Source organism: Jaculus jaculus, chromosome 6 (genome assembly GCF_020740685.1).
Source record: "Jaculus jaculus isolate mJacJac1 chromosome 6, mJacJac1.mat.Y.cur, whole genome shotgun sequence".
NCBI classification, from domain to species: Eukaryota; Metazoa; Chordata; class Mammalia; order Rodentia; family Dipodidae; genus Jaculus; species Jaculus jaculus.
In genome coordinates this window covers 109,510,879-110,664,311 of record NC_059107.1, presented here as the reverse complement: position 1 = coordinate 110,664,311, position 1,153,433 = coordinate 109,510,879, and the positions used below count along the sequence as shown (strand labels likewise).

Genomic DNA, 1,153,433 nt, shown 5'->3' with positions numbered 1-1,153,433 from the left:
ATAAATGAACTCCAGATGCATGTGTCACCTTGTTGACACTATTTTTAAAATTTTTATTTATTTATTTATTTGCGAGGGAGAGACACAGGGAGAAGGACTTAGATTGATACAGAGAGAATGGGTGCACCAGGGCCTCTAGCCACTGCAAACTAACTCAGACGCATGCACCACCTTGTGCATCTGGCTTACATAGGTACTGGAGAATTGAACCTGTGTCTTAGGCTTTGCAGGCAAGCCCCTTAACCTCTAAGCCATCTCTCCAGCCCTTGACACTATTTCATGATTTAAAATTTTCTTTTAAATTACTTTGGAATTAAATTATTCACAGCAGGTTTTAAAGTGATTTCTTGCAAGAATTCCATAAATTTGAGCCATATTAGACAGAAGCTGTGTGAGTTATGTAACTTAACCTCACTAGTTTTCAGTTTTCTCTACTGCAAATTAGAAATAATAATGCCTCCCTCAGAGAATTAACCTAACAGTTAGAAGTACAATGCTTTCTCTCTCCATCTATCTCTCAAACAAATAAATAATGTATTTTTTAAAAAATCCCTTTGGGCTAGAGAGATGGCTTAGTGGTTAAGGCATTTGCCTGCAAAGCCAAAGAAGCCTGGTTCAATTCCTTAGGACTCATGTAAGCCATATGCACAAGGAGGCACATGCTTCTGGAGTTTGTTTTCAGTGGCTGGAGGTCCGGGTGCACCATTTTTTTCTGTCTCTCTCAAATAAATAAATAATATTTAAAAGTACAATGTAGTAAAATCATTTTTGCTATAGTGGATGCAAATAAATACAAACACACAGGAGGTAAAACCATTTACTCACTCTCTGTCTGATGGCTATAAATTGAGATTATTATTATTATTTTAGAGGTAGGGTTTCCCTCTAGCTCAGTCTGACCTGGAATTCACTATGTATTCTCAGGATGGCCTCGAACTCAACAGTGATTCTCCTACCTCTGCCTCCCAAATGCTGAGTTCCAGGAGCAGGGCATCTATTTCCCTAAAGAATTGTATTGAGGGTTGGAGAGATGGCTTAGTGGTTAAAGTGCTTGCTTGCAAAGCCAAAGGACCCAGCTTTGATTCCTCAGGAGCCACATAAGCAAGAAATCATAAGGGGCACATGCATCCGGACGTTGTTTGCATTGGCTAGAGGCCCTGGCATGCCCATTCTCTCTAAGTCTGTCTCTTTTCTCTCTCTGCTTGCAAATAAATGGATAAAATAAATAAAATAAAATTGAAAAGGAATTGTATTGAGTGAAAAATAGCACTGATAGCTGTTAGTTTTTTATTTGTTTGGTATTGGCTCTTGTATTGTCTGGCATCTAATTGTAGAATTTTGTTTTTGATGATCTTTTTGGGTCTGGATTTTACCATGAAGCATGATGGCTTGTTCTTATTGCCATTGACATTTTGTAATTTAGATATCATGCCAACAACATCCTTAACCAAACTTTTATTAAAGAAATTTTTATTAAAGAGGATAAAACATTTGCATACTCCTGGAGAATTCTCTGTACCTTGGCATGCATTCACTAATCAACACTTTGGGAAAAGTCATTAATCAAACACTCTTATTACAAATCCACATGGTTGCACTTCATGATACTTCTTAATCTGAGCATCATCCCTCATAAATCATCCACAGGGAACACAGTCTGTCAGAGCACTTTCTAAAATAAAGATAGATATAATAATCTTGTCTAGAAATATGAGTCTACGTGGAAGGATTTTGTTCTCAGTAAACCTACACTGTCTCCTCCAGATCTGGTTTCCCATTCCATGGCTGACTCACTCCTTCACCCTCAGGGCAGTCATTTAAGCTCTCAGTTCTGTCAAGACTGTGCAACTCATTTTTTCTCTTTAAAAAAAAATTATTTTATTTTATTCATTTGAGAGAGAGAGAAAGGGGCAGAGAAATAAAGAGAGAGAGAAAAAAAAAATAGGCAAGCCAGGGCCTTCAACCACTGTAAACAAACTCCAGACACATGAACCACTTTGTGCATCTGGCTTACGTGTGTACTGGGGAACAGGTGCTCGGTTCTTTGGCTTCACAGGCAAATGCCTTAACTGCTAAGCCATCTCTCCAGCCCTCATCTCATTTTTTCCAATTGAAGGGTTTATTTTCCTAATTCTACATTTGAAACACATCTTCAGTTCTTTCTAAATTCCCAAAGATCATCAATTGCCATTTAGTTATAACTAATGGCTCTTGATAGATGGAGATCCTGGCATTGTTTCAATATTTTGGGACACTGTGCATCCAAACTTTGAGATAAATTAGAGAAGGCAGATATATCTTTACTATTTTACTCCCTTGATTTCCCATTTCTTCTTCTTAATATTTATTTTACTCTTTCTAGTGGGCCTTAAACCTCCACAGAAAAGACAAACACACACTTAGAAAGTAAGCTGAGTTAAAGAGAAGTCAGCAACTCAGTTTCTTCTACTTAATAGTATAATGTCGTCCAACCCAAGTGGTAGCCTTATATGCTATTCTTGTTTCTTTTTAAAAATATTTTTTGGGCTGGAGAGATGGCTTAGTGTTTAAGGCCTGTGAAGCTTAAGGACCCAGGTTTGATTCTTCAGTTCCCATGTAAGCCAGATGCATAAGGTGGCACATGCATCTGGAATTCACTTGCAGTGGCTAGAGGCCCTGGCACACCCATTCTTTCTCCCTATCTGCCTCTCTTTCTCTCTCCCCCTCTCTCCAATAAATAAATAAAATATTAAACAATATTTTTACAGGGCTGGAGAGATTGCTTAGTGGTTAAGGTACTTGTCTTTGAACCCTAAGGACTCATTTAAGCCAGACATGCAGTGCCGTGAGAGCAAGTTTGCACATGCACACAAGGGGGCACACATTTCTGGAGTTTGATTGTAGTGGCTAGAGGTCCTGGCACACCAATTCTCTCTCTCACTCTTGCATAAAAAAGGCAGTCTGTTGGGCTTGCCTCTAAAATATAATATACATATTTATATAAAAATAAAATAAAAAATTATATATATATATATATCTCACTCTAGCCTAGGCTGACCTTGAATTTACTATGTGATGTCAGGGTAGCCTCAAGCTCACAGTGATCTTCCTACTTCTGCCTCCCAAGTTCCACCATGCCCAGCAAAAAAAGTTGTATTTTTTTAAAAAGTTTTTTGAGATAGGGTCTCACTCTAGCCCAGGCTGACCTGGAATTTACTATGTAGTCTCAGAGTGGCCTTGAACTCATGGCAATCCTTCCTACCTCTGCCTCCTGAGTGCTGGGATTAAAGGTGTTCACCACCACGCCTGGCAAAAAAATGTATTTTTATAGTGAGGAGAGAAAAGGTGGGGAATGAGGGAGTGACTATGAGTGTGTCAGGGCCTCTTGCCACTGTAAATGAAATCCAGACGCATGCACCACTTTGTATGTCTAGCTTCATTTTACATGGGTATAGAGGAAATCAAACCCAAGCTGACAGGCCTAGCAAGCAAGCGCCTTTAACCGCTGAACCATCTCCTTATTTCTTTGACTCACAGAAACAAACAAACAAAAAACCCTCTCTTATTGCTACTAATGATTTTTCCAACCCCTGGTAAGCTTTAGCATCATTGGCTTATGTAATTTCCACATATTTTTCAAATTATTTCACATTAATATTATTACTGTATCATTATTTATAAGCCTTCACTGTATATTTGTTTCCAGTTTCTTCAAGACTCTTAAATATGAGATCACTAGAGAATTTCTCATGTATTTATGTCCATGACTCTTCTCTCCTCTTTCTTGCTCATCACTGCAGATCCAGAGGTTAACCAATGCTTTTTGCAAACAGCGTAAATGGTTAGGCTTGTAGCTGTACCGTCTCTGTTGTAAGTGCTCATCTCTCCTTGCAACACAAACACAGTCACTCAAAATACTTGAACAAAGGCTGGAGAGATGGCTTAGTGGTTAAGCGCTTGCCTGTGAAGCCTAAGGACCCCGGTTCGAGGCTCGGTTCCCCAGGTCCCACGTTAGCCAGATGCACAAGGGGGCACACGCGTCTGGAGTTCGTTTGCAGAGGCTGGAAGCCCTGGAGCGCCCATTCTCTCTCTCTCCCTCTATCTGTCTTTCTCTCTGTGTCTGTCGCTCTCAAATAAATAAATTTAAAAAGAAAAAAAAATACTTGAACAAGTGTGACCATGTTCTAATAAAATGACATTTATAGATGTTAAGTTTCACATGTCACACATTATAAAACATAATTCTTATGATTAAAAATTTAAAATGTAAAATTATTCTTTGCTAGTGGGCCTTACAAAAACAGTTACCTGGGTGGAATTCCCATGTGGCTTATAGTCTGCTGATACTGCCACGTAGAAGTGAAAATGTACAATATATAAGGTAACCAGTAAAAATTGTTTTTTCACCTTGATGAGAAAATTGGAATTTTAAGCCAGTATGAGACTTCAAAGGGTATACTTGCTATTTTAGCATAAGAAAGTTGACTACAGGAAATTATAAGAAGTCCTCAAGGGCTGCCCTGGATAGCACTCACTGCTCATCTCATGACAGTGTCTGTCACAAGGGCCATTCTCTTTCAGGCTGTCCTCCAAAGCCAGACTCATCTTCCAGTCGGTGACTGCTTCTTTTGTTTCTAAGCATCTGCTAATAACCTCCCCATTCTCTCTGCCACCTTTCCCCAGGATGTGTATAATGTCATCTTCATAATTTTTCCTGGGAGGCTTCAAACAGGATTTCTGATGGCCAACTCCCACATCTCAGAGTTCTTGAAAGAAATTCTATAAAGCCTTAAATTAATTTTCAGCAATTAGTCTGTAGGTTTTGTTTTTTACTTTTTTATTTTAGAGAGACAGAGGCAGAGAGACAAAAAGGCAGAGAGAGAGAGAGAGAGAGAGAGAAAGAGAAAAAGATGGGTGCACTAGGGCCTTTCAGCAGCTATGAATGAACTCCAGGGGTGTATACCCCTTTGTGTACATGTGCAACATTGCATGCTTTTGTCATTGTGTGTCTGGCTACATGGGACCTGAAGATTTGAACATGTGTTCTTAGCCTCAAGCCATCTCTCCAGCCCTAGTCTGTATTTTTAATGTGCATCATTAACCATTTATTGTGAATTGGGAAAAGTCAATAATAAAAATTTTAGATGAAGATTGTAAAATGAGCACATTCTTGTAGCAATGAATTTGTTTTTAATAGACTTTTCCCTTAAATAATATTCTCTTGCCTTCTAGTATTTTACATTAGAATGACATATTGCTGCAATTCATTGGGTTCCTTTCTAAATTCGTTTCTTTAAAAGATTAAAATGCATTTAAAGAATGTGGTGGTTTGAATACCAAATATTCCCATAGTGTCATTGAGTTTGTGATTAATCCTTATCCATACACCCCAGCTAGTGGTGCCTGTGGGAGGTAGACCCTTGCTGGAGGGGGGCATTGCTGGGGACAGGCCTTGTGGAGTAATGTCCAGCCTTGCTCACTCCACTGAGTTCATTCTCCTTGCTGATGTGATGTGACACTTGGCTGTCTGGTCCTACCATGATGAAAACATCCCTTTGGCACTTTAAGATGGAAATAAACTTTCCTTCCAGAACTTGCTTCTAGTTAGGTATTTTGTTCCAATAATAAATGAGGAAATAACTGCTACAAAGAATAATAAATTCTAAAAGCCATGAAAATGAGCTGTTACATTTAATACTAATATATGTATATTCAGAGTAACTGTTTTGCATCTATACATTCAAGTTAAAAAGCATTTGAGATCACTCATTTTTCAGCAATGTTATGTTATATGCAATAATACTTTATTAGTCCTTTAGGGATCTAAATGCCTTGATGCCTGTCTCATCAGTATAATTCATAAGCTTGAAGAGGGCTATGATCTTTGATGTCAAGTAGATTTGTGCTCTTAAAGGTGATCTTGGACAGAGCTGTTATTATTATTTAAGATAATGGTAAAAATATCACACATATGTAATATATGTATATATATTTGCATATTACACCTGTGCAAACCAAAGGGAAGGGAATAATTGTGAGGATGGAGTTCAAAAAACTTGGTAAAGTAATGGAACTAGGAAAGATTTTTAAAGGGGGGAAAGATTGTTTAGTGGTTAAAGTTGCTTATTTGCAATGTACAAAGTGGCTCATGCATCTGGACTTCATTTACAGTGGCAGGGGGCCCTGACGCCCACCTTTCTCTCTTCCTCTTTCCCTCTGTCCTAAATAAATAAATTAATTAGTTAAAAAGTAAAGACCTTGAGGGCTGGAGAGATGGTATAGTGGTTAAGTGCTTGTCTGTGAAGCCTAAGGACCCCGGTTCGAGGCTCGATTCCCCAGGACCCATGTTAGCCAGATGCACAAGGGGGCGCACGCGTCTGGAGTTCGTTTGCAGTGGCCGGAGGCCCTGGGTGCCCATTCCCTCTCTCGAGCTCTATCTGCCTCTTTCTCTCTCTGTCACTCTCAAATAAATCAATAAAAATCTTAAAAAAAAAAAAAAAGTAAAGACCTTGAAAAGATGTGTGGGAGGGGCTGAGGAGATTAGCAGTTAAAGACATTTGATTGCCAAATACCCCTGCAAAGCCAGGCATAAAAAGTGACACATACATCCGGAATTCATCCTGGACTACCCATAAACACACACAACATGTTCAAAAGATGATTTTTAAATTTTTTTTAAATTTTAGTTAATTTATTTATTTGAGAGTGACAGACACAGAGAGAAAGACAGATAGAGGGAGAGAGAGAGAGAATGGGCGTGCCAGGGCTTTCAGCCTCTACAAACGAACTCCAGAAGCGTGCGCCCCCTTGTGCATCTGGCTAACATGGGACCTGGGGAACTGAGCCTCAAACCGGGGTTCTTAGGCTTCATAGGCAAGCGCTTAACCGCTAAGCCATCTCTCCAGCCCCCCAAAAGATGATTTTTAAAATTTACTTTTATTTTTATTATTTATTTGACAGCGACAGACAGAGAGAGGAAGAGACAGATAGAGAGAGATAGAGAATGGGCGCACCAGGGCCTCCAGCCACTGCAAAGGAACTCCAGAGGCGTGCGCCCCCTTGTGCATCTGGCTAATGTGGGTCCTGGGGAATGGAGCCTCGAACCAGTGTCCTTAGGCTTCACAGGCAAGCGCTTACTGCTAAGCTATCTCTCCGGCCCCAAAAGATGTCTGGGGGAAAAAATATTGCATGACATAGATAAAACATGACAAATTTAAAGGTGTTTATACCATATTATTTGCCTTATTCAATTAACACAATTGTTATTCTTATGGCATTGTGTAAATGTCCATCTTGTTGTTTATGTCTCATACAATAGTCAGGTGAAAATACTTTGAAAATGCTATGTTGTGATAATTGTCCAACATGTACATTTTACCTCATTGTCCTATGTAGTTAACAAAAATTGATTTTAAAGCAAATAATCAAGGATTTCTACACATTAGATTTACTTTTATTCAATAAAAGCTTAACTTTTTTCCACTAAATTTCTATTCAATTCTTGCAAGAGCCTTAAATCTATTTTATTGCTTTCTGTCAAACTGGGTTTAATTTCATTTCACAGTTTGACAAATAGCTTAGATGCCAGGGAAACTCGTGTTCACCAATGAATACAATGTCTCCAAAAGTGCTATTCCTGGGAAAACATGGCAATTTGCTCAAATGTTCCTTGATTTTGTTTCTAAAAGTTAAATACTTTCTCATAGGCCCATTTCTAGTTCCTGCGGAAGATAGGGAGGAAGACTGAATCAAAACGATGTTTATGAAAATGCCATAGGAAAATCTGTTACTTTGTAGGCTTATTTACCAATGCAAGTAATTAACTCCACGAAGATGCTTGCTGCCGTGGGTTGGACGAGGGTCCTCTTCAGGACCACATGGAAAAGCTCGGTCAGGCGGTGTTGGGAGACGGGGCCAGCATCAGCCAGTCGGGCTTGCCTCATTCTGTGCAGGCGCTCCAAGCAAGGCACGTTTGTGAGAACGCTGCCGCACGCAGTCCTGCCCCGGAGCATCGCTCCCTTTGGGTCTTGTGCTCTGGGCGTCATGCCAGAGGTGATTAGGAAGCTGGGGTAATCCAAGCCCACAGTGTCGTGTAACACAGCTTCTCCCGGAGAATAGATGCACACACAAGGCAGATTTGGAGTTTTATTTTGCTTTGTTAGTACGGGTGTTTGTAAAAGCGCTCCCTACCCTTCAGACCTGATTCTTGGAGGGATCATTGAACTGTCTAGGTGTCTCACTTTGGGATTAACAGTGGCAAGTAATTGAGAGCATCCTCATTATGCAACTAGTGTCCTGCTCTATGAAATAATTTTGATCTCAGTGCAAACAGGATGGGCGATAGTACTTTCATCTGCTAGAAGTGAGAAACTTACACCCCTCTGCCCTCACCAGAGGAAAAACAAGATGGAGGATGTCCCACCCAAGGGAATGAAAGAAAGATATTTTGACTGTATTTTTTTTTCCTGAGTAAACTGGAATCTTAAAAAGCTGTTTTTAGCCAAACCTTTCTTAAGTTAAACATGACTTTGATGATATATCTTTGCAATCTCCATTACAGTAAAGGTGACTGTGGTGATTTGATTCAGGTGTCCCACATAAACTTAGGTGTTCTGAATGTTAGGTTCCCCAGCTGATGAAAATTGGAAATTAAAGCCTCCTGGAGTCAGTGTATTGTTGGGGGCATGCTTATGGGTGTTATAGCCAGTTTCCCTATGCCAGTGTTTGGCACACTCTCCTGTTTCTATTGTCCACTCTCTGCTCATGCCATCGTTTTCCCTGCCATCATGGAGCTTTTCTTTAAGTCTGTAAGCCAAAATAAACCTTTTTTTTTTTTCCCAAAAGCTGCTCTTGGGTGGGTGATTTCTGCCAGCAATGTGAACCTGACTGCAACAGTGACTAAATGCTATATTTTCCCAGGTGAAGGATTCCTCTTCCTCCTCCTTTTTCTTCCTCCCCCACCTTTTCTTTTTGGAGGTAGAATTTTACTCTAACTCAAGCTGACCTGGAGCTTGCTGTGTAGTACCAGGCTGGCCTTGAATTCACAGTGATCCTCCTACCTCTGCTTGCTGAGTGGTAGGATTAAAGGCGTGCACCACCATGTATGGCCGAGTGAAGGATTTTGTATGGAAAAGGGATTACCATTCTGATTCTGACCCTTTTGCTGTTATTTAAAAAAATTAAATCAGTGCTTGTGATTAGTAAGAAGTTTATTATTCTGGTTGACTAGAAAGTAAAACAACATGGTGTCAGCATGTGGAAAGAGCTAAGAGCTGTTCCAAAACATCATGGAGAAACAGAAAAGGAGATGGTCACATGCAGAAGTCAAGCACCCAGGGTGACCATGCTTGACAACATCCTGCTCCAGAGACAACTAATTCAGTCACAGGAGCCCTACCCCACTCCTGGGAGATTGGCATTGATTCCTTATGAAGGTAGTGCTCCCATGACCTAATCACCTACTGCTGGATCCTCCCTCTTAAAGGTTCCACCTCCTCTCAGCACAGTCACCCTGGAGACGACCAAGCTTCTGACACATGACCCTCTGAGAGATAAAACACATTCAAACCAGATGACTTTACTTATCCAACTTTCACACTCTAGAAATAGAATAGCAGGAACCTAAACAGTGTCCCCGCTTTTAGAACCACCTGGTATTTGGAGGTTATTATTTTTTGGTTTATTTTAATTTATTTATTTGAGAGTGACAGACTGAGAGAGAAAGAGGCAGACATAGAGAGAGAATGGGTGCCCCAGGGCCTCCAGCCACTGCAAACGTATTCCAGATGCATGCGCCCCCTTGTGCATCTGGCTAACGTGAGTCCTGGGCAATGGAGCCTCAAACTGGAGTCCTTAGGCTTCACAGGCAAGCGCTTAATCACTAAGCCATCTCTCCAGCCCTGGAGATTACTTTTACAAAATACTTAAGTTGGTGTCATGCTCTTATCTACCTCTTTTTCTAAGAATATGATGGCATCAAAGCATTTTGGTTACTTTGGGGACTCTAGTCAACCGGGGAGGACAAACGTATTTATTCTGGTTCTACTTTATACACTCTTTTGAGTGACTAGTGCCTTAAAAACAAATCTCATGGGAAGTAACTATTTAACCAAATGAAATGTTTAATATTCTTTCTGATTCTGTTTTCTAAAATTTTCTCTGGAAACATAGTTCTGAGGACTGAGTCTACTTCTCATATTCTTTTTTTCTTAATTCAAAGTATACATCATGTGTTGGTAGCATCATTTCCCTCCTTCCTGCCCTTCACAAGAAAGGAATTTTTTAACAAGGCAGTGGACCCCACAATCACAGTGTTTTGAAATCCTAGGTATAAAGGAAACTAATTTTCCTCTTGGTTTCCAGTTTCTTCCACCATGTGCTGTCAGCTCTGTTTTCCATGAGGAGCCCACTTGCCAAATCCATGTAATCCTGGAGGTGAAGGGTTCATCATCCTGCCTCCTCACACGGTGCTCACACAGCGCCTGTTGCCATTGGCCCTCAGCAGTGGTTGCCGTGACACTTGCTTCCAGTCTTCTCAGAAAGAATTGCGTGTTCCTTAAGGGTGAGCTCTAAAGATGTAATTTGTGTATTGGTTATGACACTGAGAGTTGACTGTCAGGAGTCATTCCTAAAAATATTTCTTAAATAAGCCAGGACTCAGCCTGAATAAATCACTTAGTGGCATTTTTCTCAAGAGGGCCACAAATATGATAAGAATAAGTATTTTGAGCCATAATATAAAAATTGCATGTGATATGTACAGCATGTAAATAACTATGTATAAAAGTAAAAACCTACACATGAAAATTTCATGATTATTAGACACAAATATTATCTTGCTTTTAGGTTGTATTTTTCTTTTTTATAAAAGGATCATTATTTTATTTATTTATTCAAGAGAGAGGTGTCAGTGGGAGGTAATAGGTGCGCCAGGGCCTCCAGCCACTGTCAACAAACTCCAGACACATGCACAGCCTTGTGCATCTGGCTTTACGTGGGTACAGGGAAACCTGGTCCTTCAGCTTTGCTGGAAAGCACCTTAAGCACTAAGCCATCTTTCCAGCCCTAAGTTTGTTTTTAAAAGAAGAAATGGAAGCTTGCATGTACAGTACTTCACACTACAGCAGACACACATTGCTAAGTCTTTTGTTGGAGGGAGCTATTAGCCATGAGGCTGTGCTAGACCATGAGCAATCTTACAACAGGATTGCATGCTCTTTTCCAGGAGTCAGAAAGAGATGTCAAGGAATCAGCAATACAGTATTTTGAGACAGGTAACCTTTCCTCTAAATGCTTACTCTCTTCTCAATAGCAATGTTCAACTTTAGAGTTCAGGAATGGAACCAATATTAATTCATCTTTCAGTAGCAGTGTTCAGCCTCATGATTCAGAAATGGACCCAACTATTCTCAGAAGCTAAATGGTTTCATTGGCTTCATTATCATGGAACTGAAAAGAAATAAGAACATGGAATCTCAAAGGAGTAGAAATTATGCTAATCATAAGTAATTAATTATGTTAGAATCAGTCATGAAATTCAGCTCTCCCTGTTGTTAAGTATCTTTCTCTCTGATATGTGTGTGTGTGTGTGTGGCATTGGGGGAGTATGTTTGCCACGGCTCATGTGTTGAGGTCCAGTGAAAATGTGAGTGTTGGTACTCACCTTGCATCCTGTTTGAAACAGGGTATATGAATGCCACAAAGACTGGCATTCCTGTCTCTACCCCTTATTTTTGGGAACATAGAAGCTGCCCACTGCTTCTGTGAATTAAAACTCAGGTATTCACACTTGTGTGTCAAGAACTTCACCTTCTGAGCCATACCCCCAATCCTCTCACTGCTTTTCAATTTCTATCTGCATCTATCTAGGATTCAACCAGGCAATTGCTTATTCTGACATGACTCAGTGAAATTACAAATATGCCAAGACAATTTATGTTCACAAATAGACTTTATTCTCATCTACCTCTACCTAATTATTTCACATATTTTCATACATAATGTGCACCAATGTTTTTTTTTTTTGCATTTGGAGCAAAACATTCAATTTATCAAACTTTAATTTACATATAACCTATTAAGGCAGTTTTGCTGCTGGATACTCCTGAGCCTGTTGGATTATTTGTTTTAATAATGTCAGAGGTCTTTTTCTCATATATCCAAGAGAGATCACCATCTAGATAATAAGGCAATTATGTCACAAAGAGAAATAATATGAGGTGAAGTAACTTTATAGTTTCCTGTTTTATTAAAGGCAATGGCAAAACAGAAAACAATGAAGTAAGAGGAGCTGCAATGGCAGAGAAAGTGTGCTTAGAAGACATGATGGACTTTCACATGGAGTGTTCTGCCATGCCTTGTTTAAGTTGCCTTTGGAGCAGATCCATTCCTGGGTTTTGCTTAGTGTTATCACAGAGTTGACTGGCACCTGCTTGTCAGCTGGTTCTCCATTTGCTCTGAGCCCCTATTAAGTTACGGACTCAGATTCGGTAACCTCTCTGTGTGTGAAAAGGGGTAACTGTCATACCAATTGCATTAATATTGATTTGTTTTCCATTTGCACTACCAAAAAGAAACAATACATAAATACATACCTTTAACTTGAGTCTTACACATTTTAGAGAAAAGCCAGTCAACTAAATCGGAATTTTTCTGACATATCCTTACCATATTGTATATTAAGAAAAATATAGCACAACCCAGCATATGTGTGCATATGCATTCATGTACATGATATGAAAGAAAGATGTCATGACACAGTACTTAAGGGCCATGTTTACTCATTTCTAATCTATTTTATTTCATATTTTTCCTAAATAGTAGAAATGTCTTACTATATTTGTGAACCAGAGTCTGAGGACTCCTTTCTCTAAAGTGTTTAGAACTTGCTTCTTTTGCTGAAAATCCATTGATTTTTACTATCATGAGCAGGCTCACACCATGTTATTTATGAGAAAGAGAAGCCACGTTTTGTTACTGCCAAGTGTTAGATTCTGTTAAGTGCCTGATACAACTTACACAAAAGACATGTTTGTTTTGGTACACAGACTGGGAGGCTTCAGTCTATGACCAGCTAAGTAGTTGCTTTTAGGCTGGTCATGAGGCCACATATCATGGCAGTCAGGGTGGAAGTGCATGCTGGTGCATACCCTTTCATCTCATGGTTAGAATCAGAAGAGATGAGGGTTCTACAGTCCCCTTGGAGGGAGGGCACAACTCTCATAACCTACAAACATGTCACTAGGCTCCACCTCCAAGCTTCTACCCCCTCCCAATAGTGCCACGCTGAGGATCAAGCTTCTAACATGGCTTTGGTCTACATTCTAGATCCAAAGTATAACAGTACACAGTGACAAATCTATACAAAGATTAGAGAGCCCTTTAACTGTATTCAAATCATCAGTACTCCATTACTGTATTCTATCAGACAATTTAAACACGCTTTGAAATGAAGGGGGAGAGAACATTCAAAATACTTTAAAAATAAAAAAAACATTATTTTATCCTTGAATCTTCTAAAATATCACCTGTAAATATTATACTGAGGGCAAAACACTGTGGCTTTCTTATATGAAGTAGGTTAAACACAGCAATGAGAGGTTCACATGTTCTTTCTTGTCCTATAATTTGTTAGGACTTTTTAAAAAAACTATATGCTTGTGTTGTAAATTTGAAATTTATGTGCAGTCCATAGTTGAAAATAGACTTTAAAAAATTATTGACAATTTCCATAATTATAGACAATAAATCATGATAGTCCCCTCCCCCCCTCAACTTTTCCATTCACAAATCCATTCTCCATCATATCCCCTCCCCCTCTCAATTAGTATCTCTTATTTTGATGTCATTACCTTTTCCTCCTATTATGATGGTCTTGTGTAAGTAGTACCAGGCACTGCAAAGTCATGGCTATCCAGGCCATTTTGTGTCCGGGAGATTGCATTGTAAGTAGTCCTGACCTTCCTTTGGCTCTTATGTTCTTTCCGCCACCTTTTCCACAATGGACCCTGAGCTTTGGACAGTGTGACAGAGATGTTTCAGGGATGAATACTTCTCTGTCACTTCTTCTCAGCACTATGTTGCCTTTTGAGTCATCCCAGTGGTCACTGCCATCTGAAAAGAGAGGCTTCTAACCAGGGGTGAGAGTAGCATTAATATATGTGTATAAATGTTAAGAAAAATGTTTACAGGGAAGTTTGGTGGGCATAACATATATATTTAGCCAGACAGCAATAGGTGTTACACCCCCAGGGATCATGACCTCCCCTGCCATAGGTTTTTGATTAGGTTTTCAGTATCAGACATGTATTCCCTCCATTGAGTGGGCTTCCAGTCCAATTAGAGAGTGTTTGGTTCTCCCCATAACAGACATGCCACTATTGAATCCATTGCATCATTTGGTCTGAAGATGGGGTTTTTATTTAGCTGTACATGCAGCTGGTAGCCAAAATTTCAGAGTTCTGCCTGCTACAGCAGAAACATGGAGAGGCAGATGTGGCATGCCTGATGAAGACTGGACTAAGAAAACATGGTTTTGCCTATTCCATTCTTCTGAGTTATAGTGACTTAGGGGCAAGAAAAAGCATTTTGCTGCCCCAGGCTGTCAATGGACTCCCAGGCAAAAGGCCAAGAAGATACCCATGACTGAAATATGTTATACCTTATTGCATCACTTTCCCTGGAAAATACATGAACACACATAAGTATCCCAGACAGGGTACTGATAACAGACTGAAGACATGATTCTACCCAGATCTAGCATGGTGAAGCAGTGAGTTTGAGTAGGGTTGCTTAAAGAACATGAGTGATGAGTAACTTAAAGGAAAGAGCATGGTCAGTTTACATATAGTTACCCTCAAACACGAGTATCCCTCAATCCTTCTATATGGGAATGGTAGTGGACCCAATCCTGTGAGGGTCTTGCGTAGGTAGTCACAGCTGCTCCAGTCCCAGGATGGCATGCCTGGAGGATGGGGCTCCATGCTACACCCCTGAAATGGAGATGATGACTGTTCTCACAGTATTATTCACAGGATGAAAAGAGAGAATAGGTAGCACATTATTTTATCTGTTTTAGAATTATTTCTTTATATTAGAATTATTATTTTCTATTTGAACCTCTCTCATGAAATACAACATACCTTTAGGGCAATACAAAAACAAATATACTCAACTAAGTGAATTATTAAAAAATAAACATGGACTGGGCATGGTGGCACACACCTTTAATCCCAGCACTCAGGAGGCAGAGGTAGGAGGATTGCCATGAGTTCAAGCCCACCCTGATACTACATAGTGAATTCCGGGCCAGCCTGAGCTAGAGGGAGACTCTACCTAAAAAAAAAAAAGAAAAGAAAAGAGAAAAAAAAAACATATGTAAGTGTAAGATATCCAGGCAGATAGACAGAGATAAATTATAGATAGCTCCATCATCCAGGAATTTCCAGGCAGTGAAAACTCCCTCCCTCTAGAGTAGCCACTTGTATAGTTACCATTTTGTTGTATAGATTCACATTAATATGCATCTTGAACATTATGGTGTCATTTAGCCCAATTTGAATTTTAATCTATTACAAGCTGCCCTCTTTTATTCACTGCTTTCTTAACTTATATTGCTGTATGATATTCACTTGAATAATATAAAACTTTTTTCCTCTATTGTTGACAGACACTTGGCTTGTTTCCACTGTCTGCCTATCACAGATAATACCACTATGAACATTCTTGTACATGTATTCTGTTACCAGTTAGTCTACGTTCTTACAGAGTTTACACACTTAGCAGAATCACTGGGTTGTATAGCACCTTTGTCTTCATACGCACTAGACAATATTTCTTTTCTAAAATGGTTGTGCTAATTTAAGTTCTAATCAGCAGTGAATAATATTTGCTTTTACACCACTTTCCTTTCTTATTGACAAATAAAGCACTGCATATTTACCATGCACAATATGTTGTTCTGAAATACTCATACATATGGAATGGCTAAATCAAGCTAATTAACATTACCTTACAGCTATTTCATTTTTGTAATGAAAAAATAAAATACTCTCTTAAGTTTCTAAAATATATTATTAACTGTAGTCACCATGTTGTTCAATTGATCTCCTGAATTTATTCCTGCTATATAACTTCAGTTTTATTACCTTTGACCAATATCAGTGCTGCTTCTGGCACCTTATTAATTTTTATCTCCTTGTTTAGTCAGTTACTAAAGTATGAATGTTAAAATTTCTCAGTATTGTAATGATTTGCCCATTTCATTATGTACCCTATATCAATTTTTGTTTCATATATTTTCAAACTATTACCAAATACCTAAAATTTTACATTTGTTTCTGTGTTCCTTATGTGCTGAACTTCTTATCATAATGGGATGTCTTTTATTTCTATTAAGCACAATATTCAATATTAATATTAATCACATTATATATTTTGTTATTCATGTGGTGAGACCACCAATGATTACATTATTTGGCTTATCATTGTATATTCTTTTGCCATTGTATATACCATGTCCACATTTATTACATGTGTGGAGGTAGTTTTTCTATATTTATTTGATGAGGGAGGAGAGGAGAACAGGCACACCAGGTCCTCGTGCCACTGCAAATGAGCTCATATGCCACATGTGGGATTGGGGAATCAAAACTGGGTCCTTAGGCTTTGCAGGCAAATTCCTTAAATGCTAAGCCATCTCTCCAGCCTGAAAGTAGTTCTTTTGTTTGTTTGTTTGTTTGTTTTTGTTTCTCGAGGTAGGGTCTCACTCTAGCTCCAGCTGACCTGGAATTCACTATGTAGTCTCAGGGTGGCCTTGAACTCACGGTGATCCTTCTACCTCTGCCTCCCGAGTGTTGGGATTAAAGGCATGAGCCATCATCCCCGGCTCCCTTACACACTCTTCTGCTACTGTTTTCTACCTGATGTTGGCCAGGAGGTGATGTCGAGTCCTGCTTGTGCCACATTTTCCCCTGCTGTTATGGAGTTTCCCCTGGAGTCTGTATGCCAAAATAAACCCTTTCCTTTCATAAGCTGCTTTGGATTGGGTGCTTTGTGCTAGCAATGTGAAAGTAACAGCAACATATACTTTAAAACGTGTGTTTTAGAGACTTATTTGTATCAAACATAGTAGAGTTGAAAATAATGTATTTATACTGGGAATTTTAAAATAACCACATAACCACAAAGTTGGCCAAACATTATTCTTATATATTGTTTAGTTTCTAGAACTAAGTTGAATTTAAAATACTCAATAGTTGAGTATTATTGATGGTTTACACTTGGGATCATACTTTTCCTTGGTTGTCAAATGTTGAAAATAAATATTAATCCCCCCTTATGGTAGCTTATGTTAATTCATATTACATCTACTTATAAACATCATTCTTTGAAAAATATTTTTATTTATTTATTTATTTGAGAGAGAGAGCAAATGGGTGTGGCAGGGCTTTTAGCCACTGCACATGAACTCCAGATGCATGTGCCACCTTGTGCATCTGGCTTACCTGGATCCTGGGAAATAGAACCTGGGTTCTTTGGCTTTGCAGGCAAGTACCTTAACCACGAAGCTATCTTCCCAGCCCCCATAAGTATCATTCTTAAACACATCCCAATTGTTAATTTCATGTTGTCTTTTTTTTTTTTTTTTGCATTTACTCTCCATGAGCCTAAGAAAGTAAGCTTTCTTTTTAAATTTTTTTTTGTATAATTACAGATTGTAAACTATTGACTCTGGACTACGTTACTTTTTAAATAATTTTTTAAACTTTTATTTTTTATTTATTTGAAAGACAGAGAAAGAAGCAGAGAGAGGGGGAGAGAGAAAATGGGTGTGCCAAGGCCTCCAGCCACTGCAAACGAACTCCAGATGCATGTACCACCTTGTGCATCTGGCTTATGTGGGTCCTGGGGAATGGAATCTGGGTCCTTTGGCTTTTCAGGCAGGTGCCTTAAGTGCTAATCCATCTCTTCAGCTCCATTTTTTTTAAAAAAAATTTTGTTCATTTTTATTTATTTATTTGAGAGTGAAAGAGAGAAAAAGAGGCAGAGAGAGAGAGAGAGAGAGAGAGATTGGGAAAGAATGGGTGTGCCAGGGCTTCCAGCCACTGCAAATGAACTCCAGATGCATGCACCCCCTTGTGCATCTGACTAACGTGGGTCCTGGGGAATGGAGCCTTGAACTGGGGTCCTTAGGTTTCACAGGCAAGCACTTAACTGCTAAGCCATCTCTCCAGCCCAAGGTCCAATTTTTTAATTTATATTTGAGAGAGAGAGAGAGAGAGAGAGAACAGGCACAACAGGCCTTCAGTGACTGCAAACAAACTCCAGAAACATGTACCACGTTGTGCATCTGGCTTATGTTGGTCCTGGGGAATTGAACCTGGGTCCTTTAGCTTTGTAGGCTAGCACCTTAAGCACTAAGCCATCCCTCCAGCTTCTGTGTCACTTTTGACCACTCCTTTCTCTATGCTATTTCTAGTGCTGAACTTTTCACCTTGCATTATAATTTCTCCAGAATTTGCATTACTAGGATATAAGCCCCTTAAGAAGGAGTCTATGTATCTGTTATGTGTGTTCCACAATGTTCCAGCAAGTGGCAGAACCAAAATTTAAAGCTTGTCTGTCTCTCACCTCTATCTGTGTTCAATAAAGTCCAGGAATGTGTCATGCCAACAGGAGCTGCTATTAGCTTGTTGCTCAGAGTAGAATCCTCTGTTTAGTGTGGGGTCAGTAGTACAAAGTAAGGAAGAGTCTTATATAACACCACCTATGTGCCAAGTGCTTTGTATATATCAATTCCATTAATCTAATAAAATCTGTACATACTTATCACATCACAGGGGAGGACACTGAAGCCTAGGGAATTTCAGTGCAACTTTTCGGGAGACATAGTGGCAGAGACAGAATTTAAACCCAGTTACTCAAGTTTTTGACTAGTAATATGTTCAGTGCTCAGAATCTTTTCAAAAGACAAGAAAAATAATATAACAAGTATTCATATATCATGTAATATAAGACATTAGAGACATTGCCATTTTTGTCTCTCCACCCCATCTTCAGAGGTGACCATGCTTCTACGTTTGGTGGTGATTTCTCTGCAGTCTTCTGGATCTCCACATATATACACAAACCTATGAAATATGCATATGTTTCTAAATAAATGCTTTTCTCCAGGTAGCTTTATAAGTGACATTCCTCAGCAAATATTTGAGTATCTGCTGTGTGCCAACTACTCTCTTAAATGCAGAGAAAACAGCAGTAATGAGACCAAGCCCCTACTCTCCTGAAATTCAATTTCTGAATTGGAAAGGTAGGCAATAAAAAATAAATAAACCATATGTAGATCACATTATAAAAGGTAAAAACAAACTGATGTGTAGTAAAGGATAAAGAAGGTGAGGTCTGTGAAGAATGATGAGAACTTGTTTCAAGAGATATCCAGGGCTGGGGGCTGGAGAGATGGCTTAGTGGTTAAGCGTTTGCCTATGACACCTAAGGAGAGAGAATGCTTAGCAGTTAAGCATTTGCCTGTGAAGCCTAAGGACCCCAGTTCAAGGCTTGATTTCCCAGAATCCACGTTAGCCAGATGCACAAGGGGGCACGTGTATCTGGAGTTTGTTTGTAGTGGCTGGAGGCCCTGGCATGCCCATTTTCTTTCTCTGTCTCTCTCTCTCTCTCTCTGCCTCTTTCTCTGTCACTTTCAAATAAATGAATAAAAATAAACAATTTTTTTTAAAAGAGATATCCTGGGCTGGAAAGATGGCTTAGCAGTTAAGGTGCTTGCCTGCAAAGCCAAAGGACTTAGGTTCAATTCCCCAGGATCCACATAAGCCAGATGCATAAGGCAGCACATGCATCTAGAGTTCTTTTGCAGAGGCTAGAGGCCCTGGTGCACCTATTCTCTCTCTCTTTCTCAAATAAATAAATAAAATTAAAATTAGAAAGGAGGGATAAATGGATAAATGCATTATCAGTTAAGGTGCTTGCCTGAGAAGCCAAAGGACCCAGGTTCAATTCCCCAGGACCCACATGTGGTGGTTTGGTTCAGGTATTCCTCATAAATTTTGGTATTCTGAAAGCTAGGTTCCCAGCTGATGAAGGTTTGGGAATTAATGCCTCCTGGAGAAAGTGTATTGTTGGGGGTAGGCTTATGGATATTATAGCCAGTTTCCCCTTGCTATTGGCACACTCTTCTGTTCCTATTGTTATGGTCCACCTTATGCTGGCCAGGGGGTGATGTCCATCCTCTGCTCATGCCATCGTTTTCCCTGCCATCATGGAGCTTCCTCTCGAGCTTGTAAACCAAAATAAACCTCTTTTTTTCCCACAAGCTGCTCTTGATTGGGTGATTTCTACCAGCCATGCAAACCTGCAACACCAGGTAAGCCAGATGCACAACGGGGCACATGCGTCTGGAGTTCCTTTGCAGTAGCTAGAGGCCCTAGAGGGTCCATTCTCTCTCTCTCTCTCTCTCTCTCTCTCTCTCTCTCTCTCTCTCTCTCTCTCTGTTTGCAGAGAAATAATTTTTTTTGAAAAAAGGGGGAAAAATTTAAAAAGAGATATCCAGATAGAGAGTTAAGCCTTCCTTATGTATTAAAAGCTGCTATTCTTGCCACGAAGCAGAATGGATAACAGAACCAAGAGTGGATCCAGAGAGATATTTGGCAATACATCTAAATTTAAGATAATGATATCTTGGTCATTTAAGGAGAAGGTGATAAGTGATCAGATGCTGCTTATATTTGGAATATAGGATTTGTATTTATAAGAAAAATGGTCTATAGTTTCCCTTTCTTATATAAACTGCATGTTTTTTGAAATTAAGATTTCATTGGCCTCATAAAGTAGCCTGACAAGCTTTTATTTCACCTTTTAGACAACTGGTATCAGTTAAGAACCACCTCCTATGGTATGTTGGTGCAACTCTTTGAAGGGCCACTTGGACTTGGAATTATTTGGTGTGGGATGGAAGAGGGTTCAAGCCTTTTTTTTTTTTTTATAGGTAAGGTCTCACTCTACTTCAGGCTGACCTGGAATTCTATGTAGTCCCAGGCTGGTCTTGAACTCACAGCAATCCTCCTACCTTTGCCTCTGCCTACTGAGTACTGGGATTAAAGGCATATGCCACCATGCCTGAGTCAAGTTCTTTAATTCTTTCTTCTTTTATTTTATTTTATTTTTTTTTTTTTGAGCTAGGTTGTAGTTCTAGTCCAGGCTGACCTGGAATTCACTATGTAGTCTCAGGGTGGCCTTGAACTCATGGCTATCCTCCTATCTCTGCCTCAAAAGTGCTGGGATTAAAGGCGTGCCCCACCACGCCCAGGTCAAATTATAAACTTTTAATCATCACATCTTATTTTTATTTGTATTTCTCACTTTTCAAATTTTCAAATATTTTTGGTCTATTTATATATATTTCAGAATACTGTGTCTGTCTTTTTATCCTTTTTCTCATTCTTCTCTCTCTCTCTCTCCATATATATATGTACCACTTTGCATCTGGCTTTACTTGGGTGCTGAGGAATTGGACCCTGGGCTGGCAAACTTTGTAAAAAAAGCACCTTTAACTGCTGAGCTGTCTCCTCAGTCCCTATTAAATCTTTTGAAGAACAAGTCTGGATTAAAAAAAAAAAATGTAACATTTATTGTCGTTGTTAGTTTTGTCTATTTCATGGTTCCTCTCCTGCCAGAAGAGAAGTTGTGTTTACTTCTTATTTTTCTCTCACCTCTATTTTCTTAAGTTGAATGCTCTGCTAGTACTTTCAAAAGCCAAAGGTTTGTTTTCCACTGGGAACACGACTTGCTTCCCATCTATTCACTTGCTAGTCACAGAGACATTTACTACTTTCACATGCGTGCTTCCAGACTTCCCTCATGTGATACTGATAGATGGTCTCATTTCCCCCAGGTGTTTTTTGTAAAAGCTTGAACATCATTAAAGTTCATCTGCATCTCTCTTTGGTACCCAACAGAACATCTGTAGATTTTTTTTTTATAACAGCATAGAAAATGTTTTATTAGAGTTTCACAGAAGCACATCTTATATGTATTTTACTCAATCACTCACCTTTTATAGCCTTTGGTTTGCTTCACATCCTTTATTATGTGTATCTTGTTTGTAGCAGATCTGATTTGTATCTTTTCAGGCTCATCAAGTCCCTCTTTTTTTGTTTTTCTCATAGTAGGGCCTCACTCTAGCCCAGGCTGGCCTGGAATTCATTATGTACTCTCAGGGTGGCCTCAAACTCACAGTGATCCTCCTACCTCTGCCTCCTAAGTGCTGGGATTAAAGGCATGTGCCATCACACTGGGCTAAGTCCCTCTTTTTATATCTCCCCCATTCCTACCATCACTGTGGTGACCACCAGAATGGGCTAGTTCATTTTAATGAGACAGGGCCTGTCATTTGTTCAAGATCTGTGACTTTCACTTTTTGCCTTAAGGCATCCATGTTGTTACTGAGGCATGAGATGTCCTAAGACACACTCAGGGCCAACAAGAATTTCAGAAAGTAAACCTTAGAGAATGACCTAGACTGTACCTTAGAAATGAGATGATGAGAACCAACAGGAAAATACCTCTCTTCCTTCTGCCTTCAGTTACCCAGGCTATCTTGAAACTCAGTAGTCACAGGATCTCAATATCTTGCTAGATCAATTAACGAACTATGCGTGGCACCAGGCTGTGGTCTGCTTGGCAATATGCCTTGTGTTAGCTTTCTCTACTCCCTGCCCATGGCATTTTGAGTATCTGTCCCCCAGTAGACTCAGGCATTTTATTCAAACTTGGATTTTTTGGCTGCCTGGCTGGAAGAGGTGTGTTTGGGGATGGATCTGATTTCTAGCCCTGAGGTATGCAGAGCAGTCGGGTTCTCCTGGGTTCCCTGCTGTTTGCTGCGTGTTTGTGGTTATTTGAGGTGCTGGCTGTTTGGTTGTGTTTCTCTGCATGGATTTATGAATGGGAGCCAGTTTCTGCTGCCATTGATGGAACTTCCCCTCGGATCTGTGAGCTTGAAATAAATCCCTTCCTCCCACAAACTGTCCGTATGGAAATTCATCCCAGCAATGTGGAGCTGACTGCAATACTGCCTTTCTCTCGCCTTTGTTCTCTACTGCTTTCCTGCATTTTTGGTAGCTACATGTAAGAGTGCCTGTCCTTGCTGTGCTCGCTGAAGAACTCAGACCGAGGAAGATGGAATCAGAACCAGCCCTTGAATTCAGAAACCTCAGGAGCAGAGTTTAGAGTTGTTTCCCCTTCTCCTCTGAGTTCAATGGAAATTCTATTGTTTTTTGGCTTGTTGGAGTGGCAATCACTTGTACTTAGAGAAGCATCAGGATGTTCTTGGAGTAATTGGTGTGAAGTTCAGCAGGGAAGTGAGACACTGCCCATCTCACTCCTCAGGGCCTATGGAGACAAGTATGAGCATAAGGGCTCTGGGGGAGACCAGCCTGTTGATGGCAATGGGCATTGAGACAATTGCCACCATGGTGGTTGGAGGGTCACCACACTGGTTACTCAGCTGTTTATTCTCTGTTCCAGGCTCACTTTCTGTCTTGTTCCACAGCCACGTTTCTGTTTAGGCTCTACTGCGCCAAAGGGAGACTGACAGTATGGAAAAGGAGAAGCAACCACCTCCCCTGGTTTATATTTTGTTCCCTGAGGTGTGAGAAGGCCAGTGTCTCACTTCCCTGATGATGCTTCTCTAAGTACCTTTCCCTCTCCACCCCCCACCCAGTCAGAGGTGGTAACTTCCGGTATCCTTCCACAAAGGCCGGTGCAGCTCTGGTGCTGCTCTCTCTCTAACGTGGTTCTCTAAGCTTTAGGTATGAATAAATTACAGTTCTTTTCTTTCACCCTTTGTCATCATGGTGTTATATCTCTTGTGTCTCAATATTTTATATTTACTGTAACAAAATGGGTACCCTTTCCAAAGACTAGAATGTGTTCTCTTGCACAGTGGAAATACTTCTAATAGTGTGTAGTTAGTTGAAAGAACTTGAGTTCATTAGTGGCCTGCATGGAGAGAGGGAGAGAGAGAGAGAGAGAATGAACTTCCCCCACCTAATTCAGAGGAATGAAGTTATAAGTGTCAGAATGGATTATCATAAGTGAAATATACTCCCCGCTAGCCTATTCTTTATGTATCACCGTGGGTTCCTCAGCAGACACTTTCTTCACTAGGGAATTTAGCAATACATTGGTAGGGAGGGTCACTAGTATTCTAGAAACCTCTGTGCTTGTTGTCCTTGGTAGGCCGGGCAGGATGGCACCATGTGCTGTCAGTGCAATGGGCCTCCTCATTTCAGTCATGATGGTAAGATCCTAGCACAGCAGAGCCAAAAACAATGCTTACCTGCCAAAAATAAAGAAGACTTTAATAAGTGTCAGGGATGAGGGTTAATCAGAATGTTTTATCACCACAGGCAAAAATGAAATAGACACTCTATAAAATGTTACCTGATCCTTATAACAGGAATTTAAAGTATCCAGTGCTCATTTCCAGGATACTGGCTTGAATCATAACAACAGAGAAGTAAACTCTCTCTTCTAGCTTGTAGCTCTCAGACAGTTAACAAATTCAAATCTCCTGAATTAAAGAGTGGATCCTTTGAGAAAATATTGGCCATAAGAATATATGACAATTTTTCTTTCAGGCTTTCCTCAAGGATAGTCTACCGTCATTTGCTGTGGTTCTGCAAGCTTCTGTCCTAGCTTATAGGAAGAGGCTCAGCTCCTGTACTATAAGACAGACTGGGCTGAAGACCAGACACTGCATCTCATTGGCAAAGCTGCAATGCAGCAGTGAGAAATAACTGCACAGAACTGACAGATTCCCTGTGCTAAAGACAGGACCTTGATAGACAAATAATGGAGCCCTGAGGTCTGAAACTGAGGTACTCAGGCAGGTGACCCTGAGAGTTTGTAGGGTATCAGTTCTTTTAAATTATCTGGTCAGCTGTATACTTACAGGGAGAAAGACCTTCCTGGACCAGGGTGAAATGCAATACAGTGATCTCAACTGTAGCATATGTTTTTAAACAACAGTGCCTATTGTTACCCCCGACCCACCCCACCTTTCATTACCCCAGCTGAAAAAGTAGGGTCAGATTTCAGCACAAACTGAACGAAGTATCCTGAGTCATGAAGAATAGCTTGCCTGGCAAGGGAGGGAAATCATGTGGATCATATGTAGTGGTGTAAACCAGAGAAATAGACATGGGATTAGATGGATCTTTAAGGCACTGGCGAGAGCAGAGTGTGAAACACAAGGATAGCCAGTCTTCATAGTCCCTGGTGATAGATCTTTAAATTTTTGATAGTGCAATAGCTTTAGTAAATGAAGATACAGGAATTCCTTGCCATGTGATTGGAACAGCATTTGGAAAGTTCGCCAATATATGGCAATGTTAAGAGAGATTTACTGGGTAATAGCTGACAAGCCCCATCAAACAACAAGTCACAAGGGGACCACATTTAACAAAGAATATACCTGCAGAGGAGTATCTGACATTTTCAAGAAGTTTCATGCTGGCTGTTTTGTGTATGCCAGAGCCAGTGAAGTGTGTGATCCCTCGGATTCATGAGGAATGAAAAGACTGAACCATTGGTAGAAGCCAGGTGGCAGCACTGAGTCATCAGTGGCAAGCTACACTAATGACCATAATAATAAGGTCCACATATGGCACAGTTTGTTCTGGGAAGCTTCTGTCTCTTGTCCCGGCATTATTATTATTATTATTATTTTGTTTTTTCAAGGTTGGGTCTCAGTCTACCCCGGGCTGACCTAGAATTCACTATGTAGTCTCAGGGTAGCCTCAAACTCATGGTGATCCTCCTACTTTTGCCTCCTGAGTGCTAGGATTAAAGGAGTGTGCCACTATGCCTGGCTCTGGCATAATTATTAATAATAGTGTAAGCTTTTGCTGTCAAAAAATACCCAGGGAATAACAAATAGTTCTTGTTTATCTTAGTAATAAGAACAGTAAAATAACAGTCAGATTATTTTGAACCATTAGGGATGTAGGGTGATGGCTATTAGATCTAGGGTCAAAGTAGAAAGTGCTACCTGATTTGTATATCAATGACAACAGTATTTTAAAATAAGAGCTGCTGAGCAGAGACTGATGTCAGCCATGATAGTAAGATACTGCAGTGTCTCACTAAATTGATCTACAAATCCAATATAGTTACAGTAAAACTGCAGTGGGGCTGGAGAGATGGCTTAGCAGTTAAGGCACTTGTCTGCGAATCCTGAGGACCTGTGTCTGACTTTCTAGGTCCTACATAAGCCAGATGCACAAAGTGACGCAAGTGTGCAAGGTTGTGCAGGTGCACACATCTGGAGTTCAACTACAGTGGCTAGAGACCATGGCGTGCCCATTCTCTCCCTCTTTCTGTCTCTCTCTCTTGCTCATGCTCTCACATAAAATAAAAGGCCAGTCTGTTGGACTTGCCTCAAAAATAAAAAAAAAAAAAAACTTCAATGATATTCTTCACAGAACTAGAAAAACATCCTATTGGTGGAAAGCTACAAAATAACCCAGGACAGGCAAAGGAGTACTGAGGAAAAGGAGCAAAGCAAAGGACATTATATACCTGACACTGTCCAACAAAGATGCAGTCATAAAGCTATGTGATACAAAATTCACGTTCACCAGTAGAACATCATAGAGAGGCTTGAGGTAAGCTCGTATATCTACATTCAACTCACGAGGAAAACTCAGTAGGAAAATGGCAGGCTTTTCAGTAAGTGGCAACATTATATGTCCACACACAGAAGAATGAAATGTAAAACCCCATCTCTCATCAGTTAAAAAACATGACCTAAAATGAACGAAAGCTTTCAATGTAAGACTGAAAGTATGAATCTACTCATACAAAACAGGAGAGATACTTTAGGTCATCAAAACAAGCAAGAACTTTTTAGACAACAGCAAAAAAAAAAAAAAAAAAAAAAAAATCTCATAAGTAAATGGGATTATTTCCAACTAAAAAGAAACAAATTTCAGAAATTCAGAAAAAGAAACCATCAACAGAAAAAACAGAAAACAACAGAATAAGAGAAAATACTTATAATAAGACAGTATTTATGAATAATAAATAAGGAAAACAAATGGTAAACATCTAATTTGATTTTAGAGCAGATTAAAACCTACATAGGCACTTCTCAAGACAGTGATCAGTTTATGAAGAAAATGCTCAAAATCAAGTAACTGGGGAAGTATAGGTTATAGCAATGGTGAGGTGCCACTTCACTCCATTAAAAATGGCTGTTATAAAAACAAAGACAAGAAATAGCAACTATTGGCGAGAATGTGGACTAAATGGAACCCTTGGTGATGGAAAAGTGAATTATTACAGTCATTATGGAAAACAAGATGGTTGTTCCTTAAAAAAAAATTAGAAATCAGGGGCCAGATGCAGGGCTTGCTATGCAAGCATGAGGACCAGAGTTTGGACCCATGGCACCCCCATGAATGTCAGGTGGGTGCAGCTGTCACCCCAGCACTCAGGAGGTGGAGATAGGTGATCCCAGGGCAAGTGGAGGACCAGACTACTTGGCAAGCTCTGGTTTCAAGTGAGAGACCATGCCCAATAAATATGGTGGAACATCATTGAGGAGGACACTTGATGTCAGCTTCTGGTCTCCTCATATGTGTGGGCCCACTCACATGTGACCATCACACATACTGGCCCACTTCACACATGCACATGCAAAAATATAAATTAAATGGTTCAGGAATCCCACTACTGAGTACTTATTCAAGGATATAAAATAAGAATTTTCAAGAGCTGGGCAGATAGATGGCTTAGCACTTAAAGTGCTTGTCTGCAAAGCCAAAGGACCCAGGTTCAATTACCCAGTATTCAAATAAAGCCAGATGCACAAGGTGGCACATGTGTCTGGAATTCATTTGCAGTGACTTGAGGTCCTAATGTGCCCATTCTCTCTCTCGTTCTCTCTCTGCTCCTCTCTCTTTCTCCATCTCTTAAATAAATAATTAATAAAACATTTTTTAAAAGAATGCTCAAGACAACTGCATTCTCATGTCCACTGTGGTACTGTTCACTCTAGCTAAGAAAAGGATGAAGGCTCAACAGAGGAAAAGTGGTATATCTACATAACAAAATCCTATTAGGCTATAAAAAGAATGAAATCTGAGAATTCACAATATAGAAGGAGTTGAGGATTATGGATAAGTAAAGATATCCAGGGAGAAAGACAAGTTTCATGGATCTCAGTCATATGGAATGTAAAGCTGTTATTCCCCTAGAAGTAGCAAGGGAATGGTGGTTGTCAGAGACTGGGTAAAGCACAAGGGAAGTAAGGATGGAGAACAGCTTCTCCTAGGTCTACCTGACAATTAGGTAGGGAAAAGCAGTTCTGATATGCTGTTGCATCATCACGTGATTACAGATACTCACCATGTACTGTATTTTTTCAAAAGGATTGAAGAAAGGATTTTGAGTCTTGAGTGTTTGGGGAGATGACTAAATGAACAAAGTGATTTCCTGACAAGGGTGAGTACCAGGGTTTGTATCTCCAGAACCCATGTAAAGTTGGACACTGTAGTGCCAACATTCAAGTTCCAGTGTGCCTACAGAAAGAAGGGAGGTGGAGGCAGGAGAATCTCCTAGAAGCCCAGTGAGACTGGCAAATGCAATGATGAACCGTAAAGAACCCTGCTGCTAACAAAGTTGGAAGGTGAGGAGTGACACCAGAAGTTGTACTCTGACCTCCACACATATACTGTGACACGTATGTACCCACACTAACATACCTGAACACACACACACACACACACACACACACACACACACACACACACATACACACACACAATAATAAATTACCCAGGCATGGTGGCATGCACCTTTAATCCCAGCACTGGGGAGGCAGAGGTAGGAGGATCGCTATGAGTTGGAGGCCACCCTGAGACTACATAGTAAATTTCAGGTCAGCCTGGGCTAGAGGGAGATTCTACCTTGAAAAACCAAAATAAATAAATAAATGTTTGAGGAAGTAGCTATGTTTTTTTTTTAATTTTTTTGTTCATTTTTATTTATTGAGAGTGACAGAGAGAGAGAGGGAGAGAGGTAGATAGGTAGAGAGAGAGAGATTGGGCACGCTAGGGCTTCCAGCCACTAAAAATGAACTCCAGATGCGTGTGCCCTCTTGTGCATCTGGCTAACATGGGTCCTGGGGAATCAAGCCTCGAACCGGGGTCCTTAGGCTTCACAGGCCAGCGCTTAACCGCTAAGCCATCTCTCCAGCCCAGAAGTAGCTATGTTTAACCTGACTTAAACATCATTCAGTACACACACACACACACACACACACACACACACACACATACACACACACACACACACACACACACACACACACACATATAGTTTCAAAACATTATAAATAACACCATAAATACATTCTTTTTTTGTGTGTGGTTTTTCAAGGTAGGGTCTACCTCTAGCCCAGGCTGACTTGAAATTCACCATAGAGTCTCAGGGTAGCCTTGAACTCATGGCAATCCTCCTACCTCTGTTCCCGAGTGCTGGGATTAAAGGTGTGCACCACCATGCCTGACAATTTTTTTACATTTAATAAACACTTTTAGTTAAGAAGTGGAATTCAAAATCAACATACAAAATCATAGCTTTTTTTTTTTTTTTTTTTTTTGGTTTTTCGAGGTAGGGTCTCACTCTAGTCCAGGGTGACCTGGAATTCACTATGGAGTCTCAGGGTGGCCTCAAACTCATGGCAATCCTCCTACCTCTGCCTCCCAAGGGCTGGGACTAAAGACATGCTCCACCAACACCCTGCCACAAAATCATAGCTTTTTGATATACCAATAGTGATCTTGCTGACAAAGAATGAAAAAAGTCCCATTCAAAACAGTTTCAAAAATACCTATACATAAATCTAACCAGGGAAGTGAAAAGTCTACAATGAAATCTTTCAAACAAGCTGTCTTTTGTGACAATTATAATAACTTTAATTTTAAATTAAAAGAGAATAAAAGCAAAAGCAAACTCACTTTACTGGAGGTTGGTGACTCATTGTCATTTTGATTTATGTTTCTTGTTGTCATTTTGATTTTATGTTTCTTTGGCAATTAGTGATGTTTCAGTTGTAGTCATATGTTTATAAATAAAGCAAACTAGAAACCTGTGGGTTGGGAAATGGGTTTATAAGCATCTGAGGATGGAGGGAAGGGTCCTAAGGGGATTGGATATACCAGGTTCATTTCTGATGCCTAATTAGCATATGGGGACATTCATTCCAGCATGTAGGCAATGGTGGGGGGGGGGGTTCAGCTGATTTAGGGTCTCAGGGGGATGGGCTGTGTGAAGGTTGATAAGGAGTTTCCTAGGCAACTGGCCAGAGGTTACAGGGCTATGGGCTCTGTCTAAATTCAGGTGTGCTGGGCTTGGAGAGGGAGTGGCCTCCTGTAGCCTGAGGGTCCTTAGCCGTGCCTGGCAGTTCAGGCCCCTCTCCTGAAAGCTCCAGCCTGTGCCTGGCAATGCTCGAAGGAAATCCAATCATCCAAAAAAAAAAAAAAAAAAAAAGCAAGCATCCACTGTTATTCATAACATATTTTTGTTAGGTTATTTTTGTGTGTTCATAACTCAAGTACTGTTCTCCCACTCAGTCTGATAATTTTTATCCTTTAAAAATTTTTTAGTATATTTATTTATTTGCAATCAGAAAGAGAGAGAGAGAAAGAAAACAAGCATGGGCATGTCAGGGCCTTTAGCCACTGCAAAAACTCTAGATATGTATCCCATTTTGTACATCTAGCTTATGTGGTTATTGAACCCAGGCCATTAGACTTTGCAGGCAAGCGCCTTAACCACTGAACAATCTTTGCAGCCCAATTTCTACCTTTTATGTAGGTTTTATAATTGTTATACTTTGAACAATGAGATTTCCCCCATAGGCATATATGTGTTGGTCTCTAGCTGATGGTACTATTTGGGGGAGGTTCCAGAAACTTTAGGAAGCAGTACTTAAGTTGATGAACACATGGCTTTGCAGAACTGGTCTTCAGTTCTTTCCTCACTCTGATTCCTGTCTGCCATAAGGTGAAGAATCAACTGCTTTTGCCACATACTCCTACCACTATGATGCTCCACGTCTCCACAGGCCCCAAATAATGAAGCCAGGCATCATAGACTGAAATATCTAAAACTGTGAGCAAAAGTAAATAATTCTTCCCTTTCAAGAGTTGTTCTCTTAGGAATTTTAGTCACAGCTGAAAAGTAAACACACACAGAAAATGATTACCAGAGAAGGAATAGTTGTTATGAATAAACATGACTATGTGGATCTTCAGTCTTTGGAAAGTGTCTGTGAAAGGAATTTGGAAGAGTTGGGAGAGATGGGCTAAAAATGCTTAACATGTTGTAGGTAGAGCTTCATGGAAGATTCCAGTGAAGAAGACCAGGCCACCAACAGGAACGGGGCATTGGAGGCTTATGGGGCTTCAGAAGGGAATGTGTGGTCTTCAATGGGAATTGTACTGGAAGGTGTATGTACTATGTGGTTGTAATGTTTTTCTACAATTTGCAGATGCTCTAAGACACCATGGGAACCTGAGTTCAAAGGCAGAAGACTAAATAGGCAGAGGGAATTTCAAGACACCCTAACATTCAGGCTATCTCACAGTTATTGCTGGCTGGCGTTTGCCAGGTTTACAGTGATATTCAAAGGCAAAAAGCAGAGCAGAAAGATTTGAGTGAGAACTGTTCCTTTTGGCTAGAATAGTAGTGTGCTTCAAGTTGCAGACTAGAAAATGTGGCTGTTAAAGAAATTAGAACCACTAGAAAAGAAATTGAATACTTTGCCCTTAGAGGATATCTAAGGAATAGCCCAGATTCTATCCATGGTGAGGTAGTGTATGAAAGAGTAAATGCATTTGAAAGACTTTCCCTTAAGAAGAGAATGCCTCCAGGGAAGCCATATGTAACAAGACTATCTATGATGCTGTTTCCCAGGGAACTCTTATTTATCAGGACCATCTAGGAAGTTGCTTTTCCTAGATTCAAATCACCATTGTATCAGTAACTTTCTTCTTTTTTTTTAAAATTAATTAATTAATTTATTTATTTGAGAGCGACAGACACAGAGAGAAAGACAGATAGAGGGAGAGAGAGAGAATGGGCGCGCCAGGGCTTCCAGCCTCTGCAAACGAACTCCAGATGCGTGCGCCCCCTTGTGCATCTGGCTAACGTGGGACCTGGGGAACTGAGCCTCGAACTGGGGTCCTTAGGCTTCACAGGCAAGCACTTAACTGCTAAGCCATCTCTCCAACCCAGTAACTTTCTTCTTGTTGTGAACAAATATGGGACCAGAAGCAACTTGGGGTAGGAAATGATTTATCTGGCTTATAGATTTGAGAAGTTTTTTCATGGTGCGAAGGCAAGGCAAGAGCAGGAAGTCTATTGGTACATTGCCTTAGCCATCAGGAAGCAGAGAGAGAACAGGAATGGTGGTGGTGGGGGGGGGGCATTAGGTACAAAACCTTAATTCCCCTGTGATCTGGTTCCTCCAGCAAGGATCCACCTTCTAAAAGTTCTATAACTTCCCCAAGAAACACTACCAGCAGGTACCAGTATGTGAAATGATGCACTATGGGGAGAATTTTACATTTTAACCACAATACTCATGCCTGGCCACCCAGACACTCAGAGACTACTGAAGCTATGATCCAAGGAGCCTCACCAATGCTCGAACTGGCAGCAGATTTTAGTATTATCCATGTGATCCTGGTTTTGAAGGTGTGCAGAATGCAAAAGTTACAGGGTCAGGAGCGCCTCTATCCATATGTCACTTAGAGGCCCTGCAATGTGTAACCTACAGACAACTCCTGAAAGGGCAATGTATGAAGCTGTAAGGGTGAGACTTGAGCTTCAGTGGGGCCCCTTAGGGTGTTGGAAACACCAAGAATTTGGAACATCTGCTTAGAAAGGTTACAGGCAATGAGTGGAGCCAGTGCAGAGAGGATGCAAAAGCTAAAACTGGCAAGGGTATAGAGGCTGGTTGGACTGAACCTATTATAACTCATGCTCTTTTTTTTTTTGATGTCCAGTGACCTCTGACCTTTTATTGCCCGCCTGATCCCCAATGTTGCCCTGCTTCTTGGCCTCAGTGCCTCAGAACCTTGGTGTCATTGGTCTCAGACACCACTTTGCCATCCACGATCCTGTGGGTGGTGGTCTTCTGGATGGTTTGCATGGAGTTACTGCTGTCCGGAGCGTCATTGAGATTGAAGTCTTCCCCATCTTTTAGCAGGCGGTGGTAAGTGGCAATCTCAGCCTCCAGCTTGACCTTAATGTTTAGGAGGGCCTCCTACTCCTGGGCCTGGGACTGTCCCTCTGCCCAGGTCTGTGCCAGCTCTGACTCCAGGTGCAGCAGGACTCCGTTGAGTTGGTACATCTGTGTGGCATAGCGGGTCTCTACTTCCCTCAGGCTGTTCTTTAAGCTGGTCTTCAAATTTCTCATGGAACCCAATTCCCTCTCCAAGGAACTGAAGGTACGTCTCAGCTCAGTGAGCATGGCCTCAGCATTTCCAATCTCAGCAGACTTCGTAGTGACCATGGTGGTGCTTTCCTGGATCTGTTGGGACCAGGATTTGTTCAGCTCATCATACTGGGCTCGGATGTTGGCCATGATCTTGCTGAGGTCCTGAGATTTGGGAGCATCCACTTCCATGGTCAAGTCAGAACTGGCAACCTGGGCTTGCAGGCCCTTGACTTCCTCCTCGTGGTTCTTCTTCATGAACAGCAGCTCCTCCTTAAGAGCTTCCATTTCTGTCTCCAGCTGCAGCCTTGTGATATTGGTGTCATCAATGACCTTGCTGAGTCCATGGATGTCAGCCTCTGCAGTCTGGCGCCTGGCCAGTTCTGTCTCATACTTCACTCTGATGTCATCAGCAGCAAGATGGGCACTGTCGATCTGAAGGACGATGCGGCCATTGTCCACAGAATTTGCAAAGATCTGAGCCCTCAGGTCCTCCATGGTCTTGAAGTAGTGTCCCCAGTCTCTGTCCTCTGGCCCCTTCTTCTCCAAATGTTCACGGATTTTGCTCTCTGGCCTCCTGTTCTCAATCTCCAGGCTCCTCACTCTGTCCAGTTAGGAGGCCAGGTGGTTGTTCAGGTCTTGCATGGTCTCCTTCTCGCTCTGGATGCCACCCATTCCGACCAGGTTTCCATAACCCCGGTGGTCGCTGGTGGAGTGGGACACGGAGACCCAGAAACCTGAGCCCACCACGCCCCATACATGCTGGCCGCGCTGCTGGGGGGCCGCAGCCGCTGGCTGGGAGAGCGGACGGAGCCTAGGGACCGGTAGTTGTTGGAGAAGGTGGTGAAGCTCATGGTGACTTGGAGGGAGGAGGAGAGACCAGGACTGAGGTTCCCTTATATGCTCTTGATGCTGGACATGAAGCTACACGATTGAATATTGTCCTGATAGGTGTTCATATTTCCTTGGTATCATTCTTTCTATGTCCCCTTTGGAGTGTTAATTAATGTTTACTTTCTGTCCTTGATCTTGGAAATATATAACTTTCTTTTTGATTTTATAGGCGCTCACAACTAAGGGTTTTCTCTATTCTCAGAAAAGACTTTGAATTTAGATATCTGAACAAAGTTAGGACTGTTAAAACTGTGGAAATGCTTGGAGATGGCCCAAATGTATTTTGAGACTATCATGAGTCTTTGGGGGGCTAGGTTGAATTGTTACAGTTTGAATAATGTAATGTTCCTCTACAATCTCATTTTTAGTCCCAGCTGGTGGTACTATTTTAGAAGGTTCTGGAAATAGTATGAGGTAGAGCCTAGCTGAAGTATGTAGGCTACAGGAGTGTGATGCTGAAGGCTATACCTGGTGTGCAGCTCCTTCCTCGCTCTCTGTTTCTCAAGCTTCATGAGGGCAAGAATCTTCTTTATCACACATTCTTCCCACCATTGTGTTCTGCTTCATGGATGGGCACCAAATCAATAGCTCATGGACAGTGGAATGAAAAATCTGAATCTGTGAACTAAAATAATTCTTCTACTTTAAGTTGTTTTGTTAATGTGAAAATAACACAAAAACAATCAATTTAAATTTAACAAAGCAGCATATAAATAGTTTATATGTGGATAAATATGGAGTGTATAAAGTAAGATACACAGCTAGATGAGACAGTTCTAATTCTTCCTTGAATATAGGTGCATACATTTAACCAAGTATGGCTTACATTAAGTTTCTAACAGTAATGTGCTTGACTTCTGGTATTCTCCTCAGTTTCTTTCCTTCTTCCAGCTGCTTTCTGAAATGTGTGCAGAAGAATGAAAGATCTTGTAGTCATTGTAGCCCATGGGGAAAATGTAGATACCTTTGAATCAGAAAACTCTAAATGGCCTAGTTCTTAATGATTCTCACCTTAATAACCTGAGCTTAAAATCATTTGTGTAAGTTTGTTCCTTTTTAAAGCCATTGTCATTTAGAAGTTTTCAGTATATGCTCTGAATATATATATATAAGTTAGGGTCTCACTCTAGCCCAGGCTGATCTGGATCTCATTCTGTAGTCCCAGGCTGGCCTCGAACTCTCAGCAATCCTCCAACTTCTGTCTCCCACGTGCTAGGATTAAAGGTGTGCACAGCCACACCTGGCTGAATAATTATTTGTTAGGATTTTATTTAACTTATCATGTTTTTTAAAATTTATTTTTATTACTTATGGACATACTTAGTATGTTAAAAACACATGTTGGTATCATCCTTTCCCTCATCCCCGCTCCTTTTCCAAAGGGGCCCTCCTCATTGGGGATGCATGTTATTCCCATGGGGATTATGAGATCCACAGGTTCCTAAGAGCCCATCACTAAATAGACTTAAGTCTTTCTTAAGGCAGGTTCTCACTTTTGCCCAGGCTAACCTGTAGCTGAGATTGATCTAAAATTCATGATCCTACTATCTCAGTTTCCCAGCTGCCACTACACACAGCATGCAATTTTATTTCAGACATCTAGTTTGTCAAACTGTCAGAAAACTAAACTAACCTCTAGTGATAAAATGTGTCACAAAGAAAATTTTGAGGTGGAGAAACTTGCTTGTGGTGAGGAAGACTTTCCCATTTGGTGTCTCCCAACCCCAGCACACTGCCATTTCATACCTACTGAGCCTTCCTAGTCTTTCTTTGATCAAGACACTTTTCAGAAATAACCCTAAACTCATGAATGAGAGCTATTTTCATGTTAACAATGTTGGTGCTTTCACCTAAAAAATTAAATAGCCTGGGGAAAGCTCAGATGCTAAAGTTTATTTCTCAAGCATGAGGATCTGAGTTTGATCCCCGATACTCATGAAAAAAATGCTGGGTGCTGTGTTATGCACCTGCAATCCCAGTGCTAAGGAGGTGGAGACAGGAGCATCTCTGGGACTCCTGTGTCAGCCAGTGTGGCCTAATTGGTGATCTCCAGGCCAATAAGAAATCCTTTCTCAAAAAGCGGGAATGTATTCCCAAGGATGACATGTAAGTTGTGCTCTGGCCTCCAAATGCACACATACATACATACATCAACACACATATGTGCATCTGAATACACAGAAACATTCACACACATGAAAATATTAAAATAATTGCTTTTAGTAAACAGAGAGACTATTATTATCATAAGATTTTTTTTTTCTTTTTTGGTTTTTTGGTTTTTCAAGGTAGGGTCTCACTCTGGCTCAGGCTGACCTGGAATTCACTATGTGGCCTCGAACTCATGGCGATCCTCCTACCTCTGCCTCCCAAGTGCTGGGATTAAAGGCGTGCGCCACCATGCCTGTCTTATCATAAGAATTTTTAAGGTTCTCTAAAATTTTATTTGTACAGGAGTTGCTTTTGTTGATTGAATAATTTTTAATGTTTATTATTATTAACAAGATGTTTCTTATAGATACATGTGTTGGTACCCCCTTTTCCCTCATCCCTGCCCCTATTATGCTGGGGACATTCCTCAGTGGGGTTGCAGGTATTCACCATGCATTATGGGAGCAGTAGTCAGTTATTTTTGGCAGCGGGGGGGAAATACCTCTGGACATGATGTCTCAACCTGTCACTCTTAACAATCTTTCTGCCCCCTCTTCTGCAAAATTCCCTGAGCCATGGTGGGTGTGTTTTAAGTCTATTTCAGTGATGAGCTCTGCTTTGGTAGGTGTTGAGTATCCTCAGAGTCTGTCTCCTACACCCTGGAGCTGATTATCAGGAACAGCATAGAAGCAGCACTCCTGCTTGTCTCCCTAATTCCTCTGTGGAGTCAGCTGTGGCTTGGTTGAAGTGCGAGGGGTAGTTTATCTCCTCTGGTTTCACTACTTTCTGAGAAAGAAGAACAGATTTGGGACCAGGGAACTGGGAGCTGAATAATTTTTTATTATGTACTTTTGACAGGCAACAGGCAAAAAGGTTGCTCATCACCCTGTTTCCATCTTGAATTCAGGTCCAAAGAGTAATGTCTGAAGGAAATCTTATTACTTATCTCTGATTTCCATTAAACTTGTCTCTAAAACTATCATATATAATTTTGGCATATATCATGGCCAAGTTTTCTATTTTTAATTCCATCTCTACAGATGGTCCTTGGCTTACAATTATTCAATTTGACAAAAGCAAAGCTCATCCAGTAAAAATTATACTTTAGATTCAAATTTAGGTCTTTTCTCTGGCTAACATGGTAGGTTAGGTATATTAAATGCATGTTGACACAATGTCTTCACTTTATGATGAGTTTGTTAGATGGCACTCAAGTTGTCTTCCGGCCTCCCCATGGATGTGCACACATGGGCATACACAGCAGCACACACATGTGTACCTGCACGCACACAAATATACACATACACAGCATAAATCGAGGAGCATTTGCAATATGTTCAGAGAAGCTGGTATGATGCAGTGAATAGGCTTTGTTAGGCAGCTACCCATGTCCCGTTGGTTCATTTCTGTGTGATCAATCACATGTAGACACTGGTGCTGTCTCCTCTTGAAAGCTCCTTAATTATTTATCCCATTTCTAAGTATCACCTCAACATTTCACTTTGAGGAGTGTTTTCTGAGCATCAGAGCAAATGTGAATATTACTTTTATCCATTTTCTTTAGAATTTGTAGCTGCAGCAGCAATTGTTTACTATTATATGCTAGAGAAAAAGTACAGAGATGATAAAATAATTTCTTCCCCTTCCTTGGGTATTTCACACAAGAAAATAATTTTGTGGAGCTGGCAGAGAATTTATGAGAATTTCTTAGTCCTGGGGGATATATGGAATTTTTGGACACAATAAACAATCATTCATTCTACACATACACAAATACATATATACTACACACACACACATATTCATACATACACATTACAGGCACACACACATATATAATTTAATAGGCCATCCAAACAATGCTTATCTGATTATGAATTTATGTGGTCAAATGACAGGTAGATAACACACTTTATTTTTGTAAAAATATTTTATTTATTTGAGAGTGAGATAGAAGGGGGGAGAGTGAGCAAGAGAGAGAGAATAGGCATTCCAGGGTCTCTAGCCTGAAAACGAACTCAAATGCATGTGCCACCTTGTGCATTTGGCTGGGGAATTGAACCTGGGTCCTTAGACTTCACAAGCAAGTGCCTTAGCCACTAAGCCATCTCTCCAGCCCATAACACAATTTCTTTCAGGATTAAAACAAGCTGAGAATCTTGTATTTTCACATGCTTGGTAAGTGCAGGTAAGCATGTAAAAGCGGAATGCCAGAAAAGTTTCGTGCAGATTACAAAGTAGTCATTGAAATATTACTAATTAGTGAATACCATTAATTAATTCCCTTAAAACACACAGAGTCATTGCTATGCTTTGAAACTAGAATACTCTTTTCCAGCGCTTTCTCATGTCTAAGTTGATTCTCTCTCTTCCATTGCCAGTGTGAGAGACCACCGGCTTAGAAAGACCCTCGCGGGATATCCAACTAAAGTTGTCTTATTCTTCTACTCTCACCTGGTTTCACTAGATTCACCACAGTCAGTTTTTTTAGACTTTTATTTATTTAATGTCTGTCTTACTAGGAATAGTTGAGTTGAGAGGTAATGGAATTTTTAAAAATCTTATTCATCTTTGAGATCTAGGGCCTAACAGAGGGTTGGTTAGCCTGGAGAGCCTCAGTGAAGGGGCGGCGGGGAACAGGATGATCATTATAGCCAGGCATCACCTAGATAATTATTCTCGGTTTATTCAAAGTCCTGCAACTCAACAGGTTTGAAAATCGAGAATAAGGCTGAATGTGGTGGCACATGCCCATAATCCCAGCATTCCAGAAGCAGACCCTTAAGAATCACAAATTCAAGGCCAGTCTAGGTTATACAGCAAGACTTTGTCTCAAAAAGAAAGAAAGAAAGTGAGAGAGAGAAAGAAAGGAAGGAAGGAAGGAAGAGAGAGAAACAAAGAAAGAGAGAGAGAGAGAAAGAAAAGAAGGAAGAAAGATAGAAAGGAAGAAAGAAAGGAAGGAATAAAGAAAGAAAGAGAGAAAGAAAGGAACTAAGTCTTGATGAAGTACATCCAGAGAGATTACCTACCTCACCTCAGTCTTTCTGTTTCTCAATGTCCTTCAGTTCCGTTTTTCAACCCTTTGTCACGCAGCTGACTCGTGCCTTGTATTAGCTGCACCTACAGCCTCTGTACACTAGATGGCGTAACTCTTCTCCCCACAATGCGACAACTAAAAATGTCTGAACATTGCCATCTATGATCCTGGATTAAATACCACGGACCTAACTCAGTCCGTAATAAGACTTTGAAGCAAACTGAAATTTATTTTTTGATTATTTGCTCATAATATAAACTCTGTAAATATAAAACAAAATAAAAATTTCATAATCCTACATGACTACCAATTGGGATCACCATTGTATTTATATATTAAGACTTTTTCCCCTTCAACCTGTTTAGCTCTATGTTTTACCATTTCTAAAGAAGAGATAATTTATGTATTCATTGTAATAGAATCGTAGTCTAAACTATTTATTTTAACATAAAGTTTGTAAGTTATTAAAAGAATAAGTATCTCATAATATGATTGCATCATCATTAATACAACTCATCCTTTCATAGTAGATGCTTAGGTGAGTCCACTCCTCAGAAAGTTTGTACCCTGCTACTATCTGTGGTATATGAAATTTTAGATTTTGATATAATATTATCAATGTGATTAAAAAAGTTAAAATGTTTTCTAATTTAATGTATGAAGGTGTTTGTTTTCATTCATATTTGCATATTACTAATGAAATCAGCCCTTTTGCATGAATTTGTTTGCTCTGTGTATTAATGTCTGTCCACTTAAGCAAAGGAAACTTTGTGCTTAATCTATTTCTATTTAAGTTTTTCATATGCTAAAAATAATCACATGAAATAATATATTGCAGATTCTTTTCAAATTTTATTATTATTTAATTTGATTTATGGTATGTTTAAAATATAGATTCCACCTTTAATATGAACATGTTTTGATCTTGTTTATGATTCCTTCCATTGATTTTAAACTTAAAAGACCTCTTGATACAGAGAGTTAGAGAAATACTTATCTAAACATTCTTATCTCTCACTCTCTCTCTCTCTCTTTTTTTTTTTTTTTTTTTTTTTTTGAGGTAGGGTCTCATTCTAGCCCAGGCTGACCTGGAATTCACTATGTAGGCTCAGGTTGGCCTCCAATTCACAGCGATCCTCCTACCTCTGCCTCCCGAGTGCTGGGACTAAAGGTGTGTGCCACCTGGCTAGACATTCTTCTCTTTAAGAGAGTTAAACTATATATATATATATGTACATATACATATACATACATACATATATATGTGTGTATGTGTGTGTGTGTATATATACACTTAATTTTGATAATCTTGGAATTTATTTTGGAGCATAGAGTTAGATCAGTTTGAACCTCTTCTAAAATATATTTTACTTATGAGAGAGACAGAAAGAATATGGGTGTGTCAGGGCCTCCAGCCATCATAAATAAACTCCAGAAGCATGCACCACATGTGCATCTAGCTTACATGGGTTCTAGGGAATTGAACCTGGATTGTTAGGCTTTGCAGGCAAGCATCAGCTGGGAACCTAGCATTCAGAACACCTAAGTTTATGGGAACACCTGAATCAAACCACCACAACAGCTGAATCATCTCTCCAGCTTGTTGCCTATTTTATAAGTCCTTTTAAAATTACCAGTACTATGATGAGAGAATTAATGTGGTGTTAGGCTATATGTTTACTTTTAATTAATTTTACTATGTTATAACTTACATACACTTTTTAAACGCATCTATCAAAAAATTTTGACACATGTATATACCTAGGTAACCAAATGTAACTTCCATCAAAATAAACATTCTGTCATTCTAAGACTACCTTATGCCCTTTCCCAGGCAATCCTCAGACCACATACCGGCTCTGTTTTCTGTTTTTGCAGATTAGATTTACCATTTCTAGGGTTTCATGTAAATGGGACAGTAGTTTTGTTCCTAGCTTCGTCCAGTAGATTTTTCTACATTATTGTTGTGATGTACTCTGCTGTAGAAAACAGTATATTATATGATTTCATGGCAAAATGCCTACCCATTTACCCATTGGTTAACAGTGGGTTGTATTCACTATGGAGCTATCATTAATATCGCCATAATCATTCATGAGCATATTTTGTAAACAACCATACTTATTTTGGAAATATATTAATGTGGATGTGTAGTATCATATGATTAAATGTAAGCTTAGTTTTATAAGCAACTGGCAAATATTTTTCCACTCCCCCAAGTTCTTCTACATCCATGCCAATGCTTATTACAGTCTATCTTCCCCATTACAGCTATTACATTGCTATTTTAATTTATAGGTTATCTCATTTACATTTTTGTATATTTTTGTTTGTGTTAATTTTTAACTTATATATTTGCAAGCTGAGAGAAATAGAGAGTGTGTGTGTGTGTGTGAGGGAGGGAGGCAGGGAGGGAGTGAGTATGGGCATACCAGGGCCTCTAGCCACTGCAAATGACTCCAGATGCATGCACCACTTTGTGCATCTGACTTACATGGGTAATGGAAAATCAAACCCAGGTCATTAGGCTTTGCAGGCAAGCACCTTAACCACTGAGCAGTCTCTCCAGCCTCCTCATTTTTTGATTCTGTTTTTCACTGAGTTATTCTCCTCTCAATATTAGAAGTTTTTAATTTTTTAATGTATGTATAGTATTGTGGTGGCGGCGGTGGTGGTGGTGGTGTGTGTGTGTGGTGCATGCACATGTGTATATAGAGATGTGTCTTACGTTCAATGTGCAGAGGCCAGAGGAGAATGTCAAGAGTCCTTGCCTGTCATTCTTCTGTGTTATTTCCTTGAGATGGAGTCTCTTTATTGAACCTGAAACTGCCATATGTATCCTGTGAGACTGCGGGCCCAGAGAGCCCCAGTAATTCTGTCTCTACCTATCCACAGGATTGGGGTTATAGCATATGCATCTATACCCAGTTTGTTCTTTACTCTTTTAAATTATTTTTAAAAAATTATTTATTAGAGATAGAAAGAGAGATGGAGAGAGGGGGGAGAGAGAGAGAGAGAGAGAGAGAGAGAGAGAGAGAGAGAGAGAGACGGTGGCATGCCAGGGTCTGTAGCCACTGCAAACGAACTCCACATGCATGCACCACTATGTGCATCTGGGTTACATGGGACCTGGAGAATTAAACCTGGGTCCTTAGGCTTTGCAAGCAAACATCTTAACCACTAACCACTCTCTGCAGCACTGTTTTTTTTTGTTTTGTTTTTTTTTTTTTAAAAAAAAACATGGGAGCTGGCAATCAAATTCAGGCTCTCTTAGATTCTCAAGCTGGGTCAGCATGTCCTCTTACCTTCTGAGCCATCTCCCAGCCCCAAGAAGTTTTTAATTTTTTTTAAATATATTTTTTTAATTTATTTGAGAGTGACAGACACAGAGAGAAAGACAGATAGAGGGAGAGAGAGAGAATGGGCGTGCCAGGGCTTCCAGCCTCTGCAAACGAACTCCAGACGCGTGCGCCCCCTTGTGCATCTGGCTAACGTGGGACCTGGGGAACCGAGCCTCGAACCGGGGTCCTTAGGCTTCACAGGCAAGCGCTTAACCGCTAAGCCATCTCTCCAGCCCAAGAAGTTTTTAATTTTTATGAAGTGCAGTTTTTCTTGTCTAATATATCTTTTTTTGCCAATATCATGTTTCCTTCTATTATTCATCGAGTTAGCTATTTACTGTGATTTGATGAAAAGCCAGTCTATCTTTTCAATAACTTTTTACTGACCTCACATCTGCAAATATAGTGACGCTCACTCACTATTCCAGGTTGTCTGTCCATTCTATGGGGTTACCAGCATTTGTGACTCTGGGCTGTGAATCACTATCCTTCTTCCTTCCCAATGTCTGACTTCCTTTTTCCCTGTCTTGCCTGTGGCACAGAGTGAGAACTCTAGACTTGCGTGTCAGTGTGTAAGAGAATTGTGAAAGTGGGTGTTCTTGCGTTGTGCTACTGGCTCAGTGGCTTATGATGACAGTAATAATAAAGCAATGCATATGTTTAAACTGTTATTTAACTTTTATCATGTGTATAGACCATTCTTTTTTTGTATATCAGTTAATTATTCCATGTATCTCTTTATACATCCTAAGAATTACTGTTTTACAAATAAAGCATGCAGGCTGCCAAGAAACAAACTAGTTTGCTCCAGATTGCACAGCTCGTTAGTGGAGGTGTCATAATTTAAAAATGAAGGATGCCGAGCTAACTCCAGAACTGGTGTCTGTCGCAGCATTTCAGAACCGCAGAGCAATGGAGACGAAGCCACGCACTTGGTGAGAAAGGACGTGGGTGGGAACTCTGTCTCCGCATTGGTGCTTCAGCTCCTTCACCTCACAAGGGGACTTGCCCATGCTTCGGCCACAGCATTCTGAGAGTGGGAGTTAAGTTGCACACAAGAATGTATGCGGCATGTCAGAAATGCTAACCTTCTCTTTCTTTACTATATCTTGTCTCTTTTAAGCTAGGTAGTTTTCCTCTGGTGGCTTAAAAATGCACTGTTTCTTATTCATGCCCTTGTAATGCTCTTATCTTTCCTGCTTTTTCTCTGTCTTCAACTTTTTGGCCTCTTCCCCACCTGAAGTAATATTACTTAACACCAATTGCACAAAAAGCACACTCAGCAGAACAAAGCAGCCGAGAAGGGCACAGTCATCAGTTTTGTGATGTCCATCAGAGCTGCCGGGTAATTTAAGTGTTTTGTCCAAGTTTTGTACAAGACACTTGCAAAGCAATTTCATTAACTGAGCAAAGATTCAGTGAAATACTGACGATTATTTTTGGTAATACAAGGTACAGTGAATGAAAGAGATGCCAAGTGTCAAGTGGTTACGATGGTGGGCTCTAGAGGTAAAGCATCTACGTCCAGGTTCTTCCCCTACTCTACTTGTTACATAGAGAAATTTGTGCAAGATGTTCAGTTTTTCTCTGGCTTGGTTTCACCATCAATACATGGAAGCATCAATAGCTCTGATCCCTTTGGATCTGGATGAGGCTTAGCTGTGGTATGTGAGTACTCAGTAAGAAGTTGCTCTGATGGACTGGGGACGTATCTTAGTTGGGAGGAGAGCTTGCTTAGCACATAGTGCAAGGTCCTGATTTTCTATCACTGCATAAAGTGGGGATGGTGACACACACCTGTTTTATCTCTGCACTTGGAAGGTGGAATCAAGAGGACCAAAGGTCAAAGTAGTGGGTCTGAGGTCAGCCTCAATACATAAGACCCCATCTAAAAAAGAAAAACTTGTTCTGGTGTTTTATTATACACTCATGAATTGAGATAATGATATGTTTTTATTTTAGTTAACATTGTTGTACTGTATCTTTCAATATAACTATAGAAGAGGTTTTTGGATGCATTTGTCATACAGAAATGATAAGAGCATGGTATACTAGATACAGTAACTATTTTTAATTCTCCAACATAAAAAGTACATGTGTCAAAGCATCAAATTGTATCCAGTCATGTGCATGATTATAAAGTGCTGAATAAAAAGTTGTTGTTTAACATTATAATATTCCTACTGGGACAAGTATTATTATTCTCATCTAATAGTATATTCCCTGATGGCTTCCCCCCAAACAGTCCCCAGTTTTGCTTAATTCTGTGCTTTTCTTCAGGCCTCTATAACCTTCAAACTATAAGGAAAATCAGGAAATTTACCTGTATGTTACATGAGAAATGAAAGTAAGGCTTGAGAGTGCATAGAAATGTTTATGCACTGGAAAGCAAGGGGACACCAACTGGGTTGACTACTCAAGTCAGCAATGCAGAGTGGAAATTCACATTCATCTCACAAAGCTACAAATCAAGCAATTTTAATGGTGTTCCTTAGAACAAATGGTGTTACAGGATTGGTATAATCCACACTCCACATCCCAAACACAAAGATAGTTATTAATTTAACTGTTATATTTTCCCTTTCTCCTTTAAAGTTTCCTTGCCCATTTTACATTTCTCTTTAACATGTAAACATTAGTGGGTCTATGTGCTATTTGGCTTTTCTTAATTGTGTCACTAAAGAATATGAAAGCAAACATCTTTTAATTCTCTGATAGCACAGCAAATTATTTTTAGAAAACAAATTGATGATTGATAAAAGAAAGAGGACAGTATATTTGTTACAAAACCTCTAGGTAACAGGAAAGCAAAGAGCGGCTTCAATATTAGCATCCACCTGGATGTTCTTGATAAATAATTCATTTATAATTCGCCTGTTTGAAAGATTAAAAATGAATCTGAAGGGCTATTTTCACTCAGCCTGCTGGTGTTGATCTAAGCGGTAAAGACAATAGTGAAAATCTCTCAAGAGATTACACTCCATAGGAGGAATTTGGGGAGCTGGCATGAGGCCAGGTTTTGTCCTGTATTATAAAAGCATTTATTTCTAAAACCGAGTGATAGAGAGTTGCAACTGTTCCCAATTTCTCTCTTGATGCATTTGGTATAAAATTGCTCTCTGTACTTTCAGCCAAAAGATGTGTACATCTGCCTCCCAGAGATTAAACCATGTCTGTTGACAAGAAATGGGCATTGGGGAAGCGTGTTTGATGTTAAAAGGCCTTGTGTTTTCTTTTCATAAGGTGTTAAGGGAATGACATTAAATTAGCATTCTTTTGCTCTGTGCTAAGCTATAGAGAAAATTTGTTGCTCAACGTTATTCTCAAGGGGTTGGATGCCTTGATCAATAGAGAAGGGCATGTGACCTAGAGAAAAACTGGCCTGGACCCATCACTTACCTTCTATAAAGCTTATATTTGATCCCAAACCATGGACTGACTTCAAATAATCATTAACTTCTTAATATAGATAATCCCTTGATGGAAGTTTTCTTTGCCTTCCCAATTGAAATGCTGCATAATCTCTATCAAAGAAGACAAATAATATAGCAATTAATTAATGAAGCATTTCAGCCAATTATTCATGTGTTACATGGACTTTTGAACTATTTAAATTATATAAACATTTTAATTTCCCCTGACTTTTGAGTTTTCAACTACTTTCTAACAAGATATAGCCTTGCCTTTTCCTGTATTCTAATTGTAGGAGAGAAGATAAATACTCGGAAATGATCACAAATGTTTTATATTTTTAAGAATTGAGAAATAAATGCTAATTACATGTAAACATTCATAAACAACATTTAATTATGTCAATGAAACCCTGATTAAAGTTGACTCTAAGGTCTTCACACTGGGGGAAAGGAACAAAAGAACAAACAACAAGTGATAGTTACAAATAAAAATAGCAATACTTTTGTTGTTATTTTTCTTTCTTATGTTTTGTGTTTTGTTTTTTTTGAGGTAGGGTCTCACTAGTCCAGGCTGACCTGGAACTCAATATGTAGTTTCAGGGTGACTTCAAACTCATGGTAATTCTCCTACCTCTGTCTCCTGAGTGCTGGGACTACAGGTGTGCACTATCAGGCCTGGCTCATAGAAATACTTTTGCACACATTCACTGAAATAGTTTAAATGCTTAAATTTCCTAATTGGATAGTTAAGAACATTTCTACAATTTTATTATAATATCCATATCTCACCGAGGTGATTATATTTCTCAAATGTATGCTCTGTGGAGAATGCTATCAATGTGAGATTTCAGGTAGGACATGTTCTGTTTAATTTCATTGAAAAGTATAAGCAAATTATTAAAAATTGAGCTTATATATTTTAACTATCACCATTAAAAATAAAATGCTACTATTCTCAAAATGCTGCTTAAAATTGAATAGCAAATCTTGTAGGTCTTTCTGATCAAAAGCTCATTGTTGATTATAGCCAAATGCTGGTACTGGGAGTTACAGGTCAGTGCCCACTAAGAAAAGGAGGAAAAAGATAACTAACATACAAGAGCTAGAGAGAAGAAAGGGGGGGGGGAGAGGGAGAGAGAGAGAGAGAGAGAGAGAGAGAAGCTATAGAAGATTAAGGTTAGTCTTCATCATACCTGCTCCAGTGTTTTGTGGTTTGGGTGTTCCCTCTAAGGGCCTGGTGACAGATTTCTGTCAGAGTACTTGATGACCTACCAAAGGTTAGTGGTAAGACCCTACTGCCGAAGACACCTTATGTGGTTGACATGTAAAATGGAATGCCATGGCTGGAAGTTGGAAGAGAGTCAATCCCCACACAGTCAGCATGTCTAGTACCGGAAGGTGCTACATGGGTAACTGGGGTAAAATGACCAATATCTGTCCAAGCAACTCATAGTCTAACCTACTTAGCAGCAAATAACCAGTTGTGATGCCCACACAAGTGCAATAGTGGCACACAGCCATGGTGGGGAACCAACTGCTCTTGATTTGGCTAACTGATCCTCTCAGTGGTACCGGACCCATAGCTGGAGCTGTGAAACAAGTCAGAACCATATCCAAACATAAGCCCACTGCCCATTATCAAGCTACCATCAATCATGGGCTACAAGAGGGCCTATACCTATTAAAGTCTCTATAAAAAAGTAATGGTTATCTCATTTGTCCTGGTGCTAACTTACTCTCCATTGGAGAATCTGCTTCTCTTTTTCAGATAGATGCAGATCCTAAGGAGAGAGCCACCCCATCATACCTCAAAAGGGCCCCGGCTGAAACTAAGAAAAATTGGCGAAACAAGCAAGGATGCTGTTTTCCTGCTGAACTGGATAATAGCACAAGGGGGAAGGAGATCAACACAGAGAAAAATCAACTCCTACCAAATCAGAGAGCCAGAGACCCAGAGGCCCCCAACACCTCATCAATGAAGCAGACCAAAAATGAACCCAACATGGCTCAGGGAAATTTTGTGGAAGAGGGGGCGGAAAGAATGTCAGAGCCACATGTTGGGTCATGATATGCAGAGACATTTATTTTACCCTTAACTGTGGGCTAACTGTACAATGCACGACCCATATACCTCAACAAGGAGGGGCCAACGGGGAGGGGGTAGGTCACAGAGGAGCCTAATAATGGTACCAAACTGACTGTATTTGCTGAATACAAAACTAATTAATAAAAAAATTTAAATTTGAGTAGCAAAGATCTAACAAATTAGGGACTTGGGAGATAGCTCAGTTGGTAAAGTTGTTGCCTCATAAGCATGAGGACTTGAGTTCAGATTCCCAGCACTCATATGAAATGCTGGGCATGTGTACACTTGTAACCCCAGTGCTGGGGAGGTGGGAAGAGGAGGGTCCATCCTGCAGGCTTATTGGCCAGCTGGTCCAGCCCGATGGTGAGCTTTGGGCCAGTGACAGACCTTGTCTCATAAAAAGGTGAACAATGTTCCTCAGGATGATACAGAGGTTGTCTTCTGGCCTCCACACAGACATGCATACAGGCACATGCACACCTGTGCAAATACATATGCACATGCATACATCATAGGAAAAATTTGGGACCCCAGGGTGGATAGATGGAGAATATGTTTTGGAACTTTTATTGCCATATTGTGAAGTGCTACTTTCACTAGCATTTTTTTTTTTTTTTGGGACTCAATGTTGTTCACCAAGGGATTCTATTTTAGTGGTTTGAATATTGCTCTATAAGTTAATATTTGTAAAAGTATCATATTAATTTTAATCCATTTTACTCATTTCTGGGTAATTCTGGGCATAGCTCATGGGTGATTTTTTTTTAATCAAGTAAGAATCTCTGTCTTTTTAGGAAATAACTTTGATGCTTTAAGCTTTTTGATTACTGATACATTTTTGTGTTTGTATAATATTTTGTGGTTTTAACATATTTTTCCTTACTTTTTCTTCATTTTTTTTCAACTGATTAATAATTTGGTTCTTCTTAGCTAGCTGAGGAGATGGCTTAGCATTTGGGGCACTTGTATGTGAAGCCTAAAGACCCAGGTTTGAATCCACAAGACCCGTGGAAGCCAGATGCACATGGTGGCACATACATCTAGAGTTCATTTGCAGTATCTGGAGGATCTGGTGTGCCTGTTCTCTCTCTCCATCTGTCTCTTTCTCTCTCAAATAGATAAATAATAAATAATATATTCTTTATAGTTTTTACTGCTGATCTTGAAATTTCCTAATACATTTATATTTTCTTAACAGGGTACAACATTAATCAATATCTCTCTCTTTTCTAATAATGCAACAACCTTAACACACCAGTTTTTTTTAAATCTTTCTCCAACTCCTATATAAGGCTTGCCAAGAATTTTAGACCAATTTTATTATTAAGCATAAAAATATCATTTTGTTTTGTTTACAAACAACGTTCATTAGCATTTTCCAGGATAATTTTCTGACTCTGCTCATTTTTCACTTCTGTGCATCACTAGTTTTTCTATTCTACAAAATTAATTATTTAGTTCAGAGAAGATTTTAATATTTTTAATTTTAACTCTTTTTATTTTGGAGGTGTGGGGGATTGAATCCAGGGCCTGTCATAGGCTAGGTCAAAAAAAAGAAAAATAGCACAAAGCTATAATTCCCAGCCCATGACCTTTATTTTGAAGTGCATGTGTGCCTCAAAATACCTTCATAAATGATAGCTTGACTGGTTGTTGAATTATAACTTTGTTGCCTTTCCTTCAGAACTTTACAGATACCAGTTGATTTCCACAGGCTTTTATTTTTGCTGATAAAAGTCTATAGTTAATATACTCTATGTATCTAAGATAGATTTTATTATGTATGTGTATAAACTTTGTGTGTACGTGTGTGTGAGTACAGGTTTGCACATGCTACATGTGTGGAGGTCAGAGAAAAACTTCCCATGTCGGTCTTTGCTTTCCATCTTGTTTGAGGCAGTGGGTCTTGATATTGTTCACTGCTGTGTTCATATGAGCTGAGCTGTGAGCTTTAAGGAAGACCTCCTGCCTCCCTTCTTGCTATAGGCACACTGGCACAGGCTTTGGCATGGGTTCTTGGCATCCACAGTCAGGTACTCACAGTTGTGTCCCAGTGTTTTATCCACTGAGCCATCTCCCTACACATAGTTTTTTTTTTTTAAATACTACTTATGTATTTATTTGAAAGACAGAAAGAGAATGGGCGTATCAGGGCCTCTAGCTACTACAAACTCCAGATGAATGTGTCACCTTGTGAATCTGGCTTACATGGATACTGGGGAATTGAACCTGGGTCCTTAGGCTTTGTAGGCAAGTTCCTTAAGTGCTAAGCCATTTCTCCAGCACTAGATTTTTTTTTTTTTCTTGGTATTTCAAGGTAAGGTTTCACTGTAGCCCAGGCTGACCTGGAATTCACTATGTAGTCTCAGGGTGGCCTCAAACTCACAGTGATCTTCCTACCTCTGCCTCTCCAGTTCTGGGATTAAAGGCATGCACCACTATGCCCAGCTAGCCCTTGATTTTAAGAATATACTTATGAGTGGCATTTATTAGTCTAAGTACTGTATTCTTTGGTATTGAAAATTCTAAGCATTAACACTTGTAGGATTGCCTTACACCAATTTTCTCTTTCTCATCTTGGAGCTTCTGTTGGATTATTTTAGACCCTTAACATCTGCTGCTTGCAGATACTCCTATTTCTATCTAATTTTGAGTTTTGTGAAAATCATTTTGAGGGCAATATGTTACACTCTGGAATATGCATATCCCCTTTTGTTTTTGAGAGTGCCCATTGATTTTCAATTCATAAAGTACTTATTAACTATATTTTATGCACGTATTTGTGAAGAAAATGGGAGTTTAGCATTAGCTCAACTCACTGTCTTGACCTGGAAGCCACCAGTACTTATTAAAGAGAGAAAACAAAAAAGAAATAGTATAAATAGATACATAAAAAAGCTAAGCTCATATAAATAGTACTCAATCTATAGTAAATAGTACTAAATCCATAGTCATTTCTTTTTTGCCTAAAAATGGGAAGAATGAATTTTAGTCCTCATCCTTGGAATTCCTTGAGGATAATGTTGTAGGCTTGTATTACCTACTTCTAAGTGCCAGAAAACAGAACTTCTACTCTTTGTTAGATGAAAGTACTTTCCATGACTTAAAACCATTTCATAGCCCTTTTTAGATCTGCCATGGAAGCTAAAAAGTGTTGTGCTACACTATTGGCAAATGGAACTATGTGACTCCAAGGAAGGAAACACAAAGTAGGAAATGGTCTTTGATGGAACAGAGAGTAGAAAGTGGGCAAAGTAAATATTCACTACTTCAGAAGCCATGGCCAGGAGACATACTTTTAAATTGTTATGTTACTTTTGGATACTTCCAGGTAAACTGGTAATAGCAGTTACCATTGTCATGGCAACCTATAGCCCACTTTAGAGTTGTTCAAATCAAGGCATGCTTACATTGTCAACAATAAAACTTGAAGGAAGAAACTTTCAGTTTATTTCTTATTTTAAAATTTTTAACATTTTTTTCCAGATATTCTCTCTTGGACATTGTTCTTCCAATGATTTTGATATGCATTTGCCTCAGTCTAGAGATAAAATCTTTTTTTTTTTTTTTTTTTTTTTTTTTTTTTGGTTTTTCGAGGTAGGGTCTCACTCTAGCCCAGGCTGACCTGAAATTCACTATGGTGTCTCAGGGTGGCCTCGAACTCACAGCAATCCTCCTACCTCTGCCTCCCAAGTGCTGGGATTAAAGGCGTGCGCCACCACGCCCAGTTTAGAGATAAAATCTTGAATAAGTAATTAACTCCAAGATACAAACAAAAATGTTGGTATAAGTCTACTTCCGTGATGAGCTCTTAGGAGCCTCTGGATCTATGCTTTGGTAGGTGTTGAGTATCCTCAGGGTCTGTCTCCTCCACCATGGCACAGATTATCAGGTTCAGCAGATGATGAATGCATATGATAATAATAATTCTTTTTTTATTTTTTATTTTTTTAATTTTTATTAACATTTTCCATGATTATAAAATATATCCCATGGTAATTCCCTCCCTCCCCACCCCCACACTTTCCCATTTGAAATTCCATTCTCCATCATATTACCTCCCCATTACAATCATTGTAATTATATATATATACAATATCAACCTATTAAGTATCCTCCTCCCTTCCTTTCTCTACCCTTTATGTCTCCTTTTTACCTTACTGGCCTCTGCTACTAAGTATTTTCATTCTCACGCAGAAGCCTAATCATCTGTAGCTAGCATCCACATATGAGAGAGAACATGTGGTGCTTGACTTTCTGGGCCTGGGTTACCTCACTTAGTATAATCCTTTCCAGGTCCATCCATTTTTCTGCAAATTTCATAACTTCATTTTTCTTTACCGCTGAGTAGAACTCCATTGTATAAATGTACCATATCTTCATTATCCACTCATCTGTTGAGGGACATCTAGGCTGGTTCCATTTCCCAGCTATTATAAATTGAGCAGCAATAAACATGGTTGAGCACGTACTTCTAAGGAAATGAGATGAGTCCTTTGGATATATGCCTAGGAGTGCTATAGCTGGGTCATATGGTAGATCAATCTTTAGCTGTTTTAGGAACCTCCACACTGATTTCCACAATGGCTGGACCAGATTGCATTCCCACCTGCAGTGTAGAAGTGTTCCTTTTGTTCCACATCCCCGCCAACATTTATGATCATTTGTTTTCAGGATGGTGGCCAATCTGACAGGAGTGAGATGGAATCTCAATGTAGTTTTAATCAGCATTTCCCTGATGACTAGTGACGTAGAACATTTTTTTAGATGTTTATATGCCATTCGTATTTCTTCCTTTGAGAACTCTCTATTTAGCTCCATAGCCCATTTTTTGATTGGCTTGTTTGATTCCTTATTATTTAACTTTTTGAGTTCTTTGTATATCCTAGATATTAATCCTCTATCAGATATATAGCTGGCGAAGATTTTTTCCCATTCTGTAGGTTGCCTCTGCTTTTTTCACTGTGTCCTTTGCAGTGCAAAATCTTTGTAATTTCATGAGGTCCGATAATAATAATTCTTAAAAAAAATTTTTTTTGCTCATTTTTATTTACTTATTTGAGAGTCACAGAGAGAGAAAGAGGCAAAGAGAGAGAGAAAGAGGCAAAGAGAGAGAGAGAGAGAGAGAGAGAGAGAGAGAATGGGTGCACCAGGGCCTCTACCCACTGCAAACAAACTCCAGATGTCTGCGTCCCCTTGTGAATCTGGCTAACGTGGGTCCTGGGGAATTGAGCCTTGAACCAGGTTCCTTAGGCTTCACAAGCAAGCGCTTAACCACTAAGCCATCTCCCCAGCCTGATAATAATAATTATTAATAATAATTTCTTAATAAGGAAAATATTAGTATATAAAGAAATTAGGTGATCTATCCATGGAAGAGGAGCAAGAGTTCTTAAGGAAGGGTGCAAGAGGGATAAACAAATGAGAAAGGAATGGAATACATGTGCCATGGAAGTAGAACAAGGACTACTGGGGAAGAAAGGTCCACACAAGGGAGAGTGGGAGGAGGAGGAACAAAAACGGAGTCTGTCTGATATCAATTATTTTGCATGTTAATTTTTTTGTACACTAATTTGAAACAATAAATAAGTAATATGGATGTTTTGTGCATGTATGTGAGTGTGGTGAGTATGCATGTGTGTATGCATATTTGTATTTGTATTGGTGCATTTTACATACCTGTGTGGAGGCCAGAATTTTATGGAGAGTATCTTACTCTACTGTTCTCCACCTTACTCTTTGAGACAGGGTCCCTCACTGAACCTAGAGCTCATAGGTTCATCTAGAATACCTAACCAGTAAGCCCCAGGCGTTCTCAAGTCTCCACCTCCCCAGTTCTGTAATTCTAGGCATATACCAACACACCTAATTCTTAGGTAACAGCCAGGAATGGTGGCATGTGTCTGTCATCTCAGAGTTTCAGAAGATAGGTAAGATTCCTGTGGCTTACTGGCTAGCTTGTCTAAACAAATCATTGAGCTCCAGGTTCAGAGAGAGACTCTCTTTCAAAGGATAAGATAGACATTAATTGATAAAGTCATCTGATGTTGATTTTTAGCCTCCATATGCACATAACCATGCATGCATACCCACACTCACACACATGCAACCATACTCAGGGCCTCATACTCACTCAGCAAATACCTTACCAACTGAACCACCTTCCTAGCCCAGGACATATGAATAAATAAATAAATGCTTGAAATAAAAGAAAACAATTTACAGCTCTCAAAAAAAAAAAAAATCTGGGGGCTGGAGAGATGGCTTAGTAGTTAAGGCATTACCTCTCTATCAAATAAATAAAAATATTTAAAAAATAAATAAAAATGTTTGGTAGCTGACTTGACTCCAAAAGGAAGTCAGTCACAATTCCTAGATGAGCCTTATAACACTTAGACCATCTCTATCCCAGCCCTGCGATGCGCTAGTCTTAATATAAGACTGATATGTCATTTGAGGCAATGCCTCCCACACCCAGTGCTGGGATTGAATTCAGATCCTCACACATGCTAGGCAAGTTCTCTACCACTGAGCTATGCTCCAAGTACTAGCTGAGTGCACTTATTACAGAGAGGAGGAGAGAGTAGAAGAGAAAGAGAGAGAGAGAATTGTCACACCAGGGTCTCAGCCACTGAAAGCAAACTCCAGATGCATGTGTCACATAGAGCACATGTGTGACTTTGTGCTTGCATCACCTTTGTACGTCTGACTTATGTGCTATCTGGAGAGAGATTGAACATGGGTCTTTAGACTTTGCAAGCAAGTACCTTATCTACTAAGCCATCTCTCCAGCCCTGCACAATTTTTTCCTTTTTTAACCTCTTTTTTTTTTTACATTTTTATTTATTTTTATTTATTTATTTTGAAGGAAGAGAGACAAACTAAGAGAGAATGGATGCACAATGGCCTCCAGCCACTGAAAACTAATTCCAGATGCATGCACCATTTTGTGCATCTGACTTTACATGGGTACTGGAGAATTGAACCTGGGTCGTCAACTTTTGCAAGTAAGCACCTTCACCACTATGCCATCTCTCCAGCCCACCAATTGCACTTTTACTAGTTACTTCTGGAATTATGAAATCAAACCTCTGGAAGTAGACTCATTCTTGGCAGATGAAAGACAATACGGCTTGTTATTTTATCTTTATTCACATTATATTTTTCAAGTATTAACTGAACTAAACTACTATCATAGTCTATATGGAGCCATATATTTAAAAATATATTTAAAATCCTAGAAGCACTTAGCAACAAATAACTGGTTGTGATGCCCACACAAGTGCAATAGTGGCACACAGCCATGGTGGGGAACCAATTGCTCTTGATTTGGCTAACTGATCTCCTCAGTGGTATGGGACCCATAGCTGGAGCTGAGAAACAAGTCAGAATCATATCCAAACATAAACCCTCTCTCCAATAACAAGTTACCATCAATCATGGGCTACAAGAGGGTCTATACCTATTAAACTCTCTATAAAAAAAGTAAGGGTTATTTCATTTGTCCTGGAACTAACTTACTCTCTATTGGAGAATCTGCTTCTCTTTTTCAAATAGATGCAGATCCTAAGGAGAGAGCCACCCCATACCTCAAAAGGGCCCTTGCTGAATCTAAGGAAAATTAGCAAAACAAGCAATAGTGCTGTTTTCCTGATGAACCAGATACCAGCACAAGGGGGAAGGAGATCAACACAGAGAAAAATCAACTCCTACCAAATCAGAGAGCCAGAGACCCAGAGGCCCCCAACACTTCATCACTGAAGCAGACCAAAAATGAACCCAACATGGCTCAGGGAAATTTTGCGGAAGAGGGGGCGGAAAGAATGTCAGAGCCACATGTTGGGTCATGATATGCAGAGACATTTATCTTGCCCTTAACTGTGGGCTAACTCCACAATGCACGACCCATATACCTCAACAAGGAGGGACCAATGGGGAGGGGGTAGGTCATGGATGAGCCTAATAATGGTACCAAACTGCCTGTATTTGCTGAATAGAAAACTTATTTAAAAAAATCCTAGAAGCATATCCTGGAGAGATAATTCTTGGAAGGATAAGAATAGTCACATTATAGAATGTAAAACCCAAGATATTATTCTACTTTAACATCTACCAAGATTAGAAATTAAAGATCAGAGACTTTAAAAGATTTATCCAAGGTCACACAATTTGTGGCACAGCCAACAACTGAAAACATTTCTTAACTCACAGAGCAAGACTCCTTCTAAAATAGCCTACTGAATACTTTCATTTCCCATCCTAAATGCAAGGTGCAGAGCTTGGTGGATTGCCCGGTGAGTAGTTTTCTCTGGTGATCATCCTCTTCCTGTGACGGTCCTATGTGGAACAGAAAGTCACAGTGCTGTTATGTTGAAAATAGCACAGTAAAATTGATTTTCCATTAACATGTTGCTCATACCTGTTTGCTTTGTGGCAGGTGATTTCACTATCACAAAATTTACAATTAGGAAAGTTGGGAATTGACTATTGGAGTCAATTTGAACACTGTTTCTGACAAAGCAAAGTGAGAAAAAAATCTATGATTACAGCCAAAATTCCTCTCCATGACCTTGAGTGGTAGCAGAGCAATCCACCCCACTGGGAAATGCTTGTTGGCATCATAAGCCCAGGCTTGTTTAAGTCTGTGGTTTATCTTGGCTCCTGCCGATGTCCTCTTGTGGCTAATATTTCATCATTTCTTAAGGAGGTAAAAACACACACACTCTGCACCAGAGCCATTCATCATTTTAGCTTCTACTGTTTTTTAACCATTGCTCATTTCAGTAAACATTTTAAAGAAACAAATTCAGTTTTGTGTTCCACTGCGATCACCTGATGAGTCACTGCATACTGAGAAAGGAAAGATGTCAAGAATGTTTAATCAGCGGTGATTTAAACAAGGGACAGATTTGAAGGAATTAACAAAATCAGCATGCTCATTGCTCCAGGCTGATTTTTCTTGCTGGTAGGACTAAATGAAAATCAGGAAGCCAAAGCTGCAGAAGTCTTTCAGGTCCAATTCATGCTGCCAGTGTTAACAGACTGCCAGGATGGAAGGCTGAATCACTCCCTGTGCCAGCTACAGCTGTGTTTTTCATATTTATGATAAAAGTCTTGATTCCAGTGTTAAAAATTACTCATCTTTGGGAGCTTTATTCTTATCTCCTGTCCTCCATCTCTTCTCTTCCTTCCACCCCCACTTCGAGACTAGGGATTGATTGCAAAGCTGTTAGGGCATTTGTACCACATCAGCCCAGAATGTCCTAATGTAACCTGACGTAAGTGTCCTGAGGTAAAGCATTCTGAAGAGGACTCAGTCAATGAGCAGGATTCTTCTGCTTCATGAAACCACCAAACACAAGTGAGCTGAGAAAAGTGCTTAAAACTATTAAGACAAAATAAATTTGAGAAAATCTATAACATTGAAACAGCTTTAGGAGAGTTGATTCAGCTATTATTCATAGAAAGAAAAACAGGTATGCTGCAAATGGAGGCTTCATCATCAGAGCAAGGTGTCCATGGCTAAGCAAGGAAACTATTTAATTATTCCTTATAGCAAGCAGATATCTGGACTATCACCTCAATTTCTGACAGCCATATATTCCTGTAACTAATGTCTCTGGTTAGGATTCCTGCTGATTTTATGTGGTATTTAATTTTCATGCTACAAGCCTATACCCTCAAAATTCTCTTTGTAGAACCTGTAGCATTCATGTGGACAATGTCAGGTCACCCAGGAAGAGAGCTAGCAGCAGAAGAACGAGCCTATGAAAATCCAGCCGCTGGTCACAAATGTGCAGCTGCTGCACAACCAATGAGATCTTCAGGTGATGTTAAGTGTGATTCTGATAGAAGTGGACTCAATTTTGAATATCTTTCTTAGACTTTTAGATATGACTTCAGATATTGTGGATGCAAAAATGGATGTTGTTCACTCATTGATTGTGATAGAAATCAAATGGGAACATCAAACAGATATCACAGGCAGAGAATCTACTGACTAGAAAGATGATTTCCTTTTTCACATGTGGGGGACCCCGTGGTGACTGTATCTTGTTAAATTATTTGTTACATCCTAATTTTTGTCAACACCACTATGCCAAAAAGTGCTATATGTGCTGCTGGCAAAGAAGTCATCAACGACATTACCTAGTGGTGAATCCTGTACTCCGTAATACAGTACAGCGCACTACAATACAATACAGGCAAGATGTACCCTCAGGTGAAATAGTGACATGATTGTTATGATTAGATTTGAGACCTGCTCCATAAGAGTAAATTCATCTCTGGTACTGAAAACCAATAGCTGTGGAGAATATAGGCCTTAGGGAAGAACTTACTATTGTTGAGTGCTATACCAATGCGGTGTCAAACTGCCTCCAAAGTATTTATCATATATCCACAAATCAGTTCTGATTTCAGTACCAGACAGTTTTTTTGTCAGTGTGAGAGAGTTAATACAGAGAAACAAGTCAAGTGCTAAAAATAAGTGTTTGATGAGTGTGTGGCCCTACATGGACCCTTCAGGTATTATTCCCTTCAGGTATCTGGGAACACCACAGAGGAAGGGTAAGAAAGAGTGTAAGAGCTGGAGAATGGGGAGGAGTGCTGTGATAGTGTGTCATCTGGTTAAGACAAGGCCATTGCATTTATGAACTCACAGCATCTGTGGTTACTGGCACAAGACTTGCACATGATAGCGCCAGTCGACTTTCTGTTACAGATAGGGGAGGGGCTTGGGAGGCCAGTCCCTGCCCTGAGGAACCAATGTGGTTAATGATTATCGGGGGAGAGGGAGTCATTCTCTTCTGCGGCTTAATCACTGGTAAGTCACGAGAAGACAGAGTACAGTGGCACGAAGGGGAGTGAGGGATAGTAATCTGGGCTACACACGATTAAAATGCAATAGATACGTGTGCAAATGTCAAAAGACAAATAAAAATATTACAATATTTTAAATAAAACAAAAGATACTGAACTTAACTTGAAGTTGTTGCTTGGAAGACATTTAAACAACCACATTTTTAGCTGGCTTATATGGTCAAGCAGGCTTAGTTAGAAAAAGAAGAAAGTAAAGAAAAATATCCAAGTCCTCAAGTTCAACATAGTGAAGATTTTCTTCCTGAAGCAAGATCTACTGTGGTAAGGAAATTTAGTGAGGAGATTAAATAGCTGGACTCTGGGGTATGATTGGCCTGTGATGAAGCCTTACTCTATTTATGATTAATTGTGTGCACAAATGACCACATCTCAATTCTCTTACCTGTCAAATGGTAATAATAATTTCATCTATTTCCTAGGATGTCTGAGGACTGAAATACTAATTTATATAAGGTACCTGATTAACAGTAAACACAATATGTGCTTGTCAAATAAAAGTAGATGTGTCTACATCCCAAAGCAGGGATTTAAGCAGCTTGAAGCCTTCTCTTGAGATAAATTGTAGCAATGTTTTCATGAATACACTGGAAGGAAAATTAGTTGGTAGGATCTTTTCTGTAAAAATTGCCAATCATTGAACTAATGGATGACCAAGATGTGATTTATCCACATCATGGAATTCTACTTAGCAGTAAGAAAAAGAGACAATGAAATTTGTAGAAAAATAGTCAAGCTTGGAACAGATCATACTGAGAGAACTCATCCAATCACAAAAAGACAATCTTTGCATGGTCTCACTCATCTGCAGCTCCTAACCTGAATCAGCCTGAGATACTGACGTACCTAATAGGCATCTTGAGAACTGGACAATAGGGAGGGTAGGGCTTGAGGGGAGGATAAGGGTGGTGGTTGTGGGGGAACACAAAACTGAACCCAAATGGAACTAATACCATAAAATTCTATATCTTGGAAGACAGACTAAAAGGTTGAACCCTAATCAGGACTTCAGAGGAAACAGCTGAATCGAAAGGTTGTGGAGAGGGTGAGATGAAGCCTAACCTTAATTTTCTCTGTTTCTTTTTTTTTTCCTTTATTTACTTATTTAAAAAAATTTTTTTTTAATTTATTTGGGAGTGACAGGCACAGAGAGAAAGACAGATAGAAGGAGAGAGAGAGAATGGGCGCACCAGGGCCTCCAGCCTCTGCAAACGAACTCCAGACGCGTGCGCCCCCTTGTGCATCTGGCTAACGTGGGACCTGGGGAACCGAGCCTCGAACCGGGGTCCTTAGGCTTCACAGGCAAGCGCTTAACCGCTAAGCCATCTCTCCAGCCCTATTTACTTATTTTTTATTTTTTTTGTTTTGAAAACTCCCATAATTGTAAGCAATATCCCATAATTCCCTCCCTCCCCCACTTTCCCCTTTGAAACTCCAACTCTCCATCATATCCCCTCCCCCTCTCAATAACTCTGTGTTTTATTTTGATGTCATCATCTTTTCTTCCTATTATGATGGTCTTGTTTAGGTAGTGTCAGGCACTGTGAGGTCATGGGTATCCAGGCCATTTTGTGTCTGGAGGAGCACATTGTAAAGAGTCTTCCTACCCCTCCTTTGGCTCTTACATTCTTTCCACCTCCTCTTCCACAATGGAACCTGAGCCTTGGAAGGTATGATAAAGAAATTGCAGTGCTGAGCACTCCTCTGTCACGTCTTCTTAGTACCATGATGCCTTCTGAGTCATCCCAAGGTCTCTGCCAATTGAAAGGAGAAGCTTCTCTAACAAAAAGTGAGCGTAGCATTAATATATAGGTATGAACATTAAGAGAAGTGCTTACTGGGAAGTTTGATGAGCATACTATATACATTTAGCCAGACAACAGCAGACATTACACCCCTCAGGCTCATGACTACCCCTGTTGTTGGTTTTCAGTAGCATGCATGTTATTCCCTCCAATGGAGTGAGCCTCCAGTCAAATTAAAGAGCAGTTGGCTTTCCCCATTACTGATGTGCCACTATTGCACCCATTGGTTCATTGGCCTGATTGGCCAAATATAAGGCTTGCAGTGTCCACTGTTGAGTATCTTCACTGGTGATTCCTCTCTCTCCCATTGAGCAGCATGCAGCGTGGCTTTTTCCAGCTTTCTGTCAGCTGGTCTACATAGAGGAGGTTTTCCGCTCAGCTCCAGCAGGATTTCTCAGTGACCTTGCAGCCCAAGCATATGGAGTCTTCAGCAGTTAGGGTCTTACCACCTATTCCTGGTGGGAAACCAAAGGCCTTGGTGATGGCCTGTAATGTTTTGGGGGCATCAGGGACCTCCCTGGCCAACAACTCACTGGAAGGTATCCCATTCCTGGCACTGAATCTATCATTCCTGTTTGCTAAATTGTCCAAAACAGTAGCTTTCCATGTGATTTATTTATATCATCTTAGATTTTGATTACTCCTCCCTCCTCTTCCTCACAAGGTGCTCCTCCATGGATCCCTGCCATCCTCCCTTCATGTTTCTTGAGTTTGCGAGCAGCTTGGGTGTGAGTGGAGAATCCCCTCACTTGGCTTTTCCTGTGGCTCAGACCGAGACTTGCAGCAGTGGCCACATGGTTCAGAGTCTTCTAAGAGCTCATCACTGAAGTAAACCTAAAAGGAACCCCACATGGCTCAGGGAATTTTGTGGAAGAGGGGACAGAAAGATTGTTAGAGCCACAAGTTGGGACATTATTCACAGAGACATTGCTTCTTCCCTATAACTGATGTTTACCTCCACAATACATGACCCACAATCCCCATGGGGATAAAAGGCATCCCCAACATGGAAGCTCCCTTTGGGAGGCAGGGATGAGGGTAAGGATAGTACCAATAAGGGCTGTTTATATGATGAGTGTATCCATTACTAATAAAGTAATAATAATAAAGAATGTTTTTCTTGTTCTCTCTCTGACTAGGGCTTCAAGTTTCTTACAATTTACATGAGATTAGAAGGGAAATGGGCATAACAAGTACATGGGAAAATAGAATAGAAGTGTATGAGCATGTAATTTATGCTGTGGTCATGTGCGCATATAAGAATTAAAGTGGTCTGGGCCACATTCTCATTTTGTGTAATTAATGTAAGAAAGCTTGAAAGAGAATTTAAGCAGATTATACTGGAAAAGAGGGAAATTTGGCTTGGCAGAAGATGGTCTCATAATAAAAAAGGAAAACTGACTGTCTGTAAAGTTTTGTGGGATTATTCTGGGTTGTCTTCTCAAATTTCTTAAACTCCAGGCATTTTTCAAGACTGTGGCTATTTTGCACTAGTGATATATCATGCCTGTGACAGTTCTGATTCATTAACATATAGTATGCAAGAGTTTCCTATCTATGGTCATTATCATTTTGTATATTGTATTAGGCTTAAAAAGGTATTTAATTTTTTTTATATTCATGAGTAGTGAAGGAAGATTATGGAGTTAGGCAACATAATCTCACTATACCCTTGTAAGAAAGACTTTATTGTTCCCATTTTGCATATGAAGAAATTGAGGCATAATAAGGTTATATAACTTGCCTAAGGTCATCAGCAGGCCCTATCTTTTCTGACCCAGGTTACTCTCAGTGTCTCTTTGTCATTCTTTGTAGTTCACAAAATTGACACTAAAGTACTGGCAAGATTCCCATGGTGTTTCCCTAACATATTTCTGATATTTCTTCTTCAAGCATTATCCTATATCTTTAGATTAAATATTTTTGCACATAGTGCTTCTCTGAAAGAAAATGAACTGCAGTGTTTTTTACCTGATGAAGCTGCAATTAATTAGGACAATTATTGTTTATACCACTATCATCACAGTTAATATCACCTGTCAAGTTTACTTAGACACCTATAAAACAAAGAGAAGAACTCTTAACGAATGACTTTTATAAATGACCTTTTAAGAAGTATGTCTATGTGCTATAATCTCCATGGTCCAAGAAGGCATATGTTTATTCCTCAAATATCATCCTATGTCACATTTATTTACTGATGTTTAAAATTCCATGAACAGAAAGTGAGGTCTTTCACAAGAAAGATGAGGCTTAAAGGACAGACACCTTTTGAAAAAGGAGAATTTAATGAATAAAATGAACTCCAAGATGTAAATTACTGTTCTAATTCAATTTGGATCAAAGACATTAGGTAGCAAACAGAAATTAATTTAAGTGTGAAGAATTATCAGGTAGAGGACCTCATATTGTAGGTGACCAACATTTTTAGACTCATGATTTTGTTTAAAAATGTCCCTTAGAAGAGCTAATAATATGATTATAACTTCTCCTAATACTTTCCAAAAGGGAAGGTAGCATTTCTCTTTAATTCTGAAATGATAGGGTTTGCCTTTTTTTTTTATTTAGAAGCTTATCTCTGTCCTCAACCTCAAGATTTATTATTCAGTTCCTTGCTTGTTGACATGTGCTACAGCATGTTTATTTTTACTGATGGTTTTAAATTATAAATGTCTTGAGGCCAAGATCCAACTACCTTGCTTACTATAGCAGAATGCAATTGGTGCATGTCTGCTAAACAAATAATAAATATCATCTAACGTGGCATGTGAAAATTGTTAAGTATTTATCCCTTCATTATACCCTGAATATGTCTCAAAATTGATACTCTTAAGCTGCCATTTAAATCACCTTGTGAAATAAGAGTATTATTTATATAAACCTGAGGAAAAAGAAAGAAGTTAAGAACAATCCCAGATGGTTGATACAAATGTTTTGGTGACCTCAATTCCTTCTAATTAGGAGACATAAGTTGTTTTTTTTTTTAAGTATTTTAGTCTCTTGAACTGAAAACATAGGGACTTTGTCTATATAATGAGTATTCTGGGGTGGAGAGATGACTCAGTGGTTAGATGCATTTTCTGAACAAGCATGAGAGCTCAAATGAGGTTGAGTCTTCAGAACTCACATAACCACCTGGATATGGCCACATGGGCCTGTAGCCTCAGTCCTGCATAGGGGAAGGGAGAGACAGGGAATGTGCTGACTCAACATTAAACATCAAGCTCTCAGATCAGTAAGAGACTCTGCTCAAAACAAGAAATGGAAGTTAAATGGGCTGACACCCAATATTCTGCTCTGGCCTCTGCAGGTAAGCACCCATCCCCTTGTGCCCCAGGGTACAAATTGGCTAAGTCACTTTTTTTTGGAAGTAGTTCCAAAAGTGCCCATAAGTGAATTTCACATTAACAGTGTTGACCATAACAAAGTCCACATAGTGGCCTGTTTCAAAGCATGCTGAAAATATCCTTCTCTGTTGCCATTTCTCCCCACTCTTTCTGTGATTTTTTTTTTCCTGGCGCATGTCTTTTCTTAAAGTTGTAATAAACAATTATTGAAAACAGTACTAACCTTTGATGCAGAATCAAGTAAACAAGCTGTTGCAGTAAGCTTTGCATTACTGGTAGAAATCACCTGACCAAGAGATAGCTTGTGGGAAAAACAAGGTTTATTTTGGATTATAGGCTTGAGGGGGAGGCTCCATGATGGCAGGGAAAATGATAGTATGAGCAGAAGGTGGACATCACCCCCTGGCCAACATAAGCTGGACCATAGTAACAGGAGAGTGTGCCAAACACTGGCATGGAGAAACTGGCTGTCATACCCATAAACCTATCCCCAACAATACACTTCCTCCAGGAGGCATTAATTCCCAAATATCCATCAGCTGGGAACCTAGCATGTGGAACACCTATATTTATGGGGACATCTGAATAAAACCACTGCATGAGCAGTTTAATATCATTTAGGTGTGATATGAAAATACCAAAATCCAGGAGGAATTTTAACTCAATATATTTTTGTTTGCTACATTTTGGAGAAAAGGTTAGCATAATGGTCTTTAGTTCATCACTTTATTGTCAGTATAGCTTATTTTATTAAATGGAGATGGGAAGTTTGTCCTTATGAATTCAGATGAAGTACAATAATTGATTCCTTCTCAGTTTAAACCTTATTTTTAAATGAGAAATTAACTTGTAGACTGTTTCATGAACCAAGATTATAATTTAACCTGTAAAAAGGGTTTAATAAAAGAATGAGAGCTTACATAAGTTAATAGAATACCAATTAGCATCACAGAATTTGGAACAGAGTGGGGAGATCAAATTATATGGTGAACCCTAAATATAGACATAAGATAACTGACCTGAGACAAGAAGAATAATTTGTTAGAGCTACATGTATTTTTGATCAAGTACCAAGAGAAAAAGTTGATGAGAGAATATAAAATGCAGGTCATTTGGATCATCTAAAGAATAAAATTCTCCTTCAAAGAAACTTTCTATTAAGAGACTGAGAAAATAAATTTATGAGTCAGACAGCTGTGATTTATTTCCAAAACATTCCATGGAGAATTTTAGTATGCATCACATCCAAAAGCTCAGGATTTAACAACACAAAATTATTAAAAAATAAAGAGCTTATGTTTTTACTTTTTCTTTTAATAAGAGAGAAAAACAAACACCTAAACTTCATACATGTCTTTCACACTATGAGCAGGGGCACATTTTGTCTTATATTCATGTGCTGTGTCCCAGCACCAAGCTCTACTTTCAAGGAGTAGAAACACATGATAGGAATATAAATTAAGATATGATGATAACCTCCAATCACCAGCTCTACACCATATCATAATTGACAAATTTTTTAATGTTTTCACTTGCAAGCAGAGAGAGAGGGAGAGCATAAGTAAGTAACAGGGCCTCTCGCCACTGCAACTGAACTGCAGATGCATTTACCACTTTGTTCATCTGACTCTTTGTGGGCACTGGGGGAATCGAACCCAGGTCATTAGGCTTGGCAGGCAAGTGCCCTAACCCCTGAGCTATCTCTCCAGCCCTGACAAAATATTTTTTTAGTAGCCCTCAAGCTTCAATCAGGCTAGGATCCATACCTTCTACCATGGAATAACCTTTAATTAATCTTTTAAGGTGAGAATAATTCTTTTAAAAATTTTTTTTGTTTATTTTATTTATTTATTTGAGAGCTACAAACAGAGAAAGAGGCGGGGGGCGGGGGAGAATGGGCGTGCCAGGGCTTCCAGCCACTGAAAATGAACTCCAGACGCATGTGCCCTCTTGTGCATCTGGCTAACGTGGGTCCTGGGGAATCGAGCCTCGAACCAGGGTCCTTAGGCTTCACAGGCAAGCGCTTAACCGCCAAACCATCTCTCCAGCCCAAGGATAATTCTTTATTATCTGTTCTTCAATAAAGGAAAGAACATAAAATATCAAACCTAATGCATTAAACCTTCACAGTTCAGTAAGAAATAGGCTACGAGTGAGGTGGCTCATACACTACAGAAAGTTATCAAGTGAGGAGATACAAAAGTATATCACAGCATGTGGAGCTGTCCACGGTTCTGACTTTCTTCAACTCCATCTCTGATACTGTCTGCTTCCCATGACTCCCTTTAAACAGGGTGGGGTGGCACATGCCTTTAATCCCAGCTCCCAGGAGGCAGAGGTAGGAGGAATGTTGTGAGTTTGAGGCCACCTTGAGACTACATAGTGAATTCCAAGTCAGTCTGGGCTAGAGGGAGACCCTACCTTGTAAAAAACAAAACAAAACAAACAAACAAACAAACAAAAAATAGTAACATTTTAACCTTTAGAGTTCTGTCAGAAATGCTAGCAACTCTTCCCTGCTGCTTCATAACACATACATACCTTCCTAGAGAACTTGACTGTAGGAAATCCTCATAGGTCCTCATAGGTAGAGTTTTTTCTTTCCTGACTCAACCTGTTATCTAGGTGGAAATCTAGAATCCACTGTGACTTAAGAGCAAGGATGTCACCTTGAAAGAGACTTACAAGATAAATCATTTTTTAAGTATAAAGTAACTTATTTATATTTTAAACTTATTTGTCAAATTCAGCTTCTTGGCCATAAAACATTTTCATCATTTAATATTATTGGACCACAGTGATTCCTAGCTTGACTGGTTATTTCAACATGAGGCAGGACAACACACCTGTAACTCTCAGTACATAAATCAGTTGCAACCCACAATAAGCTGTTGGCTGGAGAGAACTACAAGGTCCCCAAAACAAGACATGTTTCTGCCAAAGAACTTGATTACCTGCCTGAGATGAAAAGTAAGACCCTATTGCTGAAGACATCATATACTGCTGACACAGAGTATGGAGAGACCTGGCTGGAATCAGGAAGAGAGTCAGTCCCCAGAAAGCCTGTATAGTGCTGGAAAGCATTACATGAGCTACTACAACGGTCTGAACAACCAAAGGTCTAAGCTACTCAGAAGCAAACACCCTGACATGGTGTAAATGCCGGTGCAATAGTGGCACACAGCCTCAGTGGGTAACCAACAGCTTTCTGATTGGCTAAGAGATATGCTCAGTGGAAAGGATCCCATATCTGGAATGGGGAACCAGATCAGAATCCTATGGAAACAAAGGTTATGTTCTCCAATGTCAAGCTATCACTAGTTTTTGGCTAAAAGAGGGCCTACATACATCAAATTCTCCCTAAATTAATAATGCTTCTTCCATTTAAACGATGCTGTCTTCACTATCTATTGGAGAATCTTTTCTTTTTCAGAAAGTAGCTAGACCTGAGGAGATACACTACCTCTCACACTTCAGCCAAGCTGCGGCTGAAACCACAGAGGAATTGTGGTGACTCAAGAGAGCTGCTTCCATGTTGAACCTAATAATCAGTGCCATGGTGAAGGAGACAGACCTTGAGGATACTCAACACGTATCAAAGAAGAAATCCAGAGGCTCCTAAGAGCTTACCACTGAAGTAGACATAAAACTCATTCACCACAGCTCAGGCAATTTTGCGGAAGAGGGGTCAGAAAGATTGAAAGAGCCACAGGTTGAGGCATCATGCCCAGAGGCATTCCCTTCCCTCCACAATGACTGCTGCTCCCACAATGCATAACCTAAGACCCCATAGGGAAAGGACACGTATCAAAGAAGAAATCCAGAGGCTCCTAAGAGCTTACCACTGAAGTAGACATAAAACTCATTCACCACAGCTCAGGCAATTTTGCGGAAGAGGGGTCAGAAAGATTGAAAGAGCCACAGGTTGAGGCATCATGCCCAGAGGCATTCCCTTCCCTCCACAATGACTGCTGCTCCCACAATGCATAACCTAAGACCCCATAGGGAAAGGGAATACCTGAAACTCCACTGAGTAGGGGCATCTTTGGAACGGGGTCAGGGACAAGGGAATAGAGTGTACCAACACATGATGTGTCCATACAAAATATGTTGTTAATAATAACAATAAAAGAATAAAAAACATTTTGAAAAAATATTTTATTTATTTCAGAGAGAGAAGGAGGCAGAGAGAGAGAGAGAGAGAGAGAGAGAATGGGTGTGCCAGGGCCCTCTGCCACTGCAAATAAACTCCACATACATGTGCACCTTGTGGATCTGGCTTACATGGGTCCTAGGAAATCGAACCTGGGTGTTTGGTATTGCAGGCAAGCACCTTAAGCACTAAGCAAACTCTCTAGACCAATATACTTTATATTTAAAGCAAAGTATAGAAGAAACTCAAGAAAATGACCTATCAAATTAAAATACCCAATTATTTGATGAAAATTAGTATCTATCACTTATAAATTTATAAGTCTCTTTCTCTCTCCCTCCCTTTTTATCTCTTCTCTCAAAACAGTGTCTCAGGTAGGCACTATGTATCTGCAGTGACCCTGAACTCCTGATTCTTCTGCCTCAGCCTCCCAAGTGCTTGGATTGTAGGCATGTGCCACAATTCTCCACTGTATAAGTCTTTCTTTTGAGAGAGAAATGCTCAAACCTTCCCAGATTCATGTAACAACTAGGATGGGTTGTAATCATAGTTGTTATTTTTTTTTTTAATTCTGGAGATTTAGCCCATTATTAAAAATAATGCAAATTCATGTGGCTAATTTTTCGAAAGTTTTTTTTTCCAGTTAATCTTAAATAATGCAACTTCTGACCTGCTTAGTATTCAAAACCAAAAACTGAAACTCTGCCACCCTCTTTGCAGTCTATTGATTTGAGAACTACAGCTGCTGAAATTAAACTTTATTGTTAGCACAGAGCTTTCAGCTGAGGAAGCAATTTCAGATTGGTTTCTTTTCTAGCCCAGCTTAATATTAAGTAAATATGTGCCTATAAGTGTCTCTGGCAGATTATTACCTAAAGTGTTGCATGCAACTTTGCAGGTGCAGCTCTGAGGAACTTTGGTGAGGAATCTTCTTACCCACTGAGCAACCAGAATGCACAGTTATCCCAGAGATCCAAGAATGCTTTCAAGTGAGGTTGCCTTGTTGTTGTTTCTAAGACACATGTTTGGTGCTCTAAATTACAGTCCTATAGCAATGAAATGGTCACAAACATCCTTAAAAAGCACCTGATTCAAGTAGAACACAAAAGCAGCCATTACAGTGTGACATGAAAATGAACAAGATTATTTACATGGTATATGATAGAAAGGGCTCCCCAATTTACATGTGGTCTATTTTTAGGGTTAGGGGAAGCCATCCAGAGGAAATCAAATAGAAAACGATGAGAATAAGGTCTTTACCTTTTTTTTTTAAATAGAAAGTTCAATTTCCTGGTTCAAGAAACATCTTCTATTCTCTAAAAATAATAACATAATGTTTCTCCTGCTGTCATAAACACTAACTGAAGTAGCGGAAATAATAACCCAGCATTTTACAGACATTCAGAAAGACAAGGGGAAAGTGATGAATAGAAGAATAATTGGAAGAGCTGTGAAGTTTGCATAGCAAGATCAGTAAAGATATTGCTTATTTTGATTTAAGATCTATAAGCAGTGAAATTTTAGAAGGCCTGGGTAAGAAAAACAATGGCTTTTCATGAATACCCTATCTTTTGTAGAACATTATGCTTTTTTAACATTATTCCTTCTTGAAGGCATGGAGGAAACACACAGAAATGTGTCTCAGAAATCAATGAGATCTGACACAGCTTGCTATTGTGCCGATTTAAGCTATCATCTAAATTCTATCAGACTTCTCTTTTCCTCGTAGAGAAAGCCATGGAAGTTATTCTAAGCAGAGATAAATCTCTACCCCCCTAAAAACAGAAGGTATGAATTTACCTACTGTAATGCATTTTTGTCAGAAACAGATGAAGTCGAGGGTTTTGAGTGGCTCAATTTGTAACAACTATTTCTAATCAATTGACTGTGAAGAATGAGAAAAACCCAGTACAAGATATGTGGTATATCTATCTAACACAAAGTGACAATTTGTGTGACTTTACCATATGATTCACAGAAAGAAAAAAAGAAAAACTCATCTGAAGCAAACCTACCACTCATGAATCAGCCAAAGAGAGGAACGTCACTTTGCTGCTTCTAAACCAGAAAGAAATGTGTGAAGAATGATGAAGCTTTGGTACAACTTCATCTCCTAACCAGAAAGCACAGGCCAAGCCATTGCATGTGCACTATTTATATACAGTGTAATCGTCACCACCGCCTTAGCAATTAATACTTACTCTACATTTACCAAGTGTCAGGCTTTATTCTAGATGATATGCTTTCATTATTTCATGACACCCCTGCAGTAACATCACCTTGGGCTAGAGCGCCTTATTTTATAGATTCTAAGACGCTACTGATTATGAGATATGCCATTATTTTATGTGTAATTAGGAAACCAGCAGCACAAACTATGATTTGCTTTTCATTCTAAGGTACACATAGATTTTAAAGTTAAAGTGTGAAATAATGTGCTTTGGGGATTGAATTAAATTAAAAATAATTGCCTTTTTATTTATTTATTGTTTACCAAGAAGCAAGTTGGGTGGTGGGAGGGGATTCTCATAACTTTTCCAAGGTCATGGGCAGGCAACGAAAGAAAGCAGAGGAGCCAGAATGTAACTATGGGTGCATCAAACACATGAAGGTCAGGCACCCTAGCCAGATCCGCTCTACTTTTGTGATCCGGAAGAACGAGCCCTCCTTGTGCTTCACATTCTTCACCTTTTGAAGTGTGATTTTAAGTTCTGAATTAGATTATTTCTAAGATTCCTTTCAACTTCACATTTTCAGACCCTTTATCTGTGCAAACAGGCAGTGGCTTGGATTTTAATGAGGAAAAAAAATCATGATAATATGCAGTATAATTTTATGACCATGGAATGAGAACAGGCCCTGAAAAAGAAATCACACGTGGTGGTATGGCAGCCATGATATGGACAGTGGAAACTGGAATGTTTTCCAGTCAGAAAGATGTGATTCTTATACCACTGGAAATTTTTCTTTAGCTCTTTTACCTTTGGTAAGATGTTCAACTTTTTTGAAGTTGCTTTATCTAAAAAACAAAACAAAAAACAAATCATGCCCATTTAAAGGAGCTATTATGAAAGTGAATTATTATAGTGGGACTGAATCCCTTAGCATGGGAAAGATACTCCATGAAGGCTAGCTATCCATTCCCTCCCCTCTCCCCCAAATTTATGTGACTGGATTTTGGGAGCTATATGTATTTTCTTCTAATAGACATCATATGTCAACAGTTCTGGAAAACTGAAGAGAGTGAGGTAATTGTGTAGTGTATTACTAAAGAGATCTTGGAGGGTAAGAGTCATAAGCTCTTTGCCACTTTCCAACGCATCCATTATCCATTCCCCCTCCTGGTTCAATCCTATGTCTTTGAGTGAACTTCATTGAACATATAGCTCCATGGCAGGGCATTGAACAAGCCTTGCAATCAAATATTTCATCAGATCTGAAGAGCTCCAGTTTGGGAGGTTTGGATTTGACCTTGAGATGAGGCATATGCTCTCACCCACTGGGCTTGCACCTCAAAACTTGAAGCTACCAATACCTGCCTTGGTAGCCATGAGAGTGAAGGAAATCACATCGGTTGAGGACAGAGCTGAGAGATGGAGAGGAATAGCCTCCTGACAATATCCCTGCAGTACACATCAGACCTATGAGCTCTTTTCTTCCTTTTCTCTGTGTGTGTTCTGTTCTGTTTTCTGTATGTGGGTTAATAATTCCTTTCTTGCTTTAAGCTTGCTTGGGTTATTTTGTTTCTTGCAACCTAAAATTATCCAAAGTAATTCCAAACTACTTGCTAGAAGGAATTTTTGACTATTGGGAACAGAAATTACAATTAGTCTTTTCACTTAATTCTCTTCAGGAAGCTGAGCAGAATCAGGACCATCAACATCATTTCAAGCTGCTTCAGTTTTATGGTTCAATGGCAATAAACCAGATACAGTTGCAAAGGACCACAGGACCTCTCCTGACTCCCAGTGTGTGCACAATCTGTATCACCATCACCCTTCGTTACCATCAGCTTATCTTCATAGATAGAGTCATTTGGTGACCAAAGGCCATACCCTAGAGGATGCATGCAGATCTTTCTCTCTCAACTATTGGGTATAACTAGTAGAACTCAACTCACAAAGTAGGTAGATATCAGGTTCATCTTCTTTTCCTTTGTAAGTTTACTGATGAAGGGATCAATGCAAAAGAAGTAAAGAAAGATCTGGGGCCAGAACCAGCTCACTCGAGATCAGAGGAAGAATTCCAGGGTAGGGAAATCAGGTTGCACAGAACACAGTTTACATAGACTTGGAGCTAGTCCTTTTAAATCAGGCCTTTCATTAACTCCGACTAAATATTTTATGTGTGAATCCATGTGTAAATTCAATATCCATTCCTTAGTCTGGCATTTGAGGTTTTCTATCATCTGATGCCAAGTATTCTAGCTTCTCCCATTCCTTCTTTCCTTCAATACTCACCAGTTGTTTGTTTCAGTCAGATCCTTGCCCTATCATCTCTTGAGTATGCCCAATGGTCTTCCAGCACAGTGGCTTTCATTTAGCCATTTCCCCTCCCAAAGAAGCCTTCAATTTCCTTTCAACTTCCTGAAGTCTGCAGGAAGCCTAGCCATTATTTCTTCTTCAAGAAGTTTTCCCTGAGCCCCTCTCAACACAGACATCTGTCATCTGTTCCTCGTTGGATCTACACTGACCCAATGTCTTCACTCTTAGTTGCCAATTAATATGTGGTGTGTGCATTTCATTTTCCCCAAACTAAAAGAATGCTACTATTTAGTACCCACCATGATTATAACTATGATTCACAACAAGTTCAGGAGTGAGCCCTGTTTTCAAAAATAATCTGTAGCTTGAAGATGGAGACAAGACAACATGCTGCCCTGTACATGTGTTTTGTTCACAATTGCTCTTGAGAATGGAATTAGTAACTGAATGTCTGGTTTGGAAGAGGCAAAAATGCAGATGTTTGGGAAGAAATGGTGAGTGAATGAATGTTCATATTGTACTTACCTTCTTATTGCTTGGACAAAGCCTGGCTGAAAGCAGCTGATGGGAGGGAAGTTTTCATTTTGGCTTACAGTCTTGAGGGGAAGCTACATGGTGGCAGAGGAAAAATGGTGGAGCAGAGGATGGTCATAACCTCTGCCACAGCAGGTGGAAAGAGCATCAAGAGCGTGAGCTGAAATTGCGCTGGCAAGAGGGAGCAGGCTATAACAGCCCTAAGCACCCCCTCTTCCCAGTGACATACTTTGGCCAGCAAGGCTCCACCTCCCAAATTGCCACCAAGGACCAAGCATTCAGAACACATGGGTTTATGGGTGACATCTGATCACACAACCACAGTTAAATTTGAGAGATGAGGAAAGACATCAATCCGGTCGGTAGAGCTGCAATGAAACACATACAGTAGCAAGCATGAAGGCAATGGAGAAGCTTCAGCTTGCAAACATCCGTAAGCTGTGCCTACTGAAACATTCACTCAGCAAGACTTGCCTCACGCTATGTACATGAGATAGTGTTTAGTACAAATTTTCAGTCCTCTTAATGGAGAGTATTAGAGAAGCATCTTCTGGCCTCTCTGAAGTGACAGCAAAATTCTGAGAGAGGAATAAAAGGACATGTAAAACCAGCATCAGAGACACACAGAATCCCAGACATGCTCACTCTATAGAATTATAGGACGAGCCGAGCTGAGGACCAGTCATGTGACAGGGTAGCTTGCAGGGTGCTGGGGAGGCTGTCCTCTCAGTAGGATGGTGGTGAAATTCTTCCGATGGACTCTAGCCAACATATATTCTCACCCCTTACTTAATGACAGAAACTCTGCATTGGGAGAGCTATAATATGCTCAGCTAAAAATACATTTTTCATCCTTCCTCACAGAAAGACATGGGAATCACAGTTTAGGAAGCGCAGGGAGGAGACATGTCCTTCTGCATTGCCATCTTCTTTCTTCCTCCTCCCACTGGAAACACAGATGTGGTGGTTGGAGCTGCAGTGGCTATTCTGCCACCACAAGGCAAGCACATGTCTAATAAACAGGGAGAGAAAAGAAATTCGGCTATTGGGTGGCTGCATAGCAAGCTTGAGACTAACTGCCTTTGAGCCGTTTTTAATGTGAAAATAAAATTTAAAAAATACTTCTCTTGTTTAACCAAGTGTTTCTCTTGTTTCTTTTACCACTAGCCCAAAACCACTGCTACCTCATGGAATTGTTATATGACTTAAATATTTATAGAGTCCAAGTACGTGCCAATATCCTCCCCTTACACCATCCATAAAAGGCTTAACGGTGGAGTAAACAAAAGCAATGTTTGGCACTTCAGTTTAGCTGGAAACACTCATGGGAGTTTGTTTGTGTGGCCCCAGGAGGAGATGACACATATTTTTAACTCAATCATTTTAGTCTGAATGTGCACGTGATGAGTCACTGCAAGCTGGCTTCTCGTCCTGCTTCCTCACTGGCTGTGGGTCAGCCCAGTCTGTCTGTGCACTCACCCCACCCGTTGGGCCTGTGTTTCCCTGGGATGTTCCACACAGCAAGTCCTCAGCTGACTCTTGTTTGCCCCAGTCCATTCTTTCTTCAGCGTTCATTTGATTTCCTCCATCTGTTGCAACCTCTCACATTCTGCTGTTCCACCCATGATTGCCCACTTGAACCCCTGTGTCAATCAATCATCCACCCCTCTCTTTGGCACTGAATAGTAGCCTTTTATCTTGTCTTTCGTTGTTTGATACATGGAAGTTTTAATCTTTGTACTCAGCCATTACTTTTTCTAAGTGGCAGATTACTTAAGGGGTGTCCAAATGAGTTCAATGATCAGATGCAACACAACTCAGGGTCCCTTCTCCTGGACTCTAATCTCCACATGTTTGCCCAGAACAAGGCACAAAAAAGATACCTAGTAAATTTATGTTTCACAGAATTAAAAACTCTTTCGCTTTAAGTCATCATGCTAGAAAATGAAAAGCATTTAACTGATGTGTAATCAAAAGTTCTCATCTGAAATTCCAAGTGCCTGCCCAATGAACCTGAGATACTGGGGCAAACAAGTCCAATCTAAAAGAACACATAGTCAGTCAGGGTATAATGGAAAACTACCAGGCTGGTCAAGAATCATTCCTAAGTTCTCTGTCCCTTTCACTGACCAAAGTATATATTTACACTCACCCGAGAAACACTTCGGCTGAACACCCATGTGCTTCTGTCTACCTGTGGAAGCACAGGCTTACCATGGCATCTTAGAAACTTAAACGTGCATATTTCACATTTTTTCTTAGAATGTCTGGCACAGAGCAATAATTTTCCATGCATTATTTGTCTAGAGGGACAATTTTCATGGTAAGATAGAGATTAAGCATAACATTTAGTCTTGAGTTTTCCATTTCTTGTAATGTAAAACAGTGCTTACTTTTATTAATGTATAAATTTAAGCTGGAGATGTAACTCTGTGGTAGAATTTTGTTTTCTTTTAAGTGTTTTAATTTTGTTTATGAAATAAGCTCCCACCTCCACTTAAGCTTGTTTCAAATAATTACTGTGACTTGAACTAAGAGTCTAGTGAGTATATTTAAGAAAGCAAAACCCAAAAACCCAAGTTTGTTTACTTGCACTTTTAACCATTATCCTTGATTTGCCACAATGCTTTGCATACAGTGCACACTTTTATTTTTCCTTAAATTCTTTTGATTTGCACTTACTTTTTAGTCCTGGTATTCTTTCCCACGTGTATGTGATATAGTTAGCAGCTCTTTTCACTGTTTTTGTTTAAATTTTAGAAACAAATAGAGAGAGAGAGAGAGACAGAGAGAGAGAGAGAGAGAGAGAGAGCAAGTGAGCGAGTGTGAGCGAAATTTCCCACACCAGGGCCTCAGTCTCTGCAATTGAACTCCAGACTCTTGCACCACCTAGTGGTCGTGTGTGACCTTGTGCTTGCCTCATATTTCAAGTCTGGCTTATGTGGGATCTGGAGAGTAGAACATGGGTCCTTAGGTTTCTCAGATAAGCACCTTAACCACTAAGTCATCTCTCCAGCCCTGTTTTTTTTGTTTTGTTTTGAAATAATCTTATGTACTACTAAGCCCAGTTGTTGGTAGCATTTCTTGTTTTTTTAATGTTAAATTTTATTTTATATTAATCACAACAGGTTATTTTCTTTTATCCCCTTGCCCCAGCTCCTATTACCATGTGTGGTTATAGTTTTTGCTGTGGGGTTGTGAAGGCCTCAGTCAACCCCTGTGGAGTAGTTGGGGACTGTGCCTCAGGGTATTCCTACCCACTCTGTAGCTCTTTCTTTCTGTCCCTTCTTCTGCAGTGATCCCTGAGCCATGTCAGGCCTATTGGCAGTCTGACTTCCTATTGAGTTCTCTGTAGCCTCTAGATTTCTGTTTTGATAGGTTTTGATTGATCACCATGTTTGTCATCATCGACCTGGGGTTGGCTGTCAGGCTAGTAGTAAGAGCAGTGTTCATGTTGCCACTTCCCTTGCAGCTTCTCCTGGGCCCTGGCAGATGTGGTAGAAGTGGTGCATCTCATGGTGGGCAGGTCGGCTAACTTCTCATTTTACTGATGAATCTTGGTCCTCCTCCATTTTCTCTGCCATCTATGAAATAAAGCAGATTCTCCAAACAAGACAGTAGGTTGAGTTACAGAGAAGTATGCAAATTTGAGAGAGTATTTTTATAAAACCTTTTTTTTTCGGGAGTGTGCAAGTCTATTCTTCTCCAGAGAGCAGTAGGGACTGCTTTTTGAAGTCTATGAGTTTCCTAACCATGGCAATCTGACTTGGTTACCAGGGCCAGATATGAATACTCTCCCACTAAGCAGGCCTCAAGTCCAATCAGAGAACAGTTGGTTACCTGCAGAGGCTGTGTGTCACTATTGCACACGTGTGTGCTCCTGAGTGGCTGGTTGATTCTGTAGTCTGTAGGGTCTCTTGTTTGTCCATGCTATAGATGATCGTTTTCCTCCAGTGGCTCCCACTGGGCTTTCAAGCACTATGAGGGGTATCCAGGTGGGAGCTAGTTTCCCTTTCAGTTCCAGCATGATATTCCAATGTCCTGTGACTGCAGCCAGTGGTGTCTTTAGCAATATGGTCTTATGTTTTAGTTCTGGCAGGTAACCAAGTGTTTTGGAAATGGCCTACATTGTTTTGAGGACCTCATGGGTTTCCCTGGCCAATACGTCAATAATTTTTTGTTTTGTTTTGTTTTTCAGGGGAGGGTATCACTTTAGCCCAGGCTGACCTAGAATTCACTATGCAGTCTCAAGCTGATGTTGAATTCATAGTGATCATTTTGCCTCTGCCTCCTGAGTGCTAGGAGTTAAAGTCATGCACCACCATGTCCAGCTCAGTGGTAGAATTTTTGCCTAAGCATGCCCCAGGTCCCTGAACTCAATATGTACCATTGTAAGAAAAAAAATATATATATGGGTTGAAAGTTACAACAAAATGTGTTGGCAAAATTGGAAATCCAAGCATATACAAAATAAATCAAATCCATAAAAAGATTCAAAGTAGAAAATGCATTCCCATATTTGAATATTAGAGCAAATTGCTAACAAGTTAAAGTATAATTGTGAATACATCAATGAATATTTTAAAGGGGACAAACAATTGCCTTCTAATAAAAGTAGAACACCCAAAGTAACATTTCTTAAAATATTTATTATACAATTAATGTGTGTTCATTATATAAAATATGCATGAGGAAAGAAAAAATATTTTAAAATCACCCTAGAATCTACTATCTTTTAAATCCACAATGTTCATACATGTACATAATGTATTTCTTTTTTTTTTTTTTAAGAGAGACCAAAAGTGAGAGAGAGAATGGGCACACCAGGGCCTCAGCCACTACAATAGAACTCCATATGTTTGTGCCACCTAGTGCTTGAGTCACCTTTGTGCGTCTGGCTTACGTGGGATCCAGGGAGAGATCAAACATGGGTCCTTTGGTTTCACAGGTAAGCACCTTAACTGCTAAACCACCTCTCCAGCCCCACATAATGTATTTTGGTCATATTTCCCTCCCATTACATTCTTTTGTCTCCCCTCCTCCGTATCCTTTCCAAATAAATCCTTCATCTCTTCCAAGTAGTTCTACTTTGATATTTTAAAAGTTTATTTTTTTGGCTTCATTCTTCATCCACAATGACATGTCAATGGACCCAATACTGTGCAAGTAACACCAGCCATGACGAGGTCATTGATCTGACAGCCACTTCATATCCAGAAGATGGGGTTCTAAAGCAGCCCTCCCCATCCTAAGGCCTTTACATTTCTTCTGCTGTTCCCTGAGCCTTGGCGGGTGTCTTATTAGGTGATAAGCTGACGAACAGTGGGAGCAGCACTGATCTGTGAACATTAGCACAAATGCTTAGAGGGCAGATTGATGAGCACAGCATATCCTTTTAGCCAAACAACAGTAGTACCTTCCCCCTAAGGCCTGTGACCTTCACAACCATCAGCTTTTGAGTAGGTTTTCAGTATGTGGCACAGAATCTCTTCTGTGGAAGGGGCCTCAAATCCAATCAGATAGCAATTGTTTACCCCAGTCACAAGCCAAGTGACCATTGTACCACTGGGCACATCTTGCCTGGAAGGCTGGTTGTGTAGCTTTCAGGGTCGACTTCTTCCCAGCAGGGAGGAGGCTTGCATCTTGGTTTCTCAGTAACCTGCAGCTGATGCACACATGTGTTATCTTCAGCAATAGGGTCTAGCCTGCTATTTCCAATAAGCAACCAAGAGCCTTGGCATGGTCTATTTTATTTTGGTGTCTCATGGGCCTCCCTGGCCAACAGTTCCCTGGGAGGTATCCCACCTCTGGCACTGGAATTTTCCATGGCTTTTGACATTAGCAATCTCCATTTCTGCAAGTTACTTCTGCCCAAATTCTCTCTTTTCTATTTTTTTTTTGGGTGGGGGGGTTCAAGGTAGGGTCTCTTTCTAACCCAAACTGACATGGAATTCACTATGTAGTCTCAGGATGTCCTCAAACTCATGGCAATCCTCCTACCTCTGCCTTTCAAGTTCTGGGATTAAAGACATGCACTACCATGCTGGGATCCTTTCCCTAAAATTATATTTTAATTATATAATAAAGAAGTAGGTTTCTATAAGGCTTCTTAATATTGCCTTTAGCTCTGGTTAACTCTACTTCCATCTCTTTCCCTTTTCAATCCCACTCTTCTGACCCCTTTTGGACTTTTCTACTCTCAGTTTTCTGTCCTTCATTTACATATCTACATATCTCTTGTTTCCTCACTTTAAGTGCCCTCCCTTTTCCTCCATTTTTTTTTATTTTTGGTTTTTCAAGGTAGGGTCTCACTCTAGTTCAGGCTGACCTGGAATTGACTGTGTAGTCTCAGGGTGGCCTCAAACTCACAGTGAAGATTAAATGTGTGCTCCACAAGCTTAGCTTTTTTTGTCTTCTTCCCTTTATTTATTTTATTTATTTATTTATTTATTTTTTACTGTTATCCAATTTACTTACAAACCTACAAATTCAGTGCTAGGATCTATATATGAGAGAGAACATGCAATATCTGTCTTTCTGAAGCTGAGTTACCTCAGTATAATATTTTCAAGATTGATTCATATTCTTGAAAAATTCATAGTTTCATTTTTCCTCACAACTGAATGAAATTCCATGGTACATTCACATCATATCTTCATTATCCTTTATGTTGATGGAAAGAAAGTATACCATCTTAAAGAGGGGAGCAATTATTGCCATTTAGGGTATAGCCATTAAAATATGCACATAATTCACACAGTGGTGAGTTGCATTCTATAGACCAGTTGAGGATTAAAGGTGCTGATTCTTACATACTTGGCTCCAGCCTCTGGGCAGCCCTTTTCCTGAAGTACAAGGGCAGCATCCAGCACCAACATTCCCACTCTCCCTGATGCCTGGTTGGAGGAGATGCAGAATGAAAAATGGGAAGGTGTCCATCTCAGGAACATGCCACTTGTTTCCTTCCTCTGCAGAGGAGGATGCCTTCTCCACTCTGAATCCCAAGGAGGAAACTCCAATAGAATCATGCACATCCACCTGAGATACCTTAGATATGATGCCACTGGTACCTTGTTCTCAGCTGGATGCCAGCTCAAGGACAGAGCCTACATGTGCAGAGCTTGCTGATTGTAAGTGAGCTCTTTGGAAGAAATATGTGGAGCTGAGAATCTAGGATTCTGCTCATGAGACTTTCAACATTTCTTTGCCTCTGGAATGCTTACTTTTTCCACAGGCTCCTTGAGGTTTGGAATTGCACTTCCTCTGGAGGTCTCTGAGTGAACACTCTTGAAAGCCATACCAGAAATGCTTGGTGGAAGGTACTCAAGAAAAAGGTCATTCAACTCCTACCTCTCACTTGTTTCTAGATGTCTTTCAGGCACACCACCAAACCCTGAATATTCTCCCAAGTGCCCAAAGGATCATGGACATTAACAGCCAGGTGCCTTGAAGCTACCCACATAGACACTTTGACGGTTAAGTGATGACATTTCCAACTTGAAGAGGTCATTGAGAGATGGTCCCAGTGGGGACACTTCTGCTCTCCTGAGGAAGCTATAAAACAATGTCAAGAGTAAGAGTAAAGTCATCAACACATCAGATAAGCCACATCCTTGGTCTGGATGACAATACCCTGTCAGTAGAACATCCCCAAGCACCTCTACATAGAATTGAACTAGATTGACCCAGGACAAATATTTTTGCTAGAATGTGGGTGACAAGCCCTGAACATGGTCAACCCTGGAGAAGCTAGAGCCTACGGAAGGAAAAGAAGGAGATATCATAGAACCTAGTCACACTTCCATGAGAGATGGAGTGAAGCCATGCTTAAGTAAAGTACTAAGGATCATATCCTAAGTGCAAAAATCAGACTTTTAGAAAACGATTACAAAGTTGTGGGATGTAGCAGATACATACACTCATATTCTACTGTTATGAAATTTTTGTGTATATGTGTGATCTGTGTATGTGTGTGTACACACACGTCTGGTAATATGTCACACTTGGATCTTCATATCAATTTTCCCATTGGAGAAAACTGGAACTGCTATACAAATTTATTTACAGAATACCTTATCAGTTTCTGTAATCAAACATATGTAGGTAAGACCTTAAATATTTAATATATGGCGTTACCCCTGTACAAATGGGAAAAAAAAAGGTTAACATTTCTAGACCAATGTGGCCATTAATTTCTGTACAATGCCAGCTTAACATGATAAACTGGATTTTTTTCCCCAAAGTTGACAACATGGATAAAGTTTCCAAGCATTCAAATTATATATGTATTCATACTTGTATTTCTATAAAATACCAATAATAGTAGCATGTTCAGCACCAATAACAGCAACAGCTTTTCTAGGTTCTTCACACATCTGAACAAAATTGCAGAGAGGTCCAGGATGCTCATTAAAAAAAACTTAAGTCCTTTTGGATCTTTAATTTCTGAACAGAATAATGTCATGGACCATTTTACCCTGATCACCACTAGCATTATTTAACTTCATTTCCTCCATCCTTCCCTTCCCTCAATGCCAGAGCATGTAGTAACTAATAAGACATAGCTATTATGTTAAAATTTAAGTATAAGAAGCAACTCTGAATATAAAGAAAAAAACACCACCTTTTATTTCAAGGACATTTTTTTAAAGTTTTTTGAGGTAGGGTCTCACTGTAGCCCAGGCTGACCTGGAATTCACTATGTAATCTCAGGATGGACTTGAACTCATGGCGATCCTCCTATGTCTGCCTCCCTAGTGCTGGAATTAAAGGCATGCACCACTATGCCTGGCTCAAGGACATATTCTTAAGCACAAAAGTAGCTATAGCTTTCACTGCCTGCCTAGTTCAGGGAAGCATCTGGAACATGCAGAATCTGTCCATCTCTCTATAGAACTGGTATTACAAGAAGATTCCTACTTACTGTAAAGATAAGTTAGAAAAGTTTTTCATAAAACCATGTCCATAATGTTTAAAGAAATAATACAAAACCCAAGAACATCTGTAAAAGACTAATTATCCATTGTGGAAGAGGTGGCAGAAAGAATGTAAGAGCCAAAGGAAGGATAGGACTCCTTACAATGTGTTCCTCCAGACACAAAATAGCCTGGATATCCATAACCTCACAGTGCCTGATACTACCTACACAAGATCATCAGAGTAGGAGGAAAAAAAGATGACATCAAAATAAAAGAGAGACTGATTGAGAGGGGGAGGGGATATTATGGAGAGTGGAGTTTCAAAGGGGAAAGTGTGTGTGTGGAGGGGAGAGGGGATTACCATGGATTATTGTCTACAATTATGGAAGTCAATTTAAAAAATTGAAAAGGGGCCTGGAGAGATGGCTTAGGGGTTAAGCGCTTGCCTGTGAAGCCTAAGGACCCCAGTTCAAGGCTCGATTTCCCATGACCTATGTTAGCTAGATGCCCAAGGGGGCACACGTGTCTGGAGTTCATTTGCGGTGGCTGGGGGCCCTGGCATTCTCTCTCTCTCTCTCTCTCTTTTTCTCTGTCTGTTGCTCTCATAAAACTAAACAAAAAAAAAAATGAAAAGAAAGATTTTTGTTTTTGAGAAAAATCAGCTGTGTTTAATAGGAGATCAGACACAACTGGGGAGGGAATTACTGGACTAGAATACGGGTGAGGAAAAGCTCTCCAAAACGTACAGCAGAACAAGAACGGAAGATGGAAAATACAGAAGAGAGGTTGTGATGGTTAAGTTTTGTTGTCAACTTGATCTCTTTAGGAATCCATAGACATTCCTCTTGAGTGGGTCTCTGAGGTTTCTTCTAGGAAGGAGTAACTGAAGGAGGAAGTCCTTCCCCTGTCCTGAGCCTTCCCCCAGAGTGGGTGGCCCTTCTGGAAGGAGGGCTTTACTTAAGAAAGCTCTGGAAGAAAAGAATCTCTTCCTCCCACCTGGCTGCCAGTGCCAGACAATAGGTCTGTCAGACATGAAAAAGCAAAGAGCAAAGAAACTTTTAAACGTGGGGTACATCTAGATACTGAGTGACTGATATAAACAACAGCAATAATGTGCAAGGGAAGAATACAAAGTCAGTGTTAAAATTCATGAAAATGAGAACCTAAACTCATATGGGGGCTAAGTCAAGTTGAAGTATTTTAATATCAGTGACAAAAGGGAAGGCATTTATTCACTTTGTATTTTTATACCGGTACAAATCGAGAGTACCAACCCAGTGAATAGAAATAAAGAAGATAGATTTACAAAAGTGTAGGAGAAAAATCAAGTGTAAACAAGACAGTGCAGAGAGCAGAATATTTAATAATGAAGTAAACTAGGGATGGTGGCTTGTGCCTGGAATTCCAGCACTTAGGAGGTAGAGGCATAAGAATTGCCTTGAGGTCATGACCAGCCTGGACTACAGAGTAAAGCTAGGTCCCCCAAAATAAGTAGAATAAGTTATATATAAAACTAAGTCAGTAAATGCTCTAAACAGAGGACAAATATGGTCTAAAAATTTCCAGCTACAGAAAGGATAAATATAAGAGAATTAGTAAAAGACATCCCACTAAATATTAAATACTATAACTACTTTTGCCCTCTCCCCCAGGTGCCATAATGAACTAATATTATGCACAATGAATTCACACACACACAGACACAAAACTACTCTGCTTTGACATAATGATGCAATAGAGAACAGAGCTATTTCAGCTTTGTATAAAATATATGAGAGGTGTCAAAATTTTCATCAAAACTGATCTATCTATACATCAGAAAAAAATAAATAAAACTTGTGGTGAAAACTTTGTATCAGTCTTCTTTCAGAATTTTATTCAGGAGAGAAACAAGAATTCAGCACAGAAAAAATTTGAATAATGCTACTAACTTGACCTCTTGGACAGTTATGTTTAGGACATGGCATCAGCATCTGGCAAAAACATGCCAGGAAAGCTTATGAAATTGATGACTGGCCATCCAGGTTTTGAGTAATTCAGATCACACAGTATATATTTTTTAAGTCAGCTTTAAATGAAGACCAGAAAAAAGAAATAGAAATGCCCCATATACTAGCAAAGTTTTTTTTTTTTTTTAATTATTTTATTTTTGAAAGAGAGAAAGAGGGAGAGAGAGAGAGCGCGCGAGCGAGCATGCCAGGGCTTTTCAGCCACTATGAATGAACTACGATGTGTGCGCCCCCTTGTGCACACGTGCGACACTGCAGCTTGCATCACTGCCTCTTGCTACTTGCTTGGGATCTGGAGATTCTAACATGTGTTCTTAGGCTTCCAAGGCAAGTGTCTTACACGCTAAGCCTTTTCTCCAGCCACCCCCCCCCTTTTTTTTTGTTTTTCGAGGTAGGGTCTCACTCTGGCTCAGGCTGACCTGGAATTCACTATGTAGTCTCAAGGGTGGCCTCGAACTCTCGGAGATCCTCCTACCTCTGCCTCCCGAGTGCTGGGATTAAAGGCGTGCGCCACAACGCCCGGCTCCAGCCCTTTTAAAAATCATTTTATTTATTTATTTGTCTATTTAGGTTTTTCAAGGTAGAGTTTCACTCTAGCCCAGACTGATCTGGAATTCACTCACTATATAGTCTCAGGGTGGGCTTGAACCCACAGCAATCCTCCCACCTTTGCCTCGTGAGTGCTGGGATTAAAGGCGTGTGCCACCACATCCAGCTTTTATTTTATTTTTAGAGAGAGACAGAGATAGAGAGGAAAGTTTTTTTAAAGTTTCTGAAACAATCACACTGATTCAAACGGAACAATCACACGGATTCAAATGGAAATCATAATGAAAATTTGAGAATATGTTGACCGCAGTAAAAATAAAAACTGTTAATATCTACAATCGCTAAGTTATAGCCATAGCAGGTTCAAAGAGACCTTTCTGCTCTTAGATGCAAATTAGTAAAAGGGCATCTAGTGAGCTAAGTATTTGAATAAATTTTTTAAAAATATTTTATTCATTTATTTGAGAGAGAGGGGGCAGATAGATATTGAGAGATAGAGAATGGGCACATCAAGGCCTCTAGCCACTGCAAACAAACTCCAGACACATGCACCATCACTTGCATTTGGCTTAAGTGGGTACTGGGAAATTGAACCTTGATCTTTAGACTTCAAAGGCATTTTAACTGCTAAGCTATTTCTCCAGCCCATAAATTTTATTTTTAAAAGATTAAAATACAACTTGAAAAAAGAAAGTAGGAATTGGAGGAGCAGAACTGTATGAGACTACTTCATAAATACAGTGTAACAACAAAGGTAACATTGTTTTCTGAAAAGAATAACTAGATTATAAAACCATGGTGAAAACCATCAAGAAATTAAGAGAAAATGCTATTAATGAGAGATGACTGTTATAGGTTTCTAAGGCATCTAAAACAACAAATTGGATATAATATGCAACTTTATAGCAAACTTGATAAACTCTGAGATTACAAAACCCCCAAACAGGGCTGGAGGGATGGCTTAGCAGTTAAGGTGCTTGCCTGCAAAGCCAAAGGACCCAGGTTTGGTTCCCCAGGACCCACATTAGCCAGATGCACAAGGGGGCTCATGTGTCTGGAGTTCATTTGCAGAGGCTAGAGGCCCTGATGTGCCCATTCTTTCTCTCTTTCTTCCTCTTTCTCTGTCAAATAAATAAATAACTAAATAATTAAAAATAAATATTAAACAAACCCAAACAGACCCCATTAACACAACAGAAGTTCTAATTCTATAATTATCAAATAAATTGAATGTATAGTAAAAATTTTCCACAAAATAATATATTCCAGGACAACATGATTTTATTAATGAGTTCTCACAAATATTTAAGAAAAAGAAATTCTATCTTCAGGAAACTAACAGAGAATAGAGCAAAAAGGAACTGTTTTCAGTTCATTTATTAAGCAAATAAATCCTTAATACCAGAATATACTAAGCTAAGAAAATAGTTACCAATTTAATTCATGAACACATAGCAGAATGTCTAAACAAAACATTTGCAAAACAAGTCCAATACTATGTAAAAGTATTATCCATTATACCATCATCATGGCAAAGGTTACAAAAGCACATTTAATACAATTTATCATCTCTTCATGATAAAATTTCTTAGGAATCTAAAAATAAATGATTGAGAGATGGCTCACTTTCTGTGGAAACAAGAGGATCTGAGTTGGATCCCCAGAAGCCATATAAAGGCATGGTGGTGCACACCCACCTCTTATTCCAGCACTGGGGAGGTGTAGATAGGATGACCCCTGAGGTTTACTGGTCAGACAGTCTATCTTACTGGGTGAGTTCCAGGGCCATGAGAGACCCTGTCACAATAAAAGTGGACGGTGTTCTGAGGAATAACACTTGGGTTTGTCTTCTGGCCTCCACATGTGCATGTACGTACACATAGTAACACACACACAAATTAAAATTAAAATTATAGTGTCTTAAGCAATTGAAAATTATCTACAAAAGTACCTATGGCACACACACTGAAAGTTCTGCTTTGATATTAGGATCAAGCAGGGAGACTGGTGATCACTCCTTCCCAGAAACACTGTGGTAAAGATTTTCATCATCACAATTATGAAAGACAATTAGATAAATTATGAAAATTTTAGAAAAGAAAATACTGAATAATTTTCAAAGATGACATATCTGTGGAAATAGATACTAAATAATCTACCTATAAATTATTGGGATCAATAATAAAGTTTAATAAGTTTCCTATGATAACAACATAAAAAAGTAAATTATGGTTCTGTATATAATCATTAACACATGAGATTGCCATAAAAACAAACAGTAAAAATTTCAAGGTTTTCAAGTACACAGTAGAAACCCCCAGAGAAGAGTTGCAATACTTCTAAGTGGTAAATTATAAACTTTGAATGAGGGCCATTAAAGAAGCACTAAATAAAATAAGTATGTATGATCATACCCTCAAATAATTCAACTTGGTTAAAATTTCTGTCTCCTTTAAATTGATTTATCAATTCAATGCAATCCTAATAAGACCCCAATATGTATTTGCATATGTGTGCAGATGGGAGAGTTTATAAGCTGGTGTCAGTATCATATGACATGCAAAAAGCGACAGCTGTCATGAGCTCAAAGAAAAATTCAGAGGAAGAGTACTTGTTATTGGCTACTAAGATTATACACAAGGGTGGATACTTAGCCTAAGGGAGCAAAACAGAATCCCAAATCAGCTTCAAGTATGTATAGATGCTCTTGTCCAGCAAGTGACTCTGCCAATTAGTGGGCAGAGTGGGGGGCTCTTCCACAGTCAGTGTTGAAACAACTTCTCAGCCATGTATGCTAACATTCTAAGCAACAGTGCAAGAGAACATCTTCATGTCGGTAGACTATTTGTATTTACATGCAGGGAGCAAAACCTTCAAAGGGGAATGATTTAGATGCAACTATATGAAAATGAAGAAATTCTAAAGAAAAAAGAAATTCTATTAAAGAAAACACCACAGAAATGGTAAAATATGGGTGGAGCATAGGCAAATAAAACCACAGCCCATCTAATTGAGAAAAGGAATAGGCATAGGTATAGTATTGAAATAAATAACTTTTTCAAACATTTAAATCAGACATCTACTATGTGCCGGACAGTAAGATAGGCACTGGGAGTACCTAGCAAGGACAGAGACAATCAAATAAATGGAGGTAAAATATGTGTGCCACGGTAGAGTGCTCAGTGCCTAGGAGGAAAACAACAGCAGCAGAGCCATACTCAAAGGTCTCTCATTCACACACGAGTGATCTGAGCCTGGGGCAAGTCTGTCCATCCTCAAGATTTCCATAAGCTTTACCACACAACCCCATGCATCTACTATGTTTAAGTTTTACTATGCCCTTTGTAGTTATAGAAAAGCTTTTACTTTTAAAATGCAAGGACATTTAGAAGTAACACTGCATTGAATTTACATTCAGTTTTAAAGTCCTCATCATAGACTTTCTTCCTGAGAACAAATGGAAAGAGACAGGCAAGACCTGACTTCTGGGGTTGCCGTCGGCAGTGGAGGCTGATGAATAAGGGATCTGCAGAAAGCAAATATTCATGCAACTTATCTTCCAGCTGCTAGACACTCCACAAATGAACAGTTGTCTCCGCTGAAATGTGCGGTGTACTTGCTAGGGCTGGAGAGAGTTAGAATCAGAGGAAGGTATTCAAGCGTACTGGGAGATAATCTGAAATGAGGGCATGAAAAGGAGCACTGAAGATGAAGTTGAAGAGAGATCTTAATCCATTCAATCTGCTATAACAAAATACCATAGATTTATAAATCATATATATTTAACTATTTTGATTTATGCATTTGCAAGGAGAGAGAGAGAGAGAGAGAGAGAGAGAGAGAGAGAGAGAGAGAGAGAGAGAGGAGAGACAGAATTGGCATACCAGGGTCTCTAGTCACTAAAAAGCTCTAGATGCATGTGTCACTTTGTGCATCTTGCTCAACATGGGTGTTGGGAAATTGAACCTGGGTCATTAGGCTTTGCAGGCAAGTGCATTAGCCACTGAACCATTTCTCCAGCTCCCTATGCTTATTATTATTATTATTTACATTTTTGGAGATTGGAAGTCCAAGGTCAAGAAGTCTGTGGTTTGGTGCCGGGGACTGTCCTCTTCTGTGTTCTCACATGGAGTCAAAGTTGAGGATCTTTTGAGAATCTCTTTTAAGGGGAGTCGTCACTGACATGAGGGAGTCACTCTACTCTCATGATCTAATCACCTTCCAAAGGCCCCTTCTTTATACCATCACTGTGAAAGTCAGAATTTAAGTACATGAATTATGAGCTGGTGCAAATATCCAGTCTACCACAGAGGGCTTCTCTTAGCTTTGGCTGTGAGCTCATAGAGCCCAATGTGACCATTCAGGACAAAGACAGTCACCCTCTCAGTAATGAGGCATCCATAGTCCAGAGGAAACACAGTTTGCCTTGAGATTGGTGAATGTCGGAAACAAGACTTGGGGTGATTCTTTCATTTTTTCATGCCTTTGTTCAATGTTTTGAACAAAACAAAAAACAAAAATGTTTTGAATAAAACATTGTTTTTTATAAATGAAAGAGACTAATGTTTTTATGTTTTCCTCCCATTTCATTGCAAATCAGGATGTATAGTTTGATAACAAAGGGAAGAATTTTCAAGGACCAAATACTGTTGGATCCAAGACAAGTAGATATTGAGACTAGAAAATATTCTGTAGAGCAAGACTACATTTTTTAAAATATTTTTTGTTCATTTTTTATTTATTTATTTGAGAGCGACAGACACAGAGAGAAAGACACATAGAGGGAGAGAGAGAGAGTGGGCGCGCCAGAGTTTCCAGCCTCTGCAAATGAACTCCAGACGCGTGCACCCCCTTGTGCATCTGGCTAACGTGGGACCTGGGGAACCGAGCCTCGAACCGGGGTCCTTAGGCTCCACAGGCAAGCGCTTAACCGCTAAGCCATCTCTCCAGCCCCTACATTTTAATTTGAACTTGAACTTTGCCAACCATACATTTTCCCTTGGTACTGGCAATATTCTCCACTTTTCTGGCTTATTCTCTCTTTCCTTTCCACAGCCTTCTCCAAACATCTTCAGCTTGTGACTACAAAAGGAAGGTAAATATATGAAACTGGCTGCGTGAAAAGTTGAAAGAATTAGGAGACTATATTTTCTTTCATTGTTCCCCAATGCATATGTCATATTTCACTAATGGACTAGATAAAGGTTACTAAGATAGCTGTTAGTGCCATTTTGCAGAATATTTTAGATTGGGATTTTTTTTAATAGTAACCCCACTCTTTCCCTGAAGCCAGGAAGCATGAGAAATACCAGCCATAATTCTGATTCTGATTTCTATTTAGGTCTGAAAATTCAAAAGGTTTGAAAACTTGTTGCACCCCCTTCTTCCATTAGCATAAATACACTCTGATTACTGAAAACCTAGCCCAGCCAATTCCTATCTACTCTTGGTACCACTGAGCTGCATCTGATTTGTCTTCATGAGTCTTGGAGCTCATTACTACCCTGCTGTATAATTGAGTTGCTTCATATTAGCATCAGGCCTTCTCAAATTGAATTCACCAACAGAGAGTGGACATTAAGCAATAGCAACTATTTGTGTACACATCTCTTTAGTAGCATTTCCAGGAGTGTCATATCATCTTGATGGCTTGTATTAAATTCAGTCTCTTATTATTCATTCATCTTAGGTATCAAGAATAAAAAGCCAATTTTTGGAGTGGATGGGCTAGCATATGGCCATCTTTCTCTGTGTGATTATCCCAAATCTTTGATCTCTGTAGTCCTTTCATTTGGGATTTTTATATAGAACTATCATTGACCTTGGAAGTGCCAGCTGTCCTCTTGAAATATGAGTGTGGTAATGATGATGTACAACACTGATAATAACAAATGGTAGTTTACATTTCAGCTGAGTTGGGCTTTTATGGTCTGCTTTTAGACTTTTTAGACTGCTTTTAGATTCAGTACAAATAGAAAATATTAAAATGTAATTCAACTAGCTGATATCTTTCTTATATTCTTGCTATTTTTTTTTCTTGCAACCAAGCAAGATATCTGGAATTGAAACCTGTATCAAGTCTGCTCACGAATCAGACCTGTGCTGGCATTGGGGTTAAGCCACCCAGAAGATTCGATGTTCTTATTTGGGGAGATTAGATTTTTATCTAGGATAGGAAAAGTTTACTATGACTCTCATCCCTGTCATAGACTGTGAGGTAAACACAATAAACTAAATTCTTTTATAGTTTAGCATAGAAATCAAGACTTTGGAGATGATAAATCAGCAAATTACATAGAAGAAGTAAAAATTTAAGTGAAGTTATTTTCTACTCTGAAATAACAAGATTTCCCCCTCTATTTTGAATGACTGACCTTTGGCCAGCTTTTTGCTTGTGTAAGCACATCCTTCTGTAAGCCTCTCCTGAGGACAACGGGAGTTGATGGTCCGAGGGTACCAATACCTCAGAATCTCACTTTGTCATGATGAATACAGTTTTCTTTTGGGGACTGATTACACAGTGTGGTGAATATGCTTAATTATGGTGTGTTGTACATTTCAAACTTAGTAAGAGATTAAATTTCAAATGTTCCCACTAAAAAACATGATGAGTATTTGAGGTGACAGATATAGTAACTAGATTTAATTAGTCCACATTATCTATTAATAAATCATAGCATCCCTTTGTGTCCCACTAATGTACACAACTATGAATTACCAATGTATAATTTAAAATTACAAAGAATTATTTACATTGTCTCAAAAAACATTTGGTGTATAACATGAGAAACAAACTACAGATATTTAGGTTTTCTTTTCTTCATTTCAAAGAGAGACTTTTTAAAGACCCTACTAATATGTACAATTTTTACATTTGTATATATTAATTCAAAAATTATTTTAGGATCCTTGATTTGCAAATTTGCAGGAAGCTCACAGCCAGTTTTAGACCAGAACTCTGTTTCTCAACCACTATGACAATGATGTCACTGTCTGGAGCCCTTGGGGTGGGAGTCATCAGACTGCATATGCAATGAAAGCTGTTCCACAAGCTGCAGCTAGAGCTGGCCTGAAATACAAATCAAGCCCCACAGCTTTGGTTGCATTGAGGGAGCAGAGTCAGGTCTTTTAGCTCACCAGAAAAAAAGTTCCCCATGTTAACCACCATATGGGGATCTCCACCATGGGGCTTACTGCTGATGCTAGGTTATTGTTTAATTTTACATACCAAGACTGGAGTCTACATTTGTATTTGATAGACCACTTCTTGTGCCTCATCTTGGATCTCTAATTGGAAACAAGACCTAGATCCCAACACAATAGTATGGCCGGAGACCATATGGTACCAGGCTGAATATTGCTGGCTATGATCATATGGACTCTTACATTTTCCAAACCTGTCCATCTGTCAACTATTTTTGACTACAGAGCTACATCCAGCAGAGCCCACTCTCAATCAGCCTGTACTTATTTGGACAGACATATGTCTGAGTTGATGGAGTGCAATTTAAATGTACTGGTTTTACATGTCAGCAGAGCAAGACCTAAGTACAAAGAATGCTTCAGCTAGAACTGTTGATAGAGTCTTGGAGTGTAGGATTGGTGGTGAGGATGATGATGATGACGATGGGTCTCCACTCCTGAAAGGTCTTGAGAAAAAGACTGTAGAGGAAGGCATGATCCGTAGAACATGCTCATGAACACGCAGAAAGGCTGAAGAACCCATGGAGAATGATGTGATACAGCAGTTTACATGACTGTTATAAAATATATAATATAGGAATATATTCTGATGACAATAATTTATACCTTACCCTGAAAGTGTACTGTGGTAGGATGTTGTGCTCTAAGAATTAGTTCAGATGTGATTTTTTTCCAACTAACCTCATGTAAACCACATGATGGGACATATATATATATATATATATATATATATATATATATATATATATATATATGTCATGGTAATGTCTTTAAATGAGGAAAACAGTATGTTTATAGTTTTAAAGATAATAGTGAAATAAGGTTATATATCCCATCCAAAAATGAGTAAATAATAAATTTAATTAGAATTATGAATTTTTAATTTTAGAAACAAAACCAAAGTTTGATACCTTTCAGAATCAAAGAAAACTCTACCGAGACCAAGACATGACATTTAAATCATCTTGGGGGCCATGGGAGAACTTCAGATCTCTTCCAAAGACAGATGGTAACATTGTCCACACAGCTGTCAGGTGTCTGCTCTTTTAGCAATAGCCCAGCTGTACACAGCTGCCTCACCTCAGGTTACAACCTTTGAAAGACCTTCCTCCATTGGCTGATCAAAATAAGATAAAAAAAAAAAAAGTCTGGCACCTCTAGCCAAATGCAGGATTACAACTGGCCAATCAACTCGAGCATCACAGCTCTTCTCTTTCAGCTCCCAACTTGCCCTTCTTTCTTGCCACAGATATGGATCCCAAGAAGACACTCCTCATAAGTATTTCTCCACAACTCAGTTTCAGAACCTCAGGTGCAACAATGATTAAATGGAGTGGAGGGAGTGATGTTGTCCCTGGACAGATCTGAGAAGAATCTTGGTTAAGGGAAGAGAGAAGTTTCCTCTTTCTCTCCTTTTCTCAGTTCTTGAACTCTTGAACCTGCAAGTCTTTGGACAGGAACTGCATTATTGGCCCTTCTGGTCCTCAAGTCTTTAGCCTTGGAGTATAACTAAGACCCTAAGACCTTGGTTCTGCTGAGGCTTCAGTTTTCTGATGCATCCTAAAGAACTTGAATTACAAACTCTATTCCTATACAAGCTGATTTATTCTAATAAATCATATATCATATACATACTCAGAGATACCCATCCTATTAGTTCTGCTTCTTTGGAAAACCTTCACTTATCCAAGGACAGATAACCATGGAGAACCTTGGAAAATATAGGAGGACAAAGACTCAGAACTGGAAAAGAGAAGAGACAATCCATAGATGCTTGAGCACCCCTGGGATCAGCGGTGGAAAGCCTCATGAAGGAGGACCACACCTATCAACTACTCCTCATTTCTTTGAATAGGCCCCTTTTCTCGCAACATACAGGAAACTTGCCAGATATGTTTCCTGTTACATCCAAAGAGGTCCCTCCATTGTCATCTCAAGTGGAGTATGCTCTGTGTCCTATTTAGCAGACTAAATCTTTCACAAGTTCTTCCTCATCAGAGAAGAGCTCTCAATAGTTGTAGTATGAGAGTGACTTGCCAGTGGGGAGAACCCCCTCTGGTTATGCTAATACACCTGCTTCTTCTTTAAAAATAAGTCACCTCCTTCCCACAGAATCAATGAATCAATCTCTCGAAAGGCTAACTCCAATGTTCTCTCCAGAGCTATGCTAATTCGGAGGAAGGAGCTACATAGCTTTGGTCTAACATAGGAAATAAAACTCTCATAGTGCCTTATGATACACAGAGTAAGGGAAACAGAAAGAAAAATGTTTCTCCACCTCTTGTATTGGTAAGCCTAGTGACTGGAACCAGCATACCTAAATATGAACAAGACAGCGGTCATGGAAATGGTTCAATGAATAGAAATGCTTTACAGGGCAACAGAGAGGAGAGAGGAAATGAACTTTGCTGTCAGAAAGTCCCATTAAGTCCCAAAGTTTGTACTGAAGATATATTAGGTTATGTTACAGTGTCCCTCCTAGAAGAAAATTGTTGCTGAAAAGAAAGAGGAAGCAATAGAAAAGAATTAGAGGGAAATATTTTTCATTTCATCAAGTAAATGAAAGAGAAAGAATTTGCAAAGGGACTTTTTTAGTTCAAAATTCTTACTAGACTTCTTGTTCTCATCATGAATCCTAAATCTGAGCTCAACTGTTGATGAAAAATGATCAACTCATGCCTCAAAACTCGTGTGGTGGTGATGATGACAATAACAACAAACAATTCCATTGCTTTGTGCTAGGCATGAGTCTAACTGAATAAAGGATGTGGCCTTTCTTACATAAGGGTAGTATGCATCTGTTTCAGCTCTAAGCTGAGAACAGAAGTAGATGAAGGAAACTTTTGGTAGTTTTATTCATTTGCAAGGCGGGGGGAGAGATATTGGGCACACGTCTGGGCCTCTTGTCATTGTGAATGAAGTCCAGATGCACGCACCACTTTGTGCATCTAGATTTATTGTGGGTACTGGGGAATTGAACCCAGGCCATTGGCTTTTTAAGTAAGTGTTTTTAACTGCTGAGTCATCTCCCTAACCCTGATTTTCTTTTCTTTTAATTTTTTAAATATGCAAATGAACTCCAGACATATGTGCCATATTGTGCATCTGGCTTATGTGGGCCCTGGGGAATCAAACTGAGGTCCTTTGGCTTTGCAGGCAAATGCCTTAACCACTAAGCCATCTCTCCAGGCACCATTTTTCTTTTTATTCCTATACATCTACCTGAAATTTCACTAACTCCTATTGCATTTGGAATGTGAACTCATGTGTCTCAACACTTAATCCTCAGCTGGCAGGACTCTTTGGGCAGATTGTGGAACTCTTAGGAGTTGGGTCTTAGTTGGAAAAATGGTGGAATATGGATCCCTGCTTTATTCATTCACTCATTTATTTAAATCATCCTGCAAAAGTGGTGAGTTTTATAGGACATTTTCATATTTATTTTGTTTTTGTTGATCTTCCTGCTTCAACTCCTACTTGCTCCCCCTACCTTCTTCCAAAAGGTCTTTTCCTCCCCCAAATAGTTCCCATTTGCTTCCATGTCTCACATGTCTATTACCCTGTTCAGTTCTCCCTCTTTCTCCTTAAGACCTCTTTTTCAGCTTTTATGACCCCTTTCTAGTTTCATGATCTACGCTTATCCAGCCACACATATACACACTTCTATAAAAACTGAAATCTAGGATCTTTATTTGTCTGAGTCAGGCTTCTGTTTCTTGATCTGCAGGGACATACCAGATCACACTGCATGCTCCTGCCACCATGGTTGGAGCCTCAGGTGCTTTGCTTCCCCCACCATGAAACTGTGAGCTAAAATCCTTTCTTCTAGTTAGGGGTGGTGGCTCAGTTCTTTAATCCAGCATTTGAAATGCTGAGGTAGGGGAACTTCCATGAGTTCAAGACCAGCCTGAGCTACATAGTGGGTTCTAACATCAGCCTGGGCTAGTCTGAGACCCTGCCTCAAAAAAAAAAAAAAAAAAAAGAAAAGAAAAGAATGGGCTGGAGGGATGATTTAGAGGTTGACATTTGCTTGCAAGGCCTAAGGGTCCAGATTTGATTCCCTAGTACCCCAGGAAAGCCAAATGCACAAAGTAGTGCATGATCTGCAGTTTGTTGGCAGTGGCTGGAGGCCCTGGCATGCCCATTCTCTCTGTCCGTCTCTCTTCTCTTTCTCTCTCCTTGTAAATAAATAACTAAAAATATTTTTAAAAAATAAAAAGGGAATACATCCTTCTTCCTCCAAGTTGCATCTGTCAAGTATTTTGTTCCAGTGATGAGAAAAGTAACTAATTCAGAGCCTGCAGAGGGAATGCAAGGCAAAATTGCTATAACATTACACCTATCTTTCAAGATACTTGCTAGAGTATGAAAATTAATAATTGCTTAGAGAAGTCTAGTTATTTACGTTTAATTCACTTACATCTTCTTGCAGCCTGATGATTCAGTTTAATTCAACAAGTGATTATTAACAGTGGTACAGAGATACCACGAACAGAAAAAAAGCACAGATGGGTAATACAGGCCTCTATCAAAAGACTCGAGTTGAATGGGGGCCAAACACGCAGACCGAGCAGGAATAGGTCCCAGATAGGGTATCCTTAAATGCCTGCACATTCTAGGCGTTCTGAAAGTGGGGGCGGGATAGATCATCAAGGACTGAAGCAATGAGGAGAGCACAGTGGTGAGACTTGATTGGCACCAAGGGTGACGGAATGGAAGGGGCACTGTATACGTCTTGGCCTTGCAGTGAGCCCTATGCTGTTTGAACCTATAATTTACCCTTCCTGTAGAGACAAAATCACTGCTAGGCATGTTGGTACATGCTCGTAATCCCAGCATTTGGAGGCTGGGGTGGGAGGATAGTGAGTTTGAGGCCAGCCTGGGCTATGATGTAAGGAGTTCAAGGTCTGCTTGTACATCCTGAGACTCTGCCTCACAAATCAAACAACAAATCTTTGAAGGACCCGTTGCTTGGAAGTCTAACTGTTCACAAGCCAGTAAATCAGGTCATGAAAAAACAAACACTGATATAACAACTACTGATAACTCAATATAACTAGAATAACTGTGAGCGATCCCTCAAATTTAAGAGAAAAATATAAATCCACACTAGTATTTTATGTTGGCATAACTCACTAATATTTTTTTTTTTTTGTCAGTGAGGATGTGGAAATGGATTTTGAAGTTATTTGTACTTTCTGCTGTAGCATAACAAATGGCTGAAGAGAACTACAATATACACAGTTGCTACGTTCTTAAGGCATTCATAGCATTTTGCAGTTGTTTTTCTTCATTCTCTGTTGTGCAGTAGAAGTTTATTTGACTTTTAACTGGTGTTCATTTAACCAAGTTGCTAAAACACATGGTGCTCTCCATTCATTCTGGAAAATGAGCAGAAGGTTGCTCGTACTGTAGAACTCTACTAAATGTGCCCTGGGGCAACTTACGCCAGTGCAGCTGTTTGCTTAGCAATAGTCCGGTGGGCTGTCTCCCCAACTCTTTGATGCAACTGTCCTTGATATCACAATCATGTACTTTAAATATTATAGAAACTAATAAAATATAGATGCAAAAGGAGCCGTTTTATTTTCAAAAAGAATGATTTAGAATTACTAATAAAGCAAAGCCTCTAAAAACTGTGGCATCAGATGTGGCACACCTGTATAAAAAAACCAAGCAAAGAAACCAGACAGAATTCTGCCCTCAGATTTATGGTGAGTGCCTTAAATACTTGCTCCTTTTGAAGCAACTTGAAATTGGATGTGATTTATTCTCAAGTGGAGAGTCCATACTTTAATGAGTTTACATCAAAATATGAATAAATTAAAGAATATTCATTAGTTAAATGAAGAAAAGCTAATTATAGTATTTGTGCATCATACCTAGTTTCCAAATTCTAGTGTATTTCACTTCTGTTACTGAGTAACCAGTTCCAATTAAAACTAAGAGAGTCAGTATCTTGTGATTACTGATTTACAAGCTCCTACATATTCTAAAATAAGTGATTGATCCTAGACCCAGAGCCCTGTAGAATGAAGATGAGAATTTCCATAGGCAAAAGAGGACCACAGCAATTAGAGGTCTATAGCTTTGGAATATCTTGAAATAGATAAAATTTTTGTTGTGCTCACTTTGGCAGCAGATATACTAAAAAAAGTGGGGGGCTTGAGAGATGTGTTAGTGGTTAAGTTGCTTGCCTGTGAAGCCTAAGGGCCCATTTTGAACTCTCCAGATCCCATGTAAGCCAGATGCAGGAAGATGAAGCAAGTGCAAGGCCACACATGCCCACTAGGTGGCACAAGGCTCTGGAGTTCCATTTCAGTGGCTGAGGCCCTGGCACACCAATTCTCTGTCTGACTGTCTCTTTCTCTTGAAAATAATATGTCAAGTAAAAGTAATAAACTTACCTATCCTGTGAGATCAGAGATGTTTATTTTAATGTTAGATCCTCAAAAAAAAAAAAATATTCCAGGGAAGATCAGGTAATGGACATTCCATAATGTAGTATCATTCAAATTTTACTATATTGTCCTTATTTTATCATTTTTTTTCCAAAAAACTTTCATTCTAAGATTTTGTTCTTTCAAAGACTAGATTTTTGAACTCCCAAGAGTGATGGGCATTTCAGGCACTGTTTCTGCAACTTGTTATTCACATTTTAGGGGAAAGTCACTCTCCTAGTGGTCCTTCTTCTCCTGTGTTATATTACATTATCTTATTATAATGTAAAGTCAGTATGCACATATTTCATTTGAAATGAAAAAAAAATATGATCACAGCTTCTGTTCAACTAAAAAGCCAAAGCAATTTACAAATTAAATACTAACAGAACTGCAGAAGCATTAAAATTCAAGTTAACAGCATTAATTTAATGTGATGTATGATATTGTTTTACCAGAACTCCATTGCTGACATAGGGTTTAACACATAAGTGTGTAGCCTCAGGTCAGGTTCCATATATAATCCATTTTTATAGTTTGACTTCAACAATACTAATATAAGAAAAAAATGTGCATGCTCCCTAAGTATGAATCTTTCCTAGTTTAGGATGAATAGCTTTCCTATAAAATCAAAGCTCTTTTAGTGAATAATGATTCTAGGAGAATTTCCATGAAGTGTCAACACTGTAAATTTTTTGCTTTAAGTTTAACATCATGACATTTAAAATGTCTGTGTATGGTTATTTAATTCAATTATGAAAGTAATGAAAACTTCAGAGTGTATTTATTGTTAATCAGTTACTCTTGCTTAAAGTCTGAACAGTGCACCCACTGGCAAAACATGCATACAAAATAATACACATTGCTCTCTTTTTTCTGTTTTAATGCTGATGCCTATATCATAGAGTCCCTTCCATGACCCAGGTTTCCCATCCTTTTTATCTATCCTATGAGAGTGATAGATTGGGCACATTCAGGATATAGCTGTAGAGCCCTATGACAATGAAGCCATCACAGTGACACTTAATGCAAACAAGGTAAGTCTGAACACAAACTCAGACATTTGGATTAGGACTAAAAGATAGTGAATTTGAGCTGGAGAGATGGCTTAGCAGCTAAGGTGCTTGTCTGAAAAGCCAAAGGACCCAGGTTCAATTCCCCAGGGCCTACATAAGCCAGATGCATAAGAGGTGCATGCATCTGGAGTTCATATGCAGTGGCTGGAGGCCCTGGAAAGCCCATTCTCTCTCTTTGTCTCTTTCTCTTTTTCTGCCTATTTCTGTATTTCTCTCTCAAATAAATAAAGAATATTTTTAAAAAGAAGATGGTGAATTTGATAAACCAGAATATGCCTACATGAACTTTTTTATTGAGAACTTTAATATATGAACATTAATTTGATTGTGTTCCCATCTTATTGTCCTCTTTTGCCCCTTTTTCCTTCTGCTCCTCACTGCCTTCCTCTTTCAAGGTAGTCCTTCCTCTGTTTTGTTGCCTCATTCCTTTGGTTCCTCCTCCTTCCTCTATGTCAAAACGTTATTGGTCTTGTGGGGATAGCAGTAAACACTATGGGGTCATAAAGGCACCAGTCAGTTCATGTCAGGAGAACCATGTCCCAAAGTATGCCTTCCTACTCTGTGCCTCTTACACACTTCCCACCTTCTGTTCCTCAATATTGCAGGAAAGCAGGAAAGGGCTATGTGATCTGCTAAGAGAGAAAAGTCATCTACAGTCTGAGAAAGCAGTAGATTATAATTTTAATTATAAAATTAGCAGACATGTAAGACATACTCAGGGTGCAATAGTGGCTCATAAGTTATGGGGGTAACCAACTGCTCTGTGATTGGATATGAGGACCTACTCTGTGGGAGGGAATTCATGCATGATACTGAGAACTGAGTCACAAACCTATAGCTGTGGAAGGCCATAGACCCTAGAGAGAAGCTTCCACTATTCTCTGGCTAAACAGAGAAGTTATGCCCATCAAAAGCCTTCTAACTATATATGTGTATGCCTTCTGATTACCACTAGTCTACATTGATTTTGAAATTTTGCAGTAAAAGCAAAATGTAAGTGTCTTTGGCCAAACGCTGAGACTCTGTAGAACACATTTACATAGTTCCAGAGCTCTCCAGACTAGCTTTCCAAACTTTGGTCCAGGACATAGTAAAAGAAAGAATATGAATGAAATTAAAATAGACCTGGACTATTTGAAACTTTTTACAGGTTGGGGAGATAGTTAAGTCGATCAGGTGCCTGCTACATAAGCACAAGGACCTGAGTTTGGGTCCCCAGAACCCATGTAAATACAGGGCACAGCACTGCCTGCCTATGATCTCAGGGCTCAGGAGGCAGAGAAAGAAAATTGAGGAAGTCACCCTCACGTACACATACACATATGTGCACAGGAATTGTCACACATGTGCAATCACATACATACAAATGAGCATACACACATGCATGCACACAATGAACAAACAAACATAGAAACAAGAAACTTTCTAGACTAGAGCACCAATATATGATCACCATGTTTATGTGTGTTTATGTGGGTATGGGTGTGTGCATGAATGTGTACATGCCTGTGGAGGCCAGAGGACAATTTCAAGTGTCTTTCTTCAAGAACATTGTATTCTTTGAGACAGAGTCTCTCACCGGCCTGAAGCTTGTCAAGTAGGCTATCCTGGTTAGCCAGCAAGCCACAGGAGTCTGTCTGTCTCTGCCTTTCCAGTGCTGGGATTACAAGCACATAATAATATGCCCATACTTTTTTACTAGTTCAAACTTATGTCTTCAGTTTTACATGCTAAACACTTTACTAAGCTATCACATCATCCCCTATGATCACTATTTATTTATTTATTTGAGGGGGAAAGATGTAGATTGAGAGAGAGGGCCTCTAGCCCCTTCAAATGAACTCCAGATGCATGCACCACCATGTGCATCTGGCTTTCTTACATGGATACGGGGGAATCAAACCTGGGTGCTTAGGCTTGACAGGCAAGCATCTTAACTGCTTAGCCATCTCTCAAGTCCTATAACTGCCTTTAATTTTAAAAAATGTAGCAAAGTTGAGTATGTAAGAGGAAAAGATGTCAGCATGGAAAATTCACATAGGAAGAAAACATCTTTCCTTGGACAAGGATTATAAAACAAGAGGAAATCAAGAGTCAGAAATGAAGAATGCATTCCAAAGGGAATATCCAATGGATGGGAGACGGTAGCAGATTAGCACATTAGGGTCCAAATGTTTAGGAGCTCAGGGCAAGTGCTGTCAGACAGGCAGGAACAGCACAACTCTCAACTTTTGTGGCCACCTTTAGGTAAGTGTTTCCACACAGGTGCTAAGGTGAAGTGCTGACACCATGCTCATTTTCCTGGGTAGCATGCTGTCTCCTTTTTCTCTGACTCTCTTACCTTGCACAATTGAAGGGACACAGTTTGGGAACATGAATGCAACTAAAGAAGTTTTTTGGACTCCGAAGGAACTTTTTTTGGATAGCATTTTGTGACTTTGAAACTACAGGTTAGGAAGGTAAAGGTTTACCTGACAGCTGTGAAGGTCTTTGTGTTTTAAACATTTTATTGGTGATTTTCATAATGGACATAATGTATTTTGATTATAATCCCCTCCCATTAATTTCTTTCATCCCCCCTTCTCCTTCCTCCCATCCCTTTCACTGAATTCCTTTTTCTTTCCAATTAGTCCATCTTATATTTTGCTGTTTATCTCTCACTCTTTTGCCTTCTTCTATCATCCATGAAGACATGTTTATGGGCCCAGCATCGTGCAGGTCTTGTCCAGAAAAGAACAGCTACTGTGAGATTATATATGTAATGGCCACTTTGTGTCCAGAGGTATTTACTTTTAAATGTAGATCTTTCTAATTGTAGGGACCAAACTTATATATTATCTTTAAATCAGTCAATTTACAAACTGAAGTAGTCTTTTAAAAGCCCACATAAGTGCTAGAGAGATGGTTCAGTGGTTAAGCCACTTGCCTGCAATTTCTAAAGACCTGCATTTGATTCCCCATTACCCATGTAAGGCCAGATGCACAAAGTGGTGCATTCACCTGGAGTTTGTTAGTAGTGGGTAGAGGCCCTGGTACACCCATTCTCATTTTCTCTCTCTCTCTCTGCTTGCAAATAAATTAATAAATAAAACATTTTTTAAAAGTCCACATAACAGGCATTATGGCAGATATGCCTAACTACTATCTGAAATTCTGACTCTTTGTAAAGTAGAGCTCTTGGAAAGTGCTGGCATGGCTGTTGGGACACAAGCTACATGTCTAAGCCTCACCTTGCATATGAGGTCATATCAGAGTGGAATGTCATCCTGTCTGGTGACCAGGGCTGTGGTTCCTCTCCCCCCTCTTTTTCCTATTCTCCAATCCAGATTCACATATCCATGATTAGACTCTGGAGTAACTCTCTGTATTATTTTTTTTTCTATAAAAAGCCATCTAACTAGTTTAAGCATTGTTGATCAAAATAACTCAATTGAAAGCATTCCTATTGTATTGCTTTTCTCATCGTTGTGACCAGGTACTTGACAAAGTGAAGCTTAAGAGAGGAAGGGGTCGCAGCAGTTCACAGTTTAAGGGGGACTATGCTCCGCCGTAGCTGGGAGGAGTGGTGGTGAGAGCAGCTCTAGTTATCATGGCAGAAGCATGAAGCAGGTAGTCATCCGAAGAAAAGAAACAGAGCCATGAAAGCTAGTGCTCAGCTCACTTTCTCCTCTGTTTATTCAGTCTGGGACCCCAGGCATGGAATGCTGCCGCCCACAGTTAGAATGATTCTTCCTGCCTCAATGAGACCTTGCTCAACATACCCTCCTTGACCTGTCCAGAAGAGTGTCTCCTAGGAAATTCTAAATTCAGTTAAGTGGATACTGAGGATTTACCCATCACTTCTACCTGCCATTAGGTAGAATTTAGACAAGAGAAGTGGGGCTGGGGGTGGGGTCCCACAAGACACTTCTCACTCTATTTTTGAAAGTGCAGTTTGCATCTGGCCTGTCTGCGCAGCTTGATAAGAGACTTTGATGGCTCTAGTGCTAAGATGCCCTTCTCCTCACCTCTAGACAGTGGGATGATTTAACTAGCTGGCAGTGATATGACCAAGCACAAAACCTTGAACAAATCTCAATGAAGAGTAAATTTTTTCCAGTTTAAACCAATTCTTAGGAAAGGTACAAGGGATGGAAGTCAATCATATTATAAGCCTGCTAATTAGAGGAGAGATAATGTGGAGTAGAATGGTGTGGAGTAGAATGGTGCATCCTCAGATCCAGATCCTAATTCTATTCCCCTCTCTCTTTTGGACAGTCAGCTTTTGACTCTGTGAGGGTATCTATCTATGTATCTCTGTATGTATGTATGTATGTATGTATGTATGTATGTATGTATGTATCTATCTATCTATCTATCTATCTATCTATCTATCTATCTAAATTTTCTTGTATTTTACTTTTATTTATTTGACAGATACAGAAAGAGAGAGAGAGAGAGAGAGAATAAGTGCACCAGTTCTTCTACCCACTGCAAACAAACTCCAATTGCATGCAATACCTTGTGCATCTGGCTTACATGGGTACTGGGGAATTAAACCTGTGTCCTTTGGCTTTGTAGACAAGCATGTTAACAGCTAAGCCATCTCTCCAGCACTGCTTTTATATTTTAATTCATTTATTTGTATGTTTGTGGGGGAGTGCCAGGATAAATGCAAATGAATGCCAGATGCTTTTTGCCACTTTTTGTGTCTGGCTTTATATGGGTGTTAGGGAATTGAACCTAGGCCAGCAGACTTTATAAGCAACTGCCTCTAACCATTGAGAAATCTCCCCAGCTCTGCTTTTGCTTTTAATAAACATGTGCTTGCTAACAACAAATCTCTCTCTCCCCCTCTGTGGGTGTGTTATTGAATTCTCAATAGAACCAAAATAATTTCCACAATGCTACCATTTTGCAAGCATAGACAAATTAATGGACAGGGCAATGTTTTTGTAAGGTTTTATTTGCAAAACAGCCATGAGGCCAGATGTGGCTCACAGGTTACAGTTGGTCAACCTTTATTGTAGAGCATGACAGAGCTACAAAATTGAAGCAATCTAAATCTCTGTGACCTATAGGGAAGGGAGTTATCTGACAAATAAGAAGCCTACTTCAGACAGTTACTCATGTGAGAAATAAATTTCTATTAAGTTTTAGTTAATATAAGTTCTTCAAAAACAGCTCCTTGTGGTACCTACTGTCAACCTATCCACCAAAACATAGTGAAATGGAATATGACCCTAGCTTGACTGCAAAACCTCACTATATAGTACTGGCTTAGAAGACAGTGGGTAGGCAGCAAGGAAACCTATCTGATGTTAGAATAAAAGACATAATATACAAATCATGACCCAACATGTGACTCTGACATTCTTTCCGCCCCCTCTTCCGCAAAATTTCCCTGAGCCATGTTGGGTTCATTTTTGGTCTGCTTCAGTGCTGAGGTGTTGGGGGCCTGTGAGGCTCTGGCTCTCTGATTTGGTAGGAGTTGATTTTTCTCTGCATACCAATAACTGGGGGCTAACTCCACAATGCACGACCCATTTTCATTAACAAGGAGGGTCTAATGGGAGGGGATTGATCACAGATGAGCCTAAATAATGGTACCAAACTGCCTGTATTTACTGAAAAGAAAACTAATAAATTAAATTAAAAAAAAAGAATAGTTACTAAACCCCCAAAATAAACCAGATAAACCCTTAAAAAAATAAAGAGACATAATATAGCAAAACTACAACTTACAATAGCTTGCAAGGAAAATGGCATGCTTACTGAATTTGTAGCTAAGAAAGGGAGGATTGGAATAAGCTAGAATCTTAATGTGTGCTTCCAACTGCTTGATTGTTGATTTTGTAAGATTTTACAAGGAAGTGATGAGTTTGTACAAAGACTAATTAGACAACAAGAAGAAAGGGGGGATTAGAAAGAGTCCAGAAATGAGATTTCCAGTGTTAACGAATGCATCCAGATCCTAAACCAAGAAAGTAAGATTGAAGTAGGCTTTGAGTGTCCAGAAAGACTCTCAGTCAGATAAAGTTACTCAAGCTTCAGCAAAGCTGTGCGTGAGGGTTCTGCCCTTTCACCTAATGGTAATGCTAAGGGGCCTTGTAATGGTTTGATTCAGGTGTCCCCCACACATTTACATGTTCTGAATTTTAGGTCCTCAGCTGGTGGCAATTTGGGAATTGAAACATCCTGAAGAGAGCATATTGTTGGGGTGGCTTATGGGTGTTATAGCCTGATTCCTCCAGCCAGTGTTTGGTATACTGTCCAGTTGTTGTTGTCCATCTTCTGTTGGCCAGGAGGTGATGTACACCCTCTGCTCATGTCATTGTTTTTCCCTGCCACCATGGAGCTTCCTATCTAATCTGTAAGCCAAAATAAACCTTTTCCTCCCACAAGCTGGTCTTGGTCAGGTGTTTTCTGCCAGCAATGTGAACTGCAACAGTAAAGTTGGTAATGACAATGGCACTATTGCTGCTAGAAACCTGATTCTGTGGCTTAGGTCTTTTGGAACTGCATTGCAGAAGGAATTTGGAAGAATTTGAAATCCTGGCCTAAGGGACACCTTGCAACATTGTAAGTATAGCTTGATGGACCATTCTGGTCAGAGTTTAAAGACCTGAATGAAGTAAGAATTATGGACTATGAGGTTTGGCATATAAGGGTGATAAAGAGCTTTGTCTGAACTGAGCTAGAAGCAGTTTGTGTGAGAGGCTTGCTATTATGCCTGTGTCCTGAGAACTTGTGCAGGGTTGCTTTGCATAGAAATAGACTGATGTGAACAGAGGAGTATGACACAGAAAAAATGAAATCTTTGGGCCAAAACTGCTGACCATTCAGCTGCAAATATATGAGAGATTACAGACCTTGAGATTGGGCCAGCTGACCTATAGTGGAACAACTGAAAGAAAGCAGACTCTTTGGAAGGGGCTTGAATGCTCAAGGAGTGTCCCATTCTTCAAAGCCTGCTTTATACAACCCTGGATTAACAAGGTGGAAGCCCATCTGGTATTATGGAGTATAAGAAATCCAGGAAAGAGAGGGTTATTGAATTTGCAGCAGGCAGTATGAAGCAGGCTTGTTAAACTACCTGTGTGGAGACCCAGTGGAGCCATAAGGATGAACCACGGGTTGCAGTGGAGACCCAATGGAAATGTCAGGACTGTGAGATCACTGACAAGGAGAGCTACCTGCACTGGATGAAGTTTCCTGGGAATGTGTGTAGCCTAGCGGGAGGGGCAGAATTGGAACTCTAGAGACTTGTTGCTGGCTAGAATTGACTGGAAGACTCATCACTGACTGGAGTTGTTGGACCCGGAGCTACTGAGTTTGATGTTTGCCCATGTAAATCTTGTGTTGATTGAAAATTTCTTTGCTATGCATAATGCCATCTTTTGCAATGTGAATGTTTATTTTGCACCATTATGGGTTTTATTTTTTTGGTGTCATGGCTCAGTTAAAAGATCTTGTACTATGGGGGTGTCTGAACATCATTGCAATTGACAAAACTATGGGGACTTTTAAAGTTGGACTGAATACATTGTATTTTACATCATGTATGATTGCCACTTTATGGGGGTCAGGCATGGAATGTGGTGGTTTGATTCAGGTGTTCCCCATAAACTTACATGTTCTGAATTCTAAGTCCTCATCTGGTGGCAATTTAGAAATTAAAGCCTCCTGGATGCAGTGTATTATTGGGGCAAGCCTCTGGGTATTACAGCCAGCTTCCTCTTGCCAATGTTTGGCATACTCTTCTGTTGCTATTGTCCATCTGCTGTTGGCCAGGAGGTGATGTCCACCCTCTGCTCATGCCATCGTTTTCCCCTGCCATCATGGAGTGTCCCCTCAAGTCTCTAAGCCAAAATAAACCCTTTCATCCCACAAAGCTGCTCTTTGTCATGTGTTTTGTGCCAGCAATGTGAACCTGACTGTAACAGGCCTTATGAAACTGAGGAAGACAGAACTATTGAAAGAAAGCAATGAAACACAGTGGGTGTGAGAGCTGTATATAGGAAAGAACTTGGGTGTGGTTACACACGGAACAGACTGGAAGCAAAGAGATGGAACCCACTATGTTTCTGAGGTCCCTGATTTGTGAAAAACAGACTGTTTTATATACTTATCTGCCCACTGCCTTAATACTCTTAGTGACCCCCTGAGGGAGGAATTTGTTTTTCTTTGCCTAATGGAATTTGTGAAATAGTGAATGCCATCCCATCCTCACCTGCACTACATGGCTCTGCTAAGTCCACATAGGAGCTGATCTTTCATACAGCACTTCCAAGTGAAGAAATCATCAAAAAATACCCAAGCAATTTTGGAGCAAAAAATAAACCTTTATTGATATAAGCCCCTGAGATTTGGGTACTCTTTATTATCATAACAAAATCTAATAGCTGACTAATGTAAAGCGATGATATTGCTGATCCCCAAATCTTTCTTTTATGTTAATGGAAAACCTTCAAATTGCATGAATAGGAACAAAGATGTGACCGCTAGACAGGGCCCAAAGATCCCAGTGCCCAAGGGAGATCACAGAAGAATTTGGAAGAGGGAAAGCCAGAAGTAGACAAAGGCAGTCCTCCTGAAAGCAGAACCAGGGTCAAATTAAACAACTTCCACAGTTCTCAAAATATAGGCTCTTGACAATGCCTCATGTGATGGCCAATATTGTTAGCCTTGCAGGTTCTAGAATTACTAGGAGACATACCTCTGTCCAGGCCTGTGAAGAAGTTTCTACATTCAGTAATTGGGGCATGAAGTCCCACCTTAACCATGTGCAACATTACCCCGTGGACTGTGGATCTGTGCTGAATAACAGGGAGAAAGTGTGCCGACCACCAGCATTCATCTCTGCTTCCTGGGGCCAGGATGTGCTCAGCTGCCTCATGCTCCCCACCACGGTGGACCATACGTGTGAACTGTGAGCCAACATAAGCCCTTCCTTCCCTAAGTTGCTTTTGTGACAGCAGCAAGAAAAGTCGCTAACCCACCTCCTCAGTGAGTTTCACAGTGCTGTGGCCCTGTGTCTGCTGTGTGCTTCTCACTTTTTATTTATCCAAATGAGAGCTCTCATTGCACATGCCCCGTCTCTGCTCAGTCATTCTGTTTTCTTTCTCAGTGTCTTGTTTCCAGACCAAATGAACACCTTGCAGTCTTGGTGCATGTGATAACATGGGCTGGTTACGAAACGTAGTTAACACCTAAGGCACATTTTGTTCCCCTCCAGGGAATTACATCTAAGTGTACAAAGAAAGCTAAGCACAGATATTTAGTGCCGGGGGCAGTTCATAGAGACGTAGCTGAACCCTTCCAAAGTTTGGAGATGTTCCCCAAAGAGATGAGGTTTCTTTGACCTCTTCCCACCTCTTGCATCAAGAGAGGCAAAATGAATAGTGCTCACCAAAGGAATGTTTGTGAAAATCACATTTGTAGCTGTTGGACAAGATGGTGGTCTCCACGGGAGTTAAAGTTCCTCATAATTTTCGCTTGTTGGAAGAACTGGAAGAAGGACAAAAAGGAGTAGGTGATGGTATGGTTAGCTGGGGCCTCGAAGATGATGAAGACATGACACTTACAAGGTAGACAGGCCACCAAGGACAAACTATGAAAACAGAATATATAGCCTGAAAGTAGAACGTGGACCTAAATATCCAGAAGCTCCTCCATCAGCAAGATTTGTAACAAAAATTAATATGAATGGAATAAATAATTCCAGTGGAATGGTGGATCCACAGAGCATACCAGTCTTAGCAAAATGGCAAAATTCATATAGCATTAAAGTTGTGCTTCAAGAGTTAAGATGTCTAATGATGTCCAAAGAAAATATGAAGCTTCCACAGCCACCAGAAGGACAGACATACAACAATTAATTCTAGTGGATCTCAAACTTGTCTTAAATTTACAACCTTCTACTCATGTTAATGTCTTGATTAAATATCACAATGCAAAAATACCCACACATTAAGTAAAAGAATTCCAGCTGGTAAACATGACCCGGACATTTGTAAGAATATATTTAATATATGTACACCCATTATGTTTTCAGGTAACAGGAGGAAAAATACAGCACAATTTTTCTTTCTCTTGTTAAGGCACTGTCATTTAAACATGAACCTGGCGTACTCGAAATACCGAATTCAGGTTTACAAGATGAAAGAAAGCATTGCAAGAGGTGTCAGATGGCAGTGAGATCCTGTGTTTCTGAAAAGGAAAATCTCAAGAAGGAAAAACAAATGGCAGCTTTATCCATCTTGCTTAGAGAGATGCAGTTGAAATTGTTTAAAGTAGCAGGTACCATGAATATTTTCACAAATTGTGTTAATCTTTGAAGGGGTGTGGGTGCTGACTACCAGTAGTATCAAAAATAGGTTCAGGATTGTTTTGATGCCTGTATTTATAATAAAAGGATGTTGTGGGAGGGGGTCTGATGCATTTCTGTTAAAAGATGTTCCTGTTTGGTACATGTAACAGACATGATAAATATTTGTTTACAGTCTTTGTTTAATAAAGCATGCGTTTAAGTTTTAAGTGAAGCCAACAAAAGGAAATAGGTGTATGAATATGTGATTTTGAGATTATAGTTAGTCTAAAATGTAAATAAAATGTGGAATGTGTCCTCAGGAAAAAAAATCATATTTGCCATTCCTGGGCTGGACATTAAGAAGTAGACACGCCTTCTTTTATGTTCTGTTCACTAGGTAGAGAACACAAAGATAAGGATGCAGGCACTGTTGGACCCACAGGGAAGAAGAGCGATCAGCTTCTTAATGACCATGCCTTGTACTAATGTATGCACAAAGAAAAAGAAAAAAAAAAACCAACTTTTAGTATGTTTAAGTCTTTTTTTTTTTTTTTCATTTGTGGGGGATTTGAGACAGGGTCTTTCTTTATAGCGTAGAATGGGCTAAAACTCACTATGTAGCCCAGGCTTCTCTGGAACATGTCATCTTCCCATTTCAATGTCCTGAGCACTGTGACAATCATGTGTTCCCATGCCCAGCTATTTTTTAAACTTTATTTTTATAGCAACTGGTGTAACCCTAAATACAAAGATTATAGCATCCCAAGGGTCTATATTACTGGAAGGCTTAAGTGAGCTAGAACATTTCAAACAACTTAGGCATATATTAATGTTCAACAAATGCACAGCCATTCTATTTTTCAGTGCAGAAGCTGGGGAGATGGTTCAGTGGATAAAGAGCTTGCTGTGCAAGCATGAGATTGGCACCTACATAAGGGCCAGGCTTATGCTGAGTGAGAATGGCAGTGGTCCTGTATTCCCAGCATTCTGGAAACAGTGATGAGGGATTCCCAGGGCAACGTGGCTAGCTAGACTGGTTGATTTGGCAAGCCCTGGGTTCAAGTGAGAGAGTCTGATGCCGGAAAATAATGTAGAAGGGAATTGAGGAGTACACTCTGGCCTCCATATGCTTATGCACACTTACATACTTACACACAAGTGAACATGCATACACATACATCACACACACAAATACATACATTTAAAAATATCCCATTTTTTCCAGCTACTGTATTCTGGTGTGTTTATTCCTAGTCTCTGTGTCAGAGACTCTGCTTCATTCCGTCCTTGCCACAGGGATCCTGCCTGCCCAAACGAGAATGCACTAAGAGCTCAAGACCAAGTCTTGGCTCTTTGCTTGTATCTCTGGAATTCACACAGAATGAAAGCCAGAGTGCTCTCTACCATGCATAATTCTTTACTGTCACACATCCCTTTGCTGTGTAACCATTACTGGGCACTTAACATCCACTCCAGATTTTCTCCAATCCTGATTTTCCATGCTGGGTATGCACTGCACATCTTGAACACAGTGACATCTGCCCTCTGTCACCATGCGCCTCCTTTCAGACTCTGACCGACACTCAGGCTCACTCCCATTTTACTCCCTTGGGGAAAGGAGAATTTTGGGTTTTAGTGGATTTGAAATTAGTTCCTTCTACCTCCAAGTAAACAATGAAACATTCAGGGAGATGACTAGATGGTTAAAGGTGCTTGCAAAACCTTTGGCCAGGGCTCAACTCCCCAGAACCCATGTAAAACCAGATGCAAAAAGTGACACATAGCTGGGCGTGGTGGTGCATGCCTTTAATCCCAGCACTGGGGAGGCAGAGGTAGGAGGATCACCGTGAGTTCGAGGCCACCCTGAGACTACATAGTGAATTCCAGGTCAGCCTGGGTCAGAGTGAGACCCTACCTCAAAAAACCAAAAAAAAAAAAAAAAAAAAAGTGGCACATGCATCTGGAATTAATTTTCAGCATCAAGAGGCTTTGGCTTTTCCATCCACTCTCTCTCTCTTTCTCTCAGCTTGCAAATAAAAATATTTTAAAAAATGAATGATACAATCAGGGCCATTATGCAGCTCCATGAATCATGTCGCTTCTCAGGGAATTTGAATGCACACTTGACCCAGTTGCCATCACTGCACACATGAATAATCCCCTTCCATTATGGTGCATGCTGGAAAGCCTGTCAAGAGATCAAGAGACTAATGGAGCCCTTTATTCATTATCCTCAGTCTTTTCCACTTGAAAGTGTTAGCTGTGAGGGCAGGGACGAAGGCTTGTTTGTTCTTAGTTTCTAGTGAAGAATATGGCATGTAAACATTTGTTAAAGAAGTCACCAAAGATTCAAGTGTCCCATATCCTTCTCTTGACTGTGAAATTCTGCCCTTAGCACTGCGCACACCTTCCTTAAAGCTTCATTTCACTCATTGCTGTTCATTAAAGGCTATGTAGTAGTTTTGTAGCTCCTAGGAGGTGAGGGACAGTGAGGAGCTGGTTTGTCTGACTCAGCCCTTGGATTCTAGCAAAGCAAACGTCTTCATTCTCATTGCTCCAAACCAAGGCCTTCTGCAAGTTCAGAGGCATTGATTGAAATGGTCACTGAATCCCTCTACAAAATCCCACAAGCACCTTGGAGTCCTATCAATTACTATGTTCTAACATGACTACTAACATGCTGCTTTATCTCCAGATTTCATAAATCTTTTGCCTTTTGTTTATAATGACCAACAGTTAGAGACAAGTAAATACTCTTATTAATTCCTACTATGGACCATTTCTGTAAGACATAGGCTTAATGAAGTAAGTGAATCTCCAACTTCAGGCAAAGCAAAAAGTGATGGTTATATAAGTGATGGTTTATAGAAGCATCACACCCACTTTAGGTCTTTTTCTAATTTTAATATTTATTATTTATTTGTAAGCAGAGAGAGAGATAGAAGAGAGACAGACAGAATGGGCATGCCAGGACCTCCAGCCACTGCAAACAAACTCCAGGTGCATGCAACATTTTATGCATCTGGATACTGGGGAATCAAATTCTGGAAGTTAGGCATTGCAGGCAAGCGCCTAACCACTGAACCATCTCTTCAGCCCCAGTTTGGGTATTTAATACTGTGTTTACCTGGACCAATGTCTGTCATCTTCTAATGAGTCATAAATGAGCTATTCCATGACTTTCTAAATGAAAAGGTTTTATTATGCATGTGACCTCTGATGAACTCTTAGTTCATAGGTTATTTAGCATAGTGCCACCTCCTGGCAAAATCTGGGAAGTGCGAGCTGAGGATTCAATGACATCAGAGAAAGTGATGACAATTTTACTAGAGCATGTTACAAATTCAAGAGCTCCAAATTATTCCAAACATGTTTGGGTTGCAAGTGATTTCTGAGGTCTTGTAGTCATTTACCTCTCATTTCTCTAACTAGTGGATATCAAAGATATTCCTCAGACCAACATCAGACATTCTGGCGGACAGGCCTACAATTCTGAGTTTAATCAGCCTCCAAGGTAATTTTCTTAGTCCCTATGGACATATAGTTTTGATATGGCATTATTACTCAAATATTTTTGTCTTCTATTAAGTTACTTGCTGTATCAAATAATGCCTTTCCTTTCTAGAGGTTTCTCTACCTGGTTATTCCTTTCTTGATCACTCCACTTTTTCTTATATCAGGGGCTGCAGGATCATAGCTACTTGTGTCATTGTCTCCTAAGTCCTCTCTAATTTTGTCTAAATCTCTCTCTAAAGTAAGCCTGATCCTCAGAATAGAACACAATCATCCAGGACTTCAAAATGCATCGTGTTTTTAAAGATGTGTATGAGGTATTCCAGACAAGTAAAACGTAGGAAGAATATTAAGTTGAAACAGAATATGATCAAGTTCTTGGAACCATCTGTGTAACCTCTTTTCAGTCTCCCTTTCTTCTTCTTTTCCGAAAGCAATCAATGCAAGATGTCACTATTGTCACAACAGAATGACAATCAGTTTGTGATCCCATTGTATTTTTATGCCACTGAAGACTAGTCTTAATTAGTCATTGTACTGTCCATGCTATTTGAAGGTGATGTCTCCCTTCTTCTTATAAATCTTCCATAAGAGTTAAAAATAAGTAAATAGCTCTTCTTAACTGTCATTTATATTTTGATGTTTAACTTATTTCTTGTTATTACCAATTAATACTCTTGAGAGCTGACCACAGCAGAAATAGAAACCACTTGTGCCCCATATTCTGATACAATCATTTCATATTAATTTGAAGTCATGTTTAAAATTTTCTGCACAAATATCTTGTTGCCAGTCTAGGCATGTAGTACAAAATATGATCACGTTGTGTCTGCATTTCAGAAAGCTTGAGCAATGAGACATATTATCACTCCCCAATATCACAGCTGATATCTTTTGGTAGTCTGAGCCTCCCTCTGGAAGATTAAATTTTCCCCTGTATCTCTATAGTCCTAAGAGTTTATTAATAGGTTAATCTCTAAGCTAGATCTGGAAGATATAAATGTGAGTCTTCCTGTGGAGCTGTCTCGAAGCTACTAAGAACAAACCAAGCTGTCCCAATATTTTGGACTGTTGATTCTTCTGGAATATCAAATTATTCAAGGGATCTGATCAATTAAAGTCCGGAGATCATAAACATATCAATATTGCTAAGGTTTAGCATGGTGTCTGCAATATATATGCTTCAGAATATAAATGTTGGAAATAAATGTTCTCAATTTTCTGGTGCTTAAAACAGATCTGTTGATGGATTGATGCTTGCTTTTTGTATTGTTGAAATAGAAATGAAATTCTAAAGGAAATTTTCCCCATATTTTAAATAAAAATAGTTCTAGTCATTTTTACTAAATATAGTTTATCTTCATTAGACAGAAGGCAATGATACATTACTTTTGGCAAGTTATATGAAAATAAATGAATTAGATATAAATTATACCCTTGAAAAAGATTATATCTGAACCATTAATATTAAATATGCTGGAAAGTGTACAGATCTCTGTAGACATCAAAATGGAATACTAATCAAATGAATTATATGGCTCAGTATTAGTAATATCATTGTGCCCTTTATTTGTACAAAGGAAAAGCCTATGAAACACAATAAACATTCCTGGAAATAAATAAATGAATAAGACCTCAAATTCAAATAATTTAATAGTTGGGTCATCATTAGCTTTCCAGTTCCTGGAAAATTACTAAAATATAGAAAATATTACCAAAGTACTATGCATTTGTCACCAAAAAATCAACAAGTGCTGTTAATATTTTGGTATTGTTTCAGTGGTTTTACTAAATTCTACTCTTTCTCAGAAACAACTCTTACATCAGTGGTCATGAATGTGATGTGTACCCATTAGCTCATGTTCCTATTTAGTACATTCATGTGATTTTTTTTTTGATTATAACTACAATGAATACTCTCCAAGATACCCAATTTAGATGTCAACTTGATGAGGTTAATGAATGCCTTGACATCTGGGAAAGCATTGTTTTGGGTATGTCTTTAAGGCTGCTGCCACAGAAGGTTAGCATGTGAGTCTGGATTAGATGGAGAAGACTCACCCTCATGTGGGCAGGCACCACCCAGTTGGCTGGTCCCTGGGGAGAGCAAATAGAGAAGCCCATACCAGAGAGCTGTTGCACGCATGACTCTTGCCTTGGATATCAGACTTCCTTACTTTCTGATTTGGGACTTTAAGACATACCAGCAAGCTTGTTCCTTAGTTCTCAGGTGTTTGGCCTTGGACAAAGTGTTATCCAACAGATTCCCTGATTCTTGACCCTTTGAACTTGGACTGATCCATATGACCTACATTTTAGGGCTTCCAATCTTGGGGTTCCTCAAATGTAGTAATTGAGTTAGTCAATTCCCCAAATTTCTTCTCATATAGCCATAATTACATGTTACTGGTTTTGACTGTACATTACAGGGTACCTATATCTAAGCCTGTGTTTTTGGATAGACTAGCTGTATAGCCTTGGGCAAATCAACTTCTCAGAGATTGTTTCTCCTCAGTGACATGTGGAAATAGCTGCATCTGTCTTACAGTGGTTCTGTTATGATTAATGCAGCAAATGCCTGTGAAGCACTAGCAACTATGTCTGGCACATAGTCAGCAAGCATTAAACATTCCATGTGATAATTTAATACATTCTTTTTTCTGTTAAACTAACTATGGTTGGCTTCTGGAGAAAACTACAGAATCAAGTCTGATCCACCCACATGTTTTTGTTTTTCCTAATTGGAAGGATAAAAATTGATGTGTTATGGATTTTATCGCAATACCCTCAATGAATAAACTAGGAAACTGCAATAATGAATCAAAGCACTTTTTCATTGTTTATAGCTCATTTGAGTGCTGTGTTCTGTAACCCTTGTGACTTTTGCACATTTTTATTGGGTTACTTTTCTTTTGATTGTTGCATTGTGTGCTGTATTTATATATTCTATGTACTAACCCTTTCTTTGCTTTATGTGTTGCAAATATCTTATCCTGGTCGATCACTTGCCTTTAACTTTGTTTATGGTATCTTTTATCATGTTGAAGTTTCAAATTTTGATGTGATTCAATTTATGAGTCTTTTCCTTTATCAGCTAGGTCTTTAGTGCTTCCTGGGATTCTGTCCAGTTCTGAGGTCATAAATATCTTTTCCTATTTTTCCTTAAGAGGTTTTAAAGTATTCTTTTTCAGTTTCCATTGTTTATCTGAGTCACAAGTTTTAAGAATAAATTGACAAAGTTTACAACAATAGTAGCTTTCCATTATTTTCAAACTGATAGATGACTAGCAATGTGTGCAGTGGGCTTGTCTGTTCAAAAATTGCAGAGCCATGTCACTAAGACATAAGAAGCAAGAGACAGGAATTAGGAAGGACTGATACCAAAACTGGTGAGTCTGGCTTTAGGGAACCTGACCACCATATCTAATATACTTATTATGTTGTCTTTGTAAAGCCTTTCCAGTCACATATAAACCCACACAACTTGGGGGCATATCTGTGTAAGGATCAGCAATCGAGGAGGCCATACTTATGCTAAGATTAAGGAGCAGCATCAGAAAATCTCTGGGAGCTCAGACCTGCCAACAGTCTTGCTCCAGCCCTACACACAGTCGGAGTGATGATTTTCCCTGCATCAGTGCAGTCAGCTGGGGCTTGAAATGGATGGTGTCATTTTAAATTGGTCATTTCTAAATTCCCCTCTGTATCTGTTTTGGCCCAGAGTAGATGTCTGGTCTTGCAGGTTTCCCCCCCCCCCCCACCACTCAAATAAAAATGACTGCTTTCATTTGCTTTCTTATCTCTCCCCAGGAGTCTATATAAAGTTGGGTTTTTGTGCAGATATTGTATAAATATTCATTTCCTTAAAACTAGGTTACGTTGGCTTGAAATTGAAACAGGTGGGGGTACTGCAGTGTAATTAGAAAGACATGACTAAGTCACTCAGAGACCTCTGTAATTACTTGGTGTCAAACTGACCTGCATTTGAAGTCTTACCAATAGATATTTAGGATTTGTGCTTGTGGTTTAAGGTTTTGGTTTTCATAACCTCGTGGCTGTAAGAAACAGCTGGGAAGCCAACAATTCTGAGCCTTGTTTTGAGAGATTTTCTTTTAGTGTGTCTGGAGGGAAGCCCAGGCACGTGCATTTTTGTGCACCCTTCCTTAAGAAAATGTCCCATGAATTTTTCTTTGAGAGAATGTTAAGTTATAGATGTTTTTTATAGGAATCTTCTACCTGAATACTCTACATACCCAAGGGCAGGATAACAAATTATACATTGATATGCATCAATGCTCAGGTTTCACTAGTCTTCTAAGGTCCTTGGAGAAGAGGAATATGGATAAAGAGATACTGTGTTGAATTATTGGGAAGAAGTAGATTTAGATAATAAAGACCTGGTGAATCAGTAGGGGGCAAAGAAACTCACATAAACCCCGTGAGCCCTGCACACCGGCGCAGGTATGTCCTTGGGCAGGACTCACTTGCTCATCTAGCCTTTCCGCTCATGCCTCTGAGCAGGGCTTGGGCCTCAACACTCTTCTGCTACCTTCTCTCCCTAGCTGATCATATCTTTTTTTTGTTTTAAGATATGCAATTGTTTATTTGTCTTTTACTAAGGAGGATACATTCTGTGGTTGAAAAAAGGGACAGGGCCATGGGTTCTTCATCTTTGTGAAATTCCAGCACTAAACAAATCAGTTATGTAAGTGCTACCTGCCCAGGAAATTGCATTTTGTTGTCCTGTCTCTTTTCTTTTTTATTAGTTAGTTTTGTACTCAGCGAATACAGTCAATTTGGTACCATTGTTTGGCTCATCCATGTCCTACCCCCTCCCCCTGGACCCTCCTTGTTGAGGTATATGGGTCATGCATTGTGGAGTTAGCCCACAGTTAAGGGTAAGATAAATGTCTCTGCATATCATGACCCAACATGTGGCTCTGACACTCTTGATCATATCTTAAGTGGGTAAATTTAGAGTATTTGAAGTATGGTTTAATAAAGTTAGGTTGCTTTAGGATTTGTCTTTAAAGTGTAGCATGTAGAGCAAAAGACAAAATTAGTGAACTCTCAAAGAAAGGTTGATCTAAAATATTCAAAACAATGCAAAAGGATTTTTAAAAAGTTATTTATTTATTTATTTATTTATTTATTTATTAGTTTTGTACTCAGTGAATACAGTCAAGTTGGTACCATTGTTAGGCTCGTCCATGTCCTCTCCCCTCCCTCCTCCATTTGGCCCCTCCTTGTTGAGGTATATGGGTCATGCATTGTAGAGTTAGCCCACAGTTGTGGGCAGGCAAAATGTCTGTGTATTATGACCCAACATGTGGCTCTGACATTCTTTCTGCTCCCTCTTCCTCAAATTTTCCCTGAGTCCTGTTGGGTTCATTTTAGGTCTGCTTCAGTGATGAAGTGTTGGGACCCTCGGTGTCTCTGGATCTCTGAATTGGTAGGAATTGATTGTTCTCTGTGTTGATCTCCTTCACCCTTGTGCTAGTACCAGGTTCATCAAGAAAACAGCACCCTTGCTTATTTTGCCAATTATTCTTTGTTTCAGCCAGGTCCCTTTTGAGGTATGATGGGGTGGTTCTTTCCTTAGGATCTGCATCTATCTGAAAAAGAGAAGCAGATTCTCCAACAGAGAGTAAAGTTAGCACCAGATAAATGGGATACCCTTATTTTTTTTTATAGAGAATTTAATAGGTATGAGCCCTCTCATAGCCCATTATTAGTGGTAGTTTGGTAGTGGAGAGCGGGCTCATGTTTGGATAAGGTTCTTTCTGACTTGTTTTCCAGCTCCAGATATGGGTCCCATTCCACTGAGGGGATCAGTTAGCCAAATGAAGAGCAGTTGGTTTCCCACCATGGCTATATGCCACTATTGTACTGTGTGAGCATCATGAGAGGTTAGTTGCTGCTAAGTAGGTTAGACCATGAGTTGCTTGGACAGATATTGGTAATAAGGTATGCTTTAATAAAGTTGGGTTGTTTTAGGATTTGTCTTTAGAGCAAAAGACAAAATTAGTGATCTCTCAAAGATAGGCTGATCTAAAATATGCAAAGCAAAGCAAAAGGATTTGTTTTTTAAGGACAATAAAGCTTGAGAGATGACTCAGTGGTTAAGGCACTTGCCTGCAAAGCCTAACAACCCAGGTTTGATTGCCCAGATACACAAGGTAGCACATGCATCTGGAGTTTCTTTGCTTCAGCTAGAGGCCCTATTACATCCATTCTCTCTCTCTCTCTCTGTCTCTCCTTACAAATAAACAGGTAATTTTTTTTTAAGTTAACAAAAGAGTCTAAGAGATATGTGAAGTTTAGCAAGGTGGTACAATTCTTAACACTTTGGAGTCTGGAGCAGGAAAGTTAATGATTTGAGGCTTTTCTGGGCTACACAGAAAATTCCAAGCTAGCCTCAGTAATATGTGAGACCTGGCCAGGTGTAGTGGCACACACCTTTAACTCTAGCACTGGGAAGGCAGAGGTAGGAGGATTGCTGTGAGTTCAAAGGCACCCTGGGATTCCATAGTGAATTCCAGGTCAGCCTGGGCTAGAGCAAAACCCTACCTTGAAACTCCCCCCCCAAAAATAAATAAATAAGTAAAATATGTGAGACCCCATTTTAAGAAAAAGAAAAGTGAGAGGAGAGCAGAAGATCTAAGTTACATGTAATTGTTGAATGACAGGAAAGAAGAGAAGGACTATGGCAGTAGCAGAGTTTGGAGAAATAATGCTGAAATCTCTGAAGTGGGTAAGAGCCAAGAGTCATAGTGAACAGAAAGCATGTATTCATACCTGTTACACATATACAACGATGTATAAGCCTACACCCTGGCACATCATAATCAAGCTGCTAAAAACAAAAGATTAAAAAGTACCTAAAGACGTAGAAATATTGGACTCTTAATATGCTCCTTTGTCCCTTTGCTCCACATTGGACATTGCTTTAAATATATATATTTTTTTAATTATTTATTTATTTGAGAGCGATAGACACAGAGAGAAAGACAGATAGAGGGAGAGAGAGAGAGAATGGGTGTGCCAGGGCTTCCAGCCTCTGCAAACGAACTCCAGACGCCCCCTTGTGCATCTGGCTAACGTGGGACCTGGGGAACCGAGCCTTGAATCAGGGTCCTTAAGCTTCACAGGCAAGCGCTTAACTGCTAAGCCATCTCTCCAGCCCGGACATTGCTTTAGAAACCATGAATGTGAGAAGAGGGTGCTGATAGAGTTTGACACAGTGTTAGCATTCTACTTTGACAGACAGCAGACATAGTATCTACACTACAATAGAGAAATAGGAGCCGGATGTTAGTGAGCTCTCAATGCCAGTGTAGTCCCTGTCCAGATGAACCTGTCACAGCCCAGCCTCAAGAACCTACTCAACATGGGCTCACCCTGAGGGCACTTTGTTAACATTGTTGGAAGTTATGCTTGGGGATTTGAATCAATCACAGGGGCTTCTATTAGGTAAGAAGGCACAAGATAGAGGAGTCAAGAAGGAACTCAAATACTAAAAGTAAGATAGGGATATTATCTTTAAAATAAAGACCTTTCTTGGCAGTGGAACCACACTTACCAGAGTCTGACTTTGTAACACTGACTGGTCACGTGACTCTGGGGCCTTCCAAAATTGGGCTTCTTCATCTAGCCGGCAGATACAATAAACTTATTATATTGGGCTGGAGAGATGGTTAAGAGGTTAAGAGGCTTAGAAGTTAAGTGCTTGCCTGTGAAGCCTAAAGACCCAGGTTAGAGGCTCAATTCCCCAGGACCCACGTTATCCAGATGCACAAGGGGGCGCACGCATCTGGAGTTCATTTGCAGTGGCTGGAAGACCTGGTGCGCCCATTCTCTCTCTCTCTCTCCCCCCTCTTTCTCTGTCACTCTCAAATAAATAAATAAAAATAAACAAAAAATTTAAACTTATTATATTAATGATGCTGTCATCTTGCAAAGTCCTTCAGAAGACTGGAAAAATATAGTATGCATGGTACTATATGTACAGCAGATGAAAATAAGTGCAATCCTGTAATATTCATGCTTGCAACATTGGTTTGCCTTCAATTGGAAACTGACAGGAATTAAGTTTCCCAGTCCCCATTTGCTGTTAACATATTACAAGGACAGGGCTCTCTATTGCATTAGGCCAGAGTTAATAAAAGTCAACACTAGGGCTAGAGAGATGGCTTAGTGGTTAAGTCACTTGCCTGCAAAGTCAAAGGACCCAGGTTTGATTCCCCAGGACCCATGTAAGTTAGTTGCACAAGGGGGCAACGCATCTGGAGTTTGTTTGCAGTGGTTGGAGGCCCTGGAGCACCCATTCTCTTTCACTTTCTCTGCCTCTTTCTCCATCTCACAACTAACTAACTAACTAACTAAATAAATAAATAACTTAGAAAGTCAACATGATTGTAAGCAGGATGTATAGTTAGTATGGAGGTACAACTTCTATCCAGATAATTCAAAGTTGTTAGCTCTATCAATACAGTCTTGCCTAAGAATATTATTTTAAATGACAACTTTATTTTGGGGCCCATCAAACAAAAGAGAGTAAAGGTGCCTTCAGCAATTATTTCTAAGAACCTTTTTGAAAAATCAAAAAGAAAGTAAAATGCTAAAAACATGCAATCAAAAATAGACTCATTGAGTTTCTTTCTTTCTTTCTTTCTTTCTTTCTTTCTTTCTTTCTTTCTTTCTTTCTCTTTCTTGCTTTCTCTCCCTCTTTCTCTCTCTCTCTTTCTTTCTTTCTTTTAATGTAGAGCCTTGCTTTAGCCCAGGCTGACCTGGAATTCTCTATGTAGTAACAGTCTGGCCTCAAACTCACAGCAATCTTCCTACATTAATCTCCCAAGTGCTCGGATTAAAGCTGTCTGCTACTATGCCAGGAGAGAGAGAGAGAGAGAGAGGGGGGAGGGGGGGGGAGAATGAGAATAAATGGTTGTACTAGAGCCTCAAACCACTGCAAAGAACTCCAAACACATGTGCCCCTTTGTGCATTTGGCTTCACATGGCTATTGGGGAATAGAACTTGGGTTTTTAGCCCAGATTCATTGAGTTTTAATAAACATAGATGACCTTGATCATCACTCAATACCCCTTCAGTTGTTGTTGTTGTTGTTGTTTACATAAATACACAGTTATTAGGCTGGAGAGATGGCTCAGCATTTAAGGTACTTGCCTATGAAGCCTAAGGACCCAAGTTCAATTCTCCAGCACCCACATAAAGCCAGATACACAAAGTGACACATGTGTCTGGAGTTCATTTGCAGTGGCTAAAGGCCCTGGCACACCCATTTTCTCTCTTTCTTGCTCCATCTCCTCTTTCTCTTCTTTCTCTCTCAAATAAATAAAATTAATAAATAAAATATTTAAGAAACATATACAATTATCTATGACTTTTACTTATGAATCCAGATTTAAGGACTAATCATATTTTTCTGTTCAGTAGAAATTCAAATTCACTGTTCTTGATAGTTGAATTTTATTTGCTATAAATAATTTTCAGGTGTTTCATTCAGAGTTCTGAATATTTTGGCATACATTTTCCATTTTCTTGCAAGGGAAGTCAAATCTGAATGAGTTTCTCTTAAATCTTATTATAAACATGACTCAAAGATGCGCCAGGTGGAATTATCCCTGTGACATTTTCTGTGTTAGATGCAATCACTCTCTTATGAATATGTTGCTATATTTGGAAATTTATTTCCCATGATGCCAATTTCTTCTTATACATTTTCATTAATAAGGTCATCAAAAGATTAAAATAACATTAGAAGTAAAAAGTATCTCTACTAACTAGGATCTTTTGTGCTTTCTGGATTTAGGAAACTAAATTGAATTTTGAGTCCTATGATACAATTATTTTTCTCAAATGTCCTTGATATGTTTTAGTTAAAAAAAAAAAATCTCTGCTGCATATGGACTGCAATTGGTTGCATTGTTTAATCTATGACAGCATTATCTTCAGTAACTGATATGTTTTAAAATGCAGGTTTTGTTGTGTTGGATGACTTTTTCAATCTTTAATATTTAAGAACAAATGATCACCTTATTCTTTGTGTTTGGTGTAGAAGATTCACACATAATGTGTGAGTCAGCAAGCATAGCAGCCATGACAACATTTACCAGCATACAATACGTTTCTCCCGGGGAAGGCCCCAGCTACTCTATAAAGTTAAGAGACATGATAAACAAACCTCAGCAGTCACAGCATTTCCTCTGGAAATGCTGTCACCCTAGGGTGAAATTGCTACTGCTCCCTAGTGCAGCGTGATATTTCCTGATGTTCAGGGAAAGCTGGCAAGAAAAGAAAAGCCCAGTCACTCTTCCCTGTAGCTGAGTAAGAAAACCATATATATATAGTAGGGTTTTACCTAGGACATGAAAACTGAAATCTCCTTTAATATCTATAATAATCCCCTGGTAGAGTCAGGAACATTATTTTTATCTCCTTTTGGATGAGAGAACTAAAACTTCGAAGTAAGTACGTTAGAGTCTCACTGCTACTGAAGGCCTAGAATTCCAAAGCCCATGTTTCTATTTTCCCTTTCCACTCAGGCTGGGCACTTTTCTCAGGACGGGTAACACAGAGGGAGGAAAGTCCCAAGTTCCCCTCACATAATGATATGACTGAGAACCTGGCTCACTCCACATTTACACACATGATATGTGAGAACTGAACTGTGCTCTCTCTAAGCCTTTGTGGAAGAAAAGAACTCTTCAATTTCTGTTCAAAATACTATGGTAAACAACTGATGCTTTAAAATTTTTTGTTTATTTTTATTTATTTATTTGAGAGCGACAGAGAGAAAGAGGGGGAGAGAGAGAGAGAGAGAGAGACAGAGAGACAGAGAGACAGAGAGCGAGAAAGAGAGAATGGGCATGCCATGGCCTCCAGCCACTGTAAATGAACTCCAGATACGTGCGCCCCCTTGTGCATCTGGCTAACGTGGGTCCTGAGGAATTGAGCCTCAAACCGGAGTCCTTAGGCTTCACAGGCAAGCACTTAACCACTAAGCCACCTCTCCAGCCCAACTAACGCTTTAAAATCCATCATTTTGCTCATAGTCAAGCCACTCTGTTGTAAATAAAATATGACATAAATGAAAATGTAAAAAATCTACATCTTTACAAAATCTTATCAGAAAGATATCATGTTTGATCATTCATGAACTTAAGAAAGGTCTGTGATGGGATGGAGAGATGTTGTAGTGGTGAAGGCACTTTCCTGCAAAGCCAAAGGACCCAAGTTCAATTCCCCAGTATCCAAGTAAAGCTGAACGCACAAGGTGGCTCATGCATCTGAAGTTCATTTGTGCTGGCTGGAGGCCCTGACGTGCCCATTCTCTCTATATATGCCTTTCTCCCCCCCCCCCCCTCTCTCTCTCTCTCTCTCTCTCTCTCAAATATTTAAGTAAATATATAAAATATTTTAAAAAGATAGGGCTTTGAAAGAGGTTGACTGCCTGGGAAGGATCAAACCTTGTGAGGTGTGGTGTTTTCTTGGACTTTGGACTTTGTATGCTTTATGTCCGTTCTAGTTTTGATTGTTTATTTTTCTCTTTTTGTGTGCATGTTGGCTCATCTCATGAGTGTGGAGTATTACATGCAGTATTCTCTATAGTGCTGGAAAGGTGGTCATAAAATTGTAAAGCTGGTTTATATCATAAACGTTTGTCTTTCACTGTGGTAGTTTGTATTTATGTGCCCTAATAGAGTCAGGTATTGTTAAAAATGAGTTTGCAGGTGAGAGAGGTGGCTTAGCAGTTTAGGTGTTTGCCTGCAAAGCCAAAGAACCCAGGTTCAATTCCCTAGGACCTTTGTAAGCCAGATGCACAAGGTGGCACGTGCATCTGGTGTCCATTTGCAGTGGCTGGAGGCCCTAGCATGCCCATTTTTTCCTCTCTCTTCTTTCCCTCTCTCAAATAAATAATAATATTCATTAAAAAAAAAAGAGTTTGCAGCTTCTGCTTCTAGAGGCTGACCCTTCTGGGTGGTAGGGGGACATTTCACTGTGGGTAGATCTGAATTCCAGCCTGAAGGTATGCAGAGCAGAGCAGGGCTGCACACCTTTGGGAGACAGGGCTGAGTGATTTCTCTCCAGGGCAAGATGCCATTCCGGGGTGCCTTCCTGGGAGGGAACAAAACAGGGGAATGTCAGTGGCTAACAGCCTATCAACTTGGATTCCCCACCTCTCATACCCACCTTGCAAGACCCCCATACCCCATGCAATTTTCTGAAGAAGGGCCAAAGCAGAGGCAATAGTGTATCTGCTCCAGCCCCCAGGAGAAGCTTGGAGCTGATCTCATGCCAGAAAGCCAACAGCGGATAAAGCTGAAGGTTAGTACCCAGCTTGTTTTACAGGAAAGCCAGGTCTCCCAAGGTCCTACTCAGATTTTCTGGGAATTGGCAGCACAAAGTAGACCCTCTGAAGGCTTAAGAGCATCCACCCCTAACCAGGGTCTTCAATACAACACCCAACATGATCAATTTAGACCAGGCCACTCAACGCAAGCAATTCAAGACCTTCTGTTGCTGCACCCTAAGTGAGACAACAGACTTCCAGATAGGCAGAGCACAAGGCAAAGCAAATAACGTGTACCACTCAGAAAAGGCTTCCCCACAAAGGTTACCTACTCCCACAATGGAAGCCTCTATCAAAAGCTCAGAGGATCCTCAAGTCACTGAAGCTCACAATGAAATCTCCACAAGCATTTTAATCAAACTTAATGAGACCATGAACAAATGGCTGATTGATTGGGAGAAAACTGGACAAAGAGTAATCAAACAGCAACTCCAAAAATGGCTGGAGGAAATGGAAGAAAATCAGCAAAAAGAATTCATATTACAATTCAAAGCATGGCTTAATGAATTGGAAGAAAGGCAACAAAATGAACTCAAAGGATGGATGAAGGAAATGGAAGATAATCAACAAGAACAAATCAATCAATGGCTACAGGAAACCAAAGAAAATCAGGAAACAGTACTCCATAGATGGCTTAATAAGTCAAAGTCAATCAAAAAGACATCAACAGAAGGCTAAAGGAATTTGAGGAGAATAAAAATAAATAAATGCCCTCATAGGCCACTGGAACACCCTCAGGAAGGACATATCCAAATGCAGGAATGAACTCCAAGAGTCAATGAAAAGGTCAAATCAAGGAATGAAAATGGAACTCAAACAAGAGATGAAAATGCTGAAGAAAAACATAACAGAAAACAGAAATGAAATAACCCTCTTAAAAGGCTCCCATGAAACCCTCGCCAGCAGAGTAGATCACATGCAGGACAGAATTTCAGAACTCAAGGACAAGACAGAAGCTGGCTCCCTTTCACAGGTTCACATAGAGAGAAATACCACCGCAAGCATCACAAGCAAGTACACTCCAAGAACCCCAGACAAAACTCAAACAGTTTTTATACCTTTAGGCTGGAATTCAGACCTTCCCCTAGTGAAATGCCCCCCACCCCACCCTGCTAGGAGTCAGCCTGTTAGAAGCAGAAGCTGCAAACTCATTTGTAATAACACCTGACTCTGTTAGTGGACATAATTTCATTCTACCACAATGAAAGAAAAACCTTTCATGATATAAACCAGCTTTACAATTTCATGCACAGCAAGCCAGCCCTACAGAGAATACTGCATGGAATTCCTCACACTCAGGAAATGAAACAACATGCACACAAAGAGAGAAAAGGAAACCATCAAAACTAGCATGGACATAAAACATATCAAGTCGAAGAAAACACCACACTCCACAAAACCTTCAACATGACAGGGATTAATTCACACCTCACAAGTATAACTCAACATTAATGGGCCCAACTCTCCGATCAGAAGACACAGGTTAACAGGATGGATCAGAAAGCTGGATCCATTGATTTTCTGTCTACAAGAAACCCAACTTACAATTAAAGACAAACACCACCTTAAGGTGACAGGATAGAAAGAGATTTTCCAAACAAATGGAAACACAAAACAAGCAAGAGTAGCTGTATTGATTTTTGACAAACTTGACTTTAAGCACAAAGCAATCAAATAGATAAAGAAGGCAACTTCATATTCATCAAAGGAAAAATTTAACAAAAATATATTACAATCATAAATTTATATGCATGAAATACAGGAGTAACTAATTTTATAAAGTGAAATTTACTAGACAATAAAACAGATATAAATCCCAATAAAATAGTGGTAGGAGACTTGAATACCCCACTGTTATCAATAGACAGATCCTCTAAGCAGAGAAACAATAAAGCTAAACAATGCCATAGTTCAAATTCCCTGCATTATATCTGACCACGGTGCATTAAAACTAGAAATCAACAACAGTAACAACAGAAAACATACCAACTCCTAGAGACTGAACAACTTACCATTAAACAATTCATGGGTTGTGGAAGAAATCATAAAGAAAATCAATAAATTTATCTTACTGAATAACAATGAAACACAACATACCAAAGCTTATGGGACACAATGAAGGTAGTTCTAAGAGGGAAGTTTATAGCACTAGACATCTATATTACAAAAGAAGAAAAAACTCAAGTAAATAACTTAAATATTCATTGAAAGTGCTTAAAAGACAGTAATAGTCCAAGCTCAAACATGTAAGCTGGAGGGGCTGGAGAGATGGCTTAGCAGTTAAGGCACTTGCCTACAAAGCCTAATGACTTAGGTTTGACTCCCCAGGACCCACATAAGCCTGATCCAAAAGGTGGCACATGTGTCCAGAGTTCATTTGCAGTGGCTGGAGGCCCTGGTATAACTATCCTTTCTCTACCTGCCTCTCTCTCTCTGTCAAATAAACAAACAAATAATAGATAAAAGAAAAAGTAAGTTAAATTCTTCCAGTGAAAAAAATGAATTCACCACTGAGTTCTACCAACCTTTGATCAAGAGCAAAATCCACTTCTAATTATTTTGTACAACTGAAAATCTGGGAATGCTCCCAAACTCCATCTATAAAGCCAGCATTACTTTAATACCTAAACCAGACAGAAACATAACAAAAATAGAAGACTATAAGTCAATATTCCTAATGATCTTAGATACAAAAATAATAAAATCCTCACAAACCAAATTCAAGAACATATAAAAGTATCATACATCAGGGATGGTTGAACATGCAGAAATAAATAAATGTAATTCATCACATAAATAAACTTAAACACAATAACACGATTATTTCAATAGATGCAGAAAAGACCTTTAACAAAATATGACATCCCTTCATGATTAAATCCCTGGAAAGGCTATGGATGGAAGGACCATATCTCAACATAATAAAGGCATTTAGAAAGCACCTAAGGCCCAGAGAGTGAAGAGAGAAGGGAGGAAATGACAGATGAAAAATTAAATCCTGCAGCTAACTTGTTGGGAGGATGAAGAAAGCACTAATTTAATAGTAACTAACTGACTAGGAGTGGGTTCTCCACTCTGTCTGGTTCTTATATGTGCCCATACGAGCATCAATTTTGGACAACAATAAAGCCAAACATGATTGTTTACATTTAAGAAGAGAACTGAGTACCTACATGGGAACTTCATTCATTCTTTCATCAAATTTTTATTGAGGTAGGGAATTCTTTTAGTTGAGATCTTCTGATGGGCCAATCCTCTTTCAGAAGTTACATATACAGCAGCAACAAGACTGTGAGGCTTCTAATTCAGAATACACAGAGGGACAAAAAAATAAACATAATTTCAAATGGTGATAAATGATATTATAAAAAGAATAATATATAAGTGTAAAGAGTAGCTGGTATGGTAGTTATATACTGTCGGATGAGTCAATGAGGAAGGCTTCCCTGGGGAGGCAATGGTTACACTGGGACCTCTGGCCAGTGTCCAAAGATCTGGCAGCAGAGATTCTAGGCAAAGGAGTAGCAAATAAATACACGTTTTCCAAATGGCTTTGTTTGTCCAAGGAACATTATTAGGAGGGCCAATGTCATCACCACAGGGCAGTGAATGGTGGCTATTTCTACACATGAAGTCAGAGAGGTGAGCCGGGGATGTGATGCATGCATGAGGAGGAGAGACAAGACTAGGGTGAGCAGAGCAAGTGCCTCTTCCTTCAGAGAGAACCAGGTGTGTTACAAGCGAAGTTAACAGCCCCAGCTATCAGTCTGACTGGGGCAATCATTGATTTATGTTTCTGCCCCCAGAAATCCTAAATCTGGATGGAAATCTGATTCAGTCCAACCACCCTCTTTCCTCCTTCCTTCCTTCCTTCCTTCCTTCCTTCCTTCCTTCCTTCCTTCCTTCCTTTCTCTCTCTCTTCCTTCCTTCCTTCCTTCCTTCCTTCCTTCCTTCCTTCCTTCCTTCCTTCCTTTCTCTCTCTCCCTTCCTTCCTTCCTTCCTTCCTTCCTTCCTTCCTTCCTTCCTTCCTTCCTTCCTTCCTTCCTTCCTTCCTTCCTTCCTTCCTTTCTTCTTTCTTTCTTTCTTTCTTTCTTTCTTTCTTTCTTTCTTTCTTTCTCTCTCTCTCTCTCTCTCTCTCTCTCTCTTTCTTTCTTTCTTTCTTTCTTTCTTGTTCTCACCCTTTTCTGGAAGGAGTGGCAAGAGAGAGAGATGGGGGAGGAGGGAGAGAAATCAGAAAAAAAAAAGAGAGGAGGGTGAAGAGAGAAGGGAGGAAACCAGCATGACAGATGAAAGCTTAAATCCTGCAGCAAACTTGTTGAAAGGATGTAAAAAGCACTTTGCCTGTCTGGATATCTGCTTTGACAACTGAAAAATGAAGGCTTCAACAAGGTAATCTTGGCAGTCTCTCACCTGCTCTAAAGGGATATTGTTTAGTTGTAGCTCTAAAATGGATTTTAAAATAATAATTTTACTTGGTCTGTTAAGCATCTCTATCGTATTTGATAAAAATCACACCTTTTTTTTTTAAAAAAAAAGTATACCACAGCTTATCACCAGGTCTGTACACAAACAATTCATGCTAAATGGTTCATTTCTACTTGCACATGGCCTCATGAAATTTTATTGTTACCCTACAACTCATAATCTGTGCATAGGAAGGTGAGGGCTGAGCCTACTGGGCATGAGCATTTAGGGTCACCACCCTCCCTGATCACGGAGCACCAGCAGCCTTGTAGGTCCTGCTCTACACACTTCAGAGCTCAAAGCAACATTGAGCAAAATGACCCAACACACAGGAGCTCTCCTATTCTGTGAGAGTCCTTAAATATTTAAGTCTAAATCATGGTATTAACACCCAAAAATTCAAAAAAATCCCAGAGGGGTAAACTCACTTGAGAGTAAGATCCCTTACAACTTTATGTCAACGTGGGACTTCAATTCTTGTTAATGTCTAATCTGTGTTTGTGGTTTGGTCATAACTATATTAAGTAGAAAATGTATGATAAAATTAATACATTGGTATTCTTATCCTTAAGCTAAACCTAATAATAATGCTCTTTATTATTTTTATAAGATCCAAATATTCTTGCCCATTTACCTTTCTGGTAATTCTTTGGTCCATGCAATCCTTTACAATGCCTTACATTACATATTGTCCTTTTCATGTATTTTTGCATTACAATGCCATTTGATTTAGGAGGAAGAGGATATTTACTATGTAGTTTATAAATGAAAAATACAAATTTGGACAAAATATGAGAGCACATGGCTCATCTCACTTGTTGTCAAAATAACAACCACTGGAGCAATGCAGAAATAATATTTACTTTTAAAATTAGAAGAGTCCAATAGCTACTTTAGTTAAGCATGAGCACATAGAGATATTGTCCTGTTCTGATGGTAAGAAAGTAAAGTTGAATAATCTTGCTAGAGGATAATGATATATACTTTTGATATCTCTGACCTGCCATACAAGGTGTTTAAGGTGTATGCAAAGTTATGTTTGAAAGTATACTTATCACAGAGCTGTTAATAGTTCAAAAGAAGCCACATGGCCAACATCAAGAATTACAAATTAGATTAAAATCATATGGCATACCTTTCAACACACTGCTATAATTCTGTTAGATTTAAGAGATTGTAAAAAAGTAAAGAAGGAAATCTTCCCAACATGATAAAACACATATTTTTGCAATGTGCTTGTACTATGATCCAATTTTCACAAATATTTTATATTTGTATAAATAGTTGACTTATTTATCCACTTATGACCTTGGACTAGACACTTGAGATAAGTATCAGTCATATCCTTGATAGCAGACAAAATTACTCTGCTTACCTTACAACAATCTTTACCTTTTTTTAAAAAAAAAAAAGACAAAAACCCAATTTAATGCAGCTATCCATTGCTTTTCCACTTAGTTCTGGAGCAAATTTTAAATTTAAATCAACCATGGTGGTCCTCTTCTTGCAGTGTTGGCCAATGTGACTAAAGAAATGATTTCTGCTTTTAGACAATCACCCTGGGAAGGATGGACTCCTTTCCTTGCTCATATTTCATGTCATTTGAATGGGATACAAGAAAACGTTCAGCATTTTTGTCCATAAAGACAATTAACAATTTCCATTATTTTTATTCTTTTACATAAATCCGTGTTTCTGTCTTTCTTTTGCATAAAGTATTATCTTTACCATTTCATATAATGTGGGTCTGGTAGAGATGAGTTTCTTTTTTATATTTTTATTTTTTTATGACAGAGAGAAAGAGAGAGAGAGTGAGGGAAAAAGGGAAGGGCAGAGATTGAGGGAGAGAGAAGAGAGAAGTGAGAAAATGAATGTGCATGCCAGGGCTTCTTGCTGATGCAAATAAACTTCAGATGCATACACCATTTTATATGACTAAAACATCTGCATTTTATTTTCACAATTAAATGATTATGATAATTTTTCTGGGAATCAAATTCTAGGTTGAAAGGTGTTCATTTTTCTTTAAAGACATAGCCATTGCCTTCTGTCATGTTATCTCTAACAAGACATCTGCAGTCATCCTTATCTATGTTCCTTTACACGTAATGTGTCTGTTTTTCAGGATATTATTATCATTATGACTGGTTTTGAGAAAAGTCAGCATGTACCAGGCATGCTTCAGCTAATTTTGTCTTATGGTTATGATTTACTGAGCCTTTTAATCTGTGAGATTTAAAATAAATGGAATTTGAAATATTTTCTATAATTGTTTTCAAGCATTTTCTTCGATTTTTTATCTTTCCCCTCCACTTTGAAGACTCCAAATGGCAGATTTCTTAGGCTGCTTAAGGTTGTCTCATGTCACTGATGCTCCGTTAATTTAAAGAATTATTTTTCATTTTGAATAATTTTCACTACTTTGTCTTTCAAATATCATTAAAATCCTATAATTTTGCACCTGCCATCAATCCCACTGAGTATATTTTCCAACCCAGTCTTTATAGTTTGTGTATATTAAAATTTGAGTTGGATCTTTAAAAAATATTTTTTATGCCTCAATTTAATGTTTTGAATGCATAGTCACTGCATAGTGATAATGCCTTTTAATGTCATTTTTGGTTTGTTTTGCTTTTGTTTTTCAAGGTAGGGTCTCACTCTAGCACAGGCTGACCTGGAATTCACTATGGAGTCTCAGGGTGGCCTTGAACTCACGGCAATCCTCCTACCTCTGCCTCCTGAGTGCTGTGATTAAAGGCGTGCGCCACCACGCCCAGCTTCCTTTTAACGTCTTTATCTCCTAATTCTTACTTCTAAGTTGCTCGCTTTTCTCTTTATTATGGAGTATATTTCTCAACCTGATAATTTTTGCTGGATGCTAGATACATTGATTTGACATTGTTGAGAGCTAGATAGTTTTGTATATCTACAACAATTTTTGAGCCTCGTTATGGTATGCTGCTAATAAACTCAGAAAGAATTGGATCATTTGGTTCTTGTTTCTAAGATGCATATTAGATTGTGCCAGAGCAGCATTCAGCCTAGGGCTAACTGTTCCTCTGGGAGGCAAACCCTTCTGAGTATTAATGCTCTGTGACTTCTAGATGGTTCCTAGTCTAGGATGGAAACTCCCATTCAGGTGGGCATTATTGTTGGTACTCTTTGTGTAAAGGCTCTTTCTTAAGCCTCAAGTGATTATCTGCATGAATGTGTTCCTGTCTGTATCTGCTGAATACAGGAGGAGAACCCTCTATAGACCCCATGAGTTCAACCCCTATGCTGATCTCTCCCCTCAGGTACTCAGTGAACTCTAGCCACCTGAGTTTTCACTAATTATCACCTGTGTTTGCCCATCCCAAACTTGATGTGGATACCATTGAACTGCAGCTTGGAAATTCTTTCACTGTTGTCCCCTGGAGGTAATTGCAGCACTCGGCTCATTGTCTATCATTTGCGAACACTGTCTTTAGTTGCCTTATTATTTATTATTTTTTTAATTGATTTTGCGTATATGTGTGTGTGGTGTGGGGTAGGCAGATGTGTCAGCACAATATAGAGGTTAGAGGATGACTTCAAGGATTCTATGCTCAGCTGTCCTTCAGGTATAGTTGATTGCCACTGAAAATAAACTGCAATACTGCAAAGGAATCTCGGACTAGCTGGCCAGTTAGCTTAGAGTTTTCCCGGTTCCAGCTCCCTCTGTTATAAGCAAATTGGGATCACAGATGCCTGCATCAGTTTTCTTTCAGCTTGATGTGTGTACCTGAGAATTGAACCAGGACTGGCAGGTTTTGAAGTCGATCTTTAACTGATGAGTCATCTTCCAAGACCCCCAATTTCTTTAAACTGCTTTTCCATATAGCTTGTCCATTTGTTAGATTTTTTATTTTTTTTTAGGAAAGAAGACAATTCTAGTCCTTAAATTCCACTCTTTCTTTCATATTTTTTAAATTTCATTTTCAAATTTCAGTTAAATTTCTCCATCATCACACTAGCATTTTTAGAAGTCCTCCACATATCTTCCTTATTTTTAATAAAATATTTTTGCAAATATTCACTCTAACATTTAATATTAATTAATCACAATCTCAGGATCAAACTCCAAAAGTACATTTCCATTATGTTCATGTGTATTTTTACATACCTTTACTCTTCTTTGAGTTTTATTTCTTGACTACATATCCTTGTAGCTGGGCAGTCTTGTAATTACCTATAATGGCTAGGACTGACTGTAACTAGCATGTATTACTTTTGGGTCAAAGCTTTAAAAGAAATAATGAATATTCCATTTATTCTCATTCCTGTTTCAGGGAAGACTGAACACAAGTTGAGGTAAGAGAATCCAGAAATTGTGGATATTTCACTAACCTGAGTCCTCAAATGACTTTCTTACCAAAGTCCATTCAACATGTAGTGAGAAGAGAAATAATATTTTTTGCATAAGCCCCTGAGATCTTAGCATTAACATAATGCAGTGAACCCTGCCTAACATAACTAATACAATCTGAAATAAGTATGTTTTGTAAAAACAAGGTCTATTTTCTTAATACCTAAGTTATAGCAGCAGAATTTGAAACAAATATTAATCACTTAAAAAATGACCTCTCCAAAATAGTCTGGGGCAAAAAACAATATTACATAAAAAAATAACAATGATAGCGCTTCATATAAAACATATGGGATCCTGAAAAATCTGTATGCAAAGGGTTTTTAGTAAGTAGCTGATTGGATTTAAGCTAGAAAATATACCATGACCACATAGAATTTGTTCCAATAACAATTTAATGCTAAGAAATCTATTAACACAAAATATCCACAGCAAGGGCTTGGGGAGATGCCTCAGCCATTAAACATGCTTGCTTCCAAAGCCTGCCAATCTGGTAACAACATAAAACCAGATGCACAAAATGGTCCGTGGATCTAGATTTCATTTGGAATGACATGAGAGCCTTGTGTGTGCCCTTCCTCTCTCTTTCTCTCTCAAATAAATAAATAAAAATAATTTTAAATATCTACATTAAAGGTTAAAGAAGAAAATTTTTCTTCACAGATGCTAAAAAGAGTTTTGATTTGACTGAAGATACAAAAATAAACTCTCGGAGCTGAAAAGATGGCTTAGTTGTTAAGGCACTTGCCTAAGATGCCTAAGGACCCAGGTTTGACTCCCTAGAACCCATGTGTTGCTTTATATTTGATGGGTCAGGTCAAGGTTCTTGAAAAGCATATGGAATAAAAAATACTGGTGTGCCCATTGTTGATAGATAGAATTTGTTACATAATATCACATAATATTAAAGAAAAACTTAGACACTGAAAAAAATTGTATGCACATGTAGCACAGTGATTACAGAGAAGTTTCCATCACAATTCCAATTGTAATACTGCTGTTTCTCACTTACATAATTTATAGTTGCCAGGTGTGGTGGCACACGCCTTTAATCCCAGTACTCGGGAGGCGGATGTAGGAGGATTGCTGTAAGTTTGAGGTTAGCCTGAGACTAGAGAATGAATCCAGGTCAGCCTGGGCTGGAGTGAGACCCTACCTCAAAATAAATAAATAAATAAATAAAATTTACAGTTGCAAATGGCTGGGGCCAGGATACTTCTGGTTGATCCTTGTCTGCATCATTTAAGGCAGGGTTTCTGTCTCTGGATTCTAGCTTTGTTGCACTTACCATGACCTTCCAGGAAATTCTCTCGTCTCTACCTCCCATCTTGCTATTGTCAGCATGCTGGGATTACAGAAGTCTCACACAGCCTCCTGCCTTTTACTGGGGTCCGGGTTTCATATCTTGGTATTCATCTTCAGCTGTGACTAAATTCATCACTGAACCATGTCGCCAGCCTCAGGATTAGTAATTATTAACCATAGAGAGAGAAAAGCACATATAATAATTACCAGTTGAATGTGCCTTAGATGAGAAATCTCCCTCCACCCCTACTTCAACCTTGTTAACGCACAGCTGTGGCTCACTCCAGAGCTACCTCAGTGATCAGCATCCCTGGATCTTGCTTAAAATTTTTATCCTAGGCAGCTGACTGTCAATGCATGGCACAAGTCACACACTGGGAGAAGGCCAAGAAGGCTCACTAGAAGCAGCAAGAAAGGTACTTGTTTCTGACAAGGTCTCTTTAGCTTCTAGAGCCTCAGAAAATGACAAAGGAAAATATCTAAAGACAGCTTCATGTCCCCAAGTACTCAGTGCAGGGTGAACTGAGAAGCAATGAACTAATTACCTTCATGTAATGTGATTTGAATTATTACAATCTGATATATATATATATATATATATATATATATATATATATATATGTATATATATATTGAGGTAGGGTCTCAACACCTCATCACTGAAGCAGACCAAAAATGAACCCAACATGGCTCAGGGAAATTTTGCAGAAGAGGGGCGGAAAGAATGTCAGAGCCACATGTTGTTTCATGATATGCAGAGATACTTATTGTACCAATAACTGTGGACTAACTCCACAATGCATGACCCATATACCTCAACAAAGAGGGGCCATTGGGGAGGGGGTAGGTCACAGATGAGCCTAATAATGGTACCAAACTTCCTGTATTTGCTGAATAGAAAACTAATAAAAAAATTTAAAAATATATATATATATATAATGACCCACATTGGTTTGCCAATATGCAGGCATTTTTTCTTCTGTTAGGAATTTTAATTCAATACTGCATTTAATAGGTGTATTTCCATAATTATTCAAAGTTGTCTGAGGAACAATGTTAATAATGTTATGATAATGGTAAGATGATGGTATTTTAGGTACCATGAGTATGTTAGATGACCAATAACTACTTACCTAATCAAATGGAAGTGAAAGAGATACAAAGTTTTACACTGCATTTCAGTTGTTTTCAATGTCAGGATGCCATGTATTTTGTTGTTTTTGAAAGGAAGTCTTCCTAGAATGTAAAATTTGTGTCTAGGGAATTTGTGGACTCATATCTTTTTAAAACATTTTTGCTGACAATTTTCAAACATGAACATTATGTAATTTGATCATGATTCCTTCTTATTACCTTATTCTATCTCCCCATCTTGATAGCCCCTCTAATGAGCCTCTTCTAATTTCTGATTAGTCCATCTTCTGTTTTGATATTTTTTTTGCCCCTCATTCATCTCAAAATGTTTATGGGCCCAACATTGTGTGACTCTGGTGCAGGTAGTGACAGCTGCTGAAGTGTCATGAAAGTAGTTGTCGCTTCATGGTCAGAAGCCAGTATCCCAAAGCTCTTGTCTGCATCCTTTGGCTCTCACATTCTTTTTTTTTTTTTTTCCAGAGAGAGAGAGAGAGTGAAAGAGAGAGAATTGGTGCACCAGGGCCTCAGCCACTGAAATCAAACTCTAGATGTGTGTGACGCTTAGTGCACAGCTGCAACCTTGCACTTATATCATCTTTGTGCATCTATCTTATGTGGCTTTTATTTTTTGAGAAGCTACCACATTGATTTCCACAATGGCTATACCACTTTACATTCCCATTAATAGTCAATAAGGGTTCCTTTTACCCCATATCCTTAACAGAATTTGTTATCTTTTGATTTTTTTGGGGGGGTAGGGTCTCTTGCTCAGACTGACCTGGAAATCACTACATAGACTCAGAGTGGCTTCAAACTCAACAGAAATCCTCCTACCTCTGCCTCCTGAGTGCTGGGATTAAAGGTGTAAGCCACCATGCCTCACCCTCTTTTGATTTTTTTTTTAATGACAGCTATTCTGAGTGGAGTAAGGTAGAATTTCAAAGCAGTTTTAATTTTCATTTCTCTGGTGACTGAAAATTTTGAATACTTTCTAAAAAATATATTGGCAATTTTTTTCTTCTTTTGAGAAATCTCTGATCAGATCCATAAGCTCATTTTTATTGGGTTATTTAAATATTTTTATTATCTACTGTTTTTTTAGTTCCTTATATATATTCTACATTTTAGTCCACATCAGAGACATAGGTGTTGAAAAATTCTTCCCATTCTCTTGACTAGGTTGGTAGTTATCTTAGTTATACAAATGCTTTTTAGTTTCATGAGGCCTCATTTGTTGATGATTTGCCTCATTTACTGAGCAACAAATGTCCTATTCAGAAAGCCCTTCCCTATGTATAACCTGAAGTGTTCTTCCTAATTTCTCCTCTGGCCACTTCAGTGTTTCACTGAAGTACTTGATCCATTTGGAGTTGATTTTTTGTGCAGTGTGAGAGATGAGAGTATAACTTCATTCTTCTACAAGTTTTCCCAGCAACATTTGTTGGAAGTGTTAGCTTCAGAGAGTGTTTTGGTGGATGCAGTTACATGGACTCATGTATGGGTCTTGTATTCTATTCCATTGATCTATGTGTCTGTTCTTATGCCAGTACTATGCTGTCTTAATAACTATGGCTCCACAGTATAACTTAAAATCAGATATAGAGATTCCTCCAAAAGTATACATTTGCTGGCGATAGTTTTATTTTTCTATCTAGAGTGTTTTGTACTTCTGTATGAATGTTAAGATCATTTTTTATGTTTCTGTGAAGAGCAGTATGATAAATTTGATTAAACAGTTTGATTGAGATGACATTGAATCTGTATCTGCATATTACGTTTAACAGGATGGCCATTTTCCTAAAGTTAATTCATGTAACCCATGAGCATGGGGGATCTTTGGGACTATCTCAACTATTACTAAGTCAGTGTGATTCAGGGCATCCTTGACAAAATCAGTTGGTTACACTTTTCTTTCTTCTTTATTATGAACATTCTTACATTTTCTGCTCATATTTCAAGACTTCCCAGGCCCTTGCTCACTCCCTTGCTGCCCGATTCATACACCTCACCACGAGCAGAGTCCCTGTTCCCATCACCAACCTCCCACATCTGTTGGAGTTAATTCATTATCACATACAGCCCAATATGATGCTGGTTATTTGGAAAGCTTGTTAGGAAGTCCAGATGCATGTAGTCCAGATAGAAGAAAACAAGTTTTCAAGAGCTTGAGATCCTCTTGCGCATTACTCTGTCACATTCACAGGATGCTCTTGACTGTATCATGATCCAGGATGGCTAGTAAGGCTTTGAAACAGACATGTTCCAGGCAACATGTGTCATGGTGACAATGCTGTCTTCTGCTAAGCAGATGTTCTGGGGTTCATTGTGGCTCTTCTTTTTTATTTGTATTAGTTCTTTTTTTCATGCTGTGTTACAAATTATACCACATCTTCCTTGCTTAATACAACAAATATTATTTAACAGTTTCTTGTGGGTCAGAATCCATATGCAATTTGATTAGGCTTGACTCAAGTTCTCTCTCAGAGTGCAATCAGCATTTGTACGGCTTCTAGTCATCCTCGGGCTCACTTGGGAAGACATGTTACTGATATCACTTCCAACACTATTGGCAAGCTTTGGGTTCCCCACTGGCTAAATCCACACAGTTTCTGGCCACTTAGGTCTCTCCATAGAGAAGATCATAATATGGCTTCCCTCCATGTTAAAAAGTAAATAAAAGAGAGAACTCCAAGATGGGAGAGAAAAAAAAAATCTCTCCATAACTGCATCTTGGAATTGAGAGTCCTTCAATGTTGTCCTGTTGTATTCAGTAGAAATGAGTTTAACTAGGTCTAACTCAGGCCCAGGAAGAGGATTTGCCCAAGGAGAAAAACATCAAGAAGGAGAGATCACTGAGAACTGCATATTTCAAAGCCTCATTATACAAAGCATGGCCATGTATACTACAGCAAGTATGGGAAATGTCATTTTTGGTTACCATCACGGTATGCTCAGCTGAAACTCGGCATTCTGCTATGAAATGCAGACAGAGAGTTAAGTACTGGCAGCACTAACACTCTCAGCCATCTCTCTTACTAGCCCTTTGTTGTTCGGTGTGCAATATCCGTTTCCCCTCTCATTCTTATATCCTTTCCAGTAGAGTCTTCATACTGCACCCTGTGTTCAGCAGAGACTTCTATATTCAGCACTGTCCAGTAAGAGCACTGAGCCAAACTGCTGTCTTCTTGACTCAGACTTGATGCTCAGAAATAAGACGTTTCGCTCATTTTACTCCCTTGGTCTCTCTTTTTTTTAATTTTTATTTTTCTTTATTAATTAGTTATGTATTCAGCAGATACAGTCAGTTTGGTACCATTATTAGGCTCATCCATGACTTACCCCCTCCTCCTGGCCCCTCCTTGTTGAGGTATATGGGTCATGCATTGTGGAGTTAGCCCTCAGTTATGGGTAAGATAAATGTCTCTGCATAACATGACCCAATATGTGACTCTGACATTCTTTCTGCCCCCTCTTCCGCAAAATTTCCCTGAGCCATGTTGGGTTCATTTTCGGTCTGCTTCAGTGATGAGGTATTGGGAGCCTCTGGGTCTCTGGATCTCTGATTTGGTAGGAGTTGATTTTTCTCTGTGTTGATCTCCTTCGCCCTTGTGCTGGTACCCAGTTCACCAGGAAAACAGCATACTTGCTTGTTTCACCAATTTTTCTTAGTTTCAGTCGGGGCCCTTTTCCTTGGTCTCTCTTCTAAGTTTAAATTGGCATCAAAACAATAAGGTAGGTTGTTATAAAGTCTTTTAGAACCATTACATTTTTCTTTTCATTTGTTTTTACACAGACCCTCTAGCTATCATACCTGGAGATAATACTTTCCTTGGTCATGCTATCTCCTCCAGGTGAGATGTCCTCTATCTGATACTTCTAAATCACATGTATCTCATCTCATAGGTTTTCAATGACTTTCACATGTCCATTCATTTATTTTTAACAGATATGTATTTTTATGTTTTTCTTTTCTTTTATTTGTTTTTAGTTTAACCCCCCCCCTTTTTTTAAGTTGCCCTACAGAGATTTAGGTATCATTAATCTTGGCATTTTCTTTTTTATTTTTCAATTTTTTCTGTATTATATATTCAGTGTGCAAACAGCCATGTTGGTACCATCACTAGCCTCCTCCCTGCCCTCCCCCCTCTGAAAGGACCCTTCTTGCTGGGGATTGTGGGCCATGCTTTCTTGGTGAACCTGTTATCAGCAGAAGAGTGAAGGATATAGACACAGAGAACACTAGAGATCCATTCTGCCACTTTCAAATAAAATTTGTGTGTGTGTGTGTGTCACATACATGTACATATATGAATGGGTGCACCTGTGTATAAGAATGCACAGGCATATGTGTGTACATGTATGTGGAGGCCAGAGATCAGCACTGAGTGTCTTACTCAGTGGCTCTTGCCTTATTTGTTGAGACCAGATCTCTCACGAAAGCACAGAGCACACAGATTAGGCTAAACGAGCTAGCCCTAGGAATCCCATGTCTCTGCCTCCCCAGTGCTGGGCTTACAGCACCCTTCACCTTTCCAAGTTTTTATGTGCATGCTGAGTATATGAAATCACATCTTAATGCTTAGAAGGCAAGCACTTCACCCCCCAAGCCATCCCCTAGCCCCAGTAAATACAGACTGAGCACTTACAGCCTTTGCTGGATGCTTACAGCGAGGAAGGTGAACCTGACTGACATAGTTCCTGCTCTCAGAGAACTTGAGCTTGATGGGGAAATGACAACTAAAGAAGGTGTGTACATATAGCAACCTTTACTTGTTAAGGAGCTAAGCTTACTAGGAACTCAACCCAGTCTAAGAAGATCAGAGAAACAATACAGAGAAAAAGTTTTTTACTTTTTTCTTTTCCTTTTTTGTATTTTATTTTATTATGTATTTGAGAGAGGGAAAGAGTCAGAGTGAGTGAGATAGAGAAAGAGAAAGAGAGAGAATGGGTGTGCCAGGGCTTCCAGCCACTGCAAATGAACTCCAGTCGCGTGAGCCAACTTGTGCATCTGGCTTACGTGGGTCCTGGGGAATGGAACAGAGGTCCTTCAGCTTTGCAGGCAAGCGCCTTAACCACTAAGCCATCTCTCCAGCTCTCATTTTCCTATTTTCTTTTTGAGACAGTATCTTATGTATCCCAGGTAAGCCTCACATTTTTCATGTTGTCAAGGATGACTTTTGAATGTCTGATCCTCTTGCTTCTATCTCCTGAGTGCTAGGATCACAGATGTGTGCCATTACACCCAGTTTATGCCCTGCAGACAATCAAACCCAGGACTTCTCACATGTTAGGCAAGCACTCTGCCATCTAAACTATATGTCCAACCCAGCTTTTTATTTTTCTCTAAGCCTTCCATGCTCATGTCCCACCCCGCCTCCAGCTTTTTATTTGTGTTTGCTCCTCCTCCTTGTGCATATTGCTTGGCAGAGCGTATGCACTAACTTCTGTGCTGAGTGTGCTCTAGGTTACCACAAATCACTGCTTTTCTGTAGATTAAGAAGCTATGTACACTGGACACCTCTCCCCTTCCTGTTGCTGAGCCATGGATATTTTCAAATAGTATTGCAGACATTTGGAGCTGTCCACAAAGCATGGAGACCATAGTTTTCCAGTCTAGTTTTCTTCCTGGCTTATTTCTTCTAAACTCATTTTAACCTATAATCTAAAGGTTCCTTATCTGATTTCTTGTTCCAGAGTACAATCATTTGTTCCAAGGAAGTTCATCAATGGCTCCCTCAAGGATTCATATCTTTGCAATCCATTGAGATAGGAAAATGTGTGGGAGGCTTTGAAACATATCCCAGTCCTTTGTTGAAATGTCAAGCATAGTTGCATAATATAGATTGAGGCCAACTGTGCCCATTATGTACGTGTGCTACACACCGTTAATGATGGGTGAGAAATTGAACAAGCAATTTCAGCACTACCTTAACAAGCCATTCCACCAGGAAATGATCTCCATCAACTAGTCATGCGCTGTGACACCATTTCAAGTATTTCCACCACTCCTATTTTAGTCAAATGTTTGATATTCTTCCAACAATACGATCCTTTCTGAAAATAGTTTCAAATGAAAATTGACACTTGAAGGATTAGATAGGACAGGAGATGAACTCTCTTTTTAGCTTGCATTCTCTCAGCCATTTGCTGCGTGACCTGTCACAAGTCACCTGTCCACCCACACCTGCGTTCCAATTATGAACTGGAAATTGATAGCTCAAGGGAAGTATGCAGCTAAAAGAATGTCTGTGAAATCTGAGGCATGTCTTGAAGAGGTTGTTATATAATTTAAATTCATTACTACTGATATTAATCAGCTTCTTTTCCTGATACATCATTCATGCCAATTACTAATATAATTAGTAATGCTGAACTATTTTGTTTTTCACAATGAGCAGAGTACATTTTTGTCTTTATTCTTTTCTGTTATTTGCATTTAGTCCTTTTCTTAACAATAATCAACCTACATACTTCACTCATGGGAAAACAGCATATCAGTTATTAACAATAATTCCATAGCTTGATGTAAAAAATTAAGATTTCCTCTAAACAATTTCTACTCTTTACCCTACTTCCATACATTGGTTGTTGATAGTTATTCTTATCATTTCTACCAATAGAAATTAAAAAACTTAAAAGTCAATGTTTGATCACCTTTTCTTATGCCTCATGCAATAATTCAGTGACACTTGGGTTGACCTCATGGATGGACTTAAAATTCCATCGAGCACAAGATTAATGCATAGACAAGATGTGGGCAGTTTCACATTTTGGCTTGGAATTTACATTAAACTGCAGTACCATCACTGTAGCTCAAACTTAGAGAAATCAGGAGCCCACATACAGCAAAGTGCATACGGAAGGCAAAGCCTACTTTGGATGCTGCTCTGTTGCTTCTATTTTTATGATATTCCAGTGTTCGCACTCAGTCTCTCACGGTTCTCAGATTCTCTTCCCCACTGTCTCCTGCTTATCCTTTCCCTTCCCCCATGAAGGTTCATCTATTCCTTTACTACCCTGCATCCTAGAGCCTCAGAACTGGAAGAGAATGTGAACTTTTCTGGTCCTTTTCAATGCTACAAGTCTGCTTAACCATTTTTCAAAGTCGTTTCAGTTTCTACTTGAAATATTCAAAAGTCAGAAATATGTAGGCTTCTTGAAATATGGTATTTCTTTATAAACAATCACATTGTTTGAATTTTTTTCTTTCTTTTTCTTCCTTCCTTTCTTTCATTATTATTATTATTATTACTATTATTATTATTTTTAGGTGAGGTAGGGTCTCACTGTAGCACAGGATGGCCTGGAACTCACTCTGCAGTCCTGGGTTGGCCTGAAACTCATGGCTATCCTCCTACCTCTGCTTGTTGAGTGCTGGGATTAAAGGTGTGTACCATTATGAGTGGCAGCAAATTGTTTTCCAGTAAACCAAAATTTTCTAATTATTTATTTATATTTCTGGCATTTTGTTCATTTGTACAATTATTCATAAGAAAACTAGGAGTAGTAGTTCAGAATAATGTTCAGGGCCTCCAGAGAAAGCAGAAAAACTGATGTGTGATGAGGCACCGAAAGCCTGGCTGTAGCATGTTACCTGGCGTGGATGACTGGCCCCCTCTGCTATACCTTGAAGGCCAAATCCATATGTTAAATAGCCACAGAGGCTGACAGTCTTAGGAAGCGGCACATTTGAGGAGCTGATTAGATCATGGGGGCCTTGCATGTGGGAATCAGTGACCTTACAAAGGAGGCTGTAGGGAGTATTTTGTTCAGTGTGAGGATTTAAGAAAAGGCATCATCTATGAATCAGGAAGTATGCCTTCAGTGTTCACTAGGTCTGCTGGCACCTTGACTTTGTATGTCTCAGTCTTGGGAAAACAGAAATAAATTGCTGTTTTTCCTAAGCCAGCTAAGCTGTGGTGTTCTGTTGTAGAATCCTAATGGGTTACTGCAGCTACATTATCTGCTTCTTTTCTGCCTTGGGGAATTCTTCAACTTTTATCATCTGACCACTTCTGCAAGGCCAACTACTACCAGCTATCATCGTTACTTCCTTCTGGTGTTCATCCCTCTTGTGTTCTTTCTATCATGTCGATTCATTCCCAACATACTCGCTTTCCCTCAGTCCCGCCTAGCTTCAGATTGCTGCCTTCCTCTCCTTTCTGTTATGAATAATATAATGTGTGTAAAGTAGCCAAGGGTCCAAGGTGGCTCATGAACAACTCAGGCCACAATTTCCTGAACTGTGTTTAGAGTGCAGGGCTCCTCTGCAGTAATGTCTTCTGGTTTTGTGTTTTAAGACAGGGCTACTGGGCTGGAGAGATGGCTTAGTGGTTAAGGCATTTGTCTGCAAAGCCAACGGATCCTGGTTTGATTCTCCAGGACCCACATAAGCCAAATGCACAAAGGCATGCATCTGGAGTTCGTTTGCAGTGGCTGGAGACCCTTCTGAGTCCATTGTCTCTCTCTCTCTATTTCTCTCTTAAATAAATAAATAAAAACATATTTTTTAAAAAGGGCTACTTATTCTAGGAATGAAGAACCATAGAGACTGCCAGTACTCCCAATCTCCTCAGTCTCCTGGACAGAAGCTCCTGCACAAGCTCTTTTAAATGCCAGCAATGAAGAAGGCGAGTGACCTTCACATTAGTAACTCCACAGCACCCCCTCCATAGGAATTCCTCCTTCTTCGTGCTTAACCACTTATTTTTGGAAACAACCCTTTCTCTGGTTCTTCATTTCCTGATGCGTTAAATGAACTTACTTTCCAGACATCTGTCCATACATTTCTCAACCCACACAGGCTCCATAAGGAGTTCTTCTAAATCATGGCTTAATGACATCGATATGACTAAATTTCCCATAACTCCATGTTCTGCTCCAACAGTGTTCCTAGTTTCCAACTACTCATCTAAGTATTTTAGAAATTAAATTCTTCCCAAAATGTCCCCCTACCCTAACCTGGATCTCCACTTTTTTTTTTTGTTTTCAATTTTTTTTTTTTTTTTTTTGAGATAGGGTCTCACTCTAGCACAGGCTGACCTGGAATTCACTATGTAGTCTCAGGTCAGCCTTGAATTCACGGTGATTGTCCTACCTCTGCCTCCCAAGTGCTGAGATTAAAAGCGTGCACCACCACTCCCGGCTCTGGTGATACATTTTAGATTAACAAAATATCAGTGAGATGTTTTCAATTCCAATTAACATAAAACCTAAACTCATTTGGCTTGAACAGGAAGCAAAATATATTATTTTACAGAATGAGAACTTTGGAGATCATCCAGTCCTTTGATTAGTTAATTCGGAAGACAAGTGACTTCAAGCAAGATCCCGTTTCATTCTATCTTTACTTCATGTTATTTTCAGGCCAGTGTCTTGCTTCTCAGGCCCCTCATGAGACACAGTGCAGTGCTAGGCAGCACTGATAGACAAGACAGTGCCCCCAGGAAAAAAGCAGGAGGTACTTCAAACTTCCTGCAAAGTAAGCCTTTTTCGGGAGTTGAGATTTCTTCTCCCATTCCATAGGCCAGAACTGTGTCCACACGCACTTTACAAAATCATCTGTATATTTCTCTTATTTTTAAATCTTTCAATGACCTTCATTTTATGTTTTTAAATTTTGACAACTTTTCAAAAGTTAGCAGACAAAGTAATGGGTTTCATTACGGTTTCTTTATTTATACTTTGAGTTCCTGTTGCTCTTCTGTCCTCACCCTCCTGCTTGGTCCTATCTCCCCTCCTGCTAGGCCCTTCCTCCCTTCAGTGCCCGCTCTGCTTTCCTGTCGCATGCATTCTATTCTTCACCTCTTAAGACCTCTTTTCCTCTCCCGCAGGGGGCGGGGGGGTCTCTTCTCCAGTTTCAAGACCAGTAAACATACACACACACAACTAAGATCTAGGATCGGCATATGAGTGGAAACATTTGATATTTCTTTTACTGAATATGACTTATGTCACTTAACATAATGATTTCCAGTTCAGTCCATCTTCCTGCAAATGTTATGCTTTCATTCTTTTTTTGAATAAAATTCCAGTGTGTATATGAACTACTTTTTTTTAATCCATTCATCTGTTGATGGATATATAGGCTGGTTGCATTCCCTAGTTACTGTAAATTGTATCGCAATAAATATGGATCTGCAAGTACCTCTTTGGTATAGCTTAATTAATTGAGAGAACCACTTTTAGTTTTGGTGAGGAATCTGCGTAAGGATTTCTTTGGTGACCGCACCAGTTTATACTCCCATCTGCAGTTATTAAGTTTCCCTCGTTCTCCACGTCCTCGCTGGCATCTCTTTTAAGAAGACTTCTTTAATGTCCTATGATTTTCTACTTTATTGCAAAGAGGAATACTTAATGTCATCCTTGGTCAGGACTTTGTGACCGAGGAAGAAGATCTATTGGGAGGCAACCAACAAGTGTGTGAGACACAGGTTTGTACAGATACAGGAAGCGCCTGCTACCATCACCATGTCCTAAGCCAACCACACCAGAAATCAGTCATCTGAAATCATTTCCTCTTATCAGTTGACATATTCAGCAGTACACTGAGTCCTGTCATGCTCTTTGAAACCCACTGCTCCTGCCTTCAGCCAGGTCTGCTGCATCTGTCTTTACCAGTCCTCTCCATGTCCACACACATCTCACTTCAGTCGTGTCCTCAAACTACCTTCAAGTTCTTTCTCAAATACTGCTCTGCTGTATGGAAGTGACGGCAATAGCACTCAGTTGCTTACAGAATAAAGTTACACTACTCGGTATGCCAATCAAAACTCTGACCTCAACCAAACTCCCACTACCCCCTATGTGTTAGCCAGACCAGGGCAAATCATTTTAGAGTCACCCACATTTGTGATTTTTGTTTTGATAATATTTTACCTTTTTTTGCTACAAATACATCATTTTTCCCTTGCTCCAAAGGCTGTTCAATGCTTTCAGCCAATGAGATTTCATTTTACTTTCCTAAATTGTTTATTATGTGATATGGATGCTTTACTCCAATGGCCTCTCTGTCTGTCATTTACTTCCATGGTCTGCCAATAGTTTCAACCCAAGATCGCCAACTAAAGATAGGCTTCTTATATTATTGTATTGAATCCAAAGAAGCCCAAAGAAATGGCTGACTAAAATGGCTCCCCTAAAAATGTAGGATCTAAGGAAGCTCAAGGCATCTTCAAAGTGATAATGGAAAACTGAAGAAGTAACAAAAACCTGGCAATTAGGAACTGGTGAAAGTCCTCTGTGAGACAGTAAGTACTACTGCAGACCAAGAGGCCCAGTCACCATCACGGAAGTTGGAAGTGCAGAGGTTGAGCTCACATGACTCCACGAATTGAAGACAAGTACAGAAATAGACAGGGCAAGACACAGAAAACACAGTTCCCCAAGTTTATGCAAAAATAGCTCAAATATATGAATGTAGTTAGTGCTTTTTTTTTTCTAGGAATATAGCCTGTGTCTAAGTACAGGCAGAAACAGGTTTAGTTGTTTATTTATTTATTTTTGACACAGGCTTTCATGTAGCTCTGGCTGGTGTTGGACTTGATATGCAGCCAGGGATGATCTTTGACTTCTTGCCTCCCAAGTGCCAGAGTTACACGTGCGCGTCACCATGCCTCACCTGAAAAATCGTTGTTATGGAGCGAGCAAGCTTGTGGGTAATACTCCCTGCTCCCCACTAATGTAGGTCCTTTCTGAGGCTCACAGACTATGACTGGGGAGATATTTTGCAATAATTTAAAAGTGACAGAAAATTGCCAAAGAAGATATGTTAGCATTAGGTAATCCAGAAATCCAATTTGAGCCTTGACAATTTTCCCAATAATGTGCTTTATAGCAAAATGGTACAAAGTAAGGCACTGTAGAGCATTTACTTTTCAGTCTTTTAGATTCATTCCTTCAGACTGGAACGGTTTCTCAGTCCTTTGTTGATGTTCATGATTTCAATCTTTGGAAATTGCAAGCCAGGTATTTTATATAATGTCCATCAGTTTGGATTTACCTGATGTTTCCTCATGATTCGATTCAGCTTACTCGTTATTAGCAGGGTCACAGAAGTAGTGCTGTGCTTGTTACATCCTTTCAGATATACCATTTTCATTGGTATTATAGCTATTTATATTAACTTTGATCATGATTAAGGTCATGTTTTCTGAGTTTCTATAGTATGATATTATTCTCTTTCTATGTTGAATTTAATGTAATTTGTGGGGAGTGTTCACCCACTAGCTTCAACTTTCACTAATGACTTGAATTATTACCTGCATGGTGCCAAGATGACCTTCCTAGTCCCCATTGCGCTTATGTTTTATAGTTGGTATTCTACTGTACATAAAAGATTTTCTCTTTCTCCTTTATTTTTGTATATGTTAACTGATATTAGTCTAAATTCACAAATCTTGTTTTATGTAAGGAATAAGAATCTGTTAATATTTATGCTTTATTTTGATCACAAATTGTCCCATATTTGACCAGTGAAGCCCCTTTCCAGTGACTTCCTTGAATTCTCACATGCCTGCCAACCTTACTGCATGTTTGAATTTTTTTATAATAACAGAATATCAAACTTATAATTTTCCTGCTCCAAACCTGAAATGGTATTAAGAAGCCAAGACCATGGTGCTGTGTATGCCTATTCCTTTCAGGGTGCTGCTTTCTTGAAAACGTAGAGTATGTCCACATACACACTTTGACTTTTATATTTGTTTCTCTTTCTGCACACAAGGTTTACACCAACACCAGTTTCCAAGGCAAACATTCATTTTAGTTTTTTCTTACTCATCAAAATACTGTTTTGTAACAGTGAGAAGCCTGGCTACAAAAACTTTAGTATATCTATTCATTGGGTCAGTTCCTCATTCATGTAATAAATCAATCTTCTTTCGCTCTGCCCCCCACCCACCACATACACACTTCCTCATCCCTGCCTCACTACAACAAAACATGTTTTGGCTCTTCTTCTAACCTTACTTGGACTTTGATAGCCTAGTCTAGGAAACCACTTCTCCATCCCACCTTGCCTCTCGTTCAGATCATCTCTGTCAGTCTTGGACTCAAGCCTCCTGGACAAGCCCCTCATCTTTCTAGGGTTGGACAGTTCACACCCAGTCATTTCCCCTTTGCTCCTTTTCTGGGCTCTATCTTCCCCATGTTGGCCTGCTGATGTTGTTACCCTACTAGATATCAACCTCACTTGTCCCAACTACTGCTTTTGGACTTAATTGTTTAGGAAGTAGGAGAGAGAATGAGAAGGAAGAAGAAAAAAAGGAGGGCAAAAGGAAGGAAACAGAAGGAAGGAAGGATAGAGGGAAATGGTTTATAACTATAAAATCATTTAAGGACATTGTTTCTTCCCACTGCAGCTCCCTTTTTGTACAAGTTGCATTATGTTAAGTGGCAATGTAATGATCATAAACACTTTAAGAATATAGCTAAGAAGTTGAACTGGAGTTATATTTGGTTTGGATAAAGTGAAATATCTATTATATACTTACATTTAACTTTATTTTGCAAAATGAAAAACACTGCTATATTTTTTTAACCAAGTGAGATCAATATGCTGTTATAGCCTGCCAGGTGGTAACAACCAGCTGTTTGAAAGGTGAAGACAAAGATCTCATTATTAAGGTCAATAATAAATTTACCGAATATGTGGCATGTGCAGCCAGTTTCTTAATGTTTCTGGAGGAAAAGCTGACTGCACTATTATTGCGGTTGTTGATTGCTTTGATGTTTTGTAAGAATTGAATTTTTATTGGTTCATCTCCTAGGTAGAATATTCTAACATACATGCAGCTTAAATTTTATTTTGTCTACATATGGAGATCTGATCTGTCTACTTACAGAACGATTCAATTTTTGCACCCAGATGCACAGAACATGCAAAAATACTATTTACAAGTTAGTAAACCTCAAACATCACACCTAAGTATAATTGGGCAATCACTTCTGAATATTTCATTAGACCAAGTGAAAATACAGATTTCTGATCTGAAATACATATGTTCTTTTGTCATCTTTAACTCTGTTTGTTAAAGAAATATAAAATACTCAGATAGAATGAAACATAACAAAGATGGGTAATTAAATGTATATTAATTATTCCAGCACTAAAATGTAATTTATTCATCAGAAGAGATAAATTTTGAATAAAGTTACAAAAGACATTTGGCTGTTGTTTGATAATCTAATTAATAAAGAAGTGTGAAGCAGGTGGGCATATTAAAAAAATCTATAATTTCTTGTTGATTTGGCAAAATAACTGGCATTAAAGAGGATAAAATAAAACTTACAATATACTACCATAATGAAAATATTAATGACAACAGACTAATGATGCCATTAATTCAGGGAGAATTTAAGTTTAACTACTGCCAAAAAATGAAATGTACTCTAAAATCTTAGAGCTTATGCATAAAAGGCACTTGATAGATGTTTCCCCAGATTGGACATAACACTCTTAAGACTTCATATTCCATTGCTAACAAACAGCTGTGAAGCTAGAACATATTCTTCTAAACTGGTAATAATAAAAATAAAAATTTAATCAACTAACCTATTGCTCTATGAGAGGCTATAAAAGAATATATCCCTCAAAAAATTTAGGGGAATGCCCAGAGTTGAGTTGTCTACAACAATGAGGTATTGGCTAGGGAGACCCATGAGGTTCCCAAAACAATGTCGGCCATTGCCAAAACATTTGATTCCCTGCCAGAGCTAAAAGGCAAGACACTACTGCTGAAGACACACAGGCTGCAGTCACAGGACATGGGATTATCATGCTGAAACTGAAAGGGAAACTAGCTCCCTCCTGGCTAGCCCTTACAGTGCTGGAAAGCCCCATGGGAGCCGCTGGAAGACAACAGCCAGCAACAGCATGAATAATCACGGGACCTTGCAAACTATGACATCAACCAGGAAGATAAGCAGTAAACACTTGTGCACTAGGGGCACGTAGCCTTTCCAGGAAACCAACTATCCTCTGATTGGACATGAGGCCTGCTCAGTCAGAGAGAACTCATATCCGATACTGGAAACCAAGATCAGAATCCCATTGCTAGGAAACTCAAACTTCTGAAAGAAGTCCTCACTGCTCCTGAAAAATAGGAATGGGCTCTCTAACAATGTTGCATACCCCTTTTAACTCAAGCTGCTCTCATTCTTGGTTGGAGAGTCTGCTTTATTTAGTAAATAGCAGAGAAGATGGGGGAGAATCAAGATCCATCAATAAGACAAGAAGATAGCCAACTGGCCACCATGAAACATGCCTCCTCTACCACATCTGCCAGGGCCCAAGAGAAATTGCAGAGGAAGTGGAAACATGAATACTGCTGTTACTGCTATCTTGACAACCAGTTCCAGGGTGATGGTGACAGACATGGTGATCAATTGAAACCTACCAAGGCAGAAATCCAGAGGCTACAGAGGGCTCAACACTAAATCAGATGGCTAACAGTCCTGCCATGACTCAGGGAACATTGCAGAAGAGGGGGCAGAAAGATGGTAAGAGTGGGTAGGAATAACCTAAGGCATGAACCCCTTGATACCCCACAGGGACTGACTTAGGCCTCCATGACCCCACAGTGAATTCCATAATCCCACCAAGGAAGTCTCCCCCAGGGTAACAGAAGTAGGGGCAAGGGATAAAAGAGTATAGTCTGTTCTAATATATATAAAATAAATAAAATTAAAAGTGAAAAAAGTAGGGTAAAAAGTATTACAGAATTCTTTTAGATAGCTAATTAATATTTTAAATTGTGATATGATATATATCTATGAATATATGATATGCATATCATATATGTGGTTTATATAATATATAGTCGTGTTCTCTTTGTTTTCCTATATTAAAAAATCTATAAAGGTCGGACAATGCCATGTTGTTAGTAGGATTTAATAAATACAAGGGACTGAATGAATTTATGAATGAGTTGGAATGTTACAGAATGGTATAACATTGTAGGACTCACAGCTGTCAGTAACCAGAGATAATATGGTGCAACCTTTGTTCCCTGTTACTCACATTTCTGAGTCTTTTCCTGAACTCTTTTGTGCCTGTAATTCAACACTCACAGCAGATCTTCTGTTGGTGGAGAAACACTTGTGCTCTCTAAAGCTGTTGTTAAGGTGCTTCTTACAAACAAGGAACATAGGGTGTAGGACGGGAAAGAAAACACTGTCTACCGTGTGCGGGGGGAGCCCAATCTGTCTTTGTACTATGGACAGAGCAATAGAATCCTCTGAAAACGCATTTCCTTTCATTTCCTAATCTATACAACCATCTATTAACTTCCTTTCCTTCATGTACAATGAGCTTTTCTCTGCTTACTTTTCCTTTTCTTCAAAATACATTCCAGTTGCTCTGTGATATTTAGCACATTTGCTATTTGTTGTTGCTTTTATGTTTCAGTTCTTTGGCCCTGCTTTGCCAACAAGCACAAAGTAACTGTAATGCTCCTTGCTTGGTCTGCTTGCCCATGATACTCCTGCTTTCTCATCATTGGTTCCTGACTAGACAGACTTGCACAAAGCCACACCTGCCTTTATTCTGTCTGCTTGCCCATGATACTCCTGCTTTCTCATCATTGGTTCCTGACTAGACAGACTTGCACAAAGCCACACCTGCCTTTATTCTGGCCATGAATGCATATTGTGTCTTAGTATGGATGTGTAGCATGGATACACCTATCACCTTATGCAAAGTCAGCCGGTGCCTCTCTCATATGGAAACAAAGGCCCCCATCACTGACACTGTACATCTGCATGGTATTTGTTGAAATGGAGGCAGCTCTTTGATCACTGAGTGGTTTCATTATTGCCTTATGTTTGCACTTAAAATTCACTCATGCATTTATGGTTCACCAAGCTATAATTGAGCACTTGATTTGAATTAATGACATTAAGGACATTGAGAGTACAAAAATTCATGGTCCTGAGACTATCCATCAAGCACTCTGTGTGTAATTATAGAGTTAGGGAAAACAGTGGGACATTGAGTTTGTGATCTGGCTGCCTATAGCTAACTGGAAAGGTTTAACATGTCTGGCATTTGGTTAATGAAAGAAAAATAATATCCATGTCCCAGAATTGTTGGTGGGTTAAGTTGTATAACTTTCAAAATATCATTAAAGGATATATTGGTGACAAGAGAGTTCAATTATGCAAAAGTTCCAGGTGTTTTCTATTTTAACTGGAAACACACATTTCCCCTTCAAGGAAAGAAAAAGGCTTGAGCAACCCAAGTACCACAGACAAGAGAAATGCTTCAATGTCAGAACCAAGTTCCACTAGGCCAACCTCATGAGAGGGAAGAATCACATCCCTGCTTCTTTGTAACCCAACCCAGCCCAAGCCCAGGTCCAGAGCTGGCCACAGTGATGAACCCTTACTAGTGACCCAGACACTGAAACACTGGAGATAAAAATAAGTGACAGCAGTGTCCAGCCTTAAAACTTTGACAATGCTAAGAGCATCCACAAGGACAATTCTGAAGATATGGTGTGTGTGTGGAGGGGTGCTCAGGTTCCTGACATCTAGGCACTTCTTGCAGCCAACATGACCCTAATATGTCAGCTCTTGCCTGTAGGGGTAAGCCAGTCACCTACCCCTGTGGGTTCAGAAGAAAACAAAAGGATCTAGGATTGGAGTACACCAGGGTAGCTGGGCTCCAGAATGATTATTCTGGGTACAGTCAGGAACTGCTGGTCTTACTGACATCTTATTATTCCTATAACCACACACTACTCTCCCGTTTTTTTTTTTTTTTTAATTTTTTATTTATTTATTTGAGAGCAACAGACATAGAGAGAAAGACAGATAGAGGGAGAGAGAGAGAGAATGGGCGCGCCAGGGCTTCCAGCCTCTGCAAACGAACTCCAGACGCGTGCGCCCCCTTGTGCATCTGGCTAACGTGGGACCTGGGGAACCGAGCCTCGAACTGGGGTCCTTAGGCTTCACAGGCAAGCGCTTAACCACTAAGCCATCTCTCCAGCCCTACTCTCCCGTTTTGCTGTCATAAGGGAGAGGCTGGTGCATGCTCTAATGGTTTGAATAAAATGTCCCTCCTAAGCTAATGTGTTTTGAATACTTGGTACTCTGCTGGTGGTAATTTGGGAGGTGGAGCCTTGCAGAAAGAGGTATGTCACTGCAGGCAAACTTAAGATTTATTAGCCTAGCCCCCTGGCTGTTTGCTAGGCAGCTCCCTTGTGTTGCTTCCTTCTAGCTGCTTTGGCAAGATGTGAGGCTCAGCTTCTGCCCCGCCATGCTTTCTCCACTATGAAGAAACCTCCTCAAAACTATATACTGAAAAAAAAAAAAACACCTTTTCCTCCCATAAGCTACTTTGGGTTGGGTGTTTTGTCCTACCAGCCAGAAGGTAACAGCTACACACGTGCACAACTGCCAGCCTGGTTTTGAGTGTCTCCTTATGCCAGACACCGAGCTGGATTTATATCTATGCCATCTCACACCTCCTCATAGTAAGTGTTGTTACCACCATTTCATAGATGAGGAGCCCAAATTCCAAGAAAAGACCCGCACATTCTGCTTCCAGCTCCCACCTTGTAGGTGCTCAGCTGTTGTGGAATGGATTTTGAGCTGCTCAGAGATCTGTTTCCCTCTTCACAGTACCCAGGGGACTCAAACACAGGCCCTTGCAGTTTTCATAGCTTTTACTTTGTCATCTCCTAGGGAGGGAATGGAATGTGGATTGCACCGTGGGGAATTGCAGGAAGTACTTCTCGGTGACCTTGCCCGCTTCACACAACTCCCTCCTTTATGGTATGTGTGCTCACACATGTGTGAAGGCAGACAGACATATATCTCACTTGCTGCTTGAAGACCATCGCACAGAGGGGACAGAGATTTCCCTGACACAGATAGAAACAGAATAAAATATTCTTCTACAGTGTGTTTATCACTTAATGTCTTCCTGTCTAGAGACCTGTCCGAAATGAAGTCAGTAGGTTGTTTCCTGTAAACACCATGACTGTGTGGAATGCTTTACCTTAACTTGTGCTTGTCTTGTGCGGCTTTCTTCCCTAACCAGCACAAGCACTTCAACAGTGAACGGCATCTTCCAGGGTTCTTGGCATCACTCCTGTGGCGGGCTCATTAAGCATTATCGCTTCTGGAGCTCTGCGTGTGGTGTGGGAGCAGACTGGGGTGAGAAAGCAGTGGAGGAGCTCTGCTTTCTGAATAAAAGGAACTGTCATTCATAGCCTGTATTTCTCAGACTGCACCAGCCTTGGAAGGTTTGGGGATACAACAGGAGCAAAAAGTTCTAACAAAAGAGTATCTGTCTGATTTGACCCTTCCAGATGATTCATGGGAAATTCCAGGCCATTTTCAGGCCTCCTGGAATGGTGGAGGGAATCCTGGAAGGTATTTCTACATGGGCCTAAAAATCCAACTCCAAGTGAGACAGGGGGCTGCTGCCCTCCACTTTTGTGGAAGTGCATGCATTGATGTTATATTGCGATATTTAGAATCGGGTGGTCATGGTCACTCCACTCTCAATCACACAATCTAGGAATCCCAGGTGCCTAACCTGAGGGGCTTTTCTAGAATGTAACTGCTATAGCCAATGCCAGTAGCCTTCAGGCTGCTCTGAGGAACTTAGCCTCGCCACACTCCTGTTGCAGGTCAACAGAGCCACAGGCTCTGCCTGGGTCCTACAACACTTGGGACCAGCTTCTTATCATACACTTCCTCTTGGGCTCTGGTCCTCATCTCTGGATGCAACTAAAGCCAAAGGGAAATATGAGCAATATAAACCTTGTTAACCTCAAAATCTCTCCACATCTCTGACAATCACCCATCGTTCTTGGAGCGTTCTGACACTTCCACTTATTTTACTAAATTTATTCCCAGGTGGTGGTTTGCATCAGACATCCCCCATAAACTCAAGTGCTCTGAATGTCTAATTCCCAACTGGTAGGAATTTGGAAGGTAGAGCCTTGCTAGTGGTGTTGATTCTGGGGGACAGTCTTAGGGGTGTTTATGGCCTTGCCAAACCTCTGTTCACCCTCCTGCTGTGGCAAGGAGGTGACATCCAACCTCTGCTCTACCCTCTTTTCCCTAACATCCTAAGCCTCCCCTCAAAACTGTAAGCCAAGACAAAACCTTTCCTCTTATCAGCTGCATTTGATTGGGTGTTTTGTCACAGGAATGAGAAGGTGACTACAACAAAGTCCCATGGTTCCTCTAGCAGATAATGTCCTGCAAGTCAGAACTGTGCTGCTGGCCCTGTGATATGGTATGGACCATTGGGAGTTTTAGTAGCCTTCCACACCCTAGGTGTTACTCTCAGACCCTTACTGGCCATTTGAAGCAATGAATTCTAATGCACATCTGCCAACACATGTGGCCCACTCAATGTCACCCCCACACCAAATCTGTGTTACAGGTGGGTTGGTAATTTTCACATTATATCATAGGACTTCATTTTAGATAGTTATTTCATTCCTCAGGCTTTATTGAAAAAAAATCTTTAAATTGTTCAATTAATCAATCCTTGCTATTAAAGCCATTAGAGTGGCTTAAGTATTTTACTCTACATGCACATGAAGTGAATGGTTAGGCTAGCTATTCCATTTGTGAAAAAGTGGCTGAAGAATTGCCAACCTGGCCATCAGCCAGGATGGAGCAGTCCATTCAAGCCTCCTCCTTGGCTTTGCAATGAACTCTAGATCACCAATTACTGAACTAAAAGTTTCCTTAAGTTTTACATAAAAGGGCTGGTGGAATTCTCATTGAGGCCAAAGTAAAAGCTTGGGGCGACATAAATATTTTTAAGACTTGTTCTAAAGTCATGTTAGGGAGTCTACAGGGATAAATTTTGATTACGTTTTATACAACCTTGATATCTCAGAAAAGAATTGAGGAAAGGAGGAAAGAAAGTAGAAAAAATAAAGAAACAGAGAGAGAAAAATATATTTAGAATTGTGTTTTATTAATTGAAGTTTGTTTTTTAGTTTGGGAATTTTAAGGAGTCTGCTTAAATCTGTGAAATATGTAAATTAAATAGGTGGAATCTTGAATACATAATCTTAGTTGTTATACTGTGGCTAATCTTGGTTAAGCTAGTAATGTGTTGCCTAGACAAAGACAATTTAATCTTCTTATGTCTTATCCCTAAGGAGAAGATTATGCATATATAATAAGAAAAATCCTTGTTAATGACTAAACCAGGGGTCCTCACATTTCATAATAGTATGAACTTTTCCAAAAGTCATTTATAGTTTCCAGCAGGTCCATTGAACTGGACCTTGTCTCTTAATTTTAGATCTTGAAGTAAGGGTGTCAAAATGAGTTGTAATGTTTTCATAAGCCTTTTAAAGCTCATTTAACTTGTTTTTGTTAACTACGTGGAGATACCCCAGTTATCATCACAGTTACCACAGGGCCTGCATGGTGGAAGCTTTGTAAGGCAGCAGCACACAGGTCACAGGCCACTCAGAGCCAGACCCAGCAAGCCTGAGTGTGCTGGCCAACAGCTATTTGTAAACACAAGCTCCGACATTGCTTGCTAGAGAGTCATTTCATTAAATCACTGTTTTAAATAATTTATGCAACTGAATTGTGCTTGCCTGGATGAGGAATTGATGTTAAAATTGTATTTGACTGCCATTCCTCTTAGTTACCATCTTTCAGGGTGGGACAAGAGACAGGACCTTGCCATGGCCTAAGTCTAGCTGAGTTCCTTGGTCAGCATATTGCCTTCTTTAAACACTCCATTTCTACCCTACATTGAAATCAACTATTTTATCTGCTGCTCAACCAAAGCAACCCAAATCAACGTGGAGCATCAGAAGAGAAGTTGGCTGCTCTCCAATAGCACCTTTCAGAGAAAGTTTAAAGGAGAATTTTCAACCTCTCCCTTTTACTGGAGTGGATTTTAAAGCACCACCTATATGGGTTGAGTCTAAAATGTTCCCCACAGGGTCATGTTGTGAGCTTCTTCTTTTTGCCACCTGGTGGTATTATTGTGAGATATTCTGGAAACTGTAGGAGGTTGGGCCTAAGTGGAAGAAGTAAGTCGTTAGGGGTAGGCTGTTGTGGATATCTTTTTATTTATTTATCTACTTGCAAGCAGAGATACACACAGAGGCAAAGAGAATGGATATGCTTGGGACTTTAGCTTCTGCAAACAAACTCCAGATGCATGTGCTACTTTGTACATCTGGCTTTATGTGGGTACTGAGGATTTGAACCTAGGTTGTTAAGGCTTTACAGACAAGCACCTTGACCAACTGAGCCATTTCAGGCCCTGTTGTGGGTATCTTATAGCTTCTCTCTTAATTTTTCACTCTCTCTGCTTCCTGTCCGCCATAATGTGGTTAGCTTCTGTCTCCTGTTCTCACAACTAGTATGCTTTGTCCAAACCCATGAGTTAAGTAACCATGGACTGAGTACTCTAAAACAGTGAGCTAAAATAAAGCCTTCCTCCCTTGGGTTGTTTCTGCCAAGTTTTTTTTTTTTTTTCAACAACAATGAAAAAAACCAACTAACTCACCCATAAGTTATTTGCTACCTCAATATATAATCCTACCATTTACCTCCATGCTAGGAACTTTGATTGCTAAGAAACAAATATGATTTCTGTTCTCTGTTACATAATTTTTTTAAATGCAAGACTAAATTGGTGGAGAACAGAAAGTATAGAATATAGTTTGCCTCCAGTGCTCTTTTCAGTGGGGCCTTACCAGGGCTCTGTGTACAATATCCATGCACTATGTCCTGTGAGTTGTATTCCCACTCAGTTTTGTCTAGTTGGGGCTAAGTTCCAGCTTCCCTTGTCTGAGGATGTATTGTTTCCTTCACCATGGGACCATTGCATTTAAAGTGGTAGTGTCATTTATCTACACTACCAGTGCCTCTGACCTCATGATCCTTTTTTACTTCTTTTTTTTTAATTAATTAATTTATTTATTTATTTGAGAGCGACAGACACAGAGAGAAGGATAGATAGAGGGAGAGAGAGAGAATGGGCACGCCAGGGCTTCCAGCCTCTGCAAACGAACTCCAGACGCGTGCGCCCCCTTGTGCATCTGGCTAACGTGGGACCTGGGGAACCGAGCCTCGAACCGGGGTTCTTAGGCTTCACAGGCAAGCGCTTAACCGCTAAGCCATCTCTCCAGCCCCTTTTCTACTTCTTCTAATGATATGTTCACCATATCATTCTTTTACTTATAATAATGACCACTTCTTAAAATAATTTTAATACATGACCATACTGTAATTTGAATATATTCTCATCTCATTAATCTCTTTTGTCCCCACCCCTCACCCCTATTCTTCTTTCCAAGTGGTCCTTCTTCTGTTTACATCTCTCATTATTTTTGTCCTGCTCCATCCTCTATGTCAGAGTGTTCATGGGATCAAAGTAGTACAGGTCTTGTGGGTTAACAACAGATAGTGTGAGGTCATGAACATCAGTCAATTCATGTCTAGATGACAGTTCTGCACTCTGTGGCTCTTACATTGTTTCTGCCCCCTCCCTCTTTTCTGCAATGTTCCCTAAGCCTTGGAGAGTATTGCAGAGATGTCTCATTTAGAGTTGAGCCCTCAGCAGCCTCTTTTTTTTTTTTTTTTTTTTTTCAGCTATGTTGAGTTTTGAGTCTCTTCAGTGTGTGTCTACCACCATCTCCATAGTGAAACTTCTCTGGGTAGTAGTGACAACAGCACTATCAAGTGACCAATTTATTCAAACATACCTGGCTTTATAATTACACCTATTTCTTGTTCCCTGATTCCTATGTAAGAATATAAACTGGGGCTGGAGAGGATGGCTTAGTGGTTAAGGCATTTGCCTGCAAAGCCAAAGGACCTAGGTTCAATTCCCCAGGACCCAAGTTAGCCAGATGCGCAAAGGGACTCACATGTCTGGAGTTCATTTGCAGTGGCTAAAGGCCCTGGCACACTCATTCTCTCACTCTCTCTCCCTTTTTCTCTCAAATAAATTAAAAAAAGTAAAATATGTTTTAAAAATAAGGCAAACTGAATATGCTATGGGTCTTTTTCAGTCTGTCAGTGATGTATCTCTAACACTAAGAATGGTGCTTGGCCCACACAGGTGTTTTACACACATTTGCTAAATGAATACCTGAGGCTTCTGCACCTTAATTCCCTGTACAGAAATTAATTGTGGGGTTGCTGCTTGCTTGAAGAGGTCTTATATCTGTGCTAATTCTGTTTTTATCATCATTAAAAAAACAGGCCATGAGTAATTAGTAAAACTTCTAGAAGTTGCTCACCAGATGTTAGACTTACACAAAGAGAGGTATAATATCCAAAACAATTGACCATTTGACAATAGATCAAAGCCCATTACTGTAAATAGATTTGGAACAGAAATTTCTGTGATGAAAATGTCTAAATCTAGCCAGTGGCCTATTTATTTTAAATTAGGTTCTTATTCAGAGAATCCTATTAGAGCAAAGTGATTTAAAATGATTCTTTAGTATTCTCTTAAATGTGACTTAACCTGCATATTGAGAAGATTTCAATTTAACAGTTTAAGAAATATACATTTCTAGACCTCAAATTCATTTAAAACAAATGACACACTTCTTAAACTCTCTGTTATCAACCTCTAAATGATGCCCATCCCTTCTTATAGTGTTTCTAGTAGTGATGTAGGCAAGGCTTAAAATTTCAAGATTTGGGGCCTAGAGAGAAAGCTTAGTGGTAAAGGCACTTGTCTGAGACCAGGTTCAATTCCCCAGTACTGACATAAGACAGATGCACATGGTGGTGCACTGGAGTTTGTTTGCAGTAGCTAGAGACCCCAGCACACCCATTCTCTCTCTCTCTCCCCCTCTTTCTCTCTCAAATAAAAATAAAATAATTTTTTAAACATTTAAAAAATTTCAAAACTTTACTTGAAGTTGCTCTCAAAGGGCAAAAAATACACATTTTTAAAAATTCAAAATGTTATTTGAAACACAAACCTACACTTTCTTTTTTGTTAATATTTTTAAATTATTTTTTGAAAATATGGACTTATTTAGCATGTAAACAACACATGTTGGTACCATCCTTTCCCTTATCCCTGCCCCTTTTCTGAAGAGGCCCTCCTCATTGGGGATGCAGGTCAACCCCATGGGGATTGTGGGTCATGCCTTATGGGGGCAGCAGTCAGTTATGGGGGAGAGGCAATGTCTCTGTGCCTAATGTCCCAACTTGTGGCTCTAACAATCTTTCTCTCCCTTCCTCCACAAAATTCTCTGAGCCATTTTGGGTGCATTTTAAGTCTACTTCAGTTATGGGCTCTTAGGAGCTTCTGGATCTCTGGCTTGGTAGGTACTGGGTATCCTCAGCATCTAATCCCTCACCCTTGTACTGATATCAGTACAAAGAAAGCAACACTCTTGCTCTTTTCCCCAATTTCTCTGTGGCTTTAGCCAGGGTTAAGTATGGTGGGTGGTTTATCTCCTCAGGTCTGGCCCCCATCTGAAAATGAGAAGCAGAATCTCCAACAGAGAGTGAAGTCAACACCATGTAAATGGGATAACCATTATTAATTTAGAGAGAATTTAAAGGGTGTAGACCTTCTTATAGCCAAGATCAGTGGGAGCTTAACATTGGAAAGCAAAATCATTATCTGGATATGTTTCTGACTTGTTTCTCAGCTCCAAATATGGTTTTCCTTTCCTCTGAGTGGGTCCATTAGCCAATCCAAGAGCAGTTGGTTACCCACCATGGCTATGTGCCACTATTATAAGTGTGTGAGCATCACCTCAGGTTGTTTGCTTCTAAGTAGCATAGCCCATGTAGCGCCTTCTAGCACTAGATGTTTTAACTGTCTGGGGACTGGCTCTCTCCTGGATTCCAACCAATCTCTCCATGGCCTGTGCCAACAGTTTATGGTGTCTTCAGCAGTAGGGTCTTACCATTTATCTCTGGTGCGTAATCAAGTGCTCTGAGAAGTCTGTCTTGTTTGTTTGGGGAGACCCTTTAGTTCTCTCCAATCAACAGCTCATTGTGGATGTTAACCGCATCCTGGTACAGGGAATTTCAGGGAAAATTACAGAGAATCAAGGGAAAAGAAAAAGGAATAAGACAGAAAAAAAGAGAAAACAGCAGAAATTTACGGTTAGGCTTTATCTTACCATCTCCATGGCCCTTTGATTCAGGTACTCCTCCTAAGATCCTGTTCAGTGTTTGACCTTTTAGTATAACTTCCAGGATATAAGATTCCATGGTACCAGTTCAATTTGAGTTCAGTTTTGTGTTCCCACACCCTTGCCCCAAGCCCTACCCTCACTATTGTCCAAGCCTTGAGATGCCAGTCAGGTATGTCAGCAACTTGGGCTGATCCAGGTTAGGAACCACAGATGAGTGAAACCATGTGATAAGTGTCTTTCTGTGATTGTGTGAGTTTGCTTAGTATGATCTCTTCCAAGTTTGACCATTTTTCTACAAATTTCATTGTGTCATTGTTCTTTCTTACTGCTGAGTAGCATTCTATCATGTAGATATACCACATCTTGGTTATCCATTCATCTAATGACGGCCACCTGAGTTGACTCCAATTCTTAGCTATTATGAATTGAATATCTATAAACATGGTTGAGCAAATATCTCTGAACTGAAGTGTAGAGCTTTTAGGGTAAATGCCTAGTAAGGGAATAACAGGGCCTGTTGGTAACACTCTATTCATCCTTTTCAGGAGTCTCTATTTTGATTTCCACACTGGTTATACCAGCTTACATTCCCACCAACAGTGAATAAGTGTTCCTATTTCTCCACATCCTCCTCAATGTTTGTTTCTAATGTTTTTATCATTAATGGGGCCAGGTAGAACCTCATAGTTGTTTTAATTTGCATTTCCCTAATGGTTAGGGATGTTGAACATTTTCTTAAGTGTGTGTTAGCCATTTGTAATTTTTCCTCTGAGAACTCCCTATTCAGCTCTTTGCCCCACTCTTGGAGTGGGTTGTTTGATTTTTTTTTTTTTTATTGTTTAGTTTTTTGAGTTCTTTGTAGATTCTAGATGTTAGGCCTCTATAATTGGTATAGCTGGAGAAGATTTTCTCCCATTTAGTGGATAAACTATTGGCTCTGCTTATGATATGTTTTTCTGTACAAAAGCTTTTTAGCTTCATGAAATCCCACTGGTTGAGTGTTTGTTTAATTTTCTGGGCTACTAGGGCTTTGCTCAGGAAGTCTTTTCCCAGTCTTATATCATGGAGCATGCCTCCTATTTTTTTATTCTAGTAGTTGAAGAGTTTCGGGTCTTATATTGAGGTTTTCAATCCATTTGGACTTGATTTTTGTGTATGGAAAAACGAATTGGTCGAATTTCATTTTTCTACATATGGTCATCCAATTTGTACAACACCATTTGTTGAAGATGCTGTATTTTCTCCATTCTACATTCTTGGCACCTTTGTCAAAGATCAAATCACTGTAGTTATTTGACCTAAGGTGTGGGTCTTAAATTATGTTCCATTGGTCTATGTTTCTGTTTTTATTCTAGTGCCATGCTGTTTTTGTTACTATGACTTTGTAATATAGCTTTAGGTCAGGTATAGTGATACCTTCAGAGGTTTCTTTTTTTTTCCTGATGATATATTTGGATATTCAAGGTCTACTGCTATTACATATGAATTTTGAAATCATTTTTTTCAATGTCTGTGAAGAATGGTGCTGGTATTTTTATTGGTATTGCATTAAGTCTGTATGTTGCTTTTGGTAGAATTGCCATTTTTCACAATGTTAATTCTACCTATCCAGGAGCATGGAAGGTCTTTCCATCTTCTCAAGTCCTCCTCAATTTCTTTTTGAATTTTTTTGAATGTTTTTATTATAGAGGTCTTTCACATCCTTGGTTAGTGTCATTCCAAGGTATTTAATTTTTTGTTGGTATTGAAATTTGTACAGCCTCACTGATTTCCTTCTCTGTATATTTGTCCTTTACATATAGGAAAGCTACTGATTTTTGTGCATTGATTTTGTATCCAGCCACTTTACTTAAAGAATTGATCACCTTTAGTAGTTTTGAGATGGAGACATTTGGGTCACTTATGTACAGGATAATGCCATCTGCAAGTAGGGCTTACTTGACTTCTTCCTTTTCAATTTCAATCCCTTTTATTCTTTCTCCTGTCTTATTGCTTGGGCTAGTACTTCTAGTACTAAGTTTAAGAGCAGTGGTAAAAGTGGGAAATCCTATCTTGTTCCCAATTTCAGTGGGAACTCCTTGAGTCTTTCCCCATTAAGTATTGTTTGTGCTTTAGGTGCTTTATATATAGCCTTTATTGTGCTGAGATATAAACCTCCTTGCTCATGCTTTTCAGCATTTGATTATGAAGTGTTGTTGTATTTTGCCAAAGGCCTTCTCTACATCAATTGAGATGATCACATAGGGTTTTTGTTGTTGTTCTTTTTTAAAAAAATATTGTGAACTTTAATATATGAACATACTTCAAATTGGTCATAGTCCCATGAAGTTATCTTCTTTTGTCCCTCCTCTCCATTCCCACTCCAATGAGGGTCCTCCTCAGTGGGAATATTGCTAATCACTGTGGGTTCATAAATGCACTAATAAGTTCTTGTGGGAAGAATAAATCAATACAGTATGCTTTTCTACATGGTGGCTCTTATTTTCTTTGTGTCCCCTCTTCCACGATGTTTCCTGAGCCTTGGAGGTTGTGTTTTAAGTCTCCTTTAGTGCTGAGCTCTCAGTATACTATTTTGGTGAGTTTTGAGTCTCCTCAGTCTCCACTGCCATCTCCCTAGAGAAGGTTCTTTGGGTAGAAATGAGAGAAGCACTCATGCTTAATCTGCCACTTCTTGCATTATGTTTCATTGGCTCTGGTGGGTGTGATAGAAATGGCTTATCCTGAGCCAGACACTAACCCTCCTCTTCTTGTTATTCTGACTGGTCTTGGTTCTCCCTGGTTTTTGCCACCATCTGTAAGAAGCAGATTATCTAACAAAGAATGAGAGCAGCATGTACCAAAGGGAATAAATAAATATATCTAGAAGGCTTATTTTTAAAAAGTACTTTATTTGTTTATGAGAGAGAGAGGGAGGGAGGGAGAGAGAGAGAGAGAGAGGGAGGGAAGGAGGGAGGGAAGAAGGAAGGGAGGGAGGGAAGGAGAGAGAGAGAGAGAGAGAGGGAGCGGGAGGTATATAAACTGTGCCAAGGCCTCTAGTCACCACAAACAAATTCCACTCCATACCTTGTGCATCTGGTTTTATGTGGGTACTGGGGAATTGAATCTAAGCCTTAGTCTTTGCAGGCAAGCAGCTTAACTGCTGAGCCACCTCTCCAGTTCCCTGGAAGGCTTTTTGATGGGAATAGCCTCTCTGTTTAGACAAATGATAGTGGAAGTTTCTCTCTAAGGTCCATGACTTTCCAAACCATAAGCTTCTGCCTTGGTTCTCAATACCAGACATGAATTCTTTCCTACTGAGTGGGTGGGCCTCATATTCAGTCAGAGAGCAGTTGATAGCTCCCATAAATATATGCCACTATTGCACCAATGGGGACATATTATCTGTCTGATTGATTTTGCATCTTGCAGGATCCTTTTTTTTTTTTTAATTATTTATTTATTTATTTATTTGAGAGCAACAGACACAGAGAGAAAGACAGATAGAGGGAGAGAGAGAGAATGGGCACGCCAGGGCTTCCAGCCTCTGCAAACGAACTCCAGATGTGTGCGCCCCCTTGTGCATCTGGCTAACGTGGGACCTGGGGAACCGAGCCTCGAACCGGGGTCCTTAGGCTTCACAGGCAAGCGCTTAACCGCTAAGCCATCTCTCCAGCCCACAGGATCCTTTTTTTAAAAAATTTATCCAGGTCAGGTATGGTGGCACATGCCTTTATTATTATTTTTTGTTCATTTGTATTTATTTATTTGAGAGTGACAGAGAAAGAGGCAGATAGAAAGAGAGAGAGAATGGGCATGACAGGGCTCCCAGCCACTGCCAACAAACTCCAGAAGCATGTGCCCCCCCTTGTGCATCTGGCTAATGTGGGTCCTGGGGAATCGAGCTTCAAAGCAGGGTCCTTAGGCTTCACAGGCAAGCACTTAACCACTAAGGCATGTCTCCAGCCCTCCATTGCTTATTTTCGCTGTTGGTGACTTTTATCCCTTAGCAGCTTTCATAGCACTTTCCATTACTATGACAGCTACCCAGCAGAAAGATGACTTCATTTCAGTTCCAGCTTGATTTGTCAATGTCTCATGACCTCAGCCTGTAGTACTTTCTGCAATAGAGTCTTTCTATCTGGTTATGGTGGATAACCAAGTGCTTTGGCAATGGTCTGCATTGTTTGGGAGACCTCATGGGCCAAAAACTCACTGTGGGGGGTAGTGGCTCAATTCCAGCACCAGGATTTATCAGAAAAAGCCTATAATTTTAGGGAAAGACTTCCTCCACCCCAGTAGGATAATTCCACCAAAGCTCATTGGCTTTCTCTCTCTCTCTCTTTGTCTCTGTCTTTCTTAAAGAGGGTCATATATTTTAATTATCTAACAAAGAAGTAAATTTCTATAGTACTAGTTTATGTAATCTTTAGTTTTGTGTTTCCCTCCCCTTTTTGTCCCTCTATTTTCCCATCTCCCTTCCACTTGCCAGTCTATTATCTCCTCCTCTAATCCCTCCCCACTTCTCTCTTTGGACCTCATTCTAGCTTCCTAACCACTACTACTATTGCCTACTACAACTTATAAATAAATCAGCATATTCCACATTAGGATCTGCATGTGTGAGAGAACATGCCACATTATTTTCTAACAACATTGTTCACTTCACAGGTGAACATGATGAATCTAAGGGAAGTGTACATTAGCATTTCAAAGAAGTGTCATTTCAGCATTGTTGGCACAGTTTTCCTTTTTTTAAAAAAATACATTTTCTTTATTTAAGTGAGAGAGAAAGAGAAGCAGAGAGAAAACAAGAGAGAATGGACATGCCAGGGCCTCCAGCCACTACAAGCTGACTCCAGATGCCTGCACCCCTTTGTGCATCTGGCTTATGTGGGTCCTGGGGAATCAAACCATGGTCCGTTGGCTTTGTAGGCAAATGCCTTAACCACTAAGCAATCTCTCCAGCACATAGTTTTCCTTTTTTTTTTTAATTAAAGACTAGTTTGTCCAAGAATGTTCTTTTTCAGTCATTATAATTCGTAATAAGTTATTTGAACCACAAAGGCATGAAGATTATATTTTTAAGACAAAATCCCAGCAGAATTTGCTAATAGTTCACAAAATCAGACATACATGTATTAAAATCCTGAACTCACTCCTCCCCAATGAGTCTGACTTTAGCTATGTCCTCCAGCTATTGTGAGACTCAGTATCCTCAGCCATGAACAATCCCATTAACACACACCTTGTAGCATCACTAGACTTGCATGTGGAAGCAATAAATCCTACTCCTTGAAGCCTATATATAGTAAAGCATATTGTGCTATTAGTCATAATTATAATCATGATTGTTACTGTTTATATCTGGCCACTTTATTCATTCAAAAATTTCATGGAAGTACAAAGCATAAATCTCTTTTAATTGTGTTTGATCTATTGCTTTTATTGGAAAATAGTATTGGAATCAGTTTCACCTTCCCAAAATCCAGATCACTGAATAGCTGTTATAAGTCCTGAGCCTTGTCTATGATCCTGGAAGTAATCTCAACTTTTCATACCCAAGGACCACCACTTGTCTTTGCTTGACAAAGTGATATGGATGCCTATTCCTAGCTACTATGGTTAAATTCCGTCCCTCAAAAATGTGGTGAAGTTCTAATCCCCAATGTTCATGACTGTGATCTTATTTAGAACTAGCCTTGGTAGATGATCAGGTTAAAGTCCTAATCCAATATGACTGGATCTTTATAAAAGGTGGCAATTTGAACCCACCCATACCCACACATAAGAGAGAGAGAAAGGTGGGGGGGAGAGAATATGCCACATCACATATCTACTTGAAGGAATGACAAAGATTGTGAGAAAATAACCACAATCTAGAAGATAAACATGGGAGAGAATTCCGTCATGGTCTTATGACGAGAAGCAAGCCTACTGTGATATGGAACACCCAGCCTCCAGGACCATGGGCACTGCCTGTCTGTTATTCAAACCACCCAGTTTGTGCTCTTAAGCAGCCCTATCAAAGGAGTGTACCCACCTACCCCACAGTGCTGTGTGGGGGAGGAAGGATACAGACAGTAAGTAGCTTCCAACGTTCTTGCTCGATTGTATGCTCAGGTGCTAGGTCTGTGAAGATACCCATAGTATAAAAATGTACAGTTCATTTGATATATGAAAATTGCCTGGCCACAGAGTAGAGAGATAAGAACCAAGAGGAAGAAGGAGAGAAAGAAGAAGGAATGAACGCAGTGGACAGAGGACAGAGATGGGACCAAGAGTCAGTTTAAAGCCATGAAACAATCTGAAATTAGTTGAGAAGAGGGTGGTCACAAACAGGATTGGAAGTTCTTTGGCTTTCTCTGCTTGGCTCCAAGCATCTTCCCATCACCAAGACAATGATCCTTTTCTTTTTACCAAACGCAAGAAAGCTTTAAGCACACATCCTTCCCATGTGCTATATCACTGAGCCTCTGGAATTTAGTGGCAGTTAAGTGGTTGCTACAGTGAGCCCCTCTGGCTAGCCTTAGCCTGCCAAGCACCAGGGGAGCCAAAGGAGATTCATCATTTCCCACTTGTGCGTCCCAGAGCAGACCCTGTGAGGCCTTTCCATGCTTAACGAGGCCAGCAGAGCCACCAGCTGTTGATATTTATCCTTGAATCAACCCAAGTAGCACTGGGAAGCATCCATCTGCCACACACACAAACATGCACTCTCTCTCTCTCTCTCTCTCTCTCTCTCTCTCTCTCTCTCTCTCTCTCTCACACACACACACACACACACACATATTTTGGATTTTTCTGTTATTTTTCATTGCATGAATGTATGTGTAAAGTATGTGTGATGGTTTACTTACGTTGTGTGATCTGTATGCATGTGTGTGCTGGACATGCAAAAGCCCTGTGTGAGTGCTTGTAGATGCCAAAGGAGAATACTGAGAATCCTCTTTTACCCATCTGCCTCTTTCTTTGAGATAGGGTCTCTTTCCTCAACCTGGAGATGCTGTTCATCAACTAGCCCCAGCCATTCTTCAGCCTCTGTACCCCTGCCCCCCCCCAACAAGGGTTATAGGGGCGTGTGACCACAACCAGCTTTTCATGTTAGTTTTGGATTTGGGGGAGTCAAACTTGATGACATCATCTTTGGACCAAGAGGCCCTCATGCTTAAGCAGCTAGCACTTTTAACTCCTGGACCATTTCCATAGTATCCTTCATTCTTCTTCTTTGATTATGTTGGTTAATATGAAATTGTGTGTGTGTGTGTGTGGTGCTAGGGATTGAACCCAAGGATGTGCACAGGGTAGCAAGTGCTCTATCTCTGAACTACACACACTCCACATACAAAACTGGGATTGCTAAGAAATATAGTTACCAATAGTCATCATATTTTTTTCAGGCAGGCTCAATAGACTGGCCTTTTTTTTTATGAGACAGAGTGAGAGTGACAGCAAGAGAGAGAGAGAGAGAGATAGGATTGGTTTTGCCAGTGCCTCCAGCCTCTGTAATTGAACTCCAGATGCATGTGCTACCTTGTGCACATATGTGACCTTGCACGCTTGCATCACCTTGTGTATCTGGCTTAAGTGGGATCTAGGGAGTCAAACATGGGTCCTTAGGCTTCGCAGGCAAGCACCCTAACTGCTAAGCCATCTCTCCTGCCCAGTCACCACTTGTGAACAGTGTATGTCCAGCACTGTACTAAACCGTCTATATGCTTTATTTAACAAGTATTCATTCAACAACAAATAAGAACCTATTATGTGAAAGTTACTGAGCCAAGTGCTGAGACAGTAAATAAGACATATACAATCCTGGCCAAGGACAGACACTTTCTGCTTACCATCTTTTTGCTCCAATTTGAATGGGGCAAAATCTCACTCAGCATCTTTTGCTGCTTGGAGTTGTAAACTACACACTTGTGGCCAAGACTATAAGAACATTTCCTACTGAAATTACACAAGTATGGTAACCTTCATTCTGTTTTCTTTCTTCCAGCCATAATCTATAGTTAATGGCTAGAGCTACCATTGCTATCTTCAACTCAACAATCAAAGACCAAGTAACATGGCTGAGCTTCTCAGAACTTCCCAGCAGCCATTACTTCTGAACTGTTAAGTGAAAACAGCGAGTCTGTATTGCTATAAACCACTGGCACTGAGGTTCTCTGGTATTCATAGGTAAATACTCTGTCAAACAGATGCAAATGATAAAGAGGATATCTATCTTTCTGGTCATCAGACGTAGCCAATTTATCACACAATATTCATGCAGGTAGAAATGTGACAAGTGCTATTGAAGAACAGGACACTTGGAGCATATGCAATCAGCATGTACAATTCCGAAGTCCATGCCATCTGCAAATAGCCTGGGTGTAATCCATTTTCTTTTTAGAAAGTATTTTTTTTAAATTTTTATTTATTTATTTATTTGAGAGAGACAGACACAGAGAGAAAGACAGATAGAGGGAGAGAGAGAGAATGGGCGCGCCAGGGCTTCCAGCCTCTGCAAACGAACTCTAGACGTGTGTGCCCCCTTGTGCATCTGGCTAACGTGGGACCTGGGGAACCGAGCCTCGAACCGGGGTCCTTAGGCTTCACAGGCAAGCGCTTAACCGCTAAGCCATCTCTCCAGCCCTAGAAAATATTTTTATATATTTATCTGCAAGCAGAAAGAGAAGAGAGACAGACAGAATCTGTGTGCCAGGGCCTCAAACTGCAGCAAACAAACTCCAGATGCATATACCATTGTGAATCTGGCTTTATGTGGGTATTGGGGAATTGAGCTCAGGTCATTGGGCTTTTCAGGCCAGTGCCTTAACCACTGAGCAATCTCTCCCATTCCATATTGTGGCACTTACTGGTTGTATAAGTTTGATCAAGTTACTGAACCTTTCTAAATGTCACTTGCATTGATAACCTGTAATAGGGTATATAATGCTATTTTTCATAGGTTTGTCGTGAGCTTAAAGTGACAACCTATATGTAAGGTGAGTTCCTGGTGTGTAGAGTAATAATCATCCTTTTGTGTAACTATGTTACATATCACACACACACACACACACACACACACACACACACACACACACACACACTAATGGCTCTCAAGCCTTCCCTTTCCCCTTACAAGTCTTGTGTAATCTTTTCCCTTAAGCATGTAGAACTTGTAAATATGGCAGTACATCTCTCCTGCAATTATAGTAACTAGTATGGCACAGTGTGATTATTCATGGTGGGCCTACCATAAACATTTGCATCCTTTAAAAATAGACTATTTTCTCCAGATGTTTGTGAGGAAAGCCTGAGACATGTCACAGATGGCTTGAAAGAGTAAGTAGCAGGGGACTGGAAAGATGGCTTAGCGGTTAAGGTGCTTTCCTGTGAAGTCTAAAAACACATGTTCAAATCTCCAGGTCCCATGTAGCCAGATGTACAGTGATGCAAGCATAAAATGTTGCATATGTGCACAAGGGGCGCATGGGTCTGGAGTTTGTTTGCAGCAGCTGAAGGCCCTGACATGACATGGCCATTCTCTCTCTCTCTCTCTCAAAATAAATCAATAAAAATAAATAAGAAGCAGGCATGGTATGAACTACTTTCAGAGGCCGTATGGCAAGAAACTCAAGACTACCACCACTAAGCATGGCTGCTGACTTAAAGCCAGTAAGAAAATAGGGGCCTCATGCCACTCTTCAGCAGTAAACGCTGTGCCAATAACATGTGAGCTTGGAAACTCATGGACCTTCGATGGGATGTCATCCTGGAGAGCTCTAAGCGTAGAACAACCCACCTGACCTCAGCCTGCAGAACTGTGGAATAACAAACTTGTGTTTTCTCTGTTATAATTTATATGTAAGTACAAAAAAACTGAAACTATATATAACATATTATGTAAAACTATACTGTATAATGGTAGTGAGTCAAATCATACTTATATGCTTTCCTAAAGTGATCAGAAACTGCAAAATATTAGAGAATAATCTGAGGCACAAGAACTTAATTTCCCTCCCACATCTCAGTCTTGAAGTGAGCAGGGTAGGTGCAGAAGTAATTCCAAGTTACATGATTCTTCCATTTTGATTCCCAGGTAAGGACACTGCTTCTCATCTGTATGGCTAAAGATTGGACTCACATACTGCATGCCTTGTATGTGTGGGTGAGGGGGAGCAAGGAGAGAGCAAAAGAGAGTGAGAGAGGGAATTTCATATTAATTTGATGTTCAGTCACTGATTGAAGAGTGATGTTCACCCTTTGTATTCACATTTACTTTTGAGAACTTGGTCTTCTGCCCATGTCTAATCTCAAAGGAGTCGGGGGTTTAGTCCCATCTCAATGATGCTACAAATAGCCAGAAAAAGAAGAAAATGGATTTGTTCAAATTGGTCATTTTTATCTCAAAGGTTATGAAATGATGTGCTGTTCAATTATTCTCTAACTTTTCCTGCTGAACACTGTGTTTTGATTATTTTATGGGAGGCCAAATGTAATTGCAGAGGAGAGACCTACAATTTCGTAATGCTGAGTCACTTATTCATGAGGCAATGCTCACCTCTCCCTGGAATAGAGGTAACCTGAGGACTGTTGTGCTTGCTGTAATGATTGCAATTTATAAATTCATAATCAAATGTGCTTTCCTTAGTGCACAAATATGTTGCCAACCACAGGTTTTCTTTACCTACCTATCTTTACCTGTGATGTGGCACTAGGGTATGGCCACTGATGCAAGAGCAGAATTCTGTGTCCTTCCTAAACACAACCTGCTTGTTCATTCGTTTGCCTTTTCTCATCATAGGACTATAGAAGAAGGTGCTGTTTAGTGTGCAGGCCAATGCTGCTGACAAATGTGCACAGTGGCCAGAATGGCCATGAGGACAGCTTCAAGTTTTCTTTGAGGAGAATGTTGACCAAAATGCCCAGTTTCTGAGACTCCCCCAGAGAAGATGGGTGTTTTGCATGGATACTGGTTATATAAACTTATTTTTAATTGTATAGCTGTTCAATAAATGCTTACTGGAATCAATATTATATCCATATAAGATTGGTCATTTTAAGAGTAAAGGAAATTCTTCTCACAGATTTTCAGAATCCCCGCCACAGCATCATATTGATTGTTGCTTTCCTTGGTGTGGTAGTTACTTTTTCATTACTGGGAGAAAACACTTGACCAGAATGAGATTATGGAAGGAAAGGGCTTATTGCCAGCTTACACTTTCGAGGGGAAATTTCAACGTGGCGAGAGAAGCATGGCATGAGCAGGAGGTTGGTTGACTTTATCATATATCAGCAGGGAGGGAACAGCAAGAATGACCTGGCAGATGGGGCTGGGTTATAAATCCCAAGGCCCATTCCCAGTGACACACCTTCTCCAAAGCTCCACCTGGCAAAAGTTCCACCAGCAGGTAATTCAGTACGTGGCTTAATCACAAACACCTGAAGTGGGGGGAGGGGCATTTTTCTATTCAAAGAACCACACTTGGTTTCAAAGGAGTGTTTTTTTTTAAATTTAATTTATTAGTTTTATTTTCAGCAAATACAGGCAGTTTGGTACCATTGTTTAGGCTCATCCATGACCTACCCCTCCCATTGGACCCTTCTTGTTGATGTAAATGGGTCGTGCATTGTGGAGTTAGCCCACAGTTATTGGTACGATAAATGTCTCTGCATATCATGACCCAACATGTGACTCTGACATTCTTTCCACCCTCTCTTCCGCAAAATTTCCCTGAGCCATGTTGGGTTCATTTTTGGTATGCTTCAGTGCTGAGGTGTTGGGGGCCTCCGAGGCTCTGGCTCTCTGATTTGGTAGGAGTTGACTTTTCTCTGTGTTGGTTTCCTTCCCCTTTGTGCTGGTATCTGGTTCATCAGGAAAACATCACCCTTGCTTGTTTCACCAATTGTCCTTAGTTTCAGTCAGGCCCCTTTTGAGGTATGTTGGGGCAGCTCTCTCCTTAGGATCTGTATCTATGTGAAAAAGAGAAGCAGATTCTCCAACAGAGAGTAAGTTAGCACCCAGAAAATTGAGATAACAATTACTTATTTTATAGAGAATTTGATAGGTGTAGGCCCTCTTGTACCCCATGATTGATAGTAGCTTGATATTGGAGAGTGGGCTTATGTTTGGGTATGGTTCTGACTTGTTTCCCAGCTCCAGCTATGGGTCTTGTACCACTGAGGGGATCAGTTAGCCAAATCAAGAGCAGTTGGTTCCCCACCATGGCTGTGTGCCACTATTGCACTTGTGTGGGCATCACATCAGGTTATTTGTTGCTAAGTAGGTTAGACAATGAGTTGCTTGGACAGATATTGGTCATTTGCCTCAGTAGCCCATGTAGTACCTTCTGGCACTAGACACGCTGACTGTCTGGGGACTGACTCTCTCCTAACTTCCAGCCATGCCATTCCATTTACATGTCAGCTGCGTATGGAGTCTTCAGCAATAGGGTCTTACCACTGGCCTTTGGTGGGTCATCAAGTACTCTGACAGAAGTCATAAAAAAGACAGAAAGATCCCAAATCAATAGCCTAACCATCCACCTAAAGGCATTGGAAAAACAAGAAAAATCCAACCCAAAGAGTTCCAGAAGGAAAGAAATAATTAAAATCAGAGCAGAAATTAATGAATTGGAAACCAAGGAAACAATTAAGGCAATTGACAAAACAAAGAGCTGTTTCTTTGAAAAAATAAACAAGATTGACAAACCTCTGGCCAATTTGATCAAGCAAAAAAAGGAGAGACTCCAAATTAACAAAATTCAAAATGAAAAAGGAGAGATCACAACAGACATAAGTGAAATTTGCAGAATCATCAGGATTTATTTCACAAACCTCTACTCCACAAAACTGGAAAATGTGGAGGAGATGGATAAATTCCTGGACACATATCATCTACCAAAGTTAAACTCAGAGCAGAATAATCACCTCAATGAACCCATCACACTCATGGAGATTGAAAAAATAATAAAAAAAAAACTCCACAAAAAGAAGAGTCCATGACCAGATGGATTCCCAGCCAAATTTTATCAAATCTTCATGGAAGAACTCAAACCAATCTTTCTAAAACTGTGCCACACAATTGAAGAACAGGGAAAGCTACCCAACTCCTTCTATGAAGCTAGTATCACCCTAATCCCCAAACCAGGCAGAGATGCCACAAGAAAAGAAAACTACCGGCCTATTTCCCTAATGAACATAGATGCAAAGATCCTGAACAAAATACTCGCAAACCGAAACCAACAACACATCAAAAGCATTACCTTGACCAAGTGGGATTTATCCCAGGAACACAAGGGTGGTTCAACATACGAAAATCTGTCAATGTAATACATCACATAAACAAGCTTAAACATAAAAACCACATGATCATTTCAATAGATGCAGAAAAGGCCTTTGACAAGATACAACATCACTTCATGATCAAAACATTGGAGAGAATCGGCATGGCTGGTTCATATCTTAACATAATAAAGGCAATATACAAAGCTCCAAAGGCCCAAATAATACTTAATGGAGAGAGACTGGAGGAATTCCCATTGAGATCAGGAACAAGACAAGGATGTCCTCTCTCACCTCTGCTTTTCAATATAGTTCTGGAAGTCCTAGCTCAAGCAATAAGACAGGAGAAGGACATAAAAGGGATACAATTTGGAAAGGAAGAAGTTAAGTTAGTTCTATTCGCTGAAGACATGATTGTATATGTAAGAGACCCGAGAGACTCCATCCCAAAACTCCTGAAGGTGATTAACTCTATAGCAAAGTAGCAGGATACAAAATCAACGCACAAAAATTGGTAGCATTTCTGTATGCAAATGACGAAGATACAGAAAAAAGAAATAAAGGACATAGTCCCATTTTCAATAGCAACAAAAAAAATAAAATACCTTGGAATAACGTTAACCAGCGAAGTAAAATATCTATACAACGAAAATATAAAAACTCTCAGAAAAGAAATTGAGGAGGACTTGAGAAAATGGAAAGACCTCCCATGCTCCTGGATAGGCAGAATTAACATTGTGAAGATGACAATCCTACCAAAGGCAATATATAGATTTAACGCAATTCCAATTAAAATCCCTACAGTGTTCTTCACAGAGATAGAAAAAATGATCTCAAATTTCATATGGAAAAACAGAAGGCCTCACATATCCAAACATATCGTCAGCAAAAGAAATACCTCTGGTGGCATCACCATACCTGATCTAAAGCTATACTACAAAGCCATAGTAATAAAAACAGCATGGTACTGGCATAAAAACAGGAGTATAGACCAATGGAATAGACTTGAGGACCCGGATTTTGGGTCAAGCAACTATAGCTACTTGATATTCTACAAAGGCCCAAACAATATAGGCTGGAAAAAAGATAGCATCTTCAACAAATGGTGCTGGACAAACTGGATAACCACATGCAGGAAACTAAAACTTGATCCACACATTTCACTCACTCAAATCCAAATGGATCAAAGACCTCAACATAAGACCAGAAACTCGAATACTACTGGAAGAAAATTTGGGAAGTACTTTCCATGATATAGGAATGGAAAAAGACTTCCTGAACAAAACCCCAGTGGCTCAAGTTCTTAAATAGTCACTCAACCAATGGGATCATATGAAGCTGAAGAGTTTCTTTACAGACAAGCATATAATAAGCAAAGCCAATAGAATACCCACAGAATGGGAGAAAATATTTGCAGGTTATCCAACTAATAGAGGATTAATCTCTAGAATCTACAAAGAACTCAAAAGTCTAAACAACAAGAAGACAAATACCCCCACTCACAAAATGGGGCACAGAGTTGAACAGGCAATTCACAGAGGAAGATATACAAATGGCAAACACACACTTAAGAAAATGTTCATCATGCCCAATCATCAGAGAAATGAAAATTAAAACAACTATGAGATTCCACCTTACCCCAATAAGGATAGCCAAAATCAAAAAATCAAATGAAAATAAATGCTGGCGAGGATGTGGAGAAGCAGGAACACTCATTCACTGTTGGTGGGAATGTAGCACGGTACAACCACTTTGGAAAGCAATATGGAGACTCCTGAAAAAGCTGACTATAGAGATACCAACAGACCCAGTTATACCCTTACTGGGAATCTACCCTAAAATCTTCAAACCACAGGCCAGAGAGATTTGCTCAACCATGTTTGTAGCAGCTCAATTTGTAATAGCTAAAAGCTGGAATCAACCCAGATGTCCATCATTAGAAGAATGGATAACAAAGATGTGGTATATCTACACAATGGAATTCTATACAGCAGTAAGAAAAAAACGACACAAAGAAATTTGAGGAAAAATGGTTGAACCTGGAACAGATCATTCTCAGTGAACTTATCCAATCACAGAAAAATAATCGACACAGTCTCACTCATCTACAACACTTAACCTGAATCTACCCAAGATACCTTACATACCCAGCAAGCACCTCATGGACTAGACAATAGGATGGATGGGGAGGGCGGGGAGGGCATCGAAGGGTGGAAAACAGTAATCTGGACACAAATGGCAATGATACCATAAAATTCTACTTCCTAAAAGACAGACCAAATGGCTGAACCTTCACTAGACCCTTACAAGAAACACCTGAACCACAAGACACTGGAGACGGTAGGATCAAGACTAACCTAAATCCTCTACATTTTCCCTCCCTCCCTCTTCCCCTCTCCCCTCTCTCTCTCTCCTCTCTAACTCTTGTATATTAGTTATGTTTTTCCTCATTTTCTTAGTGGGCACTGACCTGTAACCCCCACTTCCAGCTTGGGGCTACCATCCACAATGAGCTTTTGATCAGAGAAACCTACAAGGTTTCCCAAAGGAGTGTTTTAAAACACATGTTATTCTAAGTGTATATAACACTGTGTTTCATTTCTTCCATAAATGTTGCTTTTGTCCTAACTCTGGGTTGGTGATACCACCAAGCCTTGGGGGAAAAAATCTGCCTTTTGATAGGATTTCTATGGAGGCCAAAACCATCCTGGATTCTGATAACATCTTTTATAAAGGAACTCAGAGCATCTTCAAAAATGATAAGCTCCTTTTCTTACTCTGTTCTACATATCCACAGCAAGGAACAATGCTTAGTTATCATTTTTTCTTTCAAGAACATCTTTCAAGGAGCAGAATCTATTTCATTTCAAGCTAACCTGCGCAATAAGTGGTCTCATACATCAGAGTTAATCCATCCCAAAGAAAAAGCTGGATTTTGTAACTACGAAGTGGGCATGATTGTGTCACCAGGGGACTGATAAACTTGAATAATTTTTCAGAGGGTGGTGAATTTCCTGGCCAGCAAACCTGAGAGAAATGAAGGATCAGACAGGATAAGAAAAAGCAAATGCTATGAATCCTTGCATTTTTACCTGCTTCTCAGCATTTCTCAATTCCTAGAACAAGGATTGGATCTATATTTCATTAAGAAGTCATTAGTCAGGCCAGAAGCATGACCACCACCATGTCAGGTACATAGAAAAAAAAAAAAGGAAGGAATAACTTTTGAAAACATAAGTTGTAGCAGGAACTAGAGGAACAGAACATGCTAGAAGAGTAGAAACAATAGAATATATATGTGTATATTGTGTGTATACACAGGTGTGGCTATTGCTATTGTCATCACCCATGAGCATCTGAGTCCAGTGTATTTAGCCTTCCAACATAGACTCCCATCAGTATCTCTTCAAGTAGCTAAGAGCCTTCGACCTTGCACTGGGCCTGCATCATTGGGCCCCTTGGTTCTGAAGCTTCCAGTTTTTTAATCTGAACAGATACCATATACCATTTCATAGTCCTCAAGCCTCCTGTGGCTTTTAAAAGAGTGATTTCAGATATCCACTTTCTACAGCTTTAAGAACAATTCATTTAAATCTTGGGACATTGCCCCAAACTCAGATATATGTATATATATGTGTATGTGTGTGTGTGTGTGTGTGTGTGTGTGTGTGTGTGTGTAGTCCTAGTACTACTGCTTAGTCCTAGTACTACTGCTTCCTGATCATTTAAATTCTCTAAAGCCATTGAGTCAATACAATGGTTGGTTTAGCACCTGGCTCTAGAGGCAGATAGATAGTCTAGGATCATAGAAGTGGTTCTATCACTTGCTGATATAGATTAATCTTGCATGGTCAGAGGCTGAGTAGTCTCACAATAACCATCTGTAGGCTGAAGAGCCAGAGAAACCAGTATCTTCTCAGACTAAAAAAACTGGAAGCTTCAGAACCAAGGGGCCCAGTGATGCAGGCCCAGTCCAAGGCCAAAGGCTCTTAGCTACCTGGAGAGTTATTGATGGGAGTCCATGTTGGAAGGCTAATTACCCTGGATTCAGATGTTGACAGGTGATTACAGTAGCAATAGCCACACCTGTTAGGAAGGGATTGAGCTTTCTTGCTCTAGATGGGTGTCTTCCTCCTTCTTCCACCTTTGTTTTCTGCAGTACTCCAGGCCATCAGGTTTCAGGCAGGTCTTTCCCCTCTGTGGCTGTCCTTTAGTTATATGCTGATCAGGGGAAATTTCTCACAAACACACCCAGAAGTGTGCTTTACTAATTTCTTAGCACCTCAACTCTAATGTGCTTCTGAGGTGGGACTACTTCAGTACTAAACAAACTGACTGTATCTTGAGTTTGCATGCCATACCTAACTGTCTTACCCTGTTCACAGCATTTTATCTCAGTTGTTCTCAAGAAGCTCATGGGAGTAAATAATAATAGAAGTCTTGTTATTGAGACTTTAATGTGCACCATGTGAACTTGCTGACTCTTCACAGCAACCCGGAGAACTAACTTCTGTTATAAGCTCCATTTTACAGATGAGGCTCAGAAGGGTTGTGATTCTCAAGTTTACACCACAGCAAGTGATAGAACCACTACCATGATCCTAGATCATCTAGCTGCCTCTAGAGCCAGGTGCTAAAACAACCATTATATTGACTTGAAGGCTTAAGAGAATTTGAGTGATCAGGAAGCTGTAGTACTAGTACTAAGATCTAGTTGTCCCATTCTCTCTTATTTCAACATCCCTAATATTTGGAACTCACAGGATGCATGCTCCAAGCAGTCTTCTATGCCTGGTCCACTGTGCCTATGCTTTCCTCCACTGTAGCTGCTCAGAAATCAACCTTCCTCCAAGGTCATATGCAGGATGTAAAACCTTTAATTTCCTGCAAGTTGACATTTTACCATTTCATAGTCCTCAAGCCTCCTGCGGCTTTTAAAGGAGTGATTTCAGATATCCACTTTCTACAGCTCTAAAAACAATTCATTTCAATCTTGGGACATTGCCCAGAACTCAGGAACACTAGCATGATGCTCTGAGTCTGCCTTTTCATTGTGTTGACAGGCATCAACTCCTAAGTAAGTAAGAAGTGGAAAAACTATTAGTAGTCCAGAATGTGTGTGTGTGTGTGTGTGTGTGTGTGTGTGTGTGTGTGTGTGTGTATTTTTTTTTAACCAGGAATTTTGTCCTGGAAAAACAAAATGTCCACATAACTGATGATTTTCTTTATTCATGTGAATATTTTAGGGTCATGTAAACAGTGGGAAAACATGGCTCATAGGTTTTATCACTGTTTAAATAATGGTAGAGCAAACCCATTCTGTATAACCATAATAAAAATTGTTCAAAAAAATCTAAAATAATCCGATGAATCTAGGAAAAAAGTTTAATTATTTTCACCAGAGAATGCCTTCTGAAGACTAGTGTTTGGAAAAGATCTATACTAGTTTTCTGGGAACCCAAAAAGTATTTATAAATTGATTACCACAAGCAGTGGAAATATCTTCAGCAACTTATCTTGAAATGAACAAAATTACAGCATTTTCTTGAAGATTTGTTTTTGATGACTATTGATCATAGTCTGTCTTTAAAAACTATAAAAGGGGTTACTGAGCTGAACATTTATTGTTCCCTAGCTGCTTAAATTCTGAATCATTATCAATGGAAAATTACCACTAGTCAAAGTTTGGAACTGTCAATAATTAAGCAAGAGGCTTAAAACTAAGTTTAACAATGAAGATGTAGTCTAACAAACACTAGTGAAAATCCTTTTAAAAATACTTATAGAAGTTAGCAGCACAAAGTTACCAACAAGCTTAGAAATTTATTCTGATAAAAAGTAATTTTTATAGTGGCAAAATGGAATATTTTATTTACAAATTAAATTTCTTTAAAACTATCAGTATATTTTCCTGATATCTCTCATATGCTGCTATAAAATGAGGTGTAAGGAAGAAAAGAGCTCTCATTTAGTGAACAATATTTATTAAATTCAGGAATACTATTAAAAAGCAGAAATGTCTTGATAATAGATGCATTAAAATACTTTGTTGTCTTCCAACATTATCTGCCACTATCCACATATGCTAAAGCTCATGCAAGCAGAGCCACCCCTCAAGCTGGGCTGCTCGTTATGGACTACACTGTTGAGAGAAATAAACTCTGGACATATCCCATTGTTCTCAATCCTCTGTAATTTCAGATTCCTGAAAAAGATCCATGAACTCTTCCTGACATGATGTTACAGCTAATTGCTTTAGAATAATATCCTTATCCTAGCCCAAAGGAATCACATTTTTATTAGGTACATGTCCTTAACGCTACTTGCTTCTTGGGAGTCTGACGTCTAATCTCTTGGTAGCATTGAAGTTCAAGGAACAGAGAAACAAACAAGTTATTTGGACAACATAGTCTCCACAGGAAGCTCTCAACCAGCTAGCTGCCTTACTTCCATCATGGTGGGAAGGGGTTACTATCAGGAAGACATTAGGTAAGGTATTGTAATATTTTGACTCATAAAATTTTGCAAAAGCAACTCTTTTGTGATCAAGTTTGGGCAGGCTCATCACATGACATTTTGGTGTATGATATGCCAGTCCTGGCTTCCATTAAAGCCTCCTGAGATCCTGAGATCTGCAGTCCTGGCTTCCATTACAGCCTCCTGAGATCTTGCAATCCTGAGATCTGCAGTTCTGATTTCCACTAAATCCTCCTGAGATCTGCAGTCCTAGCTTCCATTAAATTCTTCTGTGGTCCTGAGATCTGCAGTCCTGGGTTCCATTAAAGCCTCCTGACATCCTGAGATCTGCAGTCCTGGCTTCCATTAAAGCCTCCTGAGATCTTGCAATCCTGAGATCTGCAGTCCTGGGTTCCATTAAAGCCTCCTGAGGTCCTGAGATCTGCATCCTAGCTTCTATCAAAGCCTCCTAAGATCCTGAGTTCTGCACTCATGGCTTCCATTAAAGCCTCCTGAGATCCTGAGATCTGCAGTCCTGGCTTCCATTCAAGCTGCATGAGATCCTGAGATCTGAAATCCTGACTTCCTAGGATCCCAACTGGCAAAACATAATTTAAAATTGGAAAGCTTATTCTAGTTACTTTAATTCCAGTTACTATATTATAGAGTTCCCTTTAACTCTCTTTTCCACAGCAATAATTAAAGACATTTTTATATAGCTGACAAAATAAACACTCCTAAAGGATGGAAAACGTGCTTGATATTAGTGAGCTGGGAAGAAATAAAACCAGAATTTAACTCAGGTTGCCTCCAGAGTCCAGGCTTTCCACCAGTTCTTCCCTCTTCCTCCTTCTGTGTCTTGTTGGTTCTCCTCAACAGCTGCCTGAGCTAGGGGATGGGTGTTTAAGGCATGCTAGGAGAGATGCCAAGGTGAGAATGGCATCAAGCAGACAGATAGACATGTTTGTTAAAGGACCTTCTGAGTACCTGTCAGCTCAGTGAGCTAGGTGACAGAATGTGTGATGGAAAACTGAGACCAGTGTTCAAATTCTATCTCCATATACTTATCTATATGTCTACTGCCTGGATCATGAAAGTCCTAGGAAGCCACATAATCAATGGACCCACAGCCTTTCCACTGAGTATCCGGTACCACTATGCCCTCCTAGCTGTGTTTCCCTGATCCTGGTCTCCATGTTAATTCTATCTCAATGTCAGCCCTCTTATTGTTACTATATTGGATATCAATGAGCTCTGATCCCTCTTGCAGTCCTACTTGACACATCCTACCCAAACCTACATTTTGATCCTTAAACCCTAAGTTAGGATTAGAACTGGACTTGCCTTGTTGTAATCTCCTAATTTGGATTGCAGATTGCTTCCTAGACATCTCCCAGCTCTGTTTTCAGGCCTTTAACCTCACTCTTCTTTAAAATATTATTTATTTTTTTATGAGAGAGAGAGAGAGAGAGAGAGAGAGAGAGAGAGAGAGAGAGAGACTGGGTACACCAGAGCATTTGGCCACTGCAAATGTACTTCATACACATGTGCCACCATGTGAATCTGGCTTCTGGAAAATCAAACCTGAGTCCTTAGGCTTCTCAGGCAACCCCCTTAACCACTAAGGTATCTCCCTAGCCCTACTCACTCTTAAGCAGGAGCTTACTCTAGGCTTCCTGTCCCACTGAGGAAAAACTACTAACAGGTAACACAGCTGTGCTCCCCACATCTTTCCAGAAGTAGCTATGAGCTCCTGCTGGTCTGCTATGTGTATCCCTGTGTTTACTTGGGATGTTCAGATGCCACCAGCCTGCATCACCACATTCTTCTCTAGAGTGAGGAGGACAAAGATAGGCTTTCCAAAGTAGAGACATCTGCCAGTCTTTCTTCCCATTCTTCATTGGCCACCCAATGTCTGCATCTTAACAGATAATACTCTGTATTCCTAAGGTTTCTTTGGCTGGGGTGAGGAGAAAGTGGGTTAAAAGCATTTTTCCAATCAAATAGAACAAATTCCAACAGATAGAATAATTTAGAAAGAAATGTAATCATCAGTGAATTCGCCCAGGCATTTCATTGTGAAAAAAGCTTTTGAGTGAGAGAATGGGCACATCAGGACCTTCATCCTGCTGTGAACTTACTCCAGATGCTTGCTTTCCCTTGTGCTTATGCACAACATTGTGCACTTGCATCACTGTGTGTCTGGCTACATGGCACCTGGAGATTTAAACATGAGTTCTTAGCCTTTGCAGGCAAGTACTTAACCACTAAGCCATATCTCAAGCCCTCATTGTGAAAGATTTTAATCAAATACTGAAGTGCACAGAATAATATAGTAACCTACCGTGTAGCCATTCCTGATTTCCTTAATGGTTCATTCACAGACAGTCACGTCTCACTTTATGCCACCCACATCTTCCATCTTGTAGATTATTTTTATACAAATCCTAGGTTTTATATCACTTTTTCATGATTATTTTATGATATGTGTTTAATGATATGAAGTATTTCTTTTAAATAACCATGATATCATTGGTGTACCTAAGATTAATCATGATTCAATATTATCAGATATTGTCAAATACTCAAACTCCAGATTGTTTCCTAAAATAACATTGTTTATAATTGCTTTGCTCAAATCATGAGCCCACATACATCACACATTAATGTATCTAAAGTCTCTCAACATATATTGCACATTTTTATTTGCTTTTTGTTTGTTCACTAAGGAAGCCAACCCTACAGAATTTTGTCCATTTGGGATTTTCCTTATTGTATTTTTGTGTTGTTTTCTTCCCTTATACTTCCTGTAAGATTCAGTTTTGGTGAGAATATTTCATGGTGCATCACATGATCAAACATTGTCTGTGGCCGCTTACCTTTTGTAATCTTTAACTTCATCCGTGACTTCTGTGTTGCCAGCTGCAGCCACTCTTTATACAGTTTCTCATTGGGATTTCAGCCTACTGTTTACTGAGAGTTATTATCCAGATCACAAAAAAGATCATTAGCGATTATAAAACATTGATATTTGAATTGTATTAACTCTTTCACATTTATGAGCTACAAATCACTTAAATCACATACACACACACACACACACACACACACACACACACACACACACACAGAGAGAGAGAGAGAGAGAGAGAGAGAGAGAGAGAGAGAGAGAGAAAACAACAACAATAACAAAAATATCAACTTTCCCTTTTGAACTCCCAGGTGAATCTGTAAGATATTTCCTCTGGGAAAGTGACCAGAATGTCTGGTCTGCTTCTTTTTGCCACCACTTTCCTGAAGTGAATAATGAGATATTTCTTGTGTTTGTTAGAGGTTTTTTTGTTTGTTTTTCTTTTGAGACAGGGTATTGCTGCTATGCAACCCAGCTGTCCTTGCACTCACTGAAAAATTGATCTTGGACTCATAGAAATCATCCAGCCTAATCCTGCACAGTGTTAGGATTGAAGGTGCACACCACCAAGTCTGGCTTGAACGTCTTTAAATATCATCATAAACATGTGTATTTTTGTGTGTGCACACGTCTAGAGTATGTTCATGTGTATTCACACATGTATGTGGATGCTAGAGGACAACCTCAGATATTTCTTCCTCTGGAGTTGTCCCAAGTAGACTAGACCGGCTGGCCCGGGAGCCCCAAGGGTCTATTCTTGCCTTCTCGGTGATGAAATTACATGGTCCAGCCACCATACTCTGTTTTGCTTTTTGCTTTTGAATTTATTTATTCATTCATTTATTTATTTGGGTATGTATGTGTATGTGCATACACACGTGCACATGTGCCAGGTTCTCTTCTTTCTGCAAACAAATGCCCATCTGGCTTTACACTGGTGGCTAGGGAATTGAACCTGGGCCAGCAGTCTTTGTAAACAAGTACCTTTAACCACCGAGCAAACTCCCCCGGTCCCTTTCTCCAAACCCCTCATTGGGAATCAAACTCAAAACTCAGGTTTTTATTCTGACATGGTAAGCACTTCGCTGATTGAGCTCTTTCTAAGCCCCAAATCATGGTGTATGTTAATACCCCTCTTCAGATAGCACTCTTTAGACTGTAAATATTGATAAGTAAACATTGATTATAGAAAGACAAAGATGGTATGCTAATCAAAACTGGGAAATGTTTAAACTACAAAAAAGACCATTGGCAAAGACCTGATTGAGCTACAATCAACAGGAATTGGGGATGAAGCCCAGTGACCAAGCACAGCTTAGCTGGGGAAGGCGTCAGTCAGCCAATCAATTCTCAGCATCAAACAACATGGTCAACAACAAAACCTGAAAAGAATGAAGCAGAAGAAAATGAATGAAGCAGAAGAGAATGGGCAAACTGGAGCAGCAGGTTGAAAAGAGAGCTGCCCAGGAAGCAGAGGAAGTGGATGAGTCATGGGCATGCAGAACCCCCAGTCAGCACTGGGCATGGGCAGGAACTAAGGAGCCTGAGCAGAGGCCTGGGAGTGACCTAGAGCAAACAGACTGTGAGACAGCAGCCCAGCAGGCAACATGGGACTGAGGTAGGCATTTGCAACAAACTAAGAAAAACTAACTACACATTGACGAGTTGTAAACAGTGTGGATCCTAAGATTAAGATTGCTCTCCTGCCACTCTGCATCCCTCTTAGACATTCACCCTCAGAGATGGTAGCAAAATAGCAAGAAGAAGGGCGAAATGGGGAAGAGGACAGCAAAAGGCCTTGGCTTCAAGAATATCAACTTTGGAGAAGAGATCTTTTTGATCAGCAATTCAAAGGCACTAAGAAATGTCTCTGGAGATTTCGTAGGGTCTCTATTACTCCTTCAGAAAGCAACACCCATATCAATATTGTCACATTCTTTCTTGGGTTGATATAACAATGTGTGCTGCTTAAACAATGATTATAAAGATTTTTTATCATTAATTTTAAGGGCAGGTTTAATAACAAGAGAGGTTACAGAGTGGAAAGGATCTTAAAGGTCTTATAGATATAATTTTAAATGAAAACATGAAGACAAAATTCTCATTCCATTTTTTTTTAAAGTTGTCATTCAGATGAACAAATTCAACAGAAGGCCAAGAAGTTCTCTTTCCTCCTGGGCATAGAAGAAATAATAGCTTTATGAATGAGTTTTAGTAATAAAATGTAACAAAAACAAACAACCATAACCCAACCACTGTAAATTTACTTTGTAAGGTGAATCATTATATCTTATGAAATTGGAGATTACCTACTAAAAGCCCCTTTAAAAATACCTGTTTGTTTCAAACCAACCTATAAAAGATTAATAGTGAGACAAGAACTCAGCATAAATACAGAAGCTTAAAAAAATGGAAAAATAAGTTAGAAAGTCAAACATGAATTTGGGTAAGATTACACTTTCTTGACATTTTCCCTTTTTTATGATTTTAGAAGTAGCTTTTTTTTGCTTTCTTTTATTGGATAGACAACATTAAGACCTCAAAACCCAGAAAGATTATCAAACCTGTATATTTCCACTTAAAATGTGAGCTTGTGTGACATGTATTATGACAACATGTTCATACACCATAATTTCAGCCTAACTTTTCAGCACCCTGTTTCAAACTGCCTTCCAACGTCATATTTAATGGTTAAAAATTCTAAGTTTGCATTTGAAATTACTTTCGCTTTCTTAACAAGGTTAATCTTCACCAGGGATCTCTAGTGTTTTAGGACAAGCTCACACTTGATATGGGACCTCACTCCTTATGAATATTCCTCTCTAGATGTGCCATCCACTGTTCTTGAAGACACATCTTGATGAGATTCAGAAAACAGAAACATCAATCTGAAAATAAACATCTGAACATATTGGGAAAATTACTTTAAAAGTTCCTAGGGAGAAATTAGTTCCTCATATTATGTGTATGTATGTGTGTGTGTGTGTGGGTGTGTGTACATTCCAGGAACTAGAATAACTATAAAAATATCAACTTTTAGAACATTATTTTGAGAACATAAATACAAAATTCCATAATCACTCTTTCAACACTATGTACTTAAGACTTATTTGCCCTTATTATAGTTACAAACTCTAATGATGCACTTCTGCCCAACACTGATGGGCTTACGTTGGATCGGATGGTTGGTCCTTGCATTGTGTGCTGAACGCTAAGACACAAATACTGAGTGTTCTAGTCAAAAAACACTATGCTTCAAATTTTGGATGTCTTATTTTAATTTAAGTACTAGGTTTTTTTGTGGGGAGGGTGATGGTTTTTCAAGATAGGCTCTCAATGTAGCCAAGGCTGGTCTTAAACTTGTTGTATAGCTGAGGATCACCTTGAACTCTTGGTTCTCCTGCCCCCGCTTCCCCAGTGCCTCAGAATAGCCATCTCTTTTAATTGTCCCATGGGAATGGCGTCCTTCCATAGCAACACTTTTGAAGTCATTTTTACTTCTAAATAATATGACTTATATGTATAGGAAATATTTTAAGGTGTGATATACTTAAGGATTTAACTACAAAAACAGTTGCATGAATATCCCTAGCCAAGTTTGCAAATGTATTTTACTATTGCAGCTACAGTTCTGGAAACCAGAGTTACTCTGTAATTATGCACACCCTTTGTGCACTATCCTAGCCAAGGGAGCCAGCATTCTTTTGAAATTGTTTACTCACGGCAAAGATAGTTACATTCTTTATCTAAGAAAAGTGTATGTGGAAAAACTAACCAATCTGACTTAGATAAGAGCTCCTGACTGCTTCAAATGGTCATCCTCTCTTTATCTTTGTAGCATGATAATACACAGAGGGATAGAATAGGGTGATGATGGTTTGGTGGTGTGATGGTGGTGAAGTGTGTGTGTGTCCTGAAACTGTGGCTGTAAACTGGAGATGAGGGAGCAGCCATGCTTCCCTGTGGGTCAGTGCCACAGTTATTTTTGACGTCTCACAGCACAACTGCGATCATTAAAAGAAGTCAAGTTAGACATGCCATTCGCTGCAAAGTCAAATGGACTTTTAGATCACAATCAGAACCAAAGCCCAAGAAACGAACTTTTGAACCATGAAACAAGTAACTCTTAGGTGGTACTTTCTAGAGCTAGCCAATTCCAGCATTCATTGTAGGAAAAACAACTTGTTCCCACAGGAGGAAGCAGATGTTGGTTTTAACTGGAATTAACTTCCTTTCCTCACACCTCAAGGTGTGATATCACAGCGTTCCTAGACAGCAATGATTCCCGGCTGACCTTTTCCCCAGTGTTGTTTTAGTGAATATAGTCACAATCACTTTGTCATAGCACTGAGTGTCATCATGTCACAATGTAGGGTTTGAGGGATGTGCAAAGAAAAGAGGCAGAGACATCATGCTTCCATTTCCTATCTTGAAGTGGTGGAACATGGGCTGTGGCACAGTCACCTTTTCTGACCATAATTGTGGGCCCCTGGCTAGCAATGAACGTTGAGCTAATTCACGAAGCAAGGACATGCATTCATCCCCTCCAGGTTGGATTTGCTACAACATCAGCACAGCTCTTGCAATGAAGAAGGCAAAGTCAGGTAATGCAGAGTGGAATGGGTTCCTATTTTGCTGTCACTTCTCACTTTGTCTCAGCACTCACTATGTGCAATCACTCACTACATATGTCGAAGCTGTGGCAGACTAAGGACTGTGTTGCATGACAGTGATTTCACATCAGTCTATATCAAGACAGAGCTCTTAAGTACTGCATTGTTTCATTTTTTCACCCATATCATTTCATTTTATTGTTTCTTTTCTTTCTTTCCTTGCATGTGAATAGTATGCATTGTGTTGTACACAGTGTGTTTGAAGTGGTGTGGTGGTGATGATGATGATGATGTGTGGGTGTGGTGCATGTATGTATGCATGTTTATGTGGTAACTCTTGCCTCTGGTGCACTGAGGCTCATCTGTAGTAGCCAGAGGAGAATGTCAGGGGTCCTCCTCTATCACTCGTCTGCCTGGTTTTCCTTGAACAACAACAACAAAAATCTTACCATTTGTGATTGCCCGGCTTCTGCTCCTGCTCCTCATAGAACTGGAGTTACAGGGCTGGAGAGGTGGGTTGTGGAGATTTTAACTCAGTGTCTCAGGCCTCCTAAATTTCCTTCAGACACTTCTATTTGTGCAGAAGGACACTTAAATATGGAGCCATCTTTTCAGTCCCTGTATTATTTCATTTCTAATACTGCCCATATTTACCAAGTATTATACATGCAAAACTTAATCTTGCTGCCTAAACTGTGAAAAATCGTGCTTAAGGGAAAAGGCTAGGAAATATGCATACATATATATATATGTATACACACACAGACACACACACACACACACACACACACACACACACACACACACACATGAATGAACCATCTAGGACCTTGAGTTTGCTAGTCAAGTACCCTTCCACTGAGATAAATCCCCAGTCCATATGTTGTGTGTGTGTACATATAATCACAAAGCACAATCCCCCAGCAATAGATACCTTATGGACATGTTTCCTTGATCACAAGTTGTTTAAAATGTGGTGGCTGGAGAGATTGCTTAACGGTTAAGGCACTTGCCTGTGGAATCTGAGAACTCATGTTTGACTCTCCACATCTCATGTAAGCCAGACACGCAAGGTGACACACAGGTGATGCAAGCACACAAGGTCGCACATGTGCACCAGGTGGTGCATGTGTCTGGAGCTCAATTACAGTGGCTGAAGGCCCTGGTGCACCAATTCTCTCTCTCTCTCTCTTACATAAAAAATAGGCTAGCCTGTTGGGCTTGCCTCAAAAAAAAATTTAAGTGATAGGTGTCTCTATAATAATAATGTAATAAATCTTTTATATCACAGAAGAAAATTCTAATAGAAGAATATTTAATCGTAAACCAGTAGTATTGGCTGGTTTATGGAGTACATATTATGTTTCACATATTAGTACAAGCATCACTTTCTCCAAACTAATAACCAGGTTCCAGAACAATGTCAGTTTTTCCACACTGAAAGCAGGTTCAACAAGGTGGTTGGCAAATATTTGCACAGATAGAGACAGAACATAGACTCTAATACAGACCATCTGATTCTGTGCTTTTCATTACTACATTAGCCTTGTTCCCATATTTACTGTGAGTCTTTAGTACTGATGTTTCTATTTCCTGACTCTTAAGTATTTCTAATTAAAATGAGTGGGGCCAGAGAAGGTATTGTGGAGGAGATCTAGTTCAGGGAATAAACGAGGTGGATGTCAGCTGTCTTAGATCCCTTAAATTCATTGGCGTGCCATGAGGTGTGGGGTGTTATTTGTCTTTGGTGCCATCTGTACCTCCAAGGAAAATTAAGTTGACTCATCAGAGGGGCCAAAGTAGACCAAGATAGATCAGGTCGATGTTGTCCTCACCACTATCTACCTGGTTTTTTTTTGTGTGTTTGTTTTTGTTTTTTCAGATAAAGGTGTCAGGGAGTCTACTGTTATCCCTTTCAGAATCAAATCAGACTAAAAAGATACACATACAGTGAAAAATAGAAATGAGAGCTGATAATATTTTCTCCTTTTCATTGCAGACTCTGAGTGAGCATCAGTAGCTTCAGAGGAGCTGTGAGAGGTGGGGTGAGTCTCAGGAGTCTCCTGCCCACTTTGGTTGGAAACTAATGTCTTTTCTGTCCCCTACCTAAAGACCCTCCCATGCCTTCATTATGAGTCATTCTTTTCAAGAACATCTCTGCTTCTTACCATCACCCTAGTTGCCTGGCCACTTTAACTAGCAAGCTACTTGACTAAAATGCAATCACAAAGTCTCTGCCACTAAAGATGTTAGTAAGCAAGTGAGTTAATACCCCAGGCATGCTTGCATGCAAACTTTCTAGAGACCATGATTTGACCCAAACCTTCTCTTTCTAGGATGGAGAAGTGTAATCTCTGTAATAGAATATAGAGCAATACCACAGTGTTCTGTCAGCCTGGAAGCCTAAATTTAGAAGCAAAAAAGAAAATGCTGTTCACAAAGGTCCTTTTGTCAAATGGCTGGGATCAATGAGCAGGTATGGTGGACAAACCGTAATAACACTGAAATCTCCTGATCCCAATCTGTACTTAAGTTAAGTTTTCCCCCTTTTAAAGAATATGTGCCTTTTGAATCTTTTGAAAAGGTTCTTTAATCCCTTTCTTTTGATGTCCCAATAAATCTATAGCTGCAATGTAATTGTGAACAAAAAAATCTTATTCTTGGTTTAGTAGATATAGATTAATAAATTATATTCTTATGAGCAACCACTGAAGCAGTAAAAATTGCTAGTCTTTCATTTCAACTGAAAGCCTTCCTCTGAACAAGTTGTTAGAACATGTTCTGAGATGCCTATCACAGAACATATAATAGGATAAATTGACTGTAGGAGAAGAAGGAGGGAATTAGTCACTCAGAAGTTGGCGGTACAAAGTAAAGGGCTTCACACCAGGCTGTCAGCTATAAGATGAACTGGCATCCTTCCTTGGTTTGAGTGAGCACTTATTTCATAATGAATTCATAGGTTTTCCATAAACTTGGATATAAAGCTGCAAAAAAAGAAGGTTAATACGAAATGTCTTTGATTTTTAAGTTAGATGCCATTTATAATGGAGAATAAAGTTTCTCTATTCATGGTATGTTCCTTTAGGATTGTTAATTCTCCACAAAGAAAAAAAATGTTAGTTGCATAAAATATGAAGCTATATACAAGTAAAAGCTGCACTTGACAGATTTCAAATGTCAACTTTCTGAGTTTGTTCTGCATTGATATGCAGCTCCCCAGTGACCTCAAAAATATTACTATAAGTTCTTTTTAGACAATCATACAACTTGTAGGTATCAGTCTTAACCAAGGTGACAGATTTGTTACCTTTAAGACTATCTTAGTTGCTCAGTGCTTCTGAGATAAGCCTCATGCCAACAAATCTTCCCCTCACGCACATTCTCACTGGTTGGCCTCCACCATATCCCATGATGCCACAGACTAGGGAAAAGGGCAGTGTAAGAAGATAGTGAGCCAGAAGTATTCTAAGCAAAGAAACGATCAGTACAAGGCTAAAGGATTCAGGAAACAGCAGTGAGTATTCAGAAAGGAAAATGCATTTTTTCTATTCGAAGTAGATGTAGCAGAAGAGACTAAATGCAGAAGCGGCTAGCCTTAAAAATCTTCCATTTCATGTTGGCTGAGACTAAATATGGTCAAATTCCCCCAGGATTCTTGATGCTTCTAATCAGAAGAGCACAAAGTCAGAGAGGACATATGGGGAAGATAAAATAAAGCCAAAATTACATGATCTACCAGTTCTTCACTTCCTACTGTTCCTAGTGATATTTAATCGAAGACTTAGATTAGACTCCAAAATCCTGCTGGTGGCATCAGCTGGTACCCAACTCACTGCTTATTATTTGTACAAGGACTGATGATTTCCTCCATTATATATGTAAACCTATTAAGAACACTTTTACCTTGGCCCTTAACATGTTAGCCCAGTTTCCACTTTCTTGTTAAAGGTTGTTTCAAAATATACAACCCTATCTGAATACTTCTGGCATTTAGTATTATGTCTCCAGTATCTTTAAAAAAAAATTTCATTTATTTATTTGTTTGAGAAGAAGAAAGAGAAAGAGAGAGAGAAAAGAAAATGGGCACGCTAGGTCCTCCAGCCACTGCAAATGACAGATGCGTGGGGCCCCTTGTGCATCTGGCTAATGTGGGTCCTGGGGAATCGAGCCTTGAACCAGGGTCCTTAGGCTTCACAGGCAAGTGCTTAACCACTATGCCATCTCTCTAGCCCCCAATATCTTTTTAAGTCTCAGAAAAGCATAGATTCTAATATGCAGTATCTCCACTCTCAGACCTCATTGTTCTGCCCTCACAGTGTGCATCACAATGAAATAACTGACTAAGGAATTTGAATACAAGTAAATACAGAAGCTCTATGTAAATATGCCTGTCAAATCAGAGGAAAGAAAGGAAATACTCTGAGGAATTGTTTATGCTTTCTTTCATTTGAAGTGCCATTTTCTCTGTTCATCAGATAAGATATTGATTTTAGCGTACTTCAATTCTCAATTTTCCATAAACCATAAAAACCTTAATGACTTTCCTAAAGCTCAAGTGAGAGACAATCATTAATTTTCCTAGTAGTTCAACTCTGTCAAAATTAGTGCACTATTCAAATGAATTTTTCAGACCTTTAGTCTCTGCACAATAGTAACTTAATGCCAATAAGGTCTTTCTTTTACCATTGCCAGAAAAGTTAAAATATAGACCAATTAAGAAGAGAGTTCAAATGTTTTAACCTTTAGTATGGGCACAAGAATGCAAGCCACTTGACATGACATTTTTCTGTGCTTTAACCTAATGCTGAGTCCACAGCAGCTCTGGAAAGAATTCTTGCAGAATAATTATAATGGTCACAAGCATTAGGTACCACCTTCCAGACATCTTTCCTATATGTCAGGATTTGAACAACAACTATCCCTCACCCCAGTGGATATGAAAACTCTATAACTCTTAGTGCTAATGCCATCTTGAGGTAGGACATTTGTTAAAAGAGCAAGTAAAAACTTCAAGAAGGGATTAGAGGATAGGAAGTTCACAACCTTTAAATATGGATGGAGTGTACTCTCTCAGGCATTCATGCATCATATTTGCTAACTGTCCTTAGAAAGCAGAGGATACATTTGGGGCAGGTGCAGTTTAGTGATGGAGATGATAAGATGAGAAGATCTGTATTTTAAAGTGATAATGTGGAAGTCTGTGGAGAAAGATAGCCATCAAAAGCAGTAATGGGAAAGAGGGTTGAAAAGCATCAGAATCTGAAAAGGCTATAGTCAGCTTCAAAGCAAAATTATTTTAGGTTATTCTGAGTATGATTAAGGCCAAAACACTGGATAATTCTGATTATGAGCTGTGTGAAAATAGAATACAATCACAGGTAGATAGGTGACATACTCTAAGTTTTCTTAGGTAGAATATATGAAAGCTTCATGACATCTCTAGCTTGATCAACCCAATGTTCCCTGGGGTGAGAGTCCACTGTGATTCTGAGAAGACCTCCAATGGCATTTCACTAAGGACCTGGTAAGGTTTTTCTGTTCTGTTTTTACCTTGTTTTTTAATTTTCTACTGTGTTTTTCTTTTCACTTAGGCTATAATGTAAAAATTAATTAATGACAGTGAATGCAGAGAAATTATACTGAAGCTTCTTTAATTTGTTTATAATTTTCTCTTTTCACAAGACTGGATCTGTTACTTTCCTTTCATAAGGAGGAGTACTTCCTCTCATGTTGAGTCATTTAGACATGAATTTGCTATTTGGCCTGGTTTCCTATAAATTTCAAGGTAGCTGCTGATAATTATGGGTTTTTTTTTGTGCTCATCTAGTGTAGTCTTTCTTACAGTTTTGAATTACTCCATTGTTTGCCTGTTAATCATTTATAATCCTTCATTTCTGCAATACAGGTCTTTTCTGATCTCCCACAGGGATGACTGCAAAAGGCGGTGCTGGACGCTTTCTGAGGCAAGCCCTGAGACAGTTTCACTTACAGAAAGCAGGTTGCTAGTACTTGCTGCAAGCTGGCCTGCCCCATGTTTCTGAGCTTGCTATTGTCATTTTGAACTGGATGTGGTTATTTCTCATGATGCCTTCATTTCCAGCCATATCTGAAGATCAGGTGACAGTGTGGGTGGGAAAATGGAAAGGCTGATTATCATTCAGGACATAAATAAAAATCAGGAGGCAACCGAGTCACCAACTGCACGAAAGAAAAATCACATCATAAATCTTGTAAGTTACTTTCCATTTACATAACTAGTAGCAAATACTACTTGTAGTGCTTAAATAATGTAAATACAAAGTAGAAGTGACTCTATCTGTGGATCTTAATGAAACATCATATATAATAAGCATGGAATAAAAAACCTCATTGAACAGATTTGAAAAAGTCAAAGAGAATATAAACAAATGCTCATATATGCCTAACACATGCATGTCAGGAAGTGGGTGTTCATTGCTGAGTCTGAATTTTGCAGGTTGTAAAAATAAATAAACTTACAAATCCCTGAAGCATTTTTTTTTTTAATAAATCTTTTGGTATATCAGCCAGAGACTGATCTGAGGTTGGTGTTCCTGCGGATTTCAATAGATTGGCTGGTTAGGGCCCCACAGCTAGTGTGGAAATGAACTGAGTTTAGTGATAAGTTAAAGGGAAATAGATTTGTCTTCACAAAATGTTTTGCTCATACACTTTGCAGATACTCTGGGCATTTATGACATAATCTATTTGTTTCATTCCAGATGTTCACTCAATGTTACTTTGAAGCAGCTAACTGAACATTTTGGGGCATTTCTTACACATGAAGATAGGGAAATTCTGGAAAACCACATTATTTGCAAATGGTTAGGTTGGCAGAAGGAAGAATGAAACCTAAAACATCCCTATTTTAATTCTTTAGTCTTCTTATTGCAAAACTGCTAATAGATACACCAATTCCAGAGAAGTTTGAAAACAATCTCATATCATTTGTTTTTACTAGGGTTTTTTGGTAAAAAATTTACTAGATTTTCCTTTAAAATGTAATATAATCATAAGTTACATGACAATATTTCATTAATTATACCTAGCATATAGCACAGTGGTTGAATTGTAAGATTATGAGGGAGTTCATATGTTCCTACCACCTCAACAAACGGTGCTCACTGAAACATGATGGTACAATCAACGTAAACTCATGCTTGTAGTGATGCTGGTACTAACAGACCTATTACGTTACTAATCAAATAAAAGTCTATGGCATATAACTAGGCATAGTTCATAACACTTGATAATGATGATCAGAGACTGTTGCTGATTTATCTTATTGTGCTATGCTTCCTGTTGTTGCCTTTCTTTTGGTACTGTGTATTAAACTCAGGGCCTCTTACATGCTAGACTAGTGCTATACCACTGAGCTGCTTTCATATCCCTTATAGTTATTTTGTTATTTTGGTGTATTCCTTTTAAGTATATAAAGTAAAGCAGTATATTTTGCCAGGTAGACCACAGCATCATATACCTCCAGTTGATGGAGTCTCTTAATTGTATCATTTTCTCCCATGCTTGATTTAACCTTGTGTATTTTTCATCAGAGCTCTAAGAGCTATAGGTTACAACACACACACACACACACACACACACACACACACACACACACACACACACTTATGCAGACACCCACACATCCTAGGTGTTTAGCAGACTATGCTGTCTATGTTTGTGTAAATCCTCTCTATGTTTGCATGACAAAAATCAACTAGTGATGCTTTTCACAAAATGAATCCCCACCATAAAGCAAGACATAACCACATTTTTAAAACAAAAATTGAAATGTCTAAATATATATTAAAAGAAAATAATAAAACAGATCATGGCAATAGCTGGAAAGGACATGTTCTGATATATCTCTTCCTCTTTAAAAATATTTAAGCTTTAGTACATGCACATTTTCTTTCCCAATAAACCATATTGGCAAATACCATTATTATTATTATTATTATTGTTGTTGTTGTTATTTTCTGCTTAAGAGGAAAGAAGTGTGCCAAGTGTGGTGATAGATAACTGTAATCCCAAAACTTGAGAGGCTGAAGAAGGAGGACAGCTTGAACTACTTAAGAGAGTCCTACGCTGGGTCTCACAGTTATGATTACATAGTGAAACCATAAAACAACAAACAAAGAAACAGAAATAAAATAAGCAAATAAATTCTTTACACATAGATTTGATCAAATATCTTGAGTTTCCATAAATAAATACAAGTAAAATTAGTTGGATAAGTATTACTAGAACTTCATTACACTCAAATTTCAACACTTATTCATGGTATGATTCAGACTTTTCCATGGTCGTGATTTTCCATATGGTATCTTCTCTTATCTATGGTACTAGTGACAAAGCATTTCTTGAGTGAAGAGTGACCTGCCATTGTCTCTAGACTTTACCTTTAAGCTGATGTCTGCTATTCTCAATTTTTATTGCACAATTCATTTGGATATTAGTTATGTACATCATTGTATTTTTTTTTTAATTAAGTAGAAACTTTGTAGGCTTATGTCATGTGTTGGTACTATTCCCCTTCCCTGTTCCCATTCCACTGAGGCCCCTCTTCAGTGGGATTACTGCTGTTCTCCATGGGGTTGTGGGTTATGAGTTGTGAGAGCAGCAGTCAGTCATTATGGGGCAGGGGGAGCAATGCCTCTGGATACTTCCTCCCACTTCGTGGCTCTTATAGTCTTTCCACCCTCTCTTCTGCAAATTTCCCTGAGCCGTGACCAGTGTGTTTTAAGCCTACTTTAGTGTTAAGGCCTCAGCAACTTCTGGATTTCTCCTTTGGTATGTTTTGAGTATCCTCAGCATCTAGCATGCTCACCCTGTTGTCAGGCTCACCATAGAAGCAGCACTCTTGCTCATCTTACCAATTCTTCTGTGGTTTCACCTGGACCCCAGCTGATATGCAAGGGGTGGCTCATCTTCTGATAGGAAGTCAGCTATCTTTTCTTGCATTGTTGATAGATTTTTGTTGTCCCTGGTTTTCACTGTCTTTTTTTCTGCAAAAGAAAAAGAGATTCTCCAATGGAGAGTGAGGTCAGCATAGATTAAAGGGTATAAGCATAGTTAATTAGAGATTTTAATGGGTGTGGCCTCTCTTTTGGCCAAAATCTAGTGGAGCTGCTTGTTGGAATCTATGATCCTGGTCTCCATAGGATTCTGATGTGGTTCCCTACAAGCTATGGGGTGCTTTCCACTGAGTGGATCGCTTAGTCAATCAGAGAACCATCAGTTACCCACCTAGGCTGGGTGCACTATTGCACAGGGCTGTACATCTTGCCAGACTGGTTGGTTTCATGTAGCTGTGTCCCCTGCTTGCTCACAACGTTGTTGGATGTTCTCCTTGCCATTTAGCAGCTCATGTCGTTCTTTCCAGCACTACATGGTCTAACCATCTGGGAACTGGCTTCCTTCCAGATTCAGCCAGATCTTTTGATATTCTATGTCAGCAGCATGTTGTGTCTTCAGCAATAGGGTCTTACTTTTCACCTCTGGGGGGTAATCCAGTGCTTTGAGAGAAGCCTGTCTTGTTTTGGGGACCTCACTGGTTTCCTACAGCTCAGTGTGGGCTATAACAGATTTCTGAAACTTGGAGTTATAAGCCCGAAAATTTATTTTGTTTTATTTTTTCAAGGTATGGCCTCACTCTAGCTCAGGCTGATCTGCAATTCACTATGTAGTCTCAGACTGCCCTTGTGGACTCACAGCAATCCTCCTACCTCAGCATCCTGAGTTCTGGGATGAAAGGCATGCACCACCATGCCCTGCTTATTTTATAAGCACAGAAAGTACATTTAAACACTGAATTATCTCTCTCTTTACACACACACACACACACACACACACACACACACACACACACTATAACTTCTTTTACATATTTTAATATATTTTATATACTTAGATATTATAAATATTCAATGTAATTTATGTAAACAATTCCCTTTTATTAGACATTTAGAATCTTTGCATTCTCTTGCCACTGTAAACAAAGACATGATAAACATATTTGAATATAAATTATTTGCTACATCCATAGTTATTTCCTTAGGACAGAGCTACAAAAACAGCTAAGCTTGGTAAGAATGATATGTACTTTGCAGTTCCCATATATTGCTTGCTACTTCCTTTTTCTAGCTAGTAATTTTCACTACTTATAATGTTGTATACAAGGTAGGTTTTGCCTAACCTATCACTCTTTTTTTGTTTCTTACTTTATTTTTATTTATCGCCTGCCATCATGATAAATAATCCTTCCTCTTTTTATTATTTATTCCTTAACTGACCCTATGAGTTTCTCCTGAGAAAGCTCTTAGTCATTGTTTAGCCAATCTATACTAGCTGTAGCCAGCTACCTTAATTTCCCTCTGAAGTCAGTATCCTTAATCACTTCATTGTTCTAATTTTTTAGACACTCAAGAGACTAAACCTAAATCCATTATTAGTAGCTTTTTGCAAGAAGGTAGGGATCACCTATTTAATTTTCTGATGAAATGCTTATTTATGTCTAGTCTTCTGTTCAGTCAGTAGCTGCTGCCTGCTCACCATAATCACCTCCAGAATTCTCATGTTGCAAGTACTGCTCACTCTCTACTTGGGCTGGGAAGGGTTCTTTTAGAAACATTGTCAGGCTTGTCTAAATTTTGAAAATAAATGAAATTTCTCTCACTGGTGCATTTATGGGTCAAAAATTTCTGATTACTGGAGACTTATAAAGAAATTGAACACTCTTTCTTTCACATGTGCATAGTGCATGTGTTGCTGTTACTGGTGATGGTGTATGCATGTACACGTGTTTACTGGTACCCCATGCACGTGTCTGCAGAGATTGTCAGGTGTCTCCTCCATCACTGTTTTTCCTTGAGATCGAGTCTGTTACTAATTCCAGAATTTTCTGTTTTTCTTAAGCCCCAGAGATTCTCTAGTCTTAACCCTGTAGGGTTGGGGTTATAGCATGTGTAACCACATCTAGCTGCTTATGTGGGTGGTGGGAAAACTGAACCCAGGCACTCGTAGGCCCTCAGGCTCGCAGGCCTCATGCTTGCACAGAAAGTATACTTAACCACTGAATTATCTCTTTAGAACATTAAAAACTAATTTTGGCATTCACCATTTTCACCAGCAAGTATTCACTGGGCACACACTTCTTCTAAGGTACAAAAATGTATACCTCGAACAATGCCAATCAGATGAAGGCGCAATTCTGTATCAGTGGTAACTCAGTTAATTCACCCCACAATGCTATGACATTGTTCCTATGATTACAACCCTATTTTATGTATAAGGAAACAAAAGCAGAGAGGAGCCCAAGATCTCCTAGATGGAGAAGTAGGATTTGAATCTTGACCACAAGACTTCAGAATTCAGTTTGCTAGTGTAAATTCCTTATAGCGTGTACAGCTCTGCATGTCTACAATAAAATACCATAAATAAGGAGATCAAGTTCTGTGGTAGCATAGGCATAATGGCAATCATGATCTTAATGAGAGGTACAATAAGTTTGTTGGGTAAAAATGAAACTGGGTAATTCAATGCAGGGTAGAAAGATAATAAGCTTCAGAGCCAACACTCTTTGTCCAGATTTTGACTCCAGCACATACAGTTTAAGGAAATGTCTCTTAGCTGCAGGCACTCAACCTATTTTACATTTAATGGCAACACACAATGTGTTTAGGGAATGGAAGTAGCACAGGGTGGAGGGGTTAAGCAGTTTAATGTACAGTGGAAGGAAGTAAGAAAAGAGGGATGGAAGGAGAAACATAGATATGCATATGTGGGGAGCAACTGTGGCAGAAAACAAATGCAATAGCAATGTGTACTTTGGGGAGGACTAAAAGGCAGCGGAAAGACGGCTTGGTGTTTTACCTCAGGGACAAAATCGAGGTTAGCAGTGGTAGTATTTTTGGTAAGGAAAGATTGAAGAAGTGAGCCTGGTGAAGCTACTGGTATAGTCCAGGTGAAAGACAATAAAGACATAAATCAATGTCATGGAAAAGAAGAAAGATTCCGGAATGATTTCAAAGGTAAATTAAAAAGAACTTGGTAACCAACTGGGGATTTGGGACTGAGTCACAATGCTCCTTATGTTTTTGCCCCATGGGCCTGAAAGGTAGATAATGCTTTCCCTGGGAAGTTGAAGTATGACTCAGAGTTGAAAACTTGGTTGTCAGCAGTATAGATGACTTTGTGAAAAGTCTGAATGTAAAGGGGAAAAAGAGGGTGGAGAGTTCTGGTGTCAGTAATCCAGAGGCTCAAATAGGAAGGTAAAGTTCTTTGGGATTATCTCTCTCCTTTCTTTAGCCAGATTCAAAGTTATTATTTGTGATGGAGACTTCTTTTCATGCTGTTCAGGAACCTTTAATCTCTTTTTGAACTCAGCATTCTTTTGAGAGCTGAGGAAAGCTATGGATTTTATTACTTTATTAGGTGTCTGATCATTAGCACAAGCAAATTTTGTATACAGTTACAGGAACTTGTGTTTTTAAACGCATGGATCTACTCTATACCATTTCTTTTTTTAACCAAGCACTAAATATTTCCCACTCAGTCATAATTAACTACTCATTAGGAACTGTGCTAAGCTTTTGATTTACATATTAGTTTGTTTAATCCTCCCTATAACATGGCCACCTAGGCTTTATATTTCAGATGCAGGAAAACACAGTGCTAGCTAGACTTGTGAAGGCTCACAGAGCTAGAATGTGGTAGAACCAGAATTTGAACATAGACCTCTATGTTAGGGTTCTCCAGTTAAACAGACAAAGAGATTAATTTAGAGGAATTGGCTCATGCCATGCTGGAGGCTGTTGATCTCAAGCTCTGCATGGTGAGGCAGTAACCTCAGACCCAGGAAAGGTGATGATGCATTTCTAGTCCTAAATCCTGAGAACCAGAGAGCCAAGTATATTTCCAGTCTATGGCAAAGGGCCTGGGATCCAGGAAAGGTCTGGATATAGGAAAAAGATATATGGAACCATGTCATAGTAGTCAGGCAGGAGAAAAGTGCTCTCACAGATAGGAGGGCCAGCTTTTTTTTTTTTAAAAAAAATATTTTATTTATTTATTTGAGAGACATAGACAATGGGCACACCAGGGCTTCTAATGAACTCCACATGCATGCACCACCCTGTGCATCTGGCTTACATGAGTTCTGAGGAGTTGAACCTGGGTCCTGAGGCTTTGCAGGCCAGCTTTTAACCCCACTTCCTTGGGTTTCTTTTCTTTTCTCTAATAATCCCCCTGGTACTTTCCTATAATATTAATTTATATTTAGATTTCACAAAGAAGAGAAAAGAAGACATGCAAAACTTTCCTTCTTGAGTCCAGTTTATTTCATTTAACATGATGCTCTCCAGTTTCTGCAAATAATATGATTTCATTCTTCTTTAAATATATCTTATTTATTTATTTGAAAGAGAGAAAGAGAGAGAGGCAGAGAGAGAGAGAGAGAGAGAGAGAGAGAGAGAGAGAGAGAGAGATAAAGAGAAAGAAGAAAGAGAGAGAGAGAGAATGGGTGAATGGGCTAGGGCTTCTGGACACTGTAAATGAACTCCAGATGCATGCACCCCCTTGTGCATCTGGCTTACCTGGGTACTAGAGAATTGAACTGGGATGCTTTAGCTTTGCAGGCAAACACCTTAAACACTAAGCCATTTCTCTAGCCCTGACTGCATTCTTCTTTATGGTCAAATAATTTGAAACTGGATCTGCATACAGCATTGCTTTGATCCATTCATCTGTTGGCAGATGTCGAGACTAATTCCATATCTTGTCTATTGCAGAGATTTCTAAAGTATGTTGCTTTTGATACTTTTGGCTATATACTTAGCTGTGGAATAGCTGGGTCCTAAATTAGTTCTATCTTTAGTTTGTGAGGAACATTTCATACTCAGTTCCCTAGTGGCTGGACTAATAGCTATCAATAAATGGGTACACAGAACTACAAATGATCAAAAATATATGGAAAATATTCAATATCTTTAATAAGCAGGACAATGTAAATTGAAAGTATATTGAGAGGCTATCTTACCCCAGTCAGAATGACTATTGCCAAGAAACAAAAGACAGCAAAAGCTGCTGAGGATGCTGGGGAAAATGAACCTTTGTGTGCTGCTGGTGAGAATGTAATTTATCTAGAATGTGTGAAGTAAGATCTGGGTGCCTGGTGGCCTAGTCAAGTTGGCATTGAATACGGACCAACTTTAAGCTGTTAATTTAAAATACATTGTGATGTTTTTCTTACATGAACATTCTTTTTTGCCTTCTTGTGTGCTTTACTTAAATTATTTACATGGGTGCTTTTCTCCTTTCTTTTGTTACATTCTTCCTGACTCAAGATTTTAGCTATGATCAATTTGTACCCAGTTTAGTTTCCGCTCCTTTTACCTTTGTCTCCCTTTGACCCCCCCCCCCAAGTAGATAAACTATACAAGGACACTTCTGTCTACCATTTGAAATGTTCAAAGAGGATTTTGTAGGTAAATGCAAATTAGCAACATCTGTAAGAATCTCTGGGTATTCACCAGGTGTGTCTCTAAGGTGTCAGAGGAGTTTTCAAGGTCTCCACATGTAATAGAAAGTAAGTGCTGGCTCTGGGAACTGTGGTGGAAACATTCAGGTGCTCACTTAATATGTGGTCAATATGAACATAGAGTCAAGACAAAATGGTATAAAGCACATAGTAGATGTTTTGAGGTCTTAGAGCAAATCTAAAATAACAGCTCAGATTTTCCCCCTCTTGGGGTATTCCTCTAACTCCTGACACTGATTTCCAAGAAACCATAACATGGTTATAGTAAAGGCCCTGTAAGCCCTCCTCCCTGTGAGGAGGCTCAGTTGTCAAAGTATAGAAGAAATGATAGAGGCCAGTTTTTCTTCCCTGTGCCACACACGTTTATACTTCTTTAACAGCATAAGTATATCTATCCACACAGGTTTGAACAAAATGATTAAACTAAGCAGTTTTTGGGGGGGGGGGCAGGGCTGTGGCTAGAGAGAGGCTCAGCTGGTAAAGTGCTTGTTGTACAAGCATGAGGTTCTGAGTTACAACCCCACAACTCATGTAAAATAAAGGTGGATGTGGTGGTGTATGCGTGTGATCCCAGATGATCTGAGGAGGAAGAGATGGGCAGCGATCCTTGGAGCTCTTTGGCCAACCAGTCTAGCCTACCTGGTGAACTCAAGGCCAGTAAGTGACCCTGTCAAAATGATACCTGTGGTTGTCATCTCACCTAAACTTACAGGCAAACATGCCCATGCTCCTGCACACATAAAGATAGGCACACACACATTAAATAAAGCATTTTTTTGATTTATATATATTTTTTCCTACAAGGTGAGGAAGGCATCAGCTTATGTATTAAGAGAACATGCTTTCTTTCCACTTTATTTTGAAAGCTATAGAAAAGGTGATCAAACATGGCCACTTTCAGGAGTATGCTCCACGGCCTGTTCAGCTTTGTCAAACCAATTAAATTTTGGATTCTGTAAACCCAGGCTGTAAAGCCATTCAGTATACCCAAGTTACTTGGAAACATTTATGTTCAAAGAAGTACCACAAATTCCTAATGTGAGGTGGTGTGTAGATACAGTTGTTGCTGTGATAGGTACATTCTTTTTTTTTTTTAATTTTTTCTTGTTCATTATTTATTTATTTATTTGAGAGTGACAGAGAGAGAAGGAGACAGAGAGAGAGAGAGAGAGAGAGAGGTTGAGAACGGGCGCGCCAGGGCTTCCAGCCACTGCAGACGAATTCCAGATGCGTGCACCCCCTTGTGCATCTGGCTAACATGGGTCCTGGGGAACCGAGCCTCGAACCGGGGTCCTTAGGCTTCACAGGCAAGCGCTTAACTGCTAAGCCATCTCTCCAGCCCGATAGGTACATTCTTTAAAAGGCACTGATTTCCAAATTTAATAAAGAATAAGAAGATATCCATGTGGCTGGTGGACATTTTTCTCCTAAGTTCAGATAATTTTACAATTTTCTTGGAGTAGATTTTTTAAATATAGTGCTTTGAATATAAGATGATGTCACACAATGGAACCGAATACATCCCAGTCAACTTTCAGTGATCAACTTATCCCCCCCCCCCCCCGCCCCGGTTTGGCACTTGACTATTAAGTGATCTGAATCATACTGTGAGGATTCATGAAGGTCCTGCAGGAAGTGCTGCAGGAACCCAGATGAGGTCAAAGACATTACCATCAACCCCCATGTACCGGCCTTACTGCTGGAGATTCTGGAGATGCCAAGATGAAAACACTGCTTCAGCCCCACCGAGCTTAGGATACACTTGATAATGCAGCTATCTGTACAAAGACCTTGCAAGACATGATTATTAGTGAAAAATATGTAGACAATGACTACTTTGAGGTGAGAGAAGATATGGATCTATACTGAACAGTTGCTCAGCCACTCTCATTTGTATAGTCCACAAAGTAATATCTGACCCAAATAACCAGGAGAATGTGTCAATTTGATCCACTAAATTATAATTATCTTACTCCTAGACTAACACATTGTAGGAAGTTTGCCTCCCCTACTTAAAAGCAATTAACAGGTATGAGCTTGAATTCTGTCAGCTACAACCTATCACTTGTCTTGATGGGGAAGGCATAACACTGACAGAGCAATGTAACTACAGGAGTGGTGAGTAAGGTTCAGTCCATCCCGGGTATTTATTGGGTAGGTCTTCCAGAATCACACTTGTTATAATGGCCACACACATAAAATATTAAACACAGAGCTATGAAAATGTAGTGAATTCTAATGATGTCAAAAGCAAGGTGTTTGCCTGTAACCATAGCCAGTCTGATTAGGGCTGGATGGCCTTTATCCTTTTTTGGAAATAAAATGACACAAATGCTTTTCTTTACATAAAGTTGACATGATTCGATCTTGAAATAAACTTAGGACAAGACCAAAATTTTCCATGACTCTTGTTTATTTTACGATAGAGGATGGACCATTTAGAGTGACACGTGTGGCATCCATATTTTGTTTCTGGATTTTCCTTTGCAGAGAGTCTGGATAGAAGGCTCGAGCAGCTCAATTGAGATTTTTTCTTTAACAACTATTTTATTTATTTGAGAGAAAGAGATATATAGAGAGAGACAAAGAGAGAGGGAGGGAATGGGCATGGGGCACGCCAGGACCTCTAGCCACTGCAAATGAACTCCAGGCACATGTGCCACCTTGTGCATCTGGCTTTCCTGAGTACTGGGGAATCGAACCTGGATCCTTAGGCTTCACAGGCACGTGCCTTTTAACTGCTATGCCATCTCTCTCCAGGCTATCACTCAACATTTCTACTGATTACCCTGGGATGGCGTGACTCTTCATCGCTTAGCTCTTCAGTTTCTTTACCCTAGAAGCTTCTGGCCCCGAGCCTTTCTTAGGAAAGATAGCCACTGGCTGTTGGCAGCTGGGCAGTTCTGCAATGGCAGCCAGCCAGGCAAGGGGCAATAGCAGGTGCAAACATCACTGGCTGATAAGACGGCTTATGGGGTGGCACAAGAGAGAGATCCTATCTCCCAGCATTGTGTAGTGAAGACATTTCCCTGGCAGTGTTATCTGGCTTCCAAGAGAAGAGAGAGGGAGGGCTGGCAGGAGCCACTGTCCTTAGTTTGGAAGAGGAAACCGCAGTTCCTTCAGAGGCCAAAATAAACTGCAGGGCAGAGAGTCCTCACCGACCGCAAACCAGTAGTTATAGCCGCAGGGGCTCTGAATTCTTTAGTCCATATCAGATAAATGGGGAGGACACAGGTATTCTGTCACCAACCCCCGAGGCTTAAGGCAGATGGATGTCTTCTCCTCCCCCCCCCCCACCCGCTGCCCCTCCGCAGGACAGACAATTGCCAACTTTCCCCCTCCTCGCATCGCATCATTGAAACCACAAAGCAAGAGCCCCCACACCTGGGCAGAATGTTCCAGGCTTTACTGCAAAGGGGCTTCCCTCCCCCTTGTCTTACTCATTTTCCCACTGAATTTCTGCGAGCCCATGACAAGAGGAAGAAACTCATCATAAAACCAGATCATAAAATGCTCCTCATACTTGAAGACAGCGATTAAATATTCACTCAGCCAAGGTCTCCTTGCATCATTCTAAACAAAAGAGTCTCTTCCACTCACGCCGTCCCCACCCTACGGGGACCAGCGCTGACCATCCTGAAAGTTGCAATGTCCCTCAGTTGAGGGGCGAAGTTAGCGAATGGGGAGCTGCGAGTCTCCGCTAGGGCGGGGGGAGGAGGGGGACGAGGGCCGGGGAGGTGGGAGCGGCGCGAAGGAGGGACCAGAGGGAAGGACACTGCCTCCCGTTTCTTCGAGGTCGTCGCCTCGGCTTCCCGAGCGGCAGGCTGGGCTCGGGGCGGAGGCCAGGCCACCCGCGGCGAGGTGCCAGGCTCGGTACCTGGCGGGCTGGGCCGGGCCGGGCAGGCGCGCCTCGGCAGGCCGGGCGGTCGGGGCGCCGGGGGTGTGAGCGCGCGCGCCCCTCTCGGTGCCCGCTCCGCCTCGCGCGCGTCTCGGGGGAGGCTCCGGCGAGCGGCGGCGCCCCGGGGAGCCGCAGCCTCGGTCCCTGCCCGCCCGGAGGAGCTTTGTGCGGCTGCCGCGGCTCCGCGTCGTCCCACCTGCTGGTGGCGGAGGGACGAGGAAGGGAAAGAAGGAGGGAGAGCAGCAGCAGCGGCGGCGGCGGCGGCAGGAGGAGGAGGAGGAGGAGCGGAGAGAGGCGGCGGCGCCTGCCTGGTCCTCCCGCCGGCGCCCACCTCCGGGGGCTCCGCGCTCCTGCACCGGCCTGCACGAGTCTCCCGCCCCCGGCCCTGGCCCGGCCTCTCCGGCCCCAGCGCGCACGCCGCGGCTGCAACCTCTTTCCAGCGCAGCCCGAAGCCCCTCGCGGCCCGGCCCCCGGCACCGCCACCCAGAGTCGGGCGGGTGTGTGTGTGGGGACCCCGGCGAGTTGAAGGCGAGCGCAGGGCGCGCGGCGCCGCCTCGATGTGCCCGGGAACCGCCTCGGAGCCCCAGCCCCGCTGAGCAGCCCCCTCGGCCGGCCGGAGAGCCCGAGCGACGACGCACAGGAGGAGGAGGAGGAGACGCGGCGAGCCCCGGAGCCGGGGAGCAGCGAGCGAGAGAGCGAGAGAGCCAGAGAGCGAGCCCGAGAGGCGGCGCGGGGAGCAGACACCATGCCCGGCTGGAAGAAGAACATCCCCATCTGCTTGCAGGCGGAGGAGCAGGAGCGAGGTGAGTCAGGCGAGCCGGCCGGGGCTGGTGGGCGCTGGGGCCCGGGCCGCCCCGGTGCCCCGGTGCCTCCCGGTCCGCCTAACCCCCCCACCTCTCCCCACTCCTGGGGCTCCCAGCGTCCCGTCCCCCGGCCGACGGGGGAGGGGCGCCGCGCCCTCGGGAGCGGAGCGGGAAGCCAGGTGGCGTCCCGAGAACTCCGCCCGGCGTTTCTTGGGAGACTGGGGGCATGAGAAGGGGCGGAGGCATGGGGTTGCAGGGAGCAACTTTTCGCCTGGGGAAAGAATTCTTTTTTCTCCCCCCTCCCTTTTTTTTTTGTCCTGGCGAGGTCGTTGCGGAGAATCTGCTGCTTCTCCAGGGCCTGCTCGCACACGTGGGGCCTGGGGCTGGCCCCTTGCGCGGTGGGCGTTGGGGGTGAAGGGGGGGGGGATCCTGCGGTGCTCTTAAGTGACTTTTCAAACTTTCCTTCTCCTCCACCTCCCGCGGCCGCCTTCGCGATGTCCCCGCCTCTGGCTGGGCTGCAGCGGTTCTGCCAAGCTCAAAGTTGCTGGAGACTCATGCAGAAAGGGGAAAACGAGGAGAAGAGGAAGAAGGGGGAAGAATGTGGAGGGGAGGGGTACGGGGGGTCCTGCTGCAGGTGTCCAGAGGAGGAGGGACACAGGGGACGACCTTCCCCGGCTGAGGGTCTCGGGCAGGGCGTGACTGGCTAGGACACGAGTTTGCCCCTGCGTCTCCCGGGGGCTCTCTAGTTAATACCGCAGGACTGCGGGCTTTTCATAATTACTGTCTGTTTTCTTTGTAAAAAAAAAAAAAGCGGCTGTCTCTGCCAGGTGGCTTGCAGACCTCTTGTGTTTCTGCTTGACAAAGATATCGGAGGGTTGCTTTTTAAAGTGATTGGAGGAGAGGAGTGTTGAAGGCCTTTTGCACCTTAAATGCTTGGTTGTCATTTCATGATATTTGGGTTGCCGGGAGTAGCCTGGTTGTGATGCACTTGTGTGCTCTCGAATTTCCCATACAGGCCCCTTGGGGTTTGGGGTGCGGGACAGCCAGAGGGATCCTGTCTGTGAAGGTCCGGCAGGGTTTTTAGTCTCCTGCTTCTTCTACCCCACACTGCTCTGGCTTCCAGGAAAATGCTTTATAATCCAGGGATTTTCAGGATGCATGGGTCTGCGCGGGCTGTGGCCAACCGTTGGTGCCCGTGGGTTAAATGGTGCTGCATGGGTGGGCGGGTGAGCCAGGCAGGAAGCCACTCTGATGTGCAGAGATGGAAGAGTTTTCAAGAACGTTTCGTTCTGCAGCTTGAGGACGGTGGCTTGGCTACTGGGCATGCCAAAAACTTTCAGGCTTTTGAAATAATGCTTACTACAGAGGAACCAATGTACAATTTCCAGTTTTTCTCTAGGTGGCACAACCTGTCTTTGGTTTATATCCTGTTTAATGACTCAGGGAATTTATCCCTTTTTAACCACTTCCTTATAAGATTTGTGCATTCAGTTTTCAGCACACTTTCTGGCAGGTGACCACATGTTTATCCTCTCAAAAAGCACCCTTGCTTTAGAAATGCTTTTGCCTCACTCTTCACTAAATCATATATGAAAAGCTGCAAAGAAGATTGCCAATAATTTATAACAAGGGACAAGCACTAAATGAAAGCGTTCTGTCAAGCCCTCCCTCCCCCGAGTATGTGTTATCTGCTAAATGTCACAAGGCCCTTCATGTGTATCACTTTGATTAAAAAAAAGTCACACTGCTGCCAACAAGTTTTATCATAATGCTGGAGTGGGGAGATTTTTGGATTGTGACAAAATGTCCATCTCTTCAGAAATATATGGTAACTTTGAAAGATGATCACCTAATCTGCTTGGTGGAGATAAAATGAAATTCTTCCAGCACATAAATACCTGAGTCAGAACATTGGACTGTCTTGGCTTTTCCAGTAGGAGAAAACAGAGAAGGCTGTCACTTGGTGTCTTTCTACTGAAGGTTTCATACTTTTTGCTTATGATTTGCTTTTCTGACCAATTAGTGCATGCACACACACACATTATACTATATTTGGTTGTGATTTATTTTAGGTTATCACACAAATATGTTTTTGTTTCTTTAAAAATCTCCAGTAAACCTGGCAGTGTGTTTGTGTTTTAATTGTGTGTGTTTTTAAATAACTTGAGATGTCTACATGACCAGACCAGACAGCTGAGGAGGACAGGCCTTGAGCTTGGCTGATTCTTCCTGAAGAGTTTGACTGTAAAGTGTTGAGCAGTATTTTCCATTTGCATTTGAAGTCACCTTTGTGTAGAACTTTTCACTTGGAACTTTAAATTTTAAGTGATCAAATATTGTTGAATTGGTTTTTCTTGAAATATCAATGGAAGGATCAAGCTGTCAAGAAAACAATGAACATGGAACAAACACACTTATAATATTGTTTGGGGGATACAAACAGTCATAAGGTCAACTTCCAGTGCCTTGCTATTCCGATCTAAGGTTAGTTGTGCTCACATAACTGTGACCATTTCTATAGCTCCGCTATCCCTGGTTTACATTTAAACACTCTAAAATTCATTATGTAGACTATTCTAGCATAACATTTTTTCATGTGGATTTTATTTTGTTTAATCTCTTTCTACAATGAACACAAATTAATACAAGATGCTAGCTTCTTCAAGGACCTTATAGATGAATAAGAATATGGCTCAGCACTATTCTTTTAAAAAGGTTAATTTCAGTTTAAAGACCGAGGGGACATGCTATCCTGGTACTAGCACATACCAAAAAAAGTTTAGCTAATATATGTAATTACGTGTCATACCCACATACCATTCATAACTTGGATTCATTGTGAAGGCCTCTGTCAAGATAGTACTGAATGAGCTATTGGTGTTGAATACAGCGGTGAACAGAGCCAAGTGTAACATATGGGTTGTTGTAGTAAATGCAGTCATTTCTAAAATGACATGTTAAGACTCACCCATGTGAGATGACATACTGTTAAAATTCTGAACACATTTCTCTGTCTTCAATACCCCCTACCCCACCCTGACTTTCTACTTGAGCCGCTAAGCCCTATCCATTTAGAAGCTACCAAATAAACTTTTGGGTAAATGTTTTAGGAGACAAATGATTTCAAAACATTCTATCTAATATCCCTTCAAATCAAATTAAATTAAGCAATTTATTGGCTGTTTTACACCTGCTTATTAGCTGATCCTGTGTAATAGGAATGTAGTTGTTGAATCCCAGTACAAAGAAATAGGTGCCACTGTGATTAATAGTGCCTTTCTTTTGCCTTGTAGCTTTCCTCGTTTGTGTGGCTTTTTTTTTTGTTGTTGTTGGTAAATGTTCATTGTGGTTTAATAATGTGTGATTTGGAAATAAAATCAAACATACTGCTAAGGAAGAATATCATCTATTACTGCAAACATACTGCTTTCTATTTTTATTTGGGAGAGATAGGATGTTATTAATTGTTATTTCCTCATATTTCTTGATATTTAGGCTTAGTAGAATATATGAATATTATGGACTTTTAAGCATGTGCTAGGTGCATTTCACATTATTGTATATATACATCAGGACAAAAAGTATTCATTTTTTATAGTTCTCCAATACCTTGACCATTTTTGTTTTTCTTGTAAGTTTGGAAGGGTGACATACTAACTTGAGAATATCTCTTAGCACTTCCATTACAGAAATTATCATAGTTATCATGTATGGGGCTTTTTGCATATATTTTGGAAAATGAGAGATGTGGATGTCTTCAGGTATAATTAGCTTTTATAAAGCACCAGCAAGAAAACTCAGGGGATTAAAAACTGTGCCTTTTCTGCACCCATGATTTGTTTCATTTCCTATATCATGAGGAGGTCTGATGGCACTTGACATTTCAATTTTGACTAGGGAGGGCTATGTGGGAGAAGAGAAGAAATCAAACAAACCCCAATAGATGTTGGACATGCACCATTTGGTACAGTTATTTGGTACCAATATGGCTACAAGATTGATATTATTAGTGTCTTGTCAGATGCAGAAAGTGAGGGTCAGAATTAACAAACTTCAGTTTACAAGGATAACAGTTTTTTAAAGTTATAAACTCAAAACAGAAGTTAAATTTCTTTGGAGAAACTTGTAGTGTTTTATTAACATAACTTCATCATATATTACTTCTTTCCCTTTCAAATAAAATGCCACCATCAAATCTTTCATTATGAATTCATGAGAGGTTTTTAAGTTACTTATGTTGGGAAAGCAGTTATAAAGTATATTTTGAGCTCTTGGCAAACTTGAGTATATTACCTTCAGCAAAAAGATTGAAGTGGGCTGGAGAGATGGCTTAGTGGTTAGGTGCTTGCCTGTGAAGCCTGAGGACCCTGGTTTGAGGCTTGATTCCCCAGGACCCATGTTAGCCAGATGCACAAGGGGGCGCATGCATCTGGGGTTCATTTGCAGTAGCTGGAGACCTGGTGCGCCCATTCTCTCTCTTGCTCTCTGCCCCCCTCTCTCTCTGTCACTCTCAAATAAATAAACAAAAATAAAAAAAAAAAAGGATTGAAGCGTAACACATTTTTACTTATTTTCTGATACAGGGCTTCTCTGTGGAGGCCAGACTGCCCAAAACATGCCGTTTCGTCCAGGCTATACTCGAACTATCATCAGACCTGGGGTTCCAGGTGTGCTGTGCTACTCTTGGCTCATCATGTTTGTATTATTTGACAAACTTAAAGTACCTCATTTAAGTGACTAGCTTTTTCCATCAAGGCTTTGACATGAGTATGTAGTCTTTGTTCTCTCCAATAAGTAGTAGCCACAAAGGCAAGAACTAACGGGGACATGTGCTGTTTCTCTCGTGAGCTGGTAAACAGCCCTAGTTTCATGGCCTTTGCACCTTTGTCTGTCGCCAACATTTTATGTAATTAAAGCCATATATCTAAATGCTTAGCCTGGCTACCAGTGACCAAACAAAGGCACCTTAGATAATGCTTTCTTTTTATAGCAATTTGATTGGTTTCTTTCATAAAGAGAAAATAAATATCAATTTCTATTAGTGAAGGAAATTGAGAATTGAATACCATGGGGATTAATACTGTCTTACTGTTAAGTGCTAAATAATGACAGGCAGTTTAAGGTATTTAAGAGTTAACTTATTTGTTTTTAGTTAGAATGCAATAATAGGAATATCAATTCCCAAAGCAGTAGTAATACAAAGTAACATGTCTAGCATGTCTAACTGTGTGCCATAGAAAGATGAAATAGCAAAATCAGGGTGTGGTGGTTTGAATAGAATAGATGCCCCCCAATATATTTCAGTTTTTTATTTGTTGTAGTTTACATCTGTAGACAACTGGCTGGAGGCAATGTCACTGGGTGGAGCTTAAGTTGTGGTGGTGGGTTTCAGATTTCAATCTAAAGATATGCAAAGTGTGCTTAGCTGGAGTTCCTGAAGTGTGCTGTGGCTTTTGTCTTTTGGCTTGTACTTCTCTCTCTCTCTCTCTCTCTCTCTCTGCTTGGTCCTGTGAAGGCAGGCCAGCTTCTTTTGCCATTATGGAACTTCCCCATATCTGTAGGCTTCAATAAATATCCTTTCCTCCATAACTGTGCCTGGTCTGGAAGTTCATCTCAGCAAACCTGAATCTGTCTGCTACACAGGGTTTTAGTATTTTGTGTTGCTTTTTATTCAAGTTTATTTCTTCTGAAATTCAAAAGTTTTCTAAATCTAAATCTGAGGACACAAATTTTCTTATTGAAGAAGTTGAATGATTTAGGAATGCTAGTGAGTAAGAAGTGCTATCAGATATGGGAAATTATTGTTGTCTAAATATATCTAGCAATTAAAATACTTCTGATTTAATGAATTAATTTCTGATTTAATGAATTAATTTCCATCATCTCAATGGTGTTTAAACCTTAAGCACCAACGAGGAGTGTAGCGAATCCATGGCTTGTACCTTGGAGAGATTCCTTGGCCTTCGTACATACAGTGGTTGAGATCAAGTGAAAAAGCAAAAGGCAGTGAGTTTAAATCCATTCCAGCCCTGACTAGCTGTGTGACCTTTGACTTCCCAAAGCCTCTGTGCTGTCACCTTTCAGATGAGGACAAGCAATATCTTTGTCATGATAGGATTATATGAAATTAACAAAAGTTAAGGAATTTATGATTGTATCTTGCATGTAGTTTAGGGCTCAGTAATGACAACTTGTCATTACTTTTGTGACACCTTGGTAGAAGATCTGTAAACTTAATGCCTTAGGATAGCTTGTTAAAGACATAATTAGTTTTAAAAAAAAAATTCTTTATAAACCTCACAACGTAGTAGGAGAAGAAAGCCTGGTGTTTTGAGAGAAGCTATACTGCAACAGAATGTTCTGAGGCCAGGTTCTTTGATGTAGTCTCATCTGACTCTTTGACAAAGATGAAAACACTCCAGTGGAGAAACAAACGCACTCAAGGCCACATTTCCTTTCTTTCCAAGTGATTATTGGGCACTAGCTTCCATGATAGGTATGGGATGAGACATCATGCTTGTCCTTTTAAAGGCAATTGTTAAGTATAGTTTTAGAGTCATGCATATGACCAGTCACTCTGGGGCCTCTCTGCCCCTGTACAGTGTGATGGGACCCTAAGAGAGGGGCTGACTGTGCTGGGGTGGGGGTGGGAGAGGCTTCTAGGGACAGCAGGCAGAGGGGGTGGAATGGAGGAAGCTTGTAGGCAGAGGATTAGAGAAGGTTTACAGGGTGGATAAGGTACATAATTTAGGCGTGGGGCATGCTGTAATTCACAGTATCATTGAATGAGGCATGCCTGAGACTGCTAAAGATTTCTTATAGAACTGAAATGTACAAAACAAGCATGTTGCTGGCCGTGGTGGCACACGCCTTCAATCCTAGCACCAGCGAGGCTGAGGTAGGAGCTTTCCTGGGAGTTCAAGACCAGCCTGAGACTGCTTCCAGGTCAGCCTGGGCTAGATCAAGACCCTGTCTCAAAAATAATAAATAATAGGGCTGGAGAAATGGCTTAGTGGTTAAGCTCTTGCCTGTGAAGCCTAAGGACCCCGGTTTGAGGCTCGATTCTCCAGGACCCATGTTAGCCAGATATATAAGGGGGCGCATGCATCTGGAGTTTGTTTGCAGTGGCTGGAAGCCCTGGCGCGCCCATTCTCTCCCTCTCTCTCTCTTTCTCAACCTCTCTCTCTCTCTCGCTCCCAAATAAGTAAGTAAAAATAAACAAAAAATTTAAAAAAGGGGCTGGAGAGATGGCTTAGCGGTTAAGCGCTTGCCTGTGAAGCCTAAGGACCCCGGTTCGAGGCTTGGTTCCCCAGGTCCCACGTTAGCCAGATGCACAAGGGGGCGCATGCATCTGGAGTTCGTTTGCAGAGGCTGGAAGCCCTGGTGCGCCCATTCTCTCTCTCCCCCTCTATCTGTCTTTCTCTCTGTGTCTGTCTCTCTCAAATAAATAAAATAAAAAAAATTAAAAAAAATTTTAAAAAAAATTAAAAAAAATAATAATAAAAGGTAATGAGCATGTGTTTGGCATACAGAACGGCGACTCAGTTCTCCCACACGATGGAAAGCAGGATGAGAGTAGAGAGAGTTAGGTGCAGAAGGACTTCACATCAGGATGATGTTCACATTATGTCTAGCAGGGATTGAGGAGTTACGTGAAGGACTTTTAAGAAGTGGCCTGATTTGATTTTCCTCTTAGAAAGATCACTTTGAAAGCATGAGAGGGAAGATCTGACATGGGGGAGGGCATGGACGAGTATGCATTGGAGAACTGGCTGCCTTGTTTCAGCTATGTTGAGATACTCAGGAGAGGAACCTGTTCACCAGATAGACATAGGACATATGGAGGGGTAGCTTTCCACTGGTGAAAGTTACAGAGCCTGGCTGTGGTTCCACAGTGTACATAGTATATTCTGGTACAGTAATGTAACAAGGAAGGACCTCAAGTGGTTGATTACAAGCCCAGGTCATCATTAGTTTACAAGGCACTAACCTGTTATTAATCCTAAAGGAAAAGTAAATAGTATCCTATACATGTGTCCCTTAAAACTAATTTGAATTAAAAAAAAAATTGTTTGAGAGGGAGAGAAAGAGAGGCAGACAGAGCAAGGGCGGGGGGAGGGAGGGGAAGAAAGAAAGAAAGAAAGAAAGAAAGAAAGAAAGAAAGAAAGAAAGAAAGAAAGAAAGAAAGAAGGAAAGAAAGAAAGAAAGAAAGGGAGGGCGGGCATCAGGGCCTCCAGTCACTGCAAACAATCTCCAAATATATGTCCCACCTTGTGCATCTGGCTTATGTGGGTACTGGGGAATTAAACCTGGGTTCTTAGGCTTTGGAGGTAAGTGCCTTAACCTTAACTGCTAAGTCATCTCACCAGCCCTAATTTGAATTTTTAAGTTTTTTTTTTTTTTTGTTACTGAAATAGCAAAATGGTGGTAGTTATTTTACAGAAACATCCTTTATAGTGATAGAATTGGAAAGCTTTTATTATAATTACATTCTGGAAACAACTGTGCTGGACTTAGAGTCTGCAAACCTGGAGTAGGGCCCCTCTCAGCATTGCCCTGGCTTTGGCTCAGGTTGACAGTTGCTGTATCGCTGATCTTTTCCTCTGCAGAGTAAGGGCGATTCTTGGCATGCTTTCCTCCTGGGGTTATGTTAAGAGGTGAAAGCTGTTATTGTTACAGCTGTATTACAAAGGTAAAAAGTTGGCAAAGACGGAGGTTCTTAAAGTTCATTTGCCTGTGAGTGTGCCATGTCTAGATGGAAGTGTGATTTGTATAACTTTTGTTTCATCAAATAAAATGAAAATTTTCATCACAAAATCTTAACTTTTAGTTTTTCAAAGTCATATAAATTATACTTATGTAAATATATATTTTTTCTATGAATATATACTTACATAAAATCATAAAATAGCTCATTTATTATTTTGTGTGTGTGTGGATGCATGTGTGTGCATGCCAGGGGACAACCTTCGGTGCTTTTCCTCGTATGCTGTCCACCTTTTTTGAGTCAGGTTCTTTCACTGGCCTGGAACTCATCAAGTAGGATAGACCGGCTGACCAGTGAGCCTCAGCGATACACTTGCCTCTGCCTCCACAGTACTGGGATTACAAGCCCATGCCATCACATCCAGCATTTTTTTTTTAAAATGGGTTTTGGGGATAGAACTCAGGTTCTCTTGCTTATAAAGCAAGCACTTTGCCCAATCTCCCCAGCCTAGCAACTCATTTATAACAAAATAATGCAAATAATGCATTTAAGTTCCAATGTATATGGTGTTGCCTAGTTACCCCACCTCCTGGCTGTAAGTGGAAGGGTCCAGCTCACCTGCACCTCCAGGCTGAAGGTGGAAGGGTCCAGCTCAAATTTCTTTATTGTTGGTTTTCTGATTCTCTCCAGTCAGGCTTCTGACCTCATTCAACGTAATATCTGAAAGAGCATTATTTTCAAACTGAAGTCATGTTTGTAACCTTTGTAGGGAAGAAAAATATTCTTGTGGATCTCTACTGCCAACTTCATTTATTTTTATGATGCTATTTAAATGCATAATAATATAAATCTAGGTAACACTCCTGATGCTTACAGCATTCATACAAAACCGAGCCTAACAGACTTTACAGATGAACTGCACACTTCCCCCTCAATCAATCACATCCAAATTGACAACATTCCTGTCATGTGTCCTGATGTTTGGCCGAAACTACATTCCTTCTGCTTGTGAAGATGGTCCTTGCTGTTATCTCATCACTTTTTTTTCTAGCTGAACTCCTATGGAAACTTGGTTGAGACAGTGTGATGGTGCCTGCTATGTTTTGGGTGTAAACCCATCATCCACGTGACATGACCTCTGTTGATCCTAAACCATGAAACTCAGAATTAGAAGTGATGGCAGATATAGGGTGCACAATGATCTACATTTGTCCATTTTGAACTATTAGTGGAAAAGGTCTACTTTTAGTCACAGGTTGATATATGGTTCCCAGCCCAGTGCATAGTATGCAAGTTGTCCGCCACAGTTTGCTGCCACTGGCTCTGGTCTTTACATAATTGAATGCAATGAGTCCCCTATTCATAGACTTGTTTGTGGCCATGCCAAATAGCCATAGGAATTTGTAAATGCTGACCCTCCTTTTCACCTACTCATCTACCACAGGTATGCAGTACAGTGTCCTGGCTGGAACAGTCTTCAATTCATTCTTTGAAAAGTGCTGTTTTCGAATGAGTTTTCCCAGCTAGGACTAGAGGAAAGGGCTTAGCAGAAAGTGTGTGTGTGTGTGTGTGTGTGTGTAAAAATTTACACACTACTTTTAAGGTATAAAAATGAAAGATATTTTTATAGTAGCTTTTACCTGGCCTTCAAGTATCATTCCCACAAAAAATGGGAAACATCTAATCTTTTCAGTAAAAACACAGTAGCCCTGTTTAATGACTCCTCTTTCTGTAGGGATCCCTAACTTCTCAAGGACTTTCCCCTCTCTGTTCCAAGATGGCTTTCTTGTGAGAGGAAAGCTTGCTGTCTACGGCACTGGGAGAAGGGCATTTTATTCACTATGTGACCCTCACTGTGTCCACTGCTCTGTACTTGGCATGCTTGGGGACTGGGCGTTGTGCCCTGGTATCCACTGCAGTGAGACTGTTCCTATTTGTTCTTTTGAATGTCACCCTGGCATCTGATTTGGACATTCTGGGCCTTGCCATTGTGTCTGTTTTCATGATTCTTGTAGTCTGTGACCTTCCATCCAGGCCTTCCTAGATACGTGTACTATCAGCATTTCTGCCTCCCTCCTGGGAGCCAGGACATACTTCATTATTCTCCCTTATCAGAGTGGACGGATGGTGGCATCTTTAAGGTGTCTTCAGCCCATCTATCCTAGGCTCCTTGTGTAGATATTATTACTCTGTTAACCCAATGCCATGTTGAACACTGTATGTGCTAAACAGGAGACCTACAGGCCAGGTACTGAGGCTCAGCGATCACAGTGTTCTCCAGAGTCCTCAAACCTGAACAGGAGTTACTTTTATTTAGTTAAGGAGTTTTCAAGCTTTCAGAGTATATTATACCTGTTTTTTTTTTTTCTTTTTTGCCCTTTTCCTCTTTTCCCTTTATCTAATGCTGTAAAGTGGTATAAGTGGCTGGAAAACTTCAGTGGGTGGATGAGGAGAGGCTCAGATGGTAAGAACATTTGTTGCACAAGCATGAAGACTTAAGCTTGATCCCCACCTCCCATGTAAAGAGCTGGCCACGGTTATGTGCCTGAAACCCTAGTGCTGTGGAGGGTGGATAGAGACAGGAAGAGATCTGGGGCACATTGGTCAGACAGTCTAACTGAAAAGTGCAGGCTCTAGGTTCAGTAAGAGATTATCTATGGGAAATACAGCTGAAGAGTGACAGAGGAAGGCACTTGACATCTTCTGCCTACGTGTGTGTAGGACACACACATATACATACATTGTGCATGCACAACACACACACATACCAATCAACTGAACAAATGGCAAGGGACAGGGATCAAAAGATTGAAAGAATGTTTAAGAGGGGAGAACATTCTTGGTCCTAGATAAGATAGACATTTCTCCAAAGGTTCAAATATCAGAAAGAATAAAGAGAGATAAATGGTCAGGCAGCTCAGACATGACATAGCTTGAAGTTGACAACTAATTTTCCCCAAATACTGTCTACTGGTCTCTACCTCGTGCACAAACCTTTATCAGTCATTTTACTAGAAACCCGTTTTCTATGTTTCATCAGCAAATGTGAGAATATAAAAACTGACATACTCCTTCTCACAGCTGGTGGTATAATTGCAGTGTGTGTTTCTCAACAGATACTGATATTTTGCTTTGTTTCAGTTTTTTGAGATAAGTCATGTTATGTAGTCCAAAGTAGCCTCAAACTTATGGCAATCCTCCTGCCTCAGCCTCCCAAGTATGGGGATTACAGGTGCAAGCAACCATGCATCGTTCAAAATTGATGTGTTTTTTAATGCTTAATTTAAATTTTGAGTGAATATTCTTAGAGTAGACCAGCAGATATATTCAAGATGACTTGTGTGAATTTATAATTGAATTTATAATGAATCTTTTGTTCTTTTGACTGTTAAAGGGTCAATGAGCAATATGAAAATCTTGTACACAGTATGACAGCATAAATTGCTAGAATTCATGTCTTTTTTGGTACAGTGTATTACATGATGAAAAGGCAGTGAATGTGGTTTTCACTTGGCACAATTTTAAAACTTACAACAACACAGTAGAAAATGTTGAGGCAAACATTTTACATAATAATATGGTAGATTTCTGTTAGTTTATTCTGCATATAACCTGTGAACAGTTTCCCTCTGTGTTATCATCTGGTGTATAATGTTTATAGCTCTGGTTACTGATATTCACTAATTCCGTTGAGAAAGATCAAGAGGGATGTATTCGTCTCCTTATGAAATCAAAATTAGTCAGTCATCAGGATTTCAACACTGACCTTTGCAGAAGTGTTGGGATTATTGACTAAAAGAGAGTGGCATTTAAAATTAGATTTTTCATATAAATTCAAGTGTTTCCTTTTAAATGTATAATTTTCTAGCATGTGCATAGCACATTTTCATCAAATTGAAACTCTTGATCATGGTAATATAAATTTAGTTCTTTGTTACTCTTTCACTTACCCCCTATAATTTTAGTTATGAGAATGAAAATCTGCCAGGCTAAAATCAGACACCTGTAATGCTGCATCAGGAGCTCATCTGCCTTTGTCAGCAGGATGGAGTGGTGTTGTACATAGGAGAGCCTTACCAGAAGCATATCTGGGTCCTTCAATGTCATCCAACTATCATATGAAATTATCTAGCATAATCTCAGTTCTGTGTTCAATGACTGCACTAACTAAAGCCTTGTACCCTCACAGACCCCTAACAATCAGGCTGGAAAAAGAAGGGCAGTGTATTAGTTTGTTCAGGCTGCTATAACAAAAGGCCATAGAGGTAGAGTAGGTAGGTTAAGCAATAGAAACTTATTCCTTACATTAGAGGTTAGACTTCTTTTTTTTTAATAAAGAGGAAGAGTTGGGGAGGGAGGGAGGGAAAGAAAGAAGGAGAATGACAGAGAACACTAGCCATCTCTGATTAAACCTGAGACCAATTCCAAGCTCCCTAGTGTCTCTTATAAGGACATGAACCCTATTAGATCAATATACGTTCTTAAAACTCCAATTAGCCTTAGTTAATTTCTTAGAGACCTCATCCTCAAATCAAGCCAACACACTAGTGGGTTGTGGCATATATATGAATTTTGGGTGAACACAATTATTCAATCCACAGTGGACAAGAGAGCAAAAGATTATAGATTTCATCCTCCAGTGTCTGAAAATGACTCATTTTGAATGGAAGATGGTAAGTTTGTATTAAAATATTACCTCCCTACATTTTATTGGTGTTTTTTTCATTGAATGCCTGTGTTCCGTCCATTTGGATCTGTGAGGCCTGTGTCTACTTTAATCAGCGTGTTTGAGGTGATGAGTAACTTCACAGGTGTGGGCCCATGAACTGATGTGGCTGTTGGCCAGCTGGAATATCCATGCTTGGACTCTTGAGCCGCCATCAGTCTCTGCCATTTCCACCTAGCCTGGGCCACTCACTACCCTAAGGCCATGATGCTGGGGGTGGGGGTCTGGTTCACACAGACAGGTTGTGTGCACTCTAGGTAACTGTTCTGGATATCTGGTTCTCCTGGCTCAGGCCCAAGCACCAGGCAGGACAATGCATGAACCTTCAGAAGATTTGAATCATCAGTTGTTAACATTTGGGTCTTCATAGTGAGAGCCATTTTATTGGGTCCTGTCTGGATTCCTGACCTCCAGGGTCTATGAGCATTTAAAAAAAAAAAGGCACAGTTAGTAAAGTGTTTGGTATGCAAGCGTGAGTACCTGAGTTTGGATCCACAGAGCCCAGATAAAGCCGAATGCTACACTGCTGATGTCTGTAATTCCAATGTGTCTGTGGCAAGAAGGGAGGTCAAGATGGAAGAATTTTCTAGAAGCTTTTGGCCCCCTAGAATGGCAAGCAGTGACAAACAACATGAACAATGAGAGAGCCTGCTTCAAAAAGATGAACCTGCACACACATGAACATAAACACATATAACATACACAAATGGTTCTTAAAGTACAGTTACGTTTGTTGTGATTTGTTACATAGCAGGAGTACTGGAGTGAATTTTGTATAGTCCCTATAGCAAACAACCTTATGTTGAGCAATTTCAAAACATCAAATATTTATTCTCTATTGTTCTGTAGGTTGTCTTGTAAGTCTAATATTTACTTTTGACCATATTTGAAGTCAGGGGGGACACTTTGTTGCTGTGCCCTCACATGGTAGATGAGGGAAGTCAAAGGTGTCAGGGGAGTTCTCTTGACCCCCCTTTATGAGAGCATGAATCCATTAATAAAGGCAGAATCCTCAAGACTTACCCACTTACCAGAGGCCCACATAGGGTTTTAGTTCCAACAGGTGAATTTGGGAAGGACACATCCATCCCCCTTCCACTGTGCACTCTGGAGCCCAGTCTCTTCTGAGCAAAAGTCTTATATCCTCAGGCTCCTCTGTTAGCTGCCCCTCACCTTCATGCCCTCATTTCGATTCATTCTTTTTTCTTGCTAGTTTCTCAGGTCTGAGGTCATCCTTCCCTTCATTTTTCACATCCACCAGTACATGTGGGCTTCTTACTTCCATGGCCATATTGAAGGCCAGCAGTTCTCAAAGTGACCCGTGGATGCCTTTTAGATGCTCTTAGAGAGTCTCTGAAGTCAAATGTTATATAACAATATCAAGACAGTGCATATTGTGGTTTTTCATAGGCTATATGACTTGTGGTGATCCTTCATTCAGGTAGTTAAAGGAATGCATACTTGTAGATACTTCCATTTCAAATTCTTTTTTTGATTTATAATATGCTCAGTGTAATATCTATAACCAATACTATAAAAATGTGTGCATGTGTGTGTGGGGGGGCTTCTGTACTTAAATATATATATATATATATATATATATATATATATATATATCTTCAGACCAAAGTGCTTGGGAACTGCTGTCTTAGACCATGTCGTTGTCAAAAAGCACCAGTTCTTGGTCTTGATTTTAACTGTTCTGCTCTTGAATTAGTACTTGTCTTTGTTATCCCGACTTGGTCATCTTTCAATCCCACAGGGATTGGAGATCCATTGTCCCACTTTATGATTGAAATTTCACGCCTCTCTTATGCCCCCAGTCTGCTCTTTCCAGTAAACTACTTGGTGGGCCATACTCCCAACCTTTCAGTTAGAACTTTAGTTTCTTAAGCTCTTTCTCTCTCTCATTTTGAAGGACTCACCTAGAAAATCTGGTTAAACTTAACTCTATAACACTTGAGCTAGCATGGCCTGTGCAGTTTAATGTGGCTGGAGAAAACTATCTAGCCAAGCTGTGGGGTTTCACTTTGCTTTCATCGCCACTGGTCTCCATGGGCCATAAGTGCTGCTTAGTTAACAGTCTCCATTCCTTTGGCCAGTTCATTCATGTCTCTTCCTTCTCAGTTGACCTCATACCTTCTCGTCTCTAGTCTTAAACCTCCAAAATTTCCTCCTCCTCTTCATTTCCTCCTCTCAGCTATAGACATGGCTTCTTATTTCACTTAGAAATTAGAAGCATTGGAATATGACTTCTGCTTACATCTGTGCCCACATAGCCTGTCTTCACGTCTGTCACATGGTATACTGTGTGTTCTTATCTAAGGCCAGTCCTCTACTTATGCCCCGGACACCATTCCCTTCTGCACAGAAGAGACTGTAGCTCTCGTTCCCTTTCCTTCAGCTTCGTCGATTTCTCCTTCTGCACTGGAGTGTTCCTGTAGTATACAAGCATGATATTTCATCTACTTTACAGACTAACCCTCTCTGGAGCCATATGTTTTCAGTTACCATTTTACTTTCCTGCTACTCTTAATAACAAAATATTTTTCGAGACAGGCATCTATTTAATCTGTAGTAGTTCTCATTCTTTCTTACCTAGGACAGTTTTGGTGTTTGTGTCCCAGTCTGTCTCCTTCTCCCAGAGTAACCATGACCTCCATATTGGCAAACCTCACGACCAATTTTAGCCAATTTTAACATATCCTTGGTTGGTCAGCAGCATGTGAGATAATTACTCCCTTCAAGGAAATATGTTATTCCCTTGCCCTGTCATTGATCACATCATTCTGCCTTTCCTCCTCCCTCACTGGCCATTCCTTTTTGGGCTCTTTTGGTGTTTCTTCTCCATGTTTCTGATTTCTAAATATTGGCATGCACAAGGGTTTAGTCCTCATACTTATTCTCTCATATTCTCTTCTAGTTACATCGACATGCTGGTACTTTCTGATTTTATAACTCCTAGTCCTTTCCTGAAACTCTCAGCTTCCAATTTCATCCTCTCTGTCTCCATTTCAATGTCTTAACACTGAGGTATCTTACACTGGGTGGGTCCAAAAATCAAGCTCCTGGTTTTCTTCTTCAAACCGTTCCTCTCCAGTGTTCCTCATCTTTGTAAATGCTAATCTGTCTGTCTACCTGTTGAGAGCAGGTCTCCATATCCTCCTCTATTTCCGTCATTTCACATTGAACGTGTCAGTGCCATCAAACCCTGTTGACTTCACCTTTGAAATACATTAGAATTTGATCATTGTCAACCACCTCCACTGCTTCCAGTTCAGTTTGAGCCACCATCTGCTATATTTACCTGGATTGTTCTGGTTAATTCCTGTTTCTTTCAGTTTGTTCCCTTGTCCTCTGTTCCAGCAGCTATTTCTGTAGAACAGCCACAGGGTTCCTTTAAAACCATGTCAGGTTTGTTCAAAACACTTCAATGGCTTCCATCTCTCCCAGAGTACAAGTCAAAGAATAAAGCCCTAATAATAAGGCCCCGTTAACTGCTGTTCTTCTTTCCCATAACTGCCCCCACACTCCACTCTAGACACAGTGACTTTAGAAACACCCAAACTGCTTCTGCTTCCCTTATTTGCCCTTGCTCTGCCCTTTGTTTGTGTAATTTGCCCTTTCACCTCCTCCAAGTGTTTTCATGAGTGTCACTGTCTTGGCCAAGCCTTCTGTCCCACCGTGTTTAATTTATGACCTCTCCAACACTGCTTCTCCCCTCTCAGGCTTTACTGTGCTTCTTGTCACCACGTGACTCCCACAGGGGTTACTCATACACTCAGGTGTTCCCTGTGCATAACTGTGTGTGTTGCTGAAGAAGCAGAGAGCAGGGGTTTTTCTGTTTTGTTACTGTGATGGCTCTGTCATACAGGAGAGTCCTTGGCCCACGGAACATGCTCAGTAAATGGCTTTCTGATGAATTAAGGCTGTCAGGTGGTGTTATTGAGGGAGGAAGAGGAGTAATTTGAAGGTAGTAAATTGAAGGCTGTATTCACATGCTTTTCCATTGCCAAAATTCTTAGTATCTTGATTGCAGTGGAAGTAAAACCAGGAATGAGTTGGTACCATATCATTCTTGGTTTATGAAGGTCTGGAAACCTAAATGAACCTTATCTCAACATTACTTCATGTCAAATGGGAAATGCACATGAGCAAACTACTTGCTCACTAGCACTCCAGAGGCTCTTGAATGTTGCCTTTTGATGTCTGACATTTCAGATACTTTCAAGATGAAATTTACTCCATTGATGACATAGACCTTTGCTGGTGGCACACTTGATGCATGCATGCCTGCCTGCCTTCTTTCCCTTCCTTCCCTCCTTCCTTCCTCCCTCCCTCCCTCCCTCCCTCCCTCCCTCCCTCCCTCCCTCCCTCCCTCCCTCCCTCTCTTCGTTCCTTCCTTCCTTCCTGTTTCATTTATTTTTGAGGTTGTCTCTCACTCTAATCTAGGCTGACCTGGAACTCATTGTAAAGCCCAGGCTGATCTCAAACTCATGACAGTCTCCTTACCTCAACTTCCCAAGTGCTGACATTACAGGTCTGTCTCATCAGACCCAGTCTCCAGTTGATTTTTTAAAGCAAAAACCTCTTGAGGAATGTTTTGCATTGAAAACCTTTCCCTCTACATTTATTCTAAGATAGGGTTGTTTTGTCATCAGTAGTGTCCGTCTTCCTATTTGTGTCTTAACGACCCACGGTGCTGCAACACAGTACAGAGACTTCATCTTTGGAAAAGGAGTAAAGGAGAAGGAAAAGGTTATCGTTATGCAAAATCATGTCTTATCTTCTCCCCTCTAAGTAAACTCAAGAGTACAATACATATACTACCATCTGGAACCAGGACTGCTTGGGTGAAAAAAATTGTTTTAATTTATATTATGTGTGAGGTTTAAAAACAATGCCAAAAAACAAAGTGGTTTTTAAAACAAAGTCAGTTTACTTATTTCCTTGACTATACTGTTCTTGTTTCATCCTTAGTTCTTAGAGATGAGCTGAAGGCCTTCTCTTTCTAATAGCCTCCTTCTGACCTCCAGATTGGTTTTACCAGTATATAATAACATGCCAGTAAAATGAAGATTAGTGAATTTTTCTCTGTTTTTCCAAAGCCAATTCACTATACCCTGTTAGCTCTGGAGTAAAATAGAAATGGCCTTTAATTGAATAATTTATTGTGCCATTTGTTTTTTTCTGAATATTCAACACAGGAAATAAGTACTTAATTCCCCTGCTTGTTATTGAAAACAACAAACAGCACAGTTATAGGAAAACACATTAGGATATATGTATAAAACTATATATATTATATTATAAATAATATTATATATATTTATATAATTTAGAATGTTCACAACACTGCCACTTCATTTTAATTCTGTGTGCCATATGCACTTGGATTCTTAACCACACCAGGTTCTTTAGAGATAGTTGTTTACATGGTGAATAACCCCAAATTCAGCCTAACTATAAATTATATTTAGATTTAGGCAATTGGTTTAATGCAATAATTCCCCTCCCCCAGCACATGTCTTTACAGCTAATTTTCCCAGGCTTCTGGTACATTTGTTGTTGTTTATTAGCACTTACTTATTTATCCTCACAAGTTCTGTATTTTGATTGTTCTCAGTTCCCTACCAGGTTTTTAGTTTATTGTTGGTGGTACAGTGACCCAAGTATTTCTTAGAAGGTAGGTTCTAGGATGTTTGGACATCCTTCTTTCTCTTCAGGAATAAGAGGAAGGAATGCTCCAAAATTACTTTTGCTACAATAAACATTTGGTAACACAGCAACCATTTGTTAAGAAAAATTGAAAAAATAACTATTAATTTATCTAAGCAAATTTGTGTGAGACATAAGGGTCCTAAATCTATAAAATTATATATATAAATAAAAGCATTAATTTTATAGTCATATAATTATCTTTGTGTTTTTTACAATATTTTATTTATTTATTAATTTCCAAGGAGAGAGAAAGAAAATAGATGCGCTAGGGCTTCTAGCCACTGCAGACCGACTTCAGATGCATGCACTACTTTGTGCATCTGGCTTTTGTGGGTACTGGGGAATCAAAATCTGGTTGTTAGGCTTTGCTGGCAAGTGCCTTAACTGCTGATCCATGTCTCCAGCCCATTCTATTTGTTTTGATGCTGATCTGTGGCCCAGCCTGACATTAAGCTCTTGAATAACAGTATTTATTTCTCTCTTGTCAGTGACTTCTTTTGAAGAGTGAAGTGCCACAGAAAGCTTCCAATAAATGTTAAAGGGAGAAAATAAAGATACCAACTAAGCTACTGTCTTTCAGTACTAAAGAACCTTCTCAGTTTTAAAGAACTTTCAAAGAGTTTGGGTTCTGTTTTAACACTTCAATGAATGGTTTACAGATAAAAACAAAACAAGGCAAAAATGAACAAACAGCAAATATAAACCTAGCCAGGCTGTTCCCTAATCTGAGGTTTTGGGGGACTTAACATGGGACTTGAAGAGACTCCTTTTGCTAGTTCACACTTCATTTGACACTGAAACTGCTGTGTTATTTACAGTTATTACCAACACATTCCTTCTTAGATTACTAAGAAGTGACTTTGTGTCTTTGACCCTATTGTGGTCACTGTGTAGCCCAGTTCAGGAGAATCTTTTAGTCCAGAGGCAAATAGGGTTCTTTTCTGGGAGAATTAGATTTGTTATGGAGATCAGCACTGATAACCCAATCCACTTGGCACTCATTGGCAATCACAGTAGAATTAAGGAATATCCTGTTGGTCCTTGTAAATGTTACACATCACTGTAATCAACCAGAATCGTGATACTAGTTAATTAATCCAAGTCTTCATACACAACTCTTTTTACCATTGCACACAGACTTTGCAGTAGATGTTTTAAAACATCCTTCTTCGCAGTGCTTTGGTCATGCCCCTGGTAAACAAGCATTGAATAACAAGGTCACGTAGGATGCAAGTGATTAGCCTCTGTGGGGTTCTTTCATGCTGTGGTCCAGTCTTAGCTCTTGGTGGATGGGATTGGTGTCCAGTTGTTTCATTCGGTCTTCAGACTCTCCGGCTTCCTTTTCTGTTTCTGATCCACAGTTTTCCAATATCTTTTACTTCTTGCCCATGTGAATATATATAGTCCAGGCCCTGCTAGCATCTCTGAAAATCTCCTGCTGTGCCTGTTTCTTTTCTAGACATTAGAATGTGTTCTGTGTCTCATGTGCATACCTTGTCCAGTTCAGTGTCTGTTCTGGATATTAGGATGCCCCTGCCCCTTATCTGTTTGAGCACTCTAGCTAAACTTAGACCTTCACATCCCTTCTACCTTCTATGGAAACCGATACCTGTGGACATTCTCAGAGTGTTTATGTAGAAGTTCCCTGTACTTGGAAAGAGGTGCTTTGCAGAGAAGGTAAAGAAGTGTGCTGTGGCTGCCAAATTTGTTTGACCAACTCCTAGTGCAGTTGGGGCATCTTGTAGAGGGACGTAGCTTAGAAGACACTCAGAGAAATGCTGCCAAATAGAGTGGTCATGATATTGGGGGCTTGAAAAGAAACATAAGAGCAGGTATTGATCTCTCTCACAACAGAACCATAGCAGGATGTTTGATTCTGAATTTTCTTGATGTCTTCTCTGTGATTCTATAGTGCTATTCTAATTAAAGTCTTTCTTCTCAACTCTGATGTTTGGTTAACAAGTTTACCATTTCTGAAAGCTCTTTTCTCCCGTATAGAACAAATTAAGCAATAATTGAGGAAGTACTGTATATACACTATGTGGTGCTACTTGCCAAAACAAATGCCAGATCTGTCCCTGAAAAACAGAGTAAACATTTTATAAAGCTGGCCCTACATCAAACCATTTTATTCATTTTTCCATTTTAGGCCCAAAGCTTATTTAAAAGGAATTTATTCTCTTTTCACTCCAAGTAATGATGGATACCCTAAGGGTAGAGAAGGAATTTCTGAACATGTTAAAATGGGGAGAAAATAGGGTAAGTTGTATGAAAATGTAACAGTTCTATATGTCAAAACTTATCATGAAATAATTAAAAGGCAAATAGTAAACTAGGAAGAACATTTGTACCATAAAAGTAAAAAATTCAATATTCTTAATAAAATGAACATATAAAGAAGTTACATGAATCATTGGCTCAATAAATGAGTAAGAGTGAATGAGTTAGATGAATTAGAATGAATGAATTAGAACCAGTGAAGAAAAAAGCCACACCACTAGGATAAAGGAAAAAGATGTGAACATGTGAACACCCCTCACACTCCACACACATATACACATCCAAACACATACAAAAGCAAAGAAATATAAAAAAAATCAACAAAATAATCATTTCACTTACTAATTTGACAAATACTTTTAATGCCCTTGTTATCACCATTTCTTAATAGCTTATGCTATATAATTTTGTTTAATTTAAACAATTAATCTGAAGTAGATATTGTCACCTTCATTTACTCAAGGAGCACAGGGCTTGAAGAAGCTAGTGGTGGTTTGAATATAAAATGTCCCCATAGCCTCATGTTTTTGTGATTGAGCCTCATACTGAATCCCTCACTGGTGAAGTGCTTGGGAGGTAGAGACTTGCTGGACAAGATATGACAATACCCTCTGCCATTTCTAGGTAGCTCACTCTTGCTGCTTCATTCCAGCTGCTCTGATGCCCAGTTGTATGCTCTGCCATGCTGAAACTTCCCCTTTAACCTGTAAGTTGAAATCAACCTATGCCTTAAGCTTCATACTTAATCTTCCGCTTTTGAAGCTTTTGGAAGGTGGATCTTGCTCGAGGAGGTATGTTACTGGGGACAACTCTTGGGAATTAAAAAGTAACTTATCAATCTCTGCATGCAAGTCTACACACATGCACATGTGTGTTCATGTGTGTGTATGCACATGTGTATGTATGTATAGGTGCATCAGGGCCTCTTGCCAGATTCTACCCCCGCATTTTGCCTCTGGTTTACATGGGTGGCTTAGGAATTGAATCTGGGCTGGAAGTCTTTGCAAGCTAGCACCTTTCACTGTTGAACCATCTTCCCAGTCCTTGGTTTTAGGATTTTATACCCCAGCTCCCTTTCCAGTACTAGCTAGCTCACTGTTGCTTCTTCCTCTCAGCTGATGTGAGATGTGATATTCAGCTGTCTACTCTGCCATAAACTTCCACTCAAAACTCTAAGTTGAAATAAACCCTCTTTTTCCTTAAATCTGCTACTGGTCAGGTATTTTTCTTAGCACTGACAGTGTTACTGCAACAAAGCTAAGCCATAATGTAATTAAGGGGCTGGAAGCAAGATGCATATTCATACTTTCTCAATTCAAAGTCTATACTGTCACCTACTATGATTTTCTGTTTGCATTATAAGTGTCACAGAAGGTATTTAGAGATATGGTAAATATTTATGGAGTAGAGTAAAAAATTATAATAGTATTTACATATGATTCCATGTATGTTTATCAAGCATGGCATATGCATAGAGCACAATCAGAGAGCCAAAAAGTATCTTAGTATATGTTAAGTATGCAGAATGAATGAACAAATTGTTAAGTGACATGGCTATAAATTTCAGAAAATATATCAAATATATTTAGAGAAATAGACAATATTAGTAATTAAAAAGTTAATACCATTATGAAATAGCTGTTTCTTACCTGTATGTGGTTAGGTGAGTTATTTATTTGACTTATTTTTTTACTTGGTGTTTTCAAAAGGTACACCAAAGGTACTGCTTTGGAGGAAGCAATTGAACAGCATATATCAAGAGTCTTACAATTGTTTATACAAATGATAGCCCAGTAATTTACTTCCTGCAATTTGATCCTCCATAAATATATACTGAAAAAACTTCATCCACAAAGATATATAGTATTGCCTGTAATTTTGAAAAATTGAAAGCAACCTAAATGTTCAGTGTTACTATCCTGGGTAATAAACAATGCAATATATCACTTATTGATGAATTAGGCAATAAATATATAGTGAGTGTCTCTACTGTGCAGGATTGCTTTGAGTGCCAAGGAGGCAATAGTGAACAATATAAACAAATGGCTTCCATAATGGTTTGTTTTTTTTTTAAAGGTGATTTAAAAGTAAGACAAAGTGATATTTTAGAAAATATTATATTAAATTACATAAATGTTGATCTCAGTAGTGTGAAAAATAAACAAAAAGGCTTAATATGAAGTACTTGAAAATATTGTTATCTTGTAATTAGATTATAGATGAATTAAAAATATTTTTGGTATGGTCCCAAATTTTGTATAATAAAAGCGTGTGGCTTTTTTAAATTAGAAAAATAAACATAAAACTTAATTGCCATTATGCATTAACTGTTTACACTATTCTCATTGCATAAGAAAATAGGAGCTTATGTCCAAGCTATGATGAGAATTTAATAGATCTAATTTAAAGCACCAGGATTTGTGATTTTATTGAGCTCTTAAAACATCTTTGGTTTTACTGATACATTTAATGCATTTAAGATGCTTCTTTCATTTAAAGGCTCCTGTAGTAAATGGTAATTGTGTATTGAGCAGATAAAAACTTACATACAACAGATCAAAAAGTTCAACACAATGTCAGTTTGATTAGGTAAATGCAGATTTTACAGCCTACTAATTCTTTACACTTCTTATTTTACATGCCATGAAGAGATCAGTAATATAGTTAAAATTCTGAAAATGGCTATTTAGGATAATGGTATTTCTTTTTTTCTGTTCTCTTCTTTGAAAGTAAGATGAGGGAATTTAAATGCCCACTCAAGTATTATGTCCTACAGTGAAGGATCCTGCTACTGTGATTCTAAATAAGCTTTAATTATGTTCCATACTTAAGTGTGAATTTATTTTGTGTAATTGAATTATGTTTTGAAATGTTTGGATAGATTGTCCATTTAAGAATTATTTTCATACATTGTATTTCAAAGTTGATTTGAATTACAATGATGCTGTTTTATTTAATTACTCTTCATTTATTTGTGTGTGTGCACATTCATGTGAGTGCAGGTGTGTGTGCATGTATGTGCACATGTGTGTGAAAGCAAGAACAACCTCAAGTATTTCTCAGGTATTGCTTCTCAAGTGCCACTTACAGTTTTGAGATGGGTCTCTCAAAGGCCTGTAACTCACCAAGTGCTCTAGACTGGCTGGCCAGCTAGCCCCAGGGATCCTCCTGTCTTCCTTAATCTCCCCAGTGCCAAGACTGAAAGTGTGAGCATGATTGCAAGCCAAACACTTTATTGACTGAGCTACTTCCATAGCCTCTAAATGAAGACACTTTAAGCTTAAAATGATAGAGGCTTTATGTAACACCCTAAAATGTTAAGCATAGGTCAGAAAATTCTATTTTGGTTGTAACATGGAGTTATAACTCATATCATGGAGTTATAACAATCTATGTAAACATATTTGAAAATCTTCACTTAAAATTATTACAATTAGGACAGAAAAGATGACCTAGCTGTTAAGGCGCTTGCCAGCAAAGCTAAAGGACCCAGCTTTGATTCCCCAGTACTCACATAAAGCTGGATACACAAAGTGACACATGCATCTTGAGTTCATTGGCAGTGGCTAGAGGCCCTGGCCTGCCCATTTGCCCATTCTCTCTCTCCCTATCTATCTTCCTCTTTCTCTCCCTCTTGCCACAAATAAGTAACTGAATGAATGAATGAATAAATAAATAAAGGCATTACAATTAGTATGAAATTGCCATTTCAGGTTCACTAGTGAAGCCAAAAGTTCAGAATGAGAAGTGAAGGATTGTCACATATCCTATGAAGACCAGACTCTCCTTGAGGCAGGGCTAATATGAATCACTTCTCACATGAGATGCCAAACTGTTTCCTGCAGATACTTTGATTTCGCAAAGTCATATTAGAGATGAAGCACAGAGCTGAGTCCAGAACCCCACAGTTTGCACTGGATTAACCATGCTGGGCTGTGCCCCCCTCAGAAGTGTGAAGAGCTACTGGCTTTGGAGGGAAGTAGTCACCTGAAGAAGGCTCAGGTTGTTTTCTTCACTGATTTATCAAAAAATATAGTGGGCTGCTTGCAGTCTCCTCTCTTCCCTGTGAGATGATCGCAGGATGTTTTAGAAAAGACAATTTCATCTCTGCCGTGTACTTCCAATGTCAGAATGAGTATTCCAGAATCGGGAGATTTGCAGTGTGCATTTCAGATTCATCTTCCCTTTTGTGAATCCCCCTACTCAGGCCCAGCCAGTACCCCTATACCTCATGTACCATTGTTGTGGGTCCAAATACTGTTGTGGAAGGTATACAGGTGCCAACAGCACCATGAGTGCCCTCCATACTTGATTTGTGCTGCTGACCGTAGACAAAGCCCTTGGTGGGTGTGGGGTTTGCCTTGTGCGTCAGCCCAGCTTCCAACAGTGGTCTGCCATGACCCACTGACATCTTTTTTTTTTTTTTTTCTCACTCTCCTTCTTAATGTAGTTGCAGCTGTGAGTTGCTACTTAGACTTGCTTTTTTCCAAGCTCCCAATTCCAGTAGGTCACAATGGCTGAGGCTGTGTGGCCTGTGGGTTTTCCCCTTGCTCAGTGTGCAGAGACCTGCTTTTCCCTCATGGCCTTAGTTGTGGTCCTGTGGGAACCCTGTGTTCTGTAACAGATAGGCTGTGAAAGAAAACTTTCTCAACCTTTGCATTTCCTGTTAGCTTATTTGGAATCACAACAATAGAGCACCAGGGTTTCCTTGCTTCCATAAAATTCAGCTGAAGTCAATGCATGATCTTGTTTGTCTCTCCATCCTGTCTCTACCTCTGCTTCATCCCTACCTCTGCCTTACCCCTAGCCCCATCTTTCTTCCTTGACACAGAATAAACATTTTTCTCACTTATTAATTTAAACAATAACAAATGATAAGAACATACAATGTCCATGTTTCCTGGTGTGAATACCCCATCTTTTTTTTTTTTTTTTTAAATTTTAAGCAACATGATTTTAAGTCCCATCTGTGTGGTGCCAAGTTGCATGTCTCTGAAGTGTGACTAACGCAGGGCTGAGTGCATAGGCTGTAAAGATGACCTGTTCATTCTATTCCTAGCTTTGCCACTTATTAGCTGTGTGACCTCAGGGAAGTCTTTGAATGTTTCTGTTCCATAGTTTGAAATGGGGAAAGTATTCATATCTCTCTCATTCAGTCATTGTGAGCCATAAATGAACTAAACTAGATAAAGGTTGCTGCATAATTATGCCCTCTGTATGATTGACTGTTTTGTGGGGCCAGTTTAGTCTCTATTTCTAGATTAATACATTGGAGAAAGCATTTAAAATCATGTACACAGATATGGTTTTTGTTGTTTGATACTTTGAATCATTCTTCTCCCACCCCCAATGTAGAATAACATGTTGTATAGCTTTGGATTAGAATATTAAAATTCTAAAACAGAAACATTGTGACTGATAGTCAGCACAGGGAATTAAAAGTTGTTGGCATCAGCTTGAGTGCAACAGAATGAGATAAAGAGCAATTGTGACATGTAATTTACCCAGAATCGACAGGAAGTTTTCTGTAATTATGATTATGGTAATAGTTGTATGAGTTTTCCACAGTACCTATTTTATTTCAACAATTTGCAAGAGGATCGTGTAGCCACTAAAAACATCTGTAAGATTTTTTCTTTAATCACTCTACTTTCTATAAAAGGGGAAATCAAGCAAGAAAATGGTTGAGCAGCTTCCCCAGGGAGTTAGACCAGATCAATACATGGCAAATCCAAGAAGCTTACTTCCTGATTTGCTCCATTGTATGTACAAATCCCAGTTCTCTCAGGATGCATAGGAAATTTAAAGGAAAAAATTCTTTAGATTAAGTCCCTTAGGTGAGTGCAGAATACTTTCCTTCCGCAAAGACACTTGCCTGGTAGCGCAGTGCTCCTTCCATGCCCCCCCCCCCCCAGCCCCCAGAAAGGCAGCGATGGACAGTACTTACGGGAGGAACTGCAAGCGCCATCAGCTTTTCTCGGAGCATTCGTGCACTTTCCTAGTTCTTTTAAAGTTGAACATTCAGAATTAGTAGGCAACGTTCTTAAGATTAAAACTCACTGCTCTGTTTATAGGAGGTTCTCTCAGGGTCAGCCTTGCCTGTGGGTGGAGTGGGCACTAAATGAGTCATTTCAATTCAGTGGCTGAGAAATGTCTTTGAATTCCCTCCAAATGGATTCTTTATCTCTCATTGAAATGTCATGGTAGAGATTCTCCTGTTAATTTTTAAATAAACTTCAGGTTTCAAAATATTCTGTGCAAATGCATAAGTATCCCGGGCAGTGACTATAAGTAACAGTGTGTGGCAACAAGAGCAGCGTGCCAGTGCGTATATAAACTGTTTTGTGCATTCTGCGTTTTGTTTGGTCCTTAATAACGCTGAGAAGCAAGAGACCACCATGGTTCTGGGGGTAATGATTGCAGAGTGACGATGGGGGTTATAAAGGACAAGCTGGGTGACTACAAGCCAGATACCACCAGTTGGTGCTTCTGCTCTGGGTACAAGCTTGGTTTCTTTGACTTAGATTAAATGGGGGAAATCAAGTCATTGTATTGTGCTGTTGGGAGGTACTGGTTGCTTTCAAGTGCTGGGATCACCCTCTTGTTCCCCAAGAGGAAGGTCTTTGGGAGCTGAGCAATTAAAGCTTTTGTCAAACTGAGAGGATTTTCTGATTGCTGCCAAGCCCCCATAGAGGAATTTAGGACTTTCCCTCACAGTTTAGCCATTTTTCCAATCACCTGACTCCCAAGCAGAATTCTATGCAATATAGATGAATATTTAATTTGTGTCTCGTGAGAGGGTGCCAGGCAAAGGGAGAGCGTGTGCTCTATTGTTCTGGTGATGGTGATGGTCTTGCGAGGGTCCCTCTCCTCCAGAGCCAGCTTCGGCCACTGCCAGGGCACAGCACACACCTGCCTGCGAGCGTCCACCCACACTGGCCAGGCCATTTAAAGCCCTGACAGCAGGCAGATGGTGCTGCCCTGGGATCCTCTGTCACTCCAAATTGTGCTGTCATGTGGACAAGTCTATTTGTCTCCTGTGAGTTCCTTCCTTCTCTGCCTTCTTCCTTGCAACTCGTATGAGGTATGTTTTCAGATCCTGTCTGTGTGCTTCCTTTGGGCCGGATCATACTTCAAGTCTAATTCTTGTTTTCATTTTTTGCTGGCTCCTACAGTACTGGTGGCATGATGTCTACCTTTGACAGTCACAGGCATGATACACCCCTTCCCTGCCAGGTCAGACCTGTCCCTTCAGTACTTGATTCTAACCTGCTGCTGCCCTAAAAATTGTCAATCGGTCATCACTAAATTGTCCTTTATCTTGCCCCCTTCCCCCAGTCATTTTCAAACTGGCCTCATAGAACTGTCTTTCTGATGATTAAAGAAGTGAAGGTATTTAAAGCCAATTGCCAGATAAGGGTCCAAAAATATAGGACGCATAAGCTTTAAGATATGAACAATCAAAGAAATAAAAATAAATTGCCCGGCAGAGAAATAAAGATATTTATATCCTGTAAGTTGAAGTAGAATAAAATCACTAGGTTTTCAGATCTCCTTGACCTTCTACTAAAGAGACATATGAAAGGAGATTGTGGAAAATTTTATACTTCAAAGATATGAAGCTTCCTTATTTTGATAATGATCTCATACAGAAAGAAGGGATTTCATTTTTAGAATGATTTCATGAGCAATACCTGGTTAGATAAGCACATGTGTGAAAACTCCATTAGGCACTGGCCCTATAGTGTGTACTTATAATTCCAGTTCTTGGAAGGTAGAGGCAAGAAGATAAGGAGTTCAAGGCCAACCTCAGCTACATAGTGAGTTCAAGGCCAACCCAGTCTGCCTGAGAGTCTGTGTCAAAAAACTAAAATGCCTCAACACACTTTCCCCAATTCCTCAAATACCCAAAGTGGGTAATTAATGAGTAATCTCATACCTGCGAGCACTGCTTAGTTTTTCTGGAAAGCTGTAGGCATTTTGTATAACACCATGGAGCTTATATTCTACAGATACACAGCATTAAAACATATAAATCATGCACTTTGTTAGGTGTATTTCTTATTTGTGGCATTTCTTCCTTGATGTTTGTTTGAGGAAGAGAATAATTGAAATAGTCAGATTTGTTCACAAAACCTAGGAATGGGTTGAGACCCTATTTTGGTAATATGTATTTGTACGATAGACGAATGCCTCTGGGGTCCTTGATCTACAGGTCTCATTTTGCTGATGACCAGCTGTTTCTCGTATGGCCAAAGAAGGGTAAGGCACTGATATTTTTTCTTCCTACCAACTTAATAGTACAATGATGATTATGATAATTATTAATAGTGATAATTGAGTGGAGTTTTTCTGGGTAACAGATCAATACGGTGTGTGTGTGTGTGTGCATGCATGTGTGTGTGTGGTGATGAAGTTAGATTGGTGGGAGTACAAAATCAGGTAGGGTTAGAGCAGCAAGCTAGACACTCAAGGAAGAGCTTCAGCATGCTAACAGAAAACTCTCTTGTGTGGGGAAGGTCATTCTTTGCTTTATCAGAACCTTAAAGTGATTAGATCATGCCCATCCTCATTATGAATGCTTTACTCACAGTCCGCCAGTCACAGCCCAAACCAGCTCAGTCCTAGAAACACCTAGAGAAATGCACTGTGGCATGTTGACACAGCACCACTCGTCACAGCAACAGACCTTGACAAAGCATATTCTGGAGTGTCAGGCCCTGTGCTGAGTTCTCTGCAAGCATGATGTCATTCAACCTTTTCAGTAACGTCTCTCCACTGTGAGTCTCCATTCGACAGCCAAGAAAAGTAGGGATGAAGTGTGTCAGTTTCCTGCACAAAGTCACACAGACAGCAAGAGTTAGAGCTGAGCTTTATGCTTAGTACCTCTCCATTGAAACATGAAAATGATAGATGGCTGAGAACTGTTGGTGGTGCCTTGAAGGGATATTTAAGTTGAATTCCAAAGGATTTCCTTTGAGTGAAAATGGTTGTGTATTTACTGAAATTGTTACATCACCATGACAGCAATTGCAATAGGGATTTTATGTAGGCAGGATTCTTGGGCAAAGTTCAGATCCCTTGAAAAGGTTATTGGCAGACTATGAAGCATGTTTAGAAAGATATGTTTTGAGTCTGCACTTGAGACAGTTTCTTTAAGAGTTTTTTCCATTTATAGGAGCAGGGTCTGGCCATGACTACTGGAACCTACTCATTACACCTTGTTAGGGAGATCATTGAAGTACAGAAACTGTAGGTTCTTAGTTATCAACCCCCCACCTATGCAAAACCCAGTCAACTAGCAGAGAGGACATGGAATTTTACCAGGGATGCCATTAGCACTGGTAGAGTGTGACCCAGGCTACATACAGACATAACCCAAGGTTTTAGATGGAGGAAGGTGATGGGCTATGGGTAGAGGGGAGGAAGGAGAGGTTGGACAGTGTAATCTAGCTTGGGAATCGGGGGGTAACAGCTGTTTCACTAGTAATAAAGATAAACCCAAACCTCAAAGGGGTTTATTTAGTAAAACTTAAAGTGACTTTTTACACCAAAGATCATTTGACACAGTCTAGCAATTGTCAGTCATACTGAGCCACTAGGAGCTCACATCATTCTCAGCACTGTGTTTATGAAGATGTAGAGCTATTCTAGAAGGGTTCCTTGGAAAGCAGGTAAGGGATTTTTATGCTTACAGGACAAGCCTCTGCTATAAGTTAAGATATCAGGTCATAATGTTTTGGTAATCACAGATTTTTGGATAGGTGTCTTTGTGAAACATTGGTTGTTGTCATGACCAACTTTTAAGCTTGAGGTAAAGAATGTGGGTGACAGGGCCCTTCTGAACATGAAACTTTAATTGCCCTTTGCCCAGAAGCTATGTGGAATTTTCTTCCACCTTTAGAGCTGAATTCTTACTAGCTGTGTGTCTAACTTGACTGCCTGTTATACTGCTGCAGACAAATTCATTTTAATTTTCTACACATGTATTGAAAGAGATATTATTTAGAATTTTTTTTTTTTAGGTGACTTCTGAATATGTGACCAGTTGCAAAAAATGCAGGCCCGGTTTTCTTTTATCTGTTTAACTGTAATGGGAATCATATGGTATATTTACTAGTTGGGCTTGGGGAAACTTCCCAAATAGTTGAGAATAAAATATTCTACCCGTCCCCATATGATAACTCTTACCTAACTCCTGGCTTTCATAAGACTATAACTTTAAGTTTTCAGGACCTCTGATTTTTTTTTTTTAATTTTAGCTTTCTTTTGGGAATACATGACAATGTCTGTTTGATTTCTGGCTGTTTCTTATAATATACTTGTAGGGATTGGGGGACAAGGTTGGTCTTCTTGTTGTGGTGCATATTAAAGCTTTGCCTAGCTCTTCCGGCTGTGTGTGAGCATTAATCTAGAGAGTACAGAGCCATGTGGCATGAGCGTCAGTGCCGGATCATCAAAGATGAACTGTGTATTAGTTGTAATTGAGCTAATCCCAGAGGGAAGATAGATGCCCTTGTGATTTGCACCCAGTCTGCCCTTGCTGAGACGGAATGGGAAGAGGCCCGAGGAATACATTGCTGCAATTTCCTCCTCTAGCTTTCCCTTCTTAGTCGTTTATTGAGGGCAAATGCTCATTGAGAAAACATGTTGATTAACCTTATACTAACGTGTACATCATGGTTTTTAAACACAAGCTCTATGGAACACTAATGTAAAGACTTAATAGATTTTATGCTCAAAATGTTCTTTCTACTGCAGTACAGAGTTTCAAAACTCCTGTGGGAGTTTGCGGATGACTTTCTATTAACGTGCGTCACAGAACTTAAAAAAGAAGGTGTATTATTTTACTACTTAAAGATCTGTATTCCAAGCCACAGATAACAATTGAAATTAAGCTTCAAAGAGACAGAATTCATTATAATGACTCTGGCAGTCTCCTAAAACACATAGGAGTTGGAGTGGGGCACCAGGGGCGGTGGGCGGGCCAGAATGGCCGGGGAAAGCATCAGGATCCTTTCTGAACATCTGTTCTATCTATTCTGTTTTTCTTGGTATCTGCTCCCTTTCCTCATTGTCAGCTTCTTAATGACCCTCCTTAAAAGTCCTTTTGGTTCATTGACAGTGTAGAAAGCCTCAACAGTCGTTGGTTAGTTCTTGTTGAGCTGAACTCAGGACTCTTTGACAGGCTTCAGTTATAGATGAAAGTGGCCAGTGTAGACTATATCCATGAGTATATTGTCAGCTTAGATATTAACAGTTGAAAAGTGCCTTTTAAAAACTTTTAAAATATCTTATTTATTTGAGAGAGAGATATAGAGAGGAAGGGGGAGGGAGGGAGAGAATGGTCATGCCAGGGCCTCTATCCACTGCACATGAACTCCACATGCATATGCCACCTTGTGCGTCTGGTTTATGTGGGCATTGAAAAATCAAACCTGGGTCCTTAGGCTTCACAAGCAAGCACCCTAACAGCTAAGCCATCTCTCCAACCCCCAAAGTAGCTTTTGACAATCTCAGTGTATTTAGGGGAGTGACTAGTTCAAGTGTTACTTTAATGTTATTTAAATACGAACCTGTCTTAAGTTGTACATGATCTAAGATTTAGCAACATAGGTCAACCAAGCTATAGTCAAGACCCATGCCTTACAGATAGACAGGGAAACCTTAATTTAACTCATGATAAATGTTTCCATTTAACTGTTTTTCCCTGGGAATTAAGCTCACTCATTTTCTTTAATCTGTTTTGTTTCAGTATGATGAACATCATAGTTGTTTTTTTTTTTTCTGTCAAAATGCTATAAAGTTTCATTTAGGCAAAATCCAAGTGCTGAAGTAATCATGGTTTGTTTTTACAGCAGTGTATGTGAAAAAAAAAATCCCCCAAGTCACATACATTCTAAGGAGGAGCTTCTGAACCTCCCAAGGAAGGCTGCAGTGTGCTGGCCTAAGCCCAGCTCAGAGCACTTCATTCATAGCACCTCAGCATGGTGTGACAGCGCGCTGCCATAGTCCTTGACCCAAACTGGTTTAAACACAGCAAAGACTCTGCAGGCTTTTCCTGCTTTCCAAACATAGACACTGCGTTCATTTAGCGGGTCTATATCTTTGGATTGGTATTTTTTCAAGTTGGAAGTACAGAAGCAGGAGGTGGTGGGAAGACTGCTTAGAACCTCTGTGGAAAAGTGAAGCCCAGTAAGTCATACTTGGTTTAGCAGATTTAGTAACTGAAGCTGAAAGAGTGTGTGTGTGTGTGTGGGGGGGGGCTTTAGAGACTAGAAGTAGATAAAAGATGTAATTATGGTACCCCAACTGGTAGAGTTGTGATGGTACAGAAGTGTTGACATTGGTATTCTCTATTATTATGGTCATACTTGTGTAACAGAATGGAAAATAAAAGAACTCTAATGGAGCACAGTATGGTTTCTATCATAGATGTTATGATGAAATGCAAATTTGGTTCCCTCCTTCCCTCCTTCCCTCCCTCCCTCCCTCCCTCCCTCCCTCCCTCCCTCCCTCCCTCCCTCCCTCCCTCCCTTCCTTCCTTCTTTCCTTCTTCTTTCAATTTTTTGAGTCCAGGATAATTAATCACAAACCTTTGACAAAGTCACTTCACTCACTCCAGCCTCTAGTTCCATTGATGATGTGGTTGTGTTGAGATTAATGTCATGTAACTATAAATGATTTTTTAGTGAAAATTTCAGATGGACAGAAGTCATAAAGTCATATTTACATAAGCTATCTTTAGTGTATATTGCAATTCATATATTTCCATCCATTTGTTTAATTAGGAAATAGTTTTTGATAAGCTAGTATCAGAACAGGAACTGGAAACTATTCTGGGGTGAAAGGTGTAGCATTTTCTGTGCTTTCTTGAAGGTTATGGCCTGTGGGGAAGGGGCTCATCATACATACAAGGAAATGAATGTACATGCATATATAACTTACACAAGGTAAAGATGAAGTAATGGAGGAGGAGCTATTTAGACAGGGCATTTTGGGAAGTTAGTTTCCAGTTTCCAAGAAGACTCCAGTTTTTTCACATTCTCTTTTGTTTTTATGACACATTTGATGCTTCTTTGGAAGCCTCACATCATTGCTAACCTCTTTACTCTGTGGGCTTGCATTTTCTAACAAACACACCATGAGCACTTATTTAAATGCCTAATCATTGGCAGAAATGCAGCTGTGTTCATTATTGTCAGTTCTGATTTGTATGATGTTCCCATCTAAACATACCTCAGGGTACATTTGCACATCTAATTACAACATTAAAACTAATAATAGCCTGATAAAGTACCGCTCAGACAAATGTCTAAGCAAACAGCTGGCTGTTTCATTGTGTCCTGAAGGACAGGCAGTTTGAGACTTTGTTCTCTAACTGGAGGGCCTGAATTTCAAACTGCAAACCCTCCTCCATGAACATCTTGTGGAGGGGAGGCTTAGGCAGGATGTGTCTAACTCAAACTGTTTTTCAATTAAACGGCTTCCACAAAACCTGAGCTTTAAGGGGATGGCATGCAGGACAGAAGTGTGTGTGTGTGTCTTTTCAAACAGAAACAAACTGTCTGCATTTAAATTGGATTAAAATGCAGAAGAATATTGGCACAAGGTCTTATTAAAGCACCAACTTTTCTATAGCACCCAGAAAAGTTAACATACAAATTTTTCTATGCATAAAATGCTGAGGAATAGTAATGCCTTTCAGGTATCTGAAGGGCTCATATTATCAATGAAGTGAATGGGAAAATGAAGTCCAGCTCTACTGATGACAGTACTCCTGTCGTGCTTTCTATTGGGAGAGAGAAAATTTGGTAAATTTGGATTATCCTAATATCCATGACAGTAAAAGTATATTATTTAGGAAATAGGCACCAGTCCTTCCTGTGATAAGATTCAATGTGGGTTATAACTTGAACCTAGAAAACTTCCTCAAGGAATGACATGACCCCATGGAGAAGTCCCTTGACCAAGTGGGCTGGCACTGATAGTTAAGCTCTTTGTTGCCTCTCAAAATACTCACTAAAAAAAAGTGTAGATCCGTAGACTAATAGAAAAACTTTTGAATTTTGAGTTGTTTCTTACTGAAATACATTGTTAAGACTGTGGTCTGATCTTTCTTTTCATCTTTTAATGCCAACTAAGTTTCCGCCTGCTGTGATTGGTTACACATCATACTCCTAAGGGTGGTAAGAAGGGACTGAAGTAAATCTCCCAGGTTGCTTCTTCACTCTTTTCATGTTCCGCCCTTTTCAAATTCCGATGAACATTGTTCAAAGATCTTTATATTTAGTATTTGGTTAAGGTAATTCCCACCAAATATTATTATCATTAGATTTAAGGTAAGCAATCTTTGAACAAGTGAGATGACTAGTAGATAGAGACACAGTGGGAGGGTTGAGAGAGGGAGGGAGGGAGAGAGAGAGAGAGAGAGAGAGAGAGAGAGGGAGGGAGGGAGGGAGGGAGGGAGGGAGGGAGGGAGGGGGGAGAGGGAGGGGGAGGGAGAGAGGGAGAGAGGGAGAGAGGGAGAGAGGTGCGGGTGTTGGATCTGGAGTCCAAGAGCTTGGGCTCTAGTTTAATCCAGCAGTGAGTGCTGAAGTCTCAGGGCCATCTCTAGCACTGGTTGGCCTCTCGTTTCTTTATTTGTAGAATGAAGAGGTTGGAAGGAGAAAGGTTGGGATATATTTTTCTCTTGCCTCTATAATGGGTGAACCAGGGGGACAGCAGATGAGATCAATATTTAATGAACAAGGCTTGGTTTCTCTGTACACTGTGAAATTTCTTGTTGCAAGATGTGTAGATGTGCAGGGTACTTGAGGTGGGAAATGCGGGTGTGGAAATCAAGTAAATATTGACGTTTCTGTAGAACCCAATGCTCTACTGTGCTAGTGTAGCAAGGAATTTTTCTTACAGCCCTTACTTGAATTTCCTTCCTCTGTTTTTCTTTTTGGCATTTATGTTTTTATCCTACATCTCTTATGATCTACCTCCTTTGAAGTTTTATGAATTTCTCTGATCTTGAACTTTGCTATATTTGATTATAGCTATGAATAATTAGGGTGCAAGAAGAGAAGGTTTCTTTATTCTTGAAAAATAAGTTATTAGCCTAAGACAGTTTTCTAGATCTGAGCTGTGTAAGCTATAGCCATAGCCACCTGTGGCAAAGAAGTTTTATAGCTGTGAATAATTAGCTATGAATAATTAGGAGCAAGAAGAGAATTTTTTATTATTGAGAACATATTTTGTATGGATATATCATGTGTTTGGTACCAACATTTCCCTCCTCCCTATCCCCATCTGACAGGAGGCTTGCTGTTATTCCCCATGGGGTTGTGGGTTATGCATGTGGGAGCAGCAGTTATTGAGGGGAGGTAGTCGTGACCTCCCAGCCTGTGGCTCTTACCAATCTTTCTACCCCCACTTTTTCAAAATTCCCCGAGCCTTGGTAAGTGTGTTTTTGGTCTACTCTTAGGAGTCTCTGGATTTTTGCCTTGGCATGTGTTGAGTATCTTCAGCATCTGTCTTCTTCACCCGGGCATCGATCGTCTGGGTCACCATGGAAGCAGCACTCTTGCTGGCTCTCTCCTTCTGTGCTTTCACCTGGGCCTTGACTGAGATGCAAGGGGTGGTTTATGTCCTTGGGTCTTGCTACCTTCTGAAAAAGAAAAACAGATTCTCCCACAGAGAGTAAAGTTAGTATAGATTAAATTGGATAAGTGTTATTAATTTAGGGAGAGTTAGATGGGTATAACTCCTCTTAGCCAAAGGCTAGTGGGAGCTTGGCATTGGAGAGCATAATCTTTGTCTCCATAGGATTATGACCTGATTCCAAGTTCCAGATATGGGTTCCTTTCCACTGAGTGGATCTCAGCCAATCAGAAAGCCAATGATTACACATCAAGGCTGTGTGCCACCATTTCACTGGAATGTACATCATGTCAGTTTGGTAGCTTCTGAGTAGCTTAGACTCCTGGTTGCTCACACCATTGTTGGTCAGTTTCCCCCAGTAGCTCATGTAGCACTTTCCAGCACTAGAAGGAGCAACTCTTATTTTTCTAGCAAGGTTTTTCTGTGTTTTGTGCCAGCAGCATATGGTGTCTTCAGCAATAGGGTCTTACCTTTTACCTCTGGTGGGTAATCAATTGCTTTGACGTAAGCCTGTCTTGTCTTGGGGACCTTGTAATTCGCTCTGATCAACAGCTCAATGTGGGTAGTACCCATTTCTGGTACTGCAAGTTATAGATCAGAGCCAAAGTTTTTAAGGTTAGGCTTCATCCCACCCTCTCCAGGGCCCTTGTTTTCAAGTGCTCCTGTTGAGGGTTATATCTTTTAGTCTACCTTCAATAAGAAAGTTTTCTATGGTACCAGTTCGTTTTGGGTTTAGTTTTGTGTTTGTTTACTCCCAATCTTCCCTCCCCCCCATACCCTTCCATCCATCCAGTTGCCCATCCGGCATGGCAGCAACTCAAGGTGATCCAGGCTAGGACTGCCTCTGATGTGTCCCATATGCTTTGGTAAGTTGTATTTTCATTTTCATTTAATTCTATAAATTTTACAATTTCTTACACAACCTGTTCATTGCTTAAAGGTGTGTTGTTTAGGCTCTAGGAGCTGGTAGAATTCCTGATGTGTCTCTTGTTAATTTCTAGCTTTAACACATTGTGATCTGATATGATGCAGGAAGTTACATCAGTTTTCCTGAATTTATGGAGGCGTGTTTTATGGCATATGTCTGTAGTACTGAGGTTGAGAACTCCCACTACTGGCAGTGCAGAACAGGGGATTAGAAATGATCATTGGGTTCAAATAGGAAGTATTTAACAGCAGTACTGAAGGGCAAGAACATGGAAACTGTAGATGGTTAGGGCAGGAGCCTCAAAGCAAAAGATTTTCTTGGTCTTTTCAACAGATCATCACTGAATGACTGCAAATCATTTTGGAACAAGAGGAAGGGAGAACAAATACCTAGATACAAACAAGCACATATAGAATCCTGACTATGTGTGAAATTTCTGCAGGGAAAGCAGAATCAAGTAAGATTCCTGTCTTCACAAAGCCTGCCTGCTAGCAGAAGATGGTATGGGAAGTATCATTGTCTTGCAAAACAGCATATGATGTTGGAAGAGATAGGTAGGAGGCACAGCAAAATCCCTGTGGATTTCAAAAGTCAGGCAATGCCTCATATGGAGGAAGTCTATTTGAAATATATTCCTAAAGATGGAGAAGAATGACTCATGAAGGTAGTGGATGGGTATACACAGTAGAGAGGAATAGCGTGGTTGAAGACACATAGGAAAGAGGATGTGAGAGTACGGACATACTTCACGGGCAAGCTGACTTGTAACTAGTGAGATCCCTGTAGTAAAAAGGTCGACATGAACCTACAAAATGAAAACGCTGAATGAAAGAAAACAAATAAAACAGTTGAGATCATTTGTAACAGATTGGTGAGGCGAATAACAAGAAGAAAGGAGTGAGAGTGATTCCATACAGGTAGAAGAAAGAACTGAAGATACTAGAGCTTTAAGCTTGGGTGTCTGGGGAATTCATAGGGATAGGAAGATGGATTGGTTTGGCAGCGGTGGGAAGATATGGATTGTGGTTGCTTTGTTGCATGTGAACAAATTATCTAGGTGGTAGAGAAGAGGAGGAAGTCCACGGTATCAGATCTGGAGGCAAGAAGAGTCCTAAAGACTGGAGATTTGGGAGTCATTGCAGGTAAAGTGATCTCTGGTAAGGTGATAGAAAACACTCTTAGGGGGAATGTGTTTGGATGCTAAAGGGAGGAAGAAAAGTGAGTGAAGTAACTGAAAGATGTGGACCATGACACAGGAATTAGTTTCCATCAGAATGCCCTAGGATGATGAAGAGGACAGAGTAGAGGGTGAATATGAAAGAATGGAGTCCTTTGGTTTAGAATGGTGTTAGGAAGTTAGTACCTGGAGTGGGAGGCACATGGGGAGGCATGAAGGAGTGGACAAGCTGCTATGACCTGCCGATTCGTATTGACCCCTGAGCCTTTGGTACTAACTTTGGTCAGTTACTAATTAAGGTCTGGTACTAATCTTGTGACATGAATTCTTTTGGGCCTTTTATTTCTTCAATTGACATCTATTGAGCCCAATTTTAACTATCATGAGTTAGGTGTTTACAAAGAAATCTAGGGTTATAAATCTTTTTTTAAAAAAATATTTTTTAATTTATTTGCAAGGAGAAGGAGAAAAAGGGAGGGAGAGAGAGAGAGAGCACAACAGGGTCTCTTGCCACTGCATACAGACTCCATATGCATGGCAATGCCACTTTGTGCGTCTGGCTTTACAAGAGTACTGGCGAATAGAACCCAAAACATCAAGCTTTGCAAGTAAGTACCTTAACCTCTGAGCCACCTCTCCAGCTTGGAGTATAAATCTTTTTCATTCTACCACTGTGGTCAATAAAACAGAGCTAACAGAGTCATTGTTTGCAAAATGGCAGGAAGATCTTTTTGGTAATTAGTCCTCTGACTTAGAATTTGTTGCTGCTTCTTCAAATCTCTAATCATCTTAAAGGCTGACATCCTGAACAAGGGAAGAAAGGTATCTAATTAATTTTACTTTCCATTAGGGAGCTTAGGCTAAGTAGAGTGCTTCTGGCAAGACATATAAAATATAAGTGATGTAAGTTGAAAACTTTATGACATTTTTATAGTTAGAAGCAAAGTAATTTAATTTTTTAAAATTTTATTTGCAGTTTTCTGAAAGTTTGGTGAAACATGATGTTATTGCCTCATTTTAATATTTATTGGCGAGGGAGATCACAAAATAGCTGAACAAATTTTTATAAACTAAAGGGAGAAATTCATATGTTAAAAGTACACTTCCCAGTTGGAAACTTTTTGTCATCGTATTATTAAAAGATGTATTAAACAGTTTTCTTTAGTCTTTATTACACATACCTCAGGGCTCTCGTTAGGGCACCTTCAAGTGATGGGTATTTCCCAGTGTGGGTTCCATGTGAGAGTATTTACATTTTATCTCAAGAAGACCCTGGTGCTAGATGTTACTAGTAATATAAATGGTTACGGCTTCTGTTAGCATGACTTGAACGCATTAGTTACTGCTTTTGAGCAAGTTTTCTTCTAGAGTAGATGGAAAAGTCAAAGCAATGTGATATGGTTGTTCAAGTTTTAGTTTGGTGATGAAAATATGTCAACTTGACTTGTGGATTTGCCAAAGGTTCTCTATGTGGCCTTTGATTACATTTTATGTAAAAACCCTTTAAACTCACTATTTCATGTTTGTAATGAGAATATCAGTGCATCTCCTTATCAACTTAGCTATTGCAATAAATAACAATTACTAAAACCTGAGAAATTCTATGACAAATGGTCTCCATAAATTCTGTTAACTAATTTATTAAGAATTGAGTTTTATAGAACAGGTATGATGAATGGAAAATATATTTTTTCTAGAACTGTGCAATTTTTTATGCCAGGGATTATTCTGCATGCTTCTGCTGTCTGCTTCTGGGATATGGTACTTACTCGATCACTGACATTCAAAGCACCATATGGGAAAAATGGGGGAGGTGTTCACAATGTTTAAAGTTATTAGTAAAAGACATTAAAGTGGTAGAAACTGTTGAGTTACAAAAGTTCTTAAAAAGTATCCATACATGTCAATAACCTATACTTGCTGTGTTCGGCTTTTATAGTAATGGATCTACAGATGTTTCCTTTTCCAGTAATCTTGTCAGAATATCGCAGTGTAGGTTATTGACTTTAATGTCTTTTACTAATAACTTTAAACATTGTGAACACCTCCCCCATTTTTCCCATATGGTGCTTTGAATGTCAGTGATCGAGTAAGTACCATATCCCAGAAGCAGGCAGCGAGGAGTATCGGATGACCCTGGCACATTGTGTTGGGTGGTTCTATAGTATGTGGAGTCAGATGAAGCTTGAGAGTGTGTGTGTGTGTGTGTGTGTAGTCTTCTACAGCTATGGAGAAGTTATTCATGCTGGTGTGAGACCTTTTTTTTCTTTCCCGAGGTAGGGTCTCACTCTAGCTCCAGCTGATCTGGAATTCACAGTGTAGTCTCGAGGTGGACTTGAACTCATGGCGATTCTCCTACCTCTGCCTCCTGAGTGCTGGGATTAAAGGTGTGCACCACTATGCCTGGCTTGGTGAGACTTTCTGGTGATGCAGCTTCACTGCCATACTTCTGTCACTAACCTCTCACCCATGCACCTGCCAAAAAGCCCAATAAACTCATTGGCTCACCAAGCTAGACTTGTTACCTTGGTCTGTCCTTGATGCCCTTCCTGAAGTGAGATGTTTGTTTGTGCCTACCCAGGAAACTTTTATGCAACATCCAGGCATGTTGAAATTGATGTTGCCTCCTGACATGTCTCCAGCAGCTGTCTTTTTGTCTTCCAATTCTCTTGCCACTAAATTCAAAGATCGTCTTAAGAGGCAGAGATCTTGTCATGCGATTCCTTTGCTTAAAGGTTTAATATGTATTTAGAATCAAGGCAACTAGCCACGTCATACCTCAGGCAGAGAGCTTGGGGCATGGACTATTTCTCATGGAACAGCATCCCCACTGGAGGCTCAGAGATGCTCCCTCTGCTGCCTTTGCCTTCTCCTAGGCTGCTTCCCCATGGCTGGTTTACTATCTGTGTAGGCAAGAACGTGACAATAGTCTGCATGGAAATACACCCTAACTTCTTCCGGAGAGCAAAGCTCAACTGCTACTGGGAAATAATTTTATCAGCAAACAAGATATTAAGATAATTCCGTATACTGAAAGGGAAGAGACCACCATTTTCCCAAGGCAACAGAGCAGTTGTTCCTTCTGTAACATTCTATGAGATGATCATAGAAAACACACTGTTCTGCATTCGGCAGTGCTGGAGGAGATGTGGCGTGTGAGCAGCTGCAGCCAGCCTAGCCGAAGGAGGAAGAGGCAGGCTTACACACGCGTTAGAAAACTCAAAAGGCAGCTTCAGTGGAGATGACGTTAACAGTGAGTGTTTCCTGAGCCCTGACTGGATGCCGGGCATTGTTCTGAGGGCCTAGGACATGTTTTAACTCATTTCATCCTAATGATAGCCCCCTGAGGGAAGTACTTTAACCTCATTTAGAACCCTTTGTAGAGAAGTAGTGAAAACGGAAGACTGTGGCTTATCAAAATAGTGAAGGAGAGAACAAACAAGGAACAAATCTCCAAACAAGAGAAAACGAGATGAAAATATAGAACCCAAGAATGCTGAAATAGTTAAAGGCATTTTGAATGGTGTTATCTGTGTGTTGTGAATTGAATTAGGACCTGGATTTTATTTTCTTACTCATACTTGCAAAGATACTTTTAATAGCACAATTAAAAAAAACAACACTGTTCTTTTAACAAACAGCATGGTTTTGACAGGAGAGCACCTAAAGTTTTAATGCATGTTATTAAGTAACCCAATGATAATTCTGTTCCATCAGAGCAATATTAAGGCTGTTGGGCAGGAGTGAGGCCTCCTGGAAGGAAGCAAACTTCCACCTTGGTGAGATGAAGCAGTCAGATGATCCCCTTGCTGGATGTGTGCTGTGCACTCTGACTCTCAGTGCTGGCGAAAAACTAAACAAAACTAAGAAACCCAGGCCAGACCAAACCAAAATCTAAACCAAGTCAGCCAAATAGCTAACCGCCCCCTCCAACCTTAAAAACCCAACTGGGGAGGAAGTGGGAACATTGGCTAACCAAAAGTATTTTGGGAATTCAGATTAAAGTGCTTCGGAAGTAAGTACTATTATGCATGATAATTAAGAGCTAATTCTTACGTTCCATTTGTAATTTTAACAGATGTTCTGTTGTCAATAGAATGTGTATAATTGCTTGGATCATACATGCTTTCATTTCATGTCTGCACCTAAGGTAAACCTGCACCATGACCCCAAGTGCCACCTGGTGGTAGAATTTACAGGTTAAGCCCAGGAGAAGAGTCTAAGGTCAAGGACATTGAGAGTGCTGGCTATGACTTTGTAATGCACAGTTATTTATTCTGTCTTACTTTTATGGAAATAGCAGGTGAAGCCTAAGCAGAGGCAATTTAAAATGGAACAGAATTCACAATTCCTTAGTTTTTAACAGCAGTCTCCTGTTTTGTGGATTGCAGCATTTTTCCCCTCAAGCTATGAAATGTTTTCTTATTCATACAAGAATGTGTTTTACAGTTTGTCATAGTCAGTAGAGATGGCCCAATTTTCAACCACAGGTTTGAGAGGGATCCTGTATAGTAATTAAGTTGAAGAAAAAAAAATGACAATGACCCAAGGCTGTGCAGAGTAGCTAATGGTTGTTGGGAGAGGAGAGTCAGTTTTATCTGTGGTGTAGCCACTTGTAAGTTGCCCATTGCACAGTAAATAACCTTCCATCTTGATCATGAAAGCAACTCTAATTTAACTCAGTGGGTTTAAAGTAAATCATGAATATAACATGAGAATTAAGGGGGAAGAAGAAGGTGGTTAATGAGAGGGAAAGGGGATAAGAGCAGTAATTGGGAGGATAAGGTCAAAGTACATTATATACATGTGTGACAGAATCAAAAATGCAAAAATATTAAAACTGCAAGATTTCTTTAAATTGTAACAATTTTTTGTTCCTTTTTCATGGAAGACCTACTGACCAAGATTAATTATGAACAATCTATTACTACAAATATTGTTGCTTAAAGTACACAGGTATGAATCATTTTATGTCTGTAAATTCTTTTAAGACATTTTCTTTCCCAGAAATACAGATGCGTTCTGAATCATTTGGGCCAATTATGGCTTTAATTTTTTGCATATTATCCATCTCACCAAACATGGAAAATGAAAAAATACATAATATATGGTGGATGATGGAGAAATTAGATGGATACATTGTTAGTTTTGATAGCTTGTAACTATTTGTCAAGAGATGGCTCAAAGGTCCACAAGTTTAGAAAGTTAAAAAAAATAAATAAAATACACCAAAAGCCTCTCCGTTTTTTGCTTGCCTCAGGGACCAGAGTTGGGAAGTAACTGGGAAACATTGAACTCTGGCTGCAAGGTGGTGCTTTTGACAGTGGGCAGGGAAGCAAGTAAGTGATTCTGTAATTCCCTTAGAAGGAAGGACAGAGGAAAGGGTGAGTTGGGGGAGAAAGAAAGCAGAGAAACAGTGAGAAACTTTGACTCATTGGGACTCGTAGAGCAAACATATCTTGCTGGTTTTATCTCTTTCCTCTGGTCCTTTATGACAGAGCCTTGGGAACTGGAATCCACCTCCATCCTGGGACTGGTGAGCAAATGAGTGAGGAACGTGAGGGAGTGGCAATTCTCCACTTTAACCTGAGAATTACAATAATTACAATAAACTTTCTGCTAGAGCTTTTTTTTATTAGAAATCAACTGCTTCCCAAATTCCTATGAAAAATATAGAGACCTTAGAATAGCCTAAACAACTAGAAAAACAAAAAGGAGAAAAGGAAGTAGTAGCTGATGATAGTATTTCTTATAAAATCTGCAATAATACAAGAGGGAATATTATTGGTATTTGGGAAGACACAGATCTATGGATCAGAATAGAGAATCAATATAGTGAACCAACTATTTATGAACACTCCCCCCGCCTTTTTAAAAAAAAACCAAAACCAGAGGTATAAAGATAACTACTTGGAGAGTAGATATGCTTTTTTAGTGATTTGAAACAGTCTGGTATCTCTATATAAAATATGTGCTTCAGTCCATAACATATATCATATTAAAAAAGTCCCAGACCTAAATGTAAAGCTCATAGCTGCCATACCTCTATAAAAAGACAGAGGAAATTTGTTGTGACTGGTTAGATAAAAATTTCTTATCTAAGTCATCAAGAAACACATTCCTAAAATACACAAATTGAGAAAACGGATTTCTTCACCATTAAAACAATGTACTTTTAAAAAATAATATTTTATTTATTTATTTGAGAGAGAAAAAGAGAGCGAGAGATCTAGAGAATGAGAGAGTGAGAGAGCGAGAGAGAGAAGAGAGAATTGGTACACCAGGGCCTCCAGCCATTGAAAACGAACTCTAGATTCACATGTTACCTTTTGCATCTGGCTTACATGGGTACTGGGAATTTGAACCTGGGTTCTTAGGCTTAAGGCCTGGGTCCTAAGGCAAGCACCTTAACTGCTACGCCATCTTTTCAGCCTCAATATACTTTAAAAAAAGACATTGTTAGTTAGTGGAAGAATAGACTATGTTGGAAGGAAATAAGTGTGAAACATATATTCAATCTTGCATACCAAATATATAATGAACTTTTAAAACTCAATAGTAAAACAGTCTAATTTTTAAAAATGGGCAAGAGACTTGAACAGGCATGCAAAGAAGATTTATGGTTGACAACTATATAAAAATGTGCTTAAATTTGTTAGCCACTGGAGAAGTACAAATTAAACCCACAAGAAGATGATTGTATATACCTATTAGAATTGTTAACATGAATGATTAACTATTTTGTTAGCAAGGATGTGGGGACCTGGAACTCTCATATACTGTTTTTAAAAATATTTTATAATTTATTTATTTATTTGACACAGAGCGAGAGCGAGAGAGCAAGAGAGCGAGAGAGGGGGAGGGAGGGAGGGACAGAACGGGGAGGGAGGGAGGGACAGAACTAGGGAGAGTGGGCAAATGAACTACAGATGAGTGTGCTCCCTTTTGCATCTGGCCAGCGTGGGGAACTGAACCCGGGTCCTTTGGCTTTGCAGGCAAACACTTTAGCCACTAAGCCATCCTTCTAGGCCTCTCATATAGTGTTGATTAGAATGCAAGAATATTATACTGTATAAGACAGTTTGGCAATTTCTACACATTTTAAATTTCATTCACTAATTCATGAGGCCATGCCACATCTAGATGTTTATACATGATTAATAAAAGTGGGGTGTATACATATATGTTTCACTAGGTTAATGGATCAATAAATTGATACATCTATAAAACAATTATTATTCAGCAATAAAAAGAAATGAAATATTGATACAAGCTACAACATGGTTGAATCTCAAAAATAATCATGTTGAATAAAGTAAATTACAGCCCCCTCAATGAATGATGCAACTTATTTCGTATAATATTTGTTGTTATTGTAGCAAATCTTTGCTTGCCTAGGGACAGGAGCAGTGCCATGTAGGGTGTGGCTGAATGGAAAAACAAGAAACATAGGAAACCTGGAATGATGCAGCTCATACTTTACATAGGGAAAGCTGATTTTAACTTGATTCTGGAGATGCTGTAATGAGGTGGTGTTTTCGGTTTAGGAAAGTCTTTGAACCCCAAGCCCTATTTTTAACCAAAGAATTGGATAAAACAAGACTGAGAAGGATAATTATTAAGTTACTACATTTATTGAAGGAAGTATAAAACCAAGGGAAGGAAAATGGAAACACCCACATGGTCTGACAGCCCATGGGATGTGCCTGGATGAATTGTCAAAAGGGAAAGAGAGGAAGGAGAAGCACGTTCTCAGCGAGCTCCTCTCATGAGGAGGGCAGGAGGGGGAGACTTACCAGGACCTGGAAGTTTGGGAGAGATGAATGGCAGCAATGACGTTGCCCCCACCCCCCCCCCCCCCCCCGCCCAAGCTTCTTTATATAACTTATTGTGGTGGGTTTCACCTTCAGGCTCAGGTGAGCCAGAATGGGGGCTGATTGGTCTGGGCTGGGGGCTGGCTCAAGAAGATGCCAGTCATGACACCAGGTTTTGGAGCTGAGCTTAACTAACCATAATGCCAGGGTCAGTTTTAAATTCTAGGAAAGGAGAACTCTCTCCCAGGGTGTGGCTCAGGTTTTTCATGAAAAATCTGGTCTAGGGAACTCCTTTAGGCAAGAGATAAGAAGTCAGATTCATCATTCCTTGATCTCTAGCAAAGTGGAGCTACAAGGGCAGGCTCAAGAATATTTTGCCTTTACTTTTGGGGCCCAGTCACCCTAACTATCTCATGACTTTAGAGTTATAAAATTCGAAGTTTACTAATTGTTTATTTTAAGTATTGGTTCATTATACATAGGCAATACTTCATAAAGTTGAAAAAAAAATAACTAGATTAAGTTTAACCCACAAGTCTGGGGTTTTTCTTACTGGTTTAAAATGTGATTTTTCTGATGTTTCCTTATTAGGTCAACATTTTCTGAAAATTTTAAGTTGATTTGCTTAGTGATTGCACTATTTAAGCATTTTAATGCCTCAAATGTTACCCATTGGCTTAAAATAACACAAATATTGACTAAAGTTTTGTGAGCTATATTATGAAATACAGCAAGATTGATTAGGTTGAAACTTGCTCTGCACAGCATTGTAGTAAGCACAATGGCATGTAAGCTTGGTTGTAGCTTCAAAATTGTTTTGTGTTTATTCATTCCTTCTTCAAGTATGTATTCTGTCTGCTTTTGTTGTTGTTATTGCTCTTGATGCATAAAGTGCATAAAACGCAAAAGAAAAGGATGTGTACCAGAGGAGCTCACATTTTGGTTTCAGAGATAGGATTTTTGTATAAAGTGAAGTTAATAACAATTAAATGTCTTTAACTGGCACCCACTATAAGATTGTTGATATTAGTTTTAACTGAGATTCATTTTTTAAAAGAAGTAATTTTTTTAAAATCTGAGATGGTTGGGGGGGGAGGTGGGAGAGAGAGAGAGAGAGGGGGGGGGGGGAGGGAGGGAGGGAGGGAGGGAGAGGATGGGCGCACCAAGTCTCTAGCACTGCAAACAAACTCCAGACACATGCACCACCTTGTGCGTCTGACTTATGTGGGGGTCCTGGGGAATCAGACCTGGGTCCTTTGGCTTCACAGGCAAGTACCTTAACTGCTAAGGTATCTCTCCAGCCCTTAACCGAGTTTCTTAAACAAGTTTTATATTCAGAAAAAAAAAAAGATTTTCTCACTTCAGTTTTCTACATTAATCCTTTGTGTGTACTATCATCATGAACTGTCTTCATTTTAAGAATTACTAGTAAAGACTGTAGAATTTATTTCAATATTCATTCTACATTTGAGCCTGTTTAAATTGCTAATGCTGCTTCCAGCCTAGTCACCCTCACTTGAAATTATAGCAACAACCATATTTACCAGTATAAGCCTTGTGTAGACATTGCTGCTCTGTTCCTTAGATAACTCACGAGAGGTGTAGTGACTGGAGGAATTTGTGCAGAAGCACCTTCTACCCTGCAGCTCTCAGAGTGTCTTTGCTGTGGCTGTTCTTCCATGGTGTCTGTCTTTAACATATTTCCTTCCATCCTTTATCCTTTAGTTTTAATTGTTCTGTGTAAACAATGGCTGTTTCTGTAGCTTCCAGTCCAGCTAGTGGAGAAGGAAGTGTCTGTGTTTACATCTTGTCACCATTCAGACCTCTTTGGATGCACTGTGTAGCTGCTAAGCACATTTTTGGACTGCCCACTTCTCCTGGAGTCCCTGTGAAGTGCCTGCATTTTAAATTTTACCTCTTGAGCTTGGTGTGAAAAGCTTTCTCTCCTTAATGGATTTCAGCAGTGGATTTCCATCTCATTTTAGTCACATCTCCCTTTCTGCTGAAGCTGAAGCTTGGTCCATAAAATTGCTTCTTAAAAAAAGGTCCCAGGGAGATGGCTCAGCAGATAAGGTGCTTGCTTGCAAAGTCTAAGGGCCAGAATTTGATTCCCCAGTACCCATGTGAAGCCAGATGCACAAGGTGGTTTATGAGTCTGGAGTTCGTTTGCAGCATCTGGAGGCCTTGGTGCACCCATTCTCTCCCTCCCTCTCTTCTTCCCTGTTTTCCTCCCTCTCTCTCTGTCTCTGTGCCTCTTTTTCTTTGTCCTTCTCTCTAAAGTAGATAACTAAAATATTTACAAAAAAATCCAGAGGGCAGCAGAGCTGTCAAGATGGCTCTGTGATTGAGAGCTCTTGTTGTTTAAGCATGAGGGCCTCTTGGGCCGGAGACAGCCAAGTTGGATTCCTTGGAACCCAAGTAAAAAGTTGGGCATGGCCATGTACATCTGTAGCATGAAACCAAAGAATCCCCAGGGGCTGGGCTTGCTGATATCAACTGTGGGTTAGGAAGAGAGCCAAAGCAAGGGAAAGAAATACGCAGATCAGAGATAATAGAACACCTGAAGTTCTCTGACGTCTACATGCAAATGCATGGGGCATGCTTATCTGCGCGCGCGCGCACACACACACACACACACACACACACACACCATACCACACCACACACTACATAAATACAGACAGACAGACAGACACACACACACACACACACACACACACACACACTCACATGGAGATGGCCAATTTATGCAAGAATGGATTGTCTAGTGACTCATTCATTCACTATTCCCTTTTCCCTAGGATTGCCTTGGAGGGTCCCCTGTGCACTGCCCAGGGCCATAGTGTAAAATCTAGTTGTATACTTCTGGTTCCCTCTGAAAGGTAGCAATCTGACTCAACAACTCAAATACAAAATCATGGCTTTGAACTCTTCAGAGAGCTGTGGCTGCAGGGAAGCCATTTAGCCTGACATCCAAAGAAAACCAGGCACCTTGAGAGAGATTGAATATGTGCCTTTGCTTATCTGTTGCAGAACTCTCAGAAAGGTAATGATGCTGCAGAAATAAGTGAACTGAATTCCTCTGATAGTGTGAATGGATTGCCGACACTGCGAGTGCAGAATGTACGGGAGTCACAGACGTTGAGCCAGTTTGCACCCACTGGAAGGTATTACCCATTGGCTTCAGTGACGGAGGCCCCGGGAAATCTTTCTGTTGTTGCCATAGGCCTGGAGGAGAGAAGAAAATGGTTCCAGGTGCAGACCTTGGCATGCTTCTGCCAGTGGACAAAATACAATAAGATCAAGATAGCCCAATCCTGACCCATAGGGAGTCCGGGCTTTCCTGAGACTGAGATGGACCAGGAAAATAACAGGCCTCAATTTCCTAGCCACACATCAGCCAAGATTAAGTTTGCATGTTCTGTCAGTTGTATGTTAACAAGCCTTTTGGCATATGGTGTCCTGACATGCAAACAACTCATTGTTGCTCAGAATTCTGCATCCTTTATAGCCTGGGCCCTTCTCCTCTGCATGGCCTCTGTTGGTACTAAGCAAGACAGGACGGCTCCTCCCCCCTTCTTATCATGATGTCTTACTGGGGTTAATTGGGGCAGCTGCCGGCTGGCTTAGGGGTGCTTTCTTCTCCTCTGACTCTGTCCTTCCAAGAGCAGTAGCAGGATTGTCTTAGTCTATTAGTGGCCACAACTTATTAGCACTACATTGTTTCCAAGGCAAGTTGCAGGGCCATCTTGGGTTCAAAGAAAAGAGACCGTGTTTCTTGGTTAGAACAGAACTCACAGATAGTGAAGGGAAGAATCCATGGCAACCAGCTTTGTAGCTTATCTACACGATTTAACTTTGGCTGTCCTGCTCTCCTCTATTAATGGTCTCTTCTGCAATCTTATCCCATTAAAATATACCTCATCCTTCAAGGTCCAGCCTAATGCTGTCTTCATGACAAGGATGATAACATAATTTATCAAACAGATTGGGACATTTGGAGAGTGAGAGGGGGCAGGCATTAAAAGGTCATCACAAACTGTGATGGTTCCTGGAAAACTAGGGCATATAATAATTACTCCTGAGTCTTTCTCTGCTGTTTTCCGTTCACAGGGGATCTTTTCTTTCTGCAGAATTACCTCTAATAGGACATTTTATTCTTCCTGCTATTTTAAGTGCAAGTAACTGTCAGTATTCTCTTAAAATCTGAGTTCTTGGAAAGCAGATGCATTCACTTGTTTGCTTTTCCCAGAGCATTTGGCAAGGACTGCACATATAGTAAACACTGCTGTGAGTTAGGAGAGTGGAAGACAGAAAAACACCAACTCCGAGCCTCTCACGTCATGGCAAATGTCTTCTGGGATTGGATAAAGTAATTCTACTTCCTTTTAGCAGATCTGCAGCAAATTATTCCACATTTAGTGTTTTTTGTTCTATCATCTTAAGGGATGGGGAATGTATATTTGTGATATATACTTTATGAGGATATTGTGAAGCAAAAGGAATATTGCATGAAAAAAACACTTTGAAATATATGTGAAAGTACCTCCATAGGTACAAAGCATAGTATTATTTCAATTTATTTGTTTCTATAAAGGACAACAATAGAGTGGTCAAGATAGCAGCTTCTCCATTAAGTTAAGAGTTCAGATTTTAGTTCTCTTTCCTCACAGCTCATCATTCTGTTCAAGGTAAAATGGAGGAGAGAGGAATCACTAGGTGTGAGCCTCAGCCCAGACATTTTCACTCATTTCTGAGCAAGGGACAAAATTTTTAGCTGCATTTGAGTGTTTCTATGTCTGCTCAGTGAAATTGTACCTGGGTTCTGTCCCAGGAGATGGAAGGATCTTCAGTTAAATGAACTAAGTCAAAATGGTCATGATACTACTTGTTATTTCTACTTTGTATTTGATTATCTTTCTGTCCTTGGGAGTATCATACCTGTTGACACACAAGTGTAGATAGTCTTGCACGTATGAATACTGTTATTTGGGCTGTCAGTTGAAAGTTTTGTATGTCCCAGTGTTTAACTTTCTCAAGTGTTTGGAATTTTTTCTATTTTCTTCACAGAGCTAACTCAAACCTAATTTCTTTTTCTTTTTTAAATTTTTGTTTATTTTTATTTCTTTATTTGAGAGCAATAGACAGAGAGAGAAAGAGGCAGAGAGAGACACAGAGTGAGTGGGAGGGGGAGAGAATGGGCATGCCAGGGCCTCCAGCCACTGCAAACGAACTCCAGACACATGCGCCCCCTTGTGCATCTGGCTAACATGGGTCCTGGGGAATCGAGCCTCGGACCGGGGTCCTTAGGCTTCATAGGCAAGCACTTAACTGCTAAGCCATCTCTCCAGCCCCAAACCTAATTTCTTAACATTTACACAAATACAAGCTATGAAGGAAAATGTTTCCCCTTTCTCTTTCTAAGGACAGTATCAAGCACATTTTTTAAGCATTGTCTCTGAAAATTATATTGTTCTGCTTCAAAATGATTATTGACAGATTAGTAATGCAAACAACTAGAAATATACATAATGGGTGAAGTTGAAATGTGTAGTTTCATCCTCACTTTTTTAGTATTTATGTATGCAAAGAATAATACAGGTAGGAGTACTAATTATGGGACATCACTCTACTTACACCTAAGTCTGTCAGTGTAGCTCTTAGCTAAGCTGCATGTTCATATACATATTTATTACTTTTTTTTTCTTTATTAGTTATGTACGTACTCAGAGTGTAACCAACACATGTTGGTACCATCATTAGCCTCCTCCCTGTCTTCCCCCCTCTGAAGGGACCCTCCTCGTTGGGGAATTTGGGTCGTGCATTGTGGGGGTAGCCATCAGTTATGGGGAAGAGGCAATGTTTCTGTGCATAATGTCCCACTTATGGCTCCAACAATATTTCTGCCCCCTCTTCTGTGAATTTTCTTGAGCCATGTTGGGTTCCTTTTAGGTTTACTTCAGTGATGAGGTCTTGGGAGCCTCTGTGTCTCTGGATCTCTGGTTTGATTGGAGTTGAGTATTCTCTGTGCCTAACTCCTTCACCCTCATGCTGGTACCAGGTTTACCAAGAATGCAGCACTCTTGCTCATTTTCCTAGCTACTCTGTGCTTTCAGCTTGGGCCCTGGTGAGGTGCTATGGGCTGATTTTCTCCTCAGGTTCTGCATCCATCTGAAAAAGAGAAGTAGAATCTCCAGTGGAGAGTGAAGTCAGCACTGTATAAATGGGATAACCATTATTGTTTTACAGAGAATTTAATACGTGTAGGCCCTCTTGTAGCCCAAGATTGGTGGTAGCTTGATATTGGAGAGTGAACTCATTTTTTGGATATGATTCTGACCTGTTTCCAAGTTCCAGCTATGGGTTTCATTACAATGAGTGGAGCCGTTAGCCAATTCATGAGCAGTTGGTTACCCACCATGGCTGTGTGCCACTATTGCACTGTGAGCATCACATCAGGTTGTTAGCTCCTGACTAGCTTTGACCATGAGTTTCTTGGACAGATGTTGGTCATTTTCCTCCAGTCGCTCATGTAGCACCTTGTGGCACTAGACAAACTAACTGTTTGGGGACTGACTCTCTTCCAGATTTCAGCCAGGTCTTTCCATGTCTGTATCAATAGCATATGGGGTCTTTGGCAGTAGGGTCTTACCATTAATCCTTGGTGGGTAATCAAGTGCTCTGACAGAAGTCTCTTCTTTTGGGAAACCTTGTAGGTCTTTCTGATCAACAGCTCATTGTGGATGTTAACCAAATACTGGTACTGGGAGTTACAGAACAGTGCCAAGGGAAAGAAGGAAGGAAAAGATAGATAATATAAAAGAGAGAAAAGAGGGAGGGAAGGAGGGATAGAGGGAGAGAGAGAGAGAGAGAATGAGAGAAACAGGAGATTAAGGTTAGTCTTCACCATACCCTCTCCAGGGCCCTTTGATTCAGGTGTTTCCTCTAAGGACCCGATGAAGGTTGCACCTTTTAGTCTGTCTTTCAGGGTATAGGATTTTATGGTACTAATTCCATTGGGTCCATTTTTGTGTCCCCCCTGCCACCTTTATCCTCCCCTCCCGCCCCATCCTCCCCTTTAAGCAAATACCTAGACAACTCAGTCTCATCCAGTACAAACATCGTCTTCCCTGTAACCCAGAGTCACGTGATGTTAGATGTAAGTGAAGGGATGTTGTATCCCTGCATCCTGGCTCCTGCCATCTCAGCAGCTAGCAGAAACAAATGGCAGGAGCGTTGGTGGCGTTGGTGCAAGCAAACTGTAAACCATGGTCAGAGCTGCTTCCACTTCTGTCCTAGAGTACTGTTGCTGCTGCTCTGGGGGGTGGGGGGGTGGGGAAGGAGCACTGCTTCAGTGGATCAGTGGCATCTTCTCACTGTCACCAGCGTTCTCTTGTCAGCTACTGAGAATGGAGGCTGTATCCTGTACCCCCTCCTGCGCTCTCACCAGTGCGCATGGGAGGAGCCCTTATGCTGGATTGTTTGCACTCTGAATCAATCCTGGCTGCTTCCTGCCTTGTGCAGCTTTGGGCATTTGATGCCTCTGTCAAGCCATGAATTCTCCCTCCCTCCTTTGTCTCTTGATGCCCAACGTGGAATTCCTGTCAAAAGTCCTTTTAGAGTGCTTCTTCAAAGCTCCGAGGGCCTTCTGAATTATAGAATTCACCAGCCCACGTTGTAGTGAAGATGCCAGTCTATTTGCTGTAAACTGGATTTATTTTGGGGCATCTCTGAAGCTTTTTTGTTTTATGCTACTCAGAGTCAAGTGAACTCCCCTTGGGGACAGTGAAATATTCCCTGGCACATTTCTCCTGAGCACATGTTTATATTTCAGCATGAAAGAGTCCCCTTAGCTAGGTAAGAATTTATATAGCGAAGGTTGCGATTTCTCAAGTCTCTTGTAAAGTCATTATGGTTGGTATGACCTGTGGGGTAATGCACATTTTAAGGTAGTCCTATACTTGTGGCCTATACTTGTCTTGATCAGTGCAGAACTCTACTCAGGGGTAATTACTGTTGGGTATGTGTACATCTTTTTAGTTTTTTTTCTCTTCTTGATAATCAGATTTATATCCTTTAAAAGCCACAGCACCAATAAAGGTGCCATTTCCTTACATAGTAGAGGTGCTTCCTGCTATTCATGACAGTAATTTGTCATTAGGAGAAGTGCGTTTTTTAAAAATCTATTTGATTACTTAACATTTAAAATTTTAAATGTTATGGAAATAAATACTTGTAGAATTCATTAAATATTTTTCTCATTTTAAGACAAGGACATAGAGGTCATTTGATAATTGGTGATGGAGTTCTTCATTCCTATTGCAGCTTTTCCCAAGCTGGCATCAGCAGGTTGACCATTGATGGCTTGCTCTTGGATGTCTTTTAGAAAAACAGCTCCTGGTGACCAGCTACATTGGGTAAATATTGAGTGAACCAAAGTAAACAGTTTTCTTTTTTACCTAGGAATCCTCTGAGCCTATGCCATGTTAAGATTTACTTCAAGTAGGGATTGTAAAATGGATGCTTTTCCCTCAAATATAATGTGTGAGAGAATTCCCTGAGTGTTATATTTGTTATAATTTCCAAAGACAGTCTGTAGGGCTTTTTGGAAAGATGTCTCAAGACCATCAGTATATGTGGAGCTGTTTGCTGTTATAGTCTGTGACCTCGGATTCTTGTTACAATTTTGTGTCCTTTAACCATATATTTCTGTACATAGGAATAAATGTTGAATATCTGTCTACTTACCTAACTCCATATTAAGCTGTTTTCATTTTTCACTGTGAATATTTTGGCTACCTCTGACTGCCACAACCTACCTTAACCTCACTTCATTTCTTATATGAAAGCGCATGTAATTTATCATTCAAACCCAACCGCTTTTGGAAGTGAAAGGTAACTTGGTTCACAGTTCTGCTAGGGCAGTATCTATAAACTGTGACTTTCCAAAGCAAAGCAGCATTACTATGGTTAACACAGAATCTTACAAACAAGCCATCTTAACCCATGAAAATATTTTACTGACTGGTAACTGAAAAGCTCAGAGGTTGCCTTGGCTTCTGACATTTGTGTGGCTGTGTGAGCAAGGGTTACCCTTGGGTTGGTCTGTGTTATGGTTTAAAATACTTGTAGTATTTTCAGGTTGCATCTTGTCCCCTAAGTTTCTTAGTTGTCATCAGAAAAGAGAGCAACTTTGCTCAGAATTCTTAGTAGAGATCTTAAGCTGAGCTGATTGGGCAAAGTTCTGACCTAATCCTCAAGGCCTAAGGACTTCTAAGTACTTAGTAGTTTAGATAAATTGCATAATTAGCAATGAAGGAAGGTGGGATCATTATAATATTACCATGGTGGCCTGAGAAGATCCCTGCTTGTGTGCCTCAATTTCACCCAGATGGAATTGACTGCTTGTGTGGAGGCTGTACAGAATGGAAGTGGGAGTCACCCATATTGTTTGATAGATGTCTCTTATCCTTTGTCTCCTCAGCTTTGAAGGAGACTTGGCATCTAGCTTCCCCGGTTTATTAGAATTCCCTGAAACTAGTAAGTGCCAAAAAGGTACTGCTATAATGAGCATGTTTGCATACTGGATTTGTCACATCTGTCTGAGCCAGTGAGAGGTTGTTTTGCTTCCTTCCTAATTCTCAGTTGTGTTCTAGGTCAAGGAAGCCAAATAACTGAGCAGTAGACAGATGGGGCAATTAAGAAGGATTTGGACAATACATTACTGAGAAAATATTAAGGAATATATCTCCAGTCATATCAATTTCAAACATTTTGTTAAGCACATGAAATATGGTCATCATTAAATTAGAAAAGATAGATAAGCAACTAGAAGATAATAAAAAGCATTTGTGATTCCCCAGCTCTGATTTAAAAAAAAAAAAAAACAGAATAATTTTGAATTTCTTCTGCAATAAAAATTGCCTGTTTTTATATAAGAATTTATGTATGGAAATGAAGGCATACTCTGTCTCAGAAAACCAGAAAGAGCAATGTCTATTTGGCACAGCAGCTATTTTCTGCCCCTAATAAATACTGTCGAAATGATATGATTCACTAATTTATAATCTTACCTGACTAATACTTCATCTACCTGAAGTACAAACTGAAAAATAATAGTTTTCTTCACAGGGTGAGAGTAATTCTGTTGGCATAAATTATTTTCTGTTTATAAGGATGTTTTATTTATCAGTGTGTGTCAAAGGAAATTATTTTTTAAAATGACTGTTTCACCAGGCATGTAGCTCAGTTGGTAGAGTGCTTACCTATCTTGGGTTTTATCCTCATTCAGAACTGTGCTATAGTTTCATGACTTGGGAGATGGAGGAGGGGGATGCAAAGTTCAAGGCCAGTGATGACTATAGTGAGTTAGAGGTCAGCCTGGATCATATGAGCCTCTGTATAATAAAACAAGACAACAAAATTTACCACCCTCACCACCACCACAAAACATGACTATCTCAAGACATACAGTTCTTCATTATTCCATGGGAGTCCTATAATGAGTTGATACAAATTACTTTGTTTGGGGCGGTTATCTTTTAACCATAGCCATATAGGTACAGGGAAGGAAAGCCTTCCCTTCTGAGGGTTTGATAATTGAGTCTTTGAAAGAAACTGACAGAAGACAGGTTAACAGGATAAAAGATTTATGAATGCATTATGTGCATAGATGTGTCACATGAAAGAAAAGTGAATACCCCAAACCCAGTGAAGATCTAAAAGTTTATGTACTGTCTTGACAAGGGGAGGTGGATGTAGTCAATTTAGAGGAGAACAGATGAGTTGGAGGACAGGTGATTGACGCCCAGAATAGAAGATAACCCGAGACAAAGCCAGTCTGTGTGTGGTGCTGAGCTCCAGCCTCCTGCCCTTTTCTATGAGCCAATCATCCCTGGCTGATACATGTCCCATGAGGGGACTTAGAACAGTCAAGTTCTTGTTGGAGCCACTGTCTCTGCACAGATAAAGGAAATTAAGTGAGAGACAACTCACCAAGCACCCTCATTGTGAAGTCCAAAGTGACATTTTGGGGTGGCATTTCTGAAACTCCTTCACAGGGACATGTTAGGATTTGCATCTGTACATTTAGGGTTTTGGGCGAGATGCTTGCACAGGGAGGGTTATGGCTGAGGGAGGCGGCATACTTTGTGACAGGAGGACAATCATAGTCCTACTTGGGTCCTGCTCGTTCTGTCCACATATCTTAATGTCTCTGAATCGCAGCCTTATAATCTCTAAAATGAGAATCAAACCAGTGACATTGAGGGGTGTTTCAAGAACTAAATCACTTATGTTATGTAAGGCTCTTTTCATGAGGGAAGGACTGGGTTAATCTGCTGCTACTTTGAATGGATAGATCTCAGTGATGACTTAGAGCCTTGAAGTTGGAAGGCATGTTGCAGGGATTCTGGTCCTCTTGTCAATAAAATAAAGCTATCTTGATGCATTTCTGTGAGATGCTTCTTAAAAGTATCAGTGAATAATGTCAGGGACTCCACTGCCTTAAAAGGTAGCCTGTGCATTCTTTTGGTCAGTTGTAATTCTTAATAGCAGCATACATTTTATTTGTAATTTATGAAATGATTCTATGTCTGTTATCTTAGCTCATCTGCATAGGGCTGGTAAAGGAAGCCCCTTACCTTGAACCCCAGTTTGCTCTTACAGAATGTTTCCTTGTTGGCTTGTAGAACTGCAAGTAACAAATTATATTCTGACAGTCCTTCAGATGACATAAGTTCAGCAACTTGTTTTTGTGGGGCTATGAAATACCAGGTTCATGTCTAAGCAAGAGAGATACAGTATCAAAAAGTCATGTTTTCCAGTGTCTGGACATTACTGTCTAGGATGGGTTCCTGCATCATGCAGACTTTAATTCATGCCCATGACTCTGTGTCCTCTCCCCCCCCCCCCCCGCCCGAGGTAGATTCCACTCTAGTCCGGGCTGACCTGGAATTCACTCTGTAGTCTCAGGGTGGCCTTTAACTCACGGCGATCCTCCTACCTCGCCTCTCAAGTGCTGGGATTAAAGGTGTGCGCCATCACACCCAGATCATGACTCTTTTTGTAAATAATGTTTATTGGACCCTAGCCAAAGTCATTCTTTTGATTTTTGTTGCAGCAGAAAAATTGAGTAGTTGTGACAGAGATTAGCTGCCTTTTAAAGCCTAAAATATTTAGCCATGTATAGAAAAGCTTTGCTGACCCTTGGCCTGGTGGATGAGGTAACTATTAAATTCTTGAATACATGGATAAATTCTTCATTTCAAATTTCTGTAGTGCTATGAGTTAGAATAACAGGGAAAACCTAATTTGGATTGGGCTGTAAGTAAATCTGTCTTGAGAAAGTATTATACAAGCCAGTCCCTGAGGTATAAAGAAGACTGTGAGGATGAGAGAAGCTAATAGCCAGAAGGATAGCTTACATTAAGTCCTCTGGAAACTTAGCACAGTTGCAGAACAGAAAAGAAAAATCCAGTGTAGTGGGAGCCAAATGAAAGTCAAGTGGGTGGTTTAAAGTTCATAGAGAATTATGTAAAGGTCAGGCCACTAGGCCCTTCTCAGAACATTGCCAGAAGTTTTCAGTAGATTTGATTTTAAGTGAATACATAAAGATGGGGAGACGTGTTTGCTTTAACTGTGTGGTGAGTAAAGAGGCCTCTCTGGGTCCTGTTGTAGGCCATGAGGTGAGTGGTGTTGCCATGTATGAAATGGAGAAAACTGGAGGAGAAGCAGGTTTAGTGGGCAATGATGATCGAAGTTTTGAGAAGCTAGGTGTGGTGGTGCACACCTTTAATCCCAGCACTCGGGAGGCAGAGGTAGGAGGACTACTGTGAGCTCAAGGCCACCTGGAGATTACATAGTGAATTCCAGGTCAGCCTGGGCTAGAGTGAGACCCTACCTTGAAAAGCCCCCCCACAAAAAAAGTTTTGGATGTTGAGCTTGAGATATAGTGAAACATCTAAGTAAAATGTCAAGAAGATAACTGGAGGTACGAATGTGTAGCGCAGAGGAAAGACATGGGCGAAGGAGGAATTTGAAGTCTTCCACATTGGCAGTGCTTTGACGCTGCGTTGATAAGTGGCATTGCCTAGGACGATGGGTTGCGGGGGGAGGGCTCTAGGACTCAGAGTCGATGGTGTGATGGGAGAGGCCGGAGAGCCTCCAGGGCACCTGAGAAGGAGCATACAGAGGACAAGGAAGAATCCTGAGGAAGTGGTGTCCCTGTGCTGAGGGCGGGGGGGCATTTCTAGGAAGGCTGGTTAAACACCCCGCCCTCTCCCCCCACTGCTGATGCCATAAGGTGGAGATGCGAGTTCATTAGTGTAGAAACATGAAACAGTGGTAATTTGAACAAGAGCAGGTTCATCAAGTGGTGCTGGCAAATACCAGTCTAGGGTAGGTTGGGTGGCACATAAATAAAAGCAAGCACAAGTAAACATATTTTTCCCCCCAAACATTTAGCTGCGAACCAGCTGGAAAGGAGAAATGAGACATAGGAAAACTGTTTTGCTCTTAACAATTTTAAATGTACATTGGGAAGGGAAGGATAGGACGGGAAGAGTGAAGGTTGCATTGTTGAAGGTCAGTAGATAAAGACCCCGAGAACATGAGAGGGCAGGGTAGTGGTCTTGATCCTACATGGAAAGTAGGATACATTTTCTCTTGTAGAAAGGCAGTCAGAACAGCTGTTGGTATGGGTCTATTTGCTCATATGCTGACAATAAGTTGAGGAAATGGCCATGGGTGGCTTCTCTGTTCTCTGTGAAGTATGAAACAAGGTAGTCTGTGTGGTTGACTTTGGTCCTTGTCTATTTCTTGTTTTAAGCCTAGGACATGGCAATGCTAGCCTAAGGCTAAGCCTTCACTCTCTCACCTACCCTTAGATGCAATTAGGTTGCCTGACTACCCTGCTGGAGAGACTGCATTGGGCCACCATAGACAGGTCCTGTGGAGTGGGAGAACCTCTGAGAGTATATCTAAGAGAGCAAGGGTAAGATAGAAGGGAAGCCGGCTCCTAGCTCAGTCTAGCCCCCACTCTACTACTTGGAGCTGACTACAGCACTATCATAGAGTGTGTGGAGGTATCCAGACTCTGAGGCAGGTTCTTAGGTTGCTCATAGTGCTTCCTTAGAGCAGAGTGGACACTAGGAGATAACACATTCAATTGTGGCCTGGGCAACAGGCCCAGGAGCTCCACCATGAGGCCCTGCATTCCTCATGTATGCACCCAGCTTTTAGGTTAGCACGAGGTAGGCACAAATCACTGGCCTGTTTTTCCAAAGATGTGTCTCCTGACTAATCAGTTTTATCTCCTTCATTTTTGGCTCATATCTGACTTAGAAATTCCTGTGCATTTTTATCACCTCCCCACGTACAGTCCAGCTTGTAGTGACCTTCTTGAATGTGGTACCTAGAACTGAGCTCAACAGTTCCTGGAGTGGTCCAAGCTGTACATAATAGAAAAGCACTATTATATTTTCTTGCCTCAGGCATTTTTTAAAATTCAATTTTAAATTACTTCAGCTTTTTGATAATCTGTAATACTGTTGACTCATATTTAGCTTGAAGGCAACTAAAACACCAATGTCATCTTGTTCTATTTTAATACAGTGTCTTTTCCTTTTTAATGTAGTAGCTGTTAGGTTGGATCCTACATTTGTGTGGTCAGTGTTTTTAAACATAGGAATGGTGAATTAAATTGGATCTGCATATTTTGGCTCATTTATCTTGTCTGCAGTTACATTTTTGAATTGTTTTCTGTTTATGTGTCATGCGCTTGTATTATTGACAAATTCCCTCCCTCTACTTTCATCTCCATCATCTGCATCACTGGTGGATTTTGGAAAGTTTTGGAAAGGAGAACTTGGGGGCAGATCTGTGCTCCATCCATGGAAACCCTGTTTAGTTTAACACCAAGGCATTAAAAGCTGCCTCTGTAATAGTTCCCAGCCTAAAAATACAGTCCTTGCATTCGTGACCTCTCCTTTAAATAAAAGCTTAATGTGGGGATACTAGATGAAAAGCCCAATATAAGTAACCTCGGATTTGTAAGAACTGTTAGATGCTGTTCCTCATTTGTTTCTTACCTGGGGTTTCTTCTGTATGGAATTACCAAGTAGCCTATCTCCAAAAGGATTATATTAGGTTTGTCCATTACCCCCTTTCTTACTAGTTGCTCTTTTGAAATATACAGCCTTCATTGAGTAGCCCTGACTGGACCTTTTAATCGGCCTCTGATGAGAATCGATGTAAGAGGTTCAGGAGCCAGGAAGGATTTTCACAGTATTGGTCAATCGGCCTGCCAGTTTCCTAAATCCCCTCACAGGAATTGATGTAGAGCCAACTAAAATTCAGCTTAGATCATGGGTGTTGTAATTTGTTTTTTTAAACTCTGTATGTCATAGAAGATCATCTGCATGGCAGTGGGTAACGCTATGCTCTTTGTAGAGCATACTCCAATCCTTAGTAACAGGCAGAAGCCTTTTCGCAGCCCCTAGATAAGAGGCATGCTGCCCTCCTGTCAAAGTTAATTGAAAGATAAACATCTCCCTCCATGTTGTTAGTAAAGCAGGTGAAGCCGGCAGCTAATTACTTTCAAAAAGCAAGTGAAATAATCCCCTCTGTCAAAATTTGCAGCAATTAGATACACAATATCAAATAAATTGTATTTGTAGCTTGTATCTTAAGGGAAACAATTCATAGCCAATTCAGTCTGGGAACACAGGAGGATGCAGTTTTTAAAACAAAAATCATGATGGAAGTAGTCAGCTGGGGTTGTTTGTGATCTTAAAGAGTATTTCAGAAGAAAGTCTGATTGTGTGACTACTAAGCCTAACTGCTGTTTTATCAGCTCTAATTTGATGTGTTTTTATTGTGCATTAAATCAAATTCCTTTTTGAGGGTAAGCAGAGAGTAAATAATGATGTATTGAGCAGCCTCTGTTAAAACTGGTTTATGACCTTATTACTGGAAGTCCTCAGATGCATCCTCAGGTGGCGTTCGGGCATGGGCATCAGACACATTTCCTCAAAACACGGTTATTTCTGCAGGTGTCTTTTTCAGTTTTTACTGTACTTTGAGCATTTACAGGGCAATACTTCTTATCCTTCTGTTCCTTACCACACAACAAAAGGTAGAGAGGGTTGTTAGCACCGGGACTGGCGGTAACTTTCAATGAATGTGATGATGTCGAGTCATTTGTCAAAGAGAAAAGTTTAAATACATGCATATTATCCTATGTCATAGAAACCTTTATCATGATTGATTCCTTCTGAAGCAGCACACGATGCAGATGTTTTATTCATGAGTTTTTTCTACAAAAACTGTGGGTTCCTACTTCATGTTCCTCAGCTGAATATGCGATGATTTTTTAAAAAAAATTTATCCTTAGATAGGCAATATTATTTTCGAGATGATTTTTGCATGCTATAGGCCCAGAATACAGATGTTTATAAAATTTAGTCATTGTTGGCTGCAGTTAAATTCTCATGAGTGGGTATCATTGATATCAAAGGTATTGATGGTTCAAAAAAACCTATCTTTGAAAAATATGGCAAGACTGCTGTGTTACCATGTCCCTAATATTTTGTGGTGCCAAGGGGTATTAGTGGGTAAAACATTGGAAATAAATAACATAACTGGCAATAGTAATAAGAGGAACAGGGATATGGAATGAACTCATCTGTCTAACAAACTTCCATGCAGTCCATAGTTACTAAACAATTACATAATGAAGTATAGACACCAACAATGTAATATCCACCACTCTTTTTATTCTGTTTACGACACTCTTCTTTTGACAGGGAATAGAGCCTTGTTGTGATGCTTTCTGCTCAAGTAATACATTCAGTGGATTATGAGAAATCATGGAAGAGGATTTCAAATTTAACAAAAATTAGTATTTACAGTTATAGATTATTTTTAAAAAGTATAAGTTCTATCAACCGGCAACATATTCAGAACATTAATTCTATAAATATATCCAAAATGGATTCTTTTTACCCTCTTCCTCCATTTTAATCCATTTAATTCTGGTTGCCCTAAATTTAGCAGAAATTGTATTGACCTTGTACGGGGACATTTCAAACCCAAATTATAACACTACTTAATCCTTGCCTTTCAAAAACTAAGGAATAGGTCCATAGATATTGTGCATGCAAATCAAAAAGGATGGAGGCTGGGCTGGAGAGATGGCTTAGCGGTTAAGCGCTTGCCTGTGAAGCCTAAGGACCCCGGTTCGAGGCTCGGTTCCCCAGGTCCCACGTTAGCCAGATGCACAAGGGGGCGCACGCATCTGGAGTTCGTTTGCAGAGGCTGGAAGCCCTAGCGCGCCCATTCCCTCTCTCTCCCTCTATCTGTCTTTCTCTCCGTGTCCGTCGCTCTCAAATAAATAAATAAATAAATTAATTAATTAATTAAATAAATAAAAAATTAAAAAAAAGATGGAGGCTTACAGTAGCCATCCATCAACAAACATATTAGACGACTTGTTCAGAGAGTTTTATTTTATTTGCTTTTTTTGTTTGTTTGTTTTGTTTTTGTTTTTTGAGATAGGGTCTCGTTCGAGCCCAGGCTGACTTGGAATTCATTATGTAGTCTCAGAGTGTTGTCAAACTCACGACAGTGCCCCTGTCTCTGCCTCCTGAGTGCTGGGATTAAAGGCATGCACCACCATGACTGGCCAGAAAGTTTTATTAACTGCCTCTTTAGTGACCTGTTTTTACTTTTGGCATTAAAAAAATGTATTATTTATTTATTTAAGAGAAGAAGAGAAACAGAGAGAGAGAGAGAGGAAAGAGAGAGAGGGAGAGGGAGGGAGGGAGAGAGAGAGAATAGGCACCAGGGCCTCCAGCCACTGGAAACCAACTCCAGATGCAAGCGCCACTTTGTGTATCTGGCTTACATGGGTACTGGGGAATCGAGCCTGGGTATTTTAGCTTTGCCTTAACTGCTAAACCATCTATCTCTTCAGCTCCATTTTTTTTTCTAGGTAAGGTCTTGCTGTAGCCCAGGCTGACCTGGAATTCACTATGTAGTCTCAGGCTGGCCTCAAACTCACAGCAATCCTCTTACCTCTGCCTCCCAATTGCTGGGATTAGAGGAGTGCACCACCATACCCAGCAGCATCTTTGTTTGTGTGGGAAAATGCTTATCTACCATTTACTAATAATTTTGACCATGAGCAACTTTATCTTTTTGTGTGGCAGTTTCCTTAGCTGGATCCACTTGTAGCACCTCTCTTTCAGGAGGGTTGTGGACATATGTTCATTTTATGTGCGGGGTGCCACTTGCAGTGCATGGTAGAAATCCTATACATGGTACATGCTTTTACACAGAAGTGATAATGGATGCAATTCAACCACACACTGGGTTTGAGTTTTGTCTCTGTTAATTCTTGTCCTGGCATCTTGACCGTAGGTTGTTGTTGATAATGCACATATTTCAGATCATTATTCATATTTATACCTTATTTTAGATAAATCTTAATCAGAATAGTAACATACGACACATTCACCTAACAAATCCCTTTCCCAACTCTGTAATGTTTATTTTTATTATTGTTCTTAGTCTTACAACAGTTTTTTGTAGCTAGATTTTCTGTATGTGTTACTCAGTGTTTAACAAACAATTATGCCTTTGGTGTCCCAGGAAGGGTATTTTGCCTCCCCTTTCATCCCATCCAACCAGAGTATCATGCACAGACTGCATTTCAACAAACTGTGTTCTCTTTCTTTTACCATGTGTTGGTTTTGTAATGAAATAGGTTTATCCCATTCTTAGGGTACTTTCTAAATTTTCAAGTTCTGAGAAGGATGTTTTTATGCATTGAATAATTTCTTCATGTAATCTGATTGGCTTTGCTATCCTGGTATTGTTTTTCACATTAAGACTCTTGAGTCATTCAGCTACTAAATACAAAGAAAGACTATTAAAACTGGGACCTGTTAGTTGAGAACATGCGTTTTTAATGTTATGTAATTAAAATATAGTTATTTTTTTAAACCAGTCAATGAAAAGGTTTTGCATATAGTTTTGTATTCTTATAATAGGTTGAATAAGGGTCACCCAAATAAGTCAAATATTAATCACTATAACTAATATATGTTACATATTTGGATAAATGGTTTTATACATGTTAATAAATTAAACTTAATTATTATTGTTGTTACAATTAATTACTTTTCACAGTGCTGGACATTGATCACAGGACTTTTCTCATGATAGTGCTATACATTAAGCAATGTCCCCAACCTAAATTTAGGATAATGAGACATGAAAATCACTTGGGATTATTAAGTGAACCTTAAGTGCCAGGATAGATATTTTTATGAGAGAGTCATGTCACACACAAATATACATACACACTCCAGAGGTGGTGATGTGAAGGTCAAGGCTAAGCTAGAAGCTCATAGCCCAGGTGGGCCAGGGCAACTCTTAGGGGCAAGAAGCAAAGGGTTCCCCCTTTGGGCCCTTGCAGGAACTGGAAGTCTGATTTCTAGAATGAAAAATAATGCAAGTCTACATTTTAAAATATTTTATTTATTTATTTGACCAAGAGGGGAGAGAGAGTGAGCAGGTGTGTGCATGAGAGAGAGAGAGAGAGAGGGAGGGGGAAGAGAAAGAGAGAGGTGTAAATAGAGAATGGGTGTGCCAGGACCTCCAGCCACTGCACATGAACTCTAGATGCATGCGCCACATTGTGCATCTGGCTTATGTGGGTACTGGAGAATCGAACCTGGGTCCTTAGGCTTCAAAGGCAAGTTTCTTAACTGCTAAGCTATTTATCCAGCCCCAAGACTGCATTTTTAAAACCTGTCTCATTTATGGTAATATGTTATAGTAGCTTCAAGAAATGCGCACACATCTTTTTCCTCTCTCCAGATAAAAGTAAATGAGGAAGGCTGGAGAGATGGCTTAGCAGGTAAGGCATTTGCCTATGAAGCCTAAGGACTCATGTTTGACTTTTCAGATCCTGTGTAAGCCAGACGCACAAGGTGACACAAGCACTAAAGGTCGCACATGCGCCCAATGTGGTGCCTGTGCCTGGAGCTCAACTACAGAGCCTGGAGGCCCTGACACGCCAATTCTTTTCTCTCTTTCTTCACTTTCACTCTTGCTCTCTCACATAAAAGGGGCCAGTCTGTTTGTTGGGCTTGCCTAAAATAAATAAATAAATAAATAAATAACTATAAATGAGGAAAAGAGGATAAAATGATAAGGAGGTATCATTTCCTAGAGAATTAGTAGAATCAAATTTCATTATCAAGAAGTTAGTTGTGTTAGAACCAATAAAAACAATAACTATGACAATATAGTTGTAGCATGTTAACCCTTACTTTAGCTGTACCCTAACCTATGATCCATGAAATTATTTAAGCTAATTGGTATTTTGGGGTGGGGCAGATGAGGAGGAGGAACTAGAGAAAAAGTGTGAACTGATATAGAAATTACTGGAAGGTGGTATTTGCATTTAGACTTGTACTTTAAAGTGCATATATAGGATTTTTGTATTTAGAGAGAAAGAAGGCAGGCACTCTTCCACACCATCACTGCCATTTTCTCTTAGTGAAGGGTGTGTAGAGGGACCCGATACACCTCAGCCAGTGACAGTAGAAGGCCAACAGTGAGGATAAAGCAAGGTGCTGAGGGGCAGGGCAAGGCACAAGTTCTGATGGCCTCCCATACCCACATGCCCTTCCTATGGCAGAAGGCAAACCATGCTCCAGAGAAGCCTCACAGGGCAAGGGACTTTCCTCTTTGGTGAGAAAGCTCCGATGTTGAATATTGTAAGCAAAGCTTATGGGAGAAAACCAAACTAGTATACAAATAAGCAGAAAAACACCACATTTCCAGTACAGCTCCATGGAATATGGTTGGGTTGTCTTAAACATATCACTAAGTAGAAATGAGCAGAGAAAATAGACACACACACACACACACACACACACACACACACACGCTGAATCATGACTCATGACTCATGAATATGTGGCTTTTGCAATAAGAGGAAATAGTTTTGTTTCTCTAAACAAACTAAGAGTTTTAATTTTCTTTATGGTATGTTGCTTTGCGGAAAAGGCTGGTATTTCCCTCTATGGAGCACCTTGGGTAAGAGAACCATTGCGAGAGGTTGAAGTAGTTGTGAGGTAATGTACTGGCATCCTGTACAGAGCTGAGCATTTTTTTCTACTGGTATAATTTGCAACAGTGTCTCATGTATATCCTTTAATATTTAGGTCAGTGAATCTCAACATGAAGATTTGCTGATTTAAATGCTTTGCTTCAGGTTGAATTCATTTTTTTGACAAATTGTACAATTCACAAAGGCTGTGTTTTGAGCAGGAAAAATAGTTGTGTTACAATTCTTTTGAATAAAGAGAATTGGTTGCATCTATCATTGCTCTAATAACAGGGAAAGTACTGAATTTTTCTCATTGAGTTTGAATCTAATATTGTTCATTTAATATGCAGGACTTCCAGGATTCTAAACCTCACACAGTTCCCTTGATTTATAAGTTGGTACACATTTCCCTGAGGTTATTTTTTTTCTATATCTTTTGTATAAAACTCTGTCTTGTATTGGATTTAGCTTTTCCATCTGGTTGAACATGGCCATGTGACTAGGTAACTAGGGTTGGAAATAGGAATTTGGACCTGGTGGATGTAGCATGTTTGATGGGTCTTAGATCTTAGATCTCTGTAGAGGGAAAGCAGGAACCAGGCTGGCTGGTGGTATAGAGTTGTGTGGATATGTGCAAAGTAAACACTTTCTGTGACAGAAGCACAAGCTCCAAGTCTTCTGGGTACAGTGGGATGCAAGCGAGAGAGTAGCCAGTGTGGAATGCTTGAGGTCTTAGAAGAACACACCTGGAGTCCTTCTTGCAAATAGCTGCTGGGAAGCTTCATCTTCTAATCACCACATAGGAATGCAGTGGTGGAGTAGGCCAGCTCTCAGAGAAAGATCCACACAGAAAGATCTCTGATTATTCCATGTGGGCAATGAGGGTGGGTTTGTGAAGGGGAATGTCGGGGAGGGCATTACCATGGTTTGCTGTCTATAATTATGGAAGTTTTCAATTAAAAATGTTTTAAAAGACCAATAAATAAATGTAGAGACCACAAGGATTATGCTGTGTAGACTAAATAGCACATCTTTTGTTCCTTATCTTATGACCTGGTCAATGCTGATTTTTAGTGTTTTCCAAACTCAGAGTTTCACAAATGATATTCATTGCCCTGAATTTGCTGCCTTCCCCCTTCAGGGACTGCACATCTATATTGATGCCCTACCCCTATTCATTCCTGGAGCTTGGGGGGGAAAAAAAACCAGATAGCTCACAAGCTCTCAGAATTAGTTATGTGGGAAATGCTGTTAAAGACTTGGATCTTGGAAGGCAAGGAGCTGAGCTGAGCTGAGCAAAATTTGAAGAGATAATCAGAAGTCATTACAGAAATGTCCAGAAGGAACAGAGCTGGGATATGCAAGTAGAGAAAGAGAGGAGGAGGCAAGATTAGTCAGGAAGAGTTTTACAAAATCCCTGACGTCAGTACATAGTAACAGTGGGTCCAAGAATGTAGGAAGTCTGATTTCTGTTCTAGACGACAGAGTTGTCAGTTAAAATGCAGGACCCCCCAGTTATGTGTTTATTTCAAGTAATTACTCTTTGAAGGCGTATAAAATATTGTATGGGACCACCCTAGTAAAACGACATTATACATTGTTTACCTAAAATTCAAATTGAAGCAAGAATCCAATGTTGACTAATATAGCAACCACATTCCATGTGCCTGGGCAAAACTCTAGTGTATAAGCCAGAAAACAGAGAACTGTAGCACATTCAATGGTGTTTATGCTGATTGTCTGATTTATAAGTATCCTCATAACCTGGCTGAGCTTATACATGCTCTTCATTGGAAAATGACTAGAAAAGAGGAGGTCCAGGCTAGATGTGTACAGAGGTCAGGGGGAAGTTCATAAGAGAATACATTTGAAGTCTTTGTGATTCGTTAAAGCCTCCCCTTAGGGGACAGGGTATTTTTAAGGATGTTTTGGAGATACACAGAAATGATTGGCTATATACTTTAGCAGACACATAAGAATGGAAAATGATTAGATATTAGTAATAGCTAATGTCGTTGCTACTATTTGGCTAGGAAAAGGTGGAGATTTGGAGAAATATAGTGGACATCTATACATTATATCATAATATCCTTTTATTTTTTATGACACTGTGCTAAATGTTAGGTAATTGATCACATATTGTATTATTTGCACCCTTTATGTTTACCTAACTTATGTATAAAATACTGTGTTAGGTTCAGAAGAGAAGATATATGAAATCATGTTGCTTCGCTAAGGGGTTCCAGCCAAGTTCAAAGTGACAGTAACCATGGGAAACGATAAAGAAAATGCATGATATAAATGTGCTGTCTATTGGATTTGTTCCCTGTCCATTCAAGCAGAGATTCTGAAAGAATGAAAAGAGAACAACTCTGACCTCTCAGAAAGGGTAAAACTGAATGGGAGAGAGGAAGAAAAGTTGACTTTGGAGTGAGAATAGCATGAGAAAACTATGGTTGCAAGAGGCTGTAGGCTACACGTGCGGGAGAGCGGGTGTCCAGTGTTGAAAGTGTGTCATCTGCTGTTATCAAATGTACACCATGCCAAAGATTAACAGGTAGCAGGAGTGCATGGATCCATGGTATGTAATTATATCAAATTCTCTATTTTTCTTTTTAATTCTATTTACTATCATATGAAACCTCTTTTGCATGTTTTTCTTTTGGTCTTCTTTGGCTTTCACATGTGCATTATGCTTTTCAACATCAGTGTTCAGTGTTCTTTGCCTTTTATTTATAATTTTTTAGTTGATTTAAATGCTTATTATTTAATTTTCTCATTTAAAAATTATTTATTAAAGAGAGAGGGGGGAGGGAGGGAGGGAGAGAGATAGATGTGCCAGGGCCTCCAGCCGCTGCAGATGAACTGCAATGCATGTGTCACAAGGTGCATCTAGCTGGATTCTGGGGAATCGAACCTTGGTCCTTAGGCTTCATAGGCAAGCTATCTGTCTCTTTAGCCCTAATCTTTCAGTTTTGAGTAATGATTTCACTTTTGACAGCTTAGATTGCCAGTAAACATAGAAAAAGTAGACTTCAATTTTACTCATACAGGGATAAAGCAACATGCAGTGGGTGAGTGCATGGTCATTGGGGGTGATATTCCTGCTTGGGTTCCTTGCTGGCTTTATTGTCCACAAGTGAGGTGGCCTTCAAGAACATATGTAACCTCTCTGGACCTTAGTGTTATGCACTGTAAAATTAAATAAAGTGTATTCCTACAGGCTTTGGAATGGAGCATGCTTACCCATGGTTGATCAGGGCACGTAGATATAGCTCCTCTTTGTTGTCATCCTGTGTGGGATTCATGGGCATGGTGGCATATGTCTTTAATCCCAATGCTTGAGAGGCAGAGGTCGGAGGATCGCTGTGAATTTGAGACCAGCCTGGGACTACACACAGTGAGTTCCAGAGCTGCCTGGACTAGAGTGATAGCCTACCTTGAAAAAAAAAAAAGAAAAGAAAAGGGTGTGTTCTATTAACAAGACAAAGCCTCCAATGTCTTAGAATTATTTTTTTCTTATTGTCATGAATGTTATGAAGAAAATAACCTGCTATGAAGAAAATCACTTAATGTGGAGAGACTCAGGTGATGTGAAATGTGGGCACCTTTGGGTGGGGTGTCTGTAAAGAGACTATAAACAGCTGAATCATGAATGAGGGTAAAAGTGAAATGTGATCATAACTTAAGGAAACTAAGGCTGTACCTCCTGATTTTGTCTTTGTGTGTGCGCGCGCATGTGCGCGCATGCGTGTAACAAGTACATGTATGGAGGACAGAGGACAACCTTGGGGAGTAGTCCTCCTCGTCAATCTTTTTTTTTTTTTTTCTGGTTTTACAGATGTATGTCACCATACTTGTTCCTTTACTTCATTTCTCACTCTTATCTTCAATCTTGTTTGAGACAGAATCTCTGTTGTTTACTGCTACATCTTCCAGGCTGGCTGTCTACTAGCTTTTTATTTTATTTTAAAAACATTCTTTCTTTATTTATGACAGAGAAGGAAGGAGAGAAAGAGAGAGAGAATGAGAGAATGAGTATGCCAGGGCATCCAGCCATCGCAAATGAACTCCAGCTGCATGTGCCATGTGCTTCTGGCTTACGTGGGTCCTGGGCAATTGAACCTGAGTCCATTGGCTTTGCAGGTACATGCCTTATGCTACGTCATCTCCCTAGTCCCCTACTAGCTTTTGAGTATTCTGTCTTGCTTCTTATCTCAATTGAGGAATGCTGGGATTGCAGGTCCGCACTGCTGCAGCCAGTGTCACATGGCTCTGTACGCACGTCCTCACACCTGCACTGCGTACATTTTGTCCACTGAATCATATTCCCAACCCCAAGCCGCCCCAGTTTTTTTTTTTAAATGTTTTTATTTATTTGACAGAGAAAGGAGGGAGGATGAGAGAGAAAGAGAGAGAGAGAATGGGCGCACCAGGGCATCCAGCGACTGCAAATGAACTCCAGAAGCATGTGCCCCCTTGTGCAGCTGGCTAATGTGGGTCCTGGAGAATAGAACCTGGGTCCTTTGGCTTTGTAAGCAAATGTCTTAACCACTAAGCCATACCTCCAGGCCCAGCTTCCCCAGTTTTTAAGTAATGTATTGGAGCAATGTTTCATGTTGGAGGCCTGCCTTAGAGAGGAAATGTTGATGCTTCTGGGAAGAAGGGATTGAAAGCAGGACCAAGGACTCTGGAATGGTCAGGGAGCCCCCACAAATATGAAGGGCTTGTCCTGTTTTAGAATCTGGGCTGTTCACTTGCTCTATGACAGTGGGTTCCTGGTCTGTCATCTTACTTTCTCTGTGAAGGATGAATTAAGACATATCAGGCAGGGGAGGTGGCCGGTGAGGATGGAGCATGATAGTTTAAAACTTGGAGGAGAGAAATGAATGTGTGAAATGAACTTGTCAGGAATCAGCAGTGGGATTCCAGGCAATTCATAGTACCCAGTTGGGATTTATTGTCATGAATTTAAAATGAGACTAGTCAGGTTGCATGCATAAAAAATACTTTTTTTCCCTCAGAAAGGTACATTGATAGTCTATTTTCTGATATTTATACATAACTAAAAATGTATTCTAGAATTCAAAAAGAAAATCCTGAGTTCCCTATGTAATTACTTAAAAACCTTTACTGAGCCAAATGCAGTGGAGTCTCCACTGAGAAGGCTAAGGCAGGTGTTTGAGTTTGAGGCCACACTGTTCATGAGACCCTGTCTCAAAAATACAGATAAAACCAACCAAATGAAAACAAAAAACAACCCCCCTAATCAAAACAAAACATGGCCACTAAAACAATACCAGCAAAATTCCCCTTTCCCAAAGCAAAGAACTTTTGGTGAAGTCTTTGATGTCAAACTTTTTTAAAAGATTTTTTTTTTTTTCGTGGATAAAAATGTTCTGCATCTGCCTGTCCAACACAGTAGCTAGTAGCTACATGTGGCTTTTGAACTCTTGAAACATGGCTAGTGGTTCTGAGAAATTAAAGCTTTCATTTTACTTGCTTTTCATTACTTAAAACACTGCATATGGCTAGTAGAGATTGCTCTAGATAACACATTACTCTCCTGCCTTGACTTTTATTATTGTGGAGGAGCCAAACCTAATTTGTTTTGTTTTGAGAAAGTTGAAATCTTTATAAATTATGCATAGGGTTTTTAGATTTGTTTTTAAAATGAAACTTTACATGTGACAATAACCAGTCCTTTTTAAGGTTTTGGAAGTTTTCTTTCTGTATATCTTGTGGAAGTTTTCTTTTCGAAGTTCTGTAATTGACAAAAGGCAGCTTTTAGAAGCCATGCAGAGCTGGGTGGATTCTCTTATGCTGCAAATGATAATTATGTTTACCATAACCTTCGGAAAACATATTTTCCAGAATTATGTTCTGCAAGATTTGCAATCAAATCAGAATACAGGATTCATCCCTTTTCTTTCAACTGCTAGATTCATTTTTATTGATTTGTTTTTCAGAAATTTCTGTTATTCATTGGTAGTACAACTGTTCTGAACTTCACAATGTGTGCTATCAGACTTATATTTTCCTGTTTTATTTTTCCTTTTGAGTACTTTTTCAGGTTTGTTGTTCATCTTATTCTGTTTTCTGTGATGTAAAAAATACTTTCACGTTAAATGTTTTGCATTCATTTATTATGTGTGCGTGTGTGGAGGTTAGAGGACAACTTCAGGCATCTGTGCTCCCTCTTTCTTGAGACAGGCTCTCTTACTGTTGCAAATGAACTAGCAGAATGCAAAGGAATGTCAGACTAGTTAGCTTCCAGCTAGGGATTTTTCTGGCTTCGTCCCCCATTGTGTGAGGTGCAGGGATCTCAGATGCATGCCCTACTCTGCATAAGGCAGTTTACATGAGTACAAGGGAACTGAACTCAGGCCACAGGCTTTGGAAACTGGCACCTTTAACTACTGTGCCATCTCCACAGTCCCTAAGGAATGTTTTATATTGCTTCTGGTGTAGATTAATTTTTTCTAAAATGTCCCTGCTACACTTTTATTTTACTATTCACTTTTCCTCTTCTACCTCATTTAATGGAGACAATACGTTCTTGAGTCTTGGCAGGAGCAGCAAACGTGTATAGAGCATACTCCATGCCCTGTTCAAAAGTGCTCAAGTTAAGGATTGAGTCTAGTTCTAGGGAAACGTCTCTTTGTGCTTTGAGGTTGCCTAGGGATCACTTAAAATTCTTAAACAGAGGTAGAATTCACTAAGTCCTGTATTGAAAATGTAAGGATTACTGTTTTCTGTGTCCAGGGATTATCAATGTCCTTTCTTAGGTCTTTAGTGGGAATCTGTGTGGGGAGTTTTTTTTTTTTTTTAACTTTTATTTATTTATTTGAGAGCGACAGACTCAGAGAGAAAGACAGATAGAGGGAGAGAGAGAGAATGGGCGCGCCAGGGCTTCCAGCCTCTACAAACGAACTCTAGATGCATGCGCCCCCTTGTGCATCTGGCTAACATGGGACCTGGGGAACCGAGCCTCGAACCGGGGTCCTTAGGCTTCACAGGCAAGCGCTTACCCGCTAAGCCATCTCTCCAGCCCCTGTGTGGGGAGTTTTTGCCACGGTTCCTAGGATATAAATTAGTGTTTGTTTTTTCTTCTTCCTTTAAATAAGTAGCATCCAGAAAGAAAGATCAAGTTTTTCTTGGGTCTGGAATGAAGCTTTATTTTAGGCAGAATTTCACTTAAAGTGAGGGATACTCCAAGGGAAGTGGCAACAATAGGGATATATAGATGTGTGTGTGTTTGTGTGTGTGTATTATTATTATTTTATTTGGGTGAAGCCTAACCACATAATGCTGTATTTTCCAGGATGTGTACATCTCTATCTACCGGTCACCAGTTCCTCTACGTCCTCTCTCTGTTTTGCTCCTTAACCAGGGAGAGGAAAATTGATGAGTTGTCTCAGTTTTCTATTCTCTCATGTAACAGAACTCTTGATGAGGTAGAGGGCATGGAAGTTTAAAAGGGGTGATATAGCAGCGCTTCCCATGAGACTCCATGGCATCACACACTACATTTGGTTCATTTTATTTTTCATTTTAAAATTTGGGTCTAAGATCATTGATTTGCATTTTAATAAATGACTCATTTAAAATGTGACTTTTGGGTTAGAGGGCTGGCTTAGTGGTTAAGGTATTTTCCTGCAAAGCTAAAGGACCCAGGTTCAATTCCCCAGGACTCACATTAGCTAGATGCACAAGGGGGTGCACGCATCTGGAGTTTGTTTGCAGTGGCTGGAGGCCCTGGTGCACCCATTCTCTCCCTCCCTCCCTCTTTCTCTGTTAAATAAATAAAGATATAAACAATGTAGTTTTTAGTGCATTTTGAATTCTGAACCCTAAACTCATTTTTAAAAATATTTTTCATTTGTTTATTTGCAAGCAGAGAGAGAGAGAGAGAAGAGAGACATAGAGAGAATTGGTGTACCAGAGCCTCCAGCCACTGCAAATGAACTCCAGACACGTGCCACTTTGTACATCTGGCTTTACCAGGGTACTGGGAAATTGATCCTGGGTTGTTAGGCTTTATAGGTAAATTCCTTAACCACTGAGCAATCTCTCCAGTCCTCTAAACTCATTTTTAATGCTCCAAAAGGAGAAACCCAATAAACATTAAGTAGTTCCTTTCCCTCTAACATGTGTTGCCTTTGCAACCATTGATCCACTGTCTTTGTTGATTTACCTATTCTGGCCATTTTATATAAATGAAATTATGTAAGATGATGTATTTTGTGACTGATTTCTTTCTCTTAGTGTAATGCTTTCAAGGTCCATCCATATGGTTACCTGTGTCAGTACATCATTGTTATTGCCGCTGACATCCCTTTGTATAGATAAGACACGTTGTGTTCATGCATTCCTCAGTTGATGAATAATATTTGTGCTGTTTCCTACCTTGCAGCTAGCATGCATAGTGTTGCACTGGCATTTATGTAAAACTTTTTGTTTGGACATGGGTTCATTTCCGTTGGAGGTATACTTAGCTGTAAAATTGCAGTATTTTATAGTAACTCTGTGCTTAACCTTTTGAACAACTGTTAAATTGTTTTGCAAAGCAGCAGTATCATTTTATGTCAATAATAGCACAGTGTGAATCTCTGTATCACGTATAAGTGTCTGTCTGGTTTCCACCATCTTTGTATATATGAATTAGTATCATATTGTGTTTTTGATGTGCTTTTTTGACAGCAAATGATGTTGACTACCTTTTCATGTCATAACTGAACATTTGAGAATATTTTCAAAGCAATTGCAAATGAAACTGTATTTTAATTTAATAACCATATGGAGTATAGTTGATTTTTGTCCATTTATCTTATGTAACACCACCTTGCTGAACTCACTCATTTAATATTTTAAAAATTCAATTTCTTAGGATTTTTATTAAATACATGGAATCATTTCACTTGTAAGTAGAGATAGTTTTACTTTTCTAATTGAGATGCCTTTTATTTCTATATGCTGCCTGTATTTGATAGGACCTTGAAACAATGCTAAAAGGGGTTGAAACGTGGGCACCCTTGTCTTGTCCCTCACCTGTGGGAGAATGCATGCACATCTTGCCATTCTGCATGATGCTGATTATGAGCTTGTCACAGTTGTGCTTCATTTGGCTGTGAATGTTTTTAGTATTCCAATTTTATTTAGCATTTTTTTAATTGCTAAAGTTTCATTTTTGTCAAATACTTTTTCACCAGCTATTGAAAATATCATGTCTCCTAGTCCTTTGCTCTATTCATAGAGTGCTCTGTACCTTGATTTTTTTTTTCAGATACTGAATCAACCCTACGTTCCTGGGATAAATTGCACCTGCTTACTATATGTAATCTTTTTATATATTCCTAGAATGTGTTTATTGTCAGTGTTTAGTTGGATATGTTTTCATATATATTCATAAAGGATATTTTGTTTGATTTTCATATTAGTTTTATACTGGCTTCATAAAATGTATTCCTTCTGTTATTTATTTATTTATTTATTTATTTATTTTTAGGTAGGGTCTCACTCTGGTCCACGGTGACCTGGAATTAACTATGTAGTCTCAGGGTGGTCTTGAACTCTTGGCAGTCCTCCTACCTCTGCCAAACAAGTGCTGGGATTAAAGGCATGAGCCACCACACCTGGCTTATTTTGTTTTTTGATAGGAATATATGAGAAATTGATACTAACTTTTCCTGAAATGTTTAGTAAAATTCACCGGTATAGACATTTAGTCCTGGGCTTCTCTTTGTGGGAATTTTAAAATTCACTAATCTAATCACTTATTATGGGACCATTTGGATTTTCTACTTCTTATTGAATTAGCTTTGATAGTTTGTATCTTTCCAAGAATTTGTCTATGTCATCCAAAGTATCTCATTGAAAATTTTTATTTATTTTTTAATATTTTATTTTTATTTATTTATTTGAGACAGAGAGTGAGAAAGGGAGAGAATGGACATGCTAGGGCCTGAGCCGTTGCAAACAAACTCCAGATGCAAGTGCCGCCACATGCATCTGGCTTATGTGGGCTCTGGGGACTCAAACTTAGGCTTCACAGGCAAGTACCTTAACTGATAAGCTATTGTTCCAGCCCTATTTATTTATATTTATTAGATAGAGAAAGAGAGAGAGGCAGATAGAGAGAATGGGCACACAAGGGACTCTAGCCTCTGCAAACTCCATATGCATGCACCACTTTGTGCATCTGGCTTGCATTAGTACTGGGGAATCAAACTTTGGTCCGTAGGCTTTGCAGACAAGTGCCTTAACCACTAAGCAATCTCTCCAGCCCCAAAGTATCTAATTTTTGATATGAAGTTCTTATATGATTTTTCAATTTTTCACAACTTTTTAAAAATTTTTTATAATTATTTTTATTTATTTTATTTGAGAGCGACAGACACAGAGAGAAAGACAGATAGAGGGAGAGAGAGAGAATGGGCGCGCCAGGGCCTCCAGCCTCTGCAAACGGAACTCCAGACGCGTGCGCCCCCTTCTGCATCTGGCTAACGTGGGACCTGGGGAACCGAGCCTCGAACCGGGGTCCTTAGGCTTCACAGGCAAGCGCTTCACCGCTAAGCCATCTCTCCAGCCCTCATAATTATTTTTATTTCTGGAAGATTATTGGTAGTGTTTTCTCATTCCGTCTGACCTTAATAATTTGAATTTTCTCTTTTTTATTCCCCTTAACCAACCTATTAAAGTTTTAAAATTTTATTGATTTTTTTCAAAGACCTATTTTTTTGTGTTGCTGATTTTGTCTTTTAAAATTTTCTTATTTTATTAACTAATGCTTGGATATTTATTATTTACTTTCTTGTGTTTAGTGTAATTTTGCTTTACCTTTCTTATTTTTCAGTGTCTTCATGACTTCATGACACTTAATGAAAGACTAGTCTGTTGATTTGAGGTATTCGTTTTTTTTTTTTGGCTATAGACATTTCTAGAGATTAACTTTCTCATAAGTAATACTTTTGTTGCTTCCTATAAGTTTTGTCATGTTTTATTTTCAGTTCCATTGTTCCAGTGTTGTTTTTTTTTTATATGCCTGTAATTCCTTCTTTATTTGTTATTTGGAAATGTGTTTTTAAAGCTTCCAGATATTTGTGAAGTTCCAAGAATTCTTTTTAGTAGTGATTTCTAGTTTTATTTCATTCTACTTAGAAAACACACTCTATATAATTTCAGTATTTTCAGATACATTTTTAGTGTGTTTCGTGGCTTGCCATGTGGTCTACACAGAGCATGTTCCATGTGCTCATGGAATGTGTTTCCTACTGTTGTGGGCCCTGTAGGTTTATGTTGGGTCTCACTGAAGAGTGTGTGTCTGATCTTAATCTTTTGTTGCATATGTTCATTAAGGAATTTCGTCTTGGGGCTGATGAAATGGCTCAGTGCATAATGCACTTATAACACAGTCTTGAGTTTGGATCTCCAGAACCCACATATAAGCAAGATGCTGCAGTAGACACCTAACCCCAGTGTGCCAATGGAAAGAAAGAGGTGGAGAAAAAACAATTTTCCAAAATCTTGCAGGCCAGCTGGCCTGGTCAGTGCAGTAGTGAACAACAATGAGAGACACTGCCTCCAACAAGGTAGAAGGCAAAAACTGACACCCAGCATTGCCCCTCTTAGCCACCTCCCCACATATACATACACCAAAAAGAGATATTTAGTCTGGGCTTGTTGATGTTTTCAGATTTCTGTAAAAGCCAGTTGTCTATTTGATGGTACTTGTCAGATTTGACAATGCCTAAAAGCACTGAAGTTAAGTTATATTAAAATTCAAAGCAAAGCCAAGGATTAAAAAAAAAAAAAAAGATCCTTAGCATTATTGTCCTAAGATGCTGATTTTAAACTTCTAGTGTGGATTGTGAGCAAAAATGCAGACTGCTATTTAGTGGTTTCATCCTGAATTGTCTTAAATGGATAGAATTACTGGTTCTTTAGGAATTGTACAGCACAAAGAATAAATTCACAGTATTAGGAGAGATTCACAGAGTCTGAAGGATGTGCATCATGTTCTACGTCCCTGCAGGTATACCGTGATACCCAAGTTAGTGGGTTCCTGCCCTTCATGTGGACAGATTTGAAGTCTCAAGTGAGTGCAGTGTATGTAGGTCTGTAAAAAATATGCAGTATGTTTCTTTACATTTGTAAGTTTGAGGATGGTGAAGAATATTTCAACACTACCCAGAAATTTCTGTCTTTTAAGTCTGTTTCAAGTGGTGTTTGGCTGTGTCTTGTTTGTAAAAGCGTTTTCTCTCCATGAAACTGCTGAAATTGAGGCTAACATCTCCCATTAGTGTTGTTAAACTGGAATCCAAATCGAAATGGTGTCTAGCTGAATGCTCCACAGAGAATTCAACAATTGTTCTGTTTGATAAATAACAGTGTTCTCAGTGACGCAGTTACTGTTGATTTAAGAATGCCTATAATCACTAAGTATATTTTGGGGATAGACTGAATTATTTCTATGTTGTATTTATATAACCACTAAATATGTCACTTGTTTTACTCAACACTATTATCAATAAATCATTTAGCTTTCACAATATGAATCTGTGAATGCATTTTCCATTGTTGAAAAATAGTTGTGTCTAACTTGTCTCCATATGTTCCTATGTTATTTCACTTAGAAATAATGGCTTTTTGGAAAAATGAATAAACTATTTTGATTAATAATTTAATATTTTCCCTTTACCCTTCAAATTGTCATCTCTGGCCACTTAATTTTCCTTTATACAGCTGTTCAGAAGAAATACTCTTTTCTTCCCCTGCCCACTGTATAAATGACTTCTTCCTTACAAAAGAAGTCACGTGTCTAGTCATCCCTAATTGATTGTTTCTGTATAGTCATTTTGTAGACTCCACAAAATGTGAGTTAAGAGCTGATTATTCAGTAGGATAGTTTGCCCTTAAGCAACCCTCTCTCTTGGTCTGGTGTATATTACATACAGATATCTTTGTGCAGTAGAAAGAACACATATAATCACATTATTATGTGGTCTTGAGTCAAGTTAGGTAGTTTTCCTGAACTTAGGTTAGCACTATGCAAAATGGTAATGCAGTCTTCTGTTGTTTGTTGTGTTAAGGGAGCCTCATGATTAGAAAGCACCTCATATGGTGCTTGGTCCAAACACTAATTGATAGGCAACATTATCAGCTTCCTTTTCCTTTCCAGTGGCAGTTACATGTGTAGTATACATGATTGTGTGTGTGTGTGTGTGTGTGTGTGTGTAAGCCAGAGGAGAATGTCAGGTGTCCTCCTCACTGATTCTAAAGCTTGGCATTTTTGTGAGTCACAGGTCTCTGTTTCCGACTGTACTGGGGCTACAGACATGTGTGGCCATGCCTGGCTGTCATGTGGGTCCTGGAGATTTGAACTGGAGCAGTCTCAGGACTCCTCAGGCACTCATGCTTTCACAGAAGTGCTTTTAAACACTCTCCAGCCCTTGGTTTTGCTTTGTTTTCTTTCTCACTGCTAGGAATCCACCACAGGCCTTGCACCTGTGAAGCTAGCACTCTGCACTGCCGAGTCATGTCCCCTTAGATGGGCTTCTCCTTCCACTTTCTTGTATGTGTGTGTGTGGTGTGCGTGTGTGCATGCATGTGTGTGCACATAAGTTGGGATGTGCGTGCACATATGTGTGCATGTGGAGGCCAGAGGTGGATGTCAGGTGTCTTCCACAACCACTTTCTTCTTTCTTTCTCTGTTGAGCCACGGTTCCTCACTTCAGTGCAGTTCATTGGTTCAGCTGGTCCTCCCTTGCCAGCTTGCCCTGCGATTCTTCTCTCCGCCTTCCCTGTGCTAGGACTGCAGGTGGTCTTCATGCCCCCCGAGTGGGTGATGGGGATCCTGTTCTCATGCTTTTGCATCAAGCACTTGACCCACTGAACCTTATCACCATCCCCAAGATGAGCTTCTTCTTCTTCTTTTTTTTTTTTTTTTTTTGGTTTTTTGAGGTAGGGTCTCACTTTAGCTCAGGCTGACCTGGAATTCTCTATATAGTTTCAGGGTGGCCTCGAACACATGGTGATCCTTCTAACTCTGCCTCCTGAGTGCTGGGATTAAAGGTGTGCGCCACCATGCCCGGCAAGCTTCTTGATATTAGTAGGTTTATATGAATTACATGTGCAGTTTTCAAACCTGACAAGCGTCTGGAACATGGTCAGTATGTTGTACTTTACAACTTCCTTTTCCCAGAGAGTCCAAACAAATCCCCACCTTATAAGTATCTAACTTCCTTCATCTTTGTTGTGTCCTTTTTTAATTAATAAGTGATATTTGGCTTGTTCTTAATCAAGAATAGTCATAGTGCAGGGATCCTTAAAGTAACATTAATGCTGTTATTCATTTTATGTCTGTGAAAACTTACAAAGAATACCTAACTGTATTGTATATTTGTCCCTTATTTTTTTCCCTTAGACCTTATGTTTGGTTTTAACTCACTCTCACTTTTCTTCCTAGCCTCCCACATTGCTGCAATCAATACAGCTGGTAGTATTCATTCCTTCAGCTGGAACTCAAATTCCATTAAATGTCTTGGTGCTGTCAGCCTTACCATGTGGGAGCCAGGGATTCCATTTCCCACTAACAAACTAATACTGCCCATTAGTTTCCTCCTATGTAGTGACAGTGTTTATTGCTTTTCCAAAGGCAGTTTGGAGCTTAACTTTAGAAACATTGTATGTTATTCTGAACATACTTGGGCTTCAAGAATGGCCTCTAAGAGTGAGATAAAGGTTTTCTATTTAATGGTGACTAACAACCTATTTGGAAGTTCATCTGAGACATTGAATATGATTTTGCTATCAGGCCACTTGCAAAGGGGCACAAACAGATTGGGTCCAACTCCAAACCTTGGAGGCAGACAGACCAGACGCTCCCTTTAATTGTTTGGAGAAGTAGATTTACACAGCAGTGTCTCCCCGCCAAGGACACACATGGTGGTACTCCCAGATTTGGTATTTTTCAATAAGGCAAAAACCTCACGGCATTCGCCAGTGGCCTCTTCCTGGACTGTGCTGCAGCGGGCTACCCAGGCCAAGAACCAGAGGAGTTTCCGGTGTCCACGTGCGTTAACAGGGAAGCCCCAGTAGCTTCATGCACAGGAGTGTCAGGCTCACACGGAAGCACAGATGGTAGAATGCACTTTGGAAATTGCTTAGGACCCTTGGAAATGACAGCTTTAAAATGCGAATTTGGTGATTCACTGTATCTCCTATAGTTTACAGTCTCTTTTGTAATTTGTTCTATGGGATTAATAATATCTTTCTTAGTGGTCACTTGTCAAGATGGGGCTTTGAAGAGGTCCATAGTAAGTAAGCTCACAAGTGGTAGTTAAGAGGACATTTACTTTCTAGAAATATGTATAGATGATAGCTGTGATAGGCACTTAGCTACCCATCATTGTAGTTCAGAGTGAACAATGTTAGCAAATCTCAAAGCTGGAACACCTTCCATTATAAAGCAAGCAAGACAGGCTTGATCTGTTAAAAGTCCACCAAGAAACACTTAGCTTCTTAGCTACTCCTCTTGAACAACTGGGTAAACCATACAATAATGACCAAACCATATAATCTGTCAGCTTCCACACAAGAACATACAATTCCCCACACAGCAATAAAAAAATCAATCAGCTACTACTCAAAAGTACAAATTTTGGAACATCAGAATTGGTACAGTGCTGCATATATGTGAGTGCTCATGAATATTACTCTAGGCCTAGGACCCTATTAATAAAAGAGCAACATGATCAGGAATTAAAAAGACCAGGCAAGGCTGGGTGGGGCAGCACATGCCTTTAATCCCAGAACTCTGGAGGCAGACGTAGGATGATCGCCAGGAGCTTGAGCCAGCCTGAGACCACTGAGTGAATTTCAGGTCAGCCTGGCCTAGAGTAAGACCCTACCTCAAAAATTAAAAAAAAAAAAAAAAAAAAAGACCAGACAATTGGTTATGCCTTTTTCAAAAGTGGAGGGGGGGGGGGGCTTCAGAGGCACTGATCACGTTGACATGGGTAGCTTGTCACTCAGGAAGTTTTGTTCTAGGAGACGTATCAACAATGTAAGGTGGGGGAAAGGTCAGTGTTCTACCGTGGGTGAGCCTTCTCCAGAGTATAGAGAATGAGGATACTGATGAGAGGGCAGACTCTAACACAGTGTCTGCTATCAGAAGAGTAAAAGCTAGGTCCTCATCTTTGATTGTGTTTTTTTCTTGATGATTCCCATTTATCCATCAATTCATTCACTCATTTATTCATAGCTATTTGCATCTTTGCTCTCAGTCACAAACTGGTGGAGGTATTATAGTAAACAATCTTTGTCTTAAAAGTGCCTTCATTATGGTGGTGGAGGAATTAAATTCTGTTTATCCATTCATTTCTCAGTTGTTCCCTTGCTCCCTTAATATCCATTCTTACTCGCCCCTCTTTCTTAGACACTCCAGGAACTCAGTCACACTGTTACATGTTTCAGCTTCTCTGACCCTTGTTGAGCTTTGTTATAAGCCAGAGGACTAAGTCATTTTATTTACCATGCCAGGACTAACTAGGCGAGGTTCCTGTGTGCTTAGGTTTACATGGAGTCTCTGAGCTTCTTGGAAGTGTCTCCAGATAGTTTTCAGACAAAATCTTTGCCAACACAGCTGTATCAAGTTCTTGGGCTTTGGGCACGTATTCAGAATGAATATATAGAAACCAAGGTTTATGGTTGAGCTAAGCAACACATAAGGTTTAGGTCAGTTAAGAGAAGGGCATTTCAGCAGGAAAGCAATGTCTCAGGGGAAGTGATGATGAAGAGAAAAAGTAAGCAGCCTGTTTTAAAAGAGGACCCTGAATGTCAGACACAAAAGGAACTGAGGACTTGTAATCAGAGCAAAATCAATGACTGTTGCTGACCATTGGCCAGAGGCACATGAATTACTGTGACAGATTTGTTTTCTAGTGTCCTCAGTAAAGGATCTACAAATGACATGCCATCTTGGCAATGTGAAACAAGGTTTTGATTTACAGGGCTTTTTTAGGGCAAGATGAAATGTTTCAGAGGTCGTAGGTGTTTCTGACAATGACATTTTATCTTTAAAAGTCTTGAGTGACAGTGCACATTTTTCTACTTTAACATGATGTAAAAATCCAATCTTTAATGATATCAGCCTTTACTTTCTTAAATACTTCCATTAGAAAGGTGATTTAACCTCACATTTGGTCCCCAGGAGGTTGAAACTGAATCAGACCAAATTACATTGTAAATCAAAATGTCTTGGAATGCTATGATAGAGGGAAATTTATACAGTATAAACTTTATTTTTATATAACTCATGAGGTAATTTTAGTAGAATATTATTGACAAGATTTCATTACCTTGTTTATTATGTCTATTATATTTATATTTTGCACAGTTGTAATTAATGTGTAACATCATATTTTTTAGAGTTGGCTGCTAAAATGGATCCAATACCATGAGCTCTTCTTTCAGCATAGTATTAACATTCTTTCCATCAACCAGTGTGGGCTGTATCTCCTCTCTGAACATAGGCTACCATTATGACTACCTTGACAAAGCTGGAAGTAACACTTGATTTCTGAACCAAAGTTATAATAATGTAATAGGGCTGGAGAGATGGCTTTGCCATTATGGTACTTGCCTACAATGCCTAACAACCTGGGTTTGATTTCCCAGTATCCATGTAATGCCAGATGCACAAAGTGGAACATAAATCTGGAGTTCATTTTCCAGTGGCTAGAGACCCTGGTACACCCACTCATTCTTTTTCTCTCTCCTTCAAAATAAATAAATAAAATGCCATGCACTTCTACCTTATTCTTTTGGGATGTTACACATGGAAACAAGCCAGCATGCTATGAAGAAGTATGTAGGTATACTGGCTGTCTGCCCCAAACCATGTGCTACCTGACAGGCAGCGTCAGCTCATTGCCATGCTCATGTGCTTCCAGCCTTCAGACACAGAGTCACAGAGCACCCCTCAGCCTCCAGCCACCCCAGCAGACAATATGTGGGTCAGAAAGGAACCCTGCATGGATTATAGACTCTTGAGCCACATAAAATTGTCTTGCTTTTAAACTGATCTCACAGCAGAAGGTAAATAGAATAAACTGCTAGCATAATCTGACACAAATAATGCCTTGATAATCAAATTTCTATAGGAGGAACTGCTTGTTTAGTTGGTTCACACAAAAGAACAATATCTTGGCTCCCCTTGACAGAGAGAGAGACAGTGAGTTCTCATCACCTGGATGAGTATTTAGTATCATAGTTAAGCATGAGATTGTCTATACTGCTCTATTACCTATTAGGCAATGGGAAAGTGTACTTATTTTCATCATTCATAAACTGGGGATAGTCCTAAGACATTTGACCCATACAGTTTTGAAGGTTAAGTGATTTAGCACGCATTAAGCTCTTAGAACAATACTTGGCTCACAGAAAGCACTGAGTAAATGTTTGAAATTATTAGTAGCAGTACAGCCTTCATGCTTAATGAAAGGTTTTTACAAATGGTAAGCCGTATAGACCTCAAGCCATACAACGTCTCTTGATAGTAGTCCCGTTTTCCTTAGTACTGTGCTCTGATGAGAGGCTTGACCAGTGAGGTGGTCTACACTCTGTCGTGGTGCTTTTGCAGTTGCGAGGATGTCTGAGTTCTGCTACAGGCTCGTTATAACCATATCTTCCTCTTTGCTTGTGTTGTTGAAATGTCGTTTTTAAGTGGAGAGCAGAAGCTCCATTTATCTGTGGAGTTCTAAGCATGGCTTTGCTGTTGCTGCTGCTGCTGCTTTTCTTCCTTTTCCAGTGGTTGTGTAATGCTGCATCCCTAACCGGAACATCCTCATCTGCGTTGTCTTTGCTGCAGTTGCCGCCTTCTGTGGGCTATGAAGATAGGAGGCAAGCCTTAAATCTTCACTGGAAGATGTGCTTCCTGCCTGGAGTCTGACTTGAAAGTAGTTACACCATTGTGCAAAAGCAGACACTGTGGTACTTTCTGGGCAGCACCACTAAGTACATTATCAAGTGTAGCAGCCAAGGGCAGCCCTGTGAGCCTGGCCTGCATGACTCCTGGAGGTAACACAGCCGCCGCCAGCTGGCTTTGGCAGATATGGAGATATCGCATTCAAACTGCTATGTGGTGCGCTTGAATTCAGATTGCGTGAGCTGTTTTGCAAATGTACACACAAGTCCTTCAGATCCACATATAGCACAGGGGAAATAGTTACAAGATAATATTGGTTTCATTGTTGAGTTTCAGTATATAACGAGCTTTATTATGAAACAGTTATTAAAATGATTGCCTACAAATAGTGTTATTTAGATGTGTGTGTGTGTGTGTGTGTGTGTGTGTGAGAGAGAGAGAGAGAGAGAGAGAGAGAGAGAGAGAGAGAGGGAGAAAGAGGCGCACAGATAGAGAGACAGGGCCTCTAGCTGCTGTACTCAAACCCCAAATGCAAGCCTCACCTTAGGCATGTGGCTTATGTGGGTATTGGGGAATTGAACCTGGGTTCTTAGGCTTCAAAGGCAAGCACCTTAACTGCTAAGCCATCTATCTTTCCTCTTATTTAGTCTTTTAATGCTTTTTTTTGGGGGGCTTAGCACACAAAATAATAGGTTTCATTGTAGCACTTAAAAATATTTTATTTTACTTTTTATTTGAGAGAGTGAAGGGGGAGAGAGAGAGAGAGAGAGAGAGAGAGAGAAAATGGGCATGCCAGGGCCTCCAGCCACTGCAAACTAACTCCAGATGCATGCACTACCTTGTACATCTATCTTACGTGGGTCCTGGGGAATTGGACCGACGCCCTTAGGCTTCACAGGCAAGTGCCTTAACCACTAAGCCATCTCTCCAGCCCCTCATTGTGGAATTTTTATACCTATGTGTCACTTTACTTTGTTTTCATTCACTCCCTTCCTCCACTGCCTTCCCTTGGGTCTCTCCTATGACAAGCTGGTTTCCTTCCTTCCTCTAAAGGCCCCTCCCATTCATTTCACACATATTCCATTACCTCGCTCCCTAAGATTTCTTCCTCCCCTGACAAAACCTTTTTTGAGTTTCATGATACCCCCACTTATAAACAGACATTTATATACATACCCATATGTACAATTCTAAATCACATATGTATGTGTGTATTTGTGGGCATACCTATGTGTGTATATATAATCTACACATAAGAGAAAGAGTGATATTTGCCTCTTTTCTTAGGGAGCTATTTATTAAAAATATTGGAAAGTGTTAATATTATATCACTTTAGCCATGTAATGCCAGTCATATTTTGCCTGGTTTTGTAATCACACATCAGCACGACAAAAGTAGCAATAAGACCTCATATTTATTTTGCATTTGAGAAGAACCAAGCACTTTATCTTGGTCCAAGTAGGAAGGATGTTATTTACCTCCTTCTGTATAGGGAAAACTAGCCCTGCAAACAAAGCTGCAATGGGAATACCTTGGAATTGCATTTGGCTCTGAATCATGGTCTCAAAGGCTTCTTTTTTTGTTTTGTAGCAAAATGTCAAGAGGAATGCAGTGCTGTGCTGTGGTGGCATCACCACGAGGCCATGGGAAACTCAGATTTGGGACACTTTGAGCATAAGGTTTCAAGGCAACACCTTTGACTTCAGTGTCTTCACTCTACAAGACAGAAGGAGGAGACAGAATAGGGCCAAAAGCTCATGAAAACTGATTTTTCCTCTTTTACATCAAGAAGACAGTATGTTTTCTAATTGCCCTTTTCATTGGACTTATGCTCACCTCTAGCAAATCACGTTTCCTATGGATGTTGAGTAATTGTCTTAGTAGTCTGGTGAAGTGTCTCAAATTGTGGTAACTAAAATCCCCAATGAGTGTCTTCAAATTCTTGTGTGTTACTAATCCACTGACAGTTAGTTGGTACCTGTGCCCACCCCTATCTCTTATACATGTGGATCTTGACTTCCACTCCATCCAAACACTTGACCAGTGGATAATCTAAACTCATGTATTTGTTGGATTCAGTTCCTTTTAGATTGTTGGACTATTGATTTCAGCTCTTCATCTTTTGTTTGTTAACACAAGGGTCTCTCCATAAGAAAAGTCCCAACATAGCACATAGCTTTTCTTAGATGGGGGTAAGAGTAAGAGAGGGCAGGACAAAACGGAGAGGGTGTGTAGAGACGTCTCACTCTATAGTTTAAGCTAGCCTTAAATTTACTCTGTAGCCTAGGCTGGGCTTGACTTTACAGCAATCCTTCTGCCTTAGACACCTGAAGGGTGGGATTATAGGTGTGAGAAGCCAGGCAGCTTTAAGTCTAAGTTTGAAAGTGTTATCACAGCATTTTTGCATGATTCTCATACTCAGTGGGAGAAGTTATAGTAGCCATAAACACCCAGAAGTAAGGATCATTGGGAGTTGTCTTAGAGATTTTCTACCACAAGAAGCCTAGGAAGATGTGTAATTTTTAAATTTTGAATTTTTATATGTGTGTGTGTCGGGGTGTGTGTGCACGTGTCTGTGCATGTGTGAGGTGTGCACTGGCATGTGTGGAGACTGAAGGAGAATGCTGGGTATCCTCCTCAATCACTCATTCCTTGATTTTTTGAGATAGAGTCACTGAACCTGGTACTGCAGTTTTTCAGCCAGACTGGCTGACCAGTGTACCCTAGTAGTTCTCTGATCTCTTCTCCTCACAGGATTGGAGTTAGTCAGGAGTGGCCATGATCATTGGTTTCTGTGCCTACTGGGTAATGGATCTCAGGGTGAATCAGGCCCTCATACTTGAGTGGCAAACACTCTTACCTGTTGAGCCATCTACCCACTCTTGGATAAGTAACTTTAGGTGATATGTTACCATCACACAAAATTATGAACAAAAAGAGAATAGCTGATGTGTATGAAGTTAGCCATTGCTGTTACAGAGAACGGATGGAGAGTGCAATATGGAGATGATAGGAATGGAAGTTGACCCCTCACCATGGCACGTACTCAGTGAACTAAGTACCAGTTTTGACCATCTGTCTCCTCAACAAAATCATAAAGTCATCCAATTCAAGTGAGAAGGTGTAGCATGTGAGTGTACTTTGTGAGCTTTCAGTCAGTGGTAGTTCTTCTGCAATAGTATGGTGGAGCTGAAACGAGGATCCAGTTTTCCCAGGTTAAAATCTGACTTTGCTTAACACAGTGTAGTTCTGACATAAGAGTTCTGAGACTGTGAGTCTGGAAACCTAATGCCTAGTCAGTTGGCTTTCTTATTTGTAAATTACTATCTTTTTAAGTAGTCCATCTCACCAATCCTGTAGGCCTGTACACAGCGAGCAAACCTTAGTTTTCTGCATGTGTGCTTTGACGATCTAAGCCAGTGTATCAGCGTGGGCTTCTTTTAGCTTTGGGAAACTATTACTTTTGCTTACCCTTGTAAGTGGAGGCTTTATATTAGAAACCGTCTTTGAGTTACATAAATGTGGGTCAGGGCCTTGCTGAGAAGTTCCGTTTTATATTTTCTGCTTTCCACCCTTAAGTCTAACTTATAGTTTTTGTAAAGTAAGACTTGATTTATTACGTGACATTCCCTTATGTCTCTGAGTGGGTTGAATATTTTATCGCTAAAGTTCAGGTTATTGTACATGTTGAATATTTTATCACTAAAGTTGAGGTTATTGTACAGTAAAGTCTTAATATTGTAGTCATATATTTTTTTCTGTTTTCATTTAACAAATGTGTTTTGAGCACCTGCTTTATGTAAGGCAATGAGGAACTTACTGTAGGGGAGACAGACACAAAACCCAGTTTTGACAGTAAGGAGTTCATAATGCAAAAAGAAAAACAGGCATGTGAGCAGAAAGAATTCCAGAAGAGATTAGTTTCTGATAAGCATCATGAGTGCTATGGGGGATCAGAGAGGGAGGGATCACCTCCAGCTGGTGAATCATGAGGAAGACCACTGCAGAGCATGGGCAGCTCCTGCGAGATTTTGTCCATTAAGCATTTGAGAGAGACATGCTGACATTGTCACCTTCTCTGCTTAAGTGCTGGGTTGACATAAATAGTGTTGTTTACTCTTTATTATTCGATTAGAATAGAAGGCCTTTTAAATCAAAACACTTAACCTCTTTGCCCTTGGAAAAGTAAGAAACAGCACATTTGCTGAAAGGACTCACCCTGCTTTTCATGGGTCTGCTATATCACTTCATAGTCACTTGGCCAATGCCCAAAATGCAGCAAGTCAGGAAGAACAGAAGACAAGAGGCACCAGGTAGAAACAGTGGCATGGGTAAGCTGAAGAGTCAAAGCTTCATTCCTTGCGAGTTGATCATTGACTCTATGAAGTCCGGGCTCTGGAGTGAGAATGGCTGCTGCTGTCAAGCTGCAGGTCTCTTGCTCTCCAATTTGGGCAAAGGAACATCTTCTTGTTTGGGTTTCTCTGTTTATAAAATAAGGACAATAATAATATTTTCTAGCTGCTGCAAGAATGAGATGAGGTAACATGTATGCAGAGGAGCCTGGCGCATTGTAAACATTCACTGTGTGTTAACGATTACAGGTGTTTGAAAAGTGACGAATTCCTAAGATGCCGCTTACCATTTAGATAGGAGTGACGTACAAAGGGCTTTATCACTGGCAAATTGAGTAATTGCTTATAGTATTTCATCTGTTCGTAGATAACCAAGAACTAAAATTATTTAAATGACTTATTAAAATTATTTAAAGGACTTCTGGATCCTAGGAAGGAAGGGACTCCATTGAAGTCTTGCTGGCATGCCATGTGATGGACATCTGTTCCCTAAGGTTGCCACAACAAAGCAGCAAAAACTGGCCGGTGTAAGACAACAGAGCTTACTTCTTTTGTAACTGCAGAGGATGGAACTCCCAGTTCCCGGCGGCAGCAGGCCCTTTCTCTCTGAGAAGCAGGCTGGGACTATCCCTTCCTTTCCCTAGCAGCAGTAGCTGCATCCTCAGCTTGCAGGCCAGTGGCTTTATCACTCTGGCCTTCGTCTCAGTTCATCCAGTGGCATTCTCCATTCATGTCTCAATTCATGGCAGCATTTCCTCTTAGGAGGACACCCAGGCCTTATTGGATTAGAGTCTGTCCTGTGCACTTCATCTGTAAAGATCTTACTTCCAAATAAATGACACATTTTCATTACCGGTGCAACTACTTACCTCCTTTGAGGGAAACAACTCATAACACAGTGTCTCTTAAAACTGAGGCATGGGCCTCTAGGAAGGTCTGGGAGTTGTTTAGATAAGTTCATGGGGGGAAGGTGCAGGACTTTGCATAATCATTCAGTGGTGGCTTGTGTGGATGATTGCCATAGGACTAGCTATTCAGTCACTTTGTTTCTGAGTCTATTCACTGGGATTTTTGTCATAATTTCTAAAATACATGAGTTCATGTAAGAGCAGAAGCTGTTCCAGAATCATCTAGTGGTGATGGTACCTGTGAGAAGACAGGTGGCTCTTTTGTTCTGTTCTGTTGGTGTTAATAGAAATTTTGTGGCTTTGTGGATATTGTGTGAGTCCTCTGAATGTTTTGGATTTATTGCTACGTAGGGAGAATAATCTTAGTCCCATTTAATTCCTCAGCAGGAGCCATACCTGGGGTCCCAGCAAGGCAGTAAATAATGACCTGGGAGGAGTGCGGATGGGGAGAAGCCACTGAGTTTGCTCAGAGCGGAGTTGCTGCTGAAAGCAGAAAGCTTAGCCTTGGCTGCTTCTGTGGGCTTCCGCCGAGCTATGCTATGGTCCACTACTCTGCCATTTGTCCTCATGGATCCTGGAAGCTGAAGATAAAATTTTCAAAGGCTTAGCTGCCTATAATTTAAGAATGAACTTCGTTAGAAGTCAGATCAAGTAAAAGAAAATGAAAATGTCATTGCACAAGAGAAAAATGAACAATCTGGTGGAAATGCAGTATTTTTAAAATGGAATTTTCCCCCTTCTTATGTAATTTTTGTTTGGTGTTGTCTTAGCCTTTGAAACTAATGCATCTTTTTTTTGACTCTGATATAATAACAGTTAATATTTGGGAGATAACAGTTATGCGTCTTTTTTGATTCTGATATAATAACAGCTAATATTTGGGAGATAATATAAAATAGTCTGAAGTGTAAAGGAATGGATGCTGAAGTGTGGTGTACGAAGTACCATTGTTTATATAACAACATTTCCTTCTTTGGAAAAAACAGCTTGAGGAAGACTGGTGCTGAACAGAAATTAAGTTGTTAATTACAAAGACTTTCAATGGAAAGAAAGTTCCAGGGAAGTAGTTATCAATTTTTGTGCAATTATGAACATATAATTTTTTTAAGTTGATGTGGTTAATAATAGCAGGTCAAGTTTTCTCAAAGATACCTCAGTAAGTTTTCACAATTGAAATTTCTTTAGGGTAATTTTTTTTAAACTATGGATGCCCATTAAGTTTGCTAATATACAGCTTTAACTCTTTAAAATGCAGGAGGAGGGCTGGAGAGATGGCTTAGTGGTTAAGTGCTTGCCTGTGAAGCCTAAGGACCCCGGTTCGAGGCTCGGTTCCCCAGGTCCCCCGTTAGCCAGATGCACAAGGGGGTGCACGCGTCTGGAGTTCGTTTGCAGAGGCTGGAAGCCCTGGTGCGCCCATTCTCTCTCTCTCTCCCTCTATCTGTCTTTCTCTCTGTCTCTGTCGCTCTCAAATAAAATAAATAAAAAAAAAACGTTTTAAAATGCAGGAGGAAAGTTTACAAATGATTGATTAAGTATGCAACTTGATGAATTTTCACTAAACAGTCCCATTGAACTCATAAGTCCACAGGTCATAAATTGAATAATATCAGAAGCTAGAAACCCCAAATCATATTTCCTCCAAGTCATTATCTCTCTCCAAAGTACATCACCAGTCTGAGTTTTAGCACTATAGGTTAACTTCTCTCATTCTTAAATTTATATGGATGTGATCATGCAATATAAACTTTTGTATCAGGCTTATCTTATAGTTTGGCTGTTGTGTGTAAAAATATTTTATATAACCATTTTTATAATATATCTGCATTGAATACCTTATTTCTACCACTCTGATTAGTTCTAGAATTGGACTCCCTTTTCTATAAATATTTTAAAAAAAATATTTAATTTATTTTTAGTTGACATACAGAGATTTAGATATCCTTAATCCTAGCATTTTCAAATATAATTTGTTTTTTTTTATTCCCATCCCTCCTCTTATCACCCCTCCCCCCTTATCACATGTGTCCTTATGTCCCACCTCACACCTCTCCAGCTCATCTCTTTATGTTCACTTTTGGTTATAGTCCTTACTTTCTTTCTCTCTCTTTCTTTCTCCTTTGTTTTGAGGCAAGCCAACAGACTGGCTTTTTTTTTTTTTTTTTTATGAGAGAGAGCAAGAGAGCATGCTAGAGTGCATTGGCGTGCCAGCGCCTCCAGTCATTGTCATCAAATCCAGATGCATGTGCCACCTTGTGCACATGCGTTACCTTGTGCATGTGGCCTACATGGTATGTGTGGAGTTGAACATAGGTCTTTGGGCTTCACTGGAAAGCTACTTAACTGCTGAGCTATTGCTCCAGCCCCACTTTTGGTTATAGTTCTATCTTTATAGGTTTTATCCATCGATATTCCTTGTAATTAACAACCCACTTCTGATTCTAAGATTATATTTTTGGGGCCCAATAAGTTTATTTAAAATTAGCGTTTGGGGGGCATAATTACCTCTAATTTAAATTTTATTTCTTTATTTATTTGAGAGGAAAAAAAGGAGAAAAAGTCAGAAAGAGAGACAGAGGGAGTGGGGGAGAGAGAGAATGGGCATGCCAGGGCCTCTAGTCATTGCAAATGAACTCCAGATGCATGTGCCACCATGTGCATTTGGCTTATGTGGGTCCTGGGGAATTGAACCTGGATCTTTTGCCCTTGCAAGCAAACACCTTAACTGCTAAGCCATCTCTATAGCCCTGTAATATATATTGACCTCAGAACATAGACCTTGTTTTTTGAATATTTTATTGTTTTTAGAAGTTCAGAAACTTGGAAGTCTGTGAGTTTTAGAACAAAAGGAAAAGAGAATATTTGCAGAGTGTGAGAAAAGATGAGTGGTGATGGCTGGGAAATACTCAGTTAAAATAAGAAGGAGTGACTCTTTTGGCCAAAATGCGTCATACTTCCATTTAGCTATCTGTGCTGAACTCTGTTCAATCGAATGGACTTAGCTGTTCATACTGTGGAATTAGTGATGGGATTGGTGGAAATGTAAGGAATTTAGATTTTGTTTTAAATATTACTTGTTTAAAACACATTTGCTGTATAAAACAGATGCCATATGTTGTATTTTCTTCCAAGCAGCAACTTGCCCACCAAATTTCCTTCTGAATATTTATGTTTATGCCCCTATATTAGTGCTAGTCTTAGTTTTGGTTAGAGAACTTTGTCTTTTCAGATGGTGGTGACTACTGGGGAGACTCAAAGCTCCTCAAATTGCTGAGAAGTAACAAGTGAGTGTTCAGTACCAAATGAAATAGCTTTATCATATACTCCAAGATGAGGGAGCATTGTGGAAGAGGTGGTGGAAACGGTGTAAGAGCCAAAGCACGGGGAGGAGCACTTGGGAGTATTGTCTTCCAGACTACACAGTAGCCAGTACATTTATACACTTAGTAACCTGCATAAGACTGCATAATATTGGGCCCGTCAACATGTTGTCCTGGATGATAGAGGAGGACAAAAATGAAAGTGACATCAAAATAGAAGAGGAGTGAAGAGAGGGTTCAGTGCAGGGTTAAATGGGGAATGGGACAAGGGAGGGTGGTGGGAGGGGATTATGATCAGGGTATATCGTGTGTATGTATGGTAATAAAAAAAAGGTACAAACTCCATGACCAAAGGCTAGCGGGCCCTAAGCCATGTGCAGCTGAAAGATGGGAAGATACAAAATAATGTATGAAAGTATGTAGTTTGAATAAGAAAAAAGCACACTTTTTAAAGTTGATAAATGCCACAAACATCACAAAATTAATCATGAAGAGGCAAGCTTGTCAGTCTAGCTCCAAGGCAAGACTCTTGACAGCTGTGCTCTGACTCTCTCAGAATGTGCCATTCATACATGTCTCTGACTACTAAAGACTCGAGCTTACTTGCAGCTTCTTGCCATCTCTGCTGCTGGCGTCCCCAATCAAACCGTGGTCACACGTGTTTCTTGGGTAATTGCATTAGTCTAACTGGTGTATATTGTGTTTATTAACATTTTTAGAAACTGACTTCCTATATAGTACTTTCTTTTTTATTAATTTATTTCTTACATTATTTTTGCTGCTGTTTGATTACATTTTCATGTGAAAGTGATTTTGTACTATTGACTACAAAAACAGAAGAGAGATTAGGAAATATGCATCTGTGCTTTTAATTAATAGGATACAAAAGCCTAGAGAATTTATCTGCACCCAGATTTACTGTTTGTAGTGATTCTAATTGCATGGGCCATATTATTAAATGTATTCTGAACAATAGAGCTGTTGATCTTAGCCTAGGCACTGATGAGATATGGATTTTATATTTATAATTCTAGAGAGTTTTTGATTGGGAGAATTTTTTTAATAGCCTAGCTCTGTACCTATCAGATATTGTTTCTCCTTCACTATCCACACGTTTCTGTTGCCAGGCTTGGTGAGAGGCATTCTCATTGTGAAATGACCCTTGTCTCAGCAGGGTGAGTTTGGAATCATGGGCAGTGGAAATGTTCCTGGACATTTTGCATTCTGGAATAGCTATTAACAACTGTGGTTTCAAATGATCTCAAAAACATAAAAGGCACTAGGCCAAATAAAATATAATTCGCAACTCAGTTTGTGCTATCAGATTTCAAAAATGCCCATGGCTACTTCATTATCACTTAATATAGGGGGAAGATTAGTGAAGGAAAATGGGATAAAAAGACCTTACTGTAATTATTAATCTTATTTTTACAAATTTGACAAAAATGAATGGTCACTAAGTACATTTTCAGGAACCTTTTCATGTCCTGGGAGGTTTAAAATGAATTGAAGTTCAGTCTTCATGGGGCATGGATAAAATTGCCTTGTAAGAATTTGTCCCAAGGCAAGTTTGTAGTAAAGCCAGTGATAGCAAACACTTGAATGTTTCTGTGTGCTAGGACTTCAGTTTGATTTTTTATAATGAGCTTTTTGATTACTTTCATAAGAAAACATGCTTCTACTTAGAAACTGTATACCACAGAGAGGCTGTGGAGACAGCTCAGTGGATAAAGCACTTCCTACCAAGTGTGAGGACCTCTGGGGTTCTCCAGCACTCACTTAAATGCTGGACAGGTGTGGCGACCTCCCTGTAATCCAGTGCTCAGGAGTGAGAGACAGGTCATCGCCTGGGTAAATTGGCTAGCTAGCCCTAACCAAGTCAGTGAGCCCTGGGTTCAGGTGAGAAACCCTGCTTCAGTAAGTAAGGTGGAGGGCAACCAAGCAGCCTGATGTCCACCTCTGGCCTCTACCTGCATGCATGCACCCCCCCTCCCACAGACATGCACTCCCGCACATGTGACCACTCGTACATGCACACTACACATGCATGCACACCCTTTTGCAGAAAGCTGGACATGGTGGCACATGTATGTAATCCCAGCATCCAGGAGGCCCAGGCAGGAGGATTGATCATGAGTTCTGGCCCAGCTTGGGCTATGTTGTAATTCCCAACCTTAAAAGGAAAACCCAGTGATTTAAAGAATAATATCAGCATTTAAATGAGAATTATAATTTAGACCACATCAAAATCATAGTCACTTTTTCCTTACATTTTCATTTCTCCTTGTACAAGCACTAGTATTCATTAATTTTATGCACCAGTTGTCCTTGATGTTCAAATCCCCATCTTCTAGAAGCTTACATCCTTTTGGCTGGAGAGACTAGGTAAACAAGTTAAGAAAAAAATAGTGAAGTAAAATCTGTGGTGGGGCTGGAGAGATGGCTTAGCAGTTAAGCACTTGCATGTGAAGCCTATGGACCCCTGTTCGAGGCTCCATTCCCCAGGACCCACCTTAGTGGGGGCGCACACATCTGGAGTTCATTTGCAGTGGCTGGAAGCCCTGGCATGCCCATTCTCTCTCTCTCTCTCTCTCTCTCTCTATCTCTCTCTCTCTCTCTGTCAGTTGCTCTCAACTAAATAAATAAAAATAATAAAAAAATTTAAAAATTAATTTTAAAAATCTGTGGTATTATATTATAATTATAGGCATTACCAAGAAACAATACAAAGGTAAGAAGGTGTGTCTTGGGAGTAGGGCTTTCCCCCTGTGAGACTAGAAGTATTTGAGCTATGTTAAAGATGCTAACTGAGTCATATTAATATTATCTGACATGTTTTAGAACATGTTTTCTTTCTGTTGGATTGAGAACAAAAGAAGCCAGGGAAAGAATGGTGAGATGGTTAGTGGGCATTATAGATGGGTGATGGGAATGTGGGCCAAGGAGGCAGTGGTGTAGGTGTGAGAAGGGACCAGGTTCTTTACTTAGACTTTAATAGTTGCATAGACAGCTGAATATGGAGACTAATATCTGCCTAGAAGACAGCTGGATGGGGATTTTTCAGGCAGGATAGTACTGTTTGGAGAGGCTAGCTCTACTCAGACTGACTCCAGGTTCTACACCATATGGTGGGGTTGATGACTGTAGCATAATGGCATTATTATTTTTTTAAAAATCATTTGGGAACCAGAAGTGTGTGTTTGGAAGTTTTTGTTCCAGAAAGACCTAAGTACAGAGAGGTAGATTGAAAATTTTCATGACATATCATGTACTTACGTATTATTAAAAAGTAATTTTGTAGATTTGGAATAAGTGATTTCAAGTTGGAATATGCATTGTTTAGAGTATTTCATAAGCATTGCAACTGATGTATAAGGCTAAAACAATTAGAAGTAGATGAAACTGGGCAAATAGAAAATGCTACAAAACTCTGAAATCTGCAAAAAAGCTCAGGAGCTGAATAGTCAATATGCAAAGGAACCTTTCATGCAATTTTAAATGCTTGAATTGTTAGGGGTGCTAAGAGAAGCCACTCCCATCAAACAGCTGAAGCACTATTGCTAGATGTGTTCTCTGGGAAAAGGCAATGGAGAGTTCCTGCACAGTTACATCAGTGTTCCATTATACTTAATCTTTTCTCGAATGGAACTGGAATGAATTGCCATTTAGGGTAACAGAATTATCTTTCCTGCAATACTTTAAAAATAGGAAAAACAGTGGCCAAGCTGTGATGTTTTGATTTAGGTCAATGGAGGTCAGATTATCTGGGAACTCATGCATCCTTTGATTTAGTAAGATGAATTCATTCAGAATTCTTTTTAAAATATTCCTTCCTACATGGAGGCAGAAGGATCTGAACCAAGGGAATTACAAACGGCTTTACCAGACTGAAAGAAGTTTTTGAAGTGCATTTCCCCTTTTCTTTTTTCTTCTGAGTTGTCATGTCAAAGGAGGAAAGAATTTAAGGGAAGGGAAAAAAAAACTCCACCTGGGGTTCCTAGGTAGCACACAAAATGACTTTTTTTGTTGTTTTTTTTTTGTGTGTGTGTGGATAATTTTTTTATACACACATATGTAATAATATTCAACCCTGGTAGTACTGGAAAAAACAACTACATGACACACAGAGCATGTACAAATCATGTCACCCTGTTTACAGAAAGAGAACAATGGCTGTGTTTTGGAAGGAAATTGAAGCAACTTCTGTGTGGAAATGCATAGGTGGTATTGAAGCAGAAATGAGATGAGGCGTTAGGGGTGAGGGCTTCTGAAGTCTGCTTTCATCTCAGCCTCTCATTTGTTATGTGATATTTTAGAGCTAACTTTAATGCTACCATTGTGTCCCATTTTCTTTTATCTTCTCCTCTTACCCCCAGCCTCCATTTGGGGGTCAGCAATTCTTTTGAAAATCTGAAGGCAGCCTGAAAGCTTTCCCTTCAAAACTGCATATATGCACAGCAGATTTGCATAAATATTCAGAAGTCACATGGTTCCTGGAATCTGTGTGAGTGAATGAAGATGTGTCAGTAAGAAGACAGGGGCTACAAAGCATGCCGTGTAAACAATGGTTAGAACAGCGTAGTTTATTGATTAGGTAAAGAAGGAAAGCTTGAGGATAGCCAAATAATGACCTGCCACATATTTGACATGCTGTTATGCGGCAGGAATAAGTTGACTCTGGGTTGTTTTAGCACGAGATAGTCCTGTACTATAGCTACTGGCTACATGTGGCTTTAAGTTAAAATTAAATAAAGAATTCAGTTCTCCTGTCATAGAAAAGTTTTCTCAGGTCTGGAGAGATGGCTCATAAGTTAAAGGCACTTGCTTGCAAAGTCTCCTGGTCCAGGTTCAGTTTCTTAGTATCCACATACATAAAGCCAGATGCAAAAAGCGGTATATGTCTGGAGTTCATTTGCAACAGCAAGAGGACTTGGCACACCTGTACTAATTTCCTCATTCTCTCTTATGAATAAATTAAAAATATTCATTTATAAGGAGAGAGAGAGAGAGAGAGAGGGAGAGAGAGAGGGAGGGAGAATACGGGCATGCTTCAGCGTGTGGAACTTGAAACGCATGCACTACTGTGCATCTGGCTTTACCTGGGTTCTGGGGCATCAAATCCTGGTTGTTAGACTTTTGCAAGCAAGAGCCTTAACCATTGAGACATCTCCAGGCCTAAAAAATGTTTTTTTTTTAATATTTTATTTTTATTTATTTATTTTAGAGAGAGAGGGAGACATAGAGAGAGAGAGAGAGACAGACAGACAGACAGACAGACAGACAGAATGGGAGCACCAGGGCTTCCAGCTGCTGCAAATGAACTCCAGGCGCATGCACCCACCTTGTGCATCTGGCTTACGTGGGTCCTGAGAAATCGAACCAAGTTCCTTTACCTTTGCAGGCAAGCTACTTAACTGCTAAGCCAGAAATCTCTCCAGCCCAAAATGTTTTTCTTTTTTAAGAAGGAATTTTCGAATGTTCAATGGACACATGTGGCTAATGGCTACTTAACTAAACAGCAAAAATACAGAATGTTTCTTCATGGTAGAAAGCGCTGTTGGTCAGTCACTCAAAATTGTAGACTTTAAATTGTGAGCATTATGGAAAGGCCGATTTCAGTTCACTATGACCAAAAGCATTGTAACCACTCAATGTCTATTTTGCTGAACTGGCTGGCAGAAAGACAGGAGAGATGTCTGTTCCTTAAAGGACTCCTGCAGAGATGATTCCAACTGACTTCGGATGATGCTTAAAATTCCCCAGAGAACTTTAGCAGTTATGTTGAAAGATGACTCTGCCATCCAAGATCTCTTTTACTCTAGAGAGGACACAGACTCCAAGCTACACACTTGCCCTAGCTCCCAAATCTGGTTAACAGGAATGGCTAGAGGTCCTCCTAAATCCACGTGCCATTCTTCTGCCACTCTACACAGTGATGATTATTTTGACTGCAGGGCCTCAAACGCATTTCTGATTCTGACATTAACCCACTGTGTCACAACCCCATCCCACTACTCTGCAGTGAACGCTCCAAGGACAGCTGAGTTGGCCCTGAGAACACATCATTCTTCCCTTTATCGCCAAGGCTTTAGCATTGCTATGCTCCTTTCAAAGTGGCATTTCTTTACAACCCACCGCCTCTTTCTTACTTTCTAACTTCTACCCAAGTCCCATGATTGATACTCAAAGCCATACAGCTGAACTGCCTTACTATGGGATGCACAGGTGAATGTACTATTTATTGTGATTATATTTGCCTTATCACTATGATGAGTTTCTTTCTTAAAAATATTTTTATTATTTATTTGAGAGAGATGATGAAGAAGGAGGAGGAGGAGGAGGAGCTGAGAGAACATATGGATGTTCTAGGACCTCTTGCCATTGCATACAAACTCCAGATTCATGAACAACTTTGTACACCTGGCTTTACGTGGGTACTGGGGAATTGAACTTGGTCTGTCAGGCTTTGCAAGCAAGTGTCTGACCATTTAGCCATCTCCCAGCTCTGATGAGCTTCATGGCAGAGATTATCTTTTCTCCTTGCATATACATTTTCTGTCTTCACTAGAATATAAGTTCTGGGATACAGTATAATATAAGTAAAATCTTTTACGTTTATTTTTAAAAATATTTTTATTTGTTTATTTGAAAAATAGGCAGGGGGAGAGAGGGAGAGAGAGAGTGATTATGGGCATCTCAGGGCCACTAGCCACTGCAAACGAACTCCAGATGCATGCTCCATCTTGTGCATCTGGCTTTCGTGGGTCCTGTGGCATCAAACCTGGGTCCTTAGGCTTCGCAGGCAAGTGCCTTAATTGCTAAGTGATCCCCTCAGCCCATTTTTTGTTTTTCATTGATTGATCTAATATAAAATGATTAAAGTAATTATAAGAACATAGTAGATGATTATGATATATTAAAATAAATGATGGCAATGTCATAAGAAGTAGAAAAAAGAAATTAGCAATACTCTGTTAGGATACCTGTACTGCATGTGAATTAAGATAGTATTATTTGAAACTGGACTTGAACTAGTTATAAATTATTATAGAGTTATTGTAGAAATTAAGAATGTATACTTGATATGCTTGGTGAGGCTGTAAAATGGTGAATTGTAAATGGTCAAAGCAAGAAAAACCAAATGGACAAAAAACAATGCAATGGATAGAAAGTTTTACCAATGTGATAGATATTAATCTCCTGTTGTAAATAATTACTTTAAATGAAGAATGATTTATTATGCTAGTTGACAACTAAAACATAGTATAAGAGAAGATTTTTAAAATGTGATCCCACTCTTTTTTTTTTTAAAGGTAACTTTTCTTTTTTTTTTTTAAATTATTTATTTATTTATTTGAGAGCGACAGACACAGAGAGAAAGACAGATAGAGGGAGAGAGAGAGAATGGGCGCGCCAGGGCTTCCAGCCTCTGCAGACGAACTCCAGACGCGTGCGCCCCCTTGTGCATCTGGCTAACGTGGGACCTGGGGAACCGAGCCTCGAACCGGGGTCCTTAGGCTTCATAGGCAAGCGCTTAACCGCTAAGCCATCTCTCCAGCCCTGATCCCACTCTTTTATGTAAACACTCAGGTTTAAATGTAAAGGTCTGTGGACTGGAGAGGTAGTAAAGTGTTTGCCTTTGAAAACGTGAGGAATTGCATTTGTTTCCCAGAACCCATGGGAAAAGAGACAGGTGTGATAGCATGTGTACTTGTAGTCCCAACCCTTGTGGAGTCAGAGATGGATAGCAAACCTGTGGGTCTGCTCATCAGCCAGTCCTGCCTCGTTGGCAAGTTCCAGGCCTGTGAGAGACTCCATCTCACAACAGACAACACCTGAAGTGCAGCACCTCCATTGTCCTCTGGCCTCCACATGCACATATGTGCACATGCACTTGCACACATGCTTGCACCCACACACACCAGTACAACACACACATGTATGCTCCCACAGAGAGCAAAGTTTTGGGGATAGAGATCTGCTATATTAGTATAATAAAAGCCAAACTTGTGTTAATTTCAGTGAAAGCAGAGTTCAGTACATGGAAAATTATTAAATAAAGAGGGATATTCAAGAAAGAGAAGCTGTTTCGTCCTCTGGCAGGTGGACACAATCTTGCACTTGGCAAATGTAGATTGTGCAAGGATACTTTGTTGTGAGGAGTATAGTATGCAAAAGAAGCAGATAGTAACTGCACAGTTACTCACAGTAGTCTCCATGGCTACAAACATACCTCAGACAGATGACGAAGGTTGACAGCAGTGACAAGTAGTGACATGTTATGTAAAGTGTGATAACAATGGCTCTTTGTCTAATGGCCTTCTTACCCAAAACAAATAGCCCCCGTCTAATTATACAAAACAATGTCAGACCAATCTCAGTTGAGGGATGTTCTACAAACATGAGTTCTAAAAACCATCAAAAAGAGTAGATTTTTTTTTTTTTAAATGTTGAGACAAGATGAGGTTAAGAAACATTACAGCTAATGAAAATGTGGTGTCTTGGTTGGGGTCTGGCGCAGAAAAGCATTTTGATAAAAATGAAGACAGTTAGCTGGGCGTGGTGGTGCACACCTTTAATCCCAGCACTTGGGAGGTAGAGGTAGGAGGATCTCCATGATCCTCAAGGCCACCCTGCGATTACATAGTGAATTCCAGGTCAGTCTGAGCTAGAGTGAGACCCTACCTCAAAAAAATACCATTTTAATGATAGGGGAAATTTGGGGGTTCTGGATTAAGGCAACCCATTGTACATCTTTTTCATATTTCCTATACAACTAAAACTGTTCTAAAATTCATTTTATTTAAAAATTAATGTAAGTATAATTATACATCTGTTCATTTGTATAACTATTACAACAACCATTTGTTCCAGTTTCAGAAATTTCTGCTGAATAAAACTTTTGGTGTTTGTAATGTACAATTTATTTCTGAAATTCAGCAATTCTTTTATATGCAATGACAGAACATCACATATTCATCAAAATTCTATGTCTTCTAGCATGTTTAATGTGCCCATGCTAGTCATTGTCATTGCTTGCTCTTTAAAGGCAAAATATGTCCGGCAAAAACTGGGAACTGAAGAAGGACCATCTATCTCTTTCACTTACTCATTTTATTATCATGTCATGAACAACCAGTGTGGAGAAGGCATCACTTTGAAAGCAGACTGCTTGGCAGTCTCTAAATTGTATTTTGCAATAGTGTCATCCAAACTTGGGGGGGGGGGTTCTGTTACTGGGAAGCCTCCCTGGTTCATTCAGGCATTAAGAGGATGAGCCTTGCTGCTTTCTCCTCCTGTCAGAGGAGCACGTTGTCATGACAGCTGTTAGGAGATGTGGAGACATTATTTAAGAGCATCCACAATAAAAAGAGACTATAGCTCTTAGGATTCACTGGTAGTATATGGAACAGCATGCACTTGAAAATCTGTTAGTCTCCTGGTAGACATCATACTTCCTATACTGCTGTGGTTTGAATATGCTTCGTGTCTCTTAAGGATCCATTGTGATTGAAGGATTGGTCTGCATGGTGGCATTATTGGAGGGTGGTGTGAAACCTAGGGAGGTGCGCCTCATGGGTGGTCCTTAAGCCTTTAAAATGCGAGGTATTTATCCTGCAACCCTTTTAATATCTTTTGAGAGACAATCATTATGAAAGGACCAAATCTGCCTTTGCTGTTTCATTGTGTTGCTGGTTCAAGATGTAAATGCATACTTGTTGCTCACCCAGGCTGGCAACATAGGTCACCCCCTTCAGGGGAAAACCAATGAGTGCCACTGGATTTGAACCTTCAAAGCTGTGAGCTAAATAAACTTCCTCTTAAAAAATAAGTAGCCCATGCTAGGTGTCCCATTACAGAGATAAAACAGACACACATACACACACGCACATGCACACGCACACGTAGATAAATGACTGATGATGATAGATAGATGAGAAACTGTTCAATTTTCAATAGTCTAAGAAACATGTAGAAAAATTAAACCTCAAATCACCCATAGCTACTTGCTCTTTTATCTTTGGAGTATTGATTGAAGACCTACTACACTGAAGATTTCTATTAAGGGAAAAGTTTTTCAAGGAAAAGGAAATGTTTGTTAAAAGGTCATTGTTCCTTAAATCCAGAAAAAAAAAATTGAGAATAATCAGAACTGAGGATGACTCATCTCTTTTGTTCTATAGTGAAAAGCATATTATCTTTAAAGGGTTTCAAAGATAATTTACTGCCTAAAAGACATGATTTTTTTTTTTTTTTTTTTTTTTTTGTAATTTGGGACTGGAAAATGGTTAGGACTATAAGCAAACAAAGCTTGGCCATGAATATGTTACAGGGTAATGATACGGACTAAGTTGGGTCTTCTTAAAACTCATATGATTAAAACCTGACTCTGGTATATATAATGCCTCAAGATGTACAAAAGGGCCTTTGAAAAGGTGATAAAGTTAAAATAAGACTATTAGGATGGCCTCTAAATCCAATTTGACTTGAAAGAACAACGAACATAGAAAGGACCATTGGGGGCCCTGTGTGGAGGAAACATGTCAGGACAAGGAGATGGTGCTCTTTCCAAGCCAAGGAAGGAAACAAGACCTTTATATCTTATTCTGAGTTCCCAGCCTCCAGAACTATGAGAAAATGTATTTCTGTTGTTGAAACCACCAAGCTTGTGGCATTTTATTTTGACAGCCATAGCCTACTCACACTGTATTATCATGAAGTCAGAGCACATGGACACTTGTAATTAAGTAATAGATAAACAATTATGCAATGGCACCATAGTGCAATAAATGTTATAATAGGGACATGTTCATTGCTTTGGAAGCCTGGTGATGGATAGAAAAAATCAGAACTGGAAAAATGTGAAAAGTCTTGCTGGAAGTATATAGGAGTTAGGTTATGTAGAGTCTATTAGATGAGAACTTTACAGAGATGGAACGGCACAGTTAAAGGTGTGGTTTTGAGACCACAACATATTTAAGAAATTAAAGGTAGTTCGAGAAGGATGAAGCATGGACTATGTGTAAATGAGGGAATAATGAAATTTCATACCAGAACAGTAAGATTTTATCAGCACTGATACACACACAGAAATCATGAAACACACATATGTATATCTTTACTAATATTAGTTAGTCTTTCCCCATCATTCAAATATAAGCTCTGTGATCTTCTTTTGTCTCTTGTTTACTGCTGTATTTTTCATAATCTGGAAAAAAAAGTATTGAAAAATAACACCCAAATTGCTGCATGAATGAATGAACTGATTGAATTGCATTATTGTTAGATTTATTATATAGGAAGGTCACTTTGGCAACACTGGAAAATGTTAGGTTGTGGTCCCCAAGCAGAGATAACAGTACGAAGACTATAGTAATTCGGCCTAGTTGCTTGTTAAAGTGTGGTTAACAATATGACTGGATGGAAGATTTGAGGAGAATGGATCATCTCCAAGTTCATTGCACTGAAAGAAAGGGTCATTTAAGAGGCATTAAACATATAGAGAAATGCATTTGGGGAGCAGTTGGAGATACTGAGATCAGTGAAGGCCATGTTTGTTTTTTAGTAGCATAATGATATGCAAGGTATCTCTACATGGCAGTGATGTAGTAAAGGACCAGTTCTAGGCATATAAATATTCAATTAAAAAAAAAAAAAGAAGTTGGTCCTGGGAAGGTGGCTTACTGATTCATACGGGCATGGGAATGTAAGTTCAATCCCTGGCACTCAGGTAGAAAGCCATTCATGGCTGCCCATATCGGTAACCCCAGTTCCGAGTAGAGGGCAGAGATGGGAGAATTTCTGGAGCTTCCTGTTCAGCCAGTCTAACCACAAAGCAGGTAAAATGAGAGACCCTGACTCAGGAAAGTAAGAAGGAGGAAAAGTAAAGGACACTGATGTCTTCCTCTGGTCTCCACACGTGTACACAGGGCATACACACATGCATACACTGCACATACACCAGTCATTGCACACACACACACACACACACACACACAGTTGAAGCTGTAGACGTGGACCTTATCTGAGGAGAGCATGCAGACAGTTAAGAACAAAGAACACTGGGAGTTATGTGGAAGAGAAAATTGGAAACAGTGAGAAGTCTAGTATCCTTCCCAAATGCTCTGTGAACACCTTACTTTCATTTGCCATTACTTGATGGAAGAATTCATAGTTCAATTTATAGCTCTTCAGCTTTAAATTAGATGATTTCACCTCTCTACAACTTATTTTTCTTCACATGTGAACTGGGTTCAATTATATTACCAGATGAAATGTATACACAGCCTTTAGTAGATAATATGTATTTAATAATATTTACTTCTTGCTACCACTTATAAGTCCAACCTTTAATGATTAAACTTAATTTCAAACTTATTTTCTTAAGTTTCTAGCTGAGAATATTTGTGTATATGGCTTCCAAGATCAACTATGAGTTTTTCTAGGCATGGATTGTGGAAAGAGACCTCACTCTTTTATACTTTGTTTGTGAATAAGTATATTTGTTGTTAATAATTAAAATAGACAGTAAGGTTTATTTAACAAGATTATTAACCTATCTACTAATCGCTAATTGTAAGTTACAAAATAAATGATAAGAAGCTTAAGCAACATTTAATAAAATGGGCATTGCAGAACAAAATTGTATGCTATCAGCTAAATCTTAGTTATTATTGTGTAATCAGTATTGCATTTTTTTTCCAAATGAAAGTCTTTGTCAGTACCTTGAGTGTCTAATAAAAAAAGTCTTGGACCCCTGTGCCCAATAATCATCCTTTGGTATAAATGGCCATATTTAGCTACAAGACAGGCATGCTACAAAGGCCTCATGCTTGAGTACTCTACAAAATGCTCCCCTGTGACTGTCTTTTTCTAATCAGACAAGTCCCCTTCACTTGACCCACTTTTTCTGTCTTAATTCCATTCCCCTTTGAAGTCAAATGTGGAAGTTTCTTTGCATAAAATTGTTTACTATAATACATTAATCCTGTTAGTAGGTTTCTATATATTTCAAAAACTTGCCTCTAGTGAAGATTTCCTTTTTTTATGGAAGGAAATAGGCTGTTTTAATTTTAATTTAAAAAAAGTTAGCTTGGGCTATGCTTGCATCACCACTGCCATAGCTATGACAGACATAGAGAGGCTTTTATGATGTATGAACAAAGAAACATGTATTTGCCAGCCTATAAGTGGAATATCAATATATGTGTGCACAAAAGTATACAAAGGCATGTATACATGCATATACATACATCCATATACATATATGTATGCACATACAAATAGAGGATATATGTGTGTAAACATATGTTTTACACACACACATACACATATTTTCACTTCTATGAGATTAGCCCCAGGGTAACCCTTCAGGACTGCCCTATTTGTGAGTGAAAATTTTGATGATTTTGCACACTACCAGGCTACTTTCATATTTATGTATATGTATACACATCCTGCATCAAATGCACCTTTTGAAGTATATTAGTGTAAGAAAGCATTATCTGAAAAACAGAACTGCATTTGTTCATTTCTTCGTCTCTTATACATTGATCAATTTCTGAGTTTTGGGTGGTAGGCAATAATGGTGGGTTTCTTTGCATTTCAAGTGAACAGAGAAGAATGTGGTTTATTCTGTTATATAACTTAGTGGTTATTGAGGAACCTAGATACTAAACACGTAATTCTGAGCCTACATAAGTATTCAATCAATATTTGGTGGAAAATGATCTATAAGAAAATAGGGATTGGAGGTGGCCTAAGAAAGAGGCACGCACATGCCATCCCGGGACCTGGCAGGCTGAGGAAGAGGATAGCAAGTTCAAGGTCAATCTGGGCAGCATAGTGGAACCTTGTTTAAAAGTAAGACAAAGCAAAGCCAAGCAAAAAAAAAAAAAAAAAAGAAAGAAAGAAAAAAGAAAAAAAATAGGAGAGAAGTCAGCCGAGTTTAAAAGAAAATGTCCTCCTAAGTACCCGAATGTCTGTTCCCTCACAGACTTCTGTAGTGTGAGCTCTCGTTATAATTATAAGCGGTTACAGGTCAATCAGGCTTTGATAGTTTCCTCTAAAGCTCAACTATTTCCCCTAATATTGTCTCCATAATTCTAAACATAATATTCCAAACACTAAATAATCATTCAGAGTGCCTCATTTTATAAGTAGAGCTTGCTTTTCTCCCTGTTAAAATCTTTATCCTATTTCCTGCAATTGGAAACTGCTTGTTCTTTCTTCTTCGATCTGTAGTCACAGTCAGCTCCCCCTTCCTTGAGGTAAGCCCTTCAGAAACTCAGAAGGTGACTAAGGCTGGGGGTTAATGAGAAGTAATGTGCAGTTTTCTCTCTGTTTCTATAAATGGATGCCCATTTTGTGCCCCATGCAAAAGTAACAGAGGTTAGAAAACATTTTCAGGGACAATTTAAAAGATATTTTTAGTTTTGAATTGGTTTGAATTTGAATTGACTCTGGATCAGTCTATCTAATGCATTCGACATTTCTGCGCAGTAGTAGCACAGGGCCTTGCTCCATAAACTGTAAACTCTTAGTGTTGGTGAGCAGGTGCTCTGTGGGTCTGTGGCCAGGCCTCCCCATGTCTGTTCTGGACCCGCTGTTGCTTGCTTTCAGGTAGTTTCTCAGAGCTCTCATTTCTTCATCACCTATGCCATGTTTCTCAGTGCTGGGAGTATTGATATTTTGTTCTAGGGTTTACCTTTGTTGTAGGGACTCTTTGGTAGACCCACCCCACCCCCACTTAGCAAATGTGCCCACTTTCAAATGTACCCGAAGGGCTACATATTAATACCATCTCCCAACTGAGGTCCACTGCTGAATACTTTCTCCCTAAGCAATGACATCCTCAAGTATTCAATTTGACCTACATGTTAATTATGTTTATTATGTTGCCTCTGGTCAGCCCTTGTTTCTGAGCTCTGGTGACATGTCTTCTTGGATATTTCAGAGTTACAAGACCAGAAGTCTGCGTCTGGTGTTCTTACCTCACTCCTGCTCTGAGTGTTTGCTGTTATGTGATGGGGCATGACCTGTCCCCCATCTTCTTTGCTCTTGGTTTCTAGTCAGTCTGTAAGTGTGGATGATTCTGTACTCCAGCTGTACCCAAGACCCACTCCAATACCTCTATATTTATAACCAGTCACTTCAGGACAGGCTGTCACTACTGCCTTATACCATCAATAAACCAGGGGTCTGGCCTTTAGGAACTAGAGGTTCTTTTAAAATATTTATTTGTTGGCAAGCAGAGATGTAGGATGGGTGTACCATGGTCCTGTCATTGCAAAGAACCTCCAGATGCATGCATTGCTTTGTGCATCTGGCTTTATGTGGGTCCTGGAGATTTGAACCTAGGCTGCCAGGCTTTGCAAGCAAGCACCTTCAATTGCTGAGCCATCTTCCCAGTCCCTTAGAGGGTCTTGTGAAGCAATAAATTTGAAAAAATCATTGACATGAGCTTCCATTTGATTTGAGTTAAGGACTCAAATCTGTTACAAGTTTGGGGGGCTATGTAACCTGGATTCCAATGCCTAATCCATTCTGGTTTCTGGAAGGAGGCTTATGTCTTCTCACCCTCTTGTCTCTGCACATGAATAAAATGCTCTCAGTGAGCTTTTCCTTAACCCTACTTCCTAGCTGTTCCTTGCTACTATGTTTTTTTCCTCCTCATTTAACATTCACTGTTATAATGAAGATGGTAACATCACTTTCATTTTTTGGTGTGCACTTGTCTCGGATTCAGGAAATTAAACAAGGCAGAATGAACATCTTTATACATCCTCCTCAAATGAGGAAAATATGCTGCTAGAAATATGAAACTAGAATGAGAAATGAAAAACTAGAGACTGAATTAAAGACACACATGTATACACTCAAACATATTTTAAAATTGTGTTTAAGAATATTTCCTAGTTATCAATTTTTAATGTTCTTTTTAAAGAAAATGTATCAATGTGTTTGGAAAAAATGTTCTGGTAAGAAAATATACCTATGATAAAGATTCAAATGGAAATAATTTGTGGCTACTGAGCCAGAAGTGTGCATGATTCATAAATTAAACCTGACAAACCTGTCATAAAATATAACTTTTAATAGAAGCATAATCTGTGCTCTCATAGCTGTGTCAGAATCAATAATACATCAGTAGCTTCTTTCTAGATTGGCTCACATAATGCAAAAGTATGAAAGTAAACACAGTTTTAGCTCATGAATAAAATTGTGAAATATAAATATGGTTTAGACAAAAACTATATAATTTAGTTTAAATTATAGAATAAAGACTAGAAATTTATTGTTTATAGAAGCAGTTGGCCAGCCTGGAGAGATAGCTGCTTGCTTGCCAAGCCTAGTAGCATGGGTTCAGTTCCTCAGTACCTATGTAATGTGGCACATGCATCTGGAGTTCACTTGCAGTGGTAAGATTCCCTGGTACACCCATTTTTCTCTCTATCTCTCCTCTTGCAAACACATAAATTACATTTTTTAAAAAAGGCAATAGGCTTAAAACCAAATAGAAAACACATGGAAATAGTAAAATGGATAATAATATTTTTTGGTCTTTTTTTTCCCTAAAGGTAGAGTCTTGCTCTAGCCCATGCTGGCCTTGAACTCACAGTGATCCTCCTACCTCTGACTCCTGAGTGCTGGGATTAAAGGCATATGCTACCATGCCTAGCAATAAAATAATGTTAAAAGGGAATGCATGTGGAAAACACATATTTAAAACATTATTCAAGCTAGCTAGGACTCATTAGCAACTTCAAAGAATGCTTTAGCCATTATATAGGAAATTATATTTAAAACTAGCAGTATCAGTAGATACCTGATATTTGAGAGTTTGCAAGGTTATGGGCCTAGAAGTAGGTCTGTAGTTCTCTGTAAGTAGGGTTCTGAAAAGCTCTCCCATAGTATGTGTCAAAAGCACTAAACTCATAATTTTCTCTTTTAGTAATTTATCCTAACGAAGTAGTTTTGACTTTGATGATTTTGTTAAAAATTTTATGCCAGCATTGCTTGTAAAAATACCAAAGCATAGAAACAGGGTCAATGTCCACAAATAGATGATATTGGACTTCAAATTTCTAAAAATGATTCTTTTAAAACTATTCATATGGAGAAAATATTTGTAATTATTTGTCAAATACATAGGAAATACTTAGGGCCCAAGTCTTGGGTCTTAATTATACTATTATTCTTCAATAAAAGAAATCAGCTTGGAGGACCAGCAAGTTCTGGCACTGATACAACCAAGATACAATATGTGTTGCATCTTATAATGACACCAAGTATGGAAATGTTGTAGACAACAGAAGAAACCAACTGGAGAGTTTCCAGTAATAAAATCAAGGACGAGCCGGGCGTGGTGGCGCACGCCTTTAATCCCAGGACTCAGGAGGCAGAGGTAGGAGGATTGCTGTGAGTTTGAGGCCACCCTGAGACTCCATAGTGAATTCCAGGTCAGCCTGAGCCAGAGTGAGACCCTACCTCGAAAAAAAAAAAAAAATCAAGGACAATTTAAGTATCAACAAAAGTAAGGTTATAATCCAGTAAATAAAATAAATATTCTTGAGTATATACTAATAACAATGATGGATAAACAAACAAATAGAAGGGATTCCTATGCAGAAAATTCCTTGTACTTAATATAGCTATTTCATTCAAGCAGATGGTGTTTAACTCTCTACTCTTTGTAATCTGTTCATGACTTCTTTTGATTGCAGGATAGAATGGGGTGCAAATTCAGAGTGAAGAAATCTGACAGACACTACCTTAGCTACGTGATTTGGCCAACCCTGAGAGTGACACATCACCTTGAGAGTGTGTACATGTTGTATGAAACGTTTTCTGGAGAGATGCTGGCAAGCACTTGCTCTCCCCAGGCAGAGAACCTAAGGTAGACTAAAGGCTGATTCTATCCATGTTTAACCTGGCAAACCAGTGAGTTTATTGCGCTTTTTTACAAAGCATGGATGAGGGGTTACTCACCTGAGTGTGGGTAATCCCAAAGCAACTATAGTATCAAAAGTTCTCATCCCAACATGGATGGCACCCTCTCCATAATGGCATATATGGAGTTCCCCATTTCTTAATCTTTTACCCTCTGCATATTCAATCTCCCACTGAGGCCATGAAACCTCATGTGTCATTGCATACACCTGGCCTAGGGGGTACCTGAGATCTCAGGAGAGGGTCTGCCAATCTGCTGTACCTCCTTCCTCATTTTGGGGTATGTCAGCAAGCCCAATGTCAAGACTTTGTAGTGAATGGTCACAGCTGGAATCATTTGCAATTTTTGGAGGACAGCATCACAATACAGGACCCTTGTTATGGTGTGAGGAAAATTGTACCTTAGTCTTCCTCCTCAGAGCCTATAAACCCAATGCTGTGGGAGAAACATCAGACAAATCCCATTCACAGAACATTCCACACAATATCTCATCTGCAGTGCTTAAAGCTGTCAAGGCCATCAATAACAAGGGAAGTTTAAGAAATGGCCATAGCTTGACTGAAAAGATGGCTCAACAGGTATGGTACTTGTCTGCAAAGTCTAATGACCCAGGTTTGATTCCCCAGCACCCACATAAAGCCAGATTCACGAAGTGGCTCATGTGTCTGTAGTTCCTTTGCAGTGGCTGGAGGCCATGGCACACCCATTCTTTATCTCTCTTCTATCTCTCTGTGCTTAAAAATAACCAAATAATAATATTAAATAAAAGAAGAAATTGCCATAGCTAAGAGTAACCCAAAGTCACATGTTGACTAAATCTAATTAGGTAGGATCTGGGGACAGAGAAAGTATATTGGCTAAAACTAAGGAAATTTTAATAAATTATAGATTTTAATTAATGATACATCATTACTAGTTATATAACTTTAATTGCCAGAAGACTGATCTCAAGACAGGGCTGACTCCTGAGGGCCATAATGAAAGAACCAGTTCTAGGCTTCTCATTGCCTTGTAGGTGGCTGGCTATCTTGTGTCTCCCTGTGAATGTATCTGTGTCCACATTTCAGATTCTTAGGACTGTGGTCGTATTGGATTAAGCACCACCCTAATGACCTCATTTCAACTTCTTTAAAGATTCTTTATCAAAAACGGTTACAGTCTGACAAACTAAGGGTTGATTCCAAGATATAAATTTTGTGGAAAACACAATTCAACATACATCAGGTTTCTTATTGCAAAAGCAAAGTGAAAGAACCTACAAATTGGCAACAGGGAAGGCTAGGATGAGTCCTGTGGTGGCAGTTGGAGAATTCATGTTTATTTATTTATTTATTTTTTGTTTTGTTTTTCGAGGTAGGGTCTCACTCTAGCCCAGACTGACCTAGAATTCACTATGGAGTTTCAGGGTGGCCTCGAACTCAGGGTAATCCTCCTACCTCTACGTCCCGAGTGCTGGATTAAAGGCATGCGCCACCATGCCCGGCTTTCATGTTTATTTTATTAAGAACAAAGAGATACAGAATTAAATACAGGCTCATGTGTACATATCCATGTGCATGCACATGAGCTCTGTGGCGTAGCTGTTGCATAGCTCTGTTTATTGTGAGGGCCCAGGCCAGTGACACCCCAGTAGCTCTGAAAGCCTGCCTATGTCAAGATGATTCCAAAGAACATTCTCTAATCGAAGAAGAGATGGCTGATGCAGAACTAAGGCAGGGAAAGGACAGGATTATCCGGGGATAAAATCAAAGGAGAAACAGTATATACTATCCAGAAAATGTCTTTTTTCTTCTCAGTTGGCTATTAATTGCAGTTATGGCTATAAGTCCTTACTTTTTTGCATTCCACCCTCTAAAAGGTCAAGATCAATTCTATTTCCCTTAAGTGTATGCTTAGTAACTTGCTATTTAAAGAAAGAGAAAAACAGGGACTTTATAGTGGAGAAATCTGGCAGGCACCAACTGAATGCAGTGTCCAAGTTTGACATCACCAGCAATCATTTTGTTGATGCCATGTGCTCATTTTGATCGTGGGAAGAGTGCATTACTTCATTATATTCCCAAATCTGTACCGTATTCTGTTAATGAAAAATAACTCAAGAACAAGCAACCAAATTGAGAAGTTTTGTACAAAGTACTTGACCAGTTAGCTTCAAAAGTATCAACATAATCAGGGCTGAGACATGGCTCAGTAGTTGCCACTTAAGCATGAGCGCCTCTCAGCAGGAGTGCACCAAGTTCAACTGCCCACAACTCACATAAGCTGGTTAAGTCCACACACATATGTAACTTCAGCGGGAGTGGGGTGGGGTGAAGAGAACTGCTGGGGCTCACTGCTGGATAGCAGCTATAGGTAAAGGAAGAGACCACCATTTCAGAGAATTCTGTGGCCTCCAAATGCATGTACTTGGGGCACTTTTTTAATTTTTATTTATTTATTTGAGTGAGAGACAGAGAGAGAAAGAGGCAGAGAGAGAGAGAGAGAGAGAGAGAGAGAGGGAGAGAATGGGCGCACCAGGGCCTCCAGCCACTGCAAACAAACTCCAGACGCGTGTGCCCCCTTGTGCATCTGGCTAACATGGGTCCTGGGGAGTCGAGCCTCGAACCAGGGTCCTTAGGCTGCACAGGGAAGCGCTTAACCGCTAAGCCATCTCTCCAGCCCCCAGAATCATTTTTTGAAGATGGTATCTTTTCTCTAGTCTACATTGTTCATTCCTTTGTCAGAGATAAAGTAGCTATAGTTGTTTGAACTAAGGGATAGGTCTTCAGTTCTGTTCCTTTTGGCCTATATGTCTATTTTTTTTTTATGTCAGTTCCATGCTGTTTTTGTTACTATGGCTTTGTAGTATAGCTTTAGCTTGGGTATGGTGATACCTCCAGGGGTGTTTCTTTTTCTGAGGATATTTTTGCTTTATTGCTTAGGCTAGGATTTCTAGTACTGTGTTGAATAGCAGTGGTGAGAGTGCCCACCCTTGTCTTGTTCCAAGTCTTAATGGGAACTCCTTGATCATCCCCATTAAGTATGATTAGGGCTTTAGGTGTTTTGTATGTACCCTTTATTAAGATATAATCCCTCCATGTCTATTCTTTCCATCATTTTGATCATCAGGTGTTGTTGTATTTTGTCAAAGGCCTTCTCTGCATCTATTGAAATGATCATGTGGTACTTGTGTATAAGATTATTTATGTGGTATATTATGTTACTCAATTTCCATATGTTAAACCATCCCTTCATCCCTAAGATGAAGCCTGCTTGATCAAGGTGGATAGTGCTTTTAATGTGTTACTGAATTTGGTTTGCAAGGATTTTATTCAGGAATTTTGCATCTAAGCTCATTAGAGATATAGATCTGTAGTTTTTTATTTTGTTAATAGTTCTGTCTGGTTTTAGCCTTGGGTGACAATAGCTTTGTAAAAGGTGCTGGGGAGCATTCCCTGTTCTCCATTTATGTGAAAAGGCTTGAGAAAAATTGGTTCCAGTTCTTTAATGAAGGTTTGGTAGAATTTAGCTGATAATCCACTAGGTCCTGGACTTTTCCTTTCGGGTAGTTTTTTTGATTATATTTTCAATCTCGGTGGATATAATAGGCTTGTTTAGGAGATTTTTCTGTTCTGAAGATAGTGTTTGCAGGTGGTATGTAACTAGGAATTCATCCATTTCTGCCAGGTTATCCATTTTTTGGAGTAGTTTTTGGAAATATGATGATTCTTCCAATTTCAATGATGTTTGTCATGACCTCTCCCTTTTCATTTCTAACTTTGTTAATTTGAGCCTTATCTTTTTTTATATGATCAAATTAGCCAGAGGTTTACAGTTCTTGTTCATTTTTTACACAGACCCAGCTCTTCATTTCACCATTTTTCTTAATTGTTTTCTTAGTTTCCAATTTATTAACTTTTGCTGTGATCTTGACTATTTCTTCCCATCTGGAACTCTTAGGGTTAGATTGTTCTTGCTTTGCCAGTGCGTTTAGGTAGATGGTTAGGTTATCAACGTGAGATCTTTCTGTCTCTGTTATGAAGGCATCTAATTCTATAGATTTTTCCCTTAGGACTGCCTTCAGTGTATCCCGTAAATATTGGTCTGCTATGTTTTCATTATAATATACTTCTGGTAATTTTACAATTTCCTTTTTGATTTTTTTCCATGACCTATTCATTGTTTGATAGCCCATTGTTCAATCTCCAGGAGCTGGTATAATTTCTGTTGTTTCTCTTGTTAACTTCTGGCTTTAAAGCATTGTGCTCTGATATGATGCAGGAAGTTCTGTCAGTTTTCCTAAATTTATTTTATTAGGTTTTATTCATAATTTAGAAATGTTTTAAATTATTCAAGAGGATGTATACAGGTTATTTACAATGTGGTACTATTTTATATGATAATTAAGCATTTTGGTAATTGCAAGGAGTACTAGAATCAAACCCTCCCCGTAGTAAACAACTGTGATATTTTTACATGTTAAGCATCTTTAATATGAACATCAGAAATCATAAATATGCCAAAATCCTTTGTTTCAAGAAAAAAAATTATATTATTTAGAGTTACCCTGTAGTAAGGTATAAAGCTTATCTGAAACATCAGTTAATTTCATATTAAGTCTTATGTACCATTCCCAAGATATTATGCACATATTTCCAAATAAAAAGAATAAAGAATCCCTGAAATTCCAAATACGTTTGATTGTAAGCATTTTGAATAAACGATACTCAACTTGTAGCATCATCAAGGTTTCTTCCTTGTCTTCTAAAATCCATACTTCATAACATTTAAAGCTGCTAAAATTGGGCTGGAGAGATGGCTTAGCGGTTAAGGCATTTGCCTGCAAAGCCAAAGGATCCCAGTTTGATTCTACAGGACCCACGTTAGCCAGCTGCACAAGGGGCTGCACGTGTATGGAGTTTGTTTGCAGTGGCTGGAGGCCCTGGCACTCCCATTCTCTCTCTCTCAAATAAATAAATAAGTAAAGAAATAAATAAAATATATTAATAAAAGCATGTGCCACCATGTCCAGGTTTGATTTGCTTAAAAAAACTGCTAAAATTATACCTTATTATGCATTTTCAATAGCACTATTTACTAGCATATGACCTGCTCAGTGGCAAGGGTGTTGACTTTTCTTTTTATATTTTTATTTATTTGTTTTTGTTTGAGACAGAGGGAGAGGGAGAAAGAGAACAGGCACACCAGGGCCTCTAGCCACTGCAATCAAACTCCAGACATGTGCACCACCTTGTGCATCTGGCTTATGGGACCTGGAGAATTGAACCTGTGTCCTTAGGTTGCTTAGGCAAATACTTTAACTGCTAAGCATCTCTCAAGCCCCTTCTTTTTTTTTTTAAAAAAATTATTTATTTATTTATATTTGAGACAAGAGAAAGAGAGAGGGAGAGAGAAAGAGGCTTGTCTTTTTTAAAATTATTTTTAGTTATTTTCAAGCAGAGATAGATACATAGGTAAATAGAAAGAAAAAGAAAGAAAGAGGAATTGGGAAACAATTAGAATGGGCATGTCAGGATATTTTTCCACTGCAACCAAATACCAGATGCTTGTGCCACTTTGTGTATCTGGCTTTACATGGGTATTCGACAGTCTGACCCTGGCTATCAGGTTTTGCCAGCTAATACCTGTAACCACTGGGCTATCTCTCCAGCCCATGATGACTTTTCTTGTTCACTACTTTTCTCCCAATGCCTAAATGGTAGCTGTATGAAGAAGATCTACATATGTGGAGGTCACATGGCTCACGTGGCTAGATGGAGGTCAAAGATGCTCAAACATTTGCATGCTCTTCCAGGAGCCAGATTGTGAGCTGACTGAGCTTTAGTGCCAAAATGTTAAAGATGTTTCCTAGAGCCACCTTTGTTAATGCTCTATGGCCAGCCTACAGCATTGTCTGTGAGATGCAGAGGTGAATGCCCCTATTCATCAGCATCCAGGGCTGTTTCTTCAAACATGCGATAAAATTAAATATCAGTATGTTTTCAAACAGTGTGTTTTCAGAGTTTTGGCCATAACCAGGTCATAATAGAGGAAAGGCTCACAGAGATTAAAATGTCAGGAATCAATATTGCTATGTTTTTGTAGTTTGTTGACTTCTGTTCTATTTTCTCATATTCCATTTTATGCCATTCTGTTTTAGTATTAGTTCCATCTAACTCAATTGATTCCACAGTTGAAAATTTCAGGGGGAGGGGAAAGATATAATTTTACTTTTCATTCACTTATTCATTCATCTGCTTATTTTGGGGGCAGTGTCTTACTTTATAGCCCAGGTTTTCCTGAACCTCACTACATTGCCTAGGCTAGCCTCATCATCATGGCAGTCCTACTACCTCAGCATTTTTGCTTGCAGAAAGGAAACTATTTTGGAGGATCTGTAACATTGTCTGGTGTGGAATGATGCTTGGTTCTTGTTTAGCAAGCATTCCAGAATACTATTTGTGAACTATTGATGACTTTGGAATCCTCTTTATATTTTTACCTAAAACCATGAAGTGCAATGTGGACACTAAACTTGACTTAGAGTCCATAAATTAGAAAAGTCAGAGATGTTTTGATAATGACTTACACTCATATAGAAAATGATAAACAAAAAAGTAGGAAAATTGAAAGAAAGTTGAATTTGTATGTAATCAGGTCATGATCTTGGATTTGTAGAGCCAACTTTCAAATGGGTACTTTATTAAGGCTGCTTCTGAATGGCCATGCTCCCAAGAAAAATATTGGATGGCAAAGTGTCAGAAGGTTTTAATACATAAGAAGCACAAATTTTCTTCATAACTCTTTCAAAGTCAACCCATTTGTACTCTAAACTTGGGAATGAACGTATCATCTGATTTTTAGTTGTAAGCATTTCTGCTGCCATGGGAGTGGTTGGTATGTCTAAATGCAGCCTGCCACGCTGATCAAGTGACTTGTGTTGTCTTGCTGTTCTGACAGACAGCCTGGTTCTCCATTCTCCGAGCTTGCTCTGCAGGGAATGCCACACACGAGAGAAGAGGCCAGGAAAGAAGAGTGCAAGAGTTGCTCCCCTTCCAACAACGAAATGTGAAAATAGTCCCCCGGTCTCAGCTGTGAATGTTGCTCACAGAGCCTGTCACTGAATGTGGGGTCATGTCCTAGACTCGATTATTTATGGGGCTGCTAAGTATACAGAATCTTGCCGAAATATCCCGTGTGAGGAGAAATCTGACCCCCAAGAAGATGCTGCTGAACGGAGGCTCAAAGTGTAGCTGTGCTTCTTCTCATTCACAGCACCACGTTGATGGTGCGGTGAAGGCCACCATGTAATCAGAACATCAGTCTTCTCTATGCCAGGAGTCACCCATCTGCCACCTTCTCAGGAGAGCATAAAAATTACTGTCACACTGAAAAGCTAAACATATGAATATGTGTATGCCATGTTATCTGTTTTCATCTCCTCCAAACTTCTCCGTCTTTGCATATTCTGTCTCACCCGCATTCAAGAGCAATCAGCAACAATCACAGTGATTAAGGGGAAAGCATGGGGCTGGAGAAGGAGCATCCTCTTCTCAATAGTTCCACGTTTCTGAAGGAAGGCCTGGGCATATCCTTATAGCTCCTGGAATGACAGGCCTGCAAGGGACGATTAGTATGCAGGCCACAACAGCTCTCACTGCTCAGTAGTCTGACAGAAAATAGAGGCAGGCTCTGGGGGAACAGGATGATGTTAAGGAGGACTGCTGAAAACATTTACTACCTACACCTTCAGCCATTTTGTTAGTAACTTCACTGAGATGCACTTTCTGCCCTCCTCAGAGGTAGGAGATGTGCACTTATGTTAAAGCATTGCTTCTTAAAAGGACATACAACTGGTTACACATGCTGCAATTGCAATTTCCAAAGTACTGCAGCAACAATCCTGGACCAAAGACCCACTGTTCTGCATTTTAATTCTGATGCTAGCCAAGGTTTGAGAATTAGCTGCATCAAAGATAAGAAGAATCAGGGCTGGGAAAAATGGCTCAATGTTTAAGGCACTTGCTTGCAAAGCCTAGTGATTTGGGTTCAGTTCCCCAGTACCCATGTAAAGGCAGATGCAAAAAGTGGTGCATGCATCTGGAGTTAGTTTGTAGAGTCTAGAGGCCCTGGTGTGCCAATTCTCTCCATCCCTCCTTCCATCTCTCTCTTTCTCTTTGCAAATAAGTAAATTACTTTAAAAAACTGAAGAATCATGCACATATCTTGCGGGGAGGAAAGAATAGCTACTGGGTGTTTAGCAGTTATTTAAAATTCAGTAGAAGTGGAAATCAGCAAGAGAACATCAGCCTCCAAAGTTAACTAAAATATTAAGGAAGAGGGTAGATATTTCTGTATGATGCATAAGGGAGGTGGTAGCCTAACTTTTCTGGAATGTAAATGTCAAAGTTGATATTTGAGTTCCATTTTTATTATCATAATTAGCTGAATGCATTTTAGTGAAAGCTGTTACCCTATTAGAGCTAATGGAATTTTCATGTTGAAGCTTACATACGTTGACTTTTAGACTTAGGTTGAGGAAGGGACAAGACGTGTTGCTGATTGAGCCTCTGTCGGCTTTTCTGGGTCCTGCAGTGTGGGAGAGATAGCAGTTACCATTCCCTTTCAGATACTTGTCACTTCTTCCTCTTTCCCCAACTTTCTTCTCTTCCTGTGAGCTCGTCAGAGCACAGGACCTGCTCATATATCACAGAGGACTTTTCACGTAATGTGTTTGTGCCTGTGTGCACAGGTGTGTGTATGTGTGTTTATAGGCCATAGGGTAACCTCAGGCACTGTCTGCCTTTCGTGAAACTGGGTTTGCCATAGTCCTAGGGCTCAACCAGTAGGCTAACCTGGCTGGCTAGCAAGCACCTGGGTCCTCCTCTCTTTGCCACACAAAGCAGTTTTTTTTTTTTTTTTCCTGGGGAATCAAACTCAGATTTTCATGCTTGGAAGGTTGGCACTTTATCAACTGGGCTGTCTCCCTAGCCCACCACAGATTTCAGAGTTCTCTACCTGCCTCCTGACTCTTAAGAACTACAGCCCTGTGTTTCCTTTTATGGTTTGGAGTGACCACACTGCACTGTGTTCATCAAAGGGCCTGTTGAAGACATAAAATACTTGAACTCATACCTCTCAGGACTGCTCTTCATCAACTTGAAGTTCAAGCTGTATGTCACATTTACCTAAAAGATGTAATCTTTTATACTGAAGATAGATTTTATAGTTGCCTCAGGAATAGGCTATTGGTCATGCTGCAGAAGTAAGAAAATCTAGCCATCCACAGTTCCCAGACTGGAGATCAGGTAGGACCTGCAGCATTACAGAGCCCTGTATCTAGCGTATCAGGAGCCTGGGAGGTACAGAAGTTGCCTCAAATGTATTCTCAGATAGCTGAAAAGCTGTATACTGGAAGGCTTCAGAACCCCTTTGTCACTGAAGCTGTCCCTGGAAGAATCCATGACAGGGAAATCCATCCCGCCAACCCTGTGAAGGCTGCAAGTTGCAATAATTGTCTTTGAGTATCAGAGAAAGGTCAGAGATCACAAATTGTTTTAACCTGCATCAAAGTGCCTTTTCAAAATCCTAGACTTAGGAAAATATTTGGCAGGGCTCTGCTTCCTACTTCCAGTGGGTACAAAAGAAACTCTAAAGCTAAGGAGATAGTAAGTCAAAGATATTGAGTCACCCCCCCCCCCAGCGTTTTAGTAGATTTTTAGTTACAGTTTTATAAGCACTGAAAATCCTTTTTTTAATTAAAGAGATAACCCAAAACAAGCAACCTAGAACTTTTTAAATGTTTTATAAAATTTAAAAAAGATTCTAGTGTCTCACAGATGAAATTCCCAAGTAGGAAGACCTAAAGTTGGATTGACTGATGCTACTTCCATTTAAAAAGTTTAGGGGCTGAAGAGATGGCTGAGTGTTAAAGGTACTTGCTCAAAAACCCTGATGGCTTGGGATTAATTTCCCAGTACCCAAATAACACAGATGTGCAAAGTGGTACATGCATCTGCAGTTTGTTTGCAGTGGCATGATACCTTGTCATGCCCATTCCCTCTCTCTCATTCTTATTCTCTCACTCATTCTTTGCACACCTCTCTCTTCTCTCAAATAACTACAAATTTAAGTTTCTTATATTTATTTTTATTTATTTGAGAGGCAGAGAAGAAGAGAGAAAGAGAGAGAGAGAGAGAGAAAATGGGTACCCCAGGAACTCTAGCCACTGCAAGTGAACTCAAGACATATGCACCACCTTGTGCATATGGCTTATTTCCTAGGGAATTGAATATGGGTCCTTTGGCTTTTCAGGCAAGCACCTTAACCTCTAAGCCACTTCTCTAGCCCCTAAATATTAAAAAAAAATTAATTGGAAACTTTTTGCCATTCTTTCCTTTTGCATTTGTTCTAAACTAATCAATTTCCCATCAAAAAGTAAGCTATAATATTGAATCTTCTATGGGTAGTGCCTACCACAGGTTCTAGCAAGGGATAAAGTTTGGTTGTTGGTGTTCAGTAAATACCTGATGTGTGATTGGATTGGCGCTGCCCCTGAATGTAATAAAAGATGAAGAGATTTGATAACTTTGTTGACCCTTACACACATGGATTGTAAATAATCCTCCTTTAATAGTGCTGACTATTTCGGAACAATAAATATTTCAAGAAGATTATGGTTACATTATTGGCTTCCATTTCATTGTATGTCTTTTAAATTTCCATTATAAGTATGTTTTGTTTTGTTTTGATACTCCCGGGGTGGTATGAAATGAAATTCAAAAATTAGGAAGAGATTATGAGAAGAGCATGGGCAAGATCCTCAGACATGGTACTTAGCTGATATTGTGAGGTAAAACCACATGTGAGGATTGTTAGCTCTGAAGTCATGAGAGGGTCAAAGGACTGGTTCTTTTGTAGTAGGGGATTAGATTTATGCGATTGTAGCTCCGGTGTGAAAGATAAAAATAACTGGAGAGAAGATCTAGATTCATTGTAAAGAAGACATTACAGAAATGGCAGCAGTGACCTTATAAAGGAGGTGAGCCATTGGAATTATAAGCAGAGTTAAATAACCTCATGACATAGTGTTATTGACAAGACTCCAGTGTGGCCTAGAGACTGGCAGTGAATAACCACCACGAGGGGTCTCAACAGTAAGAGCTTACATTTTTTTTTTAACTTTTAAAATTAAGTTTTAGTTGGTACATTAAAAACATGAAGATTATATGTACTTATAGGACAGCATGTGATGGGTCAATTCACATGGGTTTTGTAATGTTTAAATAAGGTCAAGCATGATTATCTCCTCAAACATTTGTCATTTTGAGGCTAGAGAGATGGCTTAGCAATTACCATACTTGCCTGCAAAGCCGAAGGACCCAGGTTTGATTCCCCAGGACCCACGTAAGCCAGATTGCCAAGGTGGCACATGGGTCTGGAGTTTATTTGCAACAGGTGGAGACCCTCACATACCTATTCTGTCTCTCTCTCTTCCTCTTTCTGTCTACTCCCTCAAATAAATAAATAAAAATAAATGTTAAAAATTGTCATTTTTATAAGAGCTTTCACAATCTCTCCTTCTAGCTTTTGTAAATGCGTAGCGGATTATCATCAGCTATTGCTACATGTAGAGCAGTGCACCAGGGCCTCGCTCCTCTCTACTTGCCACCTAGTACCATTGAACGACCTTTCCTCACTCCTCCCTTCCTCCTGCTTTTGCCAACCTCTAGTGACTATCAGTCATGGATTAACATTTTTATACTCCACATGTGTTTGGGACCATACTTGTCCTTCTGTTCTTGGCTTATTTCACTTAGCATAGTACTTTCTAGTTCTGTGCTTGTCACAAGTGACAGGATTCCATTGTTTAGGGATTAACAGTGTTCTCTTGTACGTGTGTATCACATTTTCTTTACCCATCCGTCAGTTGAATGATTCTGGAGATCTCAAACTGCAGCTGTTTCCACTTCATGGTAACTGGGAACAGTATGCAATGAATGTGTCGGGGAAGATGACTGCCAGCCATGCAGGGTAATTGGCAATAGTGCTACAATGAATGTGTCAGGGCAGATGTCTCTCAAGCACACAGGATAACTGAGAATGGTGCTACAGTGGGTGTGTCGGTGAAGATGTCTCTCAAACATATGGATTTCATTTCCTTTGGCTGTATACCTCAAGGTGGGATTTCTGAATTGTATGGCAGTTTTATTTTGACTTTTAGGTGTCTCCATTTTGTTTTACCTCTAGGTAATCTTACTAACCATGTGCAGGATTCCCTTTTCTCCACATCTTAATGACTATTGGTCTTCTTTAATATTTGATGATAGCCATTTTTACTAGGTGAGGTGATACTACATTGTGAGTTCAACATTGAGTCTCTAAAGGCAGGAAATGAGCCTGGTAATTGGGGTTCAAGGGCAGGTTCTGTCACATAGGAAGTAAGAGCCTAAGCAAAGAGAGGTGTGGTAGCATACACCTTTAATCCCAGCACTCAGGAGGCAGAGGTAGGAGGAGCACGATGTGTTCGAGGTCACCCTGAGACTACACAGTAAGCTCCAGAGTGAGACTCTATCTCAAAAAACTAAAAACAAAAAATAAGCAAACAAACAAACAAAGAGTCTAAGATCTCTCAGAGCCCCTTAAACCAAAAGTTGCAATAAAAATACAGACCTGGGCTGAGAAGATGATCCAACAGTTAATCCACATGCCTGCAAAGCCAAACAATCTAGGTTTGATTCCTCAGTACTCAAGTAAAGTGAGATCCACTGATGTTTGCACCTGGAGTTCATTTGCAGTAGCTGGAGGCGCTCACACACCATTCTATCGCTCTGTCTCTTCTCTCTGTGCTTACAAATAAATTTAAAAAATCAAAAGATACTATAAAAATACCTATATGAAGTCATGATCTTGCTGACATATACTGGTCAGGAGTATTTGCTCTTACTGGTTACTGTCCTTCCTCCACACTTGTTAGTGACCTCATCACTGGAGATAATACTCTATACTGTCATGTATTTTAATAGGGTTATGCTTTTTATAAAGTTTTTTTCTGATGAAAACATATCCCATAGAAGCCTTAGAACACACTATTCTACTGAAATGTAGATGGTTGGAAGTGGGTGAGCCGTTACCCATGCTGATGAGGACAAGTGTCTCATCAAAACCTTCTGTGATTTGCTTTGTAACTTTGTAGGGACTTAATCAACAATCTGTGATGACACTGATGATTTTCCTGCTTTGCAAGGACTATTCAATTAACTTTGACTGATTCTGCCAGAAAATCCTCAAGCATTTAATTAATAGAAATTAAAAAGATTTTATTCATAAAACCATGTTCTCCAATTTCAATACATAGTATAAGCTTGGCTAGCTTTACTGCTGAGCTGTAACTGTAAGAAATAGCAAGAGTTACCTACGATTTTCATTGATGTCATTCTATTAGGTAGGGATTGGGATCATGACTGTATTGGGTTTTAAAGTAAAGAAAATAGATTTGATAACCCACTTACTGAAATATAACTAATTTTTCCAGGATTGTCAATTTTGGTAATGCTGGGGTATAGATAATATTGTCTCTATTTTCTTGTTGATGAAACCAAAGGTCTAAGAAACGGATTTATGATGCCAAATTCAATGAGCAAGAAAAATGAGACTTGAATCTTAGGACTTCTGTTTCTAACACCTCATGTCTCTTTCTAGCTTGGATTTATTCTAACCAGGAGGAGCCCAAGAGTATTAGTTCTTGGCCTAAACTTTTATGTATGCATACAGACACCACACACACACACACACACACACACACACACACACGTTATCATTGTTAGCTTCTCTTTGGCTGCAGTGCCTCTAAGGAAATGGGAAGAACCTGAAAGATATATAGATGCAGAAATTTTTGTATTAGGCTTTATTATTTCACATTATTCCTTTTAGAAGCTAACTATTTAAAAAAACTCCACTTTAAAAAATAAAGTAACTCAGGGGCTGGAGAGATGGCTAAGTGGTTAAGGTACTTGTCTGAGAAGCCTAAGGACCCAGGTTTGATTTCCCCAGGACCCACATAAGCCAGATGAACAAGGTGGCACATGCATCTGGAGTTGGTTTGCAGTGGTTGGAGCGCTGGCACACCCACACACCCTATCTGCCCCTCTTTTCTAAAATAAATAAACAAATAAAATATATAAAAAACAAACAAAAACCCCATTTGAAAAAAAGGTCAGGAAAATGAGTGGCTTGGTATTCTCTGTTAGAACCAGCTGGTGTCTTAAATATTGTGGAAATAGATAGCTTATACATACTTTGTTTCATATAAAGAAGTCTGAAATAATAACATGGGACATAAGTTTGTTATCTACGTATTTTATCTATCTATTTATCTATCTATCTTCATCATCATCATCATCATCTATCTATCTATCTTTTTTTTTTTTTTTGAGGTAGGGTCTCACTCTAGCCCAGGCTGACCTGGAATTCACTATGGAGTCTCAGGGTGGCCTCGAACTCACAGCAATCCTCCTAGCTCTGCCTCCCCAGTGCTGGGATTAAAGGCATGAGCCACCACGCCGGCTATCTATCTATCTTATTGTGCTGCAGTTTAAACCTAGGATCTGTGCATGCTAAACAGATGTTCTACCACTGAGCTCTATCTCCATAACCTTTGTTACCTTTTTTTTCTTTTTGAGTAATACTTGATCATAATTTAAAAGAGAGATGGTAAAAGATATTTTCGATCATGTTTTTCTTGATTCCTATAAATGAGAGATGCATTTCTTTTTTTATAAATATTTTTGTTCATTTTTTTATTTATTTGAGAGTGACAGACACAGAGAGAAAGAGATACACAGAGAGAGAGCGAATGGGCGTGCCAGGGCCTCCAGCCACTGCAAATGAACTCCAGACATGTGCGCCCCCTTGTGCTAACGTGGGTCCTGGGGAATCGAGCCTCGAATCGGGGTTCTTAGGCTTCACAGGCAACCACTTAACTGCTAAGCCATCTCTCCAGCCCGAGAGATGCATTTCTTAACAGACAAAACTTTTAATGTTTTTAAGTAAGAGTTTGCCTGACCCTTTTTGTAGTTGGAAGTAAAATTGTGCTGAATGGAATTTATCTTCCATCCATGGTGAGATACAGGGTGTAAAGTGTGTGTGTCTCACTCTTAGCTGTGACCTCGGGGCCTAATTTATACTTAATTACAGTATTTGCTAAGACATGTATTGGAATTTATCTACTTTTATATACTTATCTCTTTTACTCAAAGCAATGAGGGCAGAAACTTATACAGTTTTTGATCCCTAGAGCCAGCATACATAAGTGGCTAATAGCTGTTTATTGATTAACTATGTTATAATTGGATTGCTCATTCATCCACCCCCTTCCAAGAATGAATTTTGTCTTAAGTAAATGACTGGCTCTCAATTTACACCAGCCTGGAGTAGTTGAACTGTGCTGTGAACCTCTCCTGTGATGGATCTACTAACCTGTCTCTGAAACCTGAATTGTAACTTTTCCCTAACAACCATTTTTACACCCATCCTTGATGTTGAAACTCTGCTTTCTCCTAGAGATACTCTTCCTCTGCCAACTTCTCTAAGGAGCCAATGTCGTCTTTCAGTCGTTGTATTCTTGAGGATAGATGTCAAATGTACAGAATTCTTTAAATGCCTATTGTATATGCATGAAACTGGACCAGTGTCTCCAAGAGAAATGTGAGGATAGTCCCATATGTCATTTAAATATTCCATTAGCCACACTGAAACAGGGGAAAGTTAAATAGAGTTTTAATTATGTTTTATTTAGCCTAACACAGCACCAAATTATCATTTTAGTGTGTAATTAATATTAAAAATTACTAATGAGCCATGCTAAATTGCATTTATATTAAATTTTGAAATTTGGCATGCTCTTTGTACTTTCACAACACATCTGAACTCAGACTGGCCACATTTCAATGCTCAGTTGTCCTGTCTGGGGTCACTGTATAGGAGAGCTGTACCAAATTGTTGTTGCTTTGCTATCTTTTATATGACATTTTTCTTATAATATTTTCTGTGACCAATGAGATTTCTTTTCACTTTTTTGAATTAGAATAGCGGCACTTGCTGTATAGTCTTTCTTCTAACAATTTCCCTGCTATTGTCATTGAAAATTCTCTCATCTGTAGTCTTATATTTTTCTCATCTTTGTTCACATATCTACTTCACCACTACTCCCATTTTCATTGTTCTATCTTTACTGTTAACATCAAATCACTTAAACTCCATAGCCTTCTTTCTGTGGCTGTATTTCCTAGAGTTCTGCTATCTATCATCCTTACAATTATTCTTTTGGGTTTTTTTTTTTTTTTTAAATTTAATTTATTAGTTTTCTTTTCAGTAAATACAGGCAGTTTGGTACCATTATTTAGGCTCATCTGTGATCTACCCCCTCCCATTAGACCCTCCTTATTATTGATAATGGGTCGTGCATTGTGGAGTTAGCCCCCAGTTATTAGTATGATAAATGTCTCTGAAAATCATGACCCAACATGTAACTCTGACATTCTTTCCGCCCCCTCTTCCGCAAGATTTCCCTGAGCCATGTTGGGTTCATTTTTGGTCTGCTTCAGTGCTGAGGTGTTGGGGGCCTCTGAGGCTCTGGCTCTCTGATTTGGTAGGAGTTGATTTTTCTCTGCGTTGCTCTCCTTCCCCTTTGTTCTGGTATCCAGTTCACAGGAAAACATCACCCTTGCTTATTTCACCAGTTGTCCTTAGTTTCAGTTGGGCCCCTTCTGAGGTATGTTGGGGCAGCTCTCTTCTTAGGATCTGCATCTATCTGGAAAAGAGAAGCAGATTCTCCAACGGAGAGTGAGTTAGCACCCAGAAAATTGAGATAACACTTACTTTTTTGATAGACAGTTTGATAGGTGTAGGCCCTCTTATACCCCGTGATTGATGGTAGCTTGACATTGTAGAGTGGGCTTGTGTTTGGGTATGGTTCTGACTTGTTTCCCAGCTCCAGTTAAGGGTCTAGTACCACTTAGTGGATCAGTTAGCCAAATCAAGAGCAATTGATTCCTCACCATGGCTGTGTACCACAATTGCACTTGTATGGGTATCACATCCGGTTAATTGTTGCTACTTAGGTTAAACAATGTGTTGCTTGGACAGATCTTGGTCACTTCCCCCAGTCGCCTATGTAGCGCCTTCTGGCACTAGACACGCTGACTGTCTGGGGACTGACTCTCTCCTGGCTTCCAGCCATGTCATTCCATTTTACGTGTCAGCTGCGTATGGAGTCTTCAGCAATAGGGTCTTACCACTGGCCTTTGGTGGGTCATCAATTACTCTGACAGAAGTCTGTCATTGTTTTGGGAAACCTTGTAGGTTTCTTTGATCAAAAGCTCATTGTGGATTGTAGGCCCAAGCTGGAAGTGGGGGTTACAGGTCAGTGTCCACTAAGAAATTGAGGAAAAAGATAACTAATATACAAGAGTTAGAGAGAAGAGAGATAGAGGGGAAAGGGGGAGAGGGAGGGAGGGAAGATGTTATTTTCATTTAGGTTTTTTTATTTTTTTGAGGTAGGGTCTCACTCTAGCTGACCTGTAATTCACTATGTAATCTGAGGGTGGCCTCAAACATATGGCAATCCTCCGACCTCTGCCTCCTGAGTGCTGGGATTAAAGGTGTGCACCACCATGCCCAGCTTATTTAGGATTTTGAAGCAATCATTTTTATGGTTTTTTAGGGACAAGGATGCAGATTTATTTAGCTAAGCAAGACAGGCCTACTAGGTATCAAATATTTAGCAAATACCTATTATTTATTGTAGTGGTTTGAAAATGCATGGACCTATAGACTCAGGTATTTTATTAAAATTAAACTTGTTACATGGAGGAGGTGTCACTGGGGGAATGGATCCTGTAATCCAGTCCTAAAGTGTCACTGGGGGAGAATCTCAATCTTAGTCCAAAGGAATGGAGAAGAGTGTGAGTCCTGGGATTTGTGTATGCTGTTGTTGGTTGTTAATTGTTTGCTTTTTGTATCTAAGGCTTTTTTTTTTTTTTTTTTTTTTTTTTTTTGTCTCTGCTTGTATTGTGGAAGGGAGCCAGATTCTTTAACCATTGAGGGAACTCCCTCTCTGGTTCTGTAAGCTGAAATAAACCCATTCCTCCCCTAAACTGTCTAGTTGGATGTTCACCTGAGCAACGTGGAGCTTAGTGCTGCATTTATGTATTTTTTGCTTTTCTAGATGGTGAGGATCAATTAGTAGACAAACAGCCATAGATTAGAGCTGGGGTGGCAATTGAAATTATAGATAATATGACCAGTGAAGATGAATAAAAAATTACATTTTTATACATCTTGGTAAAGGTTAGATAGTGTACAACACCAATACCTGGGGAAAATATATTCCAGGTAGAGGGAATAACAATGGTACTACCTCAATCCTGTCTTGCAGCTATTGCTGCAAAATGAAGCTAGAGGGGAAAATCCTCAACAGAAGAGTGGTCATTGGTTTCTCTGCCGCAGTGAACACAGGTGAAGATGGAGATAACAGAAGCCACTGAGCCCTTTCTCATTTACTTATGAAAAAAATTGACTCCCAGTCATATTCCTTACTAAAAATCTCATGTGTAAAGAGACAGATTTGATTCAAGTCCCACCATGCTTTTATTAATGCTCAGTAAACATGTGGTTACTATGGTATAGCAATGCAATGTTTACAGTGCAGCTCTAATGATAACCATCTCCCAGCATTAGCAGAGATTCCATGGGTTAAGTATAAAAACCCAAACAAGACTACTTCATTTTAGATATAAATTAGGAGTCCTCAGGCTACCTGCATTTCCATTTAATGACTACAAGTTCAGGAATTTCCACACTTCTTGTTTGATATTTCTCCAGAATACCCTACAGAACGCAGGAAAGCACTATGCTTATGATGACATATTTTAACATATTTATTTATTTGACAGAGAAGGAGAGAGGAAGAGGGAGGGAGGAGAGGGAGAAGGGGGGGGAGAGAGAGAGAGAGAGAGAGAGAGAGAGAGAGAGAGAGAGAGAGAGAGAGAGGGAGAGAGAGAGAGAGGAACTCAATATGATTGAGAATTGGCATTGCACAGCTTCCTGCCTATGCATTTTTGCATCTGGTTTTACATAGATGTTGGGGAATCAAATCCAGGCTTTCAGGCTTGACAAGCAAGCACCTTTAATGGCTGAATCATCTCTTTAGCCCCTACATTTTTATTATAAAGGTTGTAAATCAGAAACAGCAAAATGAAGGGATGCATAAGATCAACTGTGGACGGGTCTTGAACACACAGAACCTTCAGTTGTTCGTTTAGAATCAAGCAAGACACTCTTACATGCTGATCACATCATTAATCTCCCTACACAGGAGGCTACCTGGGCCTTGCTGCCCATAGTTTTTGTTAGTGTTTGATTACAGGAATCTATTTTATGGAATCATTGGCTATATCATTGAACTCAGTCTTTACTCCTTCTTCCCTCTTGGGAAGTTGACTGATGTCACCTGGGTCAAAGTCCCCTCTCATCATGTGGATAACCCTTCTAGCACAGCTAGCCACTGGTAAAAGTATCTGTTGTGAATTCTTTCATAAGCAGAAATTCAAATGTGGTCTGAGGGCCTATGTTAATAACAAAGACACTTTTATCCCTTGGGAAATTCCACTGATGAACAAGTTCTATCCTTGAAACATGGGACAAAGACCAGACACAATCTTTATTTATACAACAGACAAATTAAAAAAATTGTCTTGCTTATGAATTTTATTATAAGGCAGCTGGTTCAGAATAGGAAAGCAGCACCTAATTGAGGGAAAAAAAATCCTAGACTATCAAGAGAATTCCCACATTCAGAGTTCAAGTTCATCTCTTTGTTAGAGGAGCAGTTATTAAGACTATAAACGAATAATAAATGAAACGTGTATTTTACTTGTCTTTTCACCCCAGCCTCATCTGGAGGGCATAGCATTGTAGATAGATTTAAATTGCTTGGGATAAAGTTGATGTCACCCACTTCTTGGCTTTAGGGCTTTGGCAATTCCCCTCTCATTACCTCATAGATGAAGGAAGGGCTTTGCTAATGAAGTACTTTCTGAGCCTCCTGGGCAAAGGCTAAGTCTCATAACACATATTTGTTCAGTTGCTTACTGTGTTTCCTCCATCTTCTTCCATGATCCCTGTAGGATTTTTCAAGTTTAAACAAGAACTTACTTGTGTTTGATACCTTGTTAAAAGAAAGAGCTAAACAAATAGACAGCTTGTGTTGAAAAATAAGAAAAAAAAAAAACATTGGACAGAGAGCTAAAAAATATTCTTTGGTTAAAAGAACTTGATAATTTCCTACATTTTTGTCACTTGCCATATTTTTTACTGTTAAAAGTGTATTTAGAGGCTCGAGAGATGGCTTTGTGGTTAAGGTGTTTACCTGTAAAGCCTAAGGACCAAGTTTGATTCCCCAGTCCCCATGCAAGCCAGATGCACGTGGTGGTACTTGCATCTGGGTTTCCTTTGCAGTGGCTAGAAGCCCTGGCATGTCTATTCACTCTCTCCCTCTGTAATAAATTAAAAAAATAAAATAAAATAATTAAATAGAGGTGTACTGAAGTATGTTTTAAATTCAGTCCTTTATTCAGCCAATCTTTTTGAGTAATTATCATATGAAAAGTTTACATATGAGATCCTTCTACCAAATATGACCAAGACTTCCCATCTTTCAAGTCTAGAACAACATGACTGCATAAAGATTCTGTGTGGTAAGTTTAATTGGTGTAGTTCTTTTCTTCTGTATTGTGGAAACACTGAGAAGCTAAATGACCCCCCTGAGAATAGAGGCACAAGGGTCTGGGAAAGTATCTTGGAGGAGATAATATCTAAAGTAAATGTTAAAGGTGAAGAGACATTTGTCTAGAGAGAATATGGCTAAAAACTTCAAAGCAGTGTGTGAAAAACAGAGAGAGAGAGAGAGAGACTCTGGAGAGAGTTCTGTATCATGCTGGGTCTTGGAGACAAAAGCAATTTTGTGCAATATGAAGTGAGTTACTAAAAATGACCTGAAAAAAAAACCAAGAAATAATCAAATCGCATGCCGCATTAGAAAACCTCAGAGGTCTTATACAAGAGATTGAGGGAAGAAGAAAGTAACATTGAAAGCAAGATGCTCTTATGTGAGAACAAAAATTCTGAGAGAATATTTCGTTGTTGTTTTTTTTTGTTGTTGTTGTTCAGTTTGGGAGAATGAGCAATGTTGTTCCAGAAGGTGGTATAAATAAGACTGAATAAAACATCCTCTATGTAGAAGGTAACAAAATTATGCAAAGAATAACAAATTTTGTAGGTAAAAATGATCCACAGATTTTTATGTCAGCCCAAGACTTAGATCTGTGCAGTCATTTCATATTCTGTGGAATGGAATTTGCTTAGTGTCCTGCTTCAATGCCTGACATTATTCAAGCACTTCCAACTGTAGATGGAAATAGATTCTGCTTTGATGTAATAAACATTGTTCCACCATGTATGTAGACAGTGTATTTATGACTATCCATGTACACCTGTGGTGTTCACCCATTGGACTGTAAGCTTCTGGAGACAGAGATGCTGCTTTCTTCATTTCACTATTAGGTCCTCTTAGCCTAGAACAACATAGGGTACAGAGTTGACCCTCAAGTAATTTCTGCTAAATGACTGAATACCAAGAAACTAAAGTATATTCTGGCTAAACTGTTTAGAAAATGAAACTTGGTAATAAAGAAAATGCATTTAGTATGGAAGACAAACTGCAAAATCAACAAAAAGCTGAGCTGATTTTACCCTGAGACCAGAGTTATGTTTGGGGAAAATGACAGCAGTGGTTTCCATATCAGTCAGCATTTATTTTTAGTTTAATTACATAGAAGTGATCTCATCTTTTATTGTGATCTCTCTGGAGAATCAACGTGTTGATGATCTTGAAGCCCTGTGTATCTCCTGTGGGAAGAGGGATGTACTTAGACATGCGTCTACACTGACAGAAGATATGAAGTGTGGTAGTAACTGTACTGTCGTCTGATCATAGTCCAGAAAGTGTTAGGCTACTTTATCAGAAGCTAGTTTGCTTCAGACACTTATGCTCAGCTAATAAATGTGGTACCCAGGAGGAAAACTGGTCCATTGGCTAAAACATCTAGGAAAGATTGCTAATCAAACTAGAAGTGGTCACCTATAAGAATGATGCCATCCTTTGCTAGGTTCATTGTCATTAAGCCACATCCATCATCTTGCTCTCCCTCTGATTTTACTGCTTAGGCCAAATGCCTTGCTCTTGTTTCTTTAGAATATGTAGTCCTCATCCTCTGCTCCAGTCAGTGACTGAGAGTCTCAATGTAGTGTTAATGTGCAATGAGGTGACATGTTTGCTTGTTTCGGAACCATGCTTTTAAAACATTACATGATTGTAACCTTAGTGAAATGGATTACTGAGAATCCATTCTTAGAGTGGTACTGTTTCCAGTTTGTAACTTTTCTCAATAACTAGTGAATGCACGTAACTGGAGACTAATAGATGGTGAGGCCGATATGGAAACACTTGCTGGTTTGGACATGCACTGCTCATGCACAGATGAAATTCTCAGACAGCTTGGAGCTCAGATATGTTAAGTTTTTGGGTCCTACTCCCTTTACCAAATTTGCTGTGGCCATGTACCTTTTATAGCTTACAAATGCTGGATTATACTTATAAGAATAGATCTTTCATGTTCTTAGCTTTTAAGACATAAAAGGAAGCATTTTAGTGACCTTAGCTATAAAAATACATATACACTTAACATTATTGTCAGGAATTTCACTTTTCTTTAAGAATCTTCATATTCATTGAATGTGGTATTAGATTTCCATTGCTGTGGCAAGATACCTAACATAAACACTTAGAGGAAGAAGGGTTTGTTTTGGTTCATAGTTTCGGTTCATGGTCACTGGCCTGTTGTGTTTTGTCTGTGGTGAGACATGGGGGAGAGGAGGCTTTTCACCTCATGGTAGCTTGAAGCAGAGAGCAGAGACCAGGGTCCCAATATCACTGGCAAAGTCCTGCTCCCAATGACCTGACTTCTAATAAGGCTTACCTCCCCAAGATTTCACCACAATCCAATAATTCCCAAGCCTTTAGGATATATGGCTTTTGGAATATTTAAGATTCAAACCATAACAAAAGTGCCAGTGTTTAGCTACCACACCATACGTATCAACTCTTATTTTCTTGTAAGAAGTTTTTAGAATGTGGCATATGACTCTTAGTCAATACAGAGTCCATATAACAATTTAGTAAAATGTCTAGCAGAGGGGCCGGAATGACGCCTTAGCAGTTAAGGTGCTTGCTTACAAATCCTAAGGACTCAGGTTCTATTCTTCAGGACCTACATACGTAAGGCAGATGTACAAGGTGTCACATGCATCTGGAGTTTTTTTGTAGTGGCTGGAGGCCCTGGCATGCCCATTCTCTCTCTGCATCTTTCTGTCAAATAAATAGATAAAATACTTTTTTAAAAATGTCAGAGTCACATGTTGGGTGATGATATGCAGAGACATTTACCGTACAAATAACTGTGGGCTAACTCCACAATGCACGACCCATTTACATCAACAAGGAGGGTCCACTGGGAGGGGGTAGATCATGGATGAGCCTAAACAATGGTACCAAGCTGCCTGTATTTGCTGAACAGAGAACTAATAAATTAAATTAAAAAAAATGTTTAAGGCTGGGTGTGGTGGCGCACACCTTTAATCTTAGCACTTTGGAGGCAGAGGTAGGAGGATCACCATGAGTTTGAGGCCACCCTGAGACTATATTGTGAATTCCAGGTCAGACTGAGCTAGAGTGAGACCCTACTTCAGAAAAACAGAACAAAAAATGTTTAAGAGAAGAGTCTAAATATATCATGGAGATTTAGCTGACCTAAAGGGAAATATCTGGAAAAATGATAGAACCTTGAGGCATGTTTTTTCTCTGGTATTTTATATAACATTCTCAGATTTCTAATTTCTCAAGTTTTAGCTTTTGGCCTCTCATCATGCCTCTTGTGCTCCTGTGTTTCAGATAGGATTTATATAATGATTATACTCACTGTTTTCTCAACCTGAAATAGCTTTCTCAAACTCAAGAAAAGGCAATTATGCCTCCTATTTTTACTTAGAGCTTTAAACAGTGCTTGTAGATCTTAATATGTCTCTTCTTTAACATATGGCTACTAAGTGTTTCATGTTCCCCCCTGTATTTTAATGTCAATCTTCCTCAACAAGCATGCCCTCGTTTCCCTTTCTTCATCATCGGCACATTGCTTCACTTCCTGCCAGTGTAATATTCTGTGTTGTCCTTTTGACAAGTCCAATGACCTCAGGAGCCTCGCCTTCTGCAGTTCGCATTCTTTATCCTTAATCAACCTGTTGGCCTTTATGGCCAACCCCTTGCAGTGAGATTTCAGCCCTCCTCTGCCTCTGGTCATCTTATGAGATAACATGGTCATTATTTAGCTTTCATCTTATTTCTTCTGCTTTCTTCCTACAGTCTATAATGTGGGAAGACTTTTTTTAAAGTGTTTGATTCTTAGCCCCCCTCTTTTCCTTTTATTCTACTTCCTGTAAAAAGTCTTTGATTCTTTTCCTTTGACTTTCAGTGACTGCCCAAAGTCAATAAATAAATGCAGAAAGTTACAATGCAGAGCATAGTAAAGAGGGAGCTGGGGAGAAGTGCATGGAATCATGGAAAAATTACTGTACTTTAAGCAGGTTTCAGTGCCTAGTCACTTACTTTTTTAGGAAATCATTTTCTTGTGGTGGGATTCAAAATTAGGAATGAGCATATACTGTTGAGGAAGTTGAGAGGAGATCCCACATCAGTTCACTTTCATTCCCTTAACTTAGGCTAGACCCCAGGGACTGGGGCATATCTGGTATGCCAATGTTACCTTTGCTTTACATCTAGAATTCATCCTATTTGCTAGTGAAGACTAAGTTGGGTTAACAGTTCTCTGCACCACCTTTTTGGTCGACATACAACTGTACATAGGAATTGTCTCCCTCTAAGATGAAAAGAGAAGAAATCCTAAATTTGTAACCCATAAAAAGAGCTAGGAGGGCTGGAGTGATGGCTTAATGGTTAAGGTGTTTGCCTGAAAAGCCAAAAGTCCTAGGTTTGAGTCCCAGGACCCACATAAGCCAGATATAAAGGGGGCACATGTGTCTGGAGTTCGTTTGCAGTGACTAGAGGCCCTGGCATGCCCATTCTCTATCTGTCTCTCTTCTCTCTCTCTTTCTGCTCGCAAATAAATATATATATATTTTTTAAGTGCAGGGAAAGAAGCATCAAGCTTAGGGATCAGAAGGAAAGGATATTTTAGGACATGTTTTATTATAGAAAATAGCAGGTGATTTTAAGTGACTTTTTTGCATCCTAAATAAGCTCTAGGGAAGCAGAATGTCAATGAAAGAGTAGGAAGGCCAATGGAAAGACTGCATTAATATAGAAAGGAAACCTGGGTGCAAGATTAAAAGATAGCAGAAAAGTTGACCAATAGACCAGGAAGCAGAACCTTGGAGATTTTAAAGAATAGAATTGACATAATTGAAAAATAGCCAGTCACGGTTGTGATACTCTTCAATAACAGATGGTCCTCTAAGACACCAAGAAAATGGACACTGACACGAGACAGACAGACAGGACTTGGAAGAATGACCCACCTACATCAGGATCTGGAAACATAAATGCAGAAGAGATACAAGTTTTAAAGTCCTTGCAAGGTAGTCAGGCACAGAGGCCTTGGGGTGGCTTCTGAAAGACATGAGAAGCCAGTTTCTGGTCCTGTGACAAATGCCTTAGACAATCAACTTTAAAAGAGGAAGGATTATTTTACTTCACAGTTGCAGGGTTCTGGTATATGGGAACTTGGCTCTTTTCTTTGGGACTTTGGTAACAAAAGCGTAGGAGTGTGGGGACCAGAGACTGCGCATAGTGACCAGGAAGTGGAAAGAGGTAAGGAGGAGCCTCAAGGGCATGTTCCCAAGGGCCTAACTTCCCTCCCCTAGACTACTTAAAGGTTCTTTTTGCCTCTGAGTAACATCACAAGTTAGAGACTAACCTTAAGCCATGTGCCTTTGGGGGAAATTTAATATTCAAGCAATAGCCAACAAGTAATACTTGACCAGGCAAAGGTGGAGGAGAAAATACAATAATAGCTTGAACACAGATAGATAGGTGAGATCTATAAAGCATCTTTTTTAAAATTCAGAATACTTAAAATACCTTTTATACTTAAACCTCTAGTTTTGATGTAGGCAACCAACAGACTTAAAAGGTCTGTTTCTTTGTGGAACTTTGTCCTAAAGAGAGAGGGAACCTTCTGAAAAAGAGGAATATCAAGTGCATGGCATTAGAACCAGGCATGTTCAAGAAATGGTCCATTATCGCATATATTTAATGATAGCTATATCTGAATTTCCACTTTGGGTGGATCATATCTACATGCAGGAATTGGAAGAATCATTTGAAAAGAGGACTAGTCTTGGTGATTAGAATGAACTTGATTTGTCCTCAACTCTGTGAATAACTTTCTTCAGAATTTTAGGCAAGTTATTTACCTCCTCTTGCCTTTGGTTCTTAGATCATGAGGGTAATGGTCTGTGATGTATGTTTGCACATGGGTAAACATACCATCTGTCCCTGGGGATACACAGTGGTGTGCCAGAGAGGTCAGCCCAGAGCCACAGTGTAGATAAACAGTATGAACCTCCTGGGCCATTAATTTCATTAAGAGTTTGGGGAATTTATATATAAATATTTTTGCCTTAGAAGGCAAAATTTCTTTGCATTTTTAACATTAGAAAATAAAATGCCAAGATATCTCAAGCTTTTGACAAGCTACTTCAGACATCATCTCCATCCTCATGAAAATGTTCCCCACATGAGTTTCAGAGGAAAACTTTCAAAATAATTTAATAGCAGTCTCTAATACTTTTCCCAGCCATAGTCTGTGAGCCATGGTTCTTCATTCTTGTATTATTTATTGCTAACCATTTTTCTGTATGAATGAGAGAATTATCCAATGTAGATTTTCATGCTTCTTTTAATTCAAAGTAATTCATTTCTAATTCAATGAAAAAACTGTAAAGCAAAATACTTTTAGTGTCCTGTTGGGTATCAAACAACACACTGAAAGGTGTTACCTCTCACAAATATTTGCAGATCCCACAGAGAACTGAGATCTTGAAGTCAAGTAATGCTCAGATCTGTTTCCCTGGGAGTTTAAATCTGTTGGCTTATGTTTGTCAGCATCTTACCCAAATTAGCTTTTACTCTGGTCATAACTGCCACCGACAGCAGTAGCTGTCCTTAATTGTAGTGAAGAAAGTGCTGTTCTCCAACTGTAAACTGAAAGTTCTTTCCTTCAGTTTGGCTAATTCAGGTCATGTACTCTCTCAGAGTCATTAAGACAAAGGCTAATGAGGTGGTCATGGGGGAGGCTATCTGAACTCAGCCCTGGATAAGAGGACAGGCTTGTTCCCCTAAGCATAGGTGGTAAAGATGTGAACTAAATGATGACAACATCAGGAAACAGGAAGAGGGAGAATGGTTACTCAGGCAGTCATCCCCATACCCTAAGTGTTTATAGAAACACTAGAGATGATTAATAGTGTTTTAATTTGTTCTTTACTGCCCTCAACTCAGTTTACATGATTTCTTTATGAAGTAAAAGTGTTATTTTTTCATTTGGAAAATATTTACTTGGTTCCTACTGCATTTTAAAAACTGAAACACAGTAAGTGTCACATTAGTGAATGTTTATAGTAGCTATAGAAATGACAATGAGCATAGAGTTAGGTCTTAGTGATATTATTAATTTTTAACCAAAACTTTCTCAGTTAGGAACTGTGAGACTTGGGGGGGGGGTTCTATTCACTGTTTAAAGTTTCAAAGACATGATCAGACCAATCCATTACCTAAAGCATGCTGAGCACACAAAATAATGTTTCTTGGAGCCAAAGTTATTAATGGTTATTTGAGAGATAATAGAATTATGGAGACATGCATAAGAGTAGTTTTAATACCTGGACAATTCTGTAAGGTAAGACGTCTATGGAGGTAAATCAGTGACTCTCACATGGAGGCTATAAGGCTTGATTTCAGGGAATCTATGAGGCCTTGATATGATTTGGCAGTTTGGAGTGCTGTCTATATCCTAGAAGCCTTTTTCCCCAATAAGAATTTCTAGCACAACACCTAACAGCTAGTATATAGTCAATAAATAATTGATGAATGAATGAATGAATGGGGAGATTTCTAATTAGATTTGAAGAGTATTATGATGAGATTGAATAGTTCATATCCCACTGTGTCTGCATTCATTTATTTTTTATTTGCTTTTAGCATGGTGACATGTGATATTAGTGCTTTTTTATTTTAATGGAAGACTTATATTTCTAAGGAAAATATGTAACATAGTGAAATGTGCCAGACAAAATCCAGCTTCTTGGAGCATACAGACATTTACTTTATCCCTGAACACATTTCCCTCTCAGTTTCTCAAAGGAAATAACTTCAAGGTTTACTAACTACATATACAAACTGATGATTAAACTAACATTGAATTGTTTGATGTAACATTGGATGACTTGAACACATCCATCCCAACATTTTTGTTCTATGAATAGGAGAACATGAGCCCAGAGAAGAAGGGCAGTGCTCAGCTGTCACTGTGCTGGCAAAGCACACAGGCAGAAATGGAACTCAGGACCCTCAAGTTGACTGCATTCCTCATGCATGCGAGGAAGCAAAGGGCAATGGAAAGAAGCAGGCCTTTTTAAAGGTTTGATTGTTAGGCATCAGCTAGCTTTGAGCTATGGGAGTCTTCAAATCTTGAATAGACCTTCATTTCACTAGTGGGTCATTTAGAAGAAGAAAAAAAAAATAAAGTAACAGTCACCATAGGTGGTGGGAACATTATGTGTAAAAACAAAAACAAAAAACTGAAGGTGTTATCATAGGAACTGGTACCATTAACTAAGAAACACTGATGGCATTATATACATGTAAGTAGAAGACTAGATTAACGGGGGTGAAAAGGCCCAAAGTGAGGTCAGGAGAACAGATTGAGTAAAGGAAAGGTAGAGGGAGGGCTGATCAAAAATCTAAGGGGATGCAAATAAATCATATGGAATCCTGTGGTTTCAGATAATGGAACACTCAGGAGCCATAGATTGTTGTTAGAAAATTTTCAGTGCCAGGGATGGAATACCTCCAGTGAGTTGTTGGCCAGGGAGTCCCTGATGCCCCCAAAACATTATAGGCCATTGCCAAGGCCCTTGGTTTCCCACCAGGAATAGATGGTAAGACCCTATTGCTGAAGACTCCACATACTTGGGCTGCAAGGCCACTGAGAAATCCTGCTGGAACTGAGCTGATAACCTCCTCCATGTAGACCAGCTGACAGAAAGCTGGAAGAAGCCATTCTACATGCAGTTTAATGGGAGAAAGAGATACCACCAGTGAAGATACTCAACAGTGGACACTGCAAGCCTTATAATTGGCCAGCCAGCCCAAGTGAGCCAACAGGTACAATAGTGGCACATTCTCATGGTGGAAACCAACTGCCCTCCAATTGGACTGGAGGCCTGTTCTATGGGGGGAAAACACATACCTGATACTGAAAACTTAAAACAGGGGTAGTCATGAGCCCTAGGGGTGTAACATCTGCTGATGTCTGGGAAAATGTATATACCATGTTTATCAAACTGCCCAGTAAGCACTTCTCTTAATATTTATACCCTTATATTAACACTACTCTCACTTTGGGTAGTGAATCTTCACTTTTCAGATGGCAGTGACTTTGGGATGACTTAAAAGGTATCATGGTGCTGGAAGGAAATGACTGGAATACTTAGTAACATCTCGATCACACCTTCCAAGGCTCAGGGTCTAATGCAGAAAAGGTGGTGGAAAGAATGTAAGAGCCAAAGGAAGGTTAGGACTCCTTACAACATGCTCTCTCCAGACATAAAATGGCCTGGATATCCATGACCTCATACTGCCTGACACTACCTACACAAGACCATCATAAGAGGAGGAAATGATCATGACATCAAAATAAAAGAGAGACTGATTGAGATGGGGAGGGGATATGATGGAGAATGGAATTTCAAAGGGGAAAGTGGCGGGGGGAGGGAGGGCATTACCATGGGATATTTTTTATCATCATGGAAAATGTTAGTAAAAATTGAGAAAAAAAGAAACAAAAATAAAGTAAGGAGAATTGGTTAAAAAAAATAGAAACACTGAAAAGGTGTTTTAAAAACTCTTTAGTAATTCCTTCTGAAGTTAACTGAGGGGTATATTAACTTATCTAACATGGAGGGAAGGGGTATGCCTTTGAGAATGTGGCTTTACGTTAGCTGCCTATGCCAAGGCATGTCATCCATTCACTCTTTAGAATGTCTACTCATATTATTCCTATTTAAGCATAGCCAATAACTTAGTCTCCTTATTAATATAACATAATTCCAACTGGCAGCCAGTTTCTCTTTAGTGTTCATTAAACTTCTAAAACTTTTACTATCTTATGGTTGTATCTTATGGATAGCCTATGGGTTCAGAAATTCCTCACAGGCTGTATCCTCTCCCTATGACTTCAGAAACATTCAACCTGTGTGTGGTCACCCATACACATGGGTATATGTTACATGGATGAGGTAAGTTTTATGCTATAACACACATCTCATAGGACACATACTTGAGCATGCATTTTTCTTTTTCTTTTCTCACTGTACATGATTTTCTGGCTTAAGTCACCAAAAGTTTGGAAAGCTTGCAGGCTGCTTTTCAGTTCGCTATCATCCCATGTCATTGATGCTTCCACACTCTTTCCACCTGTAGGCATGAGTGTATATGTATATATGGACCTTTACATAGCTATTAAAAACACTCTGACTTAGGGATAGCAACTTTACAAATCATTTTTTATTATTAAGAATGTTCTTTGTATGAATACATCTTGTGTTGGTACGATCTTACTTTCCTCCCTGTCCCCATTCCACTGGGTTCCTCCTCAGTGGGGTTGCAGGTATTTCCCACGGGATTGTGGTTTATGTGTTGTGAGAGCAACAGTCAGTTATTAGGGGGAGGCAATGCCTCTGGGCATGACAGCCCACCCTGTTGCTCTTACAATCTTTCCACCTCATCTTCTGCAAATCTCCCTGATCCTTGGTAGGTGTGTTTTAGGTCAACTTTAGTGATGAGCTCTTAGGAGCCTCTGAATTGCTGCTTTGGTAGGTGTTGAGTATCCTCAGCATCTGTCTCTTTCACCCTGGCACTGATTGTCAGGCTCCCTATGGATTCTGCACTCTTGCTCATTTCCCCAATTCCTCTGTGGTTTCACTGGCCTTAGCTGAGATGAGAGGGGTGATTTGTCTTCTCAAGTCTTGCTACCTTCTGAAGAAGAAAAACAGATTCTTCACTAGAGAGTAAAGTCAGCATAGGTTAAATTGGATAAACATTTATTAATTTAGGGAGAGTTTGATGGATGTAGCCCCCCTTTTAGCCATAGACTAGTGGGAGCTTGACATTGGAGAGCATAATCTTTGTCTCTATAGGATTTTTGTTTGTTTTTTTTATTTATTTATTTGAGAGTGACAGAGAGAGAAAGAGGCAGAGAGAGAGGGGAGGGGCCCGCCAGGGCCTCGCACCACTGCAAAGGAACTCCAGACGCGTGCACCCCCTTGTGCATCTGGCTAACGTGGGTCCTGGGAAATCGAGCCTCGAACCAGGGTCCTTAGGCTTCATAGGCAAGCACTTAACCGCTAAGCCATCTCTCCAGCCCCTCCATAGGATTTTGACCTGGTTCCCAGTTCCAAATATAGGTTCTTTTCCACTGAGAAGATCTCTTAGCCAATCAGCTAAAAAAGCTATTGGTTACCCACCATGGCTGTGTACCACCATTGTACTGGTGTGTACATCCTGTTAGGGTGTCCACTTCTGCATAGCTTAGACCCCTGGTTGCTCATACCATTGTTGGTCACTTTCCCCCAGTAGCTCATGTTGTGCTTTCCAGCACTAGACGGGCTGTCTGGGGACTGGTTCTCTTTCAGATTCCTGCCTTGTCTCTCCATGTTCTGTGTCATCAGCATATGGTATCTTCAGCAATAGGGTGTTAACTTTTGCCTCAGGCGGGTAATCATGTGCTTTGCCTGTCTTGTTTTGGGGAGCTCATAGGTCTCTCTAATCAACACACCTCAATGTGGGTAGCACCAATTTCTGATATTGGGAGTTAGAGGTCAGAACCACAATTTCTTACGGTTAGGCTTCATCCCATCCTCTCCAGGGCCCTTCTTTTCAGATACACCCCATATGCTACTGTTGAGGAGTATCTTTTAATGTACCTTCAAGGAGAAAGGTTTCTATGGTCCTAGGTCATTTTGGGTTTCGTTTTGTGTTTATTTCCCCCAAAAACCTTCCCCTAAAGCCTTCCATCACTATTGTCTGGGCCTCCAGTTGCCAGCAGCTCCAGCTGATCCAGGTTAGGAAACGCAGATGAGTGAGAACATATGGTGCTTGTCTTTGTGTGATTGTGTGTGTTTGCTGAGTATGATCCGTTCTAAGTCCATGTAGTCATACTACCCCGAAAACTAAGCAGCGTCGAGCCTGGCTACTACTTGGATGGGTGACTTAAAAGTTCTTGAGTCATTGCTTCTTTAATTTACCTATAGAACTTAACATGTTATTCATCTAATATTGACCCTTTCCCTTTTTTTCTAGGTATGTTTTTTCCATGCTCTCCAAATTTGTTTTAAGAACGAGAGTCTTGTCATTACTTATAAAATGACATGTTTACATTTTGAACAAAAGAATTCTTACCTTGTTGTATTCATTTTTTGTTTATTTTTGTGTGTAGTAGCTATAATCTGTTTTGTGAAGGTTCTCAGAATTCTACCAAATAGCCCCTCCAGACAAGATGCTGTTAACAACTACTGTGTGCTTTCTCTACCAAGGCATCAGGAGCCTAGCATTTTATGTTAATGTGACTGGAGAAAACAAAACTAGTCTAGGGAATGTGACTATTTCTTTGAGCTCATGAGGGAATCTTGAAAAGTTATATAGACCCACCTGTATCTCTTCCCAGATTTATAGGCCAATCACATATATATTTATCCACAGGTTATTTTCCCCCAAGATTTTAAGTAGAATTTGGTACATGGTACATGTATTTCACTGAATAAATAATGACCACGGGGGTTGGAGAGATGGCTTAGCTGCTAAGCGCTTGCCTGTGAAGCCTAAGGACCCTGGTTCGAGGCTCGGTTCCCCAGGTCCCACGTTAGCCAGATGCACAAGGGGGCGCACGCGTCTGGAGTTCGTTTGCAGAGGCTGGAAGCCCTGGCGCGCCCATTCTCTCTCTCTCCCTCTATCTGTCTTTCTCTCTGTGTCTGTTGCTCTCAAATAAATAAATAAATAAATAAATAAATAAATAAATAAATAGATAAATAAAAATTAAAAAAAATAATGACCATGGGTCCACCATGTGTGGGCCTTGTTGTACTATGATGGTTAGGACATGTGTATAAAGCTTCATTAGTAAATGAACTAAGATTGTTTCAGTGTTTCCTATGTTAAAATGTACCCTAAACCAATCCCCTCAGAGTCTCTGAAAGTGTAGATACAATTATCATTTCTGTGATATAGATGAAGAAATGAAGCTGAGACAGGGTAAGGAACCTTCTCAAGACTTCTGAGCAAGTGGACATCAAGGCAGGCATTCCAGTGAGGACTTCTGAAGCCAGAATCTGGGCTCTGAAGCCATCCTGAGTCATAAGGACAGGGAGCTTATACCATGGGTCTAGGGAGCTGTGGCATCCTTTATATAATGGTTTCCATTTTTCTTCCATGAACTTAAAGATGAGATCTTTGGCTGAGTTGAATGGGGCATTGAAGGTGATAGAGTTTGGTGCAGAATGAAGAAGCTTTGGCCAAATGTTGGTAGAAGGTGAAGTAATGTAGAGACAGAGAAGTAGTGCCAGACATTTCCAAAGAATCAGCTGAGGGTGTGGACACCAGTAATGTGCGATGCTGCAGGACAAAATTTTTATTGATTGGAATTAGTTCCAATTGCTAGTAGTATGCACTCAAGATATTAGCATCTAGAAATAGTCGTTCATTTTTCTCTTCCACAAAATAAATCTGAGGTAAATAATGATATCTACATAGTCATCACTGACCCATGCTCTTTCTCTTCTTCATCAACACTTTGTAGACCGTACTTTCCAAACTCATAGTAGTACTGGCCATGACGTCCTCAGTCCAGGAGTTAAAAGGAAGAAGAAGTAAAGGCTATCAACAGCTGACTCATCTCTTTCTGAAGGTTTTTTCCAAGAAGTTCATCAGGGACTTTGTTTTTGTCTTTTGGGGTACTGCTTAATGCAAGGTTCTTTAGGGAAATGTAAGTATGTGTGTATGATTTATTTATTTATTTATTTTCTCACTGCCACCTGTCACCCTGCTATTATTGAAAAAAGAAAAGAAAACCAGATAGGAAGTGAGAAACCCATATTAGCAATGCTTTTCTCCTCCCAAATCTTGTGTTGCACATCCAATATTTGCAAACCTTAGGTGCAAATTAGATAGCAACTAGGTACGTTGTGTCTCTTTTTTCTCCCACGTTTGGAATGTAAACAATCATGACTGCTTTCCACTTGGAAATAATGTGTGAGAATGAGGTCTGATTTAGAGACAGAGAAAAGGACCATGGCGCAGCTTCTCTTTCCTTCCATGGGGGACCATGTAAAATGCTTCAGGGTTCCCATTGTGTTCTAGAAATAGGAAACCCAGAAAAGTTTTTTTTTTTTTTTTTTTAGATAGTGCTTACTGCTGCTGATTGTTTTGTGTACTAATTGGGGTTCTTCATACTTTCCCAAAGAGAATTTCATAGTTGTTTGTTTTTCTTACAAACACTTGGCTTCTAAATGACATACAAGGCAGCTACAAGCCTTATAAAAAGATAAAGTAAAATAAACACTTTAGGAACAATCTGTTTCATACTAATAATGTTAAAGTCTGTGTTCATGGAGGCAGTGGTCCCTTCTAATCCCTTTTGCTCATAGTTGACAGGGAAGTAGATCAGCAGGGTCCTCTGGCTCTTTTGCAGTATTAAGTGATGGACGATAAAGACGCCTGGAACCTTGAGATCCTGTGAAAGGGGTCATTTGAAGAGGAGGAAGACGTACCTTCTGGTCCATGGAAATGACTGTCCAGCCATTTCCACACTTCCTGAAGGATGTTTCAATCTTTCTGAGTCGTTTTAAGCAGACTGGATGGAACTAAACTTTCTGACCTGTGTTCTTCAGGGGTTGATGTCTGGCCCTCAGTGTCAGATGGGAAAGTTGGTGGAGTCAGTAGAGGGAGCACAGTGGTGGGGCCCTGAAGCTCATGGGCTCTAAGACAAGAGACATGGCACTGGGGGCCTCAGGGTGGGAAAGTGGGCTCACTTGGGAAATAGAAGTAAAGAACAAAAACATGGCATTGTCTAGGCCTCTAGTAACTCAGCCACTCTCAGAAGACCCAGTGGGGGCTTTGTTCTTCTGTCTTTCTATTTTCGCACCGAGGAGCCAGGAAACAGGAGTCTTGAGCAATCCCCCTCTTCAGCATTTGAGTGGACTATTGCCTGGGGCTTAAGAGAGTTGGTGCAGGTAGGATTCATGGGAGCCTTTTTCTTGTCCACTTTGCTGTCTCGCAGGATGGCAGGTCCTAGCATTTTCTTTGCTGTTACAGACAGTTTTCTGAGCTTTAAAGGCTTAACATTCATCCATTATTTCCTGTAGGTAGGAAGTGATGTCTCAGGACAGCTAGCAAAGGCTAACAGATCACCTGTACTTAATGGTGACATTAGGGGACCTCATTTTCCAATAGTGTGACTTTAGTTTTCTGTCACCGAGATGGCAGTGTTCCCAAGCTGTGCTGTGCCACCTCCAGTGAAAGAGGATGACAGGATGTGTCCTAGCCATTGTATGAATTTTGTTGGAAGGCAGTCAGAGGAATCTTGCATGCTCTGTTTCTATGAATGGATCATATGGTTGCATTCCCACGGTTCGGTGTAAGGTAGAGGGATTGAAGAGGTGGAGAACGGCCCTCTGAAAACAAGTGGGAGCTTACACAAGACCTCATTGGTTCTCAGAGATGCTGAGAAGGCAGGGAGTCCAGAGTGCTCACATGTTGACAGTCAAGTAACAAAAAGATGGAAAGATGATGCTGACATTTTTAAGGAAACCCTTTTGGAGTGTAGGCTTGATGAAGGCTGTTTATGTTGACCGGCACCTAAAAGATGTATAAGTAAAAGATGTAACTTTCTCTATAGACTATGAAGATCCAGACTCAGCATGAACAGCGATTGGTAGGCAATTCTTGCCTAGGCATCAAAGGTCTCGATTCTTGGGATTCTTCTGTCACTCCCTCTGTGGGACTTCTCAGGCAGGACAACCTAACTTGGAAACTCTAAGAGTCCCTGTGCAGTAGGCATGCTCTTTGTAGTTTGGGGGCATGGATTTGATGTGTATCCTATCATTGTGATTGTTGGTTCCGATAGAGAGTAGGTATAGGCGCAATCTAGTGATTGCCATTTCAATCAGATTGAAGGACAGGACCAGAGGGCAAAGGAGTAATACAATTTATTTTATTTCCATAGTAGGAGAGAAAGTTTTGAATGAGCTTATGATAAAAAGGATATGGGCTGGAGAGATGGCTTAGTGGTAAAGGCACTTGCCTGCAAAGCCTGAAGATCAGGTTCTACTCCCCAGACCCACATAAGCCAGATGCACGTGGTGGTGGTGCATGTGTCTGGAGTTTGTTTGCCCCGGCATACCCATTCTCCCTGTTGAGTAAAACATGTAAAAAATATTGTTTTAAAAAAGGATAGATTTTTCCTTTAGGTGAAAGATAGTCAATCACCCTCATTTTATCACCATATCTATAATATCATTCAGGGTAAACTGGTGATAACAGATGTGAGGGAGGCGGGTGTGAACAACTGGCAGGTTGTGAAACTTTGGTGGAAAAGAACATGCTAAACAATTGATGGTTTAGTATTTAATACAGGATAATCAAAGTCACAGTTTTGGTAGTTTAATTGTTCTTACCTCATTGTAAAACTTTGAGAAAAATTCTGTTGATTCAGAATAATTATAGATATCTATAGGGCACATGCTGGTAGTTCCATATATGTATGCAAATGTATTATGAACAAATCAAAGTAATTGGAATACCCCTTGCTTCAAAATTTATCTTTGTTTTGTGGTAAAAACATTCAAAATTCCATTTTTATGTTAACCATCTTATTCTGTTATAGAACACCAGGCCAAATTCCTATTAACTAAAATTTTATACTCATCCCTAGTATCCACATCCTAGTTCTTGATAATCCTCTAATTTTATGACTCAATGAATTAATCTTTGACACATTGTATTTATATGAATTTTCTTTTTAATAAAATTTATTTATCTATTTTTTTATTTATTTGTGGGGGGGGAGAGAGAGGATGAGTGCACCAGGGCCTCCAGCAACTGCAGACGAACTCCAGATGCATGTGCCACCATGTGCATCTGACTTACGTGGGACCAGGAGAATTGAACCTGGGTCCTTAGGCTTCTCAGGCATACATCTTAACCATTAAGCCATCTCTCCAGCCCATTTATATGAATTTGCTTGATACACACACACACACACACACACACACACACACGATATCTGTATCAGATTTATATTAATATTAATTGTTTTCTAATTAATTTCTTATCAATATATATGAATGTAAAAAAATAACATGCCAGACATGTTGGCACACACCTTTAATCCCAGCACTCAGGGCAGAAGTAGGAGGAGTTCTGTGAGTTCAAGGGACTACAGGATGAGTGCCAGGTCAGCCTGGGCTAGAGTGAGACCCTACCTCGTTAAAAAATATATATATATATATATACGTGTGTGTGTGTGTGTGTGTGTGTGTATGTATATATACATGTATATATAATGTATTGTTCTTAGTAAAATTTGTAACTTCTTAATTTTTTTATAATTTTATTTATTTATTTATTTGAGAGAGCAAGAGAAGGAAAAAGGCAGACACACACACATACACAGAAAGAGAGAGAGAGAGAAAATGGGCGCACCAGACATCCAGCCATTGCAAATGAACTCCAGATGCATACGCCACCTCGTGCATCTAGCTTACATGGGTCCTGGGGAATCGAACAGAGGTCTTTTGGCTTTACATGCAAACACTTTAACTGCTAAGCCATCTCCCCAATGCAAATTTGTAACATTTTTGCATCATATCTATATCTTTTTATTTACTCAGTTTTCTATCCTACTTCTCTGAATAGGGTCAGTATACATCAGGGCACATTTTTTTTCTGGCCTGTTTCTTTCATTGGAATAGGTATTTGAGCTGAGTATCTGGGAAAAAATAAAATTATAAAAAGATATTTTTTGCTTTCTTTCTCTGGTGGCATTTCTCTATTTTCATTGAAGTGCCTCTGTATACATCATTAAGAAGCCCACAACAGTCTATAATGTAATCTGAAGTAAGGAAAATTATGTAATTATAAGTACAAACAAGCATTTTATTTTGTCTAGTGAAGAAGATGGAGTTGCAGAGAGAATATACAATTTTTTACTTTTAAAAAATCTGTTTGGTTTTCATTAAATTATAGTGAACTCATTCTATTCTATCAGCTATTAGCTCAACATGTGCACTTTTTCATATGCATTTTAAGGTTAGCCTACAGCACTGAAGGACATTTAAATGGTAGGATTCTGTGAACTTTATATTAGTTTTTCATGCAATTTATTTTTCATTTTGCATTCTTATAAATCATCTTTAATTTGTAGCTTGAATTATATTGTATTAAGTTTGGGAAAGGTTTCCAAATGAAAATTTGAATTTGCATTTAATATTAATATTTTGTTTTATATAATCTGATTGCCACTTTTCATTGGGAGAGTTAACATGAGGAAGTAGGATAATTTTTTTTTCTGCTTCAAAAGAGTATTTATTTTTTGCTGGTACTTTTTTAAAAATGGAAAACATTGTTTGGAAACAGTTTAGCATTCTAAAACTTACATTTGGAAGAATAAGAGAAAAGTAGAAAATAAAGGAAAATGCTGTATGTTCTTTCATAGTTGGGTTCCATCTTAGAAGTTTTAGATTTCTAGGTAAGTTGGAGTGAAAGTCAGTTGTAGAGGCCAGGAGGCTAGAAAGAGGCCATGAGTGGGATAGAGACGTGAGGGCTGAAGGGAGGGGTAGTAGATGTGTAATACAGAGCGGATCCTGCAGGTGAAGAGGCCTAAATGCATTGAGGAGAGGGGGATGGAGGCGATGAAGAAGTGGGGGGAGAGTTAGGCAAAATTAAACTTGTTATGAGTAATTGATATGACAGCACACATTTTTGTTAGCTAATTAAAAACACATATAATTTTTAAAAAGAGAGAGAGTTTAGGCAAAAATATCCTGAAGGAATAATGTTGTACCCAGAAGTAATAGTAAAATCCTAGTATCAGTGGTTAGGATACCTCCCAGTGAATTGTTGGTTAGGCAGGCCCCAGAGTCCCTCCAAAACAATGTAGGCTATTGCCAGTGCTCTTGGCCACCCACCATAACTAGATGGTAAGATCCTATTGCTGAAAACACCACTTGCTTTATTTTTAGGATATGGAAAAATCAAGCTGGAACTGAAGTGGAAGCTTTATCCTTGGTGGTTAGCTGTCAGAGTGCTGGAAAGTGCTACACAGCCTGCTGAGGGAGAAAAAGCAACAGCCTAGCCAGCAGACGGCCCTGTGAGATATACTCTAGGTGTACCTTGCCTGGCTGGTCAATTATATATCTCACATTATTTTGGGGAACTCTGGGGCCTCTCTCTCTCTTTCTGTCTCTCCATCCCTCTCCCTTTCTCTCTGTGTATCTCTCAAATAAACAAATTTTAAATGTTAAAAAGAAAGTATATTGGTTAATATAATTGATTTGTTGGATGTTTATGCATCAACTTGCCCAAGTGACTGTATGCCCAGATGTTTGTTAAGATATTATTCTGATGTTTTTTGATTGAATTAATATTCTAATCAGTAGAGTGAATAAAGCATATTGCCCTCCTTAATGTGGGTGAATCTCATTGAATCAGTTGACAGCTCCACTAGAATAAAAACATGGACTCTGTCCCAAATGAAAGAGAATTCTTCTTGTCTGACTGCCTGTGAACTGGGCCATTTGATTGTTCCTATCTATGGTGTGGATCTGAAACACTGGCGTTGCATGGACCTCAAGGCTGACAGCCTTTGAACTTTAGTTTACTGGCCTGTGAATCAAATGGAATTCAACCATCTGCTCACTTCAGGCTCCAGCTTGCCAGTTCTCCTTGTACATCTTGGGAGCTGTCAGCCTCTACAATTGTCTCTCTGTCTCTGTCTCTCTGTCTCTGTCTCTCTGTCTCTGTCTCTCTCTGTCTCTCTCCTTTCTCACATGCACATATGTGGGAATGGACATTTATACTCACATCCTATTGTTTTATTTCTCTAGAGCACACAGATTGATATAGTTGGATCAAGTGGTTTTGGTTGTAAATATAAAGAGAAAAAGTGATGGAATGCAATTATTTTCAAAACTACAAACACAAAAGGGAACACTATAAAATGACTTAATTTGTTCTGCTTAATGTTTTCTGGAATATCTGATTTAGAAAAAATGATTTTTAGACAACAGAGAAGACTGAAAATAGTATTTTTAAAGTGTTTCAAAGAAATTTGTAAATTTCTTTGATTCAAATTAATTTAAATCCCTCCTGGCACATTTTAGGTGCTGCGTAAATAATGATTAAAGTGAAGTAACAAACATAGCACATGATAAAAGAAAGTAATTTTTACCTTCTTATTAGTTAATGCCATATTAATTTTAATATCATGAAGATGTGCCATTGTAAATTCTATTTCACTGTTGATACACATTGTGGCATAGGTTTTCCCTGAACAATTAGGACTAGGTCCTCCTTGATAAGAGCTTTGCTCTTTAGTTTTGCTTAGCTGCAATTCATTTCCAGTGTAATGAAAATGCCTTTGCAATGTTGCCATGTCAGATGGATTGCCTTTGCAATTAAATGTATTATGAAAGTATTGAAATTATTGGCTGTATTTTTTTTTTTTTTGAGGTAGGGTCATGCTCTAGCTCAGGCTGACCTGGAATTCACTGTGTAGTCTCAGGATAGCCTTGAACTCATGGTGATGATCCTCCTACCTCTGCTTCCCTAGTGCTGGGATTAAAGAAGTGCGCCACCATGCCTTGTTGGCAATTGGTTTTTGATTAAAATGACAATATGTGAACATATCCTAAATTGGCTATGCTGATAAAAGTATAGAGAAGTAAGAAGAAATCAGTACAGATAAAATGAAGTACTTTAAAATATATTTATATATGAAAAGTGCCATTCTAATACTTGGTAGAATTTTAGCCAATATTTTTTGGGTCTCTGTGACAAAATACCTGAGCATAACAAAGTGAAACATGGTTTCAGCAGTATATATCCATCATGGCTGAGAGGAGATGTCAGAACAGAGAAGCTCAAATCATGGAGTAGGTGACGAGAGCATCAGGGACCAGGTCTAACCTTCAAAGGCACACCCTAGTGACTATTTTTTCCCGCCAGGATCCATACCTAATGTGTCTTTCATCTCCCATAATGGCACAATCAGCTAGACCAACCTCTCCAAACACAAGCTTTCATTGTTAAATCATAAATGGTGGACTCTGTATTAAATTCAGTAAACTCTCCTGTTGTGTATCAGCAGAAAGTAGATAATAAATTTGGAGCAGTTATAAGGAAAATACTTTTTTATTTTAATCAACCAAAAATATAATCCATTCTGATTTATTTTAGAAAGATATATTTCTAGTACCATATGATGTCTGCTTTGTACTGAATAAAGTTCATGCAGTCAATCCAGTAGAATATATTTAATCTCTTTTGAATCCCAGGTCTCTAGGAAGGCACTTCCCTTGGGATGCCAGTCAAAAGAGTGTGGTGGCTTGTTTTATCTTTTGGTATTATTTTTCCCTAGCAGATGCTTTAATTCCTGGATCATCCTCACAATTGTCCCTGAAGAGAGCTCCCTTAAAATTTTTGCAAGAACAGAATTTCAATAGTCTTCTTGAATTTTTTTAAGCAACCTGTTTGAATGTGAGAATTCGCAGTAGTGGCAAATGTATTACACATACACATACACACACACACACACACACACATACACATACACATACATATATACACACACGCACACACACACAGTAATGCTTCTGATAGCTTACATTTGAAGTTCATTGTTTTTGTGAAAAATTTATTTTATTGTGATAGGTATTTTACAGAGCACAACTGGAAGCTTCTGCAGGGCGAATAGAAGGCGAAGTACAGAGACTTGTTGTCTGCAAAATCACGACTTCCCAGGGGAGTTGAGCTCAACATGCTGAAACCTGATTAGGGATAAACTGTGTGTGGGTAGAGGGGAGTAGGAACACAGGGTTCTTTCCCAGATGCTCCAAATAGGAACATGTCAGCCCCTCAGGGTCTGCTGCTGCATTCTAGCCTGAGAGATAGGATTCCTAGATACCTCTTGCTCTCTGTAGTGCCTACAATATCATGATGGACTTCTTTTTAAATTTTGAATTTAAAGTTTTCCTATAGAATTTTTCCTTGTCCTAGGCTTTCTCATAGAATCATTTTGTAGTTAAGACAGAGGTGGGCACACCCAGAACATGTACAAGTTGCCATGGTGTTCAACCAGTCTCAGAGGTTTGTAACTCCCTTGTACTTTTTTCCACAGAAGGTTGATCCAGCCTTCTCAAGGACACTGAGGTACAGTTTTCTCTGTCTTGCCCTGAGTGGCTAAGTGCATGTCTGGCCCATGCTCCTCACTCATTCAACTTACTCAGTGAACTGCAGGAAACATTCTTGAAAACCATGTTGAAGGGTCAGGCTTGACTTCTTGCCAGCTCACTACTCAGCATAGACAATGTGGGCTCCACACTGACTTACATTCAATACCTTTCTTCTCCTTAGAATACCCCACATACTCCTCATGCAGGCACTTCATGGTCAAGAGGTCTGTGCCATCTTCTTCTCCTGTCTCAGTGACTAATGATGGGCAACAGTATCCATTCTGCAATGCTGTCTGGTTCCTACCCACATCTCAAGACTGAGAATGCAGACTCTCTGCACCATGTCTACACTCTTTCCATCTCACTGTCCTTTGTCACAATCCACTTTTCTAATCTCCATGGCAGGTTGTCTAGACAATTCCAGCTTCCATCTCCAGATGGCTTTGTGTAGGAAGCCCATAGACGTTCCAACTACCACACTAGGGTGCTTGGCCATTACGCCTAGCTAATTCTCATAGAGTTCCTTATTATGCATTTTCCAAATAAGTAGGCATTTGCAAAAAGAAAATGATAGCATTTTCCTTACATGGGATGTTCATTGCTTTCAATTGTAGAAGGCTTTTATTTGGTCCAAGTCAGGATGGGCATATGAAAGCCAGCTTCCAGTCTGCTGGCGTTTCTGTTAGAATATGGACTTTATTTGCCTGTCCAGAGGTCTGGAGTATAGAAACATATTCCTTCAAGATCATGTAAGTTAGGGGAAACAAAACTGTCATCTTACGGTATGACTTATGTTTCATAAAGTAGCAAAAGCTGTCTTTTTCTGTACTTGAGTATGATTTTTTAATTTGGCTTTCAGATTGTGTTTCCCTCGTATTTGTTTTTCTCCTGCAAAGGAGCATTAGAGTTTTACTCTATATATCTGGTACATTATCCTCAAACCTTTCTGTGCTCTATGAACTGCCAACATCTCACCAGGGAAGGCACCTTATGTTGGAATGGCCAAACCACCATGGTCATTGCTGATATACTAGTAAAAGTTATAGCAGTTTACAAGTATGTTAATATTTTTATTACAGTTATGATGAGCACACAACAAACCCAATGATGATGAAAGTAAAATTTATAATGTGATTCATCTCCATAGTTAACAAACCTATATATTTGTATGTATTATAATTTGAAAAAAAATCAAATAATATATTTTTATAATTGCTCTTCACTGACTTGCTTAATTAACTTGATCTGTGAATAACATCTGGAAAGAGATTGACAATAAAAATGTTATTTAGGGTAGGTGAGATGGCTCAGTGGTTAAGGTGCTTGTCTGCAAAGCTTAAGGACTTTAAGTTTGAATCCCCAATTTGCACATAAGGCCAGATGCCCATTCTCTCTGTCTCTCTTTCTCTGCTTGCCCCCTCTCTCTAAAATATATAAATAAATAAAATATTATTTAGAAGTGTAACCATATACATACCCACATACATATATACACATACATATACACAAAAATGTATATAACTTTGTTTTGCTGCATGTAAAACAAAATTTTAATGGGCTATGACTTCATAATTCATATATTAATAAAATATTTTATAAATATTCATAATAAAAATACATATGGCATTCTGTTTTTTCTCATCACACTTAGGCTTCATTAAAAACAACTTGGAGGGCTGGAGAGATGGCTCTGTGGGTAAGAGCGCTTGTGAGAGCACTTGTGCAAACCCATGGGCCTGAGACCCCCTAAGTTTGATTCTCAGGCCTGTTACCGAAAGCTAGGTATGGCCATGCAAGTCTCTAACCCCAGTCCGGTGGGGGCAGAGATGGGAAGATTGCTGGGACTTGCTGGTCAGCCAGTCTAGCCGAACACGGCAGCTCCAGGTTCAGTGAGAGATTTTGTCATGAAATAAAGAGGAAGATAAATAGAGGACACCCCATGTTCTCTTATGGCCTTTGCAAGTATGTGTACTAGGCACATGCACTTCACACACATGGGCCTGGGCCATATACAACACACCACAATACTGTATACACACATATGAAAAGGGTTGCATATTGGGACTATTTTATATGTGAACCTCATTTGTGAAATTAGAGAAAATAAGAGGAAAAAATCCTGATACTAGCCATCTAAATCAGTGCAAAAAACAAATGCCAGATCCAGAGGCTTTAAAAGCTATGCCCATCTTATTAACAAAAAGGTAGGTAGTAAATTTGGAAGAATTTATCTTCTATATCTTATAGAGCCTTTATTATTGATTATTTCCCAATCACTGTCTGTCATTTCAAATAGATATCTTAACCAAATTAAAAGCAATTTTCTTCTTATAGTTGGTTACTTATGTAGTGAGCAAAGCAGCTAAGTTTAAAGATAATAAAGTCCTTTATTTTCATAGTATCATTCTATGCTATGTAGACTATTCCTCATTGGATAAATAAGGGTGACATTAATACTGATTTCATTGGGTAATAATAAGAATTTAATGGTTTAACATGAGTATACTGTGACATATAGTATAATAAAATTTGACTATATCATTATTGAGCATCTTTGATGTCGGGGATGAAAAGGAATTATTTAGTAACAGGCTAGTTTTCAATATCAAATGCTATAAATAGAGCAATATTTAAATGTTCTGTCATTTCAATTTATCTTACTGTTATAATTTCCATATTTATGACTTGAATGACCCTTGATATAATTGAATAGAAAAACATTTCTTAGGCTGGAGACATTGAATTTTTATGTCCAGCTTCAGGAACCTACTGATCTTGTCACATTATTGTCTAAGGAGTAGCTTAATATAAACTATGCCAAAGCTATTGTTAATTTTGTTAATAACATAACCAAATCTATGAATAATGATAAGCAATTCGCTCCTGAAGCTTGTATCTCCTAGCTTTCTGGGGGCATTCTTTAAGCTTAGTTTCCCTTGTAAGATCTTTAACCAGGCAATGTTGCTGAAACCAGATGTTTTCCTGAAACAGCGCTGATATTTGTGTTTGCACTTTTAGTTTGGGTGGTAATACTTGCTTCTAAAATACTAAGGTTCATGGCCTTCCTCATGGTGCTTTCCAAATTGTGCTGCATGGGACATTAGTCTCTTAAGATGCTTAAAGAAATGGGGGATTTGTAGTTAGTAGGTTATTCGTATGGTCTGTCCCCACGTTGGGAGCAAGACATTGCTTGTTAGTAAATCACAGGCTCCAGGATGTCAGACACTACACATAGAAGATCAACATTCTTCATGAGAGCTTTTGTAATTTCAAGCAGGTACTCCTTTCAGCTACTGGAGTAGATCCATAGATGATTCTTGAGGCCGGTTTGGAGCGTGGTGCCACTGAGGCTAACTGACTTGTGTGCCAACTCTTACCTAATTTTTCCGCTTCTATAATGGAGTTTTAAGGTTGTACTTTTGTGTTTTCAATAGGCAGTTCTTCCTTCAGATGTAAACAGTAGAGGCTACACTATAAGCTATTTACTTACACAAACTTAAGAGATAACATCCGTCCATAGGCTATGGCAGGCATAGCTGAGGAGAGAAATAGAGACATGCCTTTGCTATTTAAGTGTTGCTTATACACCAGTAGCTCATGAAAGAACTATATTTCTTTCCTTCTTCAGAATAGTGCCCACAAAAACACTCAAGTTGAAGATATTTTCAAATGTTATTGAAGGATTCAGCAATATGTCATCTAATTAGGATTGTTTTTAGTTTTCTATTACATATTTTGGTGAAGACATGGTATTGCTAAATGTGCCTTGTTAAAATTTCTTTGGTTAGTACTTCTTGATGAATTCTGTTTGGAGCTTAGTAGTAAAATGTTTGTTTTTTTCCCCCCTTCAAGAACATGCATATTTTATCAGGTGAAATCAAATATAATTAACTATCCTTTCATGTTTTTCTTTAAGTCTAGGCTGTCTGAAAGATCAAAGTAAAAATTTAATACACATCATAGTAATGACTATGCTCCCTTCTTACAGAACAGGCTTACGTATTACTTCGATTCCCTTAGAAACAGGTGGTACTTAAATGTTGTGCTAAAACTAAAATATGTTCCTTATGTAAAGCCTGTATTCAGAAAATTCATCTTGAAGCCACTCGGACTATTTTTTTTCATAGAAATAAAATTATATGTGTGCTCAGTTTTACACTGGGATTCACAGCTTCTCATTCTATTGTGTGGCTGAAAAATCATGGCTAAAAAAATTCAAATATTTTATAAAATTAGGTTTGCAAAGCATTTTAGAATATTGCTGAAGTGTAAAAATTTCCTATAGATTTTAGTAATTAAAAGCAAAACAATAAGATTTAATAAAATGTAAGTGATAACTATAAAATTCAGCAATTTAGATATTTATTACTTTTTAAAAATAAATTGATTCTTTTCTCTCTTTCCCTCCCTCTTTCCTCTCTTTCAAATAAATAAATAAATAAATAAATAAATAATATTAAAATAGGTTGATTCCCATTCTTACGTCTGGGGTACATTGAAGAGCAGGCTTACTCTGGGGACACAGTTATCAGATGCTTGTTCTGACTTTGTGGATGAATGGGAGTGGGCCGCACAAGGTGCTCACCTCCGTCTTACACAGAGCACTGTGAACATGGAAGACCACATGAGCATGTCACTGTTCTAACATCAGTAAACTGTTTTTATATGTTTTCTCGTATGTTCTTGTCTACCTCCTAGACTTTCATTAATTTTGAATGGTACTAATGAAGAAAAATGAGCTTTAATGGTCTGTGGTCACATTTTATTATATCTCATTTCATTGACATATTTTTTTCTTGATTCTAGGATAATTGATCCAGGACTGAATGCACAATTATACCCAATAAAATTTTCACTCAAAGTGAGGTTGATTTACTCAGGACTCCTTGCTCAGTAATTTCTCATTCTTTTGGCTTTGTGAAACCGCAACACCATGGTAAAAATGGTATAAGTTAAGGTGACTGTCTGTAGAATAAAATGCTTAGAGAAGGACATGATGACTGGATTCAGGACCTAAAAGACAATCACGTGTAAGAAGTTAAAGGACCTAGTCTCTGTACTCTTAGCATCTGAACTAGAGCCAATGGGTAGAACCTTGATAGCATAGATAAATAAAAGTGTGAAAACTAGAGCCAACAACTGTGGAGCTTCTCGCTGTTGGACATGTTTAAACAGAGTTCAAAACCAGCCTCCAGATGTGAAAGCTTCTATAGGACATCAAAGTTCCCTTTCCTCCTTGTTCTGGTACCTGATACCACTGGCTCATGTTTTGCATCATCTGACTCTCCATCTCCAGGACAAACTCCTGAGGCCAGCAACTGTGTTTTCCTGATATTTGAATTTTCAACTATTCACAGTGCTTGTTTGTGTAAGGTATAAAGGTATGGCTGCAGTTATAATAGTAGTTTTAACCTTTTTGTAAAAAAAATATTTAGTTATTTGAGAAAGAGAATGAATGGGTGCGCCACCACAGATGAACTCCAGACACATGTACCGACTTGTGCATCTGACTTACATGGGTCCTGGGAAATTGAACCCGGGTCCTTAGGCTTTGTAGGCAAGTTCCTTAACTGCTAAGCCATGTCTCCAGCTCTGGTTTTAACCTTTTGTTTCTTACATTGTCCAAATTGAAGTCTGTCATTGAGGTCTGATATGACAAAGCAAAAAAAGAGAAGCATCTGGGGTTAAGAGAAGATCCAAGGCTGAGACTTTCCTACTTGTCCCTGACACATCTCTGAAGAACCTCCAGGGACTGTCTCATTATCACTGAACCAAGTTTATCTTAGGAGGTTTTAGCTGGCTTTTTTCTTGATTGTATTGGTTTTTGAGACCAAATCTTGCCACATAATCCAGGCTGATTTCTTATCCTAATCTCTCAAATGCTGGGCCTAGATGTGCACAGCCATGCCCAGCATTTACTTTACGTATTCACTTATAATTAAAATAATGCTTTATTTGCAAAAGAGGAAAAGGAGAGATACAGAGAGAGGGTGAACCAAGGCCTCCTGCCACTGTAAACAATCTCCAGACACATGCGCCCCTCTGTGCAGCTCGCTTTATGTGGGTAGTGGGAAATTTAACCCAGGCTTTCAGGCTTTACAAACAAATGTCAAATGTCCGTATCTTTTACTATATTTCAATGTATTTATTTATTTATTTAAGAGAGAAAGGCAGGTGGGGAGTGGGGAGAGGGAGAGAATGGGAGCACCAGAGCCTCTAGACACTGCAAACAGACTTCAGATGCAGGCATCACCTTGTGCAATTGGCTTATGTGGGTACTGGGGAATTGAACCAGGGTCCTTAGGCTTCACAGACAAGTGTCTAAACACTAAGCTATATCCTCAGCCCAGGCCTTAACTTTCAAGCCACCTCTCCAGCTTGGTTTCTAATTTTTGATTTACCATTTTCTTTCTTTCTTTTTTTTTTTTTTTTGAGGTAGGGTCTCACTGTAGCCCAGGCTGTGCTGAAAGTTGCATTGGAGTCTCAGAGTGGCCTTTAACTCATGGCAATCCTCCTACCTCTGCCTCCCGAGTGCTGGGGTTAAAGGCATGTGCCACCATGCCTGGCTGATTTATCATTTTTTGATTTTCATATTTTTTAAAATTTGATTTCAAACTTGCTCCCTATGGAGCTAGAGAGATTGCTCAGTGGTTCAAAGTGCTTGTGAAATCCTGGTGAGCAGGGTTTGGATCCCTATGTAAAACCATGCACAAGAGACCTATACACCTATAACTCAAATACACGTATGGGAATAGGAGGCAGAGTCAGGAGAATCCCTAAGCAGTCAGGTTTCCCACTGGCAGAAAAGACAAAAGAGAGCTTGTCTCAAATAAGGTGGAAAGAAAGGGCCACACATTAAAGTTGTCCTTTGACCTCCACATGTGTACCATGACCTGCACACATGTGAACATACATGCAAACACACATGTAAGTTTTCTCTTGTCCTTAGAATTTTGTTAAGTTCAAGACAGATGCTACATAGAAGGTACTTGTGTTGACCCTCAGACCAAATTACACAGATTTGTAAAGGCTGTGACTGGTGTAGTCTTCAGGCATTGCTTAATCAGTTTTGCTTCAGTGGTAATATCATAGTTTTAGGGTTCTGGCCCCTGGCCCTTACTGTGGATAAACAGGGAGCTTTGCAAACCCATGGCTATTTCTTACATAAGAAGTTACATTACATAGAACCCCGGATCAAAAAGCAAAGAGGAACCCCAATGCTGCAGGTGTAAATAAAGATCTAAATGACTCTTGGTATGTATTGTTCATTTTCTGCTCATAGGGAGAGAGTGAAGGCTGGGGGCTAATGCTGGTGAGTGTCTCTGTCAGAAGGCATACCAGAAAGAGAGAGGGAAGGAGAACATGTGTGGCAGAAACGGGGATATTCATCATCCAAGTGTTTCTGTGGCTGGAATTGTGTGCCCTATGTGTATAGTCACTCTAGTTAAATTAACAGTGAACTCCAACCTCATCTTTTAGAAGGAAATTTTAATTAAAGGTAGTGACCAAGGATAGAAGAATATTGTATGTCTGACTCCAAGGAGATAAGGCATCAAAATTGTATGGGTCAGGATATTTGGAAGCTGTTATGAAAGAGTTTTTTAATTGCATTTTTGGGAGATTTTATATTATTAGGGAAATAGCATGGGGGTATTTTATTTTGCTCAATCAGTTAGCTGGAGATAACATTTTATATATATTGGAAGAGAAATAGTTTGAGTAAAGTCATGGTGTCTTTTTAGACAGTATTTAGAAAAAAAAAAACAGTCTGGGTAAAGAGAATGGTAAGGTAGAGAAGGGTCAAAAGTGGAAGAAAGAACCAAAAGTAGTTTTACAGCAATCATTGTAAACCTTGCTCCTCAAACAGTGCTCTTCTTCCATTAGATCATCTTCAGTCACTTGGATGACTGAAAGACGTATTTATTAAGCACTCTCTAAATCCTAATTGGAAATAAGTTGCAAAGAAATGGAAGAGTAGACTTTGGAGACCTAACTTTGACTGCTAGCAACAAGGCTAGGGAAGAAAAGAGCTTTAAACTGACCTTGTGAGGTGATGATAACAATGTCGCGGTTAAAATGTTTTAGAAAGAGGTTTTAGGTAGAAACGATTTTGCATATGGAATGATTTTCAAAGTCCTTATCAGTATGAAACAGATGAATAACCTATTTGTCTGAATCATCCTGAATTTATTATTCAGCTCCAGGTGTCTGCTTCACCTCCACCTCCCTGTCTCTCGGCAGCTGACCCACACATCTTCTTCACAGAGAGCATTAGAAGGTTATGGTTATTGGTGTTAAAGAGACTATATGGCATGTAGGTGAGAGAAGAACCAGGAGCTCTCTTGTCACTAGCAGCTATTGCATTATGATATAATAACAAAGAAAGTGAATGATAACAAAACACAGAGAAGGTATGAGATAAAGAATCAAAATCATAAAGCCAAGTAGCTAGAAAAGTATGAAAGTAAGTCAATAAAAAGTCTTAACCAAAACAAAGTAGAGAAATAATAGAAAAATAAGAGCATAAGAAGACTGTGCTAAAAAGGAAGATAGAGGTGGCTAGTGCTGGTGAAGGGAGGTCTGTCCAGCCCATGAAGAGCAGTGACTGTCTGAGACAGTCCCCATGGCCCTGAAAGCTTCCCTTGATCCTTGTAAGCCTTTCTGTTGTTTTCAGGGATACATTTGAAGATGTTCTGTCTTCAGGAAGATGACTGGCATTGAATTCTCACAGACCTTTGTGGAAGACATTTTCACAGCTGAGTTAATACTGGAATTCCTGTTGTTAGAAGATCTTTGTAGATCTGCACATCTCTCTTAGTCTAGGGCGCCACCTCACTTCCTCTTGGCCTACGAACATATGTCTTATCAAATTTTGTTCACCTCACATTTTTACTTCATGCACAAACTGAAAGGGGTTCTTCCTTCCATGCATAGCACTGAATTTCAGCTCACATATGTTCCTCATTGTTTTAAACAGATTCATCCCCAGTGCCGTTCTGAAACGATGCTCACGGAGGTCACTCTTGTCACCCATGTCCGCTTCAGGTGGCCCTGTATGGGGCTAATTGCATGAATTGCTTTGGGCATTGATTGCTTCACTTCTCAGTGGGAGGGAACACCTCCTTTCTGAGGCTTCTGGCTGAGACATTTGTTCCCAGAGTTCTCATTGTTCGCTGGCTTGGCTAGCTTCATATCTCCCTGGACTTCTTCTAGTCAGTCTACTAAGCCCTCCATGCCACCTGATGCCAAGCTGTGCTTTGCTCTGATTTCCTGTCTCATGTGCTTGGGTATGAGACAAAAATATCATCAGTATTATGTTTCCATTCAAGATAAGAACATTTTTTTAAAAATTTTTTATTTATTTATTTGAGAGCGACAGACACAGAGAGAAAGACAGATAGAGGGAGAGAAAGAGAATGGGCGCTCCAGGGCTTCCAGCCTCTGCAAACGAACTCCAGATGCGTGCACCCCCTTGTGCATCTGGCTAATGTGGGACCTGGGGAACCGAGCCTTGAACCGGGGTCCTTAGGCTTCACAGGCAAGCACTTAACCGCTAAGCCATCTCTCCAGCCCCTAAGATAAGAACATTTGGAATCTTTATTCTCACATTTATTTCCTTTGCGAGATAACATAAACTAATACTGAAGTCAGGCACTGCATTCTTGCATTCAGGAGGCAAAGGCAAGAAGATCTTGAGTTGCAGGCCTTCCTCGGATACACAGTAAGACCCTGTCTCAAAAGACCACAGTCTGGGGATGTAGCCCATTGACAAAGTGCTTGCTCAACTTGCACAAGAGCCTGGATTCAAATGAGCCATTAAAATAAGTTTTAAGAAGTTGGATAGTGTTTGTAATTCCCATGATGCTAAACTTTGGGGATAAGGTGAAAGAAATCTCAACTTTTTTGAAAAAAAATTTTTTTTTCTAGTTTTGGTACCCCAGGTTGGCAGATGGTAGAGTCTTCATCTTGTAGGGCAATTCTGTAATCTTCCTTGTCACTATGCATCTGCAGTCCCGTCTGCACTGTATTCTCAGGATGACATGACCTGTTCTTACTCCAGCCACTTCTCCCTAAGTAACTCAGAAAAGGAGTGAAACTGCTTGCTGTGCAGTTGACACAGGAACTTATTATTTTTCTACTCATAGGTGATCCTTTTTCTTTGTTCTCTTTTGAAGTTTCTCATCTTACGTACATCTGGCAATCTAGTCTCCCCTTTCCCAAACCCCTCCATTCTCTCTTCTTCATATCACCTCTGTCAGACGTTCCAGGGATAAAGCACGTGGTAGTGGAATGTGACAGGAACCTCTGGCTTGGGACCTTTGCAGTTGCTGCTTCCTTCCCTGGAGTACTCCTCTTCCTCCCTCCACCGGACTAACCTGGAACATCATTCAAATATCAGCTTACTGCTGGGTGAGACTAAGGAGTTGACTGTAAGATCCTGGACTGAATCCTGCTATAGAATAAGGACATTAATGGAAAACTGTTGACATAAGTGAATAAAATTAAAGGAGTAAAATTACACCAAGGTCAATTGATACTTGTTGTAAAGACTGTATGAGATATTAACATTGAACAAGCTGAGCCAGATGGTCTAGTGGGATCTTTTGAACAATTTTTGCTACTTTTCTCAATGACTAAAATTACTTCAAAATAAAAGGTTAAAAAGAAAAGTCAATTAAGAGCTTCTATACACAGAGAATAAGTCTTAAAATTTAGATTACTAGTCCCTAAAAATGCCCAGCCTAATAGGTGTTCAATAAACAGCAAATTAATTAGCTCTTGCTTGTTCCCACTTTGGTTATTTGCAATCTGTGTTGTCTCCTTTCCCTTCCTGCCTTGCTTGGCAACAGCGTGGCTCCTCCAGGGAGGATCTGATCCCAGTGTGCATGTGCTTGCGAGGCCACCATCCTGTATTTCAGAAGCAGTGACACTGTATCACATGCATTCTGTGTGTACTAGAGAAAAAATGGACTAAAATAAGTACAAGATGTCTGTCTACCTTAAGGTAAAATATATACATCTTACCTTTTAATTTAAAGAATATATTTACCTACTAAGATATTGTATCAGGATTCCAAACTGAATATCATTTCTAATTTTTTTACACAAATGAATATAGCATTTTTCACACATTGAGAGCTGACTGCATTCTCACTAATGACATCACATCTCAAAATTTGTTCATAAAATGCTCCCCTAAAACATTCAAACATATACAAGGATGTATTTATCTTAATACATTATGATGGAAATATAAAACATTATGGTCTTTCATGAAAAAGCATGTTAAAGTTCAAAAATAAGTTTTAAACCGCAGAAACTCTTGTCACACTTCCATGGGCATGTCACTTTTAAATAATTTTATAATGCCACATATAAAAGAGCCATTATAAGACCTTGTAATCAGTTGAGATTTATCGAATGTTTTCTAATGTTTGAATCCTTCACAGGGATTCATGGTCACTGTGCACTTATTTTCCTGTGGCTCATAAAACCCTTAATTTGTAATTATTTCCTATTTCAATCATACTTGAGCTGTCATTTGCTCTAATAAGCCATGTTCTTAACATCAGAGTTAAAGTTGTCTCAGCAAAGAAGTCCTCTCTTGTGGGTTGTCTGTTTCCTGGGGTCTGCCCTAGGGATTTCTACTGTGCACAGCTTCCTCCCTGTGAATCTCTCAGTCACCTGGGGGCTTGTGTCCTGGCACGTACTAGTCACAAACATAAGCATCCACATGTGGAAGCTCCACTGAGCTTGAGCAGTGGTTCATTTCTATAGGGAACAATTTTCTCAATGCATGGAGAAGGAAGAGGAACCTGGCGAAGCTTTGTTGTTTTAGTGTAAAATAATGTAACTGGGTGGAGGAATGTCAAAGAAAACTACTAGCCCCAGTTTTCACACTGAAAATGTTTACCAAGCCTCTGAAAGCATTACAAATGGTTTTGCAGGGCCCACAAGTGAAGAGACTATAACGTAAGCAGTATCTGAGGTTTTCTTTCTTTTCTTTATATTGTTTTCTTCAAGGTAGGGTCTCACTTTAGCCCAGCCTAACCTGGAATTCACTGTGGAGCCTCATGGTGGCCTTGAACTCATGGCGATCCTCCTACCTCTGCCTCCCGAGCGCTGGAATTAAAGGCATATGCCACCATGCCTGGCTTTCTTTTAATTAAAAAATTTTTTTTTTTTTAATTTTAGAGAGAGAGAGAGACAGAAGGCGAGAGAGTGAGGGAGAATTGGCACTCCAGGGCCTCAGCCACTACAATCAAACTCCAGATGCTTTCGGCACCTAGTGGGCATGTGCGACCATGCACTTTCCTCACCTTTGTGCATCTGGCTTATGTGGTATCTGGAGAGTCAAACATGGGTCCTTAGGATTTGCAGGCAAGCCTCTTAACTGCTAAGCCATCTCTCCAGCCTTTTTTTTTTCTTTTTAAAATTTTTTAAATTGTTTATTGAGGGGGGCAAAGAGGAGAGAGAGAAATAAAGAGAGAAAGACAGAGGCAGAGAGAGAATGAGAGAATATACGGATGCACCAGGGCCTCTTGTTGCTACAAACAAGCTCTCCAGATACATGTGCTACTTTGTACATTTTGTGTTACATGGGTGCTTGGAAATCAAACCCAAGCTGGCAGGCTTTGTAAGCAAGCACCTTTAACTGCCCAACCATCTCTTCTGCCCTAAGACTACTTTCTTCAGTATACTGCAAAACTGACCTGTCTCCTAAACACTCCGTTGCTTTCTTATTAAAACAACAAACAAAAATCTATCTATCTATCTATTTATCTATCTCTCTATCTACATTTAAAACCTTTTATATTTAAAAGGATAAGGCTAAATAAACAATTAAGTGTATGGAAAAATCCTTAATTGCATTCATATTTAAGCATAATTTAGAATGTCAATGCTAGGCATTTCAAGTCAATTTCTTACTTTTATTGTTTCAGTTCACAATTGAATTACTCAGTTCTCAGACCAGTGATTTTCTACAGGTGATCCTTGCTCCTTGACCTGACTAATCAGTGTTTCCATGGCTTCCATGTCCCCATGCTCTTTTATCCAATGACTGTAAACAAGAGGTTGTTCTGGGATACTCAAGTTAGAACTGCTGCTCGCTTCCATTTGGTGTCACTGCCCAAATTTAAATGCTGCTCGGGGGACAGTGCAGCCCTGCCACTTAGTAGTCTGTAATATTTGTCCAGCAACTGATGTGCAAACATCTGGGCTCTAGCAAGGTTGTAGACAGCTCTATGAAGACGATCTTGCAGTGCCCTCTAGTCTATAAAGCAGGAAGGAATGTTTCCCCTTCCTGCAGCTCATTTGAAATACACGGTGTCGTATTAGTTATATAAAGAGCACTAATCTTTCATTCAAGTACTCCCCAAAGTGCTTTTTTCTTATATGAGACATGTTGCTTTCTTAAGTTGGTACCTTTCTGAGGAGGAGATATCCTGTGTCTCCAGGTGTCACCAGATGCAGAACTCCTGCACTGCTGGATCGGGGCAATGGTTTTGAAGCCTTGTGCTTGAGAGAAGGTAAAGAAAAGGGAAAACATCTGTAGGCCTAAGCCTTTTAAGCCATGCTGATTTAATTTCAGTAAATACATTTTTCAAATATTCTATTTATTCATAGGTGGAGGAGGGGGAGGGAATGGGCATGCCAGGGCCTCTAGTCACTGCAAGCAAACTCGAGATGCACGCATCACTTTGTGCATCTGACTGAGGGTGGGTACTGGGGAATTGAACCAGGATCGTGAGGTATTGCAGGCAAGTGCCTTAACCTCTGAGCCATCTCTCTAGCCCCAGTAAATAAACAGTAAAAAATATTAGTAATTCATTCTTTCATTAATTGGTTTCTGTGGTTTTCTTCCTTACATCCCCTTCAGAGAGAAGCCTTGAAAAATGAAAACTCTAACATTAGGGATCAGACTAAACAAAACCTGTCCTTTTTTTTTTTTCCAGTTTGTTTGAATGTAAATGGCTTTAACTTTCTTTACACTGTACCAATTTTAGGAGTAAGGTAGTATAGACAGTGTTCTATTATGTCATAAATAACCTCAGACTTTGTCTCAGAAGGTGCCTCTTCCCTGATGATGGAAAATACTTAATGGAAAAAGGCAATCCTGAGATACTGGAGTACATAAAATAACTTTAAAACATACTACAACACATTTATACTCTGCCATAAAGTACTACAATGAATAATTAAAATAAAACTAGTACTGTCAGAATAAATGTTCACCATGAATTGTACTGTAGTGCTCTGATTTTCTTTTCATGTTTTGTTGCTTATAGACTTGCATAGCATAGTAATAGACAATGAACACGTCAGGCATTAAATGTGAATAAACAAGTTAGTATTTTTATTCTTATTGCAGAATTTGACTATTTAATTCTGTGTCCTCTTTCATTTATTCTAATAAAAAGTATCTGTAGTAATAAATTTGGAAGTGATGTCAGAAATCCATGGTTTGAAAATAAAGTTTAGCTATTAATCTTTCATGTAGACATGAAGCCTTCCCTAGTGCTCTGTTCTGAACCCTAAAGAAATGAGAATATCTGGCAGGGCATGTATCTTCATTGTTACATAATTTAAAAGCAGTAATAATAATGCACATTTAGGAGCATTATATTTTATTTTGTAATATTGTCTTTTAGAAAAATCATACCAGTGTTTCTCTATCTATATAATTCTAAATTAATTTTCTGAAAAGACTGTCATGTCCTGTACGAGGTCATCAAAGCAGATGTTTCTGGTTCACTTTCATGTTCTTCCTAATCTTTTTTTTAATGTTTTATATTTATTTGCAAGCGGGGTGGGGGGGAGTGGAGGGGGAATGGGTATGCTAGGGCTTATTGCCTCTGCAAATGAACTCCAGATGCATGTGCCACTTGGTGCACGTGGTTTTACGTGGTACTGGGAATTGAACCCAGGCCATGAGGCTTTGCAAGCAATTGCCATTAACCACTGAGCCATCTCCCATCCCTTGGATCATTTACCAATGATCCAAAATTTAGGACTTACTTATGACTTCAACTTTAAGCCAATGAATGAATGGAACCAGAAGTGTTCATAAATTGACTTATGATTATGCAACAAAGGACTGGACATAGGATGACAGTAACTATGGGGTGATCAAAGTTTCTTAAAATTTTTTTGTAGTTTTTTTGAGGTAGGGTCTTGCTCTAGTCCAGGCTGACCTGGAATTCACTATGTAGTCTCAGGGTGGCCTCGAACTCATAGTGATCCTTCTACTCTACCTCCTGAGTCCGAGATTAAAGGCATGCACCACCATGCCTGGCTTAATTTTTTAGAAATTAATTAATCTGTTTATTTGAGAGAGAAAGAGGCAGATAGAGAATGGGTGCACAGGCTCTAGCCACTGCAATTGAAATCCACATGCATGTGCCACCTTGTGCATCTGGCTTTACATGGATGCATGGGAGTCGAACTTGGGCCCTTAGGGTTTGCAGGAAAATGCCTTGACCACTGAGCAATTTCTCCAGCTTAAAATCAAATTTTTGAGGCTGGTGGTATTCCTGTATCCCTGCACATTCCAGAATCTTTTCTGAAAATCACCTTTCAGGCCAGGTGTTTCCTGTGGAGTTGTGCCTAATGTCTCATTGGGAAGGAATATACGTTTATATCTATATCATTATTCATATTCTCATACAATACTACAGAGTTGTTATGGCCAAATTGTGAAAAATATGTAAACCTGAATTTAAAACAATTAGAGTCAAAAGGAAGGATAGGGTATGGAGATGGGAAAGATGTTAACAATTATTGCATACCTAGTAAGTACTAGGCACTTGATGTGTGGTGTCTCATCAAATACTCACAACATTATTATAAAGAAGTAGATTCCAATATTTACATGTGAAAAGAGTAACTGCCTTTGTAGTCATACCCTTACCTAATGAATCTTGGATCCTAGATTTGCAGCTAGGTATTTATGGCTCCAGAGTTCATTCTTTTTTTTTTTTTTATTTATTTGAGAGCGACAGACAGAGAGAAAGACAGATAGAGGGAGAGAGAGAGAATGGGCGTGCCAGGGCTTCCAGCCTCTGCAAACGAACTCCAGTGGGTCCTGGGGAACCGAGCCTCGAACCAGGGTCCTTAGGCTTCACAGGCAAGCGCTTAACCGCTAAGCCATCTCTCCAGCCCCAGAGTTCATTCTTTCTGCACGCACACACACATAGACACAGATACACACACACACACACACACACACACACACACACACACACACACGCTGAGGACGTTGTCAGAGAGAATTATACATTTTGTTGTTTTAAAATTTATTTATTTATTTAACACACAGAGAAAAACAGGGAAAGAGAGAAAGAAGAAGAAGAGAGAGAGAGAGTCAGCACACCAGGACTTCTAGCCATTGCAAATGATCTCCAGATGAATGTGTCACCTTGGTTTATGTGGGTGCTGGAGAATTGAACCTGGCTTCTTAGGCTTCACAGGCAAGTTCCTTAACTGCTAAGCCATCTCTTAAGCCCTGTTGTTGTTTTTGAATACATTACAGCTTTGAGAAAGGGATGGTCTCTAAGCATTACAATGCAGTATGAAACTGTAAATAGGCTATTCGTTCACTGTGAATGATAAGGTAGACCGGAAAGAAGAAGAGCAGGTTTTCACCCTTCCTATTGTTCCCTGTCTCTTGCCTGGTGTCAGGTTTTCCTTGGAAATGAAACAGTACTTGAACCTGTGGTTTAGGCATCACTTAGAAGGGTAGTATTTCCCGGGTGAAGAGTTTATCTTGGTCTGTCCTATGAGGTTATAACTAAATGACTTAAGAGTGGGGAGCTTATAAGGAAAGTGATTTACTTAGCTCACAGTTCTGTCGTTCTAAGAGCACAGTAATCAAATCTGCTTGGCCTCTGGTGAGGTCATGTGTTGTTCCATCCAGGCAAGGACAATGGAAGAGCATGTGAGTGCTTGCATAGCGACCACATGCTAAGAGAAGAAGTGAGAGAGAGAGAGAGAAAGTGGGGGGGGGGGGAGGGAGAAAGCCAGGGAAGCTAAACTCAATTAATCATAGCCAGCAGTAGTTAAGTCACTCTCATTATATATTAATTAGCTTTCTGTCACTGTGGGGAAAAATACTTGACAAAAACAGCATAAAAGGAAGAACAGTTCATTTGGGTTCACGGTTTCAGAGGTATCAGCCCATGGTTAGTTTGCTCCATTGTTTTGTGAACTGTGAGGTGTCAGGACATCCTAAAGGCATTATATATTTGAATGAATTTAAAGCTTACCATATGGTTGCAGGAAGCAAAGACAGCACAAGGAAGAGACTGGGTTCCCAACAACTCCTTCAAGGGCATGCACCAGTGACATTAATAACTTCCACTAAGCCCCACCTCTTAAAATATGCACCACATCTCAATAGTGCGATAGTCAAGTAGCTAAGCTTTCTATACAGGAGTCTTTGGAGAACTTTTAAGGCCAAACCCTAACACATAGGAACTCTTAATTCCTGAGAATGGAATCCCCATGACCTCTTCAGGGGTCCCACTACCTCTTAGCACCTTTGCATCAGTGACCAAGACTCAACATTAGTTTTGATAGATATACATCACACCCAGCCTTAGCAGAGTCCCAGTTCCTGACTAAGAAATCAATCCGGGATTACAAAGGTTAGAGTTCATCCCACATTGCCTGAGATAAGCTTGCATTCAAAGGCTTTTATTCTAAGAAGTTCAATATCCCTAGCTCTCTGAGAAATGCAAACCAAAACTGCATCAAGATTCCATCTCACCCCAATGGCAGTCACCAAGAAAACACATCACAACAAATGCTAGTGAGGTTGCCACTAAATGGAATCTTCAGGCTGCTGCTGGTGAAAATGTAAGCTAGTCTAGCCACTGTAGAAAACAGCATGGATGTCCCTCAAAATGCTAAAAATAGGCCAACCACATGACCCAGCAATAGTGCTCCTCATATTGACCCAGAAGACTTCAAGTCACTATCATAAAGGCAAGCTAAAATTATGCCGATGGCTGGAGAAATGGCTTAGCAGTTAAGGCACTTGCCTGCGAAGCTGAAGGTCCCAGATTCCGTTATTCATACCCACATAAGGCATAGATGCACAAAGTGGTGCATGTGTCTCCACTTCCATTGCAGTGGCTAGAGGACCTGGTATTCCCCTTCTCACTGTTTTTCTTCTCTCTCTGCTTGGAAATCAATAAATATATAAAATATTTTTAAAAAGAATACTCACTTTCAAGAAATGCTTTCCAATATGGAATCTAATAACCTCTTATCCTCTAAATTATGTCTTCTATGAGAAAGAAAGATGGTCAGTGTCCTCCTTAGTAACAGCTCTTTAACTGTTATTAAATCACTTCCAGTCCAGACACAGTGCAGTGCACCTAACTAACTGCTTTAACTGTTCGATGGAGGTTTACTTTTCCGACCTATCAAAAATGGCATTTTACTGCTCTAGACCTCATCCAAATTCCATCCACTAGTAGTATTAACATGACATGAAGATGCTACACTATATGAAGCTGAAATTACCCCCTTCTAGTTTTTTTTTTTTAATTTATGAGAGAGAGACTGAGAATAAGAGGGTTAGAGACAGATAAGAGGATTTTCAAAATCCAATAAATAGCTCTATCTTGATAGGAGATTCATTATTAACTTATAACTCATTGCCATTATAAATTTCTTTTGATGACACTCTTTCCTAATCCAGCTTGTGCCCAGTGTGGTGAGTTTATTATTGACAGTTACATTGTGCCTTGAAATGTCTGTCTAGAACCTCGCACGTGCTTGGATGCCTAGAGTGGTAACAGCCCGTGTGGGTAGCAAAGTTTATGTAAAGCCTCAAAGCCAAAGTTCTTGGCATTAGTCAGGGGAATTCCAGCATGCGTGTGACAGCCTCTGTTTCTTCTCCCTCAGCAAGGGACTGCTACAAAGAAAGGGAATGGGTTGTTTTGTTTGTCTTATATGGTAGTATGCCTGTCCCTGTCCCTTTCTTCAGGTTTATGCCTGAGGAAATCAGTTACCATTCTCAGTTTAGGTCCATATTGTTACTTTGGTATATTTCTGTTTTTTTTTTTTGTTGTTTTTTTTTTTTGTTGTTGTTGTTGTTATTGAAGTACTATTCCTTTCATTTTTCCAAAGTTAAATTTTACCATTGATGTGTGAGACATTTACAACTTGCTAGAAAGTTTCAGGCACGCTGGGAAGGGATCCAGAGCTTTCTCCTCACTGAAACGCTCACTCCAAGACGGCAGGGCTGTCTTCTTGGAGACGTCCCTGGAAAGAAGCTACTTCCTACACAGGTGAGAGGCCATCCTGCCCCCTCACCTTCACTACGGGAAAGGCTCTTGAATTCGGTTGTTCATGTGAACACGCGGGCCTCCCAGTCCTGCCCTCGCCGCCCCACAGCTGTGGTGGGGGGGACGCTGTGAGGCTCTGGGACTCTGAAACTGCCTGTTTGTGGAACACAGGAGGGAACAGCAGCAGTGATCAAGAACTCCACTCACGACTGTACCGGTCTGCATATGTGATCTTCACACAGGCACTTCCTGCTTGAAAACATCCTTGCTAAAGCTAGAAATAAGTAAAAAGGAGGAAACGGGGCTGAGAGAATGGAGGTAGTGGTAAAGCAGGATTAGATAGGCCTGTACTTTAGCCATGGGAGAGCTACCATGATGGGTTCAGGAATGAGTATCGGCATGTAACAGAAACCCCAACACCTGGCTTTAAACAAGACAGATAAAGTATGTATAGTCATTTGTTATGGACCACATGTTTATGTCCTCCAAAAATTCTAATATTGATGCTGTGAAGAAGTGGGATCTTATGCAGGAAATATTGCCAGGAGGGTGGAACCCTTATGAATGGGATCAGTACCATTAATGAAGAGCTCAAAGAGTTTTCAGTCTTTCTGTGAGGACACAGGAAAAAAACTGTCATGTGTGAATGTGAAAATGTATAGACCCTCCGTCACTACATAAGGAATACTCTGCTTCCTTAATCTTGAACTTCCCCACCTCTGGAACTCTGAAAAATAAAGTTGTTACTTACCCTGATCAGCCTTATTTGAAACTATAATAGACCTTGCATGCTGCATTAGCAGCTCCAAGGTCATCAGGACCTCAAATCCTATCATTCTACGTGGCTTCCATCCTTAAGGCCCAAAGTGGCTGTAGAGCACCAGATATCCCATTTTCAGCAGAAATAAGAGAAAGAAGGGCAGGTCAAAGAGTCTGACTCATAGTTGAGTCAGCCTGCTTTACATAGCTTTCCTGAAAGCCCACCCAAGGATTTCAGCTTAATCTCATTGACTACCCTAGGGAATCCAGGAAACAAAAGTGTTTATCTGGGCATCCTGCCAATTGGAAAAATACCAGATTTCTTTGAGTGGAGGGAGAATGAATGTTGGGTAGGTAACTAGCAGTTTCTATGATAAAATCACAGGTAAAATACTCTTGATGTCTGCTCTTAAATCCTGCATCACAGAAGGAATGCATTCCATTTTTTCCCCAACCCTCCACTTCTCCCAGTGGAGTAGAGAGACTGGGATGAAAAATTTGCCATCAGGATATTTTAATCAGATTTATCACTCACATCTTCAAGACTACTTTTTAAGTTTGAAAATGAAAGGAACTCTTGATTATATGAACAAAAAACAACTTTATCATATCTGAGGAAGCTATTCAAGCTGAAATGTAGAGCTTTGTTTGGAAAACAAAACAAAACAAAAAAACATCATCCATTAGAGGGGGAGTTCGTTCAACAAAAGAAAGAATGAAACTGTAAGTATCTGCAATTTCCCATGATGTGGGGGTGGGGGAAAGAAAATATAAAGCTGTTATTTTCGGTAGACAAAACGGAAAAAGGAAGCAGAATTGGCCTATGGCTTGCCATTCTCATTGACACAAGGGATGGCTGCATATAACCATGTGTGTGACATGTCTGGTGGAAAGGGCGGCCTTAAATACTTGATACAGTTGTGTTTATGCTTCCTGACACCCTGGGTCCACAGGGGATATGGTGTAAATGCAAACATCAGGTCATAGACTATGGCCTTTCCTTTTGATTAGAATTATCTGCACACATTCTCAGATAGTTTATTTATTTATTTGAGAGAGAGAGAGAGAGACAGAGAGGCAGATAGAGGGATGGGCACACCAGAGCCTCTCGCCATTGCAAACGAAGTCTAGACACATGTGCCACCTTGTGCACCTGGCTTCCATAGGTACTAAGGAATTGAACAGGAGTCCTTTGGCTTCACAGGAAAGCACCTTAATTGCTAAGCCATCACTCCACCCCCCAAAGTGAGTATCCTTAAAGGAGATAGTGTCACTAGCCTGGACCACTTCCGAGGAACTTAGAAACTCATGCTACTAGTGGGCTGCTGGGTATAACCCAAGCTCTGAGCTTACAGGGAACTAGTGCTGACTCTCAGTTCTTGCTTCAGCTAACATGGTCTTTAAAATGCTTCTGGTTTCCATAGCGCTGGGAGATTTGGGAGCATAGTCTTTGGACAAGCAGTTAAGCAATGTAGATGATAAATGTTACTTTCCATCTTAGCTGCTGAACTGTTGTCTGTTTGAGGTTTTACAGCATACAGGTTAAGCACTATATTCTTCTTGGTATTGATTATTCTTTGCTTTGCAAGCTTTTTACAGAAAAAAATGGATCCTAGCATGTTGTAGCAAGTAACTGGGATTACTTGGTTTTACAGTCATCGTGTGTGTGTGTGTGTGTGTGTGTGTGTGTGTGTGTGTGTGTGCATGCGTGTGTGTGTAGTATGTGTGGAGTCATTCTCACTCTGAGAATGAAACCATATAGCAAGGTATTTTAAAATTAAAGTCAAGAAACATGAACAATTTTTTTTAATTATTTATTTATTTGAGAGTGACAGACACAGAGAGAAAGACAGAGAGAGGGAGAGAAGAGAGAGAATGGCCGCGCCAGGGCCTCCAGCCTCTGCAAACGAACTCCAGACGCGTGCGCCCCCTTGTGCATCTGGCTAACGTGGGACCTGGGGAACCGAGCCTTGAACCGGGGTCCTTAGGCTTCACAGGCAAGTGCTTAACCGCTAAGCCATCTCTCCAGCCCAACATGAACAATTTTAATTCACAAAAGTAAATCACTGTTCCGAGTGCTGCTAGCCTGAGATCTAGCTATTTTGTCATAGCTGGATATAGTCATATCATTGGGTTGGTGGTCTTCTTGACAACAACATGAATGGAGCTGGAAGAACACCTCTGGAGAGAAAACCCGGCTCTGGTTGGCCTCACCTGCTGCCCCTCACCAGCCTCTCTCCCTCCCTCTCTTTCCCTCTTTCCATTCCTGTGGAAGCATGGGTTCTGAAGCGTCTGCGTGCTAGCCTTAGCTATAACCTTTAGGTATTAATTAATTTCTGGTTCATTTTTCTTACAGGCATGTATAGTTATTAAATTAGTGTCCATTTGCCAGGTTGCCAGAAGCTGAGGAGGAGGAGGAGGAGGCAGAAACTCGTAATAGCCATTCTGCTCTGACTCTCATCTGCAGAACACACTCTGATAATCTTAGACTGGGTCCACAAGCTTCCTTCACTAAGCTGATTTCTGGCTCTCCGGGCTGACTTCTGAGCATGCTCAGAGCTCCCTTAGAGTGCTATGTCTGAAAGAGTGAGTCCATACCAAGCAGTCCGGGGTGCCAGGGCCAATCTGAGTGCCTTGCATGCATTAACCCATGCCATCTTCCCACTAGCATTGTGAGCCTTTCACTTTATTTTTCAGATTTTTTAAATAAGAAGAAAACAAGGTATTAGCAAATACAGGTTATACACCCAGGTCCACACAGTGGGAAGAGGATGAGCTGTCATGTGTACCAGGCAAGCCAGCTCCAGCACCTGCATGTGATGGTATCAACCAGCATTGCCTCTTAAGGCTGAGTAGTGTCCTATTGTGTTGAAGCAGGACTTTGAAAGAAGAGTGTCTGGAAAGAGTCTTGACATATTCTAATTACTTCTTCCTTTATTGTGGAAGATTTTGAAGTTTTGGAACTAGAAGACTGTCACAGTATTTTCTTAATCCTTGTTTCGTGACACTTAAATTGGAACAGAATTTATTATGGCTGGTTAGCTTGGAACTCTCTTGAGTCAAAAACCAGCTTCCTGGCTTATTCACGCTGTCACATCAGTTCTTTGTAGCACTCTTGTAAGACTGTCACTTCTTCAGGTCATGATGTATCACCACTTTGAGAGAGCATCCATTTACATGCGAAACGTCACACTCATCATGACTACTTAGGGCTCTTCTTCACCAATTCATGAAATACTGACTTCAGCCTTCTCCTCTGTCCACCAGGGAATTCAGGTTCACCATGTCTAGTTGTTATTACTTTCCCTTCAGGTTTCTCAGAGATTTCAAAATGTTCACAGTACTTACTGGGTTTGAGTTTGAGTTCTCCCTAATGTGGTGATTGCCTTCTCATGGCTCCATATTAGCCTGCTTCTACCTTACCCATCCTGCACTTCCCAATAGGTTACTTAAAGCATGTTTTGCACATGCATGTATGTGGCACATGCACATGTGTATGGGTGCACATGTGGGCAGATGCTCATGCACATGTGTACACATGTGTGTGAAGGCTAGAGGTCAGCATCGGGTGCCCTACTCAGTCATTCTTCAACTTATTTTCAGAGCTCACTGATTCAGCTAGGCTATCTGGCCAATAAATCCTAAGGATCCTCTGGTCTCTGCCTCCCCAGTACTGGAATTACAGGTGCACATCAACATGCTCAGTATTTTACGTAGGTGTTGGGGATCTGAACTCAGGACCTCATGCTTGTATGTCAACCCCTTTACCTGCTGAGCCGTCTGCTCAATCCATACAGTAGACTGGGATACTAATGCCAGGTATTTTATTTCATCGACAGAGGACAACTTGAGAACACTGCAACACAAATGACACTGAAGTAAGTGTAGGCATTCTGTTCCTGTGTGACCTCCAGCCATCCCACCACGTTCACCATAGTGGGTGTTCTTATGTTAGCTTTGCAGGAGACTCTAGTTCCTTGCTCAGCCTACTTACTCCAGTTCTCCCTTTGCTGCATGTTCAAGTCTTCGTACTTGTCGTGCCGTGCAGTATTGTCTAGCCTCGTGTCTGCCTTTGCGAAGGATTCAGTAAAATCTCATTGAAAACAGTGACCACTGGGGGCTGGAGAGTTGGCCTAATGTTTAAGATGCTTCACTACAAAGCTTAAGAATCCAAGTTTGACTCCCACGTAAGCCAGATGCATAAGGTGGCACTTGTGTCTGGAGTTCATTTGTAGCGTCCAGAGGTCCTGGTACACCCATTCTCTCTCTCTATCTGCCTCTCTGTCTCACTCTCTTAAAATAATAATAATTAGTTCCTTATTATAATAGAGAATGGCTTTTGAATTTCAGTTTAAGTTCTCCCATCTCTGTCCCCTTTATTCAAGCTCAGAAAAAAAAATGACAGGAGAAAATATTTATTTTCAATAATATTCATTTGAGTTCTCCCTTAGAATTGAGCATGATCAGCTTGAGTTAAGTGATTTATAAACTAGTAACAAAGATGTGCTAGTGTTATAATTAAGACACATGATAGGAAACTCAGAGTATTGTCACATGAGTATGACTTCCCTTCCTCAGGTAAATGGACATTGATATGGAGGCAAGGCAGTGCCTCATCTACATTAGCTGCAGGCCTGAGGCTATCTTTACCTTTGGAGACAAATCCTTGAATAAGGCCATGATTGACAATCAGATTTCATTTTTTCTCATTGATGGTGCAGTTGAGAGTTGCAGGGAACTTTAACCATACAGGACTCAGGCAGAAATAGACTCAGACCATGCGAAGCCATGACAGTTGGCTATGGTAAGGACACAGGAGCAACAAGGTGGTCCAAGTGTTCCAGATGGGGGCACTGTGGACTCCAGAGGAAACACAGGAAGCAGAGCCACAGGAGAGCAACCTGTTTCTTAAAAGCAGAATTCAGCCACTGACTGAATGGCAGCCTAAGCCCAGGGTGCAGGGCTCCAGTCTTAGAAGAAGTCTAGGTTATTAATCAGGATACTGATCGGGCTATCCAAGAAGATTATAGAAAAATTATTTCAGGACTAGAGAAATGGCTCAGTGGATAAGGCACTTGCCTGCAAAGCCTAATAACCTGGGTTTGATTCCCCAGTACCCATGTAAAATCAGTGCACAGAGTAGTGCATCTGGAGTTAGTTTGCAATGGCTAGTGTCCCTGGCATGCCCATTCTCTCTGTCTCTCTCTCTCCCTCCCTCCCACTCTCCTTCCCTTCCTTCTATCTGTCTGCTTGTTAATAAATAAATATTTTTAAAAATTGTTGCAGCATAGTAGTTTAAAAGGCCTTGATGATGCCCACTGCTTGTCCCTTGTAGGGTCTGATAGAATGCACAATTTAACTCCCAGGTGTGTGCTGGGAGGCACCCCAGGTCTTGTGATCTAGCTCTTGTCATTGTTCCAATTAGCTCAGGAGCCATGGCAGGCCTGGGCCTGTAAGGAATTGGGCAGGCAAAGATGAGATGAAGGCGGGACTGTGGCAAAGGGCACCATTCAACATGTGCTGTGGGTCGTCCTTGTGGCATAGGTGCCCTCATTGTTTCCATTCTCATAACACAAACATAAAACCTGGGTCAAACTATAAAATCATGAATTTCCTTGAAATCATATGAAACCTTGGTTTTAGGAAAATCAATTGACCTCAGATCTAAGGACAGATTGGTGGCTTACAAAGAGACAAGACATAGTCAGTGGCCTCCTGGTGGCTCATGCAGAGGGACAGTAGTTGGTAAGTTTGGGAGGAGAAGTGAGAGTTGATGAAACCATATGAAGACCCTGCAAGGAGACAGAGTAGGGGAGAGCACTGTCACTTTAGAGCCTTCTCCTTGAACCCCAATGAGGGCTCACAGAGACTGCAGAAAGACTAAAAGTAGTATCCTTCCTGGATAAAATTACTCAAGAAAGGGAGGTATTGAGACTTAAAGGCTGGCCCTTGTAGATGAGGGAAGAAGCCTGATGCATGAGCAGTTGCTGCATTTGCGAACCCACAGGGATTGCATCACCCCCATGAGACCTGCACGCTTCTGAACCCATCAACACGGTGACCTAGAGGGCGCAGGAGAGCAAGAGAGGACATCAAAACAGAAAGGCCACTTGGAAAGAGGAAGGTGCTCAGGGGTGTGAAGGGGAGGAGGGGCAACAGAGGGTAATAGGATATGATCACATTACAACGTGTTCATGTGTTAAGACTCATGATAAAATGTTCTTTTAAAAAGATGAGCATCATAAATGAGGCCCTGGGTTTGGAGTGGCCTAGGATAAACATGGAGCAGTGGCAGAGCATCTAGACTGGTCATGGGGCCCAGCTAGGCATGGTCTTCTGGATGACTGAATGGGCTTTGGTTTTTAACTTCAGAGAGATTGGGAAGCACTGGAGGATTTTTCAGTGAGAAGTGATATAGCATTACCAGTGATTTAAAGTTATTCTGAAATCAGTTTGGCAGTTCTCAATGGAGTTCAACTTAAACTCACCCTGTGACCCTGAAATCACATGTCCTAGAGACGTGGTAACTCATGTTTTCACTAAATCCTAATATCTCATTTGTCATAGTAGCTGTATTTGTAACAATTAAAAAATTGGCACCATTTCAGATGTCCCTCAGTGCTCAGTGGGTGGAAAGGAAGAACAATCTTTGGTGTTATCAGTGTAATAGAACACTGCAGAATAAAAGGAACTGTTGAATACGTGTAGCACTTGGACAGATCTCAAGTCGCCAGTCACGAAAGGTTTTTTTTTTTTTTTTTTTTTTTTTTTTTTTTTTTTAAATTAAAAAGGGGAAAAATCATAATGATGGAGAATAGCCCAATGGTTGTTAAGGGCCAGTGCTGGGCATTGGGGGCCCTGGTGAGGAGCACAGGGAGGCTTTTTGCAGTTTGTAAACAGACCTGCACCTCCTCATCATGGTGTCTACTCATACCTACATGGGCAATAATGGACTCGGTAACACAGTGGAATGGATTTTTAAAATGGCGTATGGGTTTGTGGAGACGGCTCAGCAGGCAAACTGTTTGCTGTACAAGCATGAAGACCTACGTTCAGATCCCCAGCACCTATGTAAAAACAAATGAGAAACTATAATGCCAGGCATGGTAGCATGTGCCTATCATGCCAACTCTGGGAAGGAGGAGACCTGAGGATTGCTGCAGCTGGCTGGCTAGATGAATCAGTGAGCTCTGGGTTCAGTGAGAGATTGTGGTGGTTTGAGTCAGGTGTCCTCCATAAGCTTAGGTGTTCTGAATGCTAGGTTCCCAGCTGATGGAGATTTGGAAATTAACACCTCCTAGAGGGAGTGTATTCTTGCGGACGGGCTTTTGGGTGTCACAGCCAGCTCCCCCTTGCTAATGTTTGGCACACTGTCCTGTTGCTATGGTCCACCTGATGTTGGCCAGGGTATGATGTTCACCCTCTGTTCATGCCATTGTTTTCCCCTGCCATCATGCAGCTTCCCCCTCAAGACTGTAAGCTAAAATAAACCTCTTTTCCCCAGAAACTGCTCTTGGTTGGGTGATTTCTACCAGCAATGTGAACCTGACTGCAATAGAGAACACGTCCCAAAATAAGGTGGAGCATGAGGCTAGTGAGATGGCGTAGCAGTTAAGGTGCTTGCCTTCAAAGCCAAAGGACCCATATTTGATTCCCCAGGACCCACGAAATCCAGATGCACAAGGTGGCACTTGTGTCTGGAGTTCATTTCCAGTTGCTGGAGTCCCTGGCATACCCATTCTCCCTCCCTCTCTCTGTCTTTCTCTCTTTTCCCCTTTCTCCTTTCTGTCTCTTTCAAATAAATAAACAAAAAGAAAATATTTTTAAAAAATAAGGTGGAGCAAAACTAAGGAAGATACCACCTGGCATAGACTTCTGACCTCCACATGCAAGAACCCATATACATACTCACAAATATATAAACTTACATGTACACATGCTTCACTTACAAACACACAAGTGTGCAATAAAAAGACATGTTAAAAAGTACAAAAAATCCTAAACATTAATTCCATGGTTTAGTTCATACTCTTGTACCAATGTCAGTTTCCTTGTTTGATCATGCACTATGGTTATTAAAAAAACATTGTCATTGGTGGGAGCTATGAGTAATAAACACTGTGTTATTTTTGTAACTTTCTCATGAGTCTCAAATTATTCCTAAATAAAAAAATTTCTTAAAAACATAAAAATTTCCCTCTACCATCGTTGAAATGGGAATTTCCCACTGTGTCCCAGTGGAGGTTATCTCATGTTTTCTCTTTCTACTCTTGCCTTCTTGGTAATCACGGTGGGATCCTCTCATGAAGCCAAATCTTTCTCCATTGTCACGCGGGAAGAGTCAACCCAGGGACTATTTTGCACTTGGCTTCATCTGTCAGCTTGCTCTCACCACACATTTTCATCTGAGAAAACAAAGGAAAACCTCGTTGTCAAAGTATCCCCCAGATCCCCATTTACGGCAGTCGTTCTCCCTGTCTTTCAGAAGTCTGTTTGCCAGCTCATGATGTGTTGGGGAGACCAGGGAGGAGATTGAGTTACCTCACCTGCTTTCTGTGGTGCGGAGTGATCATCATGCTCCACTCTTGGAGGTGCCCCAGCCTTTAGTCACTTTTCTGCAGGAGGCCTGTCCATTCTGACGACTTCTACCTGCAGCCAGGTCCTCCGCTGTCCCTCCCCGCTTGAGGCATTTGCAGATGACTCCATGGCCATTCAGATGTGAGCACATTTCCAACTCTGCTGGGTCCCTGATACAAAAATTTACATTAAGCTCTCGAGCAGTTTTGGATCATTGAGTTACAACTGCAGCCTATTTCTTATTAAGGGTGTGCAAAGCCTGTTATGAATTTTGACTCATCGCTGGCGTTATCTCAGAAAAATGGAGGGGACTTTTGCGAGTTGCTTTCCAGTTTATAGACTAAAACCTTTGTGGAGAAAGATAAAAGCTTTATCTTGTTTGAATTTTCCTTTTTCCTCCACTTTTATTTAATAAAAAAACATCAAAATGTATCTGCATCCTAGGCACTTTGTAGAAATCATAAAATTGCTATTAGAAAACCAATCATACAATTTTTAGGGCAGCATTAAAATATAGTAGCACTTTACTGCTTTCTCCTTTCCCCTTCCACATTCTTGTTTTTCTGTGGCTTTTTTCTTTTGTTGTTGTTGTTTTTTCTGGATTGGGTCTCCTTCTAGCCCATGCTAACCTGGCATTCACTGTGGAGTCTCAGAGTTGCCTCCAACTCACAGTGATCCACTTACCTCTGCCTCCCGAGTGCTGGGATTAAAGGTGTGTGCCACCACGCCCAGCTTCTGCGGCCTTCTTTAAGTCTGAGAATCACATCATAAAGTCACTAGGCATCTACTGGTGAGCTTGTTACATGAAGTGCCTGCACATTTCTCCCATTCAGCACAGATGCAGTTCTTTCTGCTTCCCTGACACATTCTCTTCTCCCCTGGTAACATTTATCTTGAGTCAGAAAATTTCTTCTTCAGATTTAAAGGTGGATGATCCATTAGCATACATAATAAACTCATTTGTATTCTAGTTAGATGCCTCTGATTTTTTTGCATTTATTAAAGTTTTCCCTGTACATTTTCTCTAATTTTATATTCCCTGATGCTCATGCTCAGAGTAAGAGCAGGAAAGAGTGTTCAGTGGCAGGAGTCACAGAGAGGTTCTGGAGCAGAATTCCATGCACTTTTTATGGATTTTCATCTTTATCCATATTAAATGACATTCCTTTTACAGGCAATTGCCTAAATTGTATTTAAATTCAATTCTACCTAAATGTTTTCAGATTGTTTTATTAAATTTATTTATTTATTTGAGAGAGAGAGAGAGAGAGCAAGACAGAGAATGGACACATGCACCACCTTGTACATCTGGCTGGCATGGGTCCTGGGGAATTGCACCTAGGTCCTTTGGCTTTGCAGGCAAATTGTTAAGCCCTGAGTTAGTTTTATATTCACTAAAATCAAGCTTAAGACTCAAGTGAATTATTGTGAGCGGAATATGTTTGTGCTTTGGGGGAAAAAAAAAAACAAAACAACTCATCTGAGTACTGAGCATTGTGATAAACACTTGACCTGTAATTCCACAGTTGGTAAGCTGAGGCAGGTGCACCACAGGTTTCAAGTCAAGGTGGGCTGCCTCAAAACGAAAATCACTGACTTGAATTGAATTTGATTTTTTGAGGTCTCACTCTGGTCCAGGCCGACCTAGAATTAACTAGGCAGTTTCAGGGTGGCCTCAAACTCATGGCAATCCTCCTACCTCTGCCTCCCAAGGCGTGCACCATCACACCCAGCTTTGGAATCTTTATTTTACTACAAAATATCTATATTCATTTTTCTGAGCCACAGTTCACCTGTCCATAAAATTTACATAATAAACTTGAGGTCTATTTATCTACAATAGTAAGATGTATAGCATATAGTAGGTACTTGGTAAGTGCCAGCTATTGTTGTAAATGCCATCTTTAATTGACTGCTATGAAATATAAGCAGTTATAACACATGATGATGTTTGAATGACACATGTAAGCCTGACGATTATGCAAGTAGTTTTATTTCTAAGCTTCAGAAAATTCCTATTATCTTTAATTAAAATTAGAGTGTGACTTAACCATTTTGGTGAGAAGCAGAAATATATTTTTGGCTATGTCATTGACCATTGAGCCTGGTTACTTAGACTTTATAGACCATTTTTAAACACTCAACCTGTATGATTTATAGCAGTATGAAGTATTGGAGCACAGCTTTATAAACCAGTGAAACCATTAGAATGTGTGGAACACATGCACACAGAGACAACTGGACTAGAAAGTGTGGCAGCATGGGACTCAAAAAGTCGCTGGCTTGATTCCCTTGGATAGGTCATCTAAACTTCTTACAGCTCCAGTTTTTCTGATCAACTATTTTCTAACATTACTTCTTCATTCATGTCTCACTGTGGTTATAGAAGACCTGACTGTTTATTCCACTGCAGTCTTCAAATATTGCTGGGACCCTCATCCTCATGTTACAACTTATTTTCTTTGGCTTATTTGATCAGTAATCTTTTGTTTCTTTAAATGTGGCTTTTGAAATTTAGTGATAACAATGATATACTTCAGTATAAAAGATATCACATACACACTGGAAAAATATATGACAGATTTTTAGCTCTTCTTAACAACAGAGAAACTTGGCCCTGTTCAGGCCTGGAGTTTTTTTGTTTTTTTTTTGTCAGGTATGGTCTCACTCTAGCTGAGGCTGACCTGGAATTCACTGTGTACTCCCAGGCTGGCCTCAAACTCATAGTGATCCTCCAACCTCTACTTCCAGAGTGCTGGGATTACAGGCATGCGCCTCCATGCCTGGCTAGGCCTGGGGGTTCTTTACCTTGAATCCACATTGCTGCAACATCAGTAGCTTTTTTTTTTTTAAACCTTCTAATTCGTGGCTCCTACCCCCCACCAGCAGTAACAGAATCACCAAAGCACAGAATGTCATCTCTACATTTGTTAAAAGCTCTTGGACCCTAGATGATTCCAGTGCACACAGCAGATGAGAACTGCTAATCTGGGCCGGTCCTTATCTAAATTAAATTTACTTTTAATTACAGTAGCATTTTTTCTCTTCTATTGGAGGGGCCCATCTGGGAATAAATATCTTCTATTGTTAAGGCAAACCACTTTGGCATGAGGATACTTCTACTCCTGTTAGGGATATAAATCAAAGTTTATGAGGAAAACTGTAAAATTCTAAACACTTCCTAGTATTAGTATATAAGAAAAATTTATATCTTCAAATTGTAATATGCAAAACTTATCAATCCAAACATAGTCTCGAAAGATATAGATAGCACAAGGGTGATAGAGATGGATACTAAGGGCACTCACCACCTACCAATCGAGATCCAGAGGCTCCTGAGAACCCATCACTGAAGTAGACTTAAAAATGCTCTCAGCATGACTCGGGGAATATTGCGGAAGAGGATGCAGAAAGATTGTTACAGCCACAAGTTGGGACATTTTGCACAGAGACATTGCCCCCCTCCCCCGCCAATAATGCATAGCCCACAATCCCCACGGGGTTGGCCTGCATCCACAATGAGGAAGGCCTCTTCAGAAAAGGGGCAGAGAGGAGGGAAAGGATGGTACCAGCATATGGTGTTTACATACATAATATGTCCATATCTAATAAAAAATGTTGCTTAAAAAAGACAGAGAGTTCTCTCATTACTTAAAAAGCAAATAAATATTTGAGGTATATATATATATGGTATTTATTTGAGAGAGAGAGAGGGAGGTCCTATAGCCACTGCAATGGAACTCCAGACACATGTGCCCACTTATACCCTTGGTGGGGACAGGGGAATGTAGCCTGGGTCCTTAGGCTTTCCAGGCAAGTGCCTTAACCACTAAAACATCTTTTCAGCCCTTGAAATAAATATCTTTGAATGCTAGGGGAAGAAAAAACAAAAGGCATAAATGACAATATTTTTTTTTATTCCATCATTAGAAGTGATAATACCCTAATTAACATGAATTGACTTGGGCATACCAGACAGGATTCTAAGAGCCATGGGACAAAATTTCATTCAGTCTTGACAACCACATGGGAAGAGGGTGCTGTGTCACTTCATTAGCACACTGAGAAATTTTACCTTTATAAATGTTTTACAAATAGGAGAATTAGCCATTATAAATTTTAACTGTGAATCCTCCTTCTCAAAAATTGTCTGTGCTCCAGCAGGCTTTGCTTCTGCTAAATAGTACTGGAATTTGAAACACTAACTTTCTTAGATTTTTTTTTTGTTTTACTCTTTTAGGCAAAAGCCAGAAGGTAAGTCCTCAAACAATTGAACTCCCTATGCTGACTTAGTTAATCAAGCCATTAAAGCAGCGGGAAAGATCCAGTGGTTCACATGCTGCAGTTTTAATTGCTTTGCTTTCTCAGTTCCCCAACTTTCAAGATTTGACATTCACTTGATACCTGGAGAGTAAGGCTGGATGAGAGCAGCACAAAGGGCGCGGAGTGACTCTGAGCTCAGTTTACGCTCACTTGGGCCTGTGATCTTGCATACGTCTCCCGCTTTCTTGAGACGGAGCGTGGTTATCAAGTAGGGGTGGCTGCGCAGTGATAACAATGAACGACCAGCAGCAGCCTGTCTGCCTCAGCTTCTTCACAAGTCTTGTTGTCATGAACAAAGATGTTGTTTGTCACCAAGTGCTTCTGCCTGAGGATAACAGAAAGATGGTAGTTTCTGAATTCTTTTTTTTTTTTTAATTTTATTGTTATTAGTTATGGACATAGTTAGCATGGAAACAACACCTGTTGGTACCGTCTTTTCCCTCATCCCTGGCCCTCTCATTTCGTTGTCATGTTACTATTATTATTATTATTATTACCACTAACTGCCAGTGGGCTCTCCTGTCTAGAGCACAGGGGGAGTAAGGCAGGAGTCTGCTGCAGAGAGAAGCTGAGCCCAGGGATTTACCCTGAGGTTTTTAATTTGAAAATGCCTAAGAGTTTTCTCCAGGGAAACCTCTTGGTTAGTTTTGCTATCAAGAAAGAAAACTTGACTGCAGAAGAAGAGATAGGGGAAGCTCTAATTGGGCTCGGGGAATGAGCACACATTGAAAACCTGCAGCCTTCCAAGATATAGGTCATTGGTAACCTATCAGTTCTAGTACTTAGTTTTTCACATTTAAAACAGGTCATTTTATTTTATTAGCTATGAACATTGTCACCTTAAGATCTTCTAGTATATAAGACTTGAGGATAATCTTGCCTTTTTAAGATTATTCCATATCAAAGCTATACTTGCTTAAGAAAACTCTCAGCTTATCAATGTTTTTTGGTATGCGTAGGAATTCCTTTTTGTTGTTGGGGCAAAGCATATAACCAAGAGAACCAAAAGCAACATATGGAAGGAAATGGTTTTATCTTGGTTTTCTTCGTGGCAGGCAGCACAGGAAATTGGCTCTCCTTTTGTCATAGCAGGTGGAGCTAGCCAGATGGGAGAGCTAGCTACCTAACAACAAGTAGGTCTGGGCTAATAAATCTTAAGGTCCCCTCAGTGACACACTTTCCCCACCAAGGTTCTACCTCTTAAAGGCTTTGCCACGTGGCAATTGGGTATGAGGCTTAGATACAAACACATGAGGATAGGGGGGCATTTCACATTCAAACTATCACTGTGTGTGTGTGTGTGTGTGTGTGTGTGTGTGTATGTAGTATGTGTGGTGTGTGTATGCATTTATAGAGTGTAGGTACCTGTGTGTACAGATATGCACCTCCTCTGTACACACACATGTGGAGGCCAGCGGAAAACATCAAGTGTCCATCACTCTTCTACATTATTTCCTTGAGACAGAGTCTCCCATCAAACCTGAAGCTTGTAGGTTTTTGTTTGTTTGTTTGTTTTGTTATTGTTATTTTTTGCTTGTTTGTTTCGTTTGGTCAGATGGGATGACCAGTGAGCCCCAGATGATTCCTCTGTCCCTACCCCTACAGGACTGTGATGTCTGGTGTGTATGACCATCCTACAGGACTGTGATGTCTGGTGTGTATGACCATGCCTAGTTTTCATGTGGGTTCTAGGAACTGAATCAAGGACTTCTCAGGCACCCATGCTTACATAGCAAGCACTCTTACCCACCAGACAGTCTCTAAAGCCCCTATTAATTTACTTTTAAAGACTTTCTTTATCTGAGTTTGTAAGAATTCATGCTAATATATTAATAACCATTGTCTTTTACTTATACAAGGTAGGTGTTTATATATACATATATATACATATACATATATATATTTTAATAAACTTTAAAAATTCTAGGCATTTCTTGTGGCCCAGAATGCAGCCCAACAAAAAAATAACTTATTTAATACTTAAGAATTCGTTGTAACCCCATTGATAAATTTCAGGAGCATGAACTTTGTAGATAATGACATTATTTTCCAATGTCAAAAGGCATTGATATTAAGAAAAACACACCTGTGTGCAAGTAAAAATAACCTTACTCACAACACATGCTCCATAATGCCTCAGAAACCACCATCTTCAGGAATCCTGAGTCCTACACCAATGGCAGTGTGCTCATAGCACAAAGGGGAAGTACTTTCCTGACTTCCATTCCTAAGCATGTGCTCCTTTAATTTAGAGATGTTGACATCATGTAAGTTTGACTCTGCTCTCAAAAGAAAGGCAGTCTGGCCTTTGAGGATTCCGATCAAGGGGGATTTGAATCTTGATTTAGCCCCATATCAGTTGCCTGATTTCCTTCTGCAAACCTCAGCATCCTTCATAAAACAGGGATAATAGTGCCTGCATCATGTTGTAAATTTGCTGCAAGGATTGAATAGAATGTAATTTGGTACCAGGTATATGTAGTTCTCAATATATATTACATCTCTTCCCTCACCATAACCCAGTGTTGTTACTACATTTTTTTCTATAAGCTCCTTTATGAAATTAAGGAATTTTCTTAGGGAAGTAAGAGAACTAAATTTTGCTCTGTATGGAATCTCAAACTATCTTCTTAGTATTAATGTTACTAACAAAGATGCTACCAGGTTAATTTTTCATAGATTGGAGGATTTTAAATTCAGAGCTTTGTAAATTAACTTTATTTTTCTATAACTGGACATTTTGTAGCTTTTGAATCTCTATTTCCTCTTTTCCTCATAATTTTGCCCAATGTAAAAAGACCAGTTCAAGACTGATCCACTCCCTTGATGTGTTTACACCCTTCCAGAGCCCCACCTTTCTAAGGGGCAAAGCAGTATGAGGATCCCAGGAGAAGAGACTAGCACACTTAATATCTTCCAGCTTTTCCTGCCCCTTCAGAGACACTGGCTCTACATGACATTTGCTGCATCTGCTACTTAAATTTCCATGATGTGATCTTAGCTCAGGTTCATCTCTGCTGGCCTGGCCTTGGCTTTTTCCTATTGGTGTTTTCTCTCTGACATTCAGGCAAATCCTTGACTTTGTTCAACTCACAATGTTGGTTGCAGAGGCTTTGTCTTAGCATATTTGAGCTCCTTAGAGCCACATTCTAAGTCCTTATGCGGGGGCCAAAGGATGGTACTGCCCTGCTTCCTTCTCTGCTGGTGTCAACAAGAACAGTGTAGGTACAGAGGGAAGAGGAGTACCTCATTCTGTGGTGAAAGTCTGTTCCTGGCGTTTCTATTCTTCCTCTTCCTTCTTGAGTTAGTGGCTAGCAATGCTGGGTTTCCCTTAAAAGGGGACCATGAAGAGACTTGGCAGGAAGGTCTCCTGTGAATCATCCTGGGGTTTTGATCTCTGTGGATAGGCAAATGGTAGAATTTTATAATCAGTGCTTCAGTCTACTTTTGATATTTAAACCCTATGTATGGAGTACCTAGCTCTTTCAACGGACCATCAGCATTTTCTGGATCTTTCTACAGTTCAAACCAGGATGGCTGATGGTTTCCCTTTTCTTGCCTGGTCCAGCTCTTCCTTTAGTCAGTGATGACTCAATCTCAAACAGTGGGGACTTGGAGACAAGTGTTTCCAGGAGTGATGCCTATTTCAGAAGGTATTTCAAAATATTACTCACCTACTTTCCATTCTTTAGTTGTTCCTATTTCTTTTCTTAACCTGCCTTCCTGTTCAAGTAATTGTTTATGGGCCAGTCACTAGGTAGGGCTTGCATCCAACTACATAGAACTTGCTACCTCTCTTACTATCCATCTGCATTCTTTCCCTTAAGGTTCTTTTAAATAACTTCTACCCTTAATAATCTCTCATTCCCAGGTGCTGTCAGTTCTTCTCAATAGTAGCCCTTCTAAGCTGCATCACTCATTGAAACAAGTTTCATCAGTTCTCATCCTGTGTTTTCAATCTTTGTCCTTTGAGAGGAGTATGTTGTCTATCCTGAGAAGATTCTCAGGAGTACGGTCCTCTCATTTTCTAGTCTTAGCCTTCTGTGTCAATTATAGATCTTTCTTGATAGGCTTTGTATGATTACTGGGGGCTGGGGAGAGGTAATTTCTCAATAGTTCACTGTTCCCTTGTGGCTGATGTGAGTCCTAATACAGCAGTGGGAGGCACAGCTCTCAGCTCGCTGTTAGTCAAAGCCTTAAGTGGTCCCACTTAAATTATTAACAACATACCCAGGTCAAGCATGCAGACTCTTGTCCTGCTTTCCCCCATGTCTCCACTCTTACAAAAAGCTATTGTCATCTTACACAAAAGGCAGTCACACATGGCTTGGGTTAAAAAACCTGACCAATTTGTTGCTAGAATGTGTCAGAGAACTAACGTTCAGTGGTTAAAATTTTCCTCCTCATACATGCAAACACTCGGAAGTGGTTAAATATCCCTACATCGATAATAGTAGCTAATGTCTCTGACCAGTGCCACAGCCATTAAGCTAATCAGTTTGCATGCATCATCTCATTTAATTATCACAATCCCATGAAACAGATACCCATTTTGCAGAAGGAAAACAAGATTTTACAGAAATTGAACAGATTAACCAAGATCATGTGGTTGGAGTACAAAAGAGCTTAAAATCCATAGTACCTACTTCTCTGCCATATAATGTGATGTCCAAACTGCAATGTCCTACTAGACATTGCTTCCTTTCACATTGATGACAACTGTCCACAGGGGCTTCTCTATTCCTCTTTATTTACATTATAGAATTTCAGTTTGTATATGCATTGAGCACTTATCCCAAGTTGAGCATTTTTTTATGGAAAGTGAGGATGCAAAACATAGTATGAGGACCAAAGCCAGCAGTTACAGAAGGGATTGAATGCAGTGGGGCCATGACTGGAGGAGTCCGCTTCAGCTAGCTAGGGGAGGCCCCGAAGCTCATGATGTGATGAGTGTCTATGAGGAAAGTGTTCACGAAGGGCAGAGAGCAGAGGGACAGGATGCCCAGGAACTGGTGTTCACAACTGTCCAATTAAATGATCAGCATTGAAGGAGGGGAGAGAACAGAGGTGAGGAAAATAAAGTGAGAGAATACACATGATAGAAGGGGAGGGTGAGAGGAGCAACTTTGCCTCCCAGTTTTTGTTTCTTAGCTTATAAGACCTCGTGTCATGCCTTTCTAAAGCCAGAATCTAGTGAAGACATCTCTCTGGATGTGAGCCTTGCAGAGAATGTCAGAGTGCATGTTTAAAGTAGCCTTGGATGGCTTGTCAATGACGATGAGATAACCTTCTTTCCTCATAGGGCTCTGAAAAAGCCATGAGGAACACAAGAGGGAGGGATTTGGGAATTGAAAAGTAAAATGTGAAATGAGCAGAATGTCATTGTTGATATTAATGATTATAATACTCCGTCTGGATTATCTTCAAATGAAAATATGACAATGGTAGTGGTGACAGTAGGTAGAAGATACTTTATTTGGCACTTGATGGTGATCCCTACAGACACTGTTTTCAATGTGTCAGGTATATTGACTAAGTTGATTCACAAAGTCTCATTTTGTACCTTAGGAAACTGAGAATACTGGATTGTTAAGCAGTGATTCAGGGTCACAGCCATGCAGTGTAGTAAAATGGGCTTTCTCCAGGATCTCTCCACCTCTCTTACCTCTATGTTATCTTATGCCACTGTTGTGAGATATCATGTACAATATAGCCTAGAGTTTGGGGCAAGTTTCCTGAAGTGAAAGGAGCCTCTTGGATGAGTCCTGCCTGTGCACAGTTTTTCCACCAGTTTGCCCAGGCAGCATTCCTATGTTTCGTGGGATGCATTCTGTATTGGCTTCAGTGCTCTAACATCTGTATCGATGCCATCTAAACTGTAGCAGATTGTGTTCACATAGGGGGTACAGACAGGCATAGGAACCCAAAGATTTAGGACTCTACTGGATGCTCAATGACAAGGTTCAGTGCTGTTCTTTCTGCCCTCAAAGGAGTTTACGTCGTTGCCTGCAGTGGTAGTCCATGGGCCACCTCTGTAGCAATGACCTGAGGTGACTAAATGAACAAGAGGGAAGCTTTGCTGGGACTCACAGTTTGGTAGGTTCTGGCCCATGATCAGAGGGACTTACTGCTTTTAGGCAGCACACTGTGGCAGGAGCATTGCCAGAGCAGTGTCACTCCTCCATGGCAGGAAGTGAAAGAGCAAGAGGAAATTGAAGTCCCTCTATCCCCTTCACGGACATATCCCCAGTAATATGAAGATCTCCACTAGGCCCCACCTCTTCATGGTTCCACATGCTCCTAGTAGTACAAATCTGGGGAATCAGACCTTAACAAGTGCCTGCAGGGAACATTTAAGCTCCTAACTGTAGCAAGGTACAAAGAGAAAGAAATAAGCCCATAGTAAAGGGGAAAAAGTGAGATAAGGACAGTAAAAGAATAGGAACAGGAAATAGGAATTATATTCACGTGTCTGAACTGATAGGCAAATGAAAGAACACAATGTAAGTACCGGCTATAAGCCTTTTACTGTTAGCTGTCTCAGTAAAGCCTCACTTCCTGCAGTGTGGCCATGTGGTTATAGCTCTCTTCCAGAATGCCCTTTGTGTTTGACTGCTCGTTCTTTTTGGTTTCAAAATTTTCTTTTTGTTGGATCCAAGGGTTCTTACGAAGATAATGTTGCTTGGAATTTTTAAGCTGTTCAGTTCTCTCCACAGCCTTGCGACTTACTCGTTCCCTCATCCTTTGTGATAATGTATGTTTCATTTCTTCAATCACTGGATTCTTTTAAGAAGACCTTCAAAGGCAGTAAGGTTCAATGGTGCATATGAAAGATAGTTAAGAAAACATAAAATGTATTCCATGCCTACCAGATCTCAGGAAGGAAAAGGTGTGAGTAATGGGTTAAATAAAGCTCTTAAGTTTTGAGAGTCACAATTATCTATGCATGTAATTTTTAGCACAGAGATTTATTAATTTGCATTCACATCATTAGAGCCAATTAGCAGCTTCAGCTTCTCCAGTGCTGCTTTAAGCCCTTTCCCCTTTTCTTTCATTGTCAGAGCTTCACAGATGAGGGTTGAAACTGACCTCTGGCATGAGTGTCCAGACAAAAGGATGCTCTGCTCTGGTTGCACCTCCCCCCATGACCATACATTACACCTTTTCTTTTTTCTCTTTGTTTTTGTAATGTTTCTCTCCACTGGCCTTTTTTTCTTTAAAGGAACTTTCCTCTTCACTGTTTGGAGAAATATCAGAAGAAATTACTAGATGAAAGGATACAAAATGAAAATTCCCTTTCCTCCTGGCTGGAGATACATGTTATTTGCAGGAAAAAGAGAAAAGAACAAAAGAGTAACAGAAACTCTGCTTGAAAACATAGCTTCCAGGGGTGAGAAGTAGTTCTATTGTTTACCTAGTCACTCACTTAGAAAGGTTGTTTGCAGAGAATGAGTATTATATTAACTCGAGAAATATTTACATGAGTATTTCATTTTTAAGGGTTTGCCTATGTAACAGCATAGGCCAGATAAGTAGTTGTTAGTCTTTGGGGATTCATTTGACCAGTCTTAGCTTCAATTAACTGGTTATACATTTTCTCCCATGTACCCCCTATTTGTTTTCTGTAGCTGGGTTTTCATCCTGTTTTCATTATGTCCTGGTTACATTATACATTCTTTGAATAGGACTATTTCATTATACAAATAAGAATCAAGATCAATATGAAAAAACATTTTTTAATGATTTTGTGTGTGTGTGTGTGTGTGTGTGAGAGAGAGAGAGAGAGAGAGAGAGAGAGAGAGAGAGAGAGAGAGAAAATGGGTCAACTAGGGCCTCAGCCACTGAAATCGAATTCCAGATATTTGCACCACCTAGTGGGTATGTGCAACTTTGCAATTGCCTCACCTTTGTGTGTCTGGCTAACATGGCATCTGGAGAGTTGAACATAGGTCCTTGGGTTTCACAGGCAAGCGTCTTAAGCACTAACTCGTCTAACCAGCCCTTAAAAATTTACATACATATATATATAAAAGGAAAAACACTGCCTCAACCACATCCTCCCAAAGGCAGCCAGTGACTTGTATTTGGAGTTTGTCATTTGTAGGCTTTTACAATATTACATAGGTAAGACTCATGAACACAAGACCATATACAGTGCATTGTGTCACTTTTACATGCACCCCTTCAATGAACACCCAGATTGCTTCCAATTCTGTATATCATTCACTTTGTATTTTTGAATCATTATTCCATGTATTCTCATCTCCTACACACTGTTGTAAAACTGCTTTCTTTTTCCCTGGACACCCTACACTTGGCAACACCCCTATGGCTCTTCTCTTCAGTTTCTCCACACTATTTCTTATCTATGACATAGTATACATTATTTTATCTCATTTTTTTCCATTTCTCCAACTCAAGCTGCATGTCCTCTGAGGCCAGTGTCGTTTGTGTGCTCTTCTTCTGCCCCAGCTCTGCTGCTTAGGACACAGTCTGAAACACGGTATGGCTCTGCATTTTGGATATTCTAGAGCCAACTTTGAGTTGGTCTTTTCCTTTCTTCCTTATCTTCCCCCATATCTGTCTTCCGCTTCACCAGTTTTGTTTGCCCTAATACCCCCATTCCATTTTACCTTGATTTTATCCTGTCCTAGTCCTTAGTTGAAGTGTCCTGAATATATTCCCTGACTCACTCATGGTCAACGCTCTTCTCTTACTTCAGGCTCAATTCAACTCCTTCCTCCAGGAAGCCTGCTCAGGTCCTCCACATGAAATGTACCCCTCCCTCTCCCGCATGATCCTTTAACTCTTCATATCTCCAGTGTAGCCTGTCTTTCAGTCTACTCAATCTTAGATTTCCTTATATGTATGGATCCCCAGGAATCTGGACTCTAGGAATGACTTCAGTGTACTCCACTCACCTCAGTATTCTGCCTTGGTCCACAGGGCCACTCTGTAATGGTATGTACCACTTGAATCGGAGCATGAGATGTCCCTGGCCCGAGGGTAGTCCCTGGTGGAAGATTCCTAACTGTGGAATAGGAGCCCTTCCAGACAGCAAGGCATCATGGAAAGTTTAGACCCCAATTGAGATAAGATTATGATTTTTTTTAACTGCAATTTTCTGGATTTATCTGTATTGTTGGCTCACAGTACAGGGTAATCAAATTATTTAACTCCACATAATTTCTCTCATTGTTTCTGTAGTGACTCCTTTCATTCATTCTTTTTTCATTTAAACTAAATTTATAAGCATAATTTCCCTCTATTTTCTAGTCCAGTGGATTTTATGTCAGGAATGTATGATGTATGAGTAAGAGAAAAGAGCTAGTTTGCAGGGAGTATATGGAATGCCATTTTCTGCCTCATAGACTAGAAAAGGTGCCTCCCATTGTGGAAGGTATGAAAATTAGGGTGTTTCTAGAAATATAAGTATGAGTTTAATAAGACATAATGCAAAATAAGAGGTAGTGTACAGTTTAGCTTTGATTTTTGACTGTAGCCACTTTTGCAGCAAAAAAAATCATTGTTAATGGCTTTATTTTAATAAGATGGAGTAGAAGCTTAAAATTGTAGGTGACCTTAGATATGACTTAGCCTCCAAATTCTTTATGAAAACTATAGCACCTTAAAAATATTTAGTAATGCCACCTCTAGTGGTTTAAAATACATTTCACCAATAATACAATAAAAATAACTTGATTTAAAAAATAATGTGACACACTGACTGAAATAGAAGGCAAAATGACAATAAAATCGCCCATTGGAAGCCTTTATATATAATTATATATAGAATACAAAATTATGTAGACACATACATATACATTGTTATTAGTGGTATATGATGGCATCAGTATGGCTAACTCCTAAAGACCTAATAAAGGAGTCAGGCACTTGTCTTTGATATGTAGAGTTACTGAGAATGAGAAACCACAAATGATGTCGGGTACAGATGTGGAGTATTGCCAAATTGGGCACCAGAATTCATCCTCCACCAGGGTTATAATTTTCCCAGATGGCGATCATCAATGATAAGGTTTCCCATGAAACATGTTCATTCTTCCCCACATGGACACTCACATTTACATGTGTGTTGAAATTGCATTCCTAGGAAAAGCAGTGGATATTAAAAATACCACAAAACTAAAGCATTTTTGGTATATTTGTACAAATGTAGTTGTAGTGTAGAGTTAGATGACATGCAAAGGGGTTCTTGCAGAGTGTCTGTGGAACATTGGGAACTTATGTACAATATGGAACTATTTTTCCTTTTGTGGAATTTTCCTACTTATTTCCACCAAATGCCCACAGTATTGGTCCACTACGACTGTGGTCCTACCGTGTCATAAAGGTACAGATTACAATCTAGTTGTTGGTTTCCCAGTGGTTAATCTCTGTCTTATTCCTACCATCTACTTAAGAATTAAAAACCAGAAAAGTTGCAGTCACAAAACTAGTTGTTTCATGAGGTCATGACAACTTTTACTGCCTGGGACTTGTCTGTCCAGGGGATGTACTGTCAGAAATATCTACACATGGGGCTGGAGAGATGGCTTAGTGATTAAGGCACTTGTCTGCAAAGCCAAACGACCCAAGTTCAATTCCCCAAGACTCATATAGACCAGATACACAAGGTGACACATGTGTCTGGAGTTCATTTGCAGCAGCTGGAGCTGGTGTGTCCATTATCCTTCCCTCTCTCCACCTCTTTCTCTTTCTCAAATAAATAAATAAAATAAAAACATTTTTTTAAAAAGAAATATCTACACATGGCAAGTGTGAAGAAATATGAAATCAGACTGTCTGGGACTAGAGCATATCACTACATTTAGCCAAATAATTTTTGCTACCTAACTGTTCTCAGCCTTGGTTTCTTCATCAGTAAACTGAAGGTCATAACAGATCATAACTCATCATTTTGTTTCAAAGATTAATTTACAGGTGATATGTAAAAGTATTGGAAATAAATCAAGATTTTGAAAAAAAAATGAAATGATGATAGTGATTATGCAAGTTTTAATTTTGATTTTATTTCTAACTTAACTAGATCACTTAGTTCTGACCCCTACCTCATCCCAGCTCACTCCTGATTTCCACTTGCATAGATGTGATTAAGTGCCTGTTCTTTCCACATTAGCTAATACTAAAATATAAATTCCCTGACAGTTGAAATCTTTTTTTTTCCATTGATTCGCTGGAGATTTGCATATGTGACTTTAAATGAAGCTATATTATTAGTCCTTTTACACTGATAGAGAATAAATATCTAAATTTTATTGCATATATATATATATCAAAATTTAGAAATATCTAAATTTTATTGCATTCATATATATATGTATATATATATATATATATATATATATATATATATATATATATATATATTTATATTTGGTTTTTCGAGATAGGGTCTCACTGTAGCCCAGGGTGACTTGGAATTTACTTTGTAGTGTCCGGGCAACCTAGAACTCACAGCGATACTCCTACCTCTGCCTCTTAAGTGCAGGGATTAAAGGCGTGTGCCACCATGCCTGGCATTGCACCACTAATTTTTGTTTTGTTTTGTTTTGTTTTTCAAGGTAGGGTTTCACTCTAGCTCAGGCTGACCTGGAATTTAGTATGTAATCTCAGGGTGGCCTCAAACTCATTGGGATCCTCCTACCTCTGCCTCCCAACTGCTGGGATTAAAGGTGAGCACCACCATGCCCAGCTCTCTACACCACTATTTTTAATAAAATACTTCCTCTCACTTTTTAAAAATAATTATTTTTATTTATTTATTTGTTTGACAGAGAAAGAGGGATAGAGAGAGAATGGGCACGCCAGGTCCTCCAGCCACTGCAGACAAACTCCAGATGCGTGCGCCCCCTTGTGCATCTGGGTAATGTGGGTCCTGGGGAATCGAACCTGGGTCCTTTGTCTTTGCAGGCAAATGTCTTAACTGTTAAGCCATCCTTCCAGCCCATCCTCTCACTTTTTAAAGTGACTGTATTCCTAGAATTTAGTATTGTAATTATTTCTTCAGTAGCACACACATTCTATACTAATCTTTTAGCAGTTTTCCAATTTAAGTGCATTTTTATGCTTGATAGGTCAGGGTAGTTTTCTTTCCTTGCTACTTTTCCTGTTTAATTTGTAACCAGTTAAAGCACCATCATATGATGGATGATAGATCCTAGTAAAACTGCAAAGTTAAGGGAGAATTTGCAGATTTTTAGTTAAGCAATGAAGTCTTCTAGTACCTTTCAAAAGCCTTGATGACATCTTCATTATTAAGATGTGCATTCAAGCAAGATTCTGGATGTGTATGGAATTTAATTACTGGCTAAGTAGCAATGATGCCAGTGTTGTATTTTGATGGTGGATGTGCAGTGTTTGTGAAGTAGCCTATGTAATGAGGGAGCCCTGAAAGCCACATGGGAGCTTGCCCAAAGATGGGAGTACATCTGGTTATTCAGTGCAACAAACAGTCATTCCTACTGGTGGAAATTGAACTCTTTTTGGTGATGGAAGTGCATCTTGTAACCAGTTATTTCCTAAACAAACTTAAATCTGATTTTGTAACTGGATGTTACCAACTTTCCATTTAGGATGAGACTGGGAAAGTTCTTGACATAATGAACCAACATGACAAAGTGACCTAAGAATGATGTTTTATGAAACTCAGGTAGTTCATCACTGTAACCCTTTGCCAATGTTATTGATTACACTGTCAATGAAGCACTATGCTAGGCTCAGGAAATACAGGTCACAAATGCTTCCTAGTGCAATGCATCTAACTAATAACTTGGATATAATTCACTTAAGTGACATTCAGACAAGGTATGGGTGCCTAAAAGATAACATGCCTTGGAATGTGAATGTCATGACCATCTCACAGAACATCAACTACCAGTAACATAAAAATTTCAGTCTTAGCCAAATATTAAAAGAGAGCATTGTGGTATATGAACCAAATATTAATGGAGGATGTTTTATTAAAAGAGTATTAAGAGGCTGGAGAGGTTGCTTCGTGGTGAAGGCATTTGCTTGCAAAGCCAAAGGACCGTGGTTCAATTCCCCAGGACCCATGTAAGCCAAATACACAAGGGGGTGCACACATCTGGAGTTTGTTTGCAGTGACTGGAGGCCCTGGCACACCCATTCTCTCTCTCCCTCTCTCTACATCTTTCTCTCTAAAGTAAATAAATAAAAATATTTAAAATTTTTTTAAAAAGAGTCTTAAGAGTAGGCATTGGGGGAAAAACCTCTATATAAATATTCGAGGCTAGGGACCAATGGATAAAAGCCATGCCTGGCCTAGAGGGAAAATGCACATTCAACCAGAAAAGAAAAATGTATTTTCTTTTGTAAGAATTGTATTTTGAGAGTAATGGATCTCAGGTTTTACCTTTTCAATCAGATAGCCCAAGCGCTTAAATTTAACAAAAGAATAACTGATGAATCTCTATCTTAGAACAGCATATATATCTCCACCAGATCACATGTTGAAGAGAAATGTCCTTCAAGAATCTCATGAAACTCTTTGGAGCAAAACTTGTTTTTATTTAAAAGGGAGTCAGGAAAGATTTAAGTGCATTTTTTGTCACTGGTGTTAAAATGTAGAGTAATGTCATTGAATTTTTCAATGGAAAACTCAGCCGCAGTGATCTGCTCAGTGAGTATGATATAAATTATCGTGCCATTATCAACACCATCTTCCATCTATAAAAGTAGAGGAAATACATAAGCATCATAAAAATCCTTTCATCAAAAGGATTTTATATTTATGACAGTGTTCTGAAAGCACACACAAGCTTTTAGAGGAGATTTTTGACTAGTTTGCAGAGGAATCATAGTACTAGGCACTTTAGCCAGAAGAAAATATATATTCACTACATATTAATTCAAGGTCTACCTGAGAGATTTTAGAATTGGAATATAAATGATCAGCAGATTCTTTGGGGTGAGAATTACATAGTCAGATTATTTACAAGTGGATGAAAGAATGAAGCAAAAATTCAAATGTTGTCATCTCTCTTAGTAATCTATACCAGATAGAAAATATTATGATAGCATCCATCTTCAAAGTCCTGTAAGCTCTAAACTTCTGAGTATGACTTCTAGTTATCGCTGGGATTAATATTGGTTTTCTAAGACCATTTTGTAAGCATCTCTGTGGCAGACCTTACATTCCAAAGATGAATACAATAATTTCTGTACCTAACATGCTTTTCAACAGATTTACTTTGTTTCCTCCTTAGCAGAAGGTAGAGCCTGATGCAGTTCCTCTTGGTTCTCTCCCTTATGACTGCTTTGACCTGTAGAATATTCTAGAATGATATCATATAGTTTTCAAATAGGAAGAGTTCTTCCTCATCATTTGTTGGAAGGTTTACTGTACTAAATAGTATAAGTCAAAAAGCCTCGGGGCTACAATTTTATAAGGAAGCCATGATGTTGCCAGGCAACAGAGAAGAGAAAACCTGAAGAGACCATCTGATGATTCCTGTCTTCAGCTCGTCCCTGCTGAGGTTCTATAACTTGAAACAGAAAGATGAGAACTCTGTGCTCTGTCCAGGATCATGACCCAATGTTTCTATGAGCATAATCAAAGTCATTATTGTTTTAAGTCACAAGTTCTGGGGAAGCTTAATCTATTGCATAGTTAACTGGAAAAATCATTGATAAGGCAAATTATCTCTTAATGACAAGGCATTATTATGGACTGTACAACAATGCTTGCCCAAAGCTTTTCTTCCTGTAGATGCAATATTTGTGAAAATTTTAGATAAAATCCTTCCAAATTTAGAGCAGACATAATTATAGCAACAAAAACTTGCCATAACTATGCTTCAGATGTTTTATGTGTATTTCTGATATGGACCTTTTGTAATAATAGACACAATGTAGTTCAGGTTTTTGGGTAGAAGGAAAATGAACAACTTTGGCTGCTTAAGCAGAGAAAAGCGTTCTAAGGAGAACACTGGCTAGATAACAGAATGTGGGTGCTGGATACTAAGCCTTCAGGACCAGGGAGTATGAGTATAGCCACCATCATTGGACCAGCACCACAGTCAGGCTGGTGACGTAGCTGTGTCTGAGGGGCACACGTACATGAGCTGCCCCTGGCTCCTGGAAGCCTGCGCTGTCAGTCACCAGTGCCATAAAATGGATTCCTCCCTCCGTTTGTCTTCTGAAGTTGCTTGTTCCCAAACCAAAGAGCCAGAAGCCTGCGGCAGACTGATGAAGTCTAGTTCATGTGCAGCTGCAGAGGAGTCTGGAAGCTTGCATGTTCTGGACTCCACCCTGATGAAACTTTTTGCTAGATATAAAGTATTTGGAAAGGGTATTTAAAACAAGACACTTATACTTGAGATAGGACATACTGAGAGAGAAAAAAAAGAAATAGAAGCCTGGCTGGATATAACAAATTATATTACATTGCAGCCATAGTGCAAAACTGAAGACAACTGATAGAAAGTAAGGTCCAGTAAATGTCCTCCTAACTTATATAGGGCAAGAAAACGCCCCTACCCAGCACAGCAGTTTTCAATCCTTGTAATTTCATCTCTCTCCATGGAAAGTCTCCCTGCCATCATGCAGAATGGGGAAGTATTGTCAAAAAGAGGTGACGTAAATCAGCTTACTTTCATAGTCTTTCCTTTTTGGGGCTGGAGGAGGCTGCCCTGACCATTGGTACCTGTCTCTGGGCATGGTGTGATCTTGACCAAAGATGGCAATGATGGTGGCAGTGGTTGTAGTGGTGACAGTTCCAGTGTTAACTACATGCTTATTGTGTGTCAGTGCTTGGTGGGAGCTTTAAAAATATAGGTTAATAACAATCCAGTGAGATCAGTATTATTGTGTGGTTCTGCTGACGAGGAAACCTAAGAACATACTAGACACACGGCTAAGAACACACTAGACACACAGCTAGGAACACACTGAAAACACAACTAGGAACACATGGACACACAGCTAACAAGTGACAGTCCTGGGATTTGCACGGAAGTGGTTATAGTAGGTCTTGTTTGTTAAGCACTGATAGAGATTTTGTTGTGTTTCTTGCTGTTTATGTTTTTTTGCTAGGTCTAAGTGAATCTTAGAAACGTGTGACTCATACAGTAACCAATGAAAGAATGTATTACTAAACACACATCATCATAAGTCACACCTTTGACATAAGAAGTAGGCAAGAAAACTTCAGCATCACTTTATCCTTTAACAGTTCAGGTTTTAGACACTAAAGTGAAGCAAAAGACGCCTACAGTTCCAGTCTCAGCTTTTATCCTCACTCCCATGCAGAGGGATTGGTCGTTAGTACCTCTGTTTTACACACAAAGAGAGAGACTCAGAAGGATTAGGTTTTATAGTTTAGGTGACACAGACCATTCATGGCAAAGTCCAGCCTTGAATGCACTTCCCTTTCTCTCAAGCATTCAGGTTAAAAGTTCCAGTGAAGTGTAATTGTTCACTCCACTGGAAAAAGGTTCTATGCACTAGTGTCAAAAACAAAACAAAACTGTGTAGCCTTTGGAAATGAAGCGGCTCCTTATGACTTGGCTGTATGAAAAGGCTATAGCTAATAAATCTTCGCATCCGTGAATAGTTTACATCCTGTGGGTCATGCATTAGTTTTTCTGGTTTGAGAACACATGTTGCTAATGATCCTGAAACACAGTATCTCTCTTCCATTTGTATGCAATTTTCCCATTCAGTTAAATTCACGGATAAATATTTTCTTCAGTGAGACTGGGTGCATTTGATGAAACCCCAAATGAGTATAAATAACACTTTACAATTAGAACTGAAGCAAAAAGCTTACTCAGTCCAACATTTTAAACTACTTTTTATACTATATCATAGTAGATGTCCCGTGGTGAGCCGCATTTCCTCTAAGGTGGAGGTCTTGTCAAACATTTCTTTAGCCTTATTTTTCTACCATGATTGACTGCCTGAATCGAAATCAAATTAACAAATCTACCTTCTGTCTAGCAATCCCTCTATAATTTCTGCCTTTAAAAAATGCACCTTGTTCACTACACCTTTAGTCCTGGAATTTGGCAAATATTTGCATATTTGTACTAACTCTGACAGGGAATATTTATTTTTGTCTTAAGCTTATCAAATTTGGACTCCAGCTGTGGTGAATAAAGATTTCTTTAAAACAACAGTTCTCAAATCAGATGATTCTTCCCCTTGGGGAACGTTTGGCAATATTTGGAGGTATTTTTGATTATCGCAACTGGAAGGGTTCTGCTGGCATCTAGTGGGTGGAATTCAGGGATGATATTCCTCGGTAGTATCATGGAAGCTTCTAGCCACACAGAATTATAGTAATCAGCAAATCACACAGAAGTTGAAATCTCTGCTGTGTATGTGTCCTGGGTTTGTCCTTTCTCTGTATGTCATTTGGTGCATGGAACATGATGCCCTATGCTTTTCCAAGCTCTGCTTAATGACGCTTGCATATTTGGTCCTTCATTCCCTTGTGTACATTGGTAGGAATGGCCCAGAGTCCCTGATCCTCTGTAACTGTTTTCCTCATTAGCTTTTAGTTGTCTTCACTTCCCCCTACACACACCTGTCACTACTGGTTTCACTTAACCTTTTGCCATTTCTTTCACTATTCTTACTCTTCTGATGACACTTTCTTATCTACAGCCTGGAATGCCCAAACATCTTTTCATCAGCTAGAAGGTTTCACATTCTCAAAAAGATATTATTAAGGTCGACTAAAACAAGTGACTGTCTTGTTAACTTCTCTTCATTTAGAGAAGATCTGGGCTTACCTTTTCTTTTGGTTTAGAGCTTTGGACCAGTTTTCTTCCTTGAGAAACAAACTCTGTGTTTGTTTTTTTTTTTTTTTTCTTCATGCAGTTCATCCAGAAAGGTATTTTCACAAGTTCTTTTGGCCACAAATGGATTTCAACTTCCCCAAGAATTCTAGTGGACCACCGTATCTTCCTCAGCAGTAACCACAGCTGTCTTTTTGCACAGCAGTAGTGCTTATTTCTGTGGTCAGGGGTTGATAAAATTCAGGAAATATCGAATAGCTATGAAATATAGGTCAGAATGTCAGGCTGCCAGGGAACATGAGATGGAAAGCAAATGAACTTTGCTAAAGGGCTTCAACTCTAGTTTATGGCATAGAATATGTACATACCTTGCTGCAGTGTTCTGTGAGAAGTGTCCTTGGGACACAGAGTTTGGTTAGTGTATCTGGCCTGCCAGCACTGTATGAAATTCTATCTAGACCTCAGCTGCATGCAGTATTAGACATGGTGGTCACCTTCCATGCACCTCACCTCAGGAGAACATGGTAAATAACAAGGTGGGCATGTAGGCCCATGCTTCACTGTCTTGTTCTGAAGTTTCTTGAGACTAAAGTGTGTTAACAGCCCTCCTGGTGATTTTTATCCCTGTCATCGGTTATGCACGGAACATCATGTGTTCTTACCATTAACTTCACCTTTCTGCTTTAGAATATGATTTAGCCCTCAGATCTTATATTTTGTTTCAGTTTCTCTCTTCCCTGGATTTACATTGTGATAGGGGTGCGGGGTGGTTATTGATCACTTCAATCTCTTTCCGTTTCCCTAAGTGTGTTTTCTAAACTTCTGTTCTTGAGGTAGCCAAGTAGAAAGATTAGAGGCTTTAGAATCAAGTCTATGTGGGTTTAAATTTCAGCTATGTAACTTTGTGTCTGTTCTTATGATGTTTTTCTTAACTTGTGAGTATGGGTATATATGTGTATGCGAATGCAACCTTGGGTGTTGTTTCTGAGGAAAACCATCACCTTTAATTGAGACAGGGTCTCTCCTAGTCTTAGAGCACTCCAGGTAGGCAGACTGGTTGAGTAACAATCCCAGGGACCCTCCTGTATCCATCTCCCTAGCACTAGGATTACAAGCATGTGCTGCCATACCCAGTTTAAAAAATATTTATTTATTTATTTATTTATTTATTTATTTATTTATTTATTTATGAGAGCGAATGGGTGTGTCAGGGCCTTCAGCCATTGCAAACAAACTCCAGATACATGCCCCACATTGTGCGTCTGGCTTACATGCGTCCTGAGGAATCGAACTTGGGTCCTTATGCTTCATAGGCAAAGTCCTTCTTATCCTTCTACTTTTCAGATATTTTCCCCTTTATCTTATAAAAGAGAATGTTACTATTTTTAGAAAAGGAATGGCATTTTTTTATTTTTTTAAAAAAAATTTTTATTTATTTATTTGAGAGCGACAGACACAGAGAGAAAGACAGATAGAGGGAGAGAGAGAGAATGGGCACGCCAGGGCTTCCAGCCTCTGCAAACAAACTCCAGACGCGTGCGCCCCCTTGTGCATCTGGCTAACGTGGGACCTGGGGAACCGAGCCTCGAACCAGGGTCCTTAGGCTTCACAGGCAAGCGCTTAACCACTAAGCCATCTCTCCAGCCCAGGAATGGCATTTTTAATAGAAACTATTTATTAAAACAAGCTTCTTTATAATAAACCTTGATTCAGTCTGAAGATACTTTTATTGAAAGTCAGAATCAACATGAGCCTTCTCATATTGGGTTTCTGAGCAGCAGTTGCCTCACTATACTTCTTTGGGCTAAAATATTGCAAGCCAAAGTTTCAACTTGCTATTGGGTTTTTAATCCTTTAGGTTCCTAATCCAGATGTTTAATTATTTTCTTACTCATTGAACATAGCAGATCATTACTTTTAATTGGAGAATTAACTGCAGGTCTGGGAAATCTAAAAAAATACAGTTTCTTTGTCACTGACTTTTTAAAGGAAAATTTAAATTCTTCAGCAATATAGGTCAGATTGCACTACAGCCCATTTCATTAAAAAAAATCTACATAGTACTATCATGGTAACAGTTGCAGCCAATAGACTATGTCTTTGAAGGAATATGCCACAGAGGAAAAACATTAAATCTACAAAAGTTTTCTAAGCAGCAATAGTTTTCTGAATTTGCTCTGCAGAGTCACAAGGAACTTGATTAAGGTTAACACTTTATAAAACAGTGCAAGTAGACCTTAATAATTGCTCTACATATTCAGATCATGTTATTGAAAGCTAGTCATTATGGGCGCTTAGTTTGGATTCAGGAACATTTATTGAGGGTCAGGTTAGAATAATGAGTTTTGAGATTTACAAAGCAGTATGTGGCAGGTTAGACATTTTTTACATGCTATATAAAACACAACATAGTATGTTTTAATGTCTGTCTGGTTGTAGATGCCAAAGGATGGAGTTGTCACACCTGAAAGTGATGGGCTTGGGATGATGCTGGCTGAGGCTATTCTTGGTCAATGGTAGGGTGGTCCTCACAGTGCTGCAAGAGCTTGCCCATTGTTGGAGGGGAGGGTCCCAAAGGAATAGCCATCCCTTTACTGAAGAGAACGAGGTGGCGCCTGTTCCAGTAGCCTCTCTCTTAGTTTTCTGGTCTCCATTCTTATCATTTTCTCTCTACTGTTGGCGCATCGCTGGACTTTTAGCTGTTCCTTGAACACATCACGTACATGCTCCTTGCCTTGCTTCCATCATTCTCTTCCTGACATCGCCTGCTCTGTGAAACGTTTTCCTTGCTTGATTCCTTTAGCTGTCCTCTCATCAGCAATGCCTTCCCTGATGATGTACACACACCTGCCACATGTCTCTTGCTCTTTCCTTTGCTTTTTCCTCTCTCTCATAAATTATTAATTTCTGACATTTTCTGATTGTCTTATCCTTTGAGAAATCAACTCACCAGACCCTACTTATATTGTACTGTGCTACATTCTTAGTATCTAAGGCAGTTCATGATTTCATAAATATTTGCCCAACATATGAATGAATGGGAGGCATTGAGGCTCAAAAAATTAAGGGAACTCCAAGGAAAAGTAACTTAATTTTTCTGGCAGGAGATAAGAGAAATAAAGTGAACTATTAGTTCCAGTATATACTCATATCTTAGTTTCTGATGTAAACAAATATAGGAACATTCTTTTTCCTAATCCTGACCAGATGCACTACCAGGAAGCCTTTCCCTAACCAGGTTTACCTGTGCTTGTCTCTGTGTGACTAGTCTGTCTTAGCTTTGAATTCCACATTCTAATTTTCATCATTATGTAGTCTAAATTTTGGCTTATACAATTTTGGTTCAGTCCCAGTGAAACTTCACACATCAAACCTCGTAGGGGTTCAGGAAAAGAATTGTCACTTTCTGCTTTATCCATAGCTGGAAATGGAGTCCAGGAATGTACTCTCTCTTCCAGGATGGCTAGGCTATCAGACATCCCATAGTTAAAGACATTTAAGAAGGGAAATCGTCCCTCCCAGGGTGGACAGGGCTAGAGGAGCCAGGGTACTCGATGGTTTGAGAGAAAGGTCTGTTTCCTGAAACCACTGATTGATCCTGTGGGCTCAATAAGCCAGTCAGCTGAGAGATCTGCGCCCTCCCCTGCTCTCATCTCCTCTCGCTTGCTCACAGTGTTTCCATCCCAGATGCCTTCAGATCACCTTGGTGTCACGACGAGGAAAGCAGCTCCACTCATGAGAGTGTGGGAGCCATTTGCTCCTTTTGGAGTGGTGTAGTGTACAGATAGCTTTCATAATTAATGTGCCCCAGAAAGCTGTTCAAATTAATTATGAAATTGGCCCCCAAGACAGACTCCATGTGAGCAAGTGCTTGAGGTGTTTTAAGCTGGCTTCTGGGAATCTCAGGTTCTTTTCTTTCCCTCACCATTAGGGCTTTGTGACCTGAGGCAGTTCACTTAATGCTTCTTTAAAGCACCTAGAAGATACTTTATTGATCCATAGTTTATTCATACTTTCCTCTTCTGAATCTTAGAAAATCATAATAGAGCCCTCTTGGAGTCACGGAGACGAGTCAGGGAGGACCTTTGAAATCTACGGGAGAAAATTACCTTAGAGAACCCAATTATGCATGCCCCCCCTGCCACCCCGCACACCTCAAAGTAGAAATTTCAGAGCACTAAACATTGCTCTTTACTACGTCCAGTTAAGTCACAATCTGCTTGGTTTTTAAGATTAAAGCCTCACAAAGACCTAAATGACTTTCCTTTGGAACTAGACAGAGTACTAATTCAGGGAAGGAAACTAATAAATCATTTCCATGAAAGATGTCAGTGAGCAGGACTTGCATAACCCTTATATCTTTCTCACTTATCATTTGCTTGCCACTTGTGGTTCAAGAATTTTGACCAGTTTTAAGGTTTTAAAGGAATTTGTATGCAGAAGTTAATCAGATTGGATATGTACACTTTCTATGGATGTATTAATTCCTCTATGTGAAAGGTGCCACATAGTAGCATGCCTTCATATTTCATTGATGAAAACTCATGTAAGTTCCTGTGGTCCCCAGAAAAGTGTAATTACTATTATTGGTATTTTTGAGAAACAGCTCTTTGTTCTCAGTGGCCACGCAGAATCTGCATGTTCAGCTTTTAGGCCTGCACCAAAATGTCCTGTAAAACCATACCATTTTTATGGGGAAAATGGAATTACTATTAACTCCTCTTCTTCCCAAGCAAGCCATTGCCTTGCCTTCATTTGTATAAATCTGAAAAGCTAGTTTGTATTTTTCTGCTGCCCACAGCAGATGCCCAGCAGATGGCACTGTGTGGTAACCAGATGACAGATTCTGTAAATGTGGCTGTGTTCATGTCTAACATGCACAATTTTTAGTTAATTTTTTAAGTTGTCATACAAATAAATGGGGTTCATTATGGTATTTTCACATACATGTGTGTCATTATACATTGTTCTAAATTGCTAATGTAACTTTGACACGTGCATTTATAAATAATCATTCTGCCACCATGACAATGGAAGGCATGGACCTTCTTTTTGCAAATACAAAGCATTTAGTCTCAGTGAAGTTTGTATTTCTGTATCTTATGCCACGGTATCATTTCGTATTGTTGCCATCCAGAATATATGAAACTGATGATGACTTCTTAAGGAGCTTTTTGTGTTTGTGGCTATTAATGGTGGAGTTTACTTAACAGCTTGCCCCAATAACACAGAGACATAGCAACAAATCCACTCCATATAGTGTTGCCCTAGGCATCCGTGCCCTGTGTATTTATATTGAGGAAGAGGCCTTGTTGGGTATAGTATGAAAGACTACAAGTCACTCACTGGTGCTACCTCATGGAATAGTGTCTTAACTACACTAAGCTGGTAATGCAATTCAAACCCTCAGTCAGCCAGCAAGTAGCCCTGGAAGCATGGGTCTGTCTAGTGCTTGGCAAAAATTCCATGTCTTGGAACCCATTCAAGATTTTACATACCACAATAGACATATATAATGTATTTATATATTATATATAATAGATTTTCATGGGATTCATATACACATTAGCTTTTGAGAACACTGGCTCTGAAGTACATGTTTTCCTTTCATGTGAAACAGGTGTTGTGAGCCTAGGATGTGTCATATCAAGCAGTGTGCCTGTCCAGGGCTAGGTTGTAGCCAAATGAGGATACCAGCTTTGTGGGGTTGGCAGCATGTTAGAAAACAATGCATCCAGTAAGGGATGTGCTAACAGAGAAGGTTTATCATGTGCCTTTGTATGTTTGATATGCTTGTGAGAAAGCCCATATTTATCTTTACAACAATTCAGAAATCTAGGTATTACCTTCCCGAAGAGGAAATCCCACAAAGTCATTCACACAGGGAGTCAAGGGTGACAGAACTTAACCCAGCTGTGTTAGGCTACAAAGCCTAAGCTTTCTTGTGTGTGGCCTCGAAGAATCTTAGGCCTTTCGAATGAGCTGTCTTTAGACTCCAGTTGCAGACGACAGAAGAAAGTTGATTTCTATTACATGAGTCTGTGTATCTTATGTCCAGTGAAAATTTTCTAAAGATTTATGTTAAACTTTGAAAAATGACTTCCTAAATGAGTGTCATGATCACTGGAAGCTTCTGTGTGGCTCATGTCACTCCTCTACCAATATGCCTAGGATCCTCAGGGAGCCCATTCACCTTGAGGAGGTGAAACGGATTGTAGATAGGAGACTTTGAGACAGAGAGCTTGTAGTAGCATGGGGTTGTACTAGTGCTGGACTCAAAAAGATCTAAGAATCCCAGTGTTCTCTTCCAAATCAAATGACTTGCCACCTATACATCAGTATTCACCACTGAGCCCACATCTCTCACCCATTGGTTTTAGGGGTTGGCAGGCTGACACTGGTATCTTCAGATCCATTTTCAAAGGTGAGTACAGCCATTATTACCAACACTTATCTGGTCCTGCTTCTTTTATCCAAGGATCCCACAGAGAACAGGCTTCTCAGGAAAACTGTCTGTTTTGTTCCTGAGTGCAGGAAGGTTGCTACTCATTCTGAGAAATTTATTTTCAACCAGAGTGTTATTCCTATTGATATTATTATTTATTATTTCATGCATTACATGTATCTAGAAGCAGAAATTAACATAGTTTGAATAATGGTTTAGTAACTCAGATGTACAGAGTATTTAATGATTCAGTTAGAGTATATAGCCAGGGAACTAAAGGGATTCCCCTCTCTGCCTCCCCAGCACTGGGATTGCAGTGGGTACCACCACGCCTGCTTTCTGTGAGCACTAGGAGCTGGATTTGGGACTGTGTGCATCACGTACTTTTTCAGCTGAGCCATCTCCCCAGTTCGAGGATTGTACTTTTAATGAAAAGAGACAGAGTTGAAATGATAGCTTTCATGGTTGTGTTTAGTGATTTACTTTAAAAAAATGTTTATTTTTACTTTTATTTATCTACTTGAAAGCAGTAAATAAACAGAAGCAGAGAGAAAGAAAGAAAGAGAATGGGCATTCCAGGGCCTTTATCATTCATGCAGCACTTTGTGGATCTGGCTTTACATGGGTACTGGGGAATGGAACCTGGGTCCTTAGGCTTTTCTGACATGCGCCCAATCCTCCAAGCTATCTCTTTAGCCTTCAAAAGTTGACTTTTTTTCCATTTTATTTTACCCTTACCTTTCTCAATAAGATAATGAAGTATTAGCCAGAAAACCAGTAGTCGCTGTTATTAGTATTCCACTCAGGGATAACTGTAGTGTCTACAATCTATGAGAAAGATTTAAATAAATAAACAGGAAATAAAGCATTTCTGAGTGACTAATTCTTTGCAGAATAGTTTGGGGCATGTCATAAAATAGATTCATTTTCATCTTAATTTCTTTTTGAAAAGATATTTTATTTTCATTTATTTATTTATTAGAGAGAGAGAGAAAGAGAGAGAAAGAGAGAGGGAGAGAGAGATGGTGTGCCCAAGTCTCTAGACACTGCAAAAAAACTTCAGACACATACACCACTGTACACATCTGGCTTATGTGGATTCTGGGGAATCAAACCTGGATCCTTATGCTTTGCAAACAAGTGCCTTAACTGCTCAGCCATCTCTCCAGCCGACATCTTAATTTTGTAAAAATATATATCCCAAATTTAAGAAAGGTACCATGGTGATGAAAGTAATTTATCACAAAAAAGTAATCTGGGTGTCAGATATATTATAAAGTATGTTGATCTTGGTTTTACATAAGAACACATGGATTATTTGAAAAATTAAAAGGAAAATTCTCTCACGTGTAGTAATCTGCTACTAACCATATCATTTAATTACACAGAACATCCTTTCTTCGCCGGACTGGAAAAGAAAAACTGTACCACCCACCTCACACCCACAACAGCACAAAACACACGAGGACAATGGCTGGAATATATGTTCTGGAAAAGTCAGGAACAGCACTACATCAATCCCATACTCCAGTGAAGCTGGCACTGAGAGTCCCAGAAGTGTGCTGGGCTGCTTCACGCTTCCACAGTTTCCCATTAACATCCCTTCCCTGTAGTGAGCTGCTGACACTCACCATGAGCCCAGACTTGTCCTCCAACCAACTCAAGCTGGCTGATCATGGCTCTCGTCCTCTTTCTGTCACATTCTCATTCTCGTCCTCTTTCTGTCACATTCTCATTCTCGTCTCACTATGCTGAGTTTATGTGATGGTGTGCTTCACCTCCCCTTCTTAAATCCAGGACCACCAGATTTTCATGCCCCCTGGGTGCCTGGTTCGCGGATGGATAGTGTAAGGCACGTATGCTTCCACTCTCCAAGTCTGCATCTGTGGCAGTCAGTCCGGGTACTTGTTCTGTCTGAAACCAGCCCTGGCTCCAGTTGTTTCTAAACACTGTACTTCAGGCAGCTTGGGGAAAATTCACTGCAATCAAAACACTCATTTCAGGTCCTGGTACCACTGACCAAACCTAGCAAAACACCTGGCTCATTGTATACACTCATGACTTTTTAATGTGAAAATGATATTCATTTGTAACCTTAGGTAGAAATCACATGAAATTCATGCTTGAGCTTGACTTTTGCTTTCTGTATTATTCTGATGGAGTTGAGTATAAAAATGTAAAATTTTCCTGAGATTTTGATCTGAGTTCCAAGAAATTTGCTTTTCTGCATTTCCTTCAAAAAAAAAAAAAATCTGAAGGGAAGTTAAACAACTTTTATATGAAAGACTTATCAAAACCTTTATATGTTAGAGGGTATTAGAAATCTACATGAAGAGAATAGTGCTTAACAATCTTACTGCAGTGATGAATATCTTGTGGCATTAGTTCCTTTGCCCTGCCTATCCCTGGCTGCACAGCAGTCAGGCACTGGTGTCTGTCCTCTGTGCTCTCTCTCCTTGTACTTTTCATTTTAATTCACTCTCATAATCTCCCCCCACCATTAGATTCCACATTAAGGTGCAAACTGTTCCATACTTAAATTTCCGTTGTATGATATCTGACATAGAGCAAGTGCTTAGTAAATTGTTGGTTTATAAATTACCTCTTGCTTAATTTTTTTTAACTTTTGCCTGTCATCCACAAGAGGAAGAAACATCCATAATTATTAGTTAAGATTAAGATAGCCAATCATTTTAATAATTTTGTGATTGAGGCTATAAGCAGCATTTCTAGTATCTCTTTAGAAAAGGTCCTTGAGGGCTGGCAGATAGGTCCATAGATAAAGTGCTTGCCTGGTAAGCTTGAGTACCTGAGTTCAGATACCCAGAACTGACTTAAAGCCAGATGCTGTAGTGGGCATCTGCCATCCAGTGGGCCTTGGTGAGATGGAAGGCAGAAGCAGGAGAACTCCCTCTGGCTCACTGGCCCAGCTCTCCTGGTGAACACAGGGGTAAATAAGAAACCCTGCCAGAGACCCAGACAAGCTAGAAGGGAAGACTAATAACTAAAGGGTTGTTCTCTTGCTGCCACAAATACATTGTGCCACACATGCGCCCACACTCACATACACATACACAAACACATGCACACAGTTTTTTTCTTAAATGTCATTATATATAAGTTTGAACTTAGTAATTGATAAGAAACAGTTCATATTCATGGAACATCCAAATATATCCTACAATAATAAGCACAATGGGACATCAGATATGTAAATGTTTCTATGTGGTCAAAATGCTGACAAGGCATTTGCATCTTAATTTGGTGAGTTCTGTTATTAATATGTATAGTGATTTTTTGGTATAAGAATTGATGAAAGGAAGACAATTCACTTGGGATATAACTTTGGCCCATGATTTGCTAATGTAGAAGGTAGAAAAAAAGGCGCTTCACAAGTTTATCTTTTCAGGGATGTTTTGTTGTAGAGGCTGAGAAGCCCAGATTCTTGAAAACAATGTTGACATTTACAAAGACATAAAACTTCTGGGTAGCAACAGCTTTAATTATTATTTAAAAGCTGAGTTGTTGAAATGGTTCCCTCAGCTACTAGAGCTTTTGATTAAGTCAGGAAGGGAAAAAAAAAGGAGATAAATTTCAGAAGTGAAGTTTAGTCAAATAATTTGCACTGCTAGGCACTCTATAATTCATTTTGGGGATGACTTTTACATTTGTTCTAGGAACAAAGCCAAATATCAGATGTGTCACAGGCTGCTGATAGGTGATGACAAAAGCTTAAGAAAAAAAAGAAAAAAAATCTTGCCCCGCATGAGAAAGGCCTGGAGATATTTACAGAGCTATTTGAGCATCTTCAAAGTTCATAAGCTCCAGTGCCACTGAGATTTAAAACCTCCTTCTTCTGCCGTTTGTAGGAAGAGCTCTCTTGTGCTTGCCTGGGAGTTCTAGTCAGAAGTCCACCCATACATTCCATCCAGGAGACACGAACTTCCAGCTTAGGGCCTAATAGTTGACTGTTACCTTTTCCTGCTCATGAAGGGAACTTTTGACAAGCAGAGCAGCCACTCAAGAGGGTCAGGATGTGTGCCGTCAGCTTGGCATGTTTTACTTACTCTTATGCTGGTGATAAATGGAGATCGGTCCGTGTTCACATTTGAGGCTATTCTCCAACGGCATAGCTGCTGATAGCAATAATGATTTGCAATATTTAACAGTAAAACTGTTTTACTTGCAATGACTCCAGGCTTTGAATTATAAATGGGATCATTTTATATCTTTTGGCATTATGAGAAATACATGGGAATTGGCCCAGATTTCTCATTAATAATGTAACAAGTAAATGTTTCAATATAATTAGAGTTGATATTTCTATTTAACCAGTATTTGGAAAGTACATTTTATTTATTAAAATATACATCCATCAAACTTATGTTAATTGATATTGATTTGAAATAATCCAGATTTATTTAGTTGATAGGATAATATCATGTAAATCATGCTATATTTATATTGTCACTTTTTTTAGTGTTTTGGATGATTAAGAAGAGTATTAAAATTCTGGAAATAGCAAGAACATTTTCTTTAATCTGGTCTGGTTATAAAAGACATTTCACTTTATTTGAATTCAGATTTAACTTTTTGGGAGAGGTAGCTGGTTATGCCACATAAATCTTGGCCTCTTTTCTAATTTAAGTCAAATTGTACATAATATTTGAAAGATAATTAATTTTCCCCTGGGGGAAGTATTTCTTGGCACACTCATGTGCTATATAATTTTTATAGTAAAGTATTTAATGAATTTTTATTTTTATAATCACACCTTATAATAAGAAGTTCTATAACCTCCTTAATGAATTTATTATCTTGGCGTACAGAATACTTCAAATAAACTACAATTGAATTTTTAATTTGGAAATTTGTTTAATCTATTTATAGATGGTGACTGTAGTTCATGACAAGATGATGAGTAAAGGAATATTAATGAGTGCAATCTGAATTGTAAATGATGAGAATTACCATGACAAGTCATTGTTGGTAAAATTATACCATTATATGTCTGTAAAGACAGACCTGAAGGTTACAGATAATTTTGAATTAAAGAGAGAATTCTCAGACTTTTCAGCAGTGTGCTTATTTACTGCGAGGAAGAAAATTCATAGAAAGAGAGTAAGTTTCAGAGAATAAAATCCAAGAACATAATATCCAGTAAGCCATGTACTGTCAGGGATATAGATAAGTTACCCTTGACTAACACTGTGGGCTTGTGGGATTTTAGAGCAGAATGGGAACTTAGATTCACCCATTTTACACCTGATGGCACTGAGTCTAGAGTCACCACCCAAGGCAATGAGCGATTGTGGTAGCCACTGTTCATCTTATTTCTGTCACATCATAAATACGAAAAGCCTGGCTTTTAAAATCCTACAAGTGAGGAGGCATGAGACTAGTCTAATGATGACTTGCCCAGAAGTTTGCATCAAAAAAACTGTCTTAATTTCAAATGTAGTTTTAATAAAAACCTATGTTTTGGCTTAGTACTGCTGAGTTCTTCGAGGGACAGCTGCTCTATCTTCTTTTACAACAGACGGAGGCATTTGACAACGTTCCTACTTTCAATGTGCAGTCTTCTCTTTCTCTTTCCAGATGTCCTGTGTAGGAGACCAGTGGTCTTGTCAGTCTTTCACCAGTGAAGGCTTTTAAAAAGAAAAGCTATTGTTTCTCAGTATTTTATCTCCACAGCCTCTATTCCCAAATTCTCTCTAGCTTTGAGCTTATCTTTCACTCTTCAGAAAGTTAGAAGCAATTCAAGTAGAAAGAAGGCAGGAACACTAGCATTTGTGCAGAGCCTACTGTTTGAAAGTATTCACCACCAATTGCTTTTGGGATGAGATGAGCGGGGATAAAAAACAGTAAAAGATCCCAGGTAATTATGATGGCTATCTTACCTATGTTATTAATTGATAAGTAAATCAAGTCTCAAAATGTTAAATACATCAGTGAGAGGAATGATAAAGTCCATAAGCAAAAGGAGAAATAGCACCAGGAGAGAGGTCACATTCATTTTTAATAAAAAAGAAGGCCTATTAATATATATTAGAAATATACCTTATATTATTATTTATATCAGGTATATAGATATGCACACATACATTTTAGACCTTTATTTGTATATGCTGCTTGATACCTAGGAGGAAAAATTTGTTTGTATGAGAAAATGTATTTTTAAGGTGTATTCTAAATTCCTGTCTGTGGCTGATATAGTTGATATCTTACATGCCCCCCCCCCCACACACACCAAGAGCTCATATGTTGAAGGTTTGGTCCTCAATGCAACAGTGTTCAGAGTTGGAATCTTTGGGAGCCGATAGAATCAAGAGAGTTATGATTCTATGAATGGATTAATTCACCAAGAGATGCATAGTGTAATGAGTATCACTGGGCAGGATTATTTATGGAGTGAGCTAGCTTGGCTTCCTGACCACCATGCAGTGAGCAGCTTTGGTCCGCCAGGTCCTCCCTCTCATGAGGTTCTGCTTCAGCACAGGTCTAAAAGCAGTGGAGCCAGCTGACCATGGACCAAACCTCTGAATCCATCAACCAGAATGAATCTTACTTCCTTTATGTTGACTGAAATATTTTTGTCTCAGTTATAGAGAGCTGACTAACCTAGAAACTACCAGGTTTCTCTTGTAGGAACATTTCTTATATTGTAAGCATCTGAGAGGATCCTCAAGGTATTCCAAAGAATGACTTTGTTTTCACTGAAAATCTTTGATTATTTGTACTTGTGCTGTGTTTTTCCATGAAATGCCCATATTGCCACAAGATCTGTCATTACAAAACAGAAAGTTTGAAATCTGTTCTTATGAAGTGTGCAGCAACAAAAGTAAGACCAGGACAACTAGCAAGTACAATAAGCTGGTGATTCACTGTCCTGCAGTAAATCGTTCAGCAGATGGGTGTTCTTACTACAAATCCTGAGCACTCTAAGATGTTGAAAGCTATGTACCTACCGCAAGAATGCCACAAGGTCTAGATCATGAGATCTGCTGAAGACCCATTACTGTTGTATTCAAGGGGTGGTACAGTAGTTTTCCATGCTCATTTCCTACTGGGTTGGTAATATAATTCATTACCCTTCTTAACTTATATTGCCTTACATTGACTAGTGTCTTCTCTGTACCTGGTTACTCACCCCATCTACCTATGCGTGTCCCAGGCTAGAAAGTGTAAGTAATCCTATAAGGCAGAGAGTGAAAGACAGTGTAAAATTTTTATTCAGTCTTTTCATTTTGTTCAGTAATGTTTGGGAGGAAATTGAACAGAGAGACCAAGAAAGCAGGTCAGTGTTATCCAACTGGAGAACAACAGAGCCGGAATTTTTTCTTGAAAGTATGGGATCTCTATCAAATGCTTACTCCAGGATATTACACTTACCAGTAAGAGGTCTGTTGTCTCTGAAAATGAAGGAGAGAATTAGAATGACGATGTAGAGAACATTTTGTTTTTCACAGGTATATTTATTCTCAGGTTATCTCACATGCCTTTTAGGATCTTGCTAAAAATTATGTCTTTGAGGCTGGAGAGATGAATTGGTAGTTAAAAGGCTTATTTGCAAAGCCTGACAGCCAGGGTTCAATTCTCCGGTACCCATCAACATAAAGCCAGGTATACAAAGTGGAGCATGCATTGCTTGCAGTGGTAAGAGGCCCTGGCATACCCGTTAAGTCATGCACCCCCTCCCATCTGCGTCTTTCTCTTTGCCTCTCTCTGGTTCAAATAAGTAAAAGTATTTTTTTTAATTATGTCTTTATTTTAATCTGATTCAAGAAGTCACATTGGGGCTGGAGAGATGGCTTAGCGGTTAAGCACTTGCCTGTGAAGCCTAAGGATCCCGGTTCGAGGCTCGGTTCCCCAGGACCCACGTTAGCCAGATACACAAGGGGGAGCATGTGTCTGGAGTTCGTTTGCAGAGGCTAGAAGCCCTGGCGCGCCCATTCTCTCTCTCTCCCTCTATCTGTCTTTCTCTCTGTGTCTGTCGCTCTCAAATAAATAAATTTAAAAAAAAAAAAAACAAAGAAGTCACATTGACAACTTCCTACAGGGAGGATAATGAGGAGGGGAAATAGAAGTATTTTTAAGACCTTATAGAATTTGCACCATTGTTAGGAAAAATATACGACAAATTACATTTTAGATAATACAGGAATGGTTCCAAAATAAATGGCACAGTGAATGTTTAGAGAAAGAAACCAATGAAAATTGAAGTTACCTAGAAAAGCTTCACGGAGAAGGTTAGGACAACTGGTGAGCTTTCTAGGACATGGAAGACATGGTTGGATAGGAGAGAGGCTAGGGGCCCCTAAGAATGAAAGGCAGCTGGAGGCGCCTCAGTAGAGGTGAATACTAGAGCCCCATACAAAGGTTCATCGTGGAGAGATGATATTGTACTGTTTCCACAAGGTGAGGTAAGAGAGCATCTCAAGGACCAGGAAAGATTCTGGAGGTAGAGACGTGACCTACAAGAGTGTGTTGTAAGGTGAACTTGGCCACACTGCATGGAGTGGATTGAATTGTAGGGAAACTGTGCATGTGAAAACCATGGTTAGAGAAGACTAGGGCTAGGACCATGCCGAGACTTCAAATGAGATTCCACATGTGGAAAGCAGCTCACTGAGTCCATGCCCACACAAATCACTGAGTCCACGCCCTCACAGCTCACTGAGTCCACACCCTCACAGCTCACTGAGTCCACGCCCTCACAAATTACTGAGTCCACACCCTCACAGCTCACTGAGTCCACACCCTCACAGCTCACTGAGTCCACACCCTCACAGCTCACTGAGTCCACACCCTCACAGCTCACTGAGTCCACACCCTCACAGCTCACTGAGTCCACGCCCTCACAGCTCACTGAGTCCACACCCTCACAGCTCACTGAGTCCACACCCTCACAAATCACTGAGTCCACACCCTCACAGCTCACTGAGTCCACACCCTCACAGCTCACTGAGTCCACACCCTCACAAATCACTGAGTCCACACCCTCACAGCTCACTGAGTCCACACCCTCACAGCTCACTGAGTCCACACCCTCACAGCTCACTGAGTCCACACCCTCACAGCTCACTGAGTCCACACCCTCACAGCTCACTGAGTCCACACCCTCACAGCTCACTGAGTCCACACCCTCACAGCTCACTGAGTCCACACCCTCACAGCTCACTGAGTCCACACCCTCACAAATCACTGAGTCCACACCCTCACAGATCACTGAGTCCACGCCCTCACAGATCACTGAGTCCACACCCTCACAGCTCACTGAGTCCACACCCTCACAGCTCACTGAGTCCACAGCCCTCACAGCTCACTGAGTCCACGCCCTCACAGCTCACTGAGTCACACCTCGCTCACTGAGTCCACGCCCTCACAGCTCACTGAGTCCACGCCCTCACAGCTCACTGAGTCCACACCCTCACAGCTCACTGAGTCCACACCCTCACAGCTCACTGAGTCCATCAGTGCCCTCTTTATAAACTTGGCATTGAGGAAGCTGAGGTGGCATCTTCACTATGACAGAGGTTATTGAGAGAGATGAATGTCTATCTGGATGTTCTGTGATGCCTTGAGATACCATTGGTTCCACAAAGATTTCTGTGACCCTTGTGTTCCAGTTGTTTTCATTTTCATGTATTTTCATAGCACCTTCCATTCTTCCTACCAGATAGTCCCCATGCTGGGGTACAATTGCTTGAGGATTGGTTACTCCCTTGAACTATGAACTTCCCAAAGATGGACCTGCTTCCTGTCTTCATTGTTCACCCTTTTGTCCCTATGGCCAGGTGTAGTCTATTTTAAAGACAGTGCCCGTAACTTCTTACAGAAGTTCTGAATGCCTGACTGGCTGAAATGACGCGCTCATGTTAGGAAAGAGTGAAAAGCATGGGAGAGTAAGAATGAGCCATTGATGGAGGGAGGGAAGCGAAATGATTAAAGATTTAGGAATAGAACTAAGGGTTATTAAGGAAGAAATTTGTTTTTGAATTGCCTTTACACCAAGCCCCATTAATATTGATTTAATATAATATTGGTATAATGGCTGTTGAAAGTCATAGATAATGCAATTCATATCACTTATGAACAGTTCTTCCTCATAGTAAAATAAATCAAAATTTTCTAGTTAATGAGAAAAATTATGATAAATCCAAGGATCAAGTAAATTCCCTTGCTATCAGTTAGATAAATGTTTTATCTTAAAGAACAATAATGCACCAAAAAGGAAATTAAAGCACATAGTCATATCCTATTTCTGCAATTTAAATGCTGTGGGGGAAAATTTCATTTCAAATTTGGTTTTTAACATGCTTCCTTTGGGTGTTTTTTTGGAGGGGGGGTGCTTATGGATCTGATGGGTGTGTCAGCCAAATTTAAGGGAGAACTTGTGTCTATATTAGTTCATAGTTTCCAAAACAAGTATTTTCTTTTGAACAGAAGATTTTCTTTGCAAGACTCAATAATCAAATTTAATATGTATACCTGAAACGTGCTTAATGGATAGAAATAAATTCAACTATTTTGCTGTCAGTACTCATGATAATGTGGATCAGTGTTATAATGCATAAAAAAATTAAGTAAACTGAAATGACATTGTATAATTTGCCAAATAAAATTTAAATAGCTGGATTGTTTTTAGATGCTCTTCGATGTCTTTGCAACTGATAAAATGCTCACCAAGAAGCACCTTTTGGTGAAACAAGTAGCAATGTGTGTGTGAGTATGAGTGTGTATGGTTAAAGTAAATAAGGTAGAATGATAGCTGGGTAAATAGCATTCAGTTATGTTATTTAGAGTGTAGTAGACTATATTTGAGATTCTTTTCTTTATTAAAATCCTCCGCCCGCCCCCCCCCCCCAGTGGGTTTTAGGTAGGTGAGGGTTGAAGAGTTAGAGGTAATTGAAAGTGACTGTTGGGAGACCTTTGGAAGGTTACTGACATTAACAGCCAAGTTGAGATGCTTGAAATATAGTTATTTTAATACTATCTTGACCTAGTTTTGTGGACCTGGCTACTGGCGTCTCAGTCTCCTTTTGGGTGCAGCTGCTGAAGCCCATGTGCTCATTCTTCTTGTAACTGGAGTCACACCGGGACCACTGTCCACCTGCTCTACTCACAACAGGATCAGATATCAGAAAAGAGACTTTTCTAAGACTTCTGTGCTTAGAGTTCTAACCTTCCTTTATTCCTGTACAGTCCTATTGTTCTTAACCTTGTGACCAATTCTGGTGATTTCCATGGGGCCCCTTGTGGTATGACAAGTATTCTGTGCTTTAGTACCATGAGTAGAACAAACCAAAACCTCCTTTTGTGTGTGTGTGAGAATAGCCTTACTGAGATAGACTTAATATGCATAAAGTATCTGTTAAATGTATACAATTTGCTAATGAATTTGGGCATGCGCACTACCTGTGACTCCATCACCACAGCCAAAGCAATAAGGCATTGTTCTAAAGAAAGCTAGGTTTGTAATAGTAGCCATCTTCTGATCTGTTGGCCTTATTTACCTCAACCGTAATAAAATCTGCTAAATGGTACTCAACTAAGTTGATGAAGCTGGTGGAGAAGATGCATTTATTTTATTTTATTTTTTTTTTTAATTTTTATTTATTTATTTATTTGAGAGAGACAGACACAGAGAGAAAGACAGATAGAGGGAGAGAGAGAGTATGGGCACGCCAGGGCTTCCAGCCTCTGCAAACGAACTCCAGACGCGTGCGCCCCCTTGTGCGTCTCGCTAACGTGGGACCTGGGGAACCGAGCCTCGAACCAGGGTCCTTAGGCTTCACAGGCAAGTGCTTAACCGCTAAGCCATCTCTCCAGCCCAGCAGATGCATTTAGATGACAAAAGCAACATAATTTTACAATGTGTAATTATCAGGAATAACAAAAAGCAGGCTATAAAGATGACTATTGTTTTTAGCTTGAGTAATAGGGTATGAATGGCCCTGGTGACTAGATCTCCTTCAGAGAGGAGACTAGCCAACTGTCAAAAATGATAGCAGATGAGATAGCAATGAGAACACTTCTTGTAAGGATAGAGATATTGCTGGAGGCAAAAGAAAGGTGAGCAGGAGCTGCCTCAGTGGCTTATGCCTATCCAGCACTTGAAAGGCTGAGGTAGGAGGATCACTGTGAGTTCAAGGCCAGACTAGGCTCAATAATGATTTCCAATTTAGCCAGGGATAGAGTGAGACCTTGCCCCCCCGAACAAAACTGTGACTAAAACCAAAACAAAAACCCACAAAATAAAATGGTAGGCAAGAAAATAATGAACCAAGGCTTGGACACCAAGGGAGTACAGTGCATGCTCAGCAGTGAGGAAGAGTCTGCTCAAGGGAAGCAGACGGTGCGCAAAGGAGAGCAGGGATGGGGTGGGGTGCAGGAGCCAGGTTAGAGTGCAGTGCCTCTTGCAGGCCCAGTAGTAGGCAAGGGCGTTATCCAGTACCGGAGTCCTCAGGACACTTCGTTCAGAGACTCACATAAAGCCTCTTGTTCTAGCATTTACGTCACTTAAATAGATGTCTCTTCAGGGCAAGGTTCCCTTTGCCTACTGATTATGCTGAGCTGGAATAGAGGGTTTTAATGTTTGAGGCTTAAAAGATTAACCAAATATTATTATGTTAATTTTATTTTAGCCAACTATCAAACATTTATTGTAAGTCTATAGTGTGCTAGTGTGCTCAAATCATGAGGCTGGGTCAGCAATCCCAGGGAGTTTTGTGACACAGCTTATACAGTGATTTAAATAGAATGCAGTTTAACCCAATATTAATGCCAAAAATGCATAATGACATGTTTCTGTATTTATTCTTCAACACTTTTATTGTGTAATTTCTTCATTTTTAATTATAAAATACACATAGCAGAGAATACCATCTTAACTATTCTTATTTTTTAAAAATATTTTATTTATTTACTTATTTGAGAGAGAGACAAATAGAGAGAGGAGAGCGGGGGGGGGGGGGGCAGAGAATATGGGCATTCCAGGGCCTCCAGCCACTGCAAACTCCAGATGCAGACATCACCTTGTGCATCTGGCTTGCATGGGTACTGGGGAATTGAACCTGTGTTGTTAGGCTTAGCAGGCAAATGCCTTAAATACTAAGCCATCTCTTCAGCCCTGCCTTAACTTGTTTTAAATGTATGGCTTAGCAGTGTTATTTAAGTTCACGTTGTTCTGCAGACTATCTGTAGAATTCTTTCTGTCTTACAGAACTGAAACTCTATGAAACAACAGCACATTCCGGTCCCCGGCAATGGACATTTGTCAGCTGTCTGCATTACACCTGTATGAATTTGACTTCTGTACATGTACAGAGCCTCACCTGGTAACTGTCTCTTTGGGGACTGGCTTTGCATAATCTCCTCATCCAGGTGTAGCATGTCTATATTTTTATTCAGTGATCCATTGATGAAAACACACTTCCTCCATCCTTTGCCTACTGTTCAGAAGGCTGCTAGGAATACAGTTCTATAACAATCTCATTAAGGCCCTTGGGCATATGTACCGAAACAAAATTCATAGCTTATGTTGTATTTTTACTCTTTTGAGGAACAAGTCTATGTGTCCAGAGCACCCTGTCTTCCCACTTGTACAAGGATTCAAATTCTTTACATCTTAACAGTGCATGTTTTCATTTTTTGTTGGTAGAAGCCATTGTCATGTGTGTGAGATGAAGCACATGATTTGGCTTTGCATATGCCTAAAGATGAGCAACGTTGCGCATTCTTTCCTGTGTTAGCTGGCCATTTGTATACCTTTGGAGAAAGTCTGCTAAAGCCATTTTCCATTTTAAATCAGTCAGGTTGTTTGCTTTATTTTTGATGTTGAGTTGTAGCTTTTTTTGAATACTCTTTATAATAACATCTTCTCCTCAGATAGTTTTTCCCATTGTAGAAGTTGCCTTTTCACTGTATTATGTCGTTTTTTGCACAAAAGTTTTAAATTTTGGTGCAATCCAATTTTTCTACTTTTACTTTTGTTCTCTGTGCTTCTAGTGGCCTGTCCAAACCATGTCCACATGCAACATCAGGAAGCCTTAATCTATGGGAATGTCTTATTATAATAGCAAAAATACTAATAGCTAACATTATTGAGCTATTATAATGTGGCAGGTACTATATAAGTGCTATACTTATCATGAAATCATTTGATTTTCTAATCGCCCAAAAGAAACTAAGACAGGGAGTACTAAAGGCCACACAGCTATGTGGAGGGAAGATTGTAGACGATGTGCATCATCCATGCATATTTTAAAAGTGCAGTCTGGGGCTGGAGAGATGGCTTAACAGTTAAGGTGCTTGCCTGCAAAGCCTAAGAACTCATGTTTTCATCTCCAGGTCCTGTGTAGTCAGATGCATAGTGACATCAGTGTGCAATGTTGCACAAGCACTCAAGGGGGCGCACGCATTTGGCGTGCATCTGCATTGGCTGAAGGCTCTGGTGTGCCCATCCCCCCTGCCTCTCTCTCTCTCTCTCTTTCTCTCTCTCTCTCTCTCAAAATAAATAATAAAAAAGTGTAATATGTATGTTGAACGTGTGTGTTTCATTATTTTTGAACACTTTGCTTTGAAAGTATGATCTGTAGAGTAGGGGAGATATGAGTCTATGCACATTATTTCTGTGAAAGGAGGGTGTTTACCCCAAGATAATCTGTGAAGCATAAAAACTCCAGAAAACTTCTCATTTCCTCCTATCTGGTTGCCTTGTCTATTAGCTGTGGTCAGTTGTATGGCTGTACTTCATAAAATCCCCATGGAGACTTGAGATTTTAGACCTGTTTACAGAGTTCCTAAGCTATAGAAAATAACCCCAGCTGATCTGTGAGGTTCGATTCAAAACGTCTCTATTGAGGAATGTGCTGAATACCTGGCCATAACCCTCCTGCAACAAGCTGCTTCACCTCACGTGTTTATGCTTCAGATATATTTTAAAGAACAATTGCCTATTCTAGATAGGACTGTGTGGCTAACTACACTTGACCCCACTTCTCTTTCTTCTCCTACCTTCCCTCATCCCTTCTCTCTCCCACCCTTTTATTTCCTCCCTCTCAAGAAGCTACTCCTAGCCTTCTATTGAGGACTTTAATCTATGAATTGCTGTGGGGTCCAGGAATGCATTAGTTAGTTCATGTTAGGGAGACAGTGCCCCAAAGCATGCATCTGTACCCTGTGACTCTTCCATTCTTTCCACCCACTTTTCTGCAGCATTTCCTAAGCCTTGGAGAACATGGTAGAAATCTCCTTTTGTGAGCAGACATCTTTTTTTTTTTTTTTTTTTTTCTACTGTAATGATTTTTTGAGTCTCCTTGGTTTTTGTCATGATCTCTGTGGAAATGGTTTCTCTGTCTGGCAGTAAGAGCAACACTCATATTCTCTCTTTGACTATGTCTTTTATGTTCCCTGAGGCCTGGAAGGTCTAATAAAGATGACTCACATAGTGCTAAGGCCAGGATTTTTATTCTTCTTGCCATTTTTATAATTCTTGGGTCTCCCCAAGTATTTTCCACCATCTGTTAAAAGGAAGATTCCCTGCCGGGTGTGGTGGGGCACTTCTTTAATCCCAGCACTTGGGAGGCAGAGGTAGGATTGCCATGAGTTCAAGCCCACCCTGAGACTAACAGTGAATTCCAGGTTAGCCTGGGCTACATCAAGGCCCTACCTCAAAAGAAAGAGAAAAAAAAAAAGAGAGAAGAAGATGATTTTCTGACCAACAGTGAAAATAGCATTAATCAAAGGATAAAAAATACACATTTAGAAGGCTGGTTGATAGGCATAATAACTCTGCTCAGGCAAAAAATAGTGGAAGCTTCCCTCTGGGGTTCATGACTTTCAAAGCCACAAGTTTTTGACTGGACTCTCAGAACCAGGTGTGAATTCCTTCCCACTGAACGGGCCATTTATCCAATCAGAGGGCAATTTATTACCCCCATAACTCGAGTGCCACTATTACTCCCTGGGTACATCTTGCCTGCATGGTTCATTGTGTAGCTTGCAGGATCCACTGCTTGCTCAGACTATAGGTGACTTCTCTTCCCCAGCAGCTCACATCGCACCTTCCAACAGTATGGGAGCTATTTGGCAAAGAGATGGTTTCCAGCTCAGTTCCAGCTTGATTTTTCAGTTGTCCCGAGACAACAACATGTGGTGTCTTCAGCAATAGTCTCTTGCTATCCCATTCTTGTGGGCAACCAAGTACATTGACAATGGTCTTTATTGTTTTGGGGACCTCATGTGCTTTCATGATCAACAGCTCACCATAGGGGTGACCCACCTCTCGCACTTGGATTCACATTCATCAACCCATGGCTTCAGGGTAAAGCTTTCTTCACTCCAGTGGGGATTTAAAAAATATATTTTATTCTATTTTATTTATTTAACAGAGAGGGAAAGAGGCAAACAGAGAGAGACAGGATGGCTTTGCCAGAGTCTCTAACAACTGCAGACAAACTCCGTCACCTTGTGCATCTGGCTTATGTGGGTACTAGGGATTTGAACCTGGGTCTTCAGACTTTGCAGGAAAGTGCCTTAACCACTAAGTCATCTCTCCAGCCCAGTTGGGCCTTTTCTTTCTTATTGCTCAAGCTATCTCTCTTATCGCCCTCTTTCTTTAAATTTGCCTTTTAAATTAGTGAATAAAGTAGGTTTCTATTGTATTTATTCATAATGTCTTTATTTTGTGTACTCCCTCCAACCTCACTCTTCCCACTATCCCCCCTTTTTTATTTCTACTCCCTGTATTCTGGCTAACCTCTTGCCTGTCTACTATCTTCCTCCTCGTCCTCTCCCAGCTTCTCCTCTCTCCAAGCCTCACTGTAGCTCCCTGACCACTGGTACTGATGTTGACTACAACTTACAAACAAAACTAACTATTCCAAGTTAGGAACCACACATGCAGGAGAACAAGTTGTATTTCCCTTTTGGTACTCTCCTATTTTGAATTAGCATGCCATCTTCTGTCCCCCCCCAGAACATTTCTGTTTTAGTAGTGTGCTTACTAACACTGGGACTTACACTTCTTAACATGGTCTAGGCAGAGAGAAAAGAAAAGAAAGAAGGAAAAGAAGAGGAAACAGGAAATACATAGACGCTGTGAACCTGTTGGCTTAATCCTCAACTATGTAGTTTCAGGGTAGCCTTGAAATCACGATGATCCTCCTACCTTTGTCTACCAAGTGCTGGGATTAAAGGCATGTGCCACCATATCTCACTTCCTTAATATTCTCCTTAAATATATATATATATATATATATATATATATATATATATATATTTAAATATATATATGTAATTTTATTTATTTGAGAGAAAGAGGCAGCGAATGAACGAGAGAGAATGGGCACATAAGGGCCTCTACCACTGCAAACTAACTGCAGATGCCTGCACCCCTTTGTACATATCTGGCTTACATGGGTCCTGGAGAGTCAAACCAGGATCCTTTGGCTTTACAAGCAAGTGCCTTAACCACTAAGCAATCTCTCCAGCCCTCCTTAATATTCTTGAGGGCTCAGTTGTACCATGTTTTACAAATATATATGGAGATACACAGTGACATTTGAATTTCAGAAAGCCATGGAATTTTCAAGTTATTTATTTGGAAACACAGAGAGATATCCAGAGCAGAGAGACAGACAAGAGAGAATGGGCACCAGGACCTCCAGCTTCTGCAAGTGAACTCCAGAAGAATGTGTCACTTTGTGCATCTGACTTGCATGGGGTATCATCCCTGGATCCTTGAGCTTTGCAGGCAAGTGCCTTAACTGCTAAGCCATCTCTCTAGCCCAAGCCAGTGATTTTTAATGAAAGTATATTTCATGTAGTTTGAGAGCTGCCTTTATTAAAAATATTTCATATCTATAACATTTAAGAAAGGATCCTGTATTTTATTTGGATTTTTTATAACTTTGAAAGGATGTTTTATGTATTTTAACCATTTCTGCATTTTTTTAGAGAAAGAAAATAATGAGTAGGTACTTTTAGAAAGCTTGGGGTACATGTTTGATAACTGAAGTCCTTGGGGCTAAAGGACCAGAGGGTTCAAAAGCCCCTCCCTTTCCCAACCCCTCAGAACCATTTAGTTGGCTAACATCCTTTTTTAAAAAAAATTTTGTTCATTTATTTATTTATTTGAGAGCAACAGACACAAAGAGAAAGAGACAGAGAGAAAGAGAGAGAGAGAATGGGCATGCCAGGGCCTCCAGGCATTGCAAACCAACTCCAGACACATGTGCCCCCTTATGCATCTGGCTACCATGGGTCCTGGTAAATTGAGCCTCGAACCGGGGTCCTTAGGTTTCACAGGCAAGTGCTTAACCACTAAGCCATTTCTCCAACCCTTGTCTAACATTCTTGTTCTGCCCAGTCTGGCACTTAGTAGGAGTTCAGTAGGTTTCAGCCTAAATAGTGTGAAAAATCTTCTAGCATTTTGGAGTTAATACTATGTCCTGATGTGAAATGATTTCACCTTACAAGGTGAATAATAACATCACCGGCAAGAAAAATGTCGACCAATCAGCTAGGAAAAATTTTCCATATGCATCATTAGCAGTGCAGCCCTTACTGCCATTGTCTGATGGTCTCCTGCCTTCCCTGTTCTTGTCTAGGATAAATATTCTTTCTTTACGGCCCGCCTCTTACACTGTTTCCTACTCATTCCTCTGCAGATTAACCTTAGAAAAACATCTGAGTTTTCACAATTTTATTTGTGATTAAATGCCACCACCCTGGATTTGAAGCTCATGATTTTTCCTTAATAAGAGTAATTTTACTTGCTTTATATTTGAAATAAGAGCTTTGGAGAATAAGAACCCTTCAGGTTTGCTTTAGTTAGCAATCAATACAGGAGCCTATTATTATTATTTTAAATGTCCAGGTAATTGAGAATTTCATTTAATTTAATTAGAGACTGAGGGAACATTTTACCCTCTGCGTGGGGGAGCTGCAACTTGAGGTATTTATGAGCTTGAATGGGATATCACAATGTCAGCTCAGAGCCCTGAAACAGAAATATCTAAATTAAAGTAACTTCACGTCCTCGTCCTATTAAGTCATATTGTTTGCAACCTTGTAGTTTGTATTTAGCATCTGTAGGAGTTACTGGACATTCTTGGTATAAAAGGTGGTGGGTAACTGTCATCCTTGTGGCTAGAGGACCACAGGGTTCCAAAAGCTTTCCCCTTTCCTGACCTCTCAGGAACAGTTAATGACTAACATTCTTGTTCTTCCCGGTCTGGCACTTAGTAGGAGTTCAGTAGGTTTCAGCCTAACTATTGTGAAAGAAAGTATAGTAGAAAGAAGGGAGGAGATTGGTAGAGAGGAGCAATGAATAGGTATTCCGTTGGCTCTCTATTAACTTGAAAACCTTAGAGAACATGTTACACAAAGTCAGTGCAGTTAATAAGCTGAACCTGACTAGGTAGGGCCCTTGTTCTCCTAAGTGAGATGCCTCTTAGCAACCTGTTGCCTTTGCTATTTAAAGAACACATTGTGTTATGATTTCCTGTTTATCTTTTTTGGCCTTTGAAGCCAAAATTTGTCCCTTTTGGGATGATCTCTTTTTATTCTTTCTCATGCTAGATGGCTGTTAAGTCCCACAGCTGATTGAGCTGAATTTTTCAGGCCCTTCTTACTTGCTTATAAGTCTTCCTATCATACAGATATGCATTGACTAGGAATTGCTGTGTAGATGCAAATATATTTTTAAAGTACATTCACAGGGCTGAGGAGATGGCTCAGCGATTAAAGGTGCTTGATTATAAAATAAATTCACCAATCAACATTATACACAATAAATTTGAAGAACTAAGTCCTTTTGAAAAACTTCTCTCAGAATTATGTTTATGTGTGCCAAGATGGTTGACCTCATACCCAGGTAACAAAGGAGTTCCTGGGTAACAGGAGTTATCTGGTTCTGTCCACTTAGACTCCTTCCCCACCATGACTCAAGCAGGCTCTTCAGGGATGGTGGGGTGCTAGGGTCACCCACTGATCTGGCATTTTTGCCTGCTGGATTATCCCAAATGCCCGTTCCTCCCTCGCACTGGCTGGGATGAGTCTTTCTGTTCAGTTAATGAAAGTTGTGCTTTTTTCTGTGCTTCCTTTTGAAGTGTTACCTCAGACATGAGTCAATTGGGGATTAAATCCAAATTAGTCTAATTTTCTTTCATAGCAATAGTCATATTATGGTAATTCTCATCGAAGCAGCAAGCACTTAGTGTTTTGATTTCATTGCTGTTTTCTATGAAACATTAAAGTCTGTGGTTGAGTTCCAGCAGTGTTTTTGACTGAGGTAGCTCACTGTTTCTGCCTCTACCTAGCCATGCCCTTTAAAATGTCGCACTGAGGGCTAAGTTTAGAAGTTGACTTCTCTATGTAAGAAACTGCCCATAGGGACGAACCCAATATATTTTTCTCGACAGTTTTGTGATCTTCTTCCATCCTTTAATCTTCAGTGTGCTTTTCTCTCTCCTTTTGCAGACCTCTTTCATTATCTCACTTGCCCAATCACCACTATTACTGAGCCAGAAAGAATTGCCTGAGTCACTTTCCTGCTTTTATCAATCCAAACGAAAGCCTGCCATGCCCCCTAATCCAGTCCAAAGCCCGCCATGCCCCGTTCTCAGGTGAGGCCCTGTCCTCATGTTTTCTTCCCCTGTCCTCTTATCCTTGTTGCTGACCCCAGACATTCCCAATCAAACCTTTGGCTCTATTATGTCTGAGCTGATTTGTCCTTATGCCTGAGTGAGTGCATCATGCCTCTTGCTCCTGGCAGGATTCTTGTCTGATCAGAGTTCTTTTTATCTCCTGTGTTTACTTTAGGCAAACAGAGTCCTGTTTTGTTAGTGTAATTTTGATGTTCCAATCCAGTCTTGTTAAGTATTTTACCCATTATCCATAAGCCTTTAAACAGAAATATTTTTAAATGTTTTTTATGGGAACTTTAGCTGCACAGAGGCATAAATGACACTGGAGACAGGCTAGTAAATGAAGAAGAATATTTTATGCCTCACCGGTTACTGTTCTGAAAGGAATGAATTCACTGTCTTTCAGGTGGTTCTCATGGTGGGTTCTCTAACCCCATTCTCAGAGATGCCAAGCCAAAAACTAGAATCTTGTTTTGATGCCTCCTTCTTTATTCTGGCACTAGGTTTTAAACATTTGATTTTCTTTAATGTGCCAATACTACCTTTGCCCAACCCCTCCAGGGAGGGCTGGACTATTGCAACAGATTTGTATCTTACTATGATCCTTCTTCAGTCTACTCTCCCTATCTCCCCAGAATGATTTTTTTATAAAACCCTCTTTTAAATTTTTTTTATTATTTATTTATTTAAGAGTGACAGACAGAGAGAGAAAGAGACAGATAGAGAGAGAGAATGGGCACGCCAGGGCTTCCAGCCCCTGCAAACTGCCGGGCTCCCCCAGCTGGCAGTGCTGAGGAAGGACCAGGCCCACTGCTTCCTCCCAAGGGGTTGAGGAGGAGGGTGAGCGTCGGATCACTGGAGACAAACCACACTGAGTCGGGAGTCTTGTCAAAGCAGGAACTCGCTTTATTGTTATAGGCAGTTGCTGAGAATGAGGGTGGAGATTTTAGGATGGGGGAGAGGTAAGGGCCAATAGTAAACTGTGACTATTGAAATGACTGGTCCCAAGCATGTGCTTGGGAATTCCAACTCCTACGCGGAAGTAGCAGGCAAGAAGCCATTAGGCGTCTTGCTATGTCTTAGCTGGCCAGAGGCAGGTCGCCAAACTTTAGCTCGGCTCAGGAAGCTCCACTAGACCTCGCGTCTGGACCTCTCAAGGCCCAACAGCAACCGAACTCCACATGCACACGCCCCATTGTGCATCTGGCCTACGTGGGTCCTGGGGAATCCAGCCTCGAACCAGGGTGCTTAGGCTTCACAGGCAAGCACTTAACCGCGAAGCCATCTCTCCAGCCCCAAAAGATTTTTAAATGTTTATTTATTTATTTATTTATTTGAGAAAGAGCGAGAAAGAGACAGAGAGAATGGGTGCGCCAGGGCCCCTAGCCACTGCAAGCAAACTCCAGAAGCATGTGCCTCCTTCTGCATGTGCCTTTACATGATTACTGGGGAGCAGAACTTGGTCCTTAACCTTTGTAGGCAAGTGCCTTAACCACAGAGCCATGTATCCAGCTCCTCAAAATCATGTTCTAAATCTCATATGTTTGTTTTGTTTTCCTCCCAGAAACTTCCATGGCCTCTCAAAACTTGGGAAGTCAACTGCAAACTCGATATCCTTTTCTATTCCCTGGCCTGTGCTGACTTCTCCAGCCTCCTTCCACTTCTTTTACGCACATTGCATACTAAGCTGGTAACAGGAGGCCGTTGGGTATTGGTGCCATGGCTGGAGCTGCAGGCATGCCCTTGACTTTCTGAAAGTGCACCCCATGTGTACCAGTTGGCTGCTTCTGATACCTTCTATCTTTAGCCTCATGGAAGCACCTAAATTGGTCCAATCACTTCCTTCTTTCTTCTTTCTCTGTTTCAGATGCCTTTCCTTATGCAGCTTCTTGCCTGGTCTCCTTCTCCCTTCCTGTACTGTGAGGGACTGGAAGTTTGGAACAATGTTTGATGCTTTATTTACTGTTGTATGCTTCAGGCCCATTATGCATCCCAGTAAGCACTCATCAAATGGATATTGAATCAACTGGAGTCAGAGAGTAAGGCTTCTAACTTTCTTTTTATTCTGCAAAGAGAAAAGCCATGAGTCTAGGGAGAAAAAAAAAAATGGAGGAGTCAGCTTTTAGTGACCAGTGCACAGTGGAAATGACTTTGGACAAGCTTGCTTGACAGCAATTATCATTTGGATTAAAAGCGTTTCCTCTTCTATAATCTCCATTTGAAAAAAGGAGCTTTGAGTTGAAAATCAACACGGCTCTGGCTCTCTTTTCTTTGAAAGAACAGTGTGCTTCTTTGATGGCTTGGCTTCCCCAGCTGTGAGCACTAAATATCTCCCCTTCACATAAACTAATCATCACTCATGGTTTTGGTGGAACAACCTGCTGCCAGCCTGGAAATGAGGCTTATTAATGACATTCCTCATCCCAGTCTGTAAATGTGAGCACAAGAGAAGGAGGACCCCTACCCTCCCTAGCCCTGCTGCTGGCCATTAATCCATGTTATTAATGGTGGTATTTATATCAATGCTAGTGTCTCATCTTCCTAATGGGTGCCTTCTCCCTATTCTGTTGTTTGCAGGTTAAAAAGTATATGTGTTTGAAAGTAGAGACTCATGAGCTGGCAGTGGTGGGCTTTGATGTATTTTCTCTCCACATTTAGCAAAATCAATTTAAGGGCAGGCGGAGGGGGGTTCCTTCTAGTGACATTTCTACTCCAAGAGCTGTGGCCTATTTTAAAAGTTGTATAGAAGTGCATGCTAATGTAATTGCCACTATGTCACTGCCTGAAAGCCCCCATTAACTAGTAACAGGCTCATATAAAAAGGCTGTGGATAAAGGCTCAGAAACTGTGGGAGCCAGAGAAGGCCTGAGGAAACAGGCATCTTCTGGGAGGACAGAAGGTCATGAGGTATCTGGGCACGGACTTCCCACCAGCACTTTGAAATATTGAATAGTGGGTGATGTTAAACATTATGGACACAAACTTGGGCTGGAGATATGGCTTAGTGGTTAAGCGCTTGCCTATGAAGCCTAAGGACCTCAGTTCAAGGCTCAATTCCCCAGGACCCACATTAGCTAGATGCACAAGGGGCGCACACATTTGGAGTTCATTTGCAGTGGCTGGAAGCCCTGGCGCGCCCATTCTCTCTCTCTCCCTCTCTCCCTCTCTCTGCCTCTTTCTCTCTGTGTCACTGTCAAATAAATAAATAATTAAAATTAAAAAAACATTATGGACACAATTGTTATATCTGACAAAGGGATATAGAGAATTGTGGTGTGCTGGGAGGGAGAGATGAGACATGGTGAGCAAGGCATCAAGATTAACCTAAATACACATGCCTTTAATCCCAACACTCTGGAGGCAGAGATAGGAGGATCACTGTGAGTTCAAGGCCACCCTGAGACTACATAGTGAATTCCAGGTCAGCCTGAGCTAGAGTGAGACCCTGCCTTGAAAAACAAAAAATATTAACATATGAAACAACAAGCTACTTGGCAGAGGACTAGAAACTCTTCCTTACCTGTTACATGTGACAATGGACCATGTATGAAAAAAAAAATCTTGCCATAAAAAATGGTAAGAGAAGGTGGACTATGTAAATACACCAACTTGTGCATCTGGATTTATGTGGGTACTGGGGAATCAAACCCAGGTCCTTGGGCTTTGCAGACAAAAGTCTTAACCACTAAGCAATTTCTCCAGGTCTAAAACTTAATTTTAAATTAATAGCACATTTATGAAAGCCCACTACTACTATTGGATTGTGAGTTAAATTTCTCTCTCTCTCTCTCTCTCTCTTTATTTATTTGAGAGAGAGGGTGGGTAGTGAGAGAAAATGGGTGCACCAGGGCCTTCAGCTACTGCAGACTCCGGACACATGCGCCCCCTTGTGTGCATGTTTATGTCACCACTTGTATGGCTAACGTGGAACCTGGAGATTCGAATAGTTCTTAGGCCTCATAGGCAAGCACCTTAACTGCTAAGCCATCTCTCCAGCCCTAAAGTTATCATAAAAGATAAAATATAACAATGTTATAGATGGGAATTACCTTCCAGAGCATACCCATTGAGAATTCCAGGTTTTTGTGTCTCAGAACAATAAATTGGATCAGGAACATATGGTTGGTAATAGAAATAAATATAGTTTATTAACAAAGAGAAAGGCACTCCTGAGAAGGAAGTTGGCTAGATATATAGGAAAGTACCAATACTCAACAAACCTGTTGCCCTGAGTGTCTATTTTTTAGAGAGTGGGCCTGTGGAGTGTGTGTGTGTGTGTGTGTGTGTGTGTGTGTGTGTAACTGCTGTCTGTCTTCTGGTGTTTCTCCTGACTCAGTCATGGGAACTCCATCTTTGGGACTTTTAATTGGATTTTATTCTAATCTCCTTCCCAAGGTCTTATCTGTAAATACCATAGCCAAATCCAATTTCTACCATTGCAACATCCCACAAGGGAGGGTTAAATTTTGAATTTGATACCTTGTAGAACATACTCAAACCACACACACTATTGTGTCATGTTAGAATGAATGAAGCCCCTCCGTTTACACCAGTACTTGTGATGGCAGCTGGAGAGTTGGCTTCATCAGGCCCAGATTGACCCCAGGTTTCAGGAAGAAATTGGCTTCATGAACTTGAGAACGAACATGTTGGAGTGCTCTTTGGTAGAGAATTTTTCCCCTTTGTCTCTCCAAGCCTTGCGTCCACCTGGAGAGCCATCAGGAGCAAAGGATCTCCAAGCAATCCCCATTGAGCAGGAAGGACAGAGCCCAGAAGCTTGTGGTTTCTTTTGTCATGCTGTCAGGGTCAGGGGTTGGAAAGTTTAGCTTTGGTGGCATCAGTGTGCCACCCCTTCTTACTGAAGCTTTTTAGTCACTAATGCATGAGCCCTACCACAATCCCACTGGATTGTCACAACATGCCTTTAACATAAACATGTTAGTTGTTACTATACCCCTTTTATGGGGCTGCTAAGGTCAGATAAATTGCAAAGAATAGGCCTGATGTACACTCTTATCTCTCATTTCCAGTGTAGATCTTTTCTTAGATATCTCATAGCAATCAGCTGAGTATTATTATTCTTTTCTTGACTTCCTCTCTTAAGAGTATACATTACTTCATTATGAAGTTATAGCTCTAAAAGGAAATTAAATCTCTTTCCATAAATAAGTGATGCAGATTTTTTTTTTTCTGTTGAGTTATTATCTGGTTCCTAAGGAAGTATGGAAGGAAGAAAAGCATTGATTTAACAGGAAGGATACCAGGTAATGTTTAAGAAGTCCTTGTATAAAATAGCTTAGGTCTTTATGAGAAGATCCAATATTGAATTTGAAATCTTTCTGACCTCAGACCCAAAGTGGAACACAAGGCTTTGGGTTCATGACTTTGGGGCTGTCCAAGCCCGACATTCAAATCAGTTACCCCAGGAAACTATGAAATCTTTCTCTGCAGGTGGCTGAATGTGAGGCAGATAATATCAGAAGGGACCTGGCCACAGCTTGATAAAATGACCTTTTGATATTTTCTAAGCAGGAAGCTAGTTCAGTAACAGTGTACAGATCTAGGTGGGCCTAGGGTGAGTATCATAAATAACTTGTCTCAATTCACAACTTGTCTTGCTCTTTTGCAGAATCAAATTTCTCTGAATATGAGTCTGAATGGAAAAAGGAGTTAATACCAAATGATTTATGGAACTCTTACTTGTAACTTTGATCTCTAGTATTAATACCGGTTGAAAGCATGTATGGAGTATATCACAGCAACCTGACATGTGTAACTCACTAATGATTACTGTGGTAAATGGAATAAGTACCATTGTGATATGAATTTTATACATGACAAAACCAAAGCTTCAAGTGTTTGGGTAATTTGCCAAATAAGAGATGATTTAGATTTTAGAGTATTCTCTTTCCAAAGGTCACTGCATACCTCCTTGCATTAAACCTACAAAGAGCAAATATCTCAAGGGATAAGTTGACTTGCATGGGCATGTCCCAGCAGTGTGACCAGAACATTCATTTAACGCCTGAGAATCTTTGTCTTTAAAACTGTAAAAGAAAGATGAAATGATTTGAAACATTGCTTGTGTGGTCGCATAAAGCATATATTATTTGGTATTTTAATTTGGAAAGGTGTTCAGGGAACTTGATTGGATCAACTTTTGACTTTTGAGACACTGTCAACTCATTGTTTCTCTTGTTGTTCTTGACAGAAATTGCTAATGTAAGGTATCTCAAAGTCCTTGAAACTATCAACAACATTAACATAATGCTAATGTGAATAAGTCAGCAGGAACTGATCAACATCGTTGGAAAATAGAGTGAAGACGTTTGACCTTGTAGAGGTAAAAGAGCAGCTTCCTGTGCATGTCTGAACCTGCTCTTGTGGCTGGCTCCGAAGTATTTGATGGAATGAGACTCAGAAATACTTTCCTTGGAGGAATAACTTCAGCTGGTTCTGAGACCTCTCACCAGCATCCTTGGATGGGGATGGGAGGCAGAAGGAGAAGTGGGTTAGGAGCAACACACCCACCCCTTCTTCCATCAGAGCCAAGCTGTGTGGATTTCTCTCAGTGCAGAGGATCTGTTGTGAGATTCTGAAAATGTGAATTGTGTTTTTTAATGGAAATTCTATTTCCAAAAATATACTGAGTATATTTGTTCAGAATGTGACTAAAGTAATTTAAATATTTTTGTAGGATGAATACTAGTAACCAATGGTTAAAAGTTAGAAAGCATGAAAGAAATTCAGATGGAGTCAGTAGAGGAGAGGCTCCCTCTGGGCTGTGGTGTGGAGGATCTGAGTTTGAACCCTATTACTGTCTTTTAAGAGCTGTTTGACCACAGGGTGAGTGATTTAACTTCTCTCCTTTACTTTCATTTGTAAAATATAGTCATGCTTATTTTGTTAGAAAGATGTATTTTTTTCCTTATAGGACAATATTCGTCATGGAAATGGAATTTAATCATATCTGAAGGCAGGTGGAGGGAGATACATGTGTTTTTCTGATTGGAGAAAATAAGGGTCAGAGGTTGTGTTAGTTTCCTTTGATGTCCATAGCAAATTACCATAAGCTTGATAGCTTAAGACAACATAAATTATAAACTATTTCTCTTTTTTTAAATTTTTTTGTTTATTTATTTATTTATATGAAAGAGATCGAGAGTGAAAGAGGCAGAGAGAGAGAGAAAGAGAGAGTGAGAGAGAGAGAATGGGCACGCCAGGGCTTCCAGCCACTGCAAACAAACTCCAGAAGCATGCGCCCCCTTGTGCATCTGGCTAACATGGGTCCTGGGGAATCGAGCCTCGAGCCAGGGTCCTTAGGCTTCATAGGCAAGCACTTAACTGCTAAGCCATCTCTCCAGCCCTAAACTATTTCTCTTTGAGTAATGGAGAAGTCCAAAATCAGCGTTGGGGTTGAAGTCAAAGTATCAGCAGGATCATGTCCCCTCAGGAGATCCCATCAGGAGCTGACTCTTGACCTCCCAGAAAGCTTTTGGTGGCTGCTGGCATCCTTTGACTTGTGGCCACATCACTCTAATCTGCCTTCATGTGTATTTTTCTTCCTTTTCTTCTGCCTCAGAACTCCCTCTACTCTCATAATGATCCATTTAAGGCCTGCCTGAATAACCCAAGTTATGTGCCTCTTCTCAAGGTTGTTAACTTTATCATTCCCTTAGCCAAAGAAGGTTATTGTCATATTTTGCCAAATAAAGTAATATTCCATCGTTCTCAAAATTAAAAAGTGAATGTACTTTGTCCGGGTGTGTGTAGGGTCGTAGGATATGGCACAAATAAGTGATGCTTCTCTGAAATAGTGAAGAGCCTTCTATGAATAGCTGAATGCTGACTAAATCTTACATTTACTGAATGCTTCTCTGAAGACAGTCTCTTGAGAGTATTCCAGGAGTAATCCCAACCAAAAAGAAAGAGGAAACACCCTTTCTTTTAGGAAATTCTGTTGTGGCTTAGATCCTTGATGACTTCAAAGGCCCATTTGTAGAAGTGCCAGTGTATAGTGTTTTGGGGATGTGGTACAACATTTAAGAGGCATGAGCTAGTGGAAGTACGGTAAGGTGTCTAGATGTTGCCCCTCCTGCTGTCAGGAGACAAGTATCTTTGGTCTGCCACGCACTGTCCAACATGAAGCTCTACTTTCTTCAGGTCCAGAGCAGTGGGGAGGATCACATGACCATGGACTGAAACTGTGAACTCAAATAAACCTTTGCTCTCCTTTTCAGGTGATTGTCTCAAGTACCTTATTCAAGGAGCAGAAAGCTAACTCACATAGGCTCCCATCTAGCAAATGAAATGTAAAACGCACTTGACATTTTCAGGAGGAGATAAAGTAACCAGAAATCTACAGAACAGAGAGTGAAGGCAGAGGGCAGCACAGCAGAAGTGTGTCTCTGCGGGCTGCTTCACCTAAAGAAATAGTTGAGTTGATGAGAATGGATTCATTTCTATTGCAAGAGACACAAAATTCATTACTTGTACTAAAAGTTAGGCTTACAAAATGGTCGATGCAAATGATGCTGGAATTTGTGTTTGTGGTTTTGACTACCCAGTGCCTCACATGTGGCAGGCAAGTAATCTATCACTTGGCAACACTCAAGCCCTTTTTCCATTTCATTTTCAAACAGTATACAGAAGTATTTTAAACAGTGATACAAAAGTATCACTAAGTTGTCCAGGCTGGCTTTGAACTCATTTTGTAACCTAGGCTGGTCTGAGTCTCATGATCCTCCTATTATAGCCTCCTAAATGCCTGAAATGACGGGCTTTTACCACTAGGCCCAGAGTGATTCTAATTTTTATTTATCTAAAATGAGATCATAGTTATGAATGTGTTTTGAAAATGCAAAATCCATGGAGATAGAAGGATTGGGTAAGTATACCAGTAATCTGTAAATCATCCTATTTAACTCCTGCTTATCAATATGTTAGAGCAAATAGTGGATGATGTTCTCTTAATTTTGAAGGGGAAAGTCAATGTCAAGAATGCCAGTTAACATGCTTGTCTGTTAGTGTTTTCTAAGTATAGCCTTTGGCAATACTTTACCTTTGTACTGTCACAGACCCATAATTATGATCATATCAATTACAGTTCACAAAGACTACAGTTCTATAATTTATTAAAAGCCTGGGAAAAAACATGATAATTCATGAATGTCAAACCAAAATGAAATAGCTGTCTCATGAAGCTAGTAGACTATGTCATCTTGAGGCTACTATTTGGCCCACTGGGATCATGGGGCACAGGGGTCTCAGTGTCAGGGTAAGTTCAAAGTTTGACCATGATGTCTCCACCTTGATATTGAAGCTAGAGTGTTTCTCAGTGAGAACCCTACAGTGAGTCAATGCCATGCTTTCTTCTCAGAAGTCTCCAGCTGCTCTCTAAGCTCTGAGAAAACTTGAACTTGACATTCTTATTTTACACTGGCTAAATAACTATGACATGTTTTCATGAAAAGGACTTATTTATAGCTATAGGCAAATGTATGCCTTATTTTCACAATAGTCTTAAAAGAATACATCAGATGATCCAAAGCTCATTGTAGGGGGTGGAAATGTAGAATGGACCTGTCATTAGGCTTTTCAAACCAATGTGGGCATTCTTTTTCACTAATGATGGATTACTAATACCCACAATAGGTTAGTGTAGCAGAGAGCTGTTAAAGTGACCTGCCTGTTCCTTGCCTCCTTGTGGTCCTATTCCAGCATGGTCCCTTCCCTTGAGTGTGGGCAGGACCTGTGGATTCCATTCAGCCAACAGAACAGGGCAAAAGGGTAAGGAAAGATGGGATTATAGGCATATAATGTGTGATGGTATTATATTAATTGGTAGAATCTTTTTACTGGAGCCTCTTCTGTCCTTTCTGTTTTGCTGCCTTGGAGGAAATAAGTCACCTGTACAGACTGAGGCAGCCTCCATCTGATAATCAATATGGAACTGAAATTTCCAGTCCTACGATTGCAGCTAAGTCCTGCTAACAACCTAAGTAAGTTTAGCAGTGTGCCCATCCACAATGGAGTTACAGATGAGAGCTCTGCCCAGGTGACCCTTTGACTGTAGTCTTTGAAATCCTAAACGGAAGACTTTGCAAACCCTTGTGAAGACATGGCCCGGAACAAGTAGAAGATAAGACGCATGCGGAGTTTTAAGCCACTAAGTTTGAATAATATTGCTATGGAACCACAGAGGCTAATACAGTGGGTCTGAATGTTCTTCCAACATTCAATAGCTTGTCTTAAGAGAGAAAGAGGAAGACCCGTGGGGCACAGGAGTTAAAATAGCTGCTAACCACTTTGGAAGATTTTAAGTATATTTAAGATGGGCACTTGTGTGTATTTCCATTTTCCTTGTTTGCCCTCTCTTTGATGCATGTTTTAAAAAGCAAACAGAGTATATCTCATGCATGTTTTGAATACAGAAAGTTGAAATTGGAATATTTAGAACTTGTGAATTCTTCCTACATTCCCTCTAATGCCAGTTCAGTTCAGGTTAATGATTTTTCTTTTCTTTTCTTGTTTTTTTTTTTTTTTTTTTTTTTTTTTAAGATTTGGAATTGTCAAAGGACATTCCTTCTTTTTTATGTTTACATTATCTGTACATTGGTTGGAATTTAATTCATTGTTGGTTTTCTTGACTTTATTGTTATGTAATACATACATGTCAGGAAGAGATTTGTCACACTGATTTACATCCCTAGCCTCAGTAAGATATGAAGGAGAAACATGTTTGAATACTTAGACCCAATACCATAAAGGCATGTTTTACCTTTTTTTTCTTAACCATTTACATTCATAAAATCCTTTTCCTTAAATGTAAGCAGTAAATTAGTTTTCAGGAAAATTTTGTCTAAAGAATTTATGGGAGGCTAGGAATCTGTGTTGGAAAAATGTGCTTTCTTTTTTGTCGTGTTCTCCTGTGTTTTTTTTTGGGGGGGGTGGGGTTCAGGCTCTCACTTTATAGCCTAGGCTGGCTTTGAATTCCCAGCACTCTCCTACCTCAGCCTTCCAAATGTGAAATCACAGGAAGGAGCCAGCATGCCCTCATTTTTAGGCCTTCTTTTTCTAAACCAGACCCCCTAGTTCCTCAATTACTGATGAAAATTTTTATTCCAAAGACATAGAATAATTTTGACATTTTAAAATGCAATTTCATTCCTAAAAAAAAAAAAGAAGAAATTTTCTATTAGGCATTGGGCTGGTAGGGCCTTCTTGTCATATTACTGCAGCAGAAACAGCTGCAGAGTGACAGCTAATGTGTGTTAGACGGGATGGGTTACTTGGCAGGTGCTATATAGCCGCTCAATCCTCACATGAGCTAGTATTGGAGATGCTCAAGTTATGTTCATTTTATAGATGAGAAAATTGGGACAATGACAGTCAGTGTCCTCAGTAAATTTCAGAGCAGCCCGGGCTAGAGCAAGACCCGATCTCAAAAACAAAACAAAAAAATCTGCTACATGAAGTATGATAGAACATGGCCATAGTTCATGGACAAACTGGCCATTGTAAAATGGTGCCTTATAAAAACATCCCCTCTGCATTTTTACCTTTACCCTTGTTTGTCTGTCTTTTTTCCAATGTTCTTTTTAAAGGTGAGTTAATATCTTAATCTCCTGTTGGCAATGAAAAATAATGTGACTCAAAAATTTCGCGTAAGATCCACAGTTCCATGAAATTGATAAAGAGGTGTGAACACATTTCTTGACTCTAAAGAGAATTAGACTAGGTCAAAACTGAAACTAGAGCTGGTGAGTCATGTCAAAGGAACAGGAATGATTTTGTGATTGGGATAACAACAAGCCTTTGGGAAAATTACGTTTTATTTTATGTTTCCAAGGAAGGGTCTAACTGTAGCGCACGTTGACTTAGAACTTATTCTGTAGCTCCAGGCTGGCCTCACATTCATGGTGATCCTCCTCCCTCAAGCCTCCAAGTGTTAGGGTCAAAGGCATGTGCCACCATGCCCACCCAGTTCACCTCTGGAAAAGTTAAATAAGCTCTTGGAACTATTACAAAAATGACTTGCCTACTTGCTTGCCTATGTAAGTCAAGTATGAACTGAAGGAGGTTAAATTTTTCACTGTTGGATGTATTTCTGGCAATTAGAAATGTTTTGCTTAGGCTGGAAGGATTGCTTAGTGGTTAAGGCATTTGCCTTCAAAGCCAAAGGACCCAGGTCGATTCCTCAGGACCCATAGTAGCCAGATGCACAAGAGGGCGCATGCCTCTGGAGTTCATTTGCAGTGGCTGGATGCCCTGGCGTGCTTGCTCTATCTTTCTTTCTCTTTCTCTCTAGCTCTCCCCACTTCCTCTGTCAAATAAATAAATAAGTTTTAGAAAAGAATGTTTTGTCCCTTCTTATAAAGATTAAAGTTAATATTTTAATTTTTTGTGTATTTCAGTTCTAGTCTATAAATTTAGCTTCCGATATAAGGGAATTCATTTCAATGGCCTTTTCTTGGTATAAATATGCTTGAATGGGTCCCTCTGTGCTTCCTGCTGACCAGGCATAGGGACGTCAACCTAAATAAGTGAACTTCTCATCTCTGGACACATTGAAGGAGAAAGATAACAACCACTTGTTCCTGTCATACAGAGGGTGTTCAACTTGATGGTGAGGCAGCTGGTGTGGGCCCCCTGACTTGTATGACTGCTTGCAGTATCACAATCCCTAAGATCCTCTGAGCTACGTCTAATCAAAAAAGACCAGGAAAAGCCTTGAGACATGCCATAACCGTGCAATAAGCAATGGCTAATCACATGCAGCGGTCCTGAACCTGGAACCACAGAAGCACACTGACTCCAACTGTAACTGGGATTATCTTTCTTTAAAAAAAAAAAAATATTATGAGAGATTGAGAGAGCGAAAGAGAGACAGAGGGAGGGGGAGGGAGAGAGGGAGGGAGAGGGAGGGAATATGAATATGTGCAATAGGGACTCAAGCCACTGCAAATAAATATGCATCTAGCTTATGTGGGATCTGGGGAATCAAACCTGGGTCCTTAGGGCTTCACAGGCAAGCACCTTAACAACAAAGCTATCTCTCCATCCCCTGGGCTTACCTTTCAACTACCCTCAAGTCAGCTGAGGCTGCCCCTTAACTAGTGCACTATTTCCACATTGGGGCTGTATGTTGGGGGTTGGGGGTGGCATACTGTCAGTAAGTCTTACTTTCTTGTTGAGACTGAAAATGCTTTATCCTAAACCTCTCTGTGTTTAGGGACCTTACTCCATGACCTTTAAAAAAAAAAATCTTGGAGCCGGTTGTGGAGGACATGCCTTTAATCCCAGTGCTTGGGAGGCAGAGGTAAGAGGGTCACATGAGTTCAAGGCCACCCTGAGACTACATACTAAATTCCAGGTCACCCTAGCTAGAGTGAGACTCTAACTCAAAACAAGAACACCACCACCACCACCAACAACAAAAAAATCGTAGCCTACTAAGGCACTTTTGCCATGGTTCCATGCTATCATTGCTTATGCTTCTAATGTTTGAAAATGTGTCAGGTTGGTGCAGAGAATGAACTCTGAGGCCTTCTGACATCTGGGGCGGTCTGTGTACTTCCTGGACAGTTCTATGTACTGCCAACATTCATTAGCAGAAGGAACACTAGGTATACTTGGTGATCTCTGCTTCAGAATTTGAGGATGGCATTAGTTTTTCTCTTTTATGTAGAATCCAATTGATAAAAGTTTTAGTTCAAACACGGTAGGAAAGAAGGTGCAGTTTCATGTTGCCGTCTGATGTAGGAAGAGAGGATTATACTCTCCCACTAACGCCCTCTCAGCACTCTTCCTGCGTGTATCACCCTCACCTGCATGCTGTATGGGTCAGGGAATTGAGAAATTATGTCCTAGTTTTCCAGTTAGTGCTTGACTAAATGCTAGATTTCCAGTATGGCTTTTATTAAATTTTTCTAATATTTAAATTTTGATTAAGGTATAAAGTCTTATCTGCTGCACATGCATGGGGTGCATTAAGCACTGAAGCATGTACTAAATACTGATGAGAAGATGAACCTTGGAGGAATTCTTTTATTACAAGCTAATACTTAGCAAGGGAAGATTTAAATAATCATTGATCAATTCTATCATGAACATGTTAATGTGCAGAGTACTTTGCTAGACATTATGGGGTAATTAGGCAAATAGAAGTCTAGAGATCTCCATCAAGGAATTTTAATTTCCAGAAACAAATACAAAGGCAGCAACTTGAGAACCATTACCAACATATACTAAAGAATACATAATTAGAAATAAATACCATCTTTCCATTACTCCTAATATCTTAGGAAATTGTGATCGTGAAGATAGTTACATATCAGAAAGTAAATAATCAGATAGTGATAGAACTCTAATGCTTCCACACACACACAAGCCATCATATTGTACATCCTTATCTTTTACAGGTAAGATGATGAATCTAGAAAGGTTAAGTAAGGTGATCAAAATCAAGCAGTTAGTTACTAGGCTCTGTCCTTTCTGTCGACTGTCTGCGTGACTGGCTCTGGCTTTCTGAATGAACAGATTGTTGACCCTTACAACCTTTCATAGATCCTTTTGTTCTCCTTAAAATATTGTAGATCCCAGTATGAACACGAAATTGTGTAGCCACTTCCACCGGGTGCTCTGCCTCTAGGCCACCTGTTGGAGAGCTTCAAGGCGTGCAGAGGTCACTTCCAGTCAGTTCTTTTATGTCTCCCTAACCTACCTATTTGGTTCAACTGCAGGACGCTTTCTGAATCTAAAGCCATTGAAAAGAAAAGGAGGTGCTTTTAGTCAGTTGTTTTAAACACACAAACACACACACACACACACACACACACACACACACACATGGCACTGGCCTCTACTCTTTGATTATAGTTAGAAGTGAGGAAAGATTGTTACCCAGGTAATCATGAAATGAATATGATTGGCCAAGGATCTGATGCAATCCCTCCTAAATCATGACCTGATTATATCAGAACCTCCACTTTTTGTTGCTGATTAGAGGTACCCAGAAGCCCTGTAGAGTGATGGAGGCTGAAATCAAATGTTCAGTCTTATACCTTCCATTAAAGCTACTTCCTTCTGCAAGACAACTGAAGAAGAGAGCTGCTGATGATCCCAATGGCTCTCTTATTTTCAAAACCCAAAAGAGCAGGAGATTTCTAATTACCAGTGCCTTGATTTCTCCTGGGAAACTACCATTGAAAATTAAAACATAACTTTGACTAAATTGCACCACAAATAATATTTTTTGCCTTTGCAGGCTGAAGTTTGTCTAACTTTTTCTCAAACTAAATTACAAAAATCATAACAAGAATTTTTAAAATTGTCCTCTTTTATTCAGAAATCAAGAAGTTGAGGAGAACTGCCAAAATTGTGCCATGGTACTTCTGAATTTACTCATGGTCTCTATAAACTTAGAGTAGTTATTAAGATATTTAATCATCTACAGCTCTTACTATGTTTTGCTGAGATGTACCATGTTTTTCCTCATTTTCATTGTCCTTTGCATCTTAATGGTATATTTTTAAAAATCCCAAACAGAAGTTCTTGCTAAATTTTACTTGTTTCTACCAAGTTTACAATTTTACTGTAAGTGTAAGAGAATATTAGAGTGAGTTTAATTTCTTTATGTATACTTTGTATTTTAGAGGAACTGTGGAATCATAGCACAATTGACCGTGGAGTTCACATAGACTTCTTTGACCGACAAGTGTACAGACCCCCTTGCTACTCTCCTCCTCACCATAGTGGAGGATCTGTTAGACATGATGAACTTAAAGTGAGTCATCATTTCTCCAAGCCCAAAGTTTACATTAGGGTTCACAATTGTTATTGTACATTATATAGTCTTTGACAAATAGATAATGACCCATGGCCCTCATTGCAATGTTGTTGAGAATAGTATTGCTGCCCAAGGAAGCCTTTCTACATCACTTTTTCACCTTTCCTTTTCCAGCCTCTGGCAGTGATTAATCCACATGGTCTCTCCAGTTTCCTCTCCCAGAATAGATATCATACAGTTAGAATCATGCAATGTGCAGCATTTTTCAGACTACTCCCATGACCTAACAAGTAGTATTTTTATTGTCTTTCCTTCATCTGCAATAGCTTCATGACTCAGTTGTTCTTAGTGCTAAATAAAATTCTACTGTCTATATGTACCACAGTTTATCTTTCCACTCATTAAAGGAAATTTTGGTTGCCTCAGAGTGTTAGCAGTTATGAATAAAGTTGATATAAATGTCCAATGGTACAGGCTTTCACATGGGTGTGAGTTTTTCATTTATTTGAGCATGTCTGAGGAGAGTGATTGTTGGATCAAAGAATATGTTTAGATCTGTACAAAATTCATCTTCCAAAGCATCTATGCTCGTTTCCATTCCCAGCAGTATGTGTAAGGTCCCTGTACTCTGTATCACCCTCAGCCCTCCTTGGTATTGTAAGTGCTCTAGAAGGCAGGCAGTCAGTCTTGTTTTCATTTGCATTTCCCTGATGACATAGAATGCAGAGCACCTTTACAATGCTTATTTGCCATCTGTATAGTGTCTTTGGTGACAGACCTATTTAGGTCTTTTGCCTGTTTTCATCTTCTGACTGCCAAGTTTCTCATATTCTTTATATAGTTAGAAAAATCAGTTTTGATCAGATGTGTGTTTTACAGGTAAGTTTTTCTAGTCCTTGGCTTATCTCTTCATTCTTAGCATCATTAATTGTGCAGCAGTTTTTTTTTAATGAAGTTGATTTTGTCATTGTTTTCAGAAGTTGAACCTTTACTATGGTATCTAAAGTCTATTTGTATAGTCTATAAATCTAAAAACTTTTGTCATGAGGGCATCTCTATTTTCTCTCATTATCTTCTGTAGTTTGGCCATCTTACTATATGTATGTGATCTGTTCAAGTTACTGTTCATCAAGGGTATAAGGTCTGTGTCTCAATTTAGATTGCTTTTATTTGTTCAGTTAACCTTGTGTTTCTCAAACTCCTGGATAATTTGTTTTTTGAGGAAAGATTATGTTTGAGGAGTAATTTAGACAGATATTCCTTTACCTGCATCATGTTTGGAAGTTCTTTTTTTTTTTTTTTTTTTTTTTTTTTTGAGAGAGACAGACACACAGAGAGAAAGACAGATAGAGGGAGAGAGAGAGAATGGGCACGCCAGGGCTTCCAGCCTCTGCAAACGAACTCCAGATGCGTGCGCCCCCTTGTGCATCTGGCTAACGTGGGACCTGGGGAACCGAGCCTCGAACCGGGGTCCTTAGGCTTCACAGGCAAGCGCTTAACCGCTAAGCCATCTCTCCAGCCCTGTTTGGAAGTTCTTATGCCCTGTATTGATTAGTGTGTTATAAACTCCTTCGTCCTCTAGCATAAGATAGAAGGAATAATAACCATAACTGGGAGATAAAACATATATAATGTTTAATGAGCACAAGTGTCTGTGGATATAGAATTTAAGAAGTGTTTTCAAGACTCTGTAAGAGGTTTCTTTTTATCATCAGAATTTTTACATGCTATCTTTCAGATATTTTGCATTGGTAAAGGATAAAAATAATGCTGTTAGTCATCTGAAAATTCTAACATCTCTCTAAAGCGATAAAATGACAATCTCAAGTCTTGATATTTTCTTAAATTACACAAGCATGGTTTGTTATAAGGACAAAGTACTTGAATTATACAAGTTCTCTTTCAAATACTTCATCCATAACATATTGGAGAGGTTTATAATTATTAGCACCTGTAAAATAAGGTTATTCTAACTACCTTACCAGGTTTTTACAAGAATAAAATTCTGATATAACTCTTCATACAATTAATACACAGCAGCTGAGAGCCTATCAGAAGCCCCACTCTAGGAGAGAAAGGTAAAAAGGATGGATAAAGCACTGCCTCTTTTTGGGTAAACTTTGAAATTAGTCCCAGGGAAAATGAGAAAGTAGAAAATAGTGCAACAACAAAGCTAGCAAGGGGGGAAAACCCATTGCATCTATTCTTAGCTAATAGAAACTCCCACATTTTAGGCAGATACACAGCCAATTATGGAACCCCATTTCCCTTTATCAAGTGCAGTAAGGTATGGTTATGATAACAGTATGTAAGAAGCATTAGTAGTCCAGTTTCTTAATTGGGAGCTGCTGTTTTCTTTATGTGGGGGGTAGACCTTGGCCATTGCATTAGTGAGTCATGCTTATGAGTGTAAAAACTTGTTAGAGCATTACATACTGAACCAGAGGAATCTCTATAATAGGATGTACCCATAAAATAGTGCCACCTACTCTCCAACACCCTGAGATAATATTGATCAACTTAGAGTTTAATATGAGAAATATAATTCATTTTTCTCTTGTAAAGAACCAGAACCAGAATCCTCACTAGCAGATGATTCTAGGATGCTGAAAATTCCAAAAGGAGGCCACTTGGCAGTGATGGTTGAGGTGCACATCGGGCAAAGCCTGACAGATGGGAGGTCCCTGAGCTGAGCTCTGGAAGCCATTGCGATTTGGCAAAATCTTCTCTCCAGATGACTGGGACCCTTCCTTCTTATGTCCCACCTGGTAAGAATCAAAAATGTGATGCCATAAAATGAGATTTGACTTGTCCTTTATGAATAATACTCTAGGTAAATATAGTATTATATGGAAATTCCTTCATTATTTAAACATGTTTATATGGAATGCTTAGTAGATACATATAAAGGAATAAATGAATAATATAATTGCCCATTCATGTACCTCTTAAGTGAGTTTGTTTGCATTTTTTCTATAAACTGTTATTCCCTAACCCCAGAATAAAAGCTTCATTAAGATATGGTCAGAGTGTGTGAGATTTCTCAGTGGTTAAAGGTGCTTCCTCGAAAACCTGCTGGACTGAGTTTAATTCCCCAATGCTCATATAAAGCTGGATATAAGTGGTGCAAGCATCTGTAATCCTGAAGTGTTTATGGCAATGGGAGGTGAAGCCAGGAGAATCCAGAGTCTTACAGGTCAGCTTGTCTGGTCCACAGGCAGTGATAAAAACAAGGGAGAGCCTGTCTCAAGCAAGGTTAAAGGGAAGAACAAGCACTGGAGGTTGTCCCCACACTGTCACACATGTTCCATGGCACACAGATGTCCATACTTACTCAGTATATACATCCATCCATGCATATAGACACAGAGACACACACACAGATAGAGACATGAGAGACATGGTCAGTTCTGTATCTCTCTCTTTTTTTTTTTTTAGCTTTTTGTGGTATCATTGCAGGTGGACACATTTTAAGTTAATAAAAATGATCAGGATTGAAAAAAGTCTCTTTTCAATAAATAATCACAATAATATTACTAATAAGATTATTCAAATATTCTTGCTAGGGGCCAGTATAATGTCAATCCATTTAATCCTCACAGTGATACTATTGTGTATTCATTTGTAGATGAGGAAAAGGTACAGAGATGGAAAATAGACCTCTATCATAGTTGAGATAAAATTCATAAATTCTCTAGCTACATATGAACTATAGATATAAAATGTGTTAAGGCATATCCTGCCCTCATCCATGTAGTCACTCATTTTCACCTAGTATACAGTAGCCTACCAATTGTTCAAAACAAGAAGTCATCCTTAGTCCCTTTGTAACTCAGAACCTTTTTGCATTCTTGCACACTTGTCATCATCTTTCAGAATGATCATATGAAATACAAATCAGTTTATATCACTTGCCCACTTAAAAATTTGCTGTGTGGTGGCCAGACAGATAGCGTAGTAGTTAAGGCACTTGCCTGCATAGTCTAAGGACCCGAGTTTGAGTCCCCACTGCCCACATAAACCAGCTGCACAAGGTGGCGCATACATCTGGATTTTGCAGTTCTCTCTCTGTCTCTCTCAAATAAATATATAAAATACTTTTAAAAATTTGCAGTGTGTTTTGGGTGCTTCTGACATGCAGTCCAAGCCCAAATTTCTATCACAGCCGTCAAAGCCCAGGTGAGCCAGTGACTTCCCTCCTCTTTAACTTCTCACATTACTCTGCATAATGGTTTGTTTCCTGTCCCTTGCAGAATGCTAAACTTTCTGTCCTCCCTGTTTATTCTGTGTTGGATGTATTGTTCCCCATCCCCATTCTCTGTATTGCCGAATCTCTTTGCCTTATTTCTCTCCGTTAAAATGTGTTTCTCCTTGTATGGCCTTCCCAGAAGTCCGCATTTTAGTATAGCTCTGCAGCCAGATTCCCTGGTTCGGTCCTATCACACTGTCCTTTCTCACTTCCAGAAGCTGGATGGAGGATAGGCTTACCCACGTGTTATCTGTTTCCTCTCATCAAGATGGTGGCCCTGAGCACAAGCAGCGTTGTCCTTATGCACACTGGGCTGTCTTCAGACTGCGAATGGCCCACAGACATACAGAAAACATTTGTCAGATAAATAAATCACATTGAGTGTGAAATAAGCACACATTATTCAGAACTCGTGGAAGCACACTATTTAATTTATACAAGGGCCTTCTTAAGAAGTGTGTCAAACACCAAAACGAACTAGCAAGGATATAATATGGGCAGGTTCTATAGGTTGTTAAGAGCTGTCATGGATTAAGAATCTAGTATGTCACAGGTACTAAATACATTTTATAGAGTGAATAAGTAAGCCTTTAAAGCCACAGACATTCCAAAAACCCCTTTTCAGTTAATGGTTTTAAACTTTTCTCTAAACTTGTAACTACAGCTACTATCATAGAGAAAGATGGCCAGAATTTTCCCTCCATCTCCTATTGCATACTCACTGCATAGTAAATACTAATTTGCATGCATGTGCCAGGAACATTAACTGAGTGCATGAGGAGACACGTTAGTTTCAGTGACAAAATGAGAGGAGAAGGAAGAACTTGGCTGTTCAAATTGTATCAAGAGCTTCTAAAAATTTAAAAACTCAAAAGTAAAAGAATATATTTGACATCAAGCCAGGCACATATTTCTATAAAAAGTAACTAGGGCTGGGCATGGTGGTGTATGCCATTAATCCCAGCTCTTGGGAGGCAGAGCTAGGAGAATCATCATGAGATCGAGGCTATCCTGAGACTCCAGAGTAAATTAAAAAATAGCAACAGCAACAACAATACTATGATTAGGAGTTTGAGAAATGAGTTTAGGAGAAAAAGACATAAAAGTTAGAGCTCTTAGAGGAAGGATAAGAAGAGAGATATAAGTTAAGTTAGCCATGGAAAACCCTAAAAGATGTGAAACTACAGCAAAATATTGTAAGTACCAAGAACACATTTCTCTAGTCAAATAAATCATGAAAATGCTCAAATGCTTTGAAATTAAGTGTTTTGGGAGACTAACCACCCAAGAAAGAAACAAATAGGTAAATAAATTTAAGCCATTTAAAAAGTCTGATGCTCTCTTATCCAGGCTCCTAATTTAAGCCATTTAAAAATAAATTATTTTGCTCTAAGTAATTTGAAAGGGCAAGAGGAAGAGAGGGAGTGAGAGGGAAAGGAAAGAAAGAGTACAATAAAGAAGTATAGAAAAGAGAGAGAGAGTAGGTGGGAAGGAGCAAGGAACGGAAGAAACAGGGAATTCCCAAGAAACAGAACCATTAGGCTGTACATTCTTTGTGACCATTGTGTGGAACTGAAATGGATCCTGTGAAATTTCACAATTACTGTAAAAGACTGATTCTGAATTTTTCATCACTTGAAAGCATCTAGCTGCATGAAAATAATAATAATGTGTAGCTAGAAGAGACTTTCCAACCAGGATACATTACACCTTCAGGGAAAAAAAACATGAATTCTGATACAATGAACACTTTTTAAGCCTTTATAATATTCAGATGGCATATTTGGCAATACAAATTTGAAAATTACTTTTAAGATTTTATTTTACTCTCCTATATTCCATATGCAGCTATTAAATGAAAATGGTTTATTCTGTAGAGTTGGGGGATAGAAAACAGTCTTTGAAGACTGAAAAAATAGCCCCAGTTATCTGAGCCTTTTGAAGTCTAATATATTTGGAACCTCAGAATGACTGCCTGACATTTCATTTTGCACAAAATCTAAACAACCACAATAAATTTACAAATGCAGACATGCCACAGTTAAATTTCATTTCACGCTCAGTAAGCAAACATTATCAAAGTCTAACACTGTCCTCCACTGTCTTTTTAACTCAAAATCTTGTCGCCAATGGAGGATCGACCTTGAAATATTTCACAGATGGATGAATTAACTTAGTTTATTCCTCAATTGTATGGCCAACAATCTTACTAGACATTACTGTGCAGGGTGGTAAACCTAGGCTTTATTTAATAAATGATCCAAATTATTAGTAGTTGGCTAGAATCAAATCAGAGACCAAATTCGAAGTTATTCAGGGAAAAAGGTCTTCTAAAACTCATGACTATATTTCTATGCTATAGGGTGCTACAATGCTAACTGTTGGGATAGTGTGGGGCTGAATTGTTTCAGTGCTAACTGTTGATATACTGTGTGAGTTGGTGTGTTATAATGCTGACTGCATGTTTAGTGTGGGGCTGGTATTTTACAATGCTAATTTTTGTTCTAATATGGGGGTGGTTGTGTTACAATGATGACTATGGGAATAGAATGTAGGTTGGTATGATAACAATGTTGACTGTACATTAAGTATGGGGTTGGTGTGTTACAATGCTGACTGTTGGGATAGTGTGGGGCTGGTGTTTTACAGTGCTAACTATTGGGATAGTGTGGGATTTGGTGTGTTACATTGCTTACTGTGTGCATATTGTGGTGTTGGCGTGTTAGGAAACCAACTATTGGGATAGTGTAGGGATTGGTGCATTTAGCGCAACTCTCAACTATCCATGTGTATAAATGTTTCTGTTATGGAAAACCTATTTATAGTTATTTTAGCTCAAGACTCTAGGCATTAGAGTATTTTTGCAGTTTTAACATACAAGGACTTTACTGATCTTTATTATGGTGTTCACCACTAGCATTTTATTTTCTTTCTGATGTATGTAATAAGTTCTGATCAGCTCTTAATTAAAAATTATTCACTATAAATATTTGCAAAGATCTACCTATGTCTTTTGTTTTAGTCAGGCCCTCAAATGCATGTATTCAAATTTGTGTTATTAAACATATATCTGAATATGTTATTATTTCAATATTTCATATTTAAATTATGTATGCATGAGACTTATAATCTATGGATTTCATTTAGCAGTGGGGATTATTATAAATCATTTGCTACAATGAAGTGGTGTTGCATATGCCAGAGGTAAGAATGGCAGCATTGGCAGGGACTGCAGGTCATACCTCCTCTCATTGGCTTCTTCAGCTTGTCATTTTCTCTCCTGAGGTTATAGGAAGATCACCATAGTTCTTGATAGTATATGCAGATGCCATGGCGTCTAAAGGATCAGATTACTTAATGTGTTAAATAATTACATAGTAGACTTAGTGGCTTATATTTCTGTCCTGAAAAACTACTGTAGCTATTACTCAATGGAAATGTGCATAGAAAGACATCCTTTAATTAATAATGTAACAGAAGTTGTGAAATAAGGATTTAATCTCAATAGTTGGTCTACTCCTTTAGTAAAATGGAATGGAGATAGAGAATCTAACTCAGAAGTGTAGGGAAACCATACAAATACTGTATAGGCAATTGCTTACCTCCCAAGAGGGCAATAATTAGTACTTTAAGAGATATGTGTCTGCCGGGCTTGATGGCACACGCCTTTAATCCCAGAAATTTGGAGGCAGAAGTAGGAGGACCACTGTGAGTTTGAGGCTACCCTGCAACTACATAATGAATTCCAGGTCAGCCTGAGCTAGAGTGAGTCACTACCTCTAAAAACCAATATTGTGTTAGTATGTATGAGCTATTTTTGGCAGAAGTAAAATTTGTTGAATAACCCAACCTGTTTTATTTCCTCATGTGAATATATTTTCCAAGAGAGTTAATATTATAGTTTAGTGACCATTTAGATCCACTAAAACCAATTTGTTCTAACAGTTAGTCTTCTTACATGAGATATGGGTGCTTGCCTTGCTTTAGAGTAATTGATGTTTGAGGACTAGCTAGCCAGGTAGTATCTCCACCATGGCCTACAAGCAGAACCTCCTGCAGGGGTCATGAGTTGACTAACTGAGAGAATTGAGACTGTGCCCAAGTGGGAAGCACAGGTTTATCAATTAACAAGAGGCCTCATTCAGTCCAGTTGCTACATGGAATTGTGCCAAGCATTGCCAATCTTTTGATATTACAAGGAGAATAAACACCAAATATCTGATTTGGGTAAGAAATTTCCAGACTTAGATGTTGGCCAAGTGTAGCTCATCAGATAAGGGTGCTTTCTTGTAGTGCCAGCTAGCCTGTGTTCAATTTCTCAGCCACCCATGTAAAACAAAACATGTATTCATATAGAATGTCAAGATAACCTGGCATATCCATACACACATGTGTGTGTAATTGCACACGTACACATGCATGCACACACACAGATAAATAACAATAAATAAGACACCAATAAGATCATAAATACTTGGATAAGCCATAAATAAGACGTGATCGTGGGAAATACTGGTTCTGAGAGCTGCCTCTGCCATCTCGAAACTATGTGCCTGTTTAGTGAGGAGCAGCCCTCCTTATGGCTGGTGCTGTGGGGAAGGAGTAGCTCTCTGCGGAAGGATGGAAGCCTGGCCAGAGTTCCAGGACTATGCCTGACTGTCAGTACCAGTCATGGGCCATTAGCTATGTATTGAATAAGAACATGGATCTGCAAATTTTAGACTGGTCTCCCATTACTAAAAATGAAGTGCTTGGGATAGAAGCTGGTAATAAAGTTAGCACTGTGGACCCAAAAAAATTTGGCTGAGCTTCATCACCCTGTAGGTGGAGCATCATTTGTCTTCTGTCATTTGAAGGTAGACGCATACTTGTGTGTTTCTAGTTCCTCACATCACATCCACTGGCTGACTGTCACATTCTTGCAATCTTTGTGAGCAGAACACCTCCTAAACGTGACAGCTTTCTCTTTCTACTTCCTGCGTTAGTAGGGGTTACACTCATTTTTCCACACTCCTCTAATATAAGACGAAATTCTTAACTCTTCCTTAGCACCATGGCCACACATTGTATAAAATGTGTTACAGTGAGGTCACCCAAAAGCAGTTGTTAACCTCCTAAATACATTCCTCCAAAGGACAGTAAGTTATGGAATGGTAAACTCAATCTCTATTTATGAAACAAGCAAATGTGTAAGTAGATTTATAGGTAGTTTTACTTATCTGCATTGTTTATTGTGCAAAAGTGGTTACTTACTATGGTTTGAGAAAACCAGTCTTTCAGATACTAAAGCTGAAAATCAGTAAAATTCAGTGGAACACTAACTTGTTCTTTGCAAAAGGTGTCTTCACTGTTGAAGAGTTGCATAAGTTGCTTCCTTCTGATCGAGTGGGAGCTTATAATGACAAAGCTTAATTAATGGAGACCCCACTAGCTAAGTGGTTACAATTCAGATGTATGGATAAACAGCATTGCTTGCATTGTCTCTGGAAAGCTAGTGTACTCCACAAATTAAACACATCGATCAGGTATGTGTTTGGTTCAATTAAAAAAAAAAATCAAAAGTCAGCAGTTATCTTCAAACTCCATTTTAAGAGCAAACGTAGAAAAAACATGTTGTTGACTGGTAGTAATTGTTAGAAAAAGTAATCTCTGAACTGGCATTTAAAAAAAAAGTGTGACATGACTATGGTTGACAGTGTTTACTTCTTAATCCCAGACATAGACACATTTCTGAACTTTCCTTCTTTCTCCATGGAGGTGTAACAGCCTTCTAAACTAGTGAAGTTCCTTCTCCTTAGAAGTGTAACGAGCCCTCACTGTAAGTGAAGTTAGGTTAGTTAAAAGATTTTGTATTGCTCTTCTTACCACTTTTTTACTGACCTGTTATCTACATCAGTCTTGTACTTCATTATTTTTTAAGTGCTCTGGTTCATTTTGGTTAAGCAAGTCCGAAAAATAAAGGAATTGCGCCCCAAGGACAAGTAACTTTTTTGTTTACAAATATTCATAAAACACTTTATAGCATCCTTTGTCAGCATCATTAAGTTTGGATTTCTCTTCATAAACTCTCCTTTAAGGCACAGAGATAATAGATTTCTAGGAACAGGGGAAATTCTTGGAACTATTCATAGTAACTTTGTGTATTTTTTAGAACTGTGATATTTTGGTGGTAAATATTTGCCTCTCTAAAATAAACTTCCTATTTCATCATTAGTGATTTATATCTGAAAACAGATTTCTTTTTTTTTTTTTTTCCTTTGGTTTTTCAAGTTCAGATCTCACGCTACCCTTGGCTAACCTGGAATTCACTATGTAGTCTCAGGGTGGCCTTGAACTCACATGGATCCTCCTACCTCTGCCTCCTGAGTGCTGGGATTAAAAGCAAGCACCACCACACTTGGCTTTGCAAATAGTTTTCTTTCTAAATCTAGAAGGGAAACAAATTGATTGTGAATTCAGTGTAAAGTGTAGTCGGTCTCTTCCCATGGCCATGCAAACTTGATATAACATATGTATCAAATGACCTTTATGCAGTAAGACATATTTCTCTAAATTACATTTCTGGGAATAGAGAACTGCATAATATCATTAGTTTACTACATAATAGTCTAACATCCTGGTGCATTTATTGTGAAGAAACAGATTTTTTCTGGTGTTAGAAATTCCCATCCAGGGGCTGAGGAAATGGCTCAGCCATTAAAGGTGCTTGCTTGCAAATCCCGGTAGCCTTGGTTCAGTTCTCCAGCACTGATGTAAAGCCAGATGTAAAAAGTGGAGCATCCATATGGCATTCATTTCTGGTGGCAAGAGACCCTGGCATGCCATGTATTCTCATGCACATAGACATACACGTTCAAATAAGCAAATTAAAAAAAAACAACAAAAATTTCCATCCATATAGAGACAGATGCACAAGGTGATGCAAATGTACAAGTGACACGCACCATCTGGAGATTGACTGCAGTAGCTGGAGGCCCCAGCGCACCAATTCTCTCTCTCTCTCTCTCATAAAAAAAGGCCATAGTAAAGAACATCTGTCCAGAAAAATAAACTTTGTGTGGTCAGCCCAAATAAAGCTGAGACCTTCCTTCAATCTTTTACTTGTTACTTCTAATTGAAAAGGCAGTAAGCAGCACACTTCTAGTAATATGCTTCTGTGTTGCACAGCAAATTCAAATTCATTAAACACGTGTCATAATCTTTTTAAATTTATTTATTTGAAAAAAAATTAAAAAAAATAAAAAAAAAATTTTAAAAAATTTATTTATTTGAGAGACAAAAGGATTGGGAGGGATTGGACTTGCCAGGGTCTCTTGCCACTGCAAACAGATTCCAGATGCATGCACCACTTTGTGCATCTAGCTTTATATGAGTACTGGTGAATTAAACCTGTGCCGACAGACTTTGCAAACAAGAGCTTTAGCCACTGAGCAATCTTCTCAGCCCCTGTCATAACTTTTAAAGAACTATTTTATTGATTTATTTATTTGAGAGTGATAAAGGAGGGTTAGAGGAACATGGAAGAGGCAAATCGATTGAGAATGGGTGGGCCTTATAAAAAGAGGAAGGAAGAAGCTAGAGAAAACGTTAAACATGACTGACACATGCCTGTCTAGACTTTCAGGTGCTTCTGTCTTTGGTCTGAAAGATTTCTGATTATCCTGGTTTAACAAAAAGTAAAATAAAATCTGGGATTCTTAAACATAAGAATAAATAAAGTGTGCACCCATTTTAAAAGTTTTCAGCAAGGTATGGTGGCTATAATTCCAGGACTTGAAAGTCTGAGGAAGGAACCTCTCCAGCTTGGGCTATTGAGGAAGTTCCAGGTTAGCCTGGGCTAGAATAAGACCTTGCCTCAGAAAGAAATCAAACAAGGCTGGAGAGTTTTCTCAGTGGCTAAATGTGCTTGCTTGCAAAGCTTGGATTTGATTCCCCACCACCCACATAAAGCCAGTGGCATGAAGCGGTGCATGTGTCTAGAGTTCTTTGCAGTGGCGCTAGACCCTGGCATACCCATTCTCATTAATTTCCTCTCTCATTGTAAATAAATAAATAAAATTCTCTTTAAAAAGCAGTCAAGCAAACAAACGAACAAAAAAAAAATCCTTGTCTTCACTTTCCATTTTCACCAAGAATTCAGTTTTATATGCTGTGTAGCTAATTTGGTTTGATATTTTTAAGAGTATAACAATCAGCCAGATTTATATGTGAGTTTAGTTGGATTATTTTATTTTGTTTCTCAGGAACCATGTGGTTTTCTTTATTTGCTGATTATGGTATGCTGTTACTAAGCCTATGAGGAGCTTCTCTGAGAAGTGCATGTTAATATTTAGATCAAACAGCGATTGGAATACATTAATGCCCAATGGGTAAACGTGTCATTTGAAAGCAGCTGCTGAGCCTTCTCCCTGCTGCTCCAATTAACACATACAGCGCACTCCTGTCGCCAAGAGGGCTGTGCATATGGAAGAAACCACTTTCCCACTCATTTAGAGTGATATGCAAGTGAGCGCAAAGGGTTAATCAGTCTTCCCTCTCCAAATCCACAGCTTTCCAGGAAGTTTCCCAAGCGCCCGCTGTGCTGAGCGGCAAGGGGGGGGGGGATCTTAAAATGCGAGGGTGGGGTGAGCAGGTGGGACGCCTGCCCAGCCCCTAGCTTTGGTTCAGTCCATTGACTAACAGGCTTCTCCGCCCCTCTCTCCTCCACGCCCCGCCCGGAGGATGGAGATGTTGGGTAGTGACATTCTAGTGCTAGGACTCCTCCTGCCTCCGCGGAATCTCTCTGTAACTTTTGTTTTGTTTGGAAACAAGTTCATGTCCAAAGCTTTGTTTCCTCGTAGTGTTTCATGACCAATCCACTTTCTCTTCTCTCTTTAAAAAAAAAAAAAAAATCTACTAGCAGACTTGACAGTTTACGGGTTACACGAGTAATTTTTTTCAAGGAAAACCTATATCGCGGTTCTTTTTCCCCCTCCCATGGCTGCACTCTGCATGTTGATGGACCCCCCGCAGCAGAAGGGAGGGTAGCTCGCCCGGGTCCCAGGCGTGGTGCTGGACATTAATGTTCAGTGGCCCCCAAGCCGCAGCTGTCCCGGTGAGCCAGACATGGACCGCTTCCTGGGGTTTGTGAAACAGATACGGAGATCCAGGAGAAGAAAAGGGAAAAAGTACCGACCAGAAGAGGATTACCACGAGGGCTACGAGGATGTCTATTACTACGCTTCGGAGCATTTTCGAAGTAAGCACTTCCCCCCCCCCCCCCCACCTCTCCTTCTCCTTCCCACATGCTGGGATGAACAATAAACCTTGTGGGAAGCTTTACTCTTAAATGCCAAAGGTTTCCCAGATGGTGTTCTCTGTGAGCAGTCTGTAAGTGCTGAAGTGGTACATCTTGCTGGATTTGTTGCAACAATAGCTACAAGATAGAATTTAGACATGATAACCAGCCAGGGTCTAATAACCAAGTTAATATCTTAGATGTAGTGAAATGATTGCTATAATTTTAGGGAGCTATTCAAATGAGTACCTTGTAAGCTAATGGACTTAGGTGGGTTAGACTGTTCTCTGCTGCACTGCTATGCTTTCCAATAACTCTCTGTGTGTGATTTTTCCCTTTCAAAACAGAAGGCTAGGTCGTTTGGAAAAAGTGATTGTTGATGTTCTAGTCAATGTTGCTGATTAATGGCCACAACCTGATTTGTACACAGTTACCTGTGATTAATACATGGGGCTGTTTGTCCTAGGAAGTTCAAATGTTTTTCACTGATGTGTGTTCATAATTGTGTTATTAAATGAAAAGAATTCTCATTTACTGTCAGTGAGAAGCAGTGATACCTGTAGAATAAAATGATACATCCACATGGGGCATCTGTAAGTTGGCTTAAAAATAGCAGTGAACTAAATTTTTTTTTCTTGTACCTGTCATACTTCTGGTGAGATTTAGACTGGTTCCAATACATTGAAATGCCTTAGGGTGAAAAGAGAAAGCATCTCCCTGCCAAGATCACTGAGTTTATTTTCCCAAATGAAGGGGAGAGAGATGACAGTGATGTGTGATCTACATTTTAAAGATTAAAATCTATTCCTTATCTTCTGGAGGAAGGATTTTTATAAACTTGTACTTAAAGCCCAAATTTCTCCTGACTTTTGATGTCTTAACCATAAATATACACCACTTAGAGCTTCTGATCATTGACAAATAAATAATTTAAATTCCAATTTCTGTGGCATTGAAAGCCATGGGAATTAGTTCTAGACAAAAAATCTGCTATAATTGATGAAGGCTAGAGATTGAAAATTCATGTAGTAACAGTAACACAACAATGCAATATCATAATTCTTTTTAGTCAGAGCATTTTCTTGAATAATATGGCTGTGCTGTTATACAGAGTAATCTGAGTTTCAAAGACATTTCTCTGTTAGAATGCTTTTTATGAATAATCTAGTGAAATGTAGTGGCAGTCTATGTTTTCTAAATTTAGTTTCTTTGATTTATTCTAAAATATAGCTAGGATTTGTGGCGCTTCAAAAAAATACTGCTATCGTGCATGAGTAATTCTGGAAACTTAGAAATTGAAATAGCTTTAGATTGCTCTCTTATGCAAGTTTTTTTTTTTTTTATAGTCAATACATACAGTGTCCAAGTCACACCCTCTCTGGTTTGTGTGTTAATGAATGTCTCTAGAAATGATCTCTCAAATAACTATATTCTACCAGTTTTGCTAAGACTTTAAAAAAAAAGTACTTAAAGTTTGCAAAATGTATCTGCAAAGAAAACGTTTTTATGAGTATTCAAAAACTGTTCCCAAAATAGAGCTGAAAAAAATGATACACTAGTGAAGTAACCTTTATCCATCATGTTCACTAACCCAGAATCATGCCTTACCTGATTTACAAAGGTCACTTTAAGAATAAGGTAGTAACGAGCAAAACTCATTTGCCTTAGATGTGAAAGACATTTTCTCTGTGATGTATGAGGAAGCACCCATTATGTGAACTTTGTGGATTTAGATGGCTACTGTTTCCCCAAATTCAAACTGCTCTGTCATAAATGGAATATGCCATAATGGATTCAGACATTGGGAATTTGCCATTTCATCAAATGTTAAGTAGGCAGGGCTTTTGTGGAAGGTATGCCACATAGCACCTTGGGTTCACAAAACATTGTTGGCTCCAGTTTCAGAGCTTCTCCGAATTGGGCAGAGATGTGCACTTACATTTCATTCCTGTGGAAAGTATTAAGGAGCAAGGCTGAGGCTTAATGTCAATCTTTTCAAATATGGTTGAATTTACTTATATGTACAGTGTGTCTATTTTAATTAGTCTTTGATATAATTTGAAAGTTTATACTCTGTTCTTCTCCTCACATGGCAGGAAACACAATTTACATTAAGGCTGAAAATGTGCTGGAATTTAACGAGTCCCATCTCAGTTAATGGTGACATTGAGTTAAAAAAACAAGCACAGAATTATCATTTGTATTTGTCTCCTCTATGGTATTCATTTTGTTTTGTGAAACTTGACTTTATGTCTTGTCAGTTTTTCTCTTGGCTCATATTATCATAAGAACTTTATGTGAAGGTAATGAATGATTGGACTAGCAAAAACTCCCCAGAACATTCCACCAAAAGTCTTTTCACTTGTACACATTTTCAAATGCTTCTTATTATTTAACCATATCCTAATATGTGCCTTCTATAATGTGCATACTATTCTAAGTTCAGATTTAGAATTTCACCATCCTCTCCTTCATTTTAGGTACAGCACAAAGTATTACATTAAATGCCAAAGCCTAAATTACGATGTTAGTAGGGTCACATGTGATGAAAGGAAAGTTATCTTAAAAATGGATGATTTGTCTGCAACTCTGTCAAAACTGGGTTTTATCAGTGATGACGGTAGATAGACATCTAAAAAAAAAATCTCTGTTGACTTTATATTGACTCAGTATTCTGATGTTTATTCAACATCATCTGAAGCCAGGCACAGTGAAAATAATACTTTTAGTGCCACTTACACTGGATGCTGAGGCAGGAGGATCACTGGACTCCAGAGGTTACAGACAGGCCTACATTGCCTATGCTGTATCTTGAGAACAAAACCAAAACATGCACTAATATCTGTATCTTAATTTTTATGGAAATTAGGTAAAATAAAATACCATCTTATGATCAGTTATAATTTAATAACTACAAAAATCTTTAGAAATAAAAATACCTTTGACATATTTGGTGACTTGCCTAAGGCTTCTGTCTTATTTACTTAAACTCTACTCTAGAATTATGAAGGATAGGCAACAAAAGCAGTTTTTCATAAATATCAGATAGTAGACCCAACCCCTAAATCAGTTTTATTGCATTTGGTGCTTTTAATTGTTTTTCACTAAATTCTAGGTTATAATGATATATTTAAGGGTTTAGGTTGGTTGTATTTTATTTATTCTGCTAGATAAAGAAATCAAATTTCTTAACATTTATTTTCTTTATTCATAGTGGTAGATATTCAATTTGTAAAGCAAACAGTGTATGTTGCAAATGCATTCGTTCTCCTTGGGCTGTCCTTCACCATGATTTAAAAAAAAAAAAAACAAAAAACTGCCTTAGCACTGTCCACACAGTGTAATTCCTTGAAAACGAGGGATTTGTTTTTCTGTCACCCGCAGCTCTGGCACCTTCTGCAGGTGCTTCATGGTCCTGACCTAGGCATGGGGCTCCTCCATGGTAACTGTTCTCCTGGGTTTTCATCTGACTCACCTCTGCAGGAGCAAATATGTGTGGAAACCTGCTCCCAGCAGGCTCTAGTGACCTCCCGAGGTCACTTCAGGAAACTGGACAAAGGAAGGAAAATAACTGCCTTGTCAGCCTTTTGAACAGTGGTCATTTGTATTTACAAATTATGTCTCTTGCTATTGTGTTGTTGCTGTTTGCCTGTTCCAGTGGATGTTGTACAGCAGTTCTGGTGTGAGCTATGTGAGCAAAAACAGTACAGAAGAGGTAGTGAATCAAGCAATTAATGCATTTCATGTCCAAAGTTCGGCAATACAGTCTTTAAAGTGCCTCCAGTGTTCAGACTGTGTTTGCAAAGAATGCTTCACTTGCTTTTATTTCATTGGTAATCATTGTATATTGTTCTTTTTTCAGAAAAAGCACGTTTGGAGTGGGGTGTGTGTAATAAGGGGATTTTTAGACATTGCTGTGGGTGATTCATATATCATTTATTCTCACTGGTTTATTTTTTGCATGCAGATGTGTGTGTGTGGTATGCATGCATGTGTGTTTGCATGCTCATATGTGTGTGGGCACCAAGGTTTGTGCATGCATACGTGTGCATGTATATGGATTTGTGTGATAGAATACGCATCAGGTGTCTTCATCAATTGATGTTCACTCTTTGTTTTTGAGACAGAGTCTCTCATTGAATCTAGAGCTCACTGATTCAGCTGGATTTACAAGTCATCATGCCTCAGGGATTCTCCTCTCTGTTTGCCTCTGTAGCACTGGGATTGCATGAATGTGCCACCAAACACACCCTTTACATGGGTTCTGGGGATCTGAACTCAGGTTCCTATGATTGCACAGCAAGCATTTACCCTTACCCACTGAGCCATTTCTCTATCCCCCTGATTTCTTTATTTGTATTTGTCTCACTATTTGTTTATTTTGTAACTTCATGGAATTATTCTCTCTTCATGTCAGGAGACTGACAGTTAATTAGGATTCTCTGTCTTGATCAGTGTGTCAGAGAGACAGAGTGACATGGTTAACTTGTCTTTTGGAAAGATGGCCAATCCCTACTGCATTATATGCAGATGCTGAACACATAAACATAGTTTGATTGCCATCCTTGGCCTTTGTGGGAGGAATGGAGAAAGAAAGAGGTGAGAACAGGAAAAGGAAGAAGAGAGGAAAGCAAAGGCCATCCTTGCATCACCCAGGCAAGCAAGCATGGAAACCATTCATTTCTGTGTTAAAAACTGACAGGTTTTGGATGAGTCAAACCTGAGTTGTACTTAGTTTGACTCAAAAAGTCCCTGAAGAATTAGAAGAAAAAGTGACTATAAAGAGCCAGGGTTTGCTTGTTTATAAGGAAACAATTGGCTTGTTTTATGACCACACTGTTTATTTTTCTCTGGAAAACATTGCTTTCCATCTGTAGTGTATGCTGTTGAAAATTGATTAGTTGGCATAGTTCATTTGTTGGGTATTTTATATCAAGAGTTTTATTATCCCAAGCTGCATTTTTTTCTACACAGAATAATGTAAAGGAATTTTAAACTTGAGAGGGACTTTAGAATTTATGCTGTCCAACCTAAGGATTGCTTAGATTAACAATAACTAAGACACCCAACAAGTTCAGTGGCTTATGCTGGCCCCAGCAGTCACAAAGCCACCCTCCCTTGTTGGGTCTCTGTCTTCATCAGGCTCTCTGATAACCTGTCTGGTGATACTTAAGGCCTAAGGTTAATCACTTAGAATGTTACTTTCTGTGACATGTGCCTTTGTACTTTTAAATATCAGGTCATCTCATACTAACAGTTGCACAAAGACTAACTACAAATTTAAAAGTGTAAGTCAAATTAGCATGTTTTACACATGATGGTAATTACTGACTGTCAGTAAGTTGAAAATAAACGAGTACTTTCTGTATTATATACCCTGTGGTTTGCAAATACAGTTACTAGTATCAATGTCTTCCAGGGACTTAAGGTGCCATAAGTCTCTCTGAGAATAGTGGAATGAAGACTAACTTTGGAGTTCAATTAGCAAGCTGCTGTCTGGTATAGGGAGGCCTTTCTCTGTATCCTACCACATGGAAGACATCCAGCTTTTGTTAAAACCCTCCAGTGTGAACACACTCACTTCCAGTCAAGGCTGCATAAACCTTTGCTTCTTCTAAGCAAGTGCTAATTTCTATGGTATTATCATCAGTGCATGCATGTTCTAAATCTATATCTTGACCCAAATAAATACAGATGGTATTGAATGTAATGTGCACTCAGATTTCTGTTTCTCTACTTCATCCTTTCACGGATGTAACATATGGCTTGTGGAGGTGAGTAATCCCTCCAGTGCTATTTTTTTCTTAACTATACAAACCCAAAAGATATTTGTATTGGGCCCACATCCCATGTGGCAAGTTTTAATTCTTATGTTCTCTTCTTTTTCCTTTCCTTTTGCTTCCTTTTCTTTCCTTCCTTTCTTCCCTTCTCCTCCTCTCCCCTCCTGTTTCTTTCTGTTCCTGTCCCTTTCTCTTTGTGTTTATTTCTAAAAGATTGCAAAGCCTTTTATTCATTTAATGAAAAGCACCTTTTAGTGCTTTCTGTCTGCATGGGGTAGTGGGCATCTATTTGTTTGCCCTGAAACTCTGTTTGTTTGTTTGTTTTCCTTTTCTGTCTTTCTGTCTTCATTTTTATTTTTTTGACCCCTTTGGAAAGAGCAGTCTCCAAAATATCCATGTTTCTACTCTAATTCTGTCATTACTGATTGGTCAAATCTGTCATGATGATAGTATTCATTGCCTAGCCTAGGGTGATTAGTTTAGTAATAGACACATAAACCAAGCTCGGTCCAATGTAATGCTCCTTGAGAACTTGCTAATTCAACTTGATGTTCCGTCACATGTGAGGAGTGAAGCCAGCATACAGAAGAGACGGAGGGGAAAGTTCAGGCGATTTCTGTCAGTGAGTAACCCCTAGTTCCACAAGTCTCCAAGGCTCCCCAACTGATGACCCCAAACGAGAAAGTATTAGAATCAGGAGAGAAACTCAGATTGGCTAGTACTAGTCTGGTAGTAAATCTTTAGTTTGGAAATATGATGGCTTTGGGATATTTTCATGTGGTAGGCCAGAGATGGAAAGTAGATTCTTTCTACGCGATCCTCTGCATGAGAAGCAGTAACTTTGCAACTTTGGGTGAATCACTTGTGTTCCTATGCTTTCTCAGCATCTGGTGTGTTAAATGGGCTGAGGCTGTCTAGGGCAGGCCGCTCAAAACCGAGGACTGAGGAAGCACTGATGTCTTTAGTCAGTAGCCAGCCCTGCAGGGCAGCCCTCAGTCCACATAGCTGCACGAAAGTGATAACTAGAGGGCAAATGTGGCAAATGACACTTTAACTTTGTCTAACTGATGTCCTCTTAACATCCCCGGCCCCCACTTTCTCTTCAAAGAGTTAAATCTTGCTTCAAGGGGAGGATACACCTTCCCTGGGCACTCCTTACCAGAAGATCTATCCTGTTGCCATTGGAGAGAACGCTCCCAGTAGTAGTTTTGAATGTAATAGAATTAATTGTCTGCTTCTTTTCACTTGAAATGTTAGAACTCTATTCTTCTGTCTCAACTACTACATAATCTAAGGCCAAAAGATTTTTCTGAAATATTCAACCCTAGAACCCTATTATTTGAATCTTTATATTTAAGATAAATGTCAGCAATTAGGTCTATAGATGTGTAGAAACTAAGTTCAATTTCAGTTTATATACCAAACCTGTGTAGAGATCTATCTTAGAAATCATTTGAACTGATTCTGTGATAATACCAGGTTGTGAATAAATGAGATATTCATAGTTGGTGGTGCTCTAACTAACACAATGGAGGAAAAATGCTTATACTTTCTCCTGGCTTTCCTTCTCCTCCTTTTTATCCTCTGGACCTAGAGTCTCAGGATTTGCACATGTTCAGTTACCTGTCCCCAGCTCTTGTTTTATTGGGACAGGTCTCACTATATGGCTCATGTTGGCCTTGAACTTGCTATCTAGTTTAGGCTAGTCTTAACTCACCATCCCACTACCTCTGCTCCCTCAGTGCTTGATTTATATTTATCTTACACTATTAATAATAGAAAAATTATGGTGAGAATGTGGCTTAGGGGTAGCTTTTGCCTAGCATGTTTAAGGCTGGAGTTCAGTTGCTAGTATTGCCAAAGCAGGGGAAAATAAAAAGGAAAATTGAATTTGTGGAAAGCATTGCATAATTTTTATTCATTTAACAAATACAAGTTGAACATCTCTAATCCAATATCCAAAATTCCCCATTCTGAAACCTTTTGAGTATCAACATGCTGTCACATGTAGCAAACATCCTCAACCTCATGTAACATGTCCAAGTTAAAAATACAGGCACACACCAGGGAGATTATGTGTGTGTGTGTGTGTGTGTGTGTGTGTGTGTGTGTGTGTGTGTGTATTCTAAAATCTTTTAAAAATGTAAAATCAAAAACATGTTGGTTGGGGGATACTCAAGTGATGAGGTACACGAAGTGGCTCATTCCGTATTCTGGAGATACAGGAGTGCAGAAGACAGGGAAGGGGGGCTTGTTTCCTGGTGGGACCAGTGAGCTGGGAGGGAAATGGAAAGGAGAAACTATTGATGAGCACATTGAATATAATTAGATACATTTTGCCATAGAGAGTCAGAAGTGTTAGAAGGGTATTTTTATCAGGTGATCCTGGTTCAGAAAGAAGACATGGAGCTGACTCTGAGAAAAGGGACAGAGTCCTTTGGTGACAACTTGGGTAGGAACCTGGGAGAGTTACAAATGTGTGCACTCCTTTGAATACAGTCCTTCCCTTAGCCATCTTCTGAATGGTTGCCCTCCCAATGTTATTTGTAAAACTGGTTGCTGAAAATTCAGAATGCATTTCTTCCTAGGAATAATGCAGTAAGAATGGAAGGAAAACATAGATTTGAAGCCAGGCCTAATCATATAGGCCTTTGTAATAAATTCACTAATAGGTATAGAGTGGTGGACAAAAGGGACTTCATTGTAGAAATCTTGTGTTTTTCTGGAATATGATAGAGTTGCAGTTGCTACTCATACACAGACACTTTCTATTTGCCCAGCTTTGAAAAGTTGGGGGTTATGGTAGAGATGGTTCTTTTCGGGAGAGAAAAATATGCTCTACCTTGAGAATAATGTGTTTCCATCTATGTAACTCTTAAAATTCTTGGAGCATAGTTCTTAAGCAAAAAGCGCACTTGCCATGGAATTAGAAGATGCTGAAATGCATGATTGTTTGTTACATTGCACTCACCCTTAGTCTTTAAAATCCAGCATATCATACAGAGCCTTAATGGCTCATGCATGTTATAGCAATGATTGTGTACAAAGGAAATTGTTCCCAGGCAACAGAATTGCACAGGGCCATTCTGGTGACATCCTCTGTGCCTTATGAAGACTCAGATCTCATGCATTGCTATCCTTAACAATGTTGCAAGCAGTAGATAGAGAAATCTGCATTGGTTATTGGCATGTTATATTATTCTCTCACTCATAGATCCAATGTCTATCAACACTAGCTTAAAGGAGGAAGTGCTTATTTCAGTTTATAGTTCCAGGTTACAGTTCACCGTGGTGGAAAGAGCTCGAAGCAGAACTGGTCACTGTAAGTCCATGTCGAGGAAGCAGGGGCAGTGCTGCTGCTTTTCCAGCTCACTCATCATACAGTCCAGGACCCTGACCACGGAATGGTGCCACCCACAGTCAAGGAGGGTCTTCTCACCTCAATTAACCTTATCAAGAGAAGCTCTCCTAGGCACACCCGCAGGCTAAGTTAACCTGGATGATCCTTCACAGGTGATTACAGGTCCTGCCAGGTTGACAATAGATACAAACTATCTCAGGTACCTTATGTCAGTTATGAGACACAGGCTTGATAATTCAGATTTAGAAATGCATAAAATACACAAAGTAACATATGTTTTTTCTCTTCTAAGGACTATCCAAACTGTTTTTCATGAGGTGTGTCTAGGCAACAGACATAACTTACACCCAATTCCCATGTAGTGCAAACATTTGATGGAAACAGATGCTTCTGACTACCTCAAAGCTAGTCTTATGTCTTCACAGTGTTTTCCTGCTGGAAGTGCTGTGTGGTCCATAAATTTTCAGGTGTGGGTTTGTAAGCCCATTATTTATTTATTTATTTATTTATTTATTTATTTGCGCAAGCCCAAGAGATTGGGCCTTTTCCCCCCTCTTACTATTTTATGAGAGAGAGCGAGAGTGAGCAAGAGAGAGAAAGAGAATTGGCAGCCCAGTGCTTCCAGCCACTGTAGTCGAACTCCAGACACATGTGCCACCTTGTATGCATTTGCACCCTTGTGCATCTGTGTCACCTTGTGCATCTGGCTTACATGGGATCTAAAGAGTCAAATATGGGTCGTTAGGCTTCACAGTCAAATGCCTTAACTTCTAAGCCATCACTTCAGCCCATGTAAACCCATTTTTGAGGAGAAAAAAAAAAACAACAACTCAATTTCATGTTAGACACAGCCAATGTGAAATGGTCCATATCACTTGGAGCCAATACAGAACGAGAAGCGAACTGTGGCATCTTTGCTCATTCTGAAAATTAGATGAGATGAAAAAAAAACTACAGCAATGGCAAGTTTTGGAAAGGATTTCAATTGTAGTTAACACTTGTTTTTGTAAACCATGATCTTCATGTGAAGGTATTAATCCAACAAGTGTTTTGAGGTCATGGATATTAACTTAAAGTTTTGAAAATATTTTTCTCAGTTTTTCTCCCTGCCTGTCATCATGATCACTTTAAGGGAACAGCAGCATGAACTTGTGTAAAGTGTATAGGAACTCAGTATTTGTTTACAAATACTCCACTTATGGATTTGTTTGACCCTTCACTATGAAGAGTGAGTTGGGGAATCCCCAGCACCAGGGGACTATTGTTTATGGTTGATTTTATCTACATCTATGAAGTTTGTATGATCTACAGGACTAAATATTCACTCATTCTAAAATGTCCCCAAAAAAGCTTTGGGTAATGACTTTTAGGACCAACTGGTAGACATTAGGTATGAAAGAATCTTAAAGCCAAGAAGTATTAGACCTTCCAATGCCATTCTCTGATATTACAGATCAGCCTCATTAACAGAGTGCTGCTTGGTGACTGTTCTTTAAGGCTTGAAGGGAGAAAATACCTAATGTGAGAGATCACACAGTCAGGTAGGCAGGAGCCTGACCTTACACATTAAGTCTGAACTTGGAACTTTTTACTTTGTCTTCCCCCACACCCTTCTCATGGCCTCAGAGACTGCCTGTAGGTAAAGTATCCCACATACTGCTTGTTTGTTTTTGAGAGTTAGACCTGGGGATGTCATATATGTAAGTGGCATCACTACTTACTCCATCGTATTGTGATTTCCTCTGAGTGTCATTTTGTCATCTTTATATCCAGCACCAAGGACAGAGCTTTGGCCAGTAGTAGCTGTTTCATGTCCTCGTTTCACAGTCCTGTGGTCATAAGAGTTTGATTCTGCTGTATGCACCATTCTAAGACTGTCTGTTTCCATCCACCGCTCCATTCTACCTCCCAACCCCAGTGCCCTGTCCGTTCCCTCCCCCATCCCCAGGCTCAAGGAATTCAGGATCCAAGCCTCAACCCACCAGTCAAACTGGTGACTTCTGAGTTAAGTTGGATATAATTCTGTGTCTTACTGGATTGCAGAGAAAGTAGAAAACACAGCTGCTATTAGGCCTGGAATTTTATATGAGATCCTTTGCTGTGTCCTGCTCATTCATGTTTTGAATTAAGGTGTGCTTTGAACAGGATGACATTGCTTACATTTTGTTGTGTTTTTTTTTTAATTTTTTATTTATTTATTTGAGAGCAACAGACACAGAGAGAAAGACAGATAGAGGGAGAGAGAGAGAGTGGGCGCGCCAGGGCTTCCAGCCTCTGCAAATGAACTCCAGACGCGTGCGCCCCCTTGTGCATCTGGCTAACGTGGGACCTGGGGAACCGAGCCTCGAACCGGGGTCCTTAGGCTTCACAGGCAAGCGCTTAACCACTAAGCCATCTCTCCAGCCCTTGTTGTGATTTTTGTTGCTGTATTATGACTGAATTAGAACATCAAAACCAACATACATAACTGGCAACAAACTGACAACTCACCAGACCCTTCTATCCCTGCCCACCCTTGCTACCTGCCACAATGTTGTTGACTTCTTTCATTAGGCATCTGATGCTCTGATAAATCATCAGGCCCCTCAGATATTTGTCTCCCCTGCAACTTCAGCCTCATGGATTTGCCAACACTGAACTTTAGCTCCAGCAGGCCATCTGTGATCTTCATCCCTGCACTAGTTACACTGTTGAAAGAAAATGCTATGTAACCGTGGTGGTTGGCTGCCTTAACACTTTAGAGTTCTAGGCTTAGCCAGGCTCTCAGTCCTCGTCAGCAATCGTTACTGTTTATCACCACTTGGTCTTTTCCTTTTCCAACTGCAGCTCTCTTTTCTTCCTATCTATATACTACCTCAACTGAAGATATGGCTAATTCTAAATTCTCTTGACTCTAAATTCCATATTTCTCCCACTTCCAAAATACTCCACATGTACAGCACTTTTATTTTCTATTCCTTGAGTACAAAAAGGTTCTGTTAATATTTGAATGATTAAATGATGGCTTGTGGCATGGTGGCTCTCACAACTGCCATTCCACTGATATCTAAGACTTCCGAGACTTTTCATTTTTCTGTAGCACTTAGAAACTGTTCATCACTTTGGTTTATTTGATTACCTATTTATTTGTTTATTTTTGAGGCAAGCCCAACAGACTGCCTTTTATGAGAGAGAGAGAGAGAGGGAGGGAGGGAGGGAGGGAGAGAATTGACATGCCAGGGACTCCAGTCACTGAAATCAAACTCCATGTGCTCCCTTGTGTGCACTGGCAACCTTGCGTGCTTGTGTCACTGGGCATCTGGCTGATATGTTGAACATGAGTTAAACATGAGTCCTTAGGCTTTGCAGGCAAGCACCTTAACCACTAAGCATCTCTTGGCATCTTCTCTGTGATCATCTTCTCTGTTTGTTCCTGCTCCCCCTTTAACTCCTTGAGCTCCCTGGAATTAAGATATAATTGGATTCTCAGTCTATAAACTCTTCCTGGGCAGTTGTATTCACCATCTCCTTTCGAGTTTAGATAATGCACATGAGCTCAAGTTCTGTATTGCCCATAGTCCTTTAGATGCTCCAGCTCCTCAGATTCAACTTAATCACAAACTAAATTTAATATATTTTATGTTCTCCTAAGCATGTTTATTCCATTTACCTTCTCTTTTTTTAAAAAAAATATATTTTGTTTATTTATTTGGAAGAGAGAATGGATTTACCAGTGCCTCTAGCCACTGCAAAAGAACTCCATTCACATGAACTGCCTTATATATCTTGTTTACATGGGTACTGGGGAACTGAACCTGGGTCCTTGGGCTTTGCAGACAAGCACCTTAAGCACTAAGCCATCTCTCCAGCCCCAACCTTCTCTTTTTTAAAATAATATTTTATTTATTTATTTGAGAGAGTGGGTATGGGTGTTCCAGGAAGTCCTGCCACTGCAAGCAAACTCCAGATGCATGCACCACTTTGTACAAATGGCTTTATGTGGGTATTGGGGAATCAAACTTGAGCTTTCAGTCTTTGCAAGCAAGCATCTTTAACTGCTGAGCCATTGCTCTAGCCCTATCTTCACTTTTTCTTTATTTGTTTGTATATATTTTTTTCCAAGGAAAAAGAAAGAAGAAGGAAGGGAGGGAGGAAGAGATAGGAAGAGAAAGAGGGACAGAGAAAACGTAAGCAAGGGCCTCTTGCTGCTGCAAAAGAACTCTAGGTGCATGTGCCACTTTGTGTATCTGGCTTTACATGGATATTAGGTAATGAGTTGAACCCAGGCCAGCAAGCTTTGCAACAGTTACCTTAACCACTGAGCCATCTCTCCAGCCCCTTTTTAGTGAAAGGCACTGCCCTAATAAAGTCTGTAGCAACTGGAACGCATACATTTATTCCTTTCTCATTACCTTCTCCAAGTTTTTCAACTACATTTTATCTACTGCATCTGCCTTCTACTTCATCACCCCTGTACCCGGCCTTGTCCATAGTTAGAGCTTAATAAATGTTTCATTTAACTTCACACCAAAGTGGAAAACTAGAATAAGAACTGTATTCCAAAGGGCATATTTATCTTTTACTTTGATGTGCATATTCATGTTTAGGCTTGCTGTAATGATACTTGGCAGTTTATGATGCCTTGAGGCTAATTTTTTTTCTGAGGCAAAGGAGGTTATTAGAGCCATAGTATTTCACTTCACGAATTTGTCCTTGTTCGTTAAAAGTAAAGTGGCCAACTTGAGTCTCAAGGATCTTTATAGCTGGAAATATTAGCTTGGAGTCTTGAATTCAATCATCATTGATTGCTCAGTCTAAAGCAGTTTCTTGTTGATATCCTTTCTGTAAAGTGCAGTCAATTATTTTTACTGGTGCATTTCTATTAACAAATGTACTATTTATTAACAATTTTGCTATTAGAAATACAGTGACATATTGAAAATAAAGTTTTCAATGACAATAGAATGTTAATGATTTACAGAGACTATCCAAAGCAGCGTAGTAGATAAAACAATAGAAATCATGAGAACATTTACTTGATTCTAAATAGCAGTTTTAAACACTTTTTAAATTTAAAGGCAAAATAAGCTCTCTCTCATTGCTTAAAAGTTATAAATTGACCACAATAAGCAGAATTATAATGTTATTTGTAATTTTAATTCATTTTTTCTATAAATAATTGCTATATTGGTCTTGCAGAGATAGAAGTATGAGAAGGGTACGTTCATCAGAGAAGCAATTCAGATAGCATGGCTTGAAAGGTGTGATCAAAAATTTACCTTTAAGGAACAAATTTCTCTTTTTTGTTTTGTTTTGTTTTTCCAGGTTGGGTCTCAGTCTAGTCCGGGCTGACCTAGAATTCACTATGTAGTCTCCTGGTGGCCTTGAACTCATCGTGATCCTTCTACCTCTGCCTCCCAAGTGTTGGGATTAAAGACGTGCGCCACCATGCCCGGCTCCAAATTTCTCTTTTTAAAAGTATTTTATTTATTTGCAATGGGAGAGGGAGAGAGAGAGAGTGTGTGTGAGAGAGAATATGAATGGGCATGCCAGGGCCTCTACCTTCTGCAAATGAACTCCAGATGCAAGTGCCACTTTGTGCATCTGTCTCTACTTAGGCAAGCACCTTAAGTGCTAAGCCGTCTTTTCTGCCAAAGGGTACAAATTTCTAATTTAAGGGCATGATTAAATATGAAATTCAATACTTTTCTCAGATACCATTAAATTGGAAATGAATTATAATCTACTTTTATCTGTTCAGTAAAGCCTGCATATAGTAATTTTGGTTATAAACATTGCAATTATTTTATTTTAGAATTTTACTGTGTGTGTGTGTGTGTGTGTGTGTGTGTGTGTGTGTGCAATTCTTCTGGCAATTTTGTAAATAGATTCTCTGGCTGCTATTATTCATTCTTCATTTATACATGAGAAAACAAAAGCTTTAGAAAGTTGACTAGCTTATCCAGTGTCACACAGCTGATGAGAACATGCCACTCTTCTTTATTCATCTGTTTCCAAATATTATGGGTTTTCTCTTCTTTTGAGTAGACTTTGAATTCTTTGCAGCAAACTAATTGTCCTACTTATCCACTTATTCCTAAAACATATCAGGTGCTCAGCTGTGAGTGTATCTATAAAGTGAGTGTTTCAACCCCATGCTTTCTCTAAAGATTCTTATTGGTACTATGTATGTATATGTTCCCAGACTACTGGAATTACATTATGAATTTTAGTATGTTAAAACTACATTTGTAAGGTCAACAAATAAAATCACTGAGAGTTGTCTTGGGAATCACAACAAAGAATCCAAGGATGAGTATTTTATTGTTAATCTAGTTGGAGTCACTTCTGTCCTATCTGTTGCTTCGTGAAAAATTGCCCATGACTTAACAGCCTCACACAACAAGAACTCCTTATGTCATAGGTATTTGTGTGCAGTCTAGCTTGGTCCTTTCTGCTCTTTTAGGAGGTCATGACCAAGGCACGGGCTGAGATTTGGGGATATCTCTTGGATGGACCAGGTGGGAATCCTCATCCAAGTTCACCCGTGGGGCTGAAGACATGCCTTCAGTCTTTGCTGGCTACTTGCTAAAGATATCTGTTTGTTTGTTTGTTTTTTAAATTCCCCTTCCCATGGCATTTTCTTTTAAGAAGATTAAAATAGGTAGCCAACTTCCTTCAGAGGCAAATAACATGAAAGGGCTTGTGAGACAAAAACAAGAGTCTCTTTGAATCTTCTTCTTGGAAGTGACACCCCATTACTCTTGCCTTTTCTTCATTGCAAGAGTGGCACAGGGTTCAATCTATACTGAAGCTGGGTTATACCAGGCTGGACACACTGGAGGTTTGAATCAGCGCACCACCTTAAGGTTGCCCATCACATCTGTAATAAATGTCAGTGATCAACTACAATAACTAAAGCAGTAAATTCCAACAGACAAACCTCTGTCTGGTCCATACTTTTTAAGGAAAAGTTATAGAAACAGAAGGGAAAAAAAAAGTAATTTAACAAAAATGTCTCAGGATTGACCTGATATTAGGTTCAGCAAAGAATTCTGCTCTGTTCTCCCCCCAGACATGAAACTCTGCCTTGAACTCACTTTGAATAAATTCTATCCATCTGCCTTGGGATCCCTGTGGCCAGGCGCAGAAGAGAAGACAGAGTGATCTCTGTTAATTTCTAACCCAACCCTCGGAACCTGAGAGAGGAGAGAAAGGGGAGTGGGAAGGAAGAGGCCAGAGCAAAGTCATAGAAGTACAGAAAAGGAAAATCCGCGTGCTTTTATCGCAGTGAGGGGGGTTACCTGATGGGCAAGCAGATGCTTCTGGTTGGCTGCATCCATGTGTCTCCATTATGCCCCTACCTGAACTAGTCCATGCAGTTCACTATATTCATGGTTTTCTCAGTCTCTGTACAGCAAAACATTGGCTATATTCTAAACAGCAGGAATTTATTTCTCACTGTCGTGAAGGCTAAAGTTCTCAACCCAGCTATCAGCTGATTTGGCATCTGATATGAGCTTTGTTTATTTATTTATTTATTGACAGCACCTTCTATATTTACTCTTAGCAGACTGTTTCCATTCAAGCAAAGGGCCTCTTTTAAGGCCACTAACCCAATTCATAAGCATTCTATTCATGACATAATTATCTCCTAAAAGCTTCACTTTTTTAAACTTTTGGGAGTTTTTTATTGTACCACTAAAAGATATTATCCTATCTTTCTAAAGAATGTTAATACATTAACGTCAGTATCTTAAAATTATTCAATGAGGGCTAGAAAGAATGCTTAGTGGTTATGGTGCTTGCCTGTAAAGCCTAAGGACTCAGGTTTGATTCTCCATTACCCACATAAGCCAGGTGCACAAGGTGGCACATGTGACTGGAAATTGTTTGCAGTAGCTAGAAGCCCTGATGTGCCCATTCTCTCTATATATTTGCCTCCCTGTCAAATAAGTAAATAAAATATTTTTAAAAAAATTTTAAAAATCCTTAATGATACTTATAAAATTTTAGTAACAAAGATTATATGTTAACAAAGATACTTGTTAAATTATGGTAACTTTATTTGGGGCTACCACATAGGTAAAAGCAACACTGCTACAGGAAATGCCACACTTTTCAATGATATTGCCTTAAAGGTTAGAATTTCACCTTGAATTTGGGAGGTTTGATACATATTTAGACTATAAAAGTGATGGACCTAGAGATGTACAAATCACTGCCTTATTTTACTGTCAGAAATGGAAAGAGAAGTACACTCCTTCACATAAGAGTCCATGTTAAATATTTTTTTTTAAAAAAATCAATAACCATCTAGGAATTGTGGTGCAGAGGTAGAAGGATTGCATTGAGTTTAAGGCCAACCTGATGCCACAGAGTGAGTTACAGGTCAGCCTCAGCTAGGGTAAGACCCTACCTTGAAAAAAAAAACAAACAACAAAACAAATCAGTAACCAATAGTAAACTTGAGTTTTTTAATCCACATGAAAACTGTGTATATAAAATGTCCCCTAAGCCTTTTTGTCTGAGTATTAATTGTTAGTAGAGCACATCCTTGTGAGGATATTCAGTTATCTATTTGCAGTTTGAGCATAAAAACAATACCTTATCAATCCATTGTCTTATAGGAGACCTAAGTGCCCGTCCACAGTTAGTAATTGGGATCCCCGGGGCTACTAAGTGGTTAATTGCTAGGTGTCCTGGGTCACTCATGCATAAAATTAAACCTAATAAGCTATAGCCATAGCTTTATGGAAACTCATTTGTTGCTGGCATATTATGCATCCTCCTTCAGTATCTGTAAGATTAGACATGGGCGTCATCTGTAGCTTTTACAGAGAAAATAGAACCATAAGGTGGCTTTTGTGGTTAAGTTAAATTGGGGTCAATTGCAAAATCACAAATCATTTGTCAGGCTTTGGTGCAGTTTTCCATGCTGCTGTTCTGTGTTAACTGGGCCCTGCTCAGAGGCACTCATTCTTTACCTGGGATCTCTTGATCCCTACTCTCTCTGGTCCTGGAAGGAGCCCAGGAGCCAATGTGCTCCAACACTATCACCAGTCTCCCAGCCCCAGCCTTTTGCAGATATTTTAGGTGAGAGGCTGTTCTAGTAACACCCATCTTTGAGTGCTCATCACCAAACATCTTGCAAGGTGCAGAGGATGCTGAGAAAAAATGTAGTCCAAGTTTGAGGGGATAAGAAGAGAAATGGTATCTGCATTTACTCAGGCAGGAGAAAGCAACAGCCTAAGTGGTCCTGGGCTGAGTGGCCCTGCAGGTGAATTTGCCTCCTGAATCTGTTCATCGGTTTCTGCTGCTAGCTGGCCAGTTATCACATGCCTCACACAGTGCTGTCCCTCCAAGTCTGCCCACTGACAAATTACTACGGAGTTATGTGTCTCAAGTATTTGGCCACTATACAAGTTTAAAACCTGTTGCTATCCACTACTGATAGTCATCATACCCATCCATCAGAATGCATTTGGAGTCTTTCCTTTAACTACACCCTCAAAAATCTCAGTCTTCCCCAGCTTCTCCTCCACCCCAGACAAAAAGCTATACTAGGGCTGGAGAGATGGTTTAGTGGTTAAGATGCTTGCCTGCAGGGCCTAATAACCCAAGTTCAATTCTCCAGGATCTACATAAGGCCAGATGCACAAGTTGGCACATACATTTGGAGTTCATTTGCAGTGACTGGAGAGCCTGGCGTGCCCATTCTCTCTGTCTGTCTCTCCTCTCTCTATTTCTTTCTGCTTTTTAAGGCAGAAAGAAAGAATATTTAAAAACTTTGCTAATAAGGATGTCAGTGTCACTGACTAAAATCAGTGAGTTTCTTCTTAAAACTCTTGTGAGGTATGAGATTATCCCATATCTATAATGTGTATTTTTGTTTGGTTTTGGTCACTAAGTCCAACAAACCTGTGAATGATGGGTTTCAGGAAAAATGTGAGACTGGTTCAGCTGTATTGAATGCTGATAATTTTATAAATAAGAAGGTATCTTCATACAGATAATTTGAAATATCTCCTGCTAGAAATATTTCCATCTCTTCAATCTTCTTTCTTCAACTAGTCCTTGAACTTCCTTTTACTTTTTCTTCCTTCCAGCTCTTTATTTCAAGTTTGAAAGCAATGCTGACTTATTAGAATATTAAATGGCACAAATTAAGGGAGTGATAAAATTCATACAAAAAATCATTTTGGGGACTAGGGAGATGGCTCAGCTGGTAAGAGCACTTGATATGATCCCCAGCACCCATGTGAAAAGATCAAACGTGGTTTTTACTCCAGTCATGAGGGATGTAGAGACAGGAGAATCACTGGGGCTCACTGGTCAACCAGAATGGTAGGGGAACCCTATCTCAAGGAAAGAAAAAACAGAACAGTGATTGAAGAGGATAGCAGAATTTGACTGTGTCCTCCACAGGGATGTACAAAGAGCATGTGAAACTGCATACATGTGCATACACTATCAAACACATCCCCCACGTAAACACCACATATACATGCACGTGCGCACACATACAGTCCATTTTCATGGCTGGAGTTGTGGGTCAGTAGGAGAAAATTTGCCTATTATGTGCAAAACCCTGGTGTCAACTTAGCACTGAAGAAAAGGAGAGGAAGGGAAGGAGAGGGGGTGGAGGAGAGGTGAAGGAGGGGGAAGCAAGGGGTCAAGAGATGGAGAGCCAGCCCTCAACTATGACAGTGAAGAGAATCAGAACTTGGAAGGTAGGGCTAGTTATGCTATGCCCTGGGTAATTCTGCCCCTTGCTGTAACACACAATTTGCTTCAGGGTGACATGGGCAGTAATCACTTCTATTCTTCTCTGCCTTCTTATATGTTATGTGCTTAAAATTGTAATGCACACAGGGAAAGAAAATGCCATTTCTGTTCTGTTCTATTAGCCTTGATTGTATTAAGAATGCATCAAAAGGAAGCACATTTTGTAATACATAGTGAATGAACCTGCAGTTCTTAAATGTCTCCGATCTATGGATTACATATTTAGAAGGAATTTGAGGAATCATACCCTAAAACAGGTTACCTTTAGTCCAGTATATCATGCTTCATCAAGTATATTTTTCTTTTGCTTGTATTGAAGTGAAAATAGCACTTTAGGGCACAAGTGATTACTTTGACTCCATTTATAAGACCTGATCTAAAATACCCATGGGTACCTAAGAATAAAAGTGTGAAATTGATGTGTGGACCATGAATCTTTAACCATGTGTATTGGGTGTTATTAAGAACATTGCCTAGGAAATAGAGGTGTGTCACTAAAGAGGGACATCTTTCCCAGTACCGTGCCAGTTCTAGCTCTCAAGCACAACTGTGCAGCCCACAGGTTGCCTGCAGGAAAAAAGAGGTTTCTGCCTACTGGAGATATCTTTGGCTGAATGGATGGTTTTTCTCAACTATGGATAAGTGAGAGCCATTTTGGTAATAGTCTAGAAATATATGACTCACTTGTTTTATGGCATTATAATGATCAAAAATAACACACTTATGTACTCGCTGGCTCCTGCGTAGGAAACATGGCATTGCATTATGAAGCCAATGATGCAATATTACTCCTTGGTTAAAATCCTAATTGGAATCCTGGCACCATTACTTAATTGATTTTAAACCTTGTCAAAGTATATTCACTTTTTGAGGCATCTCTCATTTCCAATTCTGTAGAATGTGATGGCTGTTAGACCTGTTGTCTCTTGTGGACATTAGAACAGATCAATGGGATTGCCCTTATCATGGTGAATGCTCTTGGAAAGCAAGAAGAGTTAAGTAGCATATGTGAATAGGAATAACAGTTTAGGAGTTTAAATGCGGCTTTCTGATCCCAGCTTAAACACTAGCTGCGTAAATTTGGGCTTACTGGATTTTTGCACCTTACCTAGTTCCTTAGCTGGAAATTTGAAAGCAATTTATAAGGTGATCTATAATATTGCATGATCCTCTTCAGCAGAATCATTTAACTTCCCAGGACAAGAAAATCCTTCACCACTTCTAAATTGGCAGCTAATTATTTCAGTCATTACTTAAACATTCCTTTATGTGAGAGAGGGACAATTTGATTTTCCCCACCCCATCTCACTGGGAATTTCATTTCCTCTGGTTTCAGTAAAAGATGTTAAAGAGAAAATTAACACTTCCTTGCTATTGTGTGACACTGACTGCTCCTAATTGCTCTCTTTAAGGCTGTTTTCTGTTCTTGGGCTTGCAAGTGTTGTCTCAGTGCAGTCTCACTATCCCTTTACCAAATACAAATATACCCAATGCTCATGGAAAAAAGTGTACAAGCTCTAAATGTCCCGTTGGATGGAGTTTTAAGAAGTGAACTACCCATTTAGTCAACATCCACATCAAGAAATAGGACCTTATTAACACTTCATACTTTCCATCAAACATATGCCAGTTGCTAACTCACACTCTTAAGTATTCCACAATGTAATATCCAGATTCCACTTGGATGTTTCTAAAGCTGATATAATTGAATTACCTAGTAAGTTTCTTTGGATACATATTTCAGAATGGATTTATATGCCACAGCATAGACCTATAGTTTAGTTTTCATGAATACTGATGGACTGTTTTGCAAAACGGGTATAACAGTTTGTGTACCATTCTCTGAACCCCAGTAGTAAACAAAAATTCCATATCTACTTCCTGTTTTAAAACCACTGATCTTTAGGCAGGCTCCTATTTTAAATTTTGTTACACCAATTTCTCCTCCACACCTCCACCTCAGATCATGATTCACTCTGCTTTGATGAAGACCAGATTTACACCTATTGTCTTTGATAATTATTATTGTCCTTCATGCTCAAATTGTTCAGGGTTAGAAGGCTATGAAAATTTTCTAAAATTGGATTGTGCTGATGTTTGCAGATCCTTATGACTATAATAAGAAAAATATACATTCCATGGGTAAATTTCATGGCATGTGAACTATATCTAGATGAAAACTGGTTTTAAAATCATCCTATCCTCTCAACAAGAGGTGTCTTTTGCTTCTCTAGACAGTTTTAACAATGTCTGAAGATGTAGGATGGAGATTAATGACCTGATACTGATATCTGGTGGATGAGAACTACACATCCCATAATGCACCAGACAACCTCCAAAACAAAGAATTTTTTCTTATCCAAAATGCTTATACCACCATGATTGAATTAAAAAGCATGGCCTAGGTCTGAAGAGATGGCTTAGAGGCTAAGGCACTTTCCTGGGAAGACTAAGGTCCCAGGTTCAATTCCCCAGTACCCACATAAGCCAGATGCACAAGGTGGTTCATGTGTCTGGAGTTTATTTGCAGTGGCTGGAGGCTCTGGTAAACCCATGTTCTCTTTCTCTTTCTTCATATGACTCTATTTCTGTCTTGCAAATAAATAAATATTTTTAAATGGCCCAGTTTGAGGGATAAATTATGTGCTTTTCCTAGTTTTTCATTTCAACCATTTACAAATAAGTTTTTGTTTGTTAATAGAGAATAAAATGAAAGAAATAAACAAATCTAGTTGCTTTGTGTGAATGGGGGTGGGGAACTATTTTCCCCTAGTAGAGCTTTTGAAGCATGTACTCACAAGAGATACCATACACAGCAAAGGAAAACTGATTATTCTACACCAATAATTAAACTCTTTTTTATTAAATATTTTTATTTGTCTATAAAGAAGGAGGGAGGGAGGGATACAAAGAGAGGAATATATAAATAAATGGGTGCACGAGGGCCTTCAGCCACTGCAAACAAATTCCAGATGCAGGAACCACTTTGTACATCTGGATGTACATGGGTACTGGGGAATCAAACCTGGGTCATTAGGCTTTGCAGGAAAGCACCTTAACCACTGGGCCATCTCTCCAGCTCATAACCTGCTCTTTTGAAAGAGGAACCTTCCCAATGGCATTGAGTTTGTTTTATAATTGACCAAAAATAAAAATGATATTCAAAATTAACACACACATACTACATATATATGAAATATTCAGTATTCAGTCATATGTACATATATGTATTGACTAAAACTATCCTTGTTTCCTTGTCTAGTGGATTCCTAGTTGTTCTGTACCAGATTGTTCCAGTTTATTTTCACCACTGTATTGATTACATGCTATTATTTGTTTATTGGGTCCCCTCACATGACAGTATAATAAAAGGTATCATGTGTGTGTTCTTAATATCTGGCACTCAGGAGACACTGAATTCATGTTTTTATTATTTAAGTGATAAATGAATGGATGAAGAGCTGCTAGCCAACCCAGGTTCCCTGATAGTATGACAACAATCATGATGTCTGTAAGCTGCCTTGTCTTCTAGACCTCAGTTTATTAAAAAGCCTTTTCTCTTCTAGCATTAGTAAATCTCTAACATAGTAAATTTGTGGAGGAGGAATATGCCTTGGGGCCTCATTATTTCCACATAGTCACAAATATTATAACATAGAAATTCTTCCATAAAATAAAGTAATGTGTAACTGAGAAATTTCGGTGACCTTTTAATGTTTCCTTTTGTGTTTGAACTAAAATCATTTTTAAAGCTATTAAAATAAATTCAGACACTAAAATAAATACTATACTACATTACACAACAATTTTTTTTTTCAAGAAGTTCTTATTATTCTCCTCATTGCCCTATGGTTTGGCAGAAAGCAGGGTTTGTCTTAGTCTTAAAACCTGCATGCTGACCTGGAATCGGAATGACCTACTCTCTTTGGGCAGCTTAAAACTGATTTTATTCTGTTGCCTTAAAATTGCATGCAAATAAGTGCATGTGCTTCAAGTATAGTACTTCTTTTTTTTAATATTTTTTATTTATTTATTTGAGAGTGACAGACAGAGAGAAAGACAGATAGAGGGAGAGAGAGAGAATGGGCGAGCCAGGGCTTCCAGCCACTGCAAACAAACTCCAGACGTGTGCACCCCCTTGTGCATCTGGCTAACGTGGGACCTGGGGAACCGAGCCTTGAACCGGGGTCCTTAGGCTTCACAGGCAAGCGCTTAACCTCTAAGCCATCTCTCCAGCCCAAGTATAGTACTTCTTGATTGAACAGGGTTTCTGATTTCTACTCCTCTAAGCATTCTTTTATAAAATTTATTTTATTTATGAGAGAAAGAAAAAGAGAGAGAGACCAACAGAAAGAGAGTAAGAATGGGTGTACTAGGGCCATCAGTTTCTGCAATCAAACTCCAGATGCATGCGCCACCTTGTGCTTCTGACTTACAGGGTCCTGGGGAATTGAACCTGGAACCTTTGGCTTTGCAGGCAAATGCCTTAGCCCCTAAGCGAACTCTTCAGCCCCTTCCTATGAGAATTCTTATGTTTGGGGAGGATGCTACCTAAAATTGTATGGTTAGTCAACCTACTGTCTTGATCTTTGGCTCGCTGGAGCACTTCATCACATTCTCAAGATTTGTGTGGTTGGAGGTTACTGGATTAGGCTCTGCCCTCTGTCTTCACCGTCTGTCCAATCTAGTCAGTGCTGTGACAAGCTCCTCAGTGAGTTCTCAAGTCCCTTTGCAGTTTCTATGGACACTTTCACTGCTGAGCAGCTTTGTTCTTGGTGAATATCAAAAACTATTTACAGACAAAAGATGGCATCATAGATTGAAGCACTGCAACTCTAAAATTTAAGCTCTTATTTCCAGCTTATGTTTTTCGTGCAAGATTTGTGTCTTTATTGTCTTTAATTTTTCTTTTTTTTAAGGAAATGGAACCTGTACAACCACACAGAAAGATACTCTCCCAACCTTGGGGTGGCAGAGCTCCTGGCTGTAGGGACAATTTCCTCTGGAAAGAAAATTCCAACACTATGTTAGGCATTGTATGTTCCATGTTCCATCTTATATGCCAAGCAGTAATAATATATACTTATTTATCTCATTTAATCCTGACCATTATAGATGATCATATTTTCATTTCACTATTAAAGGAACTAAGATTCTGACAAGGTAATAGCAAAACAGACTTTTATTTCAGATTTCTTTAATCTTAAAATCTGTTAGGTGTGTGCGTGTGTGTGTGTGTGTGTGTGTGTGTGTAAAACATTCTTTTGGGGGGCATAGAAGTGTTTTCCAATGGAAAGATAATATGAACTATGAATTCAAGCCACATACATGATTTTATGCTTATGGTCTCACTTAAAAACACTAAAAGAAATAGCTGAAATTAATTTCAATACTATATTTTATTAAGCCATTATATCACAAATGCTTTTCAATGTATAACCAATATAAAATTATGACTGCATCTTTTGTATAATTCTTCAAAATTTGTTGTATATTTTATAGTCCCCGTGGACTTTTGATTCTCATGTCCTCAGTCTTCCTATGCAGTTTTCCAGACACAATTTCTTTTATAATTTTCAATTATTCTACGCTTTCCGTACATTTTACCTCAGCTTTTCATAAAAAATAGAGGGATAAAATCAGATCTTGTATTTTAGTAGCCTTTAAATTTATTTGTTTATTTATTTTTAGTAAGAGGAAATTTTGTATGGACACAGTTTGTGTTGGTACCATCTTTCCCTCCTCCCTATTCCCTGGAATTCCCTTCCACTTCTGTGGCTCTTTCAATCTTTCTGCCCCCTCTTCTGCAAATCCCTGGAGTCATGGTGAGTGTGTTTTAAGTCTACTTTAGTGTTGTGCTTTCAGCAGCTTCTGGATCTCTGCTTTGGTACATTTTGAGTATCCTCAGCGTCTGTCTCCATCACCCTGGCACTGGTTGTCAGGATTAATATTGAAGCAGCACTCTTGCTCTTCTGGCCAATTCCTGTGTGGTTACACCTGGGCCCTGGCTGATATACAAGGGATGGTTTATCTACTCTGTTCTCTCTGCCTTCTGAAAAAGAAAAACAGATTCTCCAATGGAGAATGAGGTCAGCATAGGTTAAGTGGGATAAGCATTGTTATTTAAGAGAGATTTTGATGGGTATAGCCTCTCTTTTGGCCAAAAACTAGTGGGACCTTGCCATTGGAGTCCACAGGAGTCTGACTCAGTTTCCACTTATGCCTGTGGGTTCCTTTCCACTGAGTGGATCTCTTAGCCAGATAGAGAGCCATTGGTTACCCACCTAGGCTGGGAGCCACTATTTCACAGGTGCGTACATCTTGCCAGACTGGTTGCTTTCATATAGCACTGCTAGCTAGCGCTCAACATTGTTGGCCATTTTCCCCCAGCAACTCATGTAGAGCTTTCTAGCACCATAGGGGCTAACCATCTGGGAACTGGCTCCTATCCAGATTCCATCTAATAGATGTTCTGTGTCAGCAGCATGTGGTGTCTTCAGCAGTACCACAGGCAGATCATCAAGTGCTTTGACAGAAAGAAGCCTGCCCTGTTTTGGGACCTCATAGGTCTTTGACCCACAGCAGCTTTGCACAGAATAGGAATGGAAAACAAAGGGAGATCCACGGTTTTTCTATTTTTGTACTAATAGGAATAAATTGTATGAATTTGTAAATATTACTAACTACATATATCTTAAATTTCTGTTATGTATTCTTCAAATGAAAGGTTTCTGTCTAGCTTCAAGCTTGTATATTGGTGGTTGAATAAAAATAATAGGTCACTGATGAACATTTTTATTTAATGATTTGCTTTTTAACAGACTATATCCTAAGATCAATTAGAAAGGGTAAAACAAACTGAGATTTTAGAATTAGGTTTAAGCCTGAAAATTGGTATCTGAAGAAAGTTTGATTTAAAAAGAAATAAATCCAGCTATTAATGTCTCCTCTTATAACATTTTTAAAAACATGAATTATTTCTAAAGGGATGCTTTAGACTTCTATCTGCATGGGCAAAGAATGCAAACTGCTAACAGTTCTTGTGTGAAATTTAAATTATGGGGATTTATTTATTCAACCCTGAACTTTAATCTATGAGTAAACATTCTTAAATGCCTCTTCCCCATATTACAGCTTGCAGTCTGTCAGTCTTGCTAATACATTCACTTTATTTCTTCCTCCTCTTATTTTTCTTCCCTACATATACTCCTTGAAAGCATCTACTAAGCTGGCAATTAGGGACTGAACACAGATGCATCCCTTAATTTAATTTCACATTCCATCATCTGAAACATGACCGAGTGTGTGCTGCTTTTGGCCTTCAGAGTGCTGGGAAATCAATATGTTAATTTACCTCCATCTTGCCAAATCCTCTTTGAGAGAGAATAAGCAACTGCTGTGAAATGAGTGACTCATACTTGGGAAAGAGGTGACGGCGGCGAGAGACATGCACCCAAATATGGTTAACCTCACGTCTCACCTCAGTTGTGTTCTCGTGACCTGTGTTCTAAAGTATATTTGTACATTAACTATTTAGAACTCTGATCACTTTTCTACAGTGGGAAAAAATGTTATTTATAGCTATTATGATTGCAAGCCAATATTAACCCCCCACACACACACCCCTAGTGTATTTAAAACATGCCACAGACATTAATATATCCAGGTTCAGTGATGCAAGTGTGTTTCCAGTTCCTCAGTGTGCTACTGGCAGGATGTTTTCATCAGTGTATCTGATGGTTGCATCCCTTCTACCATCCAGATCATATTGTTGGCCCAGTTTAGCTTGTGGTAAAATGAAATCTCCAAGGATTTTTCTTCATCAAATACTCCAAGGTTATATCCTAACCTCCTCACTTTCCTATACCTGTGCAATGACAATGTTTTGCCTAATAAAAGTGCACCTCTTTTCTTTTGGGTTTTGTTTATTGTTCATGCAAGGAGAGGACATTAGGAACCTGTGCTTACCTGTGATTAAAACCACTCACTTTAACCCAGTTGTATCACTTTCACGTTGTTAGCTTTATTGCTATGTCGTTATACAAACTGTGGGTGGATAATGAGGTGAGGCAGCTTTAAGAGCTTCAGTTTTCAGAACGTTTTCACAAGTAAACATCTCTGTGGAGCTTCCCTCCATCTGCAGAGTGGACTGTGGTGGTGAGCGCGGCCTCCATTGCGTGGATGTCAGACAGAAGCAGCAAGGTTTGTTTCCAGTCTCACAATGAGTGTAGGGGTGACTCACTGCCATGCCTTAATCATTCAGCTTTGTCCTTTTTGTGTAACATGACAGTATGACACTGACTTTCCCCTCAAATGTATTTTCCCTATTCTTTGCAATTTGAGAAATATTTCTCTCCTCCCATCTTCAAGCATCCCTCAAGTTTCTATGACTGTGCAGAGATTAACCCACAGCAATTCTTAGATTGTGTCTTCATCTTTTGTATTTTCTGATGCGAGCCATTTGGTGTCTTAAGGCTTGAGTGCATTTAAACCAAAGTACTGCATTGTCTCATGAGTAGTTTTTCCTGTTATGTTTTCCTGGAAAACAACAGTGAATGCAAAAGTGGAGATTAGTTTTTCTCATGTTTTCTTAACATTATAGCATTCAACATCCTCCAAACAAAAGAGGAATTTGGTGCTGTTCTTTGTTCTTCTTCTGCTAAACCTAGGATAAATACCTCAGCTCTGAAGGTCTCCCTGGCCAGAGGGTGAATGAAGACCTCAGCAATTTACAGCCATGTCAAGACTCTGCCTCTCTCCACCTCTTGAATCTCCTCACATACCCACATCTGACTTATTTTGGAGGTGCTTTGCCTGATCTAAGATGTTCTGCTTCCTAGCCACCATGTTTGGGATGAATCTCTTCCCAACCCTAAGGCCCTGAGCTGGGGCTACCAGCTAGTATTAAGGCTTGATGTGCGTCTCCAGTGGATTTCAAATGGGAACAGCTTTTTCTCTCCCTCCCACCTGTACTGCACTTTGTCACAGGGGCTTTATGCCTAGGGTGTCCTATACATTTCTGTCCCCAAGGGGGTTTAAAGAAGTGTCTTGTCTGCCTTCAGTTCCCAGAGCTCTTCAGCAGCCACAAGGGAGGGAGGGAGTAAGACTCATTAGTGCACTCACGATTAGGCATCCCTTTGACCTGATTTCTTTATCATTTTAGATGAAACATTCATGGAACAGAAGCCATTCTTTGTAGCACATGCTGTCTTGTGGTGGATCCTCGCCCTTCTTTTGCAGACATACCCCATTAGGCCTTAAGGCTGCTCAAGCTTGGCACCTACATGATTAATGTTCTCCACCTCCAACTCCATCAACATAAGATCCTTGGTGAAGTCTTCAGCAGTATTCTATAGGATCTGACTTATTCAGGTTCTTAGTCCCGACTCCTATCCATCAGGGTGATACTTTAGTAGTTTTCTTCGCTTATGTGTGGATTTGTTTTATACTTTCTCAAAATGCTGGGGAGTTGGCTCAGTGCATAAGTGCATTTGGTGGAAAGCATGGGGGCCTGCGTTTGATCCTTAGCATCCATGTAAGGAGTCAGACATGGCTTGGCTTCCTGTAACCACAGTACTGAGTAGGAAGGAGACAGGACCAGGGTGATCACTGGGGCTCCAGACATGGCTGTGGCTTTCTATAACCACAGTAATGACGAGGAAAGAGACAGGAAGATCACTGGGGCTGTGGATCCACCTGCCTAACTGGGAATAAAAAAAAAGTGACACACCCATATTGTAGTTACCTTCTGGTTGCTGGGACAAAACACTTTACCAAAAGCAACTTATGGAAGGAAAGGGGTTAATTTTAGGCTTAGAGATTCAAGGGGAAGTTTCATCATTGTGGAAGTACCCAGCTCACTTCATCTTACATCCATAGCAAAGAGAACAACCAGAGGTCAAGCTGACTCTGAATACTCTGAGTAGGGCTGGACTCAAGATTTGCACTCCCACCAACCCCCCTTTCAAAAAATGCAGAAGACTGATAGGGAACACCCAATGACTTCCTTTGGCATCTACATATATGCACATGGGGTATGTATATCTAAGCTGACTGATGTGTTCTATAAGTAGTTGGTCTTATAGAAAGCCAGATAAAGTTAAAGTAGAGGACTCCAGCATAGATGTCACATGATTAGGTTTATATTTTGGCTCTGCCACTTAGGAGCTTAGGACCTTGGGCAACTCACTCATCATCACCAAGTCTCAGTTCCCTAAGCTGTAAAGTGGGAGCACCTATCTCACGGGACTACTGTAGAAGTCAAATAAGCATGTAATACTTGCACACTGTGTCTGTAAGACAAGTTCTTAGCAAGTCCTGGCTAGTTGGCTAGCACTACTATTGTTACCATATTTATCATAGTTCTCCCTTGCCATTCCTCTCATTTTATGAGTCGTTTATCCATGCAGGTCTTGTTTTAATCAGCTGGAGGCTCTTTTATAAGTTATGGCATTTGCAGCAAGTCCATGTGGATTTAGCCTCTGTATTCTATCGGAGATTCATGGCTGTATGTGGCCCAGACCAGAAGCAATTGGGTTTTCTCCAGAGCCAGTGAAATAACCTTGATTCTTTGCTTCAGGTTTAAAGAAATTACTCTTTTTGCCACAAAGTAACAGCAGGGGATTCTTACCTAGAGTTGGTCTTGTTACCCATTAGCCAGGTCAGTTGCATAACTACGAATCTGACTGAGCCTAGGAAATAATTGGCTTTTTAAAAAATACAGTTTTATTGTGAGAGATAGAAGACAGACAGACAGAATGGGCACACCAGGGCTTCCCACTGCTGCAAATAAACTACATGTTCATGTGCCTGTTTGTGCATCTGGCTTTACATGTGGGGGAATCAAATTGTCATTAGGCTTTGCAGGGAAGCACCTTAACTGCTGAGGTATCCAACCCAATTTTTAATTTTTTTTATTTGCAAGAAGAAAGACACAGAGACAATCAGAAAGAGAAGGATCATGACAGAGCCTCTTGCTGTTGTAAACAAGCTCAAGATGCATGTGCAACTATGTGCATCTGGCTTTACTTGAGTGCTAGGGAATCAAACCCAGATCCTTAGGCTTTGCAAACAAGATCCTTAACCACTGAGATATCCCTCCAGCCCTCCTGTTTGACTATTAGAGATTCCTAACACCAGTATTGTCAAAAAATATAACAATTCCCTCGAAATCTCTTAGGACCAAATTGAACCCTACATTTAGTTCAGCCTTAATATATGCTTCCTTGATTTGTAGCAATAGGCAACATATGGACCTTTCTTTATGATATATGCAAGGTTCTTGAAATTAGTTTCATCATTTTTTCTAAATAACAGTCATTTGTTACATCCATGTGTGTATGCAAGATCTTGCAATGCATCCGGCTCAAAATATACATTTAAATATAGTTGAGACTTAATGGTGCATTCGATTATTATATTACATTTGAGTATTAGGTTGGAAAAACTGTCATAATGAGGTTAAAAGTGTCATCATTAAAAGTGGATTTTCCTTAATAGGCTTTTTAAAAAAAAAAAAAAAAAAAAAAAAACAAAGAGGGAGATTAGGCCTCCAAAAGATGAAATGGACTGTGGTAGTGGGTCTTTAGCATGTCTTTGAAAAATAAAACACACCACAAGGCTGGCTGCTGAGTTTTTACTGTGTATTTGACTAACAAAGCAAATGGATCTAACACCAATGCTAGGAGTACTAGGTTATGAGGAGCATGCCTTGCTTTATTTTTAAGTATGAGAGGGGCAGAGCCTTGATGTCTCCAGCTCATTTTTCTACTGAAAACATGTTGTAGTCAGGTTCACAGTACTGGTAAAAAATCACCCAACCAAGAGCAGCTTGTGGGCAAAAAAAAAAAAAAAAAGAGGTTTATTTTGGCTTACAGACTTGAGGGGAAGCTCCATGATGGAGGGGAAAAATGATGGCATGAGCAGGGGTTGGACATCACCTCCTGTCCAACATCAGGTGGACAACAGGAACAGGAGAGTGTGCCAAACACTGGCAAGGGGACACTGACTATAACATTGCCCCCCACAACCCACTGCCTCCAGGAGGCTCCAATTTCCAATTGCTGTCAGCTGGGGAGACTAGCATTCAGAATACCCAAGTTTATGTGGGACATGTGAATCAAACCACCACATTTTGCCCCTGACCCCCCTAAACTTATAACCACACATGATATAAAATGAAATGTATTCATCCAACTTTAAAAGTCTCCATAATTTTTATCAGTCTCAATGATGTTCAAACATCCCCATAATCCAAGCTCTTTTAACTGAGCCATAATACCAAAAAAGTCTCTCCAAAACCTATATTAGCACAGAATAAACATTCACCATGCAAAAGATGGCATTGGGCATAGCAAGGAAATATTCAACCAATACAACAACCAGGGAAAACATCAAATTCTGTAGCTCTAAGTCCAACAACTCTAGTCAGTGTCAAATCTCCAAGTCCGATAATTCTAACCAGAAACAAGTCTCTGGAGTTCCAATTCTACCCCTCAGGCTGGGCTACTCCCAGTCCTAGAAAACTTCATCAGGACTGGTAGCTCTCCTTGGCAGCCATTTCATGTTCCCAGCATCTTCAGTGGGTCTCCACTGCAAGCCATGGCTCCATTGGGTCTCCATACGGGTATCCAGCAAACCTGCTTCCCACATTTCCAGAACACAAGACCGTGTTACACGTTCAACGGCCCTCTCTTTCCTGCATTTGTTATGATCCATAATGCCAGTTAGAGTGCCAATTTGTTAATCCAGGGAGGAATAAATTGGAATTTGAAGAATAGGACACTTCTTGAGCACTCAAGCCCCTTCAAAAGACTGTGTTCTTCTTCTTGTCCTAATGCAGGTCAGGTGGCCAGTCTCAAAGGTTGTAATCTCATATAATTGCAGCTGAATGGGCAGAAGCTTCAGCCCAAAGATTTCATTTCCCTTCCATAACCTTCTGCTCCTACCAGTCTATTTCTATGCAATACAACCCTGCACAAATTCTCAGGACACAGGCATAAGAGCAAGCCTCTTACAGAAACTGCTTGTAGCCCAGTCCAGGCAAAGCTCTTTATAACCCTTCTAAGTCAAACCTCACAGTTCATAGGTCTTACAACTCTGATCAGAAGAATCCATCCAGCTGTACTTACAGCACTGTAAGGTGTCTCTTAGGCCAAGATTTTAAATACTTCCACATTCCTCTTGAAAATCAATGCCAAAAGACTAAAGAAAGCCACATAGTCATGTGTCTAGCAGCAACACCACTCTTGGTACTAACAACACTGTTGCAGTCAGGTTCATATTGCTGGTAGGAATCACCCAACCAGAATAGCTTGTGGGGAAAAAAGAGGTTTATTTTGGCTTACAGGCTCAAGGGGGAAGCTCCATGATGGCAGGGAAAAATGATGGCATGAGCAGAGGGTGCACATCACCTCATGGCCAACATATGGTAGACAATAGCAACAGGAGAGTGTGCCAAACACCAGCAAGGTCACACTGGCTATAACATCCATAAGCCCACCCCCAACAACCCACTGCCTCCAGGAGACTCCAATTTCTAATTGCTATCATCTGGGGAGACTAGCATTCAGAATAAGTTTATGGGGACACTGAATCAAACCACCATAATCCGTATTCTCTGAAAACATATTCTTAAAGTTTGGACACCTTGAGCTAGCAGGACCACATTTCCCAATGGTCTTTGATTGGTTGTTTTTGCATTTATGACATTCTTTAGCATCAACTGAGAATGCACTGCATAATAATAAATGAAAGGTCACAGTTATAGAACACTGGTTCTATGCTGTGCACCATGCTAGTATTTGGTCTGCACGAGTTTAGCCCCGTGAGGAAGGCATCATTGTCACCCATACTGTCCAGGAGGAGATGATGATTCAGCTTCCTTCAAAACCAGCAGCTGGTGACATATTTGGCATACAGATTCTTATTTGAAAAGCGCTAATACCCATCCTTCAAACAAGTTACCAGATTAATTTCAAAATTATAAGCAAATTGAATATATTATTCACATCCCATTATTAAATTGAAATGCCAGCAAGATACAATGAGAAAGGATTCTCTTTGCTTTTCTTCATGGATCCAGACATAGGAGCTGGTATAGCCAAGAAGACATAATGGTAATACTGGAAACACACACACACACAATGAACTTGCTAAAAAGGAAGATGTTTTTGCTCCTACGTTCAAGAGGTTTTTAGGAATACAACAGATAATGAAGAGCGTGTCGTTAGTACCCTGAAGACTTCTGTCCAAGTCTGAGTTAATTTCCAGTACTGTATTCTGAAAATACCACCTGTGACCTGGATCATTGGCCCTTAGAGTAATGCACTGAAGAAATCTCAGAGCAGGGAGTTTATTCCTCACTGCTCAGGTTGGGATCTAGTGGCCTTTTCATGCCTAGTCACTTTGGCAGACGGGGTGAGGGGAGAACTACCTTAAGCACACTGCTGAGAACAAAATCATAGAGGTTGGTAGAGGGTATCAATGTGACATTTAACGAGTCTTATCTGTCATGATTCAGACCTATACATCTGAAGTGGGGTCTAAGGATCTGCTCTTTGGATACCCACAGCAGGGGCTTTTGATGACAGTAGCTGAGGAACACACTCTCAGAAAGACAAAAGTAAAGAATATTTCCTGTTAGAGAATTATTCCTACTACTAAATACACTGATACAGGCTGCCATCAGCTAAATGGAGTCCCTCACCTGCATCAGCACCACCTGGAAGCTTGTTAGAAATGCCACTCCAAACCCACTGGGTCAGAAACTGGGGCGAGGGCCCTGTAAGCTGGCATTTAACAGGGGCTCCAGCTGACTCACAAGCACCCAGGCTCTGCTGTAGAATTCTATAGTTTTTCTGCTCAGATGTGGCTGCACATGAGAATTACCTGGGGAAGCTGAAAAACTGGGTCATCTGCCTAGAGATTCTGATTTACTTGATCAAGGATGTGAGCTGGATATAGTAAAACTTTAAAGATTTTCCAGCTATTCTGATGTGCATCAGAATTTGCAAACTGTATGTTCTCCCCATAAGCCAGATTACCTGAGGGTTTTTTTTTTTCACTCTGTTGTATAAAAACCTAGATCTAAACACTTATCCTTAGATGTTATAATAAAATGGATGTGTTGTATATAAACAGTGCAAAACCAACATGTTTTTTTTTTCTACATTATGCCTTTACATTCTAGTTTGAGTATGGAAAAGAACTTCCTTCAAGTCATTGGGAAAATCAGACACAGTTGAAATAAGAGCACTCTTCCTCCTTTGTCCCTCTGAGACTACTGGGCAGTCCACTGGGTCACACAAACCCATACATCATTAATTTCCTCTGTTCTCTCTGGTGCATCATCTTTGTGTTGGCAACCCTAATCTTTATTGCCATGGAAGCAATTGGCAAGGTTGCAGGTCCCAGCCTACAAGATCTGCAGTATCTCTGGCCACATGCAGCTATATGTGAGCATGTATTTCTAGACCAATACTTCAGCAAGTGGCAGTAATAAAAAAAAATGTAATCTGGGGAAGAGGGTGCCTGCTAAACTGAGGTTAAATAAAATATTGATTTGAGTGAAGTTCATCTGAAAGTGCCAGTAATTTGCAAATGGCATTTCTTAATGGAAGATGTCCTTACCCAGTTTCTCAGTGCTGCTCCTTCAAGCACGAGCAAAATTAATCTGCTGCCCCACCTCCAACTTCAATAAATATATTGCAAATAGAGCATTTAATCAGTGTCACTGTTGTATAGTTCTGTGACTCTAGCATTTCTCAAAGTGCTTCTTCAAGGACATAGAAGTTATTACTCATTGCTGAAGTGAATTGATTCTACCTTTTATAAGCCTGCAGGATTCAAAGCTGACAGTTCTTAAGCCTCCTTTCTTCCTGTGATAGAAGCTGTGGTTGTTTTAACAAGGCATATCACAAATGAGTCATTGTACCTCAACATTGTTCCAAGGGGGGTGTGGAATCAGGGCTATTATGTTATTACCTCACTCTAGCCCCAAACATGTCTTTAACACCTCTGGTGGACAGAGCTACGGTGCAGCCCCTGACACGTGGGACTACTCCATCTCAAGGGACTCATGTATAAATTACTTGTTTGTCTTCTGCTTCAGTGGTTATGTAAATTTCTCACACATTAGTGGCAAGTTTCAGACTATAGTGAGAATTCATGTTTGGTAGACATTTAATCCCATCAAAGGTCAGTTATACTGATTAAAGCTTTTCTTCACATGGGACTGACTACTTGCTTAGAAGGCAAAAATGATAGTGTTTGGCATTCTTCTTCAGTTTTTGCTGTTTAATTAGCTGCATCAGAGCACTCAAGTGTGTTTAATCCTATCCCACACCTTTCTGTTGAAACAACTCTTAAATATCTCAGCATGGAGGGTATAAATAATGAAAGTATTTTATCTATTTTTTCTCCAGTCACTTAACCTTTGATGCATTTAAGAAGGCTTGCTCCTCTCCCCTTTCTCTTACTCCTTATTTTTCAGAGGTGATGGGCTACTTTTAAGAAAGAGTATTTCTAGATATACCTTGTTAATGTGAAATGTGTTTATGAAAAAAAAGAAAAAGAAATTGAAAGGTACCTCTTGGTGGCGCTTGATGATGGCTAGTATCACTTGTCGACTTGACAGGATCTAGAATCACGCAGGAGACGAAAACCTGGGCATACCTCTGAGCGAGATTTTAGGAGGTAAATTGATGTGGGAAGACCCCCCCACCAACTGTGGGCAGCAACATTCCATAGGCTCAAGTCCCAGACTGAATAGAAAGGGGAAACTGAGCTGAGCACCAGTTTTCATTGTACTGCTTTGTGACTGAAGATAGAATGTGACCATCTGCCTCCAGATCCTGCTGCCACGCCTTTTCCACCGTGGTGGACTATGTGGCCCCTTAAACTGCAAGCAAAAATAAGCCCTTCCTTCATTAACTTACTTCTTGCCAGGTGTTTTTGCAACAGCAACAGAATCATAACCAGTACAGCTTTTTAAGGCTGAATTTTCAGAGTAAATCAAAGCATTCATACTCAGAAGCTACACAGTTGGTTTTTGAGGTGTGAAGATGAGTATATTGGAATTAGGATTAAAGAAATTTAACCAGAAAATTATGGACAACTCTTTAAGCATTTATTTTGCTTGTGAGGATATCCAGAAAACACAAAGTTTTAGTAAAGTGCATGCATCCAGTTGCTTTCTACATTATACCAGACCTTTTAATTGCTTTTGTCCAAATATTCTCTATTTTACAAAGATATTCAGTCAAAGATGTATGGTCATCTGCCCTTCAGCCAGTTATTGCTAGTTATGATTTTGTTTGGGCTTGTTTTATTCGTTGAGAAGCAGAAATGTTTTGACTCATGTTTTAGCTTTGACTTAAGCACTTTTCACAACGTCATTTGATTTATAATTTAATAATTGCTGGGTTTTACCTCTGCCTAATTATAAAATTGAATTTTAGCTCCTATTTCGTATTAGATTAATGGATCTTAAGCATTGTTTAACGTTAAAGTGATTTTAGTCTTGTCAAATTTGAGGCCAGTATTAATTTCACTTTCTTACTATCTGCTGCCTAAGCAAACACCTTCCACATTAACCAGCAGTCCTTATTAGTTGAGCTACATTTATTTTCATTTTTAGTAATAACCAAAACAATTTGGTCAGCTGATCTGTTGCTCAGTCATCAGACTTATCATGAATTAGTTAATGCTGTCTGGTTCACCTTGGAGTCATTTTAGCTTTGATATAATTTCCTTAAATGTTTTAAGTCTCTTGTAACTTAAAAACAATCAAACCTAATCTGTGTTTTTCCTTTTTTAAATGTGAGATAGCAAGAGCAAGAGAGAAAGAGAATTGGTCTGCCAGAGCGTCCATCCACCATAATCGAACTCCAGACACGTGTGCCACCTTGTGCGCTTGTGCGACCATGTGCGCTTACATCACTTTGTGTGGTTGGCTTACATGGGACCTGGAGAGTTGAACATGGGTCCTTAGGTTTTGCAAGCAAGTGCCTAAACTGCTCAGCCCTTCCCAGTCCAAACCTAATTTATTTGTTTAATACCTTGGATTTATATTGATTGATTGATTGAGTGATTGAAGAGAGAGACTGAAAGAGAGAGAAAGAGGTAAAGAGAGAGAGAGGGAGAGCTATGGCCTTCTAGCTGCTGAGAATGAACTACAGATGTTTCTTTCCCTTGTGGACATGCGTGGCATTGCATGCTTGCATCACTTACATTTGGTTATGTGGGATCTGGAGGATTCAAACATGAGTCGATAGGCTTGGCAGGCAAGCACCTTAACTGCTAAGCCATCTCGCTAGCCCCCTCATCTGTTTTCAGTGGGTAGAAAATTCTAGCTGAAAAAGGAATGAGAGTGTGTCCACTTGTTCATCATCTTAACCATTCATCTGGAATGTTTACCCAATGGTGGATGGAGTCTTCTGAAGGTAACCTTAAAACTTTACTTGCTGGAAATTGATTTCATGGACATTGAAAATCAAGTTGGAATTCCATTAAATGAGAGTCATAAACACACATTTACAACTTTATAAAAATGAAAAGATTAACTATTCTTGGCGTCCACTGCTGATCTGTAAGCCAGGGACCTGCCTAGACCCTTAGAAAAACATGGTGCTCTTACAACATCTCCTTAAATATAAAGCTACTAAAGCAGAGCCATTCCTGGGATGTTTGATTCCACACACGGCAGCCCTATGAAGGACTCAATAATGGTGTGCAGGCATGGTCAAAAGTATTGAGAAGCCAGGCATGGTGGTTACATGCCTATAATCTTTTTACTTAAAAGCTGAGATTGGAGGATCATGACTTGGAAGGCAGTCTAGACTACATAGCAAGAGAAAAACAACCAACCAACCAACCAACCAACAAAAAAGATACAAAGACTATAAAGATGGACAGGATCTGAAGTCTACTTATATGGAGTTCGTGATTGGTAGGGAACATTGTTATGTGACTTAAGATTAAAGTACAGTATGCTAAATGCTTTAAGGAGGGTGAATGTGACATGTGCCAATAAAGGACCAAGGCAAAGTGACAATACTGCCTAAAGAAAGGAAACCATACGTTTGAAAGAGATACCATGTGCAGACTTTGGAAAACTTTTACACCAAGTCCGGGTGAGTCCAAGAATGAAGACTTGGGCTCCTTTATCCCAGAAAGCACCTTTGGCACCATCCTCCCCAAGGTCTTAGCTACTGGCTCATTGATACACACAATGCAACAACTAGAGTTCCATTCTGTTACCTTAAAGTTTTAATTCTTGCTAAAATATGTATTTTTGTTTCTTATTTTTTTGAGGTAGGGTCTCACTCTAGACCAGACTGACCTGCAATTCACTATTGTAGTCTCAGGCTGGCCTCGAACTCATGACAATCTTCCTGCTTCTGCCTCCCAAGTGCTTGGATTAAAGGTGTGCACTACCATGCCAAACTTAAAATATGCACTTTTGATGGTGCTAATTTTTCAAGTTGCCAACATTCATATCTGAGTGTGTATAAGCTAGTCTCTAGTCATATGTCCATACTACCTGATCTCATTTGAGTGTGGGAAAGCAGCACATGTTTCTTCTGAACATGTTTTTATGGTGTAAGGACAAAAGCCAGACAGACGTACAATGGGGAGAGATCTTGAGGAGGATCGGAAATGGAGCATAGGAAGATGGGTAGCAGTGCAGGTAGAGCTACCATCAACCAAAAAGCTCAAAAATCTGATCCTTTCTGAGCATCAGTGTGTTACTACAGATGGAAAATTCCAAACCTGACCTCATTTAATATGTCTCAGTGAAAATGTAGTCACACTAAAATTATGGTAGACCAGGCCCAGAAAGCCAAGCGCCACATGTTCTCTCTCATATGTGGATCCTAGCTACAGATGATTGGGCTTCTGCGTGAGAATGAAAATACTTAGTAGCATAGGCCAGTAAGGTAAAAAGGAGACATAAAGAGAAGAGAAAGGAAGGGAGGAGGATACTTAATAGGTTGATATTGTATATATGTAATTACAATGATTGTAATGGGGAGGTAATATGATGGAGAATGGAATTTCAAATGGGAAAGTGTGGGGGTAGGGAGGGAGGGAATTACCATGGGATATATTTTATAATCATGGAAAATGTTCATAAAAATTTTTAATTAAAAAAAATAAATAAAAATATAAATAAAAATAAGTAAATAAAAAAATAAAATCATGTTCAAGTTATGTCTTTAAATGAGGTGTTTAAAAATTTAAATGAATTTTGTGTTTATACTTGGGTCTCTGCTGTAAGACAGCTCATTATGTCTATGTAGCTATTCTACAACCCAAAATTGAGAAAAATCAACTCCTACCAAATCAGAGAGCAAGAGACCCAGAGGCCCCAACACCTCATCACTGAAGCAGACCAAAAATGAACCCAATATGGCTCAGGGAAATTTTGTGGAAGAGGGGGCAGAAAGAATATCAGAGCCACATGTTGGGGGTCATGATATGCAGAGACATTTATCCTACCCATAACTGTGGGCTAACTCCACAATACATGACCCATATACCTCAACAAGGAGAGGCCAATGGGGAGGAGTAGGTCATGGATGAGCCTAATAATAGTACCAAACTGACTGTATTTGCTGAATACAAAACTAATTAATAAAAAAAAATTTTAAGAAAAAAATAAAATAATAAAGAATATAATAAATAAAGAAAGAAAATAAAAAAAGAAACGCTCTGGTCACAAGCATTTTGGATAAGGGCTACGTACTATGTACCAGAAGAATAGTCTTGAATGACCTGAAAGTTCTGAAGATCAGCTATGCTGCACACTTTATCTAAGATACTGGAACTTTGCATTCACTTCTTCCTCCTTGTCACCTCCTCCTGCCCCTTTTCTACCTGCTCTTTCCTGCTCCATCTTCCTTGTCATGCGGTGTGTACTTCCTTCATTGCAATAGAATGTGGTGGTGAGTTTTCATACCACTAACGTTCAGAATTCCTTCAGCTCCCCTTACCAAGAGTCTCTAATTCAACATAAATTACACTTGATTTGTTTCTCCCATGGCTTTACTTAGGCAGGATGAAGAAGTTAGCATCATCAAAAGCAGAGAAACTAGATGGACCTACAATGGCACTTGAAGCATGGAGAGGTTGGCACCAGGAATGAATTGTAGATATCCTAATCCACAGGCGAGGGCCAGCCTCCTTTACTACATTATAGAGATGTCTGCAATACCCTCTTGGATGTAGTGAAGCTCTACTAAAAATAGAATAATATGCTATTACTTCTAGCTTTTCCACTCACATGGAGTGACACTGCAAAGCATAATGATTTTAGCTGATTATAAGGGAGATATTTCAAGGATCATCATGAATGTCAGTAACATTCACACATTGATACTAACCAAGTATTCTCCATCCATAAAAGGATAGAGCTGTCTAGATAGACAAAAAACAAACATCAGAAAAGGAGCATTTTCTTACAGAATCTAAACACCTTTGCAACTTTTCAAGTGTTGGAGTGTATGAAATGTCAGCACCCAACAGGCTTTCATTAAGAGCTGTCCCATCAGTAGGGAAGAGCACATGGATGTGCTTTCACTGCAGGGTATACTTTTAGTGAGATAGGGAGATCTACCTCTTCTGGATTTACTGAAATTATGAGAAAATAACCTTTATGAGAAAAAATACAAAATTCAATGTCCTTGTCTATTAAATAAGTACGATAGAGATTACTTCCTAAGATTTTGTAAGGATTATGTGGATTAATTCATATAATGCCCTTAAAACAATGTTTGGAACATAGTAGGCACAGAGTAAGCAATAGCTGATATAAGTGATGTTGTCACTGGTATATTTTTCATACTATTTAAGCTGTTTTTATTCTCTTGGGCATGATGACCCAACAGAGCCTGAACAGGCCAGACAAGAGAGAGCAGGCTTAGAGCTGGCTGGGGCTTCCTCACACTATTCCAACAGAAAGGAAGAAAAAGAAACCACAAATTACTTCCAAGAACTCTCAATTCTCATAGGTTCTAACAACAGGCTTTTTTGAATTTATCTAGGTCTAAAAAGAAGGTGGATGTGCTCATTCTTTTCTTCTCAACCATTAGTGAACTTCTTACTATGGAATAAAGCACACCCCTGAAAAGTCGAGCTTAAATTCTGGTCAAGTGCTTCAGTTATAATGAAACCATAAGTGTTAGAAAGAGTTCTGTCATTTATTATGCTTTCCTTGAGTTACCTCGGGGTCACAGTTGGCTTTTAGGAATGTGACGGTGCTTAAATCAAATCATATTAAAAGTACTAATTAATTATAAGATGGCTATAGCCTAGAGCCCAAGTTATACAATTCTAGCTCCTTCTATCTTTTGTATTCAAACCAGCATTTATATTCCTTATATTGGTTGGTACTTGGTGGTTGGTAGTCTTATTCTTTCTCATTTATTCTTCACCCTCTGCACAGTTTTTATGTTTCCAGAAACACAAATGGACCTATTTCCCCAAATGATTGTTTCTATCCAATATTGATTTGGACAGCCACATGGCCTCTCTGCGTGGTCCACGTTGTCTTGCTGATTTGCAGCTGCGCAGTTCTAATGGCACCTTGCATGGTATTGGGAAGGCCTGATGTGTCATGGCTGTCCCCGGCAGGCCACATTTGCCTTGTTAGGCAATGTAACTACTTGCTGTGCCACTTTGTAATTTGTGTCACTTGAATCCAAGCAGGAAGATTTTAAGAGAATTTTCAGAGAAAACTATAAAACAAACTCTTTGAAAACGTGAGGACATAATACACGCTTAGCAGATAACATTGTCATTGGTGATTTGTACATAATTATTATTCAGTTTTAGGTGGTACTTAAGCTCTTTGTCCAGGATGCAAAGATTCATTTGTATACATCATCATTATCCCTCCTGACATGTGCTTTGGTGACATTAATCTGTGTTTTATTTCCTGCAGCAGTAATGATGGGGTTGTCTTCTGTGGTTTTATTATGTTGTCATGTATTCCCCCCCCCCCCCCAGTGATCGTCCTCCAGTACAAAAGAAATATCTCATGTGGGGATAAACTCCCAAATAGCTGACATTTAACAGTTATGCTGGCAAGCATATCGTTTTCTTCCACTTCATTCTCCTTCCTTGTCAAGCTGAGTCCTGCGGAATTATCGACTGGAGGCAGTGATAGTTGTGTGCAATTCTATGACAGAAAACATTTCAGAGGTGGGGCTCGTTTCTATAGAACAGATAGCTTGCACAGAGGGAGCCTCGATAGAACATCAATTCAAGCCTGCAAATGACTAGCTGATGTGAGCAAAGCTTGGCACAAACAGTTGCCAGGCTGATCCAGAGGAGCAGCAATAGTTGGGGTTGCAGTCAGTGGCATTTTATATTCGAGAGCTCAAATGCTCAACTCAATGGCAGAAGCACAACTTGTAACTGTCACCCCAGTTCCTTCTTTGAAGAGAGCAGGAATTAGCTTAACCATAGAGATCTTATAACACAACTTTAAAAGTATGATTTCAGCGAGTCATATCATACTCATTTACATTTTCTCCTATTAGAAAAATTTCTGTGGGCATGGCTTCTGTTAACAAGTATCACGAATATAATGATCAGTGGCTGTTCTCTGTATTTCACATCAGTAGACTCTGGAGTCTCATATATAAAACACATTAAAGATAGGGAATGATGTAATGAAATCAAGCTATTGTTTATTAATTTTTGAGATGTTTAATAAATACAACACCCAGGGCAGAATTAATCTGTGTAAGTACTGTGCATTGCCTATGCTCCTGTTAAGTTCATTTGACACTTTGTGTTTTCATGTCATATTCCATTAAACAAACATGTTTCTGGAGGGGAAGGAGAATGCCACCTTTCTCTTAGATATCTAAGCATAAGCATCATGCCCAAGCACAAAATGGTGCTACTTCTGTTGGAAAGGCTGAATTAAAGCTAATATTGCACCTGTTTGTTGAAGGATTTAAATAGATGGTTAGTTGCAAATTTCAAATTTGTTGGAATTAAAAGTAAGAAGAAAATATGAAGAGTTTAGACGGAAGGTCTTAGGAAAATAAAGACTCCCGATATACTCGAAGCTCTGTCCTTCCTGCTCAGCTCTTTGGCCTGTGGCGTGGGGATCCTGTTCTCAGGCTCATGTGACCAGGGGTAGCTGCAGCCCTTGCCACAATTACAGCAGGAAGCCTCCTCCATGCCAGGTAAATTGCCTACACTCTTGAATCTCCTCCTAAGCATTAGACCTTGACGCTCATACATTAAGTGAAGTTCATACTGAGCGAGGGCCTATCAACAGCAGTTTTTTCCAACTACAGAAAACCTGTCTCTCAAATTAGAGTGTGATTATCATATAAAGTACCAAAACATGGCAACACAATTTTACTATTATTTCTGTTCATTGTATGCCAGGTGATGAGTCAAGAGTTATAAAAACACTCAATTATTTTAATTAACAACTCTATAGAGAAGGCAATGAAGCCCTCACTTTATAGGTGAGGAACCGAAGCAAAGGTCATATCATAACTAGGATGCTAGAGAGCCAAGGACCGATGTGGGCAGTCGGCCTGTCTTTGCTGCCCCATGTTTTTCTCCCTCTTCTCTGCTCCACCCTTTTTCTCTCTCACTAGATTGATTAATGAAAGAGAGACTTTAGGACTTCTATCCACAAAGTTCCCTCAAAATTCAGATTATACATACAAGTTCTTAAGATTGTATCTTCCAACCTCTATTTCCACTATAAAGAAGCCTGCTTTGTAGCCACACCCCAGAGAAAAGGCAAAGACAACCATGGGACATCTGTCCTTGAGACACCTTGGATAGAGGTGGTTGACAGAGTGTGACAGACCTAATCTGGTGTATGTGAAATGTCGGGTCCCAGTGTAAGGGACCAAAGGAAAGCAGAGGCCATCTGTAATCAGAGGAGGGCAGTAAGTGTCTGTGCAGTCTTTAACTTCCAGAAGGGTTTTGAAGAATTGGCGAGCCACTGGGAATTTCATTTTAGGTACAAAATAAAAATGATAAACACAGATTTCAAAAAGAAGGCAGAACAAATGGCTTCAGTGAAGAGCCAGTTCTTTGCTCTGGCATTGGTTTGTGTGGCAGACAAAGATGTATGCGCTTAATTTTGTAGATGGAATAGGGAAACAAGTTTTGCTTAAGTAGTGCCTGTCTGTAATGATGCTCCGAATGGAAGAAAGACAGAACTTAAGTACGATTCTATCAGAGAGCTGTCAAGCGGAAAGGCAGAGGGTAGAGACAGCCAAACAGGAAGCAGCTGGTGAGGATTGTTTTCATGAAGTACAAAGCACAGGAAGGCGAAGACCATCTTCCCAAGTCAGTTGAAGAGCATAGATTCCTGAACCTGAAGAAGCTGACCAGGCATGCCACCTTATGTTGAGTGATAATTTGGGAGTTCTCAAGACCTCAAACAGTTAACTGACTCATGTGACCCATGTGACATAGTAGCCAAAGTCATCAAGGCAGGTACACGAGCTCCTGTTGTAAACCAAGGAAGATACTCTCAGGACAGCACTAACACTGCAGAGAGTTGCAGGTGAGGCTGAGCTGCACCATCTTCCCACCCCGTGGAAGCACCCTTGTGCATGCAGTTTTGTCCCCGATTAATTTTGCAATACACTTCTGTTTTCAGAAGCAATTTTTACTTTGTTATTCCCAAGCTAAGTATATTTTGCAAACATAGATTTTTTTAAAGATTTCATAAACTTTTTGTTTTATGCCTATAATAAATTACATGGATATTTTTATTTTCATGAAATATTTGGGGAAATATAATAGATTTTTTATGTACCAGAGTGGGTTTTTTTTTTGTTATTTTACAGAATTGTTTTTATGAGTTTAACAGCAATAAGAAGATGCATGTAAAATAATTAGAAAAAAATCTGACACAAATGATTATTCAGATTGATTTGCCTATTTGCATTCGAAGTTATTTATAGCACAGATGTGACTCTGGGGGCACAAAAGCTTAGATTTAAATCCCCAATTCTGTTATTTACTGACTCTTCAAACTCAGGATCTTAGTTAACTTTCATAACTTTGGTAATTATCTGGTAATACAGATGTATATATGTGTGTGCATGTGCGTGTGTGTGTGTGTGTGTAGGTGGATAGTTAGATGGATGGAAAGACAGATAGATTGAAGAGTAGAGACAGAGACTTAACTCATTACAGTCTGGAGGAAATGTGAAAATGCCAAGTGCCTGGTTCAAAGAGCCCATAGGTTAATTACCTCTACTGCTATTACTACCACCATGATCATCACTGACACCACCAACACTGCCATTTCTGAGGCTCTTCTGTAGGTTTATCATCAATTACAAAGCCAGGCATGATGGCACACATCTTTAATCCCAGCACTCAGAAGGCAGATGTAGGAGGATTGCCGTGAGTATGAGGTCACCCTGAGACTGCATAGTGAATTCCAGGTCAACCTGGGCTAGAGAGAAGTTATATAAAGATATGGTCCATGTCAGTAAGGAGATCTTATGAAATGAAACATTTCTAAACTAGTTTTCATTGCTATGATATACAGAAACTGTTTCCTAGCCAGAGATTTCTAGAAACTAGTTGAGACCGACTAAAGCACTGGTAGTTAATTTAGTATATACAAACCTAGGACAACAAGGTAAGGAAAATGGGGATTTTCAAAGAGACAAATTTTGTATAATTCTACTTGAGAGATTTAGCTAAAATAGTCAAGTTCATAGGAACAAAAAGTGGACCAATGGTTGTCAGGGATTGGGATGGAGAGAATGGGGAGTTGGTGTTTAGTAGGCATGGAGTTTCAGTTTTACAAGGTGAAGAGGTTCTTTCTAGAGATCTGTTGCTCAACGATGTAAATACACTAAACACCATCAACTGTGTATTTAAATACATTGAGAAGCAAGGGCAGAGGTATAGCAGTTGGAAGAGACGGTGTTGGGGCTGATTACTGCTCCACACCACAACTCAGGAACACAGCCAATGAAGTGTGTGGCAGCTGCATCCACTCCACATGTGAAATGTCCCTGGAAAAGTTAGAAGAAAGCACCTTGCTTCTGAGCAGTGCTGAAGACCAAAGTAGGGGGTTTATCTTCCGAGGCCCTCCCCACTTCTCAGGTCAGAGCTTACCCCTCTAGAATTAATTCCCCATAATTCCAAGTTGCACTAGATCTGTACAGTTATTACAAGTGATGCCAGCTCTCACATCTGTGAGTGGCAGGAGAAGCCAGGAATACCAAGTGGTAAAAACTGAGAAGTGCAGCTGTCTGGCTGCAGCTGCATGGGAGCATTTGAGATTCCCCAAGCAGGTGATGCTAATGCTAGAAAGTTAGCGCCCCAGGTGGGAGACAGCATGGCCAATGGAACATGAAGATTATACACAAGCGTTGTAGTTGATAAGCACCACTATTCTTTCTTGTGTTGACGAAATCATTGCTATTATAATTTACTTTTTAGAAACCACAACATAAGGGGTATGCTGTTAGTCATGGAGTCTCCTAAAAAAAAAAAAAAAAAAACCCTGGATGGTCAATAATTGACTAGATGTAGAGTGTAATTAATTTTCAATACTTTCTCACATTCTTTGCCTTTTTTACCTTTGTAAGAATAATACACTAAGATTTTGTTTCTCATGATAATATAATGAGAAACTTTTAACAGATTTCATGTTTCTAAATCTACCAAAAGCTTGTGACTCAAAGTTCTGAATATTGGCAAGAATCACTATAACAAGTCCTGTCAGTACCTACTATGGGTGAGCTTTTCATAGGCGGAAGTCCCAGTAGAGGTAACGGATTCCCTTGTTTTCTGTCTTTTCATTTATTTGTTTGTTTGCTTTTAAAGGTAGGTCTCACTTTAGCCCAGGCTGACCTAGAATTCACTATGTAGTCTCAGGGTAGTCTTGGTCTCACAGTGCTCCTCCTCCCTTGGCCTAAGAGTGCTGGGATTAAAGGCATGCACTACCATGCCTGTTCCCCTTGTGTTATCTTTGTCTCATGTTCTGGTTCATTTTTCTTTTTGGGGTGTGTGTGTGTGTGTGTGTGTGTGTGTGTGTGTGTGTGTGTGTGTGTTTGTGTGTGTGTGTGTGTGTGTGTAGGTTCTCACTCTAGCCCAGGCTGACCTGGAATTCCCTATGTAGTCTCAGGCTAGCCTCAAACTCTTGGCAGTCCTCCTACCTTTGCTTCCCACCTCAGTGCTGAGATTAAAAGCATGTACCCACTTTGGCCGGCTCATTTCCTTTTGAGTAGAATCATTACTATGTTTGGTAAACCAGACCAGTCAATATTTCCTAGAAAAATAAAAAAAAAAAACCAAAATATAATAAATAGCATTTTAGAAAATTAAAGCTGTTCTCTTCATTTACGGTAGTTTAGTTTTACATGTAGGGAAATGAATTTTTGATCATGCCTTCAGACCAAATTCATGTGACAGCTAAGTGATACAGACTGACTAGGGAAGGGGATATCACCCAATGCTGGGATGTAAATCGATAAATCGATACTAGGAACATCTGGGCTTCCTTCCTTCCACTATCTCTATTTTCCATTTCTGCACAGGAAGATGGGAGCATTTCTCAGGCTGATTTTGATTTGACACTTAAGAGGAGTCCTTGTAAGTTTTACTTCTTTTGGGACAATGACAGGCTGTGAATTTTAAAAGGAAGTAATTTAGAAGAAAATTGTGCTTACATCTCATGAGAACCCCCCTCCCTTGAGTAGAAAGTAGAGGAACAGCTACATCTTACTAGAAGTTTTGGTAGCATTTAGTAGCTACACAGATCATTCATACACACACACACACACACACACACACACACATATACATACATATATGCATATATACATATACACACACACACATATACATACACATACACTCACACATAGTCTCTTGTTTAAATCAGAGACTTAATGTGATCTTACTAGATGCATGTATGTGTGGATGTGCATGGGAGGTGGCTCCCTTCCAGCTCTAATTCATCCCCCAGGAAGCAAAGCAGTGTGGTAATGATGCCACGTGAGGGAGGCAGACACACAGTACTTATAAGCACCGTGGGAATCACGGTTGTGTTTCAAGTTTTGATAGTATAGACTATAATTTGGACCTTGATATATTTTCAGTTTTATGTTAGTGTTTGCCTCTCATATTTAAAAAAACATTCTTTATAGCTGGTTATTATTGAATGAATACCAAATATGTTCATCCATCAATCTGTTTTCTTTTGTCCAAAGGAAAAATAAAACTGTTTTGAAAAATCACAACATATCATAATTATTTACCAGCAGGTTGTCACTTAAGTACTAAGGGGCTATTAAGAGTCAGAGGAGGAGATGCATTCATGGTGGGTTTGATGATGCATACTGCTTTGCATCAGAAGGGAGAATTAAAGACAAGCTTTGTTTCTCTAAGGAAATGTGACTTAGGCAAGACATTCAAATGTAAGCTGAATATGTTCCTGGATCTAATAATGATTTTTTCACAAATAATTAGAAAGTAAAATGACAAAAAAATATTTTCTTCTTTGTTCAAAATAAAATTCATGAATAAGGACTGTAGAGATAGCTCAGACTTTAAAAACGCTTGCAAAGCCTGCTGGCCTGGATTTTATTCTCCAGTGCTCACATAAATCCAGATACATAGAATAGCACACATGTCTGGAGGCCCTGCTATGCCCATAATATGTTACATATTACTCTCTTGCTTCTTTCCATCTTTACAAATGCATAAATAAAAATTATTTTAAAAAATAAATAAAATTCATGTATAAGATTTTCAATAAATTCATCTAGCTTTGTCATATACTGTCAATCATTCAATAGCTCACAGTATATATTTACTTAGTTCCTAATGTAGGAGTAGGACTCACAGAAGAATAAAGCATTTACTCTCAAGGAGCTCACATGCTAGTAAATGATTCACACTGCAATAAATAATAAATATATATAATAATTGCTCTGAGAACACAATGAAAAGGGTGATTAATTCTGTGTCAGGAGGTGGCAAAGAGTTTACAGAGGATGAAACTGTGATATATGACTAAAAGATAAGTGGACTTATTAGTTATGGTAAATAATCTTAGTTGTTATGATAGACAATTTCCCAAATCTCATTGGCATGATGAAGCTTATTTCTTATGCATGCCACAAGCCAATAGCCCAAATGTGGTGTTGGTGGAAGATGACTGCTCCACGGAGGAGTTCGGGAACCCTGGGTTCTTCCAACCCCATAATACTTGTTTGTTGTCTTTCTTTTGATAGTATAATTTTTAAATGTTTGAGCCTTTATTTATGTATTTGCTGCATGGGTATTGTGTGGTATATGCACATGTTTATGCAGATGTGGGCTTGCATGTCAAGGCCGGGTAACTGCAGGTAGTCTTATTTATTGTTTTGACCTTTGCCAGATCTTTAGAATAAGTGATCTGTAGATAGACACTCATATGGACACCTATGTGGTAGAGCTCATCACCTCCATTCATGTTCATTTTTCTGGTACCCAGACACGTGACCACATCTAACTTCAAGCGAGGTAAAGGGAACACAGAAATCAGTTAATTATAGTTATCTTGCTATAATTAAATGATTTTGCATGGACAGGCGGGGTAGTCTAGCAATATTGACTGAAGGAAGAGCATGAATGAGTTTGGGAAGGATGGGTATTTTCTTTTGGCTGGAGTGCAAGGCAGGTGGTAGTGAGCAACTAATGAGAATCCTAGAAAGGTAGTTCAGACTTAGACTATTAATTATCTCAAAAACCTTACTGAAGAATTTCCACTAATATTAAATCTGTTGTTGTTTTAACATCATAAGTATTAATTGACTTAGTTGAAATTTTTTTTAAAATCATCAGTATATTTGTGACTTCAAATCTGATGCATACAGTGTTTTGGATAGTACAACATTAAAAAATTCGAGCCTTTACATTTTTGTGTAGAGTATGTATATGGTATTATGTGTGATGTGTGGTTTGTGGTATATGCTTGCATGCATGCGTGTGTAGATGTGCTTGCCATGTGCCTGAATGTAGAGGTCAGAGAAGAACTTTGGGTGCCCTTTTCTATAGCTCATGCCTGTATTTACTTGAGATAGAGTCCCTCTCTCAACCTGGAACTGCTATTAGTCAGGGAACCCCACTGACTTTCTGCCTTCCTCCCAGATGTATGTAGCCAAGCCCAGCTATTTGTGTGAGTTCTGAGGAGTAAACTAGGTGATCTTATGCATAAGCATGCACCCTTACACCACCAAGCAGTCTCCCAGCCTGAGCCTAGCCAATTTGAGCTCTGGCTGTCATGCTTGCTACTGTTGGTTTCTCTCTCTACTGTGGATGTATCAAAGTGGCTGTGGACACATCAAGGTGAGCCAGCTACTCTACCATGATGAAACTTGCCCTGGAATCTGTAAGCCTGAAATAAATCCTTTTCCTATATAAGCTGCTTCCGGTCTGGTGTTTGTCCCAGCAACACAAAGGTAACTGCAACAATCTCCTTCAAAATAAGGGCCTTTTACATTTTTATTGTTACACATTATAATTTCCACATAGTTATTGGATCTTAGATACTGAAGTACAAAGGCAATCACCTAGTATTTAATCAATAGCTTGTAGTTTAATAGTAGCTCCATAGAAAAGGCCTTTAAGCAAGTATAAGACAGTAGTACCACTGACCTATCATATTTTATCTAAATAATTCAGCTCATATGGGCCAGAAACTAAAGGTGTCTGTACTATGCCATTACATATCATATTCAAATTATATATTTACATATACATATATGCATATATAAAAATGTATATATACATATGCTATATACAAAACAAGGCTTTGGTTGAACAAGTCTTTTTTAAATTTCAGGTCTCAAACAAAACATATAACTCTCTTTGAAAAATGTTATGGGGAGCATTTGTTTATGTCTATCAGAATGCATTTAGTTTAATTTATTATAAAATAAGGTACCATTTTATGCTTCAGGGTATTAAATATTTAAAATATACATGTGAATTTAGTCTCTCTGAAAATAGTACTTCAGTGGAACTCTCACATGGAGGAGTATACAAGTGTTTAACAAAGGTACCTGACGCCCAACCAGTTCACTTATTCCATGCTTTGGTTTAGCATCCAAATGGAAGCTTGTAACCATAATGGACAGCTATATTGGGCTTTGTGGTGGTTTCTGTTATGGGCAAAATTCGTTTCTGTAAGAAGCATCTTCAGTTAGTGACATGTGAAGAAAACAATGAGGTCCTGAAAGTGAGGGTGAGAGTCCAGTGAGCGCTCAGTCCTTGTCTGTTGATCTTCGTGCATTTGCCAGTAGGTTATTTTAGTGAGAGCTACTCATTGTGGCTCTGTGCTTTACCTTCATTTGAAATTGCAGTGGAATGATAGAAGTTACTTTACTTTTCACTGCCTACTCCTGGGTCATAATATAGACATTAAGCTTGTGACATGTTGTAGCACTTCAGATTATATGCGAAACTTCAAAGCAAATTTGTCAAATGTATACATGAGATAAATTGATACTTTCAAATCTGTTTACTTCAGTGAAATAAACTGTGGAATGTTTCTCATTAGAGTTAATGAGAGCACCTATGCATTCTTATTTAATTCAAGACTCCCTCACAGTATATTTGCTTAAGATTCCGTCAGGAATACCTCGAGGTGCTTGCCACATCAGGAAGGAAGGCCTTCCCAAGAGCATGGCTTCTGAGCCCAATGAGCATTTACTTAAATACACTAAGCCAAGCTTTCCATAATTTCTTCCAGTTCTTTTAAAAGAAATAACTCTGAGTACCCTTTACTTCATAAAGGGTGCACTAGGTTGGAAGGTTGAATGGATACAGCATACGGAGGATCAGAAAACAGAATAATTTCCTAGTATTCACTTGCAGCTCTTCCAGTTTGACAGTTTGACAGGTGTTAGCAGTAGCTCCACTATTCACTGGACTCCTGATTTTGCCCTACTTTTCCTAAGCTTTTATTTTTTCATTCTCCTTTCCTTCTCAATTATATTTACAGCTAGTAGAGCTGCCCTCCATCAGTGAATGAAGGTGAACTGTGAGGGCAGACACGCTAATGCCCTTATCCTAGACTCTGATACTCAGCATCCTGGAGCGCTCATAAAGCGTCTCTAGAATTTTTTTCTTAGTTTCTCACTGGGACAGTATTTTTATCTCAACTTAAAGCATTTTTGAGTCTATGCTATCTGCCTAGAAATTGACTGCTATAATAAATATATGAAGATGAAAGAGAATAAAGTTATAGCCCTCTTAGATTATTTCAGTCTTTATTGGTTTAAATCAGTCTGCCTGTTACTTCAGGATATACATTCTAGCTCATTGTCTATGCTGTTTTAATGATCACATGTAAAGAATTTATTTTAAATTCTCTTTGATATCTTTAGCTGGAGACTTAACCCCTGTCTCACTAGGAAATGAATTGTGAGAAACTCTTATGGCTATGAGGTTGTATCATTTAAAACTGACTTTAGGGAGGTATTCTCTTTGTGCTTTGTAGGTATTTTGTCCCTCTGTTCTGATTCAGTGGATATATTTAATGTTGTGTTTTAAAAGCATTATATGCCATTTCAACTACTCAAAGTATCATTCTTTTTTAATGAATTTTATTTATTTATTTATTTGAGAGTGACAGAGAAAGAGGCAGAGATAGATAGATAGAGGGGGGAAGGAGAGAGGGAGGGAGGGAGAGAATGGGCACATCAGAGCCTCCAACCATTGCAAATGAACTCCAGATGAGTGCACCCCCTTCTGAATCTGGCTAACGTGGGTCCTGGGGAAACTGAGCCTTGAACGAGGGTCCTTAGGCTTCACAGGCAAGCGCTTAACCACTAAGCCATCTCTCCAGCCCAGTATCATTCTTTTTCAAAAATATGTTTATGTATTCATTTATTTACTTGCAACCAGAGAATGGAAGAGAGAAGGCAGACAGAAAGAATGGGTACACCAAGGCATCCAGCTGTTGCAAATGAACTCCAAATGCATGCACCACTGAGCACCTGGCTTTATGTAGGCAATGGGGAATGCATCTGGGTAGATAGACTTTGCAGACAAGCACCTTAACTGCTGAGCCATCTCTCCAGCCCCTCAAAGTATCATTCATAGGATTTGTTACCTTGGAGTTGACTGGACAGGGCCATCTGGAACCAGAAAGGCACAGGGTCACCTCCTCCACTCAATTTGTGAGGTTATACTGAAGCTTAGGTATAACCTCTTTTAGATTCTTGACTATTCCTGAAAGTTTCTATTACTGGCAGCCACTCCTTGAAGAAGGCTGGCACTAAACATTGACAAAACCGATTTCCTTGCTGCAGATAAAACGAAGGCTAATGGGAGAGTGAGATCTTCCCTCAGAATTGCCAGACGGATGCTGGAAAGATGGCTTAGCAGTTATGGCACTTGCCTGCAAAGCCAAAGGGCCCAGGCTCAATTCCCCAGGACCCACGTTAGCCAGATGCACAGGTGGCACACACATCTGGAGTTCATTTGCAGTGGTTGCAGTCCCTGGTGTGCCTATCTCCCCCCCACCCCTGTCCCTGCATATCACTTTCTCTCTAATAAATAAATATAAATTTTAAAAAAAAATTGCCAGATAGAGGAGGCAGCAGGCATACAAGTGTGCTTTTATAGGGAATGTTGGGAAGGATGAGAAGAGCATTGGCTTACATAAAAATGTTCAAATAATGGAATTCTCAACCTTATGCCAGAGGATGTTGTGCAGTTATCCCCAAGCCCTAGTGCTTGGTAGGTGGAATTCACCTGGCATGAGAGCACTGGACAAAAGAAGAAAAACAATGTAATAGCTACCTTAGGAGAGAACTAAAGGCAAGAAGGTATCTGAGGCAAATGCTCCCAACATGTGTGAGTTGGGCTGCATCTTCTCTAGTTTTCTTGGGCCAACATTGTGAAGGTATTAGAATCAGCATGGAATATTTCTATTGGGACTTTGTTTTCAGGCTTATATTTGAAGAACAGTATGAGAAGAATAACCCAGAGAAATAATCTGCTTCCACTAGTTAAGAGATGAATTGAGATGGAAAGTGTTTCTCATATATATGTGGACATATGGAGTCTACCATGACAGGTACTCGGGCGGGACTCTTCTGTCCTCCTGCTCTGTCACCCACAGGGTGTTTTCTTTATGTGAGATGCCTCAGCACCAGGCTATCTACTTTGCAGCCAACAGGAAGGGTTAAAGAGGAAGGACACATTCAGAATATGCACGTATCAGTTCTGTTTACATATGGTTGCTACTGGGGCTGCTGGGAAATGAAGTCATTCCTACTTTATCCCCAGGTGGTAGAACTACCACATTACCTCCATGGGACTGCTACATACTGGTTACTAAGAAGGATTACAGTTTTACTAAATCAGCATTTAAGAAGAATCAACGAAAAAAACACAGGGGATAATATACAAATTACCTGATGCAAACTCATTTAGAGAACAGAAATAGCTTCATCATTTGCTCTGGGAAAAGGCAAGTGGTCTAGGATGAGTAATAAATAAGGGCCTTTGAGAATTGAGTGGGTTTACTTCACAAACTATACTGAGTAAACAATATGGAAAAACAGGTGAGTCAGTGAATGGTGTGATTTTTTTTTTTAACACTCTGTCTTCTGGATGCCAGACAGGTTTAGGCTTATTGAAAATGAGGTTAAATTAGATAGTCCTTGTTCTTGAAAGTCACATTCTAATAAGGCAGACAAGTGTACAATTAAAAGACTTCAAAGGAACATACCCAGATAAAATAAAAAGATTCTAAAAGAGAGGAATAGACTTGGAAGGATATTGATAGACACTTTATAGTCTCTCTCAACAAAGTTTGTCAAGTGTTTAATAGGGTGCTTAAGCTACAGTAGAAATATATACCTACCATTCCACCAATCTATTCATCTATCATCTAACATTTCCATATCTGCATAGTGAAATGTGGGATGTATCCATAGAAGACCTATAAGAATGATTACCTCTGGGGATGAATACATTTTTATATTTATGCAATATTTATATTTATACAAATATTGTATAGACTATATGTCTTGTTTGGGGGTACTTAAAATGGCAATAACAAACAATTAGAGCTCAGTATATAAAAAGACCCAGTAACCTCTATAGGAAAAAAAAAATCATATGGAAAGTTCAAGCTAAGAAGGAGTTGTAAATTTTGGGATGAAATAAAATTCCACTTTAAGATATTTTATTTTTGGCTCTTAAGATTCATGTACCTGTTTGCCCTCCAGCAAGGACTCATAGAAAGAAATAATCCTTTGATTTTATGTTTATCAAAGATTTTTTAAATTTAGGGCCTCTATAAAGAAGGTATAGCATGCCTGGGACAGTTCTATTAAAAAAATTCATTCTTTTTATGTATGTAATTGCTCCATGGTTTGTATAAGCAGAAAGGCTATAGTTTTTGTTCAAGTTAGAAATAAAAATCTTTTTACCTGAGTTTCAATTTTTGAGTAGCAGATATAGCCAAACAACCTGGACATGACTTTTTCTTACTGAACTTTATCCTTTATAGATAATGTCTTGAGATTTTCTTCCAGTATATAGTATACAATTTGTTAATTTCTTTCTTAGCTTGCTATTTTAACATCCAGCTAAATATACTCTTTTAGTTTTTCTAATAGTAAATCCAATTCAGTTATATCCATGTACATCTTAATATGTAATTTAATCTTAGGTATTCTACTTAACCACTCATCACTATTGTTACCAAAATTCAGGTAAATATTATTACTTTATTATGAATCTAGTGGCCCATAAATGAATTCCTATCATGTATTTTTTTCTCCTAGGAGTAGCCTTCAATGAGCTGGGAAAATATGTGGAAAAGTTACCAGCTGAAAAATGACCTAGAAACTACCAATTAGAAGTCCATTTGGACTAACAAATTCCCTTAAAATGTCCATGCTAGCTAGGAATGTTAATCCAATTGGTCATTTACACTTTAATGCATGAGATATCACTTTAACAAGGTAATTGTGTTCTTTTCCTGAAAGTTCTAAATTAAGCTCAGTCACAGTGTGGTATAGCTAGGTAAGTAACGTAGGGGTGTTGAGACATCCCACGGAAACATCTGGGAGACCACCAGGGTTTCAGCCAAGACGCAACCAGAGGGTAACAGAGGTAGAGAGAAGCACATCTTTCCTGCCTTAGCAGTACCTGCCATTTCTACTTTGTATTACGAGCAGTTTTCTCAGTTCTATCAAAATCTTGTGCTTGTGATTTCCACAGGGCCCTTAATAAATGACAGAATAGTACTTAGGGGCCTGGGACACAGGATTCTGTATTTATAACAAGCTTCCAATGTATGTAAGTGATGTGTTGCAGTCATGTTCAAATTGCAGAAATCACCTCACCAAGAGAAGCTCTTGGGGAAAAAAGGGGGGGTTATTTTGGTTTACACACTCAAGGGGAAGCTCCGTGATGGCAGGGGACAACAATGGCATGAGCAGAGAGGGTGGACATCACTCTGGCCAACATATGGTAGACAATAGCAACCGGAGAGTGTGCCAAATACTAGCAAGGGGAGCTGAGTATAATATTTGTAAGCCTGTCCCCCAAAAATACAGTGCCTCCTGGCACTGTTAATTCCCAAATCTCCATCAGCTGGGAACCTAGCATTCAGAACACCTGCTTGTGGGGGACACCTGAATCAAACCACCACATTCTGCCCCTAGCCTCCATAAATTGATAACCATACATGATGTAAAACTCAATGTATTCAGCCCAACTTTAAAAGTCCCCATATTTGTTACCAATTCCAGTGATGTTTATACATCCCAATAGTCCAAGATCCTTTTTTCTTAATTTTTTTTTAATTTTTATTTAGTTATTTATTGGAGAGTGACAGACAGAGAGAGAAAGAGGGAGAGAGAGAGGGAGAATGGGCGCACCAGGGCCTCCAGCCACTGCAAACAAACTCCAGACGCGTGCACCCTCTTGTGCATCTGGCTAACATGGGTTCTGGGGAATCGAGCCTTGAACCATGGTCCTTAGGCTTCACAGGCAAGTGCTTAACCACTAAGACATCTCTCCAGCTCTCCAAGATCCTTTAACTGAGCCATAATACCAAAATCTCCCCAAACCCCATAATGGCACAAAATAAATATTAATACGTCAAAAGATGACACTGGGCATAGCAAAGAAATATTCAACCAATACAGGATTTAAAACAACTAGGGCAAACATCAAATTTTGTAGCTTTAAGTCTAACAACTCTAGCTAGTGACAAATCTCCAAGTCTGATAATTCTGACAGCAACAAGTCTCTGAAGTTCCAATTTCCCTCTAGCTGGGCTACTCACAGTCCTGGAAAACTTCATCAGGGCCGGTAGCTTTCCTTTGCAGTCATCTCATGGTCCCAACATCTCCACTGGGTCTTCACTGCAACCCACGGTTCATCCTCACAGCTCCACTGGGCCTCCATGCAGGCAACCCAGCAAACCTACTTCACACTGCTCATGGCCATTTCCAAAACACAAAACAGCATTGCAAACTCAATGACCCTCTCTTTTCTGCATTTCTTATACTCCACAATACCAGGAATTGTGCAAGTTTGTTAACCCAGAGGGGGGAATAAAGCTAACTTTGAAGAACAGGACACTCCTTGAGCATTCAGGCCCCTTCAAAAGAGTCTACTTTCTTCCAGTTGCCCCAGTGCAGGTCAGCTGGCCCAGTCGCAAAGGTTATAATCTCATATAATTGCAGCTGAATTAGAAGAACTTTCAGCCCAAGGATTTCATTTCTGTGTCATATCCCTCTGCACACACCAGTCCATTTCCTCGCAAAGCAACCCTGAAGAATTTCTCGGGACACCAGGACACAGGTACAATAGCCTCTCACACAAACTGCCTCTAGCCCAGTGCAGGCAAAGCTCTTTCTCACCCTTACAAGCCAAACCTCACAGTCCAATGTTCTTTCTGCATTCAGGTCTTTCAACTTTGATCATAATAGTACACCAAGCTGTATTTGCAGCACTGCAAGATATCTTTTAAGCCAAGGTTTCACATCCTTCCACATTCCCCTTGAAAATCAGCTCCAAATGGCCAAAGCTGCACAGACAGGTATCTAGCAGCAAATGACACCACTCTTTGGTACCAACACTACTATTCCAGTCAGGTGCACATTACTGGCAGAAATTACCCAACTAAGAGCAACTTTTGTGAAAAAAAGGGTGTATTTTGGCTTATGTACTCAATGGGAAGCGCCATAACATCCCATTGAGGTAGCGTCTCACTGTAGCCCAGACTGACCTGGAATTCACTATGGAGTCTCAGGTTGGCCTTGAAGTCACGGCAGTCCTCCTACCTCTGCCTCCCGAGTGCTGTGATTAAAGGTGTGTGTCATCATGCCTAGCAATCCCAAATCTTTATCGTGTGGGAACCTAGCATTCAGAACACCTAAGCTTATGGGGGCCACCTGAGTCAAACCACCACATGCTGCATATCTGAGAACCACATGTGGAGTAACAAGCTTATATCAATGTGCTTCTGAGTAAGTTCTGAGTGAAATAACAGGTGTTGTTTCATTTTAATGTTTTTTATTTATTTGATAAATAGATAAGAGGTACACAGAGAGAGAGAGAGAGAGAGATAATGAATGGGGGGGGGATGATGGTTAGTATGGGCACGCCAAGGCCTTCTGCGACTGCATAAGATCTCCAGATACATGTGCCACTATGTGCATCTGGCTTTACATGGGTACTGGAGAATTGAAGCCAGCTGTCAGGCTTTTAAGAAAGTGCCTTTAACTGTTGAGCTAGCTCTCCAGCTTCATGCTTATATTTTTTAAGTTACTTTTTAAATTTTATTTTTCAATCTTTGGTCACCTTTCTTTGAACATTAATTCTTTTTTTTTTATTTTTTAATTAGTTTTCTATTCAGCAAACACAGGCAGTTTGGTACCATTATTAGGCTCATCCATGACCTACCCCCTCCCCTTTGGCTCCTCCTTGTTGAGGTATATGGGTCATGCCTTGTGGAGTTAGCCCACAGTTATTGCTACAATAAATGTCTCTGCATATACTGACCCAACATGTGGCTCTGACATTCTTTCCGCCCCCTCTCTTCCACAAAATATCCCTGAGCCATGTTGGGTTCATTTTTGGTCTGCTTCAGTGATGAGGTGTTGGGGGCTTCCGAGGCTCTGGCTCTCTGATTTGGTAGGAGTTGATTTTTCTCTGTGTTGGTCTCCTTCCCCCTTAATGCTGGTATCTGGTTCATCAGGAAAAGAGCAACGTTGCTTGTTTCGCTAATTATCCTTAGTTTCAGCTGGTGCTCTTTTGAAGTATGATGGGGTGGTTCTCTCCTTAGGATCTGCATCTATCTTCGTGTGCTAGATATCCAATCTCTAAATTTAAGTCCAAGGTAGCTCCATCCAATTACCAAAGCTGATTGTTAATATGCAGCCTTCCATATTATGCCAAGCCCCACCAGGTGGACCTTTACCAAGAACTAAGTGAGGGATATAATGATGTTTTTCTAATTTCCAATGCAAAACAGATGGGTAATCATATCCAAAGTCGGCATCTGGATGAATAAGTGTGTCAAAAAGTACTGCAACTGGATTGGAAGACCGGCCCTCAAGGCCTTCAGACAAGTATTCCAAGTCCTGATCAACAATGGAGAGATGTCTTGCTTCTTCTAACTTACTATGTAAGACTGGATTTGGATGCATTGCTTCTGATGATAAATATGGTCTGTAGCCTGATAACATATAAGAAAGGCATATTCCTGAAGGCCCATTTCCTATTATTACCACAGGCAAAGGCACTGATGAATCTTCAAGCAAAGAGGTTTCTTCAACTAATGGCATCGCTTTAACTTTCTGCCCCAAATTATCACCAAAATATTGCACTAAGGAATTAAAAATCTCTCCTTCAGCTTCAGTGTCATTATAGTTTCTGAAATGACCGGCCAGGGAGCAGCGGCAGCACCACACGGGCATGGAGCGCAGCGCAAGGGGCGCCCGAGCGTGGCCGCCACCGTACCCCGCGGGGCTGCCCACTCGGGGCGCCCGCTGGCTGGCGGTGACGGGGTGCGAGGGGGGAGTCCCGATCCCGCACCGCACGCGGCCCGCGGCACAGTCGCCGCAAAAACGGGGTCACAACCTGAACATTAATTCTTGAGACATGAAAAGAGTTAGTAATGATTGAGTTCCTCACAGAGCGAAGATGGGCCGTAGAGGTCATGGTCAGTAGTGTGGAGTACTCTCTCCACTGTCCCTCTTCTGTGGCATTTGTCACACCTCATGTTTTGAGTTCTTTGTGAGAAAGGTAATGGGTATAATGCACATAAGATACCAGTAACATGTTAACCCTGGCACTCTCCCTTTCCTCGCCTAGATGCGATACTGGTAATAACCATTTTGAAATGCTCCAGCAGTGCCTGAGAAGGTGAAATCCCACATTGATGGCAGCGTGGCTGCTCTGTTCATTTGATGTCCATGAGATTTTTCTCTTTCACTGGTGTACCTGGTGTCCTCTTGGAGTTCTGGTGTCTACATATCTTACCTCTTCTTGCAAAGATTTAGACTTCCATTAAGTAGGCTCACTGTATTTCTCAAGCAACACCTGAAATCAATCAATCCCTCACTCTCTCTCCTATCTACACCCCATCAGAACAGAAATCTTTTCTTAGGTCTGGACTGGCCCTTCATTTGATTGTTTTGTGAAATATTACAAGCTCATTTACATGAGACTAGGCTTGAAGCTAAGACTTTCTTAGCTGTCTATTGTGCAGACATCCCTGTGATCATTGAACACCTCTGCTTTTCTGGTTGCTGGGACACCTGTTTCTTTCTGTTTGAGTCCATTCTCAGTACACTTCCTTCCTTGGGTGTTTCTAGTCTTTCCTTGCATTTTGAAATCTGTCTTCCTCGCCCCTGGCCCCAGGCACACACATGGAAGGTCTTACTCATTCAACATTTACTTTCCACTTGCTCCATGAAAACAATCATGTCTCCCTGCTCTGTGAAGTGCTTATAGCATTCTACTTAGAACATCACATGTAGGGCAGTATTGTATTTGATCCATTGGAATGTGTGTTGCTCAAGGACAAAAGCATTATCACATTCCTCTTTACTTCTAGAACTCCCAGTTCAATATCTGAGACCTACTGAGCACAAAATAGAAGTCGAATGAATGTCTACGTCTATGATCAGCCTGTTTTCATTATTGTTTAGTCTGAGTGGTTTATGATTTCTCATTTATCCCTTGTAACTTGTCTTTTGCTATTTTGATTCATCTACAGATTTAAAGAAAATAAAACAACAGTGAGCTCTTTGGTGGTCTCTATGAATTACCTACAAGTCATTTGTACATTTAAGCAGTTTACTGACTATTTCTGAATGCCGGTCTATAGATCTGCAGTTGCTTTCTTTACTGATTACAGTGCACATTGCACATACTGTGGTCAGGGTGCAGAGGTGGTCTGACAGCAGTGTCACCTGGGAGCAGTAGAAACTTTTGACACTGCTTGCTATCAAGAGACTCCATGTGGTGGAGAGATCCTTTCAGTTACAGCTGTCAGGTGATGCATGAAAGGTGTTGTCCCTGACATTCAAGTAGCCCCTGCAATGTGTGTTGCTTCCTTTTGCTTTTTATAGGACCAGAATGACTGTTCAAACAGGAAGCTCAACTCATTAATTTTCTGCTGGTGAGATATAAGAGCCGCAAAAAGCTAAGCATTTAGAAAATGTTAACAGTACCAATAGAACTCTTTATAATATAGAGCATCTGTGTATGAAACTAAATTGTAATGGATGGGTTATTCAAACAGCAAAAGAAAATAACCTTATAATCTTGTCAGAAGCCAGGTGTACTGGATGGCTTACAGTGAATGGGTCATTGACATGAAAACACTCATGGCAATGCCAAGTTGTTTACATGAATAGGGTGCTGACATGTCAGGTGATACTGAGGTACTTACACAGAATGAGGTGTTGACTGTTAAACACCCTTGGTGGGATATACTGGCTTACTAACAGAGTAAGGTGCTGACACTTACAAAGTGCAAACTACAAACATTCAGGGTTGTGGTCCAGGCTGCTAGGGAGACCTACTTAACATGGAGTCTAACAGTCCAGAGGACATTGCTTCATAACTAGAGGATTGCATCCAGAATCCTGGAGGTAAGAATATGCCTTACACCACAGACTCCATACCTGGAGAGACAGACAAGGCAACAGGAACCCAGCTCAGAAGTCGCAGAAGAAGAGGGCCCTTGATAGGACATCAATGATTTTTTAAAAAACTTTCTCTAGCATCTACCCATAAAAAGCTATAGACTGAGAACTACAGAAATAATGTAATTATTTTTAGAGAATCACTCCTGTGGTGATTTTAATGTAAATGTATGTCCCCTATAACCTCAGGCATTTTTTTCCCTTAGGAAAGCCCAACAGAGTAGACTTTTTTATGTGCGAGAGTGAGCAAGAGAGAGAGAGAGAATTGGTGTGCCAGGGTCTCCAGCCACTGTAATCAAACTCTAGACACATGTGCTACCTTGTGCACATGTGCAGCCTTACACACATGTGTCACCTTGTGCATCTGGCTTATGTATAACCTGGAGAGTCAAAGATGCAATCTCTAGGCTTTGCAGGCAAGTGCCTTAACAGGTAAGCCATCTCTCCAGGCCAAACTCAGGCATTCTTGATTAAGCTTCCTCTTTAGTCTTCAGAAGGAAGAGCCCTACTACAGCAAGTGTGGCACTGGGGAGGATCTTAAGTCCAGCACTACTAGGTGTGTAGAGAGCCAGCTGCTTGAGCTCTGGCTGTGGGTGTTTGCTGTCTGTTGGCTTCTCTGTCTCTTCTGTAGATGCTGAGGTGCACCAGCTTTTTCTGCCATGATGGAGCTTTCCCTACAACCTATAACCCTGAAATAAACCCTTTCCTCACATAAGCTGCTTCTGGTTGGGTGTTTGTCCCAGCAAGCAAAGATAACTGCAACACTTTCCCTGTGTTTGGAATAGAAGAATGTCTTGCCAAATATACTGATAAGAAATAACAGAGAAAAGGGAACATCTACCAGGTTAACTTTAGTCAGTATTTATTTTTCATTTTCTGTTTGTCATTTGTTTATTAGTTTGTTGTCCTTCATGTGGTAAGTTTCTATTGCTACCATCCTGAAGAATGAGGTCTAGGTAGATCCTATCAACATTCATACTGAAGGGGGACCATCTTTTAATTATGGCATAGGAAGAACTGTAAAGCACTATAGGTAACTGGTGAAAAAAGCTTCTTTCTTCATTTACCATAGGTAAGACATAGCTGGGTAGGCATCATGTCTGCCATCTTGAGTTAAAGGTGAGAAAGTTACTATTAGTGAGAATTATGGAGGAAAGCCATCTATTCAGATTTCCATATTTCTGTGGTTAGGGCACATGCACTAACCCATTGAGACTGAAGATTTTGAACAGATGAATGATTGATTGGGTACTAAGTTTATCACCATTAACTTTATCTGGTGTTGTTGCCCACTGTTGAATTTCCTTCTGCTCCATCTTATACCCTACTCTGATAGCCTTGGGGCTTATACAGTATCATAGATACTCTGGGACAGGACACTGGGTAAGTTTAAGTGATGGAAGTACAACGCTTGCATACATCATGTATGTCTGTCACTCAGCCTGTCTGCAGAAATTAATGGCCACTTTTTATGCAGTCTGATATTTTATCTTCTCCCAAATCCCTGTCTCCTGATTCATAGGTCTAGTCAGATCAATCATTCCTTGGCTTCTGATGGTTTCTCCTCATGTTTCTTACTATGGTTGATATTCATTCATCATAGCATAAAATGGTCATTTTACTCACTCAGACGATGCTAGGTGCCTGGCTATCATGCAGATTTTGCCCTTGGCATTATGGAGGTAGTTGCTATGAGTCCTTTGGTTCTCAATGCTTTTTCTACCCCACCATATTTGGGGATGAAATTATGCCTACTAGAAACATATAGCTATTCCCCAAAAGTATCCCCAACAAATATTTAGTGAATACCTGCCATATGCCAAGTACTCTACCAAGCCATGGACACACTAGGTAAACAGAGGAAATCCTTACTGTCTGGGTCCAGAATGGCTCATCTGTCTCATACCCAAGGACATGATGTCTAGTCTTGTGATGTTTATTTACAAAATCCAGTCAGGAAAAGCTACTGGCTCTGTAGGTGAGTTGAAAGTTCTTTACAATAACAATTTTCATGTTAACATTTATTATTCCATCAGAGAGATACGTACTGCTCTTCTTTCAATATGACTTTTATTCTCACATTGTTACACCTCTTACTTTTGCTAGTCATTAACTGCCTTGAATTAACTACTATTTTACTTGTTAAAATATAGATAATAAATTTGAATGACATTCTCTTTTACTTTTTAATGCCTCATCGTGTTCATTTGCCCTTTCCTTCTTGCAGCTTACAATTTCATACGACCATCTGGGGAAATAGCAAGCAGTTCCTTAAATGTTATTGTTTTCGGTTTCTCATTCAATTTCTCCTTTAAAACAACTTTACAATGCAATCTTGACATTTTTCTGAATAAAAAGGCAATAGTGTGATACACCTGATATGGTCATAGATCTTGCTTGTCTAAATAATGTAAATCTATTTATCAGCTCTTTTCCAATTAACCTTTCTTCAAGATGAACTTTGGAGATGCTGTGGCTGTTTTATATGACTTTCTAATTATCTTCCTGTAATGATATATCACATTTCTGGAGGTGGTAAGGTTATGCCGGCACATCCTCTAGACAGCATAGCTCTCTGTCTACTGAATACCAGGTCTTTGCAGTATACAAAGTCTAAGGCCAGTTTCTTATTTTCATTTGAATTGCTGTCTCTCCTCTTGTCCCACTTTTCTTTCTCTCTTCTCCCTTCTTCCCTCCTCTGTCATCACCCCTCCCTTTTACCACCTCATGTGCCTTCCTTTCCCAAGGAAACCATTCCATTACTAGGTCATTTGTTACTCTCTTTGTCCTTGTTACAAAATACCAAGCAGAAGCAATTGAAGGGTGTTTTATTTGGGCTCACAGTTGCAGAGGATTTAGTTTATCATGGCAATGTAGGCACAGTAGAGCAGGTGAGTATGGCACAGAGGTTGACATGGCACTATGCCTAGAACCAGAGTCAAGAATCACCTTCAAGGTCCTTCTCATTGACCCACCTTAGCCAGCCATACCCCACAGATTCCACAACCTTCCAAGACAAGGACAGCAACTGAGGGCCAAATGTTCAAACATGAGCCTCTGGGGGACATTTCACACCCACACAGTAATGCAGAAGTAGCCTAACTTCTTTGCATGGAATGATGAGGTAAGATATCTTCCAGTAAAAAATGCAAATAGAGCAGGACAGTTAACTGCAGTGAGATCAGGCCTTTTGTAGGAGAAACTCTTTATGGAGTTTTCTGTGATAACTCTGAAAATCTGTCATCTTGCTCTGACCTTCTGCTTGCTCTCTGACAAGCTAACTTATTTGTGTTCTGCTTATATTCTCTCCTAGTGATTCCCCTGGATAATTTTATCTACATACTTCCTTTATCTGCTTTGGAAATTTTATTTGTAAATAACAGGTGATATAAATAAGGAAAATGTACAACATAATTGGGGAAATACTTTTTTGAACACACCCTGGAGATAAGCATATGAAATAAATTATTTTTTAAGTAATTTTAAAAAATAACTATCAAAGTTTAATTATTGATAGACACACTACATAAAAAGCACCGGGGAGACTAATTGACTCAACATAATTTTCTTTTGTTCCTATTAGTAAAATCGATGTTGTATCTTCTCTGAAAAAAAAAAAAACTTTGAACAATCATTTAATTTTTTCTGAGCATAATTATTTACAACACACCCCTTACTTTTTCTATAATGACATTTCTAACTTTAAACTTTTGATTTCACATTCATTTAACACATATATATCCATATCCCATATGCATCTTGCTTTTCTGAGACATGAACATTTTTACCCAAAGAATAGAAAGATAGTTTTAACAAGCTCCTACCTCCACCATGTTCTAGTTCTATAACCTTGGCAAATTACTCCATTTCCCTGAGCCTAATTTTTCTCCAATGTAACATTTAGAAAATATAGCAAGTACCTATTAGATTGTTATGAATATCAAATGATATAGTTATCCAAAGCAAGGAGCACAGTGTATGGAACAGTGTCACTAAATGCTAATTGGCTTTATGGATTAGACTTTTGACTGAAAAGTCTTCATTTGCCTCCTCATAGTTTAATTCTACAATCTTCTAGTGAGATTAACCAATAGAAGCATAAGTGATTGTTTCTGGTATTTTTAAAAATGTATTTATTTATTTATTTGCAAGGAGAGAGGGGAGAGAGAGAGAATGGCAGGGCCTCTAGCCATTGCAAGGATCTCCAGACACATGCGCCAGCATGTGCATCTGCCTTATGTAGGTTCTGGGGATTGAACATGGGTCCTTAGGCTTTGCAGGCAAGCACCTTAACTGCTAAGCCATCTCTCCAGCCCTGTTTCTGGTATTTTTAATGAGCTAAAAGCACTGCAAATTGGAGCTCAAGTTTCAGTTCTTCTCTACACTGGCCTGGAGCCAGATGTTTTTGGCTACCTCTTGGCTTCTGGGGAAAAACAGGTGGAGTAAGTACAGCTTCAGCCTTTCCTGCTGAAATCAGAGCACCTCACATTAATGCTGACTCAGACCGGTGTATCACCTATGCATCCTAGTCACTGACAAGGCTGAGGATGACTTAGTTACCCTCAGATGTACAGAGTGAGCAGATGAAACACCTGAGATAAGGTTTTGGCCATGATAGAACAGAGTTTGCTAGGAAGTTGGGTCACAGTCCTGTGGAAAGCTAACTGAGTGTGAGGGCGGAGTCTCTGCTTCCTGATACATTTTCCAGATTTCAGAGATGAGGAAGACAAGGCCAGCAACAAGTGAACATGAGGTTGGAGAACTAACCTTAGTTTAATGCTAACTTTTCCTTAAAGAACAGTACAGACCCAGTCTTACTCCATAGCCTTCTCTTACTTGCATCTCCACACCTGAAACAAGATGGATTTGCATATTAAAAGGTGAGGATTTGATGGAGGATGAATACATGCCTTCCCCTGCCCCCGAAGACGGACAAGTAGTCAGGTTATGATAAGCCCAATAGTCAGTGTGATAAATGTGGCTACCATTGAGAACCATGCAGAAACTCAGTAATACCCTTAATTGAGCATGGGCCTTAGAGGCAGAGATTCCTCCATGATGGGTAAGAGTTTTCGTGTAAGATGTATATTGTTATCTTAGTAAATACCTAAGTCGGTTGCCAGTTGCAGTGCCAGAGCACTAGCTCCAACATGCTCTCTTTGTGCTTTTGTGGGCATGGCTCTGCCTTTCAAAGCTCCAGCTTCTTTCTATATCAGACATGGGTGTAAATTATAGAGCCTACCTCTTAGGAGTTGTGTCATCAGATCAGAAAACCTGGCATACCTTGTGCATCCTCGGTAGCAATTAACAGTGATCATCATCTTTCTAGCATTTATTGTCCATTTGGCCAGGAATTTCAATTGACATTGTACCCCGTTTGTGACAAATTAACCTTATCCTTTCAGAACTTTATGATGACCAAAGCAAATTGTTGACTCACTGTTTCTAGGTATCAGAAAACGGGCAGGTTTTCTAACCATATCCACCCGTGAGCAAACTGTCTGGTCGAGGAGCAGAGCTCCTAAGAATCCCCCAAGCAAACAGACCAGCTTGCTGAATACTGTGAAGCAGGATGTGCAGAGGGGCATCTATGGCATGTAAAGAGAGGCAAAGTGGCAAAGCAAGTGGCCGTGTGGGCGGCAGATTTGTACTTTCACACTACTGCACCAGGAAGAAGTACAAAGCACACTGATTAGTTACCTCATTTCTCTCTCGACATACGTTCTGTTTATCTCTTCTTCTCGCCCATTGCCATTCATCCTCGCTGCTGAAACATGTACGGAATCGTCCATCAACTTTTCCCTGCTGCTTCCGTGTCGCCTCCTTGCACGTCTCTGTGCATCCCCTCTTGCTTAATGTCTTGTGGTTCGTCCTCATCCTGTCACAGGAACATCCTTCACCACAACATACACTGGGCTTCGGCTCTCTTCCCAGCTTAAAGTCCTCCATAGGTTTAGCACCGCTCTGTGGCAGAAAGGTGGTACCTTCCCCATCACTCTGCGGGCTAACATGTTCTGACCGCACTGTCCTCGCCACCTGTGCTGTTCGGCTCCCTCCCAGCCCGTTATTGCGCTTCTTCACCGTCCGGAATCTTCTGTGCGTCTTTCAGTCTCGGGGCGTTCCAGCAAGGGGAACTAGACAACAAAAAATAATAATGCTCCCCTCTCCTTCCTCTGTCCTGCATGCTAAGTGCAGTCCACCCGATGTTTTTCACCTGCGCAGTTCTCATGTTAAGTGCTGTCTGAATTTTGCGATTTCTCTTTGATGAGTTGCTGCATTAGATAATCTCTGGTTTAGTATTTGCCTTCTCACTGAGAAGCAAAATAGTAAGATGGCATAAAATTACTGTGCCTTTTGTTTTTTGAAACTTTTTTATTTATTTACAAGCAGAGAGAGATTGAGAGAAGAGAGACAGATAGAGAATGGGCATGCCAAGTCCTCTAGCCAATGCAAACAAACTCCAGACGCAGGTGCCCCTTGTGCATCTGGCTTATGTGGGTCCTGCAGAATCAAACCTGGGTCCTTTGCCTTTGCAGGCAAACACCTTAACCACTAAGCAACCTCTCCAGCCCTGTCTTTTGTTTTTGAAGTAGGGTCTCACTGTAACTCAGGCTAACCTGGAATTCACTATGTATTCTCAGGGTAGCCTTGAACTCGCAATGATCCTCCTATCTCTGCCTTCCAAGTGCTAGGATTAAAAGCATGTGTGCCTTTGTTTTTTCTATCCTGAATGCCTGTCATAGCACCAGGTGCAGAATGAGTGGTGATTAAACGTTACTGGAAACAATGGACCAATGAGCAGAGAATGAGATGTGTAAGACAGAGCAAAGAGAGGTAGCGATATTGGTTACTTTAAAAAAAAATCACCTCCAAAGGATAGTGGGGTTAAAGGGAGAGGAATATAGAGGATGTTTGCAAAAAGCTGGAGAGATAAGGAGTAATGAGTGGATTTTATGAGGAGAGTAGATAAAAGAGACAGAGGAAGGTACCTTGGGAATCACTGAGGTGATACTAAGGACAATTTGTAGAAGCTAGAAAAAGCAGACAGCATGTCACTGTGACCTGCAACCCAAGCAAACAGGCACCTTGTGCAGAACAGGATGGTAACACAGTAATCTTTGTATACTGAAGGAAGGAGGGGAATGACCCTTGTTTACCCTGTGCCTTATTTAACTCACCTGGATGCATGCGTGACCTCAGCCAGCTCTTTACACATGCATCTTCTTGGCCGCTTTGCAGCTGGACCTGAGAGTCCCTGATGAATAGCTGTCAGTCTGCATAGCCCAGTGAATTTGGGGATGTTTGTGTTTGAACACAATTGGGAAAAAAATAACAAAAGCAGCTCACACCGTGTAAGCCAAACGTGCATTGATGTGGATTAAATTTGAAGACTTTCTTTCCCAGAAAAATGCCATAATGGATCTTGTCAAATGCCAATGTATCTTTATTACATGAATTTATCTACTTAGCAAACCTCTTTCCTGGATCTCTGAAATATTTCACGTAATATTGTTCAAAGCCTTTTAGCAACAACATGTATGTCCACCTTTTGAGTTCTTTTTCTGGGTGCTATATTCAGCATTCCCCTGTCTCTAAGATTTTTCTCCTTGGCCACAGCTTAAGACTCAAGGGGCCATCATTGCTCACTTGAAAGGGAAGGAATCTGTTATGTTCTGGGGAAGTATATTCCCTGTGCTACAGATTTTGCTGGAAATGATAAGAAATGGGATTGTGGGAAGATCTGTCTTAGTAATAGCAGCTTTTGTATCTGAACATCCAGCCATCGTGATCGATAGCTCTCCTTATTTGGCTTATTTTCTCAGACAGCTGTTGATGGTTTCTCTCCCCTGAGACCTTTCTTCTCCACTTCATGCTGCCTTTGTTCACAAGTTCTCTTCTCTCTTGTCACCTCTTTTTCTTTTTCCTTCTTCTGCTACTTAAACTCTTTATCTTCCTACCAAGTTTGGTCAGATTTTCCTTTTTTGGTCATAAAATAGCCTGAGAATGACTCCAGGCAATATGAAGCAAGTAAGAAATTTTTATGTCTGAACTGTGAGCTTGTTACCCTGCCAAGTTCTCCCGTCATCGCTGCCACTAGGCTACTGAGAGTGTTTATTATCAACTTCACAGTCCCTTTCAGCATCTTTGTTCCTGTAACTTTTCCTTACTACAAAATATATTTCTCTTTTTCAGTCTTTTTTCAATGTCTTTGAAGATGCTTCTCATCCTTCATTTTCAACATTGCAAACATTTTTTACTTTTTGTCTGAGTATCTTCAAACCTGTACATCCTTCTTTCATAAACTGTGCAAGTCTGTGGGGATGAAGCTTACTTACTAGGCGGGGGATCTGCACATAGCCCATGAAGACCTGGTCGTTTAACAGCATTAGCATGAAGAGAGGAGGCACCGCTCCTCAAACCCAGCGTTGCTCTGAGCATATTGGAACATTTTTGTTGCCCAGTTTCCACTTCTAGAAAATGGAACTAACTAATCAAACTACCTAGCTCATGAGTAAGTGAGTTCATCTATGTAAAGATATTATCAAAAGGTCTATCCATAGTGAATGCTCAGTGTATTTCAGATATTATAGTAATGATACTTATCAGTGCAATTATAATGATGGACAGCCATCATTCTTACTATTATTCCTTTTTAAGCCTCAGTTCTCTGGTGATAATGCTAAAATGAACCCTCCAATGATGCTTTCTTTCTGCCATGTACTATACTTAGGTATTCCCACTCACCCGCCAATGATGATGGTAGTCCATCCCTTCCTTAAATCTTGACTTACCTTGCTCTTCACACTTAATTCCATCATAGCTCTGTGCACTGAGAAAATAACTACTTCTGCATTTTGCCTTTGAGTCCTCTCTTTAAAGTACAGTTCAGGGAAGCAATTTTAATTTTTAAGCACTAAGCATTGTGAGCTGTTACCGTAGAAACCATATTTCTCAGCCTGAAATGTGATGGCAGTGATAGTCCCTGACAGTTCAGAGACCTGAATTTCAGATAATCAAAGGCAAAGCAATTTGAGGGTCTGTTCCTTTAGAATTTTCTCTTTCACACATAACATGGACTCGTCCCCAGTTTGTAGGAAGAAAAAAAAAGGACTATGTATATTGAGAGCCCAATGTCAATGTTCCACACAAGGTGTCAGTCCCAAACACGTTTTTTATTATTCAATGGAAAATAAGGTTGTAAAGAAAAGTAATTGCGGACACAACCTTAATGATAGCACTTTAAGTATGCTGCTGTAATTAAAGTAGAGGTTTTATTATACTAGACCTCTGAGAGCCCAGCCTATACACCATCCGGATTTCAGGATTTATAAAGCCAGCAACTTTAATTCCTGCTGCTTTTGCTGTGTGGGCTGCATGCTTCCGTTGTGCCTCTTCTAGTTGCTGCTGCTATAGAAAACCACCTCTGTACTGGCAAAAAACAATAAGCATCTCTGTTTAGAGAGCTGCCCTGAGGTGGCAATGCCTTAGCTTTCAACAGACTTACCTCTGAAATGTCATGGAAGGAGCGCCTCTTTCTCCTTTGATTTTCCTCAGAATAAAATTTTCATGTGCTGCACAATGAGGTTAAAATCCTACAAGGCATTGTGATTAAAATTTGAATAGGACTTTCTCATTTCAGGGGATGTCATATTCCTTTTCGCCCTTCTTTGCCTGATGGATGAATTAGAAACTGTATTCAGCTGTTGCTTATAAAACCTCAAAGATGGTGGCTTTGAAAAATTAATTGATAGTTTCTCTTCTATGATGAGAACTTTAGAGTTGGTGGTCCGTGTCTGGTGATGCCATAGTCTTCAGTGGTACCCAGGAGCCTTTTGCTTTTCATGTTGGACATCCTTGACATGTAGTTGTTGCCTGGAGCCCCAATAGAGCTGCCAGAGCAACAGACATCTCATTCAAGTCCCAGGGAGGAAGGACAAGGGATTCACATGCCACCTGCCAACCCTCTGCTTAAAGAAGCTATCCTCGAAAGTCCTATCTGAAAACATTCATGTTTATCTTCGTAGCCAGAACTTAGACATGTGGAAAATACATGATTTATCAGCTGAGTATACTGCCATCTCTCTCTCAGAAACATCAGTGTTTTCTATCGAGGAAGAAGTAGAGCAGGGATGTTGGCTAGCAATTAGCTGTCTTTGCTGCAATTGACAAAGCATAAGCAGATTTATATTATGTTATATATAACTTTAAATATCAACATCTTATTATCTTGTGTACATGTCTGTGTGCATGTTATTTTATGTATGTAAAACACAATGTAGTGCAATGTGCATAAGACACAATACAACCCCGAAAGAGACTAATTTGATACTTGCATGCTGCGGGATGATGGTAGGAAACTATTGAAAGTGTTTTCTGAACTTAAGCTATTATCCTTGTAGACAAGTAGAAATCTTTGTACTTGCAGGGAAAACACTACAACCCACAACATGCTTGCCGTGAATTTGAGCTAAAGCGTTTCAGGCAGCGTTTGTTGTTATCGTGTGCTGTGGTGACAAGCAGAGCGCAAAGTGAACAGTGTTGGTGTTCACAACCAGGGCTGCGGTGAAGTCTCACCCACGCAACACAGGAAAGCACTGCCAGAAAACACCTTGAGTTTATCACATATTTGATTCAGAATTCATTTTTAATTGTTGCATGTTCAGAAGCCTTTTACTGTTGAGAAATTTTTCACAACCCTACATTCATTTATGCAACCTTATACAGCGTGATGACCCACAGCTTAAGAAGCTATAAGCTAGAGATGACTTAAAGTATATTATGTAATGTACAGAAGTTATATGCAATTGTTACACCACTTTATACGAGGGAGTTAAGTATTTGAATGTGTGAGCAGGAGAATTCTGGCACTAATCTTCCATGGGTACAACAACTACTTATTCAGTGAGTATATAATAATCAGGAAGTTGTAATTCTCTTTTTCATATTGGTAGCACAATTTCTTTCATCTCAATAAAAGTTAGACACAGCACGATCCCTAATAACTGTTTTGAAACATCAAATACTCTCATTTTAAGTAACATTTTTATGTGACATTAGTGTTTTAAATCATTTCATAATGAGTCAAGTACATATGACACTTTAGATGCCAACTAAAAGGAATATTTTTCATCAGCATCACATTTCTTATTTTTAAGATCTATTTATTAGAGACAGAGGGAGAGGAAGAGAGAGTAAGTGAAAATGTGTGTGCCAGGGCCTCTATCTACTGCAAACAAACTCCAGATGCATGTGCCCCCTTGTTCATCTGGCTAACATGAGACCTGGAGAATTGAACTTGAGTCCTTTGGCTGTGCAGGCATGCACCTTAACCACTAAGTAATCTCTCCAGCCCACATTTCTTATTTTTAAAAAAATATTTTATTATGGATTTTATTTGAGAGAGAGAAAGAGAGAGAGAGAGATAGAAAGAAAGAATGGGTACACCAGGGCCTCTAGCCACTGCCACCTGGCTTATTTCGATGTGAGGGAATTAAACCTGGGTACTTTAGGTTCACAGGCAAGTGCCTTAACTGCTAAGCCATCTATCTCTCCAGCCTGTATATCTCAATTTGTTTTTTAGTTTAAGCAAGCTTCCTATAAGGCTTAAATGTGGTACGTGTATGCTTGAAAAATTAACAGATTCTCAACACATTGATGTACTAGTGCAAATATGAAGAATTCTTTCAAGATTTTTACGAAGTGTTATAAAATGTATGTACCATAAAATTTAGTGTTTCAACTATTTTTAAATATACATTTCAATGACATAAATATCTTGGAGTTGTGCATACCCTGAGTTTTTAAATCTCATAATAATTTTCTTTTCTAGTCTATCATAAACCAGTAGTTGACAAGTACTGTTCTGACATGGACTTGATATCTGAATTCCACTGCAATGAACAAGTAGCTATTGTCTTTCCATTTTTATATATGATTTAAATGCTTTACTAAGCAAATATTTTGTAATGGTCATAAAAGGTCTTAACAAACTCATCTCTAAAATAGTGCACAAGGGCTGAAGAGATCGCTTAGCAGTTAAGCGCTTCCCTGTGAAGCCTAAGGACCCCAGTTCGAGGTTCGATTCCCCAGGACCCACATTAGCCAGATGCACCAGGGGGTACACGCGTCTGGAGTTCGTTTGCAGTGGCTGGAGGCCCTGGCGTGCCCATTCTCCCCCCATCTCTCTCTCTGCCTCTTTCACTCTTGATCTCTCTCATATAAATAAATAAATAAACAAAAAAAATTTTAAAAATTAAAAACATAAAATAGTGCACAAGTTATTCTACACAGTTAAAGCACTTTCACCCTATGGTTATTGACACTAAATTAGTGATATGTAAAATGCCAAAGGGCAAAAGTAATTTTTGTGATGTGAAATAACTTTTGAATTCAATATATTATAATAATGATAAGCCAAAGTTGTTTCTCATTTTCATTTAAAATTTAAATCATTTAAAATTTGTCTATGTACTATATTTCACTGCTTTTCAATCTCTGAAAGATATTTTTTCTTCTTTGATAATCTAATGGTTATTGCTAGAGTAATGAAGTCCATCAATAGAGAGAAAGTATCTAATAGTGGTAACTCCCCAACATTGAACGAGTCTAGAGACCTCCTGGGCTCTTTATGGCTTTATAGCTAGAAGAGGAAATACATAGTTCCCTTCTGTTACTTAACTCATTACTTAAATGACTTTCATTGTATTGTTATTAAACATGCCTTTCACTATTTTTTAGTCTCTTTTCCTCCCAACATTTCTAAATGTTCCATGTTGACATAATGATATTGAATTTTCAGTGATAGGTACAGTGACCAAAAATGGGGGAAAGGGAATGTATATACTATACAGACAGATGGATGATATGGATGGATAGATAGATAGATAGATAGATAGATAGATAGATAGACAGATAGATGATTGATTGATAGATAGATAGATAGATAGATAGATAGATAGATAGATAGATAGATAGATAGATGATAGATGTCCCCAAGTTTGAAATAAGTAATCACACCCCTAAATTCAATTTCAGTGCTGTGCTCTGGCACCTTTCCTCACACAAGTGGCAGATAAAATTCTTTATGTGACATGAATATCTACTTTGCAGATTCTCCTGGCAATCTGTTCTTGGACCAGTGAGGCTCTGGGTTAAGCATAAGTATTTTATAATTTAATAGCTAGTGTCTTCTTTGACTGACTTACCTTTAATTCAGTAATATGTTTTGAAATTTGAACTTCTTTGAAAAGAAAATTACAACTGTTAAAAATTCAGGAAATTTCTACTGGTCTTTATGTTAATATAGCAATTGTAAACTTGATCTCAAATAATTATTTTCATATCATCCCTGTTCCTGTAATGGTTCAGGAAATTACATGCATACAATTCTAATAATTTCAATTATGGCTATTTATTAAATAATTTTCAGTGTTGTAAAAACCACTACTAGCAGCCAGGTATGGTGGCACATGCCTAGAATCCCAGCAGAGGCAGAGGTAGGAGGATTGCTGTGTTTGAGGCCACCTTGAGACGACATAGGGAATTCCAGGTCACCCTGAGCTAGAGCAAGACCCTACCTTGAAAAACCAAAAAGGAAAAACAAGAAAAAAACTACTAGTCACTAAATGATAGAGTATATTTTATAATAAGCATTCAAAGTGATATAATAAAAATTCAAAGTGATAGAATTGTATGTAATGTTGGGAACTGAAATATTTGTGTGTGTGTGTGTGTGTGTGTGTGTGTGTGTGTGTAACCACAAAAGAATAAACAAAAACAAAAGAATAAACCATTAGTGCGGCATAAGTACATTGGGAAGTGAATTCAAAATAGAACTACTAGTAAATGTAACAATTTCATATTTCATGTAGTCACTCTACAACTATCCAGTCATTATTATCTGTGGGTTGGTATATCACACAGTGGAATTAGGATTAATCAGGGAGAGTGTTCTGTGCATATTTACTTAATTAGAAGATGCTTAAGATAGAGAGGTAGTGCAAGAATATTGGAAAATGTGTACTTCCCAAAGGTATTTAGTTTTCCTTAAGATATGAGCTTCAGCAAAACAGTGAGTTTGAATCCTGCCCTCACTTTTGATCACTGTGACTGTCTGCTGTAACTATGAGCAAACTGATTGTCCACATCAAGCCTTTGTTCTGTAATTTGAGAAAATAATTGTCAATCTTTCTAAACTTATTTTTGAAAATAGAAATTGATTGAATTAAATAATGTCAAGCACACAGTAAGATGCCAGACATAAGCAAATATACACTGCTTGCTCTGTATATTTGTATTTTCATTATAGGGAAGCCATCTACTTTTCTGAAAAAAAATGCATATAATTGATAGAATTATGTACATTTAATACTATGCATTTGGGAAAAGATTGATACCAACATGATTTTTTCTTCCTATATCTAGATGCAGTTAAATGTCACAAGATAAAATATTGTATGTGTTCCTTTTCATGAAATTTCGACCATTAATGCTAGCAATCAGGATTATGTGGGTCAGTGCTGTTAATGTTTTGTTTAGACCTCAAGCCAATGAAGCTCTTGCTTCATTTCTGTCTTGTCGTGGTGACTTGGCTTTTGTCTTGTCTTGTCATAGTGATTTGAGGCAGTCTTATTGCTTGCCTATGCCATAGTCTTAGAGGCCACTGGTTCCCTATACCCATTCTTCTCTTCTTTAGTAACTAACCCTCCATACACCTTAACCAGGATACATGACTTTAAAGCTACATGTGAATCTTTGTGCTAAATGTAATAACACAGGATAAAATATCAGATGACATGTATAGGTAATGCCCTTGCTAAGTACATTAAACTTGTCTTTTTCTCACTTCTTCCTTAAGGTGGAATTGATAGTTTGATATAAGGAAGGCATACATGTTAGAGCTTATGGATGGGAAGGAACAATGTGTTGAGAACTACAGAGTAACAAGACAGAAGGGCCTTGGCCTGTGAAATTGTGCCAAACCATACTAGCCCTGCATTCATTGTCTCTAAACTTATTTTGGAAGAGAGAAGCAATCACATGGTGTTTAAGCCACTACTAGTTGGCATTATCTGTTTTTCTCTTTGGGAAATTTTTATAGAGAGTACAACATGGATCATATTAAAATCAAATTATTTTTCTCCATTTCATTTTTGTAGCATAATTGCCCTTGAGGTGGCTCCTTTGTCTTTGTAGTGTCTACTGAACTTTCTCTTTTGAGTGTGAGATCTCTTTTATGAAATCATATTAACACCTGTAAGTATTAATTAACCTTTTTGAATACAAGGATTTATCATGGATTTAGATTTATCTTTATCAAGGATAGTGCTGTTTAAAAAAAGGGGGTGGGATTTCTTTTATCTACGTTGTTAGGCAAGCTAGATTCTTCTTTTTACCTAGAATTTTCCTAGTCTTCTCTCAGACTATCAGTAGGTAATAAGAATTTGTATGCAATTTGCCATATTCATTCTATTGCATTTATCTACAGATACTCATGCCTACTATCCCTAATTTCAGTGGGATTTCTGTTCCTTTTCTACCTTTCTTTTCTTCAAGAGACTGGGCGCTTAACAAACTCATAGTGGTTTGAGAAATAAGATTAATAGACTCTGTTTTTGTCTTTCCCATCTTTTATGTGATGCTTGCTCCATTAACATAGCATAGGAGACAGTCTTACAGTCTCAGCTCGGTACGTATTGCACATCCATTTGTTCTGCTCACTGGGGGACTGTGGAACGGCTGGAGCAGCCTTGTTTCAGGTGCTGTTTGACTTCAGCTGTGCACCTTGTATCTCTCATTCTGCACTGGCAGCTGACCAGCTCGTGTTCCCTCGCTGGCTCTTGGCAGAAAAGCAACAGGACTCAGAACATGTGATGCTGAGACTTGTGATTGTCAATTGCAGAGTCTTGATTGGTTCTACAATCACCTGGGCAACAAAAATCTGCGTTTGTCTGTGAGGAAGTTTCTAGATTTAGGTTAATTGAGATAGAAAGACCCACCCCAACAAGCAAGCCAAGCAGCAGCATTGATCACGCTCTGCTTCTTGACCGTGGACATAATTTGGCCAGGTGCTCCACGCTCCTGCTGTAGTGCCCTCCCTGCGATGAGGAACTGTAACCTCAAGCTGAGAGTCAAAATAAACTCTTTTTTTTAGTTGTTTTTGTTAGGGATTTTGTCATAACAATAGGGCGATGTGAGTATCTTTCTTTGATTGGGCCAGCTAATCTAATTATCTAATCATGTAATCCTGATTACTGTGCTCAATCTCATAATCCTGATTTTCAGATCTCAGTATGTATATGCAATGATCAGCGTGAGCTATAAGAGAATTATTTATTTGTATAGACTTTAAAAGACAGATTTTTCATTTTATAGTATCACCATATAAATGGTTTGATCAGTTGGCTGAACCATATGCACACTCTGTGTGTTTGACTTGCAAGGCTATTGGCTAATATCCTGAAAGGCAAATTGGGTCACTGGAGGAAATTTGCTTTGGTTTCTGATAATCTGTGTCACTCTTTCAGGGTCCAGCTAATCTTTCTTAATGGACAAAATAAAGATAGTGGTTAACTTTACTGCCTCAGATTCTTCCAGCTCAATGGTGCCTTGAGAGATGTGCTAAAAATACTCTGTTCAATGAAGTGTAGTTTCTATATATGATTGCAATATAGTGTGAGGCCTCAGTGAATATAAAATATTATAGCCTCATGAGAGAGCTTCATCGGTTGTTAGAGGTCAGAACAATTAGAATGAGAAGAGTAAGCCTACAAAAATGTATTGGTCATACCTCCAGAACACAGCTTGAAAATCAGAAATATAAACTATGTTGGACACTACCATTTTGTACAATCATGCAGAGGAATGTGTGCTATTAATATGGGTCATTCTCATTGTCCAACCTCTAACAATTTTGTATCACTCTTAGTTGGAGAGGTGTTTTCTGTTCTACACCTCTGTACTTTTTGGTTCTCTTATAGTTGGAGAGGGTCATTTACTGGATCCAGACAAAACACTCCACATTTCCTTTGAGAAAAATAAACTATTACAATAGCTAATTTATGATTCAGGTTACTTTTTTCTCACTGTTTTAAAGTTTTCAAAAACAGAAAGTCTAGCAGTTTTTCTCAAGTATTTAAAGGTTGTCAAATTATGACAGGTACAAGTCAGTAATTAGGATAAGTTTAAATCAGTTGATTATGTGAAGTTATTACTATATTGCTGGATAAATACTTTGATTCCATGACATTCAGTACATTACTGAGAAATAGAAACTACTACCCCTACACTGGAAAGAATATAAGCATAACTTCAAATCGATTATATTCCTTGCTTTGCCAGTCCATTGAAAACTGTGTGAGAGCCCAAGGGGGTTGAACTCCAGGCACTAACATCAGCACCTAGGCTGTTTCTGCCTTGCACACTGTTATCTGTGCATGAAGCTTCCAGATCATCACAGGAGGAAAAGGGAGCTAGAAAATGGCATTCTGGCCCCTAAGTTCATTGGACAAGTGACTTTGCATCAATCTGAGCTCTTCTGTCTTATAGTTGACCACAAAAGACCACACTAGTGTGATGTTCCCATAGCCCTCAATGACACCTCTATCTGGTCTGTTTCATTGGAATTGTCACAGTAGAAATTTGCTAAAATGTGTGCTGTTTTGTGTCTAGAAATGACTGCCAGCAAAAATTCTTCTTGTCAGAGGGCCAGAACTAGCTTTCTAGAACTGACTTCCAACAGAACTCCGTGCAAACCATCTCACATTACCTAAGTGTGAATTCCCAGAGTCTCCCAAATATAACTGCAGACTGGTTCAACTCTCCAACTCCTCCTTTGGACTGGAAGGTGTCAAGGTGTTATAATATCATGGACATGACTTTTTCCTAACCTATCATTTCAACAAAACACCATTTTTGTGTCTTACTGAGTTTTATTTCCTAATATCATTTTGCCTATACCTTTACTATTTAATCTGTAATTCACCTATAATCTACCCCAAAAGAAAGACAAGTAGTTTTTATATTGACCTGATTAGAAGAAAGCTGTGTAACTACTGTTTTATTCATCAGATATGTATTTATAAAGTGACCCTAACACCATCTCAATTTTTAATTTTATGTATCTCCTACTTCTTGTTAAACTGTTTCTGAGATTATTTTGAATATACACAACTTGTTGTTTCTGTTATTGGGATTTTTCATAGAGTCTCTGAAAACTCCATGGTGAGCCAGATGTGGGTTTGCTAACCTCCTTGTTCACACTTTGAATCTTGTTGCTTCAGAGACTAGCTTTAGGACAAATAAGGGATTGAGAACAAGTGGCTCCATTGGTGTAGGGTTTTCTGTTTCTATTTTCTTATTGTTATCTTTATTCTTTTCTACGAAAGATCTTCAATATCACAAAATATCAGAAACATCTTGAGCAAAACAGAACTTTATATAGGGACTGTCAAGCACAATGCTTTCAAATTCTATGATGGGCATTAAAGCAGCAGTTCTTCCCATTGGAACTGTTTGGTCTTGCTCAGATCATTTATTCTCTCACCTGTAAACAGAAATCATTATTTTTATATTACTACATCTTTATATTACTCCATGATATCATTTTAAAAAAGCATTCATGGGCTGGAGAGTTGGCTTAGTGGTTAAGCACTTACCTGTGAAGCCTAAGGACCTCGGTTCAAGGCTTCTGGGGAATCAAGGTCCTGGGGAATATTATATTTTGTTGCTCTAAAAGGCTATTAGGATTAGAAGAAATTAAATGGGTGAGATTTTTTACTCAATGGAAACAGAAACTTCCTAGCAAATAGATCCATTCAAAATCAGAATGATTTTACTGGGAAAAAGTTAGCTATCCCATCTCTCCCAGAATTCCCCAGCACCCACATTAGCCAGATGCACAAGGGGGTGCATGTGTCTGGAGTTCGTTTGCAGGGGCTGGAGGCCCTGGCGTGCCCATTCTCTCTCTCTGTCACTCTCAAATAAATAAATAAAAATAAACAAAAAATTAAAAATAAACAAAAAAATATTTAAAAAAGCATTCAGGGGCTGGGAAAATGGCTTAGTTGTTAAGGCATTTGCCTGCAAAGCCTGGGGATCCTGGTTCGATTCCCCAGGGCCCATGTAAGCCAGATGCACAAGGGGGCACATGCAACTGGAGTTCATTTGCAGTGGCTGGAGGCCCTGGTGCGCCCTTTCTCTCTTTCTCTCTGTCTACCTCTTCCTCCCTCCCTCCCCCCTCTCAAATAAATAAATAAAATTTTTTTTTAAAGTATTCATTATTAGTGATTATCATTATATTGTCATAAAGATTACCATCATTTTGATAACTTGAATGTTCTTTTCCAAGAACTATAAAGGTTAGAGAAGTATCCTAGAAGCTACTTTGAAGGCTTTAGCTAACCCAGCATTTACAATTCCTAAAAATTCATTCCAATTTGTTTTTCCTATGTGAGAATAGGTAAAATAACCTTGAAATTCTGTACCTGCTCCACTTCAAGTCATGCTTGAAGTTAGATTTTAACCTTGCACCTAAGTTATGGTATGGTATTAAGAAAGATCCTTTAATCCAGAGGCCCAGTCTTTAAAAGAAATAAACTATACTCAAATGACCTGCAAGATTACTTGCACTCTTTATCTTTTGTTTACTGAATCTACCTAATTCTGACCATTTTTCTTTCTCACATTATTACCTCTGAGTATATTCAGAGCAATTATTTTTACATGGATTCAAAAATACCTCCTGAGACTAAGGCCTCATGGAAAGTGTTCTCTGAATTCAATTTATATGCACGTCAGTGACTTAAGTTTGTTGATGCTTCATTGTTGGATGATCAAATGGTGAATAGAAAATTTTGAATTACATGATATGGTATTTTGTTTTCTCCCTTAAAATAATAATGTTTCTTTAAGCAGAAATGTGACAGTGTCTTGGTATTCTGCCACAAGTTCCCATTAGTTACGTCAGTGAATCACAAAAAATGTTAATTGATTTCTAGAAATCACTGACTCCATGTTGCATCTTTTATGGGGTAGCTTCTGTTTCTGGGAGAGATGAGATAGCTAGCTTTTTCCCAGTGAAACCATTCTGATTTTGAATGGATCTATTTGCTAGGAAGTTTCTGTTTCCATTGAGTAAAAAATCTCACCCATTTAATTTCTTCTAATCCTAATAGCCTTTTAGAGCAACAAAATATAATATCCATTCATCTCATATATTACAGTCTTCATGTTTAGAAATCAGTGTTATGACTTTCACTCTGTTGTTTTTAGCTCTCCTAGCATTTGGTTTTGTTTTACTTTTCTATGTTGAGACCATAATCTCATCCAAGAGTCACAGCATGATTGTTTTCCTGTAATAAGTGCTAGTGGTACCTCCTTTCATTCTTAATTTTTTTTCTAATTAGGTTATAAATTATATGGTCATCGTTTGCCTCTAGAAAGGTTTGTGCAGTTTTTTTTTCTACAGATTTATGGATCCCAAATGTACTCTGTGAGAAAAGATAAAAAACTTGTATATCATCTTTCCCATAGAACCAGAAAGAACACAAATGAGAATGTCTACAGGAGGGAGATCCATTTGGCTTTGTTTATGGTTCTATTTCCCAAACTTCTTCATCAAGAAGCCTATTGTTGGAAGCATTACAGTATATTTTAGAAAAGTAGTTTAAGATAATTTTAACTTTAGTCCTAATTACTACAACCCTCTGTTAGAAATAAAACCCTGAATATTAACCATGTTGGCATGTTCTCTGCCTGTCTATAAAATGATATAGTTAGATTGCACTCTTAGGCTAAACAAATTAGAAAAAGAAAAAAAAAATACATTGCTAATTTCCTTACCAGAAGCTTCCTTTTCTTATTTCTCCAGTGATGGTAATGTAGGATGACTCAGGATCAGCAGACATCAAGGGTGGTGAGGATGCTGGTGCATTAATGGCTTGTGTCACTGTAGGCTGGGAAGACTGCTAGCCATTGTGGGAATAGCAGTGGGAAGAGTTTACAGCTGTAAACAAGTGAGAGGATTGGTGATCACAAAGTATGGTGTCAGGTGGAAATCTCCAAAACCACTACTGTGAGGAGCATGTGGCTCCGATTTCCTCAGCACTCCTACGTCTAAGAACACACTGTCTCTGGAAACAGGGCCTACTGCCTACCTATCAAGTCCTACACAGAGAACTCCTAAATTATTACCTTCTAAACCCCACAACAGCTACGTTAACCAAGACAAAAAATGGGAGGCTACTTTCAGAACACACAAGAATTTAAATCAACATCTTTTAAACTCCACTAATTTAATTTTGTCAGTTATTTGTATCGGCTTTGGCAGAGTTTCATTCACTGGTTTTTGTTTGTTTGTTTGCTTGTTATTTTGTTTACAGAAAGATCAGTACAATTACTTTTCAGAATACCTCACTATTTTAAGGCATGGTCAGCCATAAACACTTGATTTTAAAATGATCTGCTGAAGATTAGGTTTTCAATTCTCTGTCGACCGCACTAATATGAATCACTTCGGCAACACATTCCTTGCATTTGCATAATGACAAAGTATGACAAGATCGGTTATTATTTTTAACATCTGAGCTTGCTGGCACTATGCTCTTCATCACATCTGTGTGTGAACCCTTTCCAAAGCTATAGTGGCATCAGAGACATACATTTTTTTTGAAATAAAGTAATGTCTCCCTGAGCTATGCAGTGAACTTGGAATTGTTTTTTGCAAAATATAAAAAAGAAAATTCCCAAGCCCCAATAAATTACTAAACTTTAAAAGAGGTTGAAAAGAACCATTGCATAAAGTTGTCTTAAGTAAATATATTCTGTAAAACTGGCACAGACTTTTGCTTATACGATTGTCTTGTACATACTGCCCTCTGCCTACAAAATTTAAGAAAAAAATCACTTTCTGTCATGAGTTATCTAAAAATCTTAACAGTCTGTCATAAATATTTATGACCTGTAACTTACTGGACTTTTCTTTCTAGGGTAGCAGAGACCATTTCCAATATAAGAATAAATTATATTTCTAAAACTCATTTATGATTAGAGTTTGGGGAACTTACAACTGATTCTGTAATAAAAGTAGAGTATGTAAATAGTATTCACACCCTTGTAATTTGATTAATTTCCTTCTTAAGCTATGAAAAGCATAAGGAGGGAAGACTCCTTATACAACTGAATCAGGATACTGTGGACAACCCATTTTCCATCTCAAAGGTTTGGGAGATGGGATGCATGATGGCATCGATAGAAGTACTTGGAGGAGGTGAAATTTAGACATTCCACCTGCACTGCTCAGTCTTTTCCACCTTCTAGGCCTGATACTATTACTATAGATGTGTAAACTGCCAGAGAGGCTCAAGATTTTAACGCAGTTTCTCTTCAACATACGTATGGCTTTGACTCATGCCTCCTGTTGGAGGACTGCCTTTTGAGAGGAAATTGGACATATAGTATTCAACTTGGCTTATTATTAGCTTCCCCCTAGGGAACTTTTACAGTGTTGATTCCCAAGGCTTCGTGAGTAAAGGAGAAAGAAGAGGCAGGGATGATGGAGGTAGCTTTGATTCCAGTATATTCATCCAGATCTTATACGTCACTGTGGCTGTATGGCCACTTATGACCTATTTTTATGTTTGCATGCTTTTCTGTCCCAGCTTTGCACAGGTCAAGTACACATTCCCATATCTAGTGTGTATTCATTTATTATTTTCCTTATGCCAGGCAACCCTATTGACGTGCCGGTAACAAAGACGAAAAGAACAGAGGCACATATAGCAATCACTCCAGAATTAGGAGACTGTAGAACTATGTGTGAGGTCAGCTTTGATGTTCAGCTCATTAAGTAAGGATAGGGTCCCAGGGACAGTGGCAGCAGGAGCACTATCTGAGAAAGAACGAGACCGTAAAAGTTCCCTGAATTCCAAGTAAAACAACAAATACTGTATGGAGGGTTAGGGCCAAATACAAAGTTAGCTTGACATAGAGAAAATGAACAATCTATGTACCTTACTGAAGACTACATTTTTTTTAATTGATATTTTCCATGATTGTAAACAATATCCCATGGTAATTCCCCCCTCCCACTTTTCCCTTTGAAACTCCACTCTCCATCATATCCCCTCCCCCTCTCAATCAGCCTCTCTTTTATTTTGATGTCATGATCTTTTCCTCCTATTATGATGGTCTTGTGTAGGTAGTGTCAGGCACTGTGAGGTCATGGATATCCAGGCCATTTTGTGTCTGGAGGAGCACATTGTAAGGAGTCCTACCCTTCCATTGGCTCTTACATTCTTTCTGCCACCTCTTCTGCAATAGACCCTGAGCCTTGGAAGGTGCGATAGAGATATTGCAGTACTTAGCACTCCTCTGTCACTTCTCAGCACCATGATGCCTTCTGAGTCATCCCAAGGTCACCACCATCTAAAAAGAGAAGGTTCACTAACCAAAAGTGAGAGTAGCGCTAATATATGGATATGAACATTAAGAGAAGTGCTTATTGAGCAGTTTGGTGAACATAGTATATACATTTAGCCAGACAGCAGCAGACGTTACACCCGTAGGGCTCATGACTACCCATGTTGTAGGTTGTCAGTGTCAGGGATGTATTCCCTCCCATGAAGACTACATTAAAAAAAAAAATCATTGAGAACTTTTGAGCTGTGAAGTTAAGAAGAGCATTAGTGTAGGTGAGGAAGTAATAGGAGAGGCAGGCATGAAGGTCGGCACCAAAATGGTGGACGTGGGCATAGCAAGAAGAGGGAGTCACGCGAGATGCTTGTGGACTCCCGTGTGTGGAATCTTGTGTGTACTAGTGGTAGGTGTGGGCAAGGGCTGAACCTCCTTGAGGAGGTGTGAGAGTTACAAAGAATTTGAGATCATGGGATGTATTCATCAGTCTTTTAGGTTTTTATATTTCTTTTCTAACCTCCTCAATGCTGTGAGTTAAACTATCACTTCTTAAATTGTAGTGTGAAAAAACTTTTCTTCAAATATTTTGCATTCTGAGTACACCAAATGTTTAAATTATGAATTAGATTCTCATTTTACTTTCTTAAAAAAAAAAGTACTCATTAGGTTTAAATCAGACCAAACTGAGCTAATGAGTGGATTTAAAAAGGGAAGCATATATCATGTTTCATATGGGGTTAGAATACCAACCAGTGAACTTAAAAATTACAACTAAAGACAACTGGTAGGAAATATTGCTATAATAAAATTCTGTGCTTTGTGAACAAATAACACTGCAGTGTACAGGGCTGGACTGTGTTGGGTCACTGAATACAGAATAGGGCGAATTTAAATGAGGTTTTCACATTGTCTATATCTGCCTAAGAAATTCCCCAAACATTTGTGCTTTGGAACTAATTTAACTTTTGATTTATAATTTAGTAAATGTTTCCTGACCATCCACTGCATACAGTCTTGGTGCTAGGTACCTGAGAAGGGATCGTTTCTTCAAAGTGTTAGGATTTGAAAATGAAATGGATCCCATAAACTTATGTACTGGAGGATTGTGCTTGGTTGTCAACTGGTTGGCTTTGGGGAAGTTACTGGATCTTGAGAGCTCTGATCAAAAGGTTAGTCCCTTGATGGAGATGGAATACATAACGTTTTGGGTAGGTGGGAAAACTAGGAGATGGTATCTAATTGGAAGAAGTAGGTCAATGAGGGCGTCTTGTCCTAGGCCCTTTTTGCATTCTCTTATCTGTCATTTGTTCATATTTTGCCTGAACAAGAGCACAGAATCAACAGAACTAAGAAACATCGACTGGAACTCTTGAAATATAATAAATCTTTGTATCCTAAAGTCATTTGTGTGCCTTATTTTGTCACAGCAACACAAAACCTAACACAACAAGATAGGGAAATGAATAAATGACATAACAACATTTGTCATTGTCAGAGACAGGGCCAAAGGAAAGAGAGTTTTAGAAAGAAGGAATTAATTCCAGGAGAGGGAAGGAATGGTCAGGAAGTTTCCAGAAAAGGGAACACTAGAGGATTGTGAAAAGTGAGCAGGGAATGTGATGGTCGGTTTGCAAATTTCAAGTAGTCAGCCCTGTGTGGGCAGTGGTAATGAGTATGACTTTCAGGAGACAAACTTTTCACCTAGAAATTCCTATTGCTGGAGATTCTAGCTCCCCTGTTCTGAGGGTGAAGCCGTGATTGCTAGGTGACTCCACGACAGACCACAGTGTATCTTACTGCCATCATTCTTGAATTTTAAATTCTGTGATTAGATATCTTGCTTTATTTATCATTGTTTTCCATACCTTTCACCCTTCCTGCCACAAGTTAAATGATCAATAAATGTATGCTGAGGAATGAGGTAAATGGCCAATAATCACTGCAATAAATTGATAATGCCTATTCTTTTTCTTAGGCAGTGACTGCTTAGGCTTTTAAATGAGTTTACTACTGCCCCATACTAGTTTGAAAAGCTAGAATTGACTGTCACATGACAAATTAATGAAGGAAGCCTTTGGTGGAAGGATGGTAGGCAACTTTAGCATAGGAAAAGGGTTTCTTTCTGGCTTAAAAGCTTATAATAAAACTGAGAAGTGGTCTATGAAAGTACTCTAAACTTTGCGAATAAGCACTGTTCATAAATCATGGCTTATACATCATTTGTTCCCAACTTAATAATCTGCTGATATAACCACTAGAATACAAGATCAAAAAAAAAAAAAGTAGTTGTTGACCTACTTCTTCCAATTAGGTACCATCTCCTAGTTTTCCCACCTACCCAAAATTTAATGTATTCCATCTTCATCAAGGGACTAACCTTTTGATCAGAGCCCTCAAGATCCAGTCACTTCCCCAAAACAACCAAGCACAATCTCCATAGTTCATCAAGTAATACTTCTGCATATTAACTTTATTTTTACATATCTCAGTAATCATGAAAATATAATTTATATGTGTAATTAATATATAATATCTTTTTCTCATGTGTGCATGTACATGTATGTGTGTCGATATGTGTGAAAGCCAGAAGTCAATCTCTTTATCAACCACTCCATCACCTTGGTATTTTTTGAAAGAGGGTCTCTCACTGAACCTGAGACTCAATAATTTGACTAAGTGTAACTAGCCAGCAAGTCTTAGGGTTACTCCTTTTTCCATTTCCTAGCATCCTAGCGCGGGTACTATAGGAACACAGCACCACATTTAGCATTTGGGTGTGTGCTGGGGATCTGAGCTCAGATCCTCATGTGATGCAGCAAGCACTTTACCCCCTGAGACATAGCTCATGTGGGGAGATGAGCCTCCAGGAAACGTCTTTCTACTTGTGTATTTCAAGTTTAAACATAAATGTTGGTGGTGTGGTGGTAAGCCTAGCTGCCTTCCAAGTTTAAACTTAAGACATACAAGTAATAATGGTTGAGGGCTTGAGGGATGGCTTAGCAGTTAAGGCACTTGTCTGTGAAGTCTAAGGACGAAAGTACAATCCCCCAGTACCAAGATGCACAAAGTGGCACATGCATCTGGAGTTCGTTTTCAGTGGCTAGAGGCCCTGGCACACCTATTCTTTCTCTCCCCCCTCAAATAAATTAATTAATTAAATATTAAAAAAAAATAAAAGATATTTTTAAAAAATATAATAACTGTGGTCAAATATCAGACTGTATGAACCAATACATTTCACTGTTTATTGAGCAACAAATATATAGGATCGTATTAAATATTAAAGTTTTAAAATAACCTAATTTTTAAAAAATTTTTTATTTTATTTTATTTTTTGAGAGCAACAGACACAGAGAGAAAGACAGATAGAGGGAGAGAGAGAGAATGGGCGCGCCAGGGCTTCCAGCCTCTGCAAACGAACTCCAGACGCGTGCGCCCCCTTGTGCATCTGGCTAACGTGGGACCTGGGGAACCGAGCCTCGAACCGGGGTCCTTAGGCTTCACAGGCAAGCGCTTAACCACTACGCCATTTCTCCAGCCCAAAATAACCTAATTTTTAAAAGTCATTTTGTAAGCAAAAACTTGTAACTAACAAAAATAAAAGTAAGCTGCAGTTCTTGGGTAGCTTAACTTAGTTAATTTTTCACTGATGAAGTAGCTTTGCATGAATATTTACTTGGAAAATAATATGATTTCTTTAAAAAAATTTGGGTTTCTGTTTGATCGACTAAATGTTCCAGATTTGAGTTACCCACTTATGATCTGTGAGTATTCATGCAGCTTAACAACTGTTTGGTGTTTTCCAGTACAGTCTGGACATTTTATTAGCCATGCCTTTGCATGTAAAGCCATGTGTAGCAGTTTGTATTTGCCAGTTCCATGTTGCTGGGATGAACATCTGAACCAGGCACAGTTTAGGGGAGGAAGGGATTTATTTCAAACTTGCAGATCTAGGTGAAGTTCTATCTTTGACAGAAGCAGCTGACTTCCATTCATTGATCTAAGCAAAGAGAAACCTCCAGCCAACAAACACCAAAAAGTAGCAAGTACCAGGAACCTTGCCAGACAGAACTCATCTCTCTTTGCATCCTTTTAGGCTGGATTTCAGATCCACACACAAACACACTTTTGGGCTGAACCCTAGGATCTGCCCCCAGTTTTATCTCCTCCAGCCTGGTGGCTGGAGACCCAATTTACAAGTTTAATTTGACACTGAGTCTATGGAGGCCATCCATTCAAAGTACCATGCAGTCTCAAGCTGGCCTTTTCTGAGCTCCAAAGGGATACTTTAAATAGGTGAGTTTTAGTTTATCTGTGACTCTGCCCTGCTGGCCTTGGATTTATAGCTCATTTAGTTTCTGACACAAAAATTTACCAATATTGGGCTGGAGAGATGGCTTAGCCATTAAGCGCTTGCCTGTGAAGCCTGAGGACCCTGGTTCAAGGCTCGATTCCCCAGGACCCACGTTAGCCAGATCCCATGTTATCCAGATGCACAAGGGGGTGCACACATCTGGAGTTTGTTTGCAGTGGCTGGAGTCCCTGGCCCATTCTCTCTCTCTGTCGATCTGCCTCTTTCTCTGTCTGTTGCTCTCAAATAAATAAATAAAAATAAACAAAAAATTTTTTAAAATTACTAATATTTAGATCAGTATGCACTCAATTATTTTCTTAAAGAAATCTCAAAGTTAAAAATTAATGTTTGGTATATCTACTATATTTTGGGCTTTTTAATATGTAGGGCCAACGTATTTTTCTCTATTGATACATAACAAGGCTTACGGAAAATTTAATTTTCTTGATGTCAAAACTATTTGTTGATCTATGATGCAATAAAATGCACTATGCTTAGGATACTTTCTTGATGCTTTAATTATTCTTGTAAGTTATCAGCTATCTTTAAAGTTAATATGAAATTATTATATTTATGAGACATGATTTGTTAATGACAAGTGAGATCAATTTTGAATCCATTATTTTTTTTTATTTTGTAAAGATATTTCTAGGAATGCCCTTTAAGAGGCTGGAGGAATGGCTCAGCAGTTAAGAAACTTGCCTGCAAAGCCTAAGGACACAAGCTTGATTTCCCAGTACACATGTAAAGTCAGATGTACAAGGTGGTACATGAGTCTAGAGTTCATTTGCAGTGGCTAAATGTCCTGTCACATCCATTATCTCTATATATGTATCTGCCTCTCTCAAACAAAGAAATAATTAAATAAATAAGTAAATAAATTATTTAATAAAAAAGGAATATCCTTTATTAAAATCCTGTGGAATCATTGCTTTGTTATCCGTTGTACTTGAAACCACACATTTTGGTAATTCTTTTCCTTAAAGCAGAGATATGAGCAAGTTCTAAATCAGGTTATCCATCTGAGGTCTAGATCAATACCAGAAGCTATTTTACTGAGCTAGTAAATTATACAACTGCATTTGAAGAATGAAGGAAAAGTTATTTTCTATACAGACACAACAGATTGCTTGAAGACAAATCTACCATATCTGAGCCCAGCATGGCTTATTTTCTAGTATTTTCAGAAATTCTGTGCTTTGTGCTCCTGTCATAAACTATGTGGTAGCGATCAAGAAAGAAGCCTGTGGAAGATCCTTCTATAAATTTATTTCAGAGATAATCAGCCTCATTCATATATTGTTTTCCTTTCCTTTCATAAGCCATAGTCAGAATTGCAATTTGTAGTTTTATTTTTTAAGAAGAACTGCATGAATATTTTAAATGCAATTTGGTATACTACATTATTGACCATGCATTATTTATGTTAAAATTCTCTTTAATCATAAAGGCCTCACAGAGTGCATGAAAGGGGGAGTGGGTTGAATTTCTTCTTTGTATTTAAGGTCATTAATGCGGGGGTCGTGGTGGCAGTAAATTCTCAGAGAAAGGGCTTTGACTTCTCTACATATTGTTTATGAAATATGAGAAAGTTAATATATAGTTTGAAACAAATCCATTGAGTTTAGAAATACCATATTCAATGTACTTGCAAGTAAATACTAACTTGCCTTGAGAATGAAACATATTTGCAAAAGATGAAGAATAATGACAGACCTGTTTGTTTTCAATGAAAAGGAAAATCATAAAACAAATATCAGATAAAACTGCCTTGCACAATAAAGCTTCACTTATTTTTTAATAGACTATTATTTTAGTATCCCCACCACTAGTTTATAAGGGCAGGGAACATTTTGTTCGTTACATCAAACTATTTTTCTCTCTTAGGGTATAATGTTGTATGCTCTGATTTTTTAGCTTATAAGTTGGTTATATATATATCAAATCTTATGTATTTAATAATTTATTGATGAATTAATTTATTCATGTATGTTTAAATTTGGAAACATAGTTGTTATGGCTTTTCCACTTAATATTTTGGGACTATTTCTTAAAACATTAATTATACTTCAATAACATGATTTTTTAAAGCATTTTATTTATTTATTTATGAGAGAGAAAAAGACAGATAGAGAGAAAGAGGTAATGGGCATGCCAGGGACTCTAGCCACTGCATACGAATTCCAGGCTCATGTGCCCCTTTGTGTATCTGGCTTACATGGGTCCTGGGGAATCGAACCTAGGTCCTTAGGCTTCTCAGGCAAATACCATAACCGCTAAGCCATTCTCCAGTCCCCCAATAATATGATTTTTAATTTTTATGTATTCTATTCATATATGCTTTAATTTATTTAGTAACCCCTTTGTAAATTTTGGTTCTTCTTTCCTAATACAGAAAATTTCTGGGATTTTTTTTGTTTTAATAGAGAGAGGGAATATAGAGCCTCACTTATCAGAAGTGGTCTATACATAGTGACTTCTTTGCAAAGGCCACAGCATGGAAAGGGGCAGGAAGTTTACCTCACAGGGGCCTGACAAGCACCACCTCAGCCAGCTGACAGCCATGGTAGGTGAGGTTTGCATCTCTGTTGCTGGATGATAGAAATTGGCACTTCTCTCTGGTCCTTCCAGTAACATATGGTCCCAGTCTAGTCATAAGAACAGCATCAGACAAATCCCAAGGACTTGACCAGTACTTCTCAAAACCCACAAGACCTTCAACACCAAGGAAAGTGAGAAATAACCCCCAGGGAGGACCCTAAGGAGACATGACAACTAAATGCAATGTGACATCTGGATGGGATCCTGAAGCACAAAGGATCTGAAGTGAAAGCTAAGGAAATGTGGAATGATGAAGTTCTGTTATTCATTAATTCTGACAAATTTGCCATGTAATTATGTTAGCAAATGAAAATATGCTGGAGACATAGCTCAGTAGTAAAGGCATTTACTTGCAAACCCTAATGCCCCAGGTTAAGGTCCCCAGTACCCAAATAAAGCCAGATGCACAAAATGGTGTGGGGCATATGTCTGGAGTTTGTTTACAGTGACAGGAAGCCCTGGTGTACCCTTTCTTTCTTTCTTTCTTTCTTTCTTCCTTCCTTCCTTCCTTCCTTCCTTCCTTCCTTCCTTCCTTCCTTCCTTCCTTCCTTCCTTCCTTTCTTTCTTTCTTTCTTTCTTTCTTTCTTTCTTTCTCTCAGTCTCTCTCTCTCTCTCTTTCTCTCATGTGTGTGTGTGTCCCTCCCTCTTTCTCTCTGTCTCAAATAAATAAATTTTAAAAAATAGTTACAGTACCCCACTGAGGAGCATCCCCAGTGGAATGGGAGCAGAGATGAAGGGAAACAGGTACTATGTTTCCATACAAAACATCTTGTTAAGTATATATATATATATATATATATATATATATATATATATATATATATATATGGAGAGAGAGAGAGAGAGAGAGAGAGAGATAGAGAGAGAGAGAAAGGAGAGAGAGATAGTAAAAAGAACTGGGTGTGGATAATATTGAAATTACTAGTACTATATATATTATTTTTATAAATCTGAAACTATTCTAAAATATATATTTTATACCAAAAATAAGAAAGTTGTGCACATGAAACACCTGCATCTTAACTGTTACATACCTCTAATACATGTATAGGGTTTATTTGGATTGTTCTCATTTTAGAGACATATTTATCTAGTTTTAGCTGTCAGAATTAATATTCTTCACTGTGCAACCAGCATTGTCTTTAGTTGGTGATACTGTCATTTCTGAGCCCTAGATTATTGAGACTTGTGTGTCTAGACCAAAAAAGGTCAGAATCTTAGGGCACAGGTATACTTGTAAAATGATCTTAGGTATTAGCTCTTTAATCACACATAAATAAAATGAGGCCATGTGTATATTATAAAGCAAGATTTTCTTTTTTTATATTTTTATTTATTTACTTGCAAGTAGAGACAGAGAATGTATGGACATATCAGGCCCTCTAGCCACTGCAAACAAATGCAAGACACATGCCTGCCTTGTGTATCTGGCTTTATGTGAGTACTAGGGAATCAAACCCAGGACATGAGGCTTTGCAGGCAAGTACCTTAACCCCTGAACCATCTCTCCAGACCGAGATTCTCTTTTTACTACATGCAGTGTGTAACATAGCAGGTCTGAGGAACCATTATGATTCATTTCCATAGGCATTGAGCTAGCATCTAGAAACATCTGTTCCATCCTGCCAATTGGACTAGATGATGATGGAACATTCCTGGCTTGAAGAGCTCACCCAGCAGCAGAGGCCAAGATACAGAGCTACACAATGCTTAGGAAATAGGTATGTTGTAGAGCTCACCACCTCCCATGCCTTTATCACTTCATTCATTACTTCACTAAATGTTCAGAGAGCGAGTTGACTGCGTGATTGGTTGTGGTCTAGTCACCCAGGGTGTGCCAGTGCACTACACAGACCAGTGCCACCCACCCATGAGAACTTAACACTGTCTGAAGATGACAACATGGATTCTTCAGTTAAGTCCAAATCTCTATAGCTTCCACTATATTTATTAATTTTTTTCATATAAAGCCACTCTCACATTTGAAGACAATACCTGTGTGTTGGCTCTTGTCCTTACTCTGGTCTCAACGAGTGCCTTCTATTTTAGATGGCAATGTAGTTGCTGAAAGTCAGGAAGGTGAGGGCTCAAGCTGAGATTCTGCTTTGCAGCAGTAATCTCTGCCTATGTCATTTGAGCACACTGACTCACAGGTTCCTTCTCTATAAAATGACACTGGTGTTTTCACTTTACATAGTTACTGTAAAGACCAGAGATCATTTGTATAAAGTTACCAGCTATTGAAAGACTACAAAAATAGTTTTGCAAAATGTAGTGTCTCAATATAAATTAACCAATCGATTTTTATTAGGTGTTTTTTTCTTTTTTCAACTGAGTCCTCCTCCTGTATCTGTGCTGTCAGGATTTTAGACCTTGCTGTCCACTGACATTTGTTTCTTTTCATGTAGTTTTGGTATATGTTCACAGTCCTTTATCTGAAATCTGAAAGGTAGACTCTTGTCTTGGACTGTCAACATTTAGAAAAGAATACACCTCTCTCTCTCTCTCTCTCTCTCTCTCTCTCTCTCTCTCTCTCTCTCACACACACACACGCATGCACGCACACACGCATGCACACACATCACCTGTGCACTCCTCAATATGCACCTGTTACCCCGGGAGGGTCAGGAGAGTAACAGTGCTGTGGAATGTGTCGATACTCACATGTAGCAGGATAAACATAGTCCTCCCCCAGCCCTCCCCAACTCTGATGGAATTTGGCCACCAAAAGGGTTAAAAGGAACTATGAGTAAGGGTGTAACCATACCCACTCATCTGTTGCAAATACACTACCCTTTGAATGTCATATGGAATGCTAAAGGTTTATAACAGATATATAAGTATGTAAGTAAACTTAAAAAATCCTCTTTTAAAACAGAGGAATATTTCCCTTCTCTTAGGTCTCTGAGTATATCCTGCAAAGTGGGGTTTTCATTCATGTAAAAGCCATGTTTTTAAAGGTAATTATCAAACACGTGGATAAGCCCTACAGTTAGTTTTTAAATGTTTTATTTTAAATATTATCTTTGTGTGCCATATGGTAAGTACCAGAGGAGCATTTTATTTAATTTATTATATTCTAATTTATGATGAAATGTTGTCTTTTCTTTTATATTATTTTCTTTTTGGTTATGAAAATCATGTTGTATGATAATGCTATTAACTTTTCAGTATTTTATAAATTGTGTTTATCAAAATCTTGAGAAAAATGTTCCTTTATAAAAAGATTATAATTTTTAACCAGTAGAGGGAGTCAGCTACAACTAAATGCAGTTTAGGACAAGACCAAAAAAATAAATACAGACTTAACATGTGGAGTTTAAAATGTTCAGGCACATAATTTTTAAATACTTGTATATATAACATAACTACAACATAACTTTATGTGTTTTCATTGTGAACAGATCAATAATTGATTCCTTTGAATTCTTGTGTTCATCTACTGGGAATGTTGTTTAAATTTCCTTTTAGTATGAAATAAAATAATATGAACTTTAAAAAATATATAGATATTTTTAAATGCTAGCTACAAAAAATTTATCTGGGTTGGAGAGATAGCTCAGCAGTTAAAGGTGCTTGCTTGCAAAGTCTGCTGGGCTGAGTTTGAATCCCCAATACCCACATAAAGCCAGATGCAGAATAGTGCCTACATCTGAAATTCATTTGCAGCAGCCAGAAGTCCTGGTACATCCTCTCTGTCTTCCTCTCCCCTCTCTCTCTCCTAAGTAAATAAATAAATAAAATATTAAAGATAAATTCCTCTGAGTATTCTCAAGGATTAAAAAAATTAAGGCCTAAAATCTAATCATATCAAATTGTATGTATGAACTTATGACCTTCCATTATCAAAGAAAGTTTAAAGTTTTATGAAAGCATAAGACAAAAAGTATAAGTGCATTTTGGGAACACAGGCTGTTGGCGGAAGCCCTTGTCTACTTGCAGATTCAGGAGATTTTGAGGAGCAGCCAGCAGCTTCCTCTCACCACCTCTGCGCTCCGTTCTCTGTTCCTATGACATGACCACCCTCCTTGGGGTTAGTTAGCCTGTCTGACTTTTTTTCAATGGTGGGAAGATAGCAGCAGCTTGGTTAGCAAATCTCCTCATCAGGAAGTCTAAAGACACATCCCTGATTCCAGGTCAAAAATCTATCCACCCCATAGGCTTGTCCAAAGTCAAACAAGTCATGTACGAACCATCTCCACCTCTGTCCTCTGTGCTCGGTGACCCTACCCACCCCAACCAGAAGCTTCTCTTCTTCCTGACAAACTCTTTTGTCAATGCTATTGCTTGTTAGTTATGAGAAGAAAAACAAGACTGAAGGTTGTATAGTGATTGAGTGGTCGGTTTTAATTTCTAGATAATTGGTCATCGTGGGATGCTCTGGATTATCTGTCTGAGGCCTGAACTAAGAAAACAAGTGTTGCAAGTTCAACTTTTCTTAGAGAAAAACTGAGCTAATATAACCCTATCACTGTAATCTTTTAGCATCACGTTCGGATGACAGCCATACACAACTTTCACTAGACACCTAAAATTTGAACAAATAAAATTTTGGGTAGGGGCCAGAATTTTCCTTTCTTTCTTAAAACACATACTTTTAATTACTTGCCATCTATGCCGTGCCTGCCCTGTGTCCTGGACACATGGCTTCTGCGGAGGCCATGGGGATTTCTTTCACACCCCTAGTTCACCTTTAGCATTCGCAAGGCAGATGCAAGGAATTCTGAGAAGTTGTCATTTGAGACTATTAATATCATTATTAGAATATGGGCTATTATGAAAGTACCTGTTTCTTCTCTGAATTTCGTTATTCTGTAGTATAACAGTAATATGTAACACGGTAATACTAATGGAGGCTCAGTTTTCAAAAAATTGGGGATCTTCCATACACAGTCTTAGGGACCATCATAAAGGATTTCGGTAATGTATTGTACTATGGTTTCATTAACTAGGTGCCAATCTTGTATAAAGGACTATGAAGAGAGAAGGCGGAAGGAGTGGGTTGCCACTCTCTTTTCCCCATTTGCACAACCGAGGATTTAGTGTACTCAGAATGGGGCACGCCATCATTGGTTTCTAAACTGGGCAAACAAGTTTTTGGAGTCTTACTTTTCAATCAGGGGTTGACTCAGGCAGGGAAATTGCAAAGCCTGCCACTACTACTCAGTGTTCAGTCCACTTTTAGAGACAGGGAGCATATATTAGATTTTTACTCACATTGCTTATGTACACCCTTAAGAGAAATGAGACAAAAATTATTGAAAAAAAAAAGAAGAGAGTTTATTTGGCATATCATACTTGCAACTCGGGAGACATAAATTTCAGGCAGCTGCAATGTGCTTTGGGGTCTGACAGATTTAAAAGGTGGTTTAAAAGAAAAAAATAAAAAGCCCACTTATCCTGCGGGATTCTATCAGTCATGTCTCAAGAATGCAGATGGGCGCAGGTACAGGATAGCACACTGGCCCTTGAGGAAGAGACTGGTCAGCTTAATGGGGGCATGTTTAAAGTACTCTTGGAAGGGACATAGCAAAGGAAATGAGTGGAGATATTTCTTGGAAAAGGAAGAGTGGTGGGTGGAAGACCCTAGTGGCTCCCTTTAGCTTGGAATGTTTGCTCCAAGGAAAGGGGTGAACTTAAGTAGGTAAACAACAGGAGGTAGCAAGTTGCACTGGCTCAAAAGTTTACTTGGAGAAAATATTACTGAAGCTTATGCCTTTATCTGTTTGTTTCTATAATATCTATCTATTATTTGTCAACCATCTATTTACCTGTCATCTATCTATCTATCTATCTATCTATCTATCTATCTATCTATCTATCTATCTATCCATCCATCTATCTATCTATCTACCTACTTTTCTTTGTTTGTTTGTTTGTTTGTTTGTTTCTTTCTTTCTTTCTATCTATCTATCTATCTATCTATCTATCTATCTATCTATCTATCTATCTAGTCTATCTATCTATCTATATCATTTATGTAGCTATCTAGCTGGCTATCTACCTATCTACCTACCTACCTGTCATTATCATCTCTATCTATCTTGGCAGGAGGTCGCTGTAGCCCAGGTTGGCCTGACGCTTACAGTGTAGTCCACACCGCCTCTGTCTTGCAGTGATTCTCCTCCCTCATCCTCCTGAGGGCTGAGAGTATAGCCAAGGCTCGCCCTGCCCTGTTTATTTACACAGAATTTTTGAACCTGCCAAAAGAAGTGTGTAAGTTGGCAGTATCAGGAATTTCCTGTATCTCACAGTTTCACAGTCTGTGAAGCTCTCACTGGAGCAACTGAGGCTTAGAAGGGGCTTGGGGAAAGCGCTGAGGTTAAACGTCCCCAAGAACACGCAGACGCTGGGGGCTGAGTCGAAGGCCGAAGCATGAACATGCTTGGACAGCTTCATGCATGGACATAGAGCCAACCCACAAGTTGAAAAATGGTTCCATTTCTTTTACTTTGTCTCCTACCAATTTTTTTTAAACAAGTCTTAAATGGATATGGTTTATTAGTTTTAAATCCAACATAGCATGCATTTCAGTTGAAAGTATTGACTTTTAGCTCAGCAGGTGAACTTTATGAAATGATACTGCTTTTAATTTTTCTATTGTAGTTATTCTGTCTGAAAAAGTCCCCATAAAATCAACTTGAAATCCACTTACTTCATCCTTTTTATGCAGTCCATGACTCCAGCCTGTGGGATGGTTCCACCCATATTCAGGGTGGGTATTCTTTCCACATTTAAATCTCTCTGCAACTGCCTTCGCAGACATGCCCAGAGGTATATTTCCTAGATGATTCTAAGTCAAGTACATTATCAAGGTTAACCATTACAGCAGCATCCTCGACTCTTCTGCCCCCTTTATATCCATCAGCTACCTGCCCCGTTGTTCCCATCACTCCTGCTCCTCTTCACTGTCTTTCTACTCACCACTGGCTCTGCCCTGTTCAGGTCGCCATCACCAGGGCATTACTGCCTGGAAGGTCTCCCAGTAGCTATCTCTGTCCTTCAGCCTTCTGTCACTCCTCCATCATGCTGTCACAAGTACTAGCGTGTGGCCTCTCTATCTCAAAATCCTTCAGAAGTAATTTCCAGTATAAAGTTCTTATTCCTGAGCAAAACTTTCAGAACTCACTGTTCTTTCACTTCAGTTCCACTGTTCCCCTCTGTACATGCAATGCATATGTGTGCATGCAAACACATATGAGTGGGCACACATATACCATTGCAGTCAGTTTGGAGTTGCTGCACAAACACCCAACCAAGAGTAGCTTATGTAGGAATGGGTTTATTTGGCTTACAAACTCTAGGGGAAGCTCCGTGATGGCATGGGAAACTGATGGAATGAGCAGAGGGTGGACTTCACCTCTTGGCCAACATCAGGTAGAAAACAGCAGCAGGAGAGTGTACCAAACACTGGCAAGTGGAAACTGGTTATACCTCCCATAAGCTCACCTCCAACAATACACCACCTCCAGGAGGCTTTAATTTCCAAATTGCCATGAGCTGGGGACCTAGCATTCAGAACACCTACGTTTATGGGGAACATCTGAATCAAACCAACACATATGCATTGCCAGCAGACTTATGCCTCACTTCACTGCATTCATACTCAAGCAACGCCAGTCCTTGTCAAGGTGTCCTGTCTTTATTCCTGCCTGGAAATGTCCCATTCTTCTCCCTTTCCTCCCTCCTCCTCATCATACCTTAAACTAGCGGTTTGTTGCATCCTTCCTGCACAGTTGCCCATTCTACTTTGGAGGTGATAATGCTGCAACATCATTAAATACCTACTCTTTAAAAGTTCCATGAAGGTAGGACTTACTCTTATCAACCACCCATTTTATGAGGCAGCAAATATCCTCACATGCACTTTTGTCTCATGGTATTTCTTTAAAAATAATGAAGCTGTTATAGTTGCCTTCACATAGCTGAGACAAAATGCCTGATCAAAAGCAGCTGACGGGAAGAAAAGGTTGATTGTAGTTATAGACTCCGGGGAACGATTGATTTTGGCAGGGGAGCATGGCACTAGCGGAGGTGGGCCCTCACCGCTGCCACAGCAGGTGGGAGACAGCAGCAAGAGCATGAGCTGAGTTTTGGCAGTGGGAGCCGATTATAAAATTCCAAAGCTCATGCCCAGCAACACACCTCCTCCAAAAAGACTCCACCTCCCAAATTGTCACTAGCTGGGGACCAAGCATTCAAGATATGAGTTTATGGAGGAACATCTGACTCATACCACAGAAGCTAACAAAAAATATCTAAAATAAAATTTCACAAGATTACTGTGCATTGTTCTCTGTGAATTCTATTTTTATTGGTCACAGAAAAGACTCTTACCCTTTCCTAGTGCTTCTCTTGTTAAACAGAATGACTCATTAATGCATACAGAAGAGAGATTTCATTTTTCGGCCACAAACTCTGTCCATAGCTTTTCAATAAGCCTTTAATGAGCATTGCATTGTCCATTTTTGCTTTGTTATGATGACTTTTAATTGAGGTTTTCTAATACACTTTCTATTGGCCACTTTATTGTCACTCATCTCCTAGTAATTTGGATATGAATCTTCTACATAACCAATGAAAAATGGTTTTGTTTTTCTTTGAGCTTATGAAATGCACAAAGCAAGCCATACACAGGAACTCTTTCACAGAAGTTTTGCTGTCATAACAAATAAACATCAAAAATTACTTTCTTTAAAGCAGAACTCTAGATATTTAAACCATGGTTGGAAACTGTCATGATGAGAAAAGAAATGAATTTCACATATAAGGATGGTAATTTGAGGGAGGAAAATGTAATTCTAGAACATTATTAAGTGAAAGCATCATTGCATCACAGTGCATGGAATTTGGTCTTTCCCTGGAAGATTATGTGATACTCATTCCCCCTATAGATATGCTAAGGTTGTCAAGAATGATAGTCAATGGACTATCATGAGTGCAAAAAAGCCAGTATTTAAAATTAACCTCATCTGAGTATATAGACACAAATAGGTAGAAATTCTAGAAATATACTCCTTCTTTAACTTTTATCTTTTCTTATTTTATTAAATGAATCTTTTTAGAAATCGAAGTAAATCAGTGATAAGGTCATCTGTTCATGTGTCTCCATATTAATACAAATTTTCCCACAGCTTTCTATGTAGCCTTGAATAAATTACACTCACACATTTACCCACTCAAATACTGCTAGCACACTAACTCACATGCTTGTTCACACACTTATTTACACACTTAAAACTTCTTACTTGCACACCAACATTTAAAACATTTATACACTCGTGCTTACAAGACTTTGCACACTTATGATACAGTCACATATTCACTCACATGCATGTTTACACATTTACACATATTCATTCATGTGGTTACAATTACACACTTTCAAATCATCCATACATTTACATACAGGAACACATTTACAAAATTGCCCACCTAAATTTTGCACACTCACACACTTATACAGTAGTTCACTCACACTTGCACAAAACACATTATTGCACTTTTGCACACCAGTCCTTACAAACTTGATACACATTTACATGTTTGCTTACAATTGCACACTTGTTTGAACATACTCATGTCAACACACTTTTGCACACTTACTCATTTACACATGTGCTCACACTTAGTCACTTGTATAGTCATGGGGTTGCACACATACACTCTTGTGTACACTCAAGTTTTAAAGACACCCTCAAAAGCACATATATACATACTCAGGCTTACACACCCATCAAATGGATACACACAGAATTTTGAATTTTCATTACATACATGCACACATTTATTTACATGCCATCATGCTCATTTAGTTGCACTCACTCAATCATATTCACACATTTTAGTATCTGAACATTCACACTTATACTTATTACCCACAGAGACTCACACTTATACTTTGATACTGTTAATACTCATGGTTGGACACATTCATGCACAGTTAAAATTATTGCATGCTCATTTACATACTTTCACACTCAGTCACATGCTCAACTAACCAATGGTTTGAATACCTATGAAATTTTGCACACTTGCCACACACAATTGCATGATTATTTGCACACATCAACTCTTACACATTTTCTTACACACTTTTCATGCTCACTTGCAAACCCAAGGTTGCACCCATGAATGCACTTACATGCTCTTGCACACATGTGTGGTTTATTCATATGTTAACAGCCTTGCTGTGTACTCTTGCATACTCACATATTTGTGAACTTGCATGCTCTTTCTCATGATCACAGTCACATGCTCATTTTCACCTTCCCATTTTAACACACATGCACACTTAATAACTCACATATACATTTGCATATTTGTTCAAACTTGCATAATAAATTGCACATGCACCAGGTTTCACACTTACATATACTTATACATTGACTCTTACATTCACAGGCACATTTACACACCCACAGCTTTGCATACACTTAGCACACATGAGTAGACATTCTTACAAGCATGTACATGCTCATGCTTGCACACCTACTATCAAATGGGTATACACACAATTTTGCATATCCATTTCACATATTTTTTACACATTTTTGTTACTTACATGCTTTTTGGTTGCACACAGTAATAATAACAGATTCACATAGCACTCACACATTCACATTCTAACAAACATTTGAAGGCTGAGACATTCACACACTCATTTGGAAACACTTGAACACTATTTCACATGGCACATTTAATTTCTCATACACATTTACACACACACACACACACACACACAAACACACAGTTACAACTTCACAGAAGTACAGAAAGAATTGTGTGCTTTATAAAACCCATGCTTCCCTCCAAGAAGTGCATTTCATAAGCTCCTGAATTAGAACATTCAGTCATTCATTCAGCAAGCATCTTTTCAATATCCTCTAAATTCTGTTAAGTACCTGCAGACGGCTATCCTTCTAGGATCTAATATTCATAATACCATAATTGTTTCCTTCCGCAGGTAGAGTAAATTTTATCTTTTTCTAATTCTTTTTCATCTTGACATCTGACCTATACAGATATAAGGAATAAAGAATGTTCAGAATTTCTTCTTTGTAATAGTTCTTTATAACGTTTAGATTAGTGCTTTACTTTTGCAACATACTGATAAGAAAACAAATTTTAAGCAGCACGTAAAGTTATTTTTTGTAGCTGCAAAGATGAATAGGTTGACCTGTATTTCTGTATCTGCTGGGTTGAGAGCCAGTGGCTGGGGCATACAAATACATCCACTGACAGCAAGAGTTGTGACTCTTTTTTTGTACCAATGGTTTGAAGATGATAAGTTTGTATCCCATTAAGTCCTCTCAGATTTATAGCCACACTATGACTGAGCTCTTTCCATTCACTTCAAGCTTCCTTGTCACTGCGCCATACTGTCTACTGTCTCTGGACTGGATGTCCCCTCTTCCCTTTGCAGACTCCTCTTCAGCCCTCGAGTTCCAAGTCCAGTGCTGCTTAGTATGGGACACAGTCTCCCACAGTTTCCTTGCTGCCTCACTCATCCATTCCCATCACTATGTTGCCCTGCCTTTCTGCTTCTACATGTTCAGCCAGTACTACCTCTGTATTGTTACCTACTTAAAGTGACTTTGCATAGGTAAGTGACATTGTACAAAAGACATTCACTAACTTCTACTTCCACTCCATTCTATCATGTTAGAAACCTACTCTCCTGAATTTGCTTAAGGGTGAAGAGCATCATGCCCATTTGCACACCCATAGAAATCCATCCAGTGTTCATAACATTTGCTATTGGCTAGCAGAACACAGCAATGGCTTTGGACATGATAACCTCTCCTCTGCCGGCAAGAACCTTCAGATTTATGCCCATGGATCAATCCTACTAGCTGGGGGCATGGACTGGAGCCAAGGGCAGAACTAGAGCCAATGGCTCCCAAGGCAGTAGGCTCCCCTCCTCACATGTAGCCATGAGCCTGCCAACCTCCAGCTACCCAGTCCATTTCTAAAACAGGTGTTCTATGTCCTGAATCCCATTGCTGAGAGCAGAGGAGGAGAATTTGCCACCTGGCAAGAGTTTGTTAAAACAGATGCTGGAAAGAAAATGCATAGCTTGCATGTTGTGTCAGCATTTGCAGAGTGTTTGGAGCCGAACATCTTCCCCCAGGAGCAAAGAGCTTCTAAACACATACCTGTGCCCTTATATACCCAGAGCAGGACTCAGTGATACGAAAAATTGATCCTCTTATACTGCTTATTTCTATTGTTGAAATCTCACCCATTTCACCTCGGTGGCAGCCCAAGGTCTTTGGGGCTTCTATATGCAGTCATTTGGATATAGGAATAAGAAGCCCCTCCTCCTGAGTCTAAGACTTGCCTTTCTATTATGAAGGTCATATAGCAGCAGCCCAACCATCAGTAAGAGTCACAGGATTCAGAGAGGGGTCAGCTCTGAGTAAAGATGGGGAAGCAGGTCTTGACTGCCTTGAGTCATGCATCATTCCGAAGCCAGCTCTGCCCTCAGCCACATGTGCCCTGTCACTGGGGTGCCTCTGTGATCCAAGCTTTGGTCTACCTCTGGGATATGCAAGCAACTCAGTAGTAGTTATGACTTAGAAAACCAGGATGACACTTGACTGGTGTTCTGTGAACTTGGAAGAACACAGAAACCATATCAGTAGTACAGCATCCCGCTGTAGATTCAATGTCCTGCTGAGTGCTTTATCTGCAATTTAACAGGACATTACCAATAAATGTTTTCCAATGTCTTTCAATGAGAGGAAGAGGTCCTAGCTGATGATTCAATGACATTACAGACACTGAGCATTTACTATGTGCCCATACTATGACCATCTGTCAGGATCTTGTCAGAATAGATTCAAACCCTGGTTTTCATAACCATAAAACTAGAGCTCCTTGGGGGAGATGTAATTCATAGGCAGAAATTCTGTTGTATTTTTTAGGTTTTGTTTTTGTTTTTTAGTCTGAAAGTAATTCAAAGAAGGTGTTTCTTTTTTTTAACTTTAAAACAATGAAACTGGTAACACCTGATGTTTGCTGCTTCCTCTGGATATAAGCCATCTGCACTCACGGTGGGCCCGTGGAAGAGACACTCCCTACCCCCGTCATTCGAGACCTCTCCTGTAGCCATTCACTGCTTAGACACCATGCCTGGAGGGCCATCCTCATCAGACATGATCAATCTACGTAGCAACTGTGGCGTTCTTTCCCCAGCAGATGGCAGTAAAATGTCTTGAGCAAGAGCTGCTTTTCTCTAATGCTCACGGGGTTACTATCTGAGCTAAAAGTGGTCCTCAGGGTAGTAAGAGATCAGGAGAAAAAGCAATAGTGTTAAGAGTCGAGGAGAGGCAACGTCAGAGAGCAAGCCCTTATGATATGTTTAAAGATGCTAAATTGGACTGCAAAACAACATCCACTAAATCTGTCATCAGCTCAAAGCATTTGATCTTCCTGAGCATAGCCTTTCATTTGTTACACATGCATGGCATATTTATGAATCATACCCCCCACCGTAACAATGCCAGATACAGTCTACAGAAGAGTTAGGATCAATGATATTTTTACATGATTAAACTCCCAAAGCAAAAAATTTGTCCTTGTGGGATTCTTAGGGGATCCATAGTCCCCTGGAAAATTTTCATATAATGTGAACACATATGAATTTATGGGCATTTTACTCACATTTGCCAAATTCTCAGATGAGTTTAGGGCTGTAAAATCTACATTGGTTAAAAAAATAAAATAAAATAAATTGCCCAAGAAGTTATAGAAGCAATCTGAGGAAGGAGGGCCTGGTGCTTGAGCCTTTATAAGACCCAGTAAGTGAAAAAGCCTGGTAAGGGCCAGAGTGACCTGGGAAATCCCTCATGTGGAAAGAAGCAGTCCTGCCCCTTCTACACTGGAAGCTCCCATGCAAGAGTGTAGGCTCCAGGGAGGGAAGTTTATAATGTTTTTTGAGAAGCCACAAGTCCAAAATTTAAAATGCTCTGAAGTATGCAGCCAATTCACATCATTTGTAAAGAACTCTCGAGCAAGACTAGGGTACTTATAGGCCGCATGTAGTCTGAAGTAAGATACAAGAGTGTCCCTGCCAAGTTCAAGAACTGCCTTTCTTGGCATGCGATACATGCTATATGAAGTAATTTTACCACGACTGCCGCTATATTGCTGCTGCTACTAGCTATCGTTGCCATGCCAACATGCATCATAATGACGCTGAACGCTCTAGCACCTCCTCTATCCAAAGAGCCATGGTAAATATTCATAATAACCCTTTAACCTCACCAGTTCTGTGAGGTTGGTCCCTCATGGCTTTGTAGACACTAATGTAGCATTTTATTGCATGCTGAGTACTGTTCTCAGTAGGGGCTTCTAGATATAAGTCTTGAGTCATGATCTTAATAACAATCATATGAATAACTAGAGAAACTGGGGCACCAGCAGGTTAATATCAGGTGTTAGCTCATCCCCCCTAAATCGCAGCCCATGCCATCTGGATCCACAGCCTCCATGCTCACTATGCTATCCTGACAACCTCAGAGACTGCCGATTGTTCTCTCATCAACTAATTCTCCACTGTGGCATCTAGCAGTCCTGACACACCCCCTCCACACTGACACAGCACTGTGGCACTTCTGGCTGACTGTGGTTTGTCCAGGGTCTTCTGTGAAATACCTCTCATTCTTATGCATCAGCAGAGAGCTCTATTCAGTGTCTATTTTATTTTTTAATCTCCTGTGAAGCCAGCAGATCATAAATCCTCTGCTAGATGAGATTTCCAAATAATGGTGATAGATGACTTTGTCTTTTGTCTCCTGACAAGTTTGGCCCTGGTTGTCATCACAACAATCAAAAGGGCTGCATTGTATGAGTCCAGCGCCTCGATACAGTGCTGAAAAAGACAGGGATGGCTTAATTCTCCACACTCCCTTTTCATCTGCACTTTCTCTAGTAAGTGAGGCCTCTAAAAGTCTTGCCCAAAATAAACATGCAAAGTAAGTGAGAAATTATAGTAGTAATGCAGAGAATTAACTTTAATCTGCAGCAGCGAGGAGCCTGTCTGATGAGGGAGAAAGAGCTGCGGACAGAGGAATGTGGGGATTTGCCAAATGCCCTTGCTTCTGATCAGTCTATGGAGCCTGTGCTGAGATCCAAACCCTGCTGAGAGATTGATAATGGAACACCAAGGGGAAGAGGGAGGGAGGGAGGGAGTGAAAGGACAGGGTGTAAATTTACTCCGAAGCTTTCCTAGGCCATGAATTATATTTTAAAAAATGGTTCTCTGATTCTATACTGAGAAGAAACCTTTTATTTATTATTATTATACTTATATTATTATCATATATTATTTGTTTTTGGTTTTTTGAGGTAGGGTCTCACTCTAGCTGAGGCTGACCTGGAATTCACTCTGTATTCTCAGGGTAGCCTCAAACTCACAGCAATCCTCCTATCTCTGCCTCCTGAACGCTGGGATTAGAGGCATGCACCATCACACCCGGATCCCTTTTATTATTTTAAATTCTCATATATGATCTATGTTTTTGTGTGTGCACATGCACATGGAGCCCTAGGTTAGGACTCAGGTGTCTTCCTCAATCCACCTCTACCTTATTTTTAGAGAGAGAGTGTCTCCCTGAGCCTAGAGCCAGCCATCCAGCCTCAGGGCAGCCCCTGTCTCTGCTTGCCCACGCTGGGCCCAGCCCTTCTGTGGGTGCTGGGGGTCTGAATTCAGGTCCTCATGAATGTGCACTGACTAGCCATCTCCCCATCCCACCTTCATTATCTGTGTGTATGTATGCATGTGCATTGTATGTGTGGTGTCTGGTGTGTATGTATGCATGTGGGTAGCATGTGTGGTGTGGTGGGTGTATGCATGTGTGTGTATAGTATGTGTGGTGTTGCATGTGTGCATACATGTGCAGAGTATGTATGATATAGTGTGTATATATGTGTATATAGCATGTGTGGTGTGTATGCATGCATGTGTATAGTATGTGTTGTGTGTGCATAGTAGGTGTGGATATAGTATGTGTGGTGTGTGTCATGTGTGCATATGTATGTAGAGTATATGTGCTGTGGTGTGTGTATAGTATGTATGTCTATTTGTGTATATAGTATGTGTAGTATGATGTCATGTGTGTGTGTACAGTATCATATGTGTGGTGTGTATGTCATGTGGGTATGCATGTGTATAGTATGTGTGGTGTGGTGTGTGTGTGCATGTGTATAGTGTGTATGGTATGGTGTATGTGTATTTGCATGTACAGTATGTGTGTTGTCATGTGTATGTGCATGTGTATGGCATCTGTGGTGTGGTGTGTGTAAGAGAGAGAGAGTGTGTGTGAGAGAGAGAGAGAGATGTGCACCGGGGTCTCTGTGCAGGGAAGCTAAAGGAGAAAGTCAGTTGTCCCCTCTGTGGCTTATCCAGATTTCTTTGGGATGGAGTCTGTTTATGATTCTAGAGCTTGCTGTTTTCATGAACTCAGTGGTGCTCTGGTCTCTGTTCCCCTCAGGGCTGGTGTTTACAGCCATGTGTGGCCATGCCCAGATATTTATGTGGGTGCTGGAGAATCAAATTCAGGCTGTTTCAGACTTTCATGCTTATGCTGGAAGCACTCTTCCTTGCTGAGCCATTTCTCTGGCCCACTTTTGTTTTGTTTTGTTTTTAAAAAAGATAATTGGCTGTTACTTTGCAGCTTTGCACTGTCCTGAGATCACCTGAATCACAAGTTGGTGGTGCTTCCTGTAAGCAGCAGGTCTTGGGGACAGGTGTATATCATTAGCACATTCTGGGTGCCATATTTCCTGTTCTGTTATTCCTTTGGGATCCAGCAAGCTCCTGAATTTCCACCACCCTCTTACCAAAAAATGATCTGTGGGTACCCTCTCTTCCTGGGGACTCTTTTTATTGTCATTACTAAGAACAAAAGTTGCCTGTAAAGAAGACTCACCAGTGAGCCCCACTAGCAAGCAGACGTATGAATGAGTGGAGAGGGGTGTGCTGGGAGTGCTATCGAAGTTCAGACTTCACAATATAACCAATCAATAAAAGCAGTCAGACACTGGTACAAGATGAAAGATGAAAGTTATAGCGCTCTTGGGCTGGAGAGATTGTTTAGTGGCTAAGCACTTGCCTGTGGAGCCTAAGGACCCCAGTTCAAGGCTCCATCTCCCAGGACCCACATTAGCCAGATGCACAAGGGGGCGCATGCGTCTGGAGTTCGTTTGCAGTGGCTGGAGGCCCTGGCATGCCCATTCTCTCTCTCTCTCTTTCTCTCTCTGTTACTCTCCAATAAATAAATAAAAATAATTTTTTTAAAAAAAGTTATAGCTGTTTTTATCTTTTGGCAAATAGATGTATTGTTTAAATACTTTGTAAAAGCTTGAGAATAAATTTTCCCATCTTACTTTTTAATGAGATGTTTTGATTTTTTCCCTCGCCTATGGAAGAAAATTCTGGTATATCCATCGAATGCTTTTCCTCACTGGACCAAAGCATAAAACACAAGATATATACAAACCTAATGTGTCTGGAATGAGGGCTTAAGACACAGATGACTGAAGGCATGATGCGTATGGGGAATTGTTGCCACAAGAAGTGAAAGTCAAGGCTGGTTTAGAAGGTCTATATGAAGTTAATAACTGTTGCAATGGAGTTGAGTGTGTCGAAACTAGCTCTGAAATCAGGTAAGGCAAAAATTTCAAAAAAGGAAATTATCCTTTGCTAATCCTCATATTTCTTCAGTTAAGCAAACAGAGTCATAGGAGTTTAGCCCTATTCAGCTATGGAATCATATTAAATGTTGATTTCATAACTGGAAGGCCAGGACTGAGCACTTACATGGCGTGTTAGTGAGCCCCAACAATTCTCCAGCCTCTGGCCTACCCTTTACACAGATTGAGGTTCCAGATGTGTGTGTAGCCATGCTCAGTTTTTTACACGGGTTCTGGATGAGTTGAACTCAGCAGTCTGTGGCCCAAGATGCCCACATGTTGACGTCACAAGCATTCTTAATTGCTGAGCCATTTCTGCATCCCCTTAGTTAATCTTTTAAAATGCCTTTCATATTGGTGTTACTTTCATAATGTGGTCTCATACTAATGGGTTACATTGTACTTATGGTAAATAAAACTATCATAAAAACCATTACATACAGGCCTGAGTGACAGCAAGGATTTAGAAGAAACACCTTAGAGTTTTCTATTATAATATTTTTAAGAGCTGTCTGCCCCCAGGTGGCATGTGGTAGGTTTTGAATATTCTAGTCCTCGAAGTACTTCTACCCTCAATGTTTCTAAAATGTTCTAACTTAGGAAACTTCCATAACACAGGGGTCATTGTGTCCTGTGTATATACAGTGTATGATGGAGGAAAAGCAGAAGCATAATGAAGTCTCTCTGATCACAGAGGACTGAAACAGGGGCAGAGAAGCCCTCAAGCTGACGCCACTTAGCTAGGTCTTTGGATGGTCTTGAAACGCCCTCGCCCATCACATGCCTGCAGTCTGGGTCAGCATGCTTATGGCCAGCACATGAAGTGCCAGCTCTTGGTTAATATAATGTTCCCTAAAATGTCATTTCATTCAACTTCCTTAGTATAGGAAAGGACCTCAGCAAGGAGACTCTCAGAAGGAGCGAGGACCTCTTGTCAGTGAAGGTGTGGCCAGGATGTCACTATCTCTGTTAGGAAGCCTTTCTCTCAACTCCAAAATAGAGTTAAGCATAGTTTCACCTGTTGAGTAGACATGTTTACCAAAGAAGACATGACATGTGCTTAGCTCACAGGAGTATGACAGGATGCTCAGCATCAGTAATTAGCACAGAAATGAAAATAAAACCACAGTGTGATATTGCCTCACACCACTATAATGACTGTCATGAGACAGACAAACTTGAGTATTGACTGTAAATGAGGAAGGAAAGGCAGAGCTTGACACTGTAGTTTGTAAATTGGAATGTAAATTGGTATTGTAGTTACTGAGAATAGCATGACAGTTCTTTAAAATTTTAATATAGAAGTAAAAATATAGATATAGAATATAAGTATAGAATCTATAATTACATAAGATTTTATTTATATATTCATATAAGAATAATATAAATATAGAATCTAATAATCCCACATCTGGGTCATTAGAGAAACTCAGTGTCTCAGACATCTACATTGCCACGTGCATTGCAAAATTACCCACAAGGTATGGAAACAACCTAAATGCTCACTGATAATGTACTGATAAGGAACATATAATGTGAACAATATACATACTTGGGAAAGGAGGTGGCTCAGTGGTTAAAGGCACTTGCCTAGAAAAACATACTGGCCTGGGTTCAAGTCTCCAGTAACAACATAAAGCCAAATGCACAATTATGGTAAATTATGGTAATTATGGGCATGCAAGAGGTCATGGCATGCCCATAATTCATTCATTCTCTCTCTCTCTCTCTCTCTCTCTCTCTCTCTCTCTCTCTCTCTCTTTCTGTCTCATTCTTATTGCAAATAAGTCAATGAAGTAAAAATATATACATACTCATAAAGGAATATTATTCAGTCATAAAAGAAGAAAAACCCTTTTAGTTACTATAACATGGATAAATTAGAGGGCATTATGTTAAACTTTATGTAATGAAATACCTGAGATAATAAACTTAATAAGATGAAAGGTCTACTTATGGCTTACAGGTTTTGTTCTAGTCGATCTGGCCACATTGCTTTAGGCCTGTGGCAAGACAGCTCACCATACAAGGCTAAGTTTAGGACAAGTGATGCAACTCAGTGATAGAGTGTTTGCCTCATCTGTGGGTTTGATCTTCGGTTTGATCTCAGCACTTGGAGAAAAAGAAAAGAAGGAGAGATGAGTGTGGGGAGATGGTTCTGTCAGTAAAATATTTGTCTAGCAAGTATGGGGATCTGAGTTCAGTCCCCAGAACCCATATAACAAAAATTCATTCACGCTACTGTGGATCTGTAATCCAAGAACTAGGATGGCAGAGAGCAGATCCCTGGGGGTCACTGGCCAGCTGGTCTAAACTGTTTGGCAAGTTCCATGCTAGTGAAAAGTTCTGTCTCAAAACAGGTGGACTCCACCAGAGGAAGGACATCCGATGTCATCCTCTGGCCTACACACACACACACACACACACACACACACACTTTGAACATGCACACATACATGCATACATACATACAAAGACAAAGGGCAAGGAGGAAGGGAGGGACAAAAGAGAGCGCATGATGTAGCAAGGCCATTTTAATCAAGAGTTAGCAGAGAGAGGATGGGACTGGGGTCCTACAGTTCCCTGTGAGGACACATGCTTTGTGACCTAGGGTTCTGCCGTAGGCCTCTCTTCTTAAAGTTTCTATCAGCTCCTGTTAACACTACCCTGAGGAACAAGCCTTCAACAAATGAACCTTTGGGGTGCATTCAAGAAACAAACTGCAGCACCAGGTAAAACAAGGCAGTCTCAGAAAGACAGATGTTCAGGGCTTTGGTTATCTGTGGGATCCAAAGATTTGCAGAACTAAAAAACAGAATGGTGGCTTCCAGAGTTTGGGGAGAGCTAAACATGGCATTCTGCACCGGAGCTATGATCTGCAGAGACAGGGCATGCCTGGGGCTAAATCACTGAGCTCTGCATTCAGTGAGAGACTGTCTCAAAAAGATGGTGGTGAGGGCTGGAGAGATGGCTTAGCGGTTCAGTGCTTGCCTGTGAAGCCTAAGGACCCCGGTTGGAGGCTCATTTTCCCAGGACCCACATAAGCCAGATGCACAAGGTGGCGTATGTATCTGGAGTTCGTTTGCAGTGGCTGGAGGCCCTGGCACAACCATTCTCTGTCTCTCACTCTCTCTCTCTGTCTGTCTGTCACTCTCAAATAATAATAAATGAATAAAAATAAACAAAAATTTTTTTAAAAAAGATTGTGGTGAGCAACTGAGGAAGATACCTAATACTGCCTTCTAACCTTCACATGTATATACACCCACATGCCTGTGCACCCTCCCACACCTACACATGTATACACATACACACACTACACACACACACACACACACACCAAAAAAGAAAATCTTTTCAGAACATACTCCAAGGAGCCCACTCATGATATTTGTATGGGAATAAAAGTTAAATATAGTGGACACTATTTTTTAAATTTTTATTTATTCATTCATTTACAAGCAGAGAGGGAGAGAGAGAGAGAATGCTCCAAGGCCTCTAGCCATTGCAAATGAACTCCAGAACTCCAGACATATGCACCCCCCCCTTGTGCATCTGGTTAATGTGGGTACTGAGGATTCAAACCTGGGTCCTTTGGATTCACAGGCAAGCACCTTAACCACTAAGCCATCTGTCCAGCCCCAACACTGTTTTTTTAACTGAGAAGAAGGAATCTACTGCGTTGTGGTAATAAGCTTAGGAACACAGCATATGGTTGTGGGTTTCTTATTAGAGAAACACAGGAGATTTCCTTGTCTTGCTTATCAATTTGTGCTTCTTGTGTAAATATTACTCACAGGTGGGCTCAGGAGCTCTTCAGTTTATACTCACATGAACACACACACATATATATATGCTCCTGCACTTAACTGAGTTGAGTTGGTCTTTTATTGCTGTGACAGGATAACTGAGAAACTTTAAAGCGTAATAGATTAAGTGGTTTTCTATTTTGATTGACAGACAAGTTTTTCTTTTTGCTATTACAGACATACTTAGTATGGTTACATCATGTGTTGGTACCATCTTCTCCCTCATCCCTGCCTCCATTCTGCTGGGGACCCTCCTCAGTGGGGTTGTGGGAATTCCCCGTGGGTTGTGGGTTATGCATTGTGGGAGAAGCAGTCAGTTATTGGGAGGAGGTAATGCCTCTGGACATGATGTCCCAACCTGTGGCTCTTACAATGTTTCCACCTCCTCTTCTGCAAAATTCCCTAAGCTGTGGAAGGTGAGTTTTACATCCTCTTCAGTGATGAGCTCATAGGAGCCTCTGGATCTCTGTTTTCATAAGTGTTGAATATCCTCAGTAGAAAGATGAGTTTTATAAGATTTTTTTTTCTACTGTACAAATCCCTTTCCTTAACATATCTGACTTTAATCATATGTACACCAATCATGACTAGGCATAAGATGTTAACTAGAGAATACCTACCTACTAAACCTTCACTTACACAGGAGAACACAGTTGATCTTACTGTGTATGTAACATGAACCCCAATCCAATCCAGACTGAAAGGTCTCCTGCTGTTCCAATCCCAGATACACCTTAAAACATACTCGAATAGAAACTGACCACAGACGAGAGTGCCTATTCATTACTTGGGGAGGGGACACCTATTTCATTGTTTGGAGTGGAATACAGATGGGGTCCCAGGTTTCCAACACTTGGCTAACTGCATTTTGAGGAAAGGATATGTTTACTGTCCCAGCCAAGCTGTATCTTGGGTTGTATTCCCTATCCTTGCATGCCTTAGATGGATGCAGGTGTTTCAACAGCATGGGTTAGGAATTTGCCATTCTCTGTCTTAACTTTGTTTCCCTCTGTCTTAATATGATTCAAAGGCAGCTTCTTCCAAAATGGCAATAAAATGACAACCCCAGGCTCATTACCCACCATTCCCAGTGGAATGACATTATCTCCTCTTCGGGGGTCCTAACAGAAGTTTTGGGAATGCGTCGCATTAGCCTACCTTACAGGACTGCCTATTTTTGGACCAAGCCCTGTGGCGAAGGGGACGATCTGCTCTACTTGGTCAGACCTGATGGTGTGGGGCTGGGGGAAGTCCAGCCCTACTTCCACCATGAGGGCTGCAAGTAGATCCACAAAGAAGGGATGGGGGCTTGGTGATGCTCAGAGATAAGCAATTAGTAAGCATTAAGTGACATTATGGATAGAGTGGTTCTGCAGTTTGTTAGATAGAATTGTGTGCTCTGTATATGATGTTCTGAGTTTTCCCTAATATATTTTTTCCAGCAAAGTGAGTGTAGCCTGGGACCCATCATGGTGTCCGGCTTAAGGAAGGAACTTTAATTCAATTCTTTTGACTCCTTGTACATCTGCAACTTTGTTGTCTTATTCCTTACATTTAATTTTCCTAGTTTATACCATCCACCACCATGGACATCACTGTTAATTAAGCATGCCACCTAACTGCCTGCATTCTTTGTGTTTGCTTGTTTGTTTGTCTGTTTGTTTTCTTGGATGAATGGTCTCATTCTAACATGGGATGACCTATAAATACTCTGTACCCAAAGCTGGCCTCAAACTCAAGGGAATCCTCCTACCTCAGCCTCCTGAGTGCTGGGATTAAAAGCATGAGCCACCATGTCCAGCTTTAAATATATGCATTTTAACATCTCATGATTGAAGGAGCCAGGGCATTTGTCCCTTTCATTGTATCAGAAGCAATAGTTATATTGACTCATTGGTCCCTCTTTATTTATTTTTTTAGCTTCTTGACATATGTACAGTCTCTCTTAAAATATAGGCAGTACAAATTTACTTGAATGAATAGAGCATCATAGAATCGAGAAGGCTCTATTGCCATCCGTTTTTAATGCACATATCTTTCCAATGGAATGGCTGATGCCTAGCATGAACAATTCCAGTCATCATAGCAACCTCCAAAACAGCAAGAAGGTCTGTTTGGAGGTGGCTGTGGTTAAAAGCTCTGCTGAAGATGGCATGACTAAGTGTTTTAGCCATGTGCTACTTGGTATAGACACTTTTCAAACCAGACACATCCATCACTTGGCATTACATTACCTCCTTGGCAGGCTGTAATCATGCATGTTTGACCAGAGCCTGCTCTGAGGATGAATGTGTATTTGCTGCTTCCTTCACTCATAGAGCAAAGCCAAAGAGAATTCTTTCAATTCTAGCATCTGTTACCTTCCTCTTTGTTGTTCTCACTGCCTGTGAGGGGTGAAAACTAGCTGGGTTGTATGTTTCCTCATAGTTAGAAACAGCAGTGTGTGTGTATGAATCATCTTGTCAGAAGCCCCAGGAATAAATCTGAAGTGTGCTCAGGGCACATCATTCTCCCCTCCACAGACAGCACTCAAGAAACGTCGTGTTATTTGGAAGAATTTCCTCTTAAAGTGGAAGAGCCTTGCACTTTTTTTCCCCTCAAGTAATTGGAGTAAATTTGCAGAAAAACTCTTGAAGCAGTGCATGTAAAGAAAGTTCATGGGCTGGAGAGATGGCTTAGCAGTGAAGGCACTTGCCTGTGAAGCCTAAGGACCCTGGTTTGACTCTCCAGAGCCCATGAAAGCCAGAAGCACAAGGTGACACGACACGCACCCACAAGGTGGTACGTGCGTCCAGAGTCCTATTACAGTGGTTGGAGGCACTCTCTGTGTCCTCTCTCTCTCATAAAATAAGTTTAAAAGAGAGAGATTTCAGTACAACAGAAGCCCCCGTGAACATGGTTCTTTGTTATACACTTCCTGAACGTGGGATACATGTGAGCTGCTATTCTAGATGATGAACAAAGCAGACGGACTCTTCCATTTGTTAAAACAAGCACTGTTGGGGGGAGGAGATAGCCAACATAAACAAATAAATTATTAAAACTGATAGTACTGTAGATGGTGTTTAGTGATGAGGAAAAAATTAAGTAGGAAATGGTGGTAGGTTGGATGTAAAAGGCACAACTGGGAATGATTCATTTCATCTGATTCTCTTTTAAACATCTCATCTGACCTGACCTGGATTCCATACACACAGCACCCCTGCTCATGGTTAGATATTGTAATTAGACGTGTTTCTTGCTTTCTTAGTAGGACATAAGCCTACCACCATATTCTGGCTGAGTGGAAAATGCATGGTCAGCTTGTTTACTATGCATTTCATTTAGTGATTGAAAAATATTTTAAGAACTATAAACCTTTTACCCCATTGGATCACCTACTTTTCTCTACTCTTCAAATAGTGTTCTTATTTTCCAAGCAATCTTTGCATTGTTGGTCACAAGCAACCACTATAACTAAGGCGGTGATGTTGCCCTATACAAATGAGGTTATTTGTATAAAAGTACCTTGTTAACTTAGCCTTACAGGAAAAACATAAAATTTGAGTAGATCTAAAGAATTTGAAAAGTGGGCTGGAGAGATGGCTTAGTGGTTAACCTGCAAAGCCAAAGGATCCCAGTTCAATTCTTCAGGATCCATGTAAGCCAGATGCACAAGGGGGTGCATGCATCTGGAGTTCATTTGCAGTGGCTGGAGGCCCTGGTGTGCCCATTCTCTCTCTCCCTCTCTCTCTCTTTCCCTCTCTCTCTCTCTGCCTCTTTCTCACTCTCAAATGAATAAATAAAAATATTTTTATAAAAACAAAAAGTAAAAACAAAGAATTTGAAAAGTAATGTCCCCCTCAAAGAGCTACTCAAGTATTCATAAAAAAATAAAGCCAATTTATATATTGATTATAGACTTAATTTGGAGGATTCATTCCCATATGGGTCTGGTGTGCTTAGGCCCAAAGCAAAGCCATTGCTAAGCAACACATAAAACAGATATTTTGAAGAGAAAGCTCATTGTGCAACAACTGGAGGTCCAGCCTTGAATGCTGGCATTCAGAAAGGGAATGTATTGAGAAGGGTTTTAATGAACTTGAAAGGGATAGACTGTTGAGGAAGATGACAATATCATGGAAGAGGAGCAAGTATACTATGAGGATAAAGTGGGCAGCTCAGTGTAATTCAAGTGTAGTTTGAGAAGGCCATGATGGACACCCATAGATGTTGAAATCAGAGATCAAGGAAGTTGGTTTAAGAATAAGAGAACAACTAATTTGGGCTGATGCTTAAGCTTTGAGAGTCAAAATAGAGAAACTGGGGCCTGGGATAAATTAAATACTGAAGACAATGTCCAAAATTCTGGGCCAGAACTTGGAAGAGCTCTGCCTTTCAAGGGTCAGTAGCAAGACGAGGCCTGCAAGTAGGGAAATAGGTAGGTGGGTATTGAGGGCAGAAGTCACTTCATTCCATATATTATCAGAAGGACCATGGAGAAGGATCATTACCATTAATCTCAATTTCTGCTTCCCCATGGTTTCCCTGTCCAAAATTACCCACACAGAGCCAATGTAGAGATGAATGTGGGCTCTGTGACCAAAGGCTAGACTGTACAATTGCATCTCACACAAAACAAAGAGGGATTAATTAATCAAGCCTCTTGCCGTTTTCTGATCTAAGAATGCAAGTAATCTCAGTCACTGAAACAGCTTCAGACCTAAGAGTCACCATTTTAAACAGGACAAATCAAAAGGTTAAGAAACTTTCCCAAAGTCATACAGCCACATTATGGGAAAAAGCAAGGTACAAACCAGGCGTGTGGCTCAAATCCCTTGCCTGTTGTCTACTCTCCATCCTTGTGCAGTGTCTCCATAAATAGACTGAACCTAGACCATGGTGTTTATCATGCTTCTTTTAAAATTTTATTTATTTATTTATTTGAGAGCAACAGACATAGAGAGAAAGACAGATAGAGGGAGAGAGAGAGAATGGGCGTGCCAGGGCTTCCAGCCTCTGAAAACGAACTCCAGACGCGTGCGCCCCCTTGTGCATCTGGCTAACGTGGGACCTGGGGAACCGAGCCTCGAACCGGGGTCCTTAGGCTTCACAGGCAAGCGCTTAACCACTAAGCCATCTCTCCAGCCCTATCATGCTTCTTTTTATACTGCCTTTTCCAATTTCTACCTACCCAGTTCCTGAACATTTCCCACTGGATACTTTGCCAGACAAGCTTCTCTGTTCTTACCTTCTTCTGGCTTCCCTGACCTCCCGGTATTAGGTGGAGGCAGTCTTTTTCCTTGGCACCATAAAGAGAAATCCAGACTAAAGAACTAAACAGCATGTGATGGGCTTTGAGGCCAACCTTATATATCACAGCACACCAGAGCTTTGTCATTACCACTGATTCACAAGAGTATGGCCTAATAACACTTCCTGGAGGACATCAATACTTCCATAAAATTGCTTTCCCATGAAATTTTTCTCAAAAATAAAAAGCCTGATAATTCCTGCCTCTGGCAATTATACCAAAGCTGCAAGCCCTCGGAATATGCACGCACTTTTCTGATAGTCCTCAACTACTACCCCGTTCTTTGGAGCCTCTCCTTTGTTGCTAGCCTGTGGTCTCCCAGCCACATGCCCTGAGTTAAATGACAGATGGTTGGTTGTCACAAGAATTCCAATATATTTAAAGATGAACCATTCCTCCAGCCTCACTAAAGACATCTGATTACCATAAACTGAGGACGACTCAATGAAATTGTCCCAAAAGAGTCAGAAAGAAGGCATATGCAGTAGGGACCACACTTTTTAGACCTTCAAGAGTCGTGGTTTACAAGGCTAGGGAGACGGCTCTGTAGATGAAGTGCTTGCTAAACAAGTGTGAGGATTTGAGTTTGGCTCCCCAGTAGCTACATCAAGCACATATACTCACAGGGCAGATTGTCCAGAGAATGTTGCATGAACAAGGGGGACCTTCTTGTAATGACAAGGACACCCTGAGATCATCTCCTGACCTCCACACTGACACACTGTGTCACGTGTGCGTGTGTTTACACATGTGCTCACACATACATAAGCTTTGTTTCCCAACATACCCTGATGATTTCAGAAATCCCAGCAGTTACTGGCTGTGGAGACAAAAACCAGTATTTCCAGTATTAGCTAGTTCAGGATGTCCTGGGCTGTTCAAAGGATAGCCTACACATGGCAGGCGTTTTGAGCAGTTGCATTCGAGGAAAACAATGAGCAAATGAAGGCTGGTATATTTTCTAACTGACATAAGGGATCAGTCAAAATTAAGAAAATAGTATTTTAATGAAATTTCATTTTAAGCCATTTGATTCTTAATGACATCCAAGAATTGGGTACTTCTTTATAGAGTTAACCTCACTGTTTGATTTTAAATAAACCCCTGGGAGTTGGTAGATGGAAAGAGTCCTGCAGTTTAAGATGACGCCCTGGTTGATAATAATGAGAAGACCCCATGAATGCACAGAAATAGAACTTGGAGGTGGAGCTGTGACATAGGACACAATGAAAGAATTGGCAGAGAGTAAAGCTAGCCAAACTGAACAGTGTGCTGTGTGTGCCCATGCTTCTGCTGGGCTGTGGACACTTTAGGGACACACTAGAATCCTTGAGCCAAGCATTTCATTGTTTTTTTTTTAATTTTGTCCATGCCACCCATTGCCCCATCCTATCATGAAATCAGTACGTTATCATCAATGGCGGCGATATTCAAAAGACTTTAAAAGAACGTAACAGAAACCATCAGTCAGAAGAGACAGCTGTGGCACACACATGGCCCTCAGTAGTCTTAACTGCCACATGATTGTGGCTTCTCTGGTCACAGAGGCCTGGACACAGGTTGTCTGTGCTGCAGGTGAACATGGACTTGATCTGAGAGCAAGGCTGTAGAGAAGCAGACTCCTGGCGCCTCCTGTCGGTCATCAAATGTAACTGCACTTAAAGGACTGTAAACTGAATTCCACCCCCCAAGCCCTATCATCCCCCAATCTGGATGACTTTTTCTTTTTTATTCATAAGAGAGAGAGAGAGAGAGAGAGAGAGAGAGAGAGAGAGAGAGAGAGAGAGAGAGGAAGGGAGGGAGGGAGGAAATGGGCATGCCAGGGTCTCTAGCCACTGCAGATGAACACTAGATGTGTGCATTTATTTTGCTGTTGCTTTAAACAGAAGTATTTCTTGTGAATAGGTCCTCTTGATTATGTGGAGTTTAAGCACATATAAATCTTGTACCATTGCACCTGCTTTATACTTCTGTAGCTCCTACTTGATGTCTCTCAGAGGACATCCTATAAGGCTAAGCCACCACAAATGACAAGGGTGCTTACAAGAACCCAAAATATGTGCATATATTAAATTGCTGGGCAAGAAATGTAGGCCATTCATCCCAGAGGATCCATGTTAGGAGATTGTGGGCCAGTTCCACAAGTTGCCTTGAGCATTTGAGACCTTTGGCTTACCACAGGTTACTTACTTAGTCAGTGAGTTGAGTTAGAAAACTTGCACCTTAGGGAGGCTTGTATTATGCAGAAGTTGAAGGTCTGAGGCTCAGCATGGGTCAGGCAGCAAGAAAGCAAAGGGTTTATTTCAGCAAGAATGCTTCTCTGGGAATCACTCCCATGGTGATCTCTTGATAATGGAGGGGCCAAAATTGGAAGGAGGTAAGACTACATAGCAGATTCCTTCATGTCTTGGAAAGGGCTTTTGTTTCAGAAGGTTCATGTCTGGAGCTGAGACCAAATAGGCTAGTAGGATATACGTGATTTGGCTTCATACTATGCAAAGAGAAAATATCCCTGAGTCTGGGCCCTTAGGAGTCTTTCAAGGCTCTCCACGATGGATTATTTCTCCTCCAGGAAAAGAAGACATTTAATATTTCTGAAGATCTTTCTTAGGACCACAGGACAGAGCTTTAAAAAAAAATTAGATGTGCTAGTAAAGGGGAAATACTTGCTCATTGTAGCCTGAAGAAGAAGCAAAATTAGATCCAAGGCTATGTAATAGAAGAGGGCCATGGGATTCCTATGGGATTTTGAGTTCTATTTGGGTAGACATTAGTCAGAGGGTCCAGAGAGGTGATGTTCTATGAGTAAGATTGCACTAACTCTACTTGACAGCTGCATATTGTGAGTGCCTGGCTTCGAGGAAAGATGCTAGATTGAGGAAGGCTCTTGGTAAAAGATGACTGTAAGTATTCATCTCACCCTAACTAACAATCCAATTCTGTGACACCAAGGTGTATTTCTGCTTAGAACAAAAAAAAAAAAATATCAAGGAGGCTGAAATATTTCTAGGGATTACCTAAAAGAAATGAAAATTGTATGTGATTTAATTATTTTTTTAAATATTTATACTAATTGGGCCTGTTATAAAAATTTCTTTCTTATTGATAGCTGATTGTTTCAGATAGATCATCCTTGAAAAGGGGATTTTGTTGTTGCTTATGATATTCAGCTGCTTCTCACATATACATTATTATTCATTTGGACTCAATGAAAACATGTGTATTTTCATATCAGTGGAGTAAAACTCTAAGTTAATGTGGGTTTGTGAATGAAGAAGAAAAAACTCTATCACTAAATTTGGAATCATGGAAGATATTTTAGAAACCAGATTGAAAGGCTCTTTTCTAACAGTGTGAACAGTAAAGAATAAAATTGTATGAATAATTCATAATTCTAAAGTTATTAATCAAATAGTTTAGACACTGATATATATTTTCATAGACTAATGAATGGATTCTCTCTTTTTTTTTTTTCAAGTTTCTGACCAACTGTCTGATTTTTTTTCCCCCTGAATGTTTGTGTTAACTCCTGTGAGAGACTTCTAGATTTTGATTAAAATTCCACACTGGATGTCAGTGTGTAGTGACTGTGTCAGAAGTAGGCTGGTGCTGGCAGATGAAGAAATGAGCTCCGCCTCCTTGTCACTTTGTGAATGGATTGTGAAGGGTTTGTTAATTTGCTCTTCACTAGAGCAGAGACTTGCCAATATCTGCTGTGTTGCAAGCCTGTTTTATTTGCATAATGACAAGAATGGCTTAGGGGAGGCAGTTAGAGAAATAGAATAATAGGTACATTAAAAATAGAAGTACTTGGCTTTGTTTGCTATTATTCCTGGAATCTTTAGAAACAATCTTGACTGTATTGCTCTCCAGCTGGGGCATTTTTTTTTAAATGGGGATTAAAAGGGCTGGGACTCTGTTTACCTGCTGGTCCAACTCTCCTGGACCTCTTCCCTCAGCTCTTCTTGCATTCTACCTAGACACCTGCACTGACTTGACCCTCAGATCTGAAAAGTGCCAAAGAGCTTTTGCTGGCTCTATCAAAGGTCTGCATCCTGTCTATAGGCAAAAGCACGATTCTCTCCTCTATCCCAAACATAAGCTCCTTTGCCCTCCTTTATTTGTTGCTGCTAAGTGAACAGTGGATATCATGAGCACATTTCTTCCTAAAGTAAGCATAAAGTATTTCTCTTGCTCTCCCCATTAAAAGAGCCCGCTAAAGGGCAGGGTTTGCTGCTGAGACAGAAAGGCTGGAGGTGGCTGAACTGGGGCTGGAATCCAAAGGCTGTGCCGGAGACAGAATTCATGCACAGTGCTTAGTGTTCGATTTATGGAATGGCTCCTCTCCCAGCATTGTCCCTGCTTTCTACAATTTGGTGCTTTGTTACTATCGAAACAGCCTTACTTTCTAAGCCATTGTGCTCACACAGGGGGGAGGTGGCTGTGGAGGGCAGGGGTGGTAGTAGTAGTGAATGACACAGCTCTGCCAGATGACATGTAGCGGACCTCTGCATCAGCCAAGAGGAATTAAGCTTTGTCACTCCCCACTGGGACTACCTTTCTCCTGGTATGTGCGCAAAGACTCCTATGCTGCTATCTGCCGCCGCAGCCACCCGAGCAGAGCCCTGAGTACACTTTGCCAGAGAGAGCAGTGAGGAAGAATGATAGCTGTCTCTTTTAAATGCCGCTGTCAAATTCTGAGGCGACTTACCAAAGGTAATCCTGCTTTCCTTGTTATTCACTCAGCCAGTCCATCGCGGCATCCTAGAAACAGTCTGATGGTTTTTACTTTCAAATATGACTGCCTTTAGAATTTATTGTCAGGCAACAAAGAACTCTGAGAAATATGCACAGATAGACGTACAGGTAGACTCATCTTTGCTTCCTGCCCTTTCATTCTGGCTGTATTCATGCTGCAATTGTGAAATGAGCTTGTACAGTTTTTTTTTTTTTTTTTTAAATGACTTCATTCCTCACTGAAAAGCAAATGTGTCTGGGTCCGGTGCTGAAGTTATTACGGGAAGCCGTCATTTTGCATGCTGATTAACTGGTCAAGAGGAGTCAAGTACGTGCTAGTGCCCTTCCTGGGAAACAGGCACTGAATGCATCTGGCAGCTTCGGCACTTGCCCAGATGCTCAGTTCACAGAATAATTGTTGACTCAATTAATTTCCAACGTCTTGTGAGCGTTTACCCAGGACAGCTTTAATTTTTATTATGTGTTAGAGTTATATGCTCTAATGTGTAGGTAATCCAAAAATGTGTTGATCCTCTGTGATATTTGAAGAAGTTCATTTGAAAGTAAACATCATTGCTTCGTATCTTAACATCAAGATTTATTGGCTTGAGATGGTCTCTCTTCCCACTCTAAAATATTAATGAAATCTCTCTGTAACATTTAAAATATGTTTCTCCTCGAAATCGCTCTAGCCTTGCCATCTTACCGACTTTATTCTTTCTATTACAAAGTTAGTGAACGGTTGCTTTAAACCCTGTCTTGCAGACACAGCAGCATGTGAGGTCCTCCTGCCTTACTTCCTCTGGATAGACTCTTCTTCAGAGAAAATTTATTATTCGAAAAGAAAGTTCACTCTAAGTAAAAGTAGGCAGCCGTAAATGTCTTTCATTTTTAGCCTGTAATAGAGTACTGTCAAGTAATTAATGGATGTAATTATGTTCTAGAAGCTCTGAACCTATAAATATGTTAATGGATGCTGTTTCTATCAGTTTAGTTTGATGTATCAGAGTCCTTTGATCACCAGCAGTGCAGCTAAAAATGCAATTAATATTTTATTTGGAGAAGAATGAGCACAAAAAAAAAATCGCAAGAAATAGATCTGGAGTCAATACCAGGAAAGAGAATAAATCCTATGGACGAACTTAGCAAATGCATTTCCAGGTTGTGTGTAGCAGAGGGAGTCTTTAAAAGGTACTGTGGGAGAAATGCAGGAAATACTATCTAGTTGAAATCAGGAAGCTGTAAGCATGGGGCTGCGGATTCTACTTTAACTCTACCCTTTGAAATTGGTAGTCATGTACAATTTCTGTTTAGAACTTACAATTAATGCCTAACCTTTATGTTAGGGGTTTGGCTAAGATTTAAAGAAAAAAGGTTTGTAATTCTTTAAAATAAATTTCTTTTCTTAGCTCATTTTGGCATTTACTTATCTTGATGTTGAGAAATCTATGGCCTTCTTGTAATACAAAAATAGTATTTGCATTCTAGGAATCAGAAATTCTCTCATAAGTTCTACATTCAAGAAGGAAGGTGAATCTAAACAATTTTTTTAAAAAAAAATTAGAGAGAGTGAGAGAGACAGAGAGAGATGAGAGAGAATCTAAACAATTTTTAGTGTTTATAAACATTTTTAACTTTTTCTACTTTCCTGGTTTCTATAGAAGCATAAATCTCCCACACTGACAAGAGATGTAAATGATTACTGAATGGTGTCTGAAGACCTAAATAAGGGAGGAAAGTGCAGATTTTCTTTGTAGTTATTACTTCATTCTTTCTTCCAAATCTTTATATCTGCTATAATTATCTGGCATTCAACTTAAGGCTGCCAATTCATGACTAAAATAAAATCTCTACTGCATAATCAACTTACTATAACTGGTTCTTTGTGTTTGACTGGAGCTCACGTGTTTGCAACAACAACAAAAAATTCTTGAATGACATAGTGCCTCACTTTGCCATTCACACAGTCTTGTCAAAATTCAAGTCTCTCCAGTGTTACTCAGTGTCACCCATTATTCCAAATGGACTTCCTGAGTTCCAAAACCACCTAGACACACAGAGATATTCTTTTAGACTATGGTAATCAAACCAAAGACTATATGGCATTACAACCTTGTGTTCCTCTCTTTGGGTATGTTGAGATGAGGATGGGTATGCACTAAAATAAGGTGGTTTTTTTTTTTTTTTTCTATCCATTCTTCCCACCCACACAATTCCTGCACGCTCACACTCAACACTCAAACTCATGCTTCTTCCACTGAGGACTTCACCTGATCCTCACTCTCCCAGAAACTAAGCACAGTGCCTTGTACCTAGGAGATACTTAGAAACTGACTGTGAACATGAATTGACTAGTTGAAAGTAGTAGAACATTTTAATTTTCTGGGGGTGCTTAGGAAATGCTTTAAGAGCTTTCGTAGGTCTGTTACAGCAAATGCCTTTGTAGATCTTAGGAAGAGGAAGGTTTGCTTTATGTCTTCCAAGCTAGGAGCTGATGTCAACTTAGCAAAAGCAGTATGGCCAATGCAATGTCTTTCTAACTCTCTTGAGGAGAAAAGAAGGCAAATAAATGAAAACTATTTTCTTATAAAGTACTCTTAGTATTTTTCTCACTCTTTTTGTTCTATGGTTATATGTTATCCATTTAACAAACAAATAATTCAGGACACAGAATGTGCTAGCCACTGATGTCTTTACTTTAGAATCTAGGCTGGTATATTTCATAGATGTATCAGATATTTGTAATCAAATTATCATAGGTTAATAAATACATTTCCCCCATTTGAGTTATGATTTGTGCCTATATAATATGTTTGCTCTAGACAAATGTGAGTCACCCCATGTGGGTACATGACCCACAGTGTTAGAGTGGAACGTATTTCAGTTGAATTTAGCACGTCTCAGACTTGGGGATTGAATCTCTTTTTCTTATTAAGGTTCCAAGCAACTGTTACAGCTTTGTGCCTTTGTTTTGCTGCTGCCAGTGAAGGGCAAAAAAGAAGAAAATAACCAAAGGCCTGCCCGTGCCATTATGACAGGAACCCTTGAGTCACTGAAAGACCCACCGCTGTCAGAAGTATTCTTTGGCTCCTGAGTGAAATCTAGAGAAGAGGTTCTGTCATGCCACAGCTGGTTTCCCTCCCTCCACGCTGAGATGTGTCTAGCCTTGGAGTCAAATCTCAAAGTAGCATTTTCTGAGCCTTCTATACACAGCTGACAAAGGGGTTTTCTTAAATGAGGCAGGCTATATTTCTTGGCACCTACCTATGCCAACTGTTTACCTCTGAGAGCCCTGTTTATTCAGCTCAGGGGTACAGTACCTCAGGAGTGGGTGAATTCCTAGAGAATGGAAGATACTCCCAGGGCTTCTGCAGGCTTTGTTCTTTTCCTCTTGTCATGATTGTTTTTAAGCTTTCTTGAGACAGGCTGGCCTCGCATGCACACATTTCCTTTCTGTAGTGATAACTGGTGACTCTCCTGCTTTCTTGGACACTGTTTTTAGTTCAGAGACCTGAGTTTTTATGGTCTACTGGCCTTTACACTTGCCTTTCCCATGCTTTCCTTTGCCAGTGTTGACATCAGCCAATTAATACTTGTGGACCTTCCGCTGGAAGTGTGGTCCTGGTTACCTTTATGGTTTTGTATTCATCCACTGAACATCACTGAATTCTTCATACTGGCTCAAAACTCTTGTCCAAAATTAATGTCTTCCTGTGTAGATTTAAAAAGTTTTCATTACAGCTGGCCTAAAATACCATTTTATTTTCTATTTGCATTCTCTTCCTGTCTCTCCCAAAGCATACACATGTCCTAGAACGATCGATCTCAGCTCCTACCCCATGAACTGATTATAGGCAGCTCTGTTGGCCTTCATCCCAATGGGCCGTTGGAGTGAGACAGTTGCACTGCTCCCTGCAGTGCATCCCACTTTTGTTCCCCTCCCTGCCTTACTCCTTCTGACCTTAATATCCTTCTTTTCTACTGCCTAGACATGCGTGGGTATTGCTTCAACCACTGGCACCGAGCACAATGAAGAAACTGTGTGTTGTGATCATACCAAGATTCTCTTCCTTTCTTGTCTCTGCTCCTTACACCTGCCCCAGTCACGCTGTCATCATGCTTGAAAGAGAAGGTCAGACATTCATCTAGGCCTTGTCTCAAGAGAGACTGAAACTCAACTACTTTTGACAGCCAGTAACCTTATTCTTAATTCTCTCCTATGAGAACAGTCTCTCTGAGGCATGCCTGGTTATCTTTTGAAGAATTATTCAAGTGACCTCTGAGTCTCTTTAAGCTGTGAGAATCCTTCACCCTTATCCAATGTTTAAAAATTCTCCAATTGAGAAATTAATTTTCCATGCGTAATCTCAATCCAATATAGCAACATATTTAATTTTTTGTCAATGAAAGGAAATTTTTCTCATCTCTTCGTGTATGCACAGTCTTTTAATCCAAGCATATCCTTATCAGCCCTTGAGCTAGTCACGTTGCACTGAGCGTGGGTGTTGCCTTTTTGGTAGGCTCGAGTTTGTGGTATAGGCCCCTCCGCACGTCCCCTCCGCCTGGGTCTAGTCTCATGGCTCCTTCAGTATTCTCCCCTAGTAGTCCCTCTTCCACCCCGTGCTACAACTCACAGTTGATTAGCATCTGGGTTGAGAATGCTGGCTCTCTGCTGGATCTCATTTCGGTTGTCTCCCTATCCCCACCCCTTCTGCCAACCCTTGCTGGCCTCCTCTGGCAGACCCTGCCATCTGGAACAGACTGACTGTATCTCTCCACCCCATTAACTTCCCACCCCTCTTCACACCTCACCTGAAAACACGTCCTTTCGCCTATAGCTCTAGTCTTAATTTCATACATCCACAGGTAGCTTATTTAACTGATTTATTAATTCAGCCTACACACTTAAAAAAATCATATGCACGTTTAAATGATTTGCAAATTACGGTTGTCTTATTTGGTTAAAGTCTGATATCCTGCTAGAGCATGGCACATACGTATCTCACGAGCAGAGGGACCCCACTTGAATAGGAGAACGTGGAAACCAGACCCCCAACAGGTGTTGCTGTTCTCACAGTAGTGTCCACATGGAGTTGGCTATGTGTGAGGGATTTCTTACTGGGCCTTTGAGCTAATACTCTGAGGGGTTTAAATTGTACAGTGCCCTAGACCGCTTTATTCCCTATTGGAATGACTTTTTTTCTTTTCTTTTTTTTGTAAAACTAGTTAGGCTTGTCACAGTAGTGTATATGTTCTCCTCCATCTTCTGAAGAGACATGGCATGCTAGAAATGCTTGCCTTTCTTGCAGGGCATTCTTGCCCTCCAGGGGAGTCTTTGGCTATACTGCATTCGAACCAGAAAGGAGTTCAACCCTTTTTAGATGATTGGATCTGATCAGGGACCATAAACAGGTTTACTGCTGGGGAAGGAAGGCCACCTTAGGATAGGTTCTCCGGTTTATTAACTTGCATACTTTGGGAAAATGTATAGGAGGGAGGATAAGAGTAAGACTAGCCCACACTTACCAAGTGTCTAGCATGTGCCAGTCACGTCGCCAAACATATTCTGTGCCGTGGCTCACTCATCCTTCATAATATTATTGCCGTTTCTCCATTGTACAGATTGAAAAAGCAGCAGTTCAGAGACATCAAAGGGCATCTCTAAGGCTGCAAGTTTGGCAGAGAGGAGGGACTGAGGACCAACTTTTTAATTTGTCATTACCTTTTCTATGTGAGGCGAAAGAAGGGGACCATCCACTTGTCCTTGTAGAGTAACAAAGAGAAACCAGCCAAAGCAGTTTTTCAGTAATCCCTCAGTATTCTACAAGGAATTTGGGTAGGCGGGGGGTTAAGGTAGGCTTGGAAATTAGAAGATGTATGATTCGGTGCTGGTGCTCCCATTTTTGTGCATATGCAAAAACAAAACAAAACCAAGCAAAACCTACTGATACTCTGCCCTGAATCTCCATTTGTTTGCTTGTTTGTTTATTTCTTTGTTTTTTCATCAGAGCATGAAAAAAATTCACTGGTGAAAACTGCTTTCTTTGGGTGTTTGGTGGTTCAGGCCTATATTTCCAGCATTTGGAGACAAGTAGTTCAAGAGTTCAAAGCCAGCTCATCTACATAGTGATACCCTCTCACAATACATGCACACGGAGTAAAAAACAAAAAAGAAAAAAAACTATTCTGTATAACTTTGTTCTTTCTATAATAGGTCAAATTTATTTGACGTTTTATTGAAGTTAATTTATCTGAAATATTTATCTTCATAAATTTTAATTCATTTGGACAGAAATATATTCTGATAATTCTCTCCTATTTGAAAAAAATGTTTTTTTCTTTTGAAAATAATTGGAGTTCTAGAAGAGTGGTCATGTTTGGATTCCATCTTTTTTTTTCCATTTTCTCCCTGATATTTAATTTCTTAGCATCATTTTGCCTGTACAAATAAAAATTATGTATTAATCTAAAGCTAGTCTATACTATATCTAATCATACTACTTGATTGATAGCTTTTGTAATTGTTATTAAAATTCACAAATTTGGGCTGGAGAGATGGCGTAGCGGTTAAGCGCTTGCCTGTGAAGCCTAAGGACCCCGGTTCGAGGCTCGGTTCCCCAGGTCCCACATTAGCCAGATGCACAAGGGGGCGCACGCATCTGGAGTTCGTTTGCAGAGGCTGGAAGCCCTGGTGCGCCCATTCTCTCTCTCTGCCTCTATCTGTCTTTCTCTCTGTGTCTGTCGCTCTCAAATAAATAAATAAATAAATAAAATTTAAAAAAAATTCACAAATTTATCTCAAAGAAAAAAATGCACTCACATGTTAATTACATGCATCTTCTTAGTGAATGTTATTTCATCTTTCAGATATAAAGAGAAACTTTGACCTTGCCTTTACAAAAAGCACTCAAAACAAATCAACCTGAAATACTTGGGTCAGTGGTGACATTTAGAAAACATTTCTTAGGCTATTAGAAAATGTGGGAAATGCCAATAACTCAAGTTAGGCAATTAAGTAAATGGACTCATAAAGAATACAATGAAGAATTGGGAAATTTTCTGGGCCTGGGTTACCTCACTTAGTATAATCCTTTCCAGATCCATCCATTTTCCTGAAAATTTCATAACTTCATTTTTCTTTACTGCTGAGTAGAATACCATTGTATAAATGTGCCATATCTTCATTATCCACTCATCAGTTGAGGAACATCTAGGCTGGTTCCACTTCCCAGGTATTATGAATTCAGAGGCAATAAACATGGTTGAGCACATAAGGAAATGAGATGAGTCCTTAGGATATATGCCTAGGAGTGCTATAGCTGGGTCATATGGTAGATCAATTTTTAGCTGTCTTAGGAACCTCCACACTGATTTTCACAATGCCTGGACCAGATTGCATTCCCACCAACAGTGTAGAAGGCTTCCTCTTTTTCTGCATCCCCACCAGCATTTATGCTCATTTGTTTTCATGATGGTAGCCAATCTGACAGGAGTGAGATGGAATCTCAATGTAGTTTTTTTTTTAATTAATTATTTATTTATTTGAGAGCGACAGACACAGAGAGAAAGACAGAGGGAGAGAGAGGGAATGGGCGTGCCAGGGCTTCCAGCCTCTGCAAACGAACTCCAGACACGTGCGCCCCCTTGTGCATCTGGCTAACGTGGGACCTGGGGAACCGAGCCTCGAACCAGGGTCCTTAGGCTTCACAGGCAAGCGCTTAACCGCTCAGCCATCTCTCCAGCCCCTCAATGTAGTTTTAATCTGCATTTCCCTGATGATTAGGGATGTAGAACATTTTTTTTAGATGCTTATATGCCATCCATATTTGTTCTTTTGAGAACTTTCTATTTAGCTCCATAGCCCCTTTTTTTAATTGGCTTCTTTGATTTCTTATTATTTAACTTTTTGAGTTCTTTGTATATCCTAGATATTAATCCTCTATCAGATATATAGTTGGCAAAGATTTTTCCCCATTCTGTAAGTTGCCTCTTTGCTTTATTCACATGTCCTTTGCAGTACCAAATCTTTGTAATTTCTTGAGGTCTCAGTGGTTAATCTGTGGTTTATTGCCTGAATAATTGGGGTTGTATTTAGAAAGTCTTTGCCAAGACCAATATGTTGAAGGGTTTCCCCTACTTTTTCCTCTAGCAGTTTTAGAGTTTCAGGTCTGATGTTAAGGTCTTTAATCCATTTGGACCTAATTCTTGTGGATGGAGAGAGAGAAGGATCTATTTTCATCCTTCTACAGATATATATCATTTTCCCAGCACCATTTGCTGAAGAGGCTGTCTTTTCTCCAATGAGTATTTTTGACATTTTTTTTAATCAAATATCAGGCGGCTATAGCTACCTGGACTTACATCTGGGTCCTCTATTCTGTTCCATTTTTCTACATATCTGCTTTCATGCCAGTACCATGCTGCTTTTGTTACTGTGGCTCTGTAGTATAGGTTAGAATCAGGTATGGTGATACTGCCTGCCTTATTTTTGTTGCTCAGTATTATTTTAGATATTCAAGGTTTTTTGTGATTACAAATGAAATTTTGGATTGTTATGTCTATTTCTGTGAAGAATGCCATTGGAACTTTGATGGGGATTGCATTAAATGTATAGATTGCTTTTAGTAAGATTGCCATTTTCACAGTATTGATTCTTCCAATCCAGGAACAAAGGATGTTTCTCCACTTTCTAGTGTCTTCTGCAATTTCTCGCTTGAGTGTTTTATAGTTTTCATTGTAGAGATCCTTTACTTCCTTGGTTAGGTTTATTCCAAGGTGCTTTATTTTCTTTGATGCAATTGGGAATGGGAGTGATTCTCTGATTTCATCCTCTGTGCGTTTGTTGTTAGCATATAGGAAGACTACTGATTTCTGTGTATTTATTTTGGATCCTGATACATGGCTATAGGTGTTTATCAGCTCTAACAGTTGGCTGGTAGAGTCGTTAGGGTCCTTTATGTATAGAATCATGTCATCTGCAAATAATGATAACTTGATCTCTTCCTTTCCAATTTGTATCCAATTTATGTGTGTCTCTTGCCTTACTGCTATGGATAAGACTTCCAGTACTATATTACATAAAAGTGGGGACAATGGACACCCTTTTCTTGTTCCTGATTTTAGTGGAAAAGCTTCCGTTTTTTCACCATTTTGTAATATATTGGCTGTAGGCTTGTCATAAATATCACATTCTCACAACTAAGGTGACTTAGGAGCTGGGGAGACTGATCAGTGGTTAAAGCGCTTGCCTGCAAAGCCAAAGGACTCAGGTTAGATTTCCCTAGTAACCACATAAAGAATCAGATGTGCAAGGTGGTCCATGCATCTGCTGTTAGATTGCAGTGGTTAGAGGCGCGGGCATGGCCATTCTCTCACTGCCCCCCTCCTTTCTCTCTTCCTCTCTCTCTCTACCTCTCTGTCTCTCTCTCTCTCAAATAAATAAATAAGACACATTTTTTAAAAATTTGTGCTTGTTTTTTCCTTTTGTTTTTTGAGGAAGGGTTTCACCCTGGCTCAGGCTGACCTGGAATTCACTATGTCTCAGGGTGGCCTCACACACACTCTCAGCGATCCTCCTACCTCTGCCTCCCAAGTGTTGGGATTAAAGGCATGTGCCACCATACCCAGCTTAAAATAATATTTAAAACAGATAACTTAGAAGGAAAGATCAAATCTAGTATCATGGAGGCTAATAATGCTAACAAAAATGAATGGAGGGAAACAAAATGTTTGATAATTATTTCATGTGCTTTTTGATGTTTTTATTTGTGTTCACGTGTGGGCATGTGTTTATGGGTATAAGTGTGAGTGTGGGTACACATGAGCCACGGTGCATGTGTGGAGATTATAGAAGAACTTTCAGGTGAGTCCTCACCTGCCCACCTCATTTGAAGCAGTCCCCACTCTGGATTCTTGCTCTGCTATTCTTCGCTAGGCTGGCTTTGAGCTTCCTTCAGATTCACTTGTCTCCACCTCCCATCTCCAGACAGCTTCAGTGTGTGTTGGGATTATAGAAGCAAGTTTCAGGCTTTTTTTTTTTTTAAGTATTTTTATGTATTTATTTGAGAGCGACAGACACAGAGGGAAAGACAGATAGAGGGAGAGAGAGAGAGTGGGCGCGCCAGGGCTTCCAGCCTCTGCAAACGAACTCCAGATGCGTGCGCCCCCTTGTGCATCTGGCTAACGTGGGACCTGGGGAACCGAGCCTTGAACCGGGGTCCTTAGGCTTCACATGCAAGTGCTTAACCGCTAAGCCATCTCTCCAGCCCGAGTTTCAGGCTTTTTACCTGGGGTCTGGGGATCAAACTCAGATACTACTAGAATTTAATCCACTGAACCATCTTCTCAGACCCTCTTTATATGTTATAATAAGTTTAAATCATGCTGAACATATAATATATGTATTTTTGGCAAGACGCCAACTAGAGAAAGAATGGTTCCTAGAACAAGCCAGGTCGTGGTAAAGGAGATACGGTGGGGTGCAAATGTAGATGACTAAGGACAGCAAGAGGAGGTCATCCATCCCAGCTACAGGAAACATATGGGGAAGTCTTCCAAGTAGATGTAGAGGATGTTACCCTCACTGACATTTTTAGGCAATTAGATGGAGAGTCTCAAAATTCATAATTTTTTGGGGAAGGGAACTCCTAAGTCAAGGATCTTGAAACATTTCTCAGCATAGAAATCACTTAGGGACCCTAATAAGTAATGATGCCCAGTGATAATGATTTAGCTGGCTGGGGTGATGGACTGTACTTTTTTTTTAATTTTTATTTATTTATTTGAGAGTGACAGACACAGAGAGAAGGACAGATAGAAGGGGAGAGAGAGAATGGGCGCGCCAGGGCTTCCAGCCTCTGCAAACAAACTCCAGACATGTGCGCCTCCTTGTGCATCTGGCTAACATGGGACCTGGGGAACCAAGCCTCGAACCGGGGTCCTTAGGCTTCACAGGCAAGTGCTTAACCGCTAAGCCATCTCTCCAGCCATGGACTGTACTTTAATAAGTCAGTAACCTAGTGATGTAACCTACTACATATATAGTAAGTGGGTAGTGTTTGAATCTAGAAATTTCCTAAATTAACACATTTTATACATTCAATTTAAACTTAGAATACCTCAGGTACAGCCTTTCTTCTTCTTCACGCTAGCTTTCTTTTTCCAGCACTGATTGAACCTAGGGCCCTTGTGAGGGCCCTTGTGCGGCTAGCAGGCACTCTACCACTGAGCCGCATCCCCAGCCCTCTTTATTTTTTTGAGGCAGGGTCTCAATAAGTTGCGTAGGTTATCCTTGAACCTGTGATCCTCCTGCCTCAGCTTCCTAAGTAGCCAGAGTTACAGTCTGTGGAACAAGGCCCAGCTTCACCTGAATGTTTGATTTTTGAAGACAGTCTTTCAGGTTTCCATACCACACAAGGAATTAAGCTTCAGGGATGTTTTGATGGTCTCCTGCATCCTATAACACTGCTAATTTCCCTTCTAACTAGAGAGGAGTTCCTTCCCCTCCTCCTTTCAAAGTCTACTCGGGCAAGATGATTCTGGCCATAGGCCAGGAGCAACACCAGGGAAGTGAAGGCTGAAGGACGAACTATTGTTACATTCTGCATGACGAAACTCCCAATTGAATTCAATCTGAGGAATATTTAGGCCCCCACAGAGTTTATGATTGAATTGAACTATTCCTGTTCCATCCAGCTAGGTGACTTCATACAGATCAAAAATCAATTTCATTTACCGCCTTTGTTTTCTAAGTGGCTTGGTGATAAATTTGGTTCATATGCTGTGAAGACTCAGTTATGAAGTTTCAGAATCAACCCAGTTTTTAAGAATGATTAATTTCCAATATTCATTTTATAGAGATGCTAGTTACTTGTTTGACTTAAAACTACTCCGCCTAAACACTTACACCCGTATAAGGGTTAACAGCCAAAGGCACACTGACCACACACCTTGAGTTGCATCCCAAATAGCATGGAAGTAAAAAGTGGCAGTTCTGAACAGCAAGGGAAGGATAGCAACAGAGCAGAGATTTTCAGAACTTTCTGAAAGATAGACAGGAGGCAAACCAAAGCCAACATGGCAGTCCAGAGTGACCATAGGAAAATGGATATGAGTGTCACACTTCCCTTGGTGAAGCCATAGATGAGCTTCAAAGTTGAATAATTCAGGCAGAGCCAGCAGAGGAACAAAGCAGAGAACAAGGTTTGCTTTGAAAGAAGGAGCAGTCTGGAAAGCTAAGTGACACTACCCTCTTATATTCTATATTCTATAATTATGACTAAAAGACTAATCTTTTACTAGATTCACAGATCTGCAGTGATTCTGGGGAGAAAAGCTTTAAATGCTTGAACTAAGAATGAGACTAAAATTATGACATGTTCAGGCATACAATGATTCAGAATGTTTATATTTAACACGTACTTCAGAAAAAATCTATGTTGGAGAGTAAATTTAAGGAAAACAAGGGTAGAATAGGAATCCAGACAAAAAGAAAGTCTTAAAGTTAAGAAGTAATGAATCTAGCTTCATACAGCTGAATGATATCCCAAAATGATAGTCATACAATAGAGGCAATTAATCCAAATGAAAACATTGCATCATTGCTTGCTGCCTTTGGCCAAGATCAAGTGTGGAACATTTCATCAAAGTCAAAGGACCTGAAGAATGGCTTTCAAACAATGTGGATCATTTCTAATGGCTAATTGATGGATAATTAATTTCTTCTTACATATATTATTGCTCAAAATTGTCATCTTACAATTAATAGGTAAATTTAATGATAAATGGAAATTTATAATTATTCTTTTGCCAATTAGGGAAAGATGCAATTAGAGATCCTAAGGCATATAAAAGCTGGACATGAAAATAAATATCCAAATATAAAGCAATTTTAAATGTGACAGGTTTTTACATAATTTATGAATCTTTATCCTTGGAAAGATCTCCACTGAGTTGCACAGATTTCATGACATAGAAATACAACTCCTGATTTAGAAATCCCATCATAAATGTGATTTTGAAATGTGAAATAATTATGTGATTATGCTTTTGTAATTACTCATTTGAGGTTTTTTAACTTTTTATAGTCTATACAAAGAAAGCATAAAACTCAATTATAATTAGAAAGATAATACAAATATCATAAACATTTGTAGTATAAATAATATTAGACATAGGTATAATTACATACCTGGTAAAGTATGCAGGAAATACAAAAGGAAGGATACCATGGCTTGCTAATATCCTCAATGTAAAGTATACTGTAGGGTGCTATGTGAAGTTGATGTATTAATAAAATAGTACAGTTTAAAGACTGACAGTATGAAGTTTCCTTGGATATAAAGCAATTGGAAATTTCCTATAAGGGAATGATCTGAGACAGCAGTCTTAGAAACCAGTATCTACAGTAGAACTTGCACATAGCATATGACCTAACAGTTCCTCCTAGTTTTATGCTCAACAAAATGCATGACACAAATGACTTGAAAGAATAGTCCTGGCAGCATGAGTCATAGGGGACCAGAGTTAGAAACAAGCCCAATAGCTGTTACCTGTAAGAATGGATAAACAAATATGCCATGTTATAAATGTATACCATTAAATTAAGAAGGAAACAGTACTGTTATATACAGTACAGAGATGACTCACAGACATTCTAAACACAGTGATGTTCATGAATTAATTTCTTAAAAATTCCAAGCATTCAAACCTAATCTACAAGGAGAAGAGATAATAGGGACATTTGAGCTGAATGAGTCAGGGCTCCTTCTTAATCTGAACTGTGACTACCACACCTTGTTCACTTTGTGAAATATGCCTGAACACATCATAATTTTAGTCTCATTCTTGGTTCGAGCATTTAAAGCTTTTCTCCCCAGAATCACTGCAGATCTGTGAATCTAGTAAAAGATTAGTCTTTTAGTCATAATTATAGAATATAGAATTTGTAAAAGTACTAGCTGTTTACTTATGGTCTGTGAGTGTATGTAAATAAGGTATATTGTGAGGAAAAATTATTTTTATAATAAAAAGTTTAAAATAATCTTTGTATTCAGGACAAAGGTGCTTGCCAGCGTGGTCTGAGGACCCAGATTCAATTCCCCAGGACCCACATAAATCTTATGCACATGGTGGTGCATGCATCTGGAGTTTTTTGTTTGTTTGTTTTTGTTTTTTTGCAGTGGCTAGAGGCCCTGGTGTACCTATTCTCTTTCTTTTTCCCTTTTCACTCAAATAAATAAATAAATGTAATCTTTGTTAACCTGGAAGTAACAATGCTCACCTATAACTGTAGCATTTGGAGATGGAGGCAGAAAGATCAAAATGTCAAAGCCAGCCTGGGCTACATAGTGAGTTTGCAGCTAGTCTGGGCAACAAGAAATCCTATCTCAGACTAAAGCAAAGCAAAACAAAATTAACAAAATAAATTAACCTTTGGATATTATTTAAATCATGTTAACATAACTAATAGAACTAATACCTTCCAGAACATAGAGGAGAAATAAGAAAAGGGCAGTTATGTAAGCAAATCAGTTTTCTCTTTCACAGACCATTGACATACATAGTTTTCAATGGATAAATATATCTTAATATTTTCAGAACTTTGGAAACTGAAATAAAAACATACTGAGGAATAAAAATGAGAGAATTAAGAAGGAATTTTACCTTTTCTTCTGCTGCTCTGTTCACATTAAAAAGAAAAAGAACAAACAAATGAAAGTAGCACAAATATTACTAGTAATGATAACTGCTATTTATTTCATGGTTGCCATTATTGAAATACAAAGTTGGTTGTTTTATTTTACTTATCTCAATTAAATCTTCACACCTCATATTCTCTATCACACTTAATAAGTGAAAATTATTAACCCAATTGTAAGGGCAAAGCAGCTAAATATCAAGATATCCAATTATGATAAAGTACACAAGCACTCAGGAGGCAAAGGTAGGAGGATTGCTGAGAGTTCGAGGTCACCCTGAGACTACATAGTGAATTCCAGGTCAGCCTGAGCTTGAGTGAAACCCTACCTAGGAAACACACACAGACACACACACACACACACACACACACACACAAAACATTACTGATGAGGAAATTTTTTTCAGCAGCCCATAATGTGCTACTCATGATATCAAAGCCCATTTCTGTTTGACTTCCCTTGCATTCAAAGTGCAGGGTAGAGGTGCTTTGGTTGTGCTTATAAATCTCATTGGCCCTTTGACAACCTTGAGTCATCATCATTACTTGAGAGTAAATTCTAGAAGGAATGCCACCTGTGAATGTTGACACAATGGATGTTAGATACTATGATTATGATTGGCATAAAGAGAACAAATTTATTTTTTTAATGTTTCTCTTGTTGGTCTGGTATAAAAAGCCAAGGACATGATATTCTAGCATTAAAGGAAAGTATTGATTTCTGAAGTGTCACCTCAGGCATTCTTCAGCAAACTGATGCTGCTAGAATTTAATAGTATGTCTATCAAAGCTAAATTATCTTGGAAATGCAACAGATTTTAAACTTTTATTTGTATATTCAAAACTATATTAGCATAGAAGTCCAGTAGGAAATTAAGCTAATTAAATTTATTTGACCTAGTCTTTTCACAATTCATCTGGTGAGTAGACTGTTTTTTTCCAATTGGTACTCACATAGCAGAAACCAGATTTTGGGAAGCATCAGTTTATCTCTACCTGGGTTTAGCCTCAGGAGCATAAATGTGGTAGTCATCAGTAGATCTCTTGACAGAAGCTCCCATAGGCTAGTGGATTCTGACGTGTGCTTGAACAGGGCTGGAAGGTAGGAAATGCACAGTTGAATTTTGACAGTTGACTGTAGTGCCAACATTCTCTGACATTGTTTATCTATTTAGGTCCATATGCTTTAGAGTCAAGCTGCATAGACATCTAAGTTTGCACCATTATAAAAATTTGGGAGTCTGAAAAATTCCATCCTAGACACAGAGTTCTCCCACACACTTCCACAGAGGATAAATTGCAGAGGCATCTGCAGTTGAATTAGATTGTGCTCCTCCCCACACACACCTCCAAAATATAGGGTTGTCTGCATTTTGAATCTAACCAATCATCTCAGGGAATGGCACCTTCAAACCATTCAGTTTCTTGTCATAGAGCACAATAGAGGTGATTGTATTTCCTAACATTTAAAAGGCAGCTATTATATATACCTGGCAGGCCAGATGATGAAACAGGTGAATGACCCTTACATAGTATCTAGTTGAAAAATAAAATAAAAAGCTGGTTTTTGAGAAGTATGGACAAGAAAGTATGCTGTTTATTTATTTGTTTTATTTATTTATTTATTCAGCTCCCATAAAGCTGAATGGGGAAACAATTCCAGAGGAAAGTCCAGTTTTTCATTTATATGTTAGAGACTGATGGCCAAATATAAACATTTTATCATTACTAAATCTTATGCTAAGTTCTTCAGGGCAGCAATTAATCAATACATCTTGATAATATAACAATGTTATTGGGAATGATAGTCATCTTTCAATTTGGTAGAGCCTGTAGGCATAATTCCAATTGATCTCAAAACACTATCACATTGTCTTGATAAAGGTTAACAAGAAGAATTCTGCACCATTTAGAATTAGAATTTGATCTGTCAGACAAGCATTCTTATCCTTACTGGTTCTGACAGTAGTATTATGGTATACCCTTTGAAAATGCATTAATAGCTGGGCTTTAATTCAAGATTGTACAGCTTGACTCATAGATAGTTCCTGTTTGTAGAATCAAAGGCAAAAAGGATCAATGAACATAACAATAAGTCTATCCTCATCTCAGTGATAAGAAAGGGTAGAGCAGTAAGCAACAGATACTCCTTAATGCAAGACATTAGATGGAGTGGCTCAAGCTGCCCAGATAAAATCTCAATAAGACTGGTAGAAAGTTGATTTTAATGATTTTTTAATTAAGTAAATAATAGATTTTTAAAATTTAATTTAATTTATTTATTTGAGGGGGGAGGAAATAGGCAGGGAGGGGGGGAGAGAGAGAGAGAATGGGTGTGCCAGGACCTCCAGCCACTGCACACAAACTCCAGATGCATGTGTCCCCTTGTGCATCTGGCTTACATGGGTCCTGAGGAATCAAATTTGGGTCCTTTGCCTTTGCAAGCAAGTGCCTTAACTGCTTAGCCAATAAAAGTTATTGTTTTAAGATTGTTGTCTTAGTAAATTATAGAAAAGGGCAAGAAACCACAAAATATTGAAAATGCATGAAATAATTGACCCAATTATCTGAAGGAACAGAAGTTATAACAATTCACCAGAATCTTGAATGTGAGCCAAAAGTTGTTTGCAGAAATCTACTAGGACCCCTGTTTCTCACAAAGAAATGCAATAGTCTGAAAGGATTTAAAGTTAAACAGGCATGATTTTTCCATACTCTATGGATTTAGAGGAGCCAGGAGGGAGAAACTAGGGAAGGGATTTCAAAAGAAAGAGGGAAAGGGCCAAAGCAGGGGGCAAAAGAGCAACAGGAGGCAGCTCTGATCATAAGGGAAGCCTCTCTAGCCAGACAGTATCTTCATCTAAACTAAGGCACACCCAAAGTGTGTCTAAGGGTCTTACACAATTAGCATCATTCTACATGCATAGCAGTATAGATGTCAGAAGATAGTAGGGCTGAATCAGCCTGCTGAACCTAGTATTGTACTGGCTGCATATAACAATGGGAACAAAACACAGTCAAAGCAAATAATCTTGCTGCGGCTTAATGTTTATCTGACCCAAAATTTCCAGTTCCAGCTCATACACATGGTGACATCTTGGAATGATTACATAAGGTACCAAACACTATTTGTAGAATGAATTAATGATTTTATTTAAAATATCTTAAGGGGAAAAAATGGAAAGAAACGTGGATTTATAACTATATAAAGAGGATGGTAACCACTGTGAAGGCTTGAAACAGCCCTTCAACAATGCTGTGTATATAAGTAGAGGGAAATAAACAAATCTGATTTTGCTATCACTCTAATGAAGTTTTGAGTATGAAATATATATGCACATAAAAGGCACCCTGAAACTTAAGAAAAAACTATGCTGAGTTATCCAGACAGGGCTTTCTCTGGGTAATTTTGGAAGCTATAGTAGATTTAGTTTGCTTTAGTTTGGGTCCTTCTCCATCTTCTCTGTTTCACAGAATCCAACCTGATTTCATTACCACATCTGGTCTATGGATTTTAATTTTTTAAATTCATTAGACAAGAATCCAGAGGACCCTAAATTTATGGCTGTGTTGTCATATTGGTATGTTGGCAAGGAACCTAAAATCCCTGGCCAATGCACCCATATGAAGCTGGAATTTTGGGTATACAGGATTCTTATGGAATGAATTGAAAGAATTTAAAGCCATAGAGCAAAGAGTAAGGTTTAGAGAGACTTTGTTAGATTGAGAGAGGGAAAGAAGAGGAAGTAATGAGAGCTCTGACCATGTGGAGAGCAGGAGTAGGCAGAGAGTCCATGTGGAAGTAGAGATGCAGCTGCTCTGGGATGAGGGAGGCTTACAGGAACAGGAACCTGGGAGTTCAGAAGAGCCAAAAAACAAAACAACAACAACAACAAAAAACCTTCCCTACCTGGTAAGCATCTACCTTATTGCAATGGGCCTTACCTTCAGGCTGAGATGACCAGAGTGAGGGCTGATTGGTCTGGGCTAGGGGCTGGCTCAAGTATAGGCCAGCCATGACCTCAAGTTTTTGGACTGAGCTTAACCAATGACAATGCCAGGATCAGGTTCAAATTATAGGAAAGAGGAGCTGCCTCACAGGAAGGGCTTAGGTTGTTTATGGAAAAACAAATGAAGGTAACTCCTTTAGTCAAGAGAGCCTTCTTGATCTCGAGTTAAGTGGAGATTGCAAGGGCAGAATTAAGGACATTTCTGCTTTTTACATTCAGGGCCAATTCACCCTAAACTGCCTTCTTCCCTCACATTAGGACCTTGTTCTCAGAAGTAGCTGTTTCTTTCATTTCTTGCTCCTTTTCCTCCTACTTCTTCTCTTCAAACCCTTCTTTCTCTTTCCCTGCTCCCTATCCCCATTCCTTATTTCCTTTTTAATCTTCCTTTTCCTAATATATTCTTATATTTTATTTACTTAATTGAAAGAGAAAAAGAGAGTGAGGGAGAGAATGGGCATGCCAGGGTCTCTAGCAACTGCAAATGAACTCCAGATGCATGTATCACCTTGTTCATTCGGCTTACATGAATACTAGGGAATCAAACCTGGGTCCTTAGGCTTTGCAGGCAGGCACCTTAACTGCTAAGCCATCTCTCCAGCCCATTCTTTATTTTTAATTAAAACTCACTCTTCTGGGCTGGAGGGATGGCTTAGCGGTTAAACACTTGCCTGTGAAGCATACCCTGGTTCGAGGCTTGATTCTTCAGGGTCCATGTTAGCCAGATACACAAGAGGGCGCACGCGTCTGGAGTTCGTTTGCAGTGGCTGGAGGCCCTGGCCTACCCATTCTCTCTCTTTCTCTATCTGCCTCTTTCTCTGTCTGTCGCTCTCAAATAAATAAATAAAAATAAATAAATATTTCTTTAAAAAACTCAATTCTTCTAAAAAGAAAAAAAATGATTCTTCTTTGAAAACTGTTTCATTCCCCTAGAGAGTTGATCTTTTTCACTGGGAATTTTCCATGAGCAGAGATCCTTCACAGGATTTAAATCTCTAGGGCAAAACTTTAAGCTCTAAGCAATAAAAGAACCTCCTAGAATTTCATATAAGATGCACAGGTTGCTTCCTACTCTGAAGGACAATTCTCCTTTCAAATTAACACATAAAAATCATCTATTCAGCCGGGCATGGTGGCGCACGTCTTTAATCTCAGCATGCGGGAGGCAGAGGTAGGAGGATCGCCGTAAGTTTGAGGCCACCCTGAGAGTCCATAGTGAATTCCAGGTCAGCCTGGGCTAGAGTGAGACTCTACCTCAAAAAACCAAAAAAAAAAAAAAACAAAAAACCATCTATTCAAATATTATTCACTCTACATATACAAGCTGAAAAGGTGAACATTCTTCCAATGTCTCTAGGAATGCCACTGTTTATCAGTGTATTGTGTTCAGTTCTCTAAAAACTGCAAATATTAGCACTTATGCCAACTAAAATATTTATAGTTAATATGTAACATGTGGCTTATACTGTAAAGTGATCAAGTTATATATTTTTGTATAATGTATAATATATATATATATATATATGTACATATATAGATAGATAAACACACACACACACACACACACAAATTTATTAGGGGCTCTGTCAAAATATTTACTTTGGCCATATATAAACAGCTACTAAAGTAATAGAACATGACCCATATATTATTCCTCTCAAAATCTTCCAACACCAATCATATAACAGCAATCAATGACTATATAGCTCTAGGGCTGGAGAGATTGCACACCAGTTAAGATGCTTGCCTGTAAATACATAGCTGTAAACAAAATTGAATTGATAATCAGTCAAAGTGATTAACTTAGCCTTTTGTTTACACATCACTTCAAAAGCCAGAAACATGCTACTTGGCATCGCCCTATGAAACAGTGAGAGGAAAATAGTTTGTAGGTAATGCTTACATGAAATTGCATTGTTAAATTTTTATGTATTTGGTTGTGCTATGGTTCCATTAAACACAAATATTTGAAATATTGCAATTGTATACTGTAAGTATTGTTTTAGTCAGAGACCCTGAATTAATAACAACTAATGGCATGAGATCATTAGGTGAAGGATAAATCCTTGATATAAAATGCTATAGAACAAATCATGGGTTTAGTTTTCTTCTTTGTCGTGGACAGCCTTTTAGTGTTTCTATGTGACATAGTAACGTAAGATAAATATTTTTCAGTTAAGGTATTTCCATTCATTTGAATATGGAAGCACATCATTATCAGAGAAGCTATGTTATGTTGTTGATTATAATGTTTAATATTTAGATATTAGTTTAGGGTGTAAATGTTATCTTACCTGCCCAGTTATGACTTGAAGGTAGAGGAAGAAAATTCTAATGAGAATGCCAGGTTGATTCCTTAGCTTCAAATATGGCCATCAGTTTTCCACAGTATATTTGAGCTGAGATAGTTAAGTAGTTGCATCTTACATAGTTTAGACATCAGCCTGAGAATACAATAGGTAGTTTAGATTTTCTCTCCAGAAAAGCATGAGCATTGATTTATTTTGAATACTATCTTTGTATAGCAAACCGAATCATTTTAATAGAAAAACAATTCTTTGTTTATTTAGTATGTACAACTTGTGTGTTACCTTGAGATATATTTGTGGAACTTACACAGTGTAAAATCATTTTTTAGTCTAAAAACAAGGTAGAACTTCCTTTTCTTTTCCACTAGAGAGACTTTACAGGAGAACTGCAAGACAACAATTCACAGGCATTAACAGTTATTGAGTCTCTCATGGGTATATGTTACAAAACTGAGTCCTTCAAGAAATATATATTTTCAATGTCCATATTGAGAAAACATACTAGATACACTGCCAGAGAGAAAAACCTTTTGAAATGTTTTATTAGATTGCTTTTGGTGCATATGTACTTTATGTGAAATTAAAATATGTATGGACATAGATAGATATATTCTTTTAAAATGAAGCTAAGCTATTAATATTCACATCTTTAAATGTGTCATGCTATATATATCACATTCTTCTGGAAAAGCAGCTCTAAATATTCTGTTTTGTAGGAAATAGTACATAGTTGTTTTTAAAAAGAGGGATGTAGAATGATAGCTTCATTTATTCACATGGAAATATTTGAGAATCTGCCACAGTGAGTGAGACAAAACTCTGGTGTTTCAGAACTGCACAGACAAGTGGGGTGTGGTGCCACACATCTTTAATCCCAGGATTTGGGAGGCTGAGGTAAGAAGATCACCATGAGTTTGAGGCCACCCTGAGACTACATAGTGAATTACAGGTCAGCCTGAGCTACAGTGAGACCCTACCTCAAAAAACAACCAAACCAAAAAAACAAACAAACTGAACTAAACAGACATTGTCCCTGCATCTGTGGACCATTTCTTCTAATGGGAGAGTTAAAACAATAAACATCCAAGTAAATGCACATTCTCAGTGTCACACAGAAATTTGAAAGAAGGCATGGGGTTGCAGAGAAAGTCAGAAACAGTATGGAGTAGTCAGGGATGGCCTCCCATGGGATCATACTTGAGTCAAGATAGGAATGCCATGTGAGAATCACCGGGGGGGGGGGGGGGGGGGGGAATAATGCTGGAACAGAGTCAGTAAGGCGAGCAGTTTAGGGGCTGCCGTTTCATGAGAGACTTTAGGTTTGTTGCTCCAGGGTACATGCAAAGTCACCCCTACAACCATCCCCAAAAGTAGAGAACTCAAAATTGCAATTTTACTTATAACCCTTCTTTACTAACAAAGCATTTATTCACATTTACAAGGAGTGTTTCTACTGTAAAGAGCTCTCATCCCAGACCTACAGTTAACATTGGCTGCCTCAAGTTTTCAGAGTAATTTTGCTAATTAACAGGAACAGTACTCTTGTAAGGCTTGTGTGGTGGTTTGCATTGTCTTGTTTTTTGTTTTTTTTTTAATTTTCCTTTTCCTATTGCCTAGTATGTCAATTGGATAAGTGTTCTTTAGCTCATACATATTGTTCATTAACTAATAAGATGCTTGCATACAATCATGGTAAGCTTGAGAACATGTCCCTGGCAGGTTTAGCAGGAAGGATTTATATCCTTAGCATGAGGGAAGACTATTCACTTAAAATTTTTTTTTTAATTTTTTTTATTTATTTATTTGAGAGTGACAGACACAGAGAGAAGGATAGATAAAGGGAGAGAGAGAGAATGGGCGCACCAGGGCTTCCAGCCTCTGCAAACGAACTCCAGACGTGTGCGCCCCCTTGTGCATCTGGCTAACGTGGGACCTGGGGAACCGAGCCTCGAACCAGGGTCCTTAGGCTTTACAGGCAAGCGTTTAACCACTAAGCCATCTCTCCAGCCCTCACTTTAAATTTTAATATCTCATGCTTCTCTAAAAGGCAAAATTTTAGCAAACTTTCTCAAACAAGTGACATGTTTAGATATTTAAGGGGCAACTTTAAAGTCTACATCTTGTTCTCTGAATACATCACAGCCATAGTGCTTTGAATGCTGTCTTTCTATCCCTATCCCACTAAGATTTCCATGAAAGTCTACCATATGCTGGAAACAGAAAAAGTCTATACAATGAGGTGAAAGGAAGAAGGTGAAATAAGGTATCTAACCTTATATAAACATGGGGTAAAAGATGGTACACCTTTTAGAGTCAGATGTCCCTACTTTTAAGACTAATAAGCATTATTTTCTAGTCAAAGACAATTTATCATCAATAAATGCAATCAATTAATACAAAAGACATAAAAGGTCCTATTTCATTCCAGTAGAACATTTGGGGTAAAGCTTGAATAGAGAACTATTTGGAGCACAAAGGCACCCCAGCCAGGGCCCACCATATTTTCTAATTAGTCATTGTGCTGGCTATGATAATCCTCCCAAAGATGAAAGCTGCCAGACCTGGGAAGATGATTCAGTGTTGAAAGATGCTTGCTTATAAGCCTGCAAGCCTCAGTTCAATTCTCCAGCACCCACATAAAGCTTTATAAAATGTGCACACATCTGTAATCCCATTGCACGTATAGCAACGCTATGCAGGGCCAGGAAGATCCAGAAGTTCGCAGGAACAACAGCAGCAAGACAGACTCTATTCCAAGAAAGAAGATGGGAGGAGAGGAGAAACACCATCAGGTTGACCTCTAACTTCCACATGCCATACATAACGCACGCGTGTGGGCACGTGGGCGTGCACACACACACAGACACAGTTCAAAAATAGAAAACATAATGGAAACTGCTGAACCACATGTGAGGTGTCTTCCTGAATTTTAATGGTGACTTTGTGTAGGAAGCGTAGTCCAGGCTGACCATTGCTTCTTATGTTCCTCCATGTAAGACTCTTGCTGGTAACAAATCCTTGACTGGGAAATTGTCATTTAGGGAGCAGACTTTTTGTATGTTTGTTTGTTTTTTGAAGTAGGTTCTCACTCTAGCTCAGACTGACCTGGAATTAGTCTCAGGGTGACCTTGAACTTTCTGCAATCCTCCTATCTCTGCCTCCCAAGTGCTGGGATTAAAGGTGTACGCCACCATGTGCAGGTGGGAAAATTTAATAAAGCAAATCAAACCTTTGATTAAGTCCCTCCTGGCATGACTACAGTTAGAGTTAAAATAAATCCTCATAGCTTTTCATATTTAAATAAAAATCAAATTAATATCAACTTCTAAGGTTATATTGTGTGTAGATAGTAAGTTCTTCCAGAGTCTTGAATAGTCCTGTTGAGGCAGTCTAAGAGAGAAAATGGAGACTAGAAAGGTCCCCAGGTTTTTAGGGTGAATTTTCTATGGGGATGAAAACTGTGAAAGTGAAATGCTAAGATGCTACAGATAAAGTTCCCATATTTGAAGTCCATGTAAATATTGTGATTTTGCCAGTTTCTCAGAAGATGTTAGCTGACAAGCTGGAATGCCTGTGGGAGCCAGGCACTAAATGCTTATTTAATAAACAGGTACAACTTGCATGGTCTAGATGGCAAATGTATATTAAACAATTTAAGATGCAATCTTCACTTTTTTAAAGAAATACATTCTTTCCAGTCGGGCGTAAAATGCTCAGCCTTCTTAGTCCATCTTTATTTTTTCTCTTTTTTGGGGGCTGGATACAATGAAATGTTACTCACATAAGAAAAACAACAGTCAGACGATAGTTCATAGGAACAATTGATTTTCATGTGTTACACTGGGCTAGATAGTGGCATTCTGGAGTTTCTTGGCCTCATTAAACATGACCACAGCTTCTCTGCTCAATTGGTGCCTGGCTGAAGTACAAGCCAAGTTGCTATTCAATTTCACAAAAGATAAAGGAATCTAATTTTTTTAATGGGAATTTTCCCAGTTTTAAAATATCCATTGTAAGCCGGGCATGGTAGCACACCTACCATGTGTCACTGCGTGTGTGTGGCCAGCTGAGACTACACCGCGAATTCCAGGACAGCCTGGGTTAGGGTAAGACCTTGACTCAAAACCAAAAAATAAAATAAATAAATAAAATGTCCATTCTAAAAGAAGAGAAGCTTGGTTAACAAAATTCACTTACATATTTTGTCTGATACTGCTTATTTCCAAGTTATGTGGCATATTTTGTAACAGAAAAAAAGTTCTCCGTCCATTCAACCAATTTTCCCGTAAAACTTCCCTTATGTCTATAGGTTTCAAATCAATGCTCAGATTCCAAATTCTCACTTTACTGATTGTACTTTCTTTGTGATGTCATCAACAAGGCAGCTCTCATCTGTGAACATGAGTGCTTACTCAGGACATACTAGTGCAAAATACAGAAAAATGTTCCATGTATATATGTATATGTGTGTGTATGTGTATAATAAATATATATTATCACATATTTGTCCAAACTTATAGAATGTGTTACTCCTAGATTGAACTCCAATGTCAACTGTGGTCTTTGGGATATGATAGTGTATCTCTGTGGGTTATCAGTTATAAGAAATGTGTACCTCCCAATGGGATATTGATAACAGAGGTGGCTACATATGCTTAAGGGAAGGGATTATATGAGTTTTTTGAAATTTGTTCTAAATTTTATTGCAAATCTCAATTGCTCTTTAAAAAAAATGCAGAATGAGTTTGTGTGAATTTTACGCACACAAAGCCAGAATTATATACATGTCCAAATGTACGAAAAGCGTGAACCCCTGTTATAACCAAAGGATAACAGGAACCAGGTGACAGACCTGAGTACTTATGGGCAGAAGAGGGAAGAGTGTGACATGAAGAAATTGATCTAGAGTGATATCTACAGCATTTTATTTCTTTGAAAATATCAGGTGCTATTCTGACAAAACATAAACTTTTATGACATCTCAGTCATTGATACTTTGGCATCCATGGCTTTCCCATGTTCCTGTTTAAATAAGTTCCTAAAAGGCTGTGGCTGTAGTTTAGTAGGTAGAGTGCGTGCCTAGCATGCATGAAGCCCTGGGTTCAATCCCCAGCAGTATTAAGCTTGATGTGGTGAGGCACTTGTGTAACCCAAGCACACTCTAGCTGTAGGCAGGAAGAGCAGAATTTCAAGGTCATCCTCAGCTACATAAGGAACTTGAAGGAAGACTGGCCTATATGAGACCCTATCTCTAAAAAATGAAATAGTCCATAAGTATAAGAGGACAGGGGCTGGAGAGGTAGTTAGTGCTTGAAGGCACTTTCTTGAAAAGCCTGACTACCCAGGTTCAATTCCCAAGTACCTATGTAAAGCCAGATGTACAAAATGGCTCATGTGTAGAATTCACTAACAGGAGGCCCTGTCATGCCCGTGTGCTTACTCTCTTTCTCCCTCCTCCTTTCTCTCTGTCTCTCTCTCTCAAATAAACAAATAACAATTAAAAATAAGAATGTAGAAAAACACATCATGACTGAAGTGGACTATTTATTTCTTCACACTGGCCCACATACTAATACTTTGTTCATTGATGTGTTCATGTGAAGAACTTTTAGCCTCTGTTCTGGGACTCTGAGTACCTTGTCTCCTCAGGAGCTTTCTGGTGCTGAGACTAGTGTCTTTGTAATTCTTCTCCACCCAAGGCAAGATATTGCACATTAGGGTTTGGTTTCCAAAGACATTCATGTGTTTAAGTGTGGCTGTGCCATGGTGATATTCTCACACATTTTTGCTGCTGAGCATGACCAGCTGGAGTTCAGTGTGTGTTCATATCACAGCCTCCTTTGGAAGTGATGCTGAACAGCAATGCTAGCTCAGGCAAGGGTGTTTTCTTGAATAGCTGTTGTGGTGGATCTGTTGAGTTCTTACAGCAGATTCTCTCTTCATGGTCTAGTAGACATCACCAATTCCTTGGGTTCCATATCTTGTCAGGGACAGAAAGCTTACTCAGAAAAGTGCAGTATTATGAGAAACTAAAGAAAATGGAATTTTGGGGGCCAAAGAGATGGCTTGCGATTAAGGCATTTGCCTGAAAGCCAAAGGATCCTGGTTTGACTATCCAGGACCCATGTAAGCCAGATGTACAAGGGAGTGCATGCATCTGGAATTCATCTGTAGTGGCTGGAGGCCCTGGCATGGACCATTCCCTCTCTCCTTCTTTCTCTCTCTAAAATAAATAAAAAAATATATATTTTTAAAAAAATATTTACAAAAAAATGGAATTTTTAGAATAGACTCCTATTCTACTAGCTCTGATTACTAAGTGGAGGAATTTCTGATCAAGAGGCATTAGATTGCTCCCTGTTTATATTTTCCAAATTAGTTCTTAATCTATATGATAGTTAAATGGAATTGGTTGCAATATAAACTTCTAATTAATCTTCAAAAGTATGAGCTATTGAAATTGTAAGCATAACTACACTTTATAAACATCCTGATTTTAGCTCTTTGCTCATTTTGTTTTTCCAAATATGAATGTGTATAAAGTTCTAATGGGATAGAAATTATACTGATTACATACCAACACTTATGGGAATGATTGTTAAATTTCTTCTTAATGTAGAAATTCAAATAAAATTGAATGTGGAACAGAAGCCTAGAAGTACCAAAGAATTCAAGGATTCCATTCATGTCAAGAATGGCAAGGCTGTCAAACACTGAACAACCATATCTTTGGAGCTCAAACTAGTTGTGAGCAGAACAGAGTTCAGCCTAGAACAATTGATGTCTTTGGTCTTTCTGCCACAGGCAAATCCTGCATTGGCTATAATGCAAACTTTAGACTAGACTTCTTGGGATCCCTACCAGCTTCAGTCACCAAGGGGAAGGGCACATGCAGTTAGGAGACAGGTGTATCAGCTCTCCAGGGAGGTGCTGGTCATTACAACCATGCAAACCTTCCATGTTCTACTTCCATGTTGCTAACTTACTACTGGATCTGCTCATTGAGAGCCCAGCATTTTATGCCCATTTCTGTTTCCCTTCACTCATACAGTTCAGTTTCTCTACTATGTTAGGATCTCCATGGGGGCAAGGTGCTAATTCCACATTTTCTTATTTTCCTCCAGAGAGTCTACAAAGGGACTCTGCACCACTAGAGAGCCTGTTTTATATCATATATTTTTCCCTTAAGAAGAATCACCTTTTCCAATAGAAGGTATGCCTTTCTTTCACTGAAATTAAACATATTAAAGCAGCCATGTTGACACATGCCTATAACCGCAGCACTATATTAATGGGCATAGGAAAATCACAAGTTCAAGGCCAATCTGGACTACATAGTAAGTTCAAATCCAACCTAAGCTGTATAGTGAGACCCTGTCCAAAAAAAAAAAAAAAAAAAAAAGAAAGAACTGGGGCAATAATAGAATGTTTTTCCAACATGAATAAGGACCTATGTTTAATTTCCAGCACTGAAAAGGTAACTTAAACCTACTATCCTGAACTTTCCTTGCTTCGTTGTATTTAACCTTTTCTCTCAATAGTTTCTATATGCCATAACCTTTTTATGGAAACTTTGAAAATATGGTTGCACTATAGTAAGAAATGAGTCTGGGAAGCCCATGTGTTCCTTCTGAATTCTAATATTTTCTTCAGAAGTGATGGATGTTATCCTGTACTTTAGAAAGAATGAATCAAAGCTCCCCTTCCCCTCCATCCTCCTTCAAACTATGTCCATAGAGATTTCATCAGTCTTTTCCTCATTGCTCCATATTGTAAAATCCTAGTTAACATGTTGCCAGGGAGCCAGTGAGGGGTTACAGATCTACCCACATGATCCTAATGTGAATGTTTGCTGTTTTTCCCAATGAGTCATGGTGTACTAAAGTGAACAACATCTTTTAAGTCTTTTGGCAGCTATTTCTTCTGAAGCGCTCATATCAACACTAAAAGAACAATGATTGCATGTATTCTGACTTAGAAATAAAGAGATGTTGAGAATGATGAGACAAAAGCTAAATGACAGCGGGAGAAAAGCAGTCCCCAGAGCAGAACACAATAACTCTTAAAGCTTCAGATTTACAAAATGATTTAAATTTTGCTGATGCCTCTTCTTCAGCCTTAGGCTTCCCTGGGCTCTAAAGAAAATTCTAGAATGTGAAATGAACCAAGTATCGATCCTGCTTTAGTATAATCCTTTCATCCATGGAGTGGATGTAGGAGATTAGTGGATATGATGAATGAAATTCTAGGTTTCTTTATTTTGATGTTTAATATTCCAAATATGTGATACCACCTTTTCACTTGGCAGGATAGAATCCTCTAGACTTGATGGGATGTGAACATTTTAACAGGAGAGCCTAACATAACTGACTGTGTGTTCTGAGTAGTTTCCTTTTATATGAGGCATTGTTTGAAGTGTTTCACTCATATTAATCCTGTTAATATGAGTTGGGTACCATTGCCCTGTCTAGTTTAGAGATAAGGGAGAGGGAAGTTAAACATTTTATCCAAGGTCATACTGTCAGACCTGAATCTGATGGGTGAGGCACCAAAGCAGGGCATTTGGCTTCCTGTGGTACATATTACTGCTCTACCCTGACAGTAAAGATATGCTAAATCATGACAAATACTTGTGGGAAGGATTTAATTCTCAAGCATACAAGAGTTGCTACTTGGGTTTGTAAAAAAAAAAGGGTTGTAAAACACTACTGAACTATGTCACTGTAAAATATTACAAAACACACAAGTAGCACCAGTGTTTGTGCCCTCAGCTCCCCTGTTACACACAGAGAAATCTCCAGTATATTTGATTTGTGATTCCTATAAGTTTCAAACATTGTTGTTATTGGTTTTTTTAATTTATATTCCATTTTTTTAAAGTAACTCATGCTGTCCTCAAACTGGCCATGTAGCCAAGGCTGGCATCATCACAGATTCTTGTTCCGAGTTCTGGGGTAACAGGTGTGCACACTGTTCCTGATTCTGTTCCTCCTATTTGGTGACCTAAGATTAACCTAAGTGATGTGCTGAAAATAATAATAGTGGACAGTCTTTGTCAGCTATATTTGAGGGACTACGTTTCTTGTCACAGTGTCTTGTAATTAAGATAATATGGGATGTGCATACACAACCATTTAGTCCATTCTACTGAAAGCATTGCTACATGTTACTTGATTGCTTCTAAAATCCAAATCCCATAGATCCAATACGTGCACAGCTTGATTTGGGGGGAGTTCGTAATTTGCCCAGAGTCAGGCAGAAGAGTTAAGATAATATTCCCTTAGAAACATGAATTATTTATTTAATAAGTTCGTTGTACAACCTCACAAGATTAAAAAGTCTATCCTAGAATTTCTTGTTTCCTTCAAGCTTGCTGTAATATGCATTGGACTGCTATAATTTGGATATTGAGTATCCTCCAGAGACTTATGTGTTGAAGTTTTGTCATCAGCTCTTGGTGATACTGGGAGGTGGTAAAAACTTTAGGGGTAGAGCCCGATGGAAGGAAGTTAGGTTATCGGGGTGTGTCCCTGAAAGGGATTTCAGGACCCTGGCTCTTCTTCCTCTCTCTCCTTTGAATCCTGGCAGCCATGACATGAGAAGTTGTGCTCTGTCAGGTGTCTCCTGCCATAACGTGCTGCTTCACTACAGGCCTGAAAGCAATGTGTCAATAGATCATTGACTGAAACTTCCAAAGTTGTGAGGCAACATAGCCCTTTCATTGGTTATAGTCATGGAAAGCTGACTAGCATACTGGTACAAATGGGCTTTGCCCAATAAGAAATTCCCATTTGCCAGATGTCTCAAGTGCACTTTCAGAAGGATTATTCTTTCTATCCATGGCTTAACATGAGGCTCAGACTTCTGTCAGCTGCGTGGACAAGGTGGACACACTTCCTTGGGCTTGGAGTTATCTGCCACAGTTGCTTCTACCTACCTAGCTACATGGTGTCATGGAAGGTGGCCAGGACACACTGTGCTTGCTTCATCTGAGGAAGATAGGCAGAGGAGGTAATGCCATGGCATGCTACCTACATAGCTTACTGGATATAGTTTCTTAGAACACTTTTATAACCTCTTTTCCTTTTCTCTAAAGTAGGTTTACTATGCAGCCATAACATTTTGGCTCATAACAAAGTTCTTCTCAGCTTCCTCTCACTACCTGTTGACTTAAGAAATCTGACATTTCTACATATCTCGGTGTATAACATTTTATCTCTAATGCCATTATGTTTTGTTTTTTTTTTTAATTCTGGGAATATACATTTGCCCCATTCCCATGTGTCTGAAATCTTATTTTTAAGGTTTAGTTTAAACAGCCTCTCTAAAATGAAACTTTACCCAGTCCTACCAATACTATCCTACTCTCTGTTTCTACAACTCTGGGAGGCTCTCTGTTGCATTTAGTATGTATCTCGGGTTATGCTCATTGATATGCTGCTTTGATCTTTCCTACTGGGGTACTGGCTCCTGTGAGGAAAGCACTGTCTGTTTCATACCTCTTTCTTCTCTACATGGTGCTTAGCATTGTTTCCTCCATACTGGAAGTCAGTAATTATGTGTTTACTTGAATTCAATCACAGATAGGCGCTGAACTTTGTGGGAATCTCTGGGCAGTTCTCTCTATATATTTAAGGGACTCAGCTTATCTGACTGCATCTAATTTAGCTTGAAACGATAAGGGACAGAGATCTGGTGAGTTGCTCTGTATTCTTCAGGAATCAGGTTGCCTCCTGGTAGATGGATGTACCCTGCAGACTTTATAGATTGAATACATTTTTAACAACACTATCAAAGAGAATCAAGCCAGACCAGCTTCAAACATGAAATTACAAAGGAAAATCGCTAAACAATCCACAGTTTATTTGATTTACAATTAGTAAATGCATTGATTCCTTTTTGCTTAGTTATTTTATGTGATCGTCTTGCTTTCTAAACCAGAAATGTTTGTTTTCATCTTTGTGTTCCTCCCTGTGAGCCTAAACAGTGCAAAACCAAGGGAGTGAATTTGCATTTTTGCCACAAGTATGATACGATAAAAGTTACAAAATTAGGTTTATAAAGTGTTCAATTTTCAGGGCCACTGACATACCTTACCCATTGATTTTCTACATAGTTTTGGGAATGTTTAACTTCACGTTTCCTTTACCCTGTCACTTTCAATCTCTGGCTAAAATTGGGCTTTGAGCTGTGGGTGTACATTGTGCTGTCTGATGCCAAAGATTTTCCATGATGAACCTCAAAATATTACCAGTATAGCTAAAAGTCTCCCTTACATCAACTTCTTGCTCTGCCATTCAGTCATTCTCTGATTGAGCCATTGACTTGAAAACATGACTGCATTCAGCTGCTTTGTTGCTTCTCAGCAGCTACAAAGAAACCCCAAGGACCCAATCTTTCAGAGTGTTTTCTAGACTGCAGTCATCACACTGGAATGTGTCATAGTGAAAGGAACATGTTGGCTGAAAGTCAATTCAGCAAACACTTATTGAGCAATTGCCATGAGCTAGAAGTGGAAGCTGCCCATCTGTCCCTTGCTTACTTGAGCTTAGATAAGGAAGGAGACATGCAGCCAGCAATCATATAGGCCAGCCCACAACAAATACTCAGAACAAATAAACAGAACATTGAATGCCAAGGAAAGGGAAAAGATAACACTAACTGCAGACCATGTTTTGTCAGGGGTGACATTCGAAGACCTTTACCAAGCTATAAGGCTGGACACGAGGCAAAAGGGGCATTGGCTGGAGTGTGGGCAGTTTCCTGAAGAGCCAGGCAGAGGCCAAATCATGGGCAGGTCTGAGGGCCTGGGCTTAGGTTAGAAAGGGGATTAAGGCACAGACTAGAAAAGACTGAATAGATTTTATTATAGGTCTTCCTTCTTTCATGTATAATGATAACCAAGTCTTACTGACCTACTGAGAGGAAGACCTGAGCCTTTAACTTCAAATTGACTGGGGTGTGACTAGATGGTAGAGCACTTAACATTTGTTAGGACCCGATTTGACTGATAGAACTAATATATATATATATATATATATATATGTATGTATGTATGTATGTATCTATCTATCTATCTATCTATCTATCTATCTATCTTAACTTCAATAACAACTTATTTCATTAGTTTCATCCCTATTCAAGGTAGTATTGTTCTTTTCTTGATTGGCTTCCTTTCCTTTCTTCTTACACCTTAGAGAAAGATGTGAATTTGATTAAGATATAAATCCTTGGGCTGGAGAAATGGTTTAGCAGCTAAGGCACTTACCTACAAAGACGAAAGGACCCAGGTTCAATTCCCCAGGTCCCACATAAGCTGGATGAACAAGGTGGCTCATGTGTCTGGAGTTTGTTCACTGTGGCTAGAGGCCCTGGTATCTCTTTCTCTCTGTCTCTCTCTCTCTCTCACACCCTCTTCCTCTCCCTCTCTCTCTCTCCCTCTGTCTCTTCTCTCTGTCTCAAATAAATAAATATAAGATAATTTAAAAAAAAAAAAACACCTTGATCTGGGTTCAGATGCATGAGGACCACAGGTGTATTTTAGGAACCATAGAATCTACTATGTCTGCCCAGGCACATTTTTATGGGAAGTTGATTCAGCTTTCTCCCTAATCTTCCTAGGCTTCTATATAGTTACATTTCAAGGAAACTAAAACATCGTAAGGGGTCAAAATTCAGTATTATGATGTCATAAGATGCAACATTCTGAAAATACAACATATTCATTTCAAGACTTAAAACAGTGAGTACTTACTCTTTCACACTTAGAAACGTATTGTCATCAAATGAGTGGCAGTCCCCTACCCTGCCCACTTCAGTAAAGAGTCTAAATGTTTTAGACAAAGCAAAGATCACAGGAGTTAGGTAGGCAGCTTCGGTAGACATGGTTTGCACTTTAGCTGAGGCAGATCCTCAGAGACAACAGGTCATGTGGGCCAGCACACAAAGACTCTGTCGTTTTGGACAAATTATTTTTAACTATTTTTTAACTATTTTCTCATCTGGGAAACGTAGGTGTATGAAGAGCAGGTGAAGTAAGGTGGCGATGAAAAGATCTACAGCTACTTAGCTCTTGTAACAAAGAATAGCAGAAAAGGGGCACATAGTTTTCATTGATTTCTCCTTTTATTGTTTATCTTTTCTTGCCCTGTGGTCTCTATTTGTCATCACTGTTGTCCCAGAGACTATGTTCTTACTCACTTCTTGTCTTCATGTGTAACTTTCCCTCCTCCATCTTTATTTTTTTTTTAATTTTTATTTATTTATTTGAGAGCGACAGACACAGAGAGAAAGACAGATAGAGGGAGAGAGAGAGAATGGGCGTGCCAGGGCTTCCAGCCTCTGCAAACGAACTCCAGACGCATGCGCCCCCTTGTGCATCTGGCTAACGTGGGACCTGGGGAACTGAGCCTCGAACCGGGGTCCTTAGGCTTCACAGGCAAGCGCTTAACCGCTAAGCCATCTCTCCAGCCCCCTCCTCCATCTTTAGAGTACAGAAAGCAGGTGCAGGATATGACTTGGAAGCTTGCCTCATTTTAATGTAGCAAATACATCTCAAAACTGGAGAAGTACTTAGTCAAAATAGTAAAACTGAAAACAAAGGAAATCACCACCTCTACTTTGTGCTTTATCTACCAACACCCAGATTCTGAGTTCCATACTGTATTTTTAAATACAGCTTAAGTTCATAGACTTGCCAATGAAGCTATTCCTCAATCCACAGGCACTGCATGAAGCCCAGTATGTATAAAGCTAAAAAAGGGATAAAGAGTAATTTCACATATAAAACTTAATTACCCATGGTAAGAGTCATTGGAGAGGATTCTGTGAGTGTTGTAATGTATTGTTGCTTAACAAAAATCTTGTGTAACTTTTGTGTCTTTAGAGTTTTTGGAAAGATGAGTGGACATTGCTGCCCATGTTGAGAAAGCCATGGCAAAGTCAGTTAAGAAGCATCAGGTTACCCCCTCTGCACCCAGTCCTCCAGGAGCTCTAATCCTGAACAGCGTCTCCTTTCATGCCGATGGTTCCATCCAGTACAAAGGAAAGTCTTATTTCTCTGCCACCAAAGCCCTAGATGCTTACATTGACGATTTTCACTTAAGCTGTGAGCCTCCTGACATTAATAACACAAAGGTTAACCTGCATCAGAGCCTTCTTGAGTTTCTGGCTAAGCCAAAGAGTGGTAAGCTTTCATGATTCTCAAAGTTCCATTTGTAAAAAAATTATCTGTAGATTACTAATGCTTTGTGTGAATATACTCTGTAAGAAGCCCCCCACCTTTGGAAAAATAATTGTTTTGTAATTTGTGTATTCTTTTGTATGGGTGAGTCTGTACATGTGTGTGTTAGACCTTGTGTGTCGGGGTGGGAGTTGTTGCATCTACACTTGTCTTCACATGTATGTGGAGGCCAGAAGACAGCCTTGGGTGTCATCCTCAGTGTTACTTTCTCATTGCTGGAGAAAAAATACCTGACAGACATCAGTTTGAAGAAGGGCTAATTTCAGTTTACAGTGCAGAGTAGATTCCACCATGGTGGGCAAAGCCTGGTGGCAGGAGCTCGAGACACCTGCTCACAGTCGGCACAGTGAGGAAGCAGAGAGTGACGAATGCTGCTGATCAGCCGGCTCCCTCCCCCCCCTCTCCTCTCTCTCTCTCTCTCTCTCTCTCTTTCTCTCTCTCTCTCACTCTATAGACCCTTCAGGACTCTGGCCCTCGGAATTATGCCACCCAGTTAAGGCGAGTCTTCCTACCTAATCAAAATCATCTCTCACAGGCCTGACCTATATAGTCTATATAATCCTCACTGATTCTAAATCTTGTCAAGGTGACAATCCATATAAACCATCACACTCAGAATGCTGCCCACCTTTTATTAAGACAGTGTTTCTCATTGGCCTGGAGCTCACCTATTAGGCTAGGCTGACTGATGATAGACACCGCCCCCCACCCCCAGGGATCCTCCTGTCTCTACCTTCCCAGCACTTAGTAATCCAGAATTTTTACATGGATACTGGTCATCAAGTTCAGGGCCTCATGTTCGTGAGGCAAGCACTTGACTGAGCTATCACCCCAGTCGGTGTGTGAATCTTTTTATAAGGTCATTGTAAGTGTTATGGCTCCACAGCTTTTCCAGCAACAGATTTCTTTCATTTGAGAGTTAATTACAAAACAAATCACTGTAGTAACTTCGGAGACAAATCTCTGGTCCTCGGGCTTTATAACTGAAAGTGTTACCAAGTCACATGAAGTGCCCAAGCCAAAGTCATCCCTTCATAAAATGAGAATAATTACAAATATTAATATTGCTTTTCATAATTATAGTGGGAACTAAATCAGTGGAAGAGCAGTATGAGTTGTTGCAGACACAAGGTCTTTGGGTGCTCCTATGGCACAGTGGAAAGACCTTGCTGTGGCATAGTTCAGGTGACTCAAGGTCTAGTTCCCACTCGACCCATGACAGCTGAGAGATGAGGGCAGTCATTTTCTTCCCTGGGCTTTAATTTCCTTGTCAAGAGATGAGGAGATTGAACTATATAAGCTCCATAATTTTGAAACTGTGTTATGCAGATGGAAGAAAAATAAAATTGGTCCATTCCAGTATATCAATGTTTCTCATTAAAAAATTGTCATTTGTAGAAGCTGAAGGAAAAACACCACAAAACCAACACCAAGTGTTATTATGAACTAGTGGATGATTGATTTTTGAAGCCACCAGGGAAATCAAGTTCTGTCATGGGAACTTCTCTTATCTATATAAGGAGAAATAATAATAATGCTAATAATTAAGTACCTGTTCTTCCACAAAACATGACACAAAAGAATAACAGAACATATTACCTTACAGAAGTAAAATGGGGTAGATTCATGCTGGCTCTAGACCATTTGTGAGTGTTTCCCTATTATTGTTTGCTATACTTCATACGCAACGCTAGAGCAGATGAAACAGCTTCTCATAAAACTCAGAGGTACGTGAGTGAGGCATGGCCCTGCGCAAGAGAAAACTGCATTTTCACGCCAACTTTTCTAGTTATGATATTTGACCTGGTTTGATAAGTAGGGACAAATGTCATGGGGATTGAGAGTGAAAGTGTGCTTTACATGTCTTTATTATCTATGCAATTGAGGTACAAAATATATTGTAATTTATTCAGAAAGAGTGCTGGTTTTCCTGAGGTCAGAAGAGGTTTTGGTGTAAGTTTTTCTCCTTAAATGTAGAGATGGGATGGCACGTGCGCAGCACTTACTACAGACAGTTTCCCTTTTGTTGCCCCCCCCCAAGTTATCTACTGTACCATTAATGCTAGTTTTTACACAGCTTTATGAGAAAAATAGAATTCTAATATTCTTCTAATTAAAAAAGTTACTTATAACCATGACAAGATTTTTTTTCAGAAGCAGAAACCAAACATAATTATATGCTAAAGAAAATTACTATTATTATTTTCATGTAAATTTCCCCCTTTGCTATTCAGATATGTGCAATGGAATCATAATATAATCTCTGTTCTCTAACCTTGTTTATTCAAAAATCCATATTTTATTAACATGATTATATCACTAAAGTAGTTTTTTATCTTTATATTAAATGGCTCTTTTTTATTATCTCTGTCAGGATATCTTGATTGTCACTAATATCTTTTTTTGGGGGGAGGGGGTTGAGGTAAGGTCTTGCTCTAGCCCAGACTGACCTGGAATTCACTATGTAGTCTCAGGGTGGCCTTGAACTCATGACAATCCTCCTACCTCTGCCTCCTGAGTGCTGGGATTAAAGGTGATTATTCAAAATATTGATGTTGGCACCATTTTACACACATATCTGGGCTGCTATCATGGTATTTCCTTAAGAAAAACTCTTAAGTCCAAAATAATGTACATTTTGACAGTTTGATTCATAGCGTTAAACACTTTTCCAGGTAGGGCATACCTGTTTTATTCACTACCTACAGTGGAGTAAAAAGTACCTCTTAATTCCCCTATATCCACTTCATCTGTGATCCTTGCCGATGTATTGGATTAAAATTGTTGCTATGTTTATTTAGCATCTGCTTTTCTTTTATTTAGTACCTGGTAATAGTCTTTATTTAATTTTATTTTATACATCTAAGCCTTTACTTTACCAAGCCTTTTTTTTTTGGTATATAAAGTTTACTTTAAAAAATAATTCCATTAGCCACCTTTATTGTAACTTTTAATCACATTTACTTGGGCTTAGCTCTTGAGATTTTATTTCATTGGTGTACTTAACCCATTTCTATACAAGTATCATTGTTTTCTTTTTTAAAAAACAATTTGGTTTTTCAAGGTAGGGTCTCACTCTGTAGCCCAGGCTGACCTGGAATTCACTATGTAGTCTCAGGGTGGCCTCGAGCTCACTGGGATCTTCTTACCTCTGCCTCCGGAGTGCTGGGATTAAAGGCATGCACCTCCCCGTCTGGCTCTATCATTGTTTTAGTGACAATAATTGTTCAATATCTTGGTCAGGAACAGATAGAGAAGACTTAGTAAGAGTTGTGTGTGTTCATTTATCCTTTATAATGGACAGTGAAATCTTTCCTCACAATGTCCAAATGCTGGTCTTTGGGTACTTGGATTCCTAACCACCCTCTTGAGCTTTGTCAAGGTCCTGTTGTACCTCATTCTCCCAGTAGCCTGAGACAATGTCCCAAAACGCTCCCAGATGTGCGCTGAAAGTACTGTAATGCCTCCTGTCATCCTCAAGATAATGCTGCTCAGAATGGTCTTAATGACACTGTTTACTTAGTACCTGTCCAGCAGTGCACTTGAATTTCTCATCTCTGTCGGCCCACACCCTCTTAGCCACCCCAAGATGTTGTGTTCCAGCCATCCTAAGCTGCCCCGACGTCAAGGGATTCATGCGCATGGCGAGGGTCTGCCTCTCACATGATGTCCTGCTAACTGGACTTCTTCCACCTTCCCTGTTTTCTAGTAAAGCCTTCTTTTTCACCTCAATGTAGATGTCCCTTGTTCTGACACTTCTCTCCTTGCTGCAAAGTCCGGTGTAATCGCTCCTGTTATTCCTTCCCAGAACACCCGAATCTCCTAGCACAGCACTGAGCTCTGTCTTGCAAGAGTAGAGTCAAAGGCTCGGCTCCCCCGGTGGGCTGATGGGGTGCTCTGGGCCTTGCTTGTAACTCAACACTGAGGATAATGAAGCAACCAGTGAAACATTATTGCTATGACCTTGAGGACAGCAACACGATCGGCTTGTTCCCTGTCACCCCCGAACTGAGACACTGCCCTTTCCACTGACAATACGCCTGTTAAAGCACTGTGCTCTCCCCTGCATGAAATTATTGATCTAATTTTTAATGTCCTTACTCCCAAGAGAGCAGTAATACTTTCTGACACTTCGTCCCTGATCAGTATGCTGCTAGGTGCCGGGTGCTGATACCACTGAGGGTGTTATAATGCACGACCGGAGTTGGGCCGAGGAGAGACCCGCCATGTTCCCCTGGGGAGCACATGTTGTGATGTAGCTGCCGGCGCTCCAAGGAGCATGGGTACAGAGCTTCATGCCCCTCATGATTGGTCACGTGTCTGCTTCTGTGAGCTCCGTAAGTCCTCACGAGTGTCTCAGCTATTACTGTTTCAACACAGCTGGCATAGCGGAGTGAACAGAACTAAAGTGACAGATTGCCCTAAAGGATTACTGCCTTGATGTGTCAAGATAACGCTACATTTGCCTATGATGAGGGAACATGTGACTGTGTCTGTATGTGTGCTTAATACTCAGCCTATCATAACAGTTCTTGGGCATCACACAGAAATGTTGGACAGCCCCTGGGAAGAAATTCAGATATACATACCTTGGTTTTTTAACTCCTAATTCAGTATAGTGTTCTTCTGTTCGTGCATATGGAACTTTCTTCCCGCCCCACTCAAGAGAGTTCATAAAGTATTTCCAGGCAATATTTTGTCTTTATTTCTTAAAAATAAAGCTATTTTCCTTTGTATGGAAAATATGTTTTGGGAAATCCAGAGAAAAGAGCCTCTTGAAAGATTATGGCTACACTTTGAAAGGCTTTTTCTGGAAACATTAATCCTTTGAGTATTCCTCTTTTAGTTTTTATGCCCATGTGTGGAGAAGATGATCCAGCAATGCGATAACAGTCTATTTTGTGGATGAGAGAGCTGTAATTTTTCACAATAATAAAAGCTCATAACTGCTGATTTAATGGTGTACTGATCTGGAAAGCCAAGTGGAGTTTCAAGGAACATAGGGAACATATAAAGTTCTTACACTCTCCCAACCAACTTTGAAACTGTATCTGAGTCCTCCATCCTACTTCACACATCTCAGGGGCATTTTTCATATAATCTATTTCTAGGTTTTAGGTGTAGAAATAAAGGATCTGTTCAAAAGTCATCTTGTTATCCTAATGGTGACGCCCTCATTTTTCAGTCCAGGTCTCCTTGAGGTTTAACTGTCAAGCTACATATGCATACACCTAGTGAGCACAGGACGAGGAGGGCGGAGCCGGGCGTGGTCTCTGAGTTAGCTGGGATCCTACCCCTCAAGAGCCTCGGGACTTAGGGGAAATCCAAGGAAGCATTGCAGCAGCAACCACGTAAGAGCTGACATGGCAGTGTGTGCCAGGTGCCAGTGAGCAAGACAAGAGCACCAGAATGGAGGAGGGAAGAAGCTCTAGGGCAAGTGGCTCTCCAGCTGAGCTTTGAAGGCCAGTAGAAGATAGAAGGTCAAAGATAGAGCAGAGGAGAGCGTCTCAGAGAGACATGCAGGTGACAGAAAAGCTCAGCACATGCTCACAAGGCTGCTGCACAGAAAGAATGATGGTTAGTCTTGCTTCCTTACGGCTTGTCTCAGCTTCTCTGAATTCCACTCAGTTGTGTGCTGGGGAAATGGCTCAATGGTTGAAAGTGCTTGCTATAGTTCTGTGCAGTTTTAGTTATTTTATGGGTAATAGGGTAATAGTGGTTTTTTTTTGTTTGTTTTTTTGTTTTTTGATTTTTTTTTTTTTTGGTTTTTCAAGCTAGGGTTTCACCTTAGTCCAGGATGACCTGGAATTCATTATGTAGTCTCAGGGTAGCCTTGAACTCACAGCAATCCTCCTCTCTCTACCTCCCAAGTGCTGGGATTAAAGGTGTGTGCCACCATGCCCAGCCTGGGTAATAGTTTTTAATTGAAAATAGCCATGAGACTTTGCAGATATTTTCTATACTCTTTCTATCTGAAATATTAGACTTTCATATCAGAAAAAAAAAACAGCTTTAATCTTACGTGAGAATGGTTCAAATGGATATTTTGGGTTGGGTTTTTTTTTTTCACTTTTTCCTAGGGATATAACTCTAGAAATCTTTTGATCACTTCCTTGCTTATCTAGTCTAAAAAGTCATTTTCATCTTGCTACCAGGTCTTTACTCCTCAGTTGGGTCCCCCACTCCTGCTATGGCACCCAATAAAACCCATGTCACCGCCAGTCTTTCCACCCATCTTCAGGTCATGCTAGTCATGCTTTGCGCTCTCACATGCACCAAGCCCTATGCCTGGAATGCCCTCTTATAGCACATATACTTTCATAACCTCAATCCTGCTCATCCTGTCAAGTGCAACAGGCTCAGCCTTGCCCAGAGATATTTCTATGTCTCTTCTGCCTCTGTGCATAGCACCCACCATGGCACATGATTGTACATAAAGCAGTACCCTGTATGGGTTGGCATGCCCTTAATGCTCTACTAATAGTATTGCCCAGCGTGAGTGAGGTACGTATTATCATACATCAGGCATGATATATAATATCAATATCAGATACTAATAGCAATACGTAGTTTTTATTAAACAATACATTTCAGGAATTATTGTCTCCTAGACCCCCACTGTATCACTTAATTCACACAACCAATCTGTGAGATTTTATCTACTAGTTTACAAGAAACTAACACATGGAGGGGTTATGTGAAATACCCAAAGGCCCTAGAGCTCTAAGTATTGCCCCTAACTTTGATTTAGGGTCACTTGTGAACCCTAGACTGCCTGTACTTCATGTATCTTTAAACCAAAAGAAGAAAAAAAAAATCCTAAAACTCATCTTCAGCATGATTATCTGAGTTGAAAAGACAGTCCTAAATCGACATGTTCAAATTTATATTTTAATGCTTGGTTTGTCTTGGTAAAAACCAATTAAAGAGCAGGAACTGAGCCAACGGGTAAGAAGAGCCATGAAATTGAAAAGGGTGGAGGGGGGACCAAAAGCCTCGCTGAGTAGCTCTTGCCTTGTTAATTGACTGTTAATATAAACACTACTTTAAATTTTTTAATGTATTTATTAGAGACAGAGGGAGAAAAAGAGGCAAAGAGGGAGATAATGGGCATACCAGGGCCTCTTGCCACTGCAAATGAACTCCAGATACATGTGCCACCATGTGCATATGGCTTACATGGGACCAGGAGAATTGAACTTGGGTCCTTAGGCTTTGCAGGCAAGTGACTTAACCACCGAGCCATCTCTCCATCCCTAGACACTACTTTTAAAGCCATAAGGAAGAAAAAGTACAACAACGCAGTAGTGCTCAGAGCATGGGACTTTGAATGAGAAGACCTGGACATGAGTCCCTATATTCTGCCTGCATTGCACCCCTGGCAGGTTATTTAATCTCTTTCTCTCTTTCACCTATAAAGTATGGAAAGTAATACCTATCAAGGATGATATATTGAAGATTAAATAAAATGATATATGTGAATGCACCTGAAAGAGTACATGTCACACCATCAGAATCCCCAGGATAATCTGTTTACCCTGTGGAGTATAGTATAAGATATGGCATTTCTAAGTGACATTGACACTCTTAACTCTTTACTCCCCCTCCTCTTCCAGCTATAACAAGTGTAACTTTTTTTCTTAGAGACCATACATTCTCAGCCAAGGTAGAGGGTGGCTCTTGATGATTGTCTGTTATCAACCTCTGATATATATCTAAATGGCCTTAAGACCTACCTGGAATGTTGGTTGAATTATGCACAAGACTGTTTTATTTGTTTAGTATTCAAAGTACATTTATGCTGCATGGAATTTGTAGCACTTTTGGTGGAATTGTGATTTATATAGCCCACTGCTAGGCAGTTCAAGTAATTTATTATATCAGAATTTTGCTTGCTTAGTTATCTGTCCCAGTTATGCCCCAAAACCTACGGTTTTATACTCTATTTATTTATGTTCTTCCATCTCTCTGTCTTCTGCATAGTGTATGAGAGACACTTAGGCTGGGAAATCATACAATGCAGCTGAGCAGGACTAAGGGGACTCGGGAGACCAGTCAAGGATTCACAGTCCTGGTGGAAAACATGGTTCCTGAGTGACTCGGTTTTAAATAATAAAATAAAATAAAAGGTTAGGATCTTTAATCTGAAAGAATTTACTTTCTTTAAACTTTTATCATGTTTCATAAATAAAAAAGCATAATCATCCAACAACAACAAAGCTCAAATTCAGCCCATATCAGTTATAAATACTATTGTAGGAAGTTTTTTTCTGTTTGCTTTTTAAAATTTCAGTGGGCATAAAATATGGCATTGGGGCTCTTTATTTTGGAAAAACAAAATTTTTTATTTTCACTTTTTAAAGTATACAGTCCAGTGGCATTCAGTGCACATTTGTCATGGAATTGCTACCCCAGTCTATTTCAGACCTTTCTACCTTCTCAAACTGAAACTCCATATAGAGTACAGTCTAACTCTCCTTCACCCCTCCCACCTCAGCTGCCATTGTACTTTCTCTTTCTGTGAGTGACTATTTTGTATAATGAATATAAGTGGAATCATGCAGTATTTGCCACTTATCCTAAGGTCTATGAGGGCCATCCATGTGGTAGTATGTGATAGTATTTCTTCCTTTTTAAAATCTGAATAATATTCCACTGGTAGTATTCAACTTGAAAAGTAAGCATTTCATCTGTTCAGCCACCTCTGGATATGTAATGCTTCCAAGTTTGAATGGGCTTGGATAATGCACCCATGAAATTATTTAGGATATATGTCTTTGTGGTCTTTAAACTGCATTTTCTTGATTATTCATTCAAGTTGAATAGCTGAATGGCTCATCTTACTTTTATGAGTTATTACTGGCCATTGGCCATTTGTATTAAGTTTATGTTTACATATTTCACCATGGGATTTTTAATAAGCTTGCCTTATTTTCCATATTGCTTAGGAGTTATGTATTTTCTTTGTATACTAACCTTTTGTGTCTTTAAATTCCCTTCTATCTCTCTCTCCTCCCCATTATATGTATGTGTATATGTGTATAGAATTGAACTTACAGCTTAACGTATGCTATGAAAGTACTATACAACTGAGCCACACATCTTTTGTATCTTATAGATGTGACTTCTCTTTATTTGTGGCATATATTTACAATTTATTTTAGTTGAATAGAAACTCTTAGTAGTAATACAATCCAATTTCTTCCTTGAGGACATTAAGATATTTAACTTACTTTTTTTTCTCCAAGTTCAGGAAAACAGAAATTTCAGGAAACAAACTGTAAAGCAAGCACATAAGAATGTTTAATGTTAAAACTGAAACCATGTTCTTTGGGTCTTAGTATGGGCCAACACTTTTAGAGACACCATAGCTTTGGCTTTCATGAAACTTACACCCTGAGCTGGTGAAATGATTTTACAGTTAAAAGGCATTTGCTTTTGAAGCCTCTTGGCCAGGATTTGATTCCATAGTACCTACCTAAAGTCAAATGCACAAAGTGGTGCATGCAACTGGAGTTTGTTTGCAGTGTCAAGAGGCTCTGCTTAGTCCATACTCCTCATACCCCTTCTCTCTAAAATAAATAAAGAAAGAAAGTAAGTAAGAAAAGTATATACAAAAAGTAACTTACAGCCTATAGAGGAGAAAGGCAATAACCAAATGAATTTATATTGTTATATATGGTCAACTGAAGGCTGTGAAAAAAATACTAAAAGTAATTCCCTTTGTTGGGTACAAAGAAGTCTCCCACCCATGTGAATTATGTGAGAGGCATGAGAAGGTACAACATTGATATTGATACCAGAGTGTGGCTGGAAGGGTGCAAAATGACCTACAGACAGGAGTTCTCATCCCGAATGCACCAGTGGCTCTGAAACTTGAGGGAAAGTCATCATTTTGTCAGTTAAAAGTGTGGAATGAATTAGAGAACCTCCCCTTGAAGATGTCGCTGCGATTCCAAGTCTAAATGGTTTTGCTGTGCTGAACTTCTTAAGAAACACTGTTCAAAAAGAAAGAACATGACAAGTTTAGGTTTTCCTAAAGCTAAAGGAGCATAATTCACTTCCAATCCTGATTTTTAAGTCTATGTCACACAAAGAGTAATTTTTCATCACTTCCAATAAAAAGAACTTCAGATTCCAGCTGAAGCACTTGTAAATGGAAAGTAATTTGTAAAGGGAATTCCTGTAGTTACAATGAGTCTGCAGAGAAAGCTGTAAAAGCAAGTCTTCCATGATTGGCTACAAAAAGTAAAGCAGTAAAATTGCGAAGTAATACTATAGATTTCAAAATTTATATGTATCTTTAGAACTAGTCTCATAAAAGGAATGATTATTTAACAGTCTAAATTCCTGTAAATGGTTTTCATAGAGGGGAAAAATGTAATACATACTGCTATACCTCTTTATCTATGGATATTAAAATGTAAATTTCCACCTTAGCACATGTGGAAAATCTTTCCATGCGATGAACCCTAAATTAAGTGTGACAAGTGATTGTGATTAATCACTATGTATCACCAGGAGAGGAAGGGAAGAAGCCTTTCCTCCCTAATGAAATGTAACAGACTACAATGGGCAAAGACACAGATAAGCCTCTTTGAAAGTCTAGCGTAAACCACTTTACATCTCCCTGCAAAACTCAATGACACCATATGAATCTCATGGCACTCATTCATCCAAGGGTTACCCTGGACTCTGACATTCTTGAACTTGAAGTTTAAGCAGTCCTTCAAATAATACTCTCAGGTATGTTCAAGGTATGTTATTTGATTGCTACTGCCAAGTCCAGTTTAAGACTTTACTAGTGGAGATGAATGAAGCCAGAGGTTATTGAAACTATGGTCCAAGATCACCTGGCCTGCAAGTATCGGAGCTCAGCCTGTGGGAGCACAGGTCTGGGTTTCTTAGTTCAGTTCTGGTACTGCCCCTGACAACTACAGCCATGTAGGCAAGGCAGCTAATCCTAAAATGTTTTATGCTCTATAATATGAGGTTAATAGTAACTTAATGCCAGCTTTTACCAAATCTATAAGTAAACAAACAAACACATCCCTGCTTCAGTACTAACATGACTCTTTGACTCTTGAAGAGTGATGTTGAAAAATAAGACACCCTGGGAATAGGGTGAAAGCTCAGTTGGAAAATTGTTTGTCCCAAGTGTAAACACCTGGGTTCAGATCCCCAGAATCTACATAAAAGCTGAGTGTTCAGTGTGCAGTGAGCTCTGGGTTCAGTGAGAGTCCTCATCTTAATCAGGTAGAACATGATAAAAGAAGACACTTGTCATTACCTCTGACCTCCATGCACAAAGGCATATACATGTACCCCCAAACACACATGCACATGTGGACAGCACACACACACACACACACACACACACACATATATGCAATGGCAAAAATTAAGAAAATCAGGATATCCTTGTATTCACTATCGAGACTCATATACTCTTTATTCAGCCGTTTTGTAGACTGTGAACTGGTCACTAATATTCCTTGAAAATCAGTGTCCTAATTTATAAAATTACTGATGACAATGCATAAGGAATCTATAAGTCCTTTCCCCAACCCTATAGACTCTGAGTATTAAACTTTATCAATGTGGTAATAAACAAAAATAGGAATGTATACATTAAGTTATGTTAAAGCTTAAAATCTTGGATTTGGGTATGTTTCTCAGAATTTTGCCTTCAAAATTACGTGTGTGTGTGTATGTGTGTGTGTGTTTTCTCCTGGAGGTCCTTATCTTTCAGAACATTCTTTAATAAGTTTGTAGCTACTAACATGTTATAAACCTCAATATGAGACTAAATAACTTTTTTAAAGTAAAATTTGGCTATTACCAAAGCAAGTGTATTAATATAGATTGATAAAGTATTTATAAGTCAGAGAATTTAGAATTAGAATTTAAATCAGATGTTTACAGACCTGCCAAGGCTCAGGAAACAGCAAAAGGGGGAAAGGAAGATTATAAGATCCACAGGGTGGGTAGAATTTTCCTGAATCACAACCCCTCCCCCAGAGATTAACTGAGTCCTTAATTCCCATATACTGAAAATACCAATAACCTCACTAAGGAGAATCCTCAGGGAAAGTGAGTCCAGGGAAGCAGTGATAAAAGACCATAACGTTTGTAAAATCAATAAATAATTTAAAGAGAATGCTGTTGGCCCTCCCTAGAGGCAGGGAAAGGAGGGGCACAGAAGTAGACACTGGCACCACCAGGGGTGGGGAAAGAACCTCCTGAGGATCTTCAGGGATTCCAAGCAAAGGGCAAGACCATCCCTGACACTTGTTCAGGGCTCCAGTAATAAGAGCATTGCATTCCTTTAAGTCAAGTTCCTTTTGTTTTCATTTGCTCCTTACCCAGAAACCTTCTGGTGATATTTTGTCCTCTAGCAGTTTTGTGTTTGGTGAGTGTTCTCATACCTGTGACAACAAATATTTCTTTCTACATCAGTATCCTTTTACACTAGTCTTCTAAGTTTACTTCTTCATTTCTCATCTCTTGAGCACCTGAGAGATGTGTGGTACTCCCTGCCCTCTACAGTACTGCCCATCCATATCCCATTTTCAAGTTCTGTAGGAAAAACTCACAAGATTACACAAGTGTAAATGAAGCAAGGCATGCCACAGGCGTAGCAGACCTTTGCATGCCATCAAAGTTAATCCGTGTTAAGCTTTAAACAATCACCTTTTTAACAAACCTCGTTTTAGAGAAAAAATTCGGTATCAGCTGGTTCACGTGGTTGGACCACCATTCTCCTTGTTAGTCACCATTTTTCCACAATAATGATATCACATCCCTTCTTTTCCTCTGTTATACTGAAAGCCAAGTGCCCACTGTGTCTGGGCACTGTATTAAAAAGAAAGAGAAAAATGTTTCCTCTTCCAAATGCTTACTAAATGGTGGAGTAGCTATAACAACATGAACCATTATGTTCTATCCATGCCTTTGGTTCCCCCGTTTGAGTCATTACAGAGTTAGGATATATATAGATAGTGTCTGTTCTTGCCGATGAGATTTTGGGTTCTATTTGAGTAACACCTATAACATCTCTTTTATTACGACAATAAACAGAATGAGTAGGAGAATATTTATTAAGGACCTCTTCTGTACAAGATGCTGTGTAGGCAGAAAAAGGAATAAAAAACAACCCCAGTGCCTATAACTTTATTAATCATGTTCATGCCCAAAGAAACCATGCTCCCCTGATTGTAGGGTGATGAGGTTTTACTTTCCTCACCTTTTGTTCCCAGTTACCCCAACAAATGTATCCCACACACAAGGATGTTTAGTTTTTATTCTGCAGAAATTCTTTTGCCTTTTTCTTCCATAGAAGCTTTTTCCCATTTGAGACCATCTTTAACTACTCTAAAGACATAAGGAGATGCCAAACATCCTTTGTTCTGTGTTTTATAAGGTCACTGGGCCATGTGAGACTCTGATGCTGGCCCTTAGGGCCTGTGCACAGTGAGGCCACAATCACATTTGGGTACACACCCCCAGAAAGCCTTCTGAGATCATATTTTCAACTAGTTCCTTGGAGTTTCACCCTGTTCGTCTGTCAGATGAGATTCATTCATTCATTCATTCATCTGTCAGATGAGATTCATTCATTCACTCAAACATGGCTATTTTGGGCACAAAATAAGTTCCAAAGCTCACAGTTTTCTACACAAAAGCTTAAACTCCCAAGAGAAGAGGCAGAAAGAAAAATCAAGACAGGCATGCTTAAAAATAAGGATTATGAATTGTTTTTATTTTCTTCAATACCTAGCAAACTCAGCCTTATATAATATAGTTGCCAAATTGAAATTGAAATAAAAATTTAAAACAAAAACAGAAAATGTGCCTAAAGATAGCTACCCACTCCCGGCCATGATAAAGGCCTAGTGTCCTATGTAAAGCCAGAAGCACTAAGTGGTGAATGCATCTGGAATTTGTTTGCAGTGGCTAGCAGCCCTGGTACACTCATTCTCTCTCTCTCTCTCTCTCTCTCTCTCTCTCTCTCTCTCTCTCTCCTTCTTTCTCTCTCTCCTTCCTTCTTCCCCTCTTCTCTCTGTGTGCAAATAAATAAATAAAATAGTAATAAAAATAAGAACCAGGGACTCCAGTTTTTGGGCTGAGACACATTGGACTTCAAACCTAAGCTGTATTATGTGCAGCTAGAGTCTTGGAATACTTCTCCATAGAAAATTTCAATATAGAAATATAAAAGATGAATGATTTTACATGCTCTCAAATGAAGACTCCATGTATATTTAAAGTGCTCACTGCCGCATGGAAAGAACCAACATCTCTAGATGAAAATAGGTCCAGTGTGGGTTAGTAACTTGCTTTTAAGAATGTACTCTTGGCCTATACGCCACTTATATTTTATTTTTTATAAAGGCATATATTCTAGTACATTGTTTTAGATTGAGTTTAATAATTAACCATGGCCCTTTCCCAGTGTTTCTACAATGTAGCTCCTCCAGAAATTGCCTTCTATATTAAAAAAAAAAAAAATCCTAGCTGAATGTTCACTTGAGTTAAAGCCTTAAAGCAAATATTATGACTCAAGTTTATAATTAGAAGCTTTAGAAGTACCAGTCAGTCAGAGAAGACCCTGCCCGGTGGTGGAATCTATGCTTGCTGTGTACAGGAAGCCAGCCTGCTGCACAGGAGCCTCTGTCATCTTGTGCTTGAGGCAGATCTCAATGGTGCCACTTTGAATAACCCTGTGAGTGCCAAGCATTACAGGGGTTCAGGATCAGAGCCACTGTGTCATCCAGGCCTGCCAGCACTATGTGCTCCAAGTATGGGGACTACAGGGCTTTTTAATTTGCCATGTCAACTTGCTGAGGATATCCTGAATGTGTGGAGTGGGATAACCTGAAAGCAGGATGCAGCCATGGAGCCTGGAGCTACTGCTTGTCGATGTAATAGAGGAACATCGGACTGAATTTTGCCTGCTCGTATACGTACTGGGAATCCCAGACACTGATTGGAACACTGTATTCTGTTTCAGAGTTATTTAACATTTTCTTTATTTTGTTCTTTTGTGTGTGTGTGTGCGTGTGTATGTGTGTTTGTGGTTTTTCTAAGTGTGTAAGTGTCCGTGAGCACGCGTGTGTGGGTGGTTGCATGTGAGTGTACGTTTGGAGACCAGGTTTCTGATAGGTGCCTTCTATTGTTTCTCCACATTTTTTATGAGAGAGGGTCTCTCACTGAACCCAGACGTCACCAACTGGACTAAACAAACTAACAATTAAGCAAGCCCTGGGGATTTCTTGTCTGCCTCCTTACAGGCTTGCACTTCCAGACACAACATTTTACATGGGGATCTGAACTCCATCTTCTCAGTCCCTGATTTAGTGGCTTTTTTTTTTTTTTTATAGTGACATTCAGCAAATGACTATTGAGTCACTACTTGTAAATCTCTGGCAATCTAATAGTGCAAAACAGACTTAGTGCCTGCCCTTTGGGAACTTATAATATAGTAGGAAAGACATTAATAAAAAATGACCAAATTAGATGAGTACTGTTAAACTACCAAGGCTTATGGGTTACTTAATTTCAGCACTATTGGTATATTAGGCCAGATTATTTTAGGAAAGCTGCCCTGTGAATTATGAGATATTTAACAATATCTCTGGCTTCTTATCTCCAAGGTGACAGTAGCAATCTCCCATCCAGCCATGACAATCAAAAATGTCCCTGAGTAAAGCTGGGCGTGGTATCGCATGCCTTTAATCCCAGCACTTGGGAGGCAGAGGTAGGAGGATCCCTGTGAGTTCGAGGCCACCCTGAGACTCCATAGTGAATTCCAGGTAGGCCTGGGCTAGAGTGAGACCCTACCTTGAAAAACCAAAAAAATGTCCCTGACTATTGGGAAACCCAAATTCAATTGACAAAGCCGTTTCACTAGTGGCATGGTTACATAGTGTTAAGCTCTGAGGGTGGGTTAAGAAGGCAGAGAACTGGAGGAGAGGGGAAGGAAAAAGAGAACAGGAACAAGTTATGAGGGGTGTTCTTCTGAAAGTCGGTTGTCTGTACATCTTACTTATGAGGGGTCGTCAAGGCAGAGCAGTACCACCACCCCAGGGAACACCCTCTGTGTTCACTGTCAGGCTGAAGGTTGAGCGGAAGTTTGCTTGACACCATAAACGGATTCAATCCAGCAGGCACAGTGCCACTCACAGGAGATATGAAGATGACCAAGCCATGTTCTCTGGACCTCTGGGATCAGTCTGTTTAGGACAGGGGAACACAGCCTCAGAAAGGCTGGGCAGGTGTCCAGGGCCAAGGGGACAAGGCTTCTTCCAGTAGGTCTTGGTTGCTTTTCCCTATCACACTCATTTTCTGGCTCATATGAGCTTCTGTTATTGCTCTTAGAGTGTGGGCCACAGTCAGTGCTAAACACTCAAAAGTTGGAATTGGTGCAACATATTTCTCTCTCCCTTTTCCCCCTTCCTCATTTCTTTCCCTCTCTGCCTTTTTCCAGCCTGTCTTCAGACTCTCCCATCCTTCCATACCACACTCTCAGGAAGGTAAGCTCGTCTCCATAGTCCCTCTATCCCTATAGTTCCACAGCTAGCCGGAAGAGGTTTACATCCTTCATTCCATTCCCCACATAGGGTGGCAGGAAGTCTGGGGCTGTGACTCATAAATCTCCAAACCAATCACTGTGCCTGTGCTCTGACTGACCACTGCCAGGGCTTATAAAGTGCTCACCCCGGGTGGAAACCGCCCCACTCAAGTCTACAGATACAGGATGAGAAGATGTTCCCCCAGGGAAATCCAGATACCGTCAAGAGGAAAGCAAGAATGGCTGCGAGTCAGACAAGATCACTTACTTGACTTGCCCTCCCCAGCTAGAGCGTGAGCTGCGCTCAGTCAGCTCTCACAGTCGTCACATGTGTGCTTGGCACATGGAAGACATTCAGTAAATACTGTGGACAGTTGTTGAATTAATGAGCAGATGAGCCAGGGAATAGATAGCTTCATTTTATTTTACAGATGGTGCTCCCATAAAACAGAGGAGAGTCAGGGAAAACAGCCAGGAGTCTTTTAGGTAGTGCAGTGTAGAGATCTAGGAAACCTGTTTATTGTATTGTCAGGAGTGTGAGATGTTCTTCCTAATTCAGAAGCAGAACATAATATGGATAGGCTACAATGTCTGTCTGCCACAAGAGGATCCTCTGATCAAAAGCCAATGGCAGAGCAGTCTTCCTAAGATGAGGCAAGCTGTCTCCAGTGATGTGTCCACCAAGGGAACAGGTATCGCTGTCCTAATGCTTGGAAAGATTGTGATGGCTCAGCTGCCAGCAGCAGGTTCAGCAAGGGCCTGGTCTGTAAGCATACCCATGTCTAGAAAATGGGAAGATAGAATGTGGTGGCATCGGGAGCATAATGTCCATGCAAATGAGCTGGTCCAGCCAGGCAGAGTGTCAGAGCACGGATGTTTGAATCCTGGTGGAGAATCCTCAGTGCCAGCCCCTCTCCCTCCCCACCTAGCTCCATGCATGGATTTGGTCTTGACAGCTGTATTAGTGCCTCCCTCGGTAGAAAAATTCACACCTCTTTCTCTTCTTGCTGTGCTCACTTCTAGAACTGAATGGTGTGGAGTTGTGACCCCGATGAACCTTATTTTAATTGAAATTCCTTGTTTTCTGGGGAAAAAGAATGGACTATGAAAGAAAGGAAGAAAAAGCATGAGAGGTTTATTAAGAATCATAAGCAGGGCTGGAGAGATGGCTTAGCAGTTAAGTGCTTGCCTATGAAGTCTAAGAGCCCTGGTTCGAGGCTAGATTCCCTAGTACCCATGTAAGCCAGATACATAAGGTGGCACATGCATCTGGAGTTCCTTTTCAGTGGTTGGAGGTCCTGGTGTGCCCATTCTCTCTCTCTCTTTCCCTCTTTCTCTGTCTCTCTCAAATAAATAAATTAAAAAAAAGAATCATAAGCATGTATTTTCAGGATCTCAGTTATACAAACTGATTTATATTCAGAGCCAGTGAAATGTCTCTTAAATTTTCTCTAGAGAGATCCCATCTAGTCAAGCACCCATAATTATTATATTATTAATATTATATGTAATTATCATTAATTTATATTAATATTACGTATTAATTTGTTATATATTAATATGTAATTGAACATTTGACTCTTAGAGCATTTAATTTTAAAACAAATATTCTTCTAATGTGTTGTTGAGACTGGTACACTTGCTCTTGTCTCTTCCTACACTATTCCTTCCATGGGTGGAGGGCTGATCCTTTCTCCTTATATGAGTCTCAGTTCAATCCTTTGCAGAGAAATCTTCCTCATCAAATTGGACCACTTTTCTCCCAGTTAGACATCTCAGTGTCTAAAATGTTTAATTGGGATTAAATACATATTTTATTGAATCCTATATGGGATATGTTTGGAAACATCTCTATATGTCTTTATATTGCTCCTATTTTTGGAAAATGTTTTATCTAAACAATCTCCAGATTTGTCAGATTATCTGAAATTTGCTCATTTTCAGAAGCCTCAGTTAAAATTTACTTTTATAAAACTGTCTACCTTCATTGACATTTTCCATTAAATTCTAACGTTTAAAAACTACATATGGGCTAGAGAGATGGATTAGCAGTTAAGGCACTTGCCTTAAGGAGTTAATGCCTTAATGGGAATGGGTATGAGTTTAGTTGGGGGGGAATATAATCTGAGCATTCTAAAATGAAAGCTTATAGGATGTAAAAGACGAGATCTGAGCTTTATTGATTGTTACTCTTTTCATTGTTGTAATCAATTACTTGACTAGAAGCAATTTATGGAAGAAGACATTGATTTGGCTCATGGCTTGATAATGTACATCCCATCAAGGCAGGGAAGGCATGTCAGTGGGACTATATGGCTGTTATTCCTCATATCTCAGTGTAGCAAGAAGCAGAGAGAGACTGGACAGAAACAGGACTCAGGCTATAAATTCCAAGGCTTCCTCCTCCCACCCCTCCCACCCCTCCCACCATCCAGGCTCACATGCACAGTAACCCACTTCTTCCAGATAGACTCTACTTCTTACAGGTTCCACAATCTACCAAAATAGCACCACCATCTGAGGACCAAGGGTTCAAATACATAAGCTGGTTGGGTATATTTTATATTTATATATTTTTTAATTTTAATTTTTAATGACAATTTCCATAATTGTAAACAATGTCCCATGGTAACACCCTCCCTCCTCCCCCACTTTCCCCTTTGAAACTCCACTCTCCATCATATCCCCACCCCCTCTCAATCAGTCTTTTATTTTAATGTCATAATCTTTTCCTTTTATGATGGTCTTGTGTAGTAAGCAGTGTCAGGCACTGTAAGAACATGGATATCCAGGCCATTTTGTGTCTGGAAGAGCACATTGTAAGGAGTCCTGCCCTTCCTTTGGCTCTTATACTCTTTCTACCACCTCTTCTGCAATGGACCCTGAGCTTTGGAAGGTATGATAGAGATATTTCAGTGCTGAGCACTCTTCTATCACTTTCTCAGCACCATGGTGCTTTCTGAGATATCTCAAGGTCACTGCCATCTGAAAAGAGAAGCTTCTGTAACCAAAAGTAAGAGTAGCATTAATATATGGGTATGAACATTAAGAGAAGTATTTACTGGGCAATTTGGTGAGCATACTATATATATTTAGCCAGACACCAGCAGACGTTGTACCTCTAGGGCTCATGCCTACACCTGTTGTAGGTTTTCAGTATCAGGGTTGTACTCCCTCCTATGGAGCAGGCCTCCAGTCAAATTAGAGGGCAGTTGGTTTCCCCCATAACAGATGTGACACTATTTCACCCATTGGCTCATTTGATCTGGCTGGCTACATATAAGGCTTGCAGATATCCACTATTGAGTATCTTCACTGGTAATTTCTCTCTCTCCCATTGAACTGCATGCAGAATGGCTTGTTTAGCTTTCTGTCAGCTGGTATACGTAGAGGAAGTTTTTAGTTCAGCTCCAGAAGGATTTCTCAGTAACCTTGCAGCCCAAGTATGTGGAGTCTTCAGCAATAGGGTCTTACTGTCTTTTCGTGGTGGGAAACCAAGGGCCTCAGCAATGGCCTGTAATGATTTAGGGGCATCAGGGACCTCCCTGGCCAACAATTCACTGGACGGTATCCCATCCTTGGCACTGAGAATTTTCTGGTAACAATCTATTGCTCCTGAGTGTTCCATTGTCCAAAAAAGTAGGTTTACATATGACTTATTTATATCCTCTTAGATTTTGATTAGCCCTCCCTCCACCTTTCCTTTACTCAATCTCTTCCCCTTACCTCACTTAGGCCTCTTCACTCCCATTAGTCTGTTCTTCTACTTATATATATACACAATATCATCCTATTAAGTCCCTCCTCCCTCCCTTTCTATTCCCTATATATCTCCTTTCTATTAGCTACTGGCTAATAAAGAATGAATCTGTTATGTGTTACTTAGAGAACACAGCAGCTCAGTAGATCACTTGAAAACCTGTTTTCAGGTGGCACATTTATCACTATTGGGTCAGGACAGATATTAGCATCTGTCCCTTTCTTCCTGAGCCCTTTCTGTCATGTGTTTTACACAAATAATGACAAGCTTACAACCTATACCAAGCTTATGCTTCTGGAAAAGGAACTGATCTGCAAGTAAAATATAGTTTTGCCTTGGTTTCTATTTGCATTTGGCTTGCAAACATGGCAAAAACCAATAATAGGTTTTTACTCTGAGCTATTTCGGAATGCTGTATTGAAAATTAGCTGCAAATGTTAGATTCTCTGGAAGTAGTTAAATTGGAAATGTTGTCCATGCTAAATGAAATATGCCCACAAGCATGCTTAACTATGAATGAGAACCTCAAAAGAAAAATGTATTTTCATATAGTGTTTAAAGATTTTCTACAATGCATGAGAATTTCACATGGGGAAAGCCAAATAATAACCCTGTCTTTGCTGAGATATACATAAAAATGGGCCAGAGTATGCAATGAATATATCCCTATCAGCTGGGAGCCCAGTACTTACTACAGCGGGTAATTGTGACTCTTTACTGTATGTCCTTATCATACATGATTATTTTACATGCTTTACTTCTCTAATATATTCAGAGAGATGCAATAAATTATACTTATTATGCAGAGGCAAGTGACATTTTACAGTCTATCCGATGGTGAATTTCTAATGTATCCATTTTGGTCTAAATTGTGGCTTTGCATCTAATTTTTTCCTGTCTTTAGGGATTTAACTCACAACTAGAGCAACCCATTACATATTTTCACTAAAACCATAAATCATCTTATTACATATTTTTGTACTTTCTGAAATGAGACATTTAAATTATTCAAGCCAAAGTAACGGTGCTGACCACCATGTGCCACAATCCAACCTGTTGAGAGAGCAATCAAACCTAAAAAAGAACGAACATACCAGTGTGATCATTCTTTTCTTATTGTTGTTTCTTTTTGTGTGGTGGACTGCATGTATGTGTATGTGTGTGTTTATGTGTGCAGCATGGACACATATGTGCATCCATGTATGCATGTGTGTGTATGTTCTTATGTGTCTAGATACTTAATGTGTGCGTGCATGTATGTGAAGGCTGAAGACTGACATCAGCATCTATCTCAGTCATACTCCACCTTATTTTTGAGATGTGATCTCTACTGAAAGTGGAAGTTACCAGTTCAGCTACACTAATTAGACAGCAGGCAGGCCCTAGTGATCCCCATTCTCTGCATCCACAATTCTGAGATTGCAGGTACATAAAGCCACATCAAGCATTTATGTGGGTGTTGGGCATTCCAGCTCAAGTCCTCATTACTGAGCAGCACATGCTGTACTGAGCCACCTTCCCAGCCCCTAAACCATTCCAATTCTGAGATTGCAGGTACATAAAGCCACATCAAGCATTTATGTGGGTGTTGGGCATTCCAGCTCAAGTCCTCATTACTGAGCAGCACATGCTGTACTGAGCCACCTTCCCAGCCCCTAAACCATTCCGTATCTATTTAAAATTACAATAGTGTGGAATTTCCATGATAATGGAGAAGACTGTCAGATGAGAAAGACACAGTCCTCCAGGGCAAACTCTATTCCTTTGTCCATCCCAATCCTCTACACCTTGAAATTACTGAATATATACATATTTGAATTAGTTATTTAGGAAGGAAAATGAGGAAGAAGGACTATAGATAGAGCTGTGTTGAGAGAAATGCTTGGCTCTGCAATAATGATGATGTGATAAAGATGAGTTTACACAGGAGATAATCAAAAGATAATAAATTTAAAAGCATAAATCAGATATGACTCTAAAATGATAAGGTGAGCTGCTACCAGCTAAGACTGAGAAAGGCTGCTAAGAATTAGGTAATCAGTTGAATTCTTTGATCAAGTTGAAACCAAACAGGAAGTTAGGAGCTTGTTTTAGTCCTGAAAATACACATATGGCCCATGCTAGTAGGACATACAGTGCTTCCAGTAGGGAACATTCCAGATGGGTGAGGGAGTGAGCTAAGTTTCTGAGAGAGGATAAAGAGTGTGTGAGTACCAGCCAGTAAGCTTGAAGTCCTAGGAGAAAAAATCAAACCATAAAAATGTGAGGGTGAGAGGGAACCAGGTAGCTTTGTTAGGTAGTTCAGGGTGATTGGGCCCCTGAAAGTAAAAAGCAAGAATGTCTTTGGACTTGCCCTTACAGTCTGTGCTTTGCTAGAGATTAAAGAAGAATCTAGTTTCTCCTTATCTCTTGCCTAAAGAAGTTTCCTAGACCTGTTTTTTTCACACCTAGAAGGGGTGTCTTCTTTCCTAGAATTCATATAATCCTGGCATTGTGATTGGTTAAGCTTAGACTACAGAACTTGGCATCATGGCTGGCTTATTCCTGAGCGAGCATCTAGTCCAGACCAATCATCTGTCTCTCTGGTTCACCTGATCTGGAAGGTATGGCCCACCACCATAGGGTCATCAATACGCTTACCAGGAGATGGCACACTCTCTTGGCTGCTCATTCATCACTTCTGAATCTCCAGAATCTGGTAAGTCTCCCCTCCTGTCAACCTCGATGGGCTGAGAGGAAAGGAGAACTCTCTTGACCCCTGTTGACCCCCTCTTGTCCTCCACATGGCAGGAGCTCTTTGCATTTTCTTTTCTTTTCTCTTTAAATCTCTCTTCATGTTTCTTCCAGGCCTACTACATAAGCTCTCAGATCATGTGGGTGCATTCATTTTCCTTCCATTGGTTCTGTACTTCTCTAAGTAAATGTGATAATTCAGTTTGGTTTGCCTAATTATGTGGTTTAGTACAAATATGAATTCAGAGTTTGGGGTTCAAGAACTGCATTTATGCCCTATAACAAAGGTTTATGAGTTAAACGTAGGACTCATAAATTTAGGCTAGAGGATATAACTCAGTGGTAGAGTATCTAGGATGAGAAGGGCCCTGGGTTCAATCTCTAATATCACATACAAAGAACAAAATAACTTTATGAACTCAACTATTGTAGTGACCTTCTCATTCCTGGGGGAAAAAGCATCAGCCAAAATCAGCTGATGGGAAGAAAGTTTTATTTTAGCTAATAGTACTGAGGGGAAACTTCATGATGTCAGTAGAGAAAGCATAGCATGAGCAAAGGCCAGATAACATTTCTGCCACAGCACGTGGAAAATAGCAGCAAGCAAGTGAGCCGCACTCTGGCAAGGCAGAGCTAGCTGTCACACTCTAAACCTCACCCCAACAACACATCTCCTCCAGGAAGGCTCCACCTCTCAAACTGTCACAGCTGGGGACCAAGCATTCAGAACACATGTGTTTATTGGGGACATTTGATTCAAACCACCACATCAACTGTTCTTCTGGGTCTAAAATGTTCAAGTATACACTGTTTTACATTTAGTTTGAACTCATTATAACATAGTGATGATGCAGGTTCAAACCCAGTTAGTAGCTGTGAGGTCATACCAAGTCCCTTAACACCCCTATGCTTCTGTTTCTTAATTTTCTTAATTCTTAATTATCTAATGGTGTCCAGTTAAGGAGATTGAATTGTTTACAATGAGCTTAGAATACTACTGTTACTCAAGAGCTATTGAAGAAATGTCCCAGAAGAAGTATTGAGAAAAACATGGAAACCCAGGCTAGAGCTCTACATGGAATATCATCTCAGGAAGACATTGTCCATGGCTACTGCGAGACACAGAACTCCATGCAGGAAAGGCTGTTAATCTGTATCCCATTCACTCTGCACAAGTAAACAGAGCACCCACTGTTTCTCAGGAATTGTTCTAGAGTGCTAAAAGAATTGAAATCACAGTTTCTGTTCTCATGGAATTTATAATACAGAGGGTAAAAAGCTAAACACAGAATAATGCAGAGCTAGTGAGATTGCTCAGTGGTTAAGGCGCCTGCCTGGAAAACCTAAGGACCTGGCTTAGATTCCCCAGTACCTGTGGTTCCTGGCTACCCTGGGGTTACCAGGCATTGGTCTCCCAAGGGTGTCCAGGCAAATGCAGAGTAGGGTCTTGAGTGGCTGTGATTGCAATGAGATGAAACACCCAGGAGACAGCTTATTTTATTTGCCAGGCGAATGGGTTAATAAGCATTTGTGAAAGAGCGGGAAGAGGTATGGGTAGGTAAGAGTTATAAGGGGATTGGTTAGTTCAAAGGTCCTGCTGATGCCTAATTGGCATGTAGTGACATCACTGGTGAGCAGGAAAGGGTCACGGGGTTTGAGTAGTGGTGGGAAAATGTATGGGATACGAATCATAGGGGCATTGGCTGTGTGAAGGCTGCTAGCTGATACCTCATTAACATATAGCGATGTGCCAAGCAAGTGGCAAAAGGTCACAAGGCTCTGGGGAAAGCAAAACCTAAGTCTTATCAGGACATCCAGGTGTCCTGGGCTGGGAAAGAGAGTGGCCTCTCTTCTGCCAGTCTGGGGGCCGAGGTTTTTAGGGTCTAGGCTCGCTGCGACCTCTGAGGGGAGGGAACCCTTAGTCCGTAGCTTAGGCCTGCTTTAACCACAGTGGCTAGGTCCCTTACCTGTGTCCAACAGGTACCAGATGCCAGATGTACAAAGTGGCACATATGTGTGGAGTGCATTTGCAGTGGCTAGAGAGGCCCTGCTCTCTTTTTCAAATAAATAGATAAAATTAAAAAAAAATAATTCTGTGTAGTTTACCTTAGAACTGTGCAACATACAGCGAGCCTTTGAGCATGACAGAGCTGCCACTTGGCTGACTGAATGTTTTGAAGGAGAGAAAGATCACAGAGTCTCCTGTAAGAAGAAATGACTAAGATTGAAGGATATGCATAGGGAAGGAAGGGAAAAAATGGCTTGTGTGGGGGATTTCAGAGAACAGAGAATCAGACTACTGAAGCCGGCTGCTGAGGGGGAATAAGGCCGAAGAGTAGGCGAGGCCCTGTTGGTAAGAGAAAGTGGATATTGTGGAGTTTGTGTCTCACTGAACAGCCACGGGAAGCCAGTTTGCAGGTTAGCGTAGCACACTGCAGTTGTCTGGGATTTGGAGGTAACTCGTAGAAGACCTGAGAGTGCTGCCCAGCGCTGTCAGAGGTCAAGCCCAAAAGGATCCCAAAGGTGATGTCCTGGTGTGACACCCAAGCAAGGGCACCTCAAGCCAAGAAGAGATAAAGTAAACATCATCAAAATTTACAACTTGCCAGCAGTTTTATTTACTGCGCTTGGGAGATTTGATGCCTGCTGAGGAAGCACTCTGCCCCTGTGCTGCACCCCTGGACATAATCACAGACTGGCATGGATCCAGCGATGGTGCTGCACTCCTGTAATCTCAACACCTGGGGGACGGAGACAGGAAGTTTGCACATTTGAGGCCAGCTTCGGCTACCATAGTAAGATCCTGTCTCAAAAAAAAGGGGGACTCTAGAAATGGATCAGTGCCTGCAAAGCCTAAGGAACTGGGTTTGATTCCCCAGTACCCATGTAAAGCCAGATACACAAAGTGGCACATGCATCTGGAGTTTGCTTGTAGAGGCCCTGATGTGCCCAGTCTCTCTCAGTGTTTCTCTCTCTCTGCTTGCAGATATTTAAATTAATTAATTAATAATAAACAAATAACCACATATGGGAATAGAGTTTGAGTGATGGCTGAGCAGCTAAGGCATTTGCCTGCAAAGCTTAATAGTCCAGGTTTGATTTCCCAGTACCTACATAAAGCCAGATGCACACAATAGTGCATGTGTCTGCAGTTTATTTCCAGCAAGGCTACAGGTTCTTGTGCATCCATTCTTTCTTTCACTCTCACTCTCTCTCTCTGTCACTTTCTGCTTGCAAATAAATAAATTAAACTATTTTTAAAAGCACAAGAACAGCAAGGACTTTTATGCATGAAAGACATTACTGACACAGAGAAATGGCGAGCCACAAACTTGGAGCAAGTGTCTGTAAATCACATATCTAGCAAAAGATTAATAGGCAAAATATTTAAGAAACTCTTATAATCTAGCAACAGTAAGATAAATAGTTCTAAAGTGGCAAAAGCCTAGATAGATATTTATCCAGCAATGAATACAAGTGACAAGAAATGAGAATCCAGAACAGTCTTCATTAGTGAAACAAAAATAAAAACCACACACAACAGTAGGATGCACTACGGTGGTGATTTTCTGTATAAAAAGCAATCATCATTAACAAGGATGGGAGGAATGAGAACATGGATCTCACTGGTAGGAATATGAAATACTGCAGCCACAGAATTTGGTGATTCCTAAGGTCAGGCATAGAATCACCACATAATCCAACAATTACAATCCTAGCCTTATGCCATGGACTTGGATATTTGTACAGCAATGTTCATTGCAGCATTTTTCACAGTAACCCTCCCCCAAAAGAGACAGAACCCAAGCATCCATGAACAGACCAAACTGAACAGAAAATATTTATCTTCATATGATTCATAAAAATGTCTGACATGCTGTACATGCTTTGACATAACATGGACAGTTAATGGATAAAACATTATGCTAAGTAGAATAAACCAGACACGAAATGGAAATGCTGTATGATTCTTCTTATGTAAGGTACCTATAACGTGGGCAAATTAACAAAGAAGATAGTCAAGATTGCCAGGGACTAGGGCAAGAGGACAGTGGGGCGTCAGTGTATAATGCAGACAGAATTTCAGTTTGTTATTGCTGTTTCTGAACTACCAATCATTATGTAGTCTAGGCTGGCCTGAACTCATGTCAGTCCTCCTGCCTCAGCTTCCTGAAGGTTGTGATTGCAGGCATGAGCCACCCCTCCTGGGTTATAATTCCAACATTTGGTACAGAAAATGTTCCAAAGATGAGAGTAACAATGCCTGCATAATATTGTAAATGTGCTTACTTCCACTGCACTGCACATGGTAACTTTACACAATAACTGAACGACCATTGAGGTGATTTAAATGATAAATTTCATGTATTCATTACCACAATACAAAAGCTTTTAAAAATGGAGTCACTACACCCCGCAATTTAAAAAGACAATTTTATATCTTTTGTAATTTTTTATAACTTTTATAAATTTGACAATTTATAAAGACAAGCCAAAACTTTTCAAATACAGTAACCTGCTTGGAAATTTAATTCATTCTGTATTGCTGCCATTGAACTTGGGGGAGTAAAAATCTGAGCCAACTCAGATTTGGGGCAGAGAAAGGAATGTTCTGAGTGAGTGATGATGTTTGACCTTTAAGACACCAAAAACTTCTACAGGCTATCCCTCCATTTGAGGGGAGGCAGAAGCCCCTTGCCCCACCCTTCCCACCTTGCTCTAAGTAGAGCCTTGAGGATGTTGAATGATCATCTAGAGAAACAACCCCGCCCCAACCACCACCAAAACAACAAACAAAAGAGGCACAGAATGACCCTCTCCTGAAGCCTTCCTGTAGGTCCTGCTCTCAAGAAAGGTACAATGTCCCCAGAGAGCTCTTACCTGGAGTGTGAGATCAATTTCACTGCCCCTTGGCCTTGTTTGTTGTTCTCTGTGCATCTCTAATTGCGAACATCTGTCTGATATTGACATGGATGGTCCAGAAGGTGAAAGAGCAGCTTTCTCGAGTTTGCAAGCCACCTACTCAGGAATTTGAATCAAAGAAAAAAATAAATAAAGCTCACTGCTCCATACATGGCCCCAAATTGTATTGGTCTTTGGGGTAGAGGAACTCAAATACCCTGCCTTAATGTTGATAATGCATGCATTATCTTCATAACTGACATGGAACTATTGTGAACAGCTTTCTCAGCAGACCTTTAGCAGAGAGATCCATGTACCCTTTAGTGCCTGGTAACTTGACACAATAACTGAACGACCATTGAGATATTTACTGTTCCTTACACAGGCTCATCTTTTGATGATCTGTGGTGTCTAGAACTCATATTTTGTGGTGTCATGATTGTGGTTTCAATATCTGGGTCTGTGTGGCATTGAGCAGGTGGCTTGGTGCCTCCAAGCTTTGGCTTCTGCACACTAGGGAATGGTTGCAGCTTCTCAAATTATATCATGTAATGGATGGTTGTGCTGACATTGTAAAGAATTGCCCTTATTGTGAAAGGTAGCACATTCAACTCTAAATTATCAAATACTTTTACCTAACCCCAACAACCAAAGCCATCTAACAGTATACCACTGATTTTTCGATCTCATTTTGGGGGCTGGAGTGATGACTCAGAGGTTAAGGAGCTTACACGCAAAGCCTAATAACTTGTTCTATTCCCCAAGTAAAGCCAAATGCACAAAGTGGCATATGCATCTGGAATTCGTTTATAGTAGCTAGAGGTCCTGGTACATCCATTCCCTTTCTCTTTCTGCTTGCAAATCAATACATTTTTGTAAAAAAAAAAAAATCTCATTTTTAAAATCCTAGCTTACAAAATTTTCTTTGGATGTTTGCTCTTTTACTGGAGAATAAAAGCAGATGGATAGCATCTAGTTACTTGCTTTTGTAACCATTTTTAGATGGTTCTGCTTTGTAATTGCCCTCATATTTTTTTTTCTTTCATCCCTTTGGTTTTCTTACACAAGGTAGATAAAATGGAAAAGTTTAATAAATTGGTCATTTTATTATCTCCATTGATTGCACCTGCAGTGTTCATTTATGACTCCTCTTTCTTTTTCTCCTGATGTGTGGCAAACACTAGAAGCTTATTGCTCTAGACTTTTTGAAGTTAGCCTGGGATATAAACATTGTGATAATAACTTTGTAAAGATGCCACCAAAACGAAAGCAAACTATTCCTTATGTTGTGATCAGGGAGTTGCAGGAAAATCACCTACAGCTCTCTCTGGTTATATCCGTCTGATTCTACATTGGCCCATGGTGACTGGTAAGCCGGTGTTGTGGTGCACACCTTTAATCCCAGCACTCAGGAGGCAGAGGGTAGGAGGGCCACCCTGAGACTACATAGTGAATTCCAGGTCAGCCTGAGCTGCAGTGCAACCCTACCTCAAAAAAAACAACAAAAAAATAATAATAATAATTGTAACATGTGAACATTATGTACCCATCATAAGGATCCCCGGAAGTGTAGTTTGGGCTCCCTCTTTATCACACAAATATGACTCTTAGTTGTGAATCTACTATCCAACACATAGCTCTTAACCTAGTTCCTTATCAGTGTTTTATTTGAATATAATGTACACACCTTACACTTCAGTCTTATTTTTGTCTTGTATATAGATCCTGGTTGTTTTTTTTTTTTTTTCATTTACTACTCAAGTTAGGCCCTAAATGTCTGAAGCCACGACAGCAATTCTAAAATACCTTTAAAGAAACATATCTTATACTTTATCAGAGTATCTCAGATGACCTTGTTCTGATCTATCTGAACACCACTGTTAATGGCAATAGAATCATGGCAATTTGAGTTTCCTGGCATTAGGAATCTTGTTTTAAAAAATAAAAAAGCACATGTCTTCTGCATCTTCCTTGGGTGTTTTGTGCTAGCTGCTGAACACCTCATGTTCTATTCTTTGGGGGGAAGGTGGGGAGTTGAGGTTTTATTGAGGTAGTGTCTTGCTTTAGCCAAGGTTGACCTGGAATTCACTGTGTAGACTCAGGCTGGCTTTTAACTCATAGCAATCCTCCTACCTTGGTCTCCCAAGTGCTGAGATTGAAGACATGAACCATTGTGCCCGGCCCCGGTCATGTTCTTACTGAAGATGATGGTGCTGCTCTTCTGTTCCTGGAAGACTCCATCTGATGAGCTGTAGTTCCTAGTTTTTAGGTATGACACCTAGTCAATTTTCACTCCTCAGAAACTAATTTCATACATGTGTTAGTGGGTATTTGCAAGCATGAAACATCTTGTGGTGTTCATCTTGTTTTAGTCATTAGCTTTGACCAAGAAAGTTCCTGAAGAAAATTGTAAGTGAATTCAGTAATACCTATGCAACATATTTTTTGGAAATCTAGATATGGAACACCTGAATCAGTCTTGATTTATGTTTTACATTATTTTAATAGGCAGCTTCCAAATTGGTCGATTCTGGTGCAGCCATGTGATTTAAACTCCACAACTTATAAGAAGGTGCATTGTGAAAAGAATTTCTCCCTTCCAGCCTCTCCAACATTCCACTCCCCATTACTGACAAGAGATGAATATTAATTTTGTTAGTTTCTTAAGAGTTCTTTCATATGTTTATTATGCAAATTTAAGCAAGTAAAAACTCATGTACATAATTGTTTCTTTAAAACAAAATGCAAGGCTGGAGAGATGGCTGAGCAGTTAAAGTGCTTGCCTGCACAGTCTAGGGAGTAGAGTTCTACTCCCCAGTGCCCACATAAAGCCAGATGCACAGGGTGGCACATGCATGTGGAGTTCATTTGCAGTAGCTAGAGGTCCAGGTGTGCCCATTCTCTATCTCTTTCTCTAATAAATAAATAAATAAAATATCTTACAGAAAATACAGCCTTATCTGATGACTGTACACATTGCTTTTTCTTTGAAAAGATGTCAGAGAACTTTCCATATTGGTTCAATATTATTTGTATTTACAACATGTGTCTTATATGAGAGCTTTAAACAAGCTCTCATTTATGAATATTTCATTCATCATTAATGAACAGTTGAGTTATTTAATATTTTGCTATTAGGAAATTACCTTTTATGGATTATCATATCCAGGTGTTGTAAGCATGTCTACACAATAAACCACAGTAGCGGAATTCTGGGTCAAAGGGTGTATATACTTATGATGTGATAAATATTGACCTATCACCTTCTTTAAAGGTAAAACCTATAAAGTTCATAGTTTCATCTGTGTTGCATAAAGCATGCTCCCCCAGCCTCAAAAGCATGTGTCAGTAACTTGCTGATATTTTGCTAGTCTGAGAAAGAAAAATTATATTTTATATAGCTTTAGTTTTTATTTTTTATAAATAAGGTTGACCATATTTTTCCTCTAGCTTTAAAAATCGTTTGTTTGAAGTCATTTGTAGCTGGGGCTGGTAGTGAACACCTGTAATCCTAGCACTTGAGAGGCTGAGGCAAGAAGATTTAGAGTTCAATTACAGATTATGCTATATGGCAAAGCCTTGTCTTAGAAAAAAAATGAAATAAAAAGCACTTATATTTCTTATTCTGTGAATTTCTATTCATATCACAAGCCCATTTTATGAGTTGGGTCGTATAACATGCCATACTATGTAGTTATCCCTGATCTAAGCAAAGCCTAGTAATAGATCTCTAACCAAAATTAGTTGTCCTATGGTCTGCCAGGCTCCTGGATTTTTTGGCTCACACCTTGGAGTTATACTTTCTTTGGGAAGAATTCTAATTAATATGGAGAAATAAGGAGAGTGACATGAAGCATTCGTACTGCTAAATTAGTTCATGGGGTGATTCAAGTTCCTGATGTCATTAGCTCCGATTAAACATCATTCCTGTAAAAGTAATTAGGGACTAAAGCTCATTAGATGGGTAGTGTCACTAAAGAAGATGAGCAGGACCATAGTCGCATAGTCGCAGGAATTTTCATGTGGCTTTTGTTCTCTTTGGCTGTGTGGAGGAAGCAGCCAGGCCTGGGATGGAGTCACCTTGGATAATTAAAGTTTTTTTTTTTTTTCTCACAGTCCTACTATGGAGGTGATTTGAGACCCTTACGCTATTAGGCTTCACCTCTCTTAGTTATGTGCGTGTGCGTGCGTGCATACACACATACACACGTACCTGCTGCTTGTCAGTTGTTTCATAACTCTTGAGAAAAAGAAATTTGGGGGTTTGACTTCCCTCCCAAGGACAACCAGATAAACCTTTCAGAAAAATGCACCCGTGGCTGTGGTAATGTACTTGGGATTGACCATAACACCTTGGTCATTTCATGTGTATTCAGTCCTAACCTGTGTGTCAAGGTTTGCCCATGGCTAGAGAAGCTTGTCCTTGTTTGGTCCACTGCGACTCTCAAGCTGCAGCTGGATGTTCCCCAGGAATGGTGAGAAGGCGAGCTTGAGAAAGGGCAGTCGCCTCAGTTGCTCTGGTTTCTGTTTTGCTGAGGGGTCCGGAAGTACAAAAGCCCTAAGCTGGGAAGGCTTTGTCCTCTACTTGGTGTTTACATATCTGCCTTCAGCTAGCTTTCAATGTGGAGAGCTCTCCCTCCTCATCACCCATCCTCTCCTTGCCCCGCTTGCCTGCAGAAAGAGTGGGGCAGAGAGCAAAGCAGGTCAGATACACAGGACGATAGGGAGTAGTCCCAGCAGCATAACTGGGCCTGCAAAAGCTGTCTTCATAACGGCCTTACGCTTGCACTTTTACCATGATGTGTATATACACATTACAGGGATTATGACACAGGGTGGAAGGAGTGGTGGCTCGGCTTTACCTTGTGTGTCACTGGAGTCTTGCTTGTCATACAACAAGGATAAACGATTTTATTTTATGTGTTAATTTTTAAATGTAAATATTATATAAATAACATTTAACACTGAGAGAGAGGAGAGAGACAAAGCCTCTTCAGTTTAGAATTTTAAAACCAACTGAGAAATAAACAGTATCAACAATGTGATCTTCCTCTCTTCTCTTCTCCCACAGCCTCACCTTTTCTGGGTAGCTGCTACGGTGGCCTAAACCTAAACAAGGACAACCTGCTGTGGCCACGGCGAAGGAAATGTTCCAAACATTCCCCCACTTAAAAGGAATAAACAATAGCAAAGTTCTCCCATGTTTAATAGGGCCCAGGCATCTCAGTTTTCAGGAACTGCCCCCATACCACTGCCAGTCTTGCTTCCCCAAATCTTTGTGCTACAAGGTGCTTAAGACTATCCTGTATACTTCAGTAATATGTTCCTTACCTGAAGCTACCCAGATAAAGGGATAGAGCTATAGGGATTTTTGGAGGTAATGTTCAGGGATATTTGTGGAAAGAAACTATAAGAATCATTTAAGCCTTTTATGGTGAAATTTGTAACAGGAATATCATTTACTTATACCTAAAAATATCTTCCAAATTCTGATACAGGTGTACTGTTCAATAAAAGTTGCCACTTATTAGGAACAAGGGTGTATTCATTGAAAAAAATCAAATCAAATTTATGATCTAATGTCATATTTTTTGTGCTCTGTAGAGTGGTACTGAATCTGAGCTTCATTGTATAGTCAATGAACTGCTGAATATTAATCTATGTGTAATGCAAAGGAACAGCCTGTATATGGGTGCTGCACCAGGGACATTGTAAAGAGGATATTATGTGGTTTCCAAGGCCCTTCCCATCCCTAGACTGTGGTCTTCTAGAAGCAGGATTTCGTTACTTTAAATTGTTGTCTATGGGATTTTATTTGTCATGTGTAACTATTATATGCTCCATCTATCAATCACTCCACATATTACACATTCAAAATACACTAACAAAATACTTACCAAACACCTACTCCATGCTAAGACAGATAGGGAAATGTACTAGAAAGCTGATGTTCTCATAAAGATTATATTCTATAGGAGAGACACTAGACAGTTCAAGAAATATACATGTCACTTCTTGATATCAGGATAAAATACTTCTTGGCATTAGGATAAGGTAAATAGGATAAAAATAAGTCAGTGGACTGAGTGTGCCTTAGGGAAAAGGAGGAGAGTTTGGAAAAGGATGATCAAGAATGAAGAGATGATGATATGGGCAAGATGGTAAGAAGAAGTCTACTTATAGGATCATCTGGGAAAATAGTGTTCCATGAAGAATACATAGACAGTCTAAAAGCTCTTAGGTGAGAATGACTATGTCATGTTGAAGTGGTAGGAAAGCCAATGTAGCTTGCATGTGGTGCACACAGTGAATGATGGGCTATGAGGTCAGGAGCAAGGGTGCAGGCCAGGTAACACTGGGCATTATAGACTGAGGCCAGGTGTTGGAATATTCTGCTAAAGATAATGGGAACCCTAAGCTGAGGAGTCGGTAGTCTTACCCTTGTCCCTATGACACAGTGCCCGCCATAGTAACGTAAGGATGAATTCTGGCTCCCAGTTTCAGAAGTTTCTGTTCATCCTAGTGAAGACGGTATAAAGAGGAGCAGCCTGTTTTAATAATGAAGAAGATATGTTTTCATGATTTCATGAGAGAGAGAGAGAGAGAAAGAGAGGGAGAGGGAGAGAGAGAGAGAGAAAGCGAATGAGAGAAAGCAGGCATGATCTTACTTTTTTTATATTCTGTCATGGTCCCCAGCCTATTGGATGGCACCACTCACATTAAGAGTATTTTCTCCTCCCTTAGTTACTCCTCTCTGAGAATATCCTCATAGAAATTCCCAAAAGAGTTGTTTACTAACCTTCTAGGCATTTTTCAATCTGAATTGGTTCAAAATTTAGGTTAGCTGTTACAAGGTGTCAACCTGACACTTTAAACAAACACATCTTCTTATAAAATAGAATATTCTGTCCCTGGTTCCCAAAAGGATCATGTCTATCTCATAATTCAAAATGCATTCAATCCATCTTCAAGAATCCCTATAGTCTTAGTATTCTCAACATTGTTCAAAAATCTCTTCTGGGACCCAAGGCTAACTGTCCTGAGTCCCTGGCAGGATTATATGCTACTGAGGTGGGTGGCTGTGGTGACTAGAATCTCAGGGAAGTTTGATTCCTCCCTCCCTCTCGTTCCATGAGTGAAATGTTGATAGCCTCATTGTCATTACCATGGACCTAGCTATCACTGTATTGTTCTGTTCATTTCATTGTCATGACTGTGAGTCAAGCTCTCTGTAGGTCACCACAGCCACTTTTTATGATGGTCAGGTATGACTCCATTGCTACACAATTTCTTGCAGGTATAGAGCATGAATAGCCTGTAGTCTTAATTCTCAAAAGACTCCTTACCCATCTGAAACCTCATGAGCACAGTGTTTAATTTCTAGATATTTTATCAGCACTTTGGTCCTCTGAGCTCCCACAAAAATTATTCATTAATCTCTGCTTATAGCATTCTAGAACTTCTCAAACCTGTATCTCCAATTTTTTTTTCCAGATTCTTTCTGCAAACTGGTTCCAAAGATTTAATAACCACATGCTTTACTTTAGTTTAGTCATAGTAATGACCATACTCCTGGTACCAATTTTCTGTATTAGTTTTCCATCACTACTGAAAATACCCATGGAAAACAACAGAAATGAGAGATTATTTATTTCATCCATTGTTTCAGATGTTTAAGTTTACCATGGCAGGGAGGGAATTGCAGAGCATCGCAGTTCACTTCATGGCTGCCAGAAAGGAGGAGAAGGGAAGAAAAGGAAGAGGAGGGGAAAGGGAAAGAGCAGAAGAAGGGAGAGGACATGGGGATGAACTACAAAATGAATGAGAGTGTCTCCACCTTTGGACATGTTCTTTCTTTCCCTTTTATTTAGTTCCTCCCCCACCCCAGCCAATTGATGGTACAGTCCACACTTAATATGGGTCTTCTTCCTTAGCTAATTCAACATGAAAGTGCCCTGTCGCACAAAGAGAAATGTGCTCTGTTAGTCTTTCAGCTGCTTTTCGACCCAGTTAGCTGGTCAAGTTATGCATCCTCAACACCCAAGTATGTATTTGGTGAAAATATATATATTTAAGTTTTGTAAAATAACCTTTATAGTCATGAGCGGAGTAGGTGGGCAGGTTTTAGAGAGTGTCTCAATAGTACAGGTGAGAAGAGAACTGACCCCATAATGCTTCTGAAATATCAATAATGAAGAGATCAGGGAAGCAGCTTTTAAATAGTTTTATTTTAAATAATTAAAGATGTTGCATATTCAAACATGAAGGGCCTTATGACTAGAAGTGGGTGCTGCCTACACTACGTTTTAAATTTGTACTATTTGTATAGTTTTAAACTCCTAAGCCAGGCATGGTGGCATATGCCTTTAATCCCAGAACTGGGAAGGCAGAGGTAGGAAGATCACTGTGAGTTCAAGGCCAGGCTGGGACTAGAGTGAGTTCCAGGTCAGCCTGGTCTAGAGTGAAATTGTGCCTCAAAAAATGTGTGTGTGTGTGTGTGTGTGTGTGTGTGTGTGTGTGTGTGTGTAAAGTTTCCTGCATGCAGAAGCATTTTATTTTATACTAGGACAGAATAAACCTAAATTTAATGAAAAGTCATGTGCCTTAATAGTGACTCAGGAAACATGAACAAATCAGTTTGCCCTGGGCAGTCTTCCAACTGATTCTCCTCCTAGCTGAGATATGATTTATAATACACAAGAGCACTTGCCTTTTGTAATAGTTCACTTTTTAAAACTAAAATTGCATAGAAATAAATTAGAAAGTTCTTTTTCTAAAAAGAGTTGTTTCCAAAGTGGATGGTAATAGCACCCTGTTCCGTGTTGTCATTTATCATGCAAAGCAAGAAGACTGGTGTAGTCTCATTATGTAAAGGTTATAGATGCTGTATTATTCGATTGTTTTTCATTCTATTTAATTAAAATGCTGAAGTAGGTTGTAACATGCACAAAGCTTCATATTTGCAGCTACTGTGCATTTCAGAGTTGGGCTTTATACAACACAACATCTTTGAAAGTACTTAATGGAAAAAAAATACAAACCAGATTTGTGTAATTAGTGATAACTATGCATAAAAGATCAGGTGAGAAAATTTCTCCCTTATTCTAACTTAAAGTTTTACAAGGAACATTAGTTATAGGGCCATCAGGGCCCAATTAAAGTAGTAATTTAATATGTGATTTCCAGGTGCCATGACAGCATTGGCATTTGCTCACCTGATGTGTCTAGTTTTAGGTTCTGTAAGGCCTCTGGGAAAATTTACCATTTTATGTGTTAAGGAAATGTTTGATGCTTAATGGGTTTCTGGGTATTGGGAGGATTATTGAACTATTCTTCTAAGAGCCATCCTAACTCATTCTAGTTATTATGTGTGAAAAATAATGGCTTTGTTCTTGGTGTTTGGTTCCTATCTTTCCCTCATAGTAAGATAACATGAAAAAGTAAATTCTAAACTTTAAAAAATATTTTATTTGCATTATCCTGATATCTTCCAAATGTGCTTAAAAATTAAATGGAGTCTGGAGAGATGGCTTAGCAATTAAGGCACTTTCTTGCAAAGCCAAATGACCTGGGTTCAATTCCCCAGTACCCACATAAGCCAGATGCATGTGTCATATGCATCTGGAGTTCATTTTTTTGCAGTGGCTAGAGGACATGGTGTGTCTATTCTCTCGCTTTCCACCTTATCCTTCTCTCTCTCTTTCAAATAAATAGATAAAATATTTAAAAACTTAAATGTGTTCAACCTACAGCCTATGGACTTCATGCTTGTGATCCAACACAGAATTTTTTTATAACTCCATCACATAGTTCTCAAGCATGAACTTTACATGTAACAGTGTAACACAAATGTGCATATGCTCTCACAACCTATAGGCTAGGATTGGAACCCCCTCACATTATCCTGATCAATTCCCACAAGTTTGAAAAATAGATATTATTATCCCTTTGTGAAGGATGAGAAAATTGAAGCTTAGAGAATTCATTAATTTTCTTCCACAGTAAATGGAGAAAGGAAGTTTCAAAAACTTTGTGGACATAAAAATGCATGTGTGCATCCTCTATCCTTTGTCATCTCTCCAAAAATAACCTGTATTCTCCTTTCCAGCTGTTTGTAGCCAGACTAGATGGAGATAAAGTGGGAAACATTAAGCATTGCATGTATGTGGTAGAATACAGACATGCACTCTTTGGGGATAAACCCATAAAGTCCTGTGTGGAAAAGAAACAATTACCATTTCAGGTTTATGTTCAACTGACTTATCTTTGCTGGTGGCCGAAAAAGCAAATGTGGCATGTTGCCCTCTTCCTGTCTGTAATATCTGTAACAGGTCTATGTATGTGACTTGCCACCCAATGAGAAGAGACCATCTCATGGGTACACATCTGATCCCTAAGTTTGATAAGCATTGTTCACAGAGCAACTACACCTCAGATAACCCTGTGGGGTCATAGTGTAAGCATTCAGCCATTGCACTATGCGTCATTCAATTATACATGTATGTGATGCAAGAAGGGTCAAAAGTGAAAAGATAAAGGAAATGGAAAAGGAGAGTTTAAAATATGCACGTTGCCTGAGGCTTTCTAATCTTTTTTGTGGCCAAATTTTAACATTCTTCATTTTAACTATATTTGTAGATATCTAACAAAAGTGGCAAATATCTTTGCTTGGCTTAAAAAAAAATTTTTTTTGACTTAATCAGTTTTAGCTAAGCTTTCTCATAACTGCAGTAGAGAAAAGATACACCGGAAATCATCCCCTCAAGGGAGGTCGCTGACAGAGTAGCATCAGTGGTGCTTGCATATTTCACTTTTATTATCTCTGTTTACATAAAGGTGACAGTTTTCAGATAAAGCACAAATGCGTTTATTTATTCAAGCAATACATCCCTAATTGTCAAAGAGGCAAACGTCTGAGCTCTAGTGCACCCACACTAGCCATTATGTGTGGTTTACTCTTTCTATCACAATAAATATCAAGGGTTTTGTTAAGCTCGCCTTAAGCAAAATAGAAGCCAATAAAGGCTGCGGTTTTACTTTGGAGAATTATGAAAGTAGGTAGTGCTCAAAATGAGTACACAAATTGTTCAGTCGATCTCCATACAAATGCATACCTTTATGCAGTGAGCGTGTGGGCAACACACATGAGTATTCATGACCCACCTCTACCATATCTGCAGTTTGAGATGTCAGTTCTTCACTTTGGGCCACTGAAATAAACTAATTTCTCACCGACCTGTTCCTCTGTTCTGCAGACTGTGAAATTGCGGTGCATATTTTTCATATTTGTGGGCTGTCTCTCTAAGTTAAATTATAGTTTCTCTAACAGCATCTCTAGATATCATGTAGAAATGCTAAATGTAGAATCCCACAGCCTAGACATTCTATAAATTAATGGAGGCATGTCACGTACATTTTTCGAAATTTGGAAGTTTCTAGAGTATTATAGAAGCTCAGCACCAACTTGGCTTTTACGATTGACTTTGAATTCCTAGTCTTCCCACTGCAGGCCTCAGTAAGAAGGGGTAAAGATGGTAGTTTCCGACTTCACCCTATTGTATGTTGTCCTGTAGGTTAGGAAAGGAGGGATATGCTGGGGTTGAGAACCCTTTTGAATCACCTGTTCATGTGTATTTTCTTAAAATTGTACTTATGTAGATGACGAAAATATGTCCATACATGTATGTGTATATATGTATCTAGCTTGTGTGTATATATACATATGTAAACATTACTTCCTGTCTTTATCCTATAGCACTGGCATGCAATTAATCTAGAAATGTAAGCAATATTTATGTTAAAATTAATGACTGATTTGCTTGCTTGCCAATATATATATTTTTTTTGAAAAACCTTGGTTTCAAAAATACCATGATTTAATATTACATCTTGGACACTCTCTTTTCTAATGCTTTCCTCATGATTCCAAAATGCCTGAAGGCAAGTTACATGGCAGATGAGACTGAGTGAGCAAATTTCAGTTATCACAAATGAATGTCCTCTAAGGTATTATTGTTAATAGAATCCATTGTAGTTTTACATGATTACTTTCATGACTGAAGGGTCCCAAAGCAGATTCAAAATTCAATAATGAAACTGACAAACAATGATGGCAGGAAAGATTTCTTTTATTCTAGATGTTTGTAAATGTCAGTAACTTGTTAATTGGAAAGCTCGAATAGTCCTACAGAGTACAATACTACAAAATCAATTTAGAATTATACATGTGCATGTTGTGGTGTGGAATTACATTTTCCCCATTCATCCCAATTAAGTATAAAAGCTGAATGTTTGTTCAGGCAAGATTTATGGGAAGTTGATGGGGTAGACATAACCCAAGGAGAATTAGACAAGCAAGTAATTGATGAGGAAATTGTGTATCTGAATAATTTGTCTCAAAAACATTTAGACAGTGTGAAAATCTTTGGACTATTAAATCTAGGTACCTAGGTTTTAATTTTTACTTTGCTACTGACAAATTGAGTTATAGCAGGCCATTAATACCAATGAATTTCTCAAGCTAAAAACTCAGGGAATGGTTGTCCATACTTCAACATAAAAAGATTTATGTCAAGTATTTGTATCAATGTGTTTGGACAGCATGAAAATGAGTCTGCAATAGTCAGATACCACTTTTCACAATGGCTGTTGAATTGAGGCAGTCTGGTAACACCAGGTGAAGAATCGTCTTTGGCATCAGGCAAGCCTGAGTTCACATCCTGTCTCTGATTAACGTTGGCTGCTTAGCCTTAGACAGAATTCTAATTTACTTAAGGCTCAGTTCTGCCATGTGTAATGATCAAGACTATAATAGTTGTGACTATAAAATATTAAATCTTTGCTCAAAATAGTTCATATTAGAAGTTAGTATGATAAATGCCATGAAAGAAAGATGCGTGTTTTTGTAGGAATTCTAGTGATTTCCACCTATCACTCAGCTTCCTCTCCTACTGGCGAGAATGGCCTCACCGCTTGAACAATGCTGCTCCAAATCTTGGCCCTTTAGTTATGCTCTTCTATTCAGTTCTCTTAAGCACTCTATGAGGTAATACAACTTCCATTGTCCAAGGGAGGAAGCTGAAGCTCAGAGAGAATAAGCACCTCACCCAATGCCACATGCCAGCCAGTGAACTGACATGCATCCTTGACTTAACTTCCCACCCGTGATCGTGCAGGCAACTCTAACTTAACTCAGTGGGTAAAAGAAGAAAGACAGGAAGGTGATATGGGGATTACTGGGGAAGAAGAAAGGTGTAGATGGGAGGAGAGCAGGGATAATAGAGGGTAATTAGGGAAAATAAGATCAGAATACATTAAACATATGTATGAAAATGTCATAAACGGCCTGGTGTGGTGGTACATGCCTTTAATCCCAGCACTTGGGAGGCCAAGGTAAGAGGATTTCAAGAGAGCCTGAGACTACCTAGTGAATTACAGGTCAGCCTGGGCTACAGCGAGACCCTACCTTGAAAAAAAATAAATAAAACATTTTAAAAACCCTAAATAGGGATGGAGAGATGGCTTAGTTGTTAAGCACTTGCCTGTGAAGCCTAAGGACCCTGGTTCGAGGCTCAACTTCCCAGGACCCACGTTAGCCAGATGCACAAGTGGGTGCACACGTCTGGAATTAGTTTGCAATGGCTGGAGGCCCTGGCATGCCCATTCTCTCTGCCTCTCTCTATTTGCCCCTCTCTCTGTCTGTCTGTCACTCTCAAATAAATACATAAAAATAACAAAATATAAAAATAAAAATAAAAACCCTAAATAAATGTCTAAAGGCTTTACTGTCTGTGTACAAAAGTGTTTCTGTCCTAACACTTGCATGGTGTTGTCTATATAATCACAGGCTCTTACAGTAATACCAGAAAGTATCGAAAGTACAGCTTTAAATAACAAAAATCACAGACTGCTGAGATTCTGACAGACATGATAAATCCTGCTTTAATCATGCATTAAAAACACATGTCATCTGTCTAGAAAGCAGTCATCTGTTATTGCTTGACCTAGCAATGAATTAGTCAAGCAAAATGTGTGACAACTCCAGACAAATATATGTATTATCTTATTCCCAAGGCACCTGAATGTGATTTCTGCCCTCTTCCCCTTGGGGATACGAAGGTATTGCTTCTGAAGTGATATTCACTTAAAAAGTGGGCTGCATTCTTGGAATATGCAAAACAAAACAAAACAAAAAGCTGTAAAGGTTAAAAAAAATGAGTTGGCAAAAAAAGTTCTGAAATTACCTGATACCAGGACAGGTGAAATGACCCAGCTCCAGGAAAGATGGCCGTGTTGGAACAATTAGTCATGGTGTAATCACCTTGGGTCTGAAAGCTCCCTGTGAAATTCTTGTCTAGTGGAGTCCCTGCTGCTCTGCCCAGTGACCCAAGTGTATGAGTCACTTCTGAGGCTGTGTCATTTTTTAACTATTTTAATTTTATTTATTTATTTGAGAGAGAGAGAGAGAGTGGGAGAGAGAGAGAATGGGTGAGCCAGGGCCTCCAGCCACTGCAAACAAACTCCAGATGCATGTGCCCCCTTGTGCATCTAGCTTATGTGGGTGCTGGGGAATTGAACCTGGGTCCTTTGGCTTTATAGGCAAACACCTTAACTGCTAAGCCATCTCTCCAGCCCCTGAGGCTGTCTTAACTGCAGTCTTCCTAATCCAGAGCAAAGCGATTTCTCCAGATGGGCTTGGGAGAACCAGAAGGGAGGACAGACTCCATCTCCTTTCAAGTGCACAATTCATGCCAACTTTTTTTTTTTTTTTTTTTTTGGTTTTTCAAGGAAGGGTCTCACTCTAGCCCAGGCTGACCTGGAATTCACTATGGAGTCTCAGGGTGGCCTCAAACTCACGGCAATCCTCCTACCTCTGCTTCCCGAGTGCTGGGATTAAAGGCGTGCACTACCACGCCCGGCTCATGCCAATATTTTATTCACTGCCTTACTAGATGTCTCCTGGCCCCAAATTTATTCACATCCTCTGGCTACATGAACACTAGTGAAAGATTTGAAATATTGTTTGCAGCAGGTTATGAACATGTTGACTAGAATATTAAAGGAGAAAAGAGAATGCCCCATATTTATTCATTTGGGGGATTCTAAAGCACTTGCATAAACCTGATCATGAATGCTCTATCAGTAGAGAAGAGCTGGCATAAAGTGGGAGTTAGAGAGATAAATTCAGCCAGATTTCATCTCCTCAGTACTTGCAGCCTCTTGGCTAAAAGGCATTCTTGCAAGGAATTTGTTTATGTGCTAGAAAGAACCTTGAGTCTTACTTCATAAATTAAAGCAGGAATTTGTGACACAGAAATGCGATACAAAAATTGGGTAAGGTGATATTTTTTTCCTAAATTGAAATTTCAGGAGATCATCAAATACTGTCCCAAGTCCCTATATCAATGACATTTATATTGATTCAGAACATACTCAATTGTAACTTTAATGTGAAGGAGTGCTTCTTTTACACAAACAAAAGAGATCCCTGAAAGAGTATATAAACAGGGAGAAAACCAGTAACATAGATGTGTAATGGAAGAAGCATCTAAAAATGTGTGGCTACAATCAGCCATTTCCTCAGCAAACCATCATACAATGAGGATCTCTGGTCTGAGGTTCCCTTTTCTATGCATTTACTTTCATTCACTAATGACTTTTGATTCACTGTATCTATTCCATGCTGATAAAGTCACACCTCTTCTTTTATCACTTCAAAAAATAGACATCTGGAATAATATTGGGGAATTTTTGTTGTTGTTGGCATGTTGGAAACATCCATTGTTTGAAAGGCTGCTATAAACTTAAGACAAGATGGAAGCTGCAGGTCACAGTTAGATTTATTTTTCAGTGAGATCAATGAACCAGGGGAGAAGTTTAGGCTTCTAACTCTAAAACCCATTCAAGGTTATGAAAGTACACGTTAATATTTTATTATCCCAGGATGCTAGACAGATTTTTAGCATGTAATATGGAAACTTGGTCAAACAGAAGAGCTAATACTGTTTTTTCTAACTCAACTTTATTTACAAATTTGCCTGCAGCAGTGTTTATCAGACTATTTATATAGTTTGCCTGCTGTTGACATTTGTTTTGGTTTATGCTGCTTAAATGAAAGCTCCCAGGCTGCTAACAAGAAAACATTTTTAGTCTATTAGATATGATAATTGAAATACTGATATTGTAAAATTTCACCCTGTCACTAATCATCACTGACATGGTAGCAACAAGCCAGAGGTGTTCTGTCCCATAACACAAACACACTCATGTATGTCCATCCCATGTCTGAGGGTCATTCACGTTTCTAAGTGGCATTGTATTCCTTCACACACTGGCACCAGATTTAGACTTCCTGAAATAAACCCAACCTGTATTTAACTTGCTTGTGTTTTGCTTCAGTCTTGACTGCACTCTGGGCACAGTACTACACTGAGGATTTCTAACACAGAAACATGTTCAATAATGTCATGGAGAAGAAGGGCTCTTAGAAGATAGTGATGTAACATAAAGCTTAATATTTTATCTACTATTTACAAAGGAAAAAAGAGATGCTGTAAGTAATTAAATAATATAATGATATAAGCAAACCCATATTGGAGTGATCAGTGTCATCATTGTTATTAGAATGCTTAAAAGCATGCTCAGTCTTTTTCATAAAGATATTTAATATTTTGTTTCATGACTTACTCAAAAAATGTAGATACTATTTTAATTATGTTTCCCAGTTTACTGCAAGACAAACTTTTATCAATGTATATCCAAATAACTTCTTCATTTCTTATACATTTTTTAAAAATATACAGAAAACTTTTAATTTCTTCAAATGTCTTAATTGTGTCTATTGATCCAACAACTCACCTGTAGTTTCTACTATACAAAATCAAACACATTCTATAACTTTCCTGGAAAATTTAGACAGGAATGAGCCGAGTTTATGCCAATGTAAATGCATACTCTCTCCTAAGGAGTTTTTTTTTTTAAATAAAAACATAAATTTAAAATGTGGTGTTAAATAGCCCATACTAGCTACCCTGAGGTAATTCATATTTCTCATCAGGTTATCATTTTGTTGCTAACTTGAATCTATGAGCATTAAACTGTGAGAATGTCTGAGAATGTCAGCTGTCATCAGTGAACAGAGAAGCCAAAAGCTTAAAGCATGTAGTCTTTTCAACATGTGGAAAACATGGACACAGACTCTGTGCAGAATTCAGGATTCTGAGATATTGAAGTAAGCTCTGATATAGTAATGAAAATGGCTCTCATGGAAGACAGTCCTGCCCTCCAGAAGTGCTGGTTCTTTGATGGCAGGGCAGGTGGCTCTTCTGTCCTGGCTAGAAGTAGCACTAAGAAGCAGCAAGGAGTTATCATTTGTGGTTCAGACACATTAGCAGCAGGAATGCCAGAGGCAGAAAATGTGCAATTTCATGCTCATTAATTTCAGAGAGGATTTACAAATTAACCTGGCTACAGATATTCTTCTTCCTAAAGGCCTGCAGACATCAAGAAGCAGAGCCACACAGACCACTTCCATGAGGTTGGTTGATCAGATGTCCAGGGCCACTGCAGCCCTCTTTGTCCCTGAATGAAGTGCAAAGGTTAAAATATGTGTTGGCGACATTCCTGCTTCTAAGACAATTATGAATATTCAAGGAAGAGCTTGTATCTGAAGGGCAAGAATTTAAGGAGTCAGTGCAATAGAAGATTCTCCCCCATATTCCTGCCAAGAGCAGGATATAAATTCATTTTCATTTGTCCTTTCCTGGGCAGGGGATAATAACTCAACACCACATCCTTTCTTTACTGAGAAGCATGTTACTACTATAATCCATCAATGGCCCCAAGTATTCTGGCTTTATTAAATCTACTCCTATAATTCAGCCATAGTAGGACTGTTAAAAGGTTTCAAGTGGTCAAGAGGTGACAGAATTAAGTCAAAACCATATTATTGCAAAGTTTTATTTTCTTTTTGAGGAAATCATACCATAAGCAATCTGATAATTGCTATCCTTGAAGCCTTGAGATTGTTGTTCAGTGTGCTTGTATATCACAGTATTTATCAGCACCATGTAGGTCTTCACTGACACAACCAGGTGAGTCAGGGCAGGTGTACCCTTGCCACTATACAGTCATAATGAAATGGTAAATCACCTGCATTCCATAGACTGATGGATCCTGGGGTACTACACCTCCAGTAGAAACCATGCAGCACTCCATGGGCCATGTTTTGAGACACAAAGAATTAAACATCAGAGCAATGAGGGAGAAAAGTGGCCCAATTTGACAGACCAACAGTAATATGCCGCACATAGGTGACAGTGTCTGTAGCTATAACAGGGAATCCCTATAAGGGAGTGTTGGTTTTTTTCTCTGTGATAAATACCTTAAAGAGTTTATTTTGGCTCCTGGTCAAAGGTTTCAGCCCATAGTCACTTGGCCTCATATGCATGAGCCAAATATCATAGTAGAGGAGCACATGGTGCAGCCAAAGCAGATCCTCTCATGGCTGACAGGAAGCAAAAAGATCAAGAAGAAGGAGCAAGAGGCAAGATACATCCCAGTGACCTACTTCCTCTGACCAGACCCTGCTTCCTATTTTTCACCACCTCTCCAGCAGGCCATTATATGATCAGTCCAGGAAGAGATTACTCCACTGATTAAGATGGAGTCCTCAGAATCAACTCATTTCCCAGAAGCCCAGTGGTGGCCATCAGGCTACCAGTACATGAGCCTGTGGAGGCCATTTCCCATTAAACCATAACAGTTGGCTATGTTATGATTCACATAATTTAGAGAGTATCCTATCATTGTGAAGAAGCCACTGTACCTCTATTTTTTAAATAAAATTTTGTTGTGTTTCGATCATTTTTAATCATTTGAAAAGCAAAAGATGGACCAGAGAAATTGCTCAGTGGCTAAGGTACTTGTCTGTGAGGTCTAATGACCCAGGTTTGATTCCCCAGTACCTATGTAAAGCCACATGCATAAAGAAGCACATGCATCTGGAGTTCATTTGCAGCAGCCAGAGGCCTTGTTGTGCCCATTCTCTCCCTCCCTCCCTTCCCCCATCCCTCTGTGTGTATTTAAAAATAAATAATTTTTTAAAAAAGAAGCAAAAGACCAGGTTGCTTGAAGAATCTGAAGCACATCTGCTGTGTCTACATTACAGAGATATAAGGAAACTTTTTCACAGTCAGGGTGGATATTAATGCCATGCAGATGGAAAATAAATCACAAAGGAGAGGAGGGAAAGGAGATGGGTGGAACAAGAAAAATCATTTCTTAATAAGAGAGTGACCCTGATAGAATAGCACCCTGCCTCTGCCTCCTGCCACCAAGCGGAGATAATTCCTTCTCTCTTCTGCCTTAGAGCTGTGTGGACTGCTTAATCAGGTGAGGGAAGAAGAACTTAACTCATCCTTAATTGTAAATTGTAAGCAGGTACACACTGTAGCTTTGATGTACCAAAGCTGTATTGCTGAAGCCTGTGTAGACCCAGTGCCTTCCACTTATGGGAAGTCCAATGTGCATCTTTTGTATGACCCAAGCAACAGGGCTATTTTAATCAGGGATGACAAATAATTCAGGATTGAAGTGGGGTACTAGGCTGCAGCTTTGAGCTTGCACTTCTTTAAATTATGTGGGACTCTGTAGTTCACCTTGTATTTCACACTAATGAGAAGAGGAAAGCATAACTCTCTTTTCTTATCAAAACCTTTTGTCAGCTATCCCTCAGGAATTCTTGCTTAAATTTTCAAATGCCCCATAAAACCACCAATGCAGTAAACTTAACTACAGAATGAGAGTACAAGAGAAAGAAATAGCCACTATGGAATATGCTCGTGATAGACCATGATATGATGTTCACAGGACCAGAACTCAGAAAAGATTGTAGTCTTCCACCAATACAAAAATTTTATGTTAGCTGAAAGCTTAATACAACTTGATTTTTCATTTTTCTGATTGCAAAAATTCTACACCAGGCCACGGCCCCCCCCCCCCCGCTCTCTCTTTCTGTCTTTCTCTCTCTCCCCCTGTATCAGATCTCCACCAGTTCTCCTAAGTACCGGCTTATTCTCCCTCTAAGAAGAATGATACACCATGTTCCACTCGCAAACTGATGAGGTAACAAGAGTGCCACAAATACCATTCCACTTCACTTTCATTATCCTTTATTCACTTTAATTCTTAGTTTGCACATAGTAGGCACTAAAATTTGTGAAAGTTAATTAAATTTAAGGGACAGATTACTGCCTCACAGTGGTTTTTATTGTGTTCCTTTTTGGAAAATGGCATTTTCTTCTGAGCTTGAAATGACATGTGTGATCACTGTGGCATGTGCTGCCTATCTCCTTGCTGCTGGCAAATAGCCATAACATTTAACTGCACTACATGTCTTTTTTTATTATTACTAATCAACAAGCTGAGGATGTGCTGGCTTAGCAGTGCCTCAGTTGTGCATAATTAGTTGCTAGGAATTGTGTAGCATGGGCTGACTAGTCTCCACCAAAGGAAATTAAATTTTTGTTCTTCAATGAAACCCTGTGCCAAGATTTGTGAACTATGATCGTATCTGGTTTTTCTGGAAAGTTCAGATCCTGGAAATGGAATGGGCACAGGAGCCAGGTGGGTTATGTATGGCACACTGGACACCAGGAAATATTAGCAGATATGAGAACGTGAAGAGCCTGAGCCCCTTCCCTCCAGGGATCCTCCCAGGTCCAGTGTGGGCTCTGTCCATGATGCAGAGTTCAGCCTCCCTTCTTAGAGCCCTGCTGTTTGCTTTCCGACTCTATGAACACCAGATTCACTTAGAACGTATACTTATATCAAATGACTGGTGTTTGCCTCCCTTGGTCTTAGCACATGAGAGCACTGACCAAATTGTGCTAAATGAGGAACAGATGTCCCCCATTCCCCATTGTTTTCCCTCTGTTTTAAGTGTATGCCTGACTAAGCCCTTTCTGAGCTTCTGTCACCACGTCAAGTCCCCCTGTTAACAGAGGACATATTAATGGCCTCATGGGATGGCTCTGCAAAAGGATCCGTGTTCTTCACTGTTATTAGCAATATTCAAGCCCTTAGGACAGTGGGAGGCCATCATGTGTGATGGTGATTTTCTAGCTGCTGAGATGTCATTAGAAAAAGCTGGCAGTTCTGATACCCTGAGATGCCCTTGTTACGGCATTTATGTCAGTGAGCTGACTTGTTAAATATCTGCTCTTCTCCTCATGAGACTTTTAGGTTAGGATCCCTTGTCAATAGTGTCTATCACCAAAGTCAAAGCTGAGTCTGGGGTGAAAATCAGGATTCTTTCACTCAAAAAATTATTTTAAAGGGTGTCTGCTTGGCGAGGTGTTGTGTACCTTTTATCCTGGCACTCCGAAGTAGAGGCAAGAAGATCAGGAATGCAAGACCAGTTTCAATTGCCTAGCAGGTTTAGAACCCACGTGAGCTACAATGCCACCTTGCCTCAAAAATAAATATTGTTTCATAAATGTTCCTAAAACCTGAATAAAAAGAAAAAATATTTTAGTATCAGTTTTATGAAGAGTCATGTTTTTAAAAGCATACACTGTTGTTAATTCTTAATATATGTTGGGTATTGTGACTTTAAAGGGAATAGTCTTTAAACCTAGAAAAAGAAATAATGAAAATCAGAGGCAGAAGAAGGGAAGAAAAGGAAAGGAAAGGAAAAGGTAAAGAGGAAGCGAAGAAGGAAGGAAGGGAGGAGGAAAGGAAGAAATGTAGCAGAAGGAAGAAAAGGAAGAAGGCAGAGTTAGGAGAAAAGCCAGGCATGGTGGCTCACACCTGTAATCCCCATACTTGGAAGGCTGAGGTATGAGTTGAAGACCATTCTGAGCTACAGAATGAGTTCTGGGTCAGCCTAGATCAGAATGAGAACCTGTCAGAAAAATAAAGAGGAAAGAATATTTGTCCATCAATGTAGATTTAATGAGTGTCCACCATATGCCAGGTACTCTTCTAGATATTTTAGTTCTCAATGGTTTCTTATTTGATCTACTTTTATTCATTTCTGTATTTGGATGGAAATTGAAAGAGTCTGGTAGTATCTCTAATGAATCAAAAGAAAACTATTGGGCTGGAGAGATGGCTTAGCAGTTAAGCGCTTGCCTGTGAAGCCTAAGGACCCCGGTTCAAGGCTCCATTCCCCAGGTCCCATGTTAGCCAGATGCACAAGGGGGCGCACGCGTCTGGAGTTCGTTTGCAGTGGCTGGAAGCCCTGGTACGCCCATTCTCTCTCTCTCTCTCTCTCTCTCTCTCTCTCTCTCTCTCTCTCTCTCTAACTGCCTCTTTCTCTATCTGTCACTCTCAAATAAATAAGTAAAAATAAACAAAATATTAAAAAAAAAAGAAAACTATTAACACATATCTTAAAATGTAATTGCTCTTTTAGGACCATCCTGGAGAACAAGGAGTTATATTGACATTTCTTTTAGACTTTTATCTTTTAAAAGAGAGGTTAAGAATAAAAATTGGGGCTGGAGAGATGGCTTAGTGGTTAAGCGCTTGCCTGTGAAGCCTAAGGACCCTGTTTTGAGGCTTGATTCCCCAGTACCCACGTTAGCCAGATGCACAAGGCGGCACAGGTGTCTGGAGTTCATTTGCAGTGGCTGGAGGCCCTGGCGTGGCCATTCTCTCTCTCTCTCTCTCTCTCTCTCTCTCTCTCTCTCTCTGTCACTCTCAAATAAATAAATAAAAATGAACAAAAAAATTAAAAAGGAAAGAAATTTGTTCTACAGTTCTCTTTTTGCATATCTATATATGCTTTATGTTAAGCAAACAAGGTGGGAGGAATGGTATTTTTACACACAAATTGATAAGGTCAACATATTTCTGTAGGTTTCTCCACAGTAAGTACCTATACCATCCCGTGCAAGACCTCTAGTGGCTCATGTGTGTAGTCATGGTCCACGATACTGATGCAGCATCATGTGAGCCCGGTGACTTGTAAAATATTGTTTATCCAAGAGGAAATAACATTAAAAAAAGAAAAGGTGAAAGAATATGAAAGTAAGAAATTTAGTCTAGACTCACTGTAATGTATATTTCCTTCTATAAAGTTATCTCTCTGGGCCTTAGTACTAAACATAAAAATTAAAATGTAGTTTAGATTGTCATATAAGTATGAATTCTAGGAATATATCTAAAAATCTGCTGGAGACATATGAAAATAACCACAAGATGTTATACTGTTTCCATGATTCTATGTAAAGGTTTAAAATGTACTCTGCACATCTTTATCCTTTAAGACCTATGCTGGAACCACTGGCCTCCTCTGTGCTTGTTCTCCATGTACATTTTCAGACAAAGTGTGAAGTAAGGACTGGCTTCTACTGAGTCACATTAAGAAGGCCGAATGTCATTCTATGATGACTAGATAAAGCCCATGATGCTTGTTCTATGATTAATGTTAAGAGGTATTCTTAGGGAAACCTTCCTAAAATATAAGAGTTAAGGACTTTAGAACACTGGTCTCCTGACATAAACAAGTGGTGCATATACAACTCCACAGTGATTACTAATACCCCCACAAGGCCTGCACTGTTGTGAGCCCATCAATATTTTTAAAATATTCATTTATTAATTATTTGAAAGAGACAGAAAGAAAGAAGTAGACTGAGACAGAGTGAGTATGGGAGCCTCAGAGCCTCCTGGCACTGGAAATAAACTTCAGACACATGTGCCACTTTGCACCTAGCTTACATGGATACTGGGAAATCAAACCCAGGCCATCAGGCTTTGCAATCAAGCATCTTTAAACACTCCAAACCAGCCTGTCAATATTTTGACATGGAAAACACAGGAGAGAAAAAAGAAAAAGAAAAAAAAATCAGAGGAAGCACTGTCTAGAAGTGGTGGGTCCTTAATGGAATGGAGGGTGGTAAAGAGACAAAGGGAATGTGACAACTAATGAGGAGGGAACAGGATTATGATCGGATTACATGTTCACATATCAAAGTTCACAGTAAAAATTATTAAAATATAGACTGTGCTTATGCAGGCAGTCTAATGTCTGGTAACACTCTGAGTACTTAGAAGTCCTGAAAGGATCCCTGAAGTGCTGGTTATTTTATTAGGCTTTTCTCTCTGCCTTTAGATGCTTTCAGCCCACCTGTGGGTACTCCATTCTCTACAGAAAAATTCTGAAAAAAGGGCACAGTGTCTCCCTGACAGTTAAGGTCACTGTGTGGATGTCTGAATCTACTTGTTGCTGGGAGTTAGAGGCCAGGTGTGACCTCTAGTGTAAAAGCAATAGTGTAACTAATGTTCAAAGTATATACAAAGGAGGCATTAGTTGATCATTCACTATTGAATGTCGATTCTAATAGCAAATCCAGTGTAATTTTAAAAAATATTAAAAGAAGCAAACAAAGAGAGTTAAGTGGCACTGTGTTTCTCTGTTGCTGTCTTCTTGGTGCTCATAGTAAGTGCTGCTGGTTTCTGCATCACTTCCATTAGGAACTACAGCCTTTTTCTTGATGACTTCAGCAAGCTATTCTTAGATAATATTGAACATCTTGGTGGTCTCATCCTTTGCAACACAACTTTGGGCTACTAGATAATCACTTCTTTTCCCCAGTTCATGGAAGGAGTAAGGTTGAGGGCTGGGTATGCTGACATAGACACTGGCCAAGTGGCCATCTGTAATTCAGCTGCAATCTTTTAATGGTGCCCATCACTAGAGGACCTTTAAATCAGGGAAATTGTTTTCAAATATGAATAAGAAAACCATTTTACCAAGACTGACTACTGTAGTAATGCAAACTGGGTAAATTAATTAAATGAGAAAAATAATCTCCTTAAAATAGAGCATCAGGTACAGATCACCCCAGAGTCTCTTGGGAAAATCTCTGCTGACCTTTAAGAAAATCCAAGGTTGGACTCAACCCAAAACTATAATTAGCATGTAATATTGACAGATTGAAAGTAAAGGAAGACTAAGACTTGAGTTGATAACTCCTGAACTCCATGGTGGTGATGGACATCACCTGGCTTGGAACTTTGTCGTCATAAATGAGCAATTGCCAAGTTCTGGCCAATGAAAGAAAAAAAAATTTTAATCTAATGAATATGGTCAGAATTTTACTCAGAACCAGTCTGTTTTAATGGATGCTATGTGAAGCATGATGCCTGGTTATTAAATGAACACTGTGAAAAGAGCATTCAAGTATTCATGTGGGAATGGTGGGCCAAATGTACACTTTTGTAATAAATACCTGCATGTGTTTTGTGAGTTTTTTAAAAATAGCACTCAATATACTGTTTGCAAAGAGTCAAAGACCTGCTGCATAAGCAGCAATGATGATGTTGACTATTTTGGTATCCAAAAAGACTTTAGGGTTGGAAGAGCATAAAGAATTGTGTGATAAATGGAATATAAATATGAAACAGCATGACTGCCATTTTTACTGTTAATTGCAGTTTACAGCAGTGTTAATCTTTCCTTTTTCCATTGCTTATAATGACCTTGTTCATTTTATGAAGAAATCATGATTCATTCCAACAAGAAGTACATCCTAGTGAGAAAATGAGTTCTTCAATTTTGAAACACAAACCACTTAGTTGGAGGAATTAATATTCTCGTTCTCTGATAATAAAGCCTTTTGGCTGAATTAAACACTTGTTGTACTTAATAGTTGTCATGTGTCATAGGTTTCTTTTTAATCCTTTAATGATTTGCTGTTAAAACAACAATAGCAAACATGTTCTAGTGTGGGAAGAGGTATTCTTGGGTGGCATAACTTGACTAAATATGTGGGATAATTATTTTACATTGTATTTACTCAAGCCATATACATCCTATCCTTGAAACTCTAAAGTTTGTTCCTCCTACATCTCTTTTGCTACTTACAGATGTCTCCACATGAAGCAGGAAGAATTATCCCTTCCCATTTTACCCTGAATATGTGTCTTTCTGTGTCACTGTTTCTATATTCCAATTCATATGAAAACTTTAAAAAATAAATAAATCACATGACTTATAATTTTCTCTATGATCTTGTCACCTAGGCGTTTAGCCTCTTGTGTGACTCACAAATACATGAAGCTTTGGACCTTGTATCTTTTCTGTTACTCTCTTTATTGTTCTGTGGGTTACACTCATCTCTTTCTAACAGAGAGCCAATCAGCTCATTACAGTATCTGTTTTCTTTTGCAAAACCATCATTCCTTCCCTCTTCTCAGCTTCTCTGTTATGACCCTCCCCTCTGCTTTACCCTGGATGCAAGTTCACTTTCCAAGGACAAGCCTACTAACTCTGTTCATCTTTATTCTCCTGCAGTACTAATGCTCTGTCATGGCTTATCTGAAATAGTAACATATCTTTTCATTCCCTTTGTCCTTCTACCTGATCATTCTTAGTGCCCACTGAGCCATTTTATTCTTTCTTTGTCTTCCTGATACACATATTCACTGGTAGTTACCAATGTATGTACATGACAAGTAATTGGTATATCATCTTAGCATACTTCCTGCCATTTTATAATTTTTCCACGTACATCATCACTTTTGATCCTTTAAACTCGGAGAAGTCCATGAGGGTTGACTCCCTCTTTCATTGGGGAAGAGATTGATGTTCAAAACATTTCCAGACTCACCCCACAGCTCACCCGAGTGTACCACTCAAGCCACCAACTGTTTGTACTGAACCTGATCTCCTCTCTCTCCCTCTTACCCCCTCTCTCTCCCTCTCTCACGCTTTCTCTCTCCTTCTCTCTGGAAGAAGGATTGCAATCCATTACAGATCTCCACTGGTAGAAACTAGATGAAAATTAACCAAACCCTTCATTGTGCCTTTGCAGATGAGAGTCCCTACACTAAATCCGCCAGCCAGACAAAGCCGCCTGATGGAGCATTGGCTGTGAGGAGACAGAGCATCCCAGGTTAGACCAGACTGTTGGATTTTTCAGCTGTTTTACTAACTTATAAATCCTGTCATTGAGTGATCCTAAATAATTCCAACCTGGTACTAGAACTCATGTTATATCCCAGAGGATGGAGTGCATTTCATACAGTGAGCTCTAACAATAGTCAAAGAGTAGACCAGGAAATCTTGCCAGCCTACGAGAATTCATCCTGCAGTCTGTCATGTCAAAATCCTTTGTAACATGACTTGAATTTATATCAACTCTCATGCATTTACTCACTTCCCCTCTGTTTTCAGCAGGGAGACTCCCACTGCAGCATCCATATCTTTGCTGAGACATTGGGCAGAACAAAGGGATTCAAAATTGTGTGTGGATCATGTATGTGGAATAAAAACTGCTTCCTTCTCATCTCTTTGAATGTAAATTTGCTTCCACTGGACAAAATATAATGTGTTCATACATTTCATATTAAAAATTTGAGGGCAATTAAGCCTCAGCTGTAGGCTTTTAGAGTATAGTAGTTTTAGCAGTTTTGGAGAAACATGACATTGCATTGACTAGATTGGCCATTCTGTTGGTGAAAGGGGGACTATTCCATTGGAATCAAGAACAATGTGTGTCTCATTTCTGAACAGGCATGTCCATGATTCATACAAGAATCACATGTGGTTATTTTTAGCCTTTTCTGAAGGTTTGCTGTTATTTTAAAAAAAAAAGTGCTTGGCTTATAAAGAGACATGAGTATGCTGCACATCCTTGTTTGGTGCTTTGAAGATTCCAAAGTAATTTGAATTCTGTAATTAGTTGGCATCACCCACCACTGAGAACTCTTCTATCCCACTCTGTAAAGCATTCATTCTTACAGCTGGCCACATTTAGAAGAACTGCAGCAGCCAGCTCCCGGCTGTGCTCTCTGTCTCCTCCTTGTCAGCAGTAAGGAATTACCTACTACTTGAAGGTCAGGAAGGCCAGTTCTTTTTCAACTCCTTCTTGGCTTCTATACACTTTCTGCACTCAGCATTCCTCTGCTAAGAAGAAGTAAGAGACTTCCCACTGTCCTTTCCAACTGAGTAAAGTATTTTTAGTTGTATAAATGAAGAACGCATAGTATTTAGCTATCTGTGCCATATGCCTAAAGCACTGGAGCTAGCTTACTGTGGATTGGGACATTTGAAATTGTGAACCAAAATATATTTCCCCCATTCTGTTGTCATCTTAGGTATTTTGTCACAGTGACAAAAATCCACTGACTCTCATTAATTACTTCCTTTCAAGGGTTCACAAATGTTACAGACTTACTAAAGCACAACACATGCTTGAGGGCCAGACTCTTTCTTAAAAAGTCATTAAGACAGTCTTTTCCAAGTTATAGCTTTGGTTAATAAATTGTTTTATCATCATTCTTAGGTGATAACATATAAATGATTCTTCTTTTGTTCTCTGCTGTCTGATTTAAGTCACTGGAGCTGGGGTTTCTCTCTAGGCCTAATGGGGTGTGTTCCAGTAGTTATTCCTTGGAGAAAATTATTTTTGCTTATTCCTCATATAGTAGGGGCCAAATGGGTCAAATATCTTCAAAATATTCTCAGGTTTTTCAACCAACCAAGAAAAAAAGAAAAGTCTACAGCAGTCAGAGGGCCGAGAAACTAAAGTTAATAGATACTCATTACTTACTGTTATCTTAAGGAGAAAATTAACAAACTTCACCCAAACTACTTCCTGATTGACTAAAGACTCAGAATTGTGGTCCTTACTTTACTGTCTTACTTAAAGCTATTTGTAGGGATGGAGAGGTGGCTTAGCAGTTAAGACACTTGCCTGCAAAGTCTAAGGACCCAGGTTTGATTCTCCAGAACCCACACATAGGCCAGATGCACAATATTGTGCATGCATCTGGACTTCCTTTGCAGTGACTAGAGGCTGTAGCCTGCCCATTCTCCCTCTCTCTAACTGCTTTCCCTCTCTCTCTCTCTCTCTCTCTCTCTCTCTCTCTCTCTCTCTTTCTGTCATTCTCTCAAATCAATGAAATAAATAAAATATTTTTTAAAACTATTTGTAAATCTTTGTCCTGGCCAAATAATAATAATAATAATAATAATAGAGCATAGCCATAGAGCATTGCCCATGAAGATACTTAAATTAGCCAGAATCTTGGCTACACTCCACCATGGCCACCTCTGCTCCTACAAAGCCCAGGAGACAAAGAGAAATGCACAGAGGGGACGAACGGGTGAGTACATGTTCATTATCATATATTGGAGGTTCAGTTGAAAAATCTTGAAGTACTCTGATAAACTAAGTTGGATGCATGGAGCTGGAAGAGCCAGAAACAAGTTCTCAACTTTTCTCTCTTTCTCCTGTGCTCACCTTCCAATCTCACTTCTCTCAAGCTGTTATGACTGCTTTCAGAGTAAGGAACGGTACATTTAGAGAAAAGTGTGCCATGAAAGAAAGTCTAAATGAAATCTTGGTTCCTCTCTCATCTTCTCTGAGTAGAGAATTCACCCAAGTAAGATGTAGTCCCAGAGCCAATTAATTGCTCCAGCTACTTTGGAATAAGCCAACACAAGGAAGGTGAACCTGGATGTAACCCATGTCTCCCACTAATCCAATAATGATGATTGAATTTGACTATTTCTATTTGATGGGTGGGGTAGGAGTACAAGATAGAGTACAAGGCAAGAAAAGATACATAAGCTTGTCTAGAAAACATTTATGACAAGTTAAGCTGTTCTTTGAAACTTATCCTATAGGCATAGATCTTCTACTTTCTGGAGAAAAAGTATAAACACATTTACACAAATAAGATTTCTTGGGCTGAAAAGATAACTTAGAAGTTAAAGGTGCTTGCTTGCAAAGTCTGACAGCCTGAGCTTAACTCCCCCAGGACCCATGTAAAACCAGATGCACAAGGTGGTACGTTGCATGTGTCTGGAGTTCATTGTCAGTGACAAGAGGCCTTGGTGTGCCCATTCTCACTCTCTTTTTCTCTTCTTCTTTCTTAAAAATATTTCAAAAAGATGTCTTAATCTGAGCTACAGTATTTTCATAACATTAATTTTCATGACAGTAACTTTTAATAGTTCTATACCAAAGAGGTAAACTTGATTGTTAACAGAAATATAATTTGATTTTACTCACATCAAAACTTCAGTCTAAACTGAAAATTACTATAGCAATTATTTTATAATCACAAGTCAAATATGTACTTTTCATTAAATCCTTTCATCTCCCTTATTTTCTCTTCCAAAACTGGGAATGGATTAAATGTCTCTTAGGAACAAAATGCATTTGCTTGGGATAAATGGAAATGAATTATTAATATTATTTAGAAATTTGTCATCTTAATCATGTATATTATGTCACAAAATATAAAAACAAAAAGACTTTTCAGACGTTTAAAAGATTTTATAAAAATTTTAAAATGATGAAAGTACAATATGATATAACTGTTCCCATAATATTGAAGTTTAACTTTAGAGATACCCTTCTGTTAAAAATATCAAGAAGGAACCAGGCATGGTGGCCCATGCCTTTAATACCAGCACTCGGGAGGCAAAGGTCAGAGGATTGAGTTCGAGGCCACCCTGAGACTAAATTCCAGGTCAACCTGGGCTAGAGCAAATCCCTACCTCAAAAAAAAAAAAAAAAAAGAGTGTATTTTAATCACATTTCTGTCTGCTCATTTTTTCAAAGATGAGATGCATTTCAAGTTCAAAGGTGTTCTGAACTAACAGGTTTTAACCCACACCTACCTTCTATTTGAAAAAGTCCTTAAGACTATGCTCCTTAGATTGATGGCTCACCAGTGAACTGGGATTTGGCTGCTTAAGAATTTACCTAAATTATTAACAGAAATCTTTCCCTGCTTTGAGTTTGATCACTTTTGGAATAAAAACAAAGTCTTTAATCATGTCTGCCTAGTATTTGCTAAGATAAAAGAGAGGACACTACATTACACTCCAAATTCTAGAGTTACTATACTGTACGACTCATTTGATGTGGTCCTTTTCCCACATACATTATCGTTGTTGTTGTTGTTGTTGTTTTTGCTCATATTAGTCTTGACAAAGAAGGCTGAACCATTGACAGATGCAGTAAGATATAAAGTATTCACCTCTGTTGTCTTTCTAAACTTTGGTGCCCCACCCACCCAGAAAATGACCTTCATTCTGTGTGTATAATGAAGCCATAAAAATTTCTGTGGGACTTTTTTTTAATTACTGGAATGTTGGAAAAGACATTTGCTAATTTATTTATAAGGGAGAGAGTTGGATATCTGTCTTTTGATTGCCCTATTTCAGTACTTGAGTGAGGTTTGAAAACATGGGACTGCAGATCTAAAATGCCCCGTAGCCCCATTTTCATCCAGACTAGCTGTTGGACTACATCCAGGAAGTGTTGGCTTCTTGAATATTCTGGGTCTGGAAAGTAAAGCCATGCCCTTGACATCATAGAGAACAGGCAACCTTGAACTAAGGAGATAGGACAAGAATTTTGAAGGTCGAACCCTCTCTATTCAGCATTTTCCGGTCATTGTTATGCACACAATTTGATACTCCAGTGATCTAACTTTTCATTACTACAGCAGATATCAAGCATGTCTTTGACACTAGGGCTTTATAGCTATGCCACTGGTTCTATTCAACTCTTTAGTTCAACGATGAACCTTTCTAAGAAATGAGTGGATCTCTCCAGAGGGGAGAACAAGTTCAGCTGAACCCTCCAAAAATGAAGCATCATGCAAAGACTAATATCACACATACTACCCAGAATCACTGAGTCAGACTGTATGGGAGATGAGAACACAATGCCAGGAAATGCTAACGTACAAATGCCTTTCTGCTTGCGTTCTCTTGAGCATCTCAGAGAAGCAGGATGAGATCCAGGGTACATATTTCTCAAGGAAAGGTCCTGCCTGTCTTCATTAAGAAAGCCCAAAACAGGGCTGGAGAGGTGGCTTAGCGGTTAAGCGCTTGCCTGTGAAGCCTAAGGACCCCAGTTCGAGGCTCAATGCCCCAGGACCCACGTTAGCCAGATGCACAAGGGGACGCACGCGTCTGGAGTTTGTTTGCACTGGCTAGAAGCCCTGGAGCGCCCACTCTCCTCTCTCTCTCTCTGCCTCTTTGTCTCTGTCTGTTGCTCTCAAATAAATAAATAAAAATAAACAAAAAATTAAAAAAAAAAAGAAAGCCCAAAACAATGATGTCTTACAATTGCAGAACATTTAAGAAATTAGCTAAGTTGTCTCACTCCTATGGAGACACACTGTTAAGATTATGAAGTCAAAACTGTAGGTAGCACTCCAAACATGTCTGCTTCTTAGCCATCCTAGTTTTCTTCTTCTTTCCTTGGTCATTTATCACTGTTTGAAATCACCTGAGGAATATCTCATCAATTTCTTTCTAAGTTGCTAGCTGAAATGTAAGTGGTGTGAGGGCAGATATTATATATGTTTGGTTCAGTACCTCTAGTGCATAGAACAGATGGTAGGGGTTCAGTCAGTACGTGTAGAGTGAATAAATGAGCAAAGGCCACCGGGTAAGCATCTTTGTACAGGGACTGTGACTTTATGGCTATTAAACTTCCTGCTAAAGTTTGCAACACAGACTCTGTTACCACATGTTTGCATATTGGCCTCGAGACTACCAAATGCTCTATTTCTAAAGACAATACACTGCCCAAGACTAATGACTGAAATATTGGTCAGTTAGAAACCAAAGACTTTTAAAGGCCAGAGATCTCTCCACTGACTCATTTGTTTCTGTTTGAGCTCTGTGTCTGTGCAGAAAATGTTTGAGCACCATTTAATAATAAAATTGGTAAGATGAACCTTACTCATTCAATTGTTATGCCATACAAAAGGGCTAAAATGTGCAAAAATAAAATATCTAGAGTCTATAAATAGAGCAAAGCAAAGCAACGCAGAAGTTTTTACTTATTGTGGCAGGTACACATTAAGAATACCTCCCCTCCTGAGAGCTGATCCAGTTTCCTGTGTGACTGGGGTACAAATGGGTTATCAAGTAGTGCTGAGTGAAAAGGCAGCTTGATTTGTGTGTTCAGTGCTGGCACTTTCATTAGCAATTCAGAAATGTTAGTCTGTTGTGTTTGAACTTCTGTCATGTCCTTGTACACAGGCTGAACTACAACAAAGTGGTACATACACAGTAAGAGATTTTTCACACAATAACTTTCAGCATGCAGTGGAGAAGTCATTGGTAGTGACTTCATACTATGCCTTGACTCCCATGCCACAGGAGTGGTGGCATCTGGGCAATGCTGTGTTCTTGGTGCACAGTCATCAGGAGTGGCTCAGGCAACAATGAACTAGCCTCTCAGTGCTTGACAAACAGTGCATGAGGAGGCTCGAGGACTTATGTCTAGGAGCTACAGGGAAGTCATTTTTCTCCATAGCATTTTAAAAAAGGAAAATCAATTCTCCACTTCTCCAGGCTAGGGAGACTTTAATTCAAGCTTTTAAAGTTAAGTGACATTTGAGAAGTAGACTGACTGAAAGTTGTATTGCTTGACCAGATTTGGGCCAATCAGAGATGTAGCTTAGGTTACTGTGAGCTTCATCACTGGGGATAAAAATGACTCCTAACTTATCCATCAGTCCTAAATAACAGAACAGCTTCCAAAGTTTTAGTCACTCACATAGTATGCTTATAGTTTTTGTTATATTATCCATATTCCACTTACACAATAACTAATATTATTTTTAAGTAAATTTGAATACTTTTTTCTTAGTTTTCTCTTAAACTTTAATACCTGAGAATTGTTTTGATAACTTCATTTCCCCATATAAGTGTGTTTCTAATAGAAAATTTAAATAATGGGGCTGGAGAGATGGCTTAGCGGTTAAGCGCTTGCCTGTGAAGCCTAAGGACCCTGGTTTGAGGCTCGGTTTCCCAGGTCCCACGTTAGCCAGATGCACAAGGGGGCGCATGCGTCTGGAGTTCGTTTGCAGTGGCTGGAAGCCCTGGCTCGCCCATTCTCTCTCTCTCCCTCTATCTGTCTTTCTCTCTGTCACTCTCAAATAAATAAATAAAAAATGAACAAAATATATATATATATATAAATAAAAAATAAATTAAAAAAAGAAAATTTAAATAATGGCTTACATATCCTTTTGTGCCAACTGACATCCACCAATTTTTATATAATATATATATTACACTTTGTATATATACTATATACTTTGGTGAGTACCGACTTGAACTTAGATCCTTCTCAGAAGAAACACCTTGAGAGTCCTAGTACTCTGCACTCTACTGGCACATAAGTAAGCTGTTGTTGATTTATGGTGCAGAAAAAGCACTTAAATGGGCCTGGAAGGCATGGGAGCTTCTGCTAAAAGGTGAAAAGAAAGACTGAATGAGAAAGAGGGCACAGACACACACACACACACAAAAATATGCATGCAAAGCATAGGGAATAACAAGAATGGAGTGACCAAAAGCAAACTGATCCTGAGACAGAAAACGTAGGGAGAGGGAAGCTGTGGGTAATTACAGAATTACTAGTTGACATGCATTTCATCTGTTCTCCAAATATGTGAAAGTCCTTTTAAAATATTTTATTTTTATTTATTTATTTATTTCACAGAGAAAGAGGGAGAGAGAGAGAGAATGGGCACAATAGGGCCTCCAGCCACTGCAGACAAACTCCAGATGCATACACCACCTTGTGAATCTGGCTAATGTGGGTCCTGGGGAGTTGAATCTGGGTCCTTTGGCTTTGCAGGCAAATGCCTTAACTGCTGAGCCATCCCTCCAGCCCTTGAAAGACTTGTATTGCTCCCTTTCTTCCTTACAACGCCTCCAGGAAATCAGTTTCCATCCCTCTTTTCCAGATGAGCAAAGTACAGTTCTGAAAACTAAAGTCATGTGTCCAAGGTCACGAAGCTAGAATGTAGGGAGCTTGAATAAACACTAGATAAATAGGAATTTTTTTAAGTATTGTATTTATTTATTTGAGAGAGAGAGAAAGAGGCGGGGGGAGGCAGGCCAAGGCCTCCAGCCATTGTAAACAAACTCCAGATGCATGTGCCCCCTTGTGCATCTGGCTTACGTGGGTCCTAGAGAATTGAATCAGTGTCCTTTGGTTTTGCAAGCAGATGCCTTAACCACTCAGCTGTCTCTCCAGCTGAGTGAATAGGAATTTTGACCAAAGTATTGAACAGTGAGTAAAGGCATAGCAGTAGAGAGAATTCTTACGGAGAATGGGATGTGAAGACATTGACTTCTAGAGACTAGTTGAGCTCTTCTCAAAGAGTGTGGCTACTCTTTCCAGTCCAGGCCTCATTTCCACCTCAGTCTCAGTGTCTGATATCCACAATTAAGGAGGAGCTAATGGTAATTGTTTGAGGTCCTGTGGTTTATACCATTAGTTCTCTACGTAACCAAGTGGTCAGAGGAACTGAAAAGACAAAAGCAATGCTTTGAACCATGCTATCATTTCATCTATACATTTATGAGTTACAGATTCCATATCAAGCAAAATAATTAAAATTGATCCAGTAGATTTTTAAGTACTGGCTCTGAATCTGATAAATACCATAAGTATATAGTTTTATGTTTCTTTTTTCAAACTATGGAGTGATGAAACAATGGCATAAGATTACAACGGAATTAATGAAATAAATTACTATATTCTATGGCCAAACATTTAACCTTATAAAAAGTTCATGTATATCTATCATTATCGTAGTCCATGAGTAAAGACTGAATTTAGGCAATAACATATAAATAAATATTCATGTACATATATGAATTCAATAATAAATTTAAATTATTTTTATTTATTTATTTAAGAGAGAGCAGGAAAGAGAATAGGCATGCCAGAGCCTCTAGCCACTGCAAATGAACTCCTGATGCATGTGCCACCTTGTGTATCTGGCTTACCTGAGTCCTAGGGAAGCAAACTTGGATCCTTCGGCTTTGCAAACAAGCACCTTAATGACTAAGGCACCTCTCCAGCCCTAAATTTAAATTCTTTTGCATGTGTATGCATATTCCTATATGTGTGGTCATACATGTGTGTTTATGTGCATTTATGTGGATGCCAGAAGTAAATGTTAGATATCTTCCTTGATCACTCTTCACATTTCTTTTTTGAAACAAGGTCTCTAACTAGATATAGAGCTTACCAATTTAATTTTTATCAGACTGAGCAACCAGTAAGCCCCAGCAATTCCAGGTATCTATCTATCTCCCTAGCTCTGGGACTATAGGCATGCACCATGATGCCTGATATTTTGCATGGGTGCCGGGGATTCAAACTCAGGTCCTCATGCTTGTGTTACAAATACTTTTCACACTGAGTCATTACCCTAGAGTGCAAAAGAGAGAGAGAATGAGCAGTTCAGGGCCTCTAGCCACTTTGCAAGCAAACTTCAGATGCATTCACCACTTTGTGAATCTGGCTTTCTGTGGGTACCAGGGAATTGAAACCAGGTCCTTAGGCTTTGCAGGCAAGCATCTTAACTGCCGAGCAGTCTCTCCAGCTCCAAATACTCTTTTTCCTTCTCTCTCTCTCTTTAGAGAAAGCAAGAGAGATGGAGTTAGTGTGCCAGGGCCTCACCCACTGCAATCAAACTTCAGATGCTTGTGCCACCTAGTGAGAATGTGCAACTTTGTGCTTACCTCAACTTTGTGCATCTGGCTTACATGGGATCTGGAGAGAGATAGAATATGTGTTCTTAGGCTTCACAGGCAAACCCCTTAACCACTCAGCCATCTCTCCAGCCCCCAAATATTTTTTTAAATGAAATGTTTTTTCATAAATCTAAACTTGCTGCTGAAATATTTACAAGAAAATGTAAACAATCATTTCCCCTTCACAATCTAGGTACATATTTTTTGCAGTAGTTGGCTAATCTTTTAGTGCTCTCTGGGAGTTTGATTGCCCCTGGTATTTTCTGACTTTCTGCAGGTTATGTACACCACTCGGAGTGGCTCCTCACCTTCTCCCAAGCGTGTGTCCCTTCCTTCTTCTCCAGCCAATCCTATACTTGCTCCCTTAGAGATCTCCTATTTCTTTGATTCTGACTGTTCCCCTAAACTCACCTATATGTGGTAATTAAACATGCAATTATCCTGTACCTCATGATGTGGGTTTGGACTGCTGGAAGGCATTTGATGTCAGTAAAGATGCAGCAGACCTCAGACTCATGAACTCCAACTAAGGGTCCTTATCTGAGTTATCAAAGAATTGGAAATGCATACTCATAAAAGGGTAATTTATGAACTGTGAGATCAATTTTAAGGAGAATAAGGAGGGAAAGTAAAGCAGGAAAGCCCAAGCCAAAAATTAACCCCCTTCCTAGCCAAGCTTGGGAGGCAGAGGAGAGAGAGAAAAAATCTCCCTCACATAGGGGAAAGTCTTACTCTGAGAAAGGAATCTCTGGGGAGGGACACACACACACACACACACACACACAGAGAGAGAGAGAGAGAGAGAGAGAGAGAGAGAGAAAGCACCTATGCAAAAAGAACTTCTCTCCTTTGTGAAGGAGGTAGGAAGGAAAACTGAGAAGATCCTCCTCACATAGGGAAAGAGCAAGCTCAAAGAGCAGTAACAGGTCCCACACATATGACTCAGGCTTATGTACATGGATCAAACATCCAATTAGAATGAGCCTCATCATTAGACTCAGGTGTTTGAGTGAGAGACCTGATTGGCTGGTGGATTCAAGAGATTGACTCAGGAAGGGCCAGCCCACAGGTGTGCTAAACTAGTGAAAACTTAGGGAAGAAGCAGGAAGCTATTGTTGAGGAGTTATTGCTTGCAGCCCTCTTGGATGAGATGGAATCACATGTAGGTTCTAGTCTTGCCATGGCAGTCAAAGCAGCATACGTGTTTCTGTGTACCAGTGTCTAGCCAAATATCTATCAGGAAAAATGCTACCTTGCTTCTAATCTCATATGTGCTGGGGACAGTTCTGGATGCTATGAATATGGTTATAAACCAGAACTATAAGCTTCTGTGTCCCTACAGTTGACATGCTGTTGAGGAAGAGAGATACAGACATGATGTGGCATTGTTGTCTTGGGATTAGATATCCAAAAGGATGCCAGATACCTCAGATTAGTGAACCTCAACTTAAGGTCTATAGTCGAAACCTTCAGGTACTTGAGCTGAACTTCCAAACCAGGTATAGCTAGAGAGGAAGGGATCTTTATTGAAGTTGATGAATACATGGAGGGTTCCATGATGGCAGAAGAAGCTGGCCTGTTTTCACAGGTCAAAGGAGAGAGAGAGAAAGAAAGAGGGAGAGAGAGAGAGAGAGAGAGAGAGAGAGAGAGAGAGAGAGGGAGAAGGAGCCCCAAGCCATAAAAACCAAAACCCATACTACAAACAAAAGCACATTAGGAACTCCACACACCTTGCATATCTTTAGACTGTAATTACAAATCCACCACCACATCTTAGGACTGGACCCTAAGATCCACCTAGTGACACCTCATCCAGCCAGGTGGCTGCATATCCAAACTACAGACTAATATAACATTGACTATATTGGGGACCATCTATTTAAACTACCCCATTTTATCATAGGCCCCCAAAAGATTCACAACCATCTCACATTATAAATTGTATTCAGTCCAATTTTAAAGGTTTTTGCAGTCTTGACTAACATTGGATCATCCCAAAGTCCCAAGTCTCCTCTGACATTTAAGATTGTCTCTCAGCTATGAGTCCTGTAAAATCAAACACATTATACTTTCAACATATAAAGGCACAGAGTAAATATTTTCAAGTGCAATAAGGCATAACAGGGATAGACTGTAACAATATAAATTCAGCAAACATCAAAATTCTGTAATTCAAGTCTGATATAACCAGTGACTGACTGTCTCTGGATTTTTCAATTCCACCCTTCCAGCTGTGCCAACAGCCTAAATAGTAGTCCTTACAAAGTCCTGAGGAACCCAAAACATCTTCAGGTCTCCAAGCGAACCATGGTCCATCTTTAAAAGGCTCATCCAGCCTATTCATGTGAGTCATCATGCCCTGCATCTCAGCAGCAGCTCCTGAAACTATGTGCATTTTATGACTACTCCACACTTCTTTATGTTTTTTTGAGGTAGGGTCTCACTCTAGCCCAGGCTGACCTGGAATTCACTATGGAGTCTCAGGGTGGCCTTGAACTCATGGCGATCCTCCTACCTCTGCCTCCCAAGTGCTGGGATTAAAGGTGTGTGCCACCATGCCCGGCACTTTTTTATGTTTCTGGAACCAATTCCAAGTGTGTAGGACACAGCCATATTCTTAATTCAGGGACAAAACAAATCATAACCTAGAAAAATCAGGTTCGTTTTTGAGTCAACTCTTTTCCAAAAGGGTTACATTTCTAGCATAGTCTTGCTCCAGACATCCTCTCTATTGTTTTAATGTAAAGCAGTTCGGCCATCTTTCATAAGATTGTTAATGTGTTTGCCAGTAGCAGCTTTAGGAACCAGTCTCTGTGCTAATAGTTTTAAAGTTGCTTAAGTTTTTCTAACTTAAAATCTTAAATCTCTCAGTCCAATATCTTTAGTCATGCACATCAGTCCATTACAAATTTAACCTTGCTCAAACTCTCTGGGCCTGGGCAGCAAGACACAGCCAGCCCTTATGTCAGTATCCCAGTTCCAATAAAGTCCTCGGTCATATTTCTTTCCCTTAGAAAGTTCATAAGCCAATCCTCCAACTTTAATCCTCTCTGTACTTTGCATTTTCAAACTCTTATCATAATAGTCCATAATAGTTGCCTTACCACTCCAGAAGGCTTCTTCAGTTCCAGCAAGTCCGTGCCTGTTCCTACAAAACAAAAGACAAAAATCTACATAGTCAGATTCATCTCTGCACTCTTTCCCACTCCTTAGTACCAATTTCTATAATAGACAGCTACAGATTACTGAGATGAACCTCCAGACCAGGCACAGTTCTGGAGAAAGGCATGTTATTGGAAACTTACAGATCCAGGGGAAGTTCCATGATGGAAGAAGCTGGCCTGCTTTCACAGGTCCAAGCAGAGAGATAGAGAAGCCACAATCCAGATCCCAAAAGCCACACCACAAACAAAGTACACTTTAGGAACTTTAGGCACTTTGTATATCTTTAGACTGGAACTGTAAATCTACCACCATACCTTAGGGCTGGACCCTAAGATCCACCCAGTGACATCTCCACCAGCTAGGTGGCTATAAATCCAAAAAATTGTAGTAAACACCAAATCTATTGGGAAGGGGGCACATTTATACAAACTACCACAGGGTCCTTATCTGTGTTATCAAAGAACTGAAAATGCATGCTTAAAGAAGGGTAATTGATAAATAATGAGACTGATTGTCTAATATAATATCAGGCTATGGAAAGTTCAAGAAAGAGAAATAAATTACTATACAAGTAGAGTGTGGAGGGGAAGAAAGTCATGGATTATATGTTCAAAGGAAACCCACAGATGGCTCTAAGAGGCAGTAACATTTTGTGATGGGGAGTGACTCTCCTAATGATATGGAGGAGGAGGATACTAGATGAAAAGACCCACAAAGGCAAATGCACTGAGGTCAGAACAAGCTTGGATTCTTCAGGAAATAAATGCCCCACAACCAGCAAGGAGAAAGATACAAGGCTAAGAGTGCCAAGAGATGAGGTTGAAAAAGGAGATGGATTGGGGGCTGCAGAGTTTACAGATCATGGTAAGACCTTGGATTTGATTTTAAATGTGACAGAAAGCTATTGTAGGCTTGGAGCAGTTGAGGTTATGATGGGATTTGCTTTTCATTCTAACCTCTCCATCTGATTTATGGGAACCAGACTTTAAGGAGACAGGAATGAAAACAAGGAGACTGATCAGCCATGAAATGATGACAGCCCAAACCAGTAGAGGTATAAGCAATGAAAAATAATTAAATTTTTAATGTGGAGAAAGAAAAAGATGGAGGTGGAAATAGTGAAAAATGGCCAAATGATGAAGAATTTAAAGAACTTACTGACAAATGATTTGTGGGAAGAAAGAAAACAGAAGTCTGGAGTGATTGCAGTATTTTTTGCTCTTAACTCCTGGGTAAATAATGGTGCCATTTCCAGAGGCAGAGAGCCACAAGAGAAATACATTAATGGAAGCTGAGCATGGGTAGCTCAGAGAAGAGTAGGTTAAAGTGAACATTATGGAAATGTCCATGCGTGTAGTCTTCGGACCTAGTGAAATCATCTGTCAAGTGCAGGTAGATTACAACAATGTTCCAAGAGACACAGCAACCCTAAGTCAACAGTGAGGCAAAACTCAGCAGAAGGCATGAAAAGCACAGTTAATGAGGTAAGTGGAGTCAGCATAATATTGTATAGTGGGGTACAAGTCTAGACACTGTGCATTATGCATGGAGGAAGGAGAACACTGAGTCAAATATCAATTTAGTTGTAGGTGATATAGATATGAAAGACAGCACGTTACTTCCTTATTGTTATTACAAAACCTCACAGTTAGCAATTTAAGGGAGGAGTAATGTGTTCTGGCTTAACATTTGAGGGAATACAGTCCATCATGGCAGGGTGGAGACGGCATAGTGGCGGGAGCATGCGCCATCTCATCACATCAGACTTCAGGCAGGAAGCAGAAAGTGTTTAAATGTGAGTGCTCAGCTCTGTTTCTCCTTTTTAGTCAGTCCAGTAGCCTACCCATAAAATGGCGCTGCCCACAGTGAGGGTGGGTCTTCCCACCTCAATTAAGGTAACCTAGAAAATAAATTGGCAGTATTAACCATCACAAACAAGCTTCTGGGCAGATTTAGTTAACCTACCCAGCTGGATGTCAAAGTAAAGCCAGCCAGCACATCTAGAGTAGTAGAGCTCCTGCTGAGAAGGTATTAGCAAGAGAAGAGGGGAAAGTCCTTCAAAGAGTATACTGGAAAGGTTGGTGATGGCTGACATGGGGAAGAGGAGGTATCATTTCAAAGACTGTGGGTGACTTACCTAGAGCCATGCCAGAGGATTACCTTTTGGTACAATAGGTATAACTCTTCTCTCTCTCAAACCTTCCCTCCTCCAATCTAAGGGAGATAAAGTAGACTTACTATTCTAATGCCATGCCCCATGTCATCTTCACATATCATGCTCCGTTCCCTTTTGGGGCTCTCCCATTGCTTATCCTTTCCACAATCATTTTTTTATGGGCTCCCAGAATATCTTGCAATTTTTGAAGCTTTTGACAGCTTAGTTTATTCCATTTCAAGATGTTCTGCAGTCTTTTCCTGACTGCTACAGTTATCTCTAATTCAAGGTTATAGTTTTTACAATTCAAGAAATTGTCTGTTTATTAAAAATCCTCCCACAAAGTTTTCCCCAGAAGAACTCATAGTTAGTGTTTGGCCCAAGTTTGTTGAATTAAAGATTGTTCTTCTATCACCTGCCTTAGTATCCCATCACTTTTTTGCATCATCCCTTACAAAGTGATTAGGTAGGAGGATCAAGTGGAACTTGCAGTACTGGATTGCTAATAAACAGCTGAATCTTAACTCATGTGCACATGCACATACACACACACACACACACACACACACACACACACACACACGCATGCATGCACCCATACACTGTAGGAGTTTAATGAAATTTTCCCCATAGGCTCATGTGCTTGAAATACTTGGTCCTCAGCTGGCAGCTATTCAGGAGGTGGAGACTTGCTGGAGGATGTGTGTCTCTGGGGGCATGGCTTGCAATTTATTCAACCATCCCTATTGGGTGTTGATCACTCTTGCTGCTACCTCCTATTTGATGTGAAAGGATGCAATGCACACCTCTCTGCTCTGCCATGTTTTCACTGCCATGATGAAGCTTCCTCTGGAGAGTTTAAGCCAAAATCAGTCTTTTCATCCCATCAGCTGCTTTTTGTAAGGTGTGTTGTCTTAGCTACAAGAAGGTAACTGTAACAAACACTCATTGTTTTTCTCTTTCTTGTACATTTAATATTAGAAATTTCTAACTTCTTTGGCTTCAGTTTTTTTACTCTTCTAAAATAATCCATATTTTTTTCTGTTTTTACATTTATTTTTTATTATTGACAACTTCCATAATTATAGACAATAAACCATGATAATTCCCTCTGACCTTACTTTCCCCTTTACAAGACCACTCTCTGTTATATCTCCTCCCACTCTAAATCACTCTTTCTTTTATTTGTATGTCATAATCTTTTCCTCCAATTATACTGGTTTATGTTGGTAGTGCCAGGCACTATAGAGTCATGAATATCCAGGCCATCTTGTGTGTGGAATAGTGCATTATAAGGAGTCCTACCCTTCCTTTGACTCTTACCTTCTTTCTACCACCTCTTCCACAATAGACCCTGAGCCTTGAAAGGTGTGGTAGAGATATTTCAGTGCTGAACACTCCTCATTCAGTTCTTCTTAGCACTATGGTGAATTTTGAGTCACCCCAGAGGTCACCACCAACTGAACAAAAGTGAGAGTAACATTAATATATGGTATGAATGTTAAGAGAAGTACTTACTAGACAGTTTGGGGAGCATAATATGTACATTTAGCTAGACACAGGGCTCATGACTTTCCCCGTCATAGGTTTTTAGTACCAGGCATGTATTCCCTCCCATGGAGTGAACCTCCAGTCCAATTAGAATGAAGTTGGTTTCCCCCAGAACAGACATGCCACTATTGAGCCCATTAGCTCACTTAGCCTTGCTGGCCCATCTTAATAGTGTCCACTGTTGTTTATCTCCACTGGTGACTTCTCTCTCACATATGAAACTGCATGCAGCAGAGTTTCTTCCAGTTCTCAATCAGATGGGCTACATGGAAGAGGTTTTTAGCTAAGCTCTAACAAGATTTCTCAGTGACCTTGCAGCCCAAATGTATGGAATCTTCAGCCAATAGGGTATTACCATCTTTTCTTGGTGGGAAACTAAGAGCCTCAGCAGTAACCTGTAATGTTTTGAGGGCATCAGTGACCTTCCTGGCCAATAACTCACTGAAAGGTGTCCCATCCCTGGCAATAAAAATTTTCTAGTAACAATCTATGGCTTCTGGGTGTGCCATTGTCCAAAAATATAGGTATCCATATGACTTATTCATATCCACTTATATTTTGATTTAATGTTCCCCCTAACTTTCCTTTACTCAATCTCTTCCCCTTCCTTTTATTCCTGGTTTCTGTAGGCCTTTTATCATGAAGGGATGTTGAATTTTATCAAATGCCTTTTCTACATCTATTAAGATTATCATGTGATTTTTTTTTCTTGGTCATTCAATCCATTTATACAGTATATTATATGTATCAATTTGCATTGAACCATTTCTGCATCTCAGGTATAAGGCCTATTTGGTCATGGTGAATGATCTTTTTGATATATTCTAGTATCCTACTTACTAATATTTTGTTGAGAATTTTTGCATCTATGTTCATGAGGGAGATTGGTCTATAGTTTTCTTTTGGTAGTCTTGTGTTAGTCTGGTTTTTATATCAAGGTTATGGTGGTTTGATTCAGGTGTTCCTGATAAACTTAGGTGCTCTAAATAATAGGTCCCCAGCTGATGACAATTTGGAAATTAAAGCCTCCTGGGGGCAGAATATTGTTGGTGGTAGCCTTATGGGTTTTATAACCAGCTTCCTCTTGACAATGTTTGGCACATTCCCATTGCTGTTGTCCATCTGATGTAGGCCAGGAGGTTATATCCACACTCTGTTCATGCCATTATTTTCCCTTGTCATCATGAAGCTCCACCTAAAGTCTGTAAGCCAATATAAACCTTTTTCTCATAAACTGCTCTTGGTCAGGTGATTTCTGCCAGCAATGAAAACCTCACTGCAACAGTAAAGTTGGTAGCAAAATGTGGTGTCATTACTGCTAGATATATGACTGTGTGGCTTTGGCCTTGTGGAGCTGATCTTCAAGAGCAATGTGGAAGGATTTGAAACCTTAGCCTAAGAGATGTCTTGCAGTGCTCTAAGTACAGCTTGAAGGACTAATCTGGTCAGAGTTGAAAGACCTGCATGAAGTAAGAACTAAAGACTGTGAGGTTTGTCTTATGAGGGTGAGAAAGAGCTTTGCTTTGACTGGGCTAGAAGCAGTTTGTGTGAGAGGCTTGCTGTTATACCTGTGTCCTGAGAATTTGTGTAGGGTTGCATTGCATAGAAAAGGACTGGTGTGAGCAGAGGAATATGGCACAGAAAAAGTGAAATCTTTGACCCCAAACTGCCTGTTCAGATTCAATTGTATAAGAGATTATAACCATTGAGATTGGGCCAGATGACCTGCATTGGGACAAGAGGAAGAATACAGTCTTTTTAAGGAGGCCTGAATGCTGAAGGAGTGTCCTGTTCTTCAAAGTCTGCTTTATCCCCCCAAATTAACAAATTGGCACCCCACCTGGTATTATGGAGTATAAGAAATTCAGAAAAGAGAGGGTCATTGAATTTGTAATATGGTCTTATGTTTTGGAAATGGCCATGGGCAGTGTGAAGCAGGCTTGCTGGAAGCCTGCATAGAGACCCGATGAAGCTGTGAGGATAGGCCATAGGTTGCCATGGAGACTCAGTAGAGATGCCAAGACCATGACATGGATGCTAAGGTGAGCTGCTGGCCTCAGAACAACCTTTCCAGGACTGTGATTAGCCTAACTGGAGGAACAGAATTAGAACTCCAGAGCCTTGTTGCTGGCCAGAATTAATGGACTTGGAAACTTTTCACTGGCTAGAGTTGTTGGACTTGGAGCTATAGAGTTTGATGTTTTCCCTGTTTAAATCCTGTAATGGTAGAATATTTCTTTCCTTTCTATGCCCAGTGATATCTTTTGCAATGTGAGTATTTATTCTGTGCCATTATGGATTTGAGGATATTTTTTTGAGGGCTATCATGGCTTAGTTAAAAGACCTTTGACTATGAGGTTATTTGAATATCATTGGGATTGATAAAAACTATGGGGACTTTTAAAGTTGAACTCAATGCATTGTATTTTATATCCTGCATGTTATCAGTTTATGGGCCCAGGGGCAGAATGTTGTGGTTTGATTCAGATGTTCCCCATAAACTTAGGTGTTCTGAATGCTAGGTGCCCAGTTGATGGCAGTTTGAAAATGAAAGCCTCCTAGAGGCAGTGTATTGTTGGGAGTGGGCTTGTGAGAATTATAAACAGCTTCTTCTTGACAGTGTTTGGCACACTCTGCTGTTGCTGTTGTCTATCTGATGTTGGCCAGAAGGTGATGTTCACATACTATTCATGACATCATTTTCCCTTGCCACCACAGAGCTTCCCCTCAAGACTATAAGCCAAAATAAACTTCTCCCCATAAGTTGCTCTTGGTTGGGTGTTTTTCTGCCAGCAATGTGAACTTGACTACCACAAGGGTGATGCTGGCTTCATAGAAGGAATTTGTAGAGTTCTTTCCTTCTCTATTTTATGGAAAAGTTTGAGAAGCATTGGTGCTAGTTCTTCCATAAAGGTCTGGTAAAATTCACCAGTGAATCCATCTAGGCCTGCACTTTTTTTAGTTGGTAGATTTTTATACCTGCCTCGATCCCTATACTTGGTATAGATCTATTTAAGTAATCTCATATTGATTTAATTTTGGTAGGTCATCTAAATCAAGGAAATCATCCATTTCTTTCAGATTTTCAAATTTAGTGGAATATGTGTTCTTAAATTATGTCCTTATGATCATCTTAATTTCTTTGGTGTCTGTTGTAATGGTGCCTTTTCCTCTCTAATTTTATTAATGTGTCTCTTCTCTATTTCTTTTGGTCACATTTGCTAAGGGTTTATCAGTCTTGTTTATATTTTCAAAGAACCAACTCTTTGTTTCATTGATTCTTTGTACTTTTTTTGGTTTCTATTTTGTTAATTTCTGCCCTAATCTGCATTATTCTTTCCTGTCTACTGATTTTTGGTTTACCTTGTTCTTCTTTTTCCAAGGTCTTAAGGTGAAGCATTAACTTGTTTACTTGTGACCTTTCTAATTTCTTAATATATAGGCACTTAAAGCTATAAATTTCCTCTTACGACTGCCTTATGGTGTACCAAAGGTTTGGGTATGTTATGTTCTCATTATCATTTGATTCTATGAATTTTTTGATTTCCTTCTTGATTTCTTTATTGACCCATTTATCATTTAGTAGTGTATTATTTAGTTTCCATGACTTTGTCTAGTTTCCATGGCTTTTGCTCTATAACTTTTATTGCTATTGAATTGTAGTTTAATCCCATTGTGTTCAGATAGAGTGCAAGGAATTATTTCAGTTTTCCTGTATTTTTTAAGGTTTGCTTTGTGTCCTACTATATGGTCTGTTTTGGAGAATGTTCCATACACTTCTGAAAATAATGTGTATTCTGCAGCATTTGAACGAAATAATCTATAGATATCTGTTAGGTCCATTTGTTCTATGACCTCATTTAATCCAGATGCATCTCTGTTTATTTTCTGAGAATAAGGTGTTGAAGTCACCCAGCACAACTACATTTGCTGATATCAGTAGCCTTAATTCTAATACTGTTTGATGATATTGGTAGCCCCATGTTAGGTGAATATATGTTTAGAATTATAATGTCTTCCTGTTGGAGTGTTCCTTTTATCAATATGAAGTGAACTTCTTTATCTTTCCTAACTATTGTTGGTTTGAAGTCTACCCTGTCAGATATTAGGATAGCAACACTTGCTTATTTTCTAAGCCCATTTGCCTGAAATAACATTTTCCAACCTTTCACCCTAATATAGTGTCCATCTTTTATGGAAAGGTGGGTTTCTTGGAGGCAAAATATAGATGAATCCTACTTTTTAACCCAGTCTGCAAACCTGTGTCTTTTGGTTGGGGCACTGAGGTCATTGATGTTAAGAGTTATTATTGGAAGGTGTGTATTTATTCTTTCCATTCTTTTTGTTTTGTAGTTCTTCAGTTTTACATTTGTTCTCTTGTATTAACTATCATTTGAGTATGGTTTATTTTTCCTGGTTCCTTGCATGTGTGCTTTTCTTTCTCTTCTGCATGAAGGATCCTTTGAAGTATTTTGTGTAGAGCTAGTTTAGTGTCCACATATTCCTTTAGCCTGTTTTTCTTGTGGAAATTCCTCAGCTTTCCATCTATTTGGATGGATAGCTTTGCAGGATAATGTGATCTTTGTTGAAAGTCATCTTTTAGAACTTGGAATACAACATTCTAAGCTTTTCTGGCTTTTACAGTTTGTGTTGAATAATCTGCTATCATCCTGATGGACTTGCCTTTGTATGTAACTTGATTTTTCTCTAACCGCTTTCAATGTATTTTCTTTTGTTTGTGTGCTTTGTAGTTTAATTATAATATGACCATGAGTGGTTCTTTCCTTATTTTGTCTGTTTGATGCTCTAAGGACTTCCTGCATCTGATTGGAGTCACTTTCCCTATTTGGGGGAAGTTTTCTACTATGACTTTGTTGAAAATACCTGCTATGCCTTTGGAATGAAATTCTTCTCCTTCTACTATGCCCTGAATTTTTATGTTTTATCTCTTTATAGTGTCCTGAATGTATTGAAATTCCCATCCATGCCTTCCTATTACTTTGTCTTTCTCTTTGTTGGACCATATTAGATCTGCCACCTGGTCTTCTAGTTTAGATATTCTGTCCTCTCCTTGGTCCATTCTACTGATGAGACTTTCTACAGAATTTTCTATTTGAGTTACTCTGTTTTTCATTTTCAATATTGCTGACTGGTATTTTTCATTATGTATATTTCCTTACTCATTTCTTAGATTCAATTCTTTATTTCATTAAGTTTATTTCCTGTGTTCTCCTTCAGGAGTTTGTTTTCTTCTTTGATTTCTTTGAGTGTAGATATAATCACTTTTTAAAAACATCTTTGTCAGGCTTTTCATCTATAACAGTCTCACTATGGCTCATTTCTGATGGATTCATAATTTTTGGTGGGATTATATTGTCTAGAATTTTTTGTGTTTCTTATAATGTAGAGATTTTTGCATCTTGAGTTAATTTTATGCTTAGGTATTCTAATTATCTGCAGTGTTCTTAGCTGTGTAAATCTGACTTTATATATCTTCAAGGTAGGAGTTTAAACTGCCAAGTGTAGCTCTTATACTCCAAGAAGTGACTCTGTAAGTGTTGAGTATGTCTGCTATTCATGTGTTCTAGTAGACTTGGTAGAGCAATTTATTGGACATTTCTAAAATTCAACTGAGCAATATACACATTCAATTCCAACCAGCACAGAGTATTTATGCAAGAGTGGGGATTAAAACAAACAGATAATCTAATAAAGCTAAAGTCCCTAAGGATGTATGTTGTCTCACACCCTTAATTCTGTCAACTGGGAGGTTGAGATTTCTGGTCTGAAATGGGTTCCAAGTCAGCCTGGCAGTCAGACCCTGCCCCCAATAATGACAGAAGAAAAAGATAAAGGCTCTATGAATCAGGAAAAATAAAAGGCAACAATAGTAATCCCCAAAATCCAGCTCATTTGAGAATAGTAAAGCCAACCAAGGATATGTAACTGATAACCTGCCTTGACATGGAAGGAGAGATTAACACTCTCAGTGCAGGCCGATGTCTGCCTTCATGTAAGAGGCCCTGTGACCTTTTGGGCTGGCTTCCAGTCTCACCAATGCTGAGTGCAAACCTCGGTCCCTCTATGTTGTATTGTCAGTCTGGCGTTCTGATCAGCTGTGCTGGATGTCTTGCCGCCAGCGACTGAATGAGCAGAAGTTGGGGGAGGGGAGACTATGCAGGAGGCCTAGAGCTGCTCAGCTGGTCCTGTTTGTTTTCTCCTTCAGCAGCTGCTCAGCTTGGTCCCTGCTACTTTCCCCCTCAGGCTTCTTGACTTTGCAAGATGGCTGATGTGAGTTGAAAATCCATCTGCCTGGTTTCTGCTCCTGTAGCTGTGAGCCGGCCTGGCAGGTGAGCCAATGGGCATGCAGACTAAGGCCATTGGCACCTCGGTGGGATTCTGGCTGGTTTCCTCCTCCTTTCTGGAAGATATTAATCTCTCTTGCTTCTCTATTGTGGTTGATAATAACTTATAGACCTATACTTTTATTTTAGTATAAGGGTGTATTTTGCTGTTTTTCTGCTTATTTCCCTCCCTAGGCTGCTTTGGTGTGCCTCCTATACTGCCATATTACCCAGAGGCCCTGGCTTCACTGTTTTTAAATATATGAAATATATATTGAAGGGAGCTCCCACTTTTTAGTATCTACCTGTTAAGTATTCCTTTTGCCAATGGGATGAGATTCCCAACTGTGAGCACATACTCATTAGCTTTTATAATTTTCTTAGTTCCCTCACCTATCATCTTTTTTCTATCATTGTTTTAAACCAAGTAAGACACACTCCTTCCTTAACCTATTTTTATATGACTAAGTTTCTATACACTCTCAGTTTTCCAGTACCCTTTAGCTTTTACTAGACCAACTGAACATTGTCACCAACTGTGGTCTGAAGAGAACAGAAAGCAAGTAAACCATCACCTTTCCTGTTCTGGATGACATGAATAACATTGTACTTTTCCATGATATAACATTTGTTTATGTTGAACTTGCTCATACCAAAACTTACAAGACTTCATCTCATGAGCTATTCTTAAGGGCTAGGCTTCCTCCCTTGAGTAATATTCCTTATTTTTCTGAGAAATGGTATAGCCTTTGTCCAGTTGCCTGCACATTCACTTCTCTTATATTCAGGTAGAATTGAGAAGGGAAGACAAGCTCTAACAATTGTTATACATCAATCACTCAGAAATCACTCAGTCTCATTTGTTTAAAGAGAGGTGTTGACACAGTCTTATGGAGGATGAAATGAAAGCACATAGAGTCTTAACTACCTTTCCCAACTCAATTCACCAGCAAAATTGATTTTGACTCTAAACTCACTGCAAAGCCTCTCATCGTTCAACTAGCTGCTGAGCTCTGCAATGATTTTATACATCTCCTGAACTCGTTGGAAAGAGACTACCTTCCTGATCATCAAGTACATGCACTTCTGTTCTTAGCAGAGAATTAGTAACGTATGCGATGAGCATTTCACAGAGGTTAAGAATTTTGATCATTTGCCATGCCTAAGGCACCCCCAGCAGAATTCTTGCTTCTTATCCATGAACACAGAGCTATAGGTTTCAAGTATTAATTTCAATGAGCTCCAGGGCCATAAGCTTTCAGCTCACAGGACCCCTTTCTGTCTAGAGGTTATTAAAAATGATCTCAGAAAAAGTAAATTCTTAAAACTACTATAACAAGAAGCGATATCAATGATTGTCACTGACAGATCATATCCTGGTAAGCATATGAGACCCAGGCCTGTAGACAAGGGAGAAGAGAAGAAGACATCTCTGCCGATTGATACCACTGTGAATCAACAACCGTATCTATGTCCAGGAAGAATATCTGCAAAAGATAACAATACAAATGTGAAAGTCTGGCCACTGATTGAAATAGGAGGACATGAAATGCCATGAACAGTAAACAATGCTGCCATTTTGTGTTCACCGGCCAAACAAAATAGAATGATGCTTGTTAGTAACTAGTGGAATATTAGTCCTATTTATGCTCCTAAGATCCATTTCAAACATGCTGATCCCATTTTCATATAACCTACAAATATTTGAAATATTGATTACTTTTAAGTCTTCCATATTCTGGTCAGGTTACATATTGCCTCTTTCATTCAGTTTATCTCACTTCTACCTTCCTTGACTCTTGCTATTGGGGTAAGTCAAGGGAAATCAGATTTGGAAGCAACTTAAGTGAGTTTCCTTACTGCTCAGGAACAAACCCTGGAGCTAGCCTGCTTGCTTGGATGGCAATGGTCCTGCCACCTACTGCTCTGTGAAATTAAGTCGGTTGCTTCAGTTACATGCTTCATTTTTCCCATTGTGTAAAATGAGAGTATAATGAGAATTATATAAATTTATACATGAACCATCTATATTCATTACCTGTGCTGCATAGTACTACCACTATAAGTTTAGCATCTTAAAACCATGCACATGTGTTATCTCATGGTTTCTGTATATTGGAATATTGAAGAGGGCCTATTTCCTTCTCTGGGATCTTATAAAACTATAATACTTGTGTTGCCTGGGCTTGCTTGGGGAAAGACTTGCACCCAAGTTCACCCACACTGTTGGCTGACTTCAGTTCAGAGCTTAGTTCCTTGTCTTCAACAGACTGTCCTGATCCTACCATACATGGTTGCCTACTTCCTCACAGGCCGCAAGGGAGGGAGGCCTCCATCAGGTTAGGCATTGCTGTCTTGTGTGCACAAGCACATACAGGTGATAATATAGAGCTGGAGCCTTTGCACAGTTTCCTGATGAAATAAGCCACATGTCAGTCACATCAATATCTACTACATAGGTGTATTAGTTACTATTGTATAACTGTTATGAAATACATAACAAATTAAATTAAGGCACAAATTAAAGGAGAAAATGCTTTTTTGGGCTAATGATTTTAGGGGAATTTCAGTTCCGTGTGCTGGGAATGGCACGACAGCAGGAGTGGTGCTGATCATATTGACTGGGGAACATGGAGGAGCTGTTCATCTGCTGGTAGAAACCAGAGAAAGCAGGCAAGAACCAAGACCAAAAATAATCTTCAAAGGTCCTCTTCTAGTGACTTACTTTGGCCAGCAAGACCCTATCTCCTAAAGGCTACATGGCCTTCAAAAATAGAATCACACTTGGGAGCTGAGCATTCTAAACCAAAGCCTCTGGAGGATGTTTTACCTTCAAACCCTAGTGGTAAGGACACCACCAGGCTGTTGAACATAGCAGACACAGGAGTTAAGAGACCAGGGGAGACCTGCACAACCAGTGTTCTACAGCATAGTAAGCCATATAAAATGCTTCATAGTTGTTGGTATTTTTATTCATTAGTTTCTTTCATGGGGGTATGAGGGTTGTTTAGATAGGATCTGGATTGGGATTGTGGGCACATAATGCAGAAAACCAGAAATAAATAGATCTTAAACCAGGTGGCGCTTAAGGTCATCTGTGATTTTTGTTCTGTTCCTGGCAAGGCAAATGAACTGCCTTTCTCCTTCAGTCTCCTGCAGTATCTTTCACAGTCCATTGCTACTTGTGTTGTTGTATGATGTATTGTTTCAATCTCACCTCATTTCACCTGTGTGAAAGTGGGAATGACAATTCTCTATGTGATTTTCTCTGAGAAATGGGCAAGTTTGGGATTCGAACAGAGAGGAAGGAAAAAGATACTTTTACCTCCCCTGTGATTTGAGGTTTATCTCCATCCATCTAAGGAAAGGGGTACAGACTCTGTTCATTGTTTTTTGTTTTTTTTTTTTATCTCTCAAAATCTTCACCAGATTGCTTAGATGCCTACAAAAAAGCCATGTAACATCTTCTATAAGCAGGAAGATGACAAATTGAAGTTCTTGGTTGTTAATATCCTGCTACTATCATGCAGGTTCATACCCATCAGATCTTCTCCACAGTTCATTCATGTGCTTTCTCTGTATACAACCAAACTGGATAAATACAAACTGTCTGTACAACATCCTAGCCCTGGCCAAGAACTGATAAGGCACATCTATGAATGACAGCACAGAATCCAGAAATAATATTTATAACACACATAGTCTTGCATATTAAGTTTATGTAAGTTCATGTACCAGATATGTCTGAGTTAAGTCACTGAAAAATATAACCCCAAAACAATATTGCCACAGTATAAGTATCTAAATATACCCTGTGTCATGTACACACTAACCTGGCTGTGCTGGACTGGGGCAGGTACATGGGATGACCAAGGAACTCTTCAGCTGTGCTAATCACTAAGTATTAGAAATACAATAACTATGAAGCATCCCTGTTATTTCTTTAATTTAGGCAATTTCCCAGTAGAATGTTGAGGTGTTAATTGCTTTTGCACTTCTTTGGTTGACAGAGATGGCCTTTTTTATATAGGTAAGAGAAGCAATTACTGTAATGCTCTTGTGGGCTTGGTGAGATATTCTGTAATGGATTTTTTAAAGGCACTGTTAGGGCATTATGCTTTTAAAGGGAAACTGTCCTGTATTCTGTTCATACTTGATAACAAGAGTGGATATTGTGTTCCAACCACATGATGGATCTTTTAAAGGAAAATATGTAACAGAAAAAATACAATAGTAATATATTATCAGAAAATATGTATCTAGATTTCAGTTAAAAGAAAAATATGTTCTTGTATATGCATATATCACTGAATTGAGCAAAGATTAAAACAAACAAGCAAACAAAAAGCATAACCCTTTTCCTTCAGATATTTAGCCAAGTACATTTCTCTAGGATTTCAAGACAAAATTACTATTCTCTGGGACTGGTGGGGATGTCCAAACAAGGGTTTGACAGGGTGCTAACTCAATTCAAATCATAAAATATTCCTTTATACATTGTGTGAAAGTGACTTTCAATGGAATGACAAGTTGTTTCAGTGCTTCATATTTATATTTGAGAAGTAAAGGAAAAATAGTCTTCAAAGTTTTTGCTAGAACTTAGAACTGTCTTTTCATAATAGTTACATTGGCAATTTGGTCAATCAATGTTAAGCAATGTTATTGTGGAAATAAGGTTGAATTTAGAATTGAAACAGGGTATTTTTAAGTTCTAGCAAAATGACGTGTGTCCTTAGGCAGATTATCTGACCTTGGAGCTCTTCATGCATGTTATCCTGGATTTTGATAAGTATCAAATGTATGGCTTTCCTGGCCAGCATAAGTGCTATGCAGATAGATGAAAAAGTATCAAAGGTGGAGGCTTTGTGACATCTGAAATTTGAACAATTTGAGAAAACAAAAATATCCTTGTCAAATTGGATTAACCTGGGCTGGAGAGATGGCTTAGCGGTTAAATGCTTGCCTGTGAAGCCTAAGGACCCCGGTTCGAAGCTCGATTCCCCAGGACCCACATTAGCCAGATGCCCAAAGGGGCACACACATCTGGAATTCATCTGCAGTGGCTGGAAGCCCTGGCGTGCCCATTCTCTCCCTCTCTCTCTCTCTCTCTCTCTCTCTCTCTCTCTCTCTCTCTCTCTCTCTCTCCCTCATTCTTTGTCTGTCGCTCTCAAATAAATAAATAATAAAAAATTGGATTAACCTTCATGATGATGTGAAAACATTATTTGGAGCTCGTCTAAGACTTTGGAAGAAGTTTGTGCAGAGGAAATTGCAGAAATGTGTCAGTGGCTAAAGCTGTGTATCATTACCACAGAAAGAAAGAACACCAGAGTGAGAATAGCCATTCTTGTTAGCTGACAAAGAAACACCCACTGTTCATCAATTAAAAAAAAAAAAAAAAAAGGCCTTTTCAAAATCTTTCATGGAAGAACAAAAGAGGAAACAGACACAAATACCTGAAGTTGTGCTGGAGAGGTGGCTTCACAGTTAAGCTCTTGCCTATGAAGCCTAAGGACTCCAGTTCAAGGCTGGATTCCCCAGGACCCACGTTAGCCAGATGCACAAGGGGGCGCATGCGTCTGGAGTTCATTTGCAGTGGCTGGAGGCCCTGGCACACCCATTCTCTCTCTCTCTTTCTCTCTGCCTCTTTCTCTGTCTCTCTCAAATGAATAAATAAAAAATTGAATAAAAAATTTTTTTAAAATAAATACCTGAAGTTGGGACCAGACATGTGAAATTCAATCAATTAACCATATAGTTCTCTGAATTTATAGCTTAATGATTTAAGCACAGCATGAGTATAGTGACTTGCCCAGGGCAAGATGGATGAATTTTCTAGAGCATAATATATCAGTGGCAAATAATTTTCTGGTCACTATCCTTAGCTGGGGTGAGATTAAGCCTTTGTTTTACTAATCACCATTGATCTTGTGGTTATGATTTTTATTTCTTAAAATCTTTATTTTCTACTCAAAGAAACATCATTGAGAGTAAGACTATGAACACTTTTTCCTTAATAGCAGAGTACTTAGTGTTTGGAAATGATTAAAAATATTTACTGGAAGGATGGATAGATGGATAATATTGAAGCATTTCAGGCAAAGAGTGATTAAGGTACTTTATTAGTCACTTTTCTTATTGATGTTACAAAATATCTAGCAAAAGGTACTTAAGGAAGGGTTTCTTTTGGCTCACAGTTTTAAGGTACCATCATTATAACAGAGAATCCATGCCTGCATAAGGCAGCTGGTCACATTGTATCTACAGCCAAGAAGCAGATCAAAGGATAAAAAGAGATGTTGGTGCTCAGCTTGCTGTCTCCTTTTTGCTTAATCCAGGAATTCAACTCATGGAATGTCTCCCTTCATCTACTTCTTTCTATAAATGTCCTCACAGACCCCCACGGAGGCATCCTCTTAGTTGATTCCAGATTCTCATCAAGTTAACAAGACTAACCATCACAGGTACTGAACTAAAGATGGAGTCATAGAGGAAACTTCAGTGACTGGTTTATCTGCTTATCCCCTTGCTGCTCCACCCAATGTGAGCAATTCCTGGAACAAGATAGTGTGCTCCTCTTTGGATCAGAACAAAAGAGCTGGACCAAGCCAGGGGCTGGAGGAGAATGCTGTCCTTGTTAATGTAGAGGAAACTACAAGTAGGATGGAAGAGCTGACTGTGGACAGACAACATAGCCTCCTTCAGTAGGTCTCAGCAGGCCTGTAATAAAATGCAGACTGACTGCAGCAAGATGCCTGTCTTTTCCATGGAGAACCCACAGGGGTCCCATAATACCTTGCCTCTTGGTTATCTGCACTGACTGCACTATTAGTTTTCCATCTGTTCCTTTATTTGAAATGGATCAAGTCACATAAAACAAGGGAAAGTGCAATATATGCCCCTGACAAACAGGCATCTGTAACAAAATAAGAGTGACAGGTTTACCGTCACCCTAGTGGCTTGAAGTCTGCCAGAGGCTTGCTTTACTTTTCAGTGCTTGTCTCAGTAGGCTTCAGCTGCATATTCTTGTGTCTTCTGTCTAGCAAGTATTTTCTGACACATCTGAAAATATCTAGCATTCTGTTGTGTGAAGAGGAAAGTCCATGCGTATAGACCATATTTTAAAAATTGTGTTAAAAAAGAATCATAATTTTCAACATTTGGTTTCCCTGATCTATGAAGTAAGACTATTACTTTCTTTACAGGATTTTTCTGAAAGTTAAATTAGATAATGGATGTGAGACCACTGGAAAGTGATGGATAACTGTAAAAAGATCACAGATTTCATTAATTTCTAATTTCTTTTTTTTTAAGGCAGGGAGAGGCAGAGAAAGAGAGAGTGAAAGAGAGAATGGGCATGTCCAGGACCTTCAACCACTGGGAACAAACTCTAGACACGTGCACCCTCTTGTGTGCATGTGCCATATTGTGTGCTTACATTACTGTGTGTCTGGCTTATGTGGGATCTGGAGATTAAAGAGGAACAGGCTTCTCAGACAAGCACTAAGCCATCTCTCCAGCCCTAATTTCTATTTTCAGTCAAGGCACCTAGCATATGCTAGATCTATGAGTTCTTGGGTATTTGTAGAAGGAGGCGACCAATTAAGTGTCTATTTAAGTATACCTAATTAATCAATAAATTTGACTTCTGCTTGAAGTTTACCCTCTCTTGATTTCACTTTGAAGACAAATGGAACTCAAAACACATTCCTATCAGTTATTTTGAAAAAGCAATACCCTAGCATATAACCCCTTTTGGGATACTAGCTAACCTATTTAGGTCACTGAGAAAACAGCTCTCACTAGCTATGGTGCACATCTGATATCTGTCTGTCTTGGGGTCATTCTTCATTTCTGGATGTTCTATTTTTCTCAGCCACCCAGCTGGAGGAAACATGTATTGCATTTCTAGTTGCTCAGCTAGAATCTCAGACCAGAGAATCTATTCATTCACTGTAAGATGCTGATTAGTATGGGATATTCAAAAAGCCATGTGGAATAAACTATTTCCTTCAGCAATGGTTCATGAATTTGCTAAGCAGTTCTTGGTGCCTTCGTTTCTCTAAACCTTTAGATAGAAATGTTAGTAATATTACAACTAAATTTCCCATTTTCATCCTCTCTTAATAAGCATAGGTAGCCCACTGGGGACTTTTCCAGGACCACAAATTGAACTGTAATTCTCTTGCAGGCTCCCAGACTGTGCTATAGACTAACTCCACGGCACCAAGCCCGTTAGTATAAATGCTTTTCTCAGGCACTTAGAGTGTGAGCTATAGAAAGACAGAGTCTGTAACTACTGATCTTTGAAATGATAGCTGCTAGCACAAAATCTGGCAATTACAGGTGCTCAAAAATACTTTTTTACCAAAATGGTCCACGAGTAACTGTAAGAATACAGTGAACTTTTTTAAAGGGAATATTGAAGAACAAGAAAAAATTCAGAGCTAGCAGTTGCATAAATTTAACTTGGAAAATCCACTTTTCAATCATGTCAAGAACTTTCAGTGAGACTCTAACTACTTAGAAGTAAAACTTGCAGATGCCAAGTTTTCCCAAAGAAAATTTCTTGGGGCTTTTTGAACAAATACAAATACAATTATGAGGTCTCTTGCCCAATGCTTTTTCTGGTCCTTATGGACTCATGTCTAAATGTCCATACTGTGGCCACAGTGTTGAGAAGGAAAGAAGGTTTAAGCCAGGTGAGCCCTGTCTTATCTCAGATCTCTTACATCATAGATTCATTTATATTGTGAGGTAACTGAGTTGGAATATATACTATTAATAGATTTGGGCACGAGTTGTTCTTCCATAACTTCTACCTCACATGCATACAAATTGTATGTATGTAATGGGCTGATCTTTGTTTGGCCATTGTTCAAATATGATCCTGTGGGTCCATGTTTCTTAAGTATAATTTTTGGATAGAGTCCATATTTAAGAATTAATTCTTGGGCCGGAGAGATGGCTTAGTAGTTAAGGTGCTTGCCTGTAAATTCCAAGGACTCAGGTTTTATTCTGCAGTACCCATGAAAGCCAGATGCACAAGGTGGCACATGTGTTTGGAGTTCATTTGCAGTGGCTGGAAGCCCTGGCACACCCATTCTTTCCTCTCTCTCTCTCTTTCTCTCTCTCCTTCTTTATCTCTCCTTTTTTCAAATAAATAAATGAAATTCTTTAAAGAATGAATTCTTGAGACTGGAGAGATTGCTCAGTGGTTAAAGCACTTGCTTGCAAAACCAAAGGACCTAGATTTGATTCCCCAGTACCCACATAAAGCCAGATGCACAATGTAACATATGCATCTGGAGTTAGTTTGCAGTAGCTAAAAGCCCTGGAGCACTCATTCTCTGTGTCTGTCTCTATCTAGTTCTGTCTGCTTGCAAATAAACAAATAAAATATTTTTAAAAGAATGAATTTTTGTTAAATTATATTCCATATTTTTCTGAGTTGGGAGTTCACAGCTTTCATTGCAATTAGTCTGTATCTCCACAAAAGATTAAATACCCCTAGTAATTATGCTGTCTTAGGCTTATGACAATCTAAATACAAAGATTATCTTGGAATTGTCCAGCTTCCAAATAATGATAATAACAATAATTCTATGATAAACACAGTGACATTATGTGGCAGGTTCTAAGAGTTTTATCCCTGCATCATCATAACACCCTATAGCATAGATATTGTTGTTATTATCTATTGTATAAGCAAAGAAAGTAAGACCCAAAGAAACTAACTGACTTGTTAACCAATTGTGAGGAAGCTCCATAGAAAGTTTGGAGAATTAAGTGATGGATTTGGGGGAAGCAGAAAGCTGAAAGAATTCCACTTGTAGAATGTTAAGAGCAACAGTCTTCCACTTAAGCTTTGGGAGACATATGCGACATCTGCATCAGTGCTCGGAAGAAGACACTGCACTAAGTATCACGCACTTTGAGGAATCAGATCATTTATACTTAGAATAGCATATTTGTCTATTTCCTGTCTTTTAGGTTGTTCTAAGAAGAAGCAGATAATAATCCCTCCCTGCCTACCACTGCACGAGATAAATACCAAATATGATTTTATTTCCCATGAACACTTGTGCTAGATAAGATACTGTTTGTGTGATATACATTGTTGCCATTAATCTAATTTATACCCAGACTCCCAAGGGATGAGAAAAATTCTGGTACAATTCCTCATGTCACTATACAGCTGTGGAAATGGCCACAAAGTTCTTTCTCTGGTAGGCTGTGGCAAGAACAGAGACAGAAATGCCACTGTTTATCACAGAAGCCCAGCTTTTATCCCTGCAGACTTGCTGAACCAAGGGATGTTAGGAGGGACTTGAAATGAGTATTGGAAAAGGCATCTGTTTATTTCCTGAGAGGGATAAACTTCCGAGCGACACCACTAAAAGTAATATACAGATGAAACTGCAGCATGAGCAATAATAGTCTTTCCAAAAGTAGTACACAGATGTAGCCATAGTGGTGTGATGTGAGCCCTAATTCTCCTTACTAAGGCATTGGTAAAAAATAATCAATCAAGTAAGCTTAGGGAAATACCCCTGCCTTCTGCTGTTCAAATTCTCGCTTTATCATTTTCTAGTGAGCCACCCTTCCATAGCTCTGTCCACCTCCTAGTCACAGTGCTCTGTGTCAGCACTGATGTCCTCAGTTTCTTCAGCAGGGACTAGGATGCACCTCTGATGGTGCCAGCTGCCATCCTTCATAAGAGGCCCAGCAGAGAACTGTCTCTGATACCAGAATTTCAAAATTTGTGACTTACTATAAGGAGTTTTCATCAATCGTATTTGTTTCACTATTTGAAATAGAAGCTTTAGTGTCTCAGCAATTTTTATATCACCTTTAAATAACATTCGAGTAGTTCAGTGTGTTCTGTTGTTTAGGTCTAAATAACAAAGTTCATATTTGTCTCTCAACATTTTATTGCCCATTTGAACAAAATACGTATGTTCATATGTTTGTGCGTAAGTAACAATAAATGCTTAGTAATACTGTGTGTGTGCTTGTTAGGTCATAGCTTCTCAAACCCTCAAGTCAAATTAAACATTGACAATATGGGAAGGGGGTGGTTCTATACTGATATTCACATAGAACTTGTGATCTGTCATAACAGCAGCAAAATTATCATCTTTGGAAAGGTAGGACATCACCCAAAGCAACAAACATTGAATATTGATGTGAGCTTTCTCAAGCTGGTAGATACTACTGTGACAAACAGATACCAAGTATGGCTGTGTTCCTTCAAAAATGTACAATGTCCCACAGTAGCCCTTTGACTCCACCATAAAATTCAAGGTGCCGTCCTGAAGTTTGTGGTACAGTTTTAGATGATATCAGTCACAGAATGAAAAAGCAAAAAACAAAATCTTGGAAGATGCTGGCTACTGATAGGAAAGTCCAACTTGGAATGGCTAAGCAGAATTAGCAGGCTGGAGAGATGGCTTAGCAGTTAAGCACTTGCCTGTGAAGCCTAAGGACCCCAGTTCGAGGCTCAGTTCCCCAGGACCCACGTTAGCCAGATGTACAAGGGGGCGCATGCATCTAGAGTTCGTTTGCAGTGGCTGGAGACCCTGGCGTGCCCATTCTCTCTCTCTAACTGCCTCTTTCTCTCTCTGTCACTCTCAAATAAATAAATAAAAATGAACAAAATATTTTTTTAAAAGAATTAGCATTGCTGCTGTATGGGAGTCACTGTTCTGTATGCTTTCATGTTCTGACAAGTCCAACAGCAGTTACCTTCCCAAGCTTTTAAAACTTTTTATTGACAACTTCCATACATGTAGACAATATACCATGATCCTAATTCCCACCCACCACTCTCCCTTGTCTCCCTCCTAAGTCCCCTAGCCACTGAATCCCTTCTTCTCATTGTTGGAACAAAGCACCCAACCAGAAGCAGCTGGCAGGAGGACAGGGTCTACTTCCACTTAGAGTCTTCGGGGGAAGGCTTCGGCGCGGCAGAGAAAGCAAGGCACCAGCAGGAAGCCGGCTCAGCTCTTGTCACATCTCCGAGTGAACAATAGCCTCAATACTCGAGTTTCACCCTTCACCTGGGAGGGGCAAAATTTCACCAAATATTTGAAAAGAATTAAGAAGAATTTTACATAGCATCTTCTAGAAAACAGAAGAACTATGTTTGAGATATCTAATATTATACTGATGCTAAAACCAGGGACAGCATAAAAAAGAAAAAACTATGAGTATATCACCCCTGAATAGAGATAAAGTAATTCTTTATTTTTTTGGGGGGGGGGGTTGAGGCAGGGTCTTGCTCTAGCTCAGGCTGACCTGGAATTCATCCTACAGTCTCAGGGTGGCCTCGAACACTTGTCAATCCTCCTATCTCTGCCTCCTGGATGCTGGGATTAAAGGCATGCGCCACCATGCCTGGCCCAGATAAACTAATTCTTTCTTTGTTGTTGTTTTTTTTGTTTTGTTTTGTTTTGTTTTGAAGTAGGGTTTTACTGCAGCTCAGGCAGACCTAGAATTCACTATGTAGTCTCAGGGTGGCCTTGAACTCATGGTCATCCTCCTAACCTCAGCCTCCCAAGTACTGGGATTAAAGGTGTGTGCCACCATACCCAGCTAAGTAATTCTTAATACAATATTAGTAATAGAATTCAGCAACATATTTTTAAAATAATATAATATTATCAAGCAGAATTTGAGGAATGCAAGGTTTGCCCAGCATTATTAAACTTTGCCAGCATAATCCACCATATCATCAAGCTAAAGAAGGAAATTTGCAAATCATATCACTCAATGTAACAACTGATAAGATGTAAACATCTATCATTTTAAAACTTCTGAAATTAGGAATAGATGAAGATTTTTTTAGTTTGATAAGTTATATACAGTAAAGGCCATTGCTAACATAATACTTAGAGTTGATAATCAAATACTTTTCCTCTAAGGACAAAAAAAGGCAGGACTCTTACCACTTTCATTCAACAATGTGTTGGAATTCCAGCTGATAGTTAAAGCAAGAAAGGAAAACAAAATACATACATTTGGAAAAGAAAAATGAAACTGATCCTTTTTGCAGATGTAATGATTGTCCTCATAAAGCCATATTATTATCTTAAGGAATTTATATTAAACATCTCCTGGAATATGTAAGTCCTGAAAATAACAGGATGCAAGATAAATATATAAAAAAAATAAATTGTACATACACTAGCAAAAACATATGTACATTGAAATTTCATTCTGAGAAGTACTTAGATACAAAATTAACAAAACATAATACACAACTGAAAACCAGAAAAAAAATACTGATGAATGAAATAAATTAATTAGGGAGCTATGCCATCTTTCACAGGTTGGAGGTTGGAAGGCAATAGCAAAAATGTTCATTCTTTCAAATTGTTAAGTAAGTTTATCACAAATCCCATCAATCTCAGCAACATTTTTGTAACTATAGGTAAGATTATTATTGTTTTTACATATGTGTTTGATATATGTGGTGTGGTAGTATGTGTATCATGTGTGTGTTCACATATACATGTTCCATGTGCATAAATTAGTAAGCCAAAGAAAAACACAGGTACAATCTTCTCTTATTCTTTCACATTATTTCCATAAGACAAAGTGTGTTACTAAACCCAGAGCTTCCATTTTCAGTCAGACTGATGGACCAGCAAGCCCCAGCAATTTTCCTATGACCCTCTTCTCATAATTGGGGCTATAGGTATATGTGACCAGACCCGTATTTTTACATGGCTGTTGGGGATTGAACACAGGCCATTTCAGGCCCTCATGCTCTTTATCTGTTGAGCCATCTTCCCAGCCCCAAGAAAAAATTTTACTTAATTAATTTAGCTTTTTATTTGATTTTTCAAGGTAGGGTCTTGTTCTAGACCAGGTTGACCTTGAATTTACTATGTAGTCTCAGACTGGCCTCAAATTCACAGTGATCCTACTACCTCAGCCTCTGAAGTGCTGAGTTATTAAAGGCATGTGCCATCATGACCAGGAGAGAGAGAGAGAGAGAGAGAGAGAGAGAGAGAGAGAGAGAGAGAGAGGGAGGGAGAGAGAGAATGGGCATGCCAAGGCCTTTAGCTGCTGCAAAGGAACTCTAGATGTTTATGCCACTTTGGACATCTGGCTTTATGTGGATACTGGTAAATTAAACTCACGACTTCAGGCTTTGCAGGTAACTGCCTTAATTTCTAAGCCATCTTTCCAGCCCAATTACATGGAAAGCCAAAGGAATCATTTCAAGAATTGTGAATAAAGCAGAGAGAGTTAGTCTGCCCATTTTTTTTTTGATGAATCATGAAGTGATATCTATTTTATATACAATTTTGTGTATTTTCCTTATTGTCTCATTATAGATTACAAATATATGAGTAGACAAACTTTCTAAGTGTACATGACTTTTTGTTGTTGTTGTTTGGTTTTTCAGGGTAGGGTCTCACCCTAGCTCAGGCAGACCTGGAATTCACTATGTATTCTCAGGGTGGCCTTGAACTCATGGTAATCCTCCTACCTCTGCATCCCAAGTGCGGGATTAAAGGAGTGTGCCACCACACCTGGCTTTGACTTTTTAAAATTTATTTATGTAATTAATTATGAACATACTTAGTATGGACACATCACAAGTTGGTGCCATTTTTTCTCCTCATCCCTGATGTGCTTCTGCTGGGGGCCCAATTGAAAGATACTATAATATCGCAGTGATTGACACTATATGGCTTTAGTGGAGGACTACACAACAATAAATGGGATGAAACAGGGAAGACATGTGCCCATACCAATGTCCCTGGCTGGCTTTTCACAAGATCAGAAACAACTCAATAGATGAAAGCATATTCAGCAAATTTTAATGGAGTAATTGCAGAATTTTAGGCAAAAAAAGGGGGGGTGTAAAAGAAAGATAAACTTTTGCCCAAGTCATATCTTGTATAAAAAAACTAATTCCAATTGGGTCAAACACTTATGCATCAATTATAGGGAGCACATGTAGGAAAGCATCAAATGTAGAGAACAATTTGTAGGAAAATGATAAAATTTGAAGATCCAGGGCTTTGCAAAGAATTCCTGTATTTCATAAGTACATGATCTGTAAGAGATTGACCAGTTGGACTTTAGTTCCACATTTAAAATATTAAACTTTACATAAGATCTGTTAAAAGCCTGCAAGGAAAATCTAAAGACTGAGAGAAAATATCAGTAAGCTACCTATTCAATAAAGGACTAGCATCTAGAACATACAAGCAATTCTCGAAACTTAACAGACACCTGGGCATGGTGGTGCACATCTTTTATCCTAGCACTTGGGAGGCAGAGGTAGGAGGATTGCTGTGAGTTCCAGGCCAGCTTGAAACTACAGAGTGAATTCCAAGTTAGCCGGGCTACGGTGAGAGGTTGCCTCAAAAAAAAAAAGAAAGAAAGAAAGAAGAGAAAAAGAAAATGAGAAAAACTTACATCAAAAGCTAATAATCTAAATAGAAAAATAAAGAAATATTTCACCAAAGTAGAGATAAAGATGTTAAATAAGTATGCAACAAAAAATGTTTAACATTCCCCATTAGGAAACAGGCTCAAATTACTTAAATATGCAATATAATTAGGTATCACCACACATTTATCAAAGGACTAAGATAAAAATATAGCAGCAACACAAGTGTTCAAATGAAAAGAAATTGAATGATTCTAGTACAAGTGGAGATGTCAAATAGTATAACTACAAACAATTGAGCAATTTATTAGAGAGCTAAATATGCAACTACCAGTTTTGACCCACAAACTTACTCCTGGGTACATATCACAGACAAATGAATATTTCTGTTCTCACAAAATCTGTACATGAGTATTTAGATCAAATTTATGTACAATGACCAAAATATAAAATAACTGATTAATGCCTTATAATTCATCAAGTCAAAGGTCACCTTCTGGTGCAGGTATACCATGGAATAGTGCTCAGTATAAAAGAAGAACAAGGGCTGGAGAGATGGCTTAGCAGTTAAGGTGTTTGCCTGCAAAGCCAAAGGATCCTGGTTCAGCATTCCAAGACCCACATAAGCCAGATGCACAAGGTGGCACATGCATCTGGAGTTCCTTTGCAGTGGCTGGCAGCCCTGGTGTGCCCATTCTCTGTGTCTGTCTGTCTGTCTGTCTGTCTGTCTGTCTGTCTCTCTCGCTCGCTCGCTCACTCCCTATGCCTCTTTCTCTCTCTCAAATAAATAATATATATATATTTTTTAAAAGAACAAAATGATACTGCAAGTAAACATGTGGAGGTGTAAGGGTCCGAAAATCGCTGAACAAAGACCCCAGACTCAAATAGTTCGTAAAAAACAAAGAGCGTTTATTCTGCAGAATCAGCCACCATGTGGGGGTAAATCGTTCATACAAAATGGCAACCCCCAGAGGGGCAGCAGGCTCCTTTTAAGCACAACTAGGGGAATTCCAGGGGGTGGTTAGGTAATCTTCTAACGTGATTGGCTAGGCAAGCAGCAATTACAGTTGTACTTCTCTGATTGGTTGGGGCAAAAGCAACACATTTGGCATGTCTGACATTTGTCATGCCTGGCCATGTCTCAAAGAACTGACTCAGCCCCCAGAGCACAAAATGGCAGCTATCTTCCCCAGATATATATCAGGGTCACTGTTGATTAAGAGCCGGCCCTTTTTTTCATGGTTTTCCCAGAAGTCTTGCCTGCCTCTCCGGGAAACTGAAACTTAGGCCTAGCTGTAAACTGGAGCAAATTTGATCCTCTCAGGGGGGTTACTATAGAATGGGACTGAAGTAGAAAGCCCTGAAGGTTTCACATTGTCTGATTCCATCTGTTAAACATTTCTGAAGTGATGAAATTACCAAAGTGGAGAACAGATTACAGGCTGCAGGCGTTAAGAATAGACTAGGTGTAGGGTGGAAAGGAACATGCTCATAAAAGGGCACCATGATTAATTCTTACTTACGTGATGAGGAGGTTTCATGTCTGGACTTTGTTGTATTGCTATCCTGGGCAGCACTACATCAATAATAGCTTCACCAGATGTTACCATGACAGAAAACAAAATAGAGGGCACAGGGACACTCCATATTATTTCTTACAGTGGCATGTGAATCTAGAATTATCTCAGAATTAAAAGTGGAATTACGGTTGAAGTGATGGCTGAGCTGTTAAGCACTTGCCTCTGAAGCCTAAGGAACCTGGTTCGAGGCTTGATTCCCCAGTATCCACAGAAGCCAAATGCACAAGGTGGTGCATGCATTTGAGTTCATTTGCAGTGGTTGGAGGCCTTGGTGCACCCATTCTCTCCCTCTCTCCCTCTCCCTCTCTCTCTCTCTCTCTCTGTCTCTCTCTCTCTTTGCCTCTTTCCCTCTGTCTTTCTGTCTCTCTCAAATGAATAAATAAAAATAAAATAAAATGATAATTTTATTTAAAATATAAAATAAAGTGGTAATCATCATTTATATCCTGTTCCCCTCTTTCCACAATTCTTGTTACAAGTGTAATGCCTGTTTATTTAGTTCCTGATTTTTAATAACTTGCCTAAAAAAAAAATCAGGAGTAGCTCCTTTTTCTGGTCTAAGCCTCATAATGCTTTTAAAATAAGTAGTGAGACAAGACTATATAGAGATATCAAGGATTTCACAGAAGGAAACAAGATCATTATATCATATCTTTATGGAAGACAGTATTATAATACAATTAAATGGCAGGTGCTCTAACAGGGGTTCAGAATGCACTGTGATAATGATACTATCATTCATTTGTGACTTTTGTTTTGCTTTGTGTATATATCCAAGTAGGGTTTGACCGTAGCTGGCCCCTGCTTTTAGACATCTGGTTCCTGGGTAATGTGACTGTTGTGGTGACACCCTGTCATAGTTCCATTGCTTCTCTCATGGAGGCATCATGGGCAGGCTCTTTTTGCTCTTTCACAGAAATATGAAGGAGAAGGCCAGTGGCTTTTTTTTTTAAAGTATATTTTATTTATTTGAGAGAGAGAAAGAAAGAGGAAGAGATGGGAAGAGAATGGGCACACCAGGGCCTCTAGCCACTGAAGATGAACTCCAGATATATGTGCCACTTTTGCATCCAGCTTCATGTAGGTACTGGGGAATCAAACCTGGGTCCTTTGGCTTTGCAGGCAAGCACCTTAAAACTGCTGATCCATCTCACCAGCCCTTTCACAGATGCTGTATAAGGATACATGTACAATAATGTAAATTATGTCATGTGCCAAAACATCATATTGGCATTTGTGTTGACATTGTCAACTTTATAGACTAATTTAGGCAGAAATGGCCCCCCTTTTTTAAATGTGGGGTTAAGCTCTCCTGGAATATTAGTTCCTACATGCAGGTATTTTATCTGATGTATCTCCAGTGCCTACAACATTGCTTGGCACATGGTAATCACTAAGTTTCTGTTGAATGACTACATGGGATGCTTTTGCATTTAGTGTGGTCCCTCAAAAGTCTAAAGGTTTCATGTTAAATAGCTTACACATCTTCCAATAACTTTTTCCTAACAGATTTTACTTTTTGGATATTGAAGGAATGTCTTTTCTTCCTATGATAGCTTCTATTTGGATGTTGTTTGGCTATATAAAAGCTATGTGTAGGGCTGGAGAGATGGCTTAGTGGTTAAGCGCTTGCCTGTGAAGCCTAAGGACCCCAGTTCGAGGCTCGATTCCCCAGGACCCACGTTAGACAGATGCACAAGGGGGCGCACGCGTCTAGAGTTCGTTTGCAGTGGCTAGAAGCCCTGGCGTGCCCATTCTCTCCCTCCCTCCCTCCCTCCCTTCCTCTCTCCCTCTCTCTCTCTCTCTCTCTCTCTCTCTGTCTATCTCTCTCTCTCTCTCTGTGCCACTTTCTCTCTGTCTGTTGCTTTCAAAATAAATAAATAAATAAATAAAATTTTTAAAAAGTTATGTGTATGTATTATTGTTGTAAAAATCTATGTTACTAAATTTTCATGGTTTGTACGAATTTTTCATTATCACTAATCATAGTTGCTATTTTTTTTAAAAAGTTGGGGAGTTTTTAAGTTAAAAGATTGAATTGCAAGCCCAAAGGAAAATAGCAAATAACTAAATCCCGTACCATTGGTAAGATTCTTGTTGATATGTTGAGTAAGTAGTGTTACAGATGTAAGCTTCCATGTCTTTTCTATGATAATTAAATATGGTGATTAAGGAAGACATCAAATCCAGAACTGTTTCATGCCTTACCAGTCGGCCATCGTCTGTTCCCTGAACCACTTGCTAATTAGAGGGAGTATGATGTTTGCTGCAAGGTCCTCTTCTTTAGAGGAGGAATATTTGCAACTTAAGTCACAAAAGGGAAATTGTCAGTACTACTATCCTGCCTAAGTTCCCCTGTTTTACTATGCTGTTTGTTCAGTAAGCCTTGATATATAGGGAAACACATGCAAATGAATGCATCTGTCTCCATCCCTCTTTCCCATTAGATCATTATGCAAACATTAAGTACCAAAAAAGTCATGAAATGATTGATGGTTTGAGAAGAGCCTGTAAGTTAGAAAGCAAATTCCAGATGTTGGCTCTTCCCTCTCCCAGACCTCTTCTCCTCTCCCATCCCTTTTGGAAACACCCATGTCATGTTTAATCAATTCCTGGGAGACTAAAAACACTTGTTGGTAATTAGATTTTTTTTGTGATTTAGCACATTTTCTTGCAACAATAGTCTGTCTTTACTCCCAAGCTTTGTCTAATTTATATTTCTCCCTCGGTTTGTGCTGCTCAGCTAACCCTAATCAATAAGTGCAGCGGATTGGTTGGAAGGCTAAAGCGTGACGTAGATGTTGCATCTGGAAGCTCATGCCTTCGGCTTTCCTTGTTTCCAGGATGATTTCCTCTGCCTGCCTTCCTCGCAACCCACACTGCCCTGCAGATTCTGTTCCTTTGCTTCTGCCACTTACCCTGGGAGCATGGCGAGGAAAATAGCCTTGACTTCCTCCACCTTTGAGTTGGGTTGTTTTGTCTCCTCATAGACATTTGATGATTTACTGAAATCAGTGACTGCACAAATTATGCAGTTAACTGAGGCAGACATATTTTCTTTCTCCATGCTAAAACTAGCTCAAGGACAAGATTTCAAATATTTTTAAATGAGAGGATAATTGACTATTACCAGTTTTTAAAGTAGGCAGATCAATGGATTTATGTTTCAAAGAATAAAAAGGTTTTCTAGGGGTTTTTTCTTTTGGGGGAGGGGAGACTCAGCCTGTATTGTTTTGTTATAAGAGCAAACCTTCATGAAATGGTATCTTCTATTATGCAGCGAGCAATCCTTAAAATCCCAAAAAAGAGCCGGACATGGTGGTACATGCCTTTATATCTTAGCACTGGGGAGGTAGAGGTAGAAGAATGGCCATTAGTTCAAGGCCAGCCTGAGACTACATAGTGAATTCCAGGTCTGCCTGGGCAAGAGTAAGACCCTACCTCAAAAACAACAATAACAATGAAAAAAAGAAAAACACCTGATAAGAGTGAAGGTTTTATGAATCAAAACCTACTTCTCACATGACTAGTATGATATGATAAGCACATGCATCTGACTTTTCAAATAAATATCTAAATTCCACAGGCTGGAGAGTTGGCTTAGCATGTGAAGCTGAAGGACCCATGTTCGGCTCTCCAGATCCCACATTAGATGGATGCAAAGGTGAGGCAAGCACAGGGTCACACATGCCCACTAGCTGGTACAAGCATCTGGAGTTCAATTACAGTGGCTTGAGGCCCTGGCATGCCAATTCTCATTCTCTCTCTCTAAAATTAAAAAATTAAAAATAAAAAAAATTATAATAAAGATCTAAATTCCAATGTTTCATTATAGAACATTACTGTACCTTTTTTTATTAGTTAGGTACAAAGTGCATACAGTCATGTTGGTACCATCGTTAGCCTCCTCCCTCCTCCACAGGGACCCTCCTTGTTGGGGAATATGGGTCCTACATTGTGAGTTTAGCCATCAGTTATGGGTAGGAGGCAATGTCTGTGCATAATGAGCCAATGTGTGGCTCTAACATTCTTTCTGCCCCCTCTTATGCAAATTTCCCTGAGCCATGTTGGGTTCATTTTAGGTCTGCTTCAGTGATGAGGTCTTGGGAGCTTTTGTGTCTCTGGATCTCTGGTTTGGTAGGCGTTGATTGTTCTCTGTGTCTATCTCCTTCACCCTTGTGCTGGTAGCAGGTTCACCAAGGAAGCAAAACTCTTGCTCATTTCCCCAAATACTCTTAGTTTCAGCTGGGGCCCTTTTGAGGTGTGATGGGTTGGTTCTCTCCTTAGAATCTGTGTCCATCTGAAAAAGGGAAGCAAATTCTCCAACAGAGGGTGAAGTTAGTGGGATAACCTTTGTTTGTTTGTTTGTTTTTTTAAGAGAATTTAATAGGTGTAGGTCCTCTTGTAGCCCACAATTGGTGGGAGCTTGATAATGGAGAGCAGGCTCTTTTGGGGATATGGTTCTGACTAGATTCCCAGCTCTAGCTATGGGTTCTGTTCCATTGAACAAATCAGTCAGCCAAATCAAGAGCAGTTGGTTTGCCACCATCGGTGTGCACCACTGTTGCACTTGTGTGAGCATCACGTCAGGTTGTTTGCTGCCCATGAGTTGTTTGGATAGATGTTGGTCATTTTCCCCCAGTCACTCATGCAGTACCTTCTGTCACTAGACAAGCTAACTGTGTGGGGACTGACTCTCTTCCAGATTCCAGCCAGGTCTCTCCATGTTCCATACCAATAGCATAAAGTGTCTTCAGCAGTAGGTTCTTACCATTAACCTTTGGTGTGTCATCAAGTACTCTGACAGAAATCTGTCTTCTGTTGGGAAACCTTGTAGGTCTCTCTGATCAACAGGTCATTGTGTATGTTATCCACATGCTGGTACTGGGAGTTACAGGTCAGCACCCAAGAAGAGAAGGAAGAAATAGATAAGTAAAAAGAGATAGAAGAGGGAGAGAGAGAGAGAGGAGAAGACTAAGGTCAGTCTACATCATAGTCTCTCCAGGGCGCTATAATTCAGCTGTTCCCTCTAAGGGACTGATGAAGGTTCAACCATTTAGTCTGTCTTTTAGGATGTAAACTTTTATGGTACCATTGCCATTTGGGTCCAGTTTTGTGTCCTCCATCCCCACCTTTACCCCTCCCTCCCACCCCACCCTCCATATTATCTGGCCTGAGATGCTTATTAGGTATATCAGCATCTCAGATAGATTCAGGTTAGCAGTCATACAGGAGAAAGACTGTACAACAATTATCTTTCTGGGATTGGGTGAGTTCACTGAGAATGATCTGTTCCAAGTTTGACCATTTTTCTTTAAATTTCATTGTGTCATTTTTCTGTACTGCTGTGTAGAATTCCATCATGTAGATATACCACATCTTGGTTATCCATTCATCTAATGATGGACATCTGGGTTGATTCCAGCACTTAGCTATTACTAATTGAGCATGAAGAAATAACACATTGAAATTTGAAGAAAAATCATCACTGTATATTTTTTAAGAGAATGTTTTACTTGGGAAAAATCATTAGGCACCTCGTACCTCTGTGTTACAAATGGCCACTACATACTGTGTCATCTTGATTACTTTAATTATTCACTTTATTCTTTAACAATTTATACCTTGCTTTCTACTGTCAGAATTGTCTGTTAAGCTGGTACCTTTAGCTATAAGTTTAGGCCCATGCAAGTTTCTACGGTACGTCTCAGCAGTTGTTTCCTTTGCTTTAAGGAGGCACTGGTGAAACACTGATGGACTTGAATACAAATGTCTCTGGGAAATGACATGAAGAACCTTCTACTTGATTCTCAAATTTCAGTTCTTATTTGGTTTCTAATAAGAATTGTAATGGAAGAAGCTGGCATACACTCATAGCCTCTTCCTTGGCCTCTAATTTTAGGGGCAATAAAACTTATACAGCTTCATGAAACTCCCATGGAAAAGCAGGCTTCCTGTGATGATGTTCTGAGGTGCTGAAATCATAGGTCCAAGCAATCCTGACAGCTCTACATGGAATGACTCTCTCTGTTCACTGAGGAAAATAGTGGCCTTGTGCCCCTTGCTTGCTTTTCCCATGAGAAACTATTTCTTTTCCTTACATGATTTGATTTTTTTTTTCATTCTTTGGTGGGTAATGAATCAGTACAACAATCTAAATATATGTGTAACATACACTCATAGAGATTTTTGAAATTAACACTTAGGTATAATTAAGGAAAGAGCAAAGGTATACATATTGTCTTTTATTTTAAAAAAAATGGCATAAAGTGCTGGAGAGCTGAGTCATTTGCCAGCGAAGCCTAAGGACACAGGTTCAATTCTTCAGATCCCGCTTAAGCCAGATGCACATGGTGGCACATGCATTTGGTGTTCATTTGCAGTAGCTAGAGGCCCTGGTGTGCCCATTCTCTCTCTCTCTCTCTCTCTCTCTCTCTCTCTCTCTCTCTCTCTCTCTCTCTTTCCCTCTCTCCCTAATAAATAAATAAAAATAAAATATTTTTTAAAAAATGGCATAGGAAAAGCAAGTGGTGTTTGCATTTTAATAGGATTGTCTTCGGAATTCTAAAAGTTCATCACCCCTGACTCAGGAGACATTGGGAAGCCATCTGCTTTCTTCATCTGTACTCAGAAAGTGTGTGTGCAGCAAAGAGGGGAAGGACAACACAGAAACTTCTAAGATAGTATTAATAGCCTCTTGATAGGTAAATACTGAGTCTTCTCATTGTTATCTCTGAAGGGAAGATATACTTAAAGTTTTCTTATCTTCTTTTCCTTTGACAACATTCAATGATTGTGTTCACACTTATTGTATAGACACAATTCCCTCACAATCTGTGAGATGTTAAGCTTGTGTTATGCAGGTTTGTGGGAATCATCCAGAACATCTGAGGACCAACCCTGCCTTGCCATACCATGACATTGCTGCAGAAAATCCTGAGTTGTCACCTGGGGAATCCATGTTGTGTGTGTGTGTGTGTGTGTGTGTGTGTATGCATGCACACATGTGGGGGCCAGTGGACAACCTCAGGTATGAGCCTCAAGAACGCCTCTACCTTTTGGGTCTCTCATTGGGCTAGAGCTCACCAGTTAGCTAGACTGGCTGCCAGCAAGGCCCAGGAATCTGCCTTTCTCCCTCCACCCTCACCCCAGTGCAGAGATTAAAGACATGTACCACCAAGTCCAGCATTCTTACATGGATGCTGAAGACTGAACTCAGGTCCTCTTGCTTGCCAGGCAAGCACTTTACTGCCTGAGCCATCTTCCTGGCCCTTCACTTTGATTTTGAAAGACAAAGTAGAGTTGATAACATTTTTCCTTAAACCTCTGGAGAGCTCTCCTCTGTAGGTATGCTTCCTAAGCTGAAATGCACCATGCACTTGGATTCTGTTATTTCTACACTATATGCAGTTATATGATTGTTTAAGATTTGCTCCCCCTTGCTTGATAAACAACTTTCAGTTTTTTTTGACAAGAAGAGAAACCAGAGAAAGTCCCCAGGGTGTGACAGAAAACAAAAGGTGAATGTTGGTACATAAGGGTCATTGGTGCATAAGACAAGTCATACCACCTATTGTCAACCCAGCGTGGACTGGCCCATTGGCGCTGCTGCAGTCACCTCCCCTGGGATGCCTTCTTCAGCATCACCTGCATGTATATTGTCATGAAGTACCTTGCAATTTACAGGGGAAGCAAGCCACACAAGTCTTTTCTCATAGAAGAAAATGAGGAGTTTGTGGGGTGATGTCACTTAAACCCACAAAAAGGAAATGTCGACAGTGGTTTCACTGTCATCTAATGCACAGATGCTTCTCTTTTGCAGAGGAATTCAAGGGCTCCACCGTGGTGGAGCTGATGAAGAAGGAAGGTACCACCCTTGGCCTGACGGTGTCTGGAGGAATTGACAAAGACGGCAAACCAAGAGTATCCAACCTGCGGCAGGGAGGAATTGCTGCCAGGTAACTGCCTCATGAGGAGACACAGAAGAAGGAAAGGGGTGGGACTAGTTCAGAAATTAAAGCTTTTTCAGGAAAGGGCGCTGATAAATAAATGACAGCTGCCATCTGCCAGGCAGCGCCTCCCAGCTGAAGCCCAGCAGGCTTGTTTCCAAAGCTGCTTCCCAGATCCGCGGGTGTCAAGGGAGAGCTCTGGGTCCTCTCAGGAGCAGCCAGGCCCCTCGCAGGCTTCAGTTTCCACGTGATTGTTTGGATCTAGATCTGGCTGTGCCTCTGAAATGAGACAAGCTGCAATGCGGATGTGACGGCCTGGCCCATCTAAATATGAAGCAGATGGTCTATAGGAGGTGACTGAGGAAGGTGCCCCAAGGAGGAGTGGCTAGTGAGGAAGAGAGGGAGGTGCCTCTCCAAGTCTCCAAGAAAAAAATTCCTTTTCTACTAATGTCACTTTCCTTTTCACCAAGACTAAGATCTGGTTTCCCAAAGGATAGACCTAGGGGAGGGAGTTCTCATTTGTCTTTCTTCCTGTGAACAGTAAGTTTCTCAAGTTATGACCAAAGACAGAATGTTCTGGATGCTAGGCAGGGGTGGACTTGCTTTATGGACACAGTGTAAATTTACTTCGGAGTGGTGGTCAGAAGTGTTGGGGGTGTCATTCGGCATGTGTGGGGCTCTGGGTTCAAGCCCCAGCACCACAAAAATAACAAATAAGTACATGAATTAAGTAATTAAAGATAAACCTCAGTGGGGGAGGATGAGATGATCAGGTTTATTAAAGGTGAGGTTAGCTGGGTGTAGTAGGGCACACCTTTAATCCAAGCATGGGGGAGGCAGAGGTAGAAGGATCCCTGTGAGTTCCAGGCCAGTATGAGATAACACAGTGAATCCCAGTTCAGCTACAGTGAAACCCTATCTATCTTGAAAACCCCTCCCCCTCCCAAAAAAAGTAAGGTTAATGTTCTTTAAACCCTTGAGCACTAATGTTATTGTCCGTAGTCCAAAATTTTCAAGTTAAATTTTATTTAATAATTTCATTTTATTTATTTGAGAGAGAAAAACAAGTAGAGAGATTGAGAATGAGGTCACAAGGAACTTCAGCTGCAGCACACAAACTCCAGACACACGTGCTACCTTGTGCATTTCGCTTACATGTGTCTGGGGAATCTAACCTGGGTCCTTTGGCTTTACAGAAAAGCATCTTAACTGCTAAGCCATCTCTTCAGCACCTAAGTTAAATTTTAGAGTTCTTACCTGTAATGTAACACCTGAAATAGTGATTACGTTGGTTATTCAACTTGTTTGTATAATTTATGAGCTCGATCCAGCTGATTCCTTTATAATTGGAAGCATGTTTCTATGAGAGGTTGAAACGAATCACAGCGTCTCAATCCTCCTCTCTTGGGCTTTAAGAAACGTCTTCCCATACCAAGAGCCTCCTTGAGTTTATAGTAGTCATGGCCATGGTATTGAGCGTCATGCTTCCTCAACTCCCAAGTAAGTGGGGAAAGCATGTTATTGATAATTGAATCAGTGCCCTAATTAAAAGTAGTATTATACCAGTTATATTAAACATCAAAATCCCCAAATATTTTAGTTCAAAAGACTAGCACTTCTAGATATAGTAAGTCAAAACAAAAATTGCTGTTCTAGGCCAGGTATAGTGGCACACGCCTTTAATCCCAGAACTTGGGAGGCAGAGGTAGGAGAATTGCCATGAGTTCGAGGCCACCCTGAGATTACATAGTGAATTCCAGGTCAGCCTGGGCCAGAGTGAGACCCTTCCTTGAAACCTCCCCCCCAATAAAAAGGTTCCATTCTAAAGTGATTATTTAAAATTTGCTTAAGGAGATAAGATATAATGAAAGTGATATTTGCAGGCAAATGTACTGCATAATAGTGAAGCACTCCTAAGTAAGGTTTAGGAGGCTTTGTAGTCCTGAGCATCAGTCCAGCTAGAGGAAAGTTGTGTGGCTTTTCCTGGAGATACATCTTTTTTAAAAGGGCTGGAAAGATGGATTAGCAGTTAAGCCACTTGCCTATGAAGGTTAAGGACCCAAGTTTGATTCCTCAGTACCCATGTAAGCCAGATGCACGAGGTGGTACTTGCATCTAGAGTTCCTTTGCAGTGGCTGAGGCCCTGGTATGCACATTTCTCTCTACCTATTTGCTTCTTTCTCGTCCCCTCTCTATTAAATCAATACATGAATAAAACATGTTTTTTTTTTAAATCTTTTCACTCCAGATAAGGCATTGGTTACAGACCAAAGAAACTCTTCTACCCAAGCCTACCTTAGAAAATCAGTGAGCTCAACTCACAATCCCCATGGAGACAACCTGCATCCCCCATGAGGAGGGCCCATTGGGAAAAGGGGCAGGGATGAGGGAAAGTGTGGTATTGACATGTGTTGTTTCCATACTGAGTATGTACATAACTAATAAAAGTTTTTCCAGGCATGGTGCACATGCCTTTAATCCCAGCACTTGGGAGGCAGAGGTAGGATTGCTGTGAGTTCGAGGCCACCCTGAGACTCCATAGTGAATTCCAGTTGAGCCTGGGCTTGAGCGAGACCCTACCTGGAAAAACCTAAATAAATAAAATAAATAAATAAATAAATAAATAATTTTTTAAAAGAAAAGAAAATTACCTTATTAAGGTTAATTATAGGAGTACAGGTAAGGGACTCCTTACTAAACTCTATGTGACTCAGCAGCCTGTGTAGATTGATATGCCCACTGGGCTGGAGAGATGGCTTAGCGGTTAAGCACTTGCATGTGAAGCCTAAGGACTCCTGTTGGAGGCTCGATTATCCAGGACCCACGTTAGCCAGATGCACAAGGGGGCGCACGCATCTGGAGTTCATTTGCAGCAGCTGGAGGCCCTGGCGCGCCCATTCTCTCTCTCTATCTATCTGCTTCTTTCTCTCTGTCACTCCCAAATAAAAAAATAAAAATGAACAAAAAAAAATTTTAATAATAAAAAAAGAAATGCCCGCCCCAGCATGGCTGACAACATGGGCGCTGCCCTCCTGGTGCTCCGCACGGTTTGCAGGCAGCTTGGCGGCCTGAGCATCTCCTGGCCCCCAGTGACTGTGACTGTAGGTAGACTAGGCAGACTCCTAGTCCCATTTTAGGGCAGCTGGACTTAGGTTTATATAAAGTAAATGTATCAGCATTAGGTATCTCTATTTGGGGAGGAGTTGTCAATGAAGGTTCTTAACAGTGACACAAACTTCACTTCTATCATTGATTTTACTTCCTGCTCTTGGTGTAGAAGTCAAGTTAGGAAAAAAACATGAAAAAAAAAAAACACCTCAGTGCAACTGAGCTCTATAGTGGTGATAAGGAAAGGTAAGGATGGAATGCCTCCAAATTCCAATGCTCCCCTATAATTTCTTCTTCCCCAATATTCTTCATGTTAGCCCTGCTCAGTAATAAGTAGTGTGTTGTGAAAACATAGAAATAGTAAAACATCAGGGACTGGAGAGATGGCTTAGTGGTTAAAGGTGCTTGCCTGCAAAGCCTAACAACCTGGGTGCAATTCCCCAGTACCCACATAAAGCCAGATGCACAGTGTGGCACATGCATCTGGAGTTTGTTTGCAGTGGCTGGAGACCCTGTTGTGCCCATTCTCTCTATCTTCTCTCTATCTCTGCTTACAAATAAGTAACTCTTGTATATATCCTTAAAAGATCGTGAAAATCAAAATATGCTGACCCTTTCCTTGTCCCTGGCCCACTCTCACTAAAGACATTGGAAGCTGTGAAATGTCTAAAAGGAGATCAGTGAAGGTGCTGGGGAACAAGAAGGAAACCCAGAAAGGATCCAGGAACAAGATCCAGCCTCAGAGGACCAACCCTCAAAGGGCCAAGCAAGAACACAACAACAACAAAAACGACAAAAAAAAAAAAAAAATCCCTTATCTTTGTTTTGTTTTATGCTCTTTTACACAAAGAGGTTCAAACAGTTAGGAAAGCAAATCAGAGATAGTGGTGTGAGCCCAGCAAGGCTTCTAAGGTACACTAGCTGGTGTGAGTAGGTGGGACCCCGCTGACTCTCACCAGCACTCAGATACTCTGCTTTCCTTAGGGGCCTGTCATTTCCTAGGAAGCAGGGAATCTGCTCTGTCCACAGGCTCACTTGCCTATTCATGAGGATAAAGTGAAAAACAGATTGAGACTGACCTGTGTGGACAAGATGTGCCCATGGTAGTGACGCTGTCTGTCTTGCAGAAGTGACCAGCTGGATGTGGGCGACTACATCAAAGCAGTGAATGGGATCAACCTGGCCAAATTCCGCCACGATGAGATCATCAGCTTGCTGAAGAATGTTGGGGAAAGAGTGGTTCTTGAGGTCGAGTATGAGCTTCCACCAGTCTGTAAGTAATCACAACCCAGAGGCCGAAAAGCTGTGCCATGTTGCTTCCAAAGCAATGGATCTCTTTTCTCTTTGCCTTGAGTCATCAGTGCCCCTATGGCAATGGCAGGGTCGGGAAAATTATCAGAAAAAGAAATCAGAGTGAGGAGAAAGTGGATTAGTAATAATCACTGAAAAGTTGACATTGGTCCAGAATTTGATGGAGGTAATTGGATGAACATTCTCTCTTTCTTTTCTTATTTATTTATTTATTTATTTAAGAGAAAGAATTTGAGAAAGAGGGAGAGAGAGAGATTGAGAGATAATGGGCACACCAGGGTTTTCTGCCACTACACAAGAATTCCAGATGCATGCATGAGCCATTTTGTGTATCTGACATTATGTGAGTACTGAGATCAAACCCACATTGACAGGCTTTGCAAACAAGTGCTTTTAGCCCACTGATCTCTCCACCCTGCTGTATGAATTTCTGGAAGATTGTTCCAGGAAGCAAAAACAGTCAGGCCTGGGGGCTTGGGAAATGGCTCAGTGGATAAAGCACTTGCTGGGCAAGCATGAGTACCAAAGTTCAAAGCGCCAGCACCCGTGTAAAGCAAGATGCTATAGTACTAGCATTTTTGCATTCTCAGCATGCCTAGGGTGAGAAGGAAGGCAGCGGCAGGAGGAGTGACAAGAAGCTCCGTGGGCAGTTAGCCTGGCAAACACAGCAATGAACAATGAAATAAGAGACGCTGAGTCAAGCAAGGTAGAAGGCGAGAATCCACAACCGCAATCGTCCTCTGACCTCGGCATCGATGCTGAGGCACATACATACTTCCGCTCATACCATGAACACACAGATATGCCACATACATACACATTATATGCACATGCAAAAAGAAAAAGAAACAGTGAAGAAGACATTAAGAACAGCAGTGTGGCTGTAGCAAAATGAGTAGGAAGAGACTTAAGAAACTCAAGGACTGGAGAGACTGCTTAGCAGTTAAGGTTCTTACTTGAGAATCCTAAGAACCCAGGTTCAATTCTCCAGAACCCATATAGAAGCACATGCATGTTTCTGCCTACCTGCTTACCTGCCTATTCATGAGGATAAAATGAAAAACAGATTGAGACTGACTTGTGGTAAAAATGTGTTAATGATAGCTACATTGTCTATGGGTGGTGTATGTGTCTGGAATTTTTTTGTAGTGGCTTGATGCACTGACATGCCCTCTCTCTCTCTCTGTCTGTCTGTCTGTCTGTTTCCCTCCGTCCCCCCCACTCTGTGTGTGTGTGTGTGTAGATAGTTGATACATAGATAGATGGATAGATAGGAAGGAAGGAAGGAAGGAAGGAAGGAAGGAAGGAAGGAAGGAAGGAAGGAAGGAAGGAAGGAAGAAAGAAAGGGAAAAAAGAAAAATAAAGAAGCTCTGTCAAAATGTAAGTGATAAGATGTGTCCCTGCAGGCTAATGGGAGCACCTCAAGTTATTCTCTGAATTACACAGTGGACATTGTCTGGTGTGGAACAAGGTCACACAGAATCTCACATGTATTTCCAAATGCTCTCTCTGGCTGATGTGCTGTGAACCAGCTGCAGGGGGCAAGGGAGAAGCGGGTAGACAATTTGGGAGGCGGGGCATTGATCCAAGGGAGAGATGGAGGATTCTGGATCTGTTTTGAAGACAGAGTCAACCAAGTTTCCTAATGGATTTGAGCAGGGTTGTAGAGAAATAGAGGAGTCAGGAATAACCCCAAAGCTTTGAACCTGAGAAACTGGAGAGATACAGTTGCCATTAATGGGAGTAGGCAAGAATTTGGAGAGAGCTAACTCAGGGGACATCAAAAGGTCATTGTTTGGGGCTGGAACAATTGGCTTAGCATTGAGAGCACTTGTCTGCAAAGCCTAAGGACCCAGGTTCGATTTCCCCAGTACCCACATAAGCCAAATGCAAAGGTAGTGCATGCATCTGGAGTTCATTTACAGTGGCTAGAGACCCTGGCATGTCCATTCTCTCTCTAGCTGCCTCTTTCTCTCTCTCTCTCTCTTTCTCTCTCTCTCTCTCTCTTTCTCAAATAAATAAATAAATAAAATATTTTTAAAAGGTCATTGTTGGGAACAATAGTTAAGAAGGGTATTGAGCATGCACAAGGAAATAAAAGAAAGGGGTCGACAATGTGGTTTGGCATTTGGGGAAAATATATCAATGCAAATAGACATGGGAATAGAGATGGTCTTTGAAGCTCAGGGATGAGGTTACAGAAGTCAGGATGTTATGTAAATTTTCTGAGCTTTGTTTTCCCACCGATAAAATAGTTGTAATCATTGCTATGTTTATAAGGATTCAGTGATCACATGACCATCCTTTTGATCATTGTCATATATTTGGTAATTTTATTAGTGGTAAACATTAAGTTATTATCTTACACTGAGGGTACTATGTTTTATTTGAATTCATTGCCAAAGAATTTACAAAACATTCATATTTAGAGCTAATGATCCTTGTTTATACATTTGCATTTTCCTGGGTATAAGTATCATTAAAACATATTCCCTTTCTAAAGATTAGTACAGCTTTCAGGGGCAAGGCCCAGAACAGAGATTTTCCCAGTACCCAGGACTTTTCTGGATTTGGAACTTACAGGGGTATGGAGGAGAGAGTGCAAAGTGAGGAGAAAAAGTAACATTCCATGCCAAGGTTCCAACAATGGCATGGCAGGATAGGGCGCGGTCATGGCTACTGTGAGTGCAGTTGCAGGAGCACTGAGAGGCCTTAGGGATGAGTCCAGCGAGGTTAATAGGAACCAAATGGTGAGGCCCATGTTAGATGGCTTTAAGAGGAAAATGAGGAGCTCTTAGGGGCTCTTTAAACTGCATCATAACATCTGAGTTTTTAGATTTATCAATCTGAAGGCTAAATGGAGACGAGATCTAAGACTATATATGCTTGAAGGCTGCTTCAGTCTTCTGAAAGAGAGGTGCACCCTCAGCCAACACGCCATCACCAGTAGGTTCTAAGAGAAGGTTCGTATCAGAAAGCGTTAGGAGTATAAACCTACTGTGACTTGGTGATAATACCAGCTTTTTCCTCATGCAAGAAAACTGATGGGAAGAAAGAAAAAATGTTTTTTTAAATATTTTTATTTATTTGAGAGAAAGAGAGAGGAAGAGGCAGATGGGGGGCAGAGAGAATGAGTACACCAGGGCATCCTGCCATGCAAATGAACTCCAGATGCATCTGCGCCTCCTTGTGCATCTGGCTTACATAGGACCTGGGGAATCGAATGGGTGTCCTTTGGCTTTGCAGGCAAGCACCCTAACTGCTAAGCAATCTCTCAAGCCCCCCCCCCAAAAAATATTTTTTAAACACAAAAGTATCTTTCGTAGTGAAATTCAGATTGAAGAGGTCTGTTCTCAAAGGATGATCGTTGTCTATTTTAATCAGGTTTGGAGAACTCTTTCAATTCAGGGAGGCTGAGACATTCACAAGCCTCCTTCACTTAGTTCAGGCCACTGATGCCAAGCAAGCACTGAAGCTGAGGCCCTGGGAGCAGATCTGACTGCAAAATAACAAGCTACCGAAGGACAAGGCCAGGAGCTCTCTCCAGATCATAGCAGTCAGAGCCCAGCGTTCAAGAGGACCTGGAGGACTGGATGTGTGTCTCTGTGATCTGAGAAAGGAAACCATGATGTTTGATCTTGGGCAATCCTCGTATCTTTCCTAACATTCAGATTTTTTTTAAATGAAATGATTTATCAACATAAGCTCAATAGTTTTTTGTTTGTTTGGGTTGTTTTTGGTTTTTTTGTTTGTTTGTTTGTTTGTTTGTTTTTGGTTTTCTGAGGTAGGATCTCATTCTAACTCAGGCTGACCTCAGTAGGTAGTCTCAGGGTAGCCTCGAACTCACAGTGATCCTCCAACCTCTGCCTACCAAGTGCTGGGATTAAAGGTGTGCACCACCATGCATGGCTCAATAGTTCTTTTTAATTTGAAAATCACATGCTGCTTTTAGATTCCACTTAGAACGAGCAAACTGCCATAGATATCCATGCCACAACCGTTGATCCAGAGAAATGCCATCAAGCTGTGGTCACATAATACCTATAAATTTTGAAATGATAAATAATTCCTATCCATTTCCCACTAACACTTGACATTCTTCATCATTAGCCCGAATAAGTCAGAAAGACTTTCATTTCTACCATGTTTATTTACATACTTCCCATCTAAACCTTGGAACTACAAATTTGCCACATTTAATTAAAAATGGCCGACACTGTGACTGGCAAAGGCAGTCTTCTCTATTAAACCATCAGCTGTGTCAAACTGCTATCCATCCAAAGAATCCTTTCGTAACTAAAATACATGTGTGGAAGCATGTCGCTGGACAGCCTTCTGCATTCTAACACAGGCAGATGATAGGTGGTGGTAGTGAAGGAGAGAGGCGGGTCACCTTGTTTCCTGTGTTGTTCACTGTGGGGCTTGGTCCACATTCACATCACTTCCCAGGAGGATGTTCTTCCTGTGACAGAGGGACAAGAGGATGACCTGGCCCTCGTGAGCACATTTCCAGCCCCTGCCTGCATGACCCTCATCTCACAGGGTTAAAAACAAGACACTTGGACAAATAATGGGTGTGAGAACCTAGCCCACAGGAGCCTGCCTTGCCAATAAAAGGCATAAAGTACAGATCCAGTGTATTTGGTTAATCATATTAAAATGTAGTTAGCATTCACACTTACCAGTGTTGATCACAGAGTCATGTACAGATGATCTGAAGCTGTGGATTATCTCTTTCCCCTTAGTCTTCACCGTGACTCTCATCTTGGCTGTAAGATTTCTTTGGTCAGCAATATGTGGCAAAAGCAAGATGAAACTTGTAGCACTTGACATTCCCAGAGCATGCATCCAGCCAGCAAGCACAGGTGGCCCAGAATTGGAATGTGGCTGTATATATAATTGAAGGATGATTTAACGATTAAGTAAAATAACATTTGCAAACCACTTTGCAGAGTTCTGGGAACATAGTAGATGCTCATCAGTTATTTCACACCACATCTTTGTTTCCTCACTCACCAAGAGTGAATATGTTGTGTTCTAAACTAGTTTCTTCTCTAAGTGGCTTGTTGAGTCAGGGAAATAAGGAAACACTTGGTTTAAGCCCAATTTAATTTTTCATTTAATTAAAACTATCCCTCAACTCTCATCTGTTTGTGCAGAGTATTCCTAGTTGATTAGAATAAACTGAAATTCCCCAGATAGCAAGAATATGGCATTCAGTTAAATCAGCCATGTAGCAAAGCATTTGTTCAGCTGTGAGTCTATGCTATTTTTCAGCAGATCCAATTTCTTATATTGTATGTCCCTTGTCCCTGCCTAGGGAACTGTGGCCTGCCTTTGCATCCCAATCATGTTTTATGAATTTAAATCTGTAAGTTTGTAATTTTTTTGTTTTTGTTTTTTGTTTTTGTTTTTGAGGAAGGGTCTCACTGTAGCCCAGGCTGACCTGCAATTCACTGTGTACTCTCGGGGTGGCCTTCCACTCCTCCTACCATTGCCCCCTGACTGCTTGGATCAAAGGTGTGCGCCACCATGCCCTGCCTGAATCTGTAGTTTTTATTCACTCTCTTTCAGGGTTTGAACTTTCTGATAATTAAAAAATATTGTAATGGATACTTACTTAAAACCACTATCTAGTTCCTATGGAAAGAGAATTATCTTTCAATGGTACCTTTAAATTTTGTCTATAGTCAGATGCTCTTTGATATAGGGTGGAATTAGGTTCTGATAAACCCAAGTACTAGAATTTCAGACATGTACCACTATGTGTGGCTTTCTTTGAGTAGTTGTTTACTGTTGCATAAGTAAGTGATGTATTACTTCAAACCAGTTACTCCTTGTACAAGTTTGTTTTTACTTCTATACACCACATACATTTTTCTTTCTCCATGAATAAAATCATAAGGATAAAATGCTAATTTGTTGAAATTTTGTTTTTAAATGTAGCAGTTTTATGTTATACAGGTGGAATTATTCATCTCCCATAAGCGGTTTTCCAGAATATTTTAGTGACTATGCCTTCACATAACATATACGCTCATACATGTGTATAATGTAATTAGAGATTGCAACTTGGCTATGCAATTTCATTCTGTGAAATGAGAGCCATAAACAGGCATACAAAAGAAGCATGGTGATAGCAAGTAAGATTAAGTAGATTTTTGTTTTCTTAGTTGTAATATTTTGAATGTAACTTAAGATTTCTCTAGTTTTCCAAGTTTCATTTGGATTGCTGATGTCTTTGTTTAATAGCTATTTATAGGTAGGAGCATTTATTTGCATCAACCAACTGGTAGTAATTTGAGAAAAATGTTTTTTCTTTCTATGCTATTTGTGAAAATAAAAATATAGAAGTTATTTCATAGGCTTTACAAAAATGCATACTGTTCTTATTTCACAAAGGGAACCCATTTCTACTTGTTGAAGGTTCTCTTTCTTGTTATATAGAGTTTAAACAATATATATACCCCCCACTATCTAGAAGCTCTCTATTCAGAAGGAAAGGAACTTGCTATGATTTTGGTTATGCTTGGGCTGGTATGAACTATTCTTGCAGATAACTATTTGGAGTCTTTGTGTGCCCATATAATTAGTTCTTCTAGGTCTCCCTATCAATTACTGAGGTTTTTTTTAACTCAAAAAAATATTTTCAGGGCTGGAGAGATGGCTTAGCGGTTAAGCGCTTGCCTGTGAAGCCTAAGGACCCCGGTTTGAGGCTCGGTTCCCCAGGTCCCATGTTAGCCAGATGCACAAGGGGGCGCACACGTCTGGAGTTCGTTTGCAGAGGCTGGAAGCCCTGGCGCGCCCATTCTTTCTCTCTCCCTCTATCTGTCTTTCTCTCTGTGTCTGTCGCTCTCAAATAAATAAATTTAAAAAAAAAATTAAAAAAAATATTTTCAGTAGCTGGGTATGGTGGTGCACACCTTTAATCCCAGTACTTAGCAGACAGAGGTAGCAGGATTGCCGTGAGTTGAAGGCTACCCTGAGACTACACAGTGAATTCCAGGTGTACCTGGGCTAAAGTGAAACCTGACCTTGAAAAAAACATATTTTCACGAGGAACATGCAACATACAACATATTTTGCTGCATTGACAAAATAAGAACTGTGACTATAATCTAGAAGGTTTACTTCTCCCTCTCTTTCCCATATTCAGCGGTGCAAGGATCAAGTGTTATTTTCCGAACTGTGGAGGTTACATTGCACAAAGAAGGCAATACCTTTGGTTTTGTGATACGAGGTAGGTGTTGTTTTAAAAATATCATGTCATGTACCAGATACTCTTAGAGATTTCTCAGTTAGATATTAGTAGACCAGAAAGACATCCTCAGAAACTGAGGACATACAATTACCTTTAAATAAATAACAGAATAAATGGAAATCAAATTAAGTCAAAATGAACACCATTGTTTTTTGTCCACTAATACAGTGCAAATAGCTCCTGTTTGTGAGCCTTGTTAATTCACAATCATCCTACTGATTTATCACCTTTCAACATGTCTGCTAAGCCTTTCCCTGTGCTATATCGCTGAATCTGAAGTGTGGATGAACATGGCTTGATTTAATACATGAGGATTAAGCAACTTTTAAAATTAATTTCTTCAGAAATACATTTTGTTATTGCAGCTCTCTAAAAATGAACTGAAGATAATATAATCCCTGGGGCACCTGTGTGCATCAGCTCTACTTTTCTTATCTAGCAATGGCATGGGTAATCGAGACTCCAGGTTATTGAAACTTGTCTGTAAAGCCTTTCTGAACTGTAATTCTTTTTGTGCTTTTGTTTTTCTTATTAGCAATTTTCATCCCTGAAAGACTATCCCTATATTATCAACTCTTAATTCCTAGTATGACAAGGACATTCAGTAGAAAATTATAGAAGCATCAAAAATTTTTTACCATCACACATTTATTGATTTTGTTTTACCTATAACATTTTTACTTTACAGAGTCAACACTATCAATATTATTGTTAAAATAATAAACTAAGCATCTTAGTAAATATAAATGCATCAAAAGATGAAATACATGTAATCCTTGTCTTAAGTGACTGAGCTCTAAATGTTAGATTCTAATCTGAGCCAAACATGTAGCAGATCTGTCAATCGTGTTTACTAAGTACATATCAATATGTCATTATAGCAATAAGTAGCCTGGCATCATAAGACAACATCCCTGTCTGTAGGGAATTACAGTCCAGTCAGTTTCACACTCAAGTTGATAACACTCTCAAATAGTTTTTATATTTTTATTTACTATTTATTTGCAAACAGAGAGATAGGGAGAGAGATACAGAGAGAATTGTTATGCCAGAGTCTCTGGCCACTACAAAGGAACTCCAGACACATGTACCACTTTGTGCATATGGCTTTATGTGGGTACTGAGGAATTGAACCCAGGTTGTCAGGCTTTATAAGCACGCTCCTTTAATCACTGAGCCATCTCTCCAGATCCCAGATAGTTTTTACAGAAGATAAACTAAGTCTTCAATATGTGGTTTCACCCAGTATTTATTGCATTTTTCTATGATGCCTATTTCTATATATTTATTTTATTTTATTTATTTGATAGAGAGGCAGAGAAAGAATGGGCATACCAAAGCCTCCAGCCACTACAAACAAACTCCAGATGCATGTACCACCTTGTGCAGCTACTTATATGGGTTATAGTGAATAGAACCTGGGTCCTTAGGCTTCGCAGGAAACACCTTAACTGCTAAGCCATCTCTACAGCCCATGATGCCTATTTTTAAGACTGACAACAAACCCTATGATCATCATAATCACTCCCAAATTTCTTTGCAAAATAACTAATAAAGATAATTTTTAAAAATCTCTATACAAGTCATTTAGGCTGAAGGTGGTATGCAGAAATCTAGTTTTGTTGTATAGTGTGAAGGAAAATACTGTTGAAACACATACATGCAAGCCTAATTATTGAAAAATTTCAACAAAATACTGCTAATTCAAATATTCATCACTACTTATTGCATTGTATGATTAATCAATAACCAATCCTATTGCTCACAAAAGAGCTGAACCAATGGCACTTGATCACCAAGAAATACAATGAATACACATAATTGAATTCCCTATCTCAAGACAAGCGATGATGTCATATTGCCACCTATCCTTCCTAGAATTTTTGAGAAGTTCAAATATCTATGTGTATGCATAGGAGTCTTATCATACAGGACCTGAAATAGTAGCTGGTATGTAGGTGGCACTTAGTGAATGAAAAGATGAATTGCTAATTGCATACAGTTTCACTCCATTTGCATGTACAGCGGTTGGGGGTATTATTCAGATTTTAAAACCTTTGTTGTAATAAGCCAGGTTTAGTTGATGAGTACCACTTACATATAGGCTTTGCTTTAAGAATCTCCTTAGTACATTGGTTGAACATAAATGTTGGCAGAATTTCACATAATTTGACATATTTATATCAGCTCGAGTTCCATTTTTAGGAGGTTTTCCCTGATACAAGTATGACTAGGACCCATCCCATAAGAACCATTGGTTGATCATAGCAAGAAGGTATAGCAGATGAATATTGATACAGAAAATGAGTTACTTGGGAATAGATAGTATTTGATTTAAACTTAGTTCAGAGAAGACCAGATAAATCAAGAAAGAAGTAGATTTGGCACATATAATATGTTTATTTAGTACTAGAGAACTTCTTAGCCTGTTGAATGGAAATTTGCACATTACAATAATATTGTAGTAAATTAATGGAATCATATTTCTAATGCTCTAAATGACAGGTTTTTAAATCTTAGCTCCCCAAAATAAAACATTTCTTCCAAAGAGTGCAAAGTGATGCTCAAGCTTTTTAAAGATTTAAATATCAGTTAATTCACTGCCAGCAAAATGAAGTAGATAGCTTGGTATGGTGGAAAAAGTACTATGCTCCTAAGCTTGCTTTTTACCTTGGACTAGAAAATTTTATTCTCAACTGTAAAATTGTGAAGAAGCAATTAAAACATATACTGCATGACATTCATATCTGGTCTCTACTATGACCCTGGTATTGATTTGCTTTGTTACTAGGTGATATACCTAGGCCTTGTGCATTCTAAGCATGTGCACAGCCTCTATGACTGAGTTCCACTTCCAGCCCAGGTTCATGTGTACTTTAAAAAAATATTTTATTATTTATTTATTTCACAGAGAAAAAGTGAGAGAGAGGATGGGCTTGCCAGGGCTTCCAGCAACTGCAGACAGACTTCAGACGCATGCACCCCCTTCTGTGTCTGGGTCCTGAGGAATTGAACCTATCCTTTGGCTTTGAAGGCAAATTCCGTAAACATTAAGCCATCCCTCCAGCCCTCATATGTATTTTTTTTTAATTTTTATTTATTTATTAGAGTCAGATCGAGAGAGAGAAACAGAATGGGCACACCAGGGCTTCCAGCCACTGCAAATACACTCAGATGTGGGGCGCCCCCTTGTGTATCTGGCTAACATGGGTGTTAGGGAATTGAACCTGGGTCCTCTGGCCTTGCAGGCAAGCACCTTAACTGCTAAGTAATCCCTCTAGCCCCCTTCATGTATATTTTTTAAGTGGTTAACAATGCAACACTTCTTTTAGGATAACTTCTTTTTTATTTTATTTATTTATTCATTTGTTTGAGAGAGAAAGAAAGGGGGAGAGAGAAAGAAAATGGGTACACCAGGACCTCCAGCCACTGCAAACGAACTCCAGATGCATGCACCAACCTTGTGCATCTGGCTTACGTGGGTACTGGGGAATCAAGTCTTGAACCAAGGTCGTTAAGCTTCACAGGCAAGCGCTAAACTGCTGCTAAGCCATCTTTCCAGCCCAACATGTGTATTTTTAACACCAAAGAGCATCACTACTCTCTTAGTTGTCCCTCTTTCACTTTACACCTTTAAACTTCCAGAGCTGAAGTGAATCACAAAGAAACTTAGCTCATTATTTTAGTAATGATAAAATTATACATATCAAGTTGTTGAGAGCTCTTAAACAGGCACTCATTGCCTTATATTTAAATTTGTTTCTAAAGATCCAAATTATTGGAAGCATTTCTTTGGTTTCAACCTTCATTTTTTTTTTTTTTTTCTGAATAACTCCCTGGAAAAACCTTCATATGGCAATCACCTTACAGAAGAAACACATCACCTTTTAATCTTTCCCTAAGGCTGAATTCTCTCTATTGACCTCTCTACCTGTGCCAAGGTTGGGAAATGTCAGTCTGCCGCAGCAGGCAAACATTAAGGGCTAACAATGACCTTCCTATTTATCAGATACTGGCAAACTAGAGACAGTCTGCGTGGTCCACCATGATGGTAATGTACAAGGAACTTGAACTACCTACAGAATAAAGAAACCAGGAATGTTCTGCCTTAGAAAGATACACCTCATACAGCTATAGCCACCATTTTCCACTTTCCAAAAAACTCATTTCTAGAAGCGAGAACACATTTTTGTGCTACATCTCTAGATAATAGAAAGGGACCAATGTATGACTTGAAGGATGTGTCAGTTGAATATTAGGAAGACCTTTGTCAACCCCAACTACCCCAGGGGACTCAAGCTGAGGCATGGAGCACACAGGCTGGGAGTTGTGCACAGCACTCCTGGATCAAGAAAGAGAATCCACAATAGATCGCCGTCCATTTTGAAACTCCTGTATTTCTAAAGGAAAAAAAAAGAAAAAATTAGAATTCCCATCTCAATTAGCCATATTCACCCCTAAAATTTGATCACTGAAATTTAATGTGGGCTATTTCAACAACCTGAAGGGTTTTGGGTTTTTTTTTCATTCTTTTTCTGGTTTCATTTGACAGAGGCTCACTCTAGTCCAGACTGGCCTCAAACTCATGGTGATCCTCCTGCCTCAGCCTGAGTACTGCGATTCCAGTATACAACACTAGCCCTGTCCCTGCTTCACTTTTTTTTATTTTTTTAATATTTTTTAAATTTTTATTAACATTTTCCATGATTATAAAAAAAATCCCATGGTAATTCCCTCCCTCCCCCCCACACTTACCCCTTTGAAATTCTATTCTCCATCATCCTGCTTCACTTTTAAAAATGTACTTCTTTATTTGCATATGTATATGTTTGTGTGTGTGTGTCATGGCCTCTTGTCACTACGAATGAAAGCCTGCCCAGCTTTACATGTGTGGCTGAAGGACAGAACCTGGGCCAGCAGGCTCAAGCCCCTTTAACCACTGAACCATCTCCACAGTCCTTCCTTCTTTCATTCTTTCTTTCTTTTTTTCAAGTACTTGTCCTTTTTCTTCAGCATTTGTTTAATGTCATCTTGTACATCTACACCTTCGTCCTTGGTATGTGCTACATACATACCAAGATGACCAGCACCACATGTGCAGAGCCGGGCTTTGTTTATGACTAACACTTGTCTTCCTTGGGCCACTGGTATAATGAGTGAGCCCCTTGTCTTTCCACTTGTGATATGCTTTATATCAGCCATGTGTTTCTTGAGAACTGCAGAAGGGGCTACTTCCAAAACATGTTCTATGTAAAGTGAGTAAGACCTTTAAGGCTGTTACACGACAGAGGGAAAGTTGTACGTTTCCCCCCATACATCCACAAATGCACTGGAGAGTCTCTGCTGACATTTTGTAAGTGATTTTTTAATGGCAACAGCGAAAGTATGTTTAAGCAGCCTTCCTTTCCTCTTCTAGGGGGAGCTCATGATGATAGAAATAAATCTCGCCCCGTCGTGATCACATGTGTTCGTCCTGGAGGGCCTGCCGACAGGTAAACTTCGTCTCTCTGTGTCACTACCCAGAATAAATTAACTGGAGCTGGGAACTTTGGCCGAACAATTGATTAATAAATGTCAAAGTGAAGGCTACAAATGAAGGTGGCATGTTAGAATTTGAAACCCAGAAGAATTTGGACTGTGGAATCAGAAAAAAAGAAAAATAATAATAAGGTTCTCGCTCCAGATTCTGCCTTTATTATATGACTTTATCTTTGGCAAGTAACTTAATTCTAAGCTCAATTCCCTCCACAGTGGAAATAGATAATAGCTCTGGCCTTTCAGGTTTGTTCACTTTTAGCAAGGGCAGGATATGTGGTGTCTGTGGATGGCCTATCACAAAGGAAGCACTTATGGAAAGCAACTAGCTCTTTGGAGGCAGGTGCCTTACATGTGCCTTTTCAAGTGCTGAGCTCCATGTGAGGAAAATGGGCATGGGCATTGTGATTCTGGATCTCATTGACATCCCCGTCCTGTAGTACCACCCCGTGGGGATGGCCATGCATGTCAGCGTGGGAGTGACTTTTAGACAGATGGAAGGAAGTCTGTCCACCACGAGAGTTTTCACTTCCTTGAGAATTTGAATCTGTGAAAGAAAAGTGCCCTCAGCTATCCCACCGTCATAAGCCTTGTCAAGTCTCAACTAACCTCACAATTTAGTTGTCTCTAGAGCTGCTGGCGTCCGTGTTGCATTCCTATAGCAGAAGTCAACTCCTGATGATGAACGCAACTACTGAAAGCTAGGAGGAAAATGGCTTCTGCCCATCTATTCAAACCAGGATTTTTAAACCTTTTCAAAGAAGTAGAAATCATCACAGTAAATACGACTTATTAAACATGTGCTGTAGTCCAGAAACCATGCTATATTCTTGACTTCCTTTCTTGTCTTCTTTTAATCTTCAAACATTCTATCAATAAGGAATGCTTACTCTCTCACAGCTGACAAAAATTTAGGACCGGTATATGAAGTAGAAGGAACTAGGATACACATTCTGCTGTATTCTCCTCCAGAGCTCATACTGTTAGCTCCGTTCCAAGGAGGATGTGTGTGTATGAGGTACGGGGTGAGGAGTGCTGACTTTGAGCTGTGCTAATGTGCGTTTCCTTTTGCAAAAGATGACAACACAAAGTCAAAACTTGAAAGATTTTTTTTTTTTTTTTGCCTTTCTCATGCTTCTCTTAGCATTTTTTTTCTCATGAAAATAAAAATATTGTTATTGACCTTTAGGGTTAATATCAACAGGAAGGTCAGAGCAAGGTTAGAGTTTGTGATCAATGTATTATCAAATTAAGTTAGAATTTTAAGAAATTTGAGCATTGACTATAAAAAGTTAGAAGTTACATTTAGAAGTATTGAAGTAGAAGGTGTTTATTCTAGAAATCATTTGTATTGTCCCCACACCCTAAATGTGTATGCCTGTCATTTGATCTTCTCATCTCTATGCCCTTCCCAGAGGCAGGGACAGTGCAATCTGGAGACCACTTTGATACAGTCTCCATGGTGTCTCTAAGGTCCTGAGTCATCATCTCCCAGTGCCCTAAGACTCTGTGGTCACAGCAGGGAGAATATTATTTGCCTGCTTCTTCCAAGGAACGTGAGACTGAAGCAGTTTAATGACTGCCAAATGGCCTTATAAATCAGAAGGGAAATTTACGGACTAGGAAAGTTCTCACCGGCATTCCCTATTCTGCTTGGTTCACTGGTAATAAATGGATTGAAATTAGAAGGCTTTTATGCTCACCTGACTTTGGGGAAATAGGTTAATGCTATTTCCTGGGCTCCAATAAGTCAATTTCAGGCTTTCAAGCAAAAACCTACAAAAGAGAAAATGTGCCTTTCTTACATTTGGTCTCCAAGAGTTAACTGTGGGTAAGTAGGTTATTTGTTAATGTGTAGTTATTTTCTCATTACTGAATTTTTTTTTTTTTTGGTATTATAGCAATTTTCTCTTCAGAGTTACCTCGTTACAATTTTACTGTCATTCTGGATGCCTAAAAGGAATGCAAATAGGACAGGTGGTGGGACATATGTAGAACTGTGGCTTTGGCTGTGATGATTAATGCTAAATTCAGTTATTCCAAATTGATAAAGACTATACCTTTATTCTCTTTCTAGAGAGGGCACCATCAAACCTGGTGACAGGTTGCTCAGTGTGGATGGAATTCGGCTCCTTGGAACCACGCATGCTGAAGCCATGAGTATTCTTAAACAATGTGGACAAGAAGCAACGCTGCTGATAGAATATGATGTCTCAGTAATGGGTATGTTGGAGTCCCTAGGGTGTGTCCTCAAGCTCAAGGTCATGTCTCTGTCTATTCCTGATAAAACACCTTGGATTCAATGTGTCTTTTTCCATCCTGCTATAGCAATGAGGCTTTCATCATTGTGGTATCATTTTCCCCTGTTTGAGTTCACATGTAGAGTTCTTAGGTCTACAGGCTCCATAATGAAGTGTTATTTTGTCACTGTCTCACTTAACAATCAGCTCTTCTGTACAGATGAGCTTTGGGCAGTGAACTATTTTTCACTTCTAGAATCACAAAACTGGAGTTCTGTCTTTCCAGTTTTGTTGCTTAAGACTTTCCATGTTTCAAAGCAAGATGACCGAAACAGCCACAAGTCATGAGAGTCTGAGGTGAAAGAAAGAACAATAAGACTGAGTCATCCAAGAACCTTAATGATGTTATTTGAAGTAAATGCTGGTCTCTATAGGCATCACCATGTGTATAGTGCACTCTCCACAGCTGTGGCAGGGAAGACAAGAATGCATGTTGAATATCTCTGAATGAAACAGAGAACTAATATTTCCCCAACATTTTGCTTAATATGACTACCTGCAGCTACATCCATTGTCCCCAAAACAACATAACTTCATTCTTCATGGCTGAATAAAACTCCACTGTGGATGCATATCATATTTTCTTTATGTAGCTGTCTGTTGACACATAGGCTGATTTTTTCAATTGACTATTATTAATAGTGATGCAATAAACAGGATTGGATTGTGCAAGAATCTTTATGGTAAGCAAAAAAAAAAAAAAAAAAAAAAAAAAAACAAGCCACACTAAGAAAGACAGATATCACATGTATTCTCTTATCTCTGAGTTCTACCTTTTATTTTATAGTCAGTAATGTACATGGCATAGCATGAAGGAAAAAGCAATACTTCCTGGAAAATGAAGAGATCTATCAAATGGAAAGAAGAGAGGGTATAGGGGCTGAATATAATCAGAGTGCATAAACATGTTTTTATGGCCGGGCATGGTGGTGCATGCCTTTAATCCCAGCACTTGGGAGGCAGAGGTAGAAGGATTGCCATGAGTTTGAGGCCACCCTGAGATTACATAGTGAATTCCAGATCAGCTGGACCAGAGTGAGACCCTACCTCGAAAAATAAAAAATAAAATGTTTTTATGAAACCTATCAGTATGTACAATAAGCATATGACAATAATCATTTAAATTTCAAGTAGCTGATGTTAGCTAGAAGAAAAGAAAATAATGGGTACCTGTTTAGGACATAATTAGAAATTAAATATTACAATCTCATGGAAAGTTTCCTTTGCTTCATATCTGTACCAGTATTTGATATTTGATATTTTATTCAAACCATTCTAATGACTATAATGATATCTCATTGTAAGTGTGTTATACATTTCCTATGTGGATATTATCATAGACCCCATTTATATGTTGAAGTGGGACATGCTTATTGCTTTGATTTTGCTTTTAATATTTCTTGTATTTGTATACTATTATAAGTACACAAATTATTTCTTAGGAAATATGTATATGTTCAACATTGATATCAATATCTCAACCCTGTAATCAAATATATATTTTAACTAAATCATAGATTTTAAGTATTAGCTATATCAGTGACCTATTTAGGAAAGCTATCAAAATATTAATTGCATTAACAGAAGTGGAATTCATATGGGTTCAGCATTTTAAAAAAATAAGAAAGACTGTGGACAGAATAGCTCTGATGAAAATTTAAGAGTTCAATTTTTGATATGCTTAGCTAGGTATCTATATATCATCCAAGTCTATTAATGAGTGGACATATGGGTCTTTTGACCCAAAATTCAGCATTTATGTCAGGGTAAGAAATAAAAAATTTGATTCTACCTCAAGAAAACAAAAACATAAAGCTGGACTGTAAATCCACAAAGCTTGACCACATATGGGGAAAGTGAGCTTGGACAGACTTGAAGGAGTCCCAGGGATGGAGGTCTCAGGCCATCAAATAGTGAAATATCCGGAAGGTGAAGAACTTGCAAAAGAAGTGGAGAAGATCAGAACGGTGAGCCAAAGCATAGTGTGGAGTCATAGAGGCCAAATTTTTCCTGTATGAAGTGATTTTACTACCACACTTACAAGTTGCTGTGATGAACAAAACATGTTATGTGTATGCTTCTTGAACCATCAGTGGACTCAGTAAATGTGATGGCTGCGAGAGACCTACTGTTAGGAAAGTAGCATATTATACAAGGGAAGCATGAAACTCAAAGGAGTAAAACTAAAACTAATGATGTAAATAGAATGTATAGTAGCTTTTGAAGTCATATAAACTTGATAATGAATCTTGGCTCTCTGAGAACCTCATACAAATTAACCTCCTATACTTCAACTTTTTGATGTCTAAAGTAGGGGTAAAAGTTTGCTTCAAAGTACTGCTGAATGGACTACCTGAGAGAATATATGTCAAGTTCTCACCATAACTAAACTGTCATGATATGGGAGGGAATGAAAGTTGACTTCTTCCATGTTGTGTTTCTCGAACATGAATCCCAGGTCTCTTTTATGTTGGATTAAGCCTCGGTTTTGCTGTATTTGATGAAAATGCTGAATCCTTGCCAGAAAGAATATTTGGGAAATGATATGGTCTTGATTTTTTTCTTAAAAGTTCATCAGAGTGCTTGTTTTGGTAAACCTTTGCTGGCAGTATTTCCAAAATGTGTTTCTAAGAATGTAGAGTCAACTAGATACTTGAATCTTTGATGGATTAACAGTTATCTCAAGAATACTGTTCTGAACAGCAATTCTTAGGTCAGCATTAAAGAGATAAAAGATATAAAATATTTGTGTCTAATATGTATTTACTTGTAATTTGTCCTGGGCTTTTTTTAAAGTTACACAAATTCTCTAATAGTTGTTCATCTCACATAGACAGCTAACATGTAATTCACATTATCTGGGTTAGACACAGTTCATTATTATGTGATTTAAGCACTTACTAAGAAAGGTCTATAGTGATCTTACTAGATTTTAAATGTAGCCAACAAATTATTGTGGTTGATAATAAAGATGGAAAGAAAAGTAAAATATTATTTGCAAATGCCTTGAGCTTCCCTGTGCTATAGACAATGTCTAGTATTATCATGCCAAGCCTTACAAGAATGGACTATGGATCCAGGTCAAACCTGCCTCCATATTAGTCCTACTTCATGTAGATAACTCGGGCCCTCTAATTTTCCTCTGTTCTGAGTGAGAAAGGAGGACCCTTTCTTCTCATCTCATGAAGGTCTTTTGATCTGCCTTAGATATCCATGTGTACTTTTAATATGACCCTAGGTTTCAGAGACCCTGCAGGACCACTGAGCCAATCATCTATATATGCTTGTTCCCATAACACCCCACATGGAGCCTTCAGGCAGCAGATAGAAGACACTTAATGATAACTGAATTGAGCAATGTGTTCACTCATAGATTAGCTGTCCTTAAGACCAATCGTTATGAAGTGAATGTTTGTAGAATACACAAAAACATCAATATTTATGCTTTAGGTTCAAAATGAAGTTATTTAATGATTGATGATTTCATTTTCTATTGCACAGCAGCATCACAAAACTTAAAATCACAACATTTCTGAATTGTCTGAGTCTTTGAAGCCTCTTTATTACTTTCTCTGCTTATCTTCAACCTTTCCTTATATTTACCTGGACTACACCATCATGTAAAACTAGATACTGAGAAAAAAATAACTTTTCTTTACAAATGCTGTGGAGTATAATATTGCTGTCCAGTTATATAGATAGTCCTGATTTACAGTCATTTGGTTCTGAACAAACAAAAAATAGAGATAGGTTTGAATAAGTGTCTTCTTAAAAGTGATTAAGTCTTATGCAATTACAAATGCAGATTTATTGACCATCACAACTGGATGTTGGCTATGATTTCCATTTCTCTTTTTCAAAATATCAAAATGAAAATATGACCCTTGCACTCATGAATTCTCAGCTACTATCCCAAAGAATGGATTAGCACTCTGTATATTTACTATTTACTTCTTTGATTCCTTTTTTGTTGTGATGAGAAAATACTCCATAGCAGGGCATGTGTGGTACTAAAGAACTACTCAGCTCTTGATACAGTAGTTGAACTTTAGAACTTTCTATCTTATAAATTCTGAAAAATAACACTGTTCTTTTTCTTTCTTTCTTTCTTTCTTTTGCTAAAACTGGATGCTTCTTCTATTCTTCACATGATGAGCCACAGTGTTCACTCCTATAGGAGAGGCAGCACATGGTCTGGCCATCTAACATGAATTCTGTGGCCATCACAATGCTCATAAAATGTTGGAGTTATTGACAGTGTTCAGAAACCAAGATGTTTCCTTTAAAATAAGTATAAATATCTGGTTGCTCTTAATGTGTTTTACGGAGCCAGCACTCCTCTGGGCAGCCATTGGCTGGAGGTTCATCTCAATTGTCTATTTGGATGGAAGATAGTCTTCTTCACTATTGTAATCATTTCCTGATAGATAGCAAGTCCCAGCATACCTGTCCCCTCAGGCATTTGGGCTGGGGGTTCCTTTTGTTTCAGCTAGCCTGGCTCACAGACAGTCTTAACTTGTGGAGAGCATGGAGCAACCTGTTCTGAGTTGTAACCATTCTTCTCTTTCTAACCTCACATTTCCATAAACAGGAATTTGAGAGCTTTGGGGAATGTAAAGATTTTCAACAGAGATAAGGACTCAGCTTATCTCCTCAGCACAAGCATGGCCATTCTCCTAGCTCTTCTGTTTGGGTGAGCCAACATTGCCTCCCCATTCTTTTTCCCTGTCAGGCATCATTGATATCTCATACCTGTCACACTTGGATTATTTCCTTGGGCTTGGAGGCAGATGTGTTAGATGAAGTCTCAACTATAAAATTAGTTGTTAGCTCCCACATCTGTAGTTTGGTGAATCTGGGGTTAAGGTAAGAGTTATCCATAAGCATTTTAAAATATCTGAAGAACACCTATGTATGAATGTAAAATTTCATAGCATATCATTCAGGGGTTCCTTCAGAAGCAGATATGCATTAATAATGCTATCAAAGTAAAAGTGATACTGATTAACAATTCAATATCTTGAGTCTGGGGAGATAGCTTAGTCTGTAAGGCCTCACCAGCATGAGAACCTGAGTTTGATTCCTGGTGCCATGTAAAAGAGAGCTAGTCATTCCTGATTAATAACTAAAGTCCAGCAGTGCCAATGACAGTTACAAATTTCCCAGAGGTTACTTGCAAGCATGGCTGTTGTCGGCACAAGGCCAACATGCTGCTGTGAAGCCGTTATCAGCAAGCATTTTGATCTTGGCATTTTGAGACATTTAATAAATTAATCAAAAGTTGGTCAAAATTCTCTCATTTTCAGATTGTCTATGATGCTTCTAAAATTAAATATGTCCTTTTAGAGGCAGATTAGCCCTTTAATTTTAACAGAGTTTAGAAAGAGGAAAAGCTGCCAACTCTGTCGGGAGCCTCCCTCTATTTGAACGATGAGTTTCTTTGAGGTCCGGTACATGTGTTTACTCAGGCTGGAACAGCTTTTCATTTTGAGAGGAGAAGCAGATACACTTTGCTGTTATTCCTAAGGTCAGCGCTGGGTGATATTTTGTAGACCACCATCAAAGTGCCAATCAAGATTACCTTCCTTCATGGTGAAGTCCTAATTTTGCATAAAATAAAGTTTCATGCCATCTTTCACTAGGAAAAAAATATTGTTTTCTGTCCTGTTTGTTTACCACTGTAATCATGATAAACTAACTTCCAAAGAAACAGACTGTGAAAGCCCTGTTAGGCAAAAGTGTCTTCTTTCTCTTTTCCAAATATTTTAGCTATCTTTGTTCAACAATATTTACTGCAGTGCCTAGCAATAGTAAAATGATTAGGATTAATCCTGGCATATTAATGAATGTTCATATATCCAGTTAACATTAAATCTTGCAACCAGAGAAACACTAAGAATATGTTTCTTTGGTTTAAACACTGCAAGTGGCCACCAGATACCTCTGATTTTTTACAGTTCATTACCCACTATAGTCCATTACCTACTTCTGGATCTTACATTTGACCAGACGCTGTAACCACAATGACAGTGACAGAAACAGAAGCACATACTCAAAAACTGCCCTGGGAACAAGTAGATAACTTCCCACTTATGAAGTCTCTCAGGAGCAGATTGACATCATTCTTTTTTTGTATTTTTTTTTTTATGAGAGAGAGAGACAGAGACGGAAAGAAGAGAGAGGAGAAAGAGCAAGAATTAGCACGTCAGGGTCTCCAGCCATGGCAATCAAACTGCAGACACATGTGCCACCTTGTGTGCATATGTGACCTTGTGCGCATGTATCACCTTGTGTCTGGCTTACATGGAATCTGGAAAATCAAACTTGGGTTCTTAGGCTTCACAGGCAAGCACCTTAATAGCTAAGCCATGCCTTTAGCTCAACACCATACTTTTTTTTTTTTTTTTTGGTTTTTCGAGGTAGGGTCTCACTCTGGTTCAGGCTGACCTGGAATTAACTCTGTAGTCTCAGGGTGGCCTTGAACTCATGGCGATCCTCCTACCTCTGCCTCCCAAGTGCTGGGATTAAAGGCGTGAGCCACCACGCCCGGCTCAACACCATACTTTTAATGTCATGGAGGACAGACCAACACCTAATATATCTCTTTCTATAGCACCTAACTCTCACCACCTGAAGGTGTTGATAAACTGTAAAAAAGTAGGAAATGGAAAAGCCATCAGACTTTTCCCAATCTCTATGGAATAACTATGGCTCAAAGAAATTTCCCACATGAAAAAACTGGAGCATCTGTGGTGCCATCCATAATGGAACATTAAATGATTGACTGCTATTCAGACCATTTCTCCTTTAGAATTGTTTGGTTTTGATACAAATAAAATGCAACAAGAGCACTTCAAAATAATTCCATCAATCTCTTCACATTTCTGATGTTTGAGCTTCATCTATTACAACTTGATAGATACTCTCAAAATTTCCATCATTTCTTTTTGGATGCCCTGTTTAGCTATGGCCATACAACTATTAATATGCCCAGTCATGTCGGAGTATCTTGTTTGGTATAAAGTCTGGAGTTTATAATCTGACACTGTGGGGACATGTTTTGGGTGGCTGTTGGATCTCTTGCTTTTTCTGAACTGATCCTTAACTTTTAACATTTATGATGATCTTCTGAAAAGACAGTTTTGTGCTGAGTGGTGCATTCACTTTGTGGGATCTACTTCACTGATCTTATTGTCCAAACAAAATCCTAGCAAAAGCCTTTCCAGCAGAATTCTCACATTAGCTGAGAATGGAGGGCCCACGATAGGCTTTAGTATGGTCAGTCAAGCTAAAGAAATCATCTGGCAAGCATATTCAATATGCTGCCTGTGATACAAGCCAAAATTAATTTAATTTCCGTAACTCGTATAGTATAATTCACATGTTCCATGTGTAGATGCTTTTAAATGCCTTACCCAAGACTTGGCGTTATCAGTTATAGATTATAAAGCCCAATATATAGCCATGTAGATAATTTAAAATTGCAGATAGGGTAATACTGAAATCACTCACAACCCTTAAAGCTAAGTAAGTGGAATGATGCATGAAAGTATAATTAATGCTGCACAAGAAGTTATCTCCCCTCCCCTCCCCGCCTTCTCTTCTCTTCTCTTCTCTTCTCTCTGTTCTGACCCTCCCCTGGGCACCATCTCACTGCATCTATGGAGAAACAAACACTGAAAGTTCCAGAGGATAGAAATAAGTAATTTCCTTTTGGGGGAGTGGGGGTTAAAAGTCTTTTCTCTACCTTTCTATGGCCAAGTAAAGAAAATAAGTGTGTTTTTTTTTTGTATTAACTAGTAAACTAAGCATCATAGACTCCAGAAGTATGTCCTTATATTAAACCCAAGGAGAAGAAACGAGGAGAACTAGCATGTTTTATCTGTTTTGATTGTCATAATAACCTGTAGCACACACAATATTATCCTTATTTTTAGAGATGAAGAAACTATGTCTTAAGGAGGTCCAGATAAATAGCCAAGGTTAACACATCATGTGAAGGTGAACTCAGGTAGACTTCACAAATCTGACATTATAACCATAGTAGATTAAAAGAAATTATAACAGATTTTAAAATAATGAATGGTTTAAGTATAGACAAAAGTTTTGAAGCTAGCAGAACAAGTCATGTGATAATTGCTTACATTTTCTAAACTTCAATTCTAAGATTCATTTCTTTCAAATTAAAAATTTTACAAAGATTACTTTTTTAAAAAGTAGAATTTTAACATTTAAAATGATAAGTTTTGACCCAAGTATATTTTTGAACATCCACCTCCACCTAAGCCTTCACAAAAAAGAAATGCTCATAACATCAAATATTTGAGGACGCTCTCAGGAAGAGGGAAGAAAGTGAGACAATAAATTAATTATCCACTGGCACTTAATCATTCCAAAGTTTTCATTGATTCAAATGATGGTAAAGCTACTCAGACTAAGAGAGTGAGGAATGACTTTTCTGGAGCCCTCCCTACTCATTCTCATTTTTCTTGACTCTCATAATGTCTCAGATGTACCCAGAGACATCTTCACAGATCCCTTGTAGCCCAGATCCCTGTAACAAGCAGAAAAGAGGAGAGGACTAAGTAGTCCAAGAGGAAGGGCCTGTGTTTGCTTCTTCAGATGATAAAGAAATCTTGAGAGTTCCTACCATGTCATCATTCAATCACCACTCCACAGTGAGGATGTACAAATGAAACATTCTGTTACCTCTTGCCCTTTGCCAAAGGCTCTTGCCCTTCTTATTTCTATGGACCTGTGCAGAATGTACATAGCATGTTTGATCAGTCCATTCGTTACCATTGGGAAATACCTGAGGCATGCTCCTTTATTTATAAAAGTAGGAGGTAACTTACCTCACAGTTTTAAAGGGAAGAAGTCTAAGACCAGTGATCCCGATCAACGTGGCCTGATCAGGAGTACACATAGAAGCTGATAATCTCATAGCAGGAGTACACATAGAAGCAAGTGGACACACCAACAGACAGGAAGCCAGAAGATAATAAAAGGACCAGGTTTTATTTATTTACTATTCTTTCCATCTATAGTTCAAATTTTTATATTTGTAAACCTGATTTACTTTATAATTAATAAATGAATATTTACTGAGGCCCCATTAAGTTTGAATTCAGGACTCTAAAGTGTATACTTGTTATTTCTATTTATCTATTTATGGCACTAATGTACATATATTAAATTATATATTGTATTTTACATAATAACCTATGTCTCCTAGGAAATCCTTTATTCACCCATGCAGGGAACCTTTATTCAAGCCCTTTTAAAAAATACATTTCTTAGTTAGCTTACAAAGTAGTAGGTTTCCCTATGGCTTTTTCAAACACCCCCTCTTTTTTAAAAAATTTAAATCTCCCCTACTTCCTCCTCTCTTCCCTCTTTACTCCTAACCAGGTGTGGTGGCATAGACTTTAATCTCAGCACTTGGGAGGCAGAGGTAGGAGGATCGCCATGAGTTTGAGGCTACCCTGAGACTAAACAGTGAATTCCAGGTTAGCCTGGGCTAAGTTGAGACTCTACCTCAAAAAAAAAAATCTCTCTACCCCTATCCATTCTTAAATTCCTTTGTTCCTTCCTATACCTTCATATTGCATTGTTCTACTATTACTCCTGCAATACACCTTCTCCTCCCATCCCCTATGGCCCCTTTATGGCTTCCAGAGCTCTACAGATACTCACTTCAACTCAAACAGACATTTAAAAAAATTGAAGATATGTCCAGCATGGTGGTTCATGCCTTTAATCCCAGCACTCAAGAGGCAGAGGTAGGAGGATTGCCATGAGTGTGAGGCCACCCTGAAAATACAGAATGAATTCCAGGTCAGCCTGGGCTAGAGACCCTTACTTGAAAAAACAAAAAAAAAATTTTTTTTTTTTTTTGATGAAAGGACCCACATAAAGAGAGTGTGAAGCATTTGTCTCTCTCAATCTGGGTTACCTGATGCAATATAATATCTTCCATTCTGCTTATATCCCTATAAATTTCATCTTTTATAGCTCAATAAAATTCCATTGTATATATGTACTACATTTTTGTTATCCATTGATAAATTACTGGAAATATAGACTGATTCTATATTTTTACTGTTGTGAGTATAATAGCAATGAATGTGGATATTCAGGTATTGCTATCGTTAGGTATAGAGTCCTTTGGGTACATGTCCAGGGGGAGTATAGTTGAGTTGTATGGTAGTTCTAGTTTTATCTTTTTGAACAAATCCATATTGATTTATATAATGGGTGTACCAGTTTAGAGTCCCACCAGTAGCGAAGCTGGGCTCCCCCTTCACTACATTCTTGCCAGCAGTTGTCATTTTTTTGTTGTTGTAGTTGTTATTGTTGTTGATGATGATGATGATAGCCATTCTGACTGAGCTGAGAGAGAATCACAGAGTACTTTTGATTTATATTTCCCTGATGCCTAATGATGTTGAACACATTATAGAGTATTTATTAGCCATTTGAGTCTCTTCTTGTGAGAACTTACTCTTTCAGTTCTGTACCATTTTCTGATGAGGTTGTTTGTTTTAGTGATTATGTGTTTTGAGTTCTTTGCAGTCTCAGTATTAATCCTGTGGCAGATATAGAGCTGGCAAAGATTTTCTCCCATTCTTTTATCAGCCTGTTCTTTCAAATGATAGGTTTTTTTGCTGTACATTAGCCTTTTAGTTTCATGAAACCCCATTTGTTAATTGGACTTACTGCCTGGTAAATGAAGTTCTACTCAGAAAGTCCTATGTATGCCTACTTCTTATAGTGGTCTCTCTAAATTTCCTTTAGTAGTTTCAGAAGGTCAGGTCTTATATTGAGGCTCTTGATCCATTTGGAATTGAGTTTTGTTCAAAGTGAGAGATAATGATCTAGCTTCATGCTTCTGCATAATGATACCCATGTTTCCAGACCCATTTGTTTAAGATGTTGTCTTTTCTCCAGTATGCATTTTTTTGGCATCTTTGTAGAAAAGTAGGTGCCTATAGTCACATGTACTGATATCTGGGTATTCAATTCCACTGACTCATGTGTCTGTTTTAGTCAGTAATATGCTGTTTTTATTATTATGGCCCCGTAGTATAACCTGAAATATGCTGATACCTCAAACATTATTATTTTAGTAAGGGTTGCTTTGGCTACATGGGCCTTTCATAGTTCCATATGAATTTTAGAATTTTTTCTATTTCTCTGAAGAATGGTGCCACTGATAATAAGTGTGGTAAAAAAGAAACCAGGGAAATGTTCTAATTCAAAATAGCCTCAAGAAAGGATCCTGCGAGGCTGAAGAGATAGTGTAGTGGTTAAGGTGCTTGCCTGCAAAGCCAAAGGACTCAAGTTCAATTCTCCAGGGCCCACGTAAGCTAGATGCACAAGGTGACACATGCATCTGGAGTTTGCTTGCAGTGGCTAGAGGGTCAGCACATCCATTCTTTCTCTATTGCTCTTTCTCTCTCTCTTTCTATTTCTCTTTCTGTCTGCCTTTCTCCATCTATTTGCCTCTCTATATATATCTCAAGTAAATAAATAAAAATAAAAAATGAAAAAGAAGGATCTCTGGGGCTGGAGGGGCCTTAACAGTCATGGTGCTTGCCTGCAAAGGCAAAAGACCCAGGTTCAATTCCCTAGTAACCACATAAAGCCAGATGCACAAGATGGCACATGCATCTGGAGTTTGTGACAGCTGGATGCCCTGGCATGCCCATTTCTCTGTTTGCCTTCTCTCTCTCTCCTTGCAAATCAATAAATAAAATTTAAAAATATTATCTTGGAATAAATTTATCCAAGGAAGTAAAACATCTCTAAGATGAAAACTTTAAAATACTGAAGAAAGAAATTGAGGAAGGCACTAAAAGATCCAAAGACCTCTCATACTCATGGATGTGAAGAATTAATATTGTGAAAATGACCATCCTCCCAAAAGAACTCCACAGATTCAGTGCAGTCCCTAATTAATAACTTGTTTGGGTAATCATGGGTAATCATGATGACACATTCCTATAATGCCAGAACTTGGGAGGTAGAAGCAGTAGGGTCAGGGTTTCAAGATCATCCTTGACTACATAGTGAGTTCAAGAACCATCTGAACTACACAGGACCCTGTGTGAGTGCAATGTCAACAATCAAACAAGAGGAGAAAAGATACATTTCTATCCATCAAAAGAAACCTGTGAAAGTCTGAAATGGCAAGCTACAGAATAACAAAATATATTTTCAAGCTATACATTTGACAATGACAACAGTAGTGCTTTTTTAACTCTCCCAAAACAGAAAGTCCAACTATCTTTTTTTTTAATTATTTATTTATTTATTTATTTGGGAGTGACAGACACAGAGAGAAAGACAGATAGAGGGAGAGAGAGAGAATGGGTGCGACAGGGCTTCCAGCCTCTGCTAACGAACTCCAGACGCGTGCGCCCCCTTGTGCATCTGGCTAACGTGGGACCTGGGGAACCAAGCCTCGAACCAGGGTCCTTAGGCTTCACAGGCAAGCGCTTAACCGCTAAGCCATCTCTCCAGCCCCCAACTATCTTAATTGTGTGAATCTCACAAACATAATACCGTGCATAAGAAGCAAAGCTGAGGTTTTGGACTTTTTTTTTAAGTACAAAACTATGCAAGACTAACCTATTCTGTTGGAAATCAGGCTAATGGGATTGGGGAGTGATTTAAAGTATGTGCTGAGGGCACTCTTTGATGCTGATATTGTACTATATCTACATATAGATGTGATTGCCCATATATGGTCAGTTTATGAAATTTATCAAGCTGTAACTTAGGACTTATTCATTTTGCATGTGGCTATATGCTTATAGTATTTGTATTAGTTAATGCCCCATTGCTTGACAAAATGCCTGAGAAACTCATCTTCAGGGAGAAAGTATTTGTTTTGGCTGACAGTTCCAGGTTCCAGTCCAGCATGGTGGGGAAGGCATGGTGACTAACAGAAGGTTGAGCAGTTACATACACCACAGTGCAAAAGCAGAGACGGACGAGTGCTGCTACTTAGGAAGCTGTCTGCTCTTTATATAACCTAGATCCCAGCCCAAGGAATGGTGCTCTCCCCAGCTTAACTAGCTTTATCAAACTGAGCCCTCAGAGGCAAACACAGGGGCCAGCCTCATCTGTGAACTTCCTCCCAGGTGATTCTAGATCCTGTCAAGATGACAATACAAACCATCACAGTTCTTGAAAATACTATCGACAGCATATTTAAAAATTCCATCCATGTAAAATGAGTTATTTCAAAGCTAATAAAATCACCAAGCTAAGACTGCTACAAAGGAAGAGCTCCATCTCCAATCATCCTTTACCAAAACTTAAAACTAGTGTGGGGTACATGATGTGGCTTGAACTCTTCCTGCTACACAATAAATGTTTTCTGTTGTTTGCTTTCACTTCCCAAGAACATTAGGATTGAAGATGAGCCTCCTCTGAACATGGAAGCACACTTTGATCTGAGTATTTCCTAAATACTGTACTCATAATAGACAAAAATAAATCACCAGTTAAATAAACATAAAATATTTTATTGGACTTTCACTTATCTGAAAATGGCTGAAATTATTAGAAGCATCATTTGAAATGGGTATCATTAATGAAAATGTTATTAAGTAATAGGTAAAGCCCCCAAAGGTATTTCTTATCTGAAGAAATGTAAGGCCAGCAAAGCTGATTGAACAAGTGCAGAGTTTCTGATCCCCCTGGGAAGTTCTAATCACGACTCATACTCATTGAAATGCAGGGCTCAGAAGTGGAAAACTGATTAACAAAATAAAAAAACTCCAGAGTGTTTCCCAGGCAAACAGTCATCAGCGTATCTTATGTAATTATGTAGTCCATAAATCAGCACAGCATGCAAGAGCTTCACTCTTTGGTGTAAATATCTTAATGACCTAGATGTCTTTAACCATGAATAATTTATGTCTACATGATCCATTTTTTCCAACTGTGCTTCACTTCAGCAGGATAAACTAATCATCTGTCTAGGGATGGGCTCTTGATTATTTCTTCCTGATTTTTCTTCTGTTTATTTTTCTTCTCTGACACACTCCATTTTGTCTCTGCACTTTCTTAAATAAGAGTGCCCCATTCATCTACCCTGTCTACTTGTTTTTAATTTTCCCATGCATCTTGTTAGATGTCTTGGCATGCCGCCAGAGCTTTTGCAACCCGCTTTTCAGAAGGCTTTCTGAATGGAATTGGGTGGCAGCGAGGGAAGCTGGCTTGGTAAAAGGTAGTATGAGATCCTTGATGGTGTTGTGGGGAAACATCTATTACAAAAAGCAATTGCCAGTGAAGACTAATGATCAATTAAACATTAACACTTGTAGATCTCCTTCTGTGATGTAGAAACTAACTGCCACATGGGTATTTTGAAAGCTAGAATTGCTAAAATAGTCCCCGTGTTTTCATGGGGCCCATTAGAGCAAACTGGACTGAGAAACATTCCGATGTGATTCTGCCTTACCCATAAGTTCATCCCAACCATACCAGCTCTTCTTGCTGAACTGTCTGCCATTTCCTTGGCACTTACCATACTTATTCAATCATAATATTTACCTTTAATAGTCCCTATGGACAGGGACATTTTCTGGATTTTTTGAAATGTGTGTGTATGTAGTACGCACATATTTATGTATGTGAGTATGGTTGTGTGCATTCCACTGAACATATGTAGAGGTCATAGGTCAAATTTGAGTATCTGTCCTCATCTTCTACCTCAAGGCAGGATCTCTTATTGTTCACAGCTGCATTTGCCAAGGTAGCTGGTCACAAATTTCCAGGAGATTCTATAATTTCTGCTTCCCTCCTTATCATAGACACCCTTGGATTTCAGATGTTCATTCTATAGCACCCAACTTTACAAGGCTCTGAAGTCAGGTGCTCACAGGTTCATGTTAAGTGCCTTATCGACTGAGCCACATCTCCATTTCCTTTAGAAACTTTTTACGTGCTTAAGTGATCTTCCTAGAAGCCATATTCTAAGAGATAATTTAAGATTTTTATAAGGCCATCATATAGTAATGATTTCACTAGACAGGGAAAGCAAGAGGATTACAAACATGGACAAACACAAGCCCTACTGCTAATAGGAAAAACAGTAACTACAATTCTATGTGGCTCAAAAGATATCCAGAAGTGGGCTGGAGAGATGGCTTAGCGGTTAAGCGCTTGCCTGTGAAGCCTAAGGACCCCAGTTCGAGGCTCGGTTCCCCAGGTCCCACGTTAGCCAGATGCACAAGGGGGCGCACACGTCTGGAGTTCGTTTGCAGAGGCTGGAAGCCCTGGCGCGCCCATTCCCTTTCTCTCCCTCTACCTGTCTTTCTCTCTGTGTCTGTCACTCTCAGATAAATAAATAAAAAAATGAACAAAAAAATATTTAAAAAAAAAAAAAGATATCCAGAAGTGATCCACTCCACTAACTTCTTGGCATAGTATCGCACAGGAATCAGGAGAAAGGGAAAGTCAGTGCTCATCTTTGAACCCATAGTACCTACTGATGTGCCTGGCAGATTCACAATAAATCTCTTCATGTTTTCACGTGAGCAACAGTGTACTCTGCAGTCCTTGCTCATGCCTATGGGCTATGAGTTGGTGAACCTTTTTGTCCTTGCTTTTTGCCTATGTGCTTGGTGTGCATGCGTGCTTGTATGCGTATGGATGCATTTGTGTTTGCTTTCACACGATTTGACCAGAGGATCACCTTGGGCGTTATCCTCAGAAAAACTATCCACCTCTTTTTGAGATGGAGTTTTTCGTTAGCCTGGAACTCACCAATTAGGCTAGACTACAATATCCAGGGACTTGGGATGACAGGCATGTGCCCCCATGCTAGGCATTTTATGTGACCACAGGAATGAATGGAACTCAGCTCCTCATGCGTGCAAGGCAAGAACTTCACCCACTGAACTATATCTCAAGTCCCCATCCGCCTCCACCTCAAGCAGAGAACAGCCTCTGGAACCACCTCCGGGGTGAGATGTGTTGAGTGCATTTACTCTTATATCAGTTGGCACCAACTTTATTATAAAGACCCATGAGAAAGATATCTTTTAGAGTTCCTTGCTGGAATAATCTTTTTCTCCACCATAGAAACAAGTGAGAACTGCATAATCGTTCATGTTTTCATGATTATGTTGGCTGATAGGAATATCAGAGTCTCCTCCCTCCCATGAAGGAAAGTTCATATAACATACAATTAACTACTTTAAAATATACACTTGGTGGCACTTAGCACATTCACAGTAGTGTGTAACCATCCCCTCTGTTTAGTTCTAAAGCCTTTTTATCATCCAAAAAGGAAAACCTATACCTAGAAAACAGGCATTCCCCTCTCACCTAACCACTGGCATATCACTGATAGACCCCCATCTCTACAGATTCATTTATAATTCAGTTGGTTTTGCAGTTTAGTCAGATTGCCTCTATTAATCTTTGTGAGCAAGGGGTCTATAGATTCTTCTTCCTAATTATTTCCCAGTATCACATATTTTGCTTAAGACAAGTAGACTGGAGGCTTTTGTGGAAAGAATGATGGAAATACAAACCTTTTTTTTTTTTTTTTTTAACCTCCTCAAACTACTTCCTGACAGTCTGCACCATGACCCACACAATCTGCAATACGGTTTATCTTCCGTCTTGCTTCCAACTTGGTTTGGCAGATAGGAAGTCATGTTCAGGGATTGGGGAAGGAAGGAAAATGATGTAAGGTATTTCCCTGGCTTCCTTCCTGGGTAAAAGGGATTATCTGCATCCCTGGACTACAGGTTCCCACTCCTGTCCACACTGACGCCTTTTGACTCCCTGCTCGGCCAGCTGTTCTGTGCTTTGCCCCTCTGGCTTGGAGGGTACGCTGCACTGTTGTGTCTGCCCCCAGCATGCTATACTGTTCCTTGTGACTTCCTTATCACTTCCCACATCTTTATAAATAATTCCTTTATCACTTTCACACTTGCAGATGAGCTCATTCAGTCCATTCTCCAAGTCACTGCCCCCCCCCCCCCGCCCAGGTCTCCAGAGCATTCATGTTGTTTCATGTTTTTAAGGTGCAGGAATTTTATGCCAATCCCCGAGTGGGTCCACTCCCTGTTAAAAGCTCATGACTCTGCACGTTAGGTATTGTCCAGTATGTATTAGGTATCTATCATGTATTAAATATTTCTAGATGCTTTTGTATCTGCTTATAGAGGAGGAATGAGTTCAAGGTCCATCAGGAAGAAAACAGAGCTAGCTTACCTCCAGAAGATTGTGCACTAACTCGTCAGCTATTGCACACGTTCTTGTAGTTCCCAGTCTGATATTATGGAATGTGGCATGGAGTTCTTTGTGCAGGCTTAAAATCTAAAATGAAAAAAAAAAAAAAAAACCCTTCCTTATCACAAGTGTCATCATTACGTGTGTATGCACTGTGTTACAAAATTAACCACAGAAAATTTTAAGCCTGGGATTAACATAATCCTAAATGAAATTTGTTTCACCTTTGATATTAGCATAGTTACTGTAGGAATTTAATAATTATTCATTATTCAACTGGTTCCACTGACAAATGTGTACACTTTGCTCTGCAGACACTGTGGAAAGTCATAGTCACAAAGAGAACATACATAATATTTCCTGCTGCATGGAAGGAGCTTAAGGGTTTTGAGGGGCTTTTTTTTGCTTGCTTGTTTGTTTGTGGGGTTTTTTTTCCAGGTAGGGTCTCACTCTAGCTCAGGCTGACCTGAAATCCACTATGTAATCTCTCAGGGTGGCCTCAAACTCATGGTGATCCTCCTACCTCTGCCTCCCAAGTGCTGAGATTACAGGTGTGAGGCACCATGCCTGGCTGAGCTTAAGTTTTAAATTAAGGGTAAATAAATTAACAGCTACCTAATGAAAAAAAAGTGTTCGAACGCATATATTAAAAGTGGTGTGGGAACTGGAGAGATGGTTTAGAGGTTAATGCACTTGCCTATGAAGCCTAAAGACCAACTTCAATTCCCCAGTACCCACATAAGACAGATGTATAGGGTGGCACATGTATCTGGAGTGTATTTGCACTGACTGGAGGCCCTAGAGTGCCCATTCTCTCTATACGTAATTAAATTCAGTAATTAATTTTAAAAAGTGTCATGACAAAAAAGCATAGGACTCTATTAAAATATATAACAGACAGGTTGACCTGGCTCACAGGTCAAGGCATAAGTCACTTCAAGTGTGGCATTGAAGCACATATATAAATGAAGCTTGGGCACCATCACTCACATCAGATTTTAAAGAATATTATTGTAGTGATCGAAAATTTTTAATTTGAGGGCTGGAGATACAGCTTAGTGGTTAAGGCATTTGCCTGCAAAGCCAAAGGACCCAGGTTTGATTCCCCAGATGCACATGGGGGCACACATGTCTGGAATTGTTTGCAGTGGCTAGAGCACCCATTTTCTCTCTCTCTCTCTCTCTCTCTCTCTCTCTCTCTCTCTCTCTCTCTCTCTCTCTGTATGTGTGTGTCTCCCTCTTTATCTCTCAAATTAATTAATTAATTTTAAAAATTTAAATTCTAAAGTCTTTTCTTTCACCTATCTTAATACACATCAGTTATCTAGAATGACTTTATGTCTACCATTTCATCTCTTCTGTTCATTAGTAGGAATTTTGGGTTTTAATACTAGCTACTGTGTATTTTTTATATTATTTATTTAAGAGAGAAAGAGAGATAATATCAGTGTGCTAGGGCTCCCTGCCACTGCAAACAAACTCCAGACCCATGTTTCTCTGACTGACCAGTGGTCTTTTACTTAACCTGGCATCCATGTTTCTCTATAAATTTGTTGCTTTCATTGGTGGCTCCTCATTTTTCAATTGAGTAAGGCGAAGTCTGTGAACATATGGCTTGGGCCACATGCCAATTTAGTGGTATAGCAGAGGCATCCATCCTTTCAATTGCTTTGGCCTTAGAATTCTGAAACTTTCTGTTTAAAAGAGGAGTATTAGTGCACACTTGCCTACCCCAAGCAGAAATCCTACATTTTTTGTTTTTTCAAAGGTTGAATAGCTCGGCCTAAAGGGAGACTCCTGTCCTAGTGCCCAGTCACCTAGGCATGCCAGAGCAGCTATGGCTGTGCTTTCTAGTGGTGGCACAGAATCTACCATCTTCTTCCTCAACTTGTGTGTATGTGAGTGTACATACACATGTATGCATGTATGTATTAAGGACAGAAGACAACCTAGGGTGTCATTCCTCAGATATCATACTTTTTCCTTTTGTGAGATATGGACTCTCACTGGCCTGGAACCTGCCAACTAGGCCAAAATAGCTGCCCAGCAAGCCCCAGGGTTCCACCTGTCCTTCGGAATCTGTCTCCCAATACTGGGATTTCAATCACATGCTTCACACCTGGCTTATTTTCGATGGGTTCTGTGGATTGAACTCAGGTCCTCATGCTTACAGTGCAGAACACTGTATCGACTGAGCTATTTGCCATAAAACTTCCTCAACTTTTTGATAACTTCATTCCTATCAATTTTTTCTATAAGAAAAAGACTAATATTTACTCTTCACTATAATTAATTTTTTTTGTTTCTTTATTTTTATTTATTTATTTGAGAATAACAGAGAAAAGGAGGCAGAGAGAGAGAGAGAGAGAGAGAGAATGGGCACACCAGGGCCTCTAGCCACTGCAAACGAACTCCAGACGCATGTGCCCCCTTGTGCATCTGGCTAACGTGGGTCCTGGGGGACTGAGCCTTGAACCAGGGTCCTTAGGCTTCACAGGCAAGCGCTTAACCACTAAGCCATCTCTCCAGCCCTCTTCACTATAATTAAAACATTAGAACCACATAATATGAGTCTATATATATACATGGAGAGAGAGTGTGTGTGTGTGAAAAGAGTATTCACTTTAGAGCTTATAAAGAAACAATGTTTTAATAAACAATGTTTTAATATATCCTGACAGCCTCTTTTAGTCATTTTCTAGGTTTGGTATGCCTTATCAGAAATGCTTGGGACCAGACCAGAAATGTCTTGGATATAAGATTTTTTTTCTGATTTTAGAATATTTGCACATATGTCGTGAGATTATGGAGGGGTCCACTCTCCAGATCTCACATAAGCCAGAGGCATAAAGGTGAGGCAAGCGCAAGGTCACACATGCCCCCCAGGCGGCACAAGCTTCTGGAGTTCAATTGCAGTGGCTGAAGCCCTGTTGTACCAATTCTTTCTCACTCTCTCTAAAATAAAATTTTTTTAATTTAATTTATTTTTTTAAAAGATTAGGTAATAAGTAACATGGAAACCTTACTGCCTTCATTTATTAAGCAAACCAAATTTATCATGAGACATGACAAGCCCACAAACAAGAGCCTAAGTGACTGTCATCCCACAGACTTACTTAATCATACCCAATGGAACTATAGGAAGTAGTTTAGGAAGTAAGTAGTTGGCCGTTCTTAAATTCTAGGAAGATAATGTGATTAAAGGCCTCCTAGGTCATAGCTTACATGGTGTTTGATCACAGCAGGGGAAGAAGGTGTAAGGAGAATATGCTAGAAAGAGGATTAGCACCCTACGGAGCTGGTACTAAATGCATTGCTTGTGTGTGCCACCCTTGCTGCAGATCTTTGATGGAACTGAGGAGTGGGCAGTGAACTACCCTCACTAATGTTGAAAGGACAGATAAAGCAGGCTGCAGGGACTGACCAGAGGTTTTATGAGATGGCAGGGGTGTGTTCCTACAGAAGCAGGTGAAATGCAAGTCCCTGTTATACGTATATGGTGAGGAGACCATTTATTGTACACCTAAAAGTGAAAGGGCCAGGAGAGATACCCTGGACAGAGGCAATAAATAAATCGAACAGAAGAGAAAAAAAAACAGCTTTGTCCATGGCCCTGAATTTATATCAGGAGACCAAGAAAATGAACCCTGCAGGATGAACAGACCCAGAATAGCCGTGATAGAAGGGGACAAATTCACCATATGCTCTGGCTAAATAACCATGGTATCTCAGAGCCAAAACAACTTCTTGTAGACTAAGACCACAAACTCCTCCACCTGGTATTAATCAAGCTCTTTCCTGGAATGGGCAGAATGAGACTGGCCTGATGTTCTCTGTACCTTTGCTTTTTCAATATTGCCAACCATTTATGAAACAAGTGTATACAAGTGTCCTTAAAACTGGAATATGTGTTCTGTTAGCATGAATGTCCTCATGTTTGCCTTTTTAAAGGCACTTGCCTGCAAAGCCTAAAGATCCAAGTCTGATTCCCCAGGACCCACATAAACCAGATGCACAAGGTGGTATATGCATCTGGAGTTCATTTGCAGTGGCGAGAGGCCCTGGAACACCCATTCTATCTGCCTCTTTTTCTCGCTCTCTTTCTCTAAAATAAAGAAAATATTTTTAAAAATAAAATTAAAATGTTAAAAAAATACCTGTTTCACACCAAACTGGAGATCGCTCTTGCACACAGACACTGACTTCACAAATCAGTGCCTGCTAAGTGTGCTTCAGCCATGGAAACACAAATTTCCCAGTTGACAGACTGACTAGTTTCTTGGTGATAGAGTCATGGCTATAAAAAATCAAAATTGGGACCTAAGGAGACAAAAGGTGCATCGCACCTCACCAGGGCCCAACAAAAACCACAGAGGAATTGGGGAAAAGAAAAGAGTGCTGCTTTATCAGTGAACCTGATATCAGCACACGGGTAAAGGAGATAGACACTGAGGACACTCAACACCTACCAAACCAGAGATACAGAGGCTTTTAAGCACCCATCACTGAAGTAGACCTAAAATGAATCCAACAGGGCTCAGGGAAATTCACAGAAGAGGGAACAGAATGATTTTTAGAGCCACAAGTTGGGACATTAAGCACAGAGACACTGCCTGTTCCCCAAAACTGATTGCTACCCCTATAATGCACAACCCACAATCCCCATGGGGATATCCCCAATACGGAGGACCCCATTGGAGGGGGGACAAGGACTAGGGTAAGGATGATACCAACATGTGCTCTTCACATACTGAGTATGTCCATAACTAATTAAAAAAGTCAAAATTGATTGAAGTTGCAACCACCCCCCAAAAAAAAAAAAAACAGGGCAAAGAAATTACAGACTAGTAATGCAGTATTGAAAATATAGTAAGATGCCCATAAATGTTTGAGATCATAATATATCAATAATAATAGTTCATACTCACAGAAAATTCCTTTATATATGCATTGATTTGACTTTAATGAACAGTGTGGAAATATATCATTTTATTTTTTTAAATATTTTTGTTTATTTTATTTATATATTTGAGAGTAACAGACAGAGAAAGAGGCAGATAGAGAGCGAAAGAGATTGGGCGCACCAGGGCCTCCTGCAAACAAACTCCAGATGCGTGCGCCCCCTTGTGCATCTGGCTAACGTGGGTCCTGGGGAATCAAGCCTTGAACTGGGGTCCTTAGGCTTCATAGGCAAGCACTTAACCACTGAGCCCTCTCTCCAGCCCAAAATGATCATTTTATAGGTAAGCAGTCAGACTCAGAAAATTTAGTAACTTGTGCAAGGTACCATGACCTAATTATTATGAAAAGAAAAATTAAATACAGGGGCTGGGAAGATGGGTCAATGGTTAAAGACATTTGCTTGCAAAACCTGCAAGCCTGGGTTCAATTCCCCAATACCCATGTAAAGCCATATGCACAGAGTGGCTCAAGTATCTGGTGTTTGTTTGCAGTGGTAAGAGCCCCTAAAGTGTTTCTTTCTCTCTCTCTCTCTCTCTCTCTCTCTCTCTCTCTCTCTCTCTCTCTCTTTATCTCTATCTCTATCTCTCCCCCTCCCTCCCTCCCTTCCTCTCTTCCTCTCTCCCTCTTTCCCTCCCTCCCTCCCTCTATCTCTCCCTTCAAATATAAACAAAAAGATTTAAATACACAAGTTTCAACTTCCCATCCTGTGATCTTTCCTATGTGGCACCTGCCTCAGGCTTTGAGTAACATCAGGTGTTATTCATCCAACAGTTATTAATTACATACCTCCCGTAGGCTAATCATTATGCCAACACTGAGAATACTGTGGCTGAAGCAAGCTAGTCTCTGCCTTCACAGCAAGCCAAGAACAAAGGCATGAAATCAGACTGGCCATCATGAAACAGTGAGGCAACAGAGCAGGTTGAAGATGCACCAAACCGAGGGTTGGTAGGGCTTTCTGTAGGCTTTGATTGTTGTACTGATTTCTCAAGGGTGAGGAGGAGTTGAAGGAATGAAGAGTGCTTGAAGCCAAAATTAAGTATTTACGAAGTCACTCCTGAGAGGGAGACAACCCTAAGTCAGGTCCAGAATAGGGAGTGATCCAATGTGTTTACAAATTGTACCCAGTTTAGTCCTACTGTTGGACAAATTAAGGAATATTTCCTCCCTTCCTTCCTTCCTTCCTTCCTTCCTTCCTTCCTTCCCTCTCTCCCTCCCTCCCTTCCCACTTTGCTTTTTTTCTTTCATCTATCCTTTCTCAGTGCTAGATATTTATTGCATTAATTGACTTAAAGAGAGACCTAATATCTACCGTTATGGCAAGCAGTGTGGAGAGCAGAGTGTTTCATGAAATGTTATCCCAACTGACATGAAATCTGAAGCCTGACTACAGAGCACACATGTACACCTACTCAGACGTTCCAGCGGGATGGAATGGGTGCGTGAAGAGGTACCACCAGCTACCAGGGCTGTAAGAACATTCCATAGAAAAATCCGAATTTCAGGAATGCATTGAACTAAACGTTCTTTATCTGTTTGCTTATTTGTTTCACCTTGTTTTGTTTTCTGAAATTTGTTTTTTTGACAGATTCTGTGGCAACAGCATCCGGGCCACTACTAGTTGAAGTTGCCAAAACCCCTGGTGCCAGCCTTGGGGTCGCCCTAGCTACCTCAATGTGCTGTAACAAACAGGTCATCGTCATAGACAAAATCAAATCTGCAAGTATTGCAGACAGGTGAGTGTCGAGAAGGTGTCCACTTTTCAAAATGGCATGTGTGTTTTTTTATTATACATATATACACAGATGTACACACATACATTATATGTGTACACACACACACACACACACACACACATATCTGCACTCATACACACACAGTTAAAAAAAAAAAAGCTCTGTGGCCAGTTTACACAAACTTCAGGTAGGAAAACAAGTGAATGATATGCAACTTCAAATTTTAACTACCATGTCAACCACTAGATGATGTAATGTCGCTTCATACAGATGTTTGGTATGGCCTTTAGGAAAAGAAAAGCAACCAAGCATGTTTTCTCATTGTGTCCTATGGTTTAAAAAATGCTTGTTTATTAAACCCTATGCAAAGAAGTTATGGGTTCTCCTGTATTGTCTATTAAATTCTACCATAAAATATTATTCCTTTTTTAAACCAATCTTAAAAAGACTGATCTGATAATGTCATAGTATGGTGAATCTTAAGGGTTTTACAACCTTCAAGGATCTCTTAAAACATTTCTCATTTGAGTATAATAAAAATGAAATTTATTTTTCTGGATTAATATTTTACACTTGCAAAAAGAAAAATAGAAAAAATACTGCTTTTCTACCTAATAAATTATTTTACAGCTCCTACAAAATCCATCTCCCACAGCTGAAACCCTCCATGTAAATCACTGTGGAATCGTATTTTCAGATGCAAGGGATACCTTGAGATGTTTTGGTCTTGAGAAGTTAAGTTTTAGACCTGAACAGCCAGCCTTCTTCACGTGCCTTAAAGTGCCTGGCTGTCCTCCAGCTGGGAGTCACTGTCTTGGTCCCCAGCTCCACTGTGTGTGCCCCTCCAGGCAGTCTTTCACAGGGGCAGCCATTGCTACTGGGGTGCTGTCCAGCTCAGTAGAGCAGGATGTTTTCACATATCCCCTTCCACAGGGGTAAGCCAGGTAAGGAGCTGTCCTCTTGGCTGCTACATTGAGGTGCCACGGCTGTGCTGGCTCCTCTCAGCTCGTCCAGTACACAGTCTCTTGAGGTAACAAGACTACATAGAAGCAACCCCCCCCCCCCAGATCTCCCCCCTGGCTCACCATGCAGACCCAGTTGTATGGCTCACCAAACCCTGGCCTACTTGCAGTTGCTCCTGAGCTTTCGAACTAGCTAAGTGTTTAACTCGAATAACAAAAAGGACCACAGCCATAAAGAACTGGTGATCTGGAAGCTTCTGTGAAAAGATTCTGAAGAAGTAGTAATTTATAGTCATCTTTATTCACATGTAAGAAAGCCCCAATGTTGCATCTTGCGACTTTGAATGCTTATCTTATTTTTATGGAAAGGAAAGCCAAGAAGGAGAACAAAACAGAAAAGTCAAGTGAGAAAATGTTTCTGTTCTTCACTTCCCTCCTATTCACTTACCCTTAGCATTCAGCATCACTATTCCAAAAGAATGCATATTTTTAAGGACAGGAGAAAAAAAATTCTCCCTATATTTTCCCACATTTTCTGTAACATTTTACATTCCTGTTCATACCCAAGATGCCTAAAATTTGACAGGTGGTCTTTCCTATAACACATTTTTCTTCTTCTTCTTTTTTAAGCACATGAAGATCATGTGAAATTCTAACAGTGAGGGATGTGAAAGTTGCATTCTAGAGGGAAAGGCACATGATTATACCTTTCCTCCTCCCATAGATGTGGTGCGCTGCATGTTGGGGACCACATCCTCTCCATTGATGGCACCAGCATGGAGTACTGTACGCTAGCAGAAGCCACCCAGTTCTTAGCAAACACCACCGACCAGGTCAAGCTGGAGATTCTCCCACATCATCAGACCCGCCTGGCCCTAAAGGGACCTGACCATGGTGAGAGGATCCTTCTGAATCAGTGTCCTTATCTTGCTCATGCCATTTTCTCCATCCATTGAGTTAGAGAGCAGAACAAGTCTTCCTTTCAAGGTATCTTTTCAAAGAACCAGATTGTCTTTGTTTACACTTTGTTATCTTCAAAGTGTCTTTCTTCAAGCCAAGTATAATTCCTAGAAACACAAAAATGGATGAAAGGAACATTGTTTGAAATAGAATTTTCATGCTAATACTATTTGATTAAGAAAAATCTTTGCTGTAAGCTGAACATGCTGAAAAGTGAAAAAAAATATGACTTCTTGATAGTCACATTGAATTTACAGTCTATATGAAGGAAATGAACACAAGTAGTAAAACTTAAATTTAAAAATAAAATAAAATTCATAGTAGTAGGATATCTTTCAAATATGTGTCAGGGTGACACACTTGTATAAAGAGCTGGCTTTCTATATATTTTATACACTGGTAGGGATTTTTTTTCCCCTTAGGATGAAAAACAACTTTTCTCGCCAAATCTCTTGATTTGAGGAGAGTCAGAATAATTGATTCCATTTGTACAATAAACAGTGCCAGCTGAGGTAATCTGCATTTTCACTGTCTTCAGGTTCATGGATATGATTGCTAAGTCTTTAAATACTACCCATCTGGGAATCTTAAATAAAACCTGGTGCAAAAGGAGGTGGGCTTTTTCACCCTATGGCCAATGAGGCTAACGTCTCCACTGGGATCTTTGTTCCCACTCCTCCCAGCAGATTCTTACACCAAATGCTCTCTGTTGGAGGCAGAAGGCTCATTAGTGTTGGAAGATATATGCTGAAACAGGAAAATACACTTTTCTATGCTCTGAGATAGAACAGGTTTTTTTTCAGGGTTGAAATTTTGCTTATGTGACATTCATTTGCATTATGCATTTCTCACCTTCAAAAAGACCGTGCATTTCTCTGCAGACACAAATAAAAAAATAACAAAATGATTTTGATACTGAATGAGTCAGCTAGATGCAACCTTTTTAATTAAATGGAGCTTAGACAGCCCTGGAGCTAATGAAAATCTCTAGTACAACATTACCCTTATCAGATTTTAATTTTGCACGTTGGAGGGTGGGTGGAAATGATGCAGCATGGACATAGGCAAAGGAAATGAGTGATATGAGTAGTGATGCCAGCGAGCTGTAAGATGGTGCAGCTTGTGGGAATGCACAAAGGTCCTACAGGGAAACTCAGGGGACCTTCCTTGACTGGCTGAAGGAAGAGAAGTCTAAAACTATGTTAGCTTCTTCTGGGCTTATCTGAAATCACCATTGGCCTTGCTGCACAGAAGGTTGAAGACTTCACATTCTGCTCTCTCAATATGATGCTGTGTCTAAATTCTGGTACTGGTGAATCAAAAATGGGTAACAGACCCTTTCAGAATGTTCCTGTCATTAGCAACCTCATTATTTTACTTTTATTTGCCTTGCATGCATATCATAAATAGTTCAAATAGTTTCCAACTCATGAAATATTAAATATTTTTACCTGTCGAGATAATTTGGATAGATGACTCTATATGCTAATATGAATGGAGCAAAAACACATTGTTTTTCTTCCCTGTGGAAACCCTGATGTTATTTGTATTTGGGAGGTAGGAGGTGACAGTCTAAGTAACTATGGTTTCTCCTTCTGACGCCATCATCCACTTTTGCTCTAAATTATTTACTCTCTTCCTTATTTAGCATATGAACATCTCCCTTAAATTTTACATTAAAATCAGACTTTCTGAAAGAAAATAAATACTGGCTCTTAAAGCATAATTAAATCTTACTTAGAAAAAGAAAAGTATACCAAAAAAAAAAACCCTTTTATTGTGTTTGCAATTCTCAGACTCCTATTTTGTATTACTGCAATTTTACAGTTTCATTTTTTCCTCACAAGAAAGTTATGATTATGTCCTCAAGATCTCTGAGACCAGAACCTTGTGTACCTCATCTCATGAATGTATGGAACTACATTTTCCAAAGCACTCACTGTAGTGTTTTCAGGGCAATGTGGAAAAGGATACGTCACCTTAGCATAAGAGATTAGCTGTGTCTTGGCCTAGTAAACCATAGCATTAAAGAAACTGACAAAAAAAAAAAAAGTTACTCTCAGGGTTGGTAGTGTGGCTCAGTGGGCAGAATGTTTGCCTAGCATGCACGAGACCTTGGATTGCATCCCTAATATCACACACACAAAAAAAAGAAATAAAGTTTCAATGAGGGTAAAAATTGCTCTCACTGAGTCTGCGGAAGACTGAAGGAAACTGGTACTGGGGGAAAGTAAATGTGACCAGAGTCACTAGGTTTGATGAATTCAGTGTCAGGAAAGTATTCCATGTCTTGAGCTCCAGAGGCAACCACCGGATCAGCTCTCTCAGATACCCTATGCAGAGCAAGGGGGTATAAGGAGGAAAACAGCAGATGGTAGTTCACCTGTGTCCTAAGCCTCTAAAAACTGCAGCAGTGAGGCCAACATGGAGCACTGTTGGAAGCTCTGTAGTTGAGCAAGGGCCTAAGAAACATCCATGACAGGGGCTCTGGAGCCCACTTCCAGAGCTCTAACTCTGGCTCTGCCACTTTGGACCTGAAGAAAGCTACACACCTTTGCCATGCACCATGTTATCCATGGTTAAAGACTTATAGAACATCTACCACAGGAGAACGCTATGACAACTAATCTGAGGTAGCTCATGAAAAAGGACTTAGATATTACTTGAGAGGCACTAAGAAAGTATTAGAAGTAGGGTACCATTATTGTACAATTAAATAAATGAATACTTGTGCAAATTCTTTACAAATTGGAAAACCATGCCAAAAATGTAAGCTCTTAACTATTTTTGAAGATTTTTAGGGGGTAGAGTCTCACAGTGATTCTCTTACGTCAGGCTTCCCAATATTGGGATTAAAGACGTGAGTTGCCAGCCCAGCACATCTTACTATTAAACTCCTGAACTAATATTAACATCAAGTACACCACTATAGAACACAAGAGATTTGAAATATACACTCAAAACAGGCAATAACTTTCCTCGGTCCTGTATTACTTCTTGAAGACCTTTTACATTTATATACTTGGCATATGACTTTGTGTATCACTTTGTTCCATTTTGCCTCATAATTTGTTTGTATGTATAATGATCAAGTCTCTAATAATAGTTCAGAGGTGAGATAAATTTTATGACCTGCCTACAATTGGCACAATGATAGGCTTGGAGAAGGTGGTCAATAATATCTTCCTTCCTGATTCATAAATAGTTTTCAAAGAAACAGGTAAGGAATTGGGCTAAAAGGTGGGTGTAGAATTTTGAAGTGCATTCACAGTACTCTGGCTTCATAAGCCCTGAGGTAGGAAAATGGTCTCCTTGTTCTAAGAACAGCCTTAAGACCAGGATGACTGAAACGGGTGAATGATGAAAGGAATGACACATGTGAGATAAGTAGGGATCCTCTTTGCAACACAAGCCATTTAAACAGGAGTGGCAGGATCTTTGCATTTAAAAGATCACCCTCACTGTGTTTTGGAAAGCTGGTATGCAGTAGCTGAGTGAGAGAGCCTCGCTTTACCGTGAACCTAGTGGAGGCTGAGAGTGGGAGACTGGCGAGAGACACAAGCCCACAGCACAATCAGCAGCAGAAAGGAAGGGCCAACCAGTTTCGCACTATAAAGTTACAGCGGCTGTGAAAGTGTTTTTCTAGAGGTTTTTGACAAGCCCTCTAAAAGTTAAGTATGCAGTGAGTGAAATTTGTTGAGTGAGAGACACATCTGTTTCCTGTAAAGGGCACTTTATTGTTGACAAGTAGACAAAACAGCAGGAAGAGTCGATATCATTACTCATAGCTCATTTGCTTTTATTCTGCGGATCAGCACCATGCTTGTATGCATAATTCTCACAGCAGGCATAGATGATGGCGTATTCTGTTATCTCTGAGGAAACTGAGGCTGGAAGGGACTGAGAGCTGGCATAGTCAGGATAGGAGGAAGGACAATCTCACTCTGTGGTGACCTGTGCCCTCTCCCTCAAGAGAGGTTGAGAAAGGGCAAGGATGGTGTGCCAAGCTCTCACCTAAATGACCCCCCTGTGAATGCAGTGTTCAGCCTTTTTATGTGAACAGCTTCCGTACCTCTTCACGCCCCAGATCCCTAACATTAGACTCTTCAAAATAGAAGATCAAAGTTCAGTTACCTTCAACTCTTGCAAACTGTTCAGTAAAAAGCTACATCCATGACATAGTAGCTAGTGAAATAAACACATGCATTCAAGAATGCTGGGTAGAAAGTCAGATCTTCATAACTGAACTTAGTGACAAGATAATCAATTTAAAAAAAAAAAATTTAAGATATGCTAAAGAAATATAAGACCATGTAAAATATTTGTAGGACTAGATATTTCCCATGGAAATAAAAAGCTATAAAATATATTAGGGCTTTTCTCCTGATGAGTCAGGATATAGAAAGGCTCTGATACTGATAGATGATTACAGAGTTTATTGTTGAAGAAAATCAAGTCCGGTGATAGATGGCTCTGTAATTAAAATGTCAAGGCAGTAAATTGTGGTGTGTGACTCACTAGCCCAGCACGCATGCGCATGCGAATGAGTGTGATTTACAGTTCCTGCTTTTTTCTTCTAAGCAAGTGCTATTAACTGGCCAACATTTGCAATTCCTTAATTACTAATTGCATGCCATAGATCTTTATGGGGACGAATTTTAAGTTAAAAAAATGTTTATAATCTCTGCGATGAAACACAGGGGGAGATTAGAAATTGATTCAATACTCATCTTAAAAGGAGAAAAAAAAATGGGTTGGGGAAATATATGCATTGTTCTTGGGAAGGTAAAATGTTTCCATGGCTGATGTTAACCAGCTGTTCTGCTGAGCAGTGCTGACCACCAAGAAAACAAAGTGAAGGAGATTTTGTTTTTCTTTGCAAGCAGATTTCATTTTTCTTAGTTTTTTTATTTGTACAATTCAGTTACTTTTTCCTCTTTTTTTTTTTTTTTTTTTGGTTCTTTGTTTTCATTATTTCTCATCATCACTTCATGTGGGCAGTGAAAATTCAGAGGAGCGACAGACAACTTCCCTGGGACACATGGGCGAGCAACCCGAGCAGCCTCCACACCAACCATCACCATAACACCTACCACCCAGACCATTGCAGAACTCCAGCCCTGACTTTCCCGAAAGCACCTCCTCCAAGCAGCCCTCGTAATATTCCAGGCTTTGTCCTCCTGCTCTCTCATTCAGTCGTACTCTTCCCTCTCTTTTCTCTAACCCCTTCCATCTTTGGCTTTGTGGTTAGTGCCTGATTTTTGTTATTATTGTTGTTGTTTTGTAGTAACAACAGCATGTGATTGCTGACTCTCCTGTCTTTTTCTTTTCCATTGAAAAGCATTTGTCATTAAGGAAGAATGTGAATGTTCAAAAGGCTCTCTGTATAGTTCAGGAGACAACAATTCAGAACATTATTTAGAGTACAATGTTCTCGGGTCTCTATGTATTTGAAATCACTTTATGAAATCCATGTCAGAAATTACCTACAAAATGAGGTTATGTTTCTGATGCATTGTTTATGGAGAAACTTGTTTTAATGTTTGGTTTTTTTTGTCTAAAGCAAAATCATGGTCTCTCTGTGTTCCTGCGTCCTTCCAAGGCTCTGACTGCTCCTTGGCACTTAGGAGCTGTTGTGACCTGGACACTAATGTGCTCGCTTCTGAAGCCTGGTCTCTGTCTGGGCGGGGTTCTAACTAACCATGGTGTGTGTCATGTCTGTCTCAGGGGTGGTCACCGGTAGGCCAGGGTGGTAGGCTTGAGCCTCACCTAGGAATGCTCTGTGTCAAATGTCCGTTCTCTTACAGCAGCTATGGTGTCTTCGTCCTTCTCTCCTACCTCCATGAGCGCATACAGCCTGAGTTCCCTGAACATGGGGACTTTGCCGCGAAGTCTCTACTGCACTAGCCCACGAGGAACCATGATGAGGAGGAGACTGAGGAAGAAAGACTTCAAAAGCTCCTGTAAGTGAGATGCGAGCTATGCATTTTTGCAGAGAACACTTGGGCACCAGAGTCTGAGGAACTGAAACCTATGGAAGGAGTGTTTTAAGGGTCTAAATGACCAGATGGGTGATAAGAGATCCATATTTCTGAACCAAAGGCCGTGACTAATAACCAGAATCTACATGATACTAACAACACTGAATACAACTTCAGACTGAATTACTATAAGATAGTTATGCTTTGCTTGAGGTATTTTTTCTTCCTCTTTTGATGTCATAAAATAATCAAAGGTATGGTTTTTCTTTTAAGGCTCTTGGGTACTTTTAGACATGGACCTTTGTTCTTAGTTTCTTATCCTACTAAAGCAATTTTGGGCAACCTCTGCCCACCTTTTGATAAATCTAAGAATCTCATGTATTTGTTTAATGTTACTCTACATTTCATAATTACATTTCTTGAGATTCTCCCAAAAGGAAATGATAGGTTTCAACATCCCCTCTCAAATTCTGTCTTTCTCCAGGTTTCCCCTACTTTATTCATGAGCTTATCCTCTAGGAATCACTTCTGTTGCTTCTATTTTTTATTACCCACAGCAACACTAAGGTGGAAAGGCGGGCTCATCCTTACAGAAGCATCCTAAAGTCTAAGAACCTTCACTTGTCATTTCTGAAAATAGTTCCTAGGAGAGCCAAGTACATGTTAACTCAGTAAGAGTAGGAAGATGGAGTTTACTGTTGCTCTAAGAAGCTACATATATTCACACACATATATGCATAAGTATGCATATAGATGTGTGTACATATATATGGAAAGAGAGAAAAGAAATGGCTGAATGCCTTAGTAGGGAAAGAAATACAATTGACCCTTCAATTTTCTTTTCTGTTGAGGAAATCATCATCTTTCATCATAGTCACATTTAGGAGAGAAAATATCTACTCTCCAGCCAGATCTACCCTGTTTAGAGTAGTGAGTTTCATGCTCTGTATGATTTTGGGTGGCTGTGATTGCAATTCCTGTAAAGAAACCTAAGGAACATGAGGTCTCTTCGGTGATTACTCTGGGATCAAAATAAGGAATATCTGTAAGTTACCTGAAATCCTAAAGACTCACAGGCTGCTATTGGCAGAGAATGTTCTTGTGAGAAAGAGGAATTGGATTTTGGGGCTCTTCAGCATTTTTGTTAGAGATCCCTCACAAGTCCCATCAGTGCCACTCATGCCTCACAATCATCACCCAAAATCGGAAGCAGTTTCTTTGCATGATAGGAACTGGAAGTCTTCTGTATTAAGAAAAATGTTACCAAGGCCGGCAGAGATGGCTCTGTGGTTAAAAGCACTTACTTGCAACCTTGCCAGTCTGGGTTCGATTCCCTAGTACCCAGGTAAAACCAGATGCACAAAGTGATACATTTATTAGAGTTTGTTTGCAGTGGCAAGAGGCCCTAGAGCACTCTTTGGTCATGCTCTCTTGCTCTCTCTCTCTCTCTCTCCTTCTAAATAAATAACTAATTTTCAAAAAGAAAGTACTAGCAGATGTACCACCATCTTTGGTTTGCCTGCAGTTATCACATGATTTTTGACTTGCTGGTTGTTGCAGTCATCACCAGGCTGCTAGGATGAACATCCAAAGCAGACATAGTTTATGGGAGAAAGGGATTTATTTCAAGTTTACAGACCAGGGGAGGTTCTATCAAATAGCAGAAGAGGCTGGCTCCCATTCATAAATCCAAGCAGAGAGATAGCACCAAACAGCCAGCACCACAAGCAAACACAAGCAGACAGCAAACTACAGGGATCCAGTTGCAAGCAGCAAGGACCCTCACCAGGGCTCAGACTGCTCTCCTGTACCTTTGGGCTGGACATCAGATCCATCCCATACATATCTTAAGGCTGGACCCCATGATCCACCCCCAGTGACACCTTTTTCAGCCAGGTGACAAAAGATCCAAGTTATACCCTTTACTGATACACCTGAGCTTATGGGGAATATACATTCAAACTAACACACTGGTCTTCTCAAGTTTAAGGAAATTTGTCATCTTAGTATATGGAAATAATAATAATTCAAAATTAGAAAAATGGAAGACTGAACTTAGTCCAGGTGAGGATAAATAGTATCTAGATTCCCATTCATTTATTCACCAAGAGTAAAGTAAATTTTAGGCGCTTGGAAGATTATAGTTGTAACCATGTAGTGAGCTAGTTACGAGCCTAACTCTAGATCCAGGAGGCCTATCATTCCAGCATCATAATTTTATAGCTGTGAGCCCCAGAGCAAGTTTTTTAAACTTTCTCTGCTTCTGCTAAAGGTAGGGACAATTATAGTGCTTTGTTGAGTAATTGTGGTGATTCTATGAGAATCTAATTCTATGAGAATGTGCATATGCATGTTTACAGTCATGTATATGTGCTAAAATAACACTTGGTAAATAGCAAACACAATTTAAGTGTTAGCTGTGTAGAATAGTTTGTTTAGCTATTATATACCTGAAACTGAATTGTCTCATGTGAAGTCTATTAGCTTTTGCTTCAAATTTAGGCTTTTGCTACAAATGGTATACTTCGGAATAATACATAGTTCTTGAATCTTTAATATAATGTCTTCAGGGTTGGAAATGGGTATTTGTGCATAAAAAATTTTACATACAATGGCTTCCTGTGTGGTGTTCCTAACAGCCCTCAGCAGGGAAGAGTAATTAAAATGAATTCATTAATGACAGTACTTCAGCCTCAAAGGCAAGCCATTTGTTTGTGCTAGGTAAGGCTTGCTGTGTTGATTAAGGCCATTAATGAATCCAAATGAATAATAATATGTTTGGCTGTCTCAAATTGATATTTGCACATCTTGACGTTTGCAGTAGGAAACAAAGATGAAGCCTGACTGTCACTGATGCCCACATCTGACTCATAAACTTCCTCATGAATGAGTGCATCTTTCTCCAGTGTAGCAGTCAAAAGATAAACAGAGACCTGAGTCAAGAAATTTGTAGTTCATGCCTGTGTGGCTGTTAGCCACTACATATCCACTGACAAAGAATATCATGTTGCAGGATATTCATAAAAGGTGTCTCAGGATATCAGATGTTCTATATTTTAATCAAACTATAAAACTCCAAATGATAGTAACCTTTATTCCAACTTAAAATACCTAATAAGTAATGATAATATTCCAAAATTGAGTAAAAATGAAGAATTTTTTTTCTTTGTTGCTTGAGCTTGATATGGCCATTTTTAGATGTAAAGGTCTTCCCAAGTAACTAAGAATAAAAAAAAAAAATCATTACTATTTTCACTACATATCCTGGTTTATTTTCCCCACTTTATTTATGTCTTTATTCTGTGCCGCCATTTGCTGCCTGCTTTCTAATACTTATGTTTCTATAGCAACCAGGACATTTGTATGGATAGTGAATCATGGCAAAAGTCACAAATATAATAAAACGTCTCTTTGCTCTATTGTTGATAGGTTGAGGCCAAAGCTTGCAAAACAGGAAAAAAAAAAAAATCTCATATGTATTCCCAGAATAAAGTAAAAACATAGCAAGAAAAGAATGAAATATTCTCACATAAATATTACAGCATTCTGTATCATTGACCAAAGGGGAAAACACAGAAACAGCGCATTACAAAGACCCCAGCGTGAGGGTGCCACGTCTGCTTCTTAGCAAGAATGACTGAGGACACTAAGCCCCGAGCTTGTAGAGAGAGAGTCACAGAGCTTGTAGAGAGTCACAGAGCTTGCAGAGAGTCACAGAGCTTGCAGAGAGTCACAGAGCTTGCAGAGAGTCACAGAGCTTGTAGAGAGTCACAGAGCTTGTAGAGAGTCACAGAGCTTGTAGAGAGTCACAGAGGAAGCTCGCCGCTTCTGGAATCTGTCCGGCCCCGCCCCCACACCCAGAGCTGCCCGCTTCTGCCACCAGGTCCAAGCTTCAAGCCCACCTGTGCCCAGTTGGCCCGAATCCTAGCAAACAGTGGAAGTCAGAAGACATTCCCAGAATGCCCTTTGTTTCTTTGGTGACCGTCCTTTACTGCTAGAGAGGGTGACACTGAAAAGAGCTGAAGGAAGGAAATGAAAAAACCTAACAACATTCATACCCCTTTCCGCGGACCCCTCCGCAGAGAAAGGAAGACGCCCGCGGCCCGCGGTAAGCTCTTACAAGTCACCATGCAGAACGCCCTCAAAGGGGCAGCCTAGATGCCCCCCAGCCCCCACGCCCTCCTGCTTTCCTGACTTGGTTCACGTGATTCGCAGTGCGTTGGGTCCACAGCAGATCCATCTTACTGAGCAATTTGGTGAGACAGAAGTCTCAAATGATAGAATCAAAAGACAAACACGTTATGTTCATAAACCCTTCAGGCCCTTTGCTCTCTAAACTTAAAATATTTATTCTATCTGATGCTCACAGCCTCCTGTATTAAATAAACATTTCACAGATATTTTAATAGAGCCAAGTGTAAAAACCACTGACAGTCTTTGGCTTCCTCACCCCTCCTGTATTAGCAATGACAGGAAATAGCAAACACATTCTTTTCTCTGCAAATCGGAAGAGCTGTGAAGAGATCCCACCTGCACTGGTGGGAACAGGGAAAAGCAGACGGAAATCCTAAACACAGCATGGGCACACACACAGACAGTTTAGCCATTTCATCCTCACCAGGACCATGACCAGAGCCAGTAGCTTACAGCCTGATTAACTCATAAGAGCATCTACAAGCCATGAAGTTAAAATTCACAAAACACTTATGTTTTCTTTTGCTGCTGACCATGTTAATGAAGCGGACTAATCAAGCTAATATTCCTCCTTTATTTTTACATCTTTAAGTCTATGATTTATCTTTTTCATATTTAATAGTACTTTCTATGATATTAACAAGTGAAAGTATTTCAAATCAATTTTTAGTATTTTAAAGGGCAAGTTCTAAAATATCAGAAGATGTTTAGAGTTAATTATAAAATTCTATTTAATTATTAATTATTTAATCAGTTATTACTTATTTCATATAAACTTATATTTAGGATCTAAATTGTAATTTCATGTAATTGCAAAGTCAATCAACAATAGATGAATTATTTTTTAATCCTAAATTAAGTAACAATAATTTTCATCATCTCAGTGTTTCTCAAGATGAAGTTTAGAAATTGAATGATATTCTTGTCTGTTTTTTGCTTCTATTGCCGAACCTTTATTAAGAGATGGGGAACAGCTAACTAAAATCAGTTCTTCAATATTTCATTTATTTATTTGCAAGCAGAGAGAGAATGGGCACACCAGGACCTCTTGCCATTGCAAACAAACTCTAGACACATGTGCCACTTTGTGTATCTGGCTCTATGTGGACACTGGAGAATTGAACCTAGGATGGCAGGCTTTGGTAGCAAGTGCCTTTAGTCACTGATCCCTCAAATCTCCAACACTCAAATCAGGTTTTAACTACAATTAAGTAGTCCAAAAATTGGTATCAAATTGACACCTCAAAGGGAACAAAATATTATTACAAGCCGGCGTGGTGGCGCACGCCTTTAATCCCAGCACTTGGGAGGCAGAGGTAGCAGGATTGCTGTGAGTTCAAGGCCACCCTGAGACTCCATAGTGAGTTCCAGGTCAGCCTGAGCTACAGTGAGACCCTGCCTTGAAAAACCAATATATATATATTTACAAATCTGTATTCAGAGAAAACACTGTGCTGGTTCTTCTTCTCTTCCTCCTCTCCCTCCTCCTCCTCCTCTTCCTTCTTGAGCTTTGAAACTATATTAATCCAAAATCCAAGTGGTAGTACACTGCCATGGATAAAACACTGTAGCATTGTTGTCCTGTGTGTGATAACAGCAAGAAACATAACTCCCCAAAACCCTCCAGACAAGGATGTGGTATCTTCAAGTTTTACATCATTAATGTCAAAAAGTATTGCTTGGAGAACAAAGTACACTTGACATTAATGACGCCACACTAAAAACTGTATTTGAATTAATGCATGCTAGCCTCTGAGGTATACATTGGAATTGTCAGCCACCTGCTACCTGTGCAAAGCCCAGGACTACCTCCTTCCCAGGCACCATAAGGTTACTTTAACTATAATCTAGGTGAGATAGCATGATGATGGTTTCTCTTAAGGAAAAGTGGGATTGTTTTTCTTTTTTTTTAAAAAAAAAATTATTTATTTATTTATTTGAGAGCGACAGACACAGAGAGAAAGACAGATAGAGGGAGAGAGAGAGAATGGGCACCCCAGGGCTTCCAGCCTCTGCAAACGAACTCCAGACGTGTGCGCCCCCTTGTGCATCTGGCTAACGTGGGACCTGGGGAACCGAGCCTCGAACTGGAGTCCTTAGGCTTCACAGGCAAGCGCTTAACTGCTAAGCCATCTCTCCAGCCCGGATTGTTTTTCTTACCTCTCTTAGACAAATGCTCTACCCTTTCACTATCAATTACAATGAAGTCCATGAAAGAAAAGTACGGGTACTGAAGAAGGAATTCTGGTTCTTTATGGTATTAACACAGCAGCATCTACCTGAAGTATTTTGTTTTGTTGCCAGAAAGGAAAATATAGCTATCACTATCAGAAACGTGGAAATACAGAAAAGTAAATTCCTAATCCCCCCTGGGTTAAGCCAGGTGAAGGACATTGAAAGCCCAGGGAGAAGCTGAAGAGGCAGAGGCAGGCTCACGCAGGGTCACAGAGATGTATATGTAGAACTGGAGGACAAGGGCCCTGGGGGAAACATGAGAGTGGATGGCGAGAGATGAACCTGTAACGATTCTGTGTGCACAGCTGGAACTGGAAAGTTTGTTTCATTGGAAACGGAAGCTATTGAAATGATATAAATTGGAACTTGGCTTGTGCCTGTTAGAATGCTCTGGACACTGAAAATTAACTGGAGGTCATTAGCATAAAACAAGGCAGAGGGACACTAGCAAAAAGTCTATATAGTCACCTGTAGTAGTGACAAAGGAGAACTACTGGATAAACTGAGTCCTCATCATAAAGGAAAACTTCATTTGACAATAAAATCTACAAAGCAGTGTTCACTAGTAGACCCAGAAATATGCACATTAAAATTGTTGAAATACAAGACAATGAAAGCCTGAACTAAGGTATTGAAATTAAAAGAATGGAAACGAAGATTTATACAAGATACATTTCAGTGGTCTTGCTCTAAGAACTTGGCAACTGGTTAATTTGAGATAATGAGGAGCTGTGGTAGTTTGAATAGATGTCACTTAGTAGATTCAGGAGTTTTATTTAAGCTTGCAACTTGGCTGAAGGAGGTGTCACTGTGGGCGGATCCTAGGATCCAGCCCCAAGGTGTGTTTGGAGTGGATCTAAAATTCCAGCCTAAGGTATGCAGAGTGCTTGAGCTCTGCCTGGGGTTCTTGGAGTGTTAGCCATCTTTCTCTACAATCGAAGTTTCTCCTCTTTCTGACTTTGACTACCATTTTCTCTCACTTGCCTCTTAGCCAACTGGTTTTAAGGCAATATTGTGGTGATGGTGGTGGTATTTCTCTCTGTGCGGACCCATGAAAGGGGGCCAGCTTCTTCCACCATTATGGAACTTCCTCTGGATCTGTAAGCTTCAGTAAATCCTGTTCCTCCCATAAAGTGTGCTTGCTTTGGAAGTTCATCCCAGCAATGTGAAGCTGACTGCTCCAGGGGCCATGAGTCAAAAAGCTACTTTGGGATTTCAAGCCTGGAAACATGATGGTCAGAAAAGAGGAAATTAGAGAGTGAAGATGATATACCTAATTTAGGAAATAATTTCAAGTTTGTTGAAATGTGATGTGGATGGGACATCTGTCCAATGAAGAAATTCATCACCAAAGCTGAAGTAACAGATTAGGGAAGACGAAGAGGTCATATAGGCTGGGTGGAAGGGAATGAAGGGGAGCGAGAACTTCATCCAGAACCCTGGGGGACTGTTTCATGAACATAAAGAGGCAACAGCTCTGGCAGAGGCTGGGAAAGAAACTGTGAGCAGAGATTCTTGACACCTAGACAGCAATTTCAGAGGCAGAGGATGCTTCTGAAGTCAGTTGCTGACGAGTAGTTAGAGGGAATGAGGGTATTGACTTTTTGGTGATCAGAGAGTCATCAGTGAGAGCAGTCTTACCAGAGGGCAAAAGGAGAAGGCAGGTTTTAAACAATATCAGAACCAGCTCGAATCTGCAGAACAAGGTCAGAAAGCCAGGAGACGTTTTTATTTGTTTTGTTTTGTTTGTTTTTCTCATGTATATATGTGATCCATGCATGTGTATGTGCTCATGTGGTGCCCATGTGTTTGCCTGCGGTGACTAGAGTGGGACATCACATATCCCACTCCATCAGTGTTCTGCTTGTGATTATGTGAGCCAGAATTTCTTACTGGTCCTGAAACTTGCTGTCTTTTCATGACCTCTGGTGATTCTTGGGTCTCTGCTCCCCTAAAGGACTGCCGTTACAAATGCATGTGGCCATGAAGATCCTGATGATCAAAGTAAAGCAGTCTCTCGGACCTTGCCAGGCCCCTGGGTGCCTGCACAGAAAGTGTTTTTAACTGATCAGCCATCTCCCTAGCCCCAAAGATAAGATTTTAGTAGCACAAAATTATAAAAGTGGAAAAGGTAGAGAATCAAGAAATGCTAACCTGAGGCTGGAGAGATGGCTTAGCAGTTAAGCACTTGCCTGTGAAGCCTAAGGACCCCGGTTCAAGGCTCCATTCCCCAGGACCCACATTAGCCAGATGCACAAAGGGCATACATGTCTGGAGTTCGTTTGCAGTGGCTGGAGGCCCTGGCATGCTCATTCTCTATATATCTCTATCTGCCTCTTTCTCTATCTGTCACTCTCAAATAAATAAACAATTAAAACAAAACAAAACAAAAAGAAATGCTAAACTGGCCGCAGTGGAACAACACATCTGTAATCCCAGCACTTGGGAGGTGTGGCAATATGATCAGAATTTAAGTTTATTTTCAGGCACATAGGATTATAGCGTCCAGGCCAGTCTGAGCTACATAAGGCCCTATCTTAAAAATAAAAATAAAGGATGAGATAGCCTTGAAATGGGAAATGGAAAACAAGAGAGAACCAACCATGTATTGAGTTGAATATTATCAAATACCTGTCAAATGACTGGATCTTGTCATCTTACAGAAAATGAGGTGTGAGGGGTTGGAGAGATGCTCAGAGGTTAAGGCATTTGCCTGGAAAACATAAAGCCTGGGTTCAATTCCCCATTACCCACATAAAGCCAGATGCACAAGGTGGCACATGTATCTGGAGTGCGTTTGCAGTGGCTAGAGGCCCTGGAGCACCAGTTCTCTTCCTCTCTCATTAAAAAAATAACTAAATAAATAAGTAAATAGAATATCTTTTATAAAAAAAGAAAATGCAGTTTGACCCTTGCAAGGACAGTAATGTCTAAAAGTAAACCTGTACTGCAGAACCAAATAAGGCACCAAAATATTATTCAACAGAGGATCCAAGGGCATACTGAGCATGGTATGAATTTATAGTGATTTTTTTCTAGTACACCTCAGCACCTTATTATTGACTGGTGAGTTGACTAGACATTACCAAAGACTACAGAGTATAGGGTTTTGCAAGTCATGTGTGATTTAAGAAACTCTGATAGTAGCAAGCTCATCACTGAAATGGCCCCAGGTAGAATAGAGAAGGAAATGCTAGCAGCGGCAGTCAAAGGAGTAGACTTTGGCTTTATAACTGCCTTCTTCAGAGTCCCACTTGAGGCAATAGAGATCTCTGGGGTCTCCCTTTCTTCTATCAGCTTGTGTTCCATTTTCATCTGAAATTCAAACATGTATCTCAGGATGCTTTCATTATAAAGGGGAAAATCAGTTTCTAGTAATATTGCCTTAAAACCAGTTGGCTAAGAGGCAAGTGAGAAAAAATGGTAGTAAAAGTCAGAAAGAGGAAAAACTTAGATTGTAGAGAAAGATGGCTAACCGAATGTGTGGTCAACAAGGAGAAAGTGATGTTTCATCACAGGATGTCTGCCGGCAGACAGCTTGCTCTTAGAGTATGAGAGAGTGGCTCTGATGGCCAGGGCTGAAAGCAGTATCCAGTGACCTTTTCATGACCAAAGCTGAGGATAAAGATAAGACAGAGGTATCTAGCTGGAGGCTTAGATGAGTAATAGAGAAGTATATGAAAGGGGAGACCACAGGTAGACTGGAAGCTCAGCAGGAAAAGAACAAGGCATGGAAAGACCATATTTAGGATGGGAAGAATTGCATGGAGCTTATGTGACTATGTTCTAGCCCAATGCTAGAGAAAGGTGCAGAACAGCCCAGGCTTACTGTTTTTAAGGTCATATGTAGATTGTTGCCTCAAAACTGAAGTTCAGGTTGTTTATAAGCGCAGATGGCTGAAGTAGAAAAACTGCTATACTTACCCTCCCTGCTTCCCCGTCAGGAAATGGATGCAGACATACAGAGATGAAAGGAAATGGCTTGCTTGCAGGGCCCCCTCAGCTAGTGTTCATTTGTTCAGAACCAGAACAAGATGGCACTAACCTTGATCCCAAGGCAATCCTATGCGTCTGTCACCCTTTTTCAGGAACAAGTAGGTGGGTCATGTAGACTGCTATCACGACGAAAGAGTGATGGATTGGGATATTCATTTGTCTCATTCAACTGAAATAAAACTTTTTGCTACATGGCTAGTATTTGAAGTCCTGTCATTACTGATGAACTTTTGTTTGGGAGCATGGTCTATTTTGGAAATGCTGCTAAGAAAACTCCTGGTCCTTACTTGTACTTAAAGCTACTTATTTTCATTTTTTTTTCTTCTAGTGTCGTTAGCCTCTAGCACAGTGGGACTAGCTGGACAGGTTGTTCACACGGAAACCACAGAGGTTGTGCTGACAGCAGATCCTGTCACAGGATTTGGAATCCAACTGCAGGGCAGTGTGTTTGCCACGGAGACGCTCTCTTCGCCACCTCTGATTTCCTATATTGAAGCTGACAGCCCAGCAGAGAGGTGAGATGCATTTCTTTCCCAGCAGCCTTTCTGTTTGGCAATTTTGACTCTGGCTATCTCTGAATAGCTAATAAATTATGGAATAGTGCTCAGTGCACGAAATGCAAGACACAGTGAATTCTCTTTTCTGACAATAAAATTTTATGTTCTTGATCAGCTTCAAGAATTATGAACATCAATTCTCTTATCTAGTAAATTTTGTCCACCAGGAAACTAGAAGTGATATTAATTAAAAAGGAGAAAAATCTGTGCAAAAAATTATCTGAACATCAAAGTTTATTGGTTTCTCTGCATTGCAAGAATGAACATTCATCATTATTATGTGTTGATTCAGAACAGATTATAACATTATCATGGTTTTGAATTATTAATTACTTCTCTGGGATACTTAGAACTCCCTTGTGCAAATTATAGCCATGGGATGCAAAAGGGCTAAACATTGAAGTTGACCTAACATGATACCAATATTGAATAAACAAAACCTAAAGTTTAGGCTAGTTTTCAAGGATCAAGCAAGGTAAATTTAGCAAGTTATGATTATGTACTGTATCTGTGATCTCTAACATGTGGCTATGAATTAGATGCGGGGTGCTACAGATTGGAGACAGAGTGATGGCCATTAATGGAATTCCAACTGAAGACAGCACCTTTGAGGAAGCCAATCAGCTCCTTCGAGACTCTTCCATCACAAGCAAGGTCACGCTGGAAATCGAGTTTGATGTTGCAGGTAAAATCTGAAACCCAAGTCAGTGGCAGAGAAAGGAGAATGGGTTACACGCAGATTATGTTCACATATGTGGTAGAAAGGGGGATGCTTTTTAGATACCAAACACGTTTTTGTTTAAGAAGCGTGGTGTGTCATTTTGAATTGAACGTCGTGTTTGTAATGTCCCTTAGGATGTCACCACAAGAACAACTGAAAATAAATGTTACAAATTGAATAAGTAAGGGACACTATGGAGGTGACCTTGAAAAGTCATGTCAACCTTTATTCTTTCTAACTTTACCTTCTATACCAGAGAAACCAGATTCTTTAGACCCAGAAGCAAAAGAACCTTTCTGACTCTTCCTCCTAAAGAGAAGACATGACAGTTATGTAGGGAGCAATGAAAATTCATGAGGTAAATGGCTACAAGTCCAGGGTATAAATATTTATCTTTAGCATTAAAGAGAAATTGCAACTGATACTCATCAAAAGTGACAAGGAAGACTTCATTTAAGATTTTAAATCAAAGCTGGGTGTGATGGCACACACCTTTAATCCCAGCACTTGGGAGGCAGAAAGGTAGGAGGATCGCCATGAGCTCGAGGCCACCTGAGATTACACAATAAATTCCCAGTCAGCCTGAGCTAGAGTGTAATCCTACCTTGACAAAAAAAAAAAAAAAAAAAAAAAAAAAACATTTGCAGTGAGGTCAGGATAATTTTAATAGGTGAGAGAGATTTAACTCAACTCCAAACACAGACAGGGCAGGTGGAGTTTTATATATGACCAATGAGCAAGATAAGGGTGAGAGGGCAAGTATATGGAGGAGGACTAAGAGGAACTTTGGCTTTCAGAGTGGGAGGAAGCAGGTAGTCACCAAGCTGACTCAGAAGTACTCTTATATTATTTTTAATATTTGTATTATTTTAAGTTAGTAAACAAAAAGTTTCTTTATAATATTTTCATACATATGTGTCGTTGTATTTTGCTCACATTCATGCCTTCCATTACCCTTGCCTCTGTCCCCTTCACTGGTTCCTTACTCGCCCCAGATAGTCCCCTTTTTTTTCATACTATTGGTAGCTGATGATAGATGATAGAGAGAGAGAGAGATGAGATGAAATGAAAAGTAGATGAAAGATGGGTTTGAATCAAAATTATAGATATAAGAGAAAACATGAGATACTCTGTCTTTCACCCCAGCCCCACCATGACCCCTTCTTGTTCCCTACTCCTCTAGAAGGATTTTTGCAAAAACTGGGCTCCTAAACCAAAGAAAAGTCCTAGTCAGGAAGAGGGCTCAGAAGAGGAACCTCTTCCAAGAGTCTTGCAAGTTTGATCATAAAGGGAGTCCTAGTCAGTAGCTACCAGTGAGTTCCCAGTTTAAAAAGTTGTCAGAGTTATCTCAGTGGTTATAGTACCTGTCTAGCACACATAAGGACTGGGGATTTGATTCCTAGAACCATGGAAGGAAGGAAGGAAGGACAAAGGAGAAGAAAAGCCTACGGACCCAGGTTTGCTTCCCCAGTACCCATGTAAACCAGATGTACAAGGTGGCGCAGTGTCTTGAATTCATTTGCAGTGGCTAGAGGCCTTGACACACCCGTTTTCTCCTTTTGCCTTTTTTCTCTCTCTTCAAATAAAAAAGTAAACAAAATATTTTAAAAATAAATGACTAAATAAAAAAGAACTTGCCTGTGGGTTGGAGGTGGAAGATGAGAAAAAGGCTAGTTCTAGGATGTCACCTGAGGCCCGAGGGTGACTAAGTGGGAGATAGGGAGTGATGTCTTTAGCCAGGAAGAACACTGGAATGGGGTCACTTGAGGAGAGCAATAAATGACTTCTGTTTCAGACGCAAGGTGACATGTCTGCTGACAATAGCAGAAGAAAGAAGTAAGCCTGGATAGTCTTTCCTGAAGACCAATTACTGAATGCTAGGCACTGCTGTGCTCAGAATAGCAGAAGGGAAGAAGGGAAGGCCTAGTGTGTTGCCCGGAGGAGTTCCTAGCCAGTTGAGACTAACAACTGCTGTGAAGTACGTAGGTAGGATGCTGGACTTGTGTTGCCCCTGGAATCTAAAACTGTCTGGGAAAGTGTAGGCATTGCCTCCTATAGTTGGAATGAAGCTGTGGGATAGTGAGATGGAGATGGAACAAAGAGTGGCCAGTATGCCAGTGATTGTTAAGTTCACTGGGGAAAAGCTGGCCACTAGGGAAGGAGTGGGCCTAAGAAGGGCACTGAGTGGCGAAGGGCTTTGCTTGAAGAATACTATGATTTAATGGGAAAAGATGCCAGGAAGGAAGGGAAATAAATGAGAGGTACTAAATACGGTAGGAGAATCAAAGAAAGTCACATTTGAGAAGACTGAATCTCAAAGCAACAGTCATAGCAGCATAAAGGTGCCAGAGAGAATTCAAGTCACATAAGACAAGAGGTAGCCTTGGGGTTAAGCCATTAGGAAGAAAGACGCTTCCAGAGCAGCTTAACAGGTTTCAGGGGGCAGGGGCAGCAGTTTAGTCTCAGTGAGCTGAGGAGTAATTGAAGGATCAGAAGTCCACAGTGTACTTAGTTCCTGTATGGGGTGTAAGAAGAGCTTGGTAGGGACATATACCATGAATGGGTGAAAGAGTGGAGAGTACTGTGGGCTCCTCTTCATAGGACTTCTGTGTTTAATTAGGTGAACAGGATTCTTTGTTTTATTTATATTGTGTGAACCTCTGTTCATTAGTTGCCAACCAGGGTTATTTGCCCCAAGAGATATTTGGCAAGGTCAAGAAATTTCACTAGAGAGAGGCTCTGGGACAACAGATACAGGTGTTATGGGGGGGTATTTTTCTTTACAAACTACAGATGCATGTACCACTTTGTGCATCTGGCTTTACATGGGTACTAGGGAATCAAACCCAGGTTACTAGGCATTAGGCATTGCAGGTAAGTGCCTTAATAGCTGAGCCATCTCTCCAGCCTTATTATTTATTTATTTGTTTGTTTGTTTGCAAGCAGAGAGAGAGAGGGAAGAGATAGATACATACAATAATGATAGACAGATAGGTAGATAAATGAATAAAGGAAAGAAGAAAAGAAGGAAGGAAGGGAGAGAGGAAGGGAAAGAAAAAGAAAGAATGGGCATATCCGGGCCTCCAGCTACTGCAAACAAACTCTAGATGCATGCGCTAGTATGCATCTGGCTTTATGTGGGCACTGCGGAATCAAACCTGGGTCATTAGGCTTTGCAGGCAAGTGCCTTAAGCACTAAGCTATCTCTCCATCACCTGTTTTTTTTTTTTTTTTTTTTTTTAAGATTGAACAGATTTGACTATATTGAGGCCTAAAATATATGAAATGTAAAAGACAATCAGTGGAACCAGACCCTCTGGAGAGGCAAAGTTATCCAGAACCTAAGCTGATAGCCAGTCTAGGGCAGAAGACAGTAGGCCACTCCATGTGAAATTGAAGAATGAGACAAGGAATCATACATACATTTTTAGCCATGTTTAAGTAGTTTATATAAGAATCATCAACAAAGGGGAAAGAAAGAGCGAGTAGCAAGGTGAAAAGAATGATAGTGGTTTAGAATGGCAGGTGGGAGGTGAATAAGAAAACCAACCAGAAGCATGGAAAGAAATTGCCAGGGTCAGTGGAGGACCAGGCAAAGTCTGCGGTACCTATGCTATAGCAGTGTCAAGTAGCATGGAGAAGCAAGGTTTTGGTTTGTTGTGTTTTTGTTATTGTTTTGTTTTGTTTTGTTTTCGGTTTAGGGAATCTCCGTTGTTAGGGTATAAGAGAAAAATAGATGGCAGGACTGAGCCAGAGCTTGAGATTTTTAGATCCACAGCAGAACTTCGGTCAAGGAGGTTGCTAGGGGAGAGATGAATAGCTATGACGGTAGCCCAGTAGCTATCGTGCTGTTTGCCACGTGTGTTTACTGTGGCCTGTCACATTCCTAAGCGCTGTGTGTATTATGTCATTTAATCCATAGGCCAGCGCTAGCAGGGTTTACTATTGTTACATCCTTAGAAATTGAAGTCCAGAGTTAGTGGTGGGGCTGACAGGCTGGCTCCCAAGGGCATACTCTCAAGCATAGCCTCATCCTGCTATGTTTAAAAGGATCTAAGTTAGAGAGGGATGGAATGAGGAAAGGATCAGCCTTGTGGAGCAAGAAGAAAAGGACCAGAACCAGGAGTCTTCAGGGAAAAAACTGAGTAGGATGACTGACATCAAAGTGACATCTTAGAACTGAGAATTGCAAGGAGGGCCAGCATAACACTGAAGATGCTGAAGTGAAGCGGCCGGAGGCGAAGATGACCCCAGTGAAGGATCTGGAGCTAGGGATATGCTGCTGGGGAAGAGCCATCCAACCAGTGAAGTCTTTCTCGGGATGGAGGGATGTGATGTAGAATCTGAAGCAGAGGCTCCTGATGTGACAAACAGACCAAGCAAAGTCCCTTTGCAGCAGCTGTATCCTGTGTCTGGACATGTCTGGGTGTATTCTTGCTGCCCTAGGCTCTTTGCTCAAATAACCCTTTGATGACCCTCTCTTTCTCTTCCTGCCCAGATATATGGTTCTTCCTAGTCCAAAGGCTCTGATGTCATGTTATCTATTCATTTGTTTACTCTTCTCCAGGAAGGAAAAGCCCTGTGATGTCAGGGACTTTGTGCCTATAGTTTAAGAGTGTAACCCTACTACCCAAAGATAGTGCTTAGAATATAGAAGACGTTTGGTCAGTGTTTGGCGAATGAGTGAATCAATTAATGATGAATGAAATGCAGTTGGCTCTCCCAAGGGCCGGGTCAGGACTCAGTTATCAACAGGAACTGAATTCAAACCTACTTTCCCTGAGACTGGTCTCTCAGGGCTGCTTCTTTCTCATCGGTCTTTTTGTTGTCCATGATAGTCCCATCTCTTCTCAAGTGGCTAGTTTGAATTGCTTAGTCCTGGAGGAAAGAATCTAAGGGGCTTCTGAGGTTTCTTGCCACTCTCTTCCAATCACTTGAGACCAAGCAGGACACAGGTGGAAGGACTCTGTGAGAATCAGTCAGGTGACAGAGGTTTGGTGCGCAAACAGGAAGGCTCTCCATCGGCCCCAGAACATACTTACCACCATGAGAGCACATTAGTGGCCAAAGGACTCTTACCATCTCGTACTTTCATTTACATATAAGTGGGATACTGATGCTCTGGTGAGGAAACTCTGAGAAATCCAGTAAATGGCTGTGGCGGTTTGAATGCGACCTCACTGAACTGACATACTGTTCTACAGAGTATAGACCTGGCACTAGAACCCTCAACGAAACACTCTGAGCAATCACTACTAAGTACTGTAATCTACTGGACGTTTTTAAATAAGAATAGACCTTCTTTGTCCCTTAAGAATTTGAGGCATTGATGGGGAATCTCTGAATATGAGCTATGGCAAGGTTGTCCTGTCCTGGATTCATACCTCATTGTCCATAAATGAGCTTGCATTTCTAAAGATCTTCACCAGAATAGTTATTCCTACACGTAAATGTTCCAGTTTCAGAGCTCAGCTATATCTGTTTAATATATATCTTAAATGACATAGAGGTAGTCAACAAGCTTAACCGTAAACAGAGTTTTGACCAAGTCTGCCTTTTTAAACACAAAGAACACCATGGTGATTTTAACAGGAAAAAATTTTTAGCATCATCTTTCCACAAAATGAACATTTAAACGTTTTTTTTCATTCTTTCACTAAAATCCCTTGCTATACTTATGACTTTATAAAGTTAGAATCCTACTCTATCATATTTTTACTCACTCAATTCTTTTTAATAACATCCTCCCATGAATATCATGACAAGTTTCTTCTTTGAAGTTGTTTTGTTAGGAAAAGTACTGGTTTGTCCTGGAAAGAAGCCCCAGTGACAAGCGTGGAATCACTTGCCTTCATGACTGGAGGCCCCGCGCTTTCCCCGGGGTGGGGGGCAGTTAAACATTCACTCTCCTCACTAGGGTTCCCTCGCTGATGAATCATGGTGTGGGAGTGGTCTTACTGTGCAAGCAACGAATGCTTCAGGCAGAAAGGCACACCAAAGGGAAAGAAGGAAACTTTTATTTTTACCCAAATGTGTTTTTAATTATAGCATTAACAAACATAAAGCAAAACCAGGGAAGTTCAAAATAATCACATGGGAGTCTAACAAAATAAATATCATTTGTTCTCAGAATTATATTTACTTACTCCAAAGCCGTTGTTTTCTCAAATGTTGGATTTTTTTTCTTCTGTTTAACAATGCTTGTTTACAAAACTTCACATTAACTATGCCTTTTCCTCAACAACCAAATAATTATATAGGGAGAAAACATCAAATATAAAAGTAAATCACAATGATATGTAAAGATTAAAATTAAGCCACAGCTTGATTACAGAGATTCATTAGCTAATATTTGTTTGTCATTATGAATATTCCAAATCTTGTGTAGTCAAAAGTGATCCATTACTGTTTTCCAGGAGGTCATAAAATCTCTTCTAATGTCATTAACAGTATAAATCTTGCTCAACTTTCCCTTCATTAAACATTTACAAAAGCAAGATGTTGCTATGGCAACTATTCTACATCAGTGTTTCTGGCTCTTGTGACTTCAAGATGTTCATTGGATAAGGCTAGCACCATGGACATGTTAAATGTGTACATAAATGCATAAATGTAAACATACCTTACGTTGCTTTCATCTTTTATAAAATACATTTCCTAAGCATGAAGAAATGGAAACAGTCACACATACATGCAATAGATTCCACACATAGTGAAGCTTTGTGTGCCTTTCCATATTAACTACGGGTGTGCTTTCCCCAAGCAAGGGGACTATATGTTTCTGTACTGCTTATGAACACTGAACATCAGATTTCTGCTCACTCCTAACCCCTTTCTTTTTCTGATTCAATGTGTTCATCAGAGATCTTTCCGTTGCTCCAAGAGTATTGTACCCCAACTGATTTGGACCCAGAAGAAGCATTTGCTTGTCAAGACCAGGCTGAGGCACTGTCCAAGGCCTTATGCATGTTCCTCATGCATATTTTTCCTTCTCTTTTGCACACTAGCTATTGTTAAAGTTTGTGTGTGTGTGTGTGTGTGTGTGTGTGTGTGTACCACAGCATTTTGCTGCTGCAAATAACACCAGATGCATGTGCCAGTTTGCATCCAGCTTTAAGTGGAAGTTGGGAATTGAACTTGCTAAGAGGCTTTATGAACAATATCTTTAATCAGGTAATTCTTTCTTTATTTGTTTGTTTTGGTTTTTTTTTTTTAGGTAGGGTCTCACTCTAGCTCAGGCTGACCTGTAGTCTCACTATGTAGTAGTCACTATGTAGTCTCAGGGTGGCCTCGAACTCATGGTGATCCTCGTACCTCTGCCTCCCAAGTGCTGGGATTAAAGGCATGTGCCACCATGCCCGGCCACAATCAGGTAATTTTTTAATGAATAAATAGATAAATAAAATATGTGTGGGCCCATTTCCTGGTACATCAGAGTGTTACTTTAGGAAAACAGAGGAGCCAGAGCTAGCAAGTGAATGTGACACTGCCTTGGTCCCAGAGGAAGTAGGAAAGTCTGCCAGCCAGTTTCTTCAGCCATCTGCAGTGAATATGAGAACTGAGTGGAAGGATGATGCCAGGCCCAGAGACCCCACAGCACAACTGAAGTAGAGAGGCACTATTTGGGGATCCTTTTTATACAAGTGCTTTTCTAGATGCCTGGAGTGCTGAGGGAAATCAAACTTTTATTGCCTCCTGTAGTTTAAAGCTTTGTGGTGAACCTTCCCAACTGGAAGGTCAGATTCTGGTCTTGTAAAGTTTACTGCCTAAACTTCTCGAGGGAAAGGACAAAAGGCCAAAAACAACAATTTAAGACAGAACAGGAAAGGAGGACTCTAAACTTGTTCCATGATCCCAGTGTTAACTTTCACCTCTGCTGGGCCGAGGTTCAAAACATGTTAAATGTGCAATTAACATATTGGACTAGGTGCCTGAGGGTCAAATTCTACTTGAATCCCAGAATAGCTATAGTGAGATCTTCACCTTAAGTCAAGCTGGTGAAGCAGTAAGAGTAGATTCGTTGGTCCATCCCGCAGTCCTTCCGATCTGCTAATGCTTCCTTTGCTGTTATGCCTCTTCCTAGATTTCCAAAACCGTCAAGAAGGGGCTGTAGTTATTTTATTTTTAACATTTTACTGATTGATTGATTGATTGATTAATGGATGGATGGATTAATTTAAGGGAAAGAAAGAGGGAGAGGAGAGAGAGAGAGACAGACTGTAAATGGGTGTGCCAGGGCCTTTAGCCACTGCAAATGAACTCCACATGCATGCACCACCTTGTGAATGTGGCTTATGTGGGTACTGAGGAATCAAACCTGGGTCCTTAGGCTTTGTAGGCAAGTGCCTTAACAACTAAGCCATCGTTTCAGCCTGGGACTATAGTTTTTAACAGCATAATCTAAACTGATGCTTACTCTTAAGGGAATATTCCCACTTATTACTAACTTAAGGTCTCTCATACTGCTTGAGGGATGTTTTAAAGTCTATGTGGAAATATCTAACTATAAGTTATTAGTAGGGTCTTGGTAAAATGAACTTAGTCCAATAGATGGTTGTGACTCAGCCAGCACACACTGATTTCTTCTTTGTTACTAGCATGCTAATATACTTGTTTTTACACTGAATGGCCAGTGGCTAAGCCCACTTGCAGCCTGTTTCAGGGTCCCTCAGTTCTCTTTGGAACATCTTAGAGCTGTGCTCTCTCAGGATCCAGAAACTAAATGGTTATCCCTGATGCACTTGGGGCCTCCTGTGTTCCTAGGCTCCATGTCAATGCTCAGCATCCAGCATACCATTATGGTTGTGATTGATTGATTGATTGATTTGAAAGAGACAGAGAAAGAATGGGTGCACCAGGGCCTCTAGCCACTGCAAACAAACTTCAGACACATGTGCCACCTTATGCATCTTGCTTACATGAGTACTAGGGAATTAAACCTGGGTCCTTAGGCTTCACAGGCAAGCATCTTAACCACTAAGCCATCTCTCTATCCCTGTGATATCTTTTGAATGTCATTTCTGCTTCTACCTAATTTTAATTATACCTTTGACTATTGACAAACATTTAGATACCTTTCTACCTCACAGCCACTCAATAATCATAATAACAAACTGAAATTTCTCCTGAAATCTATTCTCCCAAGTGTTCCAGAATTACTGCATAGTAAATCTTAGGAATATTGTAGGGACAAAAATAGACATATAATCAGTGCTGAGATTCTTAATTTTAGTGAGCATAAGACTCTCCCGGGGGCCTGCACCGCCTGGACTAAGGACATCTGAGTTGATTGCACTCTCCAGCCCCCAGCACTGAGTAGGCCACCCAGGGTCCAGGTGAGCAGCTCCCCCACCCCCAGTGGTATAACCCAAGCCCAGATTGGCGAGCGTCCCCATTTCATGATGAACTTATTCCCCAGCCTGCCCCTGTGCAACACCCTGACTCGGGACACTGATGCATTTACGACCCCATAGTGAATACTGATGGCCCCACTGAGGAGGACCCTCGGTGGAATGGGAACCAGGGAGAGGGAACCTAATTGTGTAACCCAATGGGAGTGTGACCAATATACAATATGCTCATACAATGAAGTTCCCAATTTAAAATAATTTAAAAAGCATTTCCAGCAAAACATGTCTAAAATGCAGATTTGTTTTTATTTTTATTTATTTATTTGAGAGTGACAGAGAGAAAGAGGCAGAGAAAGAGAGAATGGGCACGCCAGGGCCACCAGCCACTGCAAACACACTCCAGATGCATACACCCCTTGTGCATCTAGCTAACATGGGTTCTGGGGTATCGAGCCTCGAACTGGAGCCCTTAGGCTTCACAGGCAAGCACTTAATCGCTAAGCCACCTCTCCAGCCCTACAATGCAGATTTTTAGTTGAATGTGGTGATGTAAGACTGTTATCCAGGCACTTGGGAAGCCAAAGCAGGAAAATGACAAGTTAAAGATCAACCAGCAGTCTGGAGAGATAGCTCAGCAGTTAAAGGCACTTGCTTGCAAAGCCTGCTGGCCCAGGTTCAATTCTCCAGTACCCACATAAAGCCATATGGGCAAGGTGGACACATGCATCTGTGCTTGGTTTGCAGAGGCCCTTGTCCGCCCATATTCATTCTCTCTCTAAATAAAATAAATAAATATTAAAAGAAAAGATCAACCTGGTCTACAGCATGAGTTCCAGGCTACCCTGGGCTAAAAATAAGACTGTCGCAAAATGCCAATTTCAGGATTGGAAAGGTGCCTGAGTAGATAAAGTACTGCTACTCAAGCATAAGCACATGATTTCAATCCCCAGGCCCTGTGTGAAAAGCCAGAAGTGGTAGCAGGTTTCTGTAATCCTAATATGCTTATGGTGAAATGGGAAGTGGAGACTGGAGAATTTCCTAGAAGCAATGAACTAGAGACCCTGACACAAATGAGGTAGAGGGTAAGGACTGACCCCCCCCAAACCGGCCACCAAAAGTTGTCCTCTAACCACAGCACACCACGACACATGTGTGATTGTACTCATATGCATGAACATGAACACATATTAGCAGTAGCAGCATCACACACAAAACAACCAAGACGCACACACACAAAACAACCAAGCCCTGCCAATTTCAAGGTTATATCTTTAGATATTCGTCTGCATTTTTTTTTAGGGCTGGAGAGATGGCTTATCAGTTAAGATGCTTGCCTGCAAAGCCAAAGGACCCAGGTTCAATTCCCCATGACCCACTTTAGCCAGATACACAAGGTAGCACATGCATCTGGCATTCATTTGCAGTGGCTGGAGGCCCTGGCCCACCCGTTCTTTCTCTCTCTCTTTCTCTCTCTCTCTTCCTTTTTCTCTCTGTCAAATAAATAAATAAATAAAAATAAAACAGAATCTGTTTTTAAAAGATATTTTATTTACTTATTTATTTGAGAGAAAGAGGAAGTAGCAGATAAAGAGAGAGAAAATGGACATGCCAGGCCCTCTAGTCACTGCAAAGGAACTCCAGATGCATGTGCCACCATGTGCATCTGCTTTATGTAGGTTCTGGTAAATCAAACTTAGGTCCCGAGGCTTTGCAGGCAAACACCTTAACCACTAAGCAATCTCTCCAGCCCCAAGAACCTATATATTTTTTTTTTTGGTCATTTTTTATTTATTTATTTGAGAGCAACAGACACAGAGAGAAAGACAGATAGAGGGAGAGAGAGAGAATGGGTGCGCCAGGGCTTCCACCCTCTGCAAACGAACTCCAGACGCGTGCACCCTCTTGTGCATCTAGCTAACGTGGGACCTGGGGAACCAAGCCTCGAACCGGGGTCCTTAGGCTTCACAGGCAAGCGCTTAATCGCTAAGCCATCTCTCCAGCCCAAGAACCTATATTTTTAAACTTGCCTCCCAGTTGAATCTGATGTAGATGCCTGCATCACCTTTGGGAAATATGAACTGTACTGTGGCTATGAAGTCTGTGGAGAATTCTTGCCAGGAGCTGAGTTTCAGGATTTTATAGGCAATTGCCTGACATTAGTTGCTGCAGCTTTTGATGACAATACAAGGATTCCAGAGACATGACCATCAAGTAGTTCCAGTCTTTTCTGTGTTCTACAAACACTCTTTCTGTTTTTAAATTACAGAATCTGTCATCCCAAGCAGTGGAACATTTCACGTAAAACTCCCTAAGAAGCACAATGTGGAACTTGGAATAACCATAAGTTGTAAGTAAAAATAATTTCTTTTAAAATATAGAATTTTAAGATGTTAAGGATTTGTAGTTGTGGCATGTGTATTAAGTGTCCTTGCCCATATTTTGTTTGATTTTTTTTTTGCTTGAGGTAGGATCTGGCTCTAGCCCAGGTTGATCTGGAATTCACTGTATAGTCTCAGGGTGGCCTCAACTTCACTGCGATCCTCCTACCTCTGCCTCCTGAGTGCTGGAATTAAAGGAATGTACCACCACATGCTTTTAATATGCACAGACTATGATCATTACTAAATAACCCAAGAAAATGAAATAAATGGTCAATTCATGAGGACCAAAGGTGACATAGTCAATGACTCTGACCCAAAGATGGTCCCTTCAAGAGAGATTGATTAGGACTTGGGAGATTGCTTAGTGGTTAAGGCACTTGCCTGCAAAGCCAAAGGACCCAGGTTTGATTCCAAAGGACCCATGTAAGCCAGATGCATAAAGTGGTACATACATCTGGAGTTCATTTGCAGTGGCTAGAGGCCCTGGAATGCCCATTCTCTCTTTCTCTCTCTTGAACAAATAAAAATAAAATTAAAAAAAAAAAGAGTGATAAAAGACTACAGAAAAGTGTCTCAATATACTGATGGATAGCTTATGTCAATGGTGTGGTTAAGGCAAAAGTAACTTAAGAGTTCTCAATTGGGCAGTATGAAATACAATTGTCCAATTCAATGAATGATGGAAATTTCACATTAATAATGCTTTCTTAAAAATGTACACCTGATAAACCTTTCATACCTACTGCAGCACTAAAATGAGGGGCATTACATTTCAGAGTTATTGTTAAGACTAAAAAATCACGTAGATGAGTCTGTTCCCCACTCACCTACCCAAAGTGGCCTGCTGGGAGAAAAGACAAAATGAGATTTTGGAGATTCTAGCCCAATTTTAGGTGCTCTTGAAGTCACTTATGTCTCTAATTGGGTCCCTTGGCTTCTGAGAATGTTGACTGTGAAACAAAGAGGGCATGTCATGATTCTGTCAGAAGGTGTGGCAGCTGAGGTTAAGGGCAAGCGCATCAGAATTTGCTGTTCCAAAGATACTTGGGGCTCAGGGTGGTGCCTCACTCTCCATGTAACTTTAAGGCTGGTCTCATTCACCGTTTATTTCATTCCATTCATTTCCTCCAAGACAACAGGTGGCTTAAGGTGATGTCTCTGGCAGTGTAACAGAAACACTGCCTGTCCCTCCATTTTTCTGTCTTCACTTGTTTCAGCCCAGTTTGGGTGTCCACTGTGCCTTAGCACGAAGCCTAGCTCAGAGACTGCTTGCCTTGTCTTGGATGTTTCCTGAAAATGGTCATCCTCCTCTGGAGTGTCTGTCACCCCGGCCCCAGTCACTGCACTCGCAAATTCGAATTAGGAAAATGGCCTTCCTTTGGTGTAACAGACATTCTTAAAATTGATCTAAATAAAAATGTAATCAAGTCGGGCGTGGTGGCGCACGCCTTTAATCCCAGCACTCGGGAGGCAAAGGTAGGAGGATCGCCTTGAGTTTCAGGCCACCCTGAGAATAGATAGTGAATTCCAGGTCAGCTTGACCTAGAATGAGACCCTACCTTGAAAGCCCCCCCCCACACCAAAAAAAGTAATAAATTCAGTATACATCCAGAATATTCCATGCTGTTTCTTTTCTTAAAAGTAGAATTCACGTATTGAATTTGTTTGGGATACACTCATGCATGTACAAGTACAGATTATTTGTTTTATTGACATGTAAAACAATTTAAATTCATGCCTTTTGACGGTGTATTGTATGTTCTAAGCTTTGCTTCTAAAACTGATGTCAGTGGCAGTAATGGCAACAGCCAGAAGCTGCCACAAGAAAGGCTTCAGTCTTAGCCTGCTGCAAGCAACTACTATTCCTAGACACTGCATGACCCTGCTCCTGGGTGGAGAACAGATAGAGAAGTGTGTCACACTTGCTTGTCAGCTTTTCCAGAGCTACAGCTGCATTTACACAGCTAATCATCACCATGCTGAGCATTCCTTGATGTGGAAAACACCCATATTTTATAAGTTGAGAGAGGAGAATATGCTGCAAAAGAAAATTAAAAGTCCAGGATCTATTTTAATTGCTAGCAACTCCCGAGACCTCACACAAGGTATTCATTTCATACTTGTATGTGTTACGTGTTGCATAAAGAATAAGAAGTCTTCATCAGCAAACATGCTTCACTTAGTGCTGATCCCTCGAGGAAGTGAGCCTTAGAGGGAGATGGTGAATCTAGATGATTGTGCAAAGACTGTTGCATGGCCTGAACAAGTTAGACTTAGAAACTGATGAAGAGCAAAGGCTAAAAACCTAGCCTGCCCCTCTGTCTGATTCCCCAGCCCTCTCCCGGGCCTGTTTCCTCATCACTAAAGTGGTTCACACATAAAATGAATGTGTGTGTGCGTGTGTATGTGAGTGTGCACGTGCGTGTGCATGCACTCACACAAACACACTGTAAACCTTAACAAATGCTAGAATGGGGATGATCATGACTTTGTAAATAAAGTGTGAAATATTTTAAGCACATCTCTAGATGATAGAATCTAGTGTGTTGACGACAAGTCGACAGGCAACTTATGCAAGAAACCCAGAGACCCTCTTCTCAAACATACATGGACTCTGTGGATGACACAGTGATGCTGCTAGCATTGATTGACTTTCTCACTGTCTTTGTGCAAACTCCCCCTTCTGTAAGGCTTCACCTTGGGAAATCTCTGCATTAAGAAGCAGCCCTCCATCGTGGGAAGCATACCTTCCCACCAAAGCCTTTGCAGCTCACTGTCCAGACCTAACTGACTAAGAAATAAATGCGCCTGAATTTGGACAGGGTGTGCAGTTTCAGACTAATTTTGTTAAGTTTCTGATGAAGCATTCACAGCACATTAGTACCAGGCATTGCTTTTACTGATGTTATTGCTGTAACACGGAGTGATTCAGTATAGCAGATGAAGTGGAATGATGTAGCAGAAGGATGCAGTTTGGAACTGGGAGCTGCAACCTGGCACCCTCACATCCCAGCCAGTGAGAAATCACAGTTTCCTCCTTCCAGCAGAGCCGCCCGCTGTTCACGTCAGAGGACCTGATTGTCTGTCACATGCCAGCATCAGTATTTGACACTGCTGTTTATTTTCAGATTTTTATTGCAAGTATTCATATATTTTATGCATGACACTATGCAATTTTACAAGTTTTCTTTTTAATAGTTGTTTATTTGAATGAGAGAGAGAAAGAGGCAGACAGAGAGCTCTAGAGAGAGTAGAAGGGGGGAGGGAGAGTATGGGCGTGCCAGGGCCTTCAGCCACCACAGATAAACTCCAAATGCATGTGCCACCTTATGGCTCTGGCTTATGTGGGTCCTGGGGAATTGAATCTGGCTCCTTGGGCTTTGCAGTCTGGCGCCATAACAGCTAAGCCATCTCTCCAGCCCTTCCATGTTGTCTTAACCTTCTAAACATTCCTGTGACAGAGAGGATGGTATCACTCAGCTGGGTAACATGCCCAAACACTCAAAGCTAATAAAAGGCAAAACAAGGATTCCAACTTACTCTGTCTGCCTTAACCCTGGCTTCACTGTCACCATACCAGTCAGCCCTGTCACTGTATGATTGATGTCCCTTCCCAGAGCCTGTGTCAGAGAAGCAAAAGGCAGCACTCGGTGAGCACAGTTAATTTGTTAGCCATCTTTTGTACTTGTGACTGAATTGTTTGCAGAAACAAAGGCCTATTTTTTATATAAAATCATAAAGCAGTCTCCATGAGAAACACAACAAATCTGTCACTCCCTCTTCCCAAGGGCAAAGTGTGTTTAGAAGTGAATGTGAATAGTTCATCAGGATTTTGCTTTGTGCCGACTCCAATAAAAACTTTACTCACTGGCCCATTGCAAATCAAAGAAGTTGTTTTATTTGATATACATACTAAAGTAAAACAGGGAGCGTGAGGAAGAAAGAAAGATTGATTTTATGGCACTTCAGACTGAGCAAAGTACCTCATCTAGCAGAGTAAGTTTCATGCATGACTGTCTGCATATATTCTAGAATGTTCTTAGAAAAATTTTGACTCCCATTTTAGTAGCTTCAAAATTAAAGAGTTCACTTGACTTCAAACACAGTAATTTTTTTTAAAGGGTGATTTAAATAAAAACAACTCCAAATATAGCTTAGTAGGAAAGTGTAGCACGGTGAGGCCCTAGGTTCAATCCGCTGCATGGATAAATGATACACAAACAGGTAAGTGAGTAATCCTCATTGTCTTTCTCCTCTGACAACTACCTGAAAGGAAAGGAACCCATGCTTTTTACAAACATAACTTTTTCCTAAGGATGGGATAGCCAGTGGTTTTAACACTGCTGAGCTTAGAAAACCTGTGGCTTGAACACATGCTATCCTGCACTTTGCTTGACAACATAAAGTTTGTCAAAAGGAAAAAGACCAGAAGGGAATAAAGAAAATAAAAACAGACAACAGTAACCCAAGCTACCAAAGAACCTGATTGGCATCCTGTCTTCCCAAATGCCTTAGGAATTATTAGCCTCAGGAACTTAAGTAAGTGATGAAAAAACTAAAAAGGGAGGACTCGTTGAAAGCCTAGGGATGGATGAGACCGTTGGATACCTTCTCCCACCTTAGCTTAGCCAGTGCTCCTTCCCTATAGTAACAGAAGCTGTAACTTTTATATGTGCTTCTGAAAGCATGAACTGGGGAGTTCGCTGTAAGAGAAAACAAAGCTGACTACTGCACTACTTTAAAAGCAGAGACTATAAGAAAGTATGCCCATGGAGTGTTGAGAACACCATCATCCTTCCCCCATGAAATTCAAAGGAGCCAGGTTGTTAGTCTTAATGCCTTCAAGGAAAGAGAAAGAATCCAACACATCAGATCCAAAGAAACAGCCTTGTCTGAACTGAAGAGCAGAAACCATAGTACACAGGCCCCACTTGGCTATACTAAAGCTTTAAGTTGCTTTCTTTTGGGGGGTGGGGCTTACTCTTTTGTGTGAACAGACAGCTTGGGAAAAAAGCAGACTCTTGAAAAACAATCTAATATACAGTACTGTCACGGGGACTTGAGAGAAGACTTAGTAGTTAAAGGTTCTTGCTTGCAAGCTTGCCACTCCAAGTTCAGTTCCACAGTACCCACATGTATCAGACAGCTTCAGGTTCACTGAGATGAACTTTCAGACCAGACACAGATATGGAGGAAGGGATATTTATTGAAGCTTACAGATCCAGGGGAAGTTCCATAATGGCAGAAGAAGCTGGCCTGCCTTCACAGAACCAAGCAGAGAGAAAGAGAAGCACAAGCCAAAAGGTCAAAAGCCACACAGCACAGCACACTTCAGCAACTCCAGCTAGGCACACTTTGCACATCTTTAGATTGAAATCTGAAAACCAACACCACACCTTAAGATCACCAAGTGACATTGCCTCCAGCCAGGTGGCTACAGATGCAAACTACAAACAAATAAACAATTGAATGTATTGGGGGCCATCTATTCTATTCAAACCACCATACCACATAAAACTGGATGCAGAGTGGACCAGGTGTCTACAATCCAACACATCTATGACAGTGAGAGGCAGAGCCAGGAGAAAAAGCTGACAGACCAGCTATAATGGTGAGCGTGAAGTATCAAAACAACTAAAAAGAAGGCCTGTGTCTAGCAAAGTAGAAGGAGAGGACAAACACCCCAAGATTGTCCCCAGACCTTCACACATGTTCCCTGACATATACACATACATGCTAAAATAAAAGTACTAATACCAAAAGTAAAGTAGGAAATCTGAGAAGTAGCTCATGCCAGAAAAACAAAACTAAAACATCAAACAAAACAACTATGATGGGCTGGAGGGATGACTTACCAGTTAAGGTGTTTGCCTGCAAAGCCAAAGGATCCATATTTGATTCCCCAGGACCCACATAAAGCCAGATGTACAAGGTAATGCATGCATCTGAAGTTTGCTTGCAGTGGCTGGAGGCTCTGGCATACCCATTCTCTCACTCTTTCTCTCTCTCTCTCAAATAAATAAATAAAATATTTTTAAATGAGTAATCTATAGTGGATAAAAAATTATATAGGATGATATTTAAAAAAGTGAAAAGAAAGAAAAGAACTTCCTTGCTCCTATTTCCCCCTCAGACTGAGGAATCAGAATGTTATACGTGAGGCTGGAGCTGCAGCCTCACCCTGTCTTCTGGGCCCTCCTTCATGGTCAGGGTGCATTCTAGGAGTGAAATGTGCTGTGTGTCAGGCACTGGTATCCTCTTGACAATTTTTCCCCTTCGTTTAGCATCAAAACAAAAACAGAAAAACATTTCACATAAAATAATTGTAAGGTGGCAAAATTAGGATCAAAGATGGCCCCTTTATTAAAGGCTTGGTCCCTAACCTGGGGCGCAATTGAGAGGTGATGAAACGTTTAGGAAGTGGGGCCTTGTAGGAAGAAGTCAGGTCACTGGGACCTGTCCCCCATCCCCTCGTTGCTGCCTGGCCGCCATGGTGTGAGCAGTCTTTCTTCACTACACACGCCTACATGGGTGTTGGGCTCTGCCCACCACAGGCTCAGAGCTACCAGTCCAAATGATCATGGACTGAAACATCTTAATCATGACATAAAATGAACTTTCCCCCCCTTTTAAGTTTATTATTTCAAGTAGTTTGTTACAAAAACTCAAAGTTGGCTAACAGATCATTAGACTGACACCACTCCTTGGGTTTCCACATAAGCAATTTGATTGGACACAGGCACATTCTAGACCAATCAGATATTACCAGCTAGTTGCTAGGAACTTTTAAATGCAATAATCCAAATAAAGCTATTTTTTTCCACTTTAGCCAATCAAGTATTTTCTATGTTTGGCTTCCTTTCATGCCTCGTCATCAGAGCCCCAAACACCTGTGAGCTAGAGATGCCCAATTCATGGAAAATTGTCTGTTTAAATAAACTCTAAGCTTTTAATGTGCCTTAGTTTGTCTCTAAATTTGGTCTACATAGTATTAGTGTATTTGTTGGTTTTCTGGCTGTGCAAGAGCCATAAGCACAAATAGTTTGTATTGTCATTTCTATTTGTACAGAATTAAATGATGTTATAACTAAAAAAAAAAATTATATAGGATGAGTCAAAATAGACATTATAGAAAGAAAGAAGAAAGAAAGAAAGAAAGAAAGAAAGAAAGAAAGAAAGAAAGGAGATATCAAGAAATGATTCTATAAAATGCTCTCGAATTGATGGATAGGTTCAAGATGATAGGTCCATAACATATGGATGAAAACAGAGCACCCCAAGGCATGTCAGCAAATAAAAAGGCAGTCCCATGTGGTTGCAGTGGTGGGATATGGAGCAAGAGACTTTTTATACAGTGTCAGAATAATACAAACCAATCAGCATGGCATCAGGGTTTCAAACAGCAGCCATAGAAGCTAGAAAGCGATGGAATCAATGAAAGAGAACCTTCAAAATTTTGGAGGAAAGGATTTTTTACCTAGAATTTTTCATCAGCAAAGAAGTATTAATTAAATATGAAGGTAGAACAGCACCTTTTCTGCTGCACAAGTCTCAAAAATATCTTCTATTGCTGGGTTTAGTGGCACACACCTTTAATCCCAGCACTTAGGAGGCAGGGGTAGGAGGATTGCCATGAGCTCAAGGCAACCCTGAGAATACAAAACAAATTCCAGGTCAGCCTGGGCTAGAGTGAGACTCTACCTTGAAAAACCAATACACACACACACACACACACACACACACACACACACACACACACATACACACGATATATATTCTTTTATGCATATGTTCTTAGGAAGCTACTAGATGATGTGTACCACTAAAACATGAGATATAAAGCCAAAAAGAATATTCAGTATGCAATGCTCCAAAGATACAAGAGAAAAAGGAGAGAAATGAAGAGAAAGTCTGTGTTTCTCAACGCTGTACAACAAACTTAAAGAGTAACAAGTCTAAGCAGGTCAGAATTCTATGACAGAATTTCTGAAAAGTTTTAACATATTGAGAGTGTTGCATAAACTGGGAACCCTGAGGGGTTGAACTAGTGATTAGCCCAAATCTAAGCAAACAAAATATCCAAGACAACAGATAATTGTAGACAACACTCATTCTGGAGGAAAGGAGAGAAATTCAATGCTGCATGACTTGTCTCTGCTGACATATTATTACTAAAGTAAACACCAAGTATTCATCACACAACGATTGTCGTAACAGTTGGAAAAATGGAGACATTAATATGATAACCATACAGGAGGGCAGAGGATTAATATCCCCTTGTGTTTTATAGCAAAGCAACAGAATGACTAACACTGGAACACAGCATAGCGACATATGTTATTTCACAAAAGAAATCAGTCAAAGAAGTTGAAAATATAAAAGTTTCTCAAACTAATGGAGTTTTGTCTTCGATATTCCCATTCTAAGTGGAAGCCATCATAAGTCAAAAATGCATTGGATGCAACTAATCTGGCCAACATCATCGTAATAGAGTATGCTGTAGAACGTTAGTCATTCCCCTGTGAACTCATCTTCTGAAAGAACTTGTTCTTACACCATCATCAAGTAAAAAAAAAATGATAAATGAACTATCTCAAAGTTAGGAATTATCTGTAGCTGCATCTAGAGAAGCAAGAAAGTGAATTTTTGACTGAATTGTATGGATGTATAATTTTGATACAAATAAAAAGTGAATTTTTAAAAAGTATTATAGTAAGTAGTTTGCTTTGTGAGGTTTAAGAATCCATGCCCATGGGACACTTGAAATATATCAACTTTGTCATTTATACAAATAGATAATTGTGATTAGAGACAGAATGTGCAGTTGCACTGCCTTGCTGAATGTAAAAGGGCTTTCAACAGATCAGTCATCAATTCTGAACAAGTTTGTAGATGACTCAAATAGTAACATTTTTGTATATTAACAATGGAATTGTATATACAGGTGGAGTTTGAATTAAAATTATTTTATGAAATATGAGTGGAGAGCCAGAAGTAGTGGCACACGCCTTTAATCCCAGCACTTGGGAGGCAGAGATAGGAGGATTGCCATGAGTTCAAGGCCACCCTGAGACTACATAGTTAATTCCAGATCAGCCTGGACCAGAGTGAAACCCTACCTCAAAAAAAAAAAAAAAAAAAAGAAGTGGGGGCCAGAGAGATGGCTTAGCCATTAAGCACTTGCCTATGAAGCCAAAGGATCCCAGTTCAAGGCTCAATTCCCCAGGACCCATGTTAGCCAAATGCACAAGGGGGTGCACGTGTCTGGAGTTCATTTGCAATAGCTGGAGGCCCTGGCGCGCCCATTCTGTCTCTCTGCTTCTTTCTCTCTCTGTCTATTGCTCCTAAATAAATAAAAATAAACCAAAAAAATAAAAAAAAACAAATATATATATGGAAAAGGGGTATTGTTTAAGTTCAATCTAGATCATGTAACAGGATCTTGCATCATTAGTCTCTTGTCAGGCCTTCAGTTCTATATATTTGGCCAATGATGAAACTTCAAGGCCCTGTTATTTGTCTTTCATTTTCAGAGCTTAATAACTTTTTCTTGCTTTTCTTTGTAAGTCACCCTCATGGCCCATTCAGTGTGGACCCACCACCACCACCCCTTAGCATGGCCAGCCAGGTAGGAATGGCCTATCTGGAAAGAGAAACTGTTTCCTGTCTCATGGCCTCATGAGATCTAACCAGCCCTACCTCTCTTTTGTATACGAGTTCTTTGAGATCTCATAGCCAGAGCCCAGTACATAGACATCTGGCTCACAGTTGGTGTTCACTAAATATGTGTTCAGTAAGTGGGTGGTTCTGTGGAGAACTCCAATCAAATCACAGCACTGAATGAGAGCTGATGTATTCTTTGAAGGGTCACAAGTTTGAGTGATATCAGCTGAATAAAGATTGAAGGCTCCACCTAAACAGAGGACTAGGAAAGTAAGTCTGATGTGGCTGGATAACGACAGTAAACAGTCGTGTATGGCATTCTGTGTGCAGTGATTTAATAATTTTGCATGGGATAGCTCATTTCGTACTCTCAAAACTGCAATTACTCATCATTACCGTCTTGCAGATGAGGGACTAAGGGCTTTGTGCTCAAACACACTTACCCAGTGAGTGGCAGACTTTGGTAAGCCACAGCGATGACCCTAACCATTGTGACTTCCAAGTGTCATCTCGTAATCATCATACTGCATTGTCGTAATACAAGCATGCTCAGCTTCTGGTTTCCTGAGGCAGTGAGGACTTTAACAGGGTGGTAGGCTAGTTCCCAAAGCATGCCTTGCCACATTTATGCGCATGGTAGTCACAGAGGCAGGGAGTTCCACAGCTTTGTACTCACATCTGTATTCACCATCACCCAGTGGGCGTCACTCTGTGGAACTTTTCACCTCTCACATATGGACATAAAGGAGAAGGAGAAGAATCTACTAAGCATAAGAGTGGCTACCATATGCGTATATGTCTATAGACCATAAGAACTTTCCAAGTCCTCTGAAAACTGTTGGTTTATCCACGAAGTCACAGTACTATTTGCATCTTTTTCAAAGATGACAGATATGGGTATGATCTGCTTTGTTGCTTCTACTATGTTGATTTTCACAGATTATTTCAGCAAAACAGATTTTTTTTTAAACCAGAGGAAACTCTTGAGTGCTATGAGATGGTTACTACAGGTTGGCAAAATGCTATGCAAATTCACTGGACAATAGTAGGAATATAATATTTGCTGATAATATGAAAAAGTTTTATTTTTATGTTTATACCCAAAACTGTTTTCAGTTTTGGAGTATGACATGAATAAAATTGCTAGATGTTTATGTTTCTCTAGAGAAATCATATCCAATCATTGATAGAAGATTTAAATAATGAATTAATTGTAGTAAATAGAATGTTTTGCATTCTTTACTAGAAGCTAAGCTCATTAACATTTACTGTGGTCTAATTTATACAATAAGGTATTCATGTGTGTTTTCTTTTCCTTTAAATGTTGTATTGAAATATTAAACCATCTGTTCTTATGCATAAACATTTTCTTGGGATTCAGAAGGGATTATGGGATATGATATGGTTTTATGATTATTATGGGATGATCAGGCTGTTTAAAATAAAATCTTACTTTAGGGGCCTCTTAATGATTTCTAAAAGGAAATCATCCTGGGCTTCTGGTTGGCAAAGCATCTCTTTTCACAGGCCAATTGTTTTGTACAAATGTTAGTATCTTCAATTAAATGTAAGATTTATGAATCAAGATTGTTTTCTTGTATTTATGTGGGCTACAGTTCATACCCAGAGTTAATTCTACATATATAAGCTAATTTGTAATTGTTTTTTTCATTCTTGTCAAACAGAAGTATTGTCAAAAAAATTTACAAAGGCCCCAAATAACCATAATCTTATATGTAAGTTTAATAAATATTATGTGTATATATTTATAGTACCAACATATAAAAATTTGGCTGATAAAATATTTACTACAGTCAACAAAACAAGGTTACATTCTCAGAATATTTCAGAATTTTGCAGCTATGATACGTCTACACAACTATTATTATCATTTTAGTGTATGTGTGTGTGTGTACAGTGCTCATGTAGAGGTCAGAAGCTAACCTCTGGTGTTGGTCCTTGCCTTTCGTCTTGCTTGAGATAGGGTCATTTTTGTTGTCCACTGTATGGGTCAGGCTATCTGGCCTATAAGCTATCTCTGCCTCCCATCTTGCCATAGAAGTGCTGGTCTAACAAAGAAGTGCTACTGCACATGGCTTCACTTGGGTTCTGGTAATCCAAACTCAGGTCCTTACACTTGCACAATAAGTACTCTGACCCACTAAACCATCCGTCCAGGCCAATATAAATATTTTTATAGAATATCCATGATTTCTAATTAACTTACTGATTGTGTACATACAAGTTCTACTTGTATTAACAATTGTTATCAAGCAGAAGAAACGTAGAGTCTTGAGTCAGTCATGGATATAAATATGTGATTGTTCTATCTTCATTATTCCAGCACCCTCCAGTAGAAAACCAGGGGATCCTCTCGTTATTTCAGATATCAAAAAAGGCAGTGTGGCACACAGGTAAGTAAAATGTGGTTTCTGTTTTACTCTAAAACAACTTTTAATTTTAGCAGAAATTACCCCTTCCAAAACCAAAGAAGATATTGCCAGTGGATGACTATATTCTCAGTATTGTCCTGGAAACCACTGTTAATCAATCATATTTGATAACCCTAGTAGCAGTAGCTGTACACTTTTCTCTACTATTGATTTATTTGTGAACCATGGCAGAGAATAATAACCTGAAAATGATTTAGGGTCTTTTATGAGTTTCAGCATTGGACTTTTTTCACTGATAATATTCCATCTTCCAGTTTCTAGCTGAAGGCCCTGAAAGTAGCACCAAGGATAAGAAGTCCCTCTCATAGGCACAATATCTTATAGGGTATTTCTTCTAGGTACCTCCTGGCAAACATGCCTTCCTTGTGTAAGCAAGACCCTTGAGTCTACATTCATGCTTACATCTTGTATTGCTAACAGTCACCTGAATGAGGACGTCTCAAACTATTTCACAGAAAGTATTTTTAAAGTGATTGAGCATTCTGCTCTCTTTTTACTTTTCTAATAATGACATTTCCAGTCCCACATATCACCACAATCATGTCATTGAAGGGGTGGTTCAGCAGTCAGAAGGTAGGAAGGACATTGTTTGAGTTCAAGTGTATAGGCATAGTCTCAGCTGTAATGGAAAAGAAACTTGTTGGTACCATGTGTCAAACAAGGCCAGACGTTTGCTCCTCGTGTATCAAGTGGAAGGTATAGGCAGACAATTAAGGGCTGGGAACCCATCCCACCCACTGGACAGTCATCTCTATTTTCTAACCATAAATGGAAGGGAGTTGGAGGTGGTGCTGAGACAGTCTGTATATGTTGGGCATGGCCTAGCAGAAGGATAGGGAAGATGGTTATATTAGGAAAAAATTGATATACTCCATCACAGACAATAGTAAGAACAGTTCTTCAAGTATGCTATATGCACTTCCAAACACATATATACTACCTTTTCATCATTTTAACATTATATTATGGACTATGAGAATTTTCACCAGTTATGTCTTGATCCAAAGCCAGTAGTGACTGGACTCTCTAAGGAATTTATGTTCCACATAAATTCATTACACTCATCTCCATGTTTCCCTTCATCAACTGCCATGAGATTACAGACACAGATGGGAATGGCCTAGATCTCAAGCATCAGGGCTCAGTAACTCCATCCCACTTTGGCTTCCCTCATTGTTTTAGCTCTCACCTGGTAGCTGGTTGAAAAGGATCAAAAGTATGCAGCAATATGAAGAGTGGTACGATCGATCATTTTGGGGCTCTCTGCAGATCCTAGTAGCTTTGGGCTTCTTAAGTGATTGTCCATGTTTAACTGAAGACAACATAAGGCAAAATGCTGTTAATAGCCTGCAGTTTAATGTCACAGCAGCCTCTCCAAATAAGATGGAGAAACACTAACATTTATCAATAAATCACAATTTCAAAACAGTTGAAGAACCCTTTCCCCCAAAGATAGCCATAAACTATATTATGCTTACTGCCTCTTTAATGGTCTTCATAAGTAGTTCATCATTAGTCACATGGTACTGTGCCCTTACTAACAGAACTGGGACTCTGGAACTTGGGGATAAATTACTTGCAATAGACAACATCCGACTGGACAATTGCTCCATGGAAGATGCAGTCCAGATCCTCCAGCAGTGTGAAGACCTGGTGAAGCTCAAGATCCGCAAAGATGAAGATAATTCAGGTATTGATGGCACACTCACTGGTGACTGAGTTTTCTAACTGCACATCTGTCAAGAAGATAATTAAACTTGTTGTTTTACATACAACATCTGGCTATTGACATTGTAGCAGTGTTTTATATAGTTAAAAGAGTGCTTGAATTGCCCATTGAGAAAATGGAATGAATTTTAAATAACAGTGTTTTAAGTTATATAATTTAGACATTTTTCAATATAGATATTATAATTATGTTAAAAATAGTTTTAAGGGTGAAAGCTAAATTGCCACTCAATCCCACTGTAATACAACAAAACTAGTTGTTTCTGAATCTTTGTTGATACTTATACAAGGTAATTATAAGCATGATGAATGTTGCAGTATTAACTTTCCTTTTGTCATAAATAGTTAACATTTCGTGAACTCTGAACATCTGTCTTTGTTATTTCTGATGGTTTCGTCATTACAGATAGTAGTATCATTCTATACACAGAGACTTTTATTCAATTTTTCATCTTCCTTTGAGTGATTTCTGTAGGAAATATTTCTAAAAGCAAGATGAGAACAGATTCAGAAGAAAGGGGAAACTCTAGTAGCTCCTTGTGCATCTTCTGCCATGTGGTACGTCAAGAGGGTTGCATCTATTCTCAGGGCCTTCAACAAGGTGTGATACCTGGGAGAGGGAGCAAGGCTTCTCACAGCTCCCAGGCATTTGAGGTGCTTTGGAAAGCACAGCTCCCATGCATGCTGTCCAGGTGCAGTCAGAGACTGTACGTGCCTGACAGGCTTCCATGCATTGCTGCTGTGCTGCAGGAGGTGAGCCTTGCATGCCCTGCAGTAGAAACTCTAGTATGTAGTGAGGATAATAACCTGGAGCTAATCAGAAAGTCCATTCACTGAGCAAGTCAGGTAATGTAGGGAATTATAGAAAAAAAGATGAATATCTCTATTATAAAGATTTACTTTAAATGTTTGCCAATCCTACTGATAAACTCAAGGCATTGCCTATGAAGGTGGTTTCATGGATGACAGTTACAAGACTTTTGTTCCTAAACTATACCCATAATATATAATATGCTACTTCTGTGTTGGATTTTCAGTGCTATGACAAGTTACCTGGTAAAAAACTACTTAAGGGAGGAAATATTTCTTTGGTCTCATGGTTTCAAAGGTGTCAGCTGTCTCTGGCATTTCTAGGACATGGTAAGGTAGAATATCATGACAAAAGGGCAAGGCAGAGCTAAATTACTTAACTCATGACAGCCCTAAAAGCATAAAGATAGGAAGGGACCAGGGACAAGTGCTATCCTTCAATGGCATGCCCCCAGTTGACACTTTTTGCCAACACAGCCCCACCTTCTACTAACTCATAGAGTAACAAGTCATCAATGAATTAACATATGAATGAATGTAGTGCTCTCATGATTCAGTATATCTCAATAGTGCCAACTCCTGGGGTCCACACCTTCAACACATGAGCCTTTTGCAAGGACATTTCATGATTATACCATAACATTTTACTTCTGGACTCCAAAAATGTATGTCCATTTCACAATATAAATGCATTTAATCCATCTCCAAGAGTCCCAAAATTGTAGCATGGCTTAAAATTCTAAGTTCAAGGTCTCCACTAAGACTCAAGGCAAATTCTTAGCTGTGAGTGCCTGGAAAAACCTAAACACCAAATACAGACTTCCAAGATACAATGGCATAGATTAGACATTTCCATTCCTAAAGGAAGGCATATGGAAAGAAGGACTGGAACCCAACAAGCCTACCCTTAATCCTGAAGGTCTTTGTCCAGCCTACAGGTCATGTAGTGGTATGATGTGTGCTCCACAGAGAGCAGGCAAGCTAAGCCATATGCCTTTGACATCTGCAGCCCACATGGTCTTGTTTCTGAGTCGCCTAAAGCTTTCTGTGGCTGATATTGCCTCTCATGGCATCTCAAACTTCCTACAGTCTCACCATAGCTTTATTTGCATTCTTGCAGCTTCAAGTACTGTCCTCTTAGGAACTAACCACACAGATTCCCCAAGGCTTTCCTTTGGAATCTCAGCAGAAGCCTCCATGACTCCAGAACTATTGCATGCTGCATACTTGCAAACCCAGCATCACTGGTTGACATCAGGCTTCCTTGAGCAGGATCAGGCCCACTTGGACCACTTTTTGGACCACATTTTCTCCCTTATTTTCACTGTAAATCTGGGTAAAAGTAGCCAGCAATACCCATCCCACAGTCTAAATGCTATGCTGCCTTAAAATTTCCTCCACCAAATTAGTCAATTGTCTTTAAATTCTACCTCCCACCAAGCCTTAGGGCATAGACAAAATACAGGTAAATTCTTTGCCAGGAAGTAACATGAATGGCTCCAAGTTCAATCCCAAGGAGAGTCCTCAGGCCCATCTAAACTTTTATGAATTCATTCCTTTCATGTTCCTTTTGCTGTTCTGGTCTCTTGAGCTCCCACTAGAATCATGGATTAAGTTCTTCTTATGAAATTTTAAGATGTTTGCAGTTTTTTTCCTCCATACTTTGCAAAATTCCTCCCACAAACCATTACAAAGCTGAGGTGTCACATAGTCAGGCAGTCCTAACAACTACTCTACCTCAGAATCACTTGTCTGTGTTAGTCAGTTCTCTGCAACTGGAAAAAGATATTTGACAAAAACAACTTAAGGGAGGAAGGATGTATTATGGCTCATGGTTCCAGCCCATAGTCACGTGGCTCTGTTGTTCCTGGGCTATGGGAAAGCAGAATATCACTGAAAAAAACACATGGAAGAGCCAAGTTCTCACCTTGTGGTAGCTAGGAAATGGAATGACAGACAGGAAGGGGCTAGGGACAAGTTATATGCTTCAAAGGTATGTTTCCAATAGCCTACTTTCTCCAACCAGGCCCACCTCCTCATAACTCACTCAGTATAAATTCATGAATGGATTAACCTGTTGGTGAAGTTAATATCCTCCAGATACTATTAGCTGTCAATAGAACCACCATCTGGGAATGAAGCCTTCAATACATGAGCCTGTGGGGCAGACACTTCATATTCAAACGTGAACAGTTTCCTATTGTGTTTCATTTGGCTGTTCTTTAAATTAAATGTCTATGAATGACCTAGAAAAACAAAAACTGTGCATGTTAGTTAACATGTTTTATATACTTATACATTATGTATTATTTCAATCAAGTTAGACAAATATTTATTTACTCAAATATCATGGTAAAAATTTCCAAAATCCTTTTTTCTAGCTTTTATAAATATTATTTTCTTTTATTTTCACTAAAGTGAAAAAATTTTAATTAAAAACAATTTTATTTACTTAGATTTCTTTTTCCTCCAATATGTTTGAATTTTTCTTATCTGTGATTATCAGTAGATTTTTGTATAATGCATTTGATTTTGTTTCCATTCAGCAACTACATAGATATTTTATTAAATATGTATGATTAATTATATAGTGACAATAACAAGTGGAGCTGGCATAAACCAGCTTGGATTTCATATTAGTATCATTTTTCCCATCACTATGACAAAAATAACTGGCATAAACAACTTAAAAGAAAGAATTATTTATTTAACTCACTGCTTGGGGAGTTTCAGTCTAGTGGGGAGAGTATGGTAGAGTCGAGTAACGCACGTCACCAGGCAGGAAAGCGTGAAGCAGAGGCACTTTACCTCACTCATGGCTGACCAGAATGGAACAACAGAGAGGGGGGAACAACATACCCCCAAAGACGTGCTTCCTCCGGGTAAGTCCTCCATCCTAAGTGTCTTCCCAGCACAGTGTCATCAGCTAGGGACATGAGCTGCTAGGAGGTGTTTTATATTCAAACCGGAACACGATTTTTCTAAATTTAGAAAACAAAGGCAAGAACTGAAGTCTACAGGGAAACTAGAAACAGGATTTCATTATTCAAAAGCATCCCCTGGTATTGGATTGTACGTTTTATGATGGAAGCACAAAAGCCAAAATAATCCCATTCACTTGTTTTATCTGTAACATGTAAATATGAATTCCTGTATATCTGGATGAATATGCAATTTCATGTCAACTCTATTACTCCGTTTTGCATGGCAGTGAAAAATAAAAAAAAAAAAAAAAGTGAGGAAGTGGGCAAGGTTCCAATGTTCGCTTCAAGGACATGCTCCCATGACCTAACTTCCTTCCTCCAGATTCCACATCTCAATGGTGCCAGCACCTCCCAGGAGTGCTACAGACTGACAACTAACCCTTTCATCTGTGGGCCTTTAGGAACATGGAAGAGCCAAATCATAGCATCAGCCAGTCATGAACCTTTATGAATCTTTTAGAATCTTCTCACAATCAGTTCCTTTAGATTTAGAGGTCATGGTCATGTCAGGCCACAAGTTTATGATTTCTAAAAAAAACCCTTAGTCAAATCCACCAAAGCACTTAAGAATTATTATTACATTCAAATATATTTTGTAACCAGGTTTGTATTTATGCACAGGTTTGTACTTACTATTTCTTAAACAGCTGACTTTTTTATGCCAACATTTACATTCCTCTGCTTTCAAGTTTGCTTCAACTGCACTTGCTTTTGGAAATTTATTTTAAGAGAGGGCTAAAGCCTCCAGCGTCAACTGAGCTCTGTCGTAATGAAGAGCCAAAGCCCTGTGGAGAAACCTATTTAGCATGATTTGTCCAGCTAAGCAGATCTCAGCTACCTTCCTTGCAAAGTGAAAAAGCCAAGCCCGAGATGAATATGTATGGTGTACACACTTGGCAGAGTGTCCAATTTCAAAGCCCGCTGTGCAGACATGTTGGCAGGGATTTCAGAAATAGCAACTGAGTGCTTAGAGAGCACAAATCTTATTTAGCCACTGATTTCCTTTGGCTTATTTTTCCCCTTTATGTCTTTCTCTTATAACCTCTATATCCAATATTGTGGAAATTGTCATTCCTGTTGAATATTTTTAATTGTTAAAATCCTGTATCATTTCATTGAACACATACCACATGCATACCACAAATGACGCTATAAACATGGGCTGGACAGATGACTAGGCAGTTAAGTGGGCCTTGCTTGCAAAGCCTGACACTCCAGATTCAATTCTGCAGTACCCACATAAAGCTAGATGCATAAAATTTTGCATGCATCTAGAGTTTGTTTGCAGTGGGGAAAAGCCCTGGTGCCCACCACCTTTTCTCTCTCTTTCTCTCTCATCAATAAATAAAAATATTTTTTAAAGATTATAAATATTGGTGGGAAAGACTTAATCACCCAATCCACATTTTATCAGATTGGCATATAAAAATATATACTCATTCAAACATGATTTTATAACAAGTGACTATGTAAAAATCATCATGTGGAGCTGGAGAGATAGCTTAGCAGTTTAAGGTGCTTGACTGCAAAGCCAAAGGACCGAGGCAACTACCTAGGACCTACATGCATGCATCTGGAGTTCGTTTGCAGCGGCTGGAGGCCCTGCGTGCCTCTCTCTCTCTCTCCCTCTTTTTCTCTCTCTCCCCGTGCCTATTTCTATATCTCTCTCTCTTCAAATTAAACAAATAAAAAATTTAAAAAAAAATCATCATCTGATAACCAATTTGGAAAAATTAGGGCAATCCTCTTCCCTCCTCAAATTGAAAATAGAGATAAGTCACTGAATTCATGAGTAATCATATATTCATATATATATGTTTGAGAAAGAGGTGGGGGTGGAGGGAATGAATGGGCATGTCAGGGTCTTTAGCCCCTGCAAACAAACTCCAGATTTATGTGCCACCATGTGCATCTGGCTTATGTGGTTCCTGAGGAATTGAGCCTTGGCCCTTTGGCTTTGCAGGCAAGCACCCTTACCACTAAGCCATATCTCCAACCTATGAATTCTTTATTCAGAGCAAAGCAAGATAAAAGATCCCCATTATTCATAATATAAAATCTGGTCACAGATTAGCTCATGAGAATCTAGTCTATGTGGTCTTAAACAGCATACATTTTAAAAGAAAACCTGAGTTTAAAGTCTAGGTCTGCCACATTGGAGCAGGGTGAGTTTGGGCAAGTTACTATAAACCTGCCTGAGTTTCAGCCCATTTTCACATGCCCATCGACATAGGATATCGGTCCACCTCAGGAAAGTGTGTAATTATTGCAGGAGTGACTTAAGGCACAATCAGTATTTATTGAGTAGGGTCTACTTTTTTGTTGTTTTTGTTTCTAAGGCAGGGTATCACTCTAGCTAAGGCTGACCTGTAACTCACTATATTCCCAGGCTAGTCTCAAACTTGTGGAACTCCTCCTCCCTCTGCCTCCCAAGTGCTGGAATTAAAAGTGTGGATCACCATGCCCAGCTACTTTTATTATAAACACCTCCTGGAATTCCCTTCAATGCACTCTGATCCTTGATCATAATATACCTGAGTGGAAAATAAACATTGATCATTAGGCTAATCCATGGTTTTAGAAGTGTGATATGGTGCTTAATCTGAAATCATACTTGTAGTTTGAACTATCACATTGAAGGGTTGCCATCTTTCTTCTCAACAATCTTGAATCACAATATTTGGAATAAACCTTGACTCCCATGAGATTTGCTCACACTGTGCTTCCTGTACTCCCGAAGCTTTCCTTATCTTTCTTTGATGGCCTGTCTGTCCATCACTGATGGTTTTGTGTCAGTCACAGGAAATTCCTAATCAATCACCACCAACATAGCCTTGTTCCCTAAACTAAATAGTACTGCAGTTGGGTTTAAGAGCAGTAGCTTCAAAATATCAACCTTTTGGGCAGGAGAGATGGCTTAGCGGTTAAGCGCTTGCCTGTGAAGCCTAAGGACCCAGTTCGAGGCTCAATTCTCCAGGACCCACATTAGCCAGATGCACAAGGGGGCGCATGCGTTCATTTGCAGTGGCTGGAAGCCCTGGCATGCCCATTCTCTCTCTCTCTCTCTCTCTCTCTCTCTCTCTCTCTCTCTCTCTCTCTCGTATATATATATATATATATATATATATATATATATATATATATATATATATATATATATATATATATCTGCCTCTTTCTCTCTCTGTCAGTCTCAAATAAATAAATAAAAGTGAAAAAAAATTAACCTTTCTATATTTCAAGTAGAATCTTACTCAAATGTAGCCTATTTCCAGTCCAATATGCCCTTCAAAGACCTGGGCTGGTGGGCTGGCTGGCTTTCTTTCTTTCTTTCTTTCTTTCTTTCTTTCTTTGTTCTTTCAGTTTATCAGCATTAGGCCAAGGTAAATAATTTGAAGTAGCTTTGCCCCCAAACCTAGACTACAGTAAGAGTTGTCTCCTTATACGCTCCCAAGAAGAGTTCTGGCCATGCTGTGATCACTGGAAGGGGCTCAGACTTCAAGGAGAACCTGCGATAGAAAGAATGCTTCCTCTGCTCCATACTTCTCTTACCTGACATTATCCTGACCATGCCTGAGGACTTCCCAGAGGGCTTGCTAAAAAGGCTGGGGGTGGGCAGTGCTCCACCAGAGTCTGTGGTTGCTACAGGTCTGGGAAAGCACTGAGAATTTGCATTTTTGACATGTTTCCCGGTTACAGCAAGGCTGTTGGTACTAGAATAAAACCTGGAGACTTAGGAATGGATTGCTTTCGTTAAGAAACTTAATTCCACTCCTAAACACAGCAACTCCTGGGAACGCTCTTTGCAAGTTTCTTGGCCACATGCAGGTTAACATGACCTTAAGGCATGTACTTACTTAAGCAGTAAGGCGGCTATAGGTAGTGTAGTTCTCAGTGGGTTATTTTCTCAGGCTCATGCTCTAAAATGAATTCCATCATTTTTAGTTAAAGTAAACTCTGGTTGACCTACACATGTATGCCTTCCAATGACTGTGTGCCCAGTTCGAGCCTCCCATTTGGCCACAGAGGCTGCTGCTATTGTGGATTCAAGCCAGACAATGTTCATTTGGTTAAACAAGCAGCACTCAAGAAGGCTGAAAATAACATTGCAAATAAGTAATGCAGCAATTTTGCATCTGTTCTGCAGTCCCATTAATTTTCTTAACTAGAGCTTAGTAGAACAAACAAGTAGGCTGGGCCCCTCTCCCATCTTTCACTAATCGTTGTAAACCTTCTGTTGTGATAGAAAGGCTGTTTCTCACATCATTAACATCTGCTTGGGCTTGCTTTGAAACTTGCTATTGAGGCTGTATTTTTCCTTCTCAGAAAGTTTCTCTGGTGACTGAACTTTCTAGCAGCTCCCTCCTAAGCTTTTAAACTGGAGCCACCTCAAAGAGAGAGCATCTTGGAGCACTTCCACCTCCAAAATTGTCAGCGCATGGCTTTCCAAAGGCAGTCAGTGCCCTCCTCTTAGGCAACAGGGCTCTTCAGATGTCAGCTGGGCTGAAACCCAAGAAGGCAGATGGAATTGGCAGTTCAGCCTGAAGCTGACTCAACCCTCCCGGAACAGTGCAGGGTAGAAGGGGTCCTCTCCCAGTGGCAGTCTAGGTCTTAGCTTCACTCTCTGAATACTGGCTTTGTGTCACCATCTTGTAAAAGGGAACCAGGCTGTGGGCAAGTAGGGGCTGGCTTTCATAGTGATCTTAGAGGTCTCTTCCTAGGAACCAGACTGACCATTCACACTCATCTAGCCTTTTGCTTATTTCAGGCATTTCCCAAATTCTCCCTGGCCCCATATGTAGTTCTAGGATATGAACAGAAAGTTACTGTTTTCAGGTGATCCTGTTCCCAAGAAGGAAACAGTGAGAGAGCATTAAAACAGGGTAAAAATATATGCCAGAATGTGTATGCTCCATAAGGGCAAAAATTAGTTCTTGAACAAAGACTCAGATATGACAAGACAATGGTTTTGATACAGGGATCTTGGATCCCTTGCACACCAAGGCACCAATAACTTGGGATGTTCCTGTGTCCTTGTCCTATGAATTTGAAGAATGAAATCCATACACCAGAGGATAAGGTTCAGAAAAATTTTATTAGCTTAAAACTTTCAGAGGACAAAGAGAAGGGGGCTGGAGCCTAGACCACAAGAGAAGGAAGCAAGGTGGAGCTCTTGCCCAGGAAAACAAGAGGGGGGTTCAGAAGCCCAACTCAAGACTCAGATCTGTCTTTTTTTTTTTTAATTTTTTTTTTTAATTTTTATTTGAGAGAGACAGACACAGAGAGAAATACAGATAGAGGGAGAGAGAGAGAATGGGCGCGCCAGGGCTTCCAGCCTCTGCAAACGAACTCCAGACGCGTGCGCCCCCTTGTGCATCTGGCTAACGTGGGTCCTGGGGAATCGAGCCTTGAACCGGGGTCCTTAGGCTTCACAGGCAAGCGCTTAACTGCTAAGCCATCTCTCCAGCCCTATTTTTATTTTTTTATTGACAACTTCCATAATTATAGAAAATAAACCACGGTAATCCCCCCCCCCACATTTTCCCTTTGCAACCCCACCCTCCATCATATCACTCCCCCTCTCAATCAGTTTCTCTCGTTTTGATGTCATAATCTTTTCTCCTATTATGATTGTCTTATGTAGGTGGTGTCAGGCACTGCGAGGTCATGGATATCCAGGCCATTTTGTGTCTGGAAATTGCACTGTAAGCAGTCCTACCTTTCCTTTGGCTGTTACATTCTTTCTGCCACCTCTTCTTCAAAGGGCCTTGAGCTTTGGAAGGTGTGATGGAGATGGTTCAGTGCTGAGCACTCCTCTGTCACTTCTTCTCAGCACTATGATGCCTTCTCAGTCATTCCAGTGGTTACCACCATCTGAAACAAGAAGCTTCTCCAACCAAAGTGAGAGTAGCATTAATACACGGGTATGAACATTAAGAGATGTGCTTACCAAGCAGTTTGGTGAGAATAGTATATACATTTAGCCAGATACCAGCAGACACTACACTCCTAGGGCTCATGCCTTCTCCTGTCATAGGTTTTCAGTATTAGGCGTGCATTCCTTTCCATGGAGCAGTCCTCCAGTCCAGTTAGAGAGCAGTTGGTTTCCCCCATAACAGACATATTGCTCATTGGGCCCAGATGACCAAATTTAAGGCTTGTAATGCCCACTGTTGTTTATCTCCACTGGTGATTTCTCTCTCTCTCTCCCATGGGGCTGCATGCAGCATAGCTTTTTCCAGCTTTCTATCAGCTGTTCTACACAGAGGAGGTTTATAGCTCAGCTCCAGCAGGATTTCTCAGTGACCTTGCAGCCCACGTATGTGGAGTCTTCAGCAATAGGGTCTTACCATCTATTCTTGGTGGGAAACAAGAGCCTTCGCAATGACCTATAAAGTTTTAGTTACAATTGAACTTCTATATGAGTTGGAATAAAACTCAGTAGCAGAAGCCAGTAAGATAGAAAGGGGATATAAAGGGAGTAGAATGGGAGGGAGGGGGATTAAGAGGATGGTATTATATATAGGTAAGTAGAAGCAGATTAATAAGTGCTGAAAAGCCTCAGTGAGATCAGGGGAAGAGACTGAGTAAAGTAAAGGTGGGAGGTGGACTAATCAAAAATCTAAGAGGGTTTGAATAAGTCATATGGAAACATACTTTTCTGGACAAGGGCACACCCAGAAACCATGATTGTTACTAGAAAATTTTTAGCACCAGGGATGGGATACCTTCTAGATCTGTGTTTTTTATGAGAGTGGCTATGTGAGGAAGACCAGGTCAGCAGGTCACTATGGGCAAGAACCAGATTTTACAACTTTGCCAGTAATCTTAGGTAATGCTCAGAGTTTCTGACCTCTAGGAAGGGTGTAAGCTTAATCTAGAGGACTTTCCTGGAGGATGTAACATCCAGGTTTCTGTAAGCTTAGTGAAATTTCCTGCCTTATTCAAGGAATAAAAACCATGTACTTTGGGGTCTTTGGGGGGGGATTTTTATGCATGTGTTCATGTGTGTGTGTGTGTGTGTGTGTGTGTGTGTGTATACACATGTGCCCACACATATGCATGTGTGTAAGGCATGTTGACATTGCTGGTCACTTGCTTTATTGTACTGAGACAGGGGCTGAGCCTGCGAAGCCTAAGGACCCATGATCTACTCTCTAGATCCCACATAAGCCAGATGCAAATGTGAAACAAACACAAGGTTGCACAGGCCTAGTAGGTGATGCAAGTGTCTGGAGTTTGATTACAGTGGCTGAGGCCCTGGTGTGCCAATTCTGTCCCCCCTTGCCCTCTCTAAACTTAAAACTTTTTTAAAAAATTAAAAATACACTTAGTGACACAAATCATCATGCATCACTCAGCATCAACAACTAGTAGCCGATTCCCAGTCTACTGTCAACATCCCACTGAATATTTTGAAGAAACTCCCAGTATCCTTTCATTGAAAAGTCAAGGTTTTCCCCACATCGCCTACACTCACAGAATGTCTAGCAGAGTTTTCAGTAGTAACTGCTTTGTGACTATGCCAGGGTCACTAACCTAATGTATCATCCAGAATTTTATCCAGAATATAACTGCTGATTTAGCCTATATACTTATAACCCACTCAGTGTAGCCCTATTAGATCAATGCTAGTTCTGAAGGGTAACCAAATGTAACACTATAGAAAAATGTAGGCCTTTGAACTTTACTCCACCATTCTGTTACCACACCAGAAACTGCATTCCAGAAGAAATTTGAGAACCATCCACCCGAGCCATCTTAGGCTTAAGGTGGAGGAGTCTTGGCTGCTAATATAAATTGGAATGACTATTGAAGACTTTCATGCCCTAACATATTGATTCTAGCATGACAGTGTGTGTGGGATGGTCTTTAAGTCTCAGTGTGTGTAGCCCTGGGGAAGTGATGGCTACATTCCAGACCTCCTGTCCTTGTGTCCAGGAGTAAAATAAGTGCTGACAAGAGAGGACACATTGCTTCCCTCATTACTCTACAGACTTCCCTTTTATATCCACCCTAATTCTTCACTGCACACACACAGATAATTGTTAATGCAAGCTTTCCTCTTCCTGCTTATTTTAACATTTCATATTGTAAATGAACAGCTGCTCATTGCAAAAATGTGGCTGTGTTAATACCTCACTATCTAGAGTCTGACTGTAAAAGCTGAGTAATTTGTTGAAGTAGTTACTGGACCATTTCATTGTATCCTTAGGTACAGAAATGAGACACTTCCTTAGCCATTCATTGCTCCCAGGCTTGAGGAGTAAAACAAGAAATACTCAGGAACTTTAAACATGTCATAATCAAATAAAATCCTTTGAATTCTGAGACTTCATAATGAAATGTTAACGCAGTCATGAAACCATGTTGAAAGTGGCCCATGACAGGGTTCTGGCCAGTGCTTAAGGAAGACTCCATTCAGCAATGTCTTTCTTCATACTAATATTAAATGGTCCAAATTAACACATGACAAAAAGCCTGGCACAAGCTACTGAAACATAGATAGAGTAAGTCTTATTCTCAATATCATTGGAGAAATTTTCACTCAAACCTCTGCTTTGACACCCATGAATTGGTCAGTAGGACTAAAGGCAGTGTCAGTAAAACAATATGCAAGATATTCTAGAACTCCTGGTATTATCTTCAAGGTAAGCTGTGTTCTACTTGAACATGTGCTATCAATTGATCTAAACTGCATAGCCTGATCTGGACTCGGGCACTGCATGACTCTGTCCTCCTACACTATCTGCCCAGCTGTATTTATTCCACTTGTATTTCATACTTAGCAAAATTCTGGCCAACAGTGTACTAGGTCCAAACACACGCCAAGGGTTCTGCAACTAGTTAGATGGGTCACTTAAGAATTAAATTCTAAGTGAATACACAGTGTTCCCCCTCCTGACACTGAGGACAACTTTACCCCGAATTAGAAAGTGAGATTCCCAGCCAGGCGTGGTGGCGCACGCCTTTAATCCCAGCACTCGGGAGGCAGAGGTAGGAGGATCGCCGAGAGTTCGAGGCCACCCTGAGACTACATAGTGAATTCCAGGTCAGCCTGAGCCAGAGTGAGACCCTAACTCGAAAAACCAAAAAAAAAAAAAAAAAGAAGAAAGTGAGATTCCCATTAAGAAATGCTACTTCCCAAAAACAATTATTTTCTGAGCCATAATGCGTCAATGATAATGTTTTTATATTTTCTACTTTATGTATGAATATATGTGTCGTATTATTTTGCTTTCCTCAGTGAAACTCATTATGACTTCTTGGCATTGATTGCAGATGAGCAAGAAAGTTCCGGAGCAATTATTTACACTGTGGAGCTGAAGCGCTATGGGGGGCCCCTTGGCATCACAATTTCAGGAACTGAAGAGCCATTTGATCCTATAATCATTTCGAGCCTCACTAAAGGGGGATTAGCAGAAAGGTAAAATGTGAAGGAACTGCTGTAATTAGCCAGCCACCTCTAAGAGGGACTTGCTTCCTCACAACCATGTGAAAACCTGCTCTCCTGTTCTACTTGTTTATCTGTTGACTTTTGAAGCTGCACTAAGGATTGATTTTTAAAGCTCAGGCAGAGCTCTGTCTTGACATTGAAGGGTGTCTTACAGGCAGGAAAAGATGTCATGGGCTTAGCTTGGGTATTACTCTCCAAAAATGTGTTAACTGACTCTACTTGACTGCAGGAAGATTTTATATATATATAAAGTCCATTTTGAGAAGAGGAGACTAAAGTTCAGGGAGGTTAAAAGGCTTGTCCAATTCAATTCTGCAAACATTTGCCAAGCGACTGTTACCTGACAGGGTCTCTGCTAAGCTGCTGTGTATTCAGGAATGGATAATACAGGCTGTATCTTCAAAGACTGCAGGAGACAGTGTGGTGACCCTCTCAACAATATCTTGTAATGTGCAATGTCCATTTCCTTTGGCAGTACGCACGGATCTACCCCTCAGCTAAACAACACTTTTTTTTGGAGACATGTTGTTGGACATATAACAACCCCTGTAACTGGGACTGTTTTCCAGTGGCTTAGCTCAAGAATGCTCAAGCATATCATTCATGACACTTGAGGACAATGGCTTGCTTCAGAGGTGCAGTACTGACGAATTTCACAGCCACTAGGTCCCTTAGTTAGAAATCAGCTCATTCAATGTCTTTATCAGTCAAGTGAGGGACTGAGACAGCTCAGGCAGGGCTACTCTGCTGGAATTTAATAATCTGATATTAGCAGACACACAAGCATCTTCCTTCCTAGATACCTGTGCTAGAGAAGCAGCAATAAAAAGATTCGTATTGATCAGATTCAGTAAAGAGTTTATTTTCTCCTAGTTCTCCAACCTAGATCTTTCCTAAACTAAAATTCTATGAGAAAAGAAAGGCTTTTTTCAGGAGAAAAGAAATGTTAACGTAATGGTGTACTAGGTAAGCAGCCCCTCCGACCCTGTGTGCACAGTGGCTCCTCGGCTAGCCTGTTGCTGCCATCCTGGAGGCAAGCTGTGGTCAGAGGAGCCTTGGGGACAGGATTAATTCCTTCACTCTCATCTGAATTTAAAATGGGCAGTGCAACCAGTGCCTGACATATGGGCTTTAGTCTTCATCCCATAGTGGGGCTCTGAGTCACCACACCACCCCCGAGTCTCTCTGCTGTGGTCTCCTCTTTCCCCAGCCAGTGAAGATAGACGTGATGAACAGCAGAATTACAAAGTGCCAATCTACTCGTTCAGATGGGCCCAGGACTCAAAGAGAAAAAGAAAGAATATCACTTTATTAATCAATAAATTAATGAACTGTCTTTATCCACACTCCAAGCAGTGTGCCAAGCCCTTTCTACCTGTAATCCTATTGAATTCTCAATGTCTTTTTTTTTCCATGATTGTCCCCAGTATAGTATAGTGATGGAAAAGCAACACCCAGAGAGGTTAAAACAAGATTACCATGTCACAGAGCTAAGAAGGGAGGAGACAGAGAAAGACTTGGCAGTAAATGACCCTATCCTCATCCTCAGCCGTCTTCAGTTCCTGCAGTGGTGCGCACGGACAGGCAGCGGCCCCACTGTCTGCTGCGTGTCCCGTCTCCTTGAACCTGTCTTATGGTGAACCCAGAGCCACCTGCTAAGCATTTTAAGCTTCTAGAGGCTAAGAATGTTCCATATTGCACATTGCTACATTTTTTGTTTAACAGAGTTTGTTTCCTTGGAACTTTAAAATTTTTTATTCATTTATTTGTGTGTGTGTGTGTGTGTGTGTGTGTGTGTGTGTGTGTGTGCGTGTAGACATGCCACAGTCTCTTACTGCTACTACCAAATGAATGACTCAGCTTCCTTAGGGCTTTAAACAAAATACTCAAGTTCGTTTTCAAAACTAATTAAAACATTTTTTTCTAATTGTATTGGAAGCTAAAAAGTAATTCACAATAGAGTCAATTGCAACTCTTCCCAGGAAACAGCTAGAAGTGGCTTCTGGAGCCCTTTGCCAAGTCTTTGTAGTTATGAATGTGTAAGTGTGCCAGGGAATTTATCCTTGCTAGCAAGTAGAGAATGTGTCCACCTTCACTGCCCCTGCTTGGTGTTTCAGGACGGGAGCGATCCACATTGGGGACCGAATCCTAGCCATCAACAGCAGCAGCTTGAAGGGGAAGCCTCTGAGTGAAGCCATCCATTTGTTACAGATGGCGGGAGAGACTGTCACCTTGAAAATTAAGAAACAGACAGATGGTGAGTAGGTTGAGAGCCTCAATTAAGGATTTCCAGTGCATTTCCTTCCCTGAAAGAATGTGCTGGTGTCTGTGTCTGTTTCTAGGTAAATGACTCACAGAGTATTGGAGGATCTTTTCACTTAAATTTACGCTGATACTTAACCCTTTGCCTATCTTCACAGCCCAGTCAGCATCAAGTCCCAAGAAGTTCCCCATTCCAAGCCATGCAAGTGACCTGGGAGATGGCGAGGAGGACCCCTCTTCAATACAGAAGCCCGGCAAGCTCTCCGACATGTACTCCTCCACAGTGCCCAGTGTGGACAGTGCCGTGGACTCATGGGATGGGTCTGGAATAGATACCAGCTATGGGAATCAAGGTATGTAAGATTCACCTATGTTCCATGCGGACAATGTCTTTTCAAGGAACCTAAACTATAACATATTGAATGCTTTCAATTGGCTGGCCTTGCATTCCCTCTTTCTTATGAATGATGAGTAATTATCAAACACTAACACACCCCCCTTAGATCTAATTGCCAAATGTTCAACTCAGAGCTTGTTCTGAAAGCTTAGCTTAAAATGTAGATTAGACAATAACGTGGTTTAATGGGGACAAATGCTATTGTGTTCTTTCTTAAATTTATTTTATTACTTGAGAGAGAGAGAATGGGTGCACCAGAGCCTCCAGCCACTGTAAACAAACTCCAGATGCCTGTGTCTAGCTTATACGGGTCCTGGCCTATTGAACCTGGATTCTTTGGCTTTGCAGGCAAATGCCTTAACCACTAAGCCATCTCTCGAGGCCTATTTTGGTTTTTTGTTGTTTGTTTGTTTTTGGATTTTTTAAGTGAGCTTTCCACAAAGATGGATTGAGAAGTTGTGAAGCTATACCTAAGAGGCCAGTGAATGACCTGTCACCTTTCCCCCAGCGATTGTGCACTCTTGCCTTCAGAGGCTTGCCTGAGCACTCGTTATTAGAGAGTTTTAATCGCAGTTACCTGAAGATATGTAGTGAGTTTGTCTTCACAGACATCAGCCTGACCTAATACAAACAGCCTGGAGAGCAGGTTTGGGTGTAAGGATGGCTTGATAACTTAGTTCACTTCTCTTTGGGGGAATCTAGATCCAGCTTCCTCTAGTCTGGGTTTTCCTAGTTTCCTTTGTTGCTTCATTCTCTGTTAAGTCCTAGGATGAAGGGAGGGGCATGGTAGAATGATAAGGACATGACATTTCAAAGTTACCAAGCTCTTACCTAGTAGAGAAAATGTTAGACTTTGATAGAGAAAACATCTTGAATATCTCAAACAAAATTAAAGACTTTGTTTATCTAGAACTTTTTCAAAGTCACAATACCTATGATAAGTTATCTATGCCACTCAGTGACACATTCCCATTACCTGAATGTTATTGGAATGCCAGAGGACACTGGATAAAGGATGCAAGTCTGATCCTATCAGAGTATATTCTGAAGATGTTGGATATTGGCTTATTGCTTATTAATGTGGAAACCTTTTTACATAGAAAATTTTTGTGAGCAAACTATTAATATTAACAAATTCACAAGAACTTATCAGCTGTTTGTTTCATAAGACCAGGATCATGTCATCTTACTAAATACATGGTCTCACTTAAGAAAAGTCAAAGAATTCCTATGAAGCATTTCAAAAATTTGAATAATCATCACAATAATATTAGATTTGTGATTGTCACGTTAGAAATCTTCATGAAACATTTTATTTATTTTTCTGGTGTAAAATGATGAATTTTCTCAAATCCAACAGTATTTGTTTACTTTTTGGCTTTCTTTGTTTGTTGAGTGCTATAGGGTCTCACTCTAGCCCAAGCTGACCTGGCATTCACTCTGTAGTCCCTAGCTGGCCTTGAACTCACAGTGATCCTACTACTTCTGCCTCTCAAGTGCTGGGATTAAAGGGGTATGCCACTCCACTCAGCTCTAGTTGACTTTTTACAACCACATAAAACTGCTTTCCCCCCTCTCCTATTAAATATCATGTTCTGGCATGTAGTTTATTTTTTTCCAACCTGCCCTTCTAGCCTCTCAGCAGGCTATGTATTTTCCCTGTGCATTCCCAGAGTCCCCCATTCAATCTCCTGGTGCTACTCCATTCCCAGTGGGATGCTGAGGCTCCACAATGCACATCTTCCTCCACGGGCCAAGAATTGATGCCTTGGTGGTCACATTTGTTATTGTTCACTGCTTTTCTCCAAAGTGTCAAGTGGAAACTGACCCATTCAACAGATCTCTAATGACTGGCATAGACAATGAGACAGGGTCTCTGTTCTTCCAAGGACCAGACGGTTCACAGACAAGCAAGTGCCAACCATGCTAAGTATGACTTAATCAATGAAAAGGGGAAAGGATGGATTGACCACTGCTAGTGGGAAAGAAAAGGCGTGTTTAAGGAAGTGCCACCACCGTGGGGACAGATTCGATTTTATTGGGTGGCTCTGGAATGCTGTCTTCTCCCAGCTGTCCTCTAGGGAATTCTCTCCCACCTGTCACCCATTTCCTTGTTCTTGATGAATCCCAGACCTTCTGCTTTAACCAGATCAGATCCTTTAGGCCCCTCCTTTTTTTCTTTCCTTCCTTCCTTCCTTCCTTCCTTCCTTCCTTCCTTCCTTCCTTCCTTCCTTCCTTCCTTCCTTCCTTTCTTTTCTTTTTCTAATGAAGAAAGCTCCAAATGTTACACTTAGATGTAGCAAAGGTCAGTTTAAAGGAAGAGCACAAATCATTACTGCCTGGACTCTGCCGACGGTCTCTGGCACAATGGAGCTCCACTAGCCTCTGTAATTCTTGACTCTGAGCTCAGGTAGCTATGTTTTTATCTGATAGTTTTCTCTTTTGAGATCATCTGTATTCTCCTTGGAAAAAAGTAGTCTGTTTTACCTGGGATCAAATATATTTGCATGTAATTAGGTAATCTCTTGATTAACTATTTTATTTTGTCAGTTCCTAAATATAATCTCAAATATGGTTCCTTACTTAATATATTTATGTTATTTTTCCATGATTATATTATTAATTGTTTGCTTTAGTTTTTTTTCCAAAAATTTGACAGTTGTGTTTACTTATTAACTAATCCACCATGGACATTTGGCATGAAATTTGCTTTTTAAATTTTATTTAACTTTAATTTTTTTAAAATTTTTATTTATTTATTTGAGAGTGACAGACAGAGAAAGAGGCAGAGAGAGAGAGAATGGGCGCGCCAGGGCTTCCAGCCACTGCAAATGAACTCCAGACACGAGCGCCCCCTTGTGCATCTGGCTAACATGGGTCCTGGGAATCGAGCCTTGAGCCGGGGTCTTTAGGCTTCACAGGCAAGCCTTTAACTGCTAAGCCATCTCTCCAGCCCATATTTAACTGTTAATTTGAGAGACAGAGAGAGGAAGAGGCAGATAGAGAGAGAGAATAGGCACACCAAGGCCTCTAGCCACTGCATACATACTTCAGATGTAATGCTCCACCATGAGCATCTGGCTTATATGGGTACTAGGGACTATGAACCTGGGTTCTTAGGCTTCACAGGCAAGCACTTTAACCATTAAGCCATCTCTCCAGCCCCAAATATGCTTTTAGTTTAACTCTTTTCATTCTTCTCTTAGATTTTGTTCCTTTTCTGACTTGAGTTGAATACATTTTACTGAAGTAATTCATTTCCATGCTTCCTTGCAGTTTCAATAGGAAGACAAAAGGCAACAGACGGTGCCAGAGTATTTAGTCAGAGTTTAGTTTAGTTTTTCTTTCTTTCTTCCTTCCTTCCTTCCTTCCTTCCTTCCTTCCTTCCTTCCTTCCTTCCTTCCTTCCTTCCTTCCTTTTTTATTTTCTCGAGGTAGGGTCTCATTCTAGCTCAGGCTGACCTGGAATTCACTATGTAGTCTCAGGGTGGCCTTGAACTCTTGGTGATCCTCCTACCTCTGCCTCCAAAGTGCTGGGATTAAAGGCGTGTGCCACCACGCCCGGCTCAGAGCTTAGCTTTTTTAATGCATTCAGGAAGACAGCCTGCAAAGCACAGAATCCAGCAGTCCTCCCCAGGGCAACATGTTAATCTTTCTTCCCTTGATTCTCTTATCTCTATGTGCTAGTGTTCATCTCAATGATCTTGCCCAATTTCTCCTGAGTTCTTACATTTCTGCTTTGATTTCTAGCTTTATAGGGTAATGGCTTTGCTATGTTTCGTTTCCTTTTTTTAATTTTGTGATGTTCTATTTTGTCACTGTCTTGATCATTCTCTCCATGGCAGACTTTTTTATCATAAGAATCCCTCACCTGTTGCCAGTCTGTTTTTCTATTGGTTTTCCTCCTGGTTCTTCTGCTACAACCCTAATACACATCTTGTGCTTGTCCTTTTCTTTGAGACAAAGGGAGCAAAAAAGAGAAAGAAAGAATGGGCACACCAGGGCCTCCAGAAACTGCAAACAAACTCCAGACACCTATGCACCACGATGTGCATCTGGCTTTACATGGGTACTGGGTATTCGAACCCAGGTCCTTAGGCTTCTCAGGCAAGCGTCTTAACCAGCTGAGCCATCTCTCCAGCCCCAGTGCTTGTTTTATTTTTGTTTGTTTGTTTGTTTTGTTTTTAATGGTAGGGTCTCACTCTAGCCCAGGCTGACCTGGAATTCACTCCATAGTCTCCGGGTGGCCTTGAACTCATGGCGATCCTCCTACCTCTGCCTCTCGAGTGCTGGGATTAAAGATGTGCGCCACCACGCCCAGCTCAGTGCTTGTCCTTTTAAAGTAACATGTCATCACTGAATTCACTGAGCTCTTCCCAAACTGGGAGTTTGTTAGCAGTTCTGAGAAAGACAAGCCCTGGTTGTGTTCCAGGCCGGCAACCCTTCCCCAGCTCACCGTGGTGCAGGGCAGTGAGGGTTCCCCAGCTGGCAGAGAGCTGCAAGTTCAATGCTCGTGGGTCAACATGAGAGCTCCCATAGTCCAGGGTACATCTATTTGTATGTGTCACGTATCAGCCTACCTCCTTGACTTTACTTAGTGCCTGCTGGGGGCCCAGGTGTTTCCTGCCACCACCCCATGCAGTGCATTCTGGTGTTCTAAACAGAAGTTGCTATTTTGCCTCCTGTGGTGGCCTCTGCTTGTGGCTGCTATAATCTTTAGCCGGGGCTGTCCTCTCTGCTCCTTGCTGCCACCCCCTCCTGCTGTTTAGCATGTGATTCTCATTGCACTTGGCTGTTTGTCTCATGTGTTGCGGCTGGAAATCGTGGAAATATTCTAGTTCTTTTAAAGACATGCATTGGCTCCTGTTTCTTGTTATTCCTTTTATTTTGAGGTAATTTCTGAGAGAAAGTAGAACTATCCACTCTCATTTTTAATCCAGAGCTCATCTAAACACTTGAAGTATTTCTTGGCAAGAACAATTACAAATACTTGCAGAAGTGTATGATTTGATTTTCTTGTTCTTAACAAAATGGGGTCTTTGGGAAACAACTTTGGCTAGCAATTATCTGGCTCACATTCTGATGCTAAACTTGGCTTCCAAAGCTGCACGCAACAACAAGACTTAACAGCCCTCAACTCATAATATTAAAGAGCAAATTCCAAACCCATTTTCTGATTTCAAACTTTATGTAAAAGGAACCATTATTATTCTGTCTGCTTTTCCACATTAAGGATGGGTATGAATAAAAAGCTGCTAACAGAAAATAAATAATCTGCACTTGTACATAAGAACAAGTGTGATTACAATAGCATATTAAAATTTTACAAATATCTAATAATATATATCTCATATATATCTAATAATAATCAACATGCCAAGATTCCATGCACTTTCAGAAGTACCTGTATTTGTGAAAATCTCCCTTCCATGATACAAATAAATAAAATGAAATATTCTTCCAAGTGGAAGGAATCTGGACTGAATTTTAAATTCTATATTATGAAACAAAGTGTACAACCAAATATTGAAGTCAAAATGCAAGGGAAATGAATGACAAAGGGGACCAAGGAGAAAGAGCTCTAAATCAAAGGAGTACTTTGCATATATGTTTTTTATGATTTCTTTTATCTAGTTTAACTTAATGCAATTTTGATATCATATATACATTTTAATTTCATGCACATAATACTGCCATTCAATAAAGGCAACCTTTAGGTCTATTTGGGCAGCTGATTTTTCATATACCTGAGCTGCCCCAAAGAACTGTCCTCAGAGTCTGCTAACTTGTCAGCTCTGGTATCCAGCTTAAACTCAAGTGCAACTTCCTCTGCTTTGCATCATTGCATCATCACCCATTTGCATCAGTTAGGGATTCATTTAGTGACATATAAGCCCACACAGCATTTAAACAAGATGTGGATGTGTTTTCTCACACTGTCGTCTAAAGTATGGAAGAGGCATTAGAGCCCAGGCATCTGGCTGCTCCTGCTGGCATTATCATGAATGCCTCCCCATCACCACTGTCTTGACTCTCCAACCTCCACTGGGCCTGGAATCTTGTGCCTACTTCCTCTCATAGCTTTTTGATTAACTGAATACTTAATTGAGCAGTTATATGCCTATCCCCAAACTGGCATTCTGGTGCTAAGGACGAGTATGGAAGCAGATATTTCCACAGGCCATCATATGCTGGCAGAGTCAAATAACTGTCCCAATTTTAGCCTCCATCCAGCTCAGAAAGCCTGAGGAATGAATCCCATGATTCACCCAGCCCAGCAGAAGTGGGAGAGAATGAGCCAGAGAGGGCCATAAAAATAAGCTGACTATATAAGCCTAGTAATCATTTCCCAAACTGGCCAATCAGATGACTCATGACTCACCTCCCTTCTATGGGGAGGAGCACATACAGGTAGTAAGAGGGACCAGATTGTCTCTTGGAACAAGTTACCCTCCCTGGGATGGAGGAGACAGGAAGGTTGCCAAGAGTTTCTGGTTTGTTGGATAAGTAGTTTAGCCAAATCAGCCAGTCCCAGGTTCAGTGAGAGATGCTGTCTCAAAAAAAAAAAAAAAATGAATAAGATGAAAGAGCAATTGAAGAAGACACTTGATGGAACCACATTGAATTCTGATCTCCATAGGATGTCTACACACATGCACCTGTGTGCAGAACATGAGCAACACACACACACACACACACACACACACACACACATGTCCATATGCATTACCAATGAAGAGAAACCTCAGTGAGCTCTAGGTGCTTTCTCAAGGACATCCGAATATTTATTCTACTTCCTTTATCAACCCTGATAAGATACCTATCATTATCTTCATTTCACATTGAGATTAACTGCCCATACCTCCAACAGAAGGAGTGGTAGAGCTGGGACTTGAACCTGGATCTTTTCTTACTTTGCTATCAAGATTGGCATTGCATGAGTGAGGGAGGTACCAGGACTATACCCAGCTCTTCCAACTTTACGCCTCACCAAAGAGCTTAGAGTAATTCTCTTTCCTTCTCTGCTTTGTGGTAATGCCATCCTCACTGGGAAGTGCTCCTTTAGACAAGCACTTTTGTTATGCACTCAGGGCCTTTCAAGGTCAGCACACCCCAGAAACATACTGCAGTCCTGTTCAACCTTATCCGTACTGTCTTGCCAAGAAAACGAGAAGCAAAGAAGGGAAAGAAAATGAGAGGCTAATCTGCCCAGTAGAAATCATGCTGAATTTTCCCAGGGAACATAATGGTCATTTAGGTTAATGTTAATCAGAAAAGGACAACATTCCAGGAGAACACCACTGATGGACATTTAAAGCCATTTTAAGGCCAACTGTGGAAAATGAGATACCAGCATCTCTAATTTATTTCATAGCAGAAACGCGACTTCACATATTGCGTTAGGTTTGTCTCAGAAGGAGAAAACAGAAGCCAGGCTGAAATTCACTATTATGTAGTCACTCTGCCTTGATAGAAGACTCATGGGTGTTTCCTTAATCCAACACTTTTGACAGAAAACTGCACATTTATCACACAAGACTTTATCCCAAATGGCTAGCCTTTAGACACTTCTGTGGCTGTCTGTGAAAAAAGAGACAGAATGAAATATTAAATTGTCAATATCTCCTCTGTTGCAAGGACCTTCAGTTGTTGGTTTCCTAAAACAGAAAGTTCATGAAGTACCTGTGGCAAGGGGCCTTGCTCTTTGTTTCCTGAGATCAAATCATTTGATCAGACGACAGTACCCTTTGGGCATCCTGCTTTCCTGGGACCTCACTCATAGCCAGGTTGCATTACAGGATCCCAAAACAAATGGAGGGACAAAGAATAGGGAAGATGAAACAGGGTTGTTAGAGAGAATGGGCATGCCAGGGCCTCTAGCCACTGCAAACGAACTCCAGATGCATGTACCACCTTGGCCATCTGGCTTATGTGGGTGCTGGGGAATCAAACCTGGGTCCTTAGGCTTCACAGGCAAACACCTTAACTGCTAAGCCATCTCTCCAGCCCCTATATTGAGTACTTTAAACACAGGAAAAAAAAAGCACAGATGGCACTGCAACCCGTCACATATGTGTGCATCCACACATCCCAACCTGAGCAAGTAGAGGCGAAGTGTGACGATCCCACTACAAGCTATAGAATCAGACCCACAATCAGCTCTTGTTCACTGGACCCTCACTTGAATAGCACCCTCTACTACCACATTTAAAATTGTCTTCTGAATTTACCCTCAAATATAAATGTTTGTAGAAGATCATGTAATGTCTTCATTATTGTCAATAGCATTATTGTCAGGATCTTGGGTCCAAAGACTTGACTCAGCTTCATGGAAAAGTGTCCATCCATAACCTAATTGCCAAAGCCGCCCCTCACTGTCTCGCCCATCGAGCTAACCAGACTGAACCCATGTCAGAAAAGCCATTCTTCCTCTTGCATCTTGCAAGGTAAACATAACAAAGCACCATCCCATCATTGAGACAGGCATCTTACCCCTGAGTTCAAGTTCTAAGAGCCAGAGGAGGAGAGCGCAAAGCCATGTCCTGTCTTTCCCTGGGTGTAATAAACTCTGCCTCAGAGAGCCCTCTTCACAGGAGCAAGGCTCTCTCGACTTGTTCTTGTATTTGGTGGCTGGGAGTTTCTATGCTCCAGGCCAAGCACCTTCAAAGGTTTGAAACAGGTAGGGAATATGTCTTTCCCGTGTAATTCAGTAAAAAAGCACTTGGGAGAAATAAGTACTGGCAGGTCTCAGAGCCCTGGCCTGGCAGTCATGGTAGATTGGAAAAGACATGCACATGATACTGAAGGACCTGAAACTGATTGTATTAACATGATGACTTAGACCCTCATGAAGGCGCAGGTGCCTGAAAGTGTTGTTCAAAGCCTTTGATGTTGCCTGTAAAACAATAATAACACGCCAGTTGGCTGTGAATGACGCCCCGGGGCAGTGGTACATGGGAAGCACACCCTGTATTATTTGCTATTGTTCCTGCTACTGCTGTTGCCATTGGACCCTTTGGCCACAACGTCATTTCTCAATGGATTAAGAAATCCTCAAGTCCATTTGTAACACCTTTTCTTTTATGTTTTCATGTTTCAGGTACCAGTTTTCAGGCTTCAGGATATAATTTCAACACCTACGACTGGAGGAGTCCAAAACAAAGAGGCAGCTTGTCGCCAGTCCCCAAGCCTCGGAACCAGACCTATCCAGATGTGGGACTGAGTAATGAAGACTGGGACCGGTCCACAGCCAGTGGGTAAGGATTCCCTTCCTGCTGCCCTGTTCCAAATCACATCGTGCTCATTTGGGCAGGTTTTGCACTTCTGTACTCCCAGTGGCACATTCTGTTAGTTTTGACTGTGGAAGCTACCTAAATCATTCATGTTGGCCACAGGGAAGGGTTCTAAAATGTATGCCCAGTGCACAAAGCAAAGCAGAAGCTATTACCCAGAGTGAAAATGCTAATGGAAAGTCAACCTCTACATACCACGCCTGCTCTGTGGTATCCGTTTCCTTCTCCTTTCTCTGACAATGCAGTTTCATACTAACTCATGTGTTTTATAAAAAATAAAGGAGGTTTTATGTTTTTCTTTGTGTTGTGTTTTGAAACACAGTCTTAATATATAGCCTATGCTGGCTTTGAACTCACAGTCCTTCTGCCTCAGGCTCTTAAACGCTGGCATTGCAGGCATCTGTCACTAGACCCAACCATAAGTTCTATATTCTCTCTTATTATTATTTTTATTTGCGAGAGAGAATTGGTGCACCAGGGCCTCAGCCACGGCAATCAACCCCTAGAGACTTGCACCACCTAGTGGGCATGTGCAACCTTGCACTTGCCTCACCTTTGTGCGTCTGGCTTACGTGGGATCTAGAGAGTTGAATATAGTCCTTTGGCTACGTAGGCAAGAACTTAACGGGTAAGCCATCTCTCCAGCCCTATTCTCTCTTTTGTATTATTTACTTATATGAGAGAGGAAGAGGCGGAGAGAGAGACAGAGGGAAAGAGGCAGAGATAGAGAGAGAGAATGGGCATGCCAGAGCTTCTAGACACTACAAACCACCTTGCTCCACCTTGTGCATCTGGCTTTACATGGATACTAGGAAACTGGACCTAGGTCATTAGGCTTTGCAAGCAAGTACCTTAACTGCTGAGCCATCTCTCCAACCCCAGAATTTCTATATTCTTAATGAGCAAGTATATCTTAGAATTGTGTTCCTTGCCAAAATATTTTAAGGAAACTTATAAAAGTTATTATTTAATTTCTTTTTAATTATAGTATGTGGAAACACAGTCTTCTGTAAGAGGCTTCTTTCCCTATTGATGTAGCAGATGAGATATATTCCCATGTTGCCTGTCATCGTAATGGAGCCACGTTGCTGCAGGCATGCAGCACAGCCATGTGGGATGTGAGCATTGCTTCACAGGACCAAGGGCCACCCTTGCCTTCTACATGACACTGAGCATTCAGAAAGCATTGGAGCTGACCTTAGGTGGAGGCTACAGTTGAAAAAAATCTTGCTAGTAATGACTTTTATTCTCTCTCTCTCTCTCTCTCTCTTTTTTTTTTCTGTGAGATGAAGGAGCAAGGTTTTAGATACAGAAAAATATACGTTGATATCTGCCAGGTTCTTACCCCAGACTATGTTTCTTGACACCAGTTTTGCAGGAGCTTCTGACAGTGCAGAAGCCGAGCAGGAGGAGAACTTCTGGTCCCAAGCACTGGAAGACTTGGAAACCTGTGGCCAGTCAGGAATCCTGAGAGAACTTGAGGTAGACTCGGTCCAGCTGCTTATGTTGATTCTTTCTACATTCATTTTTTTTTCGTCCTTTTGAGTTTGCATTGATCACAGCAGTTCATTTAAAAGCTTTAACCCCTTTCCACAGGAGAAAGCCGACAGGCGTGTGTCATTGAGAAACATGACTCTCTTGGTAGCTACCCTTTCTGTTTATACTTTTGCTTGTGAAACTGCCTTCCCCACCCTTGCCTTCCGGACAGCAGTTTGATTTGATCCGATGATGCCGTTGAAAGTATTATTTCCCCATTCCCACCCTCCAGCTTACTGACTTGTGGCTTCTGCCCATTGCTCCCTGCTAACCCTTGACTGTACCTGTTTCCTACCAAACTGCTAAGGAGCCAGCTCAGTCTCCCAACAGTGGTGCATCTCATTCTCTTAGTTGCTTTAGAAAGGTTTCTTTGGCATGTTTTCATTTGTACCTGGTATAGAAATTAATTTGATCGTCAAGAGGAACATAAGAGGAAATTTTATTTTGCTTTACCTGCAGCCGACAATGCTGCTGGTCCAAAGGGCCAGTCTGTTTAGTAAGCTGTCAATTGGTAATTGCAAGCTGTTAATTGCAAACCCTAATTCCAGATTAACTTTGCATGTATGTGAATTTGAGGAGGGGCAACATGGAGTATAACAGCTAAACTGCCGATTTCTTTAATCAAAACCATGAACTTGCAGGCAGCATTCACACTTTAGTCTGGGAAGCCCTGGACTGTTTCCTTTTATGTTCTTTTAAATTTTCAAAGCTGGAAAAAGTAAAGTGGCAAAAGTCTCATTTTTATTTTGATGTCATATGAGGTCCCCAAGTCACCATAAGGAATGTGAATGGCATTACCAGGTGAAACTCTTGCAATTCTAAAATGATTACTCATCTTTATATTATTTTGCTTCCCAATTGCATGTGTGGATATTTTATGTGATTCTAATGTTTGTGTATCTGCAAAGAAAACTTTAAAGAAAAATAGTAGTTTGAATTTGTAAGCCTCAGTATTACCTGGCATGAATTTCAGCTTCAGAGCACAGCTAAAGGATCTGGACATGGATAGAACTATAAAATTTAAATAAATTGTGAACAATTGATTCTACTTGCCACCACTTTCAAAAAAAAAAAAAAGAGTAGAATGCTTAAGTGTCTGTTGGTTTATTTAATCCTTTACCACCTCCTGTATGTGCAATGATGGGTCAGCGTGGCCCAAACTGATGAGACATGCCAGTAACCACTCCTACACGTGCCCTTGCATTGGAGAACATGTTTCCATTCATGTCCCTTCCCATTTTGTCTTACCTCTCTTTTGAAAAACATGCTATTCTTCTTATAGCTTTTTCCACATAAGGTGATTTTAAAAAATGAAGTAACATGGTGAACTTATGCTTTCACCCAGAAACTTCATTTTCCCATGAAAACCACAACCAGTAAGTAGCACAGAAGCCAGGCTGTGGCTGCCTACCAGTTTTCTCTAAAGCATCTCGATGTGGATATGGCTCTTGAATGAGGAACATGGAAAAGAAATGGGCTGAATTTTAAGCCAAAGAGAAATTAACTTTTCAGCTATAACAGATTGATCACCTGGTTTATAATAGAGTCATATTTGTGCTTTTCCACAAAACTTCATTTATTAGTTTAAATGAACTCTATTGTTACCCAAAAATTTTATTGAAGTATGGCTCCTACAAATGAAATTTGCATTTAATATCAAAATTTAAAGCCCACAATGACACTAATAAATGTAAATTAGTTAAGATGAAAAAATGATTGTGGTTGAAATGAAAATTAACTTCCTAATCATTTCTATTATTAATAGCAATAATTTATGTTCAACTTTCAGCATTGAAAAAATTTACCAGAGGCAAAAATCTCAAATTCAAGTTTTTTAACTTCTCTTACCCACTTTTTCTTCTATAAAACATAGGAATTATAATGATCTGATAACAGCAATTATCAAAGAACATGGAACTTAATAAATGTGCAATAAAATGTTTGATAAAAATTAAGTATTATGTTTGCTATTTCTTGATAACTGAATGTTACTTTTTTCATTTAACTGAGCAAAGTTTACTCAAATGTCAGAACCTAAATTTTATTTATACCTTAACTTTTATATACCTTTTTATATGCTACTGATTCCCTTGAAGTTCACTTTAAACAAATCAGTCTAGCCATGTTTTGTAAATTTGAACTAAGGAACCATTAATAATAATACCTTTTCCTTCCTTTCAATGGAACCCTTGGTAAATCTATCTGCAATGTTTTCTATGGTCTCTCGGACTCATCAAAACAGGACTGCTGTTTCCCAGATAGCTCTTGTATTTTACTTCTAACATGCTTCCTGCTGATCCAGTAAAAGCTGAATGTAAAAAAAAAAAAAAAAAAAAAAAAAAAAAAAACATAAACAAAGCAGAGAAGTCACATAACTAGGTAAAAAATAATGAGTACATGGTCACCACTTCAGGAAAACAATCACTGGGTATTGTCACTTACAGTAGATCAAACATAGAAATGATGTATGTAAGCATCATAAAACAAAGGATGTCTATGATACCTACATGGCTAGCCACAGAAAAGTTTCAATAAACTTAAAAAGGGTGTGATAATAAACCAAAATGTGGTCCCCACACATGTGTAAATATTAAAGACTTTTTTAATCTGCCAAAAAAGGAAGTTTGCTGTGGTTTAGGTATAGTGGACAGAGAAGTGATGTGCTGAGTAGTCAAGGAGCCCGAGGTTCGGAACCAGACTGCTGGAGCATTATCCCAGGCTCTTGGCAAGTTGCTGATCATATTCAAGTATCAGTTTCCTTGCTCCCATCATAGAAGTATAAAAAACAATACCTTCTACATGGGGTTACTTAAATGTGAAGGGGCATTCTGGGCTCATTGTTGAGTAGTCAACAAGGATTTTTTAGTTATGATTTCCCTTTTCAAAAGTACCAGTGAGATATGTAATCTAGTCACATTATGTTTGCTTGTTTTGTATCTTCTTCCAGAGTTGTTGGCTCTGTGTGCATGTGTACTGACACGTGGCTGTTGTTTATTAAAGATGCATGCGTATCTGAGCAGCAAGTTAAGTGCTAGGACATCTTGGAGAGATGGCCAATGAAACAGCAACTTGCTCAATAGTGTTCCCCCTGGGTAAATAGCTTTAGATGGTGCCCTTGGTGCAACTACTACCTGTGTGACCTGGAGCAAGACAATCTCTGTGCGCCTTTGTCTCCTCTTCAGAATTAAAGAGAATAAAAGTACCTGCCTCATAGATTCAAATGTGTAAATACATTCAAAGGGCCAACAAAGTAAGTTCTGTAACTTGTAGCATTGGAGTCACTGTAAACAAGTAGACCATATTTTGTTCAAGTCACATACACTTGTTTTTTGTTACTGTGGTCTCAGGCAGATTAACCCATGCTAGTTTATCTGTATGGAACCATCTTATTTTGAGTATGGAGTTAGAAAGGGGAATTACCATCATGATAGAAATTACAAGTCTTTTTTTTTTGTTCCATATCTGAGATTCAGTCACCTTTGGGATCTAATCTTGCTAATGCTTATGCATTATGCAGGAAATATGTTTGAAACTCAACAAACTTCCCATCCACCAGTAAAATCCAATTTAGGTTGTGAAGCTTTTGAGCACAGAGATAAATCCAATAACATTAAAAAAAAAAAAAAGGATTCTTTTATCCTCTGGGGATATTATACAAAGACCATTTCAAAGAGGCATTCATCTATACCATGAGATGTGGAAGCCTAAACACTGATCTCATATACCAAAACATATGTCCAAAAGCTTCTGAGGCAGATCACTTGGCCAAAGGAAATGCAATCCACAGTTCCAGGCAGGAGGCAGGAGCCAACACTTGGCTTTGTATTAATAATCCCACTCCAGCCCATTGTTTGCTCCAGCTGGAGGTAGAGGCAGCATTGCAACTCTCCCTCAAGAATCATTTGGATTCACTCTGGAAAATATGTTGAAGGTGGATTCATGAATTCCATCTCTTGGAGCCCATTCACTGGAAGTTAATACATAAAATGCAGTCTGCAGTAAACTAGTGCTGGAGCTTTTCAATTTGTTTCAAAATTGCTAGCGGTGGTATTTGATTAAATAAACTCAAGGGCTTAAGTACTTACATTGGATTTGAGATGTGCATTATAAATGTCACTTGCAAAGCATTTTCCAGACTTTCATAGTTCAATTAGTGCATCCATTCTCCAGCCTTTGGTTATGCCCTGAAGATACCGTATTTTGACTGGGCAGAAGAGAAGTGTGCTTAATGTTGAACAAGCAAACCCTTTCCCTATCCATGGCTTAATTGTTTCTGAAAATTGTCAATGCCACAGGCAACAATCATGTCGGGGAGCACTATGAGTTTGAATCATGAGGCTCCCGCAACTCGCAGTCAGCTGGGGCGACAGGCCAGCTTCCAAGAACGGAGCAGCTCACGGCCACACTATAGCCAAACAACTCGGAGCAACACCCTGCCCTCGGATGTGGGCAGGAAGTCAGTACCCCTGAGAAAAATGAAACAAGAAATGAAGGAGGTCATGTCCCCAACTCCTGTGGAGCTACACAAGGTGAGTGAGCTCTCTTCTCCCCTACAGTCAACTGTGGCAGCCATTCTGCATGGTGTGTATGTTTTGATGCAAGTACCAGGGTGACTTCTGCAGGCTCAGCCAAGGAGAGAAGTCAGAGGTTAAAGATGTCTTTAGAGACTTTCTTCTCAAAACATGAAATCTGGGGCTGGAGAGATGGCTTAGCAGTTAAGGCATTTGCCTGCAAAGCCAAAGGGCTTTGATTTGATTCCCCAGGTCCACGTAAGCCAGATACACAAAGTGGCGCATGCAGCTGGAGTTTGTTTACAGTGGTTGGGGGCCCTGGTGTGCCCATTCTCTTCCTCTCTCCCTCTCTCTCTCTCTCTCTCTCTCTCTCTCTCTCTCTCTCTCTCTCTCTCTCTTTGTGTGTGTGTGTGTGTGTGTGTGTGTGTGTGTCTGCCTCTTTCCCTCTCTCAAATAATTAAAAAAAAAAAAAACATGAAATCTGGGAGAGTTATCCCAGAAAGCAAGGAAGCTTGGTTTTCAAGCAAGGTGTTTATCAAAAAAAATGACTAGAGCCTTGTCATGTGAAGCTTTGTGCTAATCTCATTGGAGGGGGAACGAATTACTTAAGTTTCAAACACTTATAACTTCACTGAAAAGGGGGTTTGGGTTCAATGTGGGAAGGCTTAATCCTTAATTGCATCCTGTAGGCATTGAGGAAATATGAAGTTCTCTCCAGACATTAGTTAGATCTCTTGGGCCAGGGAGCCCTGGTTACATTCCATCTTTTCTGTGGTGGTTGTTTCACTTCATGGAAGCAAACCCACTGTCACTGTCAGAGCTGAATCCCAGAGCTGCTGGCAGAGTTGAGGCAAGGCACAAGTGACTGTGTTTGCAACCGTAAGTCAATGTGAGCTGTGGCAGAAAGTTGCCTCTGACTTTCTTTTATAGAGATAGAACTTTATTTTTGCCAACATATGAAGGTATGTAAAATTGCATCAATCTCAACCCCATTGTCCATGAGACCAGGACTGTTCCCGCAGCAAATAATCTGAGCCAGAGTTTATTCATCTTATTCAGAAGAATAAATATTTTGCAGTTTGAGAGACAGTAGCAGATCACTCCTTCCCTCTTCCTGTAGACTTCACTTCCCATAACCACTCTATAAAACATAGCTATCTCTTTTATAGTGAACAGGGTAGCTATCATTAAAGAAATGGGAAGTTCGGTTCTAATCCTGGGTTTGTTCTGCCACATGTTCATCCATTCATTTAGCCCACGGGCTGTGCACTCATTCACTCAAAGAATGTGCTGCACATCTCCAGGGAGCACATAAGTCCTTTGAGAAGACGATCTAAGAAACAGTGGGGGAAGATGGGCTCAGCACAAGGACAGCAGCAAGCCTAGGGAGCCTCAGAGTAGAGAAGGTGAAGAGGAGAGGCTTCCTAGACATGAATGCTGATGGCACAAAAGAAGGTGGGAGGTAGGAAAATATTCCAGGCACAGAAAGGAGCACGTGCAGAATGATAGGAAAGATGGCTGCCAGTATATTGCAACAGTGAAATTACTCCCACATGGCTAAAGTCCTGGGCATTAGGAGAATTTTCCAACAGCAAAGAAACTTCCAACACCTTAGGATGAGCATCTCGATTTAACTTCATGCTATCAGTTAGCTTGTTCATGCAGTTGCCCTGAAAGAAGACATTTGCTTGGTCAGTCCAGTATCCTAACACGCTAACTGCCACACACCATTATCCTACAGGAACTCCAGCGATGATTAAATTCAAAGACACATTTTCAATTTCCATTCTGCTGGGCCAAGGTGGGGGGGGGGGATTGGCCCTTCTGACTCTGCCAGATGTTGTGGTGGTCCAATTGAAATTCCCTCCACAGGCTCATATGTTTTGAATGCCTGGGCCCCAGCTGGTAGCAATTTAGAAAAATGGTGGAGTCTTTTGGAAGATAGTGCCTGTGGGAGGTGTGCCACTGGGAGCAGACCCTGATGTGCATTAGCCCCAGCCCTTGGGGTGTTCTAAGTAACTCACTAGACTACTTGCTTTCTGCTGACATGGAGATGTGAGGCAGCCTTCTGGCTCCTGCTGTGCTGACCCTGTCGTATTTCCCTGCCGTGATGAGACTTACTATAAACCAAAGCAAATCCTTTCCTGCCACGTGCTGCCCTTGGTCAGGAGTTCTGTCCCAGCAACAGTAAAGAACCGCCAGAGGAGTTACAACACTGCTTTTCTCTGCCCTCAGCTTTTGTCCATGCTTGATGGCCCACCCTCCTTAATCCCCAACTTGTATTGAGTGCCTTCTAAGGATCGCCCATATACTATGTATTTTTGACCATCACAGTAGGCCATCCTGGTAGACATTTATCATCCTAACTTATAGGATAAGAAAAGTTCCAGTATAAAATTATCCATTTTTTTTTTCTTTCTGAAGTGTAACAGTCTCCTCAAAGGTCATTATTGAAGGTCCAGACAAACAAAAGACCCGAACCCCATCCCTCCTGCACAGAAAGCATTCAGTGAACATAATGACAGTGAATCAGATGCAGATGTGAATATAGACAAGGTTTTTAAAATGTGACTGTGCTAAAATACAGATCTTGTTTAAAAGGGAGAAAAGATATCACCTGCTTATTGGCACAGCAAATAGCACTGGATAGGCCAATTGGGACATTTGCATGGCAGTGTATGAACTGGGAGATGTTGAGATCATAGACACCTGTGCCGGCTTGACATGGTAATCACGTGTGCTGTTCTTTCTCCCCTGGCTTCAGTCCTTTTGCCTAAATAGTGGTTCTAACTGTATTTCCCATGTAATTTTACCTTCTTCTGAAAAAACAAATAATGAATAAGCCCCGGAAAAATATGTGGTACCCTATGATCAAGACCTCCTAAAATAGTCAAGTGAAGACAGAGCCTGTTGCCTGTGCCCTGATAATGTGGAGCCATTGAAGTGGTTTATGCTCACATCTTAGGACTTTTTATTCTTTTTTTTTTAATTAAGTAGAGACTTCGTGTGGACACATCATGTGTTAGGACATTCATTTCTCTACTCCCTGCCCCCACTCCACTGAGGGCCCTCCTCAGTGGGATTCTGGTATTCACCATGGGGTTGTGGGTTATGAGTTGTGAGAGAGCAGGCAGACATTGTGTTGGGGGGGTGCCTATGGACACTCCCACTCGTGCTGTGGCTCTTAAACTCTTTCTACCCCATCTTCTTCAAACTCCCCTGAGGTTGGTGGGTGTGTTTTAATTCTAATTTCATGTTGAGCTCTCAGCAGCTTCTGGATTTCTGCTTTGGTACGTTCAGGTTCTTGTAGTAAGTGAATTCAGTCACTCTGATAGACCATCCAACATGCTTGTTGCTTAACACTCTTTAGTGCTAAAGTGGCTGAGAAGGAAATGATGGTTAGCAAAGATGCAGTCCTCAAAGAAGAGACTGAATTGTGTTGGTGCCTTGCATGTGAGCTTCCCTTGAGCACTGAAGGATTACCTGACATCACAAGAAAGCACAGTGACATGTTAGTTTTTCATTGCTATGACAGAGAACCCAGTGAAAACAACTCAAGGGAGAAAAGATTTATTCTTACTACTTCAAAGGATTCAGCCCATCAAGGGGGAAAGGCATGACTGAGCAGCTTGCTTTACGCCATATCCCAGGAAGCAGAGAGCAATACAAGAAGCAACCAATGATAATACATTCCTAAGGACTTGCACTCAAGAAACTCACTTCCTCCAGCCAGGTTCTACCTCCTAAGTTTCCACAACCTCCAGAAATCTTATCACCATCTGAGTACCAACCATTTAAACCATGAGCCTTTGGGTCTCATGTATCCCAGACTGGCCTCAACTCCTATGTAGCTGAGGATGGCCTTGAACTTCTGATCTCCCTGCCTCCATCTCTCAAGTGCTCAGTTTTATGTAGTCCTAGAGATGGATCCCAGGGCCTCTTGCATGTTAGACAACAACACCTAAGTGACATCTCCAGTCTTTTTCTCTGCTTTGTATATTCCATGAAGTATGTAGCCTCTGTCATGTAGTCCCATAGCCCAGAATCAACACAGCCAAATTCTATAGACAAAAATGTCTGAGACTATGAACTAAATGCCTCAGCCCTTAAGTTATTCATATCAGGTATTTGGTCACAGTAACATAAAACTATCACAGAAATTGCATCTGAGCGACTGCCTTATTTCGTCCATATTTACTGCCTGTGCTTCCTCCCCATTTTCTTGTTCTTTCCTTCAGACCTTTGGAAGGTCCTCAGCTCTACATGGCTTTCATTCATTTCCCATCATCCACTGAGGCCTTGGCAGGCTTTCCTTCCAAGTTGTCCACATTCATCCTTGGAGGCCCAATCACTAGCTGCTGTTCTTGCCGCTTAGGAACAAAGACATTCAGTCCCACTTCCTTCCCTGGCTGTGTAGAAGTGGGAGGAAGTTAGAGCTGGAGTGAGTTGGCACTTCATATATAATAGTAAAGAGAACAGAGAACAGTTCAGAAATGTGATACTGGAACCTTGCAAGCTACTATCTTTCAACTTTCTCAGCTCTGATGTATAGTCAGAAATAAATGGTGCTCTGAATTGAATTTATATTCAATGTCAATGTATGCCACGCTCATGTACATGAATGAATCTAAAAGCTTGCTGCACAGTGTACAATGCCATGGTTTTCTGTTTCTGTTCAAATGCTGATTGCATTACTCTGATTCCAAATTTTGTTAACAGAGCCCAACAGTTTGAGGACTAAAGCCACAGTCATTTGGACTGTGGACAGGGGATGACTTTTCCTGCTTGTTAAAATGCTGAGTCCTAGTAGAGTATGGTGGCATGCACCTTTAGTCCCAGCACTTGGGAGGCTGAGATAGGAGGATTGTTGTTAGGTCAAGGCCAAGCTGGGCAACCTAAGACTATAAAGTGAGTTCCAGGTCAGCCTGGGTTAGAGTGAGACTCTGCTAATAATAGAAAAAAAAAAAGACATCCTAAACTCCACCCCAAGTTACCTGCACTTTCAGGGAGTGTGGACCAAGAACCTACATTTTAGCAGCATCATTATGTTTTGCTAGCTGTAGGTGAGAGGCTAATCTGTTTGACTGACATCACAGACAACAAGGTAACTGAATGAAGAGGACAGGAGGCTACATTTGGGGCCCTAGAGCCTCTGCATTTGATCTTGAAAATAAATTTGGTTTTGTACTTCAGTGAATCACCCACTCTTGTCTTTGCACATAAGGAGCTTGAGATGTGAGCTCCAGTTCTTAGATAACCCTTCTTTCCATCTGAAACTTAAATATCTTTTGTGTCCACTTAATCTGCTTATGAGATGAATCATAGCTTCACTTCCTGGCACACCTTAAGGCACATAAAACAATCTTTGGCTGAGTGTAAAGCTCCCCACAGTCAAAGCATTTAACTTAAAAAAAAAATTCAAATTGACACTCCTTTTCCCTGTCATGCATGATTTTCAGTAAAATTAAACCTTTTGAATGTACACAGCTCTTTTTTATTTCTTTGTACAGAAGAGCTCTTTAAATAAATTTCTAGTGTTTACTTTTTTTTTTTCACAGCTGCTGATGGTCCAGTGCAGGAACATCTGAGTCACTCCTCAGTAACCTTTGTTTTTCATAGTTGTTTGTGCTACAAGAAGCTTTTCCCTCAGGGAAGCTCACTGGACAGTTGCAAGCTATGTGCATTCTGAGGGGAGTTTTTGATCTTCTAGGTGTGGTAAAGTGGCTTTACTCTTTGGAAGGGTTGCTGTGTGTAATGCCAGCTTCTTCTGTGACCTTCTCCCTAAGTTGGGAGCAGGCTTAGCCTTCCAAGGAAATACGAAGTGAAAACACCTATCTTCCTCTTGTGCGTGCTTCCTTCTTCACTAACTATTTGGCAGCACCACTCAAGATCACACGAGTCCTCAGGCCAGGCAGAGACCTCTCCAGATCACTAGTGCAGAACTGCCTGCTGTGGACGTTACCAGAAGTTAAACGCAGCTGGTAAACAAAACACACTTTTGCTGCTGTCTGTCACTGCGCTAGGTTGAACTCCTCTTTCTTCAGGCAAGGAGGAGAAACCAGAGAGGACACGGCCCTTGTTGTCAGACAGATGCAGGTTCGGCCCACCAAGCACTGCTCATTAGCCACATCCCCTCTGTGTGCCTCGCCGTTTCCTCACTTCACAAAGAGGGGGCAGAGGCTTCTCTTATCAGGAGAGGGAGCCCTCAAAAAAATAGCATTCTCCCTGGCGCAGTCACCTTCACTCAGAGTCTTACCTGAGCCCAGGTGTCAGAAACTCTGACAGTGACGTCTCCTCAGTAAGTCCCACCCGGCTGCCAAGGATGGAGATGTAAGCCAGAAGACTCCATTTCCACAGAGGAGAGGACGTTTTTCCTTAGCAGTCACCATGTCAAACTAGCAGACAAATACTCCCCTGTGAGTCCGAGGCAGATGACAAGGAGGACACGGCTGAGAAAACAAGAAATTGGGGAACAAGAGTTGGAGTTTGGGTTCTGTGTTTCAAATAGAGGCTCTGATGACCGTCAACGTGTGTCATCTCCATGCTCTGCCCTTGCTTGGAATTCTGTTCAAAAGTGCTTTTTAAAGTTTAGGGGAAAAAATCATTTCTGTACAGATGACTGGTTCATATCAAAAAGGCTTTTTATTTAATTCAGTAATAAGAAGTGACAGCAGATAACAAAGCTTGTTTAATGAGTGACACATAGGTATAGATAGATGTTGGTAGAATAAGATTTCTAAGTTAGCCCCACACCGCTCAGAGGCTCTCTGAGCTACCTTTCCTAAAGGGCCAAGCAGAGCTCATCTCCATCTCTCCCAGATGGAATTCCCTTGGCAAATTTTCATGTTTCTCTGCATTGCCATCCACCTCAGTCTGAGCTCTGAGCAAAAGCAAGCTAATTTAAACAGACACGTTATCCTCTCGTGCCAGATGACCCTTAGACGGGCTTGTGAGACAGTGCTCTGGTATGTGTTTCTGCTTTTGATTTTTGTCTTCTGGCTTCTGTCATGGGTCCATACCCAACTCTCTTCACAAATAGTAGTAGCTTCTTCTTCATCTGACTCTTGCCCTGTGACTGTTCAATTCTCCCTGATTTCCTTATGTATCTCTATTGTGGTCAAATATATGGATTTATAGGTTGTAGAATTTTACATCATCTCACTTAAAGCGGTGAGGTCACTGAAAGTCATCTTCTGTTTTATGCCCCTGGATGCCCAGATCCTTGGCAAAGAACCCTCTACACCTTTTCCTCTATATTGCTCTGCCTTGTCCCTTGACTGGCAGGCTGTGACCCTAAATGAGATAGCAGTGTAGCCCAGGACTTGGTGTTTTCTTTCTCAAAGATGGGATATAGCAATCCTTTCTTGTCTGAAGTGCTCTGAAATGTCAGACCTCAGCAATTCTTTCAATGAATTGGAATCAAGACTGTCAGTTCTCAGTGTAGTCTGGTCACTTGTCATCTTTTCTGAATGACAGTGATCCTAGAACCCAGTTTATGCCCACAATCCCAGAGGGTTAGTGCATAGTGTGACTCTGATCCAGAGCTATCTGTCAAACAGCCCCTGAATCAAGGAGACCCTTGTGGCCCAAGAAGAAAGGAGGTTCTTATATGGCAGAGGAATCAGAAATGGTTAAGAACTGGCAAGGGGCCAGGCCAGAGTGACCGGAGAACTAAAAGGCAGAGGCTGAATACAGAGCAATGCTACAGTAGTCCCTGAGCCCAGGCCAGGAGCAGGGTCCTTCTGCACAGCCAGCCAGCTGAGGGGTGGGTGACAGAGACAAATAAATAAAAAGGCCATGACTAGGTGACCATTAGCCCCCTGTGCATTAGATTGGGTTTGTAGAAGTTTCAAAGAATAATCTAGCTTTGCAATCTTCATTTCTCTGTGAAGCAATCATAGATGAAAGTGATCTGTCATGAACCAGGAAAACACTGTGTAAATCCATCGTAGCTCTTAAAAGCAGTTGGGGCTCACACAGGACTAAATCACCCCCTCTCCCACCTACTTGCTCACACTTAGAGCCAACAGCTAACTCCTGCTCCTCTCATGGACCAGCCCTCCAAGCACACAAAGCCAGAGAAGAGCAGAGACAGCGTGGGAAGCAGCTGCCTTTTTGACCCAATTTGCCTCGAGACCCAGGGGTTCCTAGTGACATAAATAAGCTTGCTTCCTCTAGGGATGGAAACCTGCAGTTAGAAAGATAACATTTTATTTTAGTTTAATTTATTCTTCCAGTCCTACAAATATCCTCGAATCTGATATCACTTGAATTGTCAGATTTAAAGGAATAGGGCTGCCTCAGTGTTGTCTGCCAGGAGTAAACTTCTGTTGCTTTGTGGGGGGGGGGGGGAAACCCATAGCATCAGTTTTGAGAAAGAAGTGTTGCTTTCATCCTTGAAGCCACTGGGACAAGAGGCTGAGGCATAAGGAGACTGTCAAGGCTTAGGCACTGCTTCCAGGATAGCTGTCACTTACTATGACTGGTTCAAGATGCTACATGTAATTGCCCTTTAAAGAAAGTTGGCTCTGGCAAAAGCTTTTTTGTGTGTGTCAAACGCTGCGTTTCTGATCTCTACCTCAGGGACATGGTTCAGACTGAGCCGCTGTGTTTCCCACCACCGTTGCTGCTGTGGTTTCGGAATCAGAAGTCATTGCACCACATGCTGAGGAATATGGTCGACTTTCAGTATATGCTGGCTCAGAGAGTTTTTTTTCTGAGAGGTGTGCTGGCTCTTTTAGAACAGAGAAGTCTTGCAATTATATTCATAGCCCAGGTTCTCCAGAGGCATCTTCTGAGCAGCATAGAATAGAGATCTAACAAGAAAACCTTTGCCTCAAATGGACTGGGGTAGAATGCAAAAGCACTGGTCAGCTTTCGAAGCAGAGGTGAGGGATTTCTGTGAATACTCAGAGAAAACCACAAGAGGGCTCTGGTGAAAAGAAACAGCAATCATGATACATCCTTCTTCTTTACTTTGCTGGACAATTGAAAATGAATGAAGGCTGCTCGATCAGCTTAGGAGATTATATGCTAAAGCAAAAATTATGATTTGGTAAAAGAAACACAGCAAATGAGGTCAGGTATTCTCATTACCAAATCCCAGAGCTTTTGTGTTCTATCAAGACAAATCACCCCCTCAACTTCTTCCAGACACACTGGCCTTAGGAGAAAGAGAATGACTTTCTGGTACAGAGTTGTTAGGAGATCAAAAGTAATCATATATGAGAAACTACGTGGAACAGGGTTCATTTTCATGTTGGGGGCAAGAGGGGATGATGTACCTGAAACCTCAGAATCCTTACTACTGCTTTTAGACAGGAAATGAGTCAAAAGCACCATCTCCCTGCAAACTGGACTGCAGGCTGCCATTGATTGTAGCTGCCTTGAGAGTAGCAGCAGCCTGTGTTCCCAACCGTGTGTTGTTGATTTCCGAGACCCCTTACATGGTTCTAAAACTACTTTATTTTTTTCATTTACTATTTCCAAGCTGTCTCCAGGAGAAGGATACAGCTGGCTGTTAAAATGCAGCATCCTCTAACCTTAGGAAATCATCCCAGAGAAATAAATTACTTTCTGCTATTAGCCTCTCATCCTGAAGAGTGTACCATAGAGATTCATCAGGTTGTGACTCAAAAGAGTCAAAGATCTTGGCCACTGACCTAAGCATTGAAAATTAGTGAGCTAATATGCTAGGCCACTCAGGTAGGCATCCATCTCCAATGTCCTGGTTAATGTGTTGGTGTGGACAATATTAAGTCCCTCTAATACTTTGAACCCTCTCAGGTTCTGAACTATCAAGAAAATTCCAAACAGTCACAGGCCAGATGAGTGATTACAGGTATATACCAGATGTTTCTTTCTCTACATGCAGAATTCTAGATTGTTATAGTGGAAAACATGAATAAAGAGAGCTTCCTAGTCTCCACTACAAGCTTAGGGTTTGAGGACCCTTGCATTTAGGGAGCCTCAAATATGTGGCTGTTATTTTTTAATTTTTTGTTTTTTTACTTGAGAGTGACAGAGAGAGAGAGGAAGAGGAAAAGGGAGAGAGAGAGAGAGAGAGAGAATGGGTTCATCAGGGCCTTTAGCCACTGCAAATGAACTCCAGATGCATGTGCCACCTTGTGCATCTGGCTTACTGGGGAATTGATCTTCGAAACAAGGTCCTTAGGCTTCACAGGCAAGTGCTTAACCACTAAGCCTCTCTGCAGACCCTATGTGGCTGTTTTTTTCAGGAGCAATGCTGAGCAACTCCTAGTTATAGGCACAGGGTCCATGAAGACTGGACTCCAGTACCAAGTTGCAAGTGGCACAGAGATCCAAGAGTGCGTACCACTCTAGGAACAGTGGCACTGAAAGGCAGGATGCCTTGTCACATGGCTGGGAACAAACTAAAAAACAAAAAGAAGAAGAAGGAAAAAGTCATAAGATAGCCACAGATTGAGCCAAAGAGAATCAGAGACCTCAAGAAGAAGGGCTTCACCCAGCAGGAAACAGGAGTCAAGGAGTGTGTCTACCAACAATCTGATTGCTATTGGCCACTCCCTTCTGCTTTCTGTACCCTTCCCCTGTTCCTTCTTTTACTCCCATTGTGAAAAAGAAAGAGTGTAGACATAAGAGGAAAGGAACTAGGATATCAAACCGTAATGTTTCCTCCAATCAAGGCTACTCAGGGAAATCTCTGATTCTAGATGAGGGGCAGGAAGCGACAAGGAGCTATCAGAATGAATAGGTCCTGGGTCATCAGTGGATGTACTCAGTACACTAATTCACTGTTCTGAATTTGAAAGCATTAACATTCCTTCCGTCTTTCTTAATCTGCATTTCAAAGTAATCAGGCAACATTAATTTGAAGAAGAGAATTATTTTTTACCTTTTTTTTAAAAAAATTATTTAACACAGAGAATGGGCATTCCAGGGCCTCCACCCACTGCAAATAAACTCCAGATGCATGCACCAGCTTATTCATCTGGCTTGCATGGGTTCTGGGGAGTTGAACCTAGGTCCTTAAGTTTCATAGACAAGTGCTACAATCACTAAGCTGCCTCTCCAGCCCAAGAATTCTTTGCTTTACAAAATAAACCTGATAAGTATGGAAATTTTATAATATTAGAAAAAGGGTTATTGCTTTAAAACCCCAGTGAAATTACTGATGGTATCATGACCTGAACCCACCTGAAGTGGGACAACTAGATATGGATTGACTGGGTGATGGAGTGTCATAGGAAGCACTGTATGCCTGTGAGTTTACTCTGGCTTAAGCACCAGAACTAAGTTCCATTTAGAGGAATGTATGTGAAAGAACATTCTCTAAGACAGAGGATACAATAGGAGCCATATCTTCACTCCCTTCCCCATTCACACCCACATCTCATTATCTGCAGTTTCCCTTTCTGTGGGTTTACACGTCTGGTCAACCATGGTCTAAAAATACCAACTGGAAAATACCCCAAATAACCAGTTCTTCAGTTTCTAAAGGTGCACCCTCCTGAATAGCATGATGAAATATCACTTCTTCCCATCTTGCAAGTGAACCCTCCCTTTCCCCAGCTTGTCCATGCTCTATCTACTTCTCACCCAGTTGACCAAGTAACTGTCTTGGTTATCAGATACTGCTGTGGTGGCCAAGTACTTGTAGCTAAAGTTTGGTGTTAGCTGTGGTTTGAGGCATCCGCAAGACTTGGAGCAAAGTCTGCTCTGAGCAAGGGGCCCTACTCTAAGTCCTTAGACCGGGAGAAGGGAGGAGGGTGAGCATGTACTCTGAAAAGAGATTTTAAAAATGTAACACAGACTTAATGTGTGCCTCTTATTAGGATCCTAACTTGAGAAAACTAACTTCAAAAAACCTTTTGAAATAATTTGGATGTTATGTACTTAAGTATTGAGGATTTAAAAAAATTTGGGTAAATTGTGCCAACAAATTGACAATAGTCATTTTATATGTGAAATTTATCTCACCTTTTACTCCTATATTTGCAACCTTTCTTTATTTCATCTAATTTGCTCTAAAAGGAATATTTTTAGTTAATTTGTATTTGGCACAGTAATTTGATATATGTATTCAATATGTAATGATTAACTCAGGCCAATTAGCATTCTGTCTCCTCATTTATTATTATTAATTATTATTATTTGGTTTTTCATGGTAGGGTCTCACTCTAGCACAGGCTGACCTGGAATTCACTCTGTATTCTCAGGGTGACCTCGAACTCACAGTGATCCTCCTACCTCTGCCTCCCAAGTGCTGGGATTAAAGGCATGCGCCACCATGCCCAGCTCATTTATTATTTATATGTGTTGGGAACCTTCAGACTCTTCTAGCTACTGTTAAATATATAATAAACTGTTGTAGATTGCAGTTACCTGCTGTGCTACAGAACACTGGAAATGAGTCCTGTCTATCTAGGACTGGATACCCACGCTCTCTCTCTCTCTCCCTGTTTCCCACCCTACTTCCTGTCCTCACCTCTAGTGACCACATTTTAATTTCTTCTCTCAGAGATCACTTTAACTTCCACAAATGAGGGAGCACATGTTGTACATGTTGGACTTGCCTTTCTGAACCCGACTTTTGTCCACCAGTCCCACAATATGACCAGAAGTGACAGTGTATTTCTCTTACAGCCAAATAATATTCCACTGAGTATATCTCACACCCTCCTTATTTGTTATTCTATGGTTGTTCGCTTTGGTTGACTCCATCTCTTGGCTATTGTGAATAGTGCGGCAGTATACATAGGAGAACAAGTACCCATTCGATGCTATGGTGGCATTTTCTTTGGAGAGCACAGTACTGGTATTTTGAGATCAGGGGGTATTTCTGCTTTCAGGGTTTTTTGTTGGGGGGGTGATTCCAAAATTATATCTACAATAGCTTTAGTAATTTAAATCCTCATTTGAGTGTGTAAAGACTTTCTTTTCTCCACATCTCTGACAGCATTTACTTTTCATCTTTTTTTTTTTTTTATAACAACCACTCTAACTGGAGTGAAATTTCTCATTGTGGTTTTGATTGGCACCTCTGAGATGATTGGTGATGTTGAGATTTAAAAATTCTCCTTCTAATCAATAACTCTTTCTTTTATCAGGTAAGAGTACAGAAACAGTAATGTTATAGCCTGAGAAAAAAGCACAATGCTAGAAGGTCCAAAATATTATTTTCTGTGCTAAATATGTTGCTATCTGGATTGTTTGGTTTTATTTGGCACCTAGGGCCTTGGACATGCTAAGCAAATACTCTACTACTGACCTATCCCTAACCTGAAGTGAATATTTTTAATGAAACTGTGTGCTAAAGAATGTAATAGTAGGGCTGGAGAGATGGCTTAGTGGTAAAGCGCTTGCCTGTGAAGCCTAAGGACCCCGGTTCGAGGCTCGGTTCCCCAGGACCCACATTAGCCAGATGCACAAGGGGGCGCACACATCTGGAGTTTGTTTGCAGTGGCTGGAGACCCTGGTGTGCCCATTCTCTCTCTGTCTCTCTTCTCTATCACTTTCTCTCTGTGTGCTTGCAAATAAATAAAAATAAATTTTAAAAAAAGAATGTAATATTAGTCAATTAAGAGACCTAAGCTTTACATTCCATTCCTTCTTATGAACTAACTAGTTCTCTGTTTCTTGCTTTGATATTGGACATTTCTCTGTCCTCTGAGCATTCATTTCTCACACACAAACTTGGTAGAGATAAGACCATCATGCTTGTTTTTGAACCCCCTCACTCAGGTCCCACAAGCTTACTATCATGAAGTCCGAAGTCCAGCATCTGCTGCTAGAGGACTCACTAGCTTCCTCCCTCGTTGTCCAAGGATCAGTTTCCATAGCTCCCAAGTGGGGCAGACATGCATGGCTCCAGTGACAAGAGGTGTGCTCATTTTTCATGGCCACACAGTGTCACCAGAGAGTTTCCTCCTGTCCAGCCACTCTGACACTGGGCAGTTGCTAAGTCCAGCACTGCCTTGGTGAAGATGCTTGGAACCCAAAATTAAATTCCTCCTAGGTTGCATTCATCTCTTCTGCCCTGGCCTGACAAGGCCTAACACCACACGGCCAGTTAGCCACTGCATGATTGCCAGAAAGAGTCCTCTCTGTTCAGCCACACATCCTACCATGTGGCAGCTCTAGGGTTAAGAGATATCAGATAGCTCAGACGGCAACAAGACCCTTCCCCATCTTGAGGTTCTGTGATATCGCCCATAGCTGAGCCTAAATCACCAACCAAAATTTCAACTCCTAGTTTGTTTTCCTTTGGTGCAGGAGGACAGCACTGTGCCAGTCATATATACAGCTTAAGCTCCTGTGCATTATCAGTGTGATGAGGGCAGCGTGTGCATACGCGTGTGCCCGCACACACACACACCTTCTCTAGTAGTAAATACTTTATAAATGTTAAAGCATATTCCCACCTCCCCCCAAACAAAAGTACAGCAAAATTCCAAACCTTTATTTGCCTCTATCTTTCGGGAGCGACTGTGGCAAAAATGCGGAGGAATGGACCGTTAATGAACTTCTTATTCGTAAGATCAAAGATAGTATCAATCACAAAACACTATCTGCTTTCTTTTGATATATAAATAAACAAACAACAACAAAAACTGTGCATTGTAGCATTTTGACCATTGGTGGGAGATACTGGTTAAGCACTGGCTATCTGGATTCTGACAATCACAGCCCCCCATTTATTACCTTTGTGGCCTTGGGCAGATTACTTACCCTCTATAAAATTGAATTTCTTCACCTCTAAGATGGTCATAATCACTAGAGCCTGCTGGTAAATAGTATTGACCCAGGAAGCTTGATTTTTTTTTTTCCAGCTTTTCATCCAGGAAAATAAAATCTCTAAGCCGGCCATGTTTGTATTTCCTTTAGTAGTTCATACCTCTCTGAAGTAAAATAACTGGTATAAAACAATCAAAGCTGCTATACCTGTAAAGGTATCAGCCATTACGTCACATTTTGCCTTATACAGCTCTGCCTTTTTTTTCTACTTTGTAAGAACTTACCATGCTTTTTATATGAAAATATATGTTGAATTAGTCTAAAAAGCAAGCCTCAAATTATTGCTATCGTGTGGACAGTTTTTTTTGTGGAGGATATCTAGTAAACCTTAACTTAAAAGCACCCATCTCCTACCATAAGAGGATGTAAGGAGCTGAGTATGCCCTGGGCATGCTGTCCAGCCCCCAGGAAACCTGGTGATTATGTCATGATCATGTGTGTGCCTCTTTAAAGGCACTGCTTTTCTCTCTTATTCCAGCTGTTTCCAGCACCAAGACCTGTGCTTGGAACATAGAAGGGATTTGGATAAACATTTCGTGACTATGCTAGTCATTGCTCTTTCTACCTCATACTGCCTTATAGGTGGACAGATGGAGGAATGAGGGCTGGGGGATGTCTTCCTGGAAGGTTTTGCCCTCGGGTACATAGACACCAACTGTCTCATAACATGGGAGGCAGACAGCCACCTCAAGCTGCTAAACCAAGCCCCAGCCCAGTTAACTTCCCGTACATGCGGGCCAAGTTCCAGGGTCAGGTTATTTGTTACAGGAACACCTTAAGGTATTATAGAAAGTGTTTTGTGGATGAAACTGATCAAGACACCATAGCAAATAAGGTAGTAGTTATGCAAGGGGAGGAGGAAGCCTGGTATTTAGCACAGTCCCAGGCTGAGGTGGGGAGGAAGGAGAGGCCTGTAGTCTACTCCTGGGTGTCTCAGCAGCCCCCGGCTACTCCTCGCCCTAGGGACTGCTCACAAAAATAGTAAAATAGTAGACGTCAGCCTTTCCTTTTCATATACCTGATGGCTGCAATTAACAAGGGGGCAAAAGAGGAGGAGGAAGAGGAGGAAGGGCAACAAAGGAAAACCAGAACACTTCCATTCTCTTCTTTGTCAGTTCTGGTTCTGAGTTTACAAATTCCAAGGATGTTCTTGCAGGGGGTGGGGGGTGGGGCAAAGCTGCAGGGTTGGGTGGTTGGAGTTACCTAATGTTTGCATTACAAATTTATTGTTTCTGAAATCAGTTAGCAAAGATCCTTCATGAAGAAGTTTCAGAACCAAAGGGGTCCCAGCTTAACTGATGTTCACTTTACATTCTCTCACTTTTCAGGTGACCTTGTACAAGGACTCTGGCATGGAAGACTTTGGGTTCAGTGTGGCAGATGGCCTGCTGGAAAAAGGAGTATATGTCAAAAATATCCGCCCAGCAGGGCCAGGCGATCTTGGTGGCTTAAAGCCCTATGACAGGCTCTTACAGGTAAGACCTCAGGGAGAGTCTGGGATACTTGCTATTGACTTAAGCTAGCAACTTCCTCCCGATCTTCCTGCAAACTTGAACACTGTGAGCTTTTCCCTTTCAACTCTCATCATCAAGATTATAGAATTAAAAACAATGGACTGCAACTCAACTAAATTCCATTCCAGCACTGAGAATCCTCTGATTTCTTATTTGCACTCTGGCCCTGAGCTTAAACCATCTTCTGCAATCTAGTGCTTACTCCTTAGGACACCTATCTCCATAAATATATATTTCTGACACATATTAACATGACCCATTCCAGCAGGGGCTTGGAGGCACATGCCTTTAATCCCAACACCCAGGAGGCAGAGGTAGGAGGATCACTGTGAGTTCGAGGCCACCATGAGACTACATAGTGAATTCCAGGTCAGTTTGAGCTAGAGTGAAACCCTACCTTGAAAAAACCAAAAAAAAATAAATAAATCAAAATAAAAATAAAAAATGACCCATTCCATACAGGCTCATGTATTTGAACAGCTGGTGCCATTATTGGGAAGGTGGTTGTACCTTTAGGAGGTGGATCCTTACTGGAGAAAGAGGGTCCCTGTGGTAGGAGGGGGTACTGTCTGAGGCTTCATAGCCTTGCACTGTTTCCTGCTCATTCTCTCTGCTTCCTGACTATTGATGCAATGTGCCCATCTACCACTTGTTCCTGCTACCATCCTTTCCCACAATGTGATGTAAGCCCTCAAACTGTAAGCCAAAATAAACTCTTTCTCCCTTAAGCTGCTTGTCAGGTATTCAGCCACAGAACTGAGATGTTACCTGAATCCACACTTCCACCAGCCAGCTTCTTCCCTCCTCTCTTCTTTAGCATGACTGATGAGGCTCCTGCCACCTGGCCTCACCTTGCCGGGCCAACATCTGGTTAACCTTCCTTTTCATTTGCTCTCTAGCTGCAACTGAACTTGTTTCAGGAATGGTGTAACCTCTCACTTCCTTGGGCGCCTCAGTGTAGTTCCTGCACTGGGGCCTTTGCCTCTGCAAAAAACAGAACCAGCAGGCTTTTGCTCTTGGGTGTTTTTAAATTTGTCTTTCTTTCTTTCTTTTCTTTTTTTTGTCTTTGGAACTGGGATTGGAGTGGTGAGGCAAGAAAGAGTAACAACTTATCTAGCAGCTGTGAAATGGCAAACAATGTTAGAAGGTCATTAAGGAAACGATTGAAGAACAGGAGGAAGGGTGCATGTCTAGCAGAGGTGCTTGTGGCTCTTTTGACCCCATGTCCAGTTTATGCTGCCTGATGATGGACTTTGCTCTGCAAGCCCTTGGTTTTGTTCCCCTAGTGTCTTGGACCAAACCAGGTCTGGGGAAGTTTCTGGTTCTTCAGTTGAAGTCTCAGATTCAATGCTGCACTACCACAGCAGTCCATTCAGTGATAGTGACTCCCAGATCCCGGAAAGAGATAGCATGTGAGTCAGAAGGGCAGTCGTCCTCTGTCCCCAAGACACAGGAATAAAGAGTAAAGGAGAGAGCGATGGTAGTAGTGTACATATTAGGAAACAAGGCATGGGTCACTTGAAGTTTGAGGATGAGTGCCTGAATGGTTCATTGAAAGGAAGCAGTAGGAATAAACCAGGAAATAAACGTAGCAGGATATAAAGATGCTCACAACCACCAGCATGGGTCTAGAGTGTGATGGTCTATGTCTAGATGGCTAGGCAGTGAGCTTTGTTGTCACTGCCATTATGAGAGGAGAGACAAAGGATGAGTAGGTGACCAGAGCAGTAAACACTAATGGTTAAGGAGGATGAATACACCAGTTCCTGGATTGCATAATTCCATCATTCCCCCACTTTTCTGTCTAAGTGGCCAGATGCCTGACCTCAGAAGATGGGGAGAGAATGGGAAGCAGGAGTGGGGGTTGATGCAGGTGATTAATAACAAGTGTCATTGCTGAACAGTAAGAGAGCTTGAAAGATGAGTAAGGGGTGAGCTCATTCTTAGGGTAATTCAACGTCATGGTTAGGAGCAACAGCTTCTGAAGCTGCCAGCTTTCCTTGAAGTACATGCTAGATACATGATCCTCCCCAACTGCTGATCTAAGGCAAAGCATTTAGCCACTCTGGCCTTTGCTTTCTTCACTTGTAAATTACAGATAATATTCTGCAACAAGAGAGTCCCTCTCCCCACCTGGTGAGGTGATCTGTTCAGCAGGGACATGGGGGGGGTGCAGCTATCCTGTTCTTGAACCCCTTACAAGTTAGCTGCAGAGGGTGATGAGTAAGCCAGTGTTATTCTAGTCAGCAGGGAGGCGGAGGATCTGTTTGCATGGTCTACCTTCAAAATTAACCAGCTCAAGCCTGATGTGTCTTCCGGTTTGGGGAACTATGGCTGCCACAGTCATTGCAAGTGGCTTTTCTTAACTGTGCAGGTGAATCACGTCCGGACGAGAGACTTTGACTGCTGCCTCGTCGTGCCACTCATAGCGGAGTCTGGCAACAAGCTGGACCTGGTTATCAGCAGAAACCCGCTGGCCTCCCAGAAGTCTACAGAACAGCAGACTCTGCAGGGAGACTGGAGCGAACAGAACAGTGCTTTTTACTCGCAGCATAGCCACGGTGGTAATCTAGATACACGAGAACCTACTAATACGTTATAGCAGCACTTTTCTAAAGCCAGACAAAAGACTGTTATCTACATGGTGCTAAAAATCCCTTTAAGATTTCTGTGATATTTGAAGCACAGAGAATCACGTGGCATTAACTGCAAGCACAGGGGTCTTTTAAATCTCTCTCATGGCTCATGTTCATGTCCCTTTCCAACTTGAAGAGGTTTCTTTTATGGTGACCACTTATGGTATCTGGCGGGTTATTCTCTGCTAGGCCCAATGGTAGAAAGAAAAACAGTCCGCCCCTCCCCACAAATGACATCAAAGGAAAATTTTTATAATTCATCTGTCACTTTTTTAAAAGATAAATATCTGTTTGAAAATATTCTCTATGATAATTTCCTTAATTCACTTGGAAACCAGTTTCATTCTATAAAGTCATTAACATAAGAACTCAACATGGCTTTACTTAAAACTGGCTCTGCTGGGGAAAACTAGTATTGGTAAGCTTTGGGACTGCTGCAGTGGGAGGGGTACAGGTATAAAATTATCTTAAGATGTCTCAGCAACGATGCACGTAGGAGACCATAATAGGTGGTGGTAAATGTTTTGCCCAAATATAGGAATGATCTTAACTAAGATGTATGCTATTCCCTATGCAACAAATTACCAAACAGGATATGTCTTGTGACCTGTTTTTTTTTTTTCTTAAGGACACATTTTTTTAATAGCTGAAAATCTGATAATGAATTAGAGTGTGTAGTTACACTGAGAATTAGTTATATTATCCTATTTTTAAAATTCAAGACTAAGAATTTAAGAGAGAATGAAATGTCTATTAAAATGAAATTCATTTTATTGATAGGCAAATAAAACTCATACTGCTTGACATGTTTGAAAACTAGGCTACTGAGGGTGTACAGCACATGTGCTTATAAACAGTGACACTGGGCTATCTTTTGTTCTGAGCCATGCCACTTACTGAGATTGTAAATACATTTTTCACAAAACACATTGCCAATTCTTACCATCCCTCAAAGCAATAAAGTGTGGCAGTTGCTTTTAATGTTTGTTAGCAACTGTTTTCATCTGTTCAGATATTTTGAATAGCTACACTAATAACTGTTATTTGGTAAATATAAAAATAGATCTGTATATTGATGGTAGAATGTTGAAACAATTATTTTCCAAACATTTTCATTTTGGTCGATAATACAGCCACTTAAGCGAAGCGTTAAAACACTGTGTCCTTTGTTTAAGGAAAAAGTTCACCTTTCTTTTTGTGCAAAGAAATACATTACTTCAATCACATTTCAGGACTGCCAGGGCAAGAAAGTAGAGAGCAGGATCATGTTAAGGAAAAAAAAAAAAAAAAGAGATCATGAGTCACTTAAATATGTATTTTTATTTGTAACAAACAAGTATTAAACTGTAAAGTATTTTTGTACAAATTTAATACTTTAATAGCATGATATTTATCGTCTATGTATGGTTTTGGGGAATTCAAAAATTGTTGCAAATATTTGTATGGAAAAAAAATCCTCTACCAAATGGAATAAACAGTGATTTTAAAAAGTCAAAAAGAAGACAGTCATTTTTGGTGCATTGAACATATCTTGGTTTCTATTCTGCATCATACAAAATGTTGAGTTGTACCGTTTTCTAAAGGTGGGAAGGTTCTGCCATAAATGTAAAAAGTTTCCCCACAGATAAATGAGTAGAACATGGGCTCTGGCACCAGCCTGGTGCTCAGAGCGGCATGACATTCATCTTCCACCAGCTGGCTTTCCACGGAAGACCACTATCTGCATCATAAAACTGCTGGAGGACTATGAGTGAAAAGTACAAGAAAGGGCTGAAAACACCTACACAAAGAACACCTCGAGGACCAATGATATGCTTACTTTAAGGGAGGAAGATAGATCTTAAGCTGGGCCTGATGGTGCATACCTTTAATCTCAGCACTAGGAGACACAGGTAGGAGGACTGCCATGAGTTTGAGGCCACCCTGAGACTACACAGTGAACTCCAGGTCAGCCTGGGCTACAGTGAGACCCCACCTCAAAACAACAACAAAACAAAAACAGACCTTAACGCAAGGGTGGCAACATGTGCCCTCACAGAACGATACACATTCTTTGAGATATATTTACATTAATTATTAAAATGTACAAAATTTAACCATGCTATCATAAAAATTACATCTTTATTCCAAGCAAGGCCCTATAAATTCATGTTCATCTTTATATAGTTATATTAGGAACGCTCAGTTACATTCTAAACACATGGGAGTCATATGATTCCAGCTGGTTTTGTTATGGCAGAGCCCAAACAACCATTCATGTTCTTACTGCACTGTACATGGTATAGCCTAATGTCTTCATAGAGACTGAGGCTGAAGAAATGAAATGTAGTTAGAACTGATAATGTGAATTGAGCCAAATGAGAAGCTGTGTCTCACATGAAGTATTCAAATATTCCAGATATAACCCCAACTAAAATGAATCAATGGAAAAGTTGCTATTAAAACAGAATTGAATGCTTTCAGGAAGTACTTTTCAAATCAGTGTTGTACGATGGTTTTGGCCATCAAGGGAAGACTTAACGCTGGGAGTGTATACAATGCTGGTGACCAGTGGATGTCTAGCAAAGCAAAGCAGCTATGCCAGAAGACCCTTCCATTTTAACGTGCTGTGTTCAAGCATGACTTGCTTTATTTGATATCCAAATTACAGGTCTCCAAAAGCATTTTCGTTAATGAAAGTTTATACAATTTTGAATTGGAAAAGTGATCTGCATTTTTGCCATTAGTACAGTAATCATGTAAGAACTAGTGGTTTGGAATATTCAGTCACATAGAATTTGCTTCATTGTGTTTGTTTGTTTGTGTTTTTTTCATTGTGTTTTAAGGAAAAATAAATTGCTCCTCAATAATGTTAAGCTGTACCTGGCCATTGGCTCTGAAATAGTCACAGTTTCAACAGTTTGTTTCTATGAGGTTGATAGTAACCATCCCCTCTTCCCTGCTTTACCAGCCTTTGTGACTCAGGAAATGCTTAATACAAAGAACCCCCCTTCCTCTGTGAGTTGAGATAGTCACTCCCACCTATAATAAAATAAGGTAAGACTCCTATGCAGGTGCCAATCCTTTACTTCATTGACCACCTAGGCAGAATATTATTTCCTCTAGAACCTTCAACTTTGGTCAACACTTAATATGAGCCAGCACACCACCTTCCGCAACAGCCCTTTTCTAATAGAAAGGAAGACAAAGAGTTAAAAATTAGTGAGCTAGCAAAAACAATAGAGAACAGTCCGTTACACTAAAAATTTGACCTTTAAAGTGATCAACAAAGTTCATAAACTACTAACTAGACTAAAAAGGGAGAAGAGAGGGCTCACTTATTAAAAATCAAGAATGAGGGAAGGCTTAATACCAACTTTACAGAAAGGACTACAAAGAAATATTCTAAACTTTATGCCTACAGAGTAAATGACAGCTAAAATAGATGAATTCATCAAGACAGAAACTATCAAACTGACTCTATGAAACAGAAACAGATTTGTAATATGAAAGTCTAAGTAGACTTTTAATAAGGAGATTGAATTAATTTTGAAACTTTCCACAAAGAAAAGCCCAAGTCCAGATGGCTTCACTCACGGATTCTACTAGCCATTTAAAGAAATAATTCTTTCCAGTGCCTTCCAAACCAGAAGAGCAATGATCACTTTCAACTCATTCTAAATGATCAGGATACCCTGATGCCGAAAGCAGACACAGATAACTATAAGCTGATGTCTCATAAAATACAGATAAAAAAATCCTCAACAGATGACTAGCAAACTGAACATAGCATATAAACAGGTCCATGCACTACGGCCAAGAGGTTTATCCCAGCAATCCAAAATTGGATTAAGGTCCCAAAATCAGCATAATACATTGCATAAGAATAATAAAGAAAAAAGTATATTTTCATTTCAGTGGATTTAAAAGAATTGACAAAATTCTTTTCATAAGAAAAATATACAACAAACTAGCAACATGAGAAATCCTCTTGGACAAAAAGCATCAAAAAAAAGTCCATAAGCTAACAACATTGTGTTAAAATATTTAATTATTTCTCTTGTGCTATTTTTTTTTGGGGGGGGATGCTGAATGTACTCAAAGGCTCATGTGTTAAAGGCTTAATCTCCAGGGTGGTCCTACTGGAATGTTCTATAGGACCTCTCTCACCTACTGATATCAATAAATTTAGCAAAATCCATATAAATAAAATATGAAAAGTTAATTGCAGGCTGGAGAGATGGCTTAGCAGTAAGGCCTGTGAAGCCTAAGAACCCATGTTCGACTCTCCAGATCCCATGTATGTAAGCCAGAAGCCAGCCACACAAGGTGATACAAGCACTCAAGGTCACCCATGCACACAGGTGGCACACATCTGGAGTTTGAATGCAGTGGGTCACAAGACTTAACAGTGTTAAGGTGGCAGTGCTCCCTGGAACTAGAGCTGGAACACAATCCCCATCAAATTCCAAACTGAAAATGACAAAAGTCATATGGTAATGCAAAGGTTCCAGAATAACCATAGTGATCCTGAAGAAGGACAGCAACATTGGAGTACTCGTGCTTGATTTCAAAACTCATGGAGATACCGTCATGAATCAGTATGAGTGTGATGCCAGCATACAAACAGATGGACGGATCAATGGAATACAACTGAGAATCCACATCCACAAATACACTAACATATTTATAGCCAGTGGACTTTTGACAAGAATACCAAGACAATTCAAAGGGTACAGAAAAATCTCCTTGGCACAATTGGATATCCATACTTAAAAGTGTGAAACAGAACCCCTGTTCTCACATCTTACATAAAAAGTAACTCAAAATTAATCACAGGTCAAAATGTAAGTGCTAAAGTTGTTAAATGCTTAGGAGAAAAAAAAAATAGGAGTAAATCTTCATGACTCTGACTGGGTTTTTGGCAATGACACCAAAATCATAAGCAGTAACAACAGACACACCGGACATCATCAGAATTAAATTGTGTCCTCCAAAGGACATCACCAAGAAAGTAAAACTCCACAGAACTAGAGGAAAAAGAAAACCCAAACAGACAAACAAAAACAAACAAACAAAAAACCCAGCCAGCCATTTTTCGGATAAAGGACTTATTTGTAGAATATACAAAAAAACTTTTATAGTTTGACAATAATCTAATTTAATATAGATAAAAGGTCTGAACTAGATAGATACTTCTCCAAAATAGACATATAAAAAAAGACTAGTAAGACAGGAAAGATGGTTAGCATCTTTAGCCAGAAGGAAAATGCAAATCAAAACCAAAATGAATTACTACTTACCCCAAGGATGGCTATAAGAAAGAAGTCAGTAAAACAATAGAAGCCACACTGCTGGTAAGAATGGAAAATGCTACTGTTCCTCAGGTGTTTAAGCAGTTGTCATATGACCCAGCAATTCTACTCCAGCTCTGAGAGCATGTGTCCATACAGGAAAAAAAAGTACCTGCACACATGTCCCAAGTCACATTAGTCTTCATGGAGCAGAACCACCAAGGTGTCCACCCAGTGATGAATGGGGGAATTAAACACGCTTCATATCCATACAGGGAATATTACCATCAACACATTGGTGGAGATTGCTACAATGTGGGTGACATCTGGAAAACATTATGTCAGGTAAAAAGGGACCTCATATTATATGACTTCACTTGTAGAAACTGCCCAACGTGGGCAAATCAACAGAGGCAAAGGTGACCTAGAGCCGGGGTGCATGAGGAGATTATGGCTAAGAGGGAGAGCATGAAAATGCACTAAAACTGACTGTGGTGACAGCTGAAAAATTCTGTGAATAAGCCGGGTGTGGTGGCGCACGCCTTTAATCCCAGCACTCAGGAGGCAGAGGTAGGTGGATCGCTGAGAGTTCAAGGCCACCCTGAAAATATATAGTGAATTCCAGGTCAGCCTGAGCTAGCTTCAGACCCTACCTTAGAAAACCAAAAAAAAAAAAAAAAAATTCTGTGAATATATTACAGGCTACTGCACTGGACACTAAATGAGTGAAATGCATATGAATTATATCTCAATCAAGCTAGTAAAAGCATAGAGTAAATTGTTCCTTTTTTATTTTACTAGTTGTATTAGCTAATGTTATTATAAACGAAACCACAGACTGGATAATTTAGTAAAAAAAATAATAAATTTATTTCTCATGGTTCTGGAAGGTAGGAAGTCCTATACCAGCATATTACAGAGATTTTGATTGCAAGTTCAGTCCCAGGCCACAGGAACACAGATTATAATAATACAATGAGTCACGTAAATTTTTTGGGTTCCCAGCTGTTCAGGACTCAAAACAGCAATAGGAAGCCTTTATCAGGACCCCATCCCCACATCATGACAACACTTCTCATTAGGCCCCACCTCACAACACTTTTGGAATGAGAATTGGGTTTCTAACACATGAGTTTGAGAGGACACATACAATTCACAGCACCATCTAGCAATAAATATTTTAAAATCAAACTGCTTTAAGAGAAGTTTGTCTAAAATGGAATATATTCAAAATAAGGTACTCTGAACTTAGAAGGTATTTCTAAGAAAAGTCCCAGGTGTGCTGGGCCCCAGGAGCTGTGATGGAATGTGGGACAGCTTGCATAGGAGTCCTCTGCAACAGACATACACAAAACGATGCAATTAGCCTATCTTTGCTATTACTTCAATCCACTGGCAAAGATAAGCAACAATGATCCTCCTAAAAAACTAAAACCTCTACAGTTTTTCAACACACAGTATCTTTTTCCCCCAAGTTATGACCACGGCAACCATTTCTCATGATGACAGATGCCAAAATCATTGAGGTTTTCTTTAAATGAATTTAGAACTGCTCACATAAATGTCCAAACCCGAAACTCCAGTGATGGCTGTCTTCTTTTAGCTTAAAACTTCAAAGCTAAAATGTTCATTTTGTCTTGAAAAGCAAAAAAAAAATCTTTTGGATAGTTTGAAGTAAATTAAGCTTCTTTCTATCTATGTTTTGTTTTGCATTTTTTGAGAAAGGGTCTTGAAATGTTGCCCAGGCTGACTTAGAACTTGTGATTCTCCTGCCTCAGCATCCTGAGTGCTGCAATTACCAGTAGGATGTCACCACACCTGACTTTTCATGGAGTTTCTTGATTGTCTGTGGGTTTAAAAAGTTGCCTGGGGAGTAAATTATTTAGTCTTAAATTCTGAAATCTGGAAGATACTTGTGGAGATGAATCTTGCACCTGTTAGAAAACAAAAAATAAAAGTTAATTGTCTAAAACAGTAATCACAATTAAAATTAAACAGGAATCATCCTATCCTATGTACTTCTATTCCCTCTGTCTGCTTCTAAAGAGGAAATGATACATTTTTCACAACTTGTGGAAGACTTGAGCAACTGGAGCTATTGGCTATCCTTTGGCTTCTTAAGGAATTGTGTCTGTTGATTCCCAATGTGACATCCCCAGTAACCAGTTCAGGGCCTGGCATGGAGAAGTAACTATTTCCTGCATAAATAGATGTATCTAAACCCTGAAAGTATGGGCAGGGCTCTCTGTACAGTATGGGAATAAAGTACAACATTCAAACGAAGGCTTGATGCTCAAACAAGAATATTAAGATGGGTATGACAGCAACAAAAAACTGGGTCCCTGAGCACATAGCCCTCCTGTATGACTCTCCAGATTGTGAGCCCATGAAGACACTTTGTCACTGGATGGTGAAACACTGCGGATCCATCATCAGATTCTTGATGCCTCCAGTAGTTCTCAAGGAGCAGTCAGTAGGGCAGTACAGTCATCAACTTTTGCCAGGATAGGAAGAGCAACACAATCGATTTTCTTCTTTAGAGATGAACTGTGTTGACTTGCTTTAACCCCCAGAACCCAGATTCAGTCACATTCTATTCCACATGTTTCTGTCAAGGCATGTTTGAGATGAGTTACCTACATCAGTCAAATCTGTTGAGCAGATTTTCCTTTACAATGTTGGTGGACTTCATCTAATCTTAATAACAAGAAAGACTGCCCTTTTCCAAGGAAGCAGACAGGCAGACTGCTTTCAGATTTAAGACATACATGACCAAAATTTAATCTTACAAATTTCTTATTTGCCACTTTCCACATGAACAAGTCCCTTCAAATGAAGTCCACTCTGGGAGATACTCAAACCCACAGTATTATTGCTTCCCAGAGAACTTTGATGAATATAGAAACTGGCTTTTCTTAGCAATGAATACAAATATATTCTTTTCAGTTTGCATTTTATATTAAAATTTGACTGTTGTAAAATATTTTCTGGAAATTGTTATTTTATGTGAAAAAATTTAGCAGAATTTGCTCATGTTTTTATCAAAAGGCACATTTTTATTCTTTTTTGTTGCTATCCTGGAAAAGACAGGTAATATATGATGCCAGTATTTCAGGATTTTTTTTTTCAAAGTTGAAGCTTTTAATCCATCAAGAAGCACAAAATCTTATACCTGGAGGGGTCTGTCATTAGTACAGCCATACACATCATAATGATATTTTGGTCATTGATGACCTATATATAATAGTGTGACCCCCTAAGATTATGTTGTAACTGAAAAAATGCCCATTGCCTACGGTGATATAGTAGTCACAGATTTGTAAAAGTGGTGGTACAAATTTACTGATGATATATGCAGTATGGCATATGCAATCATCTGTAGTACATAATGATAGTTGATAATAAGGAGATTGCTAGTGTTTTTTTATTTTTTTTCAAGGTAAGGTCTCACTCCAGTCCAGACTGACCTGGAAGTCACTCTGTAATCTCAGGATGGCCTCAAACACATACCGCTATACCTAGCCACTAGTTTATTATGATTTTGTCATTATTTTGGTGTATTACACTTATAATCATTTTTTTAAACTATAAAACAGCATCCTATTAAGCCAGCACCAGCCTTACACATCTCTGGTTTACTCTATCTCTTATTGCATCCAGAGGCCAAGAGGAGAGATTGACCTATACCATCTAGGTTCGTGTGAGCCGTCTAAGGATATTTGCACAACAGTGGGATGGCCTAATGAAGCATTTCTCAAAATTTATCCATGTAGTTGAGCAATTTGTGACTGCTTGTAGAATTTAAATGCTGGTTGGTTCTTATGCAGCAATGTATAAATAAAGGAGGGTTACACAAACCACTCTGATTACTGGATATATCTTTCAAAAATTCAAAACTCAATTCACCTAGAATTGCAGAAACGAAAGTCCCTAATTTGTCAATTCTAAAGTTACAAATTGTGTTTCTCATTTCTAGGGATTCCTGTACATGCTATATACTTTTGGCAAACCTGTGAGAAAATGCATCCCTGTCATGAGAGAACTCTGAGCTGAAGCCACCGTGCAGTGACGCGAGCCAGTGCTGAGCAGCTCCTCCCCACGTCACTCTTGGGCTCACAGATCTCTGGCCTTGGTCACAGCGCAAAGGCTCCAGTGGGCTCAGGTTAAGGCCGGGTAATGCTGCCATTTTTCTCTTTGTACCATCATGGGAAACCACAATCCTCCACCTCACACTGGTGGAAAGAAATATATAACTCAAGAAACTTTGTGTAAAGGCTTTCTTTGGAATCATCCCTTTTCAGCTCAAGTCAAAAAGCTTTACCCCAGGGCCTTTGCAAGAGATGACAGGTTAGTTCATACTAAGATGGACATGCCACATCAGAGCTGTCCTGGCATGCAAAATGAAGCTTAGATTCAGCAGGAATTCTACTACTGCCACAGAGAGAAAAGGAGAAACTTTACCCATACTATGTATCACTTTCTCCAACAAAATCTGTCCCTCAGACTCTTCCTAATTCTGATTAATGGTACCTGGATCCATCTTATGTTCAGGCCAGATATGTACACACCACTCTTGTCCCAATTCTAGCTGTAGTTCATGATTAGGCCACATCAGTTGTGTTCCTTAGTATCTCTTCCTATGCTTGCTACTGGCACCTGACTGACCTTTAGCCTGGTTACTCTATCCAGGGCACGACAATAATCTTCACACTTGGAAATGTAGTCCCCTAGGCTCTTCCTCACTACCATCTATTTCAGCATGGTCCAGGTTACCTCTCCAGAGCACTGTTCTCCACTGCAATCAGTAGAATGGGTGGTCTCTTTAGAAGACCCTCAGTCTGTCCTTGGCAGTTAGGACATCCTCAATCCCACCTCTCATTTTACAGGGTGCTCTCCCACTGGCCTCACCTGCCAGCCCCTCACAGGTGAGATATTTGTCAGGCAGAATCTTAAGAGGACCTGCTGGCTATCTCCTCCCATGTGAGGACAGATGACATGAGTGCCCTCCTTAGAACTCAGCCTGGGGCAGATAGGCTTTTTTCAGGACTTGCTCCTCTGAGCTCTTCATTACAGCACTTGGAAGCTGCAACGCCCACCTAGCAAGTCTGCTGCCAGCACATTAGGCAATTTGAAAGCTTCGGCTAGAACTCCACTCAGAATTAATGTATAATCCCACATGTCTAACAGCACCTAGCAGCCTGCCACAGGAAGACTTCATTTCCCTAAACAAGTTCTCCTCACATCTTTCTCATCTCAGGAAATAGTACTGCTGTTCCCCAAATTGTTTCAGTCGGAAAGCCAGAAATCATTTGGAATGATTCCTTGGTCCCCTCCCATCTAGTCAGCGGGTTGTACAGACTGCCTTCTCCTAAATCTAAGAGCCAAAAGGAAGAGATAGGAAAAACTTTGATTCACATTAGTAAGTGAAGACTGAATGTGACTAAAGCTGATGACTGAAGAAGACAGAGAAAAAGTGACACTGGGAAAGCAGGACTCAGGGCATAGTCTCCACTCTGGAGCCTAACAGAGTGGACAGTGGAGACACTGACAGCGTTTTAAAATATTTTTTGCATTTTTATTTAAATGAATATGTGTGTAGGTGCGAATCTTTGAGGACATGCACATACAGGCGCACACGTGTGTCAAGGCCAGAAGACAACCTTAGGTATCATTCTGAAGCACCATCCACCTTGTGTTTTGAGGCTCACCGATGAGGTCAGACTTGCTGGCTGGTGAGCCCCACGAAATCTTTTTGCCTCTGTCTCCCCTTGGGTGAAAGACATACTCAGCCATGCCTGGCATTTTATGTGGGTGCTGGGGATTGAATGCAGCTCCTGATGCTTGAGGCAAGCACTTGACCAGCTGAATCACCTCACCAGCTTTACTAATGGCTTTTAAACAAAGGAGTGAGCAGAGCATCCAAAGAGGCTAATAATCTGGTAACAACATGAGGGGTATCTGAGGGAAATGGAAAGCCAGTCAGGTCATCTGTCATGCAAGATGAGAGGAGGACCTGAGCCATGGCAGATCAGATGGAGTGTGTGTGTGGGGGGGGTGGGAACCTGAAAATGGCCTTTTACAACAAAGCTACCTAAAGTAGGGAATGAAGGCAAGATGAGTCTAAGCTGGCTCTGAGACTTCAAGCTCAAGAAGGAAAATGGGGACTGAAATGGGGGAAATTAGGAGAGAGAGATGTTGGGTTAGGATTCTAGAAGTCTATCTGGAACGAGGGAACAAAGACACAGACCTCCAAATGGGTCTCAGAGCACTCACGAATAACTGATTCCTAGAGCCTCCAGAGTCACAGCAAAGCTCAGTTCCCAGTGCCATCAATGCAGCAGCCACATGAACATCTGCAGTTCTGTGAAATGGATGGCCCAGGCAAAGCGACAGCAGAACCCGTGAGAACAGGAAGCGTTCTCAACGCCTTAGGGAGATGTCTCCAAGTCAAGAGAACAGGTGAGAGAAAAGCAGCGAGGCAGCAGAGATGAGCAAAGTGGGGAGACACCGAGGCACTTGTGACGTCAGGGTCAGTAAGGCAACACACCCCAGTGAAGGAGATGCCGAAACGGCCGTTCATCTAAGCGCCGTGGGAACAGGTCAAGAGCAAGACCTGAGAAAAGGTCCCTGAAGTTGACAAGACTGAGAGAAGACCGTTCAGGGGAGTCGTAGGGATGTGAAGAGAAAACAGCTACCAAGTGGGGGGGGGGGGAATGCCTACAAGGAGATGGAAGGTCTGGAGGGCAAAGCTTTCTGAATCTGGCACGTGGCAGTCCACCAACCAGTCATGGAGCAATCCATCAGTCCTGGAGGCTTCCTAGAGAGGAAGAACAGACAAAGGGAGCCAAAGAGCAACGGGTGGGCTCAGAAGAGGGGGACTCAGGCACAGAGACACAGCTGTGAGGTCACCTCACAACGTGACCCTCAAGAAGCGCACAGTCCTGCCAGGTATACTGCAATTGGCAAGCTTCAAAGAAAACGAACGCACTGGAACATCACTCCTACCAGACGGAATTTGTTTGGGCTTTCATCGACGGGTGGGGTTCCACCACCAGTTCTTTTGTAGCCTCGGGACTGGGCTAAATCCTCATCTGTATCCCAGGCGTCCAGCGAGGGAAACCGCCATCCCGCACCCAAGGCGAACTCGTCCGTGGCCGCAGCCGCCCCCCTCGTGGCGATGTGGCTGGCGGCGGTGTTAGCCGGGACTCCGCCGAGGGACGGTGACGAAGGCGGCGTGCTGGGTCCTCCACGGTCCCCGGAGCTTGCTGACTGGGAGGGACCGTCTGCTGGAGGTGCCCGGCTGGTGGAAAGCTTATTCTGCACGAAGTGTTTCAACCGTGTTTTCCTGGGAACACTGCGTTTGCAGACGGCCCTCTGGAGCTGGGACGCTTCGGCAATGACGTACACTCTGCGGCGGCCCCGCGTGACGGCGGTGTAGACGTGCTGCCAGTGCTGGCGGCCCGCCTTTCCCACCACGTACGCGACCGCGTCCTCCTCCGAGCCCTGAGACAACGACACAAGGTGCAGATTCAACAGAGCGCCCTCCGGCAGCTCACAAGGGGAAAGGCAGGTCCTCCCGGTGCTCCCCCACACCTGTCCTCATGGTGTACTCTCTCACCTGTCCCTCATGGTTCTCACGCGCCTGCGCCTCACACCTGTCCTCATGGTGTTCTCACCTTCCCCCCATGTTGTTCTCACACACCTGTCCATCAAGGAGCTCTCACACCCCTGCCCCCTCCCCCCTCGTGGTGATCTCACACCCCTTCCCCCTCTCACATACCTTTCAACTGGCCATAGCACCCACATCAATCCATCTTTCAGGATTTACTTTATTTACCATCTCAGAATACATGTTTGCTTTTATATTATGTTTCTTAAGAAACTGGCCTGTAGCCGGGCGTGGTGGCGCACGCCTTTAATCCCAGCACTTGGGAGGTAGAGGTAGGAGGACTGCCGTGAGTTCAAGGCCACCCTGAGACTCCATAGTGAATTCCAGATAAGCCTGGGCTAGATAGAGTGAGACCCTACCTCAAAAAAAAAAAAAAAAAAAAAAAAGGAAAGAAAGAAACTGGCTTGTATTCACCCAAACCAACCATGTTTTTAATCTCTGTGTGTGTATATATTATGTATGAGGGTGGGCTGCCATGTGCACAACAGCACAACACAATAGGATAAAGGAGAACCTTGCATGTGGGTCCTTGCCCTTAGCCTTGCTTGAGGCAGGGTCTTGTGCTCACCACCACATCTCCCAGGTTAGTGGCCTGCAATCTCCCAGGGATTCTCCTATCTCTGCTTCCTATCTTTCCACATGCATGCTGGGTTTACAGACATGTGCTACCAAGTCTGTCTTCTTTGCCGGGTCCTGGCTCCAAACTCAGCCCCTCATGTCTGCATGGCAGGCATTTTACCCACTGGGCCATCTCCCAAGACCCAATCAAACAACTAAATTTTCCCTAATAAAAGACTCTGATATGGCTGTATGGACTTAATGTGGAAATGTATTATCAAAATGCTACGTATAATGGCAAAAAAATAGATACCTGAAATACTGAATATCAAGAGAACATACAAACATACATACACACATTTGTCTGCAATTATCAAATGTGCTTTAAAATTGCATTTAAAAAAAAAAAAGAGTACCATACTTAAAAATGTTCAAAACTGGGATTGAGGAGATAGCTTAGTAGTTTAGGCACTTGCCTAAAAAGCCTAAGCACCCACAATAAACCCTCCAGATCCCATGTAAGTCAGACGAACAAAGGTCACACATGTCCACTAGGTGATCAAGCATCTGGAGTTTGATTGCTGAGGCCCTGGCTCACCAATATGCTCTCCCTCCCTTCCTCCCTCCCGCAACTTCTCTAAAATAAAATAAAAATAAAAATTTTAAATGGCCAAAATTATGTTACAAACAAAGCTGATCTGATCAAAAGAGAAACAAACACAAAGACAACATAAATATGTTCCACAAAGAAAACAAAAAGGAAAGTACAAAATGTTTTTAGTATGTCTCTAAATGGGAGGCTTATAGATTTTTAATTTCACTCCTATATGTTGCCATTATTGAACCATTTACTCATAATGTTAAGCAAAAGGAAACAATAAACCTCTGTTTCGAAGATTAACACACCAAGAGTTATGTAGACAAGGAAAATCTACATGTGTCTATCTGACCGCAGGAATCCAACGTCATGTCCTGGCACTACTGTCAGTGCTTCTTCCACCTTGAGACCAGCACATCCATTACAAATACAGGCAGAGGCATGGTGTGAAGCATTATCCCCTCCGCTGTTCCCACATCCCTCCTGTGAGAAGACAAGCTGCTGCGGGAAGCTAACTGACAAATGAGGCGTGTGAAATACAGAGACAGGCTGAGAAGAAACCCCTCGCAGCAAGCTCGTCCATCTCCACAGACTGAGCTTGAACCACCTCCTCAGAGAATAAGGGTTGGATAAATTCTTCTTTCCAAAGCTGCTGGACCTCAGAAATGGACTTTCATTACACAATGATTATTGATTACATAAATGCTAAATACATTTTACAGATGGGTGCACACCCTTCTTCCCTGTAAGACTTCACATCACTTATTCCTAAATGTGTCAATGTCCTCCTAAGCTTAGCTAACTTAGTTCTCAACATCAGCTAGGCAACACTGAGAAAAAGAGCAGCTAAAACAGAAAAGAATAATCTCATGCCAGTCTCCTGTGCACGCCTGCTCTGATGCAGCATCCTCACAGCAATCAAGGTTAATTATATAAATGGAATGTAATGAACAAAGTATCAAGTTTTAAATAAAGATGACATCAGCAGCATGCCACATCAAGCTACACTGAAGCCTGAGGCTGGGAGGAGACCTGAGGGGGCAGGCTTCAACAGTGATGCTTTAGTTCCTCACAATGAAAGAAACAGTGAAGTACAAGGTGCCAAAAGACTTGTGTCTGTCTAGTATTCTCTGCACTACTGTGCACTTTGCTTTCTAGTTAAAAATACAAAAGCTGGGCTGGAGAGATGGCTCAGTGGTGAAGGTGCCTGCCTGCAAAGCTTAACAACCTGGGTTCAATTCCCCAGTACCCACTAAAGCCAAGTGCACAAAGCGGCACATGTATCTGGACTTCCTCTGGAGCAGCCAGAGGGCCTGACATGCCCATTCTCTCTCTCTCTCTCCCCCTGCTGGAAATAAATAAAATAGTTTTAAAAATGCAAAAGCAAAGACTTCTGGGAGTATAACTCAGTGACAGAATGCTTGCCTAACATGCACCAGGTCCTCAGTTGGACTGCACAATTAAAACTAAAGAAAAAAAAAAAAAGAAATAAAAATAAGAAAACAAGGGGCTGGAGAGATAGCTTAGCAGATAAGGCACTTGCCTGCAAAGCCTAAGGACCCAGGTTTGACTCGCCAGGACCCACATAAGCCACAGGTACAAGGTGGCAATGTGTCTAGAGTTTGTTTGCAGTGGCTAGAGGCCCTGACGTGCCCATTCTCTCTCTTTCCCTCTCAAATAAATAAATAAAAATAAAATACTTTTAAAAAAAGAAGAATACAATGCAAAGTATTGTATGGCTTGGCGAGTGTGATGATTAATACTGACTGGCAACTCAACAGAATGTAGTCACCGAGGAGATAAACTACTATGCATGTCTATGAGGGAGTTTCTAGATTGATGCAGGAAGATCCACCCTAGATGTGGGCAGCACCATTCCCCAGACAGAATGATAAGCAGAAAGCCTGCTGAGAGCCAGCATTCCTCTTTCTCTACTTCCCAACTGAAGGATAATGTGACGAACTGCCTCCCACTCCTGCCACAGCGCTTTGCATGTCAGGATGGACTGCTCCCTCAAACTGAGCTAAGATAAACCCCTTCCTCCTTGGAGTTGCTTTTAGCACAAAGCAACAAGAAACATAACTAATATGGAAAGCTATTTAAGCAGCTTTGTAAAAGTCCACTCTTACCTGGAAAGTATGAATAGTTTTTGCCCATGCGTGTTTTATGTTACAGAATTTCATGAGTTTCCCAAAATCTACAGTTACTTCCAAGCCAGCCTTATTGTCAATGGTCAAATATCTTCTTTTCTCAAAAGTTACATCAGTTACATCCTGTGCTCAAAACAAAGAAAGTTTTAGATGTCTTCACATAGCCACATAATAATAGTCTGCCCCTGGGCTAAACACAAAAGAGAAGCCCACGTAAGAAACTCAACAGGCTTGGGCCTGACAGTGTAGCTTGGAGGTGGAGCCGGGCACTGCAGGTGTGAGGCCAACCACTACAGAAAAGAGGAAATAGAACTTCAAAAAGCCTAAAACCAAAACTAACAGAATAGATCCACACAAACACTTTAGTAAAGAAAAGTATAAGCTTTCAGTCCTTGAAACTTTACAAAATATTGTTCTCACAATTTCTAAGAAGTATTTTAAGTTTGGAGGGTCTCAATGAGAACAAACAGAAGACAATTTCCATGGTTTCTACATTCAAGCAACAGCCAAGCATGAATGAGTGTGTGGCTCGGTGTTACTCACGCATTTTGCTCATCACAAACGTTTCCTTACGAAAACCTTTCAAAAAGAAGAAAAGGGAATGTTTCCCAGCCTAACTTTTCCCAACTATTCCAGCACAGCCTGATATTAAAACCAGACATGACATTGTTAAAAAGCTAGAAACCAATGTTCATCATAAACGTGAATGATGGCAGCTGGAGAGATGGCTTAGAGGTTAAGGCACTTGCCTGCAAAGCCAAAGGACCCAGGCTCAATTCACAAGAACCTGTGTAAGTCAGATGCGTGAGGGGGGGCATACATCTAGAGTTTGTTTGCAGTTGCTGGAACCTGGTATACCCATTCTCTCTCTCTCTCTCATAAAGAAATAAAAATAAAATATTTAAACTCTAGGGTGATAAGACAAATCTAACTAGCAGAAATTATTTTCTAACACTTACATTGGTTATGAAAAATAGTTCTCCATTGCAGAGTCGCATGCCACTTTCAAAGTCATGCTTATTTTTAGCCAGGTCACGAGGAGTAGAGCGAAAGCCTTCATCACTGGCCTCTGGGTCATTGCCTTGATGACGTCCAGCTGTACTTTCAGGGAGTAAGTCGGAGAGGTATGCATTTCTGGTACAACAAATTTTATCACCAATTCTAAATATGAGTCTCCTCTGATGGTCCCTGGGTTAGAAAGTGATGGTGCACCATTAAAGTTTACAAATTGTCTACTCACAGGTTTAAACATTAACTCTTATTCAGATACAGTCCAGTTATCAAACTGGTTGTTGCTCTTTTTTATACCACTTTCATTCTCCCTAAAGTCAACAAGAAATCAAGTTCTCACGATCATCTGATTATTTACAGTGCTCCTTGCACTGCCTCACATCCAGTGACACTGCCCAGCCAATCTTTGTCGAGGTATAAATTCTGGCATTTATGCTCCTTCCCTCTATTTCATCCCCCCTCTCCACTCTCTCCTAACACGACCCCACTTTAGGTCTTTGAGCACTTACACATATTTCCATTACAACAACTAGGACACTACCAGAGTAACAGCAGCAAACTGAGTAAGTGGTGGGGCTCTGCCAGTCACTGTGTGAGTGCTTTAGGTATATGATTTTGTTTCATTCTTACTCCAGCCCTGTAAGGGAAATTCTGTATAAGCAACTTCTTTTACACAAACAGAAAGGTGAAATGACCTGTCAAGACCACAGTGAAGGACCATGATTACAAGATTACATGGCCCCAATCAAGTGCTCTTTAATCCCTTCTCAGGCTACCTGACACAGTGTTCTGTGTGCTATTTTCAGCATACAGAAGAACCTACATCTTATACACCTCCAGATCACTACACTCAGCAAAGAACAAAATAGATGAAGGAGGCTGTCTCGTATAAACAGAGTGGCTTTGCCACACTCCAGTTTCTTGGGCTGCTCAAAAGGGTGCCCTCTGCAGGCAGCTCGTGTCCTTGGACACATTACACATTCAGTATAGTTTTAGAAATTCTCCTTTACCCCTTGTGCTGATCTTGGAGAAACCAGAAGTTGCCAATGGAGAAACCACAGGAAAAATACCATTCCTTATTTTTCTTCTTATTCCTTTCGCTACCTGAAAATCAATTCCTAATGATATATAACCAAATTGAGCAGATCATTCTACTTCACGCATGGGGGAAAACGATTTTTTAGCAGACGGCTTTAGGTGAAAAGAATGCAAACACAAGAACAGCAAGTCAGAGATGGAGGGTCCCAACCCAATGTATCACTGCAGGAAGATGCTTACTTGGGGAGGTGGCCTGTGTAATGCTTACAGCAGCAATCATTGATTAGGTCACAGTCTTGCCTGAAACACATGCAAATGCACAGTCACTTTAAAAGTACCGGCTACATGTTTGTTTATGGTATCAACTATCTATATATTTGGACTTTGGACTTTTCATTGTTGTTTCTTTTTTTGCATGCTGGCAAATTAATCCCAGAGCCTGTGCTGACTGGACAAGCATTCTACCACTACTAAATTAAACCCCCAGCTTATATACTGAGTGCTATAAGAAACTCCCAAGATTCCTTAATTTTTTTTTTTTTGTTTTGTTTTGTTTTCGAGGTAGGGTTTCACTCTGGTCCAGGCTGACCTGGAATTCACTATGTAGTCTCAGGGTGGCCTCAAACCCTAAGCAAACCTCCTACCTCTGCCTCCCGAGTGCTGGGATTAAAGGTGTATGACACCATGCCCAGCAGATTTCTTAATTTTTGCTTTTACATAAAGTTTTCTTACAGTTACAACTTCCTGTGAGTTCCTAAACATGGCATTTGGTAGAAGAGTATCCTCTGAAACAGCTAACAAAAAGATACTCCAAAATAAGAATGAGAGTTAAAGAATGAGTGTCCCTTATCCAAGCAGAACCCACATTAACAAGTTACGATTTTTTTCTTTTTGGGGGAGGTTCCGAGGTAGGGTCTCACTCTAGCCTAGGCTGACCTGGAATTCACTATGTCGTCTCAGGATAGCCTCGAACTCACAGCAATCCTCCTACCTCTGCATCCCAAATACTGGGATTAAAGGTGTGCACCACCATGCTCAGCCTACAAGTTACGATATTTAAAAACTCTATGAAATGTATTACAATATTATAAATGCTTTACCTTCTAAATGCAATAAATTGTGATTTTTCTGCACTTTTGAAGTCCTCCTCTTGCAATAACATTTTAACTGCAGAATATAAACCTGATGGAGAAAAAGAAAGCTAACACATCGAAAAAAAATAACTCACAATTCCTGCTTTGAGACCCAGGTGAAACATCTCACCAGATAGAATACAAGGTCATCATGGGGACATCTACTTCATTCTCTATATCATCCAGAGTAATAGAAGGAGAATGAAAGAAGGGACAAGTCCTTGTGATAATGAATTTGAATTTGAAACTATGTTTTATATGTAGTATTACTATATCCAAATTGATGTTTGTCTGGTATTCTATGCTGGCTCAAAAATGACCCCTGGGCTAACAGCACAACTCCCCACCTTCACCCCAACTTTATTTTTCCCCACAGCCCTAAGGTCCGGCACAGAAAGAAGCATTCCAATGGTGTACAAACTCTACCATCTATGAAGTAGTCTGACAATGCATTAGATCCATACTATGAACATATAAATGAAGGTTCATGGAAGTAACATCCAAGTGGGTCAGGGTGGCTGGCATCCCACTTTAGAGCTCAGAGGATGGACTTGGATGACATCCATTCATATCTTCTTCACACTGAAGCACTGACCAGTGGGTTTCCTCCAGTGTCTCAGCAATGGTTCAAAAAGGCAAACAGGAGCCAGGCATGGTGGCGCACGTTTTTAATCCCAGCACTCAGGAGGCAGAGGTAGGAAGATTGCTATGAGTTCTATGCCACCCTGACCTGTGACACCCTGACATAATGAATTCCAGGTCAGCTCAGGTTAGAGTAAGACCCTACCTCAGAATAAAAGTAAAGTGAAAAAGAAAAGAAAAAGGCAAACAGTTCTCAGGAGAGAGTGAAGACAATAAAACTTGAGGTGGGAGGCCTGGGGGGGGGGGGGTAAGGGCTGGAGAGTGGGTGGAGTGCTGGCTACACCGGCGTGAGGACTTGAGCTTGGCTCTCCAGCACCGCGCAATTACGCACCACGGTGTGTGTCTGTAACTGCAGCACTGAGGGGCAGACAGGGAGATCCCTGCCGCTTGCTGGCTAGTGAGCGTAGCTCAATCAGTGGGCTCCAGGTTCAGTGAGACCCTGTCTCAGAAAATAAGGTGAAGAATGACTGTAGAAGGCACCTAGGGTTGGCCTCTGGCCTACACACACACACATATGCATGCACACGTAAGTAAACAGATTAATTAAATTAAATTGGATGGGAGCACTCCAGGCTTTGCATCAGATGAATCATGGGGGAACTTGACAGCTCAGGTATTCTGATTACGTCCTCTAGGAAGACTCAAGTTCACTGCTTCCCGAGTCCTTTATTTCTCAGAGGAAGAGAAGACAACCTCCAGATGATGGTCAGACCTCAGCTCACCCCAGCCAACCCCTTACCTGCCAGATCAGGAATTTCCAATGGCTTCTAATATGTAGCTATCATCTACACAAGCAGGACTGTACTGCAGTGGGCCTTGCTTTTTCACAGTCTCTGCATCTCACAGATACATGTGTCAAGTATGTCACTGATTCTAAAATACACACGAGTATCTGAAATTCTAGCTCAGCTATCATCCTCTCTGAGGTCTTTGTACTTTGCAATAATTGGTATAATTGATTCAGAACCATAATTATTAATGAAATCATACTCTGTGTGTCTCTAAAGAATAGTTACTCAATTTTCTTAAGGAAGAGACTAAATTTCCAGCAAAAGTTTTTAATTAAAATAGGCAATCAGGGCTGGAGAGATGGCTTAGCCATTAAGGCACTTGCCTGAGAAGCCTAAGATCTCATGTTTGCATCTCCAGGTCCCACATAAGCCAGATGCACAGTGATGCAAGCACACAATGTCACACGTGTACACAAGGGGACATATGCCTCTGGAGTTTGTTCACAGCAGCTAAAAGTCCTGGTGCGCCCTCTCCCCCCTTCTCTTTCTCTCTCACTCAAAAAAAAAAAAAAAAAAAAAAAGGCAATCAGGCTAAGAGATCCACTCAGTGGAAAGGAGCCCATATCTGGAACTGGGAAACAGGTGAGAATCCTATGGAGACAAAAATTAGGCTCTCCAATGTCAAGCTCCCATTACTGTTTGGCTAAAAGAGGGTCTACACCAATCACAATATCCCTAAATTAATAACACTTATCCAATTGACCCTATGCTGACTTCACGGGAGAATCTATTTTTCTTTTTCAGAAGGTAGTAAGACCCAAGGAGATAAAGCCACCCCTCACATCTCAGCCAAGGCCCAAGTGAAACCACAGAGGAAGTGGGGAGACGAGCAAGACTGCTTCCATGGTAAGCCTGACAAACAGAGCTGGGGTCAAGGAGACAGATGGTGAGGACACTCAACACATACCAAAGCAGAAATCCAGAGGCTCCTAGGAGCTCATCACTGAAGTAAACCTAAAACACACCCACCAAGGCTCAGGGAATTTGGCAAAAGAGGGATGGAAAGACTGTAAGAGCCACAGGTTGAGACATCATGCCTAGAGGCATTGCTTCCCCCCAATAACTGACTGCTGCTCCCACAGTGCATAACCTACAACTGCATGGGGAATACCAGCAACCCTTCTGAGTAGGGGCCCCTGCAGAATGGGGGCAGGAAGGTGGGAAAAGATGGTACCAACACATAAGGAATCCATTCAAAATATGTTCTTAATAAAAGAAAAAGAAATGGGCAATTGGCTAAGCTCGACTACCACTCTAAAATAGACAACTTTCTTTTTTAAAAAGTATATTCCTGGGCTGCAAAGATGGCTTAGAGGTTAAGGCACTTGCCTGCAAAGCCAAAGGACCTTGGTTCAATTCTCCAGGACCTATATAGGCCAGATGCAAAAGGTGGTGCATGTGTCTGGAATTTGTTTGCAGTGGCTGAAGGCCTTAGTTCTCGTGTTCTCTCTCTCTCTCTCTCTCCCTTCTCCCTCTTTCCCTCCCTCCCTTTCCCTCTCTCCCTTTCTCTCTCTCTAATAAATAAAATAAATTTAAAAGTATACTCCCATGGGCTGTGTGTGGTGATGCAAGCCTATAATCCTGAAGTGCTTGGGAAATGGAGGCAAAAGGATTATAAATTCAAAGCTAGTTCAATAATGAGGTCAGCTCTGTCCCTAAAAACAAGCAAAAAAGTACTTTCTCATTAATGCATTACATGAGTATTAGAAATATACCAAAACAAATTTAAAATGTTTGAGATAGATCTAATGTGCACAGAGTAGCAAAGGAAGCAAGTTACAAACAGCCTAAATCCGTTTTACTTGTCTGCAATAAGGCATACATTCCCCTAGGCTGTTTGGAAAATGAACACTATTTATTGTAGGGTGTTTAATTAAACCACCCTACAAAATAAAAGGCAGCATATAATCTATGTATAGCTAAAATGCATGATGGGATTGGGAACACACACTTAAGGTGTGTGAGGTTGTATGCCAACTCCATCTCACATGCAGGGTGAGGGGCGAAGTGTAAACCGTGTGTCTTTGTGAACTGTGGCAACTTCAGAAAATGCAGCAGGCCAGGCATGGTGGCACACACCTTTAATCCCAGCACTCGGGAGGCAGAAGTAGGAGGATCACTGTGAGTTCAAGGCCACCCTGAGAATACAGAGTGAATTCCAGGTCAGCCTAGGCTAGAATGAGAACCTACCTCGAAAGCCCCCCCCCCAAAAAAAAATTCAGCAGAATTACAAATCATTAACTAATTCAACACTGACTAAACTGTGATGTTGTTTTATATATTATTTATTTATTTATTTGAGAGAGAAAAAATAAGGCATAGAGAGAGAGAGAAAGAGAATGGGCTCACCAGGGCCTCTAGCCACTGCAAACAGACTCCAGACAAATGTGCCACCTTGTGCATCTGGCACATATGGGTCCTGGGGAATCGAGCCTGGGACCTTAGGCTTTGGAGGCAAGTGCCTTAGCCACTAAGCCATTTCTCTAGTCCCATGATATTATTTTAAAGTGTGCTAAGTCAGTTTTTAATCTAAATCAACACCAAAAAAGATATACTCTACAAAAATGTATTTGCAATAGCAAATTTAATGGTATCTATTAATGAGCAAAGGCCAGCATTTATATATTACCTCCAAATGTGGATGTCCCTTACCCTCACAGTAGCTCCACATGCACCATGACCCCAACTCACATTTTCCGTGTGGTGAAGCATGGGTCACATGTGAATGCTCCTTTTCAACCTTGTCATGTTGTCACTCTGACACCCAAAACTAAAAGCAGTATTTATCCATTATGTCAAACAGAACTCTTAGGAACTCAATGTGACAAAAGTTTAACAATCATAACTTTTTTTTTCACAAACAAACTCAAAGTAAATAAAGGTAAAGCATCATTAAGCAAATCCTTCTCCTGAATAGCTAAGATTACTGGGGCTACATCTGAAATCAGACCATCTATATCCACTTAGGCATGCAACAAATATTTACTGAGTCCTTACACTGCATGAAGAGCTTACTTCTTCATAAACTTTGAGAGCAATCTGCTTTTAAAAATTCATAAATTGATTTATGTTCAGTGCTCCACTTTCACTAGCAGTGTTTACCTTTAGCATTAAATAAAACCATAGCTAGTCATTTAGTAAATACCTAGCAAATCTGAAATACTTACACATAAGCCTACAAAACACAGAGTCTCATACTTACGGGACTGGTGGTCACTTTGAGATGACAGGGAACTGGCATCCTCTTCAGGAAGTCTAACAAAAATAAATGTCTTATCTTGAAGTGAGATGGGTAATGACGGATTTTCAGAGATACTCAGTTCTGCATCAAATTTTGGAAAGTGGCGTTCAGAGATTCTTGAATAGAAGTAAAATACATAAACCAAGAACATTACTATCCACAAATGTGTCTTCATGTACTTGTAAGCCTGAGGTCCTTATAATAATTAATATCTGTCAATGGATTATAAATAGTAAGAAAGGACTACCTAGATATGTATGAGACTCAATTCGTTTTGTAACTGGGATACTGTAAAATATGGTACTTCTTTAGCAGTTACTCTCCTGCTCCTAACAAATGAAAAGAATAAGAAAAACCATTATCAGACAATGAGCTGGCACCTGACATTCACACCTCCATAGCACAAAATATCATACAAAGTAGGTGCCATCCTCACTTCCCAAGTAAGTCATGTGCAGTTCAGTCAAGTCCACAGGGTTCCCAAGGCCACAGGGGTTAGGGAACTGGGGGGAAAAAATTGGGCTTATTTGGCTCCATACTACTTTCTATTTAAATGACCTTGGACCAGTTGGGCTATTTTTCATACTGCGCACTATATTCCTCTCCAATGTTCTGTGTATGTATACACGTTCCAATTGTCCTAGCTGAGCAAGCATGCACACCTGTTTGCTTGCACTGCCACCTCATCCTTCTTTCATTCATGTATTTTCCAAGACCAGCCAATCATATCGGAAAATATGCTAAGGTACAGAGCCTCTCCTGTGTTGTTTGGAAGGCTGACTGACTCCTGGAACAGGACAAACAGCAGGCTGACTGTGGGAGGGAGGGTGCCCTGATGTGCCATGTGAATGTGTTCAAGCACCCCCAGACAAGACCTAAACGGGAACAAATAAGGAATAAACTGTTCTTGCTATAAATACTTCAGATTTAATTTTGGGAGACCCAGAAACCATCAGGGATTTCCTCATAGGCTTCTGAGCCTATCTATATAGCTAACACACAGTCACATTATTTGGGATGGTGATAAAGGTGAAATAATGATGGGGCACAGTTTAGACCAAATGATGCTGAACAAGTTACTGGAAAGAATTCCTGAGTATTTAATAAAGCTGGTTCCTAAGGGATCTTTGGCAAACATTTTAAAGGACCAATCACCTACCAAAATAAGGTGACCTTAGGAAGAAGCAGAGGTTATAAGAAAAAAATATTATATGGGGCTAGAGATATGGCTCAGTGGGTGCAATGCTTGCCTAGCATGCGTGAGGCCCTAGGTTCAATCCTTAGCACCATATAAATTGTGTGAAGGCACAGGCCTGTAACCCCAGCGCTCAGGAGTGGAGCAGAAGGCTCAAAACTCTTAAGGTCATTCTTGGATACAGAGTGAGTTTGAGGTCAGCCTGGGTCCCATGAAATCCTGTATCAGAAAATACTTTTTTAGCCAGGCATGGTAGTACACACCTTTAATCCCAGCACTCAGGAAGCAGAGGGAGGAGGATCACTATGAATTCAAGGCCAGCCTGAGACTACATAGAGAATTCCAGGTCAGCCTGGGCTAGAATAAGACCCTATCTCCAAAAGCAAAAACAAATTTTAAAGAATATTTTATATCCAACACCACCTATTATTCTTGATGCTTTCATAAAAACATATATCATCTCGTCTACCTTCTTCCTGTCAATTCCTTTATTCCCACCATCCTGTCCAGGGTAAACAAATTATACAAAGGTAAGTTTTGATGTTTAAGTTTTTGTTAGCAACCAACCAAGGCACTGTTTACATAACACAAACAAACACATACACACCAATTATAAAAGACAGTCAAAATCATGTGTATTTTGATATCATGATTGAGAATGGAGTTTCAAAGGGGAAAGTGGGGGGAGGGAGGGCATTACCACAGGATACTGTTTACAACCATGGAAGTTGTTAATAAAAAATAATAAATATTTTTTAAAAGTTTTAATAAAAAATGATGTATAAAGTTTGCCACAATGAATAAAACCGTTTCTTGCTATCCCAATGTCTCATTACACCTATAGACTTTTTTTTTAAATTTAATTTATTTATTTATTTGAGAGTGACAGACACAGAGAGAAAGACAGATAGAGGGAGAGAGAGAGAATGGGCGCGCCAGGGCTTCCAGCCTCTGCAAACGAACTCCAGACGCGTGCGCCCCCTTGTGCATCTGGCTAACGTGGGACCTGGGGAACCGAGCCTCGCACCGGGGTCCTTAGGCTTCACAGGCAAGCACTTAACCGCTAAGCCATCTCTCCAGCCCAACACCTATAGACTTTTTAAAATTATGTATTTATTTGCAAGCAGAGAAGAAAAAGAAAGAGAGAATGAACTGACATGCCAGGGCCTCTGGCCACTGCAAATGAACTCCAGATGGGTACTAGGAAACTGTACCTCTGAAGGAGGGCAGGAAGGTTCTGCAACTTCTTCAGCCCTAGATTTAATATTAAAACAAACATCCTGAAAGATGGATGGTCTTGATGGTCATGTATGTAAATGATATAGAAGCCAAACACCTGAACCCACAGAGGGTCACCTAGACACTGACGCAGAGTCCAAGGCAAGAGAAGGGCTTTTCTCTCCTTAGAGGAGCCCTATGTCACGGGTGCCACCAAGAGTCATTCAGGAGTAAAATATTACATTTCCTTGTTTATTATTTATTTATTTATTTATTTGCTTTGGGCTTTCCTCTCACAAAAATTAGGGCAAATTTATTCTCCAAATGCTCCTTTAAATGTAAGAAAACTAATTTCCAATGAGTGCCTGTTCCCTTGGGCTTATTTTAGTCTCTTAAGCTGAATGCAATATTAACTTGCATATAGGTATCTCTCCTTAGATGAAGGGGCGCTGGTTCCAATACCCTACTCCAGAGTTGCCAAAACCCACAGGTGGGTGCTCAGGACACACTATTTGTTTACAACTACACACATCCTCCTGTGTATTTTAAATCATCTCTAGGTATTTATACTACCCAATACAAAGTGATGGCCACACAAATACTTGTTGTATTGTTTAGAAAATAAAGAAGTAAAAATATCTGTCCATGTTCAACACACCCGCATATTTTTTTCAAATATTGTTTTCAGCCCACCATTGGTTGTATTCATAGATTTAGACCCCACAGATGCAGGAGGCCAGCTCTACATGATTTTTAAGTCAAGAACAAATAACTACTTTCATATTTTAACAAAAAGTTGTGCTTAACCAGTAATGAAAGACATTTGCTTTGTTTTTCTAACTGTAACAAAAGGCACATATAAAATATTTTTAAGGATAAAACAGGTTTGCTAAAAAGGCATAGTAAATACATTGCACTTAATCGTTCTAGTTGAGGAGATGTTTGTACTTTTCAGTTCTAGTGCAACAGAAAGAAAGTACACGAGCTCCTTGTGCTTTACCTTGTAGCGTTGTCCATAATTAGCTGAGATTCTGCCCTATGGTTTGTCTTCAGTTCAATAGCACACTGTCTTGACTTAAACGTCTCAAAAAGATCTTGCAGCATGTTACCAGGTTCAATGCTGGGTAACTGTCTAATATCACCTGGAAGGAGAAAAAAATAAAACAGGTTTTGAATACTATGATTTTAAAACGAGAAGATCATTTTTATTTTTTCCATTTGACATACGCTACAATTAGAGACTTATTGCTATAAATTAGAAAAAAGCCTCCAAATCTTTAAAAATATTTAAGAACACTAAATAATTTAATTAAAAAAACAACATGCAAATTAAATTCCAGAACACATTAAAATGGTGAAGATACTGTAAGGTAACAGACTCTGAATTGATCCTTCACATTTATAGCCACAGGAAAAGCTCTCAGAACTCCCTATTTTTAGTCAATAGGTTAAAGAGTATCTTACATACCTAGTTTCATGTTTGACTCCCCAAGTCCCATATAAGCCATATAAGCCAGATGCACAGCAACGCAAGTGCATGAGGAAGCACACATGGCTGGAGTTTGTTACAGTTCCTAGAGGCTCTGGTGCACACTTCTCTCTCTCATTAAAAAAAAAAAAAAAAAGGCCAGTCTGTTGGGCTTGCCTCAAAAAGAAAGCTACAAAACATAAATTAAGTTTGAAAATAGACAAATCTCAGCCAGTAATGATAATATTTTGACCTACTTAAATCTTCTAATTGGAAACAAAAATCAAACCCTATAGAAAAAAAAAATGGCAAGCTGGGTGGGGAAAAAGAGCATGAATAAGTCATTAATAGGTCCAACTGCTTATCATATAATCCTCAGATGCCGAAAAAATACTAATTACATATAACTTTATTCTCAAATGAAATTTTTTCTCTGCTAGTTGACTCTCAAGTTACAATTTTATTTATGTTTCTCCATTAAGATATATGACCTATGAATCACAACACCCCAACAGGATCTAACTAAACATCCTTGGATTAAAGAGGCTGGTAAGATCTCATTCAAATTATTAGCTTGGAATCATAAACTTACTGCAAAGTGATCTCTGGCTCAGACTGCTTACTACTTCCAGGTGATCTACACACTGGTTTACTCTGGCCTGACCACCTTACTATTTTAATGACCATTGCTTAGTTGACATGCACTAACTTTTCACAACCTCTCACTCTTGCTCACCTGCTAATATACTGGACCCACCTACAAAGATGAGGGGAGTAAGGTTTAGCGCAGTGTGGCTTTGGTGTGAGCTGTAAGAATGCTTTCCACTTTTATCAAATGAGTACCATGATGAGGTGCACAACTTACCACCCATGTGCTTTGAACTAAATGTGAGAATTCTATCAATATTTTAACTTACCAAGGATAATAAGCTTAGAAAGTCTGGAGCGCTCACACAGTAACTTTAAAACCGATTTGAAGATTCCTACAGATACCAAACTGCCTTCGTCCACAACCAGAACTCTAACAGAAGAAAATTTCCATGGCAAGTTCTTGTTCGTCGGGTTTTTGTCCCATAAATAGAAGCTGTAATTGACCTATAAGGAAAGTATGCATATCAAAAATCAGATTTAGAAATTAACAGCACATTATTTTGAAATAAAACTGTGCAGGGGGAGAGTAAATAAACATAGGGAAAGGCTAAAAATTTTTTAAAGTTATAGGAAGCAAAATGCAGAAAAGATAAATCAAAGAAATCCCAAACCCCAAAGCACCCATTTTGATATTGCTTCCCAATGAGTACTGTGTTTAGTTTAATAAGTTCTAGACATAGTTCTTTGCCAAAAATCTCAACACATCTCTCATTGCTCTAAACCAGAGAACATTATCGATTCTTTTCTATTACCAATCACCCTTAGCCTCCTGAAACATCCCAATCGCTTAACCCTACTTCATCCAGGAAAGAGCTGCCTTCTTAGCCTAATTATGAAAACACTACCTTCTCTTGCAAGCATTCTAAACTTCTGGCCACTACATGTTAAATCATAACCACTACCAACAGTTCAACTAACAGCAATATTTGTGATACTCATGGTTTTAAAATGAAGATAAGGAAAAACATTCACTATAAAACTGTAACCACAGAACACTAAACATACAAATATCTACTATTCTAAAAATACTTCTACTGCTCATGTGTGAATCTATATGAACATCAGATTTTTAAATGGTATTATACTGTATACTTTTTTCTGCTAAAACCAGACTCAAGCTTTCTATTAATAACAAATCCTTTATACTTCCTATCCAGGTACATCAACTACCTTCTACAAAACCCACCATCCCCTCAGTGGCCTTGCCTTACATAGAACACCTAGAATTACTTACTTTGGAGTGTTCCCTTTACTTCTATTTAGAATACTCAGATGATCATGTAGAAATGCCTAGTTGATACTTTCTACCATTTTTCCAGAACTAACAACTCAGTTAACACCCCATCTGTTAGCATTAGGACCCTGATCACACCAATAGCCTTGTAGCCTTGTTTCTCAACATGCCAGCCCAAGATGAAACTATAAAACTCAACATAAGAGAGCTGGTAAATTTAAACTTCAAATATACAATGAATGGCCTTTTAGTATATGTATGTCCAATTAGTATCTGGTACATACTTTTTAAATTAAATTCTTACTAACTTACAAAGAATAGGTGTCGCTATGGTCTTTTTCTGCCTCCCATGTTTGGTAAATACTTGTAGCAAAATACTACTTGCATTTTTATCTACTAAAGCTGGTAACAGCAGCCCCGGGGTCACAAATGACATTTACCGCTCCAGCATTCTTCCTGTGCTCTTATTCTCCTCCGAGCTTAAAGGCAGCTTCAGAAATGCTCTCTTGACATCCAGAGAGTTAGTACTACTTAATGTCAGAGTTCATGCATACGATGAAGCTAAATGGCCCCTCCCCTTCTCACTCAGCCCTTCATGTTAATCAGATGTGACCTCATACCTCCCCATACCACACACTGACTGACCTGAAGACTCTTAGAGCAAGACACTACACTGAACTTCTCTAGGTCTCAACTCATTCACGTTCTAGGCAGGCTGGTAGCTCTGGAATTCTGCATAACTCTTGAAATTGCTTTCTTTAGTACACTCTCTATGTACAGGATCTGTAATAAGTAAAGAATTCCTTCCAGCACCGTGAGAAGAACAAGTGGGGAGGTCAGAGATCTCAATTCAAATCTTAGGTCTGAACTAGCTGAGCCCCTAAGCAAGTTCTTAAAACACTCCCAAATGTCAACTGACTCTTCATGAGGTAATATTAAGATTCTAACTTTAAAGCTCAAATCACCTACCTAAACCAAATTTAAAGTCTATTATACTATAATTCACAGATTTCATTCCAATCAGTAAGATACCCCCAAATCTTTTAAACACACTACAATCATTCTCCCCAATGCCTTTAGAAACCTTTTCCTTAAATATCCTTCTCACCTGAGCATCCATCTCTTTCAGTTTTTCAACAAGGATGGATAAAATGACATTCTAAGGCTTTACAAGTTTTAAATTCTAACAGCATTCATTATAGCCAATACTAACTATTTCCTGGCATATTATTTCATTTCCAACTTTTATCATGTGACTGTTGGCCAGAGATTGTGCTAGACAGAAGAGATAACGAACTGGCTAGGGGATGGCTCAGTGGGGAGAGTGCTGCAAATGCCAATGTGATGACTGAGGTTGGCTAACAAGTACCCACACAAAACCAGATGCAGCAGCTTCCACACATGTAATCCCAGCAGCGCTTCAATGAGACGGGAGGCAGAAACAAGATCATCCCAGCAGCCCTTCAGTGAGACTGGGAGGCAGAAACAGGACAATCCCAGCAGCCCTTCAGTGAGACGGGAGGCAGAAACAGGATAATCCCGGCAGCCCTTCAGTGAGACGGGAGGCAGAAACAAAACAGTCTAATCCCAGAAACTGCGCCAGCCAGCCTGCCATATGCGACAGCAAACAAGAGATCCAGCCCCCAACACGGTGGAATGCAAGGAGCAATGCCCAAGGTCGTCTACTGACTGCCACACAAGTGCTGTGGCATACTCACACGTGTGCGCGTGCACACACACAGAGAGAAAGAAAGAAAGAAGGAGGGAGGGAGGGAAGGAGCACAGGAGGGCAGGAGGACGGGAGGGAGGGAGGAAAAGGAAGTCGGGTGTAGTGGCGCACGCCTTTAATCCCAGCATTTGGGAGGCAGAGGTAGGAGAATCACCATGAGTTCAACCCCACTCTGAGACTACATAATCCAGGTCAGCCTGAGCTAGAGTGAGACCTTACCTTAAAAAAAAACAAACAAGGGCTGGAGAGACAGCTTAGTGGTTAAGCGCTTGCCTGTGAAGCCTAAGGACGCCAGTTCAAGGCTCAATTCCCCAGGACCCACGTTAGCCAGATGCACAAGGGGGCGCATGCATCTGGAGTTCGTCTGCAGTGGCTGGAAGCCCTGGCGCGCCCATTCTCTCTCTCTCTCTGCCTCTTTCTCTCTGTCTGTTGCTCTCAAATAAATAAATAAAATAAACAAAAAAATTTAAAAAACAAACAAACAAACAAAAATGAAAGAGAAGGAAGAAAGGAGAAAGAGAGACTGAGACTACACTAAAGATCAAAAGCCTCACCTCCATCGAGCTGTCATTCTAAAAAGCATACATTTTTCCTTCCAACTCCAGTGTTCCTTGGAATATGGGCAATTTTGTAACCAGCTTCCATTACAAAATGACAGTGTAGAGGCTAGAGAGATGATTCAGTGGTTATGGTGCTTTGCTACAAAGCCTAACAACCTACGTTCAATTCCCCAGTGCCCATGTAAAGCCAGATGCACAGTGATGCATGCATCTGGACTTTGTTTGCAGTGGCTGAAGGCCCTGGTGCCTCCATATTCATTCTCTCTCTCTCCCCGCTCCCTCTCTCTGCATGCAAATAAATAAATAAAAATATTTTTTAAAAAGGAAACAACAGTGTACTAGGATTAAAACTACATCATTGGGCATATACATTAAATTCACCAACACTTTCTCCGCTTAGACTTTCTCAATGAAGGAAGCCATATGCTCCTTTCCTTTCAGGCTCTCGCTCCATTCTCACTGCAATCAGTAAGTTTACACACTGGCTGATGTGAACAGCACTGATGTAAACAATTAACTTCTATGCTGCAAGAATCCAGGAGACATTCAATACATACAGTCATCCCCTGTAACCATGTAGTATATGCTCAAAGCACTCCAGTGGATGCCTCAAATAGTGGACAGAACCAGTTCTGTGATACTGCAGCAGTTGGTCTGATAATTCAAATAGCTATGGGACGGCAGTGACAACTGAGGGGACCCAAGACTTGCCAAAGTGAAGAGAAGTGGCACTTGACTGCTCAGTATGGATCTGCTCTTGTGCTCGCTGAAGAAGCTCCTTGATGGGGATGGCTGTGGATACTGGGGAGACTCAAACCTCATCAAAGTGCTGAAAACAAAAGGCTCTTGAGAGTGAAGCTCTACATGTGACATCTCCATCACAGCCTCCAAGGCTCAGGGAACATTGCAGAAGAGGGGGAAAGAACGTAAGAGCCAGAGGGTGGAAAGGAGTGCTCTGGCACACTATTTTCCAGACAGGAAGGACTGCTCCGTTCACGATTTCACAGCCAAGATGGTAAGTTCCTTAAGATATGCACAGTGTTGAGCCCATCAACATGCTGACAGAGATGACGGAGGAGGGCAGAAGTAACAAGAGAGATATCAGAAGGACGACGTGGAAAGAGGACGGGGTCCACAGGAATAAGGGTGGAGGAGAAGGGACCAAAGAGGGTAATGGAATGGGATTACGGTCACATCACAGTATATTCATGTATTAAAATTCTCAACGAGGAAAAAAAAGTAGCTCTATAGTGACTAGTAAGCAGGTAGCTCAGAATATATAGATAGCAGGGACCCTGGAGAAAAGGTGTGGTGCACATGCCCTGCAGGAAAGGCTAAAACAAGTCAAGTTTCATCACTCCACTCAGAACAGTGTACAATTTAAAACTTACAAACCATCAGGCTAGGGATGTACCTCAGTAGTTGAGTGGTTGCTTGGCATGTATAAGGCCCTGGGTTTAACCCCAATATCAGGAGAGAGAGAGAAAAAAGTCTTATAAACAAACTTATTTATGGAATTTTCCATCTAACATTTTTGGGTCTCAGTTGCAGGCAGGTAACTTGAAGCTGTAGAAAGCAAAACTATAGCTAAGTGGGAAACACTATACCTACTGAATAGTGTGAATAAAAAGTGTGTCTTTAGATAAATGCTCTCTCAACATACAAAAACATCAGAAAGTTTTACCTGGCAGAGCGTGTAAGCAGGAAGACCAGTTTTCTGTCTCAGCAAGCCCGCTGCTTTCCCTGTAGGTGCCGTAAGCAAAACTTCTACGGCCTTGTCGACTTTCAGGTGGCTTTGCTCAGTGAAAGTAAGCCATTCTTCTGGGACATTCTGGTCTTGCTCAAAATCTTCACAAGCTTTTTCCACCTCACTGGCTTCCAACTGCTCTACGTGTTTAAAAAGATGGCTGACGATCGTGGTCTTCCCACAGCCACCTTTCCCACTAATGACCGTCACAGCATTGGAACAAATCATTTCCAAAGCAGCCACCTGATCCTGATCGAGCTGGGCATCACTTGTTCCTGCATTCACTTCACCAGCTTCACCTCCACCGTCATTCCAAACACCGCCATCCCCTTCCTGTAGGTCCAGGACATCCACAGCATCTTCTAATCCTGCTTCCTCCCACACGCCATTAATGGTGGACTGCTTGGGCTTTGCGGTGCCAATGGATGACAGCACCTTTTTGACATCCACGTTTATATGCCATGGGGGCTTGTTCATCAGAGCACATATGGAAGAGGCAATGCCTCTTTCCGCCTGGTAAAGGTCAGAAAGAAAGATGCAATCCTTCTCATACGTCACCACACCAATGTCCTTCAGGAACTTCAGAGAATGCCAAGCTTCCAAGGTAGACACGTGGTCTGACAATTCCAAAGTGAAGGGGGCTTCTTCAACGTATGTGTGCCCATGTTCTCTACATATCTGCTTCAGCCTGGAGTAAATCATCAGTGCATTCTTCTCCAGCTCTGTCATCAGTTCTAGAAGAGGCGGGCACTGACTGAATGCCGTCCAACTTGCCTCGCAGCGCAAAAGCTTCAAGTCTCTGTAGGTTATCTTTAGGAAAACAGAGTTCAAGTTGTCTCATAAAATATAAATATTCATTATTATTATATGTACAATAGAAACTGTATTATGTTTTAATCATTTTTAAATCCCATAAAATATGTATTTTCACAAAATTCAGAGCAAAAATTATATGCCTAGCACATCATGAATATTTAAGTGAAGGCCCTATTCATCAAAAGGATGTGCATAATTTTCAAATGACACTATTTATCAATATGATACACATAGTTCTAAAAGTCAAACACTACTACAATGTGTGTGCACGCGCACACGCGTACACACACACACACACACACACACACACACACACACGGAATCCCCTGGCTTACTCTTCCCCAAGCCTTTCTAAAGGCAGTATGTCTAACATATTTTTTATGTCTTCCAGAATAGATCATAATAGAAGTACTATCTATCCCATTAAATGATTTGTTTAAACTCTTGGATATTTATTATTAAATTTCTACCAGAGTCTGGGTACCTGCTACCTGTCATGCCACCATCTCTACAAAGGATGCTCTTACTCTAGAAAAGTGGTAGCAATCATTTTACTTATCAGTTCAGTTAAATCAGTGTTTATCATGCATGTGTAGGTCAGGCTCAGAGCTCAGAGACATGCTGTACTGCCATTACTGCTGTGTGGGGCTTTGCATGTATTGCGACGTACATGACTGCCTCATTTTCTGTGTCTATCAATAATTCTGCCCAAACACCACAGGACGTGCCTCATCAGCTCTATTATGTTCATAGAGACACTCCTCCTGGGCCCTTCATGCCTTTAAGAGGCCAAACTGTGTCCCTTCAAAAGTCAAATACTGAAGCTAGTTCCTAGTTCCCAGTATTGCAGAATGGCACCACATTTTGAGACAGAGCCTTCAGGGAGATGATGAAGATGATCAGGACCTCACTGCAAAGCTACTGAAGTGGGCCTTAAGCCCATAAAGCTAGTGTTCTTAGATGAACCCACAGAAATGAGATTACGTGACAACCCACAGAGCAGATAACCATCTACAAGAAGTGAAAAGGGGCTTGAGTAAAACCAGCAACCCCTTCGACACCTTGATCTCAGTCTTAAGAGCCCTCAGGACATGAGGAAATGACTGTTGATCAGGCACAGGGTCTGAGACACTGGCGATGGGCACCCTACAAAGGAACACACGACTTGGATGGTAGTGCACATCCAGCATCCTTTCCCACGTGGTCCAGGCTGCTGCAGCCACACCTAAACTCCACAAGTATGACTCCTCAGAGCAGAGCCTGGATGAGAGACACAACTTCCAAATACTGACACAGAGATGAGGAGAGACCTGTAACCCACAATGCCACCAAGCACAGCAGAGAGCATTGAACTTAATTGCATGTTCACCTAGAAAACCTTATAGCCGAGCATTACCATTTAAGTGCCACATTTAATTCCAATATCATTGGAGCCTCCACGTGCCACTTTTCTATGCCTGATCACTGATAATAAGAACAGATGTGGCATCACCTGTAAATCAAGTGATACCATGATATAGCGTAACAATATGAAAGTTCTCCATAGTTCATATGCAGAAACAGGAAATTGCATTGCCCAGCAGAATGTACCATGCAAACTCATAAGAAGTGTCATTTCCAATAAGACTGATATTCACGCTGTAAGTGACATCTGTTATAGAAAAGTATGTCATACATTTAAATTATCTGACTAAGCATGATAATCTGCCATACATCTTGTTATTTTGATTTTTGTTTGTAAATTTATTGAATTTATAGCTACATTAGAATTATAGACCTAAAAAGTTTATGTCTACTTATAAAGCTCACTGAAAAATCCAACACTCATTGAAAAAGCCACATATTTTTTTTTTTTTCTGTAGAAAGAGATGCAAAACTGATCAAATTTGAGAAACTCTGCCTTATGGGATGCTGAACATTTGTCTTACTTACTTTACTAAATCCCAACTTCCACGGATGTGTACTTAAAATCTCTTCTATATCTTCCAACACAGTCTTTGAACTTGAGTGAATAAGCTGTCTAAAGTGTCGGGGAAGAAGAACTGGAAGGAATTCCATTATTTTGGGAAACTGCAAACCTGTCATTACATGTATAAATGGAACTACAAAATATCAGAAAAAAAAATTAAAACATTTCAAGTGGGCCCACATTATGACTGATTTTCTCTTTTATTTATTTATTTTCTTTTTCTTTTTTTAAAATTATTTTTGTTATTAACAACTTCCATGATTGTAAACAATATCCCATGGTAATGCCCTCCCTCCCCCCAACTTTCCCCTTTGAAACTCCACTCTCCATCATATCCCCTTCCCCCTCAATCAGGCTCTCTTTTATTTTGATATCATGATCTTTTCCTCCTATTATGATGGTCTTGTGTAGGTAGTGTCAGGCACTGTGAGGTCATGGATATCCAGAGCATTTTGTGTCTGCCTGATCTTCTCTTTTAGCATTAGCACAAGCCATTCAAGAAATCTAAATCACAGTAATTAATAAATTTGCTTTAAGCAGTAAGAAAGTTCATATAACAATTTTTGTATCAAGATGGTTTTGTGGTGGAATCCCAATTTTTGAAATGCTTAACAGTTTCTTACTCTTTTCTTTGTTTTCAACATAATCATAACATTTTTAGCGCAGTTTTATAAGGATAAACTTAAAACTAAGTGTGGTTGTTTGAGCCAGACGACCTCCATGAGCTCATGTGTACTGAATACTTGGTCTCTAACAGGCGGAGGTGGAATGCTGCTGCAGGAGGTATGTTGTTGGGAGAGGAGAGGTGCTATAGCTCAGCACACTCTCCTGCTGCTGTGTGCCACCTACTATGGCAAGACTGTGATGTCCAGCCTCTGTCCTACCATCTTCTCCCTGCCATCAAAAAGCTTCCCCTCGAGTGGATAAGCCAAAATACATCGTTTTCTCCCATCAGATGCTTTTGATCAGGTGTTCTGTCCCAGCACAAAGAAGGTAATTGCAACATTAAGTGTAAAATATAACTCATTTACACCTTAACCTCTGCCCCTGCTTTTCCAGTTGTTAACTAGAGTTCTTTGGTCTGTGAAGTCATCTAATGTAATGCAAAATCTACTGGCTATAAATAAGAAAGGAAACATTTCATATATTTGAATGTTTAGATAGCAAACTTTATTTTTAAATTAATCTAAATTTAAATGTTTCCAAACAGATTACTCACAAGCTTGCTTTCTCTTCAGTCTTCTTAGAAAGACTAACAACAGAGCTTTTGCTTAGTTTCTTCTCTTTTGTAGTTTTTATTAATTTGTTTGTATGGGGGAGTGGGACACAGCAGTGTCTCTTGCCCCATCACACACAAACGCCAGATGCTTGCACCACTCTGTCACCTGGCTTTACATAGGTGACAGGGAGTCAAAACCATGCCAGTAGGCTTTGCAAGGAAACACTTTTTTGTTTTGTTTTGTTTTTGTTTTTCGAGGTAGGGTCTCACGCTAGCCCAGGCTGACCTGGAATTCACTCTATATTCTCAGTGTGGCCTCAAACTCATGGCGATCCTCCAACCTCTGCCTCCCACAGAGTGCTGGGATTAAAGGCATGCACCCCCACGCCCAGCTGCAAGGAAACACTTTTAACCCCTATGCCATCTTCCCATTTTTCATAATGTCTGAAGGTATTTTGTGTGAGCACAGAAGTGAGAGACAGAATAACCATTTCAGTCAGAAAGAAATGGAAAGACTCTTAAAGATCACGTACTATAATCCCCTGTGACAAATAAGAAACTCTGAAGGCAATGTAAACACATTTCATCAAATCCATTTCAAAAAGGAATACAGGTTTTGTGTTCCTTATCTGAAATGCCGGCAGGAAATGTCTGCAATTTTGGATTCAGAATGTGGAATATTTGCACATGTGTTAGTGATAGGATGGGATCCAAATATAAGCATTAACTTTATGTTTCACATACACCTTATATACGTAGCCTAGAGATAATTTTATGCAATATTTTTAATAATTTTGTTCACAAAAATAGCTTTTATGCATTGATCAAAAAAACATTATTTGTGGTTTGTGCTCGGAGAGTTTTAGACCTCACAGCATTACATATTTTCAAATTAAAGGTGTGCAACCTATGCTGGACGGTAGTAAAAGTTCAAACACACCTGTCATTAAGTATCTGGACTATACTAAAACTCACTCATAAAATCATACTTACCTGTGTTTTCTAGAGGAAGACGTTGCTCCCCATCCAGTGACTCCTGTTCTTGTTCATTCTGTGAAGATCGCTTTTGATTTTTCTTTTCATTTTCTCTGGAGAAAGTTCGTAATTTTTCCCTAAGATTTTCAAAGTTTAGGTCATCATAGCTTGACACTTTTTTTACCCATGCTAGAAACTTATCTATGGTCTCAAAGGCAACCCCACAGTCTTTAAGAAAGAGGGAACAGATGTTTTTCTGATTTGGTGGCGACATATCAGACTGTAAAAAGTATGAAGGAAATCCTTGAACCTGATAGCTCTTGGATCCCACAGGCTTTACAACCTTGACCTTCACACGCCACCAAGGGCCTATGACTGGAAAACGTCCATACACGTTACAATTCTCGTGAGTATTTTCATCAGGAATAGAAACTAAACAAAACAAACAAACAAAAACGTAATTTAGGAGATCTGCAAGCCTTTTCCTCCATGTTTTATCAACCCCCCCATTCTCTTTAATCCCCACCCCCAGAGCACCCTACACAGACACGTACTAGGGTTCATCAAACACGTCATTCTGTTACCTAGCCATGTGGCTTCCTCTATTACCCTGCACTCTCTACAACAAGACGCTACCCCACGCGTCTTTGTATTCCAAAGTGAAGCACCGAGCACAGCAAGGATCTACTGTTCCCTTTTATAAACTAGGCCTCTCACTGCTACTCTGACCTCAGCAAGTGCTGGGCTTTATGCGATTCTTGAGAAAATTATCATGGCCCCTCCCTCCAGAGGCTCTTTGCACAGTTATTCCAGCTCCCCAGAATGTGCTCCTCCTACTGGTTACCCCACAGATTACAGATCTCAGCTTAACTGTCACCTCCTTCAAAAAGCCTTTCCTGGGGGCTGGAGAGATGGCTTAGCAGTTAGGGAGCTAGCCTGCAAAGCCAAACCACCTAGGGTCGATTCCCTAGGACTCACATAGACAGGATGCACAAGGGGGTGCACGCATCTGGAGTTCGTTTACAGTGGCTGGAGGCCTTGGCGCGCCCATTCTGTCTGTCTGTCTGTCTCTCTCTCTCACCCTCTCAAATAAATAAATAAAACAAAACAAAACAAAAAAGCCTTGCCTGAATCTCAAGAGTATAACCTCTCAAGACACTTTATTATTCCTTTAAGCTCTATGTGGTAATATACTTTCTTTTCTGACTTAAGAATGTCCATCTAACTCACTAAGGTGAATTCCATTATTTTAACTCTCTGGAGTATCCCAGTACCAAATGCTTGGAACATTACAACCAGTTAATAATACTTCATAGTGAATGGATAAACCACAAACACTTAGAAATTTTTTTTACTAAACCTGAGCTGTCTACCTACATATGGTAGCATACATTTAAGTTTAAATAAAATAAAACTTAAGTGCTGGAGAGATGGCTTAGCAGTTAAGGCGCTTGCCAGTGAAACCCAATGACCCAGATTTGATTCCCCAGTACCCACGTAAGCCAGATGCATCTGGACTTCATTTGCAGTGGCTAGAGGTCCTGGGGCACCCATTCCCATTCTCTCCCTCTCCCTCCCTCTCCTTCTTCTCTCTCTCTCTCTCAAATAAATAAAAGTATTTTAAAAATTCTTAAAGTTAAAATTCAGGACCTCTGTTGCACTAGCTGCATTTCAAATTGTAAATGGTCATGTGTAGTTAGTAGTGCCTATTGTACTGGACAAATATGAAGTATTACTACTGTCACAGAAAGTTCTACTGGGTATTAAAATAGCTTTCTATACCAATCATGACATACACACAGGAGGTATACTTATACCAGAGAAAAGTACACACACAGTTAACACGAATCAGAAGGTTAACATATCAAGAATAGGGCTGGAGAGATGGCTTATTGGTTAAAGCACTTGTCTGCAAAGACAAAGGACCCTGGATCGATTCCCCAGGATCCATGTAAGCCAGATGCACAAGGTGGCACATGCATCTGGAGTTCGTTTGCAGTGGCTGGAGGCCCTGGAGTGCTCATTCTCCCTCTGTCTCTCTCTTTCTGACTCTCTCAAATAAATAAAACTTAAAAAAAAAAAAGAATACATGGAGGTGTGTGTGTGTGTGCGCATATATATGTGTGTGTGTGTGTGTGTGTGTGTGTGTGTGTGTGTGTGTGTGTGCGCGCGCACGCGCACGCCTTTCTCCCAAGTAGCTAAGGAGGAACCGGTTCTTTGATTCCAGGCAGGGTGGAGTAATAACTCAAAGTTCTGGTTCTATATGGGAGTATAGGCTCTTGCAACTACTTCAACTGTAAAGCTACCTCAAATAACTAAGTAACTGTTAACATGGGATGATATATACGAAGAGCCAGCTTAGCACATAGGATGCGGTCAAACTCGGTGCCCTCATTATTCTATGCTAAATAGGGTGACGGAGCAGCTAGGACAACCCAAAGGTGAAATCTGTTCGCAGCCGCAGGGTGTCTGGCTCAGGCAGGTGGGAATGAAAAGCACACTGAACCCCGCCAGGCCAATCCCAGGACAGGGCTCAGGCTCACCACGGAGGCGTCCGGGGAGGCTGCCAGCCTTGACGCCCCCGCTGCAGAGCTCCTCGGCGTCCAAAAACACGGAGTCTTCATCATCCTCCTGCACGTCCTCCTTGCCACAGTCATCCTGCTCCTCCTCCTCCTCGTCCTTGAACGGGAGCAAAGGGCCCAGCAACTCGCGCACGGGCCGATTCGTCCCAGCCATTCTCACTCGTGCTCCACGCAGTGCAAACAACTCCGGAAAACCCCTGCGAGCAGCGTGACCCACCCGCCAATCAGCTCCGCCACGGCGAGGCCCTCCGCTTCCGGAACGCTCCAGGAGGCGGGCCGTGTGCTCGGGGGCGTGGCCGGGGCAGAGCTCCGCCCCCTTGCCCTGCTGGGGGTGTGGCCAGGCGGGGCGGAGCGGGCGGGACTCCACTCCCGCGCCTCCTCCTGCGCCAGCCAGTGCCACCAACCAATGTGCAGAACCGAGGAAAAGCTAGCGAGCTCCCTGCAGCTCACACCCTGGAAAACGGAAACCTAACGGGCTTTTCGGGACCTTGAGCCACAGCAGAAAACACGAAAGAGGGGCTTGGGAGACTCCAATGGCGAGTGCTTGGACTCTGAGAAATTGAGTGTCTGAAATCTCCCGCACTCAGTACAGGAGGATTCCTGGGCTCCTTTCCAGAGCCACAGGACAGGGAGTTGAGGCTGCGAACGAAGTTTTCATGAATGACCCAAGTTTTGCGTTTTGATGTTCTGCCTGCTTTAGAAAGCAATTCATCAGCCTTTCCGTACTTTCCTCTGTGGCACATGCTGTTCTCCCTGACTTCTGTGGCCTGCTGGCAGAAAAGCAAAATGCACGACCTTGCCACCCAGGGAACAGGAGCTCTAGCAGAAGGGAAGGAAAAGAGGAAGCCCGTGGCTTGAAAAATTATCCTGGTGCTGTGGCTCTCTTACTCGTTCGGGATAGGGTTTGAAATTCATGATAGCCTTTAAGGAGCACTATAAAATACTACATTCCTGTATTGTTACTGTTTATTATGCAATTACACCACTAACAGAAATGCTGAGAAAATAATGCTTTAAAAAATGATCTCGGAAGCCGGGCGTGGTGGTGCACGCCTTTAATCCCAGCACTCGGGAGGCAGAGGTAGGAGGATCTCCGAGAGTTCGAGGCCACCCTGAGACTACATAGTGAATTCCAGGTCAGCCTGAGCCAGAGTGAGACCCTACCTCGAAAAAAAAAAAAAATGATCTCGGCTGGAGAGATGGCTTAGCGGTTAAGAGCTTGCCTGTGAAGCCTAAGGACCCTGGTTCGAGGCTCGGTTCCCCAGGTCCCACGTTAGCCAGATGCACAAGGGGGCGCATGCATTTGGAGTTCGTTTGCAGAGGCTGGAAGCCCTGGCGCGCCCATTCCCTCTCTCCCCCTCTATCTGTCTTTCTCTCTGTGTCTCTCGCTCTCAAATAAATAAATAAATAAAAATTTTAAAAATGTTCTGTTTAAAAAAAATGATCTCCACTCTTTGCTAACTTCAGATAACTTGATCCTGAATTTGAATACAGTCTGACCTTCACATTGGGGAGTTCCACATGCATAAATTCAATCAACTACAGGTCAAACAGTTTTTAAAACAAATTTCACCTGACTGATATAGATACATATATTTTTCTTGGCATTCCCTAAACAATAACAACTATTTATACAACATTTACCTTCCATCTTGTACAAATATTCTAAGCACTATTGATTTATATGTGAGGGTATGGATAGGCAATCTGCAAATACTGTGCTGTTTTATATAAGTGACTTGTGCATGCCCAAATGTTGGCTTCTGAGTGGGTCCTGGGGTCAATTTCACATGGATACTGAAGGACTGCTGTATAAACAACAGCCAGGACCAAAGATTGAAGAAAAAGATGTATAATAGAAAACTGGACAATCGATTTTCTCCTCTGGATACAAATTGACAAGTTTTCATTTTATTGCTCTTAGCAGGAAAACTTTGTTGCAGCCAGCAAAACCCATGCAATCTTGAGCTGTCTATAGAGGTTCAATTCCTTTCTTAACACATGTGAATACTGTTTCCACTCCTACTTGAATCTCTCAGACAAGGGAGGAAATTCAATGGATACCTTTTAGCCTGTGTCTTACCTGAACTTTCAGCACCTTTGACACATAATTATTTCTTGTAACACTCTTATACTGGACTTTTGAGACTTCTTGTCTTTTCCTAGTGCCTTTCTGGCCAATTAAAGGCTATTCATATGTAGAATTCCTCTTAAGTATTGATATTCCCTCACATTTTCACTGTATAGTCAACGCCTCTACTATCCACCATCTACATGCATGGCTCTTAAGTCTGACGTCTAGACTTGTGCAGACTGCTGCCTATCAGCTGTCACTACTGGCTCAACATAAACCAAACATTTTTTTTTTCTTTTTTACCATACACTTTACCAGAGGCCAAAAATAACAGAGCTATCCATTCTCAACCGAAACCTCTTTATAAATTGCTTACATCAGCTATTTGTTACAGCAGCTAAAAGCTAACATAACAGGGCACACCATTTTAGTGGTGTGTGTGTATGTGTATTGTTTGCAAAAAAAAAAAAAAAAAGAAAAGAAAAGAAAGAAAGACAGCACAGGAAAGGCAAACCAGAAATTAGCTCAGGGAGAGGGAACTGAGAAGATGGCTCAGCGAGTAAGAGCACTTTCTCTGCAAGCATTTCCAGAACGCACATGGACAACTCATTCTAGCCATGCATACTGGTGCTCCAGTCTAGCTGAAAAGTAGAAAGCACCAGGTTCAGACTGTATCTCAGGGAAATACAGTAGAAGAGGACCCCTGACTTCTTCCTGTAGCCTCTGGACACATGTGCATGGGCATACACATTACACACACACATACACATATGCATACACCACACACACACACACACACACACACACACACACACAGCACATTTTCAACACACACCCAAAAAGATATAAATGTTTTAAATACTCCAAAATAAAAGAAACAAAAGTAAAACTTTTGGTTGTACCCAAACAGATTCAAATGAATCTATCAACTATGTAATATAACCTTGAAGGGAATATATTTATTTTGAATTATTTTGAATACTTGAAATATTTTAAGTTACTCTGGTTGTTCACACCTAGTAGATTAGCCTCTAAAGACAAAAGATCTACCAAATGAACTTTACTCAGTATGGTTAATGTTCCTTGTAATATTGTTATTATAATTTTGAAATTATCTATTGGAAAGAGTAGATACTTTATATGTTATCACTTTTTCAATGTACAGGAGAAGAAATACAATATAAAAGAAGCTACGAAAAACCCCTACAATGTTAAATGGAATCAGGAATATCAATGTGGGCTTATTATTTCTTAAAATACATTTTTTATCTCTATGATGGGACATTGTAACCCCAGACCATACCTACTTCCCTCACCTGAGTTGTTTTGTGCAAGGGGTTGACTTGTGTTATTTGTGTATGTGTGTGATGTGCATGTATGTATAGATGAGGGTTCATATATGTTTGGGCACACATGTCTGTATGGGTGTGCATGCATGTATGTGTACATGCATGTGGTGGCCAGAGGCCAATATTTGGGGTCTTCCTCTATTACTCTCCACATATTCTTTTATAAAATATTTATTTATTTATTTATTTATTTATTTGAAGAGAGAGAGAGAGAGAGAGAGAGAGAGAGAGCGCCAGGGCCTCTAACCACTGCAAATGAACTCCAGATGCATGTGCCACCTTGTGAATCTGGCTTATGTGGGTACTGGAGAATTGAACCTGGGTCCTTAGGTTTCACAGGAAAGTGCCTTAAGCACCTCTCCAACCCTATTTTTTTAATATGTTATTTATTTATTTATTTGAGAGAGAGAACCTACCTATTCTTTGGGATAAGATTTCTCACTAAACCTAGAGCTCACAAATTCTGCTGGTCTAGCTGAAGAGCTTACCTCAGGAGATCCACCTGTTTCCACCTCTCAAGCACTGGAGTTGCAGGCATGCATCACCACACCCGATGTGTGTGGGAGCTGAGCATCCAAATCCAGGACCTCACACTTGTGGGGCAAGTCTTTACCGACAGAGCCATCACACCACACCCATCTTGACTTTGGAATATCATTTCTTTTAAATGGGAGCATCTTGAAAAATAACTGGATTCACATCTGGGACAGGGAAAGAGTGAGGTGAACCAGAGACTTGTTACTGGTTAGAATTATTGGACTTGGAGATTTGTCATTTACTAGAGTTATTGGACTTGAAGCTACAGAGATTGATGTTTGCCCTGGTTGTGTTTTTTTTTCTTTTTGAGTAAAATATTTTATTTCTTAATACCTTATCACTTAAAATTACAAGAATATATCACACCTGTCAGATTGGCTACCATCATGAAAACAAATGATCATAAATGTTGGCGGGGATGTGGAAAAAGAGGAACCCTTCTACACTGCTGGTGGGAATGCAATCTGGTCCAGCCATTGTGGAAATCAGTGTGGAGGTTCCTAAAACAGATAGAGATTGATCTACCATATGACCCAGCTATAGCACTCCTAGGCATATATCCTAAGGACCCATCTCATTTCCTTAGAAGTACGTGCTCAACCATGTTTATTGCTGCTCAATTTATAATAGCTGGGAAATGGAGTCAGCCTAGAGGTCCCTCAACTGATGAGTGGATAATGAAGATGTGTCACATTTATACAATGGAGTTCTACTCAGCAGTAAAGAAAAATGAAGTTATGAAATTTGCAGAAAAATGGATGGATCTGGAAAGGATTATAGTAAGTGAGGTAACCCAGGCCCAGAAAGCCAAGCGCCACATGTTCTCCCTCATATGTGGATCCTAGCTACAGATGACTGGGCTTCTGCATGAGAAGGAAAATATAGTAGCAGAGGCCAGTAAGTTAAAAAGGAGATATAAAGGGAAGAGAAAGGAAGGGAGGAGGGTACTTAATAGGTTGGTATTGTATATATGTAAGTAGAATGATTGAGATGGGGAGGTAATATGATGGAGAATGGAATTTCAAAGAGGAAAGTGCCGGGGGGGGGGGAGGGAGGGTATTACCATAGGATATTTTTAATAATCATGGAAAATGTTAATAAAAATTGTGAAAAGAAAAAAACACAAAAAAAATTTTTAAAGGAAAAAAATTATAAGAATACAGGATATATTTAATGTCAGGAGAGATTAAGTATGACCATCTGTGGTAGTGATAAATTAAGGCCACTTCATTTAAAAACAGTCAAGTTCCACTTAAATCCTAGTGAAGTTGTATCTTTGTAGAGAATTATACCCCCATTTGGTTCACACAATTCCATTTTCACCAGCTGGGTGCTGTGCAGGATCGAGTCCTACTTTCTTCATTGACACAGCAATATCAAACAAATAGTATTAGCACTCACACATGGTTTTGGTCTTCTCCCATGTCTCTCCCCACACATACACTCCGTGGCTCCTGACCAATACTGCACAGGAATCTGGGAACTCATTCATTGCCCAAGCCATCCGTTCTTTGAGGTCTTTCTCCTCAAGGGTGTTCTCAATAATAGGTACCACTAACATGTCATCATATCTATAACACCCTCCAGAGGTACATTTCCTTATTCCTTTGATCATCTCTTGGTGTGTAATTTTAAACTCCCGTCCTGGAAAGAGAAGGGTGGCCATGACAGCAGCTTTCAAGTGTGTGTGAATCACTGCGCCTGCCCCTCTCATTGTGTAGGTATTCATGAACAGCGCGTGCACTGGCTCTTTTGCAGCTTCTTAGATGCTGGAGGCCCACTTAAGTCCTTCTCATTGATGTCACAAACAAGTCTTCTGGCTGAATCCGTTCCTTTTGTACTCCTGAAGGGGCAATGCAGATCTCATTGCCATTCTTCAAGCTTATTCCTCCTCCAGTCCCAGTAACGCAGCCCAAGTGGTAAAACTGTTTGCAAAGTTCTGGAATCAGGAATCTGGGATGGTCCTTGTCCTGCGCACCGCCTCTCCGCGAGCCACAGTCACCCTCCAAAGCGTAGCAGCCAGACATGGCCAAGACTAGGGAGACGTGTGGCTCCGGCCACCCCCAAGCGCTCTGTCTGCGTAAACGGGCCCCTGGTTGTTTTAAATCTTGTATTGGCTGAACATTTCTGTGCTATGCCCAATGCCATCTTTTGCAGTGTGAATGTTTATTCTGTGCCATTATGGGTTGGGGGGAGATTTTTTTGGTATTATGGCTCAGTTTGGATTATGGAGATGTTCGAACATCATGAGGATTGATAAAAACTATGGGTACTTTTTAAAAGACTGAATACATTGCATTTTACACCATACATTGATAACCATATCAGTTTATGGCAGCCAGGGGCAGAATGTGGTGATTTGATTCAAATGTCCCCCCACACACACACACACAAACTTAGGTGTTCTGAATGCTAGGCTCCCAGCTGATGGAGATTTGGGAATCAACACCTCCAGGATGCAGTGTATTGTTGGGGTGGGATTTGGAGTGTTATAGCCAGTTTCCCCTTGCCAGTGTTTGGCACTCTCCTCTGTTGCTGTTGTCCATCTTTTGTTGGCCAGGGAGTGATGTCCACCCTCTGCTCATGTCATCATTTTCTATGCCATCTGGAGCTTCCCCCTCGAGCCTGTAAGGCAAAATAAACCTCTTTTTCTGCTCTTGGTTGGGTGAGTTCTATGAGCAATGTGAACCTTACTGCAACAGGGTCATAACATGAGAAAGAAGCCACGAGAGGATTGAAACACAAGCTTAACCAATCTCTTCTGAACACATGGCCATTAATCATCTGTAGACCATGCTCTGATATCAATGTCTCCTAAAAACCATTCCCAGGAAATGCTTATTAAACAAACCAGTTCATCTGAACCAGGAAGAAAAGTCTTTAGGTGTTCAATACATAATGCTTGTTAAATAGGAGGTTTTCTTTCCTGATAGATGATGTGTTTTCTGCTTATGTCTTCAATACATTTGTTGTAGTGTGTCAGATCAGGTAACATAGATGAGGTATCTTTAATAAAGCGTAAACATTTTATTGTGTGAGTGTGAAGGAAATAAAGGTTTCGTGACTTGTTTAATTAATGTGATGAGGTTAAAAAATGCAATTAAGATGTATTCACAATAATAGTAGTTTCATGGGAATGCTGAAAGCACTCCAAATTAAATTATCCTGATGGATGTTCACACATAAAAATGTTTGTCCTGATGAATAGTTTCAACTATTTTGTTTATGAAACTGGTTTCCAAGGGTTGGGGGGGGGGAACAGCAGAGTAAGGTAAGAAGTGAGTCAATGATTTAATTACCATAGAGATGGACAATAGTTTACAGTGCATAAATAATCATAAGCACATGTTAAATTTCATTCAGTCAACAGATATGCATATATCATGGAGTTCTACTGCCCACTAATATCTGGTATCCCTCTCGTTCTAGGCACTCAGGCGAGTGTACTTCATCTATTTGAATGTCCTTATGGACATCTTACTGTGGCCAATGGAAGACCAGCGTGTCACTTCTGGGTGGAAGCATTCAATTATGAGTGCTCCATTCTCCTCTCCTGGTCATCCTTTGCTGGGTGATTATGACACTCTAAGGTACAACAGTGTGTCATCATATAATAGGCAATGTCCAGAGTTAGTTGGTCTACAGATAATGTTGAATATGTGAGGATAAGTCTTAGTCATATTAATCCACTAAGATTGTAGAATTGTGTCTGGTATCATCAGAACCTAGCCTGTCCTTCCTGACACATAGTGGGTCTTGCAGTAGATGCTTGTGTTCCATACAGTGAGAAATATAAGGAAGCAGTAAAAGATTTTGCCAAAAAAAGTTTCTACAACTTAGTTAAAATATGGGAGGATGGGGAGATTGCTCAGTGGTGAAAGGCACTTGCTTGCAAAATCTGAAGGGCAAGTTTCAATTCCCTGGTACTTTAGTGCCCATGTAAAGCCAGATGCACAATGTGGTGCATGCATCTAGAGTTCCTCTGTCACTCCAATTTTCTTTGTCTCTTTACCTATCTATCTCAAATAAATGAATACAGTCTTTTTCTCAGTCTTTCAAGGTAGGGTGTTGCTCTAGCCCAGGCTGATCTGGAATTCACTATGTAGACTCAGGGTGGCCTCAAACTCATGGCAATCTTCCTACCTCTGCCTCCCAAGGGCTGGAATTAAAGGTGTGTGCTATCATTCCCAGCTTGCAACTTAAAAAGAAGAGAAAATATGTATGATGGGAGTTAATAGACCAAGAGATTAGAAAACTGCACTTGTGGCCAGAGCAGAGAAGCTGAGAATGCTGAACTACTGTTACTATACCAAAATTGACACAAGGAGACATTCACACATTATACAAAGGCGGGCATCTATTTCCATAGCTCACTCACTGGGATCCAGACTCTTGCAGTTAAGTGGTGATGTACCAGAAGATACAAAAGGAATCAAGATCAAAATCTTTCTGGAGTATCCAGTGTTCTCTTTCTATGTCCCCAATTAATTGTTTTTATATTTAAATATATAAGATTTTATTTTTATTATTTATTTATTTATTATTTATTTTTGTTTTTCAAGTTAGGATCTCACTCTAGCTCTGGCTGACCTGGAATTCACTATGTAGTCTCAGGTTGGCCTTGAACTCATGGCAATCCTCCTACCTCTGCCTCCTGAGTGCTAGGATTAAAGGCGTGCACCACCACGCCTGTATTTATCAAATTTTATTTATTGTAAGAGAGAGAGATAGAAAGAGGCAGGGGGGAGGGGAGGATGGGTGTGCCCAGGGCCTCTATCCACTGCAAACAAACTCCAGATGTATGCTCTCCCTTGTGCATCTGTATTACATGGGTCCTGGTGAATCAAATCTGGGTCCTTTGGCCTTGCCAGCAAGTGCCTAACTGCTAAGGCATCTTGCCACCTCAGGTTTTATTTTATAGAATGAAACATTTACAGGATTACTTAAGACATGATAAAACTTAAAAGTAATTTCAACTTTGAGTAGCCTGATTTAGGCAACACATCAAGACCCCGTGGGACATTAATGCCCTCCTCCTCTTGACCATGTAGATGCTTCAGAGGAAATGTTGATCTACTTAGTTGATATTAATGTTAACCCTCCGTCTTAAAATGTTACAACAGGGCTGGAGAGATGGCTTAGTGGTTAAGCGCTTGCCTGTGAAGCCTGAGGACCCCGGTTCGAGGCTCGATTCCCCAGGACCCACGTTAGCCAGATGCACAAGGGGGTGCACGCGTCTGGAGTTCGTTTGCAGTGGCTGGATGCCCTGGCTCGCCCATTCTCAATCTCTCTCTATCTGTCTCTTTCTCTCTCTGTCACTCTCATATAAATAAATAAAAATGAACAAAAAAAATTAAAAAAAAAAGATGTTTAAAAAAAAAATGTTACAACAAAGCAGCTGCCTCCTTCACCTCAATTACAAGTCCATTTAGTGTGCTTTGTCACACAAGAATTTACTGAGCCTAAAATATTTGTTGGGATAAGTCCATGCCCTTGTATTAATACCCTGTTTTAATATAAGATTATAAGTTATAGGAAATGTATTGATTAAAATCACTGCCTCCTTAAACAATTTTTCTAGAAGCAGCTTTTTTCTTAGAAAGACCATGCTGTTATTGAGATAAGCACTAAAACAAGCAAACAAATAAAAACACATTGACTCAGCTACCAGAAAGAGATGGTCCTGAAAGGCAGTCTCTAAGTAGCCATGTTAGATTTTGCTAGGCACTTATTGAAAATTGTTTATCTCATCTTCTGTAACTCAGTGAAAAAGCAGCAGAACATGGAAAGTATAAGTAGGATGAAGCAGATTATTAAAATTCATTTATTCAATGAATAAATATCCCAGCATAGTTATGCTCTTAGTACTGGAGATGGGGAATAAACAAAACAAAGGGTCTCCGCACATTCCAATAGGAGGAGATGGATAAAAAGCAAATAGAAGTACCAAGATGACGAGTCCTAAGAACAAAGGCAGAGGAGAGGACAGAGAGTGACTGGAGGGATTTCAGATGGGATAGTTGATAAAGACAGAGGCAGAGATACAAAAAATTCACATTGATGAGGTATTGTGGTATACTGGATATGGAATGAATTATTTATTAAAAAGAATGCAAAACAGAGAATATGTGAAATGTGTTATACTCTGCAATCCATAATTGGCAATAAAGGAAGAAGACTGACCTTGTTGAGCATAAATATATTCCGCATCACAGAGTATGGGGAGGCAATGAACTTTATTGTCTGAAACTGACAAGGCCATCACACTCATGAACTTACAGCAGCTGTGGTTATCTGCACATATTATGATGGGGCCAGCAAACATTCTATTGTGGACAGGGAAGGGGCTTCTGAGGCCACTCCTTTCCCTGATGAGTACATGACAATTAATGGTTGCTGGGGAGGCAATCATTTCCTTCCATGTCAAAGCCACCAGTAAGTGGTGGGATAAAGAAGGGGTGCAGTGGGACTGGAAAGTGTAAGAGAGCATAGTGTGAGGTGCATGTGAATAAATGCAATATACATGTATGAAAACAGAAAAACACAAGTAATTAAAAATAGACTAATAAAAGAAATATGTTTCAGCAATCCACAGGATCATTTTGTTGCAGAAGCCACATTCAGATGAACAGGGATGTTTTCCTGGGTTTGTCTTTTAAGGGCTGGAAAATTCCCTCCATTTGTAAGATTCCATTGGTCATGTCCTCTCTGGCCAGGGAGGAGAAAGAAGCTTCTGTCTTGGAACACACAAAAGGAAGAATACATGAATAACTAGTTTGAAATGATGAGAAGCCAAAGGGAAGAAATGAGAATGAGAGCAAGAGGAGAAAACAGAAAATTTTATTTCTCTTTCAAACAAGAAGCTATAATGCTCACATAATACATTTTTCCCAATGGTAGATCTTATTAAGGAACATAACAAAATCACAAAATTCCATTCTTGACAAAAGATGCAGAGAAATTGCTTTCATATTCAGAAATAGAGTTCTATATATTTTTATCTTTTCCTTCCTTATAAGCAATAATAAAAATAATATCTGGTATCACATGCCCCAACCATGAAGCATTTAGGGGCACTGTCCTCCAGACATGAACTGACCAATAATGACTTCATAGTAGTTATCATTAGCCCAAGACCAGCACAAACCATCAACATTTTGACCTAAAAGATAGAGGTGGACAGAAAGAATGAGAAATCCAAACAGAAGAAGGACCACTTGGAAAGAGGAGGGGCTGAGTGAAGTAAGGATGGGGCGGGGCTCAAAAGAGGATAATGGCATGGGAATACAATCAAATTATAGTATGTTCATAACTTCTCAAGAAAAATAATTTTTAAAAGCACATGCATCTCATTTAATCCTTCAGACACTATCATCACCATTTGGATATTAGAAAAATACCTGTGAGATTCCAACTCTAAAGCCTATGCTTTTCATGACTTTTCCTACCATATTCATGTTCTCTGGCTTCCCATGTCCTAATCCAATGTTTTCTACATCTTTTGTGGAGCCTTGCTCTCCTGCAGAAGAGCCCAGAAACCTCCATTCCAAATTCTTGTTGCTCAACACTTTGAAGAACTTTCCTTGTCTTCCAAGACTTCCTCTGGTATGTGGGGACAGCTGAACTGGGCAACATCATGTGGGTGGACCCCACATAGGAATCTCGTGGGGACCTAAGCTCCCTTTTGGGGTCCTCTGTGACCCTCTCCTTCATGGATTGGGTTGGCCAGATGCTGATGCTGGAGAAGGTCTAATCTGCAAATGGTGATAATAGTGTCTGAAGGATTAAATGAGATGTATGTCATAGTAGCTGGTATATTATCGATGCTCAAAATCACAATTGTAACTGCCAACATCATCATGGCACCACATGTGTGCATGACCATCAACATGGAGTGAAGTGAGGAAGACCATTGTGGAGACATTTGCAATATTCTCTGCAGAAGATTATCAGAGTCTGCAAAGACATTGCAACGGGTAGCATAAGGGCAGACTGTAGGCCATGGGCGTGTGTGTTTGTGTGTGTGTGTTGTGTGGGGTGGGGAGGAAAGCAAAGTATGTCTGTTTTCCATTCAATATTATTGTTTTTTTTTAATAAATGTAATTACTGGCCACACTTAAAAACATGAGATTTAGGCTGAATAGATTGTTCAGCAGCTAAAGGAACTCACTTGTAAAACCTGACAGCCCAGGTTGTATTCCCCACTACCCATGTAAACCAGATGCACACAGTGGTATGTGCTTGAAGTTCATTTGCAGAGGCAGGAGGCCATGGCATGCCCATTCTCTCTCCTCCTCCTCCTTACAAATAACTCATAATAAAAATATTTTAAGTAAGGAAATTTTATATTATAACATAGGCTATTGTTACATTTAGATTTTTTTTTTAGAATCCCTCAAAATACTGAGCTGTCACTTTCTCATGGCAAGAGTTTACTTAAACTAAATACTTTCAGCTTCATTTAAATGAGACCTGCTGACTCAAGTTGGCTTTCTTCCCCACTGACCCCTCTTATTCATGTGTCTTCTTACTTGATTATTACCAGTAGCATTTAGATCTCTGTTTCATGGTCCTAACAAAAATAGGGTGTGTAGAGAAGTGAGAGGGTCAAGAAAGATTAGGGAAAAGGATTTTGGATGGACTCTAGACCAATTAAATGAAAGAGATAGGGATAAGAAAATTGCATAACTATTTCACTACCCCAAACATGGAATGTACATAGAAAAATCAGTTTAAGAGAAAGATAACAACTCAGTTTCAATCTGATATGTCAGTGGGACTTCCAGAAAAAGATACCTAGATAACAATGGAGTCTTTGGATCCTACCATCTGAGTCCAAATTATTTTGGGGAGTTAGATGATTTTTGTGCCAACTAAAACAATAGTAGTTAATGAGATTGTACAGGAAGAGTGAAAATAAGAGTGGATGCTAAGAAACATCCCTTTTTAAAGGATAGAGGAAGATATGAGTGAATACGGAGTCAGAGTGGGGCATCTAGAACAAAAGCACACAGAAGCTCATTGCCAGTCCTTCAACACCTAATCTTAGGCATGTGTTGGATTCACAGCCTGGTTCAACCACAAGCTTGGTGAGGGTTATGCAAGTCTCTAAATTCTGGTCTTCAAGTATGGACTCCATATATGAAGGAGCTGGGCCAGAACACCGATCAGTCCCTAAGCACTATTTAGACATCTTAGAATTCTACCCACTTCCCAGCTTTTATCACAACCTTCGTGTGTGTGTGTGTGTGTGCGTGTGTGTGTGTACCTATAGCATCTTCATACAGAATGTTCACTCAGGCTAGCCATTGCCACTTCTACCTTCATATATATGGAAAACAGCAGCTGTTCTCTGAGAGGAAAGAGTATAAAGCAAGCCCAGTTTCAAAGACCAGCTGCGACACACTCGTGAAATTCCTCGCTCTGAAGTTACTTCCAAGGACAACTCCTTAGGAGCATGGGAACAATGATTTATGATGGAACTACATGTCTAGAAATATGGATTACTGTACTTCTTGGACCAGAGATTCCACACTCTAGTTGCCAATGTTTCATTTTATTAACTACATTATAAGTTTCTTAGTGGTAAACTCATCTACACAGGAAACCTTCAGTAACTGTGCAAGTGAATGAATGTGTACATCTAATCATTCACTGTGCTTATCAGTTGGAATAATGACAGGTGTTTCCACTTAATTAGACAAAGGTACAGTTAAGGAATGATTTTGAGGGGGGGTAAGGTCTCGAAAATGGAAATCAGCCCTAGGAAAGAGGAAATATTACAGAAAAAAATGTGGAAAATGAAGGTTCTGGAATAAAGGAAATAGATGCTATGCAAGTTGAAAGACCCCCAGATCAAAGGAGAGTTAGTGCAAGTCACCACTGTCTGGGTATGGATTGACAACTACATCTCTGCCTGGTCACATGATCACATCTTCTTCTACCTGTTACCACTGTTTATGCTATATGCATGGAAACTATGTCTCATACAGGAGGACACAGAGGACAGATATGTCACCCTGGTCACTCCCAATTCCACTGCAGTCTTTCCTTAAAAAGTTTTGGATGGCTGGAGAGATAACTTCATGGTTAAAGGTTCTTGCTTGCACAACATAATTGCCTGGATAAGATTCTCCAGCACATAGCACCACCTTCATGAAGTGGTGCATGATTCTGGAGTTCATTTGCAGTGTCCAGAGGTCCTGGTGGGCCCATACACACTCTCTCTCCCTCTGTCTCTCAAATAAATAAGTTAAAACATTAAGAAAACAGTTTCTGATAATGCTTACTTTGCGTTAGCCAATCCCCTCTGTACTAAGCATTCACATTTGATTTTTGTAAGTTCACCATATGTTGCAGTCAGGTTCACATTGGTGGTAGAAATCACCCAACCAAAAGCAGCATGTGGGGAAAAAAGAGGTTTATTTTGGCTTACAGGCTCAAAGGGAAAGCTCCATAATGGCAGGGAAAACAATGGCATGAGCAGAGGGTGGACATCACCCCCTGGCCAACATCAGGAGGACAACAGGAACAGGAGGGTGTACCAAATACTGTTAAGGGGACACTGGCTGTAATAACCATAAGTTTGTCCCCAACAATAACACTGCCTCCAGGAGGCATTAATTCCCAAATCTCCATCATCTGGGAACCTAGCATTCAGAACACCTAAGTTTATGGAGGACACCCGAATCAAACCACGACATTTTGCCCTGGCCCTTGTAAACTAATAACCATACATGATGTAAAAACACAGTACATTCATCCACCTTTAAAAGTCGCATAGTTTTTATCAATTCCAATGATGTTCATACATCCCCATAATCCAAGGTCTTTTAACTGAGCCATAATACCAGAAAATAACCTCAAAAAAACCCATAATGGCACAGAATAAACATTCACATTGCAAAAGATGGCATTGGGAATAGGAAAGAAACATTCAATAAATATAAGATTTAGACAAACATCAAACTATGGAGCCTCAAGTCCAACAACTTTAGCCAGTGACAAATCTCCAAGTCCAATAATTCTAACCAGCAACAAATCTCTGGAGTTCCAATTCCATTCTCCCACCGCCCCCCCCCCCCAGCTTTCTTTTGTAGCCATCTCGTGGTCCCCACATCTCCACTGGGTCTCCACTATGATCTACAGTTCATCTTCATGGCCCCATGGGGTCTCCAAACAGTCATTCAACAAACCTGCTTCACACTGCCCATGGCCATTTCCAAAACACAAGACTGTGTTGCAAACTAAATGACCCTCTCTTTCTTGCATTTCTTAAACTCTGCAATACCAGGCAGGGTGCAAATTTGTTAATCAGTGGGAAATAAAGCAGACTTTGAAGAACAGGACACTCCTGGAGCAATCAGGCCCCTTCAAAAGACTCTACATTCTTCCTGTTGCCCCAGTGCAGGTCAGTTGGCCCGATCTCAATGGATGTAATCTCTCAAGCAAATTTCAGGTGAATTGGCAGCAGTTTGGACTCAAAGATTTCCTTGTGTATAGTTGTGTGTGCCATATCCCTCTGCTCACACCAGTCCATTTCCACACAGTGCAACCCTGTATAAGTTCTCAGGACACAGCCATAATAGCAAGCCTCTAAAACTGCTTCTATCCCAATCCAAGCAAAGCTCTATTTCATCCTTATAAGCCAAACTTCACAGTCCATAGTTTTTACTGTATTCAAACCTTTCAACTCTGACCAGAATAGTCCATCCTGCTGTACTTAGAGTGCTGCAAGGCATCTCTAGGCCAAGGTTTCAAAGCCTTCCACATTCCTCTTGAAAATTAGCTCCAAAAGGCCAAAGCCACACAGTCAGTTGTCTAGCAGAAACCCCACTCCTGGTACCACTTTATTGTTGCAGTCAGGTTCACACTGCTGGTAGAAATCACCCAACCAAGAGCAGCTTGTGGAAAAAAAGAGGTTCATTTTGGCTTACAGACTCAAGGGGAAAGTGCCATGATGGCAGGGAAAACAATGGCATGAGCAGAGAGGGTGGACATCATCCCCTGGCCAACATCAGGTAGACAACAGGAATGAGAGGGTGTGCTAAACACTGGCAAGGGGACACTGGCTATAATAACCATAAGCCTTCCCCCAACAATAATACTGCCTCCAGGAGGGATTAATTTCCAAATCTCCATCAATTGGGAACCTACCATTCAGAACACCGAAGTTTATAGGGGACACCTGAATCAAACCAACACACCATATACTCTTCTCTCTCAAATCCCTTTCAACATATTCTTATCAAGGATTGATGCCACTACTTGAGGTCAGGTTCCTTCCTGAGCAATGGCACTTGTTAGAGTTGCAGTAGCAGATGTTTTGAAGTTGAAATTGATAAAATTCTTGGGCTGGGGGAAAAAGAACAAGTTAGCAAAATGCTTGCTGAGTTCAATCCCTAGTACCCATGCATTGTAGACAGCTCTACGTTGCTGGTATGAATATCTGAACCAGACACAGCTTATGGGAGGAAGGGTTTGTTTCAGCTTACAGATCTGAGGAGAAGTTCCATCAATAGCAGACAAAGCTGGCTCCCATTCACAGATGCAAGCAGAGAGACAAACCACCAGCAGCCAGCACCACAAGCAAGAGAGCACAAACCAACAGCAAAAAAACAGAGAACTGGCATCCAGCAGCAGGGACCCAGACAGAACTCAGACTGCTCTGCATACCTTTAGGCTAGGAATCAACTCCACCCCCCAGGACACCTAACTCCAGGATCAGGAACTCCAGGATCAGCCTCGGGTGGTACCTCTTCCAGCCAGGTGACTGGAAATCCAAACCTTAATAAAACACTTGAGTCTATTGGAGGATCATCCATTCAAACTACCACACTAGGTGAAATAATGGGTGTGGGGCATGCACCTGTATTCCTAACACTGAGGAGGGGATAAAGATGGATCCCTGAGGCTCACTGTCTAGACACCCTTGCTCAGTTGGTAAGCTTCAGGCCAATAAAAGATGTTGTATCAAAAGGAGGTTGACAGCATTCCCACGAGTGAGAAATACAACTGAGATTGTTGTCTGACCTACACACAGGCACGCTCACGCACCTGTACAAAAACATGCTTGCACATACACACCTACACATGCATTTTAAAAAAATATTTCATTTATTTATTTATTTGAGAGAGAGAATGGCCATGCCAGAGCCCTTAGCAAACTAACTACAGACACTTTGCTACCATAACCATCTGGCTTACGAGGGTTCTGGAGAGCTGAACCTGGATAGGCTTTGCAGGCAAATGCCTTAATAGCTAAGCTATCTCTCCAGTCCCCCCAAAACGAATATTTCTTTTTTTTTTTTTAATATTTATTTATTTATTTGAGAGCGACAGACACAGAGAAAGACAGATAGAGGGAGAGAGAGAGAATGGGCGCGCCAGGGCTTCCAGCCTCTGCAAACGAACTCCAGACGCGTGCGCCCCCTTGTGCATCTGGCTAACGTGGGACCTGGGGAACCGAGCCTCAAACCGGGGTCCTTAGGCTTCACAGGCAAGTGCTTAACCGCTAAGCCATCTCTCCAGCCCCCAAAACGAATATTTCTTAATAAAATATGTCACAGACTCATCTGCATGTTTATTTGCTAATTCTGGCAGGCTACACATGTTCATGATGTTTCTGGTTTCGACTTGGCTATAAGAACTTCAACTAGACATGGCAAGGGCCAGTGCTTCTGTGCCTCTGCTGCCATCTGCTGGCTGAAGTTGGTCACTGGTACACAGGAAAAGGTCCGATTTCTTGAACCTAACAGAATGCTTGAAGTGCTGCTGCTGGCTGGTTGCACCAGTACAATGTGATACAATCACGTGGGAAACAGTTTGACTGTTCCTCAGAATGCCAAATACTGAACATAAAGTCATCATGTCTTACCTCAGCAACTGCACCCTGGGCATATGCTTTAGAGAATTGCAAACGCATTGACACAAACCTGTACATGAATGTTGACAGTGTGCATATGCATGTGTAAGCGTGTTCGTATGTGTGTGCAGGCTCGAGGATCACATCAGGGGTCTTCCTTAACTGCTCTCCACCTATTCTTTGAGACAGCGTCTTTGGATGAACCTTGATCTGGCATTACTAGCTAGCCAGGCAGCCAAAGAGAGGCCACTGTCTCCATCTCCCCACTGCTGGGATTTAGCCAAAAAGGCTAAAACAATCCAAATATTGGTCAACTGACTAATGAGTAAAATTGTGTTTCTGTGCAATGTGATATTACTTGGCAGTAGAAAGGAATGAAGTACCCCTACATGCTTCTGTAAGGATGGGTCAGGGAATGTGCAAGCTGAAAGAAAGTGATCCTTGGAAAACATCATGTGCCGGGCTGGAGAGCTGCCCCAGTGGTTAACAGCACCTCCTGTGCAACCATGAGGGCCTGAGCAGGCCAAGAGACCACTTGAGTCCAATACCCAGGACCCACATAAGCAACTGCACACGACCACACCTCAGTAACCCCAGTCCCATAGGGGAGCAGAGACACGAGAGTCAGTGCAGCAGGGGCGGGGAGAGCCGTCTCCGTAAGAGACTCCAGCATGAGTGAGAATGCGGCAGGAGTGACGGAGGGACACTCCGACGGTCCTCTCTGGCCACCGTCAGTGAGCACACCCTGCCGCAGCGGAGCACATGCAGACACCACACACAGCACAGTACACGCACACATCACGTTACACACACAGCACAGTACACGCACACACAGCACATTACACGTACACATCACATTACACACACACAGCACATTACACGTACACATCACATTACACACACATACACAGCACATAACACACACATCACATTACATGCACACATCACATTACACACACAGCACATTACACACACACACAGCACATTACATGCACACATCACATTACACACACACACAGCACATTACACGCACACATCACATTACACACACACAGCACATTACACGCACACATCACATTACACACACACAGCACATTACACGCACACATCACATTACACACACGTACACAGCACATTACACACACATCACATTACACACACACATCACATTACACACATAGCACATTACACACACACACAGCACATTACATGCACACATCACATTACACACACACACAGCACATTACACACACACATCACATTACACACACACAGCACATTACACACACACATCACATTACACGCACACATCACATTACACACACACATCACATTACACACACGTACACAGCGCATTACACACACATCACATTACACGCACACATCATATTACACACACAGCACATTACACACACATCACATTACACGCACACATCACATTACACACACAGCACATTACACGCACACAGCACATTACACACACAGCACATTACACACACACACAGCACATTACATGCACACATCACATTACACACACACATCACATTACACACACACAGCACATTACACACACACACACCACATTATGCACACACACACCACATTACACACACACAGCACATTACACACACACACATATCACATTACACACACACACCACATTACATGCACATATCACACCATACACACACATCACAATACACACACATCACATTACACACAGACACACACCATATTACACACACATATTGCATTACACACCACATTACACATGCACCACATTATACCCATATGTGTCACATTACAAACAACACACTCACAACATTACACACACAACACACAAGCAGAAGACCATGCTGTAAATTCCACTTAGGTGAAATACTCAAACCAGGGAAATCTATCCACACAGAAAAAGGCAAGTGGTTGACCTGGGTTGGGGGATGGCTCAGAGGAAATGAGGAGTGACCAATAATGAGTACATGTTTTCTCTTAAGATGAGAGTGGTGTAAAATATTCTAAAATGGATGATGATGATTGCCCAGCTATGACTATCCTAGAAAACACTGAATTATCAACTACCAGTGGGTGACTTTTCTGATGTATAAAATATTCCTCAGTGAAGCTGCTATAATTGAATTAAAAGGGAACTGGTTACAATAAGAGCCATGCAGTCCTTTCCTTTGGGGGCTGGAGAGTCTGATTAGAAAAGAGCTCTGGGGATTTCAGAGGTGTTAACAATATGCTATTTTTAAACCTGAAAGATAGTTATTTGAGTGGAACTTTTTAAAGGATAATTTATTAATTCATGTTTTTGGGGCCTTCTGTAGGTTTTACTCCACTACAAAAAATGTTTTAAGGTGATGGGGAGATGGCTCAATGGGTAAAAAATCTTTACCACACAAGCATGAGGACTCAAGTTCAGATCCCCAGTACCCACGTAAAACACCGGGCATGGTGGCATGTATCTGTCATCCCAGCACTGGGGCAGGGGAGATGGGGGTGGGGGGAACCTCTTGGGTTCTCTGGCTAGCTATTCTAGCCAAATCAGTGAGTTCTAGGTTCAGTGACAGACCTGTCTCAAAGAATAAGGTGGAATGGAATTAAGGAAGATCCCCAATGTAAGTCTGTAGCCTCCACACTCATATAAACATGCACACATATGCACACCTTCCACACACACAGAGAAACTGTTTTAAAAGTGTACTGGTTTGAGTGTAAAACGTCACCCATAGGCTCCCATGTTTAAACACTTGATTCCCAACTGGTGGAGCTGTTCAGGAAGATTGCAGAATCTTAAAGAGGTGCAACTTTGTTGGAGAAAGTGGGTCACTAAAATCTTGAGACCTTGCAGCCTGATTCCACTTCTCGCTTCCTCTTTACTTTCTTTCTTTTTTTTTAAATTTTTTATTTATTTATTTGAGAGCGACAGACACAGAGAGAAAGACAGAGGGAGAGAGAGAGAGTGGGCACGCCAGAGCTTCCAGCCTCTGCAAACGAACTCCAGATGCGTGCACCCCCTTGCGCATCTGGCTAACATGGGACCTGGGGAACCAAGCCTCGAACCGGGGTCCTTAGGCTTCACAGGCAAGCGCTTAACCACTAAACCATCTCTCTAGCCCCCTCTTTACTTACTGACTGTGGATGAAATGTGACCAGCCTCTCATGTTCCTGCCACGATGCCCTCCATGAACCAAAATATGAACCAAAATAACCCCTTCCTCCCCTACACTGTTTCTTGTTAGGTACTTGGCCACAGTGAAGAGAAGAGCAACCATTACAAAAAGTATCCCAGGAGGGCTGGACAGAAGACTTAGTGGTTAAGCGTTTGCCTGTGAAGTTTAAGGACCCATGTTCTACTCTCTAAATCCCACATTAGACAGATGCACAAAGGTGAGGCAAGTGCAAGGTCGCATATGCCCACTATGTGGAATTCTATTGCAGTGGCTGAGGCCCTGGCACATCAATTCTTTCCTTCTGTCTCTCTGTACCCCTCTTTCCTTCTCTCTCTCCCTCCCTCTCTCTCTTTCTTGTTCACTCTCTTTAAGATAATAAAAAAGTATCCCAGGAAAGTATTGATTTAAAACAAACATTATAAGTAAGATAGTACTTAGACTTCAACATGGCATTTCTGTACTTTGTCAGTGGTATGGACTGTACAGGTTAACTAACCTGTTTTAAGCTTCTATTTATCCACCTGCAAAACCAGCACCTCAAGGGGCCTCTGTTCTGAGTCTATAATTCCTAGAAACAACCTTATCATTTGCTTGGTGTGTCACGGGGCTTTGCATGTGATCCAACCCAAAAGGTGATCCAAAAAATGCCACTTTGCTGTCACTAGGTGATGCTTTCCTATCCAATGTCACATAAAAGGAATAAATGAAAGAAAACCCAGTCCAGCAGAGTCAGGACACAGACGGGCAGCTACATGGGCACAGGACAGAATCTTTATTGGTGTGGATAAGTGGAGGGCCTTCCTTGCTGAGTCCAAAGAGATATATGATTGGGGCTGGCCTTTAGCACTGGAGAACATCTACCTGTGAGTCAGTGGAAGAAATGGATTCCTTGAGTCTATGGGGCACTTCTAGCTGGTAATAGCCAAAGGAAGTAAGTTAACTCTCCATCTTGTACAATTGTAAACATTCCAGAGTCTCATAATCATTACCAGGGTGTGGGAGAGCTTGATCTTCTCATGAGTCTATCATCTCTTTCTGTCCTCAGCGCTGTGTCCCAAGATCTTTTTGGTCCTTTTCTGGTCTTGTGGCTGCCTCGTCTGTGTACTTAACCTTATGTTCCCTCCTTTCCCAGAGCTCCGGTAGTATCATCTTCACCACCTGGAGATATCAAACCTTTGCTCCAAAACATAAGAATCAGGAATCAATAGGCACAGAACAAAAGCCATTTACATGCCAGGGATCACCATCATAAAAGCTCCTCAGCCTTCATTCAGGAGAGTTCCCAGTAGTCATTCACTGGCTTATTCACTGGATTATTTTCCTGATCACTCAGTCTAACTGTCCTTCTCTGCCAAATTGGTTAATAGTAAATTGTCCTCCTAGGGTTCATGTGAGGGTCAAATGAGCAGTGTATTTGAATACTTAGATAGCAAGTGTTATCAGTAGTAGTAGTGGGAAGAGGAGGAGGAAAAGCAAGAGGCAAGAGAGGAAGAAAGAAAGGAAGAGAGGGATAGAGGGAGGAAGGAAGGGGAGAAGCAGGGAAGGGAGAGGAGGAGAAGCGTGAGAGCATCGTGTCTGTGCCCTGCAGAGCAACTTCTCCTCTGTTCCTGCACATGAAGTTCCAACCACAGATTTCTCGGGCTGCAAATGAAGCTTTCAATACTTCTGTTTCTTTTTGTGTGGAATATTTTAGGTTGCCTGTTTCACTTCTGCCCACGCAGTAAGACCTCTGTTCAAAATGTCCTTCTGTGCCTCAAAGCCAGGAGCTCTACCACGAAAGACTGGACAGAAACTTTGAAGAGTGAGCTCTTCTCTAAGCAGGGTTCAAAGTCAAAGACCTCTGCCCACATCACGCATGTTACCTAGGAGACCAGCCCACAGTTATCCTGTTCCACAACAACCTATTGGTGTAGCAGCTTAAAATTATTTATTCATCGTTTGGGACATTCATGCATGCATTTACTTATTCAACAAATATTACCAAATGATTATTTCATGACAGACACTCCATTGGGTAGTGGTGAGCCAAGACATGCCTGGCGTTCTCTTGGAGGGTTCAATGAGCCTGAGAAACCATCTGAACATGAGATGTCTCTCACAGGCTCCTGTATTTGATTATTTGGTCTCCATCTTGTGGCACTGTTTGGAAAGCTTGTGAAACATTTAGGAGGTTAAGTCTTGCTGAAGGTACTGGACCACTGGGATGGACCTTGAGGATTTACAGCCTGGATAACAATGGAAGTCACAAATACTGTGTGTAACCACATTTGAGTTGCTGGTGTGAATTAGGCCTTACAGAAATATGGAAGTCCAATAATTACAAGAAAAGCTAGCAAAATGTAACAGTGACAAGTGCTACAAAGAAGTATTTATATCTCAAAGAGTACTTTAAACAGGTTTACCCTAATTTAAGAATCCAAGAGGTGAGAGAAGGCTTTCTTCAAGGAACGGATACACTTCCCCTTCTTCTGTTCATGGGCAAAGAAAGAATAAGTTGGCTCCACTATAGGCAGCTATGGCACCCCAGGCAGAAGACACAGCAATTGTTCCTTGTTCCCTACCATGTAAGAAAATGTACATGACTCAGAGTAGATAGAGCTTATGCAGGCCAAGATTAATTCAAAGAATTCTTTCAAGGATTCAGGATTGAGAAATGGACCAAAAAAAACAGTAAGGAAGCAGAGGTTTTCTGAAAGTCATGAGATTATGCCTCCTATGGAAAATATGCAGCATGCTCACACACATACAGGCGACATTGACTTACTTTTGATCTGGTTTTCCTGACGTACTTTGGAGAATACCCCACACTAGACAGCCGTAGAGGGGGTGGCTCCTGTGAAGGACTAGTTGTCTCCCGGGCTTCCCCAGCACTCTGGGGAACATCTCTGCCAGCACCCCTTAGGTAATTCTTTCCTCTGTTCTTACCTTACAGTATTGAACCACCGACTGATGCTTCTGACACTGAGTGACATGCAGAGTTTTGCCCTTAGCTGTGCTGTTCCTGTGCTTTTCCAAATTCAGTGTCACCGAGAACTATACATTTCCCTTAAAAACAGAGTCATGGACTTGAGAGATGGCTTAGCGGTTAAGGCGCTTGCTTGCAAAGCCTAATGACCTGGGTTCAATTCCCCAGTATCCACAAAAAGCCAGATGGACAAAGTGGCACATGCATCTGCAATTTGTAGTGGCTAGTGGCCCTGGCGTGCCCATTCTCTCTCTGTGTGTGTCTTCCCTGTCCCTCTTTGCTTGCAAATAAATAGATAAAAGTATTTTTTAAAAAAAAAAAAAAAAACAGAATCAGGCTGGAGAAATGACTTAGTGGTTAAGGCCTTTGCCTGTGAAGCCAAAGGACCCAGGTTCAATTCTCCAAGTCCCATGTAAGCCAGATGCACAAGGTGGCACATGCATCTGGAGATTTTTTATAGTGACTAGAGGCCCTAGCGTGCCCATTTTCCCTTTCTGTCTTTGTCTCTCTTTCCCCTGTCTATCTCTAACAAATAAAATATTTTTTAAAAAAAACAGAATTTTGGTATCATGGCTACTGTGGAAACCAGTTAAGAATAATACATCTGTGAAAGTAACTGAAATATTTCAGCATTTCCTGTCAGTGCTAAGAGTATTTGTAATACGTTTAAGTGGCTTTTAATTGCCGGTAAAATCTGCTACTTGCCATTCAGCTCCCTTTATTAAAATTTCTGTGGTATTATAAAGATCTGCACAAGCAATACAACTACATAGTTAATTTTGCAACTGAAGCTAAATGAGACTAAGTATGGAAAAAAAGAGGTTAAAAAGAACAGGTCTTTGGGATAATCTGCAAACATTTTTAAAATGAACTAATTAAATCTTACCTAAGGATATCACCTAAAAATTAAGAAGAACCTTTCATATGCACACAGTGATCTGAATTCTTAATATGCAAAATTAAATGCCATATTCAGTTTCACCTTTTCCACAATCACGAATACTGACGTCATCCATAAAACCAGACAGAGCTGACATTGCTTCAAGGCTGGTATAAGATAGCAGAATTTCAGTTTCCCTTAAATAAACAACAAATAACTTTAAAATTTTAACACAAGGCTGAATTTTTCATGGCGACTTGATTCACGAAGTACCTACGACGTGTCTTTCCTAAACTGCAGAAAAGTGCCCAGCGTTTCTCCCGTTAATCCATTCTGTCTGCCAGGTGCAGGGCTTGAAGGTAGGACAAAGACGTGATTAAGCAGTGAGGCGTAGGATGGCTGTGAAGCAAGCATTGATAGAGCGCTGGTAGGAGGGGACAGTAGAAATAGCTGATTCGACGATGGACTGAGATGGAGGCGGTCGTGGTGGCTGGACGGGAGAGAAGGAAGGGGAGAAAGGCATTGCAAGGCACCTCTGCAATGGCCAGTGGTGTTATCTGGTGAGGCTGACAGCAGAGTAAAGAACTTTGGAAACCCAGGCAGGGACTCGAGGTGGCCTCTGTCTGCAATCTTCTCAGTTTGGCCTTTATGACACTAGAAAATATCCCCTAACATGTGATCTCTGGATATCAAATTAATGGACTTCACAACACTGCACATAACTACATTCAGATTTTTAAAAATATTTTGCTTTTGAGAGAGAGAAAGAGGGAGGGAGGGAGAGGGTGGGGGAGAGAATGGGCACACCAGGGCTTTTCAGCTGCTGCAAACGAACTTCAGACTCCAGATGCGTGCACCTTCTTGTGCGCATGTGCGGCTTTGCATACCTGTGTCACTTTTTTTTTTTTTTCCATCTGGCTAGTGGGACTTGGAGATTCAAACATGCATTCTTACGTTTCACAGGCAAGTGCCATAACTGCTAAGCCATCTCTCCAGCCCCACATTCAGACTATTTTGTGTGTGTGTTAATAAGACCTTACATAGGTATGGAAGACTTTCAAAATTGACCCATTAGCTATTGGTAGGCCTCTGAAAGTCCATGTCAGAGAGCATAGAAAAATTTTCCAATCAGGGTGCAAAATATTCAACTGTGAAGTAGGTTAATCAAGAGCCCATCAAGTATATATTATTAGTCCCATTGTACATGTATTCAAATTGGGGCTTACAGAGGTTGACTAAGTTCTCCAAGTTCACTCAGGTAGTAAACTCTGTGGTTGTTGGAGGCTGAACCCACACTGTTAACTCAGATTCAATGGGTTGGGACCTTAGCATTTGGGGAATCGTCAGAAACAGGAGTGGTTAAAGTTGTAAGAGTGGATGACTTTGCCAAAGCATGGAGGAGGGAAGGAGGAAGAAAGAGAGAGATAGGGGAAGAAAGGGCAGGCTATGGGAGAGACCTTCCAAAGGAAAGCCTTTAATAACATCAGATGCTACACACAGAGAACTAAGTGAGGCAAAGCCTGAATGTGAACGTTTGGGATTGGCCTAGGAGACCATTGATAGCTGGAGAGAAACACTAGAGAGAAGAGCAAACCCTTTAGCCAAGGAGTTGAGGAGCAAAGCGACTGTGCAATCTTTCCAAAGAGGCTCACTGACAAGGAAAGGAAGTTAGATGAAGATAGTTTTTATGAAGTTTTTTTTTTTTTTTTTTTAATTTGAGAGAGCAAGAGAGGGAAAGAGGAAGACAGAAAAAGAGAGAGAATGGGCATGTCAGGGCCTTCATCCACAGCAAACTCCAGACACATACACCACCTTGTGCATCTGACTTACGTGGGTCCTGGGGAATTGAACAGAGGTCCTTTGGGTTTGCAAGCAAATACCTTAATTGTTAAGCCATCTCCCCAAACCCGAAGATACGTTTTAAAAGGAGTTTGCCTCCCAAACATTGAAAACCATAATCAGGTTGGTTTGTTGTGGAGAAGTAGACATGAAATAGAAGAGGGAAAGCCCAGTGCAAAGGCTAACTGGCTAAGAAAAGAACCATGGTCCAGAGTGTGGAAGAAACTGCTGGCCTTGGCAAAAAGACAGATGGGGAAGAGAGGGAGGGTGAATAGTGTGTGGCTCTATCTGTAAATGAAGGAGGGGAGAAGAATCCAACCCTGTACCTGATTTTGTCCTCTGAAGTTGGAAGTAAATCTGTGGTGAGATGAGAAAGGGTGAGGAGGCCGGAGGACAAGCCTCTAATGACTTCTATGCTATGTGCTAATGCTGCCCAGGCCTGCTGAGTAGCTGGGGGAGATTAGGCAAGTGGAGATGAGTTAGCACAGCGCTACCCAGAAAACTGCCCACCAGACACAGGGTGGCACTTCCCACGTAGAGTGGGGGACACGGTGCTGCCATGCGCCACCCAAAAGATGCCCCAGGGGCTGCTTGCCCCAACCTTACTGACCTGTTCTTGTACATAGGACCCTGCCAAGTGGATGAGTTTACTGCTGGTATGACTTGAAGTGCTCTGGAAGGGGACAGGAAAGGGCTGGCTGGGTGGAGTCCAGAGTGGAGAATATGGAGAACTGGAGGCCAAGGACTCAGACCAGGATGGCAGGCGGCCACAGGAGTTAGGAAACATGTAAACTGAAGCTGTATTGTCACACTGGACTTCGAGTGCAAAGCACCAACTAAAGGGTAGAGTTGCTATGTGACTAAGTATAGCTTCTGTCACAAAGTGCCGCAGGCTGTATGGCAGTATTAACAGAAATTTATTTCTTTACAGTTCTGGAGACTAGGAGACTGAGACCAAAGTATCAAAAATAATGGCATCAAAATAGAAGGGAGACCAGCTGGGAAAAGAAGAGATTCAAGTTGCTGAGGGGAGAACGGAGGATGGTAGAGGTGATTATGATCATGGTAGAGAGTCTATATGTACAGAGGTTGTCAATAAAAAGTTTGTGGGGGGGCTGGAGAGATGGCTTAGCGGTTAAGCGCTTGCGTGTGAAGCCTAAGGACCCTGGTTCGAGGCTCGGTTCCCCAGGTCCCACGTTAGCCAGATGCACAAGGGGGCGCACGCGTCTGGAGTTCGTTTGCAGAGGCTGGAAGCCCTGGCGCGCCCATTCTCTCTCTCTCCCTCTGTCTGTCTTTCTCTCTCTGTCTGTCGCTCTCAAATAAATAAATAAAAAATTTTTAAAAAAAGTTTGTGGGGGGAGGCTGGAGAGGTGCCTTAGCACTCAAGATGCTTGCCTGTGAAGCCTAACGACCCAGGTCTGATTCCCCAGGTGCATCTATTATTCGCTCTCTCTCCAGATAGATAGATAGATAGATAGATAGATAGATAGATAGATAGATAGATAGATAGATAGATAGATAGATGGAAAGAAAGACATAGATAGATATATAGAGCTATATAGATAGATAGATATGCTTCTCTTTCTCTCTCAAATAAGTAAATAAATAAATTTTTTTTTAAGTTTTTTTTAAGTGTCAGCGGGATGGCTTTCTTCTGAGGCTACTCGGCTCCTAAGTGACTATCTTCATCCCTTTGATGATTTTATATGCTGGTGCTATTTTCTCTATGACTGCCTCTTTTTTTTTTTTTTTGTTTGTTTTTGGAGGTAGGGGCTCATTCTAGTTCATTCTGATCTGGTATTCATGCTGTAGTCTCAGGCTGGCCGCCAAGTCATAACAATCCTCCTACCTCTGCCTCCCAAGTGCTGGGATTAAAGGCATGCCCCACACCTGGCTTCTTCCTCTTTTCTTTTAAGGGCACCTTGGGTTAGAGACAAAGACATCACCTAACCTTAACTAGATCTTTAAAGATAGCACGTTGAAGCACAGCCACAGTATTCTGAAGTAGTAAGGGTGTTCTGGGCTGCATCCAAAGCCCTTGTGGAGGGGCGGTTGGTTATTCAGCTCCTAACAACTAAGAATTTCAGAATGGCAGCTGCGGAGTCAAACATCAAGCACAAGGCATCCAGGGTCGGTTCTTGTGCTGCACACAGGTGAATCTGAAGCCAGCCATGGCCCAGGAGACAAAGTGCTTAGGGAGAGGAGGTTCCGATGTGGTCCTCCCAACTTTCAAGAGTTAGCTGACAGCAGATGCGCACCTCCTTCCTGGACAGAGTTGTAAGGGAAGCCGCTCAGGTGTCCTTGGGTGAGAGCCAGGTTTCAAGACCACAGGGAAGGTAAAGTGTCATTGTGCAGGTTACGAATAAAGAGCTTCCTTGCAAGCAAATGAACATTCTACTTGACAGAGCCGAACTATCTGTGAGAGAGGTCAGCCATGAGCAAGTAGGGCCAGAAGCACTGGAGGCCAAGACCAGGAGCGCCAATACGTGACAGAAGACTTCCCATTTCCTTGCTTTGCATTATGCTGATTTTAATCCCCTTGCGTTAGAAATTAAAATGAAAATCTTAACTGAATTTTAATCAAGTGCTAACTCTCCCAGGCCAAGTGCAACCTCTCACTTCACATCCAAATGTGGTGCTAGGGATGGACGGCTGGGAGGGGGAGCAGAAGGACATTTCTTGCTGAGCCCCTTCATCCTCCGTGGGCTCTGCGGTAATCAGGGTAAGGTCTGCGGGAGGCAGGCTGTGAGGGGTGCGCCCCGAAGCTTCCATCCACAACTTACTCTCTTTCCCACATTGAAAGCAAAGTCATATGGGTTATCATACCACTGCAGTGTCTGAACAAATTAAGCCTAATACCTTGAATACTTGTTTGGGAGGGGGCTATTATCCTCAATATGTTATAATAATTTCTTCCAGAGAACAAGAAAAACAAAAGCCTTATCTGCATGTATATGGGTAGAAATACAGGAGATTAATAAATCTAAAGAGCCATGGCAGTGGAATATCACTACAGGAAATTAACAATATGTTAAGTAGAGAAATAAAAGCAACTTTCTTCCATAGAAAGCTGCATAATGAATGTACTGATATCGTTTTGCATATGGTGTTCATTGCCTCTTCACATCTCATCAAATAAAATCATAAAGCTAATTTTTCACTATTCTAATAAGAACAATTTTTGTGTGCGTGTGGTTTTTTGAGGTAGGGTTTTGCTCTAGCTCAGGATGACCTAGAATTCACTATGTAGTCTCACGGTGGCCTCAAACTCATGGTGATCCTTCTACCTCTGCCTCCTGAGTACTGGGATTAAAGGCGTGCACCACCACGCCCAGCAAGAACAATTATTTTTAAATGAAAGTAATACATGTCCATTATAGAAAATATAGAAAAGCAAACATAAAGGACATAAAGCATTGCTCTGCTCCTAGATCCCAGTTTCTTTTAAATATTTGTAGTTTCTTCTGGTCTTTTTTTCTACTATTATGTTTCCACGTATTTTCTTTAAAAAAAAAAAAGAGTAACAGCCTATTTTACACAGTTAAGTAATGTGCCTTTTAACATTTAATACAGTGAGATGAACAATCTCTTATGATGTATCAATGACAATATTTAATTATAATATATTTAATGAATTTTCATATGCATAGCTATTTAGGTTCTTTTTAATTATTCATTGTTATAAACAATGTAGCAAATGAACACTGGCAAGCTATTAATTATTATACCATTGTAATTGTTTCCATGGAATAAGTTCATAAAATTGTCAGTAATACATCAAGGTATAAGTAAAATACTGTAGCTGGTGCTGGGTAGAAACAGGAGTTGCATCTGTAAATTGGGTTTTATTCAGAGACCCAGCAATCTGAGGAGTCAGTGAGTTAACACTCAAAAAAAAAAAAAAAAAAACCAAATCTGTCTTCCATTTTCTTTCCAGCCACTTATGTAGAACAGGGGAAGCAAAAGTGATCAGTCATTTCAGCTCTCAGCCTTGCTCCTCTGATCAGGTGGTCAGCCACATTTCTGAGTCTTAGGATGTCTGAACTTCTCTCGTTACCATCCTTGGCACTTGCCCCTCTTCCTTTTCTTGTTTTTTAATTTTTTTGTTTACTCATGTTTATTTATTTATTTGAGAGCAACAGGAAGGGAAAGAAAGAGGCAGATAGAGAGAATGGGTGCTCCAGGGCCTCCAGCCACTGCAAACAAACTCCAGATGCATGTGCTACCTTGTGCATTTGACTTATGTGGGTCCTGGGGAATCAAGCCTCAAACCAGGGTCCTTAGGCTTCACAGGCAAGTGCTTAACTGCTAAGCCATCTCTCCAGACCCCACTCTCCCTTCTATGGGTCTTTGGGCTCAATCACTTCTTGACTCGCTGAGTCCAGTTAGTTCTTCCTACTGATATCAATTTTGTACTTTTCTAGGGGCGTCTGGGCTGGGGCTGGTGGGGACTTAAAACAAACAAACCATTAGCAGTGTGTATGTTCTGAGTTGATAACGTGTGTGTGTAGATTCCCTGGTACAACACTGAGTACAAATGTGTCTTTATAACACAGAATGTAAAAGGACCCTACTTGACCCTATTGTCCCCTCACAAAGGCATATGCACACTTTTAAGCCTTTGGAGAATAAGATATTTTTCAATAGATAGAAGCAGCTAAACACTCGTCTTCTTGAGTGATTATTAGGTATTTCCATTTAGCAAAGTAGACTAAAGGACCACACTTACATTCCTGCCTCCTTCAGTCACAAAATACTAAGTGCTGACCAGTCACTCAGCTCCTATCAGTCTCTGGTAATTAAACAGGTTTGACCATGAGTTGGGAATATAGTTGTACTTGGAGATAAATTACTTAAGTTAATATATAATGTGTGACTAGGAGCAAGCAAACAGAGCACCCATGAATATATAAAGGGAACCATGGAAGTTAATTATGAATATAATGCTGTCACCAAATATTCAGTGAAATTACTTTCCTTGGCAATGAGATGTTGGTTGACCACAAGTACACAGAAAATGGAGCATGCACAGCCATGTTGAAGGTGATCCCTTGGGTTCTGTCCAGGGAGAGGCAGTTTTGGCTCATCAACCTCCAACATCAGAGTCTCCTTGGAGAAGTTATTTCTCCTGTGCCTAAGACAGTCTCAAGCCTCCTTCACTGGGAAATACCTAAGGTCAAGCCATGTCGTCCTTGGTTCCTATGGTGTTCCTCTCTGCCAAGGTCTGCTTGGAACTGACCGAGCCTTTCCTTCAATCATTGAGCCATCAGTGTAATGCATATTGACCATTTGTGTTCATAGCACCAGGGAGTACAGAGACATATAAGAAATATTTCTCAAAACAACTCATGAATTAGAGTCAGAACTAGTGATTCTGGCCTTTGTGGTTCCCTGTGGCCATGGCAACAGGGATAGAAATGATATGTGAAGGCTTCTCCACATCAAAGCTGATATAGTGGCTGCTATAGCCCAGTGCCTAAAACTGCCAAGAGTAGAAATGAGTACTGAGCCTGTGACTTGGCACCCTTCCTGGGGGAGCCCTAGACCTAGTGACAGTTTGGTTCCTTTGGACCCCTTTTATCATGGAGGGAGTAATTACTTGCACTCACCAAAATCAACTTTTACTTTGTATGTGGATTTGCCTTCCCTGACCACAATGTCCCTGCCAGGACCCTGAGTGGTGGAATTATAGTCTCTCTTAAAACATGGCACTGACAGAGAACTCATTTTACATTAAAGTAAGTGAGGCCACTGGGCTCACACTCATAGAATTCCACTGGTCTTGGTGCTGAGGCACTCCATCACCCCAAGATAACCGACCCTGTACATCTTAGAAATGATCTGCGGAGAACTCAGACATGCTGGCAGTTAGGAGGCAACACTGGGGTTGGATGAGGTAGGCTTTAAACCAAAGACCAATTCACAGTGCTGCTTTTATTACAAAGTCCATAGACCTGACAATGAAAAGGTGACACTGGAATGACATTCCTATCACTTTTGAAATATTTTTATTTATTTATTAAACAGAGAAGAGGGAGACAGAGCGATAGAGAATGGGCGTGTCAGGGCCTCCAGCCACTGCAAATGAACTCCAGACACGTACACCCCTTGTGCATCTGCCTAACATGGGTCCTGGGGAATTGAACCTGGGTTCTTTAAATCCACTCATTTGGTAGCTTGTTTCTCTTTATCATTTTAACTCCAAGTTCTGCTCATTTAAAGCTCTTGGTAGTCAAGTATGAAATGACTACATGTGCATAAAATAATGCTTTGGTGAATCTGGAGTGGAGAGATTTCAGATTACTCATGCCTCTTAACTAAGAAAAAAGCATACTGTATAAGTCTGAGTATTGAATGCAGAATCAGGTAGAAGTTGGATTCATGGATGTAAAGAAGTCAAGGAAGTTGAAGTCTGGGATCTATAAGGAATCGTGGGGACTAATAGTTCCATATCCAGTCATAAAAGTTGACTCAAAGTTGTTGCATCCCAAAAAAGCTGAACTATAAAGGACTCATCCCTTCCAGAAGGAAGGTTTGGCACCTGCTATCAGGGAAAAACCTATCCAGCCATGATTGTTAATGTTTTGTGAACTTGAAGGTTATAGCTGGTAGGCATTATCTCTAGCTGTGTCTGTGGAGGTGTTTCTAGAAGTCATTAGTATTTAATTGGGTGCCCCAGGAAAGGAGATTGCCCTCAGCAGTACAGATATCATTTGGTTGAAGGAGGAAGGAGCTTGCCATAAGCAACCATCGCTCACCCATGCTGTCAATAGAAGCACTCCTGGTCCTTGAACTTTCAGACTCCCCAGGACCTTTGGGTTGTCTGCGTCTCCACTTTGTATGTAGCAAATGACAGAGATTTTTGGCTTTTATCATCATGGAAGCCAATCCCCATGTCTCTCCTTACCTACCTACAGATAAGACACAACACTGGTTGTTTCTGTAACAAACTCTAGTTAATACAATCATGGTGACCAAGCTGAGGAACAAGGAAGCTAATGGAAGAAGTACATTAAAATATAAACTGATACCTAATAACAGCAGAGAAACAGTCTATTTTTTTAATGAATCAGGTATATTTCCAATTCATTTCTTTGCATTTTTAAAGATATTTTTTGTTTTATTTTTATTTATTTATTTGAGAGGTACAGACAGAGAGAAAGAGGGAGAGAGAGAGACAGAGGGAGAATGGGCATGCCAGGGCCACCAGCCACTGAAAACAAACTCCAGATGCATGTGCCCCTTTGTGCATCTGGCTAACATGGGTCCTGTGGAAACGAGCCTCCAACCAGGGTCCTTAGGGATCACAGGCAAGCGCTTAACCACTAAGCCACCTCTCCAGCCCATTTCTTTGCATTTTTGGTGTCAATGAACCAGATATCCCTCTCTCTCTTTTCTCCCCACATACCATATAAGAATCAAGTGTGTGGACCTGTAAGGCTTTTCCATGATGTCGCAAAGTAAAAGCTTTAAGAACAACAACAAAAAAAGAGTCGGGGGGGGGCAGTGAATCAAGTGGTGATTACCTCCATTCTTAGGAGCAGAGTAGGGTATAAATAAAAGAGAAGAAAAATTAAGGTCACCTAGGGATAATGACTGCTGAGAATTTGTGTCACCCCTTGTAGGAGAGTGACAGCCACCTTCTTACTCAAGGCTTATTTGCACAATACTCTTGTTGGTCTTGGAGATATAAGCTGCAGGTAGAAGGGTAGGTGGCTGTTGCATAGCTAAAGGGCGGGATGTGTTTCTTGGCTCTTCATGCTTTCTTCTGTAATTCAGAAAAATATCTGCTTCCTAGATGTTGTTGACTGCTAACTTTTCATAAGGGAGCCTGGAAGGAATGGAGATGATTTTCTTTCTCTTCCTGTAATCGGGGCCCAGGCCATGATAGGAGCAGCACAGGTGGCAAGTCCGTTCTTAACCTCCTCCTCAGCAAGAAGGCCCTGAAGCATCAGCAGCAAGTCCCCAGCATCACAGTGGTCCCATCCTAGGAGAGAGGGAGACGAGACCACAAAGTCGGGTGTCCTACAGGCCGCGGTCACAGGAGACTAGAATACCATGCTGGATCTGAAAGAAAAACGAGCTCCCTCTGGGCTAGCCTTCTTAGTGCTAGAGAGCCCTATTCAAGCTGCCAGAGGACAAGGGTCACCAACGGCATGAATAACCAGGGAACCCTGCAGACTACAAAATCAACGAGCCAGACAAGAAGCACGCACTGCAGTAGTTGCATGTAGCCACAGCAAGTAGCCAACCATTCTCTGATTAGACACAAGGCCTTCTCATTAGGAGAGAACTCATATCTGCTACTGGAAACCAAGTTAGAATCCCATGGTCAGGAAAGAGTGGGCTGGCCCACCAAAAATCTCCTAAATAACTTTACATACCCCCCCTTGAATAGAAATTGCTCTCACACTTGGCTGGGGAATCTGTTTTATTTTACAGATGGTAGGAAAACAGAGAGCCTAGATGCATTGATAAAACAAGAAGATAACTAACTGCCCACCATGAGACTTGCCACTTCTACCACATCGGCCAGGGCCCAGGAGAACTTGCAGAGGAAGCAATATCATGAATACTGCTCTTAATGCTAGTCTGACAACCAGCTCCACAGTTGATGGTGACAGACACTAGAGAAATCAAAACCTATGAAAGCAGAAATCCAGAGACTACAGATAGCTCAACACTAACCAGACCACCAACAGGCCTGCCACAGCTCAGGGAATACTGCCTAAGAGGGGGGCAGAAAGATTACAAAAGCCACAAGCAAGTTGGAATATCCTGAGGTTTGGCTTTCTGCTACCTCACAGGGATGGCAAGGCCTTCATGACCCCACAGTGATTACCATAACCCCACTGAAGAGGGCCCCCAGGGTAATTGGAGTTGGGACAGGAGGATAATGGTATATATACTGTTATAATAAATATAAAATAAGTTTTTAAAAAATGGGGTGCCTTGATCTGGTCACAGACCACATACCATGATCTCTGATGGGGAACAGCTACAGTTGGAATTAGAGTCTAGAGTGTGGCCTTGGGGATGGATAGTGGTTCAAATGAGACCTGCCTGTGATTTAGCTTAGTTCATTCCAATGACTGTTGAAATCAGGAATAATAATGCTAGAATGTACATCAGACAGAAAGATGGGGATGTGACAAAATAGGTCTTCTAAAACACGTGATTTGTTTTTAAATTCAGGAAATAATTTTACTAGGCAACATGGTCTATGAGCAATCATATAAATTATTTTCCCTGTCTTTCAGCTGCTAGACAAATGGGTGGAAACGTAAGCCGTTGCTCTGCATCTCTCCTCAAGCAGCACGCTTATAGCTATCAGCACTGAGTTAATATGAACATGCCTATTTGTCTTTGTAAGCATGCTGGACTCTTATGTTCCCCTCTGAGGTATATAAAATGAAAACAATAAAAGGTAAGAGATTTACTCTTGGATTAAGTTAGCACAGCTCTTTTTTTAAAATTTTTGTTTATTAATTTGAGAGCAACAGATAGAGAGAGAAAGAAGGGGGAGAAAGAGAGAAAGAGAGAGAGTGAATGGGCACGCCAGGGCCTCCAGCCACTGCAAATGAACTCCAGATGCGTGTTCCACTTTGTGCATCTGACTTATGTGGGTCCTGGGGAATCAAGCCTTGAACTGGGGTTCTTAGGCTTCAAAGGCAAGTGCTTCACCACTAAGCCATCTCTCCAGCCCTAGCACAGCTCTTTTTTTAAAATTCTAAGTTGTAGTCATGAAAGAAAACTAGGACAAAACTCACTATTTAATGGCCTGGCAAGTCCAAAATAATTAGCCCATATACTTTCAAAGTAACATGAAATTATCACTACTGAATAACAGGATGCACTTCAATGGGAGGTTTGGGAATGGCTCCATTTTACATGGTCATTATGAATTTGATTCCTAGTCTTTCTTGCTGTCATCTTTGGTATGGTTGTACAGTTGGTATCAGCTGGAATTTCCCTTCCAGGAAACAGAACACCACAACTATATTCATTTCCTATTAAAGCGGTATAATTTGTGGCTGTTCTGCTCTTTGAAACCTAGCACTCATTTATCTTTTAGCTGGATTTGCCTAGGAAGTGTTTTGAATGTATTTACATGCTGTGTAACTTAGCTATGTCCACAAACAGTCCCTCTAGATAGAACTCATTAGAATTGGTTATTTTACCCTGGAGGATACTTTGCTATTTCCCTCAACAATTGATGCACTGCTGAGGCTCCATGGGCATTGTTATATAGGCTCTAGGGCTACCTGCTGCCCAAAAGTACTGTGTTTCCTCACACTTTACCTGAGCAGTAGTAAGCTTTATTTCCAAGTGGTAACTACATCCCAGAGTCTACTAAATTCAGCAAGTTAAAATTTTTATGCGGGCTAAAAATGGATAGTGGGGCACAAGTCTGGGGAATTGATACTTTCTTGTGGGGATTTTATCTCCCCAAAGATCTTTTCAGTTAACTGTAGGTCCATTCTTGAAGTAGGGATTTGTAAGCACAACCTCCTTTCATGATAACACTTAAAAGGTTCTATGAAAATCAACTCATCTTTACTCACAAGAACTCAGTTGTTCACTGTGGTCTATTATCCACTCCCCTCTATTGTATTTATCTGGGCTTTGCCTCTTGGGCAGCTTTTCTACATCATCTTTGAACGCTCTCAGGAGGTAGCTGATGGACTCATTTGGTATTGGAATTGCTATGTAAGAGGATAAAAATATCAACAAAGGTCAATGGACTAGATGGATGGTTACCAGTTACTGGTTGTTACCAAGGGTGCAACAAAGCAAATAGTGAAGCCAATGTAGGAATGTAAAGAATATTTTTCCCCAAATAAAGATAGCTTTTTTATTTCCTGATAATAAAAAGTACATGCTCATTATAAAACATTCAGGTATGAAAAAGTCAAGATCACACAAATACCATAACTCAGACATGATTAAATATTTGGCATAGAGCTCTCTTTGAAACATATATATCACTTAGAAGTAACTTAGGACGTATAGATGAGTTCACATTAAAGCATACAATTCTGTTGTTTGCTTTTTCACTCAATAATTCAGGTGCTAATTTCCATAGCAATAAACATAGGTCTAAATAATTTTAATGATAATTACATACAATTTAATTATGTGTGTGTGTTACAATTTAATTTGTTTTTTACTGGAGTTACTTAGGTTATTTCCAATGCCTTAATTTCAGACCCATCATGAAATACACCTTTGGGCTCATGTTTATACACTTCTGTGATTTTTATTCATTAAGCTAAATTCCCAAATGGCTGGAAAAAAAAGTGTATCTCTGAATTTTTTTTTTTTTTTTGCCAAAGTTCTTAGAAAGGTTTTTCATTTTAATTTTTCCCAGCAGTGAACAAGAGCTCCTCTTTGGATGTATTCTTTTTAATTGCTTTAATCTTTGCAAACCTGGCAGGACAAAATGAACAACAGCAATGTTAATGAATAATATACATATGCTTGTTGACTATTTTTATTTTTAAAGAGGTGGTTCTTTTAATTTGTTTTACATATTTTTAGGGCAAATATTCTCTGACTTTGACTGAAGACTTTTCAGTTTATATCCCCCACTAAGAAATGTATGGTTCCAGACAAGAGCTAGCTTCTCTGGGCCCCATTTTCCTTGATCTCATAGTAATAAAACCCACTCAGCAGGTTGCTTATAGCTGAAATGACTTTTGACAAAGCAAGTAGGTAAGCTCTTTCTACATTCTTCTCCTCATTTCAATTAATGTTGGTCGCTGAGAACATTTTAAAAATATTTTATGTATTTATTTGAGAAAGAGAGAGGGAGAGAATGGGCAGGCTAGGGCCTCCAGCCGCTGCAAATGAACTCCAAATGCATGCACCACTTTGTGCATCTGGCTTATGTGGGTACTGGGGAATCAAACCTGGGTCCTTTGGCTTTGCAGGCAAGTGCCTTAACTGTTAAACCACCACTCCAGCCCAAGAATATTTTAAAATTACTGAGCTGTATTAGTTACTGATCTCCTTGTTGTAGATCAATACCAAATACCTGACAAGAAGCTATGTAAGGAGGGAAAGGTTTCTTTGGGCTTACAACTGGAGGGGATATTGCCCATCATGGCAGGAGAGGCATGGGGGCATAAAACGGGTGGTCACATTGCCTACCAGTGAGGCAGACACAGCAGACAGGAAGTTGGGTGGGAGCTATCAATCTTCAAGCCCCAGCCCCCAGTGACCCACTTCTTCCAGCAAGGTCTGCTTCTTATAGGCTCTGAAACATTCCAAAACAGCGCCACCAGGTGGGAACAAAGTATTTTAACACATGAGCCTATAAGGGACATTTCACACTCAAACCACAACAGAGCCCCCCCACCCCCAAAAAAACCTGAATATTCCTTTGCCAGTAATAGAGAAGATCACTTGTAACAAGACACATTACAGATATTAAAAGGCTCATGTTTTTGGTAAGAACTATAGATCTTTGGAATGAAAAAAATCTTTCATAAAAATACTTACAAGTCAAGTCCATGGACCATCAAATACAAATGCACATTTTGGCATAAAAGGACAGGAACAAAACATAACAAATATCAGTTTATTCCTTGCCAAAACATTGGCTTAGTGTTGCTTTGACATGATTTTAGAATATTTTCTACTATACAGATAATTTATAAGCAACTTATACAAGGTCTATCTCCTCTTTCCAAATGTCTGTCAGATATTAATATTTGAAAGTAATATGTTTTACCCAAGAATAGTGAAATTTAACCACTGAAGCAAGATATATTTTGGATTCTTGGTTGACAATATGTGGGTATAATCTATTTGATGGGTGGCATACTAGATCCTAATGACTTCAAAGGTGTTCTGCAGGGCTATTTTTAAAATATATTTTTATTAGTTATTTATTTGTGAGGGAGAAAGCATGTGCTCACCAGGGCCTCTTGCATACACAAACTCCAGATGCATGCACCACTTTATACATCTGGCTCTTATATGGGTACTGGGGAATTGAGTCGTGGTTGGCAGTCTTTGCCAGCATTTTTAAGCATCAAGCAATCTCTCCAGCTCTTGAAAGTTTTGTGATTAATTCATCTTTTTTAAGTATTTGTTGGGGTACATTGCATGCTACAAACTTCATTATCCAATAGAAACACAAAATCTCCACTCAGTTTTGTGGAGGAGGAAAGATAATTGTACAGGCATTTTCTGTGCTAAGTGACGCATAATAGTGAATTAAAGTGAGGTTTGGGTAGGTGCCACAGACCATGCTGAAGATTCCGTCAGTAATAACATACATGCCCTGAGAGAATGGCAAGTCAATAGAAGTCTGTCATGATTGCCACAATCATTGCAGGGATTTTATCATCAGATCACTGCTAGCTAATCTGACTTGGGGCTTAAGATACACAAAGTAGTCACTCTTTAGAAAGATGATATATTCAATCATAGGGTAAATATAAAATTGTGAGTTAAAAAAATACATATATATATATATATATATATATATATTTTATTTATTTATTTATTTTTTTTTTTGAGGTAGGGTCTCACTGTTGCTCAGGCTGACCTGGAATTCACTATGTAGTCTCAGGTTGGCCTCAAACTCACAGTGATCCTACCTCTGCCTCCCGAGTGCTGGGATTAAAGGCATGCGCCACCACACCTGGGTCTTTAAAAAAATTTTTTATAGTGAGAGAGAGAATTGGCATGCCAGGGCCTCAGCCACTAAAATTGAACTCCAGATGGTTACACCACCTAGTGAGCATGTGTGACCTTGTGCTTGCCTCATCTTTGTGTATCTGGCTTAGGTGGGATCTAGAGAGAGACTGAACATGGGTCCTTAGGCTTCACAAGCAAGTGCCTTAACCACATCTCTCTAGCCCATGATTTTTTTAAATAGGGTCTCATGTAGCCCAAGCTAGCCTTTAACTCAGTATGTAGCCTACATTGGCCTTGATCTCCTGATGCTCCTGACCCACTTCCTGAGTGCTGGGATTACAGGCAGGCATCACCACACCCAGCCAAGAAATGATTCCAGATGAACAGGTAGAATATACCAATATATCACAACTTAAAAAAAAAAAAAAACTTTAAAGAAGTGCTTCTTGAGGAGGGGTCCTCACATCAACCTCACTTGGAAACATTAAAAAGTCCAGATGGCTTACCCCAGAACAACCACATCAGTAGGTAGGTGTGGAGCCCATCAGTCTGTGTTTAACAATGACTTCGGAGTCACACTAACATATAATAACCCTGCTTTAAGTCAACTAAACAAGTTGGACTCAACATAGTACAAACTGATTACATATGTGCAAGTACTTGTGTGGGTCTGGTGGTAGTCAGGGCTTCTTGAATGACCTTGTAGAAGGTACTGAGAGTTCAGATTCAGAGTGAAAAGGTACTTAACATAGTCAATTCTTGATTATCTATGTCCTATTTGTACATCTAGGCTATTTTTGTCTAGTCAACTAATAAACATTCATATTACATCTCCCAGGAAAGCTAAGTCAGCCTCATAAGGGTTGTCACATTTAAACAAAATGCTAAGGCCTTTTGCTGTTTTTGTGGGGAGTACTCAGGACCTTATATAGGCTAGGCAAGTGCTCTACCACTGAACTATATCCACAGCCCTATTTTTGCCTTTTTTTTCTGAAACACAATCTCAATAAGGTGCTTGTGTGAGATTTGAACTTTGTGATTCTCCTGCCTCGGCCTCCTGAGCAGCTGTCATAGACAGGGAGGAGGGTTAGGGTCATGCTGTCTCCCTGGTCCTTGTGTGTTAGAGCACCATCTGGGTCTGGTTTCTGTTTTAAAATTTCTTCTATCACATTTTCAACTAATATTTATAATCAAGAGTTGACAAAAAAAAAAAAAGAAAAAAAAAAGAGCTGTCCCTGGGGCTAAGCAAGGTAGTATGATAGTACAGTCTTTTATCCTAGCACTCTGAGGTAGAAGGATCACTGGGGCTACAGAGAGAGTTCCAGGTCAGCGTGGGCTAGAGAGAGACTTTTCCTTGGTGGTGAGGAGGAACAGTTGCCACTGGACACACAGCTTCTGTGGTCGAGTGCTTGCCTAGCATGTGCAAGCCCCTGAGTTCAACCCCCAGTCCTGAATAAAACAGAGGAGGGAGATTACCAACCCAGAACAAAGCACAAGTATCCGAGGTCCTAGACTTAATACATGCAGTTTGGGAGCATCGTGCACACACAAGTGGTTGGGTGGGTAAGACATCTTTAGCAGTCAGACACCTTCACACCAGCCTGTGAATATGTACTCTCCCTTCCAACTGCTCTCCTGGAGCCTGTGTTAGACATGTCAGTCAGACTAGGGGTGTGTGTGTGTGTGTGTGCGTGTGTGTGTGTTGACCTCACTTGTGCCTTGTTACATTGTAGCTCCATGTTTCTAACCTTGTCTACTTACCTGTCCCTGCCTCCTAATGACTTCCTTTTTTGAGTCTTCCTTCTTTGGTTGATTCTGTACACCAAAATGATTGATTAATCCAATCATATGGATTTTCCAAAAAGAAACAGGGAGCATGGGCCAATTCCTCAGGTATAAAGATAGCTAGAGGCCTACCCCGCTGTTGCAAGCTTCCTATGTAGGGGAAATCCTGCAAATTCTCAGGCAATGGTTATGGTTGAGGGTTTCCATCCATTATCATGTCATCCCTACTTTTACAGTTTGCTTAGCAATGTCTACTATGCTTAAATTTTGATTATGTGGACATCTGGTTAAGATGGTGACATAGGTACCAAAACAAAGCAGTGTAGGGGGGAAAAGACCAAAAAAGCTCAGCAAAATACACACTTTTATTAAAAAGCTAGGTGTATAGGAAATTGAAACAGCAGTGGAGAACTAGAAGAGATCCAGAGCATCCAGAGCCCGCACCGGCCAGCAAAAGCGGCCCTGGCAGGTCTGCAGACTGCGGCTGCAGCGGCGCACCAGAAAGCCACCAGGCTTGGCTTGAGCTGTAGAAAAATCCAGGTGAGGGGAGCTTCCACTCACACGGGAGCGCTCTGCAAACTGCAGAAACGTAAAGGGAGAAAGGCAGCGAACACTGGAGGAGCAGATCACAAGGTAGAAAAACATGTGGAACAGTGAGAGAACTAAAGCCGAATCGGCTCTCTCCCCTCCCCCACCACCTGTGCCCAGCTCCAGCAAACAGAGCCTGGGACCCGGCCACGCCAACTTGAGCTGACAGTGGGACCCAAACAGGAGCAGAGTCTGGCAGTGACATCAGCGGCTCCGGCACCAGCAACAGCGGCCCCAGCAACAGCAGATCCAGCAGCAGCAGCTTCAGCGGCAGCAGCGGAGGTTCCAGCAGTGGCAGCTTTAGAGGCATCAATGGTGGTTCCAGCAGCGGCAGCTTCCGAAGCAGCAGTGGCGTATCTAGCAGTGGCAGCTACAGCAGCAGCAGCGGCAGTAGCAGTGGCAGATCCAGCAGTGGCAGCTTTAGCAGCAGGGGTGACGGATCCAGCAGCAGCAGCTTCAGCAGCAGCAGTAGCGGTTCCAGCAGTGGGGGTGCTGATCTGCAGGGCCACAGTTGCCAGGCTCGGTTTGCCCCACAAGAAAAGCCAGTGTCCAGCTCCAGAAATCAAAACAGCAGCCCAACGACCCAGCCAGCAACTTGACTGAGACCAAAATCATCCAAAAAGGTAACTGGGATTGCACCAGGGAAGGGTCTCACTTGGTCACAAGCTGACTTGGATCCCTCAACAGACCAGAAATCTTAACTTCTTTGTTGATAGAGGATCTGGTTGTTATAATACCTACTGTTACATAAATACTCGGTGATGTTTTTGACTGAATATATACAGTGTTTAAATTTTAGAATCTACCTATATTTTATTCCACTCAGCCTACTTGAATACTCCCATAGCAGGCAAACTCAACCCCTAGCACATTTATACATACTCTGAGAGTCTTAAGAGCAATACCTGACACCTTAACCTCCTACCCTGAAGATATATGACATCAGATCAATTGATACAGCTAAGAATACCCAGCTAGCTAGAAAATCCAAGCATTAACTTAATCCAAGATGCAAAAATATATACATTATAAAACAAGAAACACTAAAAAGCAAGACATTACAAATCCACCTAAAAGTATTAATGCATCAGAAATGGCCTCCAGTGAGCATGAGTTAGAGGAAATGCCTGAGAAAGATTTCAAAAGAATGATTGTAAATATGTTCAAAGAAGTCAAAGAACAAATCAAAGGAGTCAAAGAGGAACTCAAAGAGGAAATCCAAGGAATCAAAGAAGATGCAGGACACCAATTTCATGAAATAAAGAAGGTAATACAAGACATAAATAAGGAATTAGAAATATTAAAGAAAAACCAGTCAGAATTACTAGCAATGAAGAACACAGTTAATGAAATAAAAAATTCTGTAGAAAATCTCACCAATAGAATGGATGAAGGAGAGGACAGAATATCTAAGCTAAAAGACCAGGTGGCAGATCTAATACAGTCCAACAAAGAGAAAGACAAACTTATAGAAAAGTATGAGTGGGAATTTCAAGATATCTGTGACACTATGAAAAGATCAAATATAAGAATTCAGGGCATAGTAGAAGGAGAAGAATTCTACTCCAAAGGCATAGTAGGCGTCTTCAACAAAATCATAGAAGAAAACTTCCCCCAAATTGGGAAAGAGGTGCCAATGCAGATACAGGAAGTCTTTAGAACCCCAGCCAGACAAAACCTGGAAAGAACCTCTCCTCGCCATATTATAATCAAACTATCAAACACACAAACCAAAGAAAAAATATTGAAAGCAGTTAGAGAGAAAAATCAAGTTACCTACAAAGGCAAGCTCATCAGGATTACAGCAGATTATGCAACACAAACTTTAAAAGCCAGAAGGTCTTGGAATGATGTATTCCAAGTTCTGAAAGAAAACAACTGTCAACCAAGGTTACTTTATCCTGAAAAGCTATCCATTCAAATGGATGGAAAAATACAGACATTCCATGACAAAAGCAGGTTAAATGAGTATTTGAAGACAAAACCAGCTGTACAGAAAATACTTGAAAGAATCCTCCATGCTGAAGCAAAGGAAAAGCAAACATTTAAGGAACCTAGAAAAAACAAGCAATACTCAAATACTAATTAACCCAAGAGAACAAAGGAAGAACCGGAACAACAACAAAAAAATGGCAAACGTAAATACACACCTTTCAATAATATCTCTTAATAACAACAGCCTCAATGCTCCATCCAAAAGACATAGATTTACAGATGGGGTTAAAAAGCAGGATTCTGCAATTTGTTGTCTCCAAGAAATGCACCTTTCTACAAAGGATAGACATTATCTTAAGGTGAAAGGTTGGAAAATGGTATTTCAAGCAAATGGGCCTAGAAACAAGCAGGGGTTGCTATCCTAATATCTGACAAGGTAGACTTCAGTCCAGCGTTAGTCAAGAAAGATAAGGAAGGTCATTTTATATTGATTAAGGGCACACTCCAACAGGAGGACATTACAATCCTAAACATATATGCACCTAACATGGGGACTCCCAAATTCGTCAAACAAACACTATTAGAACTAAGGTCACAGATAATACCAAACCCAGTGGTGGTGGGTGACTTTAACACCCCACTCTCATCAATTGACAGGTCATCCCGGGGAAAAAAATAAACAGAGAGGCATCTGGACTACAAGAGATCATAGAAGGAATGGACCTAATAGATATATATAGGACATTTCATGCAAATGCTGCAGAATATGCATTCTTTTCAGCAGCACATGGAACATTCTCTAAAATAGATCATCTATTAGGACACAAAGCAAATCTTAACAAATACAGGAAAACTGAAATAATTCCTTGCATTCTACCTGAACACAATGGAATCAAATTACAAATCAGTAGCAAGAAAGGCTATAGAGCATACACAAAATCATGGAAACTAAACAATACACTACTAAATGGATGGGTCAATGAGGAAATCAGTAGCCTTCATATATGCTAACAACAAACACAAAGAGGATGAAATCAGAGAATCACTCCCATTCACAATTGCATCAAAAAAAATAAAGTACCTTGGAATAAACCTAACCAAGGAAGTAAAGAATCTCAACAATGAGAACTTTAAAGCTCTCAAGTGAGAAATTTCAGAAGACACTGGGAAGTGGAGAAACATCCCTTGTTCCTTGATTGGAAGAATCAATATTGTGAAAATGGAAATCTTACCAAAAGCAATCTATACATTTAATGCAATCCCTATCAAAATTCCAAAGACATTCTTCATGGAAATAGAAAAAACAATCCAAAAATTCATTTGGAATCACAAAAAACCTCAAATATCTAAAATAATACTGAGCAACAAGAATAAGGCTGGTGGTATCACCATACCTGATTTTAACCTATACTACAGAGCCATAGTAACAAAAACAGTGTGGTACTGGCACAAAAACAGATATGTAGATCAATGGAACCGAATAGAGGACCCAGATGTAAGTCCAGGTAGCTATAGCCACCTGATATTCAATAAAAATGCAAAAAATACTCATTGGAGAAAAGACAGCCTCTTCAGCAAATGGTGTTGGGAAAACTGGATATATATCTGCAGAAGGATGAAAATAGATTCTTCTCTCTCGCCATGCACAAGAATTAAGTTCAAATGGATAAAAGACCTTAACATCAGACCTGAAACTCCGAAACTGCATGAGGAAAAAGTAGGGGAAATCCTTCAACATATTGGTCTTGGCAAAGACTTTCTGAATACAACCCCAATTGCTCAGGCAATAAAGCCACAGATTAATCACTGGGATCTCATGAAATTACAAAGATTTTGGACTGCAAATGACACAGTGAACAAAGCAAAGAGGTAACCTACAGAATGGGGAAAATGTTCTCCCTCATATGTGGATCCTAACTACAGATGATTGGGCTTCTGCATGAGAAGGACAGTACTTAGTAGCAGAGGCCAGCAAGTTAAAAGGAGATATAAAGAGAAGAGAAAGGAAGGGAGGAGTGTACTAAATAGGTTGGTATTGTATATATTGTATATATGTAATTAGAATGATTGAGATGGGGAGGTAATATGATGGAGAATGGAATTTCAAAAGGTAAAGTGCGTCAGGGGGAGGGTATTACCATGGGATATTTTTTATAATCTTGGAAGATGTTAATAAAAATTGTGAAAAGATAAAACTTTTAAAAAAGAATATTGAGACAAGGAAAGTTGCCAGGATTATTTCTGAGTAAGTCCAAGGCAATCATGAGGCTGTATATAAGAGAGGGCTAGGAGGGCAAGAGTAAAGGGAAAGAGGAGCAGGGTGGCCTGGGGGGAGAGGAGGAGTGAAGCAAAGGATGTTTGCAGTTGCACACTGGTGGCTTTGGAGATGGAGAAAAGACCATGAGCCGAGGAGCATAAGCGGCCCCCAGCAGCTGGAAGAGGCAAGACAGAGGATTCCCCCTAAAACCTCCAAATGGAAAAACAAAGACTTTGACTTCCAAAATCATAAAGTAATCATTACTTGGAGCCAAAATTCTGTGCACGTAAGTCATAGCAGCAGCAGCAGTAAATGAATGTTACAAGTTTGCCATCTAGCAAGATAGGATGACACCAACAACCTCAATAACATTCAGAAAGTGAGGAATGAAAATGGAAACACAAAGAAGCTCCCATGGGGACACATATGGAGCAAGTCTTTTGTGGCTGATGAGATCAGAGGGGCTTCCTGGATGAGGGCAGGGTTTCCAAAAGGGAGCTCCAGGCAAGAGGACAAGGAAAGGCACTGAACAGAACCAAACAAACACTTCATCTTGACTCATGATCCGTCATTGTCCTCAGACCAAAACCTGTGAAAAGTTCATACATACTGCTGACAATGTAAAAGGTCTCCAAAATAATATCTATAATGATGATCTTTTACTAGGTTACATAAGATAAACTGAGCTGAGTTCACATAAAGAAATGCAGGAACCCCGTCTCTACACAGTGCAAAGCGCAAGTGGGCTCAGGTGCAGATATCCAGGCTTAACAGGGATGAACTCAAGAATCCTACAGCCAAAGGCATCCACTAACATTCACAAATTATGCATTTCTTACAACCCTTCATTTTCTATAACCAAGTACAAACCAATGGAGTCCAACTGAATGTCCTCAGCAGAGGGGACAGGACATGAAGGCCTGGCCTGGGCGATGATGGAGTTAACATGAGACACTCATCCCTCTACTAGCTTTTGATCAATTTGACTGACTTCAGAACCCAAGATCTTTTTTTTTTTTTTTTTAGGTAGAGTCTCACTCTACCCCAAGCTGACCTGGAATTCACTATGGAGTCTCAGGGTGGCCTTGAACTCATGGCAATCCTCCTACCTCTGCCTCCCAAGTGCTGGGATTAAAGGCGTGTGCCACTACTCACGGCTAGAATCCCAGATCTTAAGCAATGGAGGCAATCACCCTGATATGATACTTCTTTTAAGCCATTCTGTTTGGGAGTTTGGAAAGGAAGGGATGGAATCAGGTAGACTCCTTGTCTGCATTACCCAAATTCTCCATGTTTCATGCCCTTGATACCAATGGTGACAGTGTGTCTTCCCATGGATGACACCCTTTATCAGCTGTCTCAGCAACATTTTTTTTTATTTTACCTTCTGTTGAAATTTATTCCTTTTTGGATTGCTCATAGTCATTACAGGATAATCCAGAGGAATACCCTGCTTCTGCTGCTCTCCTCCCGTATGATTGGCCTGGGGCTTCCAAAAAGCTGTCCAAACTGATCACAGTGGCCCTTAAGTCCTGAGATGGCACAGCCTGTGTTGGGGACCAACTTTCTTCACAAGAAGAACTGGGCGTGTTGCAAGCATCCTCATTTCTGTGACCCCGTGCCTTCCTGCCCAAGCCTAGAAATGTAACCTCAGACTGGCTGCACTCAAAGGGGGTTTTCTGAGTCATACTGTCTCTCCTCAAGTCTTTCTCATGAGGCGGAGAATGATTATTCTGGTTTTCATCATCTTCTACTGGGATACTTGGAATGTTGTTGAGGAATAAAGGAGAAGGACACCTGAAGGACTTCAGTGACGTGGGAGGATCTTCCACAAAGTACAAGCTAGGCTGCGTGCTTTCAAGAGCATTCAGGACCTGATTAACAAAGAAGCAAACAACCAACCAATTAGCTTTGAACAACACCCCTTTCACCATTTCCTCTTGACCTACTAAGAAATACTCTTTCATTTTCATGAAGTGTGACTATAGCATTTTGAATGAGAAGGAATGGTAAGTATCAGAGTGACCCCTTCCTATGGAAGGGCATATGCAGTGACACAGAGCAAGGCATAAAAGACACTTCAGTAAATATTAAGAGACCTCATCAGTCCCCTAGATTTGATACCGACTAGCTTTGTGTCTTTGAGTCTTTTCATATTTCTCACCTCAACTGAAACAAGCAAAAGGTCAGAATGTTGTTCAGAAGGGTACCCTGACCTATATATATATTTAATGCCAGGATCATCCAGGGTAGCTTGGTAAAAATATAAACCTCTTGGCTCCAACCTAGAGATTATAATTGAAAATATAAGGAGACAGAGGCCCAGTGTATTTAAACAGCTTCACAGATATGTGGATGGCAAACAGACTTTTAAACCAATGACCTAACATGTTTATACACACACATACACACACACGCTTCCTAAAAATATGTTTAGATAGTTTTGAAATTTACAAAGTGTGTTTGTGAACATTCTGATTTAATCTATACGTATGACATCATTATTCTGATTTTATAGAAAAAGCTGAGGCTCAAAAGAGAGAATTCATATCACTCTCTGGAAGGGAGCAGCCTTGCTGCTGAACCTGAGCCTTGACTCCCAGTCCCGTGTCTCTCCACAACGTAGCGGACATATTGCTTGCTAGGCCAGGACTGCACATGATCTTTATTGGCCATGCCAGGCCTTGAATATGCTTTCCTGACTCCCCGGCCAGTGCTCTCGCATGATGATCAGAGCAGCCTCTTGTTTAAAACCTTCCTATGGCTCCATACTAGACTTAGGATAAAATCCAAATTCCTAGGATAGATTGATGTCCCTCTCTCACCTGGAGGCTTCTGTAATTGTAACCGCTCCAACTTACCCTCACCTCCCCCCAGCTCCATGATGCTTAGCTGCCTGCAGTCATGCTGCTGGTGATGCCATCACCACAGAAGCAGCTTTCACAGGTGCTAATGGCTCTTTCATGGGTGTCATGCCACCCCCACTGCTGCCTGACTCCAGCCTGCTCTCCAGATCATAGCTAAGCTGCCACCTCCAGCAAGAAATTCTTTTGACTCCCACAGGCTGGCACACATTCTGACTTTACCCTCACACATCAGCCTGGGCTTCTAAACACCATGCGTACCTTACTGGACCAGAACTCCATGTCTACTGATCTGACCCCTGGAGACTGCAAGTAGGAGAGCAGTCATTGTATCGTGACCACCGCTGTATTCTCAGTGCTCAATATGAAGTTTGCAAACATGAAAGAGGCATTAGATTTAGTATTTGCTTATGAATAAATGAATGATTACATCTGTAGATAAATGAATACATTTAAAATTAAGAAAAGGAAACGAGTGTCATGCTAAGTGGGCCAAATATTTTGATGAATGTTGAGTAACATATTCCCTTCAAATTACTTTCCATTAGACATTTTGTGGTTTTCTGGTGCCCTCCAGTAATGACCTCTACCAGAGTATCAAATGACGCGAGGGTTTTTTTGACCAGAAAGATTAGCTACTGGGCTATTATTCTCTGTTGGATCATTCTCATTTGAATTAGTCTCAACAATAAAAAAAATTCACTGAGACACACAATTTATTCAACTTGAATTTTCCATGGCTCAGTTTTGAAAAAACAAAACACATATATACATACTTCATCCATCGAAGGTCTTAGCTTTGCCCGAGTTGCCACGCACTGGCCTGCCAGAGAAAAGAGCTTAGCAGAGAAGTTCTGGGGACAGGGATGTACTTTCTTGTCTAGAAATGAGAGACATGAATTAAGGCCTCTCTTCTCCATCAGTTCCATAATGAGGTCCCGCTAGGAAGAGGAAGAAATGAGTTTATTACTTGGAACTCAATCAAAAAGCAAACTAGAAAACAAATGTCAGCATAAAGGACAGTCTTACCAGCTGAACATGTTTGGGGTCATCTAACACCACCTTACAACCTGTCAGAACTTCCATGATTACCTATAGAGACCATACAAAAAGTCACCTGTAGCTGTTGAATACATTCACAATACTGGTTGTAACTATGAACCATAGCAATGGATACAGTTCTATCTTTCCTTTTTTTGTTGTTTATTTGTTTTTGTTTTTTAGAAAGAGCAAGGGAGAGAGAGAGAGAATTGGCATGCCAGGCCCTCAGCCACTACAATCAAGCTCCAGATGTGTGCGCCACCTAGTAGGCATGTGAAACCTTGCGTTTACCTCACTATTGTGTGTCTGACTTACATGGCATCTGGAGAGCCAAACATGGGTCCTTAGGCTTTGCAGGCAAGCGTGTTAACTGCTAAGCCACCTCTCCAGCTTGGGAATACAGTTCTTTTCTAGTTAAGACAATGCTTTTATATTTTATTTGCTGATTATTCAACATTAGTGTACAAGAAAATAAGTAACAGGAAATCAATAAATATAAAAGTTAAAACTCAGGGTCAGGCATGGTAGCACACACCCTAATCCCAGCACTTGGGAGGCATAGGTAGGAGGATCACTGTGAGTTTAAAGCCAACCTGGAACTGCTGAGTGAGTTCAAGGTCAGCATGGGTTAGAGTGAGACCTTACCTCAAAAAAACATACAAACAAACAAACAAAAGTTAAAACTCTTAAAAAGTTTCCTAGGCTAAAGACACGATTCAGTCAGCAAAGTGCTTGTCATGCAAGTGTAGTGACCTGAGTTCATGTCCTCAGCACCTACGTAAGTGCCAGGCAAGCATGGCAGCCCACCTGTAATCCCTGTGCTCATGAGACAGAAGATTCCCCCAGGCAAGCTGGTTAGGCAAATTAGCTGAATTAGCAGTGTGCGAGAGAAGACTCTGACTCAGAAAAATGAAATGGAGAGTGATTGAGGAAGACGCCCATCTCAGCCTCTGATCTGTGCACACACACATGCCCAGGCACATCACACACACATACATGCATACACACACACACACACACACACACACACAAGTTATTTCAGAATTCAAAACTTTTTTGGCAATAAACTCTCTTCCTTTGTTAACCAGAAGCTGTTACTCACAATTCCAAAGCTGTAGACATCTGTTTTAATGGAGAGTTTTCCATGTCTGATATATTCTTCGGGCATGTACCACAGATACTTCCTGCTGTTGCCAGCTATACTTATGGTAGAACTCTGGTGTTCTTGGTGGGGTCGGAAGTGTGCCATGGCAAAATCAGTTAGCTTGGGTTGAAACTGATCATCCAAGAGAATGTTTGCACTAAAATTGTGATCAAGGACAAACAAGACAAAACATCATAAAGGTGTTTCATGAACAACAACAAGGCAAGCTAACCTTCATGTCAGGTTCATTCAAAACATGGAATGAGGGCTGGAGAGATGGCTTAGCGGTTAAGCGCTTGCCTGTGAAGCCTAAGGACCCCGGTTCGAGGCTCGGTTCCCCAGGTCCCACGTTAGCCAGATGCACAAGGGGGCGCACGCGTCTGGAGTTCGTTTGCAGAGGCTGGAAGCCCTGGCGCGCCCATTCTCTCTCTCTCCCTCTATCTGTCTTTCTCTCTGTGTCTGTCGCTCTCAAATAAATAAATAAAAAATATTTAAAAAAATAAAAAATAAAAATAAAAAAAAACATGGAATGAAACTAAACATTAACTTATAAAGCCTAGAGAAAATTCTTAAACTTCTTCCTAAAATAGAAACCCAAGTGTTGTATAAAACCTAAAACAAAAATCTAAATCTGATTCATTGGGGAAACCAACTGCTTTCTGATTAGAACTGAGGCCTACTCCATGAGATGGAATTCCTTTCTGATACTGAAAACCTAATCAAAATACTACGGCTGGGGAGGTCATAAGCCCTAGCAGGGAAACCACTACTGTTTTCTGGCTAAATGGACATATTATGCCCACCAAACTGCCATCTAAATATTTATTTTTTATGTCCATATATTAATGATACTCTCAAGTTTGGTTAGAAAAACTTCTCTTTTCAGATGGTGATGACCATATGGAGACTCAATACTCATGTAAGTGCTGAGAAGAAGTGACAATGGAGTATTCATCACTAAATGAAACATCTCTATTACATCCTCCCAGGCTAAAAGCCCACTGGAGAAGAGGTGGCAGAAAGAATAGATGTGTTAAAGGTTGGCAAACAGTGCTTACAATACTGTCTTCCAGACACAAAATGGCCATGATATTTATGACCTCACAAGGGCTGCCACTACCTAAACAAGATTTGCATAATAGGAGGGGGCGAGAAAAGAGGACATCAAAATAGAAGAGAGACTAGCTGGAAAGAAGGGATTCAGTGGAATGAAGACTTGGGAGGGGGGAAGGAAGGTCATGGGAGGGGATTATAACCATGGTATACTGTCCATATTAATGGAGGTTGTCAATAGGAACAAAAAATATGATCCATGAACAGTGGGCATTTCAAGATTATAGACACCTTCGGAGATGGGGGTTAAGCTGAGGCTGTGCAAATAGGAAGAACTAACATTAACTGAAGCAGCTTCCTTGTGCCTTTCTTAGAGTTAATGAGAACATAAACTGAGCCTTAATCAGCTAATGTTGAAGGAGGCATGCTACAGAGTGCTAGCCTTATCACCAGGGAGGCACTAGCCTGGAATGCCTTCAGGAACCTTTGGTAGCCCCTGCTTTAGTGAGCCACTCCCATCTTTGAGGGTCTGTCTTGGAGTGTTGTTTAGAATATGAATGCCTGCAGAAGCAAAGGCAGAGTGCTAGGAGCCAACTTAAGGAGTCGTCACAAACCTTAATGATCATCTCACATCTCAGCAGACAGGAAGCATCAGCTCTCTTACTCTGACCTTCAAGAGTCTGGCACAGTAAGGATAGGAAAGAGGACAAGAGGCGTGCCTGTTGCTTGGGTGAGGCAGGCTTTGAGACTTTCATTGCCCTTCTGCCCAACATGTCAAGTCAGCAGAACAACAGAACGTGTACCACGGCTATAGAGACTATGAGGTGTATGGACTGCCTGTCACCGCTGAATGAATGGCAGCTAGCATGGAGATCAGTAACCAGTCATAGGAGAGCAGGCAGAGGCTGGCAGAGCAGGTGCATAGGCTATGAGTTTTACTTGAGGCTATTCAGACTTGCTTTTTGCCTCCTGGCATTAGAACATTTACTACTGGACCTTCCCATTCTAAATGCCAGGACATGTATCTTATAGTGGTTTGCACTGTTATTAAAAGTGGTAACAACTACTTGATAATATGAGCAAATATTGAATCTTTAAGATTCTAGGGCTGAGGAGATATCTCAGTGGTTAAAAGCACTTGCTTTTGCCTAATGGCCTGGGTTCAACTCCTCAGTACTCATGTAAATCCAGATGCACAAAGTAGAGCATGTGTCTGGAGTTTGTTTGCAATGGCAGGAGGTCTGATGCACCCTGTGGTGGTTTGATTCAGGTGTCCCCCATAAACTTAGGTGTTCTCAATGTTAGGTTCGCAGCTGATGGAAATTTGGGAATTAATGCCTCCTGGAGGGAGTGTATTGAGGGGGTGGGCTTATGGCTGTTATAGCCAGTTTCCCCATGCCAGTGTTTGGCACACTCTCCTGTTGCCACCTTATGTTGGCCAGGGGGTGATGTCCACCCTCTGCTCATGCCATCGTTTTCCTCTGCCATCGTGGAGCTTCCCCATGAGCCTGTAAGCCAAAATAAACCTCTTTTTCCCACAAGTTGCTCTTGGTTGGGTGATTCCTACCAGCAATGTGAGCTGGACTGCAACAGTAAAGTGGTACCAAGGAGTGGGATTGCTGCTAGACACCTGACTGTGCGGCTTTGGCTTTTTGGAGCTAATTTTCAAGAGGGATGTGGAAGGACTTGAAACCTTGGCCTAAGACGCCTTAAAATGCTGTAAGGACAGCTTGATGGAATATTCTGGTCAGAGTTGAAAGGCCTGAATGCAGTAAGAACTATGGACTGTGAAGTTTGGCTTATGAAGTGAGAAAGAGCTTTGCTTGTACTGGGCTAGCAGCTTGTGTGAGAAGCTTGCTCTTATGCCCGTGTCCTGAGAAGTTGTGCAGGGTTGCTTTGTGTAGAAATGAACTGGTGTGAGCAGAGGGATATGGCACAGAAAGAAATGTTTAGTCCGAAACTGCTACCTGTTCAGCTGCAGTTGAGAGATTACAACCTTTGAGATTGGGCCATCTGACCTGTACTGGGGCAACAAAAGAATGTAGACTCTTTTGAAGGGGCCTGAATGCTCAAGGAGTATCCTATTCTTCAAAGTCTGCTTTATTCCTTCTGGATTAACAAATTGGCACCCTACCTGGTATTGTGGAAAATGCTGGAAAGAGGATCATTGAGTTTGCAACATGGTCTTGTGTTTTGGAAATGGCCATGGGCACTGTGAAGCAGGTTTTCTGGATGCCTGCATGGATACCCCATGGGGCCATGAGGATGAACTGTGGATTGCAATAGAAACCCAGTGGAGATGCAGGGACCACGAGATGACTGCTCAGGAAAGCTGCCGGCCCCGATGAACTTTTCCAGGACTGTGAGTAGCCTAACTGGAGGAATGAAATTGGAATGCTAGAGACTTGTTGCTGGTTAGAATTATTGGACTTGGAGATTTGTCACTGGTTAGAGTTGTTGAACTTGAAGCTACAGAGTTTGATGTTCGCCTCGGTTATTTTAAATCTTCTATCCCTGGGTGGAGATTCGTGGTGCAGTTTCATATTGAACTGTACAGAACACACTCAGGAAAGTCTGAGCTATGCAAATGGCCTCAAAGCCTGTACAACACAACATCAACAGCGTACAGCAGAGACGGTGACTACTAAACTTCCTCCCTGCCCTGAACTGCTTTCTCCCTTGTAAATGGATATTTTACTAACAACTTGCTCCTCTTTCTGCTTTCATCCACATGTCTGTCCACTTCCTTGTTCTAGAACACAGGAACCTAGAACTTCTCCAGAGGTACCCACTAAACCCTGATATCCCAAGTTTAAGTCCCTAGAGCTTCTGCCACTCTAAGAGCTACTTCTGCACGCCCTCACTTCATCTCAGCACAGGGGGAGATGGAATACCTGAGTGCCAGATTTTCAATGTCCTCTTCACCACTACAGCTCTCCAGGGCATGCAAATTTAATTTATATGCCAGGACCACGAGAAAGCCAAAGCTAAATCTAAAAGTAGCTTAAGAGCCCCTAAACGTTTTTCTAAATACAAAGGTAAGGAGGGGAGAAAGGCAACAACAATAATAAAAGCCATAATCTAATCCATGTGCTTGACCCTCTGCAAGTCTAGTAGGAAGGTAGGCAGAGGTAAGCTAGGTGACCACAAGCCACGTCATAGCCAATAAACCCACTGAGGACACAAGGTCAGTTAGAGGTCATCCTTAGACAAGATTACGTGAGTACACTGCACTTTTACATTGAATAATGACATTTGGTGGAAAGACAAGTTGCTTACCAGCAGATCTGAGTATATAACATACATTTTGAATGCTGTGATTTATTCTGTTCTAAAGAAAGGTTAATAGTAGCTGAGAAAGAAAAATGTTCTGTTTTAGGAAAGTGGAGGTTTCAAAAAGCCCCTCAACAATCCCTTCCTACCCTCATTCTTTCCCCTCGGTCAACCTGAAATAGAACTGTCAGACATAAAGCGCCTCTGGCCACTGTGCAGGTCAACAGAATAAGTTTATTTTATGGGGTGAAAATAAGCTAACAAAATAAAGACAGCATAAAGTAACTGAAGTCATAACCATATAACATGTAAGGACAGCTGGCTAGTAACTGTAGCCACCAAAGAGATAGAAAAAACATCAAAACTTTAGGGCTGGAAAGATGGCTTAAAATTAAGGTGCGGGCTGGAGAGATGGCTTAGCAGTTAAGTGCTTGCCTGTGAAGCCTAAGGACCCCGGTTGGAGGCTTGATTCCCCAGGACCCATGTTATCCAGATACACAAGGGGGTGCATGCATCTGGAATTCATTTGCAGTGGCTGGAAGCCCTGGCATGCCCATTCTCTCTCATTCTCTCTCTCTCTCTCTCTCTCTCTCTCTCTCTCTCTCTCTCTCTCTTTCTCTCTCCCTCCCTCCCTCCCTCCCTCCCTCCGTCCTTCTCTCTGTTGCTTTCAAAGAAATAAATAAAAATAAACAAAAAAATTAAAAAAAATTATGGTGCTTGCCTACAAAGCCTAAGGACCCAGGTTCGATTCTCCAGGACCCACATAAGCCAGATGCACAAGGTGGTGCACACATCTGGAGTTTGTTGTTGTAGCTGGAGACCCTGGTATGCCCATTCTCTCTCTCTCACACACACACATACTCTCTCTAATAAATAAATTAATTAACTAAAAAGTTTTTAAAAAAACTTTAATTCACATTTTCAATTTTATGGTTTTACAAACTGTTTTATCTGCTTTTGATCATAATGCTATCTGCTATACCAGGCAGGCCAGCCTTTCTTTAGACAGACCTTTCAGTAGAAGGAACCTTGATTGTGCTTTGAAGACACAGGTGGTGGATTGTACCCTGACTTTAGGGTGGTTCTCTCTGCAATAGGAAGCATTGCCACAACACTTCTTTTGGATAACCTGGTTTCATAGACAATGCTACTTTGTACTGAGAACTGCTTACTTTGCTCATCACAAAGCATGATGATGTACCTAGATCAGAATGCAGGATTTGCATACCAATGCTGTGTTTGACATGTAGAACTTGTCTATATATGTATTTAAATAACATATATATATATGTTATTTATATATATCTATTATCTATCTATATAATATATTAATATTAATATTATTATTAATATATAATTATATAATATATTATATATAGATATAATATATATTAATATATAATTATATATTATATATAGATATTATATCTATATTATCTATATATCTATTTAAATAACATATATATATATATATATATATGGGCTTATCATAGCTCTGGTCAACTGCCTAGCAACTCTCAGGAAAGGTCAGCACACCACCCAGTGGATGCCAAACATAGCAAGAACCCAGCTGGCTTCTCTATGACAGCATGAGGCCACAGGACACAGGTTATCTGTGACATAGCAGTTGCAACACTGAAACACCTCTCTCCAGTTGGCCTGCTCTCCTTCTCCTCAGATGAGGCAAGATCCAGTTTTCCCAGACCCACAAGTTTCCGGGAAAGTTGTGTAGGGGGCTGGAATGATGGCTTAGCAATTAAAGCATTTTCCTCCGAAGCCTAAGGACCCAGGCTTGATTCCCCAGTACTCACGTAAGCCATATGCACAAGGTAGTACATGCATCTGGAGTTCCTTTGCAGTGGGTACAAGCCCTAGCACGTCCATTCTCTGTATGTATATGCCTGCCTCTCTCTCTCTCTCTCTCTCAAATGAATAAATTCAATGGAGTTCTTTAAGATGTAGGTCTACATATTTAGTTTTTAAAAAGTTGTGCACAACCTTTCCTCTACTTTACACACACGGTGACCCATCCAAGAAAGGTATGAACCTGGAACTCTGAATTCTCTGGTTAGACTGTGGAGCACTCTGTCTTCCTACTGAATTGAGGAAGATGTTAGAGAAAAGGTGAAAGTTTGCTTGCACTTTATAGGTATCTGTGGAAGACAGGAGCCAGGGAAATGGCCCTGTCAAAAGGTATGTGCCTCCTTTAAATGCAGAACTTCATTGCTGTGGTGGTTTGAATGTAATATGCTCCCCATAGGATCATGTGTTTGAACACTGGGTCCTCAGCTGCTGGTGCTATTTGCGAAGTTTCTGGAACCTTTGGGAGGTGGAGCCTTGCTGGAGGAAGTGGGTCACTAGGGATGGACTTGACACTGTGACAAGCTGGAGCCTATTCCTGACACCATGACACCCCACCAAAAAACTTCCCCTCAAAACTATAAGCAAAGAAAACCCTTTTTCTTCCATAAGTTGCTTCTAGTCAGGTATATGTTTCACAGCAATGAGAAAGTAATTAGTATAAGGGCTTTAACCAAACCAGCAAAGTCTCCCTGGGCCTCTATTTCCATGTGGATAAAAAGGTTATTTACTGAGAAAATCTAAGTAGAGCTCCTGATATGCAAAGTACCTCATATCTCATAATGTATCTTAAAGATGTAAACTCGTCATTGCCCACAATATACTCATTACATTAAAATCCTAAGAGATTCAGATGGATATCTTTAGATATTCAAGGCCACTGAATTAATAATAATGTACCAGAGATTTCAGGAAGACCTGAGAACCTGGGTGAATTGTTTCAAAGAATCAGGTAAGTTTCAAGTTAGTTCCAGAGAAGTTTTGGATAAACCGGGCTGGAAAGATGGCTTAGCAGTTAAGGCATTTGCCTGCAAAGCCAAAGGATTCCAGTTCAACTCTCCAGGACCCACATAAGATGCACAATGGGGTGCATGCGTCTGGAGTTTGCAGTGGCTGGAGGCCCTGCCATCCCCATTCTTTCCCTCAAATAAATAATTTTTTTTTAAAAAAAGAAGTTTTGGGTGGCGGGCGTGGTGGTGCATGCCTTTAATCCCAGCACTTTGAAGAAGTAGGAGGATCACCATGAGTTTGAGGCCACCCTGAGGCTACATAGTGAATTCCAGGTCAGCCGGAGCTAGAGTGAGACCTACCTCAAAAAAACAAAAAAACAACAACAACAAAAAAAGTTTTGGACAAACTCTAAAACCCATGGAAAAATACCAGGAGCCAAAAACAGCCCCCAGATGCAGACAGGCAAACAACCTTGTGACCATAGCATGACCATTGACCCCGCCTAATGTACTATAGATAACCCTGTCAGGATGTTTCCGAGAAGAAAACAAAGAAAGGATCCCCACCGACCCCAAGTCTATTAATAAGTAACCAGTGCTGGGACTGAAATCATGCTTCTGCTTCTGTAAACCTGCTTCTGCTCTCCCTAACCCTATAAAAAGAGACCCTTCCCCTTGCCCGGCACGCTCAGCCTCTCGAAGGACTGGAGTGCCCGCAGGCGCCTGCATGAACAATAAAGCTGCCTCTTGCCTTTGCATCCAGTGGCTCGGTCTTGGTTCTTGGGCGTGGGTCTCCCACCACGGAAGATTCCCCCTCCCCCGGAAATCTTACAAAACCAAACTTAAATATCTGTGTGTGTGTCTGTGTATGCACGCACGCACACACACAAACCCATGTGTGTGTATACATATGTGTATATCTATATATATAGATACATATAGATCTATCTGTCTATATATACACACATACATACATACATATGTGTGTGTGTGTGTGTGTGTGTGTGTGTGTGTGTGTGTGTGTGTTATACGTTTGTCTTCAGATGCATGCATTCTGGGGCACATATGCCAAAGCCAGAGAAAGGCATCAAGTGTCCTTCTCTACTACTCTTCTGCCTCATTTATCTGAGAGTCTCTTGCTGAACTTGAAGCTCTTCATTTCAAAATAGATTGAGCCTCCTGTCTCCACTGCCATCCTTATGGAGGTATAGGCATATGTGCCATACCCAGATCTTTATGTGGGTTCTGGGGATTGAACTCAGGCCTTCATGCTTGCACAGCAAGTGCTCTCACCCAATGAACCATCCATCTCCCTAGCCCTAAAATAGTATTTCTAGGTAACTTAAGACAATAAATAAGAGAACATCTAGACAGGTGTTGTGGATGGACGCTAGGACTAGGTACTTCAGTGACAAACAGAACTGAGAAGGGGAATTGGACCTTATCTAAGAGTTGCTTGTTTCTGCACACTTTAAGATAAAGAATGAGCACATTTGGACAGAACAGAAGAGGAAGGACTAGGGGGAAACTACGAAAGTGTGGAAACTCATTTATATTCGAAATATTTCTAGGGAAGAAAAAAAAAAACCACAAAAACAAAACCTTTTTGATAGGAAGGAGAGAGAGGAAGCTGGTTAAAGAATCAATCCACCAAAAAGATTTTGCCCTTGCTGCAGGTTTACATCTATTAACCTCTGGGCTGAAGGCCAGTCTCGCCAGTCTGCAGCATGTCAGTTGACAAACGTGTGCCTCAGGAAGGGGACAAAGACAGGAAGAGGCCGAGTTTCTCAGGCAAGAGTGTCATGGTGGCTAGCTGACCAGTGCAGCCATATACTCCTTCCTGATCCCTTGTTCTCCTAGACCCTCGCATAGGAAGTGCTCCGTGCACTCTCTTGCTCACGCCAACCTTATGCCTCTTATCAATGCCCTTTTTTTTTTTTTTCAGAAATCCATTTTTAAGCAAGTAGCTTCCTGCTTCCGTTGTCTCACATGAAAGACTGTCTAACTTGGCAAGAGAAAAATGGCAATACCCATTTAGGAACATGATTTTATAAGACACGTTAAAAATATTCACCAAAATTATCTCCTTGATTTGGAACCATTAGCAGGAATGAATGTCTGGGATGAAAAAGTGCGGGGGATAAAGTGTATTTCTATTTAAGATTGCTCATAAATGTGAAAACAATTAAGCTTGCTGAGGGATAGGATGGAAATAACAGGGAGGTTTACTGCTTTCAGATGCTTTTATGTGATCTTATAATTCAAAAACATCTTCGTTTCCTAAATAAAAATGTGACGGTCTCTTGCCAAGAGTACAGATTGCATTCAGGACTTTCCTTTAAATCCTTTCCTCCTCACGTCCTACCATCTGGAAGTGAGTTTTGTTTTTATAGCATTCTCTTTGAAGAGTTCAAATTACTAAGACATTTTTTTGGGCTAAGTGAACCACCAGACTTGCTGAAAATACCTTTGAAATGTGGGCTCTGCTTCCTCTGGTGGATGTTCCTCAGCTGTGTCCTTGACAGTTTCTTCCTTAGAAAGCCACTTACTCTCAGCGCTTCAACAAGCGAAAGAAAACTGCGAACGCAGATCTCCAGACTTGACCCCTCCGCAAGTCAGCTGCCGACTGCGGTTTTCACTAGGAGCCTAATGTCGACATTTGCAAAATTCTGAGCACTGACTTTACTCTCATCTCTCTCCACATCCCCCTGTGTCTGCCGAGGCAGCCAACAGGCTCCCCATAATCCCAGGTCTTAATTCCAAAATGAGCATGACAATTAGAGTCACACAAACACAGAATGTCCTCTCCCATCCTCCGCGTACAGGCAAGTTGCTAGCCTTTGTAAGCAGCTGCTTTCTCTGATCAAACTGAGATGATAATAACACCTACATTCCTTTCCAAAGGATTTGCTGGGAGGATTAACACTTATTCCATGGATGTAGATTTCAGGTCCAAAGCCCTCTGGATTTCATTGAGCTCCCTAATCCACCTGCAGCCCATCCTCCATCATTCATGTATAGTATTTACTGATGCTGTCAGGACAAAATGTGCTTGTTGCTGTCTTGGGCTTTTGTTCATGCTGTTCCCTCATCTTGAAAGCATTCCTCCCTCCCTTATCTTTATCTAAATCCTCTTTGTACACTTAAGAATCACTTCCTCTGGGCTGGAGAGGTGGCTTAGCGGTTAAGGCATTTGCCTGCAAAGCCAAAGAACCCAGGCTCAGTTCCCCAGGACCCATGCAGGCGAGATACACAAGGTGGTCCTTGCAACTGGAGTTCGTTTGCAGTGGCTGGAGGCCCTGGTGCACCCATTCTCTCTCTCCTTCCATCTCTGTGTGTGTGTGTGTGTCTGACTCTCTAAAAACTTAAAAGATAAAAAATTTTAAGAAGGCTGGGCATGGTGGCACACACCTTTAATCCCAGCACTTGGGAGGCAGAGGTAGGAGGATCACCAAGAGTTAGAGGCTACCCTGAGACTACATAGTAAATTCTAAATCAGCCTGGGCTAGAGTGAGACCCCTACCTTGGAAAAAAAAAAAAAAAAAAAGAAAGAAAGAAAGAAAGAAAAGAAAAGAAAAGATCACTTCCTCCATGAAGTTTTTATTGGACCACTCTAAATTCCAGGATTCTTCATTCTTCCAAATTGCTACTGGACAGCCCAAAATATACCAGGTAGCATTTAAAGCATATCATCTTGTGTTGTTTACATATATACAATACTGACCCTATAGAACATACTAAATACCATCACCCATTTTGTAAGAGGATTTGAAAGCATTAAGTAGCTTTAGACTACTAACATAGGACAGCAAATATGTGACTCAAATGTTTATTAAAACATTGTATTACTGGTAGACATTCCTAATTGAGTTCAGAAAACACTCATGCCTAGATTCTTTTTCCACACTGTACCTGGGAAGTTATAACTGATCAACCAAAGATGGAATGGGAGATAAAACTGATTCGTCATGGCTACTATAGCACACTGCTTCTTTTACAGAAGGAGTAAATGAAGCCCACATGGTGGGTGTGGCTTGTTCCTTGCATTTACAAACATGGCAGAATTAGGACTAAAATGTATCCCTCCTTTTTCCTTCTGGAGTCTCATGATTTACCATAGTTAACTGAAAAGCAGTCTTTCATTTCATGGATACATGATTAAAATGATTAAAATCTGTTTATTGCAAAAAGGAATAATGTCTTGGATTATCTCTGTGCCTCTTTGTGTCTTTCTGTCTTCCCTACCCACCTCCTCTTCTGTATATAGATAATTCTAGAGGCAAGATGAACTAAAGGCTCAGTCACAGCACTTCAGCTCAACATAAGAGGTCATACTAAATTAGAGCCACTCTAAAGGGTGCAAGAACCCCACATGCTGAGCCCCCTAGGAAGGCCATAGTCCACCACAGTTGGGTTGGATGAAGTACTTGGGAGATAGAGTCAAGAATAATAATAAGTAGGGATAATTAGTGCCAGGCCCTGGGATAGTCTTTCCATGTATTAACTCATGTCATCCGCACAGCCCTGGGAGGAGGCATGCTGGTATTATACCCGGTTCCACATGAGGGAGACTGAACAGCAGGAAACTGAATTGCTGGAAGTCACTATGTCAGAAAGAAGTAGAGCAGAGATGTGTACTGACATCTGCGTGATCTCAGAAGCCACACTGTTTTTAGTGCGTGTGTGTGTGTCTACTCCTTGATGGAAATGAACACCAGATGTTTGCACCACTTTTTGTGCCTGGCTTTATGTGGGTGTTGGAGAATGTAATCCAGGCCAAGGCTTTCCAAACCTTTAACCACTAAACCATCCTCCCAGCCCCACTTTTTTTTAATTACTGAAAGCCCCACTTTTAGTCAGTGACTAGAGATAGAGGCATCAATGATAGCCCTGGGTATAGAAGAGATGGGGAAGCTATTTCAGGAAACAAGAGTTTCAGGGGCTGGAGAGATGGCTTAGTGGTTAAGTGCTTGCCTGTGAAGCCTAAGGGCCCCGGTTTGAGGCTCAATTCCCCAGACCCATGTTAGCCAGATGCACAAGGGGGTGCATGAGTCTGGAGTTCGTTTGCAGTGGCTGGAGGCCCTGGCATGCAAATTCTGTCTCTCCCCCTCTCTATTCTCTTTCTCTCCCTGTCACTCTCAAAATAAATAAATAAATAAATAAAAATAAACATTAAAGAAACTTAAAAAAAAAAAAAAAGAGTTTCAGGACTTTTCCTAAGAGCTGCTCCAAGGTAGGCAGGTGGCTTGAGTTGCTTGTCTCAAACTGTCTGGACTCTTCCTAACTCAGAAACTGCTTGGGATAAAACTTCGCCAGGATTTCAGAGAACATGAGATCACACCATTCTCTTATCATAATCCCTAGATTTGTAAGCCCACCCCAGAACAAATTTAAGTAAGTCTAAGGTGAAAGAACTAGAAAGTAGGAAGTCAACTTGAGATCACCTGGTTGGCTCTGGATGTACACATGGGAAAATTGGACAGACAACAGGACGCAGGCCTTGGTGTTCTGGGTAGTGCCCGCACCATCACCCTCCCTACTGGCAGTGTGGCTGCAGTTCCCTTTTGCTTAAATCAAAGGTGCTGTTCACACTTGGCCACCAGGCTGCAAAAAAATGACTTCATCATCATTTCTAATGTATTAAACATCAAAAAGGTGTAATATTTTCAAGCTTTTTTTTATACGTACAGTAAATTACAGATAATCATGTGAATTTCCTCTAGTCCCAACCTGGAACTTCTTCCTTCTAGTTTGGTTGAGATACAAAGGCTGATGCTAGGGTGATTTTTTTTTTCCTAGTAAATTTTGTTATTATAAGAGTAGAACATAGTCATTAAACAACTTTATTAGTTGGGTTGCCTTTATTAGCATATATTCATTATATAAAAGACTGGGCTTCATGATAAAATTTTCATACGTATGGGGAGGTAATATGATGGAAAATGGAACTTCAAAGGGGAAAGTGAGTGAGGGGGAATTACCATGGGATATTTTTTTTTATAATCATGGAAAATGCTAATAAAAATTTTAAAAAAAGAAAATAAAATTTTCATACGTATAATTTAATGACATTTACCCTTATTATTCTTGTCCTCCTTTTTCTCCCTTAGTCTTCTTCCCAAATAATTCCACTTCTATATGCATGTCTTGTGTTAACATCTAGACTCCACATATCAAACATAAAATATTGGGCTAGAGAGATGGATTAGTGGTTAAGGCACTTTCCTGAAAAACCTAATGACCTGGGTTCGATTCCCCAGTACCCACATAAAGCCAGATACAGAAAGTGGCACAATGCATCTGGAGTTTGTTTGCAGTGGCTGGAGGCCCTGACACATCCATTTCCTGTCTTTCTTATAATCTTTCTTTGATTGTAAACAAATAAATAAAAATATTTTTAAAAATGAATTATTTACCTTTCTGAGTCTAGCTTAAACATTAAAAAAATATGAAACTAACTTATAGTTATACTCTCTCCATCCAAATAAAATCTTGTTAATAATTTTGGTAGATTTAACTTTAATATTTTTAATAATTAAATTTTCAAATCTACAAGGTTGTATTTGCCCCATAATATTTGTTTATCTTATTCTACCTAATCTCACTTTATGCACATCATTCCAATGTTGTTTTGTACAACTGATATTACTTAATACTGTTGAGTAACTAATGGTAAAATCTTCTGTGATCCACTAGTTTGAAGTCCAGTGGTGAAAAGAGAAAAAGTTTCCACCTCCAGCCAGAGTCCTGACTTACTCCTGGAAAAATGATGCTGCCTTACAGAGGCTTTGAGGGAGAAGCAGTCTTTCCTTATAATGACTTTTCAAATTGTATAGCAAAGGCAAAAAAGGCAGTGATTTCTGACCTTCCTAAAGGCACTGGGCTACAAGATTTGGGGCCAAGAGTCAGGGAGGTCCCAGTTTTGAGTGAAAGGTAGGAGTCCCTTCAGAGATGCAAGAGGGGGCCCTAGGCCACCCAACTCACATTTGGCTGAGACTACTGGGGCTGGAAGCCTGACCACCTGGTCAGTGGCATAAAATGAACTGAGTTGGTCTCATTCCAGTTCCAAAAGAACAGGCATGCATGTCTCCGAACAAGAGGAAATATCTACAGTTGTAGTTGGTACTGATTAATATCATTATAGGTGTCCAGCAGAAAGCCCAAGGGTCAATGGCTAAGGAGGGGCCTGAGTTGCTCTGCAAGAGGCAAGAACATTCCTACAAGCTATTGGGAAAGTGCAGCCTCTGGATGGGCTTACATTTGAACCCTTGCTTTTTGGATAACCCAGCATGGTATCAGCTTTCCATCACTGATGAAATGCCTCAGAAAAACAACTACAAATGAAATAAAATTTTTTTTGGGGGGAGGGCTGATGGTTTCTTTACTTTTTCCTAAGAGTCCTCTCCAGTCCCCTCTGCCTCCATGAATACGGTGATTGTGTGGTGCCTGAGCTCCTCACCACTGGCCAGCTCCTCCTAAACTCCCGGGGAGCCTTTTGTCCCCTAGCGGACAGGCTTAGCTCATGATAGATCACAACTGCCCGCGCCTGGAACTGCCCATGGTAGAAAGGAGATGCCGCGACTAAGTGATGGCCCTACTCTACCACTGTTTAGAATGCAAGGACCCGGCTGCTCTGATCAATTTGGTGAGATCACTGAAGGGCCGAATCAGCTTCAACATTATTCCAGGACATTGGCTAAGGCCTTAGTGACAATGATGTTGTGACTCAACCTGTCCACCTAATTCTTCTTTACTCCTTCCCTTCCCTTTCTTACATTTGGTGGAATTTGCTTATTTCATTTTATTTTATTTTTTTAGTTTATTTATTTGTAGTACTGGGGACTGAACCAGAATCTTTCACATGTTGTACAAATGTTCTACAACTAAGCTGTATTCCTAGCCTTCTTCTTACTTTTACTTTTTGTTGTGAGACAGAGTCTCACTAAATTTCCCAGATTGGCCTAGAATTTCCTCTGTGATCCAGGCATGCCTCCTGTCTCAGCTTCCCAAGTATCCAAGATTATAGGCTTGTAAGCAATAGGCCCAGTCACTCTCTTTGTTCTCGAAAATTAGCCCCAAAGATCTCTATGGACTAATCTCCAAGTCTGTGGTTGTTTCCTGTGAAAAGAATTTGTCCACGACAGGTAAGTCACTCACCTGTGGTGCTGAAAGGGGCTTTTAGGTGTCACCTAAAGCTCTAGGATTACGTACCTGGAGACATTGCCACAGATGACTGAACATGGTTGAGTATTGTGCAAGTACTGAATGGCTTTGGATACTCCTATTAATACACTGATTCGAATGTTCCAGGAGAGTGGAGGTGTGTTATCCTAAAAAGACAAGGATGGTTCGTTTGGTTACATTTTTCTAGTACAAACTATCAAATAACCCAATGCAGTGAAATTTAAAAAAATAAAATAAAACACATGCTAAGTCATATTGTTTAAAAGCTATTTAAGCCTTTTAATTTAGTTATGGCATCACAGTGTAAGTAGTTGAGGATAGTAATTGGCTTTTGTTAGAATTACTTTTTAAGCTTGTTTTTCAAAAGCAGCCTAGCAAAATCATGGCACTTATTCAGACTCTACTTTTAGGGAGTCTATATGGTTTTATGTCTGACATTTGTATGGATGGGTACTTTGTATAAAGTTACGCAAATTTAAATTATCCTACAAATAAGGGTAGTTAATGTAAATTCATTTACTATTTAGAATAAATAAGAACTCAACAAGTACTTGGCATTAAGGCTGCACATAATCTAGTAACTCACATACTGAGGCATCTTTCTAGGAGTAAAAAATTGATTTCCAGGGCTAGAGAGATTATTCAGTGGTTAAAGGTGCTCGCTTGTATAGCCCTGGTGGCTGGAGATTGATTCCCTAGTACCCAGGTAGAGCCAGATGCACAAGTAGCACATGCTTCTAGCATTCATTTGTACTAGCAGGAGACCTTGGCATGCCCATCTTCCCTCTGTCTCTTTGAAATAAGTAAACAAATTTTTTTTTTAATTTAAAGAAATTAATTTCTGCATGGGTCCTCACTTCCCTGGGAAACCATTACTGACTAACCTTTTAGGTAGACACATCTAGACATGCCAGCTCCCTCTGGAATCAGTGGCATCCCCCTTCATTTCACTCTGGGGCTTCAGCAGGTTGAGAACCAGAGAGAATAATAGGCATGACTTACTGCACATTGTAATCTGTCAAGAAGTGTTCCATTTGTCATATATGGATAAACCAGACAGAATTTCTCAGTCTCAGCAAAATATGCAGCCAACTCTAGAATGTGTGGATGCTGAAACCTTGAAACAGAAGGTGGTAAACCATCAAATTATCTTGACAAATTACTCTTCAAATAGGAAATGAATAATACTTGAGTTCAGAGGTATAGGGAAATGTCTAAAACAAATAAATTCAGCCAAGAGAGAATTATTTTCATTGGGTATATAAAACAGGCTTCTTTCTCAAATTGGGCTAATCTCTAACAAATACTAGTTACCTTTGTGACTATGAGCAAACAGAGAAGAAAAAACTTATTCAAATATGGTACATAAATTTAAGGAAATAGATTTCTTGAGATTTAGGGTACTGAGAATTTCATTTAAAAATTATTCAGTACTAACTAGTGTTATTGATATGTAGCACAATAGCAAGCAAGAGATGAGAATAACAGAGACACAGTCTCTCTGATTCTCTGCTCTTATGCTCACAAAAAAGAAATAACCACTCACTAATGTTTAAATGTTACTGATCAAGTAGAAAATATGGATACTCAAACTGATGCAAGACTCACAGTGTGTTTGAGCAGATAAGACTTCAAGGACACCTGAACCTGGGCTTGACTCTCTGGTGTCTTTATCAGCTGTGCAAGTGTGGACAAGTCACTTCAACCCTCAGACTGTTGTTTTCACTGTAAGCAGTAATTACATCTACTTCCCAAGGTACTTGCAGAAATTAAGTAACGTTTTAAACACAGGTCCTCAGAGATGATTAGCTTCTTTCTCTTCCCTTAAGGAAGGAATAATCAGAAACCAATTCTAAGAGCTTCATAAATCTGTTTAAGGGAAATCCCTTAATGAAAAACTCCTTTGGGGACTGGAGAGATGGCTCAGCAGTCGAGACACTTGCCTATAAGGCCTAAGGACCCAGGTTCAATTCTCCAATGCCCACATAAAGCAAGATGCACAAGGTGGTACATCCTCTATCTGGAGTTTCTTTACAGTGGCTAGGGACCCTGGATCACTCATCCCCCCCCCCCCACACACACATACTCTCTTTCTGCCCCTTTCTCTTACTCTCTCAAATAATAAAATAACAAATATATTTTTTAAAAAACTCCTTTCATCTTGCTTAGATATTTCTTCTTTCATGAAGTCTATTCTGCTGCCCTCCCCCCAAGGTATCATCTCCCTCCTTTGTTCACTGTTCCTCACCTAATCATTTATCTTACTGAAATTGCCCATTTGTTATGGGCTTCTCTTGCAATCTTGCTCAAGTAGTATATTTTAAGAGGAAAAGTCCACATTGACAGAAATTTCACCTAAATGTCTAAGAAGAGAGAGATTAACAATGTGCAGAATTAAGCTGGATCTTGTAGAAAAAGCAGGATCTACCTCATTTTCCTCAGTTACAAATGAGGATCATTATTGATTTATCTTGTAGGACCATCGGAAGGATTAATGAATCAATACATATAAAGCACCTGGAATTGTGCCAAACACTACATAAATACTATCCACATAAATAACAATAATGTTACCTCATGAATGCTCAATATCATGAAGTTCAATTTTGTAAGATCACGTACAAAGTTGATGCAATCCCATGGAAAATATTGGTGCACATGGGTAAAAGTGAACATGGTCAAGCTGTTCTTGTGGTTCAGATAGAAAAGACCACATTACATAAAACAAATGAATCAGACATATAAGTATAAAAATAGAACCATAATGGTTCCAGAAAAAAAAGATGGGAGAATTATTTTATGGTGTTTTTAGTAGGGAATGATTTTTATTTCTTTTTTTATTCTAGAGAGAGAAAGAGAGAAAGAGAATTGACATGTCAAGGCCTCAGCCACTGAAACTTGCACCACCTAGTGGGCATGTGTGACCTTGCACTTGCCTCACCTTTTTGTGTCTGGCTTATGTGGGATCTGGAGAGAGATGGAACATGGGTCCTTAAGCTCCTCAGGCAAGCGCCTTAACCACTAACTCATCTCTCCAACCCAGGGATGATTTTAAACTATGAGTAAAATCCAAGAAACCATAAAAATATGTAAATTAAACTATATTAAAATAATTGATATATGGCCAATGCTAGAAAAAGGAAACACCCAATGAAAACCTGATAAAAAAAAATCTTATGTGTATTTCAGAACAGAAACAGGCTAATTTTTCTCTAATAAATATTACTTCAAACCATTAAGAAAAAGACTAAAAGCATAATTTTAAAAATGGGTTCATGATATTATCAGATAGTTCTTAGAAAAGGATATATAGGCCAGATATAGTGGCTTACACCTGTAATTCTCAGGAAGTTGAGGCAGAAAGATTGCCATAATTTTGAAGTTAGTCTGGCCTTATATTTCCAGGCTGCCACAGCTACAAAAAAGATCCTGTGGTGGTTTGATTCAGGTGTCCCCCTTAAACCTAGGTGTTCTGAATTCTAGGTTCCTAGCTGATGGAAATTTGGGGATTAAGCCTCCTGGAGGTGGTGTATTGTCGGGGCAGGCTTATGGGTTATAGCCAGTTTCCCCATGCCAGTGTTTGGCACACTCTCCTGTTCCTGTTGTCCACCTTATGTGGGCCAGGGGGTGATATCCACCCTCTAATGCCATCATTTTCCCCTGCCATTGTGGAGCTTCCCCTTGAGCCTGTAAGCCAAAATAAATCTCTTTTTCCCACAAGCTGCTCTTGGTTGGGTGATTTCTAGCAGCAATGTGAACCTGACTGCAACAGACCCTACCAAAAAAAAAAAAAAAAAAAAATGGAAGAGGTGGCTCACACCTTTAATACTAGCACTTGGGAGGATGAGGTAGGAAGATTGAATTTCAAGGTCATAAAATATATGAAAACATTGTTAACCTTACCCAGAAAAGGAAATGGAAACTATGCTGAAACTTCTCTCTCTCTCTCTCTCTCTCTCTCTCTCTCACTCACTCACTCTCTCCTTTTGAGAAGACTCAATATTATAAATGAAAGAGGCAAAATTACAAATGATACCACAGAAACACAAAGAATCATAGGAGAGTACTATGGGGCTGGAGAAATGGCTTAGTGGTTAAGGCACTTGCCTGTTAAGCCAAAGCATCAACAACATTCAATTCCTCAGGACCCACATAAGCCAGATGCACAAGGAAGCACATGTGTCTGGAGTCTGTTTGCAGCAACTAGAGGTCCTGATATGCCCATTCATTCTCTCTCTGTCTCTTCACCTCATTCCCTCTATCTCTCTCAAATAAATAAATAATAAAGAGACTGCTATGAACAATACATTCCATTAAAAAGGGTTACTGAAAAAAAATGGATCAATTCCCAGAAACATACAGTGTATGACTGAACCATAAAGAAACAGAACATCTGAGCTGGAGAGATCTTCAGTGGTCGAGGCCATTGCCTGGAAAGCCTAAGGACCTGAGTTTGATTCCCCAGTATCCACATGAATGAATTCCCAGAAAAGTGATATGCACATCAAAGCACTTGAATTTTTTTGTCTAAAACTCTCTTCCTGAAGAAAGTTACACTCATGAAACAGTTTCTCCACTGGCCTGTCTCTAAGGAAGAGGGAATAGGTAAAATCCATGCAATTGTAGTAGTGTAAGAATTATTCAGCCATGTTAGTCACACTTGACTCAACCTACTTCCTTGTGACAATTTCTTGTTAAAATATATTCCAGTGAATTATGAATGGCCTATTTTAAAACACACATTAGTAATACATGAAAGCAGATGTCAGAAGAACACCCAATGTTCTAACATCCAACCCATATTAATTAAATGCCAAACACTGTGATGTAAAATCAAAGGTGATCAGACAAAATGTACTCACAGTAGTAAAACTTCAAGCTCTGATAAAAATCTCTTCCACTGTTTCTTAAGCTGAATTTTTTTCTCCTAAATGTCATACAGAAAAGATAAGAGGAAAATTAAAGACATTATTTCTAGTTTTGGAAGCCTTAACCTAGGGTGTACAGTTTCCCTGAAATTACATAATCTTTTTTTTTTTTTTTTTGGTTTAAATGCATTTGAACATACTTTTTCTGGGAAGAAGATCCTTAGTTTTCCATCAGTTTTTCAAAAATGCATTAAACCCACAACAAGATTTAGAACCAATGTTTGAGTCTAAACTTTTCATACAATATTTTATGTTGCAAATTTCTTATTCAACCTCACCATATTTTCACAAATTTACAAATATTTAAATACTATATGTGTTCAGAGAAAATCCCATGATAGAAGCTCTGCATGTGGTCTTATAAACAATCCAAGTTGTGTTACATGTACTCACTGCAAAATGTTACTGTTTTGACATTTATGAGTTGGAACAATTGAATATGCTGATTCAAGTTCACTTTTGCATTAATTTTGAACAGCTGTGTCTATAAGAGAAAATGAAAATATACCTTCCTATACTAAGAGAGCTTCAAAATTTATCCCATATCTAGGCATATGAATATTGAGTAATAAAGTCCATTTATTGCTCTGAGCACCTACTCTGTACCCTGACACGTTCTTCTTGCGTATGCATGTGTGGGGTACACAAGTGTGTTTGAGTGGTGTGAATGTGTGTGTGCACAAATGAAGGCCAGAAGACACTTTGAGCATTGTTCTTCAGGAACACCATCTACCTTTCTTTTTGTTTCAGTTTGGTTTTTAAACTAATTTGTTTGCGTGTATGTGTGTGTGTGTGTGTGTTTGTGCATGTGTGTGTGTACAGACACAAACACTTGTGATTCACTAACACTCTTGGTGATTAGCTTCCTTTTTTTTTTTTTTTTTTAAGTTTTTTGAAGTAGGGTCTCACTCTAGCCCAGGCTGACCTGGAATTCACTATGTAGTCTCAGGGTGGCCTTGAACTTGCAATGATTCTCCTACCTCTGCCCCCCAAGTGCTGGGATTAAAGGTGTGTATCACTACGCCTGGCAGCAACTACCTTCTTGAAGAAGGCATGAGTGGGTTTCATTTAACTTGCCCATCACATAATTATGGAGCGACCACTGTGGATCAGTCCTGGCAATACGGTCCTAGGAGGCAAAGAGAGATCAAGCCTCTCCAGAGAGATCAAGTTACTGCAGTGGGAAAGCAGATGAGGAAGTCAACACTGAGAAACAATGGAATGCAGCCTTAGCAGGGCCACTGAGCCATGCCACAGGATTACGAGGCAATCAAGAAATACCTGTTTTTCACAGTGGAGAGAAAAGGGAGTTTAGAGACCTTGAAATTCCATCCTAAAGTCATGCTGAGCTGGGCGTGGTGGCTCACACCTTTAATCCCAGCACTCGGGAGGCAGAGGTAGGAGAATGGCCATGAGTTCAAGGCCACCCTGAGACTACTTAGTGAATTCCAGGTCAGCCTGGGCTAGAGTGAGACCCTACATTGAAAAGCAAACAAAAAAGAGGCTAATTTACATCGGTTGAAGTGCTGCATATTGGTAGGGAATTGATGAAGAGGCCAAGGCAGGAGGATCAGGAAAAGGTTATTTTCGTAAAGACTTGGTTCTCAACGTAACAGTGTTCAGAGATGGTGCATTTGGCAAGTGACTGAGTCCTGAGGGCTCTGACTTCATGAATGCATTAATCCCTTGAGGGACCCACTGTGTAATGGTTTATAGAGAGGTAGGTAGAATGTAGGATGTGGGAATGAGCTGGAGGAAGCTGGTCACTGGAAGTGTGCCCTAGAAAGATATACCCTGTTCCTTGTCCCAGCCTTTCTCTGTCTGCTTCTTGGTCATCACGAGCTGAGCAGCTCTGCTCTACCATACCCATCCATCATGATGCTATATCTTACCACAGATCAGCAAGAAATAGACTGAAGCCTGCAAAACTAAATAAGCCTTTCCTGCCTTTAGATGACTTTTTGTCACAATGATATTAAAAAATGACTAAAAGATTCCTACTGGAAACTTCTTTCCTACCCTCCTGAACTGTGATAAAAAACAATTTACAAAACAGCACTGAATGCCCCACTGTGGCATAGCCATGAGACTTCCTAAAGAGGACACTGCCCATGCACAAGCCACATCTCATAAGCAATGTCCCAAAGCCCTACATGACATTTAGGAAGGTCTTTCTCAATTGCTTCCATTTGCAGAATGGTGGTGGTGGGGGGACCTAGGTTCTAAATTTCTTCAAGACAAACATGCATTTCTTAGTCATTTCTCCAGGCAACAGAGGTCATATTTCTTATTTCCATTTATGAAATTTTATTTTCAACTATTCCTCCTTTCACTGGTGATGAAAAATGATATATTTTAGGATGAAATAGGAACAAATAAATGGAATTTAAATCTTGTGACAGTACTTCTTTCCATACCTGTTTAAATAATTTAACAGCATACGTTTGGTTTTGAATATCCACTCTGTATACTTGAAAGATCTCCCCTTCTCCAATTAGGAAGTCTCTGTGGAAGTTTTTGGTTGCTTCTATGATACGTTGAAAGCTGATGGGAAATTTAAGTGGTACTCCTTAGGAGGAAAAACAGAGAGAAAGTAAATCACCTTTTCTCTTCTTCAGAATCTGTGTCACTGTTGTAACTAGTACTTCCATATTAGAAGTGCATCAGCGCCCAGAAGAAAGCCTGTAGAAGCAGGCCCAGGGTCTTAAACTGAAGCCACCATGTCACCACGTGCACTGTATACATGTATTTTATCTGGTTCTCATCCTTCTACATAGCAAATAGCTTTGTATATATTTGAACAACAATATGATTTTAATACTTCTCCCAAAAAAATCAACCAAAGAGCTTAATTGAGGAAATGATTCTAAAGATTTGTTTCCTTATCATTAAGTCAATGTTTTTCTGTTGTCCCATTATGAATCTAAAACTAACAAAAAGCACCAGAAGTGGAACTCAATATGACTAAGCAATATTCCATAAGCTTTACTAAGAGCTATATTTTTCATAAACTACATTTTACATTTAATTGCCTGAGTTCATCAGAGTGAATTAGGATGTGGCAGCTTTTTGAAAATGCATCCAAACTGAAGGTTTGGAGAAAATATTAAAGGTAAACACAGATTTAAAGGGGAAGAGGCTAGGGATGGTGCTCAGTAGCAGAATACTTGTTTAGTATGAATGAAATCCTGGGTTCAATCCTGAGCACTACAAAAAGCTTTTTGGTTTTTTTTTTAAACAAAATTTAGCTAAATCAGAACCCAATTTTGGTTATTTTTCCATGGATAATGCAAAATATCCTCTGAAGGCATTTGCAATTTAGTTTAGATCTTATTGGTTAAAAAAATAAAGTAAAATAAAATAAAAAACTTTTCCAATTCTGTTTAGCCAAGAAAACAACAGACTTAGTGTCAAAGATTAGGACACAGTTTTAAATTGTCTTTAATTTTATCCCCAGGTGGGACTAAAATATTTTTCATATTAACAAGGTAGGGGAAACAATTGGATTTTCTTAGTGGATCTCAGCATTGTTCTGTAATTATCTCAAAAGTCTTTATAATTGCTATGAAATGTTCTAAAGCAATATAAAAGTCAAGATGTTATAAAATGTATTCATATAACAGATAAAAACAGAAAACTTTACTAATGAGGAAAAGTCCCTTTATGAGATGCCCTGTGTTTTTCATTAGCAGTGTTTTTTTTGTTTTGTTTTGTTTAGTTTTTGAAAGCCCTGTGGCAAACCCGTTTCATTTTCTTTAATTGATGTACTTTGTAAATAGTGTTGGATTTCATAAAGCAAATGGATTCTTAACATAAAATATGATTCTTAACATGTCATTACAAGTATAAGTATCTAAATCAAAATTTAAAATATTTTAGTAGCTATGAAAATTTTACACTAAGCCTGAAAATAAACAAAGTTGGCTCAGTGAGTAACCTCCAATTTACTTACAAGAATGCATGATTTAAAAAATTTTTTTTTTTTTTTACCTTTATCATCATGTTCAGGAACAAGAACATTATCCACTGTGATACCAGTTGTTTCCTAAGAGAAGAAATATATACTAAAATATGACTCACTAAAAGACATACTTAAGTTATTCCATTTTGTATGCCTGGTAAGACCATAGCCTCAACAGAGATCCATAGGTCTCTGTGAGATTATACAGTACAATAGAGTGGAAATTAATCTACAAGGAAGTTAGCATAAAACAAAGTTATTTCACTTTATTCAATAGCATTCATTTCCTTATAGACTTAAGGCTTTCATGACAACTGTAAACAAGTAAAGTATCGATGCCATAATCAGTTACAGTCAATTCTGAATGAATTCTAACGTTATAAAATGATCACTGCTAATTTGTTGTAATAAAAACTAACAGCACTATGCAAACCATAACTAGAAGAGGAACAGTAGATGCTGAGTTTGATTAATATATAACTCCTAGCTCCTTAGAGCTCTAAGTTTCAGCTCTGGCATATCGTAGAAGGGGAAAGCACTAACCCTTCAGATATTTACAGATCTGTATTTCCTGAACCCTCAACTAAAGAAAGAACATGAGAGAACTGAAGCATTGTTTTAAAAAGAAAACTGCCATCGTTTCTATCATTTCTCTGCTAGAGAGTTTCGGTCATTATAAAATTGTGCCCCAGAGTTCCAGGGCATTTTCTTTGGACACATGTTCTACCTTGGGTGGCATGTTTGGAAATCCATGCCCCTGACGACTCTGAGCTGAAGGGCTCAAACCTGCACCTGAAAAAGAAATAAAGAGAGTTAGATATAATCATGCTTATGTCTTGAATGCTTATTTCTCCTGAGACCATGAAAATAAATATCTTACAGTTAATGTTCATTTCTAAAGTTCAACTTCATTCAAGTGGAATGGTTAAACTTTATACATGCTAAAGAGTTTTCTGATGAGGAAATAAGCAAGCATACTTTCATTTACTTAAAATATGAATGGCTACTTTATTTACTTACTCATTTAATTTTTTTGTTTGTTTTGTTTTTCAAGGTCTCACTTCAGCTCAGGCTGACCTCGAATTCACTATGTAGTCTCAGGGTGGCCTGGAACTCATAGCAATCCTCCTACCTCTGCCTCCCAAGTGCTGGGATTAAAGGTGTGTGCCACCATACCTGGTTCTATTTTTGGCTCTTTGAGTCAGGGTCTTGCCCTATCCCAACCTAACCTGGAACCCACTCTGTATCCCAGGCTGGATTCAATGTCATGGTGATCTTACCTCATCCTCCAGAGAACTGTGGTTATAGGGGTGAGCCACCATGCCCAGCATTAGCTACTTTAAATTACTGCTTGACATTATTGAAATATGAAAGTACAAAATAAAGAACATAAATAAAAATAGTAATATATTATAAAATTTTTGTATGCATATTTTAAATTTTTATAGTTATGAGATTATATTTCCTTGAGTTAGTTTATTTTTATGTTCTTTTGTGCCATAAAGCATTAAACTGATTGTGTGCATATGTATGTGTGGGGGTGTTTGTGCATGTGTGTGTGGGTTGTCAACCATCAACAACTTACTGCCCCATTCTAAATATAGGCCATAATTTGGATTTGGTTTAGTTCTGTCAGAACTGAGGCAATATGCGTAACTTCCCACAAAAGATTTACACCTGACTAATTTTTGTTGTCCTTTCTAATATTTTGATTCAGACTACAGAAAATTTTTACCTCTTGATTTGCTTATATTATGTTTTAGTATTTCTTAAATTGTTTTGCTTATAAAACTAGCAATATGTGTTATGGAAAGAGAAAAGTCATCATCTGTCTTAACCAGCAGTGGACCCTGTGAACTACATAACCTCTGGTACAATAGTGACATGACTGTTATGGGGCAACCAACTTCTCTCTGATTGGATTAGGGGCCTGCTCCCTGGGAGGGAATTCATGCCTGGTATTGAAAACCCAGTCTATGGCTGTATAAGTAATAAGCTTGGGAGTGGGAGGGTTGAAACTACTACTGTTATTTGACTAAATGGTTATGTTGTGCTCATATAATTACCTTCTAAATATTATGTTTATGCCCATTGATTAATGCTACCCTCACTTTTTTTTTTTTCCTTTTTAGTTTTTCAAGATAGGGTTTTGCTTTAGTCCAGGGTGACCTGGACTTCACTATGTAGTCTCAGGATGTCCTTGAGCTCATGGTGATCCTCCTACCTCCACCTCCTGAGTGCTGGGATTAAAGGTACATGCCACCATGTCTGGCCCTGCTCTCACTTTTGATCAAAGAAGCTTCTTTTTGCAGATAGTGATGGCTATGAGTAATAGAAAGACTCATATCTCATCAAAGTACTGAGAATAAACAACTGTTGAATGCTCGGTACTAAGTGAGACATCTCAGTTTGTACCTTCAAGGCTCAGGGCACATTGTGGAATGGGTAGTGGAAAAAATGTAAAGCCCAATGCTGGGGAAAAGTACTTTAGAATTCTGTCTTCTGGACACAGAGTAGCTTTGGTATTCACAAACCTACAATGACTGTAATTACCAGCACAATTCCTGCACAATATTAAGCCCATCAATGTGTTATGGATAACAGAGGAGGGGGAAAAGGTAGCAAAATAGAAGAGGGAATAGTTAGAAAGAAGAAGGGGTTCAAGACGGGGAGAGTAGGGCAAAGTGAGGTAATAGGAGAGGATTATGATCAAAACATATTATATACATATATGAAACTTTTCAATCAAAAGTTTTAAAAATAGGTAAACAAAAAAATTAGTTTTCAATTTGCAGCTTAAGTATATAAATAAGACAATAATGAGCCTTATCAGTTAAACATTAACAGTCTTAAGAAATTATGTCCTTATAATGACACACCCAGAAGCCATAGATTGTTACTAGAAAATTTTCAGTGCCAGGGATAGTATACCTTCCAGTGAGTTGTTGGCCAGGGAGGTCCCTGATGCTCCCAAAATATTATGGGCCATTGCAGAGGCTCTTGGTTTCCCACCAGGAATAGATGATAAGACCCTACTACTGAAGATTCCACATACTTGGGCTGCAAGGTCACTGAGAAATCCTGCTGGTGATGAGCTAAAAACCTCTCCTGTGGAGACCAGCTGACAGAAACCTGGAAAAAGCTATATTGCATGCAGTTCCATGGGAAAGAGAGAGATAAATCACCAGTGGAGATAAACAACAGTGGACACTGCAAGCCTCAAATTTGGCCAGCCAGGAAATGAGACAACAGGTGCCATAGTGGTATATCTGTTATGGGGGAAACCAATCATGCTCTAATTGGACTGTAGGCCCATTCCAATGGAAGGAATACATGCCTGATACTGAAAACATAACAAGGGAAAGTCATGAGCCCTAGAAGTGTACCATCTGCTGGTATCTGCCTAAACATATATACTATGCTCACCAAACTGCCTGGTAAGCACTTCTCTTAATGTTCATACTCATATATTAATGCTATTCTCACTTTTGGTTAGAGAAGCTTCTCTTTTCAGATGGTGATGACTTTGGGATGACTCAGAAAGCACCATAATGCTGAAAGGAAGTGACGGAGGAGTGCTCGGCACTGAAACATCTCTATTGCACCTTTCAAAGTTCAGGGTCCATTGTGGAAGAGGTGGTAGAAAGAATGTCAGAACCAAAGAAAGGTAGGACTCCTTACAATGTGCTCTTCCAGACACAAACTGGCCTGGATACCTATGACCTCACAGTTCTTGATACTACATACACAAGACCATCATAATAAGTGGAAAAGATGGTAAAATCTAAATAAAAGAGAGACTGATTGAGAGGGGGAAGGGTTATGATGGAGAGTAGAGTTGCAAAGGAGAAAGTTGTCAATAAAAAAAAAAAAGGAAAAACACTTGCCTGTTGCATACTCAAGGTCTCTGGCACTAGGCCGGGGCTCTGAGCTCTGAGAACTAACAATAAAGAACAGCCAAGATAAAGTATATATCCTCTGAGCCATCAGAGCTCTTAGGAGGCAGAAGTATGAGAATCACCATGAGTTTGAGGCCATCCTGAGACTATATAGTGAACTCTAGGTCAGATTGGGCTACAGTGAGATCCCACCTCAAAAACAAAAAGTAAATAAAGCTAGCAATAAAACATCAATTTAAAAATAATCATTGAACAACAGTATAAACCAAACTGAATCTCATAGATATTTATAGAACTTTGCATTCAAAACCAGAATACACACATAATTCTTCAGAGGATATTGAGCATTATCTGAAACAGACTATATGTTAGATAACTGAATAAGCCTGGGCCCTTGCTGGTATTAAAATAAACTGATTCACCACTCAGAAAAGAAAAGAAAGAAAGAAATTATGTCCTTAATGTATAATTATAATATTCTTCTATCAAATTAGTATATGTTTAAATATACTACATATATGTATACACATATGTATATACACACAGAGACATACTCATATCTTTGTAGAATTCTTTAAAATCCTCACTATAGAAATACATATAGGTTTTAAATACTTTATAGCTTATTAAGTAAAACATTATAGAGGTTAATTAGATTAAATTATTCAAGTTTGAATTTCAGCTTCTGACAGCAGAATAAGTATTACAGTTATGTAAAATAAGGAAGAAAGATAGAGAGCCTTAAGTATGGGAGGAAAAGATTTCTGTTCTATAACCTTATAATAGTTACATGGTTAACCAGTGGCTTTCATCCATGCCAGGCCAAAGTCTAGCTCCTTGGATTTAAAAGTGAGCTGAGGGCTGGAGAGATGGCTTAGCGGTTAAGTGCTTGCCTGTGAAGCCTAAGGACCCCGGTTCAAGGCTCGGTTCCCCAGGTCCCACGGTAGCCAGATGCACAAGGGGGCGCACACGTCTGGAGTTCGTTTGCAGAAGCTGGAAGCCCTGGCGCACCCATTCTCTCTCTCTCCCTCTATCTGTCTTTCTCTCTGTGTCTGTCGCTCTCAAATAAATAAATAAATAAATAAATAAATAAATAAATAAATAAATAAATAAATAAAAGTGAGCTGAATAGGGCTGAGTGTAGTGGCGCACATCTTCAATCCCAGCACTTGGGAGGCAGAGGTAGGAGGATTGCGGTGAGTTTGAGGCCACCTTGAGACGACATAGTGAATAGCAGGTCAGAGTTAGAGCCAAGTGCTACCTCAAAAAACAAAACAAAAAGTGAACTGAAAAGATTTAATGCAAATTAAGTTCAAATATATTTTTCAAAACTTAATTAAAAACATATTCTAATGGACTTCACATTCTATTTTACCAGTGTTTATTAATTTACCAAGATAATTATTACTAAATTACCAAGATATCTCATCTTTGTATATTTGAGGCATAATTTCAGCTATCTCTGCTTAAATATTATCCAGAAGTTTGTGGATGTTTTTATTGGTTTGCATGCGCTAGGGTCTCTTTCCAGGGCTTTATGTAGCCCAAGCTGGCCTAAAGCTTGCTATGTAGCTGAGGAGTGCCTTGAACTTTTGAGCCTCCTGCCTCCATCTTCCAGGTGCTGGGATTACAGACATGTGCCCCCATATCAAGCTCAAGAAATTTAGGTTCTAAAGCTTATTTGCACTTCTATTTGTATATATAAAAACTTTCTTGATAACACACACAAAAAAAATCATATAAATAAAAAGCTTGCTGGGTGTGTTGGTGCACACTTTTAATTGCAGCTCTTAGGAGGCAGAAGTATGAGAATCACCATGAGTTTGAGGCCATCCTGAGACTATATAGTGAACTCTAGGTCAGATTGGGCTACAGTGAGATCCCACCTCAAAAACAAAAAGTAAATAAAGCTAGCAATAAAACATCAATTTAAAAATAATCATTGAACAACAGTATAAACCAAACTGAATCTCATAGATATCTATAGAACTTTGCATTCAAAACCAGAATACACACATAATTCTTCAGAGGATATTGAGCATTATCTGAAACAGACTATATGTTAGATAACTGAATAAGCTTCAATGCATTTGGAAGGCTGGAATCATACAGAGTACATTTTCTGAGTAAGGACTTAAAGTAGAGATCAGCAATAGAAAAAAAAAATCTAAAATTCACAGACTTGTGAAATTTCAAAACAAAACTCATAAATAGTCAATGAATAAAAGAAAAACACTACAGAGTAAATTGGAGTAGTCTAAAATGAGTGCAAATGAAAAACAACCAAAACTAACTTATGTATCATGAGCAGTATTTAGAAGAAACATTGTAGCTGCAAATGCCTACCTTAAAAATGAGAAATATCAGCTGGGCGTGGTGGCACACACCCTTAATCCCAGCACTCAGGAAGCAGAGGTAGGAGGATCGTCAAGAGTTCGAGACCACCCTGAGACTATATAGTGAATTCCAGGTCAGCCTGGGCTAGAGTGAGACCCTATCATGAAAAACCCGAGAGAGAGAGAGAGAGAGAGAGAGAGATCTACTCTAGGGAGACTGCTTGGTGGATGAAGTAGTTGCCACAGAAGCACGAGCTCTCAGTTCAGAACCCTAGCACACACGTAAGAAGCCAGATGCTCTACCAGAAACTTGTAATCTCAGCCATCTTATTGGGCAAGAAGGGAGTTGGAGACAGGAGCCAAATGAGCCAGAAGCTCAGGTGCCAGCTATTCTGGTGAAAAGGCAGCAGTGAACAATGTGAGACTATGTCTCAAAAGGTAGAAAAAGATGAGTAATACCTGCTGCAGTCAGGTTGATATTGCTGGAGGAAATCACTCAAACAAGAGCAGCTTTTGGGGAAAAAAGGGGGGGGGGGATTTATTCTAGCTTATAGGCTCAAGAGGAAGCTCCATGATGGCAGGGGAAAATGTTGGCATGAGCAGAGGGTGAACATCACCCCCTGGCCAACATAAGGTGGACCATAGCAACAGGAGAGTGTGCCAAACACTGGCATGGGGAAACTGGCTATAACGCCCATAAGCCCACCCCAACAATACACCACCTCTAGGAGGCGTTAATTCCCAAATCTCCATCAGCTGAGAACCTAGCATTCAGAAAATCTAAATTGATAGGGGACACGTGAATCAAACCACCACAACACCCAAGTGTTGTCCTCTGCCCACATGTTCACTGTGGCACACACATCTGCACTAACGCACACACATACCACAATACACTGGTAATATGGAGACAGGAAAAGAGAGAAATTCCTCAAATCATCAATTTATATTTTCACTTTAAGAAACTAGAAAAAAAAATGGCAAACTAGACTGAAGTAAGTAGAAGGAAATAATTAAAACCAGAGTGGAATAAAACACAATAAAAATAAAAAAGAAAACTCATTAAAATAAAAGGTGTTTCTTTGAAAAGATTAACAGAATTAACAATCTTTAAAAAACAATTACAAACTTCTGGTTAAGATGGCAGCATAGGTACCATGCCAAAGCAGCCTAGGGGGGAAAAAGACCAAAAAAAACTCAGCAAAATACACACTTTTACTAAAGAGTGAGGTGTATAGGAAATTGAAACAGGAGTGGAGAAGTAGAAGAGATCCAGAGCATCCAGAGCCTGCACAGGCCGGCAAAAGCGGCCCTGAAAAGTCCACTGACTGCGGCTGCAGCAGCGGTGGCAGCACACCAGAAAGCCGCCAGGCTCGGCTCGAGGTGCAGGAAAAGCCAGGTGCGGGAGCTTCCACTCACACCGCACTCTCCACAACTCAGGAAACGTGAAGGGAGAGCGGCAGTGAGCAACGGAGGAGCAGATCACAAGGTAGAAGGACACATGGAACAGCGAGAGAACCAGAGCAGCTGCGGCTTCCTTCCCTCCCCCACCACCTGTGCCCAGCTCCAGCAAACAGAGCAGTGCTCCCAGGACCTGGCCACTACAACTTGAGCCAACAACAGGACCCAAGCAGGAGCAGAGTCCGGCAGCAACATCAACGGCACCAGCAACAGTGGCCCCAGCGGCAGCAGATCCAGCAGCAGCAGCAGCATCTTCAGTGGTAGCAGTGGCGGTTCCAGCAGTGGCAGCTTCAGCAGCAGCAGCAGCAACAGCAGTGATGGATCCAGCAGCAGCAGCAGTTCCAGCAGCGGGGGTGCTGATCTACAGGGCCACATTTTCCAGGTTCGGTTTGCACCACAGGAAAAGCCAGTGCCCAGTTCCAGAAATCAGAACAGCAGCCCAACAACCCAGCCAGCAACTTGACTGAGACCAAAACCATCCAAACAGGTAATTGGGATTGTACCAGGGAAGGGTCTCACTTGGTCATAAACTGACTTGGATCCCTCAACAGACCAGAAATCTTAAACTCTTTGTTGATAGAGGATCTGGTTGTTATAATAACTACTCTTGCATAAATACTTGGTGCTGTTTTTGATTGAATGTGTACAGTGTTTAGTTAAATTATAGAATCTACCTGTACTTTATTCCACTCAGCCTACCTGAATACTCCAATAGAAGGGAAACTGAACCCCTAGGAACACCTTTGTAGATACTCTGAGAGTCTTAAGAGCCACACCTAACACCTTAAGCTCCTACCCTAAAGATATATAACATCAAATCAATTGATACAGCTAAGAATACCTAGCTAGCTAGAAAATCCAAGCATTATCTTAAACAAAGATGCAAAAATGTATACATTATAACATAAGAAACACTAAAAAGCAAGACATTACAAATCCATCTAAAAGTATTAATGCATCAGAAATGACCTTCAGTGAGAACCAGTTAGAGGAAATGCAAGAGAAAGATTTCAAAAGAATGATTGTAAATATGTTCAAAGAAGTCAAAGAACAAATCAAAGGAGTCAAAGAGGAACTCAAAGAGGAAATCCAAGGAATCAAAGAAGACGCAGGACACCAATTTCATGAAATAAAGAAGGTAATACAAGACATAAATAAGGAATTAGAAATAATAAAGAAAAACCAGTCAGAATTACTAGCAATGAAGAACACAATTAATGAAATAAAAAATTCTGTAGAAAATCTCACCAGTAGAATGGATGAAGGAGAGGACAGAATATCTAAGCTAGAAGACCAGGTGGCAAATCTAATACAGTCCAACAAAGAGAAAGACAAACTTATAGAAAAGTATGAGTGGGAATTTCAAGATATTCAGGACACTGTGAAAAGATCAAATATAAGAATTCAGGGCATAGTAGAAGGAGAAGAATTCCACTCCAAATGCATAGTAGGTATCTTCAAGAAAATCATAGAAGAAAACTTCCACCAAGTTGGGAAAGAGGTGCCAATGCAGATACAGGAAGCCTTTAGAACCCCAGCCAGACAAAACCTGGAAAGAACCTCTCTTTGCCATATAATCAAACTACCAAACACACAAACCAAAGAAAAAATATTGAAAGCAGTGAGAGAGAAAAATTAAGTTACCTACAAAGGCAAGCCCATCAGGATTACAGCAGATTATTCAACACAAACTTTAAAAGCCAAAAGGGCTTGGAGTGATGTATTCCAAGTTCTGAAAGATAACAACTTTCAATGAAGGTTACTTTATCCTGCAAAGCTATCCATTAAAATAGAAGGAGAAATAAGGACATTCCATGGCAAAAGCAGCTTAAGGGGTATTTGAAGATAAAACCAGCTCTACAGAAAATACTTGATAGAATCCTCCATGCTGAAGAAAAGGAAAAGCACACATATAAGGAACCTGGGAAAAACAAGTAATACTCAAATATTAGTTAACACAAGAGAGCAAAGGTAGAACAGGAACCATTAAAAAAAAAATGGCAAACATAAACACAAACCTTTCAATAATATCTCTTAATATCAATAGCCTCAATGCCCTAACCAAAAGACATAGGTTTGCAGACTGGGTTAAAAGCAGGATTCTACAATTTTTTTTTTTTTTTTTTTTTTGGTTTTTCAAGGTAGGGTCTCACTCTGGTCCAGGCTGACCTGGAATTAACTATGTCATCTCAGGGTGGCCTTGAACTCATGGCAATCCTCCTACCTCTGCCTCCTGAGTGCTGGGATTAAAGGCGTGCGCCACCACGCCCAGCTTGGAGGATTCTACAATTTGTTGTCTCCAAGAAACTCACCTTTTTGTAAAGGATAGACATTATCTTAGGGTGAAAGGTTGGAAGATGGTGTTTCAAGCAAATGGGCCTAGAAAACAAGCAGGGGTTGCTATCCTAATATCTGACAAGGTAGACTTTAGTCCAACATTAGTCAAGAAAGATAAGGAAGGTCACTTTATATTGATTAAGGTCACACTCCAACAGGAGGACATTACAATCCTAAACATATATGCACCTAACATGGGGGCTCCCAAATTCATCACACAAACACTAAGGTCACAGATAACACCAAACATAGTGGTGGTGGGTGACTTTAACACCCCACTCTCATCAATTGACAGGTCATCCCAGGAAAAAATAAACAGAGAGGCATCTGGACTAAATGAGGTCATAGAAGGAATGGACCTAACAGATATATACAGGATATTTCATCCAAGGGATACAGATATACACTCTTTTCAGCAGCACATGGAACATTCTCTAAAATAGACCATATATTAGGACACAAAGCAAATCTTAACAAATTCAGGAAAATTGGAATAATTCCTTGCATTCTATCTGACCACAATGGAATTAAACTACAAATCAGTAGCAAGAAAGGCTATAGAGCATACACAAAATCATGGAAACTAAACAATACACTACTAAATGATGAATGGGTCAATGAAGAAATCAAGAAGGAAATCAAAAAAATTTATAGAGTCAAACAATAATAGGAACACAACATACCAAAATCTCTGGAACACAATGAAGGCAGTTCTAAGAGGTAAATTTATAGCCTTAAGTGCCTATATTAAGAAATTAGAAAGGTTGCAAGTAAATGACCTAATGCTTCACCTTAAAGCCTTGGATGAAGAAGAACAGGCAAACCAAAAATCAGTAGGCAGGAAGAAATAATAAAGATTAGGGTAGAAATTAATGAAATAGAAACAAACAAAAAAAAATCCAAAGAATTATTGAAGCAAAGAGTTGGTTCTCTGAAAGGATAAACAACATTGATAAACCCTTTGCAAATATGACCAAAAGAAAGAGAGAAGAGACACAAATTAATAAAATCAGAGATGAAAAGGGTAACATTACAAAAGATTCCAGAGAAATTCAAAAAATCATAGGGACATACTATAAAAGCATATACTCCACAAAGTATGAAAATCTGAAATAAATGGATGCTTTCCTTGATTTATATGACCTACCCAAATTAAATCAAAATGAGATTAATCACATAAATAGACCTATAACAAACATGGAGATCCGAACAGTTATCAATAATCTCCCAACTAAAAAAAGCCCAGGTCCAGATGGATTCACTGCTGAATTTTACCAGATCTTTAAGGAAGAGCTAACACCATTGCTTCTTAAGCTTTTCCAGGAAATAGATAAAGAAGGAATTCTACCAAACTCCTTCTATGAGGCCAGCATCACCCTGATACCAAAACCAGGCAAAGATAGAATAAAAAAAGTAAATTACAGACCAATCTCCCTCATGAACATAGATGCAAAACTTCTCAACAAAATATTGGCAAACTGAATACAAGAGTATATCAAAAAGATCATTCACCCTGACCAAGTAGGCTTTATCCCAGAGATGCAGGATGCAGGGATGGTTCAATTTACACAAATCTATAATGTAGCACATTATATAAATGGGTTGAAGGACAAAAATCACATGATCATCTCATTGGACGCAGAAAAAGCATTTGACAAAATCCAACATCCCTTCATGATAAAAGTCCTACAGAGACTGGGAATAGAAGGAACATATCTCAATATAATAAAAGCTATTTGTGACAAGCCTACAGCCAACATATTACTAAATGGGGAAAAACTGGAAGCTTTTCCACTAAAATAAGGAACAAGACAAGGGTGTCCACTGTCCCCACTTCTATTTAATATGTTTTTGGAAGTCTTAGCCATAGCAATAAGGCAAGAGACACACATAAAAGGGATAAAAATTGGAAAGGAAGAGATCAAGTTATCATTATTTGCAGATGACATGATTCTATACATAAAGGACCCTAAAGACTCTACTAGCAAACTGTTAGAGCTGATAAAAACCTACAGCCATGTAGCAGGATACAAAATAAATACACAAAAATCAGTGGCCTTCATATATGCTAACAACAAACACACAGAGGATGAAATCAGAGAATCACTCCCATTCACAATTGCATCAAAAAAAAATAAAGTACCTTGGAATAAACCTAACCAAGGAAGTAAAGAATCTCTACAATGAGAATTTTAAAACACTCAAGCGAGAAATTTCAGAAGGCACTAGAAAGTGGAGAAACATCCCTTGTTCCTGGATTGGAAGAATCAATATTGTGAAAATGGCAATCTTACCAAAAGCAATCTATACATTTAATGCAATCCCTATCAAAATTCCAAAAGCATTCTTCATGGAAATAGAAAAAACAATCCAAAAATTCATTTGGAATCACAAAAAACCTCAAATATCTAAAATAATACTGACCAACAAAAATAAGGCTGGTGGTATCACCATACCTGATTTTAACCTATACTACAGAGCCATAGTAACAAAAACAGCATGGTACTGGCACAAAAACAGACATGTAGATCAGTGGAACAGAATAGAGGACCCAGATGTAAGCCCAAGTAGCTATAGCCACCTGATATTCGATAGAAATGCCAAAAATACTCATTGGAGAAAAGATAGACTCTTTAGCAAATGGTGTTGGGAAAACTGGATATATATCTGCAGAAGGATGAAAATAGGTTCTTCTTTCTCACCATGCACAAGAATTAAGTCCAAATGGATTAAAGACCTTAACATCAGACCTGAAACTCTGAAACTGCTAGAGGAAAAAGTATGGGAAACCCTTCAACATATTGGTCTTGGCAAAGACTTTCTGAATACAACCCCAATTGCTCAGGCAATAAAACCACAGATTAATCACTGGGAGCTCATGAAATTACAAAGATTTTGCACTGCAAAGGACACAGTGAAAAAAGCAAAGAGGCAACCTACAGAATGGGAAAAAATCTTCGCCAGCTATACATCTGATAGAGGATTAATATCTAGGATATACAAAGAACTCAAAAGTTAAATAATAAGGAATCAAACAAGCCAATAAAAAAATGGGCTATGGAGCTAAATAGAGCATTGTCAAAGGAAGAAATATGAATGGCATATAAGCATCTAAAAAGATGTTCTCCATCACTAGTCATCAGGGAAATGCAGATTAAAACTACATTGAGATTCCATCTCACTCCTGTCAGATTGGCCACCATCATGAAAAGAAATGATCATAAATGTTGGCGGGGATGTGGACAAAGAGGAACCCTTCTACACTGCTGGTGGGAATGCAGTCTGGTCCAGCCATTGTAGAAATCAGTGTGGAGATTCCTAAAACAGCTAAAGATTGATCTACCATATGACCCAGCTATAGCACTCTAGGCATATATCCAAAGGAATCATCTCATTTCCTTAGAAGCACATGCTCAACCATGTTTATTGCTGCTCAATTTATAATAGCTGGGAAATGGAACCAGCCTAGATGTCCCTCAACCAATGAGTGGATAATGAACATGTGGCACATTTATACAATGGAGTTCTACTCAGTGGTAAAGAAAAATGAAGTTATGAAATTTGCAGAAAAATGGATGGACCTGGAAAGGATTATACTAAGTGAGGTAACACAGGCCCAGAAAGCCAAGCACCACATGTTCTCTCTCATATGTGGATCCTAGCTACAGATGACTGGACTTCTGCGTGAGAAGGAAAATACTTAGTAGCAGAGGCCAGTAAGTTAAAAAGGAGACATAAAGGGAAGAGAAAGGAAGGGAGGAGGGTACTTAATAGGTTGATATTGTACATATTTAAGTACAATGATTGTGATGGGGAGGTAATATGATGGAGAATGGAATTTCAAAGGAGAAAGTGGGGGGGGAATTAACATGGGACTTTTCAATAATCATGGATAATGTTAAAAAAAATTGTGAAAAGAAAAAAAATAAAAATAAAATCAAAATTAAAAAAATGACAGAGAAAAAAAGATTCAAATTACCTAAAATCAAGAACAAAAGGAGATGTTACTACTAATTTTACTAAAATAACAAATATTACATGTCAAGACATGCCAAGAAATTAGATGACATTGATGGATTTCTAGAAAAAGAGTCTACTGAAATTAACTTGAGAAAAAATAATCTGTATGGATGTACAATAAGTAAAAAAGATTGAATTAACATTTCATAACTTCCCACAAATAAAGACCTAAGCTCAGACTACTTATTTGGTTAATTCTACCAAATATTGAAAGTATAACCCTAACCCTGAATAGAGTCCTCAAGTATAAGAAGACAAAAATACTCCCCATCATTCAACAAAGCCAGTATTATCGGGTAAAAAAGGATCAAACCCGTTATCCCTTATGAATATAAATGAAAGAAATCCCCAACAACATACTAGTAAATCCAATCTAGAAACATGAAAGGATTATATATTACAACCAAGTGAGATTTATCCAAGGACTCCCACCATGAGCTTAAAACTGAGCATCAATTAATGTAAAGTACCACAATAATAAAGGACAAAAAACATATGTTCAAGCTGGGCGTGGTGGCGCATGCCATTAATCCCAGCACTCGGGAGGCAGAAGTAGGAGGATAGCCTTGAGTTCAAGGCTACCCTGAGATTCCATAGTGAATTCCAGGTCAGTGTGGGCTAAAGTGAGACCCTACCTCGAAAAAAAAAACAAAACAAACATATGTTTATCTCAATATAGTGTGAAAACCATTTGACAAAATTCAGTACCTTATTGTGATAAAAATGAACCACCAACCAAAATAGCTGCAAACAGAAAGGAATTTCCCCAATTTGATATAGAACATTTGTAAACAAAGTAAAATTAACATCATGCCTAGATATAAAAGACTGAATGCTTTCCATTCAAGGTCAAAAAGAAGATAAAATGTTTGGTTTTGTCACTTATATTCATTTTAATATAAAAGACTTTGCCCAGAAAATAAACATGGTAAAGAAATAATCCAAATTTTGAATTTAGATATTGCCACATATCATTTCATGTCTGGACCTGTAAGGCACCATGATTTTATTATAATAAAATAAGAGATTCAAAATAGCTCTTCCAAGAAGCCAAAAGAAACCAGTAGATTTTGAATCAAGCTAGAAAAAATTCTGTTGATAATTGAAGTGCAAATACAAAATGCAGTGTGCAAGGGCATGCACACCTGAAATATAATGGCAATAAGAAAATGTTCAAGCTTATTTTTTCAACTTTTTAAAGTTTTTATTTATTTACTTGAGAGACAGAGAGAGTCATATAGAGAGGGGATGGGCATGCATACAGCCACTGCAAATGAACTCCAGATGCATGTACCCTTGTGTTTATGGCTAACATGGGTCCTGGGAATTGAACCTTGGTCCTCTGGCTTTGCATGCAAAGGCTGTGCATTTACAGTTCCTAAGGAACTGTTTCCATCTGCTCAGCTTCAGCATGAAGCATTTTGCTCTACAAGTGAAGAAACTGCACCCAAAAGATGAGAGATCAACAACATATAGGACAATATATGGCAGAAGCCAATTGGGAACTAATATCTTATTGATAACATCTGTCAAATAATTCTGAAGCTATAATTTTCTGGTTAAAAAAATATCCAGGGTTGGAGGGATGGCTTAGCAGTTAAGGCGTTTGCCTGCAAAGCCAAAGGACCCAGGTTCGATTCCCCAGGACCCATGTTAGCCAGATGCACAAGGGGGCACACGTGCCTGGAGTTTGTTTGCAGTGTCTGGAGGCCCTGGTGTGTCCATTCTCTCTCTCTGTCTCTCTCTCTCTCTCTCTCTCTGTCTCTGTCAAATAAATAAATAAATAAAATATTTTTTTTTAATCTCTAGGGATTTTTTTTCTCTGTGCATGAAAATCTTTGTTGAGTCATGGAGAGAGGCTTATGAACATTGACTATATTAACAAAGAATACAGGTAAAACTACACAGACCTGAAAGTATGACTGGGTGAAGTGGACCAAAGAATAATTTAGTAGGCTCAAAACTTCTAATCTGAAAGTCCCGAATTTGCAGCACAAAGGCCACGCCTAGTCATTATTGCTAGAGTGAAGTCTTTCAATAGAAAAGTTGGTGATGTTAGGAGAGTGCTGACAAAGAGTACGTGGAGAAAACGTCATGAGCTTATTTCTCGTCTCTGAATGAGAAGCATGACATGTCATCAGAAATGGACCAGCCGAGCAGTATGACACAGTGTGGCATAAAACCAGGAGTGAAGATAAAAACATTCCAGCTTTATTTGGAAGTGCCATTTAACGAAAAGAAGACCTGGCAGTGAGACCCAGCCTTGGAGACAGAACAAGAGAGAGAGAGAGAGACAGACAGGAAGGGAGGGAGAGAGAACCTAATTATATTACTATCTATAACTGAATGATTCAATTTTGTTACTAACTTCTAATAATATTAAAAATAATGATGGGCTGAGGAGATGGTAGTTAATGGTCCTTGCTTGTAAAGCCTGTTGACCTGGCCCTCATAAAGCCAGATGAACAAAGTGGTGCATCTATCTGAAGTTCATTTGCAGCAGAAGGAGGCCTTGACTTGCCCATTCATTTATAATATTCTCATATTCCCCGCCGCAAATAAAAATATTTTTTAAAAATAACATGATGAAGCCGGGCATGGTGGCACATACCTTTAATCCCAGCACTTGGGAGGCAGAGGTAGGACAATCGCCGTGAGTTTGAGGCCACCCTGAGACTCCATAGTTAATTCCAGGCTGGCCTGGACCAGAGTGAGACCCTACCTTGAAAAACCAAAAAAAAAAAGCAATATGTGTTATATGTATTTTACTTGAATATTGTGATTCTGATTACGAGTTTTAGATGAAAAGCTAATGCTGGGCTGGAGAGATTGCTTAGTGGTTAAGCCATTTGCCTGCAAAGCCAAAGGATCCCAGTTCGACTCTCCAGGACCCACGTAAGCCAGATGCACAAGGAAGTGCATGCATCTGGAGTTTGTCTGCAGTGGCTGGAAGCCCTGGCATGCCCATTCTCTCTCTCCCTCTTTCTCTCAAGTAAATAAATAAAATATATATTTTTTAAAAGCTAATGCTATTAGTTGCTAAAATTAAACACTAAAAAAATCTGTGGTTTGTAAGTAGAAATTAAAATTATAAAGCAGTATAAAGGATTGTATTGTATATGATAGGCAGGCAATACAGAGAAAAAAAAATGTCACAATCACACAAGTGTGAAGCTGCAAGGCCCCTGCAGATAAAATCAAGAGGTCAGGAATCACTGACACACAGCATAGGAAGACAATGTCTTGGGTAAACTGCAATGTTTCCATTTACAAATTACATTCCCATAGGGTGGAGGGAGAGGCACGTAATAAGAATGTTTACCGTGGTTCATGATTAAATGGACAGCTCGCCAATGTCCCATCTCCTGGAGGACCTGTAAAAGGTCACCGATGGTCTTGTTTTTCTGTGCCCAAGACCACAGTAATTCTCTGGTTCCACTTTTACCTTGCTCTACGTATTTTTCAATATGACGAACATCCAGCCAACTGTTTGAAAGTCGCTCTGCTGTAGAAATTGCAACAAAAAGAATGAAAAAATAGATTACTCTTATCCAAATACTTGTTTGGTCACTGTGGTGGTTTGATTCCGGTGTCCCCCATAAAGTCAGGTGTTCTGAATGCTAGGTTCCCAGCTGATGGAGATTGGGGAATTAACATCTCCTGGAGGCAGGGTATTGTTGGGGGTGGGCTTATGGGTGTTTTAGTCAGTCTCCCCATGCCAGTGTTTGGTACACTCTCCTGTTGCTACGGTATACCTTATGTTGGCTAGAGGGTGATGATCACCCTCTGTTCATGTCGTCATTTTCCCTGACATCATGGAGCTTCCCCCTCAAGCCTGTAAGCCAAAATAAACCTCGTTTCCCCCACAAGCTGCTCTTGGTTGGGTGATTTCTACCAGCGATGCAAATCTGACTACAACAGTCACCTTACGTGTTTTATTTCATTTGAATTTTAACTATTTCTTTTGTACTAATTTACCATACATTCCTCACCCCTTTCCACCAATATTCATTGCTTAAAGTGGTATCTGCAAGGTCATCCACTGTAAACTGCCTTTTCAGTTATGCTGGGGGAGATACTGTGAGATCACAGAAAAACTGGCTTCCCCTCAGGTTGGACCTACTAACATGTGACCCCTCAATGGATCTTGTTTATAACAATGATTACTATATTCATATAATGATGGTTTTTTCTATTTTCCCTTTTTTTTTTTCTTTTTTGGTTTTTCGAGGTAGGGTCTCACTCTAGCCCAGGCTAACCTGAAATTCACTATGGAGTCTCAGGGTGGCCTTGAACTCATGGCAATCCTCCTACCTCTGCCTCCCAAGTGCTGGGATTAAAGGCGTGCACCACCATGCCCAGCTTGATATTTTCCCTTCTTAAATAACATTTCTGCACTAAAGAATGCACATGCTTTCTCAGCTGTTAATTCTTTTTTTACTCAACTTTCGATATATGTCAGCATGAACTGATAGACATTTTATTCTAAAGTTTAAAATACAATACTATCCTTATTTATTTTGTTGCTAAAGTTATTCTAGCTTTGTCCAGCCAGGTGGGCTCTTGTCTAACGAGGTGGTCTGAATTAAGTATCTTCATTGACTTATGTGTTCTGAATGCCAGGTTCTCAGCTAGTGGCAGTTTGGGAATTGGAGCCTTGCTGGAGGAGTACTGTTGGGGGTGGGTTGATGGTGTTAGAGACAGCTCCCCTTTGCCAGCGGCTCACCCTCATGCTGCAGTGTTTCACCTGCTATGTCAGAGGTGATGTCCAAACTCTGCTCATGCCATCCCTTCCCGTGCCAACATGGAACTTCCCCGCAAGTCTCAACCTGAAATAAACCCTTTCCCCCCACATGCCACTTTTGCTCTGGTCGTGAGCCAGCAAGAAGGTAACTACAATATCTTCTAACACTGTTTTTTTTTCCCCCCCTTTAAACTCTATAAGGTGCTCCAGACTTCTCTGCTTCTTCTTCAGCACTGGAACTCATGACTTGCCTAAAGATTTCTAGTATAGAGCTGGAGAGATGGCCTAGTGGTTAATACACTTGACTGCAAAGCCTAAGGACCCATGTTTGACTCTCCAGATCCCATGTTAGCCAGACACACAACGGTGAGACAAGCACAAGGTTGCACATGCGCACTAGGTGGCACAAGTGTCTGGAGTGTGATTGCAGTGGCTGAGGCTCTGGTGCACCAATCCTCCCCCCACTCTTACTTTCTCTAAAAAATATTTTTAAAAAAGATTTCTAGTTTATTCTTCAGAAGTGGTCAAAGCTAAGATGCAGGTCTGGATATGGCTGACATACTGAATGAGATTCCTTAAAAAGACATCGCTGGGAAATGCTTGTTTGTGCACTGCTCTATAGATCTGTATTTCTCTACCCGCATGTTTGCATGTTACAAACCAAGAGTCTCTTCTGACACTTCTGGATGCAATACTACACATGACTCCTCATTTGTAACTCTTTACTGAAATAGTAAAATACTCTGCTGTTATCATTGGCAATATTTCTATTTGCTCAGGTCTTCTGTAAGTATAAAGTACTTTCAGAATCACTAATCTACCCCAGTAAGAAATACATTAACTAAATTAAAGTATAATAACTCTTCTTGTCCTTAGCCTAAGAGCATCCAGTTTAGTCATTGTTTTCCAGCCACTTAGGTTAATTCTTGTGTTCCTCACTCTTTCATCATGGTTATTACTTATTTGTAATACAGTTATACTCAGCTATAGAGGTTGCTATAACATTGTGTTTCAAATATTTGTTCTACAATATCTTGCTTTTAAGCATTTAAAAAAAATTTAAAACATTTTATTTTTATTTATTTGAGAAAGAGAGAGAAAAAAATAATAAATAATAAATGGACACACCAGGGCCTCTAACCACTGTATGCAAACTGCAGACGCATGTGCTGCCAAGCGCATCTGGCTTATGTGGGTCCTGAGGAATCGAACCCGGGACCTTAGACTTCGCAGACAAATGCCTTAACTGCTAAGCCAGCTCTCCAGCCCTGCTCTTAAACATTTTTGAGTAACCAAAAGTCAATATCTAATTAGGTTCAGAGAAATGTTTTACTAGTATGCTAGGCTTTTCATGGCTCATGAACAGAACATATAACTTGTTTAAGGTCTTGTATAAATTCCATAAAGTGATACTGAAAGTATATGGGTTTTTGTACCTTGAGTTAAAAGGATGTTTCAAGTGAAAATTTATTCCACCTTGCTTACAACATCAAAATTTTAAGGTGCACTGAAAAGCAAAAGAGGAAGAGAGACGGCAAGTAGCAGAAAGGATAGTCTTCTTTTTTTCTTTATATTTATTTATTTGAGAAAGAGACAGAAAGAGAGACAAGAGAGAGGAGCACACGAGAGAGACAATGGGCATGCCAGGGCCTCCAGCCACTGCAAACGAACTCCAGATGCATGCACCCCCTTGTGCTTATGTGGGTCCTGGGGAATCGAACCTGGGTCCTTTGGCTTTGCAGGCAAGTGCCTTAACCACTATGCCATCCCTCCAGCCCAAGTATAGTCTTCTTATTCCTGTGGTAATACCCCAAGCTAGCTCAGTGTTCTTGATGTCTAACATTAGCAATGTGTTTTGGAGCCATGGCTGGTGAAGACAACATCCCTCATATCTTTATCCTACAAATAGACTATAAAATTTAGGATTCTAGGGCAATGGTACAAGCATATTTTGACACAAGAGTGCATCATGACTGAAGTTGTGGGACATGCTGGGATACCGCATGGAGTGTAGCATTCCTAGGCTCTCAATGCTCTTCCCTAGAACAAATGCTATCTGCTATGTCAACCTTTTGAGATGTGGGCAGTGTTTATTACTGCAACATAATTTAGTTCTATCCCGACTAATGCCTACAACATTGCATCTTGAATTTTCCACTAGTTATGTCTTAACGTGTTAAGTAAAAAGTAAATAGTGAAAAGGAGTGGCTGTTTTGTGGTCACATTCAAATAAGAGAGGATAAATGAGACTTTCAAGTTGAATGCACCTTTAGGCTGTCAAGACAAAATATGTACAACAGAATGTTTGACATCACTGAGATGGAATGTCTTTGCTCTTCTTTAAGCTTTGGCAAGAAAATCATCTCTTCTAAAAGACAGTGTCTCACAAAGAGGCAAAAACTAACCAAGTGTGAAATACATTTTAAATGGCTTAACATTGCAGAAATAAGAAGTCTTTAAAGCAAGAGCATTGTAAGACACAGTAATTCTGTCTTAGTATACAGTTGTTCTTCATATGTGTGGGTTCTGCATCCATAGATTCGCTTAAGTAAAGATTAAAAGTATTCTTTTTAAGGGCCAGGTGTGGTGGCGCATGCCTTTAATCCCAGCACTCGGGAGGCAGAGGTAGGAGGATCGCCACGAGTTCAAGGCCACCCTGAGACTACAGAGTTAATTCCAGGTCAGCCTGGACCAGAGTGAGACCCTACCTCAAAAAAACAAAAATTAAAAAATAAAAAAATTAAGTATTCTTTTTAAGTTTGTCAGGGCAGGCTGGGGAGATGGGTCAATGGTTAGAGGTGCTTCCTTATAAAGCCTTTCTGCCCAAGTTCAGTTCCATAATAGTCACATAACAATTAGCCAGATACACAAAGCAGTACATGCACCTGAGACTGCAGTAGCAAGAGGTCCTGGCACACCCACATTCACTTATCTCCTCTCTCTCTCTCTCTCTCTCTCTCTCTCTCTCTCTCTGTCTCTCTCTCTCTCTCTGCTCTTCTCTTTTCTCCTCTCCTCTTCCTCTTCCTCTCCCACTCTTTCTCCTTGCAAGCAAATACATTTTTTTAAAAAAATTTTTATTTATTTATTTGAGAGCGACAGACACAGAGAGAAAGACAGATAGAGGGAGAGAGAGAGAATGGGTGCGCCAGGGCTTCCAGCCTCTGCAAACGAACTCCAGACGTGTGCGCCCCCTTGTGCATCTGGCTAACGTGGGACCTGGGGAACCGAGCCTCGAACCGGGGTCCTTAGGCTTCACAGGCAAGCGCTTAACCGCTAAGCCATCTCTCCAGCCCCAAATACATTTTTTTAACTTGTGTCAGAGGCTATGGATGAAGCCCAATGGAAGAGTGTTTGCCTACCATGCACAAAACCCTGGGTGCAACCGTCAGTACTACTACACAGAAAGTCAGTATTGAACATACACAGGGTTTTTTTTTTTTTTAGCAGTATTCAGTGTTCCCTAAAACAGGCATTACAACTACTCAGCATTTACATTGATTTACATATGATTAATAATCTAACGGCTGTTTAAGGTATATAGGATTGTGTAGGTAATATGTTTACATAAGGAACTTGAGCGTCTGTAGGTTTTGGTGCCTACTACACAGGTTCTGGATTCAGATGGATGGCTATTTCTTATTCTTTTTCTTCAACTTTCATTGACAACCTCCAGGATAACTGTTGTTTTTTTCCTCAAATTAATTATCTGCTGGTTTGGTTGAAATGTATTTTCAACAACACTTTATTTAGCCATTTCTAGAAGCTTTTGAGAAAACATTGCAGATCGCTATCATTCAAACCTTTGTCGGTATCTTCAGTGTGTGAGCTGTGACAGTAATTGTAGTCACCAATTGTGAGCAGAACACAGTGGCAAGTCCCCAGACAAGGCTGCCAGGAAGGGGTGGTTTCTGGATCCTGACCCAAGTTTAAAGCAATGGGTATTTTTAAAGTGAGGCCAGTTGATAAAGAGGTATTGGCTGCAGCATACCATCCTGGGGAGTTTCCATCAGAAAACAAGACAAAATAATAACAGGGAACCCTAGACACCATCCTGCCTGCCGGCAAGCAAAGTCTCCAGTTTACGCAGATCATGGCTGTGGGTGCCTCATGCACACAGGAACATGGGTGCTTAGTGATGGTTCTGCCACTAACCTACAGGGCATTAGGCAAGTCATGGCCTCTGAACAAGCACATACTGCCTTTTAGCAAATGACCTTTCATATGGTCCCATCTGTGATGTGGTTGTTCTTTCTTGGCCTACTGATTACAATGAACATCAACGACAACTGCCCCCCCACCGTCTTGAGAAGCTGAGACTGTACTTCAGTGGTAGAGTTACTGTACAGCATTCACAATTCACAGCACCGTACAAAGAAAAATAAAAAGCCTAGTCTTTAGGACACTTCCCATTCTCAAAAGTAACACTCCAATAAAACAAAACAAAACAAAAAACACCCTATATATCAAATAGGTAACCCTTTTCAGCAAAAGGGGAAGTTTAGGTTTCTTCTATTAGAAAATTAATTGGCTACTATTAACAGAGGATTGAGCATGAGGTACCACAAAAACTAATAATAATACATACAAATCACTGGCAGGAGATACACACACACACACACACACACACACACACACACACACACACACACATATATATGTGTGTGTGTGTGTGTGTTGTTGTTGTGGTTGTTTTGTTTTCTGAGGTAGGGTCTCACTCTACTTCAGGCTGACCTGGAATTCACTATGTAGTCTCAGGGTGGCCTCCAACTCACAGTGATCCTCCTACCTCTGCCTCCCGAGAGCTGGGATTAAAGGCGTGCACCACCACGCCCGGCAAGTTCTATATTTTTTAAAGAAAGTTATTTCCTCACTCCTTCTAGTCTGTGGGATAATATGCATACATATGATTTAATAGGGTCAAGGAAGGGGCTGAAAGAGTCAGCAGACTTTGAAGAGCCTTCAACAGGAGAGGGCCAGGCAAGGTTTACCTAGGTTGCAGGAAGAGGGAAAGGTCTATCAGATGGATAATTGTTTCACAAACAATAGAGCACAGGGGATTATAGAGAGAATAGAATTCCTAAAACAGAAATTCAGGTGAAAGAGAAGAAGCCCAGAAAGCCTCTGTGTTCTATTGGTACCTCCTGGCACATGCCCAGAGCTGATGGTGGATACACATTTGCTGAGTGATGGTCAGAAGCCCACAGTGCCCGCACAAGAACTCAAGACTTCATTCTGAAAGCAATGACAACAATCTCAGATTTCTGAGAAGTGATACAAAGTTGGCAGCTGGACTCTTGGAAGAGCCATTTGGTGGTAACTGCCACAAGAGTCTCATATACAATATTTACACACAAAATGATTCAAGCATCATTCTATCATGCATACAGTTCCCACAGCAGGAAAGGAACAACCAACAGCTATTGAGGAAATCCAGTTAACTTTCCAAATCCCAAGGATGTCAGCTCTCCTTGGTGTTTCCATTCTTCATTTTTCTTTTTCTTTTTTTTTTCTGTGATTTTTTTTTTTTCATTTCTGAATTTCCCTTTTCAAAGTTGCAGCAGAGGCCATGACCCTGTGTGATTTCCCTGACAGACTTCTCTATAAGATGGCCATGGCACAGTTCTGAGACTCAGCCAGGGCATGGATGAGCAGATGCCAAATGAGCTACGGTTTTTAGTTCTGTAACCCTGACGGGGACAAAGGGGTATAAATTTACATGAAAATCAGTGGGAAGCTAGATTAGGCAAGAGGGCTTTTTCCTAACCATGATTCCTGGTGAGAAACTGGCCAGGACTTAGTTAAAATGGATACTGCCCATATGCATGGATTGCTTCCAGGACTAGAAATGAAATATGACTTTTCTTTCCCCAGCTGGTGATTCATGTTGCAAACTTAATGGCTTCTCCCTGGGATTGATTCACTCAGAACAGAAGCACAACTAAACAGTAATTACTGGCATCCATAAAATGTACATTTAGACCAAAATCTGCAAACTAGATCTCCAATTTGATGCAACAGAATGCAAATTTTTGCTATGTTAATTACATCCAATATTCATCGTTTCCTCCAATCCTTTCTTACTTTTCCAGAATATAGGATGGTATGTAGAAATCAAAGGATAAAATTTCCACTGTCTTCTTGTGCTGTTAAAGTTAAGAGTGTTCCAAACTGAAAGATAAATTAAGAAAAACAAGCTAAAGTTAAGCCTTGTTAACAACTATTTGGGGGTGGGGAGAAGAATGGCAAATTTTTTGTTGAAAGACATCTTGGCATAATAGTAATCAAAAAAGTGACCTGAGAAACAGATAAATCATTTTACCTGAAAATGAGTGTTGCATCAATATTACTAGATGCTCGAAAGTTCCTGAAAACTGCTTTGAGAGGTCAGGGCTGTCTGGGTAGTGTTATCCACTGGGAAATTCAGTGACAGAAATCTGGTCTCCATATGCAAATATGTCCCTGAAGGGGTTTTTTAGAATAATGTAACACACTCCTTTTTGCAATCTCTGTTTGCATATAACCACATGCCAAAACCCCTAGGAAATAAAGACAGTGACCTTAAAGTTTGTTTTTAGGTAACATAATAGGGAAAGGAAAGTGATGTCTTTTCTATCTCTCTACAAAGCACACTAAGAAATTAGTCTGCCTTTTAAAAAGATTCTTTTTAACTTCTGAAAAGTAAAACAAAACTCAAAAGTGTAAGTTCGCTTATACCAGCCTGTAATCATTAACATCTGGTAGTGCAAACATTTTATAAATTTGAATACTTATCTATACTTAAACATAAGTGCATTTTTTTTTATCCTCTACATGAATAGGACTCCCATTCTGCAATAGGAGTGGGAGACACCTGTGCATGATGGATGTCTCAGATGACCCTCCATCTGTGCTTTCTCAGTGCTAGACCCATATAAGGATCTGAAGTTAACTACCCTTGGGAGACAACATAGGAACAGATCCCCCTCAACACCAGCACTTCAGTCTGCACCTTAGAAGCTGTACGATTTCACACCCTGGTGATCACACTGTTTTCCCATATGTGCCTTCACTGTTAGACTTCCTTATAGTACATGCATGGGTCTACTTCCTACACTAAACTAAAAATCCTTACAACCATGATTTTTATCTAGTATGGCTATTTGTCAACTACTCTGCCCCCCAAACATTTAGGATGTTTAAAAAATATCTGTTGACTCATTTGTTCATTCAAAACACAAATGCCTGCTCTGTGCCAGGTATCATTTTAGTCCGATAAAAGGCAAATTTAAAAAACTCCCTGCCCACCCCCCATGAAAAGTGTTAGGCTTTCTATGTTGCTATGACAAAAACAAAAACATCCCTGAGCAGGGTCTGATTGGATTTGAGGCCCACTCCAAATGAGGGAATCCATGCAGAGGTCAGAAAATGCAGTCCAAAGCCTATCGCTGGGAAGGTCATGGGCTCTGGGGGGAAAGCTATAAGGGGCCTTTGGCTAAGTGGATATGTGCCTGTCAAATTTCCCTCTAAATATTTGCGTTTATGCCCATACATAAGTGCTGCTCTCACCTTTGGCCAGAGAAGCTTCCTTTTGCAGATGACAGTGTCTAGTGGGAAGACTCAAAACCTGTCAAAAAGCTGACGGTAAGTGACTGTTGAGTGTTCAGCACTAAATGAAACACCACAATCATGTCCTCCAAGGCTCAGGGAAGACTACAGAAGTAGTAGTGGAAATTATGATAGAGCCAGAAGATGGGAAGGAATGCTCTGAAATGCTGTCTTTCAGGCATGAACTGATCACTGCATTTAGGACCTCACAGCTGTGGTTGTTATCTGCACAATATCGGGCCCACCAACATGTTGTCATGGATGATGGAGGAGGTCAAGGCAGACAGAAAAGAAGACATCAAAACAGAAGAGGGACTGGTTGGAAAGAAGAAGGGGAAGTAGAAGGGTGGGGGCAGGGAGAAAGAAGGTAATGGGAAGGATTATGATCAAAATACACTACGTACATGCATAAAATATAGCAATAATAAAGTTTTTAAAATTCATCTGACAGAGAGAAAGAGGGAGAGGGAGAGAGAAAGAATGGGCATGCCAGGGCCTCCAGCCACAGAAAATGAACTCCAGATGTATGTGCCTCCTTGTGCATCTGGCTAGCATGGGTTCTGGGGAATTGAACCTGAGTCCTTTGGCTTTGCAGGCAAATGCCTTAACTGCTAAGCCATCCCTCCAGCAAGTTTTTTTTTTTTTTTAAAGAAAAAATGACTGAGCAGAACACTTAAGGTGGAAAGTTTTATTTTGACCCATGGTTTCAGAGATTGCAATCCCTCAGGGCAGAGGGGGCATGGTGGCACGAGCAGCTTAGCACATGGCTGCTAGGAAACAGGGAAAAAGAATGCCCACACAAGTGAACTTCCTTCTTGTCTCCTTTTCTTTCATGCAGCCCTTGGCCTATGGGACAGTGCTTCCCATACCAAGGGCCAATCTTCCTCCTTGTTAACCCTCTCTGGAAATATGCAATGGAATGCTTTACTAAGCTCCTAGATGCTTCCAAATCAAGTTGACAATCAAGAATAACCATCATAGTGACCCCCAAAACATTACAGGCCATTGCCAAAGCTGTTGGTTTCCCACCAGGAATAGATGATACAACCCTATTGTTGAAGATTGCAGATACTTGGGCTGCAAGGTCTTTGAGAAATCTTGCTGGAGCTGAGCTGAAAACCTCCTCCATGTAGACCAGCTGACAGAGAGTTGGGGAAAAAAAAAAAAAAAGCTGTGTTGCATGCAGCTCCATGGGAGAGAGAGAAATCACCAGTGGAGACATGCAACAAGAATATGGACACTACAAGCCTTAAATTTGGCCAGCCAAGACAAATAGCTTACGGGTGCCACAGTGACACGTCTGTAATGGGGGAACCAACCACTCTCTAGTTGGAGTGGAGACCCACTCCATGGGAGGGAATACATGCCTGATACATGAAAACCCATGTTGGGGACGTCATGAGCCCTAGGGATGTAATGCCTGCTGCTACCTGGCTAAATGCATATATTATGCTCATAAACTGCCCAGTAAGCACTTCTCATAATTTTCATACTCATATATTAATGCTAATCTCACTTTTGGTTAGAGAAGCTTCTCTTTTCAGATGGTGAGAACCTTGGGATGGCTTAGAAGGCACCATGCTGCTGAGAAGAAGTGACAGAGGAGTGCTCAGCACTGAATTATCGCTATCGCACCTTCCAAGGTTCAGGGTCCATTGCAAAAGAGGTGGCAGAAAGAATGTCAGAGCTAAAGAAGGGGGTAGGACTCCTTACCATGCACTATTCTAGACACAAAATGGCCTGGATATCCATGACCTTGCAGGATCTGACACTACTTCCACAAGGCCATCACAATAGGAGGGAAAGATGAAGACATCAAAAATAAAAGAGAGACTGATTTAGAGGGGAAAGGGACATGATGGAGAGTGGAGTTGCAAAGGAGAAAATGGGGGGGGGGTTAGGAATTATCATGGTTTATTGTCTGTAAGTATGGAAGCTGTCAATAAAAAAATTTAAACAAATAAAAATAAAAGTTGAAAAACTACTTTCACAAAACAGAAAAGGAAGAACCATCACAGGAAGCTTATCTCCTCTCTGTACAGACAATAAACCAACATCAAACCTAAAAGACTGGAGTTACGATAAGTGGTTTAGACAAAAATAAAACGGAAACAGAAGGGAGCATACGTAGGGCATCCATTTTAAAGAGCAGTCAGGGTAGATCTTCATTGAGAAAGAACTTGAATCAGGTGAAGACACAAGCCTCCAGGTTACCTGAAGGAAAACTGCACTTCCATGTTCAGGGTTGGAGGTTCCCATTAATGTGGTTGAAGTCAAATAAGAGGGAGAAGGGAAGCCAGGTGCAGCAGTGCACGCCTTCATTCCCAACACTCAAGAGACAAAGGTAGGAGGATGGCCGTGAGTTCAAGACCAGCCTGAGACTACAGAGTGAATTCCACGCCGGCTTGGGCTAGAGTGAGACACTGCCTCGAAAAAGAGAGAGAGAGAGAGAAGAGAGAAGGGAGTTAAAGGAGCCCCAAAGGACTTCCATGATTCTCTGGGTTTAACAGGCTCGCTGACCGCTGTTTGAGAAGAGATTTGAGGAGAGTAGTAGGGATCTCACTCAGGAGATTCTGTCCAGATGAAATCTGGTGGGAGTATGGATGAAGATGGCTTTGACGGCAGTGGTGACATTACTAGATAGATTACAAAACAGACTGGACAACATTAATTGCTAGGAGAGAAGATGTGGTTTGTCAAAGAAATTAAGAAGTCATGAAAAGCTAATATTTTGGTCTAAATAAATGAAAGACAGGGTTGTCATTAGCTGAAATGGGAAAACAGGCATTTCTGGTATATTTATTTGGAGATGCCTATTAAATATGTAAAGAGAGGGCTGGAGAGATGGCTTAGCGGTTAAGCGCTTGCCTGTGAAACCTAAGGGCCCTGGTTCGAGGCTTGATTCTCCAGGACCCACGTTAGCCAGATGCACAAGGGGGCGCACGTGTCTGGAGTTCATTTGCAATGGCTGGAAGCCCTGGTGCACCCATTCTCTCTCTCTCTGTCTTGATGCTTCTTTCCCTCTCTGTCTGTAGCTCTCAAATAAATAAATAAAAATAAACAAAAAGTTAAAAAATATATATTTAAAGAGAAGGGTGATGGTGTCATTTTTAAATATTTTATTTATTTATTTATTTGCAAGTAGAGAGTACAGACAGATGACACGGAGAGAGACAGACAGACAGAGGTTATGGGCACACCAGGACCTCTAGCCAGTGAAAACAAATTCCAGATGCATGCACTACTTTGTGCATCGCATGTGGATTTACATGGGTACTAGGGAATTGAACATGGATCGTTAAGCTTTGAAAGCAAATGCTTTAACCACTGAGCAATCTCTCTAGCCTTATGCTGCCATTCTAAAGAGACCTGGGCTAGAAATTAGGGGAGTTAGTAACAAATAAATGAGATTCACAAGGTAGTGAGTGTAGCAGATCATGGACTAAGGCCAGAGGTATCACAAGTGTGTGAAAAGAGGAAGAAATACCAGAGCATAACGTCCTAGAAGTAGAGCTAGTGCTTCATGGAGAAAGGAGTGATCAACTGTATCAAGATGAAGACTGAGAAGTGACCACTGCATCAAGCCATGTGAGAAGGAATTTCAACGGAAGCAGTGAGAGACGAAAGCCTGACTGGAGAAGGTTCAAGGAAGAATTAATGAAATGGATTATAAATAGCCCCTCTGAGGAATGTTACTGTAAAGAAGAGAGAAATGCAGTGTGGGGGTGGTGGTGGTTGAGAGTAGAAGTAAGATCTAAGGAGAACATTGTGAGATAGGAGAAATAAGGTGCTGGTCAAAAACTGGACTCTTGGCTGGGCGTGGTGGCACATGCCTTTAATACCAGCACTTGGGATTCAGAGGTAGGAGGATCACTGTGAGTTTGAGGCCACCCTGGAAAACTACATAGTGAATGCCAGGTCAGCCTGGGCTAGAATAAGACCCTACCTCAAAAAAACAAAAAAACAAAAACACACACAAAAAAAAAGAAAGAAAGAAAAAACTGGACTCTTAGGCTGGGGGGATGGATTTAGCAGTTAAGACACTTGCCTGCAAAGCCAAAGAACCCAGGTTCAATTCCCCAGGCCCTACATAAAACCAGATGCACAAGGTGACACATGTATCTGGAGTTCATTTGCAGTGGCTAGAGGCCCTGGTGTAGCCATTCTTTCTCCCTCTCTCCTCCCTCTCTCATCTCCTCTCCCTCTCTCATCTCCTCTCTCTCTCTCTCTCTCTCTCTCTCTCTCTCTCTCTCTCAAATAAATAAATAAATAAAAACATTTTTAAAAAGAAGGTAATTAGGTTTTAAAAAAAGATTTGGGCGCTTGTGCTATAGTGGTACACAACCAACTGCCCTCCCCTGCAATCGGACCTGAGGCCTGCTCAGTGCGAGAGCTCAGAACTGGGACTTGAAACTAACCAAATGCCCCATAAGTAGGAAGCTCACAACCCCTACCGAGAAGCCCCCATTGTTCTGTGGACAAGCTGAGCGAGTAGCCTCATCAAAACGTCTCCCAAAATTATATGCATACTTCCCTTAAGCAAAGCTGCTCTCACCCATAGCTGGAGAACCTGTTTTATTTTACAGATGGCAGAGAATACTGAGGAGACCCAAGATCCACCAATATAACAAGAAGAGACAGCCAGCCAACTGCTCACCATGAGACATGCCACCTCTACCACATTTACTCCTGGGGTCCAGGTGAAACCTCAGAGGAAGACGCATCACAAGTAATGCTCCCAATGCTAGACTGACAACTGCCTCCAGAGAAATAGCAACTAACATGAAGAGTAACTGAAACACATCTTAGCAGAAATATGGAGGGTACAGTGAACTCAACACTAAAGAAAAATCTGCTAACACACCCAAGGCTCAAGGATTGTTGAGGAAGAGGGGGCAGAAAGATTGTATGAGCCACAGGGTGGGTAGAAATATCCTGAAGTACACCCCCCCCCAAAAAAAACTATCACAGGTCCTAATTACCCCACAATGAATATCAAGGACCCTATTGAGGAGGGCCCTCAGAGAAATGGGGACCGGAGAGAGAGGTGGGGAGACTTCTACTCATCTTCAGGGAAGGGAACCATGCCCACTACTTAAGTGGAGGATACATACTGCACCTCCATTCAAAGAGTACAATATGGAAAGAGGACAAAGAGAAGTTTTATAATGTGGGCACCTGATAGACCCTACCTCAGCCGCAGTTCATGCCACAGTGACAACTCACATTAAGAGAGTGGACTCCCATTACACTGTGATGGAGACAGCACTTCGTCTTTGTGATCATCCTCCAAATCCATATCCCCAGTCTAGTAATGAGAAAAGCATCATCTGAGGAACAATTACCATTCCTCAAAAGTGTCAAGGTCATCAAAAATAAGAAAAGTCAGACCATCACAATCAAGAAGAGATGGAGGATATTTGACAACTAAATGAAATGTGGTAACTCAGTGTGGTGACTGGAATGGAATCCTAGAACACAAAGCCAATGTTAGATAAAAATGAAGGACATGTAAATAAAGTTTGAATTTTAATTAATTAATTTAAATTAATAATTCAAATGAAGTTAAGTAATAATAATGTGTCAACATGATTAATAGTAACAAATTTACTATACTAAAAATATCAGCACTAATATGAAATATTAATAAGAGGAGAAACTAGACACAGTTTATACTGATTCAGCTTCCATAGGAAGTAGTTATGAGAAGTCCCTATCATACTCTCAGCTTTTCTATAAATGTAAAACTGTTCCGAATAACAAAATGTGTACAAAATTTGAAAATAAAAGACAAAAAAGGACATAGTTTCTGAAGTTGGATCATCTGTTTCAAATCTTATTCTGTCATTGAGTATAGTAGACTATAACTTGAGGATAATTACTTAGATTCTACAAGAATAAGTTTCCGTAATCAATGAAATGGAAATAGAAAGAGTACCTATGCTTTTAAAAGTAAGTGATATTATCTATGAAAAATGTGTAACACGGGATCAGGCACACAGCAAATACTATGAGGTGACGGTGATTAATATAATTACAATTGTAACTTTATATCTTTATTAAATAAAATACATGTTTCAAATGCATGGGTTTCTTTTGGTTTTTGGTTTTGTTTTGTTTAAAGGTTTTTAAAAAATTTTTTTTGTTTATTTTTATGTATTTATTTGATAGCGACAGACAGAAAGAGGCATAGAGAGAGAGAGAGAGAATGGGTGCGCCAGGGCCTCCAGCCACACTGCAAACGAACTCCAGACACATGCACCACCTTGTACATCTGGCTAACGTGGGTCCTGGGGAATCAAGCCTCGAACCAGGGTCCTTAGGCTTCACAGGCAAGCGCTTAACCGCTAAGCCATCTCTCCAGCTCTTGTTTGTTTTTTGAGGCAGGGTCTTGCTCTAGCCCAGGCTGAGCTGCAATGCACTATGTAGTCTCAGGTTACCCTGAACTCCTAGTGATCCTCTACCTCTGCCTCCTGCATGATGGGATTAAAGGCATGTGCCACCATGCCTTGCTCAAATGCACATTTAAGGTAACTTTACATTTATTTCAAAATAACCAATAATAATTTAGATAATTTTATTTCCTTGTTTAAAAAGAAGAAAGTTGGGTTGGAGAGATGACACAAAAGTTAAGATACTCACCTGCAAAGCCTAACCTAACAATCCTGGTTTGATTTCCCAGGGCCCATGTAAAGCCAAAGTGACACACATATCTGAAGTTCATTTTCAGGGGTTGGAAGCCCTAGTACCCCCATTCTGTCTCTCTCTCTTTCTGCTTGAAAATAAATAAAATAAAGTTTTAATAAAGAAAATAGGGCTGGAAAGATTACTTAATGGTTAAGGCACTTCCCCGTGAAGCCCAAGGACCCATGTTTGACTCTCCAGATCCCATGTAAGCCAGAAGCACAAAGGTGAGGAAAGTGTAAGTTCGCACATGCCCACTAGGTGGCAGAAATGTCTGGAGTTTGATTTCAGTGTCTGAGGCCCAGGCGAGCCAATTCTCTCTCACTCCCTATCTCCATAAAAATAATAATAAATAATATTAATAAAAATAAATAAAAAAGAAAATATTTCCAGGCATGGTGGTACATGCCTTTAATCCCAGAACTTGGGACATGGAAGTAGGAAGACTGATATAAGTTTGAGGCCAGCCTGAGACTACATAGTGAATTCCAAGTCAGCCTAGGCTACACTGAGACCCTACCTCAAAAAAACAAAAAAAAAAAAAAAAAGAAGAAAGTTGAATACAGTCTATTATACAGACTATTAAAATAGTCATTCTTAGCATATCTTGAGTAATAAGAGGTTTTCTGGTATAATTTGCTCCAAACAACTTATTTTAATTACAAATCTATGGTAATGTAATAAAATGAGTATTCAGCAGTTTTTGTATATGCTTTATTATGTCTGCAAAGTAAACAGTCATCAACATCAACTTAATATGATCTTGAAATTATACTATTTTTTTCTCGTTTATTTGTTTGAGAGCGACAGACAGAGAGAGAAAGGGGTGGGGGGAGAGAAGCGCCAGGGCTTCCAGCCACTGCAAATGAACTCTAGACATGAGCGCCCCCTTGTGCATCTGGCTAATGTGGATCCTGGGGCATTGAGCCTCGAACCGGGGTCCTTAGGCTTCACAGGCAAGCACTTAACCGCTAAGCTATCTCTCCAGCCCAATTATACTATTTTTAATAATGACACCTGAAAAAGTGATTTGAAGGATATTCTTTTAAAATTTTTTGTTGTTTATTTTTATTTATTTGAAAGCAACACACAGAGAGAGAAAGAGGCAGACAGAGAGAGAGAATGGGTGTGCCAGGACCTCCAGCCACTGCAAATGAACTCCAGATGCATGTGCCAACTTGTGCATCTGGTTTACATGAGTCCTGGGGAATGGAGCCTCAAACCTGGGTCCTTAGACTTTACAGGCAAGCGCTTAACCACTAAGCCATCTTTCTAGCCCAGGATATTCTTGATATCCATGACCTCATAGTGCCTGACACTATTAACACAAGACCATCATAAGAGGAGGAAAAGACCATGACATCAAAATAAAAGAGAGACTGATTGAGATGGGGAGGGAATATGATGGAGAATGGAATTTCAAAGGGGAAAGTGGGGGGGGTATTACGATGGGATACTTTTTATAATCATGAAAAATGTTAATAAAAACTGAGAATAAGCCAGGCGTGGTGGCGCATGCCTTTAATCCCAGCACTTGGGAGGAATAGGTAGGAGGATTGCCATGAGTTCAAGGCCACCCTGAGATGACAGAGTTAATTCCAGGACAGCCTGGACCAGAGTGAGACCCTACCTCGAAAAAAAAAAATTGAGAGTAAATAAATAAATATAGGCAAGAAAATAAGTAAAGAAAGTAGTAAATAATTGTTATATTAAGATGACAGTTGGGCTGCAGAAATGGCTCAGTAATTAAAGTGCCTGCTGGCCCAGATTAGCTTCCCCAGGATGTAAGAAAAGCCAGATACACAAAGTGGCACATGTTCCTGGACTTTGTCTGGAACAGCAAGAGGTCCTGGAATACCTTTGTTCACTCATATTCTCAATCTCTCCCTCTCTCTCTCTCTCTCTCTCTCTCTCTCTCTCTCTCCCTCAAATAGGCACATATAAAACACAGAAGCTTTGGATTTATTTAAAAGGATTTCTAAAAAAAAAAGATGTCAGTAATGAGAATTTAGTCTAAGCAATAATTCCCAAATAAGGGTGCAAACAAATTCATACTTGTGGTGGACCCTCAATCCACATTTCCAGAATGAACTGCTCCAAGAGTGAGCCCTGGGCATTTGTAGACTTAAAGGATTATATGCAAGATTCTCTTGTGTGAATAACTAGCCTACCCTCTCCTGTCCATACTTATTCCATCCCTGGACTTGCCTGTGTCTAATCTCTCTTACTCATTGTAGCCTGATATTTACCATCATCATGATCCCAATCAAGACAATTTTACATGTTACTATTATTGATGTTTTCCATGTGAAATTGGGAGCCCTGTATACATGCTGATACTCACCTGCTCTGAGCATAAAGGGACATTCAGTGCATGTGAACTTGTGCATGCATGGATGCATGTGTGCATGTGTGCACGTGTGTGTATGTGTGTGTATAGGTACTGAGGATTCAATCCAGGGCCCTTCACATTCTAAATATTTGCTCTACCACTCAACTACATCTCCAGCCCCCAAGATAACTTCTCTCCCTATCTTGAACTCAAGGTTTTCCTCCCTGCATCTCCCCCCTTTCTCCTTCAATGTGCCAGTAGGAAAACTAGGCATATTTATCACAAGGGGTTGTTGTAGATACGCAGGACTGGACCAGCGTTCCCTAAGATTGAGCCTACAATTTGTGAGGCAGTCCATCAATTCCAGCCCACAGGGCTCAGTCAACTATAGCTGGAGCATCAGGGAGTAAACATTTTATATCATATCCCTATGAACATCAAAATACAAAGGGATAATGGCCATACTACATATAAAGACAGAATTCTGGACAACAACACATCAATTCAAGAGCAAAATGTCAAACTGCTATTTCCCTGTTTTAGTTATTTTCTTGTTACTGGGGCAAAATGCCCAACCAGATGAACTTAGGGAAGGAAAGAACTTACTCTGGCTTATGGTTTCACAGGGTAGAGTCCATCAGGCTAGGGAAAGCATGGCCAGAGCAGGAAGCCCAGTGTCACACTGTCACATCAGCAGGGAGGAAGTAAAGACAGAGTGGGGCTCTCTTATAGGTAAGCAAGTGGGGCTTAGACTCTAAAACCTCAAGGTCCATCCCAGTGACATACTTCCTCCAGCAAGGCTCCACCTCCTAAAGGTTATATAACCTTCCCTACCAGCACCACCAACCAAGGATTAAATATTCAAACACACGAATCTATGGAGGACATTTTACATTCAAATCACATTTACCCTGATCTCCATAGAGTTGTGGCCCTCTCATGATGCAAAATGCATTCGTTCCAACTTTAAAATTCTCATGCAAAATGCATTCAGCTCAACTTTAAATTCCTCAGTCTTTATCAGTCCTAATATGTTCAAAAGTCCACACTTCAGGGGCTCAGAAGATGGCTCAGTGGTTAAAGGTGCTTGCTTGCAAAGCCTGCAAGCTCAGGTTCAATTTCCAAGCCACCCACATGCGCTGGATGCAAAAAAGTGGTGTCAGTGCCATAGCGCTGAGAAGTGACAGTGGAGTGTTTATCAGTAGGAGAGACATCTCTATCACACCTTCCAAGGCTCAGGGTCCATTGTGGAAGAGATGGTGGAATGAAAGTTTAGGACTGCTTACAATGCAATCTTCCAGACACAAAATGGCCTGGATATCCATGACCTCACTGTGTCTTGCACTGCCTACACAAGATCCTCATAATAGGAGGAAAAGATGATGACATCAAAATAAAAAAGAAACTAATGGGGGGGGGGAGGGGATATGATAGAGGGTGGATTTGTAAAAGGGAATGTGGGGGAGGGAAGGGAATTATCATGGTTTATTATGTATAGTTATAGAAGTTGTCAATATAGTAAAAGTGTCTGCTGTTAAGTTTTGGTGGCAAAAGACTTTGGTGTACCATAAATGTGTGTGCAAATAAATGAATTTTTTTAAATAATTTTTTTAAATTATTTATTTATTTATTTATTTGAGAGCGACAGACACAGAGAGAAAGACAGATAGAGGGAGAGAGAGAGAATGGGTGCGCCAGGGCTTCCAGCCTCTGCAAACGAACTCCAGATGCGTGCGCCCCCTTGTGAATCTGGCTAACATGGGACCTGGGGAACCGAGCCTCGAACCGGGGTCCATAGGCTTCACAGGCGAGCACTTAACCGCTAAGCCATCTCTTCAGCCCTAAATGAATTTTTTAAAGTCCAATGACCAAATCTCATCTGAGATTCAAGGAAGTCTCTTAATTGTGAACCCTACAAAATCAAAAGTTGAGTAACATACTTCCAACATTTAATGGCACAGAATAAACAACTGTATCCAAGAGAAAGGAATGGAAGCATAGCAAGGAAAGATTGGATCAAAGCAACACTGAAATCCAACAAGGCAAACACCAACTTACGTAGCTCCAAATCCCATACCTGGGACTCCTGATGAAGGCCCCTTGGCTCCAAAAAGTTTGGGCAGCTCTGTCTGTCCGGATGTGCTGCTGGTAGCCTGAGACCTCAGCTTTCCTTGGCAGATATCTCATTATCCTGGCACCTGTAACCTCCTGAATCTCCATTGCAACTTACAGCTCACCAGCTTCATGTAATGTCCTCACACAACCTTCATGCAGGGAGTCAGATCCTATCTCTCATGGTTAAGCCTCAAAGGCTCTGTGGAACTATGGTGAAATGCTCCACAACTCCATATATCTTGCCTCTTTATTTTTCCAAAACCAGTACCATGTGAGTGATGCCGCTAAGCTCTACCACCAGATCTGGAGAAAGCCTGGAGCCCACAGAATACAGCAGCAGCTTCTATATGCTGACTTAAGACAGCAGGAAGATCCTGAATTCTTCCTTCAGGCCTTTTCCTTTCAAAATAATTCGCATTCTTTCCATCTTGAGCTTGCCCTGGGTTGGGTCTTGCCCTCAAGGCATAGTTCCTATTGTTTCAGTGCAGACCAGCAAATGGTGGTAATTTCTTTAACAATCATAGCAGAAGCCTCTGTAGTTTCTGCACCTGAAAATTTAAACTTGTGTGCATTTCTTTCTGTGCCAAACTTTATGTATCTTATATCTTTCTTCTCTGAAATTTCACTGTAGATTTGTATCAGGTCAGCTAAAAGAATCTGTGTCACAAACTCAGTGCCATCCTGCCTTGAAATTTTCTCCACAAAAGAAACTAGATCATTACCTTTAAATTCAACCTCACTCAAGCACTCAGGATGTGGGCAAAATGCAGCCACTTCCTTCACAGGACCTGCCTTGAGCCCAGTTCTGGATAGAGCCCATAATCCCCTATAAAGCCTCATGAGCCAAACCTCCATTACCCACCTTCATATTGGCCTTCTGATCTTCCAAACACCTACGAGAATCACCCTTTGAGCTCTATATATGGCACTGTAAGGCTTCTCTAGTCCACAGTTCCAAACACTTATGCATGCCTCCAGCAAACCAGTTCCAAAAGACTAAAAACCACAGGGTCAAGTTTATTGCCACAACAGCCCATTTCTGTATCAGTTTCTCATTGCTGGGACAAATTACCTGAACTCTAGCAGCATAGGGAGGGAAAGAGTTTATTTTGACTTATAGTTCCAAATGGGAGAGTCCATCACTGAAGGGGGGAAAGCATGGCAAGAACACAGCCCATTGTCGCTCTGTCACATCAGCAGGGATGAAGCAAAAACAGAGAAGAACAGCAAGTCTGACTGGACTGTATAACCTCAATGCCTGCCCCCACCTGGAAGGTTCTACCTTCTAAAAGTTCCATAACCTTCCCTAAAAGCACCACCAAATGAGAATTAATTATTCAAACACATACTCTGTGGAGAGGGCATTTTATGTTAAAACCAAGCACCCATAACCAGTTAAGACTATCTCCAGCAAAGTGTCCAGGAAGCCTACATCCATCAGCCACACACTGCTAGGACTTGTTTAGTGACTAATGGCTACCTTAATTTTTGCTCCTATTCTCATCTTAGTACCAACCAGTGAAAGCAAAACATGGACCCCTAAAGAATCACATGGGATGTCTCACTTCTAGTTGGCCAGCCTGCACCTCCCTCATGCCAACAGCCTACCAGCAGATCTATTGAAATCCTCCCTCTACCCCCACTATGAAGACTTCCCATTCCTCTGCCTACCTGTTAAGTCTCTGCTAAATGTACTTAAGGGAGGCAGACTCTTCTACTCTAACTGGAGAGTCTTTGCTTGTTCTCATGTGCACATGTGGTGGCGGTATTCATTTAGATGAGGAAAATGAAGCTGTATGTTTAGATTGTTCACTGAATCTTTTTGTCAAGCCAAAAGTACTACTCTTAAGGAGGCTGCGGGATGCAGGAGGGAAGAGCACAATAATGGGGGAAAGTGCAGCATGACTTGTGGTTAAGGGTACGAGCTTGGATCCAGAATGCCCCAGTCCAGGTCTTGGCTCTGCCACTTCTAGCTGTGTAATTTGGACAAGTTACTTATTGTCGCAGTGGTCAGCTTCAACGTTGCAGGGATGAACTTCCAAACCACTATTTCCAACAAAGATTCTTAAAAATAGTCACATTTATTTCCAATTAACTTTAAATGTGACAGCATGGGATATCGAATCTAACGAAAAACAAACTGTTCTTAACAAAGCCAAAATTTGTCTGAATTATTTGTGATTACATTCTAACAGGCGAATGCTCAACTATAGAACCTGCAAAAATTTGAGTTTTGAGGGTAACCTAGTATATTAAAATAAAATAAAGTTCCTTGGAATAAACTTTCATCCACTATACAGCTTTATCCCACTGGACTTGGTAAATAAAGAAGACACATTTAATTAGGAAAGCTGGGGCTGGGGAGATGGCACAGTGGTGAAAGGCCTCTACTTGCAAAGCCTGTCAGTTCAAGTTTAACCCCCCATACCCACATGAAGCCAGATGCACAAAGTGGCACATGCATCTGGAGTTCTTCTGTAGCACCAAGAGGCTCTGGCACCCCCATATTCATTCTTATTCTCTCTCTCCTTGCAAATTAGTAAATAAGAATGTTTCTAAAAAACAATCAAGGGGCTGGAGAGATGCTTAGTGGTTAAGGCACTTGACTGAAAAGCCAAAGGACCCACCTTCGACTCCCCAGGACCCATTGTAAAGCCAGATACACAAAGTGGTGCCTGTGTCTGGAGTTCCTTTGCAGAGGCTTAAGGTCCCAGCAAGCCCATTCACTCTCTAGCTGCCTCTTTCTTTCTCTCTCTCTCTCTGAAATAAAATAAATAAATAAATAAAATTTAAAAAAAATAATTAAGAAAGCTGGGAGTCACCTTAATCGCAAGCATCTAACATTAGCCAAATATTTAGCATTTCCTTTATAATTAATTCGAGGACTCAAGGATAGACTGAAGATACCAAAAGATCGACATCTTAAAAGTTCTCAAAACTATTTACCAAATGAAAATTACACTCTGGGGTGTTTCTACAGTGACCAGTAGTCATCGGTAGCATGATGTATCAAGCAGAAAATCATGTGCTGCGACCTGAGTATCGCGAATGTGAGGTGGAGGATGCTCTGGACCTGCCTTCGCCTAGCCTCCCTGACCTGCCCCTCCCCGGGGCCCCCGCACTCACCCAGGCCACGCCAGCCCAGCGCGCCGTCGCAGCTGTCCATCACGGCGCACAGCTCGCCCAGCAGCGCGGGCGGCAGGTCGAAGAGCAGCGAGCGGGCCGAGAACCCGCGGCCCGCCATGCCGGGAGCCCGCTGCCCGCAGCCCAGGCCTCGCCGCCACTGGAGTTACCCCAGCGCGGAAACGCCGCGTCCACGGCGACTGCCCGGCCCGAGGGCGGTCCCCACGTGACGCCGGGCGCCGCGCCCCGCAGATGCCCGGAGGACCTGGGGCCCGGCCCTGGGGTGACACCCTGGTCCCGGCTCTCCCTTCCTGTTTTCAACAGCCCCGGCCTGCCCCGGCCTCGGACGGGACTTAAAGTCCCGCCAAAGAGGGAGGGAAAGCTGCAAACTTGGGAAGCCGGCCAGCCCGCTTCTGTCCTGGGATGGGAGGACTTCTGGCCTGGATTGGACAGGACGGATAGGAGATCTGCATTGCAACTCTCTACCGAATATAAACGGAAGAAAACGTGCACACATTAGGAGAGAGAGAAAAAAAAAATGGACACGTAGAGGGCAAAACACTGAAAAATAAAAATAAAAAATAAATTGGAGTACAATGATTGAGATGGGGAGGTAATATGATGGAGAATGGAATTTCAAAGGGGAAAGTGTGGGTGGGGGGGGAGGGAATGAACATGGGATTTTTTTTATAATCATGGAAAATGCTAATAAAAATAAATAAAACAATTGGGCCAAATCTGTTTGCTGTTTCAGAAAGCAGCCAGCCCCTCGGTGTGACTGCGTTCTCGCTCTCGTTCCCCTTGGCCTCCCGTGATGAAACTTTGGCCGCTTCTTCCTTCCTCAAAGGGCTGCACGGAATCTGCCTTTTGCTTTTGACGTGGAGTTGAAGTAAATTGTTTTGAAATTTTCTGCCACTTATGCTGCAATATCCCACAGCAGGTATGATATGCTACTCACCGAAGAAAAGGCGCTTCAAAAGGGGTGGACAGATACCAACCTTGAAGACTGGAAGAGTGGACAGTGGTTATCGACTGAAAAAAAAATATGTATTTATATATATATGTATGTATATGCATCAACCATTCCACTCTATTTTAGTCTTTGGGAATAGCGCCCTCTGGGGGTCATCGATGATTTAGCACACTTACCTGAATTTCCAAAAACAGTATTTCATAAAAGCTTACGTGAAAATTGGTAAAAACAAAAAACAAAAAACAAAAAAAAACTCTTGGCAAGGCTTTAGAGATCCCGTCATTCGGTTTTATTGTCAAGCCATACATGCTTACACAGGTCTTTCTTAAAGGGACTGGCTGTGCTTAGCAACAGAGGAAAGAAACTATGAAGTACTGGATTTGGTAGGTTTTACATTTCTAGCACAGGAACAGCAAGCTTAGGTATGCATAGCATGGATCACTGAATGTAAAAATGCTCCCCGTAGCCTCATGTGTTTTTGATTAATCGTCATTCTTTTAAAAAAATTTTTAGAGGGAGAGAGAGAATTGGCACACCAGGGCCTCAGCCACTGCAATCAAATGCCAGACGCTTACACCACCTAGTCCTTGCCTCACCTTTGTGCTTCTGGCTAACGTGGCATCTGGAAAGTAGAACATGGGCCATTATGCTTCCCAGGCAAGCGCCTTAACTGCTAAACCAGCTCTCCAACCCTAAGCTTCATTCTTGTGTTTGTTTGTTTGTTTTGTTTTGTTTTTCCAAGTAGGGTCTCACTCTAGCTCAGGCTGACCTGGAATTCGCTATGTAGTCTCAGGGTGGCCTTGAGCTCACGGCGATCCTCCTACCTCTGCCTCCCGAGTGCTGGGATTAAAGGCGAGCGCCACCACGCCCGGCCCTAAACTTCATTCTTAATTCCCAGCTGGAGGAGCCTTTGAGAGGTGGAGGCTCCAGAGGGTCTGTCACTGGATGTGTATATTACACATCTGAGTATATTACAGAAAGGGATTTTAATCTTCATGGCAGCTGAGAAGAAAAGAAAAAGAAGATAGGGACAAGCTACTAGTACTCCCTTCCAGGGACCTAAATTATTTCCACTGAGCCCTACCCACCTCCTCAAGGTCCCATGTGCGGCCTTGTGCTGGCATCGCGTTATGCGTCTGGCTTACATGGGATCTGGAGAGTCAAACATTGGTCCTTAGGCTTCACAGGCAAGTACCTTTAACCACTAAGCCATCTCACCAGCCCTCTATTTTTTAACCCTTTGTTGGCTCAGCTCCACCAGAATATAAATATTATACCTTGCAAACGAAAATCCTTTGGTACCACCCCTTTACCCAGTAGCCCATGACTTGGTTACCTTTTGGTATAGAGTTGAATATTCTCTGTCCTTTGTTTCCTCCTTCTATCGTCTATTATATCCACTCTCATTAGAGCCCCACCTTCCACCTGTTCCACTTAAGGAACTCTCCTCAGGGTCACCCATGTCCACAGCATTGCCACTGAAATCCTGTAGACAGTTTTCAGTCCCGTCTACTTGACCTTTTGGACAGACTTGATTACCCCCTCTCCTTCCCTCTTGGACATTTCTTTGTTGGGCTTTAGAACAACACATTTTCTTATACTTTTCCATGACCTCACTTCTCATATACCTTTGTACTTCCTGCTCTTCTCCTAGTCTCAATGATAGAGTGCCCCAGGGTTTCATCCATGGTGCTTCGATCTACACAAGCTCCTTCGGTAATCTTGGTAGTTGTACAGCCTTGAATGCAACCTGCAAAATTTATATGTGTATTCCAGTGTCCTCTCTTGAATGCCAGTCATGTCCTAAATTGAACTCTTTTTTTTTTTTTTTTTGGTTTTTCGAGGTAGGGTCTCACTCTAGCCCAGGCTGACCTGGAATTCACTACGGAGTCTCAGGGTGGCCTACAAACTCATGGCAATCCTCCTACCTCTGCCTCCCGAGTGCTGGGATTAAAGGCGTGCGCCACCATGCCCAACTGCCTAAATTGAACTCTTAATTGTACTTCCTGAACCTCCTCTTCCTACAGTCTTTGCATCTAAGTTAGTAGCAACTTTCTGGTTCCAAAGCCTATAAAGTCATCTTCTATTTCTTCACGATCTTTATTCAATTCTACAAACCCTGTTTACTCTATTCTGAATGTATCTAGTTTTCTGACCACTTGTCCCCGCCCTTAATGTTACAGATGATGAGAGCAGTGGAACTTCTCTCAGCACTGGTCAGGCACAGCTTAGAGGTTAGAACATCAGATACTCTAATTTTCCAAACCAGTAGCTCTCAAGATCTTTTCTTATGACCAACAAAGCCTTGAAAAGCATAGACACAAAGAAAGGTAAGTGTGTTAGTTTGAATGTGATAGTTTAAATGTATGGCCCCCATAGACTCAGGTGTTTTATTAAAATTGAGCTTACAACTTCAGCCCCTAGCAGGAAGATTCCTACAGGGAGGAGGCATGTCACTAGGGTGAATCTTAGAGTAGATTCTACTACCTAAGGTGTGGTTGGGGACCTGATCTGAATTCCAGCCCCAAAGTGTAGAGAGAGCAGTTTGAGCTCTGGTTCTTGTGGTGCTGGGCTGTTGGTGGTTCCTCTACGCTTGGATCTATGACAGGGGACCTGCTTCTACTGCTATTGATGGAACTTTCCCTGGATCCATAGGCCTGAAAGAAACTGCTTCCTTCCATAAACTGTGTCTGGTTAGATGTTTGTGTCAGCAATGAGTGGCTGACTACAACAGTAGGGAATAAAAGATTTATTTTAAGAGAGTGCAGCAGATAGTAGAAGTAAAGCAGAAACACTCCCAAGCTGGAAAGCTGACAGGGGTCCTGAGCAGGTCACCTTGGATTGTGTTTCTCTACAGGCTTGGAGATATACACTAGGCACCCAGTTAGGATGAGCCTCACTGCCTATTTCCAATGTGTATAGGGGACCTTGATTGGTTAGTGGATCAGGGAGAACATGAACTTAAGGGTTCATGGGCTGGGGGAGAGGAAGCCCCTGAATAATTAAAGAGGAAGAACCAGGAAGCTGTTTCTGATCACCATATTGAATCTCACTGGAGTTCCCTTCTAGTCTTGATAGGGCAGGTCGGTACCTATGTTCTTTTGGGTCAGTGTCCCTAATTAACTACCTGTAAAAAAAAAAAGACTAGCTTGCTCTTAATCTCTGTCATTACTACAGTGACCTGCTAAGAGTGGTTTCTGCTCTTGCTTCCTACAACCTTTCCTCAATACTGCAATAGATTGACTCTTTCAAATCATATTTGATAGTTACTCCTCTGTTTGAAGTCAGCAGTCATTCCTAATAGTGAAGACAACAGCAGCTTGGTATATGAAAAGATTTAGCATATTTAGATTTTAAAACCTTAGTCACTTTTCAGCTCAAAGGACATTTAATCAAGGCTTTTTGTGACAATTCTATAGCATTACTTCCTCATTAAATCAACTTTCTTTAATCATAGCTTTTCTTAGTTTCTTCCTACGTTCCTGATTATTCCTTTTATTTCCTTAACAAGCTCTTCTTCTGGCCTGTGCTACACACCTTCTGGCCAAATTCTTTGATTTCTTTTTTATTATTATTTGGTTTCTGGTTTTTGAGACAGAGTCTCGCCATATACAGTCCATTCTGAATTTTCCATGAATTTGTGATCCTCCTGTCTCTATCCCCAAAATGCTGGTAATATAAGCATGTTTCATTATATCACATTATTAAACACCTCTTCATTTTTTTTTTCTTTCTTCTCCACCTCTTTCTGTTTTTGTTGTCCTTAGGGGCTTAACATTGGATCATCCTACATTGGAGGGTTTATATAATCTCACTCTTCTGCTGTTATCTCTGATAGACCCAATCATATCTGTGTCCTCTGTACTAACCTTCAGATTTCCTTCTCAACTCCAGTTCTCACTGAACAACTCCATTCAGATTCTCGGATTTCATCCCAACAGTGTACTCCAAAAATGACCATAACCTGGAAAAACAAATTCCTTATTTCTGGTCACATGGGACTCTAAGTAATTCTGACTGATCAATTGATGCAGTCAGGAGTGACTGAGAATTTTCTATGTTGGACACTGTGCTAGGTGCCTGGATCTAATAAGGCATCAAGTCTTGATCACCTGTACTATATCTCATCTGAGCCCTTTCCTATTTTCCACATTTATTTATGTTTGGATTTTTACAGTTTTGGGTTTTTTTTTTTTTTTGCCTGATGAATTCCTGTTTATCCTTTAAGCCCAGTTGAAAAGTCACAACTTCACTACTGTGGATTGGATTCTGTATTATCAAAGCATATATTAAGTCCAACATTCAGTATCTTCAAATGTGACCTTAATTGGAAATGGTATCTGGGCAGATAGCCAATTTAACATGAGGTTCGATTACATGGTTCCAATGACAGTCCAGTACTCTCACAGGAGAAGATGGACTTCTGGACATAGATACACAATACAAGGGTCATGTGACAGTGGAGGTAGAGACTGAGCTGATACAATAGCCAAGTAACTGGGATCATTAGCAAGCACTGGAGCTAGGAAGGAGATGAGGAATATGTCTCAGCAGTTTTACAAGGAGCAACCAAGCAACATCTGGACATAGACTTCTGTCTGTAAACTGTGAGAAGTAAATTGACATTGTTTAAAGACACCCATTTTGGAGGGAGGGAATTACCATGGGATATTGTTCATAATTATGGAAGTTGTTAATAAAAAAAGAAAAAGAAAAATGAATAAATAGGGCTGGAGATATGGCTTAGTGGTTAAGCACTTGCCTGTGAAGCCTAAGGACCCCAGTTTGAGGCTGTATTCCCCAGGACCCACGTTAGCTAGAAGCACAAGGGGGCACATGCGTCTGGAGTTCGTTTGCAGTGGCTGGAAGTCCTGGCACGCCCATTCTTTCTCTCTTCCTCTCTCTCTCTCTCCCTCTCTCTCACTCTCACTGTCAAAAAATAAATAAAGATAAAACAAAAATATTTTAAAGATGAATGAATAAATAAAGACACCCAGTTTGTGATAATCCTTTTCAATGATCTAGGAAACTAAAATATGTCAAAATCTTTCCAAAGCTTGCTTTTTTTTAAATGCAGAGTTTCACTCTAGGGCAGACTGACCTTAGAAATCAATCTGTGTCCCAGGCTAGCTTTGAACTCATGGTGAGGTCTCCTACATAACCCTTACAAGTGCTGGGATTAAAGTTATGTGTCATCACACCCAGCTAATCTTCTCAGACTCAACACTCAGTGTTTACTTCTATCCATGTGGGCTTCTTGTTTAAAATTATAAAAATACTTTTGATTTATGTATTTGCAAGCACAGCCAGAAAGAGGGAGAGAGAAAATGGGCACACAAGAGACTCCTGTCACTTCAAATGAACTCCAGACACATGTGACACATTGTACATCTGGCTTTATGCAAGTACTGGAGAATCAAACCCATAAGAAAGTGCCTTTAACTGCTGAGCCATCTTTCCAGCCTCCAGTGGGCTTCTTGAGAGTTGGTGTATAGCAGGTGAATTACAGTTATCTTTCTGTAGCTTATGTACTGCTTGACAGAGACCACTCAACAAATGCCTGATGAATCTCCAATCACCATGAACTTACCAGTAGGAATAATGATTAAGCCACCATGTCCTGAACACTTACAGTGTGCTAGGCACTGTGTTAGTGTGACACATAGTCTGCTCCAACAATTCACCAGCACCAGCCAGGCTTCCTACTATATAGTCCCTGTCACATTAAGCATTGAGTAAGCATACATCACAAATAAAGGACAAAGTGCATTATTGCTGACACTACCTAAGGACTACAGCTCCCATGAGGAAGGGCTCAGTCCCTTGAGACTGCCTGCATTTCAGGTGACAGCGACTACAATTTTCGGGTCTCCCCAACAACATATACCTCTGCCTGGTCAAGTACCACAGTGGGAAAATGATTTGTCCAAGTATAACTTACATTGAACCTTGAATTCTGTAAGAAAAGGGCATCCTGGAAGATCATTAAGTCTTTGAGGACATCACCATTAGAAGGGATGAATGCTTTTCATTCATGATGTGAGGGCTCCCTCTTGCAGAACTGAATGATTTACTTAGAGAGAAGATTGTAATGAGCAGTTTGCTGTGGCCATGTGATCTTTTCCTTGGAAGATGCTTGATGTGTTCACATTTGCATCCACACTGAGATGCCATTTTCCATGTTATGATACAGCCAGTCAGCCCTTAACAAAGGCTGACAAGATGTGGCTGCCTGATCATTTAGATTTTCAGACTCCAAAGTTGTGAACTACATAAAATTCTTTTCTTTATGAAGTAGCCAGTATCGGATATTTTCTTACAGCAACACAAAGCAGACTAAAACAGCCCCTAAAAATTTTGAGGCATTTATGACTCCCACTAAATCCAATAATTCTATAGAATGACTCACTCAACTGAGGAAAGGGGCATTCTGCCATCCTTCAACATTTGCCAGGGACTGGCTCAATGCAATCACTAATGCTCCTGTGATTGGATCTCGGAGGGTGTGGTTGAGAGCACTGACATGCTCATCATACTGGCCTGAGTAGTCCTCTCCACCTCCAGCCTTATCACATGTTACTTCATGAGTTGGGTTCAAATTAGTGAAACTGTTCATAACAAAAGACACTCCCATTGTTTCAGAATCTCCAAGGCTGGTTGAAGCTCTGTGCCAGAATTCAGGGACAAAGACCAAATAGGCTGTTGTTAGACCTTGAGACTCCAGGGGGCTCCTTGACTTAGGTATCAATGCTAGCTACGATTCCCAGACAAGGGAGCTGAGGTCTGCTGAAACCCCAAAGTACCTTGCTTTTCCTGCTCAGTTCTCCCAATTCATCATCTCTCCAGATGGATCGACTGTAAACAACATGTTTATCACGTGGCTCTGTATTGCATAATCGAGTTGTGTCAGTCAAGGTTCTTGGGCGTCTATTTCATGGTGATGACACTCATTCCTAACCTCTAGCTGTTTTGTTCCCTTCTTTTCCTACAATCCATTCCTCAATAGCTACCAAAATCCTACCTGTACTGTGAGGTTCCATGAAGGGAAAAAGTAACCTTTACTGAGGACCTACTATCCAGAGTTCAGGGCTTTACTAGATGTCGCATCTAATACTCCAATATGTAGGTATTCCTTTTTTTTTTTTTTAATTCACATAGAAAGAAATCTATTCTAGAAGTATTAGTTTGGGTTACTTGAATTGAGTGAGCCAGCTTTCAGGTTTAAATTGATTAGCTCTGGAAACTCATGTGCTTTTTCATTAATCCATGGGACTTATAAAATCACTATTCTGGTTACTAAGTCAAAAATGTCAGTAAAACACGATAAATTATGCCAGGTGTTGTGGGGCACACCTTTAGTCCGAGCACTCAGCAGGCTGAGATAGGTGGATTGCTATGAGTTTGGAGGCCAACTTGGGACTACAGAATAAGTTCCATGTTAGCTTTGGCTAGAGTGAGACCCTGCCTCAGAACAAACAAACAAAATTCACCGTAAGTTTTTTTTTTTTTTTTTTAAATTTATTTATTTATTTGCGAGCAACAGACACAGAGAGAAAGACAGATAGAGGGAGAGAGAGAGAATGGGCGCGCCAGGGCCTCCAGCCTCTGCAAACGAACTCCAGACGCGTGCGCCCCCTTGTGCATCTGGCTAACGTGGGACCTGGGGAACCGAGTCTTGAACCGGGGTCCTTAGGCTTCACAGGCAAACGCTCAACCACTAAGCCATCTCTTCAGCCCTCACCGTAAGTTTTAAAAATATTTTTAAATAGCTTCATTTCAAATCACTACTGTTTTTAGTATTGAATATAAGTATGTATCTAAAAGCCAAAAAATATGTGTGCTTTACTTGTGTTAACTTTTCATTGCTATGACAAAATACCAGAGCAAAACAACTTGAGGAAAAGACTTACAGAAGTTTCAGAGTTTCATGGTATAAGATCACAAAAGAACAAAGCTCCCCACCTCATGGCACCCAGGAAATGGAGAGGCAAAGAGTGAGGGCTGGGTACAAGTTATATCCTTCAGGGGCACACCCCACCCATAACTCACTTCTTCCAACTTGGCCCCTCGTTGCTACTTTTCAGTGTCTCTCAATGTTGCCATCTTATTCTGACTCCATCAAGTGATTAACCCACTAATTAGAGCAAAGCAATCAGAATTCAACCACTTCCCTCAAAGCCCATCAGCTGGTAACCAAGCCCCCAGTATATGAGCCATAAGGAAAAAAATTATAGTCTGAGAATAATCCACAAGATATTTTAATTAGTGATTTGTAAAACAAATATGAGATTTTAAAAAGAACAGGGAGAGATAAACAGAAGCAGAGGAATCCTGAAGACAGATCTCTACAAGTATTAGAAATTATGTTAGATTTGGGCTTCTATCCATAAAAGACTTTCCTTGAAATCAAAGCTTTAAAGAAAATAGAGGAACAACAGCATACCAAGTTATTAGATTCCAGGTCTGTTAGTAAATGCTTAATTGTCACATGATAACTTTCTTGTCTAAATTGAGAGGGAATAAATAATTTTTTTAATTTTTAAAACAATTTTTACATTTAGGATTTAAATACAAGACAGCACACAAATCCTATGCACAAACAGCTTGGTACAGCATGACAAAGTAAGCATAGACCGTCAGGAAACAGATCATTAGAATCCCAGAAGCTCTTCCAAGGGCTGCCTCTAAGCTATTATCCCTTCCTTCTCGCTCAAGGAGAACCATTTCCTGACAGTGAAAACCAAAGATGGCTTTAGTTTGTTTTTCAACTTTACATGCTCTCACACTCTATGGTCATTGCACCTGGCTTCTGTCTCTAAGCATTTCTTTCTCTCTTTGCTTATTTTTTAAAATTTTGTTTATTTTTATTTATTTGAGAGTGAAAGACAGAGAGAGAAAGAGGAAGAGAGAGAGAGAATGGGTGTACCAGGGCCTCCAGCCGTCGCAAACAAACACCAGATGTGTGCACCACCCTGTGCACCTGGCTTACATGGGTCCTGGGGAATTGAGCCTTGAACCGGGATCCTTAGGCTTCACAGGCAAGCGCTTAACCACTAAGCCATCTCTCCAGCCCTTTCTTTGCTTATTTATTTTTCTGTCTTTTCTTCTTTTTCTTTGTGCTAGAAAGTGAACCTAGTGCTTTATGAATGCTAGGCAAGTACTCTACCACTGAACTATGATTTTTTTTTTTGAACTATGATCTTTATTCCTGGTCAATTTCACTTTTCATTTTAAGACAGAGTCTTGCTAAGTTCCTCCTCTGGCCTTGAACTTTTGATTTTCCTGCCCTAAACTCTCAAGATGCTGTACTTGGAGGCCTGTGACCCGAGATCAAGCTTTTATTTTTTAAAATTGTTTATTTTTATTTATTTATTTGAGAGCAACAGAGAGAGAAAGAGAGAGAGAGAGAGAGAGAGAGAGAGAGAATGGGCACGCCACGGCCTCCAACCACTGCAAACGAACTCCAGACATGTATACCCCCTTGTGTATCTGACTAACGTGGGTCTTGGGGAATTGAGCCTCAAACCTGGTTCCTTAGGCTTCACAGGCAAGCACTTAACCGCTAAGCCATCTCTCCAGCCCAGATCAAGCTTTTGTGAGGTGTGCCCCTGATGCTCCTCATAATAATACTTTGTCCATTTTCACTGAGTAAGACATATAATTATATGAACATTTCACCATTTATTTGAGATTTTTGGATGATGTACATGTAAGTTGTTCTGTTCCTTTACTATTTAATATGTGTGTGTGTGTGTGTGTGTGTGTGTGTGTATCAGGGTCTTTCATTGCTACAAATAAATTCCTGTCCAGCTTTTCATGGGAGGCTGGGCAACTGAATCCACAACAACAGGTTTTGCAAACACCTTTAACCACTGAGCAATCTTCCCAGCCCCTAGTTTATCACTGTTATAGATGTCACTGTGTGTGTGTTCTTGGATGTGGCTTCAGTGTGAATATTCATGTCATATGCCATACATTATATATTCTACTCAGAAAAAATGGCTAAGGCATAGAACTTGTACATACTCAGCTTTGGAAGATTCTGTGGAACAATTTTCCAGAGATCTGGTCCATTTTATACTCCTACTGTCAGGGCAAGTTATATAATATATGGAGCTCACAGCAAAAGAAAAATGTACTTGTTCAAAAAGCAGGTAAAAGTCCCATTAAAACAACAAGGCTGGGAGTGGTGCCACATGCCTTTAATCCCAGCACTGGGGAGGCAGAGGTAGGAGGGTCGCCAAGAGCTCAAGGCCACCATGAGACTACATAGTTACTTCTAGGTCAGCCTGGACCAGACTGAGACCCTACCACACGCACGCACACACACACACACACACACACACACACACACACAAAAAAAAAAAAAATACCAGAAGTACTACAACAGTTAAGGCACTTGTTTGCAAAGCCAAAGGACCCAGGTTCAATTCCCCAGGACCCAAATAATCCAGATGCACAAGGTAGTGCGTGTGTCTGGAGTTTGGGTAAGCCAACATCTATAGCTCTTCTGCCTATAGCACTCCTACACTTTCCTGGGATAGCTCCACTCTGAGCTTGAAGTCCTCCTTGGCAGATGCTCCATATTTCTGGCATCTCCAATATTCTGGGGTCTCTATTGCAACTTGGGCTTTACCTTTATAGCCTCATGCAGTGGTTCCTTGGGGTCTTGCAGGGAATCCAACCTTGCCACACATTGATTGACCTCAGTGGGTCTCTGAACGTGTGGAACAGTAATCTATTGCTCCCTCAATCTTACATCCTTCACACCTATGACGCCAATATTATGTGGACAGTGCCACCGCACTCTGCGGTCAGCTTGAGGCATAACTGGGCTCCCTTGGACCACAGTTGCATTGGGCTCTGTGTGCCTTCCAGACTGACCCTGGGCAAACAATTCCCTTAGTGGTTGTTTTGGCCATGGAGCCATATCAGTGGCATTCTCAAGTTAGGCTTTCTCATTTCAAATATATTTGGATTTTCACAAGATAGAATCCCCGATGGGTGGGGTTTGCCCTCAATGTACCTTTCCTCTTCAGTTAGGTTTCTCTTTAGTACTGCTGATCCTTTAACAATTGCAGGTGCCTTTGAATCTGTTATTTCTCCAAGTCTACATTCCATCCTAGGACTTTCCCTGCCAAACTGCTCACTTTCCATTTCTCGTTGCTCTACTTGCTCTCTCTCATTATAGACCCATTGAGCGGTAACCATGAAACAGCTTGAATGCCATCCTGACTAGATATTTCCTCTGCCAAAAAAATTAGTCCAAATCGAGTTCTTAGGGTATGGGCAGAATGAAGCCATATTCTTTGCCAGAATATCACAAGAAATGACCTCCAATCCCGTTCCTGATACCATCCTCTTCCCCTCTGGAGCCTCATGAGCCAAGCCTCCACTGTGTGCATGTCTCTTTGCTTTCTGCTCTTCCAAACTCTCACCAACATTGTAAGGCTCCTCTAGGCTGCACTTCCAAACACTCTGACTTTCCTCCCATAGACCAGTTTTAAAGGCCTATGAAGCACATGGTCAGGTTTATTACAGTAATGGTCCCACTTCTCAGTACCAATTCTTTTCATTACTTTTCTCATTGCTGTGACAAAATACCTGTCAAAAACAACTGAAGTAAGAAAGGATTTATTTGGGTTCACAGTTTGAGGACACAGCTCATCATGGTGAGAGGGCTCAATTGTAGGGGTATTTCATAAGAGCACAATTGTGTTATATCCTGTTTTATTATTTATTTTCTTGAGAGAAAGAAAGGACGAGGCAAGTAGAGAGAGGATGGGCACTCTAGGGCCTCCAGCTACTGCAAATAAACTCCAGACACATGCTCATGTGCCACCCTGTGCATCTGGCTTACATGAATCCTGGGGAATCGCACCTGGGTCCATAGACTTTGCAGGCAAGTGCCTTAACCACTAAGCAATCTCTGCAACCCTTGTATCCTACATTATGAGAGCACATTTGCACTTTTATTTATAGGGAGGCATCTATACATACAACTTGGAAGCAGCTCAGCACACACACACTGTTGATGGTTTTAAATTTTTTTCTTTATTTCTATTAATTTATTTGAGAGTGACAGACAGACAGAGAGAGAAAGAGGCAGACAGAGAAAGAATTGGCATGCCAGGGCCTCCAGCCACTGCAAACGAAATACAGATGCATGAGCCACCTTGTGCATCTGGCTTATGTGGGTCCTGGAAATTGAGCCTCGAACCAGGGTCCTTAGGCTTCACAGGGAAGCGCTTAACCACTAGGCCATCTCTCCAGCCCCTGATGGTTTGTTTTGAGTCCATCTTAAATCTAGATGTCATCTGATGGTGGCTCAGAAGGGAAGACAATCAGCTTTGGGTGGGATTCTTCTCCTGCTACACAGAAAGGCTATAATGAGAGCAAAGCAGAGTCCTCCCCACCTGCAGAAAGAAGACAATCAAAAAAGTGCCAACACCATGACAGCCACCTGGTCAGAAGGGTAAGACTGCTCTTTGGACATTGCCCTTTGCTCTGGTTCCCTGTAAAAATGTTAACAAGAGAAGATCAGGCCAGATAGATCTTTGAGATGTTCCATCTGCTATCTTCTCAGATTGGTAACTGTCTGAATAAAATGCCATTTAAATATATTATTCCTGGTCTGCTGCCTATGTGACAAGTGTCACAGACTGCTCATATATTACTGATGACAATGACAGGACAACTTTAAGAGTTTCTGTGTAAGTCCTTGAGTTGTCCCAGCAAGCCTGGAAACTGCCGGAGACTGGAAAGCCCTGAGCTTCTCCAGGGAAACTCCCAAACTGCTTGCCTGGTGATTGCACTCGGGGACTTTCACTTTCCCGACTCCAGCACTTCCTGTCACCTTCATACCAGGAATCAAACTGTGCTTTCTGTTTTGGGTCCTGGGTAAAGGCTTGTATGAACTTTTGGTCACTGATTTTATCATCACTCTTTTGCCCTCCTATGGGAGGTGGCCAACATGGCTTCTGGCTTCAAGGTATCTAGCTGTTCTGTTTTCGCTTCCCTTCTGTTTTATTTTCTGTACTGACTGGTTCATTTCCAAGTTTTGGATGGCAGAACCTTCATTCCTAGTGACAGCCCCTTGGGGAATTTTATGAAAAATTGATGTAGCTATATTTATAATGACTTAGAAAAGAAAAAGATGGTATATTACAATAAAACAGTCTGACCATCTATACATTGTTCTCTGAAAAAAAGGAATCATTGAATGGTTCCATAAATTATGCAACTATTTCTCCTATTGGAGTTATTTTGCAAAGGATAAGTAAAAGGAGTTTTAAAAATTAATTATTTATTTATTTGCAAGCAGACAGTGAGAGAAATAGGGAAAAGAGAGACAGACAGAGAGAGAATGGGCACGCCAGGGCCCATAGCTACTGTAAATGAACTCCACACATGTGTGCCCCTTGTGCATCTGGCTTACATGGGTCCTGGGGAATCAAACCTGGGTCATTTGGCTTCAAGGCAAATACCTTAACCACTAGCCATCTCTCCAGTGCCCCCTTTTTATGTCCAGGCTTTTATGGCAGTACACAATCAGGATTCAGCCTTGACTGGGGAAAGTTGATGGTTTGAGTTGAACAGCAGAACATATTCCAGAAATCCAAATCCAGGAGGAGAGGGGTAAAGAAGCAGTGGACACAATCAGGCTGACGGGATGAAACCCTCAGCCTTAGCACGATTACCAGTGACCCAGACCCTGTGGGGGCTGAGGAGCATGAGGACAAAAGGACACAAACATGTAGATATATTTCTAGTTTAAAACAGATTAAAGATAAGGCTCTTAGATGAGGAAGGAGTTTAGATTGTGAGCCAAGTTTGTCCCGAAAAAGAGGAAAAGATAAAGACACAGAAGGTTAAAGCATGTCATCAAAGCTCATACAAGTTAAAACAAAAACAGTGACATAAACATAACTAAGTTGCTATAATTAAAGGTTGTTAAGAATCAAGGTTCAGCACATTGATATAAAGCTAAAACTTGGCCCTGTTTAAATCATTGAGGTTCTCTCATGATGTGGATCTTCTCTTGGTAGCATTCTCTAATTTAGGCTGCTTATTTAAACCAATATTCACTAGAATTATAAGATAAAAATTTTGTTTAGGTACAAAATTTTGTATTTATGTAAGTTCACGATAGTCATGGGAGTATTATTTTCATATATAATTTGGCATGTATGAACATTGCAAACTTTTCAAGGTTTTTTGCTGCAGTAAGATAATTGTCCATGTTTTCTATGTCAGGCTGGCAGGAATAAGGCCTTCATCCCCAAAGGAGTGAGCAAAAATCCTGCTGCCCCATACTCAGGGGAAAGTAAAGAGAATAACTGAAGGAAATCTTGCATGGTGCTCCCTTTTCAGACCACACAGGACACACCTCTGATGGGGTATTACTCAGTCCTCAACTGGGCAACACTCAGTAGAAGACTTCTCCTTCATAAGGATCCTCCTGACAGGAGATACACTGGAAAAACTACTGGTGGGGAAGATAAACTTTGAAGTTTCTGATGGATCCTTAAACTGGTATGTAATGAACTGGTCAATCACAAAAGCGACTAGATACAGTACATGGATGAAAGCAGTTATGTCCATCAGAGTAACTATGAGGCTGAATGTACAGTAGTTACTCTGGAAGGAGTTGAGTCTTTAAATTGTGTTTATTCAGACAGTTACCAATCTGAGAAGACAGCAGATGGAACACCTCAAAGATCTGTCTGGCCTAATCTTTTCTTGTTAACATGTTTATAGGGAACCAGAGCAAAGGGCAATGTTCAAAGAGCAGTCTTACCCTTCTGACCAGGCGGCTGTCATGGTGTTGGCACTTTTTTGATTGTCTTCTTTCTGCAGGTGGGGAAGACTCTGCTTTGCCCTCATTATAGCCTTTCTGTGTAGCAAGAGAAGAATCCCACCCAAAGATGCTTGTCTTCCCTCCTGAGCCACCATCAGATGACATCTAGATTTAAGATGGACTCAAAACAAACCATCAGGGGCTGGAGAGATGGCTTAGTGGTTAAGCGCTTCCCTGTGAAATCTAAGAACCCTGGTTCGAGGCTCAATTTCCAGGACCCATATAAGCCAGATGCACAAACCATCAGCAGTGTGTGTGTGTGCTGAGCTGCTTCCAAGTTGTATGTGTACATGGCTCTCTACAGAGAGAAGTGCGAATGTGTTCTCATTATGTAGTCTATGAAACACCCCGATGACTGGTCAGTCATCTGTCACTATCAGTTTTCAGACTCTTTGCCCCTATCCAAATTTTATATATAGCTGTGTGTGTGTGTGTGTGTGTGTGTGTGTGTGTGTGTGTAATCTCCATAAGTTATATCGTTGTCTTTCACATTTAGTTGCACAATCTAGCTGGATTGTTTGTTTTCAAATCAGATGTTGTTAATACTATCTTTAGACAATACAAAGATGGGTTTCTAGTTCATCTGTTTTCTCTTCTACAATAATTACTATTATACTATTATTATGTCTTTCTTGAAATGAGTAACATGTTCCTAAAATGTTTCTTTTAAATAACAAGAGGTAAGTGCTTTTCATTTTTGTAATTATGTACATGAGGCCAGTCCTTTTGACAAAGGTTCCCAATAATGTTTTTACTTTTGGAATAGACCACTCTACAACTGTTTTGAGTCTCACTCGCCAGTTTTTTTTTTTTTTTGGGCAGCTTTGATTCAGAGGAATTTGGAGAATGTGGGGGGCTATTTTTCTGGGCATGTGCTCATCTCATGTTTGTAAGAGGAGTGACTCTGATATATTGTGTTAGTTACACCAGAAAATTCTCCCTTTGGGTTATACCATCCTATCCTTCTTCCCCTGCCTTTGATCATGATCTTTTCCAATGTATTCTACAATTGGCACAGTGGCCTGCTTTTGCTTATGGAGACAGCCTTGCTCTTTGACAACTGTCCCCTGCACCAAGTCGACTTTGTCTTCCCAGGGTTTGCAGATGTGCTTCCTTGAGAACATACATCACTTCACTCTTCTCTGGTCTATTCCTACTCCCCTTTCAGGAAAAGGTGCTATTTCATTGAAAAAGACCAACTAATAGGAACTGCAATAAATGCAGGGATTATTGCTATTAGAAACAGCATTAAAAGTGTACCTCTGGTGTGATTAAAAAAGTATCTTATTTATTTATTTGAGAGGAAGAGAGAGAGAGAGAGGTAGCGAGAAAGAGAGAGAAAGGGCATGCCAGGACCTTCAGCCGCTGCAAATGACCTCCAGACACCGAAGCCCCTTGTGCATCTGGCTTATGTGGGTGGTGAGGAATGAAACCTGGGTCCTTCGGCTTTGCTGGCAATTGTCTTAACCACTAAGCCATCTCTCCAGCCACTCTGGTGTGATTATTGAAGTTGATGAATGAGATGTGATGAGTCAGTCTTAACACTTCTCTACCAATAGGTTTGAAGAAACTTTTTTGAGGAAAATCCAATAAAGTTTCCCTTTAGATGAGGCTGAAGAATGTATCTGTAGCCCTTGTTCTTACTGAAAACAACCTTCTCTCATCCTAACTAGAATTTTGTTGTTTTGGTTTGAAATTTTTTTTTTCTAAGGTAGGGTCACACTCTAGCCCAGGCTAACCAAGAATTCACTCTGTAGCCCAGGATAGCCTCGAACTTTCTGCAATCCTTGTACCTCAGCCTCCCCAGGGCTAGGATTCAAGGAGTGAGCTTCTTGCTGGAATTTGTAAAGGGATGTCATCGATTGGCTCGGCACTCGCCGCAGTGGGCTGTGCGGCTAGTTTCGTCTGGCTGCCTCATCCCGGAAGTGGGCGAAGGCCGTTGTGGTCAGCGCAGTCCCGCTGTCTGGGCCCGGGTGGCTGCGGGTTCTTTCGGCGACATGGCCAGCCCTGACCCCCGCTACCCGTGCACCTCCATCGAGGATGACTTCAACTACGGCAGCTGCGTGGCCTCAGCCAGCGTGCACATCCGGATGGGTACGTGGCCCCGCCGCTCCCGTCTCCCGGGGACCCTGGATGGCTCGGTTCCTGGCGGCTCCGGAGGCCTGTGCTGCTCCCGAGGGGCCTGGTGCTCCAGCACTCTGAACTCAGGGGCAGCCTTAATTGGGCGTCTTTAAAATAAACTTTATTTATTTATTTTGGTGGAAAAAGCTTTACCAAGTGATCTTTGTTGACGTACATCCAAACAAGTTGCTTACTTGATGTGCTGGCCTTCCCGGATTGTGACCGCCTTACGTTTTACTCACCTAGGTTCGTCTGTGGGCTATGTCTGGTTCTGGGCCAGGACAGAGACCTTATCCATCCCGCCACTCAGCTCAGCGTGTTTGAGTAATTACTAAGGAAATTTCTGGAAATTCAAGCTTCCCAAACCAAGGAAATATGCCCTGGTAGTATAAAGTTATTGAAGCTACACAGTGGGAAAACACTGTACTTTGTTTAAAAGTGTTCGGTGTCATGTAAGGAAGTAGAATTCATTGTCCCTCACAGGTTGGTATTTGTTTACAGAGTCTGCCCCAGATTTGCAGCCTGTCTGGGCTGCTGGAAATGGGTCTTGGAAACAGGAATTAGGTAGTTGTGATGCATTAAAAATCTTGGCACTGTGTTCCTGAAATGTGAAATCACTGTGGCACGTGAGGCCAGATTTAAAATAATAATTATGGCAAAACATGTGGGACATAAAACTTGGTCAGTGGTGTTGAATATTTTCACATTACTGTGCATCTGAAATCCAGAACTTTTCTCCATCTTGTAACAATGAAACATTGTCACCATTAAACAATCCTCTTTGCCTGCCCACCCCTCCACCGCAACCTCCATTCTGCCTTCTGTATCTATGAAACTGAGTACTGCAAGTATCTCCTGAAAGTGGAATCATACAGGAAGGATTTTTTATTTTGTAACTGGATTGTTTCAATTAGCATAATGTCTTCAAGATCAATCCACATTGCAGTATGTGTCAGAATTTCCTTCCTCCTTAAAAGCTGAGCAGTATTACATGGTGTGTTCTACCCATCCATCATCTGTGGCTAACTGTTCTAATTACTTCTTACTCTTGGAAGTTGGGAATAATGCTGTGTGTATGTAGATGTGCACATATCTCTTTAAGTCCCTAATCTAATTTTTTTAAGTACCTAGCCATGTATAGTTGCTGGAAATTGTATGGTAATTCTATTTTTACCTTTGTAATAACTGGGCTGGGGCCATGGCTCAGTGGTTAAAGGCATTTGCTTGCAAAGCCTATCAAAACTGGTGTCAGTTCCCCAGTACTGACATAAAGCCAGGTGCACAACGTGGCACATGCATTTGTTGTTTGTTTACAGTGGCAAAAGGCCCTAGTATGCCCATTATTCTTTGCTTACAAATAAATAAATAAAAATTTGAAGAAAATGAGTGTGTTGGTGCGCACCTTAAATCCTAGCACTTGGGAGGCAGAGGTAGGTGTATTGCCATGAGTTCAACTCAAGCCTGAAACTATAATTCCATGTCAGCCTGGGCTAGAGGGAGACCCTACCTTGAAAAACCAAAAATAAATTAAAAAATTTTTTAAATGGCATCCTATTTGCCTTTGCTGTTGGACCATTTTGCATTCTCACCAGTAGCATCCAGAGGTTCTGACTTCTTCCCATCCTTGCCAACTCATGGTTTTCTTTCTGTGGTTGGATGTGCATGTATGTTTCAATGAAAGTAGCCATTCAAATGACTGGTGCTGCTATATATTTTATGGCATCTCACAATTGTATATAGTGGCATCTATCCGCCATTACTGTATAATATAGTTGCACTCCTTCACGATCCTCTATCCTGTGCTTAATCTCTTTCCCCCAACTAAAACCTCTCGTTTTGTATGTTCACTTACTATATCTTTTATTTTCAAATAGCAGTGTGTATACTACAATTATAGACAATTTAGAAAAAACAGTCTCTGGTAACTGAGGAAGACTCGGTCTTGAGGGATGATTGACAGAGAGTTAACTAGGGCATGAAGGAAAAGAGATGAATGTGTACAAAGAAGGTGGGAGCTGTTGCTAATGTTTTATTTCTGAATGTGGTGGTGAGTTCTTGAGCATTTATATGTTATATTATGTACACATCAGAAGATTTTAATACATTGTGCAATTTTGTATCTGTTTTATCCATGGGAATTGCAAATATTTATGCAGTATAGTGGATGTTTCAGTGCATGTGTACTCTTAAAGTAATTACCATATTTACCTTTTTTGAGGTAAAGATGTGCAAAATCCTCTCTTACAGCAAGTTGGAAACACACTATCATTAGCTATAGGTATACTGTGTACTGTATCGTAAAGGTGTTGCCATAGTTTAGATGTTGAATGTTGAGGGTTTGGTTCTCAGGGTGGTGGCCTGGGAGGTGGTGGAACATTAAAGAGATGGGGTCTAGTGAGAGGTGTTTAGGTCTTGAAGATCACTTCCATGAAGGGGCTTTGGGGAGTCCATTCTCCAACATATTTTCCACTCCTGGCCATGAGGTAAAGTGGCTTTGCTCTACCATGTGCTGTGATGTGCCGCTATCCTGCCATTGACCCCACATAGCACAGTCAAGGACTGAGGCCTCCAAAACTGAGCCAAAATAATCTTTCTCTTTTCAGACTGATGAAGATATTTTGTTATAGTGATGGAAGTTAATACAAGTATTTTTAAATCATTAGGCTCCGTTAGGCTTATTGATGTTGGTAATAATATGTTCTCAAAGTATTCTTGTTGGATAGAAACTAGTGGCCGACTTGCTGGGTATGGTGGCTCATACCTTTAATCCCAGCACTGATAGCTGTGAGTTCAAAGCCAGCCTAGGCTACAGAGTGAGTTCCAGGTCAGCCTAGGCTAGGGTGAGATCCTCTACTTAAAAAAATAAAAGAAAGAAAGAAAGGAGAAATTAGAGGCATGGTAAGTTTTTATTTTATTTGTATTTTTTAACTTTTTGCAACTTTCATTAGTATAGACAATAAACCATGATTCTTCCCTCTCACGCCAATTCTTCCCCTTTCAAATCCACCCTCCATTGGCTCCCTCTTTCCATTATTCTCCCTTCTCCCTTTAATAACTGAACTGTCTCCCTAGCCATCTTAATTTTAATAAGATTTGCTGTCTGGTCCACTAATTAAATTTTTTAAGTTTATGTTTTTGGGAGGATTAGATACCCCTTATAATATTTTGAATTACTATTTCCTCTAGTTTTAGTTATGTACCCTACAATTATTTAGATTAAGATTTAGAAAGAACACATGTAAAAACCTTAATTTGTCTAAGAAGAAGTTTGGCCTTCCAATTGGGATAAACACTGGGAAAAATAGTCATGTGTAATACTTTTCTCTCTTTTAGCATTTCTCAGAAAAGTCTATAGTATCCTTTCTCTGCAAGTTCTCTTAACGACATTGACCTCGGCCATGTTCTTACACTTCGAGTCTATCCGAGCATTTGTACACGAGAGGTAAGGGGACGGCATGGTTCTGAGTCCACGTCACGCATGCCCTTTGATGAAAGGCTCAATACAAATATTGTTTGATTCTGAGAAGTTAAGTTAAAATATAGAAATGATCCATCATCCAACTCATAGAAGCTAGATTCATTTATTTTTTATTTATACTTTTTAAGAAAATATCTACACGTGGATATATTTATCTATTAATTTGAGAGACAGAAAGGGAGAATATGAGAATGGGCACACCAGGGCCTCTTGCCACTGCAAACCAATTGCAGATGCATGTGCCACCTTGTGCATCTGGCTTTACGTGGGTACAGGGTAATCAAATCCAGGATGTCAGGCTTTGTAAGCAAATACCTTTAACTGCTGGGTCATCTCTCCAGTCTCAGGTTAGTTTTTTTTTTTTTTTTTTTGAAGTAGAGTCTAGCCCAGGCTGACCTGAAATTCAGTATGTAGTATCAGGCTGGCCTTGAACTCCCAGTGATTCTTGTACTTTGGCCTCCAGAGTACTGGGGAGATTAGTATATTTTAAATATTTATTTATTTATTTGAGAGAGAGAGCAAGAGAATGGAAAATGAGTGTGCCAAGGACCTCTTGCCACTGCAAGCTCCAGACTCATGCAACACTTTGCCTGGGTGCTGGGGAATTGAACCTGGGCCTGCAGGCTTTGAAAACAAGTGCCTTCAACTATTGATCCATCTCTCTAGCCCTCAGATTAGTTTTTTGATTAAGGAAATTATTCCATAATGTGATATTTTACCTGTGTTTGGGTTATAGTTTCTTGTGGTTTAACTCTCCTGGAATAGAAGTAAGGAGTCCTACTGTATAAAGGTTATAGCTTAATTTTTATTATATTAATTTTACTATCTACCCAGTCCCCAAAACCTAAAACAATATGTGGAAAATAAGGTTGCTTAGTAAATGTGTGGTTGTTTTAGTTCTGCTTCATGGCTAGAGAAGTATCTGAAAAAGAACCACATGGTCCGTCCCTTCCTAAAGGTTTTCCTGTCAGCACAATTATTTCAATAGCTAAAAATAATATGGCTTCTTTACATTAAAGGACAGGGAAAATAAATAATGAAAATTTCCTGAGAAGTAGATTTTTCTGTCTGCCCTCTCCTTCACCAAAAAGAAGTTTTAAACTATTAGTTTGCTATTTTGGGTAAAATATTTCAAGTATACCCATAAGGTAAAGACCCTAAAATAATTTTATGTAAATTTTGTTATTTGGTATCTCTTCTTTATTATACTTTAGTTATAAAAGTAATATGCTAATTATCGACATTACTCAATAAGATGGGCATTCATAAGGGAAGAAGAAAGCCTCTTCCCACTTCCTGTGGGCTCTTTTCTTTTCCCTGTGCCTCCTCCCCACTTCTCACCATTTAACTTATTCAGTGATAAAAATAATTTCTTTAGATAGTTTGGTGTAGATTTGTCTATTTTTTTTGCTTGTCTTAATATGCATACAAAAAACATAGATTTTACTAAATTGCATTCATGCTGTATTTATGATTTTTTAAAATATTATGTCTTTCAGCCCTGCTTTAATTTTGGTGTTTGCTCTCGGATCTTTGGGATTGATTTTTGCACTGACTTTAAACAGACATAAGCATCCCCTTAACTTGTACCTGCTTTTTGGATTTGTGAGTACCATGATGACATCTGTCACTTTAACATTTAGTCTGAGTTTTCAAAGTATTTGTTTAGTTGAATGTATGTGTATACATACATACATACACACACATATACACGCACATTTATAGATATATTAAATAGTGATAGAATAAAATTGACCTTTTAAATTAACGTATTTTAGGAAATTACTTGTAATTTTGTAGTCTTTTAGAATATTTGACCATTGTCAGTTTAAGTGGTTTTTGTATTAATTTTTAGGACTAAGGCAAAAATACTAAATTGAAACCAGATACACTGGGTTTTCTGCCCTCTGGTTATGTGGCATTAAGCTATTAGCCTTTCTGTACCTAATTTGTCTCATAGGTAAAATGAAAGTTGTAAGGTACAAAATCCCTTTGGCATTTTCTGTATCTGATATTCTAGAATTAGATGAGGGGGTTATATTGGAGATTTCATTTCACAGAATTTAAATTCTTTAGGATTAATTACTGTGTGTGTGTATGTGTTTGTGTGTGTGTGTGAGAGAGAGAGAAAGAGAGAGAGAGAGAGATGCATTGATGCATGTATATATATGTGTGTGTGTGTTAATGTGGTTAACTGTGGGTGCTCACATGCCAGCGTACAAGTGTGATATGATAGGATGTGTGTATACAAGTCAGGACAACTTTCTGGGTATTGTTCCTTACCTAATACCTCAGTTGAGGCAGGATTTCTCATTTTTGTTCACTGGTGAGTTCACCAGTTTCTCTGGTCTGTGAGCTTCTGGGAAAGTCTGTCTGCCTCCCATCTCACCAGCAGTCTGCTGGGATTATAGAAGCCTTCCGTGGTTTCTGGCTCTCTCGTGTGGTCTCGGAAGCTAAGCTAGACCTCAGGCTTGAGCATCACACACTTTATATACCTGCCCATCTCCCCAGCCTCCTCAGGGTTATTTTTATATCGTCACTCAGTTCTTTTAAAGGACCATTTTGCTTACATGATGTGCATTTGTTTAAATTTTAGATTGAAAAACCTAACATATTTATTGAGAAAGTTGTGAAATTAAAACCCTATCCCTCCCCATAAAAGTTCAAACTTAGTTTGAATAAGGCTTAATGTATTCTTACATTATTTTTTATCCTTTTATACAGTATGACTTTGGATTCTAACCTGACAATTTGTAAAATATTCCAAGTTAATAAGAATATTTTTAGTCAAATAGTGAAAAGACGATTACTCTGAATAAAATGCTACAAATTAAAGAAAATTTATGAATTCTGGTAGTGAGTTTTTATGAATATGATTCAGAACTCAAGACTTTGAAAATTATCAGATAGGCTATTCATTTAAACCTCAGGTGCTGTGTTTGCAGTTACTAGTTCTGACCCAAGTTGTCTCCTGTAATAGGGAGTTGTAAGAGCTTGGAAACTCACTAGCCTAAGTCTATTAAATTTTAAGAATAACTGTAGAGGAAGATTCTAGAAATAATGTTGTTTGGAAATTCAGTAGCATTAGTTCTGCTCTCTTTCTCTCCCTTGCTTCATTACATCTTCTCTGGTTCACACCTGCCCTTGCCCATTGCTTCCTCTTTTCCCATCTTTAATTTTTATATGACCTATGGTTAGCACCACATAGCTTATTTACTTTTTGTCTTGAGCGCCTGGTACTGATGCAGGATTGGGGTTCTGGAGGGGTCTCCCAGAATTTATGAATCTCAAGTTTTGGGTCCTAGCCTACCTTCAATAAAAAATTAATAAAGACAGACTCAAAAAGGATATATTATGAATTAAGTTTATTCAGGGGAAAATCACAAATTGTGGGGTTTATTTAAGGGAGATTGGGATTTAAGAGAAGCAGAGGCTTTTAAAGAGAGACTAGAGTGAGGATTTTAAGGAGGGATCAGAGTAAAGCTGTAAACGTGTGAAAAGTAGAATCTAGGAGCTTATATAGGGATACTTAGGAGGAGCCTGCATGTCTTCTGCCATGTGCTCCATGTAGGGAAGTTAAGAGTGCGAATGGTGAGGCTCATGGAAAAATGAGAGGGCAGACATTAACGCAGAGACCAGGAGATTCAGAGGAGGAATGAGAAATGAAGAGTTACACTCATGGTTCTCCTGAGTTTAAAGAAGTTACACAGGTAGCAGACTAGAATTAGTGAAAGCACCCACGTGGTAGATCTGGGGTGTAAGGAAAATATGCACATGATAGGGTAGAGACTAGAGGAAAATTATACATGCAATCAGAGTGGGAAGTTACCTCAAACTATAAAGCAGAGGTAAGTAGAAAAGTTCTCCCAGACCAGGAAACAGTTTTATGCTCTCCTTCCCCACCCGGCCCTGTGGCCCTAACAGAGAGGAAGGCTGAGCAGAGCCAGAAAAGCTGAGCAGAGCACAGTGGAATAAAGGACAACAGGAAGACAGGCAAGGGGTAGACCTAATTGGTTGGTAGGCTTTGGAGGGCGGATCCCAGAGCCGGCCCACCTGGGTGGTCTGTCTAGGTAGCACACTACTGTGGACAGCAGCTGGTGCAGTAGATCAGCCTCCGTCGCTACCAAGAGTTCCCTGCTTGTGTCAGGGTGGGGCGGCGTGTAGAGTGGCATCTCTTGGTTCACTCTTTGGGCCTCAATCCCTAGCTAAAACTGCCTAAAAGAAGCTAGCTTTCTTCTATTCTCCTTCATTACCATTACTTCATTCTCTTGAGTTCAAATTCCTGAGTCTGAAAGAATCAACTTGGCACAGGTCACATTATAGATCATTAGCCAATGTGCTGGTTACCAGTCTTCTGTCAGATTCCATCTCTTGGCTCAGTCACTTGTGTTCTGGTGCACAAAAATCAAGGTCTTGATAACTTCTAAGTATTTCCATATAGCTTCCTTTCAGAGGTTAAAGACCATATACTACCCAGCAGGGAGGAGTCTCACTAAAAAAAAGCATTAGCCAGATGCTTACAGACAAAATACAATTAGCTACCAGTGGTTTGATAAAGAAGAAACCAGGTAAAATACTTTCCTCTTCGCATTATTTAGTGACTTCTGATGCTAGGTTTTTGTTTTATTTTGATTTGGTTTTTGTTCTCCCGGACCAAATTAGAAAGGAAGTGAATTTTACCTGCCTTAGGTAGGAGCGTGTGTGTGTGTGTGTGTGTGTGTGTGTGTGTGTGTGTGTTTATTTTTTAAGGGAGCATTACTTCACAGTGGTGTCATGATTTCAGGGAGGCACTACGGTTTTCTAGGCCAAGCTGTACAACTACTTATACTACCGTCTCTTTCAGATCCTTGAATGTAGAATGGGATTTGTTATCTAAAGTTATTTCTCAAGTAACAAGTATGTAGTTTGCTTCCGTCCTCTGCTGCTGCCACTTCCCTGGCACTATCGCACATTAGGACATGGCAGGGCTGGAGAGATGGCTTAGCAGTTAAGGCTTTTTCTTGTGAAGCCTGAGGACCTGTGTGTGACCCTACAGATCCCACGTAAGCCAGATATACAAGACGGTGTATGTGTCTGGAGTTTGATTACAGTGGCTGGAGACCCTGGCATGCCAATTTTCTCTTTCTTGCTCACTCTCATTAAAAAAAAAAAAAAAAAAAAAGTGGGCTGGAGAGATGGCTTGGCCATTAAGGCACATGCCTGTAAAACCTAAGGACCCAGATTTGATTCTCCAGGTCCCATGTACGCCGGATGCATAGGGTGGCTTATGTATCTGGAGTTCGTTTGCAGTAGCTGGAGGCCCTGGTGTGCCCATTCTCTCTCTGTCTCTCCCTCCCTTCCTCTCTCTCTGTCTCTAATAAGTAAATAAATAAAAATAAATCTAAAAAAAAAGAGTTAATGCTTTAAAAAAAAGTCATGGTAGCAGCATCATGGCCTCCACATCCGCATACAGACTCTAAACTCTTTGTTCAGGTTCTGATGGTTGTGGATATGAGGTAAGATGGAGTGCTTCTTTACCAATAGTATAATTATACAGCCATTGCTGTTACCTCTGGCTTTTCTTTGTGATATGGTCTGTCAGATGGTTGGTAATATCTAAGTAGGGTAAGCAAATAAAGTAAAGCAAAGTAACAATGATTTCATTAAGCAGAGAGGGAGGCTAGAATACGAAGCTTAATATCTCCAAACCTTTTGTTTTGATATGGGTTCAGCTACTTGTGACATACATGGCTTATGCAATGGCAAACTCATGACCAGGCAGTTATCAAAAGCTCCATCACCTGCTGTAGTTGAGACACATTCCTAAAGTGTTGCATGGCATAATAAGCAGGGTCACTACCACATCCATCCAGGTGAAAGAAAGAAAGTGAAGAAGGTGGTGGCGGGGGCTGGGGGGGACATAAACCTTGGGCGTTTAGAGCACATGCCAGTGGCAGCTGAATACTTCTCTACTATTCATTTGGCTAGAATTAGGTGGTAAGACCTAGCTGCAAGGGAGACTAAAAATGTAGTGTTTAATAGGGATAAACAGGTGTCCAAGGGAAAATTCTGTTCCTAGGAAAGAAAGAAAATGTTTATTGGGAGATGGTTTTAAGATCGCCATACCAGTGTACTTCCTCAAATGGTTCATACTTACTATGTTTGTGTGAGATATTGAGAGTGTTTGTTATAAATGCACACTTGATTTTGCAATTATTATTTAGTAAACATTATCTAATGTTAACATAGAATTTTCTACATTATTTCTACTTGCAGATGAAAAAATCAGATTAAAGCTTAAAGACTTATAGACCCACAAAGAGAATTTAAATATTCTCAGTATATTAAGAGCACATTTTCATTATGGTTCACTTGTAACTATTCTGTCTTATATACTTCACAGGACTCCTCTGAAGCTAAGATGTGATCGTTCACATGGGATCACATTGAACCTCTTAGAAATAAGAAAATGTACATGGCATTAAATACATGGTACAGGCATTGGTTAATTTCAGTTTCTTTTTCTTAGACACTGTTGGAAGCTCTGACTGTGGCAGTTGTTGGTAAGTATATATGCTACAGTTTCTTTTTACTGTGGATATAATCTTAGGTAAAAAAGTATTTGGGGTTAAAGTTTAACATCATAAAATATCATATTTCAATATTTTGGCATAGGATAAAGATTGCCTTAAAGATAAGCAAAAGTTAAATATTTATACTTAACATAGTTCAGCTGAGCTTAGAGTAAGTGGAAAATTTTGAGGAAAATAAAAGAATGGAGAGCAATATTCATTTATGTTTTCATATTTTTAAAGGCAAGTGTCACCGATCTTTTCCCTAGTTTATGGAATCTAGAAGAACTGAGGCATGTGTTTTCAGCTGTGTGCTTCTGTCACTTGAACTTAATTGGCTGGGACTCACCCCACTGAACTGTGCTAGACTATTTCATCCTCCTAGTTTGCTAAATGGCACTGTAAGAAGCACCCATAATTTCTCTCTGTATTTCATTTTAAACATGTGTTTTATGGTCAAGTAACTGTTATAATTTCTTGAAGTGCCCTGTGTAATGCCTCAAATAAAATGATTGTCTCAAAATGATTAATCTTGTATATCAAAAAGCTCTATAGTAACCATTTCAGTGCTATCAATTGTTCATCCTTATAATTAGTACATTTATCTCTTCCTAACTTGTCAGTACTATTTTTAACCTTTTAGTGCCAGTTTTGTTGAATCTATATTTTTTGGTAATCGACCTCTTTTTTAAAAGAGAAGATAATAAATGAAATAAAAAATTCTGAGAAATACTAAAGTAGAACTGAAATTTCTCAGTATAGAAGGGAAGTATTATTTAGCTTGTTTTTAGCATTAGCTACTAATCTTACTTCTTGCTGATGTTGTTGATACCATCTCTCTCCTCTCCAATGCTACCATATGTAAGGAGAATAAGAGAGAGGTTTATGTCAGGCTTATTGGATCTAAGGGTAACATAATCTGAAGGTATTATTTTTCTCAGGGATTATAATATCTGTTGCATGAGATCAATATACTTAAGTTATTGAGAAGCAAAATTGACTTCATTTTTTTTCCTGTGTTTACCTTCCTAATCCAGTGATGCCATAGAGAAATTTTATTAATCTTGAAAAAAATTTAAGGCCAGTTGTGGTGGCTTACACCTTTAATCCAAGCACTGGGAAGGCTTAGGTAGGCAGGTCACTGTGAGTACAAGGTAAACCTGGGGCAGCAAAGTGAGTGCCAGGTCAGCCTGGGCTAGAGTTAGACCCTGCCTGAAAACAAACAACCAACAACAAAATTTAAGTTACTGGAATGTTTTTGGGTTCAAAGCACAACCTCCTTTAAAGAGATCTAATTTACAGCATTCTGTTAAAATGGTACTCAGTTGTATTGCAATGGCTACAGTCTGAATGGTTGTTCTATTGAAGAAGGGAATTTGGTACATAGTAAACTACACAGTAATGTTCAGATAATACAGACTTGAATGTCAGCAGTTAGTGTTGGGTTCCTATATTCTGCAGGTAGGTGAATGGTAGGCTGTCTCAGGCACTGTCAATGTTTTCTTTTCTCATTTGCATTCAAGTGGGCTGCTTAGATAGATCTAACTAATGAGGCAATTGCTGGCATTGCTGTTGGGACTTGTAGCTAGCTAGAAGACCCAGAGTCATCCTATTCAGGTGCACAGTCACCAAAGATGCTGGTACACTGCAGGTGGGACAGGGATGACTGAGAATCACTTTACTTACCAAATCCATGAAACTCCTAATTAATTGTCTATGTAATATCTCCATAGTTATTTCATTAACATAAAAATATGTGACCCACTTGTTTTATGTTAATTATGGGTGCAGTTTCACAGTGTCACTATATTCAGAGCTGTCGGGGAATATCTTGTTTGTATTGGTGAGTAATATAGCAGATAGAAGAATTCTGTTATACCTGGAGAGGCTGTATACTATCTTTGCTTTAGTACATTTGAATTGTTTTGTCTTTCCAGTTACCTTCTATGATGTGTTCATTATTCTGCAAGCTTTCATACTGACTACTGCAGTGTTTCTTGGTTTGACTGCATATACTCTACAATCAAAGAGAGATTTCAGCAAATTTGGAGCAGGGTAAGTTAAATGATCCTGAATATAACAAGACCTTATGTATTACAGTTTTATGTTATGATGTCCTGTTAGCTTTTGGGTGCTTTTGTAGTAGACAACCAATGTTGCTGGGTGAGCATCCAACCAAACACAGTTTTATGGGAGGAAGGGATTTATTTCAAACTTACAGATCCAGGGAAAGTTCCATTAATGGCTGAAGAATTTCTTCCACACTCTCCCCTTTATTTTTTGGTGTTTGAAGTAGGGTCTCACTCTAGCCCAGGCTGACTTTCAATTTACTATATAGTGTCAGGCTGGCCTTGAACTCATCATGGTGATCCTCCTACCTCTGTCTCTCAAGTATTGGGACTAAAGGTGTGCGCCACCACACCCAGCTTTGGTTTCCTTTTATAAATCCAAGCAGAGAGAAACTGCAGCAAACAAAATACCAGCACCAGGAAAATGAACCTGCAGCAAGCAGGACTCTGCCAGAACTCAGATACCTTTGGGCTGGAATTCAGATTTGCCCCCAATGACACTTCCTCCAGCCAAGTTACAGGTTTAATTTTAACACCCGAGTCAATGGGGGGGCATACGGTCATTCAAATTAACATAGCCTTTAAACATGAAGGTTGATAAGATATCATCTCTTTGAATAATAGGCTCAGGCTCCACTCCTCCAGAGCGTCCAAAAAGATGGCTTTAAGTCATTTTCTTCCTCTTCATAGTGAAAGGAATGTGCACGCTTCCCACTGTCACCACCCAGAAAAGGAGCCATTTTCTAAAGAATTGAGGCTTTGTATGCTGTAGGAGCAGGGTGGCACTTAGTGAAATTATTTTGGACTTTGTTGTAGCAAAAATGTTACCAAGACCACCTCTATCTTTGTGGCTGTGGCATTATAATCAGCCAGATGATGGAAGTGTCTGCATGAACATTGAAACCATTTTGAGCCTTGAAGAATAGCCTGTATCCTCCAAACACAAACATGGAATGATCTGTTTTCTGTTGGGATGACAGTACTGCATTGTGCTCACCTGGTAGGAATGCATAGGCTTTTTTGAGCTCATGGTGGCCTTTGGTTGGCCCCCAACTACTTTCTATATTTTTCCTGTTATAACACTAAATATTTATGAGTCTGCTCTTGCAAAACAGCCCTTCCTCTTCACTTTTTTTTCTCTGGTAGTCCAGATTACCAGAAATCTCTATTCAAAAGAATATGGTTGTATCAGCCATCTAAGTAATTGTTCTAGAATTGACTTTAAGAAGCAGTACTATTTTTTGTTTCCTTTTTTTAATTGACAAATTCTATTATTGTACATAATAACCCGTGGTAATTTCCTTCCTCTCCCCACTTTCCCCTTTGAAACTCCACTCTCCATCATACCCTTCCCTTTCTCAATTAGTCTCTTGTATTTTGATATCATCATCATTTCCTTCTACTATGATGGTCTTGTGTGGATACTGTCAGGCACTGAGAGGTCGTGGATATCCAGGGCATTTTGTGTCTGGAGGAGCACATTGTAAGGAGTCCTACACTTCCTTTAGCTCTTACATTCTTTCCACCACCTCTTCCACAATGGACCCTGAGCCTTGGAAGATGTGATAGAGATATTTCAGTGCTAAGCATTCCTCTGTCACTTCTTCTCAGTACCTTAGTGCCTCCTGAGTCATCCCAAGGTCACTGCCATCTGAGAAGAGAAACTTCTCTAACCAAAAGTGAAAGTAGCATTAATATATGGGCACGAGCATTAAGAGAACTGCTTGCCAGGCAGTTTTATGAGCATAGTATATACATTTAGCCAGACACCAGCAGACATTACACTCCTAGGTCTCATGATTACCCCTGTTGTCGGTTTTCAGTATCAGGTGTGTATTCCCTACCATGGAGTGGGCCTCCGGCCATCTCATGGTCCCTGCATATCTCCACTGTAACCCATGGTTCATCCTTACAGCTCCATTGGGTCTCCATGCAGGCACCCAGCAAACCTGCTTCACACTGCCCATGGCTATTTCTTTTTTTTTTTTTTTTTTCTTTTTTGGTTTCTTGAGGTAGGGTCTCACTCTAGCCCAGGTTGACCTGGAATTCACTATGGAGTCTCTGGGTGGCCTCGAACTCACGGCAATCCTCTTACCTCTGCCTCCCGAGGGCCGGGATTAAAGGCGTACGCCACCATGCCCGGCTCCATGGCTATTTCTAAAACGCAAGACTGTGTTGCAAACTCAGTGACCCTCTCTTTCCTGAATGTCTTATACTCCATAATACCAGCTAGGGTACAAATTTGTTAATCCAGGGGGGAATAAAGCAGACTTTGAAGAACAGGACACTCCTTCAGCACTCAGGCCCCTTCAAAAGACTGCATTCTTTCTGTTGTCACAATGCAGATCAGCTGGCCCAATCTCAGTGGTTGTAATCTCTCATACAGTTGCAGTTGAACAGGCAGAAGTTTTGGCCCAAAGATTTCTTTCTGTGCCATATCCCTCCATACACACCAGTCTGTTTCTACACAAAGCAACCCTGCACAAGTTCTCAGGCACAAGCATAACAGCAAGCCTCTCACATAAACTGCTTCCAGCCCGGTCCAGGCAAAGCTCTTTCTCACCCTCATAAGCCAAACCTCACAGTCCTTAGATCTTACTGCATTCAGGTCTTTCAACTCTGACCAGAATAGTCCATCAAGCTGTACTTACAGCAAGGCAAGGCATCTCTTCAGGCCAAGGTTTCAAATCCTCCCACATTCCTCTTGAAAATCAACTCCCAAAGGCCAAAGCCACACAGTTGGGTATCTACCAGCAGTACCATTATCAGTACCAAAATTACTGTTACAGTCAGGTTCACAGTGCTGGTAGAAATCACCTAACCAAGAGCAGCTTGTGGGGAAAAGGGGGGTTTATTTTGGCTTACAGGCTTGAGGGGAAGCTCCATGATGGCAGGGGAAAATGATGGCATGAGCAGAGGGTGGACATCACCTCCTGGCCAACATACGATGGACAACAGAAACAGGAGAGTCTACCAAACACTGGCAAGGGACCACTGGCTATAACACCCATAAGCCTGCCTCTAACAATACACTGCTTCCAGGAGGCATTAATTCCCAAATATCCATCAGTTGAGAACCTAGCATTGAGAACACCTTAAGTTTATGGGGCACATCTGAATCAAACCACCACACAGCCCAAGTGGAATCTTCAGCAATAGGGTCTTGCCATATATTCCTGGTGGGAAACCAAGAGCCTTGGCAATGACCTGTTATGTTTTGGGGGTAGCAGTGACCTTAATGGCCAAGAACTCACTGGAAGGTATCCCATCCCTGGCACTGGAAATTTTTTTTTATTATTTATTTATTTATTTGAAAGCGACAGACAGAGGGAGAAAGAGGCAGAGAGAGACAGAGAGAGAATGGGCACACCAGGGCCTCCAGACACTGCAAACGAGCTCCAGACGCATGCGCCCCCTTGTGCATCTGGCTAAGGTGGGTCCTGGGGAATCGAGCCTTGAACTGGGGTCCTTAGGCTTCACAGGCAAGTGCTTAACTACTAAGCCATTTCTCCAGCCCTGGAAATTTTCTAGTAACAATCTATGGCTTCTGAGTGTTCCATTGTCCAAAAACCTAGGTTTCCATATGACTTATTTAGATTCTCTGCCATGGTTGGTAATTGATAATTTCTTACACACTTTCACATTTTAATAGAAGAGTGTATTTTGTGTTGTTGTTTTTTTTTTTTTCTCCCCTAGGCTGCTTTGGTGTGCTGCCATCTTAACAGGAAGTTCCTTGTTTCCTTTTTTCAGGTTGATTTTCATATGCACTTGTTTGGTATTTATGATGAAAGTCTTGCCCTACTTCCTTTTCCCATCCCAGCCTCTTAACTGCTTCCGTCCTATAGTCCATCTCAGCTTCTCTCTCAAATTTATGTTCTGGTAAACAGTCTCCCTATATTTCAGCCTCTATATAATAAATATTTATTCGATGCAGCGGATGTTACAGTGATCATATATTGGCCAGAGACCAACTATTTCTGATGTGGTTCTTTTTCTGATCATTGTAAGTTATTGTATATTTGGTTGTTTGTTTTTTTTTTTTTCTATTTATTTAATTGCAAAGAGAGATGGGGAGGAGAAAGAGAGGGAGAGGATGGGTGTGCCAGGGCCTTTAGCCACTGCGAATGTTATCCAGACACATGTGCCACTTTTGTGCTTCCTGCTTGATGTGGGTACTGGGTAGTTGAACCCATGCTGTTCAGCTTAGCAGGAAAGTTCATTAGTTGCTAACTTATTTCTCCAGCCCTGGTTGTATGTTTACTATGCAATTGTCCTTTAAAAATTTATTTCCTTTGAAGCATTCATCTAACTCTAGGTGTTGAGAAATTAGGCTGCACGTCTAAAGGGCTATGGCTAGTGGTAAGTTTCTCAGGACTGGCTTTTTCTTGCTTAGCCTTCTTTGTGCATTGATAACTTCTCCTGTCATCTCTGGGTGGGAGTTAAGAGGTGTTTTTTTTGGCCTTAAGGTTATAGGCTTGTGGCAATTCAAGCTGTAGTACCATTGTTATTTCTTTGGAGTGCTACCCTAACCTAGATTTTGGCTTGATAATTCCCTTCTATTCTTCATCTTCTTAGTTATTGAACACTTTCAAGATTTTGTTTTAAATTGATCATTTTAGCTTTGGGGGGGGGGTTAGGATGGAGTAGTAATTGGTTTGAATGGGCTTATTTGCTATAATACTGGAAACAGAACCTTTTCGTGATTGCTTCTTATGTTATTACAACATACTTTCTTGTACATGGGGGGAGAGAGAGAGGGAATGAATGAATGAATGTGTGTGTGGAGGGTGTGTGTGGTGTGGTGTATGCACGTGTGTGTGCAGATGCATCCCAAGAGCACTCATGTGGAGGCCAAGGAGGACATTGGGTATCTTCCTCCCTCTTCTGTCTTACTTCCTTGAGACACGTTCTCACACTGAATCTTGAGTTTGTGCTGCTTTGCGATTGGACTAGCTAACCAATGAGCTCCAATGATCCTCCTGTGTCTGCCCCCCTCAGTGCTGGGGTTGCAGGCATGTGTGGCCATGCCAGGCTTTCTGTGTGGATGCTGATGATCAAACTTAGATCCTCATGCTTGCTGCACTGTTACCCACACAGCCTTCTTCCCAACCCTCAAATGCATATTTGATCTTGGCATATTTAAACTCTTCCACACTTTAGTTCTGTTGTGTGAGTACAGATAAGTTCTCCATTCTCTTGTGTGTATTGCCACCCATTATAGGACATTGCTCTTTAGTAACTCTAAAAAAATATATTAGTAATTGTTTTATGGTTAGAATGCCATAGATTCAGAAACTTTATTGCATTTTAAACAAAATTTAATGTCACCAATTACTGGGAAACCTCACAGCCAAAATGGTCTGTAGAGACTATCACACTGAGGTAGAAAGACTGAGCAGAAGGATTTTATTCAAAAAGTTTTGCAGACCATTCATTATTACCTGATTTTTAACTGTGTGAATGGGAGGCTTCAGCAGGCAGGGGTATGCTTTGGGTGTTGAGTCTCAGATGGAATGTCTTTACAACATCATTTAATTTATTTGCCATCAGTTACTATCCTGCAGTAATTTTGCTACAAAAGGAATTGAATCTCCGAACCACACATGATAAATGTGGCAACTTATCATTGTTGTGCTAGAATCCGCTTGTACCATGCTACAGGAATATTGTAAGTCAGATGTTAAATTGTTAGAAGCTTAAGATAGATCATGGTGGAAGTAGTCATTCCACAGAATCAGGGTTGATTTTTGTTCCCCTATAGATGTAGATTACCAGCATGTCACTGTAGGCTATTTCTTAATTTATCCTTGTTGAGAAAAGAGAATTTATTTTTGTCATTCTTGGCACTATTCATGTAAGTTCCATATTCTCAGGAAGTTTGCTCTCTCTGGTATTTAGATGTTTAATGAGATGCAAGTGAAAGGTACTAGGCTGGAGAGATGGCTTAGTGGTTAAGCTCTTGCCTGTGAAGCCTAAGGACCCCAGTTTGAGGCTCGGTTCCCCCAGAACCCCACATTAGCCAGATGCACAAGGGGGAGCATGCATCTTGAGTTCATTTGCAGTGGCTGGAGGTCCTGGCACACCCATTTTCTCTTTCTCTGTCTGTTGCTCTGAAATAAATAAATAAAAATTTAAAAAATACTTTAAAAAAGGTGCTAGTGCAGCAACAATATAGGAGGCATGTCTGTAGAACATGACCTCTTATCAGGGACGTAGCAAAGGGAACCCGTGAACTACTACTGTGTGTACAGTTGACCCTGAGAAAGGCATGCTTATGGCAGGCCAACCTTGCCAGATTTCCACTTAGTTGTTGTAGTGAAGAGAAGCTATGGATTCTAGTGTATAATATCCACAAAGTCTGCTCATGGTCAGTGCAGCACCTTTAAATATTTTATTTTTATTTATTTATTTATTTGACAGAGAAGGAGGGAGCGCGCGAGAGAGAGAATGGGCACAATAGGGCCTCCAGCCACCAATGCAGCACCTTTATGTGTGTCCAGTTATACTTAATAATGTTTAGGGTCCTTGGCAGCTCTCTCCTGTCAGCAGCCTTCAGGAACCATTTTAACATCTTTTTGGAAACAATGTTCATGATCTGCTTTGTTCAGTGTCTTAATGTTATGCTGATGCTTTTTGATCTAGGTAAGTTGTTTCTTTTTCTTTTTCTTTCTTTCTTTTTTTTTTTTGAGGTAGCGTCTCACTCTAGCCCAGGTTGACCTAGAATTCACTAGGTAGTCTCAGGTTGGCCTCAAAGTCATAGGGATCCTCTGACCTTTGCCTCCCTAATGCTGGGATTAAAGATGTGTCACCATGCCCAGCTTCAAGATTGTTTTTTTTTTACTGTGAACAGCCTTGCAAGATGCAGTGCTTCTCCTAGAGCAAAGAACACAATATATATATATATGTATATATATGTATGTGTGTGTGTGTGTGTGTGTATGTATATATGAAGGCTTCGTTCCTCAAATCCAAGACCCCTCTTATAACATAACCTATTAATCACACATAGTATGTGTGTGCATGTGCATGGACCATGTTGCATGTATGGAGGTCAGCGGACACTGTGTCTGTAGGGGTTATCTCGTTCTCTTAACATCACCCAGGACAAACTGGTCTCTCTGATGTAAAAATGCTGATCTCTGAGTAGTACTGTTTCTGCATAAAATGTTCCTTGTCTCAGACCTAGGAGTGTCACACCTTGTCCTGTCTAGCATCTATGAAACTACATCTGTCAAACATATTAGCCTACCTGCAAGTAGTATAAGATCTCAGATTCAAGTGCTTTATGGCGTGTGTGTGTGTGTGTGTGTGTGTGTGTGTACTGTGTTGCATGTATGGAGGTGAGAAGACAAGCTTCAAGTGTCTGTATTCTTTTCCATGTTCTTTTAGATAGAGTCCCTTGCTACTGCAAATGAGGGCCAGACTAGCTGGCCCATGAGCTCTGGATTCTTTTGGCTCCTCCTATAGTGGTAGGTACAGTGTTGGGATCACAGAGCAGCATGTGCCACTGTGCATCCAGCTCTACATAGGTGCTGGGAGGATCAAAGTCAGCAGGCATTGCAAACCAGATCCTTGAACCGCTGAGCCAACTCCACAGCCCCTGCTTTACGGTTCTTGATGCCACCTTATCTCTTATGATAGCCTTACCCTAATTCTACCTTGTTTTTAGTGTAGCCACCTAAGCTTCTTTGATTCTATTAGCATGGTGTGTCCTTTTCTATCCTGCTTGATTAGCTTATTTGTGTCTGCATGTTTAAAATTGTTTTCTTGCAGGAAGTATATACTTTGATCTTTTTTAAAAAATTCAGTTTGACCATCCCTATTTTTAATTTTTGCTATGTTTGACTTTATCAGTCTGACTTAGCAGCTGCAGCTCTTGCACTATGGCTGGAGAGTTGGCTTAACAGTTAAGGCACTTGCCTGCAAAACCAAAGGTCCTAGGTTCAATTCCACATAAGCCAGATGCACAAGGTGGCACATGCGTCTGAAGTTCATTTGTGATGGTCCTGGCATGTCCATTTTCTCTCTCTTTGTCACAAATAAATAAAAGTTTAAAAGTTTTTTTTAAGCGTTTTTTAAAAAATAGAATTTGCTCTAATGTGTGACTTCAAATTTAAGTCTAGAAATAATTTTTACACAAGAATAAAGTAGAAAATTGTAAATTTTAATAGATGTTCATGTTCACAGAATAACTTGAAGTTATTTCATTAAAATTTCATTTGTTCTTACTTATATTTTCTAGTAGTTTTTGAAGACCTCTGGTTTGCATGCTTCAATTGAAACTTAAAAATAATACTCTACGAGTTTTGTATAGCACAAAAAAGTTATATAGCTATTCTTTTAATCAAAAAATTCAGGGCTGGAGGGATGGCTTAGCAATTAAGGTACATGCCTGCAAAGCTAAAGGACCCAAGCTTGATTCCCCAGGACCCACATAAGCCATATGCACAAGGTGGCCCATGTGTGTGGAGTTGGTTTGCAGTGGCTAGATGCCCTGGTATGCCCATTCTCTCTTTCTCTACCTGCCTCGCAAATTCAGTATTAGAGGTTTTCTTTTCTTTTAATCTTTATGTATGTGTGTTCAAGTGTGTGAGTAGAGGCACACACTTGCCATAGCACTTGTATGGAGGTCATAGGAAACCTTGGGTGGCTGTCCTTGCCTTCTACCTTGTTTGAGGCAGGGTTTCTGTTCTCCATTGCATATGCCAGGCTAGCTGACCTATGAACTTCTAAGGATTCTCCTGTCTTTGCCTTCCATCTTGCCACAGAACCAATGGGCTTACAGATACTTAACCATTCTATCTGGCTTGATATAGGTTCTTGGAATCCAGACTCTGGCCATTATGCCTGTGTGCAGCAAGTGCTGTATCCACTGAGCAGTCATCTCCCTAGCTTCTATGACAGGTTTTCGTTTCATGTTTAAGAATTATTCTACATTATTTTTAACAAAAGTCTGGATGGATTTATTTCCTCCAAAAATGAATAGGTTTACAAGGTGGTTTTGCATGGAACAATGTGTTTGAATTACTAAAATTTTGTTTTTATAGGCTGTTTGCTGTTTTGTGGATTTTATGCTTAGCAGGATTCTTGAAGGTGAGTTATACTAGAATAGTTACTTGAAATATAATTCTGTTTTGTCAAACTCAAAATCCCGGAGAGTTATTGTTTGAGAGCACTTAGTTATAATTATCTAGAGCTTCTGTATATGGGATTTTAGGATAATCTCCATAAGAAAATCAGGACTTTATGGTTCATTAGCATAGACATAAAGAAAGATTAGCAGGCAAATAACATTACATAGTCAAAGCCTTCGCTTGTAACTGTCAACCACTCAGTAACACATATTTAATTCTGAAAAGGAAACATGCTTTAGAAGCCTAGAAGATGGCTTAGTCTGCAGAATAAAAGCAAGTCTGCTGCACAGCATGAGAACCCAAGTTCAGATCTCAGTACCACAGAAAAAAAGCCAGGCATGAGTGCTCTTGGAATCCTAGCACTAGGAGGTAAAGACACCAGCTAGTTAGTCTAGCTGAATCATTGAGCTCTGGGTGCAATGAAAGACCCTATCTCAAAAAATAAGATGAACAGTGATTGAAGAAGAACGTTATGTTAACCTCCGGCTTCCACATGTTTTCACGCACACACATGAACATATACACCACACCCCCCACATGAATGTATCCACACACCACACCCCCTACATGAACATTTGCATGCCCCACACACCCCACTTGTACATCTATACACACCACACTCTCACACATACATGAACATACACACAGCACACCCCCACATATGAACATGCGCACACCACTCACACAAAGGAAAGATGAACATAATTTATAATGCTGTCATTCAAAGTCAGTTAATTGCGAGGATGATAACCATTCACCCATGTCTACTTCCACCAAGTCGAAGCAAGCTTGGGCTTACCTTGCTTTTGTTTGTAACATTTATATTTAGTGCTGTATGCCATTATTAAATATGTATGTAATACTAGTAGATCATTAGTAAATAATTTAAATGCTCTTAACATGATTCTTAAAGATGAACCTATTTGTTTACTCTTTTGTATACAGATCTTTTTTTATAGTGAGACAGTGGAATTGGTCTTTGCTGCTGCAGGAGCCCTCCTTTTCTGTGGATTCATCATCTATGATACACACGCATTGATGCACAAACTGTCCCCTGAAGAGTATGTGTTGGCTGCCATCAGTCTCTACTTGGATATTATCAATCTATTCCTGCACCTGCTAAGGTTTCTAGAAGCAATTAATAAAAAGTAATTAAAAGCAACTTCAGAGACTATTTCATTAATAAAAAACGTTTTGGGCTGGAGAGATGGCTTAGCATTTAAAGGTGCTTCCCATAAAGCCATAGGAAGGACCATGGTTTGATTGCCCAGGACCCAGGTAAGCCAGATGCACAAGGTGGTGCATGCATCTGGAATTCATCTGCAGTGGCTAGAGGCCCTGGCATGCCCATCCTCTCTCTCTCTCAAATAAATAAAAATAAAATATAAAAAGGTTTTAGTTATAATTAAATATTGAGTATTTTTATGATCTTTATTAGTATTCTATAGTCTTTTGAGCTTTATGTAATTTAATTTCTATTTAGTTATTTGACAGAGAAAGAGGGAGAGGATGGGCACATCAGGGCTTCCAGCCACTGCAGACAAACTCCTGGGGAATCAAACCTGTGTCCTTTGGCTTTGCAAGCAAATGCCTTAACTGCTAAGCCATCCCTCCAACCTTAATTTCTAAATCTCAGGTAAGAGATATTAAATTGTTTTAAACTTTTTGTTAATTGAGATAGGGTCTCATTGTGTAGTCCAGGCTATCTCAACCTCCCACTTGCTAGAATTACAGGTAGGTACCACCATGCCTGGATTAATTTTTAACTTTTTTTCAATCCTAAATTAGCTTTATCTAGCTGTTCATTTGCAGTTGAAATATAATTTTATTGGGCTGGAGGGATGGCTTAGCAGTTAAGGCGTTTGCCTGCAAAGCCAAAGGACCCAGGTTCGATTTCTAGGACCCACATTAGCCAGATGCACAAGGGGACGCACACGTCTGGAGTTTGTTTGCAGTGGCTAGAGACTCTGGCACACCCGTTCTCTCTCTCTCTCCCTCTTTCTCTGTCAAAGAAATAAATAAAATAAAATATTTAAATTATTATTATTATTATTATTTGTTTTTTTGATGTAGGGTCCCACTCTAGCTCAGGCTGACCTGGAAGTCACTATGTAGTCTCTGTCTTTGAACTCATGGCAATCCTCCTACCTCTGCCTCTTGAGTGCTGGGACTAACGGTGTGCACCACCATGCCTGGCTTTAAAAAATAATTTTATGAATAGATTATACATATCAGTTTATCTTTGCCTTTTGATTTAACCCAAATTTTGTCTAAGTAGTAGGTTTGATTTTGACTCAAAATTAGTAATATCTTTGTCACTATAAGGTTTAATCCCCTTTAGTTAGATTTTAATCACCACTTTAAAAAACAGCAAGAAAGATATATTCCAAGGAGATATTCAGTATAACATTAAACTGTTGAAAATTAAAAAGGTATGCTTGAAAGTAGATGGGACATAAAATTTGACAGTAATTATTTGCTTAAGAACTGGTCTTATTATAAAATTATAGAATGGTCATGTGGCTCACATGATACTGACCCAGAGATACTGGTTCATCTGCAGCATATAAATTCCAAATAAGAATATCTGGAAAATAGTGTCTTATAATTTCATTTGTGTTGGTTCATAAATCACATGAGTCAGTGTAGTAGTTACTGGTGCGCATTGACTAATGGCTACTTCCTGTATTGTACAAGAATTTTATTTGAAAGTTTTGCTTAAAGTTCCACAGTCTGTTGTTTCAGTTGCTTATAAGCATTTGTGGTTCAAGAGTATTAGATGGGGGCTGGGAAGATAGCTCAGTAAGTGAAGTACTTGGCTTCCTCGCAAACATAAGGACCTTAATTCAATCCCCAGAACCTTCATTTAAAAAGATAGTCATGTTATCAAGCACTTGCACTTCCAGTACTGGGTTTGTGAACAGGCAGATCTCTGAGTGGCCTTGCCCCCGTGCCAGTGAAAAACCCTATCTCATAAAAGGTAGATAGCTTTCCTAAGAAGGAATGATACCTGAGCTTCTTGTCTGTCCTCCATACACATATGTAGATACATGCACATGTGCTCGTGCACACACACACACAGTGGAAAATTCCGGGTGTTGTAGTTAGCTTTGCATTCCTGGATAAAGCACCTGACCAAAAACAACTGATGGGGAGGTATTTATTGGCAGCCAGGCCTTTGGGGAGTGCCTGGGAACTTCTATTCCATTTGCTTCTACCTTGCACTGTTTAGAGCTTGTGCTGAAGTCCCAATCCACTGGGGACCTGGGACCGTGAGCTCACCATCTGAATGCAGAGACTTACGCAGTTCAGAGAGTCCATGGAAAAAGCCTGACTTAAGGGGTCCAACTTTCTGGCTGTGGCCAGTAGGGTAGCATGCATATGGCGATCAGCTTCTCATCAGTTATGCAGCACTTCAAGTTGTGCCTCTACTTCTGTAGGCCCCACTCAGCTCTGAGCAGTTCCAACAATACTCAGTTTGACCCCTAACTCTTATCTCTCTATCAGGTGTAAAAATTTCTGTAACAGTCATTTGGTTTCATTCATCTTTGTATATTCAGTAAAGTGCCTATCATAGAATTTATACCTGAATGAATGAGACAGTGGTTTATGGCTTATAAACATCATTTAGCTGTTTGATTGCTATAAACTGGTGAGAAACAGGAGTAAGAATGTTACCTTCAATAATGTAGTCCACAATTCGGCTTCTAGAGGTATTTTGTAATGCTCAACTGTGGGATGTATTTTGACCCCGGGTAAGTTATTTTCTGGTGCCAGGTTTCTATTCAAAAGTCCTGCTTTTGATACACTAAGTAGTCCATTTAGACCATCTGAAAGGAAGTGTTCTCTAAAATGTGATGTACACTTTCATTTTTGGGGAGAGGCTTACTGTTGGTGGGAGGGCAAATAGTACAGCCATTATGGAAATCAGTATGGAGAGTTCTCAAAAAGTTAGAAAAAGGCCTTCCATACAGCCCAGTCATATCACTCCTGGGCATATACCCCAAGGACTCCATATTTCCAAATTCCAATTAGAAGACTTGGTGTATGGTTAACTTGAAAAGCAGAAGTTTACTTGTTCTGTATTAATCTGCATTTACGAAAGCTCGATTTCCCAGACAGTCTTCCTTTTGTTTCTTATATCGCATGTGTTTTAGCCCACATTAAAAAAAATTAAATCATGGGCTGGAGAGATGGCATAGCAGTTAGGGTGTTTGCCTGAAAAGCCGAGGGACCCATGTTTGACTCCCCAGATCTCATAGAAGCCAGACACAGAAGGTGAAGCACGCCCAAGGTTGCATATGTGCACAAGGTAGCACACACATCTGAAGTCCCATTGCAGTGGTTAGAGGCTCTGGTGCACCAATTCCCTTCCTCTCTCTCATTTTTTTTAAAAAAGAGAGAGAGACCAGTCTGTTGGGCTTGCCTCAAAAAAAGAAAAAAAAATTTTGTTTTTTTTTTAAATCACCAGGCATGGTGGTGCACGCCTTCAATCCCAGAATTCAGGAGGCAGGTAGTAGGATCACTATGAGTTCTGGGAAAGTCTGGGACTAGAGTGACATCCCTCCTCGGAAAAAAAAAATTTTTTTTAAATAAAATTTGTGTTTATTTATTTATATTTGAGAGGGACAGACAGAGAAAGAGAGAGAGAGAGAGAATGGGCACCCCAGGGCCTCCAGCCACTGTAAACGAACTCCAGATGCATGTGACCCCTTGTGCAGCTGCCTAATGTAGGTCCTGGGGCATCGAACCTGGGTGCAGGGTCCTCGCGCCCATCCTTTCTCTCCCCCCCCCCCCCGCCTCTCTCTCTTTCTCTCAAAAATAATAATGTCCAAGTATCTCACAAGCCTACTAGCAACGAAACAGGAATTTACTAAGCCATCATTAAAGACAATTCCTATTGTGTTTGGTATGTTGTAAATCTGTAGTAAACACTGCTTACACACAGTACTGGATAGTTGCATGTTTCAAACCGTAATATAGAAAAACGACCTATTTGTTGAGTTCTTATCACCTACCTAGGATCAACGAAGCTGTAGTATCTAGACTCTGACACTGAACCACATCATTCACAAGTACCAGAGAGCTGTGTGGCTGCGCGGCCTACGTTGGTTACTAGAAGCATGTGAAGTGATGCCTGTTTGACCTTCAGCCGACCTACCTTAGGTCCGTCCGGTTCAGACAGGTAAACACTAGTTGGACTGAAATAACTTAACATTTCCTGTTAAGCTCTGGCCTATAAAATACCTGTTTTCTGCCTTTAGTGACAGCTTTTAACTATAATTGCCATGCAATAAATTGCACATATTTAAAATACAATTTGATAAGACCAACTAAGCTTCCTGGTCCGCTTCCCCAAGCGAGTCAGCGCCGACCTTCCTAGGGCCCGGCCGCTCAACGTTCCCGGCGTGCCGTGCGGCCGTCGCGGCCGGAAGGCGGAAGTGAGCGAGTTTCCGGTTGGCGTGCGGCGTGCGTGCGTTTGTTTCTCGGGTGAGTTTCCAGAATCTTGGCTTTTGGGGCTCGGCCCTGCCGCTCGTGGAGGATGTCGTCTCAGACCCTGACTTTCTTTGGGGATGCTTGGCCTCTGCCTAGATTGTGGCACTGCACCAAGGGCGGGCTTCCCGAGGGCTCGGGGTGGCCCGGCGCCCCCCCACTCCCGGGTACTGTGTAAAGGGTAACCGCCAGGTTGTTTTCCGTGGCCTGTCGCGCAGGATTTGGGTCAGATTAGTCAACCGAGCAGGTTTGTGGCTGCTGGTGTTGAAAGGGTCTTCACCTAGTCACGCCACAGCTGCTTCCTTCCGTAAGCCTCACTGCATGCAAAGTGCAATGCTCCGCGGGTCGGCGGCCAACGAGACCGACCTGGGAGAGGTCAAGGGCTCTCTCCCCATCCGTTCCAGCCTGGCCTTGTGAATACGGGCTCCGGACTGCTGCTGCTATGGGAGCTCAGGCCCTTACCCACATCTCTTCGCACCAGCCAAGGCCCCCGCCTGCTTCCCTCCCTCCAGGTTCTCCCCTCTTCCCCTAAAGCCCACTCCCTGGCCCGCCTTCGCGCTTTTTCTGGATCTCTTCTTTCTCTCCCCACTTTTCTCATTCTCCCCTGTTACGGTCAAGTTTTAGATCCAAGAAGCTGGCAGTTTTAGCCCTTTGTTGCGAACCCCGAAATTTAACACTACTTGGTCTCTGTTTTCGTGGAACCTACAGTGCGCAGGTCGAAACACGTATTAAGTAGAGAGGGGCTTACGGTGGTCAGAGAAGGTCCTTCCTGAGGGACTGACAGGAGCGAGCCGGTTCCAGACGCAAGAACTGTAGTGTAAAGGTATTGGACACAGTGTGGGCTCTATTCACATGTGATTGGAGCTTGCAGATTGGGTTAAGGAGACTGAGATGAGAGTTGGAGTCACGTGGCCAGAGGATGATAATATTGTGTCTTGAATGCACTGTGGGAAGTCATTTAAAAATTCTGTGGCAGGCAGCAAAATGCTGTAAGCTTTTCAAGTTGATGCCTAAGTGCTTCCTGATGGATTTGGGGTAAAGGGCTGAAAGGTGGACAGAGAACCGAAGTGGATGTAAGTTTAAGGTAGTTAGATCAGCTTGACTAGGATTGCAAAGGGTTTCTATGAAAATTGTGTTGTAATTTGTTAACTGTTAAATAAGTACTTGTTAGGTAATAACGTTCTTTCTATTGCAAGAAAACTAAGAGATTTTTAGAATTGACTTAATGGTGTGGTGGATTGAGGCAGGTGTCCTCTATAAACTTAGGTTTTCAGACTGGTAGGTTCCCACCTGATGGCAGTTTGGGAATTAAAGCCTCCTGGAGGCTGTGTATTGTTGGGGGCAGGGTTATGGGCTTCCTCTTGCCAGTGTTTGGCATACTCTCCTGTTGCTGTTGTCTAGCTGATGTTGCCCAAGAGGTGATGTCCACCCTGTGCTCATGCCATCATTTTCCCTGTCGTCATGGAACATCCCCTCGAGTCTGTAAGCCAAAATAAACCACCCCTTTTGGTCAGGTGATTTCTGCCAGCATTGTGAACCTGAGTGCAACAAATAGTTTGCCATTGATTGGCCTCAGGAGTTTTGATTTGGTGGTCTTGATTGTTGCTTAGTAGTTGTAGGTGACACATTGGCCCTCACATAAGTTACATGTGAAGCCATCACAGATTCTGAATAGATTACCTTCCATTTATTCCTGTTTAGTAGAGTGAACTTTTGGTTGGGTTTTCAAGGATTTTCCTGTTAATTTTTTTTAAAGTAATCCATTTTTTTTTTTTTTTGAACCTATGTTTTTCATAACATTAGGTAAAACATGGCTAAAAGCTTACGGAGTAAATGGAAAAGGAAGATGCGTGCTGAAAAGAGAAAAAAGAATGCTCCAAGAGAGCTCAACAGACTTAAAAGTATTCTCAAAGTCGACAGTGATATTTTAATGAAAGATGTCCAAGAGATAGCAACTGTGGTAGTGCCCAAACAGGGTCAGGAGAAAGTTCACTGTGTGATGGAAGAGGAAAAAGGTGAGTGTGCTGCTTCATAAAAAATAGTAACAATTCTGTCAAGTTTTCTCTGATGATTTTCCCTTCTTAAACTCTTACCCACCTCCACACATTCTTCCTAACATGCCTGTTATGCAAACATCTTATTATTGCTTTGTTCTATTTCTTTCATGGGTTTCCCTGTCCACCCAAGACCCATGTGTTTCGTTACGAACTTCAAGATACTCTTGACTCTGCCTCCCCATTGGCTGGGATTATAGACGTGTGCACCATCTTGCATCTGGCTTTCCATGGACATTGAAAATACAACTGTGGTCGGAAGGCCAAAGAACAAGTGCTTTTAACCACTGAGCCATCTCTCCAGCTCCAACGCTACACACACACGCACGCATGCACAGAGAGAGAATGAGTGTGCCAGGGCCTCCTGTTACTGCAAATGAACTCCAGATGCATCTGCCATCTTTGTGCATCTGGCTTTATGTGGATACTATAGAATTGAACCAGGTTTCAGGCAAGTACCTTAACCACTGGGCAATCTCTCCAGGCTCTCACCTTATCCTTTTTTTTTTTTTTTTTTTTTTTTTTTTTGAGGTAGGATCTCACTCTAGTTCAGGCTGACCTCAAATTCACTATGTAGTCTCAGGGTGGCCTTGAGCTCATGATGATCCACCTACCTCTGCCTCCATTTTATCTTTTTTTTTTTTAATTTTATTTATTTATTTATTTGAGAGTGACATACACAGAGAGAAAGACAGATAGAGGGAGAGAGAGAGAATGGACGCGCCAGGGCTTCCAGCCTCTGCAAACAAACTCCAGACGCATGCGCCCCCTTGTGCATCTGGCTAACGTGGGACCTGGGGAACCGAGCCTCGAACCGGGGTCCTTAGGCTTCACAGGCAAGCGCTTAACTGCTAAGCCATCTCTCCAGCCCCATTTTATCTTTTTAAAGGCTTATGGTGTTTACACATCATATCACATCATGTCACTTCTTTCCTTCCACCTTGTTGGAAGCAAGGTCTGTTGTTTTCCACCACTTACACCAGGCTAGCCGGCCCAGGAGCTTTCTGAGTATTCTCCTGTTTAGTTAGACATTCTTGGATTACAAATGTGTGCTACTGCTACTGTGCCTGGCTTTACTTGGGTTCTGAGGAACCAAACTAACACACTCATTCCTACATGGGCAATACTTTATCCACTGAGCCATCTCCCCCAGCCCTAAGTCCTTTGTTTTAAATGGATTACTTTTTTTTTTTTTTAAGGTAGGGCCTTGCTCTATCCCAGGCTGACCTGAAATTCATTATGTAGTCTCAGGCTGGCTTTGAACCCACAGTGATCCTCCAACCTCTGCCTCCTGAGTGCTGGGATTAAAGGTGTACACCATCACACCTGGCCTGTTTGTTAGAATGCAAGAACACTTTATAATTTCTAGATGGCATGTGTTCCTGAGTCTCTTACCTGTTTTAAACATTATTTTCTTTTAAATTATTTAAGAGTAGGGACAGATAGTGAGAGAGTGGGTGTGCCAGGGCCTCTAGCCACTCCAAACAAACTCCAGATCCATGTGCCACCTAATGCAGCTGTCTTTACGTTGGTGCTAGGGAATCAAACCTGGGTCCTTTGCCTTTGCAGGCAAGCACCTTAAGTGCTAAGCCATCTCTCCAGCTCAGTGTCATATCTTGGTCCTCCAACTTTTCTTTTCTTTTCTTTTGTATTCTCTAATTTCTTCAGTTTTTATTTGCTAGGTTTTGTGATATATAGCTTAGCCATTTTATGTTCATTTCCAGAAGATTTTAACTTTATCCCTTTTCATGCCCTCTTGCTTTTAATGGATCTGTCTCCTATCACTGAGATTACTTAAAGATTGTTTCCTTTTTTTAAAAAAAATCTCTTTTTAGTTTTTATTTATTTGAGAGGGAGAGAATGAGCATGCCAAAGCCTCCAGCCACTTCAAATGAATTCCAGATGCATGTGCTACCTTGGGCATCTAGCTTATGTGGGTCCTGGGGAATCAAACCTGGATCCATTGGCTTTGCAGGCAAGTGACTTAACTGCTATGCTATCTTTCCAGTCCGCTTGGGGTTTTGAGGTAGAGTCTCACTCTAGCTCAGATTGACCTGGAATTTACTGTGTGGTCTCAGGGTGGCATTGAACTCATGGTGGTCCACCTACCTCTGCCTCCAAAGTGCTGGCATTGAAGGTGTGCGCTACCATGCCCAGTTTAAAGTTTGTTTCTGATATTTAAATTGAAATCTCTGCATTGTCTGCCTTTTAAGTCCTTCCCTTCTATACCCACCCCCCCCTTGCCTCCTCGACCCTTCTAGTGCTTTTTTAAATTTTTTTAATTTTATATTTTATTTTATTTTATTTGTGAGGGGAGAGAGAAGGGGTGTACCAGGCCTCTAGCCAGTGTAAAGAAACTCCAAATGCAAGCACCACTTTGAATCTGGCTTTATTTGGGTCCTGGAGAATCAAACTTGGGTCATTAGGCATTACAGGCAAGCACCTTAACAGATAAGCCATCTCTCCATCCTCTAGTCCTTTATTTTTGTCTCTCAGACAGTTCTCAAATGTCTGGTGATTATTGCTCACAAGTAAGTGAGTCACTTCATACTTCAGAACTAAAATGATAATTGGAACCTCAGGGCCACAAGATGGAGAAGCTCTGTCAGCCTGGAGAACTGTAGAATAATTGCATAGCTCCACATTTTGTTGGGCTATTTTCTATTTCTGAATCTAGCTTTTTAAAATTTCTCACAACATTAGAGAAGAATTCTCTCATTTCCTGCCTGGAGATAATCTGAGTGCCTCATTTTTGTAGTATTTTGGGAGCTGAATGGAAGAGCAGGTGAGGGAAGTCATCTACCTGCTTTCAGTATAGCTCCTTATTTCTACCCTCAGGTACAGAGGTATGTTTCTCCTTGGCCATCCTCTCTTGCTCTTCCTTTATGTTCTGTGTCTAAATTGTTAGCAGTTACATTTATTATACTTACAGTACAGTCACCTTAGTCTAGATGACTGCCCTTTGGCTCTTGCTCCTTCTACTGTCTGGGTATCAGCCATTTTAATCTTGTGAGGTTGTGAATCCATTGATGCTTGCTTAAAATTTCTCATCTTTCTGTTTACTTGCAGAGCTTGCCAGTAGGACTCACCTTGGTTTAGTATTCATCTAAAAACCACCTAGCATAGAATGGGGTTTTCTCTCTACAGAACATAGTGAGCTCCATGAGAACAGGGAGCTCTCACGGACCACCGTAGCTCTAAGACATGGAGCATACTTAATCACTTCACAGCTGGCTCCCTGGTGCCTACTAAATACCAGCACTGTTTGCAGCAGTGTGCACATGATGGTGACTATCTAATGTAATGTCAGTAAAGATCTTGTATACCATGGCTAGGGCTTAGGGCGGGATGCTGTAGGCATGTTCCTTTATCATAGGTGAGGTTGGTAATAGGTAAGCCCCAGCAGTGCACAGCTCTTGGTGCCAGGTTCCCTGCAGCAGTAGGTGAAGTCTGGCCTCAGGGAGTTAGTTGGATAGTGGAAGGGTGGCAGTCCCACAGTGTGTGCAAGTCTTTCTTTTGTCTGCCCAGCTTTGTCATTAAACACTCTGCTGACCACTCTGCCAAGTTTGTTTGAACATCAGTAGGATTTAGTTGAAGTTCATAAAAATGCTAATTGTTGCTAGGTTATGTACTTGTGAGACCTGTGCATTAGAGTAAGAATGCATTTACTATTGAATGGCCTGTCTTTGTGTGTATGTGTTCCTGTGGGGGGAAGGGAGAATGTGCATACGCATGTGTACAGACCAGAGAATAACCTCATGTGTCATTCCTCAGGTGCCACCTGCCTTTTTTGAGACAAGGTCTCTCATTGGCCTCGAACTTGCCAAGGAGCTAAAGAAAAGATCTCTCAACAAGAGAAATCTTATAACTCACACGTTCTCAGGGCCATGCACTTAACCACTAATGTAGTAAATCCAAGCAATACATCCTCAGTGTCTCCTATTTAACTTACTTATTCCAGAGTACATAAAAACATTTGTTTCCGTTTTGTACATCTGATTTTTTATTTTATTTTTATTTTTTGACAACTTCCATAATTATAGACAGTAAACTACAATAATTCCCTTCCTCCCTCACTTTCCCCTTCACAACTCCACTCCATCATATCCCTTCCCTCGCTCAATCAGTCTCTGTTTTTATTTTGATGTCATCATCATTTCCTGCTAACATAACGGTCTAGTGTAGATAGTGCCAGGCACTGTGAGATCATGGATATCCAGGCCTTTTTGTGTCTGGAGAAGTGTATTGTAAGGAATTTTACCCTTCCTTTAGCTCTTAACATTCATTCTGTCACCTCTTCCTCAATGGGTCTGAGCCATGGAAGATGTGATAGAGATGTTTCAGTCAGTGCTGAGCACTCTATCATTTCTTCTCAGCACTGTGTGCCTTTTGAGTCATTCCAGAGGTCACCGCCATCTGAAAAGAGAAACTTCTCTAACCAGAAGTGAGAGTAGCATTAATATATGGATATGAACATTAAGAAAAGTGCTTACCAGGAAGTTTGGTGAGCATAATATATGCATTTAGCCAGACACTTGCAGGTGTTACACCCCTAGGGCTCATCACTTCCCCCATCATAGGTTTTCAGTATCAGGTATGTAATTCCCTCCCGTGGAGCCGGCCTGCTGTCTAATTAGAGAGTGGTTGGTTTCCCCAGTAACAGCCATGCCACTTATAGCAGACAGCTTCAGGTTTGCTGAGATGAACTTCCAGACCAGTCACAGTTATGGAGGAAGGGATATTTATTGATGCTTACAGATCCAGGGGAAGTTCCATAAGTGTAAAAGAAGCTGTCCTGCCTTCACAGGACCAAGGAGAGAGAGGGAGAGGGAGAGAGAGAGAGAGAGGGAGGGAGGGAGGGAGGGAGGGAAGCACAAGCCAAAAAGCCAAAAGCCACAGGACAGAGAGAGAGAGAGACAGACAAGCACAAGCCAAAAAGCCAAAAGCCACAGGACACTTCAGGAACTCCAGCTAGGCACACTTTGCATATCTTTATATTGAAATCTCAAACCCTCCACCACACCTTAAGTTCTGCCCAGTGACACCACCTCCAGCCAGGTGGCTGCAGATGAAAACTACAAACTAACAAAATAATGAATATATTGGGGGCCATCTATTTTCCACATTCTTTCCACCCCCCAGTAATCTCTCTTACTTACGTATATGCAGTACTAGCCTCTTAAATCCTCCTTCCTTCTTGCTCCCTTATAGCCCCTTTCTAGCTTACTGGCTCTGCTACTGAGTGTTATTCCAGCTCACATAGGATCATATGAGAGGATAAGCAACGCTTGGCTTTCTGGGCCTGTGTTACCTCACTAAGTATAATCCTTTCCAGGTTCATTCATTTCCCTACAGGTTGCCACTTTGCTCTATTTACAATGTTCTTTGCTGTACAAAAGCTTTGCAATTTTATGAGGTCCCAGTGGTTGATTAGTGATTTTATTTCCTGAGCAACTAGGGTTATATTCAGAAAGTCGTTGCCTGTGCCAAGATGTTGAAGGTTTTTCCCCTTTTTGCTATAGCAGTTTCAGAGTTTTGGATATGATACTAAGGTCTACTTGGACTTAAGGTTTCTGCATGGAGAGAGATAAGGATCTATTATCATTCTACTATATATAGATATCCAGTTTTCTCAGCACTGTTTGTTGAAGAGGCTGTCTTTTCTCCAATGAGTATTGGCATTTTTGTTGAAGATCAGGTGGTTGTAGCTGCCCAGACTTACATCTGGGTCCTCTATTCTGTTCCGTCTAATCTATGTGTCTATTTTTGTATCAGTACCATGCTGTTTTTGTTTCTGTGGTTCTGTAGTATAGATTAAAATCAGGTATGGTGATCCACCAGCCTTATTTTTGTTTCACAAAATTGTTTTGATGATCAAGGGTGTGTGTGTGTGTGTGTGTGTGTGTGTGTGTGTACGTGCGCAGTGCTTCCAAATGACTTTTAGGATTGTTTTTTTCTGTTTCCTTGAAGAATGCTATTGGAATTTTTATGTGAATTGCATTATATGGGTAGATTGGTTTTGTTTGACATTTCACAATATTGATTATTCCAATTCAAGAACAAGGGATGTCTTGCCATTTCTAGGGTCTTCGGCAATTTCTGTCTTGAGTGTTTTAAAGTTTTCGTTGTAAGTGGGGCATGGTGGCACATGCCTTGAATCCCAGCATTCTGGAGGCAGAGGTAAGAGGAATACCATGAGTTCGAGGCCACCCTGAGACTACATAGTTACTTCCAGGTCAGCCTAGACCAGAGTGAGACCCTACCTCAAAAACAAAAACAAAATTTTCATTGTAGAGATCCTTCACTTCCTTGGTCAGGTTTATTCCAAGGTACTTTATTTATTTATTTATTGTAGAATTTTTAATTAATTAATTTGACAGAACGAGCAAGGAAGAATGTTTATGGGTGCACCAGGGCCTCCTGCCACTGCAAATGAACTCCAGTATGTGTCACTTCGTACATCTGGATTTATGTGGGTACTAGGAAATTGAACCCAGGTTATCTGAGCCAGTTCTCTAGCCTTCAAATAGAATTTTTTTCTATTAAATTTCATTATCTTTTATGGTCATATTTAGTATGTAAACAACACATGTTGGTACCATCCTTTTTCTCCTCCCTGCCCCTTTTCTGAAGAGGTCTTCCTCATTGGGGCTGCAGTTCAACCCCATGGGGAATATGGGTCATATATTATCTGGCAGGGAGGCAATGTCTCTGTGCAAATGTCCCAATTTGTGGCTCTAACAATCTTTCCACCCCCTCTTCCACACAGTTCCCTGAGCCTTGCTGGGAGCATTTTAAGTTAACTTTAGTGATGGGCCTCTGGATCTCTGGTTTGGTAGGTGTTAAGTGTCCTCAGTATCTATCTCCATCACCCTTGTGCTGATATCAGATTCACTAAGAAAGTAGTACTTTTGCTTATTTCTCCAAATCCTCTGTGGTTTCAGCTGGGGCCAGGGTTGGCTGTTTATCCCCTCAATCCAGCTTCCATCTGAAAAAGAGAAGCAGATTCTCCAACGAAGAATGAAGTCAGCTCCAGTTAAATGGGATAATCATTAATTTTAGAATTAAAAGGGTGTAGACCCCCGTATAGTCTTAAGGTTACTGGGAGCTTGACAGTGGAAAGCCGAATCATTATCTGGATATGATTCTGACTTGTTTACCAGTTCCAGATACTGTTAGCAAATCCAGGAGCAGTTGGTTACCCACCATGGCTGTGTGCCACCATTACAGTTATGTGAGCATCATATCAAGTTGTTTGCTTCTGAGTCACTTAGACTTTGAGTTGCTTGGACAAATTTGGCCACTTTCCCCTGGTAGCTCATGTAGCATCTTCCAGCACTAGATGGGCTAATTGTCTGGGGACTGGCTCTCCTCCAGATTCCAACCAGGTCTCTGCATTGTCCGCTCTGCTGACAGCATATGGTGTCTTCAGCAGTAGGGTCTTACCATTAACCTCTGGTGGGTAATCAAGTGCTCTGACAGAAGTCTGTCTTGTTTGTTTTGGGAGATTTATTAGGTCTCTGATCAACAGCTCATTGTGGATTTAGACCACATCATGGTATAGGGAATGACAGGCCAGCACCAAGGGAAAAGAAAGAGAAAGAGGAGAAATTTGAGGTTGGGTTTCATCTCACCCTCTCCAGGGCCCTTTAATTCAGGTGCTTCCTCTAAGGTCCTCTTGAGGGTTCCACATTTTAGTCTGACTTCTAGGATATAGGATTCTGTGGTACCAGTTCACTTTGGGTTCAGTTTTGTGTCCCCCCACCACCACCTTTTCCCTTCCCCCAAGCACTACCCTCCCTCTTGTCCAAGCCTTGAAATGCTATTCAGGTATGTCAGCAACTTGGGCTGATCCAGGTTAGGAACTGCAGATGAGTGAGATCATGGAACGGTTGTCTTTCTGTGATTGTGTGAGTTCACTTAGAATGATCTGTTCCAAGTTTCAATGTGTCATTTTTTTCTTACTGCTGAGTAGAATTCCATCATGCTGATATACCACATCTTAGTTATCCATTTGTCCAATGATGTGCACCTTGGTAGATTTCCAGTTTTTAGCTATTATGAATTGAGCAGCTACAAACATGGTTGAGCAAGTATCTCTAAAGTGAGATGTGGAGCTGTTAGGGTAAATGCCCAGTAAGGGAATAACAGGGTCTGTTGGTAACTCTTATATTCATCCTTTTCAGGAGTCTCCATATTGATTTCCATAGTGGTTGTACCACCTTACATTCTCACAGTGAATAAGTGTTTCTATTTGTCCACAGCCTCGCCAACATTTGTTTTCATTTGATTTTTTTAATGTTTGCCATCCTTTCTGGGGTAAGGTGGAATCTCATAGTTGTTTTAATTTGCATTTCCCTACTGGTTAAGGATGTTGAGCATATTCTTAAATATGTGTGAGCCATTTGGAATTCTTTCTCTGAGAACTCCCTATTTAGTTCTCTGCCCCACTTTTGGAATGTGTTGTTTGATTTTTTTTTTTATTGTTTAGTTTTTTGAGTTCTTTGTAGATTTTAGCTATTAGGCTCTGTCAGTGATATATATGGCAAAGATTTTCCCCATTTAGTGGGTAATCTGTTGGCTTTGCTTATGGTATGTTTGTGCAAAAGCTTTTTAGCTTCATGAGATCTCATTGGTTGAGTGCTTGTTTAATGTTCTGAGCTACTGGGTTTTGTTCAGGAAGTTTTTTCCCAGTCCTATATTGTGGAGAGTGCCCCCTATTTTTTCTTCCAGTAGTTGAAGAGTTTCAGGTCTTACATTGAGGTCTTTAATTCATTTGGACTTGATTTTTGTGTATGGTGAAATGAGTGGGTCTAATTTCATTTTCCTACATATGGTCATCCAATTTGTCCAACACCATTTGTTGAAGATGCTGTCCTTTCTCCAGTCTACATTATTGGTACCTTTGTCAAAGATCAAACTGCTGTAGTTTTACTATATTAAATAAAAGTGGGGACAATTGGTACCCTTGTCTTGTTCCTGAATTTAGAGGAAAAGCTTCAAGTTTTTCCCCACTTAGTATTATGTTGGCTGTAGGTTTGTCATAAATAGCCTTTATTCTTTAGGTATGTTTCTTCTATTCCCAGTATCTGTTAGGACTTTAATCAAGAAGGGATTTTGGATTTTGTCAAATGTCTTTTCTGCATCTATTGAGATGATTATGTGATTTTTGTCCTTAAGTCCATTTACATAGTATATTGCATTTATCAGTTTGTCTATGTTGAACCATATCTGTATCTCTGTGATAGAGTCTACTTGGTTGGGGTGAATGATATTTTTGATATATTCTTTTATTCTGTTTGCCAATATCTTTTTGAGAATTTTTGCAACTATTTTCATGAAGGAGATTGGTCTGTAGTATGCTTTTTTGTTCTGTCTTCGTCTGGTTTTGATATCAAGGAGATGCTGGCTTCAAAGAAGGAGACTGATAGAATTTCTTTTCTGTAACTGCACAGAGTATTTAAGGATGGAGATTAAAACAAACAGATAATCTAATAAAGCTGTAGGCCCTGAGGGTGTGTGTTGTCCCACACCTTTAATCCTGTCAACTGGGAGGCTAAAATTTCTGGTCTGAAATGGGTTACAGTTAGCCTGGGGCTGAGTCAGACCCTGTCCCCAATAATGACAGAAGAAAAAGACAGACTCTGTGAATCAGGAAACATCAAAGACAACAGTAGTCAACACCAAAATATAGCTTGTTTGAGAATGGTAAAGTCATCCAAGAATATGTAACACATAACCTGCCCTGACATGGAAGGAGAGATTAGCACTTCTAGTGCAGGCCTGTGTACCTGCTTCTGTTTAGACAGGCCCTGTTACCTTCTGCGGTGGCTTCCAGTCTCACCAGTGTTTGGAGCCCACCTTGATCCCGCCCTCTAGTGGTCTGATGGCTGTGCTGGATGCCGCGAAGCCAGGAGTGAATGAGTTCTCCAGAGGTTCATGGCACTGACAGTTGGGGGATGGGAGGCTGTGCAAGATGCCTGGAGTTGTGTCCACGCTGTTCAGCTGGTCCCATTTGTGGTTTCCTTCAGCAGCTGCTGAGCTGCCCCCGCCCCTCTTCTTCAGGTTTCTTGACTTTACAAGGAGGCTGATGTGCGTGGAAAATACCTTCGCCTGGTTTCTGCTCCTACAGCTCTGTGCCAGGTGGGCATGCGGGCCAGGGCCACTGGCGCCTCAGCAGGATTTTGACCATTTTTCTCCTTTCTAGAAGATCTGAGTCTCTCCTGCTTTTCTGCTATGGCAGATAATAACGTATGCACGTCCACTTTTCAATAGAGGTGTGTTTTGCTGTTTCTTCGTGTCTCCCTCCCTGGGCTGATTTGACGTGACCTGGAAGTCACAACATTCTGTACAAGGAAGCTCAGTATGTGGTGTGCTCAGCTACATCGTTTTATGTCATTTGCGGTTGTAGCAACATGTGGTTGATTCTTTTGAGTTTGTTGTAAGGTGTTTTCAGTTATAGTCAAGAGCCAAAAATAAGTGTGTTTCCTCCTGCAATACTGCACTGCCTCTGGTTCTGAAGATCTTCGTGTGCCGCCATGAGGTGGTTTTTTGTGCGTGAATATTGATAGTTCCTTTTTTTATTTTTTTTTAGATGACATGAAAATGGAGACTGAGATTAAGAGAAACAGAAAGACTCTTCTAGACCAGAATGGACAGTACCCAGTGTGGATGAACCAGAGGCAGAGGAAGAAGCTGAAGGCCAAGCGAGCAAAAGGAAGGGGCAGAAGCAAGGCAAAGGCAGCGAAGGGGCTGGCCTGGTAGACGCCTCACACGTGAGAGTGCCAGGCCTGCTGGACACTTCCCACGTGAAAATTCCAGACATGGGGGTCGCATCACACGCAAGAGTGCCAAACCAGACCCGACAGTCTTTGATTGCAATGTGTACGCCAACTTCATCTCTCAAAAAGTGGAAGCTATTTGTTTCCAGATTTTAATCTGACCTTTTTAGTTGTAATACAAAACCTTAAATTGGTTTTGGAAACTTAAGTTATGCTGATATTTTAATAGTATAATTTTGTCAAGTATTACATGGTTGTAATTATTTGATCTTACAACTTGGCAGTACATAGAACTTGGCTATTACATATAAATTCAAAAATAAGACCTCTATAAACTGTTTATTTGGAACTTTTGTTTGTATAATTCTTAATAAAATATAATTTGTGTATAGATCTTGATGTAGGTCTTTTTTAATATCCATAAAGTTTTCCATTACTAAGGAAGACCAGATAATTCAGTTAAAAATTCTTAAGCCTTAATTTTAGGTAGATCATTAACATGTACAAATCAGTGTACTTTTTAGGAAGTTAGAACATGTTGGGTTTTTCTTGAAATAAATTTTATTCAGTTTTAATATTGTATAGACATTAATTTTGTAAATGGTAATATTAATATTACTACAGTTTTGTAGAGATTCAGTAACAAGAATCTGTTCAATTTTGGAACTAGTTTTCTGAGAAGTAGAATAACCATTGGAAATGCTGGTACCATAATGAAATGAGTTTTGGTTAAATCTGCCTTGCTATAGTTTATTATTTTTACTCATTCAAATTTATATAGTCTAAATTTCACATTCTGTCTGAGATTCATTCTAGTCACATTAACCATCTTACATGTTCACTGAAGAAAATATTTGCCTACAGTGTGCTTAGGACTTTTTTCAAGTATAGGGAACGTGAGAAGTGTGCATCTACCCAGAAGATGTTAATTTCACAAGAACACCAAGTAAAAAATGAAATGTATTAGAATAAGGGCACTATGTCATCATAACACAAACTTTGCCAAGCATACTGCTGCTAGGCATGGGTATGACCCAAATTTTGTAGGAGGTTGGAACCTATAAAATTTAATACCAGTAAGATCTTGAAATTAATAGGCCTTCCTCAATTTATTCAATAGCTAATTGAAAAGTTACTAACTTCAACTTAAAATGATTTTTTGAAGGTAGGTAAGAAAGGTCTAGAGATGTAGTTGAATGATAGAGCACTTGCCTAGCATGTTCTAGATGTTGGGAATTGCACTGAGGGGTTGGATCGGAGAAGCTAAGAAAGGAGGGTTAGAAGATGGATTTCAGGGCTACAGAGATGACTTTGGTTAAAGGCTTGCAAAACCTGATGGACTGAGTTCAGTTTCCCAGTACCCACATAGAGCCATGCGAATGCATCTAGAGTTGGCATCAGCAAGAGCCATAGTGTGCCCATATTTTCCCCCTCTCTCTCAAAAAAAATTTTTTTTAATGGATTTTGGGCTGGAGAGGTGCCATAATCGGTTAAGATGCTTGCCTGCAAAGCCAAAGGACCCACGTAAGCCAGATGCACAAGGTAACGCTTGTGTCTGGAGTTCTTTTGCAGTGGAGGGTAGCCCTGGTGTGCCCATTTTCTGTCTTTCAAATAAATAAAAATAAAACATTTAAAAGCTGGATTTCATGCATGGTCTTTGTTTTTTAGTATAGTTGTGAATAACTTTATGAAGAAAAATAGATAAATCAACATACTAATGAAGGAAAATGCAAACAAGCTACTGAAAATAGACTAGTGAACCCTCCCTGTTGCATCATAGGGATTGTCTGTGTTAATGCTGAACGCCTGGCACTCATTTAGGTTTTATCAGCCCTGTCAGGTATTTTCTAATTTCCCTCTGAGTTGAAGTCAGAGATGGATGCCAGGGATTTATACACATGTGCTGTGGCTGGTAACCTCAACTCCAATGATAAGAGCTGTGATCGCTCATCCAGGCCTCTCCATGGTGTTAGGCTGTTCAATAAAGTTTGTTCAATCATGAAATTTCATCACTCCAGATTTCCCTGAACAGAAACTATCAAAAGCCGTACTTGGAAATCATGTTCTGACATGTTGTGGCCCCTGGAAAGCTGGCGAAGGGAGAGAACTTGATTGCTGCCTTGCTGTGAGCAGGTTTAAAGCACTAGCCTGACAGGATTCTTCCCACCTCAGGAAGTTTACTCTGGCATTCCCAAAGAAGTGCAGGGGTGTGATAGCGTTCTTGTCCCCTTTAAAGATTTATAAATTGAGAAATAGCAGAGTTCTCTAATCTTCTATAATTCGTTTGTCTTACAATTTGTTTTATTTGATAGTTTTCAAACAACCACTGAATGGCCACCAGATGGAGCTCAAGTGAAGCAGCATGTTAGGAATGGAATGGAACATTTTCTTGGTACTCTTAAGCAAATTATATATGAGGATAATAAAAATTAAAATAAAAAGTGTTAACTCATTTAATGCACCCAGAGCTCCTCTGAACTTGGGTGCTGATGTGATCTCTTTATACATGAGGAAACTGAGGCACAGCCACAGGTCATCTAACTGAGACCAACGCTGCTGGGAGTCACGTTCAGGTTAACTCATTCGCTTGTTATGACTCTGCCTCTCAAGTATACATACAATCTGCCAGAGAAAGAGGTAATTTTTGGGTTAGACTGCTTTTTATTTAGTTAAATCTTCGATGGGACTGGGTGGATGCAGGCTCAGGATCAGATATTGATCAAGTTTTAGTAAGAATTTTCCTCAAATCTCAAACCAGATGAGGGCTCCGTAAGTAATTCTCTATTAATGCTCTGGCCAATCTAGGAGCAGAAGGGGTAGGCTGAGATCACTGGTGACTAAGTGCCTAGCCAGAAGAAATGTGACCTGCAGCGAAGCTCTAAGGAATCCTGTAGGGTTTTTGTTTGCGTGTTTAGACAGGGTCTTGCTGTCTATCCCTGCTTGACCTGGTACACGCTTACATATAGCCCATTCTGACTTTCCTCTTGCAGCGGTCCTGCCTCAGCCCCGAGTCCTGGTACTACACCCTGCCTGGCAAGTCATGGTTTGATGACACTTTATTTTGCTTATTGCTGTCACTTTAATGACAATATCTTTTATTCCTTTAAAGCATACTCCTTAAAATATGTGGTGCTACTTACTTTGTTTGCTAAGAAATTTGATGTTTTCATGTTTTAGCTCCATGTAACTAGGACATGTATTTTAGGAGTTGGAAAAGTTAACTGGCTATAAATGATTTAAGCATTGATGTGCTGGAAGGGATGAAAGATAGTGATGTGTAGTTTAATAAAATTGTAGGCATAAAATTAAACCTGGGGTCGGGAGTGGTAGTACGCACCTTTCATCCCGGCACTTGGGAGGCAGAGGTAGGAGGATCGCCGTGAGTTTGAGTCCACCCTGGGAATACAGAATGAATTCCAGGTCAGCCTGGGCTAGAGTGATACCCTTCCTTGAAAAACCAAAAAAAAATGAAATAAATAAAACCTGGGGAGGTAGGGACCTCTAAGAAACCTCAAATTGGCCAGTAGAGAAACATTACAATTAAAATGTAAGTATTGAGCTGTTGACTAATCTTACCAGCTAATGCTACCTGGCACAGTGATTCAGATTTGTACTAGTCACAATTATCTGTTCCTGTATTTTTCCAGCATATAAAATCACCATTTCAGTAGATGTGTACCAATTTTACCAAAAAAAAAAAAAAAAAAAAAGTTTGGAGATGAGGCAGTACTTACCCTAGGCCAAAGGCCACTCTACTGTCTCAGGGGCCTGTTAGGCAGCTGGAGGTCAAGCCAGGTTTGGATCTGTTTACCAAGGAAACCTTAAGGGGCTGGAGAGATGGCTTAGTAGGTAAGGCCTTTGTCTGTAAAGCCAAAGGACCCAGGTTCAATTCTCCAGGACCCATGTAAACCAGATGCACAAGGTGGCACATGCATCTGAAGTTCATTTGCAGTGGCTAAAGGCCCCAGCATACCTTTCTTTTCTCTCTCATAAATAAATAAAAATACTTTTAAAAAAGAGGGGCTGGAGAGATGGCTTAGCGGTTAAGCGCTTGCCTGTGAAGCCTAAGGACCCCGGTTCGAGGCTCGGTTCCCCAGGTCCCACGTTAGCCAGATGCACAAGGGGGCGCACGCGTCTGGAGTTCGTTAGCAGAGGCTGGAAGCCCTGGTGCGCCCATTCCCTCTCTCTCCCTCGATCTGTGTCTGTCGCTCTCAAATTTAAAAAAAAAAAAAAAAATTAAAAAAAAAAAAAAGAGGAACCTTAAAATGATTGCCAAGTGTTTTTTTGTACCTATTTAAGAGCCAAGGAAAACTACAGTGCAATGTCAAATAAGACTCAGAATAACTGTAAAAATAATAGCTCACAGCAGGCATGGTGGCACAAACATGTAACTCCTAGTGCTTGGGAGGTGGAGGCAGGAGTGTCAAATATTTAAGGTTGGGGCTGGAGAGATGGCTTAGCAGTTAAGCGCTTGCCTGTGAAGCCTAAGGACCCCGGTTCGAGGCTCGGTTCCCCAGGTCCCACGTTAGCCAGATGCACAAGGGGGCGCACGCGTCTGGAGTTCTTTTGCAGTGGCTGGAAGCCCTGGCACGCCCATTCTCTCTCTCTCCCTCTATCTGTCTTTCTCTCTGTGTCTGTCACTTTCAAATAAATAAATAAAAAATGAACAAAAAATATTTTTAAAAAAAGTTTAAGGTTATTCTTAGCTACATAGGGAGGTCAAAGCCAGCCTGAGCTAGAGACCTTGTGTCACCAGAAACCTTCTTGTGTCACAGGAAACACACATCACCCCAAACAGGGCTCAGATGGCAGACCAAAGTACGATTATACCAACACCAGTTCAGTGAGTTTATAGGGGGTTGCTTACAGAGCATGGAGAGGGGTTATTTATAGGGCTGTGGAGCCCCCAAAGCAGCCACTTTGTTGGGGCCTCCTGTGTCAAGGTTACTCCTTGGATGCTCCTCTTTCAATCTCGGAGATGTGGGCTCACTTAAATAGCATGGTGTTCCGAGACATCTCATCCTATTGGCCACTTCCAGAAACTCTTGTGCCTGTCAAGGAGGATAGATGTGGCAAAGCAGCCCTTCAGTGGGGTTCACTATGTCGGTGACCCCCACGGATGCTCCTCCCTCAGCCTGGGGTGAAGGCTTATTTACAGAGTTTGGAGACTTCAAAGAAACCACCTAATGGCGCTCATTGTTCCTTAATCTTTTACCCTCTGTACAGGCTATCTCCCCTGAGGGCATGAGCCCTCCTGGGTTGTGTGTGCAGCTAGCACAGAGGGCACCTGCCATCTCAGGTGGGAGTTTGAGGCTCCTCTCCCCACCTCTTGTGGTCCCGGCAATAGTTCACTGCTTTCAGTGCTGAAGAAGTTTGCCATACAACACGTGGTCTCAGAAACAAACAAACAAAAATTCCAGCCAACATTTAGACAATGCTTATTCTGCTAAATACTTCACATCGATTATTGAATCTGTCAAACAGTGCTCTGGGGTTAGTACTTTTGTGCAGAAACTCTTTGAAGAAGTAATGATAAAGTCACCTAACTGTGAAGTCATGAGCCAGGCTGTCTTGGGTATGGCAGAAATACCTTGGATGGGAAGTTACAGAGACAGACTAATTCCATCAAAACAGGAACCATCTACTAAGATGCTGGGAGAGGAATTGGACCAAGTTTGCATGGTTTTTTGAGTTCAGTCTGGAAGTCACTTGGTTGGAATGTAGCAAAAGGATTCAAACATTGAACTTGGTATTCAAAATTCTTTCATTTCAAGAAATGTGTTATAGAAAGTAGTGTTTGGCATGTACTTATTTTGTTCTATCCTGCCTTTTGACACTATATCATTATGGATTTAGGTATCTTTAGTGGAAATAACAAAATCTGAAATCTCCTTAATTTTGTTAATGTTGTTAAATCTGGTACTCATTCAACTAAGCTCCAAATTAAAGTATGGAAAAATGCTATAAACATCTGTTTTACAGAATGAATAGGGAAAAAGACTTTCAAATTTTTAATTTAAAGAATGGCATAGCTTTATAATATATTAACTTTATGCGCATTTTCTTTCCTGAAGTGATGAACTGTCTTGGTATTATACTATCTTATGAAACACTTTCTCACTCTCACGTTGTGTCCTTATAGTTTTCAATATCAGCAAAACCTTTAAGTGGTCTTAGTTGGGTGTTGTGTATCTTTGTACAGTAACTGCTAGTACATATGGAATTTCTGATCTGTGTAATAAAGTACATTTGTCATGGACCTTGTGATCTGCATACCTTTCAGCTGTTACTTCATAAATCTGTTCCATTAGAGAACTGCTTTGTACAGCAATGCTTGAAGCTGCTTTTAATAAACTAATATTTTGTGTCTTTTATATGTAATCAACAGGGAGTATTATAGACTTGTGCCTCCGTGGAGGAACATTCCACCAAACATCTTTTCTCTTGACAATAATGGGAAAAAAATAGCTCAGGAGAAGCGCAGATGTTCACGAACACATGTTGTTTGCTCCTAAAAGCTGAAGATCTTTAGTATTGTTCCAGATTTGTTAGAAATGCTTTAAAGAAGAAACAGTTTGAGATGTGTGATGGGGAAAAAGCAATTACAAATTCCATCGTGTGTCTAACATGGGGTGCTATTTGTCAGAATTCTAAGGTGCCTCCCTGTGTGTTCACACAAAGATGCCATTTCTTTTTTTTTAAATTTGTTTTATTTTTACTTATCTGAGAGCGACAGAGAGAGAGAGAAAGACACAGATAGAGAGAATGGGCGCGCCAGGGCCTCCAGCCACTGCAAACCGAACTCCAGACGCGTGCGGCCCCTCGTGCATCTGGCTAACGTGGGTCCTGGAGAATCGAGCCTCGAACCGGGGTCCTCAGGCTTCACAGGCAAGTGCTTAATCGCTAAGCCATCTCTCCAGCCCAAAGGTGCCATTTCTGAGCAGCACTGAAGGCAGTTAGCTGACGACTGGTCTTTCTCTTCTCTTCCCTACTCAGATGCAAGCTCTGTTGCACACTGCAGATGAGCAGTGTTCACAAAAGCAGAGATTTGGTAATTCAAGGACCAAGGAGATGTCCTTATGCTCCCCTGGACTGGCAAATAGAGGCTGTTACCTTTCCTGATCTCTAGACACATTGGACGACTGGATATTGGCATGTGAATAGAAGAATGTTGTTGGGGAATACTTACAAAGGGAGCTATGTGCCTTAGGTGAGGATGGTACAAATATCCTTCGGAAGGCTATGAATCTTTTAAGAGGAGTTGCTGTAAAGAGAATGGGAACCAGCTGTTCCAAATCTCTACTGAGGAAACAGGTTTTGACTATAGCAGAAAGGATTTGAGTTAAATGTAAAGAACTTCCTGAATGTGAGTGTTATTTAAAGCCATGTATGGGTTGAAAAGAGATGAGATAGGGCATGAGAGAAAGAAAGTGCTCAGTCCTTTAATCAAGATGGCTTCTAGGTAATTCTGCCTGGTGGTTCTGAGTCCTTTATTCTTCTTTCTCACACTTAGGGTATGAGGTTGTAAAAGTCAGAACCGGAGTTTACTTTATTCTTTAGAACCAGAGTGCTCAACAACCTGGAGATGTAATTGTTTATTGAAAGGAAACAACACTGACCAATGGTTTATTTTCCATCTTTGTCGTTTAAAGGCAGTGCATCCACTGAGCCACAGTGTCAGGGAAGAATTGGACAGTTCTGGAGAAGAAAGTGCCTGATAGGCTTAGCTCATTTGTTTCAGGAGAGCGGTGGTCAAGGGAATGCTATGTCTTAAGTCAGACATGTTTCCATTAACTTACTTGACCAAAAAAAGTCTCCAGCAAGAGCAAAGGACTGTACAACTTGGCACTTTAGAAGTCTTGGAAGCAGATTCTGAAAGAATGGAAAAATGGATCTTTTGTTTATTATTTTATTTTTATTTATTTATTTGAGGGGGGAGACAGAGACAGGGGGAGAGAAAGAGAGAATGGGCACACAAGGGCCTCCAGCCACTGCCAATGAACTCCAGATGCATGTGCCACCTTGTGCATCTGGCTTATGTGGGTCCTGGGGAATCAAACCTGGGTTCTTTGGCTTTGCAGGCAAGTGCCTTTACTGCTAAGCCATCTCTCCAACCCTATTATTTTATTTTATAGTTTGCCCTTATTTTTACCTCTTAATTATCACAGCCTTACTCCTCCTTCCTTTTGATTGTTCACCAACCTTTCTCAATGTCCCTTAATTCTCCTCTTCCAGTCTGTATTTTTATGTCTCTCTCTGTGTGTGTGTGTGTTCGTACACGTGTGCATGTGCAGGCAAGAGGACAACCTCATGTGTCGTTCTTCAGGAATGCTGTCCACCTTTTCTGAGATGACCTCCTTCATTGTCTTGAGCCCACCAATAAGGCCAAATTGGCTGGCCAGGGTTCTTTCTGCCTCTGCCTCCCCAGTGCTGGGCCTTCAAGCTTGAGCCACCAAGTCCAGCATTTTTTAAAAACTTTTTCTTTTTTTCCAGGTAGGGTCTTGCTCTAGCCCAGACTGACCTGGTATTCACTAAGTAGTTTCAGGGTGTTAGGGTGGCCTTGAACTTATGGCAATGATCCTACCTCTGCCTCTGAGTGTTGGGATTCACTTTATTTGAGAGGGGGGGCGGAGAGAGAGAGAGAGAGAGAGAGAGAGAGAGAGAGAGAGAGAACTAGGCAGTTAGAAATAGAATGGGCATGCTAGGGCTTCCAGCCACTGCAAACAAACTCCAAATGCGTGTGCCCCCTTGTGCATCTGGCTAACATGGGTCCTGGGGAGTAGAACCTGTGTCCTTTGGCTTTGCCGCTAAGCCATCTCTCTAGCCCAATCCAGCGTTTTAAAATCTGGAGATCAAATTAAGGTCCTCATGCTTGGAAAGCAAGCACTTCACTAAATGAGCTATTTCCTCAGCTGCCTTCTCACCCACCACACGCACACACATACACTTAAAAAAAACTTTAGAGAGAAAGAGTTGACACTCCAGGGCCTCAGCCACTACAATAGCACTCCAGACGCTTGTGCCACCTAGTGGGTATGTGTAGCCTTGCGCTTGCCTCACCTTTTTGCGTCTGGCTAGTGTGGGATCTGGAGAGTCAAATATGGGTCCTTAGGCTTCTCAGGCAAGTGCCTTAACAGCTAAGCCATCTCTCCAGCCCACACACTTTTTAAAAAAGACTTGAGATTGTGAGTCAAACATTTTTTCAACCACCAAATTTAAGTATAAGTATTTTTGTTTATATATGAGTCCTAGCATTTTTTCTTTGTGGTTTATTGTCCATGAGAGAAATAGAAAGGTTCCCTGCTTCTGTGTTCTTTTTCTTCCTTCTTTTCTCTGTCTTCTTTTGTATTTCTCTCTCTCTCTCTCTCTCTCCTCCCCCCTTTTCTGTGTAATATTTTAATTTCTTCATCCCTGGGCTCAAATTAATACCCTTCTTGCATTCTCTACTCCTCCATTCCCCCTTCCCTTCCACCTCAGTCTTTCCACTTGTAATTCATTTCTTAGTCTTCCTTTTCACCCTCATCTAACTTTAACTGGGGCAGGAGAAATGGCCTAATGGTTAAAGTGATTGCCTGCAACACCTAGCAACCAGATTCAATTCCCCACTATCCATGTAAAGCCAGATGCTCCAACAGACTTATGCATCTGAAGTTTGTTTGAAGCACTTGGAGGCTCCCATTCTCACTGTCTCTCTTCTCCCTCTATCTCTGATTGCAAATAAATAAAAAAAATAACATTAACTGGATTCAGTATGAATAGAAAATATATTTTCCAACAGACTGGCCATCTGTATTTGTAAATAAAGTTGTTTTTTTTTTTTTTTTGGCACAAACCATCCTCACCTGTTCATGAACACTCCATGGCTCCTTCTGTGCTATGAGGTAGGAGTTGAACAGTTGGGATACAGACCTTCCTGTGGCCTGCAAAGCTTACATTACAATCTGACCTTCGAGAAAAAGCCTAATGACTTCTGCTTTAAAATATTTTCTGTGTTTATTCTTTAATGTTTTTATTTATTTGAGAGAGAGAGGGAAAGACAGAGAGAGAGAGAGATCCAGCAGCACACATGGAGAGTGAGTTTGGTGCACCAGGGCTTCCTGCTATGACAAATGAACTCCAGACACATCAGGCACTTTATGTACCGGCTTTACCTGGGTACTTGGAAATTAAGCCCGGGCCATGAGGCTTTACAAAGTTCTCCTTAGCCCTCTGTATTTATTTATTTATTTTTAAATTTTTTTTTGTTTTTTTGTTTTTTTTGTTTGTCATTTTAATTTATTTATTTGAGAGTGACAGACAGAAAAAGAGGCAGATAGAGAGAGAGAATGGGCGCCAGGGCCTCCAGCCACTGCAAAAGAAGTCCAGATGCATGCGCCCCCTTGTGCATCTGGCTAACGTGGGTCCTGGAGAATTGAGCCTTGAACTGGGGTCCTTAGGCTTGTCAGGCAAGCGCTTAACTGCTAAGCCATCTCTCCAACCCCCTCTGTGTTTATTATATGAAGATTTGTCCCGGCTTCTTGGAAATAGAGGCGAACTGGACCTGTGTTACATCTCCATCCTTTTGCATTTTACATCTGGAAGCTGTCCCGCTAACCCAGACACCTTACCTCCAATTTTCCTACCTGAAGGCTATTATCAAAAAGAAATGATAATTAAGCATATCCTCAAGCAAGGCAGGTGGCATCAAAAGTTGTTTTTTGTGGTATTTTTGTGTTTAGATGTGTGCCTACCTGCCATCTCTAACTGGGTTCTGTTTAGTTTGAATTAAACAACAATAACAACAAAAAAAGATAGTTGCATTGTTAAGCTTTTCACAAACCTCACAGCTAACTCTTCATGTAAGTTTATAAAACATTTAGGGAAATGTTAAATGTTGGATAAAGGATTCCATTTTAATTTAATATGGCACCTAGAACGCTTGCGTATGTAACAGCATTCCAATACAGTTGATTTGGTGGGTGGTCTAGCTGCAAATGCTTTAAACAAATGCACTTACAGGTTGGTTTCATTAACATGAAATTAATATGGACTAAAGTAGTCATAGCATTTAAGGCTTGAAAATGTTGCAGAGATCACCTATTTGAACCCCATGTTTTTAAACAGATGAGGAAACACAGGCTAATTTTCCCAAGGTATTAGCAGTTCATGGGAAAGTCTAGAGGCCTTGGTCTCTGTCGTTTCAGGCCAATCATTTTCTAAACCAAAAATCTATGATAGCTCGCCATATGAGCTGTAATATTTTGACTGCTGTCAAAGTTAATTTTATTCTTTTCTATAAAGACAGGTTGCTAAATGAAACTATGGTACATGCATAGTGATCTTTGCTGCAAGTGTGCTTCTGATATAATTGATAAGTAAACCTTTCCCATTATGGCTAGGCCCCTTTGCCTCACAGACAGCACATCTTAGTTTAAACAAAATAAGAATACCAATCAGAAATTGCCTCTGTCTCCCTATATCCCACCTCAAAAGGCCAGAATTTATTTGGAATTTTACAAAAATATTTTATTTATTTACTTGAGAGAGAAAGAGGCAGAGAGAGAATGGGCATGCCAGGGCCTCCAGCCACTGCAAATGAACTCCAGACACATGCATCACCTTGTATCTGGCTTACATGGGTACTGGGGAATCAAACCTAGATCCTTAGGCTTCACATGCAAGCACCTTAAACTCTAAGCCATCTCCCCAGCAGTTTTTTTTACTTTTTTTCTTCTAATTCATCCTGTGGAGTGGTCAGTTTCTTTTATAAACTTTAGTTTTTTTTTTCTCATAAATGTACCACATATATAAATTGTAGAAAACTTAAAAACTCAGGAAAGTCTACATGAAATATAATCATTTTTAATCTAACCACCCAGAGGATGTGCATATATTTTAATCACTGTTTTAAGATTGTATAATTTTATATTCTGCTTTCTTAACTTTATAGCATAAGGGTTCTTCCCACGCCATTGGGAACTCTTCAAAAGTGTTGTTAGAAAAATTACCTTGCATTTTAACTTGTAGGAAAAAATACATGTTTTCTTTTTTTGCCTACTTTTGGACATTTAATTTTTCTTCAAAATTTGTTTTTATTTTTAGTTTTGGTATAAAATTAGTATCAATAATCTGTTGTGTAAACCTAACTCTTATCTGACTATATCCTTGTGGAGAGTTCTAGAAGATTATCGATCTGTCTGTAAAGGCTCCTGGTCCATGTTACTGAACTGACTTTCTGAAAGGCTTCCAGAAGTGTGTGAGTGCCTATTGGAGCTACACTTGAAGGGCTATAATCAAGCCTTCTAGGACATTCTTTCCAATATGTCACTGTCCTATAGCATACTTTCTGCAGCTGTAAGATCAGATCTGTGCTGCAGAATATGTTCTTTGCTTCATTTCCAACTGGTTTCCTAACCACTGGAATCTGGCACCAGCCCGCAGCTGCCTGTCTAGATGCATCAAGGACATAGCCCAGGACCGAACTGTCAGGGAAACAAGGGTTCCTGCTACTTACTAGGATGTGACCTTGGGCAAGCATGTCAACCTTTTTGAGTCTGTTTCCTCAGCTTTAAAATGGAAATAATAAAACAGACCTTGATGTGTAAGGATCTCCTGAGATATGTAAGAAATGTTTAGAATCTGTGGAGCACTGGGTAGGGGGTGTGTTGTTATTGAGACAACTCTTGGGGGTTGTGCACGTGTGTGTGTGTGTGTGTGTGTGTGTGTGTGTGTGTGTGTGTGTGTGTTGATGGTGGTTATTAATGCTGTCCACCAAATATGTCTTTTAGGCCCATGATAGAATTCCACTTACCCATACTTAAATGTGGCCAAATGACTGGCTTTTTAGTCCATGTCATATAAGTGGAAGTGTTATTTGTCCTAAGTGGTGGAATCTTTTGAAAACTGGGTCTCCTCAACAGCTTCTTCTGTCTTCTCCCATAGTTAAGGGCAATGGTATAGACAGCTTTTGGTCATTATCCTGGGTCCTGAAGAAAGGACAGCATAGACAGAGAAGTTCCTCTCCAGTGCATCTAAAGGATGCATTATACCTTGTTTTGTTAAAGTTTGGGCTTCATTTCTTAGTAAGCTCTAATCTAATATTCCTTGATTTACTGAAAATCTTGAAAGCCTCTTTTCTTTTGGCACCCCTCCTCCACCTCTTGGCTCTCCCTTCAGTCCCATTTGTACTTTCCTTCATTTTCTCCTTTAATATGACTTCTGACATCATCCTGTCCTTGGAGTGGACACTTTGCCAATGTTGTTTACTCAGCCACATTTATCCCTGTGTGCTTGAAAAAGCTGTCCCTTGTTATTACTATTTATGTTAGTGTGTGTGTGTGTGTGTGTGTGTGTGTGTGTGTGTGTAGGTGCACCAGGGCTTCTTACTGCTGCATCGGGCTTACCTGGGTGGCTTGGGAATTGAACCTTGGCTTTGCAAGCAAGGACCTTTAACCACTTATCCATCTTCCCAGCTTCTACATTTCAATGCTTGGATGCAGGAACTCTAGAAATACGTTTGTGTCTACAATATGGTTCTGAGGAGGAAATATAGAAACACAGGTAAACAGTTTCAGGGCCTTAAAAATAGTCATGTCACTAAGTGGTATCTGTAGTATCTTATCTCCCTCCTTTGTTGCACTCCCTCTACTTCCATCTTCTGGGAGGATATCCTCAGATATGGAGGCCTCAGAATAAATGCAAACAGGTCTAACATCGTATTAGTGTCTAATACCAATAGGGAAAGATTGGTATCCTGGCCTTGAAGATACTTTTCGTGTAGCATTTGCTCTGTTTTCTGATTGGCATATTGCCTTTAGGTGGGTCAGGCACTTCTAAAGTCTTACAGGTTTCTCTGCTCCCCTTCTGGCTCATGTATTCTCCTGCCTAATCATAAGAGAAAACCCACTACAGGTAAAACTGCTCTGCTTATACGAGGCCACCTCTTTTCTTTGTGTAGTGGGGCTATTGCTACCAGGGCATTGTGGCTGTTCCTACATTTCCCCTTGCGTATGTGTAGATATATCTCATGGTGCTAAAAAGTTTACTGCTTTAATGGTACAATTTAGTGGCGTTAAGTACAGTTACTGCTATGCATTTCCAGAACTTTATTCTCAGCTCAAACAGAAAGTCTGTACTTACTAACATTAACTCCCCATTCACCCTCTGTTCCCTCCCCAATCCCTGCAGTCACCACTACTTTACTTGCCATCTTGGGATGTGCCTGTCAAATATAGGTGAAAGCAAATAGCACTTGTCTTCCTATGCCTGGCCTTTTTCACTTAGCGGAATGTTTCCAAGGTTCATCTCCATGCTGTAACATGGCAGTACTTGACTCCATTTTAAGAACAAATAATATCTCACTGCATGTACACGCCATACTTCATTTGCCCATTCAGCTATTGATGAGTATTTGGTTGTTCCCTTGAGGATATCTTGAGAGGTCCAATGTCAGCTTACCCACGTTCTCCATTCTGAGAGAAGCTTCCCTCCTCAACTCTATCCTAGCCCAATTGTCTGCCTTAATGTCATCTATCTAGTGATGAAAAAATTGTGGCAGGAGTTGAGGAGGAGTGAAAGAGAGGTTCACAAACTATATGGATGTGGTGGGATTTTTATTTCTTTCTGAACATAAATGAATGGTTTTCAGAAGTACTGTTGGTATATCATTATAGTCATGGCATAGGCTTCACAGTTTGGGGCTAGCTGATTTAGTGTATTTTCAGCTTGTTTCATTTGGTAACGGGAGATGCACAAAGATCCTGATACTTTATGGATGCTGACTTGTGACATCCCTTTTGTTGTTTGGTGGTATAATTCTGAATCTTGAAATTCTGAATCTTGTATTTCGTTGCGTTGGTAGTATATTTTAAGTTTCTTCAAGGAGGATACAATTCTAGGGTTTGGTATAGCTAACATTAAATGAGATAAAGAATGTTCATTTCTTGCCGGGCGTGGTGGCGCACGCCTTTAATCCCAGCACTCGGGAAGCAGAGGTAGGAGGATCACCATGAGTTCGAGGCCACCCTGAGACTACATAGGGAATTCCAGGTCAGCCTGGGCTAGAGTGAGACCCTACTTCGAAAAACAAAAAAATAGGGCTGGAGAGATGGCTTAGCGGTTAAGCGCTTGCCTGTGAAGCCTAAGCACCCCGGTTCAAGGATCAGTTCCCCAGGTCCAATGTTAGCCAGATGCACAAGGGGGTGCACACGTCTGGAGTAAGTTTGCAGAGGCTGGAAGCCCTGGCGCGCCCATTCTCTCTCTCTTCCTCTATCTGTCTTTCTGTCTGTGTCTGTCGCTGTCAAATAAATAAATAAATAATTTTAAAAAAAGAAAAACAAAAAAATAAAAAATAAATAAATAAAAAAGAATGTTCATTTCTTAAAGGACTTGATGAATATTTGGCACTCTTTAAAACGTTTCCTTTAACTTTGTTTCTTCCAGCGTTATCCAGCAAAATATCATAGTAGTCATGCTATAGTTTAATACTTAACAAATTGGTTAGTCTATTGGTTTCAGCTTTCCAATGTGCCTGCTATGTTTTTTATATGTTTGATCTTAGAATATTTGAAAGAGTCCTCTTCCCTTATAACCATGGATATCCAAATTATGCCATACTCACTGCTGATTTGGCTGTAATACAAACATATCACTTTATATCAACTCTGCTGTTGGAAAAATAACACTTCCATGGACAGTGTATGAAGTTTTATTCTTTCAAAATAAATATTATCTTTGTCTATGAACCTGTGCTAGTTTGCATTCTTGGTTTATATTATAAAATATTTTAGTGTGTGCTTATGATATTACCTAAACTCCTTGAGATTTACCAAGGACAAATGTAATCTCAATATTGTATTTCATTTCACAGGTTTGTTTCATAACCTCAATAGTTATTTCTAGTTGCAATTCCGTTTCCTTTCTAAATGTGTTAATAAAATGCTTGCATTAAGACTGGCTTGGTTCCAGAATCTGATATGGTCCTGCTTCAAATAAGTGATAAAATCTGTGACAATATAGCACTTGGAGATCTTTGGGTGGACCCTGACTATTCAAGTGAGGAAACTCAGTTCCTTATAGAGTTAAATTAAGGTCAGACCTGGTTTCCGACACGAAGTTCAGATGTATTGGCAGATCCCTATGCTTGCATTTATTATACTGTAATTTGGGGCTTAAAGAGTTATATCCAGTCCATCCCCAACATCTGGATAGTGTTTATAACCATCACATTTGATCCTAATGTAATTTTGTTGGGGAATTCACTAGAATTCCTCTGTTGGCTACATTACAACTAAACATGAGATCTGCTAAAATATTACCAAAAAGCAAGTGACTATCCACAGAGAATACAAAAATAGATAGATTTCACCCATCCACCCCTCCCTTCAGCCTCTGGCCACTAACCCATCATTTCATCTATCTGGGCTTCCTTGTCTCCATTGACAAAATGAGGGAGACACTTTAAAGGAGCCAATCTTTGTCCCGGGTTTTGAACCTTGAAGAACAGAGCAGGCACAAAAACTGTTCAAAGATGATTGCTGTATGTGTGCAAGCCTGATGGCGGTGGCATGGGCTCCACTGTTGGCGGTGACATGAGCTTGATGGAGATTTTCCCTTTTATTTTCATTTTGATTTAGATGGTATTCCTTGGGGCCAGGAAGACATTATTTGGGATGAAGAGCCAAAGGATTGGTTTTAACTCCCACCCCCATCAGTGGAAGCCCCAAATGAATCAGGCTGAAACTTTTAAGGGCTGTAAAGGGAGCCTTTAATTATGTGAGATTGACAAGGGGGACATTTGGGAAGTTTGGCAGTGCAGTCTCAGGACCTCCCAGCCCTGTAAGCAGGGAGATTATTAGCATATTTCTTGTAATTTGTGCATAGCTACGTACCCTTCCCATGAAATAATTGTAACATTCAAAAAGAGACAGATGGGAAGAGAAAAAGACAGATAGGGAAGGACAGAGACTCTAAGGGTCTTTGGAGAGAGGGAGTTATTTCATTAAATCTAAAGAGCATATGCTTTTCTGATGTATAGCATATGCAAGTCTATGCAAATTATTTAATAGCAGTGCACTCAGAGTAATTTCCATTTCCTCCCTAGCCTGTGACAGGAATATTCCTTTTAATCAGATTAGATGACATCCTTCTCAAACTTTGGGGGTTTCAACTTAATTTACCATGCTAAGTAGTTAGGGTAATTTGAAATAAAGCAATCAGTGGGCTGAAAAGAACCAAGCCAAGCCTCATTTCTGTCTTGGCAATGAGGCCCACAGGACTTCTCCCTCCCCTCCCTGTGTCCCAGCACCCGGGACCTCAGACTGAGTTTCCAACAGCAGTTGCCTTGTTTTGATGGCACCTAGTTAGATCTGTTTCCCATCCGGGAGTTTGGGAGCAAGGCTGCATTCCATCGGGCTTCCCCCGACTGTCACAATTTATGGTGCTGTCTCAAGCAGTGATGGAAAGACGAATTCACACTCCTCACAAACTTTTTCACCTGGGAACGTTGTGGGGTCTTTTAGATGGTCTGCAGGGGCTCTGCACATAGAGCTTGTGGGCAACGGGAGCCGTTCTTTATGTTAGCCTTGGATGGACAAGATTCACAGGAGACACACATCCGAAAGGGCCAGCGGTTTTTCAGGGGTGAGTGAGCTGTAGGGACATGGAAGTTGCGCAGGTTCTGCGTAGGGCTGTTCCTGGCGGCTCTATTGTCTTGCAGTCTCGGGGTAATCTGTGCGGTAATACCTGCAATTGTCCGGCAGATGGCAGTAAAGGGTCTCGTGGAAGGAGGTCTCAAAACCGCATCAAGTTACAGCTGGGACTAGACTAGAGGCTGGCTTGGCCTCCCTTTTCACAGCCCTGTTTTATGAGCGCTGGTGTTTGGGGGGAAGGGGAAGATTTTAATTGCTTAAACTAATTCCCTACAAAGTGTTAGCAGATGAGGTTTAAATATCATCCACATTAAGAGTGCTAGGGATTTGCTAGCCTCCAAGACATAAAAGAGTGGTATGTAATGGTAAAATTTCATATAGCAAGACCTAGAGTTAACTTTTCTTTTCCCGTTCACTCTTCTTCACCTGGTCTCCCAGGCAGTGCCTCAGCCAGCATCCTGGTTCGAGTTCTGCTCCTAAGACTTCCTCCCTGTGACACTTCTCTTCTGTTCCCGTTGCACGTGACAGCGATGAAACAGAACGAGCTGTCATCAAATTCACTGTTCAGTTCTTATGAAGGCTGTGCACAACCGAGGCAGGCTATATAGTTTTCGGAATGCCTTCTAAGGCCTTCCGGTCAGTTTTCATTAACACCCAGGAACAGTCATGGAAGGTGATTAGCATTTCCCTCACTTTCCGAGAAAGAGATGTCTGGTCAGGGAAGTTCCTGGACCCTCAGGAAAGCTCCCCGTTAACTTAGCCTGTCTGATCGTAAGGCCAAACCTCATGTATGTCCACAGTGTTCTACTACGTGACCCCTAAAACTGGGACTGGAGTTCTTATTATTTTGTTTTTGCTATTCTTTTCTATGCTTAATAGATAAAAGGTGTAAGTGACAAATTCAGAAAGAGAATCACAAATAGGTTTCACTCCTTTTGAGCCTTGACCCTGGCCACCATCCCACAGGCAGCCAATTATCATTTTCTGTGTATTCTTTCAGAAATATTATTTACTTATTTTTAAATTTATTTATTTTATTTATGAGAGAGAGAGAGAATGAAAGAATGAGAGAGAGAAAGGGAGGCAGACAGATAGAATGGGCATGTCAGGGCCTCCAGCTGCTGCAAACGAACTCTAGACACATGTACCATCTTGTGCATCTGGCTTATGTGGGTCTTGGGGAATCGAACCTGAGTACTTTGGCTTTGCAGGCAAATGCCTTAACCACTAAGCCATTTCTCCAACTCATATTTTTTTATTTTTATAAACATGTACATACTTATTTGTTGTTTTTTTTTAACATAAAAGGTAGTAATAAAGTTTTTTCACATAAGATAATTAATTCTAACAGCTTTGAAGCTGGGAATAGTTTCTATTGATTGTTCTTTAATTTCATCTAAATGAAATTGACTCATTTAACTTACAGTTATTGAGATGAGATAGATAACCCTTACAGAGATTATACTGGCCAGTCCTATCCAGCCTTTTAAAACTTATTCACACACAAATGTTCCAAGTCTGGATCAGCATGTGGCCTCCAAGAATGACTTAATTGTCAGGTACATTTTGATGAGTATTTTGTCCTTTAAAAATATATCACTGGGAACTAAGATAATGGCTTACCAGTTAATAGAGTTTTCTTGCAAAGCCTGTGGCCTGGGTTTTATTCTACAGTACCCACATTGACTGAGATGCACAAAATGTTGTAGGCATCTGGAGTTTATTTGCAGTGACAAGATCCTCCCCACTTCCTGTGTCTCTGTGTGTTTGCAAATAGATATATACATTTAAATAATATTATTATCACTTCTAATATCCATGCCCCCCCCCCACACAATCACATAGATCACTTAAACTGAAATTGAATGTAACCAAAGAAAGGTACTAGAATCTTGGGATATTTAAGAGAAGTTAGCAGTAGCAGTGAGGTCCTTACCATCTTTTTACAGTAATTAGACAATAAAATATAGTCTGTGGACTATCCATGCCTCAGTTTGACTTCCTTAAGAAGGATGAGATAGGTCAGAAAAATAAAGAAGAACTAGGTTAGTCTTCTAGAAAAGAAAGAAATAACAAAGAAGGAATTCTGTAATCTCAATACATAAGGAGGGAAATTCCTTTCTGATCCAGCAAACTTCAAGCTCTTTGGAGACAAAGAATTCTTTGGGGACTAATGTGGAAGCTGGTTTGCTCTCTCTGTTGACACTCTATCAAGATGAGTTACAACTCCGAATGTACTCAGGAGTCACCCAGATTATGGAATTTATATTATAATTATATTATATTTATATATATCCACTAATTTGGTATACTGGCTTACATGTTCTTGAATGTATAGTAAGAGAAGGAGGGAAGAAAGAAAAGGAGATAATGAGAGACACACAGAGAGAAACACAGGAATTCTTCTCCCAGTGGCCACCTGTCTGTGTGGCCAGGCCCTGTCTAGGAATTTCGGAGCTGTCTGTGGGCCATCCATGATGATGAGATGTTCAGATATTCCACATACTTTCATCTTGTTTCCTCATCATAAGCTGTCTGTTCAAATGGCAAATCTATTAAACTCCTATAAAGAAGGAGTATCTGTTGATTTTTTCCAAGATGATACTTTTACCTCCACATTTATGCTAATCACTGAATTTCATCCCATATTGAGAGTCCCATGAGTCTTTTTCAAGCAGATATTTGATCTAGGAATCTATGGATCTGGGGATTGGCAACTTCTAGCATCAACTACCTTTATTATTCCTCCTTCCAGGTCTCAGTAGTCCTGCACACCTCTGGGTCCCACTGTGAGATACAGATGGGGGCTCAGCCTCTGAAAGAGTACAGCCCCAGACCACAGAGTTAGTAATGCAAAGGTGTGTGGGCAGAGGCCACCTCTGCTTCACTTCAAGTAGAAGCAGCCAGAATGAAGGAGCTCCTTTCATGTGAAGTAGTGAGCAGCCAGAACAAGGTGGATTATCCAGGGCATCAAGGTTTAGATACGGAAGAAACCTTAGAAATCATGCAATCTCAGTGGTTCCAGAGGCCTGACCATGAACATCAATGAAGAAACACACACACACACACACACACACACACACACACAGGCACAATTTTTCATCAGTTATACAGGTGAAATGTTATCCTGTTTATCTAAATTGAAGGGAGGTAGGGATACTCCTCTCTTTGGGGTGTAGAAATGTTCTTGGGGACTCCTTGCATCATTATAATAGTCATTGCTTCAATGATGCCATATTACAGGCTCAGAGGCTTATAGTGACAACATGGCAAGTTTATTCTAACAGTAAGTCAAAACCCAAGTGACATAAGTTTGCTGGCATCTGCATCCTCCAAAGTAGAGGAATGTGGTTTCCTCACATGGTAAAGGCTAAAGGGCATGAGGGAGAGAGAGCTCATGTGAAGCTCCTCTAGAGGGGTACTGGCCCTTTGGAAGGAAAACATTCCAGTAAGAACAGGAGAACATTGGGCCTTCCCCCATCTGGCTTTCAAGACACCTCACTCATGATTTCTCAGCTGCTGTTCCAGATACTTCCTTCCCTTGTAGCAAAGCATTCAACATTGAAGAGTCCTAGTGTTCACTCCTTTCCGCATTTTCTCAATTTACTCATCCCGTGACTATAAATATGGATAACAACCACTGCTATGTTTTCAGTGAACTCTCCTGAGTCCGTGTGTATAACTTCTTGAATGTCTCATAGATATCCAAACTTAGTATTTTCCTCCCAAACTCCTGTACCTTGATGCCTGTCTTGCAGAGAAGATGGAAGATTCACCTTCCAGTCATTTAGGCTAACAATTTGGAAGTCATCAAATCCCCCCAACCCCGCCATTAACGCCTCATTAAGTCTCAGCAAAGACAGCTGGTACTATGTTCAGAACAGTACCAGAATCTCACCACTTCATAGCATCCCTGTTGATTGTGACAGTTGCTAAGCCATCTCTCACTTGAACCACATCTCTCACTACGGACTCCTAATGGGTTTACCTTTTTCTGCCTTTGCCATCCCAGTCTATTCAGAGAGAACCTTTTAAAGATGCAGTTTCAATCATGATATTCCTCTCAAAACAGTATTTCACCCAAACTAGGTCCTTGAAATGCTCTGTAACACCTTATGTGGCCTGTTCTCGGCCACCACCGGCTGTCAGTTTTCTCCTGCCATTCTTTACCTCCCTCCTCATGCTCTGCTTCAGCCATAGTGGACTTGTTGCTACTCCATGAATGCGCCAGCCATGCTCTTGCCCTGGCTTCTCTTTCGCAGATCCTCTTCTTCTCAACATCTGTTTCTCTCAACATCTCTCATACATTCTTGTCTTTGGTCGTGTCCCCTTCTACTGGGACCAGTAGTATGACAAGTAATTCTGTAGCTTGATGTCCCTCTCAGTCTTGTTCACAGCCTCCTAATTCTCCTCAACCTACTCTACTTTCCCTCTTTCAGTAGCCCTTATCATCTTTAAAAGATTCTATTTTATTTATTTATTTCAGAGAGTGAGAGAGATAGGAAGAGAGAGACAGAGAGGAGAGAGAGAGAATGGACATACAAGGGCCTCCAGCCATGACAAATGAACTCCAGACACATGTGCCACCTTGTGACTCTGGCTTACGTGGGTCCTGGTGAGTCAAACCTGGGTCTTTTGGCATTGCAGGCAATCGCCTTAACTGCTAAGCCATCTCTCCATCCCCACTTATCATTTTAAAAAATCATGCATCAGTACATGATTTATTAATATATGGCTTATACCAGGGCAACTTGTTTGAAAGATGGAAGTGAGAAATTTTTTTTTTCTTTTTTGGGTGTGTGTGTGTGTGTGTGTGTGTGTGTGTGTATGCAAGGGTGTCATAGTTGCTAGCAGTAGCCTTCCATGGTTCAAGTTGACCAGTTGCTTTCATGTTTTTCTCATTAGTATTACTATGGTTTCTAGGCATTTGTAAACACAACTGAAAATATAAGCTCTGATATTTCAAATGTAACTACAAACATAGACACTGAAATCACTCAAGTCAATGTGACTATGTTAAGATCATGTTAATTTTTACTACAGTTTAAATGAAAACACACACAAAAAAAATGCTCCATATGTCCATTGGAATCTCTGAGAATACATTGTATGGACCTAGAAGGTGCTGCCCCTTGGAATGATACTCATAAGTCAATGATAAAGCTACCCACAGTGAAGCACTGAACAGGAAAGCTCTGGAACATTTCTAATACTGCTACTTGTTCACCTCATGAAACAAAATCTCAGTCCTATGATTTGCTCCAGCCCCCACAGAGAAAGTTCAAAGTATTTGATAAGCAGGTTGAAAAGACAAGGGAAATTCATATTTATTGATCGTCTAATAAATGCCAGGTGTTTTACCATCTCATTTGCCATCCAAACAAAGCTGTTGAATTATTATCCTTTCATAAAACTAAACGTAAACTCAGAGAAATGCGCTGATTTTCCCAAGGTCACAAAGAAGGTGAAAAGATTTAAAAATATATATATAGTTTTACTTGACAAATTTCAAACTTAACAAGAACTTGCACAAATGGCACAAAGAGCTCTGTATACTTCACCCAGATACCCAGTTCACATTTTTCTAATTTCCTAGCAATAAATCCAACTGAAGCACATGTTGCAGTCCACTATGTCTCTGGTCTCTTTCTTTAGGAGCAGGTCCTTAGTCTTTTCATGACCTTGACAATCTAGAACATTGTACACCTGTAATTTTGCAGAATGTCTGTCAATGTTAATTTTTTTTCTGATATTTTTCCTGGCACACGTTTAGAGCCTGGCATTGCTTTCTTGGATAAAGTATCATGGATGCTGCTTTCTGTACAATGAATGGTATTGACAGGCATGCAGAATCTATTTATTTTGTTTCTGGTGGGGTTAACTTTGATCTCTTGGGTGAAGATTTGGGGTATCTGCCTGGTCTCTCTACTAGAAAATTATCTTCCCTTTATTATTGATAAATATTTTGTGAGGAATTACTTTTAGATTATAAAATCTAATTCTACTTTTCTTTTTCTTCTTTTTTTTTTTTTTGGTTTGGTTTTTCAAGGTAGGGTCTCACTCTGGCTCAGGCTGATTCACTATGGAGTCTCAGGGTAGATTGGAACTCATGGTGATCTCCTACCTCTGCCTCCTGAGTGCTGGGATTAAAGGTGTGCGCCACCACATCTGGCTTCTAATTCTACTTTTACACACATGTTTGGCTTCCTTGGGATTCCTTACCAGAGTCACTTATTACTACAGTTATTGCCAAATGGTGGTTTTCTAATTCTGTTATTCTTTTATTTATTTATTTATTTTTTGTTTGTTTTGGAGGTAGGGTCTCACCCTAGTTCAGGTTGACCTGGAATTCACTATGTAGTCACAGGGTGGTCTTGAACTCATGGCAATCCTCCTACCTCTGTCTCTCCAATGCTCAGATTAAAGGTGTGCACCACTACACCCAGCTTTTTTTTTTTACTTTAAAAAATATTTTATTTTTGTGTATTTATTTGAGAGAGACAGAAAAAGAGGCATATATATGTACACATATATACATATACATATATATATACATACATATATATATATATATATATTTGAGAGAGAGAGAATGAACACGCCAGTGCCTCCAACCACTGCAAACAAACTCCAAATGCATGTGCCGCCCTGTATATCTGGTTTATGTGGGTACTGGGGAATAGAACCTGGGTCCTTAGGCTTTGCAGGCAAGTGCCTTAACTGCTAAGCCATCTCTCAGCCTCTCCATTATTCCTTCTGTATTGATTAGCTAGCTTTACACTTTAAGGAAGAACTTTCTCCTCTCTTCCATTCACTTTTGTATAGACTCATAAACTCCTACTTTTCTAGTGGGTTATAATCCAGTACTGTTATTATGTCTTTTGATGTCCATACTGTCCATATTTGAATACTTGGGAGCCATTTTCAGATGCTTTTAACAATATTTTATTTATTTATTTGAGAGAGAGAGAGAGAGAGAGAGAGAGAGAGAGAGAGAGAGAGAGGGAGGGAGAGAATGGGTCCATTAGGGCCTCTACACTGCAAACAAACTTCAAATGCATACAGCACCTTATTTATGCCCCTGGCTTACATGAGTACTGGAAAATTGAACCTAGGTACTTAGGCTTCACAGGCAAACACCTTAACTGCTAAGCCATCTGTTTAGCTCTTCAGTTACTTTTGAATTCATGTCTTATAGATTTGGAGTTTCTTACATTATATCAGTTATATCACTGGAATAGAGACAACAGAAAAAAATGCAAAATTAGAAACCAATGAAGGTATAGAACCTACCACAGGCTCAGGGCTCAGTGTATAAAATCACCATATTCTAGGAGAAAATCTTAGCTGTCTTTTTGTTTGTTTGTTTGAGATAGGATCTCACACTAGCCCACGCTTACTTGGATCTTACTCTGTAGTTCCAGACTGGCCTTGAACTCACAGCGTTCCTTGTACCTCTGCCTTCCAAGTGCTGGGATTAAAGTTGTGCGCCATCACAACCGGCTTGGCTCTCTCGTCTTCATTTAATGACATTGGCTTTGCACTTGTACTTACTTATTTGGCAAGTGTGGAGGATAAGATTTACTTTACCAGGTTATATGAATTACAAATGAGAATGTGCCAAACTTGAAAGACAGAACACAATGCCTGGCACACAATTACTGCCAGTTAATCATAATTATGTGCCATATGTTCTCATCTCCAAAGTGATGACCAAAATCTCTCACCAAATTACTAAAAAGACCAAATGAAGAAGCATGTGTAAGGCCATTGACCTCATGCAAATACCCCAACATTAACCTGTTATGAACCACATCACCATTCTCTGAGCTTCCATTCCACCATCTTTAAATTTGGGCAATGACACCCACATCATATACTTGTTGTGACAATTAAATGAGACTTCATGTGCAAAACTGCCAGCCTACTGACTGGTATTTAGGAAATGCACCACAAATGGGAATATTGTAGTTGCAAAGCAGACCTAAGAAAATCTGGAGAAGTTTTATGGATGTGAAATATTTTTCTTAAAGAAAATTATGCATGCAACTGTATGCCTCTGTGTGTATGCATTTCTGTAATGTATTAAAGAGCCAATACCTATTGCTTACCGCTCAGCGAGTTTGAGTCTCTTTTCTTTTGTCTACTCTCTGCTGTGCTGAAGGAGAAAGTGTCCTTCAGTGTCTTTGGTTTGGTCAAGTGCAGTGACAGTGGTTTAAAGATGTTTTCACATTCCCTCATCTCATCTCTATCCACTTGCCTCTAACGGGAGTCTGCTCAGCCTCCCCACTGGTTTCTTTCACTTCCTATGCTAAAGGAGCACTCTGAAGTGACATGAAAGCCTGAGAGAAGGTCACAGTCATGGAGGGGCAGCTTCTCAGCTGAAATGGACACAAATCTACTTTAATAAGACAAACAACAGAGCAGCATTCACGTGTAGAAGTTACTAAGCCTGCCTGTCTTTAAACTTCCTGTTCTCATTTCAAACTGAATAGTGTCCAGTGGGTCTGCACCCAAGCAAACCTAACTCCACATCAAATTTATCCCTCCTAAGTCTGGTGACTTTGAACATTTAAGTCTCAAAAAAAAAAAAAAAGTATATAAGCCAGGTGTGCTGTCCCATGCTTGTAATCTTTAGCACCCTGGAGGGAAGTTGAGGTAAAAGGATCATCATGAGTTCAAGGCCAGCCTGGGGCTACAGAATGAATTCCAGGTATGCCTGCCTAGGCTAGACTGAGACCTTGCCTCAGAAAAAAAAAAAAAAAAAAAATTAAAGGTAAAAAGTAACTGCAACCTCCTCTGCCTCACCAAAGTGGCTATAAGAGAGAAGTTTCAATACTTGATGCCAGCTTCCTATTACCCTCCTTCTTCTTTAATAACAAATGCTGAAAGCATTTCATAATCAAGCATTATATGAAAATGAAATATCTAGTTCAATGCTTTAAACAAGCTGGGGCAGCGCTAATACTGCAATGTTCCAGGAGGGCACACAGAAACCATGCATATATGCTTGGTGTGCCAGACACTGCTTAACGTGCAACACAGATTATTTTGTTTAATTTTTGCAACTGTATTGGGGTGTTAAATGCTTTTATTATTTCAATTTATGGACCAGGAAACTGAAGTAAAGAAATGCTTCTGCAAGGTCATCCCACCAGTGGTTCAGAAGTCCTCCACTGAGGCTTCTTGACCCCAGAGTTCAAATTCTTGTTCTCTTCTGAGTACCAGAGGGCTTAGATTTTTGTTATTACTGCCCTGTTGTTTTTGATACTTGTGTTTGATTATGAAGCTGTCAGCTGCACTGGGAATTCACTTCAAGCCAAGTAATGACATCAGAGGATGAGGAACAGTGATTGCTTCCGAATTCTTGCCGGACACAGACCACGTCCTGACACCTGTGTCTGTCCCCAGCTCTCAGACCTTTGTACAACGCTAGTGGAAGGCACGAGGCTGCTGCCCAAGCATTTCATGGCAAACAGCTGCCCTTAAGCGCCCATTTGTTTTTTTTTGTGTTTTTTTTTCTTTTCACAATTATTATTAACATTTTCCATGATTATAAAGCACCCATTTGTTTTATCATTTATTTTATTATTATGAATTTTCCCACTGCAGTGTGCTATGTGATATGCAGTATGCTATGTGATATTTAACTTCCTTGGGCCTGTTTCCGAATCTACCGTCCAAAGGGTTAGATGAGATGTCGATGGTATTTCTTCTAGCTCAGACCCATTGAGTTTCTGAATGTCTGGATTACAGTTTCATTATTTCCACCCCTCACCCTCTCCAGGACCTCCCCTCCCTACAGCCCCACTTCCCTTTTGGTGCTTCCATTTCTGCCCATCTCCTACAGTTGTTTCTTCTTTCCCATCCGTTCTCTCTGATGTTCTATTCTCTCCTTCTTTCCTTTTTGTTTGCTTTAACTTCCTGCCTGCACCCCATTGGCTCTCTTGCCCTCATCTTTCAGTTCTTTCTCTCCAGCTCTGTCTTCTGTATCTCTGCTTTCTCTGGATATTCTATTCTTTTCTCACTTGGCCCTTTCTTTACTGCAATTGAGTTTAACATGCTGTGTGCTCCCTCTGCTGCATTGTTTAAATACAAAAAAAGAGACAGATGGGGAGAAGCTCAGTTGGCAAAGTGCTTATCAGGTAAGCATGATGGCTTGACTTGGGACCCGAGAACCCAGGCAAAAATGCCAGACTGGTGACATGTATTTGTAACCCCAGCTTTGGGGAGGCCAAGACAAGCAGGTGCCTGGGGTTGATCGGCCAGCCATTCTAAACTTCTGGGGTAGTTCCAGGCCAATGAGACACCATGCCTCAAAAAGGTGGATGGCATTCTTTTTTTTTTTTTTTAATTTTTCTTTATTTACTTGAGATAGAGAGAGAAACAGGCAGGGGGTAGGAGAGAGAGAGAGACAGAGAGAGGGAGGGAGAGAGAGAGAGAGGAGAGAGAGAGAGAGAAGGAGAGAATGGGCACATCAGGGCCTCCCACCATTGCAAACGAACTCCAGATTTATGCACCCTTTGTGTATCTGGCTTACATGGGTCTTGGGAAACTGAATCGGGGTCCTTTGGCTTTGTAGGCAAGTGCCTTAACCTCTAAGCCATTTCTCCAGCCCGTAGATGGCATTCTTAAGGAACAGTATCTTAGCTTGTCCCCTGGTGTTCACATGCATGCTTACATACATACACACATGTGTGCCCCCACACTCAATCATAGGTACACAGTATACTAAGAGAAAACCAAGCAAATGGAGCTGTGGAATATAAATTAGGTATGGGATGGCCAAAGAAAATTCAGAGAACGTGGTACATTTCTTTCAAACTTGAGATAGTAGGAGGTTGGGGCCTAAAAATACATTATTTTGTTTTTTCTCTACTGTACAGGTAGTCACTTCATTGTAATTGAGGTTCTCACTCAAGAGAAACATTTTTCTTGGGTGTGCTTCTTTTCTGGTGCTCACATGCCATTATCTGGGCTCCTTCTAAAATAGCACTGAAAATGGTTTGCTTTAGTAAGGATACACGAAATGAAGGGAGGATCCTTAAAAGACTCAGATCCAAAGCCACACATGTCTGATACGCTGGTATATTAGCTATACCCTGAATAGGTACAGCTGAGGATGTCAACATTTTATCTTGTTTTCTTTCTCTGTGATTCACAAATTAGTTTGGTTTTCTCTTGTGCTCAGTAAGATCATTGAGGATTTAACACTTCCTAAAACACTTCCTTCGTAGCATAGATAGGTAGAACAACTAATAAATGTGGCACTTGAGCAGTGAATCTTCAGCTTTCCTGTTGGATCTCAGGCATTAATTGAGTTGTAACAGTCTTTAGAGTCGCACTGTATCCCAGGGTACAACCATTTTTTCCCCTTAGTTAAATTCTGTATTAAATGAAGTAAGATTTTTTTTTTAAATGAAACAATGTTTGGAAACATCTTTATTCTTAAAAAAATCACTTATGTTTATAGGATTTATTGTTTAAAAGTCTTGTTAGGGCACAGGACATTACCCTGTGTGCTCTCAAAAATACGTGGGTTCTTCCCAAATTTCAATTATTTCTCAGTAGAAATCATCAGTATGGGATGTCATTGCATACAACATATACATATTCTCAGGATATGCAAATAGACCTGGGTTTGTTGTAAAAGGTTGAATGAATCATTTTTTAATACCTAATGGCTACCAATGCTTTTACATAAACATTTTTGAAGGGACCTCAGATAACCACAGCATTTAAAAGGGGCTAAGCTGATATTAGTTCAAGAGAGACCCTGTCCTTGCTCAGAATCTTGGATTCTAGCCTCAACATATACATTAGGTTTGGAATTTAATTTAGCTCTGGGAAGAGAGTTCCTTCATAGATTCTTTAATAAAAAAGAGATTTCAGAAGTACAATCAGGTGGTCTCCACACAGAGGCCTACAGGACACTTCCTGATTTATGGACTACCCCCGCGTGTAAAAGGACCTTGGCTGCTGAGTCCTGGCTTAAACAACAGCTGGGGCGGCTCTCAAACCCACCCACTGTGGCCAAGGTGGGTTTACATTTGAAAGCATTCAGGCCCATGGGATCTCTGAACTCAGAGTCGCGCCACAGGGGGTCAGGCAGGATGACAAATAGCCTTGCTAGAGATGTGTGTGGAATGTCCACAGAGGCCTTTTGTACCTGAGACACAGAACACATTAACTTTACACAAAGGGGTAGACTTTGCTTCTGAAAGACAGTCCAAGTTAAAAGGTGACATGAAAGGGGCATGCATTCGATGGGGAGATGGCATGTGACCTGATGTCCAAGCATGGACCTCCAGAAAGAGGAAGGTATCCAGTGACAATGCACATCCTGCAGCCTGGCTCATGAAGAGGAAGATGATGGTATCCTTCTTGCAGTCTTTCCACAGAGTTACTTTTTTATGCAATGGCACTTTTCACTATGCTGGGAATGTTCTCTGATACTGAGATGGGATTTCCATGAAGACATGAAGAAGCAGTCAGCCAAGGACTGCTCTAGCTTCCTCATTCTGACTCTCAGATAGCTAGGTGTTCAATTGCAAGGTGTTCAGTTGTATGTAGCACAGGCCTCCTATTGTAAGCAACAACACTTCTCCAACATGAAATGCCTTATCATCCTGATGAAACGCAACAGTTTGGATGTACCTTCATGATAAAGAAACCAAAACACAGGGGCATTGTGTTAAAACTGGGTCACCACTTCTAACAAAACTTTCCAAACCCAGATCTCTCCATCTGGAGTCATTTAACAAATGACCAGTAGATGGCACCATGAGCATCTGATATAAAATCTAAGGGGGTGAGTATTTATCTTCACAAAGCTCTTCTCAAAATATTAAGCAAAACTTTGACTGAAACACAACCGTATTTGGACAAGCACGTTTATTTTACTTTAGTGCTTTGTTATTAGAAACATACATACGTGTGTGTATATATTTTACTATCAAACCCTAAAGTTATGGAAAATATCCTTGATGGTTAGGACGGACTGTAAACTTTTATGGTATTATTTGCAGGCAGATTTTTCAATTTCTTATTGAAGCTAACTTTTTCTTAATATGAGAGCTATCCATATGATTCCTTACTCAGGAGAATATTTTTGCTAATCTAAACACTCCTATGAGAGAAACACTTGTGCAGCATGGGACAGAAGTGTTGTGTAATATGTTGTGTGTGTATTTTTAAAGAATGACATAAATACATTTCCCTTTTTCTTTTTCTGTTTCTTCTCTTTCATGACAGGGTCTTGCTATGGAGCCCTGTCTAGCCTAGAACTTGCTATACAGCTCAGCCTGTCTCTCATTTGTGGGAATCCTCCTGCATCTCCATCCCAAGTGATGGGGTTATAGGTATGCACCACCACACCAGACTAAATATATATTTTAAATTCAATATTTGCATCTATCTGGAGGAATATACATAAAATATAGTTCTTCCAGATTAGCAAATGTGTACAATTCAGTATAGAAATGTCACTCTATTTAATCAGTGTTTCAGATTCCACTCCACCCTCAGATCTGAAGGTTTTAGAGTAGAAACTGATCCTTCAAAATTTGTGGAAGACTGGTAGCTGGAAGAGATGCTAACTTTACATTAAAAAAGCTACTGTCTATGTGAAACATCTGAACATATCCTTTCACTCTCTTGGTGGACATTTGCTTACTATGTAAGTAAATTAAGACATGGTGGCCAAAAACCATGCCATATGCCAAAAACTAACAGGCAGACCAGAGAATTGGAGACCCAGGTCAAATGCCCAAACTGTATTTGAAACAGAAACAAAATTTGAGGCCAGCCATCAGAAGAGAAATAATGAGCCACACTAGCATTTTAGAGGTACATGTAAGAGGAAAAAACATGGGGACACTCAAGATGAAAGGTGTGGTCAGTATGGTGATTAGAGCTTGTTAACTGAATGAGGATCTGTTTCTTGGGTAGAATACTGCTTGCTGATAAGTTTGTTACATTTGAAGATACAAGAACTGTCTTCAAGGTTGCCTCTTTGTTCTCCCAGAGTACTGATTTTTATCTCTCTCTCTTTTTTAAAATCTTGTTTATTTATTTGCAGGGAGAGAGAGAGAGAGAGACATGAACATGAGTGTGCCAGGTCCTCTAACCACTGCAAACCAACTCTAGATGCATGCGCCACTTTGTGCATCTGGCTTTATGTGGGCACTAGGGAATTGAATCTGGGTTGTTAGGCTTTGCAGGCAAGCACCTTAACCACTGAGTCATCTCTCTAGCTCCAGTGCTGATCTATTTAATCATAAGTCTTAACTTTGAATCATTAATTCAGAGCTTACTTAATCGTTGGCATTGACACAGCTGTATCTTGCAGAAAGTAAAAAGAATAATTATTCTTTGAGGCAACGTGATACCAGAGGAGAAAGAATCCTGGGAATGCCCAGAGCAGGTAAGCTGGGGTCTGGGAGATTATATAGCACTTTGGTTGCAAGTTGGTTTGGGGCAATATCTCAGGAGTGGGAGAGGGACAGGCTAGAGTTGCAGAAATAAAGATATCATAGTCATTAGCTCCCATGTCCAAGGTCCTGTGTGTTCAGTAATGGAAGTCTCTAACATTGCTAGGGGTACTGATCTGTGGCAGGAAGGTGTCTTTGCTGGAGGCCTTGGAAAGCAGATTTAAATGCCTTCAGTTGGTGTTGCAGTTGCCTTCTTATTGCTATGCTATAAAACATCTGACCACAAGTGGCTTATAGGAGGAAAGGTTATTGTGGCTCACAGTAATTAGGGGAAGTCTCATGATAACAAGGAAAGGATGGTAGAACAGAGAGGCTGGGCATATTATTGCTCCAGGATATGACAGAAAGTAGAAAGACAGTGAGATGAACTAGCACTGGCAAGCTGAGGGGCTATTGTACTTCAAGGTCCATCCCCAGCAACACATCCTTCCAGAAATATTCTACCTCCCAAACTATACCAGCTGGGGACCAAGCATTTAAAACACATGATTATAAGGCAGACATCTGCGTCAAGCTATCACAGCTGGATATAAAATAGTTATTTCTAGAGATTGGAAAGGGTTGGGGAGGGAGTGGTAGTAGGACGTTGGATAATAGGTAATGTAATACAGTTATATAGGAGTAAGTATTACTATTGTACAACATAGTTGGGTAGTTACAGCCCATAGGTATTTTATAAATTTTATAATCCATAAGGTATTTTATAAAGAACTATAACGGAGCAACTCAAGGTCTCCAAACACAAAGAAATAAGAAAATGTAAATGTTAAGTATACTGATTTAATCAGAACATGTCATACATATGCCTTAAAATATCACACTATTCCCCATGCATATGTATAATATGTGTTTGTTAGAATAAAGGCAAAATGTAGCTAGCTGTAGTAGCCCTTGCATTAACTCTTCCCTGAGACTGGCATGTTTTTACGAACTCATGGGCCTTCTTGCCCACAGATGAAAATGATAATAAGGAGCCCTCACATGAATCCTTGCAGCCTACAGTTGAATTCATGAGATTCAGATCAAGAAGTATGAGAGAAGAATGGAAACAGAAGAAAGCCTGAGAGAAAAGTGGTTTTATCTTCAGTTTACCCAATAGGTATTTTCAATGGCAACCATAAAAAGAAAATGTGAAGACTATTGAGGAATTGCTTGATGTACACAAATCAGCACCAGGTCATTGTCCAGGCAAAGAGTAAATCATGAGAGCCAACCAATTTCAAACCATTCTCCAGAAATAAGCTTAAGACTTTTTTTTTGGTTTGTTTGTTTTTGTTTTTGTTTTTGTTTTTCAAGGTAGGGTCTCACTCTAGCCCAGGCTGACCTGGAATTCACTATGGAGTCTCAGGTTGGCCTTGAACTAACAGTGATCCTCCTACCTCTGCCTCCTGAGTGCTGGGGTTAAAGGTGTGCACCACCACGCCTAGCTCAGAAATGCTTAAGACTTTTAAAGGGAAAAAGTGCAAAGTGTAAAGCATATGTAATTGTTTCTAAATGACAGAAACAAACAAAGCCTTCTCACCTCACAGGGGAGTCTGGGAGTCTATCCATGTCAGTCAACAGAGATTATTGTGTAGGTCTAGCTCTGGTATCATATCTGATTTTGAGTTGATGCTCTAATACCTATTAACTATATATTTTTCTGCAAGTTGTTTGACTTCTCTGGGCCTTTGTTTGACAATCACATCTACCTCAAAAACTGAATGAAAATATATTAATACTGAAAATAGTAAGACTAAGCCTCCCATTTATAGAATACTTATTTTATCTTTAATACAGTTAATCAATTTTTAAATTTTACACTTATTTATGTAGTAGAGGCTGATTCTGAGCTTTCCATTCTCCATACTATCTGAGGATGTTGCTGTGCCAGAGCTAATTGCTAGCTCATCTGGAAGCAGAGCTTACTCCTTCACTGAGGACACAGGAGAGTAAAGGATTGCTCTTATTTTAAAGAGAAAGAAAGGGAAAGAGGTGTTGTTGGGTCTCCTTGTGTGTTTTCATTGTTATTCTGGTTGAATATTCTTCCTCCTCCACTTCTGCTGTATTCTGAAATTACCTTCCCAACACAGGTAAGGAGCAGGTCACAGCCCTCTGTCTTGTGCTGTGGAGCTGGAGTTCTGATCAGCTGTGTGGGCTGCGCTGCCACTGGGGGCTGAATGCTGGAGGTTTGCAGTTTGATGGTTGGGGTATGGGAGCATGCAGGCTTCTGGAGTTGCTCACAGAATTCCGCCTGTATCCCTTTCAGTAGCTCCTTGGTTGATCTCAGCTGTCTTTTCTTCAGATTTCTTAACTTTGCAAGAAGGCTGATAAAGTTGAAAAATCTCTTTGTTTGGTCTCTGCTGTTGCCGCCACTTGGTGGTGCCTGGCTGGTGGGCGGATTGCCGGATCGGTGGGCCGCAAGCGCCTCAGTGGGATTCTGGCCATCTTCCTCCTTTCTGCTGGATCTTGCTGTCTCCTGCTTCTCCACTGCATCTAAGAATAACCTATACTCCTTCACTTTTTAGAAGAAGAGTGTATTTTGCTGTGCTTTTGCTTAAATCCCCCCTAGGCTGCTTTGGTATGGCGCCTATGCTACCATCTTACCTGGAAGTCCTTTGATGCTTTTTAAAAAGATATTTCTGCTGTTTTGGCTTGCTGTAGTGGGAAAATTGGTCTATATTATCTTAGTTTTGCCTTTTTGGGAAGATTGCTGATCCTTTTATTTGTAAATAATTATATTTCGAAAATAGGGAGAAATATAGACTCAATTTTCTAAGTGAGGTTTGTAATCTTTCAACCTATAGCCTGTTTGCCTTGCTGTGAGTTTGTATTTGGTTAGCTTAGGAGGATTTTTATTTCTTGCTCTGTTCTCAGATAAGAATATTGGCCTTGAATAACAACAAAAATTAGGTATGACATATAGCCCCCTGGAGCATTCTGTTGTTACCATTCCTGTTATTACTGCATATAGCAGCATCTCTCTACTGCTGTAAGCTCTGGTAAGACTTGGAACTGCTCCTCCCAGGATCCTCCTATGGCAACAGACAAGCATTCTATATCAGTCTCTCTTCTAAGAGGTCTGATGCCTTTATCAGTTTGCCCCCTACTGATTCTTCAGTCTCAGAAACTCAAGACCACCAGGGTTCCCAAATCCACCACTTACCAAAGGAAAAGGCAATGTAGTAGGTCCTAATGTGCACAAACTATTCCAGATAAAATATGTTCCATGTTCAAGCCCCCAATATTGCCTCTATATGAATAGAAGTTCTTTGAGATTGGGGCCATCTTCAGTCCTATGTGGTCATCACCCATGGCTATCATGCATGGGATGAGGGTAGAAGGTGGAGGAACAATTCATTCACCAAGTGTTAATGAGTTCCTGTCTATCCTGGTACCACATCACTGCCTTCTCCATCTCTCAGGTATCTAATCACTTGCTGGCTTCTCTGAAGTACAGGAGGAAAGATTAGAATTGAGCATCTCAATTGCTAAGAAGTGGAGCAAGTATGTTCTTGAGGTCTAATTTGAGGGGACTAAATACATATGAACACACTCCCTGGAGTCTATTTCTCAGTCCTCCAAACTTGTAGCTTGTTTAATTCCATATTCATAAATATAAAAACAGGATTATGAAAAGTTGTTAATGTTAAACCTTTGATAATTACATATGTATTTATTTAGATTAGCAATTCTTAACTGAATGCATTTAGTCAAACCTAGTCAAACCATGTTTTTTTTTTTTTTTTCTTTCCCCAATTCTAGTATAACCTCAAAGCAATATGGTCTTCAGGCAGAGAAGTTACAACACACTTCAGCATTACCAAGAAGAGTCTGGTTTTTCTTAAGTATTTTGGGTTAGAAAATTCTTAAACTTTCCAATAATTAACTGACAGAGGTTGCAAAAGATAGTACCTTTCAGTTCAGACCAAATACTATTTTTGTAACATATGGGAAGGTACAAATTATTGAAATGAGTTGTGCATTGTGGTGCAAGACTTTAATACCAGCACTTGGGCGACAGAAGTAGGAAGAGCACTGTGAGTCTGAGGCCAGCCTGAGACTATAGCGAGTTTTAGGTCAGCCTGGGTTAGAGTGAAACCATATCTCAAAAAAGTTATTTAGATAAGGAAAATTTCTAACTACGACAATAGTCTTGCAATACCATTTTAAATAAACAAATCATAAAATTGACAAATGTATTTTATAAATGTGATAAGTTGTATTGGCTTCTGTGAAGATTAGTAAAATCTTCTAAGAACACAATCTAATGTTATTAACAGGTATCATGGACAATAATTCCGTCTCTAAATACAATTTTCAAAGTATTTACTCTGTGTTACATACTATTCTGAACACATAAATTATCCCATATGATCATCTTGCCAAGGCTAAATAAGTAGATCAGTTTATTCCTGTTCTGTAGATGAAAAAAGAATATTCCAAAAAGCTGAGTGGGAGACATTTTTCACCTCATGGTAAATGACAGAGCTGGTGTGTGAGTTCAGAAATATCTAATTTCAAATTACATGTTTTCCCCTCTTTATATGCCTTAACATTTTATTCTATTAGCATTACTCTATAAAATTTAAACCAAGGAAGTAAATCTTTAAGAAAAATCTACTTATGCACAGATGTTTATATTATGAGTTATATAACAGAAGAAATCACAAATATTTGGACATCACCTATATATTTTGCATAATAGAAAAGTGGTTAAGGAATCCACAGAAGATTTGCTCAATAGAATATTATGCAATCATTGAACCAAATCATTGGGTTGGCTCTTTAAAAATATGGAAAGATGTTTATAATTATATTACTTTTTCAAGATTGAATGCAGAATGTTGTTTGCCACCAACATCTCAGCCATGAAACATGTGTATACATAAAAAACAAAGACTTAAAGTTGAAAAGAAAAAAGTTTTCAAGAATGATATTATGTATGCCTTTTCCTCTAAATTATAATACTTTCTTTTTGTTGAATTGGACACAAAGGAATTAACTTCAGTGTTTCAGGTTCAAAAGAGTAGCAATTCATTAACAATGGTAGTATAGCAAAATGAGTCTTTCATAATAATTATTGCACACATGTACTTCTGGAAAAGTGGGAAATGATAAGATTCCACATGACTGACAATTATCTGCTCATGTGTGTAGCTGTGTCAAAAGACTTTTTGTTGTTTATTATTATTTATTTATTTGAGAGTGACAGACAGAGAGAGAAAGAGGGAGAGAGAGAGAGAGAGAGAGAGAGAGAGAGAGAAAGAGGGAGGGAGGGAGGGAGGGAGGGAGGGAGGGAGGGAAAGAGAGAGAGGGAGAGAATGGGTGCATCAGGGTCTCCAGCCACTGCAAACTAACTCCAGATGCACATGCCACCTTGTACATCTGACTTACATGGACTAGGGAATTGAGCCTCGAACAGGGGGGCTTCATAGGCAAGCGCTTAACTGCTAAGCCATCTCTCCAGCCCCCAAAGACTTTAGTCTTCTGGATAGACCCTGTCTTGGTGGTGACATTTGTCCTGACTTATTCAACCTCCATCCCCCTTTTGTCTGACAACAGCTCCCTACTTATCTTGTGCTTATTTCTTGTAGTCTGTGGGGCACTGACTCTACCATTGGCTTCAGGGATGGGGAAGTGGCCCCGGCCTAAATGACCAGAATATTGTATTGCTTTGGCCATAGAAGTGATTTTGATGAGGGTACAAAAACTAATCAGGTCCATAAATCTAAAGTTTAGAACCTTTAGCAAAGAGGCTTTAAGAAATATTGCCCTCCCCATCCAACATTGTTCAGAAGATGGGCTGTAAGTCTGAAGTACAGGCGTTGGCTTGCAAAGGTGAGGGCATAATTTGAGTGAAAATGGAGATATCTGCCTTTAATCCTGCCACTCAGGAGGCAGAGGTTGGAGGATTGTTGTGAGTTTGAGGCTGGCCTAGGACTACAAGGTGAAAGGTCAGCCTGGGCTAGAGTGAGACTCTACCACCTCTTGCAAAAAGCAAAACAAAACAAAAATTTTCAAAAAGGGAAATTTTATTATCAGATGCAACTGTGACTAAGGATAGACTACACTTGACAGGCTAGGGAGATGGTTCAGTGGCTAAAGACATGTGCTTGCAAAGTGTGACAGCATAAGATTAATTCCTCAGCACCCACATAAAGGTGGAACAGAAGTGGTGCATGTGTCTGACACTTGTTTGTCAGGGCAAAACACCCTGGCATCACTCCCTGCCACATAAATAAATAAAATTAAAGAAAAATGTTTTAACAGAATACATTTCACTTGTATGAACCAATTATATTTTCACAACTAAGAAATGTGTATACTTATCATGCACTATATTTCCTCTTGGAGAAAAAAAGAATGCAGGAGAAACTGTAAAGCCAGGCAGGCAGAATCAGATCAAGGTTGGGATGTAATCTACAGGTGAAAAGGTGCATTGGAACCAGATTATAAAGTAATTTAAATGTCAACATATAATGTAGGATGTTAAGAATCAAATGGCCAAAATGTCTGGTAAACTCAGATTTTTTTCACTTAGAGCCAGTATATGCAATTCCATGAGAAATCAGAGATCTGAGTGACAGAGGTAGGAGATTCTTCTGCCCCCACCCCACACTATGATCCAGTGCAGGTACGCCTTGAAAAGCACCTGTGAAGGCTGTTTTCCTTACAGCCAAGCACCCATTTCCCCACATCTGTTGTGGCAGAAAGGGAAGCTGAGCTATCAACCTAGTTGGGAGACCTTCCCTCTAATTTGCCTCAGCCAATTAGAGCCTGCCTGAGCCTATAAAAATCCCTGGGCACTGACCTTTTCATTGGAAGACCCACTATGGAGTCCCCATGGAAAACTTGCTTCTCCTGTGATCTGCTCTCCATTAGTCCTGAACTGGCAGACTTGTCCCTGCTTACTCTTCGGAGGCAAATCCACTTCTGCTCTCTGGAGGCAGACCTGCTCTGAGCTCAGAGCTGTTATTCCACCTCGGCACCCTCCCTGGGGGGACCTCCAACCTGCAGATGGCAGTCTCCATTTCAGAACCCTCTCACAGTGGCCTTTTGTCAGTAGCTTGGTCTCTCCTGGCTGTTAGCTTTTGGCTGGGAGAGCATTTATTTTCACTTTAGAATTTTTATTTCCGTGGAACTAAAATCCTCTTCATTTCTCTGTCTGTCTGCTTCATTCTTCAGGGTGGAGAGACAAGAGCTTGGTAGAGAAGGAAAGAGGACTCTGCTGCATCATCAGCAGAGGTGTTATCCCCAGATATCTACTTTGAGAGTTTCAGGAATTCTGTAAGGGAGCTTCCCTGGAATCACTTTACCAAGTTGTTCATAGTTTTCACTCTGTTTGAATGTGCCTAATATATTTGAATCAAATGGTTAATCAAATAGTTACTAACGTAATGTGTTGAAAGCCATCTTAATGAAAAGCCTGTAGGTAACTGGCCTCATGCAGACAGTACAATAACCATAGACCTTCTGCACCCAGGCTTACCAAAGGACAGCTGGGGCACCCACATCGTTAAGGCAAAAATGGAAGGGAGCTCAGGGCAGGAATAAAATTACCTATTCTGGGAGTAGCAGGTTTTCCTTTTGTACTGAAAAGTCTTTTTTTTTTTTTTTTAAAGTGAGGTGTAATGGTATCCACCTTTATTTATTTTTATTCATTTATGTGAGAGAAGGAAAGAGTGAGGGAGACAGACGGAGAGAGAGAATGAGTATAAGCGTAGGTGCCGGGCGCTCCTGCAGCTGCAAATGAACCCCAGATGCATATGCTGTTTTGTGCGTATGGCATTACATGAGTTCTGGGGACTTGAACCCACCTGCGTTATCAGACTGCAAGCCGGTGACTTTAACCTCTGAGTCATCTTTTCAGCCCTTTGGAATTTTTTTCTTCATCTGTAGCATTATATTCTATTCTAGTATTTAGTAAGGTAGGGAACTTTCATTTTTTTCCCTTTAAAGAAAACTTAGCTTTATCCTTTTGCACTACAAAGTATGTCTTTATTTATAGCAATTAATTATAACAATATAGATACATAAAAATGTTAAATTACATTTAATTTAATTATAACAATATATATACATAAATAACAACAACTCAGGTCTATTAGAAAGGATTTTAAAACATTCAACATTTTTGTTTTGTTTTGATATTTTGGTTCTGACTGAACCCAGGACTTGCTAAGCAAGTGCTCTGCCCTGAGCTATACCTCCATCTCACCATTCAGCATTCCTGCTTAAACATAAGATTTATTAAATATTGATCTCAATTTACATATAATGTGTTTTCTCCCTCCTTCTGCCACAGTCTCCCAAACCTTACTTCATAAAGACCATTTTTTTAAGGGCTTTTTGATTCACTTCATTCTTCCCTGATGAAGATACAGAATTGCTGATGGTATGGTTTGAACCTGAAATGTCCCAAAGAACCATATGCAAAAGGCTTGGTTGCCAGGCAAAGTAGATTTAGTAAAAGACTGGATTCTGAGGCATTGATGGCATTTTGGAGCAGGTGATAGAAAGTAGGAGGTAAGCCTGGCTGGAGGAAGTAGGTCATGGAGGGGGGGTGACAGGGGGGGGGGGGGAGGAGAGCTGGGGGAAGGGCAGTGTTTTCTTCAACTTTTAAAGTTGTTGTGTAGCTATTTACTGGGAATTGAAGCCTCCCAGGTTCATCAGATTAAGGAAGCAAGGGAAGTAGCCAGATCCACAAGGTCCCTCCCAAAGATTATTGAAGTGGCAAATAGCTGGAGAGAAGAGACCGTATTGGGGAGAAACTGCCTTCAAGCTGAGTTGGGAGCTCCAGCAACACAGCTGTCTGGTGTTGTCACTGACGCTGCCGTGAGATCTTCAGTGACGTCCCTGTCTTTGCTTCATGCATGATCTTGGAAGTAACCGCAGTCAGTTCATTGCTTCACCAAGCTGAAAGACCTGGTTGGAATCGTCTCTTGGGTCTGTTATCATTGCCTTGTATGGGATGAATAGACATTTGTTCATGTCTCCCCAGGAAAAGTCACACAGCAAAGGCCCTTGGTTTCCTTTCTGCTTCCTTGCTGCCATGAGGAGAGGACCTCTGCTCCATCACACCTGCTCCACTGTGATGTTCTGAACTGCCTCAGGACCAAAGTAAAGGAGTCTGCACACTGTAGACTGGTATGTCTTAAACCCTGAGCCAAAATAAAGCCCTCCCCCCTTAATGTATTTTTCTTGGAGATTTTGTTATGGTGATGGAAAGGTGACTAATAACAGTCCAGGTGTGGAGAACATGGATTTTCAGATAAGTAGAAATTCAGGTCTAGAATCCATGAAGCAGCTGCACTGTAACCTTGAGGAAATTTCTCTCATATACATGTATATATATTCATTTATGAAATTAAGCTGCTATTGCCTATGCAGGAACTGCTAGAGGATCATAGCAAATAGCTCTCTAACTTAAAATGAGCATTAAGAAGATTTAAATATTAATAGTTATTATCACAGAAAATGAATGTTCCACTTTCCTGTGGATTCTTTCACACATGGCCATGACTAAAAATGAAAGTTATAATAAGTGGATCTTTAGTGTGTAAGTTCAGGATTTATGAGAAATCACCACAGAAAACTGTCGTGATGAATAAAGTAAACAAGGTCTAGAAGCCAGAAATGTCTCACTTTGAAGGTTGTAAATATAAATCAGTGGTAGAGCATTTTCCTAGCATAAGTGAGGGATTCAAATCTCAATTCAACCAAAAACAAGCAAACAACAACAACAACAAAAAAACCTAGATCAATGACAGATGTCTCACTTTCATATTTTACAAAGGTCAAATGCTCATAAGAATGTTAAGAGACTGAGAACGATTAAACTAAAGCAAAACTGAAACCTAACAAGGCAAACATTTAATCCAATAGCTTGAGGCCCAGATGTGGGGACTGTGGCAACATAATGTGAGCTCCAGTTAGCTTGGGCTCTGCCAGTAGCCTAGCCCTGTGCCGCACTCATTGCCTACAAATGTCCTTCACAGACTTCCCATGCTCCTTGGATCTCTCACAGCCTAGGATCCCCATTGAAACTTAAGTTTTCCCTTCAAAGCTTCATGAATAGCCCACTCAGGAGAACCCTGAAGGAATACAATGCCTGACCTTCCAGGCTTTCTTGAAAAAAAAAAAAAATCTTGTATTCTGCATGTCTATGAAACTAGCTGTACATGGACAGTACCAGGTTCTGCTGGCACCTTGAAACTCTGGGCCATGGTGACAGTATCTGCTGAGCACCTGCTGAGATGAACCTGGGAAAACACTCACCAGGGTAGTCAGTCCTGTTTAAGCAGGGCACACCTATCTCTCTCTCTTTTCAGGCATTTCCTTTTCAAAGAGTCTTGTTAGTGAGTTTGCACTTTTATTTGCAGGATATTTCAAGGGAAGAGTTTTCACTCTCAAGGCCTGTTGTCTTAGGGCAAAGTGTACAGATTCTCTGCCTGTGTCTTTAACTATTGCAGGTACTTGCCTTGTCTGAATTTACTTTTTCAAGGTAAGGTCTTGCTCTGGTACTAGCTGACCTGGAATTCACTATGTAGTCTCTGGGTGGCGTCGAACTCATGGCAATCCACCTGCCTTTGTCTCCTGAGTGCTGGGTTTAAAGGCATGTGCCACCATGCCCAGCTGAAATTTTAACTATGTTCACACGCATCGTCTCATGAAATGGCATATTTCTCGCATCTTGCTGCTCCATTGTTTGCTGTTGATTCATACTGTAAGCCTTGCTAAAAGGAACTAGCAATAACCATGCCATAACCGGAATATTATTCTATCTTTAAAATCCTTTCACTATACAAATTAATCCATTGCTTTTGAATTCAAACTCACCCAAATTTTCAGGACAAGGGCAAAATGTAGTTAGATTATTGGGCAGAATGTAACACAAATATCTTCTAGTCCAGTTCCAGAACTCTTATGGAGTTCTTCTTCCCATCTGAAACCCCATGAACATAATCTTTGCTATCTGCATTTCAGTTAGCATTCTGTTCTTCCAAACTCCAACCAGAACATTAAGAAGGCTTACAGACTCTATCACACCCTCCAAGGCTCTGGGTCCATTGTGGAAGAGGTGGAAGAAAGAATGGAACATCCAAAGGAAGGGTAGGACTGCTTACAATGCATTTATCCAGACAAGTTCCAGACACAAAATGGCCTGGATATCCTTGAACTTCACTTGGTACTACCTACACAGGACCCTTACAATAGGAGGAAAATATGATGACATCAAAATAAAAGAGAGACTAATTGAGAGGAGGAGGGAACATTATGAACAGTGAATTTGTGAAGGAGAAAGTGGGAGATGGGAGGGAATTATTATGGTTTATTGTCTCTACTTATAGAAGTTGTCAATTTAAAAAGGTTGAAAAAAAGAAAAGCTAACAGAATTCTAAGCTTCTCTAGTTTCATTGTGTCCCAAAGGTTTTGGTATGTTGTATTCTCATCATCATTTCATTCTATGAATTTATTGATTTCCTTTTTTATTTTTTTCAATGACCTATTCATGATTTAATAGTGTATTTTTTCATGTTCATAAATTTGTGTATGCTCTGTAGTTTTTATTGTTGGTGATTTATAGTTTAATTGCATTTTGTTCAGTTAGAGTACAAGAGATTATTTTAATTTTCCTATATTTGTTAAGATTTGCTTTGTGTCCTAATATATGGTATATTTTGGAGAATGTTTCATGTGCTGCTGAGAAAAATGTATTTTCTGCAGCATTTGGATGGAATGTTCTGTACATATATGTTATGCCCATTTATTCCATAACATCATTTAGTCCAGATGTCTCTGTGTTAATTTTTTGCTGCGATGACCTCTCCATTGATGAGAGTGAGGTATTGAAGTCACCTACTACAATTGTGTTTGGTGTTATCTGTGACCTTAAGCCAAATGGTGTTTGATGAAATTGGAAGCCCCCATGGTAGGTACATATATGTTTATGATTGTAATGTTCTCCTGTTGGAGTGTTCCTTTAATCAGTATAAAATGACCTCCTTTATCTTTCCTCACTATTGTTGGTTTGAAATCTATCCTGTCAGATATTAGGATAGCAACCCCTGCTTGTTTCATAGGTCCATTTGCTTGACATACTGTTTTCTATCCTTTCACACTAAGACAGTGTCTATCTTTTAGTGAGAAATGAGTATCCTGGAGGCAACAATCAGCAGGATCCTGCCTTTTAATCCAGTCTGCAATCCTGTGTCTTTTGGTTGAGGCAGTGAGGCCATTGATATTAAGAGTTATTATTGAAAGGTATGTGTTTATTCTCACCATTCTTCTTGTTTTATATTGCTTCCTGTTTTTCTTTTACTCTCTTGTTTTAATTGTTATTTGAGTATGCTTTATTTTTCCTGTTTCTTCATGTGTGTGCTTTGCTTCTCTTCAGTGTGAAGGATTCCTTCGAGGATTTTCTGTAGTGCTGGATTAATTGTCATAAATTCTTTTAGCCTGTTTTTGTTATGGAATGTCATTATTTCTCTTTCGATTTGTCTAGATATCTTTGAAGTGTAAAGTAATCTTGATAGACAGTTGTTATCTTTCAGAACTTGGAATACATCATTCCAAGTCCCCTGGCTTAAATTTTTTTTTTAAATTAAAAAAATATTTATTTATTTATTTGAGAGGGAGGGAGAGAGAGAGAGAGAGAATGGGTGCACCAGAGCCTCCAGCCACTGCAAGAGAACTCCTGATGCATGTGCCCCTTGTGCATCTGGCTTACATGGGTCCTGAAGAATCAAACTGGGATCCTCTGGCTTTGCAGGCAACCGCCTTAACCGCTAAGCCACCTCTCCAGACCCCCTTCTGGCTTTCAAAGTTGGTGTTGAGTAATCTGCTGTTATCCTGATGGGCTTGCCTTTATAGATGACTTGCTTCTTCTCTCTAACTGCTTTCAATATATTTTCCTTGGTTTACATGTTTAGTAGTTTAATTATAACATGGCGAGGAGTGGCTCTTTCCAGGTTTTGTCTGGTTGGTGTTCTAAAAGCTGCCTGTATCTACATTGCCATTTCTTTCCCAATTTGGGGGAAGTTTTCTTCTATGATTTTGTTGAAAACACCTACTATGCTTCTGAATTGAAATTCTTCTCCTACTGTATGCTGAATTTTTATGTATGATCTTTTCATAATGTCTCAGATATCTTGAAATTCCTTTTCATACCTTTATTTTTAAATTTTATTTATTTACTTGAGAGTGACAGACAGAGAGAAAGAGGCAGATAGAGAGAGGGAGAGAGAATGGGTGTATCAGAGCCTCCAGCCACTGCAAATGAATTCCAGATGTGTGCGCCCTCGTGCATCTGGCTAATGTGGGTCTTGGAGAATTGAGCCCTGAACTGGGATCTTTAGGCTTCACGGACAAGTGCTTAACCACTCTCCAGCCCTCATTCATACCTTTCTATTAGCTTGTCTTGCTCTTTGTTGGACTGTATTAGATCTGTTACCTAGTCATCTAGTTTAGATATTATGTCCTCTACTTCATCCTTTCTACTGGTGAGACTTTCCACAGATTTTTTTTCTTATTTGAATGACTTTGACTTTCAGTACTAATATTTCTGCTTGGTTTTTATTCAGTATTTCAATTCTCTTATTTATGTCGTGTAATGACCACCTTATTTCATTAAGCTGGTTTCCTGTGTTTTCTTAGAATTCCTTCAAGAGTCTGTTTTCTTCAATTCCTTTGTTTTCTTTTTTGATTCATTTGATACCTTCTTTGATCTATTTTTATTTATTTGAGAGAGAGAGAGAGAGGCAGATAAAGACAGAGAGAATGAGAGAATGGGCATGCCAGAGCCTCTAGGCACTGCAAATGAACTCCAGATGCATGTGCCACCTTGTGCACCTGGTTTATGTGGATCCTGGAGAATCAAACCATGGTCCTTTGACTTTGTAGGCACATACCTTAACTGCTAAGCCCCTTCTCTACCCCTTCTTTGATTTCTTTGGGTATAAATAAAATCTTTTTTTTTTCAAATATTTGTCAAGCATTTCATCTAAAACAGTCTCATTGGGGTCCATTTCTTATGGATTTGTAATTTTTGGTGGGATTGTATTGTCTTCATTCTTTGTGTTTCTTGTATTGTAATGTAGCAATTTTTGCATCCTGAGTTGATTTGATGCTTGGGTTTTTTAATTATCTGTGGTGCTTTTAGACTTGGAAACCCAACTTTATGTATCTTTAGAGTAGGATTTTAAGATACCAAGTATAGCTCTTGTACTCCAATCCAACCACAGAAGTAATTCTAGGTGTTGATTTTGCCTATTATTCAAGTATTCTAGCGGGCTGGGTGGAGCAATTTACTGGCAAATTCTAAAATTTAACTGAGCAACATACACATTCAATAGAAAGCAGCACAGAGTATGCAAGTGTGGGAACTGAAATAAACAGATAACCTTTTAAAGCCACAATCCTTAAGGGTGTTTGTTGCTCTATACCCTTAATACTGTCATCTGGGAGGTAGCGATTTCTGTTCTGAAATGGGTTTTAGGTCAGCCTGGGTCTGAATCAGACCCTTCCCCCAGTAATGACAGAAGAAAAAGACAAAGGTCCTTTGAATCTGAAAGCATCAAAGGCAATAACATTCAACCCCCAAATAACAGTTTAATTGAGATTGATAAAACCAACCAAGAATATGTAACCCACAACCTGCCCTGACATGGACTTCCAGTGCAGGCCTATATACCTGCTTTTTTTTTTCAGTCAGCCTTGTTACTTTTTGGGGTGGCTTCAAATCTCACCAATGCTGAGTGCCCACCTCTATCTCTCTGTGTTATGCTGTGAATCTAGTGTTCTGATCAGCTGTGCTGGAGGCCCTGCTACCAGGGGCTGAATGTGCTCTCCAGAGGGTTGCAGAGCTGCCGGTTGGGGGATGGGAGAGGGCAGGAAGCCTGGCGTTGTACTGGAACTGCTCAGCTGGTCCTGCCTGTGTCCCCTTCAAGAGCTCCTCACTAATCTCTGCTGTCTCCCCTTTAGGTTCTTGACCTTTCAAAGAGGCTGATGAGGTTGGAAAATCCCCCTTTTTGGTCTTTGTCCTGCAGCTGGGTGCCAGGAGGGTGTATGGATCCGCATGGATCCACTCAGATCTGGTCTGGGTCCACAAGCACCTTGGCCGGAATCTGGCTGGTTTCCTCTTTTCTTATGGATCTTAGTCTCTCCTGCTTCTCTTCTGGGGCTCATTAAAAACCTTTACACCTTCCCTTTTTGGATGAACAGTGTATTTTTTGGTGGTTTTGCTTAAATCCCTCCCTAGGTTGGATTGATATGACTCCTCTGCAGCCTTCTTACCCAGAAGTCTCAAGGTAGGGTATTACATTAGTCCAGGCTGACCTAGAATTTACTAATCTTAGGGTGGCCTTGAACTCACAGCGATCCTCCTACCTCTGCCTCCCAAGTGCTATGATGAAAAGCCTCACCAGTTTTCTTTCTTAGTTACTTTTGCATCATGTCACCAAAACACATGACAAACAATTTAAGGTAGGAAAGGTTTATTTGGCTCACAGGTTCTTGGAGCTTTCATAGAGTTTATCATGGCAGGAAAAAACATTGTGGGAGGAATAGGTCTATCCATGTCTATGGAAAAGTGTTGTTGGCTGTTCTTGATGGTCGAATGAGAAGCAGAGGATTCTCAGGGCCATAATCAGAAGCAGGTATAACCCTCAAGGACCTGCCTTCAGGGGCTGAGAAGATAGCTCAATAGTTAAAGGAGATTACTTGTAAAGCTTTCTGGTCCAGGTTTAATTCCAAAGCCATATACATAATCCAGATACAAAAATGGCACAAGTATCTGGTTTTCATTTGCAAAGGCAAGAGGCCCTGGTTCATGTGTTCTATCTCCCTCACACACACATTTTCTCTCTCACACTGACACACTCACATAAATAAAAAAGTTCTTAAAAATTAAGAAATATGAAAAGGAAGTAAATAAAAGAAAAGGAAAAAAGAAAGGGAAAAACAGATCTGCTGGGCTGGAGGGTCTTTGGTTAAGGCATTTACCTGTGAAGTCAAAGGACTCAGGTTTGATTCCCTAGGACCCACATAAACACATGTGTCTAGAGTTCATTTGCAGTGGCTGAAGGCCCTGGCGCATCCTTCCTCTCCTTCTATCTGCCTCTCTCTCTCTCAAATAAATAAAATTAATTAAAAATATTTTAAAAATATCTGTCCTCAGTGACCCACTTTTGGTCAATTAGGCTTCATCTCTTAAATGCTGCAAAACCTTCAAAGTAGTGCCACAAGCCAGGTACCAAGTATTTTACACATGAGCCTATGGAGGAAATTTCAGATGCAAACCATAATACCCTACCAATTCATTCCTTATCAGGTTTAAGAACAGTTATATTGATGTTATTCTGTTGTAAAGTGAAGGTGTTGGGCAAAAGGAACCTCCTAATGTCCTCTCCTTCTAAAGAGAGGCTTCTTTCAGGGCTTTTTGAATGCTGGGACAAGACACACCACCATGCTGGGATGTTTTTCACTCTGATCCTGCATTTTCTAAAACATCTTCATTCTGTCACCATTGCTGTTTCACCTTGATAAGGCATTTACATTGTGTATTTGGATTCTTTTTTTTGTTTGTTTGTTTGTTTTTGAAGTAGGGTCTCACTCTTCCCCAGGCTGACCTGGAATTCACTAAGTAGTCTCAGGGTGGCCTCGAACTCATGGCAATTCTCCTACCTCTGCCTCCTGAGTGCTGGGATTAAAGGCATGCACCACCATGCCTGGTTTTGGATTCTTTATAATCCCATCAAACACAGGGAAATGCAGAAACATATCCCCAGGACTTTAGATATGGCATTTTGTCAAACCATGGGAACATTTCACAATTAATGAGCCCCTCCCAAAAAGATGAAACACTATATTTCATTCAGGTTTCTAAAATATTCTTTTCATTTCAGGATTAGAAATGAAATATAAAATTGTGATATTGGTAAAATGTTAGGGCTTATACTTAGGTAAAATACATTATAGACTCTTAAAAGAAGAATATAGATATTCTAGTAAAGAAAGAGAACATCTATATTCTCTTGGAAGTATAGACTGCACTTTTGGCAATGCAATACTCTTGGGGTCCAAAAGAAACATTGTATGGAGAAACTGAGATTCCCACCATGCAGAAATTTTCTATTCTTGGGCTAATGGTAAAAGTCTGTAAATCATATTCCTTTTTGTTTGTTTTTTCAAGGTAGGGTCTCGCTATAGCCTAGCCCAAGCTGATCTGTAATTAACTATGTAGTCTCAGGCTGGCCTTGAGCTCACAATGATCTTCCTACCTCAGCCTCCTGAGTGCTGGAATTAAAGGCATGTACCACCATGCCAAGCTCCCACATTCTTTTTTTTTTTTTTTTTTTTGGTTTTTCGAGGTAGGGTCTCACTCAAGCCCAGGCTGACCTTGAATTCACTATGTAATCTCAGGGTGGCCTCTAACTCATGGTGATCCTCCTACCTCTGCCTCCCATGTGCTAGGATTAAAGGCATGTGCCTCCACACCCGGCTTTTTAAAATTAATTTAATTTTTAATTTACCACATTCCCTCAGGAAACAGGTGTGAGGAATGTCCCATCACTGGGGTCTTCCACTGAGGAAAGAGAATGTGTGAAATTTCTCATCAGTTTAGAGCTATCCTAGGACTGAACAGCAAACTGAGCTCCTGCATGACACACTCTATCCCTACTTGGATTGCAGTCCTCGGCTATTAATCTGAGCAACTGCTACAGGCTGCAGGAGGAGAGATGCAGGGCTAGGATTTCCAAGACAGGATGGAGATGAGGCTCATAATCCTTACTCATCCTTTTCTCCTGGGTGGTCCATACGATTAACCTGTGGTGTCAGGGATGGGTGCAGGGGAAAGCCGCATTACTCACCAAAACTCAGGATAGTGACATCATATGGGGTCACCTACAATATCAAAACAAACTTCCGTCATCTTCCACACCACAACTCATTTCCTGGTTGGACCTGTAGTTGCACTGGTGTGGACTCTCGCCTTCAGCTCTCCCATATATCCAGCACAGCCCTGCTACATCAACAACCTAGAGCGTGAGTCTCAGCTAATACTCCTCCCTTGGGACCAATGATAAAACTGAATATGTAATTGTTACTTGCTGATTTAAGTAGGAAAAACCCTCCAAACTATATTTCTGATGAAGCTTTCCTTTTGCTTTCTAATGTTCCCTAACTACATCCTCTGTTTGAAGAACCATCTTTGTATACTTCTTGGGAAATTGCTTCATGAATTCCATCTTTCAGATCTTTGTAGCTAAGGTCCCTTCCCTTAAAATCGAACAGACATTGTAGCCTATTAAGAACACACTCTCTCTTCATACAAATCTTCCCTGAACCTTTCAATTTAGTGTTGCTGGTTGACCATTCATAATCCGAATACCTGAAATCCAAAATTCTTAAAATCCAAATCTTTTAATGACACGATACTGTATATCTGAAGCTTAAAAGTACACAAACTTTGCCATGCACAGAAGACCTCTCTCTTTCCCCCTCTTCTCACTAATTAAACACCCCAAGTTCCTTTAAGCATCCCTCATACAGGGCAGAGAAAGAGGGCCTTGGCTATGATGGAAGCCAACAGGCTGGGCTCAGATTCCCTCGCCCTTGCCACTCACATACACACATAGACACAGGGTTTTGCCATTAGCTTTGATAGTTGGCAGTATGCACATCTCAGCCAGCAGTAGGTAGCTAGAAAGCCCTCAGCTTTCCTCCAGATCTCTCACTGTTCAGACAGCCTGGAAGCAAGAAGCCTTTTGCTGGTGGAGTCTGGAGACATCTCTGCCATTCCATGCTCTTCCATTTTCTTAACTTTGGGCACTGCTTGGCGGTAGCCATGGTAACAGGGGGAGGAGGAGGCGCCCTGCAGGAACTTTTGGGCTTTTAGTGGTTTCACAGGCTTTCTTCATTGTACTCATGATTTTCCTTTTATTTGCATGCACCAATCAGGATCCATCTGTATCTATATAAATTCTTATACTTGGCTTCAGTTGGTCAGAATGGCCAGAATCAGAAGAAAGAGAATTTCCAGGAAGAGGAGATCATGGAAATCCTTGGGAAGGAGAGCCCCTGCTCTGAGGAGGCTGAGTATCTGCTCTAGTCCTGGGGCATATTTACCTCAGATAGCTAAAGAAAGTGTTCACGAGTTTGCTTTAGGAGCAGAGCAGTGGTTCCTCTCCTTAAGACCCGTTATTCCTTCTCCTGCTTCAGCAAGAACCACCTGCCCCCCCCCCCACCTTAGTTGGTGTCCCAGTCTGCCAAGAGCCTTGAGCTGTAAAACTCAATGAGACCTTTCTTGATAGTCATTCTGTAGGCCTGTCAAGAGTTAGAATTTAATCTATGCCTTTACAAACCTTTTGCTTGACAAAACCCATCACCACCACCAAGAGTAGGTTTTCTGTTCAAGTTGTTATATTTCCACATTAAAAAAAAAAAAAAAATCCTTCCTTTTTCCTCCCATCAGTTTTTCAGGTGGAGTGTCAAGGACCCGGAAGAATAGACTATTTTAATATGACATCATTTCTAGATCCTTACTCTTTCTGGAAGACTCTGACGACATGCTCTACTTAGGTTAGGTACCTCTGCAATGTGTCTTCCAAAAGGATCCTGTCCCAGACTGGATATGTAGGAGGGCAGCATGGCTCTTACTCTAGCTACCTCCTATCCAGACGTCACCATCGTATGAAAGCTCTAACATCTGCTGACTGTGGCTTCTGCAGACGAGAGGAAACTATGAGCTTCTCTACCGCTTTGCGTGTGGTACCAAGGTTCCCCCATGCTTTTTTAAAGAGCACTCGTTAATTCAGCACCGCCCCATCTTGATGAGGGCGGAAGACTCTTTTCTTGCAGCAATGGAAATACGGGCTGCCCTGTGTGGAATGCTAACCACCCCTGTGCCCGGCGAGGCTGCTAGACGAGGGTCCAGACTATCAGATTCAATGGAAACTACAGGGGGAGTTTTAGGGAGGCAGAATGTAATTACTTTAGTTGGACTCGGGCCAGGATTCTGGAGTTAACACAACTGCTCTTAGAAAGTCTGCCATAAGATCTCTGGTGACCACAAATGGTTAGGTCTGTGGTTTTAAGTTTCATCCGAAAGGTAAACAGCTCAATGCAGCACAGTGCCCCCTAACACCACGCGGGCATCCATTCACAGGGACCCAGAGAGGAGAGGCCACCTACGGAATCAGAAATACTATTTCCTGAAGTACCTACTTGTTCCTGGGAGGTCTCTCATCCTTGCACGAAAGCTGGCCAGCCCTGCCTTTGCTGGTAAGAATTGACAGGCTCACAGCACTGAGCGCTATGGCTGCCAGACTAAATTATGTGCTTGTCATTTCTCCTTGCGTTGTCCAAGCTTCCAGCAACAAAACAGTAGGGAACTCCCGATCCACATTTTTTTTTTTTTGCTCAAAACACATTCGTTTCTCCTTTTTGTAAAGTTCCTGGATCCCACAGTCCAAGTTAAACACAACTGGAATTTCCCTATAAGTCAAAAACAATATTAATTCTGAGACCACATATTTTTCTTCTTGTAGGGTATGTACACATTTTAAACACAGCTATGTTGCAGACAATCTGCAAATGGTAAAATGCTCTGGAGGAACAAACAAAAAAGGAGAAATGCAAGGAAACATATTTTCACAAGAGAGGAGAGATTTGGTGGGGTGTCTCACCCAGCAGTGAGCATTTTCCTCTGTGGCTAGTTGAAAGAAGAGGAAAGGCTGGCATCCTGCCGTGGATTGACGGTTGGAAGTTTCTATACCACACGAATCTTCAGTGAGGGTCACTTCTCCGTGGGAAGCAAGGAGATTCTTGTCGACTATTAGCATGGCACACAGCCGAACTAATGAGTCCCTGACTCTGGCTGGAGAGGAGACATTGAAGCCCCTGTTTATCTGAAGTCTCCCAGATCACCATCGTCAGCTTTTTCAAATTAAAATGGCAATATAACGTTTTGTAAATGTTAGCTCTTCTAATTGACAGTGGCTTGTATAATTAAAATAAAGTCACTAATATTTTCTCTTGTTTTCTTTTTTATCACTGCAAGTTCATTTTTCACTAACTCAGACAAGGTCTTTATTTTTATGAAGACCCATGCTGACCCCTAAATATCTGATTTTTTTTTTCAGTTAATGTTTGTGCCCATCTGGTTTGAATTTAGCATTCTTATGAGTCATTTCACTGTGATAGGAACACTCTGCTGTAGAAAACTTCTGTTAATATTTTAATGTTTTCAATCAAGCACCGCACAGAGCATTACCTAAGTCTCCTTGCAATTATGGAACACCATGCCCTCTATTTGTTCATGGTTCCTGCCTTCATGTTTATTTTCTTAAAAAATGAACATAGTACATGGTAAATAAGTGCACACTGTGTATGTGTGCTCAAATACTGAACCATCTTGGGCCAGCAGAGCCATTTGCAGCTGAGGAGCCTTTTGGAGGCAGCATTTGCCTGAGGAAGGATGAATGATTTTGTAGGAAGTCGTTGCTTCTCATGGCTGACACTTAACCCATTTAAAAGAGCTCGATTTATTTTTCGCTCAACATTGACTTTATAACTTACATTTTACTACCCAAATTTCCTGATTTTGAAGCTTGAGCTCATTTTCCTTTTACTGCTGGGCAACATTTCTCAAGGTAGTCTTTAAGGCAAACGAAGGAGGGAAAAAATGCCAGGAATCTCTTTAAGAAAATATAGCAGTGTCTCCTCCACCTTCTTAAGCAAATGGATGGTTCCCTGAGAGGGTCAACTCGGCTGTGTACTTAGTCGGTAAATTGAATCTGCACATGGGGTGGACATAATTTAACTTAAAAAAATAAAAAGAGGATTTGAAGTATTATTTGTCTACATTAAAATTGAAGTAAGTATGCCTTAACAAGCCAGGCCATTTTGTCCTTTATTTGTTATATGTAAAATATTTCATCTTAATTTTGGAAGGAAAAAATATCAGTGGTTTAAATCAAGTGTTGCAGGCCATTTGTAAGATATGTATGAGTTCTGCACTCCAACAAAGATACAAACGAGCTCCCACTCTGAATGAATAATAGGATTTCACTCCCTTATTCCCCCATTAAGTTTTTTTTTTTTTTTTTTTTTGAGTTTATTTCCTAATCTGCAAAAATAAAGCTTAACAAAACAAAGCGCCTTACCTGGGCCCTGAGCACCAATTTCTTAAGACAAGTTTATTCTAATTCTTATTACATTGCAGTTTACTCATGGTGCTTAGAGAGGCTTAAATCAAAAGAGGAGAAATCATAACCACTGACTCACAGAGGTGGGGCCCAGGTTCTTAGTCTTTGTTCAAGCACAACATGTGTTGGAGGCTAGGAACGCTTTGCAAAATCCAAATCTGGAGATTTTAGCAGCCACATGCCATAACTGTAGATCCCAAGCTCTGGGCATGACGGATACATTTGGACTCCCCATTAGCCACATTGTTGTGCTGAATAAAACATGTAGTCTTTTTCACACAATTTAATTAGAAGTACCAGATGTGGTGTTGTATGACTGATGTCAAAATATGACACTTTTATGTAAACACTTTAACTTAATCAATCAAGTAAATAGCTCTCACTATTTTAAAGCACTTCAGATCTGCTTGGTACAAATGCATTATTTTCGTGGTATGCTAAATAGATCATGGCCAGCTGCGGCATTATTAAGAGATTAGGGGAATAAAGTTAGATTTTACTATATTATTTTTCAAGGGCTGGCCTTTACAATTTCCTCCTTTGGGAAAGAAGAAAAGAAGACAGGGTTACAAAATCCTTTAATTTTGTGGTGCCGAATAAAATTCTCTTTGAAAAAATAAAGAAGAAGAAGTTCTTTCTCCATCCCTGGGAAATATTATTTTAAAATATACCTTTGTGTTCTCCAGCACTGCCAGGGAAAATGGCTCTTCTCTTGTTCCCTATCTAGCAAACAGTTGCTCTGTCACTGAGGTACTGTACCTTCGTTGGCATATTAAGTGTCCTGGAAGTTTGATACTCCCTGAAGTACAGGCTGAGAACAGAGCATTCAAAAGCCAGGCCATTAGTTTCTAGGCACCTCTCCTTATCCTGCCTAGTTTGAATTCCTTGTCAGTTCAAATTGCCTTGTGTAACTAGACTTTATCAGCAAAAGTCATGTCGCTGCCTAGAGGTGTCCTTCTCAGAAGAGTAAAAGCTTGGGGAATGCGCGAGTGACAGGAAACCAAGCAGAAGCATCAGTTGAGAAATAAAATACAGTTGCATGTTGTGAGGGTTGTATGAATTTTTATCCATAGAGAAGGTGGCTGAAATGGCACTTGGTGAAAAATAGTTCCAGTTTAGAAGATGCCAGAAGGGAATGGATCTAACGTTTCTTCAGGACAATGGTGGATCAGAAAGATGATTGAATATTTTTGTGTTGTTTTTTTTTTTTTTTCTGTCATCAACCTAGTTCTTACCTTGCACTGCTTCCTCTTATTTTCCTTGGCCCCATTTGTACAGGACATTTGGATTAAGAAGCATTACTTTGGGGAGAGAGTGACTGGGAGATGCCCTTTATAATTATAGTAGCTGGTATACTTGAGACTGATATTCTAAAATAGCCTATAGTACTCGGCAGCTCCTAAATTTACCAAAGGTCTTTGTTATATACCAGTCACACTACTGTTCACGAGAGGCATGATGCTGTCAGTGCTGGGCACGACAGTGGTTTACTGGAAGAGGAGAACCAAACAAAAACTCTACTTTTTCTGCTGTGAGAATTACTAGTTTTGTTTGTGTGTGCATGTATAATGTGGTGCGTGTGTGTATGTATGTGTGTATGTGTTGGTGCATGTATATGTGCCCATGTGGGGCCCATGCACTTGTCTGTGTTGGGGTGTGTTGGATGTTTTTCTCCATTGTTCTTCCACATGTTCTTATCTGAGCCAGAGTCTCTTACTTATCCTGGAGTTTGCTGTTTATTCATGAGATCCAGTGTTTCCCTATGAGACTCTGGTTACAGATGTATGTGGCCAACCCATCTGTTTATGTGGGTCCTGGGGATGGAACTGAAGTGGTCACTTAGGCCTCATCTGGTCTTCATGCTTGCACAGGAAGTTCTCCGAACCACTGAACCATCTCTCCAGCATGGAAGGACTATTGATAGAGGATATTTGAAGAGACAATTCAGTCTATTGATTCTATATATGCATATATATTATATATTTCATTTCAGGTAACATTTATTTAGTTTGTTGAAGTGAAACTTTTTTGTTTCGTTAGAACAATGGGATTGCTTCCAAACTTTGAACAGATGGGAGGATAAGCTTAAACAGTTCAGTTTCTTGAGAATTCACTTTAAAAAGCCAGTCATAAATGGGGAGTGACTCTGTGTGGAGAAGCCAGTGAGATTAAATCTCCACCTGGCCTCTTGCAAATAAATGTCTGAGATGTTGAAAAGCCTGTGTGTGCAGGAGGCATTTTGCCCCATTCCCATTTCCATGCCGGAGACTGTTTTATCAGAGTGGTCAACAGGGATTTGGAATTAGGAAAATGATACATGACATGTGTGACCTCTGATTTCATTTTTTAATAATTTCTAAGTAAAAACAAAACAAGTAATTCTTGGCTCTGCCATGTGACCCACACCTTGTAAGTCCACTTCAGAACCATCAGAAGATGCTCTTCCTAACCTCCTACGATAATGGAGGCTTCCTCATCCTCTCTTCTGCCCCTCCTCCCTCTCCCCTTCCTCTTATATTTCCTGTACTTTATCGAGAGCTCCTTACTTTCCTGATCCTACTTAGGTTTCAGGCATTACCTGGAGAAAACAGTAAGTGAGGAAACTGAATGAACTTGCAAAGAAGAGGTGTGTGCTTTGTCCTCCTAATGGATTGATTTTCTGGACCACACGCCTTGAATGCAATCAGTAATGGGGACTGCTCTTTATGCTACTTAAGCTGGGTGCTGAGGTTGCCGGGAGTCGTGAAAAGCTACCTACAGGAGTCAAGTTGGCATTCAGATAATTTTGCTGTGTGAATCCCAAAGTGTAAGAAGTCCTGGAGGGATTTATTTTCTGCTTTCACCTTCCTTTCCTTTTTTCTTTTCAAGGCAACTCTGTTTACTTTGGCAGATGCAGAGATCTAAGTTAAAGGTGGGTGGAGGCATTGAGGGAAGGAAGTGTGTGTGTGTGTGTGTGTGTGTGTGTGTGTGTGTGTGTGTAACGGTGGGGAATGCAATGAGGCCGGCGCTATTACCCTGCTTCACCACTGCTAGACCTGAATAATTATCACAGAAGCATTTTGCAGGAGAGTTGCTTTAATACCAGAGACTATGGGATTCTTACTTTTCCACCCCCTGGGCCTCTGCGATCGGCTGCTAGCTTCTGTGTGGTAGGAGATGGGGCAGGTAGGTCCTGAGGGAGGGAATGGAATCTTCTTGGTGGACTCACGAATATTTCAGAGGTTCCTCCTAGAGCAAATAAATCCTACCTTCCTGGAGCACAGCTAACAGTGTGATTGCTTGATCTGAATATCTTATTTTTTAAATATTTTATTTATGAGAGAGGAAGAGACAGGTAGAGAGAAAGAGAGAATTGGCATGCCAGGGCCTCTAGCCACTACAAACGAACTCCAGACACATGCGCCCCCTTGTGCATCTGGCTTATGTGGGTCCTGGGGAATCAAATCCTGCTCCTTAGGCTTTGCAGGCCAATGCCATAATTGCTAAGCCATTTCCCCAGTCCCGTGAGTATTTTTTTTGATCTGTCTTGTAGTATCTTATTTTCCCGTGTTCAGCTTACGTGTCAGTTTCTAGAGGACACTACTTTCCAGTCAACCAATGAAGAAATGATTGTTTAATAATTGAAGCTACCACTGACATCTGGCATCTTGCCTTAGGGTGTTTGCACATGCTATTCTGTCTCCTTGGGACATTTTACTTATTTCATTCAGCACACATCCATTCATTTTTCCATCACCTTAACCATCATGTCCAGTAAAACCCACTGTGGGCTGGTATCACTGTCACATTTCCCATGTGTGATAGCTTGTATCTCAATGATAATTTATTAACTTGTGAACCATTGCTAGTTCACCAAGAGGTTTCTTTGCTAGCCTGGAAGCCTCCGAAATGGGTCTTACACTATCTCCTCAGGTCCTGATGTTTCATGGACATTTCAAAAAGTTTTGTTGGGCTGGAGATATTGCTCAGCAGTTACGGCGCTTTCTTGTGAAGCCCAAGGGCCCAGGTTTGGCTCCCCAGAACCCGCATAAGCCAGATGCACAACATGATGCATGCACACAAGATTGCACATGCACACAAGATTGCATATGCACACAAGGTGATGCATGTGTCTGGAGTTCCATTGCAGTGGCTGGAGGCCCTGGTGCACCAATTATCTGTCTCTAATACACATGAACTCTTTCTCTCATTAAAAAAAAAGAAATAAAGGGCTGGAGAGATGGCTTAGTGGTTAAGTGCTTGCTTGTGAAACCTAAAGACCCTGGTTTGAGGCTCTATTCCCAGGTCCCACGTAAGTCAGATGCACAAGAGGGCTTATGCGTCTGGAGTTCGTTTGCAGTGGCTGAAGGCCCTGGCATGCCCATTCTCTATCTATCTGCCTCTTTTTCTGTCTGTCATTCTCAAAGAAATAAAAATAAACAAAAAAGAAATTAAAAAAAAGGTTTGTTGAATGAATGCGTGCATGCATGAATGAATGAACAGATGAGTATTTGTATTCCTGCTAGGTGGCTGCCACTGTTGAAACAGGCATTTATAAGCTCTGGTGGCCCTCACTCTTCTTGGCTGGAATCTTGAGGCCTGCAGAAAGCTCAGAGCTGTAACACTGGATGATGATCTCTTTTGACTAGTATGCAGAAACTTGTCAAGCATTCAAACCTGCATTGCCTTGCTGCCCTTTTGGTGGCAACACATTGCCACCAAGAGTCAGAGCTATCATCTTTGCCCTTGGCTGGCCACAGCCCCACCACCAGGAGACCAGTTTCATTCAAATTGTTTACTCCTGTGTAAACAAATGGTTTGTTCACTCTCCACCACCTACCCATTCCATTTTTTGGATAGAGACACAAGAAGCTGGAAGAAGATTGACCTTTTATTCAGACTACTAAAAAGCCACTATAGGGTTGGAGAGATGGCTTAGTGGTTAAGGTGTTTGCTTATGAAGCCAAAGGATCCAGGTGTGAGTCCTCAAGACCCATATAAGCCAGATGCACAAGGTGGGGCACGAATCTAGAGTTCATTTACAGTGGTTGAAGGATCTGGTGTTTTCATTCTCTCTCTATCTGCCTCTATCTCTCTCTCAAATAATAAAAATAAAATAAACCAGTTTAAATATAACTATGAGAAACTGAAAACAGGAAAACATGTACAGTGGGACTGAAGAGGTGGCTTAGCTGCTAAAAGTGCTTTTGGGCCCTGGTTCAATTCCCCAGTAATCATGTAAGGCCAGATACACAAAGTAGAGTATTTAAGAGGTCCTGGAATGCCCAGAGTCTCTCTTTCAGTTCTCACAAAATAAATAAATAAATAAATAAATAAATAAATAAATAAAAGTAGCAAAAATCCAAAACAAAATCCTTCCCTAAAACAAAATTCACCATGGGTTTCAGTGGCAAGGAGACAGACATCGCTTCACGCCATTACCCAGCAGCTTGAGGAGAGAACTTGGCTAAGGCAAACCCAGGATTTGTGGCTTTGATGCAAAAAAGAATGTCAGCACTGGTCTGAATGAAGTAGAAAGTGAGTTTATTAAAAACAATTGATATAGGTTTTAAACACCAGAATTAATAGAAAGAGAGGCTCTCAGAAGGAAAGTAAGACAACCACTAGAACATAGATGTGGGCTTCTCTAAAAAAGAGCCATAGTTTATTAAGATTTTTTTTTTTTTTTTTTTTTTGAGGTAGAGTCTCACTCTAGCCCAGGTTTACCTGGAACTCATAGTGATCCTTCTGCCTTGGCCTCCTGAGTGCTGGGATTAAAGGCATGCTCCACCACGTCCCGTAAAAGACAGTTTTAATATAGATTTTTAAATGTGGGGTTAAGGGAAAGAGACTTTAAGAAAGACAAGTCATACACAAAAATGGGTGTGCGTTTCTCAAGAGAGTTATAACTTACTGATTTAGCAATAGCCTTGTATATCATTTTGATGACTCTCAAGATACATCTCAAAAGGTTGCTAAGAAACTTTCTATCACCCTCTTTCTCTCTTTTTTGATATGTGAGATTATAGGATGGCTCCAGAGGTATCTTAGATGGAGTTATAGTCTAATAAAGGAAAACCAGGAGCCACTAAGGTTGTACAAAGGATTACACCATTTTCTTTTACTATAATATGGGGATGGGGTTGATTCCTAAAAAATTGCAGTTTTATAGCTGGAAAGGAACAGGGGCCTTGTGTAAATGTTAATTGTGCTAAAATTAATTCTTGATTCTCAGCTATGAAAACTTTCAAACCCAGTTTGGAGTAAAGGACTCCTTTCCCTTCTCATGTCTCCATAATTGTTTTTCTGTCTTTCTAGCTTGCCTCAGGAAGAGGAGAGTGTATGGTGATCACTGTTTCAAACTGCCCTATGCAATTAGCTATTCTCTATATGTTAAGCCATTGTAGTGATTTTCAAAACTTCACCCAGTTTTTGAATGTGCATATGTGGTGTGTGGGTATGCACGTGAGTGCATGTATGTGGGGGCCATGCATGTGTACATGTATGCATGCATGTGTGTGTGTGTGTGTATGAGCATGGAGTCCAAAGGTCAACATTGAGAGTTGTCCTCGCTCTTCAATCTGTTCTTTTTTTTGTTCGTTTGGTTGGTTGGTTTAGCAAGGTAGGGTCTCACTCAAGCCCAGGCTGACCTGGAATTCACTATGTAGTCTCATGGTGGCCTTGAACTCACAGTGATCCCCCCACCTCTGCCTCCCAAGGGCTGGGATTAAAGACTCACCTTATTCTTTAAAGAAGGTCTTTTGTTGTACCTACAGCTCACTGATTTGGATAGAATAGCTAAACAGCAAGCCCTAGGGATCCTTCTGTCTCCACTAACTCCATTCTGGGACTATGAGTGTGTGACACGCCTGTCACTTCATGTGGGTTCTGGAGATCCAAATTCAGGTCCTCATACTTACAGGACAGGCACTTTATCTGCTCAGCCATCTCCCCAGCCCCAATACCCTATTTGTGATATTCTCTAAAGGCACTAATACCTACTGAATGTGTGTGTTGGAGAACTAAACTCCTAATTTGAAATGCAATCACAGAGCAGTTGTGGCCACCAAGTGGCTAAGGCAATGAACTTTCATGAAATATAATCACTTATTCAAACACATATTTAATATGTCACAGTAGCCAATGAGTAACACTGGGAAAAACACTTAAACTCCATATGCCTCGGTTTCTTTAAATGTATCATAGGCTTCTTGGGATTAAATGAACTAATGCCTCTAGTAAAACATTAAGCATACAACATAGGGTGAGCTTTCATGCAAAGATGAACAAGAGGAGATCCTGGCTCCACGTGAGGTCAGGGCTTGTGAATGATTGGCCCTGTGGTGCCTCAGCATACATTTCCCTCTCTACAATCAGCCAAGTTGGTAAAGCGCCCATCAGCAGGAGTTTCTTACAGCACTCCCTGGGTGATGGCTCCCAGCTTCTCAGACGTCTTGGCAGAGCTGTGGTGTGTTTGCAGGGTCTCACTCTCAGGAGCATTTGTTTCTCTGCCTCTGCAAGCAAGTACCACACCCTGGGGCACTGGAGTGTCAGGACAGATGGTCTACAGGCCATTTACTGTCGTGCTCAGATTATATTGAGCTTGGGTGCTGCTGGATACATGGTTGAAGGTTTATAGAAAAATTGTTCACAATCTGTGAAGCATGTGAATTATATTCCTGTGACATTTAAGAAATTCTTGGCAGGGGGAGAAGTGTTGAGTGAAAGGCAATAATCCACTGTTACCTTCCTCTTCTTTTGACTGCTGGAATGGCTGTTGGAAAGGCCTCTGAGAAATCTGTGGAATTAGACTCTTGTCATTTCCATTCCCATTCATTAGATAGCTTCTTTACTCTTCCTTGCCATTGCCCGCTGGCGGTCTGTGATTCAAAATATATCTTGGACACAGCCATGCAACTGAAGTTCAGTCCCCAACAGTTCACTTCTTACCACAGTGGACTGTATGTGAAATTGAGAACAAGTTTTGGCTATTACTTTTATAGGTGAAAATGTTTCACAAGTGTCTGCTATTTCTTTCAAATAGCTATCTCAGC

General features: G+C 40.1%; 5 protein-coding genes and 4 pseudogenes across 25 annotated transcripts; 5 read left to right on the top strand and 4 right to left on the bottom strand.

Moving 5' to 3' along the window:
- Positions 1-33,127: 33,127 nt before the first annotated feature.
- On the bottom strand, positions 33,128-34,386 carry LOC101603834 (annotated as a pseudogene).
- A 56,902-nt stretch (positions 34,387-91,288) lies between these two features.
- On the top strand, positions 91,289-92,671 carry LOC101617073 (annotated as a pseudogene).
- Positions 92,672-109,255: 16,584 nt separating this feature from the next.
- On the top strand, positions 109,256-110,103 carry LOC101603540 (annotated as a pseudogene).
- A 99,604-nt stretch (positions 110,104-209,707) lies between these two features.
- Positions 209,708-876,819, top strand: Grip1 (glutamate receptor interacting protein 1). Of its 16 annotated transcripts, XM_045151482.1 has the most exons (25): positions 472,984-473,491; positions 688,599-688,679; positions 736,362-736,497; positions 740,724-740,869; positions 748,064-748,147; positions 753,585-753,660; positions 755,781-755,926; positions 779,816-779,963; positions 781,650-781,819; positions 786,887-787,042; positions 787,693-787,848; positions 798,620-798,806; positions 799,388-799,533; positions 811,186-811,266; positions 823,308-823,377; positions 824,961-825,106; positions 838,221-838,365; positions 840,513-840,652; positions 840,816-841,010; positions 850,154-850,310; positions 851,717-851,828; positions 851,943-851,987; positions 856,178-856,411; positions 872,500-872,646; positions 875,060-876,819. In XM_045151482.1, exons 1-25 carry the CDS (start codon positions 473,359-473,361, stop codon positions 875,285-875,287), a joined length of 3,465 nt encoding a protein of 1,154 aa, XP_045007417.1. In that variant the 5' UTR covers positions 472,984-473,358; the 3' UTR covers positions 875,288-876,819. The 16 variants fall into 16 exon arrangements, with proteins under 16 accessions (XP_045007408.1, XP_045007411.1, XP_045007419.1 ...); XM_045151473.1 differs by lacking the exons at positions 472,984-473,491; positions 851,943-851,987 and adding an exon at positions 209,708-209,900; XM_045151484.1 differs by lacking the exon at positions 786,887-787,042 and having other exon boundaries at positions 472,982-473,491; positions 787,696-787,848.
- Positions 876,820-881,437: 4,618 nt separating this feature from the next.
- Helb (DNA helicase B) lies at positions 881,438-917,014 on the bottom strand. 6 transcript variants are annotated; one of them, XM_004650514.2, is made up of 13 exons: positions 916,750-917,014; positions 914,225-914,638; positions 911,976-912,145; positions 909,165-910,037; positions 904,224-904,401; positions 902,839-902,980; positions 899,387-899,541; positions 894,719-894,800; positions 893,859-893,918; positions 892,529-892,757; positions 891,549-891,692; positions 887,600-888,097; positions 881,438-882,528 (listed from the first exon to the last, which is right to left on the bottom strand). In XM_004650514.2, the coding sequence occupies exons 1-13, from the start codon at positions 916,940-916,942 to the stop codon at positions 882,421-882,423; spliced, it is 3,246 nt and encodes a 1,081-aa protein (XP_004650571.2). In that variant the 5' UTR covers positions 916,943-917,014; the 3' UTR covers positions 881,438-882,420. The 6 variants fall into 6 exon arrangements, with proteins under 6 accessions (XP_004650571.2, XP_045007420.1, XP_045007422.1 ...); XM_045151485.1 differs by having other exon boundaries at positions 911,976-912,085; XM_045151487.1 differs by having other exon boundaries at positions 914,225-914,343; positions 916,750-916,879.
- A 5,037-nt stretch (positions 917,015-922,051) lies between these two features.
- On the bottom strand, positions 922,052-922,775 carry LOC101601949 (annotated as a pseudogene).
- Positions 922,776-964,844: 42,069 nt separating this feature from the next.
- On the bottom strand, positions 964,845-1,033,698 carry Irak3 (interleukin 1 receptor associated kinase 3). The gene is made up of 12 exons (XM_004650066.2): positions 1,033,581-1,033,698; positions 1,010,318-1,010,500; positions 993,670-993,734; positions 992,972-993,026; positions 991,399-991,550; positions 988,916-988,980; positions 985,056-985,170; positions 984,081-984,199; positions 968,692-968,890; positions 967,578-967,640; positions 967,325-967,489; positions 964,845-965,558 (listed from the first exon to the last, which is right to left on the bottom strand). The coding sequence occupies exons 1-12, from the start codon at positions 1,033,696-1,033,698 to the stop codon at positions 965,082-965,084; spliced, it is 1,776 nt and encodes a 591-aa protein (XP_004650123.2). The 3' UTR covers positions 964,845-965,081.
- Positions 1,033,699-1,051,322: 17,624 nt separating this feature from the next.
- On the top strand, positions 1,051,323-1,073,925 carry Tmbim4 (transmembrane BAX inhibitor motif containing 4). The gene is made up of 7 exons (XM_004650065.2): positions 1,051,323-1,051,504; positions 1,054,865-1,054,973; positions 1,056,509-1,056,614; positions 1,061,518-1,061,551; positions 1,063,498-1,063,615; positions 1,072,677-1,072,722; positions 1,073,709-1,073,925. Exons 1-7 carry the CDS (start codon positions 1,051,408-1,051,410, stop codon positions 1,073,913-1,073,915), a joined length of 717 nt encoding a protein of 238 aa, XP_004650122.1. The 5' UTR covers positions 1,051,323-1,051,407; the 3' UTR covers positions 1,073,916-1,073,925.
- Positions 1,073,926-1,078,194: 4,269 nt separating this feature from the next.
- Positions 1,078,195-1,091,482, top strand: Llph (LLP homolog, long-term synaptic facilitation factor). Its single transcript, XM_004650064.2, has 3 exons — positions 1,078,195-1,078,253; positions 1,080,060-1,080,271; positions 1,090,905-1,091,482. The coding sequence occupies exons 2-3, from the start codon at positions 1,080,067-1,080,069 to the stop codon at positions 1,091,072-1,091,074; spliced, it is 375 nt and encodes a 124-aa protein (XP_004650121.1). The 5' UTR covers positions 1,078,195-1,078,253; positions 1,080,060-1,080,066; the 3' UTR covers positions 1,091,075-1,091,482.
- The last annotated feature ends 61,951 nt before the right edge of the window (positions 1,091,483-1,153,433 follow it).

Excerpts from the sequence above, each read along its gene's own strand:
- Grip1 (XM_045151482.1), top strand. The coding sequence starts at position 473,359 with ATGGACCGCTTCCTGGGGTTTGTGAAACAGATACGGAGATCCAGGAGA. Across the intron at positions 688,680-736,361 it reads GAGGAGACAGAGCATCCCAG|AGGAATTCAAGGGCTCCACC; the intron begins GTTAGACCAGAC and ends TCTCTTTTGCAG. Across the intron at positions 748,148-753,584 it reads CTTTGGTTTTGTGATACGAG|GGGGAGCTCATGATGATAGA; the intron begins GTAGGTGTTGTT and ends TTCCTCTTCTAG.
- Helb (XM_004650514.2), bottom strand. The coding sequence starts at position 916,942 with ATGGCTGGGACGAATCGGCCCGTGCGCGAGTTGCTGGGCCCTTTGCTC. Across the intron at positions 910,038-911,975 it reads GGAAGTTGGGATTTAGTAAA|ATAACCTACAGAGACTTGAA; the intron begins GTAAGTAAGACA and ends GTTTTCCTAAAG. Across the intron at positions 891,693-892,528 it reads AACTATTTTTCATAACCAAT|GATGTAACTGATGTAACTTT; the intron begins GTAAGTGTTAGA and ends TTTTGAGCACAG.
- Irak3 (XM_004650066.2), bottom strand. The coding sequence starts at position 1,033,698 with ATGGCGGGCCGCGGGTTCTCGGCCCGCTCGCTGCTCTTCGACCTGCCG. Across the intron at positions 1,010,501-1,033,580 it reads GCTGGGCTGGCGTGGCCTGG|CAGAGCGACTTTCAAACAGT; the intron begins GTGAGTGCGGGG and ends CAATTTCTACAG. Across the intron at positions 965,559-967,324 it reads TAAGACCTTCGATGGATGAA|GTCCTGAATGCTCTTGAAAG; the intron begins GTATGTATATAT and ends TTTGTTAATCAG.
- Tmbim4 (XM_004650065.2), top strand. The coding sequence starts at position 1,051,408 with ATGGCCAGCCCTGACCCCCGCTACCCGTGCACCTCCATCGAGGATGAC. Across the intron at positions 1,061,552-1,063,497 it reads TCTGACTGTGGCAGTTGTTG|TTACCTTCTATGATGTGTTC; the intron begins GTAAGTATATAT and ends TTGTCTTTCCAG. Across the intron at positions 1,072,723-1,073,708 it reads GCTTAGCAGGATTCTTGAAG|ATCTTTTTTTATAGTGAGAC; the intron begins GTGAGTTATACT and ends TTTTGTATACAG.
- Llph (XM_004650064.2), top strand. The coding sequence starts at position 1,080,067 with ATGGCTAAAAGCTTACGGAGTAAATGGAAAAGGAAGATGCGTGCTGAA. Across the intron at positions 1,080,272-1,090,904 it reads TGTGATGGAAGAGGAAAAAG|ATGACATGAAAATGGAGACT; the intron begins GTGAGTGTGCTG and ends ATTTTTTTTTAG.